Source organism: Nipponia nippon, unplaced genomic scaffold (assembly GCF_047370975.1).
Source record: "Nipponia nippon isolate SJK-2023a ecotype South Korea unplaced genomic scaffold, ASM4737097v1 scaffold_18, whole genome shotgun sequence".
In the NCBI taxonomy this organism is placed as follows: Eukaryota; Metazoa; Chordata; class Aves; order Pelecaniformes; family Threskiornithidae; genus Nipponia; species Nipponia nippon.
The window spans coordinates 2,839,838-3,837,454 of record NW_028262334.1 but is presented as its reverse complement, the minus strand read 5'-3'; the positions used below and the strand labels follow the sequence as shown (position 1 = coordinate 3,837,454).

The following is a 997,617-nucleotide window of genomic DNA, read 5'->3' as shown; positions in this document are numbered from 1 at the left end:
TGACTCTATATTCCATAGCAGGTTGTTTTCCTCACTATTAATAAGCTCTAACCATTCCCTGTAATAGGTATAACCACAGCTTTATTTGATTTAAACATTGGAGAGCCCTATCCAAGATGAAGTTCCAGAGTAGATTCTATAGTCCTAGCGATTCCCCAAGGATGTGTGTTTACCCCTGCACAGACAAGGTATGTGGCTGACTGACCCAGTAAACGAGAACACAGTGTAATGGGAAAAAACACAGCTGTGTTTATTCCAACAACTTGTCTCCCGGTGCACCAACTTCTGCCTCAATAAGCAACTGTGTGTGTTTCAGCGGCTGTGCTTTCTAGGCCTGCAGCAGGTCTGGAAATACCACAAGTAAATAGAGAGAGTCCTTCTAGCTCAGGTTCAGAGATGCATCTTAGACCGGGGAGGAAAAACAGTATCTGTCTTTTCTACTCTAGCTTCACGGTGAGCTTAAGGCAAAGAAAGCATTTGCAGGTATATACCTTGCTCCTCTTCTCCTGCCCGTGGCTCCCTGAAAGAAAGGAGGGAAGTACTGACAATTAATTCTTGCTCTCTCAAACAGGACCACTGTTTCTCTCCCAGGACTCTGCATATGCAGGTCATTTTCATGTGTGAAGGAACCTAGATTATGAAATCTAAACAGAAGTATGGACTGTGATTAATATATAGAAGGAAATTAAATTGCAAATAAGCCTGAAAACTTATCTGTCCATTGAGCAACCAGACTAATAAGAGTTAATAAAAGCCAAAGATTAGACTTGCAAATTCAGTCTCTACATAACCAACCAGTTTTTCCAGGAAAAGAAAAGAAGTTGTTGTGAAGGTGACTTGCAAAATATGTCTGAATGTAATAAATATGCATGAGTACAGGGCTACTGACCGTAAAAGGATATCAGGTGACAGAAGGAAATCCAGGATCAAGTTTAAAAAGAAAAAAAAAAATCTAACATCTAATTTAAGCTAGGCTAGATGCCAGTTCTCCCCAAGACCGAAGCCTGACTCCTTATTCACCATGACATGGTTTCCACTGTAATCTTCCCAATTTTTTTGTTCCATTTCTCCTGTAATAAGTACACTTCTGTACTTTTCCTGCTCAGAGTTTTAATGTTCATGAATACTGTCACCCTTCAGAAGGATTTTAGCAAAGGCAAATGGGAACCAGGGCTTGGTGGCTGATAAATCTCAGCCTGCAGCACTGCAATATTTGATAATCCCTGTAGCCTGAAATCCTAGTTTATCTGCAATCCTTCATATTCTGTCCAAGTGATGCACCGTCACAAAACCTTTATCTTTCGTGAAAACTGTTGAATGAAAAGGCACCCTCCTACCTGTTTAAGTAGAATATATAATGATACAAAAGCAGCTGACCCCTATCTTGTCTCTCAACCTCAGCTGCTTTTCTGGCCAGTCTTGAGAACGCAATCACATGCAGATGCTGATCAACGTACTCAAAAGCAGACCAGATGTTTAATGTAGACACTCCTCTCCAGCATCCCCAGAACCCAAACATATCGACATAGGGAGAAGTGGTATTTTTAATACATGTTGTACTTGAGCACCAAATGAGTTATGTTCATTTGTGAATTTTGTGAGGGCTTCATCGTTCTGTATTATGCGGCTTCTAACATTAAGAGAGATTACCATTGACTAATTCAAATAATCCATTCCTGGATGTCTAGAGCTCCCATCAACCCCACGCAACATAAACAAAAATTAGGTAGTTACAGAAAAGCTCCTTAGAAGGTCACTGTAAACCATCTTTCCTGACAGCATATTGACAATACAATTATTATCATATTGTAGTGCCCTTCACCAGAGATACTCACCCAGAATACCTCTACAAGGTACTACATTCAGTGTGAATGTTTCCTCTCCACCCTCAGCCTGGGACTGAGCAGTTATTATTATACCTCTTTTTAAGCAAAAGGCACTACGCTTGAGGGAAGCTGAGAACTCCACTCAGGATCACACAGAAAGGCAGTGGTAAAACTAGATTTACAACATGGAGCTGAGTCAGACTCTTCTAAACCACACTCTCCCCTTACCAATTATTTAGCTATGCTATGAAGTTAAAATCACTAGCGTTCTTGGGAAGAAAGGGCTTCTTTTAATCCCTCAACTAATTCCTCTGTCTGTGTGTGTATATGTGTGTGTATATATATATATGTATGTATGTGTGTATGTTTGCACGTGCAGATTTACAGTCTGGTTTAACACAAGGGTGTAACTTTGTCTTTTTGATGGGCATGTGCAAATATGGTATATGATAGTGTGTTGGCATGGCAACTATCTACTGGTTTTAAATAACGAGGTCAGGCTGGAGTGGCCGTGCAACCCCATGTCACCGCCAAGGGGTACAGCTGCTTACTCAGCTGTGCTCCCAGCAGAGCACCCCACACAAGGAGGAGTTCGGCACACACCACAGCAACAGGCAGGTGCGTTGACGTGGGTGAGCGGACACACGCCCGTATCGCTAATCACCTGCTCCCCACCCTAAGCAAGCTCAGCTCAGCTTCCTGCTGCACAAACATCTCGCTCCTACCTGCCTCTGAATACACTCGGTTTGCATCACAGTTGTACAATAGCTTTGCACTAAGCAGCCAGAAGGCCGGGAAGCCTTGCTCTAGCAGCATCACGTTGCTGGTCTTTATTACCTGTGGATAATGAGGACAGAGGGGGCCTTTGGGGGGGTGAGAAGCACGGAGAGCGGAGTTTAGTTATAGGACAAAAGAACAACCATACAGCTGCCATGTCTTCATTCAGTTCTGCCAGGAACTACTGGGTCACTTCCTGAACGTAACATCATTACATTTTAATAGCATCACATCAGAGATGGCTTCAGTTCACTATATTGAGTTTTTTTTCCGAGTTAGATCACGAATGTCAACTACAAAGGACAATGACCACATGGCCATTCCCTACCCTCCTCCTTTGGCTCACGTGCTGGTTCTGGGTCTCTCTCTGGTGCTACACACACGGAAACAAGCACGCCCACGATCCCTTAGCTATAAAAGCAGGCCGGGAAGGTGGTGCGCGCCTAAACATGGATACGACTTAGGCTACGTTAGCACAATTAGTTATTTCCAGGCATAATTGTCTTTATCAGCTATGCTAACATCAGTAGTAATTGGGGAGCCACTGCTCCAAACTGTTACTGCAGAACGCTTAGTAAAGTGTTGGTGACTTTATAAATCAGAACAAAATTTAGCTATAATATTTTAATTGATGCTGCACTACATTTCAAAAGTATTTAAATTCACCATAAAATACATCTTTGATAGATCATTTCTTGACCTTCACTCTTGAAGAAGTGCTTAAGACGGACAAAAAGACCCAGCACCAAAGCTTGGCAAGATACAATTTTTAGCTATTTTTAACCTAACTAGGTATTCAGCCTAGGCTTGAGAACAATAATGCAGTCACTCTTTTGAGATTTACCGTAGCCAAGTCCCAACCTGGTAAGGAAGTGCGAGTTAAATAATTCTACTGATTTTCCTTCCTAATTTACAGCTGTGCAGTTACAAACAAAAGGAGAGCAAGAGTGCCTGCACCACTTGCAGGCAGGAGCACTGGATCCGGCGGTGTCTGGTGGCGACGCGCAGTCCCAGAGCTCAGCTCCCCACGCCTGGCAGGGCGCAGGACGCAGCCGCTCCCCGTGCCGGCCTGCGAGATGGAAGCCCAGCCGTCCCAGCGAGCCCGCTGGCCTCTCGGCTCGCCCAACGGCCGCCGTCCCTCGGGCCGGCGAGGGCCTCGAGCGGCAGGCCGGCGCCGCATGGCCGAGGCAGGCAAAGCACGCTGCCAGGGGCCCCGCGGGCCGGCGCTGAGGCCCGGTGTCCTCGGGCACCGCCGCCCGACCTCCCCCGGCGGGCGGCCTTCCCCGGGCCGGGCACCGCCGCCCCGGGACCCTTCTCCTGCCCTGCCTCGGGCCCGGAGGCCTGGTGCGCTGTGACCCCATGGTGGGCTTCGTCCAACACAGCCAGCCCCAGACAGGCGCCCCGAAGCCCCCCAGCCTGCCCCTCTCCCCACGGCCCCGCTCGCCCCCTCAGGCCACCGCGGCCTCATCCCCCGCCAGCCGCCCCTGAGCGCTCCCCGCCCCCAGCCCCCTTTGGTACCGTCCGCCCCCGCGAACCCCAGTGCCGCCCCCCCCGCCGACGCCCAGCCCCGTTGGTACGCCCCGCCCCGCACGCTGCCGGCCCGCCCCCCCAGCAGGGGGCGCCGAGGGCGGTGCCCACCCCGGGCCGGGGCGACACCGCCGCGGCACTTCCGGTTGGCGGCGGCGGGAGCGGGAGCGGGGCCGGGGGGAGCCGGGCCGCGCCGCGCCGGGATGGCGCTGGACGTGCGGCGCCTGGAGGCGCTGAGCCTGCAGGAGCTCAGCGCGCTGCTGGACGACGAGGAGCAGCTACAGGACATGGCCCGCGAGATGGAAGAGGTGAGGGGCGACCGCGCAGCCCCGCGCCCGGGCCGCGGCCTCCCCTCGGGCCGCCACCGCCCCCCCCCGCCTCAGCCCGCCGGGGCGCTGCCCGCGGGGCCCCGCCGCTCAGGGCTCGCTGTCCCGCCGCCTCCGTTACCATTTGCTATTTGGGGGGTGCTAATGACCGCCTCCCCCCTCACCCCCGGCGCAGGTGACTCCCTCCCCCCGGCCCTGCTCGGCGGTCACGGCTCCGCCATGGAGCGGCCGGTAACTACGGAGCCCCCGTGCTGCGGGAAGCGCTGCTGCCCCTCTCCCTCCCCCTCTCCCTCCCGGCCTTTTGTTCGCTGGCCCTCGGGAAAGGGGTGCCTGTGCCCGGGCACTTCCCCCGAGCGCTGGGTGCCAGAGGAGGGGGGCTGAGGGCTCGCCGTGCTGAAAATGCGCGGTTTGTCCTGAATTGGGAGACACTGACGGACCGGAGGTGGGATCAGTTTTTCCGTTAATACAGCCCTTGTTTTGTGCCTTGGCCACGACGAAGGATTTTGTCAGGGTGAAGTCGGTGCTATTTGTGGTCTCGATCTCAGCGCAACTTTAATTCAAAACAATATGAAAGAGATTTCTGTGTGCCCGCGTTGGTATGCTGGGCGCAGTGGAGGCTGTCAGGCTTTCTGGTGCTTTTTTTGCCTATTTGAAATGTCTTTGTCAGTGTATCAGACTCTAAGCCGTGCTTTTGGATCTATGCTTATTAAAAGAAAATAGAAGCCTGTTTTCTTCCTGCTGCTGTGGCTGTCTTTTACTGGTTTTTCTATATGCCAGTGGACCCTGTGTATTATTGTTCTGATATGAGACTGTTCCAGGTTTATTTGACCACAGATGCTCCTAAAAGCCTCTAACTGTGTAGTCAGCTAACAACAAATAAGATGAAACCATTTATATGAAAATTTTAAAAGAAAGAAAAGTGCTGTACTTCTCTGGGTCTTGTTTGTTTGGTTTTTTTAATTAGAGGACAAAAGCCCCAAGGAAAAAAAGGTGGCAATATATTCTTGACAAAGAATCTTGTTTTATTAAGTAAAATCAATTATAAGTGCTTTCCCTCAAACTAAGATTCCTGCCCTTTTGGTACTTCCAAGGAATTGTTCTGGGTCGCCTCAAACCAAATTGTCAAAGTATCACAGATGAAGAGGCCCACTGAAGGTTGAGGCCGAGATAATAAGGTGTCCTAAGGAATTTACTTGCTGCATTATGCAACAATTTGTATTTTGAACTTTGTGTAAATAGATTTGTGAGAGGGGGGCAGGCATAATTGCTTTTCATATGAGCTTATGTCTTGAGAACTTAAGCTGCTGAAGAAACAGATACTGCTGTGATAAGTAAAACATGCAGAGATCTTAGAGGCACTGTGGTTTACCGAGGGGCAGGAGTACCCTTCTATATCAAGACTAAATATTTAAGGAAAGTCAACAGATTATAACGGGCTTAGCTTTGTGAAGATGTAAATGGGTGGAGTATTGCTGGATTCAGCATCACCTCTGACAACGTACATCAGCAAAAGGCCTGGCTCAGTGGGCTTTTTTTTTTTTATATATTTATTTGTCAATACACACGTAAGACTGTAGGTCAGAAGTGACAGAAAACCTCATGACCGTAGTAGAAAAGATTCTCTCTCACTGCAGAACTGGACCATATTCTCAATTTGACCCTCCGGTTTCCCTCTTTTGTTGGCAACAGAAGGCTTTTAAATTGTAGAGTAAAGTTCTCCAGGCCTGAGGGAATATTTTGTGGTGTTTGGAAAGTGTGGCTAGGTTTGAAGGTATTCAAGCTGTGTGGAAATATGGCTATACTAGTGTCTGGTATAATCCTCTCTTACTGTGTGTGGAGGCTTTTACTGGAGTCTGTTCAACTAGAAATGCATTTACCCACCTTGGAAGGAACTGGTCATGCTCGAATACTTCTTTCTATTTCTGTTTTTGCTGTCACTGAATTGTTTACTGCTTGAGTTTGTGCTATTGGGTCCTGATTTTTTGCTGTGAAGTATGTGGCAGGAAGAGGCAGGGGGAAATCCTGAACATTAAGGAGGAACCATGGTGACTTCATTGCTCCTTGTGTAGGTATTCAGTTGTCACTCCATATGTATCTAGATTGTAGCGTAATTCCAAAGTCCTTAGATTCGTAATTTCATTGTGGCATGCCAATTAAATCATGATTCCTGAGTCACTTCTCTGAGGTCACTTGTATTTTTAGTGGCAAAGTTGGCTGAAGCTGATTATTCCATAATTGAAAAAACCTTTGTTCTCCTTGTTGCAAGGGAAACCCAGCTCAAAAACCAGTGTTTTTTTCACAAAGAGGAGGATTTGGAAAACCACTTGGCTTTCTTGCTAATAGCTAAAAATAGGCACTTTCCAGCCTTAAAGGGAATGTATTCCTGTGAAGCATTTGAGCAGGATTTGTATATGTCATTGTGGGTATGTGTGTGTGTGTGTATATATATATATATTTATTTATATATATATATCTATAAAAATATATATCTTTCTCTGTGTGGGTGCTCACACGCACATTCATGTTTTGCTGGGGTAATGTGCATATACAGTGTCCTTCATGCTGTATCCCCAGGTATGTGAAAATGTGGCATCAAAGAGCTAAGCTGCTGCTTTTTCCTTCTGTAAGATTGTTTTTGAAGCCTCTGGGCTTGTAGTGCTTGAACAACGAACATCTTGTCTGATAGAAAGAGGAAGGAAGCCAATTGTCTGGTACTGCTAGTCTTTTAAAATTGAGGAGGGTTTTTTTTTTTTAATAATCCTTTGAGGTTAATCTCTGTAGTACATCTACAGTATTCATCTTTATGAAATAAAAGTACATTGTTTTTAAAAGTCAATCTCGGCGTGATAACTCTAAACAGCATAGATGAGAGAATTTGTGACCCAAGACTCGTGGTAGCTCGATGAATTTCTCCTGTGAAAATGAGTTTTCTTTTTAGCTACTGGAACATCACTTCAGTAACAGTGCAACGTTGTGTTACTGACCACTAAAGTTCTATTGCCAAAAATTATTTGCTCTTCCAGACCTTAATTATGTGAAGTCAAGAAGTCAGAAATGTATTGCCTTCCTCGCATCCCAGGATTTCAGAGTACACTGGCAAGCACAAAAGAGGTTTTCAAGTGTAGTCCTTTTTTCAAAAGCCGTTTGAAAAGATCGGGCAGCGTAGAAAGTCCACGTTAAAACTCTGTGAATGCATGCCCAGATTTCTTGGATTCCCACTCCTGTCCTAAAACCACATTGTGCAAGTGGTTATGTTCTTGTTTGCCAAACATGAAATTTAGTTGCAAAGTTAGGAATTAGACTCGGTGACAACTATAGATTTTTCTTTTCTGGCTAAGCATCAAATGAGTAACCTGCCTGTGTCTGATGAGTGCAGTTGAACTGCAGTTCTGGGTGTCTTTTTTCCTCTGGACTAAACATTTAGGAATTGCAGCTTACCTTTTAACCTTTATTTTGTCATTTTTAAAGCTAATGCTTACGTAATCAGAAGCCCTAAATTTAGCAAATCTAATTACTTTGGAATATGCATTAATATTTATTACCAAACAGATGTTGTTAGAAGGTGTATTATCCTTCACCAGTACGTAATGAAAAGCATTCTTAAATCTTCTTCTGTAAAAGAAGTCTCTATTCTCCTACTCTGCACCTGTCAGCTCCTGTTTCAGGGATTAATTTGACACTCCAAATGTGCATCGTTACACTTCCGCAGTGTGACTGCATATTTTATTCCTAATTACAAGTATGTGTAAGTGAAAGAGAGGATGTGGGAATGATAAAGACTAGAGCACGACCAGAGAAACCTAAAACTAACGTGGATACATGCTATGTATAAAGGAATTAAAATGGTGCTACTTAAAACTTCCTTTTATTTATAGATCCGTAAGAGACTTGTTCTTGAAAGCACTGAGAGACTACTTGCTGTGGTGCTTGCCAAGGCAAGCTTATAATTATAGCAGCGCTTGATGGACTTTGTGGGTAGTTGGGATTTCAGTTGCTCAGACTGCATCTCAGGAGGCATCTGGTCTGGAATTGTTCTGGGAACGTGCTTTTAGATGAACAGGAGCGACACTGCTTAGAGACGTTTTGCACAAATAACTCTTGCTGCAAACCATTATTTTGGAGTAAATGATAAACAAAAATGTTGCTAAGCTAGTACTAGCTTCTGCTTTAATTTTATCCAGCATTTTTCTTCCATTTTTAAAAGCGGGATGAAACGAAGCTGCGGTTGATGGAAGTAGTAGAGTCTCAATTCCCAAAGTAGTTGCTGCTGCCTGTTCTTGGAGTAAATGATCATTAAATAAGTCCTTGAGTAAAATTATTCAAATTATTTCTGTTAAAAGACCTCACTTTTTAAGCATCTTAAGTTTTGAAGTGCTGCATAAACCATGATTTTTGTCTTTAATAACCTTTGTGTGTCCGTGGCTTCATTTTCTTGCAGCACGCACAATTTGATTTGAGTGGTCTACTCAGCGGTGAGCAATACTTCTGCCATTAAAATCCCTTTATAAGCAGCTCAGTATCATTGCCCCATTTGTCCCATTCAGAATTCATAGTGAGAGCTTAGCAGTTAAAAAAAAAAAAAAAGGCGTATGTTCTTTTTAATATTGTCCTATCTCATTATGTCTTGTGATTCTGACTGGTATTTCTCATCTGTTTTCAGATTAATGTTTCCTGCCTGTTGAAATGCTTATGACCTCAAAAGTCGTGTTAGCAATTCGGCTGGAGTCGCATGCTGTTTGCTTATTTCTCTTAATAACTTTTTTTCATTGCACTTCCAGTAGGCAGGTGAACATCTGATGCAGTAGCAGTTCCCTGCTAATACGCATTTTTGTCACACAACACATCCGACAACAATATAACTTCTGCTGGATGTATTCCTTGCTTGGCTGTTGTCTTGGGCTTCTGGGAAGCTGTGAATGGATGCTGAAAGCATGCTTTGTGGTGCATTGATAATCTTAATAGACTGGTCATGCTGTACTGTGTCTTTGACCCTTGGATGATTTTGCAACTGTTTTTTTTTTTTTGTTTGTTTTAAATTAGTCAACGTTTTTTGAAAGTTTTTCTATAGGGCTTTTTAGGTTAACTTCAGAGTGTTTGCTTTTCTGATTCCTTGAATTAACTTCTAAACGCAGTGGAACAGTTGTAGAGAAGTTTATTGCGCGGATCTTAACATCAGTGCCAGAGATTATTCTGGTTCGTAAAATCGTGACTGTATTCAAGTTGCATTGCTTTAGGATTACATTTGTTCTATTTGTTGTGAAATAGAATTTACTCATTCCACAGACTTCAAGCTTTTTTCAGTGACATGAAGCATTTAAATGTCCTGAAGAGGTGGATGGGTCTTCACGAGCTCTTCCTTAAGTTTCATTAAATGTCATTCTGAAGCTTACCTTGTATTTGAGGAACTGGTTCTCTCATGGTTTTGAGTAAGACTCAATTTGAGTTTCTCATCTCTCCAACTGTCCATTTTTTAAAGAAATTTGACACAGACTAATGCTGAAAGTGAAGACTTCAAGAGTGATACTTGAATTGATCATTAAACATCAATCATGTTTTTTGTTCAACTTCTGTAGAAAAAAACGTGCCCTTCTAAGAAGTGCTATAATATGGAAAAAGTTGAGTCATTAAGTCTTGTGTAATTTCAAGCACGGTAACTTCAAGTGCGATTACGAATACCTTAACTTTTTCAGTTTTAAACCAAGGACTTTTGCTTAAGTTTAGAGTAGTCCATAATTGCTAGATATCAGATGCCAAGGACAGGAAAGGATGTCACTCTGCGTTAGATGTAGGGAGATCATAATATTGATTTATTTTTTTTCTTATTTTTACAAGTCAGGTACATCATGTCATGCTGATATTTATTCATGTTTACACATTTGAAATTATTTCAAAGTAAAGTTATTCAGAAAATCATTGTAGAACGTTAGGCATTTGCTTCCTCCTTCCCCTCCCTAGTCCTGTTGAGACACACGGTGGTACTTGAGGCAGGAGAGTTATTTAAAAGTAGTGTTTAAAAACACCACAAAAGCCTCATCTGACTTAAGGAAGCTTTTTCTGTTATTCTGTCTGTTTACCTGGAGTTCTTCCTTCTCCTCTCTATTATATATAATTTCAGTAAAAGTTTCCTTTTCCTGGGATTTGTGCTCTTGAAAGGTTTATAGGTTTGTGTCCACTGGCTTTTTTTCTCCCTAGAGGAAATGTGCACGTTCTTCATCCTGAAGAAAGACCAAAGTTCACTCATAAAACTGGTCTTCCCAGACTGACCGCAGCAATTGCTTTGACATGAGAATATCAGCCTTGCAAACAGTGACAATACAATCACCATAGCAAATTGAAGTTGCTTGAAGGAAGTAGTTTGCTCATTAAAATGGTGAAAGAGGAGAGGCACCAGAAACCATGAATCTTTTTGCACGCAATATTCTTTGGCTGGCAGCTCAGAAGACAGGTAGTTAACAAAACTTATGGTGATGGCAGGTGATTTGGTAAGAAGCTGGATGCCAGTAATTAAGCTGTTAAATCGTGTGTATTTTAGTTCCCTTCATAATTGTTAGAAAAAGTGTAAAATAGGGGGACTTAGGCTTTCTGAAAGCAACAGTCTTAACAGCATTGGATCATATGAGAAGAAACAAATGGAAGCAACCAGTTTAATTTAAATTATTTTGCATCGGATTCAAAAGTGAGAAGAAAGGATTTTCTTTTTATTCTTGGAAAGGATTCAAGTTGAATGCAAGCATAGGGCTGGAAGCTTGTTTAGGCTTGATGTGAGAATCTCGAGAAGACAAAACAGTATCGCAAGTACAGTTTCTCCAATTTACACAGTTTGGAATAGAATTTTATTTGGATTGATGTAGAATTTAGGACTCAGCGTTATCCTTGATTTTTTTTGAAGTGGTTTAGGAAGAACAGGGTGTAAGAGAGTAAAACTTTGGTATTTGAAGAGCGGTATCTGGGGCCAGAGATATGTTTAAGTAACATTGAGCCAATTTTGAATTTAGATTAAAGCAGTGTATAAATATTTCAAAAGGAAGTAGTTGCTTTTGAAGACACTGTTGCTACACTTGGAAAATATTTTCATCTGATGCACCTAGTCATGTGCTCAGACTGCCAGGAACACCTGCATTCTGATCCTGCCCTTTTCTGGGGCTTTTAAATGGCTCATTTGGGTTTCCTCTTCTGTTTCTGAGGTGTGGCTCTCCTATATCCACCCATCAGTGTGAAAGGAAGAAAGCACTGTACTCTTCGTGTTTGCACTGAATTCAGTGCAACTGTCCATAAATAAGATCTGTTATAGCTAAACAGGGATGATGTGGGCTGGAAGGGGCGTATTAATGTAGGAGGTCACAAAAAGCGTACCAAATGTTTCGTTGATTTTGAAGGCAGCTTAATAGAATCAGTCTGTTGTGCCATGGGAAAACTGTCCCACTTGTTGATTCTGACTGAAAATCTGAAATAAGTTCCCTTGCTTTTTTCCCCAAAGCTCGTGAAGACTGTCTTGATAAAATCACATGTGTGTGTGTCTGAGCAAACTCAGAATCTTGCCGAATCTTGGTTTTCTGAGAATTGTCATTTGTTCTTTAGGCACAATGTCTTTGGGCTAGGATATGTTAAGCAGAAGGATTAAACTGAGAAACAAGCTTTTGGCATTAATCCAGGATTGATTTAACATAGTTGGGGAAGAATATTCTGGGGAAGAATATTCTGGAGAAGGCACTGTAATGATGCAGTCCTAGGTTTTTGCATTTTAATAAGATGAAGGATGACATTACTCTGCATGTTACTGCTGGGATTCAAAGATTTTTTTAAGAATAACTGTTGCTTTATCTGTCAATGCTCATCATGGGGGAATGGTAAGGGTGGTGCGTGAGGTGGGAATGAAGAAGCATCTACATTAAATAACGAGTAAAAGTTCATACAAAACACCTTCGGGTAGCAGGGCGTGAATGTAAAAATCTGATCTCACAAAGCTGTGACAGCCAGCAGGTCAGACCTCACATAAATTTGTGACAACACTTAGAAGAAACTTGGGTGACATAAACTGCACTCCTCTGCCACTTAGCAGAAATGCCTAAGTGAGCGCCCAGAGTTGTCTCTACGCAGTAACCACTGCCGTGCCGCCGAGGTGAAACCTGCCTCTTGCAGCGCGGCAGGAACCCGGTTCCTGTTCTGATCGGGCAAAAGCCGTTCTGCCTGCAGGAGGGCTCGCGGGCACCTCTGTCCCCGCTCAGAGGAGAGGGGGGTTCTTAGGAGTCCGTGCCCACAACGCAAACTCTTCAAGTAATTATTATTCCCGGTTTGGAGGAGAAAGCTGTTTAATGAGCTCTCTGCTGCGTGTGGAAAAAAAAGTGCAGGAAAGTGACTTCAGGTCAGTATTAATTCCTGTTCAGAAGCGATTCATTCACAGGTGCTCATAGCTGAAAGAAGAGATCCTTATTCTCAGGGCAGCTCCGCTGAAGGTCTTTCCCCCATGAGCTTCAACAGTCCGTTGTCATTTTAGATTATTTCAAATATATAGATTATATAGATTTAGATATATAGATTTAGATTATTTCAAATATATGCTGCTGTTTGCAGCATAGACCTTCTTATTCCTTCTAGATGATATGCTAGTAAAACAGTGTATTAGTTGTGCAGTAAAAATACAGTTTGTGAGAAAGGATTTCATGTAGCAGAAAAAACAGATTATGGGAAAAGAGCGCAATAGCTGAAGCTGACCGTACTCACCAAAACAGTAGACGTTCCCACTGTTCATAAAAAGTGCAAAAGTATTGTTATTAGTTGCAGGTCCAATACCATAGTACTATTTTCTACAGAGAGCTTACTTTTGTTGTTTATTTAGAAGTTTTGAAATTCTCATATTGTCTAAATAACCGTTAGTCTTGCTTAGTTTTTTCACCATCGTTTCACGCACCTTTTTTTTCCCCCCCCCCCAGGCCCAAAATGTTCAACACAGCAAGGACATGACTCTTGCCAGCAACCGCAGTCTGGCAGAAGGCAATCTTTTGTACCAGCCAAAGTTGGAATCTTTGAAATCAAATTTGACTGAAAAATATCAAGAGCTGCAAGTTCTTTTTGAAGCATACCAGATAAAGAAAACAAAACTAGGTAACAGTTTGTGTTGACGATCATGATTTGCTGTTTTCTAAGGGAATGTGTATCTGTTGCAGTTTTTGCTTGTTTGTTTTTGGTGTCTCATTTTCAGCTGTGTGAATTAGGGTACAAAATGAAATGTCATTCTTGTGTAGTTCTGAAATAGATCATGCTTCTCATGATTTATTAAGTATCTGTTACACCTAGTAACTGTGTGGTTACCTACCTGTTGTTGCCCTGCCGTTCTCTAAATGATCAAATTCATTTACCTTGCTAAAAAGCAAAACATAATTTGAATTTTCAGTGATTAATCATAAATCCAATGGACTATTGCATTTAACCTTCTCATTTCATACTGAATTATGAAGTATTGTACGTCTGATACTGCACTTGTTGAAGTGCTTTGTCTTTCAATATTATAAATATATCATTGTAATTAAATTTCAGCTTTAGCAGTCTGATAATATTCCTAAACTACTTAATAAATTTTCTTACTGTAGATCATCCTGTCTAGAACAATGGAGTATGCTAGCTGTACGTATGTGCCTTAGGAATTTTTACGCTTGCTGAGGCTGTATAGCTTCAGTTAGAAGTCACTTCGAGCCAGCTGTCGTTTACTGTTCTCCTTGTGCCATTACAGACAGACAATCCAGTAATGCTTCGCTGGAGACGCTGCTAGCGCTGCTTCAGACAGAGGGGGCTAAGATTGAGGAGGACACAGAGGTAATGACAGTACACTTCGATTCTGCCAATAACACCGATTACCGAAGACTTTGAATGTACACAGCTGCAGTATAGTGTTGAACATGTAATGGACTAAAGGGATATTTTTAAGATTATGGTCTGGTCTTTGCTTTCAACTTCAATGAAGAGTTTCAGCGAGAGTTTTTTTATCTGAGTAATTTTTTTACTCTTTCATCTTTGAAGTTTAAGAGAGAAAACGCTCCTTTTCAGAAAAGAAAGCCAAACTGTCTTAGTTCCTTGGCATTGCCTTCAAGCTCATAGCATATAGATGTGGAATATTTTTTTTAATGGCGTTTGCCTGGTATATTTATTAATCCGTTACAAATGTCAATTAGTAACCTAATGAAAAACTGCGCCTGCACTGTGTTTTCTCCAGCATTGCTGGTGAAATATTCCATTATGATTTCAGCGTATCTGTCTAGGTGCCAGTAGTCACCACTCGCTGTGATACAAGGGCTTGAAGGGTGGTCTGTTTTCAGAATAATGGAAATGTTTGGTTTTGTTTGCTGATTTGCCTGTAGAACATTCTCTATAACTACATAGCCTGTTAGCATCAGGGGAAGGAGCTGCTTATTGGCCCTGAGTTGTGATCAGAAAAAGAAATTCCCAGGACAAGTTGAATTTTGTGATTATATGTATGGTCACCTCTCTTAATTATTAAACATCATTTACCCAAAGCCACAAGTAAGCGTGAATAGTAAACCTGGCTTAGCAGTAATCTGCCTCTCCGTACTGAGGCTTGCAGAGTTGTCAGTGTTTCTGTTGGCACTGCAGGCAGTACTGAGCTGTATTTCAGCTTAGCTGGCAATCTGGAAAGCTGTTGAACTTGATTTGTTCCCATCTCTGATGATCAAGGGAACGTTCAGAGCTGGATTCAGATGTTCTTACTGCTGTTGCTTTAGTATAAATTTAAGCAAAAATGATACTTAACTCCCAATGCTTCTGAGTAATAGCTAATTCAAAATTCTGCTCAGAATTCTTAGTATGCCAGTCATCTTCCGTATGCAAGCTGGAAAATCACAGGCAAAATTATGCTATTTTTAGGATATAAGCCATTTAGATTCTCTTGCAGTATGCTGTTTTCTAAGAGATTGTTCCGTATTTGACAGAATATGGCAGAAAAATTTCTTGATGGTGAAATACCACTGGATTCCTTCATTGATGAGTACCAGAGCAAGCGTAAACTGGCTCACCTGCGACGTGTGAAAATTGAGAAGCTCCAAGAAATGGTGCTGAAGGGACAGAGACTTCCGCAGGTTCAGCCGCAGGCTCAGCCAAGAGCGCCTGAGACAACACCAGCACCTCAAGATTCCTACACTTCGGATGCAAACACTCCTCCTTCAGTTGTGCCCCGACGAATACCACCCCCTCCACCTTCTTCAGTCCCAGCAGGATGCTTTCCTACTCCGTTTACTGCAGCCATGAGTTCAGGACCAGCTCTGTCTTATCCAGGTGCTCCGTATCCTCCTCTCCCCCCTCGACCAGGAGTTCAGTCTGCAAGTCAAATGCCACAGCCAGGATACCCATCTCAGTTTGTACCACAGTATCCTCCAGCTCTTCCCCAAAGACCACCTCGCCTTCCACCACATCCTGGCTTTATCCTCCAGTGAATATCTTGGTGCGCCTAACTTATGTATTGGTGCTTATATTTCCTTTTTCTCTCCGTCAGAGACTTAATGTAGGCAATGGAAAGCCTCTGTTTTTTGCACAATGGAGTACAAAATCCGAGCTGTGGCACAGAGGTTTGCAATTGCGTTTGGTAAATGTGATTGGTTTTGTTTTCAAATATCGGTGACAACAAGGTTTTTCTAGGAAGGTGGTAGGGTCTAAATTTTGTAAATCCGTCAAATTGTGAAACAACGTACAGTTGATTTCCTGACATTACAAATTGAATCATGCTCTGAATTCTTTAGCGATGGTAAATCAGCATCCTCCTCTGTTCTGATGTATTCCCGTCGCAGCTGGATGTATGTGTGGCAAACTGGGAGCTGTTTGTCTCTCTAAAGAATTCTCTATTAGTGCCAGTGTTTGGATAGTAACAACCGTATCTGAATGCTGGGCAAAGAGTTGCAATGGACCGCATCAGCATCCTTTGCAGTGTGCCCAGACAACGGCATTTGTGGCCAGGTGCACAATGTTTTCAGAGCTCGCTGAGCTGAAAAACTCTTGTCAGAAAATGTTCTATGGCTTTTAGACCGTAAAAGTTACAAGAGTTTCATTTCTACATTTCACTTGTTACCTTAAGACTTTTCATAATAAAAGTACGCACTCCTCCCACTCCTAAATAGCTTGATATCCTGAAAGTCCTGGTCTCTTGAAATTAAACTAAACTGTTTGTAGAGCCAGTTTAGAGTTTTATAGAAACTTTACCAGGCATTTTTATTTCCTTGCCTGTTAAGACTTTTTCTTACAATTTTTTTTTAATTATTTTCCACACCTTGGATACAGAAGTGATTTTTTTACACAGGTGCTTAGCTTTTGATATCATGTGATTCCAGGAATCTAGGCAGGGTACTTTCTTAATCAAATACTGGGTTTTCACATCATGTACTTGCCCACTTGAGGCTCCACAATTTCATTTTATCCCTCAAACTCAGTCTCTCGCTTGACAGAACTATTTTTAACTTTCCCATTTCCTTTAGTTTTGCAGTTTTTGGCATGCGTATCTATCTGGAATTCGCAGTTAACGTTTCTCTGCAAGCAGGCAAAACAGAAAAGCTTTTTGAACTCCATGGTGGCTGTTTGCATCTTACATAATCCATTCTTGACTTCTTATGCCACTGGAGGGGGAGGCTTTTAGGGGAGCTCAGATTTCATTCTCAGGGTGACTCCTGAAGCCTAAGGTGCAGACGCAGGCGGGTATTTTACTCTAGCATTGGGGGAGGCAAATCTTAACACTTGTCGCTTGTGCAGAATGTGTCCATAAATTTATTATCAATTTCTCACATCCACAAACAACTTTGAACTAATTCATGGTAATTTAAGAAACTCACAGTCCATAAAGTGTCATAGCCCCTGCATTATTTCAAAACGTTTTCATATCATTATCCTGGAATGCACTACATTGTTTGGAAGTCTGTACTACAAACAGCATCAGTCAAAATAGAATAGCTATTTTTTTTCTTTACGTAAGACCCTTGACTGTCCCTTGATCATTTCCTCTGGAGTGTGGTGGTTGCTAGCAAATACTAATCTGAAATTAAGCTCATAACAGGAAGCTCTCTATTCTGAAAATATGGTTATTTGGCTTGTTTTGCCTTCTGAAGACAAAGGGCAGAAGGTTGGTCAGTCTTACTGGCATCTGAACCAATTCCCCCGTGTAAGTCTGGAAAGTCTCTATAGATGGGGGATTTTGTGAAGCAACGTGCATTGGATTTGTTTGCAAAGTGTGTTTTTTCTGTAATCTAGTGATGGTACAGGATGTGTTGGTTTTTTTTTTTTAAATAGTGTAATATCTTTTCTTGGTATTATTTTCTCACTGAAGCTTCGTATAAGCATGGTTAATTATGACTCGTTTCAAAGTAATTTTGCTGTGCTATTAGTGCTGGTATTTGGAGGGCAGCTGTTGTATCTGAATGCTAAACATAAGGCTGCTGTAGAAATGATTTGTGTCCTAGAAAGAATTAAAGTGGGTGGGCGCTACCAGGGTGGTGACTGAGTACAGAAATCCGTACTTTGAGCCTGCTACACAAAAAACTCTAAAACACTCTCAAATTAGTTTTGCTAACATTTAATAAAAACAACCAGGTATATTTTACACTTATCAAGTGCCAACTTTTTTGCCGAGGGCTGAAAATCCTCAGAAGTGATGGAAGTGATAGATAAGTGTATTGTGAATTTGCACTGCATTTTATGTATCTAACTTTATTGGTGGTAGTAGTCCAAAAATATTTTTACTACTTGTTAAATTTTCTGTCTTTTGGTAACTTTTGTGATAACATGACCTTTCAGGGATACTTTCTCTAAAAACAAACTCTTGTGCAAACTAAATACAAACAAAGCTAATGCAATTTTTCTGTCTGAAAGCAAAACAATGCATTATTGCGTATGCATGTGGCTCATGTGCCTTAGGATCACTACTTGTGATTGTAATACTAGGATATTAGCATTTTTATCATTTGAATGGCCATTGCTTAACTCTAATTCAAGGGCTCTTCAAGAGCACATTCTTCTACGAAAAAACTCACCCTCATACTTCAGAAGAAACAAAGGCCGTATCTGCTATTTGTAAGCGTATAGTTGCCTTCACTGATGGATAAGTTTGAACGTAGATAATGTAACTAATGTGATGTTTCAGTTATAGCGATCTCGTAACTGAAATCCAGCTGCTCATGGAAAACGTTTTGCCATTAATTGCGTGTGTGTGCGCACAAACTGTAAATATATACTTGACTGCTGGTGATGTTTAAGGGTAAAGGAGAAGGATGGCTGTGGAAAGCTGTTTAAATCCTTTCAGAAACAAGTGTTAGGAAACACTAACCTGAATGCGTGGGGCAAGAGATGGGTCAGTGCTTTCGACCCGTTGCCCTTCGACAGCTTCTCCTGTTCTGTTATAGCTAATAAATAAATTCTGCTATGGCTAGGATGTTTAGAATCATACTAATTTGCACTGTTTATAAGATAGTGAGATTAAAATGCCATAGGCAAGCTGAGACTTGAGAGGGGGTGGCTCAGTATGCTTGCCGAAATATATATATTATTATGTTGTCTTGAGGATTTTTAATGTCTGCTGCAAATAGCATATACTTCCCCAAAGCAATTGGAGTGGAGAAAAATCTTTTAAATACAATGTGTGACACGGCTTTAGAGTGTTGGTAGCGTTGAAAATGCTCTCGTTGGATGGCATTTACTTTTGCCAGTCTTTTGTATGCAGTTTTGTAAGTTATGACTAATTCAATTGTATCTGGTTAGGTTGGTTGATGGATGATCAGCACTGAACGGTTCGAACTCAAGGATGAGTTTCGCTGCACTTCAGTGCTGTCTCCTGGAGGAAGCGGAGTCGGTTGTTCTAGCACAGCTGATCCACAGAGGTCACCTTTGTACCGGTGGCCCTGGAGGGACGATAGAGAACATAAGCTTTCACGTGATGCCCGGAGGCAGAGCCCTGGGCACAGTCCCGTCATGGGTAACCAGCACGTTTAGTGCCCCAACTTCCACAACCTCAGTCTCGACCTCTTTTGGGACTTCTCTGCCCTCTCAAACTGGAATAACGACTTAGATACAGAGCTCAAATCGACAATTCCTTTAGCCTGAATATACAGCTACTTGGCAAACATTGGGTTCTGAGGAGGTAGAGTCGTCCTGCACCTGAACAGTTCCTCTGTGTAATCCTGGACAGTCTGATAAAGGGGCAATTTTATGTGCCTAGCAAGTTGTGAAACATACAGTGGATTTGTTTGCATAATAAGTCTTTCTGTAATCTACTGTGGTCTGATTTTAAATAAAATAGCATATCTCTCTTGGTGTCGTGTTCCTGTTGTGGCTTCATTTAATCACGGTGGAGTTATGTTAATGTTTTTCAATACTAGCGGTGGTTTTTATGTAGCAACATAAAAACAGTTGTAGGTGAATGTAGAACATAAATTTGCAAGAAGATAACTTTAATTACTCATAGTAAATCTGTTGGCCGTGTTTTTAGTGACTGGATATAGCGAGTCCATTTTGTATGTAGCTGATACAGGATAGGTGTGCTCGGAGTCGATGCTGCGTGGTGTAATCGTGGCCAGGAGGTAGGTGGGCTCTCTGGCCAGGTAGAATCCTTTCGCTTTCGTTTCCTACGATTAGCTGGAATAGTGGAAGTGTTCAGAGTCTTCACCTGGAGAAGCTGAAGGAAGTGGGAAAGCCATTTTTATTTGTTAAAAGAAGAAAAACTTCGCTTTCAGCCAAGACGTGTTAAGACAAATGAGTCAACCAAAGTTATTTAGGAGTATGATATGAGTCAGAGGGCAGAAAAGACCCGATACCATTTTCTGTGATATCTGTTGTTTCAGTAGCGATGTGAAATAGAAGTCCTGCTGCAGAATGACTGATAATATGTGGAAGAAAATCCCTTTTTTTCAATTGTTTCTTGATAACGTTCCGTTTGCGGTGGCTACGGAGCTTTGATAACCTTCTGCTGATGCAGAAATAGGGAAGTACAGCTGAGGAAAACTTGCTGTGCTGACTCAGTGCAGGTAGGCGAGGGAAGGGGATGGTGTTATGTAAAGCTGCAGTTCTTTAACTCGGCTCTTCTAAGAATTTGCAGCAACGCCCGTGTTTTGCAGCTTGAAGAAGGTGCGTGCAAAACTTCAAGAAGTGCCTGCTCCGAAATCGGGGTTCGGGTGGCCCTTCCCCGTGGCTTGCGTGCACCAGGGGATCGTCCTGGGTGGGATCGTTCCCTGTGCGAAGGAGAGGTAACCCGGTACGGTCGGACCTTGCTGGGCGGGAGGCTCCCATGTCAGTTGTGTAACGGGTAACAAAAAAAGCAAAGTAACACAGAAAAGGCAAGTGGTGTGTCAGTGATACGCTGGCAGCATTTCACGCGGTCTTGACTTGCCCCTTCTCCCTGGAAGCCGGCTTCAGAGGCCGCGCCAGCCTACGCAGATCCTTCAGTAGCACTTGTTCCTGTAATTTGAGTCCTCTTCTGGTTGTGTATTAATCAGCCCTCATACAGATCTTTTACAGGTATGCCTGTTCACCTCTCCGAGACTTTGTCACCAGAAACAAGACACGTGTTGCTTTGAGTTCTTTTGAGAGATTTTTACGTCAACGGAAGTTTTAGAGAAGCCTTATTGAGACCGGTGCCCCAGGTGCCCTCTTGGCCCTCAAGCAGGCTGTCCCCGGGCAGCCTCTGGTGGGCTCTCGACCCCACCTGAAGCCAAATCTCCATTTTTCTCCCTACCTGCAGGACAAAGCACAGACTGCTGAGGCTGGAAGCCTTGCTAGCGCATACCGGGAACCCTGGATCCTGCTGTAAGCTAAAGGCTGTCTCAGTACTACTTACTATCTCCAACCTGTTCAAGGGTGCTTTTTCTGCACTCTTGTAGATGATGAGTAGGAATTATTTTTTCCTTCAAAGCTAAAAACGTTTCCTCTCATCACATAAGCTAATCCCACACCTTGCTACATGCCCTTAAAGCTGCACGTTATTCTAGTTTGCTCTGGATGGGCTAATTTCTGAGAGATTCATTAGTGTTGAAAGAAGCCGGCCGCATCCCGTGGAGGATGGGAGGTGACAAAGTGGCTGCAGATCTCAGCACTGGAAGGAGACCACCAGGTTGAGGAGAAAATGCTGATTGTGGAGAACTGTGGAAATGTCATAATGTCCTTTGGGCTGCTGTGCGTATGCGATGTCTCACGCTACCAGACGCGATAGATGGTTTTTAAGGGGAATACATACCTCCTTTGGATTTTTCTGTTTTGATTTAAACTTGCATACCTATGAGGTATCCATTAAATGATTGTATTAGCTGATATTTCTGTATTTCCCAAGTCGTTTTTCTGATGGGGCTGTTCGGGAAATACTGTCACTAAAAATAGCTCTGCCCAGAGGCAGTAACTCGTGCCTCAGTCGCCGCTACCGGCAGGTTAGGCGCAGAAGGGAAATAAAATCCCTTGCAAACGGGTGGATGCTGTTCACGGCTTTAATTAAGGGCTGTTAAAAACTTACTTTTACAGAAGCTTTTCTTACCTGGCTTCCTAGAGCATGTAGCAGCAGTGTTTTTCTATTTGTGTGTTTGATTTCAATGGACTTTTTTTCCCCCCAATGATCTAAGAGACACTTGTGTTTTGTAAACTTTGCTCTCTGTAGCAATGCTGTTCCTAACTGCAGCTGCTTTGTGTGCTCGTGTTCAAACTAATTTGTGGTTGCTGGAGATATGGCTGCTGAGGGAGCCAAAGGGTGGGGAAAGGAGGGCTTTGATAACAGGCTCTTTGAAAGCTGCTTCGAGAAAAATAAATTGACTCGACTAACCTTGGTGGAAGGGAGCAGAATGTAATATTTCACGACTTCCGCTTGGTTATTTTCCATTTCTTTTGTCACAGGTACCGAGTAAAATTTGTTCTCAGTAGCACATCAAGTTAACCATCTTCCTCTCTCCACAGAGACAATAATGGTATTTAAAAGTCATTAGCAAATTGGATCCCGCACAGCAGGATGTCTGGATGGAGTCTCAAAATAAACCTGTGCATACGCAGTTTGCAGTTGATTTTTTTTTTTTGGTCTGCTACAAATAGCAAATACTTCCCAAAAAGCCTGGGAGTTCAGAAAATCTTAGCCTGGACAGTAAACTTCATTTTGGCATAAAAACTACTTTAGCCCACAGGTTACACTTTAAGTGGCCTTTGGAGCTTGTTTTTATTTTTGCTGATATTTTTTTGAGACTTTGTACGTGCTGGCCTGGGTTGTTTCACCTGCAGCCTCGGGAGGTATCGATTTAAGTAAATGGTAGTGAACCAGCAGTGGGGTTGAACAAGTTACGGTTACCCATAGCATTGCTCTTAAAGCCACATTTTACTTTTTAATTCTTTAAATATAGCTGTGGCTAAACTTAAAATAGTGAGATTTTAAAAAGTTAGCATTCTTGATTAATCAGTATTTCCATTATGAAATGTAATGTTGTGAGTGGTTAGGATGATGTCAGTCTCCCAGCAAATATATCTTTATCACCGTCTATAAATAGACGGCGAGCTACTGCGGAAAGCACTTCCTTGTACCGAGAGAAAAGGTTTCTGAAAGAAACGAAACTCAGAAGCATGGAGCAGGCCACGGTCCCTGCTGTATCGCAAGCGACGTTGTCACTCGGTGTGGCAGCAGCCACCCGAGGGATGCAGCTGCGCAGCCCTCTCCCAGCTCTCCCTCCCCCCCCGCTGCTGTAGATAAGAGGTTCTCCATAGCTTCGTGGCAAGGCTGAGAAGGATGTAAATCTTTGGGCTGGAGGCGATCTCGACATAACTTGCAGGATTAGACCAGCTGCTTGCCTTGCCCAGTGACACCAGTATAAACACCGCAGCCTGTTCGTGTGGAACGCACTTTATACGGACAATTGGTTGGGAAATGAGAATCGTCGCTTGCTACGCTGCCTGGAGTAGTTGCTCATAAAACTGTAAGGTCTGTTTTGTGGCATGTAACCTTGCAGCTCCTAAGTCATCATGAGCCTGCTACATAGCTAAAATAAATAATAAACTACCTCATAAATGTGTTTTCTTGAGATACAGCAACTCGTAATTCTAGTTAACTGCTTTATAGTCTATTGTTAATCATAGGAACTGAGCCATAGTTTTTCCTGTGGCTTGTATGAAATTTGACTGTAATCATTTGGCCGGGGGGGGGGGGTGGGGGTGGGGGTGGTGTCACAAGGAATTGGATGAAAATGTTGATTCTAGGCTTTTTTCCAAGGAACCCTCACCAATCGCCTCTTAAATCCCAGGGAGCTGTGTTTGTCCCCTCGAGGGCATCCTTGCTGAGCTCCAAATGCTTCAGGCTTCCCGTTTCACTGACGCATCCAAGGGGCACCAAGAGGTGCACGGACGCTCGGCCCTGCCGCTGTGCCCAGGTAAGCACAGAATAAACCAAATCCGCGTTTCTTGCAGGTGTGTGCCAACGGTCCCGATGAGCAGCTGCCAGGCTGCAGGCACCGGCTGCCCTGGCTGGAAGGCAGCACCGACCTTGCACCCACACTGCTGTGGCTGGATTGCTTTTTATTTGATTAAGCTACTTACGTTCAGTAAGGCCACCAGCCGCCCTGGTCACCCTGAGAGCCACGTGTGAGCACAAGCAGCAGAAATTCCAGTGCTACTCTGCCCCGGGAGCTGCTCGCGCTGGGCAGGGGCTGGGTCCTGCCTTAGCGCTGCAGCCGCATCGATGGGGAGAACTGCAGCGATACAGACCTATACACACGTATGCACAGAAATATATGTGTGTATCTAGCTATAGAAAGTTATGCAAACGTGCATATATATAAATTTTTATATATACAGACATATATATAGGCACACACAGAGCCATACACACATAGATACATATAGCTACACATATACAGAGACATGACTCATATATATGTGTTTGTATCTATATTTATGCACACATATAGGTAGATACATATAGACATGACACACTATAGCTATGTATATCTCTATCTACAGAGATAAATATGTGTAGATCTAGAGATACATGTATAGAGCTAGATAGTTGTGGCTATACAAATACTGTATGCACACAGAGGCAAAAAAGCACAATACACACAATATATAGTTTGATACATAGCTATATCTATATAGCTAGGTAGCTATAAAGCAAGATATATATTTGTGTGTACATCTGTATATACACACAGCTATATGTACATACAAATGTATACATATACCCATATATCTGTGTGTATACACACACACAGAGAGCTCTGTGTATGTCTGTATATATATATATATACACACACACACATACACACACATATATATATATAAACCACCATGTACACCTCGGTGGGCGCAGGGCCCACGCGCCCCACCCTGCCCCGGTGCTTTAGCTAACTTTCAAGGCATACCCTTGCCTTTCGCTGCCCCACGCTTCAGGGCTGGCTTGCTTCAACCAGCACGGCCCCGGCACTGCCATCGGCCCCCTCCCCACCGACAAGCTCACCAGGCACCGCAACACGTATTTTAAATATTGCTTTTTTAATTATCTACATCGTGGTAGTAGCTCCAAGGGAAGATAGAGCCGACAGAACTTTTCTTCTGCCCCCGTGTCTCGCCACATCAGTAATTTGTTATTGCTGCAGACTTCTCTATCCCCCAGCTCCCACAGGCCACGGTTAGATTTAATTCTGCTAATTATCTTAAATATAAAACATAATGCAACTGATCCCTTGATGTTGCTGTAGTAATAAAAAATAGAAAAGGAAAAAAAAACAGTTTGTATCCTTATTGCCAGTGTGTGCCAGTAACTGCTTTTTCCCTTACAAAAGCCCTGCTCCTCGTGCCAGTTAAGGCTAACGTCTCCCTCTCCACTGAGGGCCGATCCCACGCCGAAACGAAGTCGAATTATTCCTCAGGATGAAAAAGGGGAATTTAAAAAATGGTTGCAAGAAAAGCCCAACAGTTTCCTACTTTAAAAACAGTTCACAGTTCTTTGAAAGGGTCTGAGCAGTACAGTAGAGAGCTACATTTACTGAAAACTTCTAGTGCTGATAAAGTTTTGTGTTTTTTTTTTTTTTTTTAAAAAAAAAGAACCCTAAATTAAATTAAACCAGGGAGCCGGTTGGCAGGCCAGGAAGAGGAGGGCATCCTGCACCGCCCAGGGAGCTGGCAGGAGCCCCCCCCCCCCACAGATAGGAATCAAGTGAAGGAAAAAAAAAAAAAAAATTTGTTTAAAAATCCAGTTTTCCAGGCCGGGTGGTGAGGAGACCCCCGCACACGAAGGCACGCCAGCGCAAAGGCAATGCGACCTGTTGAAAACACAGCCAGCCCTCGCTAGAAGTTCGCCCCATGAGGTGGGTACGGGCCAGCGTCTCGCTCGGGCTGAAATGAGAGGGGGATAAAGTGAAATATCAGTCGCTCACGCTGTGAACGCACCCCCCCCCGTGTGTGTGTGTGTATGTACCCCCTGGGGACCCTACCTCCCTGTGGCCGGGCTTCTGGGCCAGGGGGGGCTTCTTGAGGATGCCTCGCCTGGGGGCCGGCGCTGGCTTCGCCTCCCCGTCCTCCACCGCGTCGTAGCCCCCGGCCAGGGCGTAGTGCTGCTTCCTCAGCTCGCCCAGGCGCACCCGCTCGCCCTCCAGACGCTTCTCCAGCTCCAGCACCTTCACCTGCACCCAAACAGCCATCTTGGGCCCTGCGCACCCCGGGGGTGCGATCCCCCCCTGCCAACCCCAGCGCCACGCTGGGGGGGAGGGGCAGAAGAAGGGACCCCCCCCCCTGCCTTGCATGGGTCCGGATCAGGACCTCAGCCTGGCCCAAGGGTGGCAGCACTGAATCCACCCTCATGGCCATACCTGTGTTTCCATCTCTTCCTTCTTCAGCTTGATGAGGGACATGCCCGAAAAGTCCATGGTGTCTGTGGGGAAAAGCGGGGGGGTCCTCGCTGAGCGCACCCCTTGCAGAGGACCCTCACGTGCCAAAGCGCAGCCAGCGGGGCACCTTGGGGTGTTCACTAGGTCAGAAAGGGATTTGGGGTGTTTATTTCTCCCCTTTCTTCATAAAAATCTCACCTTTCTCCTCAATCTGCTCTTGCCCCGACTTGGTGGAAGCCACCACGTTGGCCGCCATCTCGTTGACGTTGCGCGAGCACTCCTGGAGCCGGCCCAGGTTCCTGCTGCTCTTCTCGGCTTTCACCTGCAACGAGCACGGGGACGGCTGTGGGTCCCCACCACGGCACCTCCGCACCGGCTCCTGCCGGCTCAGGGGAGCCCCCAGGCAGCCATGTTCTGCATGAGAGCAGAGCCACCGATCACACCATGTCAGAACAGTCCTCAGGGATGAAAACCCAGGGGTGAAAAGGACGGACGGACAGATGGACACGTTTGTTCTTGATGATCCCATCACAGCCAGACAAGGTGACCCCTTCAAGGCCCTTCAGCCCCAGGACACCAAACCAGCTCAACTCCCACCTGAGCCAAGCACACATGGATAAGCAGCACTGGTGAAGACAGAGCTTTTTTTTTTTTTTAACCATGCTCTTAGTTTTAAAACCATCTGCCGTAAAAAGCAGTATGGGTCCTCCTCCCCCCAGCCTGCATCCCCATTTGCTCATTGAACTCCCTCCACATCGCTTTCGCCCACACTGACAGGAAAGGTGGCAAGGACCAAAATCCATCATTCTCAATGCTAGCTGCTGCAGTTGCTTATTTGGGGTTTCTCGTTAGTTACTAACATTTTCTTTACATCATCAGCTTGACAGGGGGAAGATGGGAGGTTTTGCACATCTTCATTTCTGAGGCAAGCCCTGCCAGGTGTGGGAATATTAATGCAGGTGAAGACACATGGATTAAAAATCAGAGACTGACTGGAAAATAGTAAGAGCTGCCCTTCACTCCAGGCTGCAGGACTGGTGGACAGGACAGCCACACACTGCTGCCCGAAAGCATCCGCGGGACAACACCGTGGGAACAGAAATGACTGAAGACTTGAGGAGCCGCGTGCAGGCAGTCCTGCTGGGACACTCACCTTGGAGGCAGCCACCAGCTGGGCCGTGCTGGCGGCGATTTCATGGGAACAGACGATCAGTTCTTCATATTTGCCCGTATGCAGGACGACTCTGTCTGCTGACTCCCTGTGTTCAGATCAGAAGGGAGATCGGATTAGAGATACTCGCCGTGCACTACGAAGCAAGTGTAGGTTATTTACCTCCTGTTATACCCTTAGAAATTGGCACCAGACCTTGAACCAGCAGCATTGCCTGTAATTATTTAAAGCTCATTTACAAGCAATTACTCAAAGCCCAAATCCAGAAGTTTTGGCTGGGTGTAAAATATCAACGGGGGCAGGATTATGCTTCCATAATGAAGTGGATGAGATTTTTAAAGCTTTGTCCAAAAAAGCCCCCACATTTCCTGCACTGGCACGGGGATACCCTGCCCCGATCCCAACCACCCCGACCACGAGCATCTAAGCAGCAACCAGGACATGGAGCATTTCATTGCAGTAATTTTCACATTTTGCAAACAGGGAGGAATTGGCAGTCCCTGTTTCGGCGATCGTGTGGTCTGTCCCGGTTCTATAAGGAATTAGCAATAATGCTCCATATGCAGACTCAGCAGCGGGACACTTTGGGTTATCGGGCGATGCAGAAGCGTGGGCCAGCCCTGGGCGCAGCACACGGAGCTGTGCCCGGAGAGGAGCCTCCTGCAGCGGCCGTGGGAGAGGTCGGCCATGGGAGAGGTCCCGGGGGTACCTACACAAGCTGCGTGGCTCCCCAGCCCACCGCCTTGGAGGCAGAGATCAGCCCTTCAGTCCAGCGAGAGTTCTTGGCATAAAACTCCTGAGTTGTTGCTGCCCCCTGTTGTTATGAGAATATTATTGCCTGTATTAACTTGTTTCTAATATACAACAATCTATAAATCCATATAAAACATCCATATAAAATATAACAATATATAAATTCATATATAAAGCCATAAATCAAGGGATTGGCAGCATTTCTGTGTCCTTCAGGTCGCTCTTACCGGCCTGCTTAAACACAGATCGAGAAAACTAACTTTGGAGCCCCAAGTCTGTGAATGTGGTCTGGGTTTCACACACAGAAGTTTGGGCTGGCGTCTTTAGATGGACAAGGCTTTGCAAAGGTGACAGCGACGCCTGCAGAGGGCACAGGGCTGAGCAGCCCATTTCCAGCAAGTGAGGCTGCCAGAGCATGGCTAACACGGGAAAGCACAAAATTCAGCCTGTGTTTCTGCAAATTGTGGGAGATGCTCCCATATTTCATGTCAGTGCGAAGATACGAGGGTAGGGGAGGACTTACCCGGCCACTTTCTACTATCTCCTTCTGTAGGTTTGTAGATGTCATTACAAGAAGTCTAATAGCCTGGAACAAAGAAAAACAGGTTTTGGTATTTGATGGGGATTTTAGAGAGAAGGATTGAAGCTGCCGATGGTGGGAAGTTACAGTTTTGCACAGTCTTGACACCCCAGCTAGGTTTCTGCAGTACTAACCTTCATTAGGTCCGTGCAGGAGTTCAGAATCCTGTAGGGAAACAAGAGACAAGCGTTCAGCATCCTCTGACGCCGCATCCAGGGAAGCAGGCTTTGGCCTCAGCTAGAAAACAGGCCTTTTTTGGAGACCGGCCAGCCTGCAGGTTATTTCTAAGCGGCCCACAAAGCAGCTGTGAACAATTGGCTTAGACGTGCAAGATGAAGGTCCACCCTCCTAAAGAGAATTTCGTGCTCAGCATCAGGACGATGCAGCACCGGGTTGCATGTGCAGCTCTGGAGTAAAGCACAGCCCCGCAGGGTATGGGCATGGGACAGAAACCTGCCCGCGGCTGTCACACACCACCCCTCAAAACTCACCGCTCGTTCACTTCAAGCTTAACACCAGAGCTCTCGTTTCTGGCCTTGCTCATCATCTCCTGTTGGGAAACATTAAGAGGAAGGGTTGGACACCACATTGCTGTGACGGCGAGCGGGGTGGAGGAGGAACGGACACTCCTGCCCCGAGGAACTAAAATGGCCTGTCCTGCAGCTTCGTCTCACCTCTATCCGCCTGACAGCATCCTCAATCGCCTCTGAGGTGGAGGCCATCTCCTTCTCAACCATGTCCCCCAGCTCTTCTTGCTTGATGTCTAAGCTCTTGGGCCTCAGCTCCTGCCAGAAGAGGCAGCAGCCGCCAGGAGGTTTTAGGCAGAGGGAGAGAAGGGAATATTTGTAAGGAATAACACCAAACCAAGGTTTGGTATCTGCCTTCTTTTTTTCCCCTCTAAATAAATAAAGCTGCAGGAGCAGCATTCTGCAGACCTTGAGGGTGGAGCCACATGTGCCACCAACTTGCATGGCACAAGGGACCTCAGAGGTAAGAAATGCCCCAAATCAAGGTGGCAAAACTCTATCACAGGAGCAGTTTTGGCAGGACAGAGCTCCAGAGAGCCAACAGCCTTTGAATTAATAGCGGTTTAATGGAAAAGACTAATGGGGGCTCCATGAGAACAAATATCTGAAAGTTGGGAAGTTTTATTCTGCAGGGGTTACTGGGCTGAAAGACTTCAGCTGCTCTGAGCATGGCTGTCTCCACGCACCACCAGGAAGGGTCTCGGCGCTCGGAAGCTGAGATGGCTCAAGGAAAGCACCAGAACCTGTGGGTATGGGGGACAAACCACCCCAAAGCTCTCACCCCAACCCAGCGTCTTCAATTTCAGCTCTGGACAATGGGGAAAGCCATGGTTTGATTTTTTTTTTTTTTTTTTTTTTTAAAAGCTGTCCATCAAGGTCCAGCCAGAAGGGTGCAAGCAAACATCCCACCTTGACAAACTGAGGCAACGTCCTTCTGCATTAACTGCCTGCTTTGATTTTTCCTTCGGAAATACCAATGCCAGTAAATAACCCACCCTGCCAGCCCTGGGCGAGAAGGTGGGTGCGCTGGGTTCCATCTCCTACCTGGGCCAGCTGCAGGACCCCCCGCAGCGCCCGCCGCACGTCCCCCAGCTCGGCGTGCCCCAGTGTCTGCTTGTCCTTCAGCTCGCCCAGGTAGTCCAGGCTCTGCTGCCCACAGTCCCGGCACATCTCCGTCAGCCCTGGGGAGAGGATGGGTCAGTGCCAGGCCCCTCGTGGGGCAGGGGCATCCCCCATCCCAGCCCTGCCACCTTCCTCTTCCTCCTCCCCTTGGCCGCAGAGATGATGCTGGGCATCGGCGGCATCCAGCAAATTTCTTGCAAAAGAGCATAAATTGGTTTCCAGGAGCAAAGCGATGTTCCTGGCCCAGGAAGAGGCACTGGAGGGGAGGGAACGTCAGAAAGGGGAGCAGGGGGAGCTGGGGGGACCGTGCTATCCCTGGGGAAGATCTGCCCCATATCCAGTCCCCGGCGGAGGGAGCTTTGGCATGGCCACCCCAAAAACAAGCCCCACAAGAAAAAAAAACCCCAACACCCACCACATCCACACACGGCACTCACGGTCAGCGTGGTCAGTGGGAGCTAGGTGGGACGTGGCGCTGCCATTCACGATGGTGTCGGCTGTCAGGTGTGTGAAGAGGGCCAGAGACCCCACCAGCCCCGCAGCATCTGCCGGCAAGAGGACATGGTCAGGTGCTGCCAGCCCAGGGCATCAGTTGCCATGTCCTGGGGGCTGCGACCCGCCCTCGAAGGCAGTTAAGGATCAGTACAAGAGCTTGGAGAGGTCAAGATTGACCCTTCCAGCTTGCAGGTTGCTCCTTGAACGAGCTCATGGGAACCCACCAACTCCACCCGCTGTGTCCCTCCATCACCAGGGCATTGCACGCCTGCCAATGCCCCCAGAGCAGCTGGGGGCTGCTGAATGTATAAAAATAAAAGCAAGATGCAAGCAATGCCACCGGTTCTCAGCCCCAGGTACCTGCCATGGAGGCCACGTACTGCGCGTGTCCGTTCTCTAGGGCGTCCGTGGACTCCAGCGCTGCCTGCGCCCGGCTGAGAAGGTAATCTGCAACAAATTTAGCTTCGTTAGCATGGTCAGGCTGCCGAGTGTCTGAATGACCACGAGTGCTGACTCCACGAGGCACCACTGAGTGGAAACCAAGACAGCTCACGTCCTGACAGCCCTCGCCGGGGAACAGCACTAAAATCTAAAAAAATAGTGCTGAGATGAGGGTTAAAAATTCACTCCTGGGAAGTGACCCCAGCCTCCTTGGGCGTGATGTCTGGCAGGAAAGAATGCCTGAGGGAAGCTGAGATGCAATGTTATCAATGTTATTCTGGAGGGAGAAGGGACTGCATGTTGCAGCCCCTGTGGTCGAGCGGGACGTACCTGGGGAGCTGGTGCAGCGGATGTGCAGCGGGTCGTCCAGCTTGGCCACCGCGTCACGGAGGATGCCCTCCGCCTCCCGCACCGTCTCCTGAAGGATGCCAAACTGCTCATCCAGCAGCTTCTGCTGCAGGCTCTGCTCCTGGTTGCTCTGTGGGGTGGGAGGAACAGGTGAGCGGCACAACTGGGACACAGGACCCTGATCAGCATGGCCCCATCACCAGCATATCCCTCAAGAGCCCCTTTGCAGGATTAGACCCAAGCATCCCATTATTACTGGTGTAAATCATATCCTACCAGCTACGTTAGCAATGGCTCAGCTGAGCCCCACGTCTGCTCAGCACCCCCAAACACATCTCGCCCCGGCGAGTAGAGGGGTGGTGGGCTCTCCACACAGCACCATACCTTCTCCAGGAGCCTGCCCTGCAGCTCACGGATCTCCCTTGTGGCCCTGTCCGCCTCCTGGCTCAGGTGCAGCTCCTTCTCCTCGATGAGGCCACGTGTGGAGAGCAGCTCGCACTCCTTCTCGCTCACCGACCGCCTCAGCACCTCCTTCTCAGCGTGCAGGGCCTCCACCTGGGCACTGAGCTCCGTGCCTGCCTGCCAGTGGGGCCACGAGACCCCTGTCACTCACCTGTCACCATGTCATGAGCCCAACAGCTACACAGAGGGGAGCTTGAGGACGTGCCCAGCTCATGACACTGATGGGGTGGACCCACGTTCAGCCCCATGACGGCTCTCTGGGCTGCTGTTTGCACGGCTGGCTTGGCAGAGATGGCAGGCACGCCATCTTGCATGACAGGGATTTGTGATGGGGATTTGGGTGCTTCCCATGCCCCCAGCTTTGTACCTGCTTGGCCTGGCTGAGCGAGCGCTGCGCCTGGTCCAGCTCGTCCCGCCGGGCGTCCAGCTCCTGCCGCAGCTGCTCCATCTGCACACTCTGGTCCTCCAGCTGCAACCGCACGCCCGTGCCGGGGGCTCAGCTGCTGCAAACGTGCTCTGGCCCCACTCGGCACCAGCACGTGGCCACGACAGGGGGAACCAGCCTGGCTGTGTTTTGCAGGAGGGGTTTCAAGGATCTCGGGGGGGTTGTTTCCCCAGGGCAGGAATTTCAGGAGCAGCCTCCAGCTTGGGCCCCAGAGAACGAAAGCACCCAAACCCACCAATTTGCATTGTGGCATTTTCTTGGGGGAAGAAATGGCAGACTTGGGCAAGAGGGAATGAAGCACGCATTAAATAACACCCTCCCGAGGAGGCAGGGCAACTCTTTCCCAGATCAGGGACTGACACCAACAACCACCCCTACCCCTTGCACCCAAATTATGCGCAGCCACCATATTTCGAAGGCTGGGAAGGGCTTGGTGCCGGGCCAGCAGGGCCGGACTTGGGGCTGCACTGGCTCACCTTCATCTCGGCCTCCCGCTTGACCTGCTCCACCTGAAACGCCAGCTGCTCCTTGACGCGTGCCACCTCCTCCTGGCTCTGCTGTGTGACCGTCAGCTGCTTGGCAGTGTCGGCGTTCTGCATGAGGACACAAAGATTACTGGGCATTCAGAGCGGGGGACCTTTGTCACCGCTGAGCTCGTTCTGCCCAAATTTTGGCTGGGGGAGTTGCTTGGAGATGCCTTTTTCACAGCATCCAAAACACTGACCATCGGTGGACATGAATTCAAGGGGTGCCCCCCACCAGGTGCTTAGAGGTCCCTGGGGGCAGGACAATGGGACCGGTACAGGGTGGGGCTGGGCACGCAGGAGCCACACTGGCGGTGGTGGAGGGATGAAGGCAGTGGTTCATCCCTGCCCAGCGCAGGCAGCAGCGTTACCTTCCTCAGGAGCTCAGCATGTGTGTTGATGAGCTCGCTGTGCTTCTCCTTCAGCTTTGTGTAGCGGATCTCGGTGGCATTGGCTTTCTCTGGACAGGGTGAGAAAAAGCATCAGCAACTGCAGTGCAGGTGTCCTGCGGCCAATGGGTGCTGTAGGGCACCTACTTTCTGCTTCGGCACAGAGACGCTGGGACCTGTCGCTGTCCTGCTTCACCCTCTGCAGCCTCTCCAGCTCATCCCGCAGCTGCTCGTTGTCCACCAGCGCCTTCTGCTTCTGCTTGCGCTGCTCCTCCACTTCGCCCTCCAGGCTGTTCACCTGCGCCTTGAGCTGCGTGATGTAGCGCTGCGCCTGCGGGACACCATCAGGCACTTGGGCACCGCCCTGCACCAATGCCAGCAACGACTCTGCCCTCCCCAACATCCCTATCCAGGTGCCTGGCTGCCATTTGGGCAAAGCAGCCACGAGATGCACAGGAAAGCTCTCCCCTCGGCCCCTGCAACCACACTGTGCCCACTGCAAGCAGCAGGTCTGGGAGAGCAAGGGACAGGTCTCATGTCCCCACCCCATCTCCATCAGGAGTTAGGTCCTGGCACTGAAAGAGGCCCCAAAACGCAGCGCTGGGTGCAAGGCCCCTGGTTTCTGCTGCATCCCATTGGGGTTTCCATGCTACAGCACTGAAAACCGCCCACCTCTCCCGCACTGGCTGCTCCCTGGCCAGGCTTTACCTCCAGTTTAATCTTCTCCATCTCCGCACGGAGCACATCCACCTCCTTTTTCAAGCTCTCAATCTGTGCATCCCTGCAGAGAAAGGCAGGTTGGTCCCATGTGGCGGCGGCCACCCCTCCTCCACCACCACGGACCCCCATACCTGTCGTCCCGAATGCCATTGGGTGGCCCAAAGGTTTGCTCAAATATATCCGAGGTGATCTGGGGAAGACAGAGGGTGCTGAGCTGAGCCAGGCTGCAGGTGCCTGCCCCCACCGTCCTAGGGCCCCCATCCCATCCCTGTGCCCCCACCTGCGGCTCCGTGGTGGAAGCCGTGCTGATCTCAATGAGGTTCTCCGGCTCCTCGTCCTCGGGGGCTTCCTCAGGAATGACGACCACCGGCTTCACGTGCTCGGCCAGCGCGGATGCCCGCAAGAAGTTCGGGGGGCTCTGCAGGGAAAAGAAGTTGGCATTGCCTGGGGTTTCGGGAACCACTGCAGACTGACCACTGAGGAAAGGGAGGCAGCCATCCCTGTGCTGCTGAGATGTGCCAGCAGGTGCTTCTGCAGTGTCCCCAGACCCCGAACCCATCCATGGGGACACCCCCACACACCCTGAACCCACAAGCTCTCCAAAGCATCACACACGAGCACCACACCAAAATCCCGCCATACCTCTGGCAGCCGAGGGATCTGGATGAGCCGCTTGAAATACAGCATGTCGGATGCTTTCTTAAAGAAGTTTTTGAGGCTGGAGAGGGAGGAAAGAAAAACCGCTTGCAAGGGAGGTGGGGAGGGGGCTTGGCAGCGGGGACGGGACCCCAACACCCCACCTTGGCCCAGGTTACCTGCGAAACTGCTCATGGAAACGGTCTCGGTGGCCCTGCAGCGTGTCAGCCGGTAGACCTGCAGCAATGGAGGGGACAGCCGTGACTGATCCAGGGCTGCAAATTTATTCACACATGCCCGTATCTATCCGGCTGCAAAAACCAGCCGGTGAAGGCCAGGTGGGAGCGGGATGTGAGGGATCAGGACGGCAGTGGGGTGTCCCCATCCCTGGCATAGGGACCAGGGACACAGTGCAGAGAAAGGCAGGTGTGGGAACCCTGAAATACCCGCACGAGGCCCCTGGCGCAGGGGGCTGGTGGGCCAAGGCACATCGGTTTGAATTCATCAAGGACAAGTCCTAATTCCTTCATGTGGGATGTCTACATGGGATGGAGCAGGTCCTTAGAGCCCGGCTGGGATACAGGGACATGGCAATGGATGCCTCCATCCACGCAAGCCTGAGCCCCAAGAATCCAGCCAGAAGCCTGACCCGGGAAAAGCGCGGGGAACATCCCCAAGGACTCACAGGAGTGCAGCTTGAACATTAACTTGACGGCGTAGTGGTAGAGGTGGCTGCAGTCCTGGATGACCTGTATGAGGGGGGCCAGGCGGCACTGCACCGCCGACATCTGCGAGATCGCCATCGAGGTGTTGAGCTGCCTGAAAACTGAAGGGTTGAGCACGGTGAGGCGCCAGCGCTGTGTTTGCAGAGCCGTCCCGCTCTGGGCGACTCGGCTTGATCATTAACCACAACGGATGTGGCTTTGCCAGGACACGGGGTAAATGCCAGGGTTGCTGCCTGTCCTGTGCCACCGAGCTGGGAACAACTCCCCTCTGTGCAAGAAAAACACCCAAAGGGACCATGGTGGCAGAGGGAGGGGGTGCTCAGCTCTGCCCCGGACACCCCGACCCCAAAAAGGAAGGATTTAACCCCAGGACAATGCAAAGGCAGGCCGGCTGCCCTCAGGAGCTGCCATTGCGTGACGCAGCTGGGGAAGGCGAGGGGTTTTGCTCCGCTTTGTTTAATGATGGAAGGAGCTGGGAGAGGATCCCAGGGCAGGGGACAGCCTTGCCGGCACCACAGCCTCGCCTGCCCTGGCTCAGAAACGGATCCCTTCCCTTGGCAGAAATCCAGCCAGCATATCCACTCTGGCTTCTTCCCCACTCAGCTTTAAAGTATTTATGAATATAAATTCTCTGTATAACTGGGTCAGGAGGAGAAGCAGGAGGCTGACGGGAGCCGGGAGAACAGTCGCTCCCGCTGTGCCCTGTTTTCCAGGGCAGCTCCGTGTTCCTGACTCACAACAGAGGAAGAAACCGCTGCATTTTTAAACCATCTAAAAATTCCTGGAGTAGGAGGCGAGAGACGCAGACGTGGGCAGGGGCCTCCAGCCCTCCTGGGAGGTATTTCAACGAGGGGAAATGAGTATTTGGAAAGAGGTACAGCCCCATCCTCTGCTTCAGGGGGATTGAAAGGATTTGGGTAATGCATATGATTAACATGGTTGTACCAAAAAGAAACAAAAAAATATTTCAGAGCAGCACCACTCTGAAAACACCACTCTGCCTTGTTCAGGTGGGCTAAAACCAGACACGTTCCTTAAATATTTTCCTACAACCACCTCTACAGAGCATCAACAGGGGAATCCAGCTGAGAAACGACCTCAGAAATCTCATCAGATGAGGAGGAAGGACCTGAGCCTCTGACCTCAGCCTCCCGGAACTCCATTCCTGACCAAAGAGCGAAACTATTGCTCAAGAGCCCTGGGGCGAGCAGGAGGGACCTGCTGCCTCCTCACCTGACTCCGACAGCTTCAGCTCGCAGTCCAGGTAGTCAAACAGCTCGACCGTCAGCTGGAAGCTGCCAAAAAAGCCAAAACCATGTCACTTGGTGGTGGAGACATCCTTGCTCCGGCTGCTCGTGTTCGCTGCAGGGCCCTGTGCCGGCAAGGGCTCGGATTGACAAGAATTTGGTGGGTTTGCTCCCTGCATTTACGCTCCTCACCACTCTGCAGGTGCAGGAGGAATTGGGCACCATCCACCCAATTTATAAAACACCGATGGCTGCCCTGAACAGGAGCTGTTTCGTTAGCAGGATGCTGCCAGCCCGGCGGCACGGAGCTGGCGACCACGCACTGGTTGCTTTGTTCTTGCCAGGACACTCACATGTTGTTCACGTCCGTCCCTGCGGTCTTTTCCAGCACCTCATCTGACACTTCAAGGCCTGGGGGGAACTCAGGATGCTTTGTAAAAGGAAAAAAAATTAGCAGTCACTGCTAATGTTTTTGCTAATGCGACACAAGCCCCGGTGAAGCCCCGTACCCCGGCACGGCAGGGTGCAGAGGCGGCAGAGTCTCTCACCTTGACATGGAAGGAGATCTTGGTGAGGAGGAGCCGTGTGTAGATGCTCACCAGCTGCCCATACCTGTCGTGCAAATGGCCCTGCCAAAGACATGAGGGGAAACGTGGCGAATCCGGAGCGATGCGACCGGATCGGGCAGAGCCCGCACACGACGGCAAACCTGCACCAGCCCTACGGCTCTCACCCTCTTGCCCTTCGCCGTGTGCATAACCATCACCCAGCAGAGTCAGAGGTGATGGGTTATTTCAGGGGGTGCTTTGCCCTCCCCGCGCGCATGATGTCTTTCAGCACCCACCCCAAAGCCCCCAGAAGGCAAAAACCTCCACTTCGCCCCACTCACCCACAGGTCCCCAGTCTCTCGGATGTTGCTGCGGTACCTCTGGCAGTCCTGGAGGACCTGGGGACAAAAACAGGAGGGACGTGGCATGGTGGGGCTGGCATGGAGCTGGGTGAGTGCCTGCCTGCCTGCCCTGAAGCTGGGAATGGGGATGAATCCAGGCCCTTATACCACTCTAGCTTTGGGAGAAGAAGTTCAAGCTCTCCAATGGCAACCAGAGGTCAGGGCTTTGCACAGGGAGGTTTCAAAGATGCGAGATAACAGAGTGCTTCACAGCCTCATGGCCTGGGAAAGGTGACAAGGGCAGGGAAGGAAACCCACCCTCTGTGCAGAGGGACCTCGGCAAGAGCCAAAAATATCCCCCTGCCAGCAACGCGGGAGGGACATTTCGGAGGGGACACTCACGTTGGGGTGGCCGTCGCGCAGGACCTTGTGCAGGACATGGCAGAACTTCCAGCTGAGGATGGCACTGCTGGGCAGGGGCAGCCCGATGGCGTAGGACCAGAAGGTGAACGCTCCCTTCTCATGGTGCGTCCCCAGGATGATCCCTTCCCTGCGGTCAAGGCCAACCTGACACACATGGGAGCAGGGGACAGGCAGGGCTGGGGACTATTCCTGTGCAACTTTCATTAAAAAGAGGACACGCACCGAGTGTACCGCAGGCACAGAGATCACCGGCGCGATGCTGCACCCGCAGATAAAACGCCCATTTATTTTTTTCTGGTGCACCTTCCCCTGCAGCAGGGCACACCGGGGCCCTTTGCGTTTTATTGCCAAAGAAATTTTATTGCACTGCCCTTCTTTGCATTTTCACTGCTGGATGACCCCACATGCTGCCATCCCCCAACCAAGCTCTGCACGGGTCTCCCATCTCCCAGACCTCCCAGGGCTCCAGCCCTGCAGGGTGAAACCCCTCCTGCCTCGGCACTGGATCTCCTCCACACCGACCAGGAGAGCCGAGGGAAAGGATACGGCGGGCATGTTTCTCCTTCACCGGTGCTTCTTGTGTATTTATGGCTTTGCTGATGCTGATGGCCTGTGAGAGGAGGAGAGAACGGCCGCCATCAGTAGCAGCACAACCCTCGCGGTCCCCAACCCACGTCCCCCCAAAGCAAAGAGCTGGGTGCGCTGCCAGCTGGCAACGGCCTGGCCACCCGGGGCTTTTGGGGAATACCCTAAATTTTATAACATATTTGTCACCTCAAAGCCGTTCATGACATGTCAAAATAGGCTTTTCTATCCATGATCAAAGCGGCCTGTTAAAACCCCCCATCCCCAGCACGATCGGTTGGAGCCGGGCCACTACTGCTGCTCAGTTGCTGATGCTCCCTGCTGTCCCCGTCCCAGGAAACAAACGGCATTTTTGCAGCCTGAACTCAGCACCGTGCTCAGGGAGCATTAAAGCACGACAGTGAGATGCCAAATTCCAGGGTTGTTTCTCTAACCAAAACAAGCCTTTGAACCAGGGGGCGGTGGAGGTTTTTTTTTTTTTGATGGCTTTGCTGCGTGCAAACAGCAGCCCCCGAGCAAGGAGGGAGTGGCAGCCACGATGCCCATTTCAACGGAGCAAAAATCTAGAGCGATGTGATTATCAGAGGAGGATTATCTATATTTTAATGTGTTTGATCACAGCACACTTTAAATTATGGGTTTATCTCAAAAGACGAACCCAGACAGGGGTCGGTCGCATCTCCCGCGTGATGACGGGCTGTAAAACTGAGTTGCTGTGATCGATGAGGATCTTCCTCCTCCTCCCCAGGTCCCTGCAGACTCAGCCGGGCTGCATCATCCTCTCACGAGCGCTCGGTCTGTGCCCGTGTCTGTGAGCCCTCGGTCACCGGCGGAGGAAAAAGGTCCCAGCTGGGAAGGCAGGAAGCGGCCCCGCCGCCGGCGCTCGTGCCGGAAGAGAAACCTGGGCCCTCCCTGCAGCCCACAAGCCATAAAACCTTCTAAAAATCTTATTTCCCCTCCCGGGGAAAGCACCTGTTTCGACACAGCTGCTTGTCCAGGGGACGCCTCCGAATTGAGGCGCTTTCCTGCAGGAGGAGGAACCCGATGCCGGGTTATCGAGTGCTCCCGACTTATGCAGGAGGAACCCGACGCCCTGGCAAAGGGGCGATGCTGCAGGTGTCAAGGCACCAAATCCACCCCCGATGAGCCCAAAACGTCTGTGCCCAGGAGCCGCCCACAACAGCAGCAAAAACACAGTGAATGCATCCCGAAAAGTGAGTCAGCCCCAAAACACTGAGCCCAGCTGCCAGGAAAAGACGTTGGTTTTGCCTTTCCTACGCTGGGGGAAGCCCCGGCGTTACCCCGCCATGTGGGGCCGTAAAGCAGCAGCAGAGTTAAGCTGGTGACTTGCTGTAATCCTCTTATTCCCGAAGGTTAACGAGCCTGGAGAGCCCGGGAACAGGCACGTGCAGCACAGCCACCTCACCCAAAGCTCCCGGCGCCTCCGCAGCCACCCGAAAGGCTGGAGCCGGTGGAGAGGCTGCTCTCTCGACCACAGCTCAGCTGGCAAGGAGATGTGCCACAGGTCCTCAGGGCTGCCAGCGCCTCCCAGTACAACACCAAAGCGATGGTTTATTGGCAGAAAGCAGGGTTTATCATGCGCCAGAGCGCAACAAGCCGATGGTTTTGCAAGGCAGGGCTTGGAAATGCATCTTGCAGTGAAGAGCTGCTAAACGGGTTATTACATCTTATTGAGGCGCTTTGCATGGCGGGGGGAACAGGGCAGACGTCTCCCAAACCTGGATTTTCACTGCCCACCACGTGCGGGAGCAGTACGACGTGCTCGTCCCAACCCATCACGCTCGTCCCAACTCATCACGCTCGTCCCAACCCCCCACGCTCGTCCCAACCCATCGGCAGGAGCCGGGCTCAGCCTCAAGCCCCACAGGGCTGGAAGGAGATGCAGCCGGGGGGGCCGACGCACAAGATGAGGGCAGACCCCCGGGAAAGGGAACGCCGTCCCACATCCCCGGGGACAGGAGCTTGGCTGCCCAGCACTATCCAGCAGGACGGGGATAGGGCTGGGACCCAGCTAGCCTGTCCCAAAACCAGGCTGTAATTCCCATTGGTTCTGGTGGTTTTATGGTGTTTATTGCCCGTAAGCTCATTTCCAGCCCGACCAGCCAAAATTCAGCCCGGGAGCTGCCGGAAAGGCTGGTTTCATCCTTGGTGATTCAGCGCAGAGGTTTCAACTGAGCCATTTTATGTCCAGCACAGAGGAGTGGACCTGGGCAAGGGCAGCCCCCCGCCCACCTGCAGCACCACCATGATGGAGATGCCGTGTCCAGCGTGGTCCCAAATAAGCCACAGTGGCACCAAACCAATGCCAGTCCCTCGGGGCTGCCGGCTCAGCTGTGCTTTCGCTGGCTCCAAACCCCAGGCTGGCCAGGAGATCCCCAAAAAGGGGATGATGGGACCAGGGATGAGCATGGGGCAATGCCGCAGCCTGGGACCCGCATGCCTTCAGGATGTCCCTGCCGGCTGCCTGGCGAAGCTGGGCTGTGGAGGGCAGCTCCGAAACGGGGAGATTCACCCTCGACCCAGCCTCCTGGGGCCTCATCAGCATGTCCGGAGGTGGGCAGGTCCCCGCTGTCACTGCAGGCCCACAACCAGCCTGGCCGAAACCTTCAGGCCACCTGCAGATGGTTCCCCATCACCACCGGGGAGCGGTGCAGCCCCGGCCCCGCTGGCGGGGGATCCGACCCCAAAACCTGCCCAGCTGCCAGCTGTGGGAGCCCACACAGGAGCAGCCCGAATGCCTTACTCACAGCCCTCACGTACCAAGCCGGTGACTAAAGCCAGGATCAAAGCACCCAAACGAAGGAGCGCAGTTTACATCCACCCTTTCTTTCCAGGCTGCTTTTAATTATGGCGTGATCCTCCCCGCCCACGGCTCCCCTAAACCCCAGCATCCCGCAGGGCCGCAATCCCCACCCGGCAGGTGGATGCCGGGTCCCAGCGCGACGCCGCGGCGGGGAGCAATTTTTTTGGCAGCAGGACACCGAGCTGGAAACCTCCTCAGTCCTCCACAAGGACTGCCAGATCAGCTGAACTGCAAACGGCTGCTCCGGAGTTCCCTTCCCAAGGCTTCTCCTTCCCAAATTACACTAAAAAAGCACCACTCAGCAGTCACATATGCTGTATTCCTGGCAGCTCTGGAGTTCGTTGGTTTTTTAACCTTATTTAAGAAAAGCGAGAACTGGCGGCAGAAAAGGGCAAGTTTTGCCTCCTGCCAGGCTGCGGAGTGAGCGCCCGCTGGGACAGCAGCTTCCCGTCTCTCACAGGCAGCCGCTCCAACGGGGACGTCTGCATCACCCCGACACAAGACCTCGAAAAGCATTTTCAGGGAAAGCAGGTGGCCTTCACGTCACCCGCGAGCATCCGGGATCACAGCAGGGCCGGCAACCCCTGTCTGCACCCGCAGGCATCGCCCCGGCCTTCGCCGGGGGAAAGGAGATGGGGCGCTCGGTTTCGGCAGCATCATTCTCCAGGGTGGTGTGAAATCCTCGGCCGGCGAAGGTGTGCGGAAGGGACGTGCCACCGGCCTCTCCGTGATACAAAGGCGACTGGCGGCCGTCTCCACAGCTGCTATAATTAGACGTAAAAGGCAGATCGATACCCGCTTACTGACATGGGAACACTTTCGCTCTCACCCGAAGCACTGCTACGGGAAGCCACGTTAGGATAAAACACCTTTAGGACAGTTTTTCAGTGGATGCTGGGAAAAAGGTCGGTCCTGGGTGGTGGATGTGACCGTCAGCCAGCGAGCCCCAGGTTCAGCTCTAATAGAGAGCGACCACCCACTCACCCCGTACGTGGCTCTGCCCAAGGCGTCCCTGCGGCCACGAGCAAAGTCGCACCCACGTGGGGCACAAATCCCACCAAAAAGCCCAAAACGCCACGGAAGGGCGGAAGGGAGGGAGGAAGGACGCGCTCCCGCCTGGCCGGCACCGGCTGCCTTTTGGCGCACGAGGCAGCGCTCCCGCCGCGATTACTTATCAGCGGTGCCCAGCGGGACGATTGAAGGAGACGCGTCCAGAAGGAACCAGAATTGCCGGTTTTCTCGTGTTGCCAGCCGAACCCAACAAGCTCCGTTTCCTACCCAGCACGGCCGAGCGGCACCGTGACCCCGCGAGGCCCGAAATCGCCACCTGCCTTCACTGGTGCTCTCCGGGGCCAAACCAGTCCAGGGGCCGGGGCAGGACCAGCAACGCCGGACACTGCAGGGCATGAACGCCTTTCCTTTCACCCTGCCGCCCTCTCCGGGGCCGGGCACCCCGACCCCCGCGGGGAGACCCCACGCGTGACCCAGAGCCGCGGGGGGGGGGCCCAGCCCCGGTGCAAAACAGCCCCCGTTTTGTCGGGGCAGCCCGTGGCGCCGGGGGGCACCGCAGGGATGCAGAGATGCGCGTTACCGGTGCGGTGGCACCGGGGGGCAGCCCCGGGCTCGGCCGCGCTCCCGCCGCACGGCCGCGGCCATAGAACTTTCCCTGTTTGCTCACGGCCGTGTTTACCTGCCGATAAGGCCCGGGAGGGTGCGGGGACACACGGACACACAGACACACCGCCTGCTCTGCTGCCCGCCGGGGCGGCGGCGCACGGCGGGGACGCGGCCCCGGTGCCCGGCCCGGGGGCGGCGGGACGGGCCGGTGCCCACGCGGGACCGGTCCGGGGCCGCGGCGGGAGGAAGCGGTGGGGCAGGCGGGGGCGGGGGAGCGTGCGCCGCGCCGGCAGCGGGGACGGACGGACAGACGGACGGACGGGCGGACAGACGGACGGGGGCCGCGCCACCCCACCGAGGCGTCCCCGGAGTCCTGCGGGGACCCGACCCCCCGCCCCGGGAACCCTCCGCGATCAGCGCACGGCGCGCCCCGAGGCGCTGCCCCGCGGAGCGGGCCTGTTCCCCAGCGCCCCCGCCCGGGACCGGGACCGGGACCGGGACCGGGACCGGGACCGGGACCGGGACCCCCCCCCCCTTCCACCGCCCTTGCCTGGCTCTTGTCGAACTGCTCCCGCTCCGCCTCCAGGCTGTGCCCGCCGCGGCGGCTCAGCACCCGCGCCGGTACGCTCTTGATGCTGTTCATGGTGGACCGCGCACCGCGCACCGGGCACCGCGCACCGGGCAGGCAGCGACCGGCGCCGCCCCGGCTCCTCCCGGCCGCGCACTGCGCCGCGCTGCGCCGCGCCCGCGCACGAGGGCGCCCCCTGGCGGCCGCGCCCGGCCCCGCCCGCGGGCAGGTGGGAGCGGGGCCCGGCCCCGCACCGCGGCCCGGAGCCGGCAGCCGGGAGCCGGGCGAAGCGGCCCGGCCCTCCCGTCCCGCTGCCCCCGCCGTGCGGACGGCACCGAGGCGCTTCCCTGCTGCACGGAGCGCCAGCCGCGAGGCGGGAAAGGCGGCGGACTCGGTGTTCGTTCCCGCTCTACCGTGCCTCCCCATTTCCTATTCTGCGCCCTGTTCCTACAACAGCCCCCTTCTCCACCCTTCCCTAAATGAACCCCGCAACTACACACGCGACACATTGCAGAGACTCGGAGCTTCGTTCCTACCCGCTTCTCGGTCTTCCCTTCAGAAAAGTCAAGCAGCAGGGAGGACAGCCACCCCTGCGGAAAGCAGGCCGTCGCTGAACGGCAGCTTTGTTTTCTTGAATAATAACTCAATCCGAGAACACAATAGCCAAGGCACTCCCTGGAGTATTTGCAATGCTTCCAAAAATAAGGCAGCTGAGCTTGATGCGGCTTGAGTTTCGATAAAAGCGCCTGAGCGTGGCAGATAATAGTCAGTCTGTAAGTCACTTAGTGCCTGAAATAAATTAACCCCAATATTCCCCTTCTTCCCGTTCCATAAATCCAAGGCAGCCCTGACACAAAATCCTGGGACTCGGTGGATCCTTGCTGCATCGCTTGAGCTCCGTTTTCAAACCGTCAGTGGAGCATTTTAAATTCACAAGGGGATTCAGTGCGTTCATCCACTAACGCTGAACATATTTAAACCGGAAAGCACAGCTCGCGTTAGGAAGCCGCACTGATTTCTCTAGGGTTCAACCTGCGGTATAGCTGCTGGACAGCTTCGGGGTGAGCACCATCGTATTGCTCTCGGTGGCTTTTTCGGGGGAATTTTTGTCACACTCACAGCAGCAGATCTTGAGGATGGAGCCTGGAGAGTTTCTCTGCAGGCAGAGGAATCAAATGCGCTTTAAAGGCTCGTGGAAACTTGAAAAAAACCCGAGGAGCAGAGATTCCTTCTGTGGGTAATGCTTGCGGGCGGGGAGGGAAAGAGTTTGGAGGGCAGCAGCTATGATCGGAACTGGTCGACTAATTTTGAGGCCATTAGTACACGAAGGAAAGCAGGCTGTCATTTAGGTAATTAAAGAGAAAGCGGAAAATTATATGAAAGAGTTAACAAGGGGAGACCATGGTGCAAGTGTTGTATTTCACTGCAGTTATTTCGTGGCAGTGGACAGAGCCAGAGACTCCCACCGTTGAGCTGCCCCCACGCAGGAGAAACGCTGGCGCAGCGCTCAGCGGGGCGGACTCGGCACCGGTGTCCCAAACCGCTCACAAACCGCACGCGACCGAGCGGCCCACTCGTGTCTCCGGCAGTTGGTGTCCTACGTCCCAGAGAACCCTCAAAAATTAAGTCCTAAATGTGTTGGACAGTGTGCTAAATACGCAAGAAAGATACAGCAAAGGTATCGCCTTTATTAGCTTCTTTGATCTTTCAGTTAAAAAATAAGTTCAAATTGTGATAACGGAACACGTCTTGCCCAATAGTCCAAGATAAAACCAGTTTAAATGCTGAAAAGCCGGTCACATTATGCTTGGCTGCTGCCGTACAGCGCTAACAGAGCCCGTACACGCACCCCATCTTGCCATAAAGCTTTTGTTAGAATAAATCGCTGCTGACTGGGGAAGTGGTGCTTTGCCCATCTTGTGAGTGCCACTCTCCCATTTCAACAATGTCGGAGGCAGTTCCTGGTTACAACACGAACTGGGAACTTCCTATAAACATTATTCATCTCTCTCTACACGGCAAGAAGTCCAGAAGAAAAACAATAAACTAAAAAAAAAAAAAAAAGAATGCTTGGCTGTGTCATACTCTATAAATATTTCTGAGCCACCATAAAAAAAAAGGTAAGAAAAATAGTTCCTATGTCATAACAATTACATGCTTAAGATTCTTAAAAAACAAGCTAGTATTTAACCTGAGCTCTCAGCTATAAAAAGTTTTGTTAATCTTGGCATAATTCTAGGTTTTATTTTAAAATAAAACATATTCCCGCATAGTCACATCTTTTTGCCACTTGAGAGTCTTTCAAACACTCACAAAACCATGGAAAAAAATCAGGTAACTTTCCATTGTAGCCGACGGGTTGATGATCTTCAGTCCTCAAAATTAATTCTATATTGGAAGCTTCTTCATCCACTGCAGAAAATTAAAGATTTTTATTAAAATGCAGGAACATTTCCTCTAAAATATATGAAGCAATCACATATATGTCAATTTACTATATACATTTTCATGCTGCAGACGATAAAAACATTGAGTAAAAATATGAAGAGGAGGAAGGTAAACAAAGCACTTCACAGAAAGACAACAGTCTCAGGGACACCACTGGAGCGTTATGAAATAAAAATTTCCAGCTTGTTTTGCAAAAAGCAGCGATCTTTGTGCCCTCGGCCAGCCACTGAGTCAGTTTATGAGCAGTGGCACATGCTATGGTGTCCAAAACTAAATATACCCCTTTACTCATTGCTTTCCTCCTTTGTTCTTCAACTCTCCCCCACCCAATCTCTCTCGAAAGGAAAAACAACTGACTGATGAAAATGGCTAAATCACTGTCAGCTAGTTAGGAAATTAACCTAATGTTTGTCAGGGCATCTGCCCTCAAATGATTTCAAAGCGATTAAAAAAAACAAACAAACACCCAACCAAAATACATTCAATCACTTCTCTCTACGGAATTGCACAAACATTAGTTATTGCTGGACCTGCTATCAACTCTGCAAAAGCTGCTTTGGATTAACTGGTCGCAGTCATTCAGTGCCTTTTAATAGTCAAAGAAAATAAGAATTGTGCATCAGCCAGTGACTTGCACAGTCGCTACTTCGTGTCATGGATCTACGGGGAACTGTGGGTACGTTTGTTCCACCAGTTCTTTCTCACTTGAAGCAAATGAGATTATTTCTGGAGGCTAAGCGTACGCTTACCGCTTTGCTGTATCAGCATGGTGCTCAGCAGTTTTGGGGATTTGCTCCTGAAACTTTTTAACATCAGTAGTTTCAGGATGCAAGTCACCGTGCTGGCTTCAATCTATAAAACCTCCCGCTTTTTTTACCTTAGGGCTCTTTTTAGGAAAGGAAGAGATCTCTGCGCAGGAACATTACAGCAGAGTAAGGTACAGCATTCCAGCTACTCAGCAGCCATTTCCTATGAGAGCCCCATTAGCGTGCGCTAAGCAGACCCAACTTATTTTGGAAGAAGACTTAGTGTCTCCAGAATTAATGCAGAACCAGCAGAACATGAGGGTGCAACACCGCTCCCCAGGGGCACAGAGGGTTTAGCTCCGCAGGGGAGACACGGCTCAGGGACTGCAGTTTGAATATACCGAGAGAGAAGAACGGAGCACCAGCTCCCCACTCGATCCAAGTTGATCAGCATGGGAAATCCAGTGCCACACAGCTTCACGCTCCAGCTTGCTGTGTAGTAACTTCCCTCTGCAGACATGCGCTTGGGTTGTGTCGGCACCGGACAATTTCTTTTTTTGTTGATTTTTCCCCCCATTCTTGCTAGTTCTTAGTCGGTTTCATGTGGCGTTTGCTATTTTAACCATATCTGGTTACTCTTTTGTCCTCAGAACCAGACAACACGGTGCCTATTGCAAGCATCCAATTCACATTAGTAGAACAAATAATCAGAGTGAGAAATTTCCTGATTCAAAAAGAAAAAACAATCTGCTATGGGCAAGGCTGGTTTTTATATTCTGAAACAGCTCTATTCAATACATTCTACTTTTGGAGCTCTGAGCCCAGGAACAATATGCTAAAAAGGCCCTTGGCTGTGGCGCTGAAAAACATTTCCCAATCTCTTATTCAACAATGTTCATATCCTTGATCCTGTTATCTGTAACACACAGAAGGACTTTAACTACAATAAGCGGCGTGCAGGTACTCGGGAATGGAGCTGCGAGATCTGACTGCCCAGAGGATGAGGAGCACGCTTGAGGAACGTTTAATTATTTGACTGAAGGAATTACTTGCTGCCTTAGTATCTGTTTGCTGTTGCAGTACTCACAAGAGTGTTATTGGAAATGCATTCAGAGCAGTGCACTTAGAATCTTGTGCCAGGCTCATAGAATCATAGAATCATTTAGGGTGGAAAAGACCTTTAAGACCATGGAGTCCAACCGTAAACCTAACACTACCAAGTCCATCATTAAACCATGTCCGTAGTCATCTCAGAAGTCCATAGCCTTGTGTCAATATTGCAGATGCATTTATAAAGAGGGAAACCAAAAAAATCAAACCCCCCCAAAAAAATCCAGTTGAGAACCCCTTCATACTCACAGAACATCATAAAGAAAAGAATGGAAGCTTAGCATCTCTTTCTTCTGCAGCAGATAACTGGGTTCTGTGAAGAGCTTCTGCAAGTTCTGTTGTCTATATTGTAATGCAAAAACACTACGTGGAAATCAAAGAACGCAGACAACAAAAATTACAGAGCTGCCAGGTTCAAACTGGCGAGCAGCAAGAATACACTTTTTAATTCCCTCTTCTCCTCCCTCCCCCAAGCAGGGCACAGAATCCAACAGGTACAAATTCTTACTGATTAAATTCTAAGGGTTATATTTGATATATATTATGTTTTAAAGCGCAGTTTAAAACAGCCTCGGGTAAACCTGGTTTTAAGCACAGATTAGCTGGCCTGCATAGATTAACTAAAACACGCTTGACGAGTTTTTGCCCAGAACTGCTCTGAAAGTAGATCAAAGTTCTACAGATGTGGTTCAGAAGGTACCCCTGCCAGTAAACACGAGCCTGCTTTACTTTCTATCCACTAAAGCAACTGTTCCGAACGAGAAGCCAATTTCCAAGCTCCAAAATGCAGAATCAGGTTATAAAGCAGAGTCATGCTCACCACTAAAGGACAGCCGGCTCAGCCGAGCTGTGACGTGCCAACCAGTAAGCAGGAGCCAGACAGCTGATGGGGCTGGGCAGGAGCCACAAGCAACCACTGTTTTGCAGAGAGCTTTTCAGGAATCCCTCCTACAAGACAGTCTTTGGAAAAGACTACACTGCTGCTGTCTTTCACACTGAATGAAATCCTGCAGATGAACTTCTGAACAAAATATCCTTTCAGTTTATGCAAACGCTGGCACACAACCTTCAACTCTGTCAGTCAGTGCCAGCACAGTTAAGGTTTTATGGTTCTGAATGTTATCAAAATTGCTTTGTCTGTTACTTACAGTAACATTGTTCTGGTCAAGTCATCTAAGGATATGAGGAATGCAACATTTTTAGAGAGAGGTAATACCTTTCAGGAGAAAGCCGAGGCTTCAGCATGCAGCCTTCTCGTTAGGAGTCTGCTTTAAAACCAAAAGCCTAAATTCTCCCTTTGTGATACATATCAGCACCAGGCTACTCACTTCTAGTGACAAGTGGTACAATCTCGTTGCCAAACAAGGTAGAAATTCTTAAGGCTATTTATGAAAACAAACAAGTGCCCCCTTCTCCAATTACTCCTATTGCCACATACTCAAGGCAGAAACTCCCTATCAGCATTCATGCTCCTAAAATAAATTGCCATGACAGCTACAAACAGGTTATTTTCTTTGACCATTGAGTATGTTCTCTGACCCTGCAATGAAGGAACTATTAACCCACAAAAACTCTAAAGTTATTTAAGCTGAGAGTCTGGCTTAAATTCATATACAAAACTATTCTATATATCACCTATTTCCTATACTGTCCTCCTTTCCGCAAATATACCTAGCGTAATAAACCAGTTCTGAATGTAAGCCATACTTCTGTTCACTTTTTGCTAGACCTCCTACAGCTTGCTTCAAAATGACTTCTTCCTTCCATCTGTTTAGACACATGCAAAAGTAAAATCCTGTCATGACCCTGAGGAGCCGTAAAGCATCCTACAAAAAAAATTCAAGTACTTCATGCTAAGGCATGCAGGAATTTGCTCTTTAGCAAAGCGTGAGGAGGATATTGTTTATAATGTCATAGCACAAGTCAAGCGTAAGTGAAAGGATGTTCACAATCACTCTTTCCGGCCACCTAAATCTAGTCATAGAGGAGTAATATATACCGTATTAATGCTGCTGCTGTTTGGACTGCAGCGAGGGCTCGCGTGGAGGAGAGTGCTAAGCTCCAGATCAGCAACCATCTGTCGAGACTCGGCCAACGCATGCTGCAGCTTGCTTACAGGGGAACTGGTGTCCTGCAGGAGACAGAAAGTGAGCCAAAGTTATGAAGTGATCTTTTTGGAATATGTCAAAGGATTATAACATACCAAGAATCATCACTTTCATTTTGAAATGTCTCAGTTCAAAATACTACAACATAACACTGCTCCAGACTGTCTAAATGCTGGTATTTCTGCTAAACACAGAGGTCTTTCCTAGTGTCAGCTTTTTAACAGATCTTCGCATGCATGGATACGTAGCGCACACAACAGCAGTATTTCAGTGATAAAGGGGAGAATAAACAGAGACATGAGAAAGAGGGAAAACCACTCAGAACAGTGTCCAATAGCTTCTAATAACTGCGTCCAAGTGTACTCAGATATTGTGCTTTACTGGAATTACCAATTAGCCGGCATCCATTATCCTAAAGCCTTTCATTTCAAAAGCTTGCTTTTTTTTTTTAAGCTCACTTATGCTGTCCAAGACATATTGAGACAACAAGGAATTATTTTGAAAAAATATTTTACCACCTTTGCTTTAAGCCTGCTGTCTCATCATTCGAGTCCCTTGTTCTTCCACGCCCGCAGGCATTCGCCTTCCCACCATCAGTCACAATTCCCCTTAAAATTAATGAAGTACGTTCTGCAATAAAATACTGACTTGGTCCACGGTAGCACTGCAGCATCTGTTTGTTGGCTTGGTCACTGAAAGGTCATTGATCTCCAGAGGGAAGTCTTCATCAGAGAATTTCTCACATCTCTGAGGCCTGTCTCCTTTCTGGGTGGATGTCAAACAGGGAGAATCCATGTGAAAAGAATTCAGATCCACATTTTCTTCACTGTTAAAAAAATTAAGACATTGCCAGAAACAGTATCACCATTCTTTTTAAACTTTCAAAGGAAAATCATGGGACAACATCAGTAATCATGGGCCCTGAGCCAAGAAAACCATCAAGCACATGAGATTACTCTGCTACTCAGAGTGGTTCCCATGTTTAACAGCTTCATTAGATCAGTGTCATCCTCTGAGGATAACAGTTTGACATTCAACCAGTTTCAAGAACAGCTACATTACCATGTGCTTGAGTATCTATTTAACCTTGCAAAGATCACACAAAAGGCAGTATCTAGTTCCTCCCAATACTCCAGTACTCTTTCTTCTCTCATACCCTACTCCCTTTTTTTTTTTTATCAACGATTAGGCAAATTAATATTTGTAGGTGTACTTTTCAAGGGAATTTCACAGTCTTTTAAAGTCATCATCTCACTTCAGAGATCACAGGAGAGCTTTCCCAGAGACGCTTTATTTTATTTATTTTTAAATACAGCAGCAAACAGTAAAGTGCTGTTCAGGCAAACTGTGACTAAACCCAAAACTCAGTTGCCTGACTACCATTTCAGTGGGGAGTTGAAGCATGAGATCTATTGGCATACATTTTCCCCTAGGTTTTAAAGCAAAACAAAATATTAATTTAGCACTGGGTATATCTGAGTGTATTTAGGAATGTCTGAAAAGCAATTCAAATGACAGTTAAAGCAACAAATCATACCCAGCAGATTATTACTGTCCAAACGCCGACTCACAGCCATCCCAAGCTTGTCCTACTACAACAGGTCTTTAGCTCTTAATATGCGTGTCAAATGATTGAAACTTTTCTCTTACACCTTTCCCACCCTAAAAGTTAACTTCATTATAGCCTACCCTAGAGAAAAACGGTTCTCAATTTCAATTCCTTAAATCACGATTTTATCAAAATGTACCACATCCCTCACTGAGCTCCAACACCAATTAATCACAAATTAAGACTAGAACTAATAAAAGCTGTAGCATATTAGAAATTATCTTGATCGCCCTAACTAAGCCCTCTTCCCCTGGGATCCCCTGTCCCCAGTGCCACGTTTTCACACAGCACTGAGTGGTGTCTGCGGCTTGGTTTCTGCTAGCAGTTACAAGCTGTGCAGTGAATTTCATTTTCAACTGCTAATTTCCACTTCATACAGTTTTTAAAAAGTAAACACAATAGCGACCATCTCCCCAAATAAAACATTTCTGTATTCATCACACTTCTGAACAAAACAGAAGCACAGTGCTAGCGCTGCCTGGGTAGGGTAAATAACTAAAAAATACGTATATTTTAAAGAAAATACTGTCTTCTAATTTACAACATTTCGTTAAATACTCTTTAGATACAACACATTCTGTACCTGGCAAGACTGTTACAAAAAGGTTTATTTTTAAGTGACGTTCAATCTAAGAAAAAGCCCTTGTGAGAGACACCAGCTCAGAACCGTCTGCTGCGTCTCATTTCACTTCTCTTGTAGAACAATGGGATACAAGAGGCTTTTAAGAGAGAAGAGCTCGTCTTTGTGAGCTTCGGACAAGGCAAGGCTCTGGAGAGATGTGAGGGAACAAGCTGTAGCAGTCTAGAAGCAGGGGACGTGAGGAAATGCCATGAGCGCAGCTAGTTTTGAAGGATACACAGGTTGGGAGGGAAGGGGGAAAACAGGTCTGATTTGGAGGCAGGGAGACGGCTCAAGGAAGGGGTGGCTTAGTCCAGCAGGAGCAGACTGAACAAGTTAACTGCTGACGCTCCATCTTTAAAACCAGAATTGAGATAAAAATCCAAAGGCAGCAAATGTTGGTCCAACATAAACGAAGTCACTAAGTCAGAGCAAACAGAAACGATTCCTGCACTACGGTATTTCACAATCACTCTTGCAGTTGGCTAAGGTATTTGACTGCGTTAATAGCCTTCTTGTTGGCTGTTCCAGAATTCAAGAACTCATGTCAAAAATATTTGCTGGGCTGACAGGGAGGTGCCAGCACCCTTCCCTATACACAAAATACATCATCAGCACTACGAAGCCAGCAATGGAAAACTGGAGGATCCAGATTCAAGTCCCAGAAGGAACGTTGTGTTTGGTCTCCACCATTAATGCCTTAACAAGAAGCCCACACTGAAGACTGCAACACTACTGCCTTCCTCCCGTTTATGGGGCGAGGATTTATTTGGTGGCACATCAGAATCAGCAGAGGCTGGAAAGCAGAGAGTCTGGGATTTGCACTGAGTCAATCCCTCCCCAGTTAGCAGGGCTCCTAGGACCACATGTGAGACATCAAGAAAACTTGGTAGCTCAGCAGCAAATCCCAAATGGGTAGAGCAGCCCTCCCTTACTGAAGGATATCTGCTCTATCCGCATTACCTGGGTTGAATTTGTTCCTTTTCCCCTAAAATCCCCTTAAGGACAAGACAAAAAGTGAAAGCAGTTTTCACGATTCAGCCTCAAAAGAGATTTGGAGGGATGGCAGTGTGTCATTTGTGCTGCTGTGGGAGTAGATAAGAAAGGTCAGGGTAGACATAAGGGGAATGGAGTCTTTTTAATCATTTATGGACGGTGGAAAACTAGAGAGAGTCCTCACAGAGCGTGAAGCTCAGCTAAGCTGTGTGGGAACGTGCCGGGACAGCGTTCTTTTTCAATGGCTGCCCATTCACCTTGTTTCTGAGCAGGTCTGTCTCACTGACTGTTTCTAGAATATTTTTATTTTAAAAGCAACACAGAATGGAAGCATAGGTACATCAGGTATTTCCATTCCATAACATTAATTTGTTTGGATGTTGGGCAGACTTGCAGGCTAAAATTCTTAGCAGGTTTAAACAGCTGTTCATTTACTGTACTTGTCAAACTACCAGCTGAAAAGCTACTCCTCTGTCTAAAAGGCAGCAATGAAATCTCTGTAAAACTTCAGAAATCCTTCTAAAATAGAGCTGGTCAGTCAGTCCATTTTTTGAAAGGAAATAGAGGAACTAACACAACAAATGCACAGAAAACGACAGCTCTGAATGCCCTTGCTTGTGCAGGCATAAAACCACTTCTATAAATGCGAAGCAGCATTTCTATCTCGGATGCCTTCCAATACCACTAAGACACCTGAGTATTTTTCCGACAGTTCTCAGCATTAGGAACCTCATTCTGCTCACCCCCAACCACACGTCCTTTTCTCCTCCCCCAATATAAACACAGGGATCGAGTCCCATGAACAAGGACGCACTGGAGAGCGGACAGATTGCTGTCCTTTAAATCTTGCCATCTCATTTTCTTGCCCTGAGTGAGGAAAGCTGCCTGTGTGGAAGAGCCGTGCCCTACATTCTTGCCCAGCCACCGTGTGATTTCTTAACAGAAATAACACAGTCACTAAAGCATCACAAAAATCTAGGTTTGTTTCTTGCCTTACAAAAACATCACTGCAGAAGCCCAACCCCGGTCAGAACATATTTTACCCACCAGATTTACAGCCAACATTGGTGATTTCAAAAAATCAGATGACTTAAAATCTGCATTTTTCTCAATGAGTTTATTTGGCAAGTTATGTGGTATTGCAGCTTCTCCTACCCACGCAGCTCTTGGGGATAAGAGATGCGAAAAAATAAATGCATAAAAATAGAATCATGATACCTTAGAGCTATTTTAACTTATTTAAATTTACTACTTTTCAAGTTGGCAGACTAATGTTAAAACGGCAGTTACTTTAAACATCACTTAAGATAATAAAAATTATTGAGAGCTTGTACACCCAAGTTTCTACATAACTCCAGCTTGTACCTATCTATTTCTTAAATGTAACAAGCACATAACCTTTTTGAGCTGGCACATTTCATCTCTTGTGCAGTCTGGAGACAGCTGCAGTCTTTTCCATGCCATACACTTCCATCTCCTTTTATGGGTTTGAAAATCTTCAGCCATTCCAGATCTGATACTGGCTTCCACCATGCATCTTTTTTTATGATGAAGTTATTATTACAGGAATCAGATTCAGATTTGTGAATTGCAACAGGAGTCTCTCTGCTTTTTTGGCCAAACAGAATTCCAGTTCTCTCTTCCCAGGTTTTATTTTCATTATCAGTTTTGTCAGACGCGACGGTGTTCTGGATCAAAGTACTTTGCGAATCTACACAAGAACTGACGTTAAGCCAATGCTCATATTCAGGTAAAGATGGCTCAAGGGTTTGTTGGTCTCTGCTTTCCACTCCATTCTCAGAAATTTCCCTGTTTCTCAATGGCCTTGTGTTGTTTGCCTCACAAAATACTTTGCTGCCTAGCTCATCAGAGCTTAATGCAACATCCTGCTTTTCTTCTTCTTCCGGAAGGACAGCCAAGACTTTCACAACTTTTTGACACCGGTTTAAGTATGCTGAGGTAGTTTCCTCCGAGTCTGATGCATTCAGTAACAGTCTATTATCTACTTCACGCATCTCAGAGGTGGTTTTTACCCTACGTTTTGGAACTTGTGCAGTTCCGCACTCCTCGCATATTCCGTGGGTGCCCTCAGTCCTAACCGTGTCTGTCTCGCTGTTACTTTCAGGGGCAGAGAATGCCATATCTATGCTACAATGGCATGATAAAAAAAACAGTCAGAAATACTGCATTTAAAGAGCATACATAACTGTACTCAAAGTTAAAGCTACACATTAACCAAAGGCTGCAGCCATGGTTCTGCGGTAGTTCATATATCAACAGGCAGCTGTATCCTGCCAAAACACGACAGAATTCTGCCCAGCTTTGGCTGTTACTCTCCAAAATCAGTCTGAGAGCTCCCTCATGTTTTATATAGTGTGGTGATCCTGTCTGAACCGCCAGGGTGTGCACCAATTTCCTTATCTGAAAGCAACATAAACCTTGATTTTTAAACAAAAGTAGTAGCGGGCCAGATTTAACACCCCTACCACCAGACTATTCCATTTTTTAAAAAAATCATTAACTGTCTGGCCTGCATACAACACTTTATTCTGCGACTGATACTCATGGTGTCTCCTGACCAAGTTAAAAAAGGTATCTGACAACAACTTCACTGGACGTTTGTGGTTGAGTCCAGCAAAGCCATCTTGACACAACACACATCTCTCTTAGGATGTTAGCTGTGGCTGAACAGTGAAGTCTGTCTTTGAGAGCAAACTACTAGGAAAAGAAAAAAAGGAGAAAAAAAACCCTACTTTACCTCCTTTCATGTGCTGTCTTTTCATGCTTTTGCCTTAATTCCTGAGAGCTCTCCAAATTAACATGAAGAAATTGCAAGTCACGCTGCTGTTTTACGTAGATCTGTTTAAAGATAGTAACGTGCATTAGTGAAAGTCTGCAGTGCAGGAACATTGTCATCCGGTACTAACACATTGCTTGTCTTCCAAAAATATCCTCGAAACATTTTTATAAACCAATACCTGTAGTCAAACTATAGCCAAAGCCTTCCAAATCTAAGGGGCCATCTCTACGTGTATTTAGGAAAATAATGTTTTGCAGCAATAAACAGTATTTCTATTGGAAGACTGCAGTGGTCTCCTAAAACGGAACCACGTTGAACCATAAATACAATATCATTATTGTTATCTGATATTTCATACATGTTGTTATTATGTTGTTCAAAGTTATGCAGAATTACAGGACATGGAACAATGACGATGGTATTTGGCTTTCACGGCAGGGGATTTTTTGTAAAGCTAATGTAGAAGATAACACATATCAATTATTTGCAATTAAAAAAAATTGAACATGCCTTGAGAACCTCAATGAGTGCAGGTGAAAACACTGGGTTTAAGTCTCTCTTGAAAAACAGATCTTTCAGTACACCATGCCCCTTTACGCTGCGTGAGTTCACCTTGGGCATGTGTGCGAGGCAGCCTGCCCCATTCCCACCGCCCTTCATGTGACTTCCCGAGCCTAGCGCTCTCTGGTTGTACACACGCACAGACGACCTGTTATCTCAACAGGGTGCCCCAACTTTACTGCCATGAGGGTGGTATTTACTCATTGTAGGACCGAGTAAATACAATTATACAAAAAAGGCAAAAAGCACACGTAATTACAAGGATTTGTACCAGGGGTTTTTAATTTTAACAACAAAAAAAATCGACATTCTGTAGGGTTTCCAGCAAGGCAGAAACAGCAAATCTGATTTGTTAGATCTAGAATAGCTAGATCGAACTTTTTTCTAGTGTTCCATGCAGATTTGATGTTATTGAAAAATGCCTTCGTAATCTCAAAGCAGAAATACAATTAGGGTTGTACCTGTCGCAAACTTGATAGCTCTGTGTCCGTCCGTGCTTGTTTCGACTTGGCAAACTGAAGAAGCTGATCCTTTCTCTTTGCTTTCTCAACTGTTTCAAAACATAGACAATGTTTTAATTACTTGAAGTGAACAGACACAAAGCAAGCACATTTTTTAACACGTGTGTCTGTAGCAGTAGAAACAGGTACCTAACCAAAACACAAGCATTTTCTTAAGATCAACAGGATCTGTTTCCCCTGCAAATAGGGAAAGCACAAAAACCGTACGACAACTAAACAGATCAAGTATTTTCCTCGGACTTTTCACCAGTACCTAGCTTTATTTTACTAGCAGCAATATTCTACTTCATTGACTGATTTATTTTACTTTCTCATGTTAACATTCTTCCATGGAAAGGAAATTCAGTAATTAATTCTAATTCATGCCTTGTACCGAGAAGTGCTGGGAAATACTTCCCATTACTATTGTTTTTAAAATAACGAGACGTGGGATCAATATTTGGCAAAGGTAACGGCAGATAAAAAGTGAGAGTCAAGTAAATCATTTCACAGCAGAGGACATCTTTGGTCGCCTCATCTGTCAAGGTATATTGCTTGTCTGGAAGAACACTGCAGCAACAATCAGCCTGCCTTTCCTAGCTGCTGCAATAAAGAAGAGTTTCTCTCCACCCAAAACCAAAGCGAAGCTATCAACAGATAGCAAGTTGCAGTTTACCAAATCCTGCATTTTAAACTGTCTAAACCAAATCCATCAGTTAATGAAAAACAAGAGAAAAAGTGATTTTGTAAACACACTTCTTCCATACAAACACTGGAAAGAGCAAATGGGCTGCCAGCTTCACAGGGCCCAAGCGTTAGGTTTTGCACGTGGCTTCTTTTCAGTAGATCACCATTTTCTATGCCACCTATGTCAGAAGGGAGAATGGCACCTCCCCTTTATTGTATTAATACCACAGGAGACATGAAAGTCTCAAAAATTTTCAAGAGAGAATCCTCTGAGCCATTCATTCCTCCGTGCGTAATCATATCGGTGAACTCTGTGCTTTCACAAGATTTTATAAACTGTTCCTGCGGAAGCCCTAGATATTGCTTTCATAGAAGAATGACACAAAAAGGCATATACCTTTATTAAACTGCAAGAAAGGTAGATAAGAAGCTGCCGCCTTCACAGATATTAGTGAACTGTTGTTGTCTAGAAGTCTCTGAGTTGATGAAAGCTAAGGCATGAAAAGCCAACTGCCCGCACTTACCAATAAGTGTGAGCTCATTCCTCAAGCAGCCATTTTCTTGTCGGAGGTGAATGATTTCTTCCTGCTGCTTATTATTTTCCTTCATCTTTTCACAGAGGTCATCTTTAAAACAAAATGTAGTATTTCCCAGAATGAAAAGGAATCATGCTGGTCTGTACTGAAATAGGTGCCCAGTATAAACATTTACCTTTCAGCTTATTTGTTTCAAGTATTAGTTCTTTCAGTCTCAGTTTGAGGTCTTGCTTTTCTTTGTTGAGACTGCATTCCTCCGTCTTTGCTGCATGCAATGCACTTCCCAGCTTTTTGAATTTAGATGTAAACTCAGTAATGTGATCAGTTGTTTCAAGTATAACCTCGTCCTGAAATACGAAATAGAATGTATTCTTGATTATTGTTTTATCTTCATGTATGGATTTTGACAAAACAACAGTACATCTTATTGCAGTAGTTATAGCTACTTCACAGATTTTCTTCTGAGCTCTTGAGGAAAAAAAAATAAAACAAAATTCAAAGCCAGGAAACAAGCTTGTTTATGAAAATAAACGAGTTTATTGTTTGTTGACCACTTTTCCCTTCTCAAACAAGCCTAAGAATTAAACAGCAGTGAGATCAACGGTGACTAAACCGCTGCAGTACAGTCACCAATAACTGCACTGCAGTTTGACCACATTTACTGCCTGATGAGACGACAGATGTTACCTTCAGCTTAAGCATAGTAAGAAGCTCCTGTTCTCTCGCTTGCAGCTGGCCTGTTTTAGCAGACAGTTCCAAAACTGAGCAGTGGAGACTTTGATTTTTCTCCTAGTGAACAGAAAGAAGAGTGTCAGCTACTACTTCAGTGATTCAAAGTTACTAGTTTTCCAGTAACTGTGTGCATGACTTTATTTAAACATTATGAATGGCAACGTGGGATTCTGAGCAAGCTGCGAGGATCTGGAGAAAAGAAGACTGGAGTAAAACTTGCTCCCCAATTCGTTACAACCAAACTCGCTTGCAATCAAGGATCTTAATATCCTGCATGTCTTAAGTCAAGCCGATTAGACAGATGAAGGCGCACAGAACTGCTTTACTGTATTGCATATGGGGGAAAAAATTATCCCAATAAACACATCATTGCCAAATCACTTTACAAAATCTAGAACCCTTGAATATAAATTATTTTCATATCCTTAAACCGTTTTCAGAATGTTACGGTTCATCATAGTAATCAAAGCTGTAAATAAAACTTTCTGGAACTTCCCAAGCAAGCACCAGTACTGTTCTGCCTTTGGCAGTCACAGTGCCTGACGTTTTTGGAGGCAAGTTGGTTCTGAGCAGCGTTCCCCAAAACTAAGCCAACAAACGGCAAACTCCAAATCCTAGCTTAGGAAAGCTTTTTTGCCCTTTTTCTTTTTTCCCAACGAATCAGAGCTATAGCTTAATCTAACCTTACTGTAGTAAAAGACAAATGCAACTCAAGAGCCTTAATATGAAATATTCACTGGTGAAACTCAGAAATGCCACTGGCATTCTGTACACGCATGGACTGCAAACTCAGACTGTTACTCAACTCCTACCTCCAGAGCCTGACAGTGAACAGTTGCATCTGTTACTTTTTGAGACAGCTCTTTAAACTTCTGTTGTGTATTTTCAAATGTTATCTTACTGTCATTCTGCTGAGATTCTAAGAACTTTAACCTTTTAGTCAGTGATTTTATAATTTCATTTCTCTTGTTCAGCTCATCTGAAAAGAAAGGAGACAAAGTATCTGTGAGAAAACAGCTCAGATACTGTCGTGCAATTTTTTTAAAATTCAGAAGTAATTTAGTCCAGTGTTTTAAAATCACGCGATTCAGAAACAAGATGCTCGCATTGCATACTCTGAAGCAGGATTCCCTAGCTACCCAGGTCAGATGGAATGCGAGCTCTGTGGTGACCTCTGTACTAGGCTGTCAAACAAGACTGTTCAGAGCTGCCAGGTGACGAGCTGGGTGGCTTGCTGATGATGTCAGAGCTGTGCAGCAGAACCTCAGGGCACAGGGCTCTGCAGTACACCAGCATGGTTACAAACTGTTCCCTTCCCTCACATTTATTTAATCAGATTTTTTTTAAGGAATCCACAGAAGCAATTTACATATTCAAACAAGAAAGACCTATCTGATTATCATACCCCCTTCAAGATCAGATCACTTTAGTACCATTGTGGAAGTTTTGATCTCAGAAGAAACCAAATTTAAGGCTGAAGGGCAGGAAACGTTCCTTGTATGATGCAAAACTGTTATTGAGGGGTCTAAGCACCTGAACGTACTTAAAAGACCAAGGTCTTATTCTTTATACACACAATACTTACTGTTCAGTAAGTTGCATCGTTCTGCTAAAGTCAGTATTTTTTGCCGGTCATCTTCCCAGGCTAGAAGCTGTCTCTGATGCACTGCAACCATGTCATTGAGCTCCCTATCACGATCTTTCAGTTCTGCAATTAAGAGCTGGAGTTCTTGCCTCTGTTTCTGAATGGTGCTGTTGTCAAGGCTTGGGCTAAGTTTCTATAAAAGGTAACACATGGAACACATTTCAACATAAAGAAGCAGCGATAAATTCTCTGATAATAAACTCGAGGTTTTAATTAAAGCTACAATATTTTTATATTATAAAGAGAGACCATTCCAAAAAGTTCCTCATGCTTGTGGTACCACCTGTGGTCCTTGGCCGAAATCGTTAGCGGTACAATTAATACTTTCAGGTTAAAAATAGAGCGCTCCGTTTGTTAACTGTACTTTCATTTGTTTACCTGGGGCAAAGCAGAACGCGGCAGTGATGAATTCATAGGGGACCGGGGAGCAGAGCGCTACCAGGCATTACTGGATACGGGTAACGATGTATGACTGTCACGCTCAGCATGGAGGCTGCCTCTGTTTTAAGCACTACATGGTTACCCGCCGAGACTCCTTCTGACCCGACAACCCTGCAGGAATGACAAACGCGAGCCGTTGAGAAGTGAGGGGGGGGGGGGGGGGCACGGCCCTGCGGCCTCCCCCGGGCGCCGAGGCCTGAGGAGGGCCCTGAGGTGCCCCAGCTCGGGCGAGCGGCCCCCCCCCCCCTCCGCCGGCCGCTGATGGGGCAGGCTTGCCGGTCCCCCGTGCCCCTCCGCACGGCGGAGCGGCCCCCCGCCCCTGGGGGCCTTCTCCTCCCCCTCAGCCCCGCCGCTCCCGCCCGTTACTCCGCGCCCCCCGCCAAACCCACCGGCGCCCTCGCCCTGACGTCACGGCGGCGCCCCGCCCCCGCCAGCCGTTGAGTGGCCACCTCGGACGGCCGTTAGGCAGAAGCCCCGCCCCCCCGCAGCGGTGGGCTTGCGGGTTCGAGTCCCGCGCCCGCCGGAGGCCGCGCTCGGCCGGCGGGGCTGGAGCTGCCTGGGAAAACGAGATAATTAATGATGTTGTTAATAGGAGACGAGTAAGAATCAGACTGGATGTTACAGGACGGCGGTACCTACCCTGCTCAGCTTTTAAATGGAACAACTACAGAGATACGGCTATCTCGTTAGATAACGCCATTCTCAACTAAACCCATCGGCTTATAAACAAAAATCAGGGAAAAAAGGAACTTCACCAGTCCAGGACAGGGCGTACAACGCGTCACCCCCTTGGGTTTGACCTCATCTACGTTTTACAGGGACAGGACGTCAGTTCCAGGACTCTGCCACCAGGGAGCATTTCAGGTTATGAAACGGAGCAGTGAAATACAAAGCACCAGGTGGAAGCTGGTGGCTGCAGGTGCGGAGAGCAGAGCTGCGCAGCTGGACCCCACCTCACCCGCTGCCTGAACACAGCTTGTGGAAACAAACACAAAAGTGGTGCTAATTGCTACCATTCTTGAACTAGCAGTATGCTAAAAACACAAAAGGCACTAAAATTGCCTCACCTAGGAAGCCAGCAGGGTTAGGAGAGCGTTTGGAATTACGAAAACAGGCTGAACGTTTCAGACGTACTCACACGTTCCTCAGTGTTTCCACTTAAGGGAATGAAATCGTTGAGTTGGAAGGGATCTACAACGATCATCTAGTCCAACCGCCTGACTGCTTCAGGATTCATCTTCCTTTACCTTTAGAATGTTTGTTCCATTCTGATTTCTAAGATTTTATGCAGGTAAATGAGAGGTACGAGTTTCTGTACATAAGCCACACGCCGTATTCGCTTAACTTCAGCAGAAAGGACAGCAGATGAAAAATAAGTTTTTAATGACTTTATTACTTTCCTGTAAGATTGTTAGAGGACAGTAGCTGTAAAGAAAACAGAAACTGTATTCAGTGAGGAACAGTAATTTTATTTAAATCTACTTCATGCGTAAGCATGATAAAATCCCAATTTAACTTTGGCAAATATCACAACAAAAAACCAAGCAGCCTATACAGAGCAGTGAAAATGCCAAGGATACGGGTGCTCCACAGTTTCACTGCAGAGCAAACGGATTTAGAAGCCTCACTTTGGCTACATCATTTATAACCATGTAATTAAATAAAGGTAGTCTTTCACTGTCACTTCTTGACTTCTCCAAGATCTTCAATGCTATCATCATCCACCTAAGGGGAAAAAAAAGGCCAAAACACAGCATATTAGGTATATTTTCTTCTTACGTCTCGCTCAATATTCACCACTGTACACGTAATGAAGCGTGGGAGGAGTACACAGCACCATCTGGGATTCCCTGCTGCAAATTCCGCGCAAGTGACATGTGCCTACAGGACACAGCTGAACCTCTGGGGCTCAGGATAAAGACAAGGCTACGGAGTTATTTCGGAAAGAACTACGATCAGGACACACCAGGACAAGGGAGAGTCAAAGAAAGCGCCTGCGATGACAGCAGCACAACCAAACCTCTCGACCTTCAACATTTCAGTCCAACCCAAAACTAGCTAACCTCTTCTTCTGAAGCACAAGTGGGTGGTTTTGGTTTGGTTTGGTTTTTTTGTTGGTTTTTTTTTTTTTTTTTTTTTTTTAATTTTGCAATATTTTAAGAGATTTTGAAAAATAGGATGGCAATGTCAGAATACTTCGGCATTCACCATTGAGAAGTGGTCACAAAGAAGCCACAGATATTTGACAGCTGGACTTTTTCCGACATGCCTTCCTCACCGTAGCATCCACAGGAACAGCACTACATGTTTAGGGAGGTAGTGTCTCTTGGACAACGGAAGCAACATTTGACTTCACGTTTAATCACTCCTTAACCTAGTCATTCATAGGTGGGAATGCAGCAACTCCTCTTTTATTTTTGCTCAACAATCGGTGCTGCCAAAGATGAAACCCTTCTTCAAAATCATTGGAAAGTCCCAGGCTACTGTGGAAAACTAGAGTTCTGACAGAAGAAAGGGTTTATTACCTCAGGCCACTTCTCCTGGATTACATCAATAATGTCATCTGTAAAATCCCCCTGAATGATGATTTCGTCTTCTCCTGTTACTGAGGCACCGCAGGAAAATTTCTGAGCAAAGAACCTTTGTGCTTCCTTAAGATCAATTTCTGTTGATGGGAAAATGGGACAGTTGAAGTACGGTCATTTCATACAAGTATTTTCTCAAGCTTAAAACCAAAATCTTGTTTTAACTCTTGAAAAACTACCGGCAGTTCACAGTTAAAGCTTTGCTACAGTTTCCATTGCAAGCAAAAGTCTGTTGTTTACATACAAAACAACTGACTCTACAAATCTAGCAAACTCTTCAAGGTAAAAATCGCTGAATGTCCTCTACACGTTCTGTTTACGCAGGTCCATGCTACACGCACTCACCAGAAAAGCACATGCACAACTTGTTAAAAAGCACCTCCAGTTCTGAATAACTTCCATAGTTACTGAACAAGTTTCTCCACAGAAGTGCTTCGGCATGTTCTTTTCAGAAAGATGTCCCAGCAATTTTTGAGATTGGCTTCCAGCACAAAGATCCGTAGCCAGTTCAGATCGAGCTAGTGCATATCGCTGATCCCTCAAGAAAACTGATGATACTCTCATGCAGGAAATATGCAACATATCTTGTTAACACAACCAAGGTTAAAACTTACCTTTTTAACAGAATTTGTGATCAATATATGAAGTAAGATGTTGTTATAAACACCAAGGGGCTGTTTGCAGCTGAACCAAAGCCATGTAGGACAGCACTGTTTGGTAATAATTTGACTTTGGTAATAATTTGACTGCCCTACTAGAAAGGCAGTTAAAGCCGTACTTAGTCAGTCTCAAGAATAGGTAAAAATAATTGCCAATAACATATTTACAGGTTTGATGGAAATGAGCATCTTTTTGAAAATAAACATTTTTATAACTAAAGACAATAGACTACTCTGAAGTCTAACAAGTGGACTGCTATGGGAAGCCCTGTTTCAAAAAAACCTGTAACTCTGTTTGCAAACACCGTGGAAATAAGGACTTTAATAATTTATCACTGAGGGAATTCAGTGTACCTTTGGCATGCTTTGGAACTGCTAAAAGCACCGTGGGACTTTCACCTCGCACAAATGGAAGCGGATCACTCAGTGTAATGCAATCAGAAGAAATACACGGTTAAAGGCAAGCACATCTAAACCCAACAAAAACGACATAACAAAAGTCAACTCACCAAATGTTGCAAGGCCACATACTCTTGTGACATATTTTTTCTTTGCTCTAGGAATTTTAGCTATTGTAACTTTCTGTGGTACAGTCTTCTTTTTCTGTTTTATCTGACCTCTTCCACCTTTAAAACAGAGTATAGGGTTACATAATTAGTGAAATGTTGTCACCCTTAATCAAAGAAAAAAGCACATAAGGTCAGATTTCATCCCTATAAACAAAGAAACTGTTATCTCCCCATCTGTGTTGGTAAACAAAAATATATTTTGCACATTGTCTCACATTCAGTTTTTGTATTATTAAGAAAGGTCCCATGTCATCAAAGCGCAATATTACAAGAAATAACAATATATGCATGTCAAATGTGCATTCAAGTACAGCTTGCACAGCAGAACCCCGCTACAATTATCAAAAAAGGGGTTTTCCCCACACTTTATTAATCACTGCATTTGGTCTACATTTAACACCTCTTTCGGGAATTGTTCTTTGGTTCTAATCCTAGGAACAAACTGTTACTTTAACGTTTTTCATGACTTTAACATCCTTAGGGTTTGTGTCCGAGGCAAGGCAACTTACTCGTGTCCGTTTACTGAGGCCATGAGGATGTGCCTACTCAGGCTGCTGGGTTAAACAGCAGGTTAAGTTCTAGATCTCCATGCACGACCCCAGTATGAAATATCTATACATGAGCTAGCAGAAAACGCCACGCCTCTGAAACAGAAGCCAGCTACAGTAGTCGACTGCCAAACTTCCACATGATTTAACATCTTCTTTCTTACTGTTTCTAGGCCAACCTGAGGGAACACTTCACATATCAGGCATTTATGAGTCTGAGTAAAGCATGCAAAAGATATATTCCACTCATTAGGATTCTTCAAGTCAGATTAAGATCTACGTTAACTTTGTACACAGTCATCAAGTTACTCCAGGGTAACCAAAGTTTCATATTCTCGAGCCTTCTCAGCATGAAAACCTAAGGAATTTATGACAAGCAAACTGACCCCTTGTGACTAGTTCTTTTTCTAACATGCAGCACTTTCAATTCTACATTACTATATATTGGTATCCGATAATTTAAGACAGTAAATTTCTGCCTTAAAATTTCTTCAGTAAATTTCTGCAGTGCCTTAGTAAGTTTTTGCTTGTTTTTCCTCACCCTCTCTCTTACGGTCAATCTTAGACCATCATACTTAACACCATACTGTAAGTTTTCATGAAACTTTAGATTCTAGGAGAAAATCCCTAAATATTTTAAACACTATAATTTTAAAAACAAAAACCAGACTGAAAGCTAACCATACACCCCACACAAATAAACTAATGTTGAAAGAAAATGTCCTGAAGTCTCTGGGAAAAGCATCCAAGCTACAAAACATAAATTACTGCTGTGACTACACATAGCCTACTGACAAGGTAAACATAACTGGTTACCAAGACACAAAAATAAAACATCTGCAGTGATACGTGGCTTAAAATCTGAATCTTACTGGGCTATTAACCATACTTTCTGAAGCACTACAGACACAACTGACGCTTCACAGGCAAATGCATATTAACCACCCCAGCATTCTGATTTAAGGTGGAAAATATGTTAATTAAACAGAAAGAACTCCAACGATAGAAGATAAAAGTGCATTTAAATTGTTTCATATATTTTCTGTCTTCCAAAGTTGGTTTTTGAAAATGTTTATCACTAGTATTGCTGGGAAAAGACATAGCTGTTAATGGAAACATAGGTGACAGCGTTAAAAGCATACAACCAAAGCCTGTTACATGAATACAGAGGAGGGGTGCAACGAAAAAAGGCAAAAGCAATGTCATGAGGCATTAATAGAGGAAAGCAGTCTTTGTTCTACTCTGCAAGCAACCTATAAACTGCTGTTAAACAGGGCAGAAACAAGTATTCCGGGAGGCATGCCAGCTGATTTTAGGTTGAGAAGAATTACTCCCTGAATAAGCGCAATAGCAATGAGACACATGATGCAGGTCATCTTTCACTTGCTAGCACTACTATCCAATTCTTTCATCAGCATATCACCGCACTAACTCTGCTACCACCAGAAGAAAGATATTCGGTATCTTTTGTGCAGAGTCAAAGCATAGCTAACAACCAAAATGCAAGGAATCCGTGCCACAGTCCAGACCAGCAGGTGAGAAAGGGATGCCTCAAACTGCTCATACATCAGTACCACAATCAACTATTTAGACCTTGCCTCTCTTTTGCTTCTTCTTCTCTTCTTCTTCTCCTCCCGCAGTTCCTTGGCCTTCTCCAACCCCAGCTTCCTGTTTAGGTGAATTTTCTTAAATACATCAGAAAGGAGTCGGGAGAAGAAAGAGAACAAATTAGGGGTCAGACAACCACAGCCTTACAGGAACAGGAAGCAAGGTACAGTGATATTTTGCTAAATCCATAAACTCTTTGCTGAAGTGCAGCAGCCCCTTGACTGATGCGTGTTACATCTTCGTTATAGTACTTATGCAAATTAGACTTCAGAAAAGCCTGAGCTCAAAGATAGTTACAATTTCAATACAGTCTCTTCACATCACTTCCACAGAGAGACAGAAATTAATGACAGTGTTAATATTGAAATTCCAAATGCAAATCGACAAATTCCCTATTATTAATGACCTTTCCTCCAGCCATCCACAGTACGGCAGACATAAAATCCGATAAACTAACTTTGATGGAAAATAAGTGCATGGATGACTGGTTACAGTAGGAACCTTAAAGCTCCAACATTATTATTGAAACTACACCTTCTTTATTCAGTGTTTTCTGACGTTATCAAACATATTTTCACAGCATTCAAAAGCATGGCAGACCCCTAAGAAAATGATCAACGTTCACACTTGATACAGTGGGAAAAGGGAAGAGATGAGACTTGGACAAGCTCAAAGATTTCTGAGTATGTCTAAGGGCACATATCAATTAGAAAACAGAAAAGATTCTTACCTACGGTAAGTTTTGCAAACTCATCTGGAAAATTCTTTTCTAACCATTGTCTGCATTTAGTCACATCAGGCATGTATTCGCAGTACTAGAGAAGAAAGGTCATATGAATGTTGTTAGCAGAGTAACTACAAAATACGTCACAAATACACCAAAATATATTCGCTATTAAGCTTGGCCATTTCTCCTTAAGATGAGTGAATACCAAGACCATACCAGCACATAAGAAACCTCGTGTCACCCTAAAGAGGACAGTGGCTGAAGCACAGAACTGCCACAATTAAGAAAACACAGGAAAGATCAGAAAGAATCACCACAGGAATCATAAGACAAAAGGAAGAAACTCGGACAACAAAAAAATTAACTCACCTCTGTTGGCAATGAACAGACTGGAGAAAGAAGGAAAAAAAAAAAAAAAGATTACAAAAAAAAGTTCTCCACTGAGAGCCTTAGCATTAAATTCAAAATGGTATTTTAAAGTTAGAGATGGCTTCTTACGTCATAACTTCTGGTTATAACACATTGACTCAAAAAGATTACTTTATTGATACCACTCCACATTTTAATTTTTCTCTCACTAGTCATTTGCTCACACGCTCTGCATTAGGATAAAACTATCACAGCAAGAGCAGTCAGTCAATGAAGGAAGGGAAGGAGATGCCTACAGCTTTGGGAAAAGTTACAGAAAGAAACACCAGTTCTACCCGAGGCAAAAGAAATACCTAATAAATGACAACGTGATTTGGTTAGCTTTCCTTTTTCCAGAGCCGCCAACGTCCAGAAGAGGGGCTCGGCCCCAGAACAAACCCAAACCAACTGTGCAGACTTTCACACACAACGGGGATTCCTTCCTAATCCCCTGCAACTGTATTCAAGCCCAAAGCAAAATAACATACCTATCTAAAAGCCATACCGGCCAAGATGATTTACTTCCCTTTAAATTTCACCCACATAACTACAAATGTAATGAGTAAAGAATAATTTCATTAATTCTAACTTTATTTCTTATTGTCATACTAATGCTCAGAGGCGTTTTCTGTGCTAAAGGCTTTACTGGCTTTCTGCAGGAAGAGATCTCTGCTCAACAGTTCACAATCTGAGCGCCACCCCCACTAATTAACTTTTACACACAGAAAGCTGTTAGTACCTCCGTCTCTCAGAGGGAAGACCCCTACATTTCACCAAAAATGCTCTAGATAAAATACACAACACAAGCTATTTCAGAAAGACAATCAGAAAGGTCAAGCTGACCGTGGCATAGCTTCTCAATAAAAGCTGACCAAAAGAAAATCTCCGCTTCTCTTGTTCTTTCTAGGCTGCCCTCACAACCAGCACATTGTAAGAATCGTGGACAACTGCCCCTTCAGCACTTGCCTCCGCAGTAGAGAACCCGAAGAGGATAGTCAGCATCTGACCTGGCACCGCTCCTTACGTCTCCTCTGCAGTCAGGGACCACAGGCTCAGCTACATCTGTGGCCATGTCACAAGCCTGGAGGTCACAGAACGAAAGAATCGGGAGCTAAGTTCTGAGTTAAAGTTATTCACATTTTTCCCAGCTCAACAGGAATCCCAGAGACTGATGAATCCCAGAGAAAAGAGGTACAATTGTAAGAAGAGCAGGAGAGATCAGGGAGGAAAAAAATAGGAGTCAAGAAATAATGAAAAAATACGAGGAAAATGCCTGCAAAAGATACCAAGCAGTATGGAATTCTAGCACATAAGGGGAAAAAAACAAAAGTGCCACAAAATGAAGTGTAAAATGAACAAAGATCTGTGAGAGCAACACATGGAATTACAGAACATACTGGGTTAAGCAAAATGTGAAGTATCATGTTAAATCAGTGGCATCCGAACAGCAGGTGCAACAGGGGAGCAGGGGGAGGTACTGCCAGTATACTAGCAAAGAAAAGGCGTCATTTAAATCAGTGCCTGAAGAGTTGCAACCTGATCCTGGGACATTGGCAAAAAAACCCAACCACCACAAAACAAGCAAACCAAACAACCCGCTAACACGATTAATAATGGTTTACACGCATACATTTCCAGGCAGGGGGCTTAGAAAACAGGAGTCAACAGGGAAGGGGTTTGCAATGCCTAAGAAGCCGCCCAGGATCATGGCAGCAAGCAGGATGTGTGTGCGGCAGACCCAGAGCCAGGATGCTGCACAAGCTGTGCCGGGGCAGGGAGGAGAGGTGAGGGAAAGTGCCCAGGGCGCCAGAGGTTGGGGGGTTGGCGGGAGGGGGACGGCAGGGAAAGGCGGCAGAGGTGAGGGGAAGGATGCTGGGGTGCCCATGGAGATCCCGTCTGGGGGAGGGAGGGTGCTGGGCAGCAGGGGGTAAAAGCGAGGGCAGGTCGGGGGGAAGGGTGCTGGGGCACCAGACGTGATGGGGATCAGGCATGGTGGGACGGCGGGCAGAGCCCAGGGAAGGGAGGGCGCCGGGTCCCTGAGGAGAGGCGGGCTCGCAGGGCGGGGAGGGCGCCGGGGCTGAGGGAAGGGAAGGCGCCGGTACCCGAGGGGGGAGGATGCTGAGATAAGAGCGGCGAGGGGGATCGCTGCGAGGGCAGGCAGAGCCGCAGGACCGGCGGAGAGGGAGGGTGCCGGAGCTGGGGGAAGGATGCCGGTAGCCACGGGGGGAGGCCGCCCGCCGCTGGGACGGGGCGGCGGCGGAGCGCGGCTCCCGCAGAAAGGGGCGGGGGAGCCCAGGGGCGGCAGCGGCATGGCGTTACCGGGGAGGCCCCTCAGGCCGCGGCGGCGGCAGCTCCTCCTCCTCCTCCTCCTCCGGCGGCGGCGGCGGCTCCCACACCGCGCGGCACGTGCGCCCACCCCAGCAGCGCCGCCGCCGTCTCGCGAGAGCCGCGCGCCGCCGGAGACCGCGCAGCCTGACGGGGAGAGGCGCGGCGGCGCGCGCTTTGAGCCCGCCGGCTCCCCGTAGCGGGGCGGGCGCCAGCCCCGGGCTTCCCGCGCCACGTGACCGGGCGAGCTACGGGGCGCTGGAGCGGCCACTTGCCGCCGCTTACGCCGTGGCGCGGAGGCCGCCGGCCCGCTCGCCGCCATGCCCCGGTACGCGCAGCTGGTGATGGGCCCGGCGGGCAGCGGGAAGGTGAGGTGGTGGCGGCGGGGCGGGCGGCGGGGAGGCGACAGCGGCGCGGTCGGTCGCTGACGGCGCGCGTGTGTGCCTTGCAGAGCACCTACTGCTCCACCATGGTGCAGCACTGCGAGGCGCTGGGCCGCGCCGTGCAGGTGGTCAACCTGGACCCGGCGGCCGAGCTCTTCAGCTACCCCGTCATGGCAGGTGAGGGCCGGCAGCGGCGGGGGGCCGCTTACCGAACCCTCCGGGCACCGGCGTAAGCAAATGAGCTAAAACCACCTCGCCTGTCTGTCGTTCCAGACATCCGTGAGCTAATCGAAGTGGATGACGTCATGGAAGATGAGTCCTTAAGGTTCGGTCCCAATGGCGGCTTGGTGTTTTGCATGGAATACTTTGCCAATAACTTTAACTGGCTAGAGGAAAGCCTTGGGCATGTGGAGGATGACTATATATTGTTTGATTGCCCAGGTAAACAAATGTCTGTGTTCTGCTGTCATTCTTCAGATGCAATGCAAAATTCGCGGTGCTTTTGTTGGTCGTAACCATTCACGCATTTTTTTTGCGTTATTAACAGTGGTCAGAGTCCCTTTCAGATGTTGCAGAAGCGGACCTGCTCCCAGGCTAGTCTGGGTGGCTGCACTGGCTTTCAATAGCACCGTCTGCTGTGGGAAGGCAGTGGCGACTGCTCACTAACACTGCCTGGAGGTGAAGGGAGGAAAAAACCCTTCTATTTCTTTTCCACTTCTCCAGTACAAGTTCATTCTAATACAGTCAGAGTTGTCTGAAAAGAAAGATGATGCTTTATCCGCTTTTATTCATATTAAGTGCAATGCCCACGTTTATATAACTGATAACCGTTCCCGTTAGCTTCGCACTTCTGCATACTAAAATGCTGCGTGTGCCCTAGGTCAGATCGAACTCTATACACATTTGCCAGTGATGAAACAGCTGGTGGAGCAGCTTCAGCAGTGGGAATTCCGTGTCTGTGGAGTTTTTCTGGTGGATTCTCAGTTTATGGTGGAATCTTTTAAGGTACCCACTTGAAATCTGTTGTAAAAGTTCATATTGATAAAGAACGAGAAACCTGAGCAATTTAGGGAGCTGGGTTTGTTTAGCCCAGAGGCAAGAATGCTGAGCAGGGGAGATCTGATTGCTGTCTTCAGCTGCCTCAGACACGGGTTGCAGCAAAGAAAATTCCAGTCGGATGTAAAGAAAACCTGCACTGCAAGAGTGGTCAGACTGGAACAGGGGCACAGAGAGATGTGTTGTGTACGTTCATGGAGCTACTCAAAACTTGACTGGGCAAAACCCCTGAGCAACCCGATCTGATGTTGAAGCTGGCTCTGGTTTGAGCAGTTGTATGAACCAGATAACCTCCAAAAGTCCCTTCCAAACTAAATTCTTCTGTGATTCTATGAGAGCTTTCTCAGATCTGGAGAGAGACAGAGCAGGCCACTTTCCCTGCCTAGCAGTAAGAATCCTGAGATGGGATTTGAGTTTTGTAATGGCCTTTTCAGTGGCAGATCCAGATTTGAGGCTCTGGGCATAAGATGGCAGATGGGAAGCTCTGCACCTCCCTTCTCCACCAGAGGGAAGGACTCCCCACTTGGCCTCGTGTCCATGTTTCATATAGTTGCTAGATTTGGTGTGTGGTGGAGTGTCCTGCATGTTTGTGTTGTGTTTTTCTGTACTTGACTACATCATTTTTCATATTCTTTAAGTTTATCTCTGGAATTCTGGCAGCACTCAGTGCAATGATATCTTTAGAGATTCCACAGATTAACATCATGACCAAAATGGATTTGCTGAGCAAGAAAGCCAAGAAGGAAATAGAAAAGTAAGTTCCAAAAAATTACTTACTCTGTAGTGTAATATCTTGAGGTAAACATCACTCAAAATTCAGTCTAATGGTATTAAATTAAAACATGCTCTTTTCAAATGGGAGAAGATGCATTTGTTTTATATTGAACATAGTCTTTCAATGTCTGGATAGGATGCTTACAATTTAGTCAGAGTCAAAAGGCTAGCTCCGTGTTTGTACCTATCTCTGGATTTTTCTGTAAATAATTATCTTGAATAACTTCATGTCATTCTGAATGACATTCCAGGGTACTGCGCCCACCAGGATACTGTACTTCAAAACCTAAACCGGAGGTGATCGCATCAGTTTTTTTGATACTGAACATACTGAATTACTTATGTGTTACTTTTACGTTTGTGCTAAAATGACAAAATTAAAGTTTTTCCCTGTGGTCTTCTTCAAAGCTTTCTTGAGTGTACAAGTACATTAGCAAAAAGAAAATAAAAAACACTTCAGTTGTTTCTACTAGCAATTGTAATCTGGGATATTCAAATACTTATAAAAATATTTTTAAACATTTTAAGTTCTCCTGATACGAAGTTAGTTCATTCAGATCACAGCATGATAGATGGGTTTGGTAGCTATATAAAAGCACAGTGACTCATTTGCTCTGTGGCCAAGGATTCTTTCGATGTTAATGATGACTTTGTTTCTCCCAGGTACTTAGATCCAGATATGTATTCTATGATTGAAGATTCTACAAATATATTGAAAAGCAAAATGTTTAAAAAATTGACTAAATCTATATGTGGATTGGTAGGTATATTGCTTTTTAACTGGTACCCTTAAATTCAGTCCTGTATTTATAAACCACACTCTTTATTGGTTTATGGTTGCTGACTTCATTGCTGTTAAAGATACTGTATGTACTGTCATAACTCTCCTCCGCCTCGCACTGAAACTGTGTATTTACCTACCAGACTTAGTAACAAATCCAGGATCTAAAAGATTCTCAGGCACTTGAGCATTTTACTTTTTGCCTATTTTAACTCAGTTTTTTATTTTTTCAGATTAGCGTAAGCTTCTTGGTACTAACATTTGGATTGTAGCCAAAACATTTTCTGTGAATCCTGGTCTATTAGCAATTTTGGAAAACGGCTTTTTCTACTGCGCAGAACTTGGGACTGATAGCCAGGTGTTCTGAGTGGGGAATCGCCATTGGTTTGCAGTGTGGCTTTAAATGGTATTTTAGCAGTCCAGACAAGGAAGACGTAAGCGTGGCTTAAGGAAGTGGCTTAGAGTGCTGTGATTGAGAACTAACTTACTGCATTTTCTTAGTAACATCCTTTGAATCCTTTCTCTAGATTGATGACTATGGTATGGTTCGATTTCTACCTTTTGATCGCTCTGATGAGGAAAGTATAAACATAGTTCTGCAGCACATAGACTTTACCATTCAGTACGGAGAAGATCTTGAATTTAAAGAACCAAAGGTAAGGTACTTCTGATGATAAGGTGAAAAATTAAAACAGATCCATAATATAAGTTGTAATATAAATGCGTTCTTTGCCTTGCTAATAAATTATTGTCTTAGTATGGTTCAAAATAAGCCGGTTCAGTCTTTTAGTGACAATGCTTATATCGTCTTCATTTACAACTACAAAAGTGAAATTCTTTAATATCATCTTGCATATGCAGACTGATCAAATGGTTGTGTTTAGAAGTAACGCTCTGGTTTTCAAAAATAATGGAATTTTAAACGTCAAAGGTCAGAAAGGACCATTAAGATCCCTAAGATTTCTTCCTACGTGCCTGTTCAAACTCCCCTGATAATTCCTGTGTTGAACCCATGTGTGGTATATGAGATATAACTTAGGAATAAATTCTGTCATGTAAAATACATGATAGAAGACTGCTGTGTTAAAATCTGTTCCAAGCCCTGGCTGGTTTTATTACTCAGCTAACAATTCCTAAGGAACAAGTCCAGTGCTTTTATTCTATTTGTTAATTCAGTTCTGTACTCTTTCAGTATGCAGAATATCTGGATCTAGATTTTGACCTATACAATTTCAATAGTTCTAGAAACAAATTGCTCTTCAGAACGTTTTGCTACATGTTTTATGGAACCATATTAGACATTGTTCCTGTTGTGGTTTCTAAAATAAAACGTCACAGAACAGACAATGTGCAACAGCCACTAGGAAAAAGTCAGGTTTTACCTTTTTTGTTTTCTTTTTGGCAGGAATGCGAAGAAGATAAATCCGCTCTTGTGGATGAATACTTTCAAGATCATGTGGATGAATAAAAAACGGATGTTCAAAAACGGGAATACCTTGCTTGTGTTAAAAAATCAAAATGAAAAAAACCCCATGCCTACACAAACATACTTCATGTTTTATCTGTAAGAGAACTAATATTTATAGTGAAGAGTGAGCTATATGACCTCATAACTATTTTAATAAACAATTTTTATTCTTAAGTGTGTGTGTGTGTTATAAAATACATAGGCTGGTGTTAGTACATATAAAAGTTCCCCACGTATAGATGTATCTCATTTAAGCATAGGAAGGAATGCTTGAAAAAAATCTAATGATTTGCAAAAGAGGCAAAGCCAAATATAACTTATGTTGTAATAAGTACTTACCTCCAGTGCAGAGTAGTTAGTTTCATTATGAGATGAGAGAAAGAATTGTCCTAAAGGGTGAGAACTGTACTTCATGAACTGAACCTGAATTAGGGGAAGAGATGACTGGCAGCTTCAAAGGGACATCTGCTCAGTGCGTGGTCTCTCACCCTTCTTGAAGAACATGAATGTTTTACCTTTCCTTTGGAAGAGCCCAGATTTTAAGCCTTCTTAAGGCTGTTTTTTGTACAACTTGCACATGGCTTTAAGTGGTTTATACATCGATAACATCTTAAGCACAGCACAACACTTAAAGAAAATTAGCTTAAATAGAACTCGGTGATGGTCTTGTGCAATCACATTAGAATCTGCGTTAGTTAACGATGAATTCAGCAACAAATAAGTAAGCTTTTTTTTTCCCTGAATAAAGAACTCCGATTATGGATGTATGTTACCTCTATGGCACAACATGTGGTGCTTTCAGAGAAGCAAAACTTCAGCACGTTATTTCCAAAGAACACAGTCATCTAAGTAACTAAATACATGTAAAAATGGTCTTAGGAATTTTTCAGGCAAGTAGCATCAATTCTGGAATTAGGTGTAGCTGTTAGCAGACTGTTCGTATCAGATTCATATTCAAGCCCTACGGGGAAAACGTACTGCTGAATTTACATCTCACTGTTTATAGTTCTTTTATATATACAGACTGTTCCTGGGGTGTATTGGGTGTTTCAAAACATGTTTTATTGCTTCTCCTAAAATCTATTAGTCCCATTTATTAGCTACATTCAGCTGAATTTCAGGATGTGGTTTTTTACTGCTTCTGTCCAAGTACATACCAACCTTTCCTTTTCTTTAACCCTGTGGAACGAGATTTACTCATGGAGTCCTTGAATTAAAAGATTTTCGAAAAAGGGCCTCATGGTTGTGAAATGCTTGACATCAGTGAATGCTTATATGTAGGCGTATCATCTGTCTATATATATAGTTAATGTATTAGAAATTAACCCCATCCTCCCAAGATACGAGCAGCCAAGCATTTCAGTAGAATAAGAACAATTTATGTCATTTTGTAGGAGCAGCTTGGTTAGTTAGCAGATGTCTGAGTGCAATGATGCCCCTTAATGGAAATCAAATCAAGGATTGAATACTTGGAGGCAACTGCACTTACCTAAACCTGGGGTGTGATAGCAGCTTGGCACAGAGTTTGATTTTGTAGTTTCTTGCTTCTAGTCCGGAAGGTGTAATTTTTTTCTTTTTCATCAGTAGGATTGTTCTTCCCGTCTGTTTAAATAAATGGTTAAATGGTCATACTGTTGATATGGTGCTGATTTTTGAAGTAAGGATCTGCTTTTTCCAAAGCAGAGGCAGAATAGGGAGGGAGGTTCAACAGACCAGCAAATCCTGTGTGTCTAGAGGAAAAGGGCTCCCTAGAATCCATATGTTGAGGTCAGGGAGGATCGCATGGGATTTTTTAAATGGGAACAAGGAAAAACTGTGAAATAAGATGTCACCTAAGAGCTATTAAAATGGTTTTTCAAAGCTAGGTTTCCAAAAATTGCCAGCCCTATGACCTCTACAGGAAGTCTCATGATACTCGGCATTTCCAAAACCTTACTCCCAGCTCTAGGCAATTAGTGAATGCTGAGACTTCAGTTTCAAGATAGTCATTGCAGGCACCAGGAAGAGGTGAGAAAAAAAATCAGCTCTTCAGAGCTTTAAAACATGAGGCCAAAAGCCCGGAATATATTTGGTTTTTAATAGTTATGGTGTAGGTTAACCTCATGATGCGGCAAGTCTTTATGCCCACACGGAGCTAATCGCATCACGGCGGGAACTGATCTGGCTGAATTAAACCATACAAACACTGGGAAAACTTTGGTGGCTTAACGCACCTGCAGGCTGGCGCATCCTCGGGACAAGCCACGCTTGCGGACTGTCAAAAGGACAGCCCCCAGCCCTGCAGTGAGATTACTTTGACTCACCTTTCCAATCTCCCCATTTTTTCTCCCTGACTCATGCCATGAGTCATTTACCAGGGGACAAATTCAGCATGCTGGGTCACACGGAAGGCGATGGCTTGATAGTCAGAGGAGCGCGTAACTTAAAATACTGCATCCCTCCAAACGCAACATGTTTGGACCCGTTCTGTGCTTCCTTACACCAAGCGCCCCGCTGCGCTTCGCACGTCGGGCCAGAGCGAGTGATGCCCAGGAGGGCTGCGAACGCACGGGAGAGAAAACCTGCAGCGAGCAAAGCGCCCTTGTCAAGCGCTGACCCTCGCCGGCGACAGGAGCTCGCCTCTGCCAGCGAGGAAGCAAGATGTCAGGGCGGCTGGGAAAGAGAAGGGTGGCATGGAGGGACGGAGGAGGGGTTATTTGCAGTGGCGGCCAGAGCAAAGGCAGAGGGAGCGGGGGGAACTCCATGAGAGGGGGGAAAAGCAAAGAAGCCTCTGTCAGAGCGCGCTTCCAGAGCCCCTTTCCGCCGCAGGAGCGGTGCCCGCCGGGGCGGTGCGGGCCGCAGGCCTCGGCTCCCGCTTCCCCCCCTCGCACCGCCTCTGCCGCCTCACTTCCTGCGGCGCCGGGGAGGAGGAAGGGCGGCTGCCTGCTCCTCGCTGCTCCCCGCTCCTCGCTGCTCCCCGCTGCCCGGCCCCGCCGAGCTGCTCCCCGTCCTTCGAGATGCCGGTGAGGGGGCTGCGCAGCCGGCGCTGGGCCGAGCCCCTGATGGCGGGGAGAGAGGGCGGGAGGGCGCGGGGCTGAGGGGGCCGGGGAGGGGAGGGCGGGTGGGACCCGGGGCTGGGGGAACGGGGCTCCGCCGCCGGGGTCGGGCCGCGGGCGGCTGCGGAGGGGGAGAAAAGGGACTGCAGCTGCGGGGAGCCCTGCTGAGAGCGGGGAATTGCTGTTTATGGGAGGCCGCTGCAAGGCCAGCGCCTTCTTCCTCTTCCTCCTCCTCCTCCTGCCAGGGATCCACCCGCAGCTGGGAGGGGGGCAGCCCCCGGTTCCCCCGAGGGAGAGGGTGGTAAAAGCCGTGTTTTGCTCTGGTTTTGTTCACACCGCCTTCCTCTGCTTAAAATAAACTGTTTTTCTGCTAGGGGTTGCTCACCCCCCTGCTTGCACCCCCTCTCCCCCCACCAGACCTCGGCTGGGAGGAGGTGAAGGCTTCCCAGTGGCCGGGCACAGCACGGTGGGGATGTTTGGAAAGGCCTAAAACTAAACTCATTAGTTGTTAAAAATCAGTTTCCCAGGAAGAACCTGTCATATACAGAAAAAATATATATATTTTTTTTTTACTTAGACCAGTTTCAGAGTGCACAGAAAGGTCTTTTTTTTGAGTGTGTGAGTATGTGTTAAGCCTGGCTTTATTTATTATTATCTAATATTATTAACTAGACATGGAAATAAAATATCTTTTTTAAATGACCAACTAACTTTCAATTAGCTATGCAATACCCCACGTTCAGGCAGGAGAGCAGGGCTGTTACCCCCCGGTGCTGTGCGGAATGGGGCTGGCAGCCTGGGGATGAAGCCGCACGTGCCAACCAGCCGTACCTGTTTTACCCCGTCTCCCACCACCGCAATCGTAAACGGTGCCGGTGATGATGCCGTCACAGTCTTCACCAGAATGGCGCTGAGATCTGGGCCTAATTAGAAAATAGCGACTGATTGTGCGATGAACTAGACTCTGACTCCTGTTTGATGGGGGGACACGTGATCGGACACAGAAATGTTGATTTTCAGTAGCATTAATAACCAGCCTTCCCGCCCCGTCTGTAGGCTTACCACTCAACTTTAATGGACTCCGATACCAAGCTAATTGGGAACATGGCGCTGTTACCCATCAGAAGCCAGTTCAAAGGCCCAGCGCCCCGGGAAAGTAAGTTTATAATAATCTCTGACAACCTGCCTGTGTATAGCTTATCATCATCTCACGGTTTGCTCCAAGCCAGCCCTAGCAAGAGTGACGAGAGCAGTCACAGGTTGGAAACGGAGTGCTTTGCAGTTTATAGAGGAGGAAAAAAGTTTTCAAATACTTAAGTTGTGCAAATCATAGAAGATAATTATGCACAGATAAATATGTGTCGTGCTTAAATCAGTTGTTTCAGTAATTAAAGCCTACGGTTACTATTCTCCTGCATCTCACTGTGCTCTTCAGTAGGTTTTGAGGAGGATGCGGTGGTGTGAACCCTCTGCTGTCAGAGGAAGTGGAGGTTTAGCTACAGGGAACTTAAGCTTTGGGGCTGTGGCTGAAGACACTCGGCTGCTTTGAAGGACGAGGAGTCGGATAGGCAGCACTTTAGGGTGGGGGGCTTCCAAAATTGAAATAAAGTTACTGGGATCCCAACAGGGTCCACAGGCAGCCTGGTACGGATTCCCCTTCAGCACGTGAAGGAGCACTTCCCAGCCATGATATCCCCCGGTAGTGTGGCGGTTCAGTTTGAGAAAGGAAATGTGAAGGAAATGTTTCTGGATTTAAGCAGTCTTGGATGGTAGCAAAAGCAGGTGAAAGTCACAAGTGAGCTTGCCGCTTTTTTTGAAGAGGAGAATGAAATTTGTGTGGTGGTGGTGTTATGCTTTCTCCAAAAACATTTTTGTGTCCTGAGAAGACTTTTACGCCGTTAAAACTCTGGTGAGTTACTCAACTGGTGGAAAAGTGGGGAACTGCTGAATTGCTGCCATTTGTGAAGTGAGAAGTCATAGAGGGATGAGAAGAAGGGAGTTAAAGCTCCTGCTAAGAATAGGAAGCTTAAATATTGCAGTCTGAGCTCACCAGTGTTTCACACGGCAACGACTGTTTTCTGTTACATAGTGCGGCCTTCTGCTTTTTGTAAATACCAAAGTTTTGCCTTTGCAATAATCATTTTTATGTATTTCAGTGAGTAAAAGTTATGAGCAAATATAGTATAATGGTGCACTGTTTAACTCTGTATTTCTTTTTTGTTAGCTAAGGACACAGATATTATAGATGAAGCCATCTACTACTTCAAAGCTAACGTTTTCTTCAAAAATTATGAAATTAAGGTAACTTTTTGAGAGACTGTGCATATAGTAGTTCTTTGGAGGGTTGGTGCTGTGAATATGAATTTATTTTCAATTAAATAATTCTACTAGATAACAAAAACTCCCCTTCTTCCCACTTAATTTTTAATGTTGGGTAAATGTCATGAATTGCAAGTCTCTCTCTCATGGGGAAATTGTAGGCCAAAATGGCTCGAACTCATTCCTGTTTCAGACTTTTATCAGTTCCATAAAGTCTCCCTTCATCTAAGAGCGGCTGGGCTCTGTGCTGGTTCTTGTTTTGCAGAACGAGGCTGACAGAACGCTGATCTACATCACCCTCTACATTTCTGAGTGCTTGAAAAAGCTGCAAAAGGTAAGAAAAGTGAATTTCTGTGCAGGAGGGAAACTGAGTCTGTTCTGAGGATTGTACTTGGGACGGGGTTTGCTGATATTCTCCTCCTAGTGGCACAAACAATCCTGTTCACCCTAGTCCCAGATGTCAGAGCCACAGATATTTCAAGGCTGTGGATCTCCAAGGAGGCGTGTTGCTATTCTTCATGAGTTTTTTATGTGTTAGAGATTGGTAAAATATCTGGGTCTAATGCTCCATCAGCTTTGTTTATGACTATTAATCCATTGTTTGCCTGGTTCTTCCAGTGTAACTCCAAAGGCCAAGGAGAGAAAGAAATGTACACACTAGGAATCACTAATTTCCCAATCCCCGGGGAGCCTGGCTTTCCGCTTAATGCCATTTATGCCAAACCTGCCAACAAGCAGGAGGAAGGTAAGGCTAATGCAGGACCGCTGAAGGCTTCATTGGGCTCACACTTTACTAGCTGCATTTTTACCTTTAAAACTGAATCTTATAAATCTGCAGTTCTGTCTTATGAGGGCAGCAGAAGCTGGATTTTCTGACCTCAGGGGCCCAGTGACTCCCAGGAGTCTGAATCTGCCTTTTGCATCAACATAATCACTAGCTAAACTCTGTAATGGCGCCCAAGCCAACTGCTGCACTGGCAGAATAGGAAGCCCCCAATAATGAGTAAAGGTAAATGAGACAAGAAAACAAGTTTGGATGATCCTTTTTACTGGTACAACTATCGTAAAAATCTCAACTATGGCTATAAATTGAGCAAACCAACTCAGAGGGCTGATGAGTACCTGCAGATGCGAAAACATACTTTCTGCTTTAAGCAGTGATCTCCGATGCTCCCCTGTTAAATTCAGTTTGGCTTGGTGCTGCCTCAGTTTACACTGTTTTTTCCTGTGCTGTGTTTCAGAGGTGATGAGGGCCTACCTGCAGCAGCTGAGGCAAGAAACTGGCCTTCGCCTTTGTGAAAAAGTGTTTGATCCTCAAAGTGACAAGCCTAGTAAGGTAAGAGTTCAGTGCGATCGTCACCGATTTAACAAGAGGCTTGGTGTGTTTTTTCAGAAATGTGTGGAGAAGTGAGACGATGGGGTGAGGGATCAGATGTGGCGCAAGCTTCCCTGGTTTTACAAGGCTAGTGAAATAGCAGGCTGCAAGTTATCAATAAATTTAATCTGTAATGTGGTAAGACAACGAATGCCAATTTGGGTTACTTTCAAAAGCAGGGCAGTAATAAGAGGTGTCTGGTTCAGCTCTTCAAAGTACTGCACATCTGCTGTTGGCTAGGTTTTCAAATGGAAATTCACAGGCACGAGAGATGCTGTTTATCTTCCCGGGCAGTTCTGATTTGATAGCTTCTTTGAAGTAGACCATTTTGCCTCATATCCAGATTTAAAAAAAACCCAACTAATCAATGCATGAATTACCTTCTGCCTGTTCATATGTTTCATGTGCAAATGTGACTGCATTTAATATTGGAATTATTCAGGCTAATTTAGTTTCAAAGTCATAGCTTTCTGATGCATCCCTTGTTTATTATTCCTGTATATTGGAATAAATATATTGGAATAAATAGTAAAAAAAAAAAAAAAAAAAGAAATAATAGAAAGTAGAATGTCCCGCTTTAATTCAGAATCCTATATTATAAATTAATTGGGTCCATTCCTGTCCCCCTGTTCTAAATTCCAGTAGAAACCAGTGTGGAAGACCATACGTGCAAAACTGGAGCCTTAACATTTGTTATTTGTCAGAGGTTGAGTACTTTGAGGTCACTATTTTGTTTATCGCGTGGAAACCGCTTTTGCATACTTTCTGACTTTGTACTTCCTTCTGCAGTGGTGGATCTGCTTTGTGAAGAGACAGTTCATGAACAAGAGTCTGTCAGGTCCCGGGCAGTGAAGAGGCAAAGTAGCAACAACATTAAACATTTCCACAGCAAGGTGTATAAAGTATTTTGCCTTTGTTTTGGATACATTTTGTACCAAGGAAGAATTAAGTGCTTATGAAGAAAAAAAAACACAAACCAGTCAATGAGGGATAGAGGGAGGGAAAGCAAAAAGACAATTTGTGTAAGCAAATATTATTAAGCTGGTGCTTAATAAGTGATTTCTAACTTTGATTGCTGTTTCAGATGCAAGCTGCTTTATTATCGGTGGCTACAGCTAGCATTTAAAACAGGGCTTGTATTTAAGAGAAGAAATGGGCTTGCCTGTGGGGCAGGGGGAGCTGTGTAATTGCTCTACTGGCTAGAGTCTCCGTATCGTACGTCCACGGAAAATGTACCTCTCACGCTGTGTTGTCAAGTGCAGTGATTTTTACCTTGTTTTCAATAAACTTAGCTTGTAATTAACATGGTAACTGCTTTATGTCTTATGGACATAGGAAATCAGAGGTTTTTATTTTGTGAAAAGACCATCATTATTGTGGAATGGTTATCGGTAGGAAGTGAATCATTCCCACTGAAAATGGGGGATTAATACAGGGGCTGTAGTTTGGCAACGTACCTGGTTATTTAGCAGGTCTGCCTTCGCAGAGCAGTGCTCCCTTGTACTGAAACGCCTTCGAAGGGCAACGCAGGCAGATTACATACAGCTTAGTCCATGTTCAGTTTATTCCGAGTTGTCTCTTTCCCTCATGGTAATACTTGTTCCGCTGTCACCGTACAGCACCAACATGCTTTTTGTGTTACTTGATCTGAAGTCAAGTGCCAGTCATGTTGTGCTGCTTGGCCTGTTTGTTGAGAGGCGTATTCCTCTCCAGACAGCAGTGATGGCGTCTTCAAACTGAAAGCTCCCAGTGATTTGATCTGTAGTAGTGGTAATAGGATAGCCATGTTTTGTATTCTTTTTGTAAAAAAGAGGGGAAAAAAAGTTTATGATTCAGCCTTCCTTTCAGTCTTTGCCTTGTAGTTAACGGTGGCCCTAGTGAGGCATCCTCCCTGGCTGTGGCCCAGAAGAAATTACGTTTTGAAGGGTCTTTCTCCTCAGTTCCCTATTTTTATAGGCAGGGGCTTCATTATCTCTGATACCTCTGTCAGATTTAGCTGCCGCAACCAGCAGAGAATAAAGTCGCAGGAGGAAAAGGACCAGATTCAAGAGCTGCGCAGGCGCAGGGCGTGCGTCTCCTCCACAAAACGCCCCTGACCGGATCCCTGTGTGAAACCCGCCGCCCGCCTCACGCCGCGGTAACGCCGGCCCCGCCACTGCGCAGGCGCGGGGCCGCCGGGGGCCTGGCGCGGCGCGCACCGCCACGGGCTGCCCGTCCTCACGCCTGTCGGGCCGCGCGCCCGCCATGAAGGCGGCGTCGCGGGCGCCTGCAGGCGGCGGCGTGCGAGGCCCCCTCGGTGGCGCCATTTTGGAGTGCCGGCGGGCGGCGGCCTTATCTCCCCCTTTGCCCCGGGTCCCTCTCGCTCCGCGTGTCTCCGCCGCCAGCATGAGTGTGGTGGAGCACGTACGAGAGATGGCGTCTGCCGGGCTCCACTCGAACGTGCGGCTCCTCAGCGGGCTTCTCCTCACGATGAGCGGCAATAACCCGTGAGTGGCCCTCCCGCGAGAGGGCGCGCCGGGTGGCTGCCGCCTGACGGGACCGGCGCTGCGGAGGGGGAAGCCAGCGGGAGCTCGCAGGGTGGCGGGGGGTGGCTTGTGAGCAGGGAAGGAGGCAGGGTCGCTTTTAGAGCCGTCCCTGCCGCCGGGCTCTGTGGTGCGGGCGCCGTGCCCCCGGCCCCGGCCCTGCAGGGGATGGAGGCCGGCTCTGCCAGCGCGCCTCTGGCCGGGGCGCAGCCAGAGCAGCGCAGCCGGTACCCGGTGCAACACCCATGAGCGTCCTGGTAGAGGTAGAGCGATTTTCTCCTTCCAGGTGTGCCCCGTGTAGGTCACGGCTCTTCCCCTGACTCCAGTGATTCCCTTTATTTTCCGGGACTTCCCTGTAAGGTATCATTTGACATTTTGGATGGGCTTTGAAATACTCATTCAAGCCCAAATCCCATTCTGAAACCCCAGCTCTTCAACACTTCTGCAAACATACTGAAAGTGTTATAAAGGGGGTTTGTAAAACGTAGGAGCATGTGGATTAGGACCAGGATAGCTGTACAAGGACCTGGGTTGCCTTGTAAGCTTGAGTCCGTTAAAACAAAAGGTGCTTTAATGGACGTTGACAACATGTGGTTTGTTATGGGGAGGATGGGGGCTGCTCCATTATGGAAAGCAGCGGCCAAGCAACTAAACCTAAGCTGTTGTTACTGAGGAGGTGTCAGGAGAGGCTGTTACATTTGTTTGTATACAGATAAAAGAAATTGGCGAGATAATCCCTTTGTGAGAAGGTAGTACCTGTTACCCAAGGGCCCTTCCAGTGTAGCAAAGAAGCAGCAGCAGTTGGAAGTTGAAGCCAAACCAAAGCTACAGCTACTTTGGATCTGTAAGGTTTTCCTTCTCATGCAGTTAGCTGATCTCAGCCTTTGTGTTTGCATTTCTTCTAGGGAACTGTTTTCACCATCTCAGAAATACCAGCTCCTTGTATATCACGCAGACTCTCTCTTCCATGATAAAGAATACAGAAACGCTGTAAGTAAGTATACAATGGCCTTGCAGCAGAAAAAAGCGTTAAGTAAAACGTCAAAAGTAAGACCTTCTGCTGGGAATGCTGCATCAACTCCCCAAAGCCAGGTATTTACAAACTGACTAATGTGCTGCATAAAACAATTGTGTTCCCCCTTACAATTAATGTTGCTGACTCAATATTGTAGCATTAGATTGTGAATTTATCACGTCAAATAAAACTGACATTTAAGGCTAATTTGTTTTGAGAATATCAGTGTGTTTTTTCTAATGCAAAACTTAATATGGTCTCGAACACGAGACTTTTTTTTATGTGTAGTTCATGCTTTTCGTTTGAAGACAGGAGCGATACGAGCTAGCGGTAGGTTGCATTGTTAACTTCGTTGCATGAGATTTTTTCAACATAGTGTAAGCATTTAATGAGGAAACCTTATCCAGTTTTTTTACTTGACTAAAACAGCAATGTACTTTAAACTTTGTTTGTCTTATTTCAGTGTTTACCATCTGAAATTGAAGTGAAATATAAAATGGCTGAATGTTACACAATGCTGAAGCAAGATAAAGATGCCATTGCTATTCTTGATGGGATTCCTTCCAGACAGAGGACCCCAAAGGTTAGTTTTGGCAGACGTTTGTCACAAGTCAGCATATCTTGAATCTATAGGCCAGTATCTGGTAAAAAAAGAACGTAGCCTATAGGTATAATGGCATTGTGTCTTGGTATTTGCTTTTGTATTCGTTAAATGTTGTTTGGAAACACTTCCTAATGTTTAAATTAGCTTAGTTTATTTGGCCTCTTTTCTTTAAAATCAGACAAACTTTGTATTCCCTCTGTTAGAAAGAATTCCAAAAATGTGCAAAGAGATAAATGTTTGTGTGCATCTTTATTAATGGGTGTGAATTACCTGGTTAACTCTTTAGTACTGCACATGGAAGGTACAGAATTTTGCTTGTGTACAACGATGAAGAAACACTATTTTTTTTTTACTTCTGAAAGTTTGTAAAGTATGTGTATATCTATACATAAGGCTTGGAATCTGTATCATCCATTCAATTGTTCTTCTTTGCATCTTATCATGAAGAGTTTTCATAGGGCTAAGAATAATGGGTGGTCTCAACAAAAGCAATATGAATCACATCTACCGAGAGAAAAAATTTACGCGACTGCAAACAGCTGAGTTACTGCAAGTTAGTAAGCAATTACCAGATACCTGACGGAATAATTTTCTGCAGTTCGGAGTCAAACATGTAAATGTGAGAGCCAAAGCAATTGTTTAAATTAACATATTTTGCCTGGCTATGACCACAAAGTGGAGTCCTAGTCTCCGTGGAGGAGCTGTGTGTCACTGGACAGGAAAGGCACGCTGTCACCTGCTGGAGCTGAAGGAGAGACTTGTGGCCTAGTTGTCTCACAAGGCTGACTGTTCTGTGGTGTTTGCACTATTAGCCAGTCAACATAACTTGCTAAATTGAGATTGCTCAAACTGAGCAAGTGTTTTGATGTATTCTTGAACCCAGAATGTGTATGGAATGGCACTTAATGTCTTACTATATAGTTTGAGCAATGTAAGATCCTTGAAAGGCTGAAGACTTTGGCAAGTAGAAGGAATGCCAGTGCTTCATCTTTTAAAATCTTTTTGTCCTTTTTAGTAACAGTTTAGATAACGTTAAATATTTAGATCCCATTGTGGTCTGCAGTGCCTAAGACGTTGAGTCTTTGCTTGCTGGCTCTGTTATGTCGTAAGAGCTTAAAAGATTAACACATCAGGTCGATCAGCTGTGTTTCATGTTAACAGTATTGCTGCATCGTGCTAACAGTGTACGCAGTTTAGACTCTAGTAACATCACAGTGTTCTGTTTAAAGACCAACTTACGGAACAGAAAAAGAAGAAAAGCTTGAGGAAAAGCAAACTTTTTACCTATATGCACTAGTAAAATATCGTAGCAGAAACCAGCGTAGAGCTGTGTTGCGTAGAGCTCAAATCATTGTTCTTTTATCAATCATGACTTCGTTCAGAAGCTAAATGGAAACTTTCTCTGCTTTCCTAAGCTAATTCTCTCAGACTTCTATTGATACGGAGAGATCAACTGAAAGAAGGCTAATGTAATGGCTATACAGGTCCTTCTTGGCATCATATATAAACACTTGCCCGTCTGTTGACTTCTTATATGCAAAACACTGAGATTTCAGGATGCGCTATGCAAGTACAAAAGAATGTAAATTTCATCTTTGGACTCAGAAAGAAGCAACAATTTTCATTTTACACTATTTGGTAGGTTATAGTGTTCTCAGAAGAAGAGCAGGTAATTTTGTCTTCTGCCCAGAACAGGAGGAAGGGAGGCAGGCGTGCTTGAAGACAAAGTTGTGACCTTTTCTTAGTGAGGCTTTCTCCTTTCCCATGCTTGACTCTACCAACATTTCTGTTGCTTGTAGATCAATATGATGCTGGCAAATCTATACAAGAAAGCAGGTCAAGAACGCTCATCTGTTACGAGCTACAAAGAAGTACTAAGGCAGTGCCCTTTAGCACTTGATGCCATACTAGGTAGGTGTCTGCACGCTGTTAGTATTTCAGTATTAAACAGTATTATAATTTGAATTATGCTTGGGACTAGGTAACTGTCTTGCATTTGCATGTAATATGTAATGCCTGCATTATGCAAATCATAAAAAGCATTGTAACAAGCTGCTTGTTTATGCTTGTCAAGGGATGGAGTTTCTGGTCTTCAGACAATTAATTGCTGTTAAAAGCAGTTTATGGTGGGTGAAATTGATGTATATCCCGTTCTGAACAGGCTTGCTCTCGCTGTCGGTGAAAGGTGCGGAAGTGGCCTCTATGACAATCAACGTAATTCAGAGTATTCCTAACTTGGATTGGCTTTCAGTGTGGATCAAGGCATACGCTTTTGTGCATACTGGAGATAACACAAGAGCAATAAATACCATTTGGTAAGAGTTCAAAGAGCATGATGTAATCAAATAATATATTAATTATATTTAAAATGGCATTATATAAATAACAGGCATTTTTTTTCTCTTAAAGCTCTTTAGAGAAAAAGTCATTGCTGAGGGATAATGTAGACTTACTGGGGAGCTTAGCAGACCTGTATTTCAGAGCCGGAGATAATAAAAACTCTATTCTAAAATTTGAACAAGCACAAATGCTGGATCCTTACCTAATAAAAGGTGAGTAAATCCTAAAAGAAAGTTTACCTAGTGTAATGATCTGATAAGTGACATTAGAGTAGCAGCTACATGCAATCGAGCATGCAGTATAATGTTGTATATTTTTGTACTTGGATTTCAATTCAGAATTTATATTCAGAAGCTCTGTATCTTGAACCCTTACTGGTAGTTGCACAGTTTAAAGTAGGTGTTTGTGGTTTCGTTTTTGTTCGTTGTTGTTGTTGTGAATGAACTTTCCATTTCTTGATGATTGATCTTCAAATGTTTCTCTTTAGGAATGGATGTCTATGGTTATTTATTGGCACGTGAAGGTCGATTAGAGGATGTGGAGAACTTGGGCTGCCGTCTCTTCAATATTTCTGATCAACATGCAGAACCCTGGGTGGTATCTGGGTAAGTTGTTTTCTTTCCTTTCTTACCTCCACTCTTGATTTGCTGCATGCAGTGGATTACAGTTGATACAGTGGATTCAGTGGATTTTTTGATCAGAAGGTGCTTTTATAGCCTATCTCTTCTGTTCTTGAGGTAACTTAAATTAGCTATCCATAAATATCTATTTTGGCTGTTTTCTGTATGTTTAAACCTGTTAGAGTTACCGCACCTGGGCAGTAACAATGGTACATTAAAAAAAAGCAGTATTAACTGTTACAGCTATTTAAACTCCTGAAGAGTTTTTTTTTCCTGAACGTATATTCTTAACTTCGAACGCAAAAAGTTCAACAGTTGCCTGTAATGTCTTTTTTTTTTTTTTTCCCCCCTTCTTTCTGCTTTTAAACCTCTATGAATGTGCACAGGCACCACAGGCAGTACATGTTTACAGTCCCTCTTGTCTTTCCATAGGTGTCATAGTTTCTACAGTAAACGATACTCTCGTGCCTTATACTTAGGAGCCAAAGCTATCCAGCTTAATAGTAACAGTGTTCAAGCTCTCCTGCTGAAAGGAGCTGCTCTTAGGAATATGGGCCGAGTACAGGAAGCGATTATACACTTCCGTGAAGCAATACGTCTTGCACCTTGCAGGCTGGATTGCTACGAAGGTGAGTGAAGTGAAGCTACTCACGTGTATGGTATTGGTTTGGTGTGAAAGTTGGTGTCGTGATGATGGTTAGGGAAGGGAAAAGACAGGAGTTCTTTTCTTCTGCTGACTTTCTAGTAAGTAAATTATTATTACCCGAGAACCTATACAGCTCTGGTAGAAGCAGTCAGATGAGGGATACTAGAGAATGCATGTATTTATACGAATGGTTTTCAAAGAGGGCTTTTTTTCTTGTTTTTTGTTTTGTTTAATCTGGATATAAACAGACTTGGGTGTTCTGAGCAGATTGGTTTTGGATGATGACATTAACTGTATGGTTAGTTCCACTGGGAGCTTCGTTTTGTCTTATTTATTTGAATCTCGTTGATCTCAACACCAGCTTCAAGTAAATAGGGAGTTGTGAAGGGTCCAGGTGAAGTGTTAATACCTCAGTACTGGAATTGGGCAAAAAGATTAGGTATACTTAGTCTTAGGCTGGTTTTTTTAGTACCTGCCCATAAATAAAAGCGATGAAGTCAATCATCTGTAGAATGGATATGTTAAAATGTAGAGAGTCACTTTCTCAATTGCAATTTATATTTGCTTATTGGAGCGTCAGTTGTTTGAGTCTGAGTGCTGCTAAGTGCAAATAATTGAGGAGGCGTGAGTGTCTGTAGTGCTAACTCAAAAACGGAAATGTTTTCCTTTTTGTATTATCAGGTCTCATTGAATGTTACCTAGCATCCAACAGTATCCGTGAAGCTATGGTTATGGCAAATAATGTGTATAAAACTCTGGGAGCAAACGCACAGACACTCACTCTGTTAGCAACAGTCTGTCTCGAAGACCCGGTCACGCAGGAAAAAGCAAAAACGCTGTTGGACAAAGCGCTGACACAAAGACCTGATTACATTAAAGCTGTGGTAAAGAAAGCCGAACTTCTTAGTAAGTTCTTTTTTTTTCCCCTATGTCGATTTATTTAAAGCATACTGTTTTACATGGAAGAGTGTTCTGCAGCCTCATCAGGGTGAAGAATGTAACGGTGATGTTACAGCCCAGGGATTTATCAGTTCTATCCTGAAGGAAAGATCACAGGAATTAATTGCATCTAGCAACTGATATTACACCAGCACTTAAAACCATTGCAAACAAAATGTTTTGACTTCAAAGTATATGTAATTGTGAGTGTAGCAATTATTGCAACAAAAAGCCATTGTTTAGAATTAATCTTGCAAAAAACATATCACTGCTATCCCCCATGCTGTGACAGCTCTGAAGGAAGAAGCAGTCTTACGTTGTTGATGACTCTTTGCGTACGCTCTGACTTTTTATAGAATTATCTAAACTATTAATTAAAACCCTAGTTTTGCATATAAACAGGTAGAGAACAGAAGTATGAAGATGGAATTGCTTTGCTGAGGAATGCACTGGCTAATCAGAGCGACTGCGTCCTGCACCGAATACTGGGAGACTTCCTTGTAGCTGTCAATGAATATCAGGAAGCGATGGACCAGTACAGTATTGCCCTAAGGTAAAGCAGAGACTCTGAGATTCCAGTATATTTATAAAAAACAATAATCACCTTGACTAAGTAAAGAGTTAAGGCACTAATTGACGAGGACGTGAATCAGAGGTAGCTTTATGTCATTCTCCCTTAAAACAAGCAGCAACGTACAAATGACGTCCTGTTAATGAATTAGTTGGTCATAAGGCTTTGAACTGAGAAGTGCAAAATTTAGGGACTGCATTAATGCTAAACGTGTCACTAGGCATGCGATTCCTCGACTACAAAAAGATTAAGGCATGGATTTATTTACGGTTATTAATTATTATATAGTCAGGCACCTTAAAATCCATTCCTTTAGACTAGAAGGTCCTATCTAAAAATGAGCTATTAAGTAAATTTAAATAGTGTGATTCAATTTAACATAACCTAAATGTTATTTTAAGGTGTTACCATGTTAAATGTTACCATGTTTTGATTTCAGCAAGTTAAATTTACCTTAAATCTAGAACGTTATGTCCACTATAAACTTATATAGCTTAAATGGGTCAGCTGTTTTGTTTGCTTGCATATAATATATTTAGTCATAGTCATTAAATTTTTACTGCTTTGATGTTACTTTATCATTAGTATTGTCGGGAAGAGTTGACTAAGGTTTCTGGAAGAGTGTGATGTTTAGATAAGCGCATTCTTGGGGATCAGAAGTGGTTTATGTGAGGTTTTAATACTCAGTGTTACGGTCAGCCTGAGGTGAAATTGCATCATCTACTAAATTGAACTCCTTGATGATGTTAAACAGGAAGTGCAGACAAGAAGATAAGATTTTTTTTTTTTTAAATATATATATATTTTCTTTACAATAATGTCACAAATACAAGAAAAAAAAAAAGGATTTAGGACAATGCTTTCTTTTTCTTATTTTCCTCAGTTTGGATCCAAATGATCAGAAGTCACTAGAAGGAATGCAGAAAATGGAAAAAGAGGAAAGTCCAACAGATGCGACCCAGGAAGAAGATGTGGACGATATGGAGGGAAGCGGAGAAGAGGGGGACTTGGAAGGCAGTGACAGTGAAGCAGCTCAGTGGGCAGATCAAGAACAGTGGTTTGGCATGCAGTAATGCCTCTCGTCGTGCTGCTTGTTTTGGCACTTGAACATACCACCAGGGCCATTCTTTGAAGTAACAAAGGACTTTTTTGCAGTAACAAAGGACTTCTTTTTCTTTTTTTCTTTTTTTTTTTTAAATAGACTCTGAAACCATGTAACAGTTCTATGCATCTCAATGCCATGAAGATTCTTGATGCTTCTTATTTATTAAGTGTAAGGGACTAACTGTATGGGAGGTTATTTGCAACTTTCATTTCAAAAAATTCCTGCTAAAACGAAAAGCATTAGAATCTGAAGTGTGTAATGAGCCTGTTGTTTATGATGGAAAAAATGTCTGAATTCTGTCCAGGGCTAAGTGTGCTGGATCGGGTTGTAAATACAGTGGTTTGTACTCCTTTGTGGGAAAGGTCTTACTGTCTCGTTTGTATGCCACCGTTTGGGCTCACGCTCCTGTTGAAGTCTGGAGGAGCTGCTTGGGCGTGGCTGAAAGCAGCACTTTGCTCCTGCTGTGTTTGTTGAATTCATTTGTCTTTTTATAAGGCATTACATGTGCTGTAAAGGAGAGGTTTGGTACGCTAGGCAGCGTTGACTTACGGGACACTTTTGTAGCTGACTGATTTCTATGTGTACAGAATTGAGCCAGTGTTGGAGAATTACAGTCATTTCCTCAATCCTTACTAAGCCCTGTAATCACTTCAAGTCTGTACATGAGCATTTATTTTTAAATACAGTTTAGTTTTATTTCAGTATGTTACTAAAAGGTTTTACAGTGGTGACTCAAAGCACTTCACATTCTGTATACAGCACTGACGTTTAAAATGATATAAAAAGAATTCATGCCTCTTCACTTGCATTGCTGTAGAAATGCTAAATTATGCAAATAGACATATTGTCTTGGTTTTGCCCCGTTTATATACTTTATATTTTTGTCAGGGAATGTTTGGATTCATGTGCGTTCCCTCACCTTTTGAAGCAAAGTTGCATTGCTTCACATACAAATTCTCAGCATCAGCGTTTCAAGGGTGAGCTGCTTTGTGTAACCTAGAAGCCGTTTCAGTTCTGTGAGCTTGATGTGTGGGAGGAGGAATTACTTCTTGCTCTTATTTTTCTTACCGTTCTGATTTCCTTACTCTTTACTAAAACATGCGTTTTTATCTTTATATTGGCAATTTGATTCCTTTTGTATTTATTCTGTTACCGCAGGTATGCGGGAGCGCACAGACTTGTTTTTACAAAGCTAAAATACAGTTTTGAGTATCCCTTGGAGGGAAAATAGCTACTCGATACAAATACATGACACAGAAAACAAGCTTCCCCCTAGCTGCAGATGTATAACGCAGATAAGGATAAAATATCTCTCCCTCTGTGATGTGCATTGTATCAATTAGAAAAACGCACAACAAAAAGAATAGGCAGATGACTTCTATTATAGTCTGTTTGGGAAATATTTCGGTATGTCGTATCTTACAAAGGAGGAGTCTAATCATTTATCCATTTAAAAAAAGAAGACAGCTGGGTATCTGTTCTAGAATTTTGTGGGCTTTAGACTTTCCACACTTATCAGATTGAATTATGGTTGTTTGCAGACTGTATGGGAAGACCAGACAAGCGTGTGCTGCTGTCCCGGTGACTGACTTGGCGTAGGCTGTTGCCGCTCTCTCAGCAAACAACTCCACCAAAGGGCTGTATTTCAGTCGGAGCAAACATCCTGTTAATTGCGTTCTGGTGGATGAGAGGCCTGATCCTCCTCTTTTATGAAGAATCTGTTTATACCATTGCTCTGCAATGCCCTGGGTAGGTTTCAGCTCGCTGCATGTCTTTCATAACAGAAAGAAATGTACAAGCAAATTCAAAGCATCTCTCTGTTGTTTTTTTGTTTTTGTTTTTTAAGAGCTGCTTTGTTTTCTCCTCACACTCGAGCATTCATCAGACTGTGTTCTGCATCTGAGCGCTGGGTAGCTTCGTTAGCTTTCTAGTTGTATTCCAAACCTCTCTTGTGGATGAAAGAATGGAGTTCTTGATGTTGTTAAACTAAAGAAAGGACGCATTTAATTTTGATGAGAGAAGCATATGAGGTACGTGATGTATATTTTGCAAGCTGCTCAGCCATTTTATTCTGATGATTCCTTTAAATAGATCGTTAATCGCAGATGGAAACCCCTGGCCTTATGCATTTCTCTGAAACATTTACATAGAACAGGAAACCGAAGAACCACAGTTTCACTAAAACCATTCGGTAGCATGTTTGTAGATAATCTGATAATCTCTCCTTTTAGAACAGACGGGAAACGAAAACTACCTCATGATGAGTGTGCTATAAAGAAAACATCGGTGCGCTTACGTGCGGCTTTAGGGAGCGAGTCCAGGTACACCTAAGAACACCTTAAGACAGCCGTCAAAATAGAGTTGTATCCTTGCTGCTTTTTCTGAGAACTTGGCTCCTTATTGAAAGGGAAAAGTTCATTCAGATCCTGCAAATAATACCTCTGTAAGTGCCCGAGGTATCGGGGTTACATAGCTTGCGTATTTGCTAATAGTTGTACGGTAAGTGAGTAAGGAACTTCAAGATGCCATACATGTCGAGTGCATTTGGGATTACAGAGGTAGATATATTTGGCACTAGCTTCAGAATTCTAGAGGGATTCTTCTTGCCTATTAACAAGCCTTCATTAGCGCTCTAATTTTAGAACGTGATCTCTGGTTTTGCAGAGATCTTGTACTCGCAAACAGTTACTGGTATTCTAGTTCAGGGAATATAACAATTAGCCCATAATGAGCAGCTGACCTCATTCCGTCCCTTAATCATATGCTGTGCACCCTAGAAGAAAAGATCATAAAGCCAAAAGCTGAAGTTCAGACTGTGTCAAATCCGTGATGTAAGCTCCCCAAAGCGAAGCCGTTTGTAGGTGAGGCAAGAACGCCGTTGCCATCCGGTTGTGCTGTGCAGCACTGGCACGTCTGCAAGTGCTAGGCTCTGGGGCCGGCTAAGGATGGAGCGCCTGTGTTCGCTTGAAATCCTTGACTTTCAATCCCAGCTGTCATTAGTAAGTTTTAAATTTTTCCTACTTTGCGATAGGAGAGACAGAAGTGCTGCAAATGGACACGATTTCTTCAAACCTTTTGTAGACTTGGGTAAGGGCTAAAAGTCTTCATTCACCAGAGTCTAAAAGCAGCACGCGTTTGTGATGTGGCTAGGAATTACCTACGTAACGCAGGGCCCGTAGCAAGAGATTTGCCCATGCTTTATTCTGCGATGTGCGATAACACCTGACACATTGCCAGTGTTTCTAATTCTGATTCCCAGATCTTGGGAATCCAAGAACTGTGAAGCGCAGATAATAGAAGGAACTGAGGGCTGCTGGCCAATGTAAGTGTTTTCTGTCTAGTTGAGGTGCTTCTTCCTTTTCCGTTACTGCTGATTACAGAGAGATTTCTGATTAACTAAGACTTTTTTTTTTTTTTTTCCCTTTCAATAACTGTCCTCCTCATTAGGCCTGGTTTTGTGTGGTGATTCTTCCCTCCTTGCCTTTCAGGAGCTCAGTGAGGTGGAAGCTGATCCACCCAGGCCAGAAGCAGGGAGTGTTTCTTATTCAGCCAACCTTATTTCCTCACTTAGATCTCGGCTGTAAGGAGATCTCGAAGGCTGTGTCTGCCATTGTAATTTCAAGTGACACAAATATACCATAACCAAATACCTTTTAAAAACCAGATCTAAATTAGTGCAGTCTCCAGGGGTCTTAAATTTAGTGACCTTAGGTGGGCTTAAACTCAGTATAAACCTATGATTTCAAACTGAATAGCCTTAGGCAAGGCTTAAAGTAGCATATTCTAGATAATGTATATTCAGTACGGCCCATCAGTAAACTGATACAACTTTATGCAGTACCCAGCAGAACTCAAGTACACAGCAGCTGATTTTTGCTGTAGTTTCTTGATCAAAAGGATCCAGTGTGGGCCTAAAGAACGATACCCTTACCTGTTACGCTCCTGTACTGCCAGGGTGACAGCCTGAAAAGTAATCCTGTGAACTGATCCCAGAACCTACCGCCAAAATATTCCCACTCCTCTCCCACCCTTCTTTTCCTTTTTAACTCCACAAACCTTTTTGCTGCTTTTCCTTTTACTATATATTTTTTAAATCCTTTATCTGTCCGCTTCATAGCCCTGCAACAAGTTGGTTGGTTTAAGCGTGTTGAGAAGCGGGGGCCAGAACTGCGAAGCTTTGGTTGAATGGCTGGGGCTGTGGCCTGAGGCCCTGGTGATCATTAACACGTTCGTGTCGGTCCAGTAACCAGGTGGCGGAGGGAAGGGTAAGAGGGCAGGAGGAATGCTGCCCTGGAAAGGGGGAGAAGGGGGCTGCCGCCGCAAGTCCGGCTGCCGCCGCAAGTCCTGCTGCGTTCCCAGGACCGGCAGGCTGGTTAAGATGTCATTTGGAAGCCGGCCAAGAGGAGGCACGGAGGTGCCTGGGGCTGGGCATTTGGGGGGGGGGGGGGGGAAAAATTATTCTGGTGCAAACAAAGCTCAGGGAAGAGTAAAACATTTATGTGGGGAACGTCAATGGAACAATTTATGTATTAAGTGAAGCCCTTTGGCTAGTCCGTGTCTATCGCTGTTGATGACAACAACAAAATAGAAAGAATAATCTATGTTTTCGCTCACTGTCTTGAGCCTCGAGCTTACTTGCGGACCTCGATGGTTGTGTAAGGCTGGGTATGGAATGTGCCGGGGAAGCCTCCGCTGCGGTGGGTCGCGGGGGGATGTTTACACTGTAAAAGCCTCCCTTTCAAACAGCTTCCCCAGAGAGGCCGAGGACTCTGTAAGTTTGGAGATCAGATTCCTTTTCCTCCTTTATCATCCCATCAAAGCACCAATGCATGCAAATAGAGTGAGGATTTCGGGATCTAACAAGAGCAGTACCGATCCTGACTTAGGAATTTGAAAAGGGATCAAATTTTCTACATCTGGCCTTTCACAGACAGTACCATTTCTGAAAGGACAACAGATGCCATCTGCTGAACTGCCCGCCCCGCGGCGTGGGTTTGACTAGAGCGCGGCGTGGCGGGGAACGCTGACCTCGCATTCTGAACGTTTCCTTGTGGACACTTCAGCTATTTTTTTTTTTCAGCTGTCGGCTGCGCGTTCCGCAGCGCTGTGAGCCTTGTCGAGAGGGCAAAGGAGGGGGGGAAATTCCATGTCCTGAGACTTGGATTTGATATACATTTCTTAAATGTTTACAGAGAACAAAAAGTCCAATCAAATCGAAGTGGCTGGACGGGCAGGCGGCAGCAGCAGAGTCTGCTTAGCTAATGGGGGGGTCGGTGATTTGGAACATCTCCCAGTTGGGCTCCCTGGGTTGGGAGAGTTTAATGGTTGGCAGAAGTGAGCTACTGACGTTGGCAGTTGATCCAAGAACTTGGGTTGATCTGGCAGCACGAAAGGGCCTGTTCCTGTGCTGGAGAGGCGACGCGTTGCCCTGTGCTTTGCTATAAAGGCCGTTAAGATGCCAGCTCTTTCCCAGAACTATTTAATTATTTTAAAATTCCCCAAATTTTTGTTATTCCTGCTTTCTTCCTAATGTTTAGTGTATAGTATATGGTGTTATTCCTTGACGTGCAGTATGGTTTGATGTGTTGAGGCTAGTAACTGGGCTTTAGCATCTTGGAATACTAAATAGTTTTCCAGGAAAATTAAGCATGATGACACCAGCAGAGCAAGAACTGCAATCCGTGGATGTGCATCTTCCTTAGACTGCTCTGTGGAAGCTGCCGTCCATAGGGTACCTGAGACAAACGTTTGTCTGTCGGGAAGCCAGTAAAAAGCTGCGATCTGTGACCAAGGAGCTTTTTTGCCTTGTAAGACTTGGTTAGCTAGCGACGGAGGGGGAAGATGGCGTAACCTCAGTTTCTGGTTTTCCTGCTGAGGTCCATAGTGAAGGTGAGATGGAGGCAATGTTTGTATGGATTGAATTGTCCCTGTCGATCTGGTAGTCCCACGTGGCCCAGAATGTGGGTATCTGTTTAACTAATGAGGGGAAAGTTTGGCGTTACTCTGAAAAAACCCCAATAATTCTTGTATTGGCCTAAGTTCTAGCTGGCCTGGGTAACTACTGGATCCTGGTGTTGCTGCTGGCTGTTCCAAGAGGAGGACCAGGGTATGGAGACAGGCTTTAACATTTCCTCAGCTCACCAGGACAGCTTTTAACAGGTAGGAAAGGAGGTGGCTCCAGCTACCCTCTTGGTGTCTGTTCTGCGGAGGATAATGTCACACTGAAACTCAGCCAATTCGATAAGGCTGGAGGATTCTGTCAAGTCTTTGCTCCCCTTATGGAAATACTGGGCTCCGAGAAGTTTGAAGGACCTTCCACCCAGCAACGCTCCAGCCCTGGAAATATTTGAGTTTTTGCAAAAGAGGTTTAACCCTTCCTGTGCTTTGACTTCTGCTTTTGTTCCTGCTGCCTCTATTGCCCGAGAAGGGTGATTAGGAAACAGATTGGTTTCATCTCCTTTTGTGCTATGATTTAAAGAGGGTAGATGGTTCTAATCTATGATTAAAAGAAGGGTAGATGTGGTGCTCGAGGACATGGTTTAGTGGTGGACTTGGCAGTGATAGGTTAACGGTTGGACTCGATGATCTTAAGGGTCTTTTCCAACATTAATGATTCTATGATTTACCGTCCATGCCATGAATTCAGAGGCTTTACGTGGTGGAAGGAAGAACATCCATCATCTGGCCTTAAATAGGTGTAGAGGCATTTACAACTTGCTACAGGGATTCCTTGGGGAGGACATGGGGCTGCTGGGCGTGCAGCCGTGGCACGAAGGGAAGCGTTGCCTGTCGGAGGCAGGACTCGGCTGTTCCTGTCCCCTGCCCTGAGGGGAGGAGAAAGCCCACAGCCCACTCCTAACCCCAGTCTAGTCCCAGTGCCAACCCAGTGAGGATTGCCTTCCCACCGGGTTCTTAACGACGGCTAAAAGAGGAACCGAGTAGCTTGGTGGGACGCTGCCAGCAGGGCTTTCACCGAGATGGAAGTGTCTTGGTGAAGACTTCAAAGACCAACGCCTGCCGTGCAGCTGGTGAGGGGAGCTCTTAATCCCATTAAGCTTTAAGATCAGAGCGTCAGCAGCTCCATTTTGTGAAAGGTTGGATGTTGTTAGTCTTTCAAAGTACATCTGTTGGATAAAAGCCCTTCTGGTTTAGGTAGATGTCCCTAATGAGCACGTGGAACCTGATGAGGTGTAGGAAAGAGCTAAATGCTGAGCTGGTCTCACCAGGGCAGCTCTGAGTAGACACAGAAAAGCGACCTCAGGAGTCAGAGCAATTCCCAAGAAGAAGAGAGAAGTATCCTGGGAAGCCTGTGTGCTCCAGGGTCAGCGTCAACTTGAGAAAGGAGTTCAGGACTTCAATTTTAGGTGCTTGAATTTCACTTCAACACCTTTATTAGCCCTGTCCTTCAACCCGGACAAGGGAACGAGCACCTTGTTCCCTGCTGCGGTAGGCAGCCGCTGGCAGCAGTAGCCGTTCTGTGGTTTAGTTACGTGTGTTGATGTCGATCTGGTGCTGTGCAGCATGCACATTCATTCTTCAGGCTAGTTTTGGCATGTCGCGTACAGCTTTTTGCTGTTTTATTGCAGAATCTGGTTGACACAACGGTGGGATGTGGGTAGAAATGTTGGCGGTGCTGCTTGGGGAGGTTCTGTAACGGTGGGAGGCAGAGAACTTGTTAAAGCAGGTTCTGGGTGCTTTGGAAACTTGGCCTTTGTTTCTGACAGGCCACCTGGGGTTTGCGTGCCTCGGCTGAGGGAGATTGAGTCAATGCTATAGCGATTTCCTTCTGGTTTTCTTTTTGATCTACGAGAGGTTTGGGAGCTGTGAGCAAGAGCAGCGTGGGGTTTGCAGCCCATCATGAGTCCGTACTCTCTGGTTGGGGCTGAGGCTTCCAGCACCTGACGGCTGGTTTGTGAGCACGGGTGGGTGGCTGTGGCTTGGGTTCCTGTGCTATCAGTTCACTGAAGGTGTAAAGCCCCTTGGCGGGATGCCCCGAGAAGCTGACAGGGCCCACAAACCAGAGGCTTAGATTTTATAATGGTGCAGGATTTGGTACCCATAACTTAGAGCCAGAGGTGAACTGTGTCTACAGCAAGGGGGCCACTGCAAAACAGGACTGGAATTGCTGTTTGCAGCATGGTGAGATGATGAACATTTGGCAGGAATCCCTGGAAAGCTGAAGAGCTCCACCATGAATAGTTGTTGGCATGGCAGCCCCGAGTCAGCCCGGCTACGGACAGTGAGGTTGTTCTCCCAGGAAGGGAAAGGACACACGTTTGATGAGTTAAGGGGTGGTGGGAGCTTTCTTGCCCATGGTTTGCCTAGCACAGGTCAGTCTCATCCCTAAACCGAAGGTCCGCATTAGTGCTTAAATCACGGCGAAGGGCAGTGACAGGAGAAACTTCTTGGAAGTTGCGACTTCGGTCTGGGCTGTCCTGCCTCGCTGCATGCGGGGCAGCAGCAAGCACAAGATGAAAACGCTCGGTGTTTTGCAATCACGGTGCGCTGGAGCTTTGTGACTTGGTTACGAAGGCATGAGCTGGGTGCAGCTTGATCGTAGTTGGCCGCTGATGTTATCTTACCCCGGCAGTAAAGCGGTGTTCCTTGCCTGCCTCTGTAGGAAAAATTGACTCTGCTACCTGCATAAATAGCGGGGGGGGTTTGTAGCAGCCTGGACTTAGCGGGTGTTGGGTGTTTGTTGCTGTTTCTGAACTTTATTTCAGCTAATTATGGTGGCCTCTCTGCCTCAAAGAGAGGCCGAATGGGACACAGCAAGCGGTTCTTGGAGGCTGGCCACCGTTCAGAGCCGCTCTCTGGGTCTGCAGGGACACGGACAGTCCCTTTGGGCTGAGCGACGTGCCAAGGGCAGCTCACACCGCGCCTGCTTTCCTCGGGCTCCTGACCCTGCACGTGTAAAATCAGCCTACGGGTCCTTTCCTTTGCCGTGCCTGAAGAGCCAGACTGGTAAATTTTACCTCTTCTCTTGAAGTTGGTGATGTCAGGAAAATCCCGTGTCTGGCACTGCCCCAAAAGCATGAATTCCAGCGGCGGTGTCTAGGTGGGCCCGCCACACCGCACGTTCCCTGCCAGCAGCTCCAGGAGGGGGGAGAGGAAAACCCTTATCGAGTCAGTTATAAGGGGATAAACCTTATTGATTCAGTTCCCACTGTCTCTGTTCGCACAAATGATGGGGACTTGACCTGATGAGGCAAATAGCCCGAGCCTGCTGAATGATGTCCGAAGGCTTCTCTGCACTTCCATGTGGTTAAACTGTTGGGACGAAATATTTTAGAAGAACGCTGCAGGCTTTTCTCCTTTCTCGCCCACCCTGACCCTGCTGGGGGTGGATGTGGGTCCTAATCGCACACAAATTCACCTCGGTGTAAAAATAGGGCTGTTTTCTGCCCTCGGTATTTAGAGTTTGATGTAATATACCTATGATGCCTAATAACTTGAACGATGGGGAACTGTTTTCTTCCTCTGTGGCTGTCAGTGGGCTCATCCTGCTTTAGAGCAGGGCTTTGCAGTGAGAGGAGGAGGAGGAGGGGGAAGATGAAGCTGGTTTTGTTTATCTCGGCAACTCTTACCACATACTCCTGCACTCAAGTTCCTAGCAACCCGCTGAGCGGCACGGCTTCTTCGTACAGCTGTACTCCGACATGCTGCTTGCAGTTCATTTGGGTGACTAGTGATCTTGCAGATCATAATTTAAAAAAAAATGTTTAAAAGCAAGCGGAGTTTGGTCTCGGTTTGCTCACCAGCGAGGCGCTGTCTGAATGCAGAAACACTGAAACCATCCGTGGAACGTAGCTCGCCGTGACAGCAACGCAGACGGAGCGAGAGCTGTTTTCTGAATAATGACTTCATATCGTCACTCATCGTTTGGTGTCAGTGCTGGTGACATGCATTTCTGCGAGGTGAAAAAAGGGGCAGCGGATCAGCTGGGCAGCAGGAGCACCCTTCACGCAGATGTGTTGGTGCAACGCGTGAGGGCGTAGGTCTGCGAAACTGGACTTCAGCCGCCTCTCGGTGCTTCCTAATGGAGACAAGGCTGGCGGTTATGGCAAGGGCAGAGGTGCCAATGTCTTCCACTGTGTTCTGGAAGGATTATTTTAATCATTTAGCTCAGGTGTCTGCGTAAAACATTAACGGGGCACCTGCTGCTGCCTGCGGGTGTACCGGGGGCAGCGGAGCCGCTGGGAGGGTTCATGATGACAGTGCTGGTGGTGTCTGCTGAGGACAGGCTATAAATAAGGCGGCGGGAAGAGCTGCAGTGGCAGATAACGGCGGAGTGCGGAACGCGGTTCTGCCAGCCTCAGCCCCGCGGTGAGGAGCAGAGCTCAGCTCGCTCAGAACAACACTACCATAGTAGGAAGCAGGCAGGAGCCGGTCGGCCCTATGTACTAATGCATCCCCCGCCATCTTACAGTTCTGCTGAACAATGGCATTCAACCCTCGTATTTTTAAACCTCAGGCTGCTGCGTTTGAAGGGTCTCAGACCTCATTGTCACCTCATTTGGATAACACTGTTTGCTAGCAGCGTGCTGGTTATCGCGGGCTGGAGGTTAAGCAGCTTTACGTTTCATTTCACACGCAGTACTGAAGTTGGCTGAAGTTGCATATTTAGAGAGGCTCCCCCTCCTCTCCCTCCAAGCAAAATTTAGTTTATGGACTCCAGAGCATTACAGGACAGTTGGAGAATCCAGCTTTTACCCTTGGAGCGCCTTAGTCTGGCCTAATGCTTGACACAGCCTCCTCGTGGCAGAACAGCCCGTGTTTTGGGGAATGGGACAAGCCGTGACCGAGAGAAGTGCTCCCAGCAGGCTGCTCCTTTGTAGCCAACGCCTTTGGCCGATCGTCCTTTTGCCTACGGAAGGGGGAAGAGACTAGCAGCTACTTCAGGCCGGGGCAATTTAGAAAACAGAAAAGGACAAAAAATAAAGATGTAGTTGGGAAAGAAATGTTTATTTTAAGTTTCTCAGAGGGATTTTACAAACAATGGAGCATTTTAAAAAAATTGAGTGATCAAAGTAGTTGACAGTGTCCCTTAAACACACACACAAGCCCCTGGACAGAGGAAATCACACCAGCGAGGAGGTCAATACTGCTGGAAGAGCAGCTGGCATCTGCATAGTTCTAGGAGGAAAGATTGCAATGGTGTTGGTGCTAGTAAGTGTCATCCTGGCATGAATGTAAGAGGGCGCTGAAGTATGTACGCATGTACCTGCAGAAAACAAAGTGCATAAAATAACACGCAAAGTACGTATTGTAGAATAAATTTATTTACCTGATACAAATGAAACTAGGTGTGATGCTTCTTACTGTCAGCATGTAAATAGGCGACTGATCTTATTTACAACTCCTAGAGGTCATACATGCAGCTGTGGTAACTGGCTAAGTCGGCTGTTGCTTTTTCAATAAATGCATCACAATATTTTGTATTGCACCAACATCTGTCTTACTGCCATAGATTTAAATAAGTTAGGTTACAGTGCAAAATAGGTTGATTTGCACACGATAAAAAATCCAAAGTTATGAACTGGAGGCTTACGGTTTAACATTCATCTGTAATCTTTTCAATGAATTTTATAAATAGGATAGCATTGTACATAAGCTGTTATAGAGTAGTATGTTTGGATGATACAATACAGAGAAAGATTTGTCTACAACCGAAGGCATGCATTATTTTGATATTGTACATGGTATAAACTGACATTTTACATACAGAAATGTGGAAAATCGGCTGACAGCTCCACGCTTCTTGTTCAAGGATAAACAAACTCTTCTCCATGCAGCACAGAACCCAAACTTCTCTGGAGAGAGTTTCCAACTCGGTAAGCTATATTGCACGTTTGTACATCTGTATAATGAAGTCCTAATGGTACCACACATTTCTTCCACAGAGAACACAATGAGTTTTGTTTTAGGGAAAGCAAAGAATCTTTACACATGATACATGCAGAAGTTTTGGTAGATGTGTTGCTAAAAACACATGCACGCAACAAAACAACCTTACATTTCTGCAAAATTGTTTAGGAAGCGATTACTCCAGTATTGCTGAAAAGGAAAGAAAGAAAAGGCATCAGTTAATGAAAGGATGAATGCTAAGTACCATCATACAAGCAAGACTAAGATCAACAGTGACAGAAGAAAGAACGTTAAGTTTGGTAACTGGCTGCTCTGTCATGGAAGGGACACTCTCAGGTTACTTTGTCCTTAAAGCCTAGAACCCGCTGGACTGCGGCTCGGCTCCTCCAAGGCGGCAGAGCTCCCTTAGCAGCAAAGCCAGCGCCTCCTACGGAAGACTGCAGCGACGAAGAATTAAGACACCTTTAGACAGCTTTTGCCTTTCTCGCCATGACTAGTGGCGATAGACAGGTCTCACTTATTTGTAATTTTTACTTTCAAGTTCCATACTAAACAGTTTGAGCTCAAGTTTTTCAGAGCTTTAAGGGTGTTTTTCTAATCAAGGCATTATATCGCAAGGTTGGCCCCGAAGTGACCTAACAATGTCCCTTTTCCAAGTTACGCAGCTTATTCTGGGAAGCAGTAGGAAAGCTTTGAAGAAGTCATTAAACTACACAGATTAACGCGTAGGCAAAGGGTAGAGTACAACGTAATAAAGCTACTACTGTACTTTACCCCTAAAATAGAGCGTAAGGTTAGCCTTGCGTCTAGGAGAGAAGAACAGTGTACTCTGATTCCCTAGAACTTGATGGCGGCTCTTCAAAACACTGCTTCAACACTATAAAATTTAGGCTCTCCTGCTGAGATTTGAAAATGCATATTAATGTAATTAAGGATGTAATTAGCAGAGATTAGGGAAACAGTTAATGGTTAGAAGTGCAAAAAAGTAAACAAGACAGGTGCAAGAGACAGACAACTTTGTATCAGTTTTACCTCCCTTCATCTCAGCAAATTCAACCCTCTTTAAGCTGTTTACCATGTATATTCTGTGCATCAGCTGTGTTCTTGGAACAGTGACAGAGGACTGCTGTACTGCATTTTATCATCAGATTAAAAACTCATTTTCTTACCATTAGCCTTCTCCAAAAGAGCCTCCCTACAAACATAAGCCTCGTAGCATTTTGACAGACTGGTATATATTTTTCTGCAGCCTCTTTCATACTTATTTGTTTGCAATAATACTTCAGGAAACCAAATATGAACTATTTTTATTGCTTGGATGCCAGCAAAAAGGAGCAGCTCGTTGTGTAGCTCACGAACGGTACTTTGCATCACTCACATTTGAAAGCAGAGGGCCTGAGGCACTATGAAGATAAAAGCCCCCGTCTCAATATTCGACCTATGCCTGCAGCTGCCTCACCAGTTTCTTTGCTCTGCTTTGGGCCAGGCTAGAGAACACCCAATTCAGGAGGAGCTGCTCTCATACCAAACCCCACTCGTTTCCCAGCACAAGCCGATACCCTTCCTGGTGCTCCTGGCGTAAGGTGGCATCAATCACCTGATCGATACTGGTCTTACACACCTCTCTCGCACTAGAAAATAAGTAGCAATATGTGAGGACACTAAGGAATCCAGAAAACAGCAGAGATGAAAAAGCTCAGTGAGATGAGCGCAAAAGGAAACAAAAAAATATGAAGTTATTTTCTAAAAATGGGGTGGGAGATAAAGCCTGGGTAACTTTGAGTTATTTCTGCTTAAAGAAGTGCTTCCTTTTATATATTCACAGGGCTAACCCATCAAAACAGGAGTTACCTACATCTATCCCCAGATGACCCTAGTCCAGTGAGGAGCCGGGAGAGGAAATATGTAGGGAACAAAGAAATTAAGCAAGAGTTGCATCTTTGAGATGCTGGCAAGTCTGTTCTAAATCGCAAAGTCCTCCCTTCTTGGCTTCTCTAGATGAAAGGACTGACAGCTAAAGAACGACAGGACCTACACAATGAAGGATAAGCATTTTAGTTAACGCATTTTCTTGCGGTGCATTAATAACCTTGCGCTGTGTTTCTATAGTTTCTAGAATTGAAAAGCCAAGCCATCAGCTGCCTTAGGCTGTTTAATGCCAGAAGCACACCCAAGCAACCTCCCACAGCCTACTCAACTGGGAAGGGCTAAGACCAGGCCCACAGCACTCCAGCTCCAAGATCACAAGGAAGCTGGCAGCAGACAGCGATTTCGGGGCAGGGTGCTCCACTGCCTGGAAGGAAGCTCACGGTAGGTCTTAACATTGGGCCAGTCCAGGCCACACAAGGTATCATTCACCAGGTAGCGGCAATGCTTGGAAAACAGAAGTACTGGAAGCATAGCAACAGCTGCCGTTGAACCCGCAATAAGTAAGTGCTGATCTTAGGGAACCCTATGAAAATTTGGACAGCAAGACTGGGAGAAATAAAAGAAAAACACGGTAGATAAAGAGCCCAAGCTATCTTAAGGAGCACCCTATAAAACCTGACTGTTCCCATAACCTCGGGAGCCTGTAGGGATGAATGCCACTCCGTTTACCCACCAGTCATCCAGCTTTCAAAGGCAAACTCCCAAGGAACATGAGGCCCTAATCCAAGTGCCCCCAAGACATGCAATTGAGTGAGCTCTCAGCTGTCAGTATGGAAATCCATGACACAAGCAGTAAGATTCATCTTCAACACAGACGGAGATCCAACAAAGAAGTCGTTGAAGACTGAATTCTACTTATCAACAGTCATTTTCCCCTTCAGCTTCTTAGAGACAGGGAAAAAGGGGGTGTACAGCAGGATTATTTGGCATAAGACAGGAACAGGATTGTACAAGAAGCAGAATCGTTCATGCTGACGGTCCGATATGTGGCTTTAAAAAGCCCACCACCATGGTGCTCTGGAGGTTCACACAGAACCAGTGTTCAAAGATTCAGTGGCGTTCCTGCCCTGGAAAGCGTCTGTCAATAACATTGGGAGCACACAGAACTAACTTGCTACTATTTGTTGCCAACAAATAACATACTTGTACGTATTTTGATCTCAAGGAATCCTAGATCACATGACCTATTATTTTTCTCTTTCAAGAAAGAGGGACAAGTCTTATATTGCTCATTTATTATTGATACGGCAAATGGCCAGTGCTGGCCATTGGTTTTGTGGCATGCAAAACCTTTGTTTGGCAAAGACAGCTTCTTCCACACTAAAGAGGGCATTCAAGGGGATTTAAATGCTTACAGTTCAGCAACACACCTACTACATCAGCAGGTCCAGCTCCTCTGAGTCACTTCAGCATCAACTTAAACAAGTCAAAGTCTGTATAAACAGTGAGTATTCACAATGCAGCAGTTTCAGATAGTGTCTGTGTATTTTTGCGGTTAGCATCAATATTTGAAAGCTTGAAACCTGGAGAATTATCTGTGCTCGCTGGATTCCAGCTGGCACCAACAGAACGTAGCTTTTAACTATCATTTTCCTCTATGAGGAATCAGAAAGCTGTTTGAATTTGGTTACTACAGCAGACTGAGCCAGCAGAAGATAACACTACGTCTACAAAGACATAGTGACCCCAGTACACTTTTCAAAGACTACCCTGTTAAGCTGAGCCTTGTTCTTTTTGTCTTTTCATATGACCACTGTACAAAGTGTTTCCGCTTACTGGAAGCAATAAGCTGTTTTTGGAAAGAGGAGCACTGCAGATAGCAGAGACTCAGGAAGGGTGGTCAGCTCAGAGGGGCATCCCCTATTTCAGAGCAGGAAAAAGCTTTGGAGTAAACCAGCACCTGACCACAAGTACCAGAGTGTTTTGGACACTAAACGTTCATGTGAACAGCTGTCACTGTCTTAAGTTACAGATTTGTCCAATTTTATCTCAAACTTAAGACCACAAGCTGTAAGATCTCGGGGCACTAAGGCTCCTGGGTGCTATAAAACAAGACCTAAAATACACTAAACCAAAAGCAAGTGCTTTGCCTTTGGAATTGGTAATTTGAGCTTCAGACCACAAAACAAAGAGTCTAAAGTGGTGATAATAATGTAGCACAGCAGAGTTTGACAAAACACAGCATGGGAATGAAGGTAATTACTATTTATTCTTCAACATGTATACAGCATATGCTATTTTACAGCAAGTCACCACTGGCATGGTGAAATGGAAGAGAAATACTCACTTTAGTCGATGAAAGTTGGAAGGCATTGGAGAAAAACACCACAGTTAGGACTGTTAATGACTTACACATTGTTGATACAGGACTGAATCTGAAAACATGCTTTAACATTTACCGTAGTAATGAAGGTGGTTAGTGCCACATTAAAATAAAAATAGTTCTATACAATATGTTCAATTTGGTCATGTGCTATTTACAGATTTTACATAAAACACACACGAGCTTGTTACTTCAAGTCAGGCTAACAACAGGCCAGCAGAGTAACTCCATGTATACAACTGGTCATTAGTGCCCTAGGTGTAGGAAATCCAATTTCTAGCTATGCAGTGCAAGTTATTTTTCCAGGTCTCATTACAAGTTTTGATCTTAAGGGGGGGTGGGTGGGGGAGGGAGGGGGAGAGAAGGGATCTGACACATGTAAATAAGGTATTAAAACCCATCTTAAACCCTCTTTTGAATTAAAACAGATTGTGTTTGTTAAAAAGGCTTGGTTTAGATTTAAGTAGACAGAAGTAGCTCTCCCTATCCCTGCATAATGGGCAACACTGGCAAAATAAGGTCTGTTACAATAAAATACAATAGACACTTAAATAAATAATCTTAAAAAAACAACCCTATATGTGTGTTGAGAGTATGGAAGAACCCCAGCAGGCTGCACCTGGAATGGTATTTTCTGCACGAGCAAGATTAGGCATACCTCATACAGAAACTGGTGTAAACAAGGACAGTCAAGAACCAAGAGTGAGGGAACAGGAAGAGGGAAAACCAAGAAGAAATCCTGACGAGGTAGCAGTACTCTCTACCCAGTGCAGAAAGTTCTGCTTATGAATAAAACCTGACTTTATGACAAATTAAGTTTGGATGATCATGCAGAAGACAAACAGTTACATGCTTTTTTAGTTTTAGACGACACACATTCATTCCCTAAAATCTGCTGCCAATTTAGTTTGATAGTGTCCGCTGGCTCAAAAAAAATTTACTTTTTTTACATGATGAATAGACTATTGAACAGAACACTGTACATGCTTTTCATCTACAAAAAATATTTGCATAAAATAGTGTTAGTTCTCTGTACATGTCAATGGACACTTTAACTGTGTATAAAAGAGGAATATATTGCCCCCACTGAAGTCAGAAAAAGCAAAAAACCAAAATCTAGATTATGAAACCTCCATCACCGGCAAATACGTTCATGTGAAAATTCAGCAGAAATAGACAGTTGCTCTAAACAATAAAAAAATTAAGTTAAACTTTTTCTTTGAATGTAAAACTTGTCACCATGTCAGTCAAGACCAGAACATATCACTAAAGTTAGTGTCTGTGCTGTAAAGCCAGATAACCAAGGGCATAGTAATGAACACAAATGGCCAGGAAACTCCTTCGGTGCATGCTGACAAAGAACACTGTTTGGTGGCAGGCCGCACACTATCTTTACCAGGTTCCAGGTAGTTACGGGCCACATATTTAAGTGTTTCATCCAGCAGAATGACAGGTAGTGAGATTTTCAATACCATCAGCCATTGCGTCACATTCAAAGGTGTGATCTGGAAGATAATCTGAAAGAAAAGCCAAGCGTTACACCTTTTCTCCTCCTCCATCCCTTGCCTTAAGCTCCAGACAAGTTTTTGCTCTATCTCCAAACTCAGGGATGGGTGTAAGATAGGCACACTTACTGGCAGCGGTTCCACATAAAGGATAAGGAAGTGGAGTGACATGGACAAGCAAATAGCGCCCACGAGCCAGATGTTTTCCCATGGGGGCATCCTCATCAAGGACTGATTTTCTGATAGACTGCAATTGAAACATGGCACATATGTGTACATAAGATACCAATAGGAAATTCCATAAATCAGAAAACTAGCTAGAAAGAAAAGCAGCATGGCAAGTCACAATTATCCCAGTCATGAAGGAAAGGAAGACACCAAGATATGGTTTATTTATATTGCAAATTTAAACTACCTTGGAAATCTGCTTAGCAAGGCAGTCACAGTTCAGCCGCACATTTATTTTTGAAACCTTTTGTGTGTTCTGCTTATTCCTGATCTAGTCTACCTTTTCGCTAAGACCCCAACATCCTCTCCGTGGGAGGGGTACACGAAAGATGGCACGACAGCGTAAGGCAGAATCCTCCCCAGTCTGCTGTATGCCTGGGGACCTCGTGCACCCACTTCTTCTGAAGTTCATTTAACAACTGGGGGTTAAATACAGAGGGTCAAGTACTTGCACCTTCTTAATGCTTGTTCCTTAATTCTGCTCTTCAGATACAATCTGCATTTAGGCTATGCTGCAGAAGAGGCGGAGATCCAGAACATCAGATGTAGAGCAATATCTTACTATGTAGGACTACCGCAGTACACTTGTATTTAAAGTTTATTTGTTTTTAAATTAACTGACCTCCAAGCTATTTGAAGAAAAATACCCTTGACATTGTGCTATTTAGTGGTTTCCATTTATAATCTAATATTAATTGGCTAAACCCACATTCCCTTAGGGCAGGAAAAACTATTTTCCATATCTTCAGCATTCTTATTTTAGTTCTCCTTGGTATCACTTTATACCAACATAGGAGAGATAATCTGATTGATTAAGCTTAGATTAGAAATAATGGAAAACATTTCAGTTGCTCATGCTTAGTAAAATACCAGAGTGAATTGGCAGACTTAAAAATATACCTTATGATAAGAGATCTCCAATGTTATCTAAGAGAGTCATTTTGTTTGCACTACCAGGATTCAGAAAGGAAATATGACTCGTTCTTCATTAGCTGAGCTGTCCATACGCTAAGAATCAAACTGCACAAAAGGCAGGATTTTGGATAAGCTATGCAGAAACTTTGCTTTCCCATCTGGACATACGAACCTGTTGAGAGCATTGCACATCTCTATGGTGACCAGTACAGAAAGAGCCATTGTCATTGGATACGGAGACTCAAAAACCACACAGTCGACACCAAAGAAGTCTGGATTGTCCTCTTTGCACTGCAGAAAATGGCTCTAGAACAGAACAATGTGAACTCACTCCCACAGCTTGTTGAACTTTTACAATATAAAATAGGCAATTAAGAAATAACCAGTGAGTATTATGAAAACAAAACTTTCTAACGACTCCTATAAGCACTGGTTTTAAACTTTTGCCAGCTTCAGAAAAATCCCTGTTAGTCTTTTACTTACAAGACAACAATCAGTCCTTCAAATTGTTTAGAAGCTCAGGTATCCCACCTTCGAGCTTTAGTATTAAGACTAATCATGATCAAGTTTTACAGTAACAAGTCTGAAAACATCTCATTATGTAGATTCCTGTAGCCTACGGTGTTTCTACAGTCATTTCAAGTAACAAGTAAGAAAGAAGCATGCACCTCCCTTCTCCCCCTCGAATATTAAACTGAGCAAATACCAGCTGATAAAAGGTAACTCTTGGACCACCATCAGCAGCGATAAACCACCAAGCAGCAGCACCCACTGTGGCAGCACCAACATAACCTTAAAAAAAAACAAAGCACTTTTTTCAGTGTTGTGAACTGTATGCAAGAGAAGATCTCACTCGCCACACTTAAACTTCTACCTCAAGACCTCCAGTACCGTAAAAAAAATAGATTGTAATTCCTCTATCTCCTGTGCAAGAAATCTGCTCCACCAGTTGTAACTTAAATAACCATTAAATACTTTACTAATATCAGCTTATGGAAGCTGACAGCTAGAAGTTAAGGCAAACAAGGATATCACTTGGAGTAATCAACCTGCAATTTTTCTTTTGTCCTCTCAGAACCCAATGCGTCTGTACTTATATGAACTAATACTTAGCTTTACTTACTCTAATATCTACGAAGTCAGTTAGGAAAATTAAGGTCACAACTTCTGGCATGAAGACAGTGTGCATTAAGTATCCACGTAGGTACTTACTCTAGCTTTACAGTACAACACCTATATTTAAGGTTTAAATCTACGCCCGTTGACTTCACAAATTGATACGATTTCACAAATTGATACTCCTTTATTTTCCCAGATTACAGCCATGCCAGCAAACCTGTTGTGTTCTTCTACTTGAGCACAGAAGTGGTAGGTTAGATACATGACAGTTGTCATTTTCAGATTTAGAAATAGTTCTATGTATGACCTCAGTGGCTAAGGCAGGTGCATATTCACTAATTGCTGGTCTTGGTTCTTCAATCCCAATCCCACAACATGCTCATCTTCCTAAGCTTGTCCATGCAATAACTGTCAGCCTACAATCTGCTGTCTCAATGCTTTGAGCTAAAAGTCTTTCAGCCTGGAACGAGTCAAATGGGCAAAGGCAAGTAGGTGGCTGCTTGAGAACAGAAGTCAGACTCAGCCCCGAGTTCATCCATTCCTGAAGGGCTTCTTTCTTTACGAGGACTGTAACACCATCCACTATCAGACAATTTTGAAGGTCTAATCCAGTATTGCATTATATAAAATTTCTAATGGTTTCCTAGTTGTCAAAATCAAAATATTCTGATGAAGTGGTGAATGTTATGCAACTAAGGCTTTGGTTGCTACCAATGGGGGGGGGGGAAATCACAATTTTACTGTCCCGATCACGGCACTGCCTGCAAATGTGCAAAACGAAGTATGAATCTTGAAGCAAAATAAAAGGAAGAATACCAGTTCACATAACATCTATTGCTAACTTTCAAGATTAGACAAACTGCTTTCAAGTGGATCTCAAAAACACCCAATTTACCTGCCTAAGTTTAGTTAAAAAAAAAAAAGATAGAAAAGCTATTACTACTTACATCCAATAGCTAGGTAACGGAAGAAGAGCCATCCACTGATCAGTGGCTCTTTAGGGTTGCGTGGTGGCTTATTCATGATATCAAGATCAGGAGGATTAAAGCCCAGAGCAGTAGCAGGGAGACCATCCGTCACAAGGTTTACCCATAACAGTTGGACAGGAATTAGAGCTTCAGGAAAACCCAGGGCAGCAGTCAAGAAGATACTATAAAAAAACCCACCAGTTATAAGCTTATTCCTGTGCATGTAAATAAGTCCTTTTAATGCCTAAGCCTGTAGCATCGCTTCTGTTCTCTTGTATGGAGTTACCTGTTCAGTATCATGGGCTGAATATTCACATTCAGAAAACTAAAAACATATCCAATAGCGAACACGTCTAACCACTGGCATATAAGTTCTGAAGCTTTATCTTCTTCTGGTAACTTCAGGAATCGAAGAGTTTCTGCTTTAGCCTTGTTTTTTCCCCACTCTACTTGTCCATATAGGTATATATATACATACATACATGCATGCATAAAGGCTTGCAAGCCACTTTCTAAAAGACACTAAAAAACTTTTGCAGACATAATAGCATTTTAGCTCAAATGACTAAGCTTCATTTAGCTAGATTACTGCTAGTGCCTGCAAAAATTTGATGAGCATGTAGCTTTCATGGCTCCAAGCCTGTGTGAATAAAGAGAACAGAAACAGGGGCTGCAGCGAGAGCCATATGAAGGACAGCTTTAAAGTTTACAAGAAACAAGCAAGACAATTGCTGTGTTATATTCCACTCAGAGAAAGTATGCTTTGATATAAGCAACTGTTCGGAGATTAATATTTACATTCTGTTACCAGAAATGCATTCTGTGGCATTGGGTCACCATTCCTTCCAAAGACAGAGAAGACACATTCTTCTGTAACTTGAGATTAAACAAACATCTAACTTATATCTGTGGCTAAGTTACCTGAAATATCAGATCTTGTAATATTTGATTAAGGTTTTTATTTTCCTATTCTAGAGAATTATTCCAATCAGAAATAATTGTAAAGCTTTAGCCACCTACTGAGCTAGAATGTTATATGCAATGTAAATCTTGTTGTGGTATGCTGAAATTCTCCAGTAAAGACTAGGCTAGAAGTATGCAGACTTCCACACAATCACAATGATCAATTACTTGAGAAGCTGTTTCTCTGGTTTTAGTGAGAAATACAGGAAGTAAATAAATAAATAGACTCCATCATCACTAGTCTGGTTCAAAGAAAAAAAAAAAACAAACCACAAACAAAACTTTAAACCTACCAAACAACTTCTCCAACATTGGAAGAGATCAAGTAGCGAATGAACTGTTTCATGTTGTTATAAATTGCACGTCCTTCTTCCACAGCAGCTACAATAGTTGAGAAATTATCATCCGCTAAAACCATTTCAGAAGCAGTTTTAGCCACTGCAGTACCAGAACCCATGGCAATTCCAATTTCTGCTTTCTTCAGTGCAGGGGCATCATTGACACCATCACCAGTCTAAAACAAGAATTTAAAGTCGGGGGGGGGAAAAAAAAAAAATAAGCTGGGCACTTACATATAGGACTAGAAAGGAATTTTGCACTGGGTGTGGTTTTGAATCTTTAAAAAAATCACTTAAGTGCAGAACTATTCTGAGGCTTTGAGTTCAGGAAAACATGGAAGAAGTGTTTTCCAGAATGAGGCATTAGTCTGACAAGACACAGAGTCTGCCTTTCAAACCAAGTAAAAGTCCAGTTACTCACCATAGCTGTAATCTCATCAAAAGACTGAAGAAACTCAACAATTTTAGATTTGTGGGAAGGCTCTACACGAGCAAAGCAACGGGCATGGTGGCAAGCATCTCTTTGGGCAGCGAGTGAGAGTTCATCAAATTCACGACCAGTAAAGGCTTTTGTAGAAACATCTTCATCTTCCACAAAGATACCAATGCGACGGCAAATAGCTACTGCTGTGCCTTTATTATCACCAGTAATCATAATAACTCTAATACCAGCTTGTTTGCACAACTTTATAGATGAAGCTACTTCAATTCTTGGGGGATCCAGCATACCCACACAGCCGACAAAGGTCAAGTTGGTCTGAAACAAGACAGCACCACATTCTAGTGCAAGATCTGTAGACCTCTCATCTGACATTAGCAAAACAATCATTTTGCTTGCATGTAAACATCTCTCAGCATAGCAGCATTTGTTTTTACTCCTTGTCCACAATATTCTGTGGTTCTACATTGAGCAATTAAGACACTGAGGCCTACGTCATCCTGCCATTTGGTCAAAACCAGTATCTTATGCATGACATACTTGCTCTTATGTCAGTTTTTTTTTCCTGAAAGGGCTACTTCAGAGGTGTTACCTGTTTCACCATACTAAGTCTTTACAGCACTAGGTCTGACACTGAATTCAGGCAGCTAGAGAAGAACTGGAAGGTCACAAATCTACATGCACATTAACAAGTAAGAGGAGGTAAATGAGAATTTTTAATGCTTTTGGAATCACAATGCTACATGGTATCATCTACATGATACGCATATGGGAGGACACAGTTAATTGCCAGAGCATGTCCACACTCTGAAATGGGATCTTACCTTTCCAAACATATCTTGATTCAAATGCACTCATTTTATTAGTTAAGATGTGCTCTAGGTGTCAGCCTTGCAAATTCAACCTGCAAGCAGTCAAGTCTTTCTTTTTCATAATCAGTGCCAGGAGCACAGTGCACAAGCCAAACACACTCACACAACTGGCGTCATTTCCCCATCTCTAAATCCTAGATCCGGATTTCACTGAAAAATTACAGAGTAGCTAAGATGATAATCATGGACAGAGCTTTTGCAGCTGACAGTATGGAAGAAGGGAAGTGAACTTGACCCTCGGAGCACAAAATGGCAGGTATGTTCCATCACAAAATCCCTAAAGAGGTCTTGCAGTTGAGCAATGTCAAACTGAAAACCATTAAAGCTGAAACCACAATGCAATTTTTGGAATATTTTTCAGAGTCAGTCTCTGAGAACAGTTTAAGGTGCTATGATCCTGAGGACCTTATGTATATATCTAAAATAATACGATTTGCAGGTGGCTGTTTAACCGATTTCATCTCATACTTTTAGCCAAGCAGCAGCATGTATACCAGCCATCAAGAACACAGTTTCTTCAAAGACACATGTAGTCTCTTAAACTGAGCATTCCCTCCACACATGTGGCTATTGTGTCTGACATCAAAAATACCCAGAAAGAGAAAATTCTCAGATATAACTTCCTCAAGGAAGAAGCAAACATAAGGAGTCACCATTCTCCAGTTTGGGAGATATTTTACTAAACTTACCTCATAGTTAATGAAATTTGAGGAGTCCTCAAGATTCATTTCCTCTTTTCTGGGTGGATTGTCATGGGTTGCCAGAGCCAAGCAACGCAATGTGTCTCTACCAGTTCCCCATTCTCTAATGACAGACATTATTTTCTGCTTAATTCCTGAGGTTAATGGTATTTTAGCATTTCCAACACGGACATGCGTACATCTGTCAATTACACCTTCAGGAGCACCCTGCAGAGGCAAAAAAAAAAAAAAAAAAGTAATTTAGCTTAATAAACCCCTTTTCATTACAACATTTGCTCAAATTACAAAGTCCTTTCTTCACCCTCAAGCTGCAGTTAGTTGTGCCATAATTTAAGTATTGTGCTACTTTTGCAGCCATTCCATAACTACACTTTCTCAAGTGAGGAACTGACCTTAACAAACATCTTACTCATGGATGTGCGGCTTGGTTTGTTCGGTGTACAATAGACAGACATAGACTTTCTGTCTCTTGAGAATTCCAGAGTGAATTCTTTCTTCATGAGTTGTTTTATCACCTTACAAAAAAAAAAAAAGGCAATAGCACAGAAAACGCATTTAGATAATACATACTACAAAACACACTCCCCAATGAATTCCAGAGAAAAGAGTACTGACCGAGTTGCAAGCATTTGCACGTTCAATTCTAGAAAGTCCTTTCAAGTCTGTATCAAATACATTCATCTTTTCAACCAGACAGGTAAGCGCCGTTTCGGTGGCTTCACCAACTTTTTCATACACTCCCTTAGCCTTTAGTTAACACAAAGCAAACAAAAACACAGGAGTTTACTTTAAACCTCACCTGGAACCTACCAGAGACAAAAGTTGAAGTTTCACAATGGAAACAAAGCTTAACAAGACTTAACTTATGGCTTATGAAACAAGCAAAACTATTTTTAAAAAGTAACTCTGAAGAATATGATTTGTAGGAAATTTCAAGACTTCATTCTCAAGACCAACAGAGAAGAATGTCAGTACTTTATCATCAAGCATTTAAGTCATTATGGGATGTAGCAACCTTAAGGAGGCGAGGCAAAGCAAGAAAGTAGCAGTGCATTCTACACACCAAGAGATCTCAAAGTTCCAGATTACACTTGCTGCCTGGCTTTAGTTTTCTCAGTGTTCAACAAAGAAGTCATTCCCAGAATTAATATTTAAGAGGACGTAAATACTCTCCCCCCTTGACTAGAAGGGGATTTAACACTGAAAGGTATTACACAGACAGATGAGAACAAACATTTATCCTCATTCTCACACTCTCCTCTGTTCTAGGATATGTACTTACTTCATTGTAATCCAAAGAGGAATCATTACAGAGCGCGCAGATCGTTGCAAGTTCCACAAGGCCATCATACTGGCTACATTTAATAAGTTTGTCATCTTTATGCCTTTCCAAAGGAAGAAAAGGGGGAGATTTAAGTTAAGTTAGTTATTTAGTATTAGCATCTCACCTTTTTCCCTTCTTCAATCCCTTTACTGTATTTCCATTTAATACAATGCTGATTAGTTATGGACTTGGAACTACAGAACCAGAAATTGTTGAGAAGAGCAGGTTTGATGAAGGTGAGTTCTGAAGTTTAGAACAGTAATGAACAGAATGACATGATTATCAATGAAATTACTACCTGAATTACAAAACCTCAGTTCCTCCAGTGACGGTCATACAGCAACACAGAAGAGAAGTAAAGAGCTCAGTGAAGAGGCATATGAAAGCAGCATTAGAGTATGCGCAGGACTTGGAGAGGAGTTCCAAGTAAGACAGGGATATTGTTGGATACCTTAGGAGCTTAGCTTCCTTAGTCTTACTGCGCATTCTGCAGATTTACTGCCATGCATGAAATGCATGCACTGGGCAGGCATAAAAGCAGATTTGGCCTCACTAATTCATTAAAAATTAATCTGTACTATATGTGACCCTCCTAAACCAATGAAGAGAGCTAAGTCATTTCGCAATAGAAATTCCACTAGAAAAGAAATACTCTACTACGCAAATTCCACTAGAAATACTCTTTTCTAGTAGTCATACACACTTAATGATGAATATTTGAAATCTTTAGAAAGAGGGAAGGTACATTTTCCTAGTGTAATGCACCATTTAGACATCACAAATAAGCAGCAACTTCTTTGCTTTCACATTTGGAAATAGACAGTAAATGCATTAATCTTCTGGAACATTAGCATATTCCTAGAGTAAGCATAAAAGAACCAACACTGTTATCCCCCTTCCCCCCCGCCCAAATCAGCAACACTTAACTCATATATAACATCTTTCATTAAAGCTCTCAAGAAGGAAAAAAAAAAGTCTGGTGGTAGAAAGACATGGATCGCTACTCCCTAAGAATTCATAACAGACTATGACATGTCTGATTATGTAAGCTTTTGTTCAGTCTCTTGTAGTACTGCAAACAAATTTCAGTGTTGTATAACACAGCATGTAAACAAAATGCATCTTAAAGAAAACAAGTATGTTTTTAAAGTTTCATTTTGCATATGATTCTACAGCCATAAGCAGGGGCTTTAAACTCTCAACTCTTTAAAGTTCCCAGCAGCTCTGTTTGTCACCTCATCTGTCTCAGCTAATGCTGCCTGTTTTCACCTGCTCCGAACTTGAAGGAAAGTAGTGTACTTGAATATCCGTAACTTCTTATACCAGCATTTTTTTTCCTCTTGCCTGTGTTTTCCTTATCAACAATTTCTGAAGAAGGGCAAGCGCACACGGAGTCTAAATTGCTGGGGTCAGCTCTGGATAAAGGTGGTTTGGTTTTTTTTTTTTTTCCTTAAAACTCCAGGCTTTTCGATTAGCTAAAGATGAACTCATTTGAAGGTCAAATGCAATCTGCCAGCTTTTGCCACAGTTCTTAATTGCTGTTAGTTTTATGCTCTCCGTTTGCAAGTGAGCATGCACATTGCGTGTGCTGAGACCTGACAAAGCTACTTCAAACTGTTTGACAATCTCCTACCATCCCTGGGAAATCAGTCAGTATGCAATTTTATTTTTCAGTAAGAAATATTTGTAATTTTATATTCTGAATGCATCTTAGGGGAAAGTTATGTATTAAATACTTTAAGAGTAAGTGAAAAATTATTGATCTATTGCAAAAAATGCTTACTGGTTATTAAATAGAGTAGGCTGCCTACGCAGCTGTGGAAGACAATAGTATCTGAAGTTAAGTACAAAGAAACATCTGTCAGGAATGGTTCAGATCTAGAGCAGGTCCTGCTCTGGGGCAGTGCAATAGACTAGACTGCCTCTTAAGGTCTCCATCAAACTTTGTTTTCAGTGACAGTTTTCAATCCAAGGTGAAGTCAGTCACCTTACTTTAAAGTCACCAATTTAAAAAAAAAAGTCGTCCATAAATGCAGAAATAAATCAGCCCTAAAGGTTTGATAATTTAGCTATTTGTTTCCTTATGCTCCAATAACAGCCTTTCTGTGGTTATTTCCCTTTCACAGAATGTTCTTTATGTACGTGAATGCAGTGCGATTAACATGCTTATTCACATTTCCCCAATTTCAGCAAGTAAAAATAGAACATTAACATACATTGATGACTGCCTTATTATACTCGACATCTGTCACCACACTATATTTTATTATTTTGTTTATCTAGAGCTCTTGTGAGACCAGCTAAAGCATAATAGCTGGATGCTTTACAAGATAGAGAATGTCACCTTGCCTAAGTAAATGCCGTCTCCTGAAATGAAAGCATAAGCTTTTGACAGCAATTAGCTTTGAAACAAAAGAGAATTGGGGTATTAGGATTACCAGCTGCTGAGAACACTATGGTCTTAACTGCTATGAAAATTAAACAGCGATCGGTGAAGATTGCATGGAGTCAGAGGCATGCATATGAAACTCCACAAGGCTGAGATGTTTACAATAACTGAATCTCAATTCTACTTCATACATAGTAGAACTCTATTCTGCAAGTAAAACTGAAGTGGTAAGATTAAAAACACATGAAAGACAGGCCAAGTAAAAGGAGCTGTAACAATCCAGTAAGAAGAGGCTCTCCTGGAAGCAGGACCCTAAAAATTCCTAAAGCCAGGATGAACTACCTATCCCACTAGTAGAGACCTGCAACTGATAAAGTAAACCAAATGTATCATTCCTTTCCTAAGGGAGTGGGTTTAACACTAGCTCAAATATCAAAGGCTGAGACAAAAACACATATCTATTCAAGTACAGATGCACCGAGTCCAATAAACTACTGAGGCTAGGGGACAGGAATCTACAGTAAATTTAAGAATTTAAGAATTAACTCCAACACATTCGTAAGATGCTTTAGAAAAAATCTCCTACCTTCTCTGAGGCAGGGGAATTGGAAACATTGAGTTCACAGATTAAGAGAGGCTCACCTCTTCAGAGTTATGCCGTCTTTTAAAATAAAAAAGTAAACCTCATTTTGAAGCACTGGGATAGCTAATCTTAGTCCAGTAAGATTTCAGTAAAATAAATCCTCTCAACCTAGCCCTAATTTATTTTCAGATTATCACAGGAACACCACAATACTGGAGACTGTATTAAGTAAGTTTCATGAAGGTTTACTTTTCTACAATTTAACTTCCTTTTACTCTTCATTACTTTCCCCCTTAGACCTCCAGTTTGCATTCTCAATAGTTGAGCTTTCATTTATTAACAATCACTACTGAATATTATATGCATCACTTTTCAAGCCTAAAGTAATATTCAATGCATGAACAGACAAATATTTAACTTCAACAGAACACTTACACTTCTCCCATGGGAGCATATGTTGAACCAGTTACAGTAAATTCATTCAGAGAACAGCTATCTCCTTCTACTCTGTCCAGGACAAACATCTGAAATTAGAGAGTTAGAAGCGTTACTACCTTTGAACAGTAATTAATGCAAGAGATTTAAACAGGCCTTAAGCAAGCAAGTACAAGAGGCAAGTTCAGGTTGAACAAACTAGACAAAGCCAGATATGACACTCTAAACTTCAATCCCATATATGTTTGAACAGCTCCCTATACTGAAGCATGAAGCACAGAAAACAGCACTTAACAGATGTCATTTGAAAATTGAATTGTGGCACAAGCATATCAAAGAGTTGAAAAAAACACATAAACTACATACACTTAACTTCAGCTGTGAAGACTACTCATGCATCCACTCAACAATCCTGACTATATCCAAGCTCTTCCTAGGCTTCAGACTTGTGAAAAGTGTTTCCTGTCCTGGTTTGCCAGTTATAAGTCACTTTGCCATCCAGTACACTGGTAGTTCAGAAACATTCAGACAGCTCAACTGCCCTACTGGCACAGGCCGAAATCTTATTTTCAAATAAAGACACCAATTGGAAGGCTGCAGTTGTACCCCGTAAGACACCTGCATCTCAGTCTTTCCTTAGTTTCTGTTTCCTTTCTAGGACAGCTGCAGGCAGCACCAAATTTGGGAAGATGGAGATAAAAACCATAGTGCCTGAAGCTGTCATACTCTTACCATGACTTGCTGGACTGGTAGCAAAGAAAATAATTTCTCACTGACTGATAATATATCTTAATGGAATTTCTTACCCATTGGTTAGTACAAGCCACTTTGCCATACCACATTTTAGCAATGTTTTAATTTCCCCTCATTGTGCTGCCTTATGTTTTGGACAAGCATCTTCACAAAATACAGCCTAATAATTAGGTGTTCAGCAACTGATCTGCATCAATGTCTGGAGACCTTGTAATCTGCAAAGTGATTTTAAAGATCAAAAAGCCAGACAAGCTGATAAATTAAAAGCCCACAAAGCAGAGTAAGTGCATTCTCTGCAGGAGGGCATCAAAACAATCCCTCAAGTTTCCTCCTAAATCAGTGTAACATTTCTGAGTGAAACATTTTAGTATAGAGTTCCTTTTGACACTCAGGAGTTACTAAACATGAAAACTAAAACTACAAATGGAATTACTGTTGTAAAACCAGACTTCTTAAAAAGCTAAGCAATCTCTGCTTAGAGTGAAACCAAGAATAAGCGTATTGTTTATAGGTATTAGGATTTTGCTATGTTTTGCAAAATCTTGCAATTAAGGTTATTCTGTAGCTGTCAGAGGTTAACAAGGAACCAAGTAAGTTGTACTGCACAAGATCTAAAACATTTATCCCTCTAAGTACAAGGAGTAGAGCATTTTGAGCTTTTAAATAAACACAACTTAAATGATGAGTTAACCAGGAAGCCTTCTGCTTTTGGCATCTGCATGATGAAAAAAAATCCCTGCAAAGACTAGGGCAGTTATGCAACTCTACTGCAAGTAACCTCCTCTGGAATACTGATGAGCAGCTGCTTTGTGTCTCTTAGGTATAAATACTACAATACTTAAGGAAGTAGAACAAGTCAACCACCAATTAAAAAGAAAAAGCCATCAATCACATGAGAATAAAGTGCTTAAGGCTTACAAACTTTTGCCAAAAAATACTGGTGTGTAGTGCTCAGCACTTATACATTTGGAATTCTAACCCAATGAAATGAGTCTGAACATTTGATGTCATGGAGTTGCTATGCCACTGAACATCTACAATTATTAAACAGAAGACCTTAATGTTTTCTCCATAAATTTCCTACACAGAATTATCAAGTATACGGGAAGCACAAAGAACTGGCAACTGAACATGCATTATGTTAAGTGACTAGCTATAAAAGTCACAAATTAATCAACACCAGAAAGAATACTGGGGGGGAGGGAGGAGGGGCACATAACTTTCGCTTACCTAAAAATGCCCCATACATTGAAGATGACCCTGGCAATGCTGGTGCCAGGGTCAACTGCACCTCCAAGTTGCCAGACTAGCCATACAATATTGCACGCCAGAAACACTGCAGTGATCTACATCAGACCAATAGCAGCTACTGAAGATAAGGTAACCAAATAAAGGTGGAACCACTCGGTAGTGAAAATACCTTAGACTATCCAAGTTACTGTAGTAAACCTTCCACCTTTTTCTCACTGCTAAGTTTCTCCACCATTGTCATCTTGCTAAGTTAAAGATGTGTTTTACACTTACACACATCGTGTTTCTACAGTGTAACTATCCTACCTTTCTGAAACAGGGGATAAATGACACTAACTAATTACCAGTAGACTGAATGGCTTACAGACAAGTCAATGGAAAGCTGCTTGCAAACAACCTTCTCTTCCATCAAGTACGGGTACAGCTATTTTTGGCCATGACTAAATAAGGGAAGAGATAAAAGCCTTAAACACTACACAGTGGAAAACTGAATTAAAAGTGGAAGCTTATCTTAGGAAAATAAAGCATGATTTTGAGGATGTGAGAACCAAAAGACGTGCGATCAAAAGAATTCAAGCAACGCTGACTATTCAGAGTGGTTGAAGAGAAAAAGAAAAATAGAAGAAGCTAGTTCAACATACCCTGCAGACTGACATCTGATTCGTGGTCAGAGTACCCGTCTTGTCAGAACAAATAACTGAGGTGCAACCCAAGGTTTCCACAGAGGGAAGACTTCTAACAATAGCGTTCTTCTTGGCCATTCTCCGGGTCCCAAGAGCCAAGCAGGTGGTAATGACAGCAGGCAGACCCTCAGGAATAGCAGCAACAGCAAGAGCAACAGCAATTTTAAAGTAATAGATAGCACCTCGAATCCAGGAGCCACCATGAACCGGATCATTGAAGTGACCAATGTTTATTATCCAAACAGCGATGCAGATAAGCGAGATGACTTTAGACAGCTGCTCTCCAAACTCATCCAGTTTCTGTTGAAGCGGGGTTCTCTCTTGTTCAGTAGCCACCATCTCATCACGAATTTTGCCAATTTCAGTGTTTACTCCTGTTGCAATAACCACTCCCATAGCTTTACCAGCAGCAATATTAGTACCCTAATGTAAATAAGGAAAAGGGAAGATAAAACTTACAGTCAATCTATAAACACATTTGGTGGTGGGGTTTTTGTTTGGGTTTGTTGTGATTTTTTTAAACAAAAAACAAAAACAAACAAAACACCACCTTATAGAAGCCCAGACTGTGTTTCAGCTAGGATATGGAAAAAGGTGAAGAGGAAGAGAATGACATTCCCCCAGTATCTCTAAGAGATTACTCCAGTGCAGAATGGGCACAAAATGGATCAGTATTGCTCTATTATAAACAGCATAGTCAAACTCAGCTGCTGAGTAAGCAGTATGTATTTCAGCTGGAATCTTAAGTGTGTTTTTCCTTTCTTTTCTTATTAGGATTGTATTTAGCCAGATTTAACGTTATTTACTACAAGCAATAGATGTGTTCTGTGGGGGTCCCTGTGTGAACATACTTAACATGAGAAAGAACAGTTAGATTTTCTACAAGGAGCCTACCAGCAATAAGAGAATTGTTACTTTGTTATCTGAAAGGCATCTGATGCTTCCTTTAAACAAATTTGAATAAATGGTTTCATTCCTACATGGAAAGCGAGTTCTCAATTTTAGCCACACGATACCACAATTTGTATGGGCATTCTTATCAGTCTTAAGAATTATTACTTCAGAAAAGTAGTACAGAAGCACTTTAAAAAGTGTGTGCTCCAGCCTTCAAGACTTTCTTGTGAAGGACAAATATCAGTTTCCTCATATAAAATGGTTTCAACAAGCATCTTCCCTGAGGACAGCTTTTATTAAAGGTTACTTCTAATTTTTAATTCATTTAGTTCAGTGTACATGGAGACACACATACAGATGCATATAGAGAATACAGCAAAGAAGTCATACAGCTTTTAGGTGAAGATCTTAAGTTCTGCACATTTTTGTTTATCAGCTTCAGTATCATTTTATAAAAGTTTTGAAAGTTTCGAAACAAATAACTTACAGAAAAAAGCATGTTCTTCTTGTCTTGGTTTACAGCACGAGGATCAGGCACAGGGTCAGTGTGCTTAATAACAGACACAGATTCACCTAAAATAAAGATAACAGTCTTAAGAAGAGATTATACATGTATCATCTTGAGTCCTGTAGGGAATCGAAGTTATAATCCTCAGTCCTAAAATTTAAGATGCCAAACTTCTTTTCTCAAATGATCTTGCTTAAGTGAAACAGGAACTATTTCAGCTGGCCAAAAAAACTGAATGGCTGGGTTTTAATGAAAATAGGAAAGGATTTAAGTAAACATTTTATGTAGTTACGTTATGAAGCATACACCATGTCTTTTAAGGAACTTGAGAAGTGGTCAAATAAGCAGCTGGTACTCCACTCCCCCTTTTAATGTAGCAAGATCTACTGCATGAATTAGATATTTTGTATGCTTCTCATGCAGTAACGAGCATTTCTGTTCTCTATGCACTCTAAGAGATACATAATTGTGGTAGCATCTAATTATTTAAATGAGAACGTATCTGTGGTGGTACACATCACAGTTATACTGGCAGACCTTAAAACAACAACAACGAAAAAATTAAGTGTCATGCAGCCATCTGTTAGTTAACTCCTTTAGTTGGAAGTCTTCAGAGAACTCTTCCATAAAAACCTTAAAATATGTCAATTTCTATAAATATGTCACACAGGTGTAGAAAGGTTTCTGTTCTATAAAAACAGATGTTAATTACCACCATGTGAAATCTGATGTAGTAAGTCAGTGACTGAAGCTAAGAGCTCGCTACTTTTTCTAGCTCAAGAGAGCCAAAGCTTCCTACTTTTAAAAGCTTTGATAAGTAGCATCTTAGACTTCAGTCCTACTTTATTAGTTAAGAAACCAAAGCATCAACTTAAAATAGGCTGAAAATAAAGGTTTCCTTTAAAGAAATAAATCTGTTGTTTAAACAAAGTCAAGGAATTATTCCCTTTATATAGACTTATGGTGGATTTCTTCTACTTTATTTCAGTTCTGATAGCTTGACAAACATGGAGTGCCTTCATTTTCTAATACTAAACTTAAGTAAGCTTGATCAGTTCTGTGCTATTCAGGATCTGTACTGAGAAACTTTGTGGCATGTTTCAAGACAGATTCAAGGATCAAGAATAGGTTTCTTATGAATACTTTACTGTTTTAAAATTCAGGGCTAGTTAACATTAATTTATGCTACCAAAACAGGCAGATAGATCTTCATGTTCCAGCCGAGACAAAAACGTTACAGCATGCTTGGTTGATTCCTAGCTTCTTTCTTATATTCAGAAGTACTGCTACTTTGTTTTGTTTCCAACAAATCTGAAAAGTGCTCTAAATATAGCTCCTGCGCTTGAGAGCCGGTACCAGAAAACACATGAATGTACATGCACAGAATTTCAGCAAATAAGGCTTTAGTATACTGAGCCTTTAGTAACAGCAGCTTAGAAGCTGCCTGTCCTTAAACAATTATTCTCTTGTGAGAGAAAATGGGTAACTGTTACAGAAGACATTTAGTAAGATTTCCATACTTCCATGTTTGAGCAGTGACAAGATGTTCAAGCCTAGAAGACTGCATAAACTAGAGCAGAAATCCTTTATTTTTTATTTTAGTTTCCCACAAGTTATTAGTGTGTGTTGCTTGGGTGGGGGGGGGTGGGGTGGGGAGAAAGACCAAAAATGCATGACAAGTCTCAGTAAGAATGTTTGTCCCACTAAAGCGAACATGTAAAGCCAATGATGAAGCAATGCATTCAGCCGCTCTAAGAGTTAAGTTACTAGATCAGAAATTTACTGCTCTTGAATGCAACATAGCACTTGAATAGCTACAGGCTTGTTTCTAATGAATTATTCTAAACACATGGTGAAGAGGCACTTTCAATTATGCACAAAATTATCCAAAATTCGCAGAGATTATACCTGTGAGAATTGACTGGTCTACCCTTAGAGTTGTAGATTTGATAGAAGTAATTCTTATATCAGCAGGAACCTTGTCTCCAACTACAAAGAAATGAACAAGACAAAGTTAGAATTTTGTTATTGGAGAGATTTCTAACCAAGTGTACTATTACCTCTATCAGCCAGGACAACAATTTTCCAGTAACTGTTCAGATGACTAAGATTACTAACAGCTTACTACTGCTTTTGTGGTTTGCAATACTCCAATTTTCTGAGTATCCAATATGTTTTGGCAATTTAGATTTGCCTTCAAGATCTCTACCCCTGCCTAACCTCAAAGAAAGAAGTTGTAAATCACTGGATTGTTTTTCTCATCACATGACTACTACTTGACAGCAAAGGGAAAACATTCTGAAGAGAAAGATATCGATTTCAGAATACGTATTTACAAACAACCAAAACACTTAGCTAAGGTGAATCAAGTTTTCTTTTCAGAACAACTGTCCTGGGAAGTCTTCTGGTTGTTTTCTCTATGCCCGAAGTCAGTCTTCTGTTCTCCAACGATCAGAATGTTGTTATCCACATTTATTTATTTAGAAACTAACAGAAGTTGTACTTTCCTTTTCTTTGGCACCAATTGTGAGAATAACATGCTTCTGCAAATCTGCTCTTTTGATGTTATACTTTGAATACTGCCAGATGTTTCAGAGCTGGAAGTTAATTTCAGATCATACACTAGCTTTGGTTTTCCGTAAGGCTACTCTATTAAATATACCACAATCCATATTCCAGTTAAAATTTTCACAGAACTCTAGGCTGTGTTTATCTTATCATTCTACTTTCCGGAAGACAACAAAAAAACAACCCACAAACAACCCAAAACACCTCCACTAGCAAGTGTCTGAGACACCAAGGCAGCAGACAATAAGTGAACAGCACACTCCTAAAGACAACAGAAAATAATGAAGTCAGGTGCCAGAGCTTTGTGGCCAGTTTAGCTCCAGCATTTCTATCATCCCAGAATTAATTCTCCCACCTTCCTACTTTATCTAGCTTTTCCTAGTTTTTAAGAAAAGAATTAAAGCTCCACCATTTTTTGACTACTGCAAATAGATGGCTGCAAGCAAATTAACTTGCTAAAGCATATTAACGAGAGTCACATTTCTGACTCTCATGGGGGGGTTTCTACATTCTACCTGTCAATATTACTAATGAATGCAGATCAAACTTATTCGTAACGTAATTTAACACTGCAAGCATTCAAGCATCAACTTCCTTTTTAGTAAAAAAATAATGCAAAGAAACAAAGAAGGGAGAATAACCAGCTAAAAAGAGCTGATCTTCTCAGCAGATGGACTCTGTGTCCCTGCAGTAACATTAAAACAAGCTGCAATTCCTGCAGGAACTGCTTATGCAACTAACAGCAATAATGCACATTAACAAATAATACCATGAAAAACTCCGCAGTGGCGTTACAGCCTTACAACATATAACCACTCACACAGGAAAACTATGGAACAAAATGCTAAAGAGGAGAATGAAGTGCTACTTCAAACATTAAGTAAACTTGCACCATGTGACTTTTTGTAAGGTCAAAGAAACCCCAACCATTAAAACCAGCAAAAAATTGCGTAGTTTTGCTTGTAGACTTAGGAGTGTGTTTTTGTAAGCATATGTATATGAAGGGACCCAATAAATAGCCACAAATTCCCTTTTTATAGCATTATAGCATGTGAAAACTAATTTAAGCCACAATGCCCTTGAGCAGCAAGAGAAAATAGCATTAGACAAACAGTGACCTAGGCCAAAAATGGCAAAACTATTCAATATGCCCTCCTGATGTCATGAGGAGGTTTATATGCAGACATAGAATAGCAGCTGGTTTTCAGATATCACTGACCAACAGGCTAATACCTCAGTGCAATGTGGTATAACGCCTGTCAATCTGCATAAACATTTTCAAAGTACTTAAAGCAGCTGGAAAACTACAGCCAACTCAAATACACTACCACATTTGATAACACTCTTAAAGACTTAATCACTCCATAACACAAAAAAAGAAGCTGCTAAAAAAAAAATCTTAAAAACATTCAAGTAACTGGACAGAACATATGGCAAAGTTTACAAGTAATTTTCCAACCTACTTCTTCTGAACAGCTCTAAGTTATTCAAACTCCAACACAATATTCACAAGATCTGAAGTCCTAGGAGAGACCCCTGCTCTAGCAGGCTATTGATATTCGAGCATCAGTATTTCCATGAAAACTACTACTATCGTTATCAATTGCCCGAATCACCAGAACTGAAGTGTTAAATTTATTATGACACTGCAGCTTTCTAAGTTTATCTCAACAATTTAAGATAAGACACATTATTCACTCACCATCTCCGTTTGAGAAGGCTGTAGTAAAATATTCAAGGCATTTCCAATAGGCAAGAAAGCTGTACGTCAGGGTCAATTACAGAACTATTTTAAGCAGCTCCTTGCAAAATAACAGCTATGACACTAAGTAATTTATAGTCTTGAATATACTTTCATGGGCATAACTGAAACTGAATACAGATAGGAAATCATCCTATGATAGATAGGAACCCACAGGAAATTTTTAGTGAGCAGTCTAGTGCAGATCTCATCTACAAGAAGGTTTTTTTTCCATATACTTTAACACAGAAAAGAAATTGGGGATTTTTTTGTTGCCTTTTTGGGGGACTTTTAAAATTCAATTACATTTCAGTCCACAGAACCAGTAAAAGCATTACCCAAGGCTTGGAATACAAGAAATTAGAAGGTGAATATGTATTTGTGTTGCTCAGTACAGAGCTGCTACAGTCTAAATGGATATAACCCCATAGTTTTAAGTCTAAAATAACAAGTCAGTTGCAGAAGTGTTTTCATCCATTATTTTAACCGAAGATTTTAATCCTTAAATAGTCACTTGATTTCTACAACAGCTCTGAAGCAATCGAATAAGCTGCTTTCAAAACTGCCCAGATACATGTTCTTAAAGCATTGTTTAGCCAAATACTTAACTACTGATTAAAACAGCCTTTCTAAGTATAAAATTGACTGCTTCTTGGAAGAGTGAGAGCAGGATTTGGTTCAAATCATTACGGCTTTATTCATAGAATCCTTTTATTCACGCACAGAAAACTAATTTAGAATTTTAATACTGAACTTCAGCACACAATAAAGTAATCTATTTAAAAACAACCTGGGCCCCTGTAAGGGGGGGGGAGGGGGCAGAGATCAATTTTCTTCAACTGTGCGTGAGTCTACACCGAAGCAGATAATTTACAGTTTCCATTCCTTGATAGAAACTGGAATGGCATTTAGTTAAGACAGAAATGTGAAGTTTATGTCAATTGTTTTAAACAAGCCATATGCCTTCAGTGAAAATACAGACAATTTAATATCTGAAAATAACTGGGTTCTGCAGCTACCTGTAAGTAACTAGCAATGTTATCTTGCCAAGATTCCCACCGATTACACCTAACACTCTAGCCTTTCTTCTCAAGTTCAAAGCTCCCCACATTTTATCTTACACCTCCCAGCGTTATGGCAATGTTATAGGTCAATTGCCACTCTCTGTGTACAGTCGTTTACATATATGTTCGCTTTTAAGCTCAGTACAACCCTACTTATCAACAGAGCACATCCAGTAACACAGGTGTGCATTGGCAGAAATGACTGCAGTTCCCCACGAAGGGGCTTCCTCATGAACAACAGTCTACAAGGGACAATCCAGCATGCAGACTGCCCTATTCAATTTGCAAAGTTACCTTGAAAGACAAGATGATTCAAGTCTCTAAATCGACTTCAAATATAGAGTATATTAAGCAATGCTAGTCCCAATGTAATACTTGGCAGTGACCAAGTCCTGGACTGAAATGATCAACTTAATTATCTAGATATTTCATTTGCGCACTGATATCCCTTTTACTTTACCAGTTTCCCCCTCCATTTTACTTTACCAGTTTTCCCCCTTTACTTTAGTGGTAATACTAAACATTTATCTTCAGAATACAGCTTGACACACTCACTGAGAGACCTCTGCAGCCAAAACGCACTATTAGCATGTGGTATGCTAGATCAGCCTGCAATTTAAGCAGCCTAGGAAGATGGGCAGAAGTGATGGGGCACATGTTCTATGAACAATGAAGCTGGAGGGAAAATAAACTATTAAAGCTGTGTGGATTTCAGTCCCTGTTCTATTTTCAGCTATATCCGGTTATCAACAAAGAACTTTAGACTGCAACAGGACTGTACTTATCTTTCAAGTCGCAAATGATATTCTAGATTATCTAATGAAAACTGTTGGTGACAGCAGGCTCAGGAAGCAATATTAACTTTACCCCCAAAAAGCCACTGTGATATACAAGAGTCCTCAAACCAACTACTTTGAATGTGTACTTTGAACACCGTTATCAGCTCTGTTAACTGCCTCTGATCCCTCCCACAACTGAAGACTTGCTAAGAGGTTTACAGACAGGTACATTATAAGAAGTGAAAAGTTCTGCTTCCTGTGTATGTTAATGTAAAGTGTTACAAGAACAATTCCTTTTCTTAGCAAAAAAGTGATCTCTTTGCAAAAAGCCCATCTGAGTGATCACAGTAAATGAAAGTAATTTTTCCTGTAGAAGTCAGAATGGTTCTTCGTATACAACATGTACCTAACACTTTCTTATTTATGTTTATCATTAACCAAAGCTAGTGTCAACCTATATCTGCTATCAGCTGGTTGGGGCTGGAACAGGACTTTTGCAATAAAGATTACCAGTACAGCTCTAAACTATTCTGCCACTGTAGTCCGATTTTGTAACATTTTTTTAGGCAAGTTCTGAAGAACTGGGATACTGTTTCAACATATGGTTCAACAATTCGGGAACACAAACAACAGTTCTTGAAAGTGAGTAAAAACATCCCCAAAACAACTTCCATAAAACACCAAATGAAGGGGGGGGGGGGGGGGGAAGGCATAAAATTACATAATTTACCCCCCTTTTAAGTGTCTTAATACATTAAGGTTCATTGTTGAAACATTCCATGTATTTTGATTTTTAGGACATTATGGTCTTTCCCCTGGTTTATTAGGATGCTCTTGATTTCATCAGGCTAGGGTAGAAATACTATCAAATTCAGCTTACCACACTGCTATTAGAACATCTCTGTAATAGTTAAAACTTACACCTGAACAGAATGGACTGCTTCTATTTAGAAGGATAGCTGTTGCAGCACAAATGTTTTTTATATTAAACACAAGCTCAGCTTAGCTATTCTTCTCCCCCTTGCATGCACACGATCTAGTCTTCCTACTGTGTTTGATTTCCTTAGACCATCAGAAACTTAATTTTTCTTTCATAATAACAGGTTTTAAGTATTTAACACTTCCTGTACAGGGTATAATAAAATGCTACCAAAAATCAGAAGCTCTACAAAACAGGAAGATTGAGTCCATCTATGCTTTCATACAAGGCCGAATGTCAAGTTGTCAAGTTTAGAAGAGTGACTATGAAATATCTTTTAAGTCTGAGTTTCCACTCCAAGCCAGTAAGATAGATTTATTTTCCACTAAGACAAAGATTATAATCGCACTGGTCCATTCAGTTTTAACCATACTAGTAAACAGTATTTGCTTTTACTGCCAAGGTGACAGAACAGTACATTTGAATACATTCATCCTTTGCATTTAGGATGCATGCTACGAATTCGACAACGTTCATGAAATACGTTTCTCTATCATATGCCGTTCTGCATTCTGGACAGACAGAAAATATTTATGAAGCTCACTGTGCAGTGTATGCGCAAGTGTCATTATCCTAAGCTAAGGACTATTAGAGGTAGAAGTTAAACAATTTTCAGACAAAATCCTTATACATATTGCATTCTTATCAATGAAACCCAAAAATAGAGAAAAAGCTTAGCTTTCTGGGAGCAAAGTATTTTAAGGTTGGAACTGAGGGTTATATTGAGAAAAAAATTATGTACTGTATTAAAAAGCACATAAGACTCAAATTATTCCTGTTTCTTTTCTTCTCGTTAAGTAAAAACGTACTTCTAAGTGTCATTCCCTCTGAAGAGGGCACCAGAACATTAAATAAGATGTGCCAATGGACAGGTACCCTGTCTATACATCTGCACTTATTTCTAACCTGAATTTGTCTAGCTTTAGCTTTTCATCAGTGCATCTATTTATATCAGTGTCTTCTAGATTGACAACTCTTGTGATCAGCCTATAAGAATATCTAATAGCAGAAAGAACAAACTGGTAAGCTAATCTTCAACTTTTGCCAGATCAGGTAGAGAACAACGACATCTTCACACCAACTTCTTTTTTCCAAGTTAGGCTGCATTTGGGTAACGCAGGAACAAACACTAAGTATTCTGCAAGTGCAGCATAACTCCAAGTGCAGGTTTTCTTTAGTCTTAAAAAATGCTTGCTTTGCCAGGGTGATATGATATTAACAGAATATTATCTTCATGTTCAAGCATTTTGTTCAGTACTATTTGTGCTTATAATAAAAGCTCACTGCAGTATCGGTTCTAATCAGAGTATAGAACATTGGGTATGTTCTGAATTCAAACAATTAGAATTAGTTTCACTGTTTTTACTTCAGTTTGGCAACTCTGGCGGAAAATGCAACAGGAATTGGGAAAAAATTGGAGATGTGTTTCATAAAAGTTTTCAAATGTGTGCTGAATGTGACAGAAGTTTAGACTGTGCCCTGACCTGAACCTCACATAACTCCAGACTTCAGTGGAGTATGGAATGGAATTTGGACTGTGCCCGGTTATCTCAAAACTGCCTCTGATGTGTTAAGAGTTTGACAGCCAAAATGCCCACTGAAGCCCACAGATTTATGAACTACTCATATGTATTTATTAACCACTAATCTTACTTCAATATTTTTCTGGTTCAAAAGCAGTACTTCATGGAAAAAGCAAAATACATGCTTAACCTTTAAAAACCAAACCTGACAACTTGCACTAGTGTCCTGCTTTCAGCTGGGATAGAGTTAATTTTCTTCCGAGTAGCTGGTATAGTGCTGTGTTTTGGATTTAATATGAGAATAACCTTGATAACACACTGATGTTGTAGTTTGTTGCTAGGTAGTGTTTATACCAGTCAAGGACTTTTCGGCTTCCCATGCTCTGCCAGGTGCACCAGAAGCTGGGAGGGGGCACAGCCAGGACAGCTGACCCAGACTGGCCCAAGGGCTGTTCCATACCATATGATGTCATGCTCAGTATATAAACTGGGGGAGTTGCCCAGGGGGCAGCAATCGCTGCTTGGGGACGGGCTGGGAATCGGCCAGCAGGTGGTGAGCAACTACATTGTGCATCACTTGTTTTGTATATTCTTTTATCATTATTTTTTTCTTCTGCTGCTGCCCTATTAAACTATCCTTATCTCAACCTGCAGGTTTTACTCCCCCCCCTATTTCTCCCCCCATCCCACAGGGGCAGGGGGAACAATCAGCTGCGTCGTGCTTAGTTGCCAATTGGGGTTAAACCACAACAACTAGGTAAGAAAAAAAAAAAATAGTTGCAGTCAACTTTTTTCCATATCAAGAGATGCTCTCAGCAGTATGCTTTTAGGACAGTAGGTCAACATTCCGGACCTCAGTCTTACTCCATCCTTTTCATTTTTTTTTTTCCAATCTCAATACTTTTTCCAAAAAAAGTAAACATGCATCTCTAGCACCGAGTCTGAAAATCACTTCTAGTTATTAGAAGAGTAACACAGGCACAAGGACACAGATGTTTTGGAGCAAGATCTGCAACATCAATGTTTGTTGCTTATACTATCAGGGAGAACCTGTAGCTCTTCATAACCGCATTGGAGTTTGACATAATTCACCTTAAGAATCTTCCTTCCCAATCTCCTTCACCCCCAAATGTATCTTGCCTTAATTATAAGGCACCGAGGCTTTAGGAAGAGTCTTAAAGTGCTCTGCAGTTAGAATTAAAAGCCTCAGAAAGTAGTTCTTGCATAGTTTATGCCAGGTATAAATGGAAAACTAGGTCTTCTGGAATACGCACTAATTTAATAAGCAACAGCTTCTGGGAACTCTGTGTGTATCTTTAAGCTGTTGAGTACTTACAAGTATAATAACAGATGACAAAAACCATCATTCAGCACTTCAGGGAAAAGAGGAACTACTCTGACCCCAGTTTGGTCACTTACAGATTGCAACAAATGAACATTCATTTATTAAATTACGGAAAGTCAGATATGCTGTATCTAAAATAGAACATTTTAGACAGGAAAATACAACAGAAGTGAACAAAGCTCATTTCTGTTCCCAAATGTGCTTCTTTAAAAATAAATGATTTGCGACCTGTTTATCCCAATTTGTCAGACTGGACTTCATACAAAACCTCTAAGAACTAAGGCCATGCTGTTTCTCTTTAAAATGCTACTTTAACAAAGGCAAACAAAACCTGAACTAAAACAAAGGACATCTTTAATCTATTCAGATAGCCACTAGTTACCAATTTAGAGTGCATCCTCAAGTAAACTTAAGCTTTTATAGCAGCGTGATAATCCATTTTAAGACAGGCAAACTGAAAAGCCATTTGAGGACAGCATCTGGATTTTTTTCAGTTCATCAATTCTAAGAAACAAACAGTGCAGCTTAGTAACCCTTATACACTACAGTTCTGAGAACCATGCCCACCTGCAAGCCAATTTAAGGCATACATCCCAAACCTGTAATCCCAACTTCATCCCAAAAAGTTCCTGTTGATTGTACAGTATCTTTTCCACCATCTCTGCTTAAGTGGACAGGGAAGGAAGTCTTCTTAACATACGCAGTTAAGAAATTCACATCTGCACAGTCTCTGAGCAAGCTACAGTCTCTGCAAGTACACCTGCAAAATTTTAGTGTAGCATTTATGTTGAATTTGTTAGCTACGAGGCGTAAGGACCAGTAATTGCTCATCAAGTGTTCTGCAGCATCTGTATGCACACTGATCCCCAAGAGACACATAAGACAGTAGGCTATCTACCACTTGAGGGATAAGCTAATTCGGGTTACTCCCTATTTACTGCAAGGTGACAATGCAGACCTGAAGTTTCCCCCTATTACTTCAAGTCAAATAAACCAGCATCCGTTTCCCCTGTTGACAGATCAGTTAAAGAAAGTATCTTTCAGGAGCTGTATTTTAGAAGGCTATGAGGCAGACTGAATAGTTTATATAAGGAATGCAGTCAAACTCTACAAACAGCCTAAGGAGCCAGAATAAAAAGTAATTAATATAAACCATTATTGCACTGTCTTTGGGTTACGCTAAGCCAACCAGGTTATCTTTAATGGGTTCAAAACTACTGAAAATACCAAATGATTTTGGAAATGGATCAATGCTACTTATTCTCAGGGAACTCTTGCAATGTAAAGAGGCAAATATATTCCCCCTGCTTCCCCCGAACTGCAATACTAATCTACCGATTCCTACAACAAAGAGTTATCTCTGTGTCAGACCCACATACAGCTACTTCAAATTAACAAAGCTGTTATAGCATTAAATACAAGTATTTTGTAATGGAAGCCCTCTAGAAAGTTGTTCAAAATCAGGTATCAGCATAGGGGAGAAACCTATCACCTGGTTATTTATGCCACTCGGTTGAAAGATATTTGCCTGGACACACAAATGTCATTGGCACTTTGCCTAGAATTCCATAGCCAGATATGTATCCTAGTATGAAGTGCTCTGTCACTTCCCTACATGGTCATCTTTTTGCAAACACCATGTCAAAGGCCATCGCAGTACTCTTACACTTGAGGCACAGGCATGCACACAGTCTCTCTCACCTCCAGGTCTTGACACTAACGCTGGTACATAATGTATTGCTCTTCTCTACTTGGTCAGTAGCTTTTCCGAGTTTGATTATAATTAAAATTTCATTATTGTCTACTGTTAGAATTTATTGTTTCAGTATCAGAGTTCATATTACACTGAAGCACTTAGTTCTGTATTAAACATCCACATGACTTACACTTAGTTACCTTCACGTGCAGCTGCAGTTGATTATATTTGCCAATGTAAGAAAAATATGATGAGTGCTTAAGACTAGCTTGGGACTGTTTGACCCACCAGTTTAACTGAGTATTTTAACTAGCATGAGCTTCTACAGTCAGTCAACAAGCTAGACCACCTGTCTTAAATGCAATAGTAACCCTATGAAAAATAGGATACTATGTTAAAGACCGCCTAGCTTTATAGGTATGCTCGTCAGCAGTTTATTTCCAATTCATTTCTCGCCTTCAGACATAGGCCCCTTAGAGATGGCACAAGTAATTGATTTTATTGGTACCAACAATATATAGCAAGGTAAGTAGAAGCCCACACACCCCCAGCTGTTTCACATACAAATTTAGCTTTGTCTTTTTCTGTAAGATGAAAATGCAATCTCCACCTCTTCTGAAATAGCAAAGAATCAAGCAGAAAATTTTCTGTACTCTAGACACCTGGCAAAGCAGCAAACCCCAGCATTTTTCCTTAGTGAGATATCCCAAACCGGTACAAAATACAGTCATCAACTTGCAATTCTACCAATACTGCTTTGAAGTACCAAAAAACACAACCCCAATGTATTCCCATGATATAAACTGCTTCCAAAACTACCATTCTATTGCTGACACTTAAAAAGAGGATCAAGATTTGGACTAGACATCCACTGCAGAATCTGTAATGTATACAGTTCTGTTTGCCTCAAAAGGATGCAGAAAACCTCAGCTGCTTAAACAAAATCTCATTGCAGAACTCACGGATTTAACTGTACAGTGCAGTAATAGTGAGTCAAAACAGCAGAGTAAGTGACAAGGTATCATAATTCACCCTTTATTTCAGCTATCAGCACTTTGTATTTGCACTTGTTCTTCACCAACAGATGCTAAGAGGAAACTAGCTTCAGCCTTCACGAGATTCACACTCTGAATTACCCCAGCCAGGGCTGCTGCAGCTGAATCATCCTATGCACAAAACAGAGGCTCTAGACAGGGCTCAGCGAATGTTAAAGTTTCTCAAGGAATGAGAGCTGGGCAGACAGCCAACACCAACTTCATTTTGAGTGCATACTCTCTGCCTGCTAATTAAAATAGGAGGATAGTCAAATTTAAGGGTATATATTTATCCCCTCTTGAGACGGCTACCACCTCTAAAAGCAAAGTGACACTAGTGGAACAAAAAGTTTGATGTACACCCTAAATTGTTCCCTTGGGAACAATCACTCAGTTAACAGTTGATAATGACCTAAAAATATGAGTATGCAATCACTCCTGACACTGAACAAGAACCACCTAGTTTTATCTGGGAAGGAATCAGAAACGATAAAGTCACTGACAAGCCCAGTTTAAAGAAGAAGGTATTGGTATGGCATTATCACCAAAATGAAGGAGTTTTAGCTATAAGTATACAATACTTTTATTTTTGCACTCCTTCCAAATAAAGATACACTTTTTAGGGCAAATCTGAATTATTAGAAAGCTTGATGCAAAAGTCCAATCTTTTAAGACTGGTACTTCAAATGCTTACACCAGAGAAATAGGAAGCTCTACTTTGTATAGTTCTCTATTTGCGGGCTTCTATGCATCAAAAGGCAAAAGAAGCAATAAAGAATTATGAAAGAAGAGAAACCAATGATGTCACATGCCAGTCATACTAGCTGAGAGGACAAAGGAAGACATTTGTGAAGAGAAGTTGAAAGGCACTGCTACTACAAGTGTAAGTTGGAAAAAACCTTCAGATGAAATTGTCTTTCCTTAAGGAAGAGTGTGACTAAAAAAAAATAAAAAAATCTCTGCATTCCAGAACCTAAGGAAACTGAACCCATTTAAAAGCAAGGAAAAGAGAGTATTTCGTGATACAAAACAGACAAGTTAAGACACTCCAAAATCAGACTTTAGAAAATGAAATTTGAGAGTCCTGACAAGTGTTAAAACCTGTACTCCAATTAAGATGCTTTGCTTTTAAACCTACCAATTAAATTAAGTGGCAATTTGGAAAACAATCCCCTCAGTGCAAATGCACATTTAAGATAATTACAGATGAACAGAAGCAAGATTGTTTGTAAGTGATGCATATACTTAGGCATCTTTGAAACTCCCCCCAGGGCCTCAAATCATTAAGATAAGGCCCCCACAACACTTTTACAATAGTGTGCCAATACATGTATGTACCTCATAAATGAGTCTTACCTGCCACTTCTACAATATCACCTGGGACAATGTCTCTTGCTTTAATCCTCTGTACACTTTTTCGGTCTTGTCGATATACTTTGCCCATTTCTGGTTCATATTCTTTAAGAGCTTCAATAGCATTTTCAGCATTTCTTTCCTAAAAGACAGCAAAAAATGTGTAACTTTAAAAGCCCTCAAGGAAAAACTTCCCCAGAGTCTCTTAACAGTTTACAAACTTAGATGAATCCCCACACATGACAACCTTTTTATTTCCACTAACACTAGCACAATAGCTTTCCTATCTCAAGCACAGCTCTCTCAGCTAAGCACTACCAGAGATCGATATCAACATCAACATCGTGATGCCACCTAGATAAAGGACAAAAGAAACCAACAGCTTATCAGTACTCCTTCTCTAGCTCTTTGAGAAGTAACTTATTTTCCAGCCTACTGACGAGACAAACGTCATATAGTCCTGATTATTATAGATAATGTAAGGGTACACATAGTTTTTAGAATGTCTGCACTTCAAATATATACCAGCCTTTCCAGGTAATAAAAACTTCCTCTTGCACGTGTCAGAGCAGAAACCTAATCGTCAGAAATTCAAAGATTGAGGTACTAGGTACTTCTACATAACAATGAAGCTGAAAAAAACATCTTGAAGGACTAATGTTTACATGGCACAGCTCAGTGTCAGGCAGTGCAGCGATACCAGCGCAGACCTATAAAGCTATAATTAATACTAGCCTCATATTCCACCACATAAATTAATTCTGCTCCTCAGCACAATAATGCTGATATTGCTTTTCTGTGGATTAACCAAGTTAACATTAGGCAAAACCTCAAAGGTACAAAAGAAAGTCCCGCAAATGGAAGGTTAGTTAAACAACTTTTCCTTCAAAAAGGAGAAATAAGAAAGAATTAAACAAGACTCAGCTAGGACAGCCAGCTCAGCGTGTTGACTCTATCTTTTTGTTCCCAGTTTCCTTGAAGTTACGGTAGTTAGACTATCTTGCCAACCAATGAAGCACTAGCAGATGGCACTTTGGGAAAAGGGCACGTGAGAGGAAAGGTTGAGGAGGGCAGAGCTAAGGCAATGACTCAGTTGCTCACATCTAGTACCTGTAGAAACAGATACATTTATGGGTGGAGACTACGTACTGTGACTTATTTTCCATGCCCATTAAAACAAGGGAATGAGTCATTTGATCTGTACAGCAGTTCTGTTTCACAATTAAGTTCACTGCACGTAGAGAGAGATATATGTAAGTATTCTTTGCACACTATCATGTCCAAAAAAAATTGGTTATTTCCTACAACAGGGTATACAACTACACAAGAAAATACCCGAACTATACAGATTGCTTTACATTTCATACTTACAATTACTACACACAAAATTCTAACTCAAAGTTTCAAGTTAAAGATTAATTCTTGCGCAATTGTTTTATGCAGATTTAAATAGAAAATTACACTTAAGGGGGCAATGCCATCATCCCTTGATCGACATTACCTCTTTGCACCATACCAGCTCTAGCAGTTGCACAGCAAGCCGGATACTGCTAAAAACTGATTTTTTTGAGGGTTAGTCTTCAACCAGCTTATTTGCGCTAGCACAAAGCAGGATGTGCAGCAATGCCACTCCTGGTGGCTTCCAGTGCATAGACTCCTCTCTAATGTGTTTAATAGGGCTCCTCCTCTTAATTTTTCTTGTTATTTTGGACAGTTTTGGGGCTTGTGCTTTGGGTGGTTTTTTTGTTTGGTTGGTTTTTTTTAGAAGCATGAAACCTAACTTGCTAAGATAGCAAGTAACTGTCACATTAACACCACCCCTTAAAAAAAAAAAAAAAATCCAAAACCAACCTTACAAAGAACCTTAAGTTACCCTAAAAATCCTAGAATACTTTTTATCTGCAGAAAAACAATTCTAATAAAACATGCTATCTGAAGTGATCAAATTAGTAAACTAAAATTATATGAACAATTTTGTTTTGGCATCTCAAGAAGTCTTAGAACATGCTACTGCTGATGCGATTTATAAAAAGCCATCTAATTAATCTCACAACTGATAATGTAGGAAAAATTTCATGGTATTTAGATGTTGTTTTCAGAAGAAACTTCTGCCTTTTGACAGACATGCAGTCTTTAGCTGTATACTTAATAGGTACTATAGTAATTGAATAGAAAGAATTAATACTATATTAAACATATTAATAGATGTACTAGAACATAGCATTTGTCTCAAGAGGAAACAGACAAGAAACTAGATTACAAGCATTCCACCTTTGGTTCCTTAGCTGGGACAAACCCCCTTTTTTTGCAAGCCGATCCAATTGATTGTTTCTTAGCTTTGCAAGATGTGATTTATTTCCTGATTTCAGGCCTTCATCCTGGACTGCCTAGTTCATGTGTTCACCAGTGTGTGGCCAAACACACTGATGGGCACTTCGTGTTTTTGGCAATACTTCTGAAGCTTTCATTTTACCTTAAAGTCAACACTTTCTGTCCAGAAGTTTTATGGTATGCTGACTCTCAGGAATCTAAAGTTAGCAACACATATTACTTGCATTGTATTAAGGACCTGACGCTACACTGTACAGTCTTTCCTCTTAAGCCAAAAAAAACCCCAAAACGTTTGTGATTTGATGTTGTAAAAATATCTGCATACCTGCCACACTCCCACAATTGCATTGGCTACTAATATAAGTAAGATTACAAAAGGCTCTACAAATGCTGTGATTGTTTCTTCACCTTCTTCAAACCAGGCCAGGACCTGTAAGACAAACACGATTCAAATTAGCGATTTACACAGACACCTTGCAAACTTACGACCCAGTAAATTCCAGCTTGAGGTTCGACTGCTTAGACTTGAGCAATTTTTGAAACCCCTCAGTCTTCCAAAATGTAGTTTTGTAGTTCATGAATGAGTTGGCAATATGCAGTGAAAAAGGAGAAAAAGAATCCTCGCTAAAGTAGTACGAAGTTCATTTCCAAGGCTGCTCTTCTTTTCAAGGAGCAAGCTATTTATTTGGGAAACCTATTGCTACTTTTGCTTCACAAATGAAAGCAGAAGTTGTGACAACAGCTACGGCAATTAAAAGTTCCAAAAAAATTTTTCATTACTGTCTAAAACAGGATGCAGACAGATGAGTTTGTCTACTTAGAACACTAAAACTTTGCCAGAATCTGAGTTTTAACCAAGTTAATTGTTCCTTACGAATAACTTAAGACACACAAATGGAAACAGCTTTACAAGTTTTCAGTAAGTAGATATGAAAAATAAGCATCTACTTGTATTTAAATACAAGTAGTGCCTTATTGAAGCATCTAAGTGAGTTGTACAGTCACATCTGAAGTTGAATTCTGAGCTGAGTAGCTGATAAAACTCAAATTAAAACTGGATTTTTAAAAGTAAAGCAGCTTGCGGACTTGCATAAAAGGCTCCACATAGACTTTAATTCATTTGCTTTAGAATTACTCTCTAGTTTTAGGCCTCTGCCATTCACTTGACTTGAATGGGTATATGTCAGGGGCTCTGCAGAGCCCTGTAGTTACTGAAGAAAAGTCAAGCTAACATGACCAGAGAGGAAGAGCTTTTTTGTCAACATGTTGAGCAACAGGAAGCCTGGAAAGCGACAGTAAATAGGAACAACGTGTTGAGATAATTAGGGCTAGTAGTCAGGCAACAGCACGCTGAATCACTAGAAGACTGCAGCGAGCAAACCGTTACTAAAGCAAGCGCCATAATTCCACCAACATGTTGCTCAGAGCTATTGCTCAATTGTGAAACACTCCAGGATGTTAAAAGGAAGGAGCAGCAGCATGAAAGCCTCAAGCAGAAAACAGACTGTCAAGCAAATTCAACACAACAACAAATTTTATTGCAAAAGGATAAACTTATGAGATCCAGGTTACGATCAGTAAGACTGAAACATTCCAACGGGCAACACAACATTTTGAGGGTCTGTGTAATCCCTCTGGAGAAGAGATTTCGTTAGGATCTCTTACGCTCTCTACATCTCAGTATTTCTTCGCTCCTCCCACACCACTAATCTCCAATCCCCAGTAACAACTTCTGCCATTTGACCTGCTAGAGCAGTCATACAGTCGACATTGTAGTCTTCGCTCCATGCATTACCCCTTATATCATGGAGAGCTTTTATTCTGCACCAGCACTGCTGCCGCCAGTGGAGCTACAGAAATGGCTAACGGTACATTTCCAGTTTTCTTAGCATATACAAGGTCACACGCTGCCATCAGAAAAGCTGCTTAGTATCTGTTTCTTCCCTCCTTTTCTTTATTGGAATTCTGTAGAGCCCATTTTGCTTCCAACAAAGCAAGTAAATTCGATCATTTTGTGATGTTCTGAACAGAGCAGGCACCTACAAGGTTAACCGGAATAAAATATCTGCTTTACACAATGCTAAACCATAATCTTTTTCAGACCGAAGACCACGTGTGTTGTAAAATAACATTGAGAAAGCCTGCAACTTTAACAGGTAAGGAAAGTAGCTACAAGGACAGCAAGATCCAAGTATGTCAAGGAGAACCAAAATTAAGTTTTCAAGGGATCTTCTATTTCAGTAAGCCATTATTTCAAAAAGAGTAGATGAACTCAGATTAGAGATCCTGACAGTACGGATCCAATTTTTTAGATCTTCACTGTTGGTTTTTTTTTTTTGCCAAAATTATTAATCTGTGACCAGATTAAAATTAAGTATCTAGTTAATCCTGGAAGCCAGCAACACACATTTCTCCTCCAAAAAGTTTCCACACAATTACTAACAGTGGAACGATCTAAGCTCTAGTTCTAGAATGTTTTAGTGAATATACAAATAACACAATACATTGTGAGTTCTTGGTTCTGTTATAGCAGACTACAGCTATATTAACACTCCCTTTAGGACACTTGTGATACACAACACATATTGCTGTAACAGAACATGTTTATTATTTCATAGTAGCCTGAAGTAAAAACAAAACCACAGTAAAAACCAAAGAGAACGCAGAACAAGGAATACAAGTATTTAACTAGGTGTTTTTAGTAACATCGGATCATATGCTGAAGCCTGGTAGAGACCAGACAATTCTTGTCCAAGGCACCGAGTCCTTGTCATGAAGTTTCCACTAGCACACTTTTAAGACCCTGGAGAGGTTTACAATGAGAGATCTTTTATTTGACTACTACTCAGAAGGGCCCCACCATATTTCAGCCCTAATCACTTTAAGACTCACATGTAGAACAGATTAATTTCCAGGTCATTGATCTCCAATGTACTATTCAGGCAATACGATCAGCAAGTAGCGTTACCGTGTATTTAAGAAGCTTAGAAGAGTAGGGAAAAAAGAGTAAGATAATTGCCCAAGCAAAATGCAAGTCTGAAAATAAGGGAAATTAATAGCAAGACACAGAAGTCCCATATCAACAGCCGACGTAAGCAGCTTAAAGGACAACTTTCAGCATATTTGCTTTAGGGCTGCTAGAGCCGTGGCTTGCAGAAGCCTGTTTCAATCAAAGCCTAATGGGGTGGACCTGCAGGACACTAAGCCAAAAAATACACAGTGATGGGCAAATAGCACTTAGTTTTCATGGTTATTTGTAAAAAGGGGCAGAGGGACAATGCAGAAGTCAGCCAGCAATAAAGTGGCTACTGATGAAAACAGCTAGAAGAACAGAAGTGTCCTTACAGCTTTTCGCATTTCTACAAGTTAAGTATCTCTGTATTGTAAGATAAGTTATGGGGGCAAGTTGTCTCAGCTGACTATTTATCATTAAGTAACAAAACCAGAATTAGAGTAAAGAATGGATCTTCCCAGATAGAGTTCTGTTGCCCAGCAGGCTGTACCCACTTACCACTAACAGAGGAAAGGCAAACAGTTTGTTGTCAGCAACCTAACAAGTTTTTTCGTTTGTTTTTCATTTTGACAATGGAAACTTAGAAACAAGCTGGGACAGTAAGATCTCATCCTAACAAGAAGCCCTGGACTAATTGAAGCAGGTTGTGTAAAACCATGGACTGCTTTTAAGAGAGCTTTCTTCTCACAGGATGCTGTGAATTAAGACTTAGTATATTTTGGACAGAGTACTAACGACAGCTCAGAAAACCCTCTTTTAGTGATTTTTCTTTTCAATACAAATTAGCTTAAAATTAAGCAGATGCAAACTATTTTTTAGTAGTCCTGATACTTGGTCCATGTCAGTTATACTGAACACCAGGAAATACTAAAGAAAAACCTCCCCATTTTAGTTCCATTATTCAGTAGAGATTTTTTTTATTTGCTACCCTAAGGGGGGGCGGGGGGGGGAGGGAGTCTTGACCACAAATATAAGTACAAAACTAAGAAATTTACTGGGTTAGCAGATTGTAAGCACCCATCAGATATGCTACTCCGTATTTCTGAAAATACATTCCTGTGATTAGCATATAAACAAGGGAAAAAAAATAAAGATACATAGCACCCACAGTTAATTTCTACAAAGTAAAATGGAACTGCAATTGCTTCTCACAGTTTATTCACCCTAAGCATCAGTTGGTATCTCAGATGCTATTGAGTAATCGGAGTTTAGCTAAAAGCGTGCCAGTGTAATGTACTACAGCAAGCCTTATCTTGTGCCACATACTCACTGCTACTGACCTTAACAGGTAGCTTTTGGGGTGATTTCAGGGCAAAGCCTGCAACATTTTTACTGACACATCTTACTCCAAGAGTAGCTTTGTTCACCTTTTAAGGCAGGTTAGGCTGTACTCATGCTAATTTACAGGCTATAATAAGCTCTGGACTAAATCACAGTATATTGTTTTAACCTAAACATGGATATCTGCTAGTAGAAAACATTCCCAGAACATTGACTTCTAAGTCAGCTTAGGAATCAAAGAAATAATTGGGGGGGAAAAAAAAAAAAGAAGAAAGAGGAATGCTCTTCGGATGCTGTATTTAACCATCTTTTTAATACTTAAGTTTTTGGTAGAGTTTATAGTCTATGCTGCATCTTGCAGAAGAAAATTCACTGTAAGTGTGATGCAAAGACAAGACTTCATGGTTAAGCATACATCACTGTTTAAAGCATATATATACTTTACCAAATAATTATTCTACATCAGATACACAGGTAACATCTTGCAACTTGTCATTTACACAGCAAAGAAAGCTGTTCTTTTATGTAAATATTGTAGATTTGAGTACATGCTGCAGAAGTAGCAAGAATTAAAAGCCATAGTGCACAGAAAATTAAACATCCCCTTACTTGCACCAAGAAAGTCAGGCTATGAAGGGCCTTGAACTGCTGAGGTACACTCTACAGGTTTATTTCTGCATAGGCTTCACAGATTCGACACAACACCAAGATAAGGTCCAGGCCTATGCGTAGATCCATTTACTCACCATCAGAAATTATTTATATTGTTTCTCTTCAAAAGCCATACTTAAGGCCAATAAAAATACTGAAGAAACAATAGTGTAAGAATTTAAGCTGTTACTAACTAGGCACATCTGTAACAGCAATTCCAACTTGGAATGTAGGACATAGTATCTACAGCCAACAAACAGGCAGCATATGACCCCTACAATCAGCCAGGGTGACACAGATTCAGCTGTTAGTCTGATTTATTTTACTGACACATACCTGACAGGGGGTGTGGGAGTAGAGGACACAAAAGGCACTTTGAACACAAGTTTATACTGCATGTAAGAGAGGACGCTTTTGCACAAAAATGTAATGCCGATCTCAATGTTAAAGATGGCTGTTTCTGTGCAGTCAGTCATAATTGTAAGAATCTAATATGATTTATGACCACAATACAATTCCCAGAAAAGCTTCTGCGACACAAAAATGATCTATATACCCCGAGATCCTCTCTCTCATACCTGAATCTTCAACATTTTTTTTTAATTGATGATGTACAGCTGGTGAAGAACACCGCTACATTCACTGCCCTACCAGCACCTATGCCCTTCCTGAAAGCACACATAAATCTGCTGCCACTACCACAAAGTACATACTCTATTTGATTGTCAGAAAAACCAAATTCAAATTAGAGTAAGTTTTCAGTGACACACTAAAAAAACCCCACCCTTTAAAAAAAAAAAAAGGAAGTCAGTGCTACATCTTCATGCCCAATTCCAACACCCAGCCCCCCCCCCCCGCCCAGTAACTCAAAAGACTTGGGGGCTTTTGGGGTCATGTGTTCTTAAGTCCTTGGTCAGCCACCTTTTTCCATCCCTTGTCATTCAACGGAAACTACTTATTTGAGCATCTTGACAAAAATTCCCTTTGGGACATACACCAGGCCTTGAAGTCTTCAGTTGAAAGTTATTTCAAACAGGAGCCATTATCCAACCTTACTTCTGTTGGTATGCTCTACAATGTCCTACTTTCTACTCAAGTGCTGCAGTTTACAGTCTATCAAACAATAAATCATAGTAAAAAGCAGTCATTGAAGTGAGAATCAGCACTTCACCAAGTTCTACAGTACGATTCTGTGGGATCTGACACTGCCCCCAAGAAAGCCAGAAGTCTTGACTCATTGAAGAGCAGCTCTCAACAGTATTACTCAACATCCAAAACCAACGCAAATTTAACTGACTCCATTTTAAGTCTAATTATCCATTTCAAGATCTCTAAGGCGCTGGGAGTTTTGCATGCCTTGCAACAGTACGAACGGAAAACCTGAATTTCTAAGGCTTGTAAAAGATAGCATAATAAACACGCTTAAGTTAAGCTCTAGCATTAAGTTGTTCTATCAAGAAGAATGACTTAGCATAATTTGTAATCTCAGCACTATGTATAAATCCAGTTTTTAATGTAATATTTTCAAGTGTTCTCATGGAACAATTACTGTTCACAAGCCTAACGCAGCTATGTACTCTATTCAAACATTTTCAGAACACCAGAATTTAGGTGATATTAGATCCAATTTTTGCAGCAACACAGTCTTTATATCAACATACTCAACAGTTCTTTACAGCTACTACAAAAGTCTCTAATATGCTTTCATCAAGAAAAAGTGTTAGAACCTAAGAAAAACAGACAACAGATGATCACCTTCTGAGCAAGGAGAAAACCAGAAGCAAACACAAAGGGGAAGTGCTTTTAAAGTACCAAAATTATAATAGATGTGGTTTTTTCTTTTATATTTCATCAAAAAGAAAATCTTTATGGTTAATGTCAATTTATAGTGGATATCCGTAACTCTTAAATAGGAGACAGAAAAGGCAGAGCAGTAGCCCAAGGTCATATACAATGCCAGTTACGCAGAAGCAGGGAACCCAGGTCTATCTGACATCCCATTAGACTACAGTCTCCTCTTAATTAGATAGAAAAATTAAGCATACTGAAAAAAACTGAATCCAGTTACTAATCGAGTTTTCAAAGCAGGCTTGGCAGTGTATGTTGTATGACCTCTGTCAGTCTGGTACCATACTTACTCAGATTCAGCAATGAAAGCTTAAAGTTTGGTGAATTTGATTTTTCATTTACTTGGTTATAATAAAAACAAATAGCGTACCTTGGCATGAAAGGCTAACAAACTTCTGTACTGTCATCCATCTCATGAGATGAGAAAAACATTCCTGACTTTTCAGGAACAAAAATGCATCCCCTTCTCACCCTCCGGGAGGGGAAAATGGGAAAGAAGAGAAAAAAAAAAAATCTTCTGAATGACCTGTTTACTCAATTTTCTATAGCCAGTCTGGTTTCCTCACCAGGAAACAGAAGAATGAGTAAGGCACATTTGTCTCCATGGTCAAGATCAATGCCGCCAATCACTGCTCAGCTGGTAATGGTATATTGCATACCAAAACCCAAAGCGCTTTGCAGGGGTGTCAGTGTGGGCATAGCCGAAGCCTCTCTTGGTGGAGGATCAGCAGCACAACATATACTGCAGCACCCACAACAGGGCAACCCTTCCCCCATCAAACAGAACAGCTTCAGAGTACATTCTCCTCGGCCCATCCTAATTAGCTTGCCCTTAGCTAAAGGGTCACCACAATTTCCACTCCCCCCAAGAGCTGCAGCATTTCTTTTTTTTTTTTAACATAGTTAATTACAACTCCAGGGCAAAGTCTACTATGAACTTTTACTCCTACCTAAACAATTTAATATTCTGCAACTTTTCTTTCTATTGTCCAACTCCAAGACATACAGCCTTCATCTTTCTTCTATACTTAGCCTTTGCTCAGTTCTCCAGTTTTTCAGCAAACACATACCACCCTTTACACATTATATAGAAAGATTGCCTAAACATGCTTTAAAAAAAAAATTAAGTTAAAAGTGTTCTTGTTCTTTTAATCCTGTATGCAAAGCAAGATGTCCATTTAATGACTGGACTATCCAAAGGTCAGTTACCAAATTTGGTCAACAATGGTGCCATCACAGCCGTCATCATTCTTGTCACTGTCAAAAGCAACAACTGTCACCTTGCTATTATCAGGAAGGGAAGGCAACTGGAATATTCGCCATGTAAATTCTATTTACAGTCTGCACTGCATCCAAAAATGTCTTCCAATGATTATACATTGAGCTTGATAACGATTAACTCAAAGGCAAGAAGAATGTCCAGTTAAACGCTTACTCAGGGTTAGTTTTCAAAGCCAACAAAAGCATTGGGAAATCCCACCTCAAATAAGCAAACTGGGTTGAATGAGAAGCACTTTTAAAAATACCTGCCTAGTGTAGTTACGTACTTATGACTCATGCAATAAAAGATTCCCTGAAATTTTCTTTTCCAGCATACAGAAGACTCTTCGCAAGGCAACTAATTTAAGAGATAGCCATTTACTTCACATCTTATACTTCTACCTTTTGAGAAAGAGAGTAATTTCAGTATGTACAGTTCCTATACATCAGAACATCTGTCATTCTGCAATACAGAAGCCTACGAAATAAAAAAATTCATACTTACAAAAGATATGCAAGCTGCCAGCAACAAAATTCTAACTAGTAAGTCTTCAAATTGTTCAATCACAAGCTCGAGTAAGGTTTTTCCTGCAACATGTAACAAAGCCATTTAGTTACGCACATTAAAAAAATGATGACTTATCAAGAAGAATTAGCAGAAGATTTCATGAACACGCTTACCTTCCTCAGCCGGTAACTCTGTCAGTGGAAGATTTTTCCAGGAAGCATGTCAAAGAAAAGAAATCATTGAAGAAACACATTAGAGCATTGTAAGGCATCCACCAGATACTGTTCCTGAACTGCACACTCAACTGGGTTGGATTTGACAGACATACTGAAAGCCCCATGCCCTTTTCATTAGAGCATCTCAATAGGCCCCATAGTTTTGCATTTTAAGACACATACAGGTTAGCTGGAATGTGCTAAGGGTTATAATTCAGCCAAGTCATCACTCCAGCCAGCTGTGGGACTTCTGCTGTTGCTGCACACAAAGGGTCAAAGGCTCAAAATGCTTTTCAAACGCTTTCTGACAAAGGTTTTCCTCCACATTCACTTAAAAAAAGCAAACCACCAAACTCGGTTCAAAATACTTCGAATTCTTTCCTCCATTTTAAGGATATTTTCTTATTTCTGCTCTCCCTTTTATCTCCCCGCAACTAGATTTAGTAATTCAAGAGGCACAAAAGCAGTGTTAAAGCTAAAAAAAAAACCCACCGTATAATCTTCTCATAGCTTTTCATTTTTACACAACGGCATGGGAGTTCAAAAGGGACTAGAGGAAGGCCAAGCAATAAGGATTAAAAAAAAGTAACACCTTATCGGCTGAATTCTGTGCCCCGACTCGAGAGAAGAATGTAAAATAAGGGACAGAAAGGCACTGAAAAGCAGGGAAAAATGAAGGTCAAGACGGACAAAAAAAAAAAAACCAAAAAAACCACAGCGCTTCATTTCAGAATGGAAGAAGATTTCCCACCGTTAAGGTGAAAGGAAACGGAGGTGACATCCTCCTTCCCAAAGCAGCCCTGTGAGCTTGGGGTATGAAAGAAACCCACGAGGTGGAGTTCAAGTCAGCCATCTTCTCTCCCTCGCTCCTATTCCGGGTCCTGTAAGAGATGCCGGCTTTGCAAATACACACACGATAGGCCTCGAAACAGGGCCCCGAGAAGGATGAGCGAAAAAGAGAAGGGGCGGAAAAGGGAGCAGAGGGGGGGAAAGACGACGAGTGCCAGCGACAGCATCCCCGCGGCGGAGGGAGGCGGGCGGCGTGGGGCCGGTTCACCTACCGTTGGAGCCCCATTTCTCCTTCAGCTTCTTGACTTGCTCCAGGCTGAGCCCGGTGCTTTCGTTGACGCCGAAATATGCCAAAACTTCCTCCACAGTCTTTGTGTGCGCGTTCTCCATGGCTGGGGCAGGGAGCAGCAAATGGTGCCTCGCCTCTTCTTCCTCCTCCTCCTCCTCCTCAGCGGTGGCGGGCGCGGCGGCGAGCCCCCTCCTCAGCCCCTCGCTCTCTCCCCCACCGCCCCCGTCCTATCACCATAGACCCCCTCCCGCAACAGAGAGGGGCCCCCGAGCCCACCTCACGGCCTCACTCTTCCCGAAGGAGGCCGGAGGGGGAGGAAAAAAAATTAAAAATTTAAAAAAAAAAAAAAGGGAAAAAAAAAAAAGGCAGGGAAAGCCGCCAGAAAAAAAAGAAAAAAAGCCCCCGCCCCCCTCCCGCCCCACACGCCCTCCGAGGGAGCCGAGCCGCCTCTCCGGCGGGGATGAGCGGGGCTTCAGGCGGCCCCCGGCCCCGGTCGGGCGGCTGAGGAGAGGGAGCAGAGAGGCGCGGGCCTCCGGGGCCGCTGTCGCCTCAGGGGCGCGGGAGGGCGTGCGGGGGGCTCGGCGGGTGCCTGCGCAGGGATGGGCCGCGTCCAGGTGGCCGAGCGGCCTCTCCGTTCGCTTGACTGGGCTCCGAGCCGCCCCCGGGGAGGGCGATAACGGCACGCCTCACCCCGCTCGCCTCCAGAGGTGAGGGAGGGAAGAAAAAGGCGCAGTTGCCCCGCTGCCCGCCTCGCCGGGAAGGGTCGGAATCGCCGCCCCCCGCCTCTAGCAGCCCGATCCTCCCGTCGCCAGCCCAGGCCGCTGTCGCCGTCACGGCTTGGGCTCGCCCGCCCCCCGCGCCCGGCCTCGCCGCTGTGCTCCCGCTCGCTCCGGTCGCGCACCGGCGGCGGCTGCTCTAATGTAACTTATGGGAGCTGGGCCGCCCGGGCCCCTCTCGCCGCCGCGGCATGTGGACGCCGCTCATTGGCGGGGCGCGCTGCGCGGGGCGGGGGGAAGGCGCGGCCCCGCCCGCGGCGCTGAGGCGGTGGCGGCGGCGGCGGCGCCTGGCGCTTCCCTGCGCAGCGCGGCCACCCGCCCGCCCGCCCTCAGGAGGAGGCGGAGGCGGAGGCGGGTGATGCAGGCCTCATGCGGCGGCGGGAGCGCTTCCGCTCCGCTGTGGGAGAGGCCTGCAGGTGGGGTGGCCGCTTTCCCGCCCCCCTGCCCCGGCGTGACCCGCCGCGGCCGCCCTCTGTCCCGGCCTCAACCCGCGGCTGGTGGCTGAGGGGGAGCGGGGCTGCCCCGGCGGCAGCGCGCGGCGGCTGAGGGGAGCCGATAGGCGCCTCAGCGCGGAGGGTGGGCGCGGAGCTGCCCCGGCGCATATCGTGACAGGAGTGTCAGCCTGCCTGTGGGGGCTGCCCTCAATTCTGTCGTGACCGGAGCCTCATCCAGCCAAAGGGTGAGTGTGGGGCTGCCCCCACCTCTGTCGTGACGGGAGCGTCATCCAGCCGTGAGAGCGCCAGAGGTGAGAGAAGGGCGGGCTGTGTGCCTCCATGCTAGCATTGAAGGGGTTCATTCCCCCGCCGTCCTGCCCCCGCGCTGAGGCCTGCGCTGACACCGAGCAATGCCTTTTGCACAACTTCCCTAATGCCTGTCGCAGCCATCGCACGCTGCCCCGCCAGCATAACAGTGACACGCACGCTCAGCCCTGGCGTGCACAGCGATAACGTAAGGAGGTATAAACTGCACAGTGTGATTTCAGCAGCGTGTGTGGTGTGAGGTACCAGCTTTCCTCAGCACAGTGTCTTGATAACTGACACAGACTCACAAACCAATATAGAACACGGCAAACTGACTGATACAGCCGTCCCACCCAATAATTCACAGAAACTTGAATGGAGACAATACAAACTGAGAGAGACCAGCACCGACTGACATTAATGACACCTGCAATACATATGGAGCACACAGCAAGCAATTCAGTACACAATATAAACACCTTCCCTTAAAATCACTTGGTGCCAAGCGATGTTCTTGTATATGCTTGTGCAAATATAAAAGCTGATCTCTACATGTGTGCTGGCTTACATAAATGCAGATCCTACATACAATCTGCATATCCATCACTGTTACAAACCACCCACAGTACCACGCTATGAGAAACTGTATGTCTGATCTGGAAGGAAAATATCTTTGTTTTACCTCTGTATTAGCAAAAGGAGAAAGGAGAGGGGACAGCCAATATGAAATTACAATGTTCTAGGGTATGTGTGGCCCTATATCCTTTCTAGCAAAAGTACAACTGCCCTAAAAGAGATTTCTCTGTAACTAGCCAATGTCCAGATAAGGATAACTTGACAGCATGTCTACACTTGACAGGGCAGTTCTGAATAAAAATTCATGAGTGAGATCTGATGGTGTAGTTCAGGTATGACAATTACTTGTTCCATGCCTTGCCTGTATTAATTTTATCTTGCTTATCAGCAGGATTAATCAGCATGGCCAAATGTTGCTTGAATACAGTTACGTTGTTTCTTATACCACTACCTCGCACTGCAGGTATATAGACATACCCTAACTGTTACAAGGTAAAGAATGTCAACATGACAGTTTTATATAGTTTATATAGTTTACCGTACATTTCTTACCTAGTTTTAATACTTTTCTTGATATTGTACGAACACATGATCCCATCACCCCCAAAACATAACTGAAGTCACAAGGTGCACATGCATCTGAAATTAATACTCTTACAAAACAATATGTCTTCGAAAATGGGCACTCAGTGCCAACAAAGCTGCTGATCGATGCCTGTCACAGGCCCACCTAACCCACACTGGAGTTTTCAATATCCTCTAACACACAAGTATGGACATATGCACCTCTGTCTTCAGACACCTCTGCATGATAGACTCAATGTCAGTCCCCATATTATGTGCACATGCAACATTAAAAAATACGTGATTTCTGCAATTGTTATATACGGAATAACGCCAGCTACTTGAATTAACATATTTCACTGACTGACAGCACAGTACGTCTATGTGAGTAGTTTCTTCCCTTCTACCATGTTAACACAGCCTGCATTATATGTAAGCTTTTTGTAAAAATACATTTACCACAGCAATGTTTTTACACACTAGCATATGTTACTAGCCTTCATATACAAGAGCACCTGTAAAGGACTTGAAAGTCCTGCATTTCATTTTCTTATTATTTTTAAGTATTACTTTTAAATGTTGTAAAAGAGCAATACAATTAAGCGTCAGTAGCAATTTTCAAAACAAACAGGTATTAGATAGAAACCCGGGTCGTATTTCATATCATTTCTCCCTGTGATATACTTTGTATGTCATTGTTGGTTTCCTCTTTGTGCCTGTTTCCAAAAAGGCTTATGGAAAATTATTTTAAGCATACCAGAACCATGGCATGTGCAGTTAGAGCTTGGCAGAGTGTATAATAAAGTAGATATGGTGTCCTTTCAGTCTTAACTTGTTAACAGGCGGAAATGCTGCTAGGAAAGCAAACAGAGTTTGCATTCTAGCAAATCCTGGGGAACTCTTGGCATTCTCTGGGATTCAGCTACAGTCTGACAACTCCACTTCCATTGTTTCTTTCTCATCCATTAAGATGAGAGGACTTGATTCTTACCTTTTTCTTCCATCTTTTGAATATAGACTCTACATAAAATCTGGAAAGAACCTGAAAGCAGAGTCTCCTGCCTGCGTTTATTTCTGTCCCATGTTCTGTTATGGCTCAGTGAATTCTGAGAGACTGAATTAAGGACTGTTCTACAGGTCTTTCTCTTCCAGAGCAGAATAAACTGTGCATTTCCTTCACGATTGCTTCCCTGTCCTTCCACAGATGTGCAAGACCAATGCTAGCTGACCAGTGAGACTTTCTTTGCAGGTCATACCCTCCAAATCGTTAAAGATCTTCTGACAGCTGCACATTTGAAAGACATTTGCAGATACAATGCTTGGTCTAGACAGCATAGTGCAGAATGAACTACAAATACCCATGTAGATACTGCAGCAGAAGCAGTACCTGCTAATTTTGGCATCACTTGGTATCATACAAATTTAGAATTGTGAATTGAAATCAGTGTTATTTCCTATCGCTATGCAAGGATTCATAAAGTTTCCTATGAAATTTCTCTTGTCTCTTAAAGAAGATGGTTATCTTGGCCCAAATCAGAATGATGGCACCTCAGCTCTGCCTTAAGCAATGTGAGACCATGAAAGCTTCCAGGCAATTAATACTTCCAGCAGGTGCAGATAGCTTTACATTCTCCATCTTTAAGGAAGAAGGAAACCAATTTATTTTGCTGCTGCAAAGTGAAGTTGCAGTTTGTTTTTAGAGTGGGACCCCTTGGAGCGGTATCTTGGAAAGAAACATGACAAAATGGCCCAGCTTTGGCTTTGATGAAATTCCATTCACATAATGGAAGTATACCATTCATACATTTGGCCTACTATCTTTTTTCACTGTAATATATTAGAAGAAGCAGCCAACACATCAGGCAGCAGCATTAAAATGGTTCCTGTAATGCTTACTAATTGAAGTAAATGGGAATTTGGCCTGAGAGAGGACTGCAGGATGCTTTCCTTCAAATTGCAATAACATTAAGTCACCTCTATTGCTGCAAAGCAGATTCACAGTAGAGTTACTGGTCATGATGTGAATTGTCTCTTGCTGTACATAAAAACATACGTTTTGTAGCTCAAATTTCAAAGACAATTAATAGTTTTTACTGGAGCTAAACGCAGCACAGAAGGGCACTACACAAAATGCCAGTTTGTTGAGCCAATGTACCTGAATGCTGACCTGCAATAGCCTTCCTATTTCAGGCCTGGATCTCTTTCAGTGGACATAGACAAAGTTATACTATTCTGCTTAACTGTGCCAAATTATGTCATGATTTTTGCAGACTGGCTAATTGCCTAATGGGGCTTAGGTTGAGACCACCGAGCTCATTGCTCTTATTACCCCAGCTGATTTCAAATACACGTCTTCATGAGTGACAAATGGGGGCATTGCTTCTTCCTCCTACAGTACTATTTTATTCCTCTTAAATTACGGTTATTAAAATGTTTCAGCCACTTGAAATCTACTAAGACATATTAAAATACTGCAAAAGTGCTGTATCAAAGTGGAAAGGTTTTAAAACTGCAGTTCTGTCATAGGATAATGCAGTTTAAATATAGTAACTGTTTTTTCCAGTCATCTTGCTCTTTGATTTCATGGTATTATGTCAAGGGTTTTTTTTTCCCCTCTCCCTCTTTAAGAAGCTTATAGCTTAAACAGCAAAATGCAAAAAATACTGAGATGAAACAGTTACACAAACCCAGTAGAGAAATCAGTGATAAAATATGAGTTTGAATTTTGATAATTAAGATAATCTGAGCTTATTCCCAATAATTTTTATTCCTAGGCAATGTATGTTCCTGTATCAGCAGCAGGTAGAATTTGACTTCCACTGAGACTGGGAGACTGTGAATACAAAGGATAGCGTTGCTGCTGGGAGATTTCTAGAACCGGATCACTGTTCCTGCACAAAGCAGCTGCTCGCTGCCTTGGTAGTGTAAAAGAGACAGCGAGGCAGATTCTGATCTCAGTGACAGTAACTATAAGAGATCACAGTTTGGTTTGGTAGATTTCTTCTTTTATTTCTGTATCCTACTGATAGTCGCTTGGTTTGTCACCGAAGGCTCCATCAGAGTATTTGCCACAGTAATCTCCATTTCCCTGTTTGGAAAAATCTTTATGTCTACCCCATGCTGACGTCAATAGGAGATCTAGAAGTATGGGAGAGAACAACATTATATCAGACCCAAGATCCAGCATGCATATCAAGAAAATAATTTATCCTTATTTGATGGCCAAGTAATTTCTCTTAAAGGGAAATCAGCTTGACTACTATCTTAAAAATGCACAACAACTTTAGAAATAAAGCACTGGTTGGTGCCCATGAGATTTGAATTCTTATCTCATCCTGACCTGAATTTTCCATCTAATTAAGGTCTAATTCTGATTAATTTGGCAGCTAGCTGCCATTTTTTCCTGTGTAAATATCCCTTGTGTGCTTCTGGATCTCAGTTTTGCTCTCTGTAGGGGCTGGGGATACCACCAAGCTTGTAGGGGGCTGTGTGGCCAGGCACAATATTTATAAAATGGCAGTTTGTTGTTTGTGAGGTGTTACAAAATTGCCCTGCCTTTTTATACCTGTAAGAAGTTGATGGCTAATCGAGATGTCATAGCTGTGATCATACTAGTAGTTACCTGTAGAAATTAATAGTTGTTATGGTTTAACCCCAGCTGGCAACTAAGCACCACACAGCCGCTCGCTCACTGCCCCCGCCCCAGTGGGATGGGGAGAGAATTGGAAGGGTGAAAGTCAGAAAACTCGTCGGTTGAGATACAAACAGTTTAATAATTGAAGTAAAATGAAATAGAATAGTAGTAATAACAATAACAATAACAATAACAATAACAATAACAATAACAATATAATACAATAATAATATACAAAGCAAGTGATAGACAATACAATTGCTCACCACCCGCCAACTGATGCCCAGCCCATTCCTGAGCAGTGATCGCTGCCCCCCAGCCAACTCGCCCCAGTTTATATAATGAGCATGACGCCATATGGTATGGAACAGCCCTTGGGCCAGCCTGGATCAGCTGTCCTGGCTGTGCCCCCTCCCAGCTTCTTGTGCACCAGGCAGAGCATGGGAAGCTGAAAAGTCCTTGACTGGTGTAAACACTACCTAGCAACAAACTACAACATCAGTGTGTTATCAACATTATTCTCATACTAAATCCAAAACACAGCACTATACCAGCTACTAGGAAGTAAAAATCAACTCTGTCCCAGCTGAAACCAGGACATAGTGCAATGAAAGTTGAATTGCTTTGCTATAGGACATGGGCCACCACTTCCTGAGCAAAGAATTTGTTTCGGTTTTGAAGCTATCAGTCTCTAGTCTCTGGCATTCAGGAGAACAGTAGCAATTCCAAGTTGGACACATAAACACACAACACAGCCTCATTTCTTAAAATGTCAAAACTTCGGTTAATTATTTTGGATGGTTTCTTTTTGTGATTCTTGAGTATGTTAGAAACAGAAATGCTAACATGGAATTTGGAGTTTAGCTTGCACTCTCTTCAACATGTAATGCACACTGTTTTATATTAGTCAGGTTCAAGTGAGCTAGCCTGGTACTTAGCAGGCTAATGACTAGTCCTAGAAACTACCAGCCACAAGGCAGGGCAATAATTACTGTAAATAAATAGTACCATTGCATCCATCTCTAGGGGCACTATAAATTCAGGTTCCTTTCCTGCTTCATAGATGTTTATGGGGACAGAAAGAAAGCCTTGTACACTGAAAGCAAAACAGAGTGGAGAGTACTCATCCACAGTGCTTTGCATGATCCTGTCGGTGATAGAATGGATGAAGGAAAGGATGTCCAAGAAAAGTACACAAACAGCTACACTTTTCATATGTTTGTATGAGTCTGTACATATTGATGTTTATATTCATCTGAGAGCAGCAATGACAACCAGAATGTAGCTCAGTGATGCCAGTTTTTCATCTTTTCACCTTCCGTTTACTCAGGCTTTGTACAGTAAGACTCTTTGATTGAAGTGAACCATCTGAATTACTTGGTTTTAAAACTTCTTTTTTCTTTTTCATCTTTTGACCCTATCAGAAGCCGTAATCAATGTATAAACAGTATTTGGTATAAACAATATATATTTCCTTTTCTTCAGTGTTATAGTACTGTACTATCAACAGTACCACCACGCAACGAGTGTCTGTCATTTCATATATTTACTGAATCGCAAGGAAAAGTCGCACTCTCTCTGACTTTTCAAGATTGAAAGGAAGACATCAAGATGCAGTCTATGTAGGTGAGTAGCAATAATGTAAGAAAGATTGAAAAGCTTTCCTTAGTCATGGCGATTACTTCATTTTCAGCCATTGTTTGGGACTAATGGCACATGACTACCACTTTTATTAGACTTGTGACATTTTGTGATGTGACACAAGCTGAAGTTACTTTCTGTGTTTCTTGTGGAGGATTTCCTGCAAACTCATAGATAGTTACTAGTAACATAGTGAAGTAACACACTTCAGTATTCAGACATTGATAAAATTATCATATACCATAAAACAAGCTCTTTTGTTGGTTATGTGGTATATTAAATAGAATTTTAGAAATTCTATTTAATATAAAATTCTTTTATGTTGAATTTTTTTCTCCCTCATGAAATAAGACAAAATGAGGGATTGAAACCAAATGCTCTGTTTGGTTTGCCAGTTAAATTCTTCCAGTCTGAACGATCAGAAATCTGTGTAACCCACAATCCGCATGGGTTTTGTTTTTTAAAAGGGAATATTTCTGTGGTAAGATGAATGGGTGCAGTTATACTGTGTCTGTCACCTTTCCCTACCTTTCTTAAGGTCTTCACACCTGCTTCCTAACATGGGCTCTTCAGGAGGAAAAAAGAAACTGCTAGACTGCCTTCATTCTCTATTAATGAGACTCTAACCAAATCTGAACACATTTTTCATTAGTGGAAGAAATGCTATATTGATCTTCCACGTTTCTGCTTTCTCACCTCATTTCTACCATTCAATACAATCTATATAGGTATTTCACAAAAATGATAGATTTTCAAAGGGGCTTTAACCTCCCAAATTACCCCTGGTAGTTTTTGGTCACTCCCAGAACAAGAATTCTTACAATTAATCTGTCAGAGCTCAAGGCTTCCAGTATAAGATACCTGGTTTTCTCTGTTGTTTATGCATAGATTTCGTATATGTCAATGGTGTTGCATGTGAACTCAAATTATCCTGACCTACAATACTTGTTCTATTTCAAGGTTCTGGGTTTCTAAAAGATTGTTTGACTCCTGGGTGGTGGCGTTTTTTTTTTCCCCCAGTTCTGCTAGAACGAGAAAACCTCTCCTGAGTCATCTTTGAAAAATACTGTTAAGCTCTTAAAGCTGCTTCTGCTCCGATGTCAGAAAGCATTAGTGAAAAGATACTGATTTTTACCACCTACAATTGCTCAGACGGAGAACTTCAAGAATTCTTTTCCACTCCCATGTTGAAACTATGCCGGCAGCATTCTTGTTCCTAGAAGTGCACTACAATGATCTTCCTGCTATGTGCAGGTTGGGCTTTTTATGAGAACAATGCTATCGAGCTTATAATTTAATATTAATAACATTAACAAACATTATTATTATTATTATTATTATTATTATTATTATTATTATTATTATTATTATTAACAGTAGTGCTGATACTGTGATTATTATTACTTGATTAATAATTTGCATTTGCAACTTCTTCTAATCAAGGATCTCAAGCATTTCATAAACCTTAATGAAAATTATATTATACAGTATCCCTGAGAGAACATGAAGTATTGTCATCCCCGTTTCACAAAAATGGGAGCTGAGGTTCAAAGTCATAGTCACACAGTCTATGGCAGAACTAGAAATAGAAATAGTCTCCTGGCTCCCAGTCCTGTTTCTTCTCCAGTCACCCTAAATAGTTTCTAGTGTAGTTTTGTAAGACATTTATCACATGATTTTCAAAAATCTTGTCCTCTTTGTTAAGGAAAACTAAAAAAATAAAAAATACAAAAATAATTAAAAAGTGATAAAAAAAGAGTACTACCTAATTTTTGAAGGAGGTTGCTGAAATGATTCTAGCTGTTTCACGGGCAATGCCATCCAAGTTTCATGAGTTAATCCTGACCCTAAGTACACCTAAAATAGATATCTTTGCCTCCAGCTAATCAACAGGCTTACTAAGACTGCCTAAATAATTTATGTATAACCAACTAATGGAAACTAGATCTTCTGTGATTTCCCTAGATACATATTCTGCATGTATCATGTATATCCTTGCCTATTTTGGATATTCATTTGAAATTCAGTTGGGACATTTCAGAACACTTTTGTACTCCAGCTGTATAGCTCTAAGAAAAAGCCAGCTGGAGACATGATACAGTATCTTTGAACTGGGCAAAAGAATGTTTTAAATCCAAGTGCATAGTAGATGAAGATTCTCAATTTTCTGTTAACGAAGAGTGGATTAGAATTAAAAAAACCACAGTTCTAACTCTTAACGCTGGCCCATGTGGATAAGCATTTTGGCTCTCTGTGCCCTATTTGTACAATAAAAATAATGGCATTTAGCAACAACATTCAAAGACAATATAAAGACAGATAAATATGAGGCATGAGAGGATGATTAAATAAAACAAAAAATGAAATAATCTAATTTTCTTGTTTATAGCACAGAAAATGTGAAAAACATACAGTACCGAATTGTGCTTTTTGGACACATTTGTGTAATGTTGCCTTCAATGGAGTAGTGAAATGAAGCTTGGATTAAAACTTGCTCCACTGTGGAGAAAACAGATTTTCTTTTCCAGAGTCTGCAAACAGAGAGCAAAAGCATTAGCAGACATTGTCCTACCTTGTTCTGACTGCAAATTCAAGAATCTGTTTCACGTCTGTAGCTGAAATGGAAGGTACAGTACAAACTGTCTATCTGGAGTTCATAACTTTTATCCAGAATTCATAACATAAATATATTCTGTCTCTTTTGGATAGCAACTGCTAAAAGACAATTCTTGCTCATGTCTGCTCCACTGTGCCAGGAATGCTTTGGACTGTTTACTGTACTTGTTGAGACTAGCTGCAAAATTAGGGCCAGGTTGTAGCTTCAATCAGCCATGCAAGAGGTGCAGGAGGAGCACCAGGTACTCCAGGAATAATTTAGGTGTGACAGCCAGAAATTTTGCAGCAGTGTCTGGAAGAGTACAGCAAACACTGTTGCTACCCCACATTGGCTCAGCGGTACTGGTTGGTGCTGCCTTCATCTGGGGAGTTTATGGCAGCACTGAACTAGAACAACGCTTGTGTAGCTCTTTATACCTGTGCAAAAGGAGTGTGAAGCACTATCGTTCCAAATCATATCATTTTACATGCACCTCTACCTCCCCATGCTATTTTTATCAATCCATTAATGCCCACCTATTCTCACAGTTAGCAATGTTCCTCGTATTTCTGTCTTCCCATGTTCCATCTCTGCACAGTTGAAATTCCTTCAGGCCTAAGCCTCGGGGCAGTATGTTGAGTTCATGTACCATTCCCAAATGTGAACTCGATTACCTTGCACGTACAAGAGTTTTCACATTTCAAATGTCACAGAAAAGACCAAGAAGAAAGACGAATGAAAATCTCATTGAGAATGGTAAAGACAGACATGAATTGTTTCTGGCCTGTATTCATGTAGCACCTGTTTATGACAACTGTAGGAAGGGCTAAGCAGATTTGCTCATTCATGTTTGCTGTGCAGAACTCCATGCTGCTCTGCAAAGCTGGAAGATCTCCACTGCTCAGACTGACCTTTAAAGCCAAGTACCACTTTTTTCCACACTCACTGAGCCATGGTAATCGGGCAGGTATGCTCGTTGTCCATAAGAAAACTTGGAGCATTCAATATCCTTGTATGTTGAGACAAGCTTAGAGTGGTTCTACATTGTGACAGCTGTTAAGGCCTCAGATTATTAAAACTGGGCATTTCATAGCTATTTTGTGCTGAATACGATGTGCTGGAGCCATTATCTTCTTCTATTACTTCCATGTTTTCTCTTTCTGTACAGACGTCTTGCCTGATGAGAAAGACCTGTATCTTTCCATGTGGCTAGGGATGTATGCAACTCATCTCAACTGTTGCTAAGTGCTATGTCCAACTTTTTGATTAAATCCCTTATCTCCTATACATTTACAATGTTTGCTTGAAAAGCTGTGGTCGCCACCTGAAACCATGACTTTCCAGTTAATCCTTTTGTTTGATCCTGGTTGACACAGACAAGACTGTAATTTGTTACTGTACATTTTAATTCCTCCTGAATCATCCAAAAAAGAGGGCTGAAGAGCATGGTAAACCAAAGCAGTACCAGTAGTTTACTTTTCTGCTGTTTTGGCTCAAAGAAGAATCAATTCAATTATTCTGATTAGAAAAGAGGCTCAGTTAAATTCATTCTCACTTCAGTTTGGTCAGAGGACATTCTTCCTTTCCTGAGTATGATGAAATAAAAAGCAGACAGTGAAGGTTTTTTTTTTTTATGAAGGGAATATAAAAATCTCAGGCTATAAATTCACCGTGACAGTAAAAATATGTATCAGATTTTTTGATGGCTTGGCTTTGTACCAGTCAGCAGTCTTTACGCTAAATCATGTGTTGTCTACATGAACCTTTTTTACTTTATGCTGCTATCATCTTTATGTGTCTGTCCTCTCACAAGCTGAATAAATGTCATGTAGTTCATTCTGTCACATTTGTCACAAGTGCTATTGTGTGTCTACCCCGGATCCATATTGGATTAGTATTGATGAGAGATCCCAGGTACTTTATACAAAGAGAGTATCAAGGAGGATGTATAGAAAATACAGATACAAAAACAAAGCCCAAGTGCTCACTTTTAGAAGCAGCGGCATTAGAACAGTTTGCTGAAATGTATTTTGGAAGGCCATGCTCTTATTTCAGAGTTGTTTGGGAGAGGTTTGACATTTTTGTTAGTAATTGTTTATTCTTTGAGGTGTAAACCAGCTGTTGTGGCTTTCACATGACTCAATATCTGAGATAAAACTTAAAAGTAATAAACTTTCAGAATATTCTAGAAAAAGCTGTACTATACATAGAAATGCCACAGTCTCAGATCCTCCCAGACCAAAAAGTAAATGATACCTAACTGGCAAGATAGGAATCTCCCTTTTCTGAAGGCATAAAGTTTCCACTTTTAGCTCTGGAGTTTCCTGGCCTTCCACCTGCCACTGAGCCAGAATGATGACCATTTGTTGGCTTGCATGGCAGTGTCATTTCAGAAAGAAATTCCACTTGAAATGGAGAAAGTGAACGTTTTTGTGAGGTATATATTCAGTTACTTACGTGACAGCTGTTTGAAGAAAGAAGCCAAGCACTTACAAGAATTATTTTAGATAGGCAGAAATTCTCAATAAGCCATTCAGCTTTCTTTTAACTGGATGCATACAGAAACAGCAAATAATTAATTGAGGCCAAAATACATGTCATACCGAGTTTGCGTTAGCTGGAGGGTTTGGAAATAATTAAGAGCAAAACTGTTAATACTCCATTTAAATAGCTGCTGCCTATCTGTCCGGTATGAAAGCTCAATCTGTTGTATTCAATCAGCTTTCAGCTGCTACTTGCCAGCAGCCTAATTCCCCAGTCTTGTCTCTGTGCTGTGCTTGTGCATTCCACTACCTGCTAAGTTAAACCCCGCTGTCCTGGTTCTGCATGGAGATTTCTAGTGCTATTCAAACTATCCACCCTGGTTCAGAATATAGCCCCCAAATCTGGGGGCTGTGTTGAGTATCCATACAAACATGCCTGGTTTCAGTGGAGTACCACATGGGTGAAAAGGGGAGTCAGCAGCTGTGTAGTTTAGCTCACAAGATTAGGACTGTGTTCATGCATACCATTCTCTGCATTTATGCAGTTTCGATAAGCTGTTGACCTGCAATATTTCCACCTTAGGTCCTCTTTTTTAAGAAGTGATGCAATTGACAATGCAGAGTAAGTTGCGCATCCAAACTGCTATTAACCATGGCCACAGTTCAGATGATAGCGTATCTCAGTCTTCCTAAATCTCTTTGCATTTGTGTTTCATGTTCAATACATTGGCTAATCATTTATATTGCAAGAGGATTCAAAAAAATCAATAACTGAACTCCTTACGTGCTTAGCTTGCGCTAGGTTCTGTGCAAATTGTGACCGAACACTACAGGGAAGTCCCTGCTTAGGTCTGACAGTTATAAAGCTGTATGGGTAGTGTTAGAAATACATTGCGATGAAAGGTGTTTTCAGGTTGAGAGGCATTCTAAGCCTCAAACCTGTACCACCAGTTCTTTGCTGAGAAACCTCTATTAGAAATGGCAAAGTTCATTGCACAGGCATTTGGAAGGAACTAAAGAGTAATTCACTGACCTTTGCAGATTAAGTAATGCATATTGTCATAAGGAAGTGATATTTGAGTAACAAACAGCAGATGTACACTATTATCTTTTATTAACCTCTCAATGGAGGCAATCGGGATTTCCTGATCCTAACACGTTTAGTGTTCTTGGCATCTTGAATATATGTTTTCTCTGGTCTGTGGACACATTAGTTCTCTAAGCATGTCAGAGGATGCTTAATGCATTGCCTGCCTTTTTTTTTTTTCCTGAAAGTGTACATGTGCAGGAAAGAAGGAAGGCGGCTAAGGAACGGGTGTGCAGATGGAATACTGAAGGCTCTGTGCTCTGCTCCCAGATTTAACAGAAGCCTCAATGCCTGACTCTGCGCCTGAGCTTTCACTGAATTAAACGGGACTGAAGTGGTTGCGTAATACACAGAGAAACTTACTTCCACTTAAAGTGCTTTGAGATAATGAACAGTAACAGAGCAACAAAGAGCAGTTTCACTGCTTTTGCAGAACATTTATATTATAGAAAGAGGACATGAATGGAAGTGAACCATGTGTATAATTCAAAATTTGAATGCAATAAAAGTTAAATGTGTTCTTTTTTTCTTTTATAATTTATTAACTCAAAGGATTTTTTGAAAATTTATGGGAAAAAAATTATAGGAAACTTTTTTTTGCTTTATTCTGAAGAATGAAATAATCTGTTCAACTGCAAATGAATATGTCACATTCTTATATGATTGGCAAGAAGATGAATTAGTGGGTCTCCTTCTCCGGTCTTTCTTCCACTTTTCTAATTCTACATGAAGATTATTTTCAGATTCACTGTGTTGGTTTTTCTTTATGTGGCTTGTTGCACACTGAAATAAATTGGCCACGCTCTTGCTAAAGCAGTGTTTTTAAAACTACTTTTTTATTTAGAAATTCTTGGTACAGCGTTACACATTTTTGAAAAATTATATTAGTGAAATAGAGAAAAAATTTCTGTTCATCAGTCTTAACGCTTGAGCTCATAATTGTGTGGCAGATGAAGCAAAAAAAAAAAAAAAAAAAAAAAATTGGAGCAATCCAGAGCCCCTGGACAAGAGAATCACTTTACCTCAGGACACTGTGATAATTTATCTGGGTGGCTTAGAAAAAATGCTAGATAAGACTGAAATTTGGAGAGGCTGAGCATGTCCAGGCTCAGCCTTTGGATTATCAAGCAGCAAATAAATCCAGCAACTGGCATCTGAATATATTAATGCTGTAGATTCTAGCATGGAAACAGGAAACTGTATTTAAGAGGCACAAATATATCAGAGATTAATTCAGTTCTATATATAATATATACAATTTACATATACAAAATCTTTGCCAAAATATGAATAATTTGCAAGCACACTGAAGTTAGAAAATGCCAGAAGAAAGGTTGCCTTTCCATGTATATGCCCTAATTACATGATTCCTGGCTTTTTCTAAGCCTGAAATTTTCTGATTTCAGTGGGTGCTTGATTTTGCAGTCTTAATACTTTCTTTTTTAAATAAAGACTTCTGGGATGTATTTCCCCAGGTTTTCAAAAAAGCATTTCAAAATGATGATATTCCATCCTACTAACATCCAGATGGGTCATCATTGGATTGTAACCTTTATCTGTCATCCTAGGAGAGTCCTGAGCAGCTATAACTGATGTTGGTGTGATGCTGAAGTCTGAGCAATGATGCCGTGTGTCTTCGGTCATGTGACATAAAGCTATAGGTGTCAGACAAGAGGACTGTAAGGTAAGGGAGCACCCGAACAGAGTTTTAAATAAGTTACTTATTATTACTCTCTCTCATCCTTTTCTATTCATTAATGCTGTGTTGTGCAACCATTAACAACCTTGCTTAGACAGCAGTCACGTAAACTTCATTGACCTGATTCTGTACTGCCTTGTACCATATGCATGGTCATTTCTACTCGTGGTAAATGAATGTAAAATGTTGATTTCTGATTTGCTAACATTTTAAAACTACTTTGCACTTAGTTTATGCAGCTGTGAATGGTAGCACATAATGATACAGCATGCAAATCCAGCGCCCATATGCTGAGGAGGGTGACACTTTAAGCTGATTTTTTCACTGTGGTTGTAAGTCAGAGTAGTCACACTGACAGCACAGAAGTTGGATCCAGTGTGCTAAATCATTATTCCTTGTCTACTTCTTTCTGTTGTGGACTGAAGAGTTTTGATCAATAGTGGCAGCATGCAAAGCCTCATAAAATTTGTTAATTTCCTAAAATCTATTTCCATGCTTAGGCATTTAGTCTTTTGTATTGATAACTGAGAGGGTAATATTTCAAATCTCTCTCTGTGCACAACAGAAATGCTCCAAAACTAGCATTCACCTCTGCTGCACGGAAAAGACTGTGCAGTCCCAAATTCTCAATTGTCACAGAAGAGGCGCTTTCAGGACTCAGGAACCTGACTCTAATGAGATAGCTTAGAGGTTGAAAAAGATCGTACCCGTGAAGACTCAGACAGGGTGTGAGAGGGTTAAGTACTTACTGTGTGTTACTTTTTAGTTGATTAATTTAAGCCAGGACTATGCACCTGGTACTGAAACTGCAAACTGCAAGTTCTCTGTAAGATCTGGAAACAGCAACAGGCTGGCTTCCATAAATAATACTGGAAGTTAAACAGTGATTTCACAAGGTCCAGGACATAGTATAAATAAGAAAGCAAAAAAATCCAGGAAATCCTTAGTTAACAAATGTTTTGTTTTAAACATTATATGCTTTTCTTGATCTCTGAGAGTCATCTTCACAGGAGACACTAAACTGAGTGAAGTAAAAAAAAAAATTTCTGACTTGAGCGAGATATTTTGACATACTGAAAGTATAGTTTGTTCTCAAGCTTTTCAGAGTTAATCCAAAAGCTCACAGACCTGGCAAAAAGCAAGAAACCAATGAAATACTCTATTAACAAGAGACCAAGCTTGTGTCAAAAAATCTAAAATGCCACATACTGACACCAAACACTACAGCATTTGGCAACTACAGGAGATTGGATTAGTGCAATATTTTGAACTGAACAATCCCAAAGGATGTTCTAGGCATGTTGGGCCAAATTCATCCAGGAGGTAACTGTATCGATTTTACTGGATTCATACACAGAGGAATTTGGTCCTTTTTGTTGTGGCCAAAATGCAATGCTCAGGTTTAAATTGAGCAGCTGTACAAAAGTTGTGACTTCTTTTTTAAAGAGGTCATTTTAAAAGTCATCCAGTTATTTCAGGTAAGCACAGGTACTACTTCAGATAATTGATTCTGCTGTTTTCACCTTTGGCTTCTGGAGAAAACTGTGTTGCTGAAAAGTGAAAAGGAGGGAAATGGGAGCAATTTTGAGACAGTTTTTCCACTTATGGTGTACACTGATATTTGCTGTTTTTATGCCCTGATTATCCTCAGTCCAGCCCATTCTAGATTCAGGACCTGTTTAGGTCACAAGTGTTCCCGTTCTGTCTAAAGCATCATCTCTGTCTGGTATTTATTACATAGTCCAGTGAACTGAACGACCTGTGAGCGAGCCAAATGCCAGAGGAAAACATACGCAGGCTGGAGGCAGCCAAAAAGCTACCGGACAGTCATTGAGAAGCTATGAGGGATTTTGTCCTGTTTTGCTTTGTTTATGTTTTTTCGTATCTATGTGATTTTTGAAAACCACAAACTCTAGTCTGGAAAATACGTATTTTGGCTTTGTACAGGTTTCTATATTCTGTTCAGCCCACTCAGTAGTATATTAACTTTTGTCATATGATTTGTTTTTTCTCTTACCGTCTCCATGGGAAAAAAGTGTTGGAACTGTAGTCCTTGTTGTGTGGTGTTTAGGTTTTTTTATTTCTATGTTTGCATTACATGCAAATGAGGAACTGCATCTTGCTTTGGAGGGAAAGGTAGCCATTAGTTCCTGAGCAAGTTCAGGAAACCTGGTGCTTGTATATAGCTGGTGGAAAAAGTGTGGCAGTGGGTAACCGTTCTGTATCAAAGGGAAGGATTTTCCTTATCCTGTCTCAGAGCAGTAGGGAGGCATTTCAGCAGCCATTACAATAATTTCTGTATCTCAGGAGGCACGGAGTTGCTGTAGCAACCTTTTGCTAGATAGGAATTTGGCTGGTGAAGCCCCACAGGAATCTGCTCCCACTCTCGACTAACCTCTCACATCACCGGTCTCAACTGCCAGGGAGAAACCCCAGCTGCAAATTGGGCGGGGTGAGGGACCTCTTTCCACAGGTTCCTCACAAAACCTTCCCCTAATAACCAGGATCAGATGCTTTTTGGCAGTTTTCCATGAAGACAGAGCTTTGCTATGTGTACAGACTTCTCTCGCCTGAACCCGAATTGTAAAAATGGTCATAGTAAATTTCGTGCATACAAACAAGCCCTTATTCATGCACTTGCAGATACAGAAACTGAACACGCAAAAGCAGGGAGTGCACTTTCACAGACCAGTGTGGGAAGTTTGACTGGGAGGCAGCAGTAGTTCTGGTGACACAAAAGAAGTATTATAAAGTCACTGAGGGGATCAGGCAGATGGGAACAGACTTGAGTAGGAAGGAATACAGACAAGATCCCCAAAGCCTGTTACTTAGATTTGGACAAAAAATGAAGTGTGAAGTTGGTCAGAGCGTGAGGGGATGCATCACTGCTAAACCAGTTCCTTCAAAAGTGTGAAGTAGTTTCTAGAGTAATGAAAGACAGTTTTTTGGCCTTCCAAGCTACTGTATGGTTGAGAATAATATTTGGAAGATTTTATTTATAGCTAATATTGCCCGACGGTTACAGAGAAAAGACAGTTGTTTTGGACTCCTGGCTTTTATTTCTAATTCTACAGGTGACTGGCCTTGTCAAACCACGAGATCCTGTATGTAAAGCCTAGAAAACAACAAGTAATATGATAATTAAACAAGACTTTGACATAATACATACCTCAACAAATAACTTAAGCTGCCCCAAATCTGGTACTTCTGCCATAGGAAGAAGTCGTGCTCCCACCTTAGACCTTGCTGCTGGTTTCCATCCCTGTATCCTCCCTCATTGTATGGGTACAGGCACTGGAAAGTTATCCAGGGAAGAAAAAGCTGATTTTAACCAGGTAGATTCAGTGTTCAGCCCTACAAGCAATTTTACCAGTATAGCTGACAGACAGGTCAGTCACACTGTGAACTGAATGCTGAACGAGGCTGGCTGAACTTTTTATCCCTGCATTACTTTTCAGGTGAACAGCTCTGTGATGTGGCTTGCAGTTCCGCTGCATGAGCACCGGTGCCAACATGACTGAGGGATGGCTCAGCTGCACAGGGGCAGGGGCAGCAGGAGCAGGGAAGCGACTGCAGTGCCTTAAGCCCAGACTGAGATTTCAGAACGCCAGCTATAGCCTCGGTCTTTGGACGGTTCACTTAAGCGAGCATGCTCAGAGCTTATCTGACAGCTGTCAGATAAGACTGAGTCTTCCTAGGACTGTGTGCTGCCTTCTGTTGTAACTCTGTTGGAGGAGGAGATGGCTTAACTATTGTTTTCCATTTATATATAGTTTAGTGATTATTGCTTTGGAATCAGGACATGTAGGGCCAGTTCCTTCCCTGGTTTCAAGTTCCTACTCCCAGGTCTGCTTCTGTAATTCATTAATAGTCTGCTTAGACTAAAGTATCAAACAGTCACAGAGCAGGTACCAAAATCAGTGGTGGTTTGAATTAATATGCTAAACTTCAGAACTAAATGGCTGAGGAGCCAGCCCACACTAATTTTTCCCAACTGTGTTGCGAGGCAGCTGCTTCTGGCAAGCGGACAGCTAGGGAACTTAAATTTAAGTTGTCCAACGAGGATCACCAAAGCTTGCCTTGAAGCACTCTGAGGCTCTTTCTAGACTAGAGATGTACCAGCTTAACAAAATGGATTGTGAGTCTATGAGGTTAAACCAGGCCTAATCCTTAATGCTAATGCAAGATTTAACTCTTGCAGATATTATATTAAGTTGTACAGACAGGTCACTAAATACAACAAACTGTGAAAAATATAGTTAAACAAATTTTGATTTGTGTATGGAATGATTTTCGCTGGTTTAAAGCACAGGTAAAGCAGGGTGAATTCCAGAAGACAATCTCTGTGTCGTGGGGTTTTTTTAAACTAAATATCTTACAGTCCAAAGCACTTTTTAATCATGCAAGGAAGAAAACAATTTATACCGACAGGTTTCCTAGGCTGCAGACAGATGTTAGGTCTCAAACAGAGAGTGGGCCCATGTATGGTTACACTCAGCTAAATGTGTCGCTGAGTGGCTGTAAGAAAGGCGAGTGGGCTTTGGAAAGCTGACTGATCTCTGCGCACTAGCAAAGTAATCAAAACTGAATATGGACTGTGCCCTAGTTAGGCTTATTCTAACTATTCAAAGCTGTGTGTCATTTCATGCGATTTGGGATACAGCCTGGGCTCTGTTTCGGGGGTGTGTGTGTATGTTTTTTACTGTATATTTTTAAAAAGAGCACCCAGTTCTGAGGAATCTATTCCCAGCTAAAGCACACAAGCTCTGGAAAGGTCAGAGAGAGGCATCTCTAGCTTTGGTAAATAAACAAATCTCTTCTCTGTGGCTGGGATGTTGTATTAATAGCAGTAGATTTGGTTTCGCATTGTGGAGCTCCTCCTGTTTCATTGCTAGTGAAGATAAGAGAACACAAAATGTTCTGTCACCCTCCCCATGAGAAAACAAGCCAACAGGCAGAGACTATTATGTTTAAAGATATTACTGAGGCAAAGAGTTAGAGAACGCGAACACTCAGGTTTATATTCAGTAACTACTGGATACCATAGCTGGCACACCAGTAACTCGACATTATTTAATGTCTTACATGAAAGAGTTTGCATGACAAAATCACTACAGTAGAAATAACCTAAAAATAAGGGTTGAGCCTTAAGCAGACGGAAGTTGATTTTTCCCTTTTGCATTTTTCTTAATGATTCAGTTGCAGCAAAAAGTAACAGGTCTTTTCTGCTTCTTAACCTATTCACCAGTCTGCTACAATCTGTTTTGCTTCAGTTTGCAACCTGGAGTTAGTCAGACCTTCATTACAGGATACTAGGATTGGAAAAGTTTCTCCAAACAGTTCCTGAAAGGAAAAGATTTCTTGTGAAATTGTAAAGTCCTCTAGCTTGGCAGTAAGCACGTGTAAAATAAATTAACCAAACTGTACCCTAAAGCTTCTCTACACGAGTTATTTGGGAATAATGAATTCTAAAATTCCACACGTGGAATATCTTAGTTTGGAATATGTACTCCTGAGTGTAAGGCAGATTTAACCTATGTTAGTTAGTGGATAAGAAGCGTGATGGGAAGAAATGAAGAATTTATCCTTAACTAGTTAACATATATGACACACACAATTGCCTTTACAACACTAGGCGCCTATTACATTAGTTAATACATGCTTAAGACATACCTCTTGTCCTTAGTAGCACCTCTGCTCCAGAGCAGGCATCAGTCCAAAAAGGAGACAGTCTTCTCTTCTAAGCATCTTCTGTTGGAGAGCAGATTGCTAGATATAAGTAAAAATAAACACGAACCAAATGAGATAATTCTCCTCTGAACAGTTGTTTTCCTTGCCCTGGAAATGTCATCAGCTAGACATTTTTTTCTTTCCCTGATGCTCAGGTAGAGAATCTGTTCAGAGGGGAGTTCGTCCTGCATGCAGAAGGCATTTTGTAAAACTACACCTCTACATAGGATATATAAACAAACCAAATGACTCAACAGAAAAAAAGAGTTACATGTAGTGAGATCTTTTCCTCTAGGGATATTTTTACCATGAGAAATAAAAATATTGGCAGAAGACAAAGACAGAGAAATCACTGAAATTGTTCTCTCCCCAGTCCGAGTCTGACCAGTCTGGAATTTAATTTTTGGATGTGGTGCCTGATGTGGCCCTAGGGTAGCAGTCCACCTTTCTGTCTGTCATGGGAAAAAGAGAGTCTCAGCTGAGGTTAAGATGCTGCTTACATGTAAGTGTTTGTAAGTGTCACTTACACTTAGTATGTCACTTCCCATCTGCTATACTCATTGCATTTTACAAAAAAAAAAGAAGATTAATTATTTCTTCTGGATCAGTACATATGCAAGTTCCTCTGAAAAATTCATAAGAAATTCTGGGCAGAGACAATGGACTTATTTGATGGCCACCGATGACTCTTTAAGAGGATATAAACGTTCAGAGAAAGTAGCAGTCTTTGTAGTTAGGAGTAAAAAAACCTGTAATTGTTCCATATTGTAGCTTCCTTACCATTTGAGAACAAACCCAAATTTAATTCTGCCATCACAGGAATTTTGGCTGAGCTAAATGTGAGAAAAGATTTCAATTTTGAGCATGAAATTTCTTTTAACTGTGATTTCTGATAAAACATATGCCATAGAAATGAGGAAAAAAACCCCGCAGTTAGTGTGAGGGCCTTCTGATCTTTCCGAGGGATCCTATGTGCCACAGTATGTCAGTGCTCGAAAGGATTTAATATAGGTGTTTTTGGAGAGATATGTGCTTTATTTGTACGTGATACCAATAAGGTTTTCTTTTTCAAACAGATTTAATAGTCATCAGAGCTGTGCTGTGAGCAAGATATTCCAAATAAAAGTAAAATTTTTGCACATAACATTTTTAATTTAGTTACATCATAAGCTACTAAAATTGAAATATTTATTTTTACTTTAAGAGATATCATTATGAAATTTCAAAGCCATATGTAACCCACTAGATTTATGTACTGACCACTGGAAGAGTAGCGCTAGAAACAGAGTGTACCAATTAATTCCAAGAATATCATGTTCTTAAAAGGCAATAGACATTAAATACCCAATACATGAAAATAATATGGAAATTCATTCTTTTATAACTTCAGTATTGATCCAGTTTTGGGGCTTTCTAAGAATGGATTTATATAAAAAATGTCTTTGCAGCTGAACTTCTGTGTAGTGATTTTGGCAGATTGAACCTGATACTAAGAACTTAAATCTATTTAAACAGCCCCTGACTTTTCCTGCAAGGTATAATAAAAGGTAGCAAGCAGACCTCGAATTATATATGAAATAATATAATTGCTGTTCTGCTTGACAAGGTCATGACCTGATTTCTGATTGTATATTAGCATCAACAAATTAACGTACTTCCAAGAAGATGGATACCCAACATCATTATTTTAGTATTCCACGTGTCTTTTAAAAATTTCTCTTTTCTTTCAAGAATGAAGTCTGTTCTCCGAGTTGCAGCTAGAGAATGAGGGCAGCTCAGGCCACCCCAAATCTCAGGAGATCAATAGCGTTAGCAGCTGATGATCTAATTATGGATAATTTGGGTCGGACTCTTTTCTCCTAGCTAGGTGTGACTTGATTGACTCAAAAGAGGTTAGTTCATTCAGTTCATAGGGGTTATAGCATGAGTGAATCATTCCCCTAGTAATTGCCATCGTATTAATCATAAGGAGAGTCTAACATCTCCTATAAGCAGACATTTTGATCTTATAAGACATTTTTTATGCGTATAAATGATATTGCATGAATTGCTGGCAGTTATGTATGTTATTATTACATTTGTATTAGTTATGTATACTTTTCATAAAGCTCAGGATGAAAGCATTTACTCAGAAAAATACTGTTATGAATGTTTCCTTTGCAACGTATCATCTCTCTTAATTTTGCAAAGGCATATGTACAAAACAGGCTGTCATAGTGCGTAATTGTTCATGCACTCATACCTTAAGCTGACCATAAACAAGATACATGATGATGTAGGGTTTATTACATATTTTAAATTTTCATTGCTGAAGAGATTGAAAAATATTGTCTACTTGAATTACATAATAACCCCTAACTGGATTCCAGTATTTTGGAGTTTTCCACAGTTTCTTGCATAGGCATTTTTATAATCTCCCTATTGTTGTGTTTTACCTCATATTAACTATCATCAGCCTTACAGAACATGTACAATGTGTCTGGGCATTAATGGAGCACTCAATAAAACTCATTAAGTCCTGCATAAGGCAGGACGAGCAAGGCTCAACGTAAATGATGGGGTACACTAAATAGGACGGTCTATTTTCTATTTGGTTGTTCCAAAATCCTGTTAAGGAAATCAGAAGGGATCTGTCCAAGGCATTACATCAGGAAAGCAACTTAGGCTGATTTATACCATAATGTAGGCAGACAGATTTCCGGAACTTCATGTTCTAGTTTAATAAATGCATATGTTCTGTGAGGGGAGGACAATGAGTTTATGGAGGGAGAAGCATTCCCTGGAAAATCAAAAGTCCAGGTGATCATTTTGCAGCTTTGTATTTCATTTTTTGAGAATCACACAAAGGAGAGGAGCGTGACACCTCTGACAAAGCTAATCAGAAGTTATGAGTATTAATTTCCTGCCTTCCAACACTGATAGCCTGGTAAGCACTTCTCAAATGATGAAATGTTTCTGTCTTGTTTTTTGTTATTTAATTCTGCGATCATTCAACATCACGTTAGGGGAGTAGGTTTTGATGAAGGGGAGATTTCACCTTTGCTTATGAGCTTTTTAATAAAACAGTTGTTATTTTTCTAATTTGTCTTCAGACTGTCTTGAGCTGATCACTGAAGCACAGCAAGGACAATAGGAACTGCAGACATAGGTGCACTTCTGCAAAACATTTTCTTTGATGGCGAAGGAAGTTTAGGAAGCTCCAGACCCTTGTTCTCTGTGTCCCTGCCCGCTCGCTCCCAGCTCCTTGCCTGCTGCTCTCTACCCCTTCAGTTGTGCTTTTACAATTATTTGTGGCTAGAAACTGAGTAACTGAGTTCATCATCATCTTTCACCAAGAGACTGTGATAAGCTTGACCGTGCAGCCCCACAAAGAGTTGTGCCAGCACAACTGAAAAAACATTTTCACAATAGTCACAAGCTGGTTTAGACTCCGGTGCCAGAGAGCAGGGCAGTCCCACTCTTCTCTCAGGCTACCGGTTGGTTTTTCCTAACTATTCAGTAACGTGTGTCACTGCATGCTCGTGTAATCCATCAATGAGTATACTAATGTAGAATTTTTTAAGTCATCTGGGCTAAGATTCTTTTGAATGCAAAGCTGCTGTCTTTCATAGCCTTTCTATCTGGGCAGTCTGGGTTTTCTTTACAGCTGTTTTGCTCTGCAGGCGCTGTAAGTGGGAGTGAGTGTGCTCTGCCCAGGACCTACCTTCTTTCATGTTCTTTACCTAGCCTACTCATCTTAGCATAGACCCTTCTAGCTTGTTGACAGCACTTAAAATAATAATTTATTTTAAAAAAATTATGCAAACAGTGTGAGCCTGCGTATAGGATCCTATAGATATTGCATTTGTGGACTCGTGTGTCCACAATGCGTGGCTGCAAACAAGCCTTGAAAAAGGCGTTTCGGATGGGTCAGTTCTCCAAAACTCTTAGCACACAGTCAGTCATACAAGCAGTTTGCTGATGAAGCACAAGGTGGTTACAACTGGAGGAACACGGGTGTGGGGAATGATTTTTTTTACCATTAGCGCAGTAATGGCTATGAAACAGCAGTCCTATGGGAAAATAAAATCTTCTATGTAGAACATGTTTTCTGATGGCTCTGCTTTGGGCAGATTGGCTGGGATTACTGCTGGCTCTGGTCTAATGGCGGGAGGTGCTTGCATGTGTAGAATGCATGTAGGTGCAGTTTCTCTTTGTGAATTTTGGTTTACTATTTGTGCCTTGTAAAGATAAATTGAACAGAATGTATTAGTATATACCAGATAATGATTTCAGTTAAAAGCAGAGTTCTCACTACTATTTTACTGGAGGGATTTTGTTTTTGAAGAAGCTTTGGCTTAAGTTCCATACAGTCTATGCAGCACCCTGCAATTTAAGAAGCTCCATCTAATTTTTTTTTGGCCTTCTTTTAGATTCCAGGTGCAAATTATTGCTGGATTTAATCTCCTGGAAACCTACATCCTCACTTTATTCAGGGAGCAACCACAGTATGTGCAGTAAGAGGGCAGGCTTAATCCATGCTTACTTACTGTGTGCTTTATCTCCGGCCAATAATCACCCCCAACTTAATTAGCTAATGTTGTGTTTAGGTATTCAATATTTATGCATCAGTGAAGCAATAACATTGCAAACCACTCTATTTGTTCAATGCCCTTTTATAAAAACTGGATGTACCCGTATAGATTGTTTCAAACAAAGATAAATTGCACGAGCACTATGTATTTGTAGGTAAAACTGGCTCCGATGCAGCTACTGTATCAAAGAAACATTCCCTTATTACCAGACTCCAGTACCCATGCCTTTCCGTGGAGAATATAATACTGTAAGCATTGCTGAGCCTGCTGTGAGGAGTTCATCTGATTCTAATGGAACTACACAGTAACAGGCTGTACATCTTGTAAGTAAGGAGAACATTTCCATCAAAGCTATTTGAGTTGGGTTTATTTTTTTGTATTGACTAAAGAACCTTTTTTTTGTCCTTTTTTTCAAAAAGTATAAGTTTTCTTTTGAAAATCTTAACCTTGCATTAAAAAGTTGTGGGTTTTTTTAAACATGATTTTTCAGTTTTTTTCAAGAAATAATATGAACATTTAATTTTTTTCTTCTGTTGAGAATGAAATTTTTCATGGGGAAAATGGTTTTACTCCCCCGTGGTATATGCTTGCATCAACAAAAGTTCAGGTTTTGTTTAAGGCCAAATTTATCAGACTAAACAGGAGCTATCACCATTGACTGGGTTATTCATTAACTGAGGTTACCCTGGATTTGTTCTCACATATAAAAGCAAAATTTAGTGCTCCAGTGATACATCTGCTGCCTTTCTGTTTGAGGTCTAATTCCAACCGATTCCATGCCAGTACACTGAGGAGTAGACCAGACAAGCAGAAGCTGGAGCTTTGACCACAGCTGCCTGGGGCAATAAACCAGAAGCCCAAACTCTCTCGTCCCCTACCATGTCCTAAGCCAGCCAGTTTTTCTCTTGTAGTGCTTTCACATTCATGCATCTTCACATTTTTTGAAGACAATATTGAATAATATTCAAAATCTCTTCATTTCCTCTAGATGTTTAAGAAAAAATAGAATCTCCTGTTATTTCTGCGTTGGGTTATATAATTAATGTTTCAGCTACAGCGCAAAGTAGACACTTGTAAAAAACTGAAAATGTACACAGAATAGGCACACGAATAAGAAGTTGCCCCAGAGTGCTGTGTACTGGTTTATAACTGAGAGACCTGATCTTTCTTTGCATGCATGCACATGCACACACACAGTGTCTCTGTTGAGGACTGCTTCTCCTGCTGTTTATCTCTCTGGGATTATAAAAAGATCTCGGGGTAAGAGAACATCTCACATTTAGTTTTGTTGACTCCATTAGCTCAATGAAGGTAGCTGTGATGCTTTTTATGTTTGAAATTCCTTGTTACGACTTAATTAAAAACTCCTTCAGGAAAAGGCTTTACGTTTGTCCGTATCATATTTGTTTATCTGTATCTGTTATGACTTTCCCGTTACACATCCCAATGAATTATCACATTGGAAATGTACAGACATTTTACTTCTGAATCCCTTTTTACGGAGTGGCAGGGGTCAGATGAGGATACTGAAAGCTAGGACACTGACTACTGCACTGAGAAATTTTGTGATGTTTGCTGTATCATTCCTTTATGTTCAAATAACCCAAACCTCGGGCTAGGATGAGGGTTCTGAACAAGCATGCTCAGGACAAGACTCAGGAGGTTTCTCAGGGAGATCAGGTTGGGAATTCTGGGCATGCCCTGAGACCGCAGCCCAGAGACAAGGACTAGATTCCTAGTTTTGCTTCTGTTTCGTTCCAAACTGTGGTTTGTTCATCTAGAAAATAATATAAATAAATAGCAGCAACTTGTTTATTTGGCTATACAGTCAACAGACTTTGCTAAGAGTTGTTTGTAAATTATTTTGAGATTCTGTGATGGAAGTTGCTACACCAAATAGTTTATTTTAATGTGATTTGTGCATATGCTAATGTAGTCATGCTCACGTAAGTACAGGTTCACAGGATCAGAGTTGCTTCTCTTAAGCTGTCCACAAATACTTTACATGACAATGCCATAAAATCAGGGAACTGGATATTCTCGAGTTAGAACTTGAGCCATCAGTCAGAGTAAGTATATAATAGAGCTATAAAAATATGCATTGACACTAAGTGTGGTCAAATAAATATAAACAATCTACTCCCGAGTAGTATATTCACATCTGCATTTGCATAGACCACTTAGGTCAAATAGATTCCCCTGGCATGTCTAGATTTAGTTTCCTTATTATGCTTTGTGTTTGATCATTAGGTAACACCAGACAACACTATTATTGAAGAGAGTAAATATTGTACAGGATAAATGACAAGAATACTGTACTCTGTCCATTCTGGTTTTATTCACAGCAGTGAAACTGCATTATCATTGCAACAAACTAATTCCATTTTGTTACAGAGTGCAGTATGCCTATAACAGAGAGTAATACAAATGAATTAAAATATATTGATTATATAGAAAATTAAGTGCAAACTATTTAAAACATCTTAAGTGATTAGATGTAATAAGATTTTACAGATACAATTGCACAGCTGGCAAACCGAAGTCAGAAGAAAACAATCATCCCACTCTAGATGTACGGAGAACCTGGCTCATAACCTTGGCTTTTAAACTTGAAGCTTGACAAACAATATTTCTCCTGTGATCGGGACAGGTGGCAGGCCCATCATAGAGCATTCGCCAGCATTACCACTCTCCTCATTTAGACTTTACATCAAGTCTGTGTGAGCTCTGGCTTGAAATCAGATTCTTCATGGCTATAAGCAAAGACAGAGGCTAACGCTTATTTATTAACACTAGTTCTAAAGAAGCAAAGGTACTACATAAAGGACCACCGTTCATTTAGATTACACAATACATGTAAGGGACGTGTGTTACATCGGAGGACTATTTATACGTACGTCGGAAAGTAATTGTTGATTACCTAAAATAATTCTTACCCTAAACAGATCAACACTGCTAAGAAGGTGCAGAAAAACAATTCTACAAGAGCATAAAATAAAACTGTCTTGTTTGTGGGTACACAAAAGGATTATAGAGTATAATTTTACTCTCTTAGACCAAATGAAGTCCTAAATTGGAAAAGCAGCTTCATCCAAGGTCGCCTCTGTTGTTTCCAAAAATATCTTGAAACAAACGCAAGAGGGGCACTTTGTTGGGTGTTATCTAGACATATATAGTTTCAATCAAATTCTTCAAGAAGTGTCAGAATAAAAGTCGAACATTTGTTTGACACTGCCAAGTCACTAGCAAGTGAATCCCTTCAAACATTGAAAATAACTTTGATAACAGAATTAAGAATTATGGGATGTTTTCTTTACACTTAAGGAAAAAGCCACATTAATTTGGGATGGAATTGTAAACACTTTTTAGACATTTCATAAAAGGAGTGTATAATTCTTTCCGCTACACGGGGTGAAGTGTTACAAGGTTGTGTTAATGATCCCAGGAAAATATTTATAGTGCTTTTTCCAGTATATGAGTTCTCTCTTTCCCTCTCGTTGCACTTTACGATCAACCTTCACTTCATTCAATTAGATCAACGAGCAGAAAAGAACCTTCAGTGTCTATAAAGTGATGCATTTCACATACGAATGGTTGAAGTACAGCGTAGTAAATAAAAAATCGAAAAGGAATAGTAAGCACAACAGTAACAACCCACTATGAAGTATGCCACACTCCACCTCTTTGTTAGAAGAATTCAGATTGCTTTCTAGTTATTACCTGTGGGAGACATTTTCCTAAGGACACTTAATTTCAAGATGATGTTGTCATTGCCCATGAAATAAAAAATGCCCAGTTTTCATTACGGAACATTAACTAGATCTCTCACTGTTTCCTGGCTCACTCATGCAGATACCTGAGCAGTCTAATTAGCCTACGTAAAATGAAAATGAAGCAGAGAAATCCTTTAGGACAAAAGATGCAACACGAATGTAAAATATTAGTGGAACAGGTTGTCTGTGGGTGACTTTCAATGTTCTGATACAGCTCTGTTTTCTTTTTAATATGCTATAAAAACATGGCAAGCTTTAAAGCACGGAATAAGGGAGATGGGTACAATGTTTTATAAATACTTTAAAAAATTCAAAGGTTTTGAATGCTGCAGTCTACAGAATGCAGTCTTGGAGCAATGCATCATTTAACTAGCAGCTGATAAGCAAAATGCATCATTTTCATGTGATTTTTAATTTTTGAATTTTCAATTTTTAGAATCCCAAATTAATCAGCCCTTTTTGCTTTTGGTAATGCTTCACTAATGGCTCTGAGATTTCTGTGATAACTGCAAAGAAATGCCTAAACACTAGTTTACTTGCCAGAAGATGCTGCAATAGTGTAAACTAAGTAAACTGCTGAATTATTCATATTTTATAACCTTAGAGTTTCAACTGCTATTTAAAAAACAGTAATCCAGTTTTTAAAAAGGCATTAAAAACCTACAAATTTTAATTGCAGAAAAATCTTAAGAATTTTGTGGGTAGGCTTTTTTTTCAGTATGAACCAGTTGTAAAATTCATAAAGAAGAAACTCTGAGATTAATTCCTTCATTATTTCCCTTACATGGTTATTATTTGTACATGATGTATGCCTTTATGGTTTTGTTGTTGTTGCTCCCTAAGTGCCAGGCATATTTTCTATTCCATTCCAGGGAAAAGAAGTAGGGAGAGAGAAAGGAATTTGTCTTTGAAAATTGGTAAGGTCCCATTTTCCATACTCCTATCAACTGCATTTTTTTTCTGGTATTAGCAAAACGTGCAGGATTTGGCTTTATCCTATTTCAAGAGTAGACCTAATTAACTGCTTATTGTATAAATGAGTGGTTTTAAAACTTGAGCAGTTGCAATACAATTTAGAAGCTTGAAAATGACATGTTATTGGCTTGAGTAGATCCGTTTGCAGGAAGAGAACTCTACTTCTTGGCATTCAGCAAATGCTGGTTGAGTTTGCAAAAACATACTTTTTTCCAAAACTATGAGAAATGGAAATGCAAAAAAAAGGTAAAAATATACGTTTTTTAAAAATAATAAATATCAATAATACCTTTAAGTACAAGGTAATGCATAAAGTTGTATTTTAATGATAAACACTATAAATACTCCAGCACTACATTTGTGTGAGAGAGCCTCTCATAGATGCTGAATAAAAATCAAACTGTATTGCTAAGGACTTGTGTATTTTGATTGCTTGTGCTGAGAAAAAGTTCCACAAACATTTATTTTTTGTTATAAATTAGACTGTGTCTAATGGAACATTGATTTGTGTTGGATGAAAGTTGTTATTTTAGATAATTACGGTTCTATTGTATTCTCTGTGTCTTCTAAATCTGATGCTGGCCCTTTAATTCCTGCTTGTTCTGTCAGGAGGAAGACTACAGCGCTAAATCCAGCAGACCTTATTTTGGCAAAACTCCCACTGAAGTCAGTGAGGGTTTCGTGAAAGTAAGGACTGCGTGATTTGTCTCGCAGTTCCTGCTGATTATTTGGAATATGTTTGCTCCCCCCCTCAAACAGCAGAGCTCCTCGTCGAGTTTAACATCACCACGGCACAGTGGCTTACAGCGGTTTTTTGTCTGTAAACTAGAATCATGAAAATCAGTGTAATCCAATTGTGAAAAATACCCTTTTCATCCAATGACCTTGGAATAAAACGGATTGCCTTGGGAGTTCGGAGACTGCTACTGTGGAACTAATGCTACAGAAACAGGGACACTGAGAATTTGGAGAACCCATTTTAAATTCATGCTGAGAATTTAAAGAACTCTTTAAACAAGCTGGAAATAGGTCAAATTCTGGTTGTTAAAAAACAGCTACCCAATTGGGTGTTGCCCAGACAGGTGGTACCTTGCGATAAAATTGTTGATTCGTGTATTACTTCCTCACTGGAACACTGGCATGTCCATGAAAATTTCAATTCTGTTTCCATTACAGATTGCAGTAGAGAAAGGCAGCGGAAGAGTTAACAGCGTTCCTTCAGCAGGAAACCTACTGCTACAAACGATAACGCGGAGCACACATTCGGATTGAGTTCTTTGGTTTTTTCACTTAAGTCTGGGCAAATACAGGGCCAACGAGAGAAACCAGATCTACAAGCATCAGCGCTCTCCTCATCCACAGACAAGATGACAGAGTCACAGCTTCCCACACTCCACTGTGTCAACGTGTCATGACCTTTCTCCCAAGGGGACATCTTTCGGGTGACAGCACTTCAGTCTCCGTGGTCTTTCAGTCATACATCTGTCTGCCTTCATGTGGAAGCTGGCTCCAGGCTGGCCAAACACTGCCAGAGTGGTGATTTAGGAATTGGACTGATACTGCCAAATGGCTCTCGCAGATCACTTGCTGAGGGCAGCCACCAGGTAGTTAGCAGTGAGCTTTCAGTCGCTGTTCATCTGGGCCAGACATGAAATAGTGATCTAAGGAGAAGCAGCTTTGTGCTTCATTTCCAGTTCCTGAACCGGCAAGTCACTTGGCGAACAGATTTTATATTGCTGATTGGGGACTATACTATCCATGCTTATTAATCAGAACATCTCATTGTGAGGACATTTTCTAGGCACTGAACTGGTGCTAAATACTTCTGCTGTACTGTAGTTTGTAACAGTGAGCAGCATCGTACTGCTGCATCAAGAAAGCTCTGGAAATCAGTATATTTCAACATAATAAATACAATCGCAGGGCCTAACTTTTATGATTGTGGGCAACTATATGCATATGACTTCATTAGTAGTAATATCCATGTGAATAAAGATATACAAATAAGAAATCCTAGATTTGGGTTACTTAGGGAAGTCTAAGAACATTTATTTTATCTATTGTAGTTCAAATGGAAGTAAAATGGTATCACTAATATAAACAAAATAATCTGATACCCAGATGGTAAAATGGCTGTCATATAACTCGGTAGATGTACTGTTTTCTCATGCCTATTTGTGATGCCTGTAACTATTTCATCTCTTAGGCCCATGTGGAACTTGCCTGTAGCTCTAAGGACAGCTGAAGTCAACGTGACTAAATAATGCAAAACTGCAGAATGCTATAGTAGATTTATAGCTGGAATACTTCCTCATCCAGTTCTGGGTAAAGATAAGAAGAAGCCTTTTGAAACAAAGTAAGCTGCTGCTCACGAGTGACTGCTCGGATCAGTGTTACAACTGGAAGAAATTTGGTAAGTGCTGGAGCCCCAAATTTAGCTATGCGCATTTTTTATTTATTTGGACCTTCACAAGGGAAAGGCAGGTATTTTTCCATATGGTAATGTTTAATCTTATTAGTTAACTGGCTAGACTATTAATAATAACAAAGTAAAAAAATTAGAAGTAAGCTTTTTGTTGCAAGTAAAGATGAAAACTATGAAATTCAAAGATTTTTGAACGCTCCCATCAAATCATGAACTAGGTGGAAAAGCCAGTGAACAGAATCCATTAAAGTTGCATTTATTAAATGTCCACTTATATAAAAAGCTAAAAATAGCATTTGAGTTTTTCCAGTTTTCTTTTCACAACAGTTATGATTTTCTGCTTCATCTCAGAAAGTCATTTTGCTGCTGCTGTAGTGTATAATCTGTGTGCCCTTTCTTGGTGCAGTACAAATGACAGAACACTAATCAGATCAGAACAACAATCACGTCATCTTTGAGTAACTAGCAATAAACTGTTTTTACAAGGAAGAAAGATGAACTATTTTTAGGGTAACTCTGAACAGAAAAACAGAAAATGATTATACTCAGTCTTGCTCTACATCATTGCCCATGAATTTCAAAAGCATTGCTTTTTCCTGGGCAGCAGGCTAATCCCTGTAATACATCTTTGCATAAATGGTCTCGTCAAATAGGGTTTTTCGGGTTTTGTTAAAAGCTTTGACTTGAAGTATATAAACTCCCCTTTCTCCCTGCCCTGTCTGGTGACTCTGAACCATAGGCTGATTCCTAAGTAACCTAAATGCCCATGTTTGGTGATTATCCTATGTTTTCAGCATGTCTCGCATCTAGTTGTCTGTGTTATTTTACTATTGCTGGCAAGTATTCAGCAAAACCCTCCTTTAGGAGTCCGGCTATATGACTGCCATGACTTTCTTCAGATCAAGAGGCCCTATGGTGCAACGCAGGTGAAGTATGGCAATAATGGTACAGGGCTAGCAGGGAGAACATGTATAGGTGTCTCTGGAGATGGCTGTGCCCACACTATATAGATTGCCTATGCCCTCCTCCTGAGCTTCTCCCTTCCCATCGATACGGTCTCCCTTCAGTGCCTTACCAAAGCCCGTTCTCCTGCCGTGCAATCAGTGGGTGGTGGCAGTGCCGCACATTCTTTCCACCCCAGCCAGCTCTACCTGTGCCTGTGTCCTACACAACCGCCTGCCTTCCACGCTCACTGAAAATGTGCGTAGGGGAAAATGTGCTGCTTCTCCTTGCCCTGGGAAAGATCAGCGTGCAGCTGTTGAGAAAGACTATCTTCAGCTATTCAGCAGTGTGGGAGGGCTTACATGAGGATGTCCTGGGAATCTGGATCTGAGACCCACTCCTTACACACGCCCCGCAGTTTTGAACCCTTTGGGGCGCATCTGAAATAAATTTCATTAAATGACCCATTCAAACCGTCTTTGCCTGTGGCCCAGCAAGCTACTTCTCACTAACAATTTATCTTCTTTCACCTAAGAAATGTAAAAAAAAGAATACCATACAGTCAAAATTTAGTCATCGGATTTTATTTTAGTTCTGTTAACAAATATATTTAATGCAAAGGCAAACTAGGAACTATATAATTACCATACTCTCTCTTGATATATCAAACAGCAGAAGATCTCATAGTTATGTACCAGAGAAAGCGAAATTATTTTTTATGTCCTGAAAAGACATTTTACTTCAGGCAGGAAAAACAAAAAAAACCCAACCAAACCCCACTATCTCGATATTCAGTAAGCCAAGAGACTAAAGAAGAACAGCAGGAGTTCTGGTCCCGCAGACTTCTCTCTCTGCTTCTGATCTTTGATTGTGGCTAAGAGGTGCTCATCCGAAATGATGAAGCGTGAAGGACAGTTTCAAGCCTCACCTACATTCCTCTTACCCTGGGGTCAGCTGTGGGTCTCATGATGCAATCTGAAGGCAGTGACAGTTGCCTGTAGCTCACAGGTCAAAGCCAGAGTACAAGGCAGCCTTGCCTGTCAACCTGTTTTGCATACCCTAACACATGCAAGAGCCACTGTGCCATATTTACATCAGTAACCCTCCGTCCCTGGGATGACCCTAAATAGAAGAAGAAAAAATATAACAAAAAACAACAACGGAAGATAATGGAAAAAACTCAGAATCCAAGTAATTGTTCTCAGAACCTACGCCTGACGCTGTAGCAACGAACTGTCTCCTGGAAGCACAATCGGTTTAATTCAACCGTGCAAGGAAAGTATGACTAGGAGTGTGCAGGCAAGGTCCGTGCAGCTCAGAGCGAAAATGGCTCCATTCTTGCCAGTCACACTAGATGAATACAGACAATAGGGAAGGAGAGGGCCAAGCCAGGAGGGCCACAATTATACAATATCAAGTCCCAGGCCTTCCAAAAACGTAACCTTAGTGATAGAGAATAAGGAGCAGAGCAATTACGTAAGTTTTCTGTGACCCTGGAGAAGGATTTCTTTTACTTTGATCTCTCTGCAGATGCATGCCATTCCCAGCCTCATAAAACAAAGATTTACGATGAGGTTCACCCTAGTGCAGCTCTCATAACAGATCTTCCTAACCACGTTATGTTGTCACTTAAACAATGGAGGAAAAGCTTCGCAGAGTGCTTAGTTGCTCTCTTTGTTTATCCACCACAACCAAATAATGTACAACAAATGTACGTAGAAGTGATGAAAGCAACAATATTTAGTAAAAGGTTACCTTCAGGAAGCCAACACACTGTCGTCCTCCTTTATGTTGGTATCAAGAAGGAAGAATTCATAATACAAGCCTATCTTTACCTCCTTCCTGAATGACTTGACCAATGGCCGTTTGATTTTGTTGTTTCAGAAAACATTCTCTCTTACATTCCATTAACTGCTCAAAATCCTGCCACATTTTAATTTGCTTCATATTTGGCCCGTGACTTTCCCGTACAACTTTCTGCTTCTCTCGTAATTTCTGTTAAAAATACAAAAATATTAGATTTTTGGAACAGTTCTATGCCACAAAAATTGCTTACATAGGCAGCCTGAAACGACAAAGATTTTTATATGCTACTGAAATATTACTTTGTTCAAGTTGATAACACTCCTTGCAAGTGATAAATGCATTAACGCCTGGGGCTTGGATATCTGCTTTGTACGGATTGACAATTATTCCAATGTTTTCAAACTGTCTAAATAATGGTCTTTTGTATTTGAGAAGTTATGCTAAAATTCTGAGCTCTTGCAGTATCAAGTTGCAAGCTGCAAAGGATTCATATCATGCTACTATAAACATGAAATTAATGTTTTACAATGAAACCTGCTACCGATTATTAATAGTGGCAGCCCAAACCTGTAGAAATCACTCACAGACTTTCATAAAAAGGCAACTAATAAAAGAAAGACGTTTAGTGTGAATTGGTAAGCCGAACCTCGTCCATGCTGATCTGAGCCTCATGCACGATTAAAAATGGACAACTGCTTTTGTTTAACACTGCTGCGCTGATGATCCCCTGGCCTTTAATAACAGTGATAAGGCTGACAGGCTCAAAATTTATTGTCTTCAACAGGTTGCTTTATATACAACATAAAATTTGAGCTGGCACAGTTTGTTATGCCCATGTTTCAGTTTCTTATCCCAATGGTTTTCAGGGAATGTGCTGTCACGTTAAGCTGTTTGACTATCTTTTACAAGCGGCTCATGCTACACTCTGCAGGAAATCAAGCCCTGCAGAGCGAGCGTGATCTCTTTTCAGGGTATTAGTTACCAATGCCAGCAGTAATGGAATTTTCTTTGTAGGCTGCAATATGCTTTTTATAAAAGACTGACCACAGCCTTTGGTAATAAGCCCCACAAAAAAAAATGAACTGTACAATGTTTTTACAAGGTAAAAACCTCATTCTTACCTTCCCAAGGTTTTCTTGTTCAAGGATCATTCGTGTATACTGTTCTCTAAAGGAAATATAAAATCATTTTATTATGATTTTATTTAGTTCTATGTAATAGGACAGAATAACGATGCAAGCATGGAAAATTATGAAAGGATTGGGAGGTTCATAAATGAGATAGAGGAGGAAGCATGAAGAAACCTTTTTGTCATTGGACAACGCATCCCTCGACATCAAGGATCAGATCTCTCTGATTCTCTCAGTTTTGCAGTTGGGAAAAGTGATACTGGATAAGATCTCTTACATTTTTGAAGCAGGCATGATTACCGCTCCTTCCAGCTTGAAGACAACAGCAAAATCACTTAGATAAGATATACTTGATCCCTTTTTAATAATGCGTTTATCCTGGTGATATTCTGAGGTTAGCCAGCGGCCTCACTTGTGCAAGCGTCAGAGGTTACAAACCCACAGCCCTTAACTGCTGTGAATGTAGCGTTAGAATGAGTGGGAAAATACAGGAATGAAGGGGAATAGTATTTCACCCCAGGTTCAACAAATCCAGTGACTGCAATGGAACCGCTGTGCGTTCCTCACTTTCAGAAAACAGCCGTCACATTTAGGTGCCTAAATATAGGCTTAGAAGCGTAACTGTTGACATTCATTATTAAAAATCTTGGCTGTACACCTTTGTCTGTAACAAGTGGCTGGATCACTTTCTGACATATGCAAACTTGATACATGAAATCTGACAATATAATATGCAAACCGTAACAGCACGATTCAGATACATTACTATCTACTTATTTTAAAATTTACCGAAATGTAACAATAAAAAACCGCTTCACTGATTCACTTGAAAAAAAAAAAAATCAATTATTATATTCTGTGTGTAACAGGTACACTTAGAGGTTGAGAGTTTGCTAGTGGAATACAAAATAACCCGGCTCATCTAAAGAACTTCCCAAATCGCTCAGGGTAGAAGAACATCGCATAGAGAAATCCTAATTTCCAGAAAGAAATATCCGCCTTCATGATGCCAGAGTGTGAAGGTTTGCTAGCGCGTGGTGAGCAGCCGTGTAGAACCAAGGCATTGCGTTTCTTATATTCCTTCCATTTCTAAGTACTCCAGGCTTTTGACTGGAGCACTTGGGGCCCCTGGCCACCTGGTCCTGCCTGCCACGCTCCCCGCAGAACGGACGTGCAAGGAATGAAGCGGGATCATTTTATGATCTCTCACTCTTGGACAATTCTAGCCCGAACAAATGAGAGCCGTCTTGAGGCTGCTCCAAGTGCTGCGCTGCACAGCTGATCCCTAGCAATCCTCACCAAATCAAAGAGATGGAAAGCCACGCTGAATCTTATTTCCACTGGCACACAGCATATGTTCACACACATTTGGCCTCAAGAACATATTTTTTTTTTTTTTCAGTAGAGTTTTCAAAGCAATCATCAGAAGATTAGATGTCTTTCCTAGTAAGTTTTTCTTTACTATTTATAAGGATGACTGGAAAGAATGCAACTCAATAACTTCATTTAAAAACCCCCAACTTTCTATTTTTAGAAAAGAAAATTAACTTTTCACATTCCAAAGAAGTGACTCCACGGAACAGAGAGTTTATATTCAATAAAGAGGGTCAGAATTAAGACATTTTTTGTTCAATACGCTGTTAGGAAAGTGCTGTTCTATTTATGGTTCATTTTTACTCCGTTTACATTCCAGTGCCTGCTGAAAAATACATTCACATTCTAAAAGGATGTCTAGAAAAAAATTGTACCGTCTCATTTTACATTTTGCAAAGATCTCTATATTGTACTTTGTTGTAATTCATTTAAATGCGACAGGTCTGTGACCTCTTACAGAAGGTCAAAAATGTGTATAGTCACTGCGAGCGGGATAATTTCCCTAGCTTCTGTGCCCACAGTTAGCAAGTGAAACAGGGACAGCGGAGAAAGTGGTAATGCTCCCTTCGCATTCTCCTCACCATACCCGGAATTACATAGTTGGACTCGCGCTTAATTCCAGCATTTGGCTTTGATGGCTTGTCTGTGTGAATGCTCACATTGTGGATGTTCATTTCACAAGTGTTTCAGCTGGAGCATTTTTTGCTCAGCATCTGTGAATAAACTCAGACCCTCCCCTTCCCTGCGAGGCCATAAAAGGAGAGCGCCTGCTGTTTGACCCGCATTTCCTCTCAGCTGCTTGGCTGAGCTGTCTTGCCTTTCATACTAATGAATATTCACATGATCACTACGATTTTTCTCACAGCCACATCTCTTTTCAGCCTTCTGCTTAATTTTGCTGTTTCATCATCTTTCATTAGACAAATCTTCTATTCCCTACAGCCTTCCATTATTTTGTGGGACGGAATAAGAAGCTTCTTAGCCTCCACTCACATTCTATCTCCTCCTCCTTTTCTTCTCCCACCCTAACGTTCGTACTTTTGATTCTTTTCTTACTCTTATTTTTCCGACATTGTTTGCTACCTAGTGCTTAAACATTTTCATGCCTCAGATCCTTGCAGAAGGTCTCTGTGATGGATATTCATCTAGCCCTTCATTTCCTAGTGACCTCTGCCTTGTGTTCTAGAACCGCAGGAGATGCAGCTCCACTGATACCAGTGCAAGGTGCACCGGGACGGCTTCTGTCATGAAGGATCTGATAAAGGAAGAAGACCTCATCTCTCAGTGTCTCTTGAGGGGATCCCTAGAGTTTTCTCACTCAGTTTGACACGTCGCTATCCATCTCAATGGCCCCATTCCAGAGCCCATAAAATCTTAGTGGGCAGCTACTGCCTTTTTTCACTCCACGAGTGAAGAAATTGCCTCTGGCGGTACTGAATGACATTTGATTACGTATGCTACCAACTAACGGTGCTTCCCTCGTTGCCACCACTACAACAGAAAGGTCCAGAAATTATTCTGAAAGGTAAAAAGTCCTAAGAGGACAGATACCTTGGGAAATTAATTTATTCTTCCATCTCCTTTGAGAAGCGACAGATAACTACTGTTTGTCTTTTCCCATTGTCATGTCAGCATGTTGGACAGTCTGAAGCTTTCAAATGGAATGTAGAATGATTATTAATGATCTCATTAAGCAGTTCTATCTTTGCTTTGCCACTCAGTCATGTTCTTAAATTGTTTTGTGAATGGGACAATTCTGTGAAGCATTTTGGCACATTGTACAGAAGACTGTACGCGAACCACAGCTCTGACATGACAGATTACACAGATCTCAAGCAACAATCTGTCCTGTCTCTGAAATACAAATGCAAAAACCTAAGAAAAGGCCTCGCATCAAGGAACTCTGTTGCTGTGGCTTTTTTAAAGCCTGAGCAATAAAGCAAACCGGAGGAATGCTGATTGATGCAGACTGTGAGATGGAGAGGTACAAGGCAGAGCTGATGCCCCTCTGCTCTGACCTAAAATGATAAACTCTATGGAGATTCCTTGGTGCGGTAATGACTACACCTTTAAGGAGACTCAATCCTACTTTCAAAACATCAGAGTGTTTTTCACTCATTCCATTCACTAAAAAATTAAACAAAAAGACCCTTGATCAAACCCAGCAAACATGAATTTTAAAACTACTGTTCTGATAAATATTTTCATGACTGAGAAATACTATGGTGTGAAAGCCAAGGACCACTTTGTAAAATTAGTGGCAACAATTCAAGCTTGTTTATTTTGTTGACAGCTAGGATCTAAGAAATTTTTTGGGGGTCAAAGATAAAACTAGCTGGAAAACAGAATTTCTATGTCATGCAAAATTCTGGAATTTTGAAAACGTAATTATGAAGAATAAAAAACAGAATAAATTTTTGACACTTTTACCAAATGAAAGTTATAAATGTTTTGGTTTGGATTTTCCTGATGTTTAGTTTTGATGGAGCTGAACCAGCTTGTTGACTTTATTGCCTGAATTTTGTTTCGACTTTTATAGACAAAATTTTAAACTGAGTATTTAAAAAAAAATATTTAGTATGCAGTAAAGTGCAAAAAAATCTATATGACATGGTAACGTTTAGACTTCTTAGCACAGATAACTAATTCAAAATATCTCATTCTCAGAAAACATTTCAATCTTTGGCAGGACTGCATCATTTAAAATAGAAAACTACGCAAAAAAAAAAATCCTCAGCTCAATTCATAACCTTTTCTGCTTCTCTCCCTACCAGGCAAAGGCAAGGCATCCTGAAAAATCTCCCAGGATGAAGCAACTTGTCTATATTTACATTCAATTAAATTGAATGTAAAGATGAAGGTTAGTGTGATGGTGCAGAACAGTATTCATTCTACTTCCAGTAAGAACTGCAAATAGGAGCAAACCAAAATCCATTTAGGATGAGTATATGCAGTCCTCTGTTCCTGTCCCAGTGATGGCGACCGCTATTATACCTGAAAGAAGGGTAGAAGGTTTGCAAGAAATGGCCAGAATCCAAGGGCAGCATATGGTTGCTCTCTGAGAGGTGGTAGACCTTCTACTCCTGCGCGCTGGAGTCTCAGGGGGAAACTTGGCAGCGGCATTATGTCTGGTAGAGCCACACTTCCTGCAGGACCCAGCTGAAGCACAGCTTCTCTGAGCTTGTGCCAAGAGGGGCTGCAAGTTAAAACCGCTATCTGGGGCCTATAATCTCCAGCAGGAAGGGAAAATCTTTTGGTATGTCTGAGAGAACTCGTAGGTTTACAGCAGTATATACTGGAATTCGAGCTGCTTATTTTTAGATTATTATAGTGTTTCTAAATTTATCAGGTGAACTCCTCCAGTTCAAATGCCAGTGAGAAAACTCCTAACTTCAACCTCAGTTCATGAATATCCTCAAGTTAACACAAAGGAAACATGTTAATATACTTACCGAATTGCCTTTCGTCGCTCCTGTGGGTCTGGGGAGACGTATGCCTTCATTTCTTCTTTAGCACGCTGCAGCTGTATTTCTAGATTCTATAAAGAAATACATAATTTTAAAATATATATATATATATAAAATAATTCCTATTTCATTTCACAATGAACAATTTGGTCCCTCTTGTGATCTTACCTTTTTCATGCAGTTAATATAACGGTAGTTGCTTTCTTCCTGAGCACACTCCTCCAGAAGTCCTTTCACTTCCTGTAGTACAAGAATAAGATTTCAAAGGACATCGTAACCGGAAGTCCACAGGAGATGCCCTGTGTTGCTATATAACCCTATAAACCATGAGAGTCCGTAACAGAAACAAGCATAATACTGAATTGATATTTTCTTAAATGGTTATAAAAGGCTTCTGTAAAGCACAAATTATAAGGTGAAAGACGATTTTTTTAGATTTGCAGTTTCAGTCACAGTTAGAGATGCTAAATGATTGTTAATAGGTGTTTATTAACATGACTGACTTCTAACAGACACTTCGCAAGTGCTGCCAAGACTCTTGTTCCTAAGCACATCTTAAGTGCAAAATACAGTTGTGAATAAGCATTTCCAGGAACACATCTGCAAAATGTATGTTAGAAGCTACAGACATGTTAATAGTATGTTAATTAGCAATCAATAATTATGTTGAGGAGTATGGAGATAGCAGGTTAGTCCCATCTCTAAATGGCCCATACCAAAAAACCCCTAATAATCCAAACGGAATTCATGTACTCCAGGTTGCACAGCAGCTGTCTACTCCAAAGCTCTGCCACTGTGTGATTTTGAGACCATCAGCTAGAAAGCTGAATTCTACTGTTCAGCTGCGAGAGTTTGCTGACAGTCATGTCCAGCTTAATCAGTGGATGTGATTGTCATCGTGTGTCAGAAAATGACTAAGACTTGTCTGCCAAGAAAAAAAGCTTTGATTGCTATTGTAAAATAGTTCATATGGAAGGTCTACTTCATAGTAGGTTCATCTGTGGATTCTTTTCTTTCGCTTGGATTAAGCCATACAAAGGTACTTTTAGTGCAGGAAAAGAATTATCTACATATTCACCCACGCTTTAAATGTACGCCTTTTTTATCTTGAAATATATCTATCCCTCGTGTGGGCAAGCCCTTGAAAAATCAAGTCCAGATAAAATTCACAGGAGGAGATCTAGCGAGACAAAGCAGATTCATATAAACATATTAATATTGGTGTGTCTGTCCCCACCTTAAAGGATTGCAGTGGTTCCTAAAAGTGCTATAGTTCAAGCAATGCATAAACTACATACACCCAGGCTCTTAGATATACCCATTTGGTTGTATTTTTAAAAAACTGTTGTATGCAAGAATGCAAGACAGTCACATTTAATGAAGTATCTTTGCCATCAATTTCAGTACATTAATTATGCGTTGGACTGGTTGCTAACTTAATGAATCTGCTAAATCCATATAAAGATTTGTCTTGATAAATTAATCCTTATTTTACGATCAAATTCTTTCCTAAGAGATGCTATCTAGGTCAGCAGGATTTCTGGCAGATGCATCTTCTTTTACGATATCCTTGCTAATCAAAGCTGGATGTCGGTGGATGGACCAATGTACCAGAGTTCATTTGTTGCTATTCGGGACAGGAGATGTGTGCGCCTGTAGCTAGTCCACAGCAGCTTCAGGCATGATTTGCAGAGTTGTGGATCACCATTGACTCATTTCCACCTGAAGTGGATTGGTACTTTCCATATCCAGAGGGAAGGCAGGGGAAATATTGTACCACAGTGAATAATACATTGCACCGCGTTTATTAACCACCATCTTACCTGTTCCAGCGTAGAGCGATTGCTCTCTAACCCCGCTGCACAACTGTCGTATTGGATTTTTTTTTCATCGCATTCTTGCGTTAATTCCTTACGTGAAAAGGGCAAAAGGGTACATAAATGAAATCTTCAATTGACTGACATGTGACATTCAGGCAGACTGTGTTCTTGTCGGTCTCACACATCAACCTCAGCTATTGGCACGCTCACAGAGACTTACATAAACCTAGCAGGCACATGGGTGTCATTACACACGGGGAAGCCACGAGCCTCCGCTCGCATACTGGAGGATCAGCTGCATACACCACAACACAGCATGCAAATTTCCTCTCCCAGCCACATCCATAGCTGTAATGTGGTAGGTTAAAAGGGCAGGGTTTGCAAGAAGAAAGGAAAAATAATTATAAAAATAGAGATTAGGAAAGGATTAATATACTTGCTACCTGTGAAAAGCCAGCTTTCTAGTTGTACACAACAAACACCTTAGCTGGATTTAATTTGCTGATGCTTTTAATAGAACCATTAAAAGTAAGTTTTCTGGAAATTCGGTTGATAGATCAATGGATAGCTCTATTTACTTCTGTGGCAATGAGCCAACTTAGAGCAGCTGTGGACCTGAATGACTTTTTTCCAGCTCTCTATAAAATTCTGAAAACAAATGGATAAATCTGTCATTCCTACAGACTAATACAGGACTTAGATCAATGTATTCAACTATTTGGATGAGACATTATTTGCAATCCACTTAAAAAGGAGAGCGTTAGTTGAGATCATTAGTGATGAGATGCAGAAAAAGCTTTGAAACCAATTTGAAAACTAACTTTCCTATGGTTTTGAACCATGATTTTTTAAATTTTCCCCAGTGTAGTAATTTTTTTAAATTGCTATAAAGGACAAAATTTTCAACCTGATTTTGTGCCCGCACTGCCAGCTTTTATGAATTCCAGTCTTTAACATGTTGCCTGTTGCAAATCACTGTTGACCCATTCTGCTATTTCCAGCTTTCCTTCAGTGTTGATTATGTCCTTATACAGCACTACAGAGATCTGAAAATTAGACTTACTTGTGATTCTGACTTTATTTACACAGAACGAGAGAAGTGTTTCTACTAACTTGGCACTTTTGACGCAACTGTCTCAGTTCTTTGATAACAGGAGCTAGGCTTGCCTTCTTCTCTGCCACCATAGCATTCAGTTTTTTTACCTGATGGAGGGACAAAACAATATACATTAACAACATGATACTAATAGTACATTTATATAATGAGGAATGTGGAAATGAAGAGAAAACCGAAATATGGGGAGAAAAAATGTGCGATGACGACTGAACTATATATAAAATAACATATGTTCAGGCCTAATTAACAAAGGGAAAGAGCCCATCTTGCAGTGGGGTCATTACCACAAATGAGACAAATTCTGCTGCCATTGTTTCAACTAAGAACACAACAAAGAATTCCAGAAGACGCCCGTGTGCCAGACACCTAAAGAGCTCAAGGAGTAGGGGAGAATGAAGGAGTTGCATAGAGATGGACTGAGAGAAACAAAGAAATCCTTAACAAAAACAAGCAAACAAAAAAACCTGCCTGCATAGGTTAAATAAAGTTTGAAAATGCTAAAACACAGTTGCTTTAAAATATTTCTACTGAAAATTCAAATTTGATCCAGCTTTCCATTTGAGAGTCGTTCTGTTTTAATTATACCACTTTATTTTAAAAGTGCCCTAATGATTTCAAAGAATGCTATTTTGCTTTTTGCTCTTATATAATATTTTCAAATTAGAAATTCAAGTTTTGTCTTGCTTCTAAGGCTATGTGGGAAGTTGAATTAAAACACGACAGATCTAAGGGCAATTGAAAATTAGCCTATAGAGAACAAGACATTTAGCTCTTTAGGCATATTAAGTGTTTTTTGAACAAATGCTTAACTCCAATGATTTACAAACATTTTAGAAAAATATTTTGTTACAGATTCAAACCATTCATCTCTTTCAAATAATGTGCAAATATGAAACCACTTCTGAAATCACAAAGAAGTCAAAACCCAAAGATGACAAGACTTGATATCCCTAATGTTTCTGAAGGGGAGGAAAGCAGGATTATTTTTTTTTTTTTTATAATTCTAAATTTCTTGTTCATACATTAAAAGAAATGCACATTTTAGTAAACTTTTTCAAGATTACCTTTGTAGATGTATACTGTTTGAAAACATATTTTTATATATATAAATATAGATTAAAATAAAATTAAAAACCCAGACAAAAATATTAAACTTGGTTTTGTATGCTGAGGAACCAGATATTCAAATAGAGGAAATACTATAGTTTAAGACAAAAATCACCATTTCAGACATGTTATCTAGTGTCCGGCCTTTCATTTCATCCATTTCACTCTTTACTGCAGATACTCTTTCCAGCTCCTCCTGGGTGTAACTGTATCCAGAAATACCTTTCTTGTCTTCAACAGCTTGCTGTAGGCACAAAAAGTAAATGCTGAATGTGAGTCCATTCATCAAGTAACACAGCAAATTCCTTCAGAGAGCCAAAATATTGTAAGAAAGTGGAAAAGGTAAGTACTGTTATCAATTGATGATTTTAAAAGTGATTAATAATCTAGCTGCCCCAACAACTAACTTTTTGTCTAGTGCCCGCACAGTAGGGTAATAACAACTTTCTGTAAATACACTGTTTGGTCATCCAGTGCCCAAGGAAATTAACAGAAAGTTTCCACAAAGTAAAGTGGGCTTTAGGTCAGGCTCTGAAGAAGTTCAATATGTAAAATCCAGATGCTTAATCTGAAGATGTAGCTAATTGTTTTTTAAACAACTGTCAAGCAAAACTAACTAAGTATTGTATTCATTATAGTGATACTAATACCATCTTACCAAATCCTGGCATTGCATTACATAAACTTTACATTTAACTATATGTTGATGTAATGGTCTTTAGCAATGCTTGCTCATTAAGTATGTAAGGAGGGTATTTTCTGTAATCTGAAAGCTAAATGTTGATTAATGCATCCACAATTTGTTAAAAAGCAAAACATTCATTCTTAAAAGCACCGTGTATCTATGATCTCCAAGTCCGTTACCCTCAAAATCCTTTTGCAACCGTATGTTTAAGAAAAGACTTGCCTCTACTAGTGGCTACTGCTGCCATGACGGGAGCATTTTGCAGGCTGTAACAGCAGTGTGTTGTTTGACAGGGCTAGAAAAGGTACCTTTGATTCTACGGGGAAAAAGTGTGCGCCAGTCATCTGGCGGTAAGAGCTTCCTGAAGCCAAAGCTCTGTAGTTTTACTATACGGTAGCTTAGAAAAGGTCAGACCTGCATGAGAATATACTGTTGACCATGTGTAGCCACTTCACGGAAAAACTTCTAGTGCTTTGTCTCTGCTGCGGTTTTCCTGTGGGATGGCTAGCGTGTGATAGTTATCCTGCTGTGAAAAGTGAAAAGACGCATCCACACAGCTTCCTTCCAGCTGAGCAGCAATCACAAGAAAAAGCTCCGACCCGACTGCTTAGGTGCTGCTTTCTACCCAGGTAGTGGTTCTGGTTTTATTTTTAATTAAACCATGAATGCGCTACTGAGCTAGCAGGACATCATCCACTGCATCTATGCGAGTCTCTTTCCAAAGTCTATCCTATGTATTTTCATGTTTTCAATTTTCTTGTAATAATGCTTTTATGTTTTAAAATCCAAAATATGTACATATAACAAAACAGATATAGGTAAAAACAAGATATTCTGATAACAAAAATACTGGTATTAGAAGAAAATACTACAGCAGTAGATTTTTGTGAACTAAAAAGGGAACGTCTTTGCATTTGGGATGCGTGTATATTCCTTGGATGCTTACAGTTATGCATAGCAGAAATCCTTCTCCTGCTGTTCTGGCTTAGAAAAAGCATTCATCCAGTTTCAAATTTTTTACTTACTGTGAAAGGCATTTTCTTCTAAATATTGCGGGGTTAGAATGTTTCTTTCCTGCTCCCTCTTTTTTTAAATACTATGCCTGTATATTTTGCAGCAGCAACTTGAAGCCTACTTGCCGTTGGTAATTTTCAAAGCCCTTACTATCTATGTGGATACCAAAAACTAATTTAAGAATCCAGCCTTGCCCTGGCTGGAGTTAGTGAAGATTTACCATTGACTTTAAAAAGCAGGGTCAAGCCCCTCAGTCTAAAAAGAAACTGCAGAACAGTCATGACTGCCTGTAAGAAACAGTTGCTGAACAGAAAGTACAGCCGCTTAGCATAGTCAACAGACAAAAATAAATGTTATACCCTAATGACTCTTTCACTAACGACAGCGGGAGAGCTGAGGAGGATCTGCATTAGAAACTAACAAAACTGCATCCATCTTATGATATAGCTGTTATCAGGGAAGGAAGGGTGACGGGCTGTGGTAGCAGTAAATGCTTGTGTTACCAACTGCTGCTGAAGAGCCTCGTGGCGCTGTTTTAGAAGTTCTTCTGTCCTCTGGAGGATACCATACTCAGCTGTAATTTCTGCTATTTCCAGTCGCTTCTTTTTATAAAATGTGTTTTTGCTCCGGAGCTTATTAACATAGTGTTTAAACTGGAATGAGAGAGAATAGAAATACCATTTAACTTAAAGCAAAAAAGGGCCTTATCGCAGACTGTTGCTATATAAAATGTAATTATTCTATTTGGACTGCATATTGAAGATTAAGTGTTTAGAACAGAGGACTGGAATTCAGGATTCCCAGGGCCTATTTATTTTCAGCTCTGCATTTGTTCACTGAGTGAGATCAAGAAAAGCAACTCTCTCGCTTTCAGTTCCAGCTCACTCATTTGTAATAGTGAGATCATTGGGTTCTGCTCACCACCATTTGACAGTCAGAAAAGTAATTACTCTTTGCAAAATGTTATGAAAATCATGAATAATAAACCAGTTAATGTAATAGTAATTTGCACTTCTAACAGAGCACCAGATCAGCAGTTCGTAGCCCCAAAGAGCTCTGCAGAGCAAGAAACATTATGAGAAAGTGCAGAAAAACTGGAAGGGAAGAGGGCATGGGAAAAGACTATCTTTTTTTTTTTTTCCAATGCTAGTTCTCAATAGATAAAATTCGTTGTTCTGTTTCCTTGACTCTTGCAGACCTAAGTTTTTAAAAAACAGGAAAATAAAAGCAGCGTCCTTGCGTAGAAGCAGAGAAATGCACTATATATTTCACTCAAAATCTAAAGTCATGGAGAATTTATATTTTAATTAAAGACTAAGCAAAATAATGCATATCCTTACAGATCAACAGCCTTAGCCAATTTACATCTGAATCTGTGCGTGCTCAATTTGTAACACATATGAAATACCAGGTGTTGAAACAAACATGTAATGTTTTTCTTTGCCTTAATGTTTTCCATCTGTCAAACAGGCTTAGCTCTTATATTTAATGTGAGAGCTGTGAGGCAAATGCCAGTCGCAGCTCAAAAATGCATTCAGATCCAGAGACGGAAAGCAAATAAAATTTATCAGAGTAAATGATGTAAGAACAGGCTTCAGAATGCTCCTTGGTGAGTAGGGGCTCAGCATGTGCAGAATGAGCATAAAACAGGCAGCCCCAAGGAGGAAACCGGAGTCCCACTATCGCTGACACAAGTTTAAAACTCAAACATAAAAGAACTTAGATTTTGAAATTTACATTAGTTTTTCTTTTCGCAGAATTATGCCTCTCCCTTCTAAAGAATAAATCCAAAAAACCAATGTGACCACAGCCTAAGAGCCCCCAGAGTAACTGTATGTTCTATAAAAAGTGTCCTGGGCAAAATGCCCAAAATGAAATCAACCCTGTTCATCTGCCATCCTGTGCAATATCTAGGCCAAAGCTGCTTCTCTCTTGCTATGCTCCAGAACTATTTTTAAAGCCAAAAGCTATAAACGTTTTTGGTGAAAGAACAAACCCACAAATTACTCAATGTGCTCTATGCAGATTGGACTATGTGTGGCTTTGGAATACCATTTTACATTGTGCGTACTACCTAGGACAAGGATAGACAAGGTCACCTAAGCCACAGCACTAAAACACAGCAGCGGAGGCAGCTCTGTTACATTTGTTATATTATTGGCACACTTAATAGAGTGTTACCAGAATGAATTCTTTTTCATAGCAAATTCAAGTATATCCTCTTAGTTAATACAAAAGACTCTTTTTTTTTATTGCTTAGACTATACCAAGTTTTCTGTGATTTTCAAGAGATTATAGAATTATAAATACAATCTCTCCAACTAACTGAGGAAAACTTAAGGGAAGCAGTCATCTGTCTCGATCGAGTAGTTCCAGAGATATTTCATTTGACCAGTGGAATATAGTAAAGAATGATGTAAAGGATTAAACTTACTTAAACTTACTTAATATGTGACCACATACAGCTATCAAATCTAAACGATTTTCTGTCAGTTTATCCCAGGATGAAAAGCAAACTATTATTCTCTTCACTTCTATAGCTACTTTTAAGGTCTCCAAAATAGCTCGAGTGGGAGGCAGAGTATTTGCATATTCAATATTCAACGCATAATGCATTTTACAATGGAAGTCAAAGGATCTTGTTGATTAAAGAACTGATTCCACCAGTGTTCTATTATTAGTTGATTAAGTTAGGACCGTATAATAAAAATTTCATCCAAAACGAACTACAAGTTGCTCACGTTGACAAGCGAAACCTATTCATTTTAGGAGATGGATGTCTATCTTTCATCGCAATCTCTGGCTTTTTAAAAGCAAACTTAACCTTTCACATAGCTTTTATTGCAGCAAACAAGGTAAAACAAGAGATGAACCACGGTAGCAAAATGATAATATCTGTAGAAAATCAATCAATAGTTTGGCAGAATTTTCAAAAGACTTCACCTACTCCCAACGCGGCAGAGATTACCCCCTCAAAATCTCACTAACTGAAGGCTTCTTTAGATGCAGGGCCAAATTCAGAGCTGGAGTTATTAGCTTTGACTCCACGTAAATCAGCAGCTTGTAGGGATCTTATGGCAAAATTAGGTTTCCTCAGCCTAAAGGCTGAGAATCATTCCATACGTTTCCAAAAATTAAAAATAAGCTGCTTGTAAAATACCAGCGCTTTCATTTGTGTAAGCATTACTTCTGAAGCTTTACACATCTCATGCTCCCATCTATATGTAGATGAAAAATCAAGCCCTTAAAATGCTATAAAACATTGTATTTTACTGCGGTAAAAGGTCTTTTAAATAATTTGAATAGTTCACAAAAGAATAACATTGTCTAACCATATCACTTTCCAGTTAACCAACCAAAAGGAATCCATTTCTGAGCCGCAGCATTTTCCCATAGACCAGGTCAACTGCTCCCTGCGTAGACGCTCAGCAGGCTCAACCTACAGAATTCCCATGGATCTGTCTGCCCGCAGTGATGTGCCGTGCAAGGCTATGTCTACCAGTAAGCTTTTCTTTCTCAAGCAACTTAACACAAATAGTTATTTAAGCTTCAAAGATTAAATGACTGGACAAGAACCAAATGCTGGCACTGAGTTAGCAGTTAAAGTAAACAAGGCTGGAGACCCATGTTTGCTAGCCGAGTCGGAGCCCCCTGAGGTATAAAAACTATCCAAACGAAAGCAAAGCAAGTTCTGCTTTTTCACTTGGCTATTTTTATGGGTGACTGTAACATAACAAGCGTGGAATCTAGATCATGAAACAGAGTGAATGAAAACTGGACTTTGATCTCTCATATCGCGTCCTGCAGCACGCAGGTATCTAGCATCCCTGGGCAGATCTCCTGTGTTACCTTCCATTGTTATTGAAAGAATCCGGCAATGCCAGTACTTTATGCTTCTCCACTTATTACCATCTGAAAGCGATTGCTATCAACAGATTAAGTCTTACCACACTTTTGTGAAGTAATTGGGTATTGCGCCAATTCTAAATATGACAAAATCGAACCGCGGCTATTAAAATGGCTTCTCCAGGACCAGACAGAGTCTGGCAGGTTACCCCGCTCCCGGAAAGCACATAAGCACGTTGAGCACACGCTTCGGTGCATTGCTGAATTGGGATCAAAGCCCAGCTCCTCTAATGCGTACTCGTACGCTTTCACTGTAAGCCCATCGTTTCGTCTCCTTAAAACTAACGTTTGGCCCATGTGAAGTTTTCACAAGGTTCTTATTCCAAGATTAGCATTAAAGGAGAAAATGGATAAGTTTCTTTTCAGACAAGAACAAATCCCAGATTAATCCCTCGCTTTCGAGTCAAATCTTCAAAAATAGTATTTTCCGGATTACTGTATCCATTTGATTGCGTTATAGTAATCAAAATAGTCTTCACACGAAAGTACTACAGAAAATAAAGTATTAGTTGTAAAAAAAAAAAAAGATTTCTTTCTGAAGCGCATAATCTAAACAAGGTTCCAAATAAACAGTTTTGTTAATAAAATTATTTGCCTAAGCACAATAATTGCAGAAAATCTTGGCAATCTCTATTTTTATTAAGACTTGAGGAACAGATGTTTTAATTTTCTAACTAGACCAATTAACGGGATACAGACCGTCCAAAGTATTAAAATTCAGTTAGGAAAAGTTCCTGATCGTGACAGATTTTCCGCAGTTTTTCCTAAGAGGCTCTAAATTTAAGCTAGTACAGCCACTGTTGGATACAGTTAATACCTCATACATAGAAGGTCAAAATTCTAAACGATATGAGCAGTATTACCTCAATCTATTAAAATGAAAGTATCCTACAGCCTGCTCATTAGGCAGATCAATTGGGAAAATTCTTCATTAGCATTAAGAAGGATATCTCTTCTAGGAGTGCTTGCTTCTGGTCAGGGAAGAAGTATTAAAGTAGCCACTACTAATAATTTGGATCAATCAGAGTATTTTTAATGAAAAACCATTTTCAGTTATCACTGAAAATGCACAGATCAATAAAACTGATGATTTATTCATGCCAGTGGGTGCTGAAAGAGCATTCAGTTCAGTTCAGATTTGTCTGAATCACTGCATACATTTGGCTTAAATGACGGTTAACTTCTTACGGCAAAAAGCTTCTGGCTCCTGGAAGAATCCTGCGGATTTGCCGCTTTTGTTCCCACAACTTGACTACCAGCTACTCTCCTGTTTTCATGCGTAAGGAGCCTCTGACAGACAGGAACACCACTGTACCCAGAACCTTAGTGAAAAGTTAAGAGAAAGGCAGCAAACTGACAGGATAATATATCCTGGGCCCTGGCTTAAACCATTTCATGTTTGAGTTGTGAGCTCCTTTATAGCTACTCTCTTAAAAATCCCTCCACCTGGTTTGGACCTAGATCACCGTTTCTGGTGGATTATTCAGATGGACCGGACAGTTTTAGAGGAAAAGCGACAAGATCTCTGGCCCAAGACTGACCGTTTTCTCTGTTTGCAAACTGAAACATTTTTTCTACTGTTTTACCGGGGGGCAGGTAGGCATGGATGAGCACTTGTTTGAAAAAAATGAAAATCCTTGTGTAAATGAATATGCAAACCTCACGTCTGTTAACAAACCGATAGGACTTTCTATGCCACATTCTCAAAACCACATTCATTTCAACTACTGTAGCTAAGCACAGCTATGATACTATTCTATTCTGATAGCCTGGGAAAGTCTAGGTTCTTGGGGCCCTATGCTGAACTCTGAAAAGCACAATGCGTTGTGTAAAGCGCTAAAAATATCACAGCTTCACCTAGGATCACTTGTAACTGAGCCATCCAGCCTTCTCTAAGCGTCAACATTTGATTCCCTAATTTTCAGGATCTGACAGCTGCAGCTAGGAGCCTGCCAACTTTGCCCCATGCTCATCGTACTTTGTTTGAAGTACTTAAAAAGATTTCATAATCCCCGAAGCAGACAATTTATTCCTACCTTTTTGTGTTTGATGTAAATGAATTGGTTATTCCCTGCTGTTTCTTCTATCTAGCTGTCCAACCTCGCCAACCAGCTGGAATGCTGTAACATTCTTTTTTATGCTCACAGAAGAAAGCCAAACACTAGCACCTAAAAACATAAGCCAGGGTTGACCTTTTGGTGAATGAAGTGCTAAGAAGACCTCATCTGGAGATCCAAATGCTGGTATGGGAGCGCAAGCTAGAAAGGCACCGATTCTTCGACTGCCAAGTCTTGTGAGTGCCATGATATAAGAGGATACAGCAAAGTGAGACAAAGAGAAGATGAGAAATACTGGGTATAGGAGAAAAAGAATTCTTTAACTGTAGCATGTAGGTTAAATGTGGCAGGATTAAAAGCCTGTTTTAAACTTAAGGCAGCCAAACTATTTGTTAAAAAGCCCTCTTTCTTCCTTTTTTGAAAACGGAGACACTAAATGTAAAATGTGTGACTGCAACAAGAAAGCATAAGGAAGCTCTTGGCTGTCAGAGAGTGCCAAGTGAAGGGTGAACGCACAACCTTTCGGTGCCCACTGAATGTATGTATTGCAACAGTGACTCACCACTCCTGCATTAATCAAGACTTCCTTCGGTATTGGCTCAAAGCTGGAGTAACAGAGCACTGAACCAGAAAATACAAATTTAAAAGCATAACGTATCAGAAACGAATCTAGAGCAAAAGGCTGTCTGGTGAGTGATGAACCGAGGCTTCTACTGATGAGAGATAACCTGTTCACTTCATTTTTGCTTCATCACCTTTTCCCTGCCAACTTACTTGTCTCATCTATCAGTCCTGTCTTCTCACAACCTCGACTGAAGCAGGACTATTTCTGTAACGTGTGTTTGCAGCGGACTTTAAGGAGATACGAAGTCTAGAGTACCGAGCTCCTATGCAGCATTCTTGGCAGCAGACATTTAGAAAAGAATTAAATATCACTATCTCAGTTTCCCAGATGCGACCTTTGAAAAAGAAGCTATCAAAATCATCAAGAATTCAAATCCTTTCCTAGCTTTTAGCCAGAGGAAACACTCTTTTTACTGCTTTACCCTGGTGCCTGTGAGTACCACTACGGTATACCTAATGAAGTAATAAACGAGAGCAGGAGAGGGATTGTCTCATACTGCCTTCCCTGGGCCAACGGGCAGAACGTATTTCACAAAAGAGGAAATGCTGCTTATGAAAAGACAAACACTTCTTGTGTTAAGCTGATGGTTTTGTCCAAAGTGCTCAGTCAATTATTCTTCACTCCTCAAAATGAAGACTTGGAAAGATTTTAAAAGTCAAAAGCAGACCATGTTTTAACAAAAGGAATGCAAGTTATGTTCAAAACAGGTCTTGTCTTTTTTCTGCCTTGAGCTTCTCCCTTGTGTAAGGCAATTAACTTGAATTTTTCGTTATTAAGCCTCTTACGAGGTTCTGTAACCGTGTTTCCCTCCTACCCCGCTCTCCTTGAATTTCTATGGATCAGAGTATGTTGTCCCCCTCGCAACATGAATTATTTCTCACCTTACAGTGCACTTACAGATAATGTAAAACGTATGTTGCTGTCTTGGTAATGCATTCTCGTTGATGAATTAAACACTTCTTTCCCATCGCATGTCACGGAACACAGACTGTCTGCTTTCTGCTTTTATTTTTACTTAAAAAGTTGTCAAAGACTTTAGCAACATGCCCACTGGGGTTGAAAACCTTGTAGTGGAGAGAAATCTACTGCAGGGACCTTATTATGGCTGCCTGTGGAACACCTATGGAAGGCGTGTAGTACGTCATGGTAAGAGAAAGCGATATCTTAATACTTCAAAGTCTCCGGGCCTTTGCTTCCACCTGTAGTTTTCATCTCAATTTACAGAAGGGGAGAAAGGCAAGAAGGCACAAGTGAAATACGCATGGATTCCATATTGCACAAGAAGCCTTTATGCATGCGTGTACACGTACGCGGTTCCATACTCGATTCGCTCTTTAAAGCTCCTTCAAAAGAAAACTGATTTTTGTGGAGCAGGCATATCCTATGGGATCAGGAAGGGAGTTCCTTCTACAAAGGGCGTTCCCTGGATTGAGCAGTATGTAAAAAAAGCACAGAAACAGACAAAGAAAAAGAAAGCGAAGAGGGTTACTCTTGATAAATGATGGCAGTGCAAATGAAGACAATATATGAGGGAATGAAAAGATACATTAAGTCAGAGAATGATGCAGCTAAAATACTCTTTGCTTTAGTGATTCTGCCTTAGCAGGCTTTTTCCAAGCTGAGAAAAATTATTGTCTTAAGAAAAGTCAATTCATTTTGCTGACAAACCACTACCCAGCTGCAGCAGCCTTATTCTTTGCAAACTTTTGAAGAAGAAAAAGCTGCTTTGATAAGTACAGCTTCAAATATAACTGCCTGAGCTCTGCTGATTGTGCCAGTCAAGGTCTGTATTGCAGATAAATTTCACGAGGGTCTGGGAAAATTTTTTTAAGTAAAAACTTTTGTGGGTAATAAATACAACAGGACTAACTGCATTTCTGATAATTGCTGGTATTATGCTTTATGATCGTATATCATATAGAGAATGGATAGTAACGCAGATTTTTATTATACATCAAATAACAAAATTAATCTACATGACTTATCACTTGAACTCCTAATCCTAAGTCAACAAGACGAATTCATTAGTCTTGTTGACTTCTGTAATTAGTTATTTACCATACCATTAGTTATTTACCATCATACCATTTGATGATATTGACCTTTTCACTCAGAGTCTGGAACGTTAAGACAGCCCAACATTAAGTCCTCATATACCTTTCAATCTGTTAGGTACAATGTGAATAATTGAAATGAATAATTTGAAAATAGCTACAAATCAAGCACTGCTGCAGTATAAATATTGGAAAGCATTTGAAAGCAACGGGCACAGCATTGTACTATCTGCACATTAAAAAAAAAAAAAGTCTTCAAATATGTTAATTTTGGAATTTGATGACAAAAAACGTGTGTTGGAAAAACCAGAGGCCGATCCGTTGCAATGCTGAGGCCACGGAGTTTGACAACATGCTATGAAAATGGATAAGATACTGTAGAAGCAGTTATTGCAATGTAAAGTTAAAAGGAAATTGTGAGTTAACAAAAATGGATCCATCTCTTACAGATTTCCTTTTCCTTATATCCACTGTTACATGGCGTACCTCATCCCCTTTCAGAACTTCAGAGCCTTCTAACTCATGGGCCTGGTTGGTCTTCAGCAGCATCTGCCTCTCAGTGCTGGACATCTCCTCCTTAGCAGCCTGAAGTTCTTCTGCCTTGGCTTCCTTTTTCCGGGCAATTATAGACGCCTGCAGGATCATGAAAAATGCATATGGACAAGCAGAGTTAAAATTGCCTTGTTTAATCATTAGTAAAACGTAATCGGTTACATTTCAGGCACTGCACCACTGAAACCCCATTTTAACTGTCAGAAAGTGATCTTCACTAGGAAACGTGAGCATGTCTCTTTGCAAAGAAGCAAGCATTGCTTACGCCTTACACACAGGGGGTTAAACCACGACCCCAGTGAAGTTGATTGCAGACTCCCAGCTTCTTCCGTACAGCCGAGATTTTGAGCATATCCTTTTCTCCCGGATTCATGTTGATACATTTTACATTTACATTTCTTCACCTCATTTTTTCCTTTTCATTGAAGAAAAAGGCAGGCATTTTAGCTGCTCCATTTCTTCTACTTAGTCCCTTTTTGTGCATATGTAAGATACACCAACATGGCTTAACTGGAAAGTTATCCAAGCTTTCACAAATGTCATAATACAGATTTTTATAACTCCAACCTACTCCAACCTACAGAAATATGTTATACTAACAGCAGAACCGAGCCACTAAATCTTGGCAAATAGCTACAAGACGATGAATAAAGCAATGCAGTACAGAAATAGTGTAGATTACAGGTTATTCTTTTGAGTCTAGAAGATAAAGCATTTAAAAAATATTATTTCATACAAGGCAGAATATTTAAGAGTACCTAACATTTGACCAGAAGCTAACGGATTTGGGAACATAAGTATACATTAGTTCAGGGGGAAAAAAAAGCATTTTTATCTTGCCAAAGTATGCTATTTAAAAATATTTTAAAATAACACAACACATTAATTTAGATGCATGCGCATGAATTTAGAGGCATGGCTGGTTTCTTCATATGAAAGGGAAAACTTAAGAAAAAATGAAGCAAAATACACACTGACTAGGTTAAAAGGACCAGCTTTATTTCTAAAAATATATCTAACAGAATTCTGCTGGGGTAGTATCTAGCTCTTTGCTTCACGAGATATTTGCAGTGACAAATTGTGGTACAATACATATGGCGCTTTTGTGAAACAGAAGCCAGTCCTGAGCAGAACAAAGCAAAGACCACCACGTGCTTTCAACTCACAGCAGCAACCTCAGCTCCTGGAGCGGTTCCTCCACTGAACGTAATTATATCACAAACCAGTTGGTCTTTGGTACCAGCACATCCTGTAGCGGGCTCTTCTTTCAGGAAGAAGAGCGTCTCTTACAAAACAAAATGGTGCATTTCATATTGCATATGCGATTGAACTGCAGTATCCGTTTTATCACAATTTTTTTTCCTCTCGCTGACACATTTTACTTAAGCCTTTTTATTTTTTAAACCGCCACCATAAGCATCATCATGAAAATCTTCAATAAAAGTAGCAGCGGTACAGGTTGCCTGGAAAAGAAATCACTTACATTTCTGCGTAAGCTCTGAAAATCTCAGAGTTCATAAAGCCTTTTTATAACTTGTGAATTTACTAAGACTAGACCAGACAGCCTATTTTATAGAAAGACTGTTTTACAGCCTCAGGATGAAAAAAAATCAAAGAATACCTTCTTAATAGATGTAACGGGAAAAATAGCATGTGGTCAAACACAAGCAAGGGACATAACTGAAAGCAAGCCTTGCACCCCGGCCTGACTGCAGCAGCCAGCCCCCGTGCTGCCGTGTAAGAATCTGCCCACAGCTGGAGCCTTACCAAAATAGCTCCTCCAAAATGATCCTTCCAGAATTACTGTGATCCAGCTGAAGGGCAACACCTAAGAGCTTAAGGACAGCGGTCAATGCAAACTCACTATCATGACTGAAAGCAATTGTTCGACTCAGCCCTAAGCATACCTATGTTCAACAGCTATTTATTTTCTTTTTGTCCTCCATCGCTATGTATTTCTGCTGATTATTGCTAAATAAATTAAAGAAAAAAGTCAGTATGTAAAACAATCAGTGACTGAAATGGCTCTAGTGCTTCTGCTTAAAAAATGTTTTGTTCCTTCTTACCTGTTGGCGATACATGGAAAATTTACTGTCAATTGGCTCATACTTCATCATTCTTTTCTCAATAAGCTGATTCATTTGTGCGTTTACTTCATTTATCTGCAAGACAGAGTAGAAAACTAAGGAAATGGAGATTTATTTCTCTGTCTTCTCCAAGAATTAAAAGCTTTGCAAACCAGATTTACAATCCAGTTAGTTCCATTTTTACAACAGAGAAACAAACCCAAAAAACTCAATGAGTCATTAAGTGTTGGCCAGGAAGAGGCTATGGTTTTGGATTTCCAGTTCTGTGCCTTTATGATAAGGCAGAAGCATGACGTTGGCCCCGAAAATGAAGTAAACTGGTGTACGTGGAGAGCAAATGCACGTGAATTGGTACAGACAGAAAAATGACTGATGTTGTCACATACTAGGTGAAAAATGTAACTTCATCAATATTAACTAAAATTCCTTTTCACTCAAACCATTTATCAGAAGTTTAAAGGGGAGCAAATAAAGCCTCAGTGATATCAAATTCCATCGATACTTTGAAGAGTCACAGGCCATCATATTCCAGCTCTGTGGTACCTTCTTTCCACTGCCACAAAATGCACTTCTTTGTCCATAGTCTCAAATCGTTGGTCTTCATTCGAGCTGAAGCTTTAGAGCCTACTGCATCTGGAAACTCATAAACAGCTACGCCAGCGCACTGACTGCAGCTTTTCCAGTCCCGACTCAATGCGACACTGGGACTCTCATCAGCCATGGAAACCACAGCCCTAGCAACCTTCCTCTAATTCTCTGCTAACGAGATGAGTGCTGATAAGGAAGCAGTGTAAATATGTGCTGAAATCCAATGAAGTCAAAACGTAACGCAGGTACAGTGCTGGGCTTTACGCTAACATTTCTATGAGCAATATCTGTGTACTTTGAAAGCGAAGTATTTAAAATAAAGTGCTCAACAGGACTAAAAATACTCCCAACACCTGAAAAACAAATCTCCTGTAAATTCTATTCCTTTACAAAAGGTAGAACAGGCCTGAATTTGAAGACAGCGTAAGAATTCCCTTCTGTGAATACATTCCTGTTTTATATCTTATAAAATGCATGACAGTAGCATGCTTAGTGCAACTCAGCTCCTTTTTAAGACATAATAGAAGGCTGACTTTAAACAAAAAATGCTGTCTAAGGCCCTGCTGCGATAACAGCCAAATATATGACATGCTTTTATTATCTATTAAGGAGAACATACTTCCAAAATATAACAAATTAAAAGGTTACCTCATGGAGAAAGAGGAAAAAAAAAAACTTGAAGCTTTTAAAAATATTGCCAAAACCCCAGCTCTTGGAAAAGAAAGGTGCAAAACAGGGCTTCAACTATGCTGAAAAGAACTGCAACCACAAATATCGTTTTGATCAGAAGAAATAGAACTAGGAAAGCAGAGGCTGAATCACAGAGCTAGTTTAATATTTCAGACCTAATCTACAGTTTAATAACGCTGTCATCCTTAAAAGCGTAACGATCAGGATCCAAAATGGCATTGGGCTGTCACTGATTTTACTTTTACAAAAACTAGCCTTAACCTTAAAATAGAATGTATTCTTGATGACATTTGACTGCTGATTCTTGTCTGATCCAAAAAACCTGTAGGCATTTCTCTCTTACGTTACTTTGGCAAGTTCTATCTGTGAATGCACAGGCTACTGCGATGCTGAGGTAGCTGCTGAACCTCCCTCTGCTTCAAGACCCAAGAAGAGTGGTGGATGGCAGCCCTCACCCCCATGGGTAAATCGTTCTCTGATCTACTACAAGTACTCTCTTTCCTCATTATCCATATTTGACAGCAAAGCCAGAGTTGGAGATCCTGGGAATATTGAAAAACAACTGATAAGAACTGATAAAAACTGATAAGAGAAGACATTTAGACTGAAGAGTGTACCTAGCAGTATGTAGGACCAGTCTTCCTACCATAGCTAACGCTGTAACTTTTCATCATCATCAACAGAAATACTAATAACTAGCATTCCTCTAAATCCTTCTAGAACATAATATTACATATCTAATCTTTCATTTAGGATTATGCAAATATGAAAACTCCATTGAGTGAAATATATAAATGTACTTCCATGGCAACAAATCCCTCTGCATATTTTGGATATATAGTACAAATAAGGATTTTTGCTCATTCTAACACCATTTGCTTTTAACTTCTGAAAAAATCTGGAAAGGTAGATCAAGTATTTGATCCCCAACTTTCCTTTGGTCCTACCAACAAATGATACAGACCTATTCCAAACACTAAGGGGTTCTCAGCCATTGCACATTGATTAAGACAATTAATTAATATTGCTGGAGATGTTATCCCTCAGAGAATGCTGTTCACCACTCCATAAACGCTCTCTATATGTTGGTATAAACTCCCTTGATGTCAGCGAGAGTTTAAAACAAGGGAAAACTGAAGAGAAGAAAACTCAAACCTTTAGTACTAAATTAACATCTCTGCTCATACCATTGCAAACTGCTAACACGATTTTCTAAATACCATTTAAAGATAGGGTTGGGCTTGGGGTTTGGTTTGAGGTTTTTGGTTTGGTTTTGTTTGTTTTGTGGGGGTTTTTTTAAACTTATCTGAGAGTTTGCATTTAGTGATTAACACATCTTTTCTTTTACAACTGAAGGGATGTTCCTTTGGGAATGAAACATTTTCTCAAGGATATAAAGTAGGGATAAGAAAACTACAGCGTAGAAGAACCTTGGACTATGCTACGGAACACAAGTTAAGTGTGACCTTGGTCAGCTTACCTTGATTTCAAGTACATTGAGATCAGATTGACTCATAGCTGGCTCTGCAAGCACCTTTTGTAAGAAATATGCTGAATTCTTCTTACTTTCAAGCTCTCTAGGTATTTTTTCAGTAACAAGATACGAACTGAAATTTATCTCCTCTTCTAGTTTCTTCATTAAACCTTAAAAACGAATCAAATCAGTGTGTGTCTATAAAAGTAATGTAGCGGATAATTAAGTTTGATTTCACCAACACATTAAAGTATTTAGCGGCAGATTACAATAACAACAGCGTAACATTTGAGTCTTCTTTTCAACACTCGAATAACCAGGTAGTTACTTGATTTAGGTTTTTAATCTGGGTGTTAAACAATATAATATGTATTATTATCCATCTGTATCTCTAACATACAACTATTAACTGCTTGACAGATTCTTTTCATCAATAAAAAAGTAAAACCCTTCTTATATGAAGCTGTAGCCGAATCAGATGCAAAATTCAACAGGCAGCGTTGCTACAGAAAGCCATAAACCCTCTGTGTACCTCACACACAGCAAGATATTGGATTCTGCGTTACTTTTTTTGTGTTGTGAATTATATTCTTCTGAAATTTTAAAAGTTAAGAGCTGGACTTTGGTTGCTTATGCGCATGCAAGACGAGGGGCAGGAAAGCACGTCACAGCTATGCTGACCTGCTCAGAGCTTTTTCGAAGCTCGTGTCCCTTGGAACTCCCCTGGTGGAGCAGTGGAGCATCCTGAAGTTGCTCCTACTCACAGATCGCTTAAGTCATTGTTTCGTGTGAATTACTTCATCTATAGGCAGAAAATATCTCTGTGTGAATCCTTTATCTGTACAAAGATCGTAATTTGGCCTAGCTCATGCATAGATTTGTTCCATCCTTGGAAATTCTCCCTTAAAAGAAAACTTTAATCTGGCACCTAAAATGGCCTTAAAATGAAGCAGAATTTACTGTATGCCTACTTTAAGGGTCTTTTACATTGCTGGAACACTTATGAATTGCCTCTCTGTAAATAGCAGGCTATTTTTTCTTGTAAGAACAAGCGTTTAATCTCAGGACAGTACCTAGACTGACAATGCTGAAAATAATAATAAAATAGAAAAACCAACAATGAATTCCTGAGTAATGTCAAAAATTCCGTTGAGAAAAGCAACCCCATTTATAAGTTTTGCTCTACACGAGCCTGATGCACGCTGCACGTTACCATGCTTAGGATGACTTGGCTCTTGCTAGGGAGAGTGATTTAGCCTCCTTAACAGATAATTCATAAATAGACACAGGTACATAGAGATAAGAACAATACACAGAAAAATGCGACAGAAGAAAATAAAGCATCTATTTAAATTACATTACACAGTCTTCCGCTGACAACAGGCAGTTTAGTGCAATTCCTCCTTCAAGACACCTGTGCCAAGGACTACAGTAAGATTTGGAAGTTATATGTCAGATGAGAGTGGCAATCGGTATTTCAGAACCTTTTTCATGATCTAGATGACTAAAAGGTAAGTATCCTAGGTACTTTTGAAAACTACTTGCTAGAGTTGGGTTGGGGTTTTTTGGGGGGGAGGGGGGGGGATGTCTCTCCATATTTGGGAGAATATGGAATTGCCATGAAATGCCAAGAAAAACAAGAAACTCACAACCTCCCTCTCTTTCATCCACTGCACAAGCAGAGGAAAGCTTGAGTACAGAGATACACTGGTTGGACTCGATGATCTTAAGGGTCTTTTCCAACCTTAATGATTCTGTGATTCTATGGTTCTAGTACAGCTGATGCTGCTGAAACAGAGATGGGAAAGGTGAAAGCAGAGCTTTTGTTTCTCAGGCTACAAAACCTGCCGACCCTGCCACTAACTGACAAAAGGAGAAGGTCGGAACAAAGCGAAACACAAGCCTAGGGAAAGGGGCCCCCGTTATTCTGCCGCTATTTACCTCTAGAAACACCGTACTGATAGATCCTCCTCACCCTCGGCTCTCGGCTCAGACTGAAAGGAGAGCTGCTTGGTTTAGCTGCCAGAGGGAAATAAGCCCTTAGTTCTTGAGAAAGCCTCAAGAACGAGAAGAAGGAAGACAGACCCTAGGGAAAGCAGCGTTGCTAAGTCAACACAAACTAAAAATGAGTGGGAATTCCTCTTTTCCAGCAGTTTAGTTTGTTGATTTCTGTGTTCATGAAAAGCAACACTACCACACCATCTTTTCCCCAAAAGGTCATTTATCTTGTGCAAAACAAACAGCATTTAGATATTAGGAAAAATTTCTTCCCGGAGAGAGTGGTCAGGCCCTGGCCCAGGCTGCCCAGGGCAGTGGTGCAATCACAGTCCCTGGAAGTGTTCAAAAACCATGTGGATGTGGTGCTTAGGGACATGGTTTAGAGGTGGACCTGGCAGTTAGGGTAACGGTTGGATTCGATGATCTCAGAGGTCCTTTCCAGCCTTAGCGATTCTGAAACCAGTCTTAGAGTCATAGAAGGGTAAGCGGAGTTACTCCATGTGTGTAATAGCCATTATCTGCTTGGCACTACAGCTACACCCTGAGAAACACGCTTGGACTTACTGAGAGAGAATTCCCACTGCTTTCTTCCAGAAAAACTTGATTCCAGTCTTCCTCAGCCCACGACAGAGCTGGGCAGGAAGGACCACATTTAATGTCTCACTAGAAATCTACCACCTCTGCAAATGCAGCGAAGCTTCCCACGTACACCGTGAGCTGAATTATCATCTCAGAACTGACTAGGAACGCAACTCCCAATTTGATATTTATAACCAAGATCTTTGGTGTCGAAATCAAAGTAAGATCGATTAAATTATTCGGACATTAAATATGAATATGTTTATTTCATCAAACTAATTTCTTGTTTTCCTCTTAGCAGCAAAAAAATCTGCATATATACCCTATACTTTATTTTTTCTGCTACTCCAGTTTTATTATAAAAAGGTACATGCCTAAATAATTTATTGTAGATATGAGACAAAACTCAGGAAATAACCATGCCTTAACAATTGCTTTCGTAAGAGCAGGAACCTACTGACTTCACAGGGCACAACCTTGATCACGACCTCGATTTATTTCTCGGCTTACCTGAGAGCGATTACCGACTGCTTCTAAACACCGACTGGCTCTGCATCATGCTCACTCCTGATGGCGCAACAAGCAATGAAGCAAGTTAAAACTCGACATCTCGGTGGGGAAAGACATGATGATGTCAACATCCCTCATGACTAATGTAGTTCCTTTCCTAAATACTTTGGATATATTTTTCCTCCTGTACAATTCAACATATGGAGGAGTAACTACCTAAGAAGTATTTTTGCTCTTAACAGAACCTTAAAAACCAAAACATAGGGCAGCTCTTGTTTTAATTTTTTTTTTCAGTGAAGAACATTCAAATTCCCAGGCTAGAGGAAAGAAAAGCAAGCATACTTTAAATCTTTCCATTACACATATAAAATCTGTTTTTAATGTTTTAACATTGACTCTACGGTTACAAAATCTACATACGTAAGCTGCACAGAAAGCCTGGCTCTGTACCCTAGGGTTATTTTAGCAAGGTTCTGCCAACCACATATTTACATGTGGAGAGCTATTAACAGCAACTCCTCATGTTTTCCATTCAAATTTTTTTATTATAATTATTATTACAAAGAGAGGGATGGGAGAAAGAGTTTCTTACTGCTTGCTCCGTCATGTAGGAAAGAGGCAAGTTTCCCTCCAGAATTCTGCTAATGGATCTAAAACTTGATTCACCTTGCGCTCGGATTCCTACTTCTTTTCCCTCTACAGGCTACCAATTGTGCATGCTATACCAAAACCATTTGCAACAATAACTGATTTTTTTAAAAAGGGGGAAAAAAAAAAGAAGGAAAAGAAAGAGGAGCGCTCATTTTATAGACTTATCTGCCAAGACTTGGTTTGGTATCACCTAGGAAGGCCACGACAAAGGCAGGTCTAGAACAGACGTCCACATGGCATTGACTTACATCAAAGCCTTCACTTCCCTTTCTGCAATCATCCCCAATAAGAGCGTACTGAAATTATTCCGTCCACAGCTTCCAATGATAACACTTCCAATTTCCCTGTATTAAACAGAGGCCTGGGACATGCAAACACTGACAGATTATGATCAAATCATCCTTTTGAGATCTCCTTGAAAAACTGAAAAGCTTCCCGAATTTGCCATTGTAAGTTATGCTTTCCATGTTTATCATTATTATCGATGCTCTTTGAAATCTCTCTGACCTTTCAACCTTCTTCTTGAATTCTGGTCAAAGGACACAGTGTTGCAGCGATGGACATACCACAGCTGAAAAGAGAGGTAATACCACTCCCCTACTCCTTTTTCTTCCACAAATAAATGCCTGGATAGCATCAAATCTTTGACACTGGGAGCTCCAGTTCTACTGTTTTTACACTATGACCCACAAGTCCTTTTCAGAGTCATTCCTTGGAAAGAGTCCCACATGCTATAACTCCATTGCATATACATTATTCCCAGGGGAATACCGTGGCATTTGGCTGTGCCTTAAAATATATACTGTTGGCATGGGCTTGGCTTCCTAAATGATTAAGGTCACTTTGAATCAACAGTCTGCTCTCCGCGTTCTTCAGTCATTTCCCCAATTTTTATTTCACCTGACAATTTCACCAGCGATCGTTTGCTGCCTTCTTTCAGGTATCTGATGTAAATACTGAACAAAAAAGAGCCAGACATTGATTTCTGCATGTCCCGATGAGAAACACATCCACTCGGTGATGATTCCCTGATTAATTTCCTCTCTAAAACTTTCAATAAACTCCTTTTAATCCTTTTAACACAGGTCATGTTGAATTTTTGCTGCCTTGTTTGTTCTTCAAAATAGGGTGCAAGTTAAGAGCCAATGGTCTTAAAGTCAGCCACAGCAGTACTATTAACCTAACCAACCAGATTTGTATTCTCAAAGATATCGAGTTATCTTAGAAGTGCTTTACCCCTGACCTTGCATCTATTGACAGTGACTTTATAATAAATAAAATCATTTAAAGACGGAAATAAAGTTCCACCTAAGCCATTCTCCTTTACCAAATACATCTATAGCTTTAATTGTAATGTCGTCTGCAGTGTTGGTGGAGATCATTTAAACTTGCAATTTTATGGAAAGACAGTTCTGTGGAAAGGAAAAATGTTAACGTTTTCATTGAAATGGAATATTTAAATAATAGCATCCTAAATTTCTATTTTTAATCAACTGTTCAGAATGACATTAAATAGACATCTGTATAAAGCGAATCCTCTTTGACCAGTATCTTTGATGTTCTCAGTGCTCTAAATCTATTACGACATGAAGTATATAAATTACACATTTTACTGTTTACCAACAACAATCATCTTAACACATTCTTTTAATCAATATTCTCAAGCTAGTCATCCACTTCTTCATATTTCTGCCAATAAAGTGAACAATAATGTTCTGTAAAATGGACAGAGATCAAGAATTTCAGTAATTCAGTTCGCTTCTTGGCGTTAACAATTTGCGTTTGTGCCAGCAGAGATATTCAAAGCAAAAAGACGGCAATCTTGCTGAGAAAGCGTGAACTAGGTTATTCAAACTAGTGGTCAGTGTTAATATAAAAACTATGCATATCTGGAAAAACAACAGCAACAAAATCCCAGAAACTGGAAATTCATGTTACTTAGTGCTACCAGCAGCAACGGCCTCTCTGTAGTTAAACAACATACTGAGTAGTACTGAGGGTAATAAACAGGGAAGAACCGCACTGTGGAAACCAGTAGGATCAATTTGAGTCTACAAAACATCTCATAACAATCAAGTGTTTTTCATGATACAATACAAAGTCTTCTAAATAGTATATTTCTAAGAGTTAAAAACCTGCTAACCATAAGCTGTATTTTCCAGGCACGGCTAAAGCAGACTGATGCTAATTGCCCGTTAATGATACTCATGAATACATGCTGGTTGCATTCCTTAAAGAGTTTCTTTACATTTCTTTAAAGTACTTCATCCTAAATTAATTATAAGATGAAGTAATCACAGCAGCACGCGTCCGTAAGACAAACAAAAAAGCTTCTACTCATTAACAACAACTTTTATCATTGTATCTTGCTTTGAAAGTAAAAACACCTGAAGTATTAAAAATGGAAGAAAGTGATTTTAAAGGAAAGCATCTACCTTCCAGTGAAAATCCACACCTACCAACCAGCCGTTGAATTGCCAGCATACAAGCTATACTGATACGAGTAGGCACCTGAGGTACCAAACTGCAGCCAAAGGGAATTTTTGAAATAAAATAAATTGTGCTAACTGTAGACCAACAAAGCTTTTAAAATAAATGGAATCCTATTCAGCGCACTGTGGTCACCTAATTTCAATTATTTAAAAAACACAGTTGGCACTCTGTGATCGCTACTATAGGCAGTGTCTTTGTAACTACTGTGGGGGAAAGCACTTAGGAAGCTAAGTCCTGAAGTCTTTGTTTGGGCAAAACTTCAAGACAAGTTTTCTTAAGTAATGACTCCAAGTTTTTCTTCAGAACATCTAAAGACTTTTTTTTGCCCTGCAAGCAGGACTCAAGATAAGGAAATTAAATATGTTAACTTTATCTTTATTTTCATCTCAATGATTAAATGACATATTTACTGGCTTTTTATTATGTTACCTTTGCTTCTGTGAACTGAACCCATCAAGTTTCCATTGGCCTTAAAAAAACCCAGGAACTGAAATAGAAATGTTGACACAGCTTTGCTGTATAAACTTTCTGATAGCTACTGCAAAAATGGAACAGTTACAAAATCCACTGCAGGTCCCTTTGAGTAAAGAAGATAGTTCAGATAACTCTTTTAGTTCCATTTGTGGTTCAGTGGCTGATGAGCATCATAAAAAAATTAAAGTAAAATTACAAAGTAATAACAATGCAACGTGGCGGTCACTGAAAAAAATTCTCTAACTCCCAACAGCTGCCAAAGCAATTACGTGATGCAACTGGAATATTAAAGGTACTTGAAAGAATAGGATAATGACTTACTTTACTAAGTTTAGATCAATAGAGAGTCAGATTCTACCATTTTGGAAGTAATTTATACATATAATAAAGCTTTCTATGGCTTTTTTTTTTTTACCGCAGCAACTTAGAATGCAACTGGAAAAGCCCTGTGAAAAGGACCATTCTGAGTCTTATACCTTCACACTACTTTACAGAAAGTACTTCCCCATAAATAACCCCAATGCCTGTATGAACAGCACGTAAAACCTCTGTCAGTCCCGTGATGTGTTCTTAATAACCAAGTGCAAGAGGAAAAAGGAAAGGGTTAAGCGATCTGCCAGAGATCACATACATCTGAAACACTGAACCCTAAATTGACTCCCAGTTCTGTTGTCAAACTGCCAGGTTAATCCTTGTTACATTGCCTTCAGAGTGATTAAATCATTGGAAACCTAGAGGTTGTAAAATTGTAGCCTTTGGAGACAGTTAGTTATGCATTTATCTAGTAACTGCAATTCCTTCCCACCTGCTATTTTTATAAATCATCATAGACTACTAACTTACTCCACAAGTAGCATGATTTATTTTGCTGAGGTTATTTGCAGGCTGAGATATCACTGAAAATGAGGAGAAGCAATCGTGCTGTTATTAATGTAATACTGCCGTATTGTAATACTGATGTAATACTGCCGTAACGTACAACTCAATCAGCTACAGTCGTATCACGAGAACAAAGTATTTTCATATGTAAACAAATATATTCATATATAAATATATAGGCTTTAACATATATCTATATCTCATATATATTATATATATTTATAATCATATATAAGTGTGTGTGTGTGTATATATATAATCCATGATCTATAAAAAAAGCTTAATTAGGAAGTAGCTTTATTTTTGGTCCCATACAAAACTAGAACACAAAATTGCACTACAACAAGAAACAGGCCTTAAAGCTGTTCCAACAAATATTTTGTGGAAGGTAACTGGAACAAGTCTACACTGAATAAAACATAGGATTCAATGCATTTGTACATTCATTGAGAACAGTTTTTAAGAAGCAGTATTTCACCAATGCCCAATTACAAACACAAAAAAGACATAAAACCTTACTAAACCAGAAGTTTGTCTTTTCTAAGAGCTTTCTGCTTTTTCCAACTCTTTGTAGTTCCAACTGGTTTTTTTCTTGCAGAGTATTATGGTTAGTATTCAGTATTGAACTGTTTTAAGATTTTTAAAAAGTGGACCTCAAAAACTGATACCATCTGTCCTTGTCTCCCTGGCTTTTTGTGGCAAGGCGCATTCAGGTTTAGGATCTCCAGCATGTGCCTTCAGAACACAAGTTATTTCTTTCCTTAGGTTCTCCTAAGTTCCTATATGCTTTTTGGCACTACCATATTACTGACAGCCATCCAGTTTTGATTTCATTTCTATCCGAGAAGTGTAAACCCCCAGCCTTTACAGATTACTACTTACTTTCAGGTTTCGAATCCACTACTGCGTGATGCATCTCTTTCAGCTGGAGCTGTGCTCTTTGCAGTCTCTGCTCTGCATGGAACAACTTTTGAAAGAGAATTGGACACACATAAGCTCGTTCCTTTGAAATGCACATTCAAACAACTAAAACAAGAGAGTATCAAAAAGAAGCCCAAATATAAAAAATGGTAGCTATAAGCATCTGGCGATTATCTGTTTCACGAGGGAACGTGCCAAAACAAATTTTCAACAATTGGCCTGGATTTATTTGATATTCTCAAGTGTTAATTAAGGAAAGTATTCTTGTACTCCCAAGTGATATTTTCTCTATGGCAGAAATTCATTAAACAATTTTCAACCAAAAATATGAGTGGCTTGAACATTAGAACAACAAAAAAAAGACAGCGAGAATCAGGATTGCAGCAGGTAACTGTCCTTATACTGCAGTTCTTCAATGCAGCTGACTTGTCACAGCAATCCACTGTCCAACTCAAGAGCGCACTGGAAAGCCCGTTGCCAAACACCACCCCGTCGATTAGCATTTTTGTGATTTAGAGAGATGTGTACTAAGAACTGGAATTACCTAGACATCACATTCGTTTTACTTGTGATCTCACTTGGGTTCAAGCAAAGACCCAACAGCCTGAAAGCCTGCTGATTCAGATTGATTCCACACCCAGATGCAGACCGCAATACGAGAAATCTGGGGGGTTTTCCCCTTTTCATAGTGTCGAAGTTGACATTACAGAATTTGGTGAGATGATATAACAATACGGCACTGGATTTTATTAAAGTATCTTGTTTTGACAACAGAGCTCAGGAATAAAAGCCACCCTTGTATTCGGATGTCAACTTGCTTCCAGTGCTTCCTAGAACATCATCTTTGTCAAACTCAGGGGCCAAAATCCCAAGGTTGCTCCCGAATACATATTCTCCCCACCCAGTGAAAAGCTGAGGTACCTGCTGTGCTACTCAGCCCCTGAAATCTTCGTGCAGATGCACACAGATACAAATCAAACTAAGGAAACGTTTGCTCACTACCATAAATATAAAGAATTCTCTTTGGGTGCTACAACAGTAAGTCATGGAACATTTCCTGGGACTGCTAAATGATGATGTCAGTGGCAGCTAAGTACCTTGAATCAGGCATTCAAAACGTGCAGGGTCAAGCCTCTTCCCTTAAAATGTACATAAATATTTCTATTTTAAATGGGATTTAATTTTCTGATGTTGGGAGAAACTCTGTACTGTTGTTCCTGATGTACTTTTTTAAATGCATGACCAAATGTCAACAACTATTTATTTTAATAGGTATGCTTTTATGTCAGTACCTGATTTTTTTGTTCTTGTTTCTGTTGAGCCAAAGATTCTTCTCTCTCTTTTTCTAAGCGAAGCTGTCTTGCTATTTCAAGCATTCGTTGATGATTTTGTACTGTCTCCACCTACAGCAAGTGGATAAATAGTGCATGTTACTGTCAGATAGTTGAGAAATACATTAAAGAGATCATGTGTCTCACAAGCCCACTTAGCGCTTCCTTTCCATACATGTTACTACTCAGAAATGACAGCGAAGTACTGGACTCAGGATTCTTAAAAGCTCTGGACTAACGCCTAGGGAGATTCCCTGTGGGTCAATTAGTTATTCGATTCCTTCCTAGACATACAGTATGTTTATCTTAATCCTTGTTTGCATTCCAAAATCAGAGTTGCAAGCCAAGGATTATGACACTGAAATGTAACAGCGTTACTTCTCTTATTACCCTCTTCTTAAGACGCTCTACTCTTTTGATGAGTTGATCTTTCTCCTCTTCCATTGCACTGATGTCCTAAAAAGCAGAAAAAATAGATAAAGAAACGTTCGTTTATTTACAATATCATATGGATTGGACTAAATTCTGTTCAAATCAATATGAAAATCAGAATTCTTCTCGGAATACACTGAAGCAGTTATAATTTTATTGATCTATGATCAGAACATCTAGGATTCCAATCTCTCTCTTCTCTTCTTACTTCCCCCCCAGCTCCTACTCTCTTTATGCTAACATTCCTTCATCTGCATCCTTGAGTATTAGTGTGAACGCTTAAAATAAAAGCAGGTGGGTTTCTCTAAAATAAAACCAAACAGAAACAGCCAAGCAAAAATCAGCATGAATTCAACATCTGATGCAGTCAAACATATGTTCTTAATGTTACCATCATTACCCACTTCCTGGCAGACAATTTTGCATGAAGATTGTGATGAAGAAACGAGTGATGTTTGCTGCCACTTTTTGCATTAAAATTGTGTTAAAAGAAACACTTTCTAGTGCTAAAACATGTGTCCGATTATTATTCTCCTTTAATCCTATCTTACAAGAGCAGGATTCCAGAGATTGATAGTTATGACAGAAAGGGAAATAAATTCTTCCAATTTAGGCCTTATCTCAACATTTCCTTAATTGTCCAAGTGTCTTACTGGAAAGCTGTACCCCCGCTTAAATATTTTACTGAAACAGGGCACATATCTTTACTTAACACCTTAGCCACACAGGATCCTCACTTTTGTTGACTTAAGCTCTTCATTCATTCATCACTCTCTGAAATTAGTACCCTAAATCAGCAAAGCAAAAGGCTTTGTATCAGTTTGCATTCACAGGAAAGGGAGTTCTAATATTTGAAAATCATGCTGAAGAGAGTCTTGGCAGCCTTGTTTCCCCATCTGCTTCAGAAAGCTCAGTTCTAAGCACGAGCGAGGACATTCTAATCTGTTTGCCAACAGAGAACAGTTTCAAAAAGGCAGCTGCATTGTCTACCAGCTCTGACCTCTACAACTTATACACTGCAGTGAGTCCACGGAACCAACAAAACCAGAACCAACATTCAAAAAAATCTAAACAAAAGTTGTGCGATTTTGTCAGATTTTTTTACCCTTCTTATTTCAGCAGTAGATAAACCAGATGTTTTGAGCTGCTCACACTCCTTATGCAGGTTTTTAAACGCTTCCATCAGTTCTTCATACTGTAAAATGAAACAAAAACCATGCAGAATGAGCTCTGTGTCTAAGGATTTTCAGATCGACATGTTGCATTACTACTAAGACAGTAAATATAGAAGTAGAAATATGGTGAGAACAAGAACTAAAGGCCTTTTTTCATCACAAAACCTTGTCAACTTATAAAGCAAAAATGAAAAATCACGGTGAATTATCTTCCATTTGAAGGTACGCTCAGAAGTTTCACAATTTCTTCCGTATTTTCACCTCTTCCCTTGGAATACATGGTGTGTTTTCCAAACAGGAAGATAAGATATTATCTGAAAGGGACAATGCTATGTTAACAAATTATTCTCTCTTACTATAAATCTGTTTATATCACATACTTAAATTTATCAGCCCAAAAAGGAAGAGCTTGATCTAACAACATGCTTGATCGAAGCAATGGGGCTTGAATTTATAGAGCACTGAGCTTCAATCCAGCAAAGCGGTCCAAGCGCACGCCTGACTTATGTGAGAAACAGTTTTGACACATTGCATAATCATGCCCTCGGTATAATATAGAGATTGATATATGTAGTGCGGTAGTTAGAAAGAAGTAGACAGTGTGCTACTTCCACACCAGTACATTGCCCACCAGTAATCTTAAACTGAGAGGCAGTGTGAAAGTCTGTGTGGGTAGAGAAATAACAGGGGACAGAAAGAGTTTAGAAATATGGGCAGGAAATAAATTTAGATTCCACTTGGAGAAATGCAAGCTGAGATATAAGGAAAGATAATCTCCACAGAAACAGCCATTCAACAAGATGGAAAAATCTAAAAAGAGAATATCAAGTCATTTTTTATTTCCTGGAAAGAGCGATTGATATGAATGTTGAGCACAAAATGGCAACGGCAAAGGCCAGTTCAAACAAAGGCGTCGTATCCCTGAGCAGTGAAGCAGCAATTCCATTCTATAAAACCCTGGGGAACCAACATCTAGAATGCTCTGTTCGTTTCTGGTTGTTCCAATATCAGGCACACACTGACAAGCTGGAATGAATTCAAAAAAATAGCAATAAAATGGCTACTGAGAAGAAGATAAAGTAATAGCGAAAATTCTTGATTAAATGGGAAATAAAGGTATGATAAGGCATGCGCACGCCGGACAATGAAGAACAAGTTACAGAAAAGTAGGAGTAAAAACACAACTGGCCTGCGTTATATCGCTTATGCATTACAGAAGCACTTTAACAAATCATGAGATAGCAGGTAGTCTGTGAGCAACTGTGTTCACGACGCTGATGTCCAACAGCTTTCCCTTCTGTGGATTCTCTGTCTCTTTTCAAAGGGGCGTTTAGTAAGGCTTTTCCTTATTGGGACACAAAATTTCAAGACTAATGGTGAGATTCAAACAAGGGCATAGCACAGTTTGCCAGCTCATAACGAAGGGAAGGTTTCTCACTTTCACCGAATAAAAGCTGCAGCTACCCCATGTGCACCCAAAGTAAGTGACACACTCAAATGACCGGAGAACACCCAGGCTCCTATGGTGGAAAGAAAGATTCCTGGCACCTGAGGGCGACTCACCGAAGACTGGACACCTAGATTTATGCCTGAAGTTGCTTACTTTTTAAATTCTACACCGCAGCCAATCTGATGTCCAAATCACTGCGCAGCTGGGAAGGTGGCAAGTACTCCGAGTATCTTGTTTAAATAACTTACAAAAGGACACTTGAGCTTGATTCTATACACCCATAAAACTGGACCATGTTCTAAGATTTCCAGGCTCTCATGTTTGAAATGTTTCTCTTAAAAGACACTATTGCAAGCCTGTCTATCTAAATACTTTAGGCTAAATTCTTTAATCCATTAGTATCTAAATATTTGCATGGTAATGTTAAATTACATGAAGGCACTGTATTACCCCAGCTTCTGTTTTGAATTAATCAGCAGGGCATTAGTTTAATAAGATGGTTATATTACTGTAATCCCAAAAAAGAACACATCTTACGTAATGGAAATAATGGCGTTGGATATTTATACATATTAAGACTGTGACATACTGAAAAAACATACAGTCTGTATTCCTTTCTCTCTTTGCTACTTCTGTTTAGCTATTCCAAGTTATAAATCCAATATTGTTACTGGTAACAAAAAAAATAAAAGGCTTAGTCCAGTCAGACTATACAGCTTTGCTGGTGCACAGTTAATAAATCGAGTTACCTGATACAAACATTCAAAACCACTGTGATTTTGCAAGTCACTATACATAACAAAAGGCACACAAAACTGGACAAAAATTAGGTAAATATGTACCTCGGATAATACAGATCTCGAAACATAACTTTGGTTCACTTTAAGCTTTACATTTCAAACCCACCCACTCTGACGATCTAAAACCAACACTTAATGCTCACAAAAGAAGTGGGAACATAATGAGTAGGAATGTCAGCCCGGGAAAAAGATATTTTTTACTTATTCACAAAAAAATAAATGGTTGAAGCAGAAGTGGGATAAGGCTAATGCAAATATTAGGCGCTAAATACTATACAATCAGTTGACAATTAGGAGATGTTGGCTTTTGGTCATAACATTTTCTGGACTAGTTTGAAGTGGTAATTTATATAGTTAAAAATACCCATGTCGTAGTTCATAGGGAAAAAAAAAGCGTTTAAAAATTAAGAAATAAAAATCTGTCTTGGCCTGAACATTATTTAGTACCCAGTACTTAATGGGCTTAAAACCTTTTAATTCAATGCTACCTATTAATATACAATTTCGGGGTTATTGGAAGAAAGCTGGTCAAGACATATATTTCTTATTATGAACCTTTGCTCACCCTTGATTCCAACATGCTCTCAACATAACTCACTTGAACACGTATCTCAACAGTAACTCCCCGATTCATTTATCCCTCCTCCCATGGGCACTTTACTTAATTAACGTAAAACGTTGGCATTCGTGAAAAATGGTACCTGTTTGTTGATGTCAGCCACAGTATCGTCCTGTAGGAACTCCGCTGGCACTTCCAATTTTACTAAGAAACGTGCCAGGTAAGCTCTTTTCTTGAGTTCATTGGTCCTCTGAAGAAGCCAATGTAAGACAGGATGAATTACAGGTTTGCTTCCAGTAACTAACCCTTGGCGAAATGCACTCCTATACAAAAACAACAAAAGGAAAATACCAATAAATCTCAAACTAAAGAACACTGGCTTGGAACAAACGATTTGCAGTATTTTGACATTCCCTCTCCACTTGCCTAATGATTTTCTTAATGCTGTTAAAAGAGAAAACACTCATGATGCCAGTTTGCTATTTATGATCCGATTCTGCTACCTTGAGACAGATAAAAACCCCATAACACATCAAAAGGCTAAAGCCAGCCACAGCGACTCTTCCTTTGCTGCGATGTTCTTCGGGAATAAAGGCAATGTGGGAAGAGTGTGGGTTTTCTAGGTTATAACCTGGCGCAGGAGGGTGCAATCCAGCCTCGGGCGGCTGCTCTGAAAGGGATGGGGAAGGGACTGACCCTGCCAGTCATGCGGCACCCTCTCCTGGCTGACTCCGCAATAGCAGCCGCTGCAGCTGGGCCGAGGGGCAGCCTACACCGGCGGGAGCCTTCTGCGGGCATCCCCTACACCATATCCTATAGGGACAAGGGAGGAGCTGTCTTCCAGGAGTTACGCATACCCACTGGGATAGTCGAGGTCAAAAATACACACAAGTACTGAATTAAAGGTCGTTACCGTATAAGCTGTAAAACAGTTTTACCGTGATTTGTAGACAAAAAGATACTTACAAGTCTGATACACTTCCTGGAGGTTTGTATTTTAGGATACCGAGAAGACTCAACATTCTTTTAGCTGTTTGTTCCGGCAGCTCCTCTCTAATGTCAACAGCATGCTAAATAGTAAAAAAAAAAAAATTAATTATCCACTGTTTGTCCAAGTCATGTTAATTAACTAGCAATGCTAAAAGAACTGGCCAGGTTGGATGGGGCTTTGAGCAACCTGGTCTAGTGCAAGGTGTCCCTGCCCGTGGCAGGGGGGTTGGAACCAGATGATCTTTAAGGTCCCTTCCAACCCAAACCGCTCTATGATTCCATGAAGAATTGACTTTATCCATTTATCACATGATATGTCAATGAAGTGAGATGTTCCATACAGAACATCTTTTTTATCACCAAACTTCAATTCTCTTCTAATGGATTTTTCTGCAACATGCGTATTCACGTAAATTTATTCTAGGTATACGTTTTCCCTGCTCATGGGCCCTCATCTACGCAGACAAACTGATTACTTCCACCAAGGAAGTCAGATATCCAAGCACACCAAGGCACACGTATCTGCGCCCCAGATGCATGAATAATCCCTTCTGATCTTACACAGGCTTCTGGTAGCCTCAGAGGAGAGGGATTCAGTATCTATTGCAACAGCTAAGTCACGAGGTTCAGTGCTTGATCAGTTCCTGCCCTGTGTATGCGTGCAAGACACAGCCTGACTTTGACTTAAGAACACCGTGGTTGTCAAGATCTGTGTCCCAAAAAAAACCATACAGTCATCAGTCTCTGGGGGACAGGGATCCAGTATCCCTGGCCCAAGAACATTTGCTGGTTTGCCGAAAACACACAGATGTATAGACAGAAAGGATTCTTGCCAGGCACATTTATTTCCAGGAAGACTCACATAAGCTCTTTTGGTAAACCAAACACACCACAAGATTATACAGAGCCAGACCTAAATAAAAGCAAATTTCTGTGTCAAGCCCATTTAAGATGTTCGCAATGTCCAACCTTAACGATTCTATGATTCTAATTACGCAGGTCTGAGCACCTCTGCTTGCCTTCCTTACCTTTGGGTCAATCTCCCCCAGAACATCATTGAGCAGCTGCAACAGCTGCATTGACTCTAAGGAGTCAAACGTGATTAAATTGTAGTTCTTCCTGAAGGGCTCCTGATTGAGCTTCTCAACAATGAACTGGATTTGATCACTCATAATCGTGTCCTGGAAAAAACTCTGCAGAAAAGACAGAAGAGATGAGGAGGCCTCGGCGGGGAGAGGGAGCCGGGGGCTGCCGGGAAGGCACCACCTCAGCGGGGCCCACGGCAGCCCGGAGGCGGTGAGCTGGCCCCGGGCTCGGCGGGGCCCAGCCCGGCCGCCCCCTCAGCCCCGCGGCCCACGAAGGAAGGTCCGGCCCCTCACAGAGACCGCGGGGGGAGGCAGCCGGACCCGCACCGCCAGCGGCAGCGCCCTGAGGCGGCGGGGCGGCCTCGGCCTCTCCCACCCCGGCCCTCCCGCGCGCGCCTCCCGGTTCCCCTGGTGACGGTCGCCAGGCCGGGGCGATGGCGTCACTTCCGCACTTCTGCCAACGCGCCGGAGCGGCTGGAAACGGGCGGGGGGGGGCGGCCGCGCGTGCGCAGAGCGGCGGCGGGGGGGGGGGCACGGCCGCCCCGGCGGGGCGGGACGGGACGGGCCGGGCCGGGCCGGGACGGGACGGGCTCTCCCGGCGGAGGGCGGATCCCCGCCCGCTCCTCGCTTGTTTCGCTGCCCTCGCAGCCGGCTGCGGCCTGAGGGAAGGCAACGCGGAACAGGCCGCAGCGGGAGACCTCCCGGCGGCGTCGCGGCCCGCCGCGGGCAGCCTTTCCCGCCGCGCCGGTGGGGCTGTGGGAACCTCAGTCTCCCCCCTTTCTGCCCCGAATCGGGCAGGAATTGGGATTTTTATCCGCAGCCCCTGAGCACCCCGCGCCGTGGCGGGCACGGCGTCATCGCCAGACGTCAGACGGGCGCAGCGGCGGGGCAGGGGCGACGCCGCCCGGCTGCGTGGGAAGCGGGGCCGCGGTCGCCGGAGGTGATGCTGGGGCGTACGCCCTCCATAGGCCGAGTCTGCTGGGGCCTCTTCACAGCACGAGTGCTCTCGGTGCGAGGAACGGCAGAAATAGGTTTGCGAGTCACCCTTTGGAGTATATACTTAGCTCTGCGGCTTCTTCAGAGGGAGGCTGTTGCCGCATGTGTAGGAGATGTACAAACAGATTGATGCAGTTCCCCAATTAAGATTTCTGGCAGTCTTTGACAGCCTAAAGAGATGTCAAGTGTGGCTGAGGTACGCAGCGGGTGAATGGTTACTTAATTTCTTTGAAATGGAAGAAGGCACAGGGGGATCCTTGGGAAACGGGAATGCCAGTCCTGTGCCCAGGCTTCATCAGGGGCAAATGGCAAATTTCTGTCCTCAGGGTTGAACATGAGTTGCCAGCGTGCCTCAGAGTAGCAATAAATATGTAGTGCTAGCTGTGCTAGATCTGAAACAAGGACAGGGGCTTCAAAAATACCAAACAATCAAAAATAGGCTAAATAGTGAAGTGAAACTCGCTCATGAAATGGGTATCTCTCGATCTGCAAGTTTCTTTGTTGCAGATCCTTAAAAAAACGTGTTTAGACCTTAAATAGGTGGATTTTGGAGCCTCTGCTATTGCAATTAGCTTCTTGGATAGTCTTAGAATCCCATGTGAGTCCACAGATGATGGATTAAAATATGCAGTGAGTCATATTAAATTGGTGCCAATTGAAACGCACAGGTTGTAAATCACTGCAGAATTTGACTCAGTAAATAGCAATCATAAATGTAATACTTTGCAATTCTAAGCACTGCGTCTGTCTTAGATTAGCTCCTTTCTTCTTTCTGAGGAACAGAAAACTCTTCATAAAATACTAATTTACTGGTCTTCACGGGAAGCCTGAAAAGTGACACTGCATTGGTGTCCTAGCTTTTAACTGGCTAAACTAAGTTACAGAGGGGATGGATGGGTTGCTTGTGATTGTGCATGAAAGCTGTGGTAGAGCCAGGAACATAATCCAAGTCTCCTGACTCCTGGATTTGAACTTTAAAACCAGATCATGTTTCCTTTGTGCTTTCAGTCTGTATACTGACCTTTAGGAATCGTATTTACCTACAAGTTCCCAGAAGAGATCTACTTTCCCTTGACATGCTTTCCTGGTATCAATTACGCTTTTCTTCTGATGAGTATTTTGAGCATAAAGAATACACAGAGAGAGCAAATGGAAACGGTATCTCCTGTGGAGGCGCTGGGGGCCCGGTCTGCTCCCTGTAGACCGCATTAATAGGTAATAGAAAGTGGTGGATGTGGGTCCACCACTTAATGCTAGAGAAACACTGTTTCTGTAAATACTGATACACATCCTTTCTTCAGGCCTTGGTGCAGAAGAGAGAGCGATTGTGCCCACAGTGCTGAGGATGGAGAGGGATCTGTGCGGGGTGCAGTGGGAGGGCGCTGCTCTGAGAGTCTCCTTTACATCAGACTATTTCGGTTCCTGCACGTTCCAAGAAGCAAAGGACTGTTGCCCTCTTCTCGTGTCTCTGTAACATTAAAGAGGCAACAGATAAAGCAGAGGAAGGATGTCTGAAAACTTTAGAAAATGCCAAGATAAGAAGAAAAAAAGATGGTGAGATTGTTTCACTCTGTCGTGGTTGAAAGCCATGAAATCTGATTGTTCTGGCTGTTGGGGAAGGAGACCTCCATGACCAGACATCGTTAGAACTGGACTGGCTGAGCTCCAGCTTGCTGGCCTGTTTGAAAGCTCAATTGATTGAAGGCAGGAGCACAATCATACATCGGAGCCCAGTTCTGTGGGACTCCCCGACTTGGGGAAAGCGTGGGGGATCCTGTGTCGTCCTTAAAGTTGTATGTTTTCAAATCATGATCCTTTCTTCCAACGGTTTTGTGCTATTTGTGCGTGCAGCCCAAAGTAGCCATACTGCTACCCCAGGCTGCCCGCCTGCTGCTGGATATTAACAGTCTGTAGTGGCGTCTGAATTTTCAAACTTGCTGCTTAAAAGAAGTTAAGGTTTAGCTCAGTGTCTTGACCTCTGTATCACAACAGAATCTTCACAGACATAAAAGAGATTACAGCTTTCAGTGCAGCCTTGGGTAAATATTACAGGAAGCAGCTGAGATATTTCTTTGACGCTTAACTTGTCTTAAGTTATCTAAGTCGGGGTGATGTGGTATCTGGATCAAGTCTTAAAGAATCAAAGGCCAGTGTTCGTATATATTTGTTGTATAATTCTGGGAGCATTTTCCAAATTCCCAAGTTAGTTTGCATGGAGAGTGATACAGGGTTTCAAGCAAATTTTCCTAATGACATGAGAGTTGTTATAACAGTTCAGCCCTGTAGTTCCATCCAGTTTTCTGGATAGGGCTTATGCTTTATATTGCTTGGGAAAGGCTTATGGAAGCTGCTTATTGAAAAGGCATCATGCAGAGGCAACGTGCGGAAGAAAGAGAATGGAGCCTGCAAATAAACTATCCAGAGCTCTTTAGATCTGCAGGCTCGGCTTCATTACTCCCTCCTGACTTTCTCCTCCCTTTATAGCTACTGCTGTGTGGATGACTGCCTTGCAAAACTGAGAGAGAGCTCGACCATAGAGGCCAGCAAATCAGAGTGGAACGAAACCTGAGCAAATCAAAATCGTGCTCCATGGGCGAAGAGAGATCACCTTATATGGGAACATCATGGGCAAGAAGATGAATACGTCTGGCTGAGCTGCTGAGGTCAGATCCCAAACAGATGGAAGACGTTAATGTGAAAACAAGAGCATTTAGGAAGAGAAGACAACACTTGCTTCTGCTTTGCTTATGCAATCCGAGCCCTCCTGTTTGTCTCTTTTATTATAAATGTTGTGTTATGTGTATGTACACATAGGTCTGCCTGTGTTATATTAAAAATCAATTTCTTTGTTGCTATTCTAGCACCTAAACAGGTCCCAGGTCTGTTTCTGGTTCCCTCTTGCAGCTTTTTCAGTTATTAAGTAGCAGGATTTTGCTTGCTGAAATGTCACTAATACCAATGATAGCAGCCTGGAGTGTGGTCAGCAAAAGCCTAAGGAGTGATCACTGGTGTCTCAAAAAATTAAGCCTGTTTGTGCAGAACGTAACTTGTTCCTGTGTGCTAAAGCATTTAAGACAACACTGACAGCCAAGAAGCCTGTCTGGTTCTGAATGTTTTGTCATGACTACAGCCGGAGGCTGCATCCTAGGTGATTTAAAATACTAAAGGATTGGAAGAAAAACATTAGATCTGTGTTGTAGGGTTTGTATATTTTGTGCCTCTGTGTGGGTCTTCTGTTGCAAGAGAGAGAGGACCCTGGTCCTTTTAATCTGGGTCCAATAGATTCCGATCCAAACTTCCTGTCTTTCAGACCCTGAGCCTCAGATTTACAGGTCCCACCTTGACAGCTCCGCATCTTTACAGCTCCACCTCCCGTGCTGACGGTGTCAGATGGTGGCCTCGCACTGGCTCCTTGACCCCCTGGGCCGGATGCAAAGAGTCGGCTTGCAGCACACTGACCAGCTCTGGCTTGTGCGTGGTTCTGTGGAGTAGGAGAGGCTGCAGCCAAAGTATGTGCCACGTATTGGCTCCGCTGAGAGGAGTAGTGACTTTGTCACGCCCTTTTAATCCCATGACCTAATACAAAACCGGTCTAAGACCAAATAGGATGGTGTCCCATGCAATGTGAGAGAAGAAGCTGGAGATCTCTGGGGCCACTGATGACCCAAAAGCTTGCTTTACCATTGCCCTGCACCTTGCATGGCCATTGCCACCCCTGCAAAGTGGGTGTTGCATGCATCCGCCCGGTCCAGAAATGCACTACACCACCTTTGCGCTGGTGCGAAGTGTTGGGTGGTGGAGAGTCAGGCCCACAAGGTCAGCGTGATGCTAGATTCCATCCGTTTAGCCTCATCTCTACAGTTGTCCCAGCATTACTTTGGACTGGCGAAGTCTGGTAGTACTGAGGAGAGATGGTGCCATCAACAGAAGGTGACAAGAACGGTGCTGAGCAATCAGCTCTGGAGCTCCAGGGTGAAATTTGGTGCTTTTTCTGTGAACAAACCAAAGGATGTGGCTCTTCAGGCAGTTCTTGATTCAGTCAACTGCCGTTGCTTAAAAGGCCTGTGGTAGCATTCTCATACAGGTTTCTGACTGTGCCTTTATAGTGGGGTGGCCTGGGAAGGATGCAGGGGTGGAAGAAGACCACATTGGGCAGCTGTGGTTTTCAAAACTGCTTTTTTCTGTCAGTTCCTCTCAGAAAGTGCTCGCAATGGGTGTACATGGCTGGCTGGAGTGCCTGACTCGGTACGACTCTCCAAAATACAAACGCATTCTGAGTGTTACATCTGGATTTGTGAAATGTTTCCTTTATATAACTGTTGCTCTGTCTGTTTGATGACGAGATGCTGCGTTGTACGTGAGCAAATATTTCTTGTATTGGGGGTCGTCTGGTTGCAACTTGGCTTTCAGTGCTCTGAGTTCTGTGGCAGCAAACAAGATCATTGATCTGGCGTTGGACCCTTCTTGGAGGATGGACGTGGTTGTGAGAACTTTGTGGTGGGAGAGTGGCATAGGATGTTATCTAACAAGGTGGAGTTGCTTGGACAGAGTTAACTAAGCTTCCTCCAAAAAACACTTGCAATTTCATTTCTTGCCATGCTGTCTGGTTTTGTTTCTTGTCTGAAAAATCCAAAATAACTCCACTGAATAATCTCAGATTTACACCAGTGTTTCTGAGATTAGAGCCTGCTCTGTAGAGTCTCCTGTTCAGGGTCAGGTGAAATGGCGAGTCACCCCTTGCAGCAGATTTCAAGAACAATAAGATGTTTTAGGAATATGCAATAATTGATTGCCTCTAAAGGGCAGATTTTCCTCTTTGCTGCCAAACCAAGGCTGTTCTCGGTGATAAGTGTTTGCTGAACAAAGTCTGCCGAAGTTCATAAAGTTGGTTTCGTTCTCATGGGAGGGCAGCAAGCCAGGACATTGAGCACACTGATCCCAATCTCACAAAGAATCAAGTCTGCAGGAAATTCAAGTTGCCTTACTAAGGTACTATACCCACCTACTGCTGCTCAGAGCTGGGTTCCCACTGCCAGTTTCCAACAACATGGTTATCCCAAAGCACTGTTCTCCAGAAGGAAAAGGCTGAAATGCTCTTATAATAGACGATACAAATAAAGGAACATTGATCGGTTGCTTTGTATGTCTGTTCTTCAGATACTATTTTATCCCTCCCCAGAACAGTCTGTTGTTAAACTGAAATGGTGCTGGCTCTTGTGGCTTGTTTTTCAAAGCAAACCTTTTATATCACTTTTATGTAGTGTAGAAAGTATCTTCGGAACATACAATAGTTTTTCAAAGTTGACGGTGCTTTTATGGGTTAGATGAGCTAGATGACTTTCCTGTCAGCTTAAAAACAGAGGTGTCCTTCCTCCTTTCATTAGCACATCCAGTTCATGAGCAAGTGAAAACATTCGGCCAAGGTTTTTGAAGCAACCAGCATGAGGCACAAAAATAGTCACTCTGGAAAGTTAAAGACTAAGTATTTTAAGCTCTCTTAGAAAACAAAAAAAGTAGAGAGGACGCTACTGTTTGTGACAGAAAAAGTCAAAGCCTCGGTACATAGCAACGCAGCGTGGATGAAAGTTTTTGGATGACATCAAGCCCTGTTGCAGTTAATTGGTGTTTCACAAATGGCATCTGAAGGGCCAGGATGTCACCTCATGTTGACTGTATCATTTAGGATGGGAAAATAGAAATTCTCTTACTTGCATATATCAGTTCATTTCTGACAAAGCCAAAAGTTGCGGAAGTGAAACCAAGGCAGACGTTGGTCTGGCCGATGCATGTCTCTCACGCAAAAAGGCTCTCAATTGCTTGAAAATGTCCATCTGACTTTTATCTTGCAGTGCATTTTGTCCAAGAATGATACAAAGAAGCTGACCCATTTTATTCTTATGGGCTTATTTGTCCTTTCTGTTTTATATCTGGCCAGTTGTATAGTCATCGCTTACAGACTCTATCAGGAGACGGATGAAGTTAACAGCTCAGTTCGCACTAGTGTGAAGGGAGTGGCTTACACAAACGACAGGATCGGCGATACAGCAGAATACACTATATCAGTGCAGGCAAGTCTTAATTTAATGTCAGTCCAGTATTCAACTTCCATTGATACATCTGGTTGCTTTCCTGACATGTCTCTATCCTACCATTCAATGTGATTGCTTTACATTGGAGACGGCAGTGTTTAAAGCCAAATCTTCCCTTTCTCCCTTAATGTAAGGAAAAAAATTATCCTCTTTTATGAGATTTCTGTGGTGCTCTTTGTTACACAATTTTTACATGATCAATTTAGTATTTTGGTAATAGTAAACCTAGGAACAGATTCAATCCAATATAGCTGTACTAAACAGAGTAGTGTTATTACCAATTAATGCTAGCATATCTTTTTCAGTTGTAATGCCAGTTTAAAAAAAATCAGTGCCTTCTTGCCTCTGTCTGCTCATTCCTGCCCTGATGATGTCCCTGGCTTTTCCTGTTTGAGCCGGGTAGAATCTGAATGTCTGTCAGGGGGAGGTAGAGAAAGAACAGCCTTGTTGTCCTCGGTAATGTTCTGGAACAACTGAGGTCTGAATCAAGTATGTGAAATTTCAGTCAGATTCATATTCTTTCTTCCATGTAGGTGATAAACTCTTTTTTTGTGATGACCAACATCATTAAGACAGAGAATCAGCTTGAGCAGAGGTGCCCTGAGGTAAATATGCTTTGTGATTTATACCTAGGATGCATCAAATGCATGTTGATGTAAAAAAGTGGACTGTCCTTGGAGCAGTCCGGTACAAGCAAATACTGTTGCTTTTTATGTCTGTATCTCAGCAGATAACATGCACGATCTAGTTTAATTGCTTCTTTTCTTTCTCAGGGAATCAGCTGGCAGTTGTGACTTTGCCTTGCACCAATGACCTTGCAGCCAAACCTATCTGCATCACTTTCAGGAGGTGATGACATTCGGGCCAGTGATTGCTGTCCAGCTTCTCTGGCATTGCTGCTGCTCTCGAGGAAAACCTGAAGGAACGATGGAGCTACAGAATTGCTGTCAGCTTCTCTGCTAATATGGTGGTTTTACTATTACTGTTGCTCATTCCTACGTGCCCCCTTCCTTCCTTTCTGTAGGTCAGACCTCGTCGTCAGCTGCAGCTCTCCTCTTCATTTGGCCGGCCTAGAGGGGGGACCTTGCAGAGTAGTTCCCAAATACGAGTTTACTTTCACTGGCAAAAGTATATGGGACTGCTAGTAAACAAAGAATTAAATAGTCCAGTGTTAAATTTATTGTGCTTAGTAGTATACGAGAGAGTGTGAAAAACAGGAAAAGATGTAAATAATAAAGGAAAATGTTATCATAAGCAAGGTAAGGGCTTTTTTCTGGTTTTGCAGCTAGCTGAGCCTTTATCTCCTATAAGCCAAATAATTAGTAAGGGTTATACCTGCTTTGCATTGTTATTGTCTCTTATTATTTTATATTGTTACATTGAAGCTGAGTAAGACTTTTTACATAGGTGTGGAGAGAGAGATATTTATATTGCTCTTTTATGTAATTTTTTCTTCCAGTATCCCTTCACCAAAGCTATCTGCTCTTCAGACAAGTCCTGTGAAAAAGGGAGTGTAGATATCCACAGTCATGGTACGTAAACAGCGTTTTCAGATTGAAATATTTTTTTGTGGGTGCTGTCTTCTATTGCATTATGGACCAGTGCAGCACGTGCAAGATCCAGCTTGGAGAACTGCAGTAGAACAGTACAGAATCCTAAGAGATATCTGAGAACATATTTTCAAAACCACAAAACTGAGTTCTTATCAGCTTGTGTGTGCCCTTACTAAAAGGAGAAACAGTGAGAGGGAGCAGAGGAAGGGGAGATGTGAAGAAAAGTACAGACTGGTGTGAATGAGGGCTGATTTCACAGTCACTCCCATTGAAGCCCGTGGCTGCTGAGCGTGTTTGAAGGGTCTGTAACACCCCTATGACGGTTAGGTAGTTCTCAGAATAAGTCAGGGGACTTGTGTCCTTTATTTGGGACCAGTTGTCGAGAAGGCGTCATACTGTTTTCATCAGCTATGTAAGTTCTTTGTAGTGCTGAGATTCCCTGAATTTGGGCTGCTGGTTGGATTATTGCTGTCCCTGGTAAAGACTAAATGCTCACAGAAAATGCTGACTTTCCAGGAGTGCAGAAAGAATTAAGGTTTTCTCCCCACCTTTATATCCTTGTTTAATTTGCTCATGTTGTTGAATTAAACTTCTGACTGAAACAGTTGGTTTCTCAATTTATCCCAAGACTCAGATATGTAACTGCATATAAAACTATGAAGGAAATTACTTCACCCTCAGCCCAAACAATGACAAGTACTGTTGACCCAAGCAAACGGCTAAATAAGGATTGATGAGGTGTGGCAGGACCATGGTTTGTGTAGTTCTTCCTACAGCTTCCTCCTATAGAAAGCTGCAACAATCTGAAATGTCAAGCTCCCTATCTTACATCTGAGGAGGAATCACTGACATGTTGAAACTGTCTCTAATTGGTGAAAAACGCTTGTCTTTTTGCTAAGTAAGAGCCTGTTTCTCTACAGGAATTCAAAGAGGAAGATGTGTGAATTATAATGCAACTGTTAAAACCTGTGATGTCAGGGTATGGTGTCCTGTCGAATCCATGGAAAAAGACCCTGAGGAAGTGAAAGAGATATCTGCATTTTTTTAATGTCAAAAGAAGGATTTACTTTGACAAAGCCATGAAATTTTAGGATAATCCCTTTGCCTAGGCACATATAGATCTCATGTATGTAAACCAGCTATTTCCTTCATAGCCATACTGTTAACACTCATTATAATATCTAAATAACTTCTAACAATCTGTCCTGCTGTATGATTCTGCAGTGAAGTCATAGCCTCCAGTTTGTATCATCATGCAGCTGCCATAGAAACAGTTTTAGATGTCACAGGCTCATCTTGAATTCACTAGAGGCATTTGGCTCATTAATTCAAATGTCAAGGAAAATGCATCAACATAAGATAGGTTTAATCAGTGACAGAAATAAAAAGTTTCCTAACTTGGGGTTTTCTTCTGCAAGGCTTAGGGCTCTGTGGTGTACAAGTTCTTTGTGGGTTCATTTATCACAGTGAGGTTGCTTCCACCTCCCAGAACAGTAGGGGTAGATCGGTTGTCTGTACCTTGTGCTGCAAGCTAGTGTTTGCGGATCCGCCTCAGACTGAAGAACAGTCTCTCCGTCCTTTCTAGGTAGATGATGAAAACCTCCGTGGTGGCAATCTGTCATAGTGAGCTGAAGAAAACTCTAGGAAAAAGACTCCACGGAACAATGCTGCTGTGACCTAGAGAGTAGGATGGAGGGGCTTCGTAGCCATCTTTTTTTGTAACCCCGTGACTGTACACTGTTCCAAGATGAAAATGTTCTATTTCTATTCTGTATCAGCCGAAGCATGAAAAAATTTTAGAAAAGATTTGTTTTCAACTGAAATGATGGAAATTAAATTCTAAGAGAGCAAATAATAATCAATTTTAGCTCCTCTCAACCAGCTTTGAAATGTATGTGTAAGAAACTAGGTCAATTATCACTTTTATTAACTCATTGCTTTTAAAAGATACAAGCCTGTTTCTATGTACATATCCCATCTTTTCCCTAACTCGGGGTTTTCTGCAGAGACTGAGCAATTTTTCCACTGCCAGGTCTGCTCCAGAGCCCACAATGCCTCCTACAGCTCCTTCTGCTGAGTTTTTTTCAGCTCTTTAAAGGAATTTCCATGCCCTTCTCCTGCGGACAAAGTTGTGATCTGAAAAAGGCTTTGTCCAACAACAGGAAGGCTGTAATTGTTCATACAGCATCCGGGAAAGATATGCATGAGCTTCCTGAGTTAATGAAATCCTAAGGGTTTTTTATAAAGTTTCAGTGACTGCCAGTCATTTTTAAATGTCACACTGCGTAGGCTCACTGCTGCATACGTTACAGAGGGAATTTTGCTTTTAATTACATCGCACAGTTGACACATTCTGTCTTGTTTCCTAACCTTCTTCTAAAGTGCCAGTAGTCGGTCACTACCAGGGACCAAAAATAATGGATGAGAGGTTTGACCCAAACCTCCGACGTATGAAGTTCCTTCACAAGTTCCATTGGCAAAGAAAAAATGAGGAATCACTAAAAAGCAAAGCTGAGTGTTTTATTTTCTACCAGAACGATACATAAGACCAAGGTCAGAGCCCAGGAAGCTTTGCCATCTGGTTGAGATACTGAGGTAGCAATGTTGGGCTTTGGTTACACCCATGATTGTCTTTATTGTCCAAATTCCTTTGAAAGGTAGGTTTCATGAACTATACAGGAGGCCTCCTTTTCCTTCCCGTTAGTTATGGCAGGAGCTGAACAAAGCCCTTGCATGTTGGCAAGAAGATTCTTTTATTTTTGATTGTTCGTTTCTGCCTGAGGCAGGGCACAGTTGTCAGATTAGCTGGCTGAAGGACAGGTGTTTACACCACCTTTTTCAGAAGAACTTTGGAACAGATTCCAGATGCTTCCCAGTGGATGAATTATGGAGTTTCACATTATAGGTTAATTCATTTTTAGTTCTTTGAAAACTAACATACATTATTAATGTCTTGACTGTTATACACTGAAACGCATCAGTGACTTTCGTGTCCAGGTAGCATCCACAAATATTAATTTGATTTGCAATGAAGTCTGATTTGTTGATTTGGTTTAGAAGACACTCCTGAGAAGTCCCTCATGGAAGCTGCATGTCATCCAGCTAATGTGCTTCTCGTCGTCACAGATCTCTGATGCAGAGACATTGCTCAAAATACAATGATAGGAAAAATATTCCCTGCTTAGAAGCACTGTCCTTTATGTGGATGACTGCTCTGAAGACTGGGTTTCCCCCTTGGAATGGCTGTCATGATGGAAATTAAAATATTCCTGCCTCATTCTTAAAATGGAACAATGCCAATATTCCAGTTCAGCATAGTCCCTATGCCAGACAAACAATGCTAAAAATTGTATCTCTTACTTTCCTGTAGCCCTGGCGGGGCCTGGGGTGTAGCAGAGGTTGTCTCCCACAGTCCAGGCCAAGGTTACCCAGCTGGCAACTTGTGGGAAAACTCCTTCTTTCCTGCCACGTTAGCTTCAGAGAAATCGCTCTTTTGAGGAAGGGTCAGACTGGCGGCCTGCTTTCCATTGTGTTTGCATTCCACCTACATATTTAGTGACACAAACCACTGCAGGTTTGGTCCCCAAACCAGTATCTGCTCGGAAGGCAGGACAACCTTTGGTGATGTGATTGACACCTGACTTCCAGAGACATCCTCTAGGATCGAGCGCACGACTCCTTCTTATACTCTTACTAGCCGTGCAGCTCTGGTGTAAAAGGCCACCTGTCTGTGGGGACCAGCAATGAAACTGCCAATTCATTGTGCAGAAATCATCAGCTGTCAAACGGTGTAATTTCTTACTACTATTCTATAGCAAGATTTATATGAGAAGTCTCCTGAGATCGTATTTCAGCTGCATGTAGAGACTCCAGTTAGGCTTGGCCCCCACAAACAACTGCAATAGAGAGAGAACAATTTATACCTAAAACTAAGAAAACCACCTCTATCTTTCTTGATCCCCTGAGCCACCTAACTCCCTGCATTTCACTCTGTTATTCTTAGCAACATATTCCTCCTACTGACAGCTTTCCAGGTAATAGTAAAGTAGCATAACATTAACTGATGTATTTAAGTAAAAGAAGTGAGTTAATTTGATGTTTCTTTTTTAGGCCTGCTGTTCTGAGGAGTTCTGAAGACTTCACTGTGCTAACAAAGAACAACATTCACTTCCCAAAATTTAATTACACCACGTAAGTGCAAACATTCCTCAATGCTTTCTGAAGAGTGAGTAATTGTGCTCTGAAAAAAAGGTTGTATAAATTGGCACCTTCTCTACTCAAAAAGGCTGTGCATTCTGGGCTGTATCTGCCGGAGTGAAAAATACCAAGTTTCTGTAATTCTTTAGCCCTATTAATCCTTCAGGAACCAAGAGAAATAAGGAGAGCTTGGGAACAGAGCCTCCCAGTATAATTCTATTTCTCTCATGCACTGGACAACAGAATTGTTCATTCAGATATACTGGTCTCTGTTAGGGTAAAATCACAAAATAAAGCACAACAGACGTGCGATTCAAATTATAAGGTGAAAGTGTTTAGTTTACACAGGTAGAATTTTGCTGGTGATTATATCCAAAGAGTAAAGAATTCATCTTGATTCCCAGATCCCAGGTAGGGATACATAGAGCTGGTAGCTACAAAACCAAAAGCTCGTATACTTCCAAACCGAGCACATTTAACACAGATTCTAGTAAGTGTGAGGTCCCTTACCTGTATCTGTAGCTGCTCCAGCTTGTTTTTAAATTTAAACAGTTGTGTGTGTTCTTCACAGACTAAATATTCCACCAAATTTAAATACTTCCTGCACATGCAGCAAGATAACTTCCCTGCTCTGTCTAATTTTCCATCTGGGAGATATCCTTCAGGAAGCAAAAAAGAATTTTTCTGAAGCAGCAGTAAAGGTCTATGATATCACTTTTTTCTTATGCTCAGTGTTAAAACATTTTCTTGATTCTCTTCCTGCATGTTTTGCTGTCTGCCATAGAACGGAGTTGTTCTAGGCTTAGAAACTGATTGTGTGAGAAGCAAAGTAACCCCAACTTTCAAGAATTAAATGTGCTTAACATCTCACGGGATGGGACCGATGTTGACAGAGTTGGTGTTATTTTGTTAGTATTGTAGCAGGTAGAGGCCCTTTTACAAAGCACAGTGCATTTAAATTGGTCCTATACAAGGCTGTCACTCGTGGTCATCTTTTGATTCTACTCAAGCAGATCCTAAATCATGTTGCTGGGGGAATCATCCAAAAGTCAGACTGGCAAAAATGGCAGCTTATATTCAGAGTCAAAAAGCACTTATTTTTGCCATTACCTCAAGGGTATTGAGCCAAATGCCCTTGACACAGTATCCAGCCATGCCTCTAGAAATAAATAGTAAATATTAACGGATGGGTAGAATAGAAGTAGAGACAGTGTCCCGCCCAGTCATCAACTGAGTCACATTTATTGATTCTCAGCCTGGCACAGTGCATTCAAGATGAAACATTTGGATTGGGTGCCTATAAAACTTAGGCTCGCATTCAGGCTTTCGGGTTGAGCCTATACGTAGTTTAAAGCAACAAAACGACGGTCACAGTACATTGGCTACATCCACATTTGTGCTGCTAAGATGAAGAGACGTAGACAGAATGTAGGAAAGGCCTGACGGAATGGTAGCTTCTAGCTCAGGTAACTAAGTCACTTCCATAGAAGACTGCTTGATTGGCAAATGTTGCTTATGAGTTAGCGTGTCTATAGAGATGTGTCCCTGCCAATGGCATCCCTCAAGTCTCCGCTGACTTTAACAGCAGTTTAGCACAGGCAGCAATCACAGCGCTAGTCCCTGAGCTTACTATGTCGGTTTCTAGGGAGGAATCATTGCCACTGAAATTAACTGGGACTGTAACTTGGACAGCTGGTTTTACGACTGCAGTCCAAAGTATGGTTTCCGCCACCTTGATGACAAAAAAAATAAAGCCTGGATTCCACTTCAGGTAAAAAATGTTATATGAAGCAAGTAGCATGTTTTCTGCGTTGAAGCAAAGGTGTGATGAAGTGTGGGGAATGATAACTTGGAGTGACAAGACGTTTGATTCTTCTTCTTCACTCTTGTAGTTATGTCCTTAACTTGCAGTTACTGCAGTTGTATAGATGTATCATCATGGTCATCTTCCAAATGAGCACGCTTGTATTGCAGGAGATTTTATTTCTGCGTCGTAAGGCCTAGAAATTTCCAAAGAGTATTCTGGGAGCTAACACAGAGAATAGTTTGGGCAGATTCCACCATGTGGCAACTGAGGCTTGAAACTACCTAAACTTGTGCGATTCCCAAGGCAATTAACACAAATAAAATCACAAAGTGTTTTTCTTCCATCTGGGTAACCCCACAGTTCACTGAATCAAGATTTATTCAAAAGCAAATTAGAGCTTTTGGTTCTGTGTGCATATAGCAGATTTATGAGAATTTTTGACAAAAAATCTTGACATGACTCCAGTTCTAAATAGTTACACAAAGCATTTATCAAATGCTTATCAACATGTTTAAAACTAAAGTTGTCCCTCAGATCTAGGTCAAAACTCTTGTGTAACAACACTCTTTTTTTGACTCACGGCATGATTATTATTACATGATGGGTTTTCATACATTTGTGATGCTAACATGAGTGCTGTAACTGTCTAGGAGCTGCCAGCGTATTCCAAAGCTGCATTGTGCCGGAGCTGTGCCAATAAAGGCCAAATAGGTGTTCCCTCTGACCCGGCAACCACGGACAGGAGGTGGGGAGATCACAAGGAAAAAGCAAAACAGTGCTGTGAGGCTGAGGCCAGCAGCCTTTCTGTTGAATACATTTTTGTAGGCAAAGCAGTTTCTGAGAAGGCTTTTGGAAGAAGACGGTGGAGTAGTTTTGAGGATGTTTAGTGTCAGAATAACAGCTGGGGTCAAAATGCCAAGAACGGGTTTGCCCAAAATTTATTATCTTTTAGGCATCAAAGTACCAGTTTGTAGCAAGATTATTTTGCTGCTGTTCAGCTGAAATCTCTGCTGCAGGAAGCGAGCCTGGTCTGAGAACACAGGCTGCCGCGAGAGCGTGCATGATGCCAGACCACATCCTGGTGGCCTGACTCTTTATCTGTTAATCAAGGGGTTTATTGGTAAAGAAATGTCATTCTTTAATGTCTCCAAAATTAAAAAAGAGGAGCAGAGTGGTTCAGTGCAGCCATTTAAAAAGCAAAGACAGTGAAAGTTGAAGAGCAGTGAATAGATTGAGCATAATACTATTTAAAACAAGCATGGATGTTTTGGCAAAGAACGTGCACAAACCCTGCCACACTGCTGAGCAAGCGTATGCCAACTTGTACAAACAGAGCTGCTGGTTTCAGTAGAACTACCCAAGGGAGTAAGGGGAGGGGAGAGGTAGAAACGATCCTACAATTAATATATTTCAAGAAGACTTTTTTGACATCAGTGACATGTCATAAGAATGTAAAATATTATCATATTAGAGGTCCAACCAGCCCAGTGTCCTAAAGCTAACAGAGATCAATAGCAGGAGAAAATTTTGGGAAAGAGCATAAGAAACAGGGCGCGTATAGAATGCTTATAACCTCTGTCTGCATGAAGCCCTATTGATTTCATCTCAGTTCCAAAGGGAATTTTGTGACAGACTTAAATGGAAGCAGGCTTTAGCCTTCCCAAAGAAGAGAACTGCTTGAGGTGCAAGGGAGCAAAGCTTCAGCCAGTGATCAAGAAAGCTTTTAACAGGTCAGCTCTGAGCACAAAGGTGTTACAGAGGAGAAGGCTTCGATGCCGTCAAGAGTCAGATGTGAAATAACCTCTACCCTGAGGGCTAGAGACAAGCTCTGATCCTGGAAAGAGCTAGGAAAACTTTCAAATAAAACCTAACTGACCTGCAGGCTTCAGAGGCTGAGAGCCGGCCAATAAAACATGTCTTGGCCACAGACTGTGGAACCGTTCAGCCCAGGAAAAAGCACATTTCACGTCTGTGCAAGCACGGAGAAAGCAGAACACATTACAGTGTCTTTTTCTGAGTGACTCACTGCCTTCAGAGAATACAAATCAGATCGTGGTGAATGGGAAGCAAATGATCGCATGATCTAGGGAACTCTGATTAAAAGCCCTCTGAAAGTCTGCCAAACTTAGCTTGCAGTAGGATGTGCAGGAGAGAGGAATCAAGTAAAAGCTTGCTCTGGGCTGGTTTGTTAGCATCAAGATAGCAAACCGGAGCAGCAGACTGAACCCAAAGAGAAAGGAAAGGAGGAAAATGTGGTTTTGTTTAGATGTCTCTATCATCTGAATGAGTACCTGGAGATGCTAGAAAGCAGAGGGCTGAGCTGATGGCATTTACACCAGACATATCCTCTTAAACAGCTTACTCTTTCAGTACTTGAACAGGCAACCAACTATAAACCAAAATTTGATTAGCAATGACAGTGATCTGTGAGCATCTGCCACCCCTGGAACTGACCTTCTGTCCCTTTGGCTAAGCAAATTCCCATTCAGATTATTTATCTAAATGAAGGAGATCACTCAAGTAAACCAGTCAAGAACAATACAGCACTTTGAGTCCTGAAAGCATATCTGAGGCAGAAGACATATGAGTGTTGTTGTCAGAGGTCTGATATTAGTACCATTGTGTGTTTTAGTATGTCTTTCAGTTTAATGTAATGATTTTGTCCATACTGCCAGCTTTTCATTGTCAGATTTAAAAAGATCTCTTTGTTCCACGCTCTGTGACTGCTTACTGATCCATAAGCTGATGTGAGCTGTGCATCAGGAGGGTCATGTTCTTGATAGAATAAGAAACTGGAAGTTAGTAAAGGCTCACATGATTTTTGCCACTCTATACTGACCGAAGAATGGAAAATGGCTGCTATCCAGCATGCTGAAGTGTGCTCAGGGGTTCAGAGTTGGCCTTGGATAACATGATATTAAAGCCTTCAGAGCATGGGTGCTCTTGTCATTGCCAGCTCCTCACATATCCTTGCTGGGGTTTTCTATCTGTTTTACCTGTGATTGAACTTCTTTCTGCAGCTTCAGGTTCCAATTTGAATTGAGACAGCAAAACACTTGTTGGACAGAAGTTGGATTTTTAATTTGTCTAAATCTCTATATATGTATTAATTTAGTTTAGACTGCCAGGTCGGATGCTGGGCAAAATACTGTTCATCAAGCTGGCCTCAGCGGCTTCATTTCAGAAGGCTGAAAGGGCTGGAGGAAGGGAGAAGAAACTACGCCTCTTTTTGTGTTCTGCAGCCTCATGGCATTATATCCCTGGGGAAGCTGCACAGATCTTCATTTACTCTTTTGCAGATATGCAAGGTACTACAAGCTACCACATGGGAAGGAGCAGAGAACCCTTTTCAAAGTCTACGGAATACGGTTTGATGACCTTGTCTTTGGCACAGTAAATGCAATTATTTTTCCTTGTGGAGGGAGAAGAAAGCTTGCGATTTCCTTAGCCCCACTTCTGCCATATACCCCTCTCCTCTCTCCTGTCCACCATTCTGGGATGGAAGTCATGTCAGATCAGTAGATCTAAACTGAGCTGAGAAGCATAGGGGAGCAAAGCTGAGGATGAAATGGCAGGGCGGGAAGAAAGGCAGGATTGTTGTCTAAGACTGAGACAATAACAGGTACCATCATGTTGTGATGTTATTGTCATGAACCCCACGTGTCACCACTATTTCCCTCTCAAGTTGTTGATTCTCCCCTGCAAAGCGTCTGAGATGGTCTGTGAAATTTTGGGATTGACTGAATTGTAAAGAGACAAAGGTACGTTGTGAAGAGACAAAAAAAGAAAAGCCATTAAGTTGCATGAATGGTAACAGATCTTGCCTCCCAGTTATTCTTTTCTGCTTTCTTTAAGGTTAGAAAATATAATGGCATTGAACTCATTAAAAACATTGGGTCCATAATTTCCTATTTTGGTTTGTTGAGAGACTTATTTTTTGTGTTAATAAAACCAGTTCTGGAGATACAGTCTCATTATGAAAGTGGAATCACTACTTGCTTTTTTTTCCACGTGCAGGTTGTGAGTGCCATTGAAATTGCTCTTTGTGTCGGTCATTGCTCCAGCTGCAGCAAATCACCATTCTACAAAATTTACAACAGGAAAAAGTATGAGACTGTGCTGAATCCAGGACAGGTAAAGAATGTAAATTCCTGCTCTGTGGGTACAAAAATGCAGCTGATCCAGGAAGCTTCCATGGAGCTGTGCACGGCATGCACTGCGTGAGTGCAGTGTGCTCTACACATAACCTTGCATGGCAGAGTCACACCAGCTCTATCAGGGAAACCTGCAGGGAATCCCTCAAAAGGATGATCCTTCAAAACAAAAAAAATCCTAGTGGTCCTTCAAAACAGCAGAAGGATGTCATGAAAGGGTTGTCCGTGAAGAGGGCATTGCTCAAAGCCTCTTCCCTGCCAACTTCAGTTGCCTCTTCCTCTTTTTCAAGATATTAATGGTTATTTTTTTAGGGTACCTCTACTAATCCCCCAGCAGTTTAGACATGTATTTTTAAAGAAGAGTGAAGAAGGGAGTACCTAAAGGCCCTGCACAACCACACTCCTACAGTCAGTTCCATACCGTCTCTTCCTGTTCCCTCTGTCCCTGCAGCTCCCCGTGTCCTTGCTGTCCCGGATACTGGAAACACGGGCCCTTGCAACATGCAGTTGCAGGGTATTGTTACTGGAGTACAGACAGCAGAACCCAAGTCCTGAGGTCAGATCTATGCTGTGTTTATCCCCAGTTCTCCAACTACCCCAGCTGACAATGCTAATTTCTTCTGCTGCACAGGTGATGTATGTGTCCTATGTTGATGAGCCACACATTACCTTGATAAAGAAGCCTCTGAAAACAAGCTTGCAGCATGCTCAAGGCAGCATTGTTGAGGTAAAGACAGACTCTTCATCTTTGGGATCCTCCCTTCAGAAGGGAGAACTGAGGAATGTCATTCCAAACTGATTTGGCTTTCCGCCACCCTCCCCTCCCATATTTCCAGATTATGTTCTGAGAGGCTAAAACTAGATCTATTGTCCGCTATTGTCTGCTTCAACTTAATAGCTCCTGTGACCAGAGGATGTATTTTCTAGAGTCAGCTAAAAATTGCTGCTTTCCTGTGGTGGGTATGTACCAGCGGGAGTACGTTGGTGTTGAAACAACTTGCGAGGTGTCGATTCAATTTCGCTAGGGTGGGCGTTGGCAACACAGAAAGACAATCCTCCTCCAGATCTGCTGATCTATCGTCATTATCCCTATTGTGCTGTGTCAAATGAAAAACCCAATGGTGAGGATCACTGTTGTAAATTCCCTCTGTGGTTGGATGAAGCAGCAAATGCTGTTTTCTTCTCTAATTTATGTTGAGATTGTTGTTGCAGAGCCACCCTGTGAAATTCTGTGATGCTGGCAGCTGCTGCAACAGCGAGTCCAACGAGAACATGATAACGAAGAATCCAAGCCGATGCGCACCAGTGAGTCCAACGAGAACCGTGATACTGAAGAATACGAGCTGGGGCAACCTCTCAGACAAGGGGCCTCTTCCCCAGACTGCCAAAAGTGGTGCGGCTGTGGCAAATGCCAGCCAACACAAAAGTACCATGAGCAGCTCTGCTGCCGAAGAAGAAAAGGGCAGTGCATCACAGCCTCCCATTGGTTTCAGCAGCTGCTGCTGTGCAGTCACACCCTGAAGAAAGCCCTTCTCTACAAAGACCCCTTTCTGGACTTGATGGATGGCAATGTCAACAACCAGCTGCGTCACCTTGCTTACAAGCGATACGTTCGCTGGTGCTTTGGTTCTTCTGATGTGGAAGACAGAGCCATCATCCCAAGCTGCTGCAGGTGGAAAATTAGAGATAATTATCCCAAAGCAGCCAACAATTTTACTGGTTTTAAGATGGGATAAGGATGTAGCACAACTTGAGCTCACACTGTGACTCACCTTGGACATTTAACCTTTGTTTTCTTTCACAGACCTTTTAAAAAAAAGAAGCGTGTGACTTCCCAAAATCTTCTGTAGTACAGCTGAATTCTTGTATACTGTCTTTGGAGAGGCACAATTGCCTGCTGCTTAGCACAGAGGAACAGACACCTTGAGCTAAAGTGCTTGCTTCTGCCTGTGCTTCTTTCTGTGAGTCACCCCACGTGGCTTGGAAATGTAGGCTCTTGGGTGAATTCTTAGGGCTACATTTTAGTGGGAGCTTCCAGGCCTCCTGCCTTTGCACTGGTGCATGCCAGAATCCCAGCTGAGTCAGGAGACAACCAGCACCCTGAAAATAAGATGGAGCCAAGAGCCTTCTCCAGGCAAGACCCCTGAAGGAATGAAGTCCAAAAGAGATATCACTTGAAAGTGTGGTCCTGAGCATTTTTCTCCCGCAGCCTCCTTTCCCTGTATCAAGAGGCTCCAGAAAGAGGCCACTGAGCATGTAGTTTCATAACTCGCCGTTGAAGGCCTCACAGTCCGTCCAGATTAAACAGGCTTATTTTAGATTATTTCAGTGACACAGACAAAGCATTTTCTGAAAAGCCCAGCTGTCCTCTTTGTATTACTCCTTTTAGCTCGAACTCAGGAATTACAATGAAAAGTACTTTTACTGTCTTTGTGTAATATTTTCGGGCATTTCATTCATACTCATTGAAATTGTAATGTTGGACTTTGGCCTCCTGTTTGCTCTTAGCTTCAAACAGGCCTTGCTTCCTACACCTCCTACTGAACTTGGCACAGTGCAAGTTGCTTTGTGCTGTGATGCGTAAGGCCAGAGTACAGCTGAGGAGCAGCAAATTCAAGGTAGATTAATCCGTGTTCCAACACCCTTTCAGTTCTTTCTTGTTTTTATACCTGGACATGTTCTATTTTTGTAGAAACAAGGTGAGCAGGACTGTAACATGTATATTCTGCACTCCTTTCAACTAAAATTTGTTCTTTCTGAACTAACCGAGCAGTTCGCCATTTCAATTTCCCACATATATTTTAAGATATATTGCTAGCAGATTATGCCAGCTGTATTTATATCTTCAGTTGTAACATGCATTAATTGTATTAACATTCATATTGCAGCATCTTATATATCTAGAGTGGGAAAATATTACAGTTGGCATTAATGCATTCCTGTTCTGAAACATGAACCGACTCTCCTTTTGGAAAGAATTACACTGAATATTCACTTAAGACTGTGATTTTAATCTCCTTTCACATTTGTATATATGTTCTTCCTTATCCTCTCCCCCCTTTTCTTGGTCCTTTCAGTTTTTACTGTTTTTCTAATAAATAGAGCATTTTACTGATCTATAGCTGACTCAAAGTCTCTTTTAATAGTTTCGTACTGTCTGAAATTGCCAGTTTGTCAGTTCATTTCATCTCTTTCTAATGATCTGCCTGCTATTATGAGGGTTATGGTGATGTTTCTAAAATGAGCACTGTGCTGGGCAGCCCAGCATCAGGTGGAAGGTGCGTGAATTAGGTGGTGCAGGTCTGCTTTTATAGCAAAGGTTAATTCTGCAAGAGGATAAATAAAGGGTTTGTTCATTGTGGATGGGAGGGTGACAGTCTGATATATGCTTCTGCTGTCTTTTGCAGGCAGGTTCTCTGTCCTTGCCCGGCGCTGGCTGCAAGTTACGTCTCGGTGTTAGGGTGGCCCTTGCCTGAGGCCATCTGTCCAGCTTCTTTGTGAGACTTAGTAGCCCAGACTCAGCGTAGGACTGACAGCAGCAGACGTCCAGGTCTGACTCACATCTGGCCAGTATGGAGGTGAAAAACTCCCCGTAAACTTGCTAACAATGAGTAGCAGGGAAAAAAAAGTCCCAGATTTAGCAACTAGGGTGAGAGCATCCTCCTCAGGATGACCCACCACCCGCCCTTCCCGTATCACGCACGGCAGAGCTACGGCCGCGGGAGGCCTCAGGGCAGAGCCTTGCCCTGCTGCCGAGCCCCGCGTTATCCCGGGCAGCCCCAAAGGGCTCAGGGCGGCGGGAAACCCCTCTTCCCTGCCGAGAACAGCCCGGGGAGAGGCTGCGGCCACTCCGGGCAGGGCCGGCAGCTGGCGGGGTGGGGGCCGGCAATCAGGAGCCGGAGCCGGTACAAGCCCCGGGGCTGCGGGAGCGCTCTCCGGGCTGCTCGGGGCGCTGTGGCTCCGCGGGGCTGCCGCAGCCGCTGTCCGGCGTGTGGCGGCTCCCACCCGCCCTTCCAGGCCGCCGCCAACATGGTGTCGTGTGGGGCTTTCCGCAGCTTCCTCTTCGAGTACGACACCCCCCGCATCGTGCTGATCCGGAGCCGCAAAGTGGGGCTCATCAACCGCGGGGTGCAGCTCGCCATCCTCGCCTACGTGATCGGGTGAGCCCCGCCGCCGGCCTGCGTCCCCTCCCCGCCGGGCTGCGCTGGGGGGAAGCCCGTAGCCCCGCCGCGGCTGTAGCCGGCGGGGGTGAGGGGGTCTCGGGGCGGCTGCCGTGAGGGAAGAAGGGCAGCTTCTCGCTGGGAGCCCCTGGGGCCGTGGGGCTGAGGGGCAGGAGCCGGCCGCCTCCCTCAGGGTAGGCGGGGAGGCAGCTCCCGGCTGCCGGGACCCCCTTTTCTGTCAGGGAGGCGCGGGCTGGGCTGGGGTGGCGGGAAGCGGCCGCCGCGGGGCTGAGAGGAGGCCGGAGCTCGCCCGCGGCAGCCGTCGTGGGTGCCAACACCAAGGGCTGACAGGCAGGTGGTGGGACAGCTTAACTGGGCGGCCTGAACTGGGGTTGTAGGGCTGAGCTTAACTGGGTGGCCTGAACTGGGGTTGTAGGGCTGAGCTTAACTGAGCGGCCTGAACTGGGATTGTAGGGCTGCTTAGAGGCAGCTGCAGACAGGAGAGGACCCGGAGGGTGATGGTCATTCACCCGGCGGGGTGTGTGCATAAAAGCAATAATTACACCCTGCCAAACCACACTGGAAAAAAAAAATCAGAAGGGAGGTTGCTAGTCCTGTGACCCTTTTGTAGGGAAACGCTATGAAACTATCTGGACAGGTGACACATGAAAAAAGGAGAAATTCCAGCTGCCTGTGCTGGTTTATGGTGTTTATCTGTTTTTTGTTGTTTCTTTCTTGCAATCCTTCTCTTCCAGCTGGGTCTTTTTGTGGGAGAAGGGCTACCAGGAAACAGACTCTGTGGTCAGTTCTGTAACCACAAAGGTGAAAGGAGTAACGCTGACAAACACATCCACCTTGGGAGCCAGGGTCTGGGATGTCGCTGACTATGTCGTCCCTCCTCAGGTATCAATCACTTTCACATGCAGAGGGAGGGTTTTCTAACAAACAGCTACTGCTCTGCCGAAGTCCACTGAGGTCTGGAGCAGCTTCGGCTCCAGCGTGGCCTCGATACAAGAGAATGAAGCAGCTTTGCTTTATTGCAGATCATGCTGAGCACCTGCACCACTAGCCCTGGGGAAGCTTGTTTCAAGAAAAGTGTGTCTGTGTGTGTGTGCTTGTATAGGAGGGAGAATTTTTCAGGCTTCAGGGAAAAGTTGCAACAATAACCACGTCGTCTTACTGCTTTCTAAAGCAAACAACTCAAAGTTAACTTGTTGGCAGAAACCCTGGGAATAGCTGGCAAGTCACTTGATCCGGAACTGAACGGGAGGTATTGCTGGAGTTACTGATTGACTATGTCTGTGCGAATCTGCGCTGTGTGGGCAATCTATGTCGGGGTTGGCAGGCATGGCCAAGCTGCTAGTCGTGGGTCACTCTGTCTGCATGAGATGTGGTGCAGAAAAAAGTGACAGATTTAGCCAGATTTTGGCTGAGTGATCATATTTACCTGTCAGTGGAGCAGAGGTAAACAACAGATCCCGAATTGTACAGATCTGAAAATAATGTAAGTGGTGCTCCCTGGAGAAACAAACCAGGACTGGTCAAATTTCTAACAGATACATTGGAAAAAAAAAAAAAAAAAAAAAAAAAAAAAAGAGTGGGGGTTGTGCTCAGAGTTGCAGCTGGAGCTTTATTTCTGCTCCTGCCTTGCGACTCCCCTGAGGAGCTGTGTGATCTCTGTTTTCATAATGTGAATGAGGAAATTTGGGCCAAGTGGGAGGACGGAAAGGGTTGCTAGTCCCACAGTCCTTCCTCTGCCTAAAGGCAGCGGCATCAGGCGATACATGTGGGAATCTGCTCCTTCAGTGCTACACCAGCACTGTCCAAAGCCCCCTGCGGGGCCACCTGGGCTCTGTCAGCAAAGACGTTTGGGGTGGTGCCTTGGATATTCTTTGCAGACTGTCACTCTTAAATTTCCTTCTTGTTTTGCATGTTCAGGAGGAGAACACTGTGTTTATCATGACCAATGTGATACTCACACTGAACCAGCGCCAAGGCCGCTGCCCAGAGGTAGGTACAGGCTCTGCTTTAATCCTGCCTTGTGTGGGTGGGAGTGTGGGGGCGAGAGTTTCTAGAGTTTAGTGTAATTATTGTTCCTCTCCAGCTTCCAGATGATAAAACAGTGTGCAAGGTGAAGAACAACTGTGTTCCAGGATATGTCAGCACCCACAGCAATGGTAAGAAGCCTGCTGCAAGGGCTCCTTTCAGTCTGTGTTGTGATACCTCTGTGCTGTGCCTTGCCTCCTGCGAAGGAAGCAGCATTTCACTTCAGTCTTCTTGTTCTCATTCTCTCACACCCAAGAGGACTGAAAGGGAAGCTCAGATTTTTCTTCTGGGGGAGAGCAGATGGGTTTAGACTGTTTTGGGTGGATGCTGGATAGATGTGTGCTTTGGTGAGTTAGCAAACAGCGTGAGGGCTTTTTCAAGACCTTGAGTCCATGAAGCACTGTTTCACATAGATGAGGATTTGACTCAGAAAAAGGACCTGATGCTTCTTTCTCTGAAATTGCACTGCAAATTACAATGGAAGATATTGGGGGTCTTCTTACTAGCACTTTACCTCTGAGCAGATTGCTTTCACCTTAGGGAGTGAGGAGATATGACGGGGCAAATACTGCCTCTGTATTTTTGCTTGGTAGTACCTCCATTCACATGTCTTTCCAGGCATCCAGACTGGGGAGTGTGTACTGTACAACAGCAGCATTAAGACCTGTGAAGTCTTCGCATGGTGCCCTGTGGAGGATGACTATCATATACCCAAGTGAGTGCTCTGTCTTCCTACTCTCCGGTGGCCCTCCTGAGAGGAGACTAGCAGTATGCAGCTGATGTTTCTCCCTATGAGGTACTATTGGGAAAAGCTGAAGAGGTGATCACCAAGGACCCTGCAGAGTCCTGTTTGTGAAAATATAACTGAAACTTATTTACCTTTCCTATTGTTTTGTAGGCCAGCGTTCCTGCAAGAAGCTGAGAACTTCACCATTCTGGTGAAGAACAACATTTGGTACCCCAAGTTCAACTTCAGCAAGTAAATAGTGTGTGGGGCGTTGCACTGTCTGGTCTCTTGGACAGTAAAGAGGAGCTGGAGGAGCGGAAGAAGAGGCAACAGATCTTCTCTCTCTGTTCCCTTGTAGGCGAAACATCCTCCCCACAATCAACTCCACCTACCTCAAGAACTGCATCTATGACTCCCAGACAGATCCTTTCTGCCCTATCTTTCGCTTAGGGAAAATAGTTGAAGCTGCAGGGCAGAACTTCCAGGAAATGGCTGTGGAGGTATTTGGCAGACCCTTCTCTTGGGCCTCAGCTGTGTAGAAAGAGGAGCGGTAGGTGGTTGTCCTCCGCTGCCTCGTGGCATGAGCCACGGGACATGGAGTAGCTGCAGAATGGAGAGCTGCTCTGGCCAGAGGGACTGGAGTCAATTCTACTTAACAAATATTTGGCCTTGGCTGGTTTGGGTGGGGTTGCAAGGCCCTTCTGTAGCAGGGGGAAAGAATGTTTGACTGGGACAAGGGCCTGTAAATCAGGGTCCTGGTCAGCAGAGAGCCTAGCACTGGGCTGGCCAGGCGCTTGGGCTGCTCACCGTCTCCTCCCCTCCACTTGGCAGGGTGGAGTCATGGCGCTGCAGATCAACTGGGACTGCAACCTTGACAGAGCTGCTTCCCACTGTGTGCCAAAGTACTCCTTCCGGCGCCTCGACAACAAGGACTCTGCCCATACCGTCTCGCCTGGCTACAACTTCAGGTAACGTGGCTATGGAGGGCATCTGGTGTCCCTGCGGCTCAGTCTACCACTGGCACAGTGTTACGGGCTGCCTGTGCTCCTCGGGCAGTTGCGGGTCATCCTTAGACTTCTGATGGTACTGTAAAACATAGAGCAGGTTGGATCCTCACTGGGTGCAAACCACAGCAGAGGGGGAAGGTCAGTGAAGGTCCGCTGATTCCGTCAGTGTCTGAGTCATATTTGCATCAGCATTTGGTGACTGTTTGGGCCAGCCTCCTGTGGCATGGCAATTGAAAACAGTCAGTTCTCACGGGTGTGCTGACAGGGCAGCGTTTGAAGGGGTTGGGGGGTGGGGATATGGTACATTCTGGCCAGTACGGATGGGTCCAGCACCTCCAGTAAAACTCCCAGTGCAGATCCAGGTAGCTGGTTGCATCCAGGCTCAGAGCTACAATAATATGGATTGGCCACCTTGCCAAGATCCTTGCAGCAGTCCTGCTCGTGAGGAAACGCGGCTCAGGGCTGTGCTTCTTTCTAGAGTCACAAACTCTCACTTAGTGCAGGGGCTGTCTTTTGGTAGAACTTGCGTGAATTCACTGGGAAGCTGCTGTCATGCAGACAGGACAAGCGTGTGTGTGGGAGGTGCCAGGCCTGCAGGTATTGGGGTGTCAGGCGAGACCGGCTGGAGGATATCGCAGCCCGGCTGGTGCAGGTTCTGAAGTGCTCTTGCTAATTCCAGACCGTGGTGCAACCCCTTACCAATCCTTCTTCTCTTCCACCCTCTTCTCTGCTTCCTCCTGGTTTAGTCAACCATGTGGCGGAGTAAGTCTGATGTCATTTATTTGTTCTGTTTTCCCTATCATTTGCCTGCAAGTCACGTTGTGTGGGACAAGGAACAGCCTTTGTGTGCCAGGCTGAGCTGTGCTGCCTCCCTCCTGCCTGCTCCCAGCCCTGCCCTCTCGTGGCTGCCTGCACTCCTGCAGCCTCCTGCTTGCCTCTGTCTGAGGGGGCCGATTCTCACGTGTAGCTGAATTTCTTCCTGTCTGTCCTTTTGCTCCCCTACTAAAGCTAACTTCCTCCCCTTCCTATATGCTTTGCAAGTTTCCTGATTTGGCTTGTGCTAACTGCTGTCTTAAATTCGCCTGTTCTGGGCTTTTCTCCTATATGTGCTTGCCTGCATGAAATCTCCCTCCATCATTTGGGGCATGTCTCTGGAAGTAGCAATGTTGAGCCCATCCTCTTGGGATGGGGGACACACATGGATGTTACATGATCACATAAGCAACCTCAAAACTTCCAGCTGAGCTCTGAACTATCTTTTCTCCAGGTTTGCAAAATACTACAAGGAGAGTAATGGCACTGAATCACGGACACTTGTCAAAGCTTATGGCATCCGCTTCGATATCATAGTGTTCGGAAAGGTAGGGTGGCTTAATTCCTGGAGGTCTTGTGGTGAGGGCTCTCAGAGATGCTGAAAAACATCGTCACCTTTGTAACCGTCTTCTAGGCAGGAAAATTTGACGTAATTCCTACAATGATTAACATCGGCTCTGGCTTAGCGCTGTTTGGCATGGTAAGTGACACTGTCTCCGCTTGGACTCAATGCTGGATTAGTGCCTCAGTTCTGAGGATCATTGTCTTATACTCTTTCAATCTCCACTAGGCAACAGTGCTGTGTGACATTGTTGTTCTGTATTGCACGAAGAAGAAATACTACTATCGGGAGAAGAAATACAAATATGTGGAGGATTATGAACTGGTAAGCATCAGTGAAGGCAGAGTGAAGTCGAAGTTGCTTCCTCCTCTGACTCTGGAGAGATTCTGAAACAGGATTTAGAAAGTCCGCATCAAACAGGGATATTTGAACCACAGCTCTGAGGAAACTTTGTCTTCCTCAGAGAAGCTCATTTTTACCTCAAAGCTGTTGCAGGGAGGAGCACTAGAAACAAATATTGTTGTGTTTCCTGGGCAACCACTCTCGGAGAGGGGAATGTATGTTCAAGAACTTGTCATGCTCCCACCGCACCTCTTTTTTGGGTTGCAGTCCTTGGCAGTTGCCTTCTGAGAGCTGCAGACAGCAGCTCTGTCCCCATCGAATCCTTCCTTCTTGGCTCTTGGGGGTTCCTGCTGCTGTGAACAAACCCATTCCGTGGGTTGGTATTTTCTGAGACCAGATGCTGACAGCCACAGCTACGCCTCCCTTCAGGTTCCAAAAGATCCGTTTGGCCAGGCGAAGGATTTAGTGGGGTAGTGGGGTTGCTTGACTGGTGCTGAGGGTGGAGCTCAGCCCTGCAGCCCTGTGCTTGGTGGGAAGTGTTGCTGCAGAGGGTGGATTTGTAAATCAAAAGACCTTGTGGCACTGGAAATGCAAAGTCTGAGTAGTGGAGAGTAGCTTGCCTGTGCAGAGGGTTTTATGTGAGAGGACGGGGGAGAAAGAAGAGTTTTCTGGCAGAGAACTGTAACCTCTGATCCTTGCAGGGAGTCAGTGAGACATACGGAACAAACTCCTGACCTCCTGCTGCTACAGCACCAACTGCTGCTGTGAATGTTACTCTGACCCTGCCGTGAGACCCACCCCCTCTTCGTTGGAAGGAAGCGGGGAACAAACCTGAGAAAGGGACCTTCTTCACTACTCTTCACTACTTTTGCTGGCTGGAGCTAACCCCAGAAAGAAGAACTGGGTCTGCTCCTTGTCTGCTGTCTTTCCAGGTTAATTGTGCTAAGCACAGAGGGAGAATTGTGCTCTCATGCCAGGCCTCTGCACTGGGTAAGCCTGGGACAGGGACTGCTCCGACATTGTCATTTTGACACTCCTCCTTTCCCTGAGCTCACCGCTAGCAGAGAGCACAGGGTAACCGGCACAGATTCTTCCTTACAGTGAACGTGGCCCCTGCCAGGTGTTGTCTAACCTTGGGAGAGCAGCTCCTTGCTGTTCTCACATCACTTTTCCGTGCCCTGACGGACTGTGGTGCTTAGCTGGGCCTGTGCCTACTGTTTAATCGTGTCTCCAAGCTCCAGTGGCCACAGACTGCGACAAAGGAGTGTCTTGTGCCATTGTGCTAATGGTAAATGGCTTACTGGTTACAGAATTTTTTTTCTGTTTTCTCTATTTTTTATGGTACTACTTTAAAATTTACTTTCTTTTTAATAAAAATATTCTCTCTCTCAGCCCTCTTGGAGTCCTGCAAGCTGGGTTTTGCTGGTTTATTTTTCCCCAGGGCCTGTGGAAGTTAGGGTCAGTGAGCTGTCTTCATTTTACACAGATCGCAACTGTTACTGGAGAGCGCTCAAAGCCAGTGCTGCTGTCTGCTTTGCCTCTGAATTCTCTCAGCAAGAGCGCTGCTGCAACTACAGCTTCTGCTCCACCTTGGTTCTTGTAACGCCTTGTCTGGGCCTGTTGCATTAAAACCCTGTCCAAGGGAAAAGACTTGAAAGTTCGAGGCCAGGGTGTGGTAGCCTAGCATGGCCTTAGCCAAACGCCAGTACCAACTGGCCAGAAGAACAAAGCTTTTATTCCCTGGCACATCTCCCGTGCTTTTCACCACCACCCCCGGGCTCCCTATCTGGGCTGCTGCCTTTAATGGGTTTACACAATTTAAGTGAATCTGTTGGCTTTTATCTTCACGTGGCCTTGAGCATCTCTGGTGCTCACGCTGGCACGCAAGGTACAGCTCTTCCCTCTCTCTGAACCTTTTCTCGTGTTACAGAGCCCTGGGAGCTATTCCCTACCTCCAGCATCCTGGCTGGGGCTTTGCTGCCTTTCTCCAGCAGCGCGGGGGGGTTGCTGCAGCATTATCGTTTCATTTTATTCTTTATTTGCCGGCTGCTGAGCACTAAGCTGAGTGTCGCAACTGGAACGGTGCCTTTCCAAGAGTCGGCGCTCTAGTCTGTGCGCATGAGTGGCTCGATTTGGATTACGTGGTGGCCAGAGCCGCTGTGGTCTCATCCTAGCCCAAGATCCCCAGTAGTGGCTGAGCACCAGACTTCACTAACACAGGAAGGTGCTTTCAGCCTTCTCTTCCACCAAGCAAACTCTCATAGCTTGATAAAGAGCAGTCAAACAGGATAACGGTTCCACTTGATCAACTAACTCTGGGTTTGGTTGCATGTCATTTATTTCAACTTGTACAGAGAAGCTTGAACAGCTGTGTGGAAAAACACTTAGTTGTTTTTTTTTTCTTTCTTCTTAGGTAATATAATTTAAAAGTGGTAAATACACAGTATTTAAACTTGATACACCTGATAAAGTTAAATGCATAATAAAGGGGTAGGAGTGAAACACAAGCCTCGGTCATTAAACAAACAGTATAAAAATCAGCAATAGTTCCGGACCTTAGAAAAGAAACAGATCAATCGCCTGATAGGTAAGAGGGGACCACCAAGAAAAACTACTCAAGACAAGAGGCCTGGTTTCCCCTTAGCACTTTCCTGTGTGCTTTCAGAGCCCAAAAGGCTTAGTACCCAGCATTAAACCGACAGTCAGCACTGGGCTTGCTTGAAAGGAAGGGAGCTGGGGAAATCAAGCTACAGCCCAGTTCCAAGGCACAAGCAAAATGTTTACTTCACTGTCAGAAAAAAAGCTAGCTCTACTACTAAGGAACAGCAGCGAGGGAACTGAGCGGATTTATATACACAGTACAGCTTCTCTAACAGGTCATGCATTTAGCTAGATCTTCCGCACACAGCCACGCTTTATGCTTTCGACAGAACTAACCAACAAGAAAAACCTGCATCGAGTTTCTTTCAGCAATGTGCATTTGGCTGCAGCCCTACCGGAGCTGGCACCGAGAGACAATCGTTTTGGAGAGCGCCTTAGGGAAGCGCTGAGCTTTAGGCTGACGAACCAAGCCCGTGCTAGCCGTAAGACGCTGAGCTACGGTAACATCTGAGGCCCAGTAACTGTGGCTGGGCATCGAGCAACTGGTACAGCTTACGCGGTGCTGAAGCCGTGTTGCACCTGGCAAGCCTGCCTGGTAAGTGTAAACTGTCTCGCTAGGCGCCTGACAAAACACACGCCAGAGATGATGGACAGGCAGCACAGAGCATCTCTACAACTCACCTTTAACAAAACACACCACACACACTGCTACGCACCAGCTATAAATAATCAGATCCCCCCTTTTTTTTTTTTTTTTTGGCAGAACAAGTCCATGTACAGGGTTAGAGAACCAGGCTGCCCACTCACACGCTTTTCCGCAATGAAAAGTCCTGTTCAGAACGGGGGAGCAGGCAGCTGTAGTAGTGCTGGCACCCAGGTTACCTGTTTGGTTTTTCCCATAGCTGAAGCTGCAGGGCTTTGGCATAGCCTCGGACTAAACTGGGAGGAAAACAGTGCATATCTTATGGCTCCAAACTCCGTAGTACTGCTCCTAAACCACGAACCATCGTCCCTGGCTTTGGAGAGAGGCCAGCAGCACAATGTTTCAGTAATAAATTGCGATTTAGGGGGAGCATTGCTTCAAGTGATCAAAAGATGTAAGGGACAGTTTGCGTAGGCACCTGCACACTTGCTAACGCTACAGCGGCTTTAACAACGCCCCGTCCTAACCAGGAATTACCGGGCCAGATCCGACTGCAGCAGGGCCAAGGACCTCAGTGCTTTGCTGCTTGCAGTGCCCAAGATCAAGGAAGACAAGGGGCCAGTCACTTCCTAAAGGCAGGGCACCCATGGCCAGGGTTAGCAGGCAGAGATCTTGCCGTTAACCAAAATACTTGGGTCTCTCCTGGCACCTTCTTCCTCAGGGCAAAGGATTCGGCCTTAGCCGTCCCTTATATGCTGGGGACATTCGAATCCTCCCCCTCTTTCAGGCACACCGGCATTTTAAATGCCCTGTTCAAGGTCACACAACCACACCAGACTGAGAAGAGAAGCCAGCCCTTTCCCCCGCAGCCCCACGCCGTACTTACCGTGACCCCTTTCCCCAAGCAAGCCCTGACTCTTCTCCAGCTCACCCGCACTCCGCCATTCTCCAGCTTTGTCCGAGCACGGAGAACTTGGGAAAGTGAGTCTGGCCATCAGAATCTCTCCCACCACACGATAGATTCTTTTTTTTTTTTTTTTTTTTTACAAGCACCACAAAATAATCAGAGTAATCTGACTGAAGGTGAAAGAGCTCTTCATAAGAAACAATCCATGAATTAGGTATACACTTAATTTACTGACAAGCCTCTGATCCACAGGCATTCACAAATTACTGGTAACGAACTTGCAAAAAATACATAGCATTGGCCCCAAAATCCAGATTAAGAGTTTGGAAAACAAAAGTTTCTTTGAAAATTACTAGCTAATCTAAGTATTTCATCGAGATCTTAAATTCTAAGCAAGCCCTAAGTCTATACTTAAAAAATAGCATAAGTTGTATTATTTTTAATTGTAGTAAACCATGTAATGTACATGGAAGTGAAGGATTTTACCCTGAATTTTATATTTAATTATATATGTACCTAGATCAAGTAAAAGATTTAGAAACAAAACTTGTTAGTGCTTCCTCTGCTGTTCAAAACAAACATTCGGCTAAACACCACCTTTCACTCGTACGTCTGCAGCAAAAATAGTTCAGACTGAACTTAAGCCCTTAGATACCTTTTCCTTTCATACCCTGAATACTCAACTTACCAAGTCCTACTCACACCAAGACCTTAGGAAAGGCGTTAATTACCTTTGGCGATAATTAACCTCACTTTCCGAACGTCCCGAAGATGCTGTTTAATACAACGTGGCTCACAAAGGTAGGCATTCTTTAAAAAGCTGAAAAGGTGGGTTTTTGCTTTGTTCCCATGCAGTTAAAAAGGTGTCAATTAAAAACAAACCAGAACGACGAGAAATAGATGCAACAACATTTCCGGTAGGTCGTGAACTCTCAAAGTGTGCACGTGTAGTCGGACTGTTGTGGATGCCACTCGGCAAACGCTTCACCCTGCTCTGCGTGCCCACCGACTACGCGATGGGCATACAACACCCCTGGGATGCTGCCATTAGTCCCTGCAAATTATTTGGCATTAAACCCAGGTAAAAGCAGTTCCAAATGCATTTTTGTTTGACTGCCTTTTTTTTTTTTTTTTTTTTTGCAAAGCACTGTTGCTGCTCAACACGATAGCTCACCTCTCTGCTATCAGCCAGCACCTTTCTCACAAGAAGTCAGCAGTCCAAGCGATCGGAGATGTTCAATGTTTATGACAAGCAGTCGGATGTCTTATAACATGCTGCTATGTAAGCTCTACATCCAGCATTATACTGAAATAGTGCCACGTCATGCTGTGTTTGGTGTAGGCTCTGTTAATGTCGCTCATCCTCAGCTGCACGCTGTAATAACGCGCCCCAGACCCAAGTGGCTCAACAGAACCGTAAAGTCGATGTTCATGAAAGAAGTTCCTCCTCTCCCACGTTGGGCAAATCATTGCATTTCAGATTATCTTCACTGCCTTGTTTCCTGCTTTAAAAGGAAATAAAACAGTTGCTGAGTGACTCGGAAAAAGGCAAAGCAGACAATGAGACCCCAGCATCTGCCCCTTCCCCACCATGGGACCTTTGGGCCCCTGAGCATGTGTCGTCTCCCCCCAGCTCCCTTGTAACAGGCTGGAAGTACCATAAAAAGATGCTTTTCAGCCCATCGGAGGGACAGGATATGCCATGTCACAAAAATCATCCCACAAAGCGGTTACCGGTCAGACAGAGGGTGTGTGAACAGCCCAGTCATGGCCCCACACAAAAGATTCAAAGCCCAACTCCTCAAATTCTCCTCCTGTGCTTTGCAGCGATTTCCAGAGCACAAAACAAGCTGCAAACATCTTGTCGGGCCGAGGCGGTGACACTTACGGCAGCAGGTTCCCGGGGGCAGACAATGACCGCTCCTCCCTCCTGCTCCCCTCGAACGGGTTCCCAAAGGATCGCTTCCGGATCATCGTTTTAACCAAGATCTGCAAGACCAGATTGGAGTCGTCACGGACGCTTTCCTTTCATTCAAGAGCAACAGGAACATCCAACCCTCATGCCCAAGTAATTAAGAAAACTAGTGAAAGTAAGTAAAAATTCTTAAAAAAAAAAAAACAACAACAAAAGCAAACCAGAGGAAGCATGTTTACAAGTCTCCAACTGCTTAAGACGTGGGCTGTATCCTCATCCGAAACCCACGGTGCAACAACTGAACATGCAGATGAGAGCCACGCTAAGAGTGAGAGGCTGAAAAGGAGAGCAAAGCCAGGTCTGGGAAGATTTTCTCCTCCTAAAAGCAGGTTTTATTGATTACTGCATCCAGTACCTGCAAATTCCCAGTTCCCCGTGATTACCTGGCAGAAGAATTCATTGGAAAGGGAGAGGGGAAGGAAGGAACCGGCACAATTTTGCCTTAACCTTTACCAAAACCAGGCTGAAAAAACTGGCCGTTTGTCTAGCTTTGGCTGCAAAACACAAAGTCACCCAGCATCAGCTGCAGTCGGAGACTGCTGGGAACACAGCAAGTGTCGGGGTTCTTCCCAGGCATCCCCCAACTTATTTTGCAGGTGGGAGCAGAGAACAACATGAGCAGCACAGGACCCTGCCTCAGCATGTGCATCCTGCTCTGGGAACCCCTGGCTTCCTTCCATATTGCTTCTCGTCCCTCTGTGCCTTATTTATCTGCTCACCACGGTGGACTCAGAGCCCCTACACCTCTGAAACACGTGTGCCAGCAGGGTCCCGCAGGGGAAGGCGTTTTATGAGAGAGTCAAAGCCACGTGAAATCTCATACTCGAATCTCGTACTCGAGCGTTAACGCCTGCAGTTGGATGCACAGAGATCAGGCACCGGAGGGTAATTTTGAAGAACAAATGGAAATGGCAAAATACAAATCTGCCTGGAGGCGGTGCGTTATTTAAGAGGCAAGAGTCGCAGTAAAAGCTCATTTGCCCTGAGCTGTGCTAAACACACCTGGATTTTCAACGGGGTCAGGAGCACTGAGCCATCCTCTGCTGCATCGCAGCAAGTCACCTCCGAACAGGAGAAAGGGGAAAACCCCCCCATCAACGGTGATCTCTTCAGAGCAAGATCCGCTTTTTCAGCTTGAGCAGCACAAGGCACATTTGCATATTAACGTACCTGCGGTTGAAGAGACTTCTGCAGGGTACCGAAGTGGGAGAGAGCTCCAGAAATGGAGCCAGATGTGGGCACAGCCACAAGATGGAAAAGGGGCTTCAAAGGGAGACCTGTCCTTCAAAGAATCACAGCCTGGGTGTCTACAGGCAGATAACGTCGCGCCAGGGAACTGCGCATGGTCGCTTGCTGTTTCTCCTAGCATAAGGGCTAGCAGGCACCCAAAGAAATCATTAGGTTCAAAACCCAGAAGGATTTCACTTTCCACACAGGGCAGGGTTACGCTGTGGTTCTCACCACCACAGTGGGTTGCAGAGCATAAAAATATGATCTTGAAAAGAGATGAGATGAATTCACCAAGAATAGCTCCAGGCGGGGGCTGGCGCACACTGTGGCCCAGATAAAATCTCCATCCTGGGAAGCTCCTGCAGCTCCTATGGCCGGACAGGCACAGCAGGGCAGGAGCTCCCTGTGTCTGGCCAAAACACCCGCTCCCAGCCGCAGCCAGGTCCTGGACCAGATGCTCTTTTGCCCTGAGCAAATACAATGATATTTAGGCAGCCAGCTGAAGCGTGGAGACTGGCAACCCACTGATGGGTCCCTTCGGGACCGCTGTGAACTATTCCTCTGCACCTCAGGGTACGGCCACCTCCAGTGAGATGCTAAGACCGCATCTTGCAGCACTTTTTTCCGAGAGAGGGAAGGTCTTTGCTCTAATCCTGCCCAACACTTTTGCAGCAACCTCCAGCTGCTTGGGACCGCCCTGGGAGGCAGCGTGGACCCCAGTGTGTGCCCGCAGACCATCGGCCTCCCTCGTACTCACCACGGTGGCCAGGCTGGGGATGTGCTTGACCGAATTCTCCACCTCCTCCTCCGTCACCTCGACGAGGGTGCAGTTCTCATCCTCCGTGGGCAGCAGCTCCGCTCCGTTCTTGGTGACCCAAGGGTGCAACTTCAATTAATAACACAGCCTGTCAGGAACGATTTCCTCTTTTTCGTAACTCAAACAACACAAGCCTGGCAAACGCATCTCCTCGCCCAAGCTACGGGCCCTGTGTGCTCCTGAAATACCAGGGAGCAGGGGAGAGATATGCCATCTCACTGGTGAGCCAGCTCACGCTGGAGCCACCAGGAACGGCTCAGCCCGGAGGAGAAAATGTCGCAGTGCGGCTCATCCGGAGCCAGCGCTGGCCCCATCTACGCAACTGAGCAATAACCTTGGTGACCTACAGCACTGGGCATCTCAGCGGATTTTAGGGAAGAAGACTTATTTTCACACTCATCTTACGGATGAGGCAGCGCCAAGAGGCAGGAGCGATTTATTCCAGCCCATATGTATGAGCAGTAGTGACGGGGAGACCCGCCGAGCCCTAGTCTTGGACCTGAATTAATCCACGACAGAAGGCAGAAACCCCTCTTTCACCTTGCCCACACACCTGGTGTCTTGGATGGCTGCAGGAGGAGCACAACACGGTTCAGCAATTCCCCCGCAATCCTTTCCCCCTACCTTAGTCTCCATTTTCTCAGCTTCTCGCCCCTTCCAGGCTCCTGCAGGGGCAGAGGACCAGAAATCTCCTGCGAAAGGCTGTTGCACAGTACTTTCCTGGTAGCAGAGGAAATACTGTACTCAGGGGATTTCCTTTTGCCTGACTTCTGTAGGCACCAAAGGTCCCAAAGCTGAGCAGGTCCCCGGAGCAGGGGAAGGAGCTGGGACTTACCTGCCCAGGGGCCCTGGGCACAGGGGGAGGACCTAGCCTGGCACGATCAAACTGACTCCCAAAAAAAGCCGAGCAAGGAGAACCCAACAGAAGTGAAGCCACAGCCAACACCAAGGGGTTGGGTCAGTACCTTGATTTCTGGGACCGAAATCCTAGATTCAGGATTTTTATCCAGCATCCGTGTAATCAAGTCCTTCAAGAAGTCTGTAACTTCTGGCCTGGGGAAAGGAGAGGGGAGAGATGAGATGGGGAAGGGGATGGATGCTGCCTCCCTTCTTCACCCCCCAGTGCCAGCCACCGTGGGCCTTCCCGGGCAGATTGGGGCTGGACCCCAGCCCTGGCAGGGATGCAGCTCCGGGTACTCGTGCACCCAAGTGCCACACAGCCTCTCCTCTCCAAACCCCTCAGGGAAGCAAAATATCCCCTTTTTGGGCAATCTCAAGCATGATCCCACGTGTAGGGGGCTGGGAGAGCCCAACACCAACTCCACCCAGGCTAAAACCCAACAGGCAGCAACTGCAAGGGTTAATCCATTCCCTCAAACGCCTCTGAAACTTCAATCACTCCTTCTTCGGCAACTGCAAACCAGGAGATGTTGCTATCATGTTTAATGCAAGAAAGTTTTCCAGGGCCAAGGGCCAAAAGAAGGGCTCAGAGCCTGAGTTTTGCAAAACCACAGCGGAGCAGGGCCAGCCCCACCCGGGCAGTGCCTGAGAAATGACTCAAATGAGCTTTAAAATAAAGGCTGAGGGTTGGGGTTTGGTTTTTTTTTTTTTTTTTGAGTACTTACTGGTCTGGAAACTCCAGCGTTTGGGTCTTGATTTTATTGTGTAAACTCAGGATCCTTTCATCCATAAAAGGGCACTATCGTGAAGAAAAAGAGCAATGAGAAAAGCAACAACCTCGGTTAAGAAGCAGCAGTGGGGCAGTCAGTCGAGTATTGGGATCTCATAGGGTTTGAAGGAGAGCAAGTTATAGGAAAATACCAGAAGAGTTCCTATTATATCAATGTCTTCTTTTAAATGCAATGAAAAAAACATTTGACTAAAAGAATGACTGAATTACTACAACAGCTCCTTTCCTAAAAAATCTGGCCAGGCACAGAATTTTTCCCCCGGGGAAAAAAAGAGAAACACGGCCCATCCCACGGACAGGCAGAGATTTCCCATTTCCACCCACCCATCCCCGTCTCCCCTCAGCAATACCCGACTGCTCAAGCGGGGGTGCAGGGTGCAAATCCTGGCACATGGGAGGCACACGCCAAACCCTCCCTGGGCCACCAACAGCACTGAAAAATCAGTCTTGTTACCTGCCCAAACACGAAGCAGTACAGTGTGATCCCCATGGCCCAGACATCCAAAGCCTGCAGAGCAAAGAAAGCACAGTTAGATCTGCAACAGACAGCGTGTACAACGAAGATTAGCTCAAAACTCCTCAAATGGCTATTAAATACCTTTCCAGAGAAGATTTTCCTGGTTTCTGAGAGCGTCTCCGGGGCCATGAAGGCGGGGGTGCCCACCGTGTTGGTTAAGAGGGCATCGGCGCCCTTGAACTCATTGCTCACTCCGAAGTCAGCGATCTTGACGTGCCCGTCTTCCCCCACGAGGAGGTTGGAAGGTTTAATATCCCGGTGGATTATCTTTTGATAGTGCACTGCAGCCGAAGGAAAAACACGCAATTCAGCAGCAGCACTGGTCTGCAGCAGAGGAGCCACGAAGCCCCTGCACGGCTGTAAGCCTTTTGCTAACACCATGACCAGCCCCAGCTTCAAAAACCCCTGCGCAGTAGCATGAGCCACCAGAAATGGCACCGTACACCAGCAGAAAGTCCAGCCCCAGGTGTTTAGAGAAAAATAAAAATAAGAAATCCCATCCGTTTTGCACAGACACTCACAGTATTCAATGCCCTTGATCAGATCCTGGAAGTAGAACCGAGCCTGGTCCTCGCTGAGAGGTTTCAGGGTTGGGATTTCCATCACGGGGCTGCAAAGGCAACAGAGAACGGAGCTCGTTCCCCATCCCGATGCACTGAAACAGGTCCCGGAGGCAACAGCAATTGTAACTGGGTTGGGGAGATGCTACCCAAACACGCAGGGTAGCATCATGAACCTCCGCACCATGAACCTCCCCATCACCTCTGCGTCCCGCACCCGCCTCAGGCGGCTGAGCTGTGGCACCCGCCAACCCGTCTCACGTTCATGCTTTAGTAGGTTGAAATCTGGAATTCAATACTCACCCTTGCTTCACCAGTTCAAACACTGAAACGCAAAAGAGAAGGTGATTAGGGATCACTTACAGGTTAGAGCTCCTGTGAGCACAGTCTCAGCACAAAAGCAATTATTTTAATAACAAAAATTCTAAAAATAATATATTTTTTAAAAAAAGGAGATGCCATCTTATGCAAGGCACATGGCATTCTGGTTGCTTCCATTTCCAATTAAAGGAATGCTGCCAACTACCTTCTCAGTGCTGCAGCTTCAGCATCATGAAGTGTCCTCCACATGGCACACTGAAACCCTCAGTTTACCTGCAAAACCAAGGCTGAGCCCACGCCCCGAGCAAACCTCTGCGCTGGGCCATGAAGGCATCGCACGCTCCTCCGCTAGTACAGGCTGAACAGAAATGATGGAAAAGAAATGCCCCCTCCAAAAGTGTGTGTATTTACATCAAGCAAACCGCTGCGGTCTGCAAGACAGGTTGGGAAGGAGCTCATTTGTACCATGGATAATTAACACGTGCCTTGTTCTCGAAGCCAAAGAAACAAAGCTACTTTCTAGCAGCCCAGCTTCAGAGCCGAGAACATAAATGCTGGTACCTTTCATGGCAAAGCATGCCCTGATGTTGAATTAAAGCCTATAAAGTGCTATAAAGCACGCCTGTCTCCTTTCTCAACACAGAGTGGATCCTGTTTGCTCCGACTGCTAGAGGGGATTTGCTCCTCCAGCACATCCAGGCCACAGCCGCTCCAAGGAGAGACCCAACCTCGCACGCAGCCGCCCCAAAACACAGGGGGAAACCCTTTGCCCCGGCAAACCCCAATCCCCTGACACCCCGCGAGCGCTGCAGAGCGGTGGGCAGTTACCCATGTACAGGTGGTCCTCGCTGGGGTCATCCAGGACCTGCCGAAAGAAGCAGAAAGGAAATTAAACAACACCAAAAAAACCTTGCAAATGAAACACTGTGATTTTTTTATTTAGAGGCCATCTCAATTCTGCACCATCTGCACCATTAGCATGGTCTGCTAATCGCCGAGCTTCTACCCACAAGGCGTGGGGGAAAGAAAAAAAAGAGGACAGAGATATAGCTGTACTTCAGGAAAGTAAATATTTAAAACACAGAGGAAGCATCATCTGACTCATGAGCCAAATAAACTCCAGCCTGCACATCCTTAATTCTTGATTTTTGGACTATTTCATACAGTCACTGGGCAGAGGGCAGGCCAGCTGCACCGCAGAACCTGCAGAAACACTGGTTTCTCCCCAAAACCCATCTGAGCACTTGTTTCCTCCAAGGAAACAACATTTTTCTGCATTTCCCTTTCTCGGCAGGGAAGAAATAAATCCTCTTTTGGAAGGTGGGAATAAAAAAAACCTTTTAAACCAAGGAAAACATGAGTCTCCCATAGGCAGGACCTGCCACAGCCATCCCAGCCTCTCTGCGGTCACTCCCCTCTGCCCAAGCCAACGTGTAGCCCATCCCCGCAGCATCCAGGCTCGGGGTGGGCTTCGGGAATGGGCTAGCCAGCGCTCACCTCCACCAGCTTCACCACGTTGGGGTGGTCCAGCTTCTTCAGGATGGCGATCTCCTGGTAGACCTGTTCGATGGGCCCTTTGGGCTGCAGGCAGCCCTCGGAGGCAGCCTTGGCCCCGCGGGGCGGTGGGCGACCTGCGGGAAAGGCAAAGACGGGGTGTCCGGTTGGGAACGAGCCCCCGGCGTCCCCAGGTCATCTCCCAGCCTAAAGCTTTTGCGCCACTTACGGGGGAAGCCCGCCTGTCTCATCAGCTTCTTTTTGGAGAGAACCTTCATTGCCTGCAAGAGGGGAAAAAAATGTAGAATTTGGGGCAAATCAAGGACAAAACAGAGCTGGCGGGAGGGGGCCGGCACGGAGCTGGGCAGGGAGTCAGCAGAGAGGATCCGTCCCCGTCCCCCATCCCACCCGCCCCACTGCGGGCTCTGGGGACGTGCACTACTCACATAGTAGGTGTTATCGTCCTCGTTGTAGGCCAGCTTCACCACCCCGTAGGAGCCCTAGAGAGGGGCACAGCCATGGGGACCAGTTAGGGGCAGTCCAAAAAAAACCCACAGCACCAAACCGGGCTCCGGGCTCCTCCGCAAACCCGGCCCCACTGGGATCACGGAGCTGGCGGGTGATGCCGGGGGTAGTGGGACACATGGGCTGGCATCACACCACTGGCAAAGAAAAGCTTCAAATGCCCCATTTCGTGGGAGGGGGGGGAATGGGGAAAATTAATAATAATTAAAAAAATGTATATATACAATTCAATCGGCATCACCCAGAAGAGACCGGCATCACAGCAAGGAGCCAGCTGAGTTGCCGTGGTGAGCAACTGAAATTGCCATCTCACCGGCTCGACAGCAAAAGCAAGCCCACCACCTTCCCACCCTGAATCCCCCCGTCCCACCCCAAACCCAGCCAATATTCACCTTCCCGATCTCATCCTTCAGCTTGTACTGGTTGAGCTGCACACAGTCCTGCGGGGAGAGAGGGGGGGGGTCCAACACGAGCCACAAAACCGCTCGCGTTTGCTCTCCTCCTGTTAAATCTCCAGCAAAACTTTCTCTGCAAACTCACGCCCTGTCCTGCTCTGCCCAGGCACCCGCTCAGGGCTGGGCAGCTTTGATTCACGAGCCATAAACGCCAGCCACCCAGCCACGCGTCGGCGTGTTTATAGACGCCTAATTGCAAATGTTAACGGCCGGGCAGGCAATATTGTCCGCTCACGTGGAACGAGAGCGCACGACAGGCGGGCGGTGGTGGGGATCAGCAGCCGGGAGAGCCCCGGGGGGTTTAACACCGGCGCCCTGGCGCCGAGCATTTTTATTTCTTATGCGCAAAGCAGCCCCTTGCTGCCTGTTTTCTGTCAGTGCTGGCAGGCTGGGGGCAGGCAGGGCCATTTTCTCTGTAGATCTCAGCAGATCTCTCTTTTTTTTTTTTTTTTTTAATTTTTAAGGGAGAGAAAAAGAAAATCACAGCATGTTGCCAGCTCCCCCAAAACGTAGCCATGAGAGCTGGCAGCATCTGCAAAAGGCACAAAACGCAGCGAGCTGCTGGGTCCCACCTCCCCGAGGGCTGTCCCCATGGCCCAGGATGGCCCAGGACATCCCACTGTCTCCCATCTGCGGACATAGCATGGGGTTTTATCCCGAGAAACCAAGTGAGAAGCAATGCTGCAGGGGGGAAAACCATCAGGACGGAGGCAGGAGAGCTGCGGGAGCAGCATTTGTCCCCGCTCACCTGCAGTCCCGTGATGGACACGCGGTTCGACTCTACCGTCGGCCGCCGTGGCAGCCGCGGGGAGGAATGCGGGGACGTCACCGGAGAGTAAGGGAGGGACGGGTAGATGAAGCGTTCGTTGGCGGCGTCGCCGCCGCTCCCAGGCGAGCGAGCAGGCTGTGACCGCTCCTGCAGGGAGAGCTTTCGGCCAGAGAGGTGCAGCTTCGCCCTCGGCTCCCGGCCGTCCCCAAAACCCTCGCCACCGGCTGCGTTCATCTCCTCCTCGCTTGCACTCCCCGTCGCGTCGTACTCGGTCACCACGATGAGTGAGGCCATGCCGCGACGGCGGGGGCTCAGCGGCGGGCGGTCCCGCGGTGCCGCAGGCGCTTGGCGGCCGCAGCCTCCGTCACGGCAGAGGGGCCACAGGGCGGGCGAGCTGCCGGGGACGCATGATGGCATGGTGCGGCCGATGGCCTCATCGCGGCCACGTTGCAACGGAGAGGCACACCTGAAAACACAGGGCGGCTCAGCCGGGCTCCCCTGCAAAGCTGGATTTCCTCCTGCCGGTCATTACTCTACAGATGAATTTATTCATCCCATAGGGCATGGTAAAGCCAAGGGCAGGGGTGCAGGATGGCACCAGGACCATGCACCCGCCCTGCCACGCGGCGGACCCCAGGCAGGGGCCAGCCTCAGCTCCAGGCTGCTCCTTCCACCCCCTTTATTTAAACACCTCCAGGAAATACCACCCCCACTGTCTCCACTACAGAAATACATGGAATTTTATGTATTTTACGTGTATTTTATGTATTTTACATGTATTTTACAGGGGTAGGATCAGGCCCTGCACTATGCCGGCATAAATACCACTCGGTTCCTTGCTTTACTGCCTGGTCCCGTGGTCGGAGCAGGCAAATCTCTGCCAAACACCCCCCGAAGGAAGCAGTTCATGGGGACAGGGCCCTGCTTACCAAGCGTGGGGTGCAGGATCAGCCCCCCTGGCTCACTGCCTCCTCCTGCAGCCCTTCATTGCCAGCGATTTCTCTTCCTCGCCCCGGGTTCCCTACGGCCTTCTGTGCAAAAATCAGGTTCCTGAAGCTTGGGATAAATGAGAAAACAATTCTGTTAGCAACAAAGAACTAAAAAAAATACATATATATATATAAAAAATTAAATAATAATTTAAAAAGGGGAGAAAACGGTGTCATTCACACATGCCGAGTGCCCTGCAGCAGCCGGGGAAGTTCAATGGTTGGTTGTAAACCATCACTCTTCGCTGCTGCGACGCCAGTGCTGTTTTTAATTTCTAGGTTAACGAGTTGCTGCAGAAGCAAGTGAAAAAAAATATCCAGAAACAAACAGCCCAGAAGCAGGAACAAGGTTTGAGGCGTTTTTCTGCCTGGTTCCCACACCTCAGCGAGGCGGACGGTTAAAATTAGCTCCACTCATCTCCATTGAAGTTTCCGTGATGCACCCACAGCACAACCACTCTGAATCAGCCCAGCAGAAATTACGGGTCAAGTACAGAAATCAAATCGTCTCCCCCTTCCTCGAGGCTTCACAATGGCCTAATTGCTGTTTTCAACACCAATCTATAAACCGGAGCTTTTTTTGCCCGAGTGGGATCAGCCCGGAGCTAAAGCCGACCTGGTGCCGCTTGCTGCTTCAAGGCGCAGAGAAACACAGGGGATGCGAAGGCTATAAATAAGCCGACGAACAGCAACAAGGACAAACTATTTCAGAAACTCCGCGTTTCGCGGGGCTGAATCCACTCCCTGGATGGGGCTTTGCTGGGCAAGAGAGCCGGGAGCCACCAGCCAAGCCAAGATGGGGCTCCACATCTCAGGCATCGTGGCTGCAAAATTCCCCCCCCCGGTGCTGCTGGCGGCCACAACAGCGTGTTTTAATGCACTCCCAAAGTGGATTAAAATAAACAGGCACCCCCCCCCCCCCCATTCATCCCAAACCCGCGGGGATGCATCTCAAGGCCGGTTGCCATTTGCCTGGCTTGCTTTGGGCACCCCGCCAGCAGGCACATATAAATAGCCGGAGCCGATCCCAAATGCTGTGCCCTCTACCCTCACTGTGCACCGCGGCCGCACCAAAAAAGGCAGCTCATCGGGGTGGCCCCGGGATGAAGCCACCCCAGGAGCATCGCCGCCTGCAGCACCGGTCCCCGGCAGTGGCACGGCACAGCCAGGCATCCCGTCCTGCCCCCAGAGCATCGCCTGCATCTGAATTTCCAAGGGTTCATGCTGAACTTTGATGGGCTAGAGCAAAATTGAATCATGAAGTCTTTGCCACACTTGAGAGCAGAGCATGCCCTGGCCGGTGGGAGTTAATTGGCTTGACCAGGATAAACATATCAAGGCTGATTAATTCAAGCAGCCTTCCCCGGGCTCTGTAAACAGGCTAAAAGTCATCCAAGCACCATCGTAACATTGGCTAGCGTGGAAAATCGAAGGGGTTTTTCCCTCTGCGTCTGTGCAAAGGCACCAAGCACAGGGTTTTGCAGAAATGGCCCTTTGAGATGATACCTTCCCCGAGAGAAACCCGAAAGTGGGATCCCACTGTTGAACACAGCCCCGCGGGACGTGGGACAACTGCTAATGACGGCGCAGCCAGTTCTCCTTAACAAGCACACGGGGAGGCTGAGGAGGAAGAGGAGAACAGCCGTATTCCCAGCCAGAGGGAAAACTAAAATAGCTGGAATGGGGGGAATAAACCCAAAGGGAGAAATACAGCCTAGGGGCTTTGGCTTCACCAACCCACCCAAGTCCTTGCCCGGGGAAAAGCGGCACATTCTAGTATGAATTCCAGCAGATCCTTATGTAAAAGCGAGCAGCACATGCCCGCAAAATCCTCAGGAAATATAACAGCCTGGTGTATAGAAATGATTTATCGGCACGGCTTTTGGCTGCAATCCATATATAACCCATAGCGGCTGCGGCAGGATTATCAAAGCAATCAGTCTTGCATCTAATTCAGCAAGGAGAGGGATATTAAAATGAAAAGAGGTCTGTGAAACCCTGGCAGCAGCTCTCCCTCTTGCTCAGCGTCCACGTGGCTTTAGTGGAAACGAATGGGAGCGAAATCGGCCCCTGTGAGGGTGAAGTGATTTTTACAGCCCCCTCCTGCCGCCCCAGCTCTGCTGTGAGCGTGTGGGCCCTGCCTGGTCCCTGCTGGGATGCAGCCACCTCCAGATGGGAACACGCTGACCGATTTCGGGGGGCGCAGAGGATGACACCTTGCAGCCAGCACTGGCTGCACAGATTTAAATCGGAGCATACGGACACACCGGCCTGTCCTTCCCTCCCTGGAGCTCTTTCTCTACCCAGGCACAGGGCGGGCGATAGGACGGCATCCCCGGCTCCCACCGGCTTCCACGCGCTCGCCTTCCCCCCGTGCGCTTCCCTCCGGCAAGGCCAGACGCGGTGTCAGGGTCAGACCCTCCCAAGCGAGTGAGACGTGGTGGCAGCTCCGGCAGCACCACCTCCATCCAACCTTCCATGGGGATCAGCTCGTGCACTGCAAAAAAAGCTGTTCATAACAAAATTGAACACAAACCACCTAAAACAAGGCTGATTTTACTCGCAGAGGATCCTCCCTCTGGTACCGCCGAACGTCTGCAGTTAAAAGTTAACCAGGGCCAGTGCACGGGGCAGTTATGGGCTCTCGCTGGGCAGAGTCCAGTGGCTATTTTGCTTTCCCCAGTCACTGTCAGCGGTGGAAGCGGCAGTGCCAAGAGCGGTGTCATCTGCAGCAACGGGGGCATCAATCACAGTTTCCCTTCCTATGGGCGAGCGCAGACCTTGCCAGAAATATATTAGTCACTCTAGTATACAAAGACCATATGCATCCCCGCCTGACTTTCAATGGAAAAAAATCTCTCAGCAGCTTCTCTGGAAGTCAGAGGACACCCCAAATAACGAGATACTGGAAACAGGCACCCAGCCCCCATCTGCGTCAGGTCTCTGCGCCCAAGCAGCGAAGCTTTTCATCGCCCCTGGGGCAAACAGAAGAGCTTCCCGCGCTTGCCTGGCCCATCCAACACAGGGGGGAAAGCACTGGGGAAAAAATACAAAGCTGGGCTGGTAGCATCGTAACAGCACGAAACCCAGTGGCCGGTTTCAATAGGAATCCAAAAACATCTTTAACAGGATTTTTTTATAATCTTGATGATACCACCTAATACTGCTTAAGCAATATATAATGAGCATCTCAAAACAAGAGTGTAACCTCCAGACCTGGTGTTGAGCATAGGCCGGGATGAGCTCAGGGCACCATCATCGCCTCGTCCAGCGCCGCTGAGCGGCTCCTGGCTCTCCTGGAAACAACAGCTCCCGCCCGCCATGCCCACAAGAGAGGAAACGAGAGCGGCTCTGCACTTTGTGAACACCACTTAAAAGACATTAGGGCTGAGCTGAAAGCAAAGCCTCCTCCAAATTACTGCCCCAATCTGATAACAGCTGCCTTCCCCGGAATGGCGCTGGTGGATCAGACACCCCTCGCAGCGCTCTCAGGGACGGGCTCGTGGGTTTTCTTGGCTGTTTTTCCCAAAACAAAGTGCTCAGGGAGAGGGGCCAGGAGAGGGATGGGGCTCCTTCCCCTGGGCGAGGGGCTGCATCCCTGGTCAGAGGCCACGAAGGCAGCTCCAGCCACCACACATCCCCTCCCCAGCACGGTCCCTGGCCCTGAGGACAACCCGGTCCTGTCCCCAGAGATGGCTTCTGGTCCTGTAGCATCGCACAGCCGCACGCCCAGCCCACGGCTCCATCGCACCAGCTTCCTGCGCTCATCCCGCCGCTGCTTTTGGTCTTTACCGTTACTTCATGCTCCCGATGCTCCGTGCCGTGCACGTGGCCGCAGGGCTGCGTCCCACCTCCTAACCACGCTCGGTCACTCGCAGCAACCCAACCTGTGGCTTCTCCTAATGAGACCTGTCCCCTCTACACCATCCTCCACCAGCTCCGTCCCCTCCATCTTCTCCTGGCCTCTCACTTGCCCCTTCGCCTTAAAAATCCCCTCCTTTTCGCAGCCCCACGGCCTAACTCTCCCCAGTCCCCCGCTCCGAGCCCTCGCCTCCCCGGGCAGGAGCCCCATGGGGTCCGCGGGACGCCTGGTGTCGCAGGGACGGCCACCACCCGGTCACATCCCCAAGCCTGGGATGCTGCCAGCCCATCGGCTACCACCGGCACACGTCGGGGCCGGTGGGTGGCCGAAGGCGAGCGGGAGCGGGGTCCCTGCCGGGCCCGGGCGGCCACAGCGCCGCTCCCCGAAATGCAACGGGGAAATGACAGCCCCGATCCCCCACCGCCAAAACACCCGCCCAGGCCGGCTGCGAGCCCCGCGGGAAAGCCCCGTTTGACGGCGATGCCGGTTTCTGCTCGGAGGGCATCCCCGGCCCGGCCCCCGCCGCCCCCGCCCGTCGCCGCCGCGGGTCCCTCCGGGCGCGGCTTTGTCTCCGCAGCCGCGGGGCGAATCCCCCGGCCGGGCCCGCCCGGCCTCGCTCCCCGCCCGCCCCCGCAGCCACCGACCTGGCGGGAGGGAGGCGCCGCTCCGCCGGGGGCAGGGAGCGGCCCCCGCGGCCCCCGCAGCCCCCGCAGCCGCCCGCGGGGCCGGAGCGCGGCCGCCCGGCGCCGCCTTCGCTTTCGGTTCCGCTCCGGCGGCGGCAGCGAGGGAAGGAGGGAGGGAAGGAGGGAGGGAGGGATGGAAGGAGGGAGGGAGGCCCCGCTCCGCCCCGGGGAAGGGGAGGTTTTCCCCCGGGCAGCCGCATCCTCCCCGCCCACCCCTATAAGCCGTTCCTTGGGGTGGTTTTTTTTGGTTTGGTTTGGTTTTTTTAATATTTTATTTCCCCCCTCCGGCCGCGGGGCTGCGCGACCCCGCCTTACCTCGCAGCGCAGCCGCGGGATGCAGCCGGGGCGCCCCGGCCGGTGCCGCTCCCCCGCCGCCGGCACCCCGCGTCCCGCAGGGCCGCGAACCGCAGCGGCCTCCGCCGCTGCCCGCCCCGGCGCTCGGCCGCCGCTTCCTCCCCCTGCCCTTGGGCGAACACGGGATTTCCAGCGTGAGCTCGACTGGGTCCAGATTGGGTCACCTGCATCGGCTCCCCCGCGCCTTTGCTAAGCGGTTGCCCAACGCTGCTGAAATCATCGCCTAAAGGGGGTTTTAGGGACCAGGTGTTTGGAAATGTCACAGCGGCCACCGCCAGGCCATCGCCGCCACTGAGCACAGCTCCCGCTCGGGTTGCAGCTCTGCAGCACCGGGACGGAGGCAACGCTGCCGCATGGGCACGGCCTTTAACTCCCCGGCTGGCACCAGCCCTTTGTAAACATCCCCTTGCTTTGTCCATGCTAGTTATTTGGGTTTTCTTATCGAGCCCATTCCCATCAAGCGCCATTCTTGTGCTGAGCTCACCTGCGGTTTTCTGATCAACTCTTCTTTTCGTGAAGCCAGACATGAACACCTCGGCTGGCCCAAACCCTCTTCCTCATTTTGCTTTGAGACCCATTTGTGGGCACCGCCTCAGCGTTGTAGAGCCATGCTTGCATGTGAGCTTTATGGATAAACGCTGCTATTTTGACCAGGATCTTGAAAGCCACTCTAGAAATCAGGTTTATGCACTTACTTAAAACAGTCGGTGCTCCGAACATTTTCTGGGTTGAACTCCTTGCCGCTGATCCATGGAGGTCTGATAACGGAGCTGAGAGGGGGCGAGCCACCAAACCCAGCGCTCCCGTGAAGCCCACGTGGGAACCTGGGTTACAACAGCTGTATTTCCAACAGTGAAAAGTTTTAAAGTTAGGCACTGATTATCTGCCAGCCGCCACGCTGCAACACTAATTAACGAGACACGTAAACTAGCACCGGACTACCCTCCTTTCAACCGCATCTTGGAGCTTCTCTCTTTTTGCCTTACCTGGCAGGGCTCCACCGAGCCAGGTTTAGGTCTGGTCTTGCTTTCTCGTCGCTAACAATGCCACAGCTTCATCTAGCGCTTCCTGGCAGGGTGTCTCCAAGGGTTTACACTGATGATGTTCAGGTTTATACAGTCACAAGGTGAAAGGACAGGCACCCCCGTCCCCAAGGGTCACCCACAAAAGGTTTACACTCACAAAAGTGGAACCCCGTCTGCCCTGAAATCCTGCACTACATCTGAAATGAAATTTTCTTCCAAAACGAGGATCTCGTTGCTGGAAGTCAATGGCAGCATACCAGATATTGAGTTCGGTGTGGTCTTCGTTTATTCACCCGTAAAACCAGAGCAGGTAAATTATATGCAGCACCTATGGGAGAACACGTACAAAAAAAACATTTCAGCTGAGCTGGGGCTCTTGTTCAGCACTCTTTACTTTCCTCGGCCGCTCTTTGCACGCACAAGGACACGTAACAACAATGCCGGGACTTTGCACCATTAGACCTCTCCAATTGAATCCTGTTTTTTTCCCTTCTGCCAGCACCATCTGTTTCTACAGAGTAAACAGCGATTGTAGACAGGTTAAACGCAAGGACATGTTTTAAATGAGACTCCCCGTTCTATACCACTTAAAATGAGCACAAAGGAGCTGCGCCTACGTTTTCCACAATTTTTTGTACCCCAGCGTTCATAAAGCCAGCATTGATTCTGAAAATGTCACTACCAAGAACAGATATTCTTTCATCGTGACTGTGCTACTCCCCTCAGTGTGTTTGTAACGCAGTCAAGACAGTCTTGTCTTTTTTTCCCCATTCAATACTTAACCTTAATTTCAAGTACAGAATAAAAGTGAAATGGGTGGAAACCTATGTTTTCCCTTAAGTCATTACAAACAAAACGCAAGATTGTTCAATAGAAGACCATGATTTATTGGCAGTTATTCTGAAACACGGATGGCTGAATATAATAAAAAGAAATTTGTAAAAAAAACAGGAAAACAAACAAATCTCATGTTTAAATGCATCACTTGAAGGCATTGATTAAGGGGACATCATGTGCCGGCAGCTCCTGGTGCAACTGACGGAACAACATGGCACATTTGTTCCTTTCCTGGGTCTTGCCTAGGGTGTGGAACAGCCGGGCTTGGAAGTAGAGAACGTCTCTGAGCTGCTCTTTGCAGTCCACTTTGGCAAAGTAAGTCTTGGCTTCATTTAGATTCAAGATAGCAGATTCCAAAGCTGTGGAAAAAAAGGGGGACAGTCATATTTAAGATAGTATCACAATAACAACACCAAGCAATACAGCTCCATTCTAAGGAGCCCAATTACAAATTCCTCCGCTTTTCTAAACAATTTGTGTCTTAGCAACATGGTCTTTCAGCTAGTTTCTGGTACTCAGCCTTTGCTGCAAAATACGGTTGTGAAAGTACGCAGATAAACAAGATTCCATTATAAACACTGCATCTGTGGAATAAGTAATTCCGAATTAATTCTGCTATCCGATAACTAGGTAACACACTGTGCTGTTATCACTGAAAACTTTTTTAACAGTGGTCATGTAGCCGGACTCCAATATACACACTGGTTTGCACTTCTCAACTTCTGAGCGCAGTTTCAGCGAGGAGCGTTACTCTTCACACTACCTTCAGCCTTCTTCTGTGGAGTGTAGGAAGCTGCAGAAGCCACCTGACATTTGGCCACCAAGAACATGGCACAGCCTTTGTCCAGGACAGCTCCGTGGGCCAAGACAGGTTCTATGGCCATGTGCAGAATATTCAGGGCTTGTTCAGGAATGCCAAGGATCAGCTGAAAGAGAAATACTTGTTGGTCTAATACTAGAATCCACTGGTAAGAGCAGCTTCTTCAGAGAAGACCAACATAAGCCACATCCGTTTCTAATAACACAATGCACTACAGACAAGGATGTAAATTTTTTCCACATAATCTTCTTTTAAATCAAAACTTATTAGTAGAAATGAGCTACTATCTGAAATGATTAGGCATGGCTTCTCCACTGCAGTCAGTGCTGACAACCACGTCTCTGCCAGCTCAGAATAAACAACATAACTGAACTCCATTACAAGCTGTCGTGGTTTAACCCCAGCTGGCAACCCAGCACCGCACAGCCGCTCGCTCACACGCCCCGCCACGGCGGGATGGGGAGAGAATCAGAAGGACAAAAGTAAGAAAATGTGTGAGTTCAGAACAGTTTAATAGTAGAAGTAAAATAAAATTATAATAATGATGATGATGATAATAATGAAAACAACAACAACAAAAAAAAGAGGAACAAAACCCAGGAAAAACAAGTGATGCAACCGCTCACCACCCGCCGACCAACACCCAGCCCGTCCCCGAGCAGCGATCGCTGCCCCCCCGGCCAACTCGCCCCAGTTTATATACTGAGCATGACATCATATGGTATGGAACAGCCCTTGGGCCAGCCTGGATCAGCTGTCCTGGCTGTGCCCCCTCCCAGCTTCTTGTGCACCTGGCAGAGCATGGGAAGCTGAAAAGTCCTTGACTGGTATAAACACTACCTAGCAACAAGGAAAACATCAGTGCATTACCAACATTATTCTCATACTAAATCCAAAACACAGCACTAAACCAGCTACTAGGAAGAAAATTAACTCTGTCCCAGCCGAAACCAGGACACAAGCATTATTTTTAATTCAAACACATGCCAAACTGTGCTACTAGGAAGCCAAAATACTAGCAAAAGAAATAACCGAAGAAACGAAGGCAGGACCAATTTATGCTTTCCCGCTTAATTACATGCGGTAACTACACATCTTAGTGATACACATGAAACTCAACTTTTATTAACTTCCTCAAAAGGTTTTACATTTAGAACATACTTCTTCAGAATCAATAATTTAATTCCAACAAGGTTGCGTTCTTAAATCTCACAGGAGTAAAAACAGTATCCAGATCCCCAGAATAAACGTTGCCCTACAGCCCTGTGACAACACAAATCAGACGCACCTGGGAGAAAGCCAAGTTCAGCACAGTTTCAGAAGCCAAGTACTGTAGACTATATTCTCGAGAGAGGGCGAGAGCCTGCAGCAGGACCGGCAGCGCTATGGTATGACAGGAAGATCTCCAGTAGAGCTCTGCTATTGACAGCAGTACGCTAACCAAAACAGGGGGAGAGAATTACAAACATTTTCTTTTGAGAAACAAGTGGACATTTTTCATCAAACAATTATTCCATCCATAATGGTATTGATTTTGTCATGAATTACATTATTGCATATACAATAAACTTCAATTACACCCTTAAGAGGAGATGCCACCGACATACAAAAGATTAAATAACGCTGTAACTCCTCTGAAGGTTAGCACAAAGGTACAATTACACACATACGTTTCTGTTTCCTATTGATTTGGATGCAGTGTTCCCTTCTTCCGTAACTCTTCATGGAACTTTAAAACAAGTTTACTACCTTTTAGTTTACATATTAAAGATGACTAGGTTTCAATTCCACAATATTTTGAGGATTCCATCATACCATGATTAATAAATGAAATTATTTTGTAATCTCCAAATCATAGTAGGTAATCTGAAGACTAGTGAAGTCTGAACACAGACAAATTGAAATGGCTGATTCTAATCACTGCAAAGTGGCTTTAATACTCTGAAAATGAAACATTCTTACCTAATCACCATCTCAGTGTTCTTGATTTTCTGGCAGTGGATCAACAATTTCTGCAAAAGTTTGTGCGCCTCTGACATTTGATTTTGGGCTTTCAATACAATGGCTTTTCTGCCGTGGTAGAAAGAAAACATCACTGATCGTAATTTTATATTCTAGATACAACTCTGCTCTTCAGAACACAGTAAAATAGGTCTCTATTTTGTGACCTCTGTTTCTTTTAACTGCAGAACGGCATGCTGACAAAGTGTACGTATACTATACACACCAGCAGGGGGAAAAACAGATATCTCTGACTCCAACTGGACAACTCACAGGCAGAAAGGATCAAACGCATAAACCAGCTCTACACAGAAAACAGTGATTGCCAAAAACAAAGGCCAAACAGGCAGCAGAAGTGGGAAGGCATGCAAGCTAGAAAGGACAAGTCATTATTTGCAAGAAAAACAGGTATGAGATAAAGTAGCTAAAATTGGCTTGAGCTAACAAGGATATGGAGCGATAGGGAAAGAGCAAGAACAAGGAAATAAAAAGCAAATACACAGCAGTAGGGGATGTGTACAAACTCCCTGAACCCAGACACTGAGTAGAATATTTAAAGCTCAGGGAAATCACACACAGTCCAATTCCAGAAGGACAAGCATCAGGTCCCACAGCTTGAACACTGATCTTCCGGCTTACTGGCACTGGCTATGTTTTTAGGTGTTTTGCCTTGTTGAAAAATCAACAAGAAATTGCTTTTAACAATAAGTTGTTTTTCATACTCACCAAATAACAAGTTTTAACCCTACCTATTTCTAACATGACATTCTTGTTTAGAAACAAGAACCCATTAAGGTGAGAGAAAAATCATATTGTTCCATTTTGTAGATGTGGGACCCAGGACACAGATGAAGACACTCAAGCTCAGACTAGGCCTGAGATCCCTAGCTACCCAACATAAAATTCTGCTTTGTGCTTAGGTTTGAGTATAGTTACCACGGCAGATTTTGAAGAAGTATTTTGTGTTCTCACAACAGATCTACAGACCTAGAATAACACCAACTTCATCAGTGCTATTCCAGTTCTTAAAATGTCCAGAGAAACAACTAGAAATTATTATTGCAGGACATACTCTAACGGAATAAGCACTACAGGTCAGACAACGTGACCGTAATTAGTTCTGGAAAGGGAAGAACATGTAACTGCCAGCAATCATTTTGCCAAATTTCTCATTATCTTCATGGGACACACCTGCAAGTACGCAGATTCATGATTTCTTACCTGTATACGCCTTCAATGCTATTAAGTGCTGTAATTCCTGCTACAAGAGAATCTGCTATATGATATCTGCCGTCATTCATGGCTCTCTCAAACTGTATTTTCTGATCGAACAGCATCCAAAGCTAAACAAAGAACATCCAGGAACAAGTTTTAAAAGCTGTGCTTGCTCATTTTCTAATCCTGAGTTAGAACTTATTTTTTATTTTCCCCTGTGGATATTTATGTCTAGACAGAACTAACTCCACTGTCCAATTACTGGGTTTACTCAATTACTGTCCTCAGTGGAAATGCTCAGGTCTGGATTAATGTTTCAATACCAGAGCTCACCTATCTGACTGCATTTTAAGTAAAAAAGCTCTTTTAAATCAATACTAATGCTTTGAAACAGTAGACTTGTCCTGTAGCGAAACGAGAAGGACCAAACTATATTTAATGGAATCTTGAACACTTCAATGTAAATACTGTCTTATAGACTTCATGTGTTAATGTGTTTCCCAGAGTCACAGAAAAACCGGCCTATTCTCTCGGTTATTTCTGGATTGTAGTATATCAAAATAAGTAGCACTAATTAAACAGAACTTTGAAGCTCCGAATCAATGCAGAGCATTTAATTCCTATATGTGCTCATGAAGGAGATGTATATTCCTCTGTCAACGACATTTCTATTTAAACAGCTTTTTCTTAGGAGGCTATGGTGAGATAAATGTCTCACCAGTCTTAAAACAAGAGGCATCTTTTTCATGCTTTTGTAGAAAAGTTTACGCCACACAGCTTCCCGTGAGGTCATGAGCCAAGCGAAATTAGCAAACGTATAGCCCAAGGCATACAGAGGAAAGAATTCAGACGCAATGGAATTCAGATCCTATTGTATAATAGTTACATAATTTACAGGCTAAATTATAAATATTCTACCTGTGCATGCTGACTGTTGGGAGGGAATCTTTCCTTTAGGTGTTTCAATATTTCAGAAGCAGCTGCAAAGTATCCCTGTAACACAGAAACAGCACTCTGGTTAACGTACACTGGGGCAAGTACCACTCCCCTCGATTTCATCGGAAGAACTTGCCAAGCAAAAACCCTGTATTTTCTTTGCCCCCAGTGCAGACATTAAAGGCAGAACAAAACATGAGTTAAGTCTCGCACTCTCTGTCAGTAACACCCACACGTCCTCTCACCCAAATGACATTTTGTGCAACTAGCCATAAAACTCACCTGCTCTGCATGTAGCTCAGCCAGGTGACACAATACTACAGCAAAGGACTCTGTGTTATTCTGCTGAACGCCCACGTTCACAGCCTCCAGACTGTTCATGCTCAGCAATGTTTGGGCTTGTTGAAGTGCCATGGTGCTTGTGCAAGAGAAACATCTTTTAGCTTTCAAGCAGCAAACAACCACCATTTTTAGTCTATGGTCTTGTTATGACAATAGTCTACATTTTCTAGTAAGCCGGGGGCCTGGGGGAGAATGAAAACCTGTAAAACAACTGCTATCCAGGAACTCTGGACTATGCAGGCACATCAAGCACTACATACCGAAAGCTGTGCACAGTCTAAGCACAGATATGCTGAAAATGGGGGCACAGGAACAACTTATCATCTATTTGCCACTACTAAATGGAAACTCAATCTCTTCTCCAGTATGAGTTTTAAAGGAACACAAGAGAATGGAAATAATTGCACTCAGCCTGTACTGAATCACAGTCTGATTGTTTTATTTTTGTGCACTGGAGAGACACAGTCACTTGTTACACCTATATATATAACTCAAAATGCATTATGTGCTAACAAGTACAGTGAGCTAACCCAAGAGTTCAAAAGAAACAAAATACCTGTGGCCATATAATCTCCAAATGGCAGTCTTCTGTGCTATACTAATATCAATAAGCTCTGACAAGCTGTGTTTCCAGTGCAACAGATCAGAATCTTTTAAGGCATCCATTAGTTTGTTGGCAGCTTTTCCTGCAAAAGCTCTTTGCTGAACCAAGGACTGTATTCCCAGGGAAGCAAGGTACTGGGAAGCAGAAAAAAAAAAAATGAACAGCATTGAAAGACAATAGAGTACACTACGCTTGCAAATTACACCGGACCAAGAGTTCTAAACTAAGAAAAAAATCCCAGAGAAAAAGAGGTGATGTTATTCAGCACAAAGGAACACTGCTCCAGGCATTTCTTTAAATACCCACTTATGCACACCCACACGTATGTGAATGCCATTTTGTTAGATGTGAAAGGTAATTTCCACTCCCCCACACAGAAGTCTTAAAGAGGATGACAGGACTTGTACCTGGATTTCTCCAATGATGAAACAGCTGTGAAAACACAGAGCCTTCCCTCCCCTTCCCCACCAAGCAGCCATGTCTGCTCTCATCTCCTAACATCAGCAGTTTAGCTCCTTTTAGAACAATTCTCTTAACAAAGAGATTGCAGATCTTCGGGAAGACAGAACTAAACATTCACAGCCAACAGATTCAGGGCACAGAACTATCTAAGGGGAGGGTTGCCTTGCAAAATTTCACAGCTGGGACAGAGCCATACAAGTAAACATGCGTTCAAAGCCCTGCCAGAGGCATCAGCACTGAGTTTCAGGGGAGGTGGAGGCGTAAGAACCTCCCCTGAGCACCAGCACATTGTGCTATGGGCCTAAGGCTGAAATGGCACGTGGGGCCAGGCTAGTAGCCACAGAGAGTTTTTCTGCCAGAAAAATAAACAAGACAGAAGGAAAAACAGTGAGCCTTGCAATAATGCACTGGCATTAAAGCAACTGAACTCTGGTTTGTTAATATGAAGAGTAAAGATAATAGAAACAGCTAGATTTTGGAGTGTTAAAATAGATTTGTTTAAATTCAGTTACATATTTTGAACAGAGCAACCACAAAACCCAAAACCCTATCACGCATGCTCCCCTCACCACATGTGTTTGTCCTGGAATAAAGTTAAGGATAAATGAAATGGACTCACCGGCAAACCAAAATGTAAAGATTTGTTTACAGAGTGCTCCAGCAGAACACAGCTATCGAATATCTTCTGCTCCAAGATGTACAACCAGCTCTAGCAAGGAAAAGAAGTTAAAATCTCATTGCAAATAGCTAATGGCTGCAGCACTGTTAACGTTTCTTACTCTTTGCACAGAATGCACAAAAACTCACTGGAAATACAAACCACTCTTCAAAATTAATAGATACTAAGGAAGCTTCTATTAAATGCTGCACAGCAAAATATATATCACAAGTGCAGTGAGGCTGGGACACTGGCTTGACAGCAGTCAACGCTGGAGGTTCAGAGTAATGCACAGAACCCCCATTATACAGTTAACTGTGGAAAGCAGTCTCTCAGGAGTTTGATACCATTGATGCCAATTCATTATAACAATAATGTTAATTACAGAACAAAATACAGAGAAATCTAACTCTTTCCCTCCTCCTTTTTGTTTGCTCAAGAGAAGGCTGATTACTAGCTTACAGACGGTAAGGAGGAAGTTTATGAAATACTTTGTCTCTTTAAAACATGTAAGACTAAACTTCGAGCTTACTGCTGAGATCTTAGTACTCTGGGATCACAACTCCTGTTTAAGAAAGTAATCCTGAGTTGCAACACCACCATCCCACCATCTCCCTACAGTTTGTTGCTCTGGGTGACCCATCTACCAGAAGCAAGGTCACCCCACTGTTGGACAGTCACATTTAAATTACCGATGCATTTGATGAGGTACTACTGCAAGAATAGTTCTGCAATGGTTCACTTGAGCAAAGGCTCAGATAACACCGACAAAGGTGACTTAACCTCCATTTCAACACAGTTATCTTACCAGGCAGTGCTGCAAGCAAACATGGTCATTAGACTCCTGTGCGATTCGGATGGCTTCCTGAAGTGCAAGTTCAGCCTGTTGGCTATCCGCAAACAAAAAGGGAGAGCATATTAGTATTCCCACAGTGCTTAAAATACAGCATTACGATACAGAGGAATATTGATCTAAATTATGTATATCGCACTCAGAAGATAACCCTGATCTAACAGACTGCTGAGAAAGCCTGTATTTTTCTCCTAGCACTTCAGCAATATATTCTGGTCTTGAGGATAATAAGCAAGACGGCATCTGCAATCCACTACAAAAATGCAGCTGTAACCCCTAAGCGGGCTTGCAAAGCCTGTACATGCCAACGTGCCAGGTTATTGCTTGAACAGGGGCAACATTAAGTATCTGCCTGTGTAGAAAGAGTTGTTGCTCTCAATTTTGCAGATGTCCTTCCCATCACCAGCCCTTTTACATGATGCATCCAGGCAGCAGTCAATAAATGCAAACCATACATGCAGATGGGTAAGCCAGCTTTATCAATAAAGTAACACCCACCCCTATGGCATTTTAAAATTAAAAAAGCTCAGATGGCTTTTTTTTTTTTTAATTATTCTTTTTCCAGTTCATCAGCTCTATATTGATTTGAATGTTAACAGAAAACCAACCACAATTTCTTGAGAATATAGCTGAAAAGAGGCATTCATGTCCACTGACCTTTCTGAGGTCATGGAAATGTAGCAATTGAGAACTTAAAAACCTAGGAAACAGTTGCAGCTGGACACAGATAAATGTCAACTCTTAGCCTACTGTAGAAGGCTCAGTTATTATGGAAACCAAATAAATGTCAAAATAAAAACAAACCAAAACAAGTCAAGATTCCAAGAAAATTCCAACCCAACTACAGCTGTTATCACATTAGAGAAAGCCCCTTCTGCTCCTGAACAGATTTTCAGAATGAACAAAAGGTCTATCTATCAGCACTTATGAGATGCAACAAGATGAATTTTAGTTGTGCAGTACAATATATTAACTTACTAATGGCCAAACCGACAGTGCAGTGCAGCTAGATTCAGAGCAGCGTATCTCAGACTCCGACCGTAACCTTCATCCCCATTGCTTTTGCTTTCTGCTCCAGTGAGAATTAAACGGTCAAAATAATGAAGGAGGCTGTGTGTTGAACTGAAGACATCTTGCACTCTGAGACTATTTAAGTAGCTTAAATAATGCTAAAAATTGAAGCAAAATCAGCTTTAACTATACAGAACTATTAAAACAATTTTTTTTTTAATAACTACTATGTATCTTCTCACTGAGAAAGGTTGCCTAACAAGTGCAACCCTGAAACACCACATGGCCAGGAAAGTGCTTGATCAGAAGTTGCAGTGATACTCATACTACCTGTGCAGAATTTCTGTAAATCTTAGGTAAAATTGGTTGTTTTCCCTAACAGGATCTTCCAAATGGTGTCCCATAGGCCAAGATCTGGCTGTCAGAATTACCCCACTCAGTCCAAGACCTCTACATAAGTAGAATCCCTGTATTTATGTGCTAAGTGAGAATGGGAATGGAGGCATGACTCCCACTGTGTCTGCACTCAGGAAGATACTCAGAAGCCTGAGCACTGCTTCCAAATGCCATGCAGACAGAAAGCAAATGTATTTTCTTCTTGGCATCGAGACCCGGGCAGGATAACCCTTCGTGCCGACAAACAGAACACTGGAGAGGACTTCTGGAGTTGTGAAGTCCAGCCCCTGCTACGGCAGCCCTTTTCAGGGATATGTCTCCAAATGGGAGCAAGGAAAATCCTGTCTGCCTCAGCCCAGGGCTGCTGGGAGGAAGAGCTAGAAAATAAGGCAGGAAAGAGTTGACTGGAAAACTCATGAAACTTGCTCAAGAATAAGTTGTCAAGGAACAAGGCAAATGCTCTCAGCACAGGTCTGGAACCAGCTCTCAGTGTGAGTTGTCTATTGCTTTCAGTATAAATTGCTATTAAGCACCAGAAGTAAAGCGAACATCAGTAAGCAAAATCAACAGATATCGCACTTAATACTGATTTTTAAACTATGGGAGTATGAGGCCTGAAATTTCTTAGGAAAACATATGTAAAAAGAAATAAGTTTTAGGTTCAGTTCAACAAGAATGCACTCCCATAGTCCCACCAAAATTAAGAGGATTATATCTGTGCATAAAGCTAGACATGTGGTTAAGTACTTTGCTTAATTAAGGTTTCTGTACCTTCAGAGGTTTCAGTCTGAATTACTAAACATTTACATGCAACTTGCTCACATTTTTATCATCTGCTTATATTTCAATATAGAATAAATTACTCCCAAATAATCCCATCCTAGAGATAAGAAATCCCTGTACAACCATTTCGGATGAAGAAAAAGATACTTACTGCTTCAGCAAAGTCTGGATTAAATTTTAACAAGTTGTTCAATTCCTTTTGTAAAGACGCTGGAGTAAGAGCCTTTGTTTCATCATTCTTCAATAAAGAAGCCTGGAATAAAAATTGAAAAGTAGAAGTAAGATACGTAACTCAAACTGGAGGGTTACAAATATATTTTGATACATGCTTGTCAGTTTGTTATCTGCTTGGAGAGAACATTAAAGAAGATTTTGTAACAGCTCTGTCTACTATGACACTGAAACATCAGTGGCAGTTTTACTCTACACAATATTATAGCATTCACTTTCCAGAGATCAGAGAGACCAAGTAAAACAAAAGCTGATTTAAAGGGCTGTTTAAAGGTACTTAAAGAATTCTGTTTAAGTTTCTCTTTGAAGAACTAATACAATGGATCGCTCGCTGGAATTACATGTATCTTCTCACAAAAAAAATCAGGAAACTAAATAAAAATAAATCCATAGTTTGCTTCAGCAAGTAGATCAATTAATAAAAAAAATACAATAATCTAGTTACTAGAATAAGCATTACTGAGCACTGAATAATAAAAAGACTTCAAATTTCAGAACCCTCCTAAACATCCCGATTCCTCCCTAATACTCTAATTAGGAGGAAAAAAAAAAATGTATACACACCGGTAACAGATACTCCACATAAATCACACCTGCTAAAAACCACAGCATAACAGAACATCGCTGCAGTTAAAATCCACACCTTGCACCAGGTCACTGCAGCCTGTCTTGTCTTGTCATTAAACCCTATTTCTAACTCTGCTCCTGGATAAGGGGTTCCCTATTGTGCACGCGTGTAGGGAGGCTGAAGTGCCAGCAACTGGAGCTAGATCACAGGGGTCGGTGTGCCTGCGGTGCCAGCAACGGGAGTGGGGACCACAGGTCACAGAGGCCCGTGTGTCTGTGGTGCCAGCAACCCGAGCAAGTGAGAGTGTGCGTGTCAGTGGGTGACCGCTGGTGAACATCAAGCCGGACGAGGCAGAAAGTAGGATAAGCAGCTTGAGAGCCAAGTATTGAAACAGCCACAAGACTGGGCCAGATATGTTTCTCTGAACAAGACAACTGGAAGAAGTCCAGGCCAACCAGGAGGTCCCAAGCCAACCGATGGAGAGACTGTGGGGCCTTTGGGTTAACTGCGAGATGCATTTGTATGTGTGTCGTGTCTTTCTGCTGGAGATGAGACAATCCAGGGGCCAGTTACTTGATAAACTGAGAGTATAAGCCCAGTTACTGGTAGAATCAAGAGAGAGAGCGCAAGCGCACACAAGAGCGTACATGTGTATGTACTTCACACTCATGGACCTTCACCCTCATCAACCAGAGGGGAACAGGATAACAGACAGCATGCCCAGCCTCACCACTGGTTGCACTGGGGGTCATGGAGTTGCAGGAGCCTTGCCACAATCAAGCTACTGGATTCAACAACCCCTAACAGTAAAGATCCTAATGGGACTGAGAAGTTACTCTGACCTTTTAAAATGTATATGAAACATCACGTATTATACGTATTTTATTTTTTTAGCAAGCTATTATAAGCATGCAGCGCATTTACTGACATTTGTGCCCATGTGTATTTCTGCTCCATTTTGTATTTACCAGCTGGAATAATCAACAAAACGGCACATTTAGCAGACATCAAATCTGAGGCAAGTAGTCAGAACGGAAGTGACCTTCTCAGAATCAAATATCATCATATGGTGTACATGTCTAGATAAAACACTTTCAGCCCCACGTGGTCATACTGAGCAACTACATGTAAGACATCAACAAATCTTTAACAGATCTAAGAAAACATCATGTCTGACACTGTGGATAAAATTGAAGGTGAAATTAACGTTATGGATCATTTACTCAGCTTTATTCAGAATTAACATACCTGCTGAGAAAGAAAATACTCTGCTTGTTTCTGGGAAAGAGGCCCACTGCAAGATATCTCTTCTTCCCTGATAAGAAGCACTCTGGTTAGAAACAAGGGCAATGAAATAGAATACAAGGAAATATGTTTTATCAGACACTCCACACCTCTGCTTTATAAAGTTTTATGAGATATTAGAGCTCAACAGCATGAAAAGAAACTAAAAGGAGAAAACTTAATAAAGAATAAAATCTACTACATCAAAGCTAGCAATCCAAATGATTTCACACAGTTTAGCTGTAATCTTCAACCTGCAGAGACCATGGTCAATATGAATGTTACTCTAAATACACGTGAAAACCCAAAGAAAAACAGCAGATAGGAGATCTGGGGTTGACATATTCAAATGGCTTTGCTCTGTTTTTCCTTTCTTCTGAAGACAGTCACAATGAAATGAACTGGCACTTTGGCCACATACATCACTCCAGAAAACAGCTGTTCTGCAAGAGCAGACAGAAGTTTATTCCATGGAAAGACAGCAACTACAGCACACAGCCAGACCCCAAAAGCTGTTCCCTGACTCATGCTGTAGCAGAGCATGCGCAAGCACAAGTTTATATAAAGACAGTTTAGAAAGTACATTTTAAATATATGGATACACAAAATGCTTTTAGGATTATTCTTACAGTGGAGCACCTCTTTAGCAGGTGAAAGGTCTCAATATTTGCTTCTCATTTTTGATGTAAATAGACATGAGTTCTTTTATTTGGAGAAGGGCGAGAAGGGAAACCAAAAACATTAAGCTTAACTTTTCCTTAGTGAGCAATCTTCCTTGCTGGAAGCAGAAGTGACATCTCCAACAGCTTTATCACGTCACACACTAGCACAACCAGAGAAGCCAGTCAGCAGCGGGCTGTACAGAAGGGAACTGTGGGCAGCATCTGGCCTTCAGCTTGCGATTCCCTAAGGGAGCATGAGAACGGGGTACCGCCATCTTCTATGAGACACGGAGCAGAACCGTTGCCATTTACAAGTGTTACCACATGGTGGCACCAAGGAAACGGAGAGGCCACCCAGCTCCGCCAGCGTGCGTGAGGCTTTAAAAAACCCAGGACTACAGTACGCTACATCTCAATATCGCAGCTGAAAGCGCTAGTGACAGGACATGCACAGGGCCTAGAGGAGCATTTGTGGAGTTTGGAATGTTTAACAGGAGTAGCATCTTGGGCGGGACAAAGCTTCAGTTTACTCTGATGTGTACAGAGGTAACCTGAAGTAAGGCTAATTCTCTTAAGAAGTGGGAAAGACTGTAATATTAATGTATCACCTTAAAGGTACATCAAGTTCTTCTTTCTCCATTTTCCCCTCCACTTCCTCTGTATTTGTCAGTTCCATATCACTCTCATCAATTCCATTCTTCTTCTCATCATTTTGGAAGTACTGCTGAAGTGCGGTGTAAAGTTTATAGACCTGACTAAAAGAAAGCTTATTGTATGCCAAGATCATATGGCGGAGAAACAGACCTGCAAAGGAAAACATCTGTTATGACAACTGTCTGTAAGGTTGCTGCTTCAGAGAGAAGACTAGAAATCATAATAACCAGAAGATTAAATTGCATTATTTAATTTTGCTTAAGTGTCTCAGCCTACCAATTGATAAAACTCAGTTTTGCAGGGTGTAAATCTGGTATTAAGTGAGTGGCAAATCTCACAGACTATCTGATCACAGAAAAATTAAGATCAGTAAGAACTGCACAATATGCAAAATTATTGGTTAATATAAAACATCTGAGCAAGAATAAAATCATATTATGCCATCTTTACACCTCCCCAAAAAGAAAAACAAAGCTGTACCCTGAGCGAATTACATCAATGATTGATATCACATCAAATGTAGCTTATGGATAACAATTAATTACCTACTACACTTGTTTTATGGACTTCTGGCTCTGTTCCTGTAAATGAATCTGAAAGGTCATCAAAAAATTGTTCCATATCTTTCAGTTCTCCTTCTGCCATAAGTTTTAACCTAAACAGAGAAAGACAACCACATTTTTTAGGGTGTTAATAATATGTATCAAATAAAATATTCTTCTATTTCAGGTATAGATGAGTAAACACAAACAGAACCAAGTGGTAGCTAATTCATTAGGCTAAGAAGGTTTTTATATGCATAAGCCAAATCAAAACATATTAAATATTAATAATAAGCCAAATAATAACCAGTTGGTTTTTTTTCCCCTTTTTAAACAGTTCTTTTAATAAAGGGAACAATTAGAAAAAGATTGTTATTCTTCTAACAAAACACTTAGGAACCCAAAATAGACTGATTGTTAAAACTGTTGCTGTTAAGCGAGTTAGCTAATGTCAAAACAGATCTTCTGCATCACAGAAACTTTAAAAGAGATGGCTTCGATGTTTGGTTTGTGTGCCTGTCAGAACTTATTTATAAGAACTAAGAAAACTGTAGAAGTGCATTTTTGCTCCAAATGTATTTTAACTATACACTTACACCTCTCAGAGCACTTCTTAAGAGATATCAGAGTAGATATAGATAATACAGAGCACACGTAACAGCTTTATCAACTTTCACAGAATTATTAATTGTAGCGGCAGTGTTTTCACGTTTCCAACACAACACGCAGGAACTACAAGAGGGAAGGAATAAACCACCCACGGCGAGCAGTTCCGTAGCCTCCAGCGGCAGGGAAGCCTGGCTCGCAACGGCTTCGTGCCTCCCTCCGCTACGGGCGGCGGCGGGGGCCGGTGCCCGGCTCTCAGCAGCAATCCCCCCGATGGCAGGGACCCGGTTTAAGGGCTTCCTGAAGGCGGGCGGGGAGGGGAGGGGAGGCGCGGCCCCGGCGCCCACCTGATGTGCACGGAGCTGGCCAGGTGCGGGCAGGACTCCTCGATGGCCTTGCGCAGTCGCGACAGCGGCATGTCAGGGCCCTGGGGAGGAGAGGGACACGTCGCGACAGGTCACAACGCAAGCAGGCCCTTGGGGTCGCCCTCCCTCCCCCTGAGGGCCGGGCCCAGGCCCGTCCCTGACCTGCAGCAGCGGCAGCAGCAGCCGGTTGAGCCGCCGCCGCTCCAGCAGGCCGAGCTGCGCGCCGGCGCGGCCCAGCTCGCTCAGGAGCACCATCAGCGCCATCTTGTAGGGGGTGACCCAGTCCTTGATGCCGAAGATGTTGGCATGCACCACGCCGTTCGTCATCATCGGGTTGAAGTAGAGGCTCTCGTGCACGCTCGCCATGGCGGCACCGGCCCGCCACCGGCCGCCCGCCCCGTGGCCCGGGAAACCAGTCTCGCCCGCCGGCCAATCGCCGCCGCCGTCGCCATCACGCGGGTCGCGCCGCGGCCAATCCGAGGCGGAGCTGTGCGCCGCCACCGCGGGGCCGGCTGGCGGCCCGAGCCCAAGAGGAGACGTTCCGGGGAGAGAAGGATCCGCGCGGTGCCGCCGGGAGGGAAGCGGGCGAGCGGCGGGGGGAGCCGCGCAGGGCGGCCGGGCATCGCCCGGGGACTCCTCCGAGCTGCCGCCGCGCCGCAGGCGTTCAGCCAGGCTGCGGACTGTGGCGAGCTACGGCCAGCGTCCGCGTGGGTTGGCCACAGGCCGTTGTCACCCACAGCCCAGCAGCTGCTCACGTCTCCTCCATTGACCCGGGCCTCCGTGCTGGGGCCCGCGGGGACCGGGGTGGGCAGCGCGGTGGGGCCAGCACCCGAACCACGGCCCCGTGAGGTCCTGGGGATCCTCACGGCCCTTCGTGGACGCGCCACCGCCCTCTGAGGAAGGCGTGACCGCCACCCGCGTGTCCCGGTGAGGAGAGCCACGCCGAGGAGCCCGTGCGGCCGTGGCTCGGCGAGGACACGGCGCTCCTCCACAGCCGGTCAGGGAAGAGGCCAGGAGCGGATTCGCTGGGCCATGTGGGGAGACTGATCCGCGCTGGGATGGGAGCGCTTCCGTGGTGCAGCCGGAGAACACCACGGAGCGAATTCGCTCCTGTTGGACTGGATTTCTTGCAGATAAACGGTGATGCAATCAAGATATTTCCACACATAAGTTTTTATTTTCTCAATAATTTGTTAAAGTACTTCATTAAGGCATCACGTTCCCAAAGAAAATACGGCAATTATTATAATAGTTCTCATTTTTGTAAGCGAGAGCACAACAAAACTCAATGTTATTATACATCCGCATGTCCCCGGGGATTTCAGTTGCGTTGCTCCTGATTCCCACCTGGGGGAGGTAGGAGGAGGAGGAGGCGAATCAAGCGTGGAGTAATTTTCTAGAATACATTTACACGTAAGAAACTTAACGTTGTAGTTAGTTGTTGCTGGCATAATTAATGATAGCTTCCTAGACATCAATGAACTAATACTCACTGAACTATATCTGAATATAAACCCCAGGAAATAAGTACAGCTATTATGTTATAAACGTCAATTTGCTGACGTTTCCTGAAAATAAAGTATGACGGCTTGGGTGGAAACGCTGAAATGGTGGAGTGGCTTGGCAGGGAGGGGAGGGAGATGAGATAAAGGCCGGGCTGCAGCCAGCGTGTGCAGAACTTGGAGGAAAAAGGAAATGACACACATCTGGTTCTGACATTTCTCTGTAACGCTCTGAAGCCAACGTGCGAACGCTGCTGACAATCCCTCGGCGTGTGGTGCAGAGAACATTTAGAATACGCTTTTTCAGCGTATTTAAATAAACTCGCACGCCTAAAAACCAGCCCTCCAAATAAGCAGCAAGAGATTATTTTGGTCGTATTAAATTCAAGAGGAGGTAACGCAATTGAAAAAGTCATCTTTTATCTTACCCAAAATAGGCTGGTGCCCCTCAGTAACGTGCCTGAGCTCATGAAGTATGAAATAGCCATCATCTGGCTTTGGGGATATTTAGTGCAACGCCGAATCTGTTGAACCAAGTCTCAGTAACCCAAAAACTTTATCAAAAGTTAATTCAAAAGTACTGTGTGTCTCTGGTATAAAAAGTGAATATTATGATGATTCTTCCCATCGGTACTAATATCCAATCTGACATTCCCAAATAAAGCCCAGCGACTAACTTTTTTTTAACTTTACTATAAAATTTGGCAAATTGTTACATTAAAACCAAATGAATATTCCTGGTAAGAATCACTTCTCTACCTCGCTCTCTCGTGATGTGTAAAACCTTGGGGGATTACTGAGCTGTAGCGAGTCATCATCACTTGTTATTTCATGGCAGAAGTAAATGCGACATCTAGCATTAATAGATTTAAATCTTTTAACGCTTCTTTGGCACAATCCCGAAGGCTCAGTGAGGGCAAGTCTTTTATTAACAGAACCTCTGCAAATGCTACTTTTCAGCCACGGAGTAGCCGATGGAGTTAAAGATCCTCATTTAAAAACAATCTACGTGGTTACAATTTAGACGTGCTAATGCATTAAAGGTGATCTCAAATCACATGTTACGAAGATGATTCATCAAGATCTGCCCAAATTCAGGCGGGAATGGCAACTGCAGCTGCCAGCACAGTCACCAGATCTCAGCTCTGTCAGGCCCACGTTACTCCCTAAAACATCTGTGTTTGGGAGGATTTCTTGCTGGCAAGTCCTTAACAGAGCTAAAGGGAAAATTTTAGGTTTTGCTTGGTTTGGATCATGTGTGGGACAGAGTTTTTACCCTGCTTACAGCGACTGCATGAGGAGCTCTTATGTTTCAAAGTAAGATTATTAAAAAAAAATAATCTGTGTATAATTCGGTACTTCAGGGATGACTCTCTAAATTGACAGAATTTAGGTGACATACAAGTTTTTAAAAACCAAACTGCACTGATATTTCTTAAGGTGTCTTAAAGCGATCTCTTGCATGAGAAATCTGGGAAATGTGCCATTGCTTGTTCCAACACAAGGCTTTTCTACCAGCTTTTCAGTTGCTTTGGCTAAAATTGCAAGCTACTGTCAAAAAAAACCCAAAAAACTAATGTGACATTTTTAATTAAATTACGTGTAAAAGTTCATAGCATATCAAAAGCTTGCCGAGGAGCATAAGCATTTCCAAAAAGAGGTGACCTGATTTTGAATTGAGATGTGGTGTCCGTGCAAATCCAGAAGTTGGACCGCACGAAGTATCGGCTCTTGATGCGAAAGCTGCCAAGACGGTGCCATTCTCGTGGCAATTACACACCGATTTCTTTTTTTACTCGGTTCTTGTATCTGACTTGCTCCAAAAATAGATCCAGCCTGCAGAAATTATTAAAGATTGCATGCAACCTTTTGTACGGGTACGTTTGATTTGTGGTCAAAACTTATTTCCAGCCACTTTTGTCTGTACCTCTTTTTGGCAAAGGCCTCCTTAGTTCTTGGCCCTGTGTGCTCTTACGTAAAGCTTTCCTGAAGACTTGGTTGGGTTTGTATTGTTGGGGTTTCTTTAATGTTGTCTTCTGGTGAAAAGCTTTCAGTTCTTACAACCTATGATTATTATTTTTTATATGTATCCCATTCACAGCATAGAGAAAATAATAACGGCATCTAGAAGCTAGCTGGAAGCGGATTTTTAAATAATAAACCTTCTTTTCTATTATTTAAAGATTACCACCAAGGGGCTTGGTAGAATAATCAGCACTTTGGCCTTTTTCCTACAGCACCGCGGCTTTTAATCCTACCTGTGACAAACCCCTGCTCGTACGCAGCGGTGCCGAAACACCCGAATTTTGGGACTGCCGGATTCACCCCCGCCCAGTGCCGGGCCCGGTCGCTCCACGCGTTCAGGAGAAGCTCGCTCGGCGGCTTACAGCCACCCTCCTCGCCTGGGAGGACCGGCAGCGCCCGGCGTCGGTGTACACCTGCTTCAGGACACAGGAAAAAACCAAAACCACCCAAAACCATGAGGTAAAAGTTCACTTTTATTTCAGTGACATCATTATTTACGCACTTACATCTGCCAGTGGCCTCTTTTTTTCCGTGTTTGAGGGGTATTTTCGCGCCCCCCCCCGCGCCCGCGGAACCTCCGCGCCCGCCCTCGCCAACACACAGGCGCTTCCTCTCCTCCCATTGGCTCCGCCCGCTCGCTGTCGGCGGCGGGGCAACCAATGGCGTGCGGCGCGGCTGGAAGGCCCGCCCTCCGTGAGGCGGCCCGCCGGAGCGCCGCGCAGGGCGGGGGCCCGCTCGCCGGGGGTCGCCGCGGCGGACGGCGCCCGGTTGAGGCGGCAGCGGGCGGTGCTGGAGCGCGAGTGGCGGCGGTGGAGCGGCCATGAAGGTGACGGGGGGCGTTTCTCTGGCCGGGAGAGTGTCTTTCCCCTCGCCGCGGGGAGGGAGGAGGGGGGCGAACCGGCGGGTGACGGGGCCGGGACCCTGGTGGGACGGGCCGCGCCGCCCCTCCCTCCTCGCCTCAGGCCGCCCCGCCCGGCCGCTGTCGCTCCCCGGGCCTGTCCCGTTACCGAGGGATGCCCGGGTGGGCGCCGCCTTGCCGAGGAGCCCCGGCGCCCTCCACTGACTCAGCAGCCGGGCAAGGCCTGGTGCCGCCGCCTGAGGCGAGCCCCCGCCCCCGTCTCCACACACCCTCCGCGGTCGATCCCCGCCGGCGGCGGCCGAAGGACTAGCGGGGCTCCGAACGGGACGGAGCCGGGCTCGGGGCGGTGCGTGGGGGCCGGGCCTGTGAGGGGGCGGCGGTTGGGAGCCAGCCGGTGTGCGGGGGGCACGGCGGGGGCTGGCGGGGAGGGCCCGCTCCCCAAAGGCGCTTCTCCGCGTCCGAGGTTGCCGTTGTGCCTTCAGGTCGGGGCTGAGGGTTGTGGTGACCGGGGATCTCTCAGTTCGGCAGGTTCCGAGGGGTGCTCGATCCCTGGAAAAGCTTTGCTTGATCTCAGGGTGGGTGTTAAAGACGAAATTTCAGCTAAAAAAGAATAAAAATCCCTTCTGCTGCTCTGCTCTTCGTCTGCTGGCTTTGGTCCTGCTTGCACAGATGCGTAAGGAGCAGCATGCAGCCTCCCAGCTTCTTGGGGTGGGTGTCTTTCTGAGGTGATATTCTCATCAGGTTACTAACTGCCCTTAAAGCCAAAAACAAGAGCAGAGAAGTTCAAACACAGTATTTTGCCCCTATGGGATGCACATAAGGTATGGAGAGAGAAGATAGCTGATGGCAGCTTGTGAGAAGAGAATATGGAAGCAGTGACTGATGTAGCTGGAAAGGCTTTTGGTGCAGAAATTGGCAAAATTTTAACTAATTCTCAAGGGAAGGAGTTTTTGTTTTAGTGCGTCTCATTTGTGTCTTGTATTGGTGCTTTTCAGCATGGTCTAATTTCTTTTACAGAATAATACGAAGAGTCTAGACACTGTGTAATTCAATTATTGGTTAATGACACTAGTGCATAGAAGGAATCCACAGCTGACTTAGATTAAGGAGAAGATGAACGATGCCCATGTTGCCTTACTTTTCACCTTAAATGACTGAGTGCTTGGCCATAAGCGTAAAGATATTTTGTTTGACAACATTCGTGTATCAAAAATGGGTAACAAAAACTTCCTAAGTATATATTTATTTAGTGTTGACAGTGATGTCTGAGCAGTTGTTGCAGGCTCTTGAATAAAATAAGTCTAAGAAGCAGGTGTTAAACTGTCAGGCAAGGGTTGTGGTAGCAACTATGTTATGTCCTTTTAGTCGTTGTGTGTCCTGCTGCTGCCGTGGCCCCCTGAAAAGACCACAGTTATATAATGAAGCAAGTTAAATTCTGACAGACCCTTTTGGCTCATTGTTTTATTTTTCAGTTATTTGTGTGCCGCTATTTTAAAATCTTTTAAACATAAAGCTAGCTCGTCAGTTTTTAAGACTACGTGAAGAATTAGAGTAATGTTTCTGCAACTGACAACTTCCCCTTAAGACGAGAAAAAATATTTTTCAAAAGTCCCAAGTTTTAAAACTTGGAGCTCTCTTGGATTAAGTCATTGGTTTTCAGAACGTATTTCTGAAAAGTTAATTACTCTTGCCTAATAAACTAGGACAATTGTGCCTAACTTGTTTTGTATAAGAAAAATTAGTATTGATCTGTTTCCACTCTTTATTATTGAAAAGCAGAAAACAAGTCTTAGTGTGATGATAGTTTAATGATTGTCACGAAAGTCTGATGCCGCATCAGACAGGCTCCAAGCGCGCGGCGTATCCGTGAGCGCAGCCACGTGCTGAGGCTACCTGTGTCTTGGCTGGAGGTCAGGGAAGAGCCACTGGAGTTCATCCCCCTTGAACTCCGTTCGCAGGAAGCTTAGGGAGATTTTTCTCCTCTGTGTGGGGAGCCCACAGCATGGATGTTTCTTGTTATGCCTGGGATGAATTTTGCTCTTGAAAGACCTGTAAAATTAGACTAGTGAATTGAATTTGTTGCATGTATATTTGATGTTATTACTGCACACAGTGTTATGTGTTGTACAGCTTAGAAGCAAAAAGACCGTGTTTGATATTTCGCTGTATTGCAACACTCTTAATGTCAGCTTACAACAGTAAAAGTGAAGTACCAGGTTTGTGTGGGTTGGAGAGATGCTTTTGATGTTCCATACTTAAGGCACTTACACGAAGGTAGTGTTGTAGAACATGTTTGGTCCTATGGCATTGTTTTTCTCAGCTTCTCTCTAAACCAGAGTGAGGACTCTCTTCTTCCCTTTTGTGCTCAGTGGTTTGAAAGGAGATGTTCTGGTGTATCCCCAGTTATTGTGTTAAGTTCACATAAATGTAACAGGACTGTTCAGTTCAGGGGAAATGTGCAATTTAATATAGAAATTAGTCTAGTTACTAAAGGAATTAAAGCACCATCATTACTGAGCTGAAGTGCATGTTCTGGTTTTACAGCAAGAACTACAAGTCTCAAAAGCAATTATTTTATGTCTTCATTCTTTGAAAAAAAAAAAAAGATGCCGCCCTGGGATGAAAAACGGAACAGCTCTGACCAGCATAGTTAAGAAAAAAAGTATGAAAAAAAAAAAAAAACAAACCAAACACCCCAAAAATGTTTAAAGGAAGTTATACCACTCAGCTTCCTTTCAGAAAGAACCTGATGCGATTCTGTTTGCCTTTTTTTTTTTTAGTAGGTTTCAGTGAGCCACATGACAGTGATTAAACATGTGACCCAAACAACTTGGAGTCCAAATTCCAGCGTTAAGTAGAACATGTACTTTCGATAAAGAATCTAGTGCGAAAGGCTTTCAAGGATAAAAAGTAGCAATTTATTTTTGTATTTAGAATTTTTTGTAGTGTTTCGAGATTAAATTGTATGACTCAAAACTGAAATTCAATCAATATAGAATAAGTTCTTTTAGAGTTATTTTAATTTTTGTTAGACATTTTGTAAGACAACAAAGCAGCAAGTTCAGAGAGGTCTTGACAAACATTTCCCTCTCGGAGAAACTAGACCATAACTGGTTTCTAATGAAGATTGGTTTGTTACTTTGAAGTTTGAAGATCCACCAACATTTTTTACAGAGACTTATATTGTGAGTCATATAAGAGCTGGATTAGTTCTGGAGAAGATCCTGCAGGGGACAGCTCTGCACTAATCACGATAAATTGTGTTGCTGCATCATTTCGGGTTTTGCCCCTCACCTATGACTGGCTATTAGGCTCTTCCTTCTTTGCTCTGCTATTGCGTTACCTCCTCAAATTCCTTACCCTTTTCATGTGGAACTCTGCTAGAAAAGGAGTTATGAAAGCGAACTCCTTGTGCCTGCATAAGTCTCTCGGAAGCAAATCTTGCCTACTTTGGTTTGCAGCTGGGAGGTGGAGATTATTGGGCTGTTATAGACGTTAGTGTGCTGAATTCCTGGTGCTCTGGGAATTCACACCACATGCTTTTGGGATGATGACAGATGGAGTGAAGTAGCTCTTCAGTAGCAAGTCGCATCTGATGTGGGCTTTCAGATATTAATTTTCTTTTTTTTGCTTTGTGAATGTTTTCAGGCGGGAGCTACTTCCATGTGGGCTTCCTGCTGTGGATTGCTGAATGAAGTCATGGGTACTGGAGCTGTCCGTGGCCAGCAGGCTGGCTTTGGGGGAGGCGCTGGCCCATTCAGATTTGCACCAAATACAGACTTCTCGGCATATCCACCTCCAGCTGCGGCGGGTGCTAACATAGTTTGCAAAGCCTGTGGACTTTCCTTTTCAGTTTTTAGGAAAAAAGTGAGTATATTTCCTGTTACATAATATTTTTACTCGTATGAACTAATCTGTAGGCATACTGGGAGATGAACGTGCATTTTGCCTTAGATAAGGAAACCCGAGGCAGATAGCCAGGAAGGGAGTAAGTGCCTTATTCTGAGGTCACAGGAAATTAATGTCAGACAGGATTAGAAGTCAGGAGGTCTGATGTTCATTAATCGGTGACACATTGGATCTGGTCTGACCTAAAAATTAGTGGATTCTAATTTGTAAGACGTGTTTTAGCTTCAGAATCTTAAACACTAAACCACATCTGGTTTTGAAGATGATACCAAACATAGTGGTTGGGTACCGGAATGAACAAACTGGGTGATGGAAAAGCTAAAAACTCACAATTTAGTATAACAGCTTCTTTCTGTGAAATACTCATGTAATTCTGTCTGTTTTCTAACCACATTTAGTTCTGTTAAATGCTGTTGCACTCCAACACCCTCTTCCTTCGTTTGGAGGCAGGCTGGTGGGTTAATGCAGATAAATGAAATTGAGATTGTTAGTATTATTTCTGTGTATCATGACTGTCCAGCATCATTATTTTGTCCACTCGGTGACCTAATTCTCTGCAGCTCTTTTAGATAAACATGAAGCCTCTTTCCTCAGTTTGTGTGTTCAGTTTCCCCTTCAGTTCCCCCTTCCTTGCACGGCAAACACTTTGAATTAAGTGTTGTGTAGGGACGTTTCCTGAAGCTATATTAATTTACTAAAATCCTGAAAAAAATCGAAGAGTTTGGATTTGTTCACAGCAGATGAGATGACCATTTAAAATCGCTTTGCCTAAAGTCTTGCCTATTCTAGCTTTTATATATTGTAGTGAGTCTTTTGAACAAAGCTCTCTTCAGAAATGACATCTGTGCATCTGGGGAGTATTTACCTACCATGTGATTCATCACATTTATGGCCTACTTTGAATTCTTTGAATCAATGGAGGAAGAAATATGTTCTGTAAAGTTTGGGGATCATACTGTTTTCACACATGTGGAAAGAGCCGTGACAGTATACTCAAAAGTATTTTAACATACCATAAAATTGACTGGCTTTCAAGTTCGTTTATTGTGTAAACTACAACTAACTTGAGTACTTTATTGTTTATTCATGATGTTTTATTCATTGAAACCTCAAATCAGCTGACAGTAGTGCTACAAACGCAACGGAATGCTTTGGAACACCTGCAAAACTATTTGACAGGCCAGTTTTCTAGACTTAAATCCTAAAAATGACGTATGTCAAAACTGACTATTAAGACACTAATAGTAGATTACGTAGCCTGGGGAAAGAGTGAGCGGGATCTAGATCTGTGTTCTGTGACGTACAGCTGAACGGTTATTTTCTCTTTCTACTCAGCATGTGTGTTGTGACTGCAAGAAGGATTTTTGCTCAGTTTGTTCAGTCTTACAAGAGAACCTCAGAAGATGTTCCACTTGTCACTTGCTGCAAGAAACAGCCTTTCAGCGACCTCAGCTAATGCGATTGAAAGTAAAGGATCTGCGTCAGTATCTGATTCTCCGAAACATACCAACGGATACTTGCAGAGAGAAAGAAGACTTGGTGGATCTTGTGCTGTGCCACCATGGATTAGGTTCGGAGGAGGATATGGACGCTAGTAGCTTGCATTCGTCACGGTCACAGACTTCGGGGTTTTTTACTCATCCATTTTCTATGTCTGTATCGGTGTCGTCTCAAGGAGAACTTGCAAACAGAAGGGGAAGCACAGGAAATGGAACACCTTTACGGGTACAATAATTAACATGTGTTTTATGGTATAGCGAAGCTTTTTTTTTTTTTTTATAGGTATGCATGGCTTTAAAATAAAATGCCATTTGGTGCAGTTCAGGGTGGCAGGAAAAATGCCTTTTGTATCTCTCGCCTGAAAACAGAAGATTACTAGATAAGATTACTAGGTGAGATGGTAGAGGTGACTTAATTTGATAATGACTGGTAGCAATTGAAACTTCAACATGTCCTTGTCATCTGCAATCAGTTTGGTACAAAGGAAAATATTTTATAAGGGATAATGTGTTTTTATCCTGATTAGTTTCATTTTGTACACAGGGACAAACGGAAACATCTTCTATAAATAATGAAGAAGAAGAAAGTGCCGAAGAGCAGGTGAGATATGAACTATCCAAAAAAAGAATTTTTGGCATGTGACACCATAAAGCGTTGAGATCTCTGTCAGCATTTACTGTCACGCTCTAGTTCTTTGTTAGCTGTGTCTAGCAATGCATGTCTGCAAATACTTGTTTTAAAAAGAATAAAACTTTAGCCAAGCTGCTGCAGCTTAACGTAGCACCAGATCTGGTGCTCTGAACTTACCGGGACAGTTAAAAACATACAATTGATGTGTTTCAGACCCCTGGATTGTCCAGAAAGCGAGCGAGGGCATCTTTGTCCGATATTTCAAGTCTGGAAGACATTGAAGGGTTGAGTGTTCGGCAGCTGAAGGAAATACTTGCGTGTAATTTTGTCAACTACTCAGGATGCTGTGAAAAATGGGAACTTGTGGAAAAAGTGAGCAGACTGTACAGAGAGAGTGAGGAAAACCACAAGACACGTAGGTTTACATTTAATTCTCACTTTCTTAAGACTCCTTATTATCTGGTTTCCAGTAGCTGCTTCTGCCAACAGAAGGACCTGGTATCGAACTTGGTCTGCTCAGCCGGAGCAACTGCAAAGTGTGTTTTAACAACTCAGCTGCATCTAGAGTAGTTGAACATGGGTCTAGTGAGTAAATGAAGCTTTCCAGGATTGTGCTGTTTTTTTGAGACTTTTTTCCAAAGCTCAGAGAGCTCAGCTTTCGGGGTGAAGGTGAAATTGCACAACTGAGAACCAGTTCCTCAGAGAACGTGAAACTTGGCACCTCCACGTCCTTTATTAGGTTTCCCAAGGTACGAGCCAGAGAGCTGCTCAGTAGCTGTCATCAGACCAAAGCAATTCAGGTCCTTCACTGTGGTAGAGTTGAAAGCTACCGTGGCAGAAGTCCAAGTTCAAGTGGTTTGGTCTCAGTCCGTGTTTTCACGACAAGGTGGTTCTGTGGCTGCAGCGCCGTGACGGGTGTTCTTCTGCCCTCTGTTACGTTCAACAATTGGAGTCTTTCATTTGTGTGATCGTAGTACATCTGCAGACCGATTCACAAAGTATAATCTGAGGAGCAACTTTTTGATGTCCTTGCTCGCCTGGCTCGTCATTCCTGCGTCCAGCAGTCAGTCAGGGGGCTGCGGTGACTGCAAAACTTATTAGCCCTGGGCCACTTCACAGGCAGATTGTGCCAGCACATAGGCTGCAGGGTCTGTGATAATCAGGTGTGAAATAACCAGGTAATTGGGGTGGAGAAGGACTGTTGGTCAATGTCAGAACATGGCTTACCTGCGACCCGGTCATAAACTAGAATTGAAAACCTGTCTGAAATCAAGCTTTAAACTCACAATAATTTTATTTTTTTTTTTTCACCATGGTCTGATGGAACATTTGGTTATTGATAGGGGATGTTGTCTATTTGCAATGAAACCTGACAGGTTCTGTTCAGTTCTGCCATCTTTACGGCCTACTTAAGGCTTCCACTTCCTACTCTGCTTTATTATTATTGTGTTTAATCTTCTGGGGAAAGTGTTCTGCCAAATGAAGTAAGCTCAGAGATGGAAAACCAACACGCTCTGAATTTTAATCCAGCACATTATTTCAGTGTCATTATGTTCTGCATTGAAAACGGTCTCTGAGTTTAAAGAACAAAGACAAATATTGGATGTTCACTTAGGGATTTTCTAGTTCTTGTTTCTTTGGTGTTTTTTTTTTGTTTGTTTGTTTCTTTGAAGGAATATAGATTAATTCTTAGCTGTGGGTTAGAAAAACTATAGTGAACAGGGAGCAGCACTACAAATTAGCTGTCTGTGTATTTTAGCGGTTGCCTGAGCTAAACTGAACTGGTTTTCCAGGGCCTGAGTGCCATGACCTCCCTCTCTGCTGTGTTTCAGAGGGCGAGAAGATGCAGCTGAACGACAACGACGACAACCTGTGTCGGATCTGCATGGACGCGGTGATCGACTGCGTCCTGCTGGAGTGCGGCCACATGGTCACATGCACCAAGTGCGGCAAGAGGATGAGCGAGTGCCCCATCTGCCGCCAGTACGTTGTACGGGCTGTGCACGTGTTCAAATCTTAAACCAAGACCAAAAAAACGGATTTTCTAGTCACCCTTCCAGCATTTCTGTGGGCGGGAGCGCCGACCCTTGGGGCGTACGTCAGCTTTTTAGTTCTTGATAAACGCAACATTTGGAACATCAGGCTCTAGAAGTTTGTGAAACATTTTTCTACAGCAGATGGAATCCTGCGGTTGGGCGGTACAACAGGATGCCTGCGCGTGCAGTAACAGCGCTGCCTGACTTACCTTAAAACCCACAAACTGTTCGAGTCAAACTGTTTACAGCAGTTCTTGCTCTCTTCTGAAGAATATCACCTCTAACTCGCGCATCCAGTACTCAGCAAGGGGGTACCTTCGCTCGACCATATTAGCGTGTTACGTTGTCTAGTGCATTAGAAGCGAGGAATGTTATCAGTTGAATATTCAGCTTTTACGTAATTGTAGAATGTAACTGTTCCGACGCTGTCCCTGCGACAGTGTTAACAGTAGAACATACGACTGTAGAAAGCACTGCCATTAACCGTACCTGCACAGAAGCCCTTAAGCAATCTCTCTCTGCCGATGGCTTCGTTCAGAATGTCTGCCATTACACGTGTGCTGTCCTGGCCCTTCTCTGTCAACATGCAAAAAGCTCCGTGACTTCGCAGGGCTCAGTTGTTTCGCAGGGCTCTGCCACGTGGTATCCAAATACCGATTACTGAGTGTTTTCTAGTTTAGGAATAAAGTATTTTTTTAAAAAGGGGTATAGTAAACCGTATTACTGGGGTCCTTAACCCACTCATGCCTCTTGTAACTATTAATCTTACGTGTGACGATTGTACGCCGTGTGCCGACAGCCTGATGTTACTGTGAATACTAATCAGGGTCATGAAACTACTTGCTGCTAACATGTGGAATGTACAGCGTTACTAACCTGCGACGGGGAGGGGTTTATTACCGATAAGGGAAAGGAAACGTGGCATTTGCTTAAAACCTCATGTTCACAGAGACTTTTAGCCAAGGCTGAGTTGCTGTTAGCCACGCTTCCCATTGGCTGCCAAGTGACCAGCTCTGCTGTCAGCCCTCGGCCCGGTTTCTAGCTGGGCTCTGTGCCAGCGGGAGGGGTAAGGGTCCTCTGGGAGCACGAGTTCTTGTAGGATACCTGTGACAGAGGACCTGGGGACAACAGCAGCTCATTCTGGGGACAGGCTGCCTGGGGCCAAGCGTGGACAGAGTTTGGGTAAGAAAGATCACTGTTAAAAAGAAGAAGAGAGGCGAGGAAGGCCCTGGTCTCTCCCGGCTGTCAGCAGGGTTGATCAATGAAGCTGCAGTTTCTCCTTTTACTTTCCCACATGCTCACAAAGTAACAGGGAGCTCTTACCTCTCCTACGCTGTCACGCCTGCTCTTGTCTTTTATGTGAAAAACGAATCTGGCTTGAGAAAGTAGCTCCTCCTCAAAATAAGCCACACGGCTTCGAGACATTGCTGGTTATTTTTCAGAAGGGAGCAAACCTCTCAATGGCTTTATTTTTTAGAAGTAACTTTTTAACGGTACTTAATTCCTGCAGTCTCTGCTCAGTGGGTAAGCTCATGAAGAAGAACATACCCTATATGTTATTTCCATGCTGATCATTCGCCACACAAAAATAATAAAGATTTGTGATGGGCTTTCTCAGCCTCAGTCTCTTTTCTTACCCAGCTCTGGGAGGGCTGGTGGCTGCTCAGCTCAGGCTTTGACCTTCTGCTTGAGCTGCAGCAGTGTTCCTCCAGGCGGATCCAGGCAGGGGCCAGCTGGAGGAAGGCACCTGTGTGCATTTTATTCCTTCCTCAGGAGAAACATATTGGAACATGCCAACTGAAAGGCACAGGACAAAGAGCAAGTCCCTGGAGCACGACAGGCAGAGGGGCTGCTGCCGTTCCCCCTGGCTTTCACAAGGCTGGAAACCAGCCCTGCTCCGCGCTCCGGCCCAGCTGGAACCGCAGGGGCTCGCTGCGGTCGCTCCCCAGGCCCCGACACAGCTTCCCGCCAAACCAACCCCGCGGCGGAACAGAAACCCGCAGAGCCAGCGCCTGTTTTTGTACAATTGTTTATACAAATTCAACAAAGGTAAAACTGCATCAGGAAGGTCTACGAAAACAACACCGTACAACAATGGCACTTATGAATGCAGAGTTTTACAATCAGGAAATAACCATGTTATAAACCTTAAATGAGAACTCAACTCACACTTCAAAGAAAGAGAGACTACGTTTGACCATTTATTCTACGGCTGGACTCACTGTATAAATTAATTTTATATTGAGTACAAGAGCTCATGCTACAGAGTGAAACCCTCCTATGTGCAAAAGCTGAAATTGGAATTTTTTAAAATTTTGAGAAAAAGGTGATTTCTATACAGATAAAACTTGGCAAAGTGTTTTACTTCAACTATAATTTACACCTTATTTCCACAACATGCTTATGTCACTTCTGAAGTATACAAAGCAGGATATAAACTTCCATTAAAACATGCTTGAAGTTGAAAGTATTAACCTACTTTTCCTGACCTGGGCACGTTTGTAGATAGATACTGTCTACGAAGTATAGGTTAAGTTCTCGCCTACCATAAGTAAAGATAAAAATTGGCAATCAAAACCAAAACACTGGTAATGCATTCAAACATTGCATAAATAATTTTTAAACAATTTTTGTACAAAAATAGTTCTGCATAATGTAAGATGTAACAAAACAAAACGTGTTAAGAAGGCAGAAATGCAGTGCGTGGTCCACTTTAATGACACCAACTTTGTTGTTGTTGTTGTTGTTGTTGTTGTTTTAAGAAATGAAAAGCAGAAATCAAATTTACACTACCAAGCACATGCTGTGGTACTTTAAATAACAGTATTTCTTGGAGATCAGTCGTCTTCCGGGTGTGAGCAATTCTCGCCAATAACAGTCGCCTTATGAATTTGCATAAGAGCCAGTGCAGGACATCCCAGGTAGACTGAATTAGTGGCACGAGTTGAAATTCTTAACATGGGTAGTTTCACGTTGTTCTCTCCTCGACAAGAGTTGTAAAATCCAATCGCGGTATTTTTCCAATATTCCAAGTTCCCAATTGAAAATAAAATCCCTACGTGTTCTTAGTCCCTTCCCCCCCGCCCCAGTATTTACACCTGTCCTTTAACTAACTCAGTTTTTGCAGGAGTTTTTCTTCCACTTGCCCAAACTGAACACTTACGGACATTTCCGCTATGAACTGCTCGCAGCCTTCTTTTGTCACTTGCTTGCAGTACCTCAGGTCGATCTGGCAGATGTTTCCGCAACGTTTGAAGTAAGACAGGCACTGATCAGTCACCTTATTGCAGTCTGCCGGAGAGAAAAAAAAGAAACACAAAGGGGGAGAAACTTAGCAGCGTGGCTCCGTTTGTTCTCCAGCGCGAGGACGGTGAAAGGGCCCAGCCGGCCCTGTCGCCGCTCTCCGACCCCCGCGGCTCTGCCGGGTAACCAACGCGATACAGCAAAGCATGCCGGACGCGCAGAGTGGCGGCCCTTGGCAAATCCCCCGTGGGGGATGAGCGAGGTGCAACGCGCGGCTCGGAGGCGGCAGCCCCTCAGCTGCAGGGTGCCCGCACCGGGGCACAGCCCGCTGCTCCAGCGGGCGCGGAGCCGGGCAGAACCACCGCCACCGACGAGCGTTTCGCACAAGTCCAACGCCAACAGGCCGTTCCCGTCCTCCCCTCTCCCTTGCGCCTGCGTTGCTTACCTGATAAATTAATTTCCGTTAATGAATCCCGCGTGGTGGTTCCAACCGCGGTCAGCAGGTTAATAGACTGATCCGTCACATGATTACAGTAACTGAGATTGAGTTTGGAGAGCAGAGGCATGTGCCTTATGATCAGCCGCAAAGAAGCATCTGTAATATCCAGGCCAGCCAAACGCAGCTCCACTATGTTCCGTAGTTTGCTCCGGTTGTCGATCTGACCTGGAAAGCGGAGGCCGCAGGTCACTCCCAAAGCCTCACCCCCCATTGCAAACATCTGCAGATCTATATGAAATGCACTGTGACACACAACACTGCTGCCCTACGTCCACTTCAGACGCTTTTGCCTGTCTGGAGCTTTGGAGGGGACATCAGCAGGAACACTTGTCTGTTTTTGGAACAGGCACGTGGACAAAGCCACCTCCTGATTTCAAAACAAAAGGGATGAAAGTAACTGCAGGGGCCCAGCGGAATTACAAGTCGGGAATAAGCAGTAGGCTGTGCAGTGCATGCCAGAAAGCAGATCTGATTTGCTCAAAATTTCACCTGAGCTGATATCCGGGCGAATGTGGCATGACCCACAGAACTGCTCCTTCCCTGAACTGGAAGAAAGTGTTTCCATACTCTCTAAAGTACACCCGTTGCAGCCTGAAGAGAAGAAAGTCAGACAGAAAACCAGCACAGTGGCTCAGATGACTGTTCAGCAGCCAGAGAACATCACTCGTTACCCAGCGGCTTCCAGCGAGGAGGTGTTACACAAGTCACTACTTCGAACACCTCGCGCGTCAGCGAAGCCCAGAACCCCGCGGGCGCTAGCTGCGGGGGTTTCTGCCCGTTTCCTCCAAGGGGGACTAGCAGCAGAACATGCCACAGAGCGGCTGGGACAGGTCTCCCGCGTGCTGCTCCCGCCTGTTACCTGGCCGGTTATCTGTGGGTGGCGACAAGAGGTCTCTCATTTGTGCGTCTTTCAGGCCTTCTGCCCACTGCACGTCCAGAGTTCGGAGCAAAGGACAACTGGAACTACAAAGTGCCGACACTGCTATCCATGAGCACCCTGATAACAGCAGGTCTCGAAGACCTGCAGATACAGAAGAAGTTGGAGCACGTGGCCTACCCAGAGAGATACCCGCGGCCATCTCTGCTACCGCGCACGGGTCGGGTGAAGCCCAGGGCCGCTCTCACGAACAATCCCAGCACTCCAGGGCAAGCAGGGCCCCCGTAAGCCTTCTCCTGCCCAGCTCGCCATCTCTCCCACCATCTGGAACTCTGTTACTGCGGGTGAGAGCAGACCCCCCCCCGCCCCCTCCGCTAATCACGTCAGCACAGGCGCTTTCCACAGCAACGTCACCTGTTGACGAAGACCTGCCTCAAATCAGTTTACCTAGCGTGTCAAGTAGTCACAACATAACTAGTTTGGGGCCTAGTTTAACCCGCCGACGCTTCATTCCTACGTATCCACTCCTCTCCTAGGACGCCCTAGACATTCCTCAGAGATCAGGTACAAACTGGTTTGCTAAATTCAGTGAAGTGGTCAAAAAACATCACTTACCTGGCAGTCTGTTGATAAGCCAACTCAGCTGCTTTTTAGATATATTTGTCCAGCTAAGATCAAGGGTTACAGGCTGTCTCCTAATAATGCCACTAAGCATAAGTGGAGTGATGGATTTACAATGGTTTAAATCTATTTTGGTCCATAATCTTTTGTCACAGCACCTACCCAAAAAGAAAGAAGCCAACAGCACTTAATTTGGCACTTGTTTTGATTTCTGCAAGACTTTAAAAGGTGTCATTAAGCAGTGGGGCAAACTATAGCATTGAACTGAGAACAGCAAAACCCAGGCTGAGCGATATTAAGGTAAGCACACCACCACACAACGTTACGTAGGTTTGAAGTTTCTCCATCAAATACCTCATGCAATAAAGCATGGAATTATTTCCACAGATTTACAAAAGTGTCAACAACTTTGGATCCCGTGCTAAGTCATCACAGCACTTACTAAAATCCATTTTCTAGCCTGACGACAAGCCACACCTTCTTGCTTACCTTTTGAATATAAAGGCTGTTTTTAACTATTACTGTCCTGATTTCCCCCGTGCTTTCCTTACTTAAAACCAGTGAATTCTGTAAAACAGATCCTCCCCTCTCCTGTTCTGTGCTTCTGTGTTATTCCTGTCTACGTGGCTCATGCGTTTTGACACTCTCTTTGTGGTTCTTTAAGGGCAACAAGCAAGAAGTCCCAACGAGTGTGCAAGATTCTGCATTTTGTCATTTTTTTCCATTAGAAAATACTGCACTTATGTGGAAAAGGCATTTACCAGCTTTCTGTGACACCGAGAAGCCCAGGGAGGAGGCACTCCGCACACATCATCTCGCACCGCATTATCAACCTCTCAACCTTTCTGCCATTCACCCAGTTTGTTACTAGACTGTGCTAGAAAGGAGTCTGTTACAATTTGCCCATCTGTGTGCACATTACAGCAGAATCCGAGATGACAGCCAACAAGAGACTTTACTGCAAGTTCAGTGAAACACATAAATCTGTCCACTAATGCTTCCCACTGCCGTACAGTCACCGGCTGTGTTAACGTTCACACTCCGGTACCCTGGGCACCGAACGGAGTAAATTATGATCATGAAGGATTCCTCCATCAGCTCTGCCGGTGCAGAACACAGCGAACGGGAGCGCTCTCCACACACCCTCTACAGGGAAACAATCCGCACGGACCTTCGGAGGAGAACACCGAGGGCTCTGGGAGATCTCCACTATATCTCAATAGATATTTAATAGCTGAACTGAACAAACAACTGCATTAGCAGTCAGCGAGTCCTGGGGGCAGAATGACACCAAGACTTAGCATGACCTAGACTGCCTGTTCCAGCAGGCAAGAACATTGTGGTGTCTGCTACAGAACAGGCTGCTCTGGAGCGTTACGGCCCCGGCAGGCTGACGCCGATGCTGACACACACAATTCCCATCAGAAATGCTGGGAACTGCTGTTCCTGAGAAAGCACCAGACGCTGCTGGTCACCCCTTCTCCTTGGGCTCAACAGAGCTTCAGTGACCACCTGCACACCTCTTCTAGGAGCCATTAGTGCCTCCGTCACCCACTTCCCTTTCGAGTCCATCCCGCTACACATGAGACCTAGCTCGGTTTCCCGCCCTCCTTACCATCTGTTCCAGGTCTTGCAAACTCTCATACAGATGCACAAGTCTCTATGACTGAGGTAGCTAAAGACAGCCATCCAGACTTCCCTCTGCATCACGTGGGCTGCCCCGTCATCCAGGGGGAGCGAGTCCGGAGGGGGGCTGATGGGAGGTGGCCGGATAACGTGCCGTTCCATCTGAATGCATTTGGGAGGAGAGAGCGAAGGCGGTGGCCGGGTAATTCCCCGAGGTGTGCTTCGAAGGCTGGGGATGAGCTGGTGCCTCAGCTCCCGGGGAGTCCCGTTTAACCCTTTGCTGAACCTATGGAGTCTCTCGCTGTTGTTCAAAGCACGCTTAGGTTCCTCATTCTCGCTCTCAGGTTCAGATTTGATGGGTTGGTGATTCTCATTGGCAAGGCTGTTCTCGGTTTTTTGGATCTCCTGGTTGAGCTCCTTGCTGAGCTCCTTGCTCAGTTCCTTATTGGGAAGCCGCCTTTTCCGCCTCATCTTGAACTTCTTCTTGTCCCTGGGCTCGGCACCCTCTGTGCTGGGACCTGCAGTGGGCGAGCTGGACCGTGACTGGTCACTATCCTTGGACCTGGGAGGTGCTTCTGGCAGGTCATCCTCTGGCTCCTGCTTGAGGCGCCGCAGGGGTTTGATCATGGCAGTTCGGTCATCTGGAGCCTTCCATGATCGCCGCTGAAAAGGAAGAGACAAGGGCTGACTATTCGAGCAAGAACGTACCGAGCAGTACTTCACATGCGGATGCTCTACACAGGCAGCCCTGCCCGGGGGGGTCGGGCTGCCTGCCAGCACTGGGCCCCACCCGTCCGAGCACAAGGGTACATTCACCGGCCAAAGGTATCAAGTTCAAGCGCCATCATGGATGAGGAGTCCAGCTATTGGCTCTCCAGACTCCAAGAGAGTGAGAAATGCATTTATTCACCATGCATAATCCTGCAGATTTAAGGGCCTTACTCATTACGCAGCGGACAATTCACATACAGAAGATACGCAGCACACTATAGACAGCTTTTTCCCCAGCAGGCCAGAAGAAACCAGGCTTGGGACACATTCACTGGGCACCCACTTTAAACACTGGCCGACATGCGTTCGTGCCCAACGGCCAGAAGGTCGATTTCTGAAACCTCCTGAATGGCAATCACCAACTCGCACTGTGGCTGTGCTGTTCTGGCCCTTATTGCTGGATACTCACAGCCTCCTTTAATTACACTTTAGCTGCTCCTTTCCATCCTGCTAAACTCTGCTCACCTTCTCAAGCTTCCCCCACCTCCGGTGCATGCAGAACGGGGAATCTGACTGACAGGTCTGACACACTGTTAGCCTGACAAGACCTCACGCTGACACGACCTCCAACGCAACGCAGGCTGTCAGGGGTGAGCTGGCACCTTCCTCCCTGCCCCGGTCACTGTTCATAACAGCAAACGGCGCTGCACTTGCTCACATTAATCAAATCTCTCTTTGATGCACACCACATAGAAACGTAAGAGACATACAAACTAGGACCAGGGACGACTTCAAGTCTAATTTGATCACTGCAAGCAAGAAAGAAGCCACCAACTGTTAAAATGAAATAGCTCTAATAAGAGGAGACCTGGACTGGCAAGAAAAGGTGAACTGCTGTGAACACACTTGTTATATCAGAAGGTCTACGCTTTCGCAACAAACTAATTGGATCAAATCAGTGGATGTGCTCCTGTGCTTCAGACTGTGGCGCACAGCAGAGAAAGCTGATCACCCTGTCTTTAAATTAACATATTGTAAAGGGAGAGGTCACAGTAAGTTAATGACAGGTTAGAATAGAAAAAAAAATTACACCACCAGACTACTGTCAGCTTGCAGCATCCTTCACACAGGGCACTGACGAGTGCTTAGTTTAAAAGTATCGGACTTCTGTTACCGTGCCAGATTGTGAGAAGTCATCAGTACCTGTGTGCCAGGTTGCCCCGGCTCCCTGGGGCGTCAGCGGGGGACTCCAGGGATGTGCTGAGGGGCTGTGCGGCAGGGGCAAGATTCAACCACACAGGAAGAGTGAAACATCAGTATGGAAACAGAACTTTATTCCTTGGGTCATCAAAAACCAGCTTGCTGCTGTATTTTAATATGGGACAACAGAACAGAAAATATAAACCCAGACACCGCAGCTAAACTGTCCTGGAGAGTAAAGGTTTCCACGGGAGAGATATTCTGTAATTTCAAGATGTAAATGCAATAAAAATGCCTGCAGTGACACAAGGACATGACTGATAGAGGAACCGGCTCACCATTCAGCTCACATGAAGAAAGGGGATTAAAAGGGATTGAGAACACATCTATTAAAAAAGCAAAGTACCTTCTTCCTGAAGAGTTTCTCTTCTTTTCCAAGTTTTAGCTGTTGGAAGAAAGAAAAGTAAAAACCCCAAAACATGACATTTGTTGTGCTGTCTGATGAAGGTTTGGTGATCCACGGTGCCTTCCTCACGCACTGGGGGGCTTCCATGGAGCAATTCAAGCCATCCATAAACACCGCAGTGAGTCCATAGGGATGGGAAAAGGAAAGCATGGCCAGAAAGCAGATATGCATAAACTGGTGTCGTGAATTTTGCGCTCTCATTCTACCAAAGCAACCCCAATCCCTGCGTTTACTGTACTGTAGCGTTCCCGCCGTCAAGCCTCACGGGGCAGACTGACTGCCACTCCTCATGAACTACACGTGCAATACAAAACCAGCCACTGATTCTGATTTTAAAGCCATCAGCCATTTACTCGTGAGATACGTTAAAACTAAGGCCTCATTTTCTACCTCCGCAAACCAGCATTTCTGTGTATCCCAAGTACTGTATTTCGCAATCCACAAGACAATTCAGAGTGTCCCTGCCTGGCCCAAGAGCTCTGACTGTTCAATTCAGGGAAAAGCTGTCTACATCGCTGTCGTGAGCAGTTCCTCCTCTCTGCAGGCTACAGAAGGTGTCATTTCTAAAGGTCCTCCGATGGGTTATGAGTATTGTTCATCCCTGAATCAGCCACAAAACAAGCTGCCATGCGCCACCAAGTGGATAAAGATGAAAAAGTTTCCATTAAAAACTGATTTTCACCTTGTTCCTACTCCAAGCACCTTGTAAAAGCTTTTCAGTTAAAGTGGGCTTTCTAGTATTTTGAATAAAACAACAGCCACAGCCCAGTGTTTTCGGCCTCTGAACGTCAACCCGAGGGTCGCTGTTTGAACTACTGTCCTGTCAGAGTAGCAGTTTTCAGAAAGGAAGGTAAAACATCGCAGTTTCTTTTGTAACAATCTGGGATTTCAAGACGAGCTATAAGCCAGAAGGCAAGAGACATCAGCCCCAACCAGCCCACGCGCATCTGTGTAAGTACATGAAAAGAGTGTTTTGTCATACCCGCTTTCTCATAGTGGGTTCCTGGGGTTTCTCAAATTTCCTTTTCCTCCACAGATGCACTTCGTCTGACTTTCTCCTCAGTATTGAGTCAACTTGAGTCTTTTTGGAATGTTCCTCCGATTTCCGCCTGGGAGTTTCTTCACAATCCCCTTTCCGTTTTGCAGCATCTGTTACTTCCTTATTGTCTCTATTCATTTTCTGTTCCTTCAGCAATGAGCCTGGGAGATTTGATGCGTATTTGAATCCTGGTCCGCGCTTTTGCTTGTACGCCAAAGAGACACAAAACACAAACAAACTTTATATCTTATGCCTTTCTCAGCTCTTTACCTAAGTTGCCTCCAAAACTGGTAGGTTGATCACTTTGTAACAGACAAAATGATTAGCAAGGACTTAGAGTAAAGTAGTTTCGACCTTCATAAAGTTATTGTTTTTAACTACACACTTGCAGTGTCTGTCTCAGTTTGCAAAGAAATAATGTTTCACTAATTCCAACAGACACTTCAGGTTTTGCATAACTGCTTCTGGATTTTTTTTTTTTTTTAGAAGTATTTTCATCTTAGAAATTAACATGCAGCAGTGCACAGAACTAACCTACCTATTCCCCAGGTTTTGGGTGAAGTGTTGGTATGTGGAACGAGAATATATAGGTTATTAAAGAATAGAAAGCCATCAGCTTATTTCCTTCAACGCAACTGAATTAATCACAAAATCAAAAGCTGGTATTGGGCAAAATTATATCTACAAGCCAGAGGGAATGTTTGAGATTTTCTATGTCATTCCAGCACCACTTATTCCCATTAAACTCACTTTTCCAGTTTTCCCTGCGTGGTTGCACTTTGGACACTCCCAGCAGTTCGGCAGCTCATCGTTAACCACACCATCCGATTCCTTCACCTGGTGGAAGAGAGGCACAACTCCACTCACAATTGTGCTGCAAAAAGCTGCAAAAGTCTACAGGTAGATCATTTAGAGGCACTTTGTACAGCTCAATTTTCTCTGATCGACTGCTGCCCTCCCAATGGCTGCAGAAAAGAAACCCAGATCACTGCAGGTGCTGCACCATCCTGCTGGTGCTGAGCAAGCCCTTGGTCCTGCACAATTACCCTGCTGCTGATGGCAACAGGGGAGGAAAGCATGCTGGCCAAATTGGTATTTGACAAAGGGTTCAGGTCTGGGCTTTTTATGAAGGTCAGTGACAATCCCAATTAACACAGGGCACATTCTGCTCTTGCAGAAAACCAAAACAACACAACACACCCCAACAACCCAAACCAAAACCCCGGGACTGTAATCACTCCATCTCCAAGTGTCCTCCCACACCACTTATTTGAAAAGCTCAGTCCTGTCTCGTTCCCCCCGCCCCCCAGAGTGAGGCACAGTCTGATCTTTTAATAGGAAGGGATTTTTTTCCCATACACACGTTCTCACATACATTAATACTGTTCGGCATTTTTAGAAGCAAAGTGCCCTGCACTGTAATCAAGTGTTCCTTAAAATATTTTTCTTTATGGATCAGAACTAGCAGTCCCATGCCTCCAGCCCTCGGGCCCATGTGCCAATAAAAATGATGGTTGCCAAGTCAGCTAGAGAACGGGCACTTTTATTCAGAAGACTGGACGCATGAAGGAATTTTTAAGCTTTCTCACACCCACAGTCACCCAGCTCGTCTAAGGAAGAGAAATGCTTCCTACTTCACCAGCTCTGAGAGACTGTGACATTTTGCTTTTTGAAAGAGAAGACGCACACTCAGTGTTGTTACAGTGCAATAAAAGCACAGTCCTGCCCTACGCAGCTGAAAAGCTGCTGGTTTCTGAATTCCCATACAGGAGCCCGCATTACTTTCCAAACAGGAGATAGGTGTTTCTGAAAAGGCATTTCTGTGAATGAAACCGAGAATGAAAACTAGAGCTCAGGTAAAAAAACCTCCACACAAACACATACACTCACTGATGGCACGTTCACATTTAAGGATTTAGTTAGGTACTCGGAAATAAGCCTTGGAGGAAAAAAAAAAAAAAGATTAATTTATTACTATTATAGACAACAAAAATACGCTACTTTCAAGACAAACAGCTAGGCATTGGCATCAGCAGCACAGTAGCAGGAGACTGCTGCTGAAACAGGCAGGGGCAAAGATCTGCAGATTTTTCATGTTTCTGAAACATTTCCTCCTCTCCTCCCAGCTCAGCGAAAGCACACTAGCTGTGCAGGCTCAAGCCCTGGTTTTAGGGGATCTGCTTCCTCAAGTCCCTGAGCCAGACAGCAGCCATTCTAGTTTCACCATCGAGCGAGAGTGATGAGACGTCAGTCTCTCTCAGCAAGTCTTCTGGAGTTAATAAATGAGTAAATGAAGTGGGCAGAATTTAAATACTGGTTTTATCACAACTGTGTGCCTTTGAACCTTCTTTCCCATGGTAGGTGTAAGATACTCCAGGAGTTGTTGTATACATCTCTGCCTCAGGGGAACAATTCCTGGCCCAAGCCCAGGTTGGGAACAAGTTATTTCCCGCACTGAATATAGAACAAATACTACTGGAGGGAAAGCATTACAGCTCTGTCCCTTCTGTGAAGTTTAAGGAACTGAACAGATGTGAGGAACTGTAAGCAAACTAATTAGACACACACAAACCTGCCACCGAATCTGTCCCAAGCCTTTCAGGCTGGGTGGGAGCCAGTTCTGAGTGTTTGCTACAAACAGCAGGTGGGCGTCTGAGCCACAGCGTGAGGCATCTTCAGAAACGTACCTGCAGCATGAGCTCAGCAATTCAAGAAAGCCTAAACTACGCTACTATGAAGTCTTCTTGTTAGGGAATATGGAGAGCCCAGGATGCTGATCTGACACCACAGAGTGAGAGCCATGAATTCTGGCAGTGCCAAGACTGAAACAACAGCGGCAGCGAGACACACCTGGGCCGAACCCATGGCAGCAGTGCAGCTGTGCTGGAACAGGTCTTTGTACTTCTGCTGCTCTGACAAGACATCTAAATATTCACCTTTTTCATCATTATCACTATATCCACCTAAGATGAAACAGAACAGGCTCCTACTGGGGAAAACAAAGCCCCCCTTCTTAAGGAAACAGCATCAGATACCGCGCTCACTCACATGTGCTAACCAGCATTACCAGCAATTTGACACGTAGCAAGAAAAATTCATCAGTATCAGTTCAACTCAAACACTAACAACGAAAGGCAACATTCCTCCAAAAATCTCACTAGCTCCCTCTGGAAACAACGCTGCGCTTGCAAAATGCTCACCAAGATTGTTTTCATAAGAAACTCTTCAGCAAAACGAGCGTTTGTGTTGGTGTTCTGTTTTCAAGGAAAGAAGCATGGCAGAAACCTCCCGTGAGACTTCTCAGTATGTGCAACGTCCTGGCTGTCCTTAGCGCAGTGCCAACCAAGCACCTAACGTGCTCTGGTACCCAGGGCTCCCCCAGCAAGAGGCACCCACAGGAGTCCCTCAAGGCTGCAAGTGTGTCAGAGCGCAGGTGCACCTGAGCTACCCTTCATCTCCTCAGAGGTCATCCTCCGATGCTATTTTTTCATGGAGAAAACGCACCACAAAGACGTACAGCCAAATCGGGAAGCTGGAAGAGGATGGACTTCAAACCAGAACAACCTGCCCTGGAGTACAAATTAGCCAGGGCATGTCCCAAACTACTCCACAAGCTTTGGAGATGCGTCTTGGAGGGAATTCACTCCACATGGGAATAAGCCAGGAAAGGATGCTCCTCCCTTCACCGATCCAGTTTATTCCAGTCTCCCCCAAAAGTACATTTGCCAGACATTTCGTTGGAGATGACCAACAGTTCACCTGTACTACTGCCTCTTTACCGAGCAGGACAGGAAGGGACTTTCTCTTGGTGGAGAGACAAGCAGCTGCCCCGGGGCTGCATCTGCATTCAAATGTGCTTCCCACAAGGACTATTTAAGGGCTCCATCCTCTGGGCTTAAGCCCACGTCGAGGGCTCAAGCAACATGTAAACATGGCAACAGATTTTTTGTCTCGCAGAAAATCATGGAACCCGGGCATAAAGAGCAAGGAGGGAACCAAGGAAGAGGCTCCATTTCCCTTTTGCTGTTCTCCGGTGCATAGTCTCATCTCGCCTTCCAAGACGATTCTGAAATCCTACCAGTGCCCTTTTGTCTCAGTAAATAAACCGTACCAGTTACCCCACCATTCCAGCTCAACAGAAGCACTGAGAAATTAAAATACAAGACACACAAGGCACACTGTAAATCTCCCACTGCTTAATTTTCAGAAACACCTGAAGCAACATTGTTCCTAGTTACCAAAACAGCACTCAGAACACCACACATGCATAAAAGAACAAGCAGCACTTGCTTGATTTCACAGATCTGACCCACATCCTGTGCAACTAGTCCCAAATGTGGCATGGGGAGAGGAAACCATACTTGAACTGCCACCAGATGACAATCGTGTCCTCTGGACGCGGCCATGAAGTGTCACTGACACTGCAGAGCGAGAGGTGGGGGAGTGCAGGGCACTTTCAGGAAGGACTGGAATAGCAAAGCAGCAGCTAGAAGCCAAAATTGAGGTACCTCTGCAAATGAGCAGCTCCCTCCCTTGCTTCATCAGCCCCCGAAGCCTTGTTTTAAGCAGAGCCAAGCAAGCAAAGCTCCCTTTCAGAGCCCATCTGTGGCAGGAGCTGCGAGCAGCAATTTCACGAATCAGGGAGACAGCCACGGTTCTGGTTTGCCAGCTACCTACTTTCTGCTCTAATAAATGACACGCACATAGCTTGGTGCAATACTATGTACAGCGCAAGAAAAATAAAAGGCCAGGAGAGCATCACCCCGGGCCTGCATAAGGAACATACCTCTCCTCCCAGAGATCCCAGAAGGGCCAAAAGCTGCTTTCTGGGGCATGGTGTGTCAGAATACATTTGCTTTGGCAAATCACTTTAACCATAAACAAATCAGCAACAGGAAACGGCTGATCAGCTGAAACAAACCAGCTCTGGAGAAAGGAGCCTTCTAAATGCTAATACACTAAGATACGCCCAAAATGACACTTTTGTTACCAGCAAAGAATATAGCTGCTCACAGGACTCAAGTCAGCCAAGGGTGAGCACTCCCGCAGCCTGAAACTTGCTCAGTTTGCTCTCTAGAGCTGCAGTCTTCCTACTGCAACATTTGCTCGTAACATCTTTAAAGCCAGCTGCCACTGAAAGCACATCTGTGCCGGGACAAACATGAACAGCAAACTACTCGTTTGTACTTTGTGGGACACAGGAAGGAGCCACCAATACGGGGATTGTGATTAACTCATCCAAAAGCACAGGCAGATTTCTCTGTCCTCTTGAGCTTCCCATCCCAACTGAAACTCCTCACTTCCTTAAACAAGAGGTGAAAAAGAAAGAAAGAAAAACAAAACAAAAAAAACCCCAGAAGACATTTGCATGCACACGCATTTCGGAGGTGGTCCAAAGCAAGAGTCTCTGCTTACAGGGGATGCTGGTTACATCAGAGGGTCCTCGCCTGCCAGTCAGGACTGCGTGTGCACGGCTGCCACCCTGCTTCTCACACCAACTCTTTGCTCACTTAAGTTTCCAAAGACAAAAATGTGACAACCTCCTAATTTCTGCGCACTACTTTTATATTAAGGTAATCACTAATCCAGTTTTTGTTTCCAACGTGTCTCACATCCTTGTACTCACCTTAAGGCATCCTGGGTGTATTATTTCATTACAAATGGAGCATTCCATTAGCATGAGATTAAACTTGCTCTCCTCCTCTTCCACAGTGTCCTCTTTCCCAGCTTCTCCACACACCAGACACACGGCAGTATGAGGCAACACCGGCTGTTTACACATATCAGAGAGAAGTCTCGATCAGGACATGGAAGACATATGGAAACAAGAACTCAACGTGCATTTACAGTATCCTCATTTCAAAGAGGAGATAAATAGGGATTAATTTTGCAAACTGCTGAAGGCTCCAGCCCAGCAGAGCAACAAAGGCAAGAAAAACTGGTAACAACTGGGGCTGGGTACCCAGAGCAAGCATCACAGGACGTGTTTCATGGAATGAAAGTGCCCTCCCCGTGGCAACATAGATTCATGGGGCATCCCAGGGATGGATGAAAATGCTTTTTTGGTGGGTCCCTCAAATCTGTGAGCTGAGACAGACATTGGCATACAAGTCACTTCGCTAGTGTACAATGGGAGGGCAAAGAAGCAACCTAGAACATCACTATTCACATCCATTAAGCTTCACAATCTGACTAGCAATTTGGCAGCTCCCCTATTTTACAAGCAGGGCAGACAGATGTTATGGGACCCAATCCAGGTCTCACAGCAAGCCCACAACAGAACCAAGAACAGACCTTTTCCTGACTGACAGTCTATTACCTAGGCCCCTGCTCCCAACCTGAGTATTGCAAGAAGCACTACACAGACACTTAAAAAGAGAACTCCTCTCCTGCAAGTGTCACGAGTGAGAAGCACACTGGGTTTTTTTTTTTTTCCTGTCTTTTGCTGAGGCAGAAAGGCAACTGCAGCATCTCACATATCTGTCACCCATGTCAAAGCACATTGAATGCCAGTCTAATTAAAAAGCCACCTTTGTGCTAATGAGGAACAAACTTCTGGTTTGCAGCAATAAGGTATGAGCCTCATTACAAGAAAGAAAAGGAAGATCCTCATAAGAAGCTGGCTGTAACGTGAAATGCAATCGATTAGGTTGCAAATCCTTAACTATTAAGTAGCCAGAGATGTGGCTTTTCACTGTAAGGATCTCTCATAGATGGAGTGAATAAAATCCGTAGGTGGATACTTGCACACCGAACCAAACCTATGCAGCAACAGTGCATCCCTTCAGCAAGTTTCAGATAGGGTAAAACCTAGCTATAGTAAGCCATTACAGAGTACACTGTGCTGCCCCACACACCAACACCTGATACATTAGCTACGGCAACACTCTCCTGCTTTCTCATGCCAGTACTTACCCACGCTCCATTTTAAAAGCATTTTGTTATTTTTTGTTATTTAATTCCCACCCTTCCTCCAGGCACAAAATAGGAATCCCCAGCACCCCGTTCCACCAGCAGGTAAACCAGAGTAAAGCTAAGTTGTCCAGAGCCATAAGAGCTCCGTCCACTTGTTCTGTCCTGTCTCCCACACAACAAGTATTTATAGCCACACACAAGAACAAACATCCCAGGAGAAGCACAATTTTTCTTGCTGGGAGCAAGGGTGTCTACGGGATCTCCTCTGTGCCCCCACTAGCCCTGTCCCACTGACGGGCTGGAACAGCGGCCATGCTGTCACAACTCGTCCTCCCACACTCCCTTCAGACCTGCTCAATGCAGCATGAAGTGTCCCAGGCACTCCTGTTTCCGTTCTTGATTGAACTAGCGATGCAGAGGAGCTTCCTGTTCTCTGAACAGCAGTACAGTACAGGCTCTCTTAAGGCTTCCGAGTTTAATGAAAGTCTGTGTCTAGTTAATATTGTCAATGTTATTAACCAGAGGAAAGCACAATCCCAGAACTGTAGGGATCATTACTTCCACAGAGCCTTGCTTCGGTGTTTTGGAGTTTTTTTGTTTGGCTGGAAGCTGTTGGATAGGTACCACAATATATTACTACTGCAATTGTTAGAGAACATAATGAACAAGAGTAAAGACAATAGTATTCCTTATAGAAATGTAAAGCGCCATTAAAAGCTACAACAGTTCAAGTTGTTAATTATCTGTGCTTTTGCTGCTCTAAGAAAGTCTGTAATACTCCCCCTGCTATTCACACCAAAGGGAACCTACGAAGGGCAGAGAGGTCTTCTTCAGTGCATGCAAGGGTGGGACAAGGAATCAGAGCACCCTGGCTACCAAGCCCTGTACTCTGACCACAGCACCTGGAAATAAAACTGCAGACACCAAGAAGAAAAATACTTCTTGCATTAGAAGAAAGGGGATGAGAGGATGACTACACTCAGCCAGAAGAGAACCCAGTTCATCTCCAAAAGGCTCAGCCTGTGTATCAAGAGTGAAACAGCTTAGCATGAAAGCTTCCTTCATCAGTCAGGACAAGAAAGCACACTGCAGCCCTAATTTAATCCCTCCACTAAAAAGGCAGCACGATTTCACTATTTCTTGCCCCTGGAGAATAATAAATTCTTCATCCATGCTGTTCAATTCATGCCACACTCCAGGAAATCAAGTGTTCAAAGAAAAGACACTTGAGCTGCAAAAGCACTCTGTGGAAAGGTAGATATTCTATGTACTTTACTGAAAGATCCAGCAGAGCTGAATCCAATCCTCTATGTCAAGAACAGCGCGTGGCTTAGAACAGGACATGGAGTGAGCTACCAGGATGCAACTACTGGAAACCTTAAGTGCTTATCAGTTTTTTATCAGTGTCAGACCAAGTCATTTAATGCCTCCACTTCAGTTACCTCATCAGAATTAAAAAAAAAAAACAACCCAAAAACCTAAGTGAAAGCAACTATAACAACAGTTACAGAGAAATCAGTATCGATGGGGTGATATTTCAGTTACGAATAAACAACATTCCTTTCCTTAAAAAAATATAATAGAAAACACCACCCTTAATCAAGACCTTCCAAAGAATTAAGAGAAAAGCTAAAGCTAATTTTTACCCTTGAATGGCGGCACTGTGGACATGAGACCTGAGGAGAAGCTTCACGACAGTCTGTATGAAAGCAACATATTTAAGAGGTGCTTGGAGAACTTAATGGAAGATTAATCTGTCAATATTTGTTAAATACAAAGCTATCACTTAGGATCCAGGAAGCTTCTAAGCAATGTATCACAGGAGCCCAGGAAACTGTCTGACTGCCTGCTTGCCCTGTTCTGATGCTCATCCCCTGACAGCCGTTTCCAGTCCCTGAGGAAGACAAGTCCCTGGCTTGATGGCTCTTTGGCTCATCTGGATCAGATCCCTCCCATATGCCTAGGTAATAACAAACAAATTGAAATTAAGGTCTCAAGTAGCCTGGGGCTGGGGTCACCAACGCCAAAATCTTGGAAAATGCCAGTCAAAGATTTCTCCATATCGTGTTGGTTAAGTAGTTAAGATGGTAGAGACAGTTGAAAGGCAGCTTTTCTCAGGAAATTCAGAGATCCAAACCAAACAGGCCTCTTCTCTCTTTGAATTAGAACTTCCTGCTCTTCCCCTTCTCCCCCAAATTTGAGAATTTCAGTGTGATCTGAGTGCCAATTTCTGGTACACTGATAATCTCCACATCTACCTTCTATACTACTGAGAATGCAAGCCATGCTATTAAGTTTTAGGAGCATTCTGGTTTTAAGATTGGGGGTGGTGGTGGTGCAGGGGGTGAAAAGCGATGGGAAGAAGAGCTCTGAACTGAGAGGGCAGAGATTACGCTGTTTTGCCTGATAGGCTTTAGAGACTACTCAGAGCAGAGTTCTCAGTTCCACACCTTGTCACCAGGAGACAGATACAGAAAGAAATCTCCAAACAAGCTGTAGCAACAGGTACACTTACTGCAATACACTGCCTCATAATACAGGACTGTTTCATCCTGCCAGGTCCCCCAAATTTCTTCATGTCTTTGCAGAAGTGACACTCGCCGCACTCTGTCCGCAGACACGCCTCGCACTTGCGGCATCGCGTCCTCCTCCGACGTGCTCCAGCAGTTGTCCGATTAGCTGCGAGCTTTACCGCAGAAGCAGTGCCCAGTTTCCCTTTGGGCCGTCCGACTGCCCTGTTCTGAAAGAGCCAGACACACAAGGTTAATCGCACATCCCACTGTACCATCTAAATTACAGAACTTCCTTGGACAGGAGTGGTATACATCTTGCATGTAAAACTGACAGCTGTATCAGAATTATACACAGATGGGTAATACTCAGCAGCTGCATACGATCACTCTTATAGCTAAAGGAGTTCCACCACCTTGTCAAGAAAAGATGCATTGTAAAAAGACAAAGAAACGAAGGCAAAAATGAAAGATCCCAAACCTAAATGAGAGATCCCAAACCTATAGCAAGCCCACTTCAACAGGAGGTCCGGGAGAATCAATTTGCACACAGCTCAATACAGGACCAAGTCCCAGGCGACGTGCTTGGCTTAGGTCAAGAGATGATCTGTGCCATTGCTGAGCTCTGGGCTAGGGAGCTCTTAAGATTGTGCTCAGGTTAAGCCAGGAGGTCTACTTTCCTCTGCTGGAAGTGGAAGAATCCAAGAAGGCAGCAAAAGTAATTTTGAGGTTAGGTACAGCAGAGAAACACTCAGCAGCAATGGCTCAAGCCACAGCAATCTCCCTCAAAACACAGAAGAGTATGAACTATTGCCAAGTGATAAAGTAGGAAATAAAACACAAATACTACAAAACCCTTCCAAAGTAGCTGCCCTCATATCCAATACCAGCAAGTGCTCAAAAATAGAACACTAACTGATGCTGTGCGAAGGCTAAAAAGGGCATCCCAGGTCTAGATTTCAATGACCTTTAAGACAGAAGCTAAAGGACCATGAAAAGATTTTTAAATTATTAGGTTAACTGCAACATATTCACTCTGGATATCTAAATTTCACGTTCTTATCAGAAACTCCCTGTTATACACAAGAACTTACAGCTCAAGCCAAACATCGCTAAATACCATGTAATTGTATGGGGCTAATTACGCAAGAATTGGCTTGGCTCATTCTTACCACTGACAGCTTTCTCCATAAAGACGATAATAATAGGACTGCAAAGCTCATCTGGTTTAGTATTTATACAATTTTTCCACTTTCTGCACATCTCAGCATATGCCCAACAGACCAGCCAGTTTCACTTTCTGTTCCTGCTGAATTCTGGGCAATCACCAAGGCAGAGGCAGGTTGGCTATAGAAAGCCATGCAGAATTTCCACTGCAGTTTTTAAAAGAAAGGGTATGGAAACATTCTGTTTGGTACTACAAAAGCTTCCCTAAGCGTCTTACTACACAGCCCTGAAGAAAAGCCACATTGCCAAGTATTTGAACTTCCTCCCAGCTGACTTAGCAAAGCTCCAGTGACTTCCTTAAGATGCAGAAGAGTGCTCGTATTTTAACAGTCTCCATCCCAGGAACCTCAGTGCTGGGAGAGCAGCCAGGAGCTAGACCTCTTCGCTTTCTCTCCCACAGACCTACTATCGTAGCTGAGATAGGAGAAAACATTGCTTAGTCGATGAGGTTACAGAGATTTCAGCAAGTTTTTAATTATGCTCCTCCAGAACAGTTTTTGTTCTGCTTGCAGGTTGAATCACACAGTGCTGTGTGAACACAGACAAGTGTAACTTCCTTCCCATCGGCAACCACGCCAGACACCTGGATTTCAGATCAATTTCAGACACTCTAGAGAATAAATATTTACCTTTTAGACCAACTTTTCAGCCTCTCAAGGATAAAGTCAGCTCTGGCAGGACTGGCTTAGAAGCAACCTAGATAAGAGATAATTTCCTTCCTCAGCATGAATCACTCCTCCATTCTCTCTATCAGAGTCTCTTTCCACTAGCAAGGGAAGCAAGAGACACGGACCAAAGGCTAGATATCAGTGCGAACAAGTTAAACCAAAATACGTACAACAACCTGGGCACTTTTCCCCTCTGCCAACAGCACACGGAAGATTCTGCATGAGCATCTGACTCCTTCCCACTAGGTTTGAAGACGATTAAGTTTTTTAAGACGACAAACAACAGTTGCAACACCATCAGAATGGTCTTTTTAAAATGCAATCTCTTTCAAGGAAAAAATCAAACTCGGTACTTTTCCAGCTGAAAGACAACTCCTGATTCTGCCACAGTAATATGAGACAAGTCCTAATTCTGAGGACAGTGTCTTAAGCACCAGGACACTGCAAAGATGCAAGCAGTAAAAAGGCATCACTTGAACACAGAATTTGAGAATCCTAAAAAAAAAAAAAAAAAAAAAGGCAGGAAGGTGAAGGTACAAGAACAAGTCTGAAGCCAGACCACAGCACGCACCTCAGATTTCCTTACAAATCAGCACCGCACAGCAGACGGCAGAGGTGCAGACCTCTGATCTCACTGTACGTAGCATTTTTTACCTACCCAGACCTCTTCACTGCTCGTTAGGAAATTCAAGCAATTGTACTAGCTGGGTTTGTACTAATTTACCAACTGACTCCTCAATCCAAGCCACGTTTTCACTCCAGGACGTCGCAGCCAGCAAGGCCAGAGAGGCCTCGCAGGAATTCCCACTAGTATCTAGTTTCAAGGGGCTCCAAAGTGGTCGCTTAAAAACCTCCACAGAAGAAAATCTGGCCTGTGGGTTGCTATCCCAGAAAGGGGCTGGGATTCAAGGGGGTAGAAGGAGCCTCCAACATGACTTGGGGTTTATTTAGCACATGGCAGACAGCCAGATAAATTCCAGGTCCATGTTAGTGAAGAGATGCTGCGGGATTTCCAGCTCAGAGTGCAGTTTTACAATGCACCTGCCCTGGTAGAGAAACTAGGCAAAGATTTCCTTCCCGGCTCCTGCTCCCACCTCTGCACTGCAATTTGCCACCCTCCTCACAGCACAGCTCCGTGGAGCTGTCTTGTAAATAGTGAGGAAGTGGTAGGGGATGGCAGGATTCCTTAACCTGGGTTTACCACGGTGGCCAGCAAACAGCAGCTCCGTGGCCTTAAGCTCAGGACTGGGTGACACTAAGCCCTAAACTAGGTTCTGGACCAATGTAGTCTCCCACCTGTGTAGCAGATCCTATCATCTCCTTTCCAAGGAGATGAGCTGAGACCCTCAGGCACAGCCTGTGCCTGCTGACTCTGTAGTCCCCAGCAGCCACCTCTGAGAACTGTCAAGGAAAGAAAGATTATACCAAACTTGAAGAGACTTTTTTCTTAAATCTTACAACAACCAGGGCATTGAGACAGGGCCTGCCTGAAATACTGTCGCAAGCAATCCCCTATGTTCTCCAGCACCTCCACATACTTCTCTGGCCACAGCAAGAGTCTTCAAAAGAGGGGTAGGAGGATGCTGAAGTGATGACAACCACTCTCCCAAGCCCCTAACGAAGGCTGTGCAGGCAGCTGCTGAAACATATTAGGATTAATATACTAAATACCTACCTCTATTATACTGAAACCTAGAAAGCTGGCGGACTTGCACAGCCCTCTAAAACAAGACATGCTAACAGGACATCCTGCTAGTTTTTTTTCTTTCATGGTTTGTTTTTTTTTTTTTTTGTCGTGTGTGCGTCCCCCTGACTACTGCTATGCAACACACAAAGGTAACCTACTCCTGCCCCTGAAGCAGACGCAGCATGGCCTCTACAGCACCTGGGTACGGGGAGCAAACTTAGGCCATCAAATGTAATACACTATGAACTACAAAGCCATTTACAAATCATGAATTGGGGATCACCCTCCCACACCACAGTGGTTAAACACGCCCCCTCTTCAGACAGGAAAGGGCACAAATTTACAACCTGATTTTCGGAAGTGCTGAGCTCCTACAAACCCCACCGAACTCAACAGCACTCCAGGTGGGCAATGGTTCGAGGACTAGGTGGGGTGGTCATCAGCAATTCAAGCTTCTCAACAGGGCCGTGTAGATCCGGGAATAAACCCAGGTATGACACTTCCAACTCTAAACAAACCCCTCAGAAATGCTACCTGGAAGAGTCACTACTCAGGACATTAGTTTATCTTGGCTACGGACAAACATGTGGCTGCTGGGAAGTTTTCACTGCTGGCTTACAGGTACCTTAACACGCTTTCACCATATGTCATTTCCCTGCTCTGCAGTCACTGAGAAGCCACCCACCATCACCAGGGTCAGGAGTAGCAGAGGCACTAAGGGCCTCTGCCCTGAGCACAACTCTGACAACAACAGAAACACAACTTTGATGTTTACAGCAACAGATTTCTAACTTTCACAGTTGCAAAGATTAACTCAAAAGACCTCAGGTAAACAAAAATACCAAGAGCATCAAGCTTTGGAGACAACACTTCAAGAGCTATCAGCTGTTAAATGCATCACTAAGTAGGTGCTGATGTTCCCCAACTGCTATCCCAACACCAACGGGCTCTGTTGGAGTTGTCACCAGGCAACTTCACATACAAATTCCTCTGCTCTGGAGAGAAAGATCAGTTGACACCGCGACCTAGTCCAGGAGGAAGGAGGTCCTGGTCCTAAAAGCAAGGCTGACAAAAGTCTGCAGTCTAGAAACAAGCTCTTCTGCAAGTGGCCTTTACCTGGGCATGGGTCTTATTCCACCACTCAGCTTCAGTGACCTGCTTAAAACTGCTGCCAGCGGCACCGTACCATTATTTCAGACTCAACATCTCCGAGAAAAAGCCAGGGACATGTGTGGTGCCCTTCTGAAGGGCTTATCACGTGGCCAGCTCAGCGAGACCCTGAAGCGCTTCCTAACCAAGTACAATCTGAACAGCTTATGTATCCACTGCATAAATGTCTCCAAGACAAGACATCTTACGTTTGTAGTGTTCATTGCTTCAAGGTGCTCTGCCACATAAATACATCCCTTCCATTTGCAAGACGGGGTGATTTCCTTCTGTAACACGTGGACAGATTCCCATTATTCTGATTTGCTGTAGTTTGACCAAGTCCACGCAACCATATCAGCACCAAAAGAAAGATGAGGACACAGGACTTCTCGGGTGCCAGTCCTGCACTTAGACCTTTATATGGCACTGCAGCCCAGTACAATTGTTTTAACAGAATTAGAACAGACAAATTAAATTACCAGTTGTTTCTTTATAACATCTGATAAATAAACACTAGGAAAAAAAAAAAGCCACACACATTAACCCACAATTCATAACTGTTGTCAGCTAAACCACCAGCCTAAACATGCTGGGTCATGGACTGATAGTGGGCACTGGAGAAGCCCATGGGGTGCCACAGCAAAGGCTTCTGGTCCATTATTTCCTTGCCTCTTCTTGTAGCAGAGGTGGGCAGACACAGAGGTGCTTTTTTCAGTTCAAACAGGGTGGAAGTTCTGGAGGACAAGGCTCCCTACTTGCTGCCCAGGGCCAGCAAGCAGCACTGTCCTCTACTGCTCCAGTGACATGTCCCTCTCCTAGTCTCCTAGGCATGTACTTTTGGCCTTCCTGCTAAGAAAACCAGTCAAACTGACAGTTACCAGCAGTGGTGTAGGCCAGCAACACACATACCAATGCACTGGACTGAGATCCACCAAAGTCATTTTACCAGAGGTCTCTGAAACAGACCCTGTCATTAACTCCACATTAACCCTGAAATATGGGGACTGGCATTAAACTGCCTGGCAGGCTGACAGCCTGTTACACACGCGCTGTCTTGCGCTAGATCATCACAACCAAGTCAACACTTCTTCAGCATTAAACCCTCACGTCTCTTCAGCCATTAACAGAAGCCCTTGTCAAAGGAAGAACTTAGAGGAAGAAGGAAGAAAGGACAGGATGACGTGACTGCAGGAGTTCAGCGGGGATGAGAAAGAAGCTAGTTTAAGACAGCAAAAAGACACTGATGCCAATAACATCCTTAAAAGCTGTATTAACTGAAGAGCGCAAGCCAACACCACAGATCTAACTTGTCTGACCAAAGTGTATCTGCCCAAAAGTCTACACGTGCGAACTCCCGGCGAGTTGTTTTCCTCTAGCAGCGACGGCTTACAAGAGTCACATCACCCATCATCGGCATATGCCAGGGTGGAGGGGTCCTGCAAGACAAGTCCAAGGTCCCCCATGAAGCAAGCAGCATCAGAGGGACGGAGGTGGAACTTTTTCAAGCCCAGCCACCCCCAAACAGGATTAATCCTCTCCACATGCTCACTGCCACCTTCTCCTCCAATTCATACCTACCGATTTTCTCGTCCTCTCCTGCAAAAAGCAACGTAGCTCCTAGTGACCACTGCCAGGTGACCACACAGTGCTCCACTACTGAACAAACGGATCAATTCCCCACAAGTAAATAGAAAAGTTTATAGCTCGCAGGTTGACCTGGGCATTACTGACACTCCAGCAGCTTTTCTACCGACACAGCTATGTTGTTTAGGGTGTGATAAACTGGCACGTCGGTGCCAATGCAAGTGCCCCCGTTTATTTTCCTCTGGTGGTGAGGAGGTAGAAGTTAGGCCTGGAGGATGAAATAAGATATATTGGCAAAAATATGCTTTTGTAGATAAGCTGCATCCAAAGCAGGAGGCCTTAACAAGAAAGACACCAGTAAGTTATACAGACTTGGGGCACCTTGTGCAAATGTAGCTTTTCTTCTTACCGCTACTTCAGGACAAATCCCCTTACCCTCACCCAGGAGCATTTTTCTCAGTCTGTTTACACACGCTGAAGTTAAGCGTCACAGTCAGAAATTGAATTTCTTCCTACTCCAAGCAACCCAGCGAGGCTGGTGGGCTGCAGCAGGGTGCTGCCCTGCCCACGGCCAGCACCGGGCAGGACCCGTGCCCCGGCACCCAGCTGCTTCCAAGCCCCCAGTGCTGACTGCAGCTACTACAAGTGCAGTAAATCCTATCTGTTCTTGTGCTGGGAAACCTGACAGTCTTTTTGCCTTCTTAGCTTAGAAAGAAGAAAGTTTGAGTGACAAACACTCCCACCCAAGTGCCGACGTTGTGCTGTTCAACTACACCTGTGGAGCTGAAGCCTTTCACCTGTTACATACCAGGGACTATCGCAGCAGAAAAAGCTACACATCCCGTGTAGAAAAATATAGTAACTACACGTGTTAAAGCAGGCTTGTATGAAAATACAGTTGGATCCACGCAAGGCGTTTTACCACTGGAACAGTTTTGAACAAAAAGAAAAACACTCCATAGGCCTTTGCTACGTAGGTCACAGCGTTATACTTTAGGATCAGTCCAAGCCTTTTAAGAAATCACACAAGAAAGGATCTCTACTTTCCTGTATTAATTTTTGTTTTAAGCTATTAAGATATAAAAACGCTATCAAGACCTCAGGTTTTAGAAGAGCTGAAGAATCCCAGAAGGTAACCAACTTTCCAAATTCATCCAGCAAGAACTAGCACCTCCAGTAGCGGTTTCACAGCTGGTACAAACGCAGCTGAGGCCAATCTGCTCCCCTAACGATTAGCTCTTTTAAAAAAGCCTACAGTAATCACACCAAAACAGAGAAGCAATTGGCAAAGTCCTGGTGTGGGACGAAGTTTAAGAAAAGAAAGGGGGCCTGGACATTTTAACTACCAGCTCTGGGAGCTGAGCAGTGAATCGAGGAGCAGCACAGGCCTGCACGTTCACACAGCCCACAGAACTAAGTAAAGGCTTAATGAAGTTACTCGTCCAAGACCCGGCTTAGGTTCTCAGACTGACGCTACCCCAGGCCAGTGCAGCACATTAACATCTCTCTTAAGGTTTCCACACCAGAAGTGCCACCCCTGGGGAGCACCCAAGGCAGACCACCACCGCCAGTCCAAACTCTTTCTCGGCCCTGCTTTCTTAGCACAATTATGAACCAAAACACAGTAAAAGTTATTAGAAACGAGATGGGGTTTGGAGGATGGACTCAACACCTAGCCTATGTACAAACTCACCTCTAAAAGCAAATTATTAGGCCATTTTAAAGAGCAAAACACCTTGAGTTATTAACAAAGCTATCAAGTTTATGTTTGAATTGCATACACGTTTAATTTTATTCCTGGTGCATTTTTAATTGCTTAGGCGGTTCTTAAAGAGTAAAATATGCAATCTAGAACATATGTTCTGGATTATTTTTCACAGATTACTTCATAAATTTAAAAAGTTTATTCTCCTCCCCCCACAAGAAAAAAAAAAACCCAAACAAAATCAAACCTTCAGAGAATAAACCCTGGAAGTATTAATAAAAGTTCTCTTTCCATTTTTGCACACATCCTTCTCTTGATTCTACATCCCTCGACCCTGGGAAGGGAAAGGAGGTTTTGGCTATAAATCAGCCCAAGACAAGGTAGCCAGGCTCAGCATCAGACTCTCTCCCGAAGTCCTGCAGCCCCCTCAGCTATTTGAGGAATCTTACCAGAAAAAAAAAAATAATAATAATTCCGGAGGCGGCAGGGAAACCCCCCGAGAGGAACAATCGCAGGCTCCAGGCGCATTCGCCCCCGAAGCGGCGCGGGGCCCTCGGCGGTGCCGAACTCCCGGTGCCCCCGGGCGCCCGCGGCGGGCGAGGCCGTGCGCCCCGGGCCGGCCCCCGCGGGAGGCTCCGCGCCCCGCTCCGCGGACACGCCCGCAGCCGCGGCGCCGGCGGGCGCAGCCCCACGGCGGGCGGCGCTGCCCCGGGCCGGGCCGGGCCCGCTCCCGACCCCACATTGTTCCCCGTCCCCGCTGCCGGCGCGGCTCGGCTCGGCGCGGCGCTGCCCGGCCCGGCCTCCTCCCCTCCCTTCCTGCTGCAAACTTCGCCGCCCGCCCCGGACCTGCTCCGGCCCCAGCTCGGGCCCCGGCCCCGGCTCGGGCTCCGGCTCCGACTCGTAGTCCTCCTCGTCGGCGCTCGCAGACATGGCCATGGCTCATGGTGGGCCCAGGCGGAGCCGAGCTGACATGGCTGGAGCGGCGCTGCTGGCGGAGCCCCGCTCCCCGCACACACACACACACATGCAGGAGGAGGAGGAGGAGGAGGAAGGGGGGCCGTGCATATTCATGCCAGGCAGCCAGGAAGGGGCTGGCCCTGCCGGCACGGCCAATCGCGGCCCGCTTGCACAAAGCCGGCCTGCGGGGACAGCGGGGACAGCGCGGCCGCTCGGCCGGGGCAGCGCCGGCCGCCCCGCCGCAGCCGAGCCCGGCCGGGGAAGGCGGTGGTGGCGGGGGGACTTTAACGCCCCGCTGGCAATTAGCCCCCTGCTGGTAATTAGCCCCGCGAGCTGCCGAGGGGGCCGGCGGGGGCGGGCCGATGCTGGGCCTGCCTGGGTGTGCCGAGGGGGCTGGGAGGGGAGCGGAGCGGAGGGGAGGGGATGCGCGGCGCGGCCGCCCGCAGGGTGCACGGCGCTGCACGGGCTGCTGGAGACAAAGGAGAGGCGCACAGACAGACAGACAGACAGACGCACACACCCTCCTCTGCCTCGCTACCTGCCAGGATCGGGACGGGAGGAGGGAACCTCCATCCCTCGGGAGGAGGAAGGCGTCGAGCAAACTTCGGGATTTCAAGCGATGCCCCTGCTGCGGCAGACCCAGCGCTGGGACACGATGGGATACGACGGGATACGACGGGATAGAAGGCGACCCGGCTGGCAGAGCTGCTCGCATCTGGCCTCACGCTGCTCCCCGTGCAGGCACCCCCTTTTTTGCTTGCTCCTGAGGAACCATTGCCAGCCCTACTCTGAACGTCCTCACCCACTGCTGGGGTTTTACAATAAAATATCCTCCCTGCAGTATGAAATGTTACGCACCGGGGACCTGTTCTGGATCCGAAGGTCACAGTAGGGCCAGCACCTGAACACGGACGCTGCCTTCACCCTCGAGAGCTTACGGCTGAGGGTCAAGACACACAGGCCTGAATCTGAGCACTGAGAATGAAATTTCCCCTTGGATTTATGGGCCTGCTTTCAGGGGAAATCCCGATTCCATTCAAGTTGTTAGGATTCTGCCTCTGGCTCCTACGCCCACAACACAGAATTAAACAGGAGATTAAATATTTGCATGTGCTGAGCAACCAAGAAGCCATAAAGAAGCACATCTCATGGTCCTTGCATCAGGATTTTTGCCAAACAAGTTTCAGCTCCATTCCCTGGTCTGAATTACCACACGGCCACACAAACACTTTGGTAGCCCAGGCTCAGAGGCAGCAACAGGCAGGAGGTGGCACGGGAGCAAGCAGCAATGCTGCCTTATGCCCGCTCACAGCCCTTGCGACACCATAATCTACACAAAGCCTGGTCACTCAAGTTTAAGTAACGAAAATACAGTCAAACTTTAAACATATATTTATAGGCGACTGCTGATAAAGCCAAGTGAATCATGTAATCATGCCCCTTCCTTATTCTGAATACCTTAAATATCCATTTCTTGTTTGTACTTCTGTCCTCTCGCCAACTCAAGCTCAAATGATGGGTACGTGATGGTATTCTCCCAGTCCCGCTCATCCACGATGCCAGGAGCGAAGCGTCTCCTTGCAGCGCACGATGGGGCTCTCCAGAATACGACGGGGTAGTTCAGCCTGTCTCCTCAGGTTTCTCACTTCCCCCATTGTGTTCGTACACAACCGGGAGCAGGAGCAGATGAAAGCTAAGGCACGAAAGGCATGTGCCTAAGGCCTTGGCTTTCAGAATCACAAGGTAATACCAGAATCCAATGTTTTCTGGAGGAGAGAGGAAGGGGGGGATGCATTTCTCACTATAGGCCTACAAAGGAGAGCTTTCAACCACAAAGCAAGGATAGCTGACACGATTACAGCAGTGTTTGTGGTTCGATTATACAGCTGGCCTCTAGCAGAGGCAGGAGAACAAACGACAGCCCGAAGGAGACGCCTGGTCACACACCTGCCCGTGGGCAGACCACGTCTCCGCTAGCCCGCGCCGATTCCACGCGAGGCTCCGCGTAACCTGGCTCGCGCTTGTTCACCCCTCCAGCGTTTTGGCTCCGTAATCCAGGCGGGAGAAAAAAATAACTTGTGACATCCCCCAAGGACAATCCACCAGTCACCCCACGGTGAAATGTCATTCACAGCAAATTAAATCATGACATAGATCATCCTACTCCTCTCATCTGCGACGCATACTAGCAACTCTTGATATTTACGTTAACCTATCCGGGCTGCAGCAGGTCACCAAGCGTAACCCACATCAAACCTCGCTCCTCAGCCAGCCCTGCCACGGGAGAGCGTGTTCCAGTCTGCTGCTTACAACAGCAACACAATTGACAAATGAGCTCTAATTACGAGGCCTGCGTTAAGCGTGAAGACACACATGCCAAGAAGATCTCAGAATGATTTCCAAATGCTAGGTAAACTTTGCCGAGCTGGCATTTAAAAAAGTAGGGTGGGATATGGTATAAAATAGCAAATTGGGAATCAGTGGGGGGAAAACAACACAATAAAATAAACTTTTCTGATTATAATTGCTCTCCAAAAATCTCATCTTGTACAAGAGCAGCTAACTGTTCAAGGAAATACTTAATACACAGAGAGAACTATTAAGAGAGCATTTTCCAGCTCAGTTCTTTCAGCTTGTCTACACTAGAGAACACTAAATTACAACAAATAGTGAGCAACCCTTGTGTGAACAGCGTGTATCTGACTAGCCTGGTGCAGTTTACATCAGCTTAGAAAACCAAATAAGCAGTGCTGACCCTAGTCATGCCTGTACTGGCATAACTGTGTCCATACTTCAGCTCTGCATGATATGATATCAGTAATAAATAACATCCTTAATTAAACTGCTGAATGAGCCTTAGTGAAAACTGCATGAAAACAGACAGTACCTTCTATTCTGAACTGTCGCTTTGATTGCACCTCACCTGAAGTCATATATATATATATGTCTCATCAATATCATAATCTTCTCCACAGAAACCAATTATGTTGTCACAAACTGAGACAATAACCTCAAGCGAAGAATAAACAGCAGGAGCAGATGAGTGCCAAAGAACTAGATTTTATTCTCATGCAAATATCCTGAAGTAGTAAAACCAAGATGGGGGGCGGGGGGGGGAGACTACAACCCCTGTGCTGTACTCACTTGCTCCCGAGCATCTCCAGTACCAACAGATTTCAGCCACTGCTACCAGTGCTAAACGGGATCCGTGTTTTCATATTAGACGCCGAAGTTTATGATTCTGTGATTCTCAACATGAGGTGAAATAAAGATTTTAATGTGGCACCTTTGATTTAACCTTCCCTTGCAACTTTTTACACATTTTATAGAATATTATATTTAGCTGATACTAGAAAAAATATTTACGTGGAAACAACTGGAAAAAACAACCTCAAACTGGTTTATCTACAAGTCCCTGACAACAGATCTTGTGATTTGAGCTGCTACTGCTTTCTGGAGGCCAGCACATATGTTTTTGAAAAGGAAACCCACTGAGATGTTTATGAATCACAATTCTTGACCTGTATCAGAATAAGAGAGTTACCCAATAGCTTTCTAAGGTTCATTGTTTTGGTGTAAGTGTCCATTCACGTGAAATATGATCTTAACTGTTGGGCCTGGGCGAATTTCATGACACTTCTCTCAAGAGTTCTAGCCAATATTTCAGTCATATTCTCAACACTAGCAGTGACATTCTGACAACCTAAATAGCCACCTAGCATCATGATCTTACTACTTCCTACTATCTATTTTATCTGAACTACGACATGAGTAGTCATCAGATGCACGGAGTATCCATCACAATCTCTTTAATAAAAAACAGCCTGATTGATCAACCTTAGATCAAATAAAGTAACTCAAGACGAAATAATATATTGATCGCTCCCTCCATGTAATACCTACTGCACATGCTTTCCCTAACCAGTATCCAACACAGGAGAAGCAAAGGCACCAAGGGTTGTATGACTGTCTCTTGAAGGCTGACAACCATCGACTATTACCGTGCAGTAGAGGAGCAGCACACAAAACAGCAAGAGCCCAGACAGAACGTGCTGGTAGTAACTCACTCGCTCCATCTCTCTCATAAGCCTGAAAACCAAAACAAGCACCCCAAACCCCCAAAACCCTGTCATCTTAAAAATATAATAAATAAGACTGCAGAGTAGTGAAACATCAAGTTCATCTACCACACAAGACACGAGCACTGCATCTTGGGAACCTACTGATAAATAACAGGTCTTCTATCTTCACAGCCTCAGATTTGTGGAAATGGAGAGGTACCAATAAACGCAACAGTTCATGAGATCTGGATCTACGAGTTTACTTCTCTGCAGGAGGAGCCGTGGCATGATTGGGATGATCCACTGGGAAATGAGGGAAATCCCGCCATGCTTCCTTCTTCCACAGATCCCTATGCCAGAGAGTGCTTCCACAGCACAGTTTGTGTCTACAAGAGCCATGTTCTGTCAGTAAATGCAAAAACTAGTGAAATAGGCTCCTAAGAACATAAGAAGTGACTGCCACGCTGTGGAGGAACATGCAAATAGATGTGGCTGCTAGCTGGAAGAGTGGATTAACCAGAATATGTAACCTGCTTTCCTGTAACTCCTGACACGCAGCATGGAATGCTCTGTGACAGTCAGCTGTGTCCAACATGTGGGCAGCAGCTTTAAAATCTGGAGACCAAACTCAAACACTTAGAGACAAACAAATGGTAAGCAAAGGAAAAGCTGAAGTACAGTTTGCCTCAGGAGAGCTCAGGTGCTCTGCTGTCACCCACAAACCTGACTTGGATTTGTAGGGAAACATCCAGGACGTAAACAACCAAACCACGCCAGGCTAAGTCTCAAAGCTGCTTTGCTTTTATCAGAATTTATCCGTATCTTTTGTTGCATTTGCTAATTTTCAAAAAGAAGAGCACTTCTGTACCTCTACTTGTGCCTGCAGGAAAGTCATAAAGTTGAAGCAAGACCTCATTTATATTCTCAGCAGACTTTAATTTCAATGTGCTATGGAACTAAAAGGAAGCCATCTTCTCAGGGACAGAACATACAATTCAATTTTGTTCTGAAAAGCACACGCAGGATTAATGTCCATAATTGCACAGCACGTACTGTGGAATGACAAACGCCTTCCCCATTGCTCTGCCAATGTGCTTCGATCCAGAAACAAAACTATTAAATCTCAGATACGTAACTCAAAGCTTGAATAGTTTTAATGTCGGGGTGGGGGAGAGCACAAGGATGCTGGAATACAGGTTCAAACCTTGGCTTTTTGTTTGGTTTTGTTGGCCAACTCAGCAATGAATGTAGTCAAGCTCCTGGTGATAAAATTTGAGACCTGTCAACTCATTTCACATATACTGTCTAAGAAAAAGGTCTTAAGACTAAAGTAGTTTTCATCAGCACTTTTACTGTCATGATATAAAGAGAAAGCTGCTGTCTTGAAAAATGGCAGTCAAGACGTAGCTGGGAAAAATTCATGTTACTGAATATTCATGCATATGGTACAAGAATGACAATGGGGAAGAAAACATACATCTTCTCCTATGATACTTGGAGCACAACAGTTTTAAAATAGAGATGTCTGTTCATTTTTTCCAATCCATTCAAATTTCTACTCAGTCAAAACGGCTCTAATTTACCTGTTTGATGTATTAATCACATAAAGCTATTGGTCAGATTTCAAAGCAAGCGGCTGAGAGTTGATAAGAAGGGAAAATATTAAGTCAAAGATGGAAGATTAAGAAGGTGCTCATTCAAGTCCTTGCTATTTATAATTACTCCCTGAAGGGACACAATATTTCAAGTACAGCCTCTTGAGGTGAGAAATAATCTGTCAAGTCACCAGGCAAAGCTTTTAGAAAAACACTGAGGCAATACGCAGTGAAGCTCTTTGGGCATGTTATGTACGATACACATACACCAAACCCTGAAACTCCTCTGGCCTGCATGGAGTTACCACAGAAATGAATTTGTCTTGAGCACTAATCTTTGTAAGAGACTGAAGCAGGCTCAGAAAAATAAACAAGTTGGGCAAGGAGCTGCCTTCCTCAGCAATGCTGCCCCAGGAAAGCAGACGCTTGACAGAAACTCCCAGTAGCTTCAGCAGCTCTTACTCCTTTGCACAGTACCCAAAGAAGTCTCTGGTTCTGGTGCATCAGGTTTTTTTCCTGCTCCCCAGTTTAGTTAGCAGGGAAAGGGCTTAGTTTTGTACGCATACAGCTACGGTGGGAAGTCCCCTAAAAAAAAAAAATTCCCCCAAACCTCAACTATGTGGTTTTGTTTTTTAATAGATTTGTCAAGAGCCAGAACTGGGATATCTTTCTGAATAAATTTCAGCTCTCTCCTACCACATGGCATCTACTATCCTTCAGTGTAAAAGAACAGAAATTATTCAAAATTATTTAAATCACTGATTCCAATCACAATTTAAATCAGTAAAGAGAAAAACAAGTTTAAATTGATTTTAATCCTCCTTTTCTTTTGTATTTAAGTTATTTTCTGGAAGATAAATTAATTATTAGCATCTGATAACTATCAAGAAATGTCTGATTTGCAGTAGATTATGGACTTTATAATCAGGACTTTTTATCAACAAAAAGGATTCACAATACACACATATTTGGATATGCAAATCTTCTTGCAGACTCTTGGCATTTAAAATTGTTGTTGACACCAAGCAGAGTTCAGACAGTGCTATGCAAGATCACTTCAAACACCTTTAAGCTGGTGCCTGGCAAGGACAAAATGTGACAGTTTAAATCCTCTTCTTGCTGCTGCGCCGCTTGGAATGACTGATGTAAAACTTATTTGAATCTCAACCAGAAAAATACAACAATTTCCACAGAATTCTTTTGCTGTCTTTCTGCCTTTTTCTCCCCCCCCCCCCCCCTTCCCAGTTATTTTCCTACTCTAGGAGAACTCAATTTTTACTGTAATTCTTAAGTGCTTGTTTTTAATTGTCAGTATTTGCTTTCTAATACATCCATATCCCCGCAGGAAGCATCCTGAATAGATCTCCAAGGACTGGTCTGTCTTAGGGAATTTGGCAGAGTTTTCCCACTGCTACTATGAGGAATGTTGCTTTCCTGGTGGTAGCCCCCGGGCAGGCTCCTGCAACTGATGCTGTTTTGATGTTGTGCCATTTATACGTGCTCAGATCTGTTTCAGACACCACTCTGGTTAAAACACTAATTGCGGTAACTAGTACCTCACTGCTCTTGCTTCTATGGGTGGAGCTGGCCTAGCGATAGCTATGGTAGGAATTCTTAGTAAGCAAGCAAGTAAAAACTGGAAGTATTTATTCAAAGGTTTTCAGGAATGTTCTTTGTCCATCTAGCACCTCTCCCCCTGAATTTAAAGAAAACCTGATGTAAAACAATGCTCAATGCTTCTGAAAAATCACATTGGTTTCAAGTTGAAGTTTATCAAAACACTCGAATTTATGCTTTTACCCCGTAATTTCTGCATACAATCAAATTTATTGTGTCCACTGATTCATAGTCATTTACTTACTCGATGATCTTAAGGGTCTTTTCCAACCTTGACAATTCTATGATTCTATTTCTTAAGTTTGATCAAACACATAATGTTGCATATATGTTCATAAAATTGGAGCCATACATAAAGGAGCTCTGTTATTAAAAACTGACAGATCTTCTTCCCTTCCCAACGTTTTTAATGTGAAATACCATTAAAAGGGAAACAGGTTCCTTGCTGGAAAATGGCAGCAGACACATGAATGTGCCCAAGGATGTCTATGGGCTCCAGATCTAGAGATGGTGACTAATACCACTGCCTTTTATTATTTAAAATACAAGTTATTTCTAAGAATCTAACAACCTTTTCACCACAGCTGTCTATTGTTTTTCTTGTTTTGTGTTTAGTTCAGACTACGAACAATGATCAGAAATCTTATTTCCAGCCTAAATCTATTTATGGTATGTTTATACTCCTATTTATGGTATGTTTATACTCACTTGTTCTCATGCCAACATTGCCCATTAGCTTAAATAACTCTTCTCCTCCCCTGGTGCTTATACTCCCTGAAGTACTTACAGAACAATCATCTCCCCCTTCAACTTTGTTGTGCCACGCTGAACAAGACAAGTTCTTCTAGTCTCCACTCTTAAACATCAAATCTTGAACACTATATGTGGAGTCCCATATCCACCCTCATCTCAAAACTACCTATAGTGGAACTAGAGCAGAGCGAGAAAAATGATCAACCATACGGTATGGTTTGTGTACCAGAAAAGATTGAACTTACTAGCATTTTTTAGCTTGGGGGTGGGGGAGACTGAGAAGCAGTAACAGCTACATTAAAAAAAAAAAAAAAAAATCATTGACAGCACAGAGAAGGTGAACAGAGACCTCATTCAAATTTCTCAAAATGCATGATACAGAGGGCATGAAGTGTATTTACGATATTAAGGGACAGATCTGAAACAACACAAGGAAGTACTTATCTACACAGAGCTTCATTAAACTGCGGGGGACACTGGCACGGGATGCTATGGAGATCGAAAAGATCAGCAGGTTCCACAAATTATTAGGTAAATTCACAGAGGAAAAAAAATTCTACCAGGGGACACTAAACACAAGAGATGAAGATACAATCTTCTAGCTTAACTGGGAAGATAAGCAAAGGAAAGATCGCTGTATGTTTGCTTTGTTCTTACAACTCTTTTAATAGCTGTGGCTGGGCACCATCAGAAACAGGACACCATGCTACGAGGACTGTCTGGTCTGATGAGGTATGACTAGCTCAACCTTTCCTCAATGATACTAATCAGCCTTTTGCTCTGCCTCTCGCAGATTAGTTCTTACGAGTTAATCCTTCTTTTTTCAGATACATGGATGTATCCACAGAATTTTGCGAAAAGATTTCTAGTAAAAAATGATGGGATAAAAAATAAACTGCTGTGAGACAGAACTAACTCGCTCATGATTAGAATCAGATGCTGCCCATGGTAACAGGAGAGTCAAAACCCCGGAAGGTCCCTTTCAGCCCAGTGCCCACCCACCACCAATCCACAACAAAAAAAAAAAAAAAAAAAAAAAAAGAAGGCAAAAACACCAGCCTGAGAGATGTCTTCCTTTTTTTTTTTTTTTTTTTAAATTATCGCTTTTTCTTCCTGGTTCTCATGCACTGATATATAGCTATGAACATTATTTGCATTGCCAATTGCAGGGAAGGTTGTTTTTTGGGGGAAAAAAAACCAACAACACACAACATAATCCAATTAAAATTTCAGTTTGTGGCCTTTACTAATTAATAGTGCTCCTTTAAATAAGAATATCACCATTTCCTTATACTTCTCAAGTATCTTCTCTTAAAATCAGCAGGTAAAAATTACATGGAAAAAGCATATGAATGGGTATCAGAAAAACAGCCACTTATTGCAGCACTGTTAACCAGCTACTGAAAATTACAGCTTCATCTCCTGCTCACAGCCAGACCTAGATATATTTGGACACTTGCTATCATTACAAATGCAGTGGCTTTAGGTTTGTGCCAGGTAAGAGATGAGAATCTGGCTCACAGTCTGCATTTCTAACTCTTCACAGAACAAGAGAGTCCAAACATATTTTAGTTCTTTATAGCTGCTCTTCATAGACAACTAAAGATCTTTATCACAATAAAAACAGAAGGCACTGCCATAGAGTGTAATTACATGCTACTATAGTTGACTGTTGTCTTCCAGATATAGGAAACGGTTTGAAAAATGCATGGTTTCTGCTTGGGCCATACTCCGAGTTCCTTAAATAAAATGCTACCCCTAATCCCTGTGCAGATAAAATGGGAACTCTGGTACTGTAGGGCTGAGCAAATCTTGAGAGCAGGCTTCAAGATTTGGCTTGACAGCAGCCAGCTTTCTGCACCAGTGATTAGCAATGTGTCGCCACAGTGGAAAATCAGGTTTAGGCCCCGCTCTCTTTTCACACCACCCAGAAGTTCATGTCCCAGGGATGGGGAAGGAGTTAGTTTGTTAGGATTATTCCTCACTCCTCTCCAGTCACTCAAGAACCCAAAATTTCAAGGCAGCATACCCTATGGAGTTCTTCCTTTCAGACAGCAGACTACCATTGCAAAAACACCCCCAGATAACACTCAGCCCCGCACCGAGCGAGGACGACTTACTGTTGCACACCCCGCGGCAAAGGAACGGGGATGGGGTTTACATATCCACAGCTGCATCCGTGCTCAGCAGCCAGCTGGGAAAAATGTGCTGTCTAGTCTGAAGGTACGTAAGCTGTCAGTCAGCCATCAGGACAAGTAGGTTTCAAATATCCACCCGGTCCCACATTCCTGATTCCTTGAAGAGGCCTAAATTAGGATCGTTGTACATATCCTAGGACCCCTGGCAAAGTCAAACATTTTGGTAAATGAATCATTATCAGCCAGAGACTTCTTTTGAGAGTGGACTGTCTTCTCTTACTCTATAGCTAAAAGAAAAAGGCAGGCTCTTGCTTCTTCTCAAAGAGTACTTGAAAAAAAGAGAGGTGCCTACTGGAGTGTAATTATTGTGCTACATAATTATAAATAAATTATAAAAAGTACAAAAGACTCAAAAAAGCTCCATAAAGATGAGTAAATATGATCTGGAAGAGGTGCCTATGAATCACACACCATTTCTCTATTACCATAAAATAATAACGGTTCATACATTTTACTACAAAATCTTCTGCTGAAGATGTCACAGATCTTTATAAACATTAACTTCACCTCACAACCTCCCAGGATGGGAAGCACCATCTCCACGTAATACAGAAAAGCTCAGGAAGCAGAAAAGTGCCATTCACCTCACGCAACACAAGGAGGCTGCAGCAGAGCTGGGAACAGAACACAGACCCTTGCCTCCCATTTTGTACACTAACCACAAGATCATCAAATGTCACCTATTTATTTTATCTCCTCACAAAAACGTTTTTGATCATGACTTCTGTTTCTTTTCTCAGCAAGTAATTTTTTGGAGAGCGAGCTGCAGTAAAACTGACAGCCCCAAATGCTTTTAGGAAAGGTAGCCAGGAGCCGCGCAGCACGAGGGGGCCACAACATACGGGTGGGTCTTCCACGTACTTAGTTAAGCATCTTGTCCACTACACCTTATCCACTGTGAACTGTGATTTAAGGTGACTGAGCACGTTTCTTCCCTAAACCCCAGAATTTCAGAGTCTTTGAGCAACTGTTCTGCAGTGCAGAACCGTGCACACTGTTGGCACATCACGCTAACAACACGTAAAAGGAACCGTGGCTCAATTTTAAAGGGAAATATTATTTGCTGCTTCGAAAATCATTCAGATTATTAAAGGTGTGTTCTTTCAAAGGCAAGTCAACATAACTAAGCCCGCCCCTCCACAACCTGGGTTATTCACCTAGTTTAAGTCATTCCCTGTCCAGGGATCTTTTACTTCAGTACGAGTTCTCTCCCTCTGCTCTACATGTTCCCCGCTCCATCCCTTTTCAGTACTTGCCTCTCCTCATCCTGCTCTCTTGCCATTTCTAGTCTCTTCCCCTCCTTTCTTTACAGTCATTTCCATTTTCTTTGAAATGTTTTGGCATTTAATGCTGGCTTTATTCTTCCTTCTCCATCTGCTGCTCTTGTCTTTCTAAATCCCTTCTAGAGCCTTCTCTTGGGAGAAAGCAAGAGCTACGTTTTCCATTTACTGCCTCCTCTTTCTGGATTTCAGTTTGCTTCTTTTTCTTTAAGGACTTGGAATCAGACAATCCTCCCCTCCCTGGAAGCTGATACACCAGCTACGATGTCTTCTTACCAGCCCCACAATAGCCGGTACCATGCTGTATCATATCTGCCGTTCCCTTTGAACACAAGTATCTCAGGAAAGACACTGTAAATATTTGGCATTTCTCTTATATGCTACAAGAGCAATACTATAGAAAGCAAAATTACCGGTAGGTTTTACTCTCCTGCCTTGTGCTCAACATTTGTGGAATCTTCTGGCCATGCAGAATTGCTCCACCAGCTACCATCCCATTTTAAAGGGACTTTCCCCCTCCATAAGGGTTTTCTCTCTGTAGAATCTTCTATTTAATTATCAGGACTTACAGGGAACAAAGGAGAAATAACCAAGCTTAACTACTAACACTGCCTTTATACAAATCTCCACTATATTGTCTTTGCAACATATTTTAATTTGGGACTCAAAGGCTCAACTCTAAGACGTGTCTTCCTAGCCTGTTCACTTGGCCTCCGTTCCCAGACAGGGGCAATAGCTGTACCGTGTAAGACGACAGGGACATTTGCCAACCAGAAGCGCAACAACGAACTCCTTTTGGGAAACATTCAGCCGTATCTGCATGCGTACCTTTTAACCAAAACAGAAGACATAATACAAACTGGTCACAGATTAAGCAAAGTAAATCTGAAGAGAATGGTGAAAGGATTTCTTCTGTTATAAATTTTTGTTTATTTCTAAACTTCAACCTAAAGCCCGACTTTCTGTGAAAGTTTTCCTCCTATCTGTTATTAGCCGGTGTGTTTAATTGTTTGTTATTGTACCTTAGCACTGGGAATGATGCCTTCTAAAAGTTTTTGTTTTCAGAAAGGCTAAAGGAAAATAAGCACCCGAAAGTTAAAAAAAACCCTTGCAGCCAGCAAGATGGATTTTGCAAAGAGGGATAAGATTTAAGTCACAAAAAATACAAATCTTTTACAGTTACAGTTATGTTGCCAGTATACAGAAATAAAATATAAGAAATGAACCATTTATCAAGCATTCCAAAATAAAGCGAACAAGAACATTAGCAAACACCAAAGCTTGTAAAAGCCTCAAAACATTAAGATCCTCACTTCTACCACAAGCTCAAAAGATACAGCACCAGAGTCAGTTGATTCTTAATTTTGTTTTATACGCTTCACACACCAGTTTTCCTCTGGTCACAGAGATTTTGCTTTATTCAATGCCTAGAATATACTTGACTGATGAATGAACAGCAGCTATCAAAGCAGTGGAGAATTCGACACCTATTCCTCTCAAGGTTTTCCACTGTTGCTTTTAAACAAATCACTGTTTTAAACACAAAGCATATTCCCATGGATTTATTACAATCTAAAAGGGAAACATGTATTTAACAGAATATAACTTATCTGAAGTGTGCTCAGCTAAGGCCCAAAAAGAAACCAAAAAGGAACACGATAGGCTCATTCTGCCCCACTCTCCTCTGCCAGTTTGATGTTTATGGTCTCCTGCTTCCCATCTGAAAACAGCAAATTCTCGTGGCTACGAGTGATTACATGCAAAGCCATGACAAGTGCACCAGCACAAAACGCGAGAACAGGGAAAATAATTCACTCTATTAATTATTTGAAAGTTATTTACAATGATAACGACAACAACAGATTTTCAGATAGAAGCCTGATTTAAGCTGACCGACCCTTTCAGCGTTTCTAAAGAAATTATGTATTATAAAACTAATTCAGTGAAAAATGAAAGCAAAAATAGAAGCGATGAGACATCTTCTAAATAAGCAAAGCTGCTTTTACAGCATGCTGAATAACTGGAGTGTGGTAAACATACCACTGTTATAAATAACATCCAGCCTTTTGACATTATTCTTTGTTAATTATTTCAAATTCTTTATAAGCATTAATGAAGCAAGCCTCATGGTTCTCCTGCAAAGCGAAGAGAATTACTCCTATATATAGGAGGAAGAATGAAGATACAGGGACAGAAAACAACCCTCCAAAGTTACAGCGGCACACTTGTACAGAGAATTCAGGAGGTCTGATAGTGTAAGAGAAAAAGCATCCTCTCATCCAGACGAGAGTGCTTACTAAGCGACCAGTTTGTAGGATTTACGCATCATTTAATTTTACACAAAATGTTGCATCAACATTTTTAAATTTAACCATGACTAGTAAATGACCAAGACACATCAAAGTTTTATACTGGTAAGTAAGGTGCAAACAAATTCTTTTTAAATGGAAACTCCAGTTTCTCCCTACTGAGGCACTTCTATGTTCTGCATCAACACCTAATCATAAAACCATTAAAAATAACGTTTCATGTTAAAAATGCTAGCAGCTGCCAAAGTATCGTATACAGCACTTTGTCAGATTGCAGACAAATAAACACCAAGACCTAGCACAACAGTGATTAGTAAGTAATTGTGTCTCATTACCTTTGTGGTCTTCTTGGGCCAGCTGACCACAGGGACACCCGAAATGGCAAGATTTTGGTCATCGTCAGCATGTTCCTTCAGTATGTTCTGTTGCAAATGAAAAGGCCTTTATTAAGCAGAGAAATATTTCTCCAGCTGAAGAGTGCAGAGACTTAGAGAAGACAATGCTCCACTCTGTTGAAAGATAGAGTGACAAGATCTCTACTGACTTGTTACATCTCTGCAAGTTACTTTTTCTTCCAAACTTCCAATTCACACTGAAACTCTCGCACCTGTCATTAAGATGTGAAGTTTCTTGCAAAACAGACAGCAAAATCAGCCATGAATCACCTCAAATATTATAGACTTCTTTAAAGTTGGCATGTCCAAAAAGACAGGTGTTTTTCCACTGGTACCAGTCTAATACCAGTATCACCTCTCCCTTTAAACTCCAGCTCACTAAATCCCAAACGACCCCCACCAGTCACCACAACCAACACCTTCTCTCCTAATCAAGTCTACAAAGGACCCTGGAAGCATCACGGCTCTGCCACCATTATTTCTGCAGTCACAGGGCATCAAGCGTGCAGTTTAGAGCAATCCTCAGATGCCTGAACATACAGAAGCGTGCACTGAAACTTTTCATCTTTACACACATGTCAATTCAAGAGCACCGTCATTTCCATTGGCCTTCCTTCCACACTGATGGGCAGGCCAGAGCTGCTGTACTCTAGTTCACTTTATGTGATCAGGTAAGGCATTCAGGTTCTTGAGTGTTTACTAGGAAAGGATCTGACTCTGGATAGTACCATATTAAGGAAAAAGGTTGGTCTCCCCTCCCTTCCACCCCCACCAAATCCTTTTGCTTTGATGCACTGTCCTAGAAATCTCATGAGTGGGTTGTGCTGGCTTACACAGCTTCTACCGCTGTGAATCACTCCCATGACCATATAACTCAACACAGAGGTGGGGAAGTTACACTCTTTCTAAGTGTACTCAATTGCCCAGTGGGGAATAGTCCACGCTCGCTTCCCTTCGCTCTCTATGTACTTACTAACCTAGCTACAAAGCTCTTCATTGGGAGTTCAGGTAGCTGAAAAAGACAACAAATGAAAACAAAAAACGAGTCGGAAGGAGGATTCTGCTGCACTGCCGAAAACTGAAGCTCAAATAAGCACTAACAGGTTAAGGAGGAAAAAACACTCCAATAAAACTAACAAGAACTGCAGGTTGGAAATTACCTTGTAATAGAATTTAGGAGATAACCCTAAACAATTAAGTTCAACATTGTTGCTCCCAAGTATACCGACTTCTTGAAAAAAGCTTAATTAGACAACAATAGGCACCAGGCTCTCTCAGTCCCCAGTGCAGAGCTTTAGTAATTAGAAATTTCACACGCTGTACAAGAGCTTAAAATACAGTAATTGTTTTAATAGGAAGTGCACTTGGAATTCATCTGTAATCATCCAGCTAAAGCCGGGAGTACGATGGCATATTCCAGGCCCCAAGAGCCCGGGCAGGCAGGCTAGCATCTGAACTAGTTTGGACGAGCGTCCCTGGGGCTGCCTTTCTCTCCCTGGAGCTCAGGCAACCTGCCGGATTCAGCTCAGTTCCCCAGCCTGTGCTTAAATGAGAGATGCTTTACTAATAGACACTACAGCACCAGCACAGCGCCGCTTCTTCAGATACGATCATACCAGTAAAGCTGTTCTTGATACTGGTTAGTCCGAAAGCAGTGCCAATGACCAAAATAAGCAATACCAGTACAAGCCCAGTTTCGTCAGCCTGGCTGGGCTCAGGAGCTTGCACAGGCACAGCCTGGCTGGTTAGGAGTAAAACCCAGCTTGCCCCAGCCTGACTCTGATGTGGAGCCTGTAGCATACCTTCCGCTGAATACTCTCGAGTGAAAGGGCTAACAGCTTTTACATACGGACTAGTCATTGGCAAATTAACTCTTGGCTGAGCTGAGGTTAAGCGAGCACCTCTTTTCTCATGTCCTTTTTATTTTGAAACAGCGATCACTGCATTAGCCAAACTGGGACCACATTCTGAAAGTTAGTTTTCAATTCTAAAAATGGAGAGGTCTTTTGTATTCTCATAGCAAAGCCAAAATTCTCCAGAACAAGGCAGCAGCTTGAGAGCCATATAAACAAAGAACAAATTAATCCCTCTTTACTTTGCTACTCTTAGATTTGAAAGCTTGTAAGACAGAAAACCTTAACATTTCCACTAACGACTATCAGAGACTCCAAGTTCAATAGAAAGCAAAGTATATTCCAAGAACTTGGCAGGATAACGAAGGTTTCTTGTTATCATATGTATCACGTGAAAATATTACCCAAGAAGAAATTTAAAACTATGGCAGTTTATCATCTCAGCCAGCTGAAAACAATGGATGTCTGAGCAGCAGAACCATAACCAAGCCAGATTTGCACTGACTAGGGTCAAATGTCAGCACACGACAGGCTGGAGGAGGCAGACTTTTGTTCACCTGCTCAAAAAAAAAAAAAAAAAAAAAAAGCCATGGGGCTCCGGTTAGACAAACAACGTGATGCTCATCCAGCACAAGGCTGCCTGATTCATTACATTTGAAGGCTGTGGTGACAACAGCAGGTATGAAGGAAAGAAACTGATTAAGTATGTAAGGATTCAGCTTAGCCATTAATTTCAAAAGCACAGCAAGGAATGACTCCCCTGAAATGCATTCAGTAGAGGGAGGTTTTTTCCTGTCATCAGAATGAGAAGGGGGTAAGATTTCTTGGCAAGGAAAAAGTAAGAACATATTTCAGTAGATATCATCTGTCTTGCACAAGAATCTTCTCCTGCTGCCAAGGAGTTGCGGATATTTGACAAACTCTCTTCTTCAAACTGATTTCTTCTGCCCTAATGGACTTCCACAGTCCCTCCTGAAGAAGAGCAGCATTTTTGCTTTGAAGTGGGGAAGGTCTGTGGCATTATTACGAAGCAGATCTCACAATCCTCTTTCCCCAACAGCAGCAAAGGAACTACCATCCTGCTGGTAACAGAACAGAAACGTGTGCTGAAATCAGAGGCTGCATACAGGCAAGTATCATTGGCAGAGTGTTTAATGTGGGACGCAGACTGTCACAATCAAAGGTCCGCTCAGCTTTACCTGTCCTGTGATGTGGGATGCAAACTACACCAAGGAGTAAGATGGTTATCTCTCTACTCTCTTCTTCATGCACAAGTCCACCCCAATCACATCTTTAGTAGACTGGCATACTATTTGGTAGCTAAATATGAAGTAGAGGAGCCACACAATGAAACTCTTCCAATCCCCAAGGCCACCATCTAAGTAAAATTACTTCTCAGTGATTTTTTTCCTCCTTCTCTTCCTCATCAGTGTAGGTACTTTTCTAACAGTTCAGCTGCTACTTAGTTTTCAAATTGCTGGAGTTGTTGCACTGTTTCATATTCATCTCAGGGCACGTGTATATGGAAAACAAGGTATGACTGCAGGCTGCGTGTGCCTCCAACAGTAACACCAACAGCAAGGGTGTGGGGGTAATGGCTGTGGTGTCTGGCTGCTCACCCTGCCAACAGCTACACTGCCAAGCCTTCTGTCCTTCTGCAGCTCGGGTCAGCTGAGCGCTCTCAGGGAGGGTATGTTTATCTGTACAACAATTTCCCTTCACGTTTGCTGTACATACAGCTCTCGGAGCCCAGCTGCAGACATTTGGATACAGAGAGTATTCCATCTCCTTGGCCGACTGTTCAGATGCCATCTGCTATGGAGTGAATGCTGCTGTCAGTAATCGCTGTTTGGAGGCCTCCGAGAAGCTCCTTTGGTGGTGAACACAGGTCTCGTGTGATACAGTGTCCATACAGCAGAGCTGCAGCCGACAAGAATTTAATTCCTTGTTTGAGCCGAGGGAAGAACTAACCCGCTCCCCAAGCGAGGCCCGTGTTGTGCTCTGCAAATAAGCCTCCCTTGTGCTGCTGCACTCCATCGATCATGGTGATAAATGGGTTCTCAATCTGCAGAGGCATTAGCCTGGCAATTCTGGATTGCCGTGTCCCCACTAGATAGTCGCAGTTAGTTAGGAGCTTAGATGACGTGTAAGGAATTTACACAGGCTTAGTTTAGTTTTCAGTCTCCCTTCTCATAAGGAAAATAAATTACTTTACTTCAGAGAGTCTCACCTACTTGACATTAAATAGCTGTGTATAGCTGTAGTTGTATTTACCACTCAGAGCGGTAATTCAGTCTCCCATCCTTTACTGTAGTCTTGCTCAGATGGGAAAGCACAGATTCTCTGCAAGTTAGCCAAATTTGTTCTGTGAAACTTCACATCACTAAATAACATGGTTTCCTTTCTCCAGTTTTAACTACCCATATCCTGTTTTCTGAAAACATTAATTATCTTACTGAAGCACAAAGACAGACGTGAATGTCATACAGGAAAGTTCCTGAGTGTATTTCATTAAGAAATAAAACTGCTACAATAAACATGGTTTTATTTCCTTCAGGAAGAAACTTCTTTAAGACTTTCCAAGCAGAGCAAGAGCTTTCAGACTTTCTGTCAGAGCATGTTCTTGCTATGCATTTGTTAAAAATAAAATTCAAATGGGTGCACTAAGAGGGTACTTTTTAAAGGCTGTATTATTAAGACATCGCATGCCCAAAAGTCAGGTTGCCCATGAAATAAACCTTGTGAATACAGCCAAATACAGTCACAGCACATACGATCTGCACAGCCGCTTCTGCAGGATTTCTGCCTCCATTCAGTCACACAGATGACTGGTGCTCTGGATATTCATCAGGGTGAGGTAAAGGTGCCAGGCTTCTGCTCACTCTATTGCTAACACTATCAGCAAAATCCCCACATTATTTTCTGTACAAGCTGGAAAACTAGTAGCAAAGTAAGAAGGAATATGATTTAGTGGTCGAGGAGATAAATACCATTCTGGAAAAACAGACTGTATTTCTTCTTCTGCCATTATGTCTCTGTGTGACACAGGGCAAATTTTTTAAATCCAGTTTCCACAGGCAGTCCTGAATTGTATGTTCCTACTCTTCCTCACACCTAGCTTGGGATCTGGATGCTAAAGATCAGAACTTCTGCTCTGCAGAAATGTTAAGCAATTGCAGTTTCAATACCATTAAAGTTATCGTTTGCACATATCGTTCTTAAATAATGCTAACTTTTCTGACAATCGCATCCGTGGCATGTAAAAATCAGTATCCAAAATTATGGTCACTTTTGTCTTAATGTCTTTGCACCTTAGCTCCCTACCTGTGAACCAGAGATAACAACAGCTCATCAACTACCGCTTGTGAAGCGCATGGCTACGGTAGTGATGAGTATCACTGGGAGCCCCAAGGGAACATTCATATCACCATGTGCAGCCAAGGTTCTGAACAGCATGACGTACCTAACGCACACTGAGGAGCAAGGACGGAACAAAATACTGAACAGCTGCATTCTGCACACCAAGCAACACAGGACTCCTGCAAGGACCATTATGCTAGATGTATGCTCAAGGGGCTGAAATCAGTCACTTGGCAACTTTTCCAGCAGCACGCTCTATTCTTTGAGGGCGGAAGCCCTAAACGTTTACCGATACGCTTGTTTCTGATTTTTTTTTTTTTTTTGAAGCCAAACTGAATAAAACAAACTTCGTACTTTGGTACAACATGGGTTACAAGGAGATAGGAGGCTTTGGCTCCACTGCCTCTACCCTATCAACGAACACAGCATCAGAAAGGAGTAACGGGTTGTTGTCCAGGGTCCCAACGCTAGATGGGAAGGTGATACCGCTGGTCAGTGGCTGCCTCAGACATGTTGCTGATGGGCAAAGGGAAGGCCTGCGTTGGGAGTCCTGGGCTCCACTCCTGACTTGAGGGGAAGCGTACTCAAGCAACCACTGATGTGAGCGCAACTCCCCCTAACTGCCCCGAGTCCTTCGGAGCACCTAGCAAGCGGATTATGCAACCGTAGGGAGTTACGGAGGAAGCAGACTATATGGGGTTTAATTAATTTACTATGCTATACTGACTCCCATTCTCTGAAAATTGAGGGCTGCCTTATATGTGGGCCAATATCGTAAAAAAGATGAGTAAGAAAGTTCTTTAACAGTTCTTTAGACACTGTTCAAGAAAATGTTTGAGTTAACATCCTTTTAAAAGGTCTTACTCTGACTAATCAGTCACAGGCTCGCCAAACATACAGAGGTGATTCCAGAGAAAACAATTCGGCAGCATGCATGATGTTTAGATGTGGTCATGGGCTCTGTAACCAGCAGGGAACCATAAATATCCAGATGTTGGGCTACATCCTGATGGTTACAGTGTGTGCTGGCAAGGAGAGAAAGTTTAGAAGCAGGCAGTTATCAAAGGAGACGGAACATCAAGACTGCAACTCTGCAAGATGCACAAAGTAAAGTGGCTGATGCCCATTTAATACCAGTTAAAGCACAATATCACCAAAAAGGGCACAACTTGGGCCTTTTTCTTAAATGTCCGTGTGCAGTTCTCCATCTCTGTAGCTAGTGAATCCACTCCTCTGAAGAGGAATAAGGAGGGATATACTCCTACATGGTGTTTTAAACCAGATTCACATATGGTATCTTGCCGTGTTCCAGTAAGATGTCTCACAGTGCATTGGAGTATGTCATCAAAAGAGCATGCATGATCATATTCTGAACATATGCACCATTTATTACGTGTTGTACCCCTTTCTGGGATTTCAAGAAGGGGCAGCTTATTTTTAAGGAAACTTAGTCTGTGCATCAAGCTCAGAAAAGTGATGCTACCATTCTCTCTCCTTCACCACAAATTCAGCTCCTGGTCTTGAAGCTTCATTTTGATTTCTGATTAGAAGATGACCGATCACAAAGCAAGCCAGTGAATCTACAGCCATGACTTTGGGCACGTGCATCCACTTTCATATACAAAGTGCCTGATTTTGCAAGAAGAAACTTTCTGAGCTCTTGTGGTTTACCAAAATGAGTGCCGTGTATCACACTTCCAGGCTCCAAGATTGTGTAATATGGTTCCACTGCACACTGTGTATGTTCAGCCCTCTTTAACTGGCTTTGAAGCCTTTTCTAAGCAGCTGTTACAGCACTTGCACTAAAAGAGTACAGGCTCCCCTTCTACCATATAAACACGTATTTTTTCCCTCAGATTATGGCTTACATAGCTCTTGTGTATAGAACATACGTAGCTGAAGAACCATACTGTACACAGAAACAGCACAAAACTGGCAGTCCAAACACGAGACCGAGAATCAATACTCGTAATTCCAAATCAGGCCAAATTGCCATGATACTGGACCTCTGCAGAGGACAGGCTGATAATTTTAGCCTTATTTGACAAGTCCCACCAAAATTACAAGAGTATGCTGCTCTCAGCTTTGTTAAAAAAAAAAAAAAACCAAACAAAAATAAAACCAAAAAACACCCAGCCTATTTTATCCAATGTGAAAACAAGACACAGAAAAGCTAACCACGTAGTCCAAAGGGATGTCACAGATCAGAGGCAGGGCTGGGACTAGAAGCAGCAAGACCATGCTGGTCTTCAGGAGGAATTTATCCCCAAGTCAGATGGGGTACCACTTCCAGTATACTAAAAATCTAAAGAGAAGTTCTGTCACTAGTGAGCATTCACTCCTCACACCATCTCCAAAAACAGTATATTGTACCAGTGGAGAATAATTATCAACCTATAGAGGGCAATGGAGGAAAAGAAAATGAAAAAGGTGAAAGAAAAAAAAGCAACTGAAAATGTCAGACAATATATCTTCTGAATTACAATGAAGTATTTACATGTTGTATGTCAGTTAATCAGATACACTCCAGAAAAACACTAGACAAAAAAGGGCAGATTAAGAGTATAAATATAAACAGAGTTTTTGAGGTATAATATTTACACATGGGACATAACAAGTGCTGAACTATGAGATGATCTAAACTTTTGGCCGCTGCTGCGACAGTCAGAAAGGACTGCATCAATTAAATCAGACTGCAAACAGCCATCTCCCCAGAGCAGAGATGGCTTTTCTTAGAGGCATAATTTCCCTCTCTGCAGCACAGCAGGCTGACAGGAGCTGGTCACTACACACAAGCTGCCATCCCTCTGCTGCAGAACTTTGTTTTCTGATCTCCTGATGTCTTCTATGCCCACAGAATACAGTTTGTGTGGATCAGCAAGCTATCACACCCACCTTCATGTCCTCTAGGAGAGCCTGCGGATCTTCGATGCCTTCTGGAACACACTTCTTGTTCTCTGGGAGAGATTCAAGCTTTTCCACCAGGGCTTTTAAACCCTTCAGTTCAAATTCTGTGAGGTGAGTCCATTTGGTTGAAACTTCTGTAGCTGGAGACCCCGTTGGTGTTTTGGGATAGTCCGTGGGGGTCGTCGATTTTACGCTGTCGTCTGACTCATTAGACAAAGTTCTTTTTAGGTATCTCATTACTGTGGCTTTTTGTTTTCTTCCTGCACCCTCCTTCCCTTCTGAGTGTGTGCTGTTGGGTGAGGAAGAGCCATCCACCAAGGATTTGGAGTTCTTATCCAAGCTGTCATCCTTCTCCTCCTGGATATGGGCATCACAAGATTCTTCATCCATGTCTAACCACGAATCTGATGAATAGCTGTCTGTGCTGTGTTTTCTTTTTGCATCTGAAAGTTAGAAAAAGAATGCTGAAATTTTACCCGATGTAATTCGTAGCGTAAATGCTTCTCTACCACTGGGGCTAGGCGTTGCCTATTTAGAAGGGCACTGGATAATGCCTAGTAAGTATGTGACAGGAATGGGCTCTATTCAGCTGATTTTTATTTTGGGGGGTGTATGTGTGTGTGTGTTTGTTTGTTTTAATGCTGGTTTTCATTAACATCTACTCAGTTCAAATGACTGGGAAACATTTAGGGAAAAATTATGCTTTCTTCAAAGCTTCAGTTCTCTATGCCTTCAATTAAGAGTAGGCAGAGCTCTTAAGTCACACACAATTAATTTTCCCACAAATCCAAGAGACCAGATTCAGCAGCCTTACAGCTTTAAGAGGAGAGTTAGCACAGAAAGAGGAGGGGAAAAATGATGGGAGAAAGCACGTTAAAATGCTGTACATCATCATTCTTCTAGGAACTTTGCACAGCACAAAATCAACTTCTCAATACTTTTCCTCTTTGCAAGCAACTGTTGGTAAAACAAGAACCCCCAGTTGTTACTGCATGAATACCCATTGCTCTTCTGAGACAGAGGATTACAATTATGCTTATTTTACAGACAAGAAGCCTAAACACACTGAGAAATGCAAGCACTGTCAGAGAGTTACACCATAGTGTTTTTCTTAATGCTGTCCCTGATACATCCTAGGTACTTCTCAGGAAAATTTAAAGGCAAGTTTCTGAGTCTAAAGAACTATTAATGTTAGTTTTATACTAAGTTTACCCCTAAAAATCCCAACTGTTACCCAACTCCATGCAATCAAGCAGTGAAAGCAATGTAGCAGACTAGTGGCCAAGGTTCCCTAAAGCACACATCTTTTCTTATTTATTAGACACAATTTCCTTTACTAAGTGAACAACATTGAATGCAGGCTAGCAACAGCAGGAATTTCTGTGGAAAATACAGTTAACACTGGCAACACCCAGTTAAGTCAATGTGAATTTTAATAGTAGCTCAAACGGGTATGAGATCAAGCTGCAAACAAGAACACTCTGCAAAGGAAACAGAAGTCATACAGAAAAAGTGAGTGAACAATTAATGAAGAGTTCCTTTCACAGCTTTCATGCTTTGCAATGCAGTAGCTTTGGATTAGGACAATGTGAATCATGCTTAAGGAAGGATTAAATAGACATTAAAGAAAAAGCTCAACATCCGGTTGTTTAACAGCGAGATTCAAAACAAACGCCGAAGCTCAGTTCCAAGCTGGCAAATTCATCCTTATCACAGAGAAGCTCCTTGTCTCTTCCATACTCTATACCATCTTCTCGCAAAATATATGTGTTACTTGTCAGCTGGGTAACGAAGATGCAACAGGCAGTGGCAGAGCAGCTCTCCGAGGGCAGCCAGCCTAGCTGCTTAGCTTTGCAGTTTCAAATAAAAACTCTGTAAGGCCAGGGGCGCCTCTGTGTGTTAGTGCCCAAGAGATAAGAGTTGGCCACTTTATACTTCTCAGGGCAAATGTGCTGTTGCTACAGTGTCTGCAAAAATCAAGCATCTCTGTCCAGTCTACTCCTTCAGTCATGTTTGCATTTTTCCTCAGAACCAAAATGGCCATAAAATTACTCCTGAAAGGCACCTTTAAGCTGAAATGCCTATGAAAAGATGGCAGTCACAAAAAATACCAGCTCCCAGCAAGGCTGGTCACAGCCAAATCCAGCTCCGACCACAGCGCAGGCTAACTCCCTCCCTGCATCCCTCCAAAAAAGCTTCACCATGAAGAAGTACAGCACAGCTTATTTTGTGTGCTGAGGTGGTGGCATGCAACACTCCGAAATCAGCTCCTCCTCTCTGGTCTGTGCTAATACACCCCCATGCTTCTCTTACAAAAATAAAGAGGATTAGAAAATATCTTAACCAGAACATTTAAAAACCACTAGGTTATCCAACTTTCATTCAACACTGTTTTTTTCCTTTGTCCACCCTAGCTAGCACACTTACCCACCTCAAAGGGCTATATAATCAGCTTATGTCATTCTCCCATTTTACAGCTGAGGAAACAGATGCTTGGGAGAAAGCACGATTTGCTCATTGTCACACATCAAATCTAGGGCAAAACCAGGAATCAGAATCCAGGCTCTTGGATCCAGGGCTGAAGCCCCTTCTCCAAGCCACACTGCCTTGGTGAGCTCTTCCACAATCGACTGAAGCACAAAAGCACAGTCTAGACGGGAGAAGATGCCAGTGACAAAACAGGAGGAGGTGAAAGCAGATACACATCCCTATGCTACCAGTACAGCATCATTAACAGAAATTGGTATAAATCCACACATAGAGAATTATGTTTCTGTCTTCCTATGCCGTGGCTCTGCTGAACAGGAACTAATGCTATAACTGAGGCAAACTGTGAGTGTAGATAAGGCCTAAAGAAAGAGAGGGAGATCACGTTGTGGAGGTGTGAATAATTGACTCCAAGGAATGCTCTGGTGCTAAGAGAAAACAGCCTTCAAGGGAGATCTCCACTTTTTGTCTCTTGCTCCAATCTAGGGAAACAAAAGGCAAGAGAGGAGTGGAACACCACAGCATACTGGGGGCCTATTCCCGTCAGAGGCAAGCACACGGGGAGGGGGGCCAGCAACTCCGTTCTGCCAGCTGCCACCGCTTCCCTGCCACTGGCCGTCTGCGCAAGCCAGGCCCTGCTATGCCGGCTACACCTGGGTCTGGACAGACAAAAAATAATCCAAATCCAACCTCAAAATGAACCATCACCAAACAAGCACCCTGTGGCCTGTTCTCTGCAAGCCTGGCAGTTACATGATGCCTTGCCTAACTTTACCTTTGGGGACAGGGCTTGCTATTAACCTGAAGTGCATCAGTCTGTTCTGGAGCGCTAGGGGATTACAGTACTGCTGCACCATCAGATTAAGAGTGAACTGCTTTCAAAAGACAACAACTGTCTGCTACTGCTGCTAATTAAAAAAAGCCAAAGGAATCAATAACGGAAGGAAAACGTCAATGTCAGGAGGGTTCAGTTTTGTGTTTTCAAGTGTTTTGTTGTAATGCAACATGCCATGATTTTTATTTATTCATTCTAATGAAAATAGTATCTGAGTGAAAGTTGCTATGCTGTGAGCTGAGGCCCTACATAAGCATAATCTGCGCTTACTTTGTCAAAAAGTGCATTTTAAGTGCTGTATTACCAGGGTTCCAATGACTTGGAGGTTTTGGGTTTATAAAGTCCCTCCACAGAAAAGGAGCTCTTGCTAAGCGCAATGATGGTTTCTTCTTCTGAGTCAATGCACCAGCCAATACCCGGTTAGATCTCCAGTTTCAGAGTGGTTATCCAGTCTGGGCTCCCATACGACTTAGTGCAAAAAGACCTTCACCCCTCTCCATCTCAAAGCAAATAAAACCAGCTTATACAAACCAGTCATTGATATAACTCAGTGAAGAGGAGGAGCAGCACAGGCTTGACCACAGGACAGAGAGCTAGAAATACCTTTTTTTCCTATAGTAGTTCACTTCCCTGTGGTTCTGGGCAAATCACTTTACTTTCCCCACAGTTATCCCCTTGTACAAGAAGCATAATTACACACAGTTTCTTTCCTTGCTGAAAGGCAACTTGCTGTATTACAGAATTTGAAAGAAAGGGAGAGGGGTGAGGTATAATTATGAAATCTTTCTGAACTCTTTAGAACAGTCCAGCGTGTAATATCTACCTTGCCGTTCCCAGCTCCAAACCCTGACACTGTGACTTGGGAGCAGCACTTGCTCTTGGTCTGCTAAAGACAGCAATGACATTTTCATTAGCAGAAAAAAACCTGAGCATACTGGAAGTGTATCACTGCATGGAGCACCCCACACAGAAATCACTCAATATAGCCCAGTACCTGTCTATCATAAGCTAATCTATCCTACCCCTGAGAAGAGGGAGGAAAAAAAGACACATGGCTCCTTCACCATGCCAGAGGGCATATTTTCTTCATCCATCAGGCTTAATACACAGTCAGAGCCACCCTGTTAAAATTTTAGCAATGGGAACCTTAAAAGCTGCAAGCTACAGAGAAAGTGCATTTTTGCTAGCCCAGTATCTTCTCCCAATTACTCTTTGTCAGCTCACTCTCAAGATCCGTATCTCACTGAAGGTCAACCGTGGTTGAAAACATCCAGTACAGACTCATTCATTATAAGAGTAAAAATAATGAAGACATGTCCATCCCAAAACAGTGCATGTTGAAATCTAGTAGGAAACCCAAATAGGAGTCCTTTCTGATTTCAGCCGGTAGGACAAATGTCACAGTTGAGGGGGACAAGGAAAAGAAAAAAAAAGAGAAAAAGAGAGATTGCGTGCTTTTACAGCAGCCTGTGATTGCTGTCATGTCATCATTCCCCTGAGTGTTTGCCCTTCTGCGGAAGAGATCTGAAAAATTACAGTCTCACACACTAACTAGGAGGCAACTGCCTGAACACTCATCCTGGGCCTGAAGAATGAGAAAGGAAGCCACAGTCATTATCTTCCAACTCATTTAGAAGGGCAGACATTTTTATTTAGGGAGTGGGAGCACTCAAGGATTTAGCCTTGCCTACACTGAGGTTTTTTTTTTCCCTCCTGTCTGAAGTTTTGCAAGTCGAGACATTTAAAAAACAGAAATACAAAGAACAACGTAAGTTGCTATACCAGCATATGACTATTGGGAAAGAGGTATCACAACACAATCACAGCAATACATTTTCACGAGTAGGCAACGTCTTGAAAGAGTCCCTCTGAATTTAGCAACCTTCATGTCAAAGCAAATAAATACTATGTATTGAAAACATAGTATGAAACGTCTAAGATATCCTTAAAATACAATTGCTGATGAACTCCGTTTTCTGTGTTCTCTATCACCACAGTAATCTCCTTTTTTTCACGCAGGAGAACAGGATCTCTAGCAATTCTATGAAAACTACCAACTTGTGAATCCCAGAGACGATGGGCAGCATCCCACGCTCTCTCTGGGGGATGTTCTCCTCAACTCATAATCAACTGTTGCTTCTTAGCTTCTGAGGTCCCGTAAGACCACTGTATCAGAAGATACATAAGAAAAGAAAGCAGCACAGCTCAAGGGTGAAAACCAGCAAGTTCTAGCACCCAAAAGGAAAGGTAGAAAGTAGACATTTAGAACAAATTATGTCAAGGAAATTATTAAAAAAAAAAAAAAAAAAAAAAAAAACACAACACAAAAAACACAGGAGGAATATTAAAGATTAGTCAAGAGAAATTTCTGAAAACTAATACAAGTATGTGAAGAATTTCTTCTTAAACCAAGGACAGAAGACAAATCTATCGAGGGGTCTGCGGAGAAGTACTTTGTTTCATTACTCTTTAAGGAGAATAATGGGAAATTCTTCGTCAAGGGATACTCTCTCATGGGAAATCAAGAAATTGCTTGCAGATAGTCTCTAAGGAAGAGAGAATTTAAGGACCTTAGCAGTTCTGAAGAAAAGCTTAAAAACAAAGTGGTGGGGTTTTGGAACACTGACCTCATTTGGATCTCCTATCCCACAGCAGGTGAATGATATTAAGATATAGACACCACAGAACAAGCAAGCATAATTCAAGGATTACAGTTCGTAGAGATTTATTTGAGTCAAGAGGCTGGACACTGAGACCAGTTAAAAGAAGAGACAAGCAAGTATTTGAAACAGTATTACTTGTGCAGAACAAAGCGGCACAGCTTTGTAAAGGTAAATAATGTACCTTTACTCCTTTGAATTTGACAAATGCCAAAGTGAAAGATCCAGTAGATATGAGCTTTTCTGATCTGGGCTTTTGAACCACAATCCCCAGTTAAATAATTATTTTAAGGTTAAGATTTTGCCAAGAAATAAAAAGCAAGTTTCTGACAAAAAAAGTATACATCTGTCTCTCCTGGAGAGAAAGGCCCTGGATGTCAATGTCAGAGATTTTATCAGCATGCTAATACTCTGAAGTCAAGAGATAGCAGGCAGGTGGATGAACTACATGCTGTCAGTAGATACCACTTCGGTAAGCTGAAAGTACTGATCCATTCAAGACAGTAACAACAACTCAAGATCTGCCCAGCCAGACACTCCCAGCACCCACCTCGGCTCAGCACCCGCAGCCATGCATCAGGGCTGCAAGTCAGATCAGCTCATCAATCCTACTGATAATACGTTCATTTTTTGGTAGGGTTAATTTTCAGTCAGATCATTGAACTGATTCAGCTCACAGGGCAGCCACACAGTCTCCAGAGATCGTGAAACAGAATAGTCTTGTGAGAGCAGCACATTTCTCACAGTAGCTTGAAATGGCCACACAACAGCAAAACAGTTTAATATTCACTTTCCAGTAGGCCAACAATGGAAGCCACCACAGGAGACGACAAAGCCCAGACAATGCTGCCACCAAACCATTTTCCAAATAGCCAGGCTCCTTTTCCTCATGCCTTTGCAGTTGGCACTCTTTGGGCATGCAAAAGAATCCTTTTCCCTCTAGACAGTGGACACCTACGGTTACCAGTGAGCTTTTATATGATTTGAATATCTCTCAGCTAGTAACTGGACCGAGGCATGTTTCGTGGGGATCACCAAACCATTATCAGTAATTACTGAGCTGGGCTGGAATTCACACCGGTGATTTAGCTGAAAGGTCCCATCTCAATATCCTGAACCATCCACTCTCCACATCTAATTTGTTCTGAAATTACACCTCAGCAATCTGGCACCCCCACCCTGCCTGCAAGACAAGCCTGTTTCTATGCCAGTGGTTTAGACAACAGGAGGTTGTTCCTTATTTTCCAGGGAATGCAGTTATCAGAGTTTTGTCACTGCTTTTTCAAGAGCTGATCCAAGGGGCTAATTCATCCTTTCCTCTAGGATGATCTTATATAAAGAGAAAAAATTCCTCCACATAGAGTTCCTGCTTAACTAACCCTTCTGATCAGCGCCTCACAGAGCAAAGAAGAGACACAAAATGTGAAGCAACCAAATGCCTACGGATTCCAAGAAAATTCCCTTGTCTGTCTACACAGACTATTAGCTCCCTCAAGTTATTCTTGGTCAGTAAAACTTACTGGAGAATGATGTCTGCCCACAACTTCTTAAATTCCTTCTACTAAGAATTATGCTAGTAGGGGATCATTTCCCTCCGCTGTCCAGAACCCGGGGCAGTTCCAACCATGCCAGGTTCACTCCAAGTGGCATCTCAGGGAGCAGAAGGCACAGAAATACCTCAGTTTTCCTCCACACTTCACACATATCAGTTAAGATTTAGCTGGTGCTTGTGATACCTTCACCCATTCTGTGCTTAAAAGCAGGGAGGCAATATGGCCCACCATCTCATTCCGTTAAAGGGAGGAAAAAGAGGGCAGTTCAGCAACTGGAATTGTCACACATTGATGTAAAGCTCACATCAGTGCCAAGGTAATGCCTTCCTGCTTCAGGCACATCTATCCGTCTCTGCTATGGTCCATTTTCAGCTATTGTTGTAAAGGTTTCTTTGACCTCCCTGCACTTAGGTTATAGATCATGTAGATTTGTGTAGGTGTTTTCTTGGTTTTGTTATTCTGCAGAACCAGAAGTCAGTCACCAAATAGAGAAAACTACAGTAGATATTAAAGAAAAGAGAAGAGAAAGAAGCCAGGTTTAGTGACCATAACACATTCTGTAGAAGAGACGCTCTATAAAAGGACTAAATATCCATCCTACCAGAGCACATTTGCAGTGCACACATTTCTGGCTACTAAGGTACTGTGCCAAACATGGCAGTAAATCCTCAACTGTTTGGCAGATCATCTCAACACAAACATTACTGAAACCAAGGAACAAACGCATCCAAAAATTATTTTTCTGGGATCCACTTGCTAAGGGAACGCTCAATAAATATAATTTGAAGTAGGTCAGTACTTCATGCAAATGCTTAAGAGTCAAAACCTTCCCCACCCCAAAATAAAGAAATAGTTCATGAGAATTTCTACAGTTCTCAAATTCAATTTATAATCTGCTTTGCAGAAACCAAAGCAGTAACTAGCCTAAGGTGGTAACATCAGTTCTGAATGTGCACTCAAAGGATTCACTCACCAATTAACATTGATTCTTTCTGGTACTCTTTGCTGAGGTGGCAGCGCTGGGTCACACAGGACACGTATCTCTCCAGAACATACCAGCACATTTCATAGTAGAAAGGATAACGGAATTTGGCATGCACCTGAAAGCAAGATCGAGACTGTCAGTCCATGGGGAAGGGAGAGAAGTTTGCAGCATGAGGGCCAGTCATCATTCTCATCATGTTATCAAGAGCACAAACAGTATGCAGGAGGGGGAGGGGAGAGAGGGTGGGAGCCGAGTGAGATGGATGCCTTCAGCATACCAAATGAGGAGACTGCCTGCCTGCCTGCCATGATAGCATCATTTCTTGGTTCACTAATTTGTATCCTCTTGGGGTGGTGGGAGAGGAAAGGGTTTGTGTTCTTGTGAAATCATGAAACTGATGGATGGCCCCTACGATATTATTTACCTACTGTATAAACATAGGGTGGTCACATACAGATGTTAGTCACTAAAATTCAAGTTAAAATAAAGGTGTTTTTTTTAAATTCCCTAAACACTATCACATCATTTTTATCAAAATGGCAGCATTACCTAAAACGAGTCAAGCAGGAAATGTATCTTTTTCAATTACGGTCTTCACAACAATTTGATTAAACATATGATCACACAAATTCTTGATTACCAATAATTACACATTAAAAGTAAAAATCCCTTATGTGGTTTACACTTAATATTTTGGTAGCAAGTTAGCTTTTGCCACAAAAAGAAAAGCAAAGCAGGATTTTGACAAAAGATCCTGTCAAGCTGTGCACTTTTTCTTACATCTCAGACCTGTTGTTCTCACACAGAAAGCTTATTCTCCAACACTATGTATTTGTGCAATTATTTCAGATTCAAAAGAAAACAGAGTGGGTTTCCTTCCTTTCTAACATAGTTTTTTATCTATGGGAGGTCACTGTACCAAGGAAGAATCTGGGAAGCTCCTAAAATGCAAGAACATATGTGTATTTATTGCGATTTGTTAAAAATGGATGCCATGCATCTTGCATGCATTTGTACTTACACTGTACACTTCTTTCTCCTGGTGGCACAGAAATTTGCATTTTGCAGGCTCACATGCATGTATTGCACTGGGATTATAGGAACTGCTTTAAGATATTCTATGCATATTAACTGCTCACCTAGCCAAGAGGTGCCCACCCACCTTTAATGAAAAGCTGGACTGCACCAGAAAAGAGCATTATCTCAGAAAGCCCTTTTCAGAAAAACAAAATCAAAACAGCACACCACCCCAGATCACCGAAAAAATAGTGAAGTCTAAACAGAACCACCAACCCAGCACCTGGAAACTCAGATTCAGCTCTGCAAAGCAGGCACTGTCAAAACATCTGCGTGGTGATAGCATTGAGCACACCAATGACTTACTAGAATGCCCATATTTGAAAACTGTCCCCAAGGTGGGCAGTCAAAGAACTTGCCTCTGCTCCCAGGGCACAGGAAACAAACACTTCTAGCAGTAAACCAAAATGTAATGAAGGGAAAATATACTGTATTGTCCCACTAAATGTATCGCAGTGTAGGATTTAAATACTCTATGGCAATTCCCAAAAGCGAAGATCTCTTAAATTCAACACAAACGTAGCTGGCAAATCTGAACTGCACATTGCTACGGGTCATTCATCCAGCGATGCTGCACCTTTTCAAATGTTCCCCTATGTTGTTTGTTACAAAGCATATGTACCAAAAAAAAGAAGGGGAAAAAAAAAAACCAAACCAAAAACCAGCAAAAAACAACCAACCAACATCCCCTAAAACGTGAGAACATTTAACCTCGGGGCCTTTTTACGTTGGAGAATATTTTTCCTTTGGTTTAGTTATTTGTCATAAAGAAGAGATCAAGTCACTTATCACTATTATGGAACACAGGGGAAATTAGCCATGCTAAAATATATGCTAATAAAGGAACTCAAATTTTTCCAGGAGAGCACTGCAGGAAACAAAATTTGCAAAGAATTGACTTACAAACAGGAAGCCGCCTTCCACCCCTCAGCCTTCAAAAGGTTTTCAGCCACATGCCTGGGAATATTAAAGACATCATTGCTCAACATTTGTTGACAGATTCTGAGCGTCACCAAATTTAGTTGTTACCAATGTTAATTCAATGTGAAAGACAAGGCAGTAATGCATGCAGTGCTCCCATTATGTATATCAATCTTTAATATTCAATTTGAGTTCCTAATTGCCTCACTATCAATGTTCCAACCCACAGCAAATCCCTCCATGCCTCTGTAATTCACTGTTTGCCCAAGAAGGCTCTGCTTTTACAAACCTTCAGAAGTAAGAGCTACCATGTGCAGCAAGAGATACTGTGCAAAGATCTACAGTGCCTTTTGCCAGTAAAGCAAGTCTAACAGTGCTTTAAAAATCTTTTAAACTTTGCCTTATGGAGAAGTATAGAGGAGTACGTTCTTCACGATATCCTTGGACGTTTATTAATTATAATGGATGTGAACTGCATTATGTACATGTCCATACTTTTTCCATTGTACACTTATTGTCAAATGAACTCTTACGGGGAGGGGAGGAGGAATGAAAGAAAGAAAGAAATTAAAAAATGTTCTGTGATGAAAGTGTAATATCTGATACAGACACTGCCAGAGGACTAAAACCCCCACCAGCAGGGAAATGCACTAGATCATCTAATAGGCATTTCCAGCTCTAACTTCTGTGATTAATAATTTACAATCCACTGAATAAATTTTTTAATTATTCCTGTACAGTGAGAAAAATCCTCTCTGGAATATGATCCATTTCTTCAGTTCAAAGTGAAATTATTTGAGAGACTTATATCCCCCTCCAAAAACAAAACAAAAAACCCTGAACAAGTAAGGCACACATTTTCCTTTAGAAAGTATTTGTCTCTTCCACAATGTCCATTAAAATCATTGCAAACTCCACTTGTGTTTAATCAATCTAATCACAAAACTGAAAAACAATTTATGATTATTTACAAAACAATTAATCTATCCACTTAAAACATTATCTTACATTCCAGAAAACAAAATCAGTAGCAAACACCATCATCTGTGAGTGACCACCTTACGTATATATTTTGAGTGCTTTTGTCCCCATCCATGTTCAAATATTTTAACGCAGTTAAATTTAGATGAGTTGGGAGTAAGTTTGACACATTCTTCCTCTTCAGTAATACAGAGCTGTAACACCCCTATGCCAAGATGATGAATCTCTGCACGGCAGCCTGCTTTGCAGTTATTCAAGCTGGTCTAGCAGAGAGCTAAACAGCTTGGCCTATTTGACTAGCTGTTAATTGGCCTCTAGGAAAGCCAGACTGCAAAATGAGAGTCTCTACAAACTGTAAGGCTAGAGAATATTTGTTTACCTCAATTGCACATTAGGAGCTGTTTCCAACAATAGACATGTTTTTTATTACTCCTTAAAACTATTTTTAAATGGCTATAACCCTCTTAAAAAGTCTCCCAGGGATATGAGAAATTAAGCTAGAATAAGCATGACAAGTATATAAACTAGGCAATTTTATCAGGCTGTAAATCAGCATTACCGTTTCAACCATGTATTTATTCTTGTCTTAGCTGCTAAAACAATAACAACTACACCTAGCATAAAAACGACTTTGAGTATCAGCAATCAAAGATGATTAAGCATTATATAGCAGGTCTAAACACAGTGAAACCTCCATAAAATTGCTCTGTGCAAAACGAAGAGGGGAAACACACCTGTATTACACTTTGATTTGAGTGTGGCAAATTACTTCGTCAATCACATCATGTAATTTACTTCTATGCTATACACAATGGAAAGATCAATACTGATGAGAAACTCATTTGCAGTATGTTCACACTGGCAAATTTGTGTGAACTACATACTGTACCGAGTCTGCTGTACTAGCCAGTGTATGAATAGAATTATTTGAACAAAGAAATTAAAAAATTTGATTGGCAAAGCAAATGAAGTCGTACACACTAGAATCCTATTTTGAAAACATTTACCCCTTCAAGATTCCTGGATGATATTTTTAGGTTGGGGGGGGTGTTATTATTTCTAAAGAACAGCATTGATTTTCCTGCCTTTTATCAAACTTCCGTATGCCTTAGTTACATGGCTTATATTTTGCTTCTGTCCAGAAATTCTTGCTGTTCTTCAACTGTTCACACAGCTTTGTTATTATACGGCTGCCTACGAGCACAAGTTTGTGAACGCAGGTACAGGCTGTGCATAACACATTGCTAGCGCACAGCAACATACAAGCGCTGAAATTGTTTCTATGAAGTTGTGGAAATTCTGGGCTGTTGGCTTTCATTAGTCTTTTTTAAAGCACTTACGTATTTTTCGAGAGAAAATGATAAAAGAACTACACAGACTTTGAAGAAAATCTAAGCCAAAACTGAGAAGGGTAAAGGTCTGATTTGGGATTTCCAGATGTTGCAGTATCCCTTTCCAAAAAACTCTGACAGACATTTTCAAAGAGGCAGATATCCAACTCGCAGAACCTCCCCACAGGATCAAGGTGCTAGTGACTTCTCAAAGGCATTTCAGTGTAACTGGCTGGTAAGTTCCTAGAAGTTACCAAAATACTTCACTGTTATGGGGAAAATCTGCTTCCTGGTATAAAAGCCCAGGCGATCAAAGCTGCACCCAGCTTCCCAAGGAGAAGGGCCTGACGTGAAGCACTACCGAGCAGTTACAACCCAAGGTGTGTGATCTTGGGTTGCCCAACTACTGTGGGAACAAAATGGCAGCTCTTCTACTACTTCATGAAAAAGATCGTTTGCTTCCCATCTTCCCCATAGACATCAACGGAAATAACTTGTTTCTGGCATCGATCCTTCCTCCCGGTCCTCACTTCTCCATTCTCCATGCAAGTTGCCTGTGCTAGTGTCCTTCCTGGCAACAACACACCCTCCCCTTGAGCACCTGCAACATATACATCCAGCAGATATTGCTATTTTTTATTTACAGTCACTCTGAAAACCTTCCTGTGCCTAGCACCTCTGTCTAGCTACAGCAAGCCCTTTCTTGCTTCTGCCATCGTAACTTTTTCCTGTCCAAGTCCCTTTACTCTTTTTTAAGGCACTTGACGTTCTTGCCTTGGGACATCTATTCAAGAGCCAGGCTGAACTCCACTCTGGTCTCTACCTCCACTTCTGCTCTCCGCTACATTCCCTCTGTTCTAATTCCCCTGAATTTCAGCTTTTGCCTTCATCTTTCTTTCACTAAGAATTCATTTTTCTGCTTAATACTCCTTCTCTTCATTAACTTCACTCCAGGAAACCAACTGCTCCCACCACTGTTTTGCAATGTGGAGATTACCAGGCCTTGTACCCCCTGCAAAGTAAGGGAGCAGTCCCTTCCTAAAACAACACTGGCAGAGAGAGGCTGGGGGGAGGACACCCTTCCTCTCGCTGAGTCAAAGATGCATTTCAAAACAATACGTATTTGCTTCAGGCCTATGCACTTTCACTGTAAAGAGAGCCATTTGGGGTAAAAGCCCACTTGGAGCCAGAACGGTGCCCTCTTGCAGAGGTGAACAACAGCGATCTGTACTGATGTCCAAGACATACCATTTTAAGACTTTTTAGTGAAGAAGAATTGCAACTTCCTGCCATTTTGCCAGCCCCAATCTCCATTAACACCACAGCTGGCACCTGTGCCAGTGGTTTACCAGCACTGTTTCAGTGCAATGCCTCCAAAACAGTCAGCCACAAAAAGTCCCCATCTGAATTTGCACATACCACCGGTCCATTTTTTGCATCAGAATGCTACGATTGCCTTGCACAGCGTATTTAATAGCCTACTGAAACAGTGGCATTCCCTTCAGATTCTGCTACTTCATGAAACTGCAAAGTATTTGACGACTAGGTGTCCTGTTTATTAATCAAGGATAAAATTTTCGCTCCCAAAGAGGCCGCACAGTAACCTCCTCCAAGATGCAACACTCTTTCCATCAGGTAGATGCTACAGCCAGATGAGCGTCACAATGTTCAGATTAATGTCCCGCCCCAGACTCTCTTTGTTCCAAGAAATTCTTGCATAGTATTGACTCATTATAGAAGAAAATCCTGCAAAGTATAGAAGGCGTTGTTTCATACGCAACTTCTGTGCAGCTTTGTCAATTCAGCTGTGGACAGTAGAACCATCCTAGTCCCATTGGTTCTCCAGGGTCAGGTATCCATTCCAGGCGTGCACAGAGAGATGATAAGCAGGGGGTTACCAGAAGTACTGGTACAAAGGTCTGTAAAGCGCAATGTGTTTTTGTGCAAAAGGGAAGGTGTTTATGAAAGTTTAACAGGCAGACAAAAGACGCAGAAGGGACACGTCTGTGGGAAGTAGGGAAAAACAGATGAGTAAATCCCACTAAAAATAGGCAACATTTGAAAGTCTCGTTACTTCACGTTTACCTCTTGTTTCAATGACTCTGACATGGAGATCCCGCCAGTTCTTGTTTGTCAGAAGGGAATACGAGAGAGGGACTATGACAGATCATAGTCACAAAGAACTGTTTGGTTAAAAAGAGAATCAAGTATCCTTACCCTTGTTCTGTCCTCAATTTCATAGATGCGAAGCTGCATGGGAACATTAAAGCTATGCAGGATATTTCCACCAAACACCAGAGAATCTACTGGAGTATAAACCGCGTGTATCCACCCTAGAGAGGGAAAGCAAAGAACTGAGAATGCCTCATGCTATGTATTATTACAGAGCAATTTATAATCAAATTTTAACAACCCCATGAACCCCATTCCGCAGGGGATGAGAGGTCAAAGCAGCGAAAGGTTAAATGGTATGCTCGTAGCCACACTTTAAGACTAGTCATAGCAGAAGAACAGCATCTTATGATGTACAGTCTTGCAACCCTCTGTAAATTGGGTTCTTCTATTTATTCACAGAACAGTTACAGTGCTTACTGAGAACACACAAGCTTGTGACTCAACCACATCCATGACTAAGAAGTAAATTCAGTCTGTTCAATACACTTGGCTCTCAGATGTATCTACTGGCACCTCCAGTAGGGCTGCAAGTCATGTTAGCAGTGGTGGTGGGCTAGGGCTGTGGAAGCGGACTGAGTCACATCAAACTTCTTTCACACCAACACCAGAGCACACATCATCAGATGTCAACAATTTCAAATTATTACCAGCCCTCCTTCAGAGGTGAAAGTTTCAGATCCTATGATCAACTTCCTGAAGCAACAGAAAAATCTTTTTCACTACAAGCCCTAAGTCAAGGGATTGAACATTTCCAGTACTGGAGCTGATGAGACTGTTCTGACCCAATCCTGCAAGGGACTGAATTAATTTCACAGGCTCCGAAGCAAGGGAAAAATTTTCTATCACAACAAAAACCCAGGCATAGCAATTCAGGCAGCCACACATCAGCTCTCTGCTTCTGCATTGTTTGCTTGGTATGTCAGCAGCTGAAGGACTGGCTATGCAAGACTGTAGCCTCTGATCTCTGCAGTGAAAAAGGAATTGATCCTGTTAATGATCGGGGACCCACAGAGACCTGACACTTTTTTTTTTTCTTCTTCTTTTTTAATGAAAAGCATTACAATTTATAAACCAGCAGACAGCAAACCAACATAGGGGGCAGTCAATTTTCTCCTAACTGTGCAGTACTTCCCATTAATGCTGTGGCAGCTTTCCTTCACTTCAGGATCAGTGAGGGAGCAGGAAAATGCCATTCAGCCTAAAAGGGTTCTCCAGCTACCAGCTACGAAAACTCTCCTCCACAACAATCTTTAGACCGTAAAGGCCTGCAAAGCTACATCCGAGAAGTCCTTGAGCCACAGCAGATGGCAGAACTAGGGCTTTCATTTAAGGGCATATTGGTAGGAGAGAGACGGGAAGGAAAATAAATCAGCGCTAGAATTTTCTCCCTGGAAACACAAGCTCATCACTCTGGATACGTTTTTCTGAATTTCACAATCACAGAATGGTTGAGGTTGGAAGAGATCTCTGGAGGTCCAGCTCCCCTGCTCGAGCAGGGCCAGCTAGACCCAGCTGCCCAGAACAATGTCCAGATGGCTTTTCAATATCTCCTAGGATGGAGGCTCCACAACCCCTCTGGGCAACCTGTTCCAGTGCTCAGTCAATTTACAGGTCTGATTCCACATGATAAATGTGACACACACAAAAAAGCAGGTGGCTCATAGCTCTGGCAGCTCTCAGTATTACTGCATCTTTCCTGCTCCAGTTAGTATAATTTCAGTTACAGAGTTGCTCACAATGATCCAGCCTGTTTATTACTTCCAAATCAAGAACAACCAACTAGAGAGGATTTCTTTTTTTTTATCTAAGGGTAGCATGGCAACTACATACATCAATACTATAAAAACTCTTCACAGTTGAAGTAGTTCACCACCTCACATGAAATACATCAGTCTGTACTAAGAGCAAACGACTGGAAAAATAAGTGATCTTCCTGATCCTAGTCTTTGGGAAGGGAAAAAGATCCAAGGTCAGAGAAGTCGGGGCCGCTGCTTCCACTAGGTAAATCAAAGATTTACGTGGTTGGGGGAAGGAATGGAAACCACGTGCTGAAGCAAATCTGTTGCTGGGTCCCCAAAGCCAACTTATTAGATAGGTGCTGAAACACAGGGCCAATTTACGTGACAATTCACCTTGTCAGTTTTAGAGATGAGCAAACCGAAGCTCAGAAGAGTGGAATGACTTGTCTGTGGCCACACACCTGAGTGGTGGCAGAAGACAGCTCAGAAACAGCCAATTATCAGCAGAACACTGAAGAGTCCTCACTACGTCCCACTGCAGTTCTCCCAGCACAGATCAGTCAATGCACAAACATATTGGAGCTGGCAGGCGCAACAAGTTATTTTAATGGAATGATCAACATCATTCTAAATACAACATTATCAAATATTTACAACTTAGGTAAAAGGAGTAACTGAGCTGAAACCTGGCTGTCTAGTCCTATATGAAAGGTAGAAAGGAGATATCCTTCATTTTATAAGAAATAACATGAAATCACATCAATGCAGTTGCTCCTCAAGTATATGCTTTTACTACAACCACACAGTAGCTGCCTCCTACACATTATATTTCCTCAGTGAAAATTTCACACTGGAGTGCAGTTGGTTTCATCGTTTCTTGCTCTTTGGGTTTCAGTCTCATCACACCTTCCCTGACCTCTCGACTCTGCCCCCACTAGATGCCAAGGGTCTTTGTGTTAATAACCGCTGGGCTTCCTCGGTAATATTTTTGGGAGAAATGCGAAAGAGTCTATCACTGGCTTGAGCCAACGCTCCAACAAATGGTGTCGCAGACATGACAAACCCTCAACAGAAAGATTAACAAACATGAATATAGTTTCGATCCTATATTGTTGAAGAGCTGGTAGAGGTGCAAACTGAAAGTCTTCTGTGAAGTATCCGAGACAACCTCTGTTTCTGCAGATAACATATTTAATTCCCTACTTACATTTATAATCCAGGCCTAAACTCATCTCAAAAACAATTAGTACATTCAGCTCCTAACTCCTGAACTAACTAAACACTAGGTCCTTCAAGATGCACGCATTTCTAACAACAAGACTGAAAATACCACTTTTTATGACACAGTTCTCAATAACGAAACCCTGTAATAACAAAGCACTAAAATCCATCAGTGTTGGGAAAATAAAAATAAACAAGAGACCAAGCAACAAACAAATTCATTAACTGTAAAGTCCTTGGAAGTAAAGTTCCTACCCCTAGCCAAAGCAAGGTACAGGATAATTTCCAGGTGTAGCTCAGAGATGGGTAAGGACGATGCCCGTGGGTACCATCCCTTCACTGCTGAACAGCGCTGAGCTAGGCACACGGCTACGTCCTGGGGAATGCCCAGATCTCCAGCAGTTCATGTGCTCCCAGACGCAGGATCCAGCTCACGGCCCCTCTGCCAGCTACAGGACACAGCCCTGTCAGAGGAGCCACCTGCTCATAAGATAGATGTTGGCCACTCAGCTGTATAGTGTTTTTCAGTCACACTGCATCCCAAAATAGTTTCGACTTGCCTGAGGAATGTACATGCAATATTGAAACTGCAGAGACACAAGCACCAAGAGGAGTATTCCAGGGACGCAGGACACTATGGGCAAGATTAGACAAAAAAAAAAAAAAAAAAAAAAAGGATAATTGACAAGGTAGAAAAGCACAGGAAGATTGGCACAGGCGTCACAAAGGAAAAAAAAAAATCTCCTGTTCTAATATTAACAAGGCTGTGTACGAAGAAAAACTGAAAAGGCCAGCACCAGAAAAGTAGAAGTAGGAGGAAACAGGGACAAGCAGAAAACAAGAAACAGTTTCCATGAGGGTAATATATTGTGGAAATGCGCTCTGAGAACAGATAAGCTTGGATGACACATTCAATTCATTCCCACAGCTTAGATACAAGCACCACTCAGAAATAAACTAAGGAGGATGAACGTTCATTGTGACCATTGCAAACAAGAACACCCATCTTCCAAGCTTCCCAATTACAAAGGTTTTTACAGAGGAAGATAGACCTCCAGAACAGGAGCAAGCTGCACGTAAGCATAAGACAAGAAGGGCGGCCAAGAGAATCACTTTAATATCATCCACACCAATACATCCCGCCTGTCTCGCCTTCAGCTATGCCGTTACTTTTCGCCAGATGAATTGACAGGTCTGTTGACATGTATGATCACGTCACTCTATGCTGGACAGCCTGTCGTGTCTGCTCACGTATGTCTGCATCTTTCAGCTCTCGCAGCAAAAACTTGCCACACAGCCTCCGATACAGACACCTCTGAAGCGAGTGCCATCAATTCTCTCCTCAGTGACTGCTTCCTACTGTTTACATAAACCCTGGTACTACTGCACAACCCTCTATGTTTCATGGGTTACTGCAAGCCAGGAGATAACATCTCTCCCCTTGGTAATACTCTCAAAAACTGTAATAATCTCAAAAAAAAAAAAAAAAAAAAAAAAAAAAAAGAAAGCAACACAGAATAAAATGCCACAAATCTAATTTCATCCTTAATGCTAAAAAAAGCACTGGAGTAATATCAGAACAAATGGATTAAGGACTGAAAAAGTCAAAAGTCAGTGGAATAAGATACTGTTCATTTTTTTGGCTGAAAGACACAAACAAAAGCACCTGCTAAACATTATCTAAGGCTACAATTAAATCCTATAGATGAAAGACATAAACTGTGCGGCTTCAAGGATTAGTCATGAATTAGAACACTCTTCCTCATGAGTGACCAGTTTCAAGCCAGCCCGGGTTGATAGTGGCAACAACTGAGTGAGCGTGGAACCAGCCTGTCCTTCCTTCGCGGGCTGGTCCGACAGCTTGCGGCTGGAGCACGCTCTCCGTGGCGCAGCAGCTCCCGCACGGCCACTGCACAGCCCTGCCCTGTGAGCAGAGCACTTCAGGCCACGCACCAGCCACGCCAGCGACGAGCTCAGCTAAATGGGGATAGATGGCTTTGGGAGTACAGATGCCGCAGAGTCACTGTTCACAACCCTCATGTCAAGCCTTAGCAAGAAGACTGTCCACTTACAGTTTTTCTGAAGTTGATCTTTTTTATTTCAGTTCTTGCTGATTAATGAGTATTTTTTCCTTCCCAAAACAATCCTAGTTTATGAAGCCAAGCCACCATTGAGCAAGAATTCTATTCAGGAGCCTCAGAAATACTCTCAGCTGATGTACAGTTACGAATTATTCCACCACTCCTAAGATACACTTGAACATTTAGATGTTATCACCTCTAGTAAATCAAGAAGGTAAAATCAACAGTAACAAAGGCTTTTCTCAACAGTTAAAAGAAAGATACGATCTCATTATCTTTTTAATTTTATAAAACAAGTATTATTAAACATTGCAAACTTGTTAGAAGATTTCAGAGGCCTGCAAATTCCTACTGTATCTTCAAGGATGCAATCATCCATCTGAGAATAATACAAAAGAATATTAACTTATAAAGCTATAGGGCAAACAGCCTACAAGCCCCAAGTCAAACCCATGGTGCATCTGTTTCCATTAGTAACTGAACAGATATTTTGCTTTGTGATATAGAGGGCATACATATTTTCCTGCAGTTCTACAGCAACTTTGGGTGGAAAAGATGAAAAGTGTGTCTCAAAACTAAAAAGTGACTAAGGAGATAACCTTACAGTGGGCATTGCCAGCAGATGAGACATTATTTCTCTCATCTCTAAAGAAGAATGACTGCATCATAATAGTGCCTGCCACCAAAATGATCAAGGAAACATCACGTTTACATTTCAAAAGTAAAAAAAGTAATAATTTTACCCCAGTAGTACAAGTAATACGGCAACTCTCAATCTTGCATCATTGGGTAAGAATCAGGTAAAGCACTGCAGAGGAACAGAACTAAAAATCCAACATTATGCTGTCACCTTCTATCTGAAAGCAGACACTCGAGGCAAAACCTCTCTTCTCTGATCCTCTCCACTGATCTTTGTCACTTGGTCCCTAAAGGTTCCAGGCAAGGAGCTTCTATTAATGTCAGTGGAAGCTCCTGAAATGGGAAAAGCAAACAGCAACCAAAAATAGCCAGGCAGCTATGCAGCCCTAGCACAACTCCCTGCAAAAAATTTACCAGTCAGATTTTAATAGCCTGTCATTCTCCTTGATATAAAGACTATATGCTACCCTCTGGCTCCATTACATAATAATTCATCAAATGCTGACTGGCATAGTGGAGGTGACCTAAGACCACACACTTGTAATAGGCAGAATCCTATTGATAACCACTGATACAGTATTTGAAGCACTTTGAATCCTTGCAAATAGCTGCCTAGAGTCTAGCACACCCACTTTCCTTCCCCAAAACATTCATCTGAGGAAAAAAGTCATTATTTCTGCATTTGACTGGAAACAAGAACTTTGGAGCACTCTCATGTTACCACAATAATCACCACAGACCAACAAGAATATTTTGTTAAGACTATGACTCATTCTTCAGCTCTCAAAAAATTGAGAGAGATTATAATAGCATGTTTCCATGTCAAAGGCCCCAAACTGCATTATAAAAAACATAAGAAAGATAAAGTAAAACAAACAGCTAACTCCTCAGTGGAACACTGCCAACTCCAAGGTGAAACACAACTATTGTAAAATAGCATGCAGCAACACTTGTGAGAAGTTTGAAGAGGAATCAGAAAGGAACACCATGTCCAGTTGACAGTAAGTTAACCTGTCTGGATTTTGATCATAGGAATGTCTAATAAATCGGCACTGCAAAAGTCTTCTACAATATCTAATGGCAGTCCATTATTTGATTTTCAGAAATAAAAAATGCACAGTAACTTCTTGGACCATTATTTTTTGGACCATGTAGTGGTATATTACTGGAACCATTACTGTCAGATTTAAATAATAGACAGAAGTCACCCAAAATGGCCCGGCTACTTGAGGATTTGTGCTCCCCCACAAACATAGCTCTCTAAACTACCAGTTCACACACATCACAACATCTCATCTCTTCAGTGTAGTCACATTAAAGCTACGTATTTGGAAAGCCTACAGGAAAAACACCCATGCAGAGTCAACCCAAAAGCATACCTGCTCATGAGTCTACTGCCTCTGACCAGCAGCAGAGGCTCAGAAAGAGGTTGTAAGAAAGAGAGTATGATTAGAGTAACCCTTGGTAGTATTAACCATCTCCTCCCAAAGGAGCCAAAACCAGTAATTTTGCAAACTTTCATAAACCAATCACACTGCAAACCCTGGAATCAAATTGTATCCACAGCAAGTGTGGCAGCTTCCTTGGAAGACAATGAAACTGGTCTTGACAAAAAGAGAAGAAAATCCAAGTTTATCCATATTCTGGCAGACTACATTATCAGTAACAATCCAAAACTGGCTCGAGTTCACCTGTTCAAGACACATAATGATTATACTCTTACTTCACAATATTAACAACAACAGAGACAAATACTGCAAGACAAATTTTCCACAAGAGACTACTAGTTGGCCTGCTTTTCTATGTCCCAGTTTTGCACATGCAAACTCCCTTGAATTTCAAGTGCAAATGTCTACACCGAGCATATCTACACTGAGCATATCTACACATGCATGGAAGAAAAGGTCATTTTTTTGAAAGAGAAGTCTGGCAGGAAATTGAGGAAAAAAGCAAACAAGCTTAACATATTTCAAACTACTGCAAGATCTTGTTTGTAGAGGACAACACTGAAGGAGGGGAAGTACAATATCCATGTCAGAGCTCCGTCACTTACCATCAAAATGACATATTCAGCAAGACTAAAAGACTCAAAAGAGCAAGCGGATTGAAAAAGGATGAATTTTTCATTTTGTGTATGCTTAGTTTTGAGCTTGGGTTTAGGTAACAGCAGCGATGTTTAGGAGCACACAGGAGAAACTAATGTGGTGTTCAGAGAATCAAGACAGAAGGGAATTCGATGCATAACGTGCTACTTGCAAAAAACAAGTGCAAGGATAGAAGTAAAAGATGGTTTACAGAGCATAAAGACTGGAGTGGCAGGTGAAGGACAAGAGGAGGAGAGAGACAAGGTTCCAGTGAAGTTATGCAGTGATGTAAAAGGAGAAAAATACTTAAAGTAAAAGGAGAAGCACTAAAGATATTAAAAAGCCAGGTAACACATTGACATTAACTTAGTGAGCAGTATTTCAAACAGGCTGTAGGGGAGCAGTCAGGACGTAAGAAACAAGTGACTGTATACAAGCCAGAAACATGTGCCTACAGTAATCCTGAGCTGTAGAAATCTGAGGGATGCTGCCCAAACACTGGTTCTGTGTGTCCCTAGCACAGTGAGGAGAGACATCTAAACTGCTTCTCCATAACACCACCACAATGGACTTCAAACACTTCACACATCGTCCCTGCAAGTCATCACTGGACACACACATGGTACAGAAGAAAGCTACAGCACAAATAATACTGGACAAGCTCTAGATTTGATTGTGACCGATAAAATTTTGCTGTTTCCCTACAGAGACAATAACTGAGCACTGAGATTATGCTTTTCCTCTTCCAGATCATCACAGTTTATACCTGAAAAGCAAAGCATGCTCTATAAAGAATTTCCCTTCTATTTGGCAGGTGGGTCAGATATGCAGCATCCACTGTCCACTATACCAGAGTAAAACGTGTTACCTTGACCAAATTTCACGTGTTGAACACTTAACCACATGAAAGATTAAACATTGCTCATGGTAACACACACAGTGCGAACACCCTAGGGCTGTAGTATTCCCTACTCATGTCTTCCTGTATAAGGACAAGTTCTCTCCCATCCTGGGAAAACAGTCAGATTTCTACAAAAAAAAAAAAAAAAAATCATTCACTGACACTGGTAGTGACTGTAGCTTCCTCCCCTCTTGAGCCTTCAGCTGTTTTAGCATCTCAAATCTACATCTGGCCATAAACCTCAGCATGGCACAATGTGGTATATTTCTCAATCAACAATTATGCTCGCATCAGTTTAGACAATTCTATTAAAGGAAAGGCCAGGTTCCTAGTTGATTTTATCACTTTACCACAGACTTTACCAGAGTTGATCATCCTTGACTCATCAGTGGGAACCGGTAAAGTGGGAGGTGAGAACTTGTAACGGTGCGTTGCTTGTTTGGAGAAGTCCTATGGGGTCATCAGGAGTACAGCTTGACTCCTACGCAAGGCCCCAGACACAGTATCCCTCAGAATCCCAGCTTTCTTCCTCCCACCCCATACTTGGAGGGACTCCTGAAATGCTGCAAGATGTACCTTGGCCCATAACGACTCACTATGCTGACAATACTTTGCTCAATTTCTCCTTGATACCACAGCTGTGATCGTGCCTCTCAGTGCTTTGCAGGGTTAGAAGTCCAGGTAGACATTAACTGGTTTAAACTTAATCCTGAAAGGATAACGGCAGTGATGGAGAGGAAAACACCCTGAGGCCCTGGTGAGCACTATAATTATGCTTTCTGCAAGAATAATTCCCATTCTTGTCCAAGTGGTTTGTAATTTCAGGGATTTACTGGATCTACTGCTGATCCTAAATTCTCAGAGAAACCTTCCATCTCCCACAAGCCTATGATCTCACTCCCTCGTGTGTCTTGTTACAGCCTTCTCTACCTACTTCATCCTTACGCTGCTATGGTATAATAGCATTTCTAGGACCACCCCCAAAAATGACTTGAAAACAGGAGCAGAGCAGGGTATTTGAAGGAAAAGGTTCTTTGCTGAAATGTTCTCCATTCACAGCCCAGCTGAGCACTAGCTATATCACTCTATGCTTTCTGTGACCAGATCTGTAATTTAAAGGTATTTTCCTCGTCGATGTTGAGACTGGTCAAGAGTTTATCAGGCTCAGTTGAAAGTATGGGACACACTGGTTTTACAGGCATCCATTATCAGACCCTAAATACTTATAAAGCACATAGAAAACGCATTCAAACGTTAACTGATGTGATACGCGCGCAAACCAAAGCAAAGAGGTTGTAGGAATTGACCTGCTTTTACACAGCTATGCTTAATTTGCTGACCTAGAACAGCCTTTAATTAGGCATCTCCATACTCTTAAAACAAACATAGAAATAATGCCCTTTCACATAAAAAAAAGATTTGCAATTAAGTTCTCCGAACAGAATAGAGCAGAGCAAAAACCCTTGAATCCATGAGGTGCTTAGAGAGATATTATTCATATATGCCTTTCAAATATGGCACGGAGCCTAAAATGTCTGAGCTATTGGCATTTCTGTACTTTGGGCTTTCCTACGAAAACAGAAACTACAGTCTAAACCCACATTTGGAATCACTTCACTTCAGCCACCATGTTACAGTTGTGTCCTGTAGAAGCTCCCACAACTTGCTGTACTCCAGCTGCTGAGCATGACTAAACTAACATACAGAAAGTCTTATTCGTAGGAGGCTGTTCACAGGGGAATGAAGATAAATACGAAGATGCAGTAACAGGATCTAAGCAAACAGCACAGGCACACTCAAAACCCCAGTTCAAACAGTAACAGCACATTCTCACCTGTTTCAAGGGAAGACCTAATTCCTTTAATGGATTAACTCCTCCACCCTCAAAGTCATTTTTGCCTGTCACCTCCTAGGCTGGTTCTTACCAAATACTTACAAATGTGCAAATTTGTGGCCTTCAACTGACACTAATAATGCTCCCTAGCTGGCAAGAATATTGTTGCTGTCTTCACATGACCTGCATTCTCTCTGAATCCAGGATTAAAAAATAATAATCCCATCTCCACAGAGTAATTCTAGAGCTGAAGAATGACCAATCTGTCTTTCTGTCATGTAGAAAGGCTACCTGTATTTATTTCTCTGGTAAGATCCACTAGACAGAGGCAATGTGTTATATCATTATAAACAAACTTACGGTCCCACAATAGTCAAAGAGAGCAAAGCCTAACATCATCTTAAATGAGAAGTGTTACAGATTGCACCATCCTTAATCCAATTTAGGCAGGAGCAGAAAGGGCTGAAGTCACCAGCCTTCAAAGCAGCAACTATGCGGTTGCTTTGCAAGAGCAGCCTGAATCATGCAACGCAGCTACTGAGGTGGGCAGTAGTGTAAAAATTAACTGTGGCTGGGCTACTTGAAGATGTCCAGATTGAGCACAATCTCCATCAGCAGAAGTTCTGAAGAGTTATGACAATAAAATAAAGTTGTTTCCCCAAGAAGCAACCCTGAGGAAGCACAGCAGCTGCCCTTCCACATACTATAATCTCCACCGAGCTCCATCAGGGAATCGAGACCCACCTCTGACTACAGACAGAGGCAAAGAAGTAGGTTACTGAACTGCAGGTGAAACCTACCAGAAGAGATCATAAAAACAGAAAAGTATTTTTCCAGGAAAGCTAACAATAGCAAAAGTCAGTATGACTCTGGCGAGAAGTGGAAGACTGACAGCCCTAGAGACCCAAATCCCCTCTCCTTTTCCCCAGTACAGCACAAGCGATCACTGCACACACTTCCTCACAGTACATTTTTCACGAGTCTGGATGGGACAATTTCTGGAAAATTAAGTGCATTCAGTCCCTACCTTTTACTTTGCCACAGCAAATAAAAAGGTCAATACTGGGTTTAGCTGTGAAGGACTGTTTTACAGAGAACTGTTAGTCAAACACAATTCCAGTGATCCCAAAAACAGTTAGTTAACAAGTGATACCTGAAGGAATGAAGAACGTATAGCCCTGTTTCAGCTCAATTCTTTGGCATCGTTCCACCCTGTCTCCCAGAAAGATATCACTTTGCTTTCCTGAAAGAACCCATTCTTCATAAAGTTCTAGATTCTGCAGAGTAGGCGGAATCAGCCAGAAGATCTAAAAATAAAACAAGATTTAACTGTTACCAACAGTCAACAAAAATAAATAGCTGAGAAATTCCAATGAGGTTATCCTGTGTTAGACAAATGAATGTGCAACACCAAGCCTGCTTTCTGCATAAAACACATGTTTTCCAGGTGTTGCACACCGAGGCACACAGCAGACAGCAGCAGCAATTAGTCCATGTGCTGGAAGTGGCAAGATAACTGTCAGTTGTCATCTCTCTTCCATGAAACATCTTACTCAGAAGATGCCTGCACAGTCTACTTTCAGTTCAAAACAATGCGTTGGTATAGTACAACTTCATTGGACTATATAGATGAACAGTATCTGTACCACAGAGATGTTCAATCTGCTGTATTTATTTCAGTTCCCACCATACGCTGTCTATATTAGAATTGGGAAAAGCAACCTAAAACAGTAAAGATGTGAATGAAGCCATACATGCTGTATATTTTGAAGCTTCCGTATCCTGCAACATTCCCATTCAGGCATAGTGTGCATGTGCACGCTAAAGGAACATGGAATCTCTAAAAGGAAACAGAAGCTCTAGCTACAGAAGGAGACTTGCGAGGGCACTCTGACCCAACAAGGGTACACACAGCCACGTACTCACTGCAGGACACTTTTAAAATCATGCAGCAATAACAAGCCTAAAAGCACTACCACCAACAAATAAAACATTTGATATTTCAAATAAATCACTCGTTTGTTTCATAAAGGTGAATGGTGTCCTTCTAGTTCAGCACACTGCGTACATCAACAAAGCTGGGTGAAATAGATTGATCACTGACTAGCTGCCCCCCCCCCAAAAAAAAAAAAGAGGAAAAGAAAAGAAAAATAAATGAAAGCAACCCCTCCCCTCCATGAGATGCACAGAGAAATAAAAACAAATATCAAACAACAAGGTTCACCTACCTTCCCCCCACGGAAAACGTGATACCACACTGAAGTGCCACCAAAATCAATATGAAAATCAGTGAAGCATCCTTTCACACTCATCAAACAGTACCTGTAAGCAGAGCGAAGGACAAAAATTAATCAGTCTGAAACAGTATTTTTCACATCTTAATTTGGAGAGGTTAACTGCATGTGCAATACTGTTTCCACCAATTAAATTTCCGCATTTATAGTACTGGGGTTTGTCTCATGAAGTAACAATAACTAGGCTTCTGCTGAAAAATGCGTTTCTCCAAGGCTGAGTTTGCTATTCATACAACTGGAACGAAAGCTTTCAGAGTTAAGGAATGAAAAAACATTAGAAGTTACGCTGTTCAGAAACATTTCTTATGCCACTGCCAGTCCCCAGGGTGATCTGTTTAATGCTCTCCCTTCGCTGCTTGAGACATAACCTTCTCCAAAAGTTGTACACAAATTGCTTCAAAGAGCAAAGTTTTGAAAAATCTAATTTGCTTATAAATCCTCCTAAATGTTCTTTACCTACTTGCCACTAATGCCATTTTTGCAAGGACTGGGGAACAGAAACCTCATTTGGCAAATTAACTCCTTTTTGTTCACATTTCTAGGCATTTCAGCATCAAAATACATAAAGCAGCCAGCTGGCCGCATCGCTAAGTATCAAATCCACTATTTTATAATGCTGTCTTGATTCAGGTTTTCAAAGCAGTTTAAAGTCGGCATCACTGGAAAGAGATACAAGAGTTCTCATCTCGCTGCATGAATCTCAAGCCTCCAGCCACCATCTGTAACTAATGGCCGAATTACAGCCGCCCTTCTCACTATAGGCACCTTTGCAAACGCAGGAAACACACACCACTTAACCCACTAACCTCTTTTCCTTGTTCCGGTCTCCGTTTCATGGCTTTTTTTTTTTTTTTTTTTTTTTTGAGGGGGATTATGGAAACAGTACCAGAATGGAATTTGTCAAAAAAAAGAAAAAAGGTTTCATTTAACTGTGTCTTTTTCTCATCACATTCAGGTAGAGAGAATCTCAGCAGTATGCAGAAGGCGTGCAAAAGTCCCTCTAGATGATAGGCTGGAAAGGACCTTACCATGTGTCTGCAGAAGGCTGGCAAATCAGAGAGACTATAGGTACATAAGAGCCCGCTGCCTAGCAACCACATCCCGAGCCGGAGTTCACAGAATGATACGCAATGCTGTCATGAAGACAGTCAATTTGTGGGCTTCAAAAAAGGTCCTACGCCTTCATCTCACAATTAAAACCTCTCCTTGTGCAATTACATGTCTCTCCTCTTGCCCACTCTGGAATTTTTTTTTTTTTTTTTAATCCTTCAGAAGCAGGAAGAGAGCTTTTTCTGCCCCTGGGGTATTTCAGATGCTTCAAAAATCACAGCTAGCCAAGAAGCTGTCTAGACTCTCAATATGCTCCATTTCAAAATATGAGTCCTTCCCTCCCAAATACAATTTTTTTTTTAATTTCTCCTTTTATGTTTTCTCTACCAAGATGTTGTTGATTACAAGTCAGATAGAATTTAAAAACAATAAAAGAAGCCCAGAAAGGAAGTTGCCTTTCTTCCAGCCAAACTGCAAAAAGTCACAGATTGAATAATTGCTCATAAAACAAAAAAAACAACACGGAAATTCTCAGTTTGTGGGCAGTGTTGAATATTAGAGGATCATGTTGTTTTAAAGTAAAAAATTCAAATCCTTATGAAATCAATTATTTTCAGTTTCCAAAAGGTCAGATGTAAAATACATCACACTAACGAAAATTTTCTAAGACAGTGCTACCTACCAACAGTTACCTGTTCATATTAAGATATTCGGAAAGAACATAAATGGCCTAGGCATTAGCCAGTTTTATTTATTCCTCAGTAGCCAATAATCTAAACTTGAAGCTGTCTATCTGTTCATATTCAGAGAGAAAATAACAGGATTGAATTCTCTGTCAAATCAAAGTGCTTAAAATTTAGTTTTGTGAGAAAACACCAAGGCAGATATAACTGTGAACACGCAACTCTCTTTTTCCTTTGTTTTTCCCCATTTTCCCTCTGCTTTCTTGAAATTCCTCTAAACACAACAATTTCCATTCCAGTAAAGGTGGTTTTAGTGAAAGAGCCACATATGGTGATTAATAAAAACCTACAAAGCATTTGGAAAAAAACCCATTTTTTCTTTCCATCCACAAACGAGCCATTCCCTATTTAATTTTTGCTGTGAATCTTACAGGGCTGCTTTTGTCCAACCCGAAGAGCTACCGAAAGGTTCAGGAGCCTGAAAAAGCGATCTTCCGCCATATAGCAATCTCCCTTGTTGCCAGAGTCTGGCACAATGCCTTTGCATTGACCTCTACAGCTTCCTCTTCCAATGTACACCGCAGTCACATGGTCCCAGCACAGCTCCATGCCACAGCTAATCTTATACACCCCTCGGCTCCAACCTCAGCAAGCGGCTTCTCATCGCTAACAGCTGCTAATCTGGGGAACGACTCAACTTTTCAGGTTCTTCCATAACAAAACAAAACCAAAAAAAAAAAAAAGAAAAAGAGAGAGAGAGAGAGAGAGGGGAAAAAAGCCATAACACAGCATCCATGTTGAAAGAAATCTAGAAACTACATCCCACTACGTGCTCTGGTCGCAGCTCTCTGCCTTCAGCGCTCTGGGCCGCAGCAGGTAAAGTGGGTTACAGGAACACAATCCCACACAGGGCACGGGGAGACAATCTCACCAGAGTTACACCCTGAAAAAACAGGCGATGCAAAAGATGCCCAAACTTTAATTTTTTTCACAACTGCTACCACATCCAATCCCTGCATACTCCACTTTATCTCCCTGCACAGCCTCAGTTAGGGTTTTAAAACATGCAGCTGCTTGTAATCTGTTGTGGGGGAGCTTCCTTTCCCCACTGAAGAGTTTGTTTTATGCTCTCCACAAGGCTGAAATTGTTCACGTTAATGTATTGTTATTTTGGAGGAAGGATTTGTGGTGTGGGGGAAAGGGGAACTTTCCCCCCAAAAATCTGGGGAAATTTGTTAGAGAAATGATGCGAAGAAATATGGAGTAACCTGCAAACTCACAGGGAAGAACAAACACAGAGATGCCCAAAAAAAGAGAGGGAGATGATATGAACGAAGCTAAACCACTAAGCAAACACAGAGAGCTGGGAACACAGAAACAACACAGAGACACCGCTCCATAAGCCAGCGCAGATACCACACTCCCAGGCAAACCCACAATGCACTCGCCACGCATAGCTACGAACCCGCAAGCAAACAGAGAAACAAAGACAGCGACAGACACGCCGGGATGCGAACGCACACAGGCGCAGGCACACGGAGACAGGCAGGGGAACGCAGAGGCGCAACGTACATGCACATGAACTCGGGGGAGACGCGCGAGCACACGCAGAGGCAGCATTACCCTGAGCTTAGCTCCTTTTCTCTCGCAATAGGTACAGCGCACCATACGGCTCTATTCCCTCTGGCATTGCAAGGGCTCCCCTGCCACTGAGCTCAGCCCATAAACCACTCCCAAACCCCAGCAGAGGCTTCTGTTTTTTGTTCGGGCCAATGAGAAAAGTATAGCTCACTCTTCCTTCCTCCCAGGAGCAGCGCCGGCTGGTTGAAATCCCTAAGCCTGAAACCGAATACCACAAACCCATGAGCCAACTGCAAGTGCCAAAGCGGGGAAAAGGAGCAGGCCCTGCTCCGTGCGTTCGCTCGCTCCTCTCCCCCAGGCGGGAGAGGTGCTCCCAGGCGCCGGAGGAGGGAGGCTGCGGCGGCCCCCGGCGTCCCCTTCTCCCAGGCCTCGCCTCACAGCATCTGGAAGCGGGAGATGGAGGGGAGACGGCGGGAAACAATAGCTACCTTTGGGCGACTCCTCACGCTAACGGCCTGACCTGCACTGAGCAACGCTCCCACACTGGGGCCCTGTAACTGAAAGCCACAAATTACGCCGCAAGACAAAAGAAACCATTGTCACCCGGGAGACACGGGGCCAGCCAGCCCGCCCGGCCCGGCCGCCGCCCCACCCCCGCCGCAGCGGACCCCCGCCGGGGGCTCCCCGCAGGGAGAGGGCTTCTCCTCAGGGAGGGCCCCGGCTCCCCCCGCGGGGAAGAGCCCGGGCTTCTCCTCAGGGAGGGCCCCTGCAGCACCCACCCCCGGCCGCCGGCTCTGCCCATGGAGGGGCCCCGCGGAGCCCAGGCCGGGGTGGGATGGGTGCCCGCGGCCCCGCCGGGGAGCCGCCAGCCCCGCAGCTTTCCCGCAGGCGCGAACGCACCGGGCCCCGTTCCCCCAGTCGGGAGCGGGGCAGCCCGGCTGTGGTAACCAGCGCTTCCAGGCTGAAGTGGAAGCAAACCACCACCTATCAAGGCCGAACAGTAACTAATCATTAAACACGGTGGGTGCACCAGGCACTTCAAAAGCACATGAAAGGCCCGGTTCCTGCCCTGAGGGGGTTACGATCTGAGTCAGTCAGACAGAAACAACACCCGAGATAAGAGAAAGGCTATTTTCTGCGATGCACCTCAGCCTGCACCAGAGATTTTGTGACGCGACCGCAAGTTACGCTCCCAGATCACACTGGGACCAAAGTGGCGACACTTGAGGCGTCCCAGCCTTGCCCCGGTCCCACCCGAGGTGGGACACCCAGCTCCGGTGTGCGCAGGGTGGGTTCACACCCGAGCGTGCCGCTGCCGCAAGCGGGGACTTCGCAGGGAAAGTGTTATTTACCTTCCAGCCGTCGGATTTTGGCACGAACAGCCCGCGTAGAGCATCAGGAGAACGGCACCCAGCTCCCACCTCGGGCTGCCTGCAAACCTTGTCGCTGCGGTGTATGTTCAGCTAGCGCTGGGAAGGCTACCTTTGAACTGTAAGAATGAAGAGGCCTTTTTTTTTTTTTTTTTTTTTGAATTGGAAGTTTAAATTTCTGAGAAGGTGCCTGCTGCCGCAAGGAAATGAACCAAGCTGCCAATTCGGAGCGAGTTGGGCCCGTCTGCCCTGGAACGGCATTTTGGTATCGGTGAGAACACGGCTCGTTTCTCCATCCTTGTGACATGGCTGTTCAGCTCCAGGCTCACCACAAACCATCTTAAACGCCGGTGCTTATTTCAGTTACGCGGGTGACGCTGCAAGTCCTCCAAGCTCTACACAAAGGAGGATCTGAGACCAACACACTGACCTGAAGATATTAAATTTTATTTACTTTGATAGCTTGGAAAGTTTTAATGAGAACTTGCACTTACTGGTCTAATTTTCTTGTACTTAATTATATTTATAGAGTGGTTTTGTATCAAAAGCAATTCGCAAATGACATACAAAGTGCATACGAGTATCTCACATGCATAAAACAGTGCCAGGTTGCGTTGCGGGACCTGTGAGCTCGCTCAATTCAAAGGGCAGCCTCTGTCTCCAGAGGCACACCCTCAGCTTCTAATTAGACCACAGCTCAGCAGAGCATTTTAGCATCTGTTTAAATCCATCCCTACTTAGTAAAGGAATGAATAGAAAGGAATGGATGGCTGAATAACAGCCTAGGAGAGAGAAAATAGGGCTGACTGAGTACATGGTAACAGAGCAGCATCCTTTTGTGAACAGGTAGATGTTTCATACAAGATACCCCATCCTTAACTGAAGGATAACAGCAATATAAATATTATAGCAGTGCTTAGATATTTTAAGTAATAGGAAGAATTTTAAAGGCAAAAAGAGCGTTGTAATGACTGAGGCTTTCATTTTCATTTGTTCCATAGCACAAACTTTATCAAGTTGTTAGAAGTGCCTGTCACTATTTCTACAGCCACCATGTCCTGGCACACTTGCTATTTCACCGCCACTGTTTTGCAAATAGTCTTGCAAGGCTACAAACACAAAACCTAATAAACAGAGAAGATAATAATTGCAGCAGGGCTATCTGTTTTGATACATGAGAAATCAAATTAGTACATTTTTTTGGTTTGGTTCAGGCTCAGCTGTATCCAGATTGCTTCAGTCCTGGTTGAATTTAAACAGAGAACTAAACCTGAGCTTGTTTTGAGCTACCCGAAAATGGTTATGGTGCACCGTGACAAAAGGAAGCAGTTCTGAGCCCAGTTCGGTTTCCTTTTGTCACAGTTTCCTACCCTTAGGATTTGCAGTACCACAGACATCTGAGGCGATACAACAAGCTTCTGCCCCTAAAAGCTGATGTTACAACAGCGCTGCCTTTTCCTCCTGCCCTGGCTGCTGGCGGCACAGCACGCTGCCCTCCCTCAGTCAGGCTCCCGTGTTTGTGAGGCCCCTCGCAGGAATTTGCACCCAGGGATGTGAAAGAGGGGAGGCAGGAGCAGGCTTCCTCGGTAGCAACGAGCGGCTCTCTCTGCTCACCCCCTGCATCTTGCACGAAATGCAGAAAGGGTTTGATGATCCCACTGCTGTGGGTTTTTTTTCCACGCTTCTTCACTACCCTTCGGCTGGCGCAAGCATTTATGCAGCCATGTGGTGGTTTGGATGGCCTGAAAAGTAACCAATTTTTCTTCTTTATTTCCGAGTCGGTTTTCAGCCAGACCAGTCCCCTGTCCAGTTTACTCTGCAGCTGCACAACGGCATGTTCTAGCAATGAGGATGGGACAATGTGGGCATGGGACTGTTTTTTCAGGGGCAATGCCAACTTATATCAGTTTGAAGTTTGTCACACTACAATCTCAGCTAGCCATCCCCTTAATTTCTCATGTTATCTTATGCTTAAGAGGTAGTACTTAGAAAGTTTTACATATTTTTGACATAAACCGTTTCCCCACTTAATTTAGTCCTGTAAGACTCCTATTAGGTAAGCAGTCATTTACTTACAGACAGGAAAATAACCTCATTACCCAGAATTTTTTAAAAAAGTTAATGGTGCAAGTCCAAGTGAAAGCCAGGGCGGTCTCCAGCGCGCGTAGTGCTCCTGGTAACCAAAGCAGCGCAGCAGATGGAGCGTTCTCTAACTTCACTCCCAGCACGGAACTTGACGTGCAGGAGCCAAGACAGACATTTGTGTCTGGTAATGCCATCTGTGTCTGCAAAACCGCAACGCTTTCGCTGGAGTGCTTTTTGTTTGTAGGGAACACGTTAATGGTGGGTATTGCATACTGCAAACTCTTAGTATTATGAGAGTGCTATGAACAAGAATGAAATGAAACAATCCCATTTCTGAGCAACAACAGTCATTAATAAAGCATATCAATATTGACAATTCGCATAAAAGAATGGGCAGCATGAAACAAGCGACAGCACTGACATTTCGCTCCACAACTGAACACGATCTCTTTAATAATGGCTTATACCCTCTGGGTACTCGCTGCAATAGCTGGGACTAGTATCTATACAGGAAAGGGTCAGTCTGAATTTCCAAAGATGGAAAAAGCTAATCCCTTGAGGAGTTCATATTTAAAATGGACAATGTCATGGAAGAGAAATCTCTTGAGAATCACTAAGCACACAGAAACGACTTCCACCTCAGGACAGCCCCTGCCTGAACTGCAGACAGTGGAAGTTCAGAAGATTATTTTACGGGGCGGCATCATTTTATGCTCAGGCTGTTCCTGAACTCCTCCCAGGGCATTTATGACAGCAGCCAACAGCAGACAGGTTACTGAATACCACGGATCTTTGTCCTGATCCAGTACAACTTCTCTTGTGCTCCTAGACTACCAATGTTTGTTATTGCTTTTATTTTTGTTGCTTCTTCAGACTGATGAGGGTTTTGTGGCAAGTGCTGTAAATCAGCTTTCTCTAGTCTTCATGCTAGATGATGCTCACTAGCAACATCCTCATCACTACAGCCACACCACCCTTGCCTTTAACTCTCATGCATGGTAACTCCTTTTCCCCACATCAAACCCTATTGTCACATTCCAAGTGCTTACAGTCTTTCACTGTTTAGCTTCCCTCTACCTATCACATCTCCTAGTTTATCAAGCTGTCAACCTCCACCTTCACTTTGCCAGTGACAGCAACCTCAGTGGCTCTGTGTCTGCTCCTTCATCAGGCATCTCCTTCCTCTCCACCAGGCCATCCCCCACACATGGGAAAAGCTCCATGTCAAAATCTGTTGAATTGCTACTTCTCTAAAATCCCTCTTTGAAACCCACCATCTGGCATTTCATGATGCAAGTAGTGAACTGCAAGAATATACTCTGCGTTTTTCTGTTAGTCATGTTGCTACCTTATCCTTTAACCGTCTCTGCCTTGTTTTGTTTACTTGCTAATTTTTTTTTCAGCATCTGGAGTGTGCCTGCTCTAGGAAAGGGATCCTTTTCTTAGGATCCCTTGTACAATCCATGAATCCTGAAGCCCTGAATCATGATTCAGTTTCTTAGCTCTAGCAGATTATAAATAATGTTATTTAGTAGACTAACCACTTGGGAAGCAAGTTGCCTGGGTTCTGTTTTCCACTCTTGCCACTGGCTTATTGTGTGACCTTAGGCAAATCCCTTAGGACGTTTCCAAACGCATATGTGAAATTTGGCACTCCTATCCATATCTACTTACCCTAACGAGCAGCTTGCTTTTTTCAGAATGATAGAGTATCTTCAGCTTCCACTGAAATCAATGGTGCTGAAATCATAGGACCAGGCTTCCCCATGATGCCTGCCACAGAGGCTCTTCTATTACAGAGGCCTTTACTTTCCAAAATGTTTATTTTTACAGAATGAGAGTAAATGCTGCATATCACTTTCTGACTGCACACTCCTTCGTATATATTAGTACCAATCTATTTCAGACATTACAGTTTGGAAGAGTTCTGAGCAATTTGCAAAACGCTAGAGGTGAGTTCAACAGCAGAGCCTGGGATGCCACCAGCATTAGGTCTGGCCAATAGAAAATGCCTCTAAAACAGAAACAGCAGTGAAGGGCTTTCAGGTCTATATGGTGTTCATCAGCCATACAGGTCAATAAGCTATTATATCATTAACAGTAACACCTATTTCAGTTGTACTAATTCCTACGAAACTTACAGTGCACGTTTTCAGGCCCTCAAAGTAGTTTCTTTTTCCAATCATCACATAAAAACAGCTTCAAGGAAGACATTCAAACAGGAAAAAAAACAGTGAGGTGAGGTTATACTATCACAACTTGCCCAAAAACCAGAGCCGAGAAAGGCAGAAGCAGGACAAACTGCTCTCGTGTTCAGTCTCAAACCTGCCCTGAGCGGGCCCTCTGAAACAAGAAACACAGCCTATATCGTCAGTCCAATATTTGATCTTGCTGTTCAAGAAAAGTCAACAGAAAAGTGAACTGGCACGAAGGGCAGCGACAGACTTTTTGGGGAGACACACACTTATTAGAAATGAACTTAAGTTCATTTCACAAAACATCTCCCATCTAATAACTTTTCAGCCATTAGTTTAGAACCTGGGAAGGATCTGAACCCAGCTTACAGAAGCACCTTGACCATACTGTGTGAACTGTACAACATATCTGTATCCTGGGAAGTGATTTCTTTGGGCAGCACTTTTGGAGAATTTAAGGTCAGTCTGCCATTTTCAAAACAGAGTTGCTCAAAACTGAAAAATAAAAATGCACTTTTCAAAGGGATTTGATTAAAGATTGTATTCAGCAAACTGTAGATTATTTCTCAATTAAAAATATTTAGAATAAAATGTGTTGAAAACTTCTAAACATTAATATTTAGAACAGAATAATCCTCTCTTAAAGACTGTAACCACAGGCTTTAAGAACATGAGGTATCCATAAAGTTCTCAAATACAAAATTGTTCTCCTTAAAAGCTGGTACAGTCCATCAGTAGGTATTACACAGCTCAAGCAGGTCAGCCACAGCAACCCCCCTTTCTGCTCACTGAAAAATAAGTAAATCATTATTTCCTCTGCCTACCAGCTTTGGAGTTCAAAAGGAATTAATCAAGGAGGTCAAGAGCAGAGCTTTTTAAAGACTTAAACAAACTTACTTTTTCACTTTGGGGTATTTCATCTCTGAAATAGCATTGGTAGCATCCGTCTGTTTCTCCTTCAAATGTTGCGGCCACATATTATCCACCCAGTCAACTAAGTCCACCTGAAAGCCCCACCAAAATCAACTGTTAGTTGTGAACACATGGAAGGATATACTGTTGGCTAAAACTCTAACAATGACAGCAGCAGACCGGCAGATGCTCACAGACAGCAAGAACCTTGCTGTTCAGCAAAAGTCCTCTGGACCCAACTCGTTAAGGTGCAGCCCGTCACCACCACAGTTCAGCCCTTTGCAACCCAGGGTAAGGAGAGCTTTTCAGTCAATTTAACTGGGTGCAAATTCTGACCTAAGGGCACCTGTGAGCACCTTCTCTTGCAGCATCACCTGCTGCCTGTATTCACATGTATTTTTGCAGCCAATAGCCTAGAAAGTGCATTTATGAACATTAAAATACAAATGTAAAAGAGATTATACTATTCCAATACCTTACATTTCAAGGAACATTAACACCATTGTTCTGGCCAAATTCTGATTTGAGGAATTACATTATCGCCTACTGTGCATTTCCTTCATTGTTCCACTTGGGTATAAATTCACCAAAGTTCTTGTCCAAAAGCCAAACTTTCAGGAAGCGTGGGCAGGAGAAAACAGTGAAAGCTGAGCAATTGGAAACATACTGCCAGCAAGGTGAGGAAGAGAGAGAAACCGAAGATTGTTCAGGGACGTTGAAACACAGCTCCTGCGCTGGGTGCCAGAGCACGAACTGCAATCTGTCCATCGCAGCCACAGCAAGGACGAGCCTGTGACTCATTCTTTGGTCTGTTTGAAGATGGAGCCTGCGCTAGATACCCAGAACACTCCCTTCTGGTTATGCAAGTGGATCACATGTGCCAGGTTTCAAAACAGGGGAAAACACCAGTCAACTTGGGAAGTCCAACAAGGCGAGCTGTAGTGCTGCGTTTGGCCACAGCGTGGCTGTACATCCTGACCCAGCTCAAAAAACCGTGACGTGAATGAAGCTCCACTTTTGGGTCCATAAGGAGTGCAAGACCTATCCTAGGCGTTGGTGACACAGCTGTCCTCTGACTGTGTGCAGCAAGAATGGAGAAGTCCAATTCAGTCACGGGTAGCACCCCACTTAGCCTCCTGACTGCTAAATCTTTTTAAAGGCCCACCCAAGAATGTTATTTGTATGAGTCAACTCGACTGTATCCCCAGAGGATTTTCATAATATGGCAATTAGCACATGAAACTCTTGCAGACTGGGGCTGGCCCCTATCTATTTCTCCATCTGCACCAGGCACTGTTGATAACACACAGTACTTTGAGAAGAGGCAAAGGGAGATAATGCAGCCAGTAGAAATAGTACCAAATCCATGAATATCACAGTTGTATGTGAAAACAAAATTGATGGTTACTGCCCTGATTCTGAAATAATTCCCACATCCTGATACTGCAACCTACAGTCTTTACACAACAGGGAACATGAATCAAGTATTTCTGCCTTACGTGGGCTCAAAGAGCTCTGCAGAATTCAAGGGATCCGCTTACACAAATATAGTATTCAACTAGTAACTGACTTTATGTACTGGACTTCCGCTGAGCCCCCAGCACCTCCTCTTCCATTCCCAAATACCTAATGGGAAGGCAAATCTCTCTTTCAGTGAGATCTAAATATCCCTGGTTTTACAAACGACTGAGCACTCAGGCCATATTAAACAGATAAGAAGTATTAATTTATGTGTGGTAACAGGTATCTAATTGCATTTTTCAGTCCTGAGCACCCAGGAAATTTGTGCAGATGTTTTAAAAGCTCACCAAGCATGATGTGCTTGGGAAAACCAGGATCAACTGAACACCAGAAACTCCCCAGAGCACTTCCAAACTGCCCACGAGCGTCTGAATGACAGCAAAAACCTGTACAAACATCTAAATATGTGCTTAATATTCAATTTGTGATATGTGCATAACAGAACACAAAAGCCTACTTAAGAATTACTTCTACAAATCAGCAATGAGAGCTGCCATCTATTTTTGACCTCTTCAGGCGTAAGTGTGGTGTTTATATTCTCTACATAGGCAAGAGATGTCCCCAGTGGAAAAACTACTGGTATAACAAGAATAGCATGTACAAATGAGGAGGAGAAAAGTGTCTGAAAACAAAACATCACAGAGCTATGGTTTCACACCCAGCAGTGCCTTGAGCATCCAGTGCCACGAGCAGATAGAGAGGGAACAAGCAGCACACGCATTCTCCTTTGAGAAGTCCCTTTGTTCCCTGATCAACCAGGACCGATGCGCAAACTCTCTGCCGAGTGTCCTGAGGAGATGCTCTGAAACCTCCAATGCCATTTCCTCCATCCCTGCGTATTACTGAATTGATGCTCTAATCCTCACCCACACATGGCTACATTTTAGAGATAAATGGAATCATCTTTATTAACAAGGTCACAGTTTCACTGATGGTGACTCCATGGGGAAACAAAATCACAAGAGCCCTCTACCTTTAAAAAATGTGCATAAATCTACCCCCTTCCTCTGACACTGCCAATTCTGACATAGCAGTAATTATGCTGATTTAATGATGTATAAATTTCTGTATTTAATGCACGTGTTGTCAACTTTTTTGCTTTGGAGCCCACTGAACATTTTTTAGTTAATAGGATGGTTCATATATAAGGAATTTGAGCTTCCTGATAATAGCTTTAAATTTCCTCCTCCTTAGAGGAGGAAAAACAATAGACAGGTATTTAATTTTGGATGGAATGTCCCCTAAATACCTTGAGAGGAACTGGGTATATCCATGCAAATTGCATGATTAAGAGCTCATCAGGTACCTAATTCCAGTAAATTAAGTTCCCTGTCAAGGAGACCAGCTTTCTACTTGGGTAAAAATGAGATCGTAACACTAAACGGACAGGAGTTACAGGTACTCCACGTCACCTTGTTTAAACTCCTTGTTTTATTTCTTACAAAGCAACCGATGACTGGGAAGAAGCTGAAAATAAACACCATCACCACAGGATCCCTTACCACGTTGGGGCGCTTGACAATGTTCTCCAGCTTCGTGTGACTGAACTCCAGGCTGATGACATTGTAGAGTTTTTCACGCTGGGCCTCTGGTGTTTCATAGTATCTCACAAATTGAGACATGCTCATTTCAACGCCTTTCTGCGTGTTCACATCCATCACATCCACTATCCGTCGGCTTCCTGCAAACACACAGAGGCACTCTCAAAACATTTACCTTTGCTTTGTTTTTATATATATTTTTTAAAAATTATATATGTATATTATTTTATATATGTGTAAATTCTCAACGACTGCAGGGAAACTGTTATTAGAGGATGAGAGACCAGCATCAGTCCCTCCACGGGTCCTGAGCAGCTCCGACAGTGAGCAGGGAACTATCTTGGAAGTGGACTTTGTGCCCAGTATGACAGTGAACAAGTCACTTGGTGTCTCTCTGCTTTAGAGAGATGGAGAGTTTCCTCCTCTACATCAATTGACATGAGCAGAAATACATTAAAAACTATGAAGAAGCGATATAATATGGTAGCAGGGGGCATGCAAGACAAATAGCTCTCCGAATCATACTCTGCAATTTTCTAAACATCCATATGCCTCTCAAGATGCTTTTACTCATGTACAAAAATTATCCATAAAGAGCAAACCGCCTTGCATCACCAGATGCTATAAACTGCTGAACACCTTATACAGATTGCTGAGCATTCTCAATTCCAGTCATCGCCAGTGGAGACGAAAGCACTAAATGCCACAGAAGAGTGAGCCCCCACTTTGGATCTCTCAACAAAAACTACAGGACATACTTTCAGCTTCTCGAGTGGCAGACATACAAGTCTCATTAGCACCAGAATGTTGAACAGCAGTTTTAGTCGAGCCTTCAGCTTTACACAGATTAATCCACAATCTTCTCTTCGGCCAACTGGAAGGTTTCACCTCTCCCAGCAATTTCATCATCCTAATTAGCAGTTCATTTGTGTGTGAGCGAACGGGAGCCCATGAGAGACATGCCTCATTTCCAGGAGAGAAGGATTCCAGCAAACAAACTCGCAACGCTTCCAAAAAATCACTCCAAAACCATTTTCACTGCCGAAGAAATAACTCGAAATAAATTGCATTAAAACAAAATGGACGGCCGATATATGCCATCAGAGGAAATTATTAATAATTACAGCACCTGGCCTATTGTGTGCTTGGGAGCAGTATTTCAGCAAGAATGATAGTTTGGATTGCATCACTCCATTAAAAACATCCTTAGCCGCTGATAGCAATGACAGTGACAGATGTGATAATGATTCTGGAAAGGAACTCAAGACCATAAAGCTTTGTAATCAAAAAGAAAAATTTATACAGTGTAAGTCTGGAATAGTTGCGCTGGCTCGCGTCAGTCAAACTCTTCACTGCAAGGCCGGTGAACAGGTTTTCATCCTTAGTCTGAGCTCAGGACTGTACATAGTGTTGCCACCTTGAGGCAGGACGGGGAGAAAGTTTACTTATGTGTGAAAAAGCACGAGAGTTCTTAAATTTGGTATTTGCACGTTTGAAACAACATACATAAAATCTAGCTTTGGGTTGGGTTTTTTGTTGTTGGGTTTTTTTACTTTTTTTTACACTTTACTATCTAGGGGGGAATAGTCTTTTTTTAACTCCACAGGTTAGCAACTGGGGTGAAGTCCTGTTAAACAGCCCCTGAATAAAAGCCAGCCTGATTTCTGGCTTCCAGTGCCTGGGGATTAAAGCAGTGGCTACAGCCCAGAAGGGTTAAGTACACAGATACTGCAAAATTACATCTGAAGGACTGCGTGGCAGAGTCTGGGATCTGCCATATTATAGTCTAGGTTTGATCTTAGCTTTGCTGGAAGCGACCTTGTACAGCCTCTCAATTATCCTTTCTGAAAGAAAAATCAGCAGTTACCTGATGAATTAAAAATATGAGGCCCAGTTCAATAGCAGTTTTGTTAAATGTACACGATTATCAATTACGGGCAGAAGAGCTAAGATTTGAATTGATAGTCTCTTGACTTCCAAATTAAAGAGTAATTTGAGAGGATGTTTTTCTCTTAAACCACAGTACTATCAAATAAGCCTGTACATAATGATTCCTGGAGTACCGCTCACAAAATTTGAGATATATAATTACAGGTTAACAGCCTCGTGCTTGCTGCCCACTTCCTAGCGGTTCTGGCTTACTGCCAACTTTATCTCTTCTTTCCTGAAAAGATTCAGCTCTTTCTTCTATTTCCTGCCCCTAGGAGAAGGTTAAAAAATATGATCCAGAAGGGGAGACAGGTAAAGAACAAGGGAAAGCAGCACACAGAGGCTCCAAAAAGTGGTGACAGGCTGCGAGATCTCAGGTCAGGCTGGATTTCTGAACGTCTCCGACATGCATTTTCCTTAAAGTACCATTTCTGTTAACCATTTCCTAGATATCCTCTTGTCACACTCTTGCCCTGTCCTCTAAGAAGGGACCCCACTCAATCAAGCCCGATGGAGCGCACCGAGTCCCAGCAGGATCTCAGTGACACTGGCAGCCTCTTGCCCTCACATGGACCATATCCCTCGCTTCAGCTCATCGCTCGCTGTGCATGGATTAATATATACCTGGATCCCTAGCTGGCAAAGAGCATCTCTTACTGCTGACACGGGAAGCTTCAGTGCACCGTGCATCACCTCATCCTTGGCTTCCCAGGATTTTTTTCCAATATAACTTTTGACTGGACAATGCCTGGATGGTGCAGGATTAAGAGGCGTTGTTTCCTCTCCTGCAGCAGATGTGACTCAGAGGAAAAGTGGTGATGCTAGGGTTCACTGGAGGGGATTTTACAGCCTAAAGAAGAAATGTCTTCCTCCTCTACTGCTGCTTACTCATCAAGCACAAGTGAATCCCCAAAGGATCACAGACAGTAACTAAGAAACAAGCTAGCGCCATGTTTGACAAGAGGAACAGACAGAAGCAAGAAGGAGAGGGAAGAATCAGTTGCAGAGAGGTAAGCTGGAAAATCAAATCAATCAGGAAAACCTACTTTAGAACTATGCTTCATTTGAAACCTTAAAAAAAAAAAAACATCAAGTTACTCCAGCCCACATATTAGTAAAATCCACAGTAAAATTAAGGGGGGGCATAGCATACATAATATCTGTTCCTTTTATTTAGAGGCGTAGTGACCAAGTTGCTGTGAAGGTTTTAACAGATTACATCCTACGGCATTGCTATATGCTGCAATATCATTATTTTTTACACAGAAACGAACACCTGGAGGAAAAACGACTTGTGCAGAGTCCCTGCCTCCTGCTGCCCACCCTGTACAAGTAGGTTTGGTATGGAGATTTGCTCCTCTCTCTTCTGGGCTTCTCAGCAACAATATTTTGAGAGCAACAGGGAGGCAAACCTTGTCCTCTAGACAGAAGGACAACTGCACTTCATGAAAGCAAGTGACACAGGCACCTTCCCTGCATCAGCAAACGCCTTCAGAAATCACAGCTTCACCAAGTCCACCCCAGAGAGAGACTTCAGGAGTGATGGGCTCCAGCTCCAAAGTCATTCAGCAAAGCTCTCATCGATCTCCCCTGCAGAATTTGCACCCACGCTTTGCTTCGTGTATAGGATATTGTAACTCTTTGCCAGAGAGGGAACAGTGAATGGGAAATTCTGGGACTATAATAATCTCCTCTGGGGTCTAACAGTTGCCATTTCCCATTTCTAAAAAGGTGAAGCACTGCCTTCCCCTGCCTTGACCTGAAACAGCTTCAGACTTGCATTATCCAGGCTACCCGACTCCAGTCTTCAAAATAGCCAGTCCTTTCCCTGACATGGATTTAGCATTGATATTAGGAGCAGTGGAAGCAACAGGTGGTCCATAAGCAAAGCAAACACGAAGCAGGCAGTAGAATATGAGAAATGCACAGGAGGTGTGAATCAGAGGTGAAAACTACACCAGTGTTTTCTAGGCTGCTGTCTCTTCCCCAGCGCACCACCGGCAGGAAAAGGTGCAACTCTCCCAGTGCAGAGGAAAGATGAAATGCCCTTTCTGTAAGTGATTATCAAGCCCCGTCCATTATGAGGATAAAGCTACCTTGGGGAATTATTTTAACCCTTTGTGACTGAAGGAAGATCTGTGCCCAAGGTACAATATAGTGTTCACAACCAGAAACCAACCTCAAATGCCAAGGGACAGGCCTGCTGGTCCTTTCTAATCTTTATGCTTCCTACTGGGAAAAAATCCTTGGTTTGTAAAGCAGGATTTTTGGCAGAGCCTTAGGAAATCTGCTAGCTTCACTAGCGGGTTAATTGTACCTACAGACTGAGGCTTTGACTTGCATCCCGGTTAATCCCTCCGGAGCTCCTGGAGCTGGAGAGCACGTATTCTTCTGCTACCCACAGGAGACTATTATGGTATCCCATACTAACTGCGAGGGACATGAATCAGAGCAGAAAGTCCTTGCTCAAGTGGAGCTATTCACGACATTCCCTGCATTTCAGACTCAGGGTAAGAAGAACTTAAGAGAGACATGTACCAATACCATCGCTCCCAGATCCACCAGAGGGCACAGAAGAACAAAGGGAAATAAGAGTCCAGCTCGGACACTGGCACGCATCGCTCCCGCATGCCTCCCAGTCAGTTTTCTCACCCAGCCTTTTCCCCAGCACAGCCTGGTCCACCATGAAACAAGCATCCCCAAGCCATCCAGCTCCCCCTTTGCAGCGCTCCCTGCCCTTCCTCTTTACGCTCCCTCGCCCAGGTATCTGCCCCCGCCCCAGCTCCCCAGCACACGCCACCTCCAGAGCAGGAGCCTTTTCAGTGGGGTTAAATTATTCCCTTCTTATGGAGATGTAAAGCTAGGAGTACCTGACACGTACCTTCCCCCTCCTTCCCCTCTTTGGTGTCTGCAGCTTTATCATTTGGTATAAAACTGCCAAATTGCAATAACCCATGTTATTAGTTTTTTTCACGCAACAAAAGGTAAGGTATTTAGAGCATGTCCACAGGAAGAGCTTAAGCCAGCAAAAGTCTTAAGCCTTAATGCTACAGGACTAGATTAAAGAAAGAGGCTCACGGCAAATAACATGTTTTAGTGGCATTATGTAGAATCAATTAGTATCCTTACATCTACCCAAAACATAAACTGTAATTTTCAGTGATTCTTTGAAACTTCAGCCAGTGAAAACCACATGGAAAAAAAAAATCCATATACAAAGAAACATTTTACTTTTTATACGGTATCCAAATGCATTAACCTATAGTATAAGCATACTCCAGGTAGCTGAAAAGACAGAGCTAGCACACAAAGAACAATTCCAGAAAGGAAAATACCACAAGTTCTAAGAAAAGCAGGAAGGGATATAACTTTGTTGAAATCTTATCTTTTATTTATCTATCGAATCTATTTTAAGACCATTGATTGTTTCCTAAAATGTCTCAACATAAAACGTATTTAACAGTAACAGATAAAATATAGGAAAAATGTTATAAAAATTAAATAATTGCATATTAATAGCATTTTGTAGTATCATTGCATTCTACACTATCAAAGGCATCTTTGCATACTAGGAATCCTACAGAAATGAAATTATTTCATTAAGTGACATGTTAATCTGGCAATAGCAGAGTTCTTTATTTTCTGAGAGACAAGTACAAAGGAGCATTGATTGGATCAGTGCAATCTATTCTCCTTTTATTTGTAGGAAAGCTGCCTCTGACGCAGAACCACACCCCAACAAGGAAAGGACAATTTCGGTTTTCATGGTCTTATTTACATTGTAAATTCCAACTATACTTTCTTGTGATCTGCTCCACCAGTAACATTAATGGTGGGAAGAAGAGCGTAGCTGTGCCCCAGGCATCTGGTAACACGTCCCAAAGCCCAGCCCGCAACTCAGCTCCCAGCTCGGAGGGGGTGGAGCACGCCTCTCCATCGGGGGAGAGGTTTTGGGAGATGGATGAGATGACTCAAAAGCTCCCTGCGCCTCGAAGGTCTCACCTGTCCTGGCTGTGCAGCCCTGACCTTCTCTCCCTTTGACCCTGCCACTCCTCCGACTTTGGGGCAAGCAAATGGAGATTACTAAGGTATCAGGAAAGTATTTTCCTTTTTCTGGTTTCCCAGTTTTCTGCTGATAGCGTGAACTGGATCAGCTCACTGAGGGGTTAGACATGCACCAAAGCTGGACCAGGAGAAGGACCTCAGGATCAAGAGCCAGCACAGCACAAGCAGGGGTGGAACAGCCAGAATGGGGAGGGAAAGGCTCCCTCTTCCCTTAGATTGCGTTTTCTGCCTCCTGGAATCTCATCATCAGCCCATAATGAGACACATCATTATAGCCTTGATTTCCTGATACTTGGCAATTAGGAAATGGAAGAAGACCTTGCAGCTCTACTTTGGTCTAGATTGGTATTTAAAGGTGTCCCATCAAAGGGTTGGCAACAACACCACATGTCTAGTGTCCACACTTCAATGAGGACACGTTAAGATGTATATAGCTGTGATTACATCAGACTTCCAGAACATGCTGATATTAATATATATGTTTTAGGTAAAGGCATAGCTACACTTGAAGGTCATTTTGGACTAAGGTAAATCATGACACTAAAGCATAACAACTACCATGAAATATTTAGGATTTTGGGTGCTATTCCTCCAGAATAAGACAGCTCTTTTCTAGTCTGGATGAGCTAAAGCAAAGGATGCTTATTGCGGAAGAACAGTGTGACTACGGAGAGTTATTCTAAAATAGCTGTTGTGGTTAATTTTCCCCCGTGGACAACTCATTTTTAAATCCACTTGTAGACAGAGGCTTTGAGATGACCGTGACCACATCAACGCATCAGTTCAATTTCACTTTCATGTTTTGACATCATGGAAATACATTCTTTTGAGAGGTTTTATTTTTATTATAATGTTCATTCAAAGTAGATTTACTGCTGTTTATATCCGGACATGAACATGACTGTTTTTAGCAAAACTGTCCCAGTTTAACTAAGATTTTTTTAAAGAGTTTGACTGTGTTAGGCCAAACTCAAAGAGAGCTCAAACAGGAAGCTCAGCTTTAAAAATAGAAATGGTTCTACTTCCAAAATGGCAAGTCAGCGGACATGCTAAACATAGGCAAGCAAGTGCTGTAATATTTCTAAGAGCCAAAAAAAAAGCATAAAGAGGGAGCATCAACTACCTTCTTTTTATTTCTTTTATTGCACAGAAGCCCTAATCGTGGATCAAGGCTCACTCATCAGGCACTCTTCTGATGCACAGCTCCCCAGTGGAAACTCACGACATCATGTTTTAGCCCAGCATTGGTTAGTGCTGAGAGCTAAACAAGCATTATAAATAAATAAATAAATAAATAAATAAATAAATAAATAAATTCATTCCTCCCCCTCTCTGCAAGGGTGGAAGACAGCGTGAGTTTTCTGCCAGTTCAACTTTCTGAACCACCTCACTGCAAGAAAGAGCAAAGCCCGTGCCAGCACACAGGACGGGGATAGGAGAGCAATGCCAGAAGTGGGGAGAGAAGGAAGAGAATGAGCAGGGCACCAATTTAGACTTGCTTAATTGGTATGGCAAAATACCAAGTTGTTGGATGCAGCGGGTAGCACAAAGAATAGAGACACTATACCAGGGCACATAATAGGCAGCAATAGCGAAAACTAGATGCCAGTTTAGATGACAAAAAGATGGTCTGGCATCAGAGCACGGTACTGGAATTAGAGGGACAAGTTTCTATTTCCAGTCTATCAGGAACACCGGGTAAGTTTTAATCTCTCCCTGCCCCAGGTCCTGGTTTCATGATACAAACTGTTCACCAGTACTCAAGAAACTGATGAGGCTTAAATAATTTTTTAAGCAGGGTCAGCTCCCTGCCTGCTTCACAGCACAGTGCCACAAACATCAGGGTAAGGGATGTGCATCGAGCACCAGTGCTGGCGGCTGCTGTGGGAAATCATACAGTGACGCCGAACCATAGCCCCGGTGCCCCTTCTGATATTACAGACTGGAGCTTTTCTTCTTAAACGATAAGCTATTTAAGAGGCACAAAACCAGTGCGTGTTAAATGAAGCAACGTCCTCTGAAAGTCTGCAATATGCCACTTTAATATAGAGAGATTTCCACTTTATACGTGCACTGCTCCACCTTAGTATCGGTGGATGCCAAAGTCCCAAAGGGTTGCTTCAGAGCTGCTACAAACCGCTTCAATTTTCAACAAATTAGGTAGAGTCCTCAGACTGTAGGAAAATCACTAATGTAACCTTCACTTGGAAAAAAAAAATAAATCAGAAACTCTGAAGTCTAGTTTCTAATTTTAATTCTGCCCAGGAGAGAACATAGCGCAGCTCCACGACTTTGTAATTCTTCCTAGACCTGAGCAAACAGGGAGCAGAGAGAGGAACAGTGCAGAAATCGCATTACGTTGTCTGATCAACATACAGGACTGCTGGTGTCCCACAAAGAACTAATAGATCCCACGATAAACAAACAAAAACCCACCTGTCAAGTCCTACTGGTCCTGCTTACAGCAAAAGTATGTTGATCTCTCTATCATTACTGGTTCATGGTTGGTACGAGTATCCTAATAGCACTTGCTCAAGTCTGGAACTTATCTGTACTTCCTCACAAGCTACTATGAGATTAGGGAGTAAAATGAGTTCTGTACAGTACAGTAGCCTCATCGAAGAAAGAGGGATACAAAGAAAACAGGAGAGGTCGCTCAAGGGAAAAGAAAGAAAGAAAGACAAAGACAAAAGGATGAGCCAGTAAGTCTTCAGTGCTGTACTTGGAAAAGAAACCTGCTAGACAGAATTGGAATGGATTGCTTCAATAAAACAGCGCCTTTTTTTTTTTTTTTAATTGTCCAGCTGTTTCCTCTTTGTAGTTCTCACATTTAAAGAGAAATGCAACAGCTAGAAGCCTGGCCAGTTCATACCAACAGCACTTATAAACCCCTTTGTTGATAGACCATTGGTTTGACTCCATCCTAGCTTAGAGGCACTTGGAAGTTATCATTTTCAGCGGTTACATTTATTTGCTGATTTTAGTTGAGGTCTGACTTAGCAGATTTCCCAATTACAGAGAAGTTTCAGAGCATGAAGCACTTTGGCAGTCCCAACAGCATGACTGTGAGGACATTTGGAACTTGATTTTAAAAACAAAGTGTTTTTAAAAAATAGTGGGAGATTTTAAAACAAGTTTTGGCCACAAAACAATATGATGGAGGAACTGTTTCTTTTTATAAAGACTGGATCTCAAACATATGTTGCTGTAATACTGCAAATAGCCTTATAACATCTGAGACAAATCACTGGCCTTGACATACACTGCTTTCCAATTTTCCATTTTTTCCCCTTGAAAAAGTTTATAGCCAGGTACATAACTCAGCTCTCTTAAAGCACAGGTTTTGGATCCTCAGATCAAAGGGAAAAGCACTGACATGCAATTATTTTACAGTCACTTGTGAGGAACATCCAAGCTCAGCCTCATCCTGCAAGGAGTCACCCTTATCTCCTGTCTTCAAAGTGCTCTTGGATCCATCCCCCTGCTCCTCTCAGCTATCGGAGAGATGTACTGTCTCCTGTGGATCTGAGTCCCCTGATGAATTTAGGGTGTGACTTGCAGGACCCAGAGACGGAGGTACCCTCAATCTGAATCCTCACGGACTGAAGAGCATGTTCACAAGTTGTTTTTTTATAAAACTACACAGACACTGGCCTTCCAAACCACGAGAACAATGAGGATGCTTTCATTAACTCAGTTTTGGTTAATCCTCTAACAGTCCCACTTACATGAAAAGGATAAAAGGAGAACCCAGAGAGCAAGCCAGGCACAGATCACACCGTGGGGCACAAAAAAACCCCCATGAGCAAGAAGAGGAGAAATCTTACACTGAATGGATATATTTCATACAAATACCTCCCCTCCCATGAGATCAGTGTTGACTCCTCTCCCCTAGAAGAGTCTGGTCCACTGCATTTTGAAAAATGCATGATTTGGACACCAGGAACAGAGCAAAGACCTCACTGCTTCCTCCTTATCCCTTCATGCAAGACTCCTGGAGATACAGCAGCTAATGACTCCTGACTCAGCTCTTCTGCTCTTCCAAACGCGGCGCTCCCATTCACAGGACAAATCCCTGCACAGGGGGAGAACCATACATCTTAATCAAGACTTAGATGCAAGTCTGAGGGCAGACTTTTGCACTTCCTTTGAACAGCCCGTTTCATTTTGGGAAGCACTCCTTACAACAAAGTTTCTCTAACGAGCCTCCCTCCTAACTCCTCTGGGTCTCCAATTTCACAACTTCCTTGAAACAAATGGAGCGTTGCTCTATAGAAAAAGCAACACTAGGTCCCTATTCAGCAGAAATGATGGAAAGTTTTCTGAACTGCAGTGTGCGGCTGCTTTGTCCTTCTTTTGTATCTGCATGGCTAATTTTCTTTCACGGGATAGAGAACTGTACATTGATTAAGACAAAATTTCCCCTCCTTGCCTGCAGACCACACTACAAGCCTCTCGACTTGCTTTGTAGTTCAGTGTGAATTCAACCATGATACAATTTTCAGAACAGATCAATTTGAGAGGGGGAGCAAACATGCAGGAGGAATGAACCAAAAAATCACTAGGAAGTAGTTACTCAGAGACAGTTATCTGGTTTGCTTTTTTGAGTAGCTACTAACAAAAAGCTGAACACATTCGCACAGCCAACTCGGGAACTATTGTGCTAACGCACCCGAAGAAATGTATGCTAATGCAAAAGAAATGTTTTACGTGGTCTCTGCCCTCCCTCCTGCCTTTACCCACCTGATCTGCAGTCACCACAATTTTCTTTTCTGTGGAGACACCACTTAAGATCCTTGATTGAGTACTGAAAGAAATTTATACATATGTATATGTATTCATCTATAAATGTGTGTACGGTTTTAAACATATATGTAAAAATCACATTTTATAAACCCAGAATAATCATTACCTACAATGGTTGCATCTCTTTCCATTCCCCTTTCATTATCACCTACTTCCAGAAGGATGGATTAGGGGGGTTCTTGTCTTTCTGTGAAGTACCTGGCATGTATATGGTCATTTTAGCTGGAGTTCCTGGGGACTACAGCAGCATATGTATTTAACAGATACAGAGCCTCACACAGCTTATGGCTGTTACGTACACTTGACGGGCAGTAATCCTTTCTGTCCCAACTGTATTTAAATTATTTAAATCAGCCTGCTTACATTAACTAGTAAGGGAACTTGTTGCACCCCATCACAGTCCCCTGCACAGAAGATGTGGCTCACCACATTCAGTACATCATTTACAGTTTACAGGAAAACTAGAAACGGAGACTCCCTAAATTCATTTTCCAGCACCACACTGAGCAGATCATTTCATCTTTCAGCCCAGTTTCCACCCGGGAAAAAAAGACCACGCTATTTACTGTGCACCATTACACCGTGGAATTGCAGTCACTCCTACAATAAGCAAAATGTTGCAATGCCAAACTTCAGAAAACTTACTTAGGTCTCTCCCCTGTGAAAAAACATTAACAGCCAGTGCAATACTCCTCTGCAGGGTCCACTGATGTTAAAGAAAGCTCAGTTGCTCACTTCAGTGCAGTACGATGAAGTCCTTAACATCTTATTCACTTAGTGAATAAACCATGAGCAGATGTATGACGGCACACAGCATCTCCTCCAGAACCAATACTTGTCAGCAGCACAAGGGAAGGCTGACCCGCACTTGCAGGGCCAAACCTCCTTATTTAAAGGGCTTTTCCCTTGCAAATGTCTGGGATTTAATCATGTAATTTATTCTATTATCTTTCTCCACTGACACCATGATTATAAACTCAAAGTTGAGACAGAGACCTTCACACATATTTCTTTAAACACTCAATTTGCAACTGAAATTTTTGGCTCAGCTCCTGTTCTTTTGGTGTTTCTAATGAGAAGGCAAACCCCAGCAATAATCAGGTATCTCTTCAGCTACTCGCAGCAAAGAAAGCAACAGCATATGTAGAGTCTTTGTTTTCCTTTCACCCTTTGTCTTGGAGATCAAAGCCTGCCACCAGGTCTTTAAAGATTTGACAGAATCACAGAAATCAAATATTGCAATGATCTATCAGGTCCCATCTTGTCCATCATCTCCTTGGGCCAGATGAAGATTGCTCTCTGCAACAGTTTTTGGAGCTTTGTCACGTTTGCTTTTTACTGCCATACCTCAATGCACAAATTTTATCACAATTAAAAGCTTTGCTGCTTTCAACTTTACTTGGATTCTTTATACAGACAAAAACACCAAAGCCTTTCAACACAGTTTGTGAACACAGCAACTAAATGAAGGGAACCAAACATTCTCTATCCATGTAAGCATTATGGCCTGGTCCAGTCGACAGCAGGAGATTTTAATAGCAAAATACACGACTGATGATACGTTCTTCACTGCTCCTACACTTATTTTTTTAATTCTATAAATAAACCCATAGTGAGTTAGTTAAATAAAATCAATCAGTAAGTTGATGTCAGTTGTTAGACCACCCCATGAATAGTATAAGTCCTGTACTTGCACTGTTCCCACTGATACAATGCCTGGCTGGGCACGGTGAATTCCATACAACAATGCTGCTGATCCTACAGAAGTGACCGCTGTGGTCACAACTTTAACCTCTTCAGCCCAGGGATCACAATAACTGAAAGTCTCTTTTCTTTCTGACAATCCTCACCATGTTTTGAAATCGCCCCTTTTGCCACTAGCCGGGATTGCAAGCTCGGCTTTGCGGGGGTGTAATACATACCCTGGCACACAAAGCTACACCAGCCTGTAGAGAGAGGAGGCAATGCATGTTACAGACCCAGCAGCACCACTTAGGTTTATTTAATGGTTTATTTAGTTTATTTGGGTATGTAAAAGCTGGGATTCAATGGCAATCGACCACTAGCCTGCGGCATGCAAACTGAAGAGAGGTCAGCTAAACATAAAAAATAAAAGCAAATACATCTAGACTAGACCTTACTGTTCAGATACAGACACGATGCTTGTGCAGGGACTCCCCACCTACCCAGGGAGCTCCTGGGCAGCCTGTGACAACCCAGGCAGACAAAGGCAGTGCAGACATCAATTACAAGTCAAAGGGTGAGACACTGCAGATGCCACAGAAAAGCAGATACTCTTTTAAACTCAATCAGTGCTGACCCAAGCAAACCACTAAAAAAAAAAAAAAAAAAAAGTAATCAAAGAAAGAGAAAGGAGCTCAGATTGATGCATACATTCATGTATGCTTCCTCTTTCTCTCTTCGTTACGTGGTTCATAGCTTCCAAAACTACTCAGTGCTCCATTCTTCAGCCTGTAGGATGTCCGTGAAGAATAATATAAAGACAAAAATCAAACAAATGAAAAAACGGAATGCTTTGGCTTTCTGACATCAAAGACTAAAGCAAATTATTGCATTCAGTTCTTGAATTCAGGAGTAGCAAAGGCTAGAGATGGACAACAGTGACGACAGAAGCCCTGGCTTTCAAACAGCTTGCTGAATACCTTTCTCCTTGCCCAGTCTTAGGCTAATCTTGGCAAGAGTACTTAATTTGTTCTTCAGTGTAATTAGCATAAAGCATTCACACAGGTATGTGTGTATGGAGATTCAAGCAGACACATCTGGGAAAACACACTTTGTCTTTTCTGCCCATCTATGGCAGACACCTCTCCACGCTGTGGCCCAGAAACACCACTGGGGGAAGAAGCCAACAGAAGAGGCCTGGAAAACATAAATTATTCTGTATAGCTGCCTCTTCTGGGCATGAGCAATAGGTCACTCAGAATCGTGCAGTCTGAGGAAAAATTAATAATAGCTATTGTGCTGTCCCAACACTTACCACTTCACATACCTGTTACTCCCCATAATCAGTTCTTCAGCTAACCTGACCCCCCGCCCCCTTTTTTTTTTTTCTTTTTTTTTTTTCTTTTTTTTGGTAAAGACACTTCTGGAGAGTTTCTAGAGAGCTTTGTGACTTATTTACATGGCTAGCAGCCAGGGAAAAAGAACAGTGTCTGAGAGTCGCACAGTAGCCCTGGCTGGGAGTATCCTTGAGATACACAGTTTACTGGCTGAAAGACTGACTCTAGTTACAGAGAAGAAATGGACAATGGGGATAAGTTCTCTGAACTTCTGGGAGCCCCCTTAAAACAAGGGAGTAGGATAACATGAAAGAAAGAAAAAAGGACATAAACCAAGATACTACACAAATCTAAAGACAACAATTGCAAACGTGCAAAGTTTTGGAATAAAACCAAGCCCCAATACTTACTAGCTAATGCTGTGCAGTTGTTTTTTAAGTAGTCCATATGCACATACTAACACCACCAATACGCCAGCATGGCATGCCAAGAGTGAAAAATAAGGAGCCTGCAGAAATAACACTCAAACTTCTAGTGCAGAAGTGGCAGATGTTTAAGGAGATGTCAAGAGGGCCAATGACCCTCTTTGTCAAATTTTAAATCAACTTATGAAGAGATGACAGTGACATTCTGTCCTTCAGAATTAGCAATCGAATCTACCTTGGACAATGAAATTGCAAAGCTTAATAGTCATTAAATTACAACAGAGTTTTTCTTCTTTCAAGAGTTGTCTCAAGTTCCTAAGCAGGCCAGTAATTCCTCTCCTCTTCTCCATTTGTATGCTTGGCTCACAGCCATTTCAGAGATGAGACAAATTCCAACTGGTGAAATTAATCCACTGTCTCAGGTCTAGAGAATCTCCAGCATAACTTTCATACAGAGGTAGGAGTCTAGTTATAACCGTTATTCCAACCGTGCACCTTAAAGTGCTTCTTCTTTGAAGTAAAGCTACTGTATGGGAAGAGTGTTTCATCCACACGCATTACACATAGGTGCACATTCATGCACACTAACGTTCAAGTCATAAACAATAGGTCATAAACATTACCAAACTAAATTACAGCTGGTGTCTGCATTTTGTAGACAATGAAAACAAAAAAATCCAACAAGCAATGGCAATGTTTCTTTGGAAGTCTGTTGAAACGTTAAAAAAAATAGACACCTAAGCCCAAGTAACCACAAAGGACGATCAAAAAACCCACCTTTTTTTTCTCCTTATTATTGCCACAGACTGGAGTTTTCAAAGGGAAATTAAAAAAGCTAGGCTACCAATTGTTGTTATTTCCTTGTGACTTATAGGTACCCAAATACGGAGATGATACAACAATCACGTTAGAAACAGAAAGTAAGATTTCAGCATAATTTGAGACCAAAGGCTCAGTAACTTCCTATGGAATTTATGTGCTTTGGAAAAACCCAGCCCCATCTCTTTAAAATGTTCTGTAACAAATGTGTTTCTCCTGATTCAAAGAAGAAAAGAGAACAAATGCTAAGTTTAAATAGCACCAGCATACTATAATGACGAGCACTTAAAAAACCAACAAGTTTACACAGAACACAACATTTTTCAAGCTATGTTCTCTATCAACTCCCACACACATTCAGATGCAGAGAGTTATGATGCTTCCATTTCACATTCGCAAAACATCATTCCCCTCCCAGGTTCAGCAAGGCATTGAATAAGTTTTGAAAACACTGCGCTTCAGAAACACAGATACTTGGAGGTTCAGGCAAGATCTGAGGCGTCTGCTAAAAAAATGCAGGGACAATCACGGGAGATATTAATAAAACAAGAATTTTTATCTGCTTTATTTGAACCTTAGATTGTGAGTGTAACATATATATTAAGCTAAAAATAGAAAAAATTATCAGCAATGATACGCAACATGAAAATTGCTCACCAGTTTCCTGAAGTCATTAGTAGATAATTTAGAAATTTGGCATGCAGACAGGAATTGCCCCCATGTGCTCTCAGAGTCTATGTGGCTGTTATATATGGCACAAATTCCACAGCGACAGAAACGATTTGCCATAAGAACCATGATTTTTCAGGTATAACTTACAGTCCGTTTCCCACATATTTTAGATCTCGTGAATCAAAGTTTCCACCTGCGATGCCAGCAGTCATCAACCGTATTAAAAAAAGACAGCAGGTGACAATGTTCTTGACCAAACTACAGGTTCAGTACAATGACTCCAAAGGGAGTTTGTCCAAACACAATAAAAAAAAGACCCATGACGTGCAGTATGGGGCCAACACCATATACACGGATTGCTGAACCAGCTGTGAGAAACGGCACACTTGTACATTAAAGTTAATCTCAACATTAACTATGATTGTTATTTCTGCTCCATTGTTTTATAAATCTAATCTTATTTATAAATATCCCCCTGCTTTCCTGGCCATGTACACAGGAATCTCCACCCCCTAATACTTCAAGGGACATCAATCTTGAGGAAATGCAACTCCCACACTTTGACTGTTGCACAGGAAAAACAATGTTGTTATGCAACACTACGCTGTTCCAAAACAGCTCAAAGTCAGACCCTCAACTTCAGCGCTTTCAGAGACCGAAATGGCAGTTTATCAGCTATGGAACAAACTCACAGAAAACTGCAAATAGGGTCCAGATAATCACAAAGTTTATGCACGAGGCTCCTCCGCAGCAAAAAGAGGTATTCCGTACCTACAAATGTGCACATGCAGGTACTTAGGAAACCCATAAAATTTAGGACTTCCAAATACCCCCGTATTATTTCCTAATTTAACTGCAGATTGACCAACAGAAATGCTACCAAATAGGACTTCCCACACCACTTATCTAACATTTTCTGCCAAAGAGGTTTGGGGCTTTTTTCCCCCCCCCGAACTTATAAATGGTCATAAATTAAGCACATTGCCAAGTTTTGTTTGTGAAGGAAGGTTATCAGAGATAACCCCTCTCTCACAGATAACCCCAACTGAACAGAAATGAGGCACAAGTTCCTCTCCCTTGTTTTTCTTAACTACGTCTTTTCCAGAGTTGCTATTCCTATTGATTATTAAACTCAAGAGTAATTTTCAAATATTCGTCTTTCAGAATGCAGCAATTTGGCTAATTTAAAAGATTAACTCCTGCCACAACATAGGTAAATAAAACCAGTAAATTCTAAGTAGCAAGAATGCAGTTAAACGCCTTCGTGAAGGACTGCAGCTAACACATCCAAAACTCAGCTAGCTCCACAGCAACGACTTCACAGAGTGCAGTATCACTATTCAGTAATAATTTCAGATAAACAATAAATAACACATCCATCCTCAGTAAAAGCGGATTTCAAAGAAACATACAGTATAATCTCCTACTCAAAATGTAGCTTTTCTTAGAGTTAAAAAAAATTCTTTTGCAAAAATTGCTAGGAAACATTTGATCATTACAGTCACCACTTCTCTGGTTTGTGTCTTATCGAAAAGACAGTTTGCAGAGCTTTGCGCTCAGTCTCTCTTAGCAACCCTCCTCAAAGCACTAACCTGGCCTGACACTGATAAAGACTGTGGGGAGAGCACAGGCAAAAGGTGATACAGCTCCATCATACCTTTTACAAACAGACGTGCTACAACAGACTAAAAAAAAGTAGAACCTTGATCAATAGAGCTACCGCTTTCCAGGATCACAAAACTGTATGTAGGACACCTGTTAAGAGCAAAAGCATTCACTCCCTTTCAAATGGCCAATTATCCGGCATGAGATCAGAGTCCGGTCAGCACAACTACTAATTAGGGTTCTCCCAGCCTTTTTAATTTACAAATTGATGCTCCGTGCCTTCTCCCAGATTCTGAGAGTTATCACAAATGTCTACAAACACAACCGGACAAGTATTTCAAAGCAATTCTGTTCTGTATAGAGTTAATCCAGTGCATTCAAAATAACTTACCCACTAATAGCTTCACATCTCTGACGGTGAAATCCGGGTCAGGCATCCTATAATTAGCAAAGAAAGCAACATTAAATACCATCAAGATAAGTACGGGTACACTTTTGTTACCATAATAGAAGAGAAATAAATGTATAGTGCTCTTTGTCCATAACGTAGTAGGTGGAATCAAGCAAGGCCCCTCTGAAGTGTGGACAGTGCAAGTTTTAATGACATCCCTAACATCTTTGCATTGGCAAGTGTACAAAAGTTTCTCTATTCGTAGTGAAAGAGGAGAAGAGGTGTCTTTTCAAGCACTCTCTAGCAGCACTGGAGTGGGAGGGAAGGGGTTGGGGGTGATTTCAGTAAAATCCTAAACCTTTATAGCTCGTTCCTGCTAAGCAACTCGCAGCGCTTTGCAACTGGTGGTACCTCTCGTATATTCCCCGAGGTGAGCATTATCACATTTGCCAGTGGATACAAATCGAGGCATAGAGCAGTAAACCAATTTGTTCAAAGTCACATCATCATAGGCTGGATTCACTGCTTGGAAATAAAATATAAAAAATAATGAATTAAAGCCCTTTTCTCTTAATGACCATTCCAAACCTCCTTGTCTGGCAGAAGACAACCTGGCTGTGTTTCGTGGGTAGGGAAATTGTTGTTCAATTCAATTTGGGCTAATTCAGAGCTAAATTAAATGGTAGCATAATTGGTTCACCGATGTCGATGCATTTATACGACCACTTCTAACACAGGCAATGTTCTAGGGTCTAATGTAATTAGACAACAGCCTAGTACATCAAGTGCATGAGTTTTACGTGTCAGGAGAGAGTAAAATTCTGCAACAAATAGACTGGACAGAAAAAGAAAACAAAAACAGTAGTGGGGTTTTAAAGCTGATTGACTTCACCTTAATGACAGTATTTCACACTTCACAGCGCACAAAAACTGACTAAGGAATGGTAATGGAAACAGCCCTGTGGGACCTGCCAGCCAGGTGCTCTGTCCAACTTGTACTGCCCTGCGTTGAAGATAAACAGCTTATTTCTGGTCATAAAGGACTTTTGACAAAAATTCAGATAGAAATCAGAACGATCCAGCCCATAGGCAAACTTTTAGAGCAATAGATTTTACTATTAAGAAAACACTGACAGGTAAAGTTAAAAAATGCATTTACTGTCATGCATGTATCTTGAGAACTATTCGCCAAACTCCGTTTGTCCGTTTATCACCTTCCTCTGGTGGATGCGGAGGCTGGACAATATCTTTTGTTAGTTCTCCACCAAGCCTCACATCTTTGCATTTAGCTGCGAGGGCCCCACAGCTTTGGAATTCACTCCCTCGCCAGAATGAAATGGCCTGAACCTACTGACCGTCAGGGTTCATTCAGAACTCATCTTTTTTTCCAAGCAATAGAAAGTCAGAAGTAGGGGAAGAAGGAACTATTTGTGGGTGACAAGAACATGCAAGGCTTATATTCAAATGCCACAGCTTGCCTGTATTTTATGTCAGACACGTAGAACAATTAGATGGGCAATCTTTTTCACATTTGTATAAATGCAAATAAAAATCAACCACCAAGATAGGTAACAACCCTAACCCAGATGACTATAAGCAAATCCAGTCTTTCTGAGAGCTCTAGCAGCAGCCGACAATAAACATTACTCAAACTGGAAGAATACAATCCTCCCTAACAATAAAATTGCACGTTTAGCTCTTTGGAGAGCACACCTGGCATATCCTTGGGTTTTTCTCCGCAGTCTCAGGATGTATGATATATTAGAGAAAGAGTACACTAAGGGAAGAATTTCAGGCTTGAACACAGCAGGTTTCAAGTACAGGAACCCATTTTGTAGTTGGGTTGCCTTGGGAGGTCCAGCTTTAATTCAAACCCATTCTGCTGGCTGCTGAGACCGTAAATGACTGCACTTCTTCTCCAGCCCCACCCAGCATAACTGCCACACTCGACTCTTACACAATTAAGGCTGGTTTGCTACAGCACTATGATGGCCAAAAAAAATACTGTTTTCTTGAATGTCTCCAGTCCTAAACTAAACAGTAAGTGTTGGTTCATTTGTTTTTCTGCATATAAATGCAGAATACCAACAATGCAAGAACTGAGCAGAGATTTTTTTTTTTCTTTTCCCCTCACTGTTATGCAATTTTCAGGCAAATGCATCTTGCATAAAACCACTATGAATACTTCCAAAGATTTCATATATCATAACAAATACGTGAAGAATAGTATAGCGGGGTGACTTAACACCAAAATATGACAGGCTACATTTGTTTGAGATGTTCAGCATTCTGTTATATACAAATCATGTTGCCTCAAACAGAAAAGAAATGCAAACACCTTAGCGTGCACTGGTGCAAACGTGCATTTTAGTAAATATTTAAAGATTTGCTAAAGAAGTCTCCTATTCGAGTCCTAACAGGGATGAGCTCTGGCTAGCATACATATCTGATTAACCACAATACAATGCAAGATGACCGCTGTTCAGATAAAAGAGACAACATCTCTCCAAACAGCGTTCTCTCTCCAAGTTACAATCCTGGCAACAGTCAAACAACCCTCGGAGAAAAACAGCTCCTCTTCTGCTCAGAGATCACAGGTGGACCTTCTAGCCATAAAAGTAACAGCTCATGATGGTCAGAAATATACAGGAAAGCAATTTTCAAGGTTGCATTATAATAATTTTTCCTCATTCGTCTCATTCCTTGCCATTTCGGAGTACCTCCAAGCACAGTAACTAAACTGTTCAGCTATGCTTTGTACATCTGCCAGGCACAGACATGCAAGCCGACTGCTTAACAGCAAACAGAAACGGAAGCACGTATCATCAGTTATTCAAAATGCCAGAAGTCGAAAAATCATCTTATATCATATATTTTATAGACCACTGTATCTCCAAAGTCACCCTACATATATGCGGATCACCTAATCTACCATATTATGATACGCACAGCCTCCTCTGGACAAGAGACAGTAGTGCTAGAGAAGACCCAGTAAAGCATAATTTCCTCCAGAGCCTGAACTGGAACGTAAGGTTCCCGAGTTTCATCAGCAAATGACTCGGATCCAAAGGCAAACTGTCCAGTCTCACTCTAGTGATGGAAGATGGCAGACTATGACACTCATTATTTCAAGCAGTAAATGTCAGAATGGTGAGACTAAAGGTTCTCAACGCTTCGGATCAGTTAGGCAGGTGTCAATACTACGTTGATCTTGCTGGAATACAACGCACGCAGCATCTATGTATCTACACATCCACAAAACTCATATATTGCGTGCCAGCTACTTTTGATAGATACACATAAGAAGTGGAAATGTAAATAAAATCAAATCATGTTATCTTGCAGAGCGCCAAATAGGAAAGTTTGCTCATGCATTTCACTTCTGTCATTTAAGATACACATAAACGGTGTTTCCAACCTTCTCTCACTCTAGTGACATTTATGCCCAAGTGTGTACAACGCCTTTACAACATCATTTCAAACTAATAAGTCGTGCTCATTTAAATAAAAAATATTAGAATGTTGAATGTCCTATAAGAGATTACTGATCTACAAATTCTAGCACTTTAATCCCCCAGAGCGGTCAGTATTCAATGATTTAGCAGAGAATGGAAATACAAAAACAATTCACCCAACTAACTGTGAAATGGAGAATTCAACTGATTCCGTGCAGGAACCATCCATAGCTCACATATCAGATTAAATTTGCTCTTACTTTTGTCAGCATACTAATTCACCAAAAATATCCTCAAAAGAAAAAAAAAAAAAAAAGCTTCGGTATTTTTACTCTCTTCTCTGACAGTGAACTCCAGCTAGAGGAAGAAGTTGCACATGACGTGTGGATGGTTCACAAAAGGGAGAAAGCGAAACAGCCCTAGGAAGGAGGAAAGATGTCAGAACAGTATTAGAATGATACCGGCAGTCAGTAGGAAACTGAAAAGCCGGCTAGTCAACCCTCAGCTGGCTGCTGAGACTATTTTAATCTCATCACAGCGAATGGAAACACGTTATTTCTCCTTCACTATCCAAAGCATTAGTGTATGACAGAGCTGAGTAAGTGACTCCAGAACTCTTGCTGTGGATTAGCATTTGCTCCTCTTCCACCTCTTCACAATCCAGTTCAGAATTCAAAAGATGCATTATCCTAACTGCCAGAGCCGCAGAACTCCAACTGAAAATGAAGGCATGCAGCATTCAGTCCCGCTACTTCTTCACTTCCAATGTATGTTCCAAACCTGCTATTTATTTGACTGCTTTGATAATGCTTACAAAGAAAGGTACCTGATTTTCAATGGTCTTCTTTGAGGCATGGACATGCATATGTGGATTCACGCTGTGTATGTGTGCATTCACATAAGCATTTGAGGCCAGGTCTTTTTTTTTTTGCCTCAGCAAAACACAGAAGTACATCTATGACCTGGCCTGCCTGTACACATGGCACATAACCATAGAAGGGGCAGGTACACGGCCAAAGCCTTCCCTTCTTCAAGGTCTTAACAAACATTACTGGTGGCTTCCAGGAGGGAAGAGGAATAGGAAGGCTGACTGCGAAAGCATCTAAAAACAACACATCTTGAAGAAAAACAAGCCAACACACGACACAGAAAACGAGATTATTCTTTACGTGATCCCATTAGCTTGGGGAGTCTCTGAACCCCTGAATCAAGAAAGACCAAAGACCACTCTCCAAAGGCAATATCACACCAGGAGGCTTCAGTGAAAGCACACAGTTAACCAAAAGTGGAGGGGAGTGCCAGGTGGCAGCTCTCCAGATTTCGGGCACGGGAACAATAGGGAAGCCAAGGATGATCTGTGAGCTGAGCTGTGAGTGTTGAAATGTCTACGGTGAAATTGCCTCATTACAGAATCCTGAATAATGAGCTACCAAGAAGAAACAGATATTACATCTTGTGGTTACGGACACCAAGAAACAAGGTATCTTTGTGAAGGATCTTGTGCAAGATCTACAGCACATCAGGCAGCCGGAGCTCTGGAGGCACCGCTGTCTGGTACAGGCAGCCATGGGAAACGCTGGTCCCAGGCTGGGGTACTCATCGTCCATCTCTGATAACGCCCTGCCATTTGCAGCTGGGGATCTGAAGCCCAGTCATGTTTGTGTCTGCGGGATGAGCTCTCACTTCTGCATTTCTCCGCTGATGGAGCCCAAGCTGAACAGGTACCCTTGGCACAGCAGGAGCTGAAACATCTCCCCAGTTTTCTTCTTGTACTGTGGGGAACTTGTGAGCTTCCTCATACACAGGAGGAAAACCTGGCTGCTAGGAAGGTGCAGTACTATCTCTGGCTCCTAAGCACTCCCTGGTTTCACAGAACAGTTAATCGCTTCTTCCAGAAGAAATTATTGAAGCTTTTATCACTTGCCCTTTAGAAGTGGCAGTTTAAAACAAATGCATATGGAGAGAGCATTTCTCTCAGATGATTTTCCATTTTACACAGTAGATACATCCTTAACAGTTGACTCCTCCAAGAGAAGCATCTCTTGAAGAAATAAACTGAACAAAAAAGTAGCAACAACTTTCAACAAAAAAAAGCTTCCCTGCCAAGTTGAGCAGAGAAGCCAAAAGGAGGGTAAGAAAAACAGATGCTCTAATGCAGCAGGAAAAATCATTCTGGGAGGGAAAGCTCCCGTATTTGGAGGCTGAGAGGAAGCAGGGAACTGGGATGCCAGGTTGGGTGAGTACAGTGGAGAGCACAACCCTTAAGGGAGCAGGAATTTCCTGTAAATAATAAAGCTCCTGCTGAAGCAAAGATGATTCAGCTTCAGGTGATGGTTACATATACACATACAGTGTAAATGTGCATTCGGACAGGCACTCAACGGGGATGTCACTGGCTCTCTGGGAACTAGGCTGGCCAACAGTGTCATGAGTGAACGTAGAACAAACTTAAGTACTTAAGGAAACTCGGCTGAGAAGATAAAAAAGAAAATGATACATCAGGAAAGATGATACTATAGTCATGTAATAAATAAGCTAAGATTAAGAGGTGGCTTCTGCAGGTGAAGCATAATTAAGCTATGAACATGAAAGACTTTTCTCTGCCTCTCAGGTTTTCATATGAAGGTTATAAGGAAGGCTGTAGACTTCAGGAATATCAGAACAGATGCTTTGGTATCCCCTCTTCTGCACAAACCTTAAGGATCAATGCTTTCCACCTGACCACACTTCTCTCAAATAATACAACAGAAAAATTAGGTTATTTTTCTATGACACCAAATAGGAGCATAGAACTGTTTAGAAACTGTAAGAAGCGACCCGCCTTTTTCACTTAATAGCTAGGTTTTCTACCTATTTTCTAAAATATTACAGAATAAGTGCGCGTTTTCATCAGAAAATTAGGATACAATCTAGGAAAGGCTTTGCACAAACAAATACAATGATGGTATCTTGGCGTTTGCGTTATTTTTTTTAACAAGAAACTAGACTGCGCATCCAGGGCTAAGTAGAGAAATAGGTGGGCTTAATAGCCAAATTAAAAAATATTCCAATACAACATAATGGTACAACAAAATAAACACTACTGTAATTACTACTGAGTACCTCTCAAGCGCTTCTTGTCCAGAGTTCAACATATAAAACTATTTTACAACATCATGAGAAGCATCACAGCAGCTCCTATTCACTCTTAATAGTAAAAGGGCATATGCTTGTCAAATACCCCAAACACTATTTCTTCTCTTTCTCTCCTTAAGTTATATTGGAGTGGCTTGATTTTTTTTAATTAAATAATTGGGACTCCTCAGTTCCCTAAACTTTGAGGTGATCCAGCTGAAACTGAGCAAAGTAATTATGCTTTCAGAAAATTAATTTTCGGTCTTTCAGATATAATCAGTTACACAGTCCTAATTTCCAAAAGTATCAAGGAACATTTATCTAAACTATGGATTATGTGGCTGATAAAGTATATCATTTTAATATTTCTCTCTTAGACACTGTCACTCTTACAAAGAAACTTCCAGGATTCTCTTATTAAAATACCGAATCCTTTATGACTGGATATTAACTAAATGCAACCTCAAAAAGACATTTTGACTAGACATTATTAAATATTTACGAAGCTATAACATTCTGAAGAGATACAATTATAATGGAAAATGACAGGCATCATTACACATTCCACCTGTAACGCAGAAAACAATTGAGAAATCAAAAATTGAAGGGAGGTTGTTCTGTCGTGACAGCATGGATTGGATGCAAGAACCTTTGAATTTTATTCCTAACTTTCATCACTGACTTATTTTTGACTGCATAGTACCATGCTGTATGCACTTAACTTTTACAGACCTCATTATCTGCTTGTTTATAAGTGGAAAATAATCATTCCTCTTCTCAAGGGTGCTGACGGTCTTACTAATTGCAATACATTTTGAGATCATCAAAAGAAAGATCACATACAAGTGGAAAGCATAATGGTTATTTTATAAAAGCATTTATTAATCATCAAGATTTGGTTGTAACTTACTTAATTCCCAGTCCATCCTTATTTCTGAAGATAAGGGGAACTCTGAGAGCTTCTCTTTGCACATACTCAAAAGTAAAATCTGTTTGAATAATGAATAAAAAAAACCCAAAATCAATTACAATGGCATTAGCACCTCGCATTACATTTTCTCAAAACGCTCCCATTTCCCTTTTCTCACCAAAGAACTCCACTATCACTTGAAGAAAAATAGAAAGAGAATGCATATTTTAGGTCCAAACCGGAAACCAAATGACAGACAATGCTCTCCCAGCTGCTCTCTATTTTTCCTGTTCACTGATGCACATAAAACAGAATCCAGTCAGAGTTTGTCAATTAAGGTCTGGGTTGAAACACCCAGGCTGTAATGAAGTACCAAATTAATAGTTAAAAGGTAATCCTAACTAAATTACTGCAAATCAGCCTAACACTTTGGGGCAAATGTGTAGTTTAAACTGTATGTTTAAGTTTACAGATTTTAAGCTACACATTTCTACTTAGGAAAAAACGTGTTTTCTTGTGAGCATTATCTGAGCAGTATCTGAGAAAGCCCTGATTCTGTGAACACATCCTTTTCTTTTTATGTGAGGGTTACTTTTACTTTCAACAGAGTACTACTATTTTTTTTTTTTAATTAATCAGAAACATAACTGCAGGAGCTGATAGACAGAAATCTTATACAGCTCCTGGCACTTAGGGAGAGAGTGAAAAAGGAATAGTTTTTGCGCGGGAGTCACAGTATAACACACAAGCAAACTGAAAATTAAACCTAAGAAGTTTGTTATGTTAGCACTGACCAGTATCACCTTGGTGCTTCACTCTGAGGATTACACAGAACTGGCCTTTCCTGGGGATTTCTTTATGCAATGGTCTGGTACAATAGCAGTGATTTGGGGATTAGAGAGAAAGTTACAAGGCAGCGATTTGGGTGAGCTGTGCCTACAAAACTCTGGAGCCTTCTGCCACAGAGAGAAGAGGAATTCCTGCAGTGCCCACGTACTGTTTCTATGGCTCTGCTATTCCCCCTTTCTTACAGGAAAAAAAAAAAATTACTTCTATATAGCATCCATATGCTACCTTAAACTGTAAAACATTGTTTGACTCTTCAGCACTACAAAATACACTACACACTGCCAAATACACTGTACACTTTATGGATTATATTCAGGTACACACAAGCAGTTTAACTTCTCCAAGATTCAGCCAGCAATCTACATGCTTCCTGGGAGAGCATGAGAACCTCAGACTCGAGCTTCTACCCGTGATGTTTCTCTGCCATAAAAACCCACACTGAAAGAAACAGGGGAGACAGAGGCTAAGCTCCCATGCCTGCAGATCTATCTCCCTCTACTTTTACAACTTTTTCCTTGCTGTAGTCAGTTAGCAATTATGACGAGTAGGGATATAATATTCCTACTTAAAGTTACCAAATCAGAGCACAGTAATTACCCATTTACAAAAACATTAAAATTACAGAAACTTTATTGCTACTAGTCTCAAAATAAGTGTAACGAATAGCCCAATTAACTAAGGTTACCAAATAAATATTTCTGTACTAGAGAAATCTTCCCTTCTCATAGGCATTCCCACTGAAACTGTTCTGGCTTTAGGTAAGCAAATAAATAAACCACCGATATTTTTTTAACGACACTCTCACCCAAGACAGAAAGTCAACAAACATGAAGAATAATACCGGTGGGAGAAGCAGGGGCAGATATATGGCCTAGCAGACTAGAGAACAAGTAGCTATGACAAACTGCATTCAAGCCCAAAATCACACCACTGCCTTGCAGCATCTCAAGGAAAACCTCCAACCCACATTCCTAGCCAAAAAAAAAAAAAAAATCAAAGTAGTTATCATTAAAAACAAGGACACGGGAAATAAAAATAAATATATCACTCAACCAATTCCATGTGTCCCTATAAACTGACTTGTTTATTCTTACTAACCACTGTCATTGTTTTGCCTAGATTCAATTCAACTCTTGGATTTATAGAAAAAAATAAACCAATAGTAAAAATAAAACCAGAGCAAATAGGAAGGCAGACCCTTTCTTCCTAATGCCCCAACAAAGCATTTAAATCCCTTATGGGGTTGAACAAAGCAGACGCAGACCACAACAAAATAACAAAAGACACTAATTTATTTTCAAGTTCCCTAGAAGGGAGAAAGCTACCCCAAGATTTTAGAGCTGCTGAGCTAGGGAAGCTGCGGATTGTGTTATAGTTAGCACGTAGCAATGGCAACCACTGGAGTATTTGGAAGATGAGGGTAGAATGCAACCATTTTCTGGAAAATTAATTAACATTTTCCAGCTAAAAAATAGGTGTTTGTGTTTTGTTTGGAGGAAGAGGGGTCAGGGTTGAGCTTATCTCCTAAACAAATACCTTCCTAAATAAGATAGGCATTTAATTTCTCCACCACATTAACTTTTCTAAAAGGAGCTTAAAATGCTCATGCAAAACTAAGCCTAGGGGAGAAAAGGAAATTTTCTAAACTAGATTAGAGGCTTCATAGTTACAGCCATGTCAGGAGGATTACAGCCAAAACTACTCTTTCCTGAGAAAGCCGGCTTAGACAGGGACTCCCCGAAGAGGCCGGGTTTTGGTGATGGCTATCTGGGATTCAGGATCCGTTTCAACAATGCTGCAGTAAATAAAGGTGACTCGCTACCCCCCGGCCCGTCTGATTCCCGGGCAAACCTCTCCCATTTTCCTTCCTGCCGGGCTGGGCTGTCTGGCTTTGCTTACCACTTCGTAATTTAAGTCACCTAAGCAAACCAAATAACCACGGGGAGGGGAGCGTTGTAATTTAATCCGTGATATAAACACAAAGAAGTTATTGACTTTAAAGTCTCCGATCCTAGCGAACAGGCTCATCAATCGCATCCTTTTGCAAAAGGGGTCCTGGATTCAACAGGGGGCGGAGGGGGAGCAGGAATCCCCTCCGGCTACGTGGGGGCTGGGGTTTCTGCCTCTCCTTCGCCGGGACCCCATTCCCGAACACCTCGCTCGGTGCGCTGGGGTCACGGCAGCGGAGCGCGGCGGGGGCACCGCGCCGCCTCCCCGGCACCGTGTCGGGGCAAAGCCCTCCCTGCTGCTCCGGGGGGGGGTCGGGGCAGCCCCCCGCGGCCGTGCGGGCTGCAGGGCCCCGCCGCCGCCGCCGCCGCAGCCGCCCCCCGCCGCCGCTGCCGCCCCCCGCCGCCGCTCGGCCCGGCGGCGTCACCGGATCCCCGGGCAGGGGGACGCGGGCGCGAAATACGAACCGGGGCGCGGAGCTACACGTGGAGGCTGGGCAGCGGAGGGAGCCGGGCCGGGCAGGGCAGGCGGCCCCCCGCCCCGGGCAGTTACCTTTCCCGTCCATGGCATGGACGAAATCCCCGTGATACATTTTACTCTTTAATTTCTCTTCCAAATTGAAACTCCTGATGCTGACAATTTCCTCCACGTCGGAGAGGTCCTCGTTCTCATCGTATCGCCTTCGGCCGATAGATCGCTAGAAAACAAAACAAAACAAACCACGTTGTCCGGGGGGGAAGAAAAGCAGGGATTGTGCAGGACGGTTTGATAAACAGATTCTGGGGGAAATAATTGAGATGGCAAGCCACAAGCTGAACAAAACCTGAACCCAAACAAGCTACGACACAGCTGCATGCACCACCTTTTCCATCCCGCGACACGGAACTAGGCAAGAATAACAGGTGCTTGGCTGCAGGAAGGCGCAAACTTGGGCTGCTGTGCCCGGGCTGCCGCTGAAAGGCGAGCAGGAGCCGGGCGTAACTCGCCGAAAATCCGCGAGCTACAGCACCGATGTGCTTTGCAACCCCGTGAAAAGACGTGAACGGCGGCCAACGCTCGTTAGCAACCGGATCATTTTTATGATGATGATTATTTTTGCACGTGAATAGAAGATAATTCCCCGGGGAAGGGGAAGGGGGATCGTTCACCCCGGTGCCCAGCATCCAGGTCTCGGTATTTACATAATCCCAGGGTTTCCATAGCCACACCGGAAGCCGCCGTTTAAAAAACAGCTCGCTTTATGTAACGCCGCCAGGGATGCGCAGCCCCCGCCCCGGGAGCGCGGGGGTCCGGAACGGGTTAAACCGGGGCGGGGGGGGGGGGAGGCCCGGGGGAGGCCGGCGCCGCTCCCCCGGGGAAGCTGCGGAGCCCCGCGGTGCTGCCCGGCCGCAGGCCGCCGCGCACAAAGGTAGGTTCCGCCGGTGCGGGGCGGAGGGGAGGGGGGGGGGGGACCCCGCTGCACCGGCCGCCTCCGGCCGCTCTGCCCCTCTCCCGGCAGATCGCTGCCCTGCAAAATCCGCCCCGGCAGCCGGCCCTGCACATACGCGCGGTGGATCAGCACAAACCCTTACCCACCGGAGAGGAAAAAAAAAATTAAAAAAAATTATATATATATATATATATATTATCGTCCCACCCTCTCCTTCCCCTCGGTTAAATTCCACCCCCTTCCCCAGTGCCTAAGCTGCTCTCTTGCAAACTAAGTCGCTCTGCTGCTTACGTTTTACATGCATTTCTCCCTTTGCAAACAATTAAGCAACATCAATTAAAAGGCACAAATAGGAAATAGACAGAAGCCAGCTACACACCAATCTTCTTCCAGAGTCTTTCTCTGCCTCCATTTTTTTGGAGAGTTTCATCACTTAATTGTCAACAGTTCCTGTCCTGCATTTTTGGCCCAAATGGGGAGGAGGAAAAACAAAAGCCATCCAGGTCTCTCTAAAGTTTTGCAATTTTGCACCAGCACTTTTTTGGGGGGTGGGGGGTGGGGGGAGGGGGAGGGAAGGGGAGGGGGGCGGCGGCGGCGGTGCGTTTTGCAAAGTCCTAAGGAACCATTTCCAGGCACTGCGTGCGGAGCGGGGGCGCAGGCGTCGCAGTGCCCGGAACGTAAACAGTGCCGGGGCGGGGGGTGGGGGTGACCGGGCAGGGGGGTGACCGGGCAGGGGGTGGTGCGGGGGGGGTGGGGTGGCCGGGGGCAGGGGCACGGCACGGTACCGGCGCTGCGCCGGCCGCCGGCCCCGCCGCGGCGGTGGCGGGTCACGAGTGGCGGCGGGCGCGGCACGCAGGCGCTGAGCGGCGGCGGGGCAGCGCGGCGCCCCGCGGAGGGGAGGGAGGGGAAGGGGCAGCACAAAGGCGGGGGGGTCCCTGCCCGAAAAGTTGAGCGGTTTCGCTTGGGGGGGGGGGGGGGGGTCGGTCTGGTTCAGCGGCGGCCGCCCCGCCGGGCGTCGTAAACCCGGGCGCGGTTTGTGGAGGGCTCCTGCACAGCGCGGCGGGTTCGCGGAGCAAAGCCTGAAAGTAAAGCCACCCGCGGCACCGGGACAGGTTAAATCCTGCGGGCGGCGGGGCGCTTGGCGTGGCCGAGCCCCCCGTTACACGTGCGGCGGGCAGGCGGCGAGCAGCCCCGCCGGAGGCAAGCGCGGGCCGGCGGGCGAAGCGCTGCAACGTTTGCACCTACGTCTGTCCTGGGAGAGCGGGCTCTGATACCTCTTCGGTGTTAAATAAAGAAAAATCGCCTTTGTAACATGCGTGTACAACAGGTAGTTAGAAATCGCATGGAAAAGTAGGTAAACATTACATAAAGTAGCTGCTGATACAAAAAGTATAGAGATGCTGCGAAGACTATCGGAGGGTCTCATTTCTGGAACACCAATGCACATCTGCTCTAAACCGATGCCGCGCCAGTATCGGGACCATCTGATGGCAATGGCAGGGTCAGGGCGCGGGTTCTGAGCAGCCTCCGGCTCCCAAAGCGCGGCTCCTCTGGGAAGTGACCTCCTTTACCTCCCCTCCGCACCCCCAAGAAAGGGGACATCGGAGCCTACCTAAACCCGGGGGCTGATGGCTTTGGCAGCGCTCCTACGGTTTGCTTTCTGCAATTTCTTTGAGATGGATGTTGAGAATAAACGTGTTTCTGCCTTCAGTATGGTACTTGTTTGCTGTCGTCTCTCCTGGGCCAGCAAAAATCGGGAGTGCTCTGATCTAACCAGTACAAATCTCAGAAGTAAATCTCAAACTGTCTTTTCATGGCTTTAATTCTCAGATCAGTTAAACAGAGACTGAAACTTTTCTTAAAATAGGGCATTTTTCTTTACTATTCCTGTCTGCTTCTACCAGCAGAAACCTATTCCCATAGCATCCTCTTACCCTTTGCACAGCTGACCAATCACATTCCAGGGACTATAGGAAACATATTAAATATTATGCAAAAGATAAAACACAGTAAAATTCAACTTTGCGGGCCTCACCGGTCATCCCTTTGGAGAGATCCCTATTTTAATGAATCATGACGTGGATAAAGGCGGGAAGGGCTAGAGTTCTAACTTGGGATTTAAGGCAGTGAGCTGCTCCTTCTGCATCTGCCAGTAACTGTTTGCAGAATCCTGAAAAATCATGTAATCTTTCTCTAACCTCCCTATTTGCAGATGATTGAACTTTATTATCATATAGAAGTGTTGTATGGGCTATATATTGAAGTATGGATTCCAGATGTCTTTTATAGCAAGTGCATTATTAATCCATAATCCTGAGAAGATGTATGCATATGTTGACCTTTCAGCCAAGATGATTACTCAATCTCAAAATTAAATGCATGTGTACATCTGTAGGATTGAGGCCAGAGTACTCGTACAAGATAAATGGATGTTACTAGAGAATCATCAGGCAAAAAACACATAATCCATCCATTCTACAAAAGTCCCCCAAAAAAGACAGAACAGAGACATAAAAGAAAATCAACTCATTTTTCTAAATTTTTTTTTTCTTTTGGACGTGAGCAATCTGAGACTCTTGGTGTCTCAAGCAAACCCACCAAAGACTATTAATCACATACACCTAGAAACACCAGAGCACGTTATTGAAGTATGGACGTAAATATGTTTCAGAAATATCACAGTTTTAATCTATAGATCTCCAAAAAGAGAAAACACATTTTACCCTTGTTTTAAGACAGAAATTATTCTTATTGAACTACAATTTTACCATTGAAATAATACTGTAATCTGTGTAGTAATAACAAAAACCCTGCCTCAAACTTGAAAGAATTGGGGAAAAAAAAGAGGGGGCAGTAGGATGTGGATGATGAGAATAGCCACAGCTGCGTTAGACAGGATAAAAACATTTAGAAGCGATATTAAATCTACGTGCTTCAGGACCCGGGTTAGGCGCTGGCAGACGAGGGTTAGGGCTCGTTTCCCCTCCGAACAGGTCGTGCCACAGGTTTCCAGCAGTGGCCGGAGCTGGGCCCTGCCAGGCAGCGCTGGGGACCGGGCAGCCCAGGGCTGCCGCAAGGCTGGCTTTCTTCACAGTCAAAAATACGGGAAAAAACACTGCATGTATTAGTAGAGTGAAAAGGGAGCGGTGATAATTGAGAAAGTGGCTAGTCTGACCTGTACTTAAAAAAAAAAAAAAAGCAAAACTTTTGCTGGATGCTAATGTAACTTAAATTATTTAAGATCTAATCATGACAATGTGCTGGATCCTGACCTTGTTAGCTTGAAAGTAGGAGCTGTCATTTAATTAAACTTGTACGGCGGGGCTCATGCTAAAATAAGAACTATAGTGCTGTGCTTGGGAAGGCTGTATGAAGAAATGGGTTCATTTCACCCCTACTGAGCTTCCATACATAGTTATTTCCCATTGGATAGAATGGACTGAAATAATCTTTTAAACATGTAAAAAAGTATCTTTCATCACATAAGTCCTGTACATTACCTTGGGTTAAGATGGAAGGCTAGATGTTTAACCATTGCATTGTTTTATGGAGGAAGCTAAAAATGATTATGTTTTTTCTAGACGTGACGGATCAAAATCTTTCCTCTCTAGAAATTCCACCAACTAAACTTTAAGCTCTACTTTAGATGAGATTTGCAGAGATGCTTGCCTTAACCTCCTTGCTGCTTGGGACTGCTGACAAACCTTTATTTGCCTTTTGCAACTGCTACTTCTAATGTGTTGTTTTTAATGCAGATCGAACATAATTTCCATTTTGTGGTAACCTGATTTGGTTTTGGTACAATAACAGGAACAAATGGAAGCGATGATTTGCATGTGAAGCCGGAAATATGTTTAAGAAAAACTGCCATGCAGAGAGTAGCACCTTTGCATGCTCAGCACCGTGTCACATTAATCATGTGGTACTCAGCAAACCTGTTCTTATTCAGTCCTCCTACAGAAAATACAGAAGTACATTTTTAGCAGAAAAAAATGAGTATCCTTGTGACGGTGTACAGATTTCTCAGGGCCTTCTGGAAAGAAACCTGGACTTTTGCCACCTGCTCTGACTGCGTTCACGCATAAATGATCCAGAGAATGGGTTGACATTACCTCTCATTAGGGGTAATAACAGCCTGCTGCTGAAAGAGCCAGTTCCCTTTCTCTTGCATGTACATCCCTCATTTCGCCTGCATTAGGTGTAGTGCTCACGCAGCCACAGGGTAAGTCAGTTCAGTGACCGGATCCAGCAGAAAACTCACCCATTAAAAAAAATAAAAGGTTATTTTTTTCACTAGGCCGATTCACTGAAGCTCTGTAGCCATTTGGTGGGTGTAATCTACAGGCTGGAGAGGAGAGCGGGGCGAGATGAAGGAAGGGTGCAGGACTACACCCTTTTGGTGGCCTTCCGCAATTGCACTGATCAGAGGTAACATCAAACCACAGCTTTGAACTCCAGCACGATTTCAGAACAACTCCCTGAAGCATTTCTAAGAGTTAATTAGGCATGACTGGCTTTTTTTGTTTCAGCTAACTCTAGAGTGGCAGTACAGAGGTGTGTAATAATGAGTAATTAGAGTTGGAAATAAAATAATTTATCCTGTTTAGTTTGTACCTCAGAATGGAGCTGTAAAATGGAATGTAAAGGAGAAAAAGGGTACACTGCTACAGTCCTAATGTTTTCATGGCGGAAGAAGGCTTGGTCCTTAATTTATGTTTTCCTATTTAACAAACTGATTCTTTATTTCTGATGGGAAAGGAAATGATGCTTATTTCAAAGCTACAATGGTGGCACTTGGAAGCTTCAAATTACACATGGGTTTGGTTTGGAAAAGCGGATGGGATGAGACTTCTGTACTGATTCAGTAAGTCCTTTTCTGTACTGCTTCCTTGAATGGAATATGAACTCAACAGTACATCAGTGTGCAATACTGTTGTATCTTTCAAAGCCCTTCCCGATAAACAGGAACAGGAGTGATGGACAGTAGAGAAACAGCGAGTTCAAAGAGTCTATTTTAATACAATTATTTAGAAAGACACTTGAAGTCCTTCTCAGCCGTATGTCTCTTGCAGGTTTTTTTTTTTAGAGAAATCCGATTTTAGGGAACAGGTCAAGACCTAGGTATTACTTCTGCGGTAGTACTCACCCATGATGTTACAGTTCAACCGTAATTATGCGCAGAAATCAGAAGAAACAGTGAACAATCAATCCTGGTTACGTACATGTACATGAACATTTTTCATAGCTTATGAGCAGCAATACAAAATATTTTTAAATGTATGATTCCGCAGAAACTAAATGACAAGAGATTTAAATGTTTGCTTGAGATCTGGAGGAGATTTTACATTACTGTTTTTTGATGGTTACCATTTCTCCCAAGTAAAATGTGGTAATGAAATCACAATATGGTTGTTACTCATTGCTTTGCAATGTGGTGCTCAGACTTAGCCTAAGGCATCAGTGGGAGACACAGAAAATGCTGATTGTGGCGATGAGGTCTTCTGGTTTGTTTTTTTTTTTTTTAAGAATTAAAGCACACTGAACAAAGAGCAGTATTTTATAATGCTAACTTATGCTGGACTTTCACGCAGATGGATCCTATACAGTAGTACTGTCACCCATAAAAGAGAAAGAAAGCAGCAAACGCTCCGTGGAGTCATTTATAGAACAGCAAAGGCTTTTATGGAAAGACTGTAAGTCAAACTCATTCTTCTACAGAGGTGTTTTAACGCCCCTGGAGATAAAAAATCTAACCAAAAGTTGTTTATAACAGGAAGAAGACTCCATTTATTTCCTGAGAAGGGAATGAGATCAAATCTACGTGGTAAGAAACGGTAGTTTCAGTGAATGCCTCTGAAGACTTCAAGTCGTTAAGATTTTTTTTCTTGGATGCTTCAACTATGTCTTTTTAAAAAGAATGCCATGCAAATGAAAAGCATTAAGTGACCGATGTTGGTATAGATTGTCATGACCTTTACTGTGCATAAGTAGATGAACGACCTTGCAAATCAGAGAAAGGTGTGAAGAGAAGAACAAAGCCAAAACGTTAAAGACAACGTGCTGCATTTTTCCTACTTGTAAATAAGGTGGAAAATTCCAACAAATCACCAGTGCTTTAGATTTCTAATGGAGCTAGCATTGCAGTGATTCAGCTTGTATGTGACCATCCATGGGAATGTAAATAGTAAAAGCATCCTTGTCCAGTATTACGTCTATTGTTAAAATCGTATTTCTTACTAGAAATCGATAGCAACAGGTTTGTTTCTTACACGTCCCTTAATTCTCCAGACCCGCAAGTTTGACGTGGCACAAGCACTGTATTAAGTCTCACCTTTTCAGAAATCATCTTCATAACTGTGCCATGTATTTGCTATGGAGTTCTGCTATATGCCTCATTTTTCCCTCTGTAAAACACAGAAAAAAATAAATTATCGTTTAAAGGGTAATAAAAAAAGTAATTTAAAAAATTTAAAAATCTTTCAACACTGGCATACTATCTGTTGAAATGTTCTTAGTCAACTTGTATCAACTGCTTGCTGATAAAAACCGAGTTTATCAGGAGCTCTGGGCGTAAAAAATGGTTATGAAAACTTTTAACTACGTGACAAACGGTGAGGCGTTATCAGCTTGAATTGGAAGCGAGGGTGAGTGCCCAGGCTGGGTTAGATCCACAGGACAGCTGTAGATTAAATGTTTAAGCTTTTTAGGAGAGGAGGCTGAAGAAGGGAGTAGTTGAGGAACGGCTTTGTGGTTGTGTTTTGAGGGAAGGCAGCGAGGAGTGGGCAGGGAGGAGGGGGACGCCTCATCCCTTTCTGCCCTCAGCGGAGGGGCACCCGCCGCCGGACAGGGGCGTAGCAAAACTGACTGAGGAACTACAGATTCCCGTCAACTCCGCTCCAACCTGAGCCTCCTCGCCCGCCCCGCTGCCGCAGCCCCCCGGAGGCCGCGCCCCGGGCTCCAGCCGGGCCTTGCTGCGGAGCTCGGCCCTCCACAGACCCGCTGAGGGGGGCGGCGGGGCCGCGCCTCCCTCCGGGGCAGGCCCCGCTCACGGCTCCCGACCGGCGGCAGCGAGGAGGCCGCGCCCCCCTCAGCGCGCAGCCCCCCTCACCACGGCGGCGGCGGCGGGAAGCGGCCTCTGGGGCACGACGCCCGCCCGCCCTCGGGCTCCCTCGAGGGCTGCCGGGAAGCGGCCGCGGAGGAGCGGGGCCGGGGGCCGGGCCGGGCCGCCCAATGAGGCGGCGGCGGGGCGGTGCCCGGCGGGCGGCGGCGCGCAGGCTCGCAGCGCCGCGGCGGCAGGCGCGGCCCCAGCAGCGGCAGGAGCTGCCGCCGGGCGCCATGGGGTGTTAGCGCAGCTGGTGCCCTCGCTCTGCCGCCGGAAGGAGCCGCCGTTGTCGCCGTGTGCTTCTCGCTCCGCTCCGTTCCGTTCCTCCGCCCGGAGCCCATGAGCCTGAACGAGCACTCGATGCAGGCGCTGTCCTGGCGGAAGCTCTACCTGAGCCGCGCCAAGCTGAAAGCCTCCAGCCGCACCTCCGCGCTGCTCTCCGGCTTCGCCATGGTGAGCGGCCGGCCTCGCCCGGCGGGCAGGGGGCCCTGGCAGGCGGCCCGCGGCCTCCCCGGCAGCAGGGAGCCGGGTGTGGGGAGCCGCGCCGCCGCTTCTCCTTTTCCTGACGGGGGAACTCGCTGCCTCCCCTCGGGCTGGCGGCTGCAGCGGGACGGGGCGGGGGGGGGGGACGGGGACGAGCGCAGCCCCTGGGGCGGCGGGAAGCGGGGCGGGCCCTGGCGCCTCGTCCCCGGAGCGCCCGGACCGCCCCGGCCTCCAGCCCTCCGGGCAGCCGGGGTCAGCGCACCCGGGCCGGAGGAGGAGGAGGAAGAGGCGCGGGGACCGGCCCGGGAGCGGCGGGACAGGGGCTGGTGGAGCCACCGGTAGCTCGTTTTCCGTGGAGAGCTGTCCCGCCACAAGTTAAAAGCCGCCTCACGGCTTTATCTCCGCTCGGATACCTCGTGCAGGATTTTTTGTGCTCGTTTTTCCTGCGGAGGATGCTCAGCATGCCAAAAATCACACCGGCGGGACGGTCCTCCCGCTGCTCCCACAGGAAACACGGTTGCTCTTCCAGGGCTGTGGTACCTCGCGTCCCGCTCTTCTTCCAGACCGCAGCCGCACGCGTTGTGCAAACGGATGCAAACCTCAGCTATTTTTAGATAAATTAAGAAAAACAGCTGATTAAGGTTGGCGGTGTCCCCCCGACTCATTACATCCACCTTTAGCCATCTGTTGCGATGCTTCTAATTTTTTTTTTTTAAGGAAATCTTGGGTGTTGCTTAGTTTGGAGTTTTGTGCATGTTTTAGAAACGTCTTTCTTGTTAGTATGTTTATTTTGCTTTCGGGTTTGATAGAGAAACATAGTCCAGTAATCTTAATTATCTCAAATGAAAGCTGTACACAAATTGAAATACGGTAATTTCCAGGCTTCGTCGTATGTCCGGTCCTCTTAAGGTACTAAACTGCTGACTCTGCAGTTAACACAGAACCGAGTTAAATGTGCTTCATAGTTGTAAGTACCGAACTGTACAGCTCTGATTTGTTTTGCTTTGATTTTTGCCCCGCTTTTAACAAGGTATTTTCAGCCGTAAGATAGATTCCCCTTAAGAGCCATTGTTCTAATTAGATGCCGTCTGAAAACATAGCAGCCGGTCTGCAGCAGCCTTCTGACGGTCAAATAAATGTCACTGTCCTCCTTCAATGGCTAAAAACAGACTACAACTCTTCAGGGGTGGTGGTGGACTGCTGTTCGTTTGACTGACAGGCGGCTGTGTTAGTGCAGCGGCGTAGTTGAGTTGGTTCTCCTTGGGTAACATGCATCAGGCTGGTAGCTCATGCTCCGCTGCTGCTAATGAGTTTTCCTTATTGCACGTCCCTTCTCCTGTGTCAGAGCAGTTTGTCGGGGTGGTTTCTTGAGTCGGGCTTTTACGCTGAGAGAGAGAACATGGGAAAAATAATGTAGATTGTTGGGTTTTACAAATTTTCATCTAAGGGAGGTTGCATCTGCATTAATGAAAATGCTATTATTTGAAAGTCATACTTAATCCCTTAAATCCCTTTGGCTTTTCCCTAAATATGTGCTCTGTGGACTCTGAAAATCCCATGGATGTATGAGGTGAGGCTTCTTCTATTTCTTTCTTGATTCTCTAGAAGAGTTCTAGGAGTTGTGTCCTGCAGTTGGAAACTGCTGCTTTTGAATTTATGTTGTTTAGGGTGTTTCAGGAAAAAGCCACTTTGTTCCAGTTAGCAAAATCTCTGGTTGCCAGGAATGTTACGTGTGAACATTCATTGTATTTTAATTTTTCAGAAGTTACCCTTCTCAAAAAATTCTGTGTTTTTTCTTCCTTTAACAAGATCACACTGGGAATCGACTTGTAGCCTCGTTGGTTCTGCTCTGACAGGTAGTCCTCTAGCTGAGACTTCCTAATCTATTTTCAGAAGAGCTGACTTAACTTTCAAGTATTTTTAGATTTCTTTCGAATAACTTTGCCTATCTTTTAAAGTTGTCCTTCTGCCTTGAAAAGCAGGGCCTTCTTTCTGCTGTCACCCCTATGCATTGTTTACTAAATTCAGCAGATTCTTTGGCACCTGGTGTTTGAACAAAATGCTGCTAAAGTACAATCTAGTCTGGGATCTAAAGCTTACAACAGCAATTAAGCGTCATTGTTCCTCTGTTTTCCCTATCGGCACTAGGAAGAAAGAGCCTAAATGACACATCCAGGACCACCCGGCAAATTGATGGGAATTGTCAGGAGCGGAATGTGCTCGTTTCCATGCCAGCCCCATTGATCCTTGCTCTTTAATTAAACGGTACTTGCATCCCCTAGTATGAGCTAAGTTTATCCCCGCTAAACTGTTCCTTTATTTTGGACTAATTTTGTGTATAAATGCAGCCATTTTGCAAAGGTTATTCCCTCAAGATGGGTTACACATACCCCGGTTAAATGATGCGTGCCAAAGTCGAGAGATTGCCTGGCTCACTGATGTGTAGAGTATGAAATGCTTCGCCGGGTTTCAAACTTAGGAGTGTTATGCTTCCACGGAGAAGACTGATTAAAAACCTGTTTTACAATTAGTTTTGTTTTAGAGCTCCACATCAGGGTTTGCCACTGTGTGTTAGCTTTGGCAACAGTTGCAGGGTCTGGTGGTTGCAAGCTGGTATTAAAGCTAAGCTCCCACCAGTAAACCTGAGCGTTTACCTTGTGCAGTTTCCATGCGTGCTATCATCCAGTGCCATACCTCCAAGAGGAAATCTATGAAGCCTATAATCTTGCATTTAGTACGCTTTTCCAATTTATGCAGCCAGCGAGTAATATCAATCCCCCAGATTGTTAGAGGTAAAGAAAGAAATTGTAGGTTGTAGGGTATGTGTAGTCTATGAGAGAACAGAGGGTTCCGTCCATGCACCAGGGGAGGCACCGAGTATTTTTCACTTCTGTATTATATCCCAGATATTGATGTATGATTTTTTTTCCCCCCTCCACGCCTGTCTTTCTTTCTTAATCCAGTTTATCTCAATGCTGGAAATATTTTGCAGATTGTATCCAATATTGCAAGCACCAGCTCATCCACACCTACAGCAGCAGTAAGAGCTCCAGTGTAGACAGGCTGCTGCTGGGTTATTTTTGTTTGAACAACTGAGTTGACTTGTTAGCATCATTTTGTCACCAGGGATGCATCATGCAGTAGTATGACAACGTCATGATACCGGAGTCGCAAATGTCATAGGGAAGTTGTTAGATCGTAAACTGGAAAACTCAAACATCGCCTCCCATCTACCGATTAACAGCTCTGTGAAAATACCTGAGCCTAAATTAGGGATCTAAGTTATATGACCACTGTCGTTGACTTAGTTATATTTAGGATTTGGAGAACATTAGTTACCAGACAGCACGCTTTTCTTGTAAATACCTCTGATATTTCAAGCTGGCTAGACTGTTGTCTAGATGGTAATATATACGCTTCAAATGTTGAATATCATCAAAGAACTGTCAACTCTTGCCTTTGAAATATAGCCAATACCGTCTTCTGAAGACAGCTTCAGTCATGTTTTGTAAAAGACTGACTGCACTGATAAATATTTATGGAACTGATTTCCATAATAACAGTTGATAGTGAAGTAACGCTAGGTAGGACTCGGACCCTGCTGCTGTCAGTGCTGTACAGATACTCTGGAGGTTGTTTTAGCTGTATTTAACTGGACTGCTGGTAGAATAACTTGCAACAGCTGCCTTTTGTAACCTGCAGCAAAGCGTTACAGGCCCAGTTTCATGGCTTCTGCCGCCACATACCTTTTATATCGCTGTTGCACTTACAGGTTAGCCCTGTGCTCGGAAGAATCTTCCCCCATATAAAAGGTTTCTTCTGTTCCAGTCATGAAAGCAATGTTTTGTTGCTGCTTTGAGCATCCCTGTCTCAAGATTGTAGACGAGCAAGGCAGGCAGCGTGGAGTACTGGGGGTTCTTACTGTTCTCTGTCTTACAGCACCTGCGAGTGGCTGCTGTAGTTTGGAGGATGGAAAGGTGATACTGAGCCACTGTTTCTTCTCCCTGCTGTGCTGTCTAATCTGACCTTGTACTTATCAAATAGATTAATTGTAAGTAACACTGTGTAGAGATACTACCTTCTCATTTACTCCGATTATAAGGGTATTGCCTTTCTATGTTTACTAGCAAAATAAAATTAAATCCCGTATTTGTATTCTGGTGTTAGCTTTCACAAATATTCGTGTGTTTTGCCATTCTGCAACATATAATAATCCACGGAGTCAAGATTCTAGACGAACGGATAAACGATGCTTACGTTCTCTTCTGTATAAAGCCAGTAATAAGATCATTATTTTGGCTTTTTTAATTTCCGGTGACTGATTCTGGCTCATACAGAGTCTTTCTGTGAGTTGTTTATAACTCCTAATGAATGGCGCAGACACTCTGTGAGAGCCTGGCTCTGCGCCTCTGTCTCTGGGAGTTAAGAGTACTGTCAGGAAAACAGAGACCGACCGACTCGGGAGCTGAGGAGACAGCCAGAGGAGTGCTAATTTCCAGTGGTGCCATGACACCCATCTCGTTCTCAACTTCCCCCTGTGGTCCCACACATAGACCAGCAATGGGGTGGAAGATGGAATTTGTTACTCAAATAACTTCATGATGTGAACCTGAAGACTTGGAGAAACCACTTCTATGTGCATGGAGTTTTTTTCCTGCTAAGAGCAGTGTGTGCTATGAAGAGTCACTTGCACGTGTAACTGTATGGCTAACTAGATGTAGTCAAGTCTAGTCCTAGCTGCAACAAGTGAAGGTAAGAAAATATTTCTGCAGATAGGTGTTGATTAAAATATTTTAGTGATCACTGTGTGCAATTTTGCCTTGGTGTGTATTGGCCCAGCGAGGTGAAAGTGGTGTAGCACTGATACAGGTAAGATTTGCATCCTCCTCTCACCTTCTGGAGGGGCCCTTACAAAATGCAGCCGTGATGTTTGATCAAGACGGCTTTCTTTTAAGCCATTCCTGACATGCTAGACTGTATAAAAATTGTCTGGGCCTTTTAATCCGTTTCTTATTCAGGAATGGTAGCTGTGGCCAGGGGAGAGGAGGTGAGAACAATCTTTCGAGGGTATACAGGTAACTCTAGACTGGTGTTCATTGAGAGGTGGTTGGTGTCTTTAGTAAGACTGATGCTTGAAGCTCACATTGTCCTTTCTGAAGGGGTTTTGCTCGTTACAGTCTGCAAGGCAGCTAACTGCATGAGCAGTAGACATAGTAAGAATGTGGTCATACCGAGAGCCAGCGTTTCTTGAAGTATTCCATTAAATGGGTCATTACGAGATTGTCTGTATTTAAACCTAGTAACTTTTAATAAGATTGGTTTCTTGCTCTGTGATTCTTGTCTGAATGTGTCAGATCCAAAGGACAGGAGAGCACTTGTGGCTGGAGCTCTAGGCTGGTCAGATAGCATCTTGTGAGGTACAGGAGAGACATCTACAGCCATCCCATTGCAGGGCCATCAGTAGTTGTTGACTGCAGCCCCTTGGTTACAGAATGTATTTAGCTAAAATGGGGCATCTGGCGGAGAAGCGGCGAGGAGTTTGAATGAGTTGTGGCTCTGTCCGTTTTGAAACTGTCTCTCCATGCCTTGCTGATCTCAGTGGTGACTCGCAGCTGTGTTGTAACGCTAGTATTTGATACCATGAGAGATAGTGTGGCAGTTACAGCGCAGGCTCCCAGCCCGTGTTATTTTCCTGCTGACCAGAGCTCAGAGTTGTCTTTGCGGGGAAGGGGAGGAGAGGAAGTAATCTATAAATAGCTCATAGATAATACAGTTTTACTTGAGATAAGGCATTTTATTTCCTTTTCCCTACAGCAGGGGCTACTGATTCTGAAAAAGGTGTAAGCCTGTGATTAAGTCAGAAAGCTCTCAGATACTCTGCTCACTGCTGTTGCTATTACACAAGGTAACAAAGAGCAGTTACCTTTTTTGCGTGTTAGAAGTCTTGAGTGTCAATATGACCTGCTGCATGGGTGGCTCTTACTACAGTAAGTTTTCCTTCTGATCGTTGTCTGTAATGTTTTATTTTCCCTGGATACTTATTTCAGAAACCCCTATCTTAAAGCAGGAATTGAATTTGAAGCTTGGATTATGCTGGAATTAAAGCCAACATACTTTCTCGTAGCTTATAAGACTGGAGAGCAATGCTAAGATTTGAAGCAAGTCATTAGTTTGTGTCCTGCTGCTGTGGTAAAAATGTGACAAACCAGGACAGTTGCTTATCCTGCGTTTCAGTAGCAATATGAGCTTCATTTGCAGCTATGTAAGTGACTGGTTCTTTCTAGTAATTGTTATTGCTGGTGAAAATTGTTTTATTAGCTCACTTCTTGCAGAGTGGTGGAGTCAATATTAGTCAGAGGCACTGTGTAAGTGCTCTTGTACGGATAGAAACCTTCAGAGCATTCAGGATTTTCATTTTGATTTAAAGCAGGAGCTTCTCTTAAGCCACTCTGGTCTAATAAGACATGGAAGCATTATACGCACGTAAGTGAAATGAACTTATTTCAGGATATTAAATGTTAAATAAAACTGAAATGTGATTCTTCTAGAGGGCAAGTTGTTAAATTTCTTACAGGATGGTAGTATGCAGGCTGCCGTGACTCTGAAATCCAGGGCTGTCAGAAGCCTTAACATGATTGTGTGCCCGAATTCAATTATCTTTGAAAGCATCTGAATGCCCACCTTCTTTAGGCTTATGAGAACTCCAGTCCTGCATCCTAACATCACGAGAGTCCTTTAATTTTTGTCAAGAAGCTGTAGTTCAGATTTACAGCTTTGTCAAGGGCTGTAGTAAATGTCAGTCATATCTGTAGGATGATCTGAAGTTAAAGTTAGCTCTTCTTTGAGCCGGGGATTAGACCAGATGACCTCTTGAGGTGTCTTCCAACCTATGTTATTCTGTGGCAGGACGCTTGCAGCATGGTAGCTGCACAGGAGAAATCATGTGGCAAGCGTTCAAAGAAGCTTTGAAAGTGGTGAAGGAGAAGGTGCTGAAACATGTTGTATTGGATACTGTGCAGACTTCAGTGACAGTTCCTGCCCTGAGGGGCCTGTCTTCTGAACCAGCGTAGAAACCTAATAGAGGACACAGGAAAACATCCTCCTGCGTGGAACGGCAGCACGTACCTCTGAGTTCAGGCTTTGTACGGATTTGGATCGTACCAGGTGAGCTCACCAGGGCCGTGTTTTTGCAAGTGTTACCTTACAAGAGCAGTTGTGGTCTGTGCATTTTGAAACCGCAGCACGAGCAAAGGAGAGAAGAACTTCTGATGCTTTGCATCACTGTTTGAAAACAGGCGCGGGGCCTCGTAATGAAAAATGGAGCTTTTTGTTTTAGGTGCCTGGCTCAAGCTTGGCCCAGGAAGTAAAAAACAGAGACTTGCAATTGAAAAGAGTTGGCAGTTTTTCTGCTAGTTTGCAGTGAAAGGGTTCCCAAATTAGCTTCCTTGACAGTTCGAGGAGACAGAAAACATGAACTGATTTTTCACTTATGGGTCAAGCTGGAGTTACTCTGCCAGGCGTGAACACAAGGAGGCTTTGCTGTGTCCCCCTGCAGACTTTCCATCAACTTCAGTAGACTTTGAAATCCTTCAGGCATTCTGCATCCTATAGCCTCCCCAAAAGTCTCAATTTGAAGTGAGTTCTGAAGTATCTGTTCATCCTGAATGAATGGGAAAGAGAAGTGTTTTCTTGCTTCCTTCTCTCCTGCTTTTAGGGTGTTTCTAATACCAGTGTCGGTTACAACTGCAACTTAATGCATTTTCTCTTTGCTTACGGGTGTCTCTGTCCAGCTAGTTAGCTTCAGTATAATTTTTTCCTGTCCTGTCTGTGAACCCATGAAAAGCTCTCTTGTGTCTTTTGTTTCTTATGCACATAACCTCTAGCTTCTATCCCACTTCGTCACTGCTTGATTTAGAAAAACATCAGGCTCCCTTGCTGGAGAACTTGTGGTCTGCAAAGAGTTGTAAGTGTGTTGTGGAGCTGCACCTACTGTGTCTGTCTTGTAAGTATACCCTGAATGTTCAAAGTGGTGGTCTCTTACACTCATCCTTTGGAGGGCTGAGCCTGTAAAGCTGTGATCCCTTCAAGCATCAGAAGTATTTTCCAGCCGCTGTAGTCTCCCAGGCAGGTAAATTGCGATGCTTTCCCTCAAAGCAAGTGGATATTGTCTCCCCTTTAGCATTTCTGTTACTCACTTTGGTGTAGGATCTTTCCTGGCCCAGCAGTTGGTACAGCTAGTACTCTTCCCTTTGGTTCCAGCCATGGAGAGGAGGTCGTATTGCTTGTTGGCAGGATAGCCAAGTATGACTTAACTTCCAGTGTCGTTGCTAACGCCGGGCTCCCTTGGTGTTTAGCATCGGGGCTGTGCTGGCATGAAAACTACTGTGGGAGGGACTGAGTTGGAAGAAGATGCTGAAACTGGCCCAGGCATGCACTCCCCCGTGGGATGTCCTGGTCTTTTCTAGGAGCCCCCTTTGGGAGCTTGCCCTCTCCTTGGTGCTTTGCGGTACGTGGCCTCTCTCCAACAGCTTTCAGCCGTGTGAAGATGTACACGAGGCTTTGAGGTTGGGATGGCCGACTGCCCTGCTTCTGCCGTATTCACGCCTTGTTAGCATCCCAAACTGGGAATAATTGGCAGTGTGTATGGCTCCTCAGCTGCCAGCTTATTTCGCATGTGTTAGAAGACTAGTACTTAGGCTACTTTTCAAGTGATGTTGATGCTACCCACAATTATAGAGAGTACACTTGGAATTACAGTAAGTAATTGCATGGTATGATTTGAGCCGAAGGAAGTTACACCCTTCCTGCTCATGGGGTAAGTTGTGACAAGTCTTAAGTAACAGCTAAAGCCTTGCTGGATTTCAGAAAACTTTTCTTCTGAGAGATGATTTGGGGCCTACCTACCCAACAAGCTTCCTGTGCAAAGCAGGTCTGGGTTAATGTATTTGTCAGCCATATAAACTGAAGCCTTGCTAGCGTAGCTCAAGCTTGGGTTTAAGCTGTCCCATCAGTGTATAATAGTTGTAGGTACTCCTGGGGTCACTTTTTTAGGCAAACACCCAGCAATGTTAAAATGAAGTCTTTTTAACCCAGGAAAACTTGGATTCCTGGTCTGGACGTCTCCTTTTAATAGTTAGTTGTGCCTATGATTCTGTCAGTGGTTATCAAGGCGCAGAGCTATCTGAGTATCTGAATGCTGCTTAAATTAAGCTGGTTTCTTGCAAGATTTTGTTTTGATCATGCATATAATTATAGCCAAATCAGAAACAGGTACATTTAAATTAAATATAGGGCTAGGCTAAGATGAGGAGGAGGAAAAGATTTCTTCTTGATGCTCTGTTGAAATGGGAAGAATAGCTCCAGGACAGCTGGTGCGTTGGAATTAAGAGTCTGACTGAACTTCAAAATCAAATGCTTGATATCATTATTACATGGAGACATTGATTAATGGAAATATAAAACGTCTTCAGTGATTGGCGAACTAAATACATCAGTTCTTAGAAGAAAATAAAGTCTTCGTCTTATGAAGCTCTTTAGTGTCATGGTTATGTTAACATAATAAGTACTAGGATAAAGGATTAAAATGTCTTGCCATGCTGGATGGTTTTGAGTCTAGACATACACCAGAAAATTTACAAGAAAAAACTTTGATAAGTATGAAAATGAATCCTCGGTGGTTAAGGATTGCAATTGTCCCGTGAAAAACACGGGAAGCCCAACATCCCACGAGTACATTGGGACTTAACAAGCAATTGTGCAGAAGAGAGACCTGATGACCGAATGTTATCCTCTCAAATGTGAAGTTTCCCACGGTTGAGAAATGGTATTTTTAAATCTTCAAGCAAGAATTGTATTTGCATTAATACAATTTCTGGTTGAATTTCTTGTAACACTTGGAAACTGTTTGCTAGTTGGCTGGGTGGTTAGGCTTATGACGATAAAAGCTTTCAATAAAGGAATTAAAATATTGGCAAATGGCCTTGAATGCCTGTTGAAACATGTCTGAGCAAAACCCTTGGTTGGCTTAATGTATTTGTTGCATTAGCGGTTAAGAGTTCTGGTGTCTTGGAACATGCTGGTTCTGGGAGCGTAAGAAGATGGGATCCTGGACTAGGTGTAGCTTGGCTCAGGTCTTGCAAAATAGTGAGGTTTGAATGTTCTTACTGTTTTTGCAACTGTCTTTGGGTCCTAGTTTCTATGTCTCCCTGCATCCATGTTACCCACACTTCCTGAAATTTTCTTCATATCGGCGTGATGAGAGTTGAGGTATTTGAAATGTATGCTGTAGGCCGAGTACTGTCTAAACCATTAATAATGGCATGTGGTAATGGGCTGAACCTGTATTGGTGGGACTCAAAAGAGCTGATTCGTTTCAGGTGCTGTTGTATGAACTGGTTTCGTGGTCTCTTTGAGGGCAAACTGGTATGTTATAGAAGAGCTAGGCTCATAGCTTAGTGCTAACCAAGAGCCTGAGGTCCTGGTACAACTGCTTCCTCCTCAGTGACATGGGCCTGTGCCAGCTTCATTGCTCATCAGAGGCATTGCAGAAACAGCGCAGCTCGCTAAGCTAGCAGAAGATCACCACTTCTTAACCAGGTTAGCTTTTGCTGGGCTAGCAAGTCGAGTCCTTTCCACGAAGGATCGAGAGTGGGCAGCCAAGGTGCAGAAAGGGCTGGTGTGGATCAGTCTGAACTGTGCTGAATGGCAGCCTCTGCGTCTTCCTTATACGGCGTACATGTGTTTATATTTAAGATTCCCGTTAGATTTTTTCTCTGCATTTTAAACATATTTTGTCTATTTAATGAGATCCTTTGAGAAAGGGCACTAAACAGAGACACTGTTGCATTATTCCCTCTTTGGAACTGTGCTTTGTCTGAAAGGCAAATTTATCAGGAAAGATTATTTTTTGAGAGAGCTTCTGGGATTAATGTCACTCATCGATTGCACATGCATAAAACCACCTGACAGTTTTTAAAACTGTTAAAAGGCATTCTAGTTCATTTTCTTTATGAAAAATGTTGGAGCTGGGTTTATGAGTTTCCTAGTGCTGTCATTTAATGCTAATTTCTGCTCCTTAAGCACAGGCATGCTTGGAGATCCAAGTTTATAAAAGGGCACAGCTGCATACGATAGTGGAGGACTGGACCTCGGAGCATTTTGTTGGGATAGCGCTGCTCGCCCAGAGATGAGGCTAGACATAGCTTCCAGGGTAAGAGTAGCTGGTGATGTCGGGGAGCACTCTGTATTCTCTTTTCTGGGAGACTATTGCTTGTCTTCCCTCCAGCCTCTAACAGGCCTGCTTGGCTGCCATGGACATTGTGGAGACTTTCATGTTTTGAATCTGTGTTCTGGAGTCTGCTTAAATACTTGTTTTGAGTGAAAGAATATAGCTGAGAGCCCCATGGAAAGGTGATCTTTCTGATGAAAGGCTCCTGCTCTTCAGAACTTAAAAACAAATATCCAAGGAGAAAGGACCACCCAGATTGTGACGGGCAGTCCGCTGCCTTCGCAGGCTTTCGTGTTATAGATACTTATTTCAAAAGACTTCATACGGTATTCATTCTACATATGTGTGGGACACAAAACATTTCCTAATACCCAGCAAAATTTAGAATCTATGGTGAAAGATCAAAAGCTGCCTCTACAATGTAACACAGGAAAGAAGAAATGTTTCACTCTCAGAGTCCAAGTATGTTGATCACAAAGTTCAGCTGTTTTTCTGGGATGAGCTGGAGGTGGCAAGGTGGTTGTGCTGTTAACAGCTTTTGTACATACTGATGGTTTGTGCTGCAACAGAACGGTAAGTATGAAAACGGTGGCCTTGGCTTGATAGCTCAGACCTAAATTTGGACCTGATGAAAAGGCTGCAGATTGACATGAAGAGAAATGTAAATGCAGGCTATTATTTTGTTTGGATCAGATGATCTTCCAGAAACGTGATTTAAACTTAAAATAATCTATGGTCAAATAATATGTAACGTAGGTAATTGCATCTCTCTCTTTCCTTTTCAGGTGGCTATGGTAGAAGTTCAGCTAGACTCGGAAAACGACTACCCTCAAGGTCTCTTGATAGCCTTCAGTGCCTGCACTACTGTCCTCGTTGCAGTTCACCTGTTTGCACTCATGATAAGTACCTGCATTCTTCCAAACATAGAGGCTGTTAGCAATGTGCATAATCTCAACTCTGTAAAGGAATCTCCTCATGAGCGTATGCATCGGCACATTGAGCTTGCGTGGGCGTTTTCTACTGTCATTGGGACTTTGCTCTTTCTTGCAGAGGTGGTGCTACTGTGTTGGGTGAAGTTTCTTCCTTTAAAGAAGAAACCTGATAATCCACTCCAGACCAACAGTTCTACCATCACATCTGGACAGGCAGCAGCCATTGCATCAACGTCTATTATGGTTCCCTTTGGACTGATTTTCATTGTGTTTGCAGTCCACTTCTACAGGTCACTGGTGAGCCATAAAACAGACAGGCAATTTCAAGAACTGAATGAACTTGCTGAATTTGCACGGCTCCAGGATCAGCTGGATCACAGAGGTGATACTATCTCCTCAGCTGTTACCCATTTTGCGTAAACCTGTACTTAAAGAAAATAAACCCACTATTCTGCTTCTGCCTTATGTTGACTCCCCTGTGGATGAACTGGTCAAACTGTTGATTACCATTTAAAGAGAGATTATAAATGTTGTTCTAACCCTTTAGAAAGAAAAAAAATGTCGTTCCTTTAATAGAATTTTGTCTATCTGACGTCTGAAAGAGCGGATGGTGGGGTATGCTTGCACTGCACGTGCATCCCTCCTCTTGTGCGCGCTGTCTGGATTGCTTCTTGTTAACGCTGAACTGTGGCTGTATAAATAGATGGAAAATAACATTGTAAATTTGGGTATTTGTTAGGGATGGATAGAGAAGCTTTTTTTTCTCCTTTTATTTGATGTTGGCATTTACTAGAAGATACTGCTTGTCCGATCCATATTGCATGGCATGATACAAATTACTTGGGATATGCAGCAATTAGCACTTGGTTTCAGTGCTAGCGCTGTTCTCTCTAGAAAGCCTGACAGATGGCAGAAGCGAAAGCTTTCCCACCACTTTCCCCAGTATGTTTTGCTGCCAAGTAATTATTACTTTACTGATTTCTCCAGCGCCTTTTTCCCATGGCAGTTACACATTTTATAACTCGCTAAACACCCATGCCTAGTCTTACTGCGATGTGGTATGGCCACATGAGTAGGAATGAGACTCTACTCTACTCTTCTTTGGAAGAAAATAAAAGCAATAACTGTTTTAAAGTTCTCACGAGCCGGCAGATATTATCTGGAGAGATAGATTTGCCTGTTTCCCATTTAGGAATCTTTTTGTAAAAAGAAGGAACTAGATGGAAATGATCACTGGATAATTTTTTTTTGCTTGAAAATCAGAACCACTGCTGTGTTTTTTTCCACGCCAAAGTAGTAATTATTTTGTACTTTTATATTAAAAATATATTTTTAATAAATCCTCAGATATAAGCAGCAAAAGGTGCTTTCTCTGCGTTGGATTCCCAAGTAATTAGCTATGCCTTGGTCTTCCTTGTTTAGAAAAAGTCTTCTCCTTGCTGAAGTGTTGTATTTAATAATTTGTTATACATTTTTTGCTTCCAAAGGATCTGGAAGAGTACTCTTCTCTATGTAGATTTATTTATGAAAGTAGATTATTTGTAATTAGTATTGCTGCTTACTTTCAGACACACACCTCTGTCACAGTGAGGCTACTGTGTCATTTTTTTATTTCCTCTTAAAGCAAAAACTTCCGTTTGGTCTCTTAGATAAGAGGTTTGTCCCAGAAAGATTGCAGCAGTTGTCCTGGGCTGCTTCAGTAATTCTAGCTATGTCTAGAAGCGGAATTTTTTGGAATGCAGTTCTTCTGTGAGCAGCTTTGGGCTTTAATGGGTAAAAGCTGTTCTTTGAACACAAACCGAGACAGGTTTCAAGTCTAATGGAACAAAACTTGACCTCCCTACCGTAGCTAACACTGTGGAATAGAAACCTGGGATTTTGAAATTAGACAGGAGCAAACGTGACAGTACAGTGGAGCTGCACCTGACTGAGCCTGAACGTGGCCTCTTACGCCCAGCCTCCATCTCAGGTTGTCCCGACGCATTTACAAACTGTGGGACGTGTCTGCAGAGTTAGGGTGGCAGAGCACGGTTACTGCTGAAGCAGCCTCAGGAAGCGGATGGGACTGATTTCGCACGTCAGCACCACCGCAGTGGAAAGTGTTGACAAGGTTACCTGTGGTGTGTTTGTATTGTGAAAAATAACCATAAAAAAACCTGCTGGGCTTTTTTTTTCAGCAGCATTCTTGGTTTACAAGCAGAAAACAGCTTTCCGCTTGCCATTTTCACAAGTCCTTCTGGCATACAGATGCCAAACTGGATTTTCTCTAGCTCTGCCATTACATTATGCTTCAAGTATATTCTATTACTGATGTAAATCTGCCGATGGTGCGAATTGTGACTACCGTCCCACAGGCCTTCGTTCATGGAGCACTGGAAGGATTCTGTTAGTAAAGGCATTCATGAAGCAGCATTCTGAAACATGAAATCTTGGTAGTAGGCACAAAATGTATTTTCCCATCCTTTATTGGAATACGAGTCCTGTCTTGGGGGGAAAAAAAAGACTCTTAAAAACCCTTAGTAAAGGAAGAAAACCTGACTCAATATTCACACTAGAGCGAATGGTTGAAAGGGTGCTGTCAGGCTTAAAAATTACACTTCTGTCGCTAAACTGCGTATTTAAAAGTTAAAACATTATTTTAAATGGAAGTCCAGAAAATATATTTTCCAAGTTTATTTTGTAAAATTACTTGCTGTCCTGGATAAGTAGCTGAATTTCTCTTTATTTTGTGGATCTTTTACAAAGTGACAGAGAAGTGTGGATTTTTTTTTTTTTTTTTGTTTAAGAAATACAGAATTAGAAGGTAGTGGGACAATCTTATTTTTAACTTTCTCAAGCTGGTAGGTTCTGAGCTAATGGCACTGTTATTACAGCTGCTTTTCTGACTATTTTCTGCACTTTAAGCCATGATATTGAGTATGTTTCTCTCATTTTTCAGCTGTGGAAATGGTCATGAAAGTTACACCTTGGGTACAGTCTCGTAACTGTGTGCCAGAGGCAGTAACCAGACCCAAACACATGGATCTAAACATTAAGAGTGCACTTAGAATTTGTTTTTTACCCCTTATTTATACTAACGGTATTACGCATTTACCTCAAGCATTTTAAGCATTGGTTATTGTATATCACTTGTTTAGATATAAAATCCTTTAATGAAATAAAATATACTCAATTGTTGCTGATTATTTGTTATCTAGAGGCCTAAAATGTGCTTCTTTTCTCTATATCCCTTATCTCTTCAGCTATATTGCGCTAATCCTAACTGCGTATTTCTGAGGATCTCTTAAATGTATTCCGTTACTCATTTCAGTCATAATACGAAGATAAGATTTCCTGTTCACGCAGGCTACGTGAAGGCTATGCTTAAAGATAATGTAGTTGACATGCTTTTCCTCCTGTCAGCACTGCTTAAATCTTGGGACTGAGCATGTTGTATTGCTGTTATTCTCTCTGAGTGCTTAAATAGAAAAGTAGGTTATCCTTCAGCCTAAAAAACAGGAAGAGTCGAGGGAGGAAGCACGGTATTAATGGGGTGAACTGATGACCCACTCTCCCACAGTTTGCTTTTCACCAACCAGCTGCAGTGCTGCCTTCCTTCGGTCTTGTGGGTGACGCTCAGCAGCGCCTCGCGGATCAGAAGCACCGCAGCTTTGCGTTGCTGCTGTGTGGTCCTTGCATCGGGTGGAGACACAGCAGCCGGTGCAGTGCCGTTGAGTGCCAGCGGTCCGGCGTGTGCGCTGGCCACGGAGCAGAGCTGGGGTGAGATCTGGTGCTCTGCATTTCCGGGGGTGAGGGAGCAGAACCAGCGTCACGTTACGGAACATGCAGAGAGAGAGCAAGTAGAGTTGCATTAATAAAAACGTTAATTGAAACATGATCTGTTGTAACTTCAAAAGCCATCTTGGGTCACAGGTATGGATTGGGCTAAGTTTGGGGGGAGTGGGAGGGGACAATGATTTGACTGTACTTTTCTAGGGCTTTGCTTTTATAGCATATAATGGTAAACCTGCTGCTTCTCTAAGGCAATGTGAAAGACCTTGAAACCAACAGGAGTGCTATTTCTCTACAGGAGGAATAAGTCAGAGGAGCTGGGCAAAGAGTCAGTCTGCCTCTCTTCCCGCGTTTTGCTGCTTGTGGTTCTTTTTTTCTTCTTCTTCTTCTTCTTCTTCTTCTTCTTCTTCTTCTTCTTCTTCTTCTTCTTCTTCTTCTTCTTCTTCTTCTTCTTCTTCTTCTTTTCCTTTCTTTTCCAAAAGAACAGGGGGTGGGAGGAGGCTTCTGAGCAAAGCCACCTGCACAGCGAAGCAGCCTTGGGGGAAAAGCGAGGCAGACCATGACACGATACACCAGTGTGGATTTGAGACTCAAATGAATAAGTAACCCAGGATCGTGTTCTTATCTTGCATCTTTTTTTTTTTTTTTTTTTTTTTTCTTCAGCATCCGGTTATTAATTTTGGCTGTCATCAAACATCGCCTGGGCCTCTGCTAAAACACCATCTGGATCAGCTAGTTCAATCTAAATAAAAAAGAATACAAATCAGTTACGCAGTGTAATTGAAGAAGCTTAAGGTTTTCTAGATCTTGATTACTTGAGCATTAACGGAGAATCTCCCACGTCTCAGGACTTTAGCTTATATTGCAGCCTCTCAATTACTGTGTCAGAAGTACTGCTACACTTCCCTAATTTTATCAGCATGTTGAACATCGCTTCACGTCCTTCACTGTGCGTGGAGTGGGCTGATTCTCCTTTAACAAAACACAGTCTTAGACAACACTGGCTTTGGTGTGTAGCCTGTTGGGTCTCACCTATAGTTTTAAAAGGTGAGTAATTGCAGAGTCACCCAAGCGAGCATCAAAGGTCACACGAAAGCAGGAGTCTGGAGTCACGTAACCTGCGTGCCACTGGATGCAGATTCTTGAGAGGGAAGCGCCTGAGCCCTGCCAGGAATTTGTCGTCTCACTCTGACCTGCTTTATGTCCCGATGCTTTCTGGGGCGTTCATGTGTTTGGTGTTCTTCCAGGCAGAAGATGTCCAGTCTTTTTCTCATTTATTTTGTTACGCTTTCTGAAGCCTTGGCTTCAGTGATTATAACAGCAAATACCCCAAGTCCACCATGTTGTGTCTTTCCCCGTCTCTGCAGTTATGTTCAAATTCTGCCTTGATGCAACCCCATCATCTACATACTGGATTCCTTCAAAGCGTGTAACAATCGCTCACTAGTTTTCAGCCGTTTTCTGTCCTGTGCATCCCCACCGCTTATTCCTTTTGCCTGCTAATGAAGACACACAGGGATGCTTCTCCCGTGCAGAAGCTCAGATCCTCACTGTCAGCCTCTTGCCAAGCAAAAGCTGACTATTTAGTCCATCTCTGGTTTTGGCAGTTTCTAACACTCACCCGTCATCTACTTTTCTCTAACAGCTGCTTGCGACAGTGCTTTGACAAATGGTTTATGAAAATCTGAAGTCAATTTTTCTCCCTTTATCTGTTCCTTCCTTCATATTCTGAGATCAATAAATCTCTTCCAATGGAAACCACAATAACGGCAGTGAAAGTTGATGCTTTTTGCTCATAGAGCAGAATAAAATTGGGTCATAACTCGGTCTTCAGGGAGTTAAATAAACAGCCAGGCTTAAACATCCTGCCTTACCGAAATGGCAGTTCATCCCAGGCTGCTGGGCTGGGTGGTTGAGGAGGCTGTTCTCAGGTGACCTTTGACAAACCTTGTGAGGTAAATATTTTTGGCTACAGAAGTACTGCTCCTTTCACTCTTTTTGCGAAATCGAGATTGTTTTTCCCTGGTGAGTATTTGGTGTTTGTTATTTTGCACTGCCGTGGGTGTGCCTAGTACTTACAGGATTAACTGACTTGTCAAAAACGCTTGTGCTCAAAGGGCCCTTGCTATAGAAACCAGATTTGAAAAAACAAGGGAAGCAAAGATGTAACAGCTGTGAGCTTTGGTAGCTCCATGTGCCCAATATCGTTTGCAACAACCTTGTCCCTGGAGCAGAGGAGCAAGGCAGGTAGATTTACCTGCCAGGGGGCCGTGCTATTCCCTGCATTACTGGAATAAAGTTGTGTGCTCTGGTTACCCAGTGCAGTTCTGCTTGGCTTTAAGCAAAGGGGAGCTTCCCCGCCCATATCAGGCAGTAACCCTCCCTTAGAAATGCGATGCCTTTGTATTTCATGTGTGGCATGCCGATCACGGGAATTCAAGCTGAGGCTCTTTTGGCCGGCTGTGTCACTTGGAGCCACGTTTGTTCCCCACTGCTCCCTGTGCCCTGTCCTTCTCCGAGGGCGCGGAGCGGGGGACAAGCTCTCCCGTCCTCCAGCTCCCCCACCAAAGTGACATGCAAGGACCCGGCAGCTGCCAGGCTGATGGCCTGGGGTGTCCACATGCCCCATCGTGCATCTCGCTGAGTCTTGGTGATGGGGACAGGGACAGGGACAAGGACAGGGACTGGCTCTTCCTCCGCAGCCTGTGTCAGTCAAGGGAAAAGGGAAGCAGAGCACGTCAGCTCTCAGACACCCATCTGCCCGCCTCGGGGAAGCTACGCGCACCCCTCTGCCTGCAGGGCTGCTGGACACGGACGAGGCCCTGACTCGGGGTGCCCAGGTAGAGGAAATAGCTGATATCAGTGCTGCAGCTGCTCAGGTTTCGGTAAGGCCTAGTCAGCTTTAGCAGCTTGGCTTGGTGAAATCATGTGGTTTTGACGCAAATCCCACTATTGTCTCTGCCTCTATTGTCCCCGTTTCCTTTGTGCTGCTTCAGGTCTCTAAGCAGTTTTGGTGCACGATAACTGCATTTTTTCAGATGTAGGTGATTAGGAGGCTCCAGTGGTGGCTGGATGGGCCGTTTGTCCCTGTGGGGCCGTTTAGGACACTGCTGGCCAAAAGACTCTGAGCATACGCCCCGTGAGCTTGGAAGCTCCATGGGGGGAATCACTTGAGGAGTGAAATGCTACCTGGAGAGCTGCCCCGAGCGCCGATGAATGCAAGCATCACTAGCAAAAATGAAATTTCCAAGCAATTACCTTTGGGATTGGATACTGGGTAGGGGCAGGAGCTTCGTCTCTGCCAAAGTCAATCAGAGTTCCGCATTTTGGTATATCTGCTGCCCAGATACCTTCAAACAACTGTCCCTTATCCAAGTAGAAAAACTTCCCTGGGCCATGCTTCCTTCCATCTTTCCAACCTCCTTCGTACCGATTTTCATTAGCTGCAATTAAATACATGAACAGACCATTAAATTTGCACCATTTCATTAAGGGGCTACAAACGAAACCAATCAACGCAGCAAAACGACAGAAGAGGAAATCATCTGGATCCTCTTAGTAATTTCAAGGGGGCTGAGGCATGGTGTGTCGTTCTGCTTTCGTGGTGCTCTGTTTGCTGTGCCGCAGAGGGAGAAAAGGCTGCGGAAGAAGCCCATGTTTGCCTGCTTGGAACAAGAATTGCATTCACCTGCTTTGTTCTTCTCCCAGTGATATTCATTTTTTGCTGATATGTGGAGCGAGTGAGTTCAGGCTAGTCGCTGAGTCACTCTTCACAACATGTAAAGTTATAGGACAGAAGTTTTGGATTTGTCACTGCAACGAATCATGCAGGATCTCTGGCTTGAAGAAGTTTGCTTGTCTGGGCAAGGAACAGCAGCACTGTCTGATTGTTGTCCAGTCAAAATAATCTTGATTTCAAATAATACTTGTACTGATGTTTTTCCTCAATGAATTACAGAGCAAGAATTGCTGTGAGTGTCTGAACAGTTCAGGCAATCGGTTACAGACTGTTTTTCCAGCTGTACTGCATCTCTTGGCATTTTCTCAACTCTCTGCAAGTTGAGAGAGGTTTTTTTGTCTCTGTGCTGCTCTCCAGGAATCCATCCATCCATCCATCACCACCAGGGAAAGCAGAGCTGCCACGGGAAGAGAGCAGCCTTGTCCAGGGACGCTGGTTGAGAAGGGGCATCATATCCACGGTGATGCTGGGGCTGGTATACATCCTGGCCACCCTGCTCTCGCTAGGGGAGTCCTCTGCTGTCCCCTTTTCCCAGATACAGTGTTTCTAAGCCAAAAACCACAGGGATTTCTGACCAAGTTACTTAGCAGGAATATCTTTGGGTCTCAGCTGAACTCTGCCATTCTTCGTGGCAAGAGGTGGCTGAAATACCAGGGCACCCAGCACAGTGCCGCAGAGGTAGCTGGTGATTGCCGGAACATTGTAAGGCAAGAGGGAAAAACCAAAAATGCTTCTGGAGAGCGTTGCTGCTGGGCTATTCAAGCACGGTCTGGTTTACAGGTTGGAGCTGTGGTGGTGGTTATCTTCAGCTTGCATCTGGTGGTGTGCTTATCTGCAGCACCGACCTGCCCTGCCCACTGGTGGGTGCAGCTCGGCTTCTGTTCTCCAGCCACCGACAACTCAGAAATCACTGAAATCACAGACCCAGCTGTGATGGAGGGGCCATTGAATGCCCTGGCTGCACCGCAGCACCCAGCTGCTCCCATCCGCTATCCTCCCAGAGCATCTCGGAGGCTGCGTTGCTCACAGCCGAGATCTCCTCTGCAGACGTGCAATGCTCTGGTTTAAAAGCCATTCGGCAACGGGCTGTAGCAGAGGCGGCAAATGATCGCGGTGCTCCCAGCCAAGCTCGCCCTCGCTGGGCGCACTGCCACTACAAGCAATTTAATCTTGAGCTGCAGCTCATCGTGACCTCCACTGAAGAACTCCTTTTCTTTCACCCTCGCAAAGCTGCCGGCACATGGGCACGCTTCCAGCGGCTGAGCTGAATACATTAAGCTTGTGGGTATGAAATAATTGCTCTGGCTAATTTTAACCAAAAGGAATCCAGCTCACAATCGGTTGCAGGCTACACTGGAGGCAACCAGGCTCTGAAATGGTGCATCAGCCACAGCTCAGCCCCGAGGGGCCGTCAGTTTATAATGCTGAGGGTGACTTTGACGGGAGCGAAGCAGATCAGTGGAAGGAGTTACCCCTGGAAGCGGGTGCTGATTTCATCCGGATGAGCCACCAGTCCAAAGTGACTTTACAGTCAGCAGAGAGAGCGCAGTTGTGCACGTGATGTGCAGCGAAGGTCATGCTCGTTCCTCCTAGCTGCTTTGCTTAGCTAATTACTAGCCTTCAGATCACTTTCAAGCAAAAAAAATAGAATAGATGAATAATAATATGGAGATAATATTTCTTCAAATGTTCCTGGAACACAGTGCCTTGTATTGCAAAGGATTGGGATTCTTGACTTCAGGGAAAAATGTGTTAAACTCCAAGCAAAATAAGGGGAAAAAATTTTCCAAATTTCTATTTTTATGCTAAGATTGCCCCCAACATTCCCAATCTGTGATGTGCTTGGTGTTATTTCTGGGAAGGGATTGTGTACTAATGAAACCCCTGTGTTCACTCAATGTGAGCCAGTGTCGGAAGAGAGGGGATGGAGTGAACTCAAAAAGAAAACTTCTCTCTTTTTCTTTTTTCTGTGCTGGAAACTGGACTCCTCTTTGGTATGCAGCAGTTAGAAAGTATGTTTGGCAAAGTGCCTGGCTTGAAAAGAGAGATTTGCTCTTCTCTGACCCAACAGTATATTATCTCTAACCCTAACCATCCCAGTCATTTAAATGTAAATCACAGCAAAAATAAGCTTTCATGCGTGTGGGCTTGAGCAGCGCAACGCCGGCCCTTGCTCAGCCTGTGCTGCCTCCAGCCCCAAACCAGGATGGGAGGGACGACACAGGGGAGCAGCCGCAACCCTGACGCAAGGCTGCAGCAGGAGATGCGATGTAGCATCCAGAAATCTGGATGGCAGAGGCACCTGGAGAGCAGCACGACACCAAATCTCTTGAAGGGGGCAGGTGGCCGGTACTTACGCAGCCGCAGCATCCCCTGCCCGCTGGGCCGATCCACCAGCCACTGCCCCTCGTAGATGGATCCATCCCGGTAGTACATCCGTCCCCAGCCACTCCGCAGCCCACCGCTCCACTCGCCCTCGTAGCACTCGTCGCTGGGGTAAAACGTCACCCCGTAGCCCTGGAAGGCAGCACAGAGATGGCCGTTAGGAGCCTCTGTATCAAAAGGCGTCAGTGTTCAATTTTGGGATATTACTTTCTTGGTACACCACTCCTTTGCTTAGTACTCTTAGACATGGCTGCTGGCAGCCCAGCTCAGCGGCCATTCTTGTGTTGAAGGAAACGAGAGGTGATGGTATGGGATATTTTTTTCTGGCAAATGATTTTATTCCCACAACAAAATCTCAGGTTTGTATCTCAGTGTGTTATCATTGGCAGGATCACTGCTAATATTTAGCTAAAAGCGGGTTTTACTAGTATATAAACCTGCCTGTGGATATGCAGCATAAAAAAGACCTGTCTCTCAATGTGGGGATTTTATGCCTTTCAATCCTGAAGAGGCTTCCTACAGCCCAGCGTGTCCCAGGCTGGGCAACTCCTTCCCTTGCCCCTGGGCAGACCAAAGGTCTCTAAGTGATGCTAACCATGGCAATGGTTTTGCTTTCTCCTCCATCCATACCCCCAAAGAGGTAATGTCTTAAACAGACCCTTGCCTTGCTTCCTTCCTCCTTCACAAGAAACTAAAGGCAGCCCTGAAGGCTACCTGCGGTGAGACGGGCAGGCACAGGCAGCGATGCCACACGTGCCTCCCCACAGCTGGGCGCCGGGCCAGGCTCCCAGGGCGGCAGGCGTCACCCTGGCGGGGCAGGCGAGCTCTGACGTTGAGCAGTCGCTGCTCTTTGCTTTCTCTCCTCAGGCTCGATGCTGCTGGCAGGTTTGGTTGGTGAAGCTCTGAATTAAGACCACTGGGTGTGTGCAAGCTGGGGACCCCAGGAGGTGTTTGTCTTACATGTTTGTTTGCCATGAAGAGAAATCCAGAGGTGCTCCCTATACCAGGGAGTGATACCAGTAAGAAATATTTACATACTACCAATGAGTTTTCCCATAGGAATAAAGCGTTAATTTATCTCTGAACAAAAAATAAAATCGGTTCTGGAAATAACTGATTTTTCTGAGCATTAATTTTATCAAACTGCATGGATGTAAAGGGGAGGTTTTTGTAGAAGAAAAAAACAACCCTAGTGATATTTGGATGCCATTATAAATCTTTCACCAAAGCTCAATCATGCAAAATATATCCTCAAAGAACAGGAGGGGAAGCTCCCTCCAAGCGACTGGAGCCATAGAGCTGCACACCAATTAGAAGCATAAGAGGCTATTAATTTAATTTAAGAGCAGACACAAAGGCGAACACAAGGCTTCCATTGGCAGATCAGAAAATGTTCCTACAAGGATTTTGCACATGAGATTGCAGTCATTTTTACCAGATGACTTCCTCATTATGTTCCCTTTAGAAAAACCAGTGATTTATGTGACAGGCTTAATTTCCAAAAGAACTCATGTTATTTGTCTAATATGCTGTAAAACTCCCAGAAGAAGGTACATTTTCCTGCAATGCTTATAATACAGGTTCCTCTGACTGCTTCAAGGACAAGAGGAATGAAAGGGATGAGCGGGGAGGATTAAGACATGAGATACAAAACCTCTCATCCCGCTTGGCCGAGCTGCAGGTGAGTCCAAGCAGCGATCGCTGCTCTGTGGCAGCTGGTGGGAGGTCAGGGCTGTAGCCCGGTGACCAGTGGATGGGTGGGATGGGTGGGATGGGTCTGTCTCCAGAGGGGAGACGGCGGGCGACAGGGCATTCTTGGCCACGCTTGGCTTTTTATGAATGATGGATTTTACTCTTGAAGCTTCCTGGGCTTTCTGCAGGTTCAGACTAATATTTAAAGAGAGCCCAAGCCTGCAGGAAGGTTTGTTCCTGTAGCTTCTGCCCAGAGTCATGCTGCTGCTTCCCTGTTGCTGGCTGTGGAAACACAGTGCAGCTCCTGATGTGGATGTGATGTGGAGAAGCGAGTAACGCCAGGAGCAGTGAGGCTGGGGAGGGCAGGGAGAGAGGGCTTAAATACCAGAGCTTTTGCTCCTGCTTTCATTTTCTTGTTCCACATATTCATTTCCCCAAAACCCTTCAATGCAGCTCAGTATTTGAAAAATCAGTATTTTAAGTGATCTTTTTGCATGTGTGCACCCAACTCTTCCCCATGTTTTGGTGAACACTGTCTCGTTAATGGCAGGCGCAGGAAATCTCACTTACGCATTTTCGGTCGTTTTTCCACCAGCCTGTATACACCTTCTTGTATTCCTTGGTTACGGGGTCAGGAATGCTGTATGAGCCATAACCATCCCGCTTCCCAAACTTCCAGTCACCGCTATAAATAGCTCCGGTGCGTTTCCATACCTGGATGCCTTTACCTGTTTAACAAACAAGAGGAATGACAGGGAGACCATCACGGTTGTTAGGAGAAGGGATTACAGGGCTGTCTTCCTACAGCTCCATCCCAGGCAAGGCGGCGCTGCCTGCACTGAGTCAGGTTTATGTCTGGGATTCAGTTTAGCTTCCCGAGTCGGATGCATCGTTAATCTTGATCAGGAGCTTCCTGTGTGGCCTTTGCTGAATGCACTTAAATCTTTCCAAACCTCAGTTTACTGCTTGTAAACAAGCCTGTCCTGCTCTGGCTGCTCAGGGCTCAGTCAGGGTCTCCTTCCCCTGCTCTATCTCCTGCAGCACCTGCCACGACTCGACGATAAATTAATATTCCTGAAGCCAAGTCAGGAGCCGAGAGAGCTCCAGAGACTGTGCAGCCAGGGCACATTCTGGCGTGTGGAGCTGACTGCAGTTTGCTCTGTTTGCAGAGGATTTTTAAACATCTATTATCTAGATATTTCGGGTAATTGCCCCTGAGTGCATGCAAAAGCTCTTCAAGTTACCTATTAGAAATATTTCTGAGTACATTTTTGCATGTCATATATCAAAGATATATATATAGAGAGAGTCATATATGAATGAATGGTCTTCCAGGAGCATATACAACCGCAGACGGCTCACTTCCCCTAGGAACTTTTGTAAAGACATCTAATTGGTACTTTTTCTCAAAATGATCTGTCTTACCATGTTTCAAGTTGTCCAGCCATTCTCCGGTGTACTGATCCCCATTTACAGCATAGACTGTGTGTCTTAATCCACATTTCTGTGCTTTCCCGTCCCATTCACGCCAGAGAGGCTCTGTAGCCCTCGGGTATTTTACAATAGGCATATTGTTCGTGGCTGGAGAGGAAAACAAATGATTGTCGGCAATAAATTAGAGAGAAATTACTAAGGCAGGTACAGGCAGAACAGTCTATTTGTGAGCTATGTCTTAATATGCACCCGAGTCAGTAATTGATGTCTGGCTTTGGAGGGGTAAAATAGAGCTATAACAAACAGAAGGTATGTAAAAATACTGAAGTACAAACCAGCACTATCTGAAAACAGGCTCACAGCATAGCCTGACCTGTAAATAAGTCTCAGCAGGTTGGGTCTGTGGTGGGCATCGGTCTCTGCGCCTGCCAGAGGTCTTGGGAAGCACAGGGAAAGGCAGCCCCTTCTCCATACAGCCGAAACCCTGCCGGGCTCCTTCCCACAGCCGCTCGGCTGCCAGCTCTGTGTGAGGCAGGAGCAGTCGTTTAAGCAAATTAGAAAAGTATTTGTTTGCTAGGAAATATCTCAGGACATTGGAAAACATTCACAAGATGGAGCGGGTCAGAGAGTTGGCCAGTGTCCCTGGGGCCCACCAGGAGCTGGGACACTTCATACACCCAGCAGTAAGGTAGCTCAGGCTCCTTTACTGCTAAAAATATCAGTCCTGCAGGTGTCTGGTTAAAAAGGGTCGAAACCACAATATTTCTGTCTACCAGGAGGCTGTGGACTTGCCCCGGGCAGGACAAGCGCTCGTCAGTCAAGCAAGCTGCCAAAGAGGTGGCTTCTGAAGTGACATGGGTTTTAAAGCATGAACAGCAGGCAGGGGATGACGGGCACGGCAGGGGGGGTGATTCGGGTCTCAGAGGTCTGGAGGGAAAGGATCAGCGTGGGGGAGGAGATGGGAGAAGAGGCTGTTTTGGCCCCTCAATACAGAGAGGACAACAGCAGAGCATGGTGCGGTGGTGATTTCTGGACATTGCCAGTGGAACAGCTTGCAGTTCAGTGCAGTGGGAATGCTGGCACGGACTCAGAGGTGAGAGTGATCTCCTATAAACCGTAAATAAACACCAAGAGGTGGCTGTAGAAACAAAAACAAGTTTCTCTGAATGCCATCAACATCCAGAGCTTGGCTGGAGCCCAGCAGCGTGGGATGCTCTCCGATTTTGTCTCCTGGGCTCCCCCTTCTGTCCTGATTCGCTGGACTGAGCCATATCTAGTGATTTTTCTGCACCTCTCCCTTCTCGGGTGTGAGCAGAGCTTCCATTCCTGCTGCATCGCATGTGCTGGGGAGCCTGGCATGGGGGAAAGCTTGGAGGAGAGGGGAAAGGACAGTGCTTCAGGTCATTGCTAGGGAATAAAAGCTAGAAATTATATGTAAGAAAATATAGCTAGCATTCATCCTCAGTTCTCCATGTAGCTGTGGGAAATGGCCATTCAACAGCTACTTGGGGGATATCATTGCTAAAAAAAAGTATTTCTGAGTCCATGATGAGCCTTCCTCCCCCAAACACAGCTGTGTTGTGTAGTGCATGCCCCACGTGGCTCCTTACCGTGGGGCTGGGGGGACACGGGCAGGGCTGGGGGAGTGCAGGCAGGGCCAGGGCAGCACAGGCAGGGCTGGGGGACCCGCCCAGGCACTGCATTGTGAGCTCGCACCCGGGGAGGCGTACGGGTTCCTGCCAGGCTGTGGCAATAGGAGAGGGGCCAGAGTATGGGTTCCTGGCTGGTCACTCCTCCTTCAGCTGTTGAACGCAGGTACCTCCTCCACCAACCTCAAGGAGAGGGGGGAAGGCGAAGACCACTATGTTGCAAAGCAGATATTTTGGGGTCAGGGTTGCCTGTGATGGCAGAGGAGGATTTGGCCACCCCAGCTGGAGTCCCCTACCCATGCCACCCACCTGGGAGCACCTTGCTTTGAGGACATGGAGGGCAGGATCTGTCCCTTGGTATGATGGTGTCACAGCCCGCTGCAGACGATGTTTTTTCTGCAATGCAAATACAAGATACACAACAGCTGCTAAGTTCCTCCCTCACCTTTGGGTGCCACAGCCCCTGGAAGGGGGGCTCTTGCTAACATTTGCCAAGGGCTGGGGGTTTGTGGGACATAGAGCCACACATTGCTGGCTCACATCTGTCCTCCCCTTGCTGGGGGAGCAGAAGAGCCGAGCTACAGCTATGTGCACCCACCCCAACACTGGCCATGACCTCCGAGCAGCTCATGGCTGTGAAGGGAGGTCTCCTCACTGCCCCCGCCACATGGCAGCATCACCATCCCATTACCGCACCTGACCACTTCTTTAGCTCAAAACTTGGGATTTAAAAACCCCAGGGCCAATTCCCAGCTGTGGGGGCAGCCCCAGCACCCCACTGTTTTCTTGCCATGCCCTCCGAGGCACAGGCCATGCGGAGCAACCAGGGTAACGCAGGCTGCTGGGAGCCACCTTTGTTTCCTGAATTCCCTTCCAAATTTACGACAGTGGTGCCAGGTTTACGTAAGTGTTAATGTAGTTGGTATTCGCCATCTTTGATGTTTTTAGCCACCTACTACAAGGGTGTAGGGAGGCTGGCAGCAAGAGGCAGATAGTGCAGAGCCACTCTGGCTGCAGTCTCCCAACAGCGGCTGCAGCTCTTGGCGCTGACGGCTAGAGGCTGCTGCTCCCATGCGTCTCTGCTACTGTGCTTGGGGATGAGGATCTTACAGAGTCCCGCGTCCTCCTCCAGACGCTGCTCTGTGCTCTCACTTCGGAGCTTTGTCAGGTCTCTGGTAAAATGCAGCTTTAGTTTGCACAGCCCTACAGGAAGCCCAGTTTTTTCCCCTGGCCCTTCACTGGACTTCAGAGCAATGCAATTTAGCTACAACTACACTTTTTTTCAGTCTTACATCTTAATGAAGAGCACAGTGAAAAATACACCCAGCTGCAGAGAAGGGGCTGCTAGCTGTCCCTGGCAGCACCCTGCCTGCCACCGCACTGCATCCCGCTGTGTGACCTCTCTGCCTGTGCAGAAGCACCCTGCCTGACCGTCACCCAGCCCTGAGGATGCCCTGGGTGAGTTCACCCCTTGCATTGACCCCCGCCCCACGGTGCTGCCCTGTGCTGGGGTCCCTTTGCCAGCACCCTCTGGAGCAGCTGAGCCGCCCCCCCGTCCTTCCTTGCCCCCATGGTGGTGTCTCTGAGCGGGAGGCTTGGAGCGCCTTTTGCTGCTCCTCCCCAGCGAGACCAGGGTGCCAGAGCAGCGATGGGAGCGGACGATGGGGAAAGCCCACGCGCTCGGTTTGCAAAGGACCCTCAAGTTTGGCCCACGCTCTCCTGCTGCCCCCCACCCCGAGAGCCACCCCACGGACACCAACCTGCGCTCGGTGCTGGCTGGGTGCCGCCGGCTGCATTGGCGGGGTCGTCATAGCAACTCTGCCAAACTCCTGCGCGAAGGGTCACGGGAGCGCGGCCGGGAGAACAGCGGGAGAGCCGGAGGACCGAGCAGCTGCGGGCAGAGAGAGATGCTGGTAGGACATGGGCTGACCCTGCATGCCCCACAGTGAGCACGAGGGATGGAGCCAGAGCCGCCGAGCACACACCACTTTGTGGAGCTACATGTCTTTGAGTTAAGGATTATCCAGCAGAATATAAAATGCTGATAAGCAATGAGTGTTTCACCTCTGGTTGGTTTTTTTATATGCACAGCAGCAGAAGGCTGGAAATGAAAGCACTGATTACAGTACCGATGGGTAACAAATAAATCAGCCTTGCAAATGTCAGAAGAAAAAGGAGAAACCCCCTGAAAATGCACATCAGAGGTCTTAAAAGAGAAATCTGAATAAACCTGACACTAATTCCCTCATCCATTACATTTATTCCACAGCCATGGCGAGCAGGGATTGCCATTATGGCCTTGTGGGCGTCTGTAATAATCTTCCCTAACGGGTACTTAACCATGCACATTTCAAGCATAAAAACAAAGTTCTCGTATCAATCCCATGAGCCAAACACATTTGTTTATTCTCATCCTTTTACCATGTTTTTTGTGCAGAACACTGCAGGCTGAATGATATAAATTTCAAGGTAGGTGGGGAACCTTGGGTTGAAACAAAGCGCCCACCTCTGCAGAGGTGAGATACAGCTCAGTCTTCCCTGTGTGTGTTCGTCTGCCATCTTCAATGTTGGCAGCATTGAAGGCAGCTTAAACGCTGTGTCCATGCTCGGGTAGGGCAGAGGGTGCGCGGGAGGGGATGGTGACTATCGGGGTAATGTGCAATTTTTGACTGTGGGGAAGGTTCTTTAAGGTTTGATGGTGAGTAACAGTGAGTAACAGGCAATATAGCGAATGGTGAAACCGTAAGGTTGTTTCACCCAGGACTGTCTCTGCTGCAGTCAGTATGGGCAGGGGAGGAAAAAACCCTCCACCTTACACTTATTCCAAGTGTGAGCACAACTGAAGGCCAATGCTTCATTTCCCATGACACGCGTGAGTGTCACTGAGCAGGAGAAGGCAACGCCGCTCCCTGGGAAATCAGATGGAGAAGGAAAATGAGCTGGAGGGAGGGAAATGGTGCTCCACATCCAACAGATGTGGAAACGATGGAGGGAGATCCATGCCGTGGGAAAATACAAACATGGAGTTTCTGGTGCTGGATTAGATGAATTGGGAGGATGGTGGCTGCCGGTGAGCAGGTGCCAGCTAAACTAATTATTAAACTAATTCTTAAATATTATTTTTAAATAGACTTAATTTATTTAATTATATTATTATAATAAATATAAATATATTTATATTTTAAGTTTATTATTGTTTTTTATTATTAGTATTATTAGTATTATTAGTATTATTAGTATTATTAGCATTATTAGTATTATTATTAAAAAAACCTCCCTGGCTGCAGGGGATGTGCCAACGCAGCTGGGTGGCTCTGCATCTCCCTAAATCCAGGGAGCCAGGAGAGGTGGATCTTACAGACTCTTCTTTAAGCAGGAAAACAAGACAGAAAACTATGGAAGTTCACCAGGTTAGGAAATACTTATGGAAGAGAAAATATTTCCTGTTATTAAAAATGAGATTAAGATGTTCAGGAAGGATTTATTCACACTCGTTCATGTAAACGCGTTCTGATTCTGGGCAGAGCCTAAGAATTGCGAAGACAATTGTTCCTGTGTTTTACTGTGGCCAGTTGTACAGGGCTGGAGTGGGGGACAGGGGTTTGCGGAGGGAATGAGAGAAACCCCTGAGGGAGAAGAAAAAATGCTTACTGCAGCCCAAAAAATAAAGCCTTAAATTAAAACCAGAAATAGCCCCTTCTGGAAAAGTATTCATTATTTTGAATATTTCAGCCCCTATATTGCACTGCACTTAACTGAGAATTTGTCAATTAAAATAATTAGCTAATCCAGACAATTTAACTTGTTTTTAAACAGCACAGGCTGTCCAAGGTTTTTGAATTGCAAATCCAAACTAGCTATCACCTAACCACAGCTTTTGCTAACCAGAAGTTATATACATATTTGAAACTCAATATATATTTGGAACCATTTTAGATGCAATAAAGACCTTAAAAGGGTTAAAATAATTAAGCAATAAATTAAAATTCACAAATTGGGACCGAAAACTGCCTCTGTGAAAACCTCTATATCTAGATGCGATGGAGGGAAAGACTTGGTGATGCCTCCGTTTCTGGGTCGCTTATCTTAAATCCTTCTGCTCCCGGTCTCTGTGCATTTGTTATTTTACCTCCGTGGTCCCAGAGAGGGTTATCAGCACCGGCTGCCCACGCAGACCCTCCTGGCCCCACCATGGCCTCTTCCCAAATACATGCAGAGCCATTTATTTGGGAAGAGGCCGTGCGTGATTCCCATCTACAGTTTTCTTAGTCCAGGTACAAACATCTGAATTATACTAAATTATTTTGTCACTTGTTATTATCATTCTGTACCTTTTGGTACTCCAAGGGTACAGAGCAGATAAATGTAAGTGTACTCTTCTCACAAAAAAAAGGTGAAATTAGACCATCTTGAAAAGAAGCTGGCAATATTTGCAGCTTTATCAGAAAGTTTTTTTGACTTACTGAACTGAAATGTGACTTAAAAAATGTCATTCCATTATGAGAGAAGGAACCCCGTTAATAAGGAAGAAGTGTGGAGAATTTTTGTAAAGGTTGTCAGATATGTAGAATATATAATTCAGCCAAAGTGTGAGATATAAACCCAAACTGACCCAGAAATGCCCTAACCAAATCCTCTTTCTCTCCCAAGAGCAGTCGTTTCAAGGCACAACACTGAGGCCACTATGAAAAGTCGGGTGAAAAGCCAGGTTACCATGGGCTAGGAGGAAAACTTGGTTTTCCCTTGATGCAATTCCCCTTGTTCTGGCCTTTCCAGCCAAAATTTAGCCCCAAATCTCCTTCTTGGTTGTTTTATTTTTTTAAATTGGTTTCTTGTTTTACTTTCACAGACATTGGTCACTGCCGTCGAGGAGCACCAGCAAAGCCTCCTCCACCGGGGAGTGATGGGGCTTCACTTGTGTTGCTGTTCGTACCATTGTTGCTTCAGTTGTCTGGCATTTGATTAAACCTTACATTTATTAAGACTAAAAGGAAGCTGTTAAATCAGTCAGTTTAAATTATCCTTTAATTCAGCCCATTATACTGCCAATACAATTCGTTGCAATGGACCTTTAGCTCTCCACTTTCTTCCAGTTTGGACACACCGAAGAGCAAACCAAGCAAGGGGAGGATGCGTGGGGAAAATGCCCAGAAACACGCCATTTGTGGAGCAAGGTCCCATGGCATATGATATGCCTTAATTTTTTTCAGTTTAAAGAGTAAGATTTTCTTTTTTTTTATTAAATAAACCCAAAGGACCTCGGTATTCTTCATCTGAAACCGATCATTTTCGCAATGAAAGGAGACAGCTGCTCCGAGCTGAGTTTGCTCTCACAAAGCTTGGGGAATCACCCAAGTGAAATGCCCAAACCAACTGAAAACTGTCAGAATCAATAATTTAAGTCTATTCTGGGAACTTTGTAGAATAAATAGAGAAAAAAATATTTAGAGAAGCATATGTTGGAATTCTTTAAAGGTGAAGAATGTGACAACAACATACTGTGGAAGTAGGATGCTCAGATGTGTGTTTTATTGCTGCTACATTCAAAAGAAAAGCCACAGGAAGCGGTGGGAGGGTCTTGGACTCCAACCAAGCCTGTGTCAGGTTTAGCCGGATGAGCACAGAGTGGGTGCAGCACTGGAGGAGCTTCTCCACCGCTCTGTTTTTAAGAATTATTATTAGCAGCATTTAGGAGGGAGTGAAGTGAAAGGTTTGAGATGTGAACTTCACTGGTTGACTTTTGCTTAAGAGGCGGCCTTGCAGGAAAGCATTTCTTTAAAACTCTTCCCTCCTTTTTGCTGGGAGCAGCTCTCTCAAGATAAAAACCATGTTGGTTTTACATCAAAACAACCTAAAGTAAGAACCAGGCGTTATCTGAAATGTTCAAGCACTTACATATTCACGCAAGTGAAACGTTGAAGTTGTTGAAGCTGATGCTTATGAGTTACCCTCTCCCCATGAGTATCTTTTGCCACAGATTTACAGCCAGTTCTCTACTTAACTACCTACAACAAGACTGCTCAAAGGTAGGGTTGTGTTAATTAGTGAAGTTACCCAAAGCTGAGAATCATTTTGCATAACTGTAGAGTGCTTTGCGGGACCCTCAATATTGTTTTAAAACAGGCAGATCACAGTAGGAAGATGGAGGCAGATAAATTTGGCCATACTTGAGCTAATGCCTCACTTCAAGTCCTTAACTGAGGAATTAATCCAGATTACAAGATGAATCTGCAGTACCAATTTCCAGTTGAACCATGTACCAAGTGTTTTATTTATCATGGCTTATTGTCTCCTGATGTTAGAATAGGGACGTACCCACATTTATATTTTGTTCTTTCCAGTTTGCACTGTGTTGGAAAGAATTGGTATTTCTAGGACAGAGGAAAAGCATCTAAGGAAACAGCCTCAATTATCATAAGAGAAAAGAATGAATGGAATCTGTGTTCAGCAATAGTCTGGAGGGCGAAGGAAAGGTGCTCACGTGTGACTGTATATATATAACTACATGTACTTGAACAAAATTTAACACCAAAAGAACAAACAGTCACAATTTTGCTGTGATCCTTAACTTGATTTATTAACTCAATTTCTTTGATACGTTTTCTGGCAGTGAATGGTTGATGAATTGGGGATTAATTAAGGTAAAGGCAAAACAGAGATTTCGTATTTGTAGATTTGCTGTGCAAAGGCCTTAGATCATCTCTGGCAGCAAAAGCCAGCCATTCAAAAGCTGGAAGGTTAGATCTGCAAGATACCTAAAAAAATGTTCTTGAGATATTCAAATTCAAAAAAAAAGGCACCATTCATCATGTGTTGACACAAGTGGAAGATATTCTTTTATAGTCTTAAATCTAGAGCAGCTGTCTGCTCCAGAAATCCAGAGTGCTACAACGATGCTGGGAAACAGGGAAGGAGCCCTCCTCCAGGCCAGCCTTCTGCTCGGGCGCAGGATGGAGAAGACCAACTGACCGTCATGCTCAAAAGCAGATGAAGAAGGAAGAGCCCGTGCAACGCTCTTGGCCCAGGTAACACCGGTAAGACAGCGCGGTGCTGTTGCATGAAGGCACTGGTGTCTTTCTGTACATTTTAACTTTTTGGATAAGTTGCGTTTAAGGCACCTACTTCAAGGAAGCCACAAACCCTCTTTTAAGAAGCCTCTCATTACTCAAACCTGCACAGTAGCATTTCTTGCCTCTGTAAAATGATAAACTGAATCAAAATCTCATCTAAGCTGTGGGAGCAGAGGGAGGGATGGGGATGCAGCCAGACAGGGCAAGTGCCCAGGCTCTGTTTGCTACCGCAGGTAGGGAAGCATCCTGGACATTGAATATGAAAACTGTACATGACTGGGTTAATTAGCTGTTGACTGAAGAGCATATGTGGTTTGTTTAGCAGCTGCAAGGAAAGATATGCAGAAAGAACGGAGGCTCTCCTGAAATAAGCCAGGCTCCAGAAAATAACACAGGGCTGTGACAGCCCCATCCCAGGGTATGCGCTCGGAGGAATTTACCCCGCGCTCCAGCTGAGCTGCAGAACCTGCTCCTAGTGCAGGACAGGATAGGCGAGGTGCAGGAAGCCAGGAGCGCCAGCTGCACAGAGCCCCTCTCACCGCCCGGGGCCCAGGGGTGGGAAGCTGACAGGGCCCTTCTGGGCTCTTAAAATTCCCTCTCTAAATCCTTAATCCAGGATTAATCCTTCCCAGGGAGCGGGAAGATCTGACTTGGGTCTACAATTTTCCACAGGTATCGCTGGGGAGGCTTTCTGGATTAGTGTACACCCTCTTATTTTTTGCAGAATCCGTATTAAGGAGACCACCAATTTGAAAACTCAGTACAAAGTTAAATGGATGAACGTCTATAAAGATTTTTGAGTCTCTTCCTTCAAGAAATCTGGTTTTGGAGCATGTTTTAGCTGTAGAAATAAAAATTGCAAAAAGCCTGAAAAGAGAAGTTGATAGTCAAATAAAACCAATGTCGAGAATGTGGATATGGAAACTTCAGTCACTCAGGACAATAAGACTGTGATATGTATTATGTGATTTTTTAATTTTACAACTCCTAATTTAGAAATTTGAGTCCTTTTAAAATTGACAGATCTAATTAAAATCTGCAGTTTCTATTCTTAGCAAGTAAAATTATATACACTATAAAACCCAAATTCTCTAGTTAAAAAAAAATCACTGTTATCCTACCTTGCTTTGGTTTTATTCACAAAGATGTGATTGAAATAATGAGATTATACAAACGGGCATCGTCTCCCAGGAGGTGGAAAGAGATTACAGGCGATTCTGAAATCTTTTGTAATGGCACAACATTAAATACTGTTTGAACCAGTTGTACGGCCAGCTGTGCTACACTCACATTATTTGTGTTTAATGAAATTCTTTCGTGTTTTCTGTTTTAAAGAAAATACAGACCTCTTGAATGAATATTAATAATTAGCATGTCTTAGTCTTTTAGACCGTGAAAGAAATCTTTTGAGGTTAAAATTATACACAGCCTCAACATGCATAAGAATTGTTCCTTCTCAAGAGGTGTAGGGAAGAGGTAGAAAAGCTTTGAATAAAGGGCTGGTGATCCCTCCGTGCGAGGCTGTTCCAGGAGAGCTCCGGGGCCAGCATGGCTCCAACTGGGAAATGCACAACATTGCCTGCCTTTGAACGCACAATGCTCGCAGAAACACAGACCATAGCCCTAACGAACATGTCATCAGGCTGTAGAACTACAGCCCAGGGCAAATATCCATGAGTGATATTAAGAGCTTTCTTCTGTTGAGACTTATATCTCAGGAGTGAAATGAATAGTTTTCAGGGTTATTTACAATTTACGATGTATTCTATAAGTACCTCTTCTTGAATATTAGGATTGACACAAGCAGTCCTACAGATGTTGAAGTGTCTTTACTTAAATGTTTTTACTTAAAGGAAATAAGGGGACATCCACAGAACCACCTGCTCTTAAACTGACCATCTACAGTTACATCTTAGGAGTGGCTCTGTGATAAACTGAGCTGAGACGACAGAGTAACTGCAAAGGTGGAGGGCTTATTTTCATGTGAGAAGGGAAAATAATTTTGCTAGTAGGGAGTACTCCAACCTTGTGGTGAACTGGAAAGTTTCAGCACGTATCCAGCGCAGAATCAGAGCTGTGATCCAAGATGCGATTCTTTCTCTGTAATCCAAAATCCTGCAGGCTTCCTGTAACATAAGGTCCCGTTACACAGGATTGTGGACAAATGCTAGAATCTGGTGAAAATTTAATACAGACATAACAAATTCCTGTGACATTTATTAGTTCATTACTTCAAGATTATTGAGGCTTGCCACAACACATGTATCTGATCTCTGGACAATCATGGACCTCACTGGAGAAGCTGAAGGGACAATGCAGCGTCCCTGTGGTTGGTGGCTGTTCAATCAGCAGAAATCCCCAACCACCGCAAGTCCTGAGCAGGTTTCTTTGGAAACCAAGCAGAGAGGCACGCAGCAGGTCATTGACTGCACTTCAGGTGTCTACCCACACATGTATGACAGGAACATACAAAAAGGGAATAAAACAGGCAGACAGCACTAGTTATAAGCCTAGAAAAGGACCAGGGACAGCAAGCACACTGAGGAGGGTCTCTACACCAAATGTTTTCAGTTGTTTGTGCCGAATCTAAGGAAACGGGGTCCTACAGATACTCTGTGAAAAGACAGCACTGCACTAAAGTTTTTACTTTGGCTTCACACCCCGCCCCGTGCCTTTTTTTTTAATTGCTACCTTTCCCTTCCTTTTTCTTTCACTTTGCCTATTTCCACCCTTTTACAGCAACCCACCCTCCAAGAAGTGCGGTACCAACGTGGGGTTCACAGCCTTCGCACCTCCTGTGCATCACACCCTGCCCCTCGTGCTGTGCCACCGCCAGCTCCCTGGAGCAGGGCTGCGCGCTAGTGCGCTTGTACAGCCCAGAGGCCACCAGGCCCCGCTCCCAGTTTGCCTGTCCTGCCGCCAATGGGGTTATTGTAACAATAAAAAAGATCAGGAATCGTCTCGTCATTTTCTCTTCCTGATATTAACGACCCGCTGCGCCCTGGCCCCAGGCGGACGCTCGGCTGGGCCGCCTCAGCCCAGGTGTGCGCTCACCTCAGGGAGCACGTCCCTCTGAGGGGGCCGTCCCCGCGGCACGGCGGCTCCGCCAGCGCCATACGGGGGTTCTACTTCCCCCCGCGGCCCCACGGAGCGCCTCAGGCTCTGCCACAGCACGAAGGCACCCGGGAGAGGCGCAGGGAACCGGGGCCGGGAGGGCGGCGGCGGCCGCGGGGAGCCCTCGCCTCAGGCGGGCGGGGGACGGGGCGGGGCGGGGCCTGGCGCGCGCCGCTACGCCGCCGCGCCCAACCCCGCGCGATGACGTCAGGGGCGCACGTGGCCCGCGGGCCCGGCTGCGGGCTCGCGCCGCCGGCGGCAGAGCTCGCGCCGCCGGGTTGCGCTGCAGCGCGCAGGCACCGCGCCATGAGGGTGCAGCTGGAGCGGTGCCGGGGCGAGTGGCGGGAGCTGGAGGAGGAGTTCCGGCAGCTGCAGGTGAGGCGGGGGGCGGCGGGGCTCCGCGCCGGTGCGGTGGAGCGCTCCGCGGCAGCGCCGTGCCTCGCCCGGCTTCGCCTTCAGCGCCGCGCTGCCCGGCTTCGCGTCCGCCGCTTCTCTCGCGCTGCCCTGCCCTGCATTGCGCTGCCTTCCCTGGCTTCGCTTTGCATCGCTTTGCGCCGCGGGGGGCGGCGCCGGGCTGGGAGGGGGTGCGCACCCCCCGGGGGTCCCCACCGCTGGCCGCTTCCCCGTGGGGCGGCCTCAGCAAGGAGCTTGCAGGGGTGCGGAGGGGCTCAGCCCCTCCTGGCTGTGCCCGGCAGGGCCACGCGTGCACGACGCCTTCGCCACAGGCCCGGGGTGCATGCACGAAGCACAGCATGTGCATGGGTGCACGTGCTTGCACAGCACCCCAGAAATACCGCTGCGCCCCCGTACCCCCAGGCAGGCGCTACGTGCGCACGGGACATCCCAGACCAAACCACGGCCGTGCACCGGGTACCTCTGATGGGGCACCCGAGGGGCTGCGGTGCCGCGGTTCCCACTGCTAGAGCCGGCCTGGAGAAGGGGGACCTGGCGTTTTCGTGCACGCGTAGCACGGCACAAGGAGCGATGCAAGTAACGCCTGTGCTGCGAGCAGCACCTGGCCGGAGTTTAATTTCCTGTGGTGGGGTACGAGGGGTTCAAGTGCTGCTCTTCCATCTCGCAAAAGTGCATTGAGGGACGGAAAGACCTCAGAGCAGGGGCTGAGAGCTGTTTCTGCAAAGTGCTGTTGCCTCCAGAAACCTTCCCTTCCCTGTATGTCATCAATGCTGCGCCTATCCACGTGCTTTAAATCTTTGAGCCAGTTTTAAAACATGACTGGCTGTTCTCTCCTGCGTGGCTGTTAGCCTCTTTTAGGCTGTTAAACAGAACGTGCGCTGCAAAAAAAAAGTGCTATTTCCAGATTTAGCTCGTTGTCTTAATTAAAAGTCAGTTCAGGTTGTACGCTTGTTAACAGAAGGAAAGGTGGCGGTTGGGGGGGGAGCACCAGCTGGCATGGTTTTGTTGATCACTTGTTTGCTGTGTGCGCCGACCAGACTTCTGGCCGAGCGTGCTGCTTACGTCTGACCTAAACCACAGCCAAAATGTCAATGACTTATCCCTGCCTCGGTTTCCCCAGGCGTAAAAGGAAAGTAGAAATGCTTCTAGATGGGCTGGCAGCTGCTGGTGGCATGAGGTATTGTTTCCCAGTGGTTAGTACTGTAGAGGTGAAAAGTTGGAATAACATCCGTTATCTGAGAGCTTTGGGGCCCACAAGCAGAGTTTACATCTGAAGGCGGCGTTGCAGAAGAGCGGAACACGGCACTGTCCTGAGGACATGACTCTGCTCCAGCTCCGCGAGATGCTGGTTGAGCTTCAGTGTGCTTTGGAGGAAGGCTCTGTGCTCTCCAGCTGGATTTGAGTCAAACCATGATGTGTTGGGGTAGAAAACCCAACTCTTCAGTAAGAAAGTACTTCGATGTGGGTGTCTGCTCATGCTTGCCTTGCATGTGGCTTTTTGGACACACTCACAGCATCTCTTGCTCTTGAGGAGCTTGGTTTTTGCAGCAGCAGCTTGACCCTCCTCCATGCCTGTATCACCCCCCTTCAGTACCCCTTTTGCCTGGCCTGACTCTTGTCTCCAGCTGGGAATGCTGGTCTGGGGCTGTGTGGGAGCTGCTCGTGTTTGGAAGGAGCTCCCTGTTGGCATTTTCCAAGGTACTTTGGTGACTGCCACTAAAAGGGTCTCTTGTGCAATGCCAGCAGGGAAAAAAATTGATGGTGGGCAGATCTTTTGTGTGTCGAGAGCAGTGCTGGCTCCATGGGGCAAAACAATCTCTGTTTCATTGCACTGCTGCCCCGTCTCACGTTTTGTAATTGCGTTCGAAGTTCTGGGTCAGGGGCTGCGTCCTCCTTCTGCAGAGGAGGACCTTGGACTCTGGTTGTAGCTCCTGCCCCTGACGTGCTGGGTGGCTGGCACGGGGCACTTGGGGCTACGCGTGTATTTGGGGGGCTCCGACTTGAGGGGCTTCAAAGGGGCTGATGCTGCTGCGCAGCAGCACCGAGCATCCCCTCAGGGCATCGGGGACAATCCGTGAGATCGAGCTGGGGGACATCCAGGTTTGCACAGCACTTCTAACCAGCCACATCTGCAAATTTTTGTTTGGGTAACAAAAAAACAATTTTTTGTTGGTTTTGTTAGGGCAGCGCCTGGTCTCTGGAGCAGCAGCCTGAGAAAGAGCTCAGGGCTGCAGGGCATTGCAATTTTGGGGTAGGGATGTGGGAAAATGCAAGTTTCCCTGCGACAGCTTATTAATTTAAACCCTGCATATGAACATGTAAACCAGATTTTGATTAGGAAAAAGCCCTGCAAGTGCTCCCCATGAATATGGTTTAAGTCCTGCAGATGAACAAGTGCTGACCACAAGCAGGGCTGTTGCAAGTGCAACAGAAAATAGACTTCGGGGTGCCTACAGAAAACATCAAGCAGTTGCAGCGTGGGGCCGCCGTATGGAACTGCTGCCTGCCCTTCGTCTGCGGGCAAATTGGGCAGTGCGATTTCCACGTGCAAACTGGGCAGTCACGGCCCCGGCACTGTAAATCTTGTAAACTTGGGTGCAGAGACAACTCTGACATCTCCGCTGGGAGCTCTTCAGCTCAGGGCAAAAGTACTCCTCTCCCTGGTGCACAGGTCCTTTGTTTTTCGGCACGTGTTGTTTCCTACATGGAGAGAGAGCTGTGGCCAAACCTGACCCTCCGGGCAGGTATTTGGCCTGTGGGTTTTATGTGGTAACGTAAAGGCAGCGCTGAGCTCCCTGGGCTGCCGGTGGGTCCTCTTTGTAAGCAATTGCCTTTCTTGATGAATAAGTAACTTCACTACTAGCAAATGTTATGTTCTTCTAAATACCAGTGTCATTTTGAAATCATTATCCTGATGTTTTTGGAAAGCGGTAGAATTTATCAGCTCTCAACTCGCCTGTTTGTGTTTCCAATAAATACTTTAACACTTTTTTGGCAAAGAGCTTCTTGCACCCTTTGAACCAGCCTTTGAAAAGACACTGTTGCGTGACATCTAGAGAAGCAGTAGGAGTTACTGTGCAATCCAGCGAGCCCCGAAGTCCTGCCCGTGCTAAGCAAAGCCAAACCAATGCTGAAATGATGAGAGCTGCGGTGCCTGGATGTAGTTAGTTTGGTTATTAAGGCTGTTAAATCAGACACCGGAGCTTGTTTTGCATTGCTTCTGTAAATAACGAATAGCTAACAGCCAGGTCCTAACAAGGAGGGGAGCAAAGATTTGGTTTCTGTGGTTTCACCACTATGTTTATGCTCTGGGAAAACCGGTGGTAATTTTCTGTGGTTGTTGATGTGCGGGTAGATAAAGCAGCCGTGCAAATAGCCATTTAACCCGCACCTTCTCTTGGCGCAAACTGTTTTCCAAGTTATTATAGATCTTAAAATTTGCCCAGAGGGCATTGCTTGGTGTCTGGTTAGCCCTTCCTGAGGTCTCCCTGCACTTGGGAAGGTGGTGAAATCATTGCGAGGGGCAGAAAAGCAGAGCACGTTTATTCCCGAGCAGAGGGAAGGGTATGAGAGCAGAGGCACCTCTCAGTGGGCTCGCAGTTGGTTAGCACGTCCTTGTTACTGCCAAACACTAATTCAGGGCTTCAGAAGATCAGTGGGCTGTGATAAAGAAGTTCCTCTCCAGGAGCATCTAATGCCACAGGGAGGGGACAGGTTGAGCTCTTAAACCAGGGTAGGGGGCAGTAGGTTGCTTGAACATACATGGGGTCGAGATGGCAGTGGTGGCCAGGAGGCATCTAAACCTCCAGGCGTGGATCTGTGGCTGGCTTTGTGCCTTCCCCCCCCCGCCGCCCCCCCCGGTTCCTCATCTTTGTTCTTTTTTCCCCAGATCTAGTCTGGCTGTGAAATCAGAGTTTCTGCTCTGTGATTTAACTAACTACCCATTTGATGGGGACAGATTGGGATCAAATGGAGGATTAGGGGCTTCCTTACAGGATGGGACGGGAATGAGGAGCTCCTGAGTGGGAAAGCTCCTTAGGAAGAGGAAATGAGATGAGCGTAGAGAGGATGCCCTTCCTTTTGCAGGAATTTCATTAGTATCCGTTCAAGCCGTGTTGGATCTGTGCTGGTTTGGCATCACCCCCTTGCTTGTTTGCCGGGGTGCCTGTTGACTCCTAAAAAACCAGGGTTTTGCTTCCTTCAGAAGTGAGGACAAAATGCAATGCGTAACCTAGAAGGGCTCTTCCTACCAATCATCTCCTCTTCTCCTGCAGGAAACGCATAAAGTTTACAGGCAGAAACTGGAAGAAGTCACCAGCTTGCAGACAGCCTGCAGCAGCTCCATACACCGGCAGAAGAAGACACTAAGGGATCTGAAGCACAGCCTGCAACGGTAACGGGAGGATGGAGGAGGCAGGGATGGGATGTTTCTCCTTCCCAAAGGGCTGAAATGTTTGGATTTTTAGCATTTTAATCTGTGTCGTGGCGCTAATTTTGCTCCATGTTATTCTTGAGTCACCTCCATCTATCACAGCCAGGTAAAATGTTCGCAGCCCCATGAGAGATGGAGTCCTGTAAATAAAGATGATCTTTGAGGGAGCCTGTGTGGGTTTGCATCCTTGCAGTATGTGCCATACGCTGCGGGACCGTACAGCTTTTGGTCCGCGTGTTTTGATAGGTGAGCAAAGCTTTGCTCCGTAAGCCGTGCTAGAAGAGCAGCATCAATCCTTGAACCTGAAGGTATAACTCGCTCCTGGGTGGATTTTCGGGAGGGAACTGTCTTTGGCTGCTCGGCTGATCTCGGGAGCCACAGGCTAAATTCCTTACGTGCAGCTCTGAAAGCACCACCTCCAACACCACGGGTTGCCAACGCCATTAGGCTCCGCTCTCTGTTTTACATTAATTGGTAAAACTGCAGTTTGTCAGTAAATCATCAGCTGTGAGTTTTGTTACATCCTGAAATATTTCGTGCCTGAAGAGCTGCAGCCTCTGCAAGGGCAGTGCCTGAAACAGCGCACAAAGTTCCCAAAGTGGAAGGAGTTCCTGCAAAAAAGCACAATATTCCCTAAGTGCTCTGCTAGGGAAGAAGTATGGGATCCTGTCACTGAGCTGAGATAAAGAGAGAAGCTGATTTGTAAACCAGCTGGTTGAAATAACCTACAACAGCATAAACCAGGCGGTAAAATAACATCATGGTAAGCCAAATGGTGCTGCAGAAATACAGGAGCAAAGTGTGCAATGGCATCAGCTCACGCAGTTAGCTTTTTAACAGCATGGATTTTATGATAACATTATTTTGCGTTAAATAAAAAGGAGGTAAACACGTGATCAGGAATATCTTGTTTCTGTGTTCTTTCAGGTGCAAGCCCCGAGCAAGTCCTGAAGAATTTGCTCTCATTCAGGAGATCAGCACCCAGATCAAGGAGAGGCAAAATGCCTTCTTCGACATGGAAGCCTACTTGCCGAAGAAGAATGGGTACGTGCTTCACCAGGGAGGCAAGCGCTCCGGGAAAGCTGATTTTTTTTAAGTGTTCACAGCAGTGATGTTCCCGAAGGATAATGTGCATGTTGAAGAAATACACGTAAAACTGGATTAGTCATAAATCTCTTGCTGAGCTGCTGTGTTAGTTGTACACAGAATTCATTAGCTGGAAGTGTATATAAATGTACTGCGTGTAGGCAGTGCAGGTTTTCTTGTTAAAATAAAAGTAACCCTGTATTGGCAAGAGATCGTGCAAGTCACTGTTTCACACTGATGTTTTCCTGTGCTAATTTTTTTCAGACTAAATCAGCACAAGAATTTTCTGTCTTTTTTTCTTTTAAATAGTGTTTTCAAGCGACTTACAATTTATACTTTGCTTCGAGGGAGGTTGCTAGGACAGATTTCTTTCAGTTGTCAAGGGCCATGTGATGCTGCAGCCCCTTGGAAGTTTTGATCAGAAACTTCAATTTCTCCTCATTATTTTTGGTTTTGGACAGTGTACACTACATATCTTGCCCTTACGCTGTGGTGCAGAAAAGGGACCAGGAAAATAAACCTTTTCTCTAAATTCTTGGAAAGGCTGACCAATCTTTCCATGTTTAAATCCTCTTTAGTAGTCTCTCTCTCCAGTTTGCCTTAATTAAAAACCTACAGCAAACGTGGCTTTGGCAGATACACCGGTCTCTTCAGCTCTGATCTGGGTCATCCTGCAGTGTTCAAACAAAATGACTTACTTGGGTCTGCTCTTGAATTTTGTCTTCCAGCTTGTACTTAAACCTGGTGCTGGGAAATGTGAATGTAACTCTCCTGAGTAACCAAGCAAAGTGAGTGAGTGTTTCCACATGTGTGAATTTGGGTTTCTCTGGGGCCAGCTGTGGATATGGACTGAAGTCCAGAGATGGGAATGGGTTTCTCTTAGATCTGATAAAAGATGAAATGTTGAGGGTGGGCAAATCAGACCATAACATGGGGCCAAGCTAATGCTTTGTGTAGCTCCGATGGATTCTGTCCTTCGCTTGCTTTTAAGCCCAGCCCAGCCTTTTGCCTTAATTGTAAGTTGTTTTGTTTTTTTTTTCCCAATGAAATATGGCATTGCGACTTCTAGGCATACAGTGCTCCAGAAAATGGAGATTTTTTTTTTTTTTTTAAAGTCTTTTCATGCCAACCCAGAAACCAGCTCTTGTGGACTTAAGCTGTTGTCTTGCAGTGTAATGGCCGCGCAGCCTAGACAGACCCTGCAGGCAGAATGCTGCCTTTCACTGCCGTCCGCTGGTTTTATAAATGTTTCAAGCAAAACCTCTGTCTCTGGGCTTGGCATGTAGATTTGTATCTGGTTTGAAAAAAGCGAAGCCATGTTCTGGTGAAATACCCATTTGTGTCCATAAAGAGCAGCTGTTCCCTTCCAGGTTTGCCTACAAGGACGAGTATGAGAAGTTCAAACTTTATCTGACGATAATCTTGTTACTCGGGGCTGTCACCTGCAGGTTTATTCTCCACTACAGGTAAGCTGTGTTTTTACTTTTAATCAAGAATTTTGAATAAAAATGTGCTGGGTTTGAACTAACTTATGTTCTGTTAAGGACAGTGAGACGGGCTTTGGCAGTGTTTAGGCTTTGAGCAGTTGGACAGCAGGACAGCTTCTGCACCTCTTCTTCATCACTGGCAGGACCTGTATTTTAGCTATTTGCTTTTCCTTGTTTAACTTTTTTTTTTTTTTTTGAGTCTCTTGTAACTGAGAGAAGTCCAACATTGTGTTTCCTGATCTGTTGTTTTTCTGGCATTGTGATGGGCTTGGGAACGAGCAGTTGGTTTTGCTCACGGGTTGTCCCAGGCAGGGACCAGCACCGTGTTGCAGCTCTGGAGCTGCAAACACAAGAGAGTATTTGCATGAAATGATCAGACCTGAAACATTATCTCTAGGTCATGATAAAGTATCTGAGCACCAACAAGCTTCCACTATTCAGTTTTGCTTAAAAAACAGGAAGGTGTTGGAGCTGGGCACTTCCACTGAGGTCTCTCTGGGTCTGGGGTGAATGCAGGACCGTATCAAAGAACGATGCTGCCATATACAGAGGCTGCCCCAAATCCCCTTGGCTTCAGGGGTTTGCAAATGGCAAAATAAAGGCCCAGAGTGTAATGCTCTTCTGCTCTTTTAGTTGATTGGATTTATATAGATCTCATGGAATCTCCTCATTGAATTAGCCTGGAAATGCTTCTCTAAATTGGATCATCCGTTGCTTCCATGGCGCTTTCTCTCCTTCAGAAGGAATTAATGTCATCTCTGCGTACCTGCTTATCGGCTCAAGATCTGCAGTGTTATATCATGGGGCACTTCCCGGAGGAAAGGACTCTGAGCCCAGTGGTGCTGCCGATGCTCGCAGCTCTGCATGTGGATTAGAGATGTTCAGGACTGGGGCTTTGTGTCCATGGCTCACTTGGACAGGTTTTCATTTGCCCAAGGGGAGGGAGGAAAAATAGGGATTTTTTTGAATGTGTCTTTATAATGAACAGGATTTTTTTATTTTTACTGTGTGTGTTTTCTATTTAACAGGGTGACAGATGAAGTGTTTAACTTTCTGTTAGTATGGTATTACTGCACACTGACGATACGGGAAAGCATTCTCATTAGCAATGGATCAAGGTATCGTGCCACCTGCAAAAACTATTTAAAGCATGAATTGTCCTTAAAAGGAAAACAAGCAACAAAAGGGGATTCAGCTTCACACTGAAGCCCAGGAAATCCGAGATGCTGATGCATCTCTGCAGGGTCTGTTGTCTCTGTCCCCCTCCCTGGTCACTTCCAAGGGCAGATGTGGCCACCTGAGGTTTGGGGAGGGAGGAGAAGGTGCAGTTTGTAAAAGTCCATAAGCTCTTTGTCCAAAGCGTTGGATGTTCTTGGTAGCTGCAGGTTAGTCGTAGATGTGGTCTGCAGTGTAAGTGTGTGTGTGTTTTGGGTGAAAGGACCAACCCAAGGTACTGGCTCTACGCCCTGCGGGTCACTGCCGCGTCTCCTGGAGGGTCTGACTAAATTTTAGTCGTGTCAAGGGAAAGTTGGCAGTTAAGAGATAATTGTATAAAGAGCTGGGAACACAAGTAAAACCCTGGGAGAAGTTAACTGAAGGATGATCCTTACTCCAAGCCCTCATTTCTTTATGGCACCTTTAGTATCCTAAGGCAGGGTGGTGAGGTCCTGCTGGTGTATCGCTCCTGGAGCATCTCCATTAGGTCTGGGTCAAGAATTTGCTCGAGTTTACACTTGTGTAACTTAACCTGGAGTCTGGTGTTAGATTTTAGCAATAACCTGATGGTTGCATGTCCCTGGTTTTCATCATCCAGATAGGCTGGCACAGGGAAACTGCAGCAATTGCTATGTCTCTTCCCAGGCATGTCGGTTTGCGGCTGGGTCAGTGGCTGCTGCTGCTGCCGCAATATTTGCAGCTCCCTGTTGCATTAATTAATTGGGCTTCTAATGTGTCTTGTTTGCCACCTTTCGTGCAGCCAGCATCGCATTAGCCCAGCTTCAGGCACTTATTCCTGCTCTGAACACTGCACAGAGAACTTGTAAGCTCCCTTGTAGTGGTGCTTATACAGGGGTGGACCAGCACTTGCATTAGTGGCAGGAGTCAGTGTTGTCCTGATTAAGGGGCAATGCATAACGCTCAGCTGAGAGCAGCTCATGGCTCCTTGTTTCGGCCAGTCTCTTCCCTCTCTGAAGCCGGTTGCTTCCACGATCTCCTCAAAATGGAGATGGGCGGGAGCATTTCTGGGAGTCTTGTCTTGGCATTGCTCGGATGCTTGTGGTCCCCACTCCCGAGGCAAGAAGAGGTTTGCGCCTGGGGGCAGACGCGGGTGTGGCAGGTGCGGTGGGAAAATCAGGGCCCTCCTGCTTTGCCTGGGGGCAAAATCTTAAAAATGTGCTGATTTCTGGGAGCTGCTTGAGGGCACTGACTGGGCAGCAGGGATGAAGCAGTCTCTTCTGCAAGCATGGCTGTACCTAGGCCTGCTGCAGGTGGGATGTCTTGTTTTGGGGTGCTTTCCAGAGAGGGGAGGGGTTGCTGTGGGGCCAGAGATGAAGAGGAAAAAAACAAGCATGGCAAGTGAAGTCATTTGCCCGAGGCCAGCAGAGAAACCTCTGAGCCTGGGCTCGCTGCATCTACAGAGGTGGGTCACAGTGGCTCAGTGCTGTCTTGTTAGAGGTTGCACGGCTTTGGTTGGAAATGCCCCAAATTAACCCATCGTGTTGGCTTAGTTTCCAAAGCAGTGCCATCCCTGGGGCAGCTCTTCACTTCTTGATTCTACCTCGCTATAGCCTTTGCTCACTTTACTGTAATTTTCTGAGCTTTCTGCAGCATTTGTGTCTGAAAGAAACAGCCACCTCAATGGAAGGACTTGGAAATGTCACTTATTTGCATGGCACGGGGGGAAGAAAAAAGGATGTGTGGGCTGAAACTTGTGCATCATTAGTCACTGCGGTATCTTGTGCTGTGGGCACTGCTGCTTCTGGCTGTGCTGGAGAGCTCGTGGGAGCGCGCGAGATGTGCTCTGGTCTTCAGCCTCCCTCCAGCAGTCGTGGATTTGTGCCCCCAACTAAGCCTTACGGTCAGGACAGTGCTCCACAGCACCCCTTTTGCTTGAGTTGGGCCATCTATTTTCTTCCCTGCCCCCCCTCCTCCCCCAAGTCAGGATCATTTGTTTTTTCCTTTAAAGCCAGACTTATAATGCTAAAATCCATGTTTCTCATCTAACTGCCATGTTTTTTCTGTTCAGGATCAAAGGCTGGTGGGTGTCTCATCACTACGTCTCCACATTCCTGTCTGGAGTAATGTTAACGTGGTGAGTCCGCTCTTGCCTGCTGGAGGTGCTTCAAGCCTGTTGCAAAGTGTTTGCATCATCTAAGCGTTTAAATCCAGTGTGACCGTGAAGCTGTGGCCACACAGGCACATGGCAAAGCGTCAGACTTAATATTTGTCTGATGTTACAGATGTTTTCAATGATAAATACAACACTGCAAGTTCATATTTACGTTGCTGATTAAAAAAAGAAGAAAAAAACCCAAACCCTAAGCCATAGTTGTGCTGATGGTAGCAGAATATCTGGAAGTCTCCCGATTTCTGTCTCTGTGTAACTAAGCAAACAAGCAGCACTTTGCTTTAGAGGGAGGACACCACAAAATGAATCTGTGTGGTGCCTTTACAGAACCCAGATTACAAGCAGAGTATAAAGCCAAAAATGCAAGTTACCTTCCAGCGGGTGGTGGTGTTGGTCAAACAGTGCAGCAACGCACCCCGCGTATGGCCCCTGTACAACCTGTCTCAACTTTGACATGAACTGATAAGTTAATAATTAAAAATTGGTTTAAAACAACAAATGTCTCTGCTCCTAAATCTGTAACGGGATGACACAGCGGCTGGAGCAGAAGGTCCCCTGTCCTCTGTCTATCCTGAACTACCCTTAGGATAAGGAGCACAACCATTCCCTGCTCCACCGCTTGGATTCTTGATGCAGATGCTGCTGAATGGCTTTGATTGCTGTCTAGAGAAAACAGTGATAAGCAAATGGATAAGAGGGGGCAGCATTCATACACATTTGAGAGGGGAAACCTAATCAATTAGAGCATTTCCTACGTGCCAGAGTTGGGATGTGTGGCTGTAGCACCCTCTCTGGGCTCCGCATGGGCTGGATACCAGCTGCTTGCTTTGTTTGCTAATGGGATCTGGCTTGGCGGAGAAGGGGAAGGGCACTGCATCGTATGCTTTTTATCAAACAAATAGACCTCCTTTGTATTTTGCTTTCAGGCCAGATGGACTCATGTATCAAATGTTTCGCAGTCAATTTTTAGCATTTTCAATATTTCAGAGTGAGTATATCTTACCTTGCTAATTCACGGGATTAAAATAGTTTTGTATCTTACGTGCTTAGAAGAAAACACTTCTGCTTGGTAAATACTGGAGTATTAAACTGTACAAATATAAACCATACCATGCCAATATACAATGTACAAATATAGAAAATAATTAAATGCTGTTGGATTAAACATTATTAAAATAGTTTGTTACGTTTATCGTACTTCTGAAGAGCCAATGCAATAATGTTTTCTCTCTCCTTCTCCAGGTTGTGTTCAGTTCCTACAGTATTATTATCAAAGGGGCTGCCTTTATAGACTCCGTGCTTTGGGGGAGAGAAACCACTTGGACCTTACAGTAGGTGAGGTTTTCTGCAATACTTGGTTTGCAAAGTTTTTGCACAGGTTTTAGATGCAGTGATAGGGAGGGGGCTGTGTGGCCTTCTGAGAGCGAGCTTTGCAGAGTGGCCGTCCCCCTGCCCTGCTGCCCGTGTCCTGTGGCGGGAAGGGGAGCGAGGCTTTTAGACCCCTACTTGCATCTTGCGGGTTGGGAGCAGAGGGCTCTGATCTTGAGTGGGTTAAGATGGAGGTCTCGGTCACCCCTGTCTTCATCCTCCTCCCATTACCACACCTTCAAGTATATATTTTAAATGTGTTGGTTATTGCAAAGCAGGATGGGAATAGCCCTTATGGGGTGATCTGGGTGGGGAGGGCTGCGTCTCCGGTCCTGGCTCTTCTGTGCTCACTCTCTGCCTCTTCTGTTAACCTTTTCCAGAAGGATTTCAGTCCTGGATGTGGCGGGGGCTGACGTTTCTCCTTCCCTTCTTGTTCTTTGGGCATGTAAGTCGGGCAATCCCGTTCTTCCCTCTGTGGCGCGGGGCCTCGGGAGGGTCTGCTGCTGCGCTTGCAGCACTGTAAAAAGGTGCTTTGGATCCCATGTACCCATAGCAAATGTTTCTAAGGTTGGTGTTTGTTTGGTTTTTTTTTTCCCTCGTAATGAAATTGCTTTTTTGTTTGTCTTTTTAGTTCTGGCAGCTATATAACGCAATCACGCTTTTTGGATTGTCGAGGCATAAGGAATGCAAGGAATGGCAGGTGGGTGTTGGTTCTGCTCAGAAAAAGCACGGAGCAGGGGGAGAGGCGGTGTTTAACCACATCCTTGAAGATATTTGGGCATCTGACCCCCATCTAAATATCTCAGGATGATGTGGCACAGAGGCTGTACAAGAGAACTCGAAATAAACGTGAGTTACTGTACGGGAACCTGCACCCACGGGTGACCACACAACCCAAAAGGCAGAGGGTGTAGGGGGAAGAGAATACACGTGGGTAAATCTCTCTCTGTATTGTTCGTGTATACGGGCATGTAATAGCAATGGCTGCTGAGTTGCTGGTGGTTTTTTATGGCTGATCCATGGGTTACATGTACAAAAATATGATGACAAAAAAAACGATGGCAGTGAATCACTTTAAAAACGTATCTGCTGTATTGCCCCACTTTTAGGGATCCTTCCGCTTGTTTTCTCAGTTGCCATCACCCATCAAACATGTCTATCCATTTTCCAGCTATGCAATTGCTCCTGTACGTCCAGATTGGACGACATCACACGCACAGTGGTGCAGATAATCTGATGGTCTTTATTTTGGTCAGATCTTGCTGTAGCTCACTTTGTTCACTGGCTTAACAGGAGGAACACAGCTTCCCGCAGAAACGTGTCATTCCCCCACACCTGTGCCACTGGTGTTGGATGAAAGTGCTTGTAGCATAATGTTAATCCATTAGATCGGACTTAATGATTTGATTTTACTGTCTGGTAGAGTCCAGCAATGTTGAATATAATCCATGTTGTAATATTAAAAAGCAGTAAATGCTACTTAAATGATCATGATAAAAATATGCTTCTTGTTAACCCACACATCTGGATGCATGGGTGTATATTTGGCTAGAGTCTTCTCTTGTGTGCCAATGGATCCCTGGACTTGCCAGCCGGGCCCCCTCAGAGCTCGCTTAAATGTGGCCAAAGCAGTACCCTCAGCTCTCACCTTTTTTTCTCCTTCTTCTCCCCTCTCAGGTTTTTGTGTTGGCGTTCACGTTTCTGCTGCTCTTTCTTGGGAACTTCCTCACTACTCTCAAAGTGGTGCACACTAAACTCCAGAAAAACAAAGACAAAATGAAGAAGCTGTGAACCCCCCCCACCCCAGCGTGCTGGCTGCTGTCCCTCTGCAGGCGCCGGCTTTGGGACGGATCCTGCTAGAAACCCCAGCTATGCCGTGGAGGGGCTCGGAAGGACTCCCCCATCCCCGTGTTTGGCGAAGGATACGGACTCTGCCAGCACAGACTCAGTATTATGCAAGCATGGCTCTCCAGTCTGCAGTCCTGCTATTTAAGTCTATTTAATACAAAATGTGTTTGCTTTTGGTTTTTTTTTCTGTATATACAGCAGCATGCACCTGCCCAGCGAAGCGTCAGCATTGGGAGAATGTGGGATCTACTGTAATTCCAATTCTGGAATGATACTTAACACTTTTTCCAGTTTTATTATTTAAATTCTGCATTTTGGATTTGCAAAAGTCTATGAACACTCCAGGTTAATCAGTAATACAGACTGAATGCTGTTTTTTAAAGGCATTTGTTTAAGGCATATTTTCAGTGGCAATACTAACCTGTGTGTACTGTGAAAAAAAAAATGCCCATCTTTGTACCACACTGCTGCTATATACACTTTTAAAAAGCTATTTAAAAAAGAGAAATCCTCTTTTGACAACAAAAACAAGCAAGCAAAACTAGTTGTTAAATGGCAGGGAAGTCTGCTAGCCCTCTTCCAGGGAGACCAGGTCATCTGTCCAGGCCTGGAAAAGACCTAAAATAAACTGTTCAATATGCAGCTGCTTCAGCCCCTTTTTAAGAACAACTACACTGCCCTTCGGGTCATTTTGTCGAGACACCGTTTTTCGTTAAAACGGCCTTGATCAGTGGCAATAAGTGCAGTTGCACTTTGGTTTCTGTTTTCAGTATTTTTTGCTCTCGGTGCCGTTCTGGAAAGGCGAGGACAGGCTCAGCAGAAATATTAAATACGTTCTTTAGATGCTGTGCTTGTACCAGTAATTAAGAGAATGTAAACACTCATTCAGGAGGACACAGAGGACAAATACTGACTGCCCTCCTGCTTAACTCCTTGTGCTGCCTGAACTTACACCAACTCATTCAAATAAGCTTGTTTTGGGTGCTGTAACATCTGTACCTCCTGAGGCCAGCTGCAGTTTTGTGAGCTGCTTTAGGCAGTGTCTTTCCCAACGGTGAAGGCTTCTTTTGAGCTAGCACAAAGCCCAAATTGGGCATACGCTTTGGCAGAGTGTGATCTGAAAATTATGCCCTTCTCACAGTAAGTGTGCTCATGAAAAAATATATATGCACTACAGACTTGAAATGGTTTCATCAGTTCTTCTGTTGCTGCGAGGCTAGCAAAATTACCTTTACAGTGTCAGTGTCCTGTGGGCATGAACAATAAATTGCAGTTTGCATACTCTGAACAACTTTCACACTAGCTGGGCTGCATCTTGCTACGTTAACTTTTGACTTCTGCACACCCTGTGAGGCTGTATTTTTTGTCCTTTCAACTCTCCATTTATGAAATTTAAATTGTTTTATTTTGAGAGCAATGCTGGAACCTGCTGGATCTGAGCAGTGGACCTGGTTCTCCGGGGGTGGGGAGCTCTGCATGTGGTGAGTAACTTGAGTTCTGCAGCATGAGAAACTCAGATTAAAAAAGCAAGGAAGATTCCTGCTGTGGAGCCGAGGGTGAACGTGGTAACTTCCTGCGCGTTGATGTTTCAGTTTCGTACTGGGTAAGGTGATGGGTGGTTCTGTCTTTTACTGACAAATGACTTCTCGTGAAGAAAGGGCTGCACAATTCTTCAAGATTTTTCTATAGTCAAAGATGTGCACAAACTTGTCTTTTTTTTTTTTTTTTATCTTCCATTTTAAACTCGTAGGGATTCACAAACCTTAATAAAATCAAAACAAGTTAGGGGAAGAAAAGAAAAAAAAGTAGTAAAATTTCAAGGATCAAGATCTCTTTACCCTGTATGTAAAATAATAACAATGGCTCGCTCCAAAACAGAAGTTTTTCACCAGCTGGTCATGTAACCGGCAGAGGATAAAGCTGCACGAACTCTCTGTGATGTACAGTTACCAGGCTCCATGTGCAATGTTTGTCTAATAGACTCCTGGCATGCACTGCTTTGACTTTTTGGTAAAAGGTTGTGTCTTGTTACCATTATGCAAGTCCTATGTATTCTCCCTTAGGATGGGCTGTAGTTTGCCTTATACAGAAAGCTTTCAGCAACACCTGTACTGCAGAAACCTTCCCCTTCAAGGGTCTGGTTTATGATGGCTACAAACCAGTGATTGCTCCTGGAATCAGATCTCGCCGCATGAGGACGTGCAGAAGAACTAGGAGACTTGAGGCACGTGCACTAGGTTGTGCAGTGGGAGCGTCCATCATCCTTAAACAGACAACTGACATCTTAATAACAAAAGGGGAAACTTTAATTTATAGCAGTAGAGATTATTTCATCAGTTAATGAATATGAGTTAAGTATTTCCCCTAGCGTGCATCACTTCTTCTGAAAGATACGGCTTTTCTGCTTGAAAAGGACAGTAAATTGTAGCTATAGCATGCCATAATTATTTTGCAGAGGAAAAAAAACCCTACTAATTAAGTCATATAGTAGCAGTCACTGTTCATTGCAATTTAAATAATGAGTCCAAGACCCGACTGGTGGTCGTTTGCAGTTAGGAGCAAAAGCCAGATGGGCAAAGGCACGCAGTATTGGTTCTTGATAAAGATCTTTGAAAATTTTGTGAGAACAGTGCAACAAAAGTGCAAAAATACTAGAAATAATTAAAATTTGAAAACAAAAATTGTTCTAGGCATACAAACATGTAATGGAAAATAATGGTCTTTATACTGTTTTTAAAATCTGAATCGCTTTGCTCTCGTGTAGTCAATGCTCTCTTGCAGTCCAGATCATAACACTGAGCACACTCTCCGTTTCTTTTGGCGCTTGGCTTTTTTCATGGCATTCAGTGCAATGGTTGTTGCTTCCTTAAAAACATTTTCTATGTTTTCACGACATTTTGCTGAGCACTCCAGATAAACTTCTGCATTAATCTGCTGACGAGCTGCTTCACCCTGGGAAGAACAAAAGGTAAGAAAAGATGTAAACCCGATGTATGAGAGAAGGAAGGTGAGATGGGAAAGGAAGGGAATTATTTTGTACATCTTTGAATCTCGAGGTCAGGAAGAAAGAAGCCGCCTCTGAGTATAGCGCTAGAGTGTAAGTGGCGTTGGTAATAAACTGAGGCACTGTTAAATAAACTAGGTTTTTTTCTTCTACGCCTGGCCTAACAGTTCAGTGTATTACAGACTCTAAGATGCAGACTGCTGATAGCATAAAAATATTCTCGGTATTAACTTTGTTTAAAAGAAATGCTGAGGTAGATACTCAAGTAAGGATAACATGTCCACACGGGGATATTTTTTTCAGGCTTGACCTTAACTATTATGTGATATCACCTTTAGTATTGAATGTCACATGCAAGAGCAGAATCTGGACCAATGTCTTGTTGGTGCACATGCAGGAACCCGAACTTTTGCTTCGGAGCATCGCAATGGCTCAGCTGAAATCCTCGTATACACAAATGGATGTCTATGTTTCTCAGCCTCACCCAAATGCATGCAATGGGAACAGACTAGAATCTAAAACATTTGCATGCAATCCTGGTTGCGTGAAATCACTACAGACAAAACACAGTGATTTCTTACTTTGCTCGTGATCCTTTTACTGCCATTGCAGAGTCAGCCCCCAGTTCTGAATGCTTGTGAACCCTGGAGTGTGGATTCCAGATCTGCAACCCACAGCTCACAAACTGCATTTATTCATTATAAGCCCTGGGAGCGGGGTCACTTGAGGGCTCGGGCTTCTACAGGGGGATTTTTCTTCAGCATATTTAAGCGAGGTTTGTCTCCTTCCAGTTGTTTGCAAGCTGCAGTGCTGGCAGATATTGTTCAGCTCCTCTGTGCCTGGCATTGGAAGCATCACGTCGCATGACTCAAGATGCCATCAACTGTAAGAGACTGAGGTAGTGTATATTTAAGGGGAGAAAAAACAAGTGGGAGGGCTCAGGTAGGAGACACAGTTTGTACATCATGCAGGCCCTGGAGTTTAATTCTGTGAGGCCTCAGCAGACTTGCCAAAAGTGCCTGTTGCTTGCCCTGAACCTCACATGTGAGGGTGATGGGAGTTATTAATGCAAATGAGGGACAATCTGCAGCTGTTCACAAAGCGACAGGACGGGCATCTCATCTCGTGCGCAAGGAAGACGAGCTAAAAGTCCCAGCGTGGTTTAGTGGTGATGCAGTTGCAGTTTCTTTTCATGCCATTTAGAAAAAGGGGCGATTCACTCAAGGTCTTAGTGCACTTAACCTTGTTCACTGGACTTGTGTCTCAATTTGAAAGCTGCTGTTCTTCCTCGGAGATAAGAAGGATGGCTTTGTAGTGTAAGAAAAAAAAGTGCGAGACCAGGCCAGAAAGGTCTTGTGCGACATGGGACAAGCTATGGCACCACTGACTGTTTCTCCTGTACGTAGGACAGCTATGTTGGTGGTGTAATACTAGTTGTCAGTCTCACTGCTTTGTAATATTTAAATTGAAAACATTTGATAATATGTAGATCTTTTTTAAGATTACTTTAGAGACTTCAAAGAAAAGTCTGTTATGTTAGAGAAGCCTTGCAGATGTTTTTGCTATTGTCCTTGAAAGGATTTATTTTTAAATAGGGTTTGCAAAACAATTTTTTCCAGAACAGTTAGTATTTTTAATCCTGTAATGTGTATCCTAGCATCTCCAGCATTCTCACAATCCTGATCAAAGTGTCAGTGATGGGAGCAATGTATCCTGATAAAAATTATGAGGGGAGTCCAACAAACTTGTTGAGGCTTACAAATTTGTAACAGTAATAACCCAGCTGTGAAGGGAAACAAGAATGAGACATAATGAGCCTAGACGATATAGGTAGTAGTTTCCTTTCAGACACCTCAAGACAGGCAAAACACTCTTCAAATTTCTCTTTACCTTGGAACTAAAAATGGGTGGTGATTTCGCCACTTCCAAAAAGGACTTACAGAAACCCCTGTTAGTGCTGACTGTCAATAATTTCTTTATCTGGACACTGGGATCACCTACTTCTGGAGTATCTGCGATTGCACTTGCGAGCAATGATGCCATTGAAGTAAGTGTGCTTTATCTCTTGCAAAGAGGACACCACTTTAAATGCACTTGTATTTACCTGGTTGTAAGTAATGGGCTCCTGCTTAGAAGACCTGAGCTTGCGCAACTGTTCTTTGTCTTTCCGAAGGTCTGTCTTGCAGCCGATCAGTACGAGCGGGACACCTCGGCAGAAGTGATTCACTTCAGGATACCACTGATGGTAGAAAAACAAAACTTTTACATCTGGCTTTTTTTTTTCCCCCTAAAATCAAGACAATAAAGCCAAGGAACAGAACCACCATTTAATATACCCTGCAATTTCAGCATTTTGAAAGTCATTAATGTAGTGGTAGGGGCCCAACATGCGCTATTTACATTACAGAAACATTTAAGTCCTACCCAAAGTCAGTTGCTTTATAACATCTGCCGCTATGCCAAAGCGCTTACTTAACATCTGTTTAAATTCGGAAGAGCTCCTCTAAAGTCATATTTAAGAGCAGAATGTGGACCAAGTCTTGCTTTGTTTTGCTGGTGCTATGTTCAGGATCGCTAACTTCTGCTTTGGAGCATTACAGAAATCCTAGTACAGACAAGCAGCTGCTTACATGTTTCTCCCCTGTAGTTAAATACGCGTGTGATGGAAGTGGACTTGAATCTTAAATGCCTGTGTGCAGTCTTGGTCATGTAACATCGCTACAGATAAAGCAGCAATTTCACCGCTGGTTTATGATCTCTTTAGCGTACTGCAGAGTCAACCCCAGTTCTGAGCACTTACGAGCTGCGGAGAGGTGAGCTCCAGGTCTAAGGTCTGTGACCTGCAGCTCAGTGCATGAGTGATCTGAGCATCTACACACCCAGGGTACAGGACACTAAAAGCATCGACTTTTTTAATCTGACATCCTGCCATATATCAGGCATATGTAATTCATTTAAAAGGTTGAAGCAATTATGAAAGCCTCTTACCTTAGCTGATACATTATCATAGCTAGTGGGGTTCATGACATCGTAACAAATTAACACGACGTTTGTGTTCTGGTAAGAAAGCGGTCGTAGCCGATCGTAGTCCTCCTGCCCTGAAACACAGAGAATGTTTTGGATAAAAGAAACCTCTGTCTTTGACAAGCAGTATGATGGGAATATGTAAAGATACGTACTTGAGATCAAGAGCAACAGTACTATAATTGCACAGACTGAAAGTTTTCCATAATTGTAAAATTCCTTCCCTTAAAGGCAGGAGATCCCTCTTCACTGACAAAACCCGACGCTTTAGAATATAAAACATGTCCTTGGCAAGTTTTAATAAAAAGCCTGTTTTGTCCAACTGCTAAGTACTTAGAAGCAGTTCTAATCGCCGATTGCCAAGTTGCTGCTCACAAGCAAAATCAGCAAGAGGAATTTGACAGTTATTGATTAAAACATTTGCAATTTGGCAGTGGTTCCATTCTCCCAAATACATTTGCACATGCAATGCTGTGAGGAGAAGAAACACCGTATTTGCTAGATGCGAGCGCTGAAGTAAAAATCCTAGCGGCAAACTTGCTTTTCCCAGCCCAGCGAGCTGAGAAGAAGCAACGATTAGCACACCGCACCTTTAGCACCGCTGCTCACCGTAGCAGCACGCACATGATTTTACAAGACATGCTGCAACATGAGCCAGGCTTAAGTGGTCTTTGAAGCAGGACTACACAGCAGATCTTAGGGGTGCTGCTGAATTCTGGAAAAGCAGGGGAGTTGTCATACTTCTGATTAGGGATGTTCTAGCATGTGATCTGACAAGAGGAAGCTAATTTGCTTCAGACCTGTACCCTTGCTGTACATATGACTTAGCAGTAATCACCGTGCTGGTGTCTGAAGGTTTCTTGCTTTGAGAGATGAAGTTCAAGAAAGCAGTAGTTACCAGATATAGTTGGCAGCTCAGGGGAAAAAAACCTATCTTTTTCATTTGAGATTTTTTTCAGAGATTTAATAAGGAAGAAACCGTGATTGAAGCAGTCTGTAGAAGATCTATTTGCCACCTGAATGCTGCCCCCGGAATCAGGTACATCTCTGTGATGCACCGAATTTCCAAAACAAGAACTGGGAATGCCATTCCTTCCCATGATCACCACAATGTACACGCAGCCCAGAAACTGCCCTACAGGGAAGTTACACATCCCAAATCTTTGTATTGATATTTCAAATGAAGCGATGCTGAAAATTTCAGTGTGCCTCAACTTTATACCGGTTATTCCTGCCCTAGCACCTGGCTCAGTCCCAAGCCACATACTCATCACTCTAGCCAATATCCTTGTCTCCAGCTGCAATCTGAAGAATTGGAGGTACCAGAAGGCAAATAATTCTACAATACTTTGCCCCCCTCCTGAATTTAAACAATGGATTGAGATACAGGTTATTACAAGGCAATCCCTACTGGATAAGTCATTACTCAGTTTGCCCAAGATGTTTGTAAAACGGGAATCTTAGGTTTGGACCACTCTGTATTTGAGCTCCCGCAAGAGCAGCGTGCTCCGTTGGGTGAGGTGCAGAACAAAGAAGGATGGATCCCTCAATGTTTAATCCAGAAATAATAGACAATTGACAAAATTATGCATGTTGTATAAACATTCAGAGCAAAGACTGTACTGCTTACCCCTTCTTATTCTCCCAAATCCACCTACTTGTTTGCAACCGATTTACTATTTTGTTGGTGAGATAATCCTCTAAATGCATTAAACACATCAGGTGCCAGACTTTCCCCCGCCCCCAACTTCCTCTAGTGTTATGTGCTTTGTATGATTTTCCCTATTCAAGTTCACGCCTCTGAGCTTCTACCAATGTAGCTTGTATAATCAAAAGGTCCTCCAAGTTATTGCTGGCAGTTTGTGAGGCAGACAGGACTGTCGCCTTGGAAGAAACACATTCGTTTGCTTGCAATCGGAACATACAGCTAAAACCATACTCTCTTGGATGGGATAACAGAAGAGGCATCTTCAATGATGTGACAAAAATACGCTGTATTGCAAGTCAAAATATAGATATGCCCCAGTGAACTGCACCTTCATCTTCAAAGCCAGCTGTGCAGTTATGGTTTTTTAAGCAAACTGAGAAATAGATGCATGAGAAAATGTTGCTGTATAAAATGCGGCTTCATGCAGGTTTGGAATTTCAAATAGAGAGCACAGAACGAGGTATATAGCGCAGAGACCACAGGGGGAAGGTTAAAAGGTAATTGCTTAACTTGTATTATGGTCGGGTGATTGCAGCACTTACTTGGAGAGAGGAAGCTATTCTTTAAGAGCACAGACACAGTTCTTCAGTTGCTGAGGATGTAACAGACCCAGATCAAGCTGTGTCTAAACATCGTCATCCCTCTCACTGGAAACAATCCCTTTCACTCCATCCTTAAGTGCTGCTGATGAAATGCAAGAAAGGGCCTGGGAGACTTTTTCTCTGTAAAGCTGCTCAGTCTGTGGTCAGAGCTAATTTGGCACAGATTTAGGTCTTCTAGTAGAAGAGTTTTAAAATGAAGGAACAGGGCTGAACCTAAGCAGTAACTGAATGTATATGCAAAGTCCTTGAGTGTGCTTCCTCAAGCACAGGTAGCTGTTTTCTTTCCCCAGTTAATGAAAAAATCATGCTGTGGAAGAATCAGTCAAATATACGCCTACGTGTGAGCGTATCTGTGACTCTCCTTGCCTTCCTCAATTCATTGTAGTATCGGAGACACTGCTTGTTTTTTTTAAAGAAAAACTCCATCCAGCTGAATTCACCTAAAATTTGCTAATTCTTTGCAAAGATCACACTCCTGCATGCCTCTGTGACATGCTGCATAACCCACATCACTGCAGTCGGGCCCTACGACGGGGTGGGACCTCAGGTGGTGGCTGAGGGTGAATGGGGGAAGAAGTGAAACCACAGGGCTCGGTCTCACATGCACATTCACCTCTGTCTGCTCTTCCTCACCCATTCACCAATTCGCCACCAAGGAAGTGCCGGCCTGTGCGGTGCTCAGTTCGTAAAGGAGCTCAGCACCCATTGACAGGAGAGGGTAAACGACAAGAGTCAAGACTTGCCAGCCTAGGAGTCTACCAGGACGTGCTGTCCTAACGTACAGCAGCGCTGTCCATTGCCACCAACCGCCAGTGGGTAAGGAAGAATGTAATATCCTGCAACCCGGTCCAGACCAGCCGACCACTTCCTACGGACGGCCACGCGTTGTCTATAACGCTCCTCACTCATGGTTTAGGATGGACATGGAACCGTGCAATGGCAAGCCCTCACAGGCACACAGAAATGCACCCAGTTCTCTTTGATTTGTTATTCTGCAGGCTCCAGGGGAACACCATGGTTATTAGCTTGCCAGCTATGTTTTTTCACTACTCAGTTTAAAAAAAATTGCTAGGAATAAAACCAGTAGAAGGGGACACACTTCAATTAAAAAGTTGGGGGTTTTTTTTTGTCTTCCTCAGGCACGCCCTCCCTTTCAAAGTTATGAAAAATTATTCTTGCATATACCGGCTTTTAAAATTTCTCTTAAGGCCTCAGACTGCTGTGCATCTCTCATTACAGACCTAAAAAACCCCGCTGGAGGCTTCGCGTGCGCTTCCTGCCAGTCAGAGCGAGCGCCCGCAATGATGAGGCATTACTTCCTCCCCAGCCTTCCCCAGCCCGGCACCGCTCTGCTCTTTGGTCTGAGAAAGTCCTGCGCCGAACAGCGTCAGAACTTGAACCTTGTGTCTGAACTGCAGCTAAAGCATCAACACTGCTCCCTTAGTATGTAAAAAATTAGAGTTAATTTACCTCTCGATGCCTTTGCCTCTATTGAGCACAGCAAGAAATGGAAACTTTTAATTGAATAAGCAGCTGCAAAGCCTGCTTGCAGACGAGACAAGTGATATTACAAAGCCTTTATGCATTGCGTATGTATACCACCAACTTCCTGCAACAGCAAGAGGTGTCTCTGATGAGGAAGACAGAGTAGCATAGCACAAAAGTCACGAAAAATTGTTACTCTAGCATATTTTAGAATAACTCATTAACTTCGTTACCAAAATTCTTGTCAAGAAAAAAAAAAAAAAACAAACAACTTTTGTAGCTTGAAATGTTTGATTCTTAGGCACTTTGTGTCCTCCTTCAGTAAGTAGGACAAGCTCAAAGTCTCAAGCTGCACAGGACTTGACAATACAAAGAATCCTTCTAACTGTTAACAGCCCATGGAGCCGAACCTGTCCTTTACCTTCGCATGATGCTGAAGTACACGCAGCTCTCTTTAGTGTTGCTCTTAGCAAGATCCTAAATATATCGAAGTCCTTGCTGCTTTGGGTGCATCATGAAGATCCAGTGACACTTTTCAGAAGAACAGCTTTGCCTCTCCTCCCCTACACTGCTACATGGCACTTAGCTGCAGCCCTTCACCTCAGAAATGGTTTTACATCCTTTTGAATCCATTTAAATGATTTTATGACAATCTGAATGATTGGGGAACCTTTCAGACTGAGAAGAAAATCACAAGCATAAAGCTGTCTTAGGATTTTGGAGAAGAGCAAGACCAACTCAAGCAGTTCAGTAAGTCAGAAGATGATTCATAAAATACAGCCAATATGCTGTGCTGTACTTCCAGTAATAAGTTGTATGTTTAGACTCTTCTTTAAGCTGCAATTGCTGCTGTACACCCTCCCCAGAGCATCATCACCCAGCTGAGAGAGGAATTTAATGAGCTGCTGCTGCATGATATGACAGAAGCAAGTCAACATAGTGAAAAAACGATTCCAAAAGTGCATCTCCCGCGGTGCATCCACGTGGCAGAGGGACAGGAGCCCTCTTGTCTCCTGAACTGGACACTCCCCTTGCTCTTCTCTTACTGCACTATTTGAACGTAGAGGACAGGATGCAACTCTTGGTCCTAGTCTAACCCTTAAGGAACTCAACATCAGTTTTGTATTATTAAAAACAGGATGGGATTAAAATGTGTGCTCAAGTGAGTTCTTCCTCTAGCGTAACTTCCAGCTTCAGAACGAGGATGAAAAGCTGCTTGAATTACAGAGTATGACACAGATCTGTAACATATAACTGTGTTAACCAGCTTCAAAACAGAACCAAAACTCAAGTCTTTCCCCCTCCTGAGCAAATGCTTTAACCAAGGCGGCAATGTCCCCCCTTTCTTTGCACCTCATAATCTTGATGTGTCTCATGCAAAGCAAAAGAAATTTAACAGGAAGGGAGGAGACAAGTGTCAGAAGCCTCTGATAATTTGTAGCCTGGTGGTCATGACACTGTTTTGGGAGGTGAAACATGTTGGGTTTCAAGGTTTCCAGACGAGATATGGAAAGCAATTGCTCTTTTCATGGCAAAGAGCTCTGCCAAGTAGGCAACAATGGCATCTCCACTTCCCAAAGTGTCTTACGAGACATAAAATACGTCTCACTCTGTTCTTCAGGGGGGCACTGCTTTGGTCCAAGACAGTATTTGTAACTGTGAACTAAGCGTGGAAAGGTAGACACTTTCTGCTAAAGTTACATGCCTGAACAAGGCAACAGGGTAAGAGAAGCCACCAGCACTGGGTTCAGCGAGCATTCTCCGGGCTGCTGGTGGCTGTAGGTCTGGCACAGAGCTGAACTCCCTGCATGACGCAAGGAGCTGGGCACTTACGTCAGGCTTGTGAGAGCTTAGTGCTGCAATACTGAACTTGCCCTACCTACCACCGTTCCTGGATCCAGCCCGTGTTCCTTAAAGCCTGGAAGAGACTCCAAAGGCAAACGTTGGAAGCTGCAGCATGGTGATTTTAAATGAGAGCTGGCCAAGTATCAAAACTGTGTGACAGGCAAAAATTCCACGCTGACAGCAAGCAAACATAAAAACTCGACAGGTTCACTGTGGCAAGTTCTTTGTGCCAACACACAATATTAAGGAAAGCTCTCTTTGGATGCTCACACTAGATTTCAGTCCTTCTCTTTTCCTTTAAGACTTAAACATAAAAGCCTTGGCATTCATTAGAAGCTACATTATCCAAATCACTGGACTCAAGAACAGTAACATCGACACATGAAGATGTCTTGGCAAATTGGGTGCTCAGGATCTTACTATACTGCAGTAATGATTAGCCATAAAATTAACTTTTAGATTAAAAACCTTTAAAATTATCTATTCAGCTATCACATACGGTATGCAAGAAGGTAAGTGTGTTTTATTACTATTAAAAACTGAATATAGACTGCATTCGGTTCTTATTTGTCTTGGTGTAAATTTGGAACAACTCCACAGGCTTGAACTGAAACAGATGATTTACACCGAGCTGAAACAGAGCACGTGTCAATTTTAGGGTTCATTTAGGAACGCAGCTGGATAACAGAGCCTGGGAACTTTGAATGAAGTTGAACACAAACCATTTCACAAGTTCCTGAAATGAACCCGAACAAAGTACCAGCATTTTCAAATAACTTTTACTGCTACGGCCTTTTCATTTTGAACACAAACCAGCCTTTTTCTCCTTCGCTATTTGATCACACATGGCAGGAGATTAAATAGTTTCATGGTTGATTGTATTATGCTTTGCATCTGGGAACTGGGTTTTAATACCTTCAGATATGTTTGCTATTTGATGTGATTTTCTTAATAAACTGGCTTGTTAAGATAATGAACGAGTCCACGGCTAGAACTGCCATTAAGCAAGCGACACTTTTTTTTTTCTGGAAGGCACATTTACGCACGCAACAGGTAACGGTTGTTGTTTTGTTTGTACTTTAGTCTCTGGCAGTCTTAACTGTGATAATAGGCTCTAAGTATGCTAGTAGAAACACAATTTGAAAACATGTCCAGCTTTACAGTCTTCAAGTATCAGCCTGGATACAAAAGCTGCTGGAACAGAAATACGGGCGCGTCCACAGGAGCAGCATTTTACACCGGTAAAAGCAGTTTCTGCTTGTTTGTCTGAAATTACGAAAACCCGGGGGCTGGGTTTGGGCTCAGGCCCAGGCCGATGCCCCAGCGCGCTCCCATCCCAGCGGGCGCACGGAAACCGCCTCTCGCGGTTTTGGGATCGGGAAAAGGGAAAGTCTGCGTGGAAGAAACCCAAACCCTTACCTGCGGTATCGTACAAATTCAGGGTGACCTCCTTTTTGCCCACCGTAACGCTGGTAGTATATTTCTCGAAGACGGACGGCGCGTATTGCTGCAGAGGGAGGAGAAGCAGCGCTAGCTAGGGACGCGCAGCTCGCAGCCAGCACCGGCCGCTTTGCCGGGCGGTCCCCCGCGCCTTCGCGCCCCGGCCGGGCCGGGCCCGGCGGCGGGACAGCCCGCTCACCTCGGGGAAGGAGCCCTTGGCGTACACCATCAGCAGCGACGTCTTCCCGCAGCCGCCGTCCCCCACGATCACGACCTTCACCTCCTTCTTGCCCGACGGGGCGGCCGCGCTGCCGCGGGAACCCCCCGCCGCGCCCTCGGGCAGGGCCCCGTTGGCCGCCTCCATGGAGCGGAGCGGAGCGGGGCCGGGCAGGGCGCAGCGCCGCCGGGACGCGGCTCCCCGCAGCCGCCGGCGCCCTCCCGGAGCCCCGGGGCGGGCAGCACCGCCCGCGCCCCGCCGGGGATTGGCCGTGCCGCGGGCGCCGGCGCCTCCGGTACCTCAGGGCCCCGCCCGCGGCCGCGCCGCCGCCTCACGCCCGGGGCGGTGGCGGATGCCTTTTCCCGAAGCCGCCGCACGGGTCTGGGGCGCCCACGGCGTGGGCTCCTCACGGCAGTGCGGCTGCCCAGGGTCACCCGCGGGGTCCCAGCGCTGAGGGGGACGCGGCCCCGGTGGGCACCGCAGGAGGCCCCTCCGCACCCGGTCAGGCCTCCGAGCCCCGAGCCCCACAGGGGCTGCGCAGCCCTGTCCTCCTGCCGAGCCTCCAAGGCCTCCATGCTCCTGGGGCCGTCGGGCCCTGTCCCCTTTGCCCTTCCCATCGACCCGCCATCTTACCCACGCTTGGGTGCCCGTCCCCATCCAGCAACCGTGGCGCCAGCGTCCGCCGCCCCAGGCCTCATTTATTCCTCCAGGGAGCCCCTTTGGACCTCAAGTGCCGTGTTGGTTTACCCCGCGTCGCCAGCAGCTGAGGGGATGTTCTCCAGTTCAACCTCAATGTCTGCAGCGGCGGATCCCGGTCCTGACGGCCGAGGGGAGAGCGTGCAGCGGGTGCAGCGTCAGCCAGGGTAGGGGGAAGCAGAGACCCCCTGAGGTACCCCCGAAACACATCTTGTTGCTGGCACTGGGAGTGGCGGTGACTTGCTGCTTGTTTTCTGCTGTATTTATTGCTCAAGTTGGGACCGACAGCTATGCTCATTGCTTATTCACGCAGTCCCAGCCATCCAAGGTGAGCTGTGATGAAAATAAACTGGAATTCTACATTTTAATTGTAGAAACGTGGTGGCCCCAGCACCTACCTGGCGTTGTTTTTTACCATGGAAGGCAGGGGATCACAACAGCCCGATACGTTTGGCTCCGCTACACAGGTCAGGGGAGTGATGCTGTGTTCATGACAGACCTGCTCAGGTGCCAATCTACCACCATTCTGCACAAAAAAATGGTGTCTTTCCTAGCGGGGATTAACAGCATGCTCCCTCTCAAATAAACCCCATCAGTTCTTAAGAAATCAAAATTGACTCTAAAAGTTTTGAAATACCACTTGTGGGAATAGCAACAAACCCCCAAGGGCATGCCTGAGTGTAGCAAGATCATTTAATTCAACTAGGAAAAAAAATAAATCACGACTTAAGCAGGGTTTTGCATTTTCTCCTGCACGGTTGTGTCACTAGATGGCCTTCCAGACCAAATACAAACACGACTGCGCTCTGCATCTCTTTCAAGGAAGACCCTGCGTTGTGCAGAGGGCAAACAAAAAGCTAGAAAAGGCTCTTTCGGCGATAGGGAGGAGAGATGTGTAAAAACCCAAAGAAGTGTCATATAATTCAAATAATAATAATAATGATAATAATAAGCAGCAGCCAAATTCACACCTGTTTAAAGCTAACCTTTTTACTCAGGAAAAAGTTGATGCAAGCATGTAGAATATACAAGCTGTCAAAAAGATGCTTTGTGAACCACAATCTTATATATCTTATCTGGGACACAGTAAAAGCCATCAGCTCCTGTCAACTGCAACGGCTGGGGGCATTCCAGTATCGCACAGGAATGAATGGTCCAGGAAAGACTTGTTTTACCCTGAAGAGATTTATTTGGACCTGGCTCAAAACCAGCGTCACACTATGTATGATGCGATCAGCAGATTTAGTAGTCTTCCTGTAACTGAGTATTATAATTCAAGGTTTTTTTTCAAGTCAATTATTGCCATAAAAGTGTTTGGGGGGATAAATGTATTATTTTGTGGGTCATTGTTAGGTTAGGCTTTTTGTCTTTTTTTTTTTTTTTTTTTTTGCATGTCTCACAAAACAATCTTTGCATTTCTCACAGCTTTGTCTCCTTTTACATTTTATCATTAAGGAAACTTTTTAGATTTGTACACCTTTAGATTCGGGACAAAACAATATAAAATGAGTAGATTATAAAATCAACTGTAAACACTCCAAAACCTGTTTTTAAATAATGGATGTTCTATTTGTAGCGAGCTAACTTAGTATTGACAAAATACAGCATTTCAGTGTCTCCGTTACTTATTTTTAATTAACAGGTATGCAGTGCTTTAGGCATATAAAGTCCTATGCAAAAGCGAAGCGTATTTTGCTGACTCCGAAAAAGTAAAATCTAATATGGAAATCTGCCATTGATTTAAATGGAAGAAGATTCAACCCTCTATTAGTAAAATTCAAATCTAATCATTATTAATTGCAAGTGTCCTTCCTCTACTTTTGTTTTGGCCTGTATGTTGGTTTTGGCACGAGTTCTGTTTCATCAAAAGCTTACACATCTGCAGCTCAAGAGTCAATATGCCTATAGAGATTTACAGTGAGCGTACCAAAGTCAAGACTTTAATGGGGTATGGTAAATCTCTGTGTTCCAATCTTGTTACCAATTTGTCGCTTCACGATTGCCAAGGAAAATAATAGAAAGGAGTGAAAGGTTAGCACACTGCCTAGGAAAACTGCTGGAAGCATACGATTTTTAAAAGATGCTTTAACACTGTAGATGGTATTGATGGGTAATTCAGGTTAGTTACGAGGACACCCAAAAAAGACTCACAGATTAGGTTTAATATTGAAGCTATGACTTTTTTACAATACCGGGTGATGAGAGAAGTTGACACTCCCATTTCTCAAAATACCAAGCCTGGGGAAAAGTGCTTGCAACCTCCTGGACAGTTCTGGTACGATGGAAGAACCTCAAGGCATATCCTTAGCCTAACCTCCTAAGGAAACAACACCAACGGGCTTGTGCTGCCTCTCTCTCTTTCCCTTGTGACATGCTTGGAAAAGACAAGGAAACTGAGATTTAATAATATTAAAAGCCCCTGAGTTTTGTGACTATAGAGAGTCAAGTGGGGGAAAAGAGGCATAATTGTAAATTTTTCTGCTCAAAAAATACTGTTTTAAATAGTAAATATGTTAACAGATTTGACAGAATATTCTGGTTAGCTATGTTCTTCCATTTGGAGGAGCTCCGAATACTGTCAAAGTTTTACGTTTCCGATCACTTAAGCTCTATCATAGTGCGTGCCCTTAGGATAATAAGCATGACTTGGAATAATATTTCTAATATAAAATACAACCATTTTAGCTAACCAGCAAGGTCTCAGACTACTGGTACTTCCTTGTAGCCTCAATTGCAGAGAGGAGTAACAGCAGACGCCATCTGCTGTATACTCATATTATGAGTTTATATGGTAATACAAACTACACAAGAATGGGGACATGTTCTTCCTAAATGTCTTCAGAACCACATTTTTGAAATACACTAAAAAATTTCCTTCTTGATAATACAGATGCCAGCTTTACAAAGACTTAAACATAAAATTAACAATAAGAACAAGTAGCCCCATTTATGTCAAAGGAAATATCCATAAACTTAGTTAAGAATGTGCATAACAAGACAGAGCCTTAAAGATTTATTTTTGAACGTTACCAGTGATATTAATTATTTGTGTCTTCAGCGATGAATTCCCACTACAGCATGTACATACAGAGCAAAAGACAACGCCCTGAAGAGTTTACAATAGGAAAGACAGACCCTAAAGAATGGGACTTATCATGTAAGTAGAGTGAATTTCTGATAAATTTCAGATGTTACACAAGGGCAACAATTGTTTGTCATGCGCACAGACCCTTACTGAAGAACAATCTCTGCCCCATGGAATTGCGCGTGAACTGGCAGGGCAGATAGGGAAGGGGAAACTGTAATGTAGGAGAGCTGAACTGTACCGTGCACGCACAAAGAAGTTATGGGTGACAGTATCAGTGTTAAGAGGAGAAGCCTATGACAAAGCTCGGTATATACGCAAGGTAATTCAATTTATTTACAGAACCACTGTACAATTTTCTTTTCACAGTTGTGTTTTTGCTCACAATCCCAAGCCTCTTTCGACCCGCACGCAACCCTGGAAATATCTTTTTTCAAAATCAAAGCTCTGTCTCCTTGACTTTCAGCTGCTTCTCGGTATCCATTTCTGTAGTGTTTCTCGCTGTTTCTCTTGCACATGCAGAGCTCCACCATCTGGTCCTCATGGCCTGATATTTTACACACACGCCCCCACCCCGAAAGATCCCTTGGGCCACATGATTCACCATCTATTCAGACCTTGCCATGTGCCTGTTTTTTGTGTAGTAGCCCCTACTGATGTAAATCCCTTGTTTCATAAGGGCTCTCAATTGCCTTTTTCACTGAAGGCAAGGTGGCTGTGACACCTGCCAGTTTCTAAGACGTTTAACGCAACCTAAAACATTATTACATTGTTGTTTGGCTGAGCAGGAACCGTATTTTTTTTCCCAGTGGGAAGTGCTGCCAGAAAGGTATTAACTTTCTAGACTATTAAGTAATGTGGAAAAATTATATTTCAATAAGAAAATTTCCTTTCTGCCTTTTCATGCCTTAGGAATATAGTTCCTGTTTCACTTGGCTGAAGTAGCCCAGGCACTAAATCAGTGCAAAAATCTTTCAATAAACTCTACATAAAATCTGTCCAAATGCTACCATAGAGTTCAGAGGGCTATGAAAGAAAACAGGACAACGGTCTGCAACAGGAGGTGTTAGCGAAATTAGACACACAACTCAGCAAAATCAGGCAGCGAATACTCAGGCACTTTGATGTAGTTTGGACAGATTTTGTTCATAAACCACACACTGACTGCTACCTAGCGAGCAGCTGTTTATAGGGAACCCATACTGTTTCTTGGGTTATTTTCTCTGGTATGCTTTAAATCAGGGGTGCCAACTATGTGGGCCAAATACGGCCTACCTGCTGTACGCATGGCCAACGTGCCGTATTTTGAATCTCACCTTTCGTTAGAAACTGAGTTCTTGGCCTTGCAGTTGTGGGGGAAAAACCCCTCCACTTTACAAATTTGAAGAGTGTGTAAATCAACATGGTAATGCCTCAGCCTGACACAGTAGGTGCTTAGGGGCAGTTTTAAGTTTCTGTTCCTCACTGAAGTGTGAATTCTCAAGCCAAGTTCTCTTGTAAAAAATGGGTAACACAACGTTAAGATCATCCTATGCTTTTCTGGAACATCAAACACAATGACTGATCTCTGAAAAGCATGAAATGAACAAGCAAGCGCCTGCCAACACCACCATAACTCTGCCCCCGCGGATCTGGGCGATATGTGTGTCTCCCAGATGTGCTGGCACAGCTTCCCTGAGCGATGGGGAGGAATTTGTCAACACAGGCTGGCAGAGCTATCCCACTGGTGCTGGATCTCATCCTCTTCCTCTGTGCTCGACAGTGAGTCTGGAGATTCGCCGGAGAGAGAGGGATGCAAAATGCCTTGTTTCAGGCGAGATCTGCAGGTTGTGTTTGTGTTGGTAGCTGAGGTTGGTTTTACCAGGGGAACAGCCAGAAGCAGTGAGTTCAGGAGTGATGCGCAGTGAGAGCTGAATGAGCGCACAGGTCTCTGCTACAGATCTGCATGAAATTTTCTGCATCTAGATCTGCAGCAGAGAATAATCCCATCAGGAAGTAATTTTGGGAAATGTAGGGAAAGAGGCTGTAAATAGCTTTCCTTGCAACACAATGCGTCTTTACCCAATATCCAACGCCTCTCTCTAATATACACCCCTAAAATCCCTCTGGCTTATGCCTTCCTGTGTTTCCATTACCCAACACTCCACCTGATCTAGCAGGCACCGAGATGTTATTTTTTTTTCAAAATAAGAGTGCCCTCTGCAGTATCTGCTTTCTTCAGCTTATTTTTCCCTTCTTCTCTCATTCCCAAAGTAGGTAATTCCTGGTAAATAGAGATTTTGTTTTAATGTACTTGCTGGTTTAGAGACAAGGGAGGACTGAGACCAGTAGGAGTGTATGTTAATTAGGATGACCACAGCACCAGAGCAGGAGTTGCATTCAGGTTCTTTAGTTTATGCAGCAGGGGTAAGTATGGAGTAGGTGAAGCCACTGTGGATGGCCAAATCTGGGTTACAGTCCCCAGAAGTTGGTTAATAGATGCCATTAATCCTGAAATGTGTGGAGTTGTACTTTTTTGTGAGGCTTTGGAGAACCTCAAGTTTAGATGATCCCAGGTTTGGCTTGCTAAATATGCTTTCCAAGATGTGAGCTACAATGCAACCTGAGAAAGCGTGTGTTTTTCAGAGCCATTAGAAGAGTCAGGCTTTGCATGGCTGCGTTGGCTATGCAATAGCCATCGCTCTTGCACCTGGCCCAGGCAGAAAGCTCTCAAACCTTTTGGACAAGAATGTGGGGAAACTGGGAATATTCATAGGAGGAGAAAAAAGGATGGAAAAGTAGGCTATAAGAGAAAGGATTGTGGATGAAATACAGGCAGGCTTTTGCTGAGTAATGTATGGCATCGGCATTAAAGGGCAGTTAATGTGTGAAGTTCGCGTCTTCCCCTCCGATATTTGTGCAAACTTCCTACAGGAAGGCAGCAACTGCAGACTGAAGAGATGATAAAATCCTCTGTTTATATACCTACGGGAGACACTGTAATTCCTGCCTGTTTTTTGTTGAGTGCTAGATGTACGGGGAGAGCTAAGCAGGAAGCACTTGCTCTGTCGTTCTCTGGCTGGGAAGAAGCTCATACATAGGGATGGAGGTTTGGCAGGAGCCAGAGAGGTTTGCGGCTTGTCGGAGCATCCCTAGACAAAGGACAGGCCCAGACTGAGTTTCTCTCAAACCTGAGAGTAGCCATTAACCTGGCCAGAGCAAACGCTGTGAAGAAACAGCAACGCTCAACGGCTAATTAATAACTTGAGGCGCTGGAAATAAACTCAATTGTAATTGTGTCATGTTTGCTTTAGAGCTGTGATTTTTGGCCTGTGCCATGCTTGTGGGAGCTGGACGAGTTGACAGTGCAGAGTGGCCAGGCTGGAGGTCCTCGCTGCGAGCCGCCGGAGCGGGTCGGGAAGGTGTTGGAGCAATCGCAGTGGTGGCGTGGTCTGGTGTGCGCAGGCACGTAGAGGGCAGCAACCTGCCAGCGCTGCTCCAGCCCACGGGTCATCAAACGCGGACTGGCACGTTGCCCTGTGTGAGCTCGACACCGCTGTCCTTGATGGCATGTTTCCTGTGCGTTTCTCCCTTCCTACACACATTTCACCCTTCCTGACTCTCGCTGTAACAACGGGCATGCTGTCAAGTTCCCAGTTGCTTACTGGGATTAACATAGTAGCTCTCATTTCTTAAGGCGGAGAGACTTCCTGGTTAAAACCACTGTAATTAAACTTACATCTCTCATAATGCTAAAAATGCCCCTGTGTGAAAGGCAGCTGCATCTGCTTGTAAAATACCAGCGCCCCTAGACCTTTAGTGGTCTTAGGAGTCTAACAATATTATAGACAGTGCCTGTTCAAAGATACGGGACTCCAGACAAATGGGAGAAGGAAGCAAATATAGCATCCCTCTGAATCAGACATCTCAGACGAAAATCTTCCAAGTACGAAACACATCTGGCTGCATATTTGTCAAGTTTTTTATTGGCTTGAAATACACACAGACACAGAGCCCATAGCAAGTCCCTTCCACTGTAGATCTGGGTGGGCACCTCCGTATTCCTTTTAGGACTCATTTTTGGACCTGGGGAGAAGTGTTCTCAGTCAACAGGCCTCCGAGCAAGCCGGAGCTGGCCATGGAGGAGGGCAACAGCTGCACGAGCTTTAATTCCTCTCCCCACCCTCCTGTGCAAATGTGCCCCTCAATCCTCCGTCTGGAGGAGCCGGAGAGAGGAACATATAGCTCCCCCGCTTCCCTGCCAGCTCTACTGGCATTTCCTATTACGCAGCCAATTGCCTGTTAGGTGCTGAGACCATAAAGTATTTTTTCATGTGGGCAGCTGAGCGGTGGTGGAACTAGAATCCCTTTTGGTCACAACCCCCCCCCCCAGATGTTCGTGACACTTTTTTACCCCCCTTATGCAACACGTCAGACGTTTGTGATAATTTACTGCCACAGGAACCACTTTCTGCACGCTGGTAGCTGCAAGTCTTCCCGGACTGCTGGCAGGCATTGCGCAGGGAAAAGGAAAGACAATGTGCAGGGGAAGGTGTCAGAAGTAAAGGGAACCCTGTCCTCCATCAGCAGCTCCCGGAAGAGAGAAGGGGAGAAAAGCAGCGATGGCTTCGTGGATTTAGTGGAAACTAACTTCACCTAGGAATCAGAAAGGCCTGCCCTCTTGAAGGTTAGAACAATTGAAGTACCTGGAAAAGGTATTTTAAGACTTACCTTGAAAAAACAAAAAGGCTAAAGCAAGTACGAAAATAAATTAGAAACTAGGCAAAGATAAGAACAGAGCCTGCAGGAATCGAGTCTAAACAAAAGGCAGGGGCTATGCAGTGAGAAAACCACAAATGGCAGGGGCTGAAATGTAAAACCTACAGTTCACTGTGAAACATGAAAGATGCTGTTGTATTCCACACCTCCTCTTCCCGGGCGTAGCTGTCTCCACAAGGTGAAGGGCAGTAATGAATCAAGCTCCTTCCCTCTCTTCCTGTATTTTCTATTCAATTATTCGCAGGCTGTGCAAGTTCTGCTTTATTTCCCCTCTCCATATGCCGCACTCTCCTCCTGGGGTTTTTTTATTCCGAACTGTGCATTTGGCCTCTCTCCCATTTCTTTCTCCTCGGTGCGTGCCCCCTGCTCTGCTAAGATCTGCTGTCTTTGTAACCTCCGCTGTGCACATATGCTGGCTCTCTCTCTCCCCTCCCCGCCACCCCCTGCTTCTGGGCCATCAAGCGTCCCTTCGCTTCACTCCAGCGTTTTTGCCAGGGGGCCCATCAGCCAGCCAGAAAAGGAACAATTTTGCTATGGCCACTGCTCCCGTTTTCATGCTGCCGGCTCCTCTCTGCCGATCAAGGGGAACCCATGTTGCTCCCGTAGTACAGCTGATTGGTAGCGAAGGCAAAGACGGCTCTGCAGCTGCTTAGCAACTGGGAGCTGCTGTTATGCAGCAGCGCAGAAAGGCGATGGATGGCACAGCCTTCGCTAATTCTGCGCGTTCTGGCCCACTCGGCTGAAAACTGTGGCTTAGTGGGCCAGCTGGGGCACTCCCAACTGTCCTGTCAAAAAATAAATCAAGATGGGGATCCTTAACTGCAGATTTGAGAGCAATGGTGACAATATCAAGGCCAGAACTGTCTTGGTCTTGTGTTGTACGTTGTCTGCATCACACCAGTTAGAAGAAACTGCTCCGATTTGTAAGCTAAACTCATTCCATTTGATCTTTGTCATCACTTTTCTGGCTGCAACATTTTATACTCCATCAGTTATAATCAGAATGTTCCCTGTATGCACTGCATGCGTTAAAAAGGCTCACAGGTCTCCAGCTACCATCGCACCCAGACTGTTTTATGATAGGTGTCCAGATACACAAGTATTTTAATGCATAAATATCCTCCTAGGTTACTTATCAGTATCTTCATTTCCTTTTGATGCAAGGTCTGTGAGTGCCCGAATTCTTTAAATGGTACATTCTTCTCATTCTTTTTTTCTTTTTTTGGTAAAACTCTACTGTTTAGGCCATGAAGCACTGAACTGAAATGCTTAGTAATTTGATGGTTTTAGAATGTTGATTAGAGTTGCCAACCTTCTTGATTTATTTCACAATTTTTATAAGCTTGTAAGTATTCTAAAAAATAACCGTTTGCACATTCTGATGGGATCATAGCGTTTCAATAGCAGCTGCCTTTCAATAGGTAAGAAGCAACAGAGAACATTCTGCAAGTCAGGTGTTGAAACAGCTTCTTTATTCCTTTTATTCCTTTATCGCTCAAGAATGATTAGATCTCTGAAAGCACTCACTACCTATCTTACAGAGGTGGCTTTGTCATACTACTAGCAGAAATAAAATGAACAGATACAGTTTAAAAAGAAACCAAAAAACCCAGCCCTGGCAAATATCCAACATGTCCATCAAAAGTTATATGGCTCTTAAGCAAAACAAATGTTTGTTCCACTGCTGGGTATCACCATACATCTCTTTGCACCCAGGCAGCCAAACAACGAGCAGACTAGTGATTCCCTGTCATTGTTCAGTGCTTACATCCCATGCATCCTCAGAGCATGCTGCGACACGGGTGAAATCTGTCAGGAGGTTGCTTATTTTGGCGGAGAAATTCCCTAGACAGATCATCTGCTGTTCTTAGGAAGAAATGAAAAATTTCATGGCAAAAAAAAATGAACGGGCAAATACCCTGTCCATATTCCTACTCAATAGTCCTTTGATATTCTTAGCCTGGTTTCCTAAAAGTAAGAGTCTAATGTGACCGTGTTGTTCTATGTCCTTTTTCCTCTCCTTCCTCCAATCTCAATCAAATTTGGCAGTGGGGAAGAAGTCCCAAACGTATTTAGGTCCCGAATGAACAGCTGAGTAGGGCAGGTAGTAGAGGCACCACCTCGGTCTCAGGGAAAAGCAGGCAGAACTCAGCCCTTGCCCACACCAAGGGGCAGCACCGCTGCCTGGCTGGCCCCGGGGGGCTCCCAGCCAGCACGTTACCCCTTGGTCAGCCAGACAGGACAAGCAAGTCCGGGAAAGAGCTGGAAGATTTGTCAGGGGGCATTTATGGATACAAATCCATGGGAGACAAAGCTTCATGAGTTTAGCTGCTGAGAGAGAAACTGTTTTAGGAAATTGCAAGGTTCGGTGGTAAATGGTAATAGCACTAGTAGGAGGTTTCTGCAAGAGGGCTGATGTGCCATACTTCAACCCCTGTGAAGCATTTATGTGATTATGAGTAGGAGAATTAAGAGCAAGAAGGCATAATCAAATGGATTAGAATCAGTCGAACAGGAAGGTCTCAAAATGCAGTTGTAACCACTGTGTCCTAGAGCTGTCACCCTTCTTTTATGGGTCGGGCAACTACCTGGTTTGGGCCCTACATTATTTAATGGCTATGTTATAGACACCAGGGCAGGCAAATGCTGCAGTGTGCCTCCTGGCTCCCTTCCAGCTCCTAAACTGGGCTTTCTTCCCATGAAACTGGGGTGTGGCAAGAGGATGGTGTACATCCAGACCTCCTCCTGACACAATATTGACAGGACTGAGGTGTATACACACCCGGAACCAGGAAACTCCTACAGTGGAGACAGAAGCAGTTGTTTATCTGGAAGAAAATATAAAATCATTACCAATCAAGTTTGGAGGTGACAACAGTAGCAGGAGGGGGTATTAAAAAAGAAAAACCCATTGCAAGCAACAATGCTGTCTAAGGACTTCTCCTTTTCAAGAGGGCCAAGTGTAAAGCCATACACACAGAACAACGAGCACAAACCAACAGGACGGGATGCCATCCCAAGAAGGAGCAGATCTGAGAGTATTTTAGGAGCCGTGCTGGGACACCAGCTGAACATGGGCTGGTGTAATCCCCGGATGCCTAACAGAGACATCTCAGCCAGGAGGGCCGCTGGCACGGGTACGATCACCGCTGATCGCTCTGTCCCCTTCTGCCGAGATCAAAATGGTGAAGAACTGGAGTGTTCACAGGGAACCGCGACAGGAACGGTTACAAGATCGTGAGATGGACCTGAGGGGGAGCTCTGCACGTCTGCAACGGGAGTGTTAAATGCTCAGCTGATCAGCCCGTACACAGCTACACGGGGATGGAAATCTGGTAATGGAGCATTCCTCCGTCAAGCGGACTGAGATACAGCAACATCCAGAAACTGAAAGCAGAAACTAGACAAGTTTAAAAAGGTATTTTGATTTCTAGCCTGTCAGGTAGAGTTTGATGGAAACAATTTACTAACTCTTATTTTGCTCTCTCTCACAGCCCATTTTAAAATGAAAATCTGATGTTTTTCTAAGATGCAGGTATGCTGTAGTTAAATTCTTTCAAATGAGAAAAAGCAACAAAGTCACAAAAATCTTACGACCTGCATAATGCAGGAAGTCAAACCAGATGAACCTAGGTCTCTTTTGTCCTTTATAATCTATTAATCTAGTTTCCTTGCACAAGCAGTGGATTGTGACATGAAAACCTTCAATATAAAGGATTCTGTGTACAAGCCAGTCTAAAACAAAATGTTGTAAACAGTCACGATCATTGTTTGGCAGAACAGCTGCATATTTTTTATTTCACTTCGCCTCTCAATCTAATTTGCTCTTGTTGCAACACTTTGCCAAAGAAATTAAATCACTTCTTATTGATAACAGACAGTGAAATAATTAGCATGAGTTTTCCACTCAACAATGCAGGGGAGGGACGCTGTGGGCAAGAACAAACCCCTTTGCTTCAAGAATGTGTGTAGAGTCACCACAAGCTGTTCAAAGAAAAAAAAAAATCTTTTTTTTTTTCCCCTTTCCCCTGAAAGATCTCTTTCTTTCTCTAAAGAGTCTCACACAGTAAACCAGGGTCAATCTAACTGAAGTATGAAAGTCTGGTTTGACCTTTCTGGGATTTAAACACGCCGTACCAGAACATTTAGCTTTTCAGATACGAGGTTCAGCCATGAAACCACCCACTCCGGGAGTGCAACCGGTCTCAACTGCCTTGGTGACTTTTAAACTACATTGAACATGACAGTCATTTAGAAACTCTAAAAACGGAAATAAATTTTCAGCTCAGACTTACAAAAACAATTTCCAGAAGTGCTGAGGACCCACAGCATTCGCTGGGTCCGCACGGCGGGCTCGCGGTACAACGCCTGCTGCCCCAGCAGTTTCTGGCCCTGGTTCGCACGTACGCGGCGCCAGGCGCACGCTTTAGGACCTCTCCCAGCTGGAGCAGTTCATGGATTCTGCCATCGGGAACGGCCGTCCTGAACAATGATTAATTGCAGACAAAGATCATAGTCCTGGAAAAATGCGCAGAGAGGTGCAAGTACAGACAAAGCTGTCTAAGCTCCCACAGTATTATGGTCTGGCTGAATCGTCTCAAAGCCTGTGTTAGGCAGAGCTAGCTTGCTTCAGGGTTAAACAGACCAACGTTAAGGTTTAAATGCAGAGATTACCAATATCCAAATATCTATTTAAACAGAGATTTTAAATCCCAAGAAAGCTAATAGCCGATGCCGTTTAAATCTGCTCTTTTTTTAAATCACTTCACGTGCTGACTTAACTCATTCTGATGCGAGCTGCAGAACCGCTTTCATCACCGCTCAAACAACCCCTGCAAACCCACGAACAGATCTGCGCCGTACTTTGATCTCCACGTCGCCGGTTTCGGCCATTTCCAGGAAGCTAAAATGCTTTTCACCTCCACCGAGACACAGCAGAGGAGCATTTTAATGGCGTTTAGCTAAGAATAACGTCACCGCCTCTTCCAGGTTTATTAGCAGACTATTATTTAAAGCAGTGGCAGGCAGGCAGGCTGCCGGAGGAGCAGGGCCAGGCGAAGGAGGGTCTGGCCGGGCAAGGCGCGGCTCGCAGGGACCGAGCGAGGGTCCGGCGGCCGCGCACCGCCGTGGCTCCAGGCGCCACACACAGCGCAGAGGCGGCGTTTTAAAGCCAGCCTGGCAGTGCGGAGAACGTTTTTGTTGGTTTTGGGTTTTTTTTTTTTTCCTTCCCCCCCCCCCCCCCCCCCCCGCCATGGAAACGTGTTCTGTTTTGTGCGGACGGTTTGTCGCTTGTTCTCGACAGAGCCTGACCCGGTGAGGACGGAGGACGGGGGGGGGGGGGGGGACAAGGAATGAAGAGATGAGCCTCAGCCCTCGCGTCGTTGCGAAAGGCGCAGGCTGCGGTGCCTCCTTCGCGGCAGCAGCCTGCTCCCTCGCAGGAAAACACCCCTGAGCCTCAGCACATACCGCAGCACGGGTTTTACAAACCCACGGAGCGGCTGGTCCTGAGCCGCAGGAACGGGCGGGCAGGGCGCACCCTGCCCCGCACCTGCCGCTCCCGCAGGCAGCCTCTGCCAAGCAGCCACTTACCTTCTCCCTCCCACAGGGTCCGCAGGGTCCTGCTCTAGCCTTACCAGGGAGGCCACCTCTCTACAAGTGTTTGCTTTTCCTCCCTGTCCTGCCCTCTGAAGTGGTTGCTCAAGCCAGGCTTTCCTAGCTCACCTAATGTGGGTCTGCAGTGGAGCCCAAGGTACAACTCCCCGCAGAGCACAGCGAGGCTTGTGAGGCGCCGAAACAACCCCCGCGCCTCCACCCAGAGCGAGCTGCAGGAAAATCTGCTCGGGAAAAAGAAAAAAAAAAAAAAAAAAAGAAAGAAACAAACAAAAAAAAAGGCACATGTAACACCTCAGACGGCCATGGCGGCTCGCACTGCAGCACGGCAGCCGGCTCCGCGCCAGCCCAGCCCCGGCTGCGGGCCCGGGGAGCTCGGCGCTGCAGGCCGGCCGGGCCGGACCGGGCCGGGCCATCCCTCCCCGGCTGCGGGCGGGAGGAGGCAGGGCAGCGGCTGCCCCCGCCGAGCGGCCGGGCGATGGCGAAGGGGGGGAAAACCCAGGAGGGGCAGGAGAAGGAAAACAACAAAGAGCCATGTGACGAGCGGCGGGGAGCGGCGGCCGCGCTCCCCCCGGCGCGTTGGCGGGGCGCAGCGCAGCCCGCTCCAGGCGGGGAGGCTGGCGACGCCGCCCTGCTCCTCCCGCGGCCAGCGCTGGCTGCTCATTTGCCTGGCGTCCCCCCCTCCATCCCCCACAACTGCCTGTTCGTTCTTTTTTTTTTTTTTTTTTTTTTTGGGGGGGGGGAGGGCTTTGTTTGTTCCTCTTCATTTTTTCCCCCCTCTGCTATTAGGCTACTTTTCATCTTTTGGTGTTTATAAAAGCAAGCGAGCGGGAGGCTGCGGCGGGGGGAAGGGAGGAAGGCGAGGGGCGGGCGGCGTTATTTATAGGCACCCAGGGCTTCGCCTGCATTATGCGAGCTGCCTTTGTCCTCCCCGCCCGGCCGGGCCTCCCCCCCCCCCCCCCCGCCCCGGCCGGGCTGGAGCGCCGCCAGCCCCGCCGCCCGCAGCGCTGCCTCCCGCTGCTGCAGGGCGCTCCCCAGCGCGGCCATGTTGCGAGCGGCAGCCGCGGGGAGAAAAAGCCGCCAGGCGCCCAGCTCCCTCCTCGGCTTCGCTTTCCACAACCCCTCACAAAGCGGTGGGGGAAGGGGGGGGCGGGAAAGGGGAGAGAAAAAAAAAAAAAAAAGACAAAAAAAAGGCCATTTCCCTCCAGTGATCGGGACGCGAAGCGCCGCCAGGCAGTGGGGGAGAGCCCGCCTCGCCGCCGCCCCAGCCCTGAGGAGAACGCGGCGCCGAAGGAGAAGCCATGATGGCGGCTGCTCTCACACAACATGAAGCGCGACCGGGAGCGCCCTGCCCGCCGTCAGCCGCCCTTCCCGGCGCCCGGGACACGGTGCTTCCGCAGGCTTTCACATAATAAAACCACCAGACTTCGGCGGGGAGGCCATTTCATGGGCTGGGTGGCTGCACTAAAGCACAACTGCTGTGAATATCAACTGCGTCACGGCTCTCCAACTGTAAAACTCAGGCTGCAAAGGGTCCCTCACTTGGAAGGAAACTCCCTCATTTTGGATTTACTTTCAGACCTCCTTTTTTCCCCCTCTCTCCAAGTCACTGCCTCTCGGTATGAAGGATTTTACAGTGTTTTTTAGTGAGACATCCGCCATTAAGACTCACCGTCTTGAAAAACACCCCCCCCCCATTTTGTTGCCTTTTTTTTTTTTCTCCGAGCTTCTGTAATTAGACGGATAAAACATGTAAGGGATCCCTACCACCACCACCACCGCCTTTTCGCCTTTTTTAAAATCAACCTCAGTAACATCTGACTGTTCGCAGGCAGATTCTTTTTTTTTTTTGTGTGTGTGTTCAATTTAACAGCCACGTAACGCCTGCAATGGATTCACGGCGTCTCTCCGCAGGAAAAAAAAAAAAAAAAAAAAAAAAAGCAGGGCTGCGGACGACCAAGCGTTTTTGTGCAGAAAAAAGAAATCCCTCCCTGAAAAATAGACGTTTTCAGAGACGCTGTTAGATGTATCTGAGGAGAAGGAGATCGCCACCGCTCCTAGAGACGACCATTAGGATCTTGCCGCCCAGGACAATAACACTAGCCGCACAGGCCTGGTCTATATGTTTCTCTGCAAGGGCAAAAGGGTTTACTTACCCGCGCACCATAGTTGAATGCAGCTCTGAAGGTGAAGTTGTTACGCTTTTTTAAAATAACGGCTATAAATATATACGTTCTGGATCACCACTTCTCTCGTAAGTTTGCAAGTCAAAGCGGATCTTGTTAAGATAGTTACGGATCTTTGTATGGCAGTGGTCTAGCATCAAAAAAAAGAAAAAGGGGGAAAAAAAAAAAAAAGCTATAGAAAAAGTTGTCCGCTATGCTGACTGACCGTACGCAGCGAGGACTCCTACTCGAGGCTTAAATCTACCTTCCTGTGGCAGATTTACTCTGTACATAAAAAGGACATTCAGTGTTTTTCCACGGAGCACGCAAACACTAAAAATGTTCTCCTAAATAGTTTTAGGCTTTACATGTTAGTGTGAAAACACCTGGTTAACATTTACTGGTTGCAAACAACTTTTAAGCATCTCTTAGCCAGGTATTTTGCTTTATAAGTAAAATATTTCAAAAAGCATAAATTGGTTTAGATAAACAGACAAAAACATAAGACATGCAAATGAAGGCTTAGCAATAAGGACGACTTCAGTAACATTAACATGAAAACTACACTTAGCAAGGACAGAATGGATTGGGTACTTACAACGTAAGAACAAAGAAAGAAAAAAAGCTTATCATAGTAAAATTGCCTCTTTTTTTTGCCAGAATTCACTATTCCTATGCCTGTATTTAAAACATTACCTTACAAGCACCAAAGGAGTTAATAAAAATGGCCAGGAAGCAAGTGTTTAATACAGGAAATACTCTCTAAAATTTATTGTTCAGTCATTAGAGAGCTCTATAAAGCTTAAAAACCCCCAAAACAACAACAACAAAAAAATAATGTATTTACTTTTTTTTTGGCATTCGAAATTGTTAACTGCTGACATAGGGTGTGCCGTGACCTAGTTACACAAGACAAAGATGGATCCCGAATCATAAGGGAAAAAAAAAAAAAAAATCCGCATTTTTTTTTTAAGGTTTGGTTTTTTGTTTTTTGTTTTTTTTTTAAATCTTCCTTCTTCAGTGAGTCCTCTAGCACGGTGCCAGACATTGACACCACCCCGAGCGCTCCCCGCAAGCGGACGGTGTGGATTCACATGGCGGATCCCCCTTTTGGAACAAAGGAAAAGCCCAGTTGGCCATTTCGCTCCATTGCAGAAAAATGGCTGCCTGATCTGTTGGCCTCTCCTTAGCTCTCTGCTGAAGGATGTTTTTACACCGCCGTCTAATAACTCAAGCCCCATGGAAGCTGCTCGCCCATTGGCTGCGGCCGCCCCGCTGCCTTTAACCAGCCAATGGCCCGACCGCGGACCGAGCTGCCGCGGCCCCGCGGACCCAGCGCAGCCGCGCCATGCGCCCGCCGCGCTCCGCCCGGCTCCGCGCCCCGGCGAGCGGCGGGGGGACCGCGCCGCCCGGCCTTTAATACCTAAAACAAAATGGAAGCTCCCCGCTGATTGGCTGCCGCCGGCCCCGGACCTTTAATAAGCAAAACTGCTCCCCTCCTCACCCCCTCCCGGCCGTGTGTCGCTGAACGGCGGTGCCCCCACCCCCCTCGCCGCAGCAGGGCGGCGGGCTCCGCTCTCCGCCCGCCCGGTCCGGGCTCGCCGAAGTCTCCCCCCCCACCCCCCCAAAAAAAAAAAAAAAAACCCAACTTGTCCCACCTATAGGTCCATCTTGTTTAGAAACAGTTTGCGCTAAGGTAAATGCAGCGGGCAGATTCCACTCGCCCCCCCGCATGCCGTTAACCCCGGGGCGGGGAGGAAAAAAAAATAAACCCACCCCGGCGGCGGCCCATGCGGCGGCGCTCGGCGGCGGCGGGGCGGCGGCGGGCGGCCGCGGGCCGGGGGCTGCGCGGCGCGGCCGCCGTGAATGTGCAGGCGGCGGAGGGCGGTTAGGCGTTCGCGGCGCTCGCAGCGGTGAATTGTGGGAGGCCGCCGCCGCCAGCAGCGAGCACACACAATATGTGGTGGCTCGCGAAAACGGGAGGCAGGAGCCTGGCGGCCAGCCCGCGCCGGTAACCGGCCCCATGTGAGACGGGAGCTCGCCTTTCGCCGCCCGGAGACGATCGGCCGCCGAGCGCGATGTCTTTCCGAGAGATCAAGGCGGGGGAAAAAGCCAAGCACCCTGAAGATCATGGCAAAAAGCAGAGTTCAAGTGAGATTGGGTCTTTTTATTTTTTTTTTTTTCCCTTTTTTTTTCCTCCTCCTCTCCTCCTCCTCCCTCTCTGCCTCTTGTCTGGCTGGGGTGGAGGGGGGACCCGGCTGGCAATTCCCCCATTTTAGGGCTCGCTTGGCGGTGGATTTCCTCCCTGCCTGGGTGTGTAGAGCGGGCGGCTCGTTTAAAAAAAAAAAAAAAGAAGGGGTCTTTGTTGAATATTTTTTTTTAACTTTATGGTTTTCCGTGTGTGTGTGTTTTTTTTTTTTTTTTCTTTTTCCCTTCCCCCTTCCTCTCACCCTCCCCTCCCCGTCCAGGTTGGATCAACGGAATGGAGAACAGCACGCAAGCCAGCACTTCTGTCGAGAAAAGAAATCACCATTGGAGAAGTTACAAGTTGATTATTGACCCGGCTCTGAAAAAAGGACAGCACAAACTCTACCGTTACGATGGGCAACATTTCAGCATGCCTGTGAGTGGGGGGGTCGTGGGTTTCCCCCATTGTGTTGTGCCCCCCCCCCCGCCCCCCCGCCTCCGTCTTACCGGCGTTTTGGGGGCCGGGGGTCCCTCCGGGTCGTGGTAATCCCCGCCGTAGCACATGTGTGTGGGAGGGGGGTCTGGGGGGGACACGCACAGCCACCAAAGTTACCGCCACCTGACACTGTGTATTCAACTGTCAGGAGCCCAAACCTGCGGCTTTATTTCTGTGTTTCCAATCTGTGTGCATTTCCCAGCAGTATTGCAATTTGACACGTGTGTGTGTGTGTGTGCGCTTCCCCCTTCCCTTGAGACAGACCGTGCTTCCTTGGGGTTTATTTTTTCTTTTATTTGTGTCTTAAATTTCAAGCCCTGATATCGCTGGTTTTGTGCTTTTTCTCCTCCTCCTCCTCCTCCCAGAACTCGGGAATCGCTCCTGTGGATTGTGTCAGGGATCCCAGAATAGGGCGAATATGGACCAAAACTAAGGAGTTGGAGCTGTCTGTCCCCAAATTCAAGGTACCGCCCCCGACTTTTGGGTTTAGCTCTGTATTCTTGTTTATCCGGGAGTGAAGCTTCAGTTCCAAATAGTTTAATGGACCGTTTAAATGACAGTCATATTCCTATTAACATTATTATTTGGCAAACTGTTTAACAATAATCGTCTTCTCTAAAGCTAACGAGAAATCAATGCATCTGTCTAACGAGATCACTTGAAGGTTTTGGAGCTGTGTCTTGGGGGCTCCTGGGGTGGGGGGCAGCGGAGGGGGCTCTCTGCTGACAGTACTGCTTAAAATACATATTTGAGCCCAGGAAGGAGCCGGTTTCCATGAATGGCTGCAGCGGCAGAGGCTCTGCTCAGCTCCGGGGTTCATCCCACAGCCTTGGAGGCAGTTTTCTTTCCCCAAAGTTTGCAGGATGCTTTAACCCTCTCCCTCCCGTGGCATCCTGACGCCCTCCCCCGCGCTCGTTAACGATGACGATTATTTTTTATCCACCCCCCACCTTATGCCTGTTTCCAGATTGATGAATTTTACGTGGGGCCAGTGCCTCCCAAGCAGGTCACCTTTGCCAAGCTGAACGACAACATCCGCGAAAACTTTTTGACCGACATGTGCAAGAAATACGGCGAAGTGGAAGAGGTGGAGATTCTCTACAACCCCAAGAACAAGAAGCACCTGGGCATCGCCAAAGTGATCTTTGCCACTGTCAAGGGTGCCCGGGAGGCCGTCCAGCACCTTCACAACACCTCCGTCATGGGCAACATCATCCACGTGGAGCTGGATACGAAAGGTGAGGGGGCACATTTCGGCCTCATGCGTTTGTGGTGCCCCTGCCCGTCCCTCTCTTAAAACGCCAGGCTTTTAAAAATACAGCGATTAAAAATACGAAGGGAGTGCTGCTGTCCCCCTGTGAGCGGGTCTGGTTTCTGGGGCCTTTGCAAGTCACGTGGAGCCAAATGTGTTGTCTGTTGCTAGGAGACAGCCCTGTAATTTGCAAAATGCTGCCGTCCTGCCCGTCCCCTGCCTGTACCCTGCCCGTCCCCTGCCCTCTGAGGCCTCCCGTGCCCCCCATCTCCCTGTCCCAGGCTGGCCCTGCTCGGCCACCTCCCGGGGCTGCCGGACCCCGTGGCACCTGGCTTTGGCAAACTTGGGATTTTGGAGCAAATCTCGGGGTTCCTGGGAGCCAAATCTCTGGATTCTGATGGCGGCAGCGGGGCTGGGTGCTCTCCTCTTCGTGCCTGGCATTTCATTGATACTTAGCAGCAAACTCGAGGTTGGCAGCAAAAGAGTGCACACGCAGCACTTGTCAGTGTGTGTGCGAGTGTGTAAGTGTGAGACTGTCTCTTAAAGCGACAGGAGCTCCAAGTCCTGGAGGTAACCGACTCTCAGCCCCAGACCCCAGCCCTGGGGAGCCCAATAAAGTTTCTGGAAATATGAAAGCATTGCATTTCACTGCTTTGTCTTTTCTCTTTCCTCCAAGCGTGTTAGTGAAAGGCTTTGCTAAAATGTGCCCAAATTTTAGAAAATGTCTAAAGCTGAGGAGGTGTAGATCAGTTGCCGCTCTTACTTCTTCGTTGCTGAAACACGGCATTCCTAGTTTAAAACTGACTTACTGCACTCTTTCTTGGCAAGAGGACATTGCTAACACCATTTTCTTAAAAATGCTGATATTTTTGTTCTGGGTTAAAGGGTTTCAACAATTTAGTGCACAACCTATACTGCAGTCGGTGTGCCACACGTGGTAAAAGGGTATAGTAGGACGTTTACTGATATTACTGATCACCGTTAGAAGAAACATCACAGTAGTAGTAGTATATTTTCTATTGTGAGCTAAGCTTGACCTTACATAGGTATACTTTGAAATTCTGGTATCATTAATTTTTACAGACAGGCTCCTTCCACTGCTTACTTTGAAATTTGAAGGTAAAAATTACATTTAAAACCAACTTAACTATTTGTAGATTTAATAATGTAAGCTAAAGCAGGCTTGTAAGTGGTGAATGTCTTAATGAGAGGCATTTTAAACAAGCTGATTGTACTGCATTCCTCCTTGTTCTCCTCCGTTTATAAACTACTCTGCAAGTCTTGAACAGACAGCTGTTCAAGAAAGTTAGCTGCGCATCAGGGAAATGAGGGGGTTTTATGCTTCTGTTTCTTGGGAGAAAAGATTGAAGTCTTAGTTTCAAATTGCATTTTTGTTTTGTTTGCCAGCTGTATGCTTCTAAGGTATTTTTTTCCACAGTTGCATCTCTTTCATTCTAAAAGAGTAAGACTGTCAGGATGCTATAATCTGTCAGAATCAAGTAAAAATGTTATTCCTAAAATAGCATTAGCAGGTTAGGACATTCTTAAAATATATATGTGTCGTTTTCAACATTTCCTTCTAGTATTCAGCTTTGCAAGAGAATGAAAGGTTGGTTAACTTGATTTTCATAGTCTAGCAAAACAAATATTAGGAGCAAAAGTGTCGGTTTATCTGTCTGGCTAGAGCAGAGGCCTGGGAATCTGGAACTAATAAATCCAGTCTCCTCATCTAAGACAGGGTAGTTTAAAGCAACGTCTCTGCCTCAGTTTATCCATCTACAGAATGGACACACTTTCATTACCTGTCATTAGAGAAGTAGATAGGAATCATTTCACATTCATTTCTTTGAAAATGAAATTGTAACTTTTACTGCATTATATTGGGGATCTAGGAAGCATTATGAAACTTTCTAACAATTGCTTTGTATTTATTTAAAAGCAAGTTTTAAAGTAAGCCTAACACTTCCATATCCATGGTGGTGTAGTCTCATGGGGGGGGCAATGTGTGTTAATATTTCAAGCATGTCTTCAAGCTCTTGTCTTGAAGAGTTCTATTTTATCATGACTTTAGTTGAACTAAAACAGTTTACATAGTTGAGGATGTGGCTCAGGACTTTGTGAAATGAGATTTGATAACCAAATAACCTCATCTGTAGCATTTATTCAAGATAAATGAGTTATTCCAGTATGCAGAATCGTGCTAAGGGGTGCTTTGCTTTCAAATTGCACGGAGTGATTCACAGGGAGTTTGGAGTTTGATTCTGCAGGACTTCCTCATGAAAGTAGTCCTGTTTCAGGGAAGATCTTGCCTGAATTAATTTCCTGGGCTCAGGTGCTGGGTCTGTCCATTTTTCTATGTATTCTTTATCTTTCAGAGCAAAATTCAGACAGTGTTGGGGTCTGATTCTGTTGCCTTTGAAGCTGATGACAGATTTCTTACAGACTGCAAAATAAGTAGGATGGGGTTTTTGTAGTAATGAAAAATCCAGTATTAAGAAGCTAGGTCTTTGTAGAATTTAGGAATGAAAAAGCTAAGGCTCAGTAACAATATATGGGACAGTTTGCTCCTCTGGCTTTTATTCTTCGAAGGATGCCACTGAGTACACCTTAAACCAAGGGGGAAAAAAAAAAGGCTTAGTCGGTGTCCTTTTAGAAAAGCAGCGTTAACGGTTTTGTCCTTGGCATTCCCATGCATCATGTTTGCATTAATAACAGCCAGTTTCTACTAGCAAGGTGTGTTGGGAGAGCTTTCTGAAGTGGCTCTGGGTGTTGGCAGAGGCTTGTCCCTTGGGTGAGAGTTTCACTTCTCAAATCTGCAAGCTATTTGCTTGGCGCTTTGGAGAGAAGGGAAACTGCTGCTCTCCAGAAAGCGTGGTAAAGAGCAGAGCTGCCAAGCCAGCTGGGAAGAGGAAGAAGGATTTAGAAACCTTCTTGTCTTGGCTGGAGAAGGGAGTGCCTGACTTCGCTTGCCCCGCAGATCATTTAAAAATGATCCCTACGAGCCTCAGAGGTGATACCTGCTCCTCTGTCGCACGGATGCAGCAGGCTGGGAGTGGTAGCAGGGTCGTGCGGGTGTCAAGAATATGTATTTTTATATAGGCTGTGTTATTTCTGTTTAATCAACTCTTCCATTGTGGTCTGCGCAGGTGAAACCCGCATGCGATTCTATGAACTGCTCGTTAATGGTCTTTACACTCCTCAGACCCTTCCCGTAGGCACTGAACAGGATGTATCGCCAACTGTGAATGAAACTCTCCAGGTATGTTTGCTGGGCCTTTTTTTTAAGAATAACTTTCTAGAAAATTCCAAACAAATGCATCACTAGTGTTAGTGTTTTAACACTTTGAATTTAGCTGCTTTTGTTTTTTTTGTCTTGCCATAGTTTCAATGGATGTTACTAATTCACATTTAAATATAACTTGCTCATAATTGCCGTAGCAAATGTAACTTTCTGTGAATGCAGTGCATGTGGCTAATCTGTATGCCGGTGTCTGCATAGTGTGGTAAGTGCTTTTTGTCTTTCGGAATGAAAAATACCTACAGAACCGGCAGTATGTGCCCTATTAATGTTAGAAATTCCTGCAGTTAAGAGGACTGGATCAGATCTGTCCCTGAGATGAGATTATTCCCTTGAAGTCAGGGGGAATGATTTACAATGGTACATTTGGCCTAGAGTCTGCAGTATGTAATCCTTAGCACATACGTTCTTCAGACTTGCTTAAAAGCTGAAAGAGGGAAGATGTCAAATCTTGAATAGTGGCATCAATTTTCTAGAATCTTGATTAGTCACCGGAATCAGTTGTTAATAAAAGCAGTGGACAGAATTTCAGAGGGCTTCCAGGGGTCCCTCGATATTTAGGGTATGATTCTGTAAATGGCCTTGTACAGTTACCTGCTCCCCTGCGAACCCCACTGGGATGAGAGGACGAGGGGGAAGTGAAGCCTGTTTGTGTGAAGTCATCAGCCCCCTTAGCTTGTCTAAACATACTTTGGCTCCTGATTGTGGCTTAGGAACCCACTTCAAGGCATCAAATTCAAAAAAGATTTGGAAGGGATTTATTTTTTTTTCTTCTCTCTACATCTCTGCACTCTTATGACTTCTTAAAATGCCGTATTTTCGTTAATTCTGTGATCAGATGTTTTCAGGACAGGTAAGAGCTGTACATTGAATGTGAAAATCCCATTGATCTGGAAAAATAAAATTCTTCTCTTCTCCCACCAACCACCCCAACAGCAACAATGCAAAACCCCAGTATCCTCATAACAAAATTGTAACAAGGCTGATTCTTCCTTACCTCCCAGCAAGGTGTTTTTAAAGGCAGGAGGGAGGCAAGTAATGATTTTGCTGGGAATCTGCTATGAGCAGAGCCTGGCTTTTAATTTCTGCTGGTTACAGCACATCTCAAATGAAAATGGACAGATTTGTTCTTACTCCTTTTTCAGGGTTAACAGCAAAACACTTAATTGATGGTATCCCCCAAAGTAGTCCCTGCTGTAATTATCTTTAAGAGTGTTTCTCTGGATATTGTGTTCATGTATTATATTATTATTCTGAATTGATTTTTTTCCCCAATTACCACGTAAGTTATTGCTTTGTGGGTAACTTCAACTGTTTGCATCATGTTCTTGTCACTAGAACCTGCCAACAAGCTTGTTTGCTGTTCTGGTTTAGTAAGATACTGACATTTGCTTTCCCCCTTACGCAGAACAGCAAAGACCTGACAGTTCTGCGAGCCACAATCCCTGCCTGCAGGCCATATCCAAACCCCACTGAAAAACAATCCACATCACATCTACACTAAAGGCGCAGAGATGTGGATTTTAGCAGGAAGCACGTGGCTGGTTCCTGACCCTTTCTGTGGGTTTTAGAACGGTTGAGGAAGAAACTTTCCTGATGTCCATGTGGTCATGGTCTCTAGGGGTCACACCAAGAGCGAGTCCACACTATTGAGTGGGTGAGCCCTGTGTGAGTGTAGCAGGCAGGTGAGAGCTCAGCCTGGGTTTGATGGTGCTGGCATGTTACAAACAGGTGGTTTTAAGGGTCTCTTTACCTACTTGTACTTGGGAGAGTAGCAGCCAGCCTGTAGTCTCACCAGTTAGCTATCCCGGTGTGCTTTTGGGGAGTTGGAGCTCAGTCCTGCCTCTTTTGCTACCAGGAGGATTGTCACTGAGCTCTTGCTTTGCATTATGGAAAATTGATTCTGGCGCTGATGATTAGCGTGGCACTGTTATGACTCAGCAGAGTCTGAGTTGGAGCTGGGCTGCTCCTAGGAACCCCCTGAATGTGCCTGTGAAGCGAGTTGCAGAGCAATTACTTGGCTGCTCTGTAGGCTTGTAGCATTTCAGTTTCAAATGCCATAATGAGTAGTGCTCTACCTGAGCATTTGTCTTTGGGAAGGGGTTTAAAATGTGTTCTTAGCAGTTGAGAACTTTTTGTGCTTTTTATACCTGTAGCCTTCTCCCTTGTTACAGGTGAATGGTTGGTAGAGAGGGTGGTGGGTCAGCTCCCTCAGCTGGACCAACACAAAGCCGCGCAGCATAGGTTGGTTGCAGGCTGGCAGTTTGCCGATTTGTATGTTTTGATTTGTTCACAAAAAAAGTTAAATTGGTAATTTCATATCTCGGAATTTTCTTAATTACCTTTCCTATTTGCAATTTAGACAAGCCTTACATAGTTGATAGAAACTGAAACTCTTAGCTAGAAGTATTGTGCAAGTTCCTGTTCACCTGGTGCTCTTGGATGTAGCTTGTAAGGAATGCTGTCGTATCTGCTTTCTTCTTCCTCCTCTTATAAACATGTTCCTCTTTGCTTGCCTTTCCCTTTTAAATCAAAGGGAGCTGTTAGTAATGGATAATGGCTTGTGTTTTCAGGGATGCTGTAACCTATTTTCTTTTTTTTGCCATTGAAATCAGTGCAAACTCCTCTGAAAACCAAACGGATTAGACAAATATCTTTTTAAAAGTGTGTGTTTAGGTGCTTTTCTCTCTTCTGTTTTCATAGTTGACAGATTCCCTGAAGCGCCTGAAAGAGAGTAACCTTTCTTCTGCGGGATCATCTGTTACCCCAAACAGTAGCACGCCGTTTTCCCATGACACAGCCTATTCCAGCTGTCGGCAAGACACCCCAAACTCGTACAGCCAATTTACCCCACAGTCCCAAGGAACGCCTCACACCCCACGGTTAGGGACGCCGTTTTCCCAGGATTCCACCTATTCTAGTCGTCAGACAACGCCCGTGTACCATTTTGGGCAGGACAGCGGGTACAAACCCAGGAGACACGAAACAAAATTTACAGATGCCTACAACCGTCGACCGGGACATCACTATGTTCATAACTCGGCAGGTGTTTACCGAGGGACGGAGCATCAGTTTAGTACATACAAATCCCATCAGCAGGAGCCAGTTCAGTTCTCTCACACTCCTCCCCTGAGCCACTCTAGTTCTTCGAGCTACAAATCTGCCTTCTCTCCCTACCAAGCACCAGCTGTATTTCCCCAATCCGATGAGCAGCAGTTTCCCCAGACTTCCAGGGAAACAGAGTACCGAAGACCTGCGCCACCTCCCACTGAGATGGTTGTGGAAAGCAGCGCTGCGGCTAACATCGATTTTGTCCCGGTGAAGGAGAAACAGGAGGAGCTTCCACCCTTGCCCGATTCAAACTCTGTTCCTGAACCGAGCACAACATCCTTCTCTCAGACTCCAGAGAGAAGCGAGACCCCCGGCACCCCCACCATGGAGTCAGAAATGCAGCATAACAGTTTAGACTCAAGGATTGAGATGCTCTTAAAAGAGCAGAGAACAAAGTTACCCTTTCTTAACGAGCATGACTCGGATAATGAGGTCCGAATGGAAGGTAGCCCTATCTCCTCTTCATCTTCCCAGCTCTCTCCCATCCCAATGTACGGTTCAAACTCTCAGCCTGGTTACAGAGGTCAGACGCCTTCCTCGCGCCCTTCCAGCACAGGCTTGGAGGACATTAGCCCAACGCCATTACCTGACTCTGACGATGACGAGCCCATCCCTGGGACGGCTTCTCTGAGTCAGAACTCCCGGGGGACGTCGGAGGCCAGCATGACTCCCATTGATCAGCTGAGCAGGACCTCCAAAATTGAGACCTCGGAGGCTAAAGAAATGGTGCCTGGTGACCAGACTCCAACGTCAGAAAAAATGGATGAGGTAAGTGAGCTGGAACCGAGTTATGAAGCTCTGTGTGTATCCCCAGAGCCGGACAGGGCAGGGAGTCACTCTTTTCTTTTAGTGTCGTTAGAGCATAGGGTTTCTGGTGGCTTTTTCTTTTACTCAGGGCAGCTGGAAATGAGTTAGACGTGACACAAAGTGATGGTCTTAATCAACTTGCCAGTCTCCAGCTTTCCTTGTTTATAATAGCAGCCTGCTGCAATTTATAGCTTCAGGAGAGCTCAAGGACTGCACAAGCCGTGGAAGTTTGGCCAGTGCTCATGCTGTGTGAATGTCCTGAGTGTCGACAGACACTTAAGCCACTAGAGGAGTTAATCGAGCACTTTCTGCCATTGCTTTGGTCCCTGAGCGTGGGTGTGTATGTATGCACACACTTGCTTAACGGGGCTTTCATGTTACGCCGAAGTATTGAATGTATACTTTGTTTGATAGCTCTCCAGCTATTTATGCCATCTGGTTTGAACGGGAGACAGTTGCTGGGTTTTAGTACTCGCTTTGCTCAGTTGAAAGAGGGAGGTAGTAGGCTTGTGGGGGATGTGCTCCACTGAGTCTTCCAATAATAGAGCGGAGCTTGCTGCCTCTGCTGGGGCATTTGTGGCTGAAGGGACAGCGAGAGCTTAACGGTGTGGAATGGTGCCAGCAGACAGAGAAATTACGTTGCATGGCTTGCCTGTTTGGGAGGTCTGTTGCAACAAATGTGAGTATTGCTGCAGTGGACGTGTTGGTGCTATTCTGCTGTGTCAAAGAATGATGAAAATACAGATCTTTGCCAGACCCTTTCTCCTCCGTGTTTATAATAGCCATGCAAGCAAATGAAACTGCTCTCCCTGGTGTGCAAGAACTCTGCAGTAAGGAGACCTCAACCATCCAAGAGGGCTGGTCTTGTGTAAATGTCCCGAGTGTGGTAGATTAATTTATTCATGAAAGTTTGCTGGGGTTAAGCTGGCAGAATGGATTTCCCTCCAGTGGTCTGCAGTTGTGAGGTTTTCACCCAAGAAGTGGCTGCATTTCAGGAGAGAGGGAGCTGCTCCTGTCAGCATAGGCTTTGCAGAGTGCTTAACTGGAGGAAGAGCGTTGCAGCAATAACATAGTGCAGGTCTCAGTGCTAAATAGAAAAAAAAAAATTGTAACTGTAGTGGATATTTTGGTTTTTTCTAGGTGCCTTTCCAAACCTGCTTGTCCTTGCAGTTGCCAGTTTAGCCTTTGAAACAATTCAGCTGCTTGAGGTCTCATTCATCATCTAGGCTGGCCCAGGCTCCCCTCTTGGGAGGGAAGTCCCTGGCTGGTGGGACCCGTTGATGTATTAATTAGGAATGGAGTTTTGATTCCTTGAGCTCAGTCTGGCAGGCTTAAGAGGGGATACTCTTAGTTTGTCTAAAAAAATGAGGAAGGCATCCCTCATCTCCTTGCCATTCTGGGCTTGTATCTGCTGTCCTTACTCTCGTGCAAGTGGGTTGCAGCCAATTCTGAGCCTGTTTAGAAAGATGGATGAATGCCAGTGTGGTATGTGGGGTCAGGCACTTTCTGTGGCTGAGATCAGCGTTGGGGGACTGGCTGGGATGTTATATTTGTAGGTTGTGATATGGGGCAGCGGTGTGCTGACGTTGAAGCCCATGTTAAGTCTTTGTCTCCCCTTAATGAGATGCTGGTGTCAGAAGTTCACGTCGATGGTTCTGTGATACAAAATGATATAAACGCCTCGATCCTCTCCAGAAGTCAGAAAGGTAGTAGCAGGGTCTCCGTGCAGGTCACTTCTGCCTTAATTGTCTCCTTCCCCCAAAAAAGTTTCATGTTTGTTGTTGGAGCTGTTTATTCAACCCTCCTCTTGGTTACAAATCACACTAAGCTATTCTGGCATGTTTGAAAAGTTGCCTGCGCCTTTCATTGCTCCTTCTGATGCACAAAAAACGATCTCCATGTGTTTTTGCTTCCTTCCCCCGCCCTTCTCCCCCCTCAGTTTTTTGCTTTAGAAAAAGGCTCTCCTGGCTTCCCTCTCTTTTGCTGAAGGAGCAGAGCTGAACAGTGACTTAACATAGGCTGAAATTTGAGCTGCAGCTTTCCAACTGAGTTAGAGAGGGGCATTGAGTCTGTCTAAGGGCTGGAAAGCTGAACCTCAGGCTTCAGCCTATTGTGATACCACTATTCAACTTTCAGTCCTTCAGAGAATCCTCCAGCAAAACAGAGGGAAGGCAAACCCGAATATTTCTAGTGACTGTGTGGTGTGGGGAGCAGAGCAGATATGATATATTAGCATAGGGAGGGCTCATTAAATGTCATAAGGAAGCAATAAAGGACAGAGAGTTTGAACTTCTTATTTACTTCATATTTGGCTCCTCAAGGGTCGGAGCAGCCCCAGGCCAGCTCTCTTTGGGCGGGTTCTCCAGCTGGGAAAATCTCAGGATTCATAAGGATGCCAGCAAAGTTGCAGGGAAGTTTTTCCTGAGACAGTAGGTGCTTTTCAAGGACCTACTCCTGTTTCCCATCAAAACAAGCAGGAGTTTTGTCAACGATTGCTAATACGGTTACATTTGTTCTATAGATGAAGTGCTGTCAAATCATCAGGCAAGTTAACCACCTCAGACTTGCCATAAGTAAAGGAGGTACAGCCAAGTCTCAGCAATTGCTGTGATTTATCATGCAAGACCCCGGAGTTTGATTTCAAGATCCGGTATGATACTCCTAAGCCAGAGCTTGGCAATGAGTTTGGGTGTGGGAGAGGAAGGGCTGTGCATCTGTCTGCAACACCTAACTCCGACTAATCTCAGAGCAGTGATTATGGTCTGCAGAGAAAGTCCTGCTAAGCTTAGCCAAGAGACAAGTGCTGAGAGGTGGAACAGAGCGGGATGTGGGCAGTACGAGGTAAGAGGAGAAAAGGGATCCTTTACAAACAGCACAACCTGCCAGCCAGGAAGACAAGACAGAGAGGGCTTTTTCAAGAAGCTAGAAGATGGCAAGGAAAGGAAACAGCCGAGCCGCATTGTTACTTTAGGAGAATTTTTGAGGGTAGCAATGTACAAACTTTCTTTCCTATGTTCCTGAGAGATAACAAGGAAAGAAGTGTAATAATTTCTTTTTCACAGGATCTTTGCTGTTTCAAAAGTGCAAAGGTTAAGTAAGTACAGTTTGACGTTTTGACATCCCATTTGAGCCAGGTCTTGTTTTTGCTTGGCTTGTTACAGGAAGAGGCCCTGCCTGTGTGCGCTGGGGAGGGTGACAGGATTACAACAAGTCACTTTGTTGTATATTGATGATGCCTTTCATTTTTCAGCTTATGAATGTATTAGTTTGTGTGCATAGCCAGCATGTAATAGGAAGACCGTAGGACTGACAATGGTATTTTTCCAGATTTATAAATACAAAAGTACTTTTTAATTGAGGGATCAACAGACTCCTGTCTTCCTAGTAGTTTGGCTAGGCACCTAGTTCCTGTGGTGGGAGGGGTGCCTTAAAAATGCCAAAGATAATCATAAAAATAAAGATCTTGAAACATGAATGAGATGAGAGCAGTTCTCCTGCTGCTTGCTGTGAATTTAAGCAAATGGTTTGGGGAGCAAACTGGAAGTCGCACAGTGCACAGCAGCCCTAGAGACCCCGAAAGCCACTGCTGTCACCAGCACCCCTCAGTGTCTCACTCCGGCTGTTGTGAATGTTTTTAAATGCCATGCTGGATGCTGAGGTGCCTCTTACAGGACAGCATCAACATCCCTGTGGCAAGCCGTGCATATGCAGCAGGTCCTCTTGCAGTTACCCGGGGAGAATTTCTGAGCTGCGCTTACACATAGATGAGGTGGGTCAGGCTCAGCCCTACAGTGAGCTCTGCTCAAGTCTCTGAAGTTACATCTGGGCTGAATTTGCACTTCGCATTGAAATATCTTCGGGTTCTTGTGTGGTCGTAGCCAGAACTGGAAGAAATTTACGTTGAAGTGTCACATTGTCCCTCCGGAGCCTTAGCAGGATGTGATGACATTCTCCACAAGGCACTGCATCGTGTCTTGTGCTGCTCCACGCCGCTGCATCCCTATTCAGACCAGGCTGTGTTTCAGTAGCTGGTAAATGATTCCCCTTTTCTACAGAGCCAAGTTCAATTTTTAGTTGTCACGAGCACCTGTGAGAGAAAGCAGTGTCCCGATGCTGTCCAGGCAGCAAGAGGAGCTGCAGGGGTTTCTCTGCCAGCAGCAGTACCTGAAGTGGTTGCCCCAGGAGCGGTCGATGCCCCTTGGAGCTGTGCTGTGCAGGAGCGAGTTGGTCTCTGCCTGCAGAAGGATGCTCTCTCCTTCTGTACCTGCTCCCATCTGGGGGTTGTGCGGGGTCGGAGGCAGCACTGTGTTCCTGGGACGTTGACAGCGGGTTAGATGGAGCCTCCTGAAGATGAACTCAAATGCACTCTCCTAAGGGATGTTTCTGGGCTGGAGAGTGCAGAAGTGATTTACTCAAGGTAAATGCACATTAAGGTTGAGAAGGTAGAGTCTTAAGAGCCAGGAAATTTGATACCTTGGTTTCCACAGTAACTGTGCAAGAGCCCTTATGCCCATAAGTAGCTGTTATGTATCTATAATATATATGGGTACACCTGGGATCCAATTTACAGCTAGAGTGGGATTCATCATTTCTGGAGGGAGATGGGGGGAGTAGATGTAGGGAACGGTTGCTCTGAATGTATTTTTTTAATTGAAGAAGGGAGAAAAACCTGAGAGCTGTGATTTATGTCCAGTCTCATAAACACTTTTTCAAATTTTCCTGCCTCCTGAGCTCTTACGAATGTGATCATGCCTGACAGAACTGGTTCCTAATGGAAACTCAAAAAATAGGTATATGTTATGACCATGAATTTCCAGATATGCAGCCAGCCAATGCCCAGGCAGCAAAGATTTGGATGACTGCTGTGGTTTTACATGTGAATTACACCAGCCATGCTAAACCTGTGAAATTAAAATGAGAGCGAGCTGCTTAGACTGTGCGTTCAGTTCTGCCTTCCCTGACCCATGCACGGCAGCAGTGAGAAGCCACAGGGACTTCAGGGGATCTTGCGGAGTTTAAGCTTGTTCAGAGAAGAAAGGTAGCACACAAATCCTTCGAAAGGTGATTTAAATATGACACTACACTGGACCCTTTGGAGAGCTCAGAGATCTGTTCAGCCTCCGCGTCCAGAGGAGGGAGCACACTGGGACAGGACTGCAGCCCTACATCCTCCTGGGGATGCTCGGGGCTGAGGGTCAGTTCCCATATAACCTGGCCAAGTAGGGATGTCCTGGGTCCTGAAGCAGTGGAAACGCAGGGTATTGTTATCTCTACGTTTTTTTCTGGAGCTGATATTTGAAGACCACAGGCAGGGACTGCTTCCTTGTACATCTGATTCATTTACCACATGACAACCTGCTGCTCCTACAAAAATTTATATGAAGTAGAGAAGTCTCTTTGTGTTTCTAAGTTGTATTTCACTTTTGACGTTTTGTATTCGGCTCCAGTTTGATTCTTGGAGCGCTCGCAAGGCTGGTGGTTAGCAGAGCAGAGGGCTTGACCAGCCAAATGTGTTCCATATAGGAAGCAGCGAGAGGTAACAAGCCCCGTGTCAGTTTGTACAGTCACTTTTTCAGAGCAGAATTGCATAGGATTCACCTGGTATTCCTGGTGATGCACGCTTTCATACGTGCATGCTCATGGGGAGGGAAAAACCTAAATGGAGAAATATTTGACTGTTTATGGTTTGGGTTTTTTGGATACCTAACAACTTCAGTAGAATGAGAGAACATGTCTCTTGTTGATAACAGAGCTAGAAATGGTGAAGTGCTCTGGAGTGTAACTGAAAAATAGAAAGCAGGCTGTGGTTGGGAGGCTGAGTGGTTCTTTCACTCTCTCGTACTAGGCCAAGACTTTGAGGCTTTTGCATTTTGCATACCTAATAGAAAAGACATTGCCATCCCTTTTTATAAATCACTGTTGCTGATTATACTCTTGCCACTAGCTCGGTTCGTTCTCTGTTTTGCCACCAGTGACTTTCTGTAAATTTTCAGTTCCTGGTGGGCTGGGTATGTATAATTGAATTGCTTGTTAATAGGTAGAGCGCTGCTTATTTTGTGTTTATGTAATCTATAGATGCTCTGCTGCGCTGGAAGCTTAGATCCAAATGACAATGTTTAACCGTAGCATATAGCTTATGGCGGAATAATATTTGCAAGTCTGAGCTCTGCAGACCATTTACAGTTAGAGAGCCCTTGGCCTCTTCCTTTTGCTGCTTACAGAGTTCTTCCTATTCTTTTCAACACTCACATTTTACCAGTGATGATATTGAATGTTCAGATGTCATAAACGCAGGCTGTGAAGCCTCACATTGAAGTGACACGTTTTCCTCGCAGTTTCTCCAACCCATTATCATTCTAGTTGCGTTTCGCATCTGATGGCTGTGAAAAGTGACCAAGGGAATGCAGGCAACTTACTGGATGGCAGCGTGTGTTGCAACATGCAGTGACACTGAGAAAATGTGCCAGCGTGTTAGGTAATCAGTAGAAATATTGAGAAAATAATTGCTGTTAACATATTGTGCTGGCAGCCGCCAGAACAGCACTAATTTCTGGGTCTGATTTTGAAGAAGATGGAGCAGCCGCTGTGTTCTATATGTGTCTGTGTCTGACACAGAGCAGTGAACAGACGAGTGCTTATTCAAATTTCTGCTGGCTGTTGCCTTTCCTGGAGTCCTCTAAATAGATACAGTTCACCAGTAGAACGTTTTTTCCGTGTGCATCAGTTTTGAGTCCCATGACTTTGCCTCCCCCCTTCTATTAATTTTAGTTTTCAGTTTGGGGTACTTGTTTGTACCTAGTGAAGATGGGGCAAAACTCAAAATGAAACCCCTGAGTTCGTTAACTCCGCACATCACGTACCTGCCTACGAGGGCTCCTTTGACCCAGACGTTACTGCTGTCTCAGGCTTTATTATGAAAGTGCAGTGCTTGCTTTTGGAAATGCCTATTCATCATGAGAAAAAGGTTGTTCAAATTTTTCAGCTCCTAAAACCAAAGTATTTAAAAAAAAAAAAGTTTTAAAAAAAGTCTTTTAAAATGCATGTTATTTGCTTAGTGCTAAAATAAAGCCAGTGGCCGCTTTCACAAGGTTCCAGCGGTGCAGACAGGCCTGATGAGGTCAAGATGCGTATAAAATAGTAAGACGGCACGTTGGGGTTTCTAATTTCTCCCCAGGCTGGAATAGGTTCACTCCTCCGGGCGTTGCAAAAGTGTTGCTTCAGGAGCAGTTTGAGTAAAGGAAGTTGTTCGTGGCTTGGGCTTCGGCAATCGCTCTTTGCATAGAGGGCACTGTGAGCGCCGCGCAGGCACGGCGCGGGGAGGAAACGAAACTGCTGCTTGAACTCGAAGCTGGCAGCAGTTCTTATGATTTGGAGGTTTGGTTGCAAAAGGGTCAGACAGCTGTAGCAGAACTTCCAATTTTCACTCACTGGGACTTGGGCGTTTTGACTTAGGCACTTTTTAGTGGCATTTGGATTTGCTGGCTGCTCTGAACACGTGTGTTTTGTGGAGTATGTATTTATGTGGAGTTGATAACTGTGTACTAAGTGCAATTTATCACACACCTTTGACCAGCGCAATTGCATTTTGCCCAGTATCTGTCTCTCCATATCAGGCAGTAAGTCAGTGAGATAGTTAGAAGAAAGGCTCTGGAAATGGTGGGGAGGGGAGGAAGAGGAGTTGCAAAGATGGTCTTGGTAGGATCCAGTCCTTTCCCTCTTTCCTCCTTGCCTGCACCTTCAAGCATTCAAGGTGGGATGTCCTCAGGCTCACTACTGCCCAAATTCCCTGTATCAATGAGTGCAATGGCATGGAGCCTTACAAAGGAGCGAGCTGTGGATGGTGCAGGTTGGGTGACGTGAAGGAAGGACTGGGTTTTGTCTTTCCTGGGTTTGAAACGGCCCTTTGCTGGCCTGGTCAAGGAATCGGATGTCTGCTGCTTTCACGGATGGTGTGGAGCGAGAGTCACTTTCTTATATCCATTTTTTTTTTCCAAAAAGAGCTGTATTTCACAGTGAGCAGTGTAGTTTTGTGCTGATGTCCAAGTGGTGTGTCCTCCTCCTGCTGTGCAGGATGAACATGCGTTGCACACGTCAGGGAGACGTTCCCTCTGGAACCTGGGGAGGGATTGCTGAAGTAGGCGGCTTCTTTCCAGGTTTCCCTTCTCCCAAAGGAGCTTGTTATTTCTGGTGCCTCGTGTGTCCCAGGCAAAACAAAATATATATATATATATATATATATATATATATATATATTTTTCAGCTGATAGCAGTGTTATTGGGTGGAAGCAGGAGCTGGTTTAATGTTGGTGCATCGCTCTGGGGACAGTTTCCCAATCCAGTCCTTGTTGCTAAGCAGTTGCCAAATGTGGCATTTTGGTCAGCAGATGTGGCTGAGAGTTTCCAGTGCAGATAATTGAAATATTGTCTTTGAAGGGTACAGATAAATGTGAGCAACTGTTATCATGGTGCTACAAGCATTTTGGTATTGTCCAGGAAAAAAATTACTTGGAAAATATGAAAATCCTTAGTACTGCATAAAATTATTCAAATTACAATAAAACATAAAGGGCAATCTACCGGTTGAATATATGCCTTGGAGATGTGTGCAAAAGGATGCGTTTTGACAAGGGAATCTCAATGAATTTATTGCTTGTTAATACAATGACAGGTGAGATGTATCTCCCAAATTACACCAGAAAAGTGGTAACAGCAGATGGTTTTGCAACCCTGAGGCGTATTCCAGGTCAGTGAGAAGCAGGCAGGAAGGTGGTGAGGGTTTGGTGGTGAAGGGCAGCCCAGCCCCAGCAGAGCCCTGCTGGAGGCCTAATGTTGGGATTGCTTTTAAATTCCCCGGGAGCTGGCATCACGCAGGGAGCACCCAGCCTGGCTGCAGGACGCCAGAAGTAAGCTCTGATGCCTGCTGGGTTGGATGCTCAGGCTTCAGCTTGAGGAAATCTTGTTGCATGGCTTTGTCTTGGCTCGTTGCTGGGATTCATGTGCCATGAAAGTGCTCTGTGGCACAAGGCTGCAGTCAGGGAAGTGTCTTTTGGCATGGCTGCTGCAGGTGCACGGCCCTTTGTGGGGACCCTGGGCGGCTTTTGCAGCCCGGCTCAGCTGGCTGTGTATCGCTGTGGGGTTACGGAGATGGGGGAAGCAGACAAGGCAGACACAAGGAACTGCACAGGTGGGTTTGCACTGGTTTTTGGGGAGTCAACCATTGTGCAGTAGGTGTAGCTTCCACATGGCCTCTGTCTTTGCTCTGAAAAGGTTTGTGTGGACCTGCTTTCAGTGTCCAAGCTGAAAAAACCCCTGAGCTTCAGATAGTACCATGCCTTTAAAAAAAAAATCAGAAGGGCATCTCATAGTACTCTCTAGACTTCTGAACTGGGATGGAGATTGTGTTAGGACTAGATGTACAAACTGAGTTGTAAGAAGGATGAATGTTGGACCCTTGTTATGACCTAGTTTTTGCAGTGTTTTCATTATTTTAGCTTTGGTATCAAGAGTATTGCACAGTGTAACTCTGTTCTAGTGAGGCACGACGTTAGTATCACATCTAGTAAGTGAGATGTGCTGATTATGCTATGTGGTACAAGAAGTACCATGCAGCTCTGGTGCTGAGGCTAAACCATCCTAAGTAAAAAACTACTACGTGCAAACCACCAAGCCAGCTGTTCCTGCACAACTGCTGGAAAAAAAAAGAGATGCCTGTGCCTTCCAGCTGGTCACCTGAACCGGTGAGCAGTGCATGGAGTGCACGAGCGCAGAGCCGTGTTTGGCTGTTTTTGTGCCTTTCTCACAACTGTTTCACATAGCTCTTTAAATGAGTAACTTGCCTTTGCAAGAGTTCATATGTAACTTCAAACTAATGAACCAATCTAATGGGAAAGCTGCTTTAAAAAATAAAAATAAGAGCTGTGTGATTGATAGTGGTTTAGATAGGCCTGCTCAAGTATGGGCTGTAGAGATGCTGTACTACCTTGTGCTTCTGCAGGGCTTTGCACTCATCTTGACCATTTTAGCAAAGCTCTTTAAAGCAAATATTAAAGAAGTGGGTAAAATAAATGTCACCACATGGTGAGGCCTGAAAGAGCCTGAGGGCTGGGGTGGTCGGTCTGAGGAGCAGAGCATGGGTTGCCTGGCACTGGTTGCTGCTGAACGGCTCTGCACGTGTGCATGCAGCCCTTCCTCTGGAGCGGTCATCTGTGGTAGAGCTTGATTATGGCTTTGCTGCAAGAAAGAACAGAAAGGAGACTTTGGACCCGCTTGTGAGTAAGCAAGGAAAAGGCACGTCTTTACCTTTCCTTGGTTGTCTGTGGTGTTGGGGTTATTTCCTCTAGGTAACTGAAGGATCTTCAGTGGGAGGTCAGAGCAGTTCGTGTCATGCAAAAACCCCATCAGCAGCAGGGCTGTATGCGGTGGTGCTCCCCCGGGGTCCCTCTGCTACTCATGACCAGCAGATTAGGATGTGATCTTGTTCAGTAGTTGCTGGTGGACCCATCTTTCACAAATGTCTAATGCATTTATCCATCTGCACTTCTGAGTCTTTGCAGTATCCTGTGGCAATGAGGTGCACAGCTGAATTTTGCTCTAGGTGAAAAGTGTTTCCATGTGTTTGTTTTAAACCTCCTAATTGCTAATTAGGGGACAGGTGAGGAAATGAGCATACTTCACCTCTTGTCTCTTTTTTGAATATTTTATGTCTGCACAAATGGTGGTGGGAATGCAGCCCAGCTGTGGGGTATTTCCACTCTGGTAATTTAGAACAGTTGCGGTTACACAATTTATTTTGCATATACTGTGGATAGTTTAATAGCAAAAATTTGGTATCTTCTAGAAGGCCATGAGAAATGTCATGTCCTGCACAGAGATTATTTTTGTTAAGGGATCAGTCAACAGTTGGCAGCCACAAGAGTTATGTTTCCGTCACCCAAGAGGAATGGTATGGGGAAAAAGTTGCCTTTCCCTCACTGAGCAGGTTTTGGAGAGGGACAACTTGAAGTTGTTTCTGGCTGGATATAGCTTTAGGCTTTGTCTTAGGATGAGGAAGATTTTTAATGTTCTAATTAATATGTTACGTACCTCAGCTGATGTGCTTGATTCTCTCCTCTCTGACTGCACTTAGTTAAATCAGTACAGCAAGAGAAGGAAAATCTAAGCAGGAAATAAAACAGTGAAAAATTCAAGATGCCTCCAGAGAGAAGATCCATAAGAGAAGAGAAATGTTACCAAAGGGGAACTGTTTCTTGCTGGCCTCACCCTTACTTTTGAGGAAGAACATCTCTACTCAGTCTCTTTAGCTGCTTGAAATAGGCTCCTTGGAGTGAAGCATCTCCTGCCATCTAGCTGGGATTTAACGCGTCTACGGCACTTTGCTGGGAAAGACTTGGTAGCTTGTGTTGTAATGCTCAGAAAATGAGTGGAGCCTGCTAAGTTCATTAAGGGTGCCAGTCATCATTTGTGGTCACTGCTGCAAAGGGCTCGCAGTCTGGCCACAGCAAGTTAGAGAGTTTTTGTCTCGTGAGCCTCTCGTTCCCCAGGGTCGTTCTCTGCTGCGACGTTCCAGCGGGCCTGGAGCGCTTGTACCACCTGCTGTGGGGGCTTCATCCAAAGTAGTTTTAAATGCTTTTTGTCAAGATCAGGTGGACTGGCTGAATGGTCTTGTCTGCAGCAGTTTTGTTGGGAATTTCAGAAGCACAGCAGATGTCCTGTTTGTCCTGTCTTTGGATGATGGCAGTGGCTATCTCCAGAACAGAAGGCCGCAAGTTTTCTTACTTGAAACCATACTATGTTCCCACTGACTGCGGTCAAGATGACAACATGGTCCTAAAGACTTTATTAACAGTACGTTCCCTCTTTCATGCTTTCTTACTTCTTCTCAAATAGTTGGTACTGGGTTAGAAGAGAGCTGCTGGGAGGAGAGTAGTGCTAAGTCTGTGTGACCTCCCGGGCCAGCAGTAGAGGGTTCATGAAATCTCAGCAAAAGTGTTCAGGAAGGGGAAAGGTTCACATGAAAATCAGGCCTTTAACTCCTTCCCCTTGCTTGTTCCACAATTTTTGGAGAGTAAAGGCTGTACTTGTTTGGAAACGGCTGTTCTGGGCTACCTCCATCAGCTGTGGATTCAGGCTCCTGGGTTTTCTTGCAGGTGCCAAAAACAGTTGGGCCTCTTTGCTTCCCAGCCACATGAACAGATCAGGACTGCACCCTAGAAATTCAGGGCAAGACTAGCTACAGCTCTTGGAGAGCAGAGGGAGAAGCCAGGCTCATCATTTGGGATGCCTCTTGAGAAGGAAGGCAAGTGTCTGAACTGCTGCCTGAGGATATACTTAATGGCACCTGGGTCTGAGAGCAGACGGCAGCGAGCAGAAGAGCATTAAAAGATGGTATTGATGAATGATCTAACAAAAGCTCCTCTTTTTTTTTTCTTTCTTTTGCCCATTGTTCTTCAAGACCTCGGTTCCTTGGTTTCTGCCCTCCCTTCTGAGGAGACTCAACATTGCACAGGTTGCATTGCGGACGTCCAGGTCTTGCAAATGAAACTGCTGTTGCTATTAACACTGAAAATGCAGAGAGCACTGAGCAGAGCACTGAAAATGCTGCCATAACTGTAATAGCCATGTGATTTCAGATACTCGAGGGTATAGTAGTAGTACGTAAAAGAGGAAGAATATCAAACTGGCCTAGTTCTGCTGATTAGAACTTGTTTAAATACAGGATGTGTACAACCTGTTTGTCAGTAGGCTGGTATCAGCTGGGAAGCTAGACCGTTGGCCAAGCTTGCCTGCTTTCTTATTGCCCTGTTGGTAGCAAGATCTGAATTCATGGCTCCATTTGACCTAAGGTTTAAGTATGAGGGTAAGTTCAGGGGATGGCATGTGAACTCCTGCCTGGCACTGAACTGTAAGGTATCTGTGTACTCTACACATGCAGTTATTGCACCTTTCCTTTTTTTAACTTATAGGTGGACTCCCAATTCCTTTTACCTTTGATTGTAAAGTACCTTCTGTTCTCTAGAAATGTGGGTGCATTTCTGCACACCAGTGTGAGGAACAAAACTGAGCATTTCAGAGTCATTTGGGAAATGAGTTCTCCATATACTATGTGATTTCTCCTAAATTCCTTGCTTTTCTTTGCATCTTTAGAGAGGGAGATGCTGCCTCAAACTCTGCATCTTCTGTGTGTGGACAAACCTTAGAATAAAATCTACTGGTAATAGCTGAGATGGCAGAAAATGACAGAGAAGCCTATTGCATGCCTACTGCTGCCTTTCTCTTTTTCAGAGAGACTGTTTAGTTCATCTGTTGGATTTGGCAGGTTTGTTCCCAGGACTCTGCATCACTGAACCTGGTGTCTGAAAAGGGCTTTACCTGGGTAAAGCCAGTCTGGCTGTATGAAAGTCTTTGGGAGAAGCAGAGAACATTCCCTGACTAATTTATCTGTAGGGGGTATTTTCTTGCCACTCTACCATCCTTTTATGCATGACTTAGCTTCCCAGCCGACTAAAGCCTTTGAAGTTAGATTGCAAATAGCTCTTCAGCTATCCCTTCCCCCCATCTAAAATAGGGAAACCAGAACAACCATTGCTGTGGAAAGAGCCTGCCTTGTTACATGGCTCCCCAATGTTAACACCCCTCTCTCTTTTGCTCTTTCCTTTCCCCTACCTCCTCCTCCCCCCCATAAAGAAACCTTTTTTTCCCCTTAATAAGATCTACTTAAGACTTGAGGGAAAAGGCCATGGTTCCATGAGATGGTAAATCCAATTTTAGGGTGTTTCATATGTGATGAAAAACACTGTGGCTGCATGACGCAGCCCCTGAATTGGCACACATTCGCCCTGCCAGTTCGGATTTGTTCATATAATGCAGAAGGGGCGACTGTCCAGGCAAGCTTCACATCGGGGCATGCACGGGCTGCCCAGGTGTCCCTGATCTCGGGCTGGGGGCCAGTGACTCCCCGTCTTGTACTGTCACTGTATTTTGTGATCTGCCTAGTTGTATGATGACGCTTATCTTGGCTCAAATCTGTGCAGTCAGGGGGTCTGGAAGCTTCCAGTCTCAGCGTTGGTGAATGTGGACCCAAAGGATGTTGTGTTAGCCTGCATTCTGCCTAGAGCTGTCCCTGCAGGTACTGGAGAGTCTCTTGTGCATGCTGGAAGCCCAGGGGCAATGCCTGACTTCTCCAAATATCCCTTCTTCGGTGGTCTTGCCAATAGGAACGATATAACCACATCATATGCTGTGAAGCTTGCAGTTCAGAGTCTCCTTTCTCTTATTGAAGGGAGAAGGACCTGAATTAAACAACCCCTTTTCTGGAAGGTAACACAACATAACAGACCAAACCCTTCGGCAAGTTATTGCCCTCTTTGCCAATTCATCTCTTTAGGCTTTCTGCTGAGGCAAATCTGGACCACTAATCACACTGCATTTGCTTCCCATCTCTGTCCTCTTTGCTTCACGTAGAGTTGTCTGTCCTTCCCTCGATCTCTTGTTAAATAAAAGAAGCTTTTAGCCTCATGGAGATGCTTAGAGGCTGCATAAATGGGTGTTTCTTCCTCCAGGATCCATCTCATCTTTTGGAAAAAAGAATCCATGCAGCTTCTACAGCCACTGGAGCTTCTATTTACAGTCAAGTAAAAATAGAATGAATCCCTCGTGTTTGATTGTTGCATTTCTTTTCTCCTATTTTTCGTTTATTTTTGTGGACCACTGTTTCATGCCCTGTGTCACATCAGTAGTCCTTGGGCTTTGCTTTGGGAAATACTGACTTAAGCTACTGCTCCATTCCTTTCCTTGGAGACATGGATGTTATTTCGCTACCCTGTGGGGAGAAGGCAGAGGATAATCCCCTCTGGAGTCTGAAAAGGTGCCTCGAAGTGTTGAAGCCTATCTCAGATGCTTGAGCCATCGTCCGACGGCCTGCAGGAGACTGGTGGTGCAGATTTGCAAGAGTCTGGGATCCTCTCTTTGGCACGTCTGTCATTTTAGCTCATTTTATGATCTTAATTCACTAGATTTTCTAGTGATGGCATGGACCAGCGGGCAGCCTTCCAGCTCTCTCGCTGTCCTTAAAACACAAGTCAATTTACTTATGTTTCTAGTGTCAGGAAACACTGGAAGTGAGCGACGAGATGTTTTCCCTTTGTAAGCATTAGCTTCATGTGCTTTCCCTCCTTGAGAGCCCCTCCTGCCATGCACTGAAAGCCCAGGTGAGCTCCTTCTTCGCGTGCTTCCAAATCCCAACTTGTGGCATCTCCCCATGTGCAGGACAGTCTAATTAGGGACAGCACCTGAGGCAGCACATTGTGAGACACAAACAAGCACTGCGGTGGCTTTTCCTCATCCCTGTCCCCCTGTTCTGGGACCGACAGGGACTTCTGAGGAATTCTCCCTCTATCCTTCTGTGGTTTGAGGTATCATCTTAAAGTTCCCTCTTGGCATTAGAAGAAAAAAAGGAAGTGGCATAAGTTAGGCTGGTGTTTACAGTGCTGTTTGTTTACAATGAGCACTTGAATATTATTGTCACTTGTTTTACTCGTTGCGCAGCCCTGTAGGTGTGGGGAGGATAGTCTGTGCCAAAGAAGCGCTGCAAATACGTACCAGACCAAAACACAAACTGAGCCAAGACATTGTATGTGTCAGGTAGGATATTGTCATCTCGTAGAGCTTGAATTCTCTTTTTCAAGTAGTGAGAGATACTTTTGCAATCAATAATAAAGAAACCAAAACACCCAAGTAACTTCTCTCCTCCTGCAAGAAATCCCTGCTCTGTTGCGGCCTTTTTGGTGCCTGTTTTTTGTAGGACATGGTGATGAGTCCATAGCCCTGATCTGTCTGTGTTCTGCTCTGCTTCATTTGCAACCTTTGTCTGTGAGTTAGATTTGCAAAGTGCTGTATAAATATATAGCTATATAAAAATCTTGCAATCTTCTGTTCTTGAGATAGAAATACATATTGCTGAAGATATTTATAATCACTGATCTATAATGTGTTAATCTTGCCATTTGCGTGTTCCTGAGCTGGGCATTTTATTATAGTGCAAATACACCTGAAAGCTGTTTTTGTCCCAATTAAAAGCTGCTGTGATTGTAATCGCGTGCTCTGACAGCAGCAGGAGGATGGGTGCTCTCTTAGGTGCCCAGAGGAGGTTGAAAGACATGACTAACCAACCCAGGGCGTCCGGGGAGGAGGCAGTAAACAAACTTCAGTGTAGATCCAGGCTGCAGTGGTGGTATGCTGGCCGACGTGAGCCACCACGGGCGCTGGTGATGGCACAGTTCTCTGAACAGGGTGCAGGCAGTGGTTTGCTCTGTGTTTTTTGCTGCTGTAGCTAAACTGCTGACAGACCATCTTGGGTAGCTCTGCCCTCCCGTGCTCTACTTCCGCAACACCAGCAAAGTACCACCCTTGTGTGTGTTCCTTCAGAGGCAGAGCTATAATTATAGTTAGCAAAGTAAAAATATTTGTACCTATTGTAAATACGGTACCGAGTCTGCCTTGTTCACGCCTGACACCATGAGGTGTGAATGCTTAGCATGGTCCCTCTGCCATGTCATCGTGCCCGAGTGTTGCACTCCCAGTAAGCAAAGAGGGCAGTTCGGAGACACAGCTCCTCTTTATGTGCTTTGCCAAGAACGTGTGGAACCTGCAAGCTCTTCTCTAGCTAAAAGCAGATTAAAAATGAACAAAGCCCTCTCTGAAGCCCTCACTGTGCTCCAGTATGCAGATTTTTGGACAGCAAGAGGTATTTCACTCTGTTAGCGAAGTGAATGGTGGCATTCTCTGGGCCAAACTTGAACGGGCTTGAAGGAGTTTTTCATTGAAATTGTGTCTTTGAGGAAGAGTTACAGGTGGCTGGTTTGCATCCTCCGGCTTCCCTTTTGTTCTGGACGATGTTGTAAGAAACGTGGCAGGTTTGAAACGTTTCGTTCTCTTTAATGTGCTCTGGTGAAGGAGTCTGGGAAGAGATAGTTGTGTGTCAGAGAACATGGGCTATTTCCACCCTGGGATTGCAGCATATCTCACTAGGGACGCTTCCCTTGTCAAACGCAGAGTGTGGGCAGCGAGGAGCATGGCGTGAGCTCGGCGTGGGGAGGCAGCCAGAGCTGGGGAGTAGGCTGTCGGAGGCACCCAGAGTCCATTCTCGACTCCGTCAGCTACTTGCTGTGCAGCCTTGTTCTGTCTGTTGTCCTTTCCCCGTCACCTCTGGAGGTTTTTCTTTCCCCACTTCTTTGTAAGGATAAAGGGTGAATTTTTTAGATCCTTGAGTGGACTTAATCCAAAACCAAGTGATGACTGGTTGACCAGGTTATGAAAACATTTTGTCCAAGAGCCACTTCTGATTTTAATTCTAGCTTTATTGAAAAGCTTCTTCTTAGTGTTTTAAATGGCAAAGATTGTCAGTATTTAAATACGGAGTTTTCCAAGTTTTAGGGAGTGAATTTTTTTGTTCTGTTTGGTTTCTGTGAGAGCAAGTTGCAGCAGGCTTAAAGTTTTGCTATTTCTTGCAAGCATGGGGTGCTTCACTCCATTAAAGCTAATGACCTCACATTGTGCTGAATGCCATTGATCCTCTATTTCATTATTTTGATGCACCAGAGATCATCCAGACTATATCAGAGTAGTTGCTATGTTCAGAGATACAGGTTCCCTATATCAAATATAAGTAACTTGGTACCCAGCGGAATATTTAAGTGAAATTAACTCTGAGCTGACGGTATTCAAAATGCATTCTGAAATTCTGAGTAAATTCTTTATCAGATGGCCTTTTTAAAAGGAAATGAAAGCATGTGAAGTTCCTCTGCCCGTAGGAAAGGTACCGAATGGCACGTACGATGAAGCTCCCAACCGCTGCCGCAGTGTCAGTGCTCCTCTGGTTCGGGGAGAGAACAGCCTCTTCACATCTGGAAACTGCCAGTTCTGCATGCAAATATTAGGATGTAGTTTCTTTTTTCCGCAGGTATGAACATTTGCTTGCTAAATGCTGGGTATTGCTCTGAGATAAGACTGATACCCTGCATTCAGTGGCTCTCTACCCCATCACTATTCAGGCTGATCCAGGAGTGAGATCTCAGGATGTTCCCTTCACTTAACTCGAGGCTCCGCCTGTGCTAAAACACACTGTACCAATATTAAAGGCGGCAGTTAGCATTTTGGGTGAACAATGAACGAGGCCATTTATAACCAGTTACGCCGACATGAATCTCTCCCAACAAATTTGCATCATTAAAACACCTGTGGTAAAATGTGTCATGCGTATAATTAAATACCTGTTTTGCTAACTCTTAATTAATGCAAAGTAAAGATGGCAACAGAAATTAATTTAGTTGGAAATGGCTTTTCTCTCAGTGGGCTGAAGGGAGATTTTTTGGAGGCATTGTACCAGATGCCCTCAGAAATGTGCAGGTGAACTCCAGGACGGATTGACACAGTTTTTTGACAGTGATGGCCATGACATCCTCATAGCAGTACGTATGCCACATATCAGCTCACTTTTTTCCCCTTGTGAGAGCAAAGAGGGAAGCCAGCTAGAAGGTGGTTTGTTTGGGAAGACAGTGTAGCTACTTTTCAGCTCTACCGTGAGAGGTATTTGGTAGCAACCACAGTAAATCCAGGATCAGACAGGTTAATGAAAAGAAATTAATGTAACGAAAGATCTTTCTATATCTCCCCTTGGTTTTTCCTTCTGTACCTTGATCTCTCTCACTCAGTTGGTACCCATGTTTTTCCCCCTTAGATACAACTTTCCTGTAACTGCTCATCCACTTTAAATATTCATTCCTCTTAACTTTCTTTAAAGACTTCCTTGTAGATGATCCTCCTTTGTTTTGACCTCTTTCCTAACCTTGTGTATTCTTCCCTCCCACCCCTGCCTTTTTGATCTGTTTCTCCTTGATGCTTAATCTCTTTCCATCTTGCTTGGGATAAAACTGGAGCACAGACTGTGTTCACTGTGCAAGTGCAGGTGAGTTGCCAGCCCAGCATTTTAGGAAGCAGGGAGTCTGTTGTTGCTCCCTGCAGAACCATCCGAGCACCAAAAGAACTGAAAAAACAAATAATCTTTCAGTCTTCCAAAAATGCTACTTATTGCTTTAGCAATTCTCATTTCAGCTTAAGTAAAAATAAACACATGTATGAATGAAGAAAGCTGCTGTACACTACAACTTGGAGTCTGACTCGTCCTGCCACCTCTCTGCAATTTCAGGATTGGCTTTTTCTATCTGATATTTCCTTCAAAAGGGAAAACCAACCTCATTTATCAGGCAGGATTCTTTAGTACTGAGACTGAGTAAAGGGCTGGTGCGGATAGGAGTGGGGTCTGGGTGATGGGCAGATGAGCACGCGGGTCTCCTACGGCAGGACCGACTGCGATGGGCTGCTCCAGGAAGGGAGGACGCATTGGCTCGGGCAGGCTCTTTGGGACTGCTGGTGTGTGCTCAGCAGAGACTGATGTTGAGCGGTGACTCAGGCTGGTGTTGGGTGGCACTGGGAAGGTGCAGGATTCTGCAGGAGGAACTGGGGATCCAGGAGAATTTGTGGCTGGGAGCTTCACATGGCACTGTTTGGTGCTGGTGCTCCACTGGGGCTTTGTGGGGTGACTTTCCTCCATACTCCATCAGATGAGATGAATGCGAATATGAAGCTGATTTTGTCTGTCCTTGGTAGCCTGAACTCTCCTGGCTTCCTATCCAACGCTGACCCTCAGCATCATCCAGCTTTGCAATTGGAGCCAGTGCTTTAAACAGTGCCTTTTGTGTTCACTTACTGAAAAATGGGGTCTGTTTCGCAGGAAACTTGTTTACACCTGCCACAGCCCTCATCTTTGCTCTTCCTTTGCCCCTTTCACTGGAGCTGCGGTAGTTGAAACTGCAGAATGTCCTTTCAATCCCCAGCATCCTCGGCGTGGGATGTGACTGCAGTAGAGCAGCTGGGAGGATGCAGGGTGTGAGACCCACTTAGAAATGTTAGCCAGATGTGGAGAGCTCAAGGAGGAGATGATACAATTCGTCTTTGGAAAGACTCAAGTGCAATGGGTTATTATTTCTAGTTCTCCTTTTTTAACTGTTCATTTTAGGGTTTACAGAACAGCCCTCGGAGCACCTTCCTGCACGTACAGACACACTAAAGCAACTGGGCAACTATGGGAGAGTCTCATCTCGGTTCGTGCTAGCAGGGGGTCGATAGCACTCGCTGCAGGGTTTGCCAGGCTCATGCTTTCAGCCCTTCTGCAGGGGTAAATGGTGGTCTCCTTGTTGAGCTGAGGGGTTGAGCATTTTCAGACCACTAAAACTGTGAGTGGCTTTTTGGGGGTGACCCACGCGGTGCGTGAGCTGGTGGGTTCATGCTGCAGCAGAAGAATGCGGGGAAGCCAGGGCGAGGGGAGGTGCTAGGACAGGAGGATTTGCAAAGCTGCTGTTGCAAGCGTTGTGCTCAGCCTGCTCTCTGGTGGTAGCTGCTGTAGCAGAGATGACCTTTGATAAAACGTGAAGCATTTGGTTTGATTTGGATAGTTGTGGTTGCTCAGCTTCATACAGCTACAGTTCATAGCAGAGTTGTCAACTCAGCTGCTCTTGCTTTTGTTCTCTTGCCCCTGTGCAAAATTCACAGGTTACAAATCAAATCACAGCAGCTTCAGGATGAGAACTGCCAACAAAGCCTGCTTCCCAGCAGCTCTCCCCAGCGCAGGTCTCCACTGTCTGATAAAGGCTGAGCTTTATTGCTCTTTTCTTTCAGACTGGGGAGACTCGTAAGGAGAGCGGACAGAAGAGGCACCTGCTGGCACAAAACGTGGAAGAAATAAACATCTTTGGGGTCTTCAGTCAAATTTGGCTGAAAACAGCCAGCAGGTTCCAAAACTCTTGCCAGTATTGAGACACAGAGAGGCACTTAAAGACCACTTGATCGTGATCTCTTACTGCCTCAGCCGGGCTGGAGCCCGCAGCATCCAGGGCAGGCAGGAGGGCTCCGGGGGAGGTGGGGCATCACTGCTGTGCTCTGCTCTGTGCTGGTGAACATGGGGATGCTCTTTATTTAGATCAGCTGGTGGCAACATGCAAACTGCTTGTCTGGCTTTTTTGTGTGAAGCTGTTTTGAGGAAGGAAGTGCGTGGTAAGTCGTTCAAAGGAGGCAGGCTGGTCATGCTTGTAGAGAGCCTAGGAGAGAAGGTTGTGATGAGTGCTTCTGCTTTTCAATCCTGAAAATAGCTGAGGGGTGTTTGCTGTCACAAGAGTGGTGAGGTTTGATGATTTTGGCTGGGAAAAAAGGAAGAATGGGAGCAATAGTTTTGGAGAAGGTTGTTGGGACCCTGTCCTGTCTTTGCTGACATCCCACTAGTAAAAGGTCAACCCCATTTGCGTTTCCTAGATCAGTGTGTTTCCTAGTCAGTGTGTTGGATGTGTCTTCCAGCAATATTTGGTTGCTGTATTTCTTATCAGGATTTGTTTTAACAATAGCTAAGGGATGTGACCGTCATACCCGTGGTTTCTTTGTGCTGGAGACACCTTCAGGACTGAAGTGACTGTAGGACATAGCGTGCAGGTGTGACCATTTGCTATTGAGGATAGAGCTAGCTCGTGAGGCTTGTCTGTTGTACCTAATCAGGCAGCTTTGAGACTGCAGAGCAAGCAGGCACCCTCTGTTTTAATCCAGTTTCCATCCCTTTGACAGTGGAGGTGGGACATTGTTTTAGCATTTTATGTAACTCTGTATTTCTTGTGGCTAGTAAAGTATTCATTTTGCCTAAGAACATGGCATATGCTATGTCTGAATCCCAGCATTTATGACTCTGATGTTTAAAGGCAATTTTAAGCAGATTTGGGGTTCTTGTTTTCCATGTGAATTGCTATGATCTAGTCAAGACAACTTTCAGTAGCAGCAACCATGTGGAAGTATTGTCTTTCCACAGTTAGAGGTTAAGAGTTTACAGCAAATGAACCAGGGATTATAATTAAAAAACAGACCAATTTTTTGTACATGGTGAAAATTAAGGAATCAAAACTCATGGTGTAATGCACCTGTCAGATGCAAATAACAGATAATGTATCTTGCAGTGAAAGACATTTGGATTGTGTGTATTTCTCTGAGCACGGGAGCAATTCCTCCTATTCCATAGAAGCTGAGGTTTTTGTTCAGTTGGTACTGATGCTCTTTTAGAAAGCTTTTACTTCTCTGCTTCCTGAGGTCTGACATGGAAGAGAAAAGCTTCAATAGGCACCAGCTGCTCAGTGGGCCCTCTCTTCAGAGCATCGCTTGCTTTTCTCCATTCCCAATTAAAACGTGTGTTAAACTTAGCTTTTGTTTGAAGCACCCAGTGATGCGGTATTCAATGTAAAAGGAATGTGCTCCTCACCTTTTCTCTCTCTCTTTTGTCGCAGGGTCAGCATTCTTCAGGGGAGGACATGGAAATCTCTGACGACGAGACCAATCCTGCGCCCATCACCAGTGCAGAATGTGCCAAAACCATTGTGGTGAACTCCTCCGTCAGCAACACAGCCGTGATGGCCCCGTCAATTCCCCCCATGCCACCACCGGGATTCCCTCCTCTTCCTCCTCCGCCGCCTCCACAGCCAGGCTTCCCGATGCCTCCGCCACTGCCTCCGCCACCTCCACCCACTCACCCTGCCGTCACCGTCCCCCCGCCTCCACTCCCTGCCCCCCCTGGGGTCCCTCCGCCTCATATTTTGCCTCCGCTTCCTCCGTTCCATCCTGGCATGTTCCCTGTCATGCAAGTGGATATGATAAGTGTCTTGGGCAACCAGTGGGGTGGCATGCCAATGTCCTTCCAGATGCAAACTCAGATGCTGAGCCGCATGATGCAGGCACAAAACACATACCAGTATCCGCCTTTCATGACGGGCCGGATGCAGTTTGTGAATCTTCCGCCCTACCGCCCTTTCTCGATGGGAGCAGCTCTTGGTCGTGGACAGCAGTGGCCACCACTGCCCAAGTTTGACCCCTCGGTTCCACCACCGGGTTATGAGCCGAAGAAGGAAGATCCCCACAAAGCCACTGTGGATGGAGTCCTCCTGGTCATAGTGAAGGAACTAAAGGCTATCATGAAAAGGGACCTGAACCGAAAGATGGTTGAAGTGGTAGCATTTCGGGCATTTGATGACTGGTGGGACAAGAAGGAACGTCTGGCAAAGGTAGGCTTTCACATACTCTGTGCTGGGTCCCAGGGAGAGCTGTTTATAGTGCTTGTGGCCAGGGAATGGGTAAACAGGGATCTGGAACTGACTTTAAAAAAAAAACCCACAACCCTAAAATTTTACAGTAACCAAAACAGAAGCAAAAAATAAAGCCATGGAATAGCTTTGCTGTGAGAAACCACATTGCCTGAGGCTGCTGAAATTAAATGGGAGGCATGCATGTCCCTGTCCCTCACCTGCCTCCCTGCCTCCCCACGGGGCTGGTCTTCATGCTGAGGCAGGCTGCAAGAGTGTGTGCTGGGAGCAGCAGACCTCAGCCCGCAAATATCTGGAAGGTGCTCCATCCCTGCAGGCACCTGCCTCGGGACAAGTTAGCACCTGGGTATTAGACCTGGCTTATTTCCATGATGTCACTCCATACATGCAGGCATTTCATGCTGTTTTGCCATCAGAACAAACATGGGCTGGGAATTTTAGTCCTTCCTAGTCATTGATGGAGGTACCCTGTGCAGAGTTATCTCTGAACATGTGTGGAGCCATAAGTGCTCACTAGGAGTGAACTGCTGCTCTGCCTCACACCGTCCCGCTGATTCGAATGTGGGCCTGAAGAAGAAGTGTTTAGTTCTCAGTGTCATCCCTCTGCTTTGGGGTGGATCTCCTCTTTCTCATCCCCTCCAGCTTTGGGGCCACCTCAGGGCAGCCCTTTCTGTACGAGGAGCTAAGCGGAGCTCATGCCTTGTGAGGGTCTCGGACAGCACGTTCATCTTTGGCAGCCCGTTGCCCAAGCCAGCCTGCATGGCTGCTTCGCTTGTCTCAGCAGGATGCACCGGTCATGCTGGGGCACGATCCAGGAGGGATCTGCAAACGAGCTGTGTTTCCGACTGTGTTTTGGAGGGCTGTAATGTCCTTACACAGGCGTCTCTGAGGAAAGGCATTGCTGCAGCTGCTGCTGCCCCAAGGCAGGGTCATGGACTAGGTGACCTCCTGAGCGTCACTGCAGCCCCGTGGTGCGTGTTTGCAGACTTTTCCTGCCAGGTGGGGCTTGCACGCTCCCGTTAAAGCTGAAGTCCGATGAGCAGTAGTTCTAGGACAAGGCTAGCTGCTCCTACAGACAGAGCACGTACACATGGGAAGGTCCTCTCCACTGTGCTCCTTTCGGGAAGGCTGTCAAGAACGCCCCAAAGTGCCTTACGCCCCAAATGCCCAAGGTTATTCACTTTCCCTCCCCAATCTCCTTTCCCTTTTCCCTCTCAGTGCAGTAGTTCCAGGGCCTAAAATTTGAAAAGTTTAGCTGATTTTTTTTTTTTTTTTTTTTCCTGATGGTCTGCGGCCCTGCTGCCTCCAGGAAGGAGCTTGCAGGAGGAAATGACCCCAAGATCAGGAGACAAATGTGCAAGGGCTTTTTGCATCTAAGAGGAAGCTAACTTTAGCTACAGAAAACTTAAGTCAGATGCAACAAGAGTGTTTGAAACAACCAAGCCGCTATTTTGTGTTCCCCACTTTGTGTGATGAGATCTGTGGGTATTTCCAGTTCTCCACACCCCTCCTGCCTCTCCAGTGCATGTATGCAACAGCAATTAACTCAGAAGCTGAACATTGGCCAAATACACAAGGAGTTCCAGGGATTAGTTAAGAAAACAGCTTTGCATGAGTCGTCAGATCCTTTCTCAGCCAATTTAAAGTGTACCTCGGCCAGCAAGCAGCTCTGTGATCTAATATGTGGTGAATTTGTCTCTACTAAAGAAAAGCTAACACTATAGAAAGGTTCATGCAAACCTCAAAATTACTATTACAGTTGAGTTATTGTAAAAAAAAAAAAAAACAGAAAACAAAACCAACCAAAAAAAACAAACCCAAAACACCAAAAAAAACCCCAACACCACAACCTGCAGCTACATCTTCTGTTTCAGATGCTAGTTTTCAGAGCAGTATCGTCACCACCTGCTTTTGTAAGCCAGTTGCGTGTTAACTCTAGCGCCTGGGAGAGCTCCTTGGCCTTCCAGAGAGATTGGTAATGCTGCTGCTTAACAGCTGTTTTATGACAGTGTAATTTGCTCTGGCTTAGAGCTGCCTGGCGTGACATGCGGCGAAAAATCCGGTCCCTCTCCTCCTGACTAATGCTCAGAGCTTCTGCCTCCTACCAGTGAGCGTGTGCTGACAATTTTGGAGAAGGCCCCTGAGTTTCCAGGGCAGTGAGAGAAACAGATCCAGCAAGCACTTGGAAAAGCAGCAACTGCAGTACCCAAGAAATTGTTTTAAACCAGACATCCGCAGTGAAGTAGCAGAAGCAAGTCGAGGCAGGTCTTCAGTGGCTGCTCGGGCTGTTTTATATCCTGAACTATGGTTGGATTTAGCATGTTCCTCCCTCACCTGGAATTTGCAACCCACTTTGGGAAGGAAAGCTGACTGTACTGCAGCAGCTTGCCCCAGTCCTTGCCACAGGTTATGTTGGATGTGAGCAGTCTAATTGAAAATATGAAATTGCTGCATGGAAAAACACTTGTGCTTTCTGTCCAGGAACAGAAATGCCAGAACCATTGCTGCTTCAGGGCACCGCCTGGAGAAGTTTCTGCCAGGCCATGTGTTACTGTTGCGTGCAGAAAAATCACACAGAATTCAGAGCCTCCTTTCTGCTAGGCCTGGGCACCCCCTGACATTGGTGCAGGACAGGATTCCTTCTCAGTCATAAGCTGCCTGCTTTTGCCAAAGGAAAACAAAATACGAGTATTCAGCTTAAACTGTACCTTCCTATTGCTGCTGTCTTTTTGCACACCTGAGGATGGGCCATTTGGGCTCCTTGGTGGCAGCTGGATGTCAGTTCCCCACGTACTTTGCCATCACACTGGTTTTTCTAGAATGGACCAAGACCTCCAGGCACTGTTTGAGCTGAAATGACCCTCCAAAACAGGCTCTGCATCCTCATTTCCTCCCTCCTAACAGTTTTAATTGGAGCTCCTCATGTTTTTCTGTACTGATTGACAGTAGTGAAAGAAACTCTATTATTTTCAGAGGTTTGGAAGTATAAATAAGACCGCATATGTGCTTGTTTACATCTCTTTTTCTTTAGAAATAAAGGAGGCAGATTTGTAGGGAGAGATAATATCTTTTAATATCTCCTATCCTTGGACCGTCAGCTGCACCAGCCCTCCTGTTATTTCACAGGGGAGATCAAAGCTCATCTTGGAAGCGCATGAGCTCCACCATATGCCAAGTCCTACAGTAGTTGTGTCCCTCTTTGGTCAGAGGCTTTGCAGGTCTGCTATCTCCCTGACCTTACGCAAGTATAAAAGCAGGAAGCCTCGTAGGTTTCTTTTTTCCCCTGACTGACCGACAATGTTCAAGTTTAGTAGTACAGCAAATATCATGTACACAATGCTTCTGGCAGCCCCTGAACCTTAGAAGGCAACACACTTGTCACCTGTGCCTCAGTTTCTCTCTTTTCTCTCCGTTTTTTGGCTGCTATATTCCATCAAAGGAGTCAACTTGGGCAGCTGCCCAAGTATCGTGCCATAGGTAAAAGGTGGGAAAGCTCAAGGGTAAAGCTGGTGTCCTAGGTCAGGCGGGATGGAAAATGTATGGGGTGAAAGCTGCTAAGGAGCATGTTGCTAGAGAAGGCAGCACATATCATGGACTTTGTCCACCTGAGCTAGCAGAAAACTCTTCCCTGTTCCCGAATCTAGTGATGGGTGTAGGTTTGAAAGCCTGAGTAAGATGCGTTAAGCAGAGTGCCAGGAATAACCAGCCATCCCTGGCCACGGAGTGCTGCTGCCTGGATTCTCTGCTTGATATTCCCATTAGTCTTGTCCCTTATTAGCAGGAGAGCTGAGCTTACGCTTCCTCTTTGGTGATTACAGCCAGCTTCAGCAAATTAGCTCTGTTAATGTCTGTAAGAGAAACCAATCTTTAGACGGTGTTATGCCGCTGGCTGATGGGAGTGAACGTCACCTCCGGTGCCCTTTGCTCAAGAAGAGCGTGGCATGCCACCGTGCGTGACGCTCTCCCCTGCTCATCTGCCTCTCCACAGCTGCGGAGGTTTGAACTCCTGCTCTTCCTTCACACCTCAGCTCTGGCGAAAAGGGGTTTGTCGTGGCTGAGCAGAGATGAGGCTGCGTGCCTAGTTACCAAGTTTTTTAGACCTTTAGGTGTTCCACCTAAATATCTTGATTTTCCTGTTTCCCAGGACTGGAGTCTTCTGACAGTTTTTCTGGACTTGGGCTGTGGTTGCTAAGTGAACATGGGGCAGGGGGTGGGTGCGATTTTTGCCTGACTCTACTGTGCCTTACACTAAAAAGAAGAAAAGTCTTCCCAACTAGAAGGTCTGAAGTTGCTTTCAGTTACGTGGGTTAGCAAATGAAGGTAGATAACGCAGTGTTAGGCTAACTTGCCTAAAGCATGCTTGAGTTATTTGTAAGAGGTATACGTGCAGCTCTATTTCTCACGCAGCTGTGACCAGACCAGATAGGCTCCTGTGGTGTTTGGGAGTTCAGGGGGGGTGGTGTATGAGGATGGTGGTGTATCCCAGCTCCATAGCTTCCCTTCAGAGTTCAGGGCACTTATACAGTAGCTGCTCCTTGGCACTAGGTAGCTCCTGCCTGGGTGGAGGAATGTGTTCCCTCAGGCTTCGAGTCCTGGATTCGTATTTGTGCCTTTTCTTCCCCTTTCATCTGTCCTTTTTACGGTCTTTGCTTTTAGCATCTGTATTGGATTCTGGCTGTGCTGAAGGTCACTGTGGTCCCCTCACCAGGACTGGGGAGACCTGAAATGAGCTATGGGGGCTAATGGGTCTGTTAATTTCCCTTGTCCTCTCTTGTGAAGTACTTTGGCCCGTGTTAAGCTGCATGTGAAGGAAATTGAGATCGTGTTTTGAAACACTCAGTGAAGAAAGCAAGAGTGTCTACTCTGCCACCTGACAGCGTGATGGCTCCAAATGCAACATCATTTGGTGTCCTATGCCAAGCCACTGCTCTGGGAGTTGCCAGCAGGTTCGTCTCCAGCAGTTTTAGTGCCCTGGGCAGAGTAAATAACTTATTAAAATGCAAAGGGGAGAAGGCTTCTCAGAGATGGAAAGGTCTTGTTATCAAGAAGAGCTCCTGCACCTTCTCTCTTTCAAGTGTGTGTGGTCATATCGTTCATCTTTAAATGCCCTTGCATTCAGAGAAACTGATGCCTGGGCAAGGCAGTGGTATTTCACAAACCTCGACTGTCTAAATGGTTTCCAGAGTTTGTGGGCTCCCCAGGAAACTTTCCCTCTCAAGTGTGCTTTCTCTGTTGCAGGCGTCTCTCACTCCAGTGAAGTCTGGAGGAGAACTGGAGGAAAAACCAAAGCCGAAGGATCGAATCACATCTTGTCTTTTGGAGAACTGGAACAAAGGAGAAGGCCTGGGATATGAGGGAATCGGCTTGGGCATTGGGTTACGAGGGGCCATCCGGCTGCCATCCTTCAAGGTAAAACCACAAAGACCTTTCTTCATTATGCTAACATTCCCTAAAGGAGCATTAGGAGGACAGACCTCTCTAGGTTTGTGCCCCAAAGCCCTACAGGCTGGTTAACCACGCTGTGTTCACTTACTGGGTTGCTTCAAACAGTGTCACTTGTAACCCACCAGTACATTGTAAGAGCAAGGATCCTCTTTCCCAGCCATAGCTTTTCATCTACCACTTGTGTGAATTGTCTGTAAAGGATCTCCCTGCTCTGCAAGGTAAATGGGACATTTGCCTGTGTTTAGGACACAGCATTTCAGCATGATTGTAAAAATACATGCTTATGCTCATAGTGCTTTACACAGTTATTTCTTTGCTTAGAATGTCTTGCAGTTTGGCAGCTGAGTCTCACCTGAAGTTTGGTTAAAAGTGTTCTCTGCCTCATGTGAGTTTACAGAATCAGACTTGCAAGCATAGAGTCACCTATTTTAAAGAGCATTTGCATAAAAAATGAAAAGTATCTTAAAAAAAAATGGGGGGGGGGGGTAGAGGACTTCCCTGAAATTAGGATTTTGAATGCACAGAAGGTGCAAGTAAAGGTTTGGGATGAGAGATTCTGCAGTCTTCATTTAGAATAAAACTTACTTTGAGGTTCCTTAAGATGTCATAGGCTCGGGCTCTCTTTCTGTTCTGCTACGTCTCAGACACGTGCCTTTGTCAAGAGTTTTCTCTGTCATCTTCAAAGTACCTGGTGATGACATGCACCATGCTGGTACCCAGAGTGTTTTGATGCAAATTGAAAGGATAGAATTTCATTCACAGTGAAATTCTGTTTGCAAGCAAATAAAGGGATCAAGAGCTGGGGAAGTGGCCCTTGGTTTCTGGGTGTAAGTCACCGTGGCAAAGTAAAGCAGTAGCAATTTGCTTAAGAAGTTGATTTCTGCTGTTTCTAAACGTTTAGAAATGCTAATGGTGTCTTTTGTTCAGGTGAAAAGAAAGGAGCCACCTGAAGCTGCCTCAGCAGGAGATCAGAAAAGAATCCGGCCTTCTACTTCTGTCGATGATGAAGATGAAGGTTTGCAAAGCACATTTGTTTGAAACACAAGAGCAGATGCAAACCACATGCAAGCTGAATTCTTTTAAACTTCGCAGCAGTGTGCTCACTTACAGTTAGACACAGAGTCAAGGATCTGAGCCAAAACCCTGCTTCTCACAAAAGTCTGATCAGCTGGGAGATGTCTACTCTGGATTCAGTTATCTTAAATGCACTGGTGGGAAATTTAAGACCCACGTTTTATGAATAGCTCATAACCTATTTTAGTTCTGCTGAAGCAGAGCTGGTCACCCAGTAGAGGGAGCTCAGATGAGTTCATGGGCTGTTCCAGGGGCATGCTTGCAGCTCACTGGGTACGTTGTGGGAGAAAGCACGTAAGACACAGTTTGCCCTGCATTTAATTTTAAAAGCAAAACAAAGTTATTTGCCAGAAAAATAATTTGAAAGTATTTTAACATTTTGTCCTGGAAGCAGGGAAGAGTAGAGATAAGACAAAACTTCGAATACCATTTGTTTTCCATAAAAAAGTGCGTTCAGGTTAGTTGTGCCATGAAGTTGATTCAGACTAACAACTGGTTTCAAAGCCGAAGTACAGAAGCAGGGTATCGTAAAGCACTTAAATAAAGCAAAAAGGCATTAAATTTGGCTTACCTCAGTCATGCCATGTCTCCTAGCTGCTCTACCTATAGTTTGTCAGCTTTGGCCACCCGCATTTTGCCATCCTTGGCATTTCAACACTCTGCACCCAGTCTCGCCCTCACTTGCACTGTGAAATTAGTAAGCCCCTGTAAGCCTGGGGACTCACACACCACATGGGCACATTGCTCTTAACTTTGATCTTCTCAAAGAAAAGGTTTCCATTACGTAGTCAACTCTTTCCCTCCTTTGCAAGGCATTTGATGGCAATTTCCTTCTTGTTTTTGCTCACCAGAGTCGGAGAGGGACAGGGATGCTTCCGATACAACATCTGACCTGTCAAAGAAGGACGCAGAAGCAGTGGGGCTGAGGCGGCGACCAGCACGGCCGCTGGAGCTCGACAGTGAGGGAGAAGAGGGAGATGAGACGTCAGGGAAAGAGGAAGAGTCCTCCTCAGAGAAGGAAGAGGAGCCGGAAGAAGAGGGAGGCTTGGTGAAAGCAGCACCTGGCAAGGTGTGTTGGTTTGTGATTGCGGTTTTGAATGCTGTCATTAAAAGGGGGCCTAGTAATTCCAGATGCCAAAGTTACCTTCTCTAGAAGATGGGTGCTTTTATTAGGGTCTGTCCTAAGAGAACCTCTGTAAGAGTATTCCCTCTTCAGGTTCTCTGATCAGCGTCCCTGAGAGTCGCTGGTGGTTACTACAGGGACAGCCAGGTCTCAGAGTCAGACACTGTTCATTTTTGGCAATGCTTTCTTGCAAAGGAGGAAGAGGAGGATGAGGAGGAGGATGAAGATGATGAGGAGGATGAAGATGAGGATGAAGATGATGATGAGGATGAAGATGATGAGGAAGAGGAGACAGGCATAGACACAAGTGATAAGGAGGAGGAGCAGGACTCCGAGGAGGGTAAGCAGTTCCAGCAGAAGCAGCAAGCGTGGCTGTTGGGTCAGGTGCGGTCTCCCTTTTGCACTTGTGAGCTGATTTTTTTATTTGTGCACCTTCTTTCACTGAAGGGCGGCTTTATACAAGATAATGTATACAGGTATTTTTAATTGTTACCTGTGAGGCTTCCATGATCCTTCAGTCTGTGGGTCCCTTTGCAATAGCTCTCCAGCCTCTGAATGATCTCAGCCCAACTTGACAGAGGGGCAGAGGTCTTAAAGCCAGCTAAATTTGTGCTTGTTTTATGAAACTTATGTGGCTGGGAGGAGAAGGGACTGCATTTCAAACAGGGGTAATTTAGCTGCTAATAACTTTCTGTCCTATCAATCAGTTCCTGCTCAGGAAGGTGGTAGTTTCCCCATTTTAAAGCTGTGTGTGAAGGCAGCAGAAAATCTTAGTACAACTCCAGTAAAGAGGCAATCCACCAAGAGACCCACGTGAGCAGGGTGCCAGGCAGCGCTAGCTCTGCTGCTCACAGAACTGCCTGTTGCATGGTTGTAAGCATCCAAATATGTGCTTTATAAGTCTGTGCAAAAATAAATAAATTGGGAGGCAACTCCTTCAAACCCCCACACTGCTGTTGATCCTGTTTCCATGCTGTAACAGTGTGGAAGTGATGTTTGCTTCTGTAGTAGACCCTGATCGTGTAACGAAGTCAGAAGGCAGAACTGATGGTAATTTGTTCTCCTTGTAGATGTAGCAAGTCCCTCGTCTTCCAAGGCTGAGGTTGAATCATCTGATGAAAGTGAGGACTCCTCTGAATTCGAGTCGAGTTCAGACTCAGATGATGAAGATGAGGACGATGATGATGAAGATGAGGAGGAGGAGGAAGAGGAGGAGGAGGTGGCTGAAGATCAAGACAGAGAAGCCATGGTTGCTGAGACAGAGCATGAACCTGCTGGTCATGAGCTTCCCGACGATGAGAGGGAGACTATTTTAGAGCTGTATCCTGTGGATGACTACATGGATGCAACAGGCTTGGGACTCACAGAGCCAGCTTTGGCAGTGAAAGATGAAGGCATGGAAGAAATCAAGCCAGGGGAAAGTGAATGTGGTGAAGTCCCAGAGGCATCTATTGCTGCTGAAACACTGAAACACTTGGTTATGGAAAGAGACCAGGAGACAAAGCTTGCGCTGTCTCCCATCTGTAGGCCAGGTATGCCCTTCCATGTGGTTTGGCATTTTTTACCACACTTCCAAGTACAGTATTCTCACAGCATCTGATATGTATGGGTTTTGTATTTTCCTTGTTTTCTTTCTTCCTCCAGTCTTGGCTCTAGGCTAGGGGTTATCTGTACAGGGAAAGAGGTCTGTGCTGAACTTTCCTTCCTAGCAAGGAGCTCTACACAAGCTATCTGCTACTAAAAATACTGTGGTTATTGTATCCAGAATCTTATCCTGGGCCCATTTAGTTAGTGTCCTACAGGAACTGAACAGTTGTCATCATCTCAGGGTGATTGATTGGATGGTGTGGTGGCTGAAGCTCAAGATAGAAAAGCCATGGCTGCTAAAACAGAACAGGAATCTGTGCTTAATGAGTCACTACTGGTTCTTTTTTGTTTTAATACCGAAGCAGTATGTGACTGGGAAGCTATATGGGGCATATGAGTGGAGTCTCAGAATTATATCTGGTTCCTGATATTATTATTTGTGGGTTTTTTTTACTTAGTCTTTTCAAATGAGTGATACTCCCTGGTTTTCTGGAAGAAGGAAATTGTCTTCATTCAATACAGAGTTGTGTTTAACCCAAGGAAATTAGAAACCTTTTACTAAAACAGGAGTGAGATGCATAAAGGTTGACAAATTCTGCAGCTAGGGGGGAATTAAAAAGTTAAAAACTGGAGCCAGCAAGGAGAGCACATCTAGTGTGGCCTGTAGTGTGAGCCTTGGACAGGACTGGCGTCTGAGGACCGGGCAGTATTTTGCCACTTGGAGAGCTGGAAATCCAGTCCCTGCACAGGCTGTCGCTCCTTGGCTGCCATAAAATCTGAAAGCTGTAAAGAGGCAATGTTAAACTGGGCAGGGCAAAGAAGAAACTGTTTTGCACAGATCCTTTCTATAACAGGTTGGTGTCCAGAAAGGACATAAATCTGGGGAGACCTGCATTTGGGCACGTTGACATGTGGAATGAGATTTACAGGTAAACTGTGGGAATAAGCTCAAACTGCAGCTTGCTTCTTGTGCAGCCCACCCTGGTTGTACAGGAGTTACAGGGATCAGACCCTTCTCCAGTGACACTTCGGTTCATTCAGCACAAATGGGGAACGCTTCCCTTCCAATTGTCCAGGCATTTTCACCTCCTTTTGCTCTCCCACTTGAAAATGTTATTTTGAGCTGCCTAACGAGATTCACTGTTGATTTCTTTTGGCCCTGGCCCTAAGGAGGTAAATAAACTCCAGACAAATGAGCCTGCTGCAGAGAGAGCAGCATATAAATTGCCTCATTGATACCATCTGAGTGCCTCCTCATTCATTACAAGGGCTTCCCGTTTCCTTCATGTGTTGTTCAAGAGTGTTACGCTCCTCCCTTCACGGCTCCCTCCTTGGAGAGCTGAGGGTGCTTCTTGGCCTTGCAATTAGTTTACCTTCCCACATTAGAAAAGCTGATAGCTCGGGGCTCTGACAGCTCTCCTCCAAAGCCCTCACCCCACAATCCACTAATTCTTTTTATGTCTTTACAAAAGGTGGTCAGGGGTTTTGAAGGCAGAAAACCTTCGTTCTGGCCTGTGTCGTAGCTAATCCTCAAATTAATAGTGCATTTTTTTAATGGTCCATTAGGGATGTCTGTGGTAGCGTCTAATTACTCCACACTCTGTGCCTCCAAAATGTAAAGCATTGAAGTTTTTAAAGCCTCCCAGTGGAATTGTGCTGTTCTGTAATTGCGGCATCTTAAACATGCCTTTACTGGCAAGTGGCGAGTAACCGAGTGGAAGCAAAGCTCCTGATTCTCCTCTCTTTTCCCCCTTTCAGAAGAGTCCGAATCTGCTGCCATGCTGGAGCCAGAGGTACAGGAAGGTCCAAAGCCTGAGTCTCAAAATGAGGAGGAGGCACTCTGTCTCTCGACTCCAGTGGGAGTTTTTGGAGAACCTCTGCCCAACAAAAGCAGCTTCTTTAGCAAGTCTGATGACAGCAGCTTAGAAGCTCGTCTTAAAACAAAACTGCCCTTGGCAGCGGAGGAGGACGACCGGCTGCCTCGCACGCCTGGACGGGAGGTGATGATCCATTCAGAGACTGATACTCTTTTGCTTCCAGTCCACAAGGTGCCATCCTCCATGGTTCCCTTACCATTGACTCCTGGTAAAGAAGAATCTTTAGTCCCTCCAGAAAAGTTCCCCGAACAATTAATGGTGACCAAAACATCCGTGGAAGAGGAGATTCCTAGGACTCCTGGGCGGGACATTTTGGCCAAGTCTTCACACCCCCTTGCGAAGTCACAGAGCACGGACACTGTTCCAGCCACGCCAGGAAGCGATGCTCCCCTTACGGGAAGCAGCTTGACCCTCAGTTCTCCTCAAGTCCCAGGGAGCCCCTTTTCCTACCCATCCCAGTCTCCTGGAATTAACAGCGGCATTCCTCGGACTCCTGGGAGAGATTTCAATTTCACACCTACTTTCCCAGAGGCTGGTGCTACCATTCCTTGCCTTCTGTCTGGCAAGAAACAGTCAGAGGATGAGCTAGATGAGAAACCCTTTAAAGAGCCTCTTGGTGCTTCCCTTATGATCAGTATGAACAGTGTTCCTTCCCCTATCCCCTTTGCCAGCCCCCCACAAGCAGATTTCCACACGGACATGGGTTTGCCACCTGATGAGCCAATACCTGTAGCAGCCCTGCCCTGCATGCATGGGGATGGAAGAATGCCCATTGAGGAATGCAAGGCAGAAGTAAAATCTCTTTTGCTCTCACCAGAAGTACCCACTGGTGCTTCTATTCTTCCTCCCCCACCACCACCTTCTGTTCTTCCCAAAAGGAGGCCAGGTCGGCCAAAACGGTCACCACCTTCTGTCCTCTCGTTGGATGTGTACTCGGGCAAAACCATAGAACCTCCTCCTGTGCCTGTGGCCTTGGTGGAAAGTGCTGTGGGCAAAGAGCTGTTGAGTGGACATCCTGATGCTTTCTATGGACTGAAAGACCCTGAAGCCGTCACCCTGGACTTCAGGAATGACGGTTTCCACGAGAAAATAGCAGCTGAGACAGTTGCAGAGAAACTGCCATTTAAGGAACTGGAGAACCAGTGGAATGAAGACTTCAAGGAAGAAGAAGCTCACGTGAAACCTAAAAGGCAGTGGAGAAGGCAGAAAAAGACACCTGAGGATCTCCCAGTGATTCCTTCCCCTGAGTATTCCCCACCCCGACCTCAGTTCAGGCCACGCTCCGAGTTTGAGGAGATGACCATTTTGTATGATATTTGGAACGGAGGCATAGATGAGGAAGATATCAGATTCATGTGTATCACATATGACCGCTTGTTACAGCAGGACAATGGTATGGACTGGCTCAATGACACCCTGTGGGTATTCCATCCTTATATCCTTTCTCACTGGCGCTCTGTGTTGCACAACACATGCAAGATGCACTAGATGGTGATTGTGTAGGACGTAAAATGTAGAAGTCTAAGTTTGTTGGTGGAAAAAGCATTTGCTTACTAGAATAGTAATTGCTTATATCAGCAGGGAATTGTAGACTGTTTTATTCCCTGAAGCTGCAATACAAAAATACTGCAGAAGTGGCTGTTCTTGCTGCATTGTCAATCGAGGACTGCAGGGAAAATCTGTATGCACCTCTTCTGGGGAGATTTCCATGCTAGTTTGAGAAGCTTCTGTCTGCATTTAAACCAGACTTTTTTTTCAGCTTGCCTGTAGAATTTCTAGTCTGCACATACAGGGCTTTAACTTGGGACTAAAACTTGCTGTAAAAATAATCTCACCATCTGTGCCCAAAATGATGAGTTAGTGGTGCTAGCAGCTTTAACTTGCTTTGAGTTTGAAATACTAATAAAAGCAATGGTTTCTAAGCGGCACATCAGGGACAGACACGGCCCCAGGCTGGATGGGGGAAAGTACCGCTAGGGCTGCAGCGAGGAGCGTGCCTAGCACTGGCTGGTGCTGGTGGGGCAGAGTCTGGCCCCATCCCCTCCCTCCCTGCCCGTGATCTGGTAATCAGCAGCACAGGCTGTAGCTTTGAATCTTTGCAAGCGTTTTTGGGGGACACAACCTGTCTCAGAGTAAGGCTCCACACGTGTACAGCCACCAGTAGTGATCTCCAGAACGGAGCCTAAAAGGCTGTTCTCATAACCTAAGAACTCTCTAGTAATGTTTTTAGGAAGGATATTTGGATTTATGTGTTAAAGAAGACAAATGCACCACCTCATGGGTTGCTAGAGATTGTGTGGAGTTAAAATCTCATTCCTTACTCCCTGCAAGATATAAAAGTAAAAGCAAAAAAGCCTAAACCACTTAAAATAGTCAGTGACATGATACTAAGAAAAAGCAGGTGGAGCTCAGTGCTGAGCTGTGCATTTTTATCCTTTCTTTCTCTGCATCTCAAAGGGCAATGTATAAGATTAAATTTACAATTTTCTACCTTTTCATACCAGCGCAATAGTCTTGAAATAGATTTATTTAATTGTTTAAAGGAAATATTCTAAAAGGATGATGAAATGCATCATCCCCAGTAATTCTCAATCTGTGTCTGCCCCGTTTGGGCAAGCAGTTCCAAAACCAAACCAATTTCAAGGCAGGAGTAATTGGGCCCGCAGTGGTGAGGGACCACAGCCAGCGAAAGGCAGAACGGGATGGCTGAGGGTAGGGCTTGCCTGTGACCATGCGCTTAAATGTGTTTGCATTTGGCAGTTTACATAGTGGAAGTATTTGAAATCTGTTTCCCTGTTGATAAGAATTATTGTAACAGCAAATTTACAGTCACTTTTTAAACCATGTAAAAATCATCTGCAGCCCCTTGCCTTGTTCATCCTGTGCTACACTGCACGATGGGTGTGAAAGTACCTGCAGGGTTCACCTGCTTTGCAGCAAGCTCACACCTCAGCACTCTGATTTCAAGGCCATCACTTCTTGCTTTTTATGGTTCCTCTGCTTCAATTTTCTGGTGTTAAGGATATGTTATGACTCACAGAGAACATTTTTGGGTAGCTCTCAATCGTCATAGGCTTCATGGCTGTGTTTTTGGGGTGACCTGCCAGTAGTACAGCTCCACTGTCCTTCCAGAAGCCAAAGACCTGAAGGTGCCTTCACCTGCTCAATGCAGTGAGTCCTTGCCAGGCCAGCGGCGGGGTTTCTTGACTGATCAGGACAGTGGGGTTTGAAACATCTGCGCAGGGTCTTACCCTCCCCATCAGGGTCTGAAGGAGCTGATTTACCGAGGCTGATGAGAGCAGCGTCTCACTCCAAGCCCTTTGGGCTGAGGAGTGTCTCTTGCCAATCTGTGCTGCTTCTAGCCCTAGTCGGTGGGGATGACTGCTGCTGTGAGAGATCAGTGCGGTGTCTTCAGGGCTTGGGGTGGCTGCAGGGAGTTTCTGGAGGTAGAACAAAAGCGTGTCACTCAAAACAGAGAAAATGGTACATCCAGATGGCTGGGCAGCTGCTGTCTGTGTACATAGTGGGTGCTGTGGGGAAATCCTTTCTCAAACAGGTTTCTCTTGACAGCTTAACCTTTTTATGTTTAGATTTTCATTCTCTCTTTACTTTAGTTTCCCAAAGCATGCAGCTAAGAAGGAAAGACTGTGCTTGGTTTTCCTGTAGGCATGTGGGCTTCAGTGATGTTTTTTTTATTTTTCAATACTATTGTTATTTTTTTCAAGCCCCCCAAACCTTCCTAATTTTCCAAGCTGCCGGCGTTAGCTCCATGTAGCAGTAGCAAGTTCTGTGTGATATCCACGGGTGGCTGTGTTTCTCCTTAACTTCTTTCCACCTACTAGCTTTTCTACCCCCAAGAAAAAGAAGCGGGATGATGGGATGCGGGAGCACGTGACAGGCTGTGCACGAAGTGAAGGCTATTACAAAATTGATAAGAAGGACAAACTTAAATACCTCAACAATAGCCGAGCTTTTGCGGAGGAGCCTCCAGCTGACACGCAGGTGAGGACATGTCCTTTGCTGACTGCTGGAGTGTGAATGGGATTTGGTTTTCCACGGTGTCACGCATGGTGGGTGCTTTCTGCCTTTTGGCAAGGAGGGAGGTGAAGCTGTTGCTATGCCTGTGTTGAGTTGGTCATCCAGGAGCTGCTAGGGAGGTGTTAGTGTTTGATGTGGGATGTTTTAGGAGGCCATGCATTCTGCGGTGATGTGTTGTAGCACAAGGGATTGCTCACAGGGAGGCTGCAGGGTGTTGGGTCAGCTTTGATCACCCATTTGTCCTCTCAGGGTATGAGCATCCCTGCCCAACCTCATGCTTCCACCCGGGCTGGCTCCGAGAGGCGGTCAGAGCAACGCAGGCTCCTCTCCTCCTTCACTGGTAGCTGTGACAGTGACCTGCTCAAGTTCAACCAGCTCAAGGTAGGTCACCCTGGGGATTGCTGCTTTGCACAGGGGCTGCTTGGGAGCAGGCTGAGGCCAGGACGGGGCCTTGTGCCGGTTTGGTCTCACCGTGGTGATGGCCATCTCAGCATTGGGCACCACTGTGTGTGCCAGAAGAATGGTACCTGGCTCTGCTGTACTTCCATGTAATACAACTTGATACAACAGTACAACTTAATACAACGTGTAATACAAATAACTTACCTGAAGAAATAGGAATGGAGCAGTCACAGGGAAAAGATGACACTTAGTCCAGTGTGCTCGCTTGTGAGAAGCAGACACGTGAGCTGGCTGATAAATGGCTATAAATAAGTATATGGTGATTACAGAGCTTGAGCCCTAGTCAGAACCATCATGACGTTTATGTACAACGGAGACCGATGGCCTCAGAGGGTCTGTTCTCCCCAGTGTGTGGTCAGTGGTAAAAACCCAAGTACTGCAACTCTGTGGGACCTCCTATGACCTCTGTCCTGCCTTTCCTGCCACCGCAAGACAGAAGGAAACTAAATGGGGTTAAAGTACCCCAGCACTGCTTGTGGCTGTGGATGCTGGACCCAGGGAAGGCCTTTCCCTCTCTGTGCTGTGGCTAATTTGGGGTTGGGGTTTTGGGGTGTTTTCTTCATGCAGTTCCGGAAGAAAAAACTAAAATTCTGTAAGAGCCACATTCATGACTGGGGCCTTTTTGCTATGGAGCCCATTGCAGCTGATGAGATGGTGATTGAATACGTGGGTCAGAACATCAGGCAGGTAAGCTGGACTGTGGGTGAAATCTGAGCAGAAAACATCTCTGAAAGAAGTGCTCGAGTATGACAGCTGGGGTTGGAGTCCCTCCTGTAAGGCATTAACTACATGAGCTAGGCAGAGGTTGGCATGTGGTTTGGAGGTACAAGGGCGGGATTTTCAACAACCCATAGAAACTAATCACTCAAATCATTAGGAGATAAGCTCTCAAGAAGCCCATCCTGAACTTCTGTGTTTTCAGCTAGGTCTGTGTTCTCTGGGGGTGTTTGGGATCATATATCTGTTGAGTGGCACAAGCACAGCTCAGGTGAGCGTTGTGTAGATCTCTGCTCACAAATCACTTCTGTGGCATGTCCTGACACAACACGTGGGGTTTTCTGTAGGTCATTGCTGACATGCGTGAAAAGCGATACGAGGATGAAGGCATCGGAAGCAGTTACATGTTCAGAGTCGATCATGACACCATCATCGATGCCACGAAATGCGGAAACTTTGCCAGGTTTATTAATCACAGCTGCAATGTAAGTATCATGTTTTTTGCATATAATTGTACTCTGACATACTGATAAACCCATTGAGTCCTTGCTAACTTTGATTGGGGCCGTGTTCAGAAGTAGCAGGGGGTCACAGGGTTATGATTAAATGTTAATGAGCTGCAGCAGATCAAAGCAGAGTCTAAACTAGCGTAAAGAGATTTGAGAGACCTGAGAAATGAAACACGCAGCGAGACAGAGTGCACTCAGAATCCTCCTGACTGTGTTAGGGGACCCTGAGGGACACTGTTCAAACATATCTAACAAATATTTCCGTAAACCAAATTTTAGCATTGTTATTCTGTGGGAACAGTCTCCTTCTCGTGTCCACATGGGAGAAGTATTCTCTGCCCCGGCAGGTAGAGAAGCTCCTTTCCCCTCTGCTCTGTGCTGCAGTCTACACTTAAAGACTTGGCTGCCTGACCAAATTATTAAGCATTAGTTGAGCTGCTCTTAGCCTGTGACAAACTTGGTGGAGCATCACCCAGGCTCTTTTGCACCACAAATGACCAGAATGTGGATATTTTGGAGGAGCACAAGGAGGGCTGCTCTGTTTTCTGGCTTCACGCCGCCTTCTCTCAGCTTCCCCTGGGTCCAGGCTCTGGAAGCATGGCTGAGGCTATCTAGGGAAAGGTCTGCCCTGCTCTATTTTAGCTTGGAATAATTGTGTGGAGGCTGGGAAGCCATGGCCATCAGGAGCCTAAATCATTGCCTGTTCTGTCACCCTTGCAGCCAAATTGTTATGCTAAAGTGATCACGGTGGAGTCTCAAAAGAAGATCGTCATCTACTCCAAACAGCACATCAATGTGAATGAGGAAATTACCTATGACTACAAGTTTCCAATTGAGGATGTAAAAATCCCATGTCTATGTGGCTCTGAGAACTGCAGGGGAACCCTGAACTGAACTCGAGGTTTCTCGTCACACTTGCACCTTCGGCCATGTCAAAACTGTGGTAACCAGGTGTGGTTGCACTTTGCCAAAAAAAGAGGAAAAAAAAAAAAAGAAAAAAAAAAGGAAGAAAAAAAATTTAAAAAGAAAAAAAAAAAAAAAGAAGGGGGAAAAAAGAGAAGAAAAAAACCAAGCAAGTTTCGCACTTCTGCCAGGATCATGAATGAAAGCAAAAAGCGCACATGCTTACGAGGACTGTTCATGTTTCAGGTGCTCTTTCCTTTTCAGATCCAACACGCACACAAAAAGGTGACTACCGTTTTGTGGCATGGTCTATCCAAACACTAGCTTCTCTGTTCAGTCCCTACATTAATGCTCCGTAATGGGATAATGGTACCTTTTTTTAATTGTTGTTATAAACCTTCATCTTTTCATAAATGCTGCTACCTTTTTCTCATCAGTTTTGTTGGTTGAAAAAGACATTCAACGTTTAAATGTGAAGCAGAGACTGAAAATGCCATATAGGGTTTGTTGGGAGCTTGATTGGCTGAAATTGCACAGATTTCTCAGAGTAAGCTGTAAATAAATGTAAGGTTGATGTTACAGAGCAAGCCAGAGGCTTGAGGGTGTGTGAATGGGTGTGTGCGTGTGCTTGGGTGCGTGTATGTATGGAGATGTGTCTGCAACGAGACTATAGGTGAACTGTCCTGCCTTTTCATTAGGGATGAGCCTGAACAAGTCCCCTAAGCCAGACACCCAGGGAAGAGTCAGGTCAGCTGCAGACCTCAACTTAGCGCCTTGGGCTCGTCTCTAATTTTCATATGCCATGCTGGTATATTGGGGGATCAAAACCTCTGCACCTGTACGTGAAAAATATTTGGATACCGCAATCACTAGTAAGAAGACGAGTCAGTTGTGTAGCTGTAGCATCGTGGCAGTGTGCGGCCTTTGGGGATGCCTGTTTCTTGGAAATCGGTTTGCCTTGCATGTAAAAAAGGCTAAGGCTGAAATTAAGTGGACAATTCAGCCCATGTTTACGCTGTAGAAATCTTACCCTCCTTGTAAGCATACACTACGGCCCACGTTTGTAACAGGATTTTCTTCCTGTAGATGGGAAACAGGCTGATGTGTGTCTTGTATTAATTTTTCTCATTTTCGTCTGCATTTCCCTGCCCTTCCGGCATTTTACGTGGAGTATTTGCTCTGTCCTTGAATGTGGGAGATGCTTTCTGTGATAGGAGCGAGCTGTGCCGTGCCGCTCTCCTCCCTCTGTTACTCAGTAACTTGCCCTGGGGTGGTCCCATCCCTCCAGTAACAACATGGTAAAAGTGTACCCGAGAGCAGGCTGCAGGAGCAAACCTGTCCTCCCCCATCTACAGCATGAAAATGAATGCTTCTTTAAATTTGGAAGGCATATTTTGAAATGATTTTTTGATATATTTTGTCCTTGGAGATGTGCTGAGGTGAAGGTTGCAGTTCTTCGAGAGGTTCCATTTAGAAATGGGGCAAAACACCAAAGAAATACTTCTTTGGATGTGATCTGGAAATGTTACACGACTGTTCAGGTATAGACAGGATCAGTTTTTCAACTTGCATTGAATTTCTCCTGCTTTGAAAGTAGAGATTAGTTTTACTAAAACCTTTTTAATTGGCTTGTAAGGGGAAGTTGCAATGTCACTATGAAATGGGAAGATTATCTGAATAACTAAACATCTCCCCACAGAGCAAATTGCACAGCTGTATTCTTGTAGCCTTTTAAAATCAGTGATAATTGCTGTATGACCACAGCTCCATGATCAGAGGTTACAACCTTGCAAAAGAGTTTCCTGGAATTTTTTTTCAGCTGTTATGTGCAATTGCCAGGCCCGCACTGCGGAGTAGAGCTTGTAATGCAGGTTAGATCTCTGCATCTGAATTTCTTCTTCAGACAAAAGGCCTGAAAGAACAGGAACACAGACTTGTACCTACAAGCTGCCTTAATACCGCCTGTATTTCTGTCTGAGGGCGAGGAAATTGTTGCTGAGATTGGACAGTCCATAGTCTCATCTCTGTTTTTGTTTTGTTTTTGTTTTGTTGTTTCCCCCCCTCTTTATAAATCGCTCCAGCAATTGGGTAATGGTGACCCAGAACTTAAAATTCTGAGAAGCACAACTAGTTTCTGTCATTGAACGCTGATTGTAACTGCAGCGATGGCAGGAGCATTTGGGAGTTAAACCAGCTGCTCGATTTATTTTATTTTTTTTAAAATAAGGTTCATCTTGTTGTGTTGACGCTCCAGTTGGCACCTCTACAGCTTGGCCTTTTACTTTCAAATCTTTGGAAATGCACGGAAGTTTCCTGTGTCTCAGAACTGAAGCCCCTGCATGCGGCAGTTCTGCTGATGTCCTTGGCCTTCTTCCTCTCTGGTCCATCAAACCAGCGCATTAACAGTGGTTTTGTGGGGGCGAAGGCACCCCAAATGGCCCAGCCCCTAAGTACCTGCTGACAGTTTTGTATTTCCCAGTGTATCTGTGTGCTCTGGACAGGATTAGCCCCTGCAGTTTGCCTTAATCTTTGTTGAGGAGAGGTGGGGAGGCAGGTCGTGGTCATCTGAAACGAGACCTACAGGTTGGGTTCCTTCACCGCATTTTTAGGAGCACCAAAGGGATTTGGATGCCAAAGACCATGAGCACCTAAATCGCTTGGGTACTTCTGAAACTGCCCATAACCCCCCCCTTTTTAGGATCCCAGACAAATAATGTGAGTTTTTGGAAGAGCTGAGCTCCCAGTAGCACCCCAGGAGGAAACAGAGCTGTTGGACCTGCAGCACTTCTGAAAAATAACGCTAGTCTGGTCTCAGAGCCAAACCTGAGGCTTCTCTTTTCTTCCCCATAAATCTTGGTGTGCAGAGTCCTCCCTGTGCAGCTGCTGTCTCAAGCTCCAGAACTGCCACGTCCCCCAGAACAGCACATTTTACGGTGAGGATTATAAGCCTGGTTTAGTGATTTCCATGAGCTGCCGCAGTTGCCTGTGGCCGCCCTGTCCCTGCAAGCCAGCGGGGTCTGATCGGGGCCGGAGAGCCCTGCAGCCACGGACGTGCTTTTGGAAGGCAGCCCCGTGGAGATGCCTTTCTAATCCCTCCCAGGTACTTTGGCTTGTACTTAGAAAGGGGTGAGATGAGAGGAGAAGGGCAGAAGGTGTGCGATTAACACGCCAGCCTGGATCGGACCCAGCGTTCGCCTCCTGTGGTCAGCACAGGCGTCCCGGCACCCCATGGAAATGGTGGCAAGGGCTAAAAAGAAACCTCACCAGTGCGTGCTGCTTTACAGAGAAATTTACTGAAGGGGTTTTTGTTCGCTGAAAAGCCTGTCCCCAATTTATTTTCACTTAAATTGAAACCTAAGACAAAAAAAGAGAGAGACGATAGACTGTGCTCCCTGCAAAATTGTATCTCGTGAGGTGAAATGACCCGAGAGAATAGTGCACACGTTTTGGAAATATAACTTAAATCTTTAGTTTCCCAACATGAAGCCTGCTTGAGTTCAGGGTGCAGATGCCTCTGTGGTTGGTGTTTCTAGGAAGCACGCAAATCCCGCCTGCCGCTGCCCAACACCTTCATTTATCCCTTTGGTTCACACCCGTTTGCAATTCCAGGTTGGTCCCAATAAGTGGTCTGTGACTATCGGGGTCCGGGAGGGGAAGGGGCTCATCTTGCAGATATTTATATTGTATAGAGCAGCTTATTTCTACAAGAAAAAAAAAAACAAAACATTTTTAAACTCCAACGAAGTATACAGTAGTTTCAGTTCTGGTTTTTGTGACCTTTTTCAGGGATCATTTCAGTGCATTTCTGTATAAAATAAAAATTTAAGGAAAAAAGGATTTTGAAGTATAAAAAAAATGCATCTTCTGTACATAGGCAAACTCAAGAATCTTCTCTTCGAACACTGTTTCTTGTAGAAACATGTTGAAATTTTTTTGCTGATTTCTTTGTACTTCAAGAGCATGTAAATAATTTATTAAAAGTGACTATTGTAATTTGGAGTTCTTTTTAAACAGATTCCAGCTCTAAATCATGTCGAGGAGATGGGGAGGAAGAAGGACTAAGTATAGCAAAGGAGCTGGTGGCATTTACAGCTTGTGTCAAGCTTTGTATAATGTAAATTCTGTATAAATATGTTTTTTGTCAAATAAATAGATGGAATTAGAAGCATTAAGAAACTGAAGACAAAAAATTGCCAAGTCAAGGCTTCTTCTTTCTCCCCCCCCCCCCCCCCCAGTCTGAAACCTAATGTGCAAAATCTATTTATTTCAAGCGAGGAAATGTGTACAGTCTAATAGACAACCTAAAATGTATTTATCGAGTTTGCAACTGGATTTTTTTTTTCAATTAATTATTTGTTTTGTTTTTATGAGTTTCCTCCTTAATTGCCACTGTAGTATTTGTCCAAGTGAAAAGAAACACATCATAACGGACACTCTAAAACAAATGGGCAGTTTTAAAAGCAAAATGGAAGAACACCCGGCTCCCAATCCTTGCAGTTTTCTGGTTCTATAAACAGGTTGTTTTAATTCACAGTGTGAAAATAAAGAGCCTCCTTTAAAAGGGGGCAGGTAAAATGGTTTGCAATAAATGAAAAAAAAAAAAAAAAAATCTTTTTTTTTTTTTTTTTTAAGTTCCTTAACAAAACAACTCTGCTTTGAAGATTTAGGATTTCTGCTTTTTCTTTCGTTAAGCAAATTTATAAATTTAGGGATGTTTTGTGCATATAGAATCTGTCACCAGTATGTATCTTGTTTTGAAGAAAGTGTTTTTGTTGTGGATGTGTCATGCTGTATATATTTGTTCATATTTTTGTGAATTGAATACTATGTACCATTGTATTATAGTAACTTTTATAAAGCAAACCATAAATATACTGACTTTTCTTACAGAAAAATTACGTTGTGCTTAATGTATAGCCAGGGCAGCTTTTTGCTCTCAGAGCCGTGCTGGGAACCATGAGAGCTCAAAGAACCAGATCCAGAAAAAGAGCACTCCAAAGAACTGCTTTTCAGCAAAGTTTGCTGAAAATATTAATTCTGGTGAGCAGGAAATTACTTTAAGCAACATTATATTGCATGAAAGAAATGTGTGAGTGATTTAAGTTTATGAACTTCAAGAAAATTTTCTTCATATTAAAAATCCTTACAGCCGTTAAGAGCTGAAGCACAGCCAGGCGCTGGCCCCTTGCCACCACGGGGCCGGGTGTCCCTCATCCATCCGACCTCAGTGGTGCTGCTGGGGCAGGTGAGGTGTCCCTGCTCCGGCAGCCTCTGCCCTGGATTCTTCCGAGTTCACATCTTTTTTTTTTTTTTTTTTTTTTTTTTAACTTTATGGAAGCGAAAGCCCTTAACCTACAAAGCGAGGTGTTAGCGTTGCTGGTTTGGGTGATGCTGTAAGGCTGTCGGGGCCAGAGGCCCTTTGGTTTCTTTTTTTTTTAAATCAGTTTATCCAAATGGGAAGTGAATTCTGTTACCTGTGCTTCACAGGAGCGCGGAGCCGGGATTGCCGCTGAGGTTTGATGCAGATGAAAGCACAGCCGGGAGCCGGCCCTGTGCCCCCTGCCCACCCTCGCTGCGGGCTGCTGCTGCTGCTGGGAATGCGGTGGTGGTCAAAGCGGCTTCTCTGAGCTTTAGAAAAAGAGATACCCGGAGCAGAGGCGAATGGAGTGGCTGATGGAGGAGACAGGAGGGAGCCTGGGCTGTAGGTGACTTCCCAGCTCAGCTCTCGGCTTCTGTAGCTGACCACAGCGGCTGAAGGGATGGGGGTGCAGGACAGCCAAACCTCGCAGGGCTGGCGCGGGGCAGAAGGCAGCAAGGCTCAGCCTGGAGGGTGGACGGATGGGGCAGGGGCTTGGGCTGGTGGAAGGACTCGTGTCCGAGGAGCCTGTCCTGAGCCGGGGGCTTGGCAGGGTCTTTGGCTGCTCGGGGTTTGAGCAGCTTCAATGCTGGGAAATTTGGGGAGCAGCGATAGGTGCACCGGGGCTTTGGAGGGCAGATGTGCAACAGTGGGGAGACCTGGGGACACCAGAGACCCTGAGATGTTCTTCAGCAGTCGTGTACTGAGGTCTGTGGACTCCTCGGGATCGTTAGACCTGCAGCCACAGTGAACGTGGGGTAGAGGGGCTCCAGCCCTGACACGTTAACTTACCAGGCACTCAAGCTGTGACAGAAAAGGGTTTTATTGTGTCGGTGGGGAAAGTCCCCTTGCAAAGGACAGTGACAACACCAGAGCGATGCCTGGAGGGGACTCTGTGTGTGCAGCTGGGATCTGAGCCAAGGAATCGCTGCCAATGCCAGCAATTACTTCTTGAGGCACGGGAGAAACCCCAACCCTTGTCAATTCGGGAATTTACAGGTATGAGAGCAGACTGCATTGCCTTGGGAAGGCTGAAATAGGTAAATTCGATTAAGTCTCATTCCAAAATGTTGTAGCTACCCTAAAACCATGTGTTTAATCTCAGCAAATTCAAATTCAAGATTGAGTCTAAAAGCAATTAAAATAAAATCTTACAAAATGAGACGCACAGAGAGGCAAACGCCTCCGTGCTTTCTCTCCCAGCCTCCCGCATAGCTAAAATTAACAGAAAACTTTGGATAGGCTAAATTTAAGCACTCCCAGTTGTTTCTTCTGTCTTCCTCCATAGCTGCGTGTCTTTGGCACATGCCTTAAATCTGCCCTTTGTTAAGAATTCGGTGGTTTGGATCAGATTAAACTGCTTTTTAAGAGCGTTTGCTATTTCCCACGCTCCCTCTCCCAAGAAGTCACCGGAGGGCAGCGCCGGGGCTGGGTCAGGGTAGGTGTTGAGTCCTTTTACATCTCCAACTTGGCAGCAGCTTCCCTGGGTTTATGACACTTAGGTCTGGGCTATTTACCAAAACATGGGCCGTTTCCCGGTTCTTTTGTGAATCAGCTCATTAGGGGCAAGGGTGGCGTTTTCTGCCATCCTCTAGATGTGCTTGGTCTCCCCGTTGGGCTCCAGGACGGTCAGGTTTCCTCTCGCATCTTGATCCATTTCTATTGCTTCAAACAGAGACTTGAAGTTCCCAGCGCCAAAGCCCTGTGGAGACAACAACGTTACAGACCACGGGGACAGGCAGCGGGTTCGTCAGCTCGGAAGCGGCTGGGAAAGAGCAGCACTGAGAGAGGGCTGGGTGACGGTACTTGATGGCCCTGAGGTCTCCAAGCCAAGATCATCATGAAATCCTCAAACCAACCTGGTGGTTATGCCGCTGGATAACCTCCAGGAAGACTGTGGGTCTGTCTTGAACTGGTTTGGTGAAGATCTGGAGCAAGTAGCCTTTCTCATCAAAATCCACCAGGATTTTCAGTTCCTGGAGAAAAGAAACAGGGCGACAGCTTGAAAACCCACAGAGGAGCAAGGGGATCCCTCTGCATCACCCTCATCCCTGCAAAACACTTTGGGAAGCTGATCCAGCCCTGGGCAAACCTTTTCCCTCTCAGGCCGGTCTGACTCACCGCCAGCTTGTCGATGTTCTCCTTCACTTTGATTTTGGCAGTTTTCAGCCTCTCCCGCAGCATCTGGTAGTAGCTGGACGGCACGTCCATGAACTGCATGCCCCGCTGCTTCAGGTTGGTGATCTGCAAGGCGGGGGAGACCCTGGTGTGGGTTGGGCTTGGGGCTCATTTGTGGAGCGGTTTGTGCCGAGAGGATGGCCCGGGACGGACGGTGTCGGGGGGCAGAGTGATACTTTCCCATGATGTTGGCCAACATCGTGCACAGGAACCTGTCCCACCCTCTCACTTTGGGCACCAGGAATGGGAGGGCCCAAGATGCCCTCTCCAGGCAATACAGAGAGTTGGCCACCGTGCAAAGATGCTTCATCCCACCCTGACCTCCCAATACCTCTGGAGAGCCTTTGGTCCGGAGAGGAGCCCAAAACCAAGTGCTCAACAGCAGCTGAGCTCAATCCAGACCAGCATCTGCCCCAGGCAAAGGTGGATAATGTGCCACAGTGGCTCAGCCCAGCAGCCCGGGCTGCCCGACCTCCCCGCCAGCCACCCTCCAAGGACAGCACGTGCCATCAGGGTCCCTGCAGACCCCAATTGCTTTAAGCTGGAGGGACAGGCATCTTCCAGCAGCTTGCAGGTGCAGGCAGGTCCCCTTCCAGCAACTTGCTGGGCAGTTAATCCTGGTTGTAAGACAACCACGGCACAAAGCCTGCTCAGCCTGCCCGTGTCCTCATACCCCGATGGGGGTCACAGTCCACCACCGCCCTGTGACGAGGAGCGGGCCGGGGTGGAGGTGGAGTGGTGCCATGGCAGGACGGGCCGGGGCAGGGAGCTGCCCGGGGCTGCACTCACTGCCGAGATGATGTCGGAGGTGTTCAGTGCGATGTGCTGGACTCCAGCCCCTCCGTAGTAGTCGATATATTCCTACAGGGAAAAAAATGTCACCACGTTAGTGACAGCGCAGTGCAAAAGGCTGAATGTGGGCTTAAAAACATGAAAGCAAAATCAGCTCAGGAACACCACAAAATGAAAAAAAGACACTAGGGGTGAGATCAGGGGTAAACGGGCACTGTCCCGGCAGCTCCCCCAGGGTTTGGCAGCCCTTGGCAGACCCAAGCAGAGCCAGAGCTGCTTTCTAGCAGCCACCTTAGCACAGCACGGCACGGCTGCCGGCTCCCCATCACTGACCCCTTGGTCCCTTTTCCTTCAGCAAAGCCCTGCTTGAGGCAGCGGCGGCCTGATGGACCAACCACTGGCGTCCACTCACCTGAATCTGGGATTTCTTCTTGCCGAGCGCCGGCTCGTTGATGGGCATCTTAATGGTCTCTTCATAATTGGTGACCACAATGGAGCGCAGGGCGCTGAACTCGGTGTGCAGCTGCTTGTCATCCACCGACCAGAAGCGGTGGAAGAGCAGGTTCTTCTGGTACCTGCCCAGGCCACAAAGGGCATGATCAAGTCCCTTGCTCCATCCCCACACTAACAAAGTTCTGCTCTGGCTTAATTAGCCTCAGCCACCATCACTGGAAACGGTGAGACCCGCAGAGCAGTGCTGCTGCTCTATCCCACCTCCTGCCAGCCCTCCCCACTCTTACCAGTCTGCCACTGGGACCATCTGGAGGTCGGGCTGGTTCCCCACAACGTGGTCAATGAAGTTGAGTTTGGCGCTTGGTCTGTGGGGAGAAGCCGGGGGTGGCTCTCAGCTGGGCTCAGGGGCACCCCGCAGCGCGGGGGGCTCCGGGGCGAGGCAGCGGGGACCTGTCAGGCTCCTCGGTGGGACATCCCACTGGCACACGGTGGCAAAGAGCCAGGTGGGACCCTCTGGAAAGTACTCACAGCTTCGGCAGCAGGGGGTCCTTGAAGAGGGGCGGGTGGTACCCGGGCAGGAAGAGGCCCTTGTAGTTGAGCTTTTCTATCAAGGTGTGGGTGGTGTCACCATACTACGAGAGAGGGGAAAGCGGTTGCATGGTGGCCTCATTTTTTCGGAGACCTCCCGGGTCCAGCCTGCTCCCACGGACCCCGCTCCGGTGTGGGGGCTCAGCCTCCGCAGCTGCCCTGCCGCTTACCGTCTGGATCACCGCGAACTTCACCTTCCCGAATTTGTCCTCCTCCACCCAGGGCTCCTTCACCACCACAGCTCCACGCTCCTTGGCTTTCTGGGCAGAAGGAGAGAGACCCCCTCCTGCTGCAGCTCCCCCGGGCGGGAGGGAGGCGTTCCCAGGCTCTTCCCCACCTCCCCTTGCCATTTTGGGGTGCTGTGCAGGAGGGAGCAGAGGGGCTGCCTACCTGCACGATGAAGTCGCAATCCTCCACTTCGAAGGCGATGTCCTTCACCCCATCACCGTGCTTCACCAGGTGCTCCCCCATCTCTGCCCAGAGCAAGAGCAGCCGTGGGCATGAGCAGAGGTGCTTTGCTCCGCCACGGCCCTTTCCCACTCTGTCTCCCGCCACAGACCCCCGTGGTACCTACCCTCGTTCCCTGGGTTGAGAGCAGATGAGAGAACAAACACGATCTGGCGAGGAAGAGGAGGACAGGTGAGGGATGGAGATGTGGTGGTGCCCCCAGGCTGGGGCAAATGCACTGCAGGCGTGGGGTTTAATGGTGCAAACAGGTTTTGGCAGCACCCGCACGCCCGACACTGCCTCATCTCTCCCCAACCTCCACCCAGGCGGTAGCACCTCTGCAAGGTGCTTCAGCCCCCTTACCTTGTCCTGCTTGATGGCGTGTGAGACCACCTCCCTGCTGCCGGTCTCCAGCCCCCGGTACGCCAACTCCTCGAACCCCAGCTTGTTGCAGTAGTAGGATGCAGCCTGCGGGCATGAGAGAGCCGCCCCGGGGTGAAGCTGCGGTGCCGGTGGCCCCCAGTCCCAGCGGGGCTCCCCCCAGCCAGGGCAGCGCCAACAGCCCGTGGGGACTGGCCACTGCGGTGTGTGCAAGTCACGCGTGTGCGTGAGCGTGCACGTGTGTGCGCGCGCGCAAGGAGCAGCCGAGCTTGTCTGCTTCCCTCCAGCAGCCCAGGAGGAGCAAGCAGAGGTGAGAAAGGGCCCATATTGGGGAAAAAAAACCCAAACTCAGTGGGAAGCGCTGCCTCCGGGGCCCTCCCGCACCCAATGCGGCCAGGGACAGGCAGGGCACAGTGGGCGCAGGGTGGGTGCACGGCCGGGCAGCCCACAGGGAGCCACTGCCGATGGGGGAAACATTTCTGCCCATCTCCTGTTCATCTGCCAGGCTGTCTGAAAAGCAGCTCAGGTTTGAAGCAGAGGGATTTTTAACTTGCCAGCAGCCTTTTAGCAGTGAATGATGGAGAGCGGCTACCATGACGCCCTGTCGCTCTGCAGGCTGGTGACCACGGCTCAAGCCATGCCACGTGTGCCGGTTTGCATTTTCCGGGTCCCTCCTGCGCACACCCCCGGGCAGCCGCCCCTCGCCTTGCGCAAGGGCCCCCAGGGCCGTCGGCCAAGGCCGTGGCAGCGGGCACAGGCACTGGGCCAGGGACGGGCTCAGGGGACACTGGCACAGCCCCGACCCGGTGGGCTGCTGGGACGAACCGCCCCCCCAGCAGCCAATAACCAGAGCGGTCGCTCTGTCCCGGCATGGCAGGCGCCCCCCCGGCTGGCCACAGCCTCTCACCTGCTTGGCATTGCCGACCCAGAAGGTGATGGAATGGAAATGGATGAAGCGGCCTCGCAGGGGCTAAAGGGGAGGGGAAAACAGAGCTGAGAGCCACCGCTGCAGCCTTTTCCACAGCGCTGCTCATCTCTGCAGCAGGGAGAAGCGGCAGCTGTGACCCTGCAAATGCCTCGCCTGCAAATGCATCCGAATGAACTGGGTGAAACCCCAGCTGCTGCCCCGAAACAGCCATTTTCCAAAGCGCTTTTACAGTCAGGTGCCACAGGAGCCCACTCTGCGGGGTGGAAGGTGCAAAGCCCCGGCTCGCCTGGGGCCGCGTTGGTCCTAGTGTTCCCAGTGCTCCCTGCAAGCGGCCCCCCCCGGCGCTGGGGCTGCCCGGGCACCGCGGCCAGGGCACGACACCCACCCGCGAACCTTGCTGCGTTAAAGATTAATTCTCCCCCCTCAAACACTCTTACACAACCTCCAGCGCCGGGACAAATCCCCCTTTGCTCCGTTCCCCACCGCCATCCTGCTGGGGCTGGCTGGAGCCAGGCACGATCCCGCCCAGCCTGCGGCGTCGGGCGCCCGGCCGCGATGTGCACCGGCAGCTTTGGGAGCACTTTATGGGGGAAAAAAGTGGCGAATAGGTGCAGCATTTGGAAATAAATGTGGCGACAAATGAGGATTCTGCTTAGGCATCGAGGTTGGCTGGGAAACACCCATCGTCTCCCATTTGTCGCTCTCCTCCCAAACCAGAAAGAAAAAGGAAAAGAAAAAATTGCCATCATTAGTGGTGATTTACAACAAGGAACCACGTCCTGTGTGGCCCAGCCAGAGAGCCGGTTTACTTCTGATTTTACCAGGTAATCAAGGAGTAAGGAATGAATATTATTTGCATTTAACAGGGCTGGTCTTTCACACCAGGCAATGGGGCAGGACCGTGGACACGAAACGGCTCTTACCTTTTCTCCCTTGTCTGTGTAAGACGTCTAAAAGAGAGAATCAGAAAAGAGAGATGTTAGCAGTTCAGGAAGGTACCTCGGCCCCCAGAGAGCTCGAGTCCAAAGGTCAGTGCATGAGGAACAACTCTTCTGCACGACTTCCAGCACAGCCACTGAAAAGTCCGAATTCAAGCAGAGATTAAACCCAGTAAATGGGCAGCGCCAGGATGCCGAGATGTCCCATTTAATCCCGAGATGTCCCATGCCGTCGAGCCCCAGCCAGAAATTTAATTCCCATCCGCTGCCCCTCACCATTTTTGTGACCTGGCGATGTGACAGCGGCAAAGAGAGCGGGAGTCCGGGAGGACATGTAATATAGTGGTGGGACGGGGGAAGCTCCTCCTCGGCTCCACCTTCTCCCACCCCCAACCCGAAGCGCTCGCGACCCAGAGATGTGTTTGGTTTGGGCTGGGAACCGCCAGCATCGTCCCGTGGGTGGCTTTCCGGGGCCACGTCCTGGGGTCCTTTGCAGCCCTGGCTGTGGCACAGCAGGGTTAAACGTGGAGGATGGTGAGCGTGCAGGTGTGCGAGGCTCGGTGGCGCGGGAGCCTGCTAACCCCACAGCAAACCCTCCCGGGCCCGCGCAGGGGCCTCGGCGGGGTGATGCAACCATGGCAGCACGTTTTTCCCCAGCCCTCCCGCCTGCCCCGGGGACGTTCACCCCTTCGCGGGGACGTGTCCTGTCCCGGCCAACGTTGAGCCAGGACGTTTTGGCTGCATGCAGAGTCCAGCCGTGCGTACGGTGTCTGGGCCTGGGGCCAAGCGGTGCCGCCTTCAGCTCCGGTGAGCCCAGCGCCGCAGGGGTCCACGAAAAGTGGGAGCAGCAGGGGGAGGGGGCGGGAGGCAGCCCTGCCGCGGAGGGACGCCGCTGCCCAAACACCCCGCGGCGGGGGGCGGTGGCGGGGCCAGGGAGGACGAGCGCGGGGGGCTCGGGTGGGTGTCAGCGGCGCAGGGCTCTGGCGGTGGGGGTGTCCGCACCCCGGGGACGCAGCCTGCTGCCGCCACTGCGCTGGGGCACGGGCTGGAGCGGGGCCAGCAGCGGGGCCAGGGGCACCCCGTGGCGGGGTCACAGCTGCTCTAACCCTGCGGCAGTGACGCTGCCGTGCCACCACGTGTCACCGTCACGGCTGTGTCGCCCCACGTCATTGCCACCGCGCTGTCACCCCACGCCGGCGCTGTCCGCCTCGGCCCCGCCCCCGCGGCGCTGACCCCGCCCCCGCGGCGTTGACCCCGCCCCCGCGGCGCTGACCCCGCCCCCGCGGCGCTGACCCCGCCCCGACATTGGACCCGCCCGATCCCCGCCCTGTGGGCGGTGCTCCCGTCGCCGGCCCCGCCCCTCCGCCCGTGACGCCTTTTTGTCCGCTGCCAGCCTCGGTAGCGGCCGTCGCGGCGCGGCCGGTGGCGGCCATGGCGGAGCCCGGCGGGAGCCGCCCCGTCACCGTCAGCGACGTGCAGCAGCTGGTGAAGAGGAAGGACGAGATCGAGGCGCAGATCAAGGCCTGCTACGAGCTGCTGGAGGGCGTCAGTGCGGCGGGGCGGGCGGGCGGGGGGTGGCGGGGCGCGGGGCCGGCCCGCAGCGCCGGCTCGCAGCCCCACGGCCGCCTCTTCCCTCGCAGCAAAAGGGCGTCGGGATGAACGAGCCGCTGGTTGACGCCGAGGGCTTTCCCCGCGACGACATCGACCTCTACCAAGTGCGCAGCGCCCGGCACAACATCATCTGTGAGCGGGGCGGGCGGCGGGCGGGGGCCCCTTCCCTGGGCCGGGACCGTTCGCCCCCGGCGGGAGGGAACCGGAGCGGTCAGGGCTGCGCCGAGCCCCGCAGGCCGCTGCGGCCGGAGCAAGCGCCCCTGTGCATCGCTGGGCGAGCTCTGAGTAACCCAGGCGCCGCGTCGGTCTGCCCCTTCCTTGCAATTCTTCGAAAACTGAAAAACAGGGCTGCGCCGAGTTCGTTTTTCAGTTATTTTGCCCCGCTGATGCGGATCGGCTTCGTCAGTAAAACTCTTTTGTCTGCATGTTGTTGCAGCGGCATTGAAATTCTGCTTGGGACGCGTGAAATACAGCGAAGCGTTTTTGTGGTGTTTGTAGAATAAGCTTTGGGTATAAAACAGCTGGGCATTTATTTCTTCCCAGGCTTCCCCCCTGCCCTGTCCTTGGGGCTGGCTTTTGCTCTGTGCTAGTGACAGTCTGTGACTTGATGGAAAAAAGACTTCAGCTGCTCAGCGATTTCGAGGTGATCGTGGGCCTCAGCCCCGCCTCCTCCTGTTTACCAGCGTTTGTAGGGTGGTTTTCTCTGTGTCTAACTTCTACCGATAAACATCTGCCGTGTGAGCAGAGCTGGCACCAGGACCCAGCAGATACACCAGCAGAAGGTTATTGTTAGCCGCAGCTGGGATCCAGGACACCCAGAATACCATTTTTTGCACGGTTGCAGAGGAGAGGGTGTGCAGAGAAAGAACCCTTAGATGTAACTTGCTCCCGCTCCCTGGGCGCTAATGGTGTCACCCACAGGTTTGCAGAACGATCACAAGGCCCTGATGAAGCAGGTGGAGGAAGCTCTTCACCAGTTGCACGCCCGAGAGAAGGAGAAGCACGCCAAGGATGAGGCGGAGGCGTTGGCTGAGGCAATGAGCCAGAACCAGAGCCTGCCACAGGCTTTTGCCAAAGTGAACGCGGTGACTCCAGGATCTCCTGCAAGTATCTCGGTAAGTTGGTGGGGTCTGACAGCTTGTGGGGAAGGCTTCTTCTGGACCCAGAGAGAAAACATAGCAGATGCCTTTCTCTGTCTCTTGTTAATAAGTGGGAATAACTTGGGGGTTTGATTAGGTTTGGGGTTTTTCTTTTTTTTTGGTCACACTGGGATGTCCTGTGAATAGACTAGTCACTGTACAGGAATGAGATGAGTACGTACTTCTCAGCTGTATTGCTGCACCACACAGCTCACACCAGGCCTCACTGACCATTCTAGCCTCAGTATCTCTCCTCCCATAAAGTCGGACTGAGGAATGAGTACTTACTCGTTTCTAAGGACGTGGAGAGGGTGTAATGCTGTTCAGTTGCCTGAATGGTGAGAGTAGTGCTGTAGCACATCTCTCTGCATATGGCTGGGTGAAGGGTGATGCTCCTGTGATATTACCTGTCTTTGGAGAAGGCAGATGCTCATTTCTCTTCTCTCTCTGGCCAGGGACTTCAGGTCGATGATGAGATTGTGGAGTTTGGTTCTGTCAACATAAACAACTTCCAGAACCTGCAGAACATCGCCACAGTGGTGCAGCACAGCGAAGGGGTGAGCTCATTTCTGCTGTAACTGCATTCTCTTGCCTGTTTCTGTTAGCCACAGCTTTTTCTACGGAACTTAGATCTCTGGGATCATCATTTCCATGTCAGAAACAGTGTCAGATTCAGTCTGTGCTGTTGCAGGCTTGTTCTCTCACAGCACTGAGCTAATTTCTGCTGGATAGAAGAGAGCTAAGCGGTGTGTGCTCTTTGCCGTGAGCATCATATCGTCTGTTCTCCCCTGGGGACTCCCTGCAGCAGCAGGCTGCGTTGCTGTGCCACCCTTGTGGACTGGCCAAAGAAGCTGCCATAGTCATCAAGTACTTTATTGTGGAAGCGAGAGATTGCCTGGAGATGTCTCCCCACCAAATGCTCTCTTCTTTCACATCTAGCTGCAGGGGTGGGAATGGGCACTGCTGAAGAAGAGCTCCCCTGGGCCTGATGTTCTTCGGGTGCTTCAGCACAAGAAGGAAGAAGAGGGTTGACTTGGTGATGGAAAGTTGCCATCTTCTTAAATTTTTTTTCTCCCTTTAAGAGACCCCTGAGTGTGACTGTGATCCGCAGCGGCAAGAAAGTGCACGTGGGGCTGACTCCGAAGCGCTGGGCTGGGAAGGGCCTCCTGGGGTAAGCTGCTATTTCGTTTGCTAGGAGGGGATGAGGCTTTCACCCAGCTCGGAGCACGTTTCCTGCAGCAGGGCCAGCTCTGTGCTTTGCTCTCGGTGTGTGTTGCTGCCTGCTCTGATGGACTTCACCTGCAGGTACCAGCTGAGAGCTGGAGGCTGACAGTTTTGCACAGTGATATGGGGAGGGGAGTTGTGTCAAAGATGAGGACAGGGAGGAGTGGCTCCCCTCTCAGTGGCTGGTTTGTCCGGTAGAGGAAACCAGTGGAGGAGGGTTGTGGTGGGTCTGATTCATGCCGTGTCAGATCTTCTGTGCCTGCTTGAGAACTGAGACTTTAACGTTTCCTTCTACCCTCTTCTTTTTCAGCTGCAATATCATTCCCTTACAAAGATGACCATTGCTTGGAAAACAATAAAGCTGAAGTTCGCGCCTGCTTTCTGGACTCTGATCTGGTTTGAAAACTTCCCTGCGTGTTTTTGCTGAAACAAATGTTTTGGAGGCTGTGACCTGTCAGTGCCTGACTCGCAGTCTGAAGAGGGTTCTGATAGAGCAGGGCCTGCCTGCAATTCAGAGTTGCACTGGCTCATCAGGAGTAGCTTGCAGAGCTGCAAGATGTGGCTTCTCATCTCATACACCTTGTATCAGTTTGGAATGAGGCTGTAGAGAGACCCAAACTTCACTTGATACAGGCTCTAAAGAGCATGAAATGCTCTTACTTGGTGATAACAGAGCATTCCTTTTTTCTTTTTTTTTTTTTTTTTTTTTCTTTTCTTTCTTCCTCCTCCCCATAAAATTCCTCACTGAACATCTTGTAATATAGGCTAAAAAGTCCCAGAGCACTTTTTGGTGTCCTTAATAGTAGATCACAGTCAAGAAATATGCAAGTTTGGTACTTTATCTTCCCCATGTTACCACAACTTTTGAAGTCACTAAACATGATGAAAGAATCTTTGGAATGCTTGAATATTTTAAGTTAACGAAATAAGGAATAGGGGTTATAGTTCTACTTTGATTTACTTTTACTAGTTTGTATAGTCATGATAAAAATATTCCTAATTTGGCTTCTTTTTTTTTTTTTTAATTTGTTTATTTGCAGTAGTTGTTTTTAGGGTGTATAAACTCTTTGAGGGGATTTCAGGGATGATTGGTTTGTCGTAAGCTTGTTTCCAGCTGAACTTCAAAGTACTCTCCCAAAACAATAAAACTGAGTAACACCTCTCTCCGTTCTTGTAGAAGTTATTATTTTGGGCAATAATTGTGGGCCAAGTTGGGTGGGCTAAAGGCAGACCTGCACGGACACAAAAGCGTGACCCCCGGCCTTCCAGAGCCGAAGCCCAGGTAAGGCGCAGGTCTTCCATTAGCGCTTCATAAGCAGGTTGCGGGCATAAGTAATGCGTCACACCTAATGAACGATTTTGAGATTATAAAGATTAATAACCAGACCTGAAATAGACTGAAAAAGTGGACTAAAACCCTCGCTTTTAAATCATTCGCTCAGGGCTCTGGGTTAAATTGAGTAAATTTACCCTTTTGATGTTTCAAGCGTTTGTCTTTTTGGCGTACAGTCCAACAGAGCAGATTCTCACTGAAATGGTAAAGCTTCAAAGTGAAGCTCCTTGCTTGGCGGTTTCTGCAGGCTTCACAGCGCTACGGAGGAAGCGTTGCCGCAGCAGCCCATGGCAGCGTTCCTTGGATGAGATTGTATCTAGATAATCCACATCAAACGCAGTCTCGCCCTGGTCTTTCGAGGAATTTTAAAAGGGCTGAAACATGGCACTGTTGTGCTCCATCTCTTTTCTTGAAGAATAACTGAGAAGGGGAGGTGTTTTGGGACCCTCTGTCGCATGTGTGTCCTGCCTCGCTTTACCGGAGCAGTTCTGAGGCTAAGCCTGCGCTGCTGACCTTCACCAGGCGCTATGACCCACAAAGGCCGCTCCATCTCCTAAATCCACTGTGAAATCCCACTGGAAAGCAGGGTGAGGTCCCTGTCTGTAGTGACAAGGTAAGCACCCCTGGGGGGTTGTTCTGTAGGAGGGCTGAGTCTCTGCATAGGACCACAGTGTCAAAAGACTTGTGTAAAACAAGGATTTTTAAATGCACATTGTATCAGGTTTGGGAGCCTTGTTTTTTGCGGAAGAGGGGTTTTTATATTTGTAGGTTCTGCTGCAGTTTCTAAACGTGAATGTCCACAAGCTGCCCCAATCTTCTGTCCCTGTGAAATGGAATGTAGGTGTAATACGTGGATAAACTGGGTATCAACTGGCAGCTGAAATGTCAGACTGTCAAGGGGCTGGCCTTGGCCCTGTGTACCTGGGATACGTGTATAGGGATCCCAGCTGTGGCTAGCTTTTACCCGAGCTGCAGGTGAATCTGGGTCTAGATACTGGTCCAGGAGAAAAAAAGCTCATGGGACGCATCCTTCCCAGCCTTCGCATTTGTGCCTCCCAGGATAAAATGATCTAGAAAATCCCAGCTTTCTGTACTGCTCTTGAAATGAGGTTAGGGGGTCGGTCCAGTCCCGCCAGCCAGGTAATTCCTGCTCTCGGGGAGCTGATTTCCCTTGCAGTGTGGAGGGTCTGTGCACGCTTCAGAGCGCTCTCAGCTCTGCAAGGCTTTTGTGGAAGTGCATCCCCTAAGCCTGCGACCTAACCCCTGCGTCCCCGGCCCCTTTGGTTTTGTGCGCTGACTACAGCGGGTTGAATGATCCCAGCAAGTGTAATTAACACAGATTATGTTGCAAAACCTGCTGTGGATAGGTAAGGTTTGAGCTTCTGTAGGCCACACTCAAACCTCTGCTGTAGGACCAGAGCAGAAGAGGAGATGCTCTTAGTCAGAATACACAGGATTTTCATGCTGCAGAGCAGAGATGACTCCCTGTATCCTATCTGATCAGGGAACATGGACTGGATGCTGCTGGGTGGGAAGAAAAGCACCGTGTCTGAAGAAGCTTGATGCGCAGGTGCTGATGCACTGAACAAGGCTGCCTTGCACCTAGCAGAGATGGGGCTTAGGGACCAAATCCCTGCTCCTGAAGCCACAAAACTCCCCCCGTTTGAAACAGCGGGTTCTGCCACAGACGAGGATTTGAGAGCAGCCGCCTTTTGACGACCGCCTCTGCGCGGCAGCCTCTTAGGTCGAGGAGATAATGTGAGCTGATAACAAAACTCCTTTCCTCTCCCAGCAGGGAACGAGGCTCTTGCTGGGCAGAAAGAAAAACAAATTAGATTTAGAAATTGTTATTATTTGAGCTTAACAGCGAGGCTGAAGGCAACAGTTGGGAGCACTTAGAGCTGATTATCTGTGGTGGTGACGGCGATAGCTTGGAGTGATCCCTGGGAATGGGGTCCCCTGTGCAAGTGCCATCCTGGCGGAGAGCTGGGGATGGCGGGGGGACCTGCCAATGGTTGGAGGCTGATTTTTCTCGCTTTGACTCTGCTTGTCCTGCTCAGGAGTGCCAAGGGAGCAGAAGCTGCCTATGCCTCTCTGAGGGGGGGCATCTGGTAAAGATCCCTCGTCTCCTTCCCAGGGCAGGGCGAGGGTTTGGTGCCAAAGGGGCCTGGCGATGCCAAGAGGGCCTTTGTTACAGCCAGGAGCAGGATTTAGGTTTGGGCAGGGCAAAGGGCTGAACGTCCCCCCGTGCCACCAGGTTCCCAATTTGGGCAGGAGGACAGCGCTGCCTCTCCATGGCAGCCGGTGGGGATGAGGAGGGTCCCCCCTTCTCTCCCCATACAGCCCCCCTCTCTCCCCCGGTGCTTTCTGGGCTGTCGCTGGTGGCGGCCAGTGCAGGCGTTGGTGCAGCCGGTGCAGCCGTTGCAGCCGTTGCCTGGGAACGGCAGTCGGATGCAAACAGAAACGGGGACTGGTGCGATGGTGAGTGGTGGGGTCCCCAGGGGTTCCCTTGGGGCAGTGGGAGTGCGGGGCAGCTGGGGAGGCCCCAAAACCTGGAGGGGGCTCAGGAACGGCTCTGCAGTGACCCTGGTGAGACCTGTGGGGCCACAGCCATCCCCAAGCACCCGTTCTGCCTGTCAGGGCCAGAGGGAGGGTTTTTCCTGGGGCCCCCTTCCCACTCCTGTGAAAGCTTTCTGTGCACAAGGTTTTGGTGTTGGCTCAAATCCAGACCCATGGAGCCAGAGGTGAACCAGCTGCTGCCCAGCAGTAGCCCTGCTGCTTACGGAGATGGTGACAAAACCTCATCTGAGGGGAAATGTCCATGCCCAGCATGGCGTGCAGGCAGACAGGGAGGGAGCCTGATCACAGCTGGAGTAACTGGGGCTGTGCTGGGCTTGCTTGCGCTCGTCAGGAGCGTTACTGGAGCTGAAAATGGGCTCTGGGACCTATTTCCCAGCTTCAGAGGTGCCCTTTCCTCAGGCTGTGCCAAATTCCAGGTCATTGTGCAATGAAACCCGGGGTGGGGGGGAAGTATTTCAGGGCATCTCCATGCCCCAGCTCCCTGGAAGGAGGGTGAAGGTGAGGATGGATGGGTCAAATGAAGTTATACCAGAGGAGCCAACTGAAGGAAGAACAGGAGTAAGCAGCGAGCCCATGGAGATGTCCCAGGATGGACAGACAGCTCAGGAGATGGCCGTGCTGCCCGAGCAGGTGAGGGCAGCCCTACCACAAGCTCTGCCTGACACAGGGTCTGTGGGCAGGTCCTGGTGGAAGCAGAGCCCCCAGCTCCAGGACCAGGGGGTAGTGTCTCCCAGACGTGGTTTCTCCCGAGATGTCCCCGGGAAGGCGAGCAGGGACCCCGCCAGTGGGGCTCGGCAGATGCAGCATCTGTGTGTAGTCTCAGTCCAGCCATTAATATTTGCTGAGCACTTGAGCTGCCTGAGAGTTACGTGAGCAGGAGGGAACCTGGCCTCAACCCTGCGCTGAATGAAATGTTATCTTACCTCCCTCGGAAGCAGAAACAGTGTCTATACCTTATATGAGAGCTTGCTATAGGAAATCAAGTAGCCCCATGGGGAGAGGCAAAAGCTGATGTGGATCCCAAGAACAAGATTAAGTGACCAGTGCTCAGACTGGAGAAAGCCTGTCTGAGGACTGCTGTGAGCTCTGACACCCCGGGGGTAATTTAATACATTTATTAACAGGCTGATGAAGGGTGGTAGTGGGATTTTTACCTTCGCTTTCCGTCTGCTTGTCAGGCAGCATGGTGAGAGGCACTAGCAGTAGAGCGGGGATTGCTGCAGAGCCCTTCACAGCTGTCTCGGTCCCAGGACCCAATTCCCCTGTTTTTAACCTCAGTTTGCCATCACTCCCTCTCCAGCCTGTGCCCATGTGCCCTGTTGTGGCAATCAATAACGTGGATGGGGGGAATAGTCAGGGGATGGACAGCAAAGAGGCCAGACTTTTTGCCTTCAGAGGACCTATAGGTTAGTTCTGGAGCAGAAACTTGGACATCTTAGCCCAGGTGATAGGAGCTGCCTGGAAGAGATGCTGGTGTGAGACACGGGATGCTGTGGAGGTGCAAAGAGGGCAAGACTAGATGTGCAGCAAGAGAAGAAGCAACTGGTGGGAAACTTTTCCCTGGTACAAATCCATAGGCAGTTTAGGAGCAGAGGAGTATCCTGATATTGGAAGCTGTCCTGAAAGTGATGTAGGTTGGATCTGAGATGTGCTGGGGTGTGTTCCCACTAGCTGTGGACCAGCCCAGGAGCCAGCATGCACTGAAAGCTCTCTCCCTTTCCAAGGACCCTCTTGCTGCTGCCAAGGAGAAGGAAGGAGCACCAGAGGATGCTGCCAAGAAGGAAGGAGCACGGGAGGATGCTGGAGCAGACGCGCTGTTGGGTCCCCTGTGGTCTCCTTCAGGGATGACGATCCGAGGCATCCTGCCCAGCACCTGGGCTAGGAGGCAAGACACGACCGCCTTGAGGACTGCCCTGGGAGAAGACACTGCTGGGACAACACACCCAGAGGGTGCTGGACCCCCTGGACCACCCCTAGCACTGCCTGAGCCCAAGGGGGCCATTTCCAGCCCTCGTTCAGGCTGCAGGGAGCAGGAAACCCAGCAGAGGAGCGGGGAGGACGATGGGCGCGATGGCTCTGCCAGCTTGGTGTGGGAGGCCATGCCGGGGATGCTCTTCCAGGAGGACAAGCAGACCAGACTTCATCCCCTTGTGAGTATCAGCAGGTATGGTGCCACCATGATGGTCCACGCAGCAGCCGGCACTCCTGCCCACCTCTCTCCCATCACCCCAGAGGTGTTTTGTGGCTTTTTTGTCCCAGCCACTAAGCGCCAGCGACAAAAGCTCTTGCCTCTTCCCCACAGAGCCTGTCCTGGGTGTTGGGCTACAACAGCAGCCTGGCTGTGCACAGCCTGATGGATAGGGAGGACCGGGTGCTCCTGTACGTTTCCTCCCACACGGTGGTCATCCACGATGTCCTGGGGAACAAGCAGAACCACCTGCAGGTCTGGCACGCAGCCCGTGCGCCTTCCTTCCTTTCTGAACTCTTTCTCTCTGGCTCTTTTCCCGGTGCCCAGTGCTTAGGGGTCACCTGTAACTGAATCAAGGAGCAGCCCGTGCAAAGGAGTGCGTCGTTTTGTTCACACACCTGTTGCAATTCCCAACACCTGTTGGTGGAAGGCGCTTTGTGTTGGACTGCAGTCATGACCGCACGTGCAGCATGGCCCCCTCCTCTCCACTGCTTCTTGGCTCAGGGAGCCGCAGCCAGCGCAAGGCACAGGGATGGGGTGACAGGCTCAGAAGAGCCTGTGAAAAATGGGATGCAAAATTTGGGCTGGAAGGATGAGAGTGGAGGACCCTTGGGAGAGGAGACAAGGTGATCTCATCAGCAAAGCAGTTTAATGAGTGCTTTAAATAATCACCCAGTCTGGAGCCTCTGATGCACTTTGCTGCTTCTCTTACCCCAGGGCCACACGAATGCCATTTCTTGCCTGTGTGTGAGTGAAGACAGGCGCTGGGTTGCAACTGCTGACCAAGGGCCAGATGCTCTGATCATCGTGTGGGACTCCTTCTCCGGGTAAGCTCCTGGGAACCTCCTCCTTGGAAACCTCCTGTGTCTATTAAATTGCTTAGGACTGACTCCAGCCTCAGCTGAGTGGAATGGGAGAAACATGGGGATAGGGTAAAGCAGCAAAGGAGCCAAAACCAAACTAAGGGCTTCATCGTCCTTGTATCACCCACACCCATGGGACACTGAGATGGGGCTGAGCTCCCCCAGACTAAGTACATCATGTCTCCAAACTGTAGTATTTTCTTAAAAGATCACTGGTGAGTTGTTTCCCAGAGCCATTTACTTGGGAGGAAGGGATGGAGAGGACATTGAGCATCAGCCGCGGTGCTGGCTGCTGCCACGGCAGCACCGGTGTTTGCAGACTCCCTCCCCGCCACGCAGAGCGGGGTGGGCTGTGCCACAGGCTTTGCCAAGCAAGTGCCTTGAACCCACTGTGTTGCTGTGAACGACCACGGGGACTTTGCTTCGTAGGATACCGGTGCGCACCATCTTTGAGAGTCACCCAGAGGATGGGGTCAGTGCTATTGCTGTTTCCCGGGATGTGAAGTATTTGGCAACCATTAGTGCTGCTACAGTGCAGGTAAAGCAAATATCTCCTCTTCGGTAGTTTTGTGGGATAGGTCCCGGGAAGTTTTTCCCAGTGCAGCCAAGGGGGATGGGGAGAGCAGAAGAGAGGTAGAGCGGGTTTGCAGAGTGATGGCTTGTTTTTGCTGAGCCATTGGAAGACAGACCTGGATTTCATTAAAGTGAACACTGTGAGGTTGAGAAAATGGATCTCAAGTTGGGATAAAAGCTTTTGACTCCAATGCGCTTTCATTGAAGAAATTTCTAGCATTGTTCCCTGAAATTAAGCTCTGCTGTCAGGCCATGCTGGGTTTATCCTGCTGCAGTGTTTTATGCCCCACTATCCCCTGCTGCTGGAGGGAATGGGGTTCATCTGGTTCCCCCAAGCTCCCAGAAAGCACAAATGTCCCTTGGTTTTCCCTTCTCTGCCAGAGAGTTTGTGTTTGGAATTGGACTTCGCCCACAGAGAAACCCATGTGCAGCACAGAGCTGAGGCCTGAGTTTGGGTATCAGGTGAGCAACTGTGGCCGAGGGGTGCAAGAAGCGTGACTGGGCTGGACTGGGCAGCCCCATCCTCACCTGCTCCCTCCTGCACCCCCATGCCCCCATCCGCTACAGGGCTGCTGGTAGATGCTGGCTGGAGGTGGGAGGCAGGATCACAGCCCGTCCCTGCTGCACCCCAATGCAGCGGAGCATCTCGGGGCCATTATCGCTGCTCCTCTGCTGCCTGACAGCCATGGGACGCGGAGGGGACCCTGGTGGGATGTCCTCCGCCGCAGCCCTGGCACCAGCCAGGGCTCATGGCAGGAAAAGCCGATGGCCCTGCCGATTTGTCCCCGCTCGCAGAGGAGAGAGCACAGCTCTGGTGTTTCACCAGGAATTTGGCCTCTGTTTTCAGTTCAGTGCAGGTGGTGAAGTGGGTTTTGGATAAAAGCAGATGTTTTGCATGAAAGAATAAGCAGAAAGCATTGCTCAGCTTGGTGTTTATGCGATTCTCGCCTTTTATTTCAGGATTATGTCATTTTTAACCCTCAAAATCCCTATGAGTTTGTCAGCAACAGCAAAACCCAGGTGATATTTTACCTGTGGGTAAGTAGGGACATGGGAATTTGTATTTCTGGTGCCAGACCAGGTCGGGAGGCGGCGCTGGGGGCTGTACACTGGTGAGGCAGCATGGGTTGCAGGGCCAGATGTCTGCCCACGACTGGGGTCACACTTTGCTTTGCAGATCTGCCCCTGCCTTCGCCCCTCCCCACTCCCTGCCCTCGCTAAACACAAAGGTGGTCTGGGCAGAGCATCACTCTCTCTCTGCTCCCGCGCTGGGCTGGTCCCAGCTGTGGCAGCGATGCTCTCCATCTTTCCCACCCGTACTTTCCTGTGGGCCCGGTTTGTTCCTCGTGCTGGTCAGCAGCTTTTGGGAGAGGAACAGGTGGAGGGAGAGGGTGTTTTGTGCTCTCTGGAAGGTCTTGGAGGCTTTCTGCCCCAGGAGCCCTGCTTTGGTTACCACGGTGCAGGGTCAGTGGCCAGACGATGGGCAAGGGACACGCTGGCACTGCAGAGCACAGTTACAAAATGCTTGTCCTGGACGTTTTTTCCACTTTCCCCAGGGCAATGCCGGTTTGCAGTACGGTGCACCACTCCTGAACAGCCAGGTGAGCATGGGGGGACCACAGCATGTCACCCTCTTGGCTTTCCTCCTGGCAGCAGCACTGTCCCTTCCCATCCCCTTAAGCAAAAACAGTGGCTATGTCCCCATCCTGGCCCCCTTGGTCTCCTGAAAGGACATGCCAGGATGGCCTGAGCTGAGGTCAAGAGGGGCTCTGTCTCCCAGAGATGCCCCACCGCATCTCTTCCTGGGGCTCTTGCCTCTAATGGTCCTGCCATGGGACAGGGAGGGAATGGCACATGAAGGGACCAAGCAGGAACATCTCTGCTTGAGGAGGGAAGAGCCAGCACCCAGGATGAACGCACGGCCTCACTGCTCTCTCTGCAGACCTTCAACAGCGTGGTGGGACACTTCAGCCAGTCGGTTTTTCATTTTAACAACTTGCAAGCTCTGACAGGCACCTCGGCCGGGAAGCTGGTGGTGTGGGACACGGTCAGTCCCCACACCCCCTCCAAGGAACTGCAGGTCAAGCCGCACAGCATGAAGGCCACCAAACTGGTGCCTATGCAGAAGGACAGCCTTACCGTGCTCATGGTATTTGAGAGGTAATGGGATGGCAGTTTTCAGTAGCCGTAAGTACAGTCCTTAGACATTTCAGCCACAGAGCTAATGTTGATGAACTATGGCCAAGTGTTGCAGTTTTAAGTCACTTGGCAGCGTGCGAGGACCAGGCAAATTCATGCAGGAAAGTGCTGCTGATTTATGAGTCATTGCTCTGGCTTTTTCCAGCCATTAATTTGGCTGGGGAAAAAAAAGAGGTTGAAAACTCCTGGTAATGTGATTCCAGCTCTGCTGGGGTAGCTCAGACGCTGGGCTGCCACGGTCACGGGGGATCGTGGATGAGTCTTGCTCAACCTCCTAGCCTTTACCGGCAGAGGGAGCAGACAGCCACCAAACGCCTTGACAGCCTTGGGGACAAGGCGGGGGACACTGCAGGGTCACAGCAGAACCTGGTGGGTTTCTGTACAGCCCTGGGCTTTCCCCCTGCACATCTGTATGGGACTCTTCTCATGCACTTGTGCAGAGAAAAGGGGAAAGGATTTGCTTCTGCCCAAGGATGCTATCTGAGAAATATTTGGGAGTTCTCAATCAGCGTGTTGATTAAAAGCTTTCCCTTCCTTGCAGCTGCATAGTAACAGGTGATGTGAAAGGTCAGGTTAAATTCTACAATGGAGAGCTGCAGCTCCTCACCTGCTACAGCCACAGCAAAGTGGGTCCCATTCGGTCCATCTCCTTCTCCAAAACCCCTCCTGATCCTCTTGGTGCCTCCCCAGCCTGCTCCACCTCCTGCACCTCCAGCAGCCAGCCCTTTGTTGCCAGGTGAGTGCCCCTTTATAAACCCAGGTCCTCTCCTGAATTCTCCCTGCAGCTTGAAAGCTGGGGAGATGGTCAGCTGAAGGCTGCTCCACAGGCTTCTGCTTTGGCTGGAGCAGGTTTCAACCCTGTACCCAAGCTTCTGAGCAGGACAGGGAGAGGGAGGGAATGTGCCCCTTTATTCCCCTTCTCCACAGATTTTCATTTTGGGTATTTGTCCCACCTGCCCACCGAGAGGACCAGGGGGGTGTCTCCTGGGCAGCCCCTCTCTGCCTGCAGCCCCCAGGTATCTCCCAGGGGCTGACAAAACCCAGGTGGGCTCCAGCACATCCTAAATTCTGAATTTGATGTGATGCCTTGGCGCAGACAAGAGAAGCATTAACGCAGGCACGGAGATGATCAGCTGGTGCCGGGGTGCACAGCATCTCTGTCACGTACCCGGCACACCAGGCAGTGCTAATGCTGAGCCTCCAGCTCCCGCTGGGCCCCTTAATCCCCTCCCTTAAACCCCTCTCGTGGATGCCTATTTCCAGTTAGATTTTATCATGGCTGGGCAAGCTAATCGGGGCAGAGGCGGGGTAGAGACCGCCCCAGCAGCGATGGCACCAGTGCCGGGTCGCACCACATGGACTCAGGAGCTTGGGACAGCCCTGGCCTGGTCACCGGCCCCTCTCTGCCCCTCTGCGTGATGTAGCTGTGTCTGAGGATTTATAGGAAGCCTGCAGGCCAGATGAAGCTGTTCTGTGGCTCCATCCAGCCTGCAAACCATATGTCTGTCACTCCTGTTAAGGCTCTCCTGGCAACGTCTGTCCTTAGCCGCACGTGTTTTCCAAAGAGCCATATGGGACAGATTCCTCTCCAGCCTGGAGCAGCACCCTGGGGAATGGTTTGGTTTTCCCTGTCGGTCTCAGTTGTCTTGTCCCTCTTTCTGGGTCGCTGCTGCAGCTCCTGCCGCTTGCAGCTGCTCTGGGCAGCACAAAAGGCAGAAAACCAAAAGGGAAGCCTTGAGCCTGCTTGTCTCACCAGGCTGGTGGGATCAGGTATTGCTGAAGAGCCCAGTGAAAGCAAGCAAGAGGCACAGCGTCCTTCAGTGCCCAGGCCAGATGTGCCTAAACCGGTGCCTGTCATGGGCCAGATAGCAAAAGAGGCTGCCATTTTCCCAATCATGCTGCCTGCGTGATGCAGCCGTGCACATCTGTCTGTGCAGCTCTTGGATCTCTGTGTGGTCCTCTCTTGACCCTCTGCTCTCAGTCCAGACTCTGAGTCCTCAGGCGGACTGACGACTATACATATTTGTTCTGTAATGTGCATAATTATTCAGACGTCTGTTTTACGCGTCACCAATTATACAGAGGGACCCTCTTCGCTGCGTTACGGTCGACGTGGCTGAGTGAACAGACAGGCAACTGCTCTGTCTGCGGCGCGGGTCTGAAACTGTCCTCTGACCTTGTCCGTGGTGGCGCGGTCAACATGGAGCTGCTGACAGTGGTGGCATGGAGACATGTGAAAAGACTATTCAGAGTATCTTCAATTGCTCATTTGTTCGTCTCACACACCAGTGACTTGCAAATGGCAAAAGCTACGCAGATGTCATTCATCTTCTGGCTTGCCTACCCAAGTAGAAAATGGAACCGGCTTCAGTGGTTTCCCATGGAGATTTACCAGGTCATGAATACAAAGTGCCACCTGCCTTCCAGGTCAAGAAGTGTTTGCATGTTGCATATTGTAAAATAGAAGTGATCATCCAAGTTGCCAAAAAGAGACTAATGTGTAATATAGCTTGGAGGGACATGAGCCAGCTAGTCTGATTCATCAAATTCTGTTTCTCTCACACTAAACAGGAACTTTATCCTTTCAACCTCTGATGCAACTGTGCTCCATGTTGCAACAGACAGGACAAACTTTGAAAAAGTCATGGAAGAGGCGAAGAAAGCTGTGAATGCCATTGCCTGTCACCCCCGGCAGGCACTCATTGCTGTGGGGAGTCACTGTGGGCTGCTGAAGGTGTGGGATTACCAGCAGACCAAGTACCTCGTTAGCAGGATATTCACGGAGGCCGGCATCCAGTGCTTGTCCTACGATACTGAAGGTATCCTGGTCTCATGACCTCCCCATATGCCAAGCACTGGGCTTCCCGGGAGCAGCAATAGTGTTGTGAGCGTTTTTTGGCATGCTTTTCAGGTTATTTTCTGGCTGCTGGTTTTACTGATGGAAGCATTTACATCCTTGATGCTATTTCCCTTCAGTCCAGCTGCAAAGAGTTCAAGTTCTCACGTGGTCCTGTGACTCATATTAGCTTCTCTCACGATTTGGAGTACCTTGCAACTGCTGTAAGCTTGTTTTTTCCTCTCGGTGATTTACGTGCGCCGCTTGTGGCACAGCTTTCGGTGGGACTGGGAATTGCCGGCCATCCTGCGAGGCACGGCAGAGCGAGCCATGCAGAGGGCTGTCCCTCCCCAGGGGCTTCGTGATTCTGAAATGCTTTTCCTGGCCTGAAGAGTCACTCTGTAAAAACATCACCAGTCACAGCCGCTCCACAGACCTGCTGCTGGCAGCGTCCCATCGCTAACTTTAGTGACAAGCCTTAGCTCTGCATCCATCTGTAGAAAGGGCTGGAGCAGGGATTTCCTCCTGGCTGGTGCAGCACAAGGGGGGTTGCTCCCTTGATCCCACGTCTCCGTGCAGAAGTCTTGAGGCAGCGTTTGAAACAGTTTGGCACAGAGGTTGTAGCAACTGGTGATGATCTGTACAAAGAAAAAGACTCCCCCTTCATGCATGGATGCCAGGGCACAGCAGTGGGAAGCATCTTCCTTGTGATTTCTGGGGAGTCACTGAACTCGATTTACTGCCCCTCTGCTGTGAGAGCACAGCGGGGAATGCCCTCCACCAGGTAGGATTCTCCAGCCAGGCTGAGGACCACTGCTGTTATACCCTTGGGTGCAGCTGCCCAAATCTGTCTGAGCCGGTGCTTCATCCTGGCTGTGACTCTCACCCTCCTGCTGGGACTCACAAAACTGAAAGGGCTGAGCTAAGCCCGGAGGGAGCATGCAGAGCTGCCCGCTGCCAGCCAGGGGACGTGTATGGGGATCATGGCTTATTGACCTTTGCGCTCTTGTTCCAGGATGAGAACTACTCGGTGACTGTTTACAAGAGAGTCCTGCAAAATGGGAGCAGATGCTGGGAACACCTAGCAGGGCTGCGCTCCCACTACAAACCCATCCGGAGCATCCTCTTTGGGGTCCAGTTAGACAGTAACAAGCCCAGGCTCCTGAGCCTTGGGGAGGACCGGCAGCTGGTAAGTCGATGTGAAAGTTAACGGCGGCGGAGCTTTGCCGTTAAAGTGGCGGGCTGGACAAGAGCATCGAGGGAGGCTCAGTCTCTGGTTCTGCAGCTCCTAACCTCTCCCCGCCAGCTCTGTTCCAGGGGGTTGTTTGTCAGCCTGGTCTCAGAGCAGGTCTGCAACAGGTGATAGATCTAGTTAATCTGCAAGGTCCATGGTGCTGGCAGACCACAGGGGAGTTGCTGTGTTTCCTTGTCTTCCTTCCAGGTTGAATATGACCTGAACAGCAGCAGCAAGGACCACCTGGTGGTCTTGCACAGGGACCAGGTAGAGCAGGTTGCTGTGCCCCTGTGCTTGGCCTGGTACCCACAGCTCAGCACTGAGTCCTTTATCCTTACTGCCAACAACTGCTACAAAATGAAGCTCTACAACACGACGACCAAAATGTGCAGGTAGAGGAGAGATTCAGGCCTTAGATTGCCTGGGAGCCCCATCCTGACTCTGATTTCCTCTGTCTAATGTCCACCGTACTCCCACCCATGAGCAAGTGCTTGCCCATCTGTGATGCAGATCTTGGGATGACTCGAGGGCCCCCAGGTTGCTCCATCCTTGTGTCCACTCTGCTGTTCACTAGCGTGTCATCTAGTTGTGGCTGCAGGTGGGTCTCAGTCTGCCTAGCACGTTGGCCTTCAGATGCAGCAGTTAGACATCAGGTAAAGAGAGGAGCCCACATGAGCAAAGCGCAAGGACTGAATGATCCTTGAGCACTAAATTCCTCTCTCAGCCCCAGCGTGGTCCCTTCTAGCCAGTGACCCTGTCCTATCCTGTCCTCTCAGCCAGTAGTACAAGACCTTTGCACCCACCACACCTCTCCATATCTACCCATCCTTCTGCACAGCAGCTGTTCAGAGAGGAAAAATGTTTTGTGAGCCCTAGGATGGATGAAAATGTTGTTTGCCTTTAGAAAGACCCTTCTGGGACCAACCTATGGCTCCCCATTGGAGAAGATACAAATCCTCCCAACAACAGACAGTATGGATGCCCAGAAACGCTATCTGGCATACATTACAAAGGACAAGGTATGGAGCCCCATCCGCCCCAGCTGTACAAGAGCCCCCCACGTGTAGAGGTGGTGGTCCTTGGGGGAATTTCACTGCAGACAAAACCATGTGTAGGCTGGTCCTGCCAAAGAGCTTAGCGAGCTCCTGGGAGGAGGATGCAGCGCTGTCTCAGCATGCAGCCCTCCCGTAGGACCCCCAGCCTTCCCAGACTGCCTCTTTCCTTACAGGTGGGCTTGCAGATTTTGCCTGTTGATGGCAACCCCCACAAGTCCTCAGCTTTCATTTGCCACCCAGATGGTGTCTCTGACCTTGCTAGCTCCTACGACGGACGCTACATCTTTACAGCGGGGGGACAGGACTGCACTGTTATGAAATGGGAGGTCAACCTAAAGTGAGTACTACAGGAAGGAGAAAGGAGTCTTGTTACGGCTTTCCACAGCTGCTTGGCCAACACAGCTGAAGCAAATGTTCCTCAGCATTTACACAGAGAATGGGGCTTTTGTCCTAAAAGGTCTCTGTTTGCGTCCACAGGAGTTAAAGCCAGGTCTCCCAGCTATTTCTGCACTTATCCCGGTGTATAGAGTGGTGCTGCACTGATTGGGCAATGCAGCAGGGTGCTGCATGGGGAGCGTTTCTTTGCAGGGCTCTCTTGAGCATGGGTCCTTTTGGGGCAGGTGACAAGCCCTGCAGCTTCACTCTCCTTCCACAACACCATACCTAAGACCAGGCCAACAAACGGCATCTGGCAAGGGGGCTCAGGGGGTGGAGGACAGGTCCCAGCACTTGTGTGAGCAGGAGACCCACCGCTTGCTACGGGGAGTGTGAGTTGAGGCTGGTAGCATCTCTGGACACCTGGCCTGCGACCAGGTTTATTAATAGTGGAGCCTAACACCCTGTGTTCACACAGACTCTCCAAAAGCCCTAGCTCAGCACCTACCGACAGCTCAGTGTGGCGGGCACGTGTCATGCTGGGGATGGTGACATGGCAGTCGGGTCAGCCTAGATGGCAATGACCTCTCAGGCCCCCAGTAGCTCTGTGGGGTGGCAGCTGAAACAGGAGGGACACTTCGGGGGGGGGGGGGGGGGGGGTTTGCTCCCCTCCACATGATGTAGCCATATAGTCCATACGGGGGACTAAACCAGCAGACCTTGAAGGCAGCAGCCATAGCACCTATCCAATACTCCAGTTTGGGAATCAGTACCCAAATGGTAAGAAGCTGAGCAGAGGATTTTCTGGTCCTTGTACGGGCCCGGCAGGTGTGATGGGGGATTGTTGGGGTTAAACAGGGGATCAGAGGAGCGGCACTGGCTGCAGGAGGAGAATGCGGGGCGGCCGCTGACACAGAAGTGTCTGCTCTCCAAATGGGATAGGCCAGCATTTGCTAGGAAATCCCCCCTGCATTTGAAGACTGGATTTAGGACAAGCCACCTTAATCCTATAAAGCTTTGCTTACATGAGTAAATGGACGGCAGTAAATGGGGTGGCTGGAGGAACGAAGGCTGCTTTTGCAAACAAGGATTTCCAGGCTTTGGCCCAGAGCGTCAGTGATAAACTCTGCCAGGTTTCTTCTGCTGTTCTCTGGAAGCGTGCAATTCCCCTCTGCCAGCTCCCTGGGGCAGCGGTGCCAGACACGTGCTCCCATGCGGCAGGCGGGTAAGGTGGCAAAGGCAGGATATATATTTTGGTTTCTTTGCGTGTCAGGGACCAAAGCTGCTCGTTGCAATGCGCATGCAGGGCAGAGAGGGCTCTCCCCTCACGAGCGTGGCTGCAGATGCCTGGTAGATACACGTGTATATCAAAACCGAGCAGGCAGCTGCGAATGAGCTGAAAACTGCCAGGCCAGCGTGGAGCAACTTCACGCTTCAAGGACTGGAAAAGGAGCTTAGCCTGTGTGGGAGCTAGAGAAGATAGATAGCGCGGCGTGTTCCCTGTCCGTCTGTGGCTGGATTTTTTTATCCTGCATGTCACCCTACTAGCACAGAGCACGTCTCCTGGTTTCTGGTAAATCAACCCACGGGAGCTGGCTTTTAGCCCTCGCTCCTATTTTTGTCTTTTGGAGTCCACCTGTGAAACACTGTTGCCCCTCACCTTCCTAGGACAAAGGCTTTGTGGTTAAGCCACGTGCTGGCCCTGTGGAAAACATTTCTTGCAGGTACTGCTCGCTCAGAGGAAAGCCCAAAGGGTGCTGAGCCAGCTCACCTTCATGTGCCAGAACAAAGGAAACCTGGGTGGGAAAGCAATGGGCTTATTTATTTTCTTTTCCACTTTGTGTGGCTTAAGCAGTTGGGGGTCAGAACAAGCGACATTTTAAGGAAGGCAATAGAATATAAATGATCCTTCTTTATAATGGTTGGCCGGGGTCCAGGCAACATTGAATTTCTATGTAATTTGTTTTCAGAGCGAAGCTCTTGATGAGCTAATTATCATTTTATTGCTGCTTCTGGCATCTCGTGCATCTCCACTGTGTTTAATACCCAAATAACTTAATTATGAGAAAAGCACAAAGCTTGCAAAAAACCCAATGGAAGCAGCACTACAGAGGTGTGCATGAAAGCTGCAGCCTTGCTGCCAGGCGTGGGGTATTATGGGGCAACGCTACGCCGTGATTGCGCTACCAGGCTTGGTTTCCTTTTTCATCTGCACAAGCTGAATGGATTCTTTTGGCTCCAACTGCCTATGAAATTGAAACAAAGAGGTGGCACTCAGACGCTTTCAGTTTAATGTAGACTGCACCTGCGACACAGTCACCCGTTACAGCAGAGGAAGTAGCGTAATGGATTGCACTGAGTTACTGGGGAAGAATGTGTGAGATCAAGGAACAGGGAGCTTAGGTTTGTGTGGTTTATTGCAAACACCAAGCCCCAGCCCTCTCTGCATGTTCAAAATGCTGATCTAGCTAATTCATCTCCCTCAATGTCTCTATAAGGAAGCAGAAAAGCTAAATGCCAGACACCAAGCTCAAGTCCATGGAAAAGCTCCTGGCTCCCAGCCCTGTGCTCATTCCACTAGACAAGAGGACCATTCAGTAATAATTAATTCCCACACTGTGCTATTGTATGTAAAACCTGGGTATGAAATATGCTGTAAAAGTGCAGGCTGATGATAAAATAGTACACGGTTCAGGGCAATGCTTTCCTTTCCTGAATTCTGAGGCCTAGGGATTTTATTTATTTATTGAAAGTGTCTGTGAAGAATGACTAGAAAGGGAAACACGAAATCTCTCCTCGCATGAACCCTTCCTGTACCTTCTTTTCTCTGGTTCTGCCAGTGCCTTGGATGCTGCTGCTTCCCTGGGTGGGAAGGACTTGATCCCGTTCTACAGCCTACTGGATGGCGGCAGAGAAGGCGAATTCTTCAGGGTAATTATGTTCACCGTGAACACTGTCTGGCAACATCTGGTTGGAGTTTAAGATTCATTTATACAGGCCTGACATTTCTTTATTTTTTGTCCAGCTCGCCTTTAACAGCAATCTCATTGATATGCCTGTTAGTAAATCTTGAAAGAAGTTTTATCTTCCGTGCCTGTTGGTAACTGAACTTTACAGTATCTTGTTTGAATCCCTTGCAGGAACTGGAAGACTATTTTTACTATGCACAGCTGCGCAGCCATGGTATCGATACACTGGAGACCAGACAGGTGTCAACGCATATTCCCTTGAAGGAAATTCCTTCTGTAATGAGAGCAATGGGATTTTATCCATCAGAGGAGGAGGTTGGTCAGTTGTTTTTATTGTTGTTGTTAAAAGAAAAAAAGAGCAAGACCGATTGCATTTACCAAGTGTCCCAAGGGCCAGATTCTGACCATTGTCATGCTGGATGGCTCCAGAGTATATTTGCTGGTTTTCAACTTATTTAACCTGGTCTGCATCAATATAGTAGCAGTCAAAATCTGGCAGCAAATTCCTCAAAAAGTCATGATTCCTTATGAGAGAGTTGGGCAACTGCAGGGGCAGGCTGAGCAAACCTGGAGCCTGATGGTTCAGAAGTGTTCAACAAAAGATGACCTCAGGGTCTTCTGGAGGTTGAGTGCTCTGCTACCACCGCAGAGGTGGCTTTCTTCAGAAGGTGAACTGAGAAAGTTGAGGAATGAATCTTCCTTCGGCTCCCAAGGGCAGCAGACTCCAACTTTCCAAAGTCTATGGGCTAAAGTACCTTGTGTGCAGGCAGCGATGTGCTTTGGTCTCTGTGACTTCTACTAGTGGCTGAGCTGCTTTACAGGCAGCATGTGGTTGGTGGGCCATGGGCTGAGTCCCTCCAGCTGAGACGGAGACTCAACCAGAGCATCCTATACGTGTCACCAGTGTGGGTGGGAATGTCCAGCTCCATGCAAGCACTCATTTGGACATTGACAGAGCCTCTTTTTCTTGTTCTGCCTGGGACTGATGAAAGAATGATTTTAGATGGAGACAGCAGCTTTTATTCTCACAGAACTTAAAGCTCTTTCATAACTGATAAACTCTGCAGAAGCTCTCTCTGAGCTTGCCTTTCAGGTTGCAGCAGCGGAGCTTCCTATCAAACGTTTCTCAAGAGCCTTTTAGCTTCAAATTTTACAGCAGACAAAGACAACTGATTTAATAAGGGTGCTGCTTCTTCCCCTTTTGTGGCTGTTTCTACAAGGCAGTTTGTATTGTATACAAACCTCATTTGTAATGTTGTAACCTGGCAAAAGGGTAATTAAAGCGCATACAAAAAAAAATTACTGAGTCTGATGCAAAGAGATTTAAATAACGACCTCTTTGCACCAGCTACAGCGCTTCAACGCAGGAGGGGTTCTCCCAAGGGAAGCAGTACATCGCTGTGCTCCCTTCATCTTTCTGCGGGGGAGGCTGCATTCATCTCTGCCGTTGCACAGGAACCCCACTGGCTGCTGAGATGGTGCTGTGAGTCAGTGCCACCCCATCTGCCCGGGCATACTCTCTGCCAGGAGAGCCAGCAGATGGGAAGCAGGACTTTTGTCACAGCCACCACCTAACAGACTTGCTTTGGAGCCCCCGCAACCAGCAAATGTTCGTCTGAGCCGGGACTGCTTTGCCCTTGTGTCAAGCTGTGGTGTTATCCCCTCGTACTTTGTTAGATCTTTTCCTTGGGTTATTACATTTTCCCCTCTTGGGGACAGAGCGAACATATTCCCCCGGGAAACGTCTCTGGAAGAATAACTGTTAACCCCCGCCCCCTTCCCCAAATCCAAATGAAAACAGCATTTCAGGCATGGAAACAGAGGTGCTAAGCTGTTGTGAAACCAGGCAACCTACAATCTGCTTCTCAAAGCAGGCAGGACAGTATTAAAATCCAGAGAGAAAGTTCACCTCTCTCTAGAGTGTTTTAATAAAGGAAAAGCAGAAGGGAGAAAAGGCAGCTTGGGCTGACTTTTGGGAATTGGTGTTTTTCTTTTGTAGTTCAGTGGGGCTGATATAAAACCTAATCCCAGATCAGCCAGAGCTGAGCGAAAATGACTGTTCTTGCCTGGCGTGACATTTGCTACAGGAAAAATATAAGGCTGAGATTTCCCTCTTCCCCGGGCTTCATTCAGTGGAAAAACTTGTGACACAAGGACAAAGGCCCAAGGCTGAATGCAAAGTCCTCCCCAGGGAGAGCTTGCATCAGCTTCCCTTCCCGGGGAGTAGCAGGCTTGGTACGTGTTGGCACGGGGAATTCTCCTGGCGTTTCTCTGCTGCCCGTGTATCTCCAAAGGGGCTGCCTCTTGGAGCACAAGTACAACGAAGGCATGGAGCAGATTGTGCCTTTCGGACACACATCTGCACAGCTGCCAACTGGGCTGACTCAGAGGACCAGACTTCAGGAAAACCACCAGTATCCAGCACGGCCACCGCTTGCCCGTTTGCCTGAGAGAGTGATCCAGCTGTGCAGGATGAGCAAATTTCAGATTTGGCTTGTGCAGTGGCCGAACTGCACCAGATGCATGTCGGATAGGGGAGGGGGGAAGATGGCTGATGCTGGCCAGGGTGTGTATATACTGTGTGCAGCCTGGTTACGTTGGGACTTTTCATGCATGTACTTTTGTAGCGGGGTGGTATATTTACTGGTTTGTGGTTTGTTGTTTGCCTGCCCGCTGTCCCCAGAGCGGAGACACAGCTGTGGCAAAGGTACCAGTAACAGCTGCAAAGTCACCAAGCGCTTATCATAAGCAAACAGAGGAAATCCAAAATGACTATATATCTGCTACCCGTCTTTACCTAATATTGTCGTAACAACAAGCGCGTAACTGTTAGCCATGTCCGTCCTCAGCTGCTGAGTGCTAGCTTATCATTGAGATATGGTCACGGCATCTGTGGTACCAGTATGTGCATGATTGTGGTACATTGGCATTCATGAGATCGGAAACTGGCCCGATGCTCTTCAAAAAGAAAACATGTAACAATCTGTCTTGCCTTGATCTTTAGATTGAAGAAATGATAAATGAAGTAAAATTCAGCAAATATGTGGATACTGGAGAAGAAGTGACAAAAATAAATTTAGGGGATTTTATCAAACTTTATATAAATCATCGACCTGTGTTTGGCTTGTCAATGAAAAAAATACAACGAGCGTTTCAGGTTCTTGGTTATGACAATGAGAATGGAGACAAAGTTATCGACAGAGGAGACTTACTGTTGCTGCTTCAGTGCAGAGGTGAGTTATTTCTTCTCTAATATTAGTTTTAGGCTTGCTAGTTCTGCCTTCAATTTCAGCACGTATTCACTGCAGCAAAAAATTAATCTGGAACTACAGCTTGGTAACCAGGGCAGGCGTGCGGAGCCACCTGTCTTAGGATTTTAAATTGAATAATCACATCTATTGTCTCAGCTGCACTTCTCTTACTGCTCTGGGAATCTCTGCTGGCCTGAAGTATCTTGTCTGTCAAATGATGAGTATGGAACTTGGGAAATTGTGTCCTTCCTCCAGTATACCCTTATCGGAATCATTGTTCTCTCTTCCAGTCACACAGTCTCCAGAAAGGTAGTATAAATCTGAAAAAGAGGGGGACAAGAAAGGAGGGATGAAATTGGTCAGTCCTGGACTGAATCTATGTGTGAAAGACTGGAAAGAGGGGATGGTTTAGTTCAGCTGCATCAGAGGGAACTCTGTAAAGGCATGTATAAATACGCTTACGGCCAATGCCGTAGAGAGGTAAATAATGAACCTCTATTGCCTTGCTCCTGTTGTAAAAGCAGGGAGCATTTAGTGAAGCTAAGCATTAAAACAGGTAAAGGGAAATGCTGTTTTACTCAGTACATCACCTGGTAAAACTCCTTGCCACAAAGATCCTTGGAAACCAAGGGTTTGACCAGTGTGAGAAAGGTTAGTTATTTATATGGATGGTGTGAACATCCATAAATAGACACATTGGATAGAACAGTTTCATAACAGATCTATAACCTTATGCTTCAGGGCATGAGCCAGCCACTAACTGGGAACAAGTGCTATGTCCAGGTTATTCCAGGAGACTAGATCAAGGCTTCCCTGCACTTTCCTCTTCCTCCTCTGTGTGGAAATGGCTACAGCCATGGACACGGGGCAACATGGCCTGTGATCTGACCTATGCCAGAAATTCTTCAGTGGGAATAGAAGCTCAAGCCCCTGCAAATGGTAGCTGAATGAGCCACCTGCATCAGAGTTTCTCCCTTTGATAAATATCTTTGCCCAAAACGCAATATGCAAGAACAATTTTCCTTAGGATCAACGTTTTCCTGTGTTGGGATCACATGTTTGGATTGGCGATGTGTATCTCTCTATCTCGGAGAAGCCGAATCCTCTTTCAAACTGTCCTGTTTCATTTGTTCGCTGTTCTTGTTCGAGTTGCCTTCGAGTCTTTGTGCTGACAACGCCGTAACCCAAGAGGCTGGTTTTGTTTTGTTGTGTACAGGAGAGCACATGACAGAGGACGAGCTGGCACGGTGTCTGACCACCCTGCTGGGCAAGCATCCTGGGGGAGGAGGATCTGAACCGGACACCTACGATCCCTCAGGTACAGGATTAGCATTCCACACAGCACAGAAGCAGGATCGCTTCAGTTCCCAAACAGAAGAATTTAAATTGAAAACCCATTACCCTGTTAGGCTGAGAGCTGTCAAAAATGCTCAGATGGGGTTGCAAAAATAGACATGGAGCCATAGATTGTCCTTCATCCATGCAGCAATTGCATGGGTGTATCTAAAAATAAAGGAACAATGAAATATAACCGGGACCTGACAAGATTACATTGCTGTTTATCTGCTGGCTTGGAACTGAAATTAGAAACACACAGTGGAAGGTTTACACGCCAAAGTCCACAGGCAAAAAGGAATCCTACAATATGCAAATTATAGTGTTGATTTCAACCAGACGGCAATGCCCATTGTAAGGGAGCTGTTGATAACTACCGCATTTGTCTACAATTTATGTCCCAGTCTACACCAGTCTAGAACAGCAAATTACAGCATCGATTTCAGCCAAGTGGCATTGCCCATTGTAATTGGAACTGCTGGTAAGTGCCACGTTTTTGTACAATTCACGTCCCAGTCCACACCAGTCCAGAACAGCATCTGGTCAGGGCCGTTGGCTGCATGCAGCGAAGGTGCAGCTCCTGAAGGGAACTGCCTAGCGCCGCAAAGCAACTTTGAAATCCTTGGATTCCTTGGGATCCTAAGATCACATCAAATCGCCGGAGTGTAAAAGTTGGCCTCTTGACCCTTCTGAGGCAGGGACCTACTGCAAGGTGAGATTCGCAGCCTCGTGGGTTCGACAGATTCAATCCCTGATACGAACGCATCAAGTATTAAGCTACTAAACCAATACTTTTTCATGATTACTTTGACAATCTATAAAAGCATTCCATCCACTTACTGCTGCTTATAAATTTTACTGATCTGGAAAGCCATTTTTACATTGCTGTTGTGTTTTGTGTTGTTGTCACTGTTCTCCAGGTGCAGCAGCTTTGACTGAAGAAGAAATTCCAGAGGAAATCACAGCAGAGATATTCGCTGCTGACATTCTTGGCTTACCTATTGCTGAACCAGAACAAAAGAACAGAAGAAAAAAGAGTTGAATCTTTGGTCTACGAAGACACAGCATGGCTGCCACAAAGTTTTCTACTCGTTCCCGCTTTCCAGTCTCCTCTCCTCAAGTATCTTCAAAATTTGTATTTTGTGTTTATTAAAAAGTAAAGATCGGATAGTTTTATATTAATCAAACTCTAGCACACACCCCCAGTTTAGCACCTGCCACAAACTTATGGGATCAAACCTGTGTAGGGAAACACTGGGGTGGCTGTGAAGAGTGAAGCAGTAGCTGCTGCGTTGTCTTCTTGCATTGACCACCCCTGCCCTTGGCTGGAACCTTCCTAGAATTCATTTCAGGTGGGTTTAGGCCAGATGCAGTCTATTTTCATTACGTTAATACAGTATTTATTTGTGAAACCTGACAGCAAAAGAGCTATGTAAAAGTATTGTATTGATTAAATACATTGATAAATGTAGTGTACAAAATGCTTGGATAGGTTAGAATGGATTTGTAATTATGAATCCAATGGACCTCGGTAAAGAAAGGAATGCTGTGATATACATTAAACCAGGTTTCCATTTTGGCCTTTAAAACTTACTTACTTTTTCTTTCTGAAAGTAGTAGTTCCAATTAGTACTGTAATACCAATGGGACGGCATCTGACTGTGTTGTATAAACAGCATAATGAGGCTGATATAAGTTGCTGTAGAAAGATCAGTGAAGTGCTGTTGAACACGCTTCCTTCTTTACATCATCCTCAGCATCAATTTGAATAATAATGTAGGCCCTTAAACAGCGTTCCTTTCAGTGGCAATGTTTTTTAAACAGAGATCGCTGTTACATACTCTGAAAGTATCTGTGATTGTACAATTAGTACAAGCAGCAAGGTGTGCACTAGATGCAAGTTAATGAAGGAGTCCAGCAGCACCAGGACCGGAGCACACCGGGTATGCGACAGGAGAAATTTTCTGCAGAGCGTAACTATGCCCAATTACTGATACGTTCATGTCCCTCCATGAATCTGTGCCGGGGCAGTTCCTCTGCTACTTAAAACCAGCCCGATTCCACGGAAATTACTGGAATTATTTTAGGCAGCTGAGAAACCTTACAAGCACTGCAAAAAAAAAAATCTGCATATTATGGATTTATTAAGTATCCAGTTTAACAAGGCAGATGTTTTGCTTAACAGGAAGCATTGCAATCCCCACGCTCGAGGTGTGCAATCCTGTCACAGCGGCTTGCACAAGGGCTGGACGGGGTTGTCACTCCTCCTGAGCCGGCTGCCCGGCAGCGGGGCTCTGCTCCGGCGTCCCTGCGCCGAGCTCCGCGCTGAGGCCGAGCGGGTCGGACGTCCGTCACCGGCGGAGCCCCCGGAGCTGCTCCGCGCCACGCAACGCCGAGGAGCCCGGCTCGCACAGCCCTGGCGGTGCCGGGGGGGGGGGGGCAAGAGGGAGCCGCGGGGCCTCTCCCTCCGGCAGCTCCCGCGGCGGCGGCGGCGGCAGCTCCTCCACAGGCCCCCGCCGGTTTGTCCCCGCGGTTCCAGGGGCGGCTGAGGGGGCGCGGCGGCCCCTCAGCGCGGGGGACAGCCTCGGAGCCAGGCGTCCGGTTCCCCCCGCGCCCCGGTCCCTTTCTCAGCCTGTTCCTCTCCCCTGGCTCTCCCCCCTCGACGCCGGCGAGAGGACCCGGGCGCCCGGGCCGCCGCTGCCGCCCACCGTCCCCTCACGGCGCCCGTCCCGCGCGCCGGCCCCTCCCCCCCCGCCCCGCGCGCGCGGGCTGCCGGCGGCGGCGCGGGGCGCCTGCGCAGTGCGCGGGCCCCGGCGGGCGGGCGGAGCCGAAGCCGCGCCGAGCCCAGCCGAGCCGCGCCGCGCCGCGCCGAGCGCAGGGAGCATTGTGCGGGCGGGCGGGCGGACGGACGGACGGGCGGACCGACGGACGCACGCCGCGAGCAGCGCCGAATTCCCCGCTGAGGCCGCTGCCGCCGCCCCCCCCCCAGCAGCTATGTCGGGCCGGTCGGTGCGGGCCGAGACCCGGAGCCGGGCGAAGGACGATATCAAACGGGTGATGGCGGCCATCGAGAAAGTGCGCAAATGGTGAGCGGGCCGCGCCGCGCCGGGACCCCGCGCCCCCCGCCGCCCTCCCTCGCGCCCCCGCCGCCCCCCCGCCCTCCGCGCCGTCCCCTCACGGGGCCGGAGCCCGCCGGGCGGCCGCGGGGGGCGGGGAGCCGGCGGCACCCAGAAGCCATTTCGCTCCAGCGAGTCACATGAAGGCGGCGGCGGCGTGTGAGGACGGGAGGCGGCTCCATTGTGCGGCCGAGCCCCCTCCCCGCGACCCCCGCCGCTCCCCGCTGTCCCCCGGCCCCCCGTACCGCGGATCCCGGGCGGCGACGGGGGCGGGCGGCGGGTCGGGCCCAGCTCCTCCCGCCGCCGTCCCCTACAAAGGGCCCCGAGGAGCGGGCCTGGGGGAGCTGCGCCCCCGGGTCTGTGTGGAACTAGAACTCCAAGAAGTATTTTTAAAAAAAGAAGCATTAAAAACACCCCTGTGAAGCGCCCAAGAGTTTATTTTTTTTATTATTACACACGTATTTATTCTACCTTTCAAGTTCCCGAGGTGTGCACATAAGGGCAGCAAACCCGAGCGGGATCCTCTCCACAAATGCTCCGGCGGGTGTAAATCCCGAGCCGAGCGGGAGAGAGCGCGTAATTGCCGCTGGAATTTGTTTTAAATTATATAATTAAAGGTTGTACCCCTAGCGAAATAATTCCCTTTTGTTAGGCCTTAAACGTGTGTTGGCATTCTCCCGCTTTTGTCTTTTTCTGCTTTTGTTAGGAAAATCAACGTGAGGTGTTTAAACAATACAGTAAAACAGTCACTGCAATGCTCTGCGCGGTCGGTCCAGGGTTCTTGGATGGGATAAAGAGCAGTGCCAGTGTGACTCGAGAGGGAATCTCTTTCTTCCAGCAAGTTGACTGACTGTTCAGTGGTCTTTGTGCATGTATCTTAAAATACTTTCTTTCTTTCAACATTTGAAATCCACGGGGAAGTCCCTTGGGTTAGTATTAACCTGCATAACTCAGCTTTTTTGAACCTGGTAAAATAAGGGGGCACTTTTATTGCAGTCCACAGCTAACGCTTCGCTTTCGTTGAAAGAAAAGCGGGCTACAGAATTAAACGTGTGTTATTCGGGTGAAACGGATTGTTGCGTTTTAAATGGCCTCGAGCAGATGAATGGGCCCGTTGGCTTGAGCCGGACAAAGAATCGGGACGTGTGTCCAGTAACGCGGGGCACGAGATGGGGATTTCAAAGAATCCGGCCATTGTGTAGGGAGCCAGAGCAGCCCGAGCACCACAGTTCGGTTGGTTTCAGGAACTCTCTTCTACTCCGGTGGTGTTTTTAAGTGCTGTTTGCTGACTGGTGGGCCAGCTTTGAAGGGTCGGAACAATGTATAGCGATGTGACAGGACTTCAGTTTAAACAGGAGCCTTGTTGGATGTGTGGGACTATTTTGTCTGTAGGTATTTCATTCATGAGCAGAGCATACTTCCTTTGAATCCCCATTTGCAGATTTCATAGAGGAGTAGAGGCAGAAGCTTGGCCATTCAACAAAATGTCTAATTTTTTTTTTTTCTTGGCAAGGGCTCTCTGCCATCATGTCAGTTGCTATGGCTTCCTCTATAAAACAGAAATCTTACAGTATAAATAGATTTTGTATGTTTTAACCCTCGTGAGAAGCAACTTGCTTTAAAGCGTTCCTGTACAGGATCATGCGATGTTTCTTTTGATTATTGTCAGAAGTATTCATATGGCTTTTTGTGTGTGCATCTCACAAGTATTTACATTAACCGTTTTTCTTATTTGTAAAGGAATCACAATTTGAACATGTATCTCATGATTCCCCCCCTACTTGCAGTCAAGTACAGTGGGAAATTAGCAAGAGAGATTCTGTGTTTTGTGGTCTAAATGTTTTGAGAAGACTTGGCTTGTTAAATTGAACTTTACACACTAGCGATTCCTGCATCTTCAGAGGAGTCACATAGGCAATTTCCAAGTGTGCAGTTTTATTTGCATAATAGGAGCAATTTGTTGCCATCCACAGCTCTTCTGTGGAAATGCAGCCACTGAAGATTAAAATACCTTGCATCCAACATTTCATAAAGCAGAGTTTTCTGAGACTCGTGTGCTCGGAGTGCTGCGTGCCGAGGATGAGGAGAGAGGCAGACCGAGCTATAAACTCTTCTGAGCGGACAGCGGCTCTGGTGCGTGCTGACCAAAGCTTTATCGGTCTGGGAAGGTGTGCGGCAGCCTTGCTGTGCAATATTACCGAATGCCTGTACTGCCACGGCTGTGAACGTGCCTCTTGGGAAGCAGTTTCCATCAGTGCAGACTTTGTTCCTTAGAAAATATGTGTTCTTTCTTAGACAGTGAGCCCTTTGATGCAGGTACCCTATCTTTATGTGTGTTTGTAGAGCGCCTAGCACTTCTGGTGTTACTGGAACTTAGTAGTAAACAGCGAAGTTGTTACGTTTTTATCTTGAGATTAATGTAACCATATCTCCTTTGTTTAAACCGCTCTCATGAATGAGCATCTATTTTAGAAAACACATAGCATGTGTCTTACGGAATACATGGTTGTGTCGTATTTGTGTGGCAAAAACGTTAACTTTCCATGGCTAAGAGGGTAGTTCTTTTTTTTAACAGTACTTAACATTTTTTCTTTCAGTCTATTTAAAAAAATCCTCTGAGATAAATTTATCTCAAGGAATTGTGAAAGGTACAGGGTTGTTTTTTGTCTTTAAAGAGTGATGGGTATGTGTAGCTTCTAAATGGGTCCTCAAGGAGAGAGAGGCAAAAACTATTGTGCCCTCAATCAGCATTAGAAAAATAATGGAAACACTCTTCTTTTATAAAAGTTTGATTTATTAAGTGAAAGAAAATGCAGCCATTTACTAAAAGACAAGTAATGGGCAGGAGGCGAGCATAAGTGGTAGGGCGTCTTGGGAGGCAGTGAAATAATTTGCACGGGTACGTAGCACTGCTGAGCTTTTGGACAACTCTGCGACTGTTGAAGGATGGAGCTATGGTGTGGTTGGCGGAGATGGGTACCCTGATTTAGAGAATGCCCCAGGAATGAGGAAATCCCATTGCGTTGCCTTGTCTTTGAATTGCAGTATCTTTGCAGAAGTCGTTTGACCTTTTTCTGACCCGTCAAAGCTGCAATCAAAGAATAGCGATAGCACCTTATGAAGAAGAGGTGAACTTGGACAACTGATGAAAGTACTTACAGAAAGTGCTGAATATTTATTATGGCAGGGAATTGGCTGTAGAGCCAGACATGACTTGGGATGTAGCTTAATACAAAGCACGCTGTGTAAAAGTTGAGGAGCAAAGTCACAACGGGCAGCGAGATCATGTTACCTGGTGCCGTTGGTGGGGATCGCTAGCTGTGGCTAGTTAGAGTAGGATTTCTAGACAACGCTGCTGTAGCTTTTCTGCTCACTGTCTCCATTCAGACTTGCTAAAATATTTTTGTGTGGTATGTAATGCTCTGAGATGGAGCTTCTACAGGTTTTGCTGCTCGTGCTTCCTTCTTAAAACAGGCTTTCGCTCTGAAAAGTAGTTATGACATAGAACTACTTAACATGATGTCTTTGGAAAAGACTGTTCGCTACTACCAGATTGCCACCCTAGTTTAGTCTGGCTACATTGGCTGTGTTTGGTTTCCTGCTAAGATTGTAGTTCATGTAGCGGCAGTTGAAGTAAAAATACCCCATGTATTTGCAGGAACTGTACTGAAGTACTGTAGTGTCTCAAACACACTGTTATCATGCTTGAATTATGATACATTTTTTCTGGCTCATGATTATTTCTTTTTGAGCCAGGATATGCTCTCTGACTTCAGTGGAAGTTGGATGTATGCTAAAGGTAGAGTTTTGTCACGCATAAGCCATGTTTCTCTTCACTGTAAGAAAAGGTGCTTATTGCAACGCGGAACATAGCAGAACCTTCTTAAAAACATGCTGGCCTGTGTAAGTTAAAGGGGGGCTCTCATAATGCACCATATTTAGATAAACTCAGAGAGAAGGTGTCCTTAACCATTAGTCTTTGTCCATTCATGCTGCGTGGTATTTTAGTGTATTTGCAGCATGGTCAAGAAACACCATGTATATTTGGGGCTACTTCACCTTAGTCACTAGGCAAATATCTACATAGCAATAGGCATGCTCTGACACGCAAGCCTACGTTTAAAAACAAAAATCTTTTTTTTTTTTTTTTTTTTTTTGTGCATCTTACAGCACTTTTTGTGTATAATAATGGCATTTTCTTTCCCATTCCCCTCTCTCCTTTGCTTGATCCCACAGGGAGGTCATAATTCTGTGATTTTCACCAAACTCTGTTGCAATGCAAGTGAGTGTGATGTGATAAATTCAGCATTATGACGTCACTTCGTGATCATCAACAGAAGATGGGGTATGTGGGAGCAAATCCTTGTGTAAATACAGATCACTATGATAAATGATAGTCACAGTAAAAAGCCAAACAAGTGTGAAAGCCTTTTCTTGAATGATAATATATTGGCAGTAAAGGCTTTCTGCTTCTGTGCCATCAAATGTTTCTAGCACTCATTGCTGCTGCAGAAGCTGCCTTGACACTTTATGTATAAGTGTAATATACACTGTTGTGTTTGCTCACCGGTATATTACTTTTATACATGGAATTTGGTATTCATCTTTGGAGCTTTAGTGTTAATATACAAAATATAAATATATTTAAGAGTCTTGGGTTATTTAGAATGGGGAATTGAGTATATAATTATGTAAGTTCTAGGATATTAGTATGCCTCAGGCATAAGCACTAAAGAAGTGTTGATACTAATGCTTACCCTACGTATCCTTGACTGTCCTTTAAATGCTATGCAGATATGGTTCAGAATTTAACAATGCTTCAACACAGTTTCAGATAAATGTGAGGGTTTGTTTCTGTTGCATTGATTAGTTTCTAAATTTACTATAACTAAAATATTTAAGATAATTTTCAGTGTGGAAGATTAAAAGAAAAAATATTATTGTATATATTTTAAGTTTTGCCATTTTCCAGTGCTGTTACTCCTGAGTCATTCATGGAGGAACAGGAGAGGTATGAAATCAGAAAAAATGGTTTTTTTGTAAAGCTATGGAGTTTGTCAGCTAGACATGGGCAAGTAAAGTTGATAATTGCCATATTTGTAGCCTGATTAACTCTCAGGTTGGTGGTGTTCCATCAACCACCTTTTCTAGTCCACCAGTCAGTATAGAGATCAACCTATATAGTATAACAGGGGACGTAACGGTATAACATAATAAAAAATATTGCCTAGTGACCGCTTAACAAAGGAGGAATAGTTACGGGGGTAGAATTCTCGTCAGGGTCTCAGGATGAGTGGGTTCAACAGCAGATCCATTTTACAGACAGGAAAACAGGTGGAGAAACTACTTAAGGTTTCACAGTGGAATGGGCACAAGAGTTCATTAATTCCTTGTTCCTACCCAGGCATTTGGTCAGTGAGAATATTTTGTAGATTGTGCAGCACTTAGTAAGCTTATTGTTATGGGCAGCATCAGTAAATTGTCAATTCTAACTAAATGAAAAGGAAAGTCCCTGATCAGCAGGTTGGGATGGTGTCTTTGCACAAAAGATAAAAAGTGAGTTCAGAGTAGAACTGCTTTTGGGGGTTTGGGTTTTTTTTTTTTGTTTGTTTGGTTTGGTTTTGGGGTTTTGTTTTGAAATGGGAAGGCAGTAATTATTACAGATAATACTCAAAGCTTTATTTGCCATAAACATCTCTAAATCCTGAAGTTATTTTGCTCTGTTGATCTTAAACGTCTGAAAGTCATTACATTTCTTTGTTGTGTTTGTGCTGCCAATGATTTTATTAAGTTTTAGGGGAGGTTGTCTTCTTTTTTTCTTATTAATACTTTTATGGTCTTAAACCTTCAATACTGTAAATGCTTACACATGTAAAATATTTGAATAATAGCAGTGTGATGTTGGGGTTTTTTTTAGCCATAAGTGTTTGCAGGACTGGGATGTTGGTGTACTTCCATCACAAAATATCCTTATGCCCGTTGTTTGAATTATTGTGTATTGAATTCAGTAAAAAAATCCCTATAGCTGAGGGTTGTCAAAACTTAAAGTGGTACTTAAGAAGCTCAAAAGAATTAAAATGTCAGGGCTAAGTTTAATACTAGAAGGAAAAAGTTACTAATATAGGTTTCCTCCTGTGTTCTACAGTCTGTCCAGTGAAGATGCTGTGTGAGGCTGCTTTGAGATGCTAACAGGTATCTTGAACTTTTGGTTTTCCAGTGCAGCATCTCTAAGTAATATTTTGCTGTAGGAAAAGACTAAAATCTTGGTTTTTTTTAAAGCATTTATTCACCTCTCCCCACACCCAAAACACAGCCCCAGCTGGTTTTATTCCCATAATTTCAAAGGTTTTCCGAAGTAGAAATAAGTTTAGTTTGTCTTGTATCCTTAAAAAAAAAAAAAAAATCATGATCATCTCTTCACAATTAAGTATGCTCTCATTATTGATATGCCCTCATCTCCACTGTCATTTTTATCACATCTAGCAGTAGAGCTCCAAATTAGCGTAAAATTGGGTTTTGACATACTTTACCCGTCTAACGTACCCAAATGGATGTATCTAAACACATTGAGGAAAAACTGTGCTCCAGGAAGAGCAGTGGGAAAGAAATGAATCTGGAATGTTTTTGTACTTTAATGAAAATATCCTTGTGGACTGATCTAAAACTTATAAAATTGTCATATATAGCTTTTTTTTTTTTTTTTTAAACAGGAAAGTGTCTCCTCTAAAGGGAAAACAAATAAGATTGGCTTTAGTAGCTAAAACAAATAGTCAGGAGGATGTTTATGGCATTTGTACAATGTGGCTGCTTTTGATTCTGGAAGCCCTTTCTAAAAATGGAGCTATCACATATATATTTGGAGTCACATCCAGCTTCTCCCATCCTGCAAAGAACATTTAAAAAAAAATTTTAAATCTATAACTGGATCCCAAATCTATTACTTAAATGTGTTTTTTTTAAAAAAATGCTTGAGATCTCATGCCAAATTAATTTCAGATGTTCCTGAATATTTAATGGAATTGGTCTTTGTTGTTAACTTTTAATCGATCCATTTGCAGAGCTATATTACAAACCCAGGAACCAGCAGTGGTAATCTGTGACCTGAAAACTGATCACAGAAACGTGATGAAATTTCTCTGGCATTGTGGACCTTTAATATTCTGTGTAAAAAGCTCAAGGAATTCATCCCTTAACTAAGTGTTCAGCATCCTTCCCGTCTCCGCACTCTGTGTCTGCGTGACCCCCTAACGTAGTGATGCCCTCCAGCCAGATGCCCTCCTTCACAATTTGTCAATGTCACGACTTCACGGCTGGCTGGCAGGGGTCTGCACAGAGTGCTGTAGGTTATGCTTTTTCCCTCTCCGATAGCCTTCTCAGCCTTTGCTGTCCAAGAGAGCTAGGCTCTCCAGAGTCTGAATTCTGCATCACAGCACATATTGCTACCAATAAGGCTGTTGGTTCTAAGGCTAGAATTTCAGAGCTGTCTGACAGGAGTGTTGAGTGAATGTTAAATTGCTAGCAGCAAATTTCTACCCAGAAATAAACCTCAGATGGTCAAAATGCATTTAGATTTCTAATACCATTAAACAGCTTCATGACAATCAAACCACACTGGTCGGTCTAAAACCTCTTCTGCTCTCTAGAAACTTAAGTGGAAATTGTAGGCATTAAATCTGCATTTTCAATAGCTGTTCTTCTTAACCGTATCTTTAATCCAGATCTTATTACTGCTACTGCAGTTACTCACCTAGTCAAGTAACAGCCCTGAGAAATCTGGAGGGTAGCAGTGCTCTAACAAGTTTGCGAAATGCAAAGAACAATTTGCACAATGCAGTACTCAAGACGATGTAATAGAGATCATCCTACTTAATAGCCTATTTAAATCCTTGACAACTTGCAATAGTAGATCACTTTCTTTTGAATCCGAAGTTTAACTTTAACTTCTCCTGCATTGTAATTTTGTAGGGAGAAGAAGTGGGTGACAGTTGGCGACACATCCCTAAGGATTTACAAATGGGTACCAGTAACAGAGCCTAAAGTCGATGATGTAAGTATCCTGCAGATGTCGTGCTTTTTTCAAGATGTAGACACTCTTGTTTAGGGAAAGTCGAAAGAAATATGCTCGCTGTTCTTTGAGCCTTTAAGCTAAGACTGGTGTGGGTCTTGCAAGCATTTGAATAGAAGAGCTCTAGGGAAATGCGGATCTCTACAGAAAGTGATTTTGATGGTTCAGTGGGTGGCAGTCTTCCCGAAGTCAACTTGGATCAGTTCTCAGATAACTTAAACGTTCGGCTTGAAACTGATTTTTGAAACCTTTCTCTAACGTAATACTTGGGAGGTGGGGAGGGAAGGCTAAGACAGTGATTACTCTTCCCCTCTTTCTGCCTGATGCTTTAAAGGAGAGTAGCTGGTTTGGAACTGTGCGGAGAATGTATTCTATCTGTGCATCACTGCTGTTTTGCTCAAAAATAGGTGCAAAACACTGAAATAAGGGTAGGAAAATCCTGTGGAACTGAGATCACTTGTATTAAGATGTCCAGCCCAAGCAATACAGCAGACATGCTTCTATTGTAATGTGTGTTTTCTCTTGATAAATGTTTTGTGCATGCATCATGTTTATGTTCTTAGTGTGCGCTGTTCATGTGCCATGATACAATCACGTGGCATAAAAATAAGTGTAAAAATCAAAGTTGATAGGGCTTACAAATTGCTTTTCAAAATTAACATTGCTCTCATTTTATAAATTGATATATTGTTATGGAGAGAAAACTAGTCTGTGGTACCACAGCAAATTAATGATACAATAGAATATATATCCTAAGTTTGGTGTTCCTTCCTTGGGCTGTCATGTGCTTTTACTTTATTTGAAATATGAGTTAAGACCTGTCTGGAAGAAAACAACTGTTAATAAATGTGTAAAATGATGGTTTTTCAGACAAGACAGTGTCGTGATCTTGTCTTAGTCAAGGTCCAAATTCAAGACCTATTTTTGATTAGCGTTGTTTTAACTGAGTTTGTTTCTTTCTGTACCTTTGGTTGTACCACAGATTTCTGTGACTCAGAGTTGCGGTAAGCCTCTTGTGTTCTTCAGTGCTTGAGCAGCATCTCTGTGAAGTAACCCCTTGTGAATTGGGAAGCCTTTCCTGGTTTCTTTGCAGAAACTTGTTCATTCTTTCTAGTTGTCAAATGTTTGGTCTTGATTTTATTATTTATAATACATAGGGGGGAAAAGCTGTGCTAGCTGTGTGAGAGAGAGAGGGTGATTTAGGATATTTAGGCTCACGGCTTCTGAAGATTGTTTTCCCACAGTTAACGTATGCCCGCATGATGGGTACCATGGAACTTTGAAACAGAATTTCTAGTGAGTTTCTGGATGAATTTTCAAGGTGACTGGTACCTGAAGTCAGATTCTCTGTTAAGAAGAACGAGTTTATATAACGGTCTCTATGTGCAGAATTTAATTGTATTTTTTGAGCCATCATCTTTACATTTAGGCTCCAGATTTGCTGAAATTGGGACACTTTTTCAAGACCAGTTACTTCAGTGTCTGACCTACAGTCATGTTCTGTTCATTACAAGTAGAGGCCATTGTACAGCTGCAGTTGTTGCAGGCTTGATGTCATCAGATTTCTGTCTTTTTGCTCTGGAAGTTCTCACAATTAAAACAAGTGCATATATTTAAAAAATAAATATCAGGTAGGAGTCATCTTGGATATTTAATTTTGTTGTGGACATCCTTTTATATCCGATTTCATCTACCTGTGAAGGAGTGGACAGTATACTTGCTTTTTACTAGAATAGAAGAATGGGATCTTTTTTACTGCTTTGTGTTTCAAAGGGAAGTTGTCTTTGATTTTAGTGAACACAGATTAGATTACTTCCCCCCCTCACACGTTGTTCCTAAGACACTCTGACATTTCTTTGAACTAGAATTAGCTAGGCTCTTTCCTCCTACTAGTTTTGGAAGGGTGTTGTAGAACCTCACCGCTTTGACGGTTAAACCTTCTTAAACAAAATACCTTTCAGCCTAAATTGGTGGCAGTCATTTTTCAATATTTCCCTTGTGGCAAAAGTGTCCTTTTTACCTTGAAACAAAACAAAACAATGAAACCTGAGAGAGACTATGTCCCCTCTGAACTTTCATTTTGCAAAGGTAAAGAAGTTCATGTGCTTTCATCTCTGTTTCACATACTAGGGAATAAAATCTGGCTTCTCTGAAGTAAAAATACAATTTAAAAATAAGCCTAATAATCTATTTAAAATAGAGGGAAAAGTCCTCCCAGATATCACTTGTTGAATTTCTTCTGCAGTCTTAGACAATATTTGATTGTGGTTTTAGTTCCTTCCCTCGTTGGAGGACACTGTCTTATCCGAATGGATGGGTTGCCGAGCATTCTTCCTAGAGTCAGGCTTTTAATTGTCTTCTCAGCAGGCACGCAGGATCCTCCAAAAGCAGTGCAGCTGGCTCTTTCTCCTATGAGACTGATTACGTCACCTCTTAATTGAAAATGCTGCATCCCTTAGCAGACGCAGATTTTCCACGTGATGGATGCCACTGTCTCTTCCTTTGTTTTAATGCTTGCAGTCCATACTGTTGTTTGGTCATGAGCATGTTGTGACCTATTGTTCATGTAGGACTGTCTTGCTTATGCTCTTTGTTTTAGGCCAATCTGATTTTTCTTAATCCATCTTTTAGTTTTAATGAAGAAACAGCATTAGTTGTAGAGAAGGAGGAGGTCTCTGCAGTGTTGGTCATTGAGAAAGAGGTAAAAAGCTGTCTCTTCAGTGTTAAAATTCTAGATCTGTTACCATTCCTGTTCTGCATGCATGCATATTGTCTAGGTGTATTCTACAAGCTTTCTGATACGAAAGGGAGAATGTGCTGAGTTTTGTAGCAGTGTGTTGATATGCATAAACCATACAGTGAGCAGAGTTACGAGCTCAGAAATCAGGTGGTTTCATGAATCTTAGCCCTGCCTCTGATCAGCGATGTTCTTCCCTTTTGCTGGCGTAGCAGAGATTCTTTTGACCTTGCTTTTGTAGCTCTTTGGACAAAGTTAGCAGCCAGCACCTCCTAAGTTCTCCGACTCAGTTTCAGCAAGCCATTTAATCATTGTGCCTCAGATGCCCTGTTTGTAGAATGAGGGGTATTATTGAGAACTTTTGTACTCTTTACAAAAATTGTGCAGTTGTTTGAAGATGGAAAACATGTTTAAGTGCTAACCTTTACTAGAATTTCTGGATAAAAACCTATATATCGTAGTGTTTTGTGTCATGAAGAATACAATTAGAAAAACAGCCCTGCGGTTACTGGGACTAATGCGTTATTGATAGTGTCAGTTATTATTACATTGGCTTTATTTCTCACTTGAAATTAAGAGAGATGCTTGCAGAAGTAATGAGTGGGTAGGGTTTTATATTGCAACATGGATTTCTCTTCATGGTAATAGTCTCATTTGTTTGTGGTACCTTTTGTTTTTCAGAAAAATAAGAATAAGAAAAAAGGAAAAGATGAAAAATGTGGCTCTGAAGTGACCACTCCAGAGAACAGCTCCTCTCCAGGGATGATGGACATGCATGGTGAGTGGGAGAAGGTCAGCCCTAATTACCCTATTACGCTGCTATGAAAGTATAACCTAACAGAGTCAAATTCTCTGTTGCTCAGATGTATGGACAACATGATTGAGTCAAAGTGAAAACAGCATCAGATACTCATTTGGTACCTTGGACTTCTCTTCCGTGGATGTACTAACAGTTCTTTAAATGCCATTTTTATTTGGGCTGTGTGTGTGGGGAAAAAAAAATTGTTAGTAGAGCTAAATATGAAAATAAAATAGAAATAGCTACCATTCAAAATACTACACTCGGATGAAGTAGTAATTCTGTCGAGTTTGTTGCTTGAAGAACCAAAAGACCCCCGAAGCCTCAGTGGCACCTACTATAATGTATGCAGGTTTTGTACTTTTTAACTCTATAGGCGAGCCAGGTCAAAAAGAATTCTTAAGAGCCAGGAAAGCAAGCTCTTGTTCTGTGGTGTCTTCCTTCTGCTTCAGCCTGATGAAATTAACTGGTCAAGAAAACTTTTTGTTTTTTGCTTGCCAGTCAGGCACTATTAGGTCAATTTCTTTCTTTATTTAGAAGTGTGAACTCTTGAGTCTTAACCTGATATTTATTACAGAGGAGCTTGCACAGCTCAGCTCTGTTTCAGTTTTTTTACCTTGTAGGTGTTTGGATAACAGTTATGGCTGAGAATGCAGCACTGATAAGCTGATAAGAGGGGATCGCTTTTTAGTGGGTTGCAAAGTTTTCATTTCAGTTTTATTTGCGTTTGTATTGTCTTCTGGTTGGTTTTTGCAGTGTTCACAGTGAGTATGGTCTGGAAATTAAAGGATTGCGCAGGATTTTCATGGATCTGGATTAATTTTTCTTTTGTTTCAAGCTTCTTAGCGTTTGCCTTGGTCAGATCATTTAATTTTCTTAAGTCTTTTTTCTCTTATCCAGGAGATGAATATATTACTTGCTTTTTTATCATATATCACTTGTGTTTTTAAGCCATACTGTACAATTTCATGATAAACTTCATCTGATCTGACTTCAGGCTGCTCTGAAAAGAGATGGTCCCATCGCCAGCTATGTGCTTCTGAAGTCCTTTGGATGTTATGCTTGTACAGATGCAGAAGGAGGTGGATTGACTTACATGCTAGTAATTTAACTAATAATGTTTTGCTGGGTTAGTTTTCTTTAGGAATCGGGAGCTTCCCTCTTGGTTACCCGTGGTTGTTAGACTGGCTTGAAGATTACGGGAAGTAGCCCCCCACTGCTATCCACAAAGTGTTAGCTGAGATACTTGAACACTGTCATTGGTTTTCACAGGAAGAGGGTACAGGCAGAATATTTCCTGTCAACTACAGAGACACAATCTGTGCTGCAGAAAGTTCCTGTGATCCAAGTTTTTGCAGGCTAGAGAATATTCTGGACAATTATCACTTAGAAACTATTGATATTGGGACTGGATGTTACATTTTACCTTGATGGGGTTTTGTTGTTTTGTTTTTGTTTTTTAATCTTCAAGACACACTTGTGTCAAACCGTGTGTTCATCTGAACATTGTAGTGGTGGGTATTTGTAAATCTGCAGCATGAACACGTAATTAGCCCTGTGTTATATGAACTATAAAATGAGACTGTCACTGCAATTGATCTGTTTTACTCATATTACAAAATTGTGGGTTCTTTTGGAAGAGATCTGAGTAAAACACTCTTGGTTTTATTGTATAATATTAGTTAGAGCACCTATTTTGTAGTTTTCTGATTTTTTAGTAACTGCTAGAAAACTCCTGTATTACAGCATAGGTTGGAAGAGCAAAAATTGTTGTGGTGTGGGAAAAAGTTAGATGTAGTGTTAGTCTAAATGCTCGGACTTCATCCCAAACAAGCTAGCCTGTATCGTGTTATCAGGGAATAATACAGGAAAAGTATGGAAAAATTAATATGTGCTTTTTATCTTGTCAAATTAGGCTTTCTTGTTTTTAACTCTTTTGTTAACAGATGACAATAGCAACCAGAGTTCAATAGCTGATGCTTCTCCAATAAAACAAGAAAACAGTAGTAATTCAAGTCCAGCACCAGAACAGAACTTGGCAACACAAGCAGACGGCACTGAAGTAAAGTCTGATGAAACTCAGACAGAAGCAAAGGAGCAGCCTGGTTCAGAAGGTGAGCTGAAAAGACCATCTTCAAAGCCAAACAAAAAAATGTTATCCTTTAGTGTATCATTTATTTGCTTATCCGTTTTAAGAACTGAATAATAACAATTTGAAAGAAATGGTTTCTGAATTATGTGAAAATGAACCATAATCTCTCTGGCCTACTGGTCATCCTTCCATACAACTGGAAAGGTCAGATTGACATTCAGGGTCTTTTCAGAGAGGAAACAAATTACTTGGTTTATTGTTCTCATAATCTCAGTCTTGAAAGAAGAAATAATTTAAAATCATCTTTAAAATGGCTGCTACCATGTAATCACAGAAATCCTGGAAGGTATTACTTTTGTAGATCCGTGAAGGTTCGTTATCTAGTGTGAAAGTAACATAGAGGTGAGATGCTTTGAAATTATTTTTTTAATTGTGTAAACTTTAATGTAAGCTTTCTTTTTTTCTTAACCCTGCTAGTTATCTGTTAAAAAGTTAGCTCTCAATTCTGTCCTAATTTTCTAAAAGGGTTACAATGTTGTACTGCGGTTGTGCACAGATTAAAAACACATGTGGGTTAAGAGATTGTTCTGAACCTCACTCTTTAAATGGTGTTTTGGGTAATTGAAACATGCTCTGTATTTATATTCGGAAGATAACTTTCTTCGTCCTATTATAACAGATAAAAGATGTCCTTAACACCATTCTAATGATTTGGTTGTGGAATTCTTCCCATAGCAAAGCAATTAAATTATGCCCTCCTGATATAGTTCTTAGCTCAGTAGATCCACTAACCAATTTAAATTTAGAGCTTTTATCTTGGTAATAGCAGAATGGTTAAGTATGTTAAATGTTGTCATTGTTAATTGGGGTTAAAATTTGACAACTGAACGGTCACCAAATTGAAATAAATCAGAAAGCCATATCCTTCAAAGAAAATGTCAGCTAGTATATTTGGTCACAGTAAATGGTAAGGATTTACTCCTAGGTCTGATATTGTCTGAACCTGCTTGTGTGAAGTTGTTACATAGCATACATGCTCCCCTGACTAAATTTAGGTTCGGGGAAAATCATACCAAGTTCTCTGGAGTAGTTCCAGAGCTAGTTACTGTAAAATGAAAGGGAGAAGTAATGGCAAAAAATACCTGTTATTAATGTGTTTTTTTTCTATTGGTTATGTGCCATGTTTAAAAATTTATTAAATAATTATTTATCCACTGAATTGTTGTGATCACTCAAACCCCTGGAGTTGTGACATTATTCAGCTGGATAGGGATAATGACCTTGTACGTCTATCTCATGTTACTATGCTGAAATCAGGGAGGTTCCTTAAAGCTAGGGGACAGTTTGGGTGGTCAGAAATGCCTAATGTGGACTTCTCAAAGAAAACAGGTGCATTCAAAACATTTTGCTGTGTAAACAAGTCATTGCAGGCATTGGAAGAGCTTGGAGCTTGGCAGTTTAAAAATACAGATTCCCTTGCCCAAAGGCCAGCAACAGCGTGCGTGGTAGCTGTCAGTAGCAACTGGAAGAGAACGCAGCAGCTATGAGCTGTCCGTTGTGGAACTTGCTCTTCGGTGTGTTTTTGTCACGGGGAGGTGTGCACATCACAGAGCGCTCCTTAGCTCGAGTGCAATGTATGCTCAGACACACACGACAGAAACTGAAATCCCTTCTGACCCCTGGGACTTGTTTCTTTATCAGTATGAACATGTTTTTCTGGTGAGACATGGAAAGGAAGATGATTCTGTCCAAGTTTGCTGAATATGATCTTTGAGACTGCTCATCATGGGCGTCACTTTATGTGGAGTTCAGTCAGAGAAACTTTCAGAAACGCTTGTGATGCTTTTTATACAGTACACCACAGAAATATCCATTACTCACTGGTTATGTCATCTTCATTAACCGAAGTTGTCCAAAAAGTTTTTTGATCTTGCATTTCTCTTCATCTAGAATAAATGTATATGTTTCTTGGGTGAGGGACCCGTGGAGAGATCACTTCATAAAACTTGACTCCATGCATACTTCTGAGAATTCATTCAAGTCAAAAAGGATTTTTAAATGAGGTGAAGGAAAGAATGGGTTCCAGTCCTTAAACTGTTCTTGATGTGGATACTGAAAGCAATACAACTGAACTCCTACAGTCAAAGGGGTTTGGTTTTGGGTGGTTTGGTTTTGTTTTTTTGTTGTTCTTGTTGTTGAGTCTCTGCTTCTGGACATACTGTGTTAAACTTCCAGGGATCTCTAACCTGTAAAGACATTTTAAGTGCCCCTGTGCCCTCTTCGAGTGAATAAGTGCTGTAACCCCGAGTCCTCTGTAAGTCTTGCTTTGAGAGAGAAGGGTTCAAAAAAAAAAAAGAAAACAAAAACCAAACATGAAAATTGGAAGCAGGTAAGAGCTATAACAAGCTGGAAGACTTCTCCATAAGTATGCACCAGAATTAAAAATTCTACAACCTAGTGGTTAAGCTAGCTAGCTGAATTTCTAAATTTTATCTTAAAAGTCGTATCAAGCAAAAAAGTGGATTTTAAATATATGGCCAAATTTTGATTCAGATAACTTTATTCTCTATCCTTAGCTACACGGTTTTAGATCCATTAGTTATCACAATTCAGCCCTTTTTGTAGCTGCCTTTTGCTTCTGGTTTGAACCAAGTTTCCTTGCGGTCAGTCCCATTGCAAAGTTTATGTTGAAACTTGTTTGTGAATAGCCTTGACATCGTTCTCTGTTAGAGGGTGTGCAGGAGCTTAGCTCCCTCTAGGGACTGATTCCAGCAATGGTGTACTGCCGGCAGCGTGAAGGCGAAGGTCTTCTGGCAGGAGCCAGTGGTTGTGGTCCTGGAGTTTGAGCTTAATTCATTATATTCATACAGTTGTTATGTATGTTATCATTAATGGTTACACCTGGGTGAAATTTATGCGTTTGTGATGCTGCTAATGAGAAGACATCCTAAAAGCTCCTGCTGAATGCTTTCATTTGTTTGTTTACAGTTATTTCTTGAAATTTCAGATACCTCTGATGAACAGAATTCACAGTCTTCAATGGAAAATTCCATGAATAGTTCAGAGAAAGCAGAAATTCAGTCCTCTGGAGAAAATGATATAATTACAGAGGCATCTAAAAACTCTCAGGTAACTTTAAGTGCAAAAGCCCAATTACTTGGAATTTGGAAAAGAGTATTTTTACCAAAAAGCAAATGTAAGGAGGCCAGTTGTGTATTTCAACTCATTTCCAAAGGCGAGGACAGTCAAGCAGCTATACAGCATTAAATGTACATGTATCTGGTTTTGTGGTTAATTTGATTGGCTTCTTGCATTTCACATAATCTGAACACTAAGGCTAGATTGGTCTGATTTTACTTCTCAGTTTCCTAAACCAGTCTGTGTTAGTTTTGTAAGGGAATATTAAAATTTAATGTTAATAAATTGCTTGGACCTAACCTACTGGACAGGCCCCTTTGAGGACCATCCAGAAGTAAAATAACTTCTATAAAAGTAAATGCATATAGCAGTAGGAAAGTTAATTTTTGTAGATTCAGTGGACAGGATGTTTGGATTTTTACTCACTGGTATACTGAAAAATTCTGAGCGAGTGGGAGAAAGAAGTTTTTCTTGCAGTTGTCCCCCTCACACCGAGGTCCTCAGGCCAAGCACTGCTCAGTCCATCGGTTTTCCTTGTGGGTGGTTGGCTTGTTTCAGTGCACACTTTGCACTTTCCAAACCTTGTGTGTTCTGTCCCGTAGAGATTGCTCTGGCTACAGCAGGAGAAAATTCCTGTGCACTTGGTGTGGGTTGTGCTCGAGTGTGGAGCTGAGGGAAGTCTGGGTATAACCATGCATCAAGGCTGTTGCTTGGAATATTCACTGTGTTTTTTAGCCCGGAACTAGAATTTTGCCCTTTGTCAGTTGATGACAACAAGTGTAGAGATGTTGAGGTAAGATGTAAGTAGAGAAGTGATTTCAGGAAGCAAATGCACTTGATCATGTCATTCTCATATCCAGGGATGATTTTTATTTTACAAATGACACACCAGGGAATTTGTTCATGCTTTTTGTTTGATGTTTATGGCGTCTGAAATTCAGTGCAATGATAACGTGGTTGTTTTTCTTTTTCCCCTCATTAAGGACTCTGAAGGAGTGCCACCTTCTAAAAAGATGAAAGTAGAGGCTTCCCAACAAAATGTTGAAGAGATTTAGACTATAGATTTTTCTGGTCAGTTTTTATGTAAGGTACATCAGTGGGCTTAATTCTAGAACAACCTTACTTAAGCATCTTCTCTTGGATGAGGACAGAACTCCTAACTTTTCAAGTTACCAAGCAAAAATCCAAGAAAGCCTAACAAAGGTTTAACTTCTCAGACACTGAAAACTTTTTCCTGTGAAACAAACATTGAGAACTTTTAAGTTACTGTCTCTGAAATGGTTGGAGTAAACAACTCAGGAGGGGTCTACGCACTGTTTCTAAAGTCAAAATTACAATTATGTTGCTGCTGTATTTTTTTTTTTTCATTTCTCTATTTAACATTGTAAGATATTTAAGGATGGTACAGGTCAGGTATTAGCTTTCATGTGAAGTTCATTGTTCTGGCGTGATGTCTGCTTTTGTTTTGTGCCTTGTGTTCTGAAAACAGTGCTAACTTTTAAAAGTTGGTTTGCAACTGTCTCCTTTGCAAAGTGGCCTATGTTTGTATAATGCCATGTAGTAAGGCTTTTTCTTTTTTTTTCTTTTTTTTTTTCCAATTTTTTCTTTTTTGTTTGGGGTTTTTGTTTTTTTATTGATTTTTAAATCCCTGGTGCTTACATTTTTAACAAATACAGATCAGGAAGCCATTTTCACTCTTGGAGTCCAAGGAGAAAAAGGAGCTTGATATTTTATTTTAGCAGCTATAGTGGAGATCTTTTATTGAATGCATGGCATTCGCAACTGTAAATTTGGTCTTCTAAATACTTAACTTCATCAGAAGTTAACATGATCTGTCTACCATTTATAGTCCAGATCTGAATATATACTATAACACAGCAGTTAAAATACTTACGTATTAGGTCCAGATCTCTGTACTGGGTACAACTTGCTTTACAGAAAAGTTCCACTATGTACATAAATAGGATCAAAGGGATTGATGCACAGTGAATTTATTTTCAATTGGTCTTTTTTGATATCATGGTTTCACTGAACTGGATTTCATTGTACTGTTTCTTTATAAGATGTTTACTTCTCTGTTCCACGTTAATACTGTATTTGGGATTTCTTTTTCTCTTTCAGCAAGTCTTGTAAATAAGCCTTGTTGTTTCCATAGTCCCCACATCATCGTTAAAAATTTTCCTTCTTGTTCAATTATGTTGAAGCGTGCTTATGCTAAACTTGATTGAAAGGCACTAGGTAGGTGCAACTCCCTTCAAATTCGTGGCACATAGAAGTGCAGAACCACCTGCATCAGGTCACAAGGGCCCGATCTCACAGTGGGCTTTGTACTTCCAGGGTGAGCTCCCAGCTATAACGACCTGGTGTCGGTGGGAACCGCTTATTTCTCACTTCAGTACACAGACGCGCGCGGGTACGTACGTATGTATGTACATACGTATGGCGGAGTCGGGCCCTTAGTCTGTCCTCACTTGGTGTGGGAGATAGAACTTGTAATTTAAAATATGATCTCACAGCTATGAAAATGGTTGCATATAGTTTGTAAGCTAAGAACTGTAAATACTTTTTTAAATGAAAAAAATTGCTTCCAGTTGATACATTTTCATAATTAGCTCTTCAGTAAGCTTATTTATTTCTGAATTCTCCAATAGTGAAAATGGCTTGCACTTAGACTACTGCATTGCGTTCGCAATTACCACTTTATTATGAAAACCAGTGGGGAAGCAGGGGGAGGGAATAGAGGGAGGGCGGAGTGGGGAGCCAATACTGACCTTCCATAAGATGTTTGTAGGATTGAACTCCAAATAACATATGACACTCAGTTTCGGAACTTTTCCTTTATGTTGAAATAAAATTTTTTGGATTTTAACTGAATAAAATTTGATTGCAAGTCATTCATTAAAGCAGTGTGCTCCCTAATAAGTTTTTGGGATTTCTGGTCTGATCATGAAGTCCATTAACATTCTGAAAATAAGGAAATGAGGAGCCAAAAACTATATTTGCACAATATATGCAATGAAACGGTAGAATTCTCTCTTGAATTGTGTGTATGCCTAAAATGTGGATAACTGGTCAATGACGATTGATTTGTATGTATATTACATTCAGATTTAAGTGATATTTTGTGAGAAGTTCTATTGATATATTAAATGGGCAAATCTAGAAAGATTCAAACTTAAAAATATTTTTGATTTACTAACTTTTTGTTGTTTTTGATGCTAAAACAAAACAAATCTGATGCCACCTTTGACAAGTAGTCATGTTTACTAATCCCTATCTTCAGGTGCATCGCAGCAAGTTTTTAATTTTAATTTTGTAGACGTTTCCAAGGGAGTAAATAGACTTTTCATTTAGAAACTAATTCCTGTACTTTAGGAAGAAATAAAATATATAAATAGCACTAAAAATACCTCAAATTTTTCATTAGATAGAAGCATTTATTGGCATTATTGACATCAACAGGTTTAATTATAAACTTCCTTTTCTCTCCTGTGGCTTCTGCTCAGAACTGTTCATTGTTCTGTGGCTTACAAGACAAGGCATCATAACCATATTCCTAGAGGCTTTATTTCTGAAGTAGTAATGCTTTATTTACAGCTTATACAGAATACATTCAGAACTTTTTTTTTAACCAGAGATTCTAGTGACAACAGACAACTGAACAAGCAGATAGATTTGGGTTCCTTAGACCTGTTATTGTCGGTCTCTGAGGGAAGAGACTTTGACATTATCTGGTATGAAGAAATCCAAAATAGTGTATAAGACTGTTATTAGTCTTTTTTTGAAGTGCCTGATAACATTTATGGGCCAACGGATGTGATTAAACACATTTTAATGCCAGAAAGTACAGATGGGACCAAACCAGAACATCGAATTCAAATCGACCTGAGGTTTGAAACCAGATCTAAATCCAGCTTTTTTTGGCTTGGACCTATCTCTACCAGAAACTTGTTTTATGAACTCACTGTAAAAGGGTTTATCGAAAGCATTGAGACGTGGAGCAGAAGGAGAGATGTAATTTTCTTCAAAATGACTGAAAGTTCTCATACAGCTAATGTTTTAGAAATAGTGCAAATATCAAGAAGTGCTTCCTTGCTACAATGCTGAATGTTGGAGCTTCAGTTACAAATAAATACAAAAAAAAGAAAGAAAAAAAAAAAAAAGGAAAAAAAAGAAACTAGAAGCAAGCAAGTAAATTAGCTGAGTTTGTGGAACGTGTGGGAAGGCCTTCCGAATAAGCGATTTACTCAGCCAAACATTTTATAGCAGAACTATTCCTTGGAATTTTTATGCTTGGGAAAGTAGTTGTTAAACATTCCAAAAAGTGCTGGCACTTACAAAACAACAAAAAATAATCAACAAGGCAGTATAAAATATTGGTTTTGGGTGGCTATCTTCATACATAAACATTGTCATGTTTTGGAATGTTCTTTATATCTAAGGGCCTGTTAGAAGGTGTAAAGAATTTTGTTTTCTTCAATACCTAATCGTTTTCCATCTTATGATTTGTGTGTGTGTGTGTTGTACAGCAGTATAATTTTTCACTTATTTATTCCATCGGTAGTTATGGTTTGTACAATGTACAATGGTTTCATTTCAAAAATAAAATAAAAAATCACAACATGAATGCTGTGTGAATAATTTTTATCAAGAAACTTAATCTCAGTTTGTTTTTTTTAAATTACAATAAATTTCTGTTTTTATAAATGGTATTTTAAAATGTGCATTCTATGGTGTTGTCTCATTTGGTAACGTGAAAAATGATTCACCTTGGAGCGGACCAAAGGTGTCTTCATATTGTAGCAGGACACTGGGCGGGGCGGGGGCAGTTTGTTGTTGTAACAACAACAAACAAACAAAGATGGCCAATGTAATTACAGCAGCCTGCAGAATAACTTGGTAATTTAAGGTGCTTACCGTTGGCTTGGTACTCGGCTAATGTGTTGTGGTAACTTAAATTGGAAGGAGGAGGACAGTGTGTGGAAACATGCTTCAGTTTGGAAACGTGCTCGAGTCTGATGCTAGCAAGGGTAAAACTCCTTAAGAGTTTTGGAAAGATTCTTTACGTTCAAGATGGATATAAAGTGTCTAGCTTATTTTTAGTGTTCTATGTGCTCTGTTCCAAAGTAGCCTGCAGTTTCACAGACAGCTGAACTGGTCTGCTGGCTCACTGCAACCAGAAGGGTGAGCCACAGCCAGCTCGCCTGCTCCCAGCTTGGTTTTGTTGCCTCCCTTGCATTTACTGGGGTGTTCATAGCATCGTCTCATCAACCACTTAAATTCACTAATCTGGAAGAATTAGTTAGGTTTTTTTTCCTTCTCTGGTTTAGTGAATGAAATCAGCACTTACATAAAGGTAGTATATATAGGGTGGAACTGGAGAGAGAGAAAAGAACAGGTAGAAACAAGGATGTAATTCAAGATGGGTCCCAGAAGGAAAGGCCTCCGAACAGGTAAGGCTTGTGGCAGTGAAGGGTGAAGGAGCGAGGCACAGCCTAGCCGAGAGGCAGGGTGCGGAGTTGGAGGTTGGCCCTGTGGTTTGCCTGGGAGCGGGACGGGCAGAGGAGCCAGCGGAGCGGTAACGGGATGGCTGGACTCCCGGCGCCTGCAGTCAGCCCCACAGTCAGGCTGTGAGTAAGATTCCTTGAGCTGTTGCGCCTCATCAAAATGGGAATGCTTATCTTCCTGTCTGTAGATTTAAGGGGATAATCTCTTAACCACTAAGTATTGTGGAGTACGCTGTGGGTATATTTTTAAACAGCTTGAATGTCTCTGTTCAGTGCGTATTACAGTTGAATTCTAAGTTGGTAAATGTCTGTCTCCTCCTGTGCTAAAAGCCTGCGCTGTTGAAGGAACATCATCAGAAGATGATGGCCTACGTTTCACCTTGCACTGCAGATTGCTAAAAAGAAACAGTAAGAAAAAGCATACTCAAAAGAAGCTGTCCCTTAGTGTTCCCCTGTGCCTCCTGGAATTCCTTACTGCGGAGGAGGAGAGGATAGCTGGGAGTCTTCACCTGTTACTGATCACCTAAATGCTGACCTTAAAAAGGCAAACCAAGAGATCTGTCTCCAAAATAACTGGATTTGTTTTAAAGGATGCGTTTTTCCTTGCCTCTGTGATATTTACACCGAGGACAATTAGAGGAGAAAACCCTGAACTGCATCAAATGTTAGTCATAGCTTAAGACTGCTACCCCTATTTTAAATGATGGTTTGGTGTACTGCTAACTCCTCTTAGAAAATTGCATTGCTACCCGGCAGCTTTAGTTTGACAAGTTACCCTTCCTCGCACACAGGAAGAAGCAAGTGTGGCTTGCTTATAAATTAGTGAGGTAAATGTATAGGCTGTTGTCATGGAAGTACTGTATGCAGTGCTGGTATTGATGGGTGGTTGTGGTTTTTGATTTTTGTTTAGTTCAGGTGCTCTTAACAAACTACATGTCAGACTTAAAATAGACATTGTAAAACTATGAATGTTGTTTTGAAATGTTTACATTTTTTGCACTTGGAGTACTCCCAATCAGAATGCCGTGCTGGGAAATAGCATTGCTTTTTTCTTTTTAAAAAAAAAAACAACAAAACAAACTTTAAGGTAACAATAACCAGCTTTGAAGCCAAATTATGACTGTGGCCTTTTCTTAAGAATTTTAGTCATACGCGATGCTGACTAAGAGCTGAATGTTAATCCTGATTTTTAAAGATTTCTAACAGAGCCCTCACATGGTGTGATGATGCCTTACTGCTCCTTTCATGTGGGGAAGTATTTGACCCTACCATTCCTCCCCTGAACACTGAGTCGTCTTGATTTCATGCTCTTTAGTGGAGAATATTAGATCACTGCAAGGGCATAATTGCGATACTGCAGGAATGCCTCTTCCTTCCGTGCCGAAGACTTGCTCTCTCTGTCCCTTGAGTTTCCCTTGATCTTATTTCTGGTTTTACAAAGCAGAAAAAGTAGCATGTGGCAATTTAAGTTTTGATGGGTTTTTTTCCCCTCCTGAGGATGACTATGTAGAAGAGCCTGGTTTTTTTTCTTTGGAGTACGAGGTCCTAGAACTGAGAGAATATAAGCAATTTAGTATAAATGGTTTGGAGTATGCCATCTGGAATACAATTGCTCTCCTGGTGATGGAGGTTTCCTCTACAGGGCAAGCTAGAGATCTTTTCTCTTGACTGTGTATATACATACATATGTATATGGGTTTTTGTGCTGTAAGCTGCTGTTCTCTCCCCAGACTAGTACAGCTACTGGCCCTATTGCTGTGCTTTCATCTTGACCTACAGGCTCCGTTGCTTCCTTTATGCTTTTGAGAAGGATGAAATCCAATCTTTACTTCCCCTGGAACAATTGTGCTTACTTTACGCGTGCCACCGAGCAGGGACGTGGGTTAGGTGTGAGCCACCAGGCTGGCAGCAGAAGCTCCATGGCCCGAGCTTTTCTCTGCCATTCCAGGCTGATCGCTCCAGCTGTGTTTGCAGCCTGTCTGCTGCAGGTCTCCAGCTACTTCTGTGGCTGCCCTGGCTTCTTGCAGACTGCTTCTGGAAAATAATATATGATTTACTTTATTAAAGATAGTTTAAATCCATGGAATATTTCTAGCCCAATGACTCTCATCAGCATTCTTCAGCCAGTTCTGGGCTGTCGTCTGCATCTTCTCATGTTCATCAGAGTCCCCTAAGCTCAAGGGTGTTTTTCTGAGGAAGTGTATTACCAAAGACATGCAGTTAGCTCCTTGTGATGGTTCTGTTCAAGTGGCCGCAGCCTCCCCAGGCCTCTTCTCAGTCTTAAGGCTGGAGGTGATTATGCATTTTTGGTCGAGGCTTCCCCACGCACCACCTCACGCCCTACAACGTTGTCCTGCTGGGTGGAAGCGCCGTGCTGGATTGTTTGAACCACTGCGGGAGGAGCGGGGACGGGACAGCAGTAGTGTGACACCACGGCCTTGTGGCAGCGATGCCTTCCGCCTTCTTGGTGAGGCTGGTGGTGATGCAGGGATGTTTCATGATCGACAGTGGTGCGAGGGGAAGGGTAAAACATGGTGGGGGTGTGGGAGGAGGCGGGATGGTCCTGCCTTTTCCTCTGAAGGAGCTCTTCTCTTGTAACTCAAGGGCAGCCGGGTGAGGGAAAGCGGCCCCGGGGGCTGCCTTGAGGGAAAGCAGTCTCCAGGATGATGGCGGGCTGCAGCGTTCACTGAGGGAAAACACCCTCTGGGGTGTTCTCCAGTGGCCTTCGGGGTGGCCGATGGCGGCCTGGGGCTCTCCCCGAGGGGACGTTGCCTCAGGGGCTGCCGGGGGCCGCGCCGAGGGAAAGCGGCCTCGGGGGTGGCCGTGGCGGGACGGGCCCTTTGCTGAGGGACGGGGGCCGAGGGGTGGCCGGGGGTCCGGCGGCCCGGGCTGGCTCCCGCCGAGGGCGGCGGTGAGGCGGGAGCGGGGAGGGCGCAGGCCGCAGGGGAGGGGCGGCGGCGGGGGCGCTCCGGCTCCTTTAAGGGGGGGCGGCGCGGCGCGGCGGGGCCGGCCCGGGGCGGAGCGGGGCGGTGGCGGCGCAGAGCGGGCGGCGGGCTCGGCCGGCGGCTGGCGGCAGCGGGGCCATGGCCGCCGACGTGTTCATGCGGCCGGCGCGGCTCCTCGGGGCGGCGGGGCCGCTGTCCCCCCGCACGGAGCCCGACGAGGACTCGTCGGACACGGACGATGGGGGCGCCTCGCCGGGCGGAGGGCGGCGGTGCGGACCGCGGCGGGGGCAGCCCCCGGGCCCCCAGATCATCCACTCGGGCCACTTCATGGTCTCGTCGCCGCACAGCGAGCACCCGCCCAAGAAGGGCTACGACTTCGACACGGTCAACGAGCAGACCTGCCAGACCTACCAGTTCGGGGCGGCCCGCGGCGGCGGCGGGGCCGGCGGGCGCCTCAGCATCGACGCCTCCCTGACCAAGCTCTTCGAGTGCATGTCCCTGGCCTACAGGTACCGGCCGCCGCCCTTGGGCCGCGGGGCGGGGGTGCGGGGCAGGGCGGGCCGGGGGCCGGGGGCGGCGCGGAGGGGCCGAGCGGCTCCCGGAGTGAGTCAGGGCCGCGGGGAAAGCCCCGGCTGGGCGAACCGGGCCGGGGACCTGAGGGCGCGGTGAGGGGCGGGGGCGAGGCCTGAGGCGACGGGCCGGGGCACCCCCGGGGGCCTGGGGACACCGAGCGTCGCCTCTCGGCCGTGATACCCCCCCCCCCCCCCCCACGCGTGGATGTTGGCGTCGCTTTTGTTTTCAATGAACTTTAGGATCCTTGCAGGCACTTTCCGTAGGCCTGAGGCCACGGCGGCAAAGCGTCGCCCCAGCCCTGGCCGCGGATGGTTTCGGGTGAGCCGAGAGGTTGTCATCGCGTTTCCAGCGGGGCCGGGAGGGGAGAAGGGAGCTGGGGCTGAGCCCGCGAGGCGAAGCGGGACCTGGTCCCCGGCGTGGGAGAGCGCGCTGCCTCTGCAGCCTCTTCGTGGCAACAGAAAATGCCCAGCATCTCACGGTCAGGCTGGAAGTTGGTGGAAACATCTAGTGCTGACGAGTCTCAGGAGAAATCCCTACAGGGCCAAGTAAACGTTTGTGCCTCGGTCTGTGTGAAAACCGGCCAATTTTTCTTTTTTTTTTTTTTTTTCTTCCCCCCCCATTTTATTTTTATAACAAATTCAAGAAAGTGGGATCTGTCATTGTTTCCTTTGTTCCGGTGGCTGCAGTTGGTGGTAGCACTTCCTGGGTTTATCTGCGCCTTTTGCTCAGACTTTGGTTTTGCTTTTCATCTATTTAATAAGGCATTATATTCACATTTACTCCCTTTGTCTGTCATCCAAAATGGAGGCAGAGCTATGGAATAGAAGTGTTTTGAAAAGATGTATGCCTGCTCTTTTGTTCCATGTGATATAGCAGAAATTGGATCCAATCTGACGTTCTCTATTGAGCATGTTTTGGAAGTTGATTAAAAGGAGTGATGGAAAACGCATCTGAGCATATCAATGGAAATATATATTTTCATTTATAGGAACCATATTAGCTTGCTAAAAGAAAATTAACTTTGCCCACCCCAAATTCCTCTGTTGTAAGTATTGCTCAATGAAGAGGAAACAATAGAACTATCCGTTCTGTACAGTTAGCGAGAAAACATAATGTAAGTAATCTCATTTTGATAATTTTTACCAAGCAAGTTATTAGTTACTGGCAAGAGAGTGAATCTTGGATAAGGTGCATACCACAATGGACATAAATTCTTTGTGTTTACAAAAGAAATAAAATGTAAAACTTAACTAAAAATTAACCAGTCTGCCTTTATTGTACAAGCCGAGAGGAACGTGCAAAGGAACCACAAGTATTACGAGGGACAGAAGGAGACTTCTCATGTGTATCTTCTCATCGTCCTCTATCAGCTTTATTTTATGCTGTGCTTCCACTAGTGTATCCTTGGGATTTTGAAACTGAGGATCGCATCTAATGCCAAGGAATAATTCTGTGATGCTAATTTGATAATACCAAACTCTGATGTAGATGCATAAATTGAGCACCAAATCTATTTTAGCAGAAATGATTTTATCCTGCTTGTTGGTGGTAATATGAGGCAAGGTGCAGAAAATATCTTCTTAGAGGCTACCAAAGAAAAGCATGTTCTTAATACTTCTGTACTTGGATAGCTTAAGGTTTGCTTAGTTGCAACCATGAAGCATCCTGCCCAGATTCAGCCTGCTTACTCGATGGCTTTGTGATAAAGTTTTTAAATCTGCCTAACAAACCAATTGTAAACTTGGGTCTAAAACGGGTTAAAATAATTTTGGAAGGTCTAATTTGGGGTGATGAACGCAGGTACGAATGAGGAATCATCGCTATTTAACAAATGATTGATTAAGCATGTAGGTTGAACCTTTACCTTAGAAGCAGTCTCCCTGTCCATATCCTCCTCAGGGAACATACAACGCTTGGATAAACAGCAACTGCCTTTTGTGCTGTGCTTCAAGTTTGATTTGAACTTGGTTGGCTTGTGGGGATGTTTTCATTGCTGTTGCCTCAGCTGTATCTTTCCCATTATTGTCTATCTGATCTAGCACTGACAGAACAGGCAGATTCTGTGTTTATGTTTTTTATACTGCCTTTGCTGGATAGAAATTCACTCTAGAAAAGAACTAGGGGGGGCGTGGAAACCAACACCAAAAACTGTAAAACAAAAAGGTGAAGAAGTGTGGTTTTTGCTTTGTGGCTGTTGCAGAACCAGCAACGAGGGGCATGAGCTAAGTCATCGTGTTTCTAGAGCTGGGGTAATGCGGCTATGTTAAATACAAAAACAAGGAAGTTGCTGTAACAGAGCTCTGTGTGTAATATTTATTTACACTTGACACCCATTGCTAGTATTTCAGTGTTTAAAGTTTTAAAAAGAAGCACTGAACTGCGTGATACCCATTAGCTTTACCAATGAGCTAGAAAGCAAAGTTTTTCTAGATTACCTAGGTCATTACCTAGGGTGGTTTATGTTTGAAAGTGACCCAATTTGTGCTGAATCATGTTCTGGATGGGATGCACAGTGTAGCCTGGGCTCTTTTAATTGTGCTGTGAAAAACATTTTTTTTAATATGGCTTTGTGCTGTTAACTGTCAGACTTTTTATGGTAAAAAAGCTATTTCTGAACGTGAGGGAAGTGATTCCCTCATGCCTTTGAGCAGTACAAGCTAACCTGATTTTTAATTTTCATCACAGCTGTTTCAGTCACATATCCAGTTACGCAGATTGGAAAACCCTCATTTCAGATGAGCCATTTCACAGGGGAAAATATGGCCATAGCATACTCCCCTGTACAGTTAGGAGGTTAAAACAATTTTCTAAATCAATAAGTTACTTATAAACACTAGGGTTTACAACAGGTATCACGCGGGCTGTACTTTATCTAAATGTCACCCATTTTTCTCATGAGATTGATTGTGGAAACTATACCGCATTGACGAAGGTAAAAGAACCCTGGTTTTCCTCTTGTAGCCCCTTCATCTTAGCCCTTTAAAACAATGTGACCTTGTAGATCTTGATGTGTGTAGGTAGCTATAATTGACCTGTAGCAGGCAGGACGCTTTAAATGCAAAAAGATTTAAAAAAAAAGTGCTTTCCAAAATGAAGTGACCTTTGATGCTGTTCATGGTTATGTGGCCTACAATGGTTATTAAGCAGAATTAAAGCAAATGATACGTAATCTTGATATTTAATTTAGTAAAGCCCTTTAATAACTTTACAATTATCCAAATAATTATGTTACCCAAAAGTAACTTCCCAAAACTGAACTGTATTATGAATTGTTCTGACCACAGGATATCATGAAGTTTTTTTCCGAGACTGGGACAGAGGAATTTTTTCTCTTCATTTTGGAGAGCTGTTGTCTTCAGCAGAAGACTCATGTTCAGCTCCTTGTAGAATGCAGGCTGAAGGCTTCTGTGAAGTGAAAAATTGTACTTCATGAAAGGGTACTGTAAACCACTTATTGCCCTAACAGGCTGGAATATGGGGACGTTAGACTTCCCTGTGGAAAGCTCTGCTTTGGGAACAATGGCATATAGTTTGTTTAAGGTCCAAAACCTGAAATATGCACTTGGAAATGCAGATCTGCATATACTGAACTCTGCATGAGGAGCTCTGAAAAATGTGCAGTAGGAATCAGTGGCATTGTGTTAGTTTATCTCTAGGGTTTTGATGCTGAGGTGGTAGAGAGGTAAATCATGCTGGAATAACTAATGTAATCATTGCAGGGAGTGGGAAATACAATATATTACTCCCGGAAAAAGTAGATTTAAGTTGATTCTTTAGTTACTTTCTCTAGGTGTAGAATGGATAAGTGACAGTGCAGACTTCTGTTAGTACTCGCCCAGCGTGTCTTATCCGTGCCCTGTAAGGAAATAAGAGGTTGATGAGGCTCTGGGACCATGTAAGTCATTCATTTTCTTCGTCAAGGTTCCCTTCTTGCAGTGCTGGGGAGATCATCTCTGCAGTTGAGAGAACGAGCTACTAGTCAGTTGCGTGTGGTCACGTACATTATGTAACTAAAGCACAGGCTTTATTTTAGGAATTATTAAAGATACTACACACACTTAATGTAGGGGGTGGTCTTTTTAAACTTGTTACATATTATGGTGTCAGTTGATGTCCATCTTAGTTAGAGGCGGGGTATGATAGGGTAAATGAAGATGACTTTGTGGGCTCATTTATTACTAAGTAGCCTTAGAGTTCTCTCACCTTCTAATAAGAGCTTAAGGAACATGCCATGTGTTATACTTTAGGTAAGAGTGTTAACATTGGCATCGGATAGTTGTCTAAACCCTTCTGGATCCTGCTTGTTAAAGTTGCCCGGAACAGGCGAGTGAGGTCTGGGAACTGTGACGAAGGCTACCTTTTGAAAAACTTGCCAGGTCATTTCTAGATCTCATTTCTCCTCTTTAGCAATATGACCCCTTCACTTCATGTGGATGTAAGCCAAAAATATTCCCTTCATCAGTGGACTGACATTAGGGATCAGCTTGTTTCCAAAGTGCCTTTGCCATGTATTCTTTGTTAATGCAGCCTGTGTTTTGGGCAGTTCTTAGCAATGGTGATAGCAGGTTTGAGATTAAAAGCTTCCAGTGTTTAGTTACGTATTTTCTATGCTGCTTGTAGAATTTACTCTGATAAAAACACCCATATTCATCCTGTGAATTGAGCCTAACTTGAGCAGAGTTGCTGTATTGTAAGTACCTATGGTGAAGGGTCATTTCAAAGCAAGGATGCTATATTCAGAGCGCAGTAAGAATCAGGACATTGTTACTGAGCCTCTTACCTTGCTTATGTCAAATGCTTGATGTAGTCGCAAGCTTTTAAGCTCTATGTAAGATGCACTTTTAAATTCCACCTTGACAACCTTGAACCTCAGAAAGATTTGCAGAAAGATTGCTGAGCTGTTCTCATTTCAAAGATGCATTTCTTTTGCCAAAGTAAACATTTAATAGTGCTAGTGTGAAAAGGCCTTGGTTGAAATTAAGGTTTTGGTGTCTTCAGGGCTACACATGACTTACAGGAAGAAAAGACAAATTCTGTAGACAGAGATTTAGATACAGGGACAAATTTTTTTCTTTTGCTCTTGGCTATTTTGGTGGCTCTGCAGGTCACAAGCTTTTAGTGGTTTCTGTGGACTTGGCTGTGTAGGGTGTTACTACAGAGGTGTGGTGCGCAGTAGTGACATTTTCATAAAAAAAGCACATTGTTGATATCTTTTTCATTTACCATTGAATCTACATGTTTTGTTGTAGTTCTCCTGTGTTTTCACACAGTAAACAGATCTTATTTTCTGGCTTAAATACAACATGGATGTCGTAATCATAATTTCTGGTGGGTTGCTGAAATAGGGACGAGGGAACTAGTTTGTCCTCAGATTGCCAGTTCTCAGTAACTTTTGCATGGTCTGAAGAAAGCTTGGCTGAACTGTGAGATTTGGAATTACTTTTAGTGAAGACTGTGTTGTGTGATTATGATGTGCTTTGAATGAAGTAGAGTTTGATGGCAACAGAAATTAACACATTGGTTTCCAGTTCTCTCCCCCTTACCACATTTCATTTCTTTCTGCTGCATGGCAAGAGGAATTAAAGCCAAGAAACCCGAAATTCAAGTCTTTACTCATGTTTTTCCACATGATCCTTTAGTAGGTCACTGAATCATTCTTGTTTGTTACTCTCCCATGTGGGGGAAAAAAAAATTCCCTTCTTTTGGAAGGCAGAGTTGATATACAGTCACTTCAGTAGCTGCTTATCTGTCTGTGTATCCTTAAGCTATGATTAGTCTTAATCAAACGAAGGGGTATCTAGTGGTGCAGCAAGCTGGAAAGTGGTGGGGAGGAATAAAGGGAGCTTTGTGGCCATGCTGAGCTGATGGCTGGGCATTTCTGAGATGTCAGAGAGGCATTTTAAATTTCAAGCCTGTCAATTTCTGTACTTGCACAGAGTGAACTCTCTGAGTTGTTGTGTGTGAGTGGAGTTTTTCCCCTAATAACAGTACTCAGAGATGCGTTGCAAAGAAGGAAGAGTTGAGAGGGCAAAGAGTGAGTCCAGAAGCTCACTGAGATTTGGAGTAAAATTAAGAGGGTCTTTGAGGAATGCATTGAATGAATTAGAAGGGCCAAGATAAAGCCATGCAGTGGGGGTGGGTGGTGTTGATAGATCACAGGGATGGAAACAGGAAGGAAAAAAAAAGACACTGTAAAGTTCAAGTCAAACAAATGACCTTTCAAGTGACTGGGTGGGTTTGAGCCCGGGTTACAAATTCACTGAACATGTGTGAGCAAGGAAACGATCAGCAGCAGGGTTGGATGGAATGGCAGCAAGGAAAGGGAAGTCTCTGAGGATGATAGGGACGTTGTGGCGAAGAAAAGAGATTGGAGTTGTACTCGGAGGAGATGTGGTAAAAAGGACAAAGGTGAATGGATAATGATAAGTTGGGGAGAAAAGAGGATGACGGCATAGTGCTGTTCAGGGCAGGAGAAATAGGTACGAAAGGGAAGATGATACGGAAAGTAAGGGTAGCTGATTGAAGGTCTGGCTGGAGTCAGAGAAGTCCAGCCTTTCTTCCCCGTGCTTTGATCTGTGATGGGAGTGTTAGATAGGGAGCACTTCATGAGGGTGTGCCTGATAAAGGGAGAGAGTGAGCTAGATGGACCCAGATATGGGAGTCATGGATGATCATGCAGTAAAATGGGGGCAGGAGAGCTGCGGCTCCTGATTTGACTCTTCTAATGCTGGCTTGCTTCATTTTTCTGCTAGAGAGAAAGGTTTGCCTTTTTAAAACAAAACAGCAACAACAACAAACCTTATCAGTTTAGAAACTTGGACCAGTTTGGGTTTAATCTGGTATTTCACTTTTAATTAACAGACTTCAGGCTATATGCTTGCTACTTCCTTTCCTTTGTATGCAGAAATTAATTGCATTTACAGTTTTCCTCATCTGTCCTTTGATATTTTAACATCACTGGCGCAAGCAGTCTCTTTAAAGACAAAACTTCTAAGCTACTTCTGAGGAAAAAGACAAGCTTTCTAAACTCTTTGATGGCTATTGAAAGATTTTATAGCTTTCATACAATTTTCCTTTCGCTCTGGGAAGGAAACCTTTAACACGTCTGTAAAACAGTTATGAAGACGATTAGGAAAAGTACTTGTTTCAGTTGCCTCCAAAGAAAATAGAGTTGGTTCTTTGTGTTTCAGACAGTGATGGAAAAACCTGAATCTGATTGTTTTTAGTGCAAGCTAGAGTTACACTATTGTCACAGTTTCTGAAGCAGGAAGGCTTGAAAAATGGGGTTAGGAAAAGCTAGGTTTTCCAGAAATCGCTTCTAATAGTTTTACTACTAGAATAGAAATTTGAAACATGGTCTCTTCAAAATAATTTTTTGTTTGTTTGCGCAAATGGGAGCTGGAAGGTCATTTTTGATTGTTTGTTTTGAACGTAAAACATGCTGTCTTGGTGCCATTCATAATATAATTAATGTAGACATCTCTTTGTAAGTAAAGCTGTAATCGCCATCGGAAATGTTCTAGTGTGCGTTTGCCACAGCTTATTTACTTTGTGACACAAGCACAAAGCTTTTCACTCGCCCTTAGTTTCTTGGCTTGTTGATCTTAGATAAATCAGTTAACTGCTTTTTCCTCCCTTTCTCCCTTCTAAAAATTACCAAAACAGTCTCAACACTTCTGAGACCCAGATGCGTGTACTAGTCTTTTTGAAAGGGGGAAACAAAGGCATGAAGTTTAGAAGTGAGCTAACACGGGAGTCGTAAAAGGAAGCCGTATCAAAGATGACGCTTCAGCTACAAACTTAGATAATAAAGGAAAGAAGACAAATGGAAGAAAGATTTAGGAGGGGAAGAGGAAGATGATGTGCAGCTTACTGACACCTCTGTTAGAAAAGGTACTGGCTGTTGTAACTGATGAGGAACCCTACAGATGCAAATTAGAGGGTAATAAAACCAGGCTGGTATTTTAATGGTAATCATAATGCTTCTGGAAGGCAGTGTTCTGCTGACCGCCTTTGGCCTTCACGGAACTGCCTGTGAAAAGCACCTGCTCCCTGCCGTGACTGGTAGCTGTGGTTCGGAGAGGCATCATCGCTCTCCTCATGAAAGGGCTGTGCTTCGCAGTCACCAAGGATGCTTGTGTATCTGGAGCATCAGGTCTGGATTCCTGAGTTTGTTGCTGATGATGGCCTTCTGGAGAATCTAGAAAACCCTCTTGGTTTTAGAACAATGGGAGCTGTATTTTTCATAGAGGAGTATGGATTTTTCACCTGTGTAGAGCTGTTTGGTTGGGCTTGGAAGTCTAAATGGTGTCAGCCTCCTTGAGCTGTCAAACAACTAATTGCCATGTGAGGTATGACCCCTTCCTGCAAGAGAGATTTGTTCAGAAGGTGAAGGTGCCACTCCTGTTTGCTGAAGGACCCTGCTCTTAGGGAACCATCTTTGCTCTGCAGGCACGAATGACGAGGGCTCCTTGTCTGCTTTCCTCCCTTGGCTTGATGTGCTGCAGTCACTGGACTCTGCATCATTGTGTTAAATGTAGTGTTGGATGGAGCAGATGTTTGTCTATTTGAACTCCTGTGGGGATAGCGTTTATCTTGCTGTCATTCTCATACACGTGATGATCTCTTACAGGTCTCTTACAGGCTTAATGCCCCTGAGGAAGGGGTGTTAAAGGAGAGTCTGAATGACACCTTGGCTATTCTGTTGCGGTGTGAATGGTTGGGTGCAGGGTAGTCGCAGTTCCCTCTCTGTTAAGTAGGTTCTGGTTTGTACCTTAAGGTATTCAAACTCGAGGTGCTACTTAAGAGCAAGCTCAGCAACAGTTACTTTTGTGAGACACTAGTATTTTTAAAGCTGGGCTGTCCAGCTGTGCTGTCAGATGGATAATAGAAAGTGGGATTGGAGAGGATCATAGGAAGCCATCTAGGCTCACGGCACAGTGAAATGATTCCTTCCCTTGGCCAGTTATCTGGACCATGGCCACTTGGAAGGTACCTTAGAGGTACAAAGCCCAGGGTGTTAGGAGTGGCTCTCAGAGCTGCTTTGCCTCCTCTGAGACTGTAAAACAACAGGTGACAGGCCAGATGGGAAGGGCCTGCAGGCTACCACTTGGATTATCATATAGCAGGGTATTAGTGGAAGAATCTGATTTAAGTAGTGATACCTAAGTGTGTTTAGGCCAGACCACTGCTGACCTACAGATAACCCGCTTGACATGATACATTTTGTGACGTGCCGTGATGCTAGGAGAAAAGGGTTCAATTGTTTAAGTAGCTGAGCATGCTGCTTAATGAATTGAACAGTTTTTCTGAAAAGCACAGAAAGGTTTTAATGACTTGTTAGACAGCTTTTTGATCCTTGATTTTGTGTTCACAGCATAACATCTACAACAGTAATGCAAAGTTGGAGACTTTCTCATCTCTCTGCTTCTAGTTTAGCTGATGGTGTAGTGCAAGGAAGCAGTGGATGCAGTCCTTTTTGCTATATTTGATGCCTTTTCTTGATTTTTTTTTTATATATGGGAATGTCTTGCTGCATACAGAGAGAATTTTTTTTTTAATTTAGAGAGAATTTTTTTTTTAATTTAGAGAGAATTTTTTTTTAATTTAGAGAGAATTTTTTTTTTAATTTAGAGAGAATTTTTTTTTTAATTTAGAGAGAATTTTTTTTTTAATTTAGAGAGAATTTTTTTTTTAATTGAGAGAATTTTTTTTTTTTTTAATTTAGAGAGAAATATTTTTTTTTAATTTAGAGGCTGCTTTCACCTGAAGGAGCAAAGGAAGAAAGCTTGGGAGATCTACCCCCTTTAGTCCATAAAGAGTTGTCCTTATACAACTACAGGGATCTGATGCTGGCTACAGCTTTGCTTCTGCATGAGCATGGAAAGGCTTCTTCCATCTCAGTTGAGAGGTGAAAGTGATCTTGTCTTTGCTGGTGTTAGGTGAGGTTTGCTTGTACTGGGGTTGGCTTGTGAATAAGAACAAGAATTGAAGAGTTGAGCCTTAAGGGTGACCGAGGGGGTAAGGAGAAGATCCAAATAGCCTTGCTCTTGTGTAATAGGTTCACCCTTCTTGAGAAAGAGGATTGGCATTATTAGTTTTGGAAGTGAGACAGCAGCTGCGTTGTTTATACTTGGGTCTTGCAAATCTGGGGGGGGAGGTAGCAGCTTGCAAGTCTGCCCCGGTCTGAACCGTCTGTGTGGTATACGTGTGGTGCTCTGCACTGCTTGCCTCCTGTGCCATATCTACCCTGGTATTCTTCCAAATGAGTACTGCTTATGTGGACGCTTCAGAGGTAACTGTGTCGAGAGCTCGTGTGAACACCAGAGCCTTACTGCCATTAGAATAGTTGTGGTAGATACAGGAGCTTGGTCCCGGGGCTGTGCCCTGCCAGGCCGGGTGCAAGAGGCGTACAAGACTGTTCTGTCCTGAAGAGTTTGTGTTGCATCTTGTACTACTGCTTAGAACAGATCCTCAGGAGCAGACATAAACAGGATGAGGCCTTTTCTTTTCACTGATCCATCCAACAGTGAAGCCTGTTAGTCCTCATAATCAGGAGGGTTGTTTTGTTTTTTTTTTTAATGTGATATGTCTGTGTAACAAGATCCAAGCAAACACTGCAGAGGCACGACGGACGCTTTTGCTGCTGGGATCTGTCAAGTTCATTGTTTTCAGAACTCTCTAGTGTGGGATGTTTACTCGAAATCCTGGCCTCCATTTCCTTCTGCCACTTTGTTTACCCTCCCTTCCCTCAAGGTCCCATAGTAACGGGTGCTCTGCCTGCAGCAGTTCAAGCACACGTCAACTGAAGTGACCTTGGCCAGCACGGCTATGAGACCTCTAGCAGGGCTGCAGCAAATGCAGCAACTTCTCTGTCCAGCAGCCAGGCCGCTTTCCCAGCTCACGTGAGCTAATTGTCCAAAACACTCCTCTTGTCCGCGTCACCCTGTCTGTGTCAGGGGCTTTGTCGCCTTGGCTGAATTCTTACCCAGTGAAATTCTAATGCAGGGCAAAGGTTAGACTCAGACCATCAAACCAGGAGTGGTGATACAGAGCCCAGGCCCCTGTGATGGTGTTGCTGTGTCTTTAGAGCAGCTGGAAAGAAGTGACATTGAGGTTTCACAATAGACCTAAAAATAACTCGGGCCCACTGCATTTAGTTACCATCTAGCAACTGTACATTCGTGTGAATGTGCATGTGAGCCATCACAGGCCATTCTGCTGAATTGTGCTTGCTGCATCTTGCATCCAGATTTCAGGCTGCTGTTAAATTTATTCACTGTTTGCCTTCACTACTGACACCATTCCCAAAAGGACAGGGACCAAATGGAGCACGAACTGTGGAAGAGCTTCTCAGTTCTTTGTGAATCTTCTTTGAAGTCCATGACTGCTCTTCCTTATCTTATGCAGACTTTTGCTTTTGGTGCTGTGGTATGATACTTGATGTAGCCTGTGTTAGTTATTGAAAACTATTACTTTGCAGCGTGTCAGAGACAGAAGTGATCAACAAGGTAAAAAAGGAAAGGCATGCACGTAAAAAGGAAAATGGAAAAAAAAAAAAAAAGGTGAAAAAGGAAATACCTGGGCTGTGGGCCTGGCAGCTGTTAGAGAAGAAGTGCCAAACAGAAGAGGACAGTGGAAGATCTTATTGCATTCCCGATCTGCCAGTCAATGGATGTGGATATTATCGGCTGCCACATTTCTCAGAGCAAAGAATGATATAATTTGTTATTTTCTAGGATGGTTGGTCTCTGCTCATTCTAATGAATTTCTGAATGTTTGTATAGAAGCTGTAGCAGTGTGAGTAAGCTTATCCATGGCAAGTCAAGCTCTGCTAATAATATTTACAGTGACAACTGCCTGCCTCAGGAGAACTCGCCGTATTTGAGTGAGCGGCAGCACAATGAAGTCCTGGTTCTGCTAAGCTGCATGGTGGATTCAGGAATGGGCTCTGACATTTACTTGTCTATTAGCAGCACATAAAGGTCTGGATATTACATATCATACCTCTCATGTTAGCTCATTCTGTACAGTGTCCAGAGAAGGTATCAGTGTTTCCCTGTATACATTCAAACTCCTGCATGTTAGCATCTGCACAGATACTTCACCTTAGTCCAGCTTTCTGTTTGCTTGGTAAACATATGTCCCTGACAGGATGGAGGTTGAGAGAGCTTGAATAGAAATGGTGGTGGCATGCCAGATGTGGGAAAGCATGAAGCAGTGAAAGGGAACAATCTACTTGCTTTTGCTCTTTATAACACAGCTTTTGAGAAAGAAAATTGAGAGGAGGGGTTGTAGTGGGGGGAACAGGTTAGTGACCTGGGAACACACACAAAAATGGCTTTTCTGGGCTTGAGGATATGGAACTTTTAAAAAGGAAGGACTAAGTTAAAGGATTTTGATATGGTTGTGAAATACTTAGATCTGCTACAGAGCCAGAGAGGTTCTTTGCATGTTGTCAGCTTATTTCAAATGAACCTAGTGTTGGGATGGGAGAACTGACTTGATCAAAGATGCAGTTTCCTCCTTGAGGATATTTGTACTTATTTCAGGTAATTGGTAACCATGTTTGACACCTCAAACCTGTTGAAAATAGGAAGCAGAGATTGCAAAATAGCTGCGAGTCCAATCTATCCAAAAGCTGGGGCATCTGAGTTATTGCAGTATTCGCCATAGTGGCCGTTCTCTATTAAAAATGTCATTATCCCTCCCTTTTCAAAGCAGAGACCTGCCAAATCAATATACATATTCAACTCACCCAGGTATGGGGGGAAAAAAAAGGTGTCTATAAACACAGCAAAAGGAGAAATAATGTAGTTCTTTCAGTTCACTTTTAGGGAGTAAGTTAATATAATAGTTCATGTCATTTTCCTTTACAGTTGAGAGGGACTGTAGGGGGCTGGAGGGAGTGTCATACAAACATGCTCGACTCTTCCCCAAGCACCGGCTTGCGTCCACTGCTGGAGACGGCATAGTGGGAAAGCTGGACCCTTGGCCCAAGCTATATGGGTGTTCTTACAGCTCTTGCTAAAGCAGGCGAGTTCTGGTGGCAGGTACTAGGGTGAGCTAGACAGCATTTTAGTATCAGCTGTGAAAAAATTCCAGGCAGCACTTTCACTGTTTGCTAACCTTTTTTCTTCTAAATAAGAGATTTGTCTTATACCTTATAAAAATTACAGCTTTAGAGTGCTCTCATTTTATAGCTTTTGCTTGGTACAGAAATGTGCATTTTCTTCAGGGCAGCACAGGACAGTATATGTCATTTGGTCTCTGGAAGCTGCAGATAAGCCCGGTTTGTGTTGCTGTGTGGCTGCTTTCTGTGATACCAGCCTAGTTCTGTGCTGCTGCTTTCCCTAACCGGCTGCCTGAAGGTACTGGATATTCCTCTGTATTGTGAAAGCAGAGAGCCAATATGTTTGTGACTTGAATGACTCTGAGATCCGAGTCATTCCTCGTATGAGGGGTAGTCTGTAATCAAACTGCAAGGGAGTAAGAGGCATTCCTGTGTTCTGGTCTGTCTCCCTTGCTGTGTGAAATAGTTAACCCTTCATAGGAACCACGTGATTAGATTTCGCTCATTTACTTTATCAAATCAGCAAACGTTATTGAAGAGCACAGCTCAACTTAGAGACTCTGTGAGTAGATGCACAGAAATTTGCAATAAAAGCCAATTAATTACTGTTTCTAATAAAGTTTTGGTCTATGAAGGCTGTTGTTTAGGAGCCCAGCATGCATCCCATCTGTTTTCAGTATCCAGTCATACAAGTAGAACACTCAAATCTCCAGTAAAAATCTTAGTGGAGCTTAAGGAGCCTAAAATTTTTATTAGCAGTTTTTATTAGCACATTAGTAGGCTTGGGGTCTGACCTCTGCATGTGGTGATTATAGGCTGTGTGGATGTAGCATGCTTTCTAAAATGGGGAGACAGATCCTAGGAAGTGTAGAGAGATTGCTTCTCTCTGTAGCATAAATGTGCGAGAAATGTCATTTACCTTTCATTTGAGCACTCTAAGGGACTCTACAAGGTGAAGGTTGATGCTGGTTTATTTTGATTTTTGGAACGTGGAAGAAGCGTGGCTCAAAGAAGAAGAGACTTGTGTGACTTCAGTGATGTGGGGTTTTTTGTTTTGTTTGTTGTAAGATTCAGGAAAGTGCTGATATTGTAATTTGCTTTACTCGGGAAGTCGCCTCTTGCGTTGGCGCATAAACCATCTTGGCCCATTTGAAAATGCGTTCTTGGTGAGGAAAGGGGATAAGTCAGTCCAGCTGTGACTTAGCTGGGGCATGGGTGAACGGTGTGAGAATTTCTGAACTGTTTTGCTGGTAGATATTTGAGCATGGGGGCTACTGTGAGTAAAGGAATGACTTGATAAGGTTATATTGCAATAAAACCAAGGTCTTTGTCTGACACTCACCACATATAGTGAGATTAAATATTGCTTTATAAAGTTAACTGCTATGAAGCATTTGTCAATGCCCTGTGCTGTGATGAGCATAATGCGCATAACCACCATCATTATACAGTAACAAAGTCACTTCAGCGTAACTGGAGCCACTTTCCTAAGAACAGGGCTGATCTTCTCTCCGTGTGTGTGTGGGAACCAGGCATCTCCCTTGGCCTGTCCAATCCTAAATGGGCACCGAGAGCCATCTGGGAAAAGCATGATGAGGATTGTATGTCCCAAGCGTTAGTATGCTACCTGCCACGTCCTGGTTAATTAATGAAGGATCACTTGCACAGCCTTCCCTGCAGTGCTGCAGACAAGTTTCCACAGCTCCTGTTTGAGCTGGTGACCCAGAGGTGGAGGTCTGTTTTCCTCTATTTGTTCTCTGAATGTTCAACCTTCCTAGGAGGCTGTGGTCTTTGAGTGGTGAATCCCAGGGAGTTTCGCTGCTGCGCTTTGAGACGCGGCTGCTCCCGTGGCAGGGGCAGGAGGAGCTGCCACTTCACAGGTCCATGGGACGTTCACCTCTAATTGAAGGGCTGGTTTTGGGGAAGGCGTTGTCAAAGCATTTGTTTGCACTTAGATCCAACAAAGCTCCAAGTAGAGACTTTTCCTGTGAGGTGTGCATGGCCTTTTAGAGATGCTTTTATTTTATTTTATTTTTTTAAACTCCTTTTTTTTTCCCTCATTCTAGTCTGTTTTATGTTAACTCTGGAAGGGGTTTTGTCCCTACATTATCTTTCTGTGGGATTTTTTTTTTTAATCTTTCAGTAGCCTTAGTAGTAACACAACGGTGCCGTTAGTCTACTTCTGTCTTTTGTGTAGTTTCTGGTTTAGCTTTTATGTAAACTTTGAATAAACTGTGTGCGCTGTTGCAGTCTTGAGTCTTTATTAACTGAATTTGGTAATAAGTCTGGTGTTTTTCATGCTGCAGGGAGTTGGTTGCAGACAGCTGGTATGAAAGCTTTGTTTCACAAGGGGAGAGGTGGGGGGGGAGCGTCTCTGCTTTTAAATCACTTAAGTCGCTTTCAGAATAAGATCTCTGAAGTCTCGCAGTATATTTATAGGCTTGTAATGTTGTGCAGAGAATGTTACACTATCCTCTGTGGCAGAAGTGCCAGTTTCGGGTTTCTCTGCCTGTTGAGCATGGTAAACAGCCCTGGGTTCCTGTCAGTATGTGTGCTGCTCAGAGCTGTGCTGATCGGCCACGCTGATACGGTTTGGGTTTTTCAGAAGCTCTTCATGTGAAAAGTCTTTGAACCATAATTTAGGTGCTTAAAACAAGGTCTCGGATCATCACATCTTGATCAGTTTATTAATCTAGGCTAAGGCCTTAACATGACACGTTCATAGCTCTTTGTACAAGAGGGTCCTTGCCAACAGCCGTCCTTTTAAATGAGAAGGAAGGTGCACTGGACAACCATATCATTCTTGCTCATCTGTATCAGAAAACAGCTCTTTGTAATGAATATTCTGATTCTGAGAAAGTTGATGAAAAGCCAGTGGCAGAAATCAAGTTTTAGGAAGAAGTGGAAAATTTCAAGAGACTGTGAAATAAGCGAGTAGGATCACTTCCCTTTATATTGAAGCTGCTCTAAAAATTACACTTCTTATTTTTCACTGTGCATGAGGGAGCGCAGGAAACACTTCAAAAACAAGGAAAATCAAATGTATTGATCTGATGCGAATTACTTTGTTGATATGTTTATCAATACAACGTGTTGATCATCATAACGGTTGGTAGCAGTAGTTCCTCTACCTCCTAGCAGAGATTTTTGTAAGAAAAGATCACGGTAGAACTTATCATGATATCCTTGTTACACCACCTGCAACGTTGTTAGATATATAAAGTTTCCTTTGCCTCACCAAAATCTTCTAAACCTTGTTTGAGCAGCAGGGAGGCAAGATGGAGAGAAGGAAGTGATGGAGAGGGGAAGGGATGCCTCGAGTGTGGTGGCTGTCCTCTAAAAGGGAAGCGTGCAGCGGGGAGGGAGCTGAAAAAAAGCTGTTGGTAAAGATGATGCAGCAAAGAAAATCTGGTAACTCTCACAGCCCTCACTGCTGGTGATCACAGGGTTAGTTGCTGGCGCACCATTGCGTATTACGAAATCGCAAGGTATGTTAAAGCTGATGTTTGTCTTCTGCTCCTTTCAGGCAAAGAATAGAGCATGTGTTCCCTAAATGAAAGTTCTCAAGCTGGTTGTGTTAAAAATAGTTTTGACAACTTTGTGAATGATGCTGAATACTTATTTTCTGGTCGTTCTGGCCCAGGGCACAACACTGACTGAGCTACATGAACCTTGCAATCCTAGCACCAGAGAGAAGGGGAACTGGAGAGGGGGTTGGATTTGAAGTTTTGCATCTCTAGCTTGACTTCAGTACTTGGCCTGCAGCTTGCAGGTGGAGAACAGCTGTCTGCCATTCTGTGAGTGGGTTTCGTACTTAACTGCTTTAAATACAGAGATAACATGATCATTTTGTTACAAGGGTGAGCCCTTTAAAACATGAGGCATTAAGCTACACTGCAGAAAACATTAAAAAGAATCGCTTTCCCACCCTCTGACCCAGCAATTCCTGTAGGCAACACTGGTAGCACCTCCTGTTCTTAAAGTTGCCCACTAATCCCTACTGTGTAACTGTACTTTTTGGTTGTTTTAACTGTTTGATCTGAATTTTCCTATGTCTGAGCCTATGTTTTTTGGATGAGAAGTTGTTCAAAGTGGTTTAGTCCGTTCCACTAATAAACTGAAACAAAATGTATTGCCCAGATTTAAAAAAAAAAAAAAAAAAAAAAGGAAAGGAAAACAAAGACGTTCCAATCATTTTTCAAAGATTATATTACCCTAAGGATCGGAGCAGGGCCATGAAATGTGGTGAGGAGGTGGCCCGTGTTCAAGTGGAGTGCTTTGTCCTGCAAAACTGCTTTTAAATTTGGTGAGATCAGAATTTTCTAAGAAACTGGAGGTAGCAACTAGTCAAAGCAGTGACTGTAGAGGTGGTCAGAGCTTTGGCTGGAGGTCTGTCTGGCATAGTGAGAGATCAGGAAAGGGAACTAGGTGCAGTTTTGCAAACAAACGCAGGCATGTCATCTCACGTGCACCAGATCAGAGAAGTGGATAATGAAATGTTAATAGGTCCGTGCCTCAGTTTCCCACCTGCAAAATGAGGGTGAAAGCACCATAGAAAAGCTTGTGAGGAATTTATAAATCAAGGTATGAGCACTGAAAAGCAAACAGCATGAGAGGCCACCAGCGAGAGTGCTAAATATTCAGGATGTGCTGCTTACCATCTATTCTGTATGTGGAGGCTTAGGATATGGACGGATTGCTTGTGATCCTATAATAAAGGCTTTTCATAATAAGAAATGTGCAAAGATACCTACGTATAAATTCAGATGCTTCCTGCCTTTTGTAGTGATTGTGTATGCTACCATAATTTTCCTTTTATGTGGGATTTAATTCAATATTAAACATGCATTGGCGTTCACTTCCAACTGAGATTTGAACTCCCCTGCATAGAGTACATGCTACATTTATACAGTGTGGGCTCAAGCCCATGCTTAAACCACTAGTTCTTACCTCAAAGAAACTTTTTTTTTTTTTTTTTAACTGAATACTTAGGAATTGTGATAATCTTCACTTTGTATGCTTTCCACGTCTACATCTAATCTGCCAGGAAAATAAATGACAGATTGTCTCTTAAATGTTTTATACCAGAATAGAAACTTTGGGTTGCAGTGTTTGTTTAAACAAAAATCAAAACAATTTCCTGTGGAGTTTATTTTTTAAATAATAAGCCTGTATTACTGCAAAAGTTTTGTAACTCTCTTAATTGTAAGATTTTTAACTACTGACCATGTTTACAATGATGTTTTCTTCCACAGGAAGGTTTGAGGAGACCTGACGTTTTTACCCATGCTGATATTTGACCAACAGATGTGTTCCTAGCAGACCCCAGAAATAGTTCAGAAAATATGAATATTTTAATGTTTATTTGTAAAGAGAAAAAAAATTTTGCCACAGAGATAAAAATGGATTCTATGTTGTCTTGAATTCTCTAGCCAAGTGGGAGAAAAATTAAGACTACTTTCTTCTGTCTTTTTCATTGACCAAACGCAAGCTGAGAAACAGCAATGCCAAATAAAATGATAATGCAGGTGCAGGTCAGCTTAGTTCTTACAGTGTTACTTTATACCATTTTCCTACTGAGCATAGTAAAATATTTCATGCATTATTCTGTCGTGCTGGGAAATTCACCAAGAGCTGGGGAACGTGTAAATTGAAATATGCAAATCTAATCCTTGCTAAAACTTACTGTCGCTAGCAGCATTTCTAGTATGGGGCGTGTGGCTGGGGCATGATCGGCTGGCGTTCTGTCCTCGCTTTGCCACCGATACACTTTGTGGCCGTGGGCAGCTGCTCTCCATCCTGGTATTTCAGAGTTGGACACAGGAAAGTGGTGGTACTTGCCTCTGACCCTAGATGTCAAACCATTGTCTAAGTTCTGTATGTCGGTGTCGTTTTTTTCATGATGGTATCTCTGGTAGTTCTTTGAAGAAGGTCTTGATTTTTGACAGTTGAAGTATGTGACATTTTATAGAGTTCTAATGTTCATAGTTACGAAGTACATGACACTCGTAGATGGGCAAACGTAAGTACAGCAGGGATCAAGGAGAGGATTTGCTCGAGAGCAGCAATAGGTGGTGATGGTGAGGCCCGTTTCTCAGCCTTTTGGCTGAAATATTAGCGATATTACTTATGAAGCTTTTTTGGTTTTCTTGCTGTTTCAGTTCTGTAGTAAAGTGAGTCAATGCTGGACAAATGTCAGAAAAGCAGGAACATTTCTAGAAATATCCTTTGATTTCTGACTGGAAATGAGAAACTGTCTAAATATTCTGAGTCTTTAAATAGACACTGGCTGAAGGACACTATAGCCTCCAAGTCTCCTTGATATTTGCAGTGTTCTTCATGTTCCCCTTCGCCCTGTGCTGTTGCAGCGCTCTTTTCACCCTTTTATAACTTGCACGAAACCTGCTTCTGTTGAAAGCATTTCTCCAGTGGTCCTTCCCAGCTGTCTGCAAGCCTTCCTCTTCATACAGCTGATCTTGGCCATGTTATGTTTGGCGAAAACTACACCGTGAAACTCCTATCCTCGATTGATGTAATGACGGTATGAAAAGCTGTCAGCGTAGATGTGATAATACTCTCAAAACGTGAGTTTTTCAGCTCTTGATTTCTCTGAGGAGGCTGCAGTACGTTGCCTCTGCAAAGCACAGGTCTGCTGGTATAAGCCAGGGTAGTGCTCAGCGTGCCACAACGCTTACCAGGTCCCTTCATCTGTCACCAGCGTAGGCATGGTCTTTATCAGAGCAAGAGCCCAGACACTGCAAACCTTCATTTATGCAAATTAAGTCGAACTTCCAAGCTTTGCTTAAAATAACATTCAATTTGTAAAATAAATAAATGAAGGTTTATGATGCGTTCGTTGGGGCAGGAATGTTTGTTTCTGGTGTGTGACTGATCTTTTACTTTCTTATTCCTTTTCAGGAGGTGCATCCCTCAGCCTTCCTGGGTGAAATCAGTGTAGATAACATATTTCTTGGAGGTGTTGCAATTCCAGTTTGCCAGTGGATAACTTTGATTTTTGCTTTTCATTTTTCTAACACTTCTTAATATATAATGCTCATGATAGAGGAAAAATGTTTGTCTGTTCTAGTATCTCTGTCTTCAGGATTTAAGTATTATTTTTAAAAGGAGATGAATCAAATAGTGGGGAGGGTTTGGTTGTTTTAAAATGTTTGATGTAACTCCAGTACAAAGCTCCCCACTGTTGTTTGTGGAGTGTGGGCAGTGTAACATCCCTCCATAAACCTGGAGTTGGCTACTGCGGGAGGATTTCGGGTAAGGCGGATGAACTAGGTAACCAAGAAAATGAGCTGTCCTAGTGCTTGCTTTTGAAACGAGCTCTGTCTGGGATTAGTATCCTAGAGCTGCAGCTGGGATTAACTTTGTAGGTACAAATAGTAAGATGCTAAAGCGTGGCCTCCTCGCAAGTCCTACACACATTCGCTCAGTGTAGGAATGTTTTTGTTTCACTTGCCTGCCTCTTTGGTGTGGCATACAATGCATATAATCTGATTCTCTGAATGAACCTTTGTTTGGGGAAATACTGTTAGTTTTGGCTCTTGGAGAGCTGAGCTGACAGGCCCAACTCCCCAACAACACAGATCGGAGATTAAAAAACAAACTAAAGCCACGCCTTCAAAAAAAAATGCTGGGGAGAAGCAAAAAAGTTCCTTTTCTGGGTTGCTGAAAAAGCTAATCTATTTAGCTTTTTAGTAATCTAAAATCAGAGGTGTTTTTTTTTTCTATTGCTTAAATTAAGAGCCTCATTACCGTCACCTGCAATAAACAGAAAAATCTTAAGTCTACCTCAAAAGATTGCATGATCATGTGCAGGAAGGAATTGGGGGGGAGGCACAGAGGAAGTGGGTTTTGAGGCAGGAGTTAACAAGGCAAAAAGGGACACAATACGTTTTTGTAGCTCGTTCCTGTAAGGTGAATTTACAAACTTCAGATTTGAAAACAAGACAGTTTGCTTACAATTATATAGTACACAAGACCCCTATGGTCTGTATGAGAAGTGATTCCTGCAGCTCTGCAGTAGCTGCTTTTCAAGGTATCTTTGCTGTGTTTGCTGAGTTTGCTGAGAATATATATTTGGGCAGCAGGGTCAGGCCTGTGGAATCTGAGCCGCGGCGCTCAGAGGTTTATGTTTAAATTCCATGTACGATAGATCTAGGCCAGGTGCTATCCGAGTGCAAAAGAAAAAAATAACTTCTCCTGAGCTAGAGAGCCAACTCTAGCCCTACATATCAAAACAAGTGAAAGATGAGGGTGGAAATTTAAGGTTTTACATGCAGAGTATGGCAGTATGTCCAAAAAAAAAAAAAAATCTGTGTCCCACTTGTAGTGCTGTCACTCACACACTTCATAGCCATGGGCATATATATGCGGCATTTAGTTCACTACAATCGCAAGATAGCTAGCCAGCTGAAATGCCTTGCTCAGCAACCTTTGTATGTCACGGTGTGGAGAAGGAACTTAATTTCTGAATGGGGGAAGGGGATTTTTCAGACTGGTATTTAAGGCAAAGTCTTCCCTATTGTCTTCTATTAGAAAAGGATTTGAAACATAATGCTATGGTACGGTTTTGACCGTTTCTGAGGTAGATAAAAAATGGGGAACTGCAAGTTGAATCAGAAACGGCTTAATAAAGCATTTGAGCTGTATAAAAAACGTAAGTTCTACCGTACCATGCTATATAGTTTTCATTTAATCAACATGTATTCAAACCACCTATTAAATGGAGGTGATGTAAGCTGACCAGACCAGCCTTCTGAGATTGTCTTGTTTTGGGTGGAATTTATCTTAATATTTAAAACTCTCCTTCTCTGCCCCTTCAGTGCTCTCTGTAGAAATCAGTGTTTCTTAATGCTGGTTAGTAATGAAAAAAACCCTAAACTGCCTCTGAGTTTGCACACAGATAAATGTACATTTCTGTCCAAATCCAGAGAGTGGTTGTGTCATGTGGTTTTATGCTGACCGAAGTCCATCTTAAAATCCTCTCATTTAAGGGAGGAGAACAGGGGATTCTTCTGTTGTGAGTCATCTTATATCAGAGCTTGATCATGCTTCTACTGATCTCTGCAGGAGTTTTTCCATTGAGTTTATTGATTGCATGGTTTTTCAGTGTTATAGAGAGCTACTGGTTTAAATTCAGTCATCCTAACAGCTGTGAATGGCATCTCACGTGTCCCATACCTGTTAAGGAAGAAAGTCACCCATTTGTCTTGACCCTACTGAGTCAAAAGCATCACTAAAATATCCTGTAAGATCATTCATTAACTGCTCTTCTAGATAATATTTGTTAGCCTACACTTCAAATGCTGTTCATTGCTAATCACCAGTGGAAGGCAACCCTTTAACGTACAGTCTTTAAAAAAAATAAAAAAAATCTATGGAGACGAGAATGGAAGAACCCTCCATAGGTACTGTTTTACTGTGTGTGCCTGAAATGCTTTATTTTGGGTGTTATTAACAGAAGAAAATTATGAGATTCTCAGAGGCAAAACTTTGCATAAAAGTGGACATTGCCAGGGTAAAATCTGTTTTGTACCATGTTAGAATACATACTTCTCCCTACTTACATTTCAGTTGATTGAAGAAAAATTTAAAAATCAAACCTGTTTAAGGGAATCGGGTCACACTCTCACAATGGTCGTTTGTTTCTTGTACTTTGCTGCAAATCTTGTGATGTTTGAACGTTTGTAATTGTTTTTAAAACACAGCTGCTTTCACTGGAATTTTAGAAATGCAGAGAGTTGTGTTACTCTGACAGATCAGTGCTGCGTTATCTGTCTGCCTGCTTGGTTCTCAGTTGCCTGAGGTAGTTCCTGAGCTGGGAAAAAGTATGTAAAAAACTTGGGAATGGACTCCAGCCTCTCTTGGGATACCCAGGCCTCATAGTTGAAAGCAGCAGCATATGGAAGTCGCAGCCTCGATTATCTGCAGCTTCTCTTCTGAAAAAACCGTGACTCCTCCAATGCATGTCAGGACCCCTGTGTCCAAGGGGAATTCCAGCTCTGTTGGCTGTTCAGCTGAAGCTTTTTTAGTTGGTTTACTATGATCAAATCCCTTGAGGACATTTGGTCTCAGGAGGTGGAGTTTTCTGCATGGGAGACTGAACTGAGCTGCTGGAATGTATTGCACATTATCCACCAGATGGTTTTCAGCCACTTTGATTTGATCTGTGTTTGATAGTGATGAAGATATGAAAGTCACATATTCCTCCAGCATTGCTTACGTGAGCCGGCCCATCCTGGGTAGCACAGGCTGTGCTTGTGGCAGCAACAGCCCCTGCAGAATGCAACCAAGAGCTTAGTTCCCTCTGCGCTCCTCTCCTTGGGCACCGTCTGTGTAGCACCAGCACCAGGTCATGCCAGTGGTGGTGTGGATGCAACTGTCCCAGCTTGTACCATGGAGTATTTGGTCCAAGCCTCCCTTGGGACGCTCTCCTCCTCCCCTCTTTGGAACCAGCACTCCTGCAGAGTTGCAGCAGCCGTTGTAGAAGGAGCGAGGACCATGTGTGCACTGATGTTTGCTCGCAGGTACCTTGTGACTGCCTAGCTGGTCAGCAAGTTGCCCTGCATTTCTTGTAGGAGTCAGCATGGTCTTGGGAGACAGGGAGCTGGCAGGAGCAGCAGCCAGTGGGTCTCTCCATTTGGGTTTTGTTGTTGTTACTTTGCTGCTTTAAAATCTGAAGATGGGTTTCAGTTAGGCAGCTGCTCTCAGTCACAGTGTTGTGCAAAGTAATTGACTTTCCATTGACTTTGGAATTTGGAATAGTGTCTAAATATTGTTGTCAGCTTCATGCTGATTCCTCTCCACTGAGGCTAAAGTCGTTCCACTTATGACCTCAAGCTGGACTTGTGCTTTGCTCCCATGGGAACTAAAAATAATAATTATTTTAAGAATAGGTTCTTAATCACTTCCTTCTTTTGATGCACTACTTTTGTTTAGCATTTTGTAAGAATGTAATAGAAAATGTTTTAAACTATTTGTGTTTTAATTCCAGTTTTAATTAGCTCTTTCAAGATGCAAGGAGGGTACAAGAATTAATTACAGTTCCTTTCAGTTGTTTTGTAGAAAAACATTTGTTGTTGTTATTCTGAGTGAAGATTATTAGAGTTTTGTTGCTTTGGCAAACTGTCGAGTCACGCAGAGCTATGAAGAGATGAACATTAAGTTGACAGATTTCTTAGTCAGAGGTATGTGGGCATTTTGTCAGTGTTGGTGATGCATCAGCATGTTAATCTCCTGTCTCCGAACTGTTAATGTACATGTGAGAAACAGGAAAAGATATGCTTTAATCTGGGTTTAGAAGGAACGATAAGACAAGATACACGATGATTTTGTGGCAGAGCTGGCTGTGCAGTGAACACTGTGAAGGTGATGAGATAGTTTGCAGAGATGGAGAAAACATTAAACAGATGGAGAGCCACAGTCTGCCCTGACCCACAGCAGCTGGGTAACAGTGAGATAAAATACTTAATTTGGAGATCTTTCCATAAACTGAAAGAGTCTTGACACTCAGAAGTGGGATTTTGGGAGATGTATTTCAAAGAGTGGCATATGGGTGCTCTAGGAAAAAAGAAAAAAAAAAAAAATCCAGAAGGGCTTTCCTAGACTTCAGTGAGCAAACAAAGTGTGCTTGTACTGAGTGTCTTAGAGCCCAGCTACAGAGAATAACGCAAGTACATTAATAATTGTTTTTCCTATTCCTTGCTAATAGTTTACGTGGTTTACTATTACTTCCAGTCAGTGAAGTTGCTTGCTCCAGCAAGTCTACTTGCCTTAGAGGGAGCCAATGTCCCATTTTGTGTACCAAATTTTGTTTGCGCTTTCCCTCTTCTCAAGCACCAGAGTCCCAAAGGCTGCAGCAGGGCATTATAGCATAGCCTAGAGGGCTCAGCATACAGCATACACCCTGAAGGGGCAGCTGGGCATGGGCCGTGGTGAACAGAGGACCCACGGGCTTGTCACTTACCTGCTCGCTTGCTGCTGCGAATTGTCCTTTTAGTGCAGTTGATACCTGGCCTCTACATCCACTTCCCTGTGTGTATAAAAGCACAGCAGTTTATTTTTAAAGAGGATGAGGAGCACAAAAAAATCTTTTTATTATTGGGCAACAGCTCACCTGATGGTGGTTTAACCTATTGCTACAACTGGCATTATACGTAGTCGTCAAATTGAAAGAGCAGACCTGGCTTTTCTTTACTTGTCACTTGACCGAGGTCTGGCATTTGCTCATCTGTTACCATCCCGGTTGTGGGAATACCTGAGTGGTAACAGCAGTTGTGGTGCTAGCAAGGGAGAAAGGAAAGGATGAGCCAGCTACTTGACAAAAGTGGTGTTTTAATATCCTGCTGTTGGCAGCTCTGGCATTCTGGCTTCTTTTGTGTAGGCCGCAAGGACTTTTTACTTGTTTATAGTATTACAAGTTTTATTGCAAGTTTTCTTTTAAAAGAGCTGCTCTGAGGAGGTTTCCCAGACCAAGTAGGAAATGGGGAATCAGCAGTTCTCCAGCTTCTGGCCTCCCTCTGCATGGCCTTGGGCAAGCCAAGGGAAGTGCCTGGCACTTCTGTAGGGTGTGCGTCCTATTCTCACAGTGATTTTGGAGCTCAGGTGTAAAATAGGGATGTTAAAGGAAGAATAATTCAGCTCTTTGGGTTCATTTTTACTGAACGCGTGATAGCAAATATACAGTGCCCTAGCGCAGGCCAGTTCTAGTACATCTCTCTCTAGTGCCACTGCAATTCATGGTAGAAGTCATTCCCGATTGACCAGGTTCTTGGTGATCTTTTCTGAGAGAGCAAAGTGTTTGGAGGTGTCGTTGCTCCTGTCACTCATTTGTGTACTCTTCACTACAGAAGACCTTAACCTCTTGACCTGATGCTGGTAATGTTTCAAGAGGAACCTGTTGCCTTTGCGTGTGTTGTCATATCGATCGCAGCTTGTATTGCTGATCCGCTTCTGTTGTAACAAGGATGCGCAAACAGCGTAAGGAGACATAAACTAGGAAGATGTATGGCTAAAACCACAAAACATGAGAGGGAGAACCTGGGGTAGGCATAATACCCATACTTCAATCTGTGGCTTGAAATTTACCACATTATTAATATTTCCTACTACTTCTGCTCTGTCAGTAGTGTGGATTAATGATTCATAAAGGTGTGTTTTAAAGGGCTGGGTAGTTTGTGTTTATACAGTGTTTACTGGAGTCCCTGTTGCTGCTGCTTTTTTCCTTCCCTCTCCCTCCCACCTGCCAAGATTGTTCATACATAAGCCATTTCTGTTTCCAGCCTTCCCTTTCCTTGGATAAAAGTTACTGTCTCTAGTCTGTTGGTGATCCTGTGTGCCCAGCTGTGTTTACCAGCACTGTAGAATTGGTGGGTGGTGGTTTTTCTTGGGCCAGAACTGGCACTTCATTCTTCCTTTCCAGTGTTACCAGCCTGGAAGATAGAATGGAACTGTAGGAATGAACCTCTAGGCCAGGTTTTGGGCTTAATTTTGAGCAATCTTGTTCTCAGTTGATGGAAGCTCATAGGCTGGCATTTGAGAAGGTGGGATACTGGCAAGGAGGAAAGTGAGTTTGGGTGAGATGAGTTGCAGTCCTGCTGAAGATACTTGTGAGACCAGTTGTGACAGTCATTAGCAGGCAGATGAGAACATGAAGGAGTCTTGAAAACTGGGCTCGTCTCTGGCACCTAGGTCAGTAAGCTATGGACAGCATATGGGAAAAGTTGTCACTGGCCAAGTGTGGCTTGTTGTACTTTTTTCTGTTGACAGTTTGGCAGCTTTAGAGGGATGCTTTGTCTTGAAAGGAGTGGCAAGAGAAAACGTGAAATCAGAATGATTTGCTGTCTATTTTGTTTCAGTGGAAAGCTGGTTTCACCAAAATGGAAAAACTTTAAAGGCTTGAAACTTCAGTGGAGAGATAAAATCCGTCTCAATAACGCCATCTGGAGGGCATGGTACATGCAGTGTAAGTATCATGGCTTGCTATAAAAGATTTTCCAAGAGACGTATGTAAGAAGCAAGAAAGAACTGAAATTACTGTCTAATGAAAAGCTCAGAAATCTGCTGAAGGCCCATATGTTTCAGAAGCTGTCATGGCAGTGCCTGTGGATCAGTGCTTTCTTAGAGATGTCCACACAGAGGCTGTAGTGGGCGGTCCAAGCACAGCCTGAGATTTCCCCATTTACTGTTGGCTATCTGGAAGGAGCCCTGGCTAGATCATTTTTTACATCTTTCCATTGAAGTGACAGGGCTCTCTGCAGAGCCTGCACATGCTGAGCACTCAGATTTTCATTCTTGTTTCAGACCTGGAGAAGCGCAAGAATCCAGTGTGCCATTTTGTGACTCCACTGGACGGCTCTGTTGATGTAGATGAACATCGTCGGCCAGAGGTATGTAAAACCTGAGGAACAGACTAATGAGCTCTAGAGTTTATAAAAAGATTTTCTTGTCTGCTAGATATGAGAGCAACATAGCAATTGTTTGCTCTGCTGTCTTTATTTAGAAGGAACCATTAATATAAATCAAGTGTGCTGTTGAACCTATTTTTGTAAGTTTATCATATTAAGATGATCAAGGTGCAACCAGAAGGACATTTATTATCTCTGTAACTTATGTCTATGTTCTAGTTTAGTGAAACATAAGGCATAGAAGTGCAACTTTAATAGCTAAGATTTTGACAACCATTGCTTTCTTCTGGCTGGAAATTGCTGAAGTCAGTGGGAAATCAGTTACGACTGTTTCCAGGATTGAATCTGAGTGACCCTGTGAGAGTTTTCTGTATCTTATGTAATTGATGAGGTGTGATTTCTAGACAACAAGCAGTTTCTTTTCCTCTGTCAAGATAGCTTCACAAAAAGAGTGGTTATGAGTTCACTTACTTTCATTTTGTGCTCTTGTAAATGTAACTGAAAACTAACATCTGCCCTCTGGCTCTGTGCAGAAAACCAGTGAGGCAATATGTGGCTCTCTCTATACTGCATAACTCTAGAATAATTTATAACTCGGAGGAGTTCCAGATGAGCTCGTAGAACTGTCTCAGGTTTTTGAAAGAACAGTGTTGATGTTTGCATTGAACAATGACCCTAGAACACAAGAAAGTTGTGTTAAGGCTCTCGTTAGTCTGCTGTTCCAACTTATACACTGCTATCTGTGATGCATTAAAGGCTCACATTGTTCTGATCCTTTTGTTGCTATTAGTATGTGGCCTGCGAGGTCATGCTTCTGCCAGAGCTGGACGTCAGATTTCTATTGCTTTGTGTCATTCTTAACAGCTTTTGTGTATGTGTGTGCATCTTCATGTAACCTTGTGAAATTCCTTTTGCTTGTTTTCTGCAGAACAGTGTCGTATGCTTTACAAGTTATGTTTTAGTAAAGTCATTTTAAAGTTTGGGGTTTTTTTTGCCATTTCTTAACTATTGGTTATGGTTGAGCTGATGGGGGAGATGCTGACAGTGCAGTCAGACATCATCTCTTGTTTGTTTTTTTGTAGGAAAGATGAAGTTAGTACTGTCAGATTTGCTCAGTGATAGCTGAACTCTGGGACAGTGTGGGCTGCTTTTACATGAGCTCAAACAGAATTAGTATGCTTTCTTTTGCATTTTTTCTGCCTGAATATTTGCTTGGAAACTTATTGAACGTTCAGCCGTTATGTAATTCCATGTAATTCATGGTATGTGTTTGTGTTCTCAGGCCATTGCAACAGAAGGGAAATACTGGAAACGAAGAATTGAAATAGTCATCAGGGAATACCACAAGTGGAGAACATACTTCAAGAAAAGGGTCTGTTGGTTTACACAGTGAAAGTAGCTTACTTGAACTTGGTCAGTATGTTGTTGCTTTTTGAGTTTTGATGTCACTTTTGCTAGCATGCAAGAGTACTTAAAAAAGATGATAAGCAGGCATACTCATCTGATTAGTCCCACTGAACTAAAAATTATTGTACAGGGACTAATTGTGCATGATTGGATCTTAAAAGTTTTGCAAAATGAGGTCGTCTCCTGGCATATACAGGACCAGTTCTGACTTTAACATCTGTTTTGTTCTCCTTTTGCAGTTACAGAAACATAAAGATGAAGATCTTTCAAGTTTGGTCAGGGTAAGTAATACCACTGATAAGTGGCAGCATTTATGCTGGTAGATGCTGCAATAAGTAACAAAGCTGTAACAAGCAGTAGCTTGCATTGATTAAAATCTAAAGATGAGCATCTTGCCTAAGCCTTAATTAGGGTTAGACACCTTAATGTTTCTGTGCCTTAAAGAGCAATGTAAGACTTGTAGCTTAAATTGGATGGAGGAGAGGTTGAATGTAAAGTGCTGTGACAGAAGAAATGAGAATTAGTATTGGGTGCCCAGAAATATCAATCTCTTTGAGGGCTGGCGCATTGTTTCATCTTGTTACTGAGTCGTAGCTGGCACTACTGCCTTGCTTGTGTAACTGGATCTGTGAAAATGTGTGTGCTACATGTTGCAGATCTTCCCGCTGCTCACAACATGGGCAAATAATGTGCCGGGATCCTAAAAAAGGCAAAATGTTTAAAGGAACAATGGTATTGCCATTTAGTATGCTCCCTAAAGCCATGCAACCTACTTTGGACGTATAACTGATCAGAAGCACTGTTCTGATTTTTCTTTTTTCTTTTTGGAGCTACGCATAAATCTGTATCTGTTCCAGTTTCACAGAACTCTCAGCTGTTTTGGCCATGAGCTCCAATGCACCATCATGGTATGTTGGTGTAGTTGCAACTACATGTTGGCTCAGCCACAAAACCTGACTGTGTGCTTTTAGTCTGCAGCAAATTCAAGGCAATGCAATTTAGCTTAGCCTGTAGTGAAGGATGGGTAAGCCAAGTCACGTTATGTTGTATTTTTCATGGGCTAAAAGTGGCCACAAGAATGTTAACATATCTTGTAGAAAGTCAGATTACAATTACACTTAACTACATTTCAGAAATTCAGATACGCTTCAAGATAGGAGTTGTTTGCTTTGAGTTTTTGCTGTGCATGTTATTTTGAAATCTTTATTTAAACCAAGGGATCGTTAAACTGCAAAAATATACGTGTAATCAATGAAACTAGAAAGTGGTGATGAAGTTAGTTTGTCTTATGTCCTTCTAGTCAACATTCAGTTTTCGGGCAAAAGCCTTTCCCAGAGTATTGTGGTATTCTACTGAAGTTTCCTGTTGTTGCTCAAATCAATGAGCTGAAGTTGTTGTGTTGGAAGTACCACTCATCTGTTTCAGTCCATCTGAATGGCTCCTAAAGGAGAGTTTCTTTCTCTAAAAATGTGAAAAATGAAGACTGTTTTTATATATCTGCACCTGACTGCTTTAGCATTGTCTAGGCAGCCTGACTTTTCTTCCTTTCCTTTGGCAGGATGATGATGTGGTTCTCTGGCAAAAAAGAAGGTATGGCAGAGAAACCCCTGTCCCTATGGAGGAAGGCAGCCTCTTGGATGCAGATATGCTTATGTCCGAGTTCACCGACACGCTGTTCTCCACACTGTCTTCGCATCAGCTGGTTTCCTGGCCAAATTCCAGGGACATAGGTATTTGTTGGCTGTTAGCTATGTTGATTTTACAATGGGAACCTCTGGGAGAAGTCTGGTTTGTTGCTTTGCTGCTTTTCTAGTCTTGCCTAAGACATTTTTCTTACTTTGCTGATACAGATAAAAATAGGTCAGAGAATGTAGCTGTCTAATGCTTTATAGGTTATGAAATCCCAGTTATTCATCTAAATTTAATTTCTCTCTTAGCTTCTTGCATGCTGCTCCTGGCATTGTCCTCTATTGCTCTGAATCAATCTGTAATAAGCAGTATTTACCTTTATCAGTGATGAAGGCATTGTTATTTATCTCAAAGCATATATGTGTGTGTGTGTGTGTGTGTGTGTATTTTTAAGATAATGCCTACGTATTTTTCTTTGGATATTTCCCTTAGAACAAGCACAAGTCACATCTGTAAAAACAATCCCAAGAACTACACAGTTCTGTCGAATGCTCTCTAACTGAAGGCACTGACTGTCTAATGGGACAGCAGATGTCCACTATGCATCATCCTTGCTGCATGGATGTCTAAACTGTCGGAGCAACTCCAGAGCAACTGTGGTTTACATGAATTGTACTTGAAGCAAAATGAAATGGATGATGGTTTATTTTAAAATACTGTGCTATGAGCTGTGGTGGTTCAGGTTGTGCTTCCCAGAAAGTTTATGTATTGTGCAGCAGGGGCAGGACAGGAGGTTTGGGAGCAGCAGGCATCCAAGCTTGGCAATCCCCAGTTGTTAGTTAGAGCCTTCAGGTTTCACCTCTTCCATTTTACTAGTTGAAAGTTTCTTTCCCCAATGGTTTTGATTTCAGAAAGAAAGAAAAGCAGGTGCTCAGTTCATTTCAGCAGCAGTTTTTCTGTAAACATCCTGGCCAAGCCTGGCTGTGGAGTGTGTGTTGGTGTTCTAGCCAAATGCTATATTCCTACTGCTGCTACTGTGTGAGTGATGTGAAGCTCATCTAATCTGTCTCTTGAATTTTCCAGCACACTTAGGAAATGCTGACATGATTCAACCAGGGCTTATTCCTCTCCAGCCAAATTTTGATTTTATGGATACTTTTGAGCCTTTTCAGGGTAAGAATCAGATATCTAGTCAATTAATTTCTTTAAAATTGCAGTGATTTATGAACTAGTTTTTAACAGAAGATTAGACATTGCAGATATCTACTCTCTTTAGAAGGCAAGAGATTTGAATGAAAGGTGAAGAACACTTGATATATGTTTTAGTTGTTCATTATTTCAAGCAGATGCATACATGGGTAGACTCCCTTGTTACTGTGACCCTGGTCCTTTACTTACCTGGGTTTGAGAGTCACTTTAGGATTGTTTATTCCAAGGTTTGAACCTGGTTGTTAATTTGCCTTTCAAAAGAAGACCATTTAGACCTTAAGCCATTGAGTAATTAAAGATAGAACATCAGATGTGGACAGGAGAGCTCACAGAATCACTAAGGCTTTCCCATGTAACACTCCTTAGTGATGAAGTGATTTAACACTTTGTTTGCCTTGGAACATTTTCTGGTACTCTCAAGAATTACATATGATATTAAACTACTACTGACAACTTTGATGATTACAGAGTCAAACTGATGGTCATGGAAGTCAAAAGTCACATCTGCTTGCTGGGCCTGCATGCAGTCTGCATCAGATAACTGAATTTTGTGGGACTGCATTGAGAATCAGGTCTGGCTATCTGTGTGTAGGTGTTGTGGTTTAACCCCAGTTGGCAACTAAACACCACAGAGCCGCTTGCTCACCCTCCCCCCGCCCCAGTGGGATGGGGGAGAGAATTGGGGAAAAAAAAGTAAAACCCGTGGGTTGAGATATAGACAGTTTAATAGGACAGCAGAGGAAGAAAAAAGAAAAAAAGAGAATATACAAAGCAAGTGATGCACAATGCAGTTGCTCACCACCTGCTGACTGATGCTCAGCCCGTCCCCGAGCAGCGACCACTGCCCCCTGGCCAACTCCCCCCAGTTTATATACTGGGCATGACGTCATGGGTATGGAATAGCCCTTGGGCCAGCCTGGGTCAGCTGTCCTGGCTGTGCCCCCTCCCAGCTTCTTGTGCACCAGGCAGAGCATGGGAAGCTGAAAAGTCCTTTACCGGTATAAACACTACCTAGCAACAAACTAAAACATCAGTGTGTTACCAACACTATTCTCATACTAAATCCAAAACACAGCACTATACCAGCTACTAGGAAGAAAATTAACTCTATCCCAGCTGAAACCAGGACAGTAGGTGAACCTTAACGAGCAGACTGATTTTTGTATTGTCCTCAGCTTGCATGAAAGTTGAAGACTCCCCTGAAGAGATCAGTTCCTCTGGAAGATGACAATTCATTGCTCAGTCAACAGCAGTTGTATGAAGCAAAAATCTCATGGTTTCATTATTTGCTAAATAATATTTATATTCCTTTGAATTTTAGTATCTAGCAATGCTGTACCTTGAGTATGAAAAGTAGAAAATTAATAGGTGACTTTTCATATTTCAGATTTATTCACACCTAGTCGTTCCAGTAATTATTTCCCTTCTGTGTCTGCTGTCAGCTCAGCTACAACAGACAGCAGCAGCCATTCTTCCCAGGTAAGAGAGGTTCTCAGTGTTTAAAACAGCCTCATCTCAGACATGTATGTGCTATGAAGACTCTCAGATGTGAGCCATGTCCTTCTCTGAAGTTCAGACAAGAGTTTCAGGGGTCATGTCTGAATCTGTAATGTTTTTCTTTTCTGTCAGTCTCCTGTCCTGCCGTCGGGTTCATTGCCCAACACACTTCCAGCAGGGAACATCAGTGATGGACTGATTGCTTCCTCGGTACCTGCTCCTGTCATTCCTGATGTTGGCACTGACCAGTGTTCCAGCATTAGAAGCGGGGGATCTTTCATCCAGCCAGCAGGCTTCACTCCTGACTCGTCTCTCAGTGGGCCACAAACTTTTATGCCAATGTTTCAGACACCCTTGCCACTGCTTCAACCTGCGACACAACAGCACCAGTCCCCATTGCCTGCAGTGCCTCTGAATTCTAGCTTGAGCTCTCCGCCAGCTGCGTTTGCTGCACCAGAAACCCAGAAGTTTGGCCTCTGTGAATCTACAGTTATCACCCACACAGCCTCTGCTACGTTGACCCACAATGCCCCTGCCACCACCTTCAGCCAGAGCCAGAACCTTGTCCTGGCAACGCAGCAGCCAGGTGCAGGAGTGCCTTGTAACCTGGCTTTCCAGACTACTGTCCTGCAGGGACAGCCCCGGCCCCAGCTGCAGTCCCACCTGACATTTGCACTCCCCAAAGCTGTTCCTTTGGCCAGTGCTGGGACAAGGCCCAAACAGTCACAAAAAGTAGTGCCTGCTCCGAAGCCTGAAACAGTGTCCTTATTGTTAAAGAATGCCTTCATCACCCCAGGTGAGAAGCACTGGTGGGGTAATGTTTTTCTTTTCTGCATGGGACTAGCAGGAGGGAGAGACCTTCTTCCTTTTCTTGGTTTACATCATAAGTAAAAATACAGCTTCCTGAGGGTGTCCAAGGGAGCCCTGAACCCACTGGTGTGTGGCTACACTGTTCAATGGGATGCTCTGGACCGCTATGAGGATTGGAAGCGGTTTGGGTGTGAGCGTGAAAAGCCGACCTTCCAAAGGGGGGTATCTCCTCGTAAAATCTGTACTGGGCTGTATAGATGCACCAGCGCATGGGATGACTAGAGCTCTGTGCTCCTACCCCATTTGATGTTTAATGCTGTTCTGATTAACTCTGCCCCTTAGAGCATTTAACCATGGTAGAGCGGGAGATGGTAGGAGATAGTGTGAGATGGAGAATGGCAGATCTGTCCCTGTCATTGACTCATCTGGTTGCGCTGTACAAGTCACTACGCCTAGCTATGCATCATCGCGCTCTGTAATACCAGGGTACTGGTGTGCATCCTTTGGTAATACTTTGGATGTATTCTGAGGTTCATCTTAGTGTGCCTGAAACTCTTTGAGACTGTATACAGTGTTGGCTAGGGAGCAGCTGTTGAAGTGGACCACAGCATTGGTCCAGATGGAAGCATGGGAGTGTGCCTCTCATCTACCATCAGTGCTCCCTGGAAGGACCAGGGTGATGAGAATCACTCCTTCCAGTGAGGAAGGACTAAGAACAGGCAGGGGGAGCTGGAGATCTTTGTCTCAAGCAATCTACAGACTTGAGATGCTGTCAGGAGCACGTGGTTTTCAGCTCAGAGTGCCTAACCGATAGGCTGGGACTTCCACATTGGGTGTGATTTGGAGCCGTTGACACTGCACAAGGCTAAGAATAGCAAGTGTGAGCAGAAAGAGTTTTGCTTGTGGTGGTTCTTGTGGGAAAGCTCAAGACTAGAGCAGGACAGGCGGTACACTTTTTCTTGGGATTATTGCGCACTGTTTTTAGACTTGTGCTGGCTGGGGGCCAAGTGACTTCAGCCACCTGAAATGTGCAACAATAATCCAAGAAAAACCCTGCCTGGAGGAGTATTTTTAAACAGGCTGTACTACGGAGTAGGTGTGTCTACCAGGGCCTGGCATTGTGGTTACCCACCAAAAAAAAAAAAAAAAAATTGCTGTTCAGGAGTAGAACAGACTCAGGGATCTAATTCTAGCATGTCACTGGGAACAAGTTGGTCCATGATTAATAGCACTAGGGTGTTAATGGCAGTGTTTCTGTCTATAGCACGTTATAAAGCAAGAGGCCATGTACCTTCAGCAGTCAAGACACACACTTCTCACCTAGTAAAGCATTTTAGGCAGCTCTCATTTTCAGAAAGCCTTTGCTCCTAGCTTTCTTAGTGCTTCCTGGGTTCTTCCTCACCCCATGTATCACTTTCCCAATGCTTCATAAGTTACTTCTAGACCATCACAACAAATGGCTTTTTCTCATCTAGATTTAAAGTTGTTGCTGTTTTTCATTCCTGGTAGTGGCATATGTTCAGGGATCACAGTGCTGCTAAACTACTGGGACACCAAACTCCCAGGTCCCATCCGAGATTTTATGTGAAGACTGGAGCTTTATTTTTGGCAATAGAATAAACATTAGTACTGGTAACTGAGGCATTTATGCCTGTCATTTGTGTTCAGGACAAACAAATCATCTCATGACTATAAAGCAAATTGCAAAAAGAAACAGATGTATAATATTTACTGCCCTGTGATATAAGGACTAAAAAATCTCCACAGATTGTCTCATCAGGTGCAAGACTTCACATGGGAAAGACTTCGGCTATCACCACTTCAGGATAAATGTTCTGCTTTTGAGAGGAAAGTCTGCAAAAGATGCACGTATAGGATAGAAACATGAAAAATGTAAAGGGGCATCTAAATATGTGCTGATTGTTACAGTTACCCAAATGTGGAAGTCAGAAATACCAAGTTTGTGCAGCAGCATTAATGCACTGGTAAGAGTAGGCTCTTTAGCTCAATAGAGATGTCATAAGTCTGGCTGAACATCAGTGAACAGTGGAAGGGCTGTGATTCCAGCTTTATACGTGGGAATGCTCAGACAAAGAATGAACTCTGTATCAGAGTGACAGTGCTCTCTGCCAGATATACCCATGCAAGGGCTGACACAAGATTTATGCAATCCACAGGCCTTTCTAAAACAGGCTATGCAGAAACTTAAGTTGATTGAAAACACAGTTGTTGGTCACAGATGACACAGTAGGGGAGAGGACATTAGATATCATTAGATATCCTGCTCTGTTTCCCTCTTCTCTGTGTGTGTCCTTCAATATCCTGATGCTAAACTGCAGAGGGGTAGGTTGCCAGTGACTTGAGGTATTGTGACACTCTTCATACATCATGACTTTGTTAGTGCAAAGGAGAGCTGAAGCCAGTACAGGCTAGAATGAAACTGAGTAAGTTTGGGTTAGTTTTCTCAAAAAACATATAGAAGCTGTGTCTTTGCATGATTCTTCCCGTAGTAATAATATAGGATGGCTAGTCATGTTCTCTCTAAAGTCTGGGCAAGAACAATGTCAGCATTAATGCCATGTCAATAACTGTACATCTGCATTGGTTAAATTGAGACCTTAACAGATGTATGTTAGACTAGAATGCTGTAGTGGTGAAAAAAAACTTTAGAGCAAGGATCCTGATTCTTGTCATGGGGGCAAGCCTCCTGTACAGACTTTTCTGAGAATTTGTTGTAACTTTCTCTGTGGAGACAATTGCTGCTGTTCACAGTTATGTCTAGCTGTCTTAACACTGCAGAACTCCTGGTTCTTTAGCCTGTTTTCTTGAATTTTGGTGCTGATTCCCAATCACATTTGTTTGTCTTGTGCTTGTGTGTCATGTAAAGCAACTGTAAAAGCAGATAGTGAAAGAAGCCAGTAGAATGAAGTGGTGAGGAAGAGAATTTAATATATATATATACAAGGAAGCATGAAGTACTGAATGTGCATCCTTCAGTTGGTTTCTGGCATTGACCCTTTCTGGGTCAGCAGAGCAAGCCTGAGATCCAAGAAGTGTGATGTTAGAGGAGAGGTGAAGATGATCCTCCTTCTGTGAAACCCAGCTCTGATAGAATGAAGACACTTTGCACCTCTCTGATTTAGTAGGTACCTCTGTAAATTACCTTGAAACAGTGACAGTGATGCTAGAAGCCTCAGAAATAACTGGTGTGTTAGAGTCCTTTGTACTGGATTCATGGGATTGAGATTATCAGAAAACTGGTGGCACTTTGTATTGCAGTGAAATAGGTGCCCATTAATCCATTCCCCTGTTCAATGACAAGTTATTTCATACAAAATGATCTCCAGCTTTTTTTTTGTCTCATTAACTATTCTAACTTGTGTTCTTCAGCTGCCTTTCAGGGACAGTCCAGAGCTGTGATTGTAACTCCAGCACCTTTAAAAAGAGAGGGGATTTTGACGCCAGCCACGTCTCAGTCTAATGTTGCAATTGCACCAGCTGGAATTGTCAGAGTAAGGAGAAGAAAAAAAAAATATATTTGTTTTTTAGGCCTGTTATTTGCAAGTAGTTAGAGCTCTAATGTGCTCAGGAGGGTAACTAGTCCACTAAATCTCGCATGTTACCCAGCATATGCATTTGTGCATTCAGCATTATGTTTGCTTATTTTTAATTTAGCTACTTCTGTGGGCCTGGGAGCACTATCTAGTCTTCACAGACTGTCTTGCACAACAGTAAGATTACAAAGAGGCATGTATATACAGTAGTATAATGGGGATGGTTTGTCCTTTTTATTAATTGTGCAGAAGCTAGAAGGAGCCCAGGATGCTCATCTTTCCATTTACATATTGGAAAGCGTGCCTTGAGTATATGAGTGGGTTTCCCAATAAGTTGCATGCAGGAAGATGGAAGTTGTTTTTAGTATATTATGCTGTTGATGTGTTATAATACTGCTTTAAGTTATGAAAGGATACTGGTCTCCTGCCAGAAGTCTGACTTCAGTGCCTGCCAATTCCTTGTATATTAGCCTTTGTTTCATGTCATCAGATTGTTGATCATGTATTAATTTGCTACTTATAGTGAAAGGCAAGGTAACAAATCTCTCTCTCTTTCTTTCTCTCTCTCTCTCTCCCCCCCCCCCCTTCCTCCTTTCTCTCGTCCCTTCTCTCCCTCTGCCCCCATCCCCCCCCTTCCTGCTCTCTTTTTCTTTCTCTCTGTTTTCCTCTGTGCTATTTCTATGCTATTCCCAGGCTCCCGGGGTGACGGAGTTCCGTAGTAACATTCTGGTTGGTCCAGCACAGCGAGCACCAAGTAGTCAACAAACTCAGTCCACAGTCTCACATCTCTTCTCTCCTAGTGTAGTCCAGGATGTGTTGGTGAAAGCAGAGCAAATCCCTTCCCACAGTAGCAGTTCACAAGTTCCCTCACCTACACCTAGTAAGTTAGAAAGCTGTAAGCTTTCTCTCTCCCCTACACATGTAAGTGTGTTTCCATTGGTTAGGCAGGGTGTAAATGGGCCTTGAGGATCCCTGAATAATTTTTTTTGAAGGAAAAGCTTTTTAGGCCCTTCTACCCTGCAGTTCGGTTGCATCCAGTTGTTTGCAATTTTTGTCTTAAGCTACTGTGCAGCGTTCCCACAAACTGCGATTTTGTGCTTCCTGTAAGTGGCTCCTTTCTAAAAGGATGTACTGTCATAGTCACCAAGAAATTAAACCCATTTGAAAGGCATCTGTGTAGAAAGTGCTGAATAGGTTTGCTGTTCAGTATCATAACTATGATTTTGATTGGAGGATCTCAGACACAATCCTTGTTAACAGTAGGTAAGTGCAAAGACTCCTTTTGCATGCGTGTTGATAGAGCAGTATCTGGGCCGGTTTTGGAGGCATACGCTGATTTTGCTGGTAAATGGCTTGTAAGTGTTACTGTCTTGTCCCAGGCCACTAGAGCCTCAAATGGGGGAGTCTAGCAGGACAATGGAATTGCAGCCTACATGTTCAACATGCCTTTGCTGAAATGTGTGTGTGTGTGTGTGTGTGTGTGTGTGTGTGTGTGTGAGGGGAGTATTACATATTGCTATTTGGGATGTATTAACCTTGTGCCGTGGAATACTAAGTCTTCCCAGCAATCTTGAAGTTTTCTAGCATGTGGTTGCTGCATCAATGAATATAATTTGGTTGCCGACCATGTTTCAGTTCAATTCTGAATAGAAATTTCTCAGCAGTTACACTTGCTACAGAAAGTTGTTTGTTAATGTGACTTGTCTTTCTTCCTTTATGAAGGCCGAGACTGTCAGAATTCAGGCCAAGCTTCTCCCTGCACCTCTGAGCAGAGCCCCAGTCCACAGTCTCCCCAGAACAGCTGCTCAGGAAAACCTGCCACTGACCCTAATATGGCTGCATTAAAGGTGTGTGTCCTTTCCTTTGAGGTGCTTTTCTTCTTTGCCTTTGTGGCTACTTTTCTGCTCTGATGTCTGAGCATGGACTAGAGAGTAAGTTGTGCTTCCGCAACAGTGGAGTATTTGTGCCTTAAGCTTAGCTTGCACCGCATCTGTGCTGCTCTGTTCAATTTAAAATGCCAGACTTTAATAATCTGCTCTGCTCCTCAGGGTTGTGTCACCAGAGGGGCCAGGCTTAACTGTACCTCTGCAGGTCCTTATGGTCATAACAGCAGTTCCTACTGTGGCTCACAGGAGTGTTATGACAGGTCTCAGTTTACTTGGTCAAAGGTTTCAGGCTTAGTTTTCTAAACCATGGCTTTTTGCCATTGTTCTGTTGGGGATCTTCAGGTCTGCAGGGCTCTGGCCATCGCTGGAGGGGGAGTTCTTGACCTGCTGAGTTACTTACATGTCTCCAGTGATGCTATGCTGCTCCACAGAGAAGCAGCTCCACAGACTCTACAAGTTACAGCTGTAAAACACTTCGAGAATTACTGGGGTAAGAACTCGGCGGTCTAGCGATAGCATCTGAAAGCTGGCTGTACCTCATACACAAGCTGACCTTGTCAGAACACTTTCTGTGATGTTACGAGAAGCTTCTCCGCAAATGCAGGAAAATCAACTCTAACCTCCTCATTCTGTTGTGAAAGGGAGTGTTACTTAACCGTTTTGCAAGTGCCAGCCTCTTTTTGGCTTCTCTGTCTTTGTCTACCCTTGTCAGCTTGATTACTCTCAGGGCAGAAGGGTAAGTTTAAACACTTGCAGCCTGTGGTTGCGCTCAATTCTAGCTCTGTTGCAGAGGAGAATCAGAACTGCCGCTTGTTGAGCACGCTGCAAGTTACTCGTAAAAGTCTGCAGTTCTTTGCTTGGCATAAATGCTCACGATCAGTAGTTGCAGCCTGTTCTTGCTGCTAGAGAGCAAGTTAACAAAGGAACAAATCATTAGGACTTGGCCGATGGTGGGAAAGTGGCCACTAGATGGAGGAGTGTTCTTAAAAGTAAGGGCACTGCAACGAGATAGGCTTTATAGCCATTTAAACTCACCTGCTTTGACAGGAATTGCTTGGGGTGTGTGCTGTCAGTAACTCTTTTGTAAGACAAGAGAGAAACAGTGATGTTTGCCGGTCTCTAGATGTATGTTCTTTTGCTCCTCTGCATTGTTAGTTAGACTAAACTGTTCTGTATTGCTGGGTAACATTGTTTTTTCAGTTTGGCAAAGCATAGAGGATGCTGGAAATATCAGATCTGCTCTTGAACCTGCGTTTTCTGTGGTTTTGGGCAGCCATTTCACTGCTTTATTACATTGTTTTCCTTCATTATAAAATGGGGTGATGGTGAGCTACCACCGGAAAGCCTAGCTCTACCGAGAATGCATTTTCAAAGTGCAAACTCCTCCTTTTCTTTCAAGGGTTTTGGTGGAAACAACTTCTAAGTTTTTAGTGCTACAAATGAACATGTTAATTCCTGACAAAGCCTTTATCCTCAGGATAGGCCAGAGTTGTGGATTCTTTTTTCTTTTTTTTTTTTCTTTTTTAACTTTTGCCAGACTGCCTGTTTACATCAGTAGACATTATGTATGTATTAGGAATTAGGAATAAATAATATGGACTGTTTTAAACCTAAAGGCTTCAACAAGTTCCTAATTAATTACATGCCTCAAAAATTGGAATTTGACTTCAGAAAAGGAAATTGTGTAACAGTCTTAAATAGGAATTTTTACTTTAGGAAGAAAACCTTACAAGGTTTGGAATTGAATTTAATACACTGGACACTTCTTTTTAATAACTTAAATCATTGTTTGCAAATTTATAGTCATGTGGCTTTGACTGGGAAGACTATGAATGCCACAATTCAAGAAAAGCGACACTGTGAATTTGAATAGCTGAAATAGTCGTAGCAGTAGAACGGTAAAGGAGAACAGCGTAGACTGAGCTAATTTTATTTATGCAGAATCGAAGAATGAAGCATATTTCAGAACAAAAGCGAAGGTTTAATATCAAGATTGGTTTCAGTACTCTGAACAGCTTGGTTTCAGCCAACTCCAAGTCGGTAAGTAACTTGGCAGCACTAACAGTTTAATATGGAATATAAGAAACAGCCATTCTAAAAAGACTTGTTAATAAATTTAATCTTTTCACTGTTGACCAAGAATGCCGGTCAGTCAGTGAAGATACTTGAACTGAGGGACTTGGGAAGGGAAGAGTGATAAATCCATGGCTTATAGTCAAAAGAGTGTGTGAAAGCGCTTAATCTTTTAGAGATTGTTCTTCTGATGCAGCTTCAAACGTTGATCAAGTCTTGTCTGATGAGATGCTGCAACTTTAAAGCCAACAGGGAAAGAAGAAAAACTGATCTTTGCAATCCTTGCTCTTGGGACTCCAGTAATGAAGATTTTTGTCATGTTTGCAGCATAAGCTGACTTTGCATTTACTGTTATGTCACCTTTCTTCTGACATACTGGCTTTTCATACCCATTCTGGATGGGTTCTGGTCCCCATAGCTGGGCTTGAAAAAGCTATGGTCCAGCCAGTATTGAAAGCTTATTCTGTCTGAACTGTGAGCCAGCCAGAAGCCAGGTAGATGCTGTTGGTATGATGCTGGGCCTGGCTTAATATACCTTGACATTTGGCCTGAGCTGATATACCCATCTATGAGCACAGCTTGTTCGCTTAGGTTTCATGCCATGCTAACCACAGCTGTGCTGCGTTTGGTCAGCTGAGAACATGGCAGAGCAACCTTCTGTGCCTGCAAGTGCTGTTGAAACATGTGAGTGAGCCAAAGGAAGAACAAAAAAGTCCAGTGAAATTTATAAAACTTCCTGCACCTCCCAGGAGGAGTCAGGAGCCTGGCCAGTTCAGATGGTTTTGAAAATCCCTCTAGGACTCTTTACATCTACTATCACCCAGCTGCCTTTAAGAATTTGGCCCTGTGCCCACAGCCTTGCAAATATTCTCAGGGTTCCCCCCGGTCACCTGTCCTTTGTGCATAGATTTACAGAGAAAAAATTTCCCAGCTGACTTCTCATTGTCAAATGACTTCGTACAAATTAAGAACATATTCTGGCTACGCTAGTTAACTTAGTTCACTAAACTGAAATCAAAATAATTGAAACATAGTCTTGTCTGCACAACAAAATTCTAAATGTCCTTTAAATACCAGTACCTTTTGAAACATGGAAAATATGAAAGCTTATTGTGCAGCTTGTTGATTTGTTTACATAATTTTTATAGTTTTATACGTTTAGGTCATAAGTTGTCAGAATTTCACTTCCTGATTTGAATAGCCTATTTGAAAGATAGTCAGTTTTGAAAACTCAGCTTTAGTAAAATGTCTGATTATTTTATTTCTCAAGTACAGTTTTTTTAATTCGTTCCTTAAAACTGAAGGGTATTTTAAAAAAGATCTGTGACATTGTTTCTGTCTCCTTTGGTGATAGCTAGGCTGTGTTACCTTCTGTTTAAGAACTTCGGGTTTCCCAAACTAAATAATCTATATTGTCAACTTCAAACAATGCTTCTAACAGCACTATAAATCTGTCAGCAGATGTAGCATATCCTTCAGTGCTGAAGAACTGTAAATATTTTTAAGAGGGTAGGTAGTGAAATGAAACATTTTTAAATTATTAAAATACTTCTTTCAACAAAGTAGCAAAAATTTAATTTGTGGAAGAAAACAACCACCGCAACCACATTTCTCTGTACTAGTGTACACAGGAGTCAGAGAAATGAAGAGTTTAGTATTCTTAAGTGTTTCACTCTGCCTACCTGTGTGCTTTTGCACACAGTGAAGGAAACTTAAGAAAAGGTGCTGAGGTGCTTTTCTAGGTGTTACAGTAGGTTAGGGGCAAACTTCCTCTGTCTAGCTTTGTTCCAGAAAGTGAGCTCTATGTTTGTGTTTGGTCTAGATCAGCCATGCAATCACGCTCCAGAAAACAGTAGAATATATCGCTAAACTACAGCAGGAAAGGACACAGATGCAAGAGGAAACCAGGCGCCTTCGGGAAGAAATCGAGGAGCTAAACGCTACCATCATGTGAGATTCGGGGAGCTTTCTGTAATGAAGCAGAGCAGCTTGAATGTTGCTTTGGCTAACAACAGGGAATGTTTGCCTCGGATACCATGCCAAACAACAGATGGGTATTGAACAAAAGTAGAGTTGCTACCAACTTCCGAACAAAAAGCATAGTTGCTGTGGGATGGGCATTGGTAGCATATCAATTGGTAGCATGCTCTGAGCATGAATGCACAACAGTGGCAGCATCAGAAAAGATGTATCACGTCAGTTAGAATAATTCTGAGAAGAAGCCAGTGACGATGTTGGTTTTTTAAAGCTATGCTCACTGGGTGATCAAACACTCTTACTCTTCATGATGGCTTTGCTGCAGTTTTCTTTCCAAATGCAGTCAATTTTTATACGAAAATATGGTTGAGTACATAAGCCACAGGACTTGGAATCAAGGAGCTTGCCACTGGCTGAACGTAACTCTGATAAGTCGCTTCACCTTCCTGGTGCCTCAGTTTCCCCTGTGGGTTTACAATAGTTATGTACTATTGCAAAGCATGTCGAGAACCCCAGTGGTTTTTCTTCCATCTACAGAAGTGTTAGGCTTAGGCATTATGTTAGACTTATCAGAAAATCAAAATATTTTTTTTTTCTTTAAAAGTACAATGACGTCTGTTTGGTTTTATTTTATATTTTTCTGTTTCTTAAGAACCTCTGTAACATTTCCTTCTGTAACATTGCTCAGAAGTAACTCTGTAAATTTTTCCTTGACTCTTAATGTGCCTTTTTCTAATTGGATGCCAAAACCTACTTTGTTCTATGTTATACTTTTGTTTTCAGTTTTGTTGCTTGTAAAAAGAAGCGTGTAGCAGCTTGAGAAATCACTTTGCTGTGTGAATATAGACAAAATTGATGGGAAAACAGTATGTATTCCTGGCTATAACAATTACATTCGGGAGGGGGTCATGTACTGGGAAGCCACCTTGGTCAGGGATACTGGGGATACACACTGTTCTCCTGCTATAATTTAGTCTGGAAGAGAAGTGTGTCCTTCCTGGTGGGCATCCTGACCTCAGAACATCTTTTCAGTTCTTGTCAACAGCAGCTCCCTGCTACTGGGGTTCCCATAACATGGCAGAGATTTGACCACATGAGGAGGATGTTTGATGAGTATGTGAGAAGCAGGACCCTGCAGAACTGGAAGTTTTGGATTGTATCCTTTTGTATTAACCTGCTAAACTTCAAGTTTGGTACTAATATGTTTAGAGCCAAGAACTCTGGATTCTGATGCTGCAATTTTAAGCCAAGTTGTTTAAATAACATATATCCTCAGTTTTCATTCACATCTGTATGTGGATATGAATCCTTACCTTACGGGCTGTCGTGAGGCAGAACTTGTTCACCGTAAAGTATGGGAGGTAACTTGAAAGTAAAATGCAATATAAAGGAAAGGGTTTCTTGGTGGGTTATTATACTGCAAGAAATGTTTCATGGACTGCCTCTGTAACTGTAGCTCTTGTAGCCTTTTGGAAAAACTAAACAGAGAATAACAAAAGATTTCAGGAAAAAAAATACAAACAATTACTGAAGCTGTTGCAATGGCAGTTCTAAAAACCTGCACGTTTTTCTTTTTTTTTTCTTTTCTTTTTTTTTAGTTTTCTGTTTGTCTTTTGTTACAATAGTGAATCAACTTAGTTTCTCTTTGTTTCTCCAATGCTAGCAGCTGTCCTTGTAAGCAAATGATAATGCAGGAGGTAGAAAGGCACAACCTAAATGAAACCAAGTTAGCTGCATTTGTGCTGTGTTGTATAGACTTAACTAGTTTGGATCAAATATCATTAGCTTGAATCAGTTCAGGGATATTAGTAATTAGCAATGAGCAGCAGTGTTAACCTTCCCTTTTCCCATTAAACTTCATAGGTACGTATAGCTATTTATTTGCACTTTATATTTTGTATGTCTGTGTTCTGTGCTGGTTATTTCCCTCTACCTACCTGGATAATATGAGTATACATGTGCATGCTTGTGCATGCATGATGTACAGCATTTTTAATACTTTGACATGTGAAAATGCTTCCTCTGGTGATTCCTGGTTTACGTTGGCCCTAGAAAGACATTCTTCCTTTTAGCATCCTTTTAGGAAACAATTCTTAGCAAGATCTCTCACAGTCTCTGATAACGTAGAGCTGGCGGAACTGTGAAGCCTCTGGATTCTACAGCATTATTAACTCTGGAACAATTTCAAGTGATTATGAAAATAGATATCTTTAATATAACAATGAAAATAGCTATTTAAAGACAATCCCGCACATGTTTGCTGATTGGATAGTGTGTTTATTTTATGCTACTCCAAGATGTTAAATAGCTCCAGAACTTGGAGGTGAGACACTTCTAGAAAGTGGCAGAGGTTATCAGGGATGAAGATGCAATTTTGGGCAGCTGGGTTTTGTAGTATTTGGGAAAAGACAAAGGCTTTTGTAGTTGGTAAAGGAGAAGGTTGATAGGCAAAGTAATGTTCCCAAACTTCCCTTTACAAGTCAGGATGTAACTGTGACGGAACAGTTGTTCTAACAGCTGGATTAAATCCCTAATGCATGCTGCCGTATTTCAGAATGTCTTGCAGTAAAAGCTGACAAGGTCCAGGGGTGAGTGCTAGTAACAATAATAAAAAATCTCCTCCTCATTAAATGACTGTAAGAGAGAGAAGGGCAGTTTCATTACAAATATGAAAATACCATAGTTTCTGTTGCATATAGGAGGGAAATGAGTAATCTGGTCTTGGGCTACTAGAGATAACCCAAGAATAGAATACTCTTGAATATTAGAATACCAATAGGATAGTACCCATGTTGTTCTTCCAGGAACTCAGTAAAAGTCTGTAAGGGCATGCAAATCCCCTCAAGTATTCCAGGCAATTGTTAGACCTATCTTGATTGTCAGTCACAGTGAGAAAGATGGGGGTGCATGACAATGCTGAGATTGGTTTGGGCACATTGTCACATGCTGCTGACTGTAGTCAGAAAATCCCATCTGGAGTAACGTGGTAAAACCAAAGATTCTAGGCCTTCAGATTAGTTTTATCATCTGAACAGCTTCTGGAATAAATGTACCTGTAAGCTGGAATCTACTTGGTGAATTACCATGGCAATGTTATAACAAGCTGGTTTGAGTTCAAATATGGTGACCGTTCCAGCAAAGCTCATCTGAAAGCCTGGCAGCTGAGGCCAACTGAGGCTTGTGGTGATGCTCTGTATGTTTTAACACACTACAGGCCAAGAATTCTCTCTGCTCCTTTTCTGCCAGGAAGGTTATTGCCAATTCCAGGCCCATCCTTCCAAGCTGTGATGATAGAGAACCAAAAGAAAAGCCTGGCAGTCCTCAGCTTGCTACTGTTCTGGTCCACGTAGATGCAGATCGGCAAGTCTGGTCCTTGGTGTGGGAATCCTTGCCATGGCATTGATCGTCACTGAAAATATGCTTATGTACTTTGAGTTTTTTGTTTAGCTGCAGTAACAGAGAACTTTAGTGTTTGCTGAAAAATCTGCCTGAGAAATTGGCTGAATACTTGCACTGTTGGCCTGTGCTGGACTCACTATTGCCAGGCAAAACTCGTCCAGGGACCCCACCTCGAATGATCTGTGGTGTGCTATGGTAAGTGGTGTGGTTACACTAAAGCTTCTATATCGTTCTGCTAGGAAAGTGTCAGTGTTACATGAAAAAGGTGGGAATGAAGAAATTGAATGAATTGTATGTATGTAGAAATTCCAGATACTCATGCGCTTGCAACAGTGCCACAGCGTGCAGTTGGTTTGTAGGAGACCAGGTGAGTTGTACAGGAATTTTGCAAAAAATAATGAGTATCACTAGGAACTGAGGTTCAATTTTTTCCTTTGTCTTAGTGTTACAGATTTCAAAAAATATTTTTTGAAATGTTGCAATCCCTTTAGTAGTTGAAGTCCATTTAGAAGTCCATTGTTTTGTCTGCAGACTGAGCTGTGGTAGCCTTTCCCATAGAATGTTTTGAACTCCTCCTTTGTTGTCTCCCTTAACATTTGATGATTTGCAGTTCAGCATTATTATTAAGCCGTTGTTTGAGTCCTTTGATGGGATGGTTTCCACAACAAGCTTTAAGGATCTGAATCAAACTGCAATGGCCTGGCTGGATCAGCACTGTTCTCTTCCTGTTCTGAGGCCAAGTGAGTAAAGTTCTATCCAGCAGTTATTCCAGATCATAGGAAGTGAGACTGTATATAATACCATTTCTTGAAAGTCAGAGGATGACAAAGAAAGCACATGATGCTGAATATGACTTCCAGTTCTTTTTTATTATGTCAGTGGAAAAATAAGAGCCCCTCTTGTCTGTGAAGATACTTGGTTGCTTACTTAACACTGAACAGAGAAAAAAAACCCAAATTGCTGAATATAGATACCAGAATTTAAACAGCCTCAAGCTGCATTTAAATTTCAAACACTCCGCTCTAGTTGGGGTAAGTTTGGTAGTATGATTTATCTCATTATGAAGGAAGACTTCTGAGATTTGTATTCAGCTTTGGAATGACCTTCTGTTTGGGCATGATTGCTTGATCCTTTCTCCCTTGCAATTCAGCAAGTATTTACGTTTACGGTTATAATTGCCAAGTGGTAATCTCTTTGTAGAAGAAATACGTGATTTTTGGTTTTTTTTAAAAAGTCCTAGATCTCCATTCCTTGTTCCCTGGGCACAGTTCTTGCACATCTCTGTTTATTGCTGTTGCTATGTGTGGAGGTGTGCATGTTTTGCAGAAGCATTTCCATAATTCTGTCATGCATAACAGCCTTGCATACCTGCACACTATGCTGCATGGATCTGTTTGCAGTCAGACTAATGACTTTTGATACTTTTCTGACTTTTTTTTATAGTGGTGCTGAACACCCTCCGGCATCTAAGTACAACCACCTCAATTCTGTCGGATCCATCGTGCTTGCCAGAGCAAGCTGCTGAGGCAGTTAGCAAGATGAACAAAACAGCTGGCGAAACCTAACAACCAAAGACAGTGAGTTGCTTATACAAGGGTGGAGAACCTGCCAGTCTAGCAGCCTGGCGAGCCTCCTTTCAGTTGGTGCACTTTAGAAAGAATTCTCTCCATCACCTGAGACGTTGTTCAGGGCATCTGGCTCTGCCATCAGAATATGTGGAAGTATGATGCAACGTTGTCATAACGTTTTGATTCCTCTTCAGTGCTGTGCTGTACTCCGTTAAGTGAGAAAACACCGAGCTCAGGTAAATTTAGCAGGTTTGAGTCCTGCAGGCAGCAATATATCTCCATCAATGCAGCATGCATCTATATGCAACAAACATATTTCTATGAAACAGCTTCAAGTACTAAGTTCTCTGAAGTGTAAATCTTGTACACCAAGGAATGTTCTCTTAAAGGGGAAACATACTTTTGATTTCATGAAACAAAATGTGCTTTTTATTTTGTTTTCTGGTATTCAGTTCCATTTGTGTTACTTGAATATTGAAAATTGTTGAACAGGATCATATTAAAAACCAAAGGAGAAGAAAAATCCGTCAATGATGACAACTCGTGGCAAAAATACTAGAATTAAAATCTCAGGCTGTGTTTTGTGTATTTTTATTTTAATGAGTGTATCATTGCATATGATCGGTTTCAAGACATGCTTTATTTTCTAGCAAATAAAGTAGTTGATTTTTATTATTTTTCCTGATACAGCCATTGCATGTGAGTAGCAGGCTGTGCAGTAAGTGCAAGAAAGCAGTTTTAGATTGCATAGATTCTGCAATTAGGACAGATACGTGAATTTCATACCCATATAAGCTGTGAACTGTTTTCTTGCAGTCTGCAGAGTTGAGCTGCCTTCCTCATAAAATGTGCGCATATAAAACACATCCATAGATAAATGTAGTAGCGCTTCAGAGACAAGAATTGAGTTTGTAGTGTTAAGAAATTGGCTTTTTTGTTATCTCAGAAACTATATCAAATCACATGGATTTGTAGTCAGTTCTTTGCTTCTTTGTCTTTTTTGCTTGTTCTTTTTGCCTTCTATCTGAAAAACCTGAAGGACTTAGCTAAATTTGGTCTGTATGGGAAGGTTATAGAATCATAGAATCGTTTGGGTTGGAAAAGACCTTTAAGATCAAGTCCAACCGTTATGTTCAACATGAACTGTAAAACATCTAAAAATATGTTTAAAACCCGAAATACTGCATAACTTTTTTCCGTGACAGTCTCAGCAAGTACTGTGCTCTGCTGCAGATAAATTTAGTCTCATTACAGCAGTGATAGTCTGTCCATCCTGAGACAGCACTGGGATATTCATTCTGGCTGATTTGTTCCTAGTCTGGAATGACCCTATGACCCTTGGAATTCCACTCATTACTTGATTCTGATTCTTAAGAGCTATGCAAACTGTGGGTAAGGTTTCCCTTGTACCTCCCTTGAGTAGTTTTCTTCCAGTTTCAAAAGCATGCTGCCTGGAGGTGATGAGCAGCCTATCACAGTGCTAAAATGAGGAGCAGCTAAAACATTTGGGCATTGCACATGCTTAAATGGGGTCAGTGGGTTCTCCTTTTGGTGGGGGGATGTAGTTTTTCTCTGCGTTGTCCCCAGTCTTCTCTGCTTGATGGGCCAAAGTTTTTTAAAAAGAAACAATAGGCTTGGGAAGTGGGACTAAGCACAGGGAGTATTTTTCTTTCTTCTTTGTCCTGAGATTTTGCAGCTTTCATTGCAGAGTTCACTTATTTGAGAGCAGGACCGTAGCAAGAAGAAAGCATGAAAGGTTAAGGCCAGGGCCCTCTCCCTGGGCAGAGTTACTGTGAGTTGAGGAATTGGGGACTGAAGGGGACTGCTGGGGGGAAAAGGAGACGAAGGGGAAGACAAAATGGCATGATCTAAATACCAACATGCCTTTCTGTAGCTGAGCAGGCAAATGAGGAGATGCTCTTTTTTTTGGGGGGGGGGGGGGGGGGGGGTGTTGGGTTTTTTTTGGTTTTTTTACAGTAGCTCTGACACACCATTTGAAGTTTGTGGCACATGTGAAAAGCTGTGTCCCTGTGACTGGTTTGCTAAAATCGTGTATAAAGGTTATCATAGTAATTAAATAGTGAGTAGATTTTCTGGGGGGATCCGTATCTAGGTCTTGCGTACATAATGTTGTAATCAATTAAGCAGTATTCTTTGGGATGCATCAGAATAAAAAGTGTTGAATAAGTGTAAATTCTTTTTTAAATCCCCCCCCTATTTTTATCATCGATTGTGAACTTGATTCCAGTGAAGTCATTTAACACTGTGATTAGCTGGGGAGAGTCCCTCAAGTTTTCTTTACTGGGCTATCTCATTGAGATGCGTAGATATCTACATGCATAGTTGCATGTTAAAAATATGTATCCGGGTTTCTAGAAAGAACTCAGTAGGCAAATTGTCCAAGAACAGACCCACTTGTGTTTTTGCTGTACTTTTCAGATTAACAGATTCTGTAATGCCTCCCCTGCAGTGTGGTCTCCTGCTTGTCAGGCAGTGATTGTGCTTGATTTCTGCCATTACTAGTATCAATGACATTAGTTTTGTCTCAACGAGCAAAGTGCACTACAAGTATACTTCAAAGCCCAGGGAAGTCTGACGACTTCTAAGCTTAAATCCTAACATCTCAGATCTCACTGAATGGATTGGAAGCTGAAAGGGACCTTAAAGGAATAGAAAGGGGTAGCGCGATTGAACTGCTAAAAATTTTGTCCATTAGCAGTTTTTATCTGGATGGAAAAGCCATCATGCTCATTGCAGCGTGAGCTGGTTACAATTGGAGGGAAAGTGCTTATTTTAATAACTTGCGGTGGAGAAACAAGCTCATGGCACTATTAAAAGACTGCAAATCTTAACATAATAAAGAGAAAAAAATTAAATCAAAGATTGCTTACTTAGGCAAGAGTGTAGGAGGGAAGGAAGGAAAAGTGAAAAGATACTTTCCACGTAGTGCAATTACCAGAAATGATGTAGCTGCTCTATGAAGCAGTGATTCAGTGTATTTTTGTCACCCTGTTATTGCAAATCAGAATTCTTTTATTTTATCAGTTGACCTTGTGAGTGGTGTGATTTTACTTCATTTGGAAACACAGGAGGAAAAAGCTGTATTGTGTCTCGCATCTGCGCAGTAAAAGTACTGAGGATTGGTATGAAAAAGAATTGACCACGTATGTATTAATTCCTGCATAGTTTTCTACTTTCGTTTATAGTTGCACTCCTTAGTCTGTCTGTCTTACCCATTGAGGAGTCTAAATACTATATTTCTTTACAAAAAAGTTTGGTAACACTTTCTCCCCTGATTTAAGCAGTCTAATTTCCTCAGTGTCACCAAAGTATACTTAAGCAAGCAAAACACACGGTGCCTATACTCTACACGGAATTACAGATGATGCACGTCTGTCTTCAGTGAATTGGTGCTAAACTTTTAAAGAATCCCCGTATAATTGAATACAAGTCATTTTCAGTCAAATCCAACATACTTCACTCAATAAGGGAGTGGCTAGATAAAATATTTATGGCCTGTGATACGCACAAAGTCAAACTGAGATTGTCTAGTGGCTCCTTCTGACCTTGAATTCTCTTGATCAGTATATTGTAGATGGCCCCCAGTGCAAACACAAGTTCTGGAGAACTTGTGCATTGTCCGATGTAGTTATTAGGCTTGTATGATGCTCCCTGTTAGCAGGAGGAATAAGTGGTGAAAGCCCAGGAGCAAACTCGAGTTGAAGGAATTAATGAGTAGTAGCAACAGAGACAAGTGCATGCTTCATCTTGACAGTCTGATCTCTGCACAAAACCAAAGGATTCTTAATTAATACCATTTGACCTGATTGGCATGTTCTTCCATGCTTTTCTAGGCCCCTTGGGAAGCCTTCCTTGAAGGGAGGCTTACTAGAATGTTTCCATCTGTGCCTTAGATCTTGGCGTCCTGTATGCATTTGATTTATCTTAAGTCATACGTTCTTCCCCCTAATACAGTGCAATGTGGAAAATTCAGTGAATTGACAAAGTGGGGCTTCCCTGGGTTTTAAGAGGATTTTATCTGTGTAGCATTACAGTGTCCCTTTGAAACTGAGGCTGTGAAAAATTGTGTGTACGTATGGAAAAAATTGCGTCTTTCCTGCTGACTTCACTGTCCTCCCCTCCTATGTACACAGGCACATACGCACACGTGTACATACTGTCATACCAGAAGTTTGACAGAAACCCGGTAAATATGCAAATGCTTAAATTTCTAAATCTGGAGTGGCCTGAAAAGACAAAGGGCTGTCAAATTGCATTGGAAAATAACGTCCCTTTACTTTGTATCTTCAGGGTTTTTTTTTTTACATTCCCTTGAGTGCGTGTGCGTGTCTGTGTATGCATGTGTGCTGCAGATGAGAGGGGCAGGTAAATTTTGTTTTGTTTGCTTTTAAAGCCCCAGAATCCTGAAGAGCAGTTTGAGAGCAGGAGAGAGAAGCTCACTGCAGAAACATTCACTAAGATAATGCTTCTGTGGTACAAATTATTTGAAAGGTATTTAACTTTCTTTGTTTCTGGAGTGGATAATTCTTGCCTTGGTGTTGCCAACTAGAAGATACTGCTGAAAATAGAATGGGTTGTTAACTATTTTGACCTCTTTCTTTGTTCCTTCCTTCCTTTCTTTCTTTACACCTTTATTGCATGGAAAAACACCCAAAATGAAAAAGGCTGATGATACCTGGTTTAGGTGCTTTAGGGATTCAGTCATCCCAATCTTTGAGGAGTATGGACAGCTGTTGATGACTTTTAGGAGGTTTTTTGATTAAGTGAGACAAGAGGAGTTTTCCTATTACTCCTCTTCAATTTATATACTTGAGTTTCAGAGGAGATAATTTGTTTTGGGGCTTTTTCTTTTATAGGGCCCCAATATTGTTCCCACAACATCAGTTAAGGCCTCAAGTTTCCTTTTGTTTCATTCTTGGTTGGATTTCATGCTCATTTACTGTGTTAGAGCAGAAGTGGTAGTACCGAATTGTAGATTGATCCGTAAAACTTGATTGTTACAAAGAAATACATCTTAGGTATATATAATAGAATGACTTTCTAGCCATTGTCTGAACGGCTTTTATATCTGAACTTTTCCAACACAAATAAGGTTTTGAATCAAAATATATCAATGTTAGGAGCAAGCCTTTTAATTAACAATACAATGCTCTCTTTTTTTCCTCTAACCTTGTATTTAAATGTGTTTTAAGTGAATGGAGTTCATTCTTGTTCACAAAAAAAAAAAAAAAAGAGAGAAGAAAAAAAAAAAGCTTGGAGGTATGAGGACTTCAGGTTGTGCTCTTGCTTTGGCTAGGTTTCCTGTTCTGTTGCATGACACAGTTTCTGTTGTGCTGTTGATACGTAGCACTTTTCAGTAGGTCTGTTAAATTGTGCAATGCATTTTTTTATATTTACAACCAAAACAATAAAGGTTATTTTTTGGAAGAAACTGGTTGTGATGCCTTTATTTTCTAACTGGACGTGGGGTAAAGGTAAGTGGAATAACAGGACCTGCCATCCTTTTTGCAACTCTGAAAGGTGACAAGGGCTCATTTCCCTGTTAGCAATGCTGAAGTTACCCCTTTGGGATCTGTGTTTGGCTTTCCCATTGCAAGCCTTATATCCTCTGTTAAGCTTCTGAAGCTTGGACTTCTTTGAAGAAACTCGGTGCCCCTTGGGCCCTTCGTGACTGAAAGAATCAACTCACCCTGATGGGCTTACTTGGAGCCTACAAGTGGTTTCCTTTACTCGTGCGTTGGCCACCAGGCTGTATTTGCTCTGTGCTGGGTTGTTGCCTGTCTCACCAGAGTAAGTATTAGCCAGATTAGCAAAAATTGAAGATTACCCTCTGTAGTCAACTCTGCTCCCCTTCACTGAAGCAGGTTAGAGACTGGGAATGAACAGGAGGGCTAAAGTACCATCTCTACAAGTCCAAGTGTTGGCAGAGTGTGCATGTTTCTTCACCCTAAATAACCAGTGAGCCTGCTCTTTCACATTTTGTATAACATAATTTTCCAAATGTATTGACGTTCTGATGTGTTCCTGAAGTGATCAGACCCTTATTGTTGTTAATTATATTAAGCATAGCAGTGAGAGCAAGCTCTTTTGACAAAACTAAGCAGACAAACATCTATTTATTTCTGCACCTACTTTTAACAGGCTAGTAATTCCAAGGTAGCCCTGGTATTTCTCCAAGAAAGGTAAACTTCCTAAGCCTGTAGGGGCTGCACCAATGCCTCGAGCCCTGATGGTCTTATTTTCTTGTAGGCTTGGATTTGGGGCTCTTGGCTGAAATACTGCCTGGCCAGTGGACTCCACAGAGCAGCACTGAGATTGGATAACACAGTATTCCCATGGAATTGATGTCAGTGTTAGGCATTGAGCTGCTTAAATCCATTTAAAAAAAATGAAACAAATAACATTTCATCTTTGCCTTTAATGACTGATTTTTGGTTTTCCCTGGTAGGACACTTCAGCTCTCTGTGCTTCAGTTGTCGCCTCATTGGTATATTGGATTTTCTTGCCAAGTGGAAGCAGCATTAGGTGACTGGGGCTGTAGTTGAAGTGAAAGGTAATAGATGAGTAAAAAGAGGGATTTTATTTTAAAATCATTGCACAAGAATTGATGCTGGTTAATCTCATCCTTGTGATTGGTGGCTTTGACTTAATATAGCTTATGAGAACTTTTGATGAGTCAGGCCTGTGGTTCCAGGAGAAGGCATAGCAGTTTTCTGACTCTGTTTGCATTTAATTTTTTAAATATCTCTAGCTTGATCTCACATAAAGCATTTTGGTAGGAGAAGGCAGTGAATATCAGTGCTATTTAAACAGTGATAAAGCAACACTTCAGCCTGACTTCACACTCGACCAAGCATTACAAATGCCAGTGTTACTGCAACGATCCTATCAAACGTCTCTGGGAGGAAGCCGTGGCTGCAGAGCAGTCTTTTCTTTACTACTGATTTTGTGGTGATTTCACTGAGGCTGGTATAACTGTAGCTGATGTGCCAAAAGCCAGTTATTGAAATGGCTTATTTTTGTGGCTGATTCCACTAATCCTTGATCACTGCCAAAAATGGACCTGCATTTGCTCTATGGAAATTACGCCAAATGAAATCACTGCTGTAAGAGAATTGGCACTTCAGTGGGCAAACAGCTCGGGGTTCTCTTTATGTGTAAAAGAATGGAAAGCAATGCTCACTAGATAATTTTTTAATTAATTTTTTTTAATTTTAACCTGTATTTACCCTCAGGAGCTCTTCTATGCCTACTCTCATCCCTGAGGACTTCCTCCTCCTGAGCGCGCACATCACCAGGAGGTGGGCAGACAATGAATAGTTGGGTGTTGGGGAAGTTCCCTGGGTGCAGACACAGAAGAGTCCCCGTTGTCATCCAGAGAGATGTTTAACACGTTCCTATCTCGGAACAAGGTGTTTGTGTTGCAAACCCCAATACCTTTCCATCACAAAATGGAAACAAAGCCACAAAAGATTAGACTCATCACATCCCTAAGTCTTGCTGCTGCCTGCCCTTTTGACACTTCTGTGTCCTCCATCTCAACTGTTCATTCCTCGTAGGCCTTGAAAGTCAACAGCTTCATTTTCAATCAGGATAAATGGGGAATTGCTTGTCAAGAAAGCTTTGCCGGTCACCACCTCATTATCACAGCAGAGGTGCACCATGTGGCACAGGCGTATCCCCCAACTTCCAGCCCTCCAGGGCTGAGGAGGATTTATCTGAGCCCTGGTGACTCTGCACCAGGAAGGCTACAGATCTGCAGATGTTCTTGCACTGTTCTGTCTGGGACTGGCAGCCTTCTCCTCTTGGGAGTGACTTGTCTGAGCCTTCCTCTGTGAATGCTCAAGTCGTCTTTTGAGCATCTCTGGGCTTCAGCATAAGCTTTCGAGCACTCTGCCTTGGGCGTGGGCAGCAGACGTCCTGAGAATCTCTTGCAAAGGAAGCTCCACAACCACCTCTGCATTAGGGCTAGTGTTGGCTCTCACATCTTCTCTTTACTGTGCAGGCGAAGCACAGTCATCCAACGTGTGACTCTAACCTGTTTAATGTTCCTCCCTTTTCTGAAGCTGCCCCATCTTCTCAGAGAAGTAGGAAGAGCTTTTCAAAGAAGCAGCCTCTACATCTGCCCACGGTTGGCAGGGAACCAACTGTATTGGGGTAGACGAAAGGACAGTACCTGAGCACCCACACGTCCATAGGCTGCCTACAGAACCTAAATAAACTCAATCTCACAACATCAATGGCTGTTTGCTATATGAGCTTGCAGAAATGAGCATAACGCGGACGTCGGAAGTGCTTTAGTGATATAGTTGTGTCACTGTGCATCAGACTATCCACAGTCGCTGTTTCTGTCTCGCTTACCTAGGCATGCACTTACACTCTCATTCTGACTTCTCAGTTTGGTGCTGGTCATCACTTCCTGACCTCAGCCCTTTGAAGTTTGATGTTCTGGTATCAGCCAGCCTATCTATCTGCCTTGCTGCATCCCAAACGCTTGTGGCAAAGCACCGCTCTCTTTCAAGCACATGTGAGGAGAACAGCGGCTTGCCACAGTTTTGCATAAGCTTGTGTCTCCCTACTTCAAGCGTGCATCCCATGTGCGCGAGCTCAGACTCTTGAGGTGAGCTGAGTCTTCAGGGCTGGCACTACAATTTCGTGCCCCTGGGGGGAAAAATTTTACTATTTTACTATAATTTTATGCCCCCTCTTCTTTTTCAGGTTGCTCTTCCCGTGATGTGAATTGGGACAGACCATCTGACTTACTTTAACATCTTGTTTGAGCTTCTGAGGAAATCTGTCTCCCTTTCCAAGGAAAACTCTTTCCTTTAGTTATTTACATATTTAGAAGGTGAAAAAAAAAGATGTGCATGAGAGAGGAAACCCTGGTTCAGCAGGGTTTAAGTGGTTTGTGTCAGCCATTGGAAATGGTGATGTTGAAGCCCTGAGCATGTGGATGTCTTCCTGCCTGTAGTGGTTTGTTGACCCTATGTTGTGGTTTAACCTGGCAGGCAACTAAGCACCACACAGCTGCTTGCTCGCTCCCCCCTGGTGGGAAGGGGAGAGAATCGGAAGGGTAAAAGTGAGAAAACTCGTGGGTTGAGATAAAGACAGTTTAATAAGTAAAGCAAAAGCTGTGTGCATAAGCAAAGCAAAACAAGGAATTCATTCGCTGCTTCCCATCAGCGGGCAGGTGTTCAGCCATCTCCCGGAGAGCAGGGCTCCATCGCGCGTAACGGTGACTTGGGAAGACAAACGCCATCACTCTGAACGTCCCCCCCTTCCTCCTTCTTCCCCCAGCTTCATATGCTGAGCATGACGTCCTGTGGTGTGGAACAGCCCTTGGGTCAGTCGGGGTCAGCTGTCCTGGCTGTGTCCCCTCCCAGCTCCTTGTGCCCCCCCAGCCTCCTCGCTGGTGGGGTGGGGGGAGAGGCAGAAAAGGCCTCGACTCTGTGTAAGCACTGCTCAGCAATAGCGAAAACATCCCTGTTCTATCAACACAGTTTCCAGCCCAGATCCAAAACACAGCCCCATGCTAGCTGCTCTGAAGAAAATTAACTGTACCCCAGCCAAAACCAGCACACCCTACCTGATAAGGTCAGCGGATGTTGCTTCTGCCCTGGGGATAGGCACGTCCCCAGTCAGTGATCCTTTTCCATTCATTCTTCTTTCTCTATTAAAAATTAAGGATATGAGGTTGGAATTGCACCTTTTGGACCTTGGAAAAATTGGTAGACCTGGAACTAAGCAGAGTAATTTGAGAGAGTGCCCCAGCCACCAGTGTGTCTCTGCTTCCCATGGGGATTAGCGCTGAGACTTCCAGGACTGGCAGGTGCCTTTCTGATGCAGAAAACATCATGAGCAAATACCAACCTTTGGACTCGCCATGCTTGCACGAAGCTCTCACAGGTCAGAGAGGTGGTTTATTAAAACATTCTTTGAACTCAAGGTGTGCCAGAGTGGCACTGACAAAGACAGAGCCGTGCTACTTGTGCTAACATCAGAAACCAGGGTAACGGTCTCAGATCTGCCCGCATCCTTCTGCCTGCCACCACTACGTGACATCTCCATAGTGGTGTCTGAAATGGGTTCCGTTTGGGAGAAATTCTTCCCCTGGCTCCAGCAAGGAGCTTGGGTTCTCTGTTCCTCTTGGGAAACCAGAATACTTTTCTAGGATCCACCCCCAGACTGGTGCTTTTTAGGGACTGGCAGAGACTCTGTTGATGTCAAGAAACCACTCTTCCTGGAGAAGCCTGGGCAGAACGGGGCCAGTTCTCCAGCAACAGGAGGAAGAAGAGCTACAGCTGCATCGGCACTAACGGCACCATCTTGAAGAACCACCACAGCAGAGGGGTGAGTTGGGCACTGATGTATTTTGCATTGAGAGGAGCTGAAAGGAGGATGGAGGAGATGAACTGGTACCAAAATCCCTCGCTCCAGCTGCTCTTAGGCTTTTCACAGCCTCGCAGAGACGGAGCCCCGGTGCCGCTGGGACACAGGGGCTCAATCCAGCTGCAATTCCCTGGGCTTGCAGAGCACAAATCTGAGGACTCTTGAGCAAAGTCAAGCCTGCACAGGGCTGTGTACTGGTATGGACCACCATCCGTGAACACAGGGGATGGCAGCAAAGAGGAATAGTTGTGTTTTAAGTGGGCGTTTCAAGTCAAATGATTTTTTTAATATAGATAAATAATGTTAATTTTTGGAACTGTTTTTTAAATAGATAATGTTAATTTTGGAACTGGTTCTAATGCTTAGACTGGCTTGAACTTTGCATGGTAATTTAGACTAAAATAATTGTATTATTATTAACCTTCCCGTTATTTGGGATAATCAGGAGTTGATATGAAATAAAGGAAAAACAAGTATATGACAAGTCCTATTGCTCCTAGACCATTTGAGTGTCCTTGCTCTGTTACCAGCTCCGGGAGCGGTAATTAGCTCAGCCGTCGCGGTGCAGTGCTTGTGTCTGAGCTGACCCAGCGTGTTTCCAGCAGAGCTGGTGCTGGCCGCGAACCATGAAAACTTGTAAAGCTAAACCGCATTCTGGAGCTGTGTTGCAGAAGCCGCAATAATCCAGCCTTCAGAAGCAGGGGCTGATTAGAAAACAATTTACCCACTGGTGCATCCAAACAAGAAACCAGTTAGGAACTTCTTAAGAAAAAAAACCTGCTTCATGTCTATGAATAAAAATGGATGGGAAAGGATATGTGCTGTTTCTAATATCTTTAACATAAGGACCAGAAACAGCTAGTTCGATTTGCTGTTTAATAAAACGCTAGGTTTTCAGTGCAAAAAATATCATAAAAAAGAATTACATAGTAAGAAGAGAATCCAGCACTATTAGTTTTATTTAATCTCATTTTAATTAAATTCCAGGTTCTATCCAAATATAATGACATAAAATGAGTAAAACCATTCACCAAAGTAGCAAATACATCCTTCATCCCTTTCAGTATTAAAATATAAAAGTTAAAAATCTGAATAAATATATATAAACTATATAATTGCTTAAATAAATTTATAAAAACATGTATTATATAAATTCATAAATACAATTCGCTAGCAGAGAGAGAAGTACAAAATCGGTCTACGGACAATCAGCTCTTCTTTTGAAAAATAATTGCAAGATAAAAATATAAATAACATTGAAATTACTGAAATTATGCTTTCCTGTTTGCTGATTTGTGTCATGCTTGGTTAATTCAATCACCCCGACTTACATTAGTCCATCCTTTTTATATGCTGTTGCAAATAAAACAGTATAAATAGCTTTATAATAAATATGATCAATAACTTAAGACATTCATCCTTTAAATATTAAATTAAACTAGATTATATAGTCATAATATGTAGAATAGCAAGTACATTATCAGTGTTGTTCCTGGCATCAAACTGATCACATAACTACTGACAGGTCACATTTAGCCAAGCCTCCAGTATCTTAAAGTTATTTTTTCATCCTGGCATATTACTTTTCTTCTGAAGAGTATATTTTTGTTGTATTCTGCGTGAATTGTTCATATTTCTGTAAAACCCGCCAGATGTACATCTTCTTCTCTGCTATTTTCATCCTCTGGACCTGGCTACGATCCAGCTGTGGAAGGTCCTCATTCTTGCAGGTGTAAAGCGCAGCTCGTTCACTCAGTGTCACATACAGCTGATTGATATTTGCATCGACAAACAGAGTTAAATTATTACCACAGATTAATTCTATATCGTCTCTCAGGTTTCGCAAAATGTTGTAAAAAATGTGGAAAATGCAGCAATCTGCGTCAAAAGCTGGGCATTTGGGTATTTTCTCCGCCATGTCTTCGGACTGGGAGTCAGCAGTTAGCCAGCTCTCAGTTCTGGGCGTTACAGAGCTACACGTGTTCTGGAGGGGAGGAAGAGGAGAGAGAAGTTATTAATCTTTTGTTTTACATCTTTCCCGGTAGTCGCTGCATGTTTGAGTGTCTAGGCGCATACACACCTATCTTTCAGTTTGTGTGTGCTTGGGGGTTTTTGTTACTGTTCAATAGCTGTGTTAACACCTACGCTCCTTTTATCGAGTAGGTATTGCACACTATCTGTGGCTGATTGTGCAGTACTTTCTATCTTAATAGCCTGCTTGGCTTTGTTTTCAGCTTTTCTAAGTCTTCTTTTTTTCCTTTGCTATCTGGGCAAAATTTACTCATGCAAGAGATTTGCTTTGTCCTGAGCATATTTTCATCTGTATCAGCAGAGATGGTTTTGATTTCAAGAATAAATTCAGGGGAAATGTTTACATTGATTTTTGTCAATGTACTCTTGGGAACTGAAATTTGTCCAAACTATTGACGCTTCGGTTCAGTGCCCATTTCACCATCTCCAAGGAACGGAGAGGCTGGGCACGATTTTTGGCAGAAGTGCTCCTGACTGCTCTAGTACTAGGATCAGACCGAAGAGCAAGGCGATTCTCTCCATGTTTCCAGTGATCTGACCAGTTTCATCCAAAAAGATGCCTGCTTCAAGCCTAGCGTGACTCAGGAGACCAAGAAAGAGCAATGCACTTAGTCTGGAAGATCACAAGCTAGCAGTTAGCTGAGGCGGAGTTGCCCAAGCTTTCCTCAGCTGTCCTAGACATTGCTCCAACTCTGCCCTAAAATAATGCAATGTAAATGCTTTCCTTCTTGTATAGAATACAGAGAAATGACTATTTTAGGTTCTAACCCAAATATTTCTTTCTGATGGTGTTTCTAGTGTTTTATAATAATTCAAGAGATTTCTTTACAGACATAGACACAGCAAAATAGTACACTTACATAGTTTTTAAACAAGGTAGTCGCTTGCCTTGCTATCACTGATGCCAAGGGCTTTATTCTGGTAGTAAAATGCTTCTGTCTCTGTCCTGTAGTAGATTTGCTTTCTTCTGAGGTGGCTGTTGGTGCCAAGGAGCCCAAAGGAACCAGGGAACAGAAGAGAAAGATTGCAAACCTGTTGATCTCTGCATTCAAATGAAGAGGGGAAAGAAAGGAAAAAAAAAGAAAGAATACAATGATTAGTCTCAAGCCTCTACATCATTTTTGCAAAACTTCCTGGGTTTCTGCAGCGTGCTAAATTTCTAAAGCGTATAGACATTAAGTGGCTGAGCTAGCAATGAACATCAGCCAGTGCAACCTTACAACACGTAGCAAGGTTAAGTCGCACCCACCTGCTCGGCGTTTCATGGTGGGCTTGGAGAGCAGCTGACTTGGCCGAAAGCTAGCTGGATGATGGTGTTCAAGCTGCTTGTTGCCTGGAGTGCTGCAGATGTGGACAGCCAAGCTGCATTTAAGTACCGTGGAGTTTTGCGTCAGTGGCTCCTCCATGGGTGGTTTTTTTTTTTTTTTTTTTTTTGCGGGTGATAGTTTGGGGGTTTTTCTTTTTTGAAAGATTACATCAAAAATTGGTTCAAATGCGTCTTCACTGATAGTGATCTAGATGCAGTTTCAGACTGACACAGATCGTGTCCTGCATAATCTATTTGACTAGGAGTTCAGGATGCTTGACTTAGACATCCCATCTAAATCCTTGGGCTTTCCAAAATGTAGGATTTAGAATGTAAACTCTGTTGGTTTTTTTAAAAACACAGTTGGAGCATGCAAGCACATCGTTGGTGCCCAAAGCCAGCAACCTTCTCCTGCAGGGTCTGTGTAAGAGTGGGCCAACGCTAGCAGTGAAAAAGCCGTGAGGGGCTTGTGTGCAAGCCAGGTCAGGCCTCCAGGTCAACATATCTATCCTTTTGCTGGATGCCTGTAAGACCCTGTCCCCGAGGTGTGACCCCTTCACGTAACCTAGCAGAGGATGTCCAGGATCCCACCTCCCCATCTGTCACCCTTCTCTCTAACTCCCCTGAGGCTATTTTCCATTTCCAGTAACGAAATGCAGGGAATTCTCATACAAGCCAAAACAGAAAAATTGTTCCTCGGATTTACAAGTAGGAGGCTGTGATCAGAAGAGGACCTGCAGGACTACGGAAACCCCTAGGAGCATACCTCTGTGAAAACGCAAAGTGGCACATGCACACTTGTGCTTCCCACCTCTGTGATAAAAGATGTGCCTGAAAGCTAGGGGTAGATTGAAAGGTGAGTGTTTGTCAAGTCACCAGAAAACTTTCAAGGAACAACAGCTCAGTGTCAAAATAATCAGTTCTCTTTTCCACGTGAAATAATCTGTCTCTGAAAATGAAAAGTTTGGTGTGTGCATGAACTCCTCTGAAGCACCTGGGGCTGGTGCAAGGACTGTTCTCCGGGCTGAACCGATTCCCAAGGATTGAAATGGGAATGGGCGTTTGCCCTGTACCATGCTGCACTCAGGTCCCACCAGCCTGTAACTTCAGGCCTCAGTTGTTCGCTTGAAGCCACAATAACGGAGGTTCACAAACTGAACGTGGTTCTGCCCTGTGCTGCGAGGGAGCCCCGGGCAGCGAAGCAGAGGGGTGCAGCCACCCCACAGGGATGCGTTTCTTCTTGCACGGCCCGTGTTCCCAGGTGCTAAATAATGCAGAGAAAGAGAACGAGTTATCATGGCCTACGGCGTGAGGCAGCAGACAGTACAGCAGAGTGCTGGAGAAGAACCAGAAAAGGACGGTTCTGACAGATGCTTTTTTTATTTGAGGATTTTATTATTATTTGGGGGTAAAATGGAGAGAGAGAAGGATGTTTCTTTGTGCAGGGTGTTCTTTAGGAACTTCCCTACAAAGACAATGATGGGTACAGATGGCTCCTTTCAGGCAGAAGGGTGATCCTGGAGGGCTGCTTGTTTGGAAGCACCAAAAAAGCAGAGAGGTGCAGCCGGTCAGTGCCCCACAGCGCACTGCAAGATGCGTGGAAGGTGCGTGAGCTTGCACATACGAGAGACCACTGGGCATCGGGCACTGCCAGTCCCCTTCCAGCTGCCTCAGACGGGTGCAGCCAGGGAGGACAGACAGGAATCGCAGCCGGTCTTCCTCCGAGAGCAGGGAACGCCTCTTTGCGCAGCACCGATGGCAAGGAGGCCCGTTTTTTTGTAACAGTGATACAAATAAGAGAAGCAGCGTTCTTACAGCTTGGCTTTTCCACGAAACACGATTCAACCACTGGTAATGCTTTTTCAAAGATTTTTAGAAGATTTGACTTGATTTTCTACTGAGCTGAGGATAGCAGTGTGCCTGGTTATTCTACTCCATGGCATGCCACTGTCTCTCAGCCTGTGCATGCTCTGCACATCCTTTCCTGTCTGTACACAGCTGTGATAAACTACTGAGCTGATAGGGGAGCAGATCGGCATCCGTCCTGTAAAACCCAACCCGAGTGGAAGTTCAGCTTTCCACCACGTAACCGCCAGATGCCGCAGAGCATCTGCAGTTCATTTGGTGAAGTTTTGCTGACACAGGCTGCTCTGTAGGCTCCCTAAAATGGAATTTGTAGCCATTGCCTCAACACCTATCGCTGGAAAAAGCAAATAAACCTCAGAGCGCAGAGACCTGAGTCTGACCTGAGACAGAGCTGTGGCTTTTGTTCCTGGGGCTCATCTATTTTTTCCAAGTGTAGGAGCCGATATTTTTAACTGTGAACTTTGTTTTCCGATGGCCTTGCGCTGCTGTGGAGGCAGTGCCATCCACGCGAGTGAACAGCAACGCTTTTACAGCTAACTGAGAACCTGACTGCTTCCTCCCCGAAACTCGAGTGACACTCAGGATGTAGATAAGTGAAATGGCAAATGCCATGCCACAGGTCCTTGGCCAGGGGAGAGGGCTGACGCTGCACCCTGCAAACGCTGCGCGAGGCTGCCTGCTCTTTCCCTGGTGGAGAGCAGCCCCCAGAGCCCAGGGGGAGATCTGGGAAAGTCAGGGATCTATTCCCAGCCTGAGGAGCTCGGTGCTGTCCCAGGCTCGCTCCGCAGCCCCAAGTGCAGAGCCTGGTCCCCAGTCCCCAAGGCATCTGTGTCAGTCCCCAGGGCATCTGCGTCCCCACCATCTCCTAGCGACAGGGACGCGTGCCGCCGAGCCAGGGAATTCCCAGCCAGGCTGGGGCTGGATGGCAGGACCCAGCTGCTGCAGCGTCTCAGCTGCTTTTCGGGAGCACCTGCGGCGCCTGGGTCTGCAGGATTTCCCCTGCGGCCTTGGCAGCTGGGTAGGGGGCCAGGGGGACACAGCCATGGGGGGTCTGTGGTCTGCAGGGCTGTCACTGCCTCTCCTCTCTCCCTCTCCGCAGAACAAGTCTCGCTCTGATGCACGCACGAGCCCCCGCGGAGGCCAGCTGGGGCTGGGGGCAGACCCAGCTGGGCAGGAGGAGGCCCTGCCGCTGGGTGAGGAGAGCCCCGAGGCGCTGATGGAGCTGCTGACCGACCAGCACAGCCCCTGGGCCCTGCCGCCGGACTGCAGCCCGCAGGACCAGCCCCTGCGGGAAATGGCCGTGCTGACGCCTGAGCTCGTCTGCGGCTCCAACGTCTTCCAGGTCTTTAGGTCCCTGCGGATCGTTGGCAAAGGAGTAAGTGTAGCTGCTGGGGCCCATAAAGCTACCCATCTCCAGGCATGGAAACCACGTGTTCCTGCTGAGAGGGAAAACACCCTGGGAAAAGGACGCCTTCCCTATTCCAGGGTCTTCCCAGATGCCACTATTGCAGCTGGGGTAGAGCTGCTGGCCCCCCGACCCCAGACGTTTCACTGATCTGTGTTACATGTATGTCACATGGATCGACACTACATGGCCACGTCACCTTGGCCACGAGGTAGCTCAGGGACACGTTGGCCAAACCCAACTCTGCAGGTGGAGGAGGTCGACGAGGGTCTGTTGCAGTTACAGCAGCTGGAGGAGCTCATCCTCAGTGCCAACCAGATCAGCAGGATAACCTCGGCCAACCTGCCCCGGGCGCTGAAGGTCAGCGAGCGGTGCCTTGCGACGGCAGGACGGGGAGGGAGGTCCCATCTGGGAACACAGCACGAGCCGAGCAGCTCAAGGGAGTGCCAGGAACAGCTTGTTGCAAAAGGTGTTTGTTGTTCCCTCTGTCCTGGGCAGGTCCTGGAGCTCTGCTGCAATGCTGTGGCTGATCTGCAGGACCTGTGCGCTCAGCCTCCTCCAGAGCTGCAGCACTTGGGGCTGGGATACAACCAGCTGTGCGGCCCTTCGCAGGACAAGTACCTCACTGCAGACTTCTGGTAACGCCACAGGCTGAACGTGAGCTCCTGAAAAGGGGGTGGGCAGATGTGAACAGATGACCTCAAGCCATCAAGGTGGCCCATGTTAAGAAATTACAGCCCTTCAGCAGAGTTGTTTCTTTGCTCTCTGTCCAACACCCGTGCAGAGCGCTCTGTCTCTGTTCGCTGTCTTCTGTCTCTTGCTTAGAGGGTGTCTTGGTCTGTGGCTAAGGTGTGGAATGGGGAGATCCCCTGGGGAACTGCCTTGACACCCTGCCCGCCGCAGTTCCCATGTCCCTGGGCAGATCCCTTTCTCCATGCCCTTCCCGAAGCCTGTGCTGGGAGTCTGCCCTGGGAAGGATCTAAAGCTTAGGCTGCATCACTGAATGATGCAGCGGGGTGGTTACTGGGTGCTAAAGGAACATGGTGTTGAGTTGTGGGGCAGACTGGCAATACGGCTCAGGAATTTGGAATTGGCCTCTTGAGATTGTACCACTGGATTCCCCAGTTTGACCCAGTTTGTGCTGGGGAAACACAATTTTTGTCTATTATTTTGACCCAGGGCAGTAGCTCTCTACCCTCGGATAGATGCTGTTTGCCTAACCTTCTTCTCTGGGTTCTCTCCTTAGGCCAAATCTTGTCTCTCTTGACCTGAGCTTCAACAGCTTCACGGATCTGCTGGGGCTGGTCTCCCAACTGTCCAGTCTGCAGAAGCTCCGTGTCCTGGTGCTCCAAGGGAACCCGCTGGCTCTCATTCCCACTTACAGAGGCCTCCTCGTGGACAGCCTGCCCAAGCTCTCCATCCTCGATGACATCCACATAGGGCCTGACGAGAGGCACCAGTTCCACGGTTTAGCGAGGCAGCCAGGTGAGCCTTCACCTTTGAACCTGTCTGTGCTGACCCCATGATTCGGGAGGTGGTTTCATCGTGGTTGAGCTAGGAGTCCTCAGGGCAAACTCTGGATCCAGTATTGACTTCATTCTTGCCTCTCCTCAAATAGAGATCTTTCTCTGTGCCTTTTTACCCCACCAGGAAAAGTGGGGAGACAGGCAGAGGACCCTGCAGCAGTGTAATTGCAATCAAGGTAATTTTAGCCTTAATCAGGTCCAAAGATTGCAGGAACAACCTAATCCTAGCACTGCCTCGCTGTCATGGCCTGCCCCCACCTTTGCTTTCTAGACACCGTCTGAGTTTAGATGGTCCGTTTCCCTCTCAAGCTGCTGAAAGAGGAACATCTCCACTGGGAAGATGCTCACGGGCATGCTGCGCTGCCAGCACGAAGCGGTGCCACCTCTGCAGAGTGGCACATCCCCAGCTGGGACGAGGGCAGGGGCCTGGGGACACCCGGGGGTGGGAAGCCCCTCTTGATGGCCCCTACTCAATGAATTTGTGTGCTGGATATGGTCTTTGGAGTCTAAAATGTTAAACAAAGAGTCAAAGCAACCAGCCCAGGAGATGTTTGCGTGGCTTTGGAGTGACCCCATGTGGCAGTGGCTTGTCACAGCGTGAGCAGAGGGTGGCAGGGAGGGACGCCAGGTGGTGGCACACGGTGTCCCGGAGGCTTCTGCTTGCTCTGTACCGTCCTCGCTCTGGAAGGAGCATGCTGCAGCTTCATAGCAAGATTGTCTTCCTTTTAGAGCTGATCAGGAGTGAAGCACGAGTGGTTGTGAGCATTGGGGAAATCAAGGGAGTCCCTGATCCCAGCGCTCATCAGCAGCTGGAGGTTGGCTCCGAGGCTCCGGTGATCACCTACAGCTACTGTGTGATGTACGAGTTTGCAGAGGGAGAGGAGACCGAGGACGGTAGCAGCACTGAGGTTTGTGCTTAACCGAGCTCCTCAAAAGCAACAGGCAGTGGCAGGGCACAGCAAGGGGGACTTCACCTCCAGGCTGCGGAGTGAGACCGTTCATAACGGACCTGGCGTGGGCAGCAGCAGTACGGGGACAGAATTCACGCGTGGCCGCATCTGGCAGGATAAGTCCCTGCTGGCCACTTTCCCTGTCCCTCTCGGGGAGCCCAGCACTGCTCTGCACACGGGAGTGCATCCACAGCCCCCCTCCCCCTGACTGCGGCAGACCCCTTCCCTGGTGCTGGTGCCCCTTCTTCCCATGATGAGGGTGGGTTGGGGAATGGGATTTTGGAGGCAGCTCTGCTCTCTGGTCCTGATGCAAACACAAACATGCTCTGCCAAGAGATCCCTCTCTGTTCCAGGTAACAAAAATCCATCAGCATCCTGTGGTGGCCACCCTGGATGCGGACAGCTCTGCTCGGGACTCAAGGGAAACAAAGGGCCAGCAGGAGCCTGCAGCCATGGAGGAGCCCAAGGCCCGTTCCGGTAATGAGGAATTAGAAATCCCCTGCCCCAATGCTCAGGGCAGGTTTATGGCTCTTCCCGGCATGTGGTGGCATCGGGACATCCCTCACAGCGTCAGCTGCAGCAGGGCTGTTACTGAAACTGATGGATAATGAATTGGCACTGCTCGTGTCCTGGGGGTCCTTTCTGTCCTCGGGATGGAGAGGTCTCTCCTCAGAGGTTTTTTGTGTCCCTACACAGCAAAGGTGTTTGTCACCCCTGGAAAGCCCTGGGCAGACACCATCGACTGCAGCTACAAGAAGGAGCACACTGCCAAGGACTTAGTGGGGCTGAAGTCCTACCTGGCATCTGGAACGATCGTCTCGGTCATAGAGGAGAAGGTGAATGCATGGCAGAGCTGGATGAACGGGGAAAATGCTGCTGGGCAGCCCAGCAGTGGCATTGTGTTCCCTCTGGGAGGCAGCCCGGGGTGGCGGTGACCCCGGAGCAGGGTCCTTGGGCATCCCAGCCCCTGCAGCACCAGCTCCTCTCTCCGGCAGGTGCTCTCATGGCCTGTTGATGCTGAAAATGCAGTCACGAAGGGGAAGGCAAGACAAGGGCTGCAGAAGGACAGTGCCATGGTAGGATGCTGGGAGAGAACGATGTCCAAACACCATCTGAGCTGCAAAAATAACAATGGGGGAATGAGGGTCCTTCTTCTGGGCCAGTTTGGCGTGTCAGAGAATCTCCCCTCCATCCCAGACCTCCTGCCAAAGTCTCCCCTTGCTATGTGAGGAAGGCAGCAGTGTTTTTACACACATCTCGGGCTGGATGCAGTGGTGGGCAAGGGGCTGGTCGGGGTTGCTTGCTGTCTGATAAAGGGACACCAGCTCTCTGCTGAGGCTTGTCCCCGTGCTGGTGCCCTGCAGGTTCCTGTGCCCAGGGACAAGCAGAAAAAGAAGAAGGAGGAGAAGCCATGTGAACTCCGCAGCGACCCTCCCATTCGGAGGACCCTGGGCACTGGGAGGGTGACCCTGGAGACGCTGCTGGCCACCAAGGACCTGGTGGCAACTGTGTGTGACTTTGGGATCCTGATCACTGAGCAGCCACTGCAGCTACCAAGTCCGGAGGAGAAGGTGAGTGTCCCGGGGCAGGGCGGTGAGCCCGGGCTGCCAGGGATGGGCAGTGCTGCAGGCTGGGGTTCAGCACGTCCTGCCCTGCAGCTGGCCCAGGCATCCCTCCCCTCCATCCCTCAGTTCTCCTCTCCATAAAATGGGGCTGAAATAATCCTGCCTAGGCACCAGCCATCCCTGCTGGTATCGGTATTTAATGTCAGTATTAGCAATGAGTACTGCTACTTTTTATAGGCCAAGATTAAGAAAATAGATGAGTTTATTTTTCCATCTGAGAATGTGAAAGCAACCACTCGTGCTTCCTCTGATGCGCTCTTTCTCTCGGCATGGCAACATGCACCGGCTGTACCGAGACTTTCTGTTTCCTGGATTCTCTTCTCTGAGCAGCCCCGCCACTGCGCTCTTGCTTCCCCTCACCCCTTTCCTTTGCCCTTTAAATCCCGGTGGCGACGGCTGTCACAGCACTGAATGCAGGCAGTGAATTTCAACACAGCTTAACTATGGAAACATCTCTCTCCGCAGGACAGGAAAAAAGGCAAAGACAAGAGCAAAAAACCAAAAGCAGAGGGAGAAAGTCAGGCCAGCGACAAAACCACGGCGTCTGCCAAAGGTGACGGAGGCTGGAGCTGGCGGGGCAGAGGGCGGCGTGTGCGAGAGCAAACACCAGCAGTGCCCGGCTGGGAGGCAGCCGCAGGTCCCCGCCACCCTGCCAGCTCTGCCGAGCAGGGCGCTTACTCACATCCTGAGCTTCGGGCTGTGAATGCATCCATTGACTGCAGGGGCTGTAGGGTTAGACACGCGCCCGGACACCTTGTTGAATCAGTGTCTGAGCAAGCACTGAGGGTGGGCTGCCGGCTGTCCTGGGAGCGACACACACCTACCAGCTCTGTGTGCCAGGGGAGAAGGGCAAGGCAGATTTTTGGGTGAGAGATGTCCTGCCCGCTGTGTCGGCTGCCAAATGTGGCCAGTGGCGTGGGCCGGCGCAGGCAGCGGGGGGGAGCGCTGTCTGGGACGCATAATAAGGTCCTCATCCATTTCCAACTCACATCTCAAAGCACTTTGCAGAGGGGATTATTGTTCTTTCTGGTTTAGAGACGAGATGCACAGAGAGCCCCAGGTGCCCCAGCCAGCCCATGGCGGGGCTGGGAACAGCCCCTGGTTTGCTGTCACCCATGAAGAGACCACCCTGACCCCTGACAAGTGTCCCCTGCCTCCTCAGTGCAGAGCTCACAGTCTGTTCAGCCAGCAGCTTAAACTGCTGGAGACAAACCTCTCCCTGCCTCTTGCAGGTTATTTTTCCAGCAGTCTTGTTTTGACTACAAAAATAGCAGTGCCCGCACATCGGCGGGGTAACGCAAGAGCAGGAGGAAGTGGGGGCGGGAGGGGGTGCAGGGCGATGCCAAAAAGCTGCTCTTGGGTCAAGGACAGCATGGAGCGGACCAGGCCTCCGCCACACTGCTCGGAGCCACCAAAGCAGCCTCATGTCCCCACTCTGGCATCAGATTTAGTCGCTAATTTAAGAGAGCAATTAACCCCCATCCCCAGGAGCTCCGGAATGCTTTTCCATGCCCTGTCACCCACAGCAAGGTCCCCGTCTTTGGGGAGGATCTCAGAGCCCTGCAGTCCTAGGCTGTGTCTGCACTCGAGGAAGCCCAACGGCCTTCCCAGCTACTTGAAGAAAACACTCCTTGAATTATTGTTCCCCACAAGAAGATGTGTATTTGCAATATATGCTCAGACTGTTTCTGAAGCAGGGAGCTGCTGTCAAAGAACTGAAGCTGAGCAGTGGTGTTTTTTTACTTCCTTTCCACCCCAGTGCCTGTGGTCAGTGCATGTAGGAGGTCTTCAGCTTGAGCAAGAACGAACCCTTTCTGCAGGGGGTTGTGTGGCCAGACATGGTGTTGGGTGCACAGAAAGCCACTGCTGATGCAGGAAACCCAGAGTGATAAAAGAGACTCGTGCTTAATTTAGTGTCCCCCTGTGCCTGTGCAGGCAGAGGCTGGCCAGCTGCACAGCAAGGCCACTGAGTGCGTATTTCAACAAGATAGTGCCTAAAAATCAGCTGCCCCCACAGCTTGCTACACCCAGCGCTGGCAGTGTCCCATAGCTGTGGGCTCCGCTGTGACTCATGGCTCACAAGTACACCCCGACTGCAGCGGGGGTGGCAGTCACAGCCGGGGGGGGGGCAGGCGGGCTGCTCAAGCACTGCTGCACCCCGTGCCTGCAAGCCCCGGCTGCTCCGTGAGTCACCAAGTCGCACCGTGGCCGTTTGGCACTTGCTCATCACCTGGGTACCACGTACCACCTCGGAGCTGCGGCAGTGGCCGTGCTCCCACGCGCAGGGGATGGCTCCCAGCCCTTGCTCCGCTGCTGCCATGCGTCCGGCGAGGCTGCACAGGGACTGGCGCTCTCACAGCCAGGAGCTGAGGCTGATTTGCATCCCTCAGTCGGCAAATGCACACAAATAATAAGTCCTCTCAGAGGAATTGGGATCCCTTCCAGGCGGCTCAAAGAGGAAAGGCAGCAAGCTTTGTCTCGAGCAAACAATTTGCCCAGACATTGAAGGATGTCTTCGGAAGTAGTCTCACGTAGGTCTCATTTTACCCTACGCTTGATTTTCCAGGATCCTCGAAACGATTTATTTCTGCACCTTTCTTTTTCCCTAGGAATTATAGAAGAGTTTAACAACAAAAGGCAAAATTGCACCCAGATTGATTGCCTGCTGAAAGATGCTTTTTGGGCCTCTTACCCGAAGTCATATTCAAATAGATGTTCCCTCAGGGCCCGGAAGTCAGTGCTAGCGCGGTGGGCATTTCCCTCCTGTGCGCTGCTGCTTTCAGGGTGATTTACTCTGTGAAGGTAGCGACAGATCTACTTCTTTCCACAGGAAAAAGAAAAAACAAAGACTCTGCTGAACTGGAGGAGGGTCGCGGGCTCCAGCCGGTGCCGCTGTCGGTTCAATTCCAGATGCAGCTGCTTCGGTGGCCCTCGGCAGCCGGTACCCAGAGCCAGGAGAGCGTGGCCATGGCAGTGGGGAAGACGCAGTAACGTGTCCTTAGCAAAAGAGTGAGTGGGAAATAAAACCCACGGGGAACGCCGCGTGGATTCCGGTTCAGCTGAATCGCCAGAGCGGGGAGATGCCACAGGGCTCGTGATTGCCTGGGGCTACTGCTGAGCTTCTGCAGGAGCTCTGTGTGGTGCGCAGGGTTGGGTGTGCAACGCGCGGTGTGCAGCGTGGGGGTGTGCAATGTGCGGTGTGCGGGGTTGGGTGTGCAGCGTGTGGCGTGCAGCGTGCGGTGTGCCAGGCTGGGTGTGCGGCGTGAAGGGTTGGGTGTGCAACGTGTGGTGTGCAAGGTTGGGTGTGCAACGCACGGTATGCAGGGATGTGTGCTGTGCAAGGTTGGGTGTGCAACGCGCGGTGTGCAGGGATGTGTGGTGTGCAAGGTTGGGTGTGCAGGGTTGGGTGTGCAACCCGCGGTGCTCGCCTGCGGTGTGCAGGGTTGGGGGTGCAGGGTGCAGCGCCCGGCGTGCGGTGCCCGGGGCCGGGGTGCAGCGGCCGGGACGCGCTGCCCCGGTGCGCGGCGCCCGCCGCTCGGTGCAAGCCCCGCCCCCTCCGGCGGGGCGGGGCGGGGCGGGGCCGCGCTCCCCGGGCGGCGCGTGGCGGCGGCGGCGGCGGTGACTCGCGCTCCCGGTGAGTCTCGGCGGCGGCTCTGCAGAGCGCGGTGGCGGGGGTTGCACCGGGCCGGGCCGGGGAGCACCGGGGAGCGGCGGGCTCCGAGCCCGGACTGCGCGCCCGGGGCCGGGCGGGCTCTCCCCTCGCCGGGGCCGGGGGCGGTGCGGCTCGCCGCGGGCTGCCGAGCCCTCCCCGGGGGCGAGCGGCCGCTCCCTTCCCCGCCGGCAGCACCTGGCCGCGGTGGGACCCAAGAAACAACGGCGAGGGGAAGGGCCGAGAGCCGTCCCGGCGGCTCCCCGGGTTCGTGCGCTCCGTCCCTGCGTGACTGCGGGCGTGGGAGTGCTGCGAGCGGCGGTGGGGAGCGTGCAGGTCCGATCGTCCCTGCGTGACTGTGGGCTTGTCTGTCTCTGACCCCACAGGGCCTGGGTTCTGCACCGGAGGCTGCCATGTATCCCAGGATTAAAAACCTCGCGCTGTACGCCTTTTCCATCATGCTGCTGGCATGGGTTTTTTACATGAAGAAAGAGGCAAAGTTGGCAGCGTCGTCAGCAGCCCAGAAAGTGGATGTGGTAAATCACAAACCGAAGCCTTTGGTTCTGGACAATGCTGAACGCAGCAAGTGTTTGCCAAACTTGACCCTTGCTAATTCTTCTCTCACCCTCCCGGAGCTTCACCGCGTCTTCTTAACATACAAGCACTGCCGGAACTTCTCGGTCCTGCTGAAGCCTTCCAGGTGTAGCAAAGAGACGTTCCTCTTGCTGGTGATCAAGTCTTCCCCCATCAACATAGACCGGCGGGTGGCAATCAGGAACACGTGGGGGAAGGAGGTCTCCATCGGTGGCAAGCGCATCAGGCTGGTATTCCTTCTAGGGCGCTCGGAGGCCAAGGTACAGCCCCTGCACCAGCTGCTGGCTTACGAGAGCCAGGAGTTTGATGACATCTTGCAGTGGGATTTTGTTGACAACTTCTTCAACTTGACCCTCAAGGAGCTGCATTTCCTCCGCTGGTTCATGGAGGACTGCCTGCACGCCAGGTTCGTGCTGAAGGGCGATGATGATGTCTTTGTCAACACTTACAACATTGTTGAGTTCCTCCAAGAACTGGACCCTGAACAGGATCTCTTTGTTGGGGATGTGATCGCCAACGCCCGGCCCATCAGGAACACCAAGGTCAAATACTTTATTCCAGAGTCCATGTACAAAGCCTCCTTCTATCCTCTCTATGCGGGTGGAGGGGGCTATGTGATGTCTAGAGAGACAGTCCGCCGCCTCCAGAGCACCGCAGAGGACACGGAGCTCTTCCCAATAGATGATGTCTTTGTGGGAATGTGTCTGGCAAAGATGGCAGTGACCCCAAAGAACCATGCTGGCTTTAAGACTTTCGGGATCCAGAGACCTTTCGATCCTTTTGATCCGTGCTTGTACAAAGAGCTGATGATTGTGCACAAACTAAACCCAACCGAGATGTGGATCATGTGGACGCTGGTAAAGGATGACAGCATTAGGTGTGCGGTGTCAGTGACGCACAGCTACGGAAGGGGTTGGAAAAGAAGCTACTGATGAGCACGGCGGGATTGTGACTGGTAACAGATACAGGGTACTTACTTAAACTAAAAACCAGGTTATGGTAGAAACATGTCGTCTGCTAACAGACTGTACTTGAGCCATAGGGTTTTGTTTTGCAGCAAGTCTTATTTCTATCAGTGGGTTACTGAAGCGGTTGGATTGTCACGGGGTGGGGATGGGGCCGGGAGCTCGTGGGACACGGCACCGGGGACTCGGCTCGATTCCTCCCAGCCAGACTGGAGCCAGGGGAAGTCACAACTGCCACAGGGACGTGAGCGAGGTGCCACCTGCTATGGAGGCCCCACAATGCCGAGGCTGGTGTCTGACCACCAGCCAAATTCAGTCTCATGTAGGAAAGCAAATGATGACTGATGAGTGACAGAGCACTTGAAATTACTTGAAGGGGTGGAAGAAAGGCCAGTGTGTGCTGCTGGGTCCACTGCAGCGCAACTCCGCTGTCCCAGGTCAGCAATCCTTCAGGTCCTACTGGACAGCAGGAGAAAGGGAGTGGAGTGGGGAAAAAAAAGCCTCAAAGATATATTGCTTAACACAGCACGATGATCCAAGGGACTGAGCTCTGACTCGAGCCCTTTGGATTTTACAGAAATGTATTACAGGTTTATTTGCACTGGAAGCTTTTGCACAAACACTTTCTGATTGGGTTTGAGAGGAGCAATATGTCTTGAATAATCATGGTGGTAGTTACAGTGGCTGTAGCTTTTCATGTTGTGTGGGTGGTGGTTGGATTTTTGTTGTTGTAATGTTGGGTATAAATAAAATACAGTTTTGAAGAGTGTTTTCACAGGAGTATTCTTAGGTCTCCTGAAAGCTAAGAGAGCAAAAAGCCAGAGAAGGCTGAGATCTGGTGCTGGGCATTTGCATTAAGGAGTCATTGATGTTAAAGAGGATAAGGTTATGTGGCAATGGAAACTTGCTGCTTCCTTTGCTGTGAGCAGCTGCCGTTCTCTGCCCGTGTGCGGACAAGATCTATTGATACAGAAGTGATTAACCTATGAGTGCGCTAGAGTTGCTAATTTGAGGAAAGCTCAAATATGAAACTAAGATTTGGTGATACTTTTACAAAGCTTATCAGCTTCAGGGTGCCTTGCTGCCAGATCAGCAGCTGCTGTGCTGTGCGTGAGCAGGAAGCAGCCCGGAAGCTTTAGAAAAAGGTTTCGGGTGGAGAGGAAGTGTGTGATTACAGAAATCAGAGCAATTTGTGTTGTGCTGTTGTCGTTGCTGTCTAGTGCCAGCTGCCCAGCGTTCACCGCCCACCAGATGCGAGCCAGAGCTTTCCGAGGTGCCCGGGAAGTGCTTCCAGGAGGTCCTCGCTTGTACTCCTTAGGCAGAGAGACCCAGGGCATCCCGAGGCCCGCGGTGCAGCGAGCTCCCTGGGGAGGCTGGATGCCCTGCCTGCCAGCGGTGCGGTGTGGTGCGGTGCTGTACCACCTCTGGCTGAGGGGCGCCTGGCAGTACCGCTGGGCCTTGCTTGGTCCCTTGCTGCTTTGGCTTTCTGAAGCACCGGGTGTAGTTCTAGCTTAGCCCCTACAGCGTGACCCAGACTCTTACAGCAGGAGTTGCCGCTTTCACGCGAGCTGTTTCTGTGCCAGATGCGAGTAGGTGTTTGTCTGAAAAAATTGCTCTTCCAAGGGGTGAGCCTGTGTGTGTGTCCATCCTCAGTGTGGTCTTGTACCAGCTGCTACTGCATCTTCTCACTGCAGCCCTGAAAGGGATTAATTAGCTGTATTAGCTGTGCCTGAGACATTGCCTACACATAGTTTCAGATACGTTGGCTTTGTAAACAAGGCTGAGTGTCAGCCGCAAAACCTAGTTTCTGGGCACTGTTCTCTGGGCACTGCTGCTTGTTCTAGAGAAGAGAGTGGACAGAGCGGGTACCATGGTACCCTGTGAACTGCTGTGGCAGCATTTTTCTGATCCACTAGATGATTCCAAATGCAAACTCAGTAACATAATGTAGAGCATGATGTCGTGTCTGTTGTGGGCTCAGGTGTATGGGCTAACCCCTGATAGGCAACTGTCACTTCCTAATAAAGGTTATATATAATAAAATAATAAAGGGGCTCTTTCCCACCCCATTTTGGAGGCAATATGGAGCCACTCGTGCTCCTCGCTCCCATTTTGACTGGACTGAACAGACTAGGTGGTTCCTGTCACGTCTCAAGGTTAGATGTGTGTGAGCCTGTGTCTTGGCAAGTAAGAGCGGGGTGCACAGTGAAACAAGAAGTGGGGCAACAAGCGGGCTGGGAGCAGGCTCTGAAAGGGGAAGAAGGAGCTGCTTTGCAGACTCCTGTAGCAGTGCTCATACATATCTCTGCCACACAAGCATCCGAGTCGAGTTATTGCGGCATCCTGAAAGGAACACAGCCCGTACGTGCATTTGGGTCACTGGCTTGGCAGAAGTTCTTAAACTGCAGCGTGTAACGAACCAGAGCAGTTGTGGTGAGAGGCTGACCTGAAGTTGCATTTGGCTCCTGAGGGCGTGGTTGTGCCACTGCTGCAAAGAATCCTCTCATGATAGTGGGTTTTTTAATAGTGCTCCAGCGCAAGGCTGTGTTTGGGCCCTCCTGGCTACTGGCACAGCAGACACTGGCATCTTCCTGTGAGCTTTAATTCCGGGCTGTGCCATCCTCCTTGGATACAGCAGCAGCAGCCAGCGAAGAGCAGGAGCAAGGAAAGGTGGTTTGTTCAGTTCTTTACTGTTTAATCTATAAATGTACAGAGCTGTGCAGCCGAGACTGCGCTTGCTCAAAAGGCAGGCAAAATGAGACACAGAAAGGCTTATGCTACAGCTGAAAAAATTCCTAGTCAAGCACAACTCAACTTAGTAGCAGCAACCTTGACGCAGATGTAGTGCATCGGATGCTAATTTGTGGTGAAAAACCTATTATTAATGTGTGTTTTCTTACAAAACCTGATGAATGGGGATTAACTGACTTAAATCAGCAGTGATGAAGTTCTAGTGGATGCTGCTCTACAGAGGAATCTCGCTTAAGTTTACATTGTCTATACAGTTAATATTGCAAATTTCACGTTAAGCTGGCAAGTTAGAAAATGAACGCAGTGAAAGATACCTGTGTTTTTGAAGCCTGCAGTAAAACATTAAGCTTGCAGAAAGAGAGAGTTAAGATTATTTTCGTGAAACTTGCGCTGGAAAGCATTCAAATATGTAAAACTCGCTTTTGCTCACTGCTCTGTAAAGAAGTACACAGCAGTTGCCACAACAACTTTGTTTATAACCACAGTGTCTTGAAAATCAACTCTCCCTTTGCTTCCTGGGGAAGGCAGATGTGCTACAGGCGGTGGCTCTCGGGTGAGAGGTTGCTGTGCTGAACTGCAAAACTTCACCAAGAGCCTGGGTAACTCCATAGAAAGTTTTCAGCTCTACAGCAAATGTTTCCCCTGATTGCAATTAACTGTAATTTGATGCAGCTGTCACTCAGCTCTGTTACAAACTTTTAAGTTCAAAGAGAAAACAGCGGTTAATCTCTTATCCGAATGGGCACACTCACAACGAGATGCTTTTGCACAGTTTAATAAAGGTTCTCCTAACAGACATGATTTACTTCACAGGTTAAAAATAATTACTTTTAAATACACTTCTTTGGCTGATACCTAGTTATCCTCTAAGTGAAGAGAGCTCTCACAAACATATCAAACAAGCGGTAGGACCCTCCCAGCAGAGAGACAATTAACAACAAGCTATCCTTGATAGCAGTTTTCACATTTGCATAGTTAAACATTTAAATAATTGAATCCCTAAGTATTACAAACATGGTAAGTTACAAACAAGATCAAGGCCTTTCAGATAGTTGCTTTACAAATCAAGTCAATTCCAATCCTGTTTGGGGAAGAAAAATGGAATCATAGGCTTATTTCAGCAGTTTCCCACTATCCCACACTTAAAAGTTGGGGACCCTTCACTTTGCGATTGATTCTCACATATCCTATGGTGACACTCGAGCTCTTTTCAGTCCTCCCGAAGGTAAGGGTCCTCACCCGCATCTGTACTTCCTAAAATACCCTGTGGCAGTGAAGATTCCTCTCCTTGAGCTTTTATGAGCTCTTCTGTTTGAGCTTCAGCTAACTTGGTCTCTGCTTTCTGGGACAGCTGTCGCACTTCTTGCACCTGGGATTTCACTAGCTGAATGTGGCTGCGGGCTGTCACTGAGGCTTGGTCTGCACCTGAAAAGTAAAAATTTAAATACATCAGGTTAGGGGAGCACTCGGCAAACCTTCAATTAAGGAAGCGACTGTCTGCATCATCTGCTTTGCTAATTGTTTTGATGGCTCTTTGGCTATATTAACGCTAAATGCATTTACTGTTCATTTGTCTTAAACAACAATATGCCTACTTTAAGGTTTTTTTGCCCCCTTGAATTCTTCCCACCCAAGTGGGTGACAGCCAGCGTCTGATCAGAGCAATCAGCTTGTGCTACTGGGTTTGGAAACTAAAACCAGCCCAGTCATCGCGTGCCAGGAACTTCCAGTGCTTGTCCTGTCCTGGCACCTCCCAGCAGTGGGAATGTCTGCGGCACTACTGAACCCTGAATCCCTTCTCCTCTCATGCTCCTACAGATTCTGTGTAGATTTTTTCAGGCACTTACAGAGTTAGGGTGTCCCTGTATATTCATCGCTTTCCTCCCCTTCTCCACTCCAATAACTGCTGATGTACCATAAGTCAGCCCATTAACTCAATCTCAGAGCTATCAAGTCTACGCTTTTTGTGACAGTGTGTATACAGGGAGAAAAGACCAAAATTAGTATTTTTCCTGAGTGAAAGGCAAATATTCTCACTCTTTAATAAAAGTAAATCCAGCTTGAAAGACCTGCTGGACCCCCTAGGTAGCCTTATTTCTGTGGCTCCCAGAACCGTGTTTGACACTGCATTTAAAAATGAGTAAACACTTCCCTCAAACATTTTGTGACATGGTTGGTCTTGATTCTAAACTGCATGTGAAGTTTCCAGGCCTAGTTCTCAGAACGCTTCTACTAGACCTGTAGCCAATAAAAGAATGTAAGTTCTCAGCATTGGCAGGCACTAGTTGTAAATTAGTAAATTAGTATGTTCACTGAAGGTATGTTCTGTGTCTCTCTCAACTCCGTTCTCGTTCAATAAATACTGCCTAAATGCTAGGGGAAAGAAGTTCTCAGTATTTCTGTTTGTGCTTACCTGATTGATACGCAGCTTCTGCTGCCATCTCTGAAAGACGTAACGCTGTCATCCAGCTGGATTCCAGCCTCAGGTATTCCTGCTGTTTTGTTGTCATCTAGGAGTAAAACAAAGTATTACTTAGTGAGATGTAACAGTATCTGAATGCTCTTCCAAACAGTGCCTTTGTGAAAAGGTGAGCAAGCGAGATGAGAACTTCCCGAGCAGAGTTTTAAGAGGCAGATTGCTGACTGAAGGGAAACGATTGCTTACATCAACTCTGGCTCCTATTACCACCTGCCAGACTGCATCCACCTCTTCTGAATTCATTTTCCCAAGAAGATTTGCGTATTGCTTGTAGAGAGACACCAGTGTATAAACTGCCTGCAAAGCAATCATTTCACACAATTACGTGACAATCTGTACATCTCTGATGTTGTCTCAGTGTTAACTGGTGTTAATTAGCAAAATTGCTGAATGGTTCCAAAGGTGCTTTGTTCTCAAGTTCACTGCAATTTTGGAGGCACTGACAGCACTTGCTGTCTGCCTACAGTAGCGCTGTGGTTAGCATCTCTTTATGTACTTGCCGTGCTTATAAGGAAGTAAACTGGAATGCAAATACTTTACTCAAATCGGCACTTATTTACAAAATTAAAACTCTATCTTGCTGTTTCAGACCTAAATATGGCTCACTGCATTCTTCTGATGAAACTCAAGTTCATGGCCTTAGAAATGGGCACAGAAGGTAAATAAAATACCTAAAAATACAGGGTGGCGTATCCTACTTAGTCAGTACACAGGTATCCAATAACTGCTACGAGTTTCTTTAGCCCCAGTTCTGAGACATGGGTCATTTCAGCTTAAGTTCAAGCTCAAAGCAACAATCTAACAAAGCTAAAAATAACTTCTGCGTTTGCTGTAGTAGACCGGTCAGCCCTACCCCACGGTTTCCCAGGGAGCTGCCACCTTCAATCCCCTACACCTCTTTTATTAAAATTCATAAAAAAGCAAAGTCCATTTTAAGTATGGTTTAACAGATGTAGTTAGTGCCAAATAATTTAGTATTTCCAGTACTGACTTGCTAGCAAAGTGTGTAATCTCTCAGCTTACCTTTGTATACTCTGTCAATGCTTCAATCAACGCGTATGTTGTTTGAGAGAGGAGTGTAGAAGTACTGTCTGTAACCAAGGAAACTGCTCTTTTAATCAAGGCATCGTTACTGAGAGAAATGGAGTTCTGTTTCTGAAAGATAAAGACATCTGCGTGATCTTTACCCTGACTTTCATATGGATGTTACTAGTAACAAATAACGGTAAGAGAAAGCACCACGGTTAGTTACAAGGTTGGACAGCCTAATTCTCACTGCTCTTTTGCCATTGTAAAACGAGGCAACTGCTTTTGCAAGGTGTTACTGAAAGCAGACATTGTCTTTCTCATTTCTCTTCCTTAACAACTACGTGGCATAAGCACCTGTGCTCCCCAAGAAGGAATACAATTCCGAGGGTAAGTACTAGATTGTAAAATGCCAAGCAAGTGTTTTTGAATATGAAGCTGTTTCTAACGAGTAGGTGCTGTATGTATCTCGCTCCTGATACGTTACCTCCACGACTGGGACCGCGCACAGGGCCGCTCCCAGCCCCACGCCCACCATTTGGTGCCATCGTCCATTCGTGCCTGAGAGGCAGCGTCTCCTAATATGGGCCAGAACAGGGAAGCTTTGTCTGGAAATGCAAGGAACAAAGTTAAGCGCAAGAAATAACCAGTGTGTGGTGGGAAATAGGTATCAAAGAGGAAAAGAACACCTAGAAGCTGTTCTAGGTGACCTGGTCTCTACCAAGCTTCTGTAATGCAGCTGCGTAATAGTGAATGAGTAAGTTTGTTTTAAATTCTGTTATATTACTTAATTATAAGGGCAAGAAAAGAAGACAAGCCCAGTAACTAGTGCATTATTAATCCTTTGGGAGAGGAAATGTACCTTATCTGGTACCAACAAACTGCTAATATTAAATAATACTGAAAAACAAACTAAAAAGCATGCTTAAAGGTGGTATATGGTACATGAGGTGAGCAGTATGACTGGTCATAGCTTGCTGCAATCCAGTGACACTTAGGGCCTCCTGTAGTCAGTTTTATTTACATCCAGTGTTGTGTAAGGGCCCGCAGGGTCAGGGCCTATCACTGAAATACTCGAGCAGAAGAACAGCAGCCCTCTGTCATGAGAAATTTTTTGTTGTACAGCAATTTTCTGAAAATCACTGGTCAGTTTTCCTTCTTTTATGCCGTGTGCTCTTAAACCACAGACCACCAGTGCAAGCGCTGTACGGGCACCACAGCTCCTCCTGCTTGTGCTAATCCCGCTGTGCTGTGGCATCTGGAGACAGAGGACGTGCGTTACGGCCACTTCTGTGGCACAGGCCGCCGCTCCAGCCGCAGCTGGCTTGAGTCTGTCGGGCAAACAAAGCGGGTACGGAGTCACAACGGGCGGTCAGCGGCAGGGAACCCAGTCGGGAGGCTGACTCCAGCCCTGTCCATCGCTCCCGCCCCGCTCCGGCCCGGTAAACAGCCGCCTGGCCGTGACCGCGGCCGGGCGCGGCTCCAGTGAAAACGCCCCCGCCCCGCCCCGCCCCGCCCTCGGGACCCGGAGCGGCGGGGCCGCCGCGGTACCTGAGGAGGAAGCAGCAGCTCCGGAGCCACCGGCTGCCCGCAGCCATCTTGGGACTGGCGGGCACGCAGGAAGTGACGTCAGCGCGTCCCGGGGGGAGTCCGGGCGGGGCGGGGGTTGAAGGCGGGAACGGCGCGCGGGGTGCTGTGAGGGCGTCCGTCCGTCCGTCCGTCCCTCCCTCCCTCCCTCCCTCCCTCCCTCCCTCCCTCCGCCCGCGGGGCCGGCTGCTCCCGCCGCCCCGGGCCGCCCTAGCGGCTGCTCTGCCCTTCAGGTAACGGTACGTGTCTCGGGACGCTCCATCCCGGGCCTTTGGAGCAGAAACGGTGTTAGGAGCTGTCAGCTCAGGCCGGGCTTGGGCAGTTCCTCTGTGTTCCTCTGCTCGGAGACACCTGGCAGGCCAGGCCGGCTCAGCAGAGAACAGCCCTCAGCCGTGTGGCGGGTCGTCAGCAGCAGCGTTGGCTGAGACCACGCTGACTGACTGCTTGCCCCCCCCGGTTTAATTCATCTTCGTTTTTCAAGAGTATACGATGCTGCTTAGCTTTTGGCTAGTCATGATCCCCAGCTTCTCCAGCAAAGGTTTTCTGTATAGTTCTACATGAAAGGCCTTGTTCAATTAAATCTGTTCTTTTTGTATATACCAGAAATTCCTATCTGTTCTCTGTGAGACTCGGTTTACTCAGCGTGGTTTGGTTTTAGCAAGGCAGCGCTGTATCACAGGCACATCTTTCAGCTAATTCCGTGGTTGAAGCATTTGTTGAAAAGCGTTGCACACTTGAGAGTGCCAAATAACAGACCGGTAAATAACGTGGTGTTGGTGCCCCCGACCCATGCGGTGTACCTCATAAAACTGTAGGAAGAGGGAAACCTTGTGCTGATTTGAAATGTCTTTTCCCAGAACTTCTAAAAAAAATTACAAGTAATTTCTGTATCTCTGCCTTCACACCCTTAATGAGGCAGAGTTAGACAAGGCAGGACTTGTTAGCTGAGATGCTGGTCGTGTTTGAACTGCGCTGCATCCCTCCGCTGCGCTCGGCAGGCTGCCGTGCTCTCGAGGCGGGGCGTGGGGTGGGAATCTCGGGAGAAAACAACTGGGAGGCTTTTAAATATTTCAGGGAAGAGGGGCAAATGTCTAGGAGTCACAAAGAATCTGCAAGAGCCACAAAGATCAGTAAAGTGCATGCATGTAGATACTTATTTTTTTCATCTTTATTCTTTTTACATAAGAAAATAAGATTGTCGTTAGGCAGTAACGAAACGAAACGCTTGCGGAGCTGGCGCAGGAGGAAGGGACCGCCGTCCTGCGTGGGGAGCAGACGCGTGGGACGAGCTGCACGGCAGAGCCTGTTGCCTCTGGCCAGCCCATGGCTGCCGGAGCAGAAGAGGAGCGCTCATTTAAGCACCAAGAAGTACGTCGTCCAGCCGGCGAGCAGCAGTGCCCCGACCAGCACGGTGTAACTGAACAGCACGAAGGCCAGCAGCTCCTTCAGCACCTTGAGGAAGTGGACGGCAAAGGAGTCCGGCATGATTCTCCCCGGCACTGCGGCAGGTAGGGTCTCTGGGGCCGGCCGCTGCCCTGCTCCTCCCCGCTCTGTAAGCAAAGGGACAGGATGAGTCTTTCCGAGCAAGGAGACTGCAGAGCCGGCGGGGTGGCTCTGCTGTGGGGAGAAATGGCTGTGTTCAGGAGGGTTAATGGCCACCCGTCCCTCTCAGAAGGTTGTTAGCATCAGGTTGGACTTGCATGTGCTTGTTCAGAGTCCTGTACAGGGTTGCCGAGCTGCGCAGTGTTGAAAAAGAGTTTGGGATCTGATCAAAGTCTCCAAACCAGGACTGGTAACTAAGGAAATTAAAATACAGACACAGAGGCAGTGGACGCTGCCGTGTCGGTAAGGGCCAGAGGCCCGTACAGCGTCCAGCTGGCTCCTGGTATCTTCCCCCCTGTGTCAGTGGCTGTGCATCCAGGAAGCTTCAGGTTCAGAGCGGTCGCTGATGGTGCATTACCAACAGTGCGTTCTGATCAAAGTGGTCAATTCCTCCAAGGAAGCCACCATTAATATTTAATGATATAATTGCATCTAATGGAGATACTGGCACAAACTGAGCCTTTTGTTTAGGAATGACGAAAACCGGGGCTTAAATACAAGTTTGCACAGGCAAATATTTATATCTCGTGTTAAAAATAACCTTTACATGGGAGACATGGAATAAGATGCTTCAGAATTCATCTTCTAGCTGTATTTTAAAGTCATACTTACACATCACTTTAGAAGTGATTTCTCATTTGTTAGTTTAATATAAAATCTGAACTCTTTCACAGAAGTTAGACTTCTTAGACTTAAAGCTGTGAAGACCCGTCTAAAAAATTCTACCGTCTCTCCAATTTACATGTTCTTTTTAATTTTGATCATAACTGTGCCTGATCAAAAATATCCGCACTCTTGGTCAAGCACATAAAGGGAATTTAAAACCAGATTTAAGATAAAGCTAACCTAAAAGGATCATTTCTAAACAGTCTAAAGCCAGCCAAAGTAAACTGAATTCCCATCCTGCCACTTAGAATATTTTTTTAAAGAGCTCTTGTGATAAAGAGTTCACTTTTTGGTCTTACTAAGAGTTCAGTCATTTCATTCTAAGCTCAGGCACATGTATACGGTATAGGAGCTATTGCATTTTAAAACCAGCCATGGTTTCCCAGTTGTTCAAAGCACTGACTTTTTCTATCTATAGGCTTTACGTGATTTCTGATTATCTAAAAAGATGTTGATAAAGAAATAAACTGCTTACCCAGGTAGATGATGGGCTCTACTTCGTAAAGTTCCTATTTCTCTCTAGGTTTGTTCTGCAGCTGTCCCTTGAATTTCTGGCTTCTAAACTGTTTGTGCTGTAGTTTGATCCCCTTCTGATCTGCTCGTCCGGGAGCCAGAGTAATGAGGTTGTGTGTGCAGCCCACACGAGGGCTAATGCACTAGGTGTGGTCAGGACCAGTTATTATGTGACATAGCGCCTTTGCGCTCTGTGCAGCACGGCAGTACAGAGCATGGCAAATAGCTCCCCTTCCCCAGAGTGCTTTTGTCAACAGTATTTCATGAGTTTAAGCGCCATGGCTTAGTGTTACCAGGTCAAAACCTGCATTTGTTTAAATGTGGGTTGTTTTTTTTTTTTTTCTTCCTCTAACAAAGCGTTGTGTCGTCTACGCGTTTTATTCTGCAGTTATCTGGAAAGCTGTTGTGCCTCTCACTCCATTCTCTGAGGGCCCTGTGCTTCTGTGGGCCACTCGGGGAGGAGGAGGCTCACATGCAGCCGGGGATGTCCCAGACCAGCAGCACATTATGGGATGGAGCTGTGCGGGCTGAGTTGGGCTTTTTTACCAAAAGAGAGCGAGTGCTGAAGACAGCCTGATCACTGCGCTGTCACTAGGTCACTGCGCTAGCTTCACCCTTGCGCACCTAGGAAGTCATCGCTACCTTTCAGCGAGCGAGGGCTACAACTCTTCTGCAGCAAGGGGAGGGAGGAGGGAGGTAAGCTATATGTTTATTTTTAGCAAAACTGCTTTCCGATAATGTTATATGAAAAGTGAAAGTCTTTTGGGGTGGAGGTTGGGTCATGTTTTCTTTTTTTTTGCTTGTAAACCAGACAAATGCAGATAGCAGAGAGAAGGAAGAGTACATACTGCAAATCAAATCTCTTACCTACAAAGCTATTATGATGTAGAAAATGGGCCCTTAATTTAATTAGGCTCTCTTGTTATCAAATTATTACCCGCATGGTCAGCAAGGCCTTAGACAGAAGCAGAACATAATCAAGCTGCTCAGGAAGCCTGTTAAGTAGTAATTGCTCCTCCAGAGAATCGATCAACGTCAAGATGGCTCTTATTTTTTGTTGTTGTTGTTGAATAGTTCCAGGAAGAGACTTTGTCTAGTTTGAGTGTCCACATGGCTCTAGCTTGGTGGTGGTGCAGGCTACAGGCTGCAAAAAAATATGCAGCAGCATTGCTGATGAATTAGAGTTTCCTGAGAGTCCGGCATAAACTATTTTTGAAATAAGTTTTGCCTCTAGTGTTACTAACAAAAACACATTCGCTGCTCCAAGTGGAAAAGTAAGCAAGCCGTGGAATTGGCGCTTTGCGTCGTTTCCTTTATTCATTTGTGATGTAGCTTTTACACGTTATGACCTTAGTTCACAAACTAGCCTGATCAGGGCTAGTCATTTCCTTGTGATTAGTTCAGTTTTTAAGATTAAAAAAAAAATTCTGGAAATTGTGATAGTACCAAGACCCTCAAGGCCAAGCCAAGGACACTCTGTGAGGATGGCACTGAATCACATCGTTTCTTGTTTTTCTCTGCACATAACATCTAATTTTTGATCCAGAGCAACTTCAATTTTCTTTTTAAACACTTTCAAAAAAAAAGACCAAATACATTTTTTAAATTTTATTCTAGTAAGCCAACGGGAGTTAAACAGACAGAGGGGCTCTGTGAAGGGGCTGATTTGGCAGAACATAATCTTACAGAACAAAAGAGCAGACCGAAACCCACAGTCGTAACTGGAACAACTAGGAAAAGTGAAGGGTTTTTTTGGGACGTATTATGCATTATGCAGGATAACTAAGAGCAGAAATGTTTGCTAAGAGAATGATTTAAGATGTGGGTGGTTTTTTTTTAGTTGTTGTTAACTATGTAAGAGTTAAGTGCAGTGTGAAACAGAGTCCCCAGGGGTGGCTATTGAAGCACATGAGTATAGTGACAGTCCCCAGGGAAAGGCTGAGGTGCAGCAGTGCAGGCTCTGGCCGTGGTCAGTGGCACAAGCATGAGCAACAGCCCCGGCTCTGCCTTCCCAGCCCCTAGCAATTAGCAAAGCTGAGTCGTCTGGAGCCAGAAGCTGCCTCTTGCACGCACTGGCACAGCAACACCAAGGGCCCAGCCACCAAGACCATGGAAAATTCCGTTTTATAATTTTGAGCTCTACAACAGCTTGTGGCAGCAAGTACCACAATTTATAAATTGAACGGGGGGGGGGGGGGGGGGGGGGTAGGGGGTGTGAAAAAAGTGTCTATTTTAAACCTGCTGTTTACTGCTATTTTTGGCCCGAGTCCCACGCAGGGAGTGTCTGTGCACCTTCAAACGTAAGCTCTTGACACACTGATGCAATTCATACTCTAGAGTAGCTTTCCAGCCTTGGGTGGGTGTACCCAGGACAAACAAACAAGCCACCTCACACCGATCCCTTCAGAGAGCCATTGAAGTAAAAGGCTCGAGCATCTCCCTCCTCATTTGGGTGCAGCTGGTTGTATCCGCAGCCAGTGCTGTTGACATGCATGTGGATAGTTCAAGGTTTAGCTGTTGCTGCAGGAAACCCAAGGAGGGCTGCAGGACAGTGGACCTGAGTGTGGCCTACAGGCAATTAACTGTAACAGACAGCTTGTCACAGTACAGCGCAGGCTAAGCAGGGCCTGCAGGTGCATTATTCTGGATGCCCCAAAGCCATGAAGTTTCTAAACCTATGCAATAAAAAAGTTACTGCTTCCCTCTTACAGTGGCTCTCTTTCCATTGTACAGTCAGCTTCCAAAGATGTGACAAAGCTTAGCTACTGGGGCCTGGCGCTTGCTGCTGCCTGTTGATGTGAATGGGCTGAAGCTGGGGGAAGCAAAAGTTCCTTGGCTTTCATCAGAAAGATGAGCAGGAAACTGAACTCTGGGTCCAGCAGAGGCACAGCTGACTACAGCGCTCTGACTGAATCAGATCCAGTGCGTTGATGGAATACATCAGGCACCAGAGAGTGAAAGACAGACTGGGAATATTGGTATGAAATCAGCAACAGAAAACATCCTGCCTCCTCAGCATCTTAGGAAGGTAAATCTCATCTCCCATTAAACCAAAACTGAAAGAAAAAAAAGCAATTCACCAAATAGAAGGACCAGGGCAAATCCCCGCTCCCCCAGCACTTGTTTGCCGATTCAGACCACAGGCAGGGATCTCTCTTTCTCCCGTTGTTTATTCCATTGTTAGTGCTTCAGCAGTGCTTGTCTACTAGGAAGTTCCACAAACAGTAGGAACCCAAGTGCAGAGAGGGATGAGGGTAACAGCATCGTGAGCTGGTCTCAGGAGAGCTTCTTTCACCGTCGTGTTTCTCTGACGTTCAAGCAGCCATGCCAGAAGACCAGAAGCTGACAGGCCTGCGTCACACAGGGCCTCTCGCTTTTCCTGTCTCTCACCATAGACACTAGAAAGGGGCAGGCTCCAGTTTTTCCATCAAGGATTTGATCCAGCTTGTTCCATTGATCAGTTTTGTAGTGGCAATGACGTACTCTGTGCCCCCATCTTCCATTTGGGACAGAAATCTCAGTGCAGCTATTTCTGCATATGTCACACCTCCCAGGAAGAACACCAGAGTGACTCGGTTCTCACCGTGTTGACCTGTGTTTTCAAAGAAATTTACAGGTTGTCTTAGTTTTATTTTTACGTCTCCTATCCATCAACTGTCAGTCAAACTCATAATGACCTAAAACTAAAATAAATATAGCAGCTGAATTAGAAACCTCTTGGGCAGAATACCAGACTGGGGCCCCGAAACGCAGACTCTGCTCCCAGCTCTGGAGTCTCTTCACAGGATTGGCTTCTGCCTGCCCGGGCTTTAATACCAGGAGAGCGATGCTGACCTTCTTTGTAAAAGTCATGTTCCTTATTAAAATCACAGCGTAAGGGTAGGGTTTATTTTAGTACTCTGATGAGAAGTTAAATAAATGCACAGCTCTATAGCATCTTCAGTGCACGTGGTGCTGCGCATTAATAGCAGGCTGAAGATGCGACTGGATGTTTTAAAGAGGCCAGAAAGCCTTCTGTCAAAAACGGGCTAGGCAGACCTAATACTGCAGTGGGACAGGGAGATGGGAGAGATGCCTGGACTCTGCCAGCCCTGATTTCAGTTTCCCTCATTCCGGCCTCACAGAGATGCATCTCCCTTTAAGGAACAGGAAAACAAAGCAAAACTTACGCTTTTTCTGAAGGCCAGTAGGTAACTGCTGCCTCTCCTCAAAATGGGGACCCGGCAGCATCTTTAAAACCTCCTCTATGCTGCGCCACCCTGGCCGAGCCAGTAGCTGTGCCAGGCGTACGCTCAGCGGAGCGTAGCCGCTGTACACGTAGGAGATGTCGTTGGGGTTCTGCAGGAGAGAGCAGAGTGTGAGCAGCAGGTGAGCGCTACTTCATGCTGCAAAACAGCACCATAGAAATAATAAAAAAAAAAAAAAAAAAAAAAAAGATGAAGGTTTTCCCCTGCACATAATTCTGTCTTGTTAGATGTAATGTTCATTGCTGAGGCGCCTGTTTACCTGTTCGTTAACATCATCCATCCATAAGCGCAGGGTTTTCCTGATCGTTGGGTAGTTATTCCTACCACTTGTCTGAGGTTTCAGGAGTCCAGCCTTTTCTAAGTTGTTTAAGGTCAATATATGTTCATAGCCATAAGTCTGCAATACAAAGAATTCACCTTTAATACCATGTCAATAGTCCCATGACCACAATGTTTTTAAAAAAAAAGAAAAAAAAGGCAAAGATGTTAGTTTAAAAAAGTTTTTTTGTTTAAGCTCTCTCTAGAGTCTATCCCATTTAGAGTGTTTACACCATGATAGCAAAAAGTGCCATGATATAAACCTCTGTATCTACACGTTGTAAAACACATATAAGCACGTCCCGAGTCACTGCGATCAGCCCCAAGAGAAGCCTCAGTCTGTACATGCTGCACGTCAACACCACCCATGTGTAAGATGCGTCTGTCTAGAATGCAAGTGTTGTAGAGCCGAGGCTTTAATATGGATTTTCTCAGAAATTTATCAATCCAAAAGTTACGGCCCAACCTGCAGAATCTCTCTTTTGTAATGGTCCAGAACCTTCTGCTTCAGTCCACTGTTGCATACAGATTGCAAGCAAACGAGACGCAAGATCTTGATTAATGGATGTTTTTGAGCTATGCAGTCTTCGATATAATTGTTAACCTATTAAAAAAAAAAATACATACGCTGTTATTTAAAGGCCTGTTGAAGCACCTAGGAGACCTGGAAAGAAAGATCTAGTTTTGCCTCGTATCTCCAAAACAGCAAGAAAGAGGGTGCAGCTGCTCTTCCAGGCAGCTCCAGACGGTCTGTAAAACAGTGATCCAGCACTGGTTCCACCTGGCATCTTTCTAAAGCATGCCGACTCCGCAGGCAATAGCCAGACTTTGTCTGATGCACTGAAAAAGTTCTGATTAACCGTCTTGAATCTCTTGCTGATCCCTCACAGCACTCGGTGCCCCTGTACGAGTTGAAGCACCCCAGCTGTATACACCTGCGTTACAGGCAACGAGAGGTAACCGGAGCCCGGCAAAGCACATGGTACAGCAACGTATCCACGTACGTGCAGCGACGCATGTCGCTTGGAAAAAACTGCACATGTGGAAGGAGATGCAAATGAGAGTTCACAACCTTGACAGTGGAAGGAGACAGACATCATCTAGATCAGATGTTTCCTCTCTCAAAAACCCCAAATGGAAAAAAACCCAGAGAAATACGTTGGAGTTTTTTTGAAGATGTAAGAGTCACTAATTGTCATTATCTACTTACCTTGTCTGTGTCTATTCCAGACATGAACTCTTGTTCCACTGTTAAATTATCAAAGAAATCTTCAGATGCTTTGGGAAAAGAATGAAAATCAATACAATAGCAACTGACAGCTTATTTTCTACATTTAACATTTCAGCAGAGATGCACTGGATGGAGCAAAGCCAATTTTTGCCAAGCTGAATGATGTCCATCGAGTTGTATTGCATCTCGCCATATCTAAATCAGTCAGACAGACTATTCAACGAATACTCACTGGTGATGTCTTTGATGAGTTCTGCAATGGAGGTGTGGTTTGCTAGAGAGCTTCTGGCTGCTTGCATGTGCGGCAACTGTGAGACAAACTGCTTAATCTCTCCAACGGTTTTCGCGTGGTGTCTTTCCTAAAGGAATGCGTCGCTTAAGTTAGGTCTTGTTCAGATTAACTGGCCACGCGCCAACTAGATAATTTTATCATGAAAAGGTTTTTTACTGTACTCGCTGCAACAGCAGATACTGTTAGAGATATGCAACCTTTTAGACAAAATACTTTAAATGCTTCAACTAAAGTTATAGCATTACCTGTAACAGCACTTTGATCATTAGAAGAGGCAGGGCGTAATAAAACAGGCTCATTAGACTGGTTTTTTTTTTTCATTACAGCAGCATTGGCATTTGCTTTTCTCCACACCTTTCTCTGACTTCAGCCATCACGATCTGCTCCTCAGTACCAGCAAAACCACCTTTTTCACGCAAAGATGAATTGCTTTGCTAGCTGCCGGTAAACACGGAGCTCCAGGCAAATGCAGTCAGAGACGGGGGACATTTCCCCTCAAAGCAGCAGTGAAAGGTGCTGAGGAACTGGGCTGGAACTGGGCTGGCAGGGTCTGCGTCCCTCTCGAGCAGAAGCCTGCCAGTCGCTGTACCTGGCTGTAACAACGTCCCAGGTTTTGAGCAAGGATCTGATGAAGCACAATGCAGACTTCAGCTCTCAGAGCAGTCCAGAGGTCTGTATTTCATTTGGGCTACTTGTCTCTTGCTGCAACTTGGAATAAAAATAATAATAATTTGACTCATATGTGAAGGATTTAAATGGGCAAGTGCAGGCAGGAGGGCGATAATGATGAAGCCTGCAATTTAAGAAGTCCTCTGCTGCCAATATGCTGCTGTTTCATTATCACCTATTACCTCTGACAATTTCTTAAGTTTCTTTTTTTTTTTAACAACCATAGGAATAATCCATCTTTAGCACCTTCAGCACTAGTATTGCAGTAACAGACATGTACTAGGAGATGAGGCTGAGCACAAAGCATTTCAGTTAAGGTACCGCTACCTTCTCTTAAATGTGGCAGAAGTGAAGAGGTAACGAAAAAAAACCCAAGGAAATATAATCAAAGTGTTACAAGTTCTCTTGAGAATCACCATGAAGTCTGAAAGCAGAGATGCGGGATCTCGGTTTCTTTATGAATCATCAACAGGATGTTTTCTAACAAAACCACAAACACACCCCACAGCACTCTCCAGCTTTGTCTGAGGTGCCACATAGGCGTGAATTTACAGGTCACACCGCCTGTAAGACAACAGTCTTTTTCGTGTTCCTATTATTCTATGCCAGCCATAATGCTCTATGAACGTACAGTCTGGAGTTTTACTTCTTAAAGCCTTTCCTCTGCATCCTCAGGGAATACCACGGGAAAAGGACCGTTCGCTTAACAGGTAACAACAGCAACAAAGTGGAATTGATCAGTATGCTAAAATTAACCTTTGGCCTCTTGCAGAGGGAAGCAGCACCTGACTGTTCTGCAGACTGAAGAAAGCAATTCCTCTTATGGGAACTACGGGCTCACACAGCAGAAATGCGGTTTAGGCGAGCTCTGAGACGGGCTTTTAACAGTGAGGACAGGAAAAGCCCCAGAACAGAGGTGTGGGGAGAAGAGAGGATCCGCACTACTGCGGGATTCTTAAGAGGAGATTTGACCAACACCTACTCAGGGCAGTCAAAATGGAGCTGATCTTGTTCCAGGACAGAGGAACAGACTGGAAGTGCTTCTGAGGACTACCCGGTTTTTCTCTGGCTGGGGGATTACTCCATGGCAAGAGCTCGAGCTGCCAGTCCCAGCCCTGCTGAACGCAGACTGCGACTTATCTGACGACAAGAATGCCCAAGGGATGCACGGTCGGATACAGGCCTCACCTCAAAGGCTGCTGAGATGATCTTGGCTTTCTTGCTCAGCACCGACCCCACAGCATTGAAGTTCTTGTCTCGGATTTCAGCGTACAGCTCTTCAGCAGAGTTCAGCTGGAGCTTCTTGGGTTCTGTGGGGAGATCTTTCCCACCCTCACCCTGCTTCTTCGGGGCAAACTTCTCTGGAGGGAGTTTCACGTAAGCTACCAAATGCAGAGAAATAACCCTTATAAGGACTGGAACTTCACCACCAGTGAAGTGGCTGTGGAAACGTATCCCCTGAGCTGGAAACAGTTCTGAGCAGCAAAGCTAATATAAACACCAGACGACTCAGTGCCTATGTGTTAATTAAGGAGACTCTCCCTGTACTCGCCCAGGGACCCAGAGACCTATACACGCATACGTGAGCAGAAGCCCAGTGCTAGCTACCCTGCTACCAAAGAGGTTTGGAGGCAGCCTTCCAGCCAATCTCCAGTACAGCAGGAGGGATTAAAACCCACAAATGCCTCTCTGGAGTTCTTCCTACTACGTCCTCAAGAGCAGGAGAACGCTCTCAATGGCCTTGCACAAACTGTTCCCGACCCCTCAGGGTGGCACAACGCGAGCCAGACAGGCTGGAGGGCGAACGCATACAGCGACACCTCTGCTCCCACGCTACGTGTTCTGTGTCACCCTGTCTGCACCCAGCCAACATCCAAAATATTCCCGTTCCATAACACGCATGGTACTCAGTTCCCCTCCTAGGCAAAAAGAGAGCCAGAGCTGATCTTGATGGGCTCTAGCTCGGGACTGAACCATCCCCGCACTAAGCTCAGGTGAGCTGCTCCCACGTTGCTGTCATTTAGCGAAGCAGAAACCCACCTGACACACCGCAACGCCCCAGCGATCGAGACCTCCCCCTTACCCGGCAGTACTCACTGTTTTGAATTCCATAGATCTCATCTATCAGCCCTTCGTACGTCAGCTGCGTAGCTAACGGCGTCAGCAGATCAACGTTGCGGTCCAGCAACAAGAGGGTATCAAAGACGGGAAAGATGGAGTTCTGGCTTCCAGGGAACTCGCGCTTCATCCTGATCATCATATTAGCCACGTGCTGAAAATAAATCATGCCGATCTGGTTACGGCGCAGGCCACGACAGACAGATTTGACTTCCAGGCCCTACAAGCACAGGCTCATGCAGGTATGGGGAGCAGCCCTGTGCAAAGGAAGAGACTGGCAAGAGGTACAAACCGGCTGACTGACGGGGCAGGGCGAGACAAAGAAAACGGCGTCCTTCTCTGCTGCTCTCTGCAGCTTAGCAGGGCAGTGAGTGTGGCCGAAGGACTGGCTTCATCTCAAGCCACTCCCTCATTACAAAGGGTACCAATTAAACCATGGGTTGATCAGAGAGAGGGGAAAAAGGGTGAGGTATAGGGAGAGACGAAAAAGCTACGGCATGAGCAGTAAGTTACACGTTTCCCACTTTGTTCAGCCCTTCTGATACCAACAGAGCAGCAAAGTGTTAAAACTCCACAGAAAGAAGAAGTGCTGAAAGCACAAAGGCAGCGTACCTGTGAGCAAAACATATGAAACCAGATAAATCCTCCCGACAGGAAGACTTATGGAACAGCAAAGACTGTTCTTTGGCCAGAGATGACATGATGGCCACGATCCCGAAATTCCAATATGACAAGAAGGGTCCGTGATTGGATTCAAAAAACCCACAGGTGCTTTAACCGAACACTCCTGAAGGCAGTTCCAAAGAACAGGATGCAGTTTTTAAGCAGCAACATTTGCCTTACCCGGGCACACTCGCCCTTCCCAAAAATCTGGGGGATGGTTCCGTAGAGAGCCTGCAGCGTCATCAGCCCCTTTGCCGCATGGTACAGACTGGTCTGGTCGCTCTCCAGGTAACATTCCTAAACAGGAAGAAGGATTCCCGATGGAAGGTGTCGATCCAACACAGCTGCTTCCACAGCAGAACGTGGCCCACATGAACAGTTCAGAGGAGACACAGGCGGGGGAAAAACTATGGCTGTTGGCAAACATGGACCTTATCTGTGCTGTTACTTCGTCAAATCATTTAATCAAACCAGGCACCGTAACACTTTTGAACCCCACGCGCTGCTCCTGGTTTGATGGAGAGGAGTAAGAGCGCCAGAAAGTGACCGCAAAGAGCCTCTGCCTCTCACTAGGCCAATCTGAGAGCACGGCACCTCGTCACAGCTGCTGACGAGCAGCTGCAAGCCCCGACACGTCCTCTGGGCTACGCTTAACGAGGCCGCGATGGCCAAAGCAACTCTCAAACCTTTCCGTCCCCAGACGCAGCATTCTGAGAAAAGAGGACACACAGCTGCTACGCGAGAGCTGTTAATTCTCAGTGCAGCTTAGTGCGCAGCGTTAACCCTTGTACGTGGCTCTTTGGCTGCGTACTGACACAAACTGGGCTGGCTGTTTGTAACGACTAAGTATTTTAAGCCTCACGAAGCTCGATCTGTGAAAATAACGCCAGCAGCTAAAGCTGGAGGAAGCGGGGCGCAGCTGGGTGCAGCGATGGTTCCTTCAGCGTTTAGTCAGACAACACACAGAGAAGCCCGGGCTGAGTTCAGCGCTCAGGATCAAGTCACGTTTGCTCTGCAAGGCCTTTCCCTGCTGCGCGGGTCACCGACAAATGCTCCGAGAGCCTCTGTACCAAACACCAAAGCCAACACAAAAACGCACGGCGTTTTTCCTCGAAGACGAGCGCTTACCTTGAACGCGCTCTCCGACTCCATGGAGAGCAGGTCTCCGTCGAAGGGTATCAAGTCCAGGCTGTACTGCTCTCGGTGGATGAAGGACCCCAGCACGCCCTGCTCCTTCAGCCACTGCTCGCAGAGCAGGCTGCGGCGCGGCACGAAGAGGATGTGGAAGTCCCTCTGGGGCGAACGGCCTCTGTCCTCCCTGCGGGAGTCACAGGCGGGAGCACGGCAGAGGGTAACTCAGCTGCGCAGGTAGCCAGCACCCACCGCGGGCCGGGGGCACCGAATTCAAAGGAAGCAGGGACGCCCCACTGAGTCGTTATTACCCGTTTCCATTCCTAACTTTGTATCTCAGAGTATTTTTTACCCAGCCGCACGCAGCCCCGGCCACGGGTCTGACAGCAGGGCAAGGTGACTTGCTTTTCCCGTAGTTCTCAAAAGGAGGCTCAATCAAAGCGTGGCTCGTTCCAGCTAACGAGAAGGAACGTACATCCTCTTAACGAGGAGGGCACCCTCTGCATCGCCAGCCAAAGTGAGTCGTGTCCCCCCCCAGGGCGTCCCGCACCCCGACGCGACCCCCGAGAGCGCCGGCGTCTGCGCGTAGTTCCCCATTCGGAGCCGTCTCCCCAGACCTGACGAACCACGCGGCAGCTTCAGGCCAAACCCCAATCCTTCGGCGGGAGCCCCGGCCGGCTCCCAGGACGAGAACCCCGAGTCGACCCTCGCCGCCGCCGCCGCCTTCCCCCGTCACCTGAGCACGTTGTCCGTAATGATGTCCATCAGCTCCAGCTTGGGCCTGACGAAGAAGATGACGTTCTTGACGTCGGCCGGCGGCAGGCGGCCCGGCTTGAGCGTGAACATCTTCTCCACCTCATGTTCCTGCGCGGAGGCAAGGGCGTCAGCGAACGGCGGGGAGCTCCGGCACCGAGGCCCGGCAGCCGAGCGCCCGCCGCGGCGCTTACCTTCAGCAGCGAGTACTGCGCGATCAGCCCGAAGGGCCCGGTCAGGTACTCGTCCCACACGATGGCCTGCGGGAAGGGACGGAGGCGTCAGGCCCGGCCCCGGCTCCCCCCCGCCGCCGCCGCCGCCGCCGCCGCCGCCCACCTTGGAGCCCGCGCACTTGTCGAGGAACTCGCGGAGCTCCCTGCGCCCCGCCTCGCGCAGCGCCGTCAGGTTCACGCGCCCCGAGCTGAGGTGCGCCGCCATCGCTCTCCTGCCGCTCCCCGCCGCTCACGTGACGGCGGCCGTCGCCACGTGACGGGGGAGGCGGAGCCGCGCGCAGCGAGAGGCGGCGGCGCGGCGGAACAGCGCCCCCTGGCGGCCCCCTCCCCGTCCCCCCACTGCCCCCCTTCCCCCTAACAAACGATGACGCCAGCGACCTCCGTCTGACATCACCGAACGCCTGCTGCGGCAGGGCTGGCGTGCCGCCTTGGCGAAAGCACGCCCCGACGCTGCCAACGTTCGTCTTTCTATTTATTTACAGTGCAGCCACGGGGCGCGTTCGTCCCCACGCAGAGCCCGCTGCGGTCCCGACAACAGAAAGATACAAAAGAAAAAAACACCTTTTTTTTTTTTTTCCCAAAATATAACTTTAATATATATATGCATATATACACACACACACCACACACGCTATATAGAAGCTGAAAGAACGCAAAAAAAAAAAAAAAAAAAGGATGTCCCACAACCTGTTGCAGGTGTGCACAGCGCACGGGTTTTAAAACACCCCACAGCAGCTCCGTTTCTTACCTGCTTCACGATTTCACGTTTTGTCAAACCACAACCCCGAGCTCACGTTCACCGAGCGAAATCACAGTCACATGAGTCAATGAGGATAAAGATGAAACGTTTCTCAACCCAGTCCAGTGTCAAAAAAAAAAAAAAAGCTTAAAAATCTAAATGTACAAATTCAGCCTTAAAATGGTTTAGTGCAAATACGAAAATTAACAGCATAATTTTAAGGTATTTAAATAAGCTTTAATATAACTATAGGGCTTCATTCCTATATGTGTTTTCCCAACAATAGATGCAACAGCATGGGGGCATTTCTTGTTAAGAGTGGGAACAAACCCAGAACCTGGGAAGAAATAGCATAAAGTCATTTGTTAAATCATTTATTTATATTTCACTTAAGTTTATTAATGGGAGATAGGGTATTTATTAGCGGAGGAGCAAAATATTTATCAATGTACTGATTCTGGAGTGGATGGGGAGGGGGAATGGGAGCGAGGGGGTACGAAACACCGTCCCTTTTCCTGACGTTGAGCGCACACAAATGCTGGTGGTATAAATCGTCCGGTCAGGGCGCGCAGTCAGTCCATCCTCCCGGCCGCGCGCTGCATTAGAAGGTCTCGTCGTCGTTGCAGTCGGCCGTCCAGTGCCCGAACATCTCGCAGGTATCGCAATAGGGGCGTTCCTCTCTCCTGCTGCCGTGGTAAGCCGAGTGGGGCGGCTCGTCCGGCATCTGCGCCTGGGTCGGGCAGTCTTCGGTGTCGTGGAGATCGAAGCAGCCGCAGATATCGCAGAAGAGACGAGGTTTCTTCTTCGACAGGCTTTCTTCCTCACTGCAAGATCAGCACCAGGGCAAGTCAAGCAGGGTACTTCTCCTTCATAAAGGAGAAAGGCCTGCTTCCATAGCCTGCCTCATAATTATTGAAACTAAGGAAACACCACTGCGCTCAACAAAAACATAATAAAAAAAAAATTACAAAACCCCTTCTGAAGATCTGACATCTTGACTACCTTGCAGTACCCCTGTACTCCCTTATACGATAATATTTACTAAACAAACTGCTCTGTTTGTGTAAATATTTGCACAAACACAGACATTAGTTAAAAATGAACACATGTAAACTAGTTTCTCTTCTCTCGCTAGCAGAGATCTGAAGTCACAAGATATGAAATAGGTTTTAGTTCTATTTCTCTGGACGGGGTCTCCCCCCCTCAATGCAGCTACCGGCCTCTTGAGAGCAAAGACTCTCCTACTTAAGCTGGAAAGGGCCAAACTCGACCAAGACAACAAATACGTTACGATACATCCGTGTTTGTGATCATTTTGCACCACCAGGTACGTGTGTCCTTCCCGACAGCTGAAATCGGGCTGGTGCACTGTGCCGCTGACAGAACTGACTGCTACCAACAGTTCCCAAAACACAAGCCAAGGTTCCCTTTAGGATTTCTACCTGTCATAGTTATTTATCTCCTCTTCGTTGCCATTGAGGGCTGCCTCACACATTCTTTGTATTTTCAAGTTCAACTCTTCGTTTCTCCTTTGCAGATCTACTATCACTGAATTCAGGAAGTCGATCTGTGATGGTCAAGAACAAGGACGGTCAGCAGGCGGGGGACTGCGCTTCGGAGCAAGCGAGCAACAAAGGAGCGGCCCTCAAACTGACACCTGCAGATCTGCATTAACTCTTACCCTTGGATCGCTGTATTACAAAGAGCACCCACGGACGCTGAGAGAACAAGGGACAGAACTTCCCAAAGGACCTCCAAGCCCCTCAGTACGATTTCTGTCCAGGGAGCTGGGTACTTCTGCCCAGCCAACACCTCTGACAGACATCAGTGGGTCTCAACCCACCACTGAGAGATCCAGTTCTTTTTCTCATGTTACATTTTGAACACAAATCCAGTTGTGGAATTCTGATCGGAACAGCATCTCCGTTCCTCTGAACCTGCAGCCCTCGGGATACTCTCAGAGCTGTCCCGGAGGGGCAGTGGGACAGCGGAGCGCACCCGTACGGCATCTCCCAAAGCTCGTTTGGGCCCCAGAGATCAGCAGGCCAGCACTGCAGCAGCACTGCTGAACGTAATCAAGTCATGCTCGGCCAATTAACATAGTGAATAAAATAAAGGAAGCCAAGAAGTGGAACAAACCTCGTGCTGATTGGAAGGAAGCGTTGCCATCAGCGGGTGAATTCAAGGAGGCAGAAAAACAGAAAAAGACTGCTGGTTAGTGTGTGTTACTTACACTACTTCTGAGCTCTGTACAGACTAGGAAGGACATTTTTTAATGAACATGACTGACATCAGCGATCTAACAAGGACTTTTATAACGAGCAGAAGGTGCTTCTATTCTAGCCATGTTTCCTAGGTGTTTGTTGTCACAGGCTGCCTGTTGCACGGCAGCACTTCACATGTTCGTTATGATTATCACACTCTCCGACAGGCATTTTTCCTGTTACCAAGCACACGCTGACAGAGCAACCTCCTTGCCCTCTTGCTGCCAACCCTCGTTCTGAGTGAAGTTCTGCAGTGAAGAAGCAGCAAAGATCAACATTTTCAACTGCAGAGGCTTAGAAGTAGCACGGGAGCTCAGGCAGTCCCTTTCTCCAAGATGGCAAGCACCACAGATTCAGGTGGGCCGCACCTTACTCCTTGTTCACATCCAAGAATCCCTTGGGAAGAACGGCAAGGAGCAGTTTATGAGGGTGCTCTGCTGGGCTGTACCTCACCAACAGGCCGCGGGTCAAAACTTGCCACCCCTGCTTTCCTGCTTGCTCCCTCATGTTCCAGTAACCTGAACTATTTCTCCAGTATCACTCATCACTTGATTCTTAATATTTACTGTCATTAATATTTCCCTTCAGAAGCAGAAGGTTACAAGATAAATCTGCCCATTATAATCCTGATTTACAAAATCTGTTAGGAACTGTCTTTTGAAAAATATTTCACTCTGCCTATAGGCACACTGCTGTTTTAGCATGCTGATGTTTCAGATCAAATACCTGCTTCTCTTTTGCAATTTCATCTTGAAGTAGATTAGCAGCAATGTCACCTTTAAAGAAAAAAAACAACAAAACCAAACAAGGTGTAAGTATCCAGTAATCTAAATCGTGACACATACAACGGCTCAGTCGGAGACGGAAATAACGTAACAGTCTCCAGTCTCCAAAACATCTTATTCTTGCTGCTTTCTCATCACTCAGTATAAGCTTCGGTAAGGGTGACTTCTTTGGGGCATTTTTTTGACCACTGCATTACAGAAGCATATTCAATACTGCACGTTACTTATTAAAATACAAAAAAATTTATGTATAGGTGACAGCTAACATTCACAGATCTGCACAGGAATGCTCCTCTGTTGAGAGGTGAGGCTGTAGCGGTACAAGGCTTAAGAAGCTCAGCATAAGGTAAGCGCGAGTGTCTAAAATGTGGGATTCCCAGTCCTGGGCTCAGGTAGGTGGTTTTGTTTTGACGCCTACACGTTGCTTTGCAGCTACAGCAAGCAAACCCAAAATCAGCCTAAGGGAGGCTCTCGCACAGAAGCCCCATAAAACTTCATCCTGTTTGTGGTGGTTTATGCACGTTTCATTTCAAGTCAAATTGCCCCCCGCCCCGGTGTAAACGGGGTTAACCAGCAATGTCAGGAGCTTTCGTATTTTGCAGCTGGTCAGATTTCCTTTGTTCAAAGCTTAGGTGTGTTCTACAACAGGTAAGCTACATGTCTCAGGAGGTTCAATTAGTTAGACCTCCTTTTAACGATCTGGTTAAGAGCTGCAAAAATCTACGGGATTAAAGCTGAAGGCACAGAGAGAGTAGAGAGGCGGTCTCTTTTACCTGAGGCGCTGGTTACAGTTAAAGGCTGTGCGTTGTTTTCCTTGAGTTTTTGCTCCAAGTTCTTCACCTTTTCCTCAAGTTTCAATTTGTCAGACTCCAGTGACTTAACCACCGACTGCAAGGTTTTTGCAGAAGCGTTTTCTCCACGGAGCACCGTGATCTGTAAGAATGATTTAAGAATGCTTAGGCCTTCCAGAATGAAGTAGTAAGGGCTAACAGCCACCAAAAATAGATGCCAGCAGTCACCTAACTAGGCACAGATACCTAAAGATTTCATTCTACGGTTTAACTATGCTAAATTAATAAAGAAAAACGATTAGCCAACTCTTCAGCAGCAAGTGTACAAAGCCACGTGCTTCTAGCCATAACTTAATCTGAAATTAAGACTCATCCCACTGTTCCTCATTTACCTCATTTCTGAGCTTTTCCAGTTCCTCATCTTTTTGTGTGATCAAGGCACTAGTAACACTGATGGATTTTTGTAAAGATGCTCTCTCTTCATCAATTTCTTTTTTTAATGTTGATTCTCTAAAAGAAAACCAAATACAACCAGAAATCATCTAAAGAATAGATTACTGTAGTCGCCTAAAGAAGTTTTAATTTAATTTCAAGTATTAGACTAGTGTAAGAAGTGGTTCTTAAAAAGCAATTTCAGTTCTGTACTTGACTAAGGTTTTATATACGTATAAGCATTTCAGATGTTGCAACTGTGGAAACAAAGCAAAAACTTTACCTAGGTAGTACATGCCAGAACCTGCATATCATCGTATCCATTTGAATTTAAAGAAGCAAGTTAATAGACCGGGGAGATACAGGATAAACAAACATGTTGCACAATGTTCCACAAAACCTAACTTCAGAGTTTTGTTACTTCTTGAAAATTATTAACAAGCAACAAAACATACATGCAAAGCTGATTATACAAGTTGTCATGCAAAGCACTGATGATGCTGGAAATATCAGCTGGTCCTCACTAATGTCAGTAACATCATCATTTCCTGAAACACGGACTGCGAGAGTTTCTGGGCCTTTAACGACTTCGGTTTCAGCACAAAACCACGTGGGATTTGTTTGACTTCATGGAAGAAGGATTAAAAAAATCCTCCAGAGCAGGCACAACCCCTTTCTGCGTGCCTACGTCCAGTTTTCCCAACCTTTTCAGCTGATCTAACAAGAGACGTGGCTTCTGCCTACAAATCCTGTCCTGCCAGTGATCTTAAGGCATCACAGCTATGACATCCTCACGCTGATGCTAATGAGCCTTCCTGATAGGTCACAGAATACACACAGATGCGTAACTGTCCTCTGATGTGAGGACTATTGCTACAGAAGTTCCTTACAAGCCAAAAGTTTTTTGTTTGTTTAAAAAATAATAATGAAAAAAGATTGTTACTTGAAATTTTTCTTTATTTATGTAGAGGAGAAACTTGCTTTTCAGAGCACCAAGCAGTGCCCAGCAGCTAGCTGTCAACTCTCCGAGCTTCTGGAGGTGCAGCCAGTTTCCTATGCAATTCCATGCACCTTGGTTTAGAAGATCATGGTCTCGCTGCCACAGCAGTGAGCTGCCTCTCTTCTTACTAGCTGCGAGTGCTGAAGACAAACTAGGCTACCTGAATGCATACCCACTACACAAAAAGCACGAAGTAGCCAATACTTCAAAGATACCAAGTGACATAATGATTTCATTTAAGTAACTACACAAAACTACGCTCTCTTAGGACTGTTCAAAGGATCAAGAGCAGAACACGTCCTTGTGCGACGATGCTCAGTAGGTAGGGGACAGCTATTAAGTTGAAACGGAAAAGTTTTCGTACCCACAGTATCTACAGTTAGTGAGAGCCACGATACCCAGACCATGAAATACAATAAATCTCAAGAGAAATAGGAAACTCAACAATGAGAGCACAATTAATGCAATTCGTTCATTGTTAAGATTATACTCGGGAATGGAAGCAGCAAGTGGAGAATCTGGGGTTCAGAGAAGCTGATGCAGATACCAAACAAGAACCGAAAGGTTGAGTTTGGTTTTGGTATTTTTACAATGAGAGAATTAATATGAACAGAAACACAACAAATGGCAGACTGCATGGTCTGGCCTTCAAATACAAGTTATATCCTGTTAACAAAAAACAAAAGGGCAACAGCATTTAATAGCTCTCCTCGCCAACCCTGATTCAGCAAAGCACGAAAAGCAGGACAGCAGTCTCTGTGTTCTTCAGCAGGATTACACACACGCTCTAGCCTAACCCGTGTTTTCAAATGCTTTGCTGAATTGGATCAAAAGCGCAGGGTGGTGGTGTGGGAAAGAAATGTGCCACCGATGCACGGGACGCTGCTGACGGAGCACAGCTGCCCTCTCCAATCCACTGAGCTGCAAATCCAGCGCTTGCTTAAGGCAAGGGAAAGGGGAAAGTGCATCTGGAAGTTGCTGCTCACAAGCTCTCCTGTACCTGAGACTTCACCCGGGCTTCCCTTTGCTCTGTACGCAGCTGTAGGAGGGCAGATGGAAACCCCAGTGACTCATCTCATGCTCAAGAGCTTGTCATTTAGCCAATGTTTCCACTTTTTGGTCAGATCTTCATCTTGGAGATCAAGACCAAACATATGCTTTTTGTACAAATATGGTTAACTTGCCATTTATTGGGCTTGGTTTCAACCACCACAAGCATTTAGGTGGTTGAAAAAGGCAAACAGTTTGTGAGCATATGAATATATATTTACAAATTCAATACAGGAGTCTAGAATACTATAACACAAGGGGAGAGAAACAAGAGAAGAAAAGAGGAGAGAAAACAAGAGGGGGGAAAAAGGTCCCTGCACTGTAGCACTGTTTTTTTCTTTTACAGGACAGTCTCTCCAGGAACCATGCTTTACAGCTCCAGCTGGAGGCCCTCTAAAACACTGGAACTGGAAAACCTACCAACATAGTAGGTGTATGTCACTACTTACTTACACGTAAGTGTAGATCACAGTTCACTTCCAGCATCAGCTGAGAGTCTACCCCACTGATGCTCTCAGCTTCAGTATCGTTTGTAGTATGATTCATATGAGAGAGAGTAAACGTAAGGAACATATGTTGAATGTGAAATAACTACATAGTGGTAACTTGCAAGAAAGATCTTGTGGGAAGTATTTATTTGGGGGGGGGGGGGGGGGGGAAGGAAATTGATCTGGTGAACTTAAACTTTTCCCCCGCCAATTCAAGTCCAAAATATCTGCTTGCCAGCAGGGCTTAAAGAAAACCAATAAAAATGACTTCGTCATTTCACACGCCATTTTAAAATTTCACTTTCTTGCGGAGGTTAACCCGTATTTTGAGCAGTGTGTGGAAGTCACGGGAGAGAGAGGTTTTTGTTTTGTTTTAACATAAAAAAAATCACCCAGATTCTTCCCTTACTACAAAAATAAGAAATTCTAAGAATGAAGCAAATACCTTAAAGTGTTACTGGGCAAGCTTTAAAAATGCAAGATAACAAGAACCACATGTTAGAAACATGGAGTAGAAATGCAGAATACTGTAAGGAAGAACTAAATTTGCACCAAGGGGCTTTTTTGTTTTGGTAAAAAATATAGACTATTTATATATATATATATATATATATATATAGCTGAGTATTTTACAAAACAAAAGCAAGACACCAAGGGACAAAGGCAGCCAAAATATGTACAACAACTTTACTTAAAAAAAAAAAAAAATTATTTATTGTAACGTGGATAGACTTTCTTGAGTCTTACCATTAAAGACACACAGATATAGCAAAGGAAGCAAGGGTAGGAAAGGGAAGAGAGAGGAATGAAATGAGTATCGATAAATAGCGCAAGCTCAAAGACAGTAAGACAGTTAGCAACCCACAATGAACCTAATGAGCTGAAGTAACATAGAACCCCCTTAGATTCATAAATCTCAAACTCCTGTTACTCCTAGCTGGACTGTTTCACAGAGGGAGTTGCTAAAATAGAGGAAGAGAATTCCTGTGGGTGGAAGGAAGGCAGGAAAACTACTGCTAGCGATTTGACCTAATTGAAACAAAAAGATGTCTCTCTCTCAGTATCTCAAATTCTTAAGACAAAAGGAAGAAATCATCGCTCATCTCATCACCAACTTCAGTGCAATTCGGCAATTTAGAGAGAGACTCTTTTTTATTTAATTAGCTCTTCATTCAGCCTAACTTTTTTGTTGCAAATAATGTCATATGCTGGCGTATTTTAACCCCTAGTGGCCTGCAGTCTGCTTCAGTGAGGCTGACTGTTTCTGCTACTTGTTTTACCCTTTCTATTGGAGTTTATTCAACACTGTTGAGAAATGTCATTAAGCCAAACTTGGGCATCTCAGTGTAACTGACTGAAGGTGAAGTAATGTTAAAACTCACTTTAATGCTTTCACAATTATGTAGCTTATTTCAGGCAGCTCACACAGAGTAAAAAGAGGAGAAGGAAAAATCAGAGCCACACACCTTGCTTTTTATAACTTACTACAGAATTTGTCTTTTAAACTGTATGCTATGAAACAGAATTGCTGGAAAGTACTGCATGAATCTTGGGTCCCTATTCTCTCCTTCCTTTCCTCAAGTAACTTTCAGGTATTACACTACTTAAAATAACTCTCAACTATGTAAAATACATGTTTTGGAACATGTTAAATAACAGGCCGTGAACAGCATCCTAAGCTGTCAGAAGCACTAATACCTTCCTTTTCCCTCCTGTTCTACACACCAACTATGCTGGAGTTGATCCTCAGTTGGTGTAAACACACTAATTATTGTGGGTGTCCAATGGTCTTTACACCAGCTAAAGATTTCTCTCCTTATCTTCTCCTTCACCTCTTCTTAAAAAAACAACTTACACTTCTGCTATGCGATGCAGCTGAGGGCTGAGTGATCCGGTTCATGAGGCTGGTTAAAGCCGGAGGTTCAGCCGCTGACTTGCCTCTCTGTATGACAACTGATCCAACTCTTACATCCTCTGAGGAAGCTTTAGCTTGTGTAATACCCTATGTGCCTGCTGTCCTTCAGAAGAGCGTGAGCTATAACAGAGTATGACCCACCTCCCAAAGAAGAGATTATTAGGGAATAAAAAAGGGATCAGTGTCTAATACCAAGTAGCTAAGGATGTGCATAAATACCGAAGTGCCACTCACTGTTCTTTGTTGCCACCATTATTAATGCAGGAAATTTAACAGGGGTTGGTTTGTTTTTCCTGGAACGCTCTTGGTGTCATGGAGAGCTGCATCTTTTTCTAAGGATTTATATAACCACTTTTGAAAAGCCCACATTTTCCTAAAGACATTGTGGCACTCCGCCAATTAGCTTTCCATACATATATTGCAGAAAGACAGTAAATTTTGTAACTCGGGACCATTTATTGAACAGCACAGTTTACAAATGGATGCCCCAGTCACCCAGGACAAATCTCCTGGTATTTAAGAACAGTGCTGAATGAACTGCAATAACTGCTGCCACAGGGAACTCAATATCCCAAAGCTATGAGAACAAGGCTGAATAACTGCTGCTTTTCTTTCTTTTTTTTTTTTTTTAAACAACCACCCCTAGCATGACTGTATTTTTCCATTATTCTTCAAGAACTTGATGGGTCAGATCTGTATGCACGCATATTTATCAGACTGATGGACAATCCAATATTCCAGAGCAGACTAAAACCAAACACACTAAACTGGTTACTGAAAATGAAGAGAACTACTACAATGCAAGAGGTGCATAACTAAAGAGGAAATGATAAATACCACTGCTTAACATGTTCTTATATTAATACAATTACATTTCCTTCTCACTCTTAATAAAGAAAATGGGGAAGATATCATCTGTAAGCCAATCTCTGTAACAACCTCAGGACTTTTAACCGTGATACAACAGGAAAGAACCGCTTGTTTCTTAGCACTGTTTTTGTATTACATTTTCTGAAGTTTTGTGTAGAACTCTACAGTTAAACTCACATCAGAAAAAACAACTTACCTCTTTTTCATCTCTAATAACTGGTTATTGAGTACTGATCTCTCCTCTTCCAGCTAAAACACAAGTACAAAAAGACTACAGTTAATACACTAAGGATTGCTTCCTTAGTATAATATATCTGAGCATCATTATCCTCATAAAACAAATGTGGGAGAGGCTACAGAGCCCACAAATCCTCAAAGTAAATCCTCAGTTTTCTACTAGGGCAACGCACGCACACAAACACAAATTGTTCGGTGACCAAGAACATGAGCTAGTGAGTGGCTATTACCGCTTTATATAGTACTTTCACATCCTGTGCACACACGAGAGGTGTGAGGCTAGTATTGCTATTGATATAGTATTGAGATAGAGAGAGAGAGAGATACATACAGTATATACAGTGTTGTCAGGCCCCATGCACACCAAAGAGAACCGTAAACCTTTGTGCGCCTGGCTATTATGTTTAGCCCAGTATTAGTGAATTACTGGATTTGCTGTTGTTTTGACCTGGATAATTGTACTACTGATCCGTATTTGTTACTGTACCGTTATTTATAGAGATAAATTATTGATCCCTAAAGCTGTTGGCCTAGTGTCTGTTACTGTATCCTGAAGCTGTAACTCGGCGGGGCCACCTGAAGCCCTTACAACTAGTAAGGCTTTCAAGTGAAAATATTGTGGCTGCAGGTTCTTGGGGTCCAAACTGACAGGCAGCACACATAGGTTTAGGAAAAGCAAAACAAAACAACCAACCATAATTTGTACAACAACAAAACTGTAAAGCCCCACCACAGAAACACTGGGGTAACTGAACTTCTGATAAGGTTAAGAAATTAAGTATTTTTCAGGCCAATTAACTATTTTTTGCCATCTCCTTTCTTCTTACTCAATGGCCAAAGTCAGCAACTGCTGCCCTACAGAACTGCTTATAGTAGCAACTACCAGTGCCTTGACTTGAACACAGTCTCTGTTTAGATTTCACAGGCTTTCAGGGTTCATCCACAAGGTCAGCAATACATACATACATCTATCATGGAAACTCCAGAGCCCTGGGAACAACAGCAAATAATCTCTTATTGACTACATACTTTCAGCACTTCGCAGACATTCAGGTTGGGCACAGAAAGTGTTAAGCAAGTTCCAGTGGAAAGGAAGGCTGTCCGCCAGCCTCCAAGACTAGGCTAAATGCAGCTCCCCTAGATCAACTGTCTCCTCCATATTTTCCGACAGCTTACCTTCTCCTTTCATGTACTGCAGTTCCGTTAAGCCTTCCAGGTTTAAGATTGATTGGTATCATCTTGCTGGGGCTTAAGCAGACAACTTTATTGATACAAAAAATAAGATACTAAAAGGGTGTAGAGAGACTTATATTAAGAAGTCTTAAAGAAAATCAAAATGTCTCTCTCAAGGGAAGTGCCCACAGTAAGACCATGAGCAGCCAAAGTACTATGGGGGTACGGCCAAGTTTTTCCTGCAGGCAAGTCAAAACCAGCAATTTCACTAGCAGCACAAAGCATGCCCCCTGTTTCCTAGAATTTTTGTCTGCTTCCTACACAGAGGCAGCCTATATGAACTCCTTACAGCTGTACAGACTGATGACAAAAAAAGAGAAGGAAAAAAGAATATGAAAACTCGGAGAAATGTTTCACTTGTAAATCCCGGTGAGCTGCACCTCTCCAGAACCCCCAACATCTATTTTATATGGTCCCTCCCTCAGACTCACATTGCACTCTCTTGTGCATCACACTTTTCCAGCTGCTTTTTGGACTACTTTTCCTCCACCAGCACTAGCATTTCTCTACTGTGCAGCATCAACCTGGCCACATTCCACAAACAAATTGCTTCGTTTCACCCTAGGCCAGCTTAACTTTCTGGTGTTCATGCTCTTGACTCGCAATTGGAAAAGCCTCCTACTGACGTTATTCACCCTTTGCTCCCCAGAGGCCGTGTCCACAGAGCTCCATGATGCTCTCCCCACCCTGCCTCCCCAAACACACCCCACTGTTTCATCAGTTTATTTTAGGAAAAGATTGCAGTGCCTGTTTAACTCGGAAAATCCTTCAACATTTGTGGAATGCTCCAAGACTGCGTGCATAAACCCTGCATCTCTCCTCCCTTTTAGTTCCCTGGTCGGCTGTGGAGAGATGAGTGATTTTTGTACAGACCAAGACAGAAGTGGATTTAAAAGACAGAAAAGTAAAGGACACTATGTTAGGGGAGTTGCAGCTGGATCCAGTCACGGATCGAGCCTTGAGCAGCTTCGTGGTAGAAGGGGAGAAAGGACACCCCTTCCCTCATCAACATTTCTCCAGCAATCCGCTCACTCTCTTGTTAGCCTGAGAGCAGACTTCTCACATACCGTTAATAAAAGATGGACCAGCTGAGCTAGTAGGTATTTCTACACTTTTTCCAATGAAGTTAAAATGCCTGGGCAGGTCTGAGGCTCCCAAAATGCCACAACAAATAATTTGAAGCCAGAAAAGTTCCCCAAGCTCAGCATCTATCTGAATGTGAATCTTTAACTAATTACAAACAGCTAATTATTTATGGATCAATACAGAAAAGCACCCCTCAGCATCTTTAGTATATGACACTTTAACCTTTAGATGTCAGGATAAATCATTCATGAAAGCGTATTCATTAATTTTGCAAAGTGTGTCACATGCAGCCACAGATTCACTAACCCAATTGACTAACACGCTTGCTAGAATTTATATAGTTACCATAGCGACTGCTCAAAATACTTAAAACATATGCTTGCTACCTTTCTTACTGCATTTTAACGGGCACGTGCACAGGAACTCACAGACTGAAGCACTGCCACGTTCTGTGCCTTCCTCCCTGCTGTCCAATGTTTCAGTAACCACTGCATGAAGGGCAGCTCCGTGAGCAACCCTGCTCTGCGTGAGACCTCTTCATTGCCACCATGGACACTTGTTCTCTAAAATCCAATCGAGCAGTTCTTCATCGTGACATTTTTTTCACTCCCCACAGACAGCCTGAACCAAGAAAGCCCAAAACATGCTGCGACTTGGTGCCTAAACACGGTGTGCATTCACCCAAGTGACAGCAAAGTAAAAGTGGTGGCGGGGATCAGTGAGGCTGGGCTAGCTCAAGATTGCGAGACTCCTCAAGGCCAGCTGGTTTTGTTGCCATTTCATTAAGAGAACTCAGCAGAGTCGGAGGTAGAACGAGGGGACCGTAAGTTCAGGTTCTGCAGGAAACACGACAAAAGTCCTGTTCCTCAGGATACCAGCAGGTTTCTATCAGAATGAAAAGGATGGTTAGTACTTTACATGCTCCAGATGAGACAGGGGACGCTTTTTAGGAGAACAGCTGCCTCCACTCCCAAGTTACCAGGAAATACGACAGTTCTGGGTAGGCAGACCTCACGCTTCACCCGAGACGTGAACAATACGGAACTGAGAAGAGACGCACGCATTAGTTATGTGACACTCGGAAGGAAACCTGCATTTTAAATGACACCATTTTGCTGTTCTTCCTTTTGCTACAACAGAGCTCCCAGAGCTCTAGCAGATCTTCCAGATCTCCGATCTTGGAGCCATCTACTCACGGGCAGAAAAGGCTACGGTGCAAGTGAACTGACAATGTTCCAGTTTGCAAGATGATCGACTAATCCCTGTGCTTCCCCCGTTACAGCTGTCTATCCTGGCAATGAGAGAGGGATCCCTGCTGACAGATCCACAGCAGGCAGGATGCAGACAGCGGGACTCCTTCGCACGGTCACCTGGAAACAACGGAGGCCACGGACTGAGATTGCAGTGACCGCTGCCAGCCTGCGCCTTGTGGGCTGAAGGGTCCCTTCCCTCGAGGACTTTCTCTATATCAACTCTGGCTACATACAACAGGCAGAAAGATTTGACCAATGTTGCCGAATACTTTTCAAGTTACAACTCTTTCTGAAAATAATAGGTTGCCTCAAAGATTCTGAAATAATTTAAGAAAACACGTGGGAGTGGGGAGCAGAGCTCCCACTGGCTGTTTGGGATGACAGCGTTCTCTTACCACACCACTACTCAGATGCAGCATGAGTCAGTGGTTGAGCCCACACGTCTGGGACTCTTGTTAATCATCTCCAAAGCTCTTTAGGATGAAGGAGCTCGTGCATTACTCCTGTCAGCAGCCAAAAGGATTTAGAAAATGGCCAGATCTGTAGTCACCCATCCTCGGTATTTCCAAGCAGGACCCTTGGGGAAAAGTCAGCCTCTTGGCTTTAAAAATATTAGGTTTTGTTGCAGGATGTAAGAGATCTGTCCCACTGTCGCTGGGAACAGGCATACCCCTCTTCTGCACAAGTGCTATCTCAGAAAGGCAATATATAAACCCATGTCTTCTACGTTCTTGCTTTTGGACAAGATCTTCCAAAGATGTCTTCATGGTGTGGCTGTCACCGGAACTGCTCCACAAGAACTAACCCCACCATATTTAATGGCTTTACATCTAATTTATCTTTTAGCAAGTACCAGTGTTATAAGCTGTGTAATTAAGCCCATACTTTAAGATTCCAACAACATGTTCAAATGTAATAGTAAAAAATGGAAAATAAAATTTAAGAGAGTCTTTTTCTCCCCTATAAACTACCGCCAGAAAAACATCTTACATTGATTCTAGTCCTCCAATACCCACTACCTGGCTGCAGCACTGTTCATGTACGTGCACAGCATGAAGTTCAAGCAAGCGTACACGTGCATGGCGCTTTTTAAAGACAGAGTCCAACCAAGTAGTTTTAAACACTATTCTGAAATACATCCCAAGTACTCCTTTTTTTTTTAGTAGGAAGGGAGAGCAGGAATAAGGAGGAGAATTAAATAGCTAGATTTCCTTAGTACTGGGTAGATGGAGATTTCCACAGTTGTATAACAAAATTACTCCTGACAGAAATAGCAAGTGTCTGTTAATGCATTTGGCTAAAGCATATTTAATTTATGCTTATTCCTAAGCCTCCTAAGTATCCTTCACGGCTTACGTAACCTTCTGTTAGCCTGCAGTTCTAACCTCCCAATGCAGGTGGCTTCCAAATTTATTTTAAAACATTCTCAGAACAACTCATCTTTCAAGCACAAACATGCAGTGCAACGTCAGCCAGGCATCAGCGGAAACAGCACGCGCAGCACTTTCACCACAGATGAGGAAACGTTCCAGCCACTCTACCTTCTGATGACTTGTGACTTCGTCCCTGCTCCTGCCCAGCTCCTCGGCAAGTTTCACGTTCTCCTCTTGCAAAGCTGCAAGCTGCTGGGACTTCTGAGCTGCTGCCAGCTTCAGCGCTTCGCTGCGAGGACAGAGAGTGCATCGTTACCATAGGAACGAGAGAGGCAAGAAAAAACTGTGGGAGAGATTCAGCTTCACAGCTCGGAAAAATACATCTAGGTCACGTGTCTAATGGGATCTATAATAAAGGTGACAATCTATACCTCAGATGCACAGGGATAGGTTTAACCCTGAAAAGCAGTAGCAGCACAGAGCTCCTTTTCCTTTAAACGTATCAGATACTCAAAGAAATGGAAGGTAAGTTCAGACTGCTAGTTCTGCATGCTTCCGATGGGTAGCAAATGCTTGGATTTAGAAATACAGGGTAGGGTTTGACGAGAGTGTTGGCGAGGTTTATAGCCTAGACTTTCTCAGAAGTGAACTTTGTAGCCAGAGGCAAAACATGAGAATTGTTTAAAAAAAAAAAAAAAAAAGATAAGAAAGGAAAAAAGGCAAAAAAAAGGAAAATAAAAAAAGAAAAAGAAAAAAAAAGCTTACAGTTCCACTTATTTAAATACTCCCTACAAGGTCTGACATCCAAACATACAAGAATGTGCAAGATGACAGGAGGCTAAACAGGAACGTATCTAATCTATTCCCTTATTTTAAAAGATACAAAGACAAAACAAAAGCTGAAGAAGAGAAATGCTTTTGCAGCTTTCATTAGCCTGTGTTGCTACTAGTACGTGTGGTTTCTTTAAGGTAAGTTTATTTTCAACAAATTTTTGAAAAAAATATTTTGCATGCCTGCCTGTAACACAAGTGACTAACACAAGTTTTTGTAAGATTTCACAATATCTTTCAAAAACGAAAAAAGACACGCTTCATTTCATTAAACAGTAATTTTTATGACTGTGTTTTGTTTTCATGAAAAGGAATCTCAGTACTCCTAGGTGCCAATATTACACAGAGTTAAACCCTGACTGGAATATTAAAAATACTCGTATGACACTGGGAGGTAGAAGAACCCATAAGTCAGAAACTTACTCAAGCACTTCAAAATACAAGGACTCTATGGTCTATTGTTGGGCACACTTAAACAAAACGAAGTCTGATTTACTTTGAGTACAGCATGTAATATGACTAAGATTTTCCAACCATTTCTTCTATCTGGTCTCACCTTGACCGATTTCCAATCTGGTCCACCTAGACTGGATTGAACAGGCTAGCTCACATCACTGAACATCGATTCAAATTATCTTGGTATGAATCTACTTGCTGATGCAGGAACATTGCCTATTTTTAACCACGATTGTTTGCTGAACTGCAGTACTAACGAGTTCTCCTCTTTCAGCTTTTGGTGTTAAAGTGTAGGTTAAAGGCGTTATAAAAAAAGCACACAAAATATAAAAAAAGCGCACAAGATACTGGGGTCAATTTGTGTGAAACGCTCCCCTGTGTTTAGCGCCAAGGAACTTTAAACTGAGAGCTGCAAGCGCACTTGACAGTATGCAGTACTAAATGAATACACAACATCCAGCCGGTATTTCTGCTTTTCTTCATCCTCGTTTTACACAGAGAGCTTTTTACAAAGGCCACCAGTGTCACTGTAACCGCCTCCCACCTCCAAAAGGCACTGCTCTAGAGGCAGCAGCATGGCCCTACCTACAGTCACAGCTCCCGAGGGCAAAATTTCCCCACTACTCTCCTTCGCAAAGGCAAGGGCACTGCCTTCATCGACTGACCTCCCAAAGGTCTTTTCTCTACCCACGTTACTGCTGATCAAGAAATGCCAATTATCAAGCAAATTCCTTACTGTAATTAAAACAAGGCAACACACAAAATAATTATGACAACAAAGATCAATTAAAAAACAACTAGACAAGCTTCCGCTTATCCACAATGTCTCATACCACTGATGATTAGAGACCACATTGGGCAATAACCTATGACTAAGATTAAACTTAAGGGAAAAAAAAAAAAAAAAGAAAACAAAACCAAACCCACAAAGTGATCATGATCATGAGAAGACTTTTCAGTGCTGAAGATTTTCAAGGAAGTATCTTCTATAAATAAGTTCTGCTTGAGAAATTACAGTCTAATACATTTTGTCTTTCCATGATACGAGAGGATGCTAGCCCCTTGCTATTCTACCATTAGAGCAACTAGCCTGGAAATAATTATTTTGCTTTGGCATTTCCCATGAGTGCTGAGGCAGGTAGGAATTGCTCACGGAATGAAATCCTGTCTTTCTCCAGGGAGGCTGCTGTCTATACAAGCATGCAGGTTTTTAAAAGCCAGCAGTAAAAACTGTCAGTCAGACAGAAACTTAGTATTAATTCTGTGTGCTGATTTCCTTTGTGTCATGTCTTCACCTCAGAGCAGTGGTTAAGAACTGTCACAAAATGACTTATGGAACTAACAATAATTAGCCAAAGCTGCTCTCAGCTCCAGTCCAGATTTCAGCTCTCACTCCATGAGTCAAGAAATTCTTCTCGGAGTGCAGGTGGGAGCAGAGATTTGTGATCTGATGCATTACATCTCTGAAAGCTGGGGGACATGCAGCTACTGCAGGGTAGCAGTAACTAGGATTTTTAGTCACGGTGACACACCAAAAGCATTGACACAATGGGATTCCACAGGGAAAGTTACTTTTTATCAGATGCTTTGCAGCTAATTTGTTTGTGTACAACGTTACGCATCATTAGTTTGTAGTACATATGAGGTAGTTTCTCAAATGAAGCATCTCAAATGATAAGCCATTAACTCTAGTTTTACATACTATACATAGCATTTGTATTGTACCAGTTAGAAAAATAAATGCATAGTGGGGCAGCAGGAATAAATTGGATAAAGCCATCAATGAAAAATAAAAGCAAAACCAGACTTTCTGTAAACAGAGCCACTTAAAACTACTTAACACTCCAAGTGTACTTGTAATTAAATCCAAACAGAATTTCTTTATAATACAGCTTTTAAAATAATCTAGTGCCCTCAGGTGGCAGAACACTGTACCTCCTCCAACAAACAAATTATTTCAAACAATGCTTGGAGTGAAGGATTTCTCCTTCAATACTCTTCAGCAATTCAGGAGCAACATTCTGATTTCAAGTTTTACACATGTCAAACTAATATTTAATTTTGACCTAATATCTGCTTTATAAGTGAGGATACTGGAGAGGTACTGAAAGATAATTTTTCAAAAAAGTGAAAGGTAAGTGTAACTACAAAGGAACAGTTTAACAGATTCAACATTGAAATACTTACAATTCTTTTTTAAGTTCTTCCACTTTCTTGTTCTCCAGATTTAGAAGCTCTTTTGATTTATTAAGTTCCTCTTCATTTTTCAGGTTGTTTTGTTTAAGCATGTCCAACTTAAAGAGGAAAATAAAAAAAAAAAACTCATTACACTAATGAAACTATACAGTTTTTAGGTGTAGCACTTGGAAAAGATATTCAGCAAAATGGGGGCCTGAGCTGAGCTGTTCCACTTTTTCATCTTTAGTCCTCAAATTAATTCAGTCTGTTTGTACTGAGAAGCATTTGTCGAGCAAAAAATGTTATGAGACTTTCTGCATTCAAGTTGAGCAGCACAAAGAATTCAAAGTCCACTGAAGAGCAGCTTACAGTAATCTGAGGTATATACCCTGATATAAAAGGTAAAGCTCCAAAGCACCTCCATTTTAAATGCTATACAACTCAAAGCACTTTTTTTTTTTTTAAATTCAACATTTTTTGCTAAAATTAGCTGTTCCCTTGATCTTTATTCCTCCAAGATAACTGATAACAAGTGCTGCTTTACCATACCTTAATTTCTGAGAAACAGTAGGCTGAATGTTGTGCTTGCAACCGTAAGAAATGAATTCCTTTCAGAGATCCTGTGGCATGGGACAAATTGTTTATCTATTTACTGAGCTTGCATCTATCACACAAACACCACAAGCTCGCGAGCCTTATTTGTTCGCATTCAGCAGCACATTATATTACATAACAGATAATCTTCAGCCATTCTCACGGCATTACAGGACCCTGTGGATTTTTTTTTTTTTAAATCTAGAAAGTGAACTCCTGCCATTATTAACGTCACCGCTTTTAATTCTCGCGTCATCAGATCTCGTTGGAAATAATTACTGTTTCAGCACAAGCTGTGGCTTTTAGGTTAGCCCAGCTGTTCACTCCCATTATTATGGGAGCTGCAAAAGATAAAAGAGCCATCAAAAAGAGGCCGGCAGATCTCAAGACCTGCAGAAAAGATGCCAATACGTTAGACTAGATACTCTGGGGCAAAAGAGCGTGAAAAAGATTAGCAAGGACGTTTTTCCCTCCTTCAAACCCTGAAGTATCACAAAGTGGTGGGAGGACATAGACTGAAAAGGGGTCCCTAGAGGAACTGCTGTTCATGTTGGACTGTGAAGTTCTTTGGGACCACTGTGCTCATGTATTTGTATAGTGGACAGCTCAGCAGAATTTGTACCTTGTCAGACCATAATTCTGATTAACAGAAAAGTGGAAAAAAGAAGAAATGATAACATTACACATCAGGATCACAAAGAGGACGCACAGAGCAAGGAGTGCATTATAGGTGAGTACTAGAGCGAGAACTTTTGTGGATTAGGACTGCTGTTACTCAGAGCTCCGCAGCACTTCATTGGAGCATGATGTCGCACCCCACAATTACAACCAGGGAACTGAAGCACAGAGTGATCACATCTAAGCCACTTATCCAAAGCTATACAGCAAGACTGATTAAGCCTCAAGTCAAACCCCTGTCTCTTGATTCTGTGATCTGCAAAAGCTGCTCTAGCATCCAGAACTCCTATTACGTAAGATAATTTTTTTTTGTTGCTGCACCAAGATTTAAGGGATATGACCTTATATGCTGTATGGTATTTGAAACCACATGCAAAATACAAAAGAAAATAGGTCATATGGCTATATAAAGCACCTAGATTTTCCATCAATATGCACTCATCGAGCAAGTTTTCACAAGCCAGTCAAGACTGAGTATTGTGGTGGAAAAATGACAAAATCCACTCTGACCTAATCTAATTCCCTGTAATTCAATAACTGTTCCTTACAAATTAGGTCAAACTTTTCATATAAAAGCATTTAAATGTGATTACTTCATTCTGTAGCTTCTCGTTTGTCTGTCTAGAGTTCTCCAAAGAGGCCAAAGTTTCAATCTTTTCTTTGTGAATGGCGTCCTTCTCTTTGGTCACCTTCTCCACAGTCTGGAAAACATCTTCTGCCATTTTGGCAGCCTATATAGAAAGGAGGGTGGGGAGGGAAAAAAAAAAAAAAAAAAGAAAAAAAAAGTATTACCAAAGGGACCTCTGAAAGCAAAAGATGAACCACAATACTTTATGCACAGCTCCACAGTTTGCCAGCTGCTTTCCAATTAAATAAGGACTTCAGCTGGGAATTTATTTGCATTTTGAAGCTGCATAAAGCATAAAAATAAGTGGACATGAGAAGATTCAATTCCATGCAGAAATAGATTGTAACCCCATGCATGTGTCACCACTGAGGAAGCCTATTTCTTCTTTTTTAATTCCTGGATTTCTAATTACCACCACTGTGATTGCTCTTAGACTTGTAACCACTTTAGACAGTAGTAGTTCAACAGATATTCACTTCCAACAGACTACTCTGTTTTCAGAAAATGTGGAATTATAAAAGGTTGTTAAAAATTTGAAAAAGAATTAAAAATTAAATAGGAAATAAAGCCAATTATTTCAGTGTTGTTCATTATGCCCTCATCAAAGGAAATACTTCACAAGAATATTAAAATACCTATGTAGGCATAATACACGCCTATGGGATATCTTGATTCCAATTTGTATTCAAAGTGATTTTATGGGCTTCAAGCCACACAAACTGAAATTCAAAATACTTTACAGAATTTGTTGGTGGTGAATACAAAACACTTCTGTGAATAAAAAGAACACCAGAATTGTCAATGTCTTTAACAGACTGAAAGTCCTATAATGTAAATTTAAGTGGTTCTCTTACACTGCTTTTTATCCAATTACATTTACAGGAGCAGTACATTGTTTTATATTTTTTTTTTTAGTAACTCAAATTTGTACTTTGTTGTAATTTAAAATTTAACATAAAATTCCACAAAGATCTAATCTAAAACCTTATCTATTGCTACTTTAGCTTTTAAGCTGCAGAGTACTTCAACAGAAGGAGCCGCTCAATTTCTCCTACCAGATTCAGGAAACAAAACTTCCTTTTATTCACAGTTTATGTTGTTTTCTTGCAACATTCAGCGACAACATAGGCTTTTGTATTTATAAATGTTTTTTAAAAAAATATTAAAGTGTCTTTCAGACTCACAACTTGGAAAAAAAAAAACAAAGTAATATATTGAGAGAGACCATAATTCCAGCCTGTTTATACTGAGATGAAGTGCTGATTGTGCAATGAAGTGCAGAGAGGAAACCATTGGGTTAGTGCTCAGTATTAGTATAACCGTACTTGATTGTTTAACTATGTGTTTCAATACCTCCATTTTTTGCGCTACTGTTTGGGCCTGGAGAGTCTCAATTTCTTTTAGTTTCAAAGCCAGATTGTTCATCTCCTCCTGCAGCATCTGATTTTTGCCCTGAGAGACCAGCAGTTTGCCTGAGAGGTCACTATTAGTTTGTTCTAAAAGTGCTACTTCCTCGTGCAGTTTATAATAATCCTTGGAGAATTTCTCCTTCTCTTTCAGTATTTCTTCCTTAATGGTGACCAGACTCTTCTGTTCAGCAAGTAGGCTGTCATTTTCCTGAAGCAACTGTATTCTCTCCTTCTCCGTCACCTCATGCCTGTGTCGAAGATCATCTAGCCTCTCAGAGACAGAGCTGTGCAGGTCCTGGAGCTCTGCTTTTGATTTAGACAAGGAAACAAAGTCACTCTGCAGTCGTTCGATACTGGAAGCGAGCTGCTCTGTCTCTGCACAGAGGGTTTCTTTTTCTTTAATTATTTCCGCCAGTTTAGTTTCAGATTTTTCTTTCCCCTGAACTAAAAGTTCTTTCTCAGTCAGCAATTCTTTGTTTTTTGCTCTCAGCTCTTCTATCTCCTTCTCTAAGAAGTTGATGTTGCTTTCAAGTTCCACACGTTCCAATGAAAATGATTCCTTGTCCAGTTTTCTAGCTTCCTGTTCCGTGGTTAAGTTTCCTTTCATAATCTCGACCTCTCCCTTTAATTTCTGACACTTATCTTGCAATTCAGTCCTCTCTCTGGTCAGCGTTTCCCTATCAGAGGAACAGGTCTTGAATGAAGACGACAGAACCTGCTGGGCATGTGATACAGCAGCCAGTTCATTTTCTAACGTTCTTTTGGCACCCTGGGCCTCTTTCAGAAGATCTGAAAGGTCACATTTACAGGCTATTAGCTCTTGATTTTCTAGAGTTTTCTTACTTAGTTCTTTCTTGAGGGCTTCAATGGAATCTTGGAGCATGGTATTCTCTTGGGCCAGAGCTCTCTTGGCTGAGACATCCAGTTCATGTTCTCTCTTCATATCAGAAATTTCATTTACAAAAGACTTGTTTTCCTCAAGAAGCTCTGAGTATTTGTTCTCCAATTCATTCTTCTCTTGAAGAAGAGCTTCATTGTGCTTTTCAAATTGCAACGACTTACCGAAAACAGATTCCTTTTCTAAGTTCAGTTCGGTTATTTTCTCAGTAAAGACTTTCTCAGCAAGTATGGCATCTGCTGTGGCTTTAGAAAGCTTTTCAGCAATTGCCTTATTTTCATTTAAAAGTTCCTCCTTTTCAGCCAAAAGCCTTCGTCCTGTTGAAGAAAGAGCCTCTTTCTCTTGAAGTAACTGAATACATTCAGACTTGGATATCTCTCTTGAGGCTTTAATTTCCTCAAGAAGATGAGAGAGACTAGCAAGGGAATCCTTCAACTCCAGATTGCTTTTCATCGCTTTTTTAAGTTCTTTATGTTCAGTCTCGAGTTCTGTTTGCATCTCTTCCATTCTCACTTTTAACGCTTGGTTTTCACTAACTGTATTGTCTAAACTCTCCTGCAGCTCTTCTGTGCTTTTAAGAAGCAGCTCCTTCTCAGACTGCAGACTCTGATTTGTCTGCAATAGACGGTCCATTTCATTTTTTAAGGCTGTATGTGTATTTTTAAGATCTGAGTGTTTACCTAGGACTGAATCTCTCTCTGCAGTCAGAGTTGACACTTCTTGCAGTAGCTCTCTTTGATCTCTGGCCAGGGCCTCACAAGAACTTTCCAGCTTCTGAATAACATCATCTTTGTCTTTAACAACTGCATCTTTCTCTTCTAAAAGTTTCTTTTGATAATGCTCCAGTTCTTCCCGTTCTTTGATATGTTTCTGACATACCACATCCATGGCATCTTTGTTGGCTTGAAGTTCTTTCAACTGTTGGAGCAAGGTTGACTCTGAAGACCGAAGAGCATCATTCTCTTGAGCTATCTTCAGAAGGTCTGCCCGCGCTGCCTCTATTTCAGAGAGTAATTTGTTTTTCTCAGAAATTAGTGCTACATTTTCTGTGCTTTCCTGCTGGCTTTTGGCCTCAGCCTCCTCCTTCTGCTTTAGGATTTTTTTATTTTCTGAATTAAGTTCTTCATTTTTTGTCCAAAGTTCTTCTTGGTCTTGTTGCATTAACGAAATCTTTGATTCCAGTTCTAGAAGTTTTGATAACAAGGAACCTCTCTCTACTTTTAAAGTATTCCCCTCCTGTGCCAGAGTCTCTTTTTCTGATATCAAACCCCTCATCTTGTCTGACATTAGTTCAACCTCTTTTCTGGCTGATGCTAACACAGAGCTTAAGGACTAAAGAAATAAAGTCAGGGAGAAGGGAAAACAAAAATGAAGTCAAGCAGACAAATGAGAAATGTGGTTTAAGGGCAAACAGAGCTATTGTAATTTAGGTTTAAACAAGTATATACACTGGCACACAGTCCCTATGTGAATTCAACTGCTGACATTTCTGATGTCAGAACCACTGATATTTCATTATAAAACACCCACCATCCGCAGGAAAACTTCAGTGGTTAAATTAAGAAAAAAAAAAAAAAATATGGTTTGAAGGTTCCTCCATACAGGACTTCATCTTGTTTTTAAAACTACTCTCAACAAATTTTCTGAATGTAAATTACTCAGAAAAGAGCCACAGAATGATTTAATGAGAATCTAAGTGAATTAAAATGCAGGGAGTTACATTAGATGCTGACTTCCAATCCTCAAATTCACCTTCTATAGCTAATTGCCCTCATGATTCTGTCCAAAACACATTGTCACAACCTGTTTAATGCAAAACACCACATCAGTGGTGTATTCAAAGCTAACTTGTGTGCCAATTTATACACTAAATATTTTGCTAAAGCATAAAACAAAGATTATAGCAAATAACTAATGAGGGATGAAAGCAAGCAGCAATGTCAAAGAAACGGGAGAAAAAAAAAGCCAATTACTAAAGTCAAGCTACATACTAAGCAGTTGCACATAATATGGGATCATACTACAGAACAAAATTTTAGGTGTGTAACACTTCTAAATGAAATAGTTCACAACATATTTTATTCAAAATTCATGCATTTAAAAACCAGAAAATAACATTTGGCTCCAACTGATTGTGCTGAGCCAGATATCTATGAACATAAAATGTTATCAAAGAACCTTATTTCATGGATTCTTGTGTGATCTAGAGAAGACAACCAGTTAGTCATGTATACTTCTCTTCCCTAACCGATATTAATCTACCCTGGAAAAGTTCAGAAAAGAAACACTGCAAAAATCCTACTATGAAACGATGAAGCCAGGCGGAAAACAGTGATTCACTGAAACAGAAAGATTTAAACTTTAAATTACTTGCAGAGTAACAAAATATACATACTTTGGCCTGTTCTGCTTGCTTTTTCAGCTCCTCAGCCTGTGTTTCTAACTCATCGTTTTTCTTCTGTGCAATTTTCAGTGCCTCTTCTGCATCCAGCAATTTCTGCTTAAACCCTTTGATATCTGCATCGTGTTTAGTGATCATCTCAGAAGTTTCTTTTTCATATTTTGCCTGAAGATCCTTATACTGATTTTGACTAGTCTCGATTTGCTTTTTCTGACAGAAGATAAAACAATTGGAACACAGTTAAAGAAGCAGTGGTACCATATTCTGCACATAGTTAGCTAGTGCTTTTTAAAGTTCTTACCATGTCTGTTAGTTGATCCTGCATATTTTTCAGTTCTGCTTGATGAATCTTTAGAGTTTCTTGCTGACTCTGTTCAGCTTTCTGTGTTGTCTGCTCCACATTTTTCTGAAGCTCAACAGCCTTTTCATTTGCTTTTGTAAGCTCAAGTTGTATTTGCTCCAACTGCCTAGAAAGACCAAATAAAAGAACATTACTTTTTGCTGACAGCATGACAAGCACAGAGATGAAAGACTCTAAATTACGCTGAAGTTCTATGTTCTGTCCAAGCATTTAGAAAGAGATTTAATTATTTAACATATAGAGAACATTCTGCTAAATTAAATATACACAAGTGAGACTGAGCACTTGCCCGTGTGCAGAGCAACACAGCTGCCAGTTACCTTGCCCCAGTCTGGGGTTTTGTAAAGGTAAATAACAACTATTCTACATACAATTTTTATTTGAAACAAAACATGTTTTCTCTTGCTAGTCAAAAACGTGACCCAAGTCTTGTATATATCCAAACAAACCAAGCTTATCAGGTAATCAAATAATTATTAAGAAGCACAATCCCAAAACAGTCTAGATTATTAAAATGTTCATTTACTCTGGACAATGAGAAGCATGTTACACAAGAATTTTAGAATTATAAATGTTAGATGCTCTTCAAATCACTCTGAGGAGACTGTTTTGATTAATTTAATTTGATAGAGTAAGTTCACTTGTCATATTGATGTGACACTCAGGAGCACCTTGTTCAGATATTTACAAAAAGATAAAATGAGAAGCAGGGAGTGCAGGAGTAAAGAATTAATGTGAAAATGTTCTGACAATGATGGAATACCTTTCTTTTAACCGGAGCTCATCATTCATTTTCGTAAGCTGGGCAGAGCTGTCTCCTGAAGACTTCATGATCTCTGCAATATCATTTTCAAGTTTGGCTTTAGCTTCAATCAGTTGCTGTTCTCTCTCTTCTCGCTCCTTCAATTTCTTCTCCATCACTGAACAAGACAAAGGTTAGCAGTCCAGTAAATTTAAGAGAAAGGGTATGCCCTGACTAGCTAGAAGATAGTAAAGAACTTTAAACAGAGCAGTACTGATGCTGTGGAGCTTGCAAGTTACCCCTTTAAAATTAAAAATTACGATTGTTTGACCTTTGGACTGTTAACTGTAGCAGAAGGTTAAGAACTCTTCAGAAATAGTAAAAAAGCATCTAGTAAAGAAATCTTTCTTTCAGAAGTGATTCACTTAACTTCAGGCCATGAGAAGCGGATACAATTTCTACCCATATCAGAGGGTAATCAAGCAATACCTTAAGAGAGGTGTGCACATCTTACAGGCGAGACAACTCACCAGCTATTTAGTAGAGCAGCAGAAAACAAACAATGCAAGCAACATGAAGCTACAGCGAAAAAATTACTCATTACAGGCACTGCCACCAAGGGCCAGAGCAGCCCTTGGGGTGACTTCTACAGTCCCAACAATGCCTTGAAAGGCTTGCTTACAGGGTACATAATCATTGTTAATTTCTTTCTACAATGGTTTTAAAATGAGATGTACAACTGGAAAGATACAGCAAGACTCCCTCCTATGAGATAAGAAGTAGGCAACCAGATTAATGTAGAGTTTTTTTGATGTCCTTAAAAAGAAAACACTACTTATGGACAAAGCTTTGTGAATTAACTATCTCATCTTTGTTATGCTTCAGTCTGGTCCCCAAGCTTTTGACTGGTATCTGACCATCACCACAGCATGCTTTTGTTGCAAAGTCAAACAAGAATTTAATTATTGATTTGGAATACACTCAGCCAGGAAATCTTCCGCCTTACTGCACTATTTCCTTAACACCACCATCGCCTTGCTGTGTCACCATACACAGTGCTACAAAAGCTGTTTTCTGCTTAGAAAAAAGGCTTTCTCTTGAAGGCATAGGCATTTGTGAAAGCATTACATACTATGATGTGGCAAGCTGAGCAGGAGGCATACGAAAGCGCAAAGCTGATGCATTTTTCAAAACATTCCATTTTATTACATCCTTACCAGTCAAACTAGACTTCAGCTGTTCCAGTTCTGAAGACATGAGTGCAAACTGCTCTTCTTTTTGGTTTAGTTTTTTAATTGTTTCTACGCAAGTAAAATTTTGAAAACAAAGTTAGTTACTACTGAGATATAGACAATTCCACCTACTTGCAAGGTATATTACTCTTAAGAGAGAGTGCGAGTAATCCCGTGCTTTCCATAGCTGCTGAAACTGCTGTACTGCCAGGTGTAAATTTGAAAGCGCATGGAAAAAAAACCCTTTATTTTGCAGCATTTATTTTCTGCAGCTTTTTAGTTTGTTTAGTTTAGCAGCAGACATACCTTGCATAGTTTGTTGAACGTTTTCTGCTTCATCAGCTGCACTAGTAAACTTTTCTTTCTGAAAAATGGATAGAAATCTAAGGTAAGGTTTGGTGATAGCAATATAATTCAACCACTGAATTTATATTAGGTATTTTTGAAGTACAAAATAGAAAGTCTTCAGTCCTATCATAAATAGATCTGAAGTTTTTGAATTACAGTTTAGCACAGATATATTCAGCAACATAAAGCAAGATTTTCCCTTGTCTTGGTTGCAAGCAAGTCCCTAAACTTTCAAAGTAACTTCTCCATCAGCTAGCACAGCAACAGAACTGCAGCCACAGTCTCCTGCGTAGAAGACGCGATTTCTGGGCTTCTCAACGCAAGAAGCTATCCACGCTGCTCATAGGCTGCACAGGGGACATCTGCAACCCTGTGATCCACCTCATACCAGTGTTTTCCAGCTTTACCAGCATGAAGAGGTGCTGGACTGTGAAGGAAACGGAGGATACTGGGGAAGATAAGAAGCAAGACTCTTCCCCCAACTTCAACTATTTACTATAGCCATGGAAAGATTTTATGACAGGGACAGTAAAACCTAAACGCATGTCTTTTTATTACTAATTCTGGTGTACTTTCTCAGGAAAATCCCACCCAACTACAGAATACTTGCAATTTTAATTAAATTTGCAAAATGAGAAATCAGATGAAAAAGTCTTCAAAAACATTTGTAAGACGTGTATTGCAAGCATTAATTTGTACAACAGTTATAATAAAGGGACATGTGTTCCTTAATGAGTAGTCTAAATTTAAACTACATGCTGCTTTTGATTTGGTTTAATATTTTACCTGAAATCCATGAACAGATGAGTTCTATTTAGACAAAACACCTGATAACACAGAACTCGGATGAAATGCTCTTTTCATTCTGACACGGATCCTATTAGTCATGAACCCTGGCCTTCTTTTCATGGGTAAAATAGCTTTGAAAAACTTGGCTCAGTCAGAGTTGATCCTCAGATTTCAATTACATTCTCACCATGAAAACCAAAACCCAAAGGATAAAGTCAAAATTTTTGGGTATTACTCACCAAAACTTGAAGTTCCTTTTCCAAACAATCTTTAACTTGATTTACTGCACTCAAGTTTTTCTCAAGGTCAAGAAGCTTTTGCTCTTTGCCCTGCAGTTCTTTGGCCAGATTACTAGCCTAACGAAGATGATGAAATGGAGTAAAATAAAATTACAAACATGAATGAAAAAATAGGAAAATTAAAAGTTGAATCTGAAAGAAATAACTATGTTATTAAAATCACTGTAAGATGAAAAACAAAAGAAACTGAAGAAAAGAAGTGTGATGTGTTAACTGAGCAAAGCTGATTACCACTGATGACTACACCACAGTATTAATTGCATCTTGGAATATATTTTAAATCATTAAAATTTAGTTCTCTTGGAATTAATGGTGAAAACATTATTTAATGGCAGACATTTTTGAGTACATTCAAAATTTCCCAACAAAATTAAAGCATCAGTTGAATTGGTAGTTTTGGTTCTTTATTATTTTAACTTTTTTTTCCTGACAAATTTAGCATTTATGTTTCAACTGGCTATTCAGAGCAATACACATTCAGGGATGTAATTTTTCAAAAGGCTCTGTACCACACCCAGGGGTAGTGCAGAAACCCAGTGCAACCTCAAAAATAGCATCAAAGGTCCGCAGAAACCTAGTATCTTGGAACCATCTGTGAAGGGTTTAGGAAAGCTACTTCCAGTTACTGTCCCACTGCTCTCGCAATTAGAGCTCTACCTGGTCAGGTCACGCACAGATTGGGGATGTGGAGGAACCCCTAAAATGAAATGATATCTTAGCACTTTTATTCCTAGCTGCAGTGGCGGAACAACTTTCAAGTACTGAATGACTTGCTATCAACTTTGAAGAAACATTTAATCCAAACCCAAGAAAAATCTTGGTAAGATGTAACATACTGCAGTCTGTGCTTCAAAAATGCTGTGAAACAGTGCCTAACAACATCACTGCATACCCTGGTCTTAAAGAAAAGTTCCACCAGGACCTTTTTTGCTTTCTTTTGTTTTTAATAGCCTCTTCCGTCATCTTGTTTGATGAGAAACAAGGTAGTGAAGGTACAGAGGAAACATTTCCCCACTGAGCCTCAAGTCACTTTATCCGAATACCTCTATCACTAAAGGTTAGAAATTTTTGCTGGATTGTTTGTGTGGATTCTTCTCCCACATAAGCCAACAAACTAACTTTTCCATAACATGAAGCTTTCAGCAGAGGCATGCTGAAGCCTGCAGCAAGAAAGTGCAGAACTAATTTTTTTTCTTTTTCTTAGTGGTGCAGACTGAGCACTAGAAACCTGTTGAGACATGACCCAGTTAACACTTTCTCTAAACCTCCTCAGATGGTACTAGAATACGCATTCAATAAAACTAGTTTTTTTCTGTGATGTATTTGCTATAGCAGATTAGAACTGTACAAATGTAAAATAAAAACAAAGTAAAAATAAAAGGATGGATGTTGATACAAACCTTGCTACTTCCATCAACCTTTTCAGCCTCTAAATTCTGAATTTGTTTCTCAGCTGCCTCAAGCTGCTTGCTAAGTTTCTGGATTTCCAATTTACCTTCAGAATTGGCTTTCTGAAGTGCAGCAAGGTCCAAAAGCTTTTCTTCAGCAGCTTTGATCTGTGGTGTAAGACTATCAATAACTTTGGTTTGTTCATTGTACTTGGCTTGCAGTACCTCTAGCTCCTTTACCTTTATTTCAGCTTCCTGTAATTTGTTTAAAGTGTCTTCCATTTCTACTAGATGCTGATCTTCCACACTTTCCAGTTTGGTCTTCAGGCTTTCCAGGTTTTGCTCTTTCTCCTCTGTGACTGCCAACAGTTTTGCTTTCAGTGATTCAATCTCTTTTAAATGATGAGATTTTTCATTTTCCTGCTTCAGTTTTAAATTTGACATTTCATTTTCATAGTCTAATTTAATCTTCTCAATCTGAGTCTTTAACTCTGCAAATTCTGCTGTCTGAGCCCCTACACCCTTGCTGAAAGAAACTTTTAGCTCTTCCATTGCTTGTTGATGGGAGGCAATTGCAGATTCCAGCTTCGATTTCCACAGCTCTATTACATCTGAATTCTCCTTGTTGGCATGATCAAGCTTAGTTTTCAAGGATTCATTTTCTTTTGCCATTCTCTCATTTGAAGCTGAAAGTGATTTGATCTCTTTCTGCAATGCTTCTTCGCTAATTCCAAACTTCTCTTTCATTGAATTCATCTCATTCTGATGTTCTTTGCTAACTGCTGCCATTCTTTCTTGTAAAGAACTTATTTCTTGTAACAACGAAAGAGATGTGTCCACATCATCAATGTGTTTACTAGACTCTAATCTCCCTCGAAGCTCAGCTACTTCCTTCACCCGCAATGCTAGATCTCTTTCTAGTTCCATGATGCGAGATTTTTCTGATACCGTGGCCACCTATGATTAACAGCATTTTAAGAAAAGAAAGAATTATAAAAGATATGTTAAATACAAAGAAGGCCTCACTGAAAAGAAACCACTGAAAGTTGCAAGCTAACATCAGTAGTGTATTCTTACCAGCATTTTGGATTAGAACGCCTTTGAGTTTCATTGTCAACTCCTATTTCTATGGAAATTCTAAAGAAACCTTAAGTAAAAGCAAGTGCTGCTTTTACATGGTAGGCTGTGAAACAAGACCAACTGTTGTTTCATTTATATATAAATTATTGCTTTAAAAAAAGGAAAAATGTCCACGTCTTTCTATTACATGCATATTCTATTCTTTCTAAAGGTGGATTTTATTGAAATTCATTTTTCTGAAGTTATCTAGAAATAACAACTTGCTAAACAACTTAAAAACTATGCTTATGGATACTATCAATGTTTAACAAAATGTTTCTCAGAACCATTTTAAAGCAGACTGAAAAAGAAAGGAGAACCTGAGGTCTGTCTTTATTGAAATAATTGCTTCCAAATTCATCTATGCCAACTATGAGACTGTCAGAGAAAAGTACAAACACGTTTTTAGCCTACAAATCCTTTGAAACTCCTCCTATATCCACTCCACTGTTCTCTCTGAAAAAGTGTCCTCACATTATCTGAGCTTTTCACTGACTGTTGAAGCAGCTTGTGGTATGGAAAAGCATGCAAAACTACCACAATTATTTCTAATTAGGAAGTTACTGTTTCAACCTCCTTATTATCCCACCATCCTGAAAAAGATATTACTTACCTGCAATTGCTTTTTAAAAGTACTTATTATAGAGTACATTCTTGGTTTTATAATATTCATCCCTACCCCAGCTTCAATAAAAGCCACATATGTGAGCATGAATATACATCTCTCTCTCTCCCTCTCTCCTTAAGAATCAACATCTGCTGAACCTGGGACAAAGTATGTCCAGTAATATTTTGACAGGCAACAGTATTACTAATGCTACTGGGATATCCATGAGAAGATTACGTCATGGGTGGAAAAAAAGAACTAAAAACCATGATTTAGCAAAGCAAGTAGTACAACAACTATTTAAGACCTCAGAAACCAAGCTCCAAATACTAAGTTTGTGCTAAAAGCAATGGCACAGTCGATCTTGCTTCTTTTGGATTTAATGAACTTTGCTACTTCTAAAAATGAACCACTGAACATTCCTTTATGTCAATTCACAGTCCCATTTGCTACTTTTGACTTGGACTAAAGTATTAATTTTGCAGTTTTAAGACATCTTACCTGAATTCTTCTGAGGAAATGAGTATACATATACGGGCATACGCGCACACAACACTGAAGCTCAAAATTAAAGCTAGTTTTTAAAGTGTTCCAGCTACATCTATAGCAGGTACTGATCATGGCAGGAGCAAGGATATGTTTCAGCATGTGTTACACCCAGCAGACTGTGTCATCAGAAATCTTCCACAACACAAATCAGTCTTGTTATTTAAATAGTGAAAACCATTACCCTAGTGTCTTCTAACTCCCTCTGGAGTTTGTCAGCTTTGGTCTTTTCAAAGAGCAGGCTCTGTTCAAGCTCCTTAATGCGGGCATGCTCCAGTTTGGTCTGCGTCTGTTAGTAAAAAGGGAAAGGAAGAGAACACAACGGTGCCACCATCACATGCCAGCACAAGAGGAGGGAGCCACATGCAGGCCGTGCTGCCAGAGTCTTCTACCAATGATGAGCAGAGAAGATGCAGTGGATAAAATGAACAGGGAAATGCTATGGATGAGAAAGATGGACTGAAAGTGTAAATGGACTGACGTGTAACAAAAATAAAAAATGTAAAAAAAAAATCACAAACGAAGAAATATGAACAAAAAAGTATCATGCAGTCGAGTAGAAGTTATTTATCAGTACATGAAGTTTTCAGCACAAATTAGAATAGTTATGTAAAAAAAAAATATGTGTATATATATCTGTATCTGTTCTAACAGGATGGTAAGTCCCTTTCCTTGTCATCCCACTAACTTTTTTCTTAGATGTGTTGGGCTTATTTTGTAAATGATTTAGCTATTAACTAGGGGACAAAAATTCACCACTGAAGTTCATGTGGCAAATCAAAAGCTTTTTTTTTTTTTTTTTTTCCCTAAATAGTAGCTGTATCTCAAGTCTCAGCCATAAAAATCCTTTTGGCCAAGACCTGGGAACATTAAGGTTCCTTTGTCACTATGGTATGAATTATTTGAATAGAAGTCAAAAGAAAATGGTTGTCTAACTGCAGAACCCTCCTAGTTTTTTCCCCCTCCTCCTCTTTCAGGAAGGAAGCAAGCAACAAGTAAGATTCTCCAAAACCAGGTAAAAACGTGAATCAGTCTGGTTGCTCTACAGTTACTGTAGTCTAAATACACTGAACAAGATGGGGAAGTAAGGGGGGGGAGGATCTTTGTAATTCTAAATACACTCCTAAAGAGAAGCAGGAAGCAGATGAAACTATGTGAGCAGGTACCTCTGCCTTTTGCTTACAAAGAGGTAGAAGTTTTTTGCAAGAACACATTCCGGCTTGATACCCAGATGCTCCCAGAGGCCCGCAAGAGAGCTTGAAGTTTGAGACATGCAGGTAAAGTCCAGCAGCTAGTTGAAAGCTGACCTGCAGCTCTAAAATTGGGAAAAGGGGCAGGGGGAGAAAAAAGAACTGTAAAGAGGTCAGAACCAGGTGCCATGCTTATTTCTGAAGTGCCGAGATTCAAGTATTGCGTCAATCTTGACAAGTCACTGTTAGTTCAAATTTACTAAACAATCCAAATTGAAAGGATTATGAAAGTCTATGGTTGCTTCACAGTGTCTTTTCCAAAAAGAGCAGCTTTTCAGGGCTTGCCCACATTGAAAGTAAGGTGGATGTCCAGAAGAGCACTGAATGAAGTGCCTGGGTCAGCTAAGATGTGTTTATTAACCGAAGAAGTTGCATCCATCAGTCTTGATGAAAGTTCTCCACACAGCTTAACTGCTGCAGTTAATTTCCTGCAGAACAAAGTAACACAGTAACCCCCAAACCCTATGAACTGCTATTAACAGAAGAGAGTCCTGCAACCTGAACAGCTACCCACTGAATGCTGGATTGAAAGAATCCGAAAAGGCAGGGAGACGCGCGAGTCATTCCCAAGCCACGCTGCTGCCAAAGCCGCAGCACAGCAGTGTGTGCACAGCTGGCAGGCCGCTGCTACTTCTCCGATCTTTGTAATATGATATTTAAAAATCCCTACAGAACGGTGTTATTTATAGAGTGACAAGCTGATTAGAACTGCCTCCAAATCAGCCGCAGCAGTTAAAGATCTTATGTAGTCTCTGCAGAGCAAGCGGGATAGGGATGAGCCTCTTGGTTTGCTTCAGGCCTGTTCTCCTCCCAACACAGTATTCCTTCTGACAGCACCAAGTTGTCTTCTTTCCCAAAAGCATGCAGGCATCTGGTGGTTTAATTTTTTAAACATTTTTCCAGCTGAAAACAGTTGGCTGTTTTACTATGTAGTTACTAGGTCCAAAATACTAAAATCCACAAATGCTAGAAGTTGCTTCTTAGATTTGTCTATTTTTTGAAATTCCATAGCAGATTTGTTTCCCTATCAGTGGAAGATCTTCAGTCTATATGGGGAAGAAACCCCCACAAGAACACGGATTACTGTTTTTGCTTCCCACAGCCTTTGAAAATGAAACTAAGTATTCTAAGGGAAATAACAATATTTTGTAAGTGGCTACAATTCAGTCCCCTCTCTGAGACAGGTCAGTACTAGTTCTGATCCACAACGGAACTGCAATTCTGAAAAGTAATGTATTTTTAAAAACTGAATATTCACACCTTCCTTGCTCTAATACACCAAAGGGATCTATTAAAAACCAAGAAACCCCAAACCTGATAGTTGCAGAATTCTCCCTGCATGACTTCGCAAAATATGCTATCTTAAGTTTTTCTATGCTACATAAATTCCAAACCACTTTGATCATTAATTTTATAGACACTGCTTTACTACTGCAAAGATCAGATATACCATCACTGATTACTGGGGGTTTTAATCCCATCTCTTACATATTATAAAGGGAAATAAGTTAAAATCCTACCAAAATAGAAATAAAAGATTAAAAAAAAAAATACTCCAGAGGTCTTTGCTGGGCACCTTTTTCCCCATTTAGGGCATGAGGGATTATCCTTTAAAGAAGTCTGATTTCCAAGGGACAGGCTCCAGTTTCCCTGAGGTAAAAATCACAGCAGAATTTTGAATCACTCAAATTTCTCTCCTGATCATCTAGAGAGAAATGTCTAAATGATTGTGTTTCTCTTTGAGGAAACCCAGAGCACAGTAAACTGAGAAGAGCAGAGTACTACAAAAAGAAGAAAAGAACATGATTGTAAACCTTAACTTGGATGAAATATAGAAAAAAAAAAAAAAACCAAAACCAACAAAGGAAGCATCTTCACCTTCTCCAAAGCTTCACAGTTAGACTAAGAGTAATAGGGAAATGGGACGAGCCTTACTCTGCCTTGAACCTTAAAGAACTCCACTCAAATAAAATTCAGAGACCAGTCATCAGCTATTTTCAGCACTTGTGTATTCTAGCTACTCTTTCACTTCAAAATAAACCTTACTGTTAAGTTCTCCATCTATAGGTCAAACCGTGAAATTGTGCTGAAGCCATAAATGCTGATAATCAGTTCTAGGATAGGGGCAAGATGACCTTCAGTCCCTTCGTGCTGGGATAACAATCACAGACCACGACTGAGATTATGAAGCATTAGCCTAGAAACTAAGTGATCACCCACTTCTCTCCTTTAGAGAGTGAAGATGTCCATTTTTATGGAAAAATTAGAATAGGGAAATCAGGAGTAAAGATAGGATTAAACAAGGAGTGCACAAAACAAGAGAAAGGAAGGGCACATGCAGATTTACTTCTAACACACCGTGAGCCTGATTGGAAGAATAGAGGAGACCCAGATCGCTGAAGTAGCTTCGCAAAAGGAACACCTAAGAACGCACAGCAGGAAACCAGTTTTAGTCTTGAGAACTTCCTATCTCGGCTGGGGATGCAGCAGAGGAGGCAGCCTGCGATAGATTTTCCTGAGTCCAATCAAAGAGAGGGCTTTTAAATTCCACTATTCTGAGCTATGGAAGCAAGAGGGCTGCTTAAATGTCTCGTAAGGCAATTTCTGTTATCCAGTAACATATATTTTTCCTACATAATTCAAAGAGAAGCTACATGAAGATACAGTAAAATCAGACAGCTTTGCACACTAATTCTTCAGATGTTTTTAATCATCTCTCCCCTTAGCATTTCATGCCGAAAAAAAAAGAAACAAAGGGGAGGTGGGGAACATAGCGATTTTTTTCCTCAGAAAAATTAACTGGCTACTTGCATACTGCATCTATTGAACAGCAGCAGGAGCTCATAGGAAAGCATGCAGGATTTTGTGAAGAAAGCAACTAAAATCCTACATTTAAATGAAAGACTTTTCAAGATCCTGGACAGTCATTTTCTACAAGCTCCTACACTCTTCAATTAGTTGCAAAGTTTTTGACCCTACAGAATTCTAATGACACATTTGCCCTCTCTTCAGTTAATGGGGATTACAACGTTTAGTCATTACACACATTCTTTTCAATAAATGTTGTAATTGCTCTGAAAGCAACATGCACACAAATACTAGAGTCAATGTTTCAATAACAGATTATGCAGTTAGTGAATAAGTATAAGCATTTTCTGCACACAATCTGTTAACATGGGATGTCTCTGCACATTCAAGTGCCCTCTTACATTTTCTGGGTCTTCCGAAATCTGCCTCTTTCGCTATCAGTAAAATTAAAAAACAAACAAACAAAAATATTTCACCTGCAGACTTAGCACTATCATTCCAACACAAACAACAGGATACATTTCATTATCTTGAATTCAGTTTAAACTCTTGAAGTTATGCAGCTTGACAAACCAGAGTCTTTAAGATGGTTTGCCATGACTATCGACTGATTTAACAAAAAATAAGAAATTAAAATTTTCCATGGACTAAACAATAAAAGGAGCATTCTATGAAGAGTCTAGATAGGTACCTTAAAATGAATGGAAGACTAAAATAAAAGAAATGTTATATGAAATGAATAATTTTCATAAAGCTAGCACTTTAATCATAAATGGTTTACAGGAACACAAGTTAATTAAGTTTGTACTTTAAACTGTGCAAGAAGTTCCAATATTTTTCTGATTAGACAACAACGAAGTAGAACAAGTAAAAAGTATCTTGCTTTTTAATTTGAAATTTGGGATAAAAATTGGCAGTGTTCAAATATCTCAGAGTAATCCTTCATTAAATGTTTCCTATTCTGATTGTGTAATAGCATACTGTGTTTTAGCCCAATGTTATAGTTATACAAACAGTAGAAAGATAAAAATTGCACACATTAAATTGCTGTTTAGATTTTGTGTACAATAACTCTCAGGACAAAACATTCTTTGTTAATCAGTCTTCCCTAAGGAAAGCACAGGGATTATTCAAAAAATTGATCGAAGACAAACAGGACTAGTCTTCAATATTAATTTTCAAAGGTGTAAATATTAACTTGCAATTTCATAAATGATTTTTTGCTGGTGGTTACTTTTAGAGTAATTTCAGAAACATTGGTAAGATATAACATAAAATAATGTAAAATATCAAAAGGTAGAGTTTTCTATGAATTAATTTAATTACTCCAAACAACTACAGCCATTCCACAGTGCAACCCTTGCTAAAGTGTGTAACTGAATTAAGGGTGCAATCCTGTAGTTTCAGGATGGTTAGCTTGCTCAAGGACTGCAGAACTGGGTATCACTTTCATGTGCTTTGCATATGCTTGGACCAATATTGCATCTATTAATCATTCCTGCCTTCCTCTGCTAGGTAACTTAATCTGAATAACACTTAATCTGAACTGATTGCATTTCTGTGTCCTACTATATATCCTGTTTACAAAGCTGGAGATATTTTACCTCTAGGTCTCCTTTGGTAATGGATTCTTCTTCCACACGGAACTGAAGGTCTTCAACTTTCCTGTGGGGAGAATTCATTAAAATTCAGATAACTTCGAAAGAAAATGCTTTCAAAGCTCGCTGTTCAGTGGAAATCAGAACTACAATGACATCATTCTGATTGTACCAGCAAACTGCCAGAAACATTAAGGAGAAATCTCTCACAGGAAGCATCAGAAAGAAGGAAAGCTGCTGCCTTTAAAACACAAGCACTGACAAAGTACAGCATCAGCCTTCCTGCAGCTCTATAAAGAAAGTATTTTGTTGCATTTTCTGACGAGTTAAAAAGAAAACCTTTAAGTCATCATTGATTCTCTCATTCTTTCACCCTTCTACACATCCTCAAAAGAGGTGACCTAAATGAACAGTATGATCTCACATTTTGTATATTTTACCATTCACCTAAGAAACAGTCAGAAAGTTAGGACACATCCAAGATACCCATGCACCTTTTAGAAGTGAGCCAGTCAACTTGCATCAAAACTCTAGCATAGACAAATATATGTTAGGTGTCAAGATGAACTGCAAGATGCAGAATGGGAGCGCAAGCAAGAACATTGACTTGCCTTGCCCATACAGGAGTCTTAGAATGAGAAGACAGAGGTGAGAAGCTAATATCTGACTTAAAATAAAATGTGTAAAAAGTTATTTCTTCTCTCCCCTGACTCTGGTATACCCCAATGAACAAGGGGCCAGATCTCCTCCTTTTCCCCTTGATACTTTCAATACTGTAAGATGTTGCAAAGCAAGAGACAAGCATGTCTTCTTTCCTTTGAATTTACACACATTGCTGGTGCCCGCAGCTTGCCTGACAGATGTAGAAATCATTGCATCAAAGAGAGTTACAAGTGATGGATGTCTAAAAGAAAAGGACAATAACAACTTATTACTGGAAGCGGGTCTCACCAGTGTGCTTTGGGAAACAGGATTAAAGATTATTTGACTTCTAGTCGCTGCTGAGACTGACTTGAATACATATTACAGAAAACTTTCAAAGTAAATAAGCCTAGAGCGGCTGGGAGGAAGGAGAAATATTACACTGCCGAAGCTGTGAAATGTCTCCCCGGCTGCAGGACGTCACTTTGGCGAAGGGGTAGCAGGCGCACAGCGGCACTGTCACGCTGCCTAGCAACACGCTGAAGGTGAGCTCAAGGCCATGGAGGATTGCGGTGAAACAGACCCCCACTGACCTGGCACTCAGCGAAACTAGGTCCACAGCCAGGCTACCGGAGGTACTGCAAAGCTGTTGTGTTTGGGTTTTTTTCAATTTAAAAACCCACTGCATTATTTTGTAGAGAATGTATAAATAATTCTAACTTTACTGCTTGTTTTGAAAATTCAGTTAGAGTGGGTCCCATAAAAAGGCAGCATGAAAATTGTAAAGGAATTGCCCAGGGTTTACCATTGCATTTTCTCATCTGTGATTTCCAGTTTTAGGCAGGCCTTACAGAGAGATTGACATCTGACTAATTTCAGGGGCACACACAAGCCTACAGGGCAGACTCACAAAGGGTTTCTAAATAGACTCTTGCTTTTCAGAAACATTCCAAATCCACTAAAACAATTTATCAGATTATTTCCTCACCTAACCTTGACTCAGCAATTTATCAGGTTATTTCCTTTCCTAACCTCACCTTACCTATTTGGGAATCTCAGTTCCTTTCCTCAAATGGTTATGAAAGGGAATTAGAAAGGCATTAAAATTAACGGCTTTGATGATTTTCCTGTAAAAGATAGACCCCACCTAGAAGCACACGACTAATAGTAACAAATTATTCACAAGAGAACTAAACTGTAAATTCCTAATCCAGCACTGTCAGGAAAAGAGATTATCAAAATTTTCATTTGGAAGTGGAAGAAGAGTGTTTCAAGAAGATCAGGTATGGTCCATTAATTTCATATGAGTGTGAATAAAATCCTTCATAACAGAAAGCAATACTAAAAGGAATGAGTTGCATGAAATTCAGCTACAAACAATAGTTACAGCCTCGAAGCACGTCCACTTTTTTTGGCTTTCCCTCCCCAAATTTAAGAGCGCTGTGTTTTTAGTATTAATTTTAAGAAACTGCAATATGATTTTATAGAATAATTGCCCATATCTGCATTATTCAAAATTTGTTTCATATTTGAAAGTCACCACAGCATTTGCTTTTAATGCAAAGTTTGTTTTTAACAGAGTTATACTAATGAAGACAGTTTTGGGTTACCTTTTCTCTTCCTCAAGCTGATTGAGAAGCTCCACTTTCTCCCTGTCCGCAGCCTCCACCATAGCTCGTAGCTGGTCCATTTTTGCTTCCATCTCCAGTACATGCTAATCAGCAGGAGGAATAAGAACAAAATCTATTAAGTTGGGCAATACATGAATTTTTTCCAAGTTATGTATCTATACCTCAGGAATCACGATTTGGTAAAGTGATGGGCCAAGGGACAGGAACGTCACCATACTCAAATATGTATATAATAAAAGATTATAGTGATGCGTGGAGAAGTTCAACAAAAATTAGTTAAATGAAGTAGATTTGCTATCTCATCAAGCCAAAGCTCCCACAAGGAAGATCCCACAGGTATGGACTACTTTAGTTTTAGAACACCACCTCTTACTCCCAGACCTTTTCAATATGTAAACACAATTTTGGAAATTAAGTCAATTGTATTAAAGCCTCTATTTTAAGAACAGCAATACCGCTCTTACCCGATCATGTCCATCGCGAACAAGTGCTAATTCCTGCTCTATTTCCCCTACGTGACTGGTTGCTTTTGCAACTTCTGCCCTCTCCAGGTCCCTTTCTGCCAGGAGCTGTTCAATGTGTTGCTGCTTCTCCTTCAGTGCCTCCTGTAGGGCTGTGGTACCAGAAATTTTTCTTGCATATCGGGAGGATGTTTCTGTCAACTTCACAAGGTAAAGACGTTAAAAATCATTCTGTATCAAGTGAAAACAAGGGATATCTCCAGACTCTACAAACATTGAGTTAGTAAAGCAAATGCTTTCTGTAACCTACTGTACCTTCTCCTTTTACATTTACATTACTTCATTTTCTAGAATTTAACAACGGCCATGCATGTGTAGTAAGGCTGCTTTGTAGCAATCAGCAGCTAGTGTGCAGGAGACAGAAGGGTTGCAGTGCAAACAGAAGGCTGGCCTCCATCGAAGGTGTGCTTAGTAGACTCACACAAATAAGACTCACTCATGTTTCTAAGCATCTTTTTGCATTAAAAAGAAAGAAAGGCAGCCTTTTAGCAAGTTAAAAACATCCTGCCCCTAGTTATCTAGTCATCATCTTGGGCCACCAGCAACTATAACATTTCCAAATGCTCTATCAAAAGCTTTTGGAACTCCAACTAGCATTTGGCAGCTCTATAACGGCAATTAAACATCCAGGATGAAAAGCATTTACCTTGACCTAAAAAGCCAGCCTTACAGCTAAAACCTTGTGAAGAAGAACAATTGGTATCTGATTAAAACATATGCTTTTATCACTTGGAATGAAATCACTTCTGGAAAATAAATCTGAAAGATTAAACTTAAAGAGATAAAAATGAATCAATCTGGAGAACTACAGCTAAAATGAACCTTAGGGTTTTCCTTGACCTTGCATGATCTCTGCTCCACTGAATGGAACCAGTGTCAGTGAAAATTCAGCATGGCCCTGTCTTCTACTTCCTCAAGAGTTTTTGAGCTAGAAGGGAAAGTAAATAAACTGAAATTATGTAGTAAGAGTGAGCAGTAGTCGTGAAAACAGCAAAAACGGAACGAAAAAAATCCCATACAGCTTATAAAAACTGACTTTAAGCTTAACAGCTCAGCAATTTATCCAACTATGAAATGAGAATGACATCTCAGTTAAAGCCTTATTTAAAACAAAAACCAATACACAAAGGCTTGCTCTTCTGTTATGTTAACCTTTAGCTCTGTCTAATAGTATTGCCCAAGAATAGGAGCATGTTTCTTCCCTGATCCTTTCAGAGATCAAAATGTTGAAGAATAGTTGCCATATACAGCCTGGAATGCTGGCATTGGACAACATCCCCAACAGAAAGCATAACACGGACGTATTCTCTCCTGTCATCACAAAAACACACTTCCCCTTCTGTTACCATGACTGCTACACCATCTCTCTAACTTGTCTACTCACAGCCTTAAATGATGTCTACCATCCATTGCAAATCTCTATCAAGTGACTGAAAAGGTACGAGATGGAAAAAACCATCTTCTACTTTGATGCTTAGATTATTTGTTTCAGATCCTCTCAGTTTCTGGAAGATATCTCATTCTGGAATGAGAATGCTTTTTAACAATTCCAGCTCTTCAAATCAAACTTGACTTAATTCCCAATTCCAAAAGAAATCCAGATTTCAGAGAAACATTAGCTTCCTTCAGATTTGGAAATAAATACAAATTGCATCAGACAGCCCACTTAAATCATTAGATCACCTACTTTGACAGTTGCTTTTCTTATACAGGAAGAAGAAAACAGCAACAGCCCTGAATAATTGAGAAGACTATGTAAGAGTCCAGCAATTTCCAGATAAATTATAATTTTCCTAGGAATTGAAGCACGAAAAGTCTGCTGTGTCAAAACTGATTTCAGGAAATCTTGTTTCTTCAGCAGCTTAACTTGTAAAGAAAAAGTGTCAGAATTATGTTGACAGTCCTTTTAACCTGGATGGTAACCAAATGTTCATGTTGCCTGAGAAGAGTTGGAAGCAAGCTGGAATTTTAATTCCAGAAATAATGGATTACAGAAGCTTTATATTTTATGGCAAAAGCCCTGGGGCACAACACAGAAGCAAAATAAGCGAATATATTGTAGGCATTTACAACACGTAACTGTACTCTCTTGTTGCTTAGAGTATCACAGCACATGGAATAAAATGCAGAGGTCCCTATTAATGCTTCACCATCAGCTCATGAAGTCTGCCCTGAAGCTGAGGTAGCACCTTGTGTTAGTGCACTCATTTCTAACTAGGGGGCTCTCTGCAGCTAGAAGTGCAACTTCCAGAATGGATTAAGTAATAAAGTCCCACTGTTTGTGCCAACTCTTGACCTCCGTTCGCTTGTAATCTGCTTCAGGTTTGAAGGACTACGGTAAAGTCACCTCTCTGTTCTGCACCTGCTGGTCAGTGGGACAGTATGCCAGCTAACCAGTTCCACATCAGTGGGAGTGATCTCTTTCTAATTAGATGTATTTATGTACTTTGGTTCAAAAAAGGAAGTATCTAGGGTGACTGTGGAGAAAAACAATTACTTCTATGCTTTTAATTGCCTTAGAGAGATTTTTAAAAAATTCAGCTTTCCCAGAAGATTTCCGTTTTACTGCTGCAACCCAAGATTAGGACACTTATGTAACAGAGCAACTTTAAAAGAGTCCGTAGTAAGTGTATTAGGTGGAATTAGTACTGTGTTAGAATTCACCTGAGCCACTGTACTTTGCAACATTTAGCCTTTATGAATTCATAGGATTAAAACCAAATGTAAAAGAAAAGAAAGAGGCTTCTTGTCAGCAAAGACTTGACAATTGCTACTTCCGTATTTCTCAGCTGACTCATCTCTTTAACAGTAGAAGAAAACCATTTATATTTCAGACAATTTGAAGCTTCCTTCTTAATAAAACAAGTTTGATCTATGGAAGCTTTAGTGCATACCAGATCCTCAAACACAAACCCCATATGACAGAGGTAGTGCTAGGAAAATGAACAACTAAATGGAGATTCCAGTCAGAGAACATTGATGCCTTTTCAGTTTGTTGGCATCATAAGCCCCTTTCTTATTGCAATAACTCAGTTAGCCTGAATTAACTGTGTAAGCTTAAATATTCAAATATTCAGCTACTCTTCAGGGCTAGCTAAGATTTCCTTCCTTCATGCATGCTTTGAATGAAAAAGAGAGCACAATTAAATGTATATTGTGCTCTGCCCAAGATCTGTTCTATTCTCAATTTATGCAAGTAGACCACAGGCAAGTGCCACGTGGATTCCTGCTTGGGAACGTAAAGCATGCAATAGAAAAAGAAGCTTACTAGTCCTGTACGGCTTGGCTTGCTGCTTACTGAAGATGCCACAGAACTGAGAGAGCTCAGGGAAGATGCACTTGGACTACGTTTCAGGGCTGTGGGAGTCGCAATCACTTTTCGCACAGTTGTCTTTGCTTTCGCTGGTGTAGTTGACGGGAATCCAATCTTTGTAACTTTGTGGACTGGAGCAAACAAACCGTATTTTGGCTGACACTGAAAATACCTTCAAAAAAGCAAAGCAGACAGGTGAGAGTACTAAATTAACTTCTGTCTTTTCAGATACATGGTCTGGCTTCACAAAGAATTCTAGATAAATAGTCTAAAAGTATTAAAGGACAGGGTAACAGCTGGTGACAATCTAATCTATGTTAGATTGCCTTTTTTTTAAGCACTAGATTTGGAAAGGGGGCTTTGAGAGGCTGAAACAGCATGATTATACCAGACTTCAGAAATTCAACAGAGTAAACTCTTGAGCTAGAGCTCCGTTTCCTAAAAATTCCATTCAGATTCAAAGTTTAACATGCATAGCTTTCCTCTTTGATACATTCCTCTGAGCTGCCCACAACAAATGTGATAGCAGAGAGTTAAAAATAAAAATCAGATTTTAATTAAATCAAATAGTTTTACATTTTATTACATACATACCTATATATGTATGCATATTTGATTATACAGAACATATATCTTTGGTTATATATAAACAAAAGCCACTTAAAATTTTAATTTGTAATCACCTATGTTAAGGTGGCATAATCCTTGTAAAACCTCTTTTTAACAAGTTAAAGGACTGTTCCTTATACCAAATGAGAAAGCAAGCTAAATTGTGATGTGAATTAATGCTTTCTAAGTGTGACTTATTGGAGGAAGCAGCTATACTGTTCCCAGTCTTTACAATGAGGCAACTATTGGTATAGGAGCTTTCAGTTCCTGCGGTGCAGGAAGATTTCCCTTAAGTTCAGCTGTTAGACACCCAGAGGTATTCTCTGAACTGAGCATTCATTACAAGCTGAGAAACCAAGCAGACGTTCAAAAAGCAGGAAATTGTGTTTTCCATTACCAGTCTATGAATAAAACTCACATGGGAGTAGGAGAGATGAACTAATCCCATGAATGTGGGGTTGATGCAGATTTTCAGAGATGTGTAGGCGTCATGAAATCCAAATCAGTGTCTAACGACCCCCCCCACCATCAGCAGACAGTCAGATTTACAACCTAACTACTTCCCTTGATATAAAGTTTCATGTAAGATATTAATAAAACCAAAACAGAATAGAGAGATGCAAAATCTTTAAGGTGGCTGCTATCAGATGATAGACAAACCTTGTTCCAGCAACAGCTCCATCATTCTTTCCCAGAGGTTCATCCAGTTCTACTCCACACCATTCTCCTTTAGCAAAGTCAGTTTCTCCCAAGAAACGCACAACTCCAGCTTTTGTTCCACCAACCTGAAGCAGTAAGACACACAACTGCATTTAATACATTTCTAAACTAAAATACCAAATAGAGCGTAAAAAGCTTTCTGTATAATCATGTTCACAAAGCGCATTAATGATGTGACCAGTTCTTGTTTCAAGCTGCATATTCTTCTGCCTATGAGTTTGTTTTAACATGTTGGACAGATCTTCACAACCAAATTGTTTACAGAAGGGGGAAAAAAAAAAAATCAATTCCCTAGCATTTAGTTCTGTCCAATTTGGTATTCAGGAAGTTTGTCACGATTGAAGTCCACAATTCTACTAGGTGACTTGACATGGCTGTAAGATTAAAAATACATCTAACGAGACTCAGTATAACCAGTGTACTGAATGCAATAGATTTGTACTGTAGTTTCTCACAAATTTCTATCAGCAAATAAGGATTTCTAGGAACTGCTTATTTCTTATTCTGCAAGGAAAAGTAAAATAAATGAAACGAGAAGTCTTTCATATTTTCTCTAAGGAATAGTTCAGATAAACTACATAGTACAACCCTCTTGCATTTAAAAGAACTGATATAAGGCATAATGGTGTGCATCTTCCAAAATTTTAGATGCAAACAGCTATTTCAATTCTCGGGGGGGGAAGAATAATTGTGTTTATCTTTTCTTCACTTTTTAAAAACAAAACCAAAACCAAACGGACACTCCTAAATGGAAGATTAAAAAACCAATTGTTTTCAAAGTTAAAATATTAAAGCTTTACAGCCATTCCAATTGCTTACAATGTCTGCAAGATATAGTTTTTCATAATACCCAGGGGAGGGAAGAACTAAATTAAGCAAAGAAGCAAAAGGTGTTCAGCATGACTGACGCTTGCCAAGAAGGGCCACAAGCCAGAACTGCAGGATTCTTGCAGGTCAGAACGACAATATGTTGCGCCCTATTTGTGTGAAAATCTGTTCAGCCTGCACCTAGCATTATGGAAACAAGCAAATGTTAACGACAACCTCTTCAAGAGATTCACGGGATTCAACGCAGACATTTTCAAGGCCAGTGCTTTTTTTCACTTATATTTTCCAGCACGCATTATACAATGAGGAATATTTTGTAGCCTTAGCAGAGAGTTAGGACGTAACCTGCTAACAGAAAGACTAATTTTCCTTTTTATGTACTAAAAAGTATATTAGAATTTCATATAATTTTCACATTAGATATTCTATTTCTTGGGGGGAACTTCCCAGGATAACTAGAGAACAACAAGCTTCTCGTGCCATAAATTAAGGTGCACAACCACAGTACACTAGATAATTCATATTAATACATTTGGGAAGCGTTCACACAAGAGGTTAACTGTGAGGAATCTAGGAGTAGAGGACGTTATCTTGCATGAAAGCACTAAGTGTCCACAAAGTACTAAGTTAGTGCACAGTAGATGCCACACACATTTGTGCCCTAGCTACTGGCTCATCAACTTCCCAGAGCCGACAGCTCTGTTAGCAATTCAAGGCTTCAGCTGATGAGGAAAAAAAAAAAATCCTAACCTACACTAACTGCAGAAAACCAGGGAGGAATAATTAACCCTTTTTGATATTACTAAAATGAGAAAGCTGACAGACATCTTTCGTGCATATTTAAGGTGGAAGTCTCCTTCTCCTCTCTCATTAGAGGCAGTCTTGAAACACCGTTTAACCTGCAGATCACCTTTGTATCTTGCTTTAAGTGGCACTGTAGCAAATTATTACTCTTCATGGAATAAAACCACATAAAGTTTACGGTTACCATGACTCAGTCCAATATAGTAACTAGCAGAACGTTCGGTATTCGGTGTTCTTGGCAGAGAACAGACAAACTTCCCCTCTCAAAAAACAAGCAAGAGTACTGTCCTAGAAACAAAGAACCGTAAGGGGCCAAAACAGTCACAGGGAATGCAGCTCTCCTCTGCGGCACAGGGGTGAAGAGGGAAGACGTAACAGCGTTTGTGAAAGTATTTCCTGGGAAGAACTATTCCTTAAGTATTTACCTTCATACATAACTGACTTTTTCTAGTAGTTTTTAATTAACATAAGTACAAACATCAAAATAAAATTTAACTGAGCAGTGTGAGAGAAAAACATGCACATGTCTGCGTTATCAGTCCATATTAGGTCTTGCAAATCGTCCTTCTCTTTAGTCCTTTTCTAGCAAGTTTGGCAGGTTTTTTGTTGTTTTTCTTCCTTTAATGATAAATTTGGAAGACATGTTTAGGTGAAAAGACTGATTAGTTCTGTGAGCACTGGTTCCCTCCTCAATTTTGTACTGTTGTCTGCCTCAATAAACAGAGTTAAATCAAAAGAGGCTGTAAAAAACCCATTAAAGAAATTAGACAGGAAAGCTAGAACAATAGCCTAGATAAGGAGCATCCCTTCAAAGACAATAGTCAGGTCTGCGGTCGCACAGAGGAATTCCTCAGCTCCTTTTACAGAAGTGTTTAACCAGGCCAAGGAATTTTATTGCAGTTTTGTGGAGGTGCGCGGGTTTTGGTGGGGGGTTATTTTGTTTTTTAAAATATACAATATAAGTCAATTACCAAAACACACACATATGCACAAAAGACCTTTCCACAGTAGGTAAACGAGGTACGCAAGATAAGAGCTATCTGAAGCATGGTAGTGGAAAAGGATAACTAGATGCGCAGACTCCCAGAGACACGAAAAACTCTTGCAATCTGTTCCCTCCAACTCAGGCTGTAAATAAACCTCTAGGTAAGGAATGCTAGCTCCAGGATAATACAGATTAAACTTGGGTGCAGAATATTCATTCCTTTTTTGTTTCATACCTTGGCCCTGCTTATCTTCCGTATTTAGGTAAAAAATGTATGGCACTGCACCCAAATCACAAACCGGGAGACATAATCCAGTAGAAAAGCTTTGGCAATGACCAGTGCCCATTGGACCTGCTACAGCAATCGCAGTGGACGTGCATGGGACTGCAACCCAAGGCCCAGGGGGAGTGAGCAAACGGAGGAATTAATATCCCGAGAACATATGGGGATGCACAACATGAGATCCCCAGGAGAAACAGCAATGTGACTAGTCTTGTAACCATGGTACCAGGGTTATTTTAAAACAAGATGCAAGGAAGAATGCCAAATAATTTTTGTTTTTTCAAAACCTCGTCAGGCTTCTTTGAATAACCAGCTACTACATTTCTGCTTTCTGCAAGTATTGAAATGTGTATCCTCACCAATAGTAGGAATCAGAGCCCACTGTGGCAGTAAAGTGCTCATAGCATCGACGAAGGTCTAGATATGCAGTTTTGCTCAGTTTCAAGCAAAAGCCTTCCAAGTCTTCAGCTTTAAAGACACGGTCAGCATTGCTCTATAAAGCCTCAATCTATTGAAGACTTCCAGTCATTCACAGACATCTGCCTCAAACAATATATTTATCTCCAGCTGCAATTAAGTACTCTGCATGTGACAACACACCCACCTTGAAAGCATTTAAGAAAATAATCATTTATTCCCTTGGTAGTACAATGTGAGGTGCTACTGTGCAACACAGTATGGTAAAGGCTTTTCTATGCATAAAAGTTGCTGTACATATATGGCCTTACACTTAGTGCTCTAAAGGGGAAAAAAGATTAAGATGTGATTACACTAAGCTGTATATACCATTATGAAAAAGCATTGTACTTACATAATTATAGCATTTATTGCAGAATTATAGAAAAAGTATTAAAAATTTTCATTATAAGAATTATAGCAAAAAATGTAAAAAAAAAAAAGAACCAAACCCCCCAAAATAGTTGCATTTGCCAGCAGATCTACTTCCCAGTAGTGCTAAAGAAGAACTTCTCAGTAGAACTAAAAAACCCCCCCAGTTTCTAAAAGAAACAGGGAAAAAAGTTTATTAAAAGGTTTCTAAAAGTTACATGGAAAAATGGGGCATCACTACCATGAAGACAATTTTCCATAACCTTCATTCATGCTAAGGCAGGTCACTAAATAATAGATCAGAGAAAAGAACTGCCAGACCTTTTTTTAGTCAGTTATCACACTCGCTATAGTCAAGCTGTAAAATATAAGGCAATACTACGCCAGAGAATCTAGGTTAGGCTACGGGTCATTGTGGGGTGAGGAAATTTGCTTGGAATTCACTACTGTTATGTCAAACACATGGGAAAAGTCCTTTAAGATCATCAAGTCCAGCCATTAACCCAGCACTGCCAAGTCCACCACTAAACCATGTCCCTAAGCACCACATCTACCTGGCTTTTAAATACCTCCAGGGATGGGGACTCAACCACTTCCCTGGGCAGCCTGTGCCAGTGCTCCACAACCCTTTTAGTGAGGAAATTTTTCCTAATATCCAACCTAAACCTGCCCTGGTGCAGCTTGAGGCTGTTTCCTCTTGTCCTATCGCTTATTACTTGGAAGAAGAGGCCAACCCCCACCTGGCTCCAGCCTCCTTTCAGGCAGTTGTGGAGAGTGATAAGGTCTCCCCTCAGCCTCCTCTTCTCCAGACGAAACAACCCCAGCTCCCTCAGCTGCTCCTCACCAGCCTTGTGCTCCAGACCCTTCCCCAGCCTCGCTGCCCTGCTCTGGCCACTCTCCAGCACCTCCATGTCCTTCTTGGAGTGAGGGGCCCAAAACTGAACACAGTACTCGAGGTGCGGCCTCACCAGTGCCAAGTACAGGAGCACTATCACCTCCCTGGTCCTGCTGGCCACACTATTCCTGATGCAAGCCAGGAGGCTATTGGCCTTCTTGGCCACCTGGGCACACTGCCAGCTCATATTCAGCTGGCTGCTGACCAACACCCCCAGGTCCTTTTCCACCAGGCAGCTCTCCAGCCACTCTTCTCCAAGCCTGCAGTGTTGCCTGGGGTTGTTGTGACCGAAGTGCAGCACCCAGCACTGAGTCTTGTTGAACCTCATACAATTGGCCTTGGCCCATCGATCCAGCCTGTCCAAATTATAACTAAGCTTACATTAATTTGCTGCAATGTAAAGCGAAGTAGCAAAATGGGCTTGTGAACCTGAAGCAGTTAAAAACTTCCTGATGAAAGCGCATGGGATGAGCACATCAAACTTTGTGAGAACCTTTGTAGAGCTGCATTTCCAAAGATAAGTAGAGGGAGGAAACAAATAAACCAGTGTAATCCAGGAAAAAAAAAAAAGAGATGGTCTAAAAAATGAGCCTGCTCTTTAAACAGTATTCATTGAAAAATACAGATCTCGGAAAAGAGGATAGCCACTGTCTGAAATTTTGTCAGTATAACAGTATCACTTACTCAGACCAGCTGAGCAGAGCTAAAAGGTGAGTAACAATTGCTCTGTCTCCCCTTCTGCCTGAGCACGCACTTATGGTGACTCCTGAAAAGCATCACTTGGATATTTCTGTGTTTGTCACATAGGCTGGGCATTTTCAGAAGCATTCGAACCACAGCATCCGTAATACAGGACACTTGAAAAAGCAAAAAACATTCAGACAAACAAACACCGCCTTTGAAAAACCTGGGATCTACTAATCGGAATCTTCTTTCTCTTGTTTCTCAAAATTTAGAGGAACCATTTCCCGCTGGCAAAAGCAATTGTATTCAATTTGGTCACCTATTCAGGGCCAGAGGGAACCATCAGATCATCTCCTCTGGCTCTCCTGAAACAGGTCCTTCACCCAGTTACATCTGTAATTAACCCTGTAACTGTACTGAGCTAAGCTGTATGTGTTAATGTTTTTAGATCAGAGCTGATATCCATCAGAAAACATGCTTCCACTGACAGTCTATTTTCATAGTTAATCGCTCCATTGTTAGAAACGTATTTAAATTTGAAATAAAACAAATTTGACTGTGGCTTCTAGCCACTGACTCTCATTATGCTTTTATTTGGAAGATCATAGAGCTTTTCAGCAACTGGCATTCACCATGCAAGAACACACATGTTTTAAGCAAGACACCTCAATTCTTCCCTTCGTATATTAAACAAGATTGAGTTCTTCAAATATTTTATTACAGGATACTTTCTCTTGCTTGAGTCATTTTGCAGCTGTGTTCTGAATTCTTGCCAATGTTTCCAATAGGCTTTTCAAATAACTACGGACATAACTATATGGAGTATTTGAGTACTGACCAAAAGCATGGTTAGCATGGCTTAGAGCACCGTGTATTTTCATTGGTCTTTCTGCCACATCAACCCACAAACTCCTCTTCAGCACCTTTAGCTCCTGGATCTTCTTCAGTCACTGGTCTCTCCAGCAGACAGCTGCCCATGGCTGTTACGCAGCTTATGCTCTTAGGCTTATGAGCTCTACCATTGAATGCAAAATGGAACCAACAGCTTGGCCCACTGGAGACGAAATGACAAGTCCCTCTGGGCTGCTCCATGTTATTTGCCCCTCTGACTGTCTGGAGATTTCATCAGCAATGATTTACAATTACTTCCAGAGCATGGATCAAAGCCCTGAATAGTATTAGCACCACATTAGCTCAAAGAAAAACCATGCTAGTGACCATACCCAATGGTGGTACCGAGCAACCTCCCCCCCCCCCCTTTTTTTGGGGGGGGGAGGGGGGGGAGGAGGAGGGTGTAGGGTGGGTGTTTGCCATCCACTGCCCAGTTCTTAAATATATCAATAAAGGTCAATGCTAATTTGGAAGTTAGACTGTATTAAAAAATTAAAAAAAAAATCCCACTACACAACAGAGTTTTCTTCATTAAACCTATCATTTCAAAGAAGGAAGTAAAACGTGTTTGACAAAAATGCCATGTTTTAGTTTGTCAAGATTTGGTTCCTCTGTCAGGTTTTGCCTTTTTTTCCCTTGATATTAGACAGTCTAACTTCAGATTATCCTATTTCCTTTTAGAAACATCTGCATAACAACCGACACTTGATGAAGGCATGACTGGAAGAGTGCTAGAGTATCCACTAAACTTTAAACCGGCCTCCCTAATTCAGATTTTTCAAACCAGCAATTCTGTGAATAGCAGGATTAATGATGTCAGTTTTCCTGGGGCACTGGATATTATGGTCGAGTGACTTTGCTATCTAAAAATGCAAGAGTGACTACAGCGATTTCTATGGATGGGAACAGTATTTAGACCAGATCTTGATCATGTGGATTCTCTGACGTGCGAAAATCTGTGAAGGCAAATCGCAGCTTTTCCAAAATTGGTGGTTAGATTCTCTGCCTTCTATTGGGCTATCTATTTCCATGAAACTTGTAAGAGCTTATCTTTGATACCTCTACATTTCTACCCAATTTGGCTGCAGTTGACTAGCAAGTTCAAAAGCAAGGCCAAAGTGGGCAAAAGAGGTAATGTGCAATAAGACACTCACACAGACACAGCACTATCACACAACCCTTCACTTCCAGAAGAAAACAGTTTAATAATTTAAAATTATCTGCTATTGATGTTCAATTCATTCAATCAACTCATTCAGTCACAAAGGAAGCAATACAAAAAACTAACGGCAATTCCATACTACAGAAGCCACATGTGAATTTGCCACCACAAAAAAAGCTAAGGCGAAGACTAAAATAAGTAAATAAATAAAACAGTTCTTTCTCCCATCCTGTGTTGAAGTGAGCAAGGACAACATGTTCCTGGATATCACTCCCCTTGGGAAGGCAGGGGGAGGGGAAGCGAGACAGGGAGTCCACACAAAAAAAAAAAAAAAAAAAAAAAAGAAGAGTCTTGCTTGAACCGACTATTAACAAAGCACGTAGAGAAGTCACCCATTGCTGCCATTATATCCCATTAACTCACATGCAATTTTAAGTTAAATAAGGAGTTGCCAAAACAAAATGAGTCACAGCTAGACACAACTCATACCTTGCTGCAATAAGATAAATTTAACATCTTATTTATCGGTGAGCAGAGAGCTAACAATATGTCCTGAAAAATCCTTAAATGTAACATTAACAGAAAGCCACAGTTTGCACACAGAAAATCACCAAGATCGTGAATTACAGACAAAGCCCTTGGATACCCTCTATCCTTCAGTTATACTCTCATACATATATTTCATCCTGTGGCAACCACTTCACAAACTAATCTACATTATACTTTACAGTATCCAAAATACTATATCTAAATATACATCCATAAATATAAGAATTACTTTCATCCTTAACTAAACATGACAAAGCCATCAAAATACCTTACAGTCAATTCAGCTTAAGGATAAAGCAAAAGCACGACTGAGCAGTTAAGCACTGAGATACATTTGCAGTCACAATAATCGAGGCTCAGGACAGCCCCAGTAGAGCACGCAACAATTGCATGCTCTCAACTTCCAAATTTTTCTTCCTTTTCTATCCTCATATGCATTGTGGCAAGACATTGTTACATTGCTTTAACTGTAACAACGCCAATGAATATTTGTTTTTCTAACAGTTAAATATTTACTGTTATAGATTTTTAAATACACTAAACTCAGACGTGCATTTTCTATTCTTAATGTTATAGGAACTAGAAAATGGAAAACTTAAAGATACCATATGGACAATGCAGGATTACTTCTAAAGGGAGAAACTTCTCTCTACATGTGAAATTTCTTTTCCCCTTCGTTGCTTTTAAAAGTCCTAGAATGTAATCAGTTGACAGACGTGCGTCATGTTTACTTGAACATAGGTTCCATGGGTAGAAACAAATCTGACAATAATCTATCAGTCTCTGCCTATCACACCACTAAAGAACTGACTAAGAAATAACGAAGCAAGAAATAACTTACAGTGAGCAGTGTAAAACAGACAATAAGAAGAAATTAGATGTTACTCATGCATAGAGAATAACTTTCCAAAAAGGCCGCGCCAGCATATGCCTGTAAATCTAGTTTGCCACCTTTTGTGAGCATATGGACAGAGGCCCAAGTCACAGCTTTACAGCTCAGCTCCAGAAGCATCAGATTTGGCAGACCACGATGGAGCTGTAACTGGTTAAATGAATGAAAGCACTTTAATCCCTTGAGAAGGCTAAGGCCCCTTAGGTTGATAAGATTTTTATTTATTTATTTAAAATATAGCATCTGGTCCCTCCAGGAAAAACCCTAAGATGCTCTCAAAGCTGCTTGAACCTTTGGCAGGTGCAACAGTTGTCACACAAAGCAGGTTTTCCCCTTTTATTTCAACAAGCTGGGTTTGTGAGGTTGGTTAGTTCAGGGGGGTTTGTTTGTTTGTTTGTTTTTTAAATCAACTTTGCATTGGGCTCTTAAGAAATCATAAGTGTCTGCAATACCAGGGCAAACAGGTTCTCTGGCTGCAACCCAAACAGGAAACAGAAACCGGCTTAGCCTGAAAAGTCATTTGTTTTCTGAATTAGTCCCCATCTGGTTTAGCACCTAGCGACAACACTTCCACTGGCACAAGAAGGGATCACTTTTTGCATAGGAATTCTTACTCATACCAGGTTCAAAATGCTGAAGCTATAGCCTAATTTTCAGCAGGCAAATCAACTACGGCTGTGTAAAGACCTTGCACTCTGTCATCAACCCAAGTCAAGGCGGGACGAGCGCAATGAAGGAAATGCAGATTTCCACATCAACACTTCCTATTTCACGGCAATCCCCAAAAATATGAGATCAGGCTGCCCAGAGTTAATGTCCTCCCTCTAACAACTAAATCACATCCAGATTCCAGAACATACTTCAGATGTTAAGAATGGAAATTATGGCTAATACAGAGCTATTTGAATTACTCTTTGCATTAATAACTTTTTCTTCAGTTTTGCTATATTATTTTTTCCAGTAGAAGTTATACATCAATGCAACAAATGAAAAGCTGAATAATGAGTTACATATCAGAAACCACAGCTCTTTTAAATATGTACTTTATGTCCCTATATTTTCAACATTTCTACATATTAACATGAAGCATTTCCAAATACTTGTTAGTGAAAGGAAAATTACTGCTCAGCTTCAAGTCAACTAGGCAATTAAGTACAGGCTTCCTGAATACGGCTCAGATATACCGGGATTTGAGGGAGACAGACTTCTTATCAGAGATTTCCAAGACAGCAGAGGGCTTGCATGCTGTTTTAACCTAATCTTTGAGAAGGAGTAAACTACAAAAATGTAAAGGACCTCTCCTTTTGCACTGGAACATCCGTTTTGGGGTATAATACTTCAGCTCATATATTCACTTCACTTTGTTCGATTTGCCTTTGATTTGCTTTGACTCCTCCAGAATGTCAAGGAAGATAACTTCTAGGAAACCAGGACAACGGGAATTTCTCCACAATTATTACATTTCCCTTCTGGATATTGATGTCTACCACAAGCTATTTTTTTGATCTTTACATCTCGATTTAACAGCCTGGAACATGTCTTCTTCAAATTGAGGGGGGAAAAAAAGGAAAAAGTTGTAGCTGACTGTTGCAGCAAATCTACTACAAGTATTTTTTTCTGCAGGCATCCACAGGAACACAACTCAGCTGACATATCGCGTACCTTGAAGCACTGTCTGTCTGTTCTGATGTTAATGAAATTTTTTTATATATATATATACAAGGTCCTTTGGAAAAAGATGTTTTCTGCCCCATAAAAAAAGCAAGCCTGCTTGCTTTTGCATCTTTCCACCTCCACATCTATTGCATTGTTCAGCACAACCTGAGTCAATCTAAGCAAGCCTGCATTTGAGAATATATAGGTGACCACCTCACAACTCTACTTGTTTTTTGCAGCAGAATTTCTTTTCTCTGACAAGTATCTGAATGAGTGTCCCAAATGCTTAGTTTGCGTGTAACCACTATTCTTCCTAATGTTATCTGAATTAAGGGAAGATCCTGTAGAGCACCTGTTGTCATAGTCTAACTTTAAGTGCACAAAAGACTGGTGAAACAATTAGAGATCAAAGGAATAAGAAAATAACCTTAAGATAATTTTTCTATCCACACAAAACAGTACAGACCATGCTCTACAGCTTTAAACATCTCTTCAAGATTTCTTTGCACATACAGCCTTTAACCAAACTACCTCACCCCAACACCACTGGCTACAAACATCTGATGCTGTAGTTTGCTGCGACAGAATGCAGAAGCAACTGTGAAGAGTTTACAGCTTCTTTTCATGTAGAGGAATAGCACGAACATCGCAGTGGGAACTGAAAAATGTTCCAACAAAGCTTAGCTGTTGGGAAACGTCAGTAATTTACATTTGTGTAATGCAGAAAAGAAGCTGAGGCAAGATGTAAATTGGTAAATGCATTTCTCTGGCATTTAAATATTTGTCAGAATGGCCTCTTGTTTCTTGATAACCCAGACTGGGAAGAAGAAAAGCTGTATGATTTTGCCTTTTTTGTTGAAGGTATCACCCAAACCCAGCCAGTTGCCAACAACATCAAACAAAACAAAAGAAACAAACAAAAAATTGAACAGATCAATTCAAACTAACTGCTATTAAGTACATTTTAAAATCAGAGTTAGAGGAAAAAATTTAACAGATTGAAATACTCCAGCGTAACACTCCACACCCTAAGATCACACACAAAGACCAACAAAGTTGAGCCACATCTGAAGTCCATTCTGGAATGTAATCTTAGCTGAGGAGCTGTGTCTTACCCATCTATGAATTTGCCCTTAAGGACATACTTTTCCAGTTAAGTATTTTCATAAGACTCCCAAATGAGCTTTTCTCTATCATGAATTCATTGTTCTGCTGAACTGCAATTCTACACTGCTGGCGGCTCACCGTTTTCGAGACGCAATTCTCATCAGTTGTTTTCCCCATATGTCCATGATCATCACAGCATTGCTATTACTAAGAACTTTCACAAAGTATTCAATAGCTCTCAGTCCCAACTGCAAGAACTGATGAATGTGGGCAGCATTTAGTCGCTGGAGCTCTGCAATGGTATGGTGAGACTGGAGCGTATCTCAGGCCTATGATGCTACACTGACACTTAGAGGGAAAATTCTGTGCTGAGGTGGGACTTACAAATTCCATCAAGCCTCTCATCCTCTTGGGTAACATATTACTGAAAAGTTACTGCTGCCAGTATAAATGACATGCAGCAGCCCAGTTGCATTTGTACCTTTGATGGAGATGGAACGGCCAAGCAAGCTACAGTAAGTGACAGGCAGGTCTTTCACAACAACTAGTGCTAGCTGTAGGCTCTGAGGACAGTTTCCAGCAATTACTCAGTAACAGCTCGATTCTACAGTCCATAGTGCTGGACAGGAGTTCAGTGGCAGAGAAAAAAAAAAAAAAAAACTAACAGATGAACGGATTATTCAGCCAAGTTTACTATTATTTGCACTAACCTGGCAATGTAAGATATTTACGTCTGAATTACTATTAGACATGACATGAGCAGAGTCTGGGATCTACTACAAAAAATTAGCATGGGACCCAAAAGGGTTAAAAACCAGCAGACAAGAATCCTTCCATTTAACGTTCAGATTCCTGTGCATACACTGTCTTATACTGGCATATAAATTACAGATACGCATCACTGACATGCTGTGCTAGGAATTGCCCCAAAACCTCAAACTACAATTTGATGATTCAACAGGAAGACTTAAGGCAAACAGAGGAAGGAGGGAGGATGAAATACTAAGTTTAATCTGTTCTACATAACAAATGGAATTTGGGACCTTATTACTATCAAACTGTGGCACTTAGGATATGCTGCTTCTGTCATTTGCACTAATAAGATACAGGAAAGTTTGAGCGATGCCTTCATAGGCATCAGAGAGTTTTCCCACCCAAAAAGGACATCCCAGATCATCTCACAAAGATCCTTGAGAAAAAGGCAAACAAGTGGTTAAAAAAACGATGCTGACTGGAAGAGGACAGGGCTCTAGTCCCTGACAGAAATAGCTAGGGATAAACGGTAAATCTTTGTTTCCATTGCCACTCCAAGAAAACACATCTCAGCCCAACTCTAGCTGTCAGCCAAACCCTGCCCTCACTTCACCCTTGTCTCCTTCACACTTTCAACTTGGCCCTATGTTTTAAGCTCTCTTTACACAGAAAGAGGAGCCAAATTCTTCCTTAAAAAAATAATTAAAAAAAAAAAAACAACAAAGTATCAATCCACCTTCACTGCAGAATCATTATCTGGTGGGGCACTGCAGGATAAACAATAAAATCCATGAGATTCTTTTCTACACAAGGTTCTTACAGTAACCCCAGAAATGCTTTCTATGCCAGGGTATTTGCTCCTGTCCTTGTTTTTAGCTAATGAAAATTTTAAAAATTATATTGTAAATAAAAAGATATTGTATCAAAATAACATTAAGACAATTCTTCAGCTTAATGACGCACGCGAGTAATTCAAACCTAAAATCAGATCTCTGTTACAGCGACCGTAGATCTGCTGGACACGCAAATATCATTCTGGTTATATTTGAAAGATACATACATAGCCTTGAAATAAAGAATACAACATAAACAACGTATCACCAGCTTTCTACCATCTTTTCAAGTGAAGGCTAGTGTTTCAAGGCAAAGTTTCCCACTTTTCTTAGTGGGTGTATCTCAAATCAGTTATCAAAAATGACTCGTGCTATATCACATTGATCCAAATATAAAAGGTATACAACATAATTACTTTAAAAAAATGTTTAAACTAGCAAAACTTAACTCCCTTTTAAAAAAGTGAAATGATCCATCAGCAGAAGAATTTCTGGTTCTGAGTTTAGGAAGGGCAGCCAAGTAACATGGCACATCACCAACAGAACACGTAATTCCTGGGTGATCAGTGGCATTATGTGACTACTTCTGTTGCTGCCTATCACTACTCAATTATTGAACTGTTTGCTTTCTAAAGACAAGGCCCTGAATAGAGGGCAAAAGAGCTGCATGGAAATCTCTCAAGCTCATTTTTTATTTAGCACAACTGTAGTTCTTGAAGTTATGGGAAGATAAGCTATAAATATGTTGTTAAAGACCAAATGTTTTCTTTAAACACTGGCAAAACATAATAGATTAAAAACTGCCAAATTAACCATTTTATCTTGGTACTGCAAAGATCTTCCTACGGTATGCAAAACTGCATGCGAACAGCTTGTCTACAGAAGACACTCAACGAAAAGAAAGCTAGAGCATAAATTTACATTACCTTGACCAAGGAAATAGCAGAAAAGCTTTGAGTATTAGCAGAAGTCACAATTCATCAATCAAAAAGCAGACACAGAGGCTGCAGAGGAATCTTACCAGAACTCGATCACCAATTTTGAGCTCCCTTTCTCCTTTCTTTAGTGATCCAGCTTCAGAAAGATTCGATATAGATTCACTTGCAGTTTTTGAAAGATTGCTAATATGAGAAGGAGTTGAATGTTCCTTAGCAGCAAGTGGTGAAGTTTTTTGTGGAATTCCTGAAGGGGGAAGTGCAGCAGCGGATGAAGACACCATACTAGCAGCTGATGTGGAAGTTGGTGACGTAGCTCTAGAAGCATGAGCTGTCTGTGTACCATTGGCTTCATCTTCTGTCAGCACTTTTCTTGTCAATTTTGATGGTCTTGTAAATATTCCCCTCAAGGGTTCACACTGGAAATAGCGAACTCCAGCCACAGAGCCATCATTCTTACCAATTGGTTCATCTAGAACAATCCCTGCCCACTGTCCTGGAGCAAACTGTGTTTCACCAAGGAACTGAATAAAGCCAGGTTTATTTCCATTGACCCAAACACGCTCACCAACTCTGAAATCATCCACAAACTCTTCATGTGCGTCTGCAGCAGCTGTGCTTGAGGCCTTTTCACTGGAAGCTGCTTTTTCTGGTGGAGCTGGAATCAAGCACAATGAGAAATCAAATACACTAATATTCCAGAGAGCATCATTACTTAGTTTCAACATAATGAGCATGTGGAAAAGCATGATTTCTAAAAGACAGAGCACAATTCCAAATTTTCTTACTTATGGAAACACTGTAATCTCTGGGATACAATACTGCAAAATCTAAGGACAGAGACATTGAATGCATTTAATATAGGTTTTGGTAAAAATCTTGTGAGGATTACAAGTCTTACCTCAAAAACTACCCAATCATTTTTATTATGACAAGATTTCTTCAAGGAAAACTGCTCAATCACATCCAATTAGTAACTTCAGATTTTTTGCATGTTGTACACATCATTTTTTTTAGATCAGAAATACAAGCAAAAATACCTTGGTCTAAATGGTAAAAATAGTGTATATTCATCGCTTCCAAGGTACTTTTTGTTAGAAGATGAATAAGGGAAAAGTTAAGATATTTAAATATTCCTTACCAGCTGCAACAGGTGCAGGTGTTTTCAGCAATGTACTCCCATGCTTGATGGTCTTTGAAGGAGCCTTAAGTCCACTTGGTTTTAACATACTCATCTTTTTGCAATACCAGTGTTAATCCTCTTTGTCTGTAGCAACTACCTTTTTCCAAACATGGATAAAATATATTACTCGAGTTTTTCCAACTCTGGAATAAACCTGTATATAAAAATATTAGACATGAAACAAAAATCAGTATTTTAACTCCTGCAGAAGAAATTTCTATATATACACACATAGTCTATGTACAAAATGCGTGATAAAAGAGGCTTTACAATAACAACTAGAAGCATTTCCCAGGACAGCATTTCCAACTCCTCATCTTTTGAAGGCCATTTCCTATCAAAAGACACCAAGTCTGAACCTAAAACATCAAAATAACTCGCTTCACTGAATGCTGCTGTATTCATCTTGAGCTTTAAACTAAAAGGCTATTTTAAGAAAGAAAAACAAAGCCCTTAACAGCATTACTAACATTACGCATACATATAACCACTCTGTGCACCCTACTGTTTTCAGTCACATTTTTCAAGTGTTGCAATATCCCAGCAAAAACAACTTGAGACTAGAGAACTAACTGCAGGAGAAATCAAGAGAACCAGGAATTTCAGGATAAAAGGAATAAAGTTTTTAAGAGAGACTGGAACCGAAAAACTAAAACAGATCAACAGAGTTAGATGATGACAACCAAAAAGTAAACATCGACCTCAGCTGTATGTGATCTTTTAGATCACAAGATACACTGGCTCGCAGTCCCCAACACAGTGCCCCAGCTACGCTCCTCTGGAAAGAGGAGGGACTCTTCCCTACGTTGCTAGGATAGAGCGCTGCTCTGACTTGGAAGCCAGCTATCAGCTTTTCAGGGAACTATGTCATGAGGGTTTTGCCACAGAAGGCATCTTCCTTTTGATTACAAAAACTTCAGAAAGGCTCTTTCATCTATAATGAAAAAAATCTATTTTTTTTCTAGAACGTGAATTCAAAGCCAAACTGTAAGGTGACTGGTCTCCACACCATCTTCAAAAGCATAAACTGTTCTGCATGAACACAGCTTGAATACTTGCTAAGCTTTATATATAAAGGCACTGACAGAACAACTATGCCTACTTAAAAAAAACCCAAAAAACTAGGACAGATCTAAACCAACACCTGAAAAAAAAAAAAAGAAAGATAGACATGTACAATAAGTCTGTTTGCTCAGAACATGACAAACAAGAACTGTAAAGCAGGTCTCAGTCCTGCTGTTTACTCAGCATTTGGGCACCAATCCGTACACATGTACAGGCAGAAAGCTGGCCAACTGCAGACTTCCCCAAACCATTACTAGCAGTGCCCAGGTGCGCATACTGGGCGCACGGTATGGTTAAAGGCAAAACAAACACCAGTGAAGGAGAGGCTGCTACGCTGCGGGAAGGAAGACTAAAGAGAGAAGCCAACAGTGCCTTTTACCTACCAGTATAAGTTTTACCCCTCATGTATTATTAATAGCCAGCACATTAGTGCTCCTAAAAATCAATACACTGGGGGGGGGGGGGGGGGGGGGGGGGAAAGGAATGTATCAGGCACGCTGCTTTGTGAACCTAAATAACGAAGTGAAACATTTCTTCTGCTATTTCAAGACTGGCCATGCCAAACTCAAGCCATTTTCCAAGAAGTCTGCAAAAATGTTATACTTTAAAAAGCATTAATTACCACTTTGGCTGTATGGTGTTTGTCTACAATTTAAGTTATGCTCCATGCAAACTCTGAAGTAGCGCTGTGCAGATTGCTGAGCATTTTTTCTGGCATTGCCAGAAGTATGTCACCCACCCATCTGCAGAGTTATGACTACTGAAGAGAAAAATTTCTGCATTGTTTTTGCAAGATGTATGCCAGTTCACTATTAATTTTTAAGTGGGAGCTTTCATGTTCATGAACATGAAAGCAGAGTTAGCTCTCTAAAATCAAAGCAGAAGGATAGGCATGAAATACGACTAAGCCGTGAAAGAACTGAGAGGCATACAGTTACACAGAACAACAACTAGAGGATCACATAAGATGTCACTTTGGACACAGCAGGAACGCTGGGGTTTTTTTCCCCCTCCTACTACGTACTTGCCCTCCCTGCTAAATCCAAGTGCATCATATTTCTTTGTATTTTGTTTCAGAAATCTTCTAAAACTGCACTTCATGCTTACACACCAAGGACTTGTAAAGCCTTCCTGTTCTCTCTAGTACACATGCTACCTACCTGTTCTTCCTCACGCTGCAGGCCCTATTCCCTCCAATGCCAGGATCTCCATGCATGCCTCCATTACTTTCCTCAACCCATCAAAATCCATGAAACAGAAAAACTGTACATAATAAAGAAGGATTTGGTACACACACAGAAACGCGAGAAGTATCGAGGTCAGTTCTTTTTAGTTCACAGTCTTCTCTGTCTGTGCCAACCACCACATTTATGGAAATTCAACAACCTCCTTTAGGCTAAAGGCAAGCCCCCCTTAAGAAAGACTGCCTCCTCAAACCAGGAAGCTAGAAGCTGTCTTAACAGTATTCCACCAGTCTTTTCCATATACTACCTCTTTTTTTGCCTCCAAAGAGCATTCCAGCACCATCCAGGTAGTAACCATCTATATTGTGCAAGGATAGGGATATTAAAAGAAAGCAAATACTAAATTATCCCCCAAAATTACATGTTACCAGTTTCAAATAATTATTTATTAATAGATGTTTAACAAACCGCTGCTCAACAGAAAGTCAGAATGTTCTAATATTGCATTTCTTGGCTCAGGGTACTCATTCATATTTTAATTTTGCTCTCCACAGTCATGGGTTATATATTTGCTGTGTCACTTGCTTTTCTCAATATACAGGCCTTCAACCAGGCCAGAAGTAACACAATCCCTTGTGCCCTGGTTTCAGAGCTACTGAAATTGCAGCTTAATTCAAAAAAACTGCTAAAATATAGGCCACACATTTTGGTAAATTCCTGCCTTATCACAATAATGAAAATGCAACTTTTGGTCTTAGAAAGAGACACGACCTTCGTAGTAGCATTTCCTGACAGAATTCATAGAGCACTGAAAACACATAAATTTGCAACAAGTGATTTTAAGCATTACGCACCCCAGCATTTCCTAACAGGCTCCAGATGTCAATTACCTCATTTTAGTTCTCATGAGAGAGCACAGCTAGCTACTTGTCTCGATTTGCTCTCTTTCCTTCCTTGAATCTGTCTCAGCTCTCCTGAAAAACAGTATTTATAACCAATAGGCAGTAACATTAACTCTGTGTTTCTCAAAAGATCGTAACAGGAACCTAAGGAAATGCCCAGAAAGAGTCTGATAATACATACTACTTAGGTGTTCAGAAAGTCACAAGTTCTCATTAAAAAAAAAAAAAAAAAAAAAAAAGAGATTTTAAACACAAGCTTTACACTTGTGCCATTACTGGGAAATACACTTCTTCATACAATATGAAAATGTGTTACATTCTTGAATGAATTGCAATTTGTTTGCGTGTGCTCGACTACTAAAAATTTGCAAATGCAGACAGGAATCCTTGCATTGGCCCTCTTAGCTGATTAATAATATCCTTATTCTTCTTATTTACCTTTTACAGACCTCAAAGTAGTCCATGGATTGAAGCAATCCATGAGCAACAAGTTGAGATCCATTGGTTTAAGAAAATAAATCCTAGTAATCTGATAATAGATATGAATTCTGTTGGCAAGCTGAGATTAAAATGTAACCACATAACCCTGAATTAAAAAAGCAGAATATTTCCCAACTGTCAAAAAAGGAATTCCTATAATAAAAAGAAAACAGCTGTCCACCACTGTTTCTTTCAAGACCATATTTTCAACAACTAGTACTCCAAAAAGAACTAAAACACCAAGACATAAGAAAACAGGGAAAAAAGTTAAAGCCTCAGCTCACTCCACTTAAGAACCCTGCAGTCACGACAAGAATATGACAGTACCAATAGTTCTTTAAGCTTAGTTGATATCTGACAAGCACGCTGCCACCACCACACTCTCCTTCCACAGGACAGGTAGTGCCGACATTGAAAGTAAAATGTTTCATCTGATAAAACATTTGAAACCATGACTTGACAATTTAAGGAAGAAACATTTGCTAACATCACTGCTCACGACTACCGTGGAACAGATGCAGTGTTTCCATGGAGAAAAGCAAGTCGTCTGTCCATTCCGTAGGGAAACAAAGAGGACATTCCAGAATAGAGCAGCATAATGTTTGAATTGACTCAAAACAGACTGCATAATCTCCGTCTTCTGCAGGCAGACACATGCAGTCCGACTCTGTGCAGTGTACTTTGAGGCTGGAACACTACTCTCATGGTTTATTTGTATAATAAAGTGAAACTATTATTTTCATTGATGATCATCTGCTATCGGTCATGCACGAGTTCTTCAAAACATTTTGAATTAAAAACATCAATATTAAACTTAGTTAACACCGTTAAGAGATTAAATACTGTTGGAAAATGCCTTTCAATGCCAACACATTTCTAAGCTCAAAAAAAGAGATCCCTTCAATTTGTTAATTCTGCTACACATACCAGTGCTTTGCAAAATACATATAAACATTAGCAGATACAGAGTAAATATTCTAAAAGGACTGTGTAGAATAGATAACTGCTGAAAATCTCACAGGGATCTGTAACCAGAGATCATATGCAGTCCCTGTGGCAGTCAACTAGTAGGTACCTAGAAAACAAATTCTGACCATACCCTGAAGAAAATGTAACATGTACAAAATAAATCAGAAAATCCCTTCTGTAGAAAAGTGATATGGAAAATATATTTCAAAGACCACCACAATCCAGTAACTTCACTTTCCTGAGAGAAAAACAAACTCACCACAAGAAGCATTACGTTTGAAATAACAGCCTGAACAGCATTTCTTAAATATCTGTTTCATACTCTTGATGTTCATAACACTACTGCCAAGCTTTCAGAAGCTCATGAATCATTCCTCAAATATCCTGACAATGGTTTAGAGAAAGTAACTTGGAATTTTGAACCTGGAAAATTTTCTCTTCTGGTCCATGAGTTACTCCAAGGGCTCAGAGCCTGCACAGTTACAAATGCTTACAATTCCTAAAATTACTGCAATCTTAAAACTTTAAAGTGTATAAGCATCTTCTGTATGATTCAGATCTAATTCTTATTAAAGCTCTAAAACTTGTATTTGTGGTCTCCTGGGCTGGTATTACATCTCTGTAAAAAGTGAGTATATGTATTTCCAAAAGCACTTAACACAATGTTTTTACCTGAATTTATAGGCTTTTGAAATTCATACACAATTTAAAAATACAACCACATTTCGTCTTTGAGTAAAATAAATGCCTTCGCATTGCACTGCTATTTGCTTCTTGCGATCTCTTTAAGAGTATTTCCCTCTGTGCAAGAATGTGCCAGATCACAGAGACCAACTTCTGGAAGGTTCAGATAGGAATGAGATGAATTCATCCACAGCAGGTCTGCAAACTAACCAGACTGGGACATGCCCACCAACATCCTTACTGAAACAATTCCGGATGAGGTAGACATACAAGAGGGATAAACTGCAGAAAGCAGATAGCCTCACATCCCCTCCCTAAACAGCATTTCCTATTGCCACCATCGTGTTTTGTTTCCACGGAGGAATACAAATATAGTCCCCCACTACCACATGTTATGCGGCCAGATTTCTCATGTTTTGGAAAACGGCGATGTCAGCACAGCCAGAGCGTGAGAGATGGGCCACATCCCGGAACAACAGTCCTCCTGATCATGATGCCTCCTCTGCCACGTGCTGGGTCTACTGGAGATACTTCATATTGGGCAACCAAACAGACTGAATCACCATTTTGCAAGCGTTGGATTACATTTACAATGAAATAATTCCACAGCACACAATATCCATTGTAAATGTCACACTAAGCTTCAAAGTAATTTCTGTAACAATTACAATTAGTTAAACCAAAAAGATGGATTTGGAAGCCTTCGTGCATTAACTTTTCAGAAATTCTCTTGTAATGATGCAGCACACTTTGTATTCCTAGCCATTTACTACTGTGCTGGTTTTGGCTGGGGTACAGTTAATTTTCTTCGGAGCAGCTAGCATGGGGCTGTGTTTTAGATCTGGGCTGGAAACTGTGTTGATAGAACAGGGATGTTTTCGCTATTGCTGAGCAGTGCTTACACAGAGTTGAGGCCTTTTCTGCCTCTCCCCCCACCCCACCAGCGAGGAGGCTGGGGGGGCACAAGGAGCTGGGAGGGGACACAGCCAGGACAGCTGACCCCGACTGACCCAAGGGCTGTTCCACACCACAGGACGTCATGCTCAGCATATGAAGCTGGGGGAAGAAGGAGGAAGGGGGGGACGTTCAGAGTGATGGCGTTTGTCTTCCCAAGTCACCGTTACGCGCGATGGAGCCCTGCTCTCCGGGAGATGGCTGAACACCTGCCTGCTGATGGGAAGCAGCGAATGAACTCCTTGTTTTGCTTTGCTTATGCACACAGCTTTTGCTTTACTTATTAAACTGTCTTTATCTCAACCCACGAGTTTTCTCACTTTTACCCTTCCGATTCTCTCCCCTTCCCACCAGGGGGGAGCGAGCAAGCAGCTGTGCGGTGCTTAGTTGCCCGCTGGAGTTAAACCACGACAACTGCTTAAATACAATCATTTTGGAGCTATGAATTCACATCAAGGTATCTTTGCATTTAGCCCCTGAAGGCAATTACCGGAATGGTAAGTGAACTTCTCTCTGAACCTAATGCTCATGACTTAGTGCAAATTCAGCACGTTTTGTCAGCTCCAAAGCATTTACTGAATGAGCAGCAAGTTCAGACTGAAACAAGCCAGGAAGCACTGGAGGCATTTGATAACAACGCAAGTCACAAACAGCAAATTATTATGGTACTGATGCAACAGCCTCTGTAGTAGTCACTATTAAACCAAACTGATTTTCTGAATGTTGCTCAAAAATTTAAGTGTACTGTTCCGTGATTAGACTGTGGGATTACAGAAGCGTCTTCAGGTATCATTTAAGTTGAAATGAACAGAATTTAAGAAAGAATTTATATATAAAATAGAACTAAGAATTTAAGATTTCAACACAATAAGGGTTGGCATTTGGGAGTCTACCTTTGATTACTCATTCAACACATCGCAATTAGAAGAAAGGGAGCATTTAAAAACACGACTTCAGTTTTATTTTGTCTCCCAGAAACCATGGATTTTGATGTCAATTAATCAAGTAATCTGATCTGAATATATTCTTCAGGTACATCACTACCATAAGAAAAGACACCAAAATAATATGCATCATTTAATTCAGCATTTATCATGCTAAGTGCCATCAGATCATATTTATTTGGCTTACTAGATGCTCTGCTTACTGCCAGCATCAAAATATATGGGCTGGTATGTGCCTATCAAGCCAGTGTTTTGTACCTCACTTTTAAAGGTAGAAAAAAATTTCTGCATTTAAAACTCAGCTGATCAGGTGGAAAAAAAAAATAAAAGGAATCCAGACCTTTCTCTCAGATCTGTTGGTTGCAGATACTGGTAGAGAAAAAAAAATTAAGAAGAAAATAAGCAAGAACACCCCTTAGTTTATATAGGATCATCATTCTTATGACATTCTACTTCAGCTCATTCCAGCCTAATCCAATATAACCATCATATGAATTCTAGAGAGGTATACCCTTCACAAAGGCAAACACTCATCCTATGTGAACCACAAAGCCGCAGTTTCTCATACCGTGTTCTTAACATAAATATGAATTTTATAAGGGACAGATCCTTGAAGAAGTGCATCTCTGCTTATTTTGACTAGGCATAACTATTAAATTAACAGAATGAAAGCAATCCTTTGCTCTTTTGAAGTGCCTTCAAAGTCGCTGCCAGGATTACTCCAGGAAATTACTGTTGCATGCAAGTTTTAGTATGTCTTTAGTCTAACTGAAAATACAGTTTACTTTTGCTATCATAAAAATACAAAACCAAAAGCTTGTAGTAAGTTGGGAAGTATGCCCACTGGTATGACACAGCTCTTTTGACAGTGTCACTGATTTGATGAACATAACTTGAAACGAAGAGTGGCTGACAAATTACTCAAGCTGAATCATATTTATACGATGACTAGCAGAGGTCCTGAAAAATCTTTCAACAATATTTTAGAGGGCAATTGTTTAGATAAACATTAATTACTCTGAAGCAACTAGTATATTTGGTGAAACAAAGACATCCAGAGGATATTCAAAACAGTCTCAACACTATAACGCAAACACTATGCCTTGTCATCACTCGTCCCACTATCAAGCACCATCACACCACAGTGTAAGGACATCCCCATAAATAGCTACTGGTTTTCTGTAACTTCAGAGAGTGAATCTCTGTTTCCTTAAGAACTCAGAAGACACTCCTACTTTCTTGCACGCTTAGAGGGACTGGGGAAGAACCAAACCTGTTGCTTGGGAATCAATCCAAACGCCCCCCAATGCCGTCCCTCATTAAGGACATGCTAATCTAGAGCTCAACCAGCAACTTTAGATTTGTTTCTTAACTGAGATAGATAGTAGACGCTGTATTTCTATATCATGGAGATGACTTGCACCGTTTTCCATGTGAGTTCACAGATCCATAGCATATTCAGGACCAAAGACTTTTAGATAGATTATCTTTCAACATCAGGGCTTTTACGGCAGCCAGGCCTACATACAAATCTGTATTTCTCCTTTGATTTTGAACCTGCTGGGTAATTGCAAGTAAATAAAATAAAAGACAGGAGATTTCTATAAACAAATATTATCTTCTTACAAGTTTCACAGAAGTGGGCCATCTGGTAGGAGGGCGACTTGCGGTCAAATAGTCTTGAGTTTCTCCCAATGACTTTAGATCAGACCACCTAATTTCTGAAGCAAAATGGGAAAACCAAAGTATTGCCATCAATACACTTGGTGGCAGCAGGTTATCAGTATGCTTAGAGATAATATAAAATTTGAATATAAGGTAGTTAGGAAGGCAACCATTATGAGACGCAAATCCACTGAAAATTAGAGGGTTTTAGTGGCTACGTTGGTAAATAAGACACATGGCTGGTTTTCTACCTTGGAAAGTGCAGGATATTCGCAGCAAACTGGATAAACAGGATTCTCTCTGTATATGCTTGGGAAAGGGAAAAGGCAGGGTAAATTCCTATAACTAAGAAACTGTTCTAAGAACAAGATGAATCAGATCAAAGATTGTAAGAGGCTTAAGACCTCAAACCATCAGTCAGATATTACAGCAATGCTATGAGAAAGGTAATTCATTAAAGCCATTGCTCTGCTTATGGATTTTAATTCTGCATCAAAGACATTTTAAGTCACCTCATCTTACCATTCTATAACTTGCTATGCTCATTCAGATTCCTAAATGCCTTGAGATTCTCACTAAAAAAAAAAATACCACCAAAACACAAAGAATTAGACTACTGAATATGAAGCACAAATAAGAGAGGATGTCTGTAACAGTAAAAAATAATTTTGGGCTAGCAATATTGTGAGTATTTTTTTTCCTCAATCTATGTTGCTATTCTAAACACAGTCTGTTCAATTTTTTAAAAAGATTTCCATCTTCAATTAATAAGGAAGAGCTGATAGCTGTTAAAAAGCTTAAAAAAAAAATCACAGAAAATATGATGCAAACTAACACTTCAAGTTGCCACTGTACACACGCATTATAAAAATGTCACTGTGATAGTCTATTAAAAGATCAGAAAGCACATGATCCTCCTAAGCACACATCATTCTGTACAGAATGAGTCAAGGGTTGAGAAGTAAAGTTTTCACCCGAGAAAGTAAATAATTGCCACCTCTTCTGGTAAGCCCACTATCAATACTTACTACTTTTCCTACATTTTCCCAAGGAAATTCTTGCCTTTCCCAAAAGCCCTCCATTTTGATAACAAGAAGAGTAATTTGTTTGACTATTCGCACTGACTTCTGATGATGATAATGCACTTCAACCATCTCAGTAAGTGCATTCAGTCCACAATAACAATTATGATTTTGGAACAGTAGAGCATCAAGTTTAAGTTATTGGGGATCTAAAGTTTAAATGAAAGTTTGAGAAGGAAAGTATCATCTCCCGTCAGCCTCAAAACCAAACACATATAAACAAAGACACAGGGCTAATACAATTACAACTGAAGCAGCCGAAAAAGATGCTGCTTTTTATAGTAAGAATTTAATTTTGATAGACTTGGATGAAACTGTAATTGTTTCACACTCTTTGAAAACATCAAGTCAGCAACCCCTTTTTAGCTCTCCATGTTCTTAGCCTTTTAAATTAGCACCATGACTGCTATACGGCTGGCATATAATGAACTAGAAGTACAAATACAGAACTTAGATAAATATTGCTGTGATTGAGTGGATGCCGCTGCCAAGCAGAGAAGCAGAATGAGAGTGTCAGATAAACTAACTCTATCAAATACTGAGCTTCTCTCTTTGTCTTGCAATTTCCCCTCAAAATAAGCTAAAAATATAGACAGTAAGATTATAAAGATCAGGGAAACTGAGCAGCTTTTAATGGCGTTTGTCCTTGAAACAGCAGAGTGAAGACATGTCTTATAAATTAAACAAATGTATGGTACTATTCACCCAAGAGTCTTCCGTCTGAGTTTGTACAAACAATTGATGAGACATTCCTGGTGGAGAACAGTTAGGCGGGTGCTAAGGTAGAAATTCATACAGTCTGTTCTTAGATACATCTTCTAAATTCTTTCCAGCCTTTCAGATATCAAATACCAGATTTGTGGATATTTCGAAGGGTCAGTTGTACCACTACAAGTCATGCGAGTGCAACATCACTCTGCCAAAATAAATGCGTGTAGAGGACGGACACCTGGACAAGCACAGACATATTAGTAGATGTTTGAAATCATCAGGGACCGTGCTGCTGACAGAGCTGGCTTCAGTTCTGCTGGTCAAGAACGAAATGGTTGCTCCAGCAGAAATTGGCATCTAGCTGAGGGCAGCTGAGATTACAGCTAATGCAGTATATAATTGCCTTTCACTAAATAACAAAACACCATCCATCTGAGGCATTTCTAAACATACCAGTCCAATAAGGATTCCAGTGCGTTACTTTTTATACATGCCAGCAGAGCCAGGAGTCCCGAAGGAATGCCAAAAGATTAAACAAGAGCTGCATTCATTCATGATCATCATGTTCAAACATCAGAAAACTTGCATTCAACATACAGAGTTAACATTTGACCTGAACGTTTCAGAGAGAGGAAGAAAAGCAGTTTTGAAAAATCATATTGGCAACACAGATTGCTCTATTTCTTTTGAAGGAAGATCTATTTTGAAACATTTTCAGTCACTCCCAAGAAAAACTTTAACAGGGCTAAAAGGATAAAGGGAGGAACACTAAAAGAATTATCCAATCTGCCCAAGCTAAGCAAATAAAGGCTGGATATTCACATTCAGAAGATAATAAACAGATACAGCCTATAGCTCAGACAGGAAATCTACGGGAGCTCTAGAAAGTCACAGCAATCAGCATACAGGAGCACTGTTCCTTCCTACAGTATAATCACATGAGGAAAGAGGTTGTTTATTTCCTACAGTGCACCTCCGAGATGAGGATACAAGACAGCTGTTTTTCTGACCCCCACTAGAAAGTTGAGATCTTCTCTTTAAAAGAAACCATACAAATGATATAAAACTAATTTTTTTGCCAAATAAAATCTCCCTCGTGATCCCTAAAGATACGGACATTTGGGGTCACATTGCCAAGCTTTTCTGCTTCAGCCAACACATCCCACTCCCTTCACTGCACACAAAGCTTTACTGCACTTCAGCACAGCCAGAAGATCTTCTAGCACGTATAAGGATTGGACAGGAAGAGAACCCTGAATCTTGCAATTTTAAACCAAGAACTAATAATCCTCTGCAGATTTTTCAGTCATTCTACATTCAGTAAGTAAATGAAGACATTTGTCAGTACCTGAACAGTTATACATTCCTCAGACTAACACATGCTGCTGTTAAGGGGCAGGGGAGTTATTTATTTTTCCTCGGCAGTATCTGATTTGCTGTCTTGTTACACGTTGTAGCAGGTGCACACAGACACACACTTAAGAAAAATCACTCTCCAACATCGCTAGTTTCAGAATTATGCACATACTTCTGTTCTTTAAATACAATTTTTCACAAAGCAGCAGGCATGAAGGCATTTCCTCTTTTGCACCTCTTTTCTTTCTTCTTCCTACATATTACTACAGATATCACACACGTTAAAATCTTTCTGCTCAAAGATCTCAAAGCAACCTGTGAACTTCCATAAAACCCTACCCACTCAGCACACTGGGTAAGTAAGTGAAGAGGTGGGGAAGAAAGAGGCTTCATTTCACCGTCATGTTTTTTATCATGAACACATACAGTCACAGACTAAGTTTTCCTCCCCATGCTATGTTTTGGACGAGATTTTTTTGTGGTGTTGACTTTTGTTTATCTTTTTATTATTATTTAAAACACATACACAAAGATGTTATAATGAAAGGGAAAACTAACTCCTGATTTTAATGCAGCAGCAGCACATTAACATGTGAGTAACAGCAACAATTACCTTGTGCCCCGTGACAGCTGAGGCACAGAAAAAGAGAACGCTGAGTCGCCTTAGGTAGCAGCACTAGTGATATAGCGGAATGCAGGAGGGGCCTGGAGCATAGCCTTTGCCTGGGGATCCCACAGGTCTCACTTTAGCTACAAACATGGCAGTAAACTCCAGCTGAGCCATGAGGAACAGTGGGGCAAAATATGAGCAGCTCATCTGCAAATCAGTAGCTTTGAAAACAACACAGGCGTGGAGAGCAAACATAAAGCAAAAGAAAGCCAAGGTAAATTATAAGCCAAATCATTAATAGGTAAAATATCAGCATGTAAGTGTGGGATGCTGAGAACTGCAGGTCAGCATTTACCATGAAATACTCAGGCGCCTTCCCCCACAACCACCCGCTCAAGCCACCAGTGCTAAGCACAGGGTAAGGCTCCAGCAGAGAGTGCAGTCAAGACCCTCACGGCCCTACCTGCTCCTCGCGAACCGCGAAGAGGCCCAAGGGCTCTTGGCTCGGTGGGAGACGAGACCCGGGAGGTCCCCAGCCCGCCCGGGACGCCGCGCCCCGCACCCTGCCGCCTGACGGGGTGCAGCTGCCCCGGGGGCACGGCGGGCAGCCGGCCCCGTCCAACGGGGGGCATGGCGGCGGCGGGAGAGGGGGGGAAGCCACACCAGAGGGGAATGAGCCCGGCAAGCCCGAGCACAGGGCTCGGGAACCAGCCAAACCGGCTGCTGTCACGGCGGCGCTGGCAGGCCGGCGGGGAAGCGCGGGCACGTGTGGCGGAGGATAACAGCTCCCCGGGCGGGAGGACGCCCGCCCCGGCTCCCGGGGCCTCGCCCCACCCCGCCCGGCATCGCCCCTCCGGCGCTGCCCACCGCCCAGGGCCCGCCGGCCCCACACGGGTCCCTCAGGGCGAGGTCCTCCAGCGCCCCACACCCACCGCCGCCCCCCGTCCGCTGACAGCGCCTCACCGCCGGCCGCGCCGCCCCCGCGCCGCCTCCCTTCCTCACCGCCGGCCGCCTCCGCCCCGCAGCCCGGCGCGGGCACAGCGCGGCGCCCGCCGAGGCGCCCGGACGGGAAGCGGAGGCCCCAAGGCGGGAGGCGGCCGGCGGCTCCCCGCCAGCCCTCAGACGGCGCCGCCACCGCCGCCGCCCTCCCCGCGCGGGCCCCAACGGCGGCCTCACCGCTGCCGCCTTCGGCTCCGCGCCGCCGCCTTCCCCGGCCGCCGCCAGCGCCGGGCGCAGCTCCTGCTGCTGCCGCCGCCGCCGCCTCCTCCTCCTCCTCCTCCTCCCCCTCTGCAGCGGCGCCTCCCCGGCTCGCAGGGGGCGGGGCGGGCGGACAACGTCTGCGCCCGGCCGGGCCCGCGGCACCGCGAGGCGGAGACTGCAGCAAGCGGGAACCGCGCCTCCCTCCGCGCCCCTTCCTCGCTCCCGCTCCCCCGCGTCCTCCCTTCGCCCCCTCCTCGCCTCCTTTTCCCTTTGTCTCCCCCGGCTTTGTTCGCCCCGGGGCAGCCCGCCGGGGGGGCCCGCCGCCGCCGGGCTGAGGGGGACGGAGCGGCTCCTCTCGGTCTCACCCTGCCTCCCCGGGCTGGCCCCGGGGAGGGCCGGTCCCTGGGAGCCTGCGGGGAGCCGACCTGGCTCGGTGCGGAGGCTCGGCCTCGTCCCACAGCGGGGAGGGGGCCCGAGCCCCGGCAGCGCTGACCCCGCTGCGGCAGCGGGCAGGCGCGGAGGGGGGGGGGGGGGGAAGGCAGGGCGGTGCGGAGCACATAGCTCTGAATGGATTTGTAACTTTATCTGCTTTTCTCCATTTTCCTTTTGTCCTGATGCCCGGAAATTTATCATTCTTTCTGTAAAGTACTGAATATTTTAATTTTCAGTGTGTTTGTGACGCAATACATTGGAATCTGGCATTATCCCATTGCTAAAGTTTAAACAGGTGTAGCAGCAGCTCCAACACCATCAACCATTTAATAACGATTTTCAAGGCTGAATCAAACGGCTCCGCTTCACTTCTTTACCTCTTACAGATAGGCAACGGAGCCCCGCCAGAGCTGGCCCGTAACTGCTGAATTCATCACAAAGCAAACCTCAGCCTGCAGTCTCATAGATCATTTAGTTTCTGCATGATGCTATTCGAACAAAAGGGCGATGAGAAAGCAGTTCCATTGCTGGAGACTGATTGCAATTTGCGTTTCATTTTGGCTTCATTCTTTGGCACTAATCCAGCATGGTAAAGCACAAAATGGTGTGACGCAGTCCCCCAAATAATAGGTTTCAACTAGATCAGCATTTAGCAATGTTTGTTAGAATTTCACTTCCTAAATGTTAAATAGAATCTCTTACCACGGCCATTAGATGTTGAAACAGATACTCAAATCCACGTACAGCCACCCTTCTTTCTCCCTGCAAAATTTGATAAAAGTTTTGCTGAATAAGGACTTCAGGATTTAAATAGTAAATTGTATTTAGAAGCGCAGAGCCAGCAAATGATCGCTTAAAGCAAAAAATGGACCCTGCAGCCCTGGCTATGGAAATAATCCTTAACACAAAAATTGCAAGTAGGGTCAAAACTAGAGAGTCAGTCTAACTGGACAGAACGTTTGCCCAAAATATCTGTTGGCTTGAGAGCTACAGTTGTGAACCTTTGTGCTTGCTTCTGGTATCGTAGATTCGAGCTTTCTGTATTGATCTGATGCTGAATACAGAATGTGTTTTCCTCAAGTGTATCATTTGCCTTCATTAATTTGACTTTTTTGTTTCACAGTTAATTTGTTACCACGTAGGCAGATTTCAAGAGTATGCAGCTGAATGCACATTGAAGGTTTTTGTGAGCAATATTAGACTGATGTATCTAGTACAGAGCACAGCAACTAGAAGTCGGCTTACTCCTTCAAGACAGAAACCGAGAGTTGCAGCTTTACGCTGTTCTTGTAGAACTCGTAAAAAAAAGTGCAAGCAGCAAATAACAGTGGTGAAATAATAGACGAATATGGTTCAAATGTGTAAGTAGCTTTCTTTACTCCCTTGTGCAGCTAAGCTAAAAATGTCCTGTTACTAAAGCAAGAATTGAGAATGATGTCACATAGATCAAAAGCTTCTACCTATAAAGCAAATGTGCTGTTGGTTTTCCATGTAATTTCCTAGCGAACAGAATCATAGCTTCAAGATCAAAGTAATCTTGTAGGAAACAAGGGAGCGAGTTAGCCATCATTCAACCAGTATCAGCCTTCAAACCATGAAAAAGTAGCTTAGAGCAACTGTAACTTAAGTTCATCCCAATTAGAAATGCTTGACTTAGCTTCTGTGTACCAGTCTACACTTACATGGAGACAGAGGCAGGCTGTGACAACAACATCTAGTATGTTCACATCCAATTTGTAGCAATCATCATTAAAAAAAAAAAAAAAAAGATGCTGGTACTATAAATCACAGTACTATAAAGGACAAAATATGATTGAAAGCCAGAATATCTTTATTCCAGTACTAGTGGCTCTCTTTCCTGAATTGCCTGATCAGATCAGTCAACATATAATATATAGACATTTTCATAACTCTACAAAAACAGGAATTGCTGGATGCTCCAGGGAAATTCAGGATGCTGACATAACTGCTGGCATCCTGGCCACAAGTAGATGGCCTACTTCAGAATTAAAATTGTTCTCTTCAATAATGTGGGAACACCAGCTGAAATTGTTTCTGCCCTTTTTCAGATCTGCGAAGGGTTCAAAGTTACTGAAGCTTTCAGAATAGCTAAAATGTTGTTCTTCAAGAACTGCATTTAAGGATATCCTGACTTCGGAGACCCATTTTTATATTCAATGGGACATATCCACGCAAGTATGAAGATTTTGAGTATAGGATTTTTCTTCCTCTGAATGAGCTCTTCAATATGTGTATTTGGCAATTCCTATACAGAACTGATGGTCACACCTGCTTCAGAAAAAAAAGCAACTAATTGCCTTTTTTTTTTTTTTTTAAAATCACGAAAGTGCTGCTTCAGAAATCCCAGCACAGAAACTTGCACTATGATTTTCTGTAGTTATTTCTGGTCTTGCAAAAACACAACAGGATTCCCCCCTCCCCTTTTAACCAGAGTGGTACGTTTTGCTCATCTGTTTACAGCTATATTGATCCTAAAGAGATTTAATGTCCTGAAGCCTCATGCTTACTCTATTATTTTTGGCTTTAAATTTATGTCACTAAAACTAACAGCCTTTGACTGATAGGTTACGCTAGATGAAAAACTGCCCTTCTTAGCCTTAATTACCACGTATGCAACAGTTCCAAAAAATACTGCAGACTTGGTAGTTACTTTCACAACTTAGTGGATTGAAAGGCTGCAAGAAGTCTTTCCATTCTTAATGTACTTACTGTTGTCCCTCCCTAGGTCAGCCGCAGTACCCAGCAGCAGGACAAAAAAGCTCTGCAAGTCCACGTTCTTTGTTGGTGTCCTACACAAGACAAACTTTCATCCAATTTTACATTATTTGTTCTACCCAACATGGGTAAAACAAGGCAACAGTATTTCAACAGATGGTATTTAAAGAATCCTTTCTGCATGCTTGTTTAAACAAGCTACTTAATTTAACAACATTCATCTCGATTATGAGTGTTTCATTTCACAGATAACTGAGAAACCATCATCTATTAAAAAAGATGGACTATGCAAATCGTTCTACCACTGATGTAAATACCAACAGAAGCTGAATTCTCACCTATAGAGGAGCAAAGCAGAAGTTTTTTTGTTCCTATTGAGAGTGCTGAGTTCTAAAGAAAGGGTAAATAAATTTTTATTCAGTCATTGGATGACAGCTAAATATATGTTGTAAAAATCTTACGTCAAATCTTTGTTGCTTGCAGTTAACTAAAGTTTAGGAAGCGTCCAACTGTCACACGTTAATTACTATGTTATTAAATCCATCCTGTTTGTACGCTTCTCTAAGGATCGAGATCAATTCCTACCTCTGATTCATCCCCTCCCACCCCCCAAAATGTAAGTATGACCCTACAGCATTTTCTTAGAACAGCAGCAATCTTCAATGGCATTTACTTACCAGAGGCAATACAGCTGTGTTACAAAATGAGGGTACTACGGAGTCCCGTGGCAACTACCAGTGCATCTGAAACACTTTATTTGAGCTTTTTCCTCCTCTCCGTTTTTTTTTTTTCCCCACCCGCCTTACAGAGTTTGCAGAAAAAAATAATTCTTAACAGCTAACACATCTTTCAGGTATCTTCTAGAATCTCAGCTATTTCTCTTTTCATGACATTTAAACAGTGAATTGGGTTATAAAAATGTAAGCTAGAAATTCAAATCTTTTTAAGAAACAAGCAGCCACCTGACCGATACCCTAAATATTTTGCACCAATTAGATATTTTTAGATGTGGATAAGCATTTTTAAATACTTTTGCTGTCCCAAATGCTGTAAACAAACATGAGTACAATGCCAACAGGAATCTGTGGGAAAATCTGAGTGATGCCTGTTCACACTATACCCACCTCATTACAAATTTTATTACTCACTCATTTTAGTAAGCTCTAATCTAGGTTATTATGCCACACCCATCACCACGGGAATGTGACTTAAAAGTACCAGAAATACTTTGCTCTTCAGCTTTTTCTCAGACCTTGTAGCGTGATCTGATTGCAGTTTCAATATACAAAAACCATTTGAGTAGTTACACCTGACAGATTCAAGAAATTCAGTAATTAGAAGCATCTTCAGTGCAGCAACAATATACAGCACTCGATAGGAAAAGCAAAGTATAGATAAACAGAGAGAATTAAGAAGATTAATTCACTCCTAACCTTGAGAGAAAAAATCAGGGATAACTCCCCATCCCTAATTAACTGTATGTCTTACAGCAGAGGTAAATACTAAGAGTTTTACTCATTGGTTCCGCTCGATCTTCTCAGAGCATTATCCATACTGACCACCGCTGCCATGGAAAGGACAATTTAAAAGGTAAGACTTAAAAGAACAATTTAAAAGACACCTCTGAGTGCCCAGTATTTTGTAGGATTACTCTCATTTCAAATCAATTACTAAAAGTTAAAAGCAAAAATTATACAGTTCCTGCCACAGGCTATCCACTTTTCTGAGATCAAAACATATACATTACAAAAATCTTATTTTAAGAAAAAAGAAGTATTACAGGAACTTTTGTAAGGGTTCTTTACAATTTGAAAGGCAAAAGAATAACAAATTCTATTGCCAGCTATGTTTTGCTTTACCAGGTAAGTAAAGAAATTTTTAGGCTAAGAGGGGATAAGTTTTTTGTTTTAATATACAGGTTATACAGATCATTAGTGAAAAAGAATCTGAATTTTGGCAGCCTCAGACTTGAAACTAAATATCTACAGGTGTTTAAGATGGATAGAATAAGAAAAAAAATGAAGAAGAGTTCTCAAAATATGGTATAGGTGGTCTAAGTCTAATAGTTCATGCTCTAATTCCAATCAGGATTCAGGGATAGCCTCTAAACGCCATATCCAGACAGCCCAAATGCCAGGCAAGGCCTGGTAACCCAATGCTTTCCACTGACGAGCTCCAAGCAGCTCCCGGCTCAGCGTTTTCTTGGTCCCCTGCTAGCAGCCAACTGAAGCGCCTACTTTTGCCTATCAGTCACCAACTTGTCCTACAGATTTTTGACTATACAGAAAAACATTTATACCACCTATTCATTAATTGTATTGATATCATTAGAAAAGAATGAGCACTGGTATCAAGTGATACTTGACTTAGCCCCAAAAACACATTCAAGACAGACAGGGATAATACCAAGACTAAAAGGAGCAAGTCTAAACATCTGCTAAGAGTTTTGCAAAAGAAGCACAAAAGCAATATAAAAAATAATTCTGAGCACAAACAACTCGGTATTTACAAAAGCCTAGAGTCTTTCGTTATGTTAAAAAACAAGATTGTTAAATGGGAGCAATCCCAGTTGTGGGAATCTTAACTCAAGCGTGCATGCAAGTGTGACAGCATGGGCTGCATCCTTCCAATTGTAGCAGACTAGAGGCGAAGGACAAAAACATTTGCTGACTTGAGCAACCAGTCAGTCCAGTCACTTTGGACTAAAATTCCAGTGGATACAAAATGTCCTCCCTGCCCCCCCCCAATAATATTTGCTTTAGAAACAGAAGACATCATCTTTGGATGACATCATCATTGGAAACATTCAAGGCCAGGCTGGATGGGGCTCTGAGCAACCTGATCTGGTTGAAGATGTCCCTGCCCATTGCAGAGGGGTTGGACTAGATGGCCTTTAAAGGTGCCTTCCATCCCAAAGCATTCTATGATCTTCCAAAAATGAAAAAGAGCCGTATCTCCAAGTAGTTTGTGTGCAGCAAATACAAGAGTGGCCAAAGTGAAAAAATGCTGAACAATTTAAAACTCAAAGCCTTATAAAATTATGGACTTAACATATTTACACTAGAATTTACCATTACATTAAAAGCCATATTGCTGAAATGACTTCACTTTACCCTTACTCTAATACCTTCCGTATAAATCTTGGAAGCAATAAAGTTAACAGCTACTTTAGTCATAAGTCTGGGAATTTGTACAAACATAGACTTACCTATTCTGATCAAGTAGGTAGAAGGGTGATCTGTTACGAATTTATTGTGAACACACAGAGCGCTAAAGGGTACTAAGCATATAAAGATGTTTTTCATCTTGCGGTTTCTGTAAGCAAGGCAGAAGTACACAAGTAAAGTTTAGGCCGCACGTCCTACTGAAGGAGCAGCATTTCACAAAAGCTATTAAAAAAAGATCTTTTAAGGTGTGGAGAGACAACCACATGTTTAAAAGATGAGCACCTCAACACACCCAAAAGGTGTGTACACTTGAAATCATTACCTCATTCCCTGCATCACATTGTCATCCACATGTGAATGATGAAGCACACAGCACATAATGGCTTGTGTAAACTGTCCTTACTAGCTTTTAACTCCATCGGAGGACAAGGTGCGGAGAAAGTACAAGATATGCTTCCCGATAGAGCATTCTTTGTGAAATGTGTAGAAGCTGGAAGCAACATATTATTTTGTTATCCATTCCTGTTACAGAAAGTAATACTATTTCTCCTATAAAAGATGAAAAAAAAAAAAAAAAGCCTTTCATTTTAGCACATACGATGAACATTTACCTTGACCACTGCTTTCCAAATGCAACCAGATAAACTGAACTGGTATGTGCTGCAAAAATTTTTTTCAGCCTCTCAGAAGACAAGCAGTTCGTAATAAAGACAATTTGGTTTTCCATTCCTGTAAAGTTTAAAGAAAAAAAAGGAAATAAATATAAAAGCTTAAACTACAAAAAGCCTGGGGTTCTCTTAAGCATTCAAAGGCAGAGCGTACTAATATCATACATTATAAGGATCTTTGGGAAATATGTAATACCTGTAAGGCCAAAAATTCTAAAGAGTAAGTTCAGTCTCTGAAGTTATCTTATCAAAACCAGCTTTGAACATCCCCCCTTCACAAGTGTTTTCTTAGATACTTGAAAATACTTTGTTTTACTACGCATCTCACTTGGCTAGGAAGACTGTTTTCCTGCATTTATGTAAGGACAAACACATGCTTTAGAAGCTCCAATGAATACTGCTAAGTCAATCTAGTACTCCCTCTGTTGGCAATGCAAATAACGTACAGTCATTGCACCTACAGGTCCCTCTGAAAACAATAAAGGGAAAAAAAAAGTGTTAGAACAATTAATTAGCCGAATTGTAACACTTCTAAGCTTTTGGAAGTGGGCAATTCTTCAGATTATGAAAATTAAATGGTATGGCAAGGTTCTATTTAAGTAGCTAAAAATAATTTTAACAGCTTATTGATTATGAAAACCTGAACCCAGTAGTGGTGACCCTTCCTCAAATTTAACCTTTTTCATCCTCATTTTAATCAGCTTGTTTTTCTAATTATCTTCAGCGGCTAATTTTCAAAAATCAGCAGTTTGATAGTATAGGACTCAAATTAAAAAAAAAACAAACTTTCTATAAAAGCTTATTTATTAAACCTCTGTACACAACAATGAACATGTATGTACAGCAAGTTTACATGAAGGATGATGTTACAAAAGATACAGTGGTAATTAAAACTGACCCACATAAATAATTTATAAAAATATTTGAAATGGTGAAGATAATGCTGGTCATCCCTGATTATTTTCATCCAATTGCCAGGATTTTGATGTGGGAAATCTTAATGTTAGACCTTTTTAAAAACATTCTGAATATATTAAACTTATCTACAGGATAATTAGCAAAATGTATAAAGTATAGATTATTGTACAAAGGACAGATATTTAAAAAGTCACCAATCCACCTGAAACTCAAGGACAATATAAATCTTAGCCAAAGTAATGAACAGCAAACCACAAACTCCTCTTTTTAGAGTTTCATGTATTGGCAAGTAAATCGCTCTTAACAAATCAACAGTCCTGTTATTCCTTAGCGGAAGGATGCAATTTGGAAAACGCTTCTATATTTTCTGGCTGCGTTGGTGGTCCTGGTCAATACGGAAGCCCTGCAGTGACTTCAGTCCCAAGGAAGAACGGGGCAGAGCTGTATTTGTCAAGATTTTCTCCTTCCCACAAAAGGATGAGGAAGGCTATAGAGTTTGTAAAACTGGAGGAGGGGAAAGGAGGAAGCAGGGATTTGGACATAAGGAAACAAAGGAAGACCAGTTAAAATGAAGTCTTTTTCTTTTGCTGGTTTCTTGGGGAATTTTTTAACACGCTTCTTATTCGTAGATAAACACCTGTTGACTCTGCCATATTTTCAAATTCAAATGGTGTTATGCCTGCAGCGAACTTGCTCATATCAGGAACAAGACTGGAGTTTTTTGCAGATGATTCAATGCTTGTGACCACTTTATTACCACCTGTGTTTTCACCATCTTTAACCTCACGGTTGGGAGCAGGCATGGTGTTATCCAGCAAGCCTTCAGAATCCGTATTATCAGGATTTTCCTTTAAGTTAAGTAAACTATCTCCTGGATTAGGACTAGTTACAGAACGTTCATTTTCTGGTATCTGTTCACTGATGTCAGAAAACCTAGTTTCCACTGTAATCACCTTATCAGATGATCTTACTTCTGCAACAAGATCTACTTCATTCCTAGATGGCGATGATGTAACAGAATTTCCAGTTAAAGGTGTATCAACAGGAATATCAGAGTCACTGTTTGTGCTTTCTGCCTGCTCTAGCGCTGCCCAGATTAATCGCTGCTGTTCCTCTAGCTCTTCCAAGGTCAGAGTATCCTCATCCATGATTGAGTCCACTATTTTTGGCTGAGGAGTATCACTGGAAGGATTCAATGGTGGAGTAGTCCTAGGAAGAGGAGGGTGGGTGGGTGTTGAAGGCTGAGTTGATGTAAGATTTAGCGGCGGTGTTCCTCGTGGTAAAGGAGGAGGAGTTGACGATGGACGTCCAGGTGGCAGCGGAGGTTGGAACTGAAAACTGTTACGAGTTTGAGATCTTTGTGACACTTCCAGATCTAGAAACAGATTGAAAGACATCTATTAGAGTCTGAAATCTGACTAGGACAAGATTCAAAGTGCCAATGCTCTGATTAACTAGCACACTTAGGTCTTCTCACCCTTGGTTTTCAGCTTATATAGAACAAACTTCTTGAAGGCTTTAATATCCACTGAAACTATGGTTTGCGGGATTTTAACTCTGCTAGCCATTCAAGAAAAAAGAAATACTCTCAAATGTATTGAGAACAAACTTATTCCACACCAAGACACACTGAAGGATTTCCTTGTAGGAAATCCAAAAGGAAAGCCAGGAGTTTAAATCTAAGAATAGCTGGTGAAACAACACTAAGTCCTCCTTTGAGTTGGACTCATTTTTAAGAAGTTGTGAGCTTGTAACTTCCTCTGTTATTTCATCCAAATATTTAAGGACTTGGAGGAATTCATAACAGAAGTTTCTTTAGGATACACCTGAAGTAAAGAGATTGGAATTTGTAACCTAACATTCCAATTGCTCTGAGCACACTTGAAACCTCCTGCTTGGTATGAGAAGATACGACAATCACAGCAACAGAGAATGCTTATTGTAGAGGGGCCCAAATGCAACTATAGTAGGACACTGCTAGCATATGTTAGCAGTTACATGAATTACCACCATAATGAATACTAACACATCGGTTTCTCTTTATGAACACTGACATTTCAATTCAGAGCAAGTTATTCTGAAAATAAAAATTGAAACTAGGAAAAAAAATTGCAGAATAACAATACCAGAATCTAGGTCCATGTCAGCTGCTGCTACCTCCAAATTGTCTTCTTTTGGTCGTTTTGAATGATGAGAGCTTGACTGAGATGCAGCCCTTTTATTGCTAGATTTTGGACTTGGCTGAAGAGAAATTATCCAGGAAAACAAAAGAAATTAGTATTAAGTTGTACAAGCTAACGTTTCCAGCTATAAGAACATATTTAAAGCAATTTCATAACTATACAATCATTTGGCGACCCAGCGTGTAAACCAGACATTGACATTTGAGAGTTTTAATGCAACTGAACAGAACTGTAGTCCTGTTCAGGTTTAAGTGGCAAAAGAAAAGACCGCCTGCATTCCTAACACAGGATTACAACCAAGTTTCCACCTGGACACCCAGATCTTATGAGACCATCACAATGCAAGTATTGCACATCCCTTCCTGGCAGGCTTAGAATTTACCATTTAATTCCATATAGCGTTACACTTTGGGGCTGAGAGCAGAGCATACATCTTCCACCCTTAACTGGAAGTATTCTGCAGTAGGTAACACTAGGCTAGAGCCACATTAGAGAAGACCCGAGAATGACACAGGACAGGACTACCATGTGTTTCTCAAGTCACTACAATAAGATTACTTCAAATCATGACTATGGCAAGTAAGCTTTTCACTTATTAGGGAAGTCTGGAACTAAGACCATTTTTAGGCTGTAAAAGTTTATAGCAACCTTTTTTCACAACTGTTCATAAGATACTGCACAATTGGGATCTGCTTATATTAACTGAAATAATGGAATTTGTTCTAAGCATGAAGCTCCTTTTTCTTAGAACAGATAAGCCAAGCATCAGCATTTCACACCTGATGGCGTCAATAAGAAAGTCTATCCCCTGGTGCAAAAAAGAAGACATAAACAAGACGTCATCATTGGCTACACTAACCACAAGACAGCTTTTTTTTTTTTGCGAATAACAATGAGATATATTCACCGCATGAAAATTAGAAAGGTAGTTAGCAAAAACATCCTTCTGTTGAGATGGCTGCATGGGGATGGAACCAAATATCTGCCATTCCTACAGGAAAAAAAAAAAAAGGGTTGGCTAATAACATGACAGAGAAACACTAAGAGATTAACAAGCCAAGATGAATTCAAGTTCTCATCAAAAGCCTCATTTATCAGAGTAAATATATCTTTAGTAGGAGCTTCTGGCAAACCAAAGTACTCTCACCTGTGAACACAAACAACTGATGCAATGCACTATGACTGGGTAGGAATAATAATAATAATAATAATAATAATAATAATAATAATAATAATAATAATAATAATAATAATAATAATAAAAATTAATCATCACCTTTACGAAATGTCATTAACCATTTCATAGCAACTACTCTTCAACATCTGTAACAAAACTACAAACTTCCCCTTGAAATAACCGTTCAGACGAAAAAGGCTTACTTTGAAAAACTGTTATTTTTTAGTGAAAACTGAACAAAATTTGAGGACAGAACTTTGGTTAAGAATACTGAATGAAAAAAACCCACATTTGGAGGCCACTAAATGGGCAAACGTAAAGTTGCAAAAGAAAACGTACTTCTTTTTAATGCACAGGCAATAACATCAGTGACGAAGTTCACTGCTAACAGCAGGTTAAAATGCTTTTGAAAATAAAAGTTCAGCAGCAGCAACAGCCACAGGAGATTCCCTGTGTGCTCTGTGCTTAAGAGGGCACCCACTATGTGGGTCTTCGGATATGACTTGTTTTGTTTAGCTGTTACAAAGCTTCCCAGAGACTGTGCACTGGTCTGATAGAGTCTGAAATTATAAGTTGAAATTATATTTATAACACCCACAGTAATTTTCATATTCCAAGAACATTCAGAAAATTTAGATATACGGAAGGAACAGGCATTCGTGTGTGAAGTTTTGTGTTTAAGAAAAAAAAAAAAAAAATCAAACTGCCCTTTGAGGCTCCTGTTGGTCTCATAATGGAAATAATTGCCACATAAGCACTGTCAGACCATACCCGCAAGAGCTGTGATAGATATCAGATAGATGGATATCACGTCAATTACCTCAACAGCCCCCAGCCCCAAACCAGGTGCTTACAAATAAGAGCCTGTTGAAAGAAAATTGCCAGATGCAGAATACAAAACATTAAACTTGACTAAAAGCAATTAATGTTACTCAGCATGTTGTTTAGAAGGCAGAGGACAGCCACTTACATCTGGGATCCCACTTGGAGTGGATATGTTAAAACCTGGGTAGTTTATCAACTTAGAGACATCATAAGTGACGCGTTTTGGTTGATGAGATCCTTCATCTTCTGTTCCCCCATCACCTATAATAAAATACAATTATTATTCATGCCAATTAAGAATGTTACTGAAGAAATCCACAGGATTTGAGAACAGGGTTTTAGTTTTTGGAATGTAAGTATTGGTAGAAGCCTTTGTAATCCACAAAGGCAATAACAGTGACCAAGTCTATCAGATACATGCATGAAGCTTCCTCAGAAACCTAAGTGGGCATTCACAATACTACTACTCTTTATGTACCATTACTAGCCTCAGAATTTGGCATCAGGACTGTTCTCTGAGATGCAGCATAAACGTTGGTCATTAATAAAAAGCTGGTATATTACTTGGTAAGTTGGGCTTCAAGAAATGTATTCTTTGCTTGCTGGTGGTCTTCTTACTCTTATTATATAAGTTATTGAACTTTAGAAAGTATTATGGTTTCTTTCATAAAATATAGAAGAGAAGCTTATTAAAAAAATCGGAAGAGGAAATTTGACAATAGGCTACTTGCAAGTCTTGCACGGTTTCACAGGAACTCCATGTTCTAATATGAAGGGTTGATAAGAAAGAAATCACACTGACAGTCTTCATCAATGAAAACCAATCATTATAAAAGTTGTTTCATTGTCACAGCATAGCTAAATGGAAGGGGAGTATTTTTACATGACTTTAGAAAAGAAAACTTGATTTACAACTTTCTCACTCTTCCATGAGAAAGATGATGGTTTACAAACTAGGTACTTTATTGTCTCCTGAATAGGGTGCAGCCAGTAAATAGCCTGCACGCTGAAAACTGCATTCCCACAGCACATTCCTTACCTTTTCCATCATAAAGCGCGAGTCCCGAGTGCTCCATTTCAGCTTCCTTGAGCCAACCTGGAGGATAACCCAGCTGACGCATGCGATATATAAATGGAGGAAGACTCTTGTCTGTGACACCAAGTGCATCTTGAAGTTCCCCACTAAGTTAAGGAAACAAAACAGAAAACAAAAAGTCCTCCAGTAAAATCCATAACTGAGTTTTTTGTCAAAAGGAAGTTATGAACATTGTTGAATTTTAAACTATCAAGTTAAAATAACTTAGTTTTAGCTCAAATTATGTTGCCTGTCAATCCCAGATAAAACAATTTTAAGTCAAAACCAGCTCTGATGTTAAAAATAACTTTTAACACTTTCATTTCTCCATACAAGTGCACATTAATGCTTAAACATTTTATGAGAATTAACTCTATGCTGAGAACAACTTACTCAACTTGTTATTGGCCTTAACTGTAGCTGTGATGACAGGAAGCGTGGAACTTAATGCAACACTAAATATACTGATCATTTCTTTGGAGACTGCTACAGCCGTATTATGATTTTTTAAAACATTTTGAATAGAGAGAAAAAGAGAGGAAGGGACACTCAAAGCTCAAAACTTTCCGAATCTTGCATGCATTTTTAGTTTATTAGGAACATAATATATTTGCAATTTGAGTAGCCGAAGAGTAAAATTTGTCTCCCTACATTAGGGAAAGGGCCATGGGAAAGGGCAGGACTATTAAGCTAGCAATGCCTTTTCATTTGAAAAGTATCTGTGCAATTTATTAAACAAAATTTTATTTAGCAAACGAATTCGACCATAATACACCTATAGTTAAGAGTAGCAGATGGACTGATAGAACTCTGGAAAGTAACATCTGGCACTCCAAAGGCAGAAAAGGTATTCCAGAAAAGCAGTGCAACAGCTAATGGAAGGAAAAGAGATACCTAATTACTCCTGGTTTAAATTTTCCAAACCTCTCTTCTACTTCTTCTGCATGATAACGCTGCTGAAAATTCTGATTGCTCGCTTCACCACAAGCTTCCAGAAACTCCTTTCTCTTCTCACTTATACGAGCTGCATTTCGTGGCTTAAAGATAACACAATTAGGAAGTTTAGATTTGGACAATTTACAATTTATGTACTCCTTCACCCAACATAAAACTGGTACTCCTTGCCCTCGGGATGCTTAATTGTTTATCACATGGCCATATGATAGAACCACAGTTGTAAGGAAAACTACATAGCAATATCCCAAGAGTATTTGCATTGGATCTAGCTGAGCTCTAAAACAGGAGGAAAGACTGTTCAGACTGAGAAATGCTCCTCCATAAATTAAGGGAGACATTCAAACCATTATGCTACAAAATTAATTTATGTTCTGATTTAGTATGTTAGAATTTTTAAGCATGAACAGTATAATCTAATCAACAGAGATGAATAACCATTTGTACATCCTGACCCCAATGCATCTAATTATTTTTTTTAAATGGTGCAGTAACACTGAAACATTTCTTGGAGAGCTGCAGTCTTTTGAATACTGATGTAGACTTTACCTTTGGACAGTCTTTCATTTGATGGTCTTCAGAACCACAATTGAAACAATGCGGTTTTGGCCTGCTTAAAAAATGCACAAGAAATTAAGCCTGAAAATAATTTTGCAATTTTAAATGCACTTAATTTTGTTAGATTTTTAGTTTTAGACTTAGAAAGGAAAAAAATGTAAGCATTTCTTGCTGATTTCATATGCTGTCTTCTGCTTCTCTTAAACTGACTGTGTAATATCAACCTTCAAAATAGAGCAACAGAATATTTTTATTTCACAGTCCTAAGGAGAACACAAGAAATGAGACACAGGCACAGCATTGGGGAGGGGGGGGGGGGGGAACATGACAGCACATGGAGAAGACAGAAAGACAGAAAGACAGAAAGACAGACAGAAAGACAGACAGAAAGACAGACAGAAAGACAGACAGAAAGACAGACAGAAAGACAGACAGAAAGACAGACAGAAAGACAGACAGAAAGACAGACAGAAAGACAGACAGAAAGACAGACAGAAAGACAGACAGAAAGACAGACAGAAAGACAGACAGAAAGACAGACAGACAGACAGACAGACAGACAGACAGAAAGACAGACAGAAAGACAGACAGAAAGACAGACAGAAAGACAGACAGACAGAAAGACAGACAGAAAGACAGACAGAAAGACAGACAGACAGACAGACAGACAGACAGAAAGAGGAGAACTAAAATTAAAGTGGAAAAGTAGTACTACCAGGCAGAAATGGAGTTTTATATCCCGTATAAGAGAGGTCTATTCCTTTAAGAGGGAATAGAACAGCCATAGAATAATTCAGGCTGGATCTCAGGAAATCTCTAATCCAGTCCCTTAATCAAAGCTGGGTCAGCTACAAGATCAGACCAGGTTGTTCAGGGCTTTATCCAGTTGGGTCTTGAATATCTTTCAGGATGGAGACTGCATAACGCCTCTGGGCAACCTGATCCAATAGTTCACTGTCCTAAAGGTGGAAAAGCTTTTCCTTGTATCATGCTGCAGACAGAAGAGTATTCACTGAAAGATTTCTGCTTCTGATTAAATATGTAAACATTTGCTTAGATAATGCCAATAAATGAAAAAAAAAAAAATCCTACATACTAAAGCTTATGCTATGTCCAGAGGAAGGAAAGTGAAGATGTTAAAACAGTACTTTTAACTCTAGAGTACAGACAAGGAACCCCTCAATTTAATATGCCTGTAGTACATTAATACCTCAGTTTGAAGAAGTTGTGCATACTGTGAAATTGTGCACTGAAAACCTGGAATGGAACTGCAGCTGCCTTCGTTTAATTTTCCTTGTACATTCATACCATGGCAGCAAACATTTTCAACAAAATTCCAATCTCTTACAAGATTTCAGAGAAAGATTTATTTTCCGAACATTCGTTTTTACTGTATTAGGATGGGAACCAGAAGCGGAGACAAAAGGGTGACACAAGGATGAGTGTCCAGGGTAACCCCCCCCCACACACACACACTCCAACCTCTTGAAGCCTCTAATTAAAGTGAAGCACATCTTCTGCTTCACCTTTACATAGCATTCAGACAGAAACCTTCTGTGGTGATCCAAGTATTTTATCACCATCCCACATCAGGAGCACAACCCTTCAATCTGCTTTCCATTTAGATGGTAGTATTTCTAATCAAAACAGAGTTTAAATCAGCATGCTCCTTTATCTTTGAAATTCCAACGAAAAAGCTTGCCTGGTCTTCATCGCATCTGAAATCAGTGACTTTAGATGCTATGAAGACCACACAAGCTGTCAGCTGGAAAACTCGATTCCCTTTACTTCTTATCTCCCATAAAAGCTATAGAATCAACTCTACGATCAATCTGTCTTAAAAGTCTATAAAATAAGTCAGACAGGAGTTGTTCTACAAAACAGTAAGAATGATGATAGTACACCAGTGCAAGGATGACAAAGCAATCACTAAAAAGGCAAGCAACGGAAGAACTGAGCATAAGCTTCAGGAAGTTTTTACACATTGATTTTAGGCCCTTCCTAAAGAAAGCCAATAAATAAGAGAGACCCACTGACTGTAAAGCTCAGCACTGGTTTACTTAAACTCGTTGCTCAAGTATGTTCAAGGGTTTAGTATACTAGGGAATAATCACAGCGTACATCTGAACTTTTCAGCTCAAAACTTTATATTTAAGAATAATACAAACCTTTTTGGTTTTACTTGTATTTCTTGTCCATCTAGGGAGAGAATCTGGCTGAAAACTTGCTGATATCTTTAGATTTCAATAAGGAACTGCTACTGGATGAAGCAAAATTTCAATCTTGTTTAAAATATCAGTGAAAACCTAGTAGTGCTTTGAATAGACTATTGACTCTTCTGGATTAAGTTACAGATGGGTCCTTGATAGGAAGACCATAGTATAAACTGTAAAACTGTATCTACTATAAACTATTTGCTAAGATGGGCTTACATTGTTTCCTCCTACCCAATTTCTATCCAGTAACCAATTTTGTTCTTTATCAGCACTTGCTAGAACTACAACCCTCTTGTTTACAGGCAGAAGTTTCAAGCTAGTAATTCTGATATGCTTCACAGCAATCTTATTAATAATATATTTTGGTAGACTTTCAAAAACAACTCGCTTCTGAAGTAGGCAGAGACAGGTCATATCATACTACTTGTGTTTGCTTTTGGACTTCTCTATGTCAGCTGCTCTGCCCATTTGTCTAAAAATGTATGAGAAGACAAGAGGGCCGCAAGCAAACCGGCATGGTAAAGACTAAGAGGTTCAGTAGAGTCCAGAAGCACAGCAGTTTCCAGAATCTCACAGTTGCTTTTAAAAAGAAAAGCAGATGCCAGATACTAGTCGAACTGAAGTGTAAATTGAGTGCAGTACTTCAGTCACTTAGAAGCACGGTACCTGATATACCATTTCACTCAGAAGTAAGTGCTATTTTAGGCTCAATGTCATCTATGGGAGCTCTAAAGAAAGATGCAGTTAAGTACATTTCAAGAACATTATCAAAGCTAAGCTGGCAGACATAAAAGTTTAGCCGCACTTAACTTTGCATTTTAGGTGAAATTCCCCTGTTAGGCATCTACTTCCTTCATCTGGAGGTTGGGAGATAGTACAAATATCATTTGGAGAATAGGATTGACTTAATGCACTACAACAGAGGCAGCTTTCCAAATGTAAAATTACAGCACAGTGCATACATACTCAAAGGCAGGCACAAGAAAACCCAGGTTAGCTGTCTTATAAATTTGCCATTTTTGTTCAGATACGACTAATTTTTTAACACCAGGAAATGACCTTTATTATATGCTTGATAACTAGATATTGCAGAAATGAACTGTGAAACTGGTTCTTATCCTGATTCTTTCTGGGGCAGAAGCAATACCAGAAAACTGGGGAGAAGAGATTACTTGAGAAATTTCTTGTCCAATTTCTTTTTGTCATGGAGGACTGCAATATTAAAAAACACTTTTTCCAACATTTCCCTCAATCCCACTTTTCAAATACTGGCTTTAATAAACAGTAAAGAACCAACTTTAAAATAGATGCAAGTTAAGCGCATTCCATAATTAAACTGTATTAAAAGACTTTCCCTCTGGCTCCCACATTTGGAAAAAAAAAAAAATCACCTGACAACATATTTTAGTTTGCCAAGCCCTTTTCTTCTCCCGAACAGCAGATTTTATAGAGGGAGAATGCTTGTTCATATCTGGAATGAGCTGTCATTCCAAACCTGATTACAGACTGGCCCAGGAAATTCCTGAAGTCACAAGGTGTGTTTATGGCGATAAGGCATTCACTCTTCCCAAGCATGAGCCTTCTAACAATCAGTGAGCCAATCATATCAAAAGACTTAGGTATGTTTTGAGTAAAAAAGCCACTAACAACTCATTAAAACATTTCATCTGTAACGACTGATATGCTCTTGACAGAAATGTACAAGATACTGGACAGAATTTGAGTTCAATTTACCGACTGGCATTCTTTGGATTTGACAAACGGAAAAAAACCCCTTGTTTTAGTAAACAGGATACTTAGGTATTTCCCATCCTTCTGTCAGCTGTGGATTCTCATTTAATATAGGCTGTCCCAGTTTATCGAGACAAAAATTGGTAAAATACAGAACACTTCCTACAACCTGTAGAAAAAAAGTCAGAAAATTGTCAGAAATGTGTCAGTATTTAGGTCAGATTGGTAGCATTGCTATAAATTCACACTGCTTGAAATACTTCCAGGTTTTTTTCCCCCGCTCTGTAAGAATTTACAAATAATACACACCCACACCTGTACAAATAAGTATTTTTTCCACTGATGTAGCCAAAACATGCTGAACTTAACTGCTATTACACTGATAAATGAAATTTAACAAGATCTTATTTTAATGGCAGTGTATATTGAATATTTAGAATGAAGAATCAGACCTACCATTGAAGAGTATATAGTCAAAAACTTACACTAAAAGCTTCTTTAATTTTTTTAACAGAATTCGAGCTTGCTGTTTTACAGTCCTCTTCCAAAAGAACACTGGAGGGCTGACATGAAAAGCAAAAATGCAAATAATTAATTTAAAATAACATTAAAAAGAAAAGCTCCTAAGTTACTAAAGTATGTAAAAGGCACAGAACACGAAATACAGCTTCTATTCTTTCATGAAACAGTAGTTAAACCGTAGGAATGAGATGTCTTCAGTAGTCATAATGCTTTCCATAGTCCAAAGTATGACACAGCTCATTTCTAATGTTTTCTTTGATGCAAAATACGCTGCATAAGAACATCTTTACTCTTACCTCAAAAGCTAAGAGAAAGATGGAGAGAAAGGTGCCATTTCACCCTTTTATTCAAAGTGAATGCTAAAAAGTGAATGTTAAGTAAAACTCAAAATGCTAAACTAAGAAGGAAGTGGAAATTTCCAGATTCTGTTGTTCATCTATGCTCTCATATATACTCAAAGTTGGGCCAAATACAATCAGAAGAGGATACGTTCAGTTTGTACCTTAAGGTCTCTCCTCGATTATTTAAACCAACTTATTACTATTATTATTTGCTTTTACACAAATTTCACTAGGAACTATTTTAAAGAAGCATTTTCATGGGCAGAAAGGATATTTTCTTTGTCCTGGTCCTCTATTTTTGGAACAAATAGTTATACAGCATTTGTTTGATAGTTACTTGATTTGCAATTAAACAGGACAAAACATCTAGAATTCAGCTATTTAGCAGTGTAGTATTTCAATATTCCCACTATAAAGATGCAAGAGAAGGAGCACCTAATAACAATTTGAGTTTTAAAGTACCTGTGGCTTAACATTGAAGTGTGTTTTTTCTTGTTCACCTCTCTTCTGCTCTTCATATTTCTGAACTAAATTAAAAACAAAATCTTCAATTTCTTGATGATACTGCCTGTAACAGAGTGAAGAAGTATACAGAGATGAAGACATGAGCACGATTGAAACATATGCCAGATGTCTTTTTTTTGAGCATTTACCATTTACTACTTCTTAAGAACTTAGAAAAGGGGCAGGCAACTTCTCTCCTGTCCTCCTCCCAACCCCCTCCAACATCAATGCAATCTATGTTAGAAAGCACCCTTATATTAGCGTGGCAAAAAATCAACTCAGAGGCAGGGAAAATTTAATTTACTATATTTGCTCACAACACTTAGATCCTCAAACTGCTATTGAGACTCCAAGCTCCTGGAAGTCACACTTCACTTCATGACAAAAACAGATATTGCTAATGAAAGCAACCAACCTTCTGTCATATTGCTCATTATCCTTTCTCCCCTTCAAGCTTAACAAGTTTATGTTATTGAATAAAACATATATCCATCCATCCTTTGGGCAAACATTAACATATCCAAACAAACAAAAAAAGTGTCCCATTTCTTGTCAGCACTGCTTTTCTTGGTAACTACTTACTTAGAAATTACATTGTTCATAAATAAAATCTGTAACAGAGGCCCATCAAATTTGGAGTTGTCCACTGAAATGCCACTAGAAGAACAGAACAGAGAGACAGGCAATAGTTACTGTATTAGCTTTACTGTAAATATTCCCTATCCGTTTTAGCACGGCAAGGAGTCTGTAGTCCAGAGAGAGGAAGGTTTGGCTAGTACAAGTTCTCTTCTTTTAAGAAGTTCCTATTCACTTAAACAGAAATCATCCTCTTCCAAGCAAAGCAAGTTGCCTGGTGTGAGGCAGAAAGAAAAACAGAACACCACACTACAGAAGTTTTCTTCTAACTGCAGTAAACTGTTATAAGATCTTAAAAATAAGATCTCTTATTTATTCAACCATTCTAACATACTTGTTCTCATGCTGAACTTTACAAAAATCTGTTTCCCTAAAGGCCACATAAGTTTCATAAACAGACAGATACATACAAATAAATAAAGTTACAGCAATACAAACTAAGTTGTTGATATTCAAGTCTAAAAGACTTTTCAAGAATGATAATTGCATCTTAGAAGCCCAACATCTGAGAACGGACAGGGACACAGAAACGAGGTTTCCGAAAGATGCAGCAGACGTTGTTACCTCAGGCAGGTGTTATCTCAGACAAACTCTATTTCAAACATATATAGGTCATACAAAGCATTTTAAGTCAGCATTAACATACCTAGGACGGGTCAGAATATTCAGCTTCCTTTTAAGTTCCTGATGTTAATTTATCGTTAAGGAACATTACTTTCTTCAGAAGACACAGACCCACGCCTTAATTAATTAAAGGATCAAAACAAACAAGAAAACACCTAACAGAAGTTCCACAGAATAACAAATGGGGTTTCAGACTTTCCTTTTCACTGCACAGAGGATTAGTTACAAATCCACCTGTTGCTGAAGAAACGCAATAAAATGAAACAAACAAACAAACAAACACCCCCCCCCAAAAAAAAAACAAAACAAAACACACAGATGAAAAAGAGGACTAGCTGTGACAATTTAAATAGTATAATTCATTACATGCACTATGGTCGAATCGTCAGATTTAGAGCATTTTATTTTTAAAATACCTACAATCACCACAAAAAAGACAACAGTAAGACATGCATACTTGTAAATAAACTATATAAAACATTTCAGATTCCACTCTGCTGCAGTATAAAACCCCAAAACCGTTTAGGGAACCAGTCACAATTTAACAGTTTAAAGTTATTTCTAGCTATGCCAAAAACGGATTTTCAAAGTGAACGTACAGCTGTTTCTTTTCCCTAGAAAGACAGAAAGGAGGAGTCCAGCATCAGGTGTTTTAACAGTCACCCCAGTACTCGACTACCTCCTTTGCTGACTGAAGGGAAGCTGGCACGGACCCGGACGGTCCGAGAATAAAAGTTTTCAAAGAAAACTTCCTCTTAAGCGACGGAAGCAGAAGCCAGGAAAAGCCAGCCGCCGCACCGAGAGGCGGGCTGGCAGCGGCCCGAGGAGGGGGGCCGCCGGGGGGAGGCTGCCCTCTCCCCGCCAAGCTCAATTCTCATCGTCCTTCAGGACGCGCCGGGGCCCCGGCTGCCAGGCAGAGACCGACAGGGCCTTCCCTCACAAAGGCACGGGGCCCGGCCTCACCGAGGTTCCCCGGGAGGCGGGAAAAGCCGGAGCCCCTCACGGCGGGCCGGCCGCCAGCCCGCGGAGGGCAGGCGCCAAGGCTGGCCCGGAAGGGAACCGGCGGCAGGAGCGGCGCCCCCCTTCTCCCGCCCCGCCGCGCCGCACCCTCCCCGGAGCAGGCCCTGCCTCTCCCGTCAGGATATTCTCCGCCCGGAGCCGCTGCACCGTCTCCTCACGGTCCCGCAGCCGCGCGTACAGCTCCTCTAGCGCTTTCTCGGGTCCCTCCTCCTCCTCCTCGAAGCTGAGGGGAGGCGGAGGCGGCGGCCCGTCCTCTTCCTCCAGCTGCTCGAAGAGCTCGCGGTCCCCGAAATCCACCTCGGCCGCCATCTTAAGCTGCAGCAGGAAGGGAGGGGCTTGGGGGGGGGGAAGCTGCCGAGGGGGCAAAGGGCAGAAGGAGCCGCCGCTCGCAGCGGGAAGCGCCGGGCGTGGTGGGGCCGGAGGACCACAACTCCCAGCATGCAATGGCCGCAGCCCGCCACGGCGGCGCCCGGCCTGGGGCGCTGTGCGCGCTGGGAGATGTAGTCCGCCCTCTGCGGAGGGGCGCGGTGCGTGCCGGGCGCACGGCACGCCGGGAGCTGTAGTTCTGCGGATGGAGAGCGGCCCCGAAAGGGGAGGCCGGCAGCTCCCGGCCCATCTGCTGCACCGCTCCTTTTTCCGTTGCTGTTTTTTTTGGGTTGTTTTTTTTTCTTCCTCTTCTGAGGAGGGGTGAAGGGTGGAGAGACAAAGAGGGGAGCAGCCGGGTGTAGGACAAGAGGATTTTTAAGACAGGAGCCTGCCCCAGGAAGGAGCCATGCGGCTGGGGAGGCGCTGCCCCTGCACGCACCGTGCTCAGGTGTAAGCTTCTCTTGGGAGAACGCCTCTACAATCAATCCACTACAAAGTTAACGCGCTTTCCCGTACTTTGAAGTACTGAAGTATTAGCAACGGGCTCCAACATCCTACCTTTCTCACCAAGGGTTTTGTTATCCCTCTCTCTTTACTAAAATTTGCGAGTATCAAATTAACAAAAAAAAGTTCAGCATTCATCTCCTTATTTTAGGAAAATCCTACTTCAAAGTAAGCAAAGCAAAACACTCTACTTCTGACTTCTCAAGTTTTCCTGACATCTCCTAACTAGCCTCCTTAGAGTTTGGCCCAAAAGACAACTTAATTAACATAAAGACCTTAGAGAAAAAATGTCTTTATTATTAACCAGGTTTTTTGCACTGCATTATATGCCTATTGGCCCAGACTGCTAAATAACATCTACACAATGTTTCTTTCATGTTTCAAGAATTGAAAATAACTGTACAAGGTTAAAGTACAAAAGTACACAAGACAGTGGACACGAAATATCCATGTATGAGTTTAACCCATCTGCTGCTTGGTTTGAAAAGTAGAACTTTAACTAAAAAATACTGTCCTTCTATAGTTCTGTCAAGTTTAATGGAAGTGGGTATAACCTGATTACAACACTAACACCAGTATCACTGATCTGATATTTACAAAAAAATTGTATTTTTCAATAAATTAAAGTCAATGCAACACCCATGCAAGCTAGAATGCTAGCTTTTTGGTGAACAAGGACCCAACATTTGAACAAGAACCTTCCATAGTCCCAAACTTTAAAACTGCCTTTTTTTTTTTTCTTTCAAACTGCATCCATTCCTCGCATTGAAGATGTAAACCCCAATCCCATTCCTCTTTGCGTATGAGTCTGTGATCTCGCCATTTCATACTGTGCATCTAGATTTCTGAAAACCTCTTCCTGTTGTTTCAGCGTTTTGTAACTCTCTTCATCAACTGAACTACAGCCAGCTTCATCCTCACTCTAGAAAAATAGACAGAAGGAGAAAAAAAAAACACATTAGCTGTGTAGGAAGTGGTGTTTTCATATGCCACCGGTGCCTTAAATGTAACAATTTGGCTTTGTTGTTTTCAAAAGCTAGTAAGAATTCAAGCATTTGGTTTTATTGCTGGAACATTCTGCGGTAGCTTTCCTGTCGCTGTCAAGAAACGTGCACAGCCCTTCCTCCAGTTCCTTTTTCTAACTCATTCAAATAAATGGCTCCCATTAATTTATTTATACAAAGTAATACTGTTTATCAGATTATGAATATTGGTTGCAGTTACCACTGTTGTTAGAGATCCTAACAGTTGCCTTGTTAGCCAGAAACATAATGAAATTCTAGAATTTGAACTAAATTCAGATTTAGATGGGGGTTGTGAACTTTTAATGGGAAATACTTAAAAGTTCTTAACTACATCAGGTAGTATCAGGTTAACTTAACATCTTTACTGGTTAAGGTACACTTTAAAATAAAAAATCACTATCCTACAATTAATAATAAACTTAATTACACATTCATAACTCTTTACCTTAATGCCCATCAGTTTTCTGAATTTGACATTTTGGTCCTTGTTTCCAAAATTTAATTTTTCCCATATTTCTGCAGACTGTGATTTATCCTGTACAAGTTAAAAAAAAAAAGTATCACCTTTTTTACGTAAGTTTCCATTAATAGCACAATACAGCAGCAAGCAAAAAGGCAGTATTGAAAACGAGCCCATTGTGTAGCGATGTGTGAGGCAAGTCTACTTAACCATAGGTTTCAAAACGGAGGTATATTCTTTACTTGGGTAGACCGTACTCGTTTCCATAAAGTTTGGAAACCTTGTCAGAATGCATGCTTAAAGTGAATTACAGAAGGATGAATTTGCTTATTACAATGAAGCAATATACAGCTGTCCTGGTTTTGGCTGGGATAGAGTGAATTTTCTTCCTAGTAGCTGGTACAGTGCTGTGTTTTGGATTTAGCATGAGAACAACGTTGATAACACACTGACGTTGTAGTTGTTGCTAAATAGTGCTTACACCAGTCAAGGACTTTTCAGCTTCTCATGCTCTACTGACTGAGAAGGCTGGAGATGCACAAGCCGGGAGGGGACACAGCCAGGACAGCTGACCCAAACTGGCCAAAGAGCTATTCCATACCATATGATGTCATGCTTGGCATATAAACTAGGGGAAAGCTGGCCGAGGGGCCACTGCTCAGGGACAGGCTGGGCATCAGTTGGTTGGTGGTGAGCAATTCTTTTTCATTTGCATCACCTGTCTGTCTTGGGTTTTATTTCTCTTTTTGTTATTTTCCTTTTCATTACAGTTTATTAGTATATTATTTTCTTTTAAGTATTAAACCGTTCTTATCTCAACCCATAAGTGTTCTCACTTTTACCCTTCTGATTCTCTCTCCCATCCCACCTTGGGGGAGCGAGCGAGCGGCTGCGTCGCCAGCTGAGGTTAAACCACAACAGCAGCACAATTCAGAAGAACTACTTGGACAGCATTCAGGTTTCTTCTTCCCTCCCTTTTGCCTCCCATCAATGCCACACGAACCAGTTTCAGTTTTTCACACCTTATGAAACAGTCTGTGAAAGGCTAAGTGAGCTTGTTAAATAACAGACACGTGATGATAATTAATCTCACACACACTTCCACACTAGCATAGTGTTGAAAGACAACAATTCAATATTAAAGTGCCAACTTTTCCTTAGTATCAACAGGCAAAACCTGTACTCAAATCCAGCGAATTTCTGAAAAAGCAACTGCCACAGAAGCCTTTTTTATCTGGTGGCCTATACTTTGCTAATTGCAAGAATATTTATTTGACACAGCATAAACGTCTGAAGGCTTGTTTGTATTTATAACTTTTGTTAGTGTTAGTAATGCATTACTCTACTCCTGAAAAGTTCCTAGCGAGGTTTACTGACTTGTTTTTTGAAGTCTGGAATTGGACAGGATACAATAATCAAATGAAAAGTCTCTACAGTCACAGAAAGAAGTGGTCAATTATAGTTTCTATAGCTTAGCCATCACTTTTCCGTAAAAAGAGACCATCTGTAGTTGACATTTAGTTATAACTTGTAGGCAAACTGACAAAAGTTAACATTACGATCCAATTCTACCTCTTAGGTTTTTATGACATTAGGGGTTTTCCTAAGGCTTGTGTCACAACCACTTGTCATTGAAGGTCTAGTTATCTTAGTCCTTTCCCTCCTAAAGTTTTACCTTGGGCTGCTGTTAATAGGGAAACTTCGTAACAGATATGAAAGTAATTTTGCTGCAAATAACATTAATAAGCATCCTTAAACTTTCCGAGTGCAAGATGTTTCCAAACAAGTTTTATAAAAGTAAGAAAAGACAACATTACCCCTTCCTTTTTGCCTTGCCAAAGCATCTTCCGCTTCTTCTCCTGCTCAGCAAATTTCATTGGGTTCACTGCTGCTGGGTTATAATAGCTAGGCACAGCTATTCCAGTCTCCGCTAGTGCTTTTGCTTGTAGTGCTGCCATTTGAGCTGCCATTGCTATTTGAGGAGTTACTTGTGTTCCCGATGCCAGAAGAGCAGCAACATTAATAACAGAACCTCCAGTGGCTGCAGCTGCTGAAGAAGAAAGGGAACTTGCTATCAGACAATAAGGTCAGACTTTTTGGAAAAACAAACAAAAAACCCCAACACAAACAAAAAACCCAAACAAGCCACACAACAAAACACCCCAAAACCCCCAAACAAAAAACAAACAAAAATCCCAAACACTTCCCTTCATCAGAAATAAGATGAAAGTGTCCGAATAACAAACACATGATAAAATACGTTATTTGTAAATTAAAAAACAAGTCTCCAGTAGTTTTCGTAAACCAGAACTAAAAGTGAAACTAATGTACCTTGTGCTTCTAAATACCCCTCAGCTGGTAATAGCTTTCACACTCTTGCTTAACGATGCATAAAGGAAGGGTCCAATGACCATCATGAAATCATTTACCAGCTTAACATACAACGTTTTTGTTGTGTGTATGCTCAGTAAGTGATAAGAAATCCTGATAGTTTCTGTTGGGGTTTTATGTCTGTTATTTTTGTTTTGGTTTTGCTTTTTCAAACATTTCCCAGTTCTAATTATGGTTTTTATATATGGACCAAGTTAACAAAGACAACCTGCACATCTGTTGGACAGGACTGTAACAGCACATAAGCCTACGCTATCTTCCACTCATACTATTGTTTTCCTAAGATATATTAATATAATAATATCTAAATTACATAATTCATATAATAGTTAATTTATTAATGTAATTAATATATTAATATAATATACATAGACTACCTGCAGCCATTTCTTGTTGTTTCTGTTTTTCAACCATTTCTTTCTCTCTCTGTTCTTGCAGCTTCTTTGCTCTTTCCAGTCTAGAAGAAAGTACATGAGAAAAAAAATATTTAGACATGCAAAATCAACAGCAGCAGCAGATTAATGTCACATATCATTAAAATTGTAACAATTTCTGACCTTCTGGCTAATGCTTCCTGTGCATCCATAGCTGTATTTCGTCCCCGAAAAGGTGGCGGACTTGGACTCCGGCTGTGACTCCTGCTGAACCTTCGGGGCTTTTCAATTCTTTTCTTTCGCTCTCTGTAACCAAATTGAACAGAGTTGCTAAAACAATGAAAGCACATATATACCTTAACATTTCATAAAGTATTTGATCATAACTCTGAAAAATTGCTTAATGATTAATTTGGAGAGCTCTCAAGAACAGCTTTTACAGAGATTATTCTAGAACAGTGTAACAGTCACACTTGCCTCGTAACAAGACAGAGCTAGAACTGAAGGCTTTCAACTGCAAGACATAACAGAATGTGTAATTCTGGGTATTCATCTACCCTCTTGTAAGTATTTAGAACAAACAGATCTGCTCTACAGGTTTTCATTCTAAAACCTGACAAGAAAATACACGGTTTAACTTTCAGTAAAGTCAATTGCAAGAAAACTGTAAAATGGATCAAGCTACAAGAACGCTTTAAAACCATGAAAGACCTCACAGCACTATTATTATGTTAAAAATGAGCATTTTGAAGAGGCCCGATTTAAAAACTGGAATAGTACTCAGGGAAATTACTATTTCTCTCCCCTCTGTATACTCTTCACTAAATGCACTTTGGACAACTGTTTGAGGGAGGCTATCAAGCTCAATGGCAGAGCTGGTTTAAACACACATGATTTGTCTTGGGTTTGCTCTTGAGAAGGACAGCACCGTGCAGAGAACTACGAAGCATGCATTATCTGGAGCCTGACAAATCTGAAAAGAACCCAGTTAAAATATATTTTCAAGCAAAATACCAAAATATTCAGTTCATTACTCCTTTAGTAACCTTCTCCCCACCTCCCAAGTAGAAGTTGCTCTTACGACATATACATCTAGTCCCATCTAAGCAACAACCGCTCAAAATACACATATAAAGTACTATTAGCAGTATTTATCTTTGCCAGGATCATTAATATCTACGTTACAAGAGATGAGCGTTTATCCCTGTTTAAGTCTCCGACACTGATGTTTTAAACAAAGAAGTCACAGACACTGGAAGCGTCCAACAAAGCTTAAATTACAGTAGGTATCACTCACATTTTCCCCAGATTTGCCATAAACAGTAAGTTGAGATGCACAAAGATGTTTCTGCAATTTTATACTCTAAATATTATCATCAACCATTTGAGATAATAGCTAACTTGACAACAGCCACTTTAAATGGCATTCAGATACTCTGTTTCTTCTGTTTGCAACTTGGGCAGCATCTACAAACATCATGAAACGTAGACTGAAGTTACAAAAAGAGATCCTTGTTTACATGACAAATCTGGTAGAATACAAAGGAGGCGAGACTTATCTTTTCATAGAAGATGACAAGATGCAGATTCAGGCACTGGGAAGTGACAGATCTGCATTCCTGAGATAAGATGTAATGCATGTTTCAAAGATACCTTCATTTTTCCCGTGCTGACTATTGTAGTTTGGTCTTGTCTTTGGTCTGATGCTTTATTGCACTGGTAAACATCAAGGAAATAAATATTTGAGCTTTTGTATTTAAGTATTTCCATTTGAAACAAGCAGATGGTGTCATGTTTTCCACCTAGCATTTAATCAGAGCAATGCCACAAAAGAACTGCCAGGAGGGTCTACATGCTCACAGAACAAAAAGATTAGCTTAAATGCTAGTGAGGACAGATCACTTGAGAACATGAGCTTGAGATTATGCAAAGAACCATCAAGAGAAGATCAAGCTCTACTGTTTACAAACACTTCTGTCATAGCCTGTTAAGGGTAACACAACAAATATTGCATTTCATGAATGAGGGAATTCATTTCACAGCTGAGTTTTAACAGGGTAGGCTCCCACATCATGTTTATCTGGCTTGTGAAGGGTTTTCCTTGAGGCTTGCCCCATAATTCTCTTTCCAAAAGTTTCACCTGAACCCAGAACTTGATGAAGTGTTCTAGCTACTGTTAAAAAAAGACTTATGCCTCACTTATTTTTCCTTCTCTAGGATTTGCGAGACAAAAATCAGAACTTAAAAGAAATGGATTCTTGCTCTATGTCCATCACTATCCAACAAGGCATGTTTCCAGTTGAAGAAATTCCTAAGTTATGACTATCCCTTACTTCTTCCTCCCACATCTGCTGTTCAGGTAATTTGAATCCCACTGAAGAAGCAAAAAACTATTCTGGGACGTGAAGTTTTCACAGAGTCATTAAACACGAAACGTTCAAAGTGACTTTTCAAAACAGTAAGTGCACATCATCTGTAATAACTGGAAACAATGGGGAACTGAAGCCTTACACATCATGCTGAAGGTGGCTTAAATACCATTAACTACAAGTAACGTGTGTACCAATTGAAGATCCAGCTCTACTCACCCCAGCTGAATGTTTGGTAGAAAGTGCATGCCAAAATAAAATATGACACAAACCATGTAATTCAACTAGTTCTTCAGAAAGATAAGTCTTCTTAACAGTTTCACAAGTGATGTTGTAGCATTACAAGAGTGTGCTAGATTCTTAAGTCTCCAATGATCCACCGTAATGTTGAGTAGTCATAACCAACTTCTACACCCTTTAAACACGCAATTTAAAATACTCTAGTGAAAATACTGTAAGTGAACTGGAACACTGGCAACACTTTCTTGGGAGCTCTGAAGGGACACCAATTTGCATTCAAACTACTTGGTTTACTTTAAACAAGTAGGAGGGAAAACAACTGTCATAGTCATTAAGTCATATTTTAGCTTACTCATTCAGAAAATCCTACAGGGCATTAAGAATGCAAAGGTGACACATACAAATAGACTCGGAACTCTACACCAAAACACTGAATGATTCATCAGTACTGGAAAACATTAACTTCTATACAGTGATGAAAACCTCAACTCTAGCATATTCCAGGTAAGGCATGGATCTCAACTCTGCCAAACCGACCCAGGATAAGACAGGATGTGTCCAGCTACAGGATTTCAATCTGTGCTTCTAGAATTTAAGTTTAAGGAAGAAACGAAAGCACCCAAGATAGGGAGAAAAATTAACGTAACTATTCTCACGTTGAACTTGACAAAAAGGAGTTGGTAATCACTTACACAGAATAGTACACTCAGATGAGAAATAGTCTGTCTGACTCAAAATTCACCTTAACATTAACTGTGCTAGCTCGCAGACAAGACAAATTTTAAAATAAACTTTGTGGAGCTGATCAGGATTAGCTTCTGATCAGTGTATCTGCTCTGACAGCCAGTGATTTCCAGTTAAACTTCCCTTTTATGATATATACACAAAGAAAAATAGATAAATACAATAGTATTTTTGAAGTTGTGCTTTGCCAACCACACTACTCTTTTATCAACACATGAAAGGGTTTGTTGTACCTTAGTCTTCAGACCTTCCCACTTAAATATAATTTAAATATCCTATTTAAAATAGTAAATTCAGGTGTGAAAAACCAAAAAGAAATTCAGGTGTGAGAAACCAAAAAGAGCTTGAACTGTGGTAATCATTACTACTCAAAATATTAAGTTATTTATTTTCCTTCTACTTTATTGGTCAAAAGTTCTAAAATGGTGGTTTTGTAAGATACCCACAAAATAACTAGTTAAGCATTTCTACTTGCCAACATGAAATCATGCTATGAAAAGCCAAGAATCTGAGACACTTAAGCTAAGACAAATGTTTCTGTAAGTGTATGTGAACTACCCAGTCCTTAACCCACTCTATCAATACAGCTGAGAAAAAGCCAAACACATTTAGTTACACTGAATAGTGATTAACTGGCAAACCCATCATTCTTCTATACAGCAGCCTGCCACAGAATGTTCAACCAAACACACACCACCACCACCACGTGTATATTGAAGTTAACACTTACCTGCTTCTACTCCTAGTTCTGCTTTTACTTCTACTTCTATGTCTGTGTCTAGATCTTGATCTAGAACGAGATCTTACACGCCGTTTTCTCTCTCTGCTGCGAGATCGGGACTTTTTCCTATCACGACTTCTACTACGATGACGTCTGAAACACATGTCCCAAATTCTTACATATAGTCTCATGTTTAAATTCAGCTTCTACTTAAGGACTTACATACAGGTTTGTCACCACAGGGCAAAATGCATCAGGCAGGGTGGGGAGACTGCAAACTACACACGGAAGAGTTCATGCCTGGAACAGTTTAAGTTGTAAGACTAGGAGATGAAATGGGAAAGGAACCAAACACTACCACCAACCACAACAGACAAGTGAGTTATGCAGAGTTTACGTAAACAATCATACTCATCAATATAGTTATTTTTAGTTGTTCATTAAAGTGTACATCTCAAAACACATACACAGCCAAACTAATCTGATGCAGGAGTCTCAAATTCAAGGCAACAAAACTCTCTTCCTCCCCATGGTATTCCAATACCTTAGGGAAGAGATGCCCAAATTTCAGCCCATGAGTCACACACAGTCCCTCAGCGTATTATTAGCTGAAGCTTGTTCCTTGCTATCATGTTTGCTACAGGTCCCTCAGCTATGAGCAGAGCTGGCTGAAAGTTCGGCTGGCAGCAACCTGTTTGTCCCAAGCAATTCTCCTACCATGAGTGTGCTAGGTGGCCTAGTAGGCAAGAAGGCTTAAACAGCATTGTCTCTGGGCAAGTTCTTGATTTAGGAGGCAAAAAGCCATGACACTGCTACAGTGTACTTTCTTTCCTGTCACTGACAACAGGGAACATTTAATACACTCTGTTTAGAAATTTTTTATACTCTGTATACTATTCATAAACGTGAGACAGATCACCTACATAAAGCCTTAGAGGTATTTTGTACTTCTACTCAGAACCAATGTGAAAAAAAGCAAGTAGCAGCAAATGCACTACCCAATGAAAACTGAAACATGCAATATAAATTGATGCTTTAGAGTTAAATCAATAATTACTCTTAATTTAGTAATGTAATTCAGCTGTAGTTCAGAAGTCTACACAAATTCCAAAGACTTAAAGAATAATCATGTAAAACAACTTACCTTTCACGAGACCTGGATCTTGAATGACTCCTCCCTCTCGATGATTTTCTCTCTTTGCGTTTATGTCTATCCTCACCATTTTCAGATGAATTTAGGCTATCTCTTCCCTTGTCAGAAGAATGTTCTTTGTCATTGTGGTCTTCAGATTTGTGCTTCTTTGAGGACTTCTCTTTGGATTCATGTCTTCTTGCCTGTTTTAAGAAGAAGTTGGTTCTTTCAGGAAAATAGTGCAACAAAGAGAGTTAGTATGGGTATCAGAAGATAAAAAATGATAAGTTGTGATGCAACATTAGTAACCTTAGGAGCGTGACTCAATCATGAGCAATGGCTATTTTACCTAATGCCACCAACTACCCAAAGTTGCAAATACACGCTATAATTTTTTTCCCCCCTTTTCCCTCCTCCCCACTGTCTAAAGGATTCCTAAAGCATCCATCAAGGTATCTTTTACAGTGTTTCCATATAAGAGTTCCCAGCATTGTAACAAAAACAACTGTCATTTTCAGTTACTGTCTCCATTCCAAACACATAATAAGTACCTATCTTTAAGTACCTGACAATTTATGAATATGCATATATACACACATACTCACATTTGTAGTCAATATTTAATATTTGCCTAAGCCTACCATGTAGAAAGTTATTAAAATCCATACATAGTTGCAGACACATTCTATTTTGCTTTTAGAACCAAAACAATTTTCTATCCATCATTATATAATTAATTTTTAGAGCAAAACTCTTCAGTCAGTAACTTCCAACAGTTTTTAAAAAGTAATAAGTTACATGGTTGACATACTTTTTTTTTTTTTTAGTATTTAAAACTAACATGCATCACTCTCAGACCTCCCACAGTAGTTTTAAATTAAAGATGTGCTGCTCCACTATACCGCAATTTCTTCCTGCAGTGCCTCTTAAAAAAAGATTCCTTTTTATAGCTGCAATGCCAAAAATACTTAGCAAGGTCAGGCCTGATTTTTGCCAGTGTTTTCCTCAGAGACTAAGTCATGACATCAACACCTTTTCTTAATATATCCAGTTTATTTTGAAATCTTTCTAGCACAAAAGCATAGCCCGCTTAAGACTTATGTTTAAATAATGCTTTGTTTCAAGTCACAATTTAAGCACGATACATTCATTTTAGACTAAAACCCAATTCTTCAGGGTTTTTTTGTTTATCTAAACCTGTTAACTACTCATAAAACCTTTCCTATAATCATAACTCTCTCTCAAAAGAAAAAAAGTCTAGAGAAGATGCTATAATTAGCTTATACCCACTTATCCAAGCCTTTCTAACTCCTTTATATATATCCATTTCTAAATCTATCTGATTATAGTTCTTTAAGTATACAATGCTAGACCTTTTTCCTGCTTTTACAGTATTTTATTCTTAACTCCTTGAATAATCAGCTGTTACACAGAAACACGTCTGAAGTTTGAGATGTTACCTGTACATTAATTTTAAGTACGTATATACATAAGTAGCTGTTCTGATATACATATTAAAAAGAATTATTGATATTCAGTATTTAGTCTACAGACAAAGAGCTTAAGCTTGCATGAAAACAGTAAATCTACTGTAGGACATTATTCCTCATCTGTTCACTCTGTGAAACTTAGAAATTGCTAGAAAAATTGTGTAAGATTAGATCCAACAGCATGGCAAAACACTGGACGTAATTTTAAGCAAGGACTTTTTTTTTTAAACATTAAAAAGAGATTTATTTTTTTTTAAATCACATCTTCCAGGCACACACTTAGTAATAAACCACCATTATATCCCATAACGGATTTAAGATATTTTTAAGGGAAATATGAGTTTGAATGACTAATAGTTACCTTATCATGAAGTAGGCTTATAATTTTGCTATCTGAGTCTGCAGCGTCTTCAGTTCAGTCTCTTCGCGCATTAGCACGCTGAGTATGATTTATTATAGAAATGTTATCATGTGAGCTAAACAATATATTCAATTTCACAAAAACTCTCCTAGATTATTTTTCTTTTCCTCTTTTTTTTTTTCTCTCCTCCTTTTTTAAACAGAGCTTCCATTGGAATGGGGGAAGAAGTTCCTGTCCCAAGTTATAAGTTAAAAAGTCCCTCATCTGACCCAGCCTGCTATTGCCCCACATGGCTTAAGCTTCTTTGTGACTATTTCGATGCTCCTGGTTTGCTCGTCTCATCTCTTCTCTGGTGTGTAAGCCAGTTATTTTCAAGGTATTATTGATGCTGTCTCTTCTCACTCCTCTATATATATACACACATAATTATTTATTTAAAAAAAGAGACAGCTCTCTGAAATTTTTGCTGCTACTGTCATATTTCCAGCTGACTCCGATTGTTTGTCAAACTATGACAGTCTTTACAATTAAAGGATGCAATAAACAGAGCTCAGTCAGGTGGGGAATTATTTTTAATATACTTAAGTAGTGGGTATGTATCATTGAAAGTCCTGAACATTGGCCAGGAATAAAGCCACCCAAGGCTTTCTGTTAATGGAAGCTCTGTGAAAGGCATCAAGAACACCATTCTACTTCTCCACATGAATTCTTTCTTTTGGCTGTTTCCACAGAAAAAAAAAAAAAAAAAGAAATTAAGTTACTAGTTTCTAAAAGCATTTTTCTATAAAACTATTACCTTGTCAACATGATGGCTGCAATCATGCTTCACTATGAAAGGATCTCCATATCCATTTTTAAGCTTAAAGTTTCCAATTTCTTGTACTTACCATAAAGTCATTTATATAGGTTTACACATATGTGCATTACTACAAGATACTTTAAGATGTATTGTACAATTACCTAAACGCTACAAAGTGTTAATTACCTCTTTGCTTCTGCTCCGGCTTCTGTGTTTTCTTCCTTCAGTATCTGGAGAAGGAAACATTCACTGTTATTTACCAAGTTAAAGAGAAGATCAGCTGGTTATAATCTTTCTAGTTCCTTTCAGTCATTCCACCCCCCAAAGTCAAGAATAGATATTTAGAAAACAAACAGCACTATTCTAATATCTACTGCAGAAAGCAAACTCCAGCTGTTATTCCCAGTTCTTTGCATTTATTTAAGCTCTCACAGTGAAAAACTAGCCCTTATCATACTCCAGTCACATTCTTCAGCCAGGTAACCATATTTTTGTTACAACCATGCAAAAGTATCCCAGTCTAAGCATATCTAATTAAAATGAAGACAAAGTAGTATGGTTTTCTGTTTGGTGTTGCTCCCCCCGCCCCCATCCCCTGAACATTGACAAGACCTTTTTCCTTAGCACTTCTATCATTAAAATTGAAAAGTTTAACTAGAACACATTTAAGATACAAACCCAAAATCAGTAGCTTCATTTTTTTCCCAATTGTAATAAGTTACTATAAGTCTGTATATTTTTTCCAAAAAAGCTTTAAAGAGATTTCAGTTCTACAAGCACACGCTAGAACACTACTAAGCAACTTTGCTTATATGAAGACCATACCTGACTTTCGTCTTCTTTCCCTTGACCGTGAGCGTGATCTTGAGTAATGATGCTTTGATGTTCTGGGAGAACTAGAGGCATCTGATTGTTCCTTTTTCTTCTCTCTTTCTGGAGAGGACTTTTCTGGGGCTACTCCATCTCGTTCTGTATCGCTACCCTACACATGAAGACAGAATGCTTAAAACCCCAAAACTTAGGACTGAAAACCAAGAAAAACTATTTACTTAGTACCCCCTCTGAAGATGCACTTAAAATTATTTTCTGTAAAGACAACCTCGTGCGTAGCCATCCCGTTATTAGTTAGGCAACAGCTTGATAGACTTGCAGTGAAATGTGTAACTGCATACAGATTGATTTTTCAAGACTTTATTAAAGAGAACTAATATGTACTAACATTTTGCTCTCCCACTACCTTAGACTGCACTTTACTTTTTCCACGTGCTTTTGAGAATATCAGTAAGACTAAACCCTGATCCACAGTTTTCTCTCAGTGGTGGTGTTTGTAGGTCAAATACCTTTTAACATTTACACGACTGAGATTACTTAAGGTCAATGCTGTCCCAACAGACCTAAGTCATCTCACAAGTTAGAGCATTATTGAGGCATAGCACAAAATCCCCACAGTATTCTGAAGTATGGAATGAATTTTGAAGATAAATGAAGTTAGGTATATTGTATTAGTGTTGGACAGCTAACTTTTGAATAAGGAAAAACCTCAAACAGAATCTCTATGCAAAAATGCGTATTTCTATGAGAGTACATATAGGTCACATCCACCTGTCCCAACAATTTCTGTATCACATTTTTCTTAGATGACAAAACCCAAGATGTTCCTTCCATTCCTTCTAAACCTTGACCTAGGAGGACTAAACCCAGAAACTTATCTCGTGTAGAGCAGTCAAGACTGCTTTGTGATTCAATGCTTGGGAGAAGTACATGTGTACAACTGGCACACAATGCAATGAAAGGAACAGAATGGAAAAAGTACACACTGAAGAGGTGAATGTGCTTTCATTAATGTCTTTACAGATTCATTGGTCTCTCTTGTTCCCATCACATAAATGGCAGTTATAATCAAACCTTCTGAACATCGTGTGGCTGCAGAAGATTTCACCAAGGACATAATTTGGCCCAGAAATGTCATTCATGAAGATAATTTAGCACAGCAGAGGACTTGAACTTGCATGGTTTTCTACCAGCTGCAGTTTTATTTGCAAACTTAACAATACATGGGAGAACCTCTCAAATGCCTATTTATACTCATTACTTTGAAAACAAAGCAGCTAGTTTTTCTTAAACCACAACAGATATTCCAGATTGTCATTAACATATTGTGTATTAATGGTAGGCTTTCTTCAAAACATGCTACAGGTAAATCTTTGGGTTTATATTTCAGCTACTACTGTTTAGTCTGCCCAATTCTTTATTAATTTCCATCTGTACAGAGATACATCTATAGTAAAATCTCTCCTGAAGAGACAAAGCAGCTGTTCACTTTTCCATCTGCATGGTATACCACTACCCAGTTCAAAACACACCAGGGTATGGACAACAGCACTGACCGCTTAAGATTGCATCTGCAGCAGAGCTTTAACTTAGTCTCAGTGACACTTCTGAATACTACTGACACCCCACACACCATCCTGGAAACTTTAGGACATTAGATAAAGAGTAGGAACTGACTCCCCTATTTGTGATCTTAGCCATCACAATCCTTGGCATTCCACATCTATCAATCATCTGCTTATCTACACCTCCCCCCCTTCTACTCAGTCCCTTCCTTCTTCATCTAAGGTTTCCAAAAGACTCAGCTAGAAGTTGTTTCAAAGGAATTTTGAGTTTTCTATAAATTTACATTTCAAAGTTACATGAGAAGGATAAGGAGAACACCAGCTAACAGTCTAAGTTAACCAGGTTTTTAAACATCGTACCCAACTGAAATTGAGCCCACTGCCACATTTTCCAAGGCTACCAGTCTCATTATTTATACACATTGCTACTCATTAACGCCCTTGTGCATTGCACCTTAGAGAAATCTCTCAGCTCTACAAAAACACAGACAGAAAAAAAAAGGCTGACAGGCTTCAATGAGACTATTCTCAGTTCTTAGATAGGCCACAGGCTCACGGTTTCCTTGAACAAGCCCCTCACCTACTACTTTAGAGGAACCTCAAAGATAGTGCCTATAATCTAGGTGCAAAACTACAAGTCCATAATTCTTCAAGTCCTTTTACAGAAGGATTATCTTAACTGGTTAACTTATATAAGCCAAAAAAGCATGATACAAAAAAAAAAAAAAAAAAAGATTCATTTTCTTCAGAAGTTTATGGTCCTCTTGAAAGTTTGACCAGTGGTGAAACAGAGCAAGACAGAACTCTAAATACCACGTTAAACACCATAAAGCATTTAAAGTCAACTTTAAAGAGCTTTATCACTTTCGAGTCCAGTTTGGGTTGTTTTTTTTCTGCACTCAAGACTATCTAATAACTTTTGAAAAAAAATTAGCCACATTGTGTTTGACAACTACTCTTATTGGTTCTTCAACTCAATTATGGGACAAACACCTTTATATGTTACCAGGCCACACAAACAAACACCTTTATATGTTACCAGGCAACATAAATTTTAAGAAAGAATAAACCTACACTCTTAAGCCGTGTATGACTATAAAGGACAATGATAACTACAGCAAAGGCGTTTCCTATCGATATTAACCAAAAAAACAGGAGAATGGGGGCAAAAAATTAATCACCGACTGCAAAAAGACGCTGAAAATAGCAGGCCTGCGACCAAACACAAAGAAAAATAATAGGACAGAGAAAGCTACAAGAATGAAAACCGAGCATGGCCCAACCACCAAATCGATCCCCTCTCTCCTCCCCTCCCAGGGAACCTGCGCTCCACAGTCCCCCTGAGAAACGCCCGCTCCTACAGCCACAATACTTCTCTCCCCAACCAGGAAACGATAGGGCCTCGATCACAAGGCCTCTTCGCTTCTCTCCAACCCCACAGAAATGAAACAGAAACTTCTGGAAAGAGGGAGAGAAGTAATGGGTGAAAAGCGGCCACCCCCTCCCCGAGGCCCATCATGGCGCCGGCAAGCGAAGGAGCGGCGGGCGCCATTTTGTCTCTCCGCGCACACGGCTTCCCGACCCAGCCCTCCCCATCTCACACGCTCTTCCCTCCCGCCCCGCCGCAGCCCCCTTCCCAATTCGTCTCCTCCCAAAAACCCCGGCAGCGAACACCGCTTACCGCCATGACCAAGCGCCCGGGACGCCGCTCCCCCTCAACAACTCCTCACAAGCGGCTCAGCCTCCCTCCGCAACCGCCGCCGTCGCGCTCGCGAACCGAGGCGACACGCCCCGCCCCGCCCCGCCCCGCCCCGCCCTAGCCCTCCCTCTCCCTCCAGGCGCCCGGATGTAACCGTGGGGCGGGGGAAGGCGGCGGGGAGTGAGGGAGCCGCGGTGCATTCTGGGGGCGGGGAAGGATTCGGCGGTGTCTTAGCAACGGTGCCGTTCGCCTTTGGAGGAAGTTTGTCCCACGTTGCGCCCCGTAGCGTTACCCAGGGCTCCCGCCAATTTGAAAGCCTGAGGTAGCGCTGTAATGGTTTGTCACCGGTCTTTGGGGCCGCGGTGAGGGGATGAGGGGACAGCTCGTGGTCTCTGTGGGCAGGGGTGTCCGCTGCGTGGCGGGGAGGGCTCTCTGGCACTGAATTTCCTTCACCCCCTGGCGCGAAACCTGTCCTTGCCAAGCTGAGTTCAGTCGGGCCCGCTGGGGACATCAGCTGGGCGCCACATTGCTCTTGCGACTTAGCTTTGTCTTTTCTAAACACGCAATTCGCCTTTAGGAGGCTTATTGTACTACCTACACAGGCGCAGAATCGCGATAGAATAATTAAATCAATAATTTGTGTGTGTGGTCATATAACTTTTAAAGCTCTCTGCTTTACAGCATATTCCTTAAATGTTTATTATAGGTAAACATGTGGAATGATATTGAACTTCTTGCAAATGACGACACAGGGAGTGAGCAGCTCCCTGTAGGTTTAGGACACGAATGTGGAACTGCATTGTACCAAGTGGATACGCTACTGCAAATCACATCTTCAGAAAAGGTAGCGTTCATCAAAGCTATGCTTTTCTTAATAGTTATCAGATCTTCTTTGTCCTATTTTCTAAAGTGTTTCAGTTATTATATATAATGACCTTTTTCTTCTTAGGTGTCCGTTAATCCGCAGTTGTATGCATGCAACTCAAGGGATGGCAGTATTATTGTTGTTGACAGATCGGTGGCGCTTCTTGATAGTACTGGGCAGTCTCTTCAGATGCGCATTCAGTTTGGTGAGTTCATTTCCTTTGGAACTCCACTGGAAATTAAGACTGACTTTTAAAATATATATGTTAGGTTTGTATAGGAAAATATAGCAAATATCTTGCATATCTAACTAGCCTGTAAAAGGAAGTATTATAATAAATACCTACATAGTAAAAAGTGATTGCTGATTCTGTATACAATTAACTAAGTATTTCTGTACAATTTAATTAGAATGCTTGCTAACTTTTCACTGAAATAGGAATAATGGATACCAAAACCACTCCCTGTATGCCCTTTCCTGTACCTTGTTTAATAAAAATAAATCATCTTGAAGAAATCTGGGACATTGTAATGTCCAGTTCCTGTGTTTCAAATATGAATGTCTATTAATAAAAACCAAATCTTAATATTCGACATTTTGCCATGGAACTTTTCAGATACTAATGTGGATGTAGTTGGTATGTGTCAAGAAAAACACTTTCTTGTCGTCGGTGAGAGAAGTGGCAATTTCCATCTTATTCACATACCATCAAAACAAACCTTGCTAACAAAGGTACAGTAATTTTTCTATTCTAATTTTGCTGAAAACTTTTTGTTCTCAGAACTTCTTGTTGTTTTTTTCTTTCTTCCAAATATCAAAATGTAAACATTCTTGTGTTTTGAACATATCTTCTAGTTTGAATAAACAGATTAAAGGGACACTTTTGTTGCCATAAGTAATGAATAAGCAAAATATATTTAGGAATGGCATGTGTAAACAAGAACCAGCTCTTTATGAAAGAAAAAAGTTTAAAGTTTGAACTGATGATCAGTATTTCCAATTTTTTTTTCCAAATAAAATACAGAATAATATTCTAATAGTCTTTATGTTGATTCTATTTTAGATTTTGGTTGAAAAATCTTCAAGTGAAAAGACTTACTTAAATCTCTTTATTGAAAAAGATAAAGCAGATGCAGGTAAGAATTTGATTTTTTTTTTTCCCCCGTTGTCTTAATTTTTGTGATTTTGTTACCCTTTAATATCTCTCAGGGAAAGAGACTACAAAATAAATAATCAGATACAGCTTTACTTTGCATTGTACATATTAAATGCACTTTTCCTAATGCTTTCCAGTAAAAATATTTAACTCATTAATTATTCTACAAATGTCATAGAAAACAACAAACATTCAGAACTCAATACCTCCCTTTTGAGACTGTGCTAAACACATGAAAATGCTGAAAAAGCAAGGGTTCCTTCTCTCTCCTTCTTCTATCAGACTTCAATTTTAGTAGTTCCTGTTCTTCGATAAGCTCCCAGTCTTGTTTTGTCACAATATAATGTATTTAAATGTAGTTTTGTCATGAAAACAGAATTCGCATACAAAAATCACAATTTCAAACAAAACTCTAAGATGTACAAACTTGTTCTACTCTTCATTGAAAGTGACAAAATTTTTGTTTAAAAGCAGTCTAATCTATTGGTCAGATTATTTTTTTTTGTCAGTTATTTCACTGTCCTATTCATAAGCAAGTAGTCTCTTTACGGCTATTGAATACTTAAGTTTGAAATATTTGTACTGGATTTTTTTTTAGGTGTTTATCATATGTTCATTCTCACAAGCAATGGATTCTTCTGCATTATGTGTCTCCCACTTGCTAAAACACGGGAAGGTACGATGATCTACAAACCACTTGGGATTTCCATTTGAACAGGAAGAGCTGTCTTAAAAAAGCTTTTCCATGCATCTTTCTAATGGGAATAAGATACTGAGTTGAGATTTTCTATGTAATCTTTGTTTTTAAAGGGAAACTGATATACACCTAGTTCTGTAATAAAATTATTTTTGTATTTTTCCAATAATTCCTTTAGCTTATGTTTCTCTGAGTCACTGCTTTAGAGAGAGTACTGAATGCTATGGAAGCAGGATTTGAAGCTATAATCAGTCTTAAGTGTACTGAAGAATACTGGGAATAATTAAAGTTTTTAATGCTGTATAAGTGTAGTTATTAGGTAATTTTCTGTACTTCAGTACTGTGATCAATAGAAACAGACCCTGTCAAAGATCCTGGCTGAAGTGTTTTTCAGCATAGTCCGGTTAGGATTAAACTGTCCTATATGATGTTTAGTGGCTTTTTTCAATTTTGAAAAAGTTTATTTAACACTGATTTTTTTTTTAATGTAGCAATTGACAAGATGGATATGATTACGGCAAAGAAAGTAAGTAATATATGTGTTAAGTACAAAGTTTGTAACAAAACTTTGCTCTGTACATTTTCATTGACTACTTACCAGTTTATTATTAGAACTCATAATTGTGATTATTACTTTTTCTGTATATGGAGAAGTGAGCAGTTCAAAGTTTTATCCACTGATTGTATAAACAACTTTTTTTCTTCCCCTTTTGTTTGTTTTCCCTTCATCTTCCACCCCACAAGTTACAAGGACAGATAAAGACAGCTTTCATTTCCACAGAAGAGTATCACAGCCTCGGCTGTCAGAATTTTGTGATAAGTAACTCAGTGAACAAAATCCATTTGATAATTGGGGTAAGTATTAAGAATATGTTTGTAACAATTGTTATGTGATCAGTGATGACGTTTTTTGACCTGCAACAAAATTTTTCTCTAGCTGGTTGAAAAAGAAGATAAGGCTTTCTGTCTTTGGTTTCCTTCACTGTAAATTTAAAGGTTATCAGTTGTGCAGTCTGCCCATAGTTCTTCTCGTAAGAAAATAACTGTTGTCATTTCAGAACTTGCTCTGTTACGATGGATGGGGGAAAAATATTTTCACCCTGGTTGCATGACCTTAGTAAATCACTGTGGTTCCTAGCCTGTACAGGCTACTCTACTTAAAGTCTCGTCCTTGAGCTCAGAGCCAAAGCCAGAGTTGGCAAGAGTCTTCCAATCAGGTTCACGTTCAACAAAGGCTTGCCAAAGTAACAATTAAGGTCCCAATTGAACAAAGCCCTTAAGCATGAATTAATTACAGGAACTAATAAAAAACCCAAAAATGTAGACATATTTTGAAATGTTATTTTGGACTAGAAACAAGTTTTCTGAGTTCATTGACTGAAGCCTGTTGAATTCAATGAAATTCGTCCCAGTAGGTTCAGTGTACGTTTCATTTAGGTTTTATGTTCTATGAGAATGGAAAGTGGATGCTTTGAAATATGGCATGTTTTTACAAGAGCCAAAAATGTTTGGGGATGGTGACTAACAATTACTGTAGTAAAGGCCAGTCTTGAAAGGAGAAAGGAAAAAGCCTAATTAAAAATAAATAAAGACATGTATTTTTCTGAACATCAACATTCACCAGGAATAAAGTTTAAGTTAGTTTTGCAGCTTTCCAAGTTAAAGATCAATTGCAGAAGCACACCTGTCAATGGCCAAATTTCTAATATATAACCCCGTTTTACTTTGCTTTTACTAATAGGGTAAAGGCGATTATGTACTCTCCAAATGGGAGATAGACACTACCAATAACCTGGTGTCCGTTCGAAGTTTTGCTGATTCAAGTCTGATCAAAGGTAAAGAAGAGGGTTTTTTTCTTTTTATAGAAAAGTGTAGAATTCATATTTAATTGCAGAAAATACTAAGACATTTTCAATTATTTCATTGGTTTTAGTAAATACACATATACCAAATGGAACACTTCTTGTAAAGGTACAGCCAAAGTGTCTGCTTCAGAATTGTTGAGTTTAACTTAGATACGTAAATCACAATTCTGTTTAAGCTAAACTTTTCACAGTCCTAGGAAGTTCCATGAGGTCAAACATCTGTAGGTTTCCTATGCTTGGTTGTACATTTTAATATGTTTTTGCTTCAAATGCATTTCTCAAGAAAAATAATAAATTCATGTGACTATGGATATTTTTTAGATGCAGCGAAACTTCAGGTTCTTGACAATCTGCTGTTTGTTTTAGATACAGAGGTATGTGTAAAGATTTGGTTTAGTCTTTGTTTTACAATGTACTTGAACCAGCTTATAAAAATATTTTTTAAAGTAATAGTTTTAAATATATTTCTATAAAATAGAGATGCTTATGTTTATAGAGGATCTTGATCTTACTGTGTTTTCTTTTATTCTACTAGTCATTGTTTAAGCTATGGAATATGTTAATATTCTGCTAAAAAAAGATTAAAAATGTCCTCTATGAAGAAAATAAAAAATCCATATCTGGTTGTGTTTTGTTTGTTTGTTTGTTTAAATCTAGAATATCTTAAGCATGTGGAATGTTTATTCCCTTACTCTAATTTGGGATTGGCCTTTAATACATATTGAAGAATTTCTTCTAAGTACAGAGTCAGACTCTTCTCCAGTCATATGGTAAGTAAAGAGTTATAGCATCAATTCTGAATAGTGAAGAGCTGCCTATCGTTACAGGAAAGGTGCCACAAACACTTTATTTTCTGTGGTAGTGAATTTTTAGAAATCTTTCTTGAAATCTTTCTAGTTAGTAGGACAAAATAATTGGACTGTAGGTATCTTTAACTCTGGGTTGTAGAAAAGAAAACCTTGTCACTTTCTGCTTTTTCTTGGTTTATCTGTTGTTACGGCTAAGGAATCTTGCATGTAACCTGTATCATTTAGGAAATGCTTGTCTAAAATAAGGTGTATAATATGGCTTACAAGTATGATGTTATAAAAAAGCTAGCCTGTCTTTCGGATAGATAAATAGTAAGATCTTCATTCTGCAGATGGAGAAGCCAAAATCTAGATGTGCGTGTATTGGTTAAAATACAAAAGGAATTAATGGGAATTCAGATTAGAAGACAAGACTCAGCTCTTTCCATTGCTCTGTGCCAGTTTAAAAAAATAAGAATCAGATCCGTTCGAAAGGCTTAAAAATATCAGAAGTTAAATGTATGTCCTCTACATGCTAAAACAGTGTTACTTTTGGGTGCAGTATAGGCTTTTAAAATGTACCAGTTTCCGTGGAAAGCTAAATTTTTTAAAACTCAGAAGCAAGAATATTTCACAATTTTAACATAAGATTTATGCAGTGTATTTTGGTTTTTTTTTTCTCTTGTTCTGCAGGCAAGGGCTTGCCAACGTTAAACTGATAGTCATGACAATACCAGATAACAAGCAGGTATAATCTCTGTGTTCTGTTCCTCAATTGTTATGCAGTCACTCACAGAAAAAAGGAGGGGGGGGGGAGAAAAGTAAAGGAGATGGCTAAATATTTGGAGAAGACAGAATTCTCAAGAGCTCAAAGTCAAAACTGAAATGTGACCACCTATGTATTATGACATAGCGAGTGAGGGACTATTGCGATGTCTTACCATGGTGACCAGGGCAAGTTGCCCTGCTCTTTGGGTTTTTTATGGGAGAGCAGCAAAATTTACGATTTTCTTACATGCCTTCGCAGATTTCTTTAGAGCAGTATCTGCTTCACGTACAGTCAGTATCTACCTCCATGTACAGTCAGTGGAGTTAACTGAAATAGAATGCCAGGATGAACATTATACAATTTTTTAAAACGAAACACGTCTAATTATATACAATAGGCCTATATATAGAGGCAACATCTAAAACTTCATTAAACTTTCTCAAATTGTAGAGATCTGCTTTTTCATAAAAGCTTATAAAAATAGTGTCTTCCATCTAACTCCATAAGAACCCAGAAATGATTCTGCAAACATCACTCTGTCCTCAGTGTATGAGAAAAAAAATTTCTGACTTGTTTGCGTGATTTTTTTCCCCCCTTTTTTTTTATAGATGCGAAGTCTAATGGTTTTTGCATTGCCCACTATGCAACTGCTCTATTCTTTGGAAGTATCTATGGTTTCTTCACTTGTTCAAAGTGGGATTGGCACAGTATGTTTAAATGATTTTTTTTCATTGTTGTTGCTGTTCTTTGAATAAATATAGTTGTCTTAAAAGGTATAATTATTAAAGAGGGTACTGTGTTACTCTTGTTAGATTAGAACCAATTTGTGCTAGAAACTGTGCAGGAACTGTACAAAGAAAGATTAAATGATGTCCCCAAAGGATGGAGAAAAAGATACAATATATAGCAAACTGAACAGTTTAATTCTAGGCTCAGGTCTATTGCAATGTTTAATACTACTGCCAGTTGTTCTTGCTGCTGTTACAGCTAAAAGCTGTATGAAATTTTAAGTTCTCTTAGTACAGAACAATGCTCTGTATTTATTTGGGATTTATTTAAGTTTAGATGAGAGAACTACTTCTTTTACTGTTTAAACTACTTCCTTATAAAGACTTTAACAAAAGAAGGTCAAAAAAGACGGTGAGAACTTTTATGAATTAGGAATGTTGTAAAGACTGGTGAAGTGGACTGGGTATGTGAGAGGATACCAAGTCTGAAGTCTAAGCAGTGGCTCTTTATTGGAATCATGAAAGTGAATGCGGTAAGCTCTGGATCTGATACGCAATAAAATACAAAGCTGATTAAATTGCTTGCCTCGCGTGAAGCACTTGGCAGAAAAGATTATATATGCAGCTACATAGTGGACAAAATAATGGCTAATATATCCCTTTTCTTTGATCTGAGATGATAAAGTCAAGGTGGGAAATGCCAAGGCATATATTGCCTTTGTGGAATGTAGCACAGAGGTCAGATTCTAAAAGATACGAAGATGGATACAGTGTGACCTGCTTAGGGCTTGGAGAAAATGGAAGAGTGTAATTTTGAGAAGATGATTCACTCACGTGGAGGGTGTACTGATGGCAATTGAACTGGGATAGCAGAGTGGTTTCAGTCCGAAGTGTCTGGTTACAGCCCTCAGAAATTTTAGATGGTGGAAACTACCCAGGAAATAACATGATAAGCATTTAAAAAAAACAACAAATTTTTATCTGAGAGAAAAGCAGTAGTTTGTTTCTAGATTAGGAAACACTGCATTACAATTGTGCTTTCTTATGACTGATTTCCCTTACCACCTAATGATTTCTGTTCTTGCATGCTACAGGACACAATATACTTCTTGGAAGGAATTCATGAAAAACATCAGTTGTAAGATAATGTTTTCTTTCTTACTAGATCATTATTGTATTAAAATGGCAGATTACTTCTACATGTAGTTGTTTCACAGTTGATAAACTGACATAGTTCCCTCTCATCCTCAGACCCTCTGAAGGCCCAGTTTCTATTGTTGTGATGAGAAGTTTAACTGAAGCCTTGCCAGAAAATAGGTACTAATTTCTATGAAACATTATTTTATTATTTTATTTTTTTAATCTGTAGTTTGGCACTTATATTGAAGTAAAGTATACTTTACTTTATTTCACCCCTAGACTAAGTCGCTTACTTCACAAACACAAATTCACTGAAGCGGAGAATTTTGCTATTCAATTTGGACTAGATGTTGAGGTACGTTGTCCATTCTTGATAACTACATTTGGAGATTAATTAGTATAACTGAACTTACTCATAAGGTTCTTGCCCTACAGTCCGACAGAAAGTATTAAAAATATTACAAATATAGAGGAATGTTACCTTACAAAGCAACTCGCTATACTTGAAAGCTGATTCATAATTAGACGACTACATGGTGAACTATGTTTTTATTTACAATAACTAACAAACCTTGCAATGAGAAGTGGTGCAGAAGTACATCTTCTGAACAAAATAAGCGCTGCTGGGTCAGGAGAGGCACATTTGTCCCTTTAAGTAGCAGGAAACAGTGTTGCTAAAAAAAAAAAAGAGAATTTTCACATGCATTTATTAACACATAGTCTGGCTTCATTAACTGATTTAATTAAAATAATGCCATCTGAATGTTCCCTCTGCTTTTTTGTTTTGGTTTTTTTTAAATAAAAAAACAGGCTTAGTTGGTGAGATAAAAAGATACCACAATTGTTAGGGACTAATTTATAATCCATTTCTGTAATGAAATCATTCAATGTACATGGACACACTTTATCTCAAAAACATTGTGAACAAAAGTGTAGTGTCTTCAGTTGAAGACTGTCTGCTTAAAACGTAATTGCATCAAACTGAAAACTGTTTCTTGGGTTTTTTTTTAAACAGCTTGTATACAAGGTGAAAGCAAACACTATTTTGGAGAAACTAGCTTCAGCCTCTGTTGGGAGTTATGGTCACGAAGTCTGGCTGGATCTTGTGAATGAAGCCAAAGAAAATCTGCAAAAAATTCAGGTATGTTTTTATTTCTACCCTCTTTCTCTAATAAAGTAATTCAAATTATAAAGGAGCTTGGAATTAATTTCAGTTATTTTCTTATGCAAACAGGATAGCCAATTTGTTGTGGATTACTGCATAAATGCTCCATGGCCACTGTATGAAACCACTCAAGAAATGTTGAACTATGCTAAAGTCAGAGTAAGGGGTTTTATTTGTTTAAATTGCTTATACTCATCCATTCCTATTACATGTTTCTGTACAACTTGAGAGAGGGGACATCGTCAAACCAGTTACAGTCATTCAAAAAGTAAATGCATTATTAATTGTATGTTACCAGACATGAAGAAGCGGCAAGGCTTGTTCTGACCCTGTTCTTGCTATTGCTTAAGGGCAAAACAGAGCTTACAGTTTTATTGTCACATCAGAAAGCAGGTTTTAGTTTTGAGTAGTAGTCTTTTTAGATACCTTTTAAATATTAATTTCAGGACTAAAAGCTCAAAATATGTCACCTTTTTTGTTTTCATTATTTTAGTCTTTCCTTCCTTATCAAACAGAATCAGAGAGGTACATACTATCTGTCTGATCCTGCATACATGTAGAAATCCAACTGGAGTCTAACATTGTAAAATAAAGACTCCAGCTTACAGAGGTACTATGTTTTTGCTCATGTCTTTATTAAATTCGTAGTACTCTTTGGCATGTTCTGCATGTACCGAGTTGTCAGCCAAACCATTTCATGTGTTTGTTTCAGATCATGAAGAAAGACGATAGAACCATTGCTCCATCATCTGATGGGGCTCCTGTATCCATAACTGAGGTGAGGACAAACTTCTTGGCCCACAGTATCATATGATAAACAAGTACGATGTAGAGTTTTAGAAACTGTACTACTGTTGAACTTTTAAAAAGTCTAAACAAGATTATATTTTATAGTATGAAAGAGAACCACAATAATGACAGGTTTCAGACATTTTCAGATGCTCCAGAAATTGAAGGAAGAAGCTGTCTTAAGTGCTTTTAGGTATTTAGTTTTGTTTCTTAGTTAGTCCTATTGTACACTGGACAGGCCTCATCCACCTTTAAGGAGAATCAGTGTAAAGAGTTTACACAATTGAAATTTTGGATTAATACTTTAGTAAACAAACTTACATATGTAATTAACTAAAATTCTTGAAAAGTCTTTATTTTCCTCCATTCTTCCTCTTTGTGATGGTTATTTTAACCATGTAATATCACTGTTTGGTAAGCCAGATATTGACCTTAAATTTCTTGTCTGCATGCAGGTATTGAGAGCTCAGGCAAGGCTTACAACTTTTTATGGAGCTTTTGGACTAGAGAAATTCAGGTTTGTTTCTGTTTGTTTGTTAAGATTTAGAGTAAATTTAATTGTAATGGTTAAGTATGTACGATTGAAATTAAGATTATTTTTTTTTTTTTTTTAATTTGAGTTCATTAAACTTTAAACCCTTCCTTCTCTTCCTGAAGTTTCCCATCCTCACATCCCATGTGGAGAAAGGAGAACGCGGAGAGGTTGGGTCATCCTGTATGTTGAAAATGCATTATCTGTTGCACATGCACTATCTTGTATAGATTTTTTTTTTTCAATTGTTTAACATATATAGGAGTGGGTGTAATTTTATGCACACACAATCTAACGCTACTGTTGTCTCTTACAGCATACAGTACTAGCTAGAAAAGGTTTGAGGTTCTCCCGCTCAACTCCTTTAATATTGACATATATCAATAAGAGAGTTTCTTTTCCTCCTCTCACTTCCAGTGGTATTGCGTGGACAGAATTCTTGAATAATGAAGACATTTTCAAGAATATCCTTTTTCAGCTAGAAGAAGGAAATTTGTCTTGTGCACAGTACCTCTGGCTTAGGCATCAGGTGAGATGGCATAGACATCTCTTTGGTATTTATGGTGGATGTTAAGTCTCTTAAATTTTCCAGCCTTATTTAACAGAATCAGACCAATGTGGTTATGAAACAGCTCTTCAAAGAAGCAAAGGTTTATGGCAGAGTCTCATCTATTGTCACAATGATTACCTGTTCACCTAGCTCCTTAGAAGGCTGAACTTACTGATTTAAGAATAAACTGGTATTTCTGATGTCAGAACACGTATTTCTAGATCTGAAGGATGACAATTCTTTCATTTATTCTGTGGTGGTTATAATCTTCCATTCACTTTCTTGCAAGCACAGCTCTCAGAATTTTTAAGTGGACATCTGCTGGCTACCTTAAAATCCTTTAAAAATAATCACATAGACTCCTTACTCTGAATGATACATTCATAATAGTGGCTATGGGCTATTACATTCTTCAGTGCAGGACTTTCAGGTCCATGCCTATTGTTTTCTTAATAAGACAGAACTATAGAGCAAGTCCTAAAGTAATGGGGCATGATCCTGCCACCGTAATTTGCAAAGGAATTGCTTCAATTAGGTCTTGTTTAAGAAGACCAAGCTCTAGTTTTTCTGAACAGGGCTATATTTTTTTTTAGATTCCAGACTATGATCACTGAGATTTTCTCTTTGTATTTGTGAAATCTATTGCTTCTTCCTATTAGTGAAACAGCTTTACAAAGTATCAGATAAATGTATACACCATATATCTGTAATTGTTCTGGTTTAATATTTTAGGCGGATTTTGAAAGCAGCTTTGATGAGAAAATGCTGGAGAACTTGCTTAATGCCATCCATTTCGCTGCTCCTTTGAGGGAACTATGTTTGTGGCTTAAAAATGTTGTGATCCCTTTCTTAAGAAGAGTTGTGCCAAAGGGACAGGTAAGACTGACTTACTAAATACAAAATGTCATTTTCGCAGGCTAAGATAATTTTATAGTCAGACATACAGACTTTTATTTTTGAATGTCGGAACCTTGTTCCTCTATCTTTTAAAATAATTCTTTTCCCTACAGTTTATATTTTAAATTATTTCTTTTAAAACAAATTTCTAATGGCAAATTTTGCTTTGATAGATAGCGTAATACTTATAACTATTTTTTTTTCAGAAAACATTAGCAAAATGGCTGGAACAAGGTGCTCGAAACCTTGAATTAACTGATAAGGTAAGTCATACTGTAGAAACTTTGCGTGTCTTGTATTTCTATATGTATAATATAGTTTGCTAATATCAATTATTTTGGACAGGCAAATTGGCCAGAAAATGGACTCCAAATGGCAGAGGTTTTTTTTACAAGTAAAAATCAAGGTGAAATGGGACTGACAGCTTTTGGCCAGTGGACTCCTTTGGTAAGAAATGTAGGAAATATAAGGATTTGCTACTAAGAGACTTCAGAACATATGCTCTGTGCTAGAGCTAGAATGGATGATAATTAGGTCAGTATTGGTTTTGGTGAAGACTGATTTAATTCCATGAAAGGAAGGAACTGAGTTCCAATCGTCTTAGGTTTAAAGATTAAAAAAAAAAAAGTCAGTGCAACATTAATACCCTTTACAAGATGTGTTAATAGTCTACATATGAATAATATTCTTGAATATTCTGTAATACGCAAATAAGCCTGAGTACTACAAAACACTTAAATTTCAGTAATGATACTTCTTATGAACTTAAATTAAAAACATGTCTCATCTCTGTCAAAATTTTTGGAAATTAATTGCAATTAACTATCTGTTATGGCCTGGAGAAAACAGGTATTAAAAATCAGCTAGCTGTAAGGTTATTGAATACTGAATTTGTGCAAACACAAATAAATTGTATATTTTATATATCCTAGGTATGCCAGCTTCTATAAAAGTGGTAGTATGAAAGTGGAGAAAGATAAAGCTTAGAGCTAACCAGCTGTGCATTTTAAAAATTGGAAACATTGACATTCTATGTTAGTTAGATCTGCTGTCTTAAACTTCTGCATCCCAATAATAATTTCCATTAATAATAGTAATGGAAAGAAGAGAAATTTAAGTCCCACTTTCAACATGTACTTGATTTTCCTTGTTGTATAGCGTATAAAGGTAACAGTTCAGCATGTATATTCATAAAATCTTCAAGATTGCAAGGCATCAAAAATAGTTTGTGAGGTTTCTTGGGAAATTGCATGACAAATAGGGTTTGGACTCCAAAGAAAATGTCAGCTGCAGATACACTGCTTCTAGCCATTTGTCTTACCTGTCATTAAGACTTTCAGCGAATGAAATGCTCATCCCTCTTCCCTGTGCAGGCTCTCCTAGAACATCACTGTCTTTATATTTAGAAAGAATCTTTTCCTAATATCTTACCAGAATCTTCCTTGCTGCATTGTAAGTCAACTGCCCTTGTCTTATACCAGAGATGTGGAGAATAATTCGTTTTCTTCCTGTTTATGACAGCCCTTTAATGGTCTTGAAGATTGTAGCAAGTGTTCTAATGTTTCACTTCTAAACACTGTTTCAGAGATGTGGTGACTGTGAAGAGGTGCATAGGTTAAAGAAGCTGGTAAATGATTTACAAGAACTGATAAATCTGTACAGAAAATACAACTGCAGGCTAGCACTCTGTGATTTTGAAAAGGTAATTCTGCAGACGCTTCAAAAAGTGCTTTTGAGTAGTGGATTGTTCTAAGAAGGAGAAAAATCTTGTAGCATGTGTTTTAAAGTCAGATAAAAGAGGAACCCTGATGGATTGGTTGGTTAGACTTGTGTTCATAAGCTGCTAAGACTATTCGATATGTTGTTTGTTACAAATTTTGTTTCAACTGTTCGTATAAATATATAATGTGACAAGATACTATGAGAAGGTATGGCTTAAACCCCACAATTTGCAGTTCGTTACAGATTGTATATTGTGGAGCAAGCATTAGAAGTACAACTGAACAATAAGGGGCTTTATAAAAGAAAGCTTTTATTTTGAGCTAAAGAGGGATGCTGGTTCTTGAAATCATTCAATTGATTTCAATGGACACTGGATGTGGAATCATTTGTTAGAGATGCAAAAGATCACGTATTAACATGTGTGATGTTCTAACATGGCATTGTTCTACTTGCTGCCCAGGAAAATGCAACTACTATTGTGTTTCGCATGTTTGATAAAATTTTGGCACCAGAGCTTGTCCCATCCATTTTGGAGAAGTTTATAAAACCCTACCTGTGTGAACATAATCTACAAAAGGATGAACTACTTCTACAGTATATAAAGGTATCCATATTTTCTACTTTGTGAAGAAAGCTGTTTAAACATGAATAAACGGAAAACAAATCTGGTGACCATTTTTATTTACACTTGCGTTTTAGGACCAGCTTTCACATTAGCTGCTTCCTGTCAATGAACTTACTGATAGTTACTATTTCAGTAATAAAGCATTAGCAGATATAAAGGAAGATAGCCAAATCTGTCCCATAACGTCCAAAGAACTTTTAAATTTTGTTTATATTATATTCCTATCTTTTCTGAATTCAAATACCCTAATAATCTTTATCAAAATATACAGGATTTGCTAGAACGTTGTCGTACACGGTCTACTTCAGTGTTTGAAACTGCATGGGAGGCAAAGGCAATAGCTGTCATCGGCTGTATCTCTGATACAGATGTAAGTACATTTTACGAAATAGGCATCAAGTGGCTCTAACACATCAGTTCAGAATGAAACACATAAGTTTATATAAGCATATGAATACATTTTTACATGAGTGGTATGAGGACGAACAAATCGTATACTGTCTTTTTATTCTCAGTAATCTTATCCCATGTGATGTTCTTTGCTTGAGAATTTAATTGTAGTTTTGATGTCATCACATGGAAAATTCACCAACTTTAATATGTGTGAAACTCATGCTCTATAGTGTTGGAAATTACTATAAGCATTTTTCGAATCTAACTTGACACATCATACTGTGATAATGAATGCCCTTTATGCAAGTGGAGATTGGGCCAGGAAATAAAATGCTTGCCTAAATGAATCAATCACGTGAACGATACTTCAAGAGATTACCTTGTAACTTATTTTGAAAAGTAAGCTCTTTATGTTCCTTTTATAGCTGAAATTTGATGCAGTTCTACAGATAATGCATGGTGCTATGGTACCATGGAGTGCAGCAGTGGAGCAGCTGGTAAAACAGCATTTGGAAATGAATCATGTCAAGTAAGGCACCATCCACAGTCTACACCTCAATTTTGTGTGTACTTTCAGTTAGAATTCTGGTTTGGGGAGGGGAGGAAATACTGTGTATCTGATGTAGTCTGATGATTAAATCGCACAGCTGTAGGTAGCAAATAAATTAATAGCAGTCTAATTTGTCCATAGAGTAAAATTACTGCAGGAAAGTTACCGACTGATGGAGATGAAGAAGCTTTTGCGAGCCTATGGGATAAGAGATACTAATCTTTTAAAGGACAAGCAGATGATAATGGTAAGTGATCAGCATTACTCTTATTTCTATTAAACAAAAATCCCTACACTTACCTATATGTATTTTCATGGGGTATTATAAGCCAGACTTTTAAAAAAAGTCCTAGCAACTGGTAGCTCCCACTTGTTATCAGTATCTGTTTTTCTTGTCTTGTTGGGCCACATTTTTTTGCCCAAAAGCCCATTCTTTTTTTAAGTATAGCAGATTAGCTTAACCCAACCTGATTAGCACAGCATTGATAATATAGTACTTTCTGTATGGTGGGGTGGGAAAGAAAAGAGGAAACTCACAAAATGGAAAGCTAAGTTCTCTCAAGACTTCAGCTCCGATTTCTCCTAAGGTCACAGTGAACAATACTTGGTGATTTTTTTTTTTATTTTTTTTTTTAGCATCTCCCCTTTATTAGGGAGACAACATGAGCATTTCTTGAAAAGTTCCTTGCCATCCTGTGGAGCCAGATGAGTCCCCTGAATTTTGAGAGTTCCCAGGATAATTCTCTTCCCTAAGCCCAATCTTCTCCCAGTTACGCTTTAGTCAAGTTTTCTCTAAACAAAAGCTTTAAACTTCTAGGTAACTTGCTTGGTATTAGCTGACAATTACAAGGCAGAAGCAGTGTGTATAAATTACTTCCTTTGTTATCCTATACATCAACAAACTAAAGTCCATATCTGTTTTCTTCTTACAGAGGCTAGTGAAATACATTCTTAAACAAGATACCCCTACTTCTTTGGAGGATGCTTTGAAAATTGTAGCAGCATACATGTTGCCCACTGTGGAAGTCTACATTCTGAGGATGATAGACCTGATTGACAAAGAAAGGGTACTAAAATACTTCATGTCATTTAAAGACACTGAGGCCTATTTTCAAAACAGAAGCAAGTTGTACTGCTTGCTGAAATCGTACACACGGTTTACATATCCCTTTTTTTTTTAATTACGGTTCTATTGATTTTACACGTAACTGCCTATACTTAACATTGAAAATGAGACCTTTGTCAGAGTTTTAAACGTCATGAGGCATCCTTCATTTCTGGCAAAAAAGGATGAAAATTATGACCCACAATATACAAGACAAGTTTGGAATTGAAGTCTCTACATATTTTCACATACTGCTTTTGCAAGAGTTGTTTTTGGGCAAGCTGCTTTCTTGCCAACAAAAAAAAAAAGATTCGTTCTTCTGAGGAATGCTTTCTTCTAATGCAGGAGTACCCACATGAGTGCAGACCTGCCCCTTTAGTACTGAGAGCACCTGAATGTTTGTCTTTTGATACAGGGTGGTGAATGTTTATCTATTAGTATGAAGTTTTCTTCCAAGTTAATTTCAAGTTCCAGTGTAGCAAAAAAACCTGTTATCTTTAAATTACATTGATGTCCTAACTAGAAACATTTAACTTTGCTTGCTACCCTGTAGTAGGTGTGATAAGCTTTATACCATGGGGTTGTCCCTGGTTATGTTACAGGGATCTCTTTGACCTGAAGAAAAGGAAGCTCTTTGATTAAAGGAATCAAATTAACTCCTCTGCAAAATAGTGTTTCTCATGTTAACATTTGTTCTGCCTTATTAGCACATGGTATTCCTAGTAATCATACTGTTTTAAAAACGTTGCATAATTGCCAATGAACAAAACTGCGTTTTAATTTGCCTTTTATAACCCTTTTAGTGAGTAAGTACATAGATTTTACTGAAAGCCTCATAGATTTAGTAAAAACTATTCAGGGAGTTTTAAGGAAGTCATGTCATACTAAATGTATTTTCTAAAGAGATCTGAAGTTCATCAGCACAAGATTAATCTTGCCCAGTTGGCCGTCATGCAACCATTGTATCAAAGCAAGGGATTACACATAACTGAGCTTTTCCAAAAGCAAATGCCCTTTTCTTTTGATTATTTCTGGTTTACTTTTTTTTTTTTTCTTTAGGGAGAGGAATCTCTGATTTTGTTAAAATCTCTGACTCTTGCTGAAGCTGAGAAAGTTGCAGAGAGATTGACTGTATGGGGAACACTGGTATTGCAGAATAAAGCAGATAATTCCGAAGAGGTACCAAGTCATTTCACACTGTAAACTGTGTGCACAAATTATTCTAAATACTATTCTTACCCAGATGCTTAAAAAAAGGTAGGGGATGCAAATATAAAAACTGTGTCTTTATCAAAAAGGGGTGATGAACTGGTCTTGCTTTGAGCAAGAGGCTGGACTAGGTAACCTCTTGAAGCTCTTCCAACTTGAGTTTATTCTGATTCTGTATACTCTACAATTACTTTGTGTTATTTTTAAAGGCATGTCCACACAGGCATGGCTATCTGAATTCAATTAATAATTAATAAATCCTGCTGCATTATTATACCTCTAGTCCTACGTATTTTCCAGTTCTTTCTTTAGTTGCTTAGAAAACATCTATTTAAAAACTGTAGGCATGGCTTTGCCATGCACCAAAGTGGGTTGAAGTTGACAGTGCACATTACTGTCTTGCAACCACAGAAGAGAATTTTTGTTAACGGTTGTTTTAGGGAGTTATTCTGGGCAGGGGAAGGAAGAACAAAGGGAGAAGGGTGGGTATTTTCAAAACTCTTGTGAGAGCTAATAGACTGTGTGGAGTGCATACCTATTACAGCTATAAAATATTTGCTCTTTCTATGAAGGATGCATATTTACAGTAACTTTTCTGTTCCCTTGCTTTTCAACTGGTTTTATCTTGGACTTGAGAATTGTTGCTTAAGACTTTTGTAGAGCATTGCATAATATTTTAATAGAGTGGAAGCCTGAGGGTCACTGTCTGTTACTGCCAACATTTTGACCAAACAAAACATTAACCTCTTCCTTTCCTGCAGCACAAAACACAAATGTTTATGACTAAGACACTTGTGGAAATCCTTAAATTCCTGTTCAGCATTCAAAAAGGTAAGCTACAACTTTAAAATCTAACAATTTGTTTGTAAATGGAGTCAGGAAGTAATTGGTTTTGTCCTCCAACAGACAATCCTCTGAAGAAAGATGAATGTGAAGCAAACCTAAAAATGTTTGAAACACTTGCTACCCTGCAGGTAGGTATCTTTATCGTTTCAAACCGCTTTTGATTTACCGTAGTTATTCCAATTGTTCTTACAACATGATGATATTAAAAATTAATTGTATTTACAACTTATGTGCAAAGGTTGTTTTTATTATTGACTTCAAAGAGATTCTAAGGCTAATCTAGCAGTTTAGGGAAAGTTGCCAATTGCTAGAACTTGGTTGTCCATTTAAACCAAACAATTAGATACTCTCCCAAAAGTCTTAATTGCTAACACTTCAAAGATTTCATAATAGAGTACTGTAATATGTTATTAAGGTCTTCTTATGGTTTGTAAACTTAAATTATTTAATACTGCATTTGAGCACGCGGTGTCCTTCACGGTTTTTTATTTTGCTTACCTACTGCCTAGCAAAATTCTCTAATTTATTACATAAATCAGTAATTGGTAGAAACTAGTAAAGTCAACTTTGTACTGAAACTATTCTTCTAAGAACAAAACAAGAAATAAAAACATTTTAACAAAAGAAAAACGCCAACATTTTCAAAGGAAGTTACATGAATACAAATACATAATCTTATTTTTTTGTTGCAGGAAGATTTTGATATCTTTCTTTCAGTTGAAGAATTTAGGAATCCTTCACTGATGTCTAGGCTTCTTGAGAAGCATATAAAAGCTTATGAAACTGTCAGATCTCTGTCAAAGCCTAGAAAAGTGCAAACAATGAATTGTAATTCAGAAGATGGTAAAACCAAGAACCGTTCTACTGAATCAAGCTTGTATAGACTGGCTTTGCTCCTGCAAAGGTCAGAGCAAGAACTGGGAGAAAAACTGGCCTTGAGAGCACTAGATGCTGGAAAAGTTGAAGATGCTGTAAAAATATGCAGGTAAAACTCCAGAGGTTTTCAAGATTATGACTTTTAATGGGCGTTTTTGTACTATTTCTGATACAGAAAGAAGTAAGTAGATGTAGAGTGAAGGAAAGGGGTTTTTTTGTTTGTTTGTTTGTTTTTTCTAAAAATGAGTGTTTAAGCAATATACTTACATTGTTTGTATGTAATATTGAATGTAGAGTTAAGTTGTTGTCTCTGAAAATTGCCATTGGTTTTTGCCATAACATGATTACTGAGTAAAAAGATTCCCTACAGTTTTATAGTGAGAGATAAGTAAAGCACAATATTAAATAACCATTATGAGAGCTTCTCAGCTTACACAGATAGAAGAAAACTATTGTACAGTGACTACGCATACCACATCATGGTTTAGAGCTGGTCTCTGCTTCATGCTTAGGTTGTCAGATAATTTAAACTTCCTACTACCTCCCTCCAAAAGAGATCAGATGAAAATGTTAAATATATTTCTTATTATTGACATGCTCTATGTGCTTTGGTATACGTCTCTAAGGTAAGCTCCATTGTATTTTTTCACTTCAGTCACAGAAGTTTTAGTTGCAGTGAGTCATATAGGTGAAATAAGTAAAGGAAAATTAAATAATTAGAACAGAATGTGGCCTTAAGTAAAAGCCCTAAGGACTATTTTTTTATTTTTAACATCCTTTTTTTTTTTTTTTCAAAAGGGAGTTCTATGAAAATCATTGTAATGAAGAAACAGGGAAGCTGCTGTTCTCAGCATGTCAAAGGCTTTGTCATATGTTGGGAGCTGATGTTCCAATGATCACTCCTAAAGATATGAATCTTCCAGCAGTGATCTATGAAATGGCTTGCCAAGCAGCTACAGTATGTAGTCCAGGTGATTACTATTATCATTTATTCGTGTTCATGTTGGGAATCCAACTTCCCAAACAATATTTAATAAACATGAAAACAAGATGAATTTCTATATATGCCTCTGTAAAAATAGGTGCTGCAAAAAATTGTTTCCTTTTAATTGGACACATGAACCTTCCATTCGTAGTATGCTAATGATCGCAATATTTTTACAGATTTGCTATTAGATTCTCTGGAACTATGTAAATATACTTTGGCTGCCAAGGAAATTTACAGACAGTGCCAAATAGAAAACTATGGATTTACAGCAAAGGTATTTTCTGCTATCTTAAATATATATTTTTAATACATGTAACGTCTTGATTGACTGAATAGTGTTCACTGTACATACATTTTTTTCTTCTATTCCTCCAGCAATATTTAATCAGTTTGCTTAAAAAGCAAACAACAACAAAACCCCACACAGCTCTACACATAAAAATTTCCCTGAACATGTGTGTACTTCAGCGTGAAGAGTACTAAAATTTGAGTATTGAGTAACTGAGGATTTGAGTATTAAAAGCAGTGCAGCTGTGGCACAAGCACAAATAGAATTCTCCGCTTACGTTTCAGTATAATAAACCCTGCTAATGTCACTGAAAATTAGTGATTTTATTGAATAACTGCTGCCAGGACTGCTAGAGAGTGTAGAGAGCTGACTTTAAAAAAGTTTGTTTTGTTTTGTTTTGTTTTTTAAATAGGTAAAATATGGCAGGGAGGGTTTCATTTTGAAACGCACGTATTATGTGAAGGCATTCCCAACAGTTCTGGAAAACTTTAAGATGGATCAAGTTCTTGAATAGCATCTTTGTTTTTTGTTCAGGTCAAGCAGTGCTTTAGGCTACTTGAAATGAATGGGCTCTTACAGTCCGAGTGGAATAGATCAAAGTGGCTAGGCAAGCATATTTATGCACTGAATGTTATTTTTCTAAAAAATGATCCATTTGAAAAATGTTTCCTTATAATATTTGGCCAAGAACGTTTACGAAAGCCTCCATTAAATTAATTAAGAATGCATTTTGGCTGTGCAACTAAATAACTGCAACATTAAAGAGAAATGTGGCCTTTCTGAGTAGGAAATGTGTTTGATGCTCCTGGCCATTTAACAAAAAGTAGCATAGTGCTTTCAAATAGAAGACCGTGTTCTATTCCTGTATTCCAAAACTGGAATCTCTTGCAACACTTAGTTTGTTAGTAGACTTATTAGCTGTTCTTTTTATTGTGTGTACTTTTGACAATGTTCTTATTCAGACAACATCTTTTGGAGGAGATAAAGATCCTTATGAAGAGTGGACTTACGATGACTTCTTTAATGAAGATGGGATAGTTCTTGATCCACAGATAGCTCTTCCAGTTGCATATGAAACTATTTCTTCTCTTCTGCCTGTTTGTGGTAAGCTTGTTTTCCTGAACATTGAATCAATATGCAATCTATATTTCCTATTTTATCTAGGAATATAAATAATTCAGCCTGTGTATGGAAATTATCACGTCAAATCTCAATTAGACAAACTCATGGAAGACATATCCATTGGGGGAGGGTACAGAATGTAAAGATGATGTTGGTTTTTGTTCTGGTTCAGGAAGAATCTAAATGACAATACCTGAAGACACGGAGAATGCTCTGGAGAAGTGTTTCTATAAACTTGCCCGGTTCTTGTGATCTTCTCTAGACATCTTCTGGTAGCCACTAATTGAGATAGGATTTTACCAAGATGAATTTCCGCTTATTCTAAAATGATTGTCCTTGTACTATTGTAGATACACACAACTTTTTGAAAATTTCAAGTGTTATAAACAGAACTCTACAACGTTGTAGGTGCTGAAAAAAGACACTTTCAGCTCTCTAAAAGAAGCACTGAATATTTTAGAATTATTTTTAATACTTCTTGATGTAATGATGCTTTCTTTCCTAATGTGTCATTGGCGTATTAAAAAGCGTATAACCACAAATACTGTTGCACAGTGCCAAATCTACCTATAAAGGATATGCTTATTTGATTGATTTGAGTAGATTTATTACCTTCACAGATGAAGCGTTTATGTTGACTGTCTTATCAAGACAAAGGGATTTGCACACAAAGTAGTTACTGCAAACTGTTGGTTTGTATTCCTTTGTGCATTTTAAAAGATGTTCCCTCCTATAAAATAACTTCTGATTAGGCACCGTAAAAAATAGGAGTCCTGGCTCTTAGAGTTCACATGTCTTTATTTTATGTACTGTCCCTGAAGTATAGTATTTTTAAGGTACTTCCAGGCTTCATAGTGTTGCTGACATCTTGGCACACTGCTGATGTGTATTTGTCTGTCTTTCAGAGAACAAGCTGTATCCTTTGGACTCTACAAGCCTGGCAAACTGCGCGTTTATTAAAGGTATCGTGATGGCAGATTCACCACGCTAAAAGTATAAACCAGACCACTGAAAACGTGAGGTTTAAATTAAACCTACACAAGCATGACTAACTCATCGTTTTTTAAATGGGGGCCTAGATGTTCCACTTAAAGCCGTATTTTAGGGGGATAGCTTGGTTCAGCACAGTAGACACCAGTTTGGATGTTAATTGCTACCATTCAGCCATGTGATTTTGGGCATGTTGTCAAAGCCTGTACTTCAGTACAGAAGTTCTGCCACTATGAACTAGGATCCATTAGAGCCTTTCCAAGAAGATGATCAGCTTCTGGGTTTTGAACTAGAACGCGAGTCTGTATTAAATGAAAAGCCCTGAAAATTTAAGGTTTCAAAGGGAGCTAAGGCTGATCTCGTGTTATAAATTTAATGAAGAAAAAGAGAAACAGCTCTGATATTAAGTCCAAGAACAACATGCTTAATATAAATATACTAATTATTTTCTGGGGTTGTTTGTTTTCTAAATATATCACAGGACAGAACCTTCTACTGCCAGCTAGAAGTCCCATCTGTGCAGTGCTACAGAACCTCACGGAGTGCAGCCAGTGCGAGTTAGCTTTGCGGTTTATAGTCTGTTCATTTGGATCCTGTCTTCAGCATGGTATATCAAATAACATGGATTTGTCCCTGAGTGAAAAGGTACGGCAAGGACGACGCTGAATTTTGCTGAGACTACATCTTAGAAGTATACCAACTATTAGCAAGTTTAGCGTAGTTATATAAGAATTTGGTAGGTATGGGAGAGGCTATCACCATGACCTTTTAAAAAGTACTATCACTTGATCAGACGTTGAGTCATTTTGTGAAAGGAGCTGGTAATTTCTTCCCTATTTTTCACGGTCCTCCGTTTCTCCTTGCAAAGTATGTTCAGAACTAAACTTCTGGTCTCTGCAGGGAGGCCAGGAATAAAAAGAATGTTAATAATGGTTTATTATGTTCTTTCGTATTTTTTTATCATTGGTTAGTATGGGAAAAGTTGCAAATGGAATATTCAAGAAACACTCCTCAGTTCAAAAGCACTGGGAAACAGAAATCCTAGAAGAGATCTTTATAAGACCTTAAATAAATCTGAAAATACCATTACTATAGTACCTCCTATTATGCTGTTAACGACAAGAGAAGTTGAAGGCTTAGAATTTATTTTTAACTGTGTGCTGACTGTCTTTTTTTTATAATAGCTACATGATGGCAATATGATAGCTGAAACCAAAAGCTTTCTCATTGCTATGAAACAGAAGTGTACTTCCGTAATTATGACCACTATCCTGACCTTACTACACAAGGTAAGAATGCTGTGAAAAGGGTAAGAGTGAGCTCCTTTCTTCTGCTCTGTCAAGAAAGGGGCTACCCTTCCTATTGCAGAAGCCCGTTCTAAAATTGTCCTGTGGCCAAATACCATGAAACCCACACATTCTGCAAAAATCACACACTTTAGAAAATCATAGAGAAGGTGAAGGGAAGTAAGTACTGACAGTATTGCGGTGGCGGGAAGGGATTGGGTTCCACAGGCTCATGTCCCAGTACCAGAATGGGGCAAGGGTGGGCTGGATGGCCTGAGAGTGTTGGCCTCTGCGGGCCCAGCTGCCTTGCTTCCTCCCACAGCTGAGCATGTGTTTTTGAACAGACACCACCTTGCTGGCAGCCACATGTTGTAGCCCTTGCGTATTTGAGCCTCTTACGGACTATGGCTCTTTGATGGTACACTAGCTGCTCTGCCTGAAAGGTTATGTACAGTGGGAGCTTCATCTTTGTGGGATCCTTTAAGGACTCCTAAATTATCATAATGGCCTTTATGATCTGTAGGTATTCTCTATCTCATTTTCAATCCTGGTTTCATTTTAGATTTATAGACGACTTCTAGTTGAGGGGAGTTTTTTAAAAAAAGCTATCTGCAAAACCTGCAATATACCATCTTCTAAGGCAGTTTAGACCAAGGGAAGTTACTTTTAGACTGGCTTCAGTATGTTTAGATTTTAAGTTCTAAAACCTGAAATGCATTTTTATTCTTTTTTTCCCCCTCTAATTTAAAGGCCGAATACACCTCTAAATTACAGAGTACTTTTTATGTGTTATACTTTATACAAAGAGACCTATTAAAATAAATTCCTAAAGTTATAACTTTTTTTTTTTCCTTCCCCTAAAAACACAGGTGTTCAACTGTCGTCTCATAGACCAGAACCTGGCATTGGGTTATTGCACAATTTTGCCCAAGGAAGATATGTTCAATAAGTTGTGGGATGTCATAAACAATACATGGCAAAATTACAGAAAAGTTTTGGTAAATTCACAAGGCAATGTATTTCTTCAGCAAACAGAGAATGTTAAAGGGTTTCTTTAAAAAAGATGTCAGCAATATCATATGGAAGTGCAATAGTTTGCCATTATTAAGGGTATAGCTGTTTGAACAAGTTCCTCATTTAGGGCACCACTGAGAGAGAAGCTACCTCTCTTTACCACAGTGTGAGATTGTGCACAGGCAGTTGCTGTAAATAGTTAGCGTGATGTAAGTCCAAGTATTAGGTTACCTCATCATGACTTACTCCAAAGCTTGAAATTGTTTATTTCAGGTCCCACCATAATTTATACCTACATTGTATTTTGGAGAAATTGTTCTCTGACAGCAGTTGTCAAGAATGGAATGAATAAATAAATACGTCTATTAAAATATTAAGGCAGATGGGAAGTAAAGTATAACAAAGAAATGGGGAGGGAGAGTGACATAAACTTGGAGAAAAGATGATGTCTAAAGAATACCTTTTGTATTAGTTTCACTAGTACAATACTAACAAAATATTTTTGAGAAAGAAACTCAATTTTAAAGTAGCTTTGAACTGCCAACTCAGGGGGCGAGGTAATCCTGATACTACCTTCTGTGAGGTTTGTTTTCATTTTACACAGTTGTGTGATCATCTACGAATTGTTTTAAGTTCCTCTAAGGACTGAGACCTTGGGATTCCCAATTTTCAAATTATTTATGATACTTATTCCCTTCCTTTCTCACTCCTTTTAGGCAGTAGCTCTGGTTGGAGCACAGCTTGCTAACCAATGTGGTGAAGCAGAAGAAAAAAGAAAATTCGAAGAATTGGTTACTGATGCAGAATGGGGTATCCAACTTGGTAAATTTGGTGTAAGTTTGATTTTTTCCTTTTCTTTTTTAATTTGTTTATTTTAGAATTTTATTAACTGATTAAATGTCAGTATATTCTGAGATACTTTGTGATTTTTAGACAGATTTCCCATTCAAATGTAAGGAAAGTTGGGGTTTTGTTTTAATTTTTCAGTCTGCTTGTCTGCTTAAATAAACCTCAGAAACTGTGAAATGCAATAATTGAGGGTGCTATAAAAGAAGTTTTAGGTGCTTAAGTGTTATTTGGCACAGGGCATAGTACGCAAATGCACTGCTGTTTCCTGCTCTGAAAATCTCTAGATTGAACCTAAAGAAAACATAAAAGGCTAACTATATAAGGAATGAGTCTTGATATTTTCTAAAAGACTTCTTTGGGAAGCAGATAAAGTGTTTATTTATCTCTAGATTTCTTTTGAGACTGTATTCAGACAACCACCAATAAGGAAGAAGGAACTCATAAGAACACTGGTACAAAATCCAAAAGTAGACACAGGTCTCATATTGAACTACTGCAGGTAATAATTGAAGCAAATCAATTGTGTTTAATTGTTGCTGTAATAATAACCATGCCTACTGAAATCTATTGTAGTTTCAATAGATCCTAATTAATGTAATATGCAAATTGTTTGGGTTTTGTTTTGTTTTTTTTAAAGTATTAATCAGAATACATACTGGTCTCTGGTGAATTTATTCATAAGGAAATAAGCACCTTGATGACACCAAAGGTCACAGACAAAATAATATTCTGTCCTCTTCTAGTACTTTCATGCTGGACAGTGATGCTGCACTGCAGCTTTGCATTGAAACACTTCTTCTCCAGAATGCTAACACAAATCATGTTGAAGATGACTCTGCAGAATACAGTGAGAAGCAACCTCATTCTACATTACTAGCTAGAGCACTAGAAATAATTCCTCTACTGAAAAGCACGAAAGACCTGGTCACTAGCCTCAGTGGAATATTGTACAAGGTAAAAAAAAAAAAAAAAAAAAAAAAGACAAAACAAAAAACCAACACACCAAAACAAGTAAAAAGAATCCCTGAAGTATGCATCTAGTCTCAAATGCTGCACGGCACTCGAATGGCAGATTAGTAATTCCACAGAAATTTGAAAATTTTGCTAAAGAACATAAATGTTAAATTTCAGTTTTCTACTTCTCTAGAAAAAACAACAGAACAACATATCTAATTATCTTTAAAGACAGGTAGAGTATTTCTTCCCAACTTCCCTTAAAAAAACAGCGAGAAAATAATCAAACAAAAAAGCCACTTCTAAAAATCATAGCACACTGGAAATCTTTCAAAGTGCTACATTAAAAATAGATAGGGGGAAAAAGATTTATATCTTTGGGGTTTTGTTTGGTTGGGTTTTGGTTTTGTTTTTAGGGGTTTTTGGGTTTTTGGTGTGTGGTTTTTTTTTTTTTTTTCTTTCTTTTTCTTTTCATCACTTCATGTCTGGTCTTTCTGCAATGTCCTGACAATTTTTTTAGTATTTAGGACTATGAAGTTTTAGAAAAGTATGTCATGATGCTTATACTGTTTCTTCAGTGTTATGTCAATATAGTTGGTATTAAAATCGGAAGAAGTAAACTCAGTTGTATGCTTTTATAAGACAAATCATACAAGATCTTATAAAATAATTGTTATTTTGAACAGCTTGATCCTTATGACTATGAAACTATTGAAATTGTCCTGAAAGTGATACAAAATGCTGATGAAAAGAACACCAATATCCAGCTGAATCAGGTGTGTCCAAATATATGGCTGTTACCTTGCTAATGGCATCTGTATTGTTTTGTCTGTTTATTAGTGTAGTTATTCAAGAGTCTGTTAAAATTAATCTAATTATTCTATCTACACAGCTTTCATTCAGAAAATAGCATTCAAGAAATAGTGATCTCTAGCTGTTTCTCAGCAATGGATTATAGCAGGGATAAAAACTCTACAGATATGTGCCAACTCTGACAAAAAAAACATATGTCTCCAGGACTTAAGCGTGTTTACTGGGGGGGGGGGGGGGGGGGGAAGCAGGGGGAAATATAGTAGTCTTGTGGCTTTTTTGCTTTCTCCTTGCTTATTTATTTTTAATTTTTTTTTTCCCCCTTAGGCTTTGAGCCTCCTCAAACATCTGGAGTCTTATAAAAGAATTTCTCCACCTGTAGACCTAGAACACCAGTATGTTTTAGAGCGTGTGATTCCCTTATCTCCAGCTGCGCAAACCAGACTGCCCTTTCATCTGATATTCTTTAGAACTGCACAATGTTTCTGGAACATTATATGTACGTTCAGTGTTTTTTTTATGGCTAGATATATGTATGATTCCCTTTCTCTGCTATCTGTGAACTTTGGGGTTCTACAGTATATATTTTATGTTAATTGTATTTCTTTATTAATGCAGTTTTCATTCCAAGTACTTCTGAAAGCACTTGTGCTCCCAAATTGCTACTGGCTTTCAATAGAGCTAAGACGATATATACAATGCAGAATTCCATCCTCAAATTCTTTTCTTAGGACCTCTCAAAGAGCAAAGTAATCCACGTATCCCACTTCCTAGGCCAGTGTGGATAATTAAGATCATATTCTTTCTCTCCCAATGGAGGTCTGTATCTAACAATAAACTGAAAGTGCTTTATTTCATAGAGAAAGCTGCAAGTGGACTGTGATACTATCACAGACAGCTGTCTTTTTCCTTTCAGCTGCAGAGCTCAGTGAGGAATCCTTCCCAACACTTCTGTTGATTTCCAAACTAATGAAGGTAAAGTAGCATCTTGAAAGGATTCGTTTCAAAATTATTCTTTTTCCCCCACACAAAAAAGAACTTTCATCTTTCTTTTGCATGATTTTGGCCTCGCTGTAGAGCTTTTGAAAACTCTTCATATACTTTAATGTTTTTCTAGGTTTCACTGGATACCTTACACATGTCAGCAGCTCGACATGTCTTTGAAAAAAAATTGAAACCAAAAATATTTGAAATGAGAAACACTGGGTACACATCAGTTGTTAACAAGGAAACAACTAAAACTGTGCAGACAATTCAGTCATATCTGCTGTCTATAATTAATCCGGAGTGGGCTGTAGCTATTGCTCACAAGATTGCACAAGAATTTCCAACAGGTAAGGTGCATATGTGATGACTTTGAGGGGTGAGATAATGGGAGGAGGAGAATAGGTTTGAGAAAAGAAAAGCTAGCCTGTAACCAAGCATTTTTTCAGTATTCTTGGATAAAACCTGGGGAAGCTTGAGAATAAAAATGCATTTCTCTCCTACATCCAATTTTGAACAGTAGGCTAGAACAACAGCCATTTTATAACACAGCATCACTATTCAGTCCTTTTTTCTCTCTCTTTAAGCCATGCTGTCTTGCTTAAAGTTTCTGCGTGTTCATACCATCTTCAGACAAGTTGTCCAGCAAAAGCAAATATTTCAGCCAAATTTAAGCTAGCTTTCTCTATTTTCTGAATCCCAATAGGTCATTTTTTTTTTGCTCTTTAGGTACAAGAGCTTTCCTGATATTTAAAATAGCTTCTAAATTTTATTTTATAAATTCTTTGAAATAAAATGGATATTATTCTGTATACTGTAGAAAGGATTCATGAAAACTTATTTTATTTACTTCCTTCCCTCCCTTTTTTAATTTCAAAAAGGTCCTGACCAGATTCAGGCATTGAAATTCTGTCTCTATCTAGCTGAGAAATGGCTAAAGAATACTACAGCTAAGGTAATGGTAAACTGCTTGCAAAACTGTTGTTTTACTGTCGGTTACTTATGTTAGTGTTTTGTCTTTTGGTGTTTTGGATAGTGGTGTGTAAATTGTGCCTTAACCAACCCTGATATGGGACGTACTTTCTTTTGGGGAAGTGACTGTTTAAGTGATCCCTCAGAACCCTCTCTCAGTAGCATTCTCCTACTCACAACCTAGCAAAAATTAGGCTTACAATTCTTGGAGGTTGGACAAAAGATACACGGTTTTAAGGAAGAAAAATTTGTTCTTTCTCCTGTTGTGTGCATTTTTCTTGCTGCAGGAGAATAAGTTGGAATCTGTTCCAGCTGTTAGATCAATAGCATTATTAACTTTTGCTTTGAGTTCCACGACTCTAGCTATTTGTAGTAGTATATATAAAGAAAATCTGCTTTGACTTGATTCTCAGGCTCATTTTTACATAGTCGGTAGGGAAAGGTGAATAAGAATCTCACCCTTGCTTATAAAGATCAAACTTGCTATGGAGTTGTTGAGACACAATGAACATTAGTTCTCTGATACTTAGTCACATCTTTGAATAGAATTGTGCCGAAATTAAGCTGTAATTCTAGCAGCCAAGGTTTAATATTAAATCTTTTTTCTTCTCCATCTTACCTCAAAATATCTTAATTTTACATACTGGTACATGTGGTACGTATTTTATTTGGCTTTTTCACAGCATATCTTTGTTTAAAATTTTTTTCGAAAGATGTTGGCTTGCTAGAGCAGCATAGTTAATACTGTCTGTTTACAGAAGATAGTGTAGATACAGGTGGGGGGGACACATCTGAAGAACAGATCTTGCTACCCAGTTCACTGTTTTAGACTATAGAAAGTTAAGATGATTTTTCTAGTGCTTTTGAGTAAAAGGAGGTTGTTTTTATATAAAACTGTGGTGTTTTACTAAAGGATGATTCACATCAAAAAGCAGAAGTCCTACAGAAGAAATTATATATGCAGTATAAGCGATCAGCAACAGAAAATGTTCTAATAACACATAACTTGAACACTGGAGAACATTTAAAGTCTATTGGGAAACCAGCAAATCTTATCATTTTACTATACGAACACCACAGTATAGACCAAAGAATCCAAAATCCAACCGGCAGAGATTATCCAGGTGAGTATCCATAATCTAGTTTCAAAGGAACAAAAAGAAGTTCTTTAAAAAATGCTAAGCCAGGGAATACTCGTTTGTAAATATATTATCTCTACCTGTTTGTGTAGATATCCATATGGCAGCTAAGGAGATAGCCGAAATTAACAATTTGGACATGAACAAAATTTGGGATAAACTGCTGGATAAATGGCTGTGTCCAAGTACACTGCCCTCAGAAGTAAGTCATCACTAAAGATCTGGTTTTGGAGAAAGATGGCCAATTACATAAAATATGTATATTTTTATCACTTGTTCAAAAAACTAAGGCTCTGTTGCACAATTTACCTTTAGTACTCATGAATCTATTTAAGATGCATCTGAATTCAGACTACTAACAATTTCAATACCTTTCTAATATTGTTGCACAACGCTGTGTGTAGTGAGAATGATTTGAAATGCTTTCCCTTCTCTCTGTATAGAGATTAAAATCTTATCTTTGGTGCTACAGTAAGGTTGTGTAGCCAGCCTAAAGGAGTAAAAGAGTTGTAAATACATTAGCCTCATCAAACACTGATTCTAGAATCAGAAAGAGAATGAATCCTCTCCTGTTGCAACTTGGCTAACAGGGAGTTAATTGCTGTCTGTGCAGCATACAGCTGGGTGAGAAAGGGCAGGGAGTAGGCATTGCCTCGGCTTCAAAATACCAGTTAGCAGGCTGAGGAATGGTGTTGACTGCCAAGCATAGAGTTAAATAAAGAAAGGACTGATAAAACCAGAATTCCTTTCCTTGGCAGCATTAGCAGGGGTGCCCAGCTTTTAAGGCAGGGTTTAAGCAAGGATATGACCCAGCTATTTATCCAAACAATTTAGAAAACTCTCACAACTGGATTTTCATGTCTTTTTAAAGAAAACTCAAGAAATCTTTGGAGATGTACAGGAAGATGAAGAACTCCGAAGGTATGTGTGTTGTCTTACATATAATATGGCAAATTATTGTTACCTTGCAAGTTGAACTATATCTGGCTTTTTCAAGAAACCTAGCATCTGTGTGATTAAGAACTCGCAGTAGTGTTCTTATTTTTACTTTCTGGTGACATCAGTTTTGCATCGTCAGATACTTATTTGTGCAACGAAATGCCATTTGCAGTAACTTACAGATGTAAGTGCTTAAGAGTAGCTATTTGGAGGTTTTCCCCTCATTTTCTATATTCTTAGAATCTCTTATCTTTAATCTCTTTTTGACAGTGAAATATATTTACATTTGAATATATATTGATACATTGTATTTCTATAACTATGCTGTACTTGTATTAAAAACAAATGCATTTTTTTCAGAGTTATATATCTGCTTCAGTCACGCCCAATGGATTATAGTTCAAGAATGCTTTTTGCAATTACAACATCTGCCACATCCGTAAGTTTCTAAATTCTTGTTTTAGCTTGCTACTTATGAAATTTCTACCTCTTATTGAAATCAAGTGTTGTCTGCTTAACTGTGTGGTTTTCAACCTAAGGCCTTTGTATTTGGGGTTTGGATAGTTTATATATCTACATGAGCTCTATGTTTCTCCTCCCCTACCTTTGGAGTAAAACTGTGGTGTTCCTTGAATTTTGCTGTTGACCGAACTCTGAGTTTTCTAAATTTATTGTTGGTATTATCTGAAAATAACTTCATTAAACGTATTCTAGAATGTGCTTTAAGCTGGTGTAATACATTGGCTCACTTTGGGTGGAATTAAAGCATAATGGTAAAATTATTTTAGCAGAACCTTAACCTTCAGTCTTTCACATTTACTAAATGTCTTTGTAACACTATATATCACAAATATTTTTCTTGCCTGCATTAATAGTCTTAAATCTAGAAAACCACCTGGTTAAGCAGTGTTCTTTGAAGTTCACAAATATTTCAACTGGTTAGTATAAAAGCTGAACATGACCCAGTCTGTTACTTAGCATATATTTCCACTAAATGAATCAAAAAGTCTTGGAAAGGATCATATTAGACATATATGACCCTCCTTCTAGCTGTTCAGCCAATTATGACTCTTCACTGTGTTGGTTTTTTCCCCCCCTCTCAGCCGATTGGTGTTACTCAGTTGACGTTTGCTCACAGGAGCAGAGCACTTAAGTGTCTACTCTACTTGGCAGATACCAAGACTGTGGAATCACTCTTCAAGAAACCCATTGAGAAAGTAAAGTAAGATGATTTTTCCTTAAGGTGTTCCTTAACAATGATGGTTTCTTGGTCTCTAACAGCCATTAGGAAGAAATATATATATATGGAGAACTACTTTTTACTAAGCTGTTTTTTTAGCTTTTAAAATCTATTTCTGAAGAGCATAACTAGATCTTTTAACTTCACTGTAACGCAGTCCAGTACATCACAGTTCTAATTTGTAAACCTGAAAGTAATATGACATTACATGGAAAATATTTTGTTCCATTTTGCATAGATTGCAGTTACTTCTCTAGTAACTGAAGCACTTTCTGCTACCCATATATATAGTATTGTGTTCATCAGAGTTCAGAACTGGTCATCTTGCAGAGACATAGTCCTCTGCAAAAGTAAGGAACCAAAATCACAGCAGAATAATGTTGTTTCTCTGAAAATATCTGTAGAACTAACTTCCTTAGAAAAAATATAGAATAGAATTTCTGTGCTGGTAATCTGGAATTAGGGCCTTTTTAATGGAGAGTGACATTTTCAGAGTACATCATGCCAAATAGCTACATGCAGGTTTCTGTAAATATGCAATCTCTGTGCATAAATGACATTTTAGTTTTAAGAATCACAGTAACTGGTTTATCTTTATAAATGATCCAAGCCATCCGTTGCTGAGGTGAATGAGGTTTTCCTAAGCAATTCCCAGAGAGTTCTTCATTAAGTTCTCCTTCATAAATACAAATACAGTCTACGTTATTTTTTCCATTTTTTTTTAAGCAACAGAAGAACACTTTTCCAATATTATCCTGAGCTTGATTTTGTGAGTTGTAATATAATAATCACTGTAAATATCATTAACTCCTGGTTTGGGGTTTTTTTTGTTGTTTACAGGTATTTTCTAAAATGCTGCATTTATCTGGCAGAGTTTGAAATCTTGAATATTCCATATACTTATGAATCATTTCATAAGAGTCCTAAGGAAGGAATGATTAAAGGGCTATGGAAGAATCACAGCCATGAACCCACGGTATGATTTTTAAATCCTATGTAGTATTTCATTTGTTTGTTACACATTGTGTGAAATGTACACCTTTCTACACAGCACATGCATTTCTAAACAGATGTTGTTCCAAAGTAGTCTGTCCTATTCATACACTACTCACAATTCTATTTAAAAATACCAGTGAATATGCAGTTACCCCAAAGACTCGTCCCTTTTAGAGTGACCAAAAAAAAAAACCAAAACAAACCAACAACCCTGTTGATGTGCTGACTACAGTCCATCACATAATGATTCCCTAGTACTTGCCCACCTTTGTATACCCATACCTTGTTTGGGAAGCAAGATCTTTGGTGCAGAAGCTTAGTTACTTATCTAATATGCCAGGGATAGGCTTTAAGTTATGCTCTACTTAGGAATTTAACTTTGACAATTACTTTGTGTTACAAAGCATGTTTTGTAAACAGCTAACTTAACACTGAAGACAAGGGCAGGTAAATGAGACTTCCAGGTAGACAACAGTGTATGACAAAACAGGTATACTAGTCTATGAAGGCTTCAACAGTAATACTTCTGATTTATAGCCATAAAATGGAAGTGATCTGTTCTTTCATTGAAATATACACATGCTAGTCTAAAATTTGAAAACGACAGATAAAAAAAGCTTTAGCCTTCCTACAATTAGAAAATAAAGTGATATCATGTATAGGTGAGTTTTTTGGTTTTCTTTAATTCTCCTCACATGTGTAAAATAATTTTGAAAGTGGCTTGGTTGTGGCCTTTCAGGAGTTAAAGGTCCTGGTAATGCTGTAAAAATCTAAAATTACACTGGCAAGCAGTAAAGGTTTGAAGATCACGAATGTATATTAAAATAGAGAGTGTCCTTGCTCTCCTTTAGGCTGTTAGACTGGTGACAGAACTTAGTCTGGAATACAAAGTATATGACTCCCAACTGTGGAATGGCCTACTACAGAAACTCCTTGGTTTCAACATGGTAAGGATTTTTAAGCATGAAGTTCTGCACTGAGGTGAGAAAAAGGCTTTTTTATCCACTGATTTCTAAAGAATGTGATAGATACATGAACTATAAATTTACTGTGAACAATTATTCGTAATTTACATGGTTACTTTGGGTTCTTAAATGCTGAACTGATGAAGCTTTGAGGAATTTGTGATTTAGCAGTACTGCTTGAGAATTTTGATCTGAAATTGTTCTAGTTATATTTTTTTAAAGGCACAAAGCCTTTCAAATGGCAAAAGTAAATCCTATTATAATAAATAGAAAAATTTCTTCATATTATTATAATTTTACAACATAACATGCATATTTTTGTGTGCAAATATGTACACACATACGCACAAACTGTGCATATACGTATATACATATGTGTATACATATATACACACACAAAAATTTTACCCCTAAAATGTATTTATTATGATAGTAATCCTGATTTTTATCATTCAGAATCTTAATTACCTCTGATTGTCAAACTTTATGTAATGTTGCTACAGCCTAAGTAGGTAACAGACGTACCTGGCAACGTGGCTTTATCAGGAGCAGATATTGAAGCTGGTTTTAATCTAATGAGATTTAAGTACTAATAGCAAAGAAGTTGGGATCATAAACTTTACAGCACCAGTTGTGTTAAGACTACTGGAAATCTTGGGTATTTACTGAGACAACATGTGCCACTACTGCTTGTGATAATTTAATTTACTAAACTATAAATCATATTTCCACGTACATCAGTTACTCCTCCCAAAGGATCAGAGGTACCTTGAGGAACCATAAGTTTGCATCCTGCAGACAAGGCAACAAGCGTAATGCAGTTCTGTAGATCATCTTCAAAACAAAATCTTCAAAAACACTGTAGCATTTTATAATGAAATATTTTTTTTCAGATTCAATATCTAAGAAGAGTTTTGATAGCAATTACTGGGATTCATTCATTATGGGAGGTAAGCAAATACTCTGTGACTCCTAATCTTTTTCTTCACTTAACAGGAGTTTAGCATCCTATTTGTGTGTATGTGTGTGTGAATGGCAGCCATCTATGCCATGAAGTGTTATGCATGAAAAGATTATTTTTGAATGATTATTTTTATGACCATGCAATATGCAGATGAGTATCGTTATTAATCACTGAAATAGCATATTTTGCATTTGTGGTTCCTTCAGTAAACACTTACTTGGAGGGTTTTGAAAGTTGGACAGAATAATTTTACCATCAGTCAAAATATGGCTAAATCTTAGACTATGACACGAGGAAAGAAATGTTAGGGAATAATTCATCCGGGATAAAAAGAAAAGAAAAATGACGGGCTTCTTCCACCTACAGTGAGTCAGGATATCTGTGTGTCTGTGTTTACAAGTATACTTAGTTACAACTGTGTTTGGCTATTACTTTAAAACTTTGTTGTCAACAGATTCCCAACTTCAGTCGAGCGTGGCGAAGTGTAGTTCTGTCACCATTTCTCACAGGTAGGGTTGTTACTAGCTATCATGCTTGTATAGTAACTTGCTTATATATTTACTTTATCATGTTTTCTTTATTTCTTAGCTTCGTGTCCACCGAGTCCTAAACAGTTAGAGGAATGTTGTGAGTGTTTTGTGATTCTGCTCAAGTAAGTAGATAGCACATCCCACACTTGTATTAGTTTGAGTGGGAATGCCCATTTGTAGCTGCTCATCCAGCAACCTGCCCTGGAACTTGCAAAGGAGCTCTGAAAACTGGGGAACCTGAGGCATGAGGAAGAAGCCTTTGCCTCTTGTGGGAAGGACAGGATCAGGGCACGTACCCAAACAGAAATTCTGTGCTGGCCCGGAGACTGTTGACAACATGTGCTGTAACTCGGTACCTTGGCTGTTTAAACTGTGCTGGGAGCTGCTTGCTAAATTGGGACTCAGAATCAGCAGCACAGACTGCTGAAAACCAATTTATCTGCCCAGTCGCTGCCCCCATGAGGGACATCTGCTCCTGTCCCGACACTTTTAAAGGAGTCACGGTCAACCCTAGAAGTCCAGTTAGTATCTATCTTAGCCCAAAATATAGCACATTTCCTAAAACATTAACACAGAGTATAGAAGAGAAAGAATTCCTTTTCCTACAAAGAATAAACCTGACATGACAAAAATCTAATAGGGGCACATCTATAAACGTGGTTAACCTATGGTGTTAATGTTCCAAAACATTCTGTACGTAAACCAGTTTTGCATCTCCTTTACAATGTAAAAAAGCACAATAAATCATGATCTTATCCACCACAATGCTCTGACTTGCTCAAGAGAAGAACCAGAGCTCAGAGAGCCTGACCTGAACCAAAAGTTAGCTAGGAAATACTGGAAAGGGATCCAGCTGAAGAACATGCCTACACTACTGTGCAAATACACATGTGCCAAAGCATTACTCTGGGCAGTTGGCCAACACTTCCCCTCAAAATAGGGCCTTGGGTGTTTAGAAAGAGAAACTAGTCTTGGGTGGGGTTTTTTTTTCAAGCTAGAAAATCGTCATGCATTTGTATTCTGTGAAACTTCAACTCACATAGCTTGGCCGTTTCTGAAAATAAGATGAGGTAAAAATGTATTGTTCTATCTGGCTTAAAAATCTCAGTGCAGTTTTGTTGACAGTCCTAAACCATCCAGTTAGATATATATATATATATATATATATATATATATATACACACAGAGATATATATATATACTATTTTATATATATATAAAATAGTTGAGAACTTCACTCCTAATCTTCTTCTGAAGGTGTCCTGTTCTGGCTGACTTGGATGTCCTTGGAATAGCTAAACAATATGCACAGTTGGATCTTCCGGCTTTTGCTTTGGGCTGCCTGTTGCTGATTCCTCAGCCTGAGAAGCGAGAGCAGCAAATTCAGGTAAATAATAAGTTTTGTGTTCTATCTGTGCAAGGGAAATGTCTTTAAGCATGTTATCTTCCACAGAGACTGTCAAAGATGGTAACTTATAATCCCATTTTATTTAACTATGTCACTGCTGACAGCTGCTTGGCACCTCCCACCCACAAAGGCTATTGCCCTGAATTTGTCCTTCTGAAAGGGATCATGTGAACACTTCTGCTTTTTTTTTTTTTTTTTAAATAAGCAAAACCAGCTAGCTTCAAGTCATCCTCAGCAGCTTTGTCATATGACTTTGCCTTTTGAGGATTTGAGGATATTTTATGGGATCCCACCCATGAAACCCATGCCAAAAAAAACAACAAAACCCAAGCCATAGCCATAAACCTGCTAGAGCAGTGTGAAGTTATGATCACATCTATAATTGCTGAGAAGCTACCAGTGGGCTAGTTTCACGGCAGATTGTAAGAAAAGTACCGAATCCTACTTCAGAAAAGTGTTGAGTTGAAAGCTCCTGAGTTCTTAGAAAGATGCTTGATATGCACCACGAGTTCTGATGGAAGCTTTTTGCCTTAAAGCCATGTCCTCGCTATTCATGCATCTTGACAGTTTCCTTTCCCTTCTCATTTGTTTCCATTAATTTATGCTCTGCATTGTTCTCCCAGATGAAGCATTATGGGCTGTTCCCATATTTGTCATGAGCAAAGTGGCACTCGTAAAGGCATCTTAAATTCTTAGAATTCCAGTCATTAAAGCTCAGAAAGATTTTCCCAAATTACAGCATTAGCGTAAGACATTTAGTCTGCTCGCAATTAGTCAAAAAAATCTATAACGGCTACAGCAAAATACCCTTTGAGAGTTAAAAGCAATGAGTACTACTCTTTCAGTCAAACTGTACAGATCCTGGTTTGATAATTTCATGTTTATACCTAGAATTTCAAAACATTAATTTTTCCTGAATAAATCAAATGCTTGCTCTGAAGGGGGAGTTTCTACTTCAGTGATTCACAGAATATTGATGTTTTGTAACTTATTTTTGCAAGGGTTTCTTATCAACGTGTAACACAGAAACTGTGCTGCAACAAATAGATGAACACATGAACGCTGGAGAAGCAGTGGCATTTGCTTCTCAGGTAAATACATAAAATTTACTTCACTTCCCTTTGACTTAGAGGCTTTTTTGATAGATAAGTGTATGTAGAACCTTTTTTTTCCCCCTCTCTCTGATCTTGCCAAGCATTAGTTGACATCATGCACACTTCTAAAATACAGCAACATTTGCAAGGATTTTTGTATTTTTATTAATGTTGTGCAACTGAAAACCTTCTTGTATATATACACAATCCTGTGTTACAGGCTGCCCCCGCTTGTAGGACAGCAATGTTTGCAGCAACGCTACTTTAGTTTTCTAAAAAAAATGTTTTAAGGCCATAGGGCTTATGAAACTGCGCTCCCTCCTGCCTAGCCTTGGGCTGCCTTCCTAAGGGCACGTTTTTTAACTCATTCCCCTACCTGAATCTGAGATCAGTCCTCATAAAATCTGCTATCTAAAAAAAAAAAAAAAAAAAATTAAAATCCTGCTCTATGGGAGTCCAATAAGAAAAGTCTGAGCTCTTTTCATTCAAAAGTAATTTTTTTATATTTAAAATATTAATACTTTTCCATTACTAAAACTTAAATCCACAGATTAGATCTTTGGTTTTGGACAGTATCATAAATGAGAAGCTATATGAAAAATTCTTGAAAACTAAGTATTTTCCACTGTTGAAGCAACAACTGATGAATACTCACCGAATGAAAGAACTGGTGGATTATTTTGCCAAAAAGAACTGGTAAGTTAATAAAATAGGTGATGTATGACTGATAGCAATTACAGAAATTTAGTATCTCCTTTATTTTATTTTCATTTATTTGAAGTCGTTGACATTTATCTAGTACTTAGTCTCCAAGAATTTTTAAAGTATTGCTAAGTTAAATAAAGAAATAAAATAACAATCTCACCTCACTGCTTGGCATGCTTAGGGTAGAGTTTTACAGTGTCATTCAAGCCAGAGTAACAGCTTAGTGAGCCTGGACTGGCCGGCAGGTCAAATGCGGTTAAAATAGCAGAAGTAACCTGACTGAAAAAGCAAACACTTTTGCTTCGAATCACTTCACCGTACCTTCAGGTGAATTCAGCTTAGTGGCATCACAGAGTCACAGCTTCACCAGTAAGAACACTCTGAAAAAAAATAAATGAACTGCCTGTACTTAAGACTTAGGCATTAGTGGTTTTGCTGCTAAGTTTTTCCAAGAGTTAGAAATGCCTCTTACGTTCCACTTAAATAAAACAAAGGGCCTTGCCACTGGACCCACCGCAGGGCGGTTCTCAATCAGCAATTTATCAGTGACTCACAGCACTTGGGCTCATTGTGCACAGCTGCAAACTTTCATTGTAGACCCCAAATACTCAGTGTTGCAAGTCACTTTGTTACCAGTTACCCTGCAGTCAAAATGGGACAGGAACCAGTAAATAACCGTTTAAATTCTAGTATATATTGGTTTTATTACCAGCCACAGGTTAAATGCTAGGCTTGTCACGGCTTGCTTTCCTCTACTGGGAAATGATGGGACCTATCTGACTTCAAAAGTATGGGGTCATATCTTATTTTTATACTTCAACGTATATAGTCTAAATTCCTGGCTTTTTAGAGAACTTGTTGACACAGTTGGTAAACTTTTGCCTCCTACAGCATTGATGATGCAACAGCCCTAATTCAAGAATATCAAGAGAAATGTGGAAATCCTGCTGTGGCAGACATACCATCAGCTGAGCTTCTGAAGGTAAAACCAACCGCCTTTGTACCCCCTGCAGTATTTTCTCCTTTTTTTCCTAAACTAAGACTTTCACTCAACTTTTACAAAAATACTTGTTAGCTGATTTATTTTAGTAAAATATATTGTATATAATAAAATATCCCTTTATATTTTACTTGGACCAAATCTGTGCCATGCTAAGCCTTATGCTCTCAAGTACTTCCACAGGTCTTGGATGATATGCTGTTTTCCTAAGCCCTGGTGCCACTGTTCTTTTACCTTCCAGATGTATCTGAATGGACCAGAGGAGACGCGTGTACGAGAACTGTCATCGAGAAGATCTTGATTTACCCTTTTCTTTTCTCCCTCTACTGGCAAGATGAGGGCCACGCACTGAGAACGCTCATACTGGTCAGGTGAACGTTAAAACTAAAACCTCAGTGCTCTTTTACCAGAAGCTACCCCAAGCTTTCCACACTTATTTTAACTGTTTGAGGCTGTTCCGTCTCCGTACTCCATCCCTATTGAAACAGTTTAGATTTACAGCAGAATTTGCTGTTTCTATTCAGCAGTAATGTTCATATTCAGCACTTTGATATTAGGAAGGATTAAAGTTTATTTCCTTTACTTCTATATTTCTCCATGTTTAAGTCTACTGTCAGGATCACTCTAAGATTTCATTTACACAGACATAACCTTGCATAATTGTGATAAACTTTTTTTAAAACTGTAAGTGATGTACTTCATGTAAAATACGCTTTGTAGACAAATTGTAATTTTAATTACAGTGAGCATGAATAAACAGACTTCTTTCTTACACATCAATTTTGGCCTTACAGTATTCTATAAACCTTTTTTAATTATGAAGTTGTCAGTAAATTGATGTTCCACTCAGTCACTAACCTTCCCTGAATAATGATGTGTGCCAAGGTTTTCTTTTCAGCTGTGTTCTTGCTGTGTGTCTGCAGCAGGGTAAAGCAACAGGCACGTGTTTCGCTGCATGAAAGAGCAGTTAGCCAAAGGTTCCTGAGATACCAGGCTGAAATGCTTGGCCTTTTTTTAAGGTAAAGCACACTTATTTTGACTAATTTAGTCAGCTTATGACACAGAAGTAAGGGTTCTAGCTGATCCCTTAGGTTCTGTGAAAACCATTAGTTTGACTCAAACCCTCGTAACAAACACCCCACAGCTTTTTGCATAGATACAGCACCAAAAAAAGTCATAATACGAAGGCCAACATCTGCAAAGGAAACAGGCCACCATTCTAAATGTTCTTCTGTAGAAGACAAAAGGTAAAACTCTATTTTTATTGGAAAGTTAGCACTCATGAGAAAGGGGAGCTGTTAAAATACATTCAGTTCCCTGCAGTCATGAGAACAGGACAACCAAAAGGTCCCGTCTTCTTGAACAACCAGTTTTTAGTCTTCAGTAGTAGTACAAGCGCCCTATGGAATGAAATTATTTAAAACCTTTGTACATGGAGCAAAGCGCGTATACACGTAGTGTCAGATATAAGCCATAAATAAAGGAAAGCCTCTCTTGGCTGTTCACAGATTTGAGACCATCATTCATTAAAGCACAGTGGTGTTTGAAACTGCTTTGGTTATAAAAAGACTAAAGTGAGACTTTCTAGAGTGAAATTACAACTGTAAGTTATAAGTTAATTGTAACATTTTCAGAATCTATTAATCACTCCATTTTATTCTTTTAACTTAATTGGGAATGTTACATTGAGAAAATCAAATGTCAGCTGGACTCTGAAGCAAATGTAACATGGCCCCAGAGCCCTCAATCTTTTTGTTCAAGCCCTTTACGAGTATCCTTTGGAAGTAAGTCACCAAACCAGAGCATCAGGCATTTTAAAAGCAACTACAACTGTTGCATTTTTTTCCCCAACAACAGTTCAAAATGCTTAGTTTTTCTATGAAGTGGAGTTTATTACAACATTAAGGAACAGTATTTAAACAGTTATTTTAATGGAATATTTTACAAATCAATTCAATACAGAGAGAAGCAAACACAATGTTGTTTTAAAGTTACTACCAATAAGCTACATTGTTAAGCTGTTAGCGAGTAAGTGTAGTACTGTAAACTAGCAATCAAGTATTGTAGTAACTTGCAGTTCAGAATGAGATGGTAAAAATACCAGACAAGCAAATACATTTTTAAGACTTTTTGTACTCAATTCTTTCTACTTTCACATCATCTCCAATTAGTTGATAGACATATGTAACTACTGTAGAAGCCTGGATATCCATCAGCACAAATGAAGGAATGATGTTGCTGGAAAGAGAGGAAAAAATTCATATTAACTGTGTGTATATAATCGCCTTAGCAGTGTTTCACCACTAGTTAACAGAAATCAGTCCAAGAAAAATGGATATGAAATTTGTAAGCACAGCACATCGGATCTGAAGCTTTACGTATTTCATTCTCCTCTGTTTCAGTCAAGGAGATTTAGCAAGTACTGTCAACCCTTCCTCTCCCCACCATTCAGAATGTCACCGTTAACCTTCATAATGAGTCTTGGAGTTCAGTTTTGATACCAAACAGAAATGCCCCACAGGTATTCCTCATACTTCACTTACTTCTCTAAGGCATGATAAGCTCCTGTAGCTGATCCTGGATTGATATAGAACTTGTTTTCATGTTCAAATGCCTCAAATTTGTGTGTATGTCCTGAAATTAAGATGTCCACATCAAACTGCCTTTGTAGCAGTGCCAGGCTGGCCATATCACCCCAAGGAATAACCTGATGGCCATGAATCAGCCCGATTTTGAACTGTCCAACAGTTACAACTTTCTGTTCAGGATAATTCAGGTTCTAAAAATTAAAAAAAAAAGAAAGAAAAGAAAAAAGAAAACAACAAACATTAGATGTACAAATTTATATTTAGAAATATCTATGCAACACCAAGAAGAAAGGGGGAAAGCTTATGGAAATATTCAGTGTAATTGGGCCCTACTGCTATAAAATGAGAGCTACAAAGCTGCTTTTACAAACACTGTGGAGAATGTGGTAGGATGCAAGGAACGGCAAAGATCTGACAACAGCAGGTCCTGTTTGCTGGAGTCCTAGACATAGCCAAGTACGCAAATTACTTCTGTTCATACTGATGACAGGTGAGAACTTACTATGCAGTTCACATTATTGATTTTAACCCCAACTCTTTTGCCCAGTTTTCTTTTCACACGCTCTTAGCGCTACATAACCTCAGTTTGCCCACTTCTGCTTGAATTACAAATAACCCAAACGTTGCCTATATGTAAACGATGCACAAACCCATGGCATTATCAATAGAGGACACTACCTCATCAAAGTCCCCTCTGACAACGTGAACATCCCCGGCCAGAGTCTTGAGGTAGTCATAAGTGTCCTTGGTGCAGAGGTTTCCTGTGCAGAGGATGTGTTGGATCTTCCCTGGAACCAGCAGTTTTTTGAATTTGGCTGGGAGGCTGTTGCATCGATGTGGAATGTGAAGATCTCCTAATACTAACACCAACTTATCAGGTGTCACGAGAGGAAAGAAAGAGCATTACAGATACTTATTAAGACAAAAATCATTTGCAAACAGAAGGCATTGCAATGTTTTCTTCAGTTTCATAACTTCGCATTTTGATGCAAAAACTACTAAAATAAGAATAAAATGGTGACGGAATATTGCTTTATTGAGGGAAAACAAGGGCCCTTACTAATGCAGAACCTATTATCCAGAGAGGGGCCTTAAAAACACAACAGTCTACACAATTTCTTTTTTTTTTATTTTGTTGCTGAAAGCCATTGCAAGGTATAACAACAGAAATGTGTTACTACTTGATGTATTTTACACAAATTTGGAAACTACCATAAACTATCCCACTTCTTTTTTTCTCCTTAAACATCCAAAAAAGAAAACCAGGACATCTCTAGTACATGTTCTCAAGCACAGACCTGCCTACACTGTGGCCACTTCCCTTTAAAACTCCTCCTCCAAGTTTCTTTCTACTTTAATTAACTTCTGTTTTCTTCCTTATCAAAAAAAAAAAAAAAAAGCAGCAAATTTGCAACATGTGTTAATAGCTGCCCAGAGTAGCCGACACTTTCAGAGGCCGGACTGTAGGAGCCCCTGAACAACAAGATAAGACTAACATTTAAAAAAAAAAAAAAAACCAAACCAGAAAAAAACCTCAGGGCACTGCAGAGAAGAGAAGCCAGCCTACTGCACACAGTGGTTCTCTTGCCAGTTCTATATATGCATAGTTTCACTACAATAGATGCAAGGAGAATACAAATTTAATGGGGGCTTCGAAATTAAGGATTCAGATGAAGTAAGACCATAGTTTAATATCACAGGTTTTAAATCTGCGAATAAAGAAATAATTAATGCGAGCAACAGAGCAATAAATTAATTATGCAAAAAGGGCATAAAAAGCTCTATGAAGCATGGGGTGTTATGGCACTACACTGTAAAAACACTGGATCTAGAGACAGTCATCCCTGTTAACTTGATAAATAGCTCCATATTAAAAGAGAGTTTATCTTCCAACCATAATGCTTTGTTAGTAAGACAGTTCCTAAAAGGACAGCCATCAAATGTGCTTGTAAAAGATACAGCCCAGACAGATATACATACATAAGCAGTAGTAACTATGCTAAGAAATTTTTTTAATATTTGCTTTTCAAATTTTTAGGCCATGCAGCTCTCTTCATGCTAACAGTCATCAAAAAAGGCAGAGGGAACTTGGGTGAGTTTTTTGTTTCAGTTTTATTTTTTTTCAGATTAAGAATCTCAGTGCCATCATCAAAGCCATGCATCTTTGGAGAACAGATGGTTGAAATTATCGGTAAAGCAATACAAGAGTTTTTTAATGAATGAGCTACTAATTTAAAATTAACCCGGGGGGGGGGGGGGAAGGAACACATTTTTGATGGTCTTTCAAGAGTTCCCAGTGAAAAATACCCTCACTAGCATCAGTCTAGAGATGATATATTTGAATGCAAGTAAAAAATGAATAACAAGTGATTTTGATTATTCAAGTGGCAATAGATAGATTCTCTTCATGATGCTTAAGGGACTTCGACATGAAATACCAATTACGTATTTACTGTTTAATTATGCTGCCACTTAAAGTCAGCAGTTTGTGCATTCAAAGACCACTTCCTTTGCTGACGAACTGGCAGGCCCCATATTTTCCCCCAAATCACGTTTGAGCTCCCATTAATTAAAGAAAAGCTTGGCAGGCTACAATCACAAGAACAGATCAAAAGCATTGAAGTATGTTTAATAATCACAGGTATCTGCGACATAAAATAGCGGCAAATAATGTTACAACATCTGGGTTTAACTAGGAATTTAGGTGCGCTCTTGAGCGTGGTTTGAGCAGCAGCCCCCAATTCATATGTACCATCTGACAGTCACATCATCTAGGAACATTAACAAGCCCTTACCACCGGTGTTAGCAACAGCCAAGAGGAGTAAACTTACTCTGTGCCCAGCCTTATTGGAATGAAGAAGTTGATTGCAGACAGGGGGGAATGAAAAACAGGGTGAAACATGTTCAATGTTAAACAAAAGAAAGCAACAGAAAAGAAAATATAGCCAAATGAATAGGCGAATAATAATTAATGAATTGTTGATGTTATGAAAGAAGCGTTAAAAAATAAATAAATAAATAAAATTAAAAATCGGCTCCTGCGCGCAGCCCCCGGCCGCTCTGCCGCCGGCGGCAGCCCCTCGGCACGGCCTCCTCACCACCGGCGGGCCCTCAGCGCCTCCACCTCCTCTCAGCGCCCCCCTCCCGCCCCTCCATCTACCTCAGCTCGGCATTAGGCGGATTTCTGGGCGGCGACTGACAAAAAACCTTCCCCGAGCTCACGTTCGGCACAGCCGCTCCGCGGCCGCCAGTGGGGCCCGCCCGCCCGCCGCGCCGCTGACCCAGGCCCGCCCGGCCGCGGCCGGAGGAAGCGAGCCTAGCACCCTCCCCCGCCCCCGGCGCGGCGGGGCGAGCCCCGGCGGGGAGAGGGCCCCGGGGGTGGGGGACGGGGCGTCCCCGCCGCTCACCATCCTGCTCGGCGCCGCGCTGCCTCACACCAGCCGCTGCGGCTCCTCCCGGAAGCCAGGCCGGCGCCAACCACCCACTACGGCGCCTCCGAAGGGCCAAGGCAGCCCGAAACGCGTTTCTCCGCAGCCGCGCCTGTGGCTATATCCGGGTCTCTGAAGAGCGCTAAGCCCCGCCCCTCGCCTGCAGTGAGGCGTTTCCCGCCTTTTCTGCAGCCGTCGTGCGAGGGGAGGGTTGCGCAGCCGGCCATGAAGTGTGTCATTGGGGGGGGTCACCTCAGAGGTACCTGCGGCCCCAGAGGAGGCGGTGTGCCTGGGGCAGAGGGGTGCATGTGGGAGAAACAGGCACCCCAGAGCGGGGCCGCCTCAGGGCGGCACACCTCAGTGGGGCTGGCGGCCGTGGGAAGGTGTGACTGGTCGCTGGCACGCTGGGGTCCCCAGCACTGCCCTCAGTGGGCTTCCCCGTGGGGGCTTTCAGAGGGTGCCAAGTGGGAGCTGCGGCCAGCTCTGCCACGGTCAAAGCAGAGCTGAGGAGCTGCTTCTTCCTTATCCCCCGGAGGAAAAAGGCATTTTTGCCAGGCAACATGCGGCCTCTGAAAATTGTTCCAATTAGAGAGCAGAGGGGTGGATTTGTGGTACTTTCAGGTGGAGAAGCCATTGCTTAGCTGGGCACCTCCCTGCGCAGGCCGTTCTCCTTCCAGAGGCCTGGCTAAACCTGCGCGCAGCGTTTCACGCGACGTGCCGCTCTGCCGGTGCCAGGCTGGGCAGAGGCAAATTTTGAGACCTGCTGCTGGTTTCTTCTGTGTTTTCTAGGGCCACATCTTTACAGATGTCCAACTGCTTACCACTTGCTCAAACTTGTTGCCATTTAAAAAAATGTAATTTCTAACTTCAGTGGTGTGTCGGCGAATTAGAATAATTTGTGTTGACATCAGGTCACGCCAGTTGCTGCAGAGGGACAGATGACATTTGAGGTGGGCCTCGTCGGAGGCAACTTTCAAAAACATCAAGGTGTTAGTGCTACTAAAAAGTAATGTTTTCCACCATGTCATTGGTTTTCTTTGAAACGTGTAGGAAATCTGTAATGTTTCCTCTTAAATTATTCTGGAGAAAATGCATTATAACTCTTTTTTAACTTAGAATGCATATCGCCCTGTTTTCTTTTCCTGCTAGTGTTTGGAAGAGCAATACATGCCATAGCACGTATTAGTGATGAATTTTGGTTTGACCCCATAGAAAAAGGTGTAAGTCAATTTGGTTTCTTGTAATTTAAAAATCTTTCTTGGAAGCATAGTATTGATGTTGTTGGATATTGTGTTGTTTTCTTACAGGTGCCCTTTGATCTGAGTTACATTCTCTCTCAGCTTCCTCCACTTTCAATATGGACAAATGCCATATTTTCTGTAATTGTAATTATGCAGATTGCATCGTGGCAGGTTCATTCCTACTCTGCCCCTAGTTTTCTTCAAGTTTTTGTTTTCCAAGCTGAATCTTGTCCAGGACATCCAGATTAATACCAAGGGTTTTATTTCTGTTGTCATGGGTCAAAAGGTTTATGTTTTGTACCCCATCAGAAGCTGCCTCTAAACAATACGGTTTTGTACCAGTATGACTCAACAGGAAGAATGCATCCGTTAATATGCCTCTGATTAATCCAACACCATTTCCAGCAGAATTAGGTTTTTCTCTAGAGGTTTTTTAGTTAAAAGTGATCAACTCTCCTTAACTTGCTGGGAGGCTGGAAAATCAGAAGTGGAGATAATGTCTTTTTATACCTGAAGAATTTTTGAGGTGCTAGTAGTGTCTTTGCTCATTTGTACGTATCACGTGGATGGGCGTATGGGAAGATTGTTTTAGAATAAACTCCAGTCCTTCAAATGCCTCAAACACAAGCTGAGCTTTAAGTGCTTAAGTAACTCACACTTCAGGGCCACTTAAATTTCCATAGATTGGATTCCTATGCCTGTATTATACCAGTGACTTCTGACCAGTAATAATGAAGGTGATAAGTTTGAACATGATTGTATGCATGATGCATCTATATTTATTTTGAGATGTACACATTGAAAGGTTTTGTGGCTTAGGTATGGTACTGAAGCACAGAGATGGCTTTTTTGTTAAAGGTTCGATATGAAATATTTTGAGTTAATAAATTATTTTACTTATATTTTCAGCTTGCCTTAAGATCAGTGAATTCTTCAAGGTCAGCATATGCATATGTCTTCTTCTCATCAATGTTTTTTCAACATTACTGCTGGACAGCTGTGTCTCAACCATGTCAGAAGGAAAAACAGTTATCCCTCCCATGTAAATTGATAATTAAGGTACATTTTAGTGGATTGTTATGCACAGCTTTGTAAGCAGCAAATTAGCCCAATTACCAGTTGAAATTATAGGGGGAAGCTCACAGAGGCATGTAGATGGCTCTAAACTCAAGCACTTCTGAGCAATTCTGCAAAAGAGAGCGTTGGTCTTTAATTATATTTAGAAGTTGTACCTCCTGAGCTGTGCCCTGCGGTTCCCAAAGTCTGCACCAGCTTAGTCTTGGGGTGAAGGAATACCACATTTCTGCCTCTGGAGCATTTCTCCTGTAGCCTTCAAAACCAGTATGAGGCAGGAGAGCTTTGACCACTTGTTTAGCAAACAGATCTGTTGGCCACGTATTGGAATAGTGGGTGAGGACGGTGAGGATCAGTATTGGCTGCCTCAGTCTCTGCTTACAAAGCAGTTTGGGGAAGCCATAAAAGCAGGAGCGTGAGGTAAACTGTACAAAACTAGGGAAATAATATTGAAAAATTGCTTGGTGAATAACCTCTGCAGTGATTTTTTGTTGGGTTTTTTTGTTTGTTTTTTTTTTTTACAGTCAGTTCTTCCTGTATTTAGATATGTAAATGTGCTGGAAAGGAATGTAGAGAAATGCAGCATTTATACAAATATTAATGATCATCACATAACTTTTCAGCTCCTCTGCAAACATGGTAGGTTACACATAAAGTGACTTTACAGAAACGGAAGCAGTTTAAAACAGCAGGGCAACACAATATTTAGTGTAATTATTAACTGAATGTTATTGATGGAAGATTATGCCAAACACTTCCAGCCTCTTCACATCGTAATTTATACTTCATGTGCATCACCTTGTTAAAATGAAGTTACAACAGGCTTTATCAGACGAACGTTCTTCAGTTCAGTAGTTAATGCATGCTATGTATTAATTATCAGCCTACTGCTTACAAATTAGAGTAAATTCTGAAAAAACACACATTATGGAAAGGGAGGGAAATCCTGTTTTGGCAGGTGTTTGAACTAGAGGATTTACTGGGTCTTCCCACTTGTAATACTTGGAGTTCTTCAACATGGTGACAGCTCTGACATCCTCAGTCCAGCAGAACACCAAGTATATCCATCGGCATTAGTCTTTGCAAAACTCATAAAGAACCATCATCTATCAACGCAGCTTGCTGAGCTGTGCTGCGTAATAGACACTGGTTTATATTATTAAAAATCTAGCTTGTATTACTAATAATGAGAGAATATATTGAATTAAGTCTCAAGACAATTAAGCTCACTTAGCTTGTGCTTATCTAGAACTACAAAGAGATCTGTAGGCTTTGCCTTTTTGTATTCCACCACCATTTATATTATACCAGTTAAATATTGAAGCCTTTTTTTCCCCTGCTTTTGTTAAACTTGTTGCTGTTCACTTATTTCTTGTGGATTCTTAAAAAACTCAGATGCTGGAGGGGCATGACTAATAGGATGAAGGAAGTCTTAGATGGAAGGTTAATTCAGTTTTCTATTTGTGGGTGAGTTATTTCCATATAGCCAGAGTAACTCGCTTGGTTGCTTTCTCTGTTGACATTTCCTAAAAGAACAAATAATACTGAAAAAACATTTGAAATTACAGACTCAGCATTGAGTTTTGTTCATATCCTTTATACTTAGGTGTTGTAAAAACATATAATCTGACATTTCAAGAATGTGATCCGTTGCAGGCTGTTTTTGCAAAGCACATGTGTCCAAACATACTTAAAGTCCACTCCAGGTAATGAAAACAAAAATATTTTTTCTGAAAAAAAAAATCATACAGGAGACAATACTGCTCTCATAGTCATTAACGTAATCAAAATCTGATTCGGGCATAGTCAAAAATGGCAAATTCCTAAATCCTGTATCCTAGTGCTTGATTTTTCACACTACAACTTAAGAAATTGGGATCATTCTGCCATTAATCGTACTCAGTCGAACCTTGAGAAGCGTGTAATGTATAATTTGAATTCACACCTTTGAGCAACTTCCACCTATGACAAATAAAGTAGCGCTTTAGTTTTATAGGCAAAGAATCCAGTGGTAAAAGTGCAATTTTTTTTAATGCAATAAGGGAAAGTTCTGCTTTGAAAAGCAGCTCCTGGAAGAACCCAAGATTTGGCACATCATTGCAAGCAAAGGCAAAGAACAGTTAGACTGTGCTTTTCCTGACAGCATTTCTATTAAAAGTGTTTCTTGTGCACAGGAGCTCTTGTCACGTAATCAACTGTTAAAGCATTGAACGTGTATAAAGATACCTCTGTATAGATAGTATGGATTGTGTTTATAAAAAGATGATGCAACTTTTAAAACTGCAAGCTTTTGAATAAAGAGCATAAGACGCCGAGGTTTGCTCAAAATTGTGATATATGCATACAGAAAGGTAGCAGCAATATATATATATAGGTAAGACTGATTTGGCAGCATACACAGGTGTTAAATATAAACAAATCTGCTTTTGTAATTACTCGTTGTATTTTTAGATTTCTTATGTACCTATTGCTATATAAATCAATTAAAAAGATACAGCACGCTTTTAAGGGGTGCACATTTCAAAGGCAGTTTTTCCAACAGTATTGCCAAGTAACAATTTTAATTTCTAATGTGAGTAACAAATGCTAGCTAGTTATTTGTGGCATGTAAAATTATTTTTATAGGCTGCTGGCTGATATAATGATACACTTTCCGACCAGTCAAGAAGAAGTAACCTTATCAGTTACTCCAATGAAAGTTTGTTTCAAGAGTTACACTGAGGAAGACACTGGTAAGGAAATTCAAAATATGAAACAATATTGGGACTTTAAAACAGGTGAACTAAAGGAGTAATAACTGTGGCAACATAAACAGAGAATGCGTTTTATGGCCGAATGAGATTTTTAAGAGAGGGAACATATGGGGAGAGATTTTAAGTCATACTGCCACCCTCTGGTTTCGATATATTTTCAGAAAGTATGTTTTTAATAACATTTTCCTGGTATCGGTGGCAGGTATCAGACTGAGCAACCAATTGAAATAAATTATGCCGCTTGCTGTAGGCTGGAACAGAGGTAATTACTGTGCTGCAAGAGCAGAAGCACGGCAACAGACAGGAAAAAGGAGATAATTTTATGTTTTAAAAAGAACTATTTAAATCTGAATACCATAATTATAGAATTGATATCATTAGGGAGTATATTTTAGCGTAAGGGCAATGCAGTGTGTTAGCTGGCCTAACACCGGTACGCTGCGCGCTGCCATTTTCAGATCTCCGTCAGGGATGGAGAACAATCTAGATTCTTGGTGTGTGACTCAAACTAATTTTAAAGATATAATTGTGGTTTTGAAGTATAGGTTCTTGTATATCATGTAATAAAGGCATGCTTTTCATATTTGCTTATGACCAAAGCTGAGGATAACAACCTAGAAAAAGATGACTGCCTAGAGCGTAGGAGTGGGGATTGTGCTGAGAACAGGCTAGAGCAGTGGAGAGCAAGAAGGATTAAGTGGTGGAAACTGACTGGAGTGAAATGGGGAAGAAATACCTGAAAATAAGAAGACACTAAAAAGATTACATTTTGAATGACAAATTTTGTTATTTTAGAAACATACAAGGGTTATTGTAAGAGAGCGGAAAAAAATAGGAGGTAAAAATTTAATGAGATACCAAAAAAACAAACAGTCAAGGAGAAAAAGGAGGAATTACAGGCATTGTTCTTGTTGTGTAGCATGTGATGCAATACACTGCCTGCAGCAAACGTTCTGTATGCGCTGAAAGAAAACGTGTCCTTTGAACGTATCATCTGGCGATGGCTTGGGTTTTTCCACATGCAGGTTTAATTTTCAAAGAAAGACATTACACCTTCTGCCTAGACTTGTTTTCGATTGCACGTGGCGGGCTCTGCCTTGCAGAAGCTGGCAGGTGTTGGAAGCGTGCATTTCTACAGTTTTAAGGAACTTCACAAGATTATATTGGAACACACAATGGGGCCTTGTTGAAGGCTGAGATAAAAAAAACCCCTCTCTTGAGCAGAGAAACACAAGACTGGGAACAGTTTGTAATACTTTGTTGGCAGCCTGGCTTTGGGGGAGAACTGGATAGGTGTGTCCTGTTCAAACTGCTGTACAATTTTTCTGAATGCCTCTGGGACTGTAACGCAGCAGGGAAGTACCCTCGTACTTTCTTCGCGCACACCTAATAACAACTACGCGCTAATCTAATGATAACAAACAACAATTGAATACCTGAAACTGAAGAGCTTATTTCCTGTTGCCACTTACGTATCCGGAAAAGATTATAATTTAAAACAAAGAACCTAAGTCCACCTTCATTGTCCTCCGATGATTGCCAGCAATTATGATTAATCTGTTAAAGTCATGCTGCGTTTTGGTCTTCCCATCTATGCAACAATAAGCAGCCGGTAATACCGTTTGTGATGAATGCCTGTCGACAAAGCAGATTTGCAAGAACGACAGCGGGTATCAGGTTAGATCACGCAGTGGAACATAAAATAGGTTCTGTTAAAAGCCATTTAAATCTACACGATGTACTGTAAATAAATGGAGGATTTTATTTTACTTGATTATGAAATAAATGTAGAGAAGTAAACATTTATTACTGTTAGTCGCTATAAAAATACAATTATTTGTTCAACCGATGCTGATGTAAAAACCTTATGGTTATAATCGTAGTTTTGTTGAGTTCACACTTCACTCCTTTGAGTCCTGGGCTTTCTTGTTATTTTAAACAGATTTTTCAAAGACAATGCTTACTGAAATACAACTAAATCCAGATGAATTTGACTACTTTCAAGTTGGAGTAGATTCTGAAGTGACATTTTGCCTTAAAGAATTGAGGGTAAAGTAAGAATTTCTCTTGAAAATAAAACTTTTCCCATTAATTTGCCGGACTTGACCAGGACAACGCAGAACGGTCCCCGCAGAACGGCGGAGGCAGTGTGCCACCAGGCCGCCGGACCAGCAGCGGTATTTCACCAGCTGGCTGAGGATTAGCTTTAAAAACCCCCAAGATGTTCGGGACACTGGGGAGTCCCTCTCGGTAGCCTTTGAAAGGCAGGTGAAACATCTGTAAAACAACAGAACTGTAGTTTAGGTGCTGGGCAGCCGCACCATAACCGTACTGGAGAAAGCATCACGGCCACAGAAGTTCCACATGCAGAAGCTTCTTTGGCAATGCTCCGGGCAGGGCAGGCAAGAAATGTACTCCAGCAGCAGTAGACTTTTACCCTTTTTTTGCCGGTAAACAACAGCTGGCATAAACTTACATTCCAACATTGATCTTCTGTTTTTAAAACCATGCTTAACCACCCACCCCTTCTTTTCAGGGACTGCTGGCATTTTCAGAGGCTACCAGTGTTCCCGTCTCCATCCATTTTGACAGATCTGGAAAGTACGTTTTGGAACATACCTGACTAGAACTACTGCAGTTACAACTCCGCAGTCGATTTTTGTCTGCAGGTTACTCAATGAATATTTGACTGGAACAATAAAATAGATTTTCATTTCGTACCAAAAGCTGTATTTCTAATCTGCGATACAGGGTTACGTAGTTTGTTATTATGCATAAAGCATTTACCACAGGCATCAGCATTACTAAGCTAGCCGTGCTGACTAACGGGCACCTATATGTAAGTTACCTGGACACTTCAGGCTCTCAGTCTAATGCATGCAAGGGTTTTATTTAGTAGTCTAAAGAAACAATGCTTTTTCTGTTTAAAATATAATTTTAAGTTACATATTTATAATTTGACCAAGTATAATATTGTATAGGATTTGCTCGTTGGTGCATTTAAATCTGTAACAGGAAGCCATCTCCTGTTCCTCAGCAGCAAACACATTTGATTTTCAGTGTTTCAGAGGGGGAGCTTTTTAACCTTTACGTATAGAATTGCACGAGCTGTGTTTCCTCCCCCAACACGCGTAGTTGTGCATGATGTTTGACCCTGAACATTTGTGTTTAGGCCAATCGCTTTCAGCATTGAAGATACGGTGCTGGAAGCCAGCTTTATTTTGGCTACCTTGTCTGACATCGAGAAGGAGCCAGCTTCCCAGCAGCCTCCCTGCTTTTCACAGCGGCAGGAAAGGTAACGGTGGGCACCGGGGGCGGGCGAGGGAGGCAGACTGCCTGAAGAGGATGGAAAACAGAAGTTTAGTTTTCCAGCCAAGTCAGGTTTAAGATGGAAAGGAAGTGATCTGCTCATTCTTGCAGGGTGTTGGTAAGCATCGTACGGATCCTGGAGTCTTTGTTCACAGGAAAACTGTGAACTAGGCGGGTTCAGGAACGTCTTGGCATCACGCAGAGCAATAAAGCTCAGCACAAGAGAGAGCACTCTGTGCTAGCTTCTGCTTTCCTTTCTCTCCACGGGGCTGTGTTGCAGTAGGAGGGGAAGATACTTGTTGAGAATCTAAAGCCATAATGCTGTTTGTTAACAGAAAATAAAGACATTCTAACAAAACCACGGGAAAGCCAGTTACTAACCTGACCTCCTCTCTCCAATCCAGCTCGAAGACATGTACGGGTAAATCCGAAAACACCTCCATGGATAAAGACAGCAACGCAGCAGCAGTTGCTTCTAAAAAGCCACAGTGGAATGGAAATGCACCGAACACAGAGGCAGCGAGACCTGCGAGTCCTTTGGCAAAACAAGAGGTGACAAGTATTCCCAGAGTGACAAAGCGAGGAAGGACAGGCGGGGAAGGACCAGCCGCGGCCGAGGCAGAGGACCCTGCGGCGCTGGAAGAGGAGGCAGCAGGGTCTCGTTATCAGAGGGTAAGGAGGCTCCCGGCCGCATTGACAGTGGGATACCCGAGCTGGAATCGAGCTGAACGCTGCCTGTGGCCTGGGGGTTACTGCGCTGGCACTCGCTTCTCCCCGGGGCGGTTCAGTGGGACCGGCTTTCCCAGCGGCACAGCTGACAAACAACGCCACTACCACGTTTAACTGTAATGCTGCAATAGGCACAGGTGGCAGCTGCGTTTCACTGGGAAACACTGTAGACTGATAAAGATTTTAAAGTGTGCTTTTGAAGCAGCACAAGCTTCAGAAATAATTAACCTCCCAATTCTGTATCACGTGCCATTTCTCACTTCTATAAATATTGCATTTTCCAGTTTCATTCCTTATTTTTTGGAGCAGTTTCTTGTAAGGAGAAGGATGCCATCAGTCACACCTGCCATAGTTTCGCAACAGCAAGCGACACCGAAGAGGATTTTGGCAACGTGCAGAGCTCCCCCGTTCTCTAGGAACGCAAAGCGTTCGAATGCAAGTGAAGGCTATCGGGGATTGCCTTGAAAGATAAAAGTATGTTTGACGTGGTAATTGCGGAGCTGTTTCTAATTTTAGAAAGTTTAATGGCAATTCTTCAAGTTAGAACTTGATGGAAACTATTTGTGTTCTGAGCTGGTGCAGTGAACTGCATTTCACAAATACCTACTCAGCCTGGAAGGCGGGAATCCTGCTCAAACGGTGCCTGTCTTTTTTTTGCAAGACGGATAAAAGAGGACAAAACCCAGTACCGACTACTTTATCGTTTCCTGCTCTGTCGGTACAGGTTAAGTGTTTATTCGCTGTTTGTGTTAACCACCGGCACGGGTCACTAAAACCCTTAGAGCTGTCATAATGCGATATAAATCCAGGCCATGCTGGACTAGATTGAGGTTCCTGCGCTGTGTAGGTACCGGCTCTGGATGCTCAGCTCCCCAGTACGTTCTCACTAGAGAATTCAAACTGCGTTACCACTTCAGGCAAATTAAGCTGCTGTTGTAAAATTAAGAGCGCTGGAAAAATAAACCCGTCCACTCTGGCACTGCCAAACAGGTTATCGCTACAGAACAGCCGGTATTATACAGAAACTTTGTGGAGCTAGCGTTTAACTGAATAGCCAAAGTTGTCATAGAAACGCGTTTGACAAAATAAAAGTGATGTTTGAAAGCATGCGTTTCAGAGGCGTCTGTGTTTCAGGCCTGCGTCATCCTTTCCCCGCTCCCTGCCTGCTGGTTCCAGCGCGGGCTGGAGAACGCCACACGAAGGTCGGAGCGGCGGCTGGGCGTTTCTGCGCCACCAGTGACATCACCGCATTTAACAAACAGAGGTTTGCTGTCAACTTAAAAAAAAACCAACACATTTTAGTATAAATACTATATTTATTAAATATCTTTACAAGTAATTTAAATGTATTTACAGAACTATTCCTGCATAAGTTATACCTCAGACATGAAATTCACATAATTGCCTCTTAGGTAAGCATAGATGATAGTCTCATTTTAACAACAACAAAAAAGCATCCTCATTAGATACAGCCTCAGATTTGCTTCATTATTTCAGCTATCTTTGTAAGAAACCACTTCATACAGTCCGTCTCTACACGCACAACCCGTTTATTCCCCTGGAGAAAGGCTGTCCGTTACCCGGAGACGGAGATCCCGCCACACAACCCCTCGCATCTTTGCCAGACCTTCGCCTCTCCCCTCTCCTTGACTCGGTCAGAACTGTCTGGTCCCAAAACCCGATTGTTTTGGTTTTTTTCGGCCATACCCTCTTCTCAAACACGAAGTACGTGCACTTAGAGGGAAGCTGTATGCTGCAGCTCTCCCAAAGATAGCCGGAAAAGTAGCAAGGAACCACAGAGTTTTTTCCAATTCACCACACCTTAGCCCTGTTTTACCCAACCGCCTAGTGACGCTGCTGCAGAGATGCCAGCTCCCGCCAGCCCCGTTACCTTACGGGGTCGCTGGTGGGTAAAACTCCTCCTTCGGGTCACCCGAAGCGCCGGCTCCCGCTAACACCCCCCTCCGCAGCAGCTGCACGCCAGCCCGCGCTCCGCTCACGCACGCTTCCGCTCCACGGAACACCTTTCTTGTACGCTCCGCTCGTGGACAGTCACGAGAATCTAATTCCTAGGAAGTGTTACTGCTTCATGCATCGTTTAAGATTATTTTGATAGTATGGGCCCTGTCGTTTCCTTTTCCAAAAATTTGTTGTGCGCAGACAGCTTAAGTTCATAGGAAGAAATTAGGTTTGATATGTTTAGAGTGCACATCTTAAAAAAAAAAAAAAAACAAAAAACAATCAAGCATGTGATAAAAATATCAATTCTTTATAATACAGTATTGCTTTATAAACAGATGGAAAAGCTATAAGCTTTACTGGTCTTTGGTGTGTCCGGTGAGGGATAAACTCATGGTTTGTAAATCAAAATCCAAATTTGTTCTTTGTTAAAAAAAAAAAAAAAAAATCACGATGTGATATGAGGCAAATGGCTTTGTAGGTACTGCTCAGCTAAGAACGGCTTTAAGGCGGAGAGCGAGGCAGCACGGCTCCGCTTGGGAGCGGGTGGCCCAGTCTCCGCTCGGGGATTCCGGACGCCGGACCGGCGGCGGCAGCGCGCCCAACGCCTGGGCGGGGTAAGCGCCTTCGCCACGCTCATCCCTCCCGTCCGCGTACAGAAATACCGAGGGCTGGGGGCGCGGGGTCAGAGCGCAACGCAGCCCGGGTCCGCGGGGGCGTCGTTTTAAAGTAAGTCCAAGGGAAAGAAGAATTGATCAAATCTGCTCTAATCAAGAAGCGCGATAGTAAATACTGGAGAATAAAATGTAAAGACACCCGGATTTGAGAGGGACCCCCCCTCCCAAACGCTAGAAACAAAGCCCTGTGCTGCAGCGTGAATACATTCCTCCTAACGAGACAGCTAGGTACAGCTTGTTCACTTTTAAAAAACAACAAAGACCGACAATTTGTGCAAAGTTATCCACCGCTCACTGTTCCACGGATCGCAAAACTAATTAATTTTTCTTCATTAATATAATCCTCCCCGTACCCTCACCAAAATAATATTTTGGTCAAGTTAGGGTAGTTAAGGCATTTTGACAAGTAATTACAAGGTGATTTAAAATAGATAGCTAACATTATGCCAATTGAGGAATAGCAGATAAATTACCGAAGAGCTTCCAAATTAATCACTTATTCTTATTACAAATGAAATGCCTGTTACAAGCATGATGCATTGAAATATAGTAAAATGACATGTACATGGTACATGTTAAATGATCTTAAATAAAAGCTTGACATAGTTACGCAAATATACAGTACGAGTCCACAGAAATTCTTTAAACAAGTTGAGGTAACCTCAAACTTAAACAGTTTTAATACAATAAACCAGGTAGTAAAAATCTCCTTTTGAGAGCAGGTAAGATTACTTACTGACCAAGTTTAACTGCACTCACCTAAACAGCAACATTACCCGACTTTTTATATATAAAAACATGGCTTTAATTTATTTCTACATACTTTTCTACCAGCAAAAAAGTTAATGAAAAACTGACCAAAAATATATATATCTTTACAGCTATCAGCTTTTTGTATGAACCTCGGGAAAGGCAAAGGAAAGCTTGCTGGAAGAGGGGGAACAAACGTGAGCTACTGCAATTCAAAAGGAAATGTCGTATTGCAAAGTGGCTGTTAGAGAACTGTAAACATCATTAAGGTTCATTCCGAAACCCCTAAACTTTAGTTACTGAAATGTAAGTTTTGCTGATTATTCATTAATAGTTTCCATTTACGTACTTACTGCTGCCGCCACAGCGTAAGCGAGAGGTGCTTGTTTGAGAGCCAGAAAGATAAGGATCAACGGGACCTCAACCGGTGCAGCGTATTCTGTTCTACACAAGCGAGAATGGCAATTATTAACACAAATTATGTTTCGTTAACAACGGAATTATCTACCAAAAGCGAAGACGTTCGGAGTTGAGGATGATCTGTTCTTTGTGCGACCTCCCGCTGCAGCATTTATGCCGTATCATCCCTTGCTGCCGAGATGGGTTAAAATGCTGAAAGGACCTCAACTTTGGCCAGCTCGGCTTTTTGCGACTGAGTTTAAAGTTTTGTTTAAAAAAAAAAAAAAGAAAATAATTATCCACAGCCAAAACATCCAGATACCAGGCCCATTATGGACGAATGATCTGCAGAACTTTTAAGATCACAGTTAAGCACCCGAAATCACAAAACACATTTGCATCCATATAACTTGAACTAAGTATGTTTTTTGAAATTTCGTACTAGAAAAGGCTCCTAGGCTGACACCATGTATGGCAAGAGCAGAATGTTTACAGCAGTTATAAATCTCCTGAAAACTGGAGCTTAGAAACACGAAACCTCAGCTATCACTGTAACGAGACTATGCTTATGAAACGCTGTTCTGTAACATACCCTTTAATGAATAGCGAACGTTCCTAGTAACTAGAGTAATATGCCCTCTTGCAGGGGTTTTACCTATTGAATCTAGTTTGAAAGATGATAAACCAATTCTATTCCTTTGAAAGTAAGTCACATTTCAAACGCAGGGATTGAGCCTCCCCCTTTTAAGGACGACTAAGCTCTGAAAGACATGCTTCAAGCCTTGAGCTTCTTCATTTCTTGCTGGCAGACCAAGACCAGTGTACTACGAGAGTGGTTCTTAACAAGGACTTCAGTTGTGTCTCAAGACAGGCAACGAGCTCGAGAACCGGCCGCTGAGATCAGCTGCAAAGGAGGAAAGCAATCCTGCCAGCAGGAAACCGTACGGGTGAAGCTAGGAGCTCGGGGACAAGGATAACGTCAGAAGCTGACACTCCGGGCAGATCAGTCTGTGTACTCGGCTACGATAGAAAGAAGGACGGTGATGTCATCTGGTTTTCCCCCTGTAATATAAGAAAAATAAAACTATTTCATCAAACCACAGTGGGTCATCTTATAATCTCTGGCATTCCCCCAAGGAAAGCTCTTTAAAAGAATAGTTTAAATATTCAAACACTGGTTTGTGTAGACGCAAGAACTCTGCTTCCTCCGCCTCCTGTCCAAAATGCAACCGAGGGTAGCAATGACATTTAACGCCGCAGAACAACCGCTCTCCTTTAAGCTATAGCGAGATCACCACAAACTATTAAAAGGAGTACAGAGCCTTGAGCGTTGTTGTTAGCCAGCAGAGCAGAAAGCCTGTTTTCTATCAGGCAATTTAGTTTTGTGTTTTGTTTTTAATAAATGCACAAAAAACCTGCCATTGCTTTGCTACAAGCAAGCTGCAATGCAAAAGTGTCTTCTCAGGAATTTACCGTAAATCAAACGCCTCTACAGCATCTTCTGCAGCACTGTATTACTGCGTATCTTTATAAAACTACTAACGGTTTTAATAGGCACTTTTCCAACCTCAGCAGCGAGAGCAATACCCTCAAATCCTAGAGAACCAGCTGAGAGAAGAGGTATTTTGTTACGCAGGAAGCCAAGCCAGTCCTTTGGACTCGGGAGAGCGCAGTTTCATTACTGAATGACTGAGCTTTGTAGCTACGTGGAGCCCAAGCTTTACAGCTGCTGTCTCCACCCTTAGGGAAGACGCTTAAGGGTCTTGCGGGAAATCCTGCCCTCCTGATACAGAGCTAATGAAGACATCTTTACTAGCAGAATCGTGTTTATTTATTTAAAAAAAAAAAAAAAGGAAAGGAAAAAAATGTGTTTGACAGGACTCTGAACTCCGCCAGGCGTTAGTATCTTTCTAGAGCGTAGGAAATAGAACCAGCAGAGAGATCAGGACGGGGATGCTAATGGGACAAGGGTCAGAAATTTGAACCAAAACACGGCCCCACCAAAGAGTGGCTGGAATCTTGACTGAAAAGCATCAATAATAGAAGACCCTAAAAAAAAACCCAACAAAACAACCCCCCACCCCACCCCCCACCCAAACCCAAGGAACAAGTCAAGTACAGTTTCCCTAAGAGCCTGGAAAACTTATATCGGGCAGGATTCCTGGGGCAGGAGCGTACATATTAGGTAAGAAAGGAGAAAAAAAAAAAAATCCATGCACTGTGTTCTTTGCGTTCCAGCTGCTTCCCCACAGGAGGCTTCTGATCAGCCAGAGCCTGAGATGACCCGCGTCAGGAGCTGGGGTCCTCGCCAAGCCCAGCGCGCTAGCTTGGCGCCCTACCACCAACCACATTTCTTAACGTCTGTTTTCCTATCAGATTTTGGAAGAACAGAAGTTCACTTTGCTTAAGACTTCTCAAAGATAGCAGGAGTGGGAAGAGAGAAGGGGGGGGGGGGGGATCTTACCTCTCACATTCAACCCGTTGTCACACGCAAACTGTGCAAACGGTGACATGTAAGTGGGATCATATGCCAGCTCGTGAGCTTGCTCAGCAATGCTTCTTGCAGTCTGCTGTATACTCTCATAGTTGGAGTTCTAAATTAATAAGGAAAAAAGTTTATTCTTACAAGAAAGTCTACCAGTAGCTGTTTTGCTGATGAGTGTCAGCTTTATAGCTCCCTGACTGCCGGACCTCTCCCCCGCAGATTAGGGCGCTACTTACCACCTTCTCTTCCAAGTGGAACCCTCACCATCTTTTAGGCTTTATAAATTCAGGTTAGAACTTCATAAAGTCAAATCTTCACAACTGAAGTCGAGACCTCTATTCCCTACCAGCAGCTACAAGACTTGCTTTTGGAGGATCTGTAGAATTTAGAAACTCGGAAGACTAATACTCAAAACAGACTAAACGGTCTCACCTGAGGGAAACAGGAGATTTGATAGCTATACTAGCCGATCTCACTGGAAGAGCCATCTGTCCCGCACAAAGTAGGCTCTGTTGAAGTAATCATGTTCTACCTTGAATGGGAAGTCTTACTTCTCTGACCCTCTTACCCAAATCGACAAAAGCACACTTGGGGCAAAGGGGCACTTTAAAAGTTAGATGAGAAAAAATTTATTGAGCACGCAAACTTTCTATGGACTGCATTTTAAGTGCCCTTTTTTTTCCCCGTTTCAGTAACTCTGCTGCTTTACTCCAAGGCTTCTCTTACTCAAGCCAACATGACACGACAGCCACCGCTCTTTTTGTTTGTAACTATTTTAAAATGCCTTGTCATTTCAAGAGCCTTCCCCGCAGTTTGGGGAATTCGCAGGCATTTACGTGATTAACTTTTGGCTGAACCTCACAGGGGACTTCAGTGCCTTTCCCAAACAGGCCAAAAGGTGGAGCTCAACTTTCTTCCACGAGGGAATTCCATCTCCAGGCCAACCTTACATCTGCGCAGCAAAAGGGAGGTGGGAGTACAGCAGACAGAGGTATGATCTCGCTACAGCCTAACTAACAGCCACACAGGTTAGCGACAGCCCACCAGGCCCTTCCAAACCACGACAGCATGCTGATGCATCTTCGGTGCTGTCATTGCCTTTGCTAACCGGATTAAAGCCTCTGTGACGGCTTGCGCTTTCCATTTCCCAGCACAGCTTCTCAATTTCAGACCCGAATACCGCAGCGAGGGGAGGGGAGAGCGGTAGTGGGGACTGCAGAGAGGGGGATCACGAGAGCCTGCCTGACGGGCAGAGGCCTCTCGCATTTTGTCTGTAAGGACCCCATTCTCTGTCTGACGCCACCTTTCAGTTATGTAGCTGCAGGATAAGAGCAGGTAAATTTTTTTTTTATAACCGCACTATAATTCTATATGTTAACCTTATTTGCATTTCATAACAAAACAGTTTCCTCAGGGAGGTTATTCATATTGATATCTCCTAAGTATACTTTCCTTTCTGTAAGTAAATAGCCTTAAGCTAAATGTTCTCACCCAAATTAAAATATTTTAACATATTTTTACTATTTAAAAAGAACATTTGTGGTCACTAACCTGGAAGAGTTGCCAGGAAATTTTTTTTTTACAGAACGTTACAGATTTTCAAGCAAAAGCAACCCACAATTCAGACAGCCCATACTACTTTAGAATTACTGGTTTATAACCCTTCAGAAAAGCTTCAAATTATTTTTAAGTATACAGCTCACCCCCTCGAATAACCCATGAGAGAACGCTGTATTTTCATGTATATCATCTGCAGCCTGCATGTACGGATAAAATACAATGTGTGAGCAGCTGGCCAAGGGCAGTGCCTGCTATTGAACATCTCCCCCTTTCCCTCCCGTCAGTAATCGGTGACACGGGACCAGCTGCTCCTCGGGAAATTTATGCCCAGGCTGCTGCTTCTGGATTCAGCCTGGCTGCAGATCCAAGAGACAGCGCTTCGGGGTCAGCGTCCCTTTCTCACATGTGGTATTAACTGAAAAGTCTCTAAACAACAAAAGTCTCTTAACAATAGCACTTCGTGGTGGGTCTTTTATATAAAATACAAAAGTCGCGTGCATGAAAAGTAACGGTAGTAACTATGAGGGATAACCAGTGCAAAAGATATGAGAGATTCAGAATACACGCACTTACCTTCAGCTTTTTTAACTCCTGCAGAATCATGTAGTCAGGCATGTTGTCAAACAGTCCGTCTGTTGCAGTCAAAATAATGTCTCCAAGTTGGACATCAAAAGAAGTACTATCAGCAGCATCAGGGCTGTGAAGATGACAGATATGTTACAGAAAAGGACTCCAGCTTTCACCAAGACACCAAGCAACGTCAAACTAGCACATCAACAGCTTTTGTAATTCACTACTGTTATGTGTTTTTCTGCAAAAGAAAGAAATAATCACTAACTGTGGAGCTTTTGCACCAGGGTGGCTTGTCAAGAAAGCTACAACAGAAGAACCGTGATTGCAAACAGGTAATGTTCCAGCTATTATACAAAGGATTTGCATTTAAAATTCCCAGATGAACAATCCTGCAAACTAATCCACTTCACAAGCGTATCTCCGTGGAAACCATTAAGTGGAATGGCAGCTCAGGGCTCCCTTCTCACTCCTCTTACATATGTAAGAGAGCCATACTTGAAAGGACGATTTATAACAGGAACGGTCAAAACACCAAAGGATTCCGAATCGCTTTCTAATGCAATGGAATATGAAACATGCCTGGAAATCGCTACCAGGAGACCATAGCTGGTTGGTCTACTCATGTCTACCACGGTGCACAATACCAAGAGGAGAATATATCTATTTTGGCCATCAATATTGCTTCAAAATCTGAGTCTCAGAAGCAGCATCATGACAAACCCTTCATTTTTAAAGATTCTTCAGGGGTCTTTAAAAGGGAGAAACTGCTGCATCCCATGCCACTTGGCTACGCCAAAAAGCAGAAGAGCTGCTTTGCTCAACTGATCTGTAGCTTCAGGAAGGTTAATAGGGTTAAGATTGCCTGCTTATTCCCATATATAGCCAAATTTAACATTTAACCGGGACAACAAATTAAAAAAAAAAAGTACTGGAGAAGCATTTAGACAACACGCATGAGTACTAATTAACGTCAAGAACAGTGCAGAAACTAGCCAGAAAGCTATAATCATGATTCAGAATTGAAGTGTGGGAGCTCATTTATCTTGCGCTTTCCTTATTACATGATGACTCAGATTACTTTGCTTTCCTGACTTCCACTGGACATTATCAATTATCCTTGTGCTTTTCGGTTTTCGTCTTCCCACGAATGACATAGAGTCTCAGAAAAATTAAGATTTTTACAGCTCTGGAATTTCAAACAATCACTTAATTTTAGTCTAATAAAGAGGTTAGGTTATTTAAGGGTTCTAATTTCAGAGTTCTACCCTAGCTTCCTCTCTGCAGTCTTACGAAGTAAGAAAACCACATGCAAGAATGGTCAGCAGTTTCAACAACTTAACCAACATTTTCAAAAAGAGCTATTTTGGCATTAAAGTCATAACCCTTACTGCATCAGCCTTGATATTTCATAGAATCACCGAATCATTTAGGTTGGAAAAGACCCTTGAGATCATCGAGTCCAAACCTTGTATCATACACTTAAGATGCCTTTTGTATTCCCTGTATACTATGGTCACTCTCTGAAGATCCCTTTATCATCTTCCTGTATTCAGGAGAGGGATATCACTTTAATGAGGGTATAACCATCGATTTGAGAGCTGTATTTTAATACATATTTGAAAGCTGATTGGGTTTTTTTTGGTTTGGGGTTTTTTTGGGTTTGTTTGGTTGGTGTTTTGTTTTTTTTTTTTTAATTTTATGTTACTGGTGAGACTGCACACAGTCAGAGGAAGGATCAGCCTGACATTCTTAGGGGAAGACACAAGTACAAGTCTGCCTTTGAAACAACTCATTTCTGTGAACAGATTGTCCTTTCCTAATACTCTTATTTCCCAGCTGGGTGTTCCGCCAAACAGGTTTTTTGCTCGTTTTGGTCAAATACAATATGCTGCGGGAAACACAGCTATTTGGAAACACAAGTTACAGTCACATGTCCCTCTGCTCTATTCTTCAAGTACTTGCTACCTCACTGCCAAGATATCTAAATTAGCGTACTCCAAACCAGTCTCAAGAGAGTACAGACAGGGACTGGGAACGAAAGCTACTGGTAAGACAAGCCACTCATGCAGGATGACCGGTGCATACACCAGCTGCAGTCTTATTACAGCAGCTTTATTGAGCAATGTCTTTCCATGGATCAGAACATGCCTAGTGCACACCATAGACCATGGGAATACGCCATCACGAACGAATAATTAGCCCAATAAATTCAGACTGTGCAACAGTGTACAAAGCTTGCTAAGTACAAGGTGAGAAATGTTCACCTGACCTAAAGGGGGGTGGAGGGCAGGTATAAGACCCTTTGACTGGATACACGCTTAAATCCCATGCGCTACGCTGCACTATACGGAGAGCACCATAGCAGCAAAACTGCAACCTTTTGGGAGCTGATCACATACATAGATTAAAAATTTAAGATCCTCTCCCATCTTACCTGTCACTTAAGACAACTCCTTCTGCTTCTGGTGGAGCTATTGACAGTTGGAACGGAGTGTTGAAGTAATGCTGCTGCTCATCAGATCGATGTACTACTTCTCCTCCTCTGACTACCAAAAATCCAGAATCTCCCAAGTTGGCGGTATGTAAACGATGACTTGTTCTGTCCAGAACTACTATACAAGCTGTACTGCTTCCTGGAAACAGAATATGGTAATTGGAGTTAGCCTTACAGAAATTGTTTACTCTTTCACTGATTTGATTCATAGTCCAATTATTCAAATATTTATCAAAGCTTATAAATGAGGAGAAATGCAAATACTCAATAATGCCAAAATTAATATACACTAAAAACAGCAAAATGCTAGAAATCTTTGCAAGACAAGCTATGATTTTTGTCTAGAACTTACTTCTCCTGCTTTGATTTTGGTAAACACATTATGCTGACAAATACCTGTTTTGTTCCACTTTATTTACAGTTTTCCATCCCAACATATGTCAGCACATTCTGCTATAGGAACTGGATTTACAAAAGTCACATAAAATACTGAAATTCGGAAATCATTGAGATAATAGAATTCTAGTAGCATCCATACAATGCTAGGTGCTCTCCACACAGTTTCACTCATCAGCTGTAAATAAGCCACGCGAAGTAAAGAACTGCTTGCAATTAAGTGTTAGGTACTGTTGCATTACTCTTGTCAGAGCATTAAAATGCTTTTCTTTATAGTATGGCTCGGTAGAGCTATCTTCATGTTTAAAAAAATAATAATCCTGTCACGTCTTCAGGATACTAACTTCGTAAGTTTAAGGAAAACGTGTTTCAGAGACAAATACTATTCCAGATTAAAGTCAGACAGGACGGAAACGTATCTACTTGTCAACCACGCTCAGAACGATCCCAGCCATGCCTGAGGGCACCGTGGAATTCTTGATTCATTCACTGGGAAGTAGCCACCAACCGTGCTTGGTTGCAAGCCACAAAAATAACTGTATTGCAAAGATACCCAGCCACTAAGTCCTTCACAGCAAACAGCAATCGCCTAACTTCTGCGAATAGGACAGCACATACACCCAAAGAACTTTCATTCCTGAAGAGCGTGAAATACAGCCCAAGCATTTCTTCTTGACTTCTGCCTCTAACATAAGTCCCCATATCACCAGCTGGTGAACAGTCCTCATCTTCTATCCTAACATTCTTCCAGCAGAAGTTTCCAAGCACAGCTAAAGGTTGGACAGACCACAAGCTTGCAATGAGCTAAACTTACAACCAGGCTTGCTAGCGCAGAAGTCCAGCTGGCTCTAGGCATCACCTCTTCCAGATGTTTCCCTTTCTAACACAGGGAGCTCCCTGCAATACACGTGCACTTAATTTGTTCTTTAGTGAATATACAGGACCTTCTCCACTCCTAGTGAATGGCAAGTCAAAGCAGTATCTTAAGAAAAAAATCAGATTTTATATGTGACAGAGTCCAAGATTGTTCTTCAGTACAAGAATAGTGTTTAAATAAATGGCACAGTTTCCTCCCACTTCAGCTTTATTTAAAAATATTTGCTAGATTCAATTCTGATGAACAAAGTATCAAGACTTAAAGCACAACAGCAAGGAAAAGTTATTGCCTAATGAATCCTCCTTAATGAAGTCCTCTTCTTTCACTTTATTTTAAATACAACTCTAAATGCTCACTGTTGTGGTAATTCCAGGGTTTTATTCCTACTTCTAAAAATACTGTTCTCGGTTAAAGGAGAAACACCAAGGATCATTAGTTTCAAATTCTAACTCTATTAGCAGAGTGTAACTAGGAGGCCATGTGTGGAATGCAGATCTTGTGACTCAGCATATGCTGCTTTTCAGAATTCAAAAGGTCAAGCCAAGCAGGGCTGCCTCCGTCTACAAAGCCGTTCTGAGAGCTCTCACCAGTGGCCCACTTTGTAGATCGCTTACAGCTATATCTGCTTTGTACAAATAAGCGCTATTAAACACACAAAATCCTAATGTAATTACCGACCACTGCTATTTTAGCAATAGTTAAGATCACTTCTGAGGTCCAAACCTATTCTTTAGGCATATAATGTGAGAACATCTGCTCTGACGCTCAGCAGACAAGTTAAATATAGCTTACACAGCACTCTTCTGGCACAGAAGTTTAAGGTCAGGTGAGAAGCATGCATATCACGCAGGGTAACACTTTCTTGGTGCATAAGAGGTCACATGCCCTTTAGAAATGTATTCTGTATTCAAGGTTGTCAGCTGAGGCCAAATGTTGCCTCTCTATCTGCTCACCAGTCCCAAGGCAGCTGGATGCCCTGTCTAAAATCAACTTTGACACAGAACATGCTAAGCATCTACCTTAGTTTGCTTTCAAAAATTGTGTAATGAATCCCCCGCCAAAGAATTATAAAAATAATATATGGTACCAGTGATTGTATGATATAAACGGCCTAAGTCAACCAATTAGGTTTAAAGTTCATTGGACATAAAAGGCCACGGGAACAGTAAGGCAAGGAATGAGAACCGCATTCAGTTATCGTCAGGAAATATTTTTGCTTGCATAGCTTAAGCAAAAAGCCACAACCAACCATTAAGAGTTTTCAACAGAGAACAGTTATTTATACATACGTAACAGAGAGAATGAGTGCACATGCCATAGCGTATTCTGCTGCTGAACTTGTTTTGCAAACTCTCTGCAAGCACTGGTGAACTACCGCCCTTCACACACACAAGGGCAGTTAGTCCCTTTTTTTTTTTTAATACACACACACACATATATATACACACAAACGTTCCCTGCATTACTGAATAAATCAAGATAATTTTTAAACATACAAGAGAAAGTAAGGATGCCACCAAGACAACTACATTTCTACATTTTTTGGTTAATTAAAAGATAACTGCCTGCAAATTTGTTGTAGAAGCTAACAGATTTAAGCAACCTTGACTAAGTATATGTCTAGATAACATACAACACAGATCCAATTTATAGATTTTTGCTCTCTTACCAAGCAAAGGTACTTTGTTCTGCAGCAGCTCACAATAACCTGCGGTGAGAATCCCAACAGGATTACTTGGTACAAACCGTCCTTCTTTTACTAAACGTTCACATGTTCGCATTAGAGTCCCTGAGAACTGAGAAGGGTCAACCCCATAGTCTCTCCAGCCACCTACACCATCTGCTACCCCTGGAAGAAAAGAGAAAACAAGAGTTATATGAACAGAAATGGTTTCCAACACAAGGTTTTAAATTTTTGACATCACTTATGATGCTCAGTAACTAAAAAGCCCCTGCTTGAAAAACATTTTTGATTAAGAAAAAGATTTATGAGCATTTAAGACAACTTCTGACATCAGCTCCTAGACAAATCTCTAAATGTAATCTGAATTGCTGAAGAGAAGGTAAAAGTCTAATGCTGAGAACTCTGCGAGAAGGATGACTTCACTAGAGAACAACTAATGGGTAATTTGGGGAGAAGGATCAATCACGCTAACCTTTGATTAGCCCATTAAAAAGAAAGAAGAGTTTTTATTAGTTTTAAATATGAAGGTGGTTAAATTTTTAAATAGGATAGAAACGATAAAGAAACTCTTCCCCCCTATTCAGCAGCCCAAAGTTTTTTCTCAAGCTACTTGCTCATACGAGGGATAATACTTTCTATTTGATAATATCAATTTCTGTAGAAACTAAACTTCCATTTTAAAAGCGCGTTCAAAAAAACCATGTAACCAACACAATGCTGGGACCTACCCCTGCAAGGCTTACAGCTTCAGCCAAGCAAGAGAATGAAAACTGACTATGATCCAGTCAATTTTCATTCAGTTATTCAAAACAACCTAGATAGGAGAAAATTAGACCAATTCTGCCAAAGGTTGGGAAGCTTCTGAGCAACTGCAGAGTCAAACAGTGAAGATGCACATAGAAAAGGGGGTGGTTAGAGGGAGATTAGCAACCGATACGATATTCTGCTGCCCATTTTGGCTAAAGTATTTTGAACTTTCTCAATTGGCTTTAACAATAAAAGTAAAATACTGTCTGAAGGTATTATTTATGAGATTAGAAATATTTCTACTTGGAAATTTTTCCAAAAAATCTTTTTGATCCTCAGCATGTAAGGGACTAACCATTTCAAGCACAGGTTTCCGTAACATAATAAAGCTACAATACTATATTCGTGATAAAAGCATGAAGAGCCAATTTCAGAGCTCAGATTGTGCTGAAGAACAAGAGCCTCCTCAGAAAGAAACGCCGCTATTAGCAAAGGCATGAAAATTTGACTGAGAAGGTAAAACTAAGTTTGCTTCATCTACAAATGCCCTTCACATGGGACACCATCTGAAACTGAGACGGAAGGTTTAGAGCCGACCTTGGCACGAACTATAATCTGACAGGAGGTTATAGCCAGATTCTGAACAGCCTATCAACATTAATCAGATTTCTCCCAAAAATAGTGCACAACCTTTAGACACCTGCTTTGTCTGTTTGCTTTCTTAGAAGAACGCTACAGGAAGGCAGATCCCTGTATTCACCTCTTCAGACCAGATCCTGGGAAGAAGCTCATGCAAAAGCAACCCCGGCATTCTCAGAAATGCCTTTTCTGGTTTCTCCAAGAACAAACTAATCCTCTCTTTACAGGTCCCACAACTTCAGGTTAATACTGGATTAACCCTTCGCTTTCTGCTGCCACACAGACAAGTCTAGAATAAGAGATTATTAAGAACAAGTTCTAGATCTAGAACTTGAAATAGAAACTAAGCTTCAGTCCGGATGACGATGCTTGCTTTACATGAAGTTACCAGATGAGTGGCTTTTTTCCTTTTAAGATGGACACAATCCAGATGTATTTTTGCTGGCTGAATACAGCATTGCTTCACTGACAGCAGGGTTAACGCAATGAAAGGATGATGTTTGACAAGCACTGTCCAAAGCTTTTGGCTCCTAAGGTGGTTACAAAACGAGCTCATCAGAACTTACGGAGTTCCCGCAAGTGATCAGTAAGCCATTTTTGCATTAAATATTTCCCAAGAAAACTAAACAGAAACACTACAGCATTAGTATACCGTACAAGAAAGCCATCACAGCAAGCACCTGGTACGGTTAATTATCAAAACCTGTTTCAATTTTTAAAGCAAAAATAAGAGCATGCCACCTGATTTTCTTTGCTCACTTCTTACTCCAGGCAGGCAATCTGAATCCGTAATCACGGCAGCACACTTATACTCTATCTCGAGCCATGTAATGGCTTTGTCTGCCTTCCTGTCTGCTTTTTGCAAGCTATAAACAGCTTTAAGTACATTCTGCCAGTGCCTTCCAAAACAATCATCCTCTGGATGGTGCACAAGTAGGTCCTCTGCCTTAGCTTTGTACCATACTTAAGAGAACAGATTGTCTGCTTAAGAATCAACAAGACAGTTGTGCGTTCCTTCTCCGTGGCTGGCACGGAAGCCAAGGGGACCATCGCGCTCATGAGCAGGCCCCAGAGCAGGCTCTCACTGCAACACCTCCACACACCTCATCAGCTCGCTAACTCATGTACCACCCTCAGCATCTGTTTCTTGTCCTTGCCCAAAACGGACAACATGGGGTTTTTTGCAGAGGTTCCCCCCCCCCTTTTTTTTTCCTACTGTATCTCTTAAGATGATAGGTCAGTTCATTTAATTTAAGCTAAATGACCTTGTTGGCTCCCAAAGCATGGCTCACGAACTCTGCCAGAGCAGTCAAATGCTTCCTCCTGCTCCGGCACAGAGCCAGAAATTACTGCTGCCATCGAGATCAATGGCAGTACATAGGCAAAGCACGTTCAAGAAGCCCTATACCACACAGTGCCACCTAGAAAACATCCACCTTTATTGTTTTTGCCTTAAAAGAAGATTTTTAGATTCCTTAAGATCTTTACCCATCCTGTCCTACCTTCAGCATGGTTTTAAAACAAAAACAGTATCCTTAGATTCTACATTCTCAACATAAACTAAACAGCTTTATGGCAAAGGAATATGAGATTTTAAAACAGACTGAATGAACTGCTACTGAAATAGATGAAATGTAAATGAGTATAAAGTTTAAGAAAACTTTGTGATTTGATATACAGCAAACGAGGAGCAAAACTATTTGCAAGATCTTTCAAACTCCAGAACTAGCAAGAACTGAAAACTCAACTCAAAAATAGACTAGTTTTTATGTAATAGCTTGTTTTCCCTCTGTCACCAAAGGAAAATTCAAAGGTACTGCTATTGGCAGTATCACTGCCAAGGAATAATGCCAAGCTCTATTCATTTAGATTATCTTTGTTTTCATCTAAGACAAAAAAAACTGTAAATATTCAAAATAACTACTGTTTTAACAAGTGAAAAAGATTACTCAGGTTTTAATTTTCTTACATTTCACCATAAAACATTAAATATTGTCTTCCGGTATCCACCATTTAACTTAAAATAACCATCTTACAAAATAGGAGTCACAGGACATTTAAGAGAAACTGCATGGCTGAGAAGAATTGCTGAAATTGAACTGCCGACAATCCTTGATTTTTTTCTAAGCTATTCAGTAAATCCGAAAAATGTATAGAAAGAATACTTCTTTGGATACTCCCTGTTCAAGCCTATGCAGAAATTACACAGATTTCCATGTGACATAGTGAAATGCCTGTGGCCAGATGAACAACCACTGTAAATAAAGCAACTGCAAAATTCATAATAAATTACTTCAAAAGAATAAATGCTTCTTAAGTATTTAACTATATTATGGAGACCTTTCAGAACCTTTGAGAGTTAATGCTCCACTACATTGCCTTCTGCTGGAAAATACACAAATACTACTGCCAGATTAAATACTCGCTGCATGTGTCAGTCGAAAACCTGGCTCTTTCCAACTTCGTAAAGATTCAGCGTTATCAAGCCCTCTCAGAGAGAGACAGTTGGAATGAAGTTTCAAGACAAAGCACAAGTGACTGATGCTGCAACACTGAAACCAAGCACATGAAGATACTGGCACTGAAACCTGTTAAAATTTATTTCAAAATGCTAAAAGCACCTGGGAAGAAATACCAGTTTAAATGCAAATGTAAAGTTGTTTTGACTGCCAACACATAAGCTTAACTGCAGAAGCCCAGGGAACAGCCAGCCACTGCTGAGACTAGTAATATGTGCTTTTCACCACGCGCTTTTTTATCTATAATATACAGCAATATATTTTATAGCAAATACAAACTAAACAGGCTTAAAGCTCAGAACAAAACCACGATACTAATCAAACCCTGTTTAATAGCATTATGAGTGGAGGTCCTGGCTAGCGGGCAAACTAACCTGCCCATGGTCAGAGTCCAAAAGTATCACCCTGTCCCAAAAATCTCTTGAAAGATGGATACTTTCAAACGTCGCATCGGCTACGAATAATCATCACGCACAGAAGCACCAGGCAGGCACAAGCGTGCCAGCGGGAATTGCTTTTGCGTGCAACCACAATTAACTTTGTGAGACACTCCACGCATCCCATTGAACTTTCAATTTCTTGAGATCCTTACCTGAATTAGCAATGAATCACTGATAAAAGAACATCGAAAGGATATCTTTGTGACTGAATTTATTTTGCATCAAATATAGAAGAAATGCTAAAATGGTAACAAAGTGCAATCTGTCACACTACACAAGTTGGAAATACAGCGCCTAATATTCGTCAACATATCAGAATTGGGATAAACCGATTAGATTTCCCATTTTATCAGCAATGAGATAAATCACACACCTAGATAGGGGCTCCATCCAAAGCAAGTCACAGGCTCAAAGCCAGCACTAACTCTCCCAGCAGCTTCCCTGGCAGCCTGTATGGGATCACAATGTTACAGCCAAGTGGTGTGCACTCTCATCCCCCCCGCCCCAGGTTTTGACAAAGAAAAACCTGGTTAAATACAAATCCCTGAAGGCAGATTGCGTGTGACTGATAACTAGTTACAAAAGGAAAGGTTACTTATTCAAAATATGCATTTTAGAAGTTACAGTAGACCTTAAACTACCCTTGCATTAAATAGAAAGGTACTGGAGGAATAACTGGCTAAGGCATAATGGGGAACAAAAAGCAAGAGGCAAAGCGAGAGATGACGTTGAACAGACTGAAGAAGAAACAGGGAACTGAAAACATTATCTTGTGCATCTACTTCCAGGAAAAAGCAGCAGTTCCTTATATGTTTTGGGTTGTTTGCTTGTTTCCCCCCCCCCCCCCCCCCCGCTACAGTACACTGTTGTTCTTGCAACAGGTTTTTACAAGTAAGATCTCTTACCTATTTTATTCAAGCCTGAGAAATTGCTCAGTGGATTTTGGAAGTTACAGGAGAACACTAAACTATTATCTCTGAAAGTTTTGTAAAAACTTCCCTACGTAGTTATAAGTACTTAATCTCTCCAGGTGTTGAGCAACCCTGGAACCTATTTTCACAGCTGAACTGCTACCGGTGGTTGGCGCTTAAATGCCGAAAAGGGACAGGTACTGTAGAACAGACACCAGCCAAGCTGTACTGAAATTACTTATAGCCTGCACAATCTCATGCTCACAATATTAATAGCGGGGATGAAGCTAAGTAAGCAGTGGCAGATTTTTGCAACGTTTCCTGCAACACAGGTATGATTAATGCCTCACCGACTGTATTGTGTTCAGCTTTGCTTATTTCCTTCTGCGATTTCTGACAGAACCTGCTTTTCATTCAAGCTAAGATCTGCATATGAATGGAAAATTGTCCACCATCAACAAGTATCAACAGCACTTACAATTAAGTGTTCAATTGCAAATTATGATCAGAATACATTGCGTGCCATGCCCTTCCAGAAACTGTGGTAAAGAATAACCAGATTTTAGTTTCATTCTCCGAAAGAGAGCTACCACATTTCTAAGAGGTTACATTCAATGCTCCTTAAGAATAGCTCTGCTGACATTTGGATTAGCTGTATTGACAAGGATGTCAGCGAATATGACTGTTAATGGGGATGTTTCTCAATAAGCTGTAGTTTCTCTACAAATGACAGTACTTATGCTCCCATGTTAAAAAGAAAATTTCATTTGGTCTACTATGAACTAAGACATACACAATTTTTTTTTTTCAAATTGCTGATTACTCCCTCTAAGATGTCCTGAGTTCTCCCAACAGAGCAGGTAAAAGGCTACTCTGAAGCAAACAGACGACTTGCCTCCTTTAGTGTGATAAGTTGTGATCAGGCAGCAATCTCTTTAATAGGTACAGTACCAAATAAACCACTTAACCTAGTCTTATGTGACCTTCAGGCATCAAAGTAAGAATCCCTTCCTCCTCTGTAGTTGCCAGAACAACCTTGACATTTCATCTACGAATCCCTTCACGTTTTTTAGTTTACTTTTCTTGATGACAGCAAGACTAACAATATTCCAGGGGCTTTGTCACTCTAGAGTTTTACATACCTCCTACGCAGGCTGCTGACAAACTTAATCTTCAAGTAAAGTGCAATTCATTTCAGTTTAGAGTAGCTGCCCTACAACACCACCCCTCCTCCCCCCCCAAAAAAAATTAAAATCAAGATTTGCAGCAGATAGAACAGTTGCCAAATTTTAACTTTGCAGTGGACAAACAGTACCCTGCTGCCAGACAGTTTTTTCCTACTACTGCTGGGGGACAGAAATAGTTTGGAAGACTAGTCAAGTCACACTGGCTACACCCAAACTGCTACCCAGCACAGACATTGTATAAGTGATGCTGTCATGGGATGTGCATTGGTTGCTGTAATGTTTCAATAATGAGTCACACAACAGCTTGGAAAATCCATAAAAAACTAGCAAAGACATCAGGAGCCTGATAAGGCAGGAATAAGCAAGAAAAGGCAGATCCCAACAAAAGAGAAAACGATCACCAGCATGAGACTTCTCAAAATTTATAAACAAGCTTCAATGTTTAGTTTTGTTAAATAAGGGAAACATTATGTAAAAGTGTTTAAGTTCATTTTTTAGATTTGTGTTTTGCTTCCTATGCACCAAAAATTCTACTCCAATACTAGTTAGAAAAAAACAAAGGTGTCAGTTTTTGAAGAGTTTTGTTTTTCAGCTTTAAAAAACAACATTTCTGTCCTTTCAAGTTACAAAGGCATGCACAAAGACATATAAATGTCTACCAAGTCTCAAGAAGATAGTCGAATATTCTGAGGATCTGGACAACCAAGACACTGACACTGAATACACAAAAAGGTAGAATACGGTACAAGCACCAGTAAAAAGGGAACATGGGCCTGAATCATAAAGCTCTAGAGATGAATATTAGTAGTAAAGCCATTTCCTTTTCCCAGAGTGACCCCAAAGGGAACACCCTGGTTTTGAGTTTCTCGTTTCTCCCTGTGCTCAGAATAGGAAGAAAACATGCCAATTTAAGAGGTACGTACCAGACAGAAGTAAAAATAAGAGGCAAAACCTCCAAGGACTGAAGTACACCAGTAACAGGCCTTATCAGGCCTTTAACAACTATGGGAGGCTCGGAAATAACATGAATCTTCATGAGCTTTCTGTTGATCTTACTATGAAAGGATAAAGCACGGGCTAGAAGACACTGCTAAATTTTCAGCCTTAAGACTATACAGCATACATACAACAAAAGAAGCATTTAGCATTTTTCTATCTGCTATAAACACACTGCCTAGTCAACTTTTGTTTGACCTAAGAAAATGAATCCCCAAGCACCCGTGCCAAACGGCTGGGAGTAGCTCTTTCACTATTACACCACACCCATATCCATCCCACACAGGCATGCTTCCCATACGTTGGTTCTAGAAAAGACTGGCACGGAAGAATTTTAAATTAATTATCTGGCATGGCTTTGTCACTGATGACTACCAGGGCAGACTAAGAAGTGATACACTTGAAATTTACTGTCCTCTAAAAGCACTCTTACTGTGTCTAGCATTCACTTTGGCTAAAACCACATGAGCCTCTTCATTAAACTAATACTGAAAAATGAAGCTTGAAAAGCAACAGTTCAGCTCGGCCAGTTTTGTCGAGGTGCAGAGTTAGGCAGGTATTGATTTAGCATAAAATTTATGAGTGTCTTTAAAAAAATAGGTACAGAACCTCAGATTTGTGATGAGAGTAAGAGGAATTGAGGGCAGGGAAACGCTGGTGCTGAAACGCTTTTTGCAGCAGTGTAGAAGAGCCGGTTGAGAAAGGGAGAGCAAAGAGATGATCATAGTAGCAGAAACAAGGAGAAAACTACTATGTAAACTTAAGAACTACAGACAAAGAAAAAGCATCGATTTAGATTCCATCAAAACCCATCCTGAGCATTACTGTTTGCAGAATGTAGAGTGATCTTGGCTTTTTGGTACGTATATTAGAAAAGCAATAAAGAACTAACAGGAAAATAGCTTTACAGGGGGAAAAAAAAAAAAACAAACAACACAACAGCTTTTCTATTTCAATTATTTTCCTCTTGGTACTTAAGACATCCTGGTCTGAAGCCTTCTTTGCTGTTTAATCCTTAAGTGGAGTTACAATTCTGTTTGTTTTCAAGTTGCCATGAAAATTAATGCAAAGACCAACTTTGAAATGCAATTCTCTGTTGATTCCAGCAAGAAGGCAAGACAAGCTGTAGGTCCACATATGGTAATTACCAAATATGGCCAAAAAACCCTGAACATCATCAAACGGGTCTAAACCCACCCACTTCCCCATGCAAAGAGTCCACCTAAGTAAAGCAGGTTCTGCGTTTCTCTTATGGGCAGATACCAATTGCTCAGTTATTTATCAGTGCTGGCCTAGTATGAACTTTAAAGGCAGCCAGCCTTAGTCACATGTTAAAGTAAGGTTATCCAACAGCTCGTTCTAATAGAAAAAAAGTTTCCCTGGAACAGGCACAACAGAAAAGATGCAGAGGATCTAAAATGCATTGACCACTTTTCCACATCTCCTTGAAAGCTGTAGCATCACCCTCAGAGTAGCAGCTCCCTTGAGAATAATCAGCAATACTGTTACCTAGCACCCAGCTACAGCTTCCTGAAAAAATGTCTCAGCTCTATTAAAACAGCAACCAAGTTACAGTGACAGCACCGAATTGTGAAGAATCACCAAGCACCGTCACATCATGAGGCACTGCAGTACAATCTCACCAGTTTTAGATTAGGAAAAAAAAACAAAAACAACAAAAAGAACCCAACCAACCAAACAACAACAACAAAAAAACCAAAACCAACAAAAAACAGTGGTGAGGGAAGAAGTTTGGTTTGTTTTTTTTTTAATGTCAGAGTTTTGGTGAAAATTTACTTCTGTCAGTTGCTCAAAAACTAACTTTTGCGGAGTGTCAGTTCGCCAAATTCAACCTTGACTACACAGGAGAAAGGTCAAGCGCTGTCAAAAGCGACGCTGCTCATAAACTGAAGATTGCATCGATTATCTGTAATTATTCACTGCTTCTAAAATGTGAACCCTTAAGATTCATTTCGCGCGTGACTCCAAACCAGAGAGCGTAATCAGGACAGAACAAATACCGAAATTGCAGTTTGACATTTGAAACCCGTCTCAATGTCACTTTGCCTGTCGCTTGACAAGGACACGGCACGCGCTAAAATCGGGAAGCGTCCCTTTCAATGAGCCTTCATGCGGCAAGGCAACGCACGGGCACGGGCCTCCCTTAGGTTTTCAAGGCAGACGGAAAGGTTAAGGCACCGCAAGCTGTTCCTCCGGCCTTCGGAGCCACTAGGCCTTACAGGCACCCACGGGTGAACGGCCAAGGCTGGGCCCCGAGGCCCGGCACCCACACCACCCCATCCCAGAGGCGGGTGTCCCGCAGCACCCGGACTTTTGAAATTAAAAAAAGAGAACTCGCGCTGACACTGACAGGCGGAACCGGCTGCTTTGTCCGCGCCCGAGGGCTGAGCCGCTTCGCCATGTGCGGCCCGGGGAGGGGAGGTCGGGACGCCGAGGCCGCAGCCCGCCCGCCCGCCGCCGCGCCGGGCCCCGCCGGCACTCACCCAGCACATCTGCCGACCGGTGCCGGGCCACGAAGCAGGCGTCATCCCCGTAGCACATGCCTTTCTTGAGGATGCCCTTGCGGAAATCTTTGCCAAAGCCACAGCTGGCCGTCACCAAGCTGTAGTCACGGGAGTCCGTCTGCGAGAGGCCGCCCAGGACTGCCCGGGCCACCAGCCTGCCATAGGAGAGCACCGAGAACATGGCGTGGGGCGCCCAGCAGCCGAGAGCCAGGAACGCGGGGAGCCACCGGCGCAGCCGCCTCCTGACCTGCGAGCGCCCGCCGCAGGGAGCCAGCCTTCCCCTGCCCGCCGGCCGGCTCGCCTCAGCCCCCGCCGGCCCGCGCTGCCCCTCCTCGGCCCGGCCCCTCGCCCTCCCCGCCCCGCGGGCCGCCTCGCCCCTCCGGGCCGGCTCCCGCTCCCGCCCTCGCTGCCCCTCACGCCGGCCCCTCGCGGCCGGGTTGCCGGCAGCGCCCCCGCCTTCCGCGCCGCCCGCCCGCGCCCCCCCCCCGAGGGGGGCTCTGCCTCCTCCCCCGCCGGCCGGCGCTGCCCCGCGAAGGCCTCCGGGCGCCCTCCCGCCGCGCCGCGGGGTGGCCCCGTCAGAGCCGGCGGTGCCCGCTGCGCCGCCCCCGCACCCCGCCGGCCGCGGCCGCCATCTTCGCCGCGCGTGCTGAGGCCCCGGCGCTCGGCGAGCCAGCGGGCGGCGAGGTCAGCCCAGCCCCGCCCAGCCCCGCCCCGCCCCGCCCCGCCGCGCTTGCGCAGCAGCCGGCGGCCGGCCCCCATTGGCTCCTCGCCGCGCCTCATTTGCATGTTGCGGGACAATAACAGCGGGCGGCTCCCGGCAGCCCCCGCGGCGGCGGCGCGGCGGGGCCCGGCGCGGCCTCCCCCGCTGAGCGGCCCGCGGCCCCCGGACGGGGCGGTCGGGGGCAGCCGGTTCGCCGGCTGGCCACGCTTTTACCTGTAATTATTCCAATTGCGTTTTCGACAGCGGGGCGAGCGAGGTGCGCCTAGCCCAGATACTTGCCCTCCACGCCCATATCAGGCCGCGTGTCTCGCGTGCCCCAAATAACTCGAAGGGACTGGGTGGCCGTTCGTACTTTCTGGCTATTAAGGACGGCGGTGTGAGTCACGCCACGCAAAAATTTGTTTTTAAAGGACAACTCCTCCTGTTTTTCCCCGGCGGGGTGCAGTTAGGGAGAGAGCCAGCTCACTGCGGCACGTGATGTTGGTGTGGTTTCTGTGGAAATGGATGAAAGTGCGGAGCGCTGAGCTATTTTGGGTAAGGGACACGAGATGCCAAACAAAACCCTCATGAAAAGGCCGTAGCGTGCAGTCACCACGCAAAACCCGCTAAAGTTCCTTTAATTGCAGGTGAGCGTGATACAAAGGCAGCGAGCCAGCTTTCAGGTGTCCCCCTGGACAACTTCGAAGACATCAACAACTTCAAGGCATCCAGACTTTACAGACCCACCGTGTTCAAAAAGGCCCAATGATTCCTTGTCTTCTGCAGCTCGGTTTTCCGCGCTGCTTGTGGGCGTGCAAAATGGATTTTCCTAGCAGGTAGCTCTGCGCAACGTGTGCAAATTCATTTAATGCCTCTGCGTACACACACGTGAAGAGGCGGCTGCTGCGCTATATAACCCGAGATGTAAATAACAAAACAATAGATGGGTGTAAATAAAGCAGGGGTAGGTGTGAAACCTGAACCCCAAGCTGACCCCAGTGAAAGGAAGAGCCGTGCGGCATATCCACGGACCCAACCCACGGGGAACATTATCAAAGCACGTCATTATAGCAGCGTTAAGAGACGGTAGGCATTTTGCTTGCTGCGTATCTTGACGGAGACGATATTCCTCCCCTTTAAATTGCTAAAGGCTAAGCAATACATGAAAATTTTCCGCCTAAAGCTGAAACTGTATCCAAACTTATTAAAAAATTAATCTGCCCCTTGGAATGGAAAGAAGGACAGCGCAGGGAACACAAGAGCAGCGCAGGCCCAGCCTTGGTGAATTAGGAAACTGCCAGATAGCCAAATGGACGAACACGCTGGAGATCAGGGTGTGTGAGATGACAGATGGTATTCGCGAGGTAGCTCTCCCCAGCAGCGAACGTTGCCGCCTCACCCCCTCCTGTATCTCTAGCAGGAAAGGGAAGCACATATTTTCAGAGTTTCCCTCATAGAGTCATTCTTTCCCTCCCCTCATTCTCATTCTTCCTCCTTCTTGTCCAGGTCCCTTCCAGGGTAAGTCCGGCCTGGCCTAACCCCTTTTTCTTTAACACAGCAGATTTCAATACTGCCTGCAGTGCCAGGGTGCCCTGAGGCAGCTCTGGCTAGCGCAAGGTGATCTGTCCTGCAGCAGCTGGGTGCGCCTTGCTTCTCAACCTGTGATCGCCCACCGTGCTTCCAACTACACCTGAGTTCTCCATGCCTCATCACAACGTGTTTCCCAGAGCTGGACGGGACGCTCTCTGTACCGCTTTGCCAATCAGCCATGGCTCACAGATTGAGAAACTCGGTATGAGCACGACGCTGTCAAACACACTTGGCAGAGCACGGCCCCGTGTTTCGGTAAGGGCTCCCAAGCCAAGGCATACCGTGAGCAGTTCGTGCTCCTCCATCCCTCGTCTGCCCAGGCAGCCAAGGAAGACTACAGCGTTGACGTGATTACTAGTAACCTTTGCTGAACTCCTTCACTCCTGCACGATGACGCTGTACCCAGATGAAAAATTGCTATTGGTTTTCATTCAGAGGATCGCTCAGCTCCCGTGAGACAAAGAACATTTTCAATGAAACGGCGCAGAACTGGTTTTCCCCACTGTTCGGTATCAGTCCTGATAGATCTCCCTGTAAATCCCTCCCAGTACATGCCCTGCTGTCTCACTCAGTATTGTTCTTGTAGCCTGAGGGTCGATATCCTGCCAAGTGATATTTGTTTGAAATTCTCAAATGCACAAATTTGGCACAAAAACTGGGGCAAAGGGCATCCCCCTGGTTACTGCAGCTGGGTGGAATCTTCCCACCTCAAAGTCCAAGATCCATTTACATCAGTTCATTTAAGCTGCAAAACAAAATGAACTCTTCCTGCTAGGCTTGCTCAGACAGACTAATAAATGCAACGGAGAGCGCTAAGCAGAAGTGCTGTACAATGTAATCAACTGTTGAAGGCACAAGCAGTTTTTCAGCTTGTATTAAGACTGATTCACTTGTAGCTGACGTCAGTCCTCCCTCCCTACTATCTTAGCCTTGGGATTGGAGTATGATAAATATTACCTGTAATGCCATCTGCTGTACAGAGACAGCCCAGGCTTCTCACTGTTTATTTAAGGGCTAATGTTGTGCTAGACCAGAATGCAGTTTATTTCAGCCTTATTTGACTTTGTTTTGACTCTAAATGCCTCTCTGCTTGAATTTTTAAAGTGATCTGTCACAGAGCAAAACCAATAAACATTGGCCTTGAAAAGAGGAAGTTCAGACAGCATAGTTAGCATCAAACAGAAAACTAACGTGAAAAGGACAACGATACCAGACTTCTCCACGTGGAAGAGTCAAGAGAAGGTGCAGAGTCAGAAGATCACCATCTCAGGATGGGGAACTAGGACCTCCCAAATCTTAGCTGTCTGAAATCCTGGAGAGCCGGTTTATTTTGTGTATCCCTCAATTTGTTCTCCCTCAATTTCTTTAGAACCTCACCCAAGTCATCCAGCTTCTCTATAAAATACAAAATATTGTAATTTAATGGTGACTCTGACTTTAGGTCAGTGGTAAAATTGTTCTGAATGGCACCAAGTTGAAAATACATATTTAGATCAAGTAATGCACATACAAAACTGTTTCCTTTTAGGATTTTCTCCTCATTTTAAAAGTTTAAAGTAACAGGAATTATACCACTTCCTGCAGAAGCTCTTTCATGATAGTAACTCTGCTGAGCATTTTTTATTACTACAAACTTCCTAACACTAAAACCTGAGTCAGTTAAAAGCTTTGTATATGGTGTGTTCAGAACAAGCAGCACACATTCAGCCAACAAATACCTTGAACGCCCCCTCCATCATCATTTATGAAGACCACGGTTAAGCTAATTCTACTCCAAGTTAGTTTAAATGTCCAAAAATAAAATTAAACTGTTTAATCAAAAGGATATGTGTCCATGGGCAGAATTTCTGTCATTGACCCGCTGCAGAGAAACATGTTGACTTTACCAGTTTACTCACTTAGATTTGCATATTCGTAGCTATGTTCGGGACAGGTATTGGAGCAGTATTCTGAAAACTCTAGTGTCTTTTGTTCTGAGGAACAGCAATAATTTTGTATGTGTAAAAGCAATTAAATTATTTAAATCTCAAGTAATTTTCAAAGGGAAGGGCTATGGTGAAAGTTATACAGTTCACAATTTAACTGAATTATTAAAACATGCTTGGATGAGAGAAACTGAAATATAAGTGCTTTTTGCTTAGTCTTAGCATTTCATAGAAGACATCTGTGTTAGTTTTATTTGTGTTTATAATCAGTTACTTCCCCTGGTTTTACTGTACTTGATGGGACTTAATCCTGCAATGTCTGGATTGCAAATGCCACGCTGTAATGCTTAAATGCACATCAAAATCTTACTGCTTAAAATATAATTAAAATAGTAATACAGTAAATACCTTAACATATTTTTAATAGACAGTAATCTACTGCATCTTAAACTGCTTAAATTTTCATTTTATAGGACCTCCCACATGAGGATCACAGTGCCCTTTTTAATTATTAATTAACTCACGTTGATAGAATAAATTAAAATCTTTGTGATGAAGAGCATCTATTATTTATTAATGTCCTGATCTTGTCCTACACACTGTGGAGTTTGTCCTTTGGAACCTGCTTCAGAAGTCTAACACAAGGGTGTTTTTTGTGGTGGTGGGATTTTTCAAATGTTTTTTCTTGTACTTGGCTTTTGTCTTGCCTTTCTTCTCTGTATGACAAAGGTGGGTTTTTCCCTATTTTCTTCATGTTTCTTTCTGCAGGGACTTTACTTACTGTATTCTCTTTGTGTGTACATATTGCTGGAGAGGCATCAAGACTATTGAACTATCACATCCTACAGTTAAGGAGTTCAGAGTTAGTCACTTAAACATTAATAAAGAGGAAACTGAAGTGACACAACAGTTATGTTCGTCCTATTCTTCTTTTACAGCAAGTATTGGAGATGGGTTTAGGTGAACTGTTGGCCTGAGTAAAGCCCTAACTTACTTCTGAAGAAACAAAAAAGGTCGTAAGAAAAACAGATTCATTACATTATACTTTGCTATTCAACAGTTGCCCAGACCTATTCTATTTCAATGGTAGATGCAGTAAGAAATAATACCTCCTCATTCATCCAGCTCCTGCCCACGTGCATTCAGGGTGCAATCCGTGCTTGGGAATAGCTCGCAGATTTCAGCAAGGCTTGGTTTTCATCTAGGAGTCTGCCCCCCTGTGCACCATTGCAAAGGAATTCTGGATGCAAAAAGAATGTATTAAATTATATTTTCCCTTGTGCATTGTCAACAGCCCTTTCTACTGATTTTAAATCCATCAGAAATGTCTAAACTAATAAGTATGGGTACTTCAATATTAATTCTATCATCTCATGACTCCGCAGTTGGACAAGTGACACAGAAGACAGAATACGACCAATGATGATAAACAATAAACTAAGCACCACTCTCCCTCCAAACCTGCAAAATAAATTCCAAATTTCAAAATTTGCAGGTCTTCCAGGTAGGAGAAACATCTTCATCCTTGTTAATTGACCATATGTAGTGTATGGGAGATGAGTCAAGGAAGTTCAAGGGACTGTAAGCCCCTAAGCTTCGCCCAGAGAGACGTCTAATCTCAAACATGTGGCAGCGAAGGAGAGAGAAGCCACGTGCTCAAGCTGTTCCTTCCTGCAGGCTTGCCTCTCCCAGCTGCGACAAGCACCACAGCAATTAGAAGTAAAACTCCAAAATCCGTTTTACTTTCCTTCAAGCAAGAGGATGCGGAAACTTCACTCACTTAATAGTGACAAAAGTAAAGAGCTTCGCTTGCCTTTTAACAGGCAGGAAAACAAGCCTCCTTTACGTAGGGGATGGTTCCCTGCCTAAGGCCTCCTTCTTCTTGAAGCTGCAGGTCTTCTGACTCTGCTAGCTGCAAACAGGTCCTTGGCTGACTTCTACAACCAGTGCCTATCTGCTTTATTAAGCAGGGCCAAAGGCACTAGAGTTTTCAGAGTAGTGCACCAATATCTGTCCTGAACATAGCTACAAATATGCAAAGCTAAATGAGTCAACTGGCAAAATCAACATGTTTCTCTGCTGTGGGACATCATTGAACGATACTGCTTTTTAAAGATTCCCATGATTTCCTCATATTCCACATATTCTCTTCTATGGCTGCAGCCAGTCCTGGCACAGCCTTAGTGAGAAGCAAAAAGGAGTCCTATGATGCCATTTTTACAGTCACTTTTCAAAATGGAAGTGTACTTGAAGTTACTGTTATTCTTCAAGCCTGAAAAAAAAACCAGCACCAGTAACATCATTTAGGAGACCTTATTGAAAGGAAATGCGTGAATGTTTCCAACCAAATCAAAATAATCTCAGACAGCAAAGAAATAGAGACTGAACACATCAGTTCTTCTTCCCCAAGGAAGAAGCCAAATACAGTAACTTTGGGTTATACTTGTTTTAACAGAAGGAATGCAGAAAGGAAACCCAGGTGAGACTGTTATTGCATGTAAGGCACACAGAGGCCTGAGGTACAATTAGACTACACTGGATTCTCACCTTCATGTCACCATGTCCTTAGAAGAATGAGGCCTTTCCAAGGGGAAGGATGACTCCAGGATTTCGCCATGTGAGATTTGCCACGAGCTCTTTCAAATCCATCCTAAGTTACCAGCTCTTTGATAATATCAAATGACCTTGGTAGCCTTGTACTGCGTGAAGCAGACAATAGTCTTGCGTAACTCAGCAACACCTTTGTGAATAATTGGCTCTCATGCAGCAGAGGACAGTGCGAAGAAGTGACAAAGACACCGTGTGAACTGTAGAATCATTTCCGTTTTCAATAGAAGAAGCTGAAATATCTTCAAAAGTACTAAATTTGCATGCCGGCACAAAGTTGTGCTGTTCAGATGTTGCGACTGGCACGGAGAGCAGTCAAACGTATTAAACGTAAAAGAGAACATGCCCTCTTGTGGTCTTTAAAGCTTTTGTTGGCTTCCCTTCAAGACGATAGGAACGAACCTGGTCAGAAAAATAACAAACACTGTGTAATGACGGACTTGACAGTTTGATGCAGGAACAAACGTAAAGTTGCTTTTGATCAGATAATGCAGAACACAGTCTTCAGCAAGTTTAATTTTAAGAAGTCGTCTCTTGGTTGGAACTGAAGCTTGGATGTTGACATTTGTAAGATAACCGTAAGAAGAGCAACAAGGCTCGTGGAAGGTCTAAAGCACAAGTCTTATGAGGAGCGGCTGAGGGAGCTGGCATTTTTAGTCTGGAGAAAAGGAAGCTGAAGGGAGACCTTATCACGCTCTACAACTGCCTGAAAGGAGGCTGTAGCCAGGTGGGGGTCGGTCTCTTCTCCCAAGTAACAAGTGATAGGATGAGAGGAAAAGGCCTCAAGCTGCGCCAGGGGACGTTTAGATTAGGTATTAGGAAAAAATCCCTCACCAAAAGGGTGGTCAGGCACTGGAACCGGCTGCCCAGGGAAGTGGCTGAGCGTTAGACTTGGCAGTGCTGGGTTAACAGTTGGGCTTGATGATCTTAAAGGTCTTTTCCAACCTAAACAATTCAGTATTTGTATAAGGAACCTTGATCATTTAGGCACTCTGTAGCTCAGGTTTTCCAAATTAGTATAAAAATACCTGTATATATTGCAAGATTACTAACAAGATTAATTAATGAGTACGCACACTGAGCATTAAGGACCCACGGCATTTTCAAAAGGAGGAAGAAATTGGCAAAACCTTAAAAATTGGTTTAAGAAAAGCAGATTAGTAAAAACAAAGTTGCGAAAATCTGCTAAAGACAGGATCAGATAGCTCACAAGGGGCCATTCCCCACACTCATTTTTTTGTGTACGGCCTTCCAATAGTGTTTTTGCCCAAACCGCGTACATGGCTTACACTTGGGTTGCTACACCTGAAACCTTTCCCTGTTGCCCTTGCCTTGGCGCCGAGGGGCCGCCGACACCCGGACGACCGCCGCGCTGGGCTCTTTCTGAAGGGGCTGGGTGGCACCGGCGGGCACCCGAGACCACCACGATGGCAGCGGCGAGGCGAGGGGGGCGGCCTCACAGGCGGCCATGGCCAGCCAAAGGCCCGGTGGGTGGCCTCTCCCCGAGTGTGGCGGGAGGTGGCAGCCAGACACGGCGGCAGCGCTGCCTCGCCAGAGCTCGGCCTCCCCTCCCCGCCCGCCATGCTGCACCGCCACCGTCCCATCGTGCCCCGCGGCCGCAGACCCTTTGTTTCCCGTGAGGCCCCGGGGAGGGGCGGGACACGCCCTTCCCGTGATGCTCCGCGTTCCCTGGTAACCGCGCCGTTGCTAGGGGCGGCCCGGGAGCGGCCGCCATGGCGGCGGCGCTGCGGCTCGGGGCCCTCCTCCTCCTCCTGCGGCCGTTCCGGGCAGCAGAGCCGATCGAGGAACCCGCGGCCACTGCGGAGACCCGCGCTGCCGCCCGGGCGCGGCTCCGCAGCGGGCCGGCCCCGGTGACGGACGGTGGGTGCCCGGTGGGGCGCTGCGGGGCGGGGTCTGCGGGACAGCGGCGGCTCTTCCCGGCCTCAGGGAAGCCCCGCTCACGACCTCTCTCGGGCCTCCTGTTGTCGCTGGACCCTCGTCCCCCCTCCGGCTCCCGTTGCAGCCGCCCGGGGCCGGGACAAGCCTGCGCGGCAGCTGCCCGGCTTCTCCCTGGGGTGCCCCGGGGCTGTGCTGCTCCGAGCACCCCTCTCCAGCAGCACCCCACTGCAGCCAAGGCTCGGATCCCCCTCGGAAGGGCAGGCTCAGCAAGCCCTACACGGCCTGCGGGCGCTGGGCACGCTGATCCCAGCAGGCAGAGTCTGCAAGCCGGCACTGAGGGAGGGCAGGGTCTTCTGCCCACCCCGCACCCTGCTCTGAGCCCACAGGGCAGAGCTCGGCCTCGCAGAGGAGACCCACGGCCACCCTGGATGTGCTTGGAAATCTCCACGTACACACCGAGCTGGATGCACACACAGTTTGCCCTGAGACTCTAATTCACCCCCAGCTCTGGGGATATATAGTGGTGCTATGGCAATATAGATCAGAAATTTTTGTTACTGTGCTATCAGAAGGTGTTTCCCACTGTCTTCTAATTGGCAGGTATACTTTTATTTAATTTTTGATTTCCCAGTGTCGTTGCCATCGGTTCAGCCTCCCTGGATTACTTGCCAAATTAAACATGTTGTCCCAGTGCATGCCTCCTTAGTGAAAAGAGACTTAAATCCCTGATCTCAGAGACATAACTGCGCAATGTAATCATCCGTGTTTAAACTTCTCTTGTTTACAAGCCGAGCTAAGGATTCCAGTGCTAAACTCAGCTAACAGAAGTCAGAACTTCAGAGATTCCAGGAAATACCTGGATACTGTTCAGATGGTCGGAGAACATCCAGGAGGCCGTAGAGAAATGGGCAACAGTCAAGTTGAAATAAAAGAAGCAGTAGTAATGAAAATGACCGTTCTTTGCCCGTCTTGCCTACGGAGCGCTGTTTTTCATTTTCTACATTCTGTGCTATTCTTAAGTTTAGATTTATTATAGAACAGCAGCTCTCCCAAACAGTTCAGTAATGTCTTTCCTTTGAATTTATAAACTTGAAAACCTAAGAGTTTTTTAAGCAATTGCCAAATGTATTTTATCGAGACAGTTTACAGTGTTGCTCGCAATTACTTTCTGTATTACAATATTTCACAGTATCTAAAGACAGAGAGAAAAAACAATTTCAAAGGAGTCAACTATGGTTATGTTGGCACATCAGGAAAATATATTACCAGACCCTGGGACATGCTCAATACTTGTAAACGTCACACTGCTCTGTCAAAATGTTTTGGTTTGTTTGGTTGGTTGGGTTTTTTTACCAATAAGATGAAATGAGTAGATAACCATACCTTGTTTGTATCTCTTTTTTTTTTTCCTCTGCAGAGCTGAGTATATTTTCATACCTTCAAAATTCCTATTAACTCAAGTTGCTGCTTTTGATTTCGCAGGGAACACACCATCAGATTTTAGTATGCCCTTGGTTTTGTTATTGTGTTCCAAATAGATTTGCTAAGTAGCAGAAAAGATGCCTTTAAAAAGGACTTAAAAAAAAAAAAAAGCACGTGAATTTGGATATAGACTTCTGACCATTGTCAAAAATAAGGCGAGGTGAAAAATGGAAGTGTTAGGGAACATGGTGTAATGTGTAAAGTTCCAGTTCTAATTCCAATCTCTCCTCCAGTCGCCAAGCTGTGCGTTTGTGATCTGTTGGTGGCACAGTGTGATGTAAATTGCTGCTGTGACCCTGATTGCAGTGCAGCTGATTTCAGTCTCTTCACTACATGCTCAGTTCCTATTGTCACGTAAGTGGATAAATAGCTATATGAAATACAAAAATCCTGTTTTATTTGCTGCATGCATTTTAAGGGCTCTATCCTCTCCTCTTACCAATTCCTAACCCCCCTCTCCCCACCATCCTAACTCCTGCCTACCCTTTCACCAGTCCTTCCTGCACTAGGCCTGTAAACTTTCGGCCCTAACCAAGTAGAACAACAAATTGGCCTCCCACCCCAGTTTTTCATTCACTTTTCCCCTCTTTTCTAAACTCACGCTCCCTGCTTTTCTCCTCTTTCACTGTGCTACTGTCTATGGGCGCTTAGGTGGTGATGCCTTCTGTTGGGGGAAGAATAATGCATCTTCAGACTTTCATCAATATAATGCAGTGTCTGGAAGTTAAGAAAGCTGATACCATGGGACCATCTGGCCTCCTCCGTAGGTCATCAGCAATTTATCAGTAACCTCTTTCATTACGGTTTACGATATCAGCTAGAAACTTGATCAATTCAGGGCTTAATGAAGTAGCATGAGCATCTTTCTGATCCTAGTTTTACAAGTCGGCATCCCCACCTGCTGCCTCGCTGCCAGTCTGTCACTTTACAAACAGTAAAATGTAACCTTATATCAATAAAGTAATGCCGATAGTTGTTTCTTTGCTATTTACAGTTTATCTGAAAACACCTTCGCCCAATTTCATCTTCTCAAAAAGGAGTTAAGAAAGCTCACTTCAAAATCGTAATGTAAAAATCTCTTGGTGGCTTCTCAGAACACCGCGTACGCTCTTCAACCCACCCTCTGCATAAATTATGCCAATCTGAACACTGGGGGCTATTCTCGGTGCTTTGAAATTTGAATTAGCAGTCATCCCAGACTGCCTTTTCTTATTGTTCTTGCACACAATGACTACTGCTACCCATTTATAGATATTTATATATATCAGAAAGGTCTAATCAACGCCTTCCTGAGTGACAGTTTAATTGTCTCAGGTGACTATTCTGTCTTTGTCAACTGGAAATGCATAAAATGAAGTTGTGTTCTTTTCCCAAACTCTTTTGTGTAAAACGTTCATTTTGCATGAAATCCCAGGGGATTTTCAATGACTGCAAGTATTGCAGATCTCATTATTTACATCTAGATTCATACACATTTGCATAATTGTGTTAGTTACCAAAAGGGTTTGACTGCTCACGGGTGAGGGGCTACGTGGCCTCTGAAGCAGAGGAAAAAGGGTGTTTGATTTGTGATGTGATCCTACTAACAAATGGTTCACTCATGGAAAAGTTTAACTCCATGCTTAAAAAGTAATTTCTAAAAGTCATTTCCCATCTTCCGTATCTGTCCTTGACTGCTTTAACTCTGCCTAAGTACCAGTTTCACAAGGATCGTCGTCTTGTATTTCTAGCATGTAGGACACCCCAGTACTCTTCAGGGTACGAACTGGCACATTCGCTGTGCAGCCTACTGCAGTTCTGGGCTGTTGTTGATGAATCCACGGCACATCTACAAATACTTTTCCTAGATTGGATGTATTATTTCACCTCCCTATTCCTCACTGCCATTTTTTTAATGTGCATCTCAAGTAGGACTTTTTCCCTCTCCCCCCCCCCCCCCCCAAAGGGAATATTATTCCAATAGTCACGAAACTGACCTTTTTTTCTGGTCTACATGCTATCACGTGTTGTATAAATAAAAATGCTTCTGAGCTGTGTGTAGCCTCTCTTACCTTTCTTCATGTTCTGGCTCACACTGCTATCTCTGCTAGATAAAGCATGTTGGAGAATTCTCTATTATTTATTACTAAGCACACAGTATAAAACAATATAAACCTTCTAAGGAGGCACAATTGCTATCCAAATTGTCTTAAAAGGAGTAATCTCTTCCGTGATTTTTTTTGATGCTGCCTCAATACATGAAAAGAACTTTAAAATGTAGTCAATACTAACTTCTAGTGGATCATTGATTTTGTTATTATTGTTTGCAGAGGTGACAGCCATCTTTGTAGTCAGAAAGCTGCTATATATTCACTTGATGTTGAAGCAAATCCACCAGAAAGGATATTTAAAGTCATTGACCAAGTCAATCCCAGTGTTTTCTGCATTCACACTACAAACTGTAAGTAGTGTTGTTGCCAATATTAAGCATTGTGCTGTTATTTTTATAAGCTCTTCAGGTACCAGCAACAGACTAAAATTGAAAGTAACTAAACCTGTCAGGAAAGTGGTTATTCTGTATGCTCACAGTCCATGTGTTGTAACATCTCATACTCTCTTAGTCATCTTTGTTGAAAAAAAAAAATAATTTTTTTTTTTTTTAAAAGAATTTAGCATCCTCAATAAATCACATCTTAAGTTGTTTCATGGGAAACTGACTCCTTCCCAATTTGTTACTGTAACTGTGACTAAAAATAGTCACCAGTGGTACAAATCCTTTATGCCCAGCTTTGAAGTGACTTGCAGGGAAGTAAGAAGTGATCAGTACTACGTTCTCCTAATTTAATTATGACTGTGCAGTAGTCATCTGAATACTTAGCATGGAAACTGCAGACACGAATTGGCATGTCTTTGTTTTGGAGCATATGCTGTTAGAAAACATGATTTTGAAAGAAAGGGACTTACTTCTTTCCAAGTTTAAGTTTGTGCTTTCATGGATCTGGGTGAAATGATGAATTAGATACCGCCTAGCTTTTCTCTTAAAGAAAAGAAAAAGCTTTTCTTTAAGAAAAAGTTGTACAGGTGTTTTTCTGTAACCGAGTCTTTAACAACTCCAGAAGGAAAAATTGTTACTAAATACTGTTTCTGTATTCTTTATCCTAAAAGTTCTCATTCTTTAAAATGTTTTGACAGATAAACAAGCGCTCTCCTTCAGTTCCCCTGAAATGCCTACTTCTGAGAATTTTGATCAGTTGCTTAAACAGTTTGGAAGTGCTTCTTTCAGTGCTGAGCCTGACGGCTGGAATACGAACACAGGTGCTCAAAGTCTTTCTGATGCGAATGAAACTTACAGATACGAGGTAAATAATTATCTGATTCAATTAGTATGAGATTGTTCCATAAAAGAACAAGTGAGCATTGTTTGCATCTGCTTTTAAAAAAAATGCAGTTCTTCTGGAAAAGACAAACTTTATTTTGGTCTTTAAATACAGAAATGTAAAAATAAGAAGTGTATCGTTTTGTGTTGGCTTACTTAAAAAATGAACTAAATTTTTAAGATCTATGAAAAATAAGTATTTGTTTCGCTACTGTAAAAATAAAGCTGTTAATGGCTTAATTGATGCACAAAGTAATATACAGTATTGAAATATAGTGGAAATAAGTACTTCTTTTGTTCAGATTTATTGTTAATACAAATGCTCTAAAACTTTCCATGGACCGAAACACACCTATATACTTGAATGTGTTGTTTTATTTGGCAGTATGGTGTTCCTATACAGACACTGGACGCATTTCTAAGACTACCTAGTCCTGTTGTCTCCTCTTGGTGCTCTGACGCGAATCCTGCAGGTTAGAAAATGCGTTTGAATTCCAGTTTATTTGCTTTAGAGTATTCTGCTCTGACTTGAGCTTAATCAGTCAGTAAATTGGCACGCACACAAATGTAAATTCAGATAAAGATTCATGAACAAATGTGTTTTCGAATAGCTTCTTTTTCTCTGGGGGTTTTTTAGACATAGATTGGAAGTTGCGTTGCATCTATATTAAACATTCAAAGTAAAGTATGTAAATCCTTGAGAGTCTTGTTAATGAGTTGTTTATCCAACAATAAAATGTCCTATTTGGCATAATTGGTTTAATAAAATAGTACAAGGGTGACACCATGAGGGAAGAGGGTATTACACAAAGCAAGACCTGACTGGGCAACCTTTGTAAGATGTCCCTTTGGTACAATGAGGTTCCTTTCACAGCCTGAGTGCAAGTCAAGTCAGACTTGCAGGCTTGAGCCCTACATTTTAACCTTTCACACAGTTTCCTGAAAATCTGCAGAGGGGGAGGGGAAAAAAAAAAAGCCACAACCAAAACCACACACCTGCATTTTCCAAACCCCACTGTTATTATTAAATATGGTATCATAACAGTCATGATAATGACCACAGGAAAACTGAAGTCTCTTGTGAAAGAAAAAAAGAAAAATCTTACGAGATTTCAAAAATGAAGTCATAAATCTTCTAGCTTTTATTAAGCTTCTATTGTTAAGAAGTAATATTTTGTCTCATAGCATTTCTGGAGAATCTAAGAAAGTATCATTCTTTATAGCTCACATAAAACCTTATCTGCAATAGAAATTACGTTTACCTTCGCTTTGGCTTGTACTTGAGGTTCTTATATTATTTTTTATTTCTGCTTTTCATGATGACTCTTTAAATTTCCTTCAGCAATACTTTGTGACTTTTTTTCCAGGGTTTTTAGTAAACCAGGCTACAAAATGCATTAGATCAGTAAGTGTGGAAAAATGTGGCAACATTCAAGCAGTTAGTATGCTGTTCTATACCAACTCCAGCATTTTAGCAGTAAGTATGATTTGAAACATATAGCCCACCATTGATATTACATTTTTTTTTGTGTGTGTCTCCCAAATTAAGTAACTTCTATTTACAAAAGGATATGGTGTTTTATTTGGATTTTTAAATTGTGGGTTGGGGAAAAAATCTCTCTATTCAACTGACTTTTGTACAGAAAGCCTTGGGAAATGTTTTTACTTTAAGCTGCGGTAACAGAAGCATTCACAGTTCTCTGCTTAGCCAACAAAAATAACGGTCTTGAAGAGACAAGCTCGTATCACTGAGCTAGCACTTGCTGCAATGGCAGCAGTTTTATGCTTTTGTGCATGTTCAAGCTTTTCCAAGAAGCCTATTACCAGGGTGCATAATTCTAAGAAGTCTAGGTTTTAAAGAGTTGGTAAACCTTTGTACTTAAAAGAGAACCTGGAAGGCGTAATCCTCTGCATATACACCTTTCTTACAAGCCTTGGTTTTTAATAGTGAGGTATTGCCCATGCATGCTAAGCCTTCCTTATACTCCTCAAAGAACATAACCTTTTACCCCACTGAGAGCAAATTTGTTTGCATCCAGCCTACTACCAAATCCAGTCTGTGGTTATTCTTCAAAGCTAAGCTTGCTTACTTTTTCATTCCTTTTTGAACTGGAGGACGATGTCTTATGTATAAATAAATTCCCTTTACAGATATTCAGGAAGACAAAGAAATCACACATGTAAAATTCAAACTGAAATACACAATACCTTAAGCTGATAGCTCCTTCCCGAAGCTGAAGGTCATCAAGAAACAGTGTACTCTCCACCATTAAAATGTTTTTAATTTATGTAATTATTTAAATTAATTTAATTACTACTCCATAGTGAGTCACTGCTTAAAGACCCCTTCCAGTCTCCTCACAGATTCCAAAGCCATCAACAGTAAAGGAAAGCCCACTAAGTAGTTCACATTCTCACAGGTGGGATCATTCTCCTGATCTTTGAGGACCTCATTGAAATAAGCAAAGGGTTGTTCACAAATGTTAGCTTTTAAACATAATGGCTGCTGAACCAGAAAATAAAAAGCACGTGTCAGGACAGGCTCCAAGCAGCTGAATGTTTTTGAATTAAAAGATGATTTCCCCTTCCTCACTAGAACAGTACATAACAGGTTGCCCACGTGCTGTGTGCCAATTACAATGGCCCAGCTTAGGCGAGGTCAGACTTCTGTCCAAAGTACATTGGAGACTCAGGAAGGATCAGATGCAGGAACTGGAGAAGGCTGAGATGATCTGTAGGAAACTCCCCTTCCCAATGGGAGCTGAAGATGGAATGTGACAACAGAGAAGTGACTTGGTACTGGGGACAGGGTGGTCACAGGGCCATGCAGTGCCAGCAGGTGGAGCTGCCGGAAAAAGAAATGGCAAACCACATCAACCCAGGAAGGCTGGCTGGGAGCCCCCGGTGAGAGGACTGGTACAGCAGTTCCTTCACAAAACCCCCTCCTTACGTGGGAATGACAGGAAGGTCTGTAATTGTTGCAGTTCATCTCTGCTCCCTACCCTGGCCTGTCCAGCAGACCCAAGGGGCATTGGGGTGCTTGGAACCCTCAACCAAGATGGATACTCATAACGTTGCGATGCTTCATATTACAGTTAGTGTGTACTGTGCAGCTGCCAAAGAGAAGCGCCTGCTGCCTGCCCCTGCTTGCCTCCCTGGCTGGTGGGAAGATGAGCCAGTGGGAGGCAGCAATGAGCCTGGAGTGCTGTCTGCCAGTGACCTACAGAAACATAATTCATCGCTCTAGTCACAGATAAATAGAATTTTAGGAGCGGCGATCATTCCCTCTACCCTAGTCAGAACGAGCATGCTTCCTTGAAGGATGACTCTAATCTTTACCAGCACTTTTATTCATTCAGCTGATTCTGATGGTTGAGCTGTACCTCAGGATGTTGATATAAATACGTGACAGTGTGTGACAGACTTTACCTGCATCACCTTCAGGTCTCCAGCTCATAGGAAAGTGTTCTCTGCCGTGATGTTAGATGAGCAGACCGGTTGCTGTATCCTGCAGATAACTCTGCTGTATCCTGTCATAACTCTGCAGAACTTGCTTCATGGTCCGAGTCCAGTTTTTAGTCCCTTCCCAAAGATGTGAATCAAACACTCATTGGGAAGTCACAAAAATAAAACTTCTGACAAAATGGTGCTCTATGTGAGTATTTTGCAGGTCTGATGGATGACCTTGGTCTGACATTTCTGCCTTTCCATGAAAATTTGGTGGAAATTTTCCAGTGGGGCAACTGTGCATGTCCACATGCCATATGAGAGATACTTGCTTCTCATGTCTTTGTTTAGAGACCGTGAAACTATGGACTCATTACTGTCAGAATGGGACAACAAAAGCTTTTAATTTCTTTGGCTACGAACAGCCTGGCAGACTTCCTAAACTGGCCGTCTATGAATAGTTGCAAGTGTTTTTGCCCAGATCTGCCATAGGAGCAATGTTCTCTGACGCCCTCAGTAGGTCAAACGATGTGATGCACAGTAACAGTCACGCCAAAACGAGATGCCTTTCTCGGGTCACCTTTCTGATGCAAGTAAACTTTTTCAGTGTTTCTTAGTTCTGAGTTGCAAATAGAGTATCCAAGGGAAACACCAGATTCATCTACTACTTACTGAATGCACTGTGTATTTACTGGGAATGCAGTCAAAGCTGGGCCTGGTGGAAAACTGATGGGAGACACTGAGAAATTTTCCAGTTACTGTCAGGGAAAGAGGAGGCTTGGACTATAAGATTTTGCCTACTAGCCACAAAGAACAGCAGTTATTTTCACACTGCCTGGGTACTGTAGTATATATCCAATCACTGCCACGATGTAAAAGTTGTTGTAATGATCGAGAGTTAAATAGGCAAAGCAGTTACGCCTTAACTGCTTTACTTAACTGCTACTTGTAATAGGTCAAACCTTTGCTATTGTTTGAATTTGTTCTTTTATTCTCCTCTAGGTACCCAAATCAAGTCAGATGGTAAGTATCCTTCTAACTTAGTTGGAACAGCTGGGGGCAAAATTCCTACTCAATTATAGTCAGTGAGAGTTTTTCACTGATTTCATCATAGCAGGGACTGTATCCTTCATCTTTAAATAATAACAAAAAAAATCTATCATTTGCTATCAGTAATGATACTTAGCAACTTCAAGATAATATGCTACCTGCAAACATTTAAGCCTGATGCATTCCCCTCATATAAAACTTTATCTTTTTAAGTAACTCTCTCTAGTTACTTAAAAATAGAACCTTTTGTTGAACTCCAGCAATACATGTAACACAGCAGTTGTTCAGAGGCTTATTGACTGCTGTCTCTGTGGAACAGAACCCGGAAGGGTCACAAATATAATAATATAGAAAAAGCCAAAAATAATTATACACAATATTCAGAAATTACATGAATTTGTTTTTCAGGTTAATATTACTGTCCAGTCCATAGTTGTCCAGTCTCTGAATGGAACGCGGACTTTACTTAATGGTAGCGATGTCCTCAGGCTCCCTATGATTTTGGATGAACTGTGCATAAATATAGTTCTTGGGGTAGGTATGACAGTTCTTCTCCTCCTCACGTTTGATGGAAAGCATGTATGCATCAAATAATTTCTGATTCACAAATTACAACGATGTGAGAAAGGCCTTGCACAGTTTCCATATATTGTGACATCTCCAAAGCAAATGTGACAGGAGAAACACTGACTTTGGGATAAAAGAGAGTGTTTTGCAACAAAATAATAACTATATACAACATAACACAGAGACAGGATGAAATCCTTTTCTATTATTACTGTGTGTATATGACATAACAGACAATAACATGAGTTTAGAGTCTACATTATGCTTGGGTGAAGATGATTTCAGGCACAGTGGTGGCAGAGACAGAGGAATACACAGTGCAAATCATCTCATCTTTTCATCTTAAACAGATGAACATCGGGCTTACACTTAGAAGAAATAGTCAGTTTTTAAGAGGCTCCATTTCCGACCATTGTGAATCAGTGGCTTGGTTTGGTAACAATCGTGTCCTTTATATGTAAATCTGCTGACATGGCTACTTTGCAAATGTCATGTTTTTGTCTGTCAGTTCAGACCACAGCTTTTTTCTTGCTCTTCTTGAAACTCTCTCCCTTTGCAGCCAGGAAATAAGGGACAAACTAGAACAAACAGGTGGTGTTTCCAACCCGCGTGTCTTAATTTGTAGGAGGAAGCTAGATCAACATCTGGACGAAAAGTGTCTAATCTGTCCCTAAGTATCAGTGCTCATAAAAAAGCATATGCTACCTTAGATATAGAGGCAGGTCTTTGTGTTTTTAACGCACAGTCATTGCAAACTGACTAGCCACCTACTGAGCAGTACTTCAGTTCCTCCCGTTTTCTGGGCCCATCCTTACTACAACTGAGTATATAATATATTTATCTACCATGTAATTGAGTGTTTCTTAAGCAAGGAAGAAAGAAACAATACTTACATAGTTTTAATTTCCTTTTTTCTAGTTTCATACTCTCATATATTTGTTCTAATTAATATCTAAAATGTTTCATTTTCAGGTGAGTTATCACATTACGTACACAGACACAGGAGAAATAATAGAAGCAGCTGCTTCTTTCGTCTTGGGGGCGATTAACAAAGAAGCACTTTCAATACAGCAGAGCTTTGAAATCAGCTTTACGCAGGTAACTGCTAGAGATGTTACGGATGACTTGTTGAAAGACATTTAATTACAAAACTTATTAAACTTGAATCAGAACAATTGTTAGCAGCAAGGTAAAATGTAACTTGCCCTGGATACACAAATGAGGCAGCATTTCAGAACTGGGCAATAAAGGTCTCCAAAGTCTGTTTTTCACATTTAGAAGAGTCATCTTGTGACTCTGTGTAACTGTATCCAGTGAAAGCAAAGCCTGCCCCAATGTTAGAGAACTGTTATAATCTTGCTGAGCAGTCTTACTGCTGTCATTGTTCAAGGCAGTTAATAATCCTAAAATAAGTGAAATATTTCTGTATTTTCCAACCATTTCAGTACAGGATAAGAACTAATACTGTAATGTTTGCATTGCAGGTAGATACAAAGCCAGTTCCTCTCAGTGGTAATCCTGGTTATATTGTTGGACTGCCTGTAAGAGCAGGCTTCCGACCACAAGGATATCCTTTCCCTGTTGAAATTTTGTTGGCAGCACTTGTTCTGGTCCATCTTCACAAACACTTTCTAGCATGGACATCTATAAAATGTATCTGTTCTTTAACAAAAGTAAAAGTGTGCTTTTTCGGCTATGTTTTAGAAGTAGCGAATGATTCAGTCCCGACTGCAATCTCCTGGGACTTTTTAGTGAGGTAAATTTAGACCTTCATTGTACACTCTAGTGCTTCTTCACAGTGTAAGAGGAGTCTCGAGCTATTATAGCATTTTCAGATATATTTTAAGGATATGATTAAGGATTCTTCCATCATGATATACATCAAGCATTGAATTTCCCTTTAACTGTGTGTTACATCTGGCATCATTCAGAATACTAACAAATACAGTCAACTTACCATCCTACAAAGTACATCCAACCAGGACTGTCTGGCAGTGCAGGGAGCCAGAACCCCAATATTATTTGGTTATAACATGATATCGGGCTGTAAGTTACGGTAAGAGGACATTTCTTCTTTTTTTTTTTTTTTTTTTTTTTGATTTAGTGCTTTTTAACCCTCTGACAACCCTTTCCATCAGGATCTATTCAGGTCCTGGGACATTTATACTGCTGTAGGATTCTTTAATTATAAAAAATGTCATTTAATTAACAATGGTCTTTCTCTTAAAAAGATTGTGTACATTAGCAACTGTAGCCAGAAGGCTTGAACAGTGCATGAGAGCAAGGAGAAATTATTACTGTGCCAAACCAATGGATTTTGCTTTAGCTTGTCTTTTTTTTTCTGGAAGAATTACTGCAGCTATGAAGTGCCAGCCTTTGACTCAGACCCTCCTAGATTTACTGAAGGGACAAAGCTTTCCTGAATACGTGGCCTCATTTGGAAATTCTCAAGCCCAGGATGTGCTCGACTGGGTGCCGATAACTCACCTCCACACCTCAGAACAGGTGAAAGTTACATCACTACCACCACCCCCTTCACTCTTACTGTCCTCTCTCCTCAGATCTGTACCTGTACCACAGCATCAGCTCAGGTTTTGCAGACCTGTAGGGAAAAAAAAAGTGCAGAACCAAACTGGAGGGAAGTCCTCCTGGAATATTGACAAATGAGGAGTTTCACTCTTGCTGTAGAAGACAGGGTTTACTTTTAATCAAGCTGGTATCCAGGCACCTCGGTTCTGGATCAGGACAACAGGTTAGGTACAAAATGAGCTCTAGCCACAGTTTAGAGTCTGGCTCTTCAGATGGGATGAAGCACAAGAGGTGAGGTTGAAAGAGTAAAGTAACAGAATCAGCATTTCTCCTTCATGCTCTTATGCCAGGTTAGAATAAGATAGCAAGAATCCTTTAAAGCACAGAAGCAGTATACTTGAGTGACCCAAACGCTACATTTATTCTTAACATCTGTACTAGCCCTTTTCTTCCCGATGCAGTGCAGACCCTGCTGTGGGCGGTAGGCAGTGCTGCTTGGCACGTGCTGAATGATTGCACCCCCTCGGTGACAGCTCGCGTAGAGGTTGCTTGCATGCTTTTGCAACTAAACAGTGAATGACTTCTGTAACCAGAAACTTGACAGTTCAAGAAGAAATACCTAAAAATATTTAAGATTGTAGGCTTCAAAATTCTGCCCTGGCAGAGTTAAGGATTTTCTGCTGTACCAGCGTTATTACTGAAATAAGTCTTCCTACTAAAAAGAGCCAGCTCAGCATTATCACTAAGAGCCAAAGTCCTGCCCCGCTCAGGTAGAACCATCCTGCCTGAAGTGCAGTTACCGAGTCAGTTTGTCACCGATGGAGAAACCACAGGGACAGCCCGGAGCCAAGGCTGCAAGCACCTGTGCTGCCTGCGCAGGCATGGCGTAGTTGCTCTGGTAACCTCCCCGAGCGAGCTTTCTGGGGGCATTCTGCCAGTTTAATAAGATGAATAATTAATGTGGTTGCTTCTGTACAAGTCAGACAATGAGAGAATTTATAACACTTTTCAGAGCTCATGCCAAATACCAGTATCACTTGAAATAGAAGTGAAGTGGACTAAATATGGATCCCTTGTCAATCCACAAGCCAGAATAGTGAACGTTACAGCAACAATCACTACCACCACATTGAAGCAGGTATGTAATTAAATTACAGGATTTAAGATAAAAAGAATGGCTTGTTTTGCTTAGGTATCAGCTCTGCGACAGTGACCCAGTTAATCTCTTTATCTAAAAGTAGCACTTCATATTAGAGTATCTTACACCCAACAGTTTCTGATCCAGCTCAAACACAACCGCGTTTTGGCAAGCAGCCCACACTTCCGTAAAAATCTATACATCATTCATGAAAAGAAACATGGAACTGTATGTGAAAACAAAACTTTTTACAAATAACAGCTGAAAATATAACCCAATCCAAACAAAGCAGTCATACAAAGAGAAGACTGAAGCTAATGACCATTTGTATTTTCATTGCAGCTTCCCTCAGGAAGGGAAAGGACTATTCCTGTAACAAGTTCTGTTGTTTTCACGGATATTTCTTCACCTGCAGAGCCAGGCTATAAAGCTTGGCCCACCATTAATGCCAAGTTACCCTTTGATTTTTTCTTTCCCTTTGTCTAAGGTAAGTATGCATTAAAAAAAAAAAAAAAAAGCAGCCATATTTCTGCTTTTTCTGATTTTTAGTCCATTTCCTAAAGAAGCGAGGTTTATCCAGTCACTGTGATGGGCCATCAGTTTCTTCTAAATTGTAGGCACACTGCGTTAAAATTGCCCAAGAGAGAAAGCGTGAGCCCTTGTGAGGGCTTCTCAGAAGCTTTATGGCAGAAAAAAACCCCACATTAAGTGGGAAGTTCCCAATTACACCTCTGCCGAGAGGAAAAAAGGTTGCAGTATGAACTTGACTGGCCAGCTACAGCCACCACCAGCACAGGTACAGCCACCAGCCTTCCAGCACATCGGATGCTCTGAAGCAGCGCTGGTCCGAGCTGCCTGCCCAGCAGCGTGGAGGCAGGAGGGGAAGGGAGGAGCACAGGGACACGATACGGCTCCAAAGGAAAGCAGGCTTCATTATTCTGTGAACGGCAGAGCTAAATTGTTAATTAAAGTAATCATGCTATTAGATAAGGCCTCTGCTTTATCTCTTTTCATAGATGAATAAGCCACATATTTCTAGCTATTTTTCCCAAACCACTAATTAATTACCAAAAATCCGAACAGTTAAGTGATGCTTTCAGAAAAGCTCAATGACCCTTCCAGCAGACGGGCTGAAATCAATTGGAGACGCCTGCTACAGTCAACACCTTTCAAAATTCCTACTTATTGAATCTTACTCTTCAACTGTAAAATAGTCTCACCACAGGGACCCTCCAGTACCTGAAAAAGTTCACGGTGTGTTCAAACGCCAGCCTGGTCCTTTAGAATCTGCTTTCTAATGGCTTTTCTGGAGTCTAACTGTTCCCAGCAGTCCACTCACCTACATCTGTTCTTACATATTCTAATCCTTTTAATGTGTTGATTTATGAGCTGTGGAAGCAGAATGAACTTTGTAGCCCAGCGGGCCGCAAACGAACACTTAAAATGGAAGAAGAGATGAGAGAAGGCAGTATCAGACCTCAGATCTGCTGCTGAGAGCAAGGCATTGTTTGACGTAAGATGGCTCATGTTTGCCTCTATCTTGGTGCTGATTTGATTGTCAACTAAAGGAGCAGTGTGTGGGTATTTTTGAAATGAATGTTATATAAATAACAAAGCGGCACAAGCAGCAACAGAAATGAGGAAACTACCAACAATATGAAAAGAATGGTTGGCAAAGGAGAGATGTACTAGTGACGAACGGTCAGCTTCTAGAGAAGAAATGACCTTTTCAGCCTGGATTCTTACCGTTGGTACTGCAAGTTTCTACAAGATGTTGCAAACAAAGAACATTATCACAGAAAAATTCAATTATTTAAAATAAGTGGTACTTTTGTGGATGTATAGCTTGTAAAGACGTGTCTTTATTAAATTATTTTGCAATTTTGACTGTACAACTGTACAAGAAAGGTCTTATGAAATCACTGTTTACAGGGAGTACGCGTGATTAATTTTCCAGCAGAATTATTTTTGCAATCCCAAGATCTAATCAAAATGTGGTCAAATAGAAAATGTTTATAGACAACACTATACAAGAGAAAGCAAAGGGACAGGAAAACCTTTCAGGTCAAACAGATAGATTTCCACACTGCGCTCTCCAGGGCAGACTTCCCCACCTCGGAAAACTGGCCTCCTATTTTTGCTCGCTGATGAGTCCATGCTGTTTTAATATCTTGTTAAGCCTCTCAATTTCTTGCTCCTGTTGGAGACAAAAGACAAATCGTTAATATAGCTCCTACACTTCAGCAGTGGGAAGATCTCTGGGAACCTGGGAAACTATTTTAAGGGATCTCACTGCAGTAAAACAGGACAACCTGGCTGAAGTAAGTAGGACAGAGGTAGCCGTCATTCCTTTGCAACAGAAGCGGCAAAGGGAAGCGCGGGCAGGACAGGCGAGGCGGTGGTTCTTCAGCCCAGCTTACCCCACAACTTTCTGATGAAGAAACCAAGCTGACAGTGGCAATCTTGCAAAAGGATCCCAAGCCAGCTCGTCCCGGGGAGCAGCCAGAGGGTAAACCTTGTTTAAATTAAAAGTGTTTTCTCACCTTCTCTACACAGCTGTGTTCCAGTTGTTCAACCTTTGTTGCCAGTTTCAGGTTTGCTTGCTTTAGCTTGGACACTACTTGTTCAGAGCGGGTCTTTACCGATAAAATTATTCCTGTGAAACAATTCACAGTGGATTCATTTTACAATGTAAAACAGCCGCTAGCAGGAGGTTAACAGTACACAGGGTCTGTACTCGAGGAGTTAAACGTGTTCCTCTCGAGTTCTGGTTCTGTCATCTTCAAACCACCCTTCCCAAGTGCTTTTCTTAATGAGGAGGGTTTTAAACTAGCCACCCCTGGGATTCAGACACCACGACTCTGCTGGGAAGAGGCAGTCTGGCCTCTGAGCTGAATTAATCAGTCAAACTGTCATTCAAATCCTGAATTTGAATTCGCTCCCTTGGCAGAGCCTGGGGGGGATGTAACCGGCAGCGTTCTTGTCACGGGGGGCTCCATTTTAGCCCCTTTCATGTAGTCGGGAGCCTTGCCCCCGGGGCCGATCGCTGCTGCCTGGCCTAACAGAACATGGCACATCAGCAGGTTTGGCTTAAGGTTTCGGCTTCGCCTTGTGCGGCTGCAGTAAGGGCACGCGGTTTCTCATTACAGCGGAGGTGTCGCTTCTCTACTGAAACCGTTAGGTTATTGCATGTGAACTCAGCCCCCACAGCAAAGGCGTTTTTCTTCCCACCCTCTTCTGAGGGGGGGACAAAAAAAAAAAAAAAAAGCTCGGTAAGAGCATCGAGCACATCACGTTCTTGTGACCCGACAGAGCTCCCTTCCGGCTGGTGACAGAAGAACGTGCGCGAAGGCAGGCACCGATGCGTGCCTGTGTTCCTAGTGCTACAGGCAGCGGGCCTGGGGTTTGTCTTCAGAGAAGTGAAGCCCCAAAGCAGCGGTGCTGCTTATTTGCATTGATAACATCAAACAGTCCCCACCTGCCTGTAACCCGGTCCCTGAAGGCAGCGAACCGTGCCTAGGCTTAGCCTAGGCTTAGACACAGGACACCCGACGCCTGGGGCAGATTCTGTTTATCCCCTCCGTTGCTCCACACGGGCAGGCATGGAGAGAAACTTGAGGGGGAAAAGCAGAAGCACCCAAGGATAAGGAGATTTACGTGTAAATGCAATACTGTTTTTCTGCTGTGAAGTGGCGTGTTAAGAGCCGCCGAGGTTCCCATGGCTCACGCAGCTGCACACAAATCCGGTTTCTCTTTGACTTTCACTCCGAACTAAAAAAAGCCACGAGCTGCTCTCACATCTTCCCTTTTCCTGGCCACTGCCACTGATGGGGCATCTTCTCCCCATCCAAACGGCAGCTGGGGCTGCAGGTGACAGACACGGCCCCGGCCATCCTTTCCTTTTATTCCAACTGACGAGACTTAGGGCTGCGTCAAGCACAGAGCACTCGCCAAAAGCGCACTCGTAGGCACAGGACAGCACTCGGGCCGAGGCTTCATGCAGGAATTGGGGATAATCTCATTGTCACGTTTTTCTGAATCTCAAAATTCCTTCCCCAAGAAGGAAGAAAATGTTTCCAGCTACACTTGTTTCAGAAGTGTCTGAATTTACATCTATTTGCAACAATTTACAATTAAAACAGCAGAGTCAGTAAAGTCCAATTTGGGGACATTTTATATTTCTCTTTTTATGGTAAACCCTTTGAATCCAAGCAAGAAAGATCCAGAATGAGATCAGGATGTTCCCTGCAGCATCCCTGGAGGGGATGATGGGGTCACAGCAGAACATCAGAGCAGTAAAACCTACTCTGCTATAGAAGTAGATTCAGGAAGGCAGGGTTTTACCCAGCTCCCCGTTAAAACATTGCCAAAAGGATCCTACAACGCAAACTTAAGACGTGAGCCGTCCCCCTCCAGGAGGGAGGGATGCAAGAACAGATTACAGTTGTTTTTAGGGGAACGTGCCAATGCTGCCGTGCTAAAGCTGGGCATCTCCGCTAGCCCGGGCCAGCTGCCATGGCCCCATCACCAAGGCATCGCATCAACACAAGCAGCAGATCGTTGCCGCTCCAAAGAAATTACAGCCTAATTAAGGCCACACTCCAGCAATGAAAACCGTGCAGGCGAAACTCTGAGTTTGCTGGGAGAGTGAGACCCCGGGGTCTCGCAGATGGTTTTGAGAAGGGAACAAAGACGTGAGCCCAGATAACTCAGGTAAGGTCGCCAAATCCAGCCCATGCACCAGGGAAAGCTCCCGACCGGCCACGCACACACCTACCGTTGATAATCCTGGCCACGCGCCACAGCCGCAGGAGTATCAGGAGCCCGACAGCTTCAAACTCATGCTCCCGGAAGATGAGGACGACATCGAGGACAAATGACACAATGACGACGATCCCGTCCAGCACTTCGAACTTGTGGTGGAAGAACTCCCAGCGGTAGACGAAGACTTTAAACCCCACCTCAACCAGGAAGATGGTTAAAATGGAAAGGGAGAGGTAGTGGAAAACCTGGGAAAAGACAGCACAAGTTTAAGGCCAGGAACCCCTCCTGTGTGCACACAAGCGGGGCAGGCTGGAAAACCTCCACTGCTTCAGGGCACGGCTGATTCAGCTCTACGAGGAGAGCTGGGGACTATTCTGCTCTAAGGGACAACCAGAGCAAGCGCAGCTGGGCAGCCAGTGGTTTTGGGTAAGCCAGACCAGGAGGTGTGAAGATGACCGGGAGAAGAGTGGCAAGAGCAATTCAGCTCCGCTGCAGCCCAAGGAAACACGAAGGTGCTGCACAGACGGGTGTGAGCTGAGCCAGGTCGGCCCCGCACACTGCAGGGCCATCACACGAGCCCCTGCGAAACCTTCGTCTGCGTGCCTGCGACTGCCGGCTCTGCAAGGCTGAAGGTCGAGGTCCTGCCGCCTGGTTGTCCCGTCTAGTGGGCTTTGAACACCAAAGAGAGGGAAATCATGGTTCATGTTGACACTTCCCTGCATTTTACCTTTGGGGTTATATTATATTTGTCAGGATGGATGATTTTCAAGTCCATAAGCAATTCCCCAAGGACCAACAAGGCATCCAGGATGACCAAGCAGACAACCACGATCTGTCAGAGGAGAAGAACCGACGTGAACCCTCTCCCAGCATGGACAGATCAGCAAGAGGAGCCGATGCGACCTTCAGCTAAACATGCCCCAGTGCCCTGCATCCCCGATTTGGCTGGTTTTATTTCGCAGAGCTTTCTGTCGCTCGCACCCAGGACTCCCCCTCCCGCAGCCCCTGGTCGGTGGGTTATTCCTGCAAAGTCTCACCCGTGCAAAACCACTCGGCTCCCCACCAAACCCAGCCGTTTCACACCGCTTGGCGTGGGGGGGTCTCAGGGGGCTCGAGCCAGGGGAGAGCACGTGTCTCTGCCAGCGCCGTGACGAGCGTGCACCCAGGCTTGTCGCCGCTCAGGAAACATCTGCGCCACTGCAGAGCGGCTTGTTTCTGATGGGACGGCCCAGCTCGGGAGCAGCAGCCGCCCTAGCAAGCGCGGCGAGTGCTCATGAGCTCAGTGCTGCTCCCAGCCCGCCTCGAGCTCTATCCCACATCGCCTCTGCCGTCACGGCTGCCTTTGGCCAAATCTCGCCCTCATCTCCCTTTGGCCTGGGTTCCTTCTGCCTCACCTGAAACCTGCGGGAGCTGAAGAGCTTTTTCATCATGCTCTGGAAGGAGACACGGCTCCTGGTGGGCTCCAGCTTGATCTCTGAATCCGGCTGCTTCTCCCCATTCTCCCCAGCCTCGTCCTCCTCCTCCTCCCATTTCTGATAGTCGTTGCTCCACTGCACGGGGTCGTCGCCCACCACCGTGAAGTGCTTCAGGTACCTGGACATGGCTCTGGATCAAGCTGGCATCACCCTGACACTGTCTGAGGGACAAGAGCAGGGTGTCACCTCCCCACTGGGGGCTGACCAAGGATGCCAAATCTCCCTCGTTTCACCACAGCGAGCGTGACAAGAGCATGATGCTTTGTTCAGACGCGGCTAGCCAGGCAGCATGGACGGGCCCCGCTGACGGGAAATTGCTTAACGGTGGTGGCGCTTGTTTTGCATCACCTCCCACGCCATGCGAAGCCCTCGCCACCGTCCCGGTGCTGTTTGCGCCCCTACAACGAGGAACTTCCTTGCGAGGTATTTCCAAACATCTCAAAACAAAGCATTGATTACAGGAGAAAAAAAAACAACAAAACGCCAGCCCTTATCTCGCATCTCGTGATGCGAGAGGAGGCAGCTGCCGATCTCCTGTTGGAAAGAGCCATTGTGTTTCTATCAGACACTGATCGATGGAGGTTATCGGTCAGAAGGTGGAAGCAAGCGATTTCCTCCCCTTCACTTGCTCTCCCATGCCCTACGCGCCAGAGCAGGCTGCTGTTAGCATGGGGTCCAAGACGAACCTTGCGCTGCGCTCCCAGAGCTGCCCTCGTCCTTCAGCTGGCCACGGATGCAGCCCAGCTGCCCCGGGCTAACCAGGACGTCCTCACCCTCCAGCCACACCACCAGGCTGAAGAACAGCCATAATTCCCCTTCATTAACATCAGAGGCCTCCATTATTTCAGCCTTTGCAGGCAAAATAAGCAAGCGATCCCCACATTTCAGCCTGGCTGGTGGGCGATGCTGTCTTCCCCTATCTCCTCTCCCTGCATCCTCCAGGGCCGACCTCGCCCCCCGGCATCCCGGCTTCACCCCGTCCTCTGGGCACCCAGCGAGGGGCCGGACCAACCCCAAACCTGCAGACGATCCCGGCTGCAGCCTGGCGCAGAGAAGGGCTGCAGGAGAGGCTCCATCCGCGCCTGCTCTTGTGTTCCCCCGTCGCAGCCCTTCCTCTTTGGGCAACCCGGCGAGACTGCCTGGCCCGCAAACCTTGACGAAAACTGCTCCTGCCGCCAGCAGACAACCGCATCCCCCAGCCTGGCGGGGCTCTCTGTGCATCCATCCTCGGCCAAAGCCGGCCGGGGAGCTGGGCACAAGCCACTCTTGGCCCGCTGGAGCTGCCATGGGCCCGCCCGTGCCCGCGGGCCGCTCTCCCTCCCCTCGGCTCCCTGCAAGCGGGGGTCTCGGGGGGTCCCGGTGGGACCCGCTCACAGCGGCGGTGGCTGTTGGAGGGCACGCGGGCTCCAGGCCACCTCGTCACTCGCTGTAGGGGACGGAGATGTCCCCACGCTGCCATCACAGTGGCAGCACCTTCATTCCCAGCCGCCGGCTGCCGAGCGGAGCCCCGCGGGGAGCTGCCCCGGGCGCCGAGCCCCCCGGCCGGTTGCAGCACGGCCTCTGGGCTCGCTCGGGCCGCGGGGCCTGGAGCCGCCGGCAGCAGCTGGAGCAACGGCGACCCGGGCTGTGGCCGCGGCTCCCCGGCCTCCCCGCGTCCGCAACGCCGGCCCGGAGCGACCCTGCCGGCTCCCCGCTCCCGCGGCGGGACGGAGCCCCGGGCCCCGGCGGGACCCCCAAGGGGAAGGACGTGGCGGCCCTGGAGGGGGGCCCGCCGCAAACCCCCCGCCGCGGCCGGGCACTCACCGCGCCAAGCCCCGGGACCGCCCCGGCCGCCGCCGCCGCCCCCCGGCCCCGCTCCCCCCGCGCCCCGGTACCGTGCGCGTCCCGGCTGCGCCCGCCGCCCTCCGCCTCCCCCGGCGCTGCGGGGCCTCCCCCGGCCCGGCCCCGCCTCCCCCGCCCGGGGGCGGCCCCGCCGGTTCCCTCCCCAAAAGGCTCCAAGCGGCTCCCGGAGCCCCCGAGCGGGGTCCCCATCCCCGCGGTCCCCGCTCCGACATTTGCCGGTTTTGCAGCTTTTTTCCTCCCCAGGCTCGCTGCGATGCGTCCCGGAGCGGGACCTGCGGAGCAGGACGCGCCGGATGGAGTTTAAACTTTCTTGTTGTTGTTTTTAAACTGTTTTTAATCGGGCCCCCTCCCAGCCCACCCGGCAAACCGAGCGGACGTCCAGGATGGGCGTGAAACGAAATCGGGAGCCTCTGCCGCGATGAGAGCTCGGCTGCTGCCACAGAGGAGTCCCACGAGGCAGGCGGAGGTCCAGGGATCAGAAGGATTACAAAAGCGTAAACCCTAGAAATTAGGCCCGGATTAACCTGCCTCCGTTTACAGGCTCACGCTTTATCAAAAGGCCTCTTCTTATTTGGGTTCCCCTCCGTCTTTCACACACGAGCTGGTTTGGGAAGGGCCCTCAGCAAGCTCAGCTGCAGAAAGGATGAAGGACGCATCTCTGTGGCCTCTCTGCCACGACAAGCCTGAAATATGTCTAATTCTTCCCTAATGAAGAGCTGTCTCTCTGTTTTCACACTTCTAAAGACATTTTTTTTCTTGGAAAGGGTTTCCTCTGGGAGAGCACCTAAAACTTTCCCTGGAACCTGAACATTTTCTAGTGCCTCATCCCAAAGCGCCCAGGCCCGGCCCCGTCCTCCTCCTCCTCAGGGAGGAGGCAGCACCCTCCCAGGGCTCCAAAACCCCCATCCCTCCGCTGTCCCCCCAAACCCCCGTCCCCCCAAACCACCTACTTGCAGAGACCAGCGGAGCACCCGGGAGTGTCGCACAGCGAAGGCACGACCCCGGAGCAGCGGCAGGGAGGAGTTTTATCCTGGGAGTTTCCAGCTAATTTAGGTATTTTGGTCTCAGCTGACTCCAGTAAACATCAGCTGATGGGGGAAGGCACCAGCTCAGGACTGGAACCGCAGCTGACAGGTCTCTGGAGAGCTCAACAGACCCGACCCCCTTTTCAGTAAGGAGTGCAGGCTTTAAGGAGAAACCAGCCAGCTTCTGCTCCCCCGTGAGCTGAGTCCTCTTCACAGCACGGACCAGCGCGGCCTCGCCCGGCCCCCGAGCACAGCTGCTGAGCGGAGCCGCCAGGCTGATCGCAAACCTCATCCCCAGAACTGAGATAAAATCCCCTTCACCAGCACGTGCACGCAGAGCTCCGAGGGGCCGCACGGTAACCGCGTCCGCGAGGCGCCTCGGCGGCGCGGCGGGAGGAGACGCTGCCAGCAGGGCTGCGAAGCTCTTGGTGAGGAGCCGGCTGGAGCCCGGGGCGCCATTTGAGGGTGAACCCAGCGCTACAGGGCTGGAGCGGGGGGGCTCGGCTGCCTCGCCCCAGGGCCTCACCTTAAACCCCTTCCCAGCCTGCCGGCGGGTTAAACTCCCACTTTCTACGCTTGTTTTTCATGGTAATAGCACACTTTTCCACAAGCCAAGTCTGTTAATCTCAGCCTGAGCTCTGTTCTCGGGGATGACGGGGGTCAGGACCCCGTGCCTGAGCTGCAGAGGGTGAAGCCCACGGACTCCCCAAAGCACCACGGCAGAGCCACCCTCAGCACCGCCGCCACCCCCGGGACCACCAGCGGCGGCCGTGCCCCCGGGGCAGGACGTCAGAACCAGCCTTGGGGCGGCACTGGCCCCCCGGCAGCCAGATTCCAGTGTAGGAGGGACTGATGCTGCTGGGCGCCAGCGCCAGACACCTGCAGCCAAGGGGAACAGGGACAGAAGATGGCCAGGGGAACGAAGAAGGGATCGACCGCATCTCACAAAGAAAAAGAGCTTTATTTAACTTAAACACGAAGGCCATGGAAACGAGACCAGAAAGATGTTTTCTAACACTGAAAGCCCTGAGGCTCAAGCCCTTCTTTTCAAAAGTGGGAAGGGTAGAAAACCCTTGTAGAGTTGCTCTCTGCAACCACCTGAGAGGAGGCTGTAGCCAGGTGGGGGTCGGTCTCTTCTCCCAAGTAACAAGCGATAGGACGAGAGGAAACGGCCTCAAGCTGCGCCAGGGGAGGTTTAGGTTGGATATTAGGAAAAACTTCACTGAAAGAGTAGTCAGGCCCTGGCACAGGCTGCCCAGGGAAGTGGTTGAGTCCCCACCCCTGGAGGTATTTAAAAGACGGGTGGACGTGGTGCTTGAGGATGTGGTTTAGTGGTGGACTTGGCAGTGCTGGGTTAACGGTTGGACTCGGTGATCTTAAGGGTCTTTTCCAACCTTAACGATTCTATGAAAACCCGACTGCTTGGGAAGAGCTCCGCCTCAGGAACTCCACAGCCGCCTAAGATCCCCGAGGAGAGCCCGGTTGCGTGGCACCTTGCGAGCCGCAGCTTTGAACAGGAACGGCTTCGCGCGGCAGCGCGGGGGCCTACGGGGCAGCGCTGGGGGAGCTCAGCCCATCTCGAGCTCCCCGCGTCGGCCCTTCGCCCCTCCAACGCCCCGGCTGTGGGGGTCCCGATGCTTCGCCACGCACAGGGGCCCGATGCTGCTGCACCCCAAAACGTTCTTTTCTAGATCCAGTTCTCACTCCACAATTCACATCGTTCAGAGGTTAAACTTGGGTCTAAAGGACGACGTACGCATCAGGGACTCGTGCGCCCAAAACTGCTGTGTCCTCCCATGGAGACCCGACAACGCTGGGGATCAGGTCCTCACGCTGCAGGCAAAATTAATGTTTTGTTGTTGGTTTTAAAGTACCGCAGCTTCACTTAACAGCTCAGGACTGAAAGCCACAACAGCACCGACACATCCCAAAGCAAACCAGGAACAACCAAAGGTGACCCGTGCTGAAAAACAGCCTTTTGACAGCGAGACGGCAAAGAGGACTCATTTAATTTCAGCGAAATTAAAGAGAAACACACCGCTATCTAGAGAAACACCAAATCAATAGCCAGCGCCTCAGACCCTGCCGCTCTTCTGCGGAGCAACGCGGTCAAGTTCGGCTGTGGTGCGCTGCAAAAGGCGCAAGAGGAGGACTGGAGAACTCGGGTTTATCACAACTTTCCTGCTACCGTTTGCGGGGAACCGCAGCCAAGTCCTCCCCGCTGCAGCCTGCCCTTCGCTGGAGGGAGCTGCAGGGAGAACTAGGTGTTCCGACAAGTATCACTACGGAAAAACAATGGGAAATCGGCATCTGCTGCTCCTTCTCTCCCTCCACTGACCAAAAAACCCAACCCCGACAAACGGGCATAAAACGTGCCTCTCGGCTTTCGATCACGACCCGCAGCGAGGTCCGGTCTCCTCTCCTTCCTGCCTCGGCGGTGGAACGGGAACCTTTCCACCTCCACCTCGGTGCCGCGGGACTTCCATCCCCCTGCGCAGCTGGGGAGGCCGGGGCACGTGAGCCACCCCAGGGGAATGCGGCCGAGCAGAGAACGCGGCCCACAACAGGGACGTGTGTCACCAGAACCGCGTTTGAGGGGAGAAACAACAAGTCACGGAGGAAAAAGGCGTGACACGGTGACACGCAGAATGGGTCGGCGAGCTCATGGCTGCCCACAGGTTACTGCATTCCTCTAGATGCAAGTCAAATAAAGACGGGTTCCACGAGCGCTCTGCTGTGCGCTGGATCAATGAAAGGCACGCAGGTGACTTTCACAAGGTGGGAGAAAAATTGTAGAGCTGTAAAGAAAACCACAACCGTGATTTAAAGGGTGAAAGTCAAGTGTGCGAGAAAGCCTGTCCAGGCGATCTCTGACGCCCCATCTCACGAGCTCATCAGGAGTTACCAAGAGGGGGTTGATTAATTAGCTTTAGAGGCCTTCAGGTGGCAAAAAGGCGCTTTGATTTGGCAGAGACATACATTACAAACCAAAATCAACAGCGGGGCCTGCCCAGACGATGCGTTCTGATCAAAAAGGCGGCCAGCTCGCTCCAGAAGCGAAGGGGAACCCATCCGCTAAGCGGGGCGCCACGACAGGGCTGGGGGCTCATCCCCCTCCGTAAGCAGGCTCCGCCGAGCAGCGGCTCCTCGCTGCAGCCGCCTCAAAGGGAACAAGCCACCTCACTCCACTTCCGAAAACCCCGCGGTATTTTCCACGAGGCACGCGCGAGGCGGCGGCAGATGAAGGGATACGGACCAGCGGCGCGCTCCGGTCAAGGGCCAGAGCCGACTGCCCGGCGCTGCCGTCACACCTCGCCGGTCACCTTCAGCGCAGCCTGTGCTGGCGGCTGTACGCGGCGGCTGTACACCGCCCCCGCTGGCGGGTGCCTGTATTTAAGGGCCATATGCGCACTACAGCTCCAGAACCAGGTCCGAAGCCAACAGCCCTGTTTAAAAACGTACGTCCAGCGCTGGCGGCTTAGACAAATCCAAACCACGAATCTGTGGGGTTCCAGAACAGTTTATTTATCCAAGTCAGGTCCTCCGATAGCAGTAGTGTATACGTTGTGATAAACTGACACTGAGAAGATTTAACAATTTCTTCATTTAATAAGTGATTTTCACTACATGGTATTGTACACTGTTATCTGTTCAAAAAAGATTAACAGTTTTTAAAAAACAAGATTCTGTGAGAGATTTATATAAACCGGTGATCGAGATCAACACCTCTGGTTGGCTCATCCAGCTGTTTTCTAGGCTGCTTTGTACAACAAAGTCCTTCGGCTAAAACGCACAAACCCACGGGGGCAGATCTAGAACCATTCCCGCAACGTCCAGCTTCCCGACACCGGCGCCGCTGCAGAGCGGTCCGCTTGCGCGAACAGACGGAAACGGTACAAACCGTGTTTGCTCTGACCGTGAGCAGAACAACCAGCACAGCATTTCTACGGGCTATTTCCAGTCAGGACTTCCTTTTCTCTCCACGAGGAAGGCGCGAATGGCAAGCTCTGCCAACTCAGCGGGGTGGGTCGGGTACGAACAGTTTTCTAAGCGAACTTTGGCTTCAGGAAAGAGACACAAACACTTAAAATAATGGCTTTAATCGTCATTTGAAGTATACGGAGAGGGATGTGTGTCTGAATTAAATATACATCATACCAGTGATGCTGGCAAGGTTGAAGGTTATGTCTAGTTGACAGCAATAAAACTAATGTGTACATGACAAGACATTAAAAGAAACGCAATCCCTTTAAAACAAATTTTAACGTAAAAAAAAAAAGTTCACAGTGGTTTGTATAAACAGTATGTAATTTCCGACAGTAACAAACTTCTACTCTCGCAGCACACCAGTGCCCTCCTTAGACCCTAAAGAAGAAAACAAGCATTTACACTACTCATTGTACGGATTCAGAAAGTCAGCTGTACAATTACCCATAATGACGGGATAAGCTGCTGTGGAGTGTACGGCCCTAACACCAACGAAAGGGAAGTTTAAAACTCTTTTCCTGGGAGGGAGGAAAGTCTTTCATTCGCTGTTACAACCAGCAAATGCCATTCATCAAATCAAAAGGAAAACCACAAACACATTACCTATTTTGAGCAAGCTGAACAGTACACATTACAGTTTTAAAAATGGAGGTTATATTCTATAATACAAGTCCCAACAAGGCAGCGCCAAAGTGACTATTTCTTCGCTTGTTTTGTGATCATACCCCTGGGAGGCGTTACGGGTCTGCTGGAATTGGGCTTCTTCTTCTCCGCAGGTTTCAAAATCTGAAAAGATAGTTCAGTCATTTAGCAAAAAGTTTTACCTTTCTTACAGTCAAGTAATTCACTAGTGAAGGCACCGTACAGGTTATCTGGACTAGCCATAAACGTGCCAAGAAATGAATGTGTTAAGAAATAACTGTGTTTCCTACGCAGAGCCAGGGCAGGGCTCCGAGCAGCCGACGGGAGAGCCCCTGCCAACGGAAGCAGGCTGACAGCCGAGAGCTTTGCTTGGATGATCCAGTTCAAGGGTACAACAGCTCGGCTGCGCCCAGCAGCAAGGGCTTATCACATTTTTGAAGACACGAGTGCAAACGCAGCCCTGTCTGCATGTGGTATCTGTAAAGATCTGCTTGAAACGAGCGTTACGGCTTAACAGTAAAGCTTCAATTCAAAATAGAGCAAATTTAAAGTGTGACTACACTAACTAGGAGGTGAAATCTTCAGACACCGTACCTGAAAAGAGCACATTAGAGTTTCATCCACACTCATCATGGCACCCGCATTATCAAATTCTCCACAGTAATTTGGGGCAGAAAAGAGAGTTACCAATTGCCTTTTTGCAAAAAACTCATATCCGTCTTCGACAACCTTTAGAGAGAAAAGCAGAAATATTAGACTGGACAACTTCTTCCTGCCAAGGTACAAAGCAGCTCAAGCAGCGCCAGAGGCTGAATGACTGGCTGCATCTAAGGAGCATGAGTTCCAAACTCTTACACCAAAACAGGAAAACCATTGCAGGACCCAGTTCAGCAACAGAGTCCATTAGCAATGAGGAAATCGGGATTCTGCTAGGTTCAAGACAATCTCGTTCAGCAATCAGAGCCACAGTTTATGTGTATTAAGAAACAAAACGTGCATTACAAGGGTTGTTAAACATTGGGACAAGTTGTTCAGAGACAGCGGAATCTCGAGCCTTGCCGGTATTTAGAACTTGGCTGGACAAGATCCTCAGCAACCGGGGCTTACACTGGTTTGTCCTGTGTTGAGTACATGTGTGTAGGGCTGGACCAGATGACCACCTCAGGTCCCTCTGAACCTCAATTATTCTATGGTTTAATGTACAAAATTAAAATACCTGATGAGCTCTACATATGAGATCCAAATCATGTTTGTGGAGAAACTTAGCAACCACTTCAGCACCAAACGTGAAGGACACTCCTCGGTCATTTTCACCCCATCCCAAGACATCCTTGTCAGGGTCAGACCACAGGAGATCACAAAGCAGACCCTGATCGGGTACATCAGTGGGGCGCATAATTCGTCTTATCTGTTCCATTGACTGAAGGTCTGGTGACAAACCTGTTCGGAGTTAAGACACAGGCAGTTCACGTTTTAGTCCAACTTTGCTCTGCAAGACTGAGGTATTAATTCAAGACAAAAATAACTTGTATTCAAACTGATTTACCGTTGCAGTTTTACATAGTTCAATGGCAACGGTAACTGACACTTTTTTCATCTAGCATTTGTTTTAAAGCCTTTGTAACAGAAGACAAGTCACTTTCCAGAAGATTTACCGGAAGCAAGACAAGCAAAGCCATTTCCACATTTTACAGGATTACAATAACCTCACTGTAATATTTTGCAAGTGTCTGTTAAAAGAACTGTTAAGTAAAAGAGGCATTAATACTAGAAATCGCAGGGTATGTTTACTTTAACCATCAGGCCTAGTAAGTGAAATACAGTATCAAACAGACCTCATACCATTTTTCACTGATATGTCTCCCTGGGCAACTGTAATTACTTGCAAGTGATAAAACATTTAAGGTGCAATACGTATTTCATGACTTTGAAAAGCTGCAGGAAGCAGGTAGCACGTAGCATAACAGAGCCCATTTCTACAAATGAAACTCTGAACCCGTCAGGTTGGACGGGGCTTTGAGCAACCTGATCGAGTGCAAGATGTCCCTGCCCATGGCAGGGGGGATTCTACTAAATGATCTTTAAAGGCGCCTTCCAACCCAAAGCATTCTATGATGCATTCTATGATACATAAAACTCCTAGTCATGAGTCTAAAAAAACCTACAAGGATTCTTTACCCAAAAGGAGGGGCCATTGAATACGCCTTTTGGTATAAAAGAAAAAGGAGATCATTGTGTCTGAAGTTACAAAGCCACCAGCTCAATGATTCACAAAACTGACACTAGTTAAGCTCAAGCCTACCTCATACATTAACCAAGGCAGAGAAAAATCCCTGAAGTTTTGAAGCTTCAGCAACGTAAACATGAAATTGCCACGATGGATACTAGAGTATTACAGCTCCTCAAATATCAGCTAAGGAACTGTTACTTACCCCCATGACAGCAGAATATTTTCTCATCCACAATAGCTGCAATTGGTAAACAGTTAAAACAGTCTGTGAAGGTTTTCCACAGCTTAATATTGTATCTTCTCTTACCTACAAGACATTTTGGAGAAAAAACAGTCGATACGCTTTTCTAGCACAACTACAACCAACCTAACACGGCTGCCTGAAGTTTACTAAGACTTGCAAAAAGTTAGCTTTAAAGCCTATACACAGTTTATCTTCTCCGATACCCGCTGACAGACTTTATTGCTTATAAGAAAGTTGCAAAGGTCTCTCTCAGGGTGGCAGAGCCCTCTGAAGCGGCTCTGAGGATAGCGCAAGTCTGTTCAACAGAACAACATTCCACTGCTGGCAGGCAGACTCTCCAGCCCCAACTTTGCTTTGGAAAATTATCCCTTGGAGAATGTGATCCATTTCAGAAAATCTTGCCATTTGCTGTTTTCTTCAGGGGAAGATAGCAATTCTTGGAAAGCAGATTTTCTTTAAACTTCTGCTAGTGCTTTACCACATAAAGTCTCTCTAGGCAAAGAAACAGGACTGAAAAATGAAACCGCTACAGTTTTACTTTCAAAGGGACTCTCCCAATATATGAACCCTGAACATATTTGCGATATATGACTAAGCCTGTGATTAATCTCTCAGGAGTCAATTCTGAAATACCACACATCTTTGTTTCCTCGTTGAGGGAGAATAAGACATGGAGAGTACATCTTGTAAGCTACAAGCCAAGTATGTCCCACAACACAAGTTGTGAGAATGCTTCAGTGCACAATTAATTTAGCAGTTTAATCTCCTCTAGGTTATCTGGATTTATTAAGTCCCATCCCTTGAAACACGAACATACACTTCTACTTCACAGCAAAATTATTTGTTATGTTAGGGTAAGGTCTACGTATAGCCTCCGTCACAACAGACCTTAATGCACTCTGCAGTGACAGAGCTCGTACGTTAACTACATAGCAACACGGCGCCTGTTCCAAAGGAGCGTTTGTGAAGCCAAAGAAACACGAGCACATTTCTTCATTAAAAGGCTGACGCACTGGTTCAAGTAACAACTTCTGCAGCTGAAGCCACCTACTGAGCAAGTATCTGGTGCTCAATCCAAGCACGCATCACACTGAAGGCTTCACACGCTCTGCCCCATTTAGGAGAAGAAATATTGGTTTTGGCCAAAGCAACAGCACACAATACAGCAGGACTGCATCCAGAGAAGGGCGAAGTCTTTTTTTTTTTTTTTTTTTTTAACATTACAAAGTTACAGGTCTTAATATGAAGTACATTGCAAGCACTGTAACATAACCACAGTGAAGACCAGCCCATTCTCCAAGTTAAGTTATAACACAAGTATATATCATCATCCCTCAGATGAAAGAAACAGAGGTGAACTTTTGTAAAGCACATCAAGTAAAATTCTCTCATCTCTCATTAGATGTCCTTATCTTAAGAACTTTAACAATATGTACCAGTGAGAACTGTTAGTTAACACAGTGGCCAATAAATAAAATTACCCACTTGCATGCTGCGGATCAGACTCCAATAGGATCAGGGAAAGGACACATTTCCTTTCCTAAAATAGGCCAAGGGTCCCCCTGAAGCGCACAACGGGAAGGGCAAGCTAGGAGAGAATCATCTAACACTGCGACACTAGCACCTCCTACCCTGCTTTCCCAAGCCAGATGCACACATCTGTATTACTTACATTCATCGTAAAACCCATAAATTCTATTGATGCTGGCACATTCATGGTTCCCTCTGAGGAGGAAAAAATTCTCTGGGTATTTAATTTTGTAGGCCAATAGAAGACAAATTGTTTCTAAAGACTGTTTTCCTCTGTCAACGTAATCACCGAGGAACAGGTAGTTGCTTTCCGGTGGAAAACCTCCATATTCAAAGAGTCGAAGCAAGTCATAGTACTGCCCATGGATGTCACCTGTAAAGAGTATTCAGAAATGACACGTAAGCGACCCTTTGCGACATTCTTTTGATTGACTCTAGAGAAAAAACAAAGGAACGATGCTTCAGAACGAAAAAAGCTTGCAGTTAGATACTGCCTACAACATGCTTAAAGGTTCCTGTTTATCTTAATGGATATAAAATCATCACATTCTGAAGCTTGATATCTATGTAATGCAATGGTTAACTGCACTAAGATGAAGTACGCAGCTACTTAAAAGTATTCACACCTGCGTAAAACAAAATCAAGATTCCAAGAAACCAACTGCGCGTTCAAATGAAAATCTGACATCCAGTTAAATCCTTTACTTGACTAGCAGCTGTGAGATCAGGAACCTTTACCTCATCCTTGGTATTTCCACGCAGCATTAGTAATACTGACGGAAAACCGACCGCTTGGGGAACTTGTTTTCCTTTGTACCATCTCTGGTGTTTTCTTGAAACGCTCAGTAATTCAAATTCTAGCACTGAAGTTGTATTGAAAATGAAATTGGTATTTCTGCCTTTGGTTTAAATCATGGTTTTGTTTCTGACAAGCAGAACACTAAACCATGGTTTTAGACTACCAACGTTACAAATATTGAACAAGCTACTTCAATTTGAAGTGTTAAGAGTAGGATAAAATACCGTTTTCTGGAAGCTTTTTAAACTGCATTTATTGATGCTTTTATTTGACATTCTTCATTCTTTTGGCATGACTAGACACGTACATGTGAGCGAAATGAGCACCACTGTGTACAAGTATGGTGAAACCAAACTAGAAAGTAATTCCAAGAAACAGTACAGAAATTTAAGTTTCCAGTGGGATTTCAAAATATTGTCAAACCACTGTTCAACTCTGAATAGCAGCTACAGTAAACTACTGTAGTTCTCCTTTGTTTCCCCTTGTTCAGTCATCACTGGGCCAAACATTATTTCATTGATACAAGAGCTCCTTTCCAGAACTTCATGTGAATCCCTTCCCCAACAGACCTGGTGAAACTGGTCCCGTTTCTTTTTGGGTTTGGATTATTTTCATCCCTACTCCAATTCCCATGTTTGTTACCTTCTCCCCACTCCTCCGCCCTAAGCATCCAGCAGGGTTTTACGTTCCCTTCTGCTAAAATCATTTATTAGTTCTACTGTTGATAAGCGAAAGCAGCATCTGGCATTTGTTCTCTGCTTAAGGTCTGCATTTACCTGACAGCCCGCCCCAAGCATCAAATCAAAACCACAGCACTCACCACATATTTTCAGTGGAGCTTCAAGTTCTAGTAGAATAGGTTGACTCAGAAAGATTTCTCTGGATTTCAAGCACAGTCCTCTGATTTCATTCTCTTGAAGTTGGACATTTTTGCCTGGTTTTGATCCTCGCACTGTCGGAAGGAGTCAGAAGTTAGTTATCAAAATCAACAATATGCCTAGTGTTATTTTAAAAGCCTGACCAAATGCCACTGCAATACAGAATGAGAAGATAACAGGGTAGTATCAGTCTGCTGAGGTGAAACTGCACTGCTGCGTTACCAGAGAAAGGGTAGTGTGTTCTGTTTCACTTGTACGTTACTTTCATTTAACAGAATTCATGGCTCAACACTTCCCCCGTTAAATGTCACTTTTTAAATAGCATCAGTTTAGTTCTATTTAGTTATAAAACCCACCTTGGACAATGTGACTATATATATATTTTTTAAATGAAGCAGTTATACACTTGTTCTCTGGAAAGCTGTCTGAACTTGAGAAAAGAAAGTCTCCCATTTAATCATCAACATCGGAGCTCAAATGTGCAAGCTTCCCTAAACTTGCCCAAAAAACTTAAAACCTTGCCCAAGATAGTATCTAAACAAGACGACAGTACCAATAAATACTGTACTGCCCCATTCTACACTGCAGTTAGCAAACACGGAAGAAAAATAAGCATACGATTGGAAGGTCACAACTATATGTAAGGAAACATTTGTGGATCACAAGGACAAAACAGCTCTCCTTATCGTTGCCTTTGAGCACAGTCAAAGACAAGCTAGTAGATCTATCTCCCAGCCTCAGACCACTTCCCTGCTCCCTCCCCACCAATCCTTCACCCCCCCTCCACTACCACTTCAATCTCCCCCACTGCAACAATTCACAAGAGTTGGTTCCCTTCAATATCCATCAAAGCTTTCCTTCCTGGTCTGGACAACAAGGACACCAGCTTGGCCTGAATGAGTTTCTACAGCCGCCAGCACAGCTTTCCCTCCATTTATCTACCAGCCCCCCGCCATTTCTGTTGCCCAGAAATACAAAGGACATTTCTATGGCAGCAATGCTGTAACTATGGCTAAATTGCATGCAACAGCATTTATCAGGGTTAGGATAAGACTAAATAAGAAATTGTGACTATGCCATTACTGGTGAAGCTTATTATATTTTTATTTGGTGTCAAAACCAGTGACAACATGGAGCACTGATAAGGCTGACACAAAAAAAAAAAAAAGCAAAACAACCAACTGTAGCAAATTCCAGTAAGATTATGGAATAAAAACAGTCATCATCTACAACATAACACATTGCTTCAGCCTCATCAAAGCCGAATGACCTCGGAACTTTAGCCTCAGATGCCTGGAAACACTCTGACAACACCTCCAGAAACAAAATCACTACACTGGTAATGCTGCCTAGTTAAGCAACTTACGCTGTACAACTCATATGGCATTGAGACTGAAGAATCTATGCTCTTAGCCAAAAAGGCTTGGTCTTTAGTTGAAAAAAAGCAAGCAACAAGCCCCAAACCCTTTCAAATACAAGAACCTATGCAATATCCCCTTCCTGAATTCCTAAATAACCTTTTAGATACCATTTCAGTCTAATTACCCTGATACTGTTTAACCTCAGAGTGAGAAAGCTGGAAGCTACAGATGACTCCAATATCTGTGCTGTCACTGTGGGCCTTGCACTATACAAAATCAAGAACTGAGAACTGCAGTAGAAAAGGCCGAGGGCAGGGGGCGTGTTTTAGGAAGAGTAAAAACAAAACCAGTTGTGTTCCAAAGGGATTACAATTTCTCATTAGCACAGAAGTTTCCTACTTTTGTGCAAGCCTCTGATCAAGAGAAGAAAACATTGTTCAGTCAGTGTGCATCTTATCTAGACCAAGAATAAAACAATGATTGTTCAATATCCATCGGTCAAATCAAGTGTCATTGGACGCAATCTCTGCCCGCACTTACAGTGTTACTACCAAAACAATTCTACCCTGCGTACTGACTCCCACAGACCCCAGTCATGGTGGCACAGGCTGCCCTACAGAATCATTGACAATACCCCCAACCACACCACCTTTCCTCAAACAAGCTTCGAAATTGAACCTTAGTCCAAATTACAATGTATACTGACAGTGACATTAAGTTAATTGTAGGTCAGAAGTCATGGCTTTAATAATGTTATCTTTCAAGCAATACATGCTCCTTTATTATTCACTGCCTATGTATTATCACGCAAAACTGACACTACATGGCAACACTGGAATTATCATTAAACTTCACGTCTTCCATTAAAATATTCGAAGTAATGAAGCATATAAGTGAAAGTTAAATCTTTGTCACAGCAGTTTATCATGCATGAGGCTTTTCATCCACACAGTAATTTTTTCATCCATACAGTAATTTTCCAAACACTCCTGAGCAATGAGCAAGCTACTCAAAATGCAAAATATCTAGAAGCAGTAAAGAAGAGAAATTTATAGAATAAAGCGATCAGCTGTCTGAATTAGAAATGTTAAATTTTCCCCTACTCAAACTTTACAATTCACCTTTGTTTTTGAGATTATACAATACACTTGTATTTAGTTTTTTGAGAAGCCAAAAAAAATCTAACTTTCCATGATTTCGTCTTGTTATAAATTGCTAAAACCAAACCTTATATCTCACATCCATAAATTAAAAAGTATAAAATATTATACAGACTATGTAATGCACTGAGTCACTAAAGCTCATGAATAAAGCATACGCATTCATTTCTGCTGAAGATTAAATGAAAATCTGAAAACTGTTTCAGATACAAGTTTCCTACGTTTCTCCAATATATTTTCATTGAACTAGTATAATCTTCCTGCAGTTTTAGTCATCTGCTTGCAGAAAACCTCGAGAAGATAACATAATGCTTTGTTGCAGTTCACAAACTCACTAGCACAGATACCAGAAGGATGAAAGAACAGGACAATTTGATTCAGTTCTGTAGCACACTGCCTGCCAATAACATCTTGACCACTTTCGTCCAACATGGAATCAGCACGGAAGAAACACAGTGTTCAATTTCTTCTAACATTGACCTATATATCCTGAAAAGCTGGAAAAAAATATTTTTGGCTTCAGGAGAATCAAGTATGCAGATGTGTGCATGTTGGTTTGAGAAATCTGTATTTTTAGTGCAAGGATTTTCTCATCCACAATGAAAGAGCTGGCAAGGAAACACAGGATGTTCAGCCTGAATGACTTCTTAACAGGTTTCTCTGAGTCTTCAAGTTACATAGTCCCACTAAGAAAGGCAAAAATAATATACTGTGAAAAATATGTTGCGTTTACAGTTTCTTTTCTCCGCTTTGGACCAAAACAAGGCAGCTTGTAGAGATCAGACAGTACGATACTAATTGGCAGCTTGGTCAAAGTCAAAAGAGCAGCTCGATAGTACTGTACATGCACATTTGTTCAATGCATAAGAAATAACCTCTCTCAGAAGTGACAGTCTGGAACTGACAGTGGAACAAGCTAAAGATTAATCAGTTGAGGAAAAAAGTCAGCCCTTTTCAAATAATATTTTATTTATGTCTTATCTCAACACACTGCTGCACTATTTCCAGACAGTAATCTATTCCCATCCTCTTCTAGGCAGAGATGCTCCTGTTCTTAAAAATCATTTTTCGAGTGCTTGAATTTCAGTGCCAGTCTGGGCAGTCTTCTAACAAGTAAAATCTTCTCCACTGTACAAGTATGAGAAGTTTTAGAAAAATAAGCTCTCCACTGGATGGAAAAGACTACAGAAAAGATCCCCCTCCCTGGAGCCTGGACGATCTCTGCACAGGTACTGACTTGAACACAGGTTCCAACTATTAAAATTAACGTGGCTTTCCAAGACAAGGAGGAAAACTGCTGGAAAACAACAGATACCAACTCTAAAATGAAGGCGTATTACAAACAGAGGTGAGTGCAGTACAACAGCCGCCCAGCAGAGGGGGAAAAGGAAGTAAAAGGAAGAAGAGCAAGAACTTAACGGCACCCCTGTCATTTTGGTGCAAGCAAACACAGCTAGTACAAAGCACAGCTGCAGCTGCCAGGAGTTAAGACACCACCTGACATCCAGGATAACTTTTATACATTTCTTTGTGAAGGATAAACGGGTCAAGAACTGTGGGGTCTAGAACGTACAACGGTCAGACGACCACATGCACGTAGAGTACGACAGACTTCTACACCACGTCCCATCGCTAGCATTTTCCAATGTTCAGCTCAGTGCCACGCAATCCTTTAACAAAAGCAAATGCTGTTATAGAACCGAGTATATTACCTCATTCAAGGTTAATATAAAAGGGACGGATACTTAGGAAAGTATTCAAAAATAGAATATTCAAAATTACTAGAAACGTCAGTGATCCAAACTTCTCATTTTCCTTCAGTACTACATTAAAAGAAGCAGTTGAAATGCTGTCAACTAAAGTGCCAGAATCAAGTTCTTGTACAGAAAATGTTTTCAAGAAAATAGTCTATCAGCAGGTCAGTTCATTTTTTGGCTTATTAAACAAGTCTCAGTTTTACCACATTTTACATTAAAATGTCTGCAATCCTAGAGACATTTCCAAAAATACTGCACATTGTTTTTAATCTTGTTTTTAGCAGTTCCTGATGACAGTTTCACATTCAGTTTTGCACCATAGGCACAAAGGGAATAAATAACTTGAAAGTGGTTGATGTAAAAAAGGTTTTACTTTACTGCAGGCACTACCAACTTTGATCAGAGCATTTCAAATTCAAAATTGAAACTGAAAAGCAACTCCTCAGTGCCCAAGCCTCTAAAAAGAAAAAGTTCTAGTCTACTTTTTAGTATGACAAAAGTTCACAGCAGCACTATCAAACAGAAGATTCTGCATGACTGCAAAATTTTCATCTTGTTAACATACTTCCACACTGGAGAGAGCTACATAGCAACAGGTACTCACGCTGATCACAAACACTCAGAGATGACAAATTCCTCCACTTCACTGACTGGGCAACAAACACAGAATTTAACTGACTTATTTGAATTCACAGCAGTGATAGGAATCTAATCCTCATCTTCCAAATGCAGAACTCCTATTTCTCGTTATTAGAAATTGCTGCAACAGAGCAAGAAACAATTAACATTAAGCGACACAAACTATGGAAAATTATATGGTTTGAGGTCAACAAGTGCTGCTTGTCTATTAGAAACTTTATCACAGTATCCCAACTCATCAAAAAGTGAAACCTGACCACATTTCAGATTAACATCTGTGAGAACCAGAGACTTATCGCAGTATATGAAGCTAAGCAGCAAGCAACACTTCAGACCCAATCAATGCTGTAGTTAGGAAAAAGGTGAAAAAAATCAGAGAACTGCATTTGTAAGACACAGTCTTCTCTGATGTCAGCAAAAGTTTATCCATACTTTTTGGCTCAACTATTTTTAACAACTGGATGATCCTCTTTCCCCATTTAAAGCAAATTAGAGAGAATATATCCTTGACAGCTATACAACAAGCTTTACTGGGAATAGAAATCTGTGGGTGTATAAACAAGAAAGTTTGAGGATTTAGAGCCTTTTTGACGATTTTAGTGCACTAACCAGGATTTCAGCTTTCAGAATGGCTACCACCATTCTACCCTCCCATGGCTTTATCCGAAGTAGCCTCCATTCATTACTTAGTTTTCCCTTAATAGCGTTTGCAGAGGCTGTAGCACAGAGAAGATTTTCAGAAACATATTTCAACTTGGGTTCCACTTATGTATGTTGAAATTGTGTTATTTTACCCTGTTATTTATCCTCACCATGGTCAGACTAGTACATTTCAATCTTGTTTTCTAGATATGTTACTAAGAGCTCCATTTTCAAACCAGACCCTACTTATCTGTGAAAAGCTGCCAACGCACTAGATGAAGGAAAAGGATAAGGGGCTCAAGTTATAGGAACACCATCTGACATGACACAGAAAGGAAGGCATGCTCACACTCAGGGAATCTCGGGATTTGTCACTCATTCTTTACCCGGAGCTGAGCAGGAATTCTGCCATTTCCTGGAACCCTTTCCATGACCATACAGATGCCACTGATTTTTCATCTTACAGGGAGCTTTTCAAGCATCTTCTTGTCTACTGGCAGTTTTGACTTAGCAGACACATACAGCCGCAAGCTCAGAACCGTGAAGTTACTGCCTACAATACTCATCCTAGAAGGAGAGTAATTTGCTCTCATGTTTCCCCTTCTTCCTCAGTAAAGTGAGCTAGTTCCATAAATATTCGAGCCTTTATCTACTATCAAGGACACTGAGGAAAGATTTCAATACTCGGTGCAGGATACTGTAATTTACTATACTTCAGAAGCCTTATTCTTGTGAAAACTGTTGTTAGTACCGTCACTAAAAGGGACAAAATTAGACAACCTGTACTCATGAAATTGTTCCTAGCAAAGCACAACCCTCATTAGTAAGGAGGGCAACAAATATAAATTCAATTACAGCAAAAAAAGATCGGTACATTCAACGTTTTCACTGAACGGCTTTCCAAGGTTGAGAATAATGTTACTGAAAAATGGTTTTTGTGACATTTCAATGCCAAATGGCTCTGTGCTATAAACATTTGGAGCAAGAAAGACTCTTCAAATATTTACCTTAGAATGAGAAGCTAAATATATACTTCCAGGCCTTTTAAAGAACAAACTAATAATTTCAGCTAACTAGCCTAATGTGGGTGGGAGAATATCAGCTATTTGGGGAAAAGGCAAGAATAATGTAATTTGATCAGAGAAGTCAGGATAGAAAGCAAGTAAACCCCACTTACAAATACATTATTAATATCTTATATTAAGAACAAAAGCAAGAGTAATTTATTATTCACCCTTTAATCCCTTCACTTTACCTCAACCATTAGACTAGATTCACTACTGGTGTAGCTCTCGATCTCTTCCAACAGCGCAATTGTGCTAAGGCATATTGTATACCACAAATACTTGCTTAACTGTATTTTCTCACTGATTTGAAATATTTCATCAAGTATCTCCTGAATACTCGGGTTTGTTACCTTTAAAAAGGAAGGGATAATGCCCCCCGTTCATATCCTTTGTATTTTACTAGCAAAACCACCTCAAGTTAACTGTTATAAAAATATGTAAGTATACAGTTTGAAGACAGCTGTAATGAAATACTGAATTGCTCTAAAAATTAAAGCTTGCACAAGGATTTAGGCAACTCGGTTTGTAAGCTGATTATTAGAACAGATTTTGCAGTGTTTTCATGCTTGAGTATGATCTTAATCTGTGCGCAACCTTGCCTGAAAAGGCTATCACTTGAAAGAGAGTTCTGGTACAGGCACACCAGACTTTGTGTAACTAACATTATACAGTTGTTCTACCAGAACTGCACTGAAAAAGAATTTCTCGTTTGCTCCAAGTCGAAATCGGATGAGAATCCTTACACGTACTTCAAATATTTTTTTTTCCCCTCCATTTAATACCATGCAGATCTCCACCTTGGAAGTTCAGCCCTGTCACCTGTCTAGCCAGACCTTAATAATTTCAGGGAAAGGATAAGTCAAGGAAATTTTAAACAACCGAAGAGAATGTCATTTGCACAGTAATTCACACAATTTAGCACTCTATCAAAAATGCAGCGCTTGCTAAAATGCAGTATCATTTTGCCCTTTCTGGAAAAAAAGTATAAAAATGACAGACTGCCACAAAGGTCAATCATTACTCTGTCTGGCAAAGATGTTTATAATAGACATTTAATAAGCAACAAAAAAAGCACCAGCATAGGTTACTAACATCGGTAATTGTTTTAAATATTGAAAGACAATCATTGCCTCAAGGAATCCAAAATCCCAGCTGAAATGTCAATAAAGGAAAAAATTTAATTTCAGTTCTGGCAGCTGATGCAACCTCAGGTAACATCTTTAGTTGCATGAACCATCTCTTAAAAGATCTTGTCAGTAAACCTTATGAGGCCTGATATATGAACTCTCATCTCCTCCAAACGTGTAAGGCTGACATAAGCTGCGTAAAAACATAACACATTGACACAGTACATTTTACTACTTTTTGAAACTTTAAACGAGAAATAATTCAAAATCATTCAGATCTGTTTCTAGGATTATCTTATTCCATGTTTTTGATATTAAGAACTTACACTTTGAGAAAATTGCACTAGTTACACTAGGGGAAATCAAGTAAGAATTGTAAGTAATACTTGCAGTAAAATTGAGCATCTATTAATATGTCACCAAACATACGACATACAGGACCCGACATCTACAAATCGTACTACTAATGTTTCAGGAAAATCCTGGTCTAAATTTATGAAGGGAAGCCTTTAAATAATTTAAACCAGGGCAGTTTAAATTGGTAACAGGCAAAACCCAAAACGGATCAGAGGAAAAGCCCTATTTACTTTTACTTATTCTAGTTCAATAATCCCATAATACATCTATAGGATTTTTAACTCCAAGTAATTTCTAGAGTAGCACTACTGTTCCCCTGCCTGACCTTTTGCTATCCAAGCCATGACACAAACAAAATCTTGTCAGAAGGAAAGGGTGCAATATAGCTGAAAGACATTTCTTCACCATTTGCCTCAGCAACATCTCAGATGACTTTGTGCCAAATAGAAAAAAGTTAAATCCCCGACCAAGCTCTTCAAGCGTAAGTCCAGGTGAGATGCCTGCCCTGACACATGTGAAATGAGGCTGGATCAGGCTAGCTTCCTTCCCTGAATAATTATGATTTTTCCTTGATGCCTGGCAGAAAATTTGTCACTGGCTACTTCTCAGCCTTTTGCCCTAAGAAAGATTATCCGACAATTCTAGTCCGGTGCCGACCCCTGCAACCGAAGGGATGACGCTGAAGACCCCCCCTGCAACTTCTGGGTTTTCCTTTGATTTAGAAACTCCCATGCAACTCTCTTCAACCCAAAGCACTAACAATACAAGACAATAAGCCCTTCCACAGACTGTCTGAAACACCAAAACCCAACCCTCTATTCACACCTAAAAAGCGACCATATGTTACGAATTAAGAGCCAAAGTCCCATGGTAGCATTAATGCAAGCAGCTAATCAAAGCTAAACCCACGATATCCTGAAACCCATGCAAGTCTCCTCCCGACTTTCTGAAAAGCTGCCTCAACAGACTCTTTAAACACGCTAGGTCTTATTTCCAGAGCCCCACGACTACCCAGCCAAGCACAGACCCCATGTGCACGTGTGGAAGGCAAGAGAAAACCCCAGTTTTTTTAAAATACTTTCCTAGAAAATAATACTAAATTAAGCATCTCCTCAGAGCTGCAGGGGAGAAAGGGGGTGGCCGGCTCGTCCCCACACTGCTCCGGGAGCGCAGAAGGGATCAGAGGGCAGGAACAGCTCGGAAACACGAGGGCTGAGGGAAAAGTTGGGGCCGAAGGGCTGAGCCGCCCGGGGAGGCGGCGGAGGCGAGCCCCGGGCAGACAAAGCGCCTCGGCGCCCCTCCATTTTGGTCCCCCCGACCCCACCGGGCAGGCGGGACGCGGTGCATCACCCGCGGCGGTGGCTGAGGCGGGTCCACGGAGGCGCCGCACGGGCGGGCTCCCGGGCACTGGCCCGGCCGCCACCCACCCCACGGCCACCCGCCCCGTGCCTTCCCCGACCCTCACCCTCCAGCAGCCGTTGGATGATGCTGTCGATGTTCAGCTTGTCTATATCCGCCATCGCCTCTCAGCGGCCGGGCGGACCCCTCCCCGCGGCTCCCCTCCCTCCGCTCGCTGCTTGGCCGGCCCGACTTCTCTCCTCGTTCTGTCTCGTTTTTCCCCTTCCTCCTCTCCTCCCCGCTCTCCTTCTTCCCTCTACTCTCTTCCCCCCCCGCCCCCCCCTCGACCGCCGGTCTCAGCAGAGACCCAGCACTGAACAAAATGGCCGCCGTCTCCTCAGCGAGCACGGCCGGCGCATGGATACTACGAGCGCGAGGCGGATCACCGGAAACCCTTTATAGGCCGGGCGGGAAGAGTGGGGCGGGGGAAAGTGCGGCGGCCGTCCCGTGCTCGCGGAGTCCTTCCGCTCAGGGGAGGTGAAATAGTGCGGCGGTGTCGGGGCCGTGACAGGGCCCGGCCTCGGCCCGTCGAAACCTGGCCGTGAGCCGGACCAGCCGGCCATCTGGTGGCCGCCGATGGCGGGAGGCCGTGGCTGTGGTCGGGTTTCTGTCAGTGCCGCCTCCTCATGGCACCCACTTGGAGGCCGCATTGCCTCAACCTGTGTGGTGGTGACTTGGCGTGAGGCGGCCGGCTTGAGGGGTGCCCTCCCCGTCTGTGTAATGGCGGCCACCCCAGCCCCTGCCCTAAAACAGGGCGAACAACACCACAATCACACCTGCTCCCGCCATCTCCCTCACGGGGCGCTGCGGCCTGCGGGGGGAAGGCCTGCGGGGCACGCGGGGCCATGCCGATGGCGGGGGGACCAGGTGAAGGCGGCGGTGGCCCCTTCCCGCTCCCCCGGTGCCTGGTCACTGCTGGGCTGTGAGCTCCCGTTTCTGCTAATTTATGGGAGTTTCTGCAGCCTGCGCAAGCCCTTCAGCTCCTGAGGCACTTCAGATGCGCGGCTCTGCCCCTGCGAATGCTTTAAGTAACAAACGTACAGCTCTGAAATCCTTATGGATGGAGAAATTAGCCTACTCTTTCAAGAGCAGCTTGCTATTTTATTTCACACTTCTGATATTATTTTATTCTATATGTAGCTATGGCTCGGCTACAAGCAATTAAATGAGGTTCTGCTCATAAATGGGATTGCATTTGCAAGGGAGATGGGCTGTGAGGGCCTTTCCCACTGTTCAGTTTTCATCTCACATTGGATACTGTTTAATTGCTTTATTTACTCCTACTTTAATTCGCAGGGACGGCCGTGTCAACCTCTTTCCTCCTCCCCTCCCTTCCCTGCGTGAATTGCTCCCACTATGCATGCCGGATTCCTCCTGCTGACAGTTATACAATATTCATAGCAGCTTATTACCGTGGTGGGACCAGAGCAGAGTTTGGGTTCGTGAGGGCGATGAATCAAAGGACTTGCAGTCTCAGCACACCTTAGATCTGGAGGGAGGAAGGAGATAAGAGGATGCAGACAGAGTCTACCCAAAACGCAGGTGCGTGGCCGTTGCAAAACACAGCTTCAACAACTTGACTTCCCTGAGTGAACGCTTATCGTAACGAGCACGCCCAAGCCGATACGCTAATCTTAGTCACGCTGGTGTAAGCCCGAAGGAACCCTGTTGGAGACAATAGAGTTACTTCAGATTTACTTCAATCTGACAGCATTTACAGATTTACATCTATTTTTGTGCTGCACCTTCCTGGGGAACGCCCCCCCCCCCCCGGCTCTTTGGCACAGAATGCTTGCTTTCTCTTTCAAATCCTTTCTAATTCTGCGGGGCAAGTTGTTCTTGTGGACTTTGCTGAATTATTTCAAAAGGGAAATTGGTCCTGTGTTTCCAGAGGAACCTTCCTGGCCATGTTTTCCTTGCTGGAAATATCTGAGCTGGAAATACGAGTCCTGCGAGGATCTGAGCACCTTTGGTGGGGTGCTGAGTCCCTTTCACTCCTGTTAATGCTCTGGGAAACGGGGTGGAGGGGGATAGCTTCCAGAGTGCAACTCAGGAGATGGACTTGGGGATTCACTGGAAACACCATACTTCTGGAAGGAAGGATCTGGCCCTTCAAAAAAGACTGGTGAGGGCAAAGAATGTATCTCGCTTGCTGAACCATATCAGGCAAGGTCCAAAGCACTGTCAATTCTTGTTAAAAGAGGTGTAGCCAAGGGGAAGGGAGAGAAGTGACAGATAAAGGCGAATCTGTCGAGGCCCCGTCATCACCTTGATAACTGACTCACATTGCTACAGCTCCGCGTCTCAACAGCAGCCGCCAATGCTTGGTGTCCTGTTCAGAGGGGGCTGTATTTTGGGCAGTCTTTCGCATTTACATTTTTGCTATGTGAGCATAAAAAATAAAGACCCTTACTTAACAGCAGTAAATTCTGTGACGAGCCAGAGATACTAAAATGCCACTGCAAAATTATCTTTTTAATAAGCTAACTTTTCTCTGCGGGAAATAACAAGCCTCGCCCCACACCAGCTTCTCTGATTAGAGAAGGGACCCAGCCAAGGTGTTATAAATATCCTGAAACTATTTTGTTCTCCAGTGTTGCTCACAACAGTGATTTATTTCTAGAGGGGGAACAATCAGGGAAATCCCTTTGTCCTTAAACTCTGCACACAGGCTTGAAGCATTCCATAATTTTGAAGCTTATGGTTCATATATTCCCCCCTTTCTTTCTAGTTGTCTACAATTTGCGTTCTGGTTTGCTAAATACGTGATAATGTACGGTTTATTTCACTCGCAGCTCTGAGACCTTTGTGTCTTTTCCTCCTACCCCCCCCCCCCGAAATTCCTCAAATAAATCACTGCTTTGGTAACATTCCTTGGAAGCCGCCGTGTAAAATATCTTTCCCCACTGATTTGTCCTCACTATCTCATGCGCATGCCACTTCTGTTTATCGTACGATTGCTCATAATCTGGATATGTTTAAAAATATATATCTTCTATATATAATACCCACCTACATACCGGAGCAACACAGGGAGCATTTCATTATTGTTCTGTACATATATATACATAATACATGCACACACATACATACACAGCGTGTATAATATGATATGTATATACACTATATATACACACACGTACATGTATAGATATGCATATAATAATGAAACGCTCCTTATTTTATCCCTGTATGTAGGTGGATCCTAAGAAATGCGAGTCACCCACACTTCCCCTTGCCTTAGATTACATATTTGCTAAGTCCGTGAAATTCAGCGTGTTTGTGTACATTTCAAACAAAGATCTACACGGACTGTTCAAACACTGCAAAAACAAGAACGGGTGACTTGCGGGTCAAATGTTATTTTTCCTAACCATGATACACGGTCATGATTTAAATGTTTTCATAACTCCTGCTGTTTGCATCCAGATTTCCTTGTGTTACAATCAAGATAAACCTTTTATGCATGCCTCTTGCCTCTGATGTCTAAAATATTTTGCTGACCTCCAAATTACAGATGCTGCAGAGTTTTGGGGGTAGACGGTGCCAATTTGTCCGACAAAAGAAGAGCAGCTGGAACATGCTGCGAGGCTGATCTGAAGATGTAGGGGTCCGTGTCCTGTTCAGAAGGGAGCTGATGACGCACAGGCAGGTGTTTTCTTAGTGTCATATTTTATTTACAAAACATACAGTGCAATGATCTCCCTCCAGCAACCAAACCTGCAAACTGCAGGCAGGCGGTTGCACCGTGCGGGACCTGGCGAGGAGCTCGGGGCTGGCTGCTGCTCCAGAGCCTCTGGCTTTGCCTTCGGGCTCACCAAGGACTCAGACCACACGCAGAAGCCAAACGAAGCCCCATCCCCAGTCACCCAGCAGCAGGATGCCTGTCGGAGACGTCGTTACACTCTCTTCTCGCTGGTGTACACCAGAGCCAGGCCTTGATTTCCACTGAGCTGAACATTTTGCAGTCTCAACAGCTGGTTTCCATCTGAAATCTCCCACCAACAGGAGCTGTCAACAATGATGACAAGTCCATCTCAAGTTTTTTAAAATCACATTTTTGATAAAAAATGTTAAAAAATTCTGCTTGGAAAATTTTGAGACAGGGAGAAATGATTTGCCATTCTTCCCCTCCTACTTTTTTTTTTTTTTTTTGGTAAAAGTTGATGTACTTCATCGGTTTCTGATGAAATGTGTTTTCGAATGGAAAAATGTTCTATTGATGAGTTTTGGAAGGTTTATACTGGCAAAAACACAACCAATAAAATCCTTCTCATATAAAAATGTCAGAAGTCGATTTTTTTCTAATATAGCAGTGACCACAATAGGATTTTTCCTGCTATAGCTATTTGGATTAAGAAAACACAGCACATTCCATCCTCTTGGTGAATTTCTTATATGAATCCGACTTCTAAAGCAAGACCAGGCACAAGAGCCATTTTGATGTGTCCTGTCCGCGGTCGAGCATCCCTGGGCAAGCGTGGCGGTCATCTGCTCCGGTGCTTAGAAAAAGAGGAGAATCAGCACTGAAGGAGTCTTTGTCCTACTTTAAGTGGAGAACAGCCGTAGCGGATCAGTTGACGCTGCTTTGGCAAGGAGTGGAGCCCCCGTCTTCCCCTCTTTGGTCAGGAATCTCTATGCTCCGCCAAAGCCTGAGTTTCATAACCGGCTAGAAAGCTCTTGTGGGTTTCCACGAGCCTCAGCTGAGCCGTTCATAGAGGGGGAAAGGGAAAAACATAAGCGGCAGCCGCTGCTATACATCCAGCAAAGGGCTTTTCAGCCCTTCTTCAGCTGGTTTATGGTGGGGCAAGCATAATTTGCCTTTTCTCTTTGCTGTGCGAGGGGAGAGGCGGTGGGGAGCGGAGTGGCTCTCTGCACGGCTTGTCTTGGTCTGCCTGGGTGTGGTTACAGAGGGATGTGAATTGTCCCATGGTGTGGAGCACAGCTTGCAGGATGGGGAGAGGCAATTGCTTCTCGGAAAGATTAAATGGGACATTTTGTGTAGCTTCGGCTTCATGTGGCTTGAAGAAAGCACTTCGTGGATGTTCCTCGTTGCGTGGGCCAGAAGCGCACGTTAGCAGCCTGGGACCTGCAAGTGGCTGGGCCAGCACACGGCTGATTTCTTTGCTTCCTCTGATTTCACCCCAGCATAACTCTGCTTCATGGATGAGCTGCTTCTCTAATTAAAACTGATGAATAAAGAGGACCAGGAGGGCTGCCAGGGGAGTGGGAAAGTGGAAATAAGATGGAGGGCTGTTAGTTTGCTCTTGGTCAAACAGCTTCTGTGCCTCTGCGGATCCTGGTGGGAGACACATAACTGAACACGAGATGCAGGAGCGAGAAAGAGATCTTCCACGCACCCTGAGGATCCCTGGCTCCACTGGGGGTTTTGGAATGGAGATAAAATACATGGGAAATCCCACCTGCAGGTGCCCACAGGCTTCCTGAAGGCTGGTGCACCAAAGCCTTCCTAGGCCTGGGACAGGTAACAAGTATTTAAGTATTTGGAGGGCAGTGGCTTTGCTGGTCCAGGTTTTATTTTCCCTTACACTCCTGAAAATCCAGAACAATCCCACTGACGGCTCTCAGACACCTGGAGTTTCTGCTTACATGCAGCGTTTGAAAACGTGGTCCATTGTGGAGGTAGCTGCCACGTGTGCTTATTTATTTGTTTCTATTCTCACCTCCTCCTTGCTGCTCACTGCTCGCGAGCCTGGCAGATTTTCAGGAGCTGGGCTGCTCTTACATAACATTGCGCCAAAATCGGTAGGAAAGGATTCGGAGGAATCCATGGCTGGAGTCACCTTTGATCCCTAGATTCCCTTCTGGTTTGCCCACACAGCTCGGGCACGCCATTGTGAGCTGCTGCTTTGCCCTGGGGCATCCTCTGCCACCGGCATCCCTCGGGACCGGGCGTAACATGGAGGACGAGGTCTCCAGCCGTGCCGCTCGGCGAGCGCTGCCTTTGCCGCAGCCGCCTTCAGCTGCCGCGTGACGGCAGGTGTGGTCCTGCGCTGGCTCTCCTGGGCACGCAGCCGCTTACAAGAGCAGCATCTCCCAGGTCCCCAAGAGAGCGTGGCCAGAGTTCAAGCCTGTATAATTAATGGTAATTATCCAGTTGAGGGATTGGGTACGAAGCGGATTTAACTCATCTGAAATCCTCAGCCTGAGTCACGCTGAGCTGTGTTGTCGGCTCAACAGAGGCATCCAGAGGATGCCTTAAGCGACTCGAGGAAACCCTCTTTCCCCTGGGACGGTCTCTCCTCCACGGCATGGGCAGCTTCAGCTGGCAAAGCCCCTGGCACCGCTTGGAAAGGATGCAGGGGCTCAGCCCAGCAGCAGAGAGGGAGACCTTGTAGATCTCCAGCAAGCTGGAGAGCTTGCAAAACGCCACGGGGTGCACCCGATGGAAAGGTGGGCAGGGCTCACTGCAGCACCCACGGTGCTTTGGGTGCTGCTAGGAACTGGTTTAAAGCAAATGTGACCTAGGTAGCTGCAATCCCGTCTGTGGGTCACAGCACAGACAGACCCAAAGCGATGGAGCCAGGCTCTCTCCCACGCCGGTCTCTAGCCAAGTGCCTTTGGTGATAAATCGCGAGTGTTTTAGTTTGGATGTGGTGATAAATCTAAGGGCTGTGAATGACAGCATACACAATAGTGATTTTTAGCCAATAAATTGGGCTTTTACGTAAATGCTTCCATACACACGTATGCTGTCAGGCGGCAGGTGACACAGGAGAGTCGGAAACATTAATCTGCAGAGAAAAGGGAGCCTTGGAAACTTGCCACTTTTGTTCCAGTCTCTGCTCTCCGGGAACTTGATTTTCCCCTTCTTTCCTTCCATGTTTTACTTCACGTGATTTCTTGCCTTTTAAAAATAGATGCCTTGTTTGCAGTAAGAACACCCTGCGCGTGTTTGCGCAGCAGGTGAGATTCAGCCCAATGCAAGACGGGGATCGGGCGAGACTTTAGCATCGCATCGGCTCTGGGTTACCCAGCCAGACATGGGGGCTGATGTTAAACTTCTGCCTCAGAGTGAATGGCTGTGGGCACAGGCAGTCTGTTTCTTCCATTTAAAAAGAAAAAAAAAGATGAGAGGAAGTGTTCACCCTGCAGCCAGAACAGCTTTGATTATTCAAGGATGCATTTAGGGTTCAAATGTATCATTACATCTTATTACCCAATTCCCCTCCTGCCCTCCCATTCCCTTCCAGGGGATGCTCGCCACTGAGTTTGGTGGGTTTGGATTTATTATAAAGGGAGGTTGCAGAAATTAATGTGCTTTGTGGGAAAGGGAGAGGAGTACAAAGGCAAACTATGGGCAGAGAGTGAAACCTGGGTGTATGTTGCCTTGGACAATCACGGCACATACGAGAAGGGAACAAGCATTGTAAAGTGGAGAGGACTGTACCAGTCCTTTCAGCTTGAGTACTCTGCGCTGTTGTGTTGGATCCAGCTGTGGCAGAGGGACGGGCATCGCGTTTCCATCTAGACACACATCAGGCAGGACTCACGGACAGCCGCTGGTAGCCACGCTAGCTTGGCCCATCGCTGCCGAGCCGGCACAAGGCAGGATGCGCCCGGTGATGGTAGCCATCACATCAAAGCTGAAGCGGGGAAGAGATGCTCCACGCAAGGCTCTACAGACCTGGCAAGGATCAGAACGAACCTTCTCGTGGCATCTCCTGACACTCTCATTGATTCAGCACATGCAGCTTGCCCAAACCTGCCACGGGGACAGGTCCTCTCCCGTTGCACATGAGGAAGAAAAGCGGATCTTGAGGCCAAGAGGCAGTATTTTAGAAGGAAAGTAGTTTGTGAAAGTTTGTGCACACCTGAAGATTTGTCTGATGATAACTTGAACCATCAGCGCTTCTCCTTTGTACTTCCTTATGGGACACTCTTCCCAACACAATTGCCTCTTCTGAGGTAGTTCAGCCTGAAACACAAGAATCTGGAGATGAAGCAGGAACATCTCCGGAGATGGAGAAACCCCACTGGGGGTCAGAGAAGCCCCATGCACCCATACAGCCTGCTTCTCTGCAGCGTTCACCGCAGGTGAAAGCCTTGGTGGCCTCCAGCCCTTGGGCTCGACTTTCACTCCTTTTCCGATACCGTTGGCTTCCTTGCAAAGAGTTCCCGCCGTGCTAAGCTTGCTGTGAATTTAACTTTTCTCACACAGGGTGAGGAAGGGACCAGCGAGTGCTGCTTCTGGGTAACTCCATGCACCGATGGATTTACACCCAAGCTCCCCAGGAGAAGGGGTTCCCTCTGGGCAGTGCCTGCATGGGGGATGCTTCACCCCAGCTCCTGGCTCGGTGATCCCCCTCTGCCGAGCCATCCTACCTTTGCCACTTTTCCCAACTCAACCTCAAACAAGTGTTGGGCATTTTTTTCTCGGTAGCATGTAGGTCACTGGAGAGCCTCAGGGACCTGACAGCTGACATTCATCCTTGGTTTTGAATCCGTGCGTCAAGCTTTCTGGAGGCGATAGAAGTGCAGTTGCTGGTGAGACCGACTGCCTTTTGTGTGGCTTCAATTAAATCTCTTTCTCGGCGTGGGATAGTTGCCAGAGCTCTTTTTTTTTGTTGAAAGAAACGTTTTTATTTAGATATATATAGAAAAAGTCCCACCTGGCTTTTTGGAAGGGTTTCAGCTGGAATGTAACAGATCCCATATTCTTCTATAAAAAGGTGAGCCGTATTTTTCAGCTGAACTTTTCTCCCTTTTATAGCTGTGATTTGGCACACACAAGGCGTAAGCAGCGGCAAGGTCGCTGCCCTTCCCCAGCCGAGGAAGGAAAGCCGCGGCACGTGCCGAGGCCAGCGATATGGGGGCAGCTGCCGAGGACAAGCCCGCGGGAAACGCGAGCTGTGGGCTGACCCCCGAGACCTGCTCACCTTCGGGGTCTGTGCGGGAGCCCTGGGGCAGCTCGGAGACCCCAGGAGACGTGTGTCCTGGCTGCTGCAGAGCCTGCCCTGCCGATGAGATGCCTTCGCAGCTGTGACCTCTGGAGAGGACCCACGGGGATGGTCGTGGCAGAGCACGTGCTTCTTCTCCCAGCCTTTATTTGCTTTGTCTTCACTGCTCTTTCAGCCCAGGCTAACACCAGCTCTCTCTATTTTAACAACAGTGTAAGCATGGGCAACGGGTTAAAACAAGGCAAGCAGTCACCATTGCCTCTGTTTTCTTTCTTCCTGCACCCTTTTAAATTTTTGTTGCTCAAATGACCTTTTCCAGACCTGGGTGTCATCCTTCCTCGTGAGCCATGCTGCCTGGTGTCCCCCGCGCCATGGCTGGGTGCTTCGGTCCCCACTGCCGTCTGCAGAGGAGGAGGTGGTACAGACCAGCAGCTCTTCACTGGGGTGTTACGTTGCTCGGCCGCAGATGCATTTGAATGAATTTATTTAATTATTTTGTATCAAGGTTGCACTTATAATTATTATGCATTCACTTATTATCAAGGGTGCACCTTGCAGTCTCTTCCCAGCTCCAGCTAGTGAAGTGACCTGCCCCGTCTCGCTCCTTCCAGTGGCAACAGGCGATTCCAGAAACTCTCCCAGGAGTCGCAGCACCTCGGCCCAGGCGTAACATTTGCATGAGAAAGCGGAGAGCAGTGAGGAAATAAAGTCCAAAGGTGAAGAGGTGTGAGTCACTTGGTGAAACTGGGATAGCACTGCTGAATTTCCTGGGGCTTAAAACCAGGCCGCAAGGAGAGACTGGAAATCCCAGGGGTGCAAGCAGCCAGGATGACGAGAATACACTCGATCCTTGTGTGCCAGGAGCTCAGCCACGCCGACGAGCTCATTTCTGTTTGGTGTTTTATATTGTGCTCTGATTAATATGGAAATTGTCATATATACCCATGGTGGGTGACCACACATCCCCATGCTTTTACTGGTCCTGCTCTGGAAATGCCTTTTGGGCTGCGGGGTATCCCCGGCTCCTCTGGGTTGCAGTGGGAGCACGAAGCAATGCTTTAAATCCTCCACTCGCTGCTCCCAGGTTCTCCTAAGCACAGCCTTTAAATGCTGTGCCATCAGCTGCTTGATTAATTAATGCTCTTCTGTTTCACTTGTTTGATAATGATATTCACTGATGTGACTGAAACTCACCTCCCAGGGCGGAGACAGTCTCATGCACTGAAACAGGCTGGACGTGTATTTTTAGTAAAATAGTATTTTCAGCTCAGGATTTGAAGTTTCTGGTGATTTCCTTGTCCCTCTCTGAGTCACACGCCAAGTCCTTTCTGTTGTTTGTTGCAGATGTTGAAGGTTACAATAATCTGGGAGTTAAGTGCTTGGCTTTCGGAGGGAGAAGGAAGCAAGCAGCAGGATGAGCTCTCGCTGCTCATCGGCACCAGGCACCTTGAGCTTATGGCAAAACTTCCAGGGAGCTCCAGTTTATATATTACTATAGAAATAATGTATTGGAAAAGGCACATGGCAGGATTTAAGGCCACTCCACGTGATTGCTTGGCTCAGCCAAAAGAGGCAAGGGATCAGCCCTGTTGTCCTGGCCTGGAGATGAGAACAGCAGGACTGTCTGTCTGTCTGTCTGTCTGTCTGCCCAGGGCTCCTGCTGGCTGCTCCCGGGCCCCAGAAGCAGCAGGCTCATGGCACCAGAGGGGCTGGGGGGCTGCAGCACTGGGTGGGTGAGCCAAGGTGCCCTCCTCTACCACCACTTCAGCAAATATTCCTTAATGTGGCTTCTCGACTCTGCCTGCAGGCAGGGATTTAAGCCAGAAACACTGTCAGTCGGGTTTGTCCTGCCAGCCTCAGCTCACCTTGGAGGTGTCAGCCCTGCCACGGTGCTTAACCTGCGATGCATCTCCGCAGCCTCCCCAGCTGGATGCCGGCACCGATCAGGGCTGGATCCTAAAAGCTGGTACCCTGGTGTTTCCCTCCTCGCCCTTACACCCCAGATTTCCAAGCTCTTCAGCCGTCAACATTCAGAGCGTGGAGAAGCTTCAACACATGGATGGGGCAGGGGTCTGTGGGCTGCCGGCACTCTGGGCTTGTGCTGCAGTGTCAGAAGGGAGCAATGCGGTTGTGGTCTGGTATTTGCCTGCTCTGCTCTCTGCTGGGGCAGATCGGGTCCCCTGGCAGGACCGGCTGTGTCCAGGGAGGATGCTCGCTGCTGGAGCAGAGGAGCTGCTGGAAAATCTCTCTCCCAAGCCCAGGAGCAGCAGTTTGCTGCAGGCGGAGGAAGCAGGCTTAGCTCTTGCCGTGAGGCAACATGCTCTTCTCGCTCCAGTGGGTCCATGCTTAACTCACCATCAGTCGAGAAAGAGGACACGTGCAGGGACATGCGGCAATGTGAGGCCTTCCCAAAGCGTCAGGCTCTTGCGTTGGGCTGGGGCGGCAGATCCGGAGAGGACCAGACAGGCTGTCGGGAGCGCTGAGCATCAAAGATGCTGTGCAGCCACTGGAGCTTTAGGGTTGGGTTTCTTCTCTGTGGGGGTGCATCCCAGGGCGTAAAGCCCCCATTTCTGATGCACGGGGGTCCGCAGCCCTCCTGGTGTGCCCACGGGTGGGAGCAGCAGGGATACAGGGGCCGTATGGCAGCGGGGCCATCCCTGCACGGTGCTGACTGCCAGCTGCATCACCTCACTTACCCCCAGCTTTGGGGACACCAGTTTTTGCTGGAAGGATGGGTGGGACTCCCTGCAGAGCCCAGCTGGGCAGGGGTGCCTGGGTGCTCTCCCTCCCCACCTCTTCCCAGGGATTTCAGAGCCCGTTTGACCATTTTGCAACCCAAAAGAGGATTTCCCACTGGCCAGGGCTGCGCCTGCCCTCTGAGAGCCGCACACCCAGCTACCTTCTTTCCTCCTCTTGCAGGAGGAAAAAATATGACAATGAAAATGGAGCCGATGACAGCGCTAATTGCTTAAGAGACGGGATGGCGGCTTGGGGCCGGGGGGATGGCACGCCGCGGGGTTTTAAAACCGCAGATGAGTGCCCAGTGGGATATTTTGCCAGCTCAGAAGGAGATGGGAGAGGGCTCAGTGCTGAGCCGGGGAATACACTGCACAGGCGGGTTTCTAGAAGCAGCACAAGTTGAGCTGGTAAATTATAAAATGCCACACTTGAGGTCTGTTATATAACGTCCTTTTACAGAACCTGGGAGCTAAATATAAAAGAGAGTTACATTTTGGGCTGGTGTAAAATGATGCTCCAGAACGGGTTTGTGTGGGAAGGAGTGCTCTGCAGCGCTGTGAGAAACGGAAAGGCTTTCGGGACCCTGGGTTCACTCCCAGCCTCCATCGCTTGTTTTCTCTTCAACCTTGTGAAAAACATTTACTCCCTGGGTCTCAGTTTCCCTCTCTTTAAATCAGGAACAATAAAAGCTCCATTTCCTTGCAGCTGCCTTGTCAAGATTAATTCATGCTTGCAAAGTGACCTGAGAATCTATAGAAAGCCGAACAGTATATCATTATCCCCATCTAAACTTGGCATATAATATCAGCGGGCCAAATTCCCCACCCACACTGGAGGAGAAGGGGTTGTGTCAGCATAACCAAGAGGAAAATTCCAGCCTAACCAAAGTTCCTAACCAAAAAATCCAGAAGAGAAAAGCCTTTTGGGGCTGAGAGCATTTTGTTTTCCTTGAGGAAATTCCCTCCTTCATTAGCTCTGAGCAGAAGGATCGGCTCCCCCACAAATCGGCTCATGCTGAAGTGCGGAGGGGGTTAATGGGAATTTTGGATGGCTCATCCTTCCCCTCCGGGGTGATACCGGTGATGCTGGGCTCCTGCAGGACCTGCTGCCATTGTCACTGGCTCCTGCCGCTCGCAGGTGACGAAGCCGGGAGCATCTCCTGTGGGAAATGCAAGCGGGAGTGGAGCGAAGTAGAAATGCAGGGAGATGGTATATGTGCCAGGATCCAGGCTGCTTGGCAGTGTTTGGGGGCCGTTTTGCACTCCCTTGGCTCCTGCCCTTTTTCTCTTCAGCTGTGTTTCTACCACCAAGCTCAGCGTGGCCCTCAGCGTCCTGCTCTGCGCGGAGGATGCTCCCTCCTGTCCTTGTTCTCCATGAAATGCTGGGAGCCACCCCGGCCCGTCTCCCTTCCCCTTCCTCTCTGCATGCAGAGTGAAGCCTGCAGACGCTGGGCAGTCACAGAAGAGCTAGGTGGATTTTCAGGTCAGGTTTGACAGCTCAATTTGGGGGTTCAGGGAAGGCAGGTACAGACTGAAGGATGGCTGAAGCATGGGACATCAGAGGAAAGCCTGGCTGGGATGAGCAGGGGATGGTGCTGCCGCAGCCTTGCTCCTGCAGTGATGGAGGGATGCAAAGATTGAACTAGGATCAGCCTAGTTCAGCTTCTCTCTCAGCCTAGAAAGAGTAAGGGGCAGCTAACAGAGGGCCTGCTCTGGCCAGTGGGACCAGGGAGCAGCTCGCCTGGGCTCACGTCGGCTGCTCAGTTCCCCCCTGGGGGTGGCTCATGCCGCATTCATGGGGTGCCTGCAGATGGGAGAGGGGGAGACCACTACACCCCCTGTCTTTTGCTAGGATGTGGATGATGCAGACCATCATGGTCCCCAAGCAGAGGCCGAAGTGGGGATGTAGGAGCCCTGGGAAGCCTTGTCAGGAGCTGTGTTTCGCAGCCTGTGCCTGGCTGCATGGCCGGGACCTGGCCAAAGCGGATGCGCAGCCCCTCCAGGTACGGCGTGTGGTTTCTTAAAACCACCTGATCAGCCAGGCCTGATCCTGCGCCTGTGAAACCCATCCAAATTGCTGGAAAAAACGTTTTCTGACAGGATGGAGATTTGCAGGGGAGTTGCCAAGCAACTGGCGCAGCTCTGCCGCCTCCTGCTTCTCTCCTCCCTCTGAGCAGTGAGCAGGCAGGGGATGGCTGCATCCCTGCATCCCTCTGCCCCGGCCAGCCCAGCGCTCCCTGGCCGTGCCGCCCAGCCGCTGCCCGGGCAGGTACCACTGGGAAAGGCAGGGACCACTCGTGGCTGGCGGGATAGGATGCTCCTGGCCAGTGGGGATGACATTCCTGCACACCCGACCCATGGCAAATCACCATCAGTAGCAGGGTTAGAAATGGGCTGTCTCTTCCAACCCACCTCCAAGCTGTGCAGCTTCGTTTTGAAGCAGTCCCAGAAACGCGCGCTAACACACCGAGCAAAACACCTGGGAAGGCTCATTATAACCCGGCTCGGCTTAGTGTCACCTCTGCATTTCCTTGGGAGTCACTTCAGATTTACACTAAGAGAAATATGCAGTCTGAACCCTTGGGATTTTCTTTTTTAAAGCTTTAATTTAAATCAACTGTTGAGTAACAATCGCCTGTTGCAAAAATCAGCTGATGTCCCTCATAAAGCCTTGGACCTGCGGTGAGGGGCATGAAGCAACGGCTGACCGGAGGGGAGGCAACTGATAGCTGCGATCTTGCAAAAGATCAGTTGCTGAGTGAGTGGCAATAAACAGCAAATCCAGCCAGCTTGTAGAAATGGCAAATGGACCAGACTGTTCAGAACAATCTGTTCCTTCTCCAGAGAAGGGCTGCGGTGCTGGCGGTAGGCTGGGAAAGCGGCTATTCTCGGCGTGAAGCTGGTCTGAAATTTTGCTTCAGAAAAATGGCAGGGCCGAGACAGGGTAATTACTAGGAGAAGTGTCCTAAATCAAGTAAAAGGGCTGCAAGTGGCTTTGCTGGGCTGACTCTTCTTCAGGGAGGTTTGTGCTGAAGGAGCCCTGCTCTGCCTCGTCCCACGGACCTGCTCGCTGCCGTGTCCGTGGCTTTCTGCTGTGGCAGCGCAGCCGCCAGGCTGATGCTTGGGCAGGGAAACCCTGCTGATCCACCTCGGGTCATTCACCTGTGTTTGCCCGTGCACTTTACTGTCTCATACCGTCACCTACTGAATCGGGCATTAACGTCACTGAGCCAGAAGGAGAGCAGTTGGTGCACTCAGTTTCTTGCCTGGTGCTGCGATTGCTGTTGGAAGGAGACACCCCAGAGTGCCCAAACCTCTCCCATAAAGCCAAAATTGGGGAGACAGAAAGGTCTGGGACTGTCCATATCGACACCATGCCCGGCTGGACCTGGGGTGCAATTCCTCCAGGCAGATTTATTTCAGTTGGCTGGCTTTCCTTAGGGCTTGTGGGCTCCCCCAGGATACTTTCCTCCTGTGCCCAACCCAGACATCAAGTGGCCTTCATTTGATTTGGAAAAGTAAAAGGATAAACTGCATGCAGATGGTGCAGAACACCCATACAGCAGTTTAATTAATTGCCTTTAAATGTTAATTTGAAATAGTTTCCCTGAGTGATCTTATATAGGCAAATCCTCAGTTGCCTTAAGCCACTTCCAGAGCGTGTTCAACTAATAAGGTATTCTTAGTCCTGATCAAGAGCATTGCACGGGATGGTAATCAGGAATGATTAATTGGAAATAGCTCTTCTAAAACAGGCTGTACCTGCTGCACTCTCCCGTGATGCCCAGCTCTGCCCGGGGCTGATGGGGAGCTGGGGGGGTGCAGGGAAGGGAATCCCCCCGCGATGTGCTGCTTTCTCAGCCACAAAGCACCCTCCTGCTCTTCCCAGTGCTCTACAGCTAGATCTGGCACGGAGGGTTTCCAGCACGGCATCTAGATCTGCCAACAGACTTCCCCGGGGGAGAACGGGATCTGGGAGGTCACAGTAGGAATTTATTAGCTTGGCTTAGCCATAGCCAAGCGCCCCATCGGACCTTCAGAGCTATTGCACCACATATCCCGCTCTTGAGCAAGGCTGCCTCCTGCTTGGGTTTTATGCTGTAAAATGGCTCTGTCCCTCCAAAACTGCTGAGGGATCAGCAGCCCTGCTAAGAGCATTACTTTGTGCAGCTTTGCCTAATTCACAGGCAAAAAAAAATCTCCGCACAGAGAACCCCATTCCCAGTCAGGCAAGACCCCGTGCGACAGCAGCTTCTGCGATGGCTCTGTCCTTGAGTCCTCTGTTCTCGTCTCTTGCTTTACCTAAAAACTTCCCGCAGCGTATAAGTGCTTGCTACGAGCCAGGTTTGACCTCAGGCCAGTGAAAATTTCGAAGGTCTTTTCTTGCTTTCAGATGGCAGCGCGTTCTTAGCTATTTTGCTTCTGCGTTTTCCCACCCGCAGCGGCAGTCTTTGAGCAGTAATTCAGCGCAGTGTACCTGCTGCAGCCAAAGGCGTCTGTAAGTTAACACAGAGGGATGAAGCAAATCCATGTTATTAGGCTCTGCCGGAGGGCCTGAGCCTGCAGTGGAAAGGAGTTTTGCTGTCCCAAAGTCAAGGCCTGGGGAACTTGCTCCTAAAATGACCCTTTAAAAAATACCAAGTAGTGCCATGAAGGAGTCAGTTCACTGCTGGAATTCACATTTTACTCAGTGTCAGCAATTCAGAAGAAACCCATCTGCAGGAAATTATGATGACAATTTCCTCTCGGAGTGAAGAGGAATTACAGCTGTAACCGAGGAGGCAGCGAACAGCCTCCTCTCCCCTTACTTAATACCAATTACTCCTAAAACTTGAAGCCATGTGCCTGTACAGAGACATCTCTATCCCATCCTGCTACCCATTGCTGCTGCACTCGCAGGCTGTCAGGAAAAACATACCCAGAGGTGAAAACCAGCTACTTTTGTGCTATTTTGTTGTCTCTAATGATGGATATGCACTTGTTATTTTTACACTGTAAATTTTCAGTGTGAGAAGGATGTCCTGCTGCATGCTTGTAGAGTGCCTGGTATATTTGGCTCTCATTTTGTTGAGATTTTAAGTGTTAAATAAGGAAAACAGCATCAGAAGTTTGCAGTCTTGTTTCAGATGCTGGGCATGAAAGCCTTCTCTCCTGGAAGGGTGTGTGCTGAGGAAGGGCAGGCAAGAAGGAGTGATATTGCGCAGGGAGAGAACAGCTCAGCGTTTGAGGACTAGACGGCGTGTATTTTGAAAGAGTGGAGCAAAACTCAGGCCAATTGCAAAAGGCTGTAGGTCTACAACTCTCAATGTGCTTGCAATGCTTTGAGGACCAAAACTGGTGTTGCCCATTGAAGGCTGGTGTGGTTCATGCGCATAGGAAGATAACCATTCATCAGAGGAAAGAAATAAAAACCTGGGTAGAGAACGTGCTCATGGGAGGCCATTCCCAAGCAAAGTCTTGGTAAGGTGACACCATGAGGCCGAGGTATCATTCCAGGTCCACGGGACGACATTTCAGCAAAGATGGACCTAGCGCATGTCTGAATTCAGGACCTCTTCTGTAAGGTTTTGCCATCAGACTGCTGGCTGCGAAGATCTTTCCCCATCACCAGCTGCCTTAGCAGTTGTCAGCACCTTCCTGCTCCTCCCAGCGCTGCTGCTGGAGCTGACGGGAGTTTGATTATGATTTAATCCAGGTTTTTAGAGGAGGGAAAAAAGAAAGTTTTGACAGTTCCATATATAGTCCTCTGACTCACAGATTTCATGTGTCAAACACCGAAGACGGGTTAAGTAGAATTAAGTTCTGGATTTGTTATAAATAGGCATTAAGTAACATGAATGTATTACATTTGCATGAAAATATGGGCCTGATTCTCTAGCTTACCCCAGAGATTTTCTTTGCTGTCGATGGGACGCTCCCAGGTAGGTGAGCTCAGATCAGAGCCAGCCCAGCTCTGACCGTCCCCTGCAGCCACCATTTAACTGGACCTGGTGAAATGGGGAAATCATTGCTGAAATCAGGAAGGATTTACGCTGCTTGCACAGATCAGAATTTGGCCCTTAAAATAGGACAAGTAGTTTTAATTAGACCCCAAATCTGCAGCTGAAGGAATAATTTCTCCATGTCAATCAGTGCTAAATGTACCTATTAAATCAGGGAAGATGGGTTAAGACAAAAATTGCATAGAAAGTTGCTTTTCTTCTGTTTCTCCCAGAAGATGGAGAGTTGTTGGATTCAGATGTTACAGACAATCTCATCCTGCTCCGATTACCGTTCTGCTCAGCCACAGCTTAAAGGTCCATCCAGACAACGAAGTCACCCTCACTCAGAGCAAGTCTGACAGTCGAGCATTGTTTGGGTGAAAACAGTCCCCTTCAGTAAAATAAGTGCTTCTGCAATGAGTGTGACAGACACAGACTCTACCAAATCACATCCCTCCTCAATAGTTTAATTTACTGACTTGTTTGTTGCTAAACAATTGAGAATTGGTCCATGGAGAAGGAACACAAAAAGGACAGACAATATGGGCTGTATTTTGAGGCTGGACTAGTCCAAGCCAAGGAAAACCAGGCTTTTGAGCCACCCA

General features: G+C 43.8%; 41 protein-coding genes and 7 long non-coding RNA genes across 174 annotated transcripts; 24 read left to right on the top strand and 24 right to left on the bottom strand.

Moving 5' to 3' along the window:
* The first annotated feature begins 4,260 nt into the window (after positions 1-4,260).
* On the top strand, positions 4,261-27,142 carry VPS37B (VPS37B subunit of ESCRT-I). 2 transcript variants are annotated; one of them, XR_015704024.1, is made up of 9 exons: positions 4,261-4,438; positions 13,387-13,558; positions 14,184-14,266; positions 15,397-15,905; positions 20,551-20,679; positions 20,940-23,375; positions 23,695-23,820; positions 25,645-25,755; positions 26,512-27,142. XR_015704024.1 is itself a non-coding variant. In XM_087754349.1 (4 exons), the coding sequence occupies exons 1-4, from the start codon at positions 4,334-4,336 to the stop codon at positions 15,895-15,897; spliced, it is 861 nt and encodes a 286-aa protein (XP_087610475.1). In that variant the 5' UTR covers positions 4,263-4,333; the 3' UTR covers positions 15,898-19,750. The 2 variants fall into 2 exon arrangements, 1 of the variants encoding a protein (XP_087610475.1); XM_087754349.1 differs by lacking the exons at positions 20,551-20,679; positions 20,940-23,375; positions 23,695-23,820; positions 25,645-25,755; positions 26,512-27,142 and having other exon boundaries at positions 4,263-4,438; positions 15,397-19,750.
* On the bottom strand, positions 24,922-43,929 carry HIP1R (huntingtin interacting protein 1 related). The gene is made up of 32 exons (XM_087754348.1): positions 43,748-43,929; positions 38,718-38,781; positions 38,151-38,293; positions 37,749-37,805; positions 37,408-37,488; positions 37,213-37,289; positions 36,846-36,907; positions 35,573-35,713; positions 35,067-35,124; positions 34,894-34,969; positions 34,532-34,669; positions 34,383-34,441; positions 34,240-34,312; positions 33,679-33,862; positions 33,514-33,602; positions 33,095-33,211; positions 32,541-32,642; positions 32,096-32,290; positions 31,694-31,841; positions 31,283-31,369; positions 30,865-30,972; positions 30,350-30,486; positions 29,453-29,563; positions 29,270-29,328; positions 28,913-28,943; positions 28,722-28,784; positions 28,159-28,259; positions 27,428-27,533; positions 26,473-26,596; positions 26,257-26,318; positions 25,882-26,070; positions 24,922-25,783 (listed from the first exon to the last, which is right to left on the bottom strand). The coding sequence occupies exons 1-32, from the start codon at positions 43,838-43,840 to the stop codon at positions 25,736-25,738; spliced, it is 3,183 nt and encodes a 1,060-aa protein (XP_087610474.1). The 5' UTR covers positions 43,841-43,929; the 3' UTR covers positions 24,922-25,735.
* Positions 43,930-45,433: 1,504 nt separating this feature from the next.
* Positions 45,434-62,539, bottom strand: CCDC62 (coiled-coil domain containing 62). 9 transcript variants are annotated; one of them, XR_015704018.1, is made up of 16 exons: positions 61,693-62,008; positions 61,241-61,414; positions 60,803-60,995; positions 60,030-60,196; positions 59,173-59,274; positions 58,661-58,832; positions 58,474-58,575; positions 57,224-57,312; positions 56,160-56,260; positions 54,800-55,549; positions 50,826-51,003; positions 50,069-50,200; positions 48,319-48,411; positions 47,361-47,683; positions 46,079-46,177; positions 45,434-45,811 (listed from the first exon to the last, which is right to left on the bottom strand). XR_015704018.1 is itself a non-coding variant. In XM_087754322.1 (14 exons), the coding sequence occupies exons 2-13, from the start codon at positions 61,274-61,276 to the stop codon at positions 48,325-48,327; spliced, it is 2,109 nt and encodes a 702-aa protein (XP_087610448.1). In that variant the 5' UTR covers positions 61,277-61,414; positions 62,442-62,539; the 3' UTR covers positions 45,434-46,177; positions 48,319-48,324. The 9 variants fall into 9 exon arrangements, 4 of the variants coding, with proteins under 4 accessions (XP_087610448.1, XP_087610447.1, XP_087610449.1 ...); XR_015704020.1 differs by having other exon boundaries at positions 45,434-46,177; positions 48,319-48,432; positions 61,693-62,011; XR_015704016.1 differs by having other exon boundaries at positions 45,434-46,177.
* A 137-nt stretch (positions 62,540-62,676) lies between these two features.
* On the bottom strand, positions 62,677-70,866 carry DENR (density regulated re-initiation and release factor). The gene is made up of 8 exons (XM_087754326.1): positions 70,727-70,866; positions 69,374-69,488; positions 68,369-68,388; positions 68,003-68,087; positions 67,263-67,349; positions 65,057-65,173; positions 63,829-63,968; positions 62,677-63,028 (listed from the first exon to the last, which is right to left on the bottom strand). Exons 2-8 carry the CDS (start codon positions 69,477-69,479, stop codon positions 62,984-62,986), a joined length of 600 nt encoding a protein of 199 aa, XP_087610452.1. The 5' UTR covers positions 69,480-69,488; positions 70,727-70,866; the 3' UTR covers positions 62,677-62,983.
* A 38-nt stretch (positions 70,867-70,904) lies between these two features.
* On the top strand, positions 70,905-75,368 carry GPN3 (GPN-loop GTPase 3). The gene is made up of 8 exons (XM_087754325.1): positions 70,905-71,100; positions 71,184-71,292; positions 71,389-71,556; positions 71,996-72,120; positions 72,810-72,925; positions 73,609-73,705; positions 74,254-74,382; positions 75,132-75,368. Exons 1-8 carry the CDS (start codon positions 71,053-71,055, stop codon positions 75,192-75,194), a joined length of 855 nt encoding a protein of 284 aa, XP_087610451.1. The 5' UTR covers positions 70,905-71,052; the 3' UTR covers positions 75,195-75,368.
* A 132-nt stretch (positions 75,369-75,500) lies between these two features.
* On the bottom strand, positions 75,501-84,050 carry LOC148056067 (uncharacterized). Its single transcript, XR_015704021.1, has 3 exons — positions 83,381-84,050; positions 79,061-79,152; positions 75,501-76,796 (listed from the first exon to the last, which is right to left on the bottom strand). It is a non-coding gene; the product is annotated as an uncharacterized LOC148056067 (long non-coding RNA).
* On the top strand, positions 78,042-83,226 carry ARPC3 (actin related protein 2/3 complex subunit 3). The gene is made up of 7 exons (XM_087754324.1): positions 78,042-78,196; positions 79,286-79,385; positions 80,454-80,530; positions 80,814-80,882; positions 81,167-81,293; positions 81,790-81,884; positions 82,713-83,226. The coding sequence occupies exons 1-7, from the start codon at positions 78,191-78,193 to the stop codon at positions 82,773-82,775; spliced, it is 537 nt and encodes a 178-aa protein (XP_087610450.1). The 5' UTR covers positions 78,042-78,190; the 3' UTR covers positions 82,776-83,226.
* Positions 84,051-84,167: 117 nt separating the features above from the next.
* ANAPC7 (anaphase promoting complex subunit 7) lies at positions 84,168-92,639 on the top strand. 3 transcript variants are annotated; one of them, XM_087754971.1, is made up of 11 exons: positions 84,168-84,409; positions 85,351-85,537; positions 85,924-86,043; positions 87,864-87,975; positions 88,226-88,379; positions 88,474-88,616; positions 88,892-89,009; positions 89,457-89,653; positions 90,352-90,576; positions 91,012-91,162; positions 92,064-92,639. In XM_087754971.1, the coding sequence occupies exons 1-11, from the start codon at positions 84,168-84,170 to the stop codon at positions 92,251-92,253; spliced, it is 1,839 nt and encodes a 612-aa protein (XP_087611097.1). In that variant the 3' UTR covers positions 92,254-92,639. The 3 variants fall into 3 exon arrangements, with proteins under 3 accessions (XP_087611097.1, XP_087611099.1, XP_087611098.1); XM_087754973.1 differs by having other exon boundaries at positions 84,381-84,409; positions 85,351-85,439; XM_087754972.1 differs by lacking the exon at positions 84,168-84,409 and adding an exon at positions 84,787-84,805.
* A 10,590-nt stretch (positions 92,640-103,229) lies between these two features.
* On the bottom strand, positions 103,230-152,466 carry ATP2A2 (ATPase sarcoplasmic/endoplasmic reticulum Ca2+ transporting 2). Of its 2 annotated transcripts, none has more exons than XM_087754970.1 (21): positions 151,524-152,466; positions 150,421-150,438; positions 150,245-150,327; positions 142,012-142,116; positions 139,359-139,497; positions 127,182-127,262; positions 125,253-125,338; positions 123,830-124,294; positions 121,185-121,273; positions 117,736-117,838; positions 117,069-117,200; positions 116,846-116,968; positions 116,442-116,660; positions 114,863-115,198; positions 114,397-114,617; positions 113,120-113,322; positions 111,760-111,845; positions 111,226-111,359; positions 110,040-110,157; positions 108,370-109,922; positions 103,230-104,342 (listed from the first exon to the last, which is right to left on the bottom strand). In XM_087754970.1, exons 1-20 carry the CDS (start codon positions 151,639-151,641, stop codon positions 109,653-109,655), a joined length of 3,129 nt encoding a protein of 1,042 aa, XP_087611096.1. In that variant the 5' UTR covers positions 151,642-152,466; the 3' UTR covers positions 103,230-104,342; positions 108,370-109,652. The 2 variants fall into 2 exon arrangements, with proteins under 2 accessions (XP_087611096.1, XP_009471083.2); XM_009472808.2 differs by having other exon boundaries at positions 109,802-109,922; positions 151,524-152,465.
* A 210-nt stretch (positions 152,467-152,676) lies between these two features.
* On the top strand, positions 152,677-207,244 carry LOC148056066 (uncharacterized). 4 transcript variants are annotated; one of them, XR_015704034.1, is made up of 12 exons: positions 152,677-153,061; positions 159,316-159,456; positions 161,861-162,098; positions 167,206-167,321; positions 182,286-182,330; positions 183,565-183,992; positions 184,595-184,801; positions 191,252-191,590; positions 192,840-192,925; positions 197,817-197,918; positions 202,623-202,776; positions 205,273-207,244. It is a non-coding gene; the product is annotated as an uncharacterized LOC148056066 (long non-coding RNA). The 4 variants fall into 4 exon arrangements; XR_015704033.1 differs by lacking the exon at positions 182,286-182,330 and adding an exon at positions 160,492-160,725; XR_015704031.1 differs by lacking the exon at positions 182,286-182,330.
* IFT81 (intraflagellar transport 81) lies at positions 186,312-230,079 on the bottom strand. The gene is made up of 18 exons (XM_009472791.2): positions 229,579-230,079; positions 228,527-228,630; positions 227,703-227,883; positions 224,682-224,771; positions 223,535-223,600; positions 223,106-223,216; positions 221,775-221,859; positions 213,315-213,478; positions 210,536-210,631; positions 208,404-208,550; positions 199,779-199,928; positions 197,692-197,820; positions 196,466-196,555; positions 195,356-195,442; positions 193,701-193,772; positions 193,518-193,603; positions 188,683-188,728; positions 186,312-187,750 (listed from the first exon to the last, which is right to left on the bottom strand). Exons 1-18 carry the CDS (start codon positions 229,720-229,722, stop codon positions 187,568-187,570), a joined length of 2,031 nt encoding a protein of 676 aa, XP_009471066.1. The 5' UTR covers positions 229,723-230,079; the 3' UTR covers positions 186,312-187,567.
* On the top strand, positions 216,475-218,363 carry LOC148056065 (uncharacterized). Its single transcript, XR_015704035.1, has 3 exons — positions 216,475-217,495; positions 217,586-217,629; positions 217,987-218,363. It is a non-coding gene; the product is annotated as an uncharacterized LOC148056065 (long non-coding RNA).
* A 97-nt stretch (positions 230,080-230,176) lies between the features above and the next one.
* LOC148056064 (uncharacterized) lies at positions 230,177-237,325 on the top strand. 3 transcript variants are annotated; one of them, XR_015704077.1, is made up of 5 exons: positions 230,177-230,666; positions 233,116-233,294; positions 233,942-234,140; positions 236,567-236,699; positions 237,254-237,325. It is a non-coding gene; the product is annotated as an uncharacterized LOC148056064 (long non-coding RNA). The 3 variants fall into 3 exon arrangements; XR_015704076.1 differs by lacking the exon at positions 233,942-234,140; XR_015704075.1 differs by having other exon boundaries at positions 233,116-234,140.
* A 1,939-nt stretch (positions 237,326-239,264) lies between these two features.
* On the top strand, positions 239,265-252,568 carry LOC104020841 (P2X purinoceptor 7). 4 transcript variants are annotated; one of them, XM_087754583.1, is made up of 10 exons: positions 239,265-239,399; positions 242,384-242,464; positions 244,116-244,241; positions 247,577-247,670; positions 248,295-248,411; positions 248,883-249,158; positions 249,644-250,103; positions 250,236-251,049; positions 251,839-252,009; positions 252,487-252,568. In XM_087754583.1, coding segments are annotated over exons 1-7 (1,005 nt in total). In that variant the 5' UTR covers positions 239,265-239,397; the 3' UTR covers positions 249,953-250,103; positions 250,236-251,049; positions 251,839-252,009; positions 252,487-252,568. The 4 variants fall into 4 exon arrangements, with proteins under 4 accessions (XP_087610709.1, XP_087610710.1, XP_087610712.1 ...); XM_087754584.1 differs by lacking the exons at positions 244,116-244,241; positions 251,839-252,009; positions 252,487-252,568 and having other exon boundaries at positions 250,236-251,517; XM_087754586.1 differs by lacking the exons at positions 250,236-251,049; positions 251,839-252,009; positions 252,487-252,568 and having other exon boundaries at positions 249,063-249,158; positions 249,631-249,801.
* On the top strand, positions 252,152-259,479 carry LOC104020830 (P2X purinoceptor 4). Of its 3 annotated transcripts, XM_087754581.1 has the most exons (12): positions 252,152-252,591; positions 253,347-253,494; positions 254,530-254,601; positions 254,696-254,768; positions 255,256-255,352; positions 255,536-255,616; positions 255,723-255,864; positions 256,196-256,332; positions 257,639-257,732; positions 257,819-257,884; positions 257,975-258,070; positions 258,790-259,479. In XM_087754581.1, the coding sequence occupies exons 1-12, from the start codon at positions 252,461-252,463 to the stop codon at positions 258,820-258,822; spliced, it is 1,170 nt and encodes a 389-aa protein (XP_087610707.1). In that variant the 5' UTR covers positions 252,152-252,460; the 3' UTR covers positions 258,823-259,479. The 3 variants fall into 3 exon arrangements, with proteins under 3 accessions (XP_087610707.1, XP_087610706.1, XP_087610708.1); XM_087754580.1 differs by lacking the exon at positions 258,790-259,479 and having other exon boundaries at positions 257,975-258,762; XM_087754582.1 differs by lacking the exons at positions 257,819-257,884; positions 257,975-258,070; positions 258,790-259,479 and adding an exon at positions 257,051-257,133 and having other exon boundaries at positions 257,639-257,687.
* Positions 259,480-260,377: 898 nt separating this feature from the next.
* On the bottom strand, positions 260,378-278,547 carry CAMKK2 (calcium/calmodulin dependent protein kinase kinase 2). Of its 5 annotated transcripts, none has more exons than XM_087754663.1 (18): positions 278,442-278,547; positions 273,522-273,648; positions 272,572-273,058; positions 271,761-271,808; positions 271,290-271,343; positions 271,073-271,124; positions 270,847-270,980; positions 270,178-270,214; positions 269,332-269,353; positions 268,990-269,078; positions 268,550-268,749; positions 268,406-268,459; positions 267,887-267,960; positions 267,227-267,314; positions 266,886-266,981; positions 266,202-266,330; positions 264,128-264,228; positions 260,378-263,744 (listed from the first exon to the last, which is right to left on the bottom strand). In XM_087754663.1, exons 3-18 carry the CDS (start codon positions 273,007-273,009, stop codon positions 263,669-263,671), a joined length of 1,692 nt encoding a protein of 563 aa, XP_087610789.1. In that variant the 5' UTR covers positions 273,010-273,058; positions 273,522-273,648; positions 278,442-278,547; the 3' UTR covers positions 260,378-263,668. The 5 variants fall into 5 exon arrangements, with proteins under 5 accessions (XP_087610789.1, XP_087610788.1, XP_087610790.1 ...); XM_087754662.1 differs by lacking the exon at positions 278,442-278,547 and adding an exon at positions 278,088-278,211; XM_087754664.1 differs by lacking the exon at positions 278,442-278,547 and adding an exon at positions 278,088-278,211 and having other exon boundaries at positions 260,378-263,741.
* A 1,827-nt stretch (positions 278,548-280,374) lies between these two features.
* ANAPC5 (anaphase promoting complex subunit 5) lies at positions 280,375-295,814 on the bottom strand. Of its 2 annotated transcripts, XM_009472778.2 has the most exons (17): positions 295,498-295,814; positions 295,318-295,397; positions 294,368-294,477; positions 293,777-293,972; positions 292,471-292,537; positions 290,575-290,676; positions 289,212-289,402; positions 288,189-288,270; positions 287,342-287,431; positions 286,213-286,394; positions 285,597-285,732; positions 285,297-285,371; positions 284,385-284,506; positions 283,125-283,232; positions 282,451-282,598; positions 281,106-281,268; positions 280,375-280,701 (listed from the first exon to the last, which is right to left on the bottom strand). In XM_009472778.2, exons 1-17 carry the CDS (start codon positions 295,699-295,701, stop codon positions 280,487-280,489), a joined length of 2,271 nt encoding a protein of 756 aa, XP_009471053.2. In that variant the 5' UTR covers positions 295,702-295,814; the 3' UTR covers positions 280,375-280,486. The 2 variants fall into 2 exon arrangements, with proteins under 2 accessions (XP_009471053.2, XP_087610894.1); XM_087754768.1 differs by lacking the exons at positions 295,318-295,397; positions 295,498-295,814 and adding an exon at positions 295,126-295,285.
* A 3,734-nt stretch (positions 295,815-299,548) lies between these two features.
* Positions 299,549-309,406, top strand: RNF34 (ring finger protein 34). 2 transcript variants are annotated; one of them, XM_087754416.1, is made up of 6 exons: positions 299,549-299,688; positions 303,370-303,588; positions 304,966-305,355; positions 305,674-305,730; positions 305,974-306,175; positions 307,593-309,406. In XM_087754416.1, exons 1-6 carry the CDS (start codon positions 299,683-299,685, stop codon positions 307,778-307,780), a joined length of 1,062 nt encoding a protein of 353 aa, XP_087610542.1. In that variant the 5' UTR covers positions 299,549-299,682; the 3' UTR covers positions 307,781-309,406. The 2 variants fall into 2 exon arrangements, with proteins under 2 accessions (XP_087610542.1, XP_087610543.1); XM_087754417.1 differs by lacking the exon at positions 299,549-299,688 and adding an exon at positions 299,780-300,067.
* A 403-nt stretch (positions 309,407-309,809) lies between these two features.
* Positions 309,810-435,347, bottom strand: KDM2B (lysine demethylase 2B). Of its 13 annotated transcripts, none has more exons than XM_087754406.1 (23): positions 435,312-435,347; positions 428,104-428,248; positions 424,756-424,834; positions 417,277-417,323; positions 399,506-399,684; positions 396,468-396,574; positions 386,541-386,634; positions 385,466-385,619; positions 373,856-373,971; positions 367,317-367,443; positions 358,797-359,251; positions 350,629-350,715; positions 327,509-327,733; positions 323,705-323,848; positions 318,829-318,915; positions 318,022-318,291; positions 316,980-317,018; positions 314,652-315,325; positions 313,031-313,194; positions 312,398-312,559; positions 312,028-312,129; positions 311,485-311,703; positions 309,810-311,087 (listed from the first exon to the last, which is right to left on the bottom strand). In XM_087754406.1, the coding sequence occupies exons 1-23, from the start codon at positions 435,330-435,332 to the stop codon at positions 310,906-310,908; spliced, it is 3,879 nt and encodes a 1,292-aa protein (XP_087610532.1). In that variant the 5' UTR covers positions 435,333-435,347; the 3' UTR covers positions 309,810-310,905. The 13 variants fall into 13 exon arrangements, with proteins under 13 accessions (XP_087610532.1, XP_087610529.1, XP_087610530.1 ...); XM_087754403.1 differs by lacking the exon at positions 435,312-435,347 and adding an exon at positions 429,360-429,425; XM_087754404.1 differs by lacking the exon at positions 435,312-435,347 and adding an exon at positions 429,360-429,425 and having other exon boundaries at positions 318,022-318,282.
* A 928-nt stretch (positions 435,348-436,275) lies between these two features.
* Positions 436,276-451,907, top strand: LOC104019483 (calcium release-activated calcium channel protein 1). The gene is made up of 2 exons (XM_087754851.1): positions 436,276-436,535; positions 448,578-451,907. Exons 1-2 carry the CDS (start codon positions 436,422-436,424, stop codon positions 449,142-449,144), a joined length of 681 nt encoding a protein of 226 aa, XP_087610977.1. The 5' UTR covers positions 436,276-436,421; the 3' UTR covers positions 449,145-451,907.
* Positions 451,908-452,018: 111 nt separating this feature from the next.
* On the bottom strand, positions 452,019-473,706 carry MORN3 (MORN repeat containing 3). 2 transcript variants are annotated; one of them, XM_087754849.1, is made up of 9 exons: positions 473,519-473,706; positions 472,490-472,590; positions 465,155-465,285; positions 463,704-463,790; positions 461,737-461,892; positions 460,882-461,039; positions 458,592-458,751; positions 455,754-455,938; positions 452,019-452,498 (listed from the first exon to the last, which is right to left on the bottom strand). In XM_087754849.1, exons 5-9 carry the CDS (start codon positions 461,879-461,881, stop codon positions 452,358-452,360), a joined length of 789 nt encoding a protein of 262 aa, XP_087610975.1. In that variant the 5' UTR covers positions 461,882-461,892; positions 463,704-463,790; positions 465,155-465,285; positions 472,490-472,590; positions 473,519-473,706; the 3' UTR covers positions 452,019-452,357. The 2 variants fall into 2 exon arrangements, with proteins under 2 accessions (XP_087610975.1, XP_087610976.1); XM_087754850.1 differs by lacking the exon at positions 452,019-452,498 and adding an exon at positions 452,940-453,237.
* A 92-nt stretch (positions 473,707-473,798) lies between these two features.
* TMEM120B (transmembrane protein 120B) lies at positions 473,799-487,821 on the top strand. 2 transcript variants are annotated; one of them, XM_087754669.1, is made up of 13 exons: positions 473,799-473,953; positions 478,267-478,385; positions 479,352-479,468; positions 480,239-480,298; positions 480,881-480,976; positions 482,026-482,115; positions 484,242-484,307; positions 485,270-485,331; positions 485,586-485,678; positions 486,092-486,156; positions 486,343-486,411; positions 486,518-486,560; positions 487,389-487,821. In XM_087754669.1, the coding sequence occupies exons 1-13, from the start codon at positions 473,885-473,887 to the stop codon at positions 487,463-487,465; spliced, it is 1,026 nt and encodes a 341-aa protein (XP_087610795.1). In that variant the 5' UTR covers positions 473,799-473,884; the 3' UTR covers positions 487,466-487,821. The 2 variants fall into 2 exon arrangements, with proteins under 2 accessions (XP_087610795.1, XP_009472561.2); XM_009474286.2 differs by lacking the exon at positions 486,518-486,560.
* Positions 487,822-487,971: 150 nt separating this feature from the next.
* RHOF (ras homolog family member F, filopodia associated) lies at positions 487,972-518,221 on the bottom strand. 7 transcript variants are annotated; one of them, XM_087754673.1, is made up of 9 exons: positions 518,046-518,221; positions 517,190-517,349; positions 515,145-515,257; positions 513,719-514,342; positions 500,867-501,913; positions 500,647-500,734; positions 493,552-493,661; positions 492,668-492,802; positions 487,972-490,511 (listed from the first exon to the last, which is right to left on the bottom strand). In XM_087754673.1, the coding sequence occupies exons 5-9, from the start codon at positions 501,029-501,031 to the stop codon at positions 490,347-490,349; spliced, it is 663 nt and encodes a 220-aa protein (XP_087610799.1). In that variant the 5' UTR covers positions 501,032-501,913; positions 513,719-514,342; positions 515,145-515,257; positions 517,190-517,349; positions 518,046-518,221; the 3' UTR covers positions 487,972-490,346. The 7 variants fall into 7 exon arrangements, 6 of the variants coding, with proteins under 6 accessions (XP_087610799.1, XP_087610802.1, XP_087610798.1 ...); XM_087754676.1 differs by lacking the exon at positions 515,145-515,257 and having other exon boundaries at positions 513,719-513,941; XR_015704101.1 differs by lacking the exons at positions 517,190-517,349; positions 518,046-518,221 and adding an exon at positions 491,145-491,456 and having other exon boundaries at positions 490,371-490,511; positions 515,013-515,518.
* On the top strand, positions 515,339-518,335 carry LOC148056063 (uncharacterized). The gene is made up of 2 exons (XM_087754670.1): positions 515,339-517,220; positions 518,220-518,335. Exon 1 carries the CDS (start codon positions 515,339-515,341, stop codon positions 516,242-516,244), a length of 906 nt encoding a protein of 301 aa, XP_087610796.1. The 3' UTR covers positions 516,245-517,220; positions 518,220-518,335.
* A 522-nt stretch (positions 518,336-518,857) lies between these two features.
* Positions 518,858-575,075, top strand: SETD1B (SET domain containing 1B, histone lysine methyltransferase). 3 transcript variants are annotated; one of them, XR_015704098.1, is made up of 20 exons: positions 518,858-519,349; positions 519,667-519,821; positions 520,247-520,345; positions 520,849-521,119; positions 524,280-524,392; positions 527,135-528,310; positions 550,720-551,490; positions 556,768-556,938; positions 557,902-557,989; positions 558,900-559,117; positions 559,367-559,511; positions 560,242-560,703; positions 562,517-564,070; positions 566,471-566,637; positions 566,923-567,054; positions 567,703-567,822; positions 568,200-568,337; positions 569,082-569,549; positions 574,155-574,304; positions 574,752-575,075. XR_015704098.1 is itself a non-coding variant. In XM_087754667.1 (18 exons), exons 1-18 carry the CDS (start codon positions 519,277-519,279, stop codon positions 569,253-569,255), a joined length of 6,027 nt encoding a protein of 2,008 aa, XP_087610793.1. In that variant the 5' UTR covers positions 518,858-519,276; the 3' UTR covers positions 569,256-574,142. The 3 variants fall into 3 exon arrangements, 1 of the variants encoding a protein (XP_087610793.1); XR_015704099.1 differs by lacking the exons at positions 574,155-574,304; positions 574,752-575,075 and adding an exon at positions 571,492-574,142; XM_087754667.1 differs by lacking the exons at positions 574,155-574,304; positions 574,752-575,075 and having other exon boundaries at positions 569,082-574,142.
* Positions 575,076-575,425: 350 nt separating this feature from the next.
* HPD (4-hydroxyphenylpyruvate dioxygenase) lies at positions 575,426-581,661 on the bottom strand. The gene is made up of 14 exons (XM_087754668.1): positions 581,602-581,661; positions 581,311-581,337; positions 580,367-580,429; positions 579,442-579,546; positions 579,206-579,248; positions 579,022-579,104; positions 578,802-578,891; positions 578,572-578,675; positions 578,331-578,408; positions 578,003-578,165; positions 577,588-577,659; positions 576,742-576,864; positions 576,480-576,596; positions 575,426-576,322 (listed from the first exon to the last, which is right to left on the bottom strand). The coding sequence occupies exons 1-14, from the start codon at positions 581,602-581,604 to the stop codon at positions 576,212-576,214; spliced, it is 1,182 nt and encodes a 393-aa protein (XP_087610794.1). The 5' UTR covers positions 581,605-581,661; the 3' UTR covers positions 575,426-576,211.
* Positions 581,662-582,685: 1,024 nt separating this feature from the next.
* PSMD9 (proteasome 26S subunit, non-ATPase 9) lies at positions 582,686-585,677 on the top strand. The gene is made up of 6 exons (XM_087754298.1): positions 582,686-582,870; positions 582,966-583,068; positions 583,858-584,051; positions 584,531-584,632; positions 585,158-585,246; positions 585,610-585,677. The coding sequence occupies exons 1-6, from the start codon at positions 582,757-582,759 to the stop codon at positions 585,635-585,637; spliced, it is 630 nt and encodes a 209-aa protein (XP_087610424.1). The 5' UTR covers positions 582,686-582,756; the 3' UTR covers positions 585,638-585,677.
* Positions 585,678-586,444: 767 nt separating this feature from the next.
* CFAP251 (cilia and flagella associated protein 251) lies at positions 586,445-609,256 on the top strand. 22 transcript variants are annotated; one of them, XR_015704004.1, is made up of 24 exons: positions 586,445-586,581; positions 586,809-587,245; positions 588,137-588,390; positions 590,937-591,362; positions 591,515-591,655; positions 592,118-592,227; positions 592,693-592,801; positions 593,218-593,298; positions 593,797-593,874; positions 594,393-594,437; positions 594,779-594,996; positions 595,577-595,771; positions 597,118-597,462; positions 597,607-597,854; positions 597,947-598,095; positions 598,887-599,060; positions 599,313-599,497; positions 600,010-600,124; positions 600,334-600,497; positions 603,376-603,466; positions 603,676-603,819; positions 606,509-606,737; positions 607,972-608,802; positions 609,011-609,127. XR_015704004.1 is itself a non-coding variant. In XM_087754287.1 (22 exons), the coding sequence occupies exons 1-22, from the start codon at positions 589,564-589,566 to the stop codon at positions 609,130-609,132; spliced, it is 3,750 nt and encodes a 1,249-aa protein (XP_087610413.1). In that variant the 5' UTR covers positions 589,143-589,563; the 3' UTR covers positions 609,133-609,256. The 22 variants fall into 22 exon arrangements, 6 of the variants coding, with proteins under 6 accessions (XP_087610416.1, XP_087610420.1, XP_087610418.1 ...); XR_015704006.1 differs by having other exon boundaries at positions 586,466-586,581; positions 587,048-587,245; XR_015704003.1 differs by lacking the exon at positions 586,445-586,581 and having other exon boundaries at positions 586,603-587,245.
* A 1,691-nt stretch (positions 609,257-610,947) lies between these two features.
* On the top strand, positions 610,948-632,664 carry BCL7A (BAF chromatin remodeling complex subunit BCL7A). 3 transcript variants are annotated; one of them, XM_087754296.1, is made up of 8 exons: positions 611,038-611,176; positions 615,443-615,551; positions 619,172-619,253; positions 622,690-622,786; positions 624,754-624,921; positions 627,907-628,028; positions 628,640-628,830; positions 629,021-632,664. In XM_087754296.1, the coding sequence occupies exons 2-7, from the start codon at positions 615,517-615,519 to the stop codon at positions 628,781-628,783; spliced, it is 648 nt and encodes a 215-aa protein (XP_087610422.1). In that variant the 5' UTR covers positions 611,038-611,176; positions 615,443-615,516; the 3' UTR covers positions 628,784-628,830; positions 629,021-632,664. The 3 variants fall into 3 exon arrangements, with proteins under 3 accessions (XP_087610421.1, XP_087610423.1, XP_087610422.1); XM_087754295.1 differs by lacking the exon at positions 615,443-615,551 and having other exon boundaries at positions 610,948-611,176; XM_087754297.1 differs by lacking the exons at positions 615,443-615,551; positions 628,640-628,830 and having other exon boundaries at positions 610,948-611,176.
* Positions 632,665-636,571: 3,907 nt separating this feature from the next.
* MLXIP (MLX interacting protein) lies at positions 636,572-691,009 on the top strand. Of its 8 annotated transcripts, none has more exons than XM_087754439.1 (18): positions 636,572-636,998; positions 664,006-664,112; positions 664,451-664,536; positions 665,837-665,926; positions 666,201-666,242; positions 666,819-666,869; positions 667,520-667,691; positions 668,674-668,763; positions 670,187-670,278; positions 670,429-671,092; positions 674,497-674,618; positions 675,354-675,540; positions 676,383-676,507; positions 678,488-678,586; positions 680,442-680,569; positions 681,629-681,752; positions 684,606-684,735; positions 685,439-691,009. In XM_087754439.1, the coding sequence occupies exons 1-18, from the start codon at positions 636,628-636,630 to the stop codon at positions 685,558-685,560; spliced, it is 2,802 nt and encodes a 933-aa protein (XP_087610565.1). In that variant the 5' UTR covers positions 636,572-636,627; the 3' UTR covers positions 685,561-691,009. The 8 variants fall into 8 exon arrangements, 5 of the variants coding, with proteins under 5 accessions (XP_087610565.1, XP_087610564.1, XP_087610566.1 ...); XM_087754438.1 differs by having other exon boundaries at positions 666,792-666,869; XM_087754440.1 differs by lacking the exon at positions 666,819-666,869.
* A 1,957-nt stretch (positions 691,010-692,966) lies between these two features.
* On the top strand, positions 692,967-709,673 carry LRRC43 (leucine rich repeat containing 43). Of its 2 annotated transcripts, XM_087754691.1 has the most exons (12): positions 692,967-692,996; positions 702,276-702,551; positions 702,831-702,941; positions 703,080-703,219; positions 703,828-704,066; positions 704,837-705,015; positions 705,411-705,534; positions 705,754-705,893; positions 706,053-706,133; positions 706,422-706,628; positions 707,148-707,235; positions 709,513-709,673. In XM_087754691.1, the coding sequence occupies exons 1-12, from the start codon at positions 692,967-692,969 to the stop codon at positions 709,671-709,673; spliced, it is 1,776 nt and encodes a 591-aa protein (XP_087610817.1). The 2 variants fall into 2 exon arrangements, with proteins under 2 accessions (XP_087610817.1, XP_087610818.1); XM_087754692.1 differs by lacking the exons at positions 692,967-692,996; positions 706,053-706,133 and having other exon boundaries at positions 702,265-702,551.
* Positions 709,674-710,285: 612 nt separating this feature from the next.
* Positions 710,286-715,265, top strand: B3GNT4 (UDP-GlcNAc:betaGal beta-1,3-N-acetylglucosaminyltransferase 4). Its single transcript, XM_087754693.1, has 2 exons — positions 710,286-710,316; positions 710,718-715,265. The coding sequence occupies exon 2, from the start codon at positions 710,745-710,747 to the stop codon at positions 711,855-711,857; it is 1,113 nt and encodes a 370-aa protein (XP_087610819.1). The 5' UTR covers positions 710,286-710,316; positions 710,718-710,744; the 3' UTR covers positions 711,858-715,265.
* A 135-nt stretch (positions 715,266-715,400) lies between these two features.
* DIABLO (diablo IAP-binding mitochondrial protein) lies at positions 715,401-719,823 on the bottom strand. 8 transcript variants are annotated; one of them, XM_087754697.1, is made up of 7 exons: positions 719,698-719,774; positions 719,336-719,477; positions 718,634-718,754; positions 718,144-718,292; positions 717,307-717,417; positions 717,055-717,151; positions 715,401-716,066 (listed from the first exon to the last, which is right to left on the bottom strand). In XM_087754697.1, the coding sequence occupies exons 3-7, from the start codon at positions 718,692-718,694 to the stop codon at positions 715,852-715,854; spliced, it is 633 nt and encodes a 210-aa protein (XP_087610823.1). In that variant the 5' UTR covers positions 718,695-718,754; positions 719,336-719,477; positions 719,698-719,774; the 3' UTR covers positions 715,401-715,851. The 8 variants fall into 8 exon arrangements, with proteins under 8 accessions (XP_087610823.1, XP_087610827.1, XP_087610822.1 ...); XM_087754701.1 differs by having other exon boundaries at positions 718,144-718,275; XM_087754696.1 differs by lacking the exon at positions 719,336-719,477 and having other exon boundaries at positions 719,698-719,823.
* A 1,071-nt stretch (positions 719,824-720,894) lies between these two features.
* On the bottom strand, positions 720,895-725,722 carry LOC148056062 (uncharacterized). 2 transcript variants are annotated; one of them, XM_087754556.1, is made up of 2 exons: positions 725,595-725,722; positions 720,895-721,283 (listed from the first exon to the last, which is right to left on the bottom strand). In XM_087754556.1, the coding sequence occupies exon 2, from the start codon at positions 721,216-721,218 to the stop codon at positions 721,084-721,086; it is 135 nt and encodes a 44-aa protein (XP_087610682.1). In that variant the 5' UTR covers positions 721,219-721,283; positions 725,595-725,722; the 3' UTR covers positions 720,895-721,083. The 2 variants fall into 2 exon arrangements, with proteins under 2 accessions (XP_087610682.1, XP_087610681.1); XM_087754555.1 differs by lacking the exon at positions 725,595-725,722 and adding an exon at positions 722,477-723,973.
* On the bottom strand, positions 724,108-734,408 carry VPS33A (VPS33A core subunit of CORVET and HOPS complexes). 2 transcript variants are annotated; one of them, XM_087754554.1, is made up of 13 exons: positions 734,273-734,408; positions 734,131-734,196; positions 733,920-734,047; positions 733,181-733,370; positions 732,233-732,349; positions 731,369-731,543; positions 730,460-730,653; positions 728,543-728,669; positions 728,290-728,357; positions 727,546-727,683; positions 727,021-727,158; positions 726,684-726,852; positions 724,108-726,106 (listed from the first exon to the last, which is right to left on the bottom strand). In XM_087754554.1, the coding sequence occupies exons 1-13, from the start codon at positions 734,372-734,374 to the stop codon at positions 725,913-725,915; spliced, it is 1,806 nt and encodes a 601-aa protein (XP_087610680.1). In that variant the 5' UTR covers positions 734,375-734,408; the 3' UTR covers positions 724,108-725,912. The 2 variants fall into 2 exon arrangements, 1 of the variants encoding a protein (XP_087610680.1); XR_015704070.1 differs by having other exon boundaries at positions 725,968-726,106; positions 726,684-726,899.
* Positions 734,409-735,265: 857 nt separating this feature from the next.
* CLIP1 (CAP-Gly domain containing linker protein 1) lies at positions 735,266-809,481 on the bottom strand. Of its 6 annotated transcripts, XM_087754974.1 has the most exons (29): positions 809,332-809,472; positions 808,159-808,376; positions 795,508-795,703; positions 794,453-795,024; positions 780,222-780,346; positions 778,908-779,124; positions 775,583-775,780; positions 775,098-775,201; positions 772,852-772,912; positions 771,649-771,681; positions 767,374-767,478; positions 764,930-765,874; positions 763,470-763,586; positions 762,400-762,457; positions 762,079-762,162; positions 760,883-761,039; positions 760,060-760,225; positions 759,753-759,968; positions 756,404-758,689; positions 755,016-755,153; positions 753,160-753,266; positions 749,854-749,974; positions 744,700-744,752; positions 742,164-742,184; positions 739,141-739,258; positions 738,731-738,890; positions 737,899-737,948; positions 736,351-736,475; positions 735,266-735,732 (listed from the first exon to the last, which is right to left on the bottom strand). In XM_087754974.1, the coding sequence occupies exons 3-29, from the start codon at positions 795,599-795,601 to the stop codon at positions 735,510-735,512; spliced, it is 6,654 nt and encodes a 2,217-aa protein (XP_087611100.1). In that variant the 5' UTR covers positions 795,602-795,703; positions 808,159-808,376; positions 809,332-809,472; the 3' UTR covers positions 735,266-735,509. The 6 variants fall into 6 exon arrangements, with proteins under 6 accessions (XP_087611100.1, XP_087611101.1, XP_087611103.1 ...); XM_087754975.1 differs by lacking the exons at positions 742,164-742,184; positions 808,159-808,376 and having other exon boundaries at positions 809,332-809,481; XM_087754977.1 differs by lacking the exons at positions 742,164-742,184; positions 756,404-758,689; positions 808,159-808,376 and having other exon boundaries at positions 809,332-809,480.
* Positions 809,482-815,731: 6,250 nt separating this feature from the next.
* On the bottom strand, positions 815,732-832,014 carry ZCCHC8 (zinc finger CCHC-type containing 8). 4 transcript variants are annotated; one of them, XR_015704176.1, is made up of 17 exons: positions 831,768-832,014; positions 830,645-830,687; positions 829,945-830,019; positions 829,321-829,426; positions 828,481-828,558; positions 828,061-828,164; positions 826,217-826,282; positions 824,040-824,103; positions 823,431-823,573; positions 822,501-822,643; positions 821,607-821,722; positions 820,367-820,450; positions 819,403-819,517; positions 818,230-818,651; positions 816,302-816,419; positions 816,013-816,180; positions 815,741-815,838 (listed from the first exon to the last, which is right to left on the bottom strand). XR_015704176.1 is itself a non-coding variant. In XM_087754981.1 (14 exons), exons 1-14 carry the CDS (start codon positions 831,949-831,951, stop codon positions 817,840-817,842), a joined length of 2,133 nt encoding a protein of 710 aa, XP_087611107.1. In that variant the 5' UTR covers positions 831,952-832,012; the 3' UTR covers positions 817,151-817,839. The 4 variants fall into 4 exon arrangements, 2 of the variants coding, with proteins under 2 accessions (XP_087611107.1, XP_087611108.1); XR_015704177.1 differs by lacking the exon at positions 816,013-816,180 and having other exon boundaries at positions 815,732-815,838; XM_087754981.1 differs by lacking the exons at positions 815,741-815,838; positions 816,013-816,180; positions 816,302-816,419 and having other exon boundaries at positions 817,151-818,651; positions 831,768-832,012.
* Positions 832,015-832,788: 774 nt separating this feature from the next.
* Positions 832,789-848,820, bottom strand: RSRC2 (arginine and serine rich coiled-coil 2). Of its 7 annotated transcripts, none has more exons than XR_015704072.1 (11): positions 848,696-848,820; positions 845,444-845,600; positions 844,805-844,848; positions 841,981-842,171; positions 840,846-840,989; positions 836,946-837,068; positions 836,766-836,845; positions 835,815-836,047; positions 834,866-835,042; positions 833,983-834,072; positions 833,387-833,434 (listed from the first exon to the last, which is right to left on the bottom strand). XR_015704072.1 is itself a non-coding variant. In XM_087754557.1 (10 exons), the coding sequence occupies exons 1-10, from the start codon at positions 848,699-848,701 to the stop codon at positions 833,255-833,257; spliced, it is 1,248 nt and encodes a 415-aa protein (XP_087610683.1). In that variant the 5' UTR covers positions 848,702-848,820; the 3' UTR covers positions 832,789-833,254. The 7 variants fall into 7 exon arrangements, 4 of the variants coding, with proteins under 4 accessions (XP_087610683.1, XP_087610684.1, XP_087610686.1 ...); XR_015704073.1 differs by having other exon boundaries at positions 833,420-833,434; positions 834,840-835,042; XM_087754557.1 differs by lacking the exon at positions 834,866-835,042 and having other exon boundaries at positions 832,789-833,434.
* A 105-nt stretch (positions 848,821-848,925) lies between these two features.
* On the top strand, positions 848,926-890,090 carry KNTC1 (kinetochore associated 1). 10 transcript variants are annotated; one of them, XM_009472682.2, is made up of 64 exons: positions 848,926-849,035; positions 849,420-849,557; positions 849,663-849,783; positions 850,195-850,310; positions 850,642-850,714; positions 851,333-851,410; positions 851,923-851,957; positions 852,176-852,286; positions 853,173-853,266; positions 853,618-853,670; positions 853,954-854,066; positions 854,778-854,832; positions 855,462-855,560; positions 856,676-856,719; positions 856,833-856,898; positions 857,001-857,076; positions 857,737-857,862; positions 857,956-858,045; positions 858,599-858,664; positions 859,131-859,192; positions 859,625-859,736; positions 860,490-860,633; positions 860,861-860,917; positions 861,000-861,101; positions 862,240-862,356; positions 862,837-862,980; positions 863,273-863,371; positions 863,820-863,923; positions 864,086-864,191; positions 864,877-865,011; positions 866,109-866,228; positions 867,020-867,089; positions 867,165-867,232; positions 867,797-868,089; positions 868,779-868,951; positions 869,145-869,242; positions 870,220-870,361; positions 871,285-871,341; positions 871,851-872,014; positions 872,554-872,658; positions 873,525-873,653; positions 874,386-874,502; positions 874,908-875,017; positions 875,262-875,472; positions 876,159-876,248; positions 876,610-876,781; positions 877,199-877,257; positions 877,400-877,616; positions 878,148-878,221; positions 879,152-879,362; positions 879,470-879,579; positions 880,249-880,298; positions 880,677-880,755; positions 881,420-881,538; positions 882,397-882,532; positions 883,404-883,499; positions 884,411-884,467; positions 884,936-884,990; positions 885,070-885,133; positions 886,269-886,398; positions 887,421-887,510; positions 888,064-888,209; positions 889,110-889,200; positions 889,460-890,089. In XM_009472682.2, exons 2-64 carry the CDS (start codon positions 849,426-849,428, stop codon positions 889,517-889,519), a joined length of 6,693 nt encoding a protein of 2,230 aa, XP_009470957.2. In that variant the 5' UTR covers positions 848,926-849,035; positions 849,420-849,425; the 3' UTR covers positions 889,520-890,089. The 10 variants fall into 10 exon arrangements, 6 of the variants coding, with proteins under 6 accessions (XP_009470957.2, XP_087611052.1, XP_087611054.1 ...); XM_087754926.1 differs by having other exon boundaries at positions 848,934-849,049; positions 889,460-890,090; XM_087754928.1 differs by lacking the exon at positions 873,525-873,653 and having other exon boundaries at positions 848,934-849,049; positions 889,460-890,090.
* On the top strand, positions 889,582-906,582 carry RAD9B (RAD9 checkpoint clamp component B). 3 transcript variants are annotated; one of them, XM_087754933.1, is made up of 10 exons: positions 889,582-889,589; positions 890,104-890,237; positions 893,845-893,898; positions 900,176-900,282; positions 902,246-902,352; positions 902,840-902,904; positions 903,476-903,598; positions 904,017-904,284; positions 904,651-904,815; positions 905,476-906,582. In XM_087754933.1, exons 2-9 carry the CDS (start codon positions 890,218-890,220, stop codon positions 904,804-904,806), a joined length of 900 nt encoding a protein of 299 aa, XP_087611059.1. In that variant the 5' UTR covers positions 889,582-889,589; positions 890,104-890,217; the 3' UTR covers positions 904,807-904,815; positions 905,476-906,582. The 3 variants fall into 3 exon arrangements, with proteins under 3 accessions (XP_087611059.1, XP_087611060.1, XP_087611061.1); XM_087754934.1 differs by lacking the exons at positions 889,582-889,589; positions 890,104-890,237; positions 893,845-893,898; positions 905,476-906,582 and adding an exon at positions 899,070-899,256 and having other exon boundaries at positions 904,017-904,759; XM_087754935.1 differs by lacking the exons at positions 889,582-889,589; positions 890,104-890,237; positions 893,845-893,898; positions 900,176-900,282; positions 905,476-906,582 and adding an exon at positions 901,917-901,980 and having other exon boundaries at positions 904,017-904,759.
* VPS29 (VPS29 retromer complex component) lies at positions 891,128-895,363 on the bottom strand. Its single transcript, XM_087754938.1, has 4 exons — positions 895,215-895,363; positions 892,485-892,676; positions 891,762-891,997; positions 891,128-891,456 (listed from the first exon to the last, which is right to left on the bottom strand). Exons 1-4 carry the CDS (start codon positions 895,215-895,217, stop codon positions 891,339-891,341), a joined length of 549 nt encoding a protein of 182 aa, XP_087611064.1. The 5' UTR covers positions 895,218-895,363; the 3' UTR covers positions 891,128-891,338.
* On the bottom strand, positions 898,949-904,157 carry LOC148056061 (uncharacterized). Of its 2 annotated transcripts, XR_015704164.1 has the most exons (4): positions 903,533-904,157; positions 902,268-902,992; positions 901,740-901,938; positions 898,949-899,076 (listed from the first exon to the last, which is right to left on the bottom strand). It is a non-coding gene; the product is annotated as an uncharacterized LOC148056061 (long non-coding RNA). The 2 variants fall into 2 exon arrangements; XR_015704165.1 differs by lacking the exon at positions 898,949-899,076 and having other exon boundaries at positions 901,820-901,938; positions 902,268-903,639; positions 903,994-904,157.
* PPTC7 (protein phosphatase targeting COQ7) lies at positions 905,706-928,522 on the bottom strand. 8 transcript variants are annotated; one of them, XR_015704162.1, is made up of 8 exons: positions 928,139-928,522; positions 918,181-918,360; positions 915,179-915,377; positions 912,745-912,868; positions 910,591-910,720; positions 908,719-909,188; positions 908,081-908,171; positions 905,706-906,553 (listed from the first exon to the last, which is right to left on the bottom strand). XR_015704162.1 is itself a non-coding variant. In XM_087754936.1 (6 exons), the coding sequence occupies exons 1-6, from the start codon at positions 928,338-928,340 to the stop codon at positions 909,130-909,132; spliced, it is 894 nt and encodes a 297-aa protein (XP_087611062.1). In that variant the 5' UTR covers positions 928,341-928,522; the 3' UTR covers positions 905,706-909,129. The 8 variants fall into 8 exon arrangements, 1 of the variants encoding a protein (XP_087611062.1); XR_015704161.1 differs by having other exon boundaries at positions 908,077-908,171; positions 908,782-909,188; XR_015704163.1 differs by having other exon boundaries at positions 908,782-909,188.
* A 449-nt stretch (positions 928,523-928,971) lies between these two features.
* Positions 928,972-933,477, top strand: LOC148056060 (uncharacterized). The gene is made up of 3 exons (XR_015704151.1): positions 928,972-929,414; positions 929,507-929,695; positions 930,418-933,477. It is a non-coding gene; the product is annotated as an uncharacterized LOC148056060 (long non-coding RNA).
* On the bottom strand, positions 931,740-936,611 carry LOC148056059 (uncharacterized). Its single transcript, XR_015704152.1, has 4 exons — positions 936,313-936,611; positions 934,922-935,383; positions 933,484-933,614; positions 931,740-931,844 (listed from the first exon to the last, which is right to left on the bottom strand). It is a non-coding gene; the product is annotated as an uncharacterized LOC148056059 (long non-coding RNA).
* A 54-nt stretch (positions 936,612-936,665) lies between these two features.
* Positions 936,666-952,979, top strand: TCTN1 (tectonic family member 1). Of its 2 annotated transcripts, none has more exons than XM_087754657.1 (15): positions 936,666-936,862; positions 938,596-938,716; positions 940,672-940,802; positions 941,534-941,700; positions 942,103-942,190; positions 943,085-943,194; positions 946,167-946,187; positions 946,623-946,748; positions 947,754-947,879; positions 948,266-948,350; positions 948,699-948,837; positions 949,130-949,286; positions 950,323-950,448; positions 950,791-950,935; positions 952,693-952,979. In XM_087754657.1, exons 1-14 carry the CDS (start codon positions 936,715-936,717, stop codon positions 950,932-950,934), a joined length of 1,689 nt encoding a protein of 562 aa, XP_087610783.1. In that variant the 5' UTR covers positions 936,666-936,714; the 3' UTR covers position 950,935; positions 952,693-952,979. The 2 variants fall into 2 exon arrangements, with proteins under 2 accessions (XP_087610783.1, XP_087610782.1); XM_087754656.1 differs by lacking the exon at positions 952,693-952,979 and adding an exon at positions 951,066-952,150.
* On the bottom strand, positions 952,289-959,616 carry HVCN1 (hydrogen voltage gated channel 1). Of its 3 annotated transcripts, none has more exons than XM_087754659.1 (6): positions 959,480-959,616; positions 956,607-956,848; positions 955,940-956,044; positions 955,226-955,457; positions 952,992-953,104; positions 952,289-952,645 (listed from the first exon to the last, which is right to left on the bottom strand). In XM_087754659.1, exons 2-6 carry the CDS (start codon positions 956,811-956,813, stop codon positions 952,580-952,582), a joined length of 723 nt encoding a protein of 240 aa, XP_087610785.1. In that variant the 5' UTR covers positions 956,814-956,848; positions 959,480-959,616; the 3' UTR covers positions 952,289-952,579. The 3 variants fall into 3 exon arrangements, with proteins under 3 accessions (XP_087610785.1, XP_087610784.1, XP_087610786.1); XM_087754658.1 differs by lacking the exon at positions 959,480-959,616 and adding an exon at positions 958,562-958,628; XM_087754660.1 differs by lacking the exon at positions 959,480-959,616 and adding an exon at positions 958,491-958,511.
* A 3,442-nt stretch (positions 959,617-963,058) lies between these two features.
* PPP1CC (protein phosphatase 1 catalytic subunit gamma) lies at positions 963,059-979,606 on the bottom strand. The gene is made up of 7 exons (XM_087754604.1): positions 979,440-979,606; positions 969,807-969,938; positions 968,330-968,560; positions 966,616-966,720; positions 965,400-965,623; positions 964,778-964,912; positions 963,059-964,327 (listed from the first exon to the last, which is right to left on the bottom strand). The coding sequence occupies exons 1-7, from the start codon at positions 979,492-979,494 to the stop codon at positions 964,238-964,240; spliced, it is 972 nt and encodes a 323-aa protein (XP_087610730.1). The 5' UTR covers positions 979,495-979,606; the 3' UTR covers positions 963,059-964,237.
* Positions 979,607-997,617: the final 18,011 nt, after the last annotated feature.

Bases quoted from the DNA above. Each gene is read 5' to 3' on its own strand.
- VPS37B (XM_087754349.1), top strand. From the start codon at position 4,334: ATGGCGCTGGACGTGCGGCGCCTGGAGGCGCTGAGCCTGCAGGAGCTC. The intron at 4,439-13,386 runs GTGAGGGGCGAC...CCCCCCCCCCAG, and splicing joins TGGCCCGCGAGATGGAAGAG to GCCCAAAATGTTCAACACAG. The intron at 14,267-15,396 runs GTAATGACAGTA...CGTATTTGACAG, and splicing joins AGATTGAGGAGGACACAGAG to AATATGGCAGAAAAATTTCT.
- HIP1R (XM_087754348.1), bottom strand. From the start codon at position 43,840: ATGAACAGCATCAAGAGCGTACCGGCGCGGGTGCTGAGCCGCCGCGGC. The intron at 35,125-35,572 runs GTGAGTCCTTGG...CCATTGCTGCAG, and splicing joins AATGTTCAAGCTGCACTCCT to GTCTACCGGCTGACACGCTG. The intron at 26,319-26,472 runs GTGAGATTTTTA...TTTTCCCCACAG, and splicing joins AGAGCAGATTGAGGAGAAAG to ACACCATGGACTTTTCGGGC.
- CCDC62 (XM_087754322.1), bottom strand. From the start codon at position 61,276: ATGAATTCATCACTGCCGCGTTCTGCTTTGCCCCAG. The intron at 60,197-60,802 runs GTAAGTATTGTG...CTTTCTTTTCAG, and splicing joins ACGATGCAACTTACTGAACA to ATGAGCTGAACAAGAGAAAT. The intron at 51,004-54,799 runs GTTATGTGCTTG...TTTTTTTAACAG, and splicing joins AAATGTGCCAGCTCAAAAAG to TGAAGAAAATGTGGATCTGA.
- DENR (XM_087754326.1), bottom strand. From the start codon at position 69,479: ATGGCCACAGATGTAGCTGAGCCTGTGGTCCCTGACTGCAGAGGAGAC. The intron at 65,174-67,262 runs GCAAGGTCTAAA...TCTGTTTTAAAG, and splicing joins GAAGAAGAAGCAAAAGAGAG to GTGGAAGAGGTCAGATAAAA. The intron at 63,029-63,828 runs GTAATAAACCCT...TTTTCCCCTTAG, and splicing joins TCCAGGAGAAGTGGCCTGAG to GTGGATGATGATAGCATTGA.
- GPN3 (XM_087754325.1), top strand. From the start codon at position 71,053: ATGCCCCGGTACGCGCAGCTGGTGATGGGCCCGGCGGGCAGCGGGAAG. The intron at 71,101-71,183 runs GTGAGGTGGTGG...TGTGCCTTGCAG, and splicing joins GCCCGGCGGGCAGCGGGAAG to AGCACCTACTGCTCCACCAT. The intron at 72,121-72,809 runs GTACCCACTTGA...ATATTCTTTAAG, and splicing joins TTATGGTGGAATCTTTTAAG to TTTATCTCTGGAATTCTGGC.
- ARPC3 (XM_087754324.1), top strand. The intron at 80,883-81,166 runs GTAAGAAAAGTG...TGGTTCTTCCAG, and splicing joins GCTTGAAAAAGCTGCAAAAG to TGTAACTCCAAAGGCCAAGG. The intron at 81,885-82,712 runs GTAAGAGTTCAG...TTCCTTCTGCAG, and splicing joins AAAGTGACAAGCCTAGTAAG to TGGTGGATCTGCTTTGTGAA.
- ANAPC7 (XM_087754971.1), top strand. From the start codon at position 84,168: ATGAAGGCGGCGTCGCGGGCGCCTGCAGGCGGCGGCGTGCGAGGCCCC. The intron at 86,044-87,863 runs GTTAGTTTTGGC...TGTTGCTTGTAG, and splicing joins CCAGACAGAGGACCCCAAAG to ATCAATATGATGCTGGCAAA. The intron at 89,654-90,351 runs GTGAGTGAAGTG...TTGTATTATCAG, and splicing joins CAGGCTGGATTGCTACGAAG to GTCTCATTGAATGTTACCTA.
- ATP2A2 (XM_087754970.1), bottom strand. From the start codon at position 151,641: ATGGAGAACGCGCACACAAAGACTGTGGAGGAAGTTTTGGCATATTTC. The intron at 117,839-121,184 runs GTAAGTGTTCTG...TCCTTTGGAAAG, and splicing joins TATGCTCCCATGGGAGAAGT to GCATAAAGATGACAAACTTA. The intron at 111,360-111,759 runs GTATTTGCTCAG...GTTCTGTTCTAG, and splicing joins GAGTTACCTTTTATCAGCTG to AGCCATTTTCTGCAGTGCAA.
- IFT81 (XM_009472791.2), bottom strand. From the start codon at position 229,722: ATGAGTGATCAAATCCAGTTCATTGTTGAGAAGCTCAATCAGGAGCCC. The intron at 221,860-223,105 runs GTACTGACATAA...CTCTTTCAAAAG, and splicing joins AACAAGAACAAAAAAATCAG to TTGTTCCATGCAGAGCAGAG. The intron at 188,729-193,517 runs GTAAGTATATTA...TATTTCCTTTAG, and splicing joins GAGCGACGAAAGGCAATTCG to AGAACAGTATACACGAATGA.
- LOC104020841 (XM_087754583.1), top strand. The intron at 242,465-244,115 runs GTAAGTGCAAAC...GTCGGTTTCTAG, and splicing joins CCAAAATTTAATTACACCAC to GGAGGAATCATTGCCACTGA. The intron at 248,412-248,882 runs GTAAAGAATGTA...CTGTCCCTGCAG, and splicing joins CTGTGCTGAATCCAGGACAG to CTCCCCGTGTCCTTGCTGTC.
- LOC104020830 (XM_087754580.1), top strand. From the start codon at position 252,461: ATGGTGTCGTGTGGGGCTTTCCGCAGCTTCCTCTTCGAGTACGACACC. The intron at 254,602-254,695 runs GTAGGTACAGGC...GTTCCTCTCCAG, and splicing joins GCCAAGGCCGCTGCCCAGAG to CTTCCAGATGATAAAACAGT. The intron at 257,885-257,974 runs GTAAGTGACACT...AATCTCCACTAG, and splicing joins GCTTAGCGCTGTTTGGCATG to GCAACAGTGCTGTGTGACAT.
- CAMKK2 (XM_087754663.1), bottom strand. From the start codon at position 273,009: ATGCCATCATGCGTCCCCGGCAGCTCGCCCGCCCTGTGGCCCCTCTGC. The intron at 269,354-270,177 runs GTAACTGCCCAC...TTTGCGTTTCAG, and splicing joins CGAGGACCACCTGTACATGG to TGTTTGAACTGGTGAAGCAA. The intron at 263,745-264,127 runs GTAAGTGTCACC...TTCCTTTTAAAG, and splicing joins GCCCCCGGGAACCTGCTGCC to CAGGAAACAAGGCAGTGAAG.
- ANAPC5 (XM_009472778.2), bottom strand. From the start codon at position 295,701: ATGGCGAGCGTGCACGAGAGCCTCTACTTCAACCCGATGATGACGAAC. The intron at 285,372-285,596 runs GTGAGTTTTATG...TCTGTGTTACAG, and splicing joins CTGAGCTACATGCAGAGCAG to GGATACTTTGCAGCTGCTTC. The intron at 282,599-283,124 runs GTAAGAATGTTT...TGTTTTGGTTAG, and splicing joins AACACTGAGATGGTGATTAG to CGTACTGCTGTCAATAGCAG.
- RNF34 (XM_087754416.1), top strand. The intron at 303,589-304,965 runs GTGAGTATATTT...CTTTCTACTCAG, and splicing joins TTTCAGTTTTTAGGAAAAAA to CATGTGTGTTGTGACTGCAA. The intron at 305,356-305,673 runs GTACAATAATTA...TTTTGTACACAG, and splicing joins GAAATGGAACACCTTTACGG to GGACAAACGGAAACATCTTC.
- KDM2B (XM_087754403.1), bottom strand. From the start codon at position 429,410: ATGAAACTCTCCAAAAAAATGGAGGCAGAGAAAGACTCTGGAAGAAGA. The intron at 417,324-424,755 runs GTAAGTTACAAC...TGCTAATTATAG, and splicing joins AAGGATGGACTGGGAATTAA to GATGCCTGACCCGGATTTCA. The intron at 313,195-314,651 runs GTAAGGAGGGCG...CTTTTTGGGTAG, and splicing joins TGCAAGACCTGGAACAGATG to GTGCTGTGACAAAAGATTAT.
- LOC104019483 (XM_087754851.1), top strand. From the start codon at position 436,422: ATGAGCCTGAACGAGCACTCGATGCAGGCGCTGTCCTGGCGGAAGCTC. The intron at 436,536-448,577 runs GTGAGCGGCCGG...TTTCCTTTTCAG, and splicing joins TGCTCTCCGGCTTCGCCATG to GTGGCTATGGTAGAAGTTCA.
- MORN3 (XM_087754849.1), bottom strand. From the start codon at position 461,881: ATGCCTATTGTAAAATACCCGAGGGCTACAGAGCCTCTCTGGCGTGAA. The intron at 461,040-461,736 runs GTAAGACAGATC...TTTGTTAAACAG, and splicing joins GCTGGACAACTTGAAACATG to GTAAAGGCATCCAGGTATGG. The intron at 458,752-460,881 runs GTAAGTGAGATT...GCTGCCTTCCAG, and splicing joins GGAAAAACGACCGAAAATGC to GGCTACGGGGTGACGTTTTA.
- TMEM120B (XM_087754669.1), top strand. From the start codon at position 473,885: ATGAGGGTGCAGCTGGAGCGGTGCCGGGGCGAGTGGCGGGAGCTGGAG. The intron at 486,157-486,342 runs GTAAGTCGGGCA...TTGTCTTTTTAG, and splicing joins CCTTCTTGTTCTTTGGGCAT to TTCTGGCAGCTATATAACGC. The intron at 486,412-486,517 runs GTGGGTGTTGGT...TAAATATCTCAG, and splicing joins AGGAATGCAAGGAATGGCAG to GATGATGTGGCACAGAGGCT.
- RHOF (XM_087754677.1), bottom strand. From the start codon at position 514,369: ATGCTCCTCTGCTGTGTCTCGGTGGAGGTGAAAAGCATTTTAGCTTCC. The intron at 513,906-514,286 runs GTACGGCGCAGA...ATCATTGTTCAG, and splicing joins CCGGCGACGTGGAGATCAAA to GACGGCCGTTCCCGATGGCA. The intron at 490,512-492,667 runs GTAAATACAAGT...TGTTCTTCCCAG, and splicing joins AGCCCATTACTTACAACCAG to GGTGAAGCAGCTCGTCAGCA.
- LOC148056063 (XM_087754670.1), top strand. From the start codon at position 515,339: ATGGCGGCTCGCACTGCAGCACGGCAGCCGGCTCCGCGCCAGCCCAGC.
- SETD1B (XM_087754667.1), top strand. From the start codon at position 519,277: ATGTCTTTCCGAGAGATCAAGGCGGGGGAAAAAGCCAAGCACCCTGAA. The intron at 521,120-524,279 runs GTGAGGGGGCAC...TGGTCTGCGCAG, and splicing joins CGTGGAGCTGGATACGAAAG to GTGAAACCCGCATGCGATTC. The intron at 556,939-557,901 runs GTAAAACCACAA...TCTTTTGTTCAG, and splicing joins TCCGGCTGCCATCCTTCAAG to GTGAAAAGAAAGGAGCCACC.
- HPD (XM_087754668.1), bottom strand. The intron at 579,249-579,441 runs GTAAGGGGGCTG...CTTCCTCGCCAG, and splicing joins ACGCCATCAAGCAGGACAAG to ATCGTGTTTGTTCTCTCATC. The intron at 578,676-578,801 runs GTAAGCGGCAGG...CCTCTCTCGTAG, and splicing joins AGTTCGCGGTGATCCAGACG to TATGGTGACACCACCCACAC.
- PSMD9 (XM_087754298.1), top strand. From the start codon at position 582,757: ATGGCGGAGCCCGGCGGGAGCCGCCCCGTCACCGTCAGCGACGTGCAG. The intron at 584,633-585,157 runs GTGAGCTCATTT...TCTCCCTTTAAG, and splicing joins TGGTGCAGCACAGCGAAGGG to AGACCCCTGAGTGTGACTGT. The intron at 585,247-585,609 runs GTAAGCTGCTAT...CTTCTTTTTCAG, and splicing joins GCTGGGAAGGGCCTCCTGGG to CTGCAATATCATTCCCTTAC.
- CFAP251 (XM_087754287.1), top strand. From the start codon at position 589,564: ATGGGCTCTGGGACCTATTTCCCAGCTTCAGAGGTGCCCTTTCCTCAG. The intron at 593,299-593,796 runs GTGAGCAACTGT...CTTTTATTTCAG, and splicing joins GGCCTGAGTTTGGGTATCAG to GATTATGTCATTTTTAACCC. The intron at 603,820-606,508 runs GTTGGTCAGTTG...CTTGATCTTTAG, and splicing joins TTTATCCATCAGAGGAGGAG to ATTGAAGAAATGATAAATGA.
- BCL7A (XM_087754295.1), top strand. From the start codon at position 611,085: ATGTCGGGCCGGTCGGTGCGGGCCGAGACCCGGAGCCGGGCGAAGGAC. The intron at 619,254-622,689 runs GTAAGTATCCTG...TTTGTTTTTCAG, and splicing joins CAGAGCCTAAAGTCGATGAT to AAAAATAAGAATAAGAAAAA. The intron at 628,029-628,639 runs GTAACTTTAAGT...TCTGTCCCGTAG, and splicing joins AGGCATCTAAAAACTCTCAG to AGATTGCTCTGGCTACAGCA.
- MLXIP (XM_087754438.1), top strand. From the start codon at position 636,628: ATGGCCGCCGACGTGTTCATGCGGCCGGCGCGGCTCCTCGGGGCGGCG. The intron at 666,870-667,519 runs GTATGTTGGTGT...TTCCTTTGGCAG, and splicing joins AGCTCCAATGCACCATCATG to GATGATGATGTGGTTCTCTG. The intron at 671,093-674,496 runs GTGAGAAGCACT...TGTGTTCTTCAG, and splicing joins GAATGCCTTCATCACCCCAG to CTGCCTTTCAGGGACAGTCC.
- LRRC43 (XM_087754691.1), top strand. From the start codon at position 692,967: ATGTTTAACACGTTCCTATCTCGGAACAAG. The intron at 702,942-703,079 runs GTCAGCGAGCGG...TGTCCTGGGCAG, and splicing joins ACCTGCCCCGGGCGCTGAAG to GTCCTGGAGCTCTGCTGCAA. The intron at 706,629-707,147 runs GTGAGTGTCCCG...CTCTCTCCGCAG, and splicing joins TACCAAGTCCGGAGGAGAAG to GACAGGAAAAAAGGCAAAGA.
- B3GNT4 (XM_087754693.1), top strand. From the start codon at position 710,745: ATGTATCCCAGGATTAAAAACCTCGCGCTGTACGCCTTTTCCATCATG.
- DIABLO (XM_087754694.1), bottom strand. From the start codon at position 719,744: ATGGCTGCGGGCAGCCGGTGGCTCCGGAGCTGCTGCTTCCTCCTCAG. The intron at 718,276-718,633 runs GTAACGTATCAG...TTTATCTTTCAG, and splicing joins GCGCGGTCCCAGTCGTGGAG to AAACAGAACTCCATTTCTCT. The intron at 716,067-717,054 runs GTAAGCACAAAC...TTTACTTTTCAG, and splicing joins AGAAGCTGCGTATCAATCAG to GTGCAGACCAAGCCTCAGTG.
- LOC148056062 (XM_087754556.1), bottom strand. From the start codon at position 721,218: ATGCCGGACTCCTTTGCCGTCCACTTCCTCAAGGTGCTGAAGGAGCTG.
- VPS33A (XM_087754554.1), bottom strand. From the start codon at position 734,374: ATGGCGGCGCACCTCAGCTCGGGGCGCGTGAACCTGACGGCGCTGCGC. The intron at 733,371-733,919 runs GTGACGGGGGAA...TGACTCCCGCAG, and splicing joins ATTACGGACAACGTGCTCAG to GGAGGACAGAGGCCGTTCGC. The intron at 726,853-727,020 runs GTAAACAGGCGC...TCTCTCCTGCAG, and splicing joins TGGATGATGTTAACGAACAG to AACCCCAACGACATCTCCTA.
- CLIP1 (XM_087754974.1), bottom strand. From the start codon at position 795,601: ATGAGTATGTTAAAACCAAGTGGACTTAAGGCTCCTTCAAAGACCATC. The intron at 775,781-778,907 runs GTAAGCTTCTTT...TACCTTGTGAAG, and splicing joins AGCCAAGCCGTACAGGACTA to TTGACAGAAACATCCTCCCG. The intron at 755,154-756,403 runs GTATTGAAACAC...CTTTCTATATAG, and splicing joins CAGTAGCGCAAAAAATGGAG to GCTGCCAAAATGGCAGAAGA.
- ZCCHC8 (XM_087754981.1), bottom strand. From the start codon at position 831,951: ATGGCGGCCGAGGTGGATTTCGGGGACCGCGAGCTCTTCGAGCAGCTG. The intron at 830,688-831,767 runs ATATCCTGACGG...CGATAAATTAAC, and splicing joins GCAGCGGCTCCGGGCGGAGA to ATCAGGAACTTAAAAGGAAG. The intron at 829,427-829,944 runs GTAAGTAGTTAC...ACTCTGTTACAG, and splicing joins ATGAACAATGTAATTTCTAA to GCAGTATCATCAAGAAATTG.
- RSRC2 (XM_087754557.1), bottom strand. The intron at 837,069-840,845 runs GTAAGTGTTAAC...ATTTGGTTACAG, and splicing joins AGAACTAGGAGTAGAAGCAG to AGAGCGAAAGAAAAGAATTG. The intron at 834,073-835,814 runs GTAATGTTGTCT...TAACTTGTACAG, and splicing joins GGCAAGGCAAAAAGGAAGGG to GATAAATCACAGTCTGCAGA.
- KNTC1 (XM_087754926.1), top strand. The intron at 860,918-860,999 runs GTAAGTCATACT...TATTTTGGACAG, and splicing joins ACCTTGAATTAACTGATAAG to GCAAATTGGCCAGAAAATGG. The intron at 874,503-874,907 runs GTAAGTTTGATT...ATTTATCTCTAG, and splicing joins TCCAACTTGGTAAATTTGGT to ATTTCTTTTGAGACTGTATT.
- RAD9B (XM_087754933.1), top strand. From the start codon at position 890,218: ATGCTTGGCCTTTTTTTAAG. The intron at 893,899-900,175 runs GTGAGTTTTTTG...TTATTTTTATAG, and splicing joins AAAAGGCAGAGGGAACTTGG to GCTGCTGGCTGATATAATGA. The intron at 900,283-902,245 runs GTAAGGAAATTC...TATTTTAAACAG, and splicing joins TTACACTGAGGAAGACACTG to ATTTTTCAAAGACAATGCTT.
- VPS29 (XM_087754938.1), bottom strand. The intron at 891,998-892,484 runs GTAGTGTCCTCT...TTTAATTTTTAG, and splicing joins TCAGAGGGGACTTTGATGAG to AACCTGAATTATCCTGAACA. The intron at 891,457-891,761 runs GTAAGTGAAGTA...CTCTCTTTCCAG, and splicing joins GCTTATCATGCCTTAGAGAA to CAACATCATTCCTTCATTTG.
- PPTC7 (XM_087754936.1), bottom strand. From the start codon at position 928,340: ATGTTCTCGGTGCTCTCCTATGGCAGGCTGGTGGCCCGGGCAGTCCTG. The intron at 918,361-928,138 runs GTGAGTGCCGGC...CTTTTCTTCCAG, and splicing joins CCGGTCGGCAGATGTGCTGG to GGGTAGCAGATGGTGTAGGT. The intron at 912,869-915,178 runs GTAAGATGGGAG...TCATCTTCACAG, and splicing joins GGAGTTGTCTTAAGTGACAG to CCCTGATGCTGCTGATAGTA.
- TCTN1 (XM_087754657.1), top strand. From the start codon at position 936,715: ATGGCGGCGGCGCTGCGGCTCGGGGCCCTCCTCCTCCTCCTGCGGCCG. The intron at 946,188-946,622 runs GTAAGTATCCTT...TTTGTTTTTCAG, and splicing joins TACCCAAATCAAGTCAGATG to GTTAATATTACTGTCCAGTC. The intron at 946,749-947,753 runs GTAGGTATGACA...TTTCATTTTCAG, and splicing joins GCATAAATATAGTTCTTGGG to GTGAGTTATCACATTACGTA.
- HVCN1 (XM_087754659.1), bottom strand. From the start codon at position 956,813: ATGTCCAGGTACCTGAAGCACTTCACGGTGGTGGGCGACGACCCCGTG. The intron at 955,458-955,939 runs GTAAAATGCAGG...GTCTTTTCCCAG, and splicing joins AATATAATATAACCCCAAAG to GTTTTCCACTACCTCTCCCT. The intron at 952,646-952,991 runs GTGAGAAAACAC...TGTCTCCAACAG, and splicing joins AACACAGCTGTGTAGAGAAG to GAGCAAGAAATTGAGAGGCT.
- PPP1CC (XM_087754604.1), bottom strand. From the start codon at position 979,494: ATGGCGGATATAGACAAGCTGAACATCGACAGCATCATCCAACGGCTG. The intron at 968,561-969,806 runs GTGAGTGCTGTG...TACTCTTTACAG, and splicing joins AGCTCCACTGAAAATATGTG to GTGACATCCATGGGCAGTAC. The intron at 964,913-965,399 runs GTATTTTAATTT...TTCTCTCTAAAG, and splicing joins TCATATGTAGAGCTCATCAG to GTTGTCGAAGACGGATATGA.